Source organism: Rhodnius prolixus, unplaced genomic scaffold, assembly GCF_049639745.1.
Source record: "Rhodnius prolixus isolate KJV_2025 unplaced genomic scaffold, Rpr scaffold_4, whole genome shotgun sequence".
Taxonomy (NCBI): Eukaryota; Metazoa; Arthropoda; class Insecta; order Hemiptera; family Reduviidae; genus Rhodnius; species Rhodnius prolixus.
In genome coordinates, this window is record NW_027411614.1 from 962,651 (window position 1) to 2,116,083 (window position 1,153,433).

General features: G+C 34.3%; 22 protein-coding genes and 5 long non-coding RNA genes across 79 annotated transcripts; 13 read left to right on the plus strand and 14 right to left on the minus strand.

Annotated features, from left to right (window-relative positions):
- Positions 1–125,154: 125,154 nt before the first annotated feature.
- On the plus strand, positions 125,155–130,449 carry LOC141455730 (mitochondrial import inner membrane translocase subunit Tim21). The gene is made up of 3 exons (XM_074131052.1): positions 125,155–125,822; positions 126,121–126,220; positions 129,102–130,449. The coding sequence occupies exons 1-3, from the start codon at positions 125,335–125,337 to the stop codon at positions 129,267–129,269; spliced, it is 756 nt and encodes a 251-aa protein (XP_073987153.1). The 5' UTR covers positions 125,155–125,334; the 3' UTR covers positions 129,270–130,449.
- A 662-nt stretch (positions 130,450–131,111) lies between these two features.
- On the plus strand, positions 131,112–156,156 carry LOC141455726 (uncharacterized). 13 transcript variants are annotated; one of them, XM_074131027.1, is made up of 23 exons: positions 131,959–132,171; positions 132,294–132,458; positions 133,195–133,279; positions 133,364–133,584; positions 134,329–134,497; positions 134,674–134,890; positions 135,147–135,295; positions 135,404–135,592; positions 137,623–138,174; positions 138,605–138,694; positions 140,282–140,419; positions 143,626–143,692; positions 144,664–144,733; positions 145,650–145,718; positions 147,257–147,330; positions 148,514–148,661; positions 149,219–149,386; positions 149,819–150,065; positions 151,147–151,241; positions 151,572–151,663; positions 152,437–152,557; positions 153,018–154,728; positions 155,130–156,156. In XM_074131027.1, the coding sequence occupies exons 4-16, from the start codon at positions 133,514–133,516 to the stop codon at positions 148,570–148,572; spliced, it is 1,914 nt and encodes a 637-aa protein (XP_073987128.1). In that variant the 5' UTR covers positions 131,959–132,171; positions 132,294–132,458; positions 133,195–133,279; positions 133,364–133,513; the 3' UTR covers positions 148,573–148,661; positions 149,219–149,386; positions 149,819–150,065; positions 151,147–151,241; positions 151,572–151,663; positions 152,437–152,557; positions 153,018–154,728; positions 155,130–156,156. The 13 variants fall into 13 exon arrangements, with proteins under 13 accessions (XP_073987131.1, XP_073987133.1, XP_073987123.1 ...); XM_074131020.1 differs by lacking the exons at positions 131,959–132,171; positions 132,294–132,458; positions 133,195–133,279 and adding an exon at positions 131,118–131,344 and having other exon boundaries at positions 153,018–154,112; positions 154,591–154,728; positions 155,130–155,266; XM_074131029.1 differs by lacking the exons at positions 131,959–132,171; positions 132,294–132,458 and adding an exon at positions 131,727–131,860.
- On the minus strand, positions 133,338–134,435 carry LOC141455732 (uncharacterized). Its single transcript, XR_012459416.1, has 2 exons — positions 134,301–134,435; positions 133,338–134,166 (listed from the first exon to the last, which is right to left on the minus strand). It is a non-coding gene; the product is annotated as an uncharacterized lncRNA (long non-coding RNA).
- On the minus strand, positions 154,995–196,456 carry chinmo (Chronologically inappropriate morphogenesis). Of its 16 annotated transcripts, none has more exons than XM_074131047.1 (18): positions 195,326–195,559; positions 194,434–194,579; positions 194,055–194,272; positions 193,119–193,749; positions 192,123–192,317; positions 187,629–187,831; positions 162,646–162,804; positions 162,005–162,129; positions 161,166–161,254; positions 160,492–160,623; positions 159,794–159,993; positions 158,615–158,796; positions 158,466–158,520; positions 158,241–158,337; positions 157,599–157,793; positions 157,060–157,186; positions 156,352–156,446; positions 154,995–155,248 (listed from the first exon to the last, which is right to left on the minus strand). In XM_074131047.1, the coding sequence occupies exons 2-7, from the start codon at positions 194,549–194,551 to the stop codon at positions 162,799–162,801; spliced, it is 1,371 nt and encodes a 456-aa protein (XP_073987148.1). In that variant the 5' UTR covers positions 194,552–194,579; positions 195,326–195,559; the 3' UTR covers positions 154,995–155,248; positions 156,352–156,446; positions 157,060–157,186; positions 157,599–157,793; positions 158,241–158,337; positions 158,466–158,520; positions 158,615–158,796; positions 159,794–159,993; positions 160,492–160,623; positions 161,166–161,254; positions 162,005–162,129; positions 162,646–162,798. The 16 variants fall into 16 exon arrangements, with proteins under 16 accessions (XP_073987148.1, XP_073987146.1, XP_073987138.1 ...); XM_074131045.1 differs by having other exon boundaries at positions 161,325–162,129; XM_074131037.1 differs by lacking the exon at positions 161,166–161,254.
- On the plus strand, positions 195,627–198,411 carry RFeSP (Rieske iron-sulfur protein). The gene is made up of 5 exons (XM_074131050.1): positions 195,627–195,920; positions 196,075–196,218; positions 196,368–196,545; positions 197,613–197,761; positions 197,872–198,411. The coding sequence occupies exons 1-5, from the start codon at positions 195,710–195,712 to the stop codon at positions 198,009–198,011; spliced, it is 822 nt and encodes a 273-aa protein (XP_073987151.1). The 5' UTR covers positions 195,627–195,709; the 3' UTR covers positions 198,012–198,411.
- A 2,059-nt stretch (positions 198,412–200,470) lies between these two features.
- LOC141455731 (coiled-coil domain-containing protein 43) lies at positions 200,471–205,275 on the plus strand. Its single transcript, XM_074131053.1, has 4 exons — positions 200,471–200,858; positions 200,951–201,172; positions 201,477–201,646; positions 202,768–205,275. The coding sequence occupies exons 1-4, from the start codon at positions 200,691–200,693 to the stop codon at positions 202,838–202,840; spliced, it is 633 nt and encodes a 210-aa protein (XP_073987154.1). The 5' UTR covers positions 200,471–200,690; the 3' UTR covers positions 202,841–205,275.
- A 12,479-nt stretch (positions 205,276–217,754) lies between these two features.
- On the plus strand, positions 217,755–219,357 carry LOC141455527 (uncharacterized). Its single transcript, XR_012459327.1, has 2 exons — positions 217,755–218,867; positions 219,133–219,357. It is a non-coding gene; the product is annotated as an uncharacterized lncRNA (long non-coding RNA).
- On the minus strand, positions 219,249–610,882 carry Dyrk2 (Dual-specificity tyrosine phosphorylation-regulated kinase 2). Of its 9 annotated transcripts, XM_074130626.1 has the most exons (12): positions 538,328–538,719; positions 393,526–394,188; positions 231,295–231,417; positions 230,085–230,268; positions 229,185–229,348; positions 227,805–227,929; positions 227,562–227,714; positions 227,022–227,160; positions 225,633–225,804; positions 225,357–225,500; positions 224,820–224,949; positions 219,249–224,270 (listed from the first exon to the last, which is right to left on the minus strand). In XM_074130626.1, exons 1-12 carry the CDS (start codon positions 538,328–538,330, stop codon positions 223,979–223,981), a joined length of 2,292 nt encoding a protein of 763 aa, XP_073986727.1. In that variant the 5' UTR covers positions 538,331–538,719; the 3' UTR covers positions 219,249–223,978. The 9 variants fall into 9 exon arrangements, with proteins under 9 accessions (XP_073986727.1, XP_073986728.1, XP_073986729.1 ...); XM_074130627.1 differs by lacking the exons at positions 393,526–394,188; positions 538,328–538,719 and adding an exon at positions 610,703–610,882; XM_074130628.1 differs by lacking the exons at positions 393,526–394,188; positions 538,328–538,719 and adding an exon at positions 584,394–584,501.
- LOC141455526 (uncharacterized) lies at positions 230,382–231,463 on the plus strand. Its single transcript, XR_012459326.1, has 3 exons — positions 230,382–230,702; positions 230,774–230,979; positions 231,318–231,463. It is a non-coding gene; the product is annotated as an uncharacterized lncRNA (long non-coding RNA).
- LOC141455530 (uncharacterized) lies at positions 599,513–600,985 on the minus strand. The gene is made up of 3 exons (XR_012459329.1): positions 600,846–600,985; positions 600,287–600,401; positions 599,513–600,184 (listed from the first exon to the last, which is right to left on the minus strand). It is a non-coding gene; the product is annotated as an uncharacterized lncRNA (long non-coding RNA).
- On the plus strand, positions 601,141–608,462 carry LOC141455528 (uncharacterized). The gene is made up of 3 exons (XR_012459328.1): positions 601,141–602,614; positions 603,623–603,825; positions 603,990–608,462. It is a non-coding gene; the product is annotated as an uncharacterized lncRNA (long non-coding RNA).
- A 2,810-nt stretch (positions 610,883–613,692) lies between the features above and the next one.
- On the minus strand, positions 613,693–620,784 carry LOC141455523 (sorting nexin-20-like). The gene is made up of 5 exons (XM_074130644.1): positions 620,487–620,784; positions 620,269–620,408; positions 619,866–620,195; positions 618,474–618,661; positions 613,693–618,121 (listed from the first exon to the last, which is right to left on the minus strand). The coding sequence occupies exons 1-5, from the start codon at positions 620,614–620,616 to the stop codon at positions 617,944–617,946; spliced, it is 966 nt and encodes a 321-aa protein (XP_073986745.1). The 5' UTR covers positions 620,617–620,784; the 3' UTR covers positions 613,693–617,943.
- An 18-nt stretch (positions 620,785–620,802) lies between these two features.
- LOC141455516 (uncharacterized) lies at positions 620,803–624,172 on the plus strand. Its single transcript, XM_074130625.1, has one exon. It carries the CDS (start codon positions 620,989–620,991, stop codon positions 623,911–623,913), a length of 2,925 nt encoding a protein of 974 aa, XP_073986726.1. The 5' UTR covers positions 620,803–620,988; the 3' UTR covers positions 623,914–624,172.
- Positions 624,173–625,193: 1,021 nt separating this feature from the next.
- On the minus strand, positions 625,194–627,732 carry LOC141455524 (tetraspanin-6-like). Of its 3 annotated transcripts, none has more exons than XM_074130646.1 (5): positions 627,570–627,732; positions 627,285–627,481; positions 626,238–626,405; positions 626,013–626,135; positions 625,194–625,564 (listed from the first exon to the last, which is right to left on the minus strand). In XM_074130646.1, the coding sequence occupies exons 2-5, from the start codon at positions 627,459–627,461 to the stop codon at positions 625,409–625,411; spliced, it is 624 nt and encodes a 207-aa protein (XP_073986747.1). In that variant the 5' UTR covers positions 627,462–627,481; positions 627,570–627,732; the 3' UTR covers positions 625,194–625,408. The 3 variants fall into 3 exon arrangements, with proteins under 3 accessions (XP_073986747.1, XP_073986748.1, XP_073986746.1); XM_074130647.1 differs by having other exon boundaries at positions 625,197–625,564; positions 627,318–627,481; XM_074130645.1 differs by having other exon boundaries at positions 625,212–625,564; positions 627,299–627,481.
- Positions 627,733–633,246: 5,514 nt separating this feature from the next.
- On the minus strand, positions 633,247–638,866 carry LOC141455522 (mesoderm induction early response protein 1). Its single transcript, XM_074130643.1, has 2 exons — positions 638,501–638,866; positions 633,247–637,396 (listed from the first exon to the last, which is right to left on the minus strand). The coding sequence occupies exon 2, from the start codon at positions 637,392–637,394 to the stop codon at positions 636,165–636,167; it is 1,230 nt and encodes a 409-aa protein (XP_073986744.1). The 5' UTR covers positions 637,395–637,396; positions 638,501–638,866; the 3' UTR covers positions 633,247–636,164.
- Positions 638,867–639,083: 217 nt separating this feature from the next.
- On the plus strand, positions 639,084–654,363 carry ath (ATP-dependent RNA helicase DHX33). Of its 3 annotated transcripts, none has more exons than XM_074130637.1 (14): positions 639,084–639,226; positions 648,612–648,811; positions 648,902–649,034; positions 649,123–649,288; positions 649,359–649,492; positions 649,758–649,942; positions 650,020–650,095; positions 650,181–650,374; positions 650,453–650,582; positions 651,682–651,813; positions 651,896–652,053; positions 652,671–652,842; positions 652,925–653,125; positions 653,833–654,363. In XM_074130637.1, the coding sequence occupies exons 2-14, from the start codon at positions 648,675–648,677 to the stop codon at positions 654,022–654,024; spliced, it is 2,010 nt and encodes a 669-aa protein (XP_073986738.1). In that variant the 5' UTR covers positions 639,084–639,226; positions 648,612–648,674; the 3' UTR covers positions 654,025–654,363. The 3 variants fall into 3 exon arrangements, with proteins under 3 accessions (XP_073986738.1, XP_073986737.1, XP_073986736.1); XM_074130636.1 differs by lacking the exon at positions 639,084–639,226 and adding an exon at positions 648,412–648,438; XM_074130635.1 differs by lacking the exon at positions 639,084–639,226 and having other exon boundaries at positions 648,447–648,811.
- Positions 639,596–640,152, minus strand: Tim8 (translocase of inner membrane 8). The gene is made up of 2 exons (XM_074130648.1): positions 639,940–640,152; positions 639,596–639,856 (listed from the first exon to the last, which is right to left on the minus strand). Exons 1-2 carry the CDS (start codon positions 640,060–640,062, stop codon positions 639,686–639,688), a joined length of 294 nt encoding a protein of 97 aa, XP_073986749.1. The 5' UTR covers positions 640,063–640,152; the 3' UTR covers positions 639,596–639,685.
- Positions 641,742–648,395, minus strand: LOC141455520 (lysosomal dipeptide transporter MFSD1-like). Of its 3 annotated transcripts, none has more exons than XM_074130639.1 (12): positions 648,258–648,395; positions 647,953–648,182; positions 647,726–647,876; positions 647,530–647,655; positions 647,230–647,435; positions 646,340–646,553; positions 646,009–646,222; positions 645,834–645,931; positions 645,361–645,473; positions 645,113–645,215; positions 643,831–643,966; positions 641,742–643,003 (listed from the first exon to the last, which is right to left on the minus strand). In XM_074130639.1, the coding sequence occupies exons 2-12, from the start codon at positions 648,092–648,094 to the stop codon at positions 642,971–642,973; spliced, it is 1,536 nt and encodes a 511-aa protein (XP_073986740.1). In that variant the 5' UTR covers positions 648,095–648,182; positions 648,258–648,395; the 3' UTR covers positions 641,742–642,970. The 3 variants fall into 3 exon arrangements, with proteins under 3 accessions (XP_073986740.1, XP_073986741.1, XP_073986739.1); XM_074130640.1 differs by having other exon boundaries at positions 647,953–648,176; positions 648,258–648,364; XM_074130638.1 differs by having other exon boundaries at positions 647,953–648,325.
- Positions 654,364–654,746: 383 nt separating the features above from the next.
- Positions 654,747–658,982, minus strand: Cdc6 (Cell division cycle 6). 2 transcript variants are annotated; one of them, XM_074130642.1, is made up of 9 exons: positions 658,626–658,982; positions 657,837–657,896; positions 657,557–657,756; positions 657,307–657,473; positions 656,975–657,221; positions 656,117–656,252; positions 655,813–656,000; positions 655,132–655,272; positions 654,747–655,038 (listed from the first exon to the last, which is right to left on the minus strand). In XM_074130642.1, exons 1-9 carry the CDS (start codon positions 658,825–658,827, stop codon positions 654,946–654,948), a joined length of 1,434 nt encoding a protein of 477 aa, XP_073986743.1. In that variant the 5' UTR covers positions 658,828–658,982; the 3' UTR covers positions 654,747–654,945. The 2 variants fall into 2 exon arrangements, with proteins under 2 accessions (XP_073986743.1, XP_073986742.1); XM_074130641.1 differs by having other exon boundaries at positions 657,837–657,899; positions 658,626–658,980.
- A 12,655-nt stretch (positions 658,983–671,637) lies between these two features.
- Positions 671,638–678,797, minus strand: Kap-alpha3 (karyopherin alpha3). The gene is made up of 11 exons (XM_074132712.1): positions 678,519–678,797; positions 678,196–678,298; positions 677,917–678,118; positions 677,387–677,547; positions 675,710–675,936; positions 675,467–675,592; positions 675,255–675,389; positions 674,611–674,715; positions 673,566–673,800; positions 671,949–672,037; positions 671,638–671,824 (listed from the first exon to the last, which is right to left on the minus strand). The coding sequence occupies exons 1-11, from the start codon at positions 678,582–678,584 to the stop codon at positions 671,729–671,731; spliced, it is 1,545 nt and encodes a 514-aa protein (XP_073988813.1). The 5' UTR covers positions 678,585–678,797; the 3' UTR covers positions 671,638–671,728.
- Positions 678,798–680,676: 1,879 nt separating this feature from the next.
- Positions 680,677–687,614, minus strand: CycY (cyclin Y). Its single transcript, XM_074130875.1, has 7 exons — positions 687,301–687,614; positions 686,870–687,108; positions 686,768–686,799; positions 684,657–684,851; positions 684,170–684,303; positions 683,942–684,094; positions 680,677–683,635 (listed from the first exon to the last, which is right to left on the minus strand). Exons 2-7 carry the CDS (start codon positions 687,084–687,086, stop codon positions 683,338–683,340), a joined length of 1,029 nt encoding a protein of 342 aa, XP_073986976.1. The 5' UTR covers positions 687,087–687,108; positions 687,301–687,614; the 3' UTR covers positions 680,677–683,337.
- Positions 687,615–687,761: 147 nt separating this feature from the next.
- Positions 687,762–699,420, plus strand: Tpr2 (Tetratricopeptide repeat protein 2). 3 transcript variants are annotated; one of them, XM_074130863.1, is made up of 10 exons: positions 687,762–688,124; positions 689,790–689,878; positions 691,362–691,486; positions 691,655–691,843; positions 692,862–693,134; positions 693,217–693,381; positions 693,583–693,748; positions 694,609–694,755; positions 695,904–696,056; positions 697,684–699,420. In XM_074130863.1, exons 1-10 carry the CDS (start codon positions 688,048–688,050, stop codon positions 697,782–697,784), a joined length of 1,485 nt encoding a protein of 494 aa, XP_073986964.1. In that variant the 5' UTR covers positions 687,762–688,047; the 3' UTR covers positions 697,785–699,420. The 3 variants fall into 3 exon arrangements, with proteins under 3 accessions (XP_073986964.1, XP_073986965.1, XP_073986966.1); XM_074130864.1 differs by lacking the exon at positions 687,762–688,124 and adding an exon at positions 688,224–688,524; XM_074130865.1 differs by lacking the exon at positions 687,762–688,124 and adding an exon at positions 688,226–688,538.
- Positions 699,421–701,622: 2,202 nt separating this feature from the next.
- RsfS312 (ribosomal silencing factor RsfS-like protein, 312) lies at positions 701,623–705,131 on the minus strand. Of its 2 annotated transcripts, XR_012459370.1 has the most exons (4): positions 704,471–705,131; positions 703,825–704,082; positions 703,580–703,706; positions 702,497–702,713 (listed from the first exon to the last, which is right to left on the minus strand). XR_012459370.1 is itself a non-coding variant. In XM_074130877.1 (3 exons), the coding sequence occupies exons 1-3, from the start codon at positions 704,730–704,732 to the stop codon at positions 702,523–702,525; spliced, it is 711 nt and encodes a 236-aa protein (XP_073986978.1). In that variant the 5' UTR covers positions 704,733–705,129; the 3' UTR covers positions 701,623–702,522. The 2 variants fall into 2 exon arrangements, 1 of the variants encoding a protein (XP_073986978.1); XM_074130877.1 differs by lacking the exon at positions 703,580–703,706 and having other exon boundaries at positions 701,623–702,713; positions 704,471–705,129.
- A 2,785-nt stretch (positions 705,132–707,916) lies between these two features.
- On the plus strand, positions 707,917–739,157 carry LOC141455647 (integral membrane protein 2B). Its single transcript, XM_074130876.1, has 8 exons — positions 707,917–708,052; positions 709,319–709,580; positions 712,177–712,362; positions 715,507–715,632; positions 715,721–715,867; positions 715,950–716,064; positions 734,921–735,067; positions 735,962–739,157. Exons 2-8 carry the CDS (start codon positions 709,494–709,496, stop codon positions 736,093–736,095), a joined length of 942 nt encoding a protein of 313 aa, XP_073986977.1. The 5' UTR covers positions 707,917–708,052; positions 709,319–709,493; the 3' UTR covers positions 736,096–739,157.
- Positions 739,158–741,822: 2,665 nt separating this feature from the next.
- LOC141455645 (facilitated trehalose transporter Tret1-like) lies at positions 741,823–752,698 on the plus strand. 7 transcript variants are annotated; one of them, XM_074130873.1, is made up of 4 exons: positions 741,823–741,990; positions 745,049–745,244; positions 749,073–749,241; positions 750,186–752,698. In XM_074130873.1, the coding sequence occupies exons 3-4, from the start codon at positions 749,087–749,089 to the stop codon at positions 751,345–751,347; spliced, it is 1,317 nt and encodes a 438-aa protein (XP_073986974.1). In that variant the 5' UTR covers positions 741,823–741,990; positions 745,049–745,244; positions 749,073–749,086; the 3' UTR covers positions 751,348–752,698. The 7 variants fall into 7 exon arrangements, with proteins under 7 accessions (XP_073986974.1, XP_073986968.1, XP_073986971.1 ...); XM_074130870.1 differs by lacking the exons at positions 741,823–741,990; positions 745,049–745,244 and adding exons at positions 746,686–746,842; positions 748,649–748,880; XM_074130871.1 differs by lacking the exons at positions 741,823–741,990; positions 745,049–745,244 and adding exons at positions 746,887–748,435; positions 748,649–748,880.
- Positions 752,699–755,352: 2,654 nt separating this feature from the next.
- Positions 755,353–799,946, plus strand: LOC141455644 (neuronal growth regulator 1-like). Its single transcript, XM_074130866.1, has 11 exons — positions 755,353–755,514; positions 786,834–786,944; positions 788,918–789,124; positions 790,476–790,597; positions 792,819–792,957; positions 795,278–795,375; positions 795,569–795,743; positions 797,512–797,636; positions 798,036–798,234; positions 798,321–798,401; positions 799,613–799,946. Exons 1-11 carry the CDS (start codon positions 755,466–755,468, stop codon positions 799,738–799,740), a joined length of 1,434 nt encoding a protein of 477 aa, XP_073986967.1. The 5' UTR covers positions 755,353–755,465; the 3' UTR covers positions 799,741–799,946.
- Positions 799,947–804,144: 4,198 nt separating this feature from the next.
- LOC141455642 (nephrin-like) lies at positions 804,145–1,063,142 on the minus strand. Of its 2 annotated transcripts, XM_074130861.1 has the most exons (19): positions 1,063,062–1,063,142; positions 895,728–895,862; positions 871,601–871,780; positions 838,955–839,107; positions 832,824–833,012; positions 827,923–828,213; positions 827,507–827,806; positions 825,770–825,915; positions 825,534–825,687; positions 825,147–825,452; positions 822,892–823,167; positions 822,512–822,796; positions 822,260–822,432; positions 820,708–821,003; positions 820,472–820,611; positions 813,664–813,846; positions 810,838–810,977; positions 808,902–809,049; positions 804,145–808,820 (listed from the first exon to the last, which is right to left on the minus strand). In XM_074130861.1, exons 2-19 carry the CDS (start codon positions 895,759–895,761, stop codon positions 808,531–808,533), a joined length of 3,684 nt encoding a protein of 1,227 aa, XP_073986962.1. In that variant the 5' UTR covers positions 895,762–895,862; positions 1,063,062–1,063,142; the 3' UTR covers positions 804,145–808,530. The 2 variants fall into 2 exon arrangements, with proteins under 2 accessions (XP_073986962.1, XP_073986963.1); XM_074130862.1 differs by lacking the exon at positions 1,063,062–1,063,142 and having other exon boundaries at positions 825,779–825,915.
- Positions 1,063,143–1,153,433: the final 90,291 nt, after the last annotated feature.

The window sequence follows — 1,153,433 nt, forward strand, 5'->3', positions numbered from 1 at the left end:
TAGCATCACTTAATCATGTCATGCGAACAGAGAGCGAATGAACCAAGAGTGAGACAGTTAGACAGTCAGTAGCACACTGAGTAGGTACTCAGTACTGCACGGTCGCCAATGGAGCGGCTCCCCCCCCCGCTGGGGGAATAGGTAAACCGCGTTAATTAAACCCGAGATGGGACAATTACTGTAATTATGGTTGGACACATATCCCTCTCCCTAGGGATATGTATGGGTTTGCTTGAACTCAGTACGTTCGTTCGCGCTTCATTCGTCCGCACCGAATACCTCACCTAAACATATGCAGATCGTTGTTGCCGTTTGCGCGTACATTATTTACCACCTCACATCACTTCCGGTATACTCTATCCCCCCCCCTAAAACCCCTCTAAACCCTTTCAGATGATCGTAATACTTGTTCATACCAATTAATGTAAGTAAACCAAACTATAGGTACTGAGTAACGAACGCCCTTTGAGTACCAATGGATTATCCACTCACCTAGTGGTTTCTAACCCTTTTGGATTTCCTCTATTTGAGTTTGCCGCGAGAGATCATCGTTTACCTGATGGTTGCTCCTTTTTCGCTCTACCCTTGCTTTGCTTCTTGTTTCCATGCTTTACATAAACTTCCACACAGCAACATGGTACTTCTATGTTGTACTAGACAACACCGCTAGAAGGGCACCACCAACTGTTGAGAATACGTAAAACAAACCTTAGTATGAACACTCACAGGACTTCTTCTAACCGCAGTTTACCGTCACTAAATTATCTTAAAACCTAGAATTTTTACTGAAAACAATTTAAAGGTACCATTAAAAAAATATATATTTCAAATTTCCAATTTTTTTTTCACATATTTATCCTTTTTTGCCCCCTCCCCCAACATCTGTGGTCATTGCCGCTGGGAGCTTTTTCAGCGCACACTGCCGGCATCCAGAAAATGTCCTCTCGTTACAGACAACACCATCCATCACTCAGGACGGTGAGCTGTAAGAAGCTATTAAGAAGTGATAATCTAAGCAGCCAGCAGCTGGATTCGAAGCCGGGATCGCCGCTTAGAAATCCCGAATATTCGCTAGGGTAATTTCAGAGTAATGGGGGAGCCACTTCTTCTATGTTGGATGCCCTTCTTCCGTCAATTTCTAATATAATGATAGATTCCGCTAAAACTCTTGGTAACTGCCTGCTCGCTCTTAATTTTAATTAATTCTTATTAATATATAATTGTTTGCATATTTGTACATTACACAAAAATGATACTTTAAAAATAAGCCTCCAAGAAATACCCTTCATCGAATTTCCCACACTCAAATGACCTAATACAGATTTTTCTAGGGTGTAAACTCAATTACTGCATTAAGTAAGTAAGGGAAAGTAATACATTATTTCACTGCCCCCGATTTTTCCAGTTTTATTGATTATTAATTATACGATATAAAATCAACCAGGCAGATCTGTTTTTCGCAACAAAAAAACCTATCGTTTCTTTGCACAAAATGTTGATGACAAATGTTTAAAATATTCTGCTTGAATTGGCAAAGCGATTGTTGGGTTTAATAACGCTCCAGTAGGTCAGTATTTGGAAAGCTATATGAATATGCTCATTTTCCGACCCACAAAATATAAATTTTCCAACCATTATTAAATCATTGTGACGCACCAATTCGAATGGACAAATCGCTTGTATTGTTTTTTGTCACCCCCAAGAATTAAAGGGAAATTTGTCTCCCTCTTGTTTCTGTTTTTGGGACTCAGAAACTCGGACGCATGAGTAGTTTTTGTTTAGGTAGGACGGCGAATTAGGGGACCTTCTTTTTAACCGCAATATTATATATGTTCACTCGAATCCAGGTAAAAATGTTGTAGGAAAAGAAAGAGACAGAATGAAAGGACAGAATACTCTTATGTAATAATTTTCTTTGTAATATTTTTAGCGATTAAATATTCAAGAGTCATGGCGCCACAGTAGCCGAGCGAGCGGTTATAGGCTAGACCAAGATATATTGTTGGTTAGTGGATTCGATTCCCCCGGTCAAGGCCTTGGATTTTATTTAATGGTTTACATGAGAACTTTATAGTAAAGTATGTTAGGCGGTTATAGGCTAGACCCGCAATGCTAAGATGTATTGTTGGTTAGTGGGTTCGATTCCCCTGGTCTAGGCCTTGGATTTTATTTAATGTTTAATATGAGAAATTTATAGTAAAGTATGTTTGCTAGTCGGCTCCGTCCACGACACCTAATTTGGTAGTTGGATGTAAAGCCTGCCTGAAAAATAGGCAATTACTTTACTTTACTTTTGTTATTCAAGTGTCACTTCCAATACAGCTGTTTCGCAACTAGTCTTATCCTGTGTAGCTGTTTCCCTCATGATACAGTCCCCCTTGTAAAAGTCTAGTAATGCCCACTAAACCAACAATACATCTTAGCGTTGCGGGTCTAGCCTATAACCACCTAACATACTTTACTGTAAATTTCTGATATTAAACCATTAAATAAAAATCCAAGGCCTAGACCCCGAGGAATCGAACCCACTAAACCAACAATACATCTTAGCATTGTGGGTCTAGCCTAAAACCGCTCGGCTACCGTGGCGCCTCTGTCACCCCCCCCCCTTGTAAATAGAACAGTATCCTTCCTCAGCTCCATTTTAGCTCTGCCAAAGAGATAAGAAGTCTTGTAAGGTCTTTCCAGAAAGTTCTTGGAGTGCCTAATTTCCGTCACACCTCCCGAGTAGAGAGAATTCTTTCGTGGTAACGATTTTTTTCAACGGCCCCCCCCCCCACATGCGCAGAGAAAAAAAAAAGTTCCAGGCCTGACTCTTTCCAGATTCTTACAAGAAAAAGTAAAAATAACAAATAAGAATCAAAATTATTAAAAGTAAAAAATTTAGTCATAAAATAATCAATGATATATCTTTTTTGTTTTTTTTACCAAAAACAAAAAATAAAAAATATAAAACCAACAAAAAATCTAAAAATTGAATGTAAACTTTCTAGTCAATGTTATTTCATTCGATTAATGTATCATTCTCACGTTCTCTTTGTAAATATTTGGTCTCACCTGGAGTTGCAAACAACAAAAATAATACTAACGAACAGATAGGCTGACAGAAAGGCGAAAACAAATGTGAGAGAGGTTTCAATACAGGTTACAATTAGTCAAATGATTGGGGGGGTTCACAATTAAAAGTGTATTCTAATAGGTTAACTTGCTAATTGAAGGGGGGGCCCGCTCTTCCAAATATTGTTTGTGTGTGTGTGTGGGAGGAATTGATCCTGAGTTGGGGGGAGGCCAGGGAACAGGAGTGGAGGAGAAAGGTAGTAATTTCCCATTTCATCCTGTGGCAGATGATAAATCCTGTATGGATGTATGTTCTATCACTTTCTATATCCCATCAGAATCCAAATAATCGTCATATCACATACCCAAAATGTTCCCCCAAAAATAGCCAATCTTCTCCATAAATGTGGCACTTCCACCGTTTTCCCGGCGCCATAATTGGGAAATTATAATAATTAAGTATTCTTTTTGGGAATCATAGAGAGTTGATTTTATGTACGCTTATGTGTGGGAATTTGTTCATTTCTTTTTTTTTTTTTGACAGATGGGATCCCAGTAAAATAAAGCTTAATTTAGGTAATGGATCGTACATTATAACATTAAATGTTGAAGAGGAGCAAGGGGCTAGATGGGAGGCAGAGTGGAATTCCCAGAGAAAGGTATGGGAGATCCCCCAAACCTGCGCGTCAATTCATATCTCCCTCTCGTGTGTGTGTGCGTAGGTGGGTGATATCGGAATTGATCGATTTTAAACTCGATATAAATTATTCAAGCACTAATGAGCATTAGTCATTACTCGCCGGTTTTATGTACGCATGTTAAAACTGGAGGTAAATACCCGTAGCACTACCTTGGTGCAGCGCCCCATATCGCGTTTATAAAACGAACTTCTCTGCTACACTGGCTAATGGTGATATCAGCGATTGGATGATAGAGAAGCTTTTTGCTTTTTTTTTTATTGGTTAAGAGAATTTTGAAGAGGGGGGTGGGGGAATCCCCAATATCAATTAACCCATCTATTTAATTCGTGCTGTTGATGTTTCAAGTGATTAGGAAAATGGAAAAATTAAAACAAAAGAAGTGTTAGTGGAAAATAATAATTATTTTAAATAGTTAAAGCAATCAATAACATCATGATGGTAATATAGATCTGTATAATAAATTATTAATTGGGAATCGATTGACTTTTTTTAAAAAAAAACACGTTCAATTCCAAAGTGGAAGTACTGCAATCATGTAAATTTTTGGTTTTCAGATTTCCTGGAAATATCCAAGTGATTTTTCAAGTTGATCTCTGTATTCTTTACTTCCAAATACCAAATTAGGGGTGTCCAGGACGTTGGCGACTAGCAAACAATACTTGACTATAAATTTCTTTTGTTAACCAATAAATAAAATCCAAGGTCTAGACCAGAGAATCGAATATACTAAACTAACAATACATCTTTAGCATTGCTGGTCTAGACCAGGGAATCGAATCTACTAAACCAACAATACATCTTAGCATTGCTGATCTAGACCAGGGAATCGAATCTGCTAAACCAACAATACATCTTAGTATTGCTGGTCTAGACCAGGGAATCGAATCTACTAAACCAACAATACATCTTAGCATTGCTGGTCTAGACCAGGGAATCGAATCTACTAAACCAACAATACATCTTAGCTTTGCGGGTCTAGCCTACAACCGCCTGACGTACTTTACAATTAAATTCTCATATTAACCATTAAATAAAATCCAAGGCCTAGACAGGGAATTGAACCCAGTAAACCAGCAATACATCTTAGCGTAACAGGCTTAAAACTCATTAATGAAAAATTTGTAATCTGTTATTCGGTTTGGGTACTTAGTAAGGAAAGCACAGGAAATCCAGCTACCGGAACATCCACTTTACTGTATCATTTTCTTTTTAAAGAATTTTCTCAAAAAAACCTGTTCTACTCATTAGCTCTACCACTTTTATTGGGGGGGGGGAGGGAAATACGTATAATACTCAAATAATGGGACTTCGGGGAAAGAGTATGATTTAGGGATTCGAGGACCATTTTTTATATATTTTTCTGTCTTTCCTCAGTATTAAACTCGAAACTACATTCCCAAATTTTAAGGAAATCGGCTGAACGAAGTTGCTACTTAATTTCGCGAAAAACAACTTCTATAATTTAAGCCTTTTATCACTAATAGTACAATCTAAATAAATTTTATCGCCAGAAAATTCATTTAAGAGTACTTCCAGGTTGATAGATTCTGTCGAAAAGTACCATCTCTCCTGACTTATGCTGACTGGTTTCAACTTCTCGCTCCCTCATAAGAGGTTGACTTTGCTCCAGTTATAGAGGAAGCTTTCTAGTCCATACTGCGCCTAAGGGATAGTCAACCTTTCAATTTCTACTGAAGATGGATTAAAATCAGAAAAAAAAAAAAAATCGGTCAGAAATGAAGAAAATATGGCGCGATAAAATGGTTTTGAAACTTTTCTCCATAAAAATGTATATTTTAAGAAGATTTCGAGACAGCAGTTCACGATTATTTCGCTCGAAAATTCTATTTACAAATAAGATTCCTAATGTTCGCGTAATGGTCGTTCAAAGTCGGGTTTTGGGATTTAGCATTAATCTAAAGTCAATCAGAAATCTAATATTAAACACAAACACATACTAGTTACATTGGTATTGTAATAATAATATTACATGTATTATTGTTTACATTAAATTACAATTATTATTATGGTTAGGTATATTAATTAGTAATTACATAAGTTAGATTGTCTGTAATCTGCCAGCCCAGAGATTATTGTATTTGCCAAATCGATTGAATCTCCACCAATTTTCTAATTGAATTAAGTCCTAGATTTCTGAACTTTAACTTTGGGATATTCCAGGTATTGGATTCGAGTTCGATTCTTCCCCTCCCAAAATAATGATGGATGGATTAACAGCATCCGGGAGTCAACGTTCACCTATCACCTGTTACCGCTACTCCTGCAGTTGTTACCTGGGAATTCTGATACAAAGCTCTTACAATATACTATTTTGAAGGAAAAAAGATTATGGTCAATTTCGGTTATTATTTTTTTGCATTATTTTGCCTATTTTTCGACCTAGGGAAGGTCATCTTCAGGGATGTGGAACATATTTTGCTGTAGAGTTCTATATAGAATTAGAATTAGAATTAGAAACGGGAGGGGACCAACGCCCCACGCAGCCACAAGAGGCCTTCCCCCTTTGGATCAAGTAGACGAAACCTCCCCTGCTAAAGAGGTTGTGGACTTTCTCTACTAGTTCTTTTTGCGCTACTACCTCCTTTGGTCTCAAGGTTGCATAGGTTTCATAGTGCAACCACTCGATCGCAACGCAATTGAAAACCAAGTAAGAGGCCTTGTCCTCCTCTCCCTGACACAATCTGCTCAACAGTTCCGAGCTAATAAGCCCCATACCTTGTAAAGATGCTTCCTGAACCTACCATGCACTGGTGAATAGGCCTACTCAAGCACAGAATCACTTTGGCTCTTTGCTTACACAGCCAAGGGATCATACTCTTATTGTGTTTGACCCCAGCACACATCACCCAGTTCGTCTCGTGCTCTTCTCAGAGATCGAATCTCTGAGAGACACACGAACTGAGCCCCTGGTGATCCCCTAGGACAGGCTTCGGGTCGATGAAAGGATTACTAGCTCCATTCCTGGCCAGTTGATGGACTGTCTCATTCCCTTTAATCCCCACATGACCCGGCACCCAATCCAGCCGAACTTTATTGTGCCCAGCTAGTAGTTCTAGGGCCTTTCTGCATTCCCAGACTAGGGAAGAGCCAATTCTAAAGGAAATAAGAGCATTGCAGCCTGGCTGTCCGAAAAGATGCAGATCTCCCTATTTCTATGATGCATCCGCAGATTTTTTTATTATTTTAATAAATATATTTTAATTTCAAAGAGTTATATACATGAATTTAATCTACAAAAATTTGTGAAAACACTAACGCTTCAATCGTCTAAATGGAGCATAGGATAAGATTGGACTTAAAAAAAGCTGTTGAACAAGTGTAGGGAGAGTTTTGAATTATTCTGGTAGTAGAATTTTATTAGTTCGGGAATACGAAGGGAATGGAGCCATAATAAGGAGATGCTGTTGATGGCAGCAAAGTTTTGTGTAGAATGGTTGTTTCGAAACGTAAGGTTCAGTAGTCTTGATAGAACTCAAAATCTTTTGTTAGGCTCAATTCTTTACAGTTTTGGTGTGCATTTATACATATCCGCTTTTTTAAACGTCCGTTTTTTTTTAAGGGAAATGTAGACACAACTTCCTTTTGGGAAATTTTATTAAAAAAATTCAAATATTTGACAAATGTTTAGTTTCTGCCGACAGTTTTTCATTTTTTTCCCTCAATTTTCCATGGTTCTTAATCCCATAAGATGATCACCTTTAACCTCTCTCATTGTTGCAAGCAAATCATTAAGCCGCGTATTAAACTAGGGTTTAACATATTGCTGCATTAATATATGCATCGACTTAATTTAACTAATTGGCTGCCATATTAATCCTGAATGACCCCCCTTTCATTCAATTTAATATCCTTCAATAGCGAAATTTAATTTCTTTATCATCTCTAATCCAGAAATTTACAGAGAGGAAAACCTGGAATATCTTTGATCACGGTGGACAGTCTTTCTTGAAATCAGTTCTGTATTCCACTCGGTTTAAATAAAATATCACCAGATTGCTCTGCTTTATATTAAAAAGAATTTGAAAGAAATCTGGTGCTCTTTTATACTACTTTCTATACTCAGTCCAATTTTCGACCCTAAACTGTTTAATATACCTCTCAAGATGGATGAAAGTACGAAATCGTTTAGGGTCGATGCAATAAACATGCATTTTTTTTTTTTTACGACGCATAATCTTTGATTTTTTTTCTTAATTTAAGGCATCTGAGATTATTGGCGCCCGGAACTTTTTTATAGTGGACTGTCGGCCTCCGGATAGTGTTCTCTCGATACAGACAACGTTGTCCATCACCGGACAGTGTGCTGTTGAAGAAGCTCCTAGGAAGAGAAAAATCTAAGAGTCAGCAGGCTGGATTCGTAGCCGGGGATCTCCGCGTCGGTATCCAATAGCTAATCCCCCCCCCCTCTTTGATATTATACAACATTTCAGCTCTGATCACATTATCTAAGATTTCTCTTGAAGGAAATGATTGAAATCAATTCTCTTTTAACCCAGATGGTAATCATTGTAATATTCAACAGTGAATTGGCACTTTAGAGGTAGGCCTAACCATACATTTTCTTCAGACCTTTAATCCGATATGCTCGCTCAGTCCAAAAACCATGATAGTCCACCCCAAATCCAGAATACCATTATTCTAACCAACACTAGCTAGTATTGTATCCTCAGCAATCATCCTAAATCTTAATACTTAACTTTTTTCCAGTCTAGCGTCTTCAACTTCTTTGCGTGAAGAAATTACCAATAACTACGTAAATTTCGTTAAAAGGATGTCATAATTTTAACGAACTCATCAAGCTGATTGCTATTCTTGACAAGTCTTAAGCTTCCTCTTGTTAAGCTGTACTTAAAGTTTGAATTAGGCGAAGTTTTTTTTTTCGTTATTACTTAATTTTTCCAGTTTGAACTAAGAGCTTATAAATAAGCTAATTAAGATATTTGTATACTAATCACTTATTTTGTTTTTGTTTTTTGTAAGAACACACACACACAAAAGATTACTTACTTAAATTTAAATGCAAATTAGATTCCTCCTCTTCTCCCTCTTCAAATAAAAGAGCGTATGAAAATTACGATCCTGTGGGGTTCAATAACCCTGTTTATGTATAAATTGAACTCGAAAATAAAGCGCAATGGGGTTTAAATTTGCGTAGTTATAGGTGAAAGTCCTTAAGAACTTGGTTAGTATGCATGAACGGCAAGACGGTGTGTTCATTAAGCAGCAGATAGCTTGTCCTGTACCCAGAGAGAGAGGCTGCGCACTGTCTGCAGCCAAGCTTTGTGTTCACGCATTCACTAAATGAGATGACAATGAACTAACTGTATAATACTGTAAATGAACTACAAACTAAATAATCCAATCAGATTTATTCCATCTAATTTGAACGGAAATGCTTACAATGAATATTTACTTGAATTAGGATGGTTTCCTTGTGGATCTAAAAGTAAGAGGAACTGCGATCGTGACCAGGATTCGAAATTGTGATTTCACCGTTAATACTTTATAGAAGAGAATAGAATAAATCTTTATTACAATAAATATGTACAAATAAATAAATAAATAAATATACGAAATATCAATGTAGAAAACATTGCAACCGTCATATCAAGTCCTAAATTAAGAAGATCCAGGCACGCCAGGGAAGTTTCAGGTAGCCATTATTAAGGGTTTCGCCGAGGCTGACTGCAGAATTAATCCGTCAAATCCGCGTGGGGCTATAAGGATAATTGTAGGCCTATTAACCCGGCCACTGTAGGCTCAGAAAACACATGCATCGCATGGGCCTGGCAGATGATAGCCTCTGTAGGTTCTGTCAGGGAAGAGGTGGAGGAAACGGCACTGCGCGTGTTGTGTCAGTGTGAGGGGCTTGTCTGGTGGCTAAGGATCTTACTTCTCGGGAGAGGAAAAAAACCAAGGCCTGAGAGCTTTACCCAGGAGCCACTCTCCAGAATTAAGAGTCTGATTAAGCGGACGGGTCTGGAGGGTGAGCTCTAAAGCCGGGGAGCCACTTTAGATCCACAGGGGTCGCAGTGGCGTAGGCCTTGAGGCCACCCAAATTTAATATAATCTAATCTAAGGGATAAATACTATCTGCTGAAACTCACGTCTCCCACGTCTCTAGTTTTCGAGAAAACTATAGTAACCATTTAAGAAAAAAAAAAATGAAACAAAATACTGAAAAAAATCGATTCACTAATTCCAGTAGATCGATTTTGGCCAAAACTTTTTCTTGTCGCCTTTTACTCGATTAAAAAGTAAAGTTAAGTAATCGCCTATTTTTTCAGGCAGGGCTTTACGTTCAACTACCAATTAGGTGTAGTGAACGGAGGCGATTAGCAAACATACTCTACTGTAAAATTCTTTTATTCACCATTAAATGGAATCCAAGGCCTAGAGGAGAATCAAACCCACTAACCAACAATACATCTTAGCATTGCGGGTCTAGCCTATAACCACTCGGCTACCGTGGCACCTTTTACTCGATTATAAAACCCCCTATTTTTCACCCCGTTCAGAAGACCTTAAAACGTGTTTTTTCCAATCTGTCAAAGAAATTAACAATGAAGAGAAATTAATAATTGGTAAATTAATTGAAAAATAACCTTAATAGTGTTATAGCACTTGGATACAAGTATGTTATGGATACAGAGTATGTTAAACACCCAGTTTAAGATAGCCAAACTGGAGCTGGGCTGATATTTGTTCAATAAATACTAATCCTTTGAAGTAGCCCTTAGCATACGAACTGACACACTCATACAAACACACACACGCCAATATATGTATATATATATATATATAAAAGAGCCCTTTACATTTGGGGGTCCAGTTCCAGTGATAAAACACAAAATTGTTGACATTTAACCCACCGTTGGCTAAACTCCATCAAAAGTGCCCCCTCCTTAAACCTTTTGCTCGTCGTACTCACACAGGAAGTTAGATTGTTCCGGAAGGTTTAAATTATTAAGTTTAAGCTTTTTCTTTTTCTAAAGGATAAAAAGAGGTGGAATGGTTTATGTAAAATAATCTTTAGAATATATAAACATTTTTTTACCTTTAAAATTATTAATTAATTAATAGAGAATTTCAATTTTTTTGTAGATGCGTGTTTCATTGCAAAATCCTGGATAAAGAGTGAGTAATTTTTTAGATTAACTTGTTTCATTTATTTATTATTTTTTTTTTTTTAGATATATATATGAATAATTATAAATGCTTTAATTCACAGTAAAAATTCACTTATCTACCATTCAATCTGTTTGCAAATAATTGAAAATTTTCTCATTTAATTTAGTTGTTTACTGAAATAACAGAAAATATAAATACAATTGTAATTAATAAGGGGTTGATATTATTTAGATTTTCTTTCATTTCACTTTTTTATGGAGGGTGCAAAAATTCATTACGAATATTTAAAAAAAAAACCGGAAGTGTTGAGTTCATTAATAATCAAAGTAAATTATTCCAATCAATAAAATAATTAATATTTAATTTCATCGTGATAATTGTATTGAAAGAAAAGTCGTTAGAGTGAATCAAAAGGCTACAAATTTTTGATTGTGGAAAATGTGTTTAGCTCCGCATTGTTGGATTTTTATTGTATCCTTGACCTGCTTCGGATTTTCTTCCATCGTCAGAGCTAGAGAAATGAATTTGGGGTAGAGATTTTGCATTCTTAATTTTTTTTTGTTTCCGTCTCGCAATGTCAGTAAGTGTGTAATTTAGGAGTTCATAGCTTTCATTTTAAAATCGAAAATTTGATTGTTTTCCCAATGGAATCTCCCTTCCCCCCCTTCACTCTTTAAATGATTGATTTATTTGATAATTACGATGGAAAAAATTTTTGGCATAAGTTATACAGCAGTTTTAGGCAATAAAATGTGGTCGAGAAACTATCCAGTGGTGGCGCTCTCTAGAGGATATTGATGATAATGTTCTTCAGACCTAGAGGAAGTCTGGAGACTGTTAGGTCGGAGGAGGCGAGAGACTGTACGAGAGGATTAGAGCAAGTAGAGAGAGCCGTATGGAACTAGCGATATTTCGTCTTGGCGAGTTGGTCTATGAAGGGAATGTTGAGGTAGTTACGAAGAGTGAGATTAGTGACGTAGAAAGGAGCGTCAACTGTCTGTCGTAAGTAGTTTTGATTGGAATTGCGAGAGGATTAGAGCAAGTATAGAGAGCAGTATGGAACTAGCGATATTTCGTCTTGGCGAGTTGGTCTATGAAGGGAATGTTGAGGTAGTTACGAAGAGTGAGATTAGTGACGTAGAAAGGAGCGTCAACTGTCTGTCGTAAGTAGTTTTGATTGGAATTCCGAGAGTTTTAGAGAAGTAGAGAGAACAGTATGGTACTTGTGATATTTCGTCTTGGCGAGTTGGTCTATGAAGGGGAGGTTGAGGTCCTTGTGAAGAGTGAGGTTAGACAAGTAGAAAGGAGCGTCAACTATCTGTCGGAGTAGTTTTGATTGGAATTGCGAAAAGATTAGAGAAAGTAAAGAGAACAATGACATTTCGCTTTGGCGAGTTGGTCTATGAAGGGAAGGTTGAGGTCCTTGTGAAGAGTAAGGTTAGTGACGTAGAAAGGAGCGTCAACTATCTGTCGGAGTAGTTTTGATTGGAATTGCGATAGGATTATAGAACAAGTAGAGAGAACAGTATCGTACTAGAGATATTTCGTCTTGGCGAGTTGGTGTACGAATGGGATGTTGAGGTCGTTATGAAGAGTGAGGTTAGTGACGTAGAAAGGAGCGTCATCTATCTGTCGTAAGTAGTTTTGATTGGAATTGCGAGAGGATTAGAGCAAGTATAGAGAGCAGTATGGAACTAGCGATATTTCGTCTTGGCGAGTTGGTCTATGAAGGGAATGTTGAGGTAGTTACGAAGAGTGAGATTAGTGACGTAGAAAGGAGCGTCAACTGTCTGTCGTAAGTAGTTTTGATTGGAATTCCGAGAGTTTTAGAGAAGTAGAGAGAACAGTATGGTACTTGTGATATTTCGTCTTGGCGAGTTGGTCTATGAAGGGGAGGTTGAGGTCCTTGTGAAGAGTGAGGTTAGACAAGTAGAAAGGAGCGTCAACTATCTGTCGGAGTAGTTTTGATTGGAATTGCGAAAAGATTAGAGAAAGTAAAGAGAACAATGACATTTCGCTTTGGCGAGTTGGTCTATGAAGGGAAGGTTGAGGTCCTTGTGAAGAGTAAGGTTAGTGACGTAGAAAGGAGCGTCAAATATCTGTCGGAGTAGTTTTGATTGGAATTCCGAGAGTTTTAGAGAAGTAGAGAGAACAGTATGGTACTTGTGATATTTCGTCTTGGCGAGTTGGTCTATGAAGGGGAGGTTGAGGTCCTTGTGAAGAGTGAGGTTAGACAAGTAGAAAGGAGCGTCAACTATCTGTCGGAGTAGTTTTGATTGGAATTGCGAAAAGATTAGAGAAAGTAAAGAGAACAATGACATTTCGCTTTGGCGAGTTGGTCTATGAAGGGAAGGTTGAGGTCCTTGTGAAGAGTAAGGTTAGTGACGTAGAAAGGAGCGTCAACTATCTGTCGGAGTAGTTTTGATTGGAATTGCGATAGGATTATAGAACAAGTAGAGAGAACAGTATCGTACTAGAGATATTTCGTCTTGGCGAGTTGGTGTACGAATGGGATGTTGAGGTCGTTATGAAGAGTGAGGTTAATGACGTAGAGAGGAGCGTCAACTATCTGTCGGAGTAGTTTTGATTGGAATTGCAAGAAGACTAGAACAAGTAGAGAGAGCAGTATGGAACTAGCGATATTTCGTCTTGGCTAGTTGTTGTTGAATGGGATGTTGAGATCGTTGAGATTAGTGACGTAGAAAGGAGCATCAACTATCTGCCGGAAGTAGTTTTGATTGTAATGTCCAGTTCTGTCCGTATGTTTATAGGTTTGGCTAAACCCCACAGTTCTACTCCGTAGGTCCACATAGGGTTTGAGGATATCATCAATAGTTTCGAGTTCTATAGACAATTTTGGAGCGTCGTCCAACTACGTATTCTGTATAAAGCACAATAGTTTCGCACATTTTGTCATTGTGTATGGGTGACAAGTGCTTCGTTTACCTTCCACTTTTTCTTTTTTTTTATGGAAAAACTATTAAAATATTATTTCAATTTCTCCGCTAAAATAAAATTTGGCCGGAAGTTCCGCTCCTACAGATGTGTTGAAGCTAACAGTATATTCTCCAAGACAGTATTTGATGATCATGTTACCCGTGAAGTGAAAGTCCTACTGATATCACACGCGTCACTCCATGGCCAGCTGAAATAACCACCCTGCGCTACTGCATGTAGATAATACCGGAAGTCGGTGCTTATGTTTGTTTTCATATAATATCTAATCACAATTGATTAAAAAAAAAAAAAAAATATTTGAAGGGCGTAATAAATAAATAAACAAAGGGTTAGAAAGGGACAGAAATCGGGGAGAACATATAAAAGTTTATATCGTATAAAATATCCTATAAAATTTTATCCAAATGGATGGCCAGGGTGATTGGGCTTATTTGGACAAGTACCATGTACCATTGTTTTTTAGCCTTTATAATGCCCTCATACCAGATATATATATATATATTTTCGTACGTTTTTGTTTTGTTTTTTTTCCCTGGTTAGCAAACAACATTTTGAAATATTATGTACAGCAACAACAACATCTGAATACATACATGAGTTTAGAGATGTGCATCTGGTCTGGGAATGTATTCAACGAACTCAGTCCTATTGAAGGGCCAATTTGAACATCCGCTTCCGTAATTCTCCTCCCCACCCTTTTTTTTTATGAATAGTAAATACAGGAAATTGATGGAAACGTGTTTGCGATATAAACAGCATAACGGAAAAACCATTTAAATTGACAAAAGTTTAATTTTTTTTAATTACCTGGTTTGTAACTGATAAACTTTTTCAAAACAGAACGATGGTGTGAGAAATTGAAAATAAATCAATTTCACTACGTATCAACCAACTTAAACTGATAATTAAAAAAAATATACTGATAATTCCAAATTAACGATTCTAAAACGTTACCTTCGCACTAAACGTGCGGAACACTTAGCCTTAGAAGGGCTAAAAAATAACAGCCAATTTCAGTCATGATTTATTTATTATTTGGCGGAGCTATCGACCTAGGGACTTAGGCCATCTTCAGGGCTGTGGGACTTATTTTAACAGTAGAATTATAATAATAGCGTTATAATTAATTCAAGGATGTTCCACTGCCCTGAAGACGGCCTAAGTCCCTAGGTCGAAAGCTCCGCAAAATAATAAATAAATAATGATTTAAATTGACATTATTATTCCTTTCTTTCTTCTGGATTAATGATTATTGATTCCTTCCGAATTGGAGTCACCAATAAACAATGAACAATACAGAGCTTAGGTGTAATAAATTTTAACAAAAAAACTCATTTTACTTTAACATATTAACATTTTAAACAGCACATATCTCATCTCATCTCTCGCAATCAGGAAATGTAGTGAGCTGATGGTAACATAAGTTAAGTCGAATTCTGGACGTACTTAGTGTCACAAAATTAGGTTAATCGAAAAATGCGGGAAGAAAAGTTGATAGGTTTAAAGGGTTTAAAAGCTCAGGTAGGCTCAGTGCAAAATAGAAGCTGTTCGCAGCATCAGATTGTATAAGGACTTGGGGACATTCAGTAGCATTCAGGACATTGCATTCACTCGCTGAGGATTCATTTTTACACTCTCTTCACGACCTTACTTCTACTCGTCATTCTGTTTAGCTTCTTTTAGAAGGGTTAAAGCTTTAGGTAGGCTCAAAGCAATAGAAGCTGTACAAGCTTCGGAGTATATAAGGACTCCAAATGGCTGAGAAAGGTTTAAAGGGTTTAAAGCCCGGGTAGGCTTAGTGCAAAATAGAAGCTGTCCGCAGCATCAGATTGTATAAGGACTTGGGGACACTCAATCGCATTCAGGGCATTGCATTCACTCGCTGAGGATTCATTTTTACACTCTCTTCACGACCTTACTTCTACTCGTCATTCTGTTTAGCTTCTTTTAGAAGGGTTAAAGCTTTAGGTAGGCTCAGTGCAAAATAGAAGCTGTCCACAGCATCAGATTGTATAAGGACTTGGGGGACACTCAATCGCATTCAGGGCATTGCATTCACTCGCTGAGGATTCATTCTTACACTCTCTTCGCTGCCTTACTCTACTCGTCGTTCAGTTCGGCCAATTGTTTTAGAAATAGTCCTATAGTTTACCCCAGTTAGTTATTGTAATTTACACTCGTTCCTAAGTTATTGTTAATGCTAGCCCTTAAACAATTAGTCAGTAATATTACCCTTTATCAATAGGATGAAAAAATAACTGCCAGTTCAGCCCTGATATATTTTTATTCTGCCGAGCTTTCGACCTAGCGACTAGGTCATCTGCAGGACTAATTTACAATGTAATTTTTTTACATCATTAAAGGGTTGGTGTGTCTTCTGGTCATGTCTGTTCATGGACTGAGTGTGATCGATAGAAATGATGTACATATCTAATGTATGTATATTATCAATACGTATATTATTTCTACTGATCACACTCAGTCGATTAGTAAATATGACAGAAGACACACCAACCCTTTAATGTTAGTACATTGTAAATTAGCTCTGAAGATGGACCTAGTCCCTAGGTCGAAAGCTCGGCATAATAAAAATATATCAATGACTGAAACTAGCAGTTTATTTTTTTCATCCTATTGAAACTATGAATTAGTCACCAAAAATAATGAACAGTGATTATCGTTTATTCTATTCAGGCCTTCAGCCTTCCTAATCAAATCACTAATCTTGGAATTCTAGGTTGGCGAGAAATCGGTAAAATAAAAAACAACTCGTCTCTTAGTTACAGAAACTAAGAGCTAGAACTGGAGAACAGGTCTATATATATACGAGTATATATATATATACATACAGATATAGCGGGACTTACACGGGAATTTTGGTAATGAACAATGAGACAGTTACAATGTTCAATTTTGACAATAAAATAGATATTGGGAAATTTCTTTTAATACAAAAAGCCAGAAATACCAAAAACCCTTATGAACTAAATAACATAAGAACCAAATGATTAGCAAATTTAAAAGAACTTCTGTACACATAATTATTGCTGTATTTGTAATATCCAGGCCTTGAAGAGGACAATATATTTGTCGAAATGTTGGCAAAGAGACGAGTTGTTTTTTATTTGGACCGATTCCTCGCTAACCTAGAATTCCAAGTTTAACAATTTACGGTCACGAAACCTGTATATATATTCAAATCACTAATATTCCGCTCCTGTCTATAAATTTATAGCTACCCAAATCTGCTTTTTATGGCTGCACTCATCTCATTAACTCATCTACAGCTAACTACCCACGAGCTAGATGGATAATCTCAGAGATATTATCCATTACGGCCGATATTACCACGTTTTCAATACCTAGAATTATTTGTGTAACAGGCGGAAGTTGAAAATAATAATAATAATAAAAAGAAACAAAGAAATAATATAAGCAATACGATCAGGAGGGTGGAGGATAAGTTGAGTAAAGGCAGAGAATTGAGAGGAATGAACGGGCCGCGTTCAGAAAGACGGAGGAGCAGGATGAAGTGGGATGAGGAAGTGGGCGCTAGGGGTGTTAATTAACTGGAATGAAACGGTTATTTTGTCCGTTTGAACATTTGTAGTTGGCCAATTGGTGGGTAAAGGGGGAAGGGGGAGTCGTTTTGTTATCGAATCCCTCCGAAAAAGGCTTTCGCGTAATGAGCTGTATTATTCTGTGTTCCCTCAACTCCTCTGGGCTCACCACGCTGTCCTCCTCTTCTCCCTCTTTATTCTCTCTCTCTCTCTCTCTGGTAGTGTTGTTTTTATTTTCTGTTTTTTCTTTATTTTTTTACTTCCAAGCTGAGAATCTCATTTTACTTCTCTTTTTCAACATTTCTCTTTTAAGTACTTTGTTTTTTTTTAATAGTAAATGCTTGACTTTATCATTCTCTCTCACGGTGCTTTCTCTTTCTCCTGAGGAACTAGTCCGAGAGAATTCTCTCCTAAAAACAACACTCTTTCTCTAACTGTCTCATTCTAACTAAAACTGAAGCTCAGGCAAAACACTTCGTTTCCCCCTTCTCCTCCCCACTCTCTCACCCTTGAGCTCTCAAACATACGCACGCATACAGATACAAAACTCTCTCTTTAATTAACAGAAAGTGGTTCATTAGAGCTTATTCATTAAAGGAAGGAGTAATTAGCGAACTCTAATGAATGCTCGTAATAATCTAACGTAGGACTGCCAGCCTCTTCTCCAGTCTCTTCCAGGCCGTCCCCCCCTCACCGACTGAAGCACGAACCTCCAGATTCTCTCTCCTCTCTCTCTTCCCCAACTTGCCACTCTTATTTACTCTAAACAAACACATCTCTCACTTTCTCTCTCTGAATTCTCTTATTCACTTTCCTATCTCTCTTCGTCTTCTTCGTCTTCTTTAGCAGGATGGACACCCCCACCTTCTCTTCGTCATACAATCTCTGTTCTTCTAGTATACTACGAATTCTATCACTGTTGCTTCTTCTTCTTCTTCTCTTTCTGGTTCTTCGTCAAGGCTAGTGATATGTCTGGTCGTTTTGTATTTGCGCTTGTCTAGTCCATGGTGTATGAACGTAAAACTTACTTTTCACCCTTAACCATAAACACTTTACCTGACTTGCTTAATAAGTACTTTGTGTACCTCATTAACTTCACTTGTGATATACAAAAGGGATGTACGCACAGACATACTGACCCAACTTATAGGAAACGTCTTTTTCCACCGTTGCTCCGCCCCCATCAAAAAAAGACCATAACGAAGAGTGATTGTTCATCATGCAATTGTAAATTGGAAAATTGTTGCAGAAAACCTCTTTCTGAAAGGTTGACGATGATAACACAGAATATCTTATCAGAATAGTTTGGTCCTAGGAAAAAATATAATTTGTCCATTCAGTACGTCCATTCAGACATTTCCCATGGTAAAGGAAGTAAAAAAAAAAAAAAAAAAAAGAGCCTAATAATTTGTTCAGGCAATCCCCTGAAGTGCAAAATATAATAGCCTATTCAGGCTATAGTACAAATTTAAATCAACCATTTCATCAAATTTTAAATCAAAGCATCTATTTAGTCCGAAAGGAGCTACAAAAAATGTTGTATAGGAAATGGCCAGGGTTGGCTAAGAGGTCGAAACTCTTTTTTCTATCTATTTGAAGAATGCATTAATTATGATCGCAAAATAATGGTTTAGCGCCTTGTAATCCGGAGCTTAAAAGGTTTGGCTCGCCTCAGCTCTGGCTTTTTTTATAATGATTCAGAGCAGGTGTGAACTGTTTTTTTAAAGCAAATTCATCCCTTATAATTACAAAGAATTGCAGTTAGAGAAAAAAAAAAGAAGTAAAGTAATTCCTCTTTTTTTAGGCGGCCCTTACTCGTCCAACTACCAAATTAGGTGTCGTGGATGGAGACAACTTTACTTTACAATTCTCATATTAACCATTAAACAAAATCGAACCCACTAACCTGCAATACATCTCAGCATTGCGGGTCTAGCCTATAACCGCCAAACATACTTTACTATAAAGTTCTCATATTAACCATTAAATAAAATCCAAGGCTTAGACCGGGGTAATCAAACTCACTAACCAACAATACATCTTAGCATTGCGGGTCTAGCCTATAACCTCTCGGCTAATGTGGCGCTTAAGAAGCAGTAATTTTAGTATTTACTAAGGGGATTTTTAGTACAAAAAAATGGAACTGATATTAAAGTAGTGGCCTAGCACCAATCAGATAACTCTTTGCCAGATATATCAACATTAATTAACAATAGTTTCTTGTCATAAACTTATATAATAAACAAAATTGGGTTATTACAATTAATTTTGAAGTTGAAAACGTCAGACAAGGCTCCCAGTTTTAAAAGTTTATTCATTTCATTTTCTTGTGATGTACGCAATAAACGGTTTGGCGTGAAGAGATTTCTAGTAAATGTAAAGTTAAAATGGAGAAGTTGCTCCTTTTTTGGCCAGATAGGGAGGTTTTGGGTGGTTTGTTGGTTGGGTGGTTGTTACCCACCAGGAACTAGACTGTGGGCTTGCTGTTGTACCCTTTCTGTTCGCCAAATACATAGGAGAGCTCGCTTACCCTGCTCCACTAGAGTGCACTGCCTCTGCTTCTTCTTCTCCTTCCAGGGCCCTTTATAGCTAAAGTTAAAATTACATTTTATATTAACCTTACAAGAAATCACCTGTCGGTTGGAAAATTTAATGAAAACCTTTCGGGAATGTTTTCCTGGCTTATTGACTCTCTCTCTCTCTCTCTCTCTTTCCGTTCCCCCTCTAACCCTTCTCCTGCTGCAGTGACTCTTGTCTCGTAAAGTTCTTGATTTCACTTTATTTAATACGTAAGCATAATTCACCATTTATGCAAACCTAAAATTTTATTTTCTTAACAATTGCAATTAACGTTTTTTAAGAAGGGCATTTCTAGTAAATATGCCAACCCTTGGTAAAGAAACTGTTTAACCTTCCGGAGACGAGCCCTGCATTTTCTAAACCCCGATATGGTCTCAGTTCAATTTAAAATTGAATTCTGAATATTCTGTTCCTATACGTATTGCTAATAGAATTAAAATACATGTCACAAGTTGTTAATTGTAAACCAATTTTAGCATTGCCTCTGTGATCTATAGGACTAATGTACAGGATATATATATATATATATATATATATATATATGGGACAAGTATAAATGTTATAAGACCACAAAAGAGAGAAGCTGGCAGTAATAGCCGTTCCGCCAACCACATGACCTCTAGTATAAAAGCACGCGGCCAGTGATCCAGGGGCCAATCACGGGGACCAATACTACATGGTTAAAGAGACCAACTGATTGGCTAATGGTGTTCCCATGTATAGCCCTGTACCTCTAACGTCGGACAGCCAGCATCCCCTTTCTATCCAGATTTCCACTTATAATTTGTAAACTCCACTGAACGAGAGTTAACTATAGATTCTCCAGTGGAAACATCGATCTAAATTCTCTTTATCTATATATAATGGGCGTGTTGTGTAAGTGAAATTTTGGAAGTGTTTGTTGTAAATGTAACCTATATATATATATATATATATATACGTGTTTTCTGAAAGTGTGTGCATGAATGCCTGAAATAACATTATACCAAAAACCTACATATTCCATTTGTTATTGTTATCTTCTTATTACATTGTAATTTAAATTTGGCCATTTTGATTTTCACTTTTTTGATTTTATTTTTATTTTGAGGGCATCAAAAAAAAAAGAAAAGAAAAAATATAAAAAATAGGGCAATCCCTACCTACTTTACAATCGACTACCGACTTTACAATCGACTACCTACTTTACAAGAATTTATTTATTATATTGAAATTACTCATTTAAAAATAAAACTGCTTTTTGACTCAATTCCACAACTGGTTAGATTTTGATTTCTTTCCGGCTGCCCCCCCCCCACTCGAAAAAAGAGGATTTCCTGGAGACCTGAAAGCTCCGGGATACCGCAGGTCATTACGCGTTGCAGAAGGGGACAACCCATTATTTCTGTAATTTTCCTGAGTGGCAGTTCAGAGATGGATCAGTGGGTTTTAAAAGGGTCCCGGAAGTAATGGAGGCTCTGTCGACAGGCCAGAGAAGTCTTTGGTCTGACTAGGAGGGCTTTGTTTTTTTCATTTTAGCTGGCCACGGATCCGCCAAGATCCAAGTGTTGAACAAACACGATTACCGTAGCGTACCATTTTTACGAACAACAAATAAATTGAGCCCCACAGACGTTACCAACAAATGAAAAGACTACTCGACCACAGGATCCAGACCTCTCAACGAACAACACCATTTTAAAACCCACCAGGACGTACGGAACAGTACTTTGTGGTTCCATCAAACTTTCCAACCTCCAGAGAATAAAATCCCTGTACAATCCAAAATTTTAATAAAAGTAAAGTAATCGCCTATTTTTTCAGGCGGGGCTTAACGTCCAACTACCAATTAGGTGTCGTGGACGGAGGCGACTAGCAAACATACTTTACTGTAAATTTCTTTTTATTAACCATTAAATAAAATCCAAGGCCTAAAGACCGGGAAGCGAACCCAGTACCACAATACATATTAGCTTCGCAGGTCTCGCCTCTAACCGCTCGGCTACCGTGGCGCCTCCAAAATTCTAATACACAATATAGTTAATGTTCCCTTCTATGATTCAAAATCAATCATCCAGCGGTTAAAAATACCAGCAGCTTCGCGATTTCCTCATCTGAGCTAGCTTTTCCATCAGCGTGAGCATGTTGAAGTATGCATAACCAGTGCCTTCAGTGTTAATTATAGCGATAAATTGCTGGTGTAACAATACACGCACAAAAAATAAAATAAAATCAGATATCCCGTACGATAAGCCGAGACGTCAGAATGGTGCATTCAAACGGTCTAATCTCGGACAAAACGGGACGGTTAGCCCAATAAAATAAAACTACGAGAGAGAGGGTCCAAGTTTGAAAAGCTTGATAGAGATGAAATCATATCCAATAAATAGTATTACTCTGATAGAATGTACCATGTTTTGGAAATTTTGAGAGCTCAATAAATCATCTACTTATAATATCCAAGAGCTTAATCGTTCGGATAGAGCTTAATTAAATTAATAGTACTAGATCGTTTATCATGGGACTCCGGATCAATTACCTGGTTAATTGAGAGGGCAGTGAAGGGACTAATCAATATTCCCTTCTCCCGGCTCTTCCCTACCACTTTCCGAACTTCCAAGTGAAAGGAGCTATCGTCTGTCCAGTAATAAACTTGCTACCCTACAAATACAGAGGATTGCTTTATATAGTTCCAATCATACTGATCACTTGAAAAAAATATGGTGTAAACACATCATTCTCTTCCTACTACTAGCACGCTAAATTTTCTTCATTTTCCGAACTTAAGAGTCTTATTAAACTGATATGTCGCAACCATTAATGGCATCTAAGCGAAAATGTTGATTTTAAATTTTCGTATTTTTTTTTTAATAGTTACGGTGTGTGTGTGTGGGTGGGTGCTGACAAAACATCAAAATTGTATTCTATTTCCGGTGACAGTTCAGTTTCAAAATTGCTACTCGAATGCAATTCTTTCCCTCACTAAGTATAATAAAAATTAATTGTAAGGCACCACGTTAGCCTAGCGGTTATAGGCTAGACCCGCAATGCTAAGATGTATTGTTGGTTTAGTGGGTTCGACTCCCTGGTCTAGGCCTTGGATTTTATTTAATGGTTAATATGAGAAATGTAGGGTGAAGGGACCAGTAATTGACTGGGCACCAGTAATTGACATACCAGATATAAACTGGTATTATAAGGGATATGAGCCGTTTTTAGTGGTGATTCTTTCAATTTCGTTATTGAGAAGCCTTTAGGCAGCAGTTCCAGAAAAATATTAATTATTGGAATGTTCCTTGGTATCAGTGGAAGGTTATTTGTGTAAAAAGTTCAAAATCAAGGAAAAAACAAGCCGTTGCTAAGGAGGATTGATAAGAAAATAATTTTCCTTTTTTCTTATTTTTCGTTTATTTGTTCATATATTCGTGTGGTTATCAATGTTCTGTTATAATTAGTATCACTTGTAGATTTCATTTATGTAGTTTTTTTTTTAATTATAAGAAGCATTGAGCATGGGGCTGTCAATCACTGGTCCTTGAAACGGCATGTATGTCAATTACTAGTCCTACAGCTTTTTTGTTTGAGACCAGTGATTGACTTCCTGGGAAAATGATAAGATGGGTTGGTAAATTTTATTATAATTAAAAATTCAATACATTGTAAAATAAAATCATTGATAAAAATCGGCAACATAAAATAAATAGTAAAACTTCCAACAAAATATGTTTAAATTAATGAATTAGCAAATGTACGCCTTATTTCAAGAGGGCATGCAGAATGATTATTCTGTACAGAACAACAATGTATGAACAACAAACTGGAATAGTCGAGATCGCCGAACAGTTTCACGAGGCCAACGTGAATGATAAAAACGACGCCCACTTATTGGAGTTTGAAAATCTCTCATTCTCCCTCAGTTTTGGGTCCTTGCCAAATTCCAAAGAAGAAAGGGAGGAAATGGCTGTACCATAGAATTCCATCAAATAAAACGGCCAGGGGAAAAATGAAGCTCCCTCAAGAGAAGTACCAGGTGCGAAATTAAACATAAGTGGAGAAGTTGGTGACTTAGTGATGTTACACATTACTTACTTTTTAATCTAGTTTTTTTTTCATTGATGTTTCATTTATTTATTACTGTTGTAAGTGCGAATGCTTACAACCTGAGGCGGGACGCGATTAACGTGCACACAGTGTATATATAAATGAGCCCAAGAGGTAACTCAGTAATAATAAACAATCAAATACTGTTTAGATGCAGAAAATAAGAATGAATTACATTCAGATAGTTTGGTTTCGAAGCAAATGACACTGGCAGCACAGATTGTGGAAAATATTAGCGAAGCGCTCCAAAAGAAGGGAAGCGTAGGAGAAATTTTGTTCACTAGAAAGCGAACCCAAGGACGCGTAGATGCCATCAGTAGCAACGTTATAGGCGGAATGGATAAAACAAGGATGTGACCACATAGTCTAATCGGAAGTAGAGAGTTTGGTAAAGTGAGAACCAAAAAAAAATTCCCAAAAAGAGGTTTAAGTAACAAAATATTTAGCGGAAACTAAAGGATAAGAGAGCGGAAGAGTTGAGAGAAAGAGATAAAAGCGAGCCGACAGACATTGTGTACGATCTAACATGTATGTTAGCTAATATCTCCTTGGCACTATTGAAAGTAAGGGCTGTTATTCAAATTACCTGTCTTGGCTTGGGGAACTTAATTAAAACTGTCCAGTAGGACAGTTGTGTAAGGGTTGGTCGTCAAAAACTGCATAAAATAGCGTAATGTTGAAAAATATTAGATTATTTAGGTTTGCCTATTTAAAAACTGATTAATTATGAATTAAGACCGATTTTTGTTATAAATCCAATTGAAAAAGTGATTTAGGTGATTTAAGTGATTTATTTAGATTTAAAAGTGATTTTGAATGCATATCTTATGTCGTTTCATGAATATATTTGTATGTCAATTACTGGTCCCACCCCATGTCAAACACTGGTTCCACCGAAAATTCGGTATGTCAATTACTGGGTCATTGACATATTTTCAAAAAAAATCATTTTTGGTTGACATAAAGATCGAATTTACTGCTTTTAAAATATTAATAAAATAAAATACATCCTACTGGAGCGGTACAATTTTACAACCTACACCTGGAGCCAAAATAACGGAAGTTATTCTACCTTAAACTCGAATTTTTTCTTAAGCAGTCAATTACTGGTCCCTTCACCCTACAGTAAAGTATGTTTGCTAGTCGCCTCCGTCCACGACACCTAATTGGTAGTTGGACATAAAGCCCGCCTGAATTTAAAATTAATTATAAACAAGAGGGATAAAAATTCAAGTTAAAATGAAATTATACAATAAGACAATGCGATGATTCAAATTAGAAGGTAATAAATAAAATAGCATGTATTGAACACAGTAAAAATAAATAATAAACAATAGAATAGCAAGTTCCTAAGTTCTGAGTTAACGAAGGGGCTTGCACTATGTACATTTCGCTCGCACAGAAAGCCAAGAGCGGTCAATTAAATTCATTCCAAGCCTGGGTAAGAGGCAGGCTTACCACTACGGTGGGGCTTTATGTTGAGGCTATGGAGGGTGGGGAATATAAGCAGGATGTTTGATAGAAGGTAGGGGAGTACCTGGGTGTGTTGCCCTAGTTAAGAGGGTTTGACTTACCTCTGGGACGGCTCAACACGAGCCACATGGAGGACGAGGAAGCGGTCTATTACACTGGATGCTCTTGGTGATTGGCCCAAGTTTAACCGGCGACGGCGGCGGCGGGTGGGGTAACAACCATGCCCAAGTTCAAGTGAACTCGTTCAATCCACGGCTGTCCAGTGGGTTTTTGCTTCATGCAAAACCAATGTTATTAGTACAATCATTAATTAACGTTGTTCCTCCGGTTGAAAGGGTATATCCCTCACTTTACCTCACACAGTATAGGCTGCCGTTTCCTCACTTCACCATTCCTAACCGGGTTATACCTCTTGTACTGGGCTTTCTAGTGAAAAGAAAATAATAATGAAGCTGGTTATATATATATATATACATGGTGGTGGCGGGAGGGGGATTCTACAGAATACAGAGGAGATACAAATACTAAGCCTCCTCTTGGAATAAGAGTACAGGCTGAGGTAAACCCACTTCTTGTACAGAAACCCAGGTAGTACTCCAGTTAGATCGGCAGTGCCTCGCAAATTAACCTCAGGTCGATACAGAGAAGGTATTTTTTTTTGTTTGGGTCACTTCCTCTGATTCTCTTACAGCCTCTTCGTAAGAATGAGAGAGAGACAGAGAATCAAAGAGGGGGGTTTACTCTATATGCTAAAATTTGGGGACCACTTTTTTCTATGGTCCTCCGAGTCTCTGGTTTCATCTACAACTAACACATGTTAAATCTAATTTTAACTAAATGTCTTACAAAACTTTCTTTCTTTTGCTTTCATCCACCTACTTCCTGTTCATCTTGTTTGCCTCCCTTTGCTCTTCTTCTTCTCCTTCTCCTTCTCCTCCAATCTCATTATGGTAATCCGATAGAATAAAAGAGGGTCGAGTTCACAATCCTGATTCAATTACCAGATACTTCTAGAGTGACCTGTTAATTCGTATCCTTTTACTAAAAAGCTGGACTAAGGCAAATTACTTGAATATATTTTTCTTTCCTTTTTTCCTTCCACCCCCCCTCTCCACAAGCCTAAAAGAAAATAAAAGGAAAAAGAAAAACTTGTACTGTTACCTTTCTCCAGGCTAATTTAAATATTTATTACTCTTACATACATTTGCATTCATATAAATGAATTAATCACGGGAATACTAACAATTCTCTCTCTTATCTCTCAGCAATTCTCATTCTATTCTTTGTACACTGTATTAATTACATTACATATTTAACTATTTGATTTAAATATTTTATTAATTAAGTAATCAAGATATTAAAATTATGTGGGGTGATCAATTTGTATGATATTAGTGAAGATTTTTTTATAAATATTTGTGGCTAGGTTGGGAAATAACAGTAATATTGGCAAATCCAAGATAATGATTTGCACAAATAAGGGCAGCAGTTTTCTTGCTAACTCCAATAGACCGTACCTAGTACCTAGTCGGGAATGAAAATGGAATTATTTATAATTATTAGAAATCTTGAAATGTAATAGTGTCTTATTTATTCTCTGATAGAGCATTTGGGTACGGAAGTTGTCGACATGTTTGCTACTTAGTTGGATTAATAAGTATTTTCACAATTAATAGTAAAGTAATTGCCTATTTTTTTCAGGCGGGGCTTAACGTCAAACTACCGAATTAGGTGTCGTAGACGGAGGCGACTAGCAAACATACTTTACTGTAAAGTCCTCATATTAAACATTAAATAAAATCCAAGCCCTAGACCAGGGGGAATCGAACCCACTAAACCAACAATACATCTTAGCATTGCGGGTCTAGCCTATAACCGCCTAACATACTTTACTACAAATTTCTCATATTAAACATTAAATAAAATCCAAGCCCTAGACCAGGGGGAATCGAACCCACTAAACCAACAATACATCTTAGCTTTGCGGGTCTAGCCTATAATCGTCTAACATACTTTACTACAAATTTCTCATATTAAACATTAAATAAAATCCAAGCCCTAGACCAGGGGGAATCGAACCCACTAAACCAACAATACATCTTAGCATTGCGGGTCTAGCCTATAACCGCCTAACATACTTTACTACAAATTTCTCATATTAAACATTAAATAAAATCCAAGCCCTAGACCAGGGGGAATCGAACCCACTAAACCAACAATACTTCTTAGCATTGCGGGTCTAGCCTATAACCGCTCGGCTACCAAGGCGCCAATTTCTCATATAGTTTAGTATAAGATAGTTTGCAATTGTTTCAAATTTTCGATATCAAGTTTTCACTGGAAACATACCCATTTTTAGATCCACTGAGTCAAAAAAGAAAAGAAAAAGAAAAGTGGTTTTCACAAAATAGTTTGTGAGTGTGTATGTTATAAATTATATAAAAAAATTTATATATATCAAAATTTGAAAATTTAGACTCGCGTATTCGAATTAATCGAATCTTCCTGCAAAAATGATTTCAATACAAGTTTTAGATCGACACATATAAAAATATTAAGCCAGGTTTATAGAAAATCGTTTGCAATATTATCTATATTTGCTAAGTGGACTCCCTCGAGGGAGATTTTGGGTTCCAATTTTAGCTGCTTGCCCTTAGATTTAGCTACTCCTTCTAGGAGCTTCTTATAGATCCAATCTTCTGTGGTGGACAGTGTTGTCTGTAACGAGAGAGCACCATCTGCAGGCCGGCGTGCAGTGAAAATGAAAAAAAAAAACCTCCTGGCAAAAATGAACTCGTAGATGTTGACGCGCCTTTAAAAAAGCCAAAGTGGCGCTTTGGCTGAAAGGCTTACGTCTGAAACCTTATTGTGGCTTCCTCTGTAGGCGCCTGAACAATTTTAAACAATCTGCCATATAAACAGACCCAATTTCTGTCTACCACTTTTGCGTATCACAGGAAACACCAGAAAAGAATAACTCTCCTGTGATAATTTGATACAAAAAAAAAAAATTATTTTCTCACCTAGCTAGAGAGAAAGTAATTAGAAATTACATCCGGTAGAAGTTCGTTTGTTCGCAAAAATGGATTTTTCTTTTGAAATAGTAGAAGCTTGAGAAAAGATGGTGGATGGAGGATACATCAATTAGGGAGTAAAAAGATACATGCATGCATAATTAAAGTAAATTACAATATACTGGGAGGTGAATTTAAGAGAGGCACGAGTGAGAAGGAGAATGATTTGGAGATGGAGGGGGTGATGATTGTCTAGAATTGATTTTAATTAAATTTCTAGGTATTTGGGTCTGTTATATTTGGTTGTGTGGGTGGCTGTAGAAAGAGGAGAAGTAAGAGGCTGCTGCGAGGAAGGTGGAGCAGCGCTCGTACACAGATCTAAGTTACCTAATTAGTTGCCATGGTGTAATTGGGGCTAGTAATAGGAGTTGTACAGATAGGGCTTCATTCATCTCTGAAGGTAGCCTTCCTAGGCTTTAGCCTAGCACTAGTCTGTGTGTAGGAACATTAGCAAGGTAGGACGCTAGAACGCGAGGATACTGAGATACAGAGAGAGAAAGTGAGAGAGAGAGAGATTGAGAGAGACCTTTCCCTAGTCACTACAACAACAACAACGAGAGAGAGAGAGACCTTGGCATGAAGTGGATACAGTTTTCTCTACTCTCCCAAGTAATTAATTTGTACAAGAGCCATGAGCAAGAACAAGATGAAGATAGGAGGTGGAGGACGCACAGGATGGACTTGATGGTTTGTTGCTGGTACTGCTGCAGCCTGTTGGGTTATATGCTCTTGGTATATTGAATGTAGGAAATCATCTGGGAAGTTCTGGGCCAGCTTCCCACCCCCCCCCCCCAAAAAAGATTTTCCGCATCCTCATTTTCCGGCGCGCGGCCACCCGCGGGGAAAGGGGCCTCTCTTCTCTTCATCCTATTCAATCAACTACAATATGAAGCCTTAGTCAGTTATCTTCAGCTTTCAGTTCCAAAGCTCCACCACTACATACTCCTCTCACTTTCCACCAACAACGGTCTCTACAACAGCCTCCTACAACTTTCTGGGCAACCATGCAAACTCCTCTCTTCTTGGCTAATTAAGTCACTAACCGCACTACAAAGGAGACTGGAGGCTGGAGGCTGTTTCATCTTTCCACCTTTCCATCTCTTTCTCTTTCTGTTCTCTCTCATTCTTTTATTATGATGGTGAATAGAGAGATATCATGTAGGTTATTTACTACAGTGATTACAATGTATTCTGAGCATCCTTCGATCTTTCTGCAACAATTTTAGGGAAAATCTAATAATACATAACATGCTTCTTAAGAATGGTTTCATTTCCCTTCCTTTCTCTTACTCGCGCATTAGGGAAAGTGCTGCAATCGTCCCAAATGTTGTTAAATTGAGTTTCCAGTGGAATTATTGAGCAGAAGTTTTCAGGCCCTGTCTGTGTATATGCAAGTTTGTGTAGGTGAACGGAAAATCTTTAAAATTAAAAAAAATAATTGCTGCAGAGAAATTTAACAGGAAGTCGCAATGTACCTACGTATTGTAATTATCTTTAAAAATCGCCTAAAACTACTAAAAATTTACTTTTCATGAAATAGCACTTCCGCTCAATTAATTATCTCCAAATTTGGATATTTTTTCAAAAATTTATGGTTTACCTTAAGACATCTAAGGTCCCAGAGCTTTGTTCAGTAAAACTGCCGGCCTCCGGACAGTATTCACTCATTACAGAGAACACCGGCCATCACCGGACAGTGAGCTAAAAGAAGCTCCTTAGAAGATAGAAATCTTAGAGCCAGCAGCTGGGATAGAAAAACCTCTGGGATCGCTGCGTTGGAATCTAGTACACTAACCACTCAGCTAGTCCCTTTGCTTGAATTAGTACGAGGAGCACTACTTATATTTTGAGCCTTGGCAACACTGAGTGCTGTCAGGTGCTAGCTGACGTTTCCACTTGAAAGTTTCGACATTTTTGACCATAACCTTCTTCAGAACTTTTTTGTTATTTGAGCGCGATTTGTGTTGTTTACTTGTCACTTGAAAATTGTGTCTCAGAGAAAAAATGGAATTAACTCGTAAAAATTTTCGTACAATGATTTATTACGACTTTCAACCTGGATTATCAAGACAGGAGTGCATCGATCAACTTACTTCCACTTTTGGCTATAAAGCCCCATCCTTTTTACCACTGTGAAAATATTGTATAACGAATTCAATCGTGGTCATCGTTCGCTCACCGACGAAAGTCGTGAAGGTTGTCCAAAATAAGTTGTTGTGTCAGAAAACATTTGATGCTGTGAAAAACCTAATAATGCAAGATCATATTACAAAGTTTGAAAAGGCCACAAATGTACACTTTCGGGACTCTTTAACGGGAAGTCTAACCTCATCTGTTCCTTAAAATTTTAGAATGATTTTCTTTTAACCAGTTAACTGTTTCGACCTTGTCGGGAAAATGTGTCCCCCTTCGTACGTCGTACAAATTAAGCGATTAAAATATTCCAAACTTCTTGCAGTTTACGAATAATGTTTAGTTTTAACTAAAATTGCGAAAATTAACTGCCGATGGTCACTACTGTAAAACGCATGACGAATATACTCGTCATAACACAAAATTTTAAAACAAAAACGTAATTATTAAGGCCATTTAAGGAGCGTCCTAGATTTGACGGAGGGTGTCCCCCCCCCCCAAAAAATGTACAATTCGTACAGGTAAAACGACAACATTTTCCCGGCGGAAAAGTCGATTCCAGGGCATCAACTTCTTGGAAATAGATAAGATACTTTGGAAATCTGAGTTCAAGGAAAATTCCCCTTGTCCGAAAAGCTTCGAAACTCACGAAAAATCTGCTCAAATTTTCCATTTTTTCGGCCACAGTTTTTTTTATAAGATCAGATGATGTTTTGTAAGTGCTAATAGATCGCGTACTTTGGCAACATCCCTCTGTTGTTGGTTTTACTACTCTACAAATCCCTTCTACAAAGTCATCTACAAAATCAACAGAGTTTCTGATTTTTGCTAATGAAATGACTGCTAATTAACATGATTCATTATTTAAATTAACCACATTATTATAGAAGTTTAATTTCTCTTTAAAAATGAATTAGTTTGTTGTACATTAGAATAAAGCAAACAAAGCTATTAACATGTGATATTTTATTATTACTCCGTAGTGGTGAATAGACAGTTTAATACAAGTTTCACATAAATAGAAACTTTATGTTTCAAACTGTTATAAAATAAATTTCAATTATTAATTTAATTAAAATCATCCAAGTAATTAATTAGAAAGAGAGAGCCCGTGAAAGAGACAGCAACTCTGTAAACATATCTACCAGTATTTTATTACATTTTACTAATTGCTCTCTTTTATGACGTGACATTTAATTATTTATAATTAATTATTTATTAATCATAAATATAATTAAAAAAATATACATATTAATTCTTATTATTAGTACCCTATTTAGATTCCAAATAGATACCTTTCATACAAAAATTTTGTAAAATATTATCTACAATTAAAAATCTCCCAAAAACTCATTAAAAGCCCTACCAGCTTTCTTCTTAGCTTAACTCGTAAAAGAGAGCTTTTTTTATTTCTCGTTTAATCAATTGATTACGTATTAACTTTTAGTGACCGTAAACTATTAATATATATAGGATTGAAGTAGCGAGGATTCGGTCTAAAAAACATTAACTTAGTAACAGTAACGTGTTAACTTTTAGTGACCGTAAACTATGTAATTTATATATATAGGATTGAAATAGCGAGGATTCAGTCTAAAAAAACAGTAACGTATTAACTTTTAGTGACCGTAAACTATTAATTAATATATAGGATTGAAATAGCGAGGATTCGGTCTAAAAAACATTAACTTAGTAACAGTAACGTGTTAACTTTTAGTGACCGTAAACTATGTAATTTATATATATAGGATTGAAATAGCGAGGATTCAGTCTAAAAAAAAAAGTAACTCCATCTTATCGCCAACGTTTTGACTAATTTATAGTCTTCTTGAGGGTATCTGCCATTAAAAATTAATACAAATTCATATTTGTAACACTAGGGGCCTGGCAGAAGACAATAAATTTGTTGAAACGTTAGCGATAAGACGGAGATTAGACCGAATCATCGCTACATCAGTCCTAAATATTAATTGACAACTTTTTTTTAGTGAACACACCAATTAATAACAAGCTTGAAAATAAACTTACTGACAAACTTAGCGCTTGATGAAGTACACACCCCTAGTGATATTCCTTGCTAAGTTCCAGCAAGTACAGTAAATGATCTGGATACGTCCTGGAAAACAAGGGAGGCTAAATTGTGATATCAAGGTTGGGATGGGGAGCTTTGAATGAGCGGAAAAGCTGGAATGGGAATTCCTAGATACCAAGAGATAATCAGACCGGAAACAAAAAGGAATATTGAGGCCATTATGGGAGCGTCAGAGATTTGACTGTGGGATTTCTGCTTTTAACCAGTTAAGCGGTGGAATTTAGTTTAAAGAAAAAAAACCGCACAGTGTGCGGAATTAATATCAGACAATGACGTATGTATACACGTCGAACGCAGGGGCAAAACAACCAAAAGTTTACAACGTCATAATAGTCACTGCAAGCACACTTTTTCTGCAATCTCTCTGGAGCTTGAGATTGCCAGAGCATTCTGTGCTCATTCAAAAATCTAGCACCGCTTCACGTATGCATTGCTCCCAGTTAACTAGGGACGCAAGAGCTTTTACAAGGAAGAAAAGAGCTTTAAATTCTGTGCAAAATGAAATCATGCTCGTACTGAGGGCTGAGAATCTCTATCTAAGAGGTAAAAACGGCATTGCACAAGGGTTGAGAGCTTCTATTTGTGTGCGTAATTCCCCAATCTCTAATGCGGAGACCAAACATGTACCAACCACTTATCATTTGGCTGGCTCCCAACGCAGTTCTATTGGTAAGATAAAGGAAACATCCCACAAAATAATATTCTTATTGTATTTTATTAAAATTTCGAGTTTTTATAGTTAATGGCAATTTTAAATTTTTCACAACGAATATACACATCGAACGTAACAGAGATTTGTCGTGTATACACGTCAAACGCGCTTAACTGGTTAAGGGGATAATGATCTCTCCAGAACTTCTCCTAAATGCTAATCTTAATTTTTTTTTTCAAATCTCAAACAAATTTGATAGATCCTTATTTGAGTACAAAGAATGCAATTGCTTAAAAGAGCCGGTCAAAAAATTTCCTTAAAACACGCAATTTTAGCAAAGTATTTATTTCTCACTAACTTTACGTAGTAGTAATCCTGTACAATGTAGTAAAAATGGTACTTTAGAGAGTGCAATGCGTAAGATTCAAGAAAATCGATTGAATAAAAGAAAATTCGATTGTAGTAATTGAATAGTTGAATTCCGCGTGGTGGGAATCAATCAAAATCTTCAAAACAGTGGCCTCAAAACTATTACTTCCGGTGACTACTTAATTTTGTACACTTCTTGACATGAACGCCATTAGCTTCCTTAAGTGAAAGAGGGAGACTGAATAACGGATTCATTACTCTGTGAAATATGTCTCAGACTCATTAGACAGTGTAGGGGGACGGACGGGGCCTTGGGAACTCCAGATAAGGGATTGTAGAAATAATGAAGGATACCCAGATGCGGTTTTGATAGGGGGGCGGAGCATCTCCAAAATGAATATCTACCTTTGATTATTTGAATAGAAAGATTTGAGTGAAAAGCCGTGCCTGGCAAACTCTTAGAGGACAAAATCCTCTATTGGTTTAACCAAGTTGGTTGGGAATATTTCCATGTATAACCAGGTAATTAGAGGTGCGATCATTGTGTGGAGAGGACATTAAAGGAGGGGTGGGGGAAAGTTAGAGAGGAGAGATGGATGGAGTGGGGTTTTTTGTTGGGTTTAGGCAGGACAGATGTGGGAATGCTAAAGGCAAGACTTAATGAGTGAGATTTTAATGAATAGTTAGCATCATTACTATCTATGTAACTGTGGTTGTATAATGGCGGATTCAATGCAAAGCGTTCGGAGTGGGTGGAGGTGGAGGAAGGGCTGAATGTTTTGTGCTAAATAGAGGCTCGGCCGCAACAAGCACTAATGGCTTCTAAAAGGATTTCCGAACAAGATCTCTTATTATTAGCCACTACCCATATACACTTAGCCGCTACAATCCATGCATGAGTGTAGCCTGAGGAATTAATAGGCACTGGGAATATGAATCGTTGTATACCTTTGTCGGGGACTGCCCTTAGGCACTTCATTCTCCTTGGGCAGGCTAACAAATGCGGACATCCTATACATGTTATAAATCTCGTAATTTTGTATACAGACATTGGTATTATTCCAAATAAACGTTTTCAATTCAACGTATTAGATAATCATTATTCACAAATACATCAGCTAAAGTATTCTAATTACGTTTATTCGTAGTTGCAGTCATTCATTCATTTCCTGTGCATGTTCTAATTTCCTTAATCTTTGAATCTACTAGACACATCCACTGCACAAATCAATTAACTCCACATTTTGAAATAACCTAAATTTAAGTGGTCAAAGCACTTGGTTCAATCATAGCCATTTTATATTTATTAATAAATTTCCCAAATAATAAAGATTAACACCATTCAACGATCAAACCATTTTTTTTCGCCATTAAATAATTTATTTCAGAACCCATTTTGATTAACTCCAACGCTGTAATGTAAATCGTTGCAATAATACAACTAAAATTCTGTAGCAGGCGCCTGAATAATAACGGTAAATTTATTTGAATTCATATTCCCCCACACTAGACTTAAAAGAACAGAACTGAACAGACGCTATCGACTACTTAAAAGACTCTTAGACGATAGATCAAAACCCTCTATCTGGACAACAAAAGACTGATTTATACTTTCTATTTTGAAACCCATCTGGGCTTGTTTGGAATAGAGCTGTGGAGTTCAACCAAAAGCACAAATCTCCAAAGGATTCAGATCTCTTCAATCTAAAATACTTCGAACTATTTCTAAACGCTCCATTTTATGTCTCCAATTTGACCTTAACATTCCTTTTATCCACACAAGTCGCTGAAAACACGATACAGAAAACTCCACTTCAGCCTGCAATCTCATATAAATCCTCTAGCTCAAAATCTCTGCTTCTAGAACTCTTCGTGAAAAGACAGTGCGGCCTCGTGATCTCCTCTCCAGTGAAGAGAGTGACTAACCATCTAATATTTTGGAGTGTTACCACTGGGTAACTTCTCCACTCGTTGCCTTATCATTTGTTACTCGGTTATCACTGTTACTTATAGCGCTGACGCGCTGATTGTGGCAAAAATAAACGCCCCCCCAAAAAATTATGTTTTTATGTATATTAATTATTTACAATTAAAACAATAATATAGCTACTTTTATTTCTTACTTCTTCTTCTACTTCTTGGTTGACGCCTTGGAGAGTCTTGAGCTTCCGCAACCACTTTCTTCCACTGTTCTCCGGTCCTGGACCACCTGTTTACATCTTCTCTCACCCAATACCATCAGTTACTCTTCCACGTCACTCAGCCATCAGTAAACCGGGCTCTTCCTCTTTTCCTTCGGCCCTAACCCTCAAGAAAAAGGAGGACTTATTTCTTATGAATTTGAATCTGAAAGTTTAAGACTCGGTTGATTACCTGAGTGTTGATTACCAAGGGATGTGTATCTACTATTAGGGGCATCAAGGTACACATACTTTTTTGGGCAACAGGAAATGTGTCATCCCCAGGTGTTGAAGTGGGGATGTAAAAGTAAAAAAGTAAAGTAATCGCCTATTTTTTCAGGCGGGGCTCAACGTCCATCTACCAAATTAGGTGTCGTGGTCGGAGGCGACTAGCAAACGTACTTTACTGTAAATTTCTCATATTAACCATTAAATAAAATCCAAGGCTTAAGCCCGGGAATCGAACCCAGTACCACAATGCATATTAGCTTCGCAGGTCTCGCCTCTAACCGCTCGGCTATCTTGGCGCCTGAGAGGGGATGATATCAACTATTAGGGACATCAAGGAACACATAGATTTTTGAACAACAGGAAATATGTCATCAGGTAATTGTCGAGCCTCTTCCTATGTTTTACTAGAGAGGGTTAGGTAGTTGTCTTGCTGAGGGAGAGAGGTTCTAAAGGTGCAGATACCTTCTTAGAACCTGCTCAAATTTTTAATACGTCTTTTGAGGGGGGCATACTGGAATTACGTAAGCTTTGGGTATCTTTCTTCTTCTAAGGAGTTTTCCCACAATTGAGGTTTTCCTCGCCAAATATTCTGTCATATCTTCATCGACTACAGACCTCTAAGCAAGTCTCGGGCCGCCTCTCCTCTTTTTCTACCATCCAGTTCCCAAATCCAAAACCTGTTGGGGCAATCTTTCTTGGCAGCCACATTCTTTTAACATGGCCAAACCTCTAGAGTTGTCCCACTCTCACAGATAACTTCTTAGTACCGACTTCTGGACATTCATAATCTTCTGGATCTTATCATTCGTTAATTTTTTCTCTTCAGGATTTTTCTCGCAGATCTGCGGCTTTTTCTGATCTTGGGTATCTAAATTAAAAATAAACTTACGTAAGGGTACATCACAATTAATATTTACGGTGACAACTCTCAGAATTGAGAAGTATTTGAACTGCAAAACTTTGTAAACATTTATTAAGAGAAATTTAGTTGGGTTAAGGGAGGGGAGAGCATATATATATATGAAGGGAGAACATTGTTTGCGGGAAGGCTGAAATAATTGAGAGTCGCTAATAATAACGAAATCATGGTTGATAGATACAGGAATGTTTTGGTCGTAGCATAATGGTGCACACACACACACTCACCCAGGATGGAGGGATAGTGGGTGGGGGGACTTTGTGGCATGGGTAGAGGGGATAGAGAGGACATATAATTGGAATAACGAGAGGTTTAACAAGACTTATGCACACGTCTTAATAATTAACGGGAGTAGTAGCTCACTAATTGGAATGATCGTTAGCGCAGACGCGAAACCACACCAGCCACTAGCGTTCTCTGTAAAAGCGCTATAGCTTGGGCTTAGCCCACCTTGCTAGAGCTATGTATAGTGAGAGGGAGAGAGATACTGTATTCTACCCCCTCTCTCCTCCTTCACATTTATCCTTCTTCCTAAACTACAAAACTCCTTATCATCTTGTTTGTTAGCCATTTTAATACACAGCTGGCTGGCGCAACATAACTTAACTGAAATATATATAATATTAAAGCACATGATTTTAGGAATTTGTTTGACATTCATTAGCATTTGTTAACATACATAATTGCAACGACAGCAGAGAAACTTATATTTAACCAAGGCTAAAATTATTTTACATCTCAAGAGGGACTTAACGAGTAGGATAATCATTAGTTTAAAAAAAATAAGCATAAAAAGGCGTAGAATGAAATAAAACTATGAATTTACAGCATCACTAATTTCGCAAGTTTCAAAACGGTAAAATACATTCACCCTAATAAGTGACATTCATTCATAATAACAAGAGGAGGCGCCACGATAGCCGAGCGGTTAAGAGGCGAGACCCGCAATGCTAAGATGTATTGTTGGTTTAGTGGGTTTGAAACCCGGTGCCTAGACCTTGAATTTTATTTAATGGTTAATATGAGAAAGTAGTAAAATATGTTAGGCGGTTACAGGCTAGACCCGCAAAGCTAAGATGTATTGCGGTACTAGCTCTTGGATTTTATTTAATGGTTAATATGAGAAATTTCGTAGTAAAGTATTGTTTGCTAGTCGCCTCCGTCCACGATACCTAATTAGGTAGTTGGACGTTAAGCCCCGCCTGAAAAAAATAGGCAATTTACTTTACTACTTTTTTACTTCATAATAACAAGATACCTCTTACAAGGTGTAGTGAGCGTGTAAAAAAAATTGCGATTTCGAGCAATCACTGGCAATATCTGTTTTGAAAGGCTCCCTGGAATTCGAAAGAGTGCTTTCTGTGCGTGTATGCGAGCAAAGTATCTGAATAACTTTATACTTTGATTAAATTCTACCAGGATGCGACTTAGTAGAACTTAGCGGAAGTACTACTTGTGAGTTTACGTCGTTAATGGTATGTATTTTTTTAAAAATTAATTAATAATAAGTATAATTGAAAAAATTAAAGAAATTGTGAAGCTTAATGGCAAATACGGAGCATCGTAAGACTGGGGCACAGAAATCTGTTGCGGGTCACGTTAGGAATGTGCGTTTCTAGAGAGGAGCAAGAAGTTGGAGTCGGTTTCCGTTTCCCTAGCTAAAGGCGCCTGTGTGATTAAGAGCTAGTTTTAATAAGCATTGGCTGAACCTCCGGTCTAATTGGTATAACTCATGCCAGTTGACGTGATTTAGACTCCCCGCGAACAGTTAAAGGCTCTAACACTCGTGAATTAGACTCCCCGCCTACAGTTAAAGGCACTAACACTCGTGATTTAGACTGCCAGCGAACAGTTAAAGGCACTGGCACTCGTGATTTAGACTCCTCGCAAACAGTTAAAGGTACTAACACCATGATTAGACTCCCGTGAACAGTTAAAGGCACTGAAAACTCGTGATTTAGACTCCCGTGAACAGTTAAAGGCACTGAAAACTCGTGATTTATACTCCCCTGCGAACAGTTAAAGGAACTAAAACTCGTGATTTAATATCGCACACTTTAAAAATGAATTTTTTTTTACTTTTTTTTTTGATCATTTCTGGAAATAGCACCAATAATTTTCTTTAACCACTCCAATGCGGATAATACTCGCAATGGATTGAAAAATTTATTCGTAACATTTTTTCTGATCCATTTCAATTAATTAAATCTCCGGAAATACCCTTAAATCGATTTCCTTGTAAACCTTGTTGAAGGGCACGCAAGCTGTACGTGCAGTGCTTAAATTGAACTTATAGCCTTTTATTATTAGAAGATTTTGAAATAAAAAATGAAAAAATTATTCTGACAAGTGCTTACTTCCAGCACAGAGATTTTGAAAAACCTAAATCCTAATTTTCTTTAAAAGATTATTATGGAGAATTTAACACAATAGCAAATGATTTTCCTCTCTTACAAAGGACTAAAAGATAAAGACTAAAAGAAGGGAAAAATTGGTCTGCGGAGATTTTATTTTTTGGATAAAATTATTCGACCTTTGATCTGGAATAAAATTGGCGCCCTAAACCTTGTTTCATCAATAGAACTGGCTGACAAACGATGTTTGGTTCCTGTCAGGTCAATTTCCTTTTTCAATATGTGAATACATCAAAAATAAAAAAGGGAACAAATTTTCCACTGTAGGGTTTTTTTTTTACTCCCTCCCTCCCTCCTCTGGAGAAAATTCTTCAGAATAAACTGAATAAAAAATATAATACAAGAAAAATCATATTCAATAAATAGAACTATTTGATTTCTTTAGGCAATTTCTCGCTTTCGTTCTTTAAAACATTTATTGTGCATTTCAATTTAATAAAATCATTACATCGTGATAAAAACGCTGTTTCTATCGTGCATCATGTGTAACAATTTTTTGTTTTATAATTAGTACTTAGAACGTTTTCATTTTGGATTATGTCGTTTTGATTTGTAGTCGATCAATCAATGATTTATTGTAATCAAGAAAAAATATCTTACAGTGAGGGTTGGGTTAAAAAATGCATGAAAAAACATTCTTCTTGCACTGAATTGTAAATAAATTCAATCGATAATTGTAAAAATTGTAAATTTAAACACAAAATAAAACAAATTAAAATCCAGTGGTACCGTTTACACAAATTTTCTGATTAGCATACATTTCATCGTCGAGATACGAAATAATTTTAGCTACAGGAAGTGGTATTTTCACTATAGATATCTCTTTCCTGTTTCAGCTTGCTGGAATAAACAAATCGCTCTATCATTTCCTCCTGTATAATCACTAAGAAAGAGCCTATTCTTCTTACTTCCTCATATTGTGAATGTTTCCCATAAAAATTTATAGATCTCCAAATTTGTTGTGACTAATCTACCGTAAAGTGGTATCTCTGTTTGGCAGATTTAGATGAAAATCCGGAAGTGGAAGAAGAATGTTTCCCTCTCCTCCAGCAGTTATGTGTGACACGTAAGAGTGGAAGCTAGTCCAGCATCCTGGGCCTAATAGCCTTGTAATAGTTAGTTAGCGGATTGAGACCTCGGGGACCTACAAGAGAAAGAATGGTGTGGAAAAACATCCGGACCATTTTTGAAAAAAAAAAAGAGATTTCCTTCTGCCGGAAGGAGTCGGCAGAATATGGCTCTCTTTTTTTTTTTTTTTGTAGCTGTAGTGCTTGTAGGATAGGTCTTCCTTCATGGATTACTATGTCCTAATCTAATCCTTGAATTAAAAGGGAACATTTTTAATAATTTCTTTTTTTTTTTTTTTTTTATTTAATTTATTTTACATCTATACAATACACACTGGTACATGATAGATGGAGAGTGGTTTGACATACAAACTATTGTAGTAATTAACATGTAGTAATTAGCAGAAAAACAAATGGAAGAAAAAAAATGAATGAACAAAATAAACAGTAAAATAAAAATTAATAAAATAAACAACCCTAATTTGACAATATCCATAAAGATAAAAGCCAAATAAAACAAATATAAATTAAAAGGTATCCATTAAAAGTCTAAAAGAAACTTTCTCATTTTTAAACTGTTAATTGTAAATTTATAAACATCAAATAAATGATTCTTATTCTTTATAGAGAAAATACTTGTTGCAGTTAATGGGTAATATTTACATAAATATCTCTCTCTATACAAAGAAAATGCAGGACAGTCAATAAACATGTGAGCCAAGGTTTCCTGACTATAGTTACAGAGAGCACAAGTTGACTCCAAATTTACCTCATACTTAACACCCTTACTGTACACAATTAACCTTTTTTCGGATGACATTCGTACTTGACTCACAACCCTAATTACATCTAGTGGTACACTATATGATAAATAGCCCTGACTTCCATGCTTGTTAACGAGCATAGAGTACATAGTACTATAGGAAGACTTGGCAATCCTCTCCAAGTCCAGACGGATCAACCTATCCCTTAAACAATTCAGAATGGCGGCTTTTTCTTTTTCAATCAATCTAGCATCCTGCTCTATCCACAGCCAGCTAAATCCGAGGTCAGCAAAGTACTCCTTCATTTGCGAAACCCAGTTGAATTTAGTATTATTACCAACTAAACCGTCCATTGTTAACATCCTGTTGTAACAAACTTTAGGAATGCGATTATTGGGCATATTCAAAATCTTTATTAGGAAGTTTAAAGATCTACTAAAGACAAGATATCTCAACTGGATGCTGCCCGTCTCCATTCTCACCATATAGCTAGCTGTGCAATTCGGCCAGTAGTACAAGGATTTAAGAAATTTGGTCTGTAAGGCCTCTAACTGATCTATGTACCTTAATGCCCAAATCTCACTGCCATACAGCAGTACCGAGCAGACACTGCTTTCAAAAAGTTTCAACCTACTGGCCAAGGAAGAGACCCTTGCCCTAGAGAAGATTGCCTTCACAGCACAAGAAGCCACCGTAGCCCTATTAAGCATATCCTTAGCTGCCAAATTGAAACACCCCGAACTAGAAAACAAAATGCCCAAGAATTTAAAGGAACTCTCAACCTCAATAGGTTCTTTCAAGTAGAAAAAAGATTCTTTTTTGGATCTTCCATGGCTTTTCTTAAATATCACAATTTTAGATTTGTTTACATTGACTTCCAGTTTATTAATTCTACAATATTTTTCTAATGCTTGCAGTTTTCTTTTCAAATCTACAGGTGTATTTGATAAGAGTACAACATCGTCTGCATATAAAAGGGAAGAGATGCCGTAAGTGTGATCAATCTGAACCTCAGCACAATTATGGTCTCGTAAAAACTGAACAAGATCATTAATAAAAATCGCGAAGAGCAGAGGGGAAATAGTATCACCCTGAAGAACACCTCTTGTAACCTGCACTTCATCAGTACATGAACTGCCAACTTTAATTTTTGTGCTGATATTCTTGTATAGGTTCATCAAGATATTTATCCACTTACGACTCATCCCAAACTCAAATAATTTGCACCAAAGCAGACGATGATCCACAGAATCAAACGCCTTTCTAAAATCGATAAAACATGCGTACACTTTCCTTTTTGGTTTAACTATCTGCAAATGAATCAAAGACGACAGGGTAAACAAACTATCAATACAACTTCTATACTTCCGGAAGCCGTTTTGGTTCTCAACCAGAGGATTACCAAATTCAAGCCATTCCGAGAGTCTATTATTCAAAACCTGAGTAAACAATTTTGTTAAGGAATTCATTAAAGAGATTCCTCTATAATTTTCGGGTTGTAAGGGGTCCCCTTTCTTAAACAATACAAACATTTCCGATCTGCCCCATCCTTTAGGTATGGATTCAGACTCAAAGACTGCGCTAAATAAGTTATAAATACAGTCAATACCTTCAGCAGGTAAATTCTTATAAAATTCGTTGGGTATTCCATCAGGGCCCGGAGCTTTATTATTTTTACTCATAGAAATGGCTCGTAGAATCTCATTGTAAGTAAGCGGGGCATCAAAAAAAGGATGCCTTACGTCCTCAAATTGTAATGAGAGGGGAGATGAAGGTAAAGGATAAAATTGTTTTAGGTAGACATCCCAAGTGAAAGAGCCAATGGCAGCAGGCTTCCTTTTTAACGGAGTTTTGTACAAATTCACAGTTTTCCAGAATTCCTGGGAATTTTTTATATTATTAAACTTCTGATGTAATTCCTTATAATAAAAAGTTTTAGATTTTCTCAAAATGTATTTATAGTTTTTCAATTTATTTTTAAATTCCTTGAGAATATCTAAATCAAAATTCATCTTTTTATAACTTTTATACGCATATTTCATCGACAGACTGGCATTTTTACATTCATCAGTATACCAGGGTTGGTCAGACTTGAAATTTCCAGGTATTGGCACTTTTACATAGTTAACCATTCCTAAACTGTGAGCACTATTTTTTAAAATACATTGAAGGTTATCATGTGATTCTTGGACTGATGAAGAATGATAAATATTACACTTTTTAATTAATTTAGTAAATTCTTCTTTCTTACTCATGTCCCAAACTAACTTTTTTACCGGAGAAAAAGGGGCTCTTGTATAGTTATTATTATTTCTGTTTTGGGTGTTACCAATACAAAACTCAAAAATTACAAAACAAGGCAAATGATCAGATAACAAAATTGAGTCATCAATAATCATATCTTTGACAAAATGCAAGCAATTGAAATTTGCCCATACCATGTCAATTACGCTTTGACCGTTATTCCCCATAAATGAAAAATTGCCTTGCATATCGCTAATAGATCGCCCGTTCAAAACATATAAACCATGACTTTCCATGAAGTCAACTAATTTTATACCTCTGGTATTAAGAACCTTATCCCTCGAACATCTATTTTCTTTAAGAAATGTATCATCAAAAATATCCTCATCACTTTGATTGAGTAAGCCTATGCGGCAGTTATAATCTCCACCTATCATTATTTTAATTCCTTCGTATTTCTGATTAATTTCCATTAGCAAGGGATCTAAATTTTTTAAAATAACATCCAAAGGCTCACTAGGGCGAAAGTAAGTGCAACCAATTATAATCTTTTCTTCCTTCACAAACACCATCAAAATAATCCAAGAATCACAAATGTCAATAATTTCAAATTTGTATTGTTTTTTGACCAACGCTAGTATACCCCCACTAGGGCGTCCTACAGGCTTCTCTTTCATAGCTACATTGTTTATTAATGTGAAATTAGAACATAAAGTGGGATGAAGCAAAGGATTTGATAGAAGCCATGTTTCACTTAGAAATATGAAATCAATGGATAAAAAGTAGTTATATTGTTCTACATTTAACATAGTAAAATTTGAAAAGCCATTAACATTCCAAAAAACTGTTTTCAAATTATCAGAATAGGATTCCCTAACACTGAGAGCAGGATGAGTTACTGCGGGCACGAAAATTTCTAGTTACAGGGCTGAGCGGCGACGGCTTCTTTTTTCTTTTTGAAGTTCTTGAAGTTCTTCCTACTTGAGAGGACCTGCTATTAAGTGTACCAGCCCCTTCTTCTGTTTGAGACAAAATAACCTCTTCGCTGTTAGAAGCGTCGACTGCTTGGAATACCTTCAAATCATCTGGGCAAAGTATTACGTTAACAGGGGCAGTGGCATGCTGCCTTGCTAAAACTTTTCCATTACGAAACCAAACATACTCTATGTTTCCCTTCATTTTTAATTGTTTCGCTTCAAAATATAATTTTAAATTCCAAGGGGACATATATTCACCTATATAGATTGGTGATTTTTTAAAAGATTCACAAATATCTGTAGCAAATATAATTCCTTTATTTTTTCCTAGTTCTAGAAAACGAGTTTTATCCATATTTCTTAAAAACCCAACAATTATCAACGGTTCTGATTGAGGGTATCTTTTTCTTGATCTGTATATACAATCAACAAAAGACGTATTAAATTCGAAACCTATAAAATTACTCAGTTTCGTTATAATTTCCACCAAATTCTCTTTGTCTATCATAGGAATATTAGCAATTTTAATTGTATTACGGTAAATCAACTGATTGTTACCAAAACTTTGTTTTCGTAGAATTTCAATTTGTTGTTTCAATTTATTATTCTCTTGATTTAAATTATAAATTTCCTTATTAATTTTATTAAAGTTATCTTTCATATTATTCTGTATTAATTTCAGTTCAGATCCATTATTGTTAATGATAATGGAGAGCTCTTTATTTTCCGCACGTATATTAGAAAGTTCAGTTCGAATACCTGCAATCTCCTTGCTAAGAACGTCGAATCTGGATAGTAGTAAGCTAGTGAGATCAACTTTATCCCCACCAGCACCGTCCTCCAATCTATGTGTGTGTGAGTTATTGTCCTCCCCACTAGACTGTAGAGGCTGCCTGGGCATGTCCCCACTATGACTCATTTTGTTTACCTTTATGGATTATGAATACTTTTATAGATAAACTAAACTCACAACCAACACTGAACAAAATTATTAAATTAAATTTTTTGCTCTTAATAATTAATAAAATGGCGTAAAACTTCACTTGTAAATCACGAACAACATAATCTACAGATGAGACAAAAATTAAGCAACTAATAAACACCTTATATTAACAAAATTAGCCAAAAATTATAGAGCGATTTAAACACAACCTTATCAGGCAAAGTCACAATCCCCACTGTATTTATTGTGCATTTCAATTTAATAAAATCATTACATCGTGATAAAAACGCTGTTTCTATCGTGCATCATGTGTAACAATTTTTTGTTTTATAATTAGTACTTAGAACGTTTTCATTTTGGATTATGTCGTTTTGATTTGTAGTCGATCAATCAATGATTTATTGTAATCAAGAAAAAATATCTTACAGTGAGGGTTGGGTTAAAAAATGCATGAAAAAACATTCTTCTTGCACTGAATTGTAAATAAATTCAATCGATAATTGTAAAAATTGTAAATTTAAACACAAAATAAAACAAATTAAAATCCAGTGGTACCGTTTACACAAATTTTCTGATTAGCATACATTTCATCGTCGAGATACGAAATAATTTTAGCTACAGGAAGTGGTATTTTCACTATAGATATCTCTTTCCTGTTTCAGCTTGCTGGAATAAACAAATCGCTCTATCATTTCCTCCTGTATAATCACTAAGAAAGAGCCTATTCTTCTTACTTCCTCATATTGTGAATGTTTCCCATAAAAATTTATAGATCTCCAAATTTGTTGTGACTAATCTACCGTAAAGTGGTATCTCTGTTTGGCAGATTTAGATGAAAATCCGGAAGTGGAAGAAGAATGTTTCCCTCTCCTCCAGCAGTTATGTGTGACACGTAAGAGTGGAAGCTAGTCCAGCATCCTGGGCCTAATAGCCTTGTAATAGTTAGTTAGCGGATTGAGACCTCGGGGACCTACAAGAGAAAGAATGGTGTGGAAAAACATCCGGACCATTTTTGAAAAAAAAAAAGAGATTTCCTTCTGCCGGAAGGAGTCGGCAGAATATGGCTCTCTTTTTTTTTTTTTTTGTAGCTGTAGTGCTTGTAGGATAGGTCTTCCTTCATGGATTACTATGTCCTAATCTAATCCTTGAATTAAAAGGGAACATTTTTAATAATTTCTTTGAAACAAAGAGAGAGAGATAAACTAAAGAATTTTAAATAGTAGCATTAGTTTAAGATGCTGGATGCTGTTTTGTAAAGCAACCCTCTTATCACTAAACGAAATAAAGTATAAGTGGACTTTGCCCAAGTAAGCGTTAAGGACACCCCGCGTGTGCTGTGAGGGACACTATTTCCGTTTCATGGAATGGACAGACACTCTAATCGACATATCGATGTCACCAATGAATAATTGAAAGACGCTCTCTCTTTTTTCTTTTATTTGAAGTACCATCTGTAAAAACCCAAGGTACTTGTACAAGAAATATATAATGCATGATTCTATTCCAATTTATTATATATTAAAAGCTCTCCCCCCAAACTTTGACGGAAGTCCCTCCGTGCTTTTTCCTTTTTTTTTTTTATGTACCGTTTAAACACTTCCTCTTTAGACGCCGAGCGATTTTATGGCGAGGCCCGCAATCAGCTAACTTGCTGATTAGCTGTACATTTGATCGTCGAGATTCGAAATAATTTTAGCTACAGGAAGTGGTATTTTCACTATAGATATCTCTTTCCTGTTTCTGCTTGCTGGAATGAATAAATCGCTCTATCATTTCCTTCTGTATAATCACCAAGAAAGAGCCTATTCTCTTACTTCCTCATTAATTCGAGTTCTCGATAATTAATCCGAGAAGAGAAGTACCCTTTGTAAAGAGAAATCGCCGTCAATTATATGTTCGTATAAAAGAATTTTTTTGGTTAACCAAAGAGTGACATACAGAAAGGTGGTGACAGATAATGGGGATAAAACAAAAAAAGGAAGAAGAAGGACTTTTAAACATAATAAGTGAGGATGAATGATTAAAAGAGATAGAGGTGATCCTGTTAGAAGAGACAGAAGAATGAGTGTTGGATGGACTAATGGTTTAGAAATCGGAAGGAGGGTGTTTTTTTTTTTTATCTGGAATGGGGATATGCTGGGAGAAAGTGTTGATGAAAAGTGGGATGCGCATGAACAGATCGAGAGGTCCTTGCGTTACTCTTCCAATTATTTGTCACTCAACTGGGACTGAGTGTGACGACCAAACTCTCTTCATATCCGAATGTGTTCAAGATAGGGATGATGGACCTTTTTTTTCTACCAGCAGCTTCACTTCTTCACCATCTCCAGGTTCCCCTCTAACACTTGTTCACAATTATTGTGGCGACCATTCCTCCTCTTCACTCACCAGTTCTTCCTTTCCCAAAAAAGGTCCTTACGAAATTCACACAGTATACAGCAGCACATTGTAATGATTCCTTTAATGAGGACCAACCCAGCCAGGGATAGTACCTTGGTTGAACTGAGTGGTAGAAGTTTAGAGAACGGGGAAACTAGATGTGGGTAGCTCTGGAGGAGTTCACCATTAACTACTAGAAGAAGTAGAAGATGAAGAAGAAGTCGTTGTAGTAGAACGAGGCCGATTGGTAAAACTGAAGTGATCAGACTACTTAGTGTGGGGGCTTTCTCCGACCGCCTCTCTGGAGTATAGTGGTGTCGCACAGGTAGAGAGTGCCAACCATGGGGGTGGTGGGTACCAGTGGAAGAGCTCTGCTTTTGCAAATGAATGGTAAAACGGAAGTGTTAGGGAGAGTGTAGTCCCTCCGCCAACAGGGGGGGTTGTACTGTATTCAAATTAGTTCAATAAGATGTAGTCCACGCACTCTACATTCAGTCTCTCCCTTGCATCCGGTCCTTACCAGAGCCCAGAGCGGAAGACACCTACCTATACACACATAATCATTATGAGAACCACTACCACAATCTGACGCTAAAATCTTCTCCTAACATTTTCTCTTCTTATTATCCTTGCAAATCTAAAATAAACTCATCATTTACATATTTTTGATATATTTCTAACTACTAGGTTCTAAATTCAACATTCTTTGGTTTTAAACACATCTAAACGCTCACTAACTTTGTTACATCGAAATGAACACTTAAAACAAAGCTAACCCTTATCCCTCTTTAGTACGCTCTTCCCCCCCCCCCAAAAAAATTAACTTATTCCCTCCAAAAAAAAAGTCAAGAATCAACATGTATATTCCAAATTTTGAGGGGGAGACAATCATAAGAATCATTTCCGTAAAACAGCTTAGAAAAAGAAAAAAATTTGTTCAGTAATGGGCTATTTCCGGTTGTATAAGTCTTCAAATGCGAAAAGTTTTGGCAATACATGACTCAGACAATACATTATACGGACATGTTACTTTAGACCAGGAGTCGCCAAACTTTTTTGGATCATGGACCCCCCCTATATAATTTTTGCGAAATCTCCATCGACCCTTCATCATAAAAGTAATTTTCAGTTAATTAAAATAAAACTATCTGTGTTTTTTATTCATTTATTTTATGATTTTTCAAACATTTATTAAAGTAATTTTACCTTGTGTAACAAATAGTTTTATGAAAAATATCTTAATGTTGAAATTTAAATACCTTAATATTTATTAAATAATAAGTAATTATAAATAATTAAAGTAACTACAGTATTGCTTCATAATTAATGGAGTTGGGTGCGCCTGGTGGTTCTTTGCAAGTTTCGCTATATTGGGTTCGAAATTGTTTTTCCTTCGACCCCCCTGGCTCAGATAGACCCCCTACTTTTGTTAAATAGAATAAAATCGACCCCTGGGGGTCTATATAGACCACTTCGGCGACCTCTGCTTTAGGGTAATATCGCGCAACTGGTTTCTGGCGTGCCATTTCTCACTAGGTCATCTTTTAAAATACTAATAATAGATTAGCGTACTGGATTCCCACGCAGAGGTCCCGGGTTCGACCGTTATATTTTCTCTTCCTAGGAGCTTCTTACAGTTCACTGTCCGGTGATGGACAGTGTTGTCTGTAACGAGAGAACACTGTCCGGAGGTCGGTAGTGCACTGAAAGAAGCTCCGGGCGCCAACAACCTTAGATGTTGACCCGCCTTAAATCATAAAATAATAATAATAATAATAGTAAAAATATCATTACCAAGATACGACTCTTCTTTTGAGTTGACTTCCTGTGATATTCTTTATTACCGTTCATGGAGGAGAATATCTCCTTCCTAGAGGAGTTGGTGCAAGTGGAGGTGACATCAAGGAGTGATCTTTAGTTATCAACTATCCTATATCTATAAGAGAAACATGTATGTTTGTTATCCGCCTCCGTCCACGACACCTAATTTGGCCCGCCTGAAAAAATAGGCTATTTACTTTACTACTTTTTTTTTACTTTTTATTTAAATTATTAAAATATACTAATTATTTTTTATTGTTTCTGTTGCAGGAAGTGCGGGAGTGTTAAACTTCCGGAAGTGATAAATTCGGTTGTGCTAATTTTCTTTTAATAAAAAAATATTTTTCTTTAATCAGTTCGTAAAAAATAAAATAAACTCGGGTATTCCAAATTTCGTCATTTTAATTTGCATAAAATGCGTAACAGTATTTTAAGTACGTTATTATAAAATTTATAAACTGTGTCCAAGTGTCCAGTGTTGATGTGGCGAAGAAGACATCGATGGATATTGTACTCAGCAAGTGATTTTGGTACATATCCCGACCGACAGCAAAAACAGGTAGGATGAGGAATTAATTTGGTAGTCCATATTTATGACGGAACTCATGAGTGCCACTCTTCGGAAGGGCACTCCTCTACTCTTGCCACTCTTTGGAATGGTTACCTGCTGCCACTCTTTGGTATGGCACTCCTCTACTCTTGCCACTCTTTGGAATGGTTACCTGCTGCCACTCTTCGGTATGGCACTCCTCTACTCTTGTTACTCTTCTGAATGGTTACCTGCTGCCACTCTTCGGAATGGCACTCCTCTACTCTTGCCACTCTTCGGAATGGCACTCCTCTACTCTTGCCAATCTTCGCAATGGCTCGCTACTATCTACCGTTTAAATAATAAATTTATTAATAATAATTATGTTTCCAATTATTTTGTTTGCATGAGAAAAATGACACTAGTCATTTTATAAAAATAAACGGAATTATAATTATTTAAAACATTTATATGGCCACTATTAACATCCTTCTTCGGAACTTCCAGTCCAATTAGAGCAGCCCAGGTCAGTCAGTTGTAGCATAGTATGACTTAGCATGCTCTACTTTTCCACAAAAGATGTGGAAGCTTATTAATAATTATTTTTTATCCACAATCTGTTTATAATTTAACACCACAATTTGCGGTGTAGCCACTTACTATCTGTTGGTGGAAAAAAAAATGGTTAATAGTAAAATGTTAGCCCCTGACATCATGTTCTGCCTGGAAAAAATGGTTAATAGTAAAATGTTAGCCCCTGACGTCATGTTCTGCCTGGAAAAAATGGTTAATAGTAAAATGTTAGCCCCTGACGTCATGTTCTGCCTGGAAAAAATGGTTAATAGTAAAATGTTAGCCCCTGACATCATGTTCTGCCTGGAAAAAATGGTTAATAGTAAAATGTTAGCCCCTGACATCATGTTCTGCCTGGAAAAAATGGTTAATAGTAAAATGTTAGCCCCTGACATCATGTTCTGCCTGGAAAAAATGGACGATTGTCTAATTTTCAATTTAGTTAAGAAAAAAAATATGGCTAAATTAGAGGATAATTAGCAAACCGGAAGTGAATTTTACTGAACAAAATTTTTGTGGCGATCTTTTCGAAAATGGTGCCGCTAAAAAAAAAATGAACTTGTATATCATTGATGTTCCTGAACAAGTGATACAGAACAAAATCTTTATTTGATATTCTTGTCAGTACAATTAAGCACAAAAAGGCACTTTGTAATTATAATTATTTCTTTGGATCAGCTGTAGGCGATTATCCTGACAGAAAATTAAATAAATTAAAAAAAAATAAAAGGGACAAAAAAGAAGAAGTAGCCAGAGATATCTAGTGGTATGTGGTCAGAAGTAAAATTAATTCATGATCTCCACCTCCTCTTCCCACCATAGATACCCACAGACAAGCGCCCAACACTATATAGACAGAGATAGTGGTTTTTAGTAAACCAATTGTGGATGCCCGCACGATTGTCTCTGGGTTTTAGGGAAGTAGGGCCTCCGTGGCGGACTCTGTTGGCCAGAGGCAAAAAGCACTAAACCCAAATCCTGTTAAGCTGGGTGTACTGCTTCGTCCACTGGGTAGGGATAGTGGGTGGGGGGGGCTTTGTCCCATGTACATATCCTGGACAAGAGGAGAAACTGAGGTGTAAGAGTGTGGTACAATATCCAAGCCCCTCTATTGTTCGCCCTAACTTGGGTTTCTCTCTTCTAGCGGTCCAACATACTGTTTTCTGTTAGCTGTAATAAAAATTGAATTAACCTTATGAACAGAAAAGGGTTTAGATGCTGGGGAGATATATATACTGTTCGTGTTTTACAGTCCTAGGAAGCTGGGGAGAAAAAGCTCTGCCATATTTGTGAACATGTACGTAAGCATGCCTGCTGGTAACTTACTATAAAGGGGTTATACAGCTTTTTATGGTACAACAACAACAACAACAACAAAAATGATTAAATAAATAATAATAAAAAAAAAAAAACCAGGGCCCTTAACAGTAAAGGACACTCCACTATATACAGAAAACCCTTTTGTGTAAAAACTGAAAACACGCCTTAATTAGCAGCCACAAGCTCTGGACGAGACAAAAATTTCAGAACTTGCCTTTTGTACTTTTGTAGGGTGCACAAAGAAATATCAGACGTGCGTGCAACTGACCACTGAGCCCTACCAAAGGCATCTCAACATTCTGTTCAAAACTTCAGTTACACTCTTTTCCGTGTGGAAATAATTAAATTACTCTTATAAACATTTTAGAGTGTAGACTCACACGACTTCCTCTTACTAATTTTCTTACTGACAGACCCACAGATTTTTGGTTCTAGGCAAATCAAAACGTTTTGTTTTTCCAGTAAAAACCATCTGCTAGTGCTGCACGAGAATCGAGACGAATCTCGGTCTCGGTCTCGGTCTCGGTATTTCAAATATTAATGTTTAGCTACAAAATTATAAAATTGTGTTCTTCATTAATAAATAATCATTACGGGTATTGAAGTAATTATTAAAAGATACGATTTTATTATATATGTTCAATATTACTACCGAGGCGCCACGGTAGCCGAGCGGGTTAAGAGGCGAGACCTGCTAGGCTAATATGCATTGTGGTACTGGGTTCGATTTCCGCTCTTGGCCTTGGATTTTATTTAATGGTTAAATGAGAAATAGTAAAGTACGTTTGCTGGTCGCCTCCGTTCACGACACCTAGTAAATGGTAGTTGGACGTAAAGCCCCGCCTGAAAAAATAGGCGATTACTTTACTTTACTTAACTTTACTTTATTACTACATCTATTTGACTTCGAATTACATAAGTAAAGTAAAGTAATCGCCTATTTTTTCAGGCGGGACTTTACGTCCAACTACCAATTAGGTGTCGTGGATGGAGGCGACTAGCAAACAATACTTTATAATAAATTTCTTCTATTAACCATTAAATAAAATCCAAGGCCTAAGACCGGAGAAATCGAACCCAGCACCACAATACATATTAGCTTCGCAGGTCTCGCCTCTAACCGATCTTCTATTGGTCATTATCAACGCAGCTTGCGAAAATAATCTTTAAGATGGCACTGAAGTTGCTATCTGTGCATAAAAATATCTTTCGCCATTCTAGACAAATTTTTGAAGGAATTCTGGAAAGTGTTTTCCACCATTCTAAAATGTCAACATCTCTGGTGCTTGGTCTAATTTGGTATAGTATTAATTATTTCTGTCTTCCATGCTTCGGTGATAGTTGCTGATTTTTTTGAGCAAATGGTGCAAAATATTGATGCAGTCGACGTCGTCGTCAAAAGGTGAATCATCAGATTCTTTATCTTCACCAACAGCTATAACTAACTAATGGAGTGGGAAGTTTGTTGGGAGGTGTATTTTTTATTTCACGAATCGACTTGTTATAGCAGGCAGATATGTTATTTGGGTCTTTCATTTGGAGCGTTTTTAATATCTTTTTGAAATTATATAAAGATATATAACAGTAATAGTAACATATGATGCATTGAAGTGTAAGTAGTTGTCTTCTTTTACACACATTTTCATTACCAATATATAAATTAAAATAATTATTAGAAAATAATAACATTTTTTGAAAAGATTATTAATAGCAAACCGCTTTTAATACTTAAACAAAAATTCAAAAAACCGAGACCGAGACGAGACATTAGCAACTGAGACCGAGACCAAGATCGAGACTGCATACTGTGCAGCACTACAATCTGCGCCGATTGCAATATTTTGTCTTCTTACGAAGAGTGAATAAAAGAAATCTTTTTTCTTCTTCAGAAGAAGAAGTTATTTTTAGAAATACCTGATTTGGTTGTGAAAATTGTTTAATATTTTTTTTTGGGGGGGGGGCCTGTTTATGCAGACGTTGGGGAATAGGAGAGGAATCAATGCTGGAGAATTGGGACGGAAGGAAATAGAGTGGGACTTCAATGTCCATTCACACATTTCACTCAAGTACATCCGCCTTAAACAATCCTTACATACAATCTCACTGATTTGTTTGCTTTCCCATCATCTCCATCACTCTCTCTCTCTCTCTCACGCCCCTATTCATATACATATACCGAGGACCAATACACGAGTATACATAGATATATATTTAATAAAAGACGTGGCCACAATTTAATCAAAAACAAACCCTGAAGATATGAACAAAGTAATCGTGCTGAACACTTTCCGGAGAAGGTATATTTGTAGTCAAATATTGCAGGACGAGCTAGGAGATAGTGGAACTGAGATTTTCCCCTTCAAGCTTTCCCCCTCTACAATTTCCTCCTTTGTTTTCTTTCTTATTGATGTATTTATTGCTTCAGGTGGGTTTTCCAAAAAAAAAAAGAAAAGAAAAGAAAAATGAAAAATTTCAGGTGTTTTTAGATAACATTTTTTGAGGAATCATGAGTTTTTGGTTAGTTTAAGAGGTGCCACGGTAGCTGGAGCGGTTATAGGCTAGACCCGCAATGCTAAGATGTATTGTTGGTTTAGTGGGTTCTTTGGTCTAGGCCTTAGATTTTATTTAAAGGTTAATATGAGAACTTTGTAGTAAAGTATATTAGGCGGTTATAGGCTAGACCCGCAATGCTAAGATGTATTGTTGGCTTAGTGGGTTCGATTCTTCTGTTCTATGCCTTGGATTTTATTTAATGGTTAATATGAGAAATTTACAGTAAAGTTTCTTTTGGTTAGTTTAGGAAATAGAACATAATCTGCGCGCCAACGTTTCGAAATGTAGTTAGAGTTCTACTATAGTTTGTTTTACAACAGCTAAGTATCGATACTGACGTAACAATCTCATTGCGTCTAAGGGAGACGTCTGTCTTTACAATCTTCAGTCGACTTGAATGAGAAATCGAACCAAATTTCATCGATTATAATTTAATATCAATAAATAGAAAATATTTTAAAATTTTGTTTAATTCTCTTCTAAATTAATGAGAAGTAAAAGCTAGAGTTTTCAGGCTAAAAACAAAATTGTTTAACTAAAAAAAGAAGATAATTAATTAAAATAAATTGTTTTTCTTGGTTGTTAATAGATTTAATTCAATTTTGAGCCACCGGAAACGGGAATTTAAAAAAATGACGTCACACTAATAATTTCCATCTCCTGTACAGCTAAGATTCCTAATTGTAAATTTGGATAATTAGGGAAAAGGTCCGTACTAATTAGTATCACTAATTAGTAATCAAATGATTGCAAATGGAGGGGGCAATTAGTAAAATTAGCTCATTAACAGTCCCATGTTCAAGGAAAACTGTTCAAATAATTTTGTAAATGTTTATTTTTTTAAATTTTCTTTTACTTCTTTCGTAAGTGATGCATTCTTAGAGATTTTTTGTTTCAAATGTTTTCTTAATATTTATTTAATAATCTTTTTTTTTGAGATTTACTTAAAAACAGTTCCTGTGATTTAATTTAAACTATGTGTTGTTAACTGTAGATGAGGTTGATATCGATGTGAACCGCCTCAAAAGGAGATTTAAGTAGCCATTATTTATAGGCACGAGCGGAATATTAGTGATTTGATTAGGGAGGCTGAAGGGCTGAATAGAATAAAGGTTAATATTACTGACTAAGAGTTTAGTGGCTAGCATTTACACTAACTTAGGAACGAGCGTAAATTACAATACTAACTAGGGTACTAAATAATAACTATTTCTAAAAGAATTGGCTAAACTGAATGACGAGTAGAGTATCGTGAAGAGAGTGTAAGAATGAATCCTCAGTGAGTGAATGCAATGCCCTGAATGCGATTGAGTGTCCAGAGCAGTGATCTGGAGTCCTTATATACTCTGATGCTCTTGGGCAGCTTCTACTGTTCTGAACCTACCTGGGCTTTAATCTTTTAAACCTTTCACAGCCATCTGGTGTCCTTATATGCTCTGATGCTTGGTCTCAGGAGTGATGGCTTGCAACCACAGGGCAGACACAGGCGAAGGAGTTCATAACGGGCTATTCGCTAAGGCTGACTGCAGAATTAATCCGTCAAGGCCGTGGGGCTGTAAGGATAATTGTAGGGCTACTAACCGGCCACTGCAGGCTCAGAAAACACATGCATCGCATGGGCCTGGCAGATGAGATAGCCTTTGCAGGTTCTGTCAGGAAGAGGAGGAAACGGGCACTGCACGTTTGTGTCAGTGTGAGGGGCTTGTCTGGGGCTAAGGATGTTACTTCTCGGGGAGGAAAAACCAAGGCCTGGGAGAGCTTTACCCAAGAGTCGAGACTCCAGAATTAAGAGTCTGATTAAACGGAAGGGTCTGGAGGGCGAGCTCTAGAGTGGGGGGGGAGCCACAATAGATCCAAAGGGGTCGCAGTGGTGTAGGCCTTAAGGGCCGCCCTATTAGAATCTTACTCTGAAGCACTTGGGCAGCTTCTACTGTTCTGAGCCCTACCTGGACTGTAACCCTTTAAACCTTTCACAGCCACCGGTAGTCCTTATATACTCTGAAGCTCTTGGGCAGCTTCTGCTGATCTGAGACCTACCTGGGCTTTAACCCCTTAAACCTTTCACAGCCTTTTTTGTTTCCCCATTTTTCGAATATCCTAATTCTGCCACTCAAACTTATAAATCTATCAATTTGAAAATGTTTTCCGGAAAGTTCGATTAAGTATACTTCCGTCTGAGAAGATAAATTAAATTTTCACAAAAGTTCAATAAAATGCCTGATTAATATTAAATTTAATATTCTAGCACGAAAATGAATTTGCGCTGATGATATGATAATATAAATATATTCAAATGAAAAAATGCATTGTCAGTAATTTTGAGAATATTTTAGTTATGAAATACAGCAGCAGCTCATTGCCAACATCCAACTGATATTTCATGAATATATTTCAATACAGTTTACAGCTATGAATAGTATGCATACATATATGTATCTATAGTTCCTGCCCCTCTTCTAGCTAGAACTATAAAAATAAATTCTATGATAGCTGGCCAACTATAGCCAATATCGATTTTATTGAAGATTCATGCCGAACAATAATCATAACTCCAGTCCAAATTGGATACATTAACATAATTTATGTGTATCGTGTAATCTTACTTTATATCTAATTTATTGTCTATCGTTTTCTCTTTTTCTCACTACTGTTGAGATAGTGTCGTATAGTGTTCAAAGGAAATATCCCGTTTTGAGGTATCTGGAATGGATGCTGTGTGTATACGTGAACCCCTCTGCGACTCAAACACAAAAATATGATGTTTAGCTGTCAACATAGGCTGACCACAATAAAGTAAAATAAATGAAAACAATATGCAACTTTGTGATCGTTTGTTATCATTGCACTGGGATAAAGAGACGGACAGGGTGAATTGCAATTGAAGTAGTCTGTCCAATCCAGTCCGATGTTAGAATGAACTTCGTCCTTCTCCGTTCGTTTCGGTTTACTTTTACAAATGGCCTGCTTTACTTTTCATACCCTCTTTACTATCGACCAGGAGGGGGGTTGGGTTGCTGTTGAGGAAACAGGGGGCCGCCTTTGAATAATTTCTTGTAGCCCATGTCCACAGCATCACCGCCAATCGAATTAACATTGAATGCTTCTCCCCCTCCTTAGGAGTCATATTTCAAGTGAAGTGCCCTGGAATGGACTTTTGTGTGAAAATGAGACGAAAGGGACAAACTGGAGGACATAGAGAGCGACGGAAGTACCCAATGGTGATGGCAGTGTGTTATCCCGTCTGCAAGAGATACAACCTCTCCTTCTCATCCCCTGCAAACTTCAAAAACTATTTCAACTTCCTCCCCCCCGCACCAATCGCCCATCCTGGTGGGGCCTTCCTTTCTCCATCGAATCACTTAAGATCATGACTTGTTAAATACTTAATGTCTGCCCTGACCCCGCCCGTCTAACCCACTCAACGCAATACGACCCACTCAGACCAGAGATCCCATTACACAACTTTTAATGCAATGCCAGTCTCTCTATTTATTTCTGAGTGCATTAGCAACTTGAGTAGAAAATGTACACATAAATTGAGTTTCTTGTCGTTGTGTACTATCAACTTGAGCTTGCAATTTATTTGAGTTTTCTTTTTGAAAGATCAAATTGGTAACTGATTATTTTTGAAAATTTGTCAGTAAAAATTACTTTCTTTATTTTGAAATTTACACCAGTATTAATGAATATAATTAGTAAATACGATAGGTGCCACGATGGCCGAGCGGTTATAGGCTAGACCCGCAGTGCTAAGATGTCGATTGTGCCTCTTAAACAAAAAAAAAAGTAAAGTAATGCCTATTTTTTCAGGCGGGGCTTAACGTCCAACTACCAATTAGGTGTCGTGGACGGAGGCGACAAGCAAACATACTTTATTGCAAATTTCTCCTATTAAACATTAAATAAAATCCAAGGCCTAGACCGGGGGAATCGAATCCACTAACCAACAATACATCTTAGCATTGCGGGTCTAGCCTACAACCGCCTAACATAGTTTACTATAAAGTTCCCATATTAACCATTAAATAAAAATCTAGACCCCGGGAATCGAACCCACTAAACCAACAATACATCTTAGCTTTGCGGGTCTAGCCTCTTAACCGCTCGGCTACCCTGGCGCCTTAATAATTTATTACTTTACAAATACATGATTTTCTCTTCCTTCAATTTTTTGAGGTATACATTTTTTTCAAGCTTAAAAACTTGAACAACTTCGTGTAAAATCGAAATGATTGTTCAAATCCACTTCCAATCACTCCTCAGAATGACAAGTTTAGAGAAAATCACAGGAAAATGTTTGGGAAAAAAAATCGAGAAAAATGAAAAAAAATCTTGAAGAAAAATGGATTTTTTCGGTTTTGTAATTTTCTAATTAGTAAGTCAGATCATTTCCTGAATAGCTTTGACCCTAAATACGAATACTTCCGGTTTAAACTCGATATAAAAGAAAATGTGGCATTTCCGCTTATTGTAATTTAGAAAAAATGCACAAAATTGGTGGACTTTTCTTTTTTGTTTGGAAAAAGTTAATTTTGAAAAACAAAAATAAATAAACAACTCGAACGCAATAATTCCCTTTTCGAATAGCAAGTAGGGGGAAATGAAAAATTTTCCTTATCGCTAAACTAACTCAATTAAAGGATAAATTTAGGATTTTTTTTTTCATGAATGTAGTTTTTTTTTTTGTAAGAATAATTTTGCTGGAAATAAGAATGGCGAACATGTAAATTGAGGGCGACGAGGGAGTGCAGGCATGTTATATATAATAATAGGCCGTGGGCAGCCTATTAGGAGCTAATTCAAGTCAAATAGGGAGCAGGTGAGCTCTGAAGGACCATTATCCCAAAGGGACCCAAGCAAGATCTGTAAACAAGGGCCCCTAACTGGACCTAGTACATAAGAAAATGGATGGGATATAAATAATTGGACAGTGGTAGGAGTATCGGAGGGAAAGGTTTTTAAAGGAAAAGGGACATAACGAGCTGTTGCTTTCTCGGCCGCCCTTTCGTAGGCGGTTGGAAGGTAGAGAGGGCAGCCGTCCGTTGCTTCCTGGACTTCGGCCCATATCCAGGACACTCTCCAACTGTTATCATCTACCCTTCCCGAATATTAATTTTTTTTAAAGGTTGTTGTCTTTCTACATATTACAATTCAGCCCTAATCAATAAAAAAAGGTTTATTAGGTAATTTCATTATTACAAATACATGTTCAATTTTGCATTTTTGTTCTTAAGAAGAACAAAGTAAGGGTAAATGAAATAATGGCAGAACAAAGATGTTGTTTGTAACGCACTACACTCCAGTTGCGTTCACGTTCAGGTTCTCTGAACAAAATTTCGTACAAATATGTAAAACATTTTTACAGTGAAAGATAAAATGGGAACAACTATAGATCAATTCATGACCCAAAAAAATTTCAACTCTCAATATCTTCCCAATTTAAGGATCGACTCACATAGAAACTATAGCTTGTAACTGAGTAAAGGGTAGTGTATAAGTGAACCCAATTTCATACTAATAACATGTATACAGAGGGAGATAGAGTGGGCGTGATATCCCAGTAATCCTTATATTTTCTCTTCTTTGGAGCCATATTCCCTCTCTCCCCTAAGAGAAGAGTGTATGGTAGAATGGGAGAAGCTAAACTCCGCGATTGGTTAGTTCTAATTTGCTAGACGATGTTGAGGAAATTCTCCGCTGTGTATGGCTGCTTTAAGCTACCAATATAGGGTGGAGTGGCAGACACCTGAATGACTGCAACAACAAATCAAGTCCACCCTGTCTGGTAGCCGTGTAGCCGTAGCTATCATACAGCATTGTCGGGTAGAATGCCTTACCGAGAGCAGCTCCGGAGAGGGCTGAAAGTCAACAATGGACTTAGCAGGTTCTGAGCACCAATTACTGAAGATGACTTCTTCTCCTGTGGTTCCCGGAACTTCGATCACTGGAGCCTGATCTCCTCAATGGTCCTCCAGGATCTTCTATCTTGGGCTATTCACCAGTGTAACTCCCTAGAATGGTCCTATCATTGTTTTGAGCTAGCCCACTTGCTGCACTCTATACTGGTAAGTATGCGAAACCTTTTTTTTTGGGCGTAGCACTCTCGCTCATTCAGGGAACACCATCTAAGTTGTCCCAACTTATGTATAGTGCAATGTTGGGAGTGTGGTTATCTCTATTTGTTCTTCTTCTCTGTTCTGCTTTTGAGCAAACTGGACCACTGATGAAGGACTTTTCTCTCTAAGATTAACAGTTTATTTTCATCTTCTTTGGTGAAGCTCCATGTTTTGTCCCAAAACTGGGAGAATTAATGTTTTCTACAGCTTAAAACTTTCTTTTCTTTTAAAATAAAGAGATTTGCCCAGTGGTGCTATTGTATAATCCAAAATAACATCTGTTCCCGATGTATCTTGTTACCATGGTACTGCTGCATTCGTGGAAATCTTACAATAATGAGGACTCCGTTTTAACACTGATAAGATAAATTTTCTTGTTTCTGGTTGGCTGATGTTATTGGCGCTTATTTCATTTAAACTAATATGGCCGTTACCCTTCAGTTCAAAATTTAGTTAATATGAAAGAAGCTGTTACTCTGTGGAGCTGCTTAAGAGGATTGTGAGTTCATGGGATATCGTACGACATTCTAGGCAGCCCGGAAGTTGGTTTCTTCAGTTTAGTGCCATTGGTTTTCTTTTGGGGGGGACAGAAAAACCTTTAGCGTTAGATATACACTACTAATAATTATCGCCATATTGTTTTCTAAATAGGAAAAGTTGGAAAATTAAATAAATTCTTTTGCGCATAAATTTAGTCGCTACAAAAAATAAAATAAAATAAATTATGGTCATTGTTTGGGAAATTTAACGAATGAAAAAAAAAAAAACTTAGCTCTCCAGAGATTGTTAAGAGGGTGAACCTTATTTTCCTGTCCATGGGAAAACAGGAGAAGGAAAAAAAAACAAAATAAGAGTAGCCGTTAAGGAGACGGTGAAGAAGGATATCATTAGGGGCAATAAACAAATCGTCCAGGTTGTTACCTCCGCTCCCGCCAGGATATAGTATAGTTATGGCAGTTGTTGGGCACTGAACCGACAGATGGCCACTTGGTTGTCATGACAATGGACATCATTTTATCTGCTTCTCTTCAATAGCCAGCCGACATTGTTATTCGCATTGCTTGATCCAGAGGGTAGGTATTAGGCACACTCAGACACTCTGGTTATACGTACTACCTACTTATTGCCATACTAAACAATACTTACTTATTCAAAATATCCTATTTTTTGTAATCATGTTTTTTCCTGTCGAATACCTCAAATTCTGTAAAAATTTGCGCATATTTTAGATTTTGGCCTAGGAAAATGCATACAGTTCTGTGATTTCTTTATGGACTTTGATGGCCACTTAGTTTGGTCAAAGCGGAAAGAAAAATGAACGAAGACGCTTCTTTTTACGTCTCTAACCGGACATACAGATCTCAACATTCCTTTTATCGCCCAAGTCGCCAAAACTCGATACAGGAAACTCCACTTCAACACCTGCAGTCACACGCAAATCCTCTAGTTCAAAATTTTCTACTAGATCACTTCCTGACAGTCCAACAGCTATGGTGTTCAACCAATCACATCAATGTCCAAAGAAATTCAATCTCTACAATCTAAAATACTTCTGTTCCGTAGTAAGACGCTCCTTTTTACGTCTCTAACCAGACATACAGATCTTAACATTCCTTTTATCGCCCAAGTCGCCAAAACTCGATACTGGAAACTCCACTTCAACACCTGCAGTCATACGCAAATCCTCTAGCTCAAAATCTTTCTCCTTGAACACTTACTGGCAACCCAACAGCTGTGGTGTTCAACTAAACGCACAGAACTCCAATGAATTCGATCTCTACAATCTAAAATACTTCAATCCATATTAAACGCTCCTTTTTCTAAACGCCTCTAGCCAGACTATACATACAGATCTTGACATTCCTTTTATCACACAAGACGCTAAAACACGATAAAGGTATGCTCTTTAGTCTGCATTCACACGCAAATTCTCTAGCTCATAATCTTTCTTCTATGTAAGATCACTTCCTGGCAACCCAACAGCTGTGGTGTTCAACTAAACGCACAGAACTTCAAAGGATTCGATCTCTACAATCTAAAATACATCTGTTCCGTAGTAAGATGCTTCTTTTTACGACTCTAAACGGACATACACACACACACGGATACCAATTTGTAAAAACTACTTTTTTTGAACTTCGAAAGCGGATACTTCCGGTGAAGATTTAGAATCAAGATGGCAGATGTCTTATCTTCTATTTTGCAAGTCTTATTTCAATTTCTGAATTTGAATTTCTGAGTATCAGTTTTCGTCCGTTTCTGCGCCTGTAGAAGTAGTAGAAAATGGTAAAAGTTGAAGAATGTAACTAGAACATTAATTAGAATAATTGGATAATTTGTGTGAATATTTATATCAGATTTTTATTATTATCGTTGGTTGATTACGAAAAACCAAGCATTGGTTGATTATCCCAAAGCTGGAGTCTGGAGAACGATTACAGGAAAGGTGGAAATGAAAACTCCGGCAGTGGAAATGTTATAGAGAAAATATTTCGGTTTATGAAGGCAAAACTCTCTGGTGAGTTATAGAAGGGGGATGGCGTAGGGAAGCGAATAGGGAAAAAGTGCCCAGGAATGGGAGAAAGGGAATAGGGCTGCTTAGTAGGGGTATATGAGAGTGGAATTGTAAAAATATTCAATTGGAGGTTGTCTGTTATATTATGGGTGGGATAAGCAGAGGTGAGTGTGCTCAGGGGCGGCCGGCTAAGGGAGTATGAAGTTTTGTATGAAGTCGGGTCACGTCGTTCGCTAATCCTCTACTAACGAGCCCCACCTCCAAACTGGAGGCGGCAGCCGGTCATTTGTACTCTGTCCTCTAGCCCTGGCTGTTCTCGCTGGCCGCTTATAGGGGTTAATAACGCTGCTCATCCCTCTCTCTTCTCCAACTACCACCTTGAACACGCTGGCTCACCCACACACTTGTACTGCATTCCATCACTAAGCCAGAGGCTGCGCTAAATCTCTTTGTACCGTATCCTCAATTACTTATTTTCTACAATTAATCAAATACCTACTTTTTTATACCACTTCCTCTCACCAATAGTAACAGGAAGTATTGTGAACGTTGTTTTTTTTTTTACCGGAAAGAAGTTTTCAAATCTTTTTGTGCGTCCGTCTAAGGTCAGCATATCCCAAAAAGGAAAAAAAGGAGTTAGCCCAAATTTGGTGCATTTTTCAATTAGTTAGACCGTGTAAAATTTAGGGACAAAATTAGACAAACCGGAAGTATACCTATTTTATATTTATTCGGACACTATAGCTAAGAACTTTAGTGAACTGTTCCCCCCCCCCCCAAGGACTTGTAGTCAATAAAGGCTTATCATACCAATCGAGGCGCCACATTAGCCGAGCGAGCGGTTATAGACTAGACCCGCAATGCTAGGATGTATTGTTGGTTTAGTGGGTTCGATTCCCTGGTCTAGAGGCCTTGGATTTTATTTAATGGTAATATGAGAACTTTATAGTAAAGTATGTTAGGAGGTTATAGACTAGACCCGCAATGCTAGGATGTATTGTTGGTTTAGTGGGTTCGATTCCCTGGTCTAGAGGCCTTGGATTTTATTTAATGGTTAATATGAGAACTTTATAGTAAAGTATGTTGAGGTTATAGGCTAGACCCGCAATGCTAAGATGTATTGTTGGTTTAGTGGGTTCGATTCTCTGGTCTAGAGGCCTTGGATTTTATTTAATGGTTAATATGAAAAATTTATAGTAAAGTATGTTTGCTAGTCGCCACCGTCCACGACACCTAATTTGGTAGTTGGACGTATAAAGCCCGCCTGAAAAAATAGGCAATTACTTTACTCCTATTTACTTTTACTTCATACCAATCGTCTTAATCTCTAGAAGGCATAGCCTCCGTTCTCTAATAGATCCAAGCTTTTACCCAATAACCACCTCCTAGCGATTGCAATGCCAGCAAATAGAGAGGCTATTTTCTCCTCTTCCGGGTACAGAATCCAAAAGGGCTGAACTTGACCTTGTAGGAGATGTTTTCCGACCTATTGGGCACTCTTTAAGGAGACACTTTTCTGGCTTTAAAAAAAAAAAACGTACTTGGAACAAAATTGAGGACTCTATTTTAACTTTTATTTGGAAAATTATTGTAAGTAAAATTTGGTTTTAAGATTCATTCGGGATTGGATTTTCCTAAAGAGCCGTTTTCGTGTAATTTGAAGTTCTATAATCTGGATAAGATAGATAATTTATAGGTTAGAATTTTGCAATAAGAGAGATTGTTGTGAGATCCGTACCTGATTATATATTTTGTAGGTATAAATCTCTGTTCCATTCAATTTTAAACTGATTAAAGTTTTTATGTAGGTTTACAAGCGTACATGTCCAAACATGAGTGACATTCATGGTAAATTGTGGCATCATATTTATGGTGCAGTAAGGAGGCACTTCTTTTTGGATCGAGGAGGGGTTAATTTAAAGAGATATTGAACTTGAGTAATGTATTGATCGGCGATCAATGTTGCTACTACTTAATGATCTTCCTTGTCGAAGAACCTACTACACCGGAAATACTAAAACTACAGCCAACATATTGTGTTGCTTAAGTTTGTTTGTGAGCATGTATTTATGGATGTATAAACTTGTAGTAAAGTTTTTAGAGGTGAAGATTGTGTATGTATGTATGTCTATGTACGTAGAGTACGTTACATGTATGCGCAGGAAACATAGCAATGGATGAAATTAGTTCCGGTTTTCACTGACATCCAAATTGATGGTTTTCCGTCTGTTTTACAAGTTTAGAAAGGTTCCCCTCCTCTTTACCTTCCTTTTTGGGAAAACAGAAAACCGTCTTCAACAAGAAGACAAAACAATATACCTTCAACTATTTACTACAAATAGGTAGTTGCTGCCACACACACACACACACAGCTTTACAATTGTGTTTACAAAACACTTTTACAAATGAGCTTGAATCTCATTGCTAAACTTTATTTCCACCCGTTTCTCTGCTTGAAGCCATGGTTTTTGTAAGCATTTATAAAGCTCGTTTGTCTCGCCACTTGGCATATGTCGTATTTTGAAGTTATCTACGCTTTCCTTACTTAATTACACTTCAGGACTTTAAAGCTTTTCCTTAATTACTAATTCTCTATATTGTAAAAAAACTCTAGTAAGATATTCTTGCTCCATTGTTTAGCTAAAAAGTTTTTCATTTAGTTTTTCATTCTGCAAGAAAGCTCTTTCTCATTATTAATATTTATTTATTAATTGTAATGGTGGGGTACACTTGGCTAAAAAGAACAGAACTAAACAGACGCCATCGACTACTAAACAGACGCCATCGACTACTTAGACGATAGATCAAAACTCTCTCGCTTGACAACAAAAGACTGATTTATGCTTCTATTTTGAAACCCATCTGGGCGTATGGAATAGAGCTGTGGGGTTCAAGCAAACGCACAAATCTCCAAAGGATTCAGATCTCTTCAATCTAAAATACTTCGAACTATTGTAAACGCTCCATTTTATGTCTCCCAACCTGCACTATACACACTGACCTTAACATTCCTTCATTTTAACCAGCAATCTCATATAAATCCCTCTAGCTCAAAATCTTTCTTCAAGAACTCTTCTTGATAACCCGGACAAGACGCCTTAAAAGACAGTGTGGCCTCGTGATCTCTTCTCTAGTGAAGTGAGTGACCATAGTACAATCTTTTGGAGTGTTACCACTGGGGTAACTTCTCCACTCGTTTGTATCTACTACTCAGTCTTATCATTGTTACTTATAGCGCCAACGCGCTGATTGTAGCAAAAATAAACGCCCCCTCCAAAAAATTATGTTTTTATGTGTATTAATTATTTACAATTAAAACAATAATATCACTATTTTTATTTCTTACTTCTTCTCCTTCTTCTTCTACATCTTGGTTGACGCTATATGGCCTTGGAGAGTCTTGAGCTTCCGCAACCACTTTCTTCCACTGTTCTCCGGTCCTTGACCACCTGTCTCCATCTTCAAACCCCCAAAATCCCTCAGTTACTCTTCCACATCACCCAACCATCAGTAATCCTCTTTTCCTTCGGCCCTAACCCTTGGGATGGCCGATGAAAAAGCTTCCTCTTGGATATTCAGTCATATTCTTTGCAAGTGACCCCAGTCATCTCTCAGATCTCCTGCGTTTTATCCTGCTTTCCATAAAGCCTCCTTCAGTTCTTTGGTTTTTTCCTCATCCGTCCATAAGTTTACTTCTATTGATGGGCTAAAAAACTTCTCTGGGGGATGTTTCTTTTTCCCAAATGTTCAACTGCTTTTCAACATCATAATGTTAAGTTCCACTTCACACTTCCGTATGCAACTGAATTTACTCTGAAATTTTGTAAATACACAATCTACTTGTAGATAAAAATTTCTGAATAGTTTTTCAAAGAAAATTTCACTTTAAGGTAAATTTTTACAATCTTTATAATTTTAGTAAAAATTAAATATGTCCCCTTGAAATGCGTGGATTTGGAAAGAAAATTTATAAATAAGAAAATTAGAAAATTACATTAAATGAAACTCACGGTAATGAGTATTGATTTAAGTGAGGTTCTGGGTCAATGACGTAAGCAGCCGATTTTTTTTTTTTTAAATAACTACTTATAGTAGAGTTTATTAAGTAATCACAATAAATATTTTCTAAATATGTTATGACACAATACAGATCCAAACAAATACCCACACAAATACAGACACACACACACTCATCAGACTCACATATACACATCTGTTGTTTTAATATTATGCAATTAAAAGACCATCAATGGAAGCGCATATTAATCCGCGTTCTGTGACTAATTGATATCGAATAGGGACGGTCCCATCTGTTGGTGTGTTGCGAAGCCCTTGCTTGACAGTATTATCCACTTGGGCTATACAGGGCGCTGCTATACAGGGCACGGCTTCCCAGTAATAGCTTTTAAATGCCTGTTTCATTTCCCATATATACCTCACTCCCTCTCTCTCACTCTAACTCTCGCCCCACTCTCACTCACTCTCTCTCTAAAACACACACACACTCTACAAACTAAATCTCTATGTTTTGTCTCACTTGCATCAACCCTTTCTATACACCATTCCATTATTCTGCATTATATATTATAAAGTTTTATGTTTTAAAAGAGGTTTTAAAAATTTTATAATTAATTTTTTTTTCTTTCTCTCTCTTACCAAAGTAAGAGGAGGAACTGTTGAGATCGTGTTTCTATTGGTTCATATTCACCGGAACTGCCCGCTTTTAGGTCTGCTGAGTCGAAAAAGAAAGTGAAAGAAAAAAGAAAATTACTTCACAAAATTCCACAAGTGGCTGGAAATGCTAATCGACTAAGTCTTAGATCGATTAAAATAAAAACAATAAGCGGGTTATCATTTAGGCTTAATGCGTCATGTTTAGAAGAATGGTCTATGTATAGATAAAACATTTTGGCACGCTGAGATCGATTTTTATTATAATCAGAAAATTTGGTTTGAATAGCAGACAAATAAATTGAAAGAGTAAATATATTCTTCGTTAGTTTAAATGTTATAGAACTAGGATAATCATGTACAGTGGGTGGGTTTAAGGATAATTCGTCCAACTACCAAATTAGGTGTCGTGGACGGAGGCGAATAGCAAACATACTTTACTATAAATTTCTTTTATTAACTATTGAATAAAATCCAAGACCTAGACCAGGGGAATCGAACCCACTAAACCAACAATACATCTTAGCATTGCGGGTCTAGCCTATAACCGCCTAACATACTTTACTGCAAATTTCTCATATTAACCATTAAATAAAATTTAACGCCTATACCGGGGAGAATCGAACCCACTAAACCAACAATACATCTTAGCATTGCGGGTCTAGCCAATAACCGCCTAACATACTTTACTATAAAGTTCTCATATTAACCGAATTAAATAAAATCCAAGGCCTAGACCTTCGAGAATCGAACCCACTAAACCAACAATACATCTTAGCATTGCGGGTCTAGCCTATAACCGCTCGGCTACCGTGGCGTCTAACAGTGTACACATTCATAGACAGGCAAGAACTTGAAGAATTGTAGTTACAGAAAGTGACGTGTTTAACCAGATTTCTCTAATAGGCTCCTGTTTTTTTTTTTTTTAATCCTATTTAACAGAATTACGATATTATACTCGACAGGAAACATTTAATTCTCTTTGGCACAATTCTTTCTCCGAGTCTCTCTCTCTGTTCATTTACTTTTTAATTCTGGTGGAAATTTTTTTCCGAATGGGGTGGCGTTTTAGGGAGAAAAAAAAAATTCCCCATTTTTTAACTGATACGTTCCAAACTTGGTGGCCAGGAATTTTTAATCTAACCGTCATTTAATCAACATTTAGTGGGGAACGGTTGGTTTCCAGAGTTCGATACGGGTTTACTCCACTAGATTAGCGCCGGGAGTACTCTCCAGTGTACGGTGGAGGAGACTACTGGAGGCCTCATACCCGTCCACAAAGTTAGTAGGCCTTCCTTCCCATAATGTCCTCATACTCTGCCGCCTCCCACAGGCTCAAGTAAGTTACCATGGCAATTACGAAAAAAATATCCTACCCCGCATCCTGGAAATTATATTTTCTCGCTCTTTTTAGTCGTCCTGTACACTTGATCCTCTATTATTCCTATCCTCCATGTACCATTCAGCTCTAAATGTACCACAAAAACTCCGAGTGGATATTCCCATAATAAGTACACAGAGCTTTAACCCCTGCTACCCATTTATAATAAATTTTTACATAATTGTTTTCTTTCTTTTTTTACCGTTTACTTATTCTCTGTAAGCAGAGCTTGCATATGAGAGTACTTGTAATATGTTACGAGTGGCTTTACCATTTGCGGTAATTTGAGGGAGGAAGGGGAAAAGCGGAAATAAAAGCTAATTTCCGGACCACTTCTCTTATTCAGATGCTCATTAAATACAATTATTATTACTTTCACAAAATTTTAGAAAGCTTCATTCTGTGAAACTTGGATGTTTCTAAGCGTGCTTTCATTTTCTCTCATTTCTTTTTTTAAGAGAAAATACTGCATGCGTGGGGATTTTCAAATTTCAAGGTTTTGTCATTGCCCATTTCTGGACAATGCATCCTAATTCCAACCCAGCATCCCCCAAGTGGGAATCCCGTTAGTTTTCCAATTAGCTAATCTCTTCCCTCCTGTGAATTATTAACTTCTTTTTATTGTTATTAGGATCGTGATTGCGTCTATTATCTTTCTAAGTCCCAGTTACTTCCCTCACTATAACTTACTTTTTCCAAGATATGTTAGTGCTCAGGCGATTTAAGTTCTATTGAACCCCCGTTTACCAACTGGAGTCTAGTCAATCTCAGATGATGAAGTAATCCCAGGTTTCATGCAGGGACATGCTCCAGCATGTGCTAGTCTGAATCTTCCTTGAATAGTGACTTCGTATCCATTCAGAAGATTTATTGGAATTACCTTCATCTCCCCCCCCTCCCAAAAGAATCTGCTAGTGCCGTTTCCTTTTAGACCTAGCTTCTTCAAATGAACGCCGAGCCGGCAATGGCCCCAATGTGGAAGTCTGTCCATTTATAGATCTCAGGTATGTTCCGAACATACTCTTTTAAGGTCCTCCCCGCCGATGTAAAGAAACCTCGCAGCCCGCCTACAATAACATAATATATCTCTGAACCCCAAATCCCAGTATTATAAATTCACTAATCCTGGTGTAGATTTAAATGGGCTTAGTTCTCCTACATAGTTATTCTCGAGAAGTTTATCACTAGTCCATCCCTCAGGACTGATCCTTCTTGCGCATCTTGGGTGTATGACTGTCCATTTAAGCGGGTGCCTTGGTCCACCTATATTACTCAAATATAGCACCCTTTCAAACGGGGTAGGAACAACTTCCGCAAATCTTCTTATACAAAGACTTGAAAGACAAGCAATAACAACTAATCATGCCAAACTTTTTCACCAACTGCTCATAAAGTCGTTCTAAATTACTGACGAAACTGAAGTGACTATAATATTCAAAGTAAAAATAATAAGACTTATATGGGCTGAGGACTGAAGCTGTTTCAGCCAAACTGATCAAAACTTTACGCGACAATTCAGTCATTCCAGTCGTAAGTTACTCAGTTGACGTTTCCTTTCTAAGTCATGAGCCTCACTTCTTAAGTGCAATATCACGCCAAGTTGATTATATCATGAATATCATTCACTTTTTTCTAACTGTTCTAATCCTTCCGCACAGCTTCTCGCCACTCCCACCTCGTCTGGACCTCCAGAAGACTCGAGATTTCCTCCGAGACTGACCAATGTCACGTAGAAAGGTGCTACTATTAAATTGCTTTCCTCCTATTCTTCTACAGAAAAATTGTCCTTTTTTTCTAAATTTACAAAAAGAAAATTGCCAATATAGAGAACCGAAAAGAAATTATTAATTGAATCTTACTCAGTGATTTCCACATCTTTTCTACTTTTTCCTCCAATGAAAGGAGATTCGGAAACAATTTATTGCATCTCTATTAAACAGTAAAATATTTAGTTTGGTATTAAGTGATCGTCTATTTTTTCAGGCGGGGCTTAACGTCCAACTACCAATTAGGTGTCATGGACGGAGGCGACTAGCAAACATACTTTACTGTAAATTTTGTTTTATTAACCATTAAATAAAATCCAAGACCTAAGACCGGTAATCGAACCTAGTACCACAATGCATATTAGCATTGATTTAATTTAATTTAATGATATTTAGCAGATCATAAATAGACATATATAAATTGTAGATATTGCATGTATTATGTGTGTGAGGTGTATATGAGGAAAATATGTATATGTATATAAACACTGTATTGACAAACACATATGAGGAAAAGTGGAGATATTGACAAAACTATACGAGAGACAGTCTGTTGTTAATTTAAATTATAATTGCTTTCTCCTTTAGTTTATATTGCCTGAGGGAGTATAGAGCCCTCAAACTATTCCCGCGGAATTATGGCCTAATCTCAGGACAGGAGGTCCGCGTCCAATCTTATTTGTATGATTGGCTTATAAACCGGAAGGGACGAAAGGGAGGTTCCTCATGAAATTAAATTGCCTAATTTCAGTTAGAGTAAGAGGGCAGAGAGACTCTCATAGTAGGAGAGAGAGAGAATGATGTAGAGATATTTTGCTTTGTCATGGTGTATAAGACCGACCCCCTTCCACCAACGCTGGTCTATCCTTTATTGTCATCGTATTCAAAGCCATTTCTGGATGAAAAGCAAACTTAACATGTGCTTTGGTGCTTTATATAGGTTATATAGGCTGACTTTGTTCCCACTAATATCTCGCCTAAGTACCTTGCCACTAATACTTTTATTATTCAAAATTATCATAGTTTTGACACTCACAAGACTTACTGTTGCTACTGTTCTCAAGGTTATTACTCTCACATTTCTTCAAAAAAAAAAAATTAATTTTGTATTTAAACTTTTTAAAGGGAACCTAGGTAATTAGGTAATTTTTCTCTCAAAAATAAAAAAAAAGTAAGTAAAGTAATGCCTATTTTTTCAGGCTGGCTTTACATCCAATTACCAAATTAGGTGTAGTGGACGGAGGCGACTAGCAAACATACTTTACTACAAAGTTCTTATATTAACCATTAAATAAAATCCAAGGCCTAGACCCCGGGAATCGAACCCACTAAACCAACAATACATCTTAGCATTGCGGGTCTAGCCTCTAACCGCCTAACATATTTTACTGTAAATTCCTCATATTGCCCATTAAATAAAATCCAAGGCCCAGACCAGGGAATCGAACCCACTAAACCAACAATACATCTTAGCATTGCGGGTCTAGCCTCTAACCGCTCCGGCTATCGTGGCGTCTTTCTCTCAAAAATATTTAGAAATAAAAGTATGTCGGTATAATGTCATTACTAAGCGAAATTAAAAAAAATAAATTAAGTAAATAAATGTAGCCCTAAAAACATATTCGTCCCTACAAGCACGACGCCATCTTTGAACAGGCGCCCCTTCAAAATAAAAAAATTATTTGTTAGAGAAAACAAAAAAAATAAAAATAAATAAAAAGGTTAACCGAACTTGTAATAAATAAACCGTACAGGTTGGGACATGAAACTACCAAAATAAATAAAAAAATAAATTCAACAAAACGGCCATATTCCAAGTGTGGCTGTGACACGTAGTTAGTTATAAATCTTGTTTTACTTCCGGCTCGGATGGTTGGACTAAACAGTATATCAGAATTTCCGTTCTAAATCTATATACACAGGTAGACATAATTGTCCCCAATGTTTGCCCCCCCTCTCGTATTTCCCAATAATACCTGGCAGTCTATGTGCATGACATTTACTAATGGACATAAAAGATATCTACGTTCCCGAATGGTAATTTTAATGGTCAAATTTTCTTTTATTAAAATAATTTACTTCCTTAAGAGAAATTATTAACTGGTTTTGAGGTCCTTGGAGTTCGAAATGGTGGTTTTTCCTTTTTTCCCTTTTTTCCTATAAAAGATAAAATTCCCAAGTTTTCTTTAAAAGATATAAGACAAATGAGGGGCGAGTGTTCTAGTGGTCAAAGTGCTTGGCTTTGTAAGTGGGAGTTACCTAGTTCCAAATTCCTCGTACATGACCACGACACCTAATTGGTAGTTGGACTTTAAGTCTTGCCTATAAAAAAAATAGGCCCTTACTTTTTATACGGCAAAATCCTTGTTTAAACCTGTAATTTTTTTTGCGATAACGTAGACCAAATGGATATATATACTCGTACATTAAAACTAGGCGCCACGGTAGCCAAGCGGTTATAGGCTAGACTCGCAATGCTAAGATGTATTGTTGGTTTAGTGGGTTCGGTTCCCGGTGTTTAGGCTTTGGATTTTATTTAATGGTTAATATGAGAAAATAGTAAAGTATGTTTGCTAGTCGCCTCCTTCCACGACACCTAATTTGGTAGTTGGACGTAAAGCCCCGCCTGAAAAAATAGGCAATACTTATTACTTAATCTGGTAAGATGAAGGGTTGCTCGCCAAAACTGCACGATAAAGCAACCCCAAATTTGGTACTTTTTTTTTTCTCTTTTTCTATAATAGATAAAATGCCCAAATTTTCTTTAAAAATAAAGGGCATATCCTCCTTTATATTTGTAATTTTTTACCAACAGATCGCAGATCAAATAAATTTCGAAAAAATGGGAATAAAATTGAAATATTTTTGAGCTCAAAAAGTTCATATCGGATATTCCGCTTTGATAACATTAAGGTCGCCACGTCACTTTAAGATTTAGGGAATTTAAGTGTTAGCGGACCTTACCTTGATTTCCCAGAACTAGGATTTCCTATAAATAAAGGGAAAACCAAGGGGAAGGACTTTATTTTCCGTAAATTTATTTAATTTTCTTTTTGCTTAGTTTTTCTTTTTCTTTTTTTTTTTTAAATTTTAACGTCACTTCGACAAATACATTAGGTGTTATTTATAATTCAATAACGGTTAAAAGGTTTCCGACAGGGCTTTTTGTTTCGGCCGGACGTTACCTAAATTATTTTCTACCAGTAATTAAACTTGACTATTTTCTTCTTTTTTTATTTTTTGATTGTTTATATTTTTAATACTCTCTAGTGTAGAGAATTAATATTGGAGGTCTGACTTGGCATGTGTGAATGATATGGCATTAAGTGAGGCAGAGGGATATGGTAGCGCGGAGAGGGAGAGCCCAAAATTGGTGGTGATGGTGGCAGGAAATTGGCAGGGAGAGTTTGGCAGTACCTGGGTCCGTATTTCCCCCCCCCCCCCAAAAAGGGGATGTAATAATTTGATGGGAAAAAAATTAAAATAGAAAAGGTAATTTTAATTGATGCTATCATTTATTGGCGGGCCAACAAATCCGCACAATAACCGCCCACCATATTGTGAGTAACAAACTATGTACTGTATATACAGACAGTTTGTGTGTCTGTGATGAAGCCATTACTACTTAATTGGTTTTCCTTGTTTAATATCTAATCTAATATGTATTAAAGGGCTAAAATATCAGGCTGTAGTTCACTTTTCTACATTTCATCCATTACCTTTTTTCTTTTTTTGTATTTTTTGTACCTTTTTTTTAAGTTCATTTTAAATTGCACACAGATATACACGATCCCACTCTCTAGAGCTGTAAACGTGAATTTCGCTTCAGTGTGTTTACATACAACATTTAATCAAGCTTTTTTTTTTTTTTCTGTTTTGTTTCGTGTCAAATATCCGAAATTGAGTTCTTACCGGAAATATCCATTTGAGGTCGCTTAAGTCACAACGTGTTTGTCTGTCTGTCTGAACAAAAAAAAAAAACAGGAAGTTGAATCGTTAAATTTCGATCCAGACTTCCCCCCACTATGTTACTTTTAATTGTGATCGTCAATATTTTTTTTATTATTATTATTACAAATTAGTTTCAGCCTTCAAATTAATATTATTTGCGGTAAACTTTGGGGGGGGGGGGGAAATGATAAAGCAGAATTTTTAATGAATTACGTACTACAAGTGAGAGTAACCTATTCATGATTAGTTAACCTCTTAACTCGCATTAAGTAATCACTCATATCGCCTAAATTGAATTGTCAATCATACTTCAAGAAACATGAGGAGGCGTTATGTCATTCAAGTATCTAAATTGTTACGTCATCTAATCATTTGTAATCAAATATCTCTAGCTTTCAATTTGTGTTTATCATTAATATTGTTTAATGTACTTTAAAGGTTGGTATGTGTTTTCCTTCCGATCTGACTGCTTAGGTACTGAGTGTGGTCGGTTTTAATTGTTGATACTCGTATATTTTGATACGTTTAGCCCGTTGTCTTGGGGCTATACTCGTATTTGGACAAAAGATTGACTTGGAACCTTCACGCACGACCTGAATGAACTGAAGTTAATTGTCGCTAACGTCTACTCAAAATAGTAAATGCCTATTTTTTTCAGGCGGGGCTTTACATCCAACTACCAAATTAGGTTGTCTCGAACGAAAGCAAATAGCAAACATACTTTACTGTAAATTTATTTTATTAACCATTAAATAAAATCCAAGACCTAGACCCCGGGAATTGAACCCACTAAACCAACAATACATCTTAGCATTGCTGGTCTTGCCTATAACCGCACTCGGCTATCGTGGCGCCTACGTCTACTCAAAATATGTACCACTAATATTCCACTTAATGTTAAACGATTGATTTATACTTCTATACTAAAAACCCACCTGGACGTACAGATATTGAACTACAGGGTTCAACGGAACGCTCCAATCTTCAACAAATTCAATCTCTTCTACTGAAAATTACAAACTACAGTTAGCGCTCCATTTTTAGGTTTCGAATCTAGTCCATCCTGACAGGCTCAGAAATTCTGTTTCTTAATCAATAGGCTTGAATCCTCTTGTCCGCCATTCATCATCTTGTTATATTCCACCAGATCAGCCTCCTAGGCGATTAAAACCCCAGTTGCCTTGCGATTTTCACTATTTTCAAGAGAGTAGTTGATCCTAGAGATGACTTAGGTAGTCTTGCCGCCCGGTAACTTCTCCCCTCAGTTAGAGAGTGTGTAGTAGTGTCAATTATTTTTTTTTCGGTGCATCGACTGCAATGGTCAGTAGCGCCTAGTGGTCATTGTTACTAATAGTGCAGCTATTTCCGGGTCAAGTACTTTCGTCAAAACTCCCTCTAGGATCTTTTCCGGGGCCTGCCTTATTCCTATACATAGATAAATAATTCGATGAAGCTAAAAACTAAATCCAACATCGCAAAGTTTGTTGATGATACAACTTTTTGAACAGAGAGGCTTTTTAGTTAAAAACACATTGAAATTGTTCTCAATTAATTTCCAGTTATAAATAGAAAATCTGAGTAAATAGTAATTGTAACAAGTGATATTTTTCACGTAGGAGATTAATTTATAATTCAGGCGCCACGATAGTCGAGCGGTTATAGGCTAGACCCGCAATGCTAAGATGTATTGTTGGTTTAGTGGCTTCGATTCCCTGGGGACTAGGCTTTGGATTTTTATTTAATGGTTAATATGAGAAATTTACAGTAAAGTAAGTTTGCTAGTCGCCTCCGTTCACGACACCTAATTGGTAGTTGGGCGTTAAGCCCGCCTGAAAAAGTAGGCCAAAAAAAATATATATATAATTCTCACATAAAGATATTTCTAGAAGGCATTGACCGAGCGGATATTCTGTCCTGCACAAGGATATCTTCTTTAATTCACGTACTAGTTCCGGTTAAGTGATTTTGGCTTAAGACTTAATGTCGCGTCTCCAGTTAAGTGCCGCCTAAATCAAATGGGGATTTGGAACTTCCAGCAATTTTTCCAATTTTTAAAATCTCTTTTATTTTTTACTCGGGGTAGCTCAAAATGAAAAATGAAAATCTGCAGGAGCGTAATATTTTTTCTAAATTGATCTTGAAAAATATTCAGTATAAAAAAAAGGATGGAAAATATTGATTTTCTATTCTGAAAAGTTACAAAATATAAAATTTATTTGCTGCCAACGGTTCAACTTTATTTGTGACACTTTTATAAATAAAGCTAGGAAAGTGTCAGAATCTATATAGCCGGAAGTACAAAAAAAAAGGGGGCTGGGATAACCTGTGACCAGTATTTTGTGACGGCATAAATGTTACAACTTAAATTGTTGTGATGACAGTTTGGTCCTGTTGGAGGAGGAGGGAGGTAATTTCAGCCAGCAAGAAGAAGAGGAGGAAATGGATGGCCACCAACCACCACCAGGATGGCTCTTATCAATGATAAATGAAAGTGACACGATAATTGTCCACTGTGCCTGTATCTAAGCAAGAGTATCGCCGGTTAGAGAGAAACAGTTTTGGGACAGACGACGACCCCGAATGAACCGAACAGCATGGCGTGATAGAGGACGAAGTAGGGTTTATCTCCCTTTCAATTATTCACTTTGCGGCCTTCTCACAGCAGTATCCTCCATCAATAATGTAATATCAACCTCCCTTAATCGCCCTTCGCCCATCCAAAAACCATAATCCTGGGGTTACCCCCGATGATCCTCCATCAACCTCACCTTCTACTTAAGAGGTCATGACGAATTCATTAGATTGTCCAACATTCTAAAACTCTTGAGATGATTCCCCTTTTTCATTGCTACACTGAACGAACTGTACGCGTCGTACATATCTACAACCCCCCCCCCCCCCATATTAGGAATCCTAATTCATTTATGATTCACGAAGTATAGCCAAACACAAATTTAATCTACAATTTCCCAAACTTTTAATCCAGTAGAAAATTATGAGATCATGTAGATTTTCTATTCGGAGTTTTCACGAGGAAAATAAGTTTTGAGGCCTCACTGGGTGGGGAAAAGTGGTTTCCTGGAATGAGTGATCGTCTACTCTAATCTGTTAACTAATTAATGGCTTCTACAAACCCCTAGTCCCTTCTTTTATAGCCACTCTTGACGATCTTTTGGTCTTTGCCACCATCTTCTAAAATTCTCTCATCTTTTTGGGGGATCGTCTTCGACATTTTGTAACCACACTCTAGACCAGAGGTCTGTATAAACCCCCTAGAGGTCTATTTAACAAAAGTAGGGGGTCTATCTGAGCCAGGGTGTCGAAGGAAAAACAATTTCGAACCCAATATATAGCAAACCTTGCAAAGAAACACCCATCTCATTAATTGAGAAGCAATACCTGTAGTTACTTTACTTATTTATAATTACTTATTATTTAATAAATATTAAGTTATTTAAATTTCAACATTAAGATATTTTTCTATTCCTCTCGTTTCTGAAATAGCCCAATCTCGTTACACAAAACTCCACTCAAATCTACACAGTCACTACAACCCTCTGATCCACAACATGTCTAGCACAACACTTCCTTCAAATCCACTTCGCAGATTAAAGCGGCGGTGGCCACGCGATCATCTCAACACAAAACGCCGACCTCCTAGGATGGTTGCTGCGTAAGCTTGCCAATCTGGCGAACTAACGGCTTCCATCACTGGGATGGTCGTCGTTCACTCCATTCACGCCTCTTGGCGCACATGCATATGCGCGTGTGTGTATGGATATACAGGGTGACCAGAGTTATATGCTCCACCCACATTTTTTTTTAACGGCGGGAAATTTGGAAAAAATAAAAAACACGTATTTAATCATTTTTAGTCTAGTTTATTTTTAGTGATTGACCCATTTTTTTAAACCCCTGTATCTCGAGATACAGCATCCAACTTTGTTTTTTTAAATGGAACGTTATATTTATTTTTGCATATTTTTATAGTATTTGAGCTTCTAAAAAAAACAAAAAAAAATTTTTTGAAATCGGTTAGGTTTTTCAAAAGTTATGGCAATTTAAAATATGAAAAACAAATTTCAGTCTATTGTCAAAATTACGTTATTTTTTTTAAAGAATCTGTTCAAACTGGGCACCATCAACGGATAGGCAAGCCAAAACTCTGGACGCCCACGCTTTGCTTGTAGCAGCACTTATGGTGGCGAAGTCAAGATCTAGGCAGGCTAGAGTTATTCGACGTTTCAGATCAACTACTGAAGCTACGGGATTAAAGTTACAGTACACTTTATTTTTTAGATATCTCCTCAAAAAATAGTCCATTGGGATTAAGTCCAGAAATCGAGGTGGCTATTGACAATGAGGGACAATGATTCCCTAAGCACTTTTCATGGAAATTTCTGTCCAGGTAACCTCGAACAACTCTCGCATTTTGTGCCGAGCAACCATCTTGTTGAAAATACATATCTAGCCGACATTGTACGATAGATGAACATCTTCAAGCAGAACTGGCAAAATGTCTCTTAAAAAAAGGTAGATACCTTACACCAGTTAAGTTCTCTCTGTAGAAGTATAGGCCGATTAGTTGATTTCCTAAAACTCCTCACCAAACGTTTTGTAGAAAAAACAACCTAAACGTCGAATACTTCTAGCCTGCCTAGATCTTGACTTCGCCACCATAAGTGCTGCTACACACAGAGTGTGGGAGTCCAGAGTTTTGGCTTGCCTATCCGTTGATTGTGCCCAGTTTGAAACAGATTCTTTAAAAAAAAAAAAAAACGTAATTTTGACAGTAAACTGAAATTTGTTTTTCCTATTTTAAATTGCCATAACTTTTGAAAAACCTAACCGATTTCAAAAAAAAAATTTTTCGTTGTTTTTAGGAGCTCAAATACTATAAAAATGTGCAACAAAAAATATAACGTTCCATTTGAAAAGCAAAAGTTGGATGCTGTATCTCGAGATACAAGGGTTTAAAAAAATGGATCAATCACTGAAAATAAACTAGACTAAAAATGATTAAATACGTGTTTTTTATTTTTTCGAAATTTCCCGCCGTTAAAAAAAAAAGTGGGTGGAGCATATAACTCTGGTCACCCGGTATATTATATGCGTGCATATGTATTTGTGCTGTCCTTATCACTCATCTCTGTTGCTTGTTGTACTGCATACAGTTGCAAAATAAAGATCAAAAAAAGGTTTGGCGACCCCTGCTCTAGATCTTCTTTTCAGTCTCTATCCATCCAGTCTTGCCTTACAACAAATGTTCTCTGTTATATCTTTTTTTTTACGTGGCCAAACCATTTCAGTCTTACTTCTCTTGTACGTAATTCTGGTCAATCTTCTGTTTATTTAGAAATCGTACTTATCGTTTTTAAGAAGTAAATATCACTGATTTTTTTTTTTATCCGTTAAGGTTTTTTTTTTGTATCCCCTGACCGGTTTTGCATTTTCATCCATCATCAGATTAATCAGTTTGGTGAAGTGTATTTTGTTGAATCGCAAGACAAATTGTAGGCCAAAAAAAAAAAAAAGGAGTGCGCTACAGCTGATAAAATCTGCGAATCTAATCACATTTTAGATATCGTAAATTTAAACCAATCACCGGATATTGAAAGCAAAAAATAAAAACTACGTCGAATTTCTCAAGAGAAAGTCTCCATTTTGTTTTCTCTTTAATTAATTTTCTCTCTCTCTCTCTCTTTTTTTTCTAATTAAGCCAATAGAAACTAAAAACAGAATATAATAGCCTTAAATCCATATATAGAGATTTTACAACTTGCAGTTTATTTCACGCACATTTGGAATGTCTACTGCGTCGGCATCGTATATGGAAGCACAACTTTGTTATTTAAGAGTTTTGATCGAAAAAAAGAAATTAATTAAAAAAAAGAAAAAAGATTTTAATAGTTATTAAAAGAAAAAAAAAAGAAAATAGAAAAGCGCTATCAATGTTAGTCAATACAATCTAAAAAAATCTATCATGATTTTCCTTCTTTTTCTTTCTTTTCTTCCTTTTCAGTTTCCTTTTCTTTCAATTAAACTTCCCATTTCCTCGACATTCCTGTAACGATTGCCAATTATTTTTATTTTCCCCACGGGCTACATAAAGCTTTTTAGCTGTCCCAGTACACCGTTTTGTTCAACATGTTTGCTTCTTCGCTTTTTCCTTGTCTGAGTCTTTTAAGTTTGATTTCGTTTCTATTGTGTCCTACTCAATTTGTGTTCTTAAACTGTATAATTGAATAACAACAAAAAGAAAAAGAAATGTGTATATAAATAAGTAAATAAAAAATTATATACTGCAATAGTATCACTATCCAGTAATCATTTTGTTTTAGGGTTCGATTTTTTAATATCTCTTACTCTACACAGAGAAGTAAAGTAAAGTAAATTGCCTATGTTTTCAGGCTGACTTTACTGGTCCAACTACCAAATTAGGTGTCGTGGACGGAGGCGACTAGCAAACAATACTTTACTACAAAGTTCTCATATTAACCATTAAATAAAATCCAAGGCCTAGACCGGTGGAATCGAACCTACTAAACCAACAATACATCTTAGCATAGCGGGTCTAGCCTATAACCGCCTAACATACTTTACTGTGAAATTCTCATATTAAACATTAAATAAAATCCAAGGCTACTTAAATAAAATCGAACCTACTAAACCAACAATACATCTTAGCATTGCGGGTCTAGCCTATAACCGCCTAACTTACTTTACTATAAATTTCTCATATTAACCATTAAATAAAGTCCAAGGTACTAGACCAGGGGAATCGGACCCTCTAAACCAACAATACATCTTAGCATTGTGGGTCTAGCCCTCTAACCGCTCGGCTACCTACCCAGAGAAGTTGTTGATATCGATGTTGAGTATTCACTGGAAATATCGATTTTTTTTTTTTCTCTCTTGAGTTCCCTCAACAGGTTTTATACAATTTGGTTCCAAATCCATTCAAAAAATTTATTTCCAATTCTGGGGCTTTCAAACAGTAAATTTAAACCTCCTTTATTTTAAGCACCCAATGTGTGTATATTATACTGAATTTAGTACTTACAAGAAAAGCCATCCCATATCTCTTTTGCACAGAATCGAATTTTCTTAGAAATAAGTTTTTTTTAAAATAAGTTGAGTTCAATTTGAGTGTAAGGCGCCACGGTAGCCGAGCGGTTATAGGCTAGACCCGCAATGCTTAGATGTATTGTTTGTTAGTGGATTCGATTCTTCTGTTCTATGCCTTGGATTTTATTTAATGGTTAATATGAAAAATTTGTAGTAAAGTACAGTTTGCTATTCGCCTCCTTCCACGACACCTAATTGGTACTTGGACGTTAAGCCCGCCTAGAAAAATATATATAGGTTACCTAGTAAGAGAAAAAATAACTTTCTCTTACGTATTTTAAGAGGAAGTAAAAAAAAAGAAAAAAGGGAATCTAGAACGAAATTAAAGGAACATATTAATTAATAAAAAATAATAATTAAATATTTATTTAAGGCACAAAATGAAAATAGAATGAATGTTTTGAAAAATCAACTAACTTGATAAAATGAAAATTAAATACAAATGTAAACTAAATTAATTGGCAGAATACGTGGTCGTAATATATTGTTAAGAGATCGTGCGGGGTAGGACCTAGGGAGGCGTAACAAGAACAGGTTATGCTTTTCATTAGAGAAGGAGCAAAGGAGTAGGAGAGAAAATATAGGGGTATTATTAGGGAAGGGGATGAGAGTGAGAGAGGGTATCCGTTGTTGTTTTAACCATGCCTTTATCTAATCAGACAAAGGTAGAGATGTTAAGGGATAGAGTGGGACAGGAAGGGGGCGACTCGTTAGCGGGTCTAGAGAGGCGGCCAGGAGATAGTAGAGTTGGTGAAGGGGGCGGCACGCCTGCAATCGTTATAACTCAGCCTGGGGGCCTTCATTCACTCTATTCTCCCCCTCCAACCGCCTCCAACAGCACACACACACAGTCTTCTACTCCTTCTTCCTATGAGCAAGGTTTGCTTAATTATCGTGAGTCAATTAATTGGAGACGAGTGGTGTCCGCCTTGCGCTAAACTCCAGGGCCACAACCACCATATTCTGCTAACACTCGCCCCCCCCACCCGAAATAAATCCTTAACATTAAGAAATATAAAATAAGAAAAAATTGAAATTTCTAGAATTTCCTTACCCGCAAACTTGGCCAATTAAATTATCATTAAGTACTCGTATATAATTGTAATTCAGGTGAGAAAAACTGGCCACCTTGAAAATATTATACAAGTTAAATATTTCCTAACCATTAATACAACAGCAACGTTGCACGGGAACCATGACGTAAGTGTTCCCACAGAATCACGGCAAAGTGTTTAAAAACATACCCATAGCGTCTGCAGCAGCAAAAAAACCTCAAGCAATTTTTTACTACTTTCGGTGCAATAATCTAATTAAAATCAGAAATTGCATACTCATCAATACTGAAAAGGTTTCAGAACCGTGCTATAGCCGAAATAGAAGCTAAGTTGCATTGTGGTATTTTGTTCGATTCACGTTCAAGGCTTTAGATTTTATTTAATTTCTAAAATCAAAACAGTTTCGGAATACTCACCAGTCCACAGAATTCTGAAATTCTATAAGCTTTAAGTTAAAATTCCCTAACTTGCTGTTACGACTATACTATTGCATCCAGAGGGCTGAAACTTAGCTCGAATGTAGCAATAAACGTTCTCTATAATTGTGCGAAATCTCGATTAAATATGATCATTGTGAAGGGAGAAATTCGAGGTCAAAATTTTAGTAAGATACAAAACACCAAAATTTCAATTGCTGATACGCCTATACTATTGCATCCAGAGGGCTGAAACTTAGCTCGAATGTAGCCATAAACGTTCTCTACACGAGTGCAAAATCTAGATTAAATCGGATCATTGGGAAGGAAGAAATTCGAGGTCAAAATTTTAGTAAGATACAAAACATCAAAATTTCAACTTGCTGATAAGCCTATACTATTGCATCCAGAGGGCTGAAACTTAGCTCGAATGTAGCCATAAACGTTCTCTATAATTGTGCGAAATCTCGATTAAATCGGATCATTGTGAAGGGAGATATTCGAGGTCAAAATTTTAGTAAGATACAAAACACCAAAATTTCTACTTGCTGTTACGCCTATACTATTGCATCCAGAGGGCTGAAACTTAACTCGAATGTAGTCATAAAAGTTCTCTATACGTGTGCAAAATCTCGATTGAATCCGTATTGTGAAGGGAGATATTCGAGGTCAAATTTTTAGTAAGATACAAAACACCAAAATTTCTACTTGCAGTTACGCCTATACTATTGCATCCAGAGGGCTGAAACTTAGCTCGAATGTAGCCATAAACGTTCTCTATACGTGTGCAAAATCTCGATTAAATCGCATCATTGTGAAGGGAGATATTCGAGGTCAAAATGTTAGTAAGATACAAAACACCAAAATTTCTACTTGCTGTTACGCCTGTACTATTGCATCCAGAGGGCTGAAACTTAGCTCGAATGTAGACATAAACGTTCTCTATATTTATGCAAAATCTCGATTGTATCTGTACATTGTGAAGGGAGAAATTCGAGGTCAAAATTTTAGTAAGATACAAAACACCAAAATTTCAACTTCCCGTGACGCCAATTGAGAAAACCTAAACGATTGCAGTACTTCCTCTTTGCAAAAAGATTGTCAAAAAAATGAGAATCTGACCGGATAAGCCGTAGCAACAATATTTAATAATAACAACTAGCTGGAAGTTAAGGGTAGTGTGCTAGGGGATGCCGAAGCACCTCTGATTAGCGTAAACGAGCACTTTTTCAACCTATTACTTACTTTTAAACTTTTAATGAATGTGCCTTCTCCGTACGGGCAGTGTAGGGGCTACAGGAAATTCAAGCTCAGGCTCTAAACGAGTCCCCTGCAATCGATTGTATTTCCTTCGAGTTTAAACTGTATATTGAACTGCACTTTTATAGCATTTATGGCGGTTATAATCATTAGCTTACGATGCAATAATAGTTAAGAAATCTTTTAAGAAACAACAGTTCAAAAGAAAATGGAATCCTGTATTTTCCACTCCCGAGATTTTCTCTTACGCAGTTTACGGTTTTTTTTTTGTTTTTTTTCTAATGGCGCGTCAACATCTAAGGTTATTGGCCCCCGGAGCTATTTCACTGCACAGCCGGCCTCCGGACAGTGTTCTCTTGTTACAGACAACACTGTCGCATCAGCGGACAGTGAGCTGTAAGAAGCTTCTAGGAAGAGAAAATCTAAGGGTCAGCAACTGGATTCGAACCCAGGACCTCCACGTGGGAATCTAATACGCTAACCGCATAGCTAATCCCTTCCCTCGTTATTATTATTCTTTTTTTTCGGCGCATCGACTGCTGTGGTCATTAGCGCCCATAATTATTTTAAGCTTCTCTCTTCTTTTAGCCACTCGAGCTGGGTCGGCACGCGGTTCCTTCAGGCTTTCACATACTGCACCTTGCTCAGCATGTTGGAGTATATATCCCACTCATCCCCTCTTATCTCATCGATCGTCGACGTGGGGGAGAGTAGAATATATTCGTGCCTTCCCCTATCTACATCAATTAAAGATATTACAGACAAACCCAAAAGTGTTTTATTACCGAATATAACTTAGTACTAGACCTAATCTACCATAAGGAAGAAATTTCCTTAGAACTGTGATAATGTGCAGTACTTTAAACAAATTTTCATGCACATTCTAAAATAAACTTAGTCTAATATTATTCTTATTATTATTATTATTATTGTTATTAATATTATTGTTATTATTAGAGTTTGGCTCTCGTTAAAACGTTGCCGAAACCCTTCTAAAGTCAAGTGATCTGGCTCCACTTTTTTTCTGGTAGGGTCAAATTGGACCATTTTCTTGGTAATCATGTTTTTGGAGAATTTAAAATTCCAGAATGAAGTTTTTTTCCCCCTATTTTATAATAACACTGTCCATTTTTAATACATTTTCGTGATATTTACAAGGAAAAACAGAAAGATCGTCAAAAATTTTAAAGATTGATCGCTTTGGTACCTTAATATTATTATTTTATTATGATATTAAACTGGACTTTTGGACTTTATATTATATAATTATATGTCTACAGAATGTATAATAATAATATTTATCTTATATAATAAATATACAAGAAAAAAAAGAAAATTGTCCATGAGTATTGTTTCTAGTCAGCGTTTACATTGTTTTACATCAAGTGCCCCATATTTGTAAGCTGTAAAGCTTGTACATTGTTTTATTATAATAAATTTCGCACACATCCCGTCCATATTTATACGAAAAGCAAACAACAGGTCGAAAAGGGAGAGGGTAGATGTGTGTGAGAGAAAGAGAGATGGATGGATTCCAATTGTTTACACAAATGTGGAAGTGTTTCGAGGTTGTGTAAGTAAGTTGAGCTTCATTGAGTTATTATAACTTGTGCTTGGCTGGCTTCAAAACTCTGTAAGCTGTACTCCACTCGCTCTGCAAACAGACACACACAGTGAACTAAAGAAGTTTTAAATATTCAAATATTTTAAATATTTATTTAATTTTGAAAAAACATTTTCGATTAAAACTACGTTTTCTAAGCTACGAGAATATCTACATGGTAAAAAAAAATTGAAATAAGGGGAGCGGTTAAGTAGACTTATTAAAGTGGTTGTTGGTATAACTTGGGCAAATTACCATGTAAAACTTAATGGAAAACTTAACTTACTGAGCTTAAATCTTAAATTACATCATATATTATTAATTATTTATAAAGTTGAGTGGGGGTTAGAAGGTGGCGAGCAGAGGAGAGGAGGTTAACAAAGTATACACATACTCTTCGACCCAGCTCTCTTCGGCCGGCTGATTACGTCACACACTCTGCTGAATAATATAGCTACTTAATGCAACTTTGCCCAGGATTGCGGGTGATAGCGGGGGGTGGGGGACCCAACTTTTCAATTATTATATACTCAAGGCCCCTCCTCACCCCCTGCACACAGTCAGCACATCATCGTTCATTCAATGGGTGTGCATATTAATGACGTCTGAAATAAGTTCAGGTGCACTAATGCTTACCTATGATCACCATTTAAACATGAAGCTGCAATGAAGCAGTGTAGGTTTTCTATTTGTGCTTCTTTTTTTTCACTCAATTAAAGTAATCGCCTAGTTTTTTTAGGTGGGGCTTAACGTCAAAACTACCAATTAGGTGTCGTGGACGGACGGCGGAAGCTCATACTTTATTATACACAATTTTTCTTACAAAAAAGAAGCCACATGCGGGGTACTAACTGGGGATATCCCACTTACAAAGCCTCGCTCTTGACCACTAGACCAACACCCGCCCCTTTTTCACTCAATTAAGTACCTAAGAATATGACCGTAAATTATTCAATTAAGGATTCAAAATTGGCGAGGAATTGGTCCAAATAAAAACAACTCGTCTTTTTTTGTAACTCAACCAACCCGCATAGCCACGCCCTGAAGAAGACAATATATTTGTCGAAACGTTGGCAGAAAAGGCGAGTTGTTGTTTTTTAATTGGACCGATTCCAGGGCCAATTTTGAATCCTTAAGTACCTAAGTTTAAATAAAATTGCTTAAATAAAGTTTTTCATATTTTTTTTGGCAGTCATGCTTTGAGGTCTCCTTGGTAAAAACCGAATTTCCGGTTATTACTTGTTAGGCAATTACTTTACTACTTTAAAAAGACACCGGAAGAGATGAAGGCTCCACGCCGACTGTTGACAGGCCAGAGAAGTCTTTGGTCTGACTAGGACAGCTTTGATTCATTTTAGCTGGCCACGGATCCACCAAGATTCAGGTGTTGAACAAACACGATACCGTAGCGTACCATTGACACAATCCTAGGCGGGCCTTACCCAATCATCAACCTATTTTAATCATAGAAAGTCTTGTTTCACTTTGTAGCGCTTATGCTAGAACCAGATTTCTTTTCTTCGGGAGAGAGTAAGATTTCCCTTCCTGAGGTAGACCTGAGGGCTTCTAGGGTTTAACCTAGAAGCCTCCAGCTTCCCTTGGTTTGGATGGACTCCAAAAACTAGCGCTCAGTTATTTATCCCTTTAGGAACTAGGGCTGAAGGTACATTTCTCTACCATCCAAACTTTACACAGTAAAAATTCCAAGTCTGAAGGAAAAATGCTATGAAAATTCCCTTATAAAAGAAAGTCATCTACTCCGGGCTGGCTGATCACGTCACACCCTACCAGTCTGCTTAATAATATAGGTACTTTAAAGCAACTTAATAATGGAGCCCAACTTTGCAATTATTATAATGCTGAAGTCTTCTCCACAGGAGTCCCCCCCCTCCCTGCCTTGTCTCTTCCATCACACATCAGCACATCATACTTAATTCAGTATATATGTGTGTGTGTGTGTGCATATTAATGAAGTCCGTATTTAGCTGGGAAAGCCTTTTTTATTCATGATTTTCCAACATTACCACCACCCAATAAGAAAACAGGGAAAAAAAAACAAAAAATTTTCTTCCTTAATAATAAATAAGTATTTATCTGTTACCGCAAAATTTTTCCTCCTTAGAAAATCCCAGTTTTTTTTTTTATTTTTTTTACCTTTAAAATTTTCATTTAGAGAAAATTTCCCATTTTCTATTGCCTTGGTAAATGTACTTAGTTTTTGGGGAAATTTTAATCAAACTAAATGAATACATAATGCCCTGGGGGGGGGAGGACTTTTTAATTTAAATAAATTATTAAGGAAATTCACAGCTTGCTGAATCATTAAATATTTTTACAAAGTGAATATTTTACATGTGGTTTAATTTTAATTATATACTTTAGCTCTTTAATTTTTGCTCTTTACTTGTCAACAAAAATTTAAAAAAAGATTTAAACTTTATACCATGTTGTTACGGGGGCCCAAACTTTAAAGTTCTTTGAAAAGTTAATTCCTTGAATAAATAAACTCATGGTACTTAATTTATTTATTTGCAAAAAGAAAAACTTAATATATAAAATAAGTCTGGGGTTCAAAATGTTATACAGAGACATATTTTGCTAGCTTTGATTTTATCCCTATACTGTTTTGTTTTGTTTTCATCCTCTATTTATCTAGTTTGGTTCGTAGATTTCGACATTGATTTCATTTTTTTGAAATTTTATTAAATAAATAAGTAAGTAACTTTATTGCTTATAAGTTTACAACTTTCTGCAATGAGTTGGCTAAACATAAATAAACTTCAATGTTCTACATGAAATGGATATAATGTAAAAAAAGCTCTACTGTGGCTGTGTCATGGACACGGCCGTGTGTTGTACGTGAATACGTTTACGGTAACGGGTTATATTTTTTATATAAAATATTTTTATTTATGTATTTAGGATGAAATCAAGGAAACAAATAATTACTGTGTTACAATATAACTTTATTAATTATAGGTCTGTGATACGAAAAGTACGACACAAATGGCATACAAGATACATCGAGATTTCTGGTAAACGTTAAATCAATATAGGTATTACCTAACGTAGTTGGAGAAGTTTCAATATAAGACAAATTGAACTCGCTGAGCATGAAGTCGGACAATGAGCGGTTTTGTGAGACATCAACATTAAAGTCTCCAACTATCATAATTGGTGTTGTAAGATCAGGCTCGCAATCGGGTTTAATTTTAGCGATGTTTTTTGAAAATTTTAACAAAGATCGTAACATAAAGAGTTTAATTTCTGCTAACGCTGTGTCCGGCTGGATATACACACACACCCGAGTACGAATTTGAAAATGCCATTGGCCTTTTTCGTTTACTAGACAGACATCACCAGCTTTTGCGTCTTTCATTTCCAAATAAATTTCCGAAATGTCAATGTTAACTCTATTACAATCAGTGAAGCTATTGATGTTGCGATATATGGCGACTCCAACGGCTTTGCGACTTTTTGCCATTCTATTGGTCTTGAGAAGCCCTTTCCAACTGTATACGATCTCTGCATTTGGCTTTGGCTTTTCGACGCGTATAGGCCGACATTATATATTTTTGATAATATTTTTTTATTCTAACACCTTATTTTATTCACTGTCACTATTTTACACTAATGTTTTATATACAATCGATAGATTGTGACGACAGCTGACGATTAAAACTTAAACGAACTTCGAGTCAAAAGTTATACTCATTGCAAATCTCGAATCGCAGCAAAATTATCTCAAAATGGCGGCGCTTCCCCCTCGACCGCGCGCGATGCGTCACAGTCCTCGCTTATCGTAATGGATTCTTTGATCCTTTAGCTATCCAGTGGTTTTATTTAATTTTGGATGTAGACGATAGATTCGAAACTATAATGCCAAACTGTATCCCCCGATTTTGTTATCATTAGATTTTTTTGGATTGCCTCCATATGATTCAAATTTAAAGACGTATTCACGTCAAAATAAAATAATATAAACATAAATAAAAATAAAATGATACCTTTCCCTAAAAATTAATATTATTTCAATTTATTTTTTAATTAATAAATTCAACTGAGAACTTTACTTGAGCCCTAAAATTACACCTGCTTTTTGCCAAAGCTTGAGTAACAAAATGGTACAAATTGTGTGCAAAAGAAAAACTATTTCCAATGTATATTCATTTAAATGTTGATACCTTAAGGGACTGTAGTAAGGGCACTCTATTAAGAAATTTTCTAACGTGTCCAGATTTAAACAAGGAGCAGGTAAAAACAGAGTGTTTTTTTGGCTTAAATTTAAATTTCCTCTCCATTATGGGGGGAAAAAAACTAGGAGATTTATTGCTAACAAGCCTTAACTGTACACAAAGTAATCTTAAAACGGCAAAGTTCATGTTCGACATTAAGAAAATGCTCCTCGATGCCTAAAGCACTTACTATCCTGTATAGTGGAAGTTAAACCTAGAATTCAGAACATTATCTACATCTTTACATACAAAAGGTTATCCTGAAATGCAATTTTTAAATTAATTAGAATTGTTCTTTAGTAAGGCTGGATCTTGAACTGTTCCAAATATCTATGGCACCGATGCTATACAACATATTTTTTTTTAAACCTGAACACCAATTGTAATATCTATTGTGGTACTGGGTTCGATTCCCGGTCTGTAGGCCTTGGATATAATTTAATATTTAATCCTATTTAAATATTTGTATTATTAATTTCCTGAACTAATTTTAGATAACAGATTTTCTGAACTTCCGCTTCGGCGGTACATATACTAAAATTGGAAATTTTATTACGTACACCATTTTGTTTTTCCAAAACCACAGTTATTAACTCTGGATATCCTATAACCGATATTTCTGGTAAAAACATGGAAATCCTAAATGGGGGCAAGATCGAGATTCTTTCCCAGAAAGAGGCAGTAAGAAAATGTAACTGAAAACTGGGCATCTGATCTAGTGAAAATTTACTTAATCAAAAGTTGATTGCAATCAAAAGAATTTTAAGCGTGAGGCTTTTTTCTTTTTTTTTCTTTTTTGATTAGTTAGCTACAAAATTGATAAAAAGAAAAAAATGATGAAGAAAAAAAAAAGATTGATTGTAAGCTTTCAATTAAAACATTTGGATTGATTGATAAGCAATATTGAGATATTCTACAGTCTTTGCCAATTTTTTCTGTTTTCCTTCTTTTTCTGCCTCCTAAATTGACGATTATCAGTAGACTGGGGCTACCTGATGAGTAAGAAGACTTTATTGATGAAGGCAATAGAGAAGGTGGAGAAGTCTTTACTTAGCTAATCCTGGGGATAGCAATTAGCAATTAATTAGGAATAACAGGGCCAATTAGATGGGGTAGTCCTGGAGTAGTGGGCCTTGCTTTTTGGGATGGGCTATTTTACCTGTTTTAATCTAGCATTGCCCGAAGCCCTTTCTCCTCGGCTTGTACCTTGTAGGGTAAGGGCCACCTTGTCTCTCTGTCTCAAGGTACTCCCTTTGCCCAGTAATGAACCCTTACACGGCAGAATTGCTTCTCTTTATCTCCTCACACCACCTTCTTCTTCTCCTTCTTCTGCTTCTTTTTTCTTTCTTCTAAAGCCTCCACATCCTCATTCCAACAAATCCGTTTTAACTTCATCCACCCCCCCCCCCACCTGTCGGTGAATCGTCTCTTATCTACCCAAACCCTTTCTACCAAATTTTAAGAAGCGGCGTGCCATTTTTACCGCCTATTCTAACTTTCTTTATTCTCATCTCTCTCCTTCAAAGAAATTAGTTAATAAGTTAAATTAATTCTGACTATAACTTCTCTCCTTAGCTTTGGTTCCTTCTTTGTTTGATGAAAGAACTCGAGAAAGAGAAAATCTACACCCTATAATTTACAACATTTTCCTCATTAAACTTTATATACTCTCTTTTTTCCTGTACTTCACTAGCAGAAGGTGTAGATTTTCAATTTTGATTTTTCACAAAATTTAAGTACACCTGATTAACCTCTCTGTCTTTCCGCATCCACCCTAAAGTCAAAATAAGATTAAAAAACCCGCAAAAAAAATTCAAATTAAATAATTTGTTACTTACTGTTCATTATTTTTGGTGACTGATTCATAGTCACAACAGGATGAAAAAAATAACTGCCAGTTTCAGTCATGATATATTTTTATTATGCCGAACTTTCGATCTAAGGACTAGGTCCATCTTCAGGGCTAATTGACAATGTACTGTTTTTTACATCATTAAAGGGTTGGGTGTGTCTTCTATCTTGTCTGTTCATGGACCAGACAAGAGAAAGAGTTTCGCTGGGAATAGTCTGTTTAGTGTACTCCAAAAGTACATTCCAAGGGCGGTACATTTTCAACATTATCTAAGCCTACTCAGACAGATAAGTTAAGATTCTAATAGGGCGGCCCTTAAGGCCTACGCCACTGCGGCCCCTTTGGATACCCACTCTCAAGACCTGTCCGTTTAAACAAGACTCTTAATTCTGGAGAGCGATTCTTGGGTAAAGCTCACAGGCCTTAACAGACTAGTGGACAGACAATGAACAGAAAGTTACACAATTTTATACAGACAATACTACGAGGAAACTCTCTTGAATTTAATTAAACTTCTACACATTAAAGCTTTATTTTTAGTACTACGGGAATATGGTGCTGTGATGGATACCTCATTCTTGTTAGTAAGAAGTATAAAGGTGAAGTGGTACGTGAAGAGCAGTAGCAGAGGAACTACCTAGGGGGAAGCTCTCTCTCTCTCTCTACAGGATATCGATGATGACGAACTGCAGACCTAGAACTCGACTGGGTAGATTAGTCTCAGGAATGGCGGAAGAGGCCAGAGACTTTTTCGATTAGGATTAGGCTAATTAGAGAGAGAGGACAGTATGGGGACACTTATGGGTATCTTGGCGAGTAGTTTGTACGAATGGGTTGCTGAGGTCGCATGTTAAGAGTAAAGGTTAGCAAGAGGAAAGAAGCATCAACTATCTGTCTGAGTATAGGTCTGGCAGAGGAGGAGGAAACGGGCACTGCACGTGTTGTGTGTCAGTGTGAGGGGCTTGTCTGGGGCTAAGGATGTTACTTCTCGGGGTGGAAAAACCAAGACCTGGAGCCGCTTTACCCAGGAGTCGCTCTCTAGAGTTAAGAGTCTGATTAAACGGACGGGTCTTGAGAATTGGGGAGAGCCACAATAGATCTAAAGGGGTCGCAGTGGCGTAGTCCTTGGGCCGCCCTGTTAGAATCTTAACTTATCTGTCTGAGTAGTTTTGATAATAGTAGTAAGCAAAGGCTTAGATAATGTTGCAAATGTACCGCCCTTGGAATGTACTTTTGGAGTACACTAAACAGACTATTCCCAGCGAATCTCCTCTCTCTTGTCTGATCATGGACAGACAAGTCAGAAGATACACCAACCCTCTAATGATGTAAAATAGTACATTCTCAATTAACTCTGAAGATGACCTAGTCCCTAGGTCGAAAGCTCGGCATAATAAAAATATATCATGACTGAAACTGGCAGTTATTTTTTCATCATCTCTATTTAATAATTTGCTTTGCTACCAACAGAGTATGCCACCATCAGGTATCAGCTAAAATCGGTCAACCGAAAGTCGGAAAACTTTATAGTATAGAATTTCTCGTATTTTCATATTACCTGGCTAATGGCGCCTACTATTTTGTACAGTGATTACAAACGCTAAATCTTCTACCTTTTATTGCGCATGTCTCCTTTTACTGAGATAGTTTCTTAAAACCAATACTGTGCATGCACGTACTGACAAAATAAATGGCACCTCTTCCCCTCATTTTACAAATATTACAATCATTCTTAAAGTGATGGTAGGCCAATTTCATCGCTGTGTTTATTTAAACAGTTAGAATGTGCATAGACTTTTTCTTCTACAGTATTACGAGTACAAATTGACCAAAGTCTGCCTGAATACTTCTGAATCTGAGGACTCTGAATCAAATATGTTCATGAATTAATTGTAAATAAGAAGTTTAAGATAATGAGTAAAGTCCATAGTAAGTGTTAGAGACTTCGAGGAAAGGATGAGCCCAGCCGATAGGAAGATGATAGCTGACCGAAGAGAGAGGAGTTTCGCTGGAGAAGTTAGCCGGGCACATGGGGGCGGTGGAAAAGATGGGGGGGAAGTGCTCTAAAACTAATGCCCGAACTGCTGCCTTGGTCAATCTAACTAATTAGCGAACAGATGTTAGACCGTGCCGGGCAATTAGCCGGCACTGCTCTCAAACACAAGATGAATTAAATTATTCACTCTCCTACACCCAATTAGAGAGAGCACGGCCTTACAAAGCGAGTCTGCTGGCTTTAATCTAAAACCCACCCTTCTCACTGAGGAGAGGTCTTGCTCACTTTCTCTGGCTCTCATTGGGGGCCCCTACCTGGGTCAACTAATGAATCTCTTCTCTCTCTCTACAGCCTCCTTCACGCCACGTCTTCATCCCACTCACTCTCTCTACCTCTCTCTCTCCCCAATCACCCCCATTAGAAGACCATCCTCTCCAACTGAGAACCATTACCGTCAACAACACAACTACAACAACAACCATCCAAGGCTTCCCTTACTCCAACTAGTTGTTTACATGATCTTTACAACCTCGGTAGAACAAAATACTGGCATTACATTATTTATTTATTTTTCTTTTTCACAATCCTTTACTATTTTGTCAAATTTTTAAAATTTACTTGTAGTATCACAGAATGCAGGAAATTCTAAAGATCGGAAAAAGATAGCTATGAAAGGTTTGAAGGGTTAAAGCCCAGGTAGGGCTCAGAACAATAGAAGCTGTCCAAGCATCAGAGTATATAAGGACGCCAGACCACTGCTCTGGACATTCAATTGCATTCAGGGCATTGCATTCACTCACTGAGGATTCATTCTTACACTCTCTTCACGATGTCACTCTACTACGTCATTCAGTTTAGGCCAATTCTTTTAGAAATAGTTTATATTTAGTTTACCCCAGTTATTATTGTAATTTACTCACGTTCCTAAGTTAGTGTTAATGCTAGCCCTTAAACTCTTTGCCAGTAATATTATCCTTTATTCTATTTAGCCCTTCAGCCACCCTAATCAAATCCCTAATAATCTGCTCGTTCCTAAGATAGTGTTAATGCTAGCCCTTAAACTCTTAGCCAGTAATACGTATTATCTTTTATTCTATTTCAGCCCTTCAGCCTCCCTAATCAAATCACTAATATTCCGCTCGTTCCTAAGTTAGTGATAATGCTAGCCCTTAAACTCTTAGCCAGTAATAAGTATTATCTTTTATTCTATTTCAGCCCTTCAGCCTCCCTAATCAAATCACTAATATTCCGCTCGTTCCTAAGTTAGTGTTAATGCTAGCCCTTAAACTCTTAGCCAGTAATATTATCTTTTATTCTATTTCAGCCCTTCAGCCTCCCTAATCAAATCACTAATATTCCGCTCGTTCCTAAGATAGTGTTAATGCTAGCCCTTAAACTCTTGGTCAGTAATATTATCTTTTATTCTATTCAGCCCTACGGCCTTTCTAATCAAATCACTGATATTCCGCTCGTCCCTATAAATTAATAGCTTCTTAAATCTCCTTTTCGTGGCAGTACTCATCGACAACAATCTCATCTACAGCTTACCACACCCAGTTTCCACGGGAAGTACATCTTTTGTGGACCTTTGAATACGAAACAAAGAATTGTTCTGTGCACTAATTTGTGATTTTAATTCTCATAACTGTGAGATCTATGTAGTTGTCTGAATCGCGTATACAAAATCATGTCTAACTTCACCCACTAATATAACTTATGTAATACGCAACAAATACTTGATACAAGTTTTTAAATTGTGAATTATCAACTAAGTATTCTTTGAGAAATCTTCTGTGAGACGGAAACGGTCCCAACAACTGGCGTGAACAGTGCCACTGTTATCTCGTTCTATTCTTCAGGTTCTAACTTCCGCATTTTCTTCTTCTCTGAATTTTAAAATGTAGTTAATTCTCTTATAGAAATTATCTAGTTTTTGTAAAACCATGAATTACAACGAAATGACTCTGTAGAAGAATGTCCAACTCCCATACCCTATCAGAAGTGTTCTAGTTTTTATTGTATATTCTGATAAAATTCATCAAACACCTGTGAGATGTAATTTAATTTCAATTAAAAATTAACCTATCATAATGGAAGATTCCAAGGTATGAAATGAAGGCGACTTTTTGTGCAACCAATAGAAAAGTCACGCTAGTTTTAGCACACACTTAGGCCACACCCTCAATCAAACTGGCCACGCCTTTACCAATGAAATCTTCAATGTAGACTGTTTGCGCTAAGAAGTATGGCGAAAATGGTAAAAAACGTGATAAATTATTGTTTTATCTTTTTACCACAAAAGAAAAACTAGAATTTTCCCTGTGTTATATATCTTTACAGATTTTTTTCCCCTCCGATTGTATTGATTCTGGAATTTTCCAACAGAGATTCTACTCTTTTTATCTTTTCATTGTGTATTGCGTATATTTTCTTTCTTTTGTTAACGTTAACATTAAAAAAAATAAATAAACAAGAAAAATGAATCAGTGAAAAACGTGTAACTTAAATGAAAAAACATTGTTTTGAATTAGAAATAAGCAATGTTTGTATAGATATATATATATGAGTATACATAAATATATGTACATCATACTGTTCCCATCTTAATTGAATTAGCTTGTTGTCATGAACAAACCAAAGAGAAACTGGGTAACTGGGAACTAGAGGAAGAGAGTGTACATGCTCTCCCGAGGGTTGAAGGGGCTGGAGTGTTAGGAGAACTAGCGGGAGAATCAAATGGTTAATTACTGCCTTGGGATTATTGAATAAAGGCATTAAGGCTAGCGCCCCATAATGGGGATTGTCCCCATTGTTTTGTAGAGATGGGTTAAGTGTGTACGTATATAGATAGTTAGATTGTAGGCACACCAATAGCAAAAACAATAGGCACCAACATAGCACATTGGCCTATAGCTTTAGAGTGCCTATTGTACAAGAATAGTGAGATATAGAAGCAAGTGAACTCTAGCGAGAATATACTGCAACTAACCTGAGCACAGCTGTGTGTACTTTGCTTCTATAACTTGGGCCTTTATAATAAACTTTAGATTTCTCCTTCTGGCTCTCTCTCTCTCACGGTATCTCACTCTCTCTCTCTTTCAATTTTAAACCTGCCCCCCCCCAAAATCGAATTAATTAGTGAAAAATCGAATGAAAAAGAAACGTTTTAGGAGCAGCTCCTAATTAAATAGCGTTTCAGCAGAATTGTTTTTAAACTCCTTATATTAACCACATATTTGGGTGGCGCTTATCGCTTTTACCCCCCCCCCCCAAACCAGTTCGAACACTCTCATGACTTCCTTTTACCGCAATTAACGCGTCAATAAAATTCTCTTCCTTGAAAATTTTAATTGTACTAAAATGTAGTTTGCTTTCATAGTATATTTATTTGTTCACTATAAAGGCACAATTTTTGGTAAAAACTAAATCTAAACTGTGAATTTCACTTTCGGCCAGTAAATTTTCTGTAATTATAGAATTTAGGGCACATATTTTATTATTTAATAAAATTTTAGAAGACCTACTCGTAGCACATAATCCTGAGCAACAATGTAACTTATGTAAATTTGGAAGCGATAATCTAGGACACTTCCTTTTATCATGCCCTATGTTGAATTGTTTTAGGCAAGTGTTTCTCTCAAATTATATTTTATACCCTATAGGTAATGAATGATATACTGTCAAATTTATTAGCAATAGACACTTATTATAAATTGAATAACATCTTTCTATACGTTCAGAAATCTTTAAAGTTAAAACAAAAATCATCGAGAACGAATATTTTAGACATTAAAGAAAAAAATCCATTGTTATAAGAAACTGTTTGAGGCTCTGTATTGAGCACATTTATAGGAAATTTAATGCTCTTTCCTTTGGAATAAGCAGAATTGTTGTAGGATAAAGGACAAAAAAGTTACGGCCATTTTTATGGTGAAAAAACGCGAATATCGACGGAAAAGTAAAAAATGCAAATATCTTGGGACACTATTGAGAATCGGGCCAAAGTGAAGAGAATATTTTTTTGTTACATTTGAGCTGCTGACTCACCTCCTGAAGTTTCGACCACTTCTCCGCATACACCCTGTATATTGGTTTCGTGACCGTAAATGATTAAATTAAGGATTCAAAAATTGTGGCGAGGAATCGGTCCAAATAAAAAACAACAACTCGTCTTTTTTGGCCAACGTTTCGACAAACATATTATTGTCTTCTTCAGGGCCTGGAGCCACCCATCTCTTCATTGTTCATTACCAAAATTCCTGTGTTAGGTCCCGCTATATTAAAACTGTCCGGTAGGACAGTTGTATAAGGGTTGATCTGTAGGTATACTCGTACTTATACACATACAGGGTGTTCATTTTAAGACGGCTCAAATGCATTTCATGCTTAAACGGTTGTTCTGAGCAAAAAATGGTAGAGGAAAAATTTGTTGCCTGTCACCTCTAGTTTCAGAATATGGGGCTAGATTTTAGATTCCTGCCCGCATACGCGGCTGACACGCGACCAAAAGTAAGGGTTGGCAGCTGACCCCCATTTTCATGTACACAGTTTTAAAGAGTATAAAAAGTAATGAAAGAAACCGGAAACCGCAATTCGATATCTTCAAAATTAAAGGTGCTAGGCCATTCCAAAATCTGGTATTTATTAATCATATTTCAATTTTTTTAACTTGTTATCAAAGAGAAAGAAGAGCACGCGATAGGTCATTTTTATGTATTTTTTCATCCCCTTTCTACTAAAAATATTGCCAAGGCCGTAAAGCTAGTATTTTTCTTAATATCGGGAAATAAGTCGTTTTCTGAGAGATTTTTCTAAGAAAAATCAAATGTTAAGAGCTTTAGATGATCTCAAGCATACACAAAATGGCTAAAAATTAATTTTACATCTGTTACAAACAAGAAGGTTTAATAATTATTTGGTAATTTTGGGAGAGTTGCGTTTAATTACCAAAAACATTGGAAACCTCCTGCCACATATTTAAGTGATCAATATCTTTCATGAAAAGGATCAAATTTATTCCTTAATTTACCAAATAGCCAGGAGGTTATCAACTGCTCTCTGTATCTGAAGAGGCACCTTTGAAGGCACAGTACATGCTTCACAAGTTGAGTAAAGTGCATTATTTAACTTATCAAAGAGAAAGAAGAGCACGCGATAGGTCATTTTTATGTATTTTTTCATCCCCCTTTCTACTAAAAATATTGCCAAGGCCGTAAAGCTAGTATTTTTCTTAATATCGGGAAATAAGTCGTTTTCTGAGATTTATTTTCATTTTTAGATTACTGATTTTTTTCAATTCTCTAATTTGTAATTGTAATATCCAGCCCCTGAAGAAGGCAATATATTTGTCGAAACGTTGGCAAAAAAGACGAGTTCTTGTTTTTATTTGGACCGATTCCTCGCTAATTTTGAATCCTTAAGCATTAATAATAGTTGCTCAATCCCAGGTATTTTTTTCCTTGGATTTTCTGGAGGTTATATCCTTACTAAATCCACAAAGTTGAGCTAACCGAAAGAAGCTTCAAACTTTCTTGCTTATTTTACAAGATACAAAAAGCTTGAGAGTTGGTTTTTACAACGAACCCTTTCATTATTTAAATAGGAACATAGCGAGCCCTACAAAGGTCACATCAGAATATTTTTTTTTTTATTATTAAATATTTTATTCGGTAAAGCTTTCAAATAAATGGCAAAATTTTGGGGGGGAGGGAAAGCGGGAACACGATAAGCAAAACTGGGAAATGTAGCTTTGGCGCTCACATCCACAGCGGGTACAGGCACCCTAACGGGGCCAGCTATATTATATAAATATATAATACTCACTCGAGCAATGGGTGACTACATAGACAGTTCTTTCTGGACTTAGGCTGCCCCTCCACTCTTTCCGAAATGCATCATGAACTTCAGCTGTTTTATATATATACAAAATTTAATTTATTTTTGCTCTTTTCCGACAAAAGGTTTACGCCGTCCATGATAATCGCATTATCTTATTTAGCCATATCGACTGAGTCTGACCTGTACAAATCAAGCGGTCAAATTTCTCTCACACTTTATCGTAGCGAGAGAAAGTATCGATCAGAGTTTCGATTTTTTGTTTTAACCAGATACAACCGTTTTTAAAGTATTCAGAATGGCAGAAAGTGGTTAATACAAATTGTTTAACTTCCTTCACATAATTTACTCGTACAACAAGCTAACGTGATTGCGTGTAATATATAAAACCAAAAATCACTTGAATGAATTGAATGATGGCCATCGAACCAAGAGGATATCGATTAAATGAATTCGAAGGATGCGATCAGTCCAACGACGCTTCAGGCTTCAAGGGAGTGGCTTCGGAGGGAAGGATTGTCTGAGACATTACGATTGATAGAGCCATATCTCCATTCAGTTCGTAGTGAGTGAAGTTCCAATCACAATTTGTTCTTTGGCCAATCTTTTATACTTCTTACATAGCTGTTACTCCAACTTATCCTGACATAGTCCTACTATCCTCCATTGCTAATGATTCGTAAGACGGATTCTAAAGTAGCTAGAAGATCACCAAAAAATCTGCACAACGGATCTTGAAGTGTCGTTTTCCTTCCCCTAGCATTTTTACATGCATTATCGGGAATAGTCTGTTTAGTGTACTCCAAAAGTAGATTCCAAGGGCGGTACATTTTCAACATTATCTAAGCCTTTGCTTACAAACATACGGACTGTTCAGTTATTCCAATCAAAACTACTCAGACAGATAAGAAAAGATTCTAATAGGGCGGCCCTTAAGGCCTACGCCACTGCGACCCCTTTGGATCTATTGTGGCTCCTCCCACTCTAAAGCTCACCCTCCAGACCCGTCCATTTGATCAGACTCTTAATTCTGGAGAGCGGCTCTTGGGTAAAGCTCACAGGCCTTTGTTTTTTCCTCCCTGAGAAGTACGTAACATCCTTAACCCTAGACAAGCCTCTCTCAACTAGGGCGGCCCTTAAGGCCTACGTCACTGCGACCCCTTTGGATCTATTATGGTTCCCCCCACTCTAAAGCTCGCCCTCCAGACTCGTCCGTTTAACCAGACTCTTAACTCTGGACAGCGGCTCTTGGGTAAAGCTCACAGGGCTTGGTTTTTTCCTCCCCGAGAAGAACGTAACATCCTTAACCCTAGACAAGCCTCTCTCAACTAGGGCGGCTCTTAAGGCCTACGCCACTGCGACCCCTTTGGATCTACTGTGGCTCTCCTCACTCTAAAGCTCACCCTCCAGACCCGTCCGTTTAATCTGACTCTTAATTCTGGAGAGCGACTCCCTGGGTAAAGCTCTTCAGGCCTTGGTTTTTTTTCCTCCCCGAGAAGTAACATTCTTAGCCCTAGACAAGCCTCTCTCAACTAGGGCGGCTCTTAAGGCCTACGCCACTGCGACCCCTTTGGATCTACTGTGGCTCCCCTCACTCTAAAGCTCACCCTCCTGACCCGTCCGTTTAATCTGACTCTTAATTCTGGAGAGCGACTCCCTGGGTAAAGCTCCTCAGGCCTTGGTTTTTTTTCCTCCCCGAGAAGTAACATTCTTAGCCCTAGACAAGCCCCTCACAATGACACGACACGTGCCGTTTCTCCTCCTCTTCCTGACAGTACCTATGCAGACTATTATCTGCCAGGCCCATACTCAGATAGATAGCTGATGCTTCTAACCTTTACTCTTAACATGCGACCTCAACATCCCATTCCTGCAAACTACTCGCCAAGATACCCATAAGTTGCCCTATACTGTCCTCTCTCTCTAATTGGCGTAATCCTTAGGTAAAAGTCTCTCGCCTCTTCCGCCATTCCTGAGACTAATCTACCCAGTCGAGTTCCAGGTCTGCAGTTCGTCATCATTCGATATCCTGTAGAGAGAGAGAGCTTCCCCCTGGGTAGTTCCTCTGCTTCTGCTCTTCACGTACCACTTACTACTTCACTACACATATTTACTTAGGGCATATATTTACTTAAATTACTAAATACAATTTAAAAAACCAAAAAACTAATTAAAGAATTCATTTACAAAAAAAAAAAGAAAATCTCGCTCGCACAGTTTCCGGGAAGTATCCACTGCCACCTTTATACTTCTTATTAACAAGAATGAGGTATCCATCACAGCACCATATTCCCGGAGTACTAAAAATAAAGCTTTAATGTGTAGAAGTTTAATTAAATTCAAGAGTGCTTCCCCCGTAGTTTAAACTTGTCTGTATAAAATTGTGTAACTTGATCTAAATTTTAATTAAATTTTGTAATTACAGATTAGCTTAAAGTCAAAAGAAAGTGTATGGAATCTTAATTAAGCATCAGAGTTAATTTAATTATTATTTTTGCCAGTTGAGTTGACTGCATCTTTTCACATGATTAGTTTTTGTTTTTTAGTCTTGAGGGGGGTAAAAACGCTTTAGATAATTACCAACTGATTTCTTTGCTTTAAAAAAAAAAATCCCTTTTTCACAAAGATTTTTGAAAAAAGGGCAAATTAGCTTCAAGATCCCTTTCAACATTGGTTTCATTTTTTCCCTTTTATTTTTTTGTTAATTGGTTCAAACAGTGTTTAAGGTAAATAGGATGGTTCTCATTCAATCGGAAGAATGAGTTCAGAAGGTTTTGTGGGGGGTTGGGGACAAAGAGGAAGTTCAACTCAAAAACAAAACAAAAAAGGGAGAAGTGGATAGAAAATTGGGAAAAAGCAGAATTTGAATAAATTAAATCGTAGAGCGCCCCACATAACCATTTAATTAGTTGAAGAAGGACAAAAAACAGAAATATATACAACAAAGTGAAATAGTAGCTTCAAACCCATTTCCATGCTCCTACTTGAGATTTTCCAGTAAGTGGTTGGTAAAGAGGAGCGAGGAAAAAACGTTCAGCTTAATCGGCCGGGTGTGAAGGTTAAAGTGCAATAAAAGCGGTTGAAAATTGGAAATTGAAAAGAAATTCTAAATTAAGGGTTTTTCCCAATTAATGTGGAAAAGTCTTCTCTCTTTTTTTTTTTTGTTAAGAAAATTTTATTTTTAACGATTCAATAACCTCTAATTAAACTTTTAAAGTAAGTAAAGCAATTTTGCCTATTTTTTCAGGCGGGCTTTACATCCACCTACCAAATTAGGTGTCGTGGATGGAGGCGACTAGTAAACATACTTTACTACAAAGTTCTCATATTAACCATTCAATTAAATCCAAGGCCTAAACCCCGGGAATCGAACCCACTAAACCAACAATACATCTTAGCATTGCGGGTCTAGCCTATAATCGCCTAACATACCTTACTACAAAATTTCTCATATTAATCATTAAATAATATCCAAGGTACTAGACCAGGGAATCGAACCCACTAAACCAGCAATACATCTTAGCATTGCGGGTCTAGTCTATAACCGCCTAACATACTTTACTATAAATTCCTCATATTAACCATTAAATAAAATCCAAGGTACTAGACCAGGGAATCGAACCCACTAAACCAGCAATACATCTTAGCATTGCGGGTTTAGCTTATAACCGCCTGACATACTTTACTGTATTTTTTTTTTTTTTTTTTTTTTTTTTTTGAACTCAGAGAACCTCTCAAAACGGGTATATCCATTGATAAATCTAAATCGAAAATATTTCTCGATTACAATAATCAGATTATCGATTGTTTGTTTTATGCTTTGTTTATTTCTTTAATGGCAGAGTAAAAGTAAGTAAAAAATTGAGGATTTGTTGTTTATTAACAAGCAATATTAAAATTATTAATTTCATTATTGTCGTTTTTACTTTAAAATAAGGATTCCATAAATTATAATCGAATTTTGTCGATAAAAAAAAAAAACGAAGGACAACAGCAAGGAATTCCACTATACATATTAAAAAATAATAAATATTTCAAAGATAATCCAAGAGAATTTTAAAATTTCCTTTTAAACATGGCCCCCTCCCCGTCACCGTTCAAATACATCCCATAAGGAATCTGTTAATTTACCTGTAGAAGATAAAAAGGACATTGTGAAATATCTCCAATATTATGCCAATCAATGTTAGCGAAATCCGGCTTCTACAGCTTTTTCAAATTCCTTTCTTTAACCTTTTCTATTTTATAAGCTTTGTAAAGTAAAGGAATTTCTAATTACCATTTACCCTTTACCATGTTAATTAATCTAGAGACACAGAGGTAAAATATTTCTTGAAGGAAAAAATTTATAACAGATTTGTCGTGTTAAGAATTTATATATACATCTATAAAAAAGTAAAGTAATGTGGCGGGCTTCTTTACATCCAACTAACCCAAATTTGGTGCAGTGGGCGGAGGCGACTGGCAAACCTACTTTACTGTAAATTTCTTTTATTAACCATTAAATAAAATACAAGGCCTAGACCAGGGAATCGAATCCACTAAACAAACAATACATCTTAGCATTGCGGGTCTAGCCTATAACCGTCTAACATGCTTTATTACAAAGTTCTCATATTAACCATTAAATAAAATCCGAGGCCTAGACCCTAGTGGGAATCGAACCCACTAAACCAACAATACATCTTAGCATTGCGGGTCTAGCCTATAACCGTCTAACATGCTTTATTAAAAAGTTCTCATATTAACCATTAAATAAAATCCGAGGCCTAGACTCTAGTGGGAATCGAACCCACTAAACAAACAATACATCTTAGCATTGCGGGTCTAGCCTATAACCGTCTAACATGCTTTATTAAAAAGTTCTCATATTAACCATTAAATAAAATCCGAGGCCTAGACCCTAGTGGGAATCGAACCCACTAAATTAACAATACATCTTATCATTGCGGGTTTAGTCTCTTTCATAATTTGTCTGGTGTAACTAGAATAAATATATAGATATTTTTTTTATTTATTTATTAAAGTCATTTTTCCAGATTTTAGATGCATAGCAGAATCCTTCTTATCGGGAACGATGAAAGCCCAAACAGAATACTAAGACTGAACTTACTGCAACTTTTCGTGTTTAAGATATTCTGTTCAAGAAGTACGCCCCCCTGGAAAACTATTGATTTATATTCTCGGGATGTGCTGGTAGTAAGCTTTTCTTTTAACATAACATGAAAAGACAATTCTAAGGAAAGCACATTGCAAAGTTCTTCCTTCAATTTCTAATAATATAAGGAAATAAAACCACCATGGAAATAGTCTGGGATAACAAATGGAAAAGCTGCAACATTCAAACTGGTCTAATACAGAAGGAATAGCTCTAATATAACCAGTATATCTGGGAGCTTACCAATCTGATTGTAAGATATTTGTCTTAGTGTAGAGTATTGGACACGAAGAAGGCGGTACCCAAAGGGGGCGTACCATCATCATCTTATCTACCAAGAAGATCACCTGAGCCAAATCCTCTAGTAAAACGTTGGAGAAATCTAGTCGATGACAGTATACTATTTGTAGGAAACGTTAAGTCAGCGTTTTAGTGGCATAGATATATCCTTTCTTGGAACTTCCGCTCCTTGTAAACCTCTTGCAACTATTGAGAAGAGTATAACTTCCTGTTGGGCCCCGGCGCTGTAGTTTCCCTCCTTATGACCCTACTTCCTATCGTTATCAAGATCATCCTGCGCGCACACAAACACACACAATGACGCAAGGTTTCCGCCCACTTTTTCTTTATCTAGCTGAAAGAAAGAGTCTTTAAAAAAAGAGAGAGTGGGGAACTGACCCTCTGCCCTTGCAGACCCTTACTTAAACTGTCCTACTGATCTAGCACATTTGATAAAATAGAACTAGGATTGGAAAAAAAGGCGCTACACTGCGTCAGCATAGGATTGAAGTAGATTAGCTTTTTTGTCCCACGAAGTGCTATTTTACTGCTGCAATCGCAATTAAGTATCTGATAAGAGAATGAAGTATCAGTAAAGTACGACTGACTTAGGATGTAGTAAAAGATTGCGTTCTTTATTTTCTTCCATTTAGTTGAAAGAACTGTTTTATGTTGTAAACATAATCGGACAAGGTACACCTTGTCGCTTAATACTGAGTAATTAACATTCAGTTTTAGGTTGGATACTTAGTAAGGTGCATCAAAGTACATTTTTTATTCATATCGGTCTTATTTAGTGCCTTGTAAATGAATAGTTTGCGATTCATGTCAAGATTTGATCTGCGGTCAACTAGTTTGGAAAGTAATTCGAGGCGTTTGTTCACAACTTGTCGTTTCAGTGTCTTCCCTAGGCCTAGGCTTTCTGAGAAAATCAAATACCCTCCCAAGTCTACTAACCGGAAAAATGCCTGCATACACCGGTGGAATTACCGAGTGGCTCGATGTACGTATCTGTATTAGACTCAGTCACTTCTCAGCTATTCGTCCTTCAAAACGGACCTAGAGAATTGATCGTGCAAGAGATCGGACAGCCGGAGATATCTTAGGATCAAGGAATTTATGAAAAAAAAACAAGGATGACGCAGTTATTAATATTTTTCTCCCGTAAGTTATTACTGAACTTAGTGGATCCAAAGATCGTAAGCACCTTATTTCCTGTCCGAAAGCAGCTAAGTAATCTTATTGACCAGACTTCCAGAAGAGAGCCGTATAGGTAACAATAAATAATGGTTTTATAGGTTGATAGTACAATCAGCGCGTTGGCGCTATAAGTAACAGTGATAACAGAGTAACAAATGAAGCAAACGATTGGAGAAGTTACCCAGTGGTAACACTCCAAAACATTAATACTATTAGTCCAGTCTCTTGACTTGAGAGGAGTTCAGAAGCCACACTGTCTTTTAAGGCGTCTTGCCCGGGTTATCAGAAAGAGTTCTAGAAGAAAGATTTTGGAGCTAGAGGATTTATATGAGATTGCAGGTTGAAGTGGAGTTTTCTGTATCGTGTTTTCAGCGACTTGTGTGGACAAAAGGAATGTTAAGGTCAGTTGTACAGTCAGGTTGGAGACATAAAATGGAGCGTTTACTTAAAGTTCGAAGTATTTTTGATTGTAGAGATTGAATCCTTTCGGAGATTGGAGCGTTTGGTTGAACCCCACAGCTCTATTCCATACGCCCAGATGGGTTTCAAAATAGAAGTATAAATCAGTCTTTTGTTGTCCAGAGAGAGTTTTGATCTATCGTCTAAAAGTCTTTTAAGTAGTCGATAGCATCTGTTCAGTTCTGTTCTTTTAAGTCTAGTGTGGGAGGTTCCAAGAAAGTTACTTATAATTAACTATTCTCGCTACCGCAAATTTCGCAGCCTCCTAGCTCGAAATAGTAATAATTAAATATAATTAATAAATTTAGATTAAGAACAGCAGAGAAATGCAGGATTTCTGATAATTAAACCACAATAAGTGTAGTGTAAGTAGGTGCCCTTTCGTAGTTTTGGGGACAGATGCTATAATCTATGCAAAGGGCGCAATGCTGGAACTTATGATATTACCATGCTTGCCCTGTGCATCTCGCTGGACCATTGCCTTTATCAGATGCTGTAACTCTAAAAAATCCATGTAGACGCCAAACACGAAATGGATTTCAATTTGTATAAACTAGGTTTTGGCTGTGGTATTTAAACCAATGAAATATCTAGTTCTACTTAGTTTAGAGGTAGATACAATGGGAACAATTACCAATGTCAGAATGGGTTATTAGTTTTGGTGCTGAGGGTGACCTAAACCCGCCTCTAGGCCGAACTAGGTATGGTTTGGTTTAGGTACACGCATGGCACCAGTTAGGTCATGACGACAAGATGGGTTATTAAGTTTAAACTCTCTACCAGCTGATTAATAATGTTTGGATAATTCCCCCCTCTCTGTCTCCCAAGCTAGTGACTTCCACTATATAATAGATCGATTTGCGATAAATCGACATTTTGTCATGGGCCAATGTTTGTCAAGTATTACTAATTGATTAGCTAGGACCAAATTCCAAAATGTTTCCTCGGTCAAAGTTTACCCAAAAAGGGTGGGTAGAGGGGAAGTTACTACTCGTACTAGGTTGGCATGTTTCGTATTCAATGATGTTACCGATCAAATTAAAGTCATCCAGCATCTGGCAGATGGGGGTTGCAAGGCGAGTACCAACAACAAATTTATCCCAGTTTATTGTCATATCCTGCTGTTAGATTTACAATTTATTTATGTGCATTGTGATGACGTCACCCTGTAGGGTAGAGTTTCCTGTGTAGGGTTTTGGAAAAATTTAGTATAACGATTATTTCACCGTACTTCACACTTTCTAAATTTAAAAAATTCAGTCTCACATTTATACAATACAAGTAGATAAGCCAGTTAAAAATAAACAGTAATGGCACGTTAGAGTAGTGCCACTCCCTGAAGTGCGCTAAATCACATTTTTCTGGAAGAATGTATCCAATAAAAGTTATATGTCTATGTATGCACAATTATCACATTAGGTTTTAAAAAGTTGGGCTTTACTTAGACCGACCACTTCCTTGCCACTCCCCGCACTAGACTATCACTAGACGCTATCGACGACTTAGACGATAGATCTAGACTGTCTCTAGACAATAAAAGACAATAAGCATAGAACTCCAAAGAATTCAGCCTCTAAAATCTAAAATACTTCGATCCTCAAGTAAACGCTCCTTTTTACGTCTTTAACCGGACTATACATACATTCTTGACATTCCTTTTATCGCCCAAGGCGCCAAAACCCGATACAGGAAACTCCACTTCAACCTGTAACCACACACAAATCCTCTAGCTCAAAATCTTTCTTCTAGATCACTTTCTGGCAACCCAACAGCTGTGGTGTTCAACTAAACGCTCAGAACTCCAAAGAATTCAATCTCTACAATCTAAAATACTTCAATCCCATAGTGAACGCTACTTTCTTTAGACAACAAAAGACTAATCTATAATTATCTATTTTAAAACCCATCTATAGAGCTGTGGAGTTCAACGAAACGCACAACTCTCCAAAGAATTCAATCCCAACAATAAAATACTTTGATCCTCAAATAAACCCTTCATTTTACGTCTCTAACTGGACTTGCAGATCTTAAATATTCCTTAAATATCACCCAAGTCGCCAAAACCCGATACAGGAAACTCCACTTCAACACCTGCAGTCATACGCAAATCCTCTAGTTCCAAATCTGTCTTCTAGATCACTTCCTGGCAACTCATTCAAGACGTCTTAAAAGACCTCTCTAGTGAAGAGACTGGACTAATAGTTCACCGTTTTGGAGTGCTACCCCTGAGTAACTTACGTATTCGAACTCTACAATCTAAAATACGTATTTCGATTCTCAAGTAGACGCTCTTTTTTACCTCTCTAACCGGACATGCAGATTTTAACATTCCTTTTATTACCCAAGTCGCCTAAAACCCGACACAGGAAACTCCTCTTTAACCTGTATTCACACACAATCTTCTAGATCAAAATCTGTCTTCTAGTTCATTTCCTAGCATCCCAACAGCTGTGGTGTTCAACTAAACACACCAATCACCAAAGAATTCAATCCTAGCAATCTAAAATACTTCGATCCATGGGGAACGTTCTATTTTACGTCTTTACCCAACCCAGACTATACACAGAGATCTTAATATTCTCTTTTATCACCCAAGTCGCCAAAACCTGTTACAGGAAATTCCACTTCAACACCTGCAGTCACACGCAAATCCTCTAGCTCAAAATCTTTCTTCTAAAACTCTTTTTAATAACCCAACAAAACGTAGTAGAAGACAGTACTCTCGAGATCTTCTCTCTAGTGAAGAGACTGGATTAATAGTCTCTAACTCTGAGTAACTTCTCTTCTCGTTTGTATCTTCTACAGTTCAGTATTATCATTGTTACTTTAAAGCCCAAACGAAAGAGAGTAAAATAGGAAATCGTAGGAACTGTTTTTCAGAAAATTCTTTAAAAAACTGAAAAATCAGTAATACTTCCGGTTTACCGATTTTGACTTAAAAAAAATACCTTTTTGATGGCATCCTCTGCTAATATCTATCTGAAAGTAAAAATAGAACATCCTGTATTTTTTTGTTTTTGAGTTACCATGGATACACAGTGACCAATTTGTAAAAACCACTTTTCCGGACACAGCGGACATCAAGACGGTTACTTCCGGTGAAAAATTCTAAATCTTTAATCTTCCGGATTACAAGAACTTCTCTTCCTCCACCGTCCTGTGAAACTGACCGATTCATATGAACAGCTCGGGATCGCCAATTATATTGATCCGATGTAGTTATTTCATGGCTATACCATATTTTCGTAAGCTCGAAATTCAGAGACAGATTTTTAGTCGTAAACACAGTAGGGAATTATCAAGTTAGCAGTGCTTTCCATTGCTGCTTTCATGTCCAAGTAATCTTCAAAGCGACATAATTTCATTGGGATATATCTTTTTCTTTTTTTTTTTGTTTGCAACTTCTTTTACTTGAATAATACTGTTCCCATCTTTATTCTTAGCAACCCCCCGCTACGAGGACCAGGAGTGGGGGGTGAAAGAGGAGGTGGATGAAAATGCAAATAAAGGGGGCTGAGGATTAATATGTATGCGAGACATTGACCGTATTGATTTCAGAACTGATGCCAATTCCACTTGTTTTCCCCGGTTACCAATTTGGCATTTGCCAACTTCCTCTCTCGCTGTACCAAATCTCAGCTTCACCATTCTTCTCTCCCTCACTCAGGCCATCCACTTCACATTTACTTGTTTAACTTTTTTTTTTTCTAAAAAAGTTACACTCAGAGGGACTTGTTTGTTTAAAAGCAATAAAAGCACCAAAACTGGTTTCTTTGAAAAGCATATTTTTCTTTTAATTGTTCGGAAAATCTTAATTTCAGATTACTTTAATCTGTAAAATATGAAAAAAAAATAAAATAATGCCTGATGTTCTGGCACTCAATTCTTACAAACTACAAACTTTGTAAACATCTTTTTATTCTCACTTACATTATCCAGAGATTATAAAAACTGCATACTACCTTGAAATGATGATTTAATGGTGACCTACTTCAGAAGTGACGCAGAAAGAATTTTTTTTAGAAAACATTTTTCAAGCAGAATTTAAATCTGTGTAGGCAATGCCTATTTGTTGCCTATTTTTTCAGGCACCTTTATGTGCAGCCGTACAAAATAGGAGTCGTAGACGGAGGCGACTAGCAAACATACTTTACTATAAAGTTCTCATATTAACCATTAAATAAAATCCAAGGCCTAGACCCCGGGAATCGAACCCACTAAACCAACAATACATCTTAGCATTGCGGGTCTAGCCTCTAACCACCTAACATACTTTACTACAAATTTCTCATATTAACCATTAAATAAAATCCAAGGCCTAGACTAGAGGGAATCGAACCCACTAAACCAACAATACATCTTAGCATTGCGGGTCTAGCCTCTAACCACCTAACATACTTTACTACAAATTTCTCATATTAACCATTAAATAAAATCCAAGGCCTAGACTAGAGGGAATCGAACCCACTAAACCAACAATACATCTTAGCATTGCGGGTCTAGCCTCTAACCACCTAACATACTTTACTACAAATTTCTCATATTAACCATTAAATAAAATCCAAGGCCTAGACTAGAGGGAATCGAACCCACTAAACCAACAATACATCTTAGCATTGCGGGTGTAGCCTATAACCGCCTAACATACTTTACTACAAATTTCTCATATTAACCATTAAATAAAATCCAAGGCCTAGACTAGAGGGAATCGAACCCACTAAACCAACAATACATCTTAGCATTGCGGGTCTAGCCTCTAACCACCTAACATACTTTACTACAAATTTCTCATATTAACCATTAAATAAAATCCAAGGCCTAGACTAGAGGGAATCGAACCCACTAAACCAACAATACATCTTAGCATTGCGGGTCTAGCCTCTAACCACCTAACATACTTTACTACAAATTTCTCATATTAACCATTAAATAAAATCCAAGGCCTAGACTAGAGGGAATCGAACCCACTAAACCAACAATACATCTTAGCATTGCGGGTCTAGCCTCTAACCACCTAACATACTTTACTACAAATTTCTCATATTAACCATTAAATAAAATCCAAGGCCTAGACAGGGGGAATTGAACCCACTAAACCAACAATACATCTTAGCATTGCGGGTCTAGCCTCTAACCACCTAACATACTTTACTACAAATTTCTCATATTAACCATTAAATAAAATCCAAGGCCTAGACTAGAGGGAATCGAACCCACTAAACCAACAATACATCTTAGCATTGCGGGACTGAATATAAACTAAGTCCAAAGAAAATTGCAAGAGCCATCGCCAAAAAGAACATCTTAGAAAAGTGCTTAAAGCAAACAATTAATTGTGTGATAAGGCCAGTTGAGAAAGCTACCAAAAGATTTCTGAATATTAATGAGAAATTTAACCATTAAAATCATAAATTTAAATTATTATACTTTGATTCATTATACTTTGATGGTTTAGTATAATGCCCAATCAACTGTCTTCTTCTAAAAGATGTTTATATATTTGTGTCTTACTGGTTGAAAATTATTAAAAATATGTTTATTTTCGAATGGGTTTACTGCGTGTGTGTGTGTGTGTGTGTGTGTCTGTATGAGTGTGAATATCTTAAAGACTTGATTTTCTCAATTTACTATGGAGGTATGCCTTCATCAGTGGCTCTGACATGATAAGGTGTGGTGGATGCATGATTTTACATGATTATACGTGTGGAATTTAGTATTCTTTTGTAAAACTAATGGTGAATTCATGATTACTTTTCATCGGATCGCCATGTTTGATAGTTGTGACCGTAAGACAAGAACAATAGAACAACAAGTCATTATAAAATACGATTTCTTAAAATTTGCGTTGATGAAACAATATCAGTTATAACGGAAGGTATGATTTGAACGACAAAATAACTAAATCTAGTCTTTTCAATCAAAAATTACTTTGTCAGATTACAAATGCTCCATTTTGTATCTGTAGCGCTGTCCTTCACAATTATCTTAAAATCTCATTTCCTCTGGTGCAAAAAGTTCTACCTCGCTTCCTGTTTGCCGATTGAAACGCCGATAGCCTCATGACCAAACTATAGAGGGACAACTTCAGCAGCGAGAGTGTTGGCAGTGCAGTTTGTCCACTCCAGTCGTTCCAGCCAAGAAAACTACCTACATCAGATTCACTGATTATATTTTCTGTAGATTGTGCATTGCAAATAAATGGTGAGGGGGCATACTACACTATAGAATTTCATAAGAACCATTTAACAGCTCGCGTTATTACCCATTTGTACATAACAGCAATTAGACACAATACTTCAAAATGGACACCATGTTAATAAAAAGTATGAAGATTTACAAAATAAATCCTAACAGAATTAGCTGGTCACAAGGTCTCAAAACCTTATTCACAAACAAATAATCTATGACCTATGACATTATGACCTATGACATTATGACCTATGACCTTATTACCTATGACAACTAAACACCTAATTTTTAGGTTTTGAAAAAGATACTCAATACAACGAAACTTTGGCATCTTTGTAACTTTTCCATTGTTGCCAAAACTCACAAATAAATTAAGGTAATCATGACTAGTCAGTACCAAGGGTCGTGAACCTTGAGATTAAATTAATTTTTAAACAAATTATGACTGAAATTGGCCATAATCTTTTGTTCTTCTTCTTTTTCTTCTTCTTCTTAAGATTCAGTCACCAAAAAACAGCATCTTTCTGACTTTGCTGGGATAGCTACTTAACTAGCACGAAGTTGGTGGTGTTATGTCCACTATAATTGATAGAAGTAGTGTCTATTGATAGAAGTAGATCTAAGGTATTGAGGAAGAAGTTCCTCTAGGATCTGTTCCAGGGCAAGCCTTATTCCTACACATAGATAAATGATTTGATGAAGCTAAAAACTAAAGCAGACATCGCAATGTTTGCCGATGATACAGTGTTCTATCTCTGATCGGACTGAGGGGTTTCTTTTTAGTTAAGGACTTTGAATTTGTTCTAATTACTGTAATAAATTGAAAATTGGAATAAATAATACAAGGATAAACCTCTCCTAGACACTAAAATGCATCTTTAATTACCTAGGGAAGATCTATCCCGTTCTATTTCTGAAAACTGGCTCTTAGGGGAAGAGAAAAGAGCCTGCTTGATTGGGATGAGCACTCTCTAAATCTTAACATTCTGCCTCCATAGAGGTATCCACAGCCCTATAATAGGCGGGATACAAACTTTTTCTCAGAAAGCCAAACATCTTCTCAAGCTCACGCTAACTAGAAAAGGCTGATACAACCACCAGCAATTCCATCCATCCTCTCACGTGACTCCAAAATGACTATGACTAACAAACTCCTCCTCTAAAAAGTAGTCATTAGGCCGATGTTGCTCTACGCCTGCTCCGCATGGAGCCTAGACTTGTAGTAGCAACATCAAGTAACTTCAGTACAACCCAGAACAAATTTCTCAGACTCGCAACAGACTCTCCACGACGTACTAGAATTGACTCACTCCACGGAGACTGCGTCCATTACACCCGTACGTTCCTTTATCCAGAATCGTCTGCTCAAACTCCTTTCCATCCTAGACTGCCATCCCAATCCACTCTGCCGCGACATAGCCTCCTACGATTCTTCTACAGCATACAGACACAGAAGACTAAAACATATCCTACACTAACTTTCTACACTAGCTGCAGGTTTTTCCTTCTTTTTCCCTGCATCCCAATCCTCCTCACCTAACTTTTCTCTTACTCCACTCAGCTAAGAAGGTTGAATTTTTTTTTTTTTTTTACACTTATACTTCTTTATTTATTTTTTGTTTTTGTATATATTTATTAAAATAAATATTTATTCTATTCTATTCCATCCATCCTTCGGCACGGATCGCCTGACGCCTTGGAATGGTGCTAAGAAAGAGAGTAGAGCAACAGTCTTTGGATAACTTGCTGCCAAACGCCGTATGCTCTGCTCATTCTATGAAAAAAAACACCTTTCCAGGATTTGGGATATGGAGTACCCAACTCTCAGGAAGATCGAGAGCATAGGGAGTAAAGAGTACCTCTCGGACCTGGCCAAGGGACAGGACCTCTACGACAGATATTTGGAGGAGATCGGACTTTTGCCCCTTACTTAAAAAAGAACCAACGTTAAAGAACGAATCATATTGTTCACGAATGATTCACAAAAAAGGAATACATTTATTGTACATATGTATGATACACGATGTTTTATATCAGTTTCAGATCAAAAGTTTTTTCTTTTTTTTAAGTTAAGATCTAGTTTAGGGAGAAACAAATGAAAAAGGAAGTGAAATAATCTCCATTTTTAATCTGGGAGAAAGAAATAATATGTGAACAAAATTCAACTTGGACTTTTGCTGATTATAAAAAAAGAAAAAGCTGAACAAACAGATTCAACCCTCCTTGTACCACCCTTCAGCTGATAACTTATCTTTTATTGATGAGTGTTGGAAGAATTGGATAAGGGTGTAACAATTGTGGTTTGTAAGCCAGAAGCTGGGTTTTTTTTTTATTTTTTTTTTATTTTTGGTTTGGCCTCTGTAAAAAAGTAAAAAATACAAAAAAAAAAGAGAGAGAAGTGACTATCTATAGTTGAGGGCGTGGCAAATGAAGGGCGTGGCCACAGGGCGCTCCAGCCCTTTAGCTGCTACTATTCCACACACACACACACACACACACACACACACACACATACATACACCATAACCTTCTCGATCTCGGTGGCTCAAACCAGGATAAACCCCATAAGAACGTCATCATTCACAGTCACATAAGGCTTAATAAAAAAAAATAAAAAAAAAAATTTACAGCATCACAATAAAGTGATGTAATATCACATACGTGAAGATCAAGTAGTCACTAGTGGGGGGGTGGAGGTAAACATTTCATCACTTGGACGCAGCATCATCTATAATTTCCCCTTCGCACACCCATGGCCAGCAAAAAAGATACATCTATAAGATATTCATTTTGGCTTTACTGCTGAGATAGTGGGAAAATTATCTAAAAAAAATTGCTTAAGGGTGACGTGTCTAGTTTAGTTTCTCTCAAAAACAAACTGGAAGTGATACAAATCACCAAAACAAGGAACTAATCGAAAAGTTTAATCAAACTAGAATATTTTAGTAGCAAAATTATATGCATCTTTTTTGGTAAAATGAAAAGAAAATTAAAGAAAAATATCTACACTTGAAGAATATGTTTGATGGATAATTGTAATATATTTAAGGTACTTGCTGAGATTTACTTTATACTCGTACATATATGTTGGGTTCAGGGTTGGATTTGCTTACAAATATCGTATACCCTAGAACCTAAAACAGAACTGAACTCAAACTAAACAAACCTACTGCGTTAGCTTTCTTTCACAAGATTCAAATCACAAAGGTTCCCTTGTTGGATTAGTTGTTTCCTGCAGTCCTGTGCATGGAACCCTACAAAGAGATGGACAACCTCCATGATACTCCTCCTTTGTAATTCGCTACTTAAACGTTATTAGAATCACACAGTCGATTCGGCCAGTGGTATCTCCATCAACTTGGCAGCGTAACATTTTCTGGACAGACGGTTCGACGTTTTTTTAGGGATTCCCAGAATATACAAAGATGATTACTTCGTCGAATTGAATTCACAGCCCTCATTGTTGCGCGGTTATTTTTCCTTGATTCTGTCACAAGCGTCGAATATCCATTGCTTGGAATGCATAAAAAAAGGCTCAGAATACATCGAAACATTGGCATAACTACCACCTTTTATTCATTGACAAACATCACAAATATTAAGTTGCTTCAAACTAAACTTCAACAAAGTGAAATATATATCGTATAAAAATGTGTAGAAAGTGTAGCCAAGGCGTTCCCTTAGTGATCACTGATCACCAATAATCGATTAATTTAAATGGATTTTTTGGAGCCTCCAAAAAGAGGCTACTGGCGCTAATGACATTAGGTACTGAAGCGCCTTAAATTAAACTTTTAAAACAACGTTTACCCATAAAAATAACACTATAGTAGAAGTACTTGAGTCCTTATCCAACAATTAAATGCAAAACTATGGCGAATGGCGTGGTTATTATCTGGATGGGTGACCGTCTAAGATATGCTTCTTTTTTTTTTTTTAACTATCGAATGGTTTCATTTATGAAAATTTCCCAGTTTTCAGATTTTTTTTTTTGGTTTTACCAAAGTAAAACCTGGTATAAACCAGGTTTTTGCGTTTCGGTATGTATCTACTTACTAAGTTACAGCTAAAGTTTTTTACGATTTTCTGTATAATCGTACACTACTTATCACTTTTACTTAAAGAATTTGCCAAGGAAAATTTATGTCGAGGGTTCTCAGGTCTTGTTGGCTAACAACCGTACAGTAAGTCCCTTTTTTCGTCGAATCTTACTTAGCACAGATGGGCTACACCGTGAATATCTCAAACTAGAAACTTATCTCTAAATTCTAGCCAATGATACCTCTTCGAGAACTCCAACACAATTCTGGTAATGAAGAAAGAAAATTTTAGGGCAGAAGTTTTCTTAATTTTTTTCTTCTTTTTTTTAATGAAAGAAAAATATTAGTTAGATTGACCCCGTTGATATAGACAGTGCCACTGTTTCATATTGATTATGTAAATTCAACGAGACAGAATATGGTTGACCTTTTCAACAATCCAGTGTTACAATATTAACGAAGATACTGGAGAATAACTTGCTTTTTTCTCCCTTCCAGTTCTGTAGAGGTTATCTGGGGTGTTCTTGCAATGAAATGATGGAGTTCGCTGAAAGAAATGTACGTCCCCGATAAGTTCTTGGATTCGCACAAGTTTTACAGTGGACGGGTGATTCCAATTTTAAAGGGGGGGGGGAACTTGAGATAGAGTTGTTTACTGAGAATTTTTGAAATTTATACTTTATCGAATGAATAAGTCAAAAAAATCGAAAGTATAATCGATAAAGCTGTCGTTAATGTTATTTTATACTCGCTATCAACCTTTCTATTATAGTTTCGATTTTTTTTTTAAATCAATTCCTTTAATTATTATAATTTTGTTGAAATTTTTCTGTGATTTCTGCCTAGTACTTCAACTGACTTAGAACTCGTATATTTCTGATTGGCCGTAGCAAGATTTCGAAGGAGCCTAGTAGAAAAGTAATGCAGCAGGTTATTAGCCGCATCTTCCAGGTCTTTGGGGCTAACAATACGAAATCAATTTTTTACACGGCAGTGGAGGAAAGAAGCTGGAACCTCTTCAAGCCCAAAATTTTTCTCTCTAAATATCTGTGATTGGAATGGTGGCTCGAAAAGGTGGCAGTTTGATTTCTAGTCTGGGATATCGACAGAGGCATATCCATTTGTGCTAGCTGAAGTTTGGATCGAAGTGGGAGTTTAATGGGCAATTGATGGACAAGAAACCAATCAAACAAAGCAGTTTGTTTCTTGAGAAATCTCTCCTCCTCTCTGGGGATAATTATCCCAAGGGAATGCTTTAAATAAATGTGATTTGTGTTTTCGTACATGAATAGTGAACGAAATTTAGGGAAATAACAAAAAAAAAATACCATGGCAGTAAGCAGAATGGGAGCAAAATAAATACAATTTGAACGTTCTAAGATTTTGTAGTGGTTTGGGTTTTGGATAACGTTAGCCCAAAGTAACATTCGTAGACTTTACACAATGCTAAACGCGCTGTTCTCAGGCGGTCACCCATCTAGTTTCTAACCACGCCTAATGTTGCTTAACTTCGGTGATCGGACTAGAACCGTTGTTTCCAACGTGGTATGGTAGTTGGCGTCTACTCTGGCAATTTCTTGCAACATAATTAATCAAAGACTCAGATTAATGAATATGATTTTAAACTCTGAACAGTGTCCTTTCGTCCATCACCTGACAGGAAACCTTACTGGAGCATTCCAGTAAGAGAAAATCAAGCAGCTGGATTCGAAGCTGTGATCTCTGCTTGCTAAGTGGTGCTCTTCGGAGCTAATCTCTCCCTTAGTAGCTTATTTTCATTTTCTTGCGATCGATTCGATTTTTTCTTCAACTATCTTCAGTATTTGGTTTAACAGATGTTTGTAGAGAATTTAACTTTCTCACGCCTCTGGATCACACAGCCTAAGTGGTTAATACTAAACATTTTTAAAACCGAACAAATCCTTTGTTTAAATCCCTCATCGTAGAACAATTTATTGAAGTTTATATTTTAAGAATCTTTAACAAAATTAGTACTTCTTGAAGCATCCAAAAAGCAAGAAAAATTAAACAGCTGGAAGCAGTTTCTAAAACTAGGTATTCCACTCACTTCCACTCCTCTTAATAACGATGTTAAAGAGATAGCAAGATGTACTCCATACCTGAAAGAAATCTGGAGATAAGCTTTGTTTGGATGCGTAGGTACTCCAATTGTTGATAGTATGATTATATTCCCAAACCATTTTTGGGGTAGTCAATACATGATCTTAGCGCTTCAGTGGCAACGTCACTATTTGACTCCTTAACAAAAACTTACAGTTTAAAATGTTAAGTATAAGGGTTGATTAAACGCCAAATGGTACACAACGTTTGCAGTACTTCCTCTTAGTAGAAGTAAGAGCCATGGCACTTCGCAGTCACGTAGAAGAGCTTTAACCGTTTCTTCGTGCTAAATTTTATCAAAATCGGAGTAAGGGTTATAGAAATATTGGTTATAATAGTTTTAGAAAGGGCCTTACTTAGGTGGGGCAAACTCCCCTCCTTATGAGGCATAGCGTCGAGACTTTTAAAGTGCAAATCTGTACAAAATTTCCATTCCAATGACACTTCATTCATAAAAATCGGTTCACATGTCGACATTTTGAAACGATTGCTATACTTCCCCTTAACAAGTGTAAGAGCAGATCGCCGCTTTAATGTTCCATAGGGGAGCCCTAACCCCATCATCCTACCAAATTATATCAAAATCGGGCTAGGATTTACAGAGTAATTAGTAATAATAATTTTAAAAGAGGCCTTACATAAAGGGGGCTAACTCCTCTCCCATTCGATGTACAGGGTCGAGACCCCCAAAAGGCACATATACATAAAATTCCGAATCGAATGATACCTCATTCATGAAAATCGGTTCACGCGTTTAGGCGCTACGTTGTTTACAAAAAAGGTAACAACAAGAAGAACAACAAGAACAAGTAGAACAAGAACATTTTCTGAAAATGCCGTTTTTGCTCATTTTTGGCAACTTTTTTCTCGAAACCTATTAGATCTGGGTTGTTGCAAAAAAATTACAGTCATAAAGGAGGGTTTGCCCTTTATTTTAAAGGAAAATTTGGGAATTTTATCTTTTATAGAAAAAGAGAAAAAAAATTCAAAGTTGGGTGTTTTTCAACGTTACACTTTTTCGTGCAGTTTTTGACGGTCAACCCTTTGTACAACTGTCCTACCGATCAGTTTTAATAGGATTACTATCTCCTGATTCCAGTATTTCCAGTCAACAAGCTGAACTTACCTTCTATTGGGTGAATTTCCGTAGTGAAGGTGCCGAAAAGTTTACCTGAAGCTCCCGAGGGTTTGATTCTTGTCCTAAACACTCCAGGCCTAATGAAAATCCAAATATTAAACCATCACCATAAAGAAAGACTTACTACTCTATTATTTCCAGGTGTCAAGCCGCGAAGAGAAATGCTTATCTAAGTGGTACTTCTTAGTCGCCCTATCTCTGGGAGTGTCAGAGCCGAGAAGCTGCTACCCAGGGATGGTTATTACAACTCTGCCAGGTACCAGTAACGTCTCTGTAATCGGAGGTACTTTCTTTTTCATTAAGAATTACCTCGTAAATTATTTTGTACATTTAGCCAAAATATTGTTAATTTTTGTTTGTTTTTTACTTAAAAATATTCACTTATTCATGAACCAAACAAAAGTACAAATACAGATTAATAAATAAATAAATAAAACAGAAAATCACAGACAGCTGATTGTAATGAATTTTTAATAAGATCCGAATAATTTAAAACAATAGTACACAACATTAACCTCTTTGCAACAAGAAAAATTAACAATCAGAATGAAAATTTAAAAGCAAACATTTATTTTTGTTCATCTATACAGTCATTGGAATGGCAATCACTCAATTTGTAGATTCAAACACTCTACATGGAGCCAGAAATAACAAAAATAACTTCGTTTAATCAAATCTCTTTTTATTTAACAAAATACACTTTCACATGAACGAAAATTATTTTTACTACACAAATAATGTTAACAAATAATATTCTTTTGATTATTGTATTCAAATTGGTAAATTCTATTTGGATGATATTGTAGTGTTTGTGTTCCCAAATAAGCGCTGTTAATTTTTTGTTTTCAACAATGTGAAAGATTTATTATTTAATGAATTTAATTCTTTTATTATTTATTCCAGCATTAAAATTGTATGCTCTTACTTTATTTATTAATAAATGATTTTAATAAAATCGTTCATTTATCTCCTTGCTATTTGAATCAAAGATAAATTGTGGTAGTGACTAGTGTGTTTGTATTGACAGTTATCGTTTCGTTTGGACTAACTTTAAAATATTTATTTTCATGTATTTTAGGAATCTATTCCATAAGTTGTTTTACTGAGGTATCTTTATAATTCTTTTGGAATATAAAATATTAGATAAATTTGTTGTGAAGTCTTGCCGGTAGATAGCATGCCGAAAGTTCTGCAATCAGAGAATAGAAATTGCGCCGCGAGATATCGCTCTGATCACAAAAAGAAGACAATAATTGGGTTAGAGAAAGTGAACTGCCTTCCATTAAATTTTAATTTTTTTTTTTTCATAGTAATTCCAAGTTTCATCTTAATCGCCAAAGCAACCCTTCTGACCTTCTTCCCTCAACCACCTGCCCTCTACATATCTTCGCTCCGTATCTACGCCATTCCCGGGCGAGCAAAAAAAGCTACTAATTTCCCCCAGCATTTTCCTAGAAAGAAAATGGATTACAAAATGTTGAATAATTAAATTTAATACAAAGTTCCAGGCTTTACCAACAAGTAATATAAAATTAATCACACGAACAGACTTACCAACCACACACACACACACACACATACTTGTACATTTTAAAATAAACACTCATCATAATTTATGTATAAATTTATGTCATATTTATTTTAGGAGTAAAATGTTTTCAAAATATAAACTAATGTATGGGGTTACATCATGTTAAAACAGGCAAGGGAAGCCTTGTATTACATATGTAACTGTAACTGCCATTGCTCAGTAATATAATTAGTATAACATTTAGCAAAGGCACATAACGAACAGTAGGTCCACCGTTATGTATGTCTAATTATTCATTATGTATGAATATATTAACTAAATAGTAATTGTATATGTGTGCATGTTTGTATATTTGTGAACATATGTTATGTATATTCGTATGCATAACTGTATTATGGTATAGGAGAACACAGTAATATATAAGAGGACTTTGTATAATATACATATTTACATATATAAGTAATTATAGTACTTATGCATAACAAATATGTCATCTAGAAAGCAATTAAATTTATAATATCTGTTAACCACTGTTGTCAATCTCAATTGGAAAAAAAAGATGGTAAATGGTTATCCCTGATTAAGAACACTTATCATCCCAAAATCTCATACAAAAATAATAAGATTTTAAAAAAAGATCTTATATCAATATTTGTTCGACTTTCCTGTAGCACGCTTCACGACAATTTAAGCTTGTTTATTTATTTTTCTTGTTTAAAGAAAACATTTTAAAACAGACTTAATTTTTCACTAACATTTTCCAGTTTGTTGAAAATATGGTTAGTGTTAGATAATGTCGTTGATTTCATTTTAGAATAAGCTCACTGGCGTCATTTGTTAGAAAATCTTGAATAACTGAAGAATATGTTCAGTTAGGTGGACTTTTAGTTGTGGAATTGTGTTCACAGATGGCTCTACTGGTTGGACCAAACTTTACAGCTTCATCTTTGGAAGGGGGGGATGTTTTACTTTCATACGCACACACAGACATTATTTTCCAAAAATCCTCTTTCACAGATCCATGGGTCCTTAAAACGCATTTTTGCTGTGAAAAACTGAAAATAGACAATTTATCTTGATCGTAATCTTTTCCTTACCTTAAAAAGGCAAGTAAAAAAAACCTATGTTGAAGCGAGAGATTTCTCTTTGCAAAGTATTGGAGGAGAAGTGTCTGGCAGCAGGAATGCTTATCCTAGTTTGCCGATTCCCCGATTCGTTGGATTTCCCTGAGTGGGTAACCAAGGTTGAAGTATTCTAGCTAAAATTTTCCCAACTTCTTAATTTGGGGATGCCATCTTTGGAATATCTGATGAGGGAGTTGCAGGACGAATCGCAGCAGGACTCCAGCGAAAGAGATCGCTAGTTCTCTGGCAAGCCTGGAAAGCTTCTTTTACATCCAGATAAGTGGAGAGGAATGTTCCTTTGCTAGAAACCTCTCTCTTCAATTTGGAATATATCTATTTATTAGAGAAAAGAAATTAATGGGCACCCAGGTGGGTTGATTCCTAACTACCAGTTCTATTCCACTTCCTAGAACGTACTTGGAGAACCGGGGTAAATCAATTTACGAGCTAGCTAGTAAAGACACGTGGTAACGAGGTGATAGACTGCAGCTGAAAATGGGGTGACTGCCTTATTGGTCACATCACCCCGAATAGTATAAGAGGTATGTCGGCTTGCCTACAATGCTGAAACAGTTCAAGTGACCCTGTAAGTGTCCATATTTAATCAGTATGCCGCATCTCTAATGTTTGTTGAAAGAAAAAACTGGTTATATCTTCTTTTTTCTGTCTTTTTATCCGCTGTTTCAGTAGACTCTAGTAACGTTTTTTTCCCCTAGTAATTCCACATCCAACTGGAATCTATAGGTGTGATATAAACGCATTCTGGACAATTTGTATCACGTGCCCATATAGTACGTATTATCTATCTTATAATCTAAACGATCGCCTTCAACAGTAGCCAAAAATAAAACAGTTTTACGAATTATTAGGTCAGGGTAGCCCAGCTCCATTCAATAGTTCGTCCACAGCATAATTTTGGAAAACAAAAATGAAAAAGAAATATGAGGTTGAATTAATTACAACTTCCACAAAAAATATTTTTTTAAATATTAGAATTTTAATTAACATATCAAATTAAATCATTGATACAAAACATAATTGTAATGCGTAATTGTAATTTAGTTGTAAATTACTTGCCCTACATCTATCAATGTAACTCAACTTAGTGAAAATCGAGCATTACCTGCTATCTAGTATCAATTTTATGAACTAAAATTCCTTTAAGGGACCAAGCGTCTGCATTTGTAATGGAATAATATATAAAATACTTTTACATGACATTACATTCTTCATCTAAATCAATACAAATTGTTTCATCTTAATAATCAGTGATTAATTTTTTTTATGGTCGAATAAATTATAAATGTTGAAGGAAATTCATGAAAAAATATACTAGATTGTGTTTTTTTACTTATAGTAGGTTACGATTAGGTTACATGAAGTTAGATCCCAGTGTACTGAACAAGTAAGAAAATGTTGAATAGTTAATATATATACGAATATTATTTAATCTTGTTCAACTAATTTAGACGAAAGGAAAGAAAAAAACAAAAATCTGGTAAGTGAATCGAATTATAGACATGAACGTTTTAGTAACTTCTTTTGGCAAAACACCAATTAATAACGTTTGGAGAAGAAATTCTTTTATAATAAGAAATCTTTTTCAACAACCTCTTTGCCAGAAATATTCAATAATCAGCCAGGAAAACTGTTTTGGAAACCGTGTACAATGTTTAAAAGTTCAACAACGTCATTTTGCTGAAGAGAAAAGCTCTGTAGTACCGAAGGCAGCTAGAGATAGTTCAGAAGTGTCAACATCAATTAGTGAAACAGTAAAAGAAACTACGAAAACAACATTTTATTCTTTAGTGATTTTAGGTGGCATTGGTGTAACAGCATTACTCTTTTATGCGGTATTTCGTGAACTGTTCTCGAGTAAAAGCCCTAATAGTGTTTATACTAAAGCTTTTGAAAAATGTGTAGTTGATACAAGGGTCCAAGATGCACTGGGAGAACCGATAAAAGGACATGGTGAAACTACGAGAAGAGGTAGACGGCGGCATGTTAAGTAAGTATTCATTATAAACTTGAAATAAACTTTTTTAAATGAGTTCCATTTTACGAAGATCTTACCACTTGACTCCAATTAATGAAAGAGATACCTAATTTAAGGCATTTCAATGTTCTAAGTTGGTTTAAGCATTTCAGAATATTAGTGCATGATATTTTGAAAAGGTTTTATTTTTAAAGTTTAGTTAGAAGAATTTAAAAAATGTTTCATTGAAAAGATAGTCATTAGTTTTAATTATTTTTATTGACATTGGTTTTTGGTGTTTTTTTACCAATTTTGGTTGTTTTTTTTGCAGTCATATCACTTATATGAAAGATAATGTAGAGCACATGAGAATGCAATTCTATCTGAAAGGTGCAAGGAAAAGTGGTACAGTTCATTTAGAAGTTATCGAGGTAATATTTTCCATCTGAATATGATTGAAGTTGTCATTAATACGAGTTTTTCAAGTCTCTAGAACTGTAAAACTTAACTTATAACATTTTAAGATATTTTTATTATTAATAATTTGACTTGCTCGTATGTTGGCTAAACGATTGAATATAAACAACTTTCTAATTTTAGTTGAAATAAATTTATTTGAACTTTTTCTTTAAATATTAGTTATTATTATTCGTCTATTGAAAAGACAACACCCAACTATCAGACGGTGTTTCTAGATTTCCATTTGTGTTAAAAAAAGCATAATTAGGTCATTGAATTACCCAATTACTCTCTCAGCTCCCAGGAAAATTGCATTCACAGCTTCTGCAATGTTTGCGAGAAACTCTCTTCCCAAATGTTTTGGGTCCTAGACCGTTTGAGGAAATAATAATCGGCACTTTTATTGTTACACACTGTCAAAGCTGTACAGCAGTTTCAGCTTCTCTGCCAGTTAATGGTATATCAGTTTCCTAAAGTTTTTCGCTATTGAGAACCCATTTTTCCTTTTCGGGGTACTTGAACATCAATTATTAGTTTTGCCTTCTTTCTTTCTTTTTGTATCCTAGTGTTTTATGACTCACGCTACAAATTTTTACGAGTTAATTCAAAAAAGTAGTGAGCTTTGTTTTATTTAATTATTTTAAGAACTTTAAAGTAGTTCAATTGCTGGGTGGAACAGTAACGCTATTTTATTCTTTTTGTTTTTAATAATGTCTGTTAAATGTTGCAATTTTACTTAATGTCCACCAGTCTTCTTAAGATCTAAATATGAAACTGAAGGGCAAAATTGAATCTCAGCTATTATTGCTTACATTTATTTATTTTAAATAAAATAATGATCAATGATCTAATACATACATTTTTAAACAAAGAGGTAAATTATTTTTTGCAAAAATATTCAACTAAAATAACTTTTCACAATATATAAATATTAATTTAAAAAACAAACAAACAATCAGATAGATTTTTACTGTTCAGCTTTTATTATTAACTTAAAGATTAGTAAGAGGATCGTTTGATGGTCCAAAGAAGTGATGATTTGTTTTTGGTTCTGTACAGAGTAACTACTAATGGAGCAATTATTAGAATTTTTGCCTTTTATTAGAACTCTGATCGTATCCTGGATGTAGTACGGTCTTCGAAAAGGTTTAGGGGCTCCTCATTCCGCGCCTTATTTAGAGCAGATCTCAAACTGGATCTGAAATCTGCGTATCCAACAATGAGTTATTAAATTAAATTTAAACTGAAGTGGGATTAACCATTAAAACATGTTTATTTATTTATTAATAATTTATTAAATGTTCGTAATTTCAATGGTAATTATTTTATTATTTTTTTTTTTTTTTTTTTTGCGCATCAACATCTCGAGGTTATTAGCGCCCGGAGCTTTTTCCAGTGCACTGCCGGCCTCCGGACAGTGTTCTCTCGTTACAGACAACACTGTCCATCACCGGACAGTGAGCTGTAAGAAGCTCCTAGGAAGAGAAAATCTAAGGGTCAGCTGCTGGATTCGAACCCGGGACCTCCGCGTGGGAGTCCAGTATGCTAACCTCACAGCTAATCCCTTCCCTATATTTTATTATTATACACATATTTTGCTTTATAAATAATACAAACCGCCGATAAAATTCCTAAAAATTTCAATTATTTCAATCCTATTATTTCAAAAAGCGCATGTACCAATATTCTGAAATAAACCAATTTAAAACATTGAAATGTCCAAAATTAGGTATCTCTTACATTAATCGTAAGATCTTCGTAAAATGGAACTCATTTAAAAAAGTTTTATCTCAAGTTTATAATGAATACTTAACATGACGTCGTCTACCTCTTCTCGTCGTTTCACCATGCCCTCTGGGTCCCCCAGTGCATCTTGGACATTTGTATCAAGTACACATTTTTCAAAAGTTTTAGTATAAACACTACATATTAGGGCTTTTACTCGAGAACAGTTCACGAAATACCGCATAAAAGAGTAATGCTGTTACACCAATTCCAACCTAAAATCACTAAAGAATAAATTGTTGTTTTCGTAGTTACTTTTACTGTTTCACTAGTTGATGTTGACACTTCTGAACTATCTCTAGCTGCCTTCGGCACTATAGAGCTTTTCTCATCAGAATAATGACGTTGTTGAACTGTTACAACATTGTACACGATTTCCAAAACAGTTTTCCTGGCTGATTATTGAATATTTCCTGCAAAAAGGTTTCTAATTATAAAATGGATTTCATCTCCAATTCAGGTTTTCCTAAAAGATGTTACCATTATAAAGCGTCCATGCTAAATAGCTGAAAATGTTTAGTAAGATAGAATAAAATGTTTAGTCTCTCTTCCAATATTTGAAACTTGGTAGAAATTACGTGAATTTCGTATTTTTTTAAAATAACATTGCTTTCGTTTTTTTTTTTTTGACTTCTCAATTTCTAGGGGTTTGCTATTGTACTGATTGATTGTTGTGTGGCGCATATTAAAGTAAAAACGAAAACAAAAAATTGCTGCCTTAAGTAATATAGGTTGATTTTTGAAAATTTGACTGGCACTTGAATGTTTCTGTTTAATAACTTGTTGTGTTAGTAATTGAAGGTGTTAGAAAATCCAAAAAGTTGTGAATTTACAAATAAAGCCGTTCCAAACTGTACAAAATTAACGATAAAAAGAAAAGTGTTTTTAAAAATATTTATTAGAAATTCAAGTTTCATATTTTGTTAATAGATTTGATGTTTTCATCTGAACTTTTATTAAGTTGATTTTTAAATTTGGGTTCTTTTTGGATTGTTTTTTTTTTATTTACATCCTTAAGCATACAGTATAAAATAATTTTCAATTAATTATAGAAATTTCATGTTACAGGGTGCAAGTGGCTCATACGAATATAGATATCTCTTTGTTCAAATGGATGAATGGCCTCATAAAGTAATCGTTCTTGAAGACAATCGTCACGATCGAACAGCGATAACATCCGGAATACAAACTCCACTCGACGTAGAACCATCATCACCAGCTTTAAATCTCTCATAATTAAAATTTTTATCATTAAAAGAAATTTTTGAAATCGTAATTAATACATGTATGTTGGTTCTGTAAGACTTTTTTTCTTTTTTTGTTATTGTTATGTGAAAAATCTATCAGAGATTTATTTTTAATGATATGTTTATACTTTTTGGACGACAGTATGAACCTTTTTTTGGTTAATCTTTACAATAGCCCACGGAGGTGTGGCCTATTTATTTTAAGCGCATGCGCAGTACAGCACAGTTACCGTTGACTTTTTAAACTACTTCCCGCCAATGTTCAATATATTCTTTTTAAATTTCTCAACTTCCCGCACATGTGCTGTATATAATTTTTTTGAATTTCTTGCCTATTTATTTTTAGTGAGCATGCGCAGTACTCTTACTGCATAGTAACTGCTTCCTTTTCAACGTATTACCAGTTCCCGCCAGTGTCCAGTGTGTAACTTTAGGTGCGTTTTTTTTTTAAAGTTCATAAAACATGAACGTTTAAAATCTACAGTTTTTCTTTTATTTAAAGCATGAATGTAGTCTGAGTGAATTTGGAGGGATGAAAGTTTCAAAATCTTGAATGGGTGTTGGTTCCATTAGTAATAGATGTGTAGGTCCGAAGTGTGTTAAGTACGAAAAGAAGTCATTCTTCCATGGGCGATCAAATGAGAGCATTATTTAAGGGAGTAAATAAAGTCTAGAAACAGAAGGATAGGGATTGCATTGAATAAGGTAGGCTTCTTTTCTTTTGTTTTTCATGTGTCTAAATTACAAATTAGAGTTGTGTGTGGATTAGTTGGGTAGTGAGGGGGTGTGGGGGCGAAGCCCCCCATAAAAATAAAAAATAGATCAGGGGGCGTGGGGGCAAAGATAACATTTTCAATCTTGAATTAATAATTCGAAGTGCTTCTGATTCGACGTTACCATATAACCCGCCAGATTTAAATGTAAATATAAAATAAAGAAATATTTTTATATTTACATTTGAATTTGGCGGGTTATATGGTAAGAGCGAATCAGAATCACTTCGATATTAGGCCACACCTCCGTGGGCTATTGTAAAGATTTACCCCTTTTTTTTTATCTAAATAGGAAAAATTAATGCAGATTGTGATTTTAGGTACATTATAGGAAATTAGAGAAAACTACTATTTGGATTTGTGATGTATTTTAGTCTATAAACTGTTTTTACGCGACATTGTTATCTATTCCGTCCAGCGGTATATGCCTATATGATTATCAATTCAGCTTAATAGCTAGTGTGAGCTTGTATTTAGCCAACCGAGGTCGGTTGCTTCAGAATATTCATTCATTCTTTACAAGCCAGGGTACAAATAGCGGACGGGCAATGAGAAGATCCGGTGGCTTTACTCTAGACATAAACTGCGGAAGAGACTCTAGCAAAATAAAAGAAAACTTTAAGATGCTTGAAGTGTCATTTCAGGTTTGCTGACCTTAGTACTAGATTCTAGAAGTACAGTATTGGAATCAGTGCAGTACTCGGATGGCCTCAGTACAGAGGATATTCGGCGTTAATCCGAGGTATGATAACTCAGTAGGCCATGGAAATATATCTTTTCAGGCAGAAATTGCTGCAAACCATTTATGCTGCTGACATTATAAAAGAAGAAAAGTCAATTTTAGAGTCGTAATTTTATCATTCAGCATTCAGGCTTTTCTAATGGGTTTCTCCGATAGAAACTCAAAATAGAAAATTTACACCCGAGTACTTTCCTTATGTAATAAGGGAAATCAAAAATTCATTTCAAGTTTTTTATCTCTAATTCACATGTTTTTCGGTTAAAGAAAAGAAAAATGCTGAATTTTACAGATGTTAAAAAATTCAACTTAATATTTATTACTCCTTAGAACAATTGAATAAATAATCTTTTACGTGTTCTATAAAATATACTTAAAGTTCTAAAAAACCAAATGTCTCAGCGTTCCAAAATGTTTAAGAAGTCACAAATGATGACTACAGAAAAGCCATCTGCTTCGGAAATTGAAATCATAGAAAGTTATGGTGAAGATAAAGGAATAGATGAATATGAAACGTTATTTTTAGAGCAAGATGTGCCCGAACCGGGTGCGGTAAGTAGCACTGTTAGAATATACTTATTTACGAATTAGAAATGGTTTTGAAAACAAAAAAATCATCTGCCGTGAACGTACACGACCTTTTATTACTAATATTATCTTGGGCCTAACTCATTATTATTCTTCAAACTCATGATATTTGACCCATATTCGTTTTAAGAACCGTACACTACGCCGAAACGTAACCTTCACCGAAAAGCAACCCCCCCCCAACCAATACGAAGTTTATAGTTTAGCTTCGTTCTTGTGAAGGAATTTTAAATTAAAACTCTCTTTTAACAGTACATGCAATCCCCCTTAACAAATCTCAAGAAGTAGGCCCGACCTTTAGTAAAAATAGCACTTTACACAGTACCTACCCTCAGAAGTTCTCTTCATTACTTGAAAACGTTTTTTGTATTCTCATCGATGCCTTAATACTTCAAAAAATAATTTCAATTATAAAAAATGCTGTGCTAATTTTGCCTTCAATCTTGTTTACCGAAGTCAACAAAGTAATTCTAAAAACAGGTAGGGAATTTAATTAATAAAAGATGAAATTCTGGTATACTTTTCTTTACTCAATAAAGACAGATAGAAAATTGGGACTTTTTAATTAATAAGTACTGTGGGTATAACAAAAATCTTCGCGTTTACGGTTGCTTCACATTAATCAATATTAAATACACAGTTTATTCTTCAAAGTAAACCGATACTTATGCAATTCATTTCATTCTTCTTTGGTACCCCAGTGATTCTTGGGAGATAAAGAATTCAACCTACTTGCACCTCGTCTTTCAAAACAAAATTTTTACTTCGCTTAAAAACCTACCACGTGGAAGGTTCGTATAGTTTATTGCGCCTTTGTATGTTGTTTATTAAGAAAAGTCAATAGTTAACGATAAAACAAGAACATTTTCTAGTTGTGAATGAATGTTTTAGCTAAAAAATAAATATTTTTTAGATACAACTTCAGTCTAGCTTAAAAAAGTGGTTTCTTTCCAATAAAAATTCTGTTAGATTGTGGAAACTGTTTTCACTAAAAGAAAAAAAAAATTATATGTGACTTGGTTACAGCCGAAATTTAATAGTACATTTTATCAGGCAGTAAAGACTACTAATCTATGTGGTAAGCAAATATTTTCCTTGCCTTGAAAGTTTTTGTACTGGTGCCTCTAATTGCCCCTTGCTTTTCATTCACAAGATGAAGTGAATCTCTCTAAAGTGTCGTAAGAATCATAATCTTAAGAGAAGAATACAAAGACACGTAGATCTCCTTTACTGAGGTAATGTGAGCGTAATGCTCCCCACAGTGTTACTCTTACGTTTTCTTGGAGAGAAATAGAATGAACACATCTCTCGTTGCGGAACCATTTCGTTTAATTCTCTCTGATACCCTGCCTGCGACAACTCTTCTATCAATTTTGTGATATACTTTTGGCACATAGGTCTATTCTCAAGCAATAGCTTCAAAATGTTTTGTCGCTTATCAAGTTCTTTTGTTTGTAAGTTGAATTCTTAATTGCAGGTCTTCTCTTCCTTTAGTATTCTTCTTTTTTGGTGTTCTTTCTCCCTCCTCTTTGCTAGTTTCGTCTCTTTCTGTGGCTACAAAGGTAGTGTCATCGTCAAATAGAATTGCTTTGCCTGAAATTGAAGTATTAGGAACAGAATAGATACTAATGTAGATTTTAGCACAGCACGGTGCTTCCTTTAAATCCTTTAGATGTTCCTTGAGAATCACATTATGTACGAAGAAGAGCCTTGGGTTGTGTTATAAGTAGGATACGGAAAATATTTTATCTCCAGCTCATTAAATTTTTAGGCAATCAGAAGCGAAGTAAATTCTAGCATTTCTTTTCTTTCAGAACGCATGGATCTGGTCCATTTTCACTGAATATAGTTTAAATAACTTGTCCATCGAGAACCAACTCGAATTGGGTATAAATAAAAGTAATGTAGAAATAAGCAGGGACTTATGTTGAACTTAATATTCAATAATTAAACTCTCTTTCGTTATTAATATTTATTAATTAGTTAATAGATAGCAGACTGTACAAATATGTGAAATGGACAGAGACGGAAAACTCCTGGAGATTGTTACAAATAGAGGCCATTGAAGTTGTTGAAAAAAAGAAAATTAGCGATGTAATTGTTTCTAAATTTCGAGATTCCTTTGCTGGAGAGATGCTCTACGAATTGAATAAACAACAGCCAATATCAGCGGAACTCCAGGAGAAAAAATTGGACATTATCAAGTAAATATATTATTAGAATAATAAATTGGTATTAACCACTTCATCTTAATCGAATTTTTCCTATATAACAGTTTTAGAACCTTTTTTATGCCCAAAAAGTGATGCTAAGTTTAAGGAAAATCAAAAAGTGACGCATTTAGGATATCTCAAAACATTGAACAAATTGACTCTTAATATTGGGCGATCAATGGTAAACTGATCTCATTAAAACAGCTTATTTTGCAAAAATGTCGACTTTAAAATATTTTCTAGATTCATATGATTAGAAGCTTTCACTTGTACGCCGGCTTTCAGTGCCTTATTAAACTCATATGACATATAATAGTCAGATGAACGAAAGTTAATGGTGTGGTAATGTAATAAGCTTTGTATACACACTAACTGCAAACTGCTTGGAGGACAACAATTTTCCCAAGTGTCGCTATAATTGTTCTGAAGGGAACTTTGATGATTTCATCCAAAACCTTATTGACGGGACCTATAGCGACACCATCAAATTCATCTTCGGCAATTTTTCGATTTTGAGTTCTGTAGACCATGAATTCCAGAAATAGACAGACTGATCGGCAGATAATCACAAACCTGCACAAGCAATTATAGAATTTGTAAAAAAAATCACAATGTGGACTTCAAAATGAATAACTTGAATTGAAAATTTAGTCCTATCATAATTAATCCCCTCATACTTTATAAATAACTAGCAAAGTAATAACTACCATTAATAGCATAAATTATGTTTTACAGAAAAAACTTGATGTTAAATGAATTTCCTAACTCGTATGAAAGACTAAATTACTACGTTGATGACATAGTAAAATTGATTGATGACTGTAGAAAATCCAACCCTGACGGAATTATAACCTTACCTTTACTTGTGTTTAAATCACCTTTACTAAGGTTTACACATTGTCAGGTAATTGTATTTTTTTTTTCATTTTTAGGAAATTCAACTGGTAGTTTAAGTTCGGAACTTCTCCCGGATGTCTAAAATTTTGTGAAATATTAATATGTTCGTGAGAAATTTCAAAAATGTTACGTTTTCTAATGTTTTTTATTTAAGTAATAATAAAAAATTGATTTTTCTTTTAGATATCATTAATGAATAATTGTCTATTAAATTGTGAAAATCTACAAGCACTAATTCTTGCCTCAAATTATATAACTGATTTTCCTGGATCATATCTTCCCAGAAATCTTAAGATGTTGGAACTATATGCAAATCTCTTGTATAAGATTGATTTGCTTTGCACAGAGCCTCCACAAAGGATGGTCTATCTCGGTCTCGGAAGAAACTTCCTAAGTCTAGGTAATTTGTAATCCCATTTATTTTGTTTAAAATGTTGCTGTAAGGTGACAACAACTCGAATATTGTAATGAGAGAAATTGAGAGATCTGGTGAGTGTTTCACACCAGATCAATTTATAAGTCCTGAAGATAGAAATATTTCTGAAGTAAATTAGAGTCTTCAGAATTTATAAGAATCAAAACCAGCCTCTAAGAAATAGTAGTTTAAACTTTGATCAAAATTGTTTTAATAAATTCAGATTTAATCTTGTTTATAGAGAGTGAAACAATAAACTTATTACTATTTCAACATCTATGTCATTTGGATTTAAGTGATAACGATTTTGAAAATATGGATGAATTGCTGGAAACGTTGCCCAAATTGCTTAAACTGCAATCACTGCAATTAATTGGCAATCCTTGTTCAGTACGGTATATAACTGATATTCTCTATTTAATATGGTTTATTATTATTATTTTTTTCTAATTTTAAGACCTTTTTTACGTTTGTTTAAATATTTATTTTTAATGACAGTTAGCTATGAATTATGTGCGAAAAATTCAAACCGCATTACCTACACTTTCCTTTTTGGATGGTGAACCATTAAATTCTACGCTTGTATTCGAGAAGGACAAGAACGAAGCTTATCTAGGAGGTGATGCTTGCTTACAAGTGCACGTATTTAGAATTATGGGCTTCAGAACGGATCGAAGATCGAAAAAAGTAACTTTTAATTTAATACTTTAATAATTTGCACTTTCTCTCATTTCTCAAGTAAATAGAAACATTTTAATGGTGTCGAAAACTTTCGAAGTAGAATTTTTTAACGGAATTACATTCGTTACTTGGGTAGGGATAGTAAGGCGAGTAATGATATACTATTTTTTTTTTTTTTTTTTTTTTTTTTTTTTTGGCGCATCAACAGCTGAGGTCATTAGCGCCCGGAGCTTTTTCCAGTGCACTGCCGGCCTCTGGACAGTGTTCTCTCGTTACAGACAACACTGTCCATCACCGGACAGTGAGCTGTAAGAAGCTCCTAGGAAGAGAAAATCTAAGGGTCAGCTGCTGGATTCGAACCCGGGACCTCCGCGTGGGAGTCCAGTATGCTAACCCCATAGCTAATCCCTTCCCTAATGATATACTATTGTCGCTGATTTTATTCGTCTTAGCGCGCATGTTTTTTTTTTATATATTACTGACTGGTTTTGGAATTTCATCCATCATTAAGTTAACTAATCAGTTTGTGGTAGAGGGTTTGACGTATCTGTGTTAAGGTCTCGATTCTAAAACATTACCTATGCAAAAAAATGTACAATCTCCTTAATTTCATAAGTTTATTTCATTATTTTTTAGGTGTTTCACTGTTCATTAACATTTTAAATAACACCATACAAACCGTAACTAAAAATAAAAAGAACAACATTGCTACAATTCGAAAAGAAAGACGAGTGACGTCACTTAATTTTTTGTTTTCTAAAAACATTACTTTTTTTTGCAATAAAAATGTTATTACTCAGAAAGTTTTAGTCCGAATTCGATTCTAATGACACGATTAGATAGACAGATAGATTTTTTTTAAAAAATTTACACCATTTCGAAGCATAAGTCATTCTCCAAACAGCCTCAATCTTCCTCCTGGATACTGGAAAAATAAAATTAATCGAAATTTTTAAGAAAACTCAGTAGGCCCTTATGTGATCATTATCAGACCCAAGGAGCTGACCCTTTTTATAAAAGTTTTCTTGTCTAATTGGCTTTCTATGAGAAAATGTGGGCTTTCTAACGGTTATCATTTTCCAGGATTCCTTTTATCTTCGTATGAGAAATTACGTTTGTTTTACAAGAAAACGTGTTCACGAGCACTCAACAGTGTTGGTTAATCAAGTTGTTTAATTCATTGAAAACTCTTTTAGATGGGACTAGTAGTCAAATTTTTAAAGTAGATTGTCTTAAAATAAGGAAGTCAAAGGTTATAAATTGCCTTTTAAACATTTACTTCTGATTTCACTGAAATATTTGAGAAAATGTTAGGAAATATTTTAGGAAAAACTTACCACTCAAATGAATCTGGGCAAATATATTAATATATTTTATTGGAAATATTTAGTTGAAAATAGGGTAAACAGTTAAAATTGACGTAGCTTTAGGGTATGAGGAGGCTAAGTTTTAAGCCTTTAGTAGGAATTAGTTGATGGTAGAGTTTCAAATCAAGGTTGCTTGATTTGATCGGACAGCTGTGAATCTTATATCGCTCAGGCAGAAGACTGAATTTTCAATCTAAGTCGATTATTGTTTGTTTTGGGTGTAATTTTGGAAGGGGTAGCTATGTGGGCTTATCGGCTTGGATAGCTTAGGGTTTACCTCCCCCATGGCGAATAGTAATATCCTTATTTTCTTTATTAAGAGAAATCCAGTCTTTCAAACGACTGTCAATAAAAATCTTCTTTATAACTCTTTAGCAAGATTTATGATAAAATAAATAATAAATTATATAGGGAAGGGATTAGCTATGGCGGTTAGCTTATTGGATTCCCACGCGGAAGTCCCTGGATCGAATCCAGCTGCTGACCCTTAGATTTTCTCTTCCTAGGAGCTTCTTATAGCTCACTGTCCGGTGATGGGCAGTGTTGTCTGTAACGTCTGTCCGGAGGCCGGCAGTGCACTGAAGAAAGCTCCGGGTGCCAATAACCTTAGATGTTGACGCGCCTTATATAATAAACAAAATAATAATAAATTATAATTTCTTTTAACAGAAAGTTCCCAATCAGAAATTTCGAATGGAAATAGAATTACCTTTGTTGGATATGGACCTTAAATATTATGAAACTCAACTGTCACTTGCAGGAGAGTCTGCTGATCATATTCAACTAGAAGAAAGTATCCCATTTGATGAGTGGTACGCTCCCAGACCAGTAACCCCGGAGTTATCCTCTGGAGAACTAAAACTCCAAGGAGGAACTAAGAAAACAGGGAAAACTAAAACGAGAAAACCATCTAAAACCGGTAAAACTGTTAAAACTAGAACCAGTACAGAAAGTGCAAAAGCTGCTAAGCAAATGCCAAGGAAATTACTAAAATCCAAAGAGGAAGACATCAGAATGATTGAACAAAGATACAATAATTATTTATCCAGAGACAGAAGAAAATTACCGGTTAAAACGAAATTTATTTCGGACAGTGTTAAGTTCGCAAATTTGATTGAATTTAAGAATCCATGTATAGAAGTGCCTGTACCTTGGTATATGTTAAGAAAACTAAGAGATACTTTGAGAAGTACTGTCATCCTGAGGCTTATCGAAGTTGAGGTTATTGTTATTTTTATGAGAACCTACATATAATATATTTAAAAGCTCTGGCCCCTACTTTTGTTCCCTTAAATGCGACTTCACTAATGTACAAACAGTGTTCCTGTAAATTCCATTTCCTGAAACAAGTTATCAGGTGTCAATTTTCTTCTTACCACCTTTTCTCAAGTTACTGATTCGCTAATTTTCCTCTTAAATTCTTTCCTTGAATATTGTTTCTGGAAAGTTTTCCAAAATGTCAAGTTTATCACCAAAGTCCATTTATTATACAGAAAAAATTATATTAAAGTCAATTAATATTTTTTCTCTAACTCAGAATTCTGAAAAAAAAATCCTGGAAAATTTAAAGATTTATCACCAGAGTTTGTTTTTAGTTCCTGGAATTAAGAACTAAAAGAAGATATTCTCACCTTAATCTGTTTATTTCCAGAATGGAAACGTGAAGAAAGCTAAAAAGAAAAACGTGAAAAAGAACAAAAAGGACAAGAAGGACAGTGAAAAAGAGAAACTTACTAATTCTGTAAGCAAAATTAAAAATATCATTTCTAATTTCTCTTTTACTAGATATTAGATAAAAGAAAGTATTGCGATTGAGTTAAATTTTCGATTTCGATTATTTAGCAGCTTTATTCTATTATTTGCTTGGTATAGGTTTTCTAGCTAATCTTTTCACGGAGTGTATGCACTTCTTGCAAAAGTCCGTCTTGACTGCAGCCTCACTTCATTACAGTGATTCAAGTGAACACAGTGCATGTGCTTCAATTTTGATACAAAACTACGCAATTGATCATCTGACATTAGGCAGTTTTGTTTTTTTCTTTTTTTTGCTAAAACATCAAAGCAATTATACTTGACAAGTTTTTTGTAGTTGGGACAAATTTCTATTTATTTTCATTTAATTCTCTTTTTACATTAATATTTAAATTTTATAAGCGCTGTTTTTCTCGTTTTAGTGCATTACTTGAGAATACTTCATTATTATTATTATTTATTAATTTTTTTTTTTTGTTACTATCCCAGATTTTCTGGTATGTAAAAGCAAAGTACGGACTTTCATGACTATTTTTGGTCAACTATAAATTTGCAGTCGATATGCCAATATGATCTCACTCGCCCTTCCTTTTTTTTTTGCAGTTGAATGTAAATATTTCGCTCAAATCTCAGAGCTGGAGTGGCTGGTGTGCAGTTCTAATGGAACTATGCCAGTTGCCGAAAGTACCCCTCTGACGTCTCTGCTTCTCGCAGCCTTTTTATTTCATTCTCTAGATTAGTATTTTCTTTTTTCTCTCTCTCTTTTTTGAAACTTGAAGAAGAATTGTTAGTGCTCAATATTTACTTTATTGAGCTGACTGAAATAAGTAAACACGGGTTATCACAGTAGATCTCTTTGAGGAGAAATCTACGTCATACAAAGAGTACTTGTTTTAAATATAAAATTTGAGATGTTCAATAAAGCAACAGTTTTTTGAGTAATGTGAGGCAGTTCTTGTGAAAAAACTGCAGACATTGGTTTCTCTAATTACTTTATTTTAATTTAAAAAAAAAAACCACTCCTACAATTAATTACAAAATTTATAATTGCTAGTTTAAAAAAATGGTACATTTCATAACAAACAATATTTTTTGGGGTTTATCGATATTAAGAGGCAAACTCAACTCATCACACAAACTCATATGTACATATATGAGTACATACATACACATTAAACTCTCTATAGTTCCTTCTATTATACGCCATGAACTGTAGGGTATTATTACCAATGTGTGAAATCAGTGAGAATCACAAATGATTTTGTAATTTAAAATTCCATGTTTGAAGTAAATTGACCACAATTTTGTTGATTCTCCTGATTGATTTCTTTTACCGTCTTTTTGCGTTTTGTCTAAAATTGTTTTTTTTTTTTTAAATTGATTTTATTAAGGGTATTTCTAGTAGGTTAAATTTCCTACAAAGGTCCTTGTTTATTGTAGGAAACCTGTAAAATAAAGCCTATAATAAATAATTAATAAAACCTATTGTACAGGTATTTATTTTCTGTACATAATAAAAAAAAAAATACAGATTTTAATTTTTTAATAATAATTAATTAGATGATTAATTTCGCAGGAAGAAACAGAATCCGAACTTAGGACAGTTGCCAAAATTGCAGTACCTTTGGAAGTTATAAAATGGAATGTAAATCATTTAGGATATATGTGGGATATTAAAAGATTTTGCGTAGCAAGGCCTTATCCGCACATTGAGGTTAGTAAAAAAAAAATTAAGATTTTATTGACTCTTTAACAAAAACTAAAAGCAAATGAAGTACTTGTAAGTAGTTGTTGTACAAGATTATGGGGTCCGTGGTTTTAATATTGTTAATTTTATCCTTTAAAGATAGCATCCTTGTTTTTTTTTGGGGGGGGGGGGGGGTTCCATCCATCTTTAGGGATTGGATGGACAATCAGGACGGTCTCCTGGGTACCAATGTAGGGGAGGCGTTGAGAACAGTGTGTTACATTTTCTTACTCTATTTAATTAGAGAAGGTATTGTATTCGTGCTGTTTTTTGAAATTTTAACAGAAATATTCCTGTTAAGGTACTTTTCGTCACAAACAGTGTGAGTGCGTGAAGGTATGTATTCATCGTAACTCGGATACTAAAAATCTTATGTTTAAATTTAATATTTAGCTTAGATGTTAGCATACAATAACACAAAAAGGTTTTAGTCAAAATTGTTGGAAAGTATCACATTACTGAATCATTTTTTAAGAATTTTCAAAATCTGCTCCGTTTCTTCTTTAAACAATGAGGATCTATATAACTTTTATTAGCAGTATTTTTCCCAGAAAATTCTTATTAAGATTACAACTAGAAATGGAAGTGGCTAGCCATTTTTCTGTAATTTACGTTACCATCTCCCTCTTGTACCGTTAAGGGCGAAGGAGTTCAATTTATAGCTAAAATGAGTTTTAGCCTTAACCGAAAGTAATTTTTATACAATGGATGGTTCACTTTCTCGAAATTGGCTTTTAATTGTACATTCTTTTTGGTGACTGATTCATAGTTTCAATAGGATGAAAAAATAATTGCCATTTCAGTCTTAATAGAATTATTCTGCCGAGCTTTCTGACCTAGGGACTAGGTCATCTTCAGGGCTAGTTTACAAAGTAATATTTTTACATTACAGGGTTGGTGTGTCTTCTGTCTTGTCTGTTCACTCAGAACAGAAGATAGAAGACACACCAACCCTGTAATGTAAAAATATTACTTTTTAAACTAGCCCTGAAGATGACCTAGTCCCTAGATCGAAAGCTCGCCAGAATAAATGGATCACGACTGAAATGGCAATTATTTTTTCATCCTATTGGCTTTTAAGCTTTTCTGTTAACTTGGTGTATGCGTTAGATACATATAGATTTGTCACATGTACTTACTTCCTTGTAAGATTATTATTTCAGAATAATGCATGGTTTCAAACTGTATAAAGTTTGTAGAAATTAAATATGTCTCAAAAAGTTAGTTCGAAGAAACTTTTTAAGTTAGAACATTGTGCATACTAGAGCAAATCGTATTATTTCATTTTTTTTTTTTTTTTGTGATTATATTTATAGATTTTCAATTTAATATTATTTTTCCAGTACAAATGAACACGGTAATTCGTTTTTGTTTAAATTTACGCTCCCTCCCATAAAATTAAATTCCAACTTTACAGTTGTAAAACATTTACTAGAAGTTTTGAATATGTATGTATATTAATTATATTAATTTATATTACTACAAAATTGAATTTTTACAAAAATCATTCGCTGTTCATTAACTTTTTGAAACACATGTTTACCATCCTTCCATTGTAACACAAGTAACCTCCCTCACTCAGTTCAGAAAGTGTTGTGGCCGAAGGAACAAGGTCGGAAGACATACACCAAACTTACTAATCAACTTTAAAGATGGATGAAATCGGTCAGAATTAGAAAAGAAACATGCTTGCTACGACTGATAAAATCAGCGATATTTAATTAAATCTGTTGGGCTCCGTAGTAGTATCAGGTGAAACCCTTCATCAAACCTAGTGTTGAAACAACTCACCCTAAGTCCTTTAGGCATCTTACCTAATCAAATACGGTAAGTCCAGAAAACATCTCAGTATAGTGCAATTTATGTTTATTGTTATATGTATTTCAAGTGACTTCTCGTATCATATACTAGTTAACCTGAATAAAACAAAATCTTATTTGTTTTCCTTTAAATATTAAAGTGTCCATGTTGAATTTAAGTGGTTTTTTTTTATTATCGTTGTAACCATGATACTCAGATGGGATTTATCAACTCAGATCCACTTTGCACTTCACGACAGAAGAGTTAAAAGTCTCTCTATTTGATTGTAGTGCTATCTCTAGTTTGCGAAATAAGATCTTTGGTATTTTGAGACGAAAGATAACGCACTTACTGAAATAACAGAAGGTTTCCCACTTCTCCCCTGGGTTTGCTAAATAAAAGTAAAGTAAAGTAATCGCCTATTTTTTCAGGCGGGGCTTAACGTCCAACTACCAATTAGGTGTCGTGGACGGAGGCGAATGCAAACGTACTTTACTGTAAATTTCTTTTATTAACCATTAAATAAAATCCAAGGCCTAAAGACCGGGAATCGAACCCAGTACCACAATACATATTAGCTTTGCAGGTCTCGCCTCTAACCGCTCGGCTACCGTGGCGCCTGGGTTTGCTAAATATGCATCGTATATTTGTGATAATCGCGCATTCCAATAAAAATTCCATCGCTGCTCTGTCACCAGTGAGTGCATTGCTAGTATAGAGGGATCTTTACTTTTATACCATCATTGCTTAGAAGACGGATAATCCAAGATAGGGACTCCGATTCGGCACTTAAGAACAGTGGTAGTTTTGTCACTTAATGGGCAGAAAACATCTACCCTGTCTGATGTTTGCAGATTGCTGGCAATGGAATAAATCGTATTATCTTCTGCCATTACTTTTTCTTAGTCACTGTCCCATAATGAACTTTTGGAATTACAGTAGACGGAGTATTGAATCAAACGTTTTGTTAAACTCGAAGATGTCCACTAATAGTGGACTGTATAAGTTCTATTGTAGAAAGGACAAAAGTATGTTCAAAAGCCTGTTAGTTCTTCTGTGCACGTGCAAATGAAGGGAAAATCGATTACTACAGGTAATCTCTATGAATAATTGGAATTTCTCCATTCAAGTTGGAGAATGAAGCGCTCAAGGCTTGAAAGTCTTAAGACCAAAGACAACTTAGAAAGCCATCTCCTGCTGTCATGAAGTAGTCGTTTTCTGGGTATCGTTCAATTCACCTTTGCTTCAATACTAACCAAATCCTATCTCCATGTCTTGGGGCGAGTTCTTCATTCCACCGTTTCAAAATATTATCATTTTCTATAATTTGATAAACTCTGATAATTTCTATTGTAATAATTTTTATATTGCAGAAAGTAAAGTACAAAATTGGGAAAGATAAGACTAAATTGTCAAAGAAGAGCAAAATTATTAAAGAAGGTAATTTATAAAATAATATAATTGATGATTTTTTGTTTTTCTATTAATTATAATTGTGTTTTTTCGATTTTTTTTCACTTTCTCGTAATCTGCTAATGAGAGTAGGTATTGTAATCGTCCAGTTTTCAGTGGAAATATCCGTTTTGAGGTCCCTGGAATCAGAAAAAGGGGATTTTCTTAATCACTGTGAGGTTGTGTTGTCACATATATCATTCATTTCTCAAAGAAGAAACATCGCAAATAGTTCAAATTTGATATTTCGGTTAGGTGTTAACACAGGACACTAAAATAAGGTTTTAGTCAAAGTCAGTAACCAAAAGTACCATTTTACTAGACAAATTTGTATTTTTTTTTTTCTAAAAACCGGTTTTCCCGATTTTCGTTAATCTTGTATAATGTAGATCTTTAACTTTTATCTGTAACATTTTTCCAGGGAAATTCAACTACTTTCAGTATTTTGGGAGAGGTTTTAGACTTTTTTTAACGTGCCATTACTGTTATTGTACTGTCTTGATTCCTGTATAGTGATAGTAAGAATCAAATGTGGGATTTTTTTTTCCATCATGAACGAAATCTCCCGTGTACTCATTAAGTGGGATTAAATGAGGTGCTAAACTCGAGTATGTAAAAAATTAAAATTACTTAATCTGAAGAACCTCAATGGGTTATTCATTTTTTTTTGAGATTTTCTCCAAAACACTCCTAGGATCATCTGTAAATTTCGTTTACATATATACATTTATTTATTGTTTTCCAAAAAAAAGGTTTCTAGGGTAGTTATTTGCTAAGGTGAGGTTGTCATAGGCTTGTCTGTTGTTGATATTTCAGTGGTGCTCTGTTTTTCTAACTGTTAGTAATTGGTAAGTTAGGATCTTGAGAATAGTAAGAAAAACTCCCGGGACTTCACTAGAATTGTTTGTTTTATATTTAAGAAATAAAGAGATTTTTTTTTTCATATTTTTTATGGACAGAGGATGAAAAAGAAATTGTGCGAGAAATCCCACCATACTTGACGTGTCATTTTGGAGTTGGACTAAAAAGGTTAGATCAACATATTTTTTGTCTATCTAAAACGAAATTGAAAAAATGAACATTTTTTCTCTTTTTGACTCGTCAAAAGCTTTTGAATCTCTGCAAAGCATTGCTCATCACACATGATTTCGTGTGTATCTGAGAAGCATTTCTAATTTATTTCTACTGCTTCATAATAGGAATCTTAGGTAACATATGCATGAAGTAATAAGGTGTGTAATTAATAATTAACTGTAACTAGGTAGGCTAGGTGAAAGACTGTAATTTAAGAGGATATTTTTTACAGAGATACATAGGTGGTTATCTAATAAAAGTAACCTAAATTTTTTGAACCTAATCTAAAGAAAGATTATTTAAATTAATTTCCTAGTGTATAAAAAAATAAGAATACAAACAAGATCACCAGATAGTGAGCTAAAAGAAGCTACTAGCGAGAGAATCTAAGGGCTTTTAGCTAGATTAAACTCGGACTTAGCTAACCTTTCCCTTTTTGTACTATTGTTAGAGTTTTAGTAGGTTCTAATCAGGTAATCATTTAACATTGTTTCAACTGTATTTTTTTTTATTAAATTTTTTAAACATTGTGTCAACCTAAAGCTATTTACAAGAAATAATAATTTATTTCTGATTCCATTGTTTGACACATGGACTTAATACCAAAAATCTTGACTAACATTTGTTCTTCCACACAGTACGTAGCCATTAACAAGTTACACAATGAGTTCAATAACATTCCTTACTCAGTCCGAGATCTACATTGGCATATTCCTTGGCACAATACTAAATGTTTTTAAAAAAATTATCAAGATATATCTTTATTTCGCTTTTATACAGTAGCATGAAAGTAATTGTGCTTATTGTGTGTAAGCGTTATTTTGCATGGTAGAATATTTATAAGTAACTAACTTATTTCATTAAATTCCAGGGAACAGAAGGAGATTAGACTTTCAAAAACTTCCAAGAAAGCCAAAACAAAGAAAATCAATTATAAGAGGTAAGAACTTTTGAATGCTATGCACATCCGACAATCTGTTACTTATAATTGAACTTGTTAAACTTAGTGTGTTCTGCATATTCATTTAAAACTTGATCAGTTTTTATTTGAACTTTTAAATGAAAATCGACTTAAGAAAAGTTCTGTTTTAGAGTAAGTAACCCTTCGACCACTAAGTTTATTTATTAATACTATCTTCTATTACTAGTTTGGAATTGTTAATTCTCATTCAGACGCATTTTTCTCCGACACTACTCGTTTATAGATAACATGCTTATTGTTTTACCAATTGTAAAACACAAAAAAATTTGAATTAATATCTATTACCATGTAAATTATAATGGTAATTTCAATATAGCAATGTAAATTTGTTTCATGTAACAAAACAGCATTTCTTCGGGCGTACCCTTTCACTCTTTCCGGAGAGTAACTCTCTTATTATTTTCATCTGGTAGTCTTTCTACAAGCCCAAGTAGCTTATTCTTTCTGATTTAATGAAACGTATGTATATATCTTCATGACATATCAGGTTGTTCAATTCTTGATTTGGACGTAATCCGTCAAGTTTCTTGCTATACTCCTCCAAATATACATTTTGCTCTCGAAACGTTTGGTTTACTACTTTGTGAGTCCTCGACTCTGCACCGTTGGAAACGACGATCAGGGCTTCATTCTGATGGGTTATGATAAAAGAGTCGATTTGAACAATTTTCAGAGGCCGTAACTGCCTTGTTACCCAGTCATTATTCACATTTATAACATTTAAATTTTATTTAAAAAGAAAAATGCAGTAAGTAAACAGAAAAGTCCCAGGGCTCTTCAAGTTTTTGTCACTTCGTGAAGAAGCATTGCTTCTACGTCTCCGATCAAACGGGTTGTTATAAGAACAACTCCACATGAATTTTTGGATCTTATTTAAAAATCGTTTTTTTTTCTCCCCCAAATTCCTTATTATTTTACTTCATGTCTTTGGAACCACTTAACTAAAAACAATGAGAATTATGGAAATTCAAATATTTTATCTTACTCCTCAAAATTTCCAATAATTATCTAATTATCTCTGTAAAATTTTTCAAATAAAAACTTTTGAATTATATCAGTACCCCGGAGGTACACAACACTATGTCCAATTTTAAATTTTTTACAGGAGAGCAAATGAAAGAGTTTTTTCGCGGTTTTTTCTAACTTATAAGCCCTCGGGAGTTATTTTGCTTAAATCTTTGGTCGATAATAAGTAACATAGATGCACCATGAGTGATGGTTAGGTAATAAAAATATTCAGCAAGAGAACTAGTCCCTCCAATGAAGGTCTCCTGTATTGCTAGATGAAATAATACCCTCCTTTATACTATTTAAAGCACAAAGAACCGTAAATCTGTCTGAAAAGTAGTACTTTATTTAAAAGATATAACATCCCTTCAACCCAAGAGTTCCCTTTTATTGTCCTGGAAAAAATTGAGACTCCCATCTCTATAATGCATCCTTAGAAAAATGTTTTCGCATGATTTATTCATTAATTTATGTATTCATTATTCTAGATCAACTCATGGAAACAGGATGAACAAAATGGAAACGGCAATGCTTGGATTTTTAGAAAACCTATCTAAAGAAGGTGAAAAACAGTTTTATCAAACAACGCGCAAATCTTCTAATAGTAAAAAGTGAATTATTTTGTTTTCTTTCTCTTTCTGAAATTATCTTGTATTCATGTTTACATAATAAAATAAATTTAATATTTTCTGTTTGTATCTTTCATACATTTATTTAAGATTCATTTTTTTACAAAAGCGCAAAAGCAATGCAAAAAGTTGTCAAGTGTTGGAGCATCATTAAATTAGAAAAATAAATCATTAATTAGTTCTCACCTGCATGCACCATCAAATTATACATTGTTATTTAAATTAGACCAGTTATACTGTTGCATAAAATAAGTTTATTTAGTTTAAATAAGTTTATTTAATAGACAACATAAAATATTTAAAAAATATGGAGTGCAAATGATTTTTCCTTACTTTAATTAACTAGGTGCTTATATTTAGGAACATTAAAATGAAAATTCCCCGAATTGTTATTTAAATAAAAACATTTTATCTAAATTCAGAAAGAGAGATAAAAAGAAAACATCTTGGATTTTATTCCTTGTAGCGAGCATGTTTGTTATATTCCAGATCGGTTTCGGACTTGTATACATAGATACATGTGAGATTGATAAATCATTTTGGTGTAGAGATTTCTACATGTGTTTATGTTTCCGTCTCGCACTACACTTGCTGACTAAGTGAGAGGGAGTACATGAACAAAGCACATTAAAAAAGCATCAATATACTTGTATTTTAGATTTTCTTTACTGTTTTAAAGAATTCTCTCTTAAAGATTTTATTTACGCATTTGTTTAATAATTAGAATCTAATATCAATTTAAAAAAAAAAAACTAAGTGTAATCTTGTGTTTCCTGCAAAAATTCATATGCGCCCCCTCATACAAAAATACAACTCCAACTTTACAATTCTAAAACATTTTAGCATGTCCTAAACGTACAGTTCACTTATACATGTACTAAGTTTCATTATTTTTACAAAATGTTTTACAATTAATAACATTTTTAATAACACTCATTTGCACAATGTAACCTTCCTCACACAGTCAGCAGTGTAGTGTGAAACGGTAACGTAGCAGAAGTAGTGTCTCTTAACCAAACCGATTATTCTAGTATTGACAAAGAATAAAAGTCCGCAACCAGTAAAGAGTTGTAAGTGGTGTACTTTGTATGTTAAATGATTAATTATACGTTTCAGGTATACCACTGAGGGGTGAAGTTGATCGCCTGCTCGTGGAGCCTCCTGCGTTAAAGTAAACAACAACAGCTCACCAATCTGATTGGGTCATCAGACTATCTCAGGAAATAGAAATCCAATTACCTATAAAACTGTGAAGGTCTTCAAGGCAAGTGTGAAATAACAAAAATACACAAGAATTAAATACATACAATCAAACCTGTTTTTGTGAAGTCTTTTTTATGCTGTATCGAGATTCTACATATTGCATCAGCCAATTTCATAGTAATTGCTGAAATAAAACAACACACTTTAATTAAAATCGTGCTGGAAAGCCTGAATGTGTTATCAATAGGAATGTAACCGAAAACTCGACCACGTTATCATCAGAAATCGTTGCTCTACCTCTTAACATCTACGGAGAAGGTTTTGATACTTCCAGCGAAAATAATCTCACCCGAATGATCAAAGACGAAATCGTAAATGTTAGTGATATTATCAATAACTTAACAGATCAAGAAGACGGACAAGAAGAACCGGTTTCTATGACAACGGATAAAATATATACAAGGATCCAGTTTATGCGTTCCCTATTTACCACAAAAAACAACAACAGTACTTGGCTAAATTTTACTTCACAGTTTAAAAAAAAAAAATGAGCATTTTAAATGTAGTATATTGTGATATCTTGTAACCAGTATGTAACCTCCCTCACTTTGTCAGCAGATGAAACGTGAGTCGGGAATGTAGTTGAAGTACACTTCGCCAACCAATGTCTATTAAAGCTGATTGTTAATCGTCGACTGATAATGGATGAAAAACCCAGCCTTTAAGGAATATAATTAACAGTGTACTACGACGGACAAAATCAACGAGACTACATTTTACTTACAGGTAATAAAAAATAAATATTAATGCTAGTGGTATTTCAGAATAAGTTTGTTTTGAGATATTATTAAAATAATTATTCTTTCTTTAATTACAAACATACTCCTCAAAATGAAAGAGGGGTTTTAGTGAAGATAATTTTTGTTTTGTTTTAATTTGAAATTTGTATTGGTTAAATATTCTTACGTGATGTACGCCTTATTTTTGATTTCCATAACTTTGGTCACAAAGATAGCTTATTGTTAGTATTATTTTTATACATTGTGAAAACTATCTTGTAAAATATCGTGAAAAGCGTCAAACTTCGTTAATGCTCTATGTAAAAATGCAATCTATTAGACAGCATAATTTTTATTTTTTAGTATTTACGTTTATTAGCTAAAAGTATATTATGTAAAGTAAGAAATTCAAGTTTAAATGTATTTTGTTGATTAATAGCCTGTTGAAATGAGCACAGTGACAGACCCTGCAGTCCAGGAGCTTCTATCTTGATCTCGTGCGTTTCAACAATTTCCCAGGTAGCAGCCTAGTATTGCTCAGCTTTCATCAGGAAATGATTACCTCCCTTCTTTACATCCAGCTGCATGCCCATATTATTGGTACTGCTTATCAAGTCTGTTATGGAGTATTGGAAGTAAAGGATATGTACTTACTACTCTGGGGGCTATGTTGGACTGTTCTTCAGGTATGTTATCTATTTTTTGTTTATACGTTCTGAGTATTACAACATAAACTAAAACCTTTTTCTCTGATAATGTTATCCTTTAATCAAAATCTGAATACTGGCGAATGCTATAGCATTTTAAATAAAATGAAATCATTCTTCAGCCAGATTAAGTCTTTTTCAAAAATAATCACGCTGCATCCGATCAAATTATTTTTTAATAATTATAAATTTTCAAAAAAGATGACAATTAGCCATTTTTATTGAAAACTGAATATAGAGTGGTTTATTTTGGTTGCTAGTACTTGAGCTGTTTGTTAAGAGATTAAGATTAACAGAAAAATCCTTCGATCATACTTTTTAGGTGTAAATTAAATTATAATTATTAATGTAATATTCCATTCCATTATCTTGTGTTTTCATGTATGGGCCATTCCAGCGCTTGTAACACTAATTTCTTAATTTAATTTCATGACAAAAAAAATTGAAAAATGATATAAATGCGGGTTGTATTTTTCAATCAAATTAATCTTGTTATCATAAATGTATTTTTTGGAAATGCATACATATGTTTCACTCTTATTGAAATTTAGGTTCTTTAAAAAATTATTTTAATCTACATATCACTGCTTTAGTTGAATTTTTATGAATAACGTTTTCCCATAGTAGTAGATGTTGTATGTATTTCTATTGCATTTATGATTCAAATTAAATATTTTGAACGTCTATCATGGAAATTAAATGAAAATGGTTTATTTCTGTTGTAACAAACTAAGTAAACCAATGGTTTAAATTTATGGCAATAAGTGAAACTTGACTAGAACAAGTTTAATATCAAAGTAAAATTGAATCATAGGAGTAATTTAAGTTCAAATAATTTGCTGTCTCAATATTTTAAAATGCAACGAGTTCATTCTAAAAGGCTGGTCCGTTTTAAGATTTAAACATTTATCTTTTTTTTCAATTTATTAGTTTATTCCAGTAAGATAAAACTGTATCTTTAAAAAAACAGTTGGATTATTTGTAGAATCATTGACAAGAATGCTTTTTTTATTCAAGATTAACTCTTATAAACATTATTTCATTGAATAATGATTTTCAGATTGGAAACAGCTAATACTATAAATACTATCTGCAAAACCGTCCATTAACTGAAGTGGAAATGAAAAAGACTTTGAGAAAACATCAATCAAATGAGTAAGTACAAACAACTTTTGTTATGAATCAATTACTGTACCATTTAGGTGTACGTAATTTGCAAGTTTCTATCACAGTATTAGTTATTATATGATGTTTTTACTTTCGTTTTTAAAAAAGAAAATGTATTAGGAGAATAAATAAAAATCTTTAATTAAAAAAAAAAATATTTATTTGCATACCTATTTTGTTTTTACATAGACTTAGTATTTTACAATCGATTATACCATAAATAAATAAAGTACAATAAGAATAGCTAAAAAACGTTTAAACTTAACACAGAAACTTTAAATAATACAGAAATTAAGGTAAAAAAAAATAAAAAATAAGTTTCAGAAACATCCGTCAGAGGGTGCCACTTATCAGGCAGGTGAGAAAATAGTTCTGAAAAAATCCGTCCAAGAGCGCCACTTATTAAGCAGGTGAGAAAATAGTTCCAGAAATAGCCACTAGATAGCAGCGCTATAACCTTCCCCCTATATATACGGCAACAGAACAAATTCTCGTACACTTATCACTTTAAAATTAACCTTATTTAATTAAGTAAAGGATTTGTTGTAGAATTTTATTTAAAATACTCTATTATATATTTACACATGTTTTACGATTCATTACATATAACATATGGTATAACCTCCACCATGTAACCTTCCTCATTCAGTCGGTAGTCGACAAGTACAGTGTGCAGTCGAATTATCTACTTTAAGCTATCAAATCTACTTTTTGATGGTGATTGTAATTATGAAACCGAATAGATACAATAAACACGTGGGCTATGTTGGATAAAATCAAAGTTATTATCCAGGATTGCGGGCCTAACAACATTTGGACTTTATACATTTCAATAAGGTATTAATTTTGTAGGTATTTAATTTATAGTTCAATACCCCGGAGGTACACAACACTAAGTCCAGTTTTTCAAAATTTATTTTTTTAATGTTTCTAATACAATATTTCTTTTTTTATTAGCCAACCATCACTTATGGTGCAAATGAAAAACCTCTTTCATTTGCTCTCCTGTAAAAAATTTGAAATGTGAGTGTTGTGTACCTCCGGGGTACTGATTTATAAAATATTGTTATATTCTTTTAAAATGATGTGTATAGTTCAGATGTCTTTGAAGTAGATCTGAATGCAGCAGTTTAAACTGCCAACTAATGCTCACCACTGTCATTTTGAATATTAATGATTGCAGAGGTATGTAGTCAATTCCAACTTGAAAAAGCTACCAAAACTGCTGTTAAGAGTGCTCTACTGGCAAGGTCGAGAACTACTCAGCAATTATTAGTTCTCAGTTCTTCTGCTAGATCGCATGGGTATGTAGAATTTGTTTTTAATTTCAAAGAAACCTTATTATTTCAGCATTAATGTTTCGTACTTTAGGTAACCTAAATATATGCATAAATTATATATTGAATAAAAGATAAGTTGAAAGTAATTGTAACAATGAAATAGTAATTATTTTTTTAAAAGTAAGGTTTTATTGTAATTCGTACCAATTGCATTCCAAACTGTTTGTTAGACATTTCACTGATTTAGAATTATTATAAATAAGGGCTTCGTATTGTTGACTTTTTCATAGTTTCACTCAAAATATACAAATAATATTTGTTAATACGAATATATTTGGTGCTTGTTGGTGTGTTCAAAGAACACTTATTGGGCAAATGCCTGTTACATTAGCACATAATAAATAGAAAAATGTCTAGTAGACAGATTGACACAAAAGAAATAGACAAATAATTAGTATTAATAAATTACGCTGTATTTTTTCAGTTCATGCTGTGCTAACATCAATGGGCCTTTTGTCAACTTGCAGCCACGTTAAGCTCAGCTTTTACCTGAGATGAATTTTTAAGGGTCCTTCTATAATTTCAGCAGCACTGCAGTAATGCAACAAAAACTAAAACTTTTTTTATATTATACTTTTTTTATTACTGAAAAAATAGTTTTAATTTTTATTGATTGTGGATAAAGTTTTAATTGAAAAATACAACACCAAGTTGGGCTAATAATTTTTTAATTCATTTTCATAAAAATAATTTCATAATAATAATGTTAGTAGATTGTGTGTTATATTTTTCCATTTAAATTAATTTTATTCATAAGGAACAAGTGTGTATTTTGGAAATATATTTATTTCATTACCATTGGATGAAAAGATTTAAGTTAAAAAAAAAAAATCAATTCTTTAGTTCAATTACAGTCTTCTTTGTTTAATCTATATAATATACTTACATATGTATATTGTTATAGATGTTTTTCTTAATGCTAGGTAAAACTTTATAAAATATTTTTACAAATTTTGAATTATTGAATGTTGCGGTTGACATGGTAACAGCTAAACATAATCACACCAATTTTACGCCACGCCTGCAGATATCTATTATTCACAGTTACCATTTTAAAATTTACCTTATTTAATTAAGTAGAAGGATTTGTTGTTGAATTTTATTTAAAATACTATATATTTACACATGTTTTACGATTCATTACATATAACATATGGTATAATCTCCACCATGTAACCTTCCTCACTCAGTCAGTAGTCATGTGTAGTGTGTAGCCGAGATCTCAACTGTAACTATTAAATCTACTTTTTGACGGTGATTGTAATTATGAAACTGAATAGATACAATAAACACGCGTGCTATGTTGGATAAAATCAATGTTATTATCCAGAATTGAGGGCGTAATAACATTTGGACTCCATACTTTTCGGTAAGGTATTAAAATGATGGCAGGGATGTGAATATGTAGTCAATTCCAACATGAAAAAGGGACAAAAACTGCTGTTAAGAGCGCTCTACTGGGGAGGTGGAGAACTACTCAGCAATTATTAGTTCTCAGTTCTTCTGCTAGATCGCATAGGTATGTAGAATTTGTTTTTAATTTCAAAGAAACCATGTAATTATTTCAACATTAATGTTACCTACTATAGGTAACTTAAATATATGGACAAATTATGTATTGAATAAATGACGAGTTGAAAGTAATTGTAACAATGAAATGGTAATTATTTTTTTAAAAGTAAATTTATTGTAAATCGTACCAATTGCATTCCAAAATTTTGCTTAAAACACATTTCACTGATTTAGAATTATTAAAAATAAGGGCTTTGGATCGTTGAATGATCTAAAATTTGATATTTTTCATAATTTCACTCAAAATATATAAATATAAATTAATACGAATTTATTTGGTGCTTGTTAGTGTGTTTAAAGTACACTTAATGGGCAAATGCCTGTTACATTAGCACATAATAAATAGAAAAATGTCTAGTAGACAGATTGACACAAAAGAAATAGACAAATAATTAGTATTAATAAATTACGCTGTATTTTTTCAGTTCATGCTGTGCTAACATCAATGAACCTTTTGACAACTTGCAGCCCCGTTAAGCTCAGCTTTTACCTGAAATGAATTTTTAAGGGTCCTTCTATAATTTCAGCAGCACTGTCATAAATATGAAGTGATTCGCATCCAGGTAAGTCTTATCTTATTATTTATTATGTTCAGAGTAATGCAACAAAAACTAAAACTTTTTTTCATATTATACTTTTTTTTATTACTGAAAAAATAGTTTTAATTTTTATTGATTGTGGATAAAGTTTTAATTGAAAAATACAACTTATTTTAGTTGAGCTAATAATTTTTTAATTCATTTTCATAAAAATAATTTCATAATAATAATGTTAGTGGATTATGTGTTATATTTTTCCAAAAAGGTTTAGGTTAAAAAAAAAATATCAATTTTTTAGTTCAATTCCAGCCTTTATTTAATCTTTATAATATACATAAAGTGTTATAGATAAATTTCTTAATGCTAGGTAAAACTTACTAAACATTTTAATTTAATTTAAATTTCCATAAAATAATAATTTTCAGAATCAATACTGGTGATACCCAGAGTACTGCTTGCAAAACCGTCATCCATGGGAGCCAAAGTGATAAAGATGTAAAAGATCAATCCAATATGAATGTACCAACAAACATTGGATAGGAAGCTATAAAAAAAAAGTAAGTAATTATTGTACGTAATACGCATGATTTTATCAAAATTAAGAGTTGCATGTTAAAAAAATTAAAGTCTTTAAAAAAAAAAAATTATTTTATTTTCCATTTAATCTGTTAATGAATATGAAAAAGTAAAATAAAATACGAAAAAAATTGAAAATATTTGATTAATATTTCAAAATTATGTAGAAAATGCGAAAAAATAAAAAGGATAACCTAAAAGGAAGGTTACAGAGTCTAGAGAGTGGTAGAAGTAAAAAAGATAACCAAAGAGGAAGGTTAAAGATGGCTGGCAGTAGTCGTGTGAGTGTGCAAGAGCAATAGACAGCTGGAGCGATCTAGTGGCCACTGGATCAGGTGAGTGAACTAGTCCGCCATCTTGCTCTGGGTGGGTATATAACTAAGTTCGTTGGAAGGGCGGGGCAGGGTGGGGAGAACCGTCGAAGCGACAACATCTCCCTACCATCATGATTCTATGAGAGAGAGGTGATGGATGTTAGACTAGATAAGGTAGATATGTTTGGAGCGACGAGCGATCTACTCCCCTGCATCACTCAAGTCGTACTGACGAAAATTTGTTCTGTTGTCGTATATATAGGGAAGGTTACAGCACTCTACCTGGTGGCCATTTCTAGAACTATTTTTACACCTGTCTGATAAGTGGCGCCCTCTGACGGATTTTTTTGGAACTAATTTTTTACATGACTGATAAGTGGCGCCCTCTGACGGATTTTTTTGGAACTAACCTTTAATTTCTGTTTTTTACCTTAATTTCTTTATTATTTTAAGTTTTTATGTTAAGTTTTAACATTTTTTAGCACTTTTTTTGGTATTTGATTAATTTATATGTATTTTTTGATATCATAGAATATGAAATACTGAGACTATGTAAATGTAACAAAAAAAGAGGATGCAATAAATAGATTTTTTAAAAAAAAACTGAACGTTTTTCTTTGTTTTCCTACTTAATACCTTTTTTACAGATAAATAAATCATATAATAAATAAGATAGTGACATAAACATGCATTTTACATATATCTTTAAAAAAAAAATTTAAGTAATTGATTCATGACAAAAGTTGTTACTACTTACTCATTTGATCGATATTTTCTCAACGTCTTTTTCATTTCCACTTCACTTGATGGATTGTTTTTGCAGGTAGTACTCACAGTATTGGCTATTTCAATCTGAAAATCATTATTCAATGAAATAAATACTTTATAGAGTTATTCTTGAATTAGAAGCATTTTATTAAATGACACTACAAATAAATACGCAACCATTAGTTTGAGAAACATTTATATTTTTCAGGAATTGAAAAAACAAATTAAAATCGCAAGTTAAAATTACAGTTAAAAACTCTTAAACGGATCAATCTTTTAGAACGAATTGATTGCATTGTGAAACATTAAATTATTTTAATTGAATTTGCTCCTACGTTGCAATTATACTTTAGTAATAAATTATTATTCATTTAATTCCTATGATAAAAGTTAAATTTTGTTCAAAATTATTTAATTTTAATGATAAAATCTATACCTCTGTAGCTATCGGTCAAGTATTATTCATAAAAATTAAACTGAAGCATTGATCTATACATTAAAATTACTTATTAAAGAATCTAAACACGGTTACTCAATGAAAATGCAATGTATATACTGAACAAAAAACATGTATTATTTATTACTTTAGATTAAGGTATTTATAAATTAAGAATAATACTAGGTCCCGTGATAGGTAGATAGGTAAAGCTAAAATAATAACATGGTTTCTTTGAAATTAATAACAATTTCTACATACCCATGCGATCTAGCGGAAGAACTGAGAACTAATAATTGCTGAGTAGTTATCAACCCTGCCAGTAGAGCGCTCTTAACAGCAGTTTTTGTAGCTTTTTCAAGTTGGAATTGACTACACATTCATATCACTGGAAACATTAATATTCAAAATGACTGTGGTGAGCATTAGTTGGCAGTTTAAACTGCTGCATTCAGATCTACTTCAAAGACAATCTATAACTATAAAAATCATTTTAAAAGAATATTACAATAGTTTATAAATCAGTACCCCGGAGGTACACAACACTCACATTTCAAATTTTTTACAGGAGAGCAAATGAAAGAGGTTTTTCTTACTTATAAGCCCACGGGAGTTATTTTGCTTCAGTCTTTGGTCGATAATAAGTAACAAAGATGCACCATAAGTGATGGTTGGGTAATAACAAATGAAATATTGTATTAGAAACATTAAAAAAATAAATTTTGAAAAAATGGACTTAGTGTTGTGTACCTCCAGGGTACTGAAATAAATTAAATATTAAATACCTACAAAATTAATACCTTATTGAAATGTATGAAGTCCAAATGTTGTTAGGCCCGCAATTCTGGATAATAACTTTGATTTTATCCAACATAGCCCACGTGTTTATTGTAACTGTTCGGTTTCATAATTACAATCACCATCAAAAAGTAGATTTGATAGCTTAAAGTAGATAATTCGACTGCACTTTGTTCTTGTTGACTACTGAGTACTGACTGAGGAAGGTTACATGGTGGAGGTTATACCATGTTATATGTAATGAATCGTAAAACATATTTAAAATAAATTTCTACAACAAATCCTACTACTTAATTAAATAAGGTTAATTTTAAAATGATAAATGTGAACAATAGACATCTGGAGGCATGACGGCGTGAATATTGGTGTGATTATGTTTATCTGTTACCATGTCAACCGCCACATTGAATTATACAAATTTAAAATATTTTTTACAAGCAATGTTTAACATTTAATTTTACATTTTCAACATGGCGAGTTACACATTACCATAGCTATTCAAAATCACTTCCAATATTGACAATTTCATTTTGATTGAGAGGAAAGCCGCCCACCATATTTTTCCTCACTCTATGCAATTTACCTATACCTAAATAATACATTTTTTAAGTAATTGATTCATAATAAAAATCGTTTGTACTTACTCATTTGATCGATTTTTTTTCTCAAAGTCTTTTTCATTTCCATTTCAGTTGATGGACGGTTTTGCAGATAGTATTCACAGTACTGGCTGTTTTCAATCTGAAAATCATAATTTTTTTATGATTAAATTCAATACAATGGGTATGATTAATCATCAAAGATTAATAAAAAAGGTTTTTAGCTCATGACAGAACACTTGAAACGTACTAAATAATGGATAAGATTACCTAAATAACATTTTCACAGGCCAAATGATTGGTAGCTTTCCTTGACTTCTTCATTCTTCAGAACAGAATGGATTAAAAAAAATCTATGAAGATAAAAGCATGTAAATTTATAAAGAATGCTGCATTAATAATTTTAACTAAATCCTCACCTTCTGTAAGACTGTAGTGATCAGGGCATTTTTTGGTTTAAGTTATTTTTTTATCAAGCAGCTTAAGTATGTAGCTAGCAAAATTAAACCATTCTGTATCAATTTTCTTGAAAAAGTTGAATTTTGTTCAAAATAATTACGTATTTCTCCACCGTAATTGAACCACTCCCGCACTATCCTTGCTGAGTGAGGAAGGTTATACATGTGTGTCATACCATATGTTAAATGAATCGAAAAATATTGTAAAAATATTTAAATAAAATTCATTCATTAATCCAAGAACTTATTTAAAGGTACTGTACGTGTAATTACTGCATATTTTAATTTTCTGTATGAGGGGGCATAAGTTACATATATGAAAAAATCAATTAAAAAATACATAAATAAGTAAAATCTTGACAATTTTAAAACAGTAAAGAACATGTGACATGCTAGAATATTTATATTGGTATGAATTTAAAGAAAGCATCCGGGTCAATTAGATCGTTCATCATATTTTTGAATCGTTTTCGGTTTGCACATTCAGCTAGTTTCTATTTATTTTCTAAGATGTTGTTTACGTCTTCCTTTCATTTCTGTGGGTAACAGCGTCATCGTATACTGTCCAGTTGGAGATGTTGTTTTATAAGGTTTTTATGTACGATGAGTCTGTTTTGTTGTTTTTTAATGTGTGTTCTTTGTAACTTCTTGTATTCTTTTACCGCTCTAACCAATATAGTTGTTATCACAGTTTGGACAAACTAGTCTGTAAATACAGGTGTAGTAATAATGGTTGTTAGTTTTTGTGAGTTGCACATATTCTGTTTTTCAGTTTGTTTGTTGGTCCTAAACGCGGTTTTTTGAGGCCTTGTTTCTTGAAAAAGTTACATAGTTTGTATGTCTCGTTCCCACGTAAGTAAGAGGATATATTATGTCATACTTTTGGTCATGGTTGGGCAATGTTCTTTGTGAAACTTATTAATAATATTGATAGTATTACCGTTATTTTTGTATTCACGATTATGGTCGTTCAGTGTGAGCGGTACAGTTTTTAATCTGTTTGCTACTTGTCTAGAGCGGCTGGTTTATGTTCTTGTATAGCATGGTGAGTATAATAGTGTCTGTCAGTGGAAAAAGTTGAAAAAAAGTTTTAGTATTTGATGTAATACTTTAAACGTATTAAATAATGGATAAGATTACCTTAATACATTTCGACAAGCCAAGTGGTAGGTACTTCTTCATTCTCCAGATTAGAATGGATGAGAACCATCCAAAATTTAGTAACTACTGTGGATGTAAAGAAGGGACCGTAGATGTGGTCAATCATTTCACATTAAAGCTGAACATCACTGGACTGGTGCAAGCCGGCAAAAGGTTAGAAAAGCCCATGGATAAAAGCTCTGAAAATTTACAAAGATTGCTACGATAATAATTTTAAATAAAATCACATCTTGTGTAAGTCTACAAATCGGAACATTTTTCAGTTTCTATTTTATCAAACAGCTCTTTACGTAGCAACCAAAATTAAACGTTCAATACACAATTTTCTTTGAAAAAGTTTAATTTGGAACTAAATAATTATTTCTACTTCAACAATGTTGTTATCATCTTGGACTACACTTGGTGACTCGCATTTTTCTAAAAAAAATGGACTTAAAATATTAAAGAATGCTTAGCTAGACTAAAAAATAGTTCTATTTGATTGAAAAACGGCACAGCATTTGCATGAACGTTTGATGTCTTTTTCAGTCTAATAAAAACCTACTTTCAACAAAATTAAATTTTGTTTTACTTTGATTCAAAGGGAAAGATTAAATTTAAATGAATTGTTTTATCTTCTTCGACAATACTTTTTATATAATAAATACTGGATAAAACTATCTGAAAAACCGCTTTACTTGATAGCGCTATGGATGTTTTTATTTTCCTTCTGTTCTGCAGTGGAATGTCGTGTTGGATATGAATCATCTCAACTTATGTACGGATGTACTTACTGCTTGTAAGTAAGAAACTGCATGCAGGCGAAAAAGCTGCAACAGACGAAGGCACTGGTTAAAATTAAAACCATTACATGTTCACTAATGAAATAAAGTTCTTTACTGTGGTTTTAGACATTTTTATAAATCTTAGCTTTATATATCAAAGATATCATAAAGTTGAGACTCGCCTTCTAAAACGATAAAAATCCAATAAACGCATGGTATATAACATTTTAAAATATTATTAAGAGACAAAATGGACTCACGTATGAAAACACTGGAAAAGGGAAAGAAAGCACTGCAGAAAATCTCAGTAGGTTAAAAAAGACAAGTAATGTGTGAAGAAATATAACTTGTTACAGTATATTTTTTCATACGTTACATACATCAACGTATATTCGCTGTACACCACATCTAATTGCCTTAAAAAAAATTATAAAATATCTCGAAACTTTAGCATTCATACATTTCTTTCATTACATACATTATAAAATTACAAATAATAATAAATAACTTATGGTAGTGGTTATGTAAGTTGCAACTTTTAAGTATCTATTAGAAAGTACAAATTTTAATTTATACCAGACCGTTACCTCACAAGCGATCATCCAACATAAAAGACATCACATAAAAATAGACTAATTAGGCAGAATACAATACCAATGGTACATCTGAGTATCTTCTGTTGAAAAAGCCATAAATGTAATTAAAATAAAACGAATAAAAAATAAATGTGAAATTTTAGGACTTACTTATTTTAAGGGTTAAAAGAAATTTTATAAAAGTATTTCAATTTCATAGCATTAGTTTTAGTACAGAACAATTGATTTAGTGTTTGCAAGTACATTTGTTAAAAATACTGCACAACTTCAATTTAATTCGTTATTAGTAAATTGCTTCCTTATTATAACGTTTATTGAAAACAATCGAAAGTAAATAATAGAAAATAAATAAAGCAACCACAAGTGATTATGAATCTTAATATAAACGGCATTAACTTTATTCTATTATTATTCTAATACATATGAAAAATCAGCAATTTAAAAATCAATTATTTATTACAAAAAAAAAAAGCAAATCTTAGCTAAATAAATACCGAGTTATGTCATGTATCCAACAGCCACGTAAAGTAAATTACTTACAGATTTGATTAAACTTAATGTTTTCAAGTATTTCTAATCTGAATTGTCTGATACTTAAAAAAACACTTTCCAAAAATGATTCTGGTAAGCACTGTGTACGTAAAAGATTTTCTAAATTTTATAACCAATAAAAATAGTTAATTTTTTTTTTTTAGATTAACACCTCCACTGATATTTTTATCTGATTAGTACTCTCTACTAGGCATAAGAATAACTTCTCTAATAGCTAATCTCTTTTTTAAGAAAATTAGACAATCAATAGTCTTTTTATAGATAATTCTGACACTTACCCTGTTCAACTTACATCCTACCAGTGACAGTCAGGAATTAACAGAATTCTTCTAAATTTCAGTCTTTTCAAGGCGCATGTTGGTTCGTGGTTAAAACTTCTGCACAAAGATCTTCTAAATTTATGCTGAAACAGGACCACCCATAAAGTTTAACTTAATAAAGATAGCTTGTAGAGATTTACATAAATAGGGTTAAGTTAGGTCAATTGCAATTTCTAACCAGGGATCAAGTCGTCTGCAGATATTTAATAACTATAGGTATTTGAGAATACTAAATGAGCATAATAATAAACTACCTTGATTTATTACATAAAACTTAACGTGAAGTACTGCACGAACCTTATATAACTGTAGAAAATGTATTTAAGCTCAAACTTTATGAACTAATAATGAATCTAAAACTTGGTGAGCGAAAATTCCACTGTATGAAGAAAACCAAAATTCAAAATTAGGTGTGAATGAGGTAGATGATAACAGCCACCTAAAAATACCTTAGAGGTAGCTAAACATTTAATCCGAGTATTAGATTAATGAATAGAGTGTTAATGAACACGAACTTAAAAACGAGAGGTAATTTCAATTATTAATAAGAGTGCCCTATCACTAAAACAATTTATAAGTCAAATGGCACATTAACTTACCAGCATTGAATAGAAGCAATACTCAGGCGAGTAGGATGTAAAACGAGTACGGTTATCTGGATCCATTACAACTGGCCAACCAGCTGGTATTGTTCACAGCCTACATGATTTTTTAATCACCTTATATAATTTCTCAGCCTTTATCTTTTTATCTTAATTCTGTAAAGTTTTCATCAGTTACTAAATATCAGTTATCAATGGAAAAATGTTGCTATCAGTCCAAAACCTTAACTGAAGGAAATAGGAAGGATGTGCGGCAATGAAACGAGAAAATCTTCGTTAAAAGTTTAATTTGTTCTCAACGTTTTGGGTGCCCATTTGTGCCCATCATCAGAAGCTTCTGGGAACTGTGACATACTTCATAAATTTAGGAAATAGGTGAAACAGTTAACAAACACAAAATTCGAATGTCTACATCTTTTGTGGGGCCTTGGTCAGCATTAGTAGATTCTCCCAACCATCTCAGTCCATGGCTTTTCTACTTCACTAACAGACGCCCATCTTCATCGACAATACCTTGTCCGCCCTCTAGATGATCCAAGATGCCCTAATAGATTTAACAAGAGCCTCTTTCTTCGCTCATTCTTTGCAGGTGACACAGGCAGCTATCAGTTTCATGGCAACTACATGTGTCTCTTCTTTATTAAAGTTGCAATTAGCTTTTTCAGATCAGCAATTTTTCTTGTGACAATGAACGCCGTCGTTCTCGACTGTATCTAGATCATAAAATGGGGTTTCAAAACTTTTCTTACCCAACAATTCAACCTTAACTCATTCACTGCAGTTGGCACCCAAGTTTCTGAGCCATACAGTAGTCAAACTGGTAGGAGAACTGTTTTGGATACATCAGGTTTTTGCCAGTCCCGGGAGGCATGCTAATGACGGAGCATATCTCATCACCTAATTCTCCCAGACATCTTGTTATCTGCAGAGATCCAGCTTCTAATCTATTTAATAATTTTATTAATGGAATTGAGAGCCGTTTGAAAAATAGTTAAAATATCGTTTTTACTTCACAACATTGTTGCCTGAATAGAAAACGGTCTCGCACTTCTGAAACAGAAGTATGTCAGCAAAAATACTAAGCAAGGCATTCTGCTAAGAGCCGATCTCTCTTTAAAATCGGGGTATTGGTGGAATAACTCTTACTTCCACTTAACAGTTGAATGAAAACTTATTTAAAAAAAACAATCATACAAGGAAAAAAAATAAGTGATTGGGAAAATTAAAAAAAAAAAAAAAAAAGATTTAAGATGTTTCAAATATTACTTTGATTAAAAAATGCTTTGGAAAGATTAAAGAAACAAAAATAAATAAATAAATAAAATAATATAATTTAAAAAAAATAAATAAAAGCAACATTTTTTTTTTAAATTATTTATTAGTACTTTTTTTTTAAAAAGTATATCATCCATGTAATTGTAATGCAAGAACAAACCATTGAATTTTTCAATAATTTTTTAAAAATTATTTATTTAAATTATGCTATTTTGTCTTGTGATGTAATTTATAATAAAAAATATTTTTTTTTTATATTTTTTTTGAGTGTTGTCAATTGAATTTTATTTACTTTTTCAAGTTTTATACTTCAGCAAAAATGTAAGGCATTTATGCAAACTGTTGGAGAGAGTCCATTTATTTTTTTTATTTATTTAATAATTTTGTTTGTCCTGCTTGTGACAATTCCTAGATAATCAAATAGACAAATTTTACATTTAGAAAAACATGGACCAATCATTTTTTTTTTTTTTTTTAAATAATTTTTTCCTACTACATACATATAAATTGTGAATGTACTTTTTTAATTTTGTTTGTTTGTTTTAATTTAGATTACAATTTTGTTAATTTAGTTTATTAATTTTTTTTTTAACAATCTGGCAACAATTTCTACACATCCTAAACATATACAATTTTCGTTTTAAACCATTTAACCAAGCAAAATTTGATTTGCTTAAATTCCTTAAAAATCTATTTTATATAAATATTTTATATTATATATATTTTTATTTTTTGCTTTTTTTTTTACTTTTTTTTTTTTTATAATAACACCTAAATATGTTTCTACACAACATGGAGACACCCAATCAATTATTATATAATTAAATGTGAGAGTTACAATCAAAACTTTTCCCTGATACATTAGAAAATACACATAAAACATTAATTTTTTTTTTTTAAATAATTTTATTTTAAATTTATTTTGTCTAAAACATTTTATTTTAATTTTTTTTGTAATAAAACATTTATAGTTCCATGATTTATCCCAAATTTTTTTTTTTTTTTTTATTTTAACAGCTACGAAATTGTGCAGGACATCAAACAATAAAAATTAAAAATTAAAAAATAAGACATCTATACATATAATTTTTATTTTATTTATTTTGTAATGAGTATACTTGTTTTGAGGTATATGAAATTTGTACATCAAAAACTTTATTTCTCTCTCTCTCTTACTGCTGATGAAGAGAAATGATTGCCGCATCGATCACGTTGAGTTTCAAGAAAAAATATGCACTTTTCTTTTTTTTTTTTATGTCCTTCAAAAACTTCCAAAATTTCTCTTTAATAGAGGTTTATATAATTAGTTAATAAAAGCTAAAAAATTATTATTGAAAGAAATTAAGGGGGAAAATCATGAAACCCAGAAATTTTTCACTTTCTGAGCAGGATCAATTTAGTAGTAGAAGTGATGACGGGGTACGATTGGGTTGGCCAAGCCACTTACTTAAAATAGGAAGAACAATTATTCCAATTGCCAGCAGAGATTGGAGATGAGGATTACACCAGGCTGTGGGGGTGCTTGATCCTCCCCGGGATATATCTCTTTATCTTTCAAGATAATGCAAGTAAACTTAGTTTAGATTTGAGTCCATAGGGATTAGATAGAAAGCCTACTTACTACTACAACAACACCGTGGACCCCAAAGGTAGTTCCATGAAACTTTTGGTTCATGAAGATCACAAGCTCCAGTACAAGACTACAGATAAATAAATCTATGTACGGCCGCGCAGTTTTGATTGAATAACCGAACAAAACTTGAACGCGTGCACGCGTAACAATGAATGAACTATTAAACCAAACTATTGGTCTAAAGTTTCATCAATGACACTACTGTGACCCACTGAAACCTCAATTCTTTGATGGCTGCACCTGAGATAAAAAAAGGATTTGAATCCCTATTGGAAAGCTCCAGAAGACTCTTACTCCCGGACCAAGCGCAACTTGCCGCGCTTCATCATTCTTCCTATTTATCCAATGACCGGTCACCTGAGTAAAAAAAAAACACCAGATTTTGCATTATACATATATATATTTGTGTAAACTGATTTTAAACGGATTTTCTTAAGAGAGAAGAAGAGAAAAAGTAATAGTACACCCTCCAGGGCATCTTAATTTCGTATTTTTACACTTTTTAGATTCCCTCATCTGCACAATTTAAACTGATATATTTTTTTTTTTTTTTTTTTTTAAAAAATCCAGAATGAGGAAAACTATCGGAAAATGAAACGCAGTAAGAGAAAATCACTAGGAAAAAATCACACTACATTGTTTTTTCTTAAAAGAATGATTATTTATGGTCTACCATGTTATGCATTACATTGAATCAATCTGGAAATTTAGACAAAAAAGAAAAACAGATCCTAAAATAATTTCATCTAAACAAAAAAAATGAAGCTAAAGAAAATATCCACAATTTTATTTTTTTAATTTGTGTGAATTAGTGTGTTATTTATTTTATAAAAAAAATCTATATTTTTTTGTCAATTTTATACCCTTAAAATCTAAATTCCTATTCATTTATTTATTTTTTGTAATTTATGTTTTTACTGTTTCTGACACAGTGCTTTTCTTTTTATATCATTTTTTAATTTACCAATTTTTACTAAAAATTTATTTAATTCCATTTATTTTTTTTTTGTACATAATTCATTTTTTTTTTGTACATTGTGAAAAAGTAAATAAAATAAAAAACTCAAACCCGACATTTAGGAATCGGGATGTGTTTTTTAAGTAATTTATTTATTTATTTTTTTTCTGACAGTATCACAATCCAAAAATTTACACTATATAAACAATGAAGTAATTTTGTTCAATTGATTTAAACTAGAGTGTTTGTTTGAAAAGTTGAAGTAGAGGAAGGTGTCTCCCCATCACAATATAAAATGTACTTTTGTATATATTTTCTTGTTAATTTATTTATTTATTTTTTTGGTTAAAACTTTTATAATAAATAATCACATATTATAAAGGTCATTAAAATTTTTTTTTGTTTTGTTTTTAATACAATTTTATTTACTAATTTTGTATTTATTTATATTTTACAGTCATATTTCATTTTTCCTTTTGCTATTTTTCAATTAATTTATTAATTTATTTTCACTACAATTTTTCCTAAAAAACAAATTTATTTTTTGTTTTTTTAACAATTTGCGATAAAATTTTGGATTATAATGAGAATTTATCTAGAAAAAAAAAAGAAAGAAAAGAAGTAAATTTATTTACTTATTCATTCTTTATGTTCACAACATAAGAATGAATATATAGCAGGTACATTAAACATTTATTATACACTATTTTTTTTTTAAATAAATTTTTCAATTTATTTGTTTTTGTTTTCAATGACCTAGCTTTACATGACTAAATATATCACCACAAAGAAAGCAAAACTTATTTATTTATTGTAATTAAAAAAAAAAGAAAAAGAGAGTTGAATTTTTAAGGGTTGCATTAATTAATTTATTTTTTTTAATTATTGAGCAATAATTTACTTTTTATATTTATTTATTAATATATTTATATAAATTCCTAATTTTTAAAATTAAGAATATTGCTGTAGTAAATAATTTATAATTTATTTAAATTTTTTGTACAATTGTTACAAATTTTTTGTTTTAAATTTTTCCATTTTTTTTTAAATTTTACACACGCAATTCGCAAATCTTAAATTTTTAATATCAGACTCACGCAGCGGGACATATACATCGATAGTTTTTTTTTTTATAAGAAATTTCTTTAGCAAAAAGAAAGTCTTTTTTTTTCAATTTTATTTATTTTTTTTTTTTTCAATTTTGTTTGTAAATTAACTATATTTTAAGCTCTATAATTTTATTAATTTAACGTGGACACATGCAATTAATACATTCTAAAACATGTAAAAAAAGTGCTTAGTTAAAATAATTTTGTTTTTCCAATCTTTCTTCTAATTTGTGTTATAATTTTGTATTTTCAAATTCATTCCCAACTTAATAGCTATATTTATTTATTTTTTTAACAAGTTGATAGATTTTTTGTTTTTTTTTTGTTTTTGTCAAAGTCATGATTTAGTAGAGGCCAGAAAGTGTTTTTCTTTACTTTAAATGTATAAATTTGTGTATAAACGATTATTATTATTTTTTTTTTCTAGTTATACATAATATGTGTACGAAAAATAACAAATAATAATAATGTTAATTAATAGCACACTTACCAGTTTTTGTAAATTTTTAGTATCTTGGGCAAAATTCTGAAAAAAAAAACTTTCTTATCTGATCTACAAAGAAAGATAAGGGTAGTTTCTTGGAAGATACATTTTGTTTGCTATATTGTGATAGCCAAAGTTTTCAGCATGGAAAAAGTGTGGTTTATTCCAGAGTTTATTCCATTCTTTAATAGAACCATTCAAGAAGTCGAAATTCTTTTGCTCAAATGATTGGCGACATGATATAAAAACAGAAGCAGATCTTTTTTTTCAAGAACTACAAACAACAATTAATACATCAATTGGATCGTAAAAAATCTTCCAAGATTTCATACCCAAACAGCATGTTTGCTTTTATTTTTAATTTTCTTGATAGGTTTCAGAATTTATCCTCCATCTACAGTATTTTTATTTCACTTGCTTTATTCATATCAAGTTCATTTCAGAAACGGTGATTCCATTTCCCCAATTTCGATGATTGTAGAATCTTTACAATTTCTTGCCCTTGTAGATAGAATGTCAGAAATTTGAAAAAAAAAAAAAAACAAGGAACTTAACATCTGCTTAAACCCACCCTCTCATTACCGATAAATATCAGCATACTCTTTCTGAGCTTAATCGCGGAACAACATTTTTAGAAGTACGACCTGCTCTCAGTTAGTCAGGCTGCATTGAAGTTACTTAACTTTGAATATTTACCTCCAGATTGGTGGTAGGATGTTCCAACGAACTGGAAGCATTATCCTCTATTTAAGATATCTTAGTATGGTACTTGATCAAATGGTGGTAATTATTTCTGGTAACGAAAAGGTGGATAGATTGGCCAAATCAACACGGGCTCGTTGACAGCATCGCAGCCATCTCGCTCGCATCAGCATGAGCTTGGTGGATGGTTGCGTCGGTAGACTAAACTAATTATTGTCCTCAATGGGAATTACTTTCTCTGGGGATGATAAGATGTTGCTCCTCTTTCATGGACCTGTCTCAGGTCAGCGTTTCAAGCCGACCAAGTTATAAGGAAATTTTCGGTAATGAGGAGGTGGAAAGAGAAATAAGGCCCACGACCGCTCATATTGGTCACGAATCAGGTGCGATGTACATACAAAGTATGTAGTAAGTAAGTATGCAGCTTTGCAGCATACAATGACAGATAATTTGTTTTTTTTTTTTTTAACGCACATCTCTTCTCAGGAGCGTGGTTGAGAGGTTGGGATTTCTTACTAGACATTGTAGGACATCACAGACAAGTTTCTTGATGTTACAGAGATTTCGTCTACCAGACAGAAGTAACAATACTGAACATCTAATGACGTATTGGATGGGCAGTGAAAGGTATTTACAAGAGCCTTAAGACTGTTTTCAATTTAGGTTATCGTTAGATTTGCCGAACTTCTGCAAGCCTAAAGTAATTAGATCTAGGATAAAATTCTTAATCTGGTCTATTTTGTAGTATTCTTGGAGAAGTTGAATAACTGTTAAGAGCTAAATTTTGGATCACGTAGGACTGGTAAGAGAAACTTTGTTTTTCTTTGTAACAAATTAAATCAGTGATTTTAGATTAGGCTAAGTTATCTTAGGCCGTTAATGATTATTGCAAGGTAATTGGTTTTCCGTAAATACAATAGATTCCAAAATCACAAAGCCAAGTGTTAGGGGAAGTTTACTTAAGCCTTCAGGCTTACTTTTAAACTTTAAATTTTGGATTTTCTGCGGTAAGTTATCTTATAAAGATGTTTCTATTCTTTCAGAAAGGTATTAACTTTAAACTGTGAGACGGGATGATTATATAATTATCCAGTAAATTACCCTTATTTATACAAAATTTTAGGCTTAAACCGGCAATCCTAAAAAAAATACAGTCTTATTGTACTCACGTGAACTTGCATAGGAGGGCAAACAAGTCTTCGCAACCTTTAGAAGGAGAACGCGAATTTAAACATTCTCGAAGTGATGCGAATGAATTCTAGTTATCAATAAATTGGAAAGTCCATTGAAGCAGATTATCATATCACTGAACCACCCTAGGGACTACAGATTTCTTCCAGCCTGCACCAGTCTACCATCGGTTCGAAAAAAAGAATCCTTGAAAATGTTCACAATGAAGAGAAATCAAATAAGTATGCTATGACGAGAAAAAAAAAAAAATATTGGTATTATGTACAACATTTGTGACTTTCAATCATAAGTTTTTCAAAAATGTTATTCTGAATTAATTAATTTTTTGTAATGGATTTTCACTAATTGTACTGCCCTAATTTAGTTTTTATTTACTCATATATTTCTTTTTAATTAGGAAAATACCGTAAAAATCTGATAAATAAATACTCCATTATTAAAAAAAAATAGTAATTAAAAAAAAAATTACACGTGGAATGTATAAAAGTATATTTAAAAAAGAAAAGTTTACTTTTCAAAAATTCACAACTTAATGTATTTTATTACTATTATTATTTTTTTTAATTATTTAATTTCAATTAATTTTTTTGTCCACTTTTTTTACCTTTTTTTTTTTAAATATTTTATATATTTTCAATTTTTTTTAAATATATATATATCTCAGGTACAATGATTTAATTTATTTATTTTTGTATTGAATCAACTTTCTAACCTCTTTTCTATCTAAAGTGTCGTTATCTTTTTTGTTTTTATTATTAATTATTGTTTATTTTTATATTTGTGTTCACGTAGAATAACTAGACATGTACAAATTGTTGCCACCACAAAATCAAAGGAGGATAAATAAGCTCACAATCATCAAATGATTACCGAATAGTTTTTTTAAAATCCAAAATATCTTAAATTCTATATAATACATGTAATGTATGAAAAAAAAAAAAAGAAAAATAAAAAGCCATATAATACAACAAATATTTTATTTTTCGTGAGGTAAACCTTTTTCTTTTCTTTTCTCTCAAAGATAAAAGAAAATGCCCATTTTCGCATATAATATATTATTTATTTTATCATTACAAATATTAAATATTTGTAATTTTTTTTAAAAAATAAAAACTATGAACTTAAAGTTCCAAAAAAAAAAAAAAAAAATTAATAAGTACAAATTATATAAATATATAAAGGGCACACTGTTCTTTAAATGTAAAATACACATGCAGAATTTAGAATAATTTGTAAATATTTAAATATTTAAAAAAAAAAAAAATAATTGTGAAGTCTGCATATTAAAGAAACAATTTACATGATTTACGCAAAATTATAGGTGATAAGATTACCACTTTTAAGATTTTGCTAAACGTTACTAGTTTCCAAGCCCAACAACATTAAGTGAAGGAATCTGTTTGAAAAGGAGGGTCCTAAAACTTTCGCCAACTACCACCCACCCACCTGAGAGAGGGGGGGATCTAGTGTAAAATTTCATTGCTACAAATTCCCCAGTAGGGCCTGCCCTGATATATATATATGTCTTCAGAAAACAGCGCATCACAGTGTGAATTTCAATGACATATTCGAGCAAGAACCTCTTATCGGTTTTTTTGGTATTTCTATCTTCTTTTGCTTTATAATTACAGTGCCCAAATGATTTAGTAGACCAACTGAAATTCTTGAGCACTATTTCTTCGAATTCTGTTTAATGAATTTCTACACAACTCAGTCACCTATCTGTTTTTTTCTTTTCGATTTGTATTACGCCACCGGAGCCAAAAAAAAAAAATAATCACAGACTAAAAAGATCTAACTGTACTGAGAGACCAACCTCCATCGAATCTCTGATGAGGTCGGTGTAAAAAAGATAAAAATCCTTGGCTTGGGTTTTTCTGTAAACTGTAAACACAGTGAGGCCGAAATACTCGCTAAATATAGAAACCACAGGCATACTTTGTGCTGCTAAACTTCATCACTATTACTGATAATTATTATTCTTATAGTCGAGGATACGAATTATATAAATATAAATTACAAATATGCTCCACCAAAATGATAAATCATCAGATCAAGCCAATATTATTAACAGTATAAAATTACAAAAAAAAAAAAAAAAAAAATACATTTTCTAGATCATATCACAACTTTGTAGAGATATTTTTTTTTTTTTTTTTTTTGTAATTTTATACTGTTAATAATATTGGCCGGAAATGATCATTATTAGGGAAGAGAGACTCGGACACTGAAGAAAATGTATGGGAAACTTAAGAAAAAAAAAAAAAAAAAAAAAAAAGCCCTGCTAATAGTCTCCAAAACTTTTTTCATCGCTATGAGTAATTATTAGAAATTTTAGAGCACCAGACATATTAGAAAAGTATAATGCTTACTTAGGATCATAAAAATGGATGAAGCTTACTTTAACATAGCAAGTTGTAGACTTCAAGTATCCCAAAAAGAGAGAGCAGCGCGACAACAAAGAGAGCACGAAAAAGTGAGAGAAAAAGAGTAAGAGAGAGAGAGAGAGAGAGAGACCTTTTAGTTCTGAATTTCTTTTAACAATAATTTCCTGACAACAAAAATTATAGAGGGGAAACAGTTTTTCTTGAACTATGAAAAACTTAATATGCAATTGATATTATTATTTACATCAAATGCATATTATATCTACATCGTCCCTTAGCATTGTTTTATGTATCAAATAAAATAATAATCACCACCTTAAAAAAAAAAAAAACAAAGTTACTAAATTCAAGTAAGTGTAAATTTCACATCTAAAGAACAGAATTTATACAATTAAAGTGTGCCTAAATAAAATTGTAAAAACAAAATATTTTTTTCACAAAAAAAAATATTAATAATGAGAAATTAAATTCTATCTCGCAAAACAAATTATACAAAACAACAAACTAAAAAGAAAAAGAAAAATATATATATATATATATACAGGGTGTTCATTTTAAGACGGCTCAAATGCATTTCATGCTTAAATCTGGTTAATCTGAGCAAAAAATGGTAGAGGAAAAATTTGTTGCCTGTCACCTCTAGTTTCAGAATATGTGACTTGATTTTTAGATTCCTGCCCGCATACGCGGCTGACGCGCGAGCAAAATTAAGGGTTTGCAGTTGACCCCCATTTTCATATACACAGTTTTAAAGAATATAAAAAGTAATGAAAGAAACCGGAAACCGCAATTCGATATCTTCAAAATTAAAGGTGTTAGGCCATTTCAAAATCTGGTATTTATTAATCATATTTCAATTTTTTTAACTTGTTATCAAAGAGAAAGAAGAGCACGCGATAGGTCATTTTTATGTATTTTTTCATCCCCTTTCTACTGCCAAGGCCGTAAAGCTAGTAGTTTTCTTAATATCGGGAAATAAGTAGTTTTCCGAGTGATTTTTCTGAGCAATAATCAAATGTTAAGAGTTTTAGATGTACTCAAACATACACAAAATGGCTAAAAAATAATTTTACATCTGTTACAAACAAGGTTTAATAATTATTTGGTAATTTTGGGAGAGTTGCGTTTAATTACCAAAAAAATTGGAAACCTCCTGCCACATATTTAAGTGATCAATATCTTTCATGTAAAGAATCAAACTTATTCCTTAATTTATCAAATAATGCACTTTTGTAGCATGAACTGTGTCTTGAAAGGTGCCTCCTCAGACTCGCAAGCCAGGTTAGCCAGGAGGTTATCATCTGCTCTCTGTATCTGAGGAGGCACCTTTGAAGCCACCGTACATGCTTCACAAGTTGAATAAAGTGCATTATTTGATAAATTAAGGCATAAGTTTGGTCCTTTACATGAAAGAATATTGATCACTTAAATATGTGGCAGGAGGTTTCCAATATTTTTGGTAATTAAACGCAACTCTTCCAAAATTACCAAATAATTATTAAACCTTCTTGTTTGTAACAGATGTAAAATTAATATTTAGCCATCTTGTGTATGTTTGAGAACATCTAAAGCTCTTAACCTTTGATTTTTCTTAGAAAAATCACTCGGAAATCCCGATATTAAGAAAAATACTAGCTTCACTGCCTTGGCAATATTTTTAGTAGAAAGGGGGTTGAAAAAATACATAAAAATGACCAATCGCGTGCTCTTCTTTCTCTTTGATAACAAGTTAAAAAAATTGAAATATGATTAATAAATACCAGATTTTGAAATGGCCTAGCACCATTAATTTTGAAGATATCGAATTGGGGTTTCCGGTTTCTTTCATTACTTTTTATACTCTTTAAAACTGTGTATATGAAAATGGGGGTCAACTGCAAACCCTTAATTTTGGTCGCGCGTCAGCCGCGTATGCGGGCAGGAATCTAAAAATCAAGTCACATATTCTGAAACTAGAGGTGACAGGCAACAAATTTTTCCTCTACCATTTTTTGCTCAGATTAACCGTTTAAGCATGAAATGCATTTGAGCCGTCTTAAAATGAACACCCTGTAATAAAGCTGTAATCAAAAAATTCTATGGTCTACTGGCATACACAACTACACGAATTTTTTATTTTGATTAAAAAATATTAAAAAATAATACAGAAAAAAAAATTAAATAAATAAAAGTAACATACAGAATTTATAAAATAATTTTTTTCAATTTTTTTTTTTTTTTTTGTTGTTTTCTTTAATTTAACATAACAAAAATATTTGTTTCTTGTTTTAGCTACGGCTTGGGCAAGTCCGCGCTAAAAGAGGTAGAAAGTAAGAACAGATTATTCTATTATTCTATTTATATTTTAATTTTTTTTTTTTTACATTTTTTTTCCTTTCAAATTGGACGGGAGACTTCAACTTGGCAATGCTGACCGCCCTTTTCTCACCTAGTATTTATAGTACAATATTTCTCTTTATATATATCTAATTTTTTTTTTTACAAAAAAAAAGAAGAAGTCTAATATATAAAAAAAAAAAAAATAAATAAAGGTTGGTCAGCATATATTTAAAAAATAAAAAAAAAATAAAAAAAAATTATTTTTCTTTCTTTTGCCAAGATCAAGTTTTGATCGTGTTTGAGCAAGCCCTTCTGTTCCGGGAGATAAGGGCTATAAAAATTAAAAAATTCAAAATAAAGAGAATAATTAATAGAATAAAAATGAAAAAAAAAATTTTTTTTTACACAATATTCCCCCCTAGCCGAACTATTTGGACGCACTACTCCGATTTAACTATGTTATGTCGAAACAGCCGGCCGGGTATTTATTTTATATATATATATATATAAATATATATAAAATTTTATATATATATTCATTTATTTATATTTATATATATTATAAATTGTGTCAAAAAAAAAAAAAAAGATTTGTGATGATGCGTATAATTCGAATTCTCGGCTCGACATTCACTTCGTGTTTTGAAATTAATGTAGATACAAAAAAAAAAATAAATAAATAACCACATCGGCTTGTAATATAGACAGAGAAGCCTCTATCTGTTAGCTAATTGCCACTAGGGTCGTTCGAATTAATAATAACTGTTCTCTCTACAGGCTCTAGTAGCGGAGCGGAGTAATCAAGTGACCCCCCCCCCCCCCACCAAGTAACAGAATCTCCTGGTCCAAAGGGAGGTCTTTCAGGTTCTTTTCACCGAACTTATTAAACCACGTAGAAAATGCAGAATGTACAAGAGACTTTTATCAGTTGCGCGCTTTCGGTTAACGTACAGTAGCGAACTGCGAACGATAGTTAATACTTCGTGCTACCATACCGGAGGGCGGGGGGCAGAGATAGAAAAAAAGAAGAAGGATGACCCCTTTTTATACTGTTTACTGAATAGAGTTTGCAAGAGACTCTTCCCTATAAACAAAAAAGTTATTAACTCTGATACCTACTTAGATGCACCCATTTTCAATCAATAAATTGAAGAAATTGAAAATAACTAGAACTAAGATGGTTAAAAGTTGATGAAGCTGTTCTTCGGGGTACATGAAGAAGGTTAAGAGACTCCAATACTTCAACTTCTTCATGAATTCGAAGAGAAAATTTCAGAGAACTGGTTGACCTACAGGTTGTTTGAAAATAAAAGATTATTGCTAACGCAGCATTTTACCATCAGCTACACTTTAGGTTGAACCCCCCCCCCCCTGAATCCTATACATTTTGTGATGGAAACTAAATGATGAAGAGAGAGAGAGTGAACAAAAAATTGAATCACTCAATGTATCTATGGAAACCATTAATAGTACCAGCAATAGTCCAACTACCTGGAACTCTGCCCGCTATTTAGCTACGCACAGAAGGAAAACACAACTCTTTAGCGTGAACTTAAAATATGAGCTGGTGTGTTCGGGAGAGAATCTGTTGTATGAACAAATTAGAACGATCCGAGCGGCCTCTACTTTCCTCAACTTAGCCAAGTTCATCCTCCACTACAAGCGCATTATAACAGATAGAATAAACTTATTACAGAAAAAAAAAAAAATCTCCTATTTTGCAAATAATGGGGACCTTATAACAACGATATACAGCATCATCACTGCCCTTATATAACTACTACAATTTTTTTTTTATTTATAATACTATACATACACATCCAATTATATCAACATTCACACCTTATAATTATAATATTTCATTTTATTACCACTTAATTTACATTATTTTTTGTTTTTTCAATTTTTTCCTTTCCTTTCTTGTACTGGTTTTACATTTATTATGAAAATGGAATTTTAATGATTTTCTTTTTTCTTCTAAATTTTTATTATTATTTTAATATTTATATTAATAACGTTTAATTTATTTAAAATCCATTTTTTAACAAATAAAAAAAAAAAAAAACGTTAACACACATAAGACAACTCTCCAATTTACCTGCTGTGGATAAGAAAAAATAGACAGCTTATAAGCAATAATAATTATTAATTATAATAGAAATAAAATAATAAAAGACCAAAAAATCGACATAGAAGTGAAGAAATTTAGCGACCAAAGTGACGACAAGTATATATGTAAACAACGGTGCCTCCTTTATTTTATTTTTTTTTTTTAAAAAATAAATAAATAAAATAAATAAAAACAAAAATTACCCTAGCAAAAGTGTGAAATATATAAATTCAAATTTTTGAAAACATTTTTTTTTTTTTTTTTTTCTTTTTGTTCACTTTTAAACCCTAAAAAACACCTAAATTTCAAAATTTTCATTTTTAAATTAAATTAAAAAAAAAAAAAAATTCATCTCTAAACACCTAAAAAAGTTACAAACATTAAAAAATGGGGAGCGCAAAAAACCTACAATAAATGACCCTGCAAATTTTGACAATAATTTTTTTTTAATTTTGTTCAATTATTTTTTTTTTTTCTCAAACCAAACCCAAAAAAAAAAAAAAAAAAAAAAAAAATAATTTTTAATATATTTAGAAATACTTACAAAATACTTTCATATAAAAACTAAAAGGAGAGTGAAAGAAAATTAATGTTAAAACAGAAAAAGAGGATATAAAAAAAAAAAAAAAATAAAAAATAATAATTTTTACCCTCCTATAAATAAAAAAACTTGGTCACTGTGGAAGAGGAACTCTGAATAAGCCCAAAATTATTTTTATAGCTTTGATCCTGATTTTTTTTTTTTTTTTTTTTTCAAATCACAAGTAGAGGAGGGGTGAGAGTACAAAAACTACAAAAAGAAAAAAAATGCAGTAGTGGTGAAAGATTGTTCTAAAAATTAATTTTAATACTTAAAAATATATAATAATTAATAAATGGCAAAATATTGAAAAAACAAAAAAAAAAAATGTTCAGTAATAGTTTGAGGTAGCAACGTTTATATTATATATTTTTTTTTAAAAAAGTATAATCTTTAATTTTGTTAAAAGTATACTCTTTTTTAATTACATTCAAAATATAAATACATAATAAAAAAAAAACTGTAGTTACGAAAAAAAAAAATTAAAAAATAAAAATAGGGATAAATAGGCTGCAAAAAGTTTTATTTTAGTTTTTACCTGAGCACGTTGATAATACACGCAAAAAAAACAAAAATGCTTAGAAACTTATTTTTATGTTTGCAATATCGATTGTAATTAAATCGCGTTTTTGTATTTATATAAAAGGAAAAATTTAGGCTATTTATATATATTTTTTTTTAAAAGAAAAGATACTTTTTTGTTTTTTGTTTTTTCTCACTAGTGCAAAAATTTTGTAATCTAACAATATTTTATAACTATATATATATATATTATAAATTATATTAATAATTAAAAAATAAAAATTAAAAAAAAAAAATTTCACGATTAAAAAACCAACTTCTCCCTGTAAATTATGAGGTAGGTAGCTTTGTACTAATTGTATATAAGAAGTGTGTATATGTGTATTTGTGTGTGCACAAATCTTTAACACTCCTTGGCTTTATTTTTATTTAATTTTTTTTTTTTTTTTCCATTTAAGAGCTAAGGCATTTTTAAAATAGCATTTGGCCACATTTAAAAAAAATAATAATAATGATTTTATTATTAAGATTTTTAATAATATTAAAATTAAGATATTAGTCAAATATTTTCAAGTTTTAAATAACAACAATTAACAAAAAAACTAGATAAAATAAGATTATCATGTTAAAAAGATGAGATTTATTTTCTCTTCCATTCCCCACGCAAACAAAAGAAAAACCCCCTTAGAATTAAACCACACATTTATTTGCAAAAATAACCCGAATACCAAAAAAAAAAATGATTAAAAAATAAGATCACACACACTAATAAAAAAAACTTTCACTACAGAGTGGTGACGAAAAGAAAAATGGAGAGAGAAAAGAAATAACAAAAGAGAAAAAGAAGTAACTGAAAAGAAAAACCAAAAAAAAAAATAGGCAAAATTAGATATCCCGAAATAATATCGTAATTTTATCTACTTCTTCAATTTCATCAGAGGATTTTGAAAGCAAAAAAAAAAAGAAGGATACTTTGATGATTCGAGAGAAAGTATGGCACCACTGAACAACCATTCATTATCTTTGCAATAGACGTTAATGATCGGTAAATGTGATGAAGCGTTTGGAGGAGTGGTAATGAAGAATCAAAGATAAAGAGGCGATTGCAGCAGAGTGAATAAAATAAAACCCCTCCAAAAAAAACTTAGTTTCTTGTTAAATTTTAAGACTAGATACTGCAAGTAGTGTACACCAACTGTCAAGAACTATCTTGGGAAAGCAGTGCAATTCAGGTGAACAAAAAAAGAAAAAAAAATCAACGAAGAGATGTCCAACGCACCTCAACAGGCACATCAAAGGGAAAAAAAAACGAAGATGTTCGACATCTTCCAGCAATAAGATATAAAAATTCAATCAAATCGTGCGAGGAAATTTCTTTACACAGGATTCACATGAAATTTCCACGATTCTCAGAAAAAGGGTTGTGTATAGCTTGGATTGACTGCACGATCAAAGAAGAAGAAGAAGAAGAAGAAAAACAATTAGAGAAAAAACCCAAAATTGGTTTGAGATGTTGAAAACTTCCAAGATAGAAGGAACCCTTCTAAGATGGATCTATTGTACAATCAAAGCTGTACCCATTTCTCGAATTGGAAGCTCCATCTTATTTAGCAGAGAAAAAAGTCTATAGCCATAAAAAAAATAGCTGGTCTAACTAAACTCTACTTGACATAGCACTCCAGCAAGATCACATACCGCCAGAAGATCAAATTTGAAGATCTCGGAGACATCTTAGGAAAATAGAATTTATGGAGGAAGGAAGTGCCTACATCAAGCAAACACTCTCAACACAAGAAGGAATAGAAATCTAAATTTGCCACAGGACTAGAGACAAGAAGTGTGGATAAGGGATGTTCTACCATCAATGATTTTTACAGAATTTTTTATGTAAACAAAAATGCGATAAAGCACAACTGATGAAACAGAACAGATGCAGATGTTCGGATAAAATATAAAAATAATAATAAAGTATCCAAAGTAAGTCAATAACCTAACGGGAATAGGAGATACAATCAACGATATTATTCCAGCAATATGGATACCAAAACAAACTATTTCCGATATAATTTGTTTTAATACTTTGTCCTTCCATTTTTTTTTTGCAGTTTTTAAACAAGTCAATTATTTCTCTTTATTTTTTAATTTTTACGGAAAAAGACTTGGCAGTGAAATACCCACACAAACATCCTGAATCGTTTACAAGTAATCCCTGAATTGTTAACAAGAAAAAGTAAGCATATTACCACTTTCCAATAATAATCAATAATAATATGTGATATTAACCAACTTTAAAATTAGGTTTAAATAAATTAAAAAAAAGAAACAAAAATACTTGCTTAAACAAATTAAAATAATAAAGGAAAGTTAATAGTAATTCTGTGATGGAATGTGTTAAAAAAAAGAAGAAAAGAAAAATGAAGTTACCCCTTCCCTTAAAAGTGTAATGTCTATTATTTATACTCCACTCTAATACTAATTACTAATAATAATAAAATATATTGTATTAATGAAAATAAATACACACAAATATTGGAGCCAATGGTATGTACCGGAATTTCCATTTAAGAAGGAAAAAAAAGAAAATTATAGCACTTTAGGAATTTTCATTAACAGGACATTGAGAGAGTTCCTCTTCCAATAAAACATTTTGTGAATATCGAAAAAACACCTATCAAGTAAAACATCCTAATAGTAGTTCCAAATATTGAGAAAAAATGTGTTTTGTTTTTCCTTCTTTGTGAATTAAAAGTTTATTTTATATATATATATATATATATATAATTTCATCAATTAATTAAAAAATACCCGTCGATGAAAATAATTTTTATTTAAAAAAAAAAAAATTATTAAGAGCTTAAAGATGAGTAGGAGAGGGGAACACATAAGGAGGAGTAGCCTATATATCCTAAGGAACTAAGCAGTATTTGGGTTTTGTTTTGTTTTTTTCAAGAGATAGTTCAGTTTTTGTTTTTGAATTTTGATGTGAGTAAAAAAAAAAATAATAATAATAAGAAAAGTAAATTAGATAGTTTTATATATGTATAAAAAAGGATCTTTCCACATCTTTAAATTAATGGAAAGTGACTTATGTAGATTTAATAAAATCAAAAAATTTGGGAACATATTAACGTTGATTAAAAAACAAACTGAAATATTTTATATTCCAAGATCTAAAACTGATCTTTTTTGTTTTCTTTAAAATAAATCATACCATCTTGTATAATGTTTCAAAAAAAAAAAAAAAAAAAGAAAAGAAAAGTATAACCAAGACACTTGAGAGTTAATTGCACTGCAAAAAAAGATCCAAGCAAAGTGTGGATCAAAAAACAGCCTGTTATAATCTATTTATATGTAATAATGTTGGGGGAGTTTTTGTTCAAAATAAATATCATGCCCATAAGTTCCAACCTGAGATTACCCGTTTTTTTTTGTCTTCTACTTTCAATTTACTTCATTTTTTTTTTTTAATTTATTTTGTACAATTGTCTTTTGAACTATGGGCTTGGATTTAATATGGATTTTGAACAAAACAAAAAGAAAGTGTAGAAATAAAAGCAGAAATTTATTTCTGTTTCTATTTGGACAGACAGAAAGAGTAAGAGGAGGAACGGTAAGCCATGAATCTACTAGTTGCAAACATATGGGACCACAACGTACCACCGCTGCGTATCATTTACTAATTGAATTCAACTCTTTTACATTACCAGAAGACAATATTATGCAAACTTCAGCAAAGTTAAATGAACCGAGGAACTTTCTTTTTTTTTTCACGAGCAAGCACTGAATAATAACAGCTGATACAAGCAAGCAGATTTTTTTAACAATCAATATGACACGTACAAAAAAAAAAAAAATAATTTTGCACGACGATGCGGCCGTTCTCAGCGATTTTAAAATGATTTGAAAAACGAAAATTAAATGTAGGAAGTTACGACAGATAAAAAGGGATACGTATGAAAGGCACACGGATAATCATCTCCTCTATTGCCATCAATTAAACACATCTCATTGATGTGATCTAGCGGGCAAAAACAAAAATCTCTAAGGGCAAATCGGTCTCGAAGCAATGCTCGTAAGTTTTTTTTTTTACTACAGAACGAAGGCTACATTTAACGTATCCTAACTAATGGATGTGATGATACGTAACGATGATACGTTGACACCCATTTACAACTACTAGATAAATGGGCTCAATTAAGAAATTAATTGCAAGTTAGCCAGCCTAATAAAAACAGCAGTGCTACCGATCAAAAACAATAAAAAAAGGATTAACATAAAAACGTAGATATGTTTACATTCCCATTCTTTTAAAAAATTAACAAAAAAATATAAGAATTTAAAAAAAAAAATGAATTTAAAAGAAAAATTTAAATGTGGCTGTACCCATAATAACACGAACCTTCTTGGACTATAAAATTAACAAACCTATTTATTATTTGAAATATTTAATAACTATTTACAAATATCCTAATATGCCATTTATTTATTTATTTACTAAAAAACATGAACAACTGTCATCACAAATAACATGTACTGTTTTGTTTTAATACATGTGTTTAATTTAACTATTTATTTATCTGAGGTAATGAAGAAAGCCCTTTTATAAAAAACAAGAGGTATATAACGTAAAACAAAAAAACGTTTATAGTATTAATTAAAGAATCCGGAATTAATGCACTTGTCTTAAAGTTGATTCGAGAAAGAAATAAAAAAAAATGGTTTTAAATTAGTACCAAATTGTTTCCCTTCTTCTTCTTCTACTTCGTCTACTTCGTGTTAACTTTTAGTAACAGCAGGCATAAAGGTCAAGATTTTGAGATTCTCATCTTCGTGCCTTGAGAGGTCACTAAGCGGAGGGTATAACCGCCGACATTGCACGGTCAGAAAAAGGTCGAGAAGATTCATAGCAGTCAGAAAACAATAAACCAAGTAAACGCATTCAGCTGAAAAGGAGATCCCACTCCTTTGCGAATAATATGACCAATTGAGGGAAAGATAGCTGAATTATAAGTTTGTAAGGATTGAAGATAAGACTACGATAAAGCTGAGTACATGATGATATCAGAAAATGTAACTGGAAAGAAAATGGAAATGGGTGAAGAATGCAGATACTTGGGAAGACAAAGAACGAAATGCTGATTACGAAGTGAAGCTGACTTTGCAACGCTTTTTTACAGTTATGTGCTATTTCCCGACTACAACTTAGAATTGTCTCTTCAAAGATAAGAACAGAACAAGCGGACTATGACTGTAGCAAGTGGACAGAAGGAAGAAACAGGAATGTCTGGTAGGAAATAGAAATTAAGGAAACAAATAATATTACAATGAGGATGTTCTACTAATAGAGAGTAGAACATTCTACAAAAATAAAAGGAGAGAGGAAGGCCAACTAAGAAGTTGAGAGATTATAGTAGAGGTGCATGAAGGATCGGAAGCTTAGCGGAGAGGTTTTGACCTGAAAAGTAACCAAGAGCAGAGAAATAGGTTACTTAAGTGAAGCCTGAAGGCAGACATGCTGACGATGAATGGCCTTCCCTCAGCCAAGCCAAACCAAAATATATTTATTACAAGATGGAATGCCAGAATCTCCAGGTGAACTTGGAATGTTCTGCTCCAGTATTTTAGGTATTTACCTCTCTTCTGTACAGGAACGAACTTAAGAACAACAAGGTAATTTCCAAAAACAAGTCTTTCTCCTGCCACTGCGGAATTCAAGCCAATGAGGTGGAATGAGAACGAGAACAGGTTAGTGAAAGAAACAGCTAAACAAAGAACCGTTCGAGCCGTGGCGAACAGTGTAAAAAAAACAAAAATAAATAAATATAGCCTACTTTCCTACTACCAAATCAGGTGTAGATGGAGGCAAATAGCAAAAATACTTTACTATAAATTTATTTTATTAACCATTAAATAAAATCCAAGGCCTAAGACCGGGAATTGAACCTATTAGCAAAATACATATTAGCTTTGCGGGCTTCCATGCCACCCGGCTACTATGTAACGCAAAGAGTAATAAAGGCGATACTAATCAACAAAGTTAAAGGAAAAAAATCAACAGAGGAAAAATGGGTAAAGGCGAAATATTTTAAGCCTTTTTTATTCACTATGTGAGGGGCTACATGCAGTGGAAGCTTCAGACTGAATTCCCGTGACCGTATTACCCGCAATACCAAAATCATGAGGAAAAGATGAGACTCTCATTATTAACTCATGCCTGTTTAAGCAAACTAGTTACGCTGGACTGGGGCTAAAAGCAGATTTGTTTCATTAAAAAAATTAAAAATTGATATTGTTACATCACAGTTGGCTTTTACTTGAAAGTACAATATATTATTGTACAAATGCTATTCAATAAATCGTTCTGCATTCACTTTTCAATAATAAAAGAGTTTATTTATCTATTTATTTTTTACTTTATATATATATTTCTTTTTTATTATATAGTCAGTGTTTTCGGTTAAATATATATTTTAAAAAAAAAAAGAAAAAAAAATATTAAGAAACTGACTTGTAATTATTTGAGTCAGTGTAGCACGGTGGTTTATTTAATTTAATTAATTATATTGTCTATATATTTTATTTCTGTATTATATAAAACTATAAAAACATAAAACAGATATTAAAGTTATGTAAAGATATTAAAAATATATTTATATATACGCTGTATATGTGTTAATTATATTTAATATTATTTATATATATTTATATATAGCAGGGAACATCATTTACAATATTATTATTAATGGTACAGCCACATAGCTATTGGTTTTATTATTTATCTTTTAATGTTTTTTTACTATTTTATTATGAAATAACATAAAGTATCTATATAATAATAATAATAATAATAATAATAATAATAATAATAAATCTATATTTAGTTTATTCCGATTTTTTATTATTATTATTTTGTTTGTACACTGTATGAACTACCTGAGACGCACAGCAGAGAAAACAATTTTCTGCTCAAACTGTTGTATTTCTTTATTAAAAAAAATAATAATAAAAAAAATTAAAATCTTAAAAGTAGCGAAGGTACCCTTGGAAAATACCCTTAAAAAATATATTATATTAAAAGAAAAAACTAACAATCTTGTCGGGGTTTATCTTTTAGTTTTGTTGTTTGTTTTGTTTTTTTAAAATAATTCTGTATTAAGGTGAGACAAGGATCCTGAGGTTTATAAAATATTTTTGGTAGTAAATATTAAGAAATAAAAGGAAAACCAATTGGGAACAAAGGGAATTAAAAATTACTAAAAATAATAATAAGAAATTTAACAAGGCAAGGGAGATATAGAGAGAGAGGATAATATTATCTTTAAGGTGATGTATCAGATCTGTTTTTGTATGTATGATAAAGAACAAACGAAAAAGAAAATTAAAAAAAAAAAAAATACAGGGAAAATAACTGCACTGCCCAGGATTTTCATGAAAAAAGAACCATATTTATATACATTACAAACAAAAATTAAAAAAAAAAAAAAAGAACTAGGCTGATATATCTGACTAGGAACAAATAGTAAATGCCTAGTTTAAAAAATATATATTCTTGCCGCCTCCCCCCGGGGGCTGTTTTTGAAAAGACATTTACTATTGGTCGTATAATAATAATGATTTAAAGAAAAATGCCTGAATTGGTTTTTATTTCAAGTGTGTAACATAAATTTTTACACCTTTATTTTTTTTTTTTTTTTGGCACGAGAGCATTATTTATCGGGCTGCGTTCTCTTGAGGGGGGCCATCTCATATCGTAAAAATTCCTGAGTAGTAAATAATAATACAAATTTAAAAAAAAAGAAAAAAAAGTACAAATATGGTGAAAGGATACCACAACGCACAAAATATTACAACCAAAAGAAATAATCGAATAATTTTGTTGAGTTAAACTCGAAAAAAAAAATGACTAGTTTATCTAAATGAAAAAAAGAAGAACCAAATCAAATAAAATTAAAAGTTACGTGTCTGAAAAAAAAAAAATCAAAAAACGCACCAGTCAGATGAAATAAGTAAAGTTAAAGACTAAAAACTTTTCACAATTTACTCATTTTAAAATCTAATTTACTGAGCGGTACATTATTTCAATTAAAAATGGGGCTATAAGACCAATTAGAGATGTTTCTAATTGCAAATGTCTTATTAGTAAGTTATTATTTATAATAAATATATTGTCTTTCTCTGAAAATCTATGTAAAAACAAAAATTGCGAGAATGCAAAGATATCGCCTTCTTATAAGTTGCTATCTTTTGGGCAAAAACCATTTCATCTTGTGCCTCAATTTGGAGGGAGAGAATCTTGTCTTTGAGGAAGGCTTCCTGCACCGTGTTCTAGAAATTTGGGAGTTCTTAGGATTCGTTCTTCAGCTATTAATTGGTGGATTGGAATTGACAACTGGAACGGAGTCCATGGGACATTTAAGGGTGTTGGTGCGAATAGTTTACCCATCGTAAGATCGCCATTAGGATTTCATACCTTTCAACCATGTTGAATGCTATCGTTGATTATAAGACTAAGTCACCCAAATGATGCCCCGAGAAAGATATCAGTTTGAATTAATTAACCAATGAGATGAGGTAGTGGTGTCCTGTTTTAGGATTGCTAGGGGCTAAATGATCGAAAATAAAAAAGAAAGTTCCTAGATGACTGGAGGCACACAATTTTGAGTTTGCTAATGGAGATCACAACGGGTTTTACACCCAGGAGTTATGGTGTGGCGAGCGCTCTGTAGCATTGCGGTGTAATTCAACCTATACTGTTTATTCCAATGCACATCATAACATTGGAGAGAACAGTCTAGGACATGATATGGTTGTCAACATTCATACAGACTCCATCCAACAAGACGAACACTCGATCTCAAAAGAAGAAATGTTGCCTTTCCTTCTCCAGATTTAAATTCAAGACAACGCGGGTTGGCCACTTAGGCCGTTCCCTTTAATCAGCGAAGAACTTAGAGGAGCTAGTTGAGGTTACCTTCACCAACTCTGCTAGGTGAGGGCGGGATTAATGAGAATAAAGTGTGAAAGTTTAAAAAAATCTGCAACTTTACTCCTTCTGAGAATTACTAATTTTAAGGGACGCAGTTTAATAAGATAATAATAATAATAATCCTGTTTTCCTCTGTATGTATGTGTGGGTGTGTGTGTGTTTGTTTGTATGTAACAAATGGAAGGGATCTTAACGACAAGGCACGCTTAATCAGACCTATCATCTTATTTACTTTTTTTTTTAAAATAGTTTTTAATTCTTTTCTTATATAAAAAAAAAATTAACACAAACCACTTTTAAGTGCCTTGTCCCATTTTTTTTTTAACCTACAAAAATTCCTCAAGTACTTTGGGAACAAATATTAATTATTTAAATTTGTATTTTGTTCCCAACAGTACCCCGACTATTAACGATAAAAACCCTTTGTATATTTTTATTACTTTTTTTAAATAACAACTGCTTTTTTTTAATTAAATAACTGTATAATAATGTTCTTTATATCTGTGTTTTTTCATATAATATTCTTTGTTTTTTGTTTTAATATATAATTAACTATTTTGTATTTTTTTTAATCTATTTTAATATATTTAATTGCATTAATTTAAAAAAATAAAAATAAAAATGAAAATGAAAAAAATATATAGATCAAATGAGGTATATGTGTTGAGGTTTGTGGTCCGCTAAAAAAATAAAATAAAACGGACTACTGGTTGTGGTTTTGTACCTGAGCTGGCTGGAAAGCCTTCAGACTTAGTTCCGTCTTGTGTTCGCGAGCGATGTGTCTCCTCACAGTATTGTTTCTTGTAAACGTGCGCGAACAGAATGGACAAGGAACTCGAATCCCCTGATGGCGTTGACGTATATGTGCCCGTAAATTAGTTTCATACCCGTAAAGTCGTTCACAAAATGGACATTGTAATTTCTTTCCTGCGAAAAAAAAAAAAATAAGAAAAAGAAATTAATTAAAATACACAAATAAATAGATAACACAGAAATATTTTCTATTCAAGCTACTTATTGGTTGTGAAATGCTGAATCTAGTCGTCCATTATCTAACTCTGCACCAGTAAAAATCCCGAAAAAAACAACAGCAACACAAATCTAGCATAAGGAAAAAAAACTGACACCCGAACTTTAACCTTGAAGGAAACAAATGTTCAACCTGTGAAAGGCAATTACAGAAAGATGGAAGAGATAAATATTCCAACATTTCTTGTAACCAACATATGAAGCCTACGCTTGTGATCTAAACTTTTGCTTGAAAATATCTCCCTCAAATGTTTTCAAAATTAAATTTATACTGAAATTGTACAAACTTAAATAAAAGAAAACTTGCTAAAAAGTTAAGCTAGGTAACTGAATTTAGAAAATTGGTTAACAAAAATTATTTAAGTAATTGTTCATGTACTTACAACTGATTTCGTCACAATTGTGGCAGTGATACGTACCTTGCCGGTCGGCTATCATTATATTTAATAAATCTGAAATAAACTATCTACTAGTTTTCTGCAATTGATTTAATTTTATGAGAAGTATTTTCAGTGAAGTATTCATCACAACCACGAGAAATTAGTATAATAGGTTACTAAGAAGGTTTCTCTTAGGTTACACAATAGGGATGCCTAATATTCCACATGACTTTTTAAAAGAATTTTGATCATTCAAAATTTTCATTTCTAATTAACACATTAAATTTTACAATAATTAAATTTATAAATATTACATTATTTTGTGTGTAACATTAATTTAAAAATAAAAACTTACTTATTAAGCACAAGTAGCAATTTAACAGTTAATAGTTTTTTTAAATTAATTCACTAAATTTAGGTGTAATAATTTCCAATATTTAGTAAGTGCAGATTTTTTTTCTAATATAAAAATTCCGATTCTGACAATTCAGTTCTATCTTATTTGTTCAATAAGATAAACTGTGACTGATGATTAAGTCCTTTTTAGTAATCTACAATATTATTAGAAAAACAGATATTGTGCATTCATTGCAAAACTACAAGGATAGTTGTTAAATGTAAGATCTCTCAACGTCGGTTTACAAAATCCAAGGATGGGGTGGAGGAGATACCTTTTTAAGTCACTACTTCAGTACTTCAGTAGCAGATGAGGACACTCTAAACGAAGCGTTAAACGAAAGTAGTAGCGATCTATCGGAACCTATCCCTGCGTAACAGCTAAATGCGTGTATGTACGATGTACGGAACGCAACAATATCCGATTACATTAAACACTTGCGATTTTCTCTTCGTCAAGAAATGGCACGAATTTCAAGCGTTTTTCCTTTTCTGAGGGCAAATATGCACTTATAGAAGAAATTAGCGCACCAATTTTTGTTTAGTTAAAATTAAATAAATTATCCTTCGCTTTTGTTTTGGTGAATTAGTGATTAATGTAAACATAAACCATGAATAATACTTTCTTTACTTTAGTAGTTGCGCGGGGAAGGTCTTTAACGTCTCAAAGGTACTTAGAAGACATAATCGAAGAACTTGTAGTGTAATTTGCTGCTTACATCGTCGAGGGATTCTTGTTAATGGATGATAATGCCAGCCTCTACAGAACATGAATTGTTGCTGACTACCTGCTTGAGGTTGTGGGATTGAGCACATGGTATGGCCACTAAGGAGTCCAGACTTGAATACTATTGAACACGTCTGGGACCAACTTAAGCGAAGAGTACGACCAAATCCAAATCAAGTCGGAATCCAAATCCCAGCAAACTTGGATGAATGGGAAACAGCTGTTGTTGAAGAGTGGTACAACATTCCTCCAGGACTTCATTCAAAACCTCTTCCAATCAATGCAAAGGCGTTCAAGAGAGGCAATTCGTGGCAGATGAGGAAATACCCATTGTTGAGGACGTTTTCTTTAACATTTTTCTTTTCTTTTTTTTTTTGCAATTTTGTTAAACTCATCATGTACCTTGTACTTGTGTAAAATACAATTACGTTTTCAAATGATTTATTTTTTCAACCATCATTTTTGTAGTCCAAAATTTGCACAAATTGGAAATTTGGAAAAAATAAGGGTGGTCCGTTAATTCTGTCCATCAGTGTAATTAAGTTAAATTAAATTGTGAGTATGACCCCATTAGTTACTATGTTGCTGAATATTCCGAAGGATAATTATCACATACAACTATGAGAACCGAAGTAAGAAATGTACCATTTCACATTTTAATTGATATTTTATGTGGGGGCGTGGAGAGGAACTGATATGAGAAATTAGTAACATAAAACTGACGTTACAAAAAAAAAATGGTAGTGTCACCCCACTTCATATTTCTATTTATTTTGAAATCTGTGATGTTCAGTTTATTTATTTTTTTTATAAATTCATATATCAAGAATTTGTTTCAAGTTTTCATCCCAGAATAACCCTAATAGTTGCAAGTTATCCGAGGATTTTCAGCAACACTTTTAATTTACCATAACAAAAATATAATGCTAAAAGCGTAAAACTCCCACCAATTTCACTTTGTAGGGATGCCCTTTAAAGAGTGGTTCTCGTGAAAATGTATTTCTCGTGAAAAAAACGTTTTGAAAAAAACTGAAACCAACATTTAGTTTATCTATTTTTATGAATTTAATTAAAATTGTTTTTGAAAACACCTGGTAAAACAAAAAATTTTCTTCTACTCGGAATTTCAGCAACTCAATTTTATCCTTCCTTATAACAATTAAGAGAATCGGATCGAATAAAACAGCATTTCAGCAAGAAACAACCCTCCTCTAACAAAACTAACCATAATTAAATATTCCTATAAATTTTAAACAAAAATTGTAGATTTGCACAATAATAAGAATGCCAAGTTTCAAGAAAACAACACCAGAAAAGTGGTGTTTCCATTGGAAGAATTTTCATCACTAAGTTAATTGTTGAACAAAAAAAAAGTTTCGAGCTATTAAAAAAGATTTTTTGAGTAATTTGTACAAACACTAACGTAATTTCTTTTGCTAAAAAAACCAAATGTTTTGTGAACCTGAAAACGGATATTTTGATGGGAAATTTGAAACTTTACGATCGTAAACTTTTTCATATTTAAGAAGTAATTTATCAATGAAATCTGTATTTATAACAGAAGCGACATCTTATCAAAAATTTAGATGAAATGGAAAACAACAATTTTTATAGAAAGCAAAAGTCACTTTTATTTCAAAGCGAACACTAGCAATCAATAAACGATAAAAATTAAAAAGCAGAAGTATAAATAAAACAAAAAAAGAAAAGAAAAAAAAAAGAGAAGACCTTCTATTGATTTTTTGAAGGAATAATTTAATGGCTTTTTTTTTTTTTCATATGTTAACAACGGGGTGTGGAATGGTAGGTACGGGTTGAGTTGAGTAGCTTTATAAAAGGGGTTGGGTGATATGTTTCCCAATCAATACTGTGGGGTAGTGTTGATTACATGAGTGAGATCAAAGAAGGTTCGGGGACTGTCAATGACACCCCATCAATAGCTAGACTGTGTGGTGGTGGTGGTCATCACAACATCTTCCCTCCTCTAAAAGGGCGACCGGGAGGCGGTAGCGGCGAGAGGGGTGATTCTCGTCTCGCTGTTGCTGGCCAACCAATCCATAACCAAACAAAACAGTTTTCACAAATGTGTACATCCCACTCATGTACACTGTATCTCCCAATACGAGAAAAAAAAAAAAAAAATTAAACTAATAATAATATACCAATAATGATTACAAAAAAAATTGAAACCTACAATAATTTATTACCTATAATAATTTTTAAAACAAAAACAAAGATTTTTGTAAATAGAATTAGGAAATAATATTAAGATAACTCGAGCATAAAAATGATCAAAAAATTACAATCAGTCAAATAACTTAAAACAAGGGTTTTACGTGAATTTTAATAAATGTGACCTATCGAGCCGTACCTCTAATGAAATATTCAAAAAGGGAGAATTTCCTAGTAAAAAAACCGAATGGCGTTGTAAAAAAGAACTAGACTCATAAAAAGTGCATTCATTATGGATTTTTCTAGAGAAAAAACAATAACCATCAAAGCAACGTTTCTAATAATCAATTACAACTAGTATTTACTTAATTTTTTAGAAGAACTGAAAAATTAATAACTATACATAATCAATAACTTGTGAATTACAAAAATAAATAGAAATATAAATTCTTGTATTGTTTTTTCAAAAATTATTATTTTAATGAATATATAATAAATATTATTTTTTACTAACCGTCAGGAGTTGAAGCAGTAGGGGCACCTTTATGAGCCGTCGATAATTTAGTGCTGGATGAACAATTCCAGACGTTCGAGGACATGATATCAGGAGGCTGGGTACTTTCTGGCGGAGCGGTGTTACTATCTCCATAACCCCATTCGCTTTTCACCCCTCGTTCACTTCCCGGTGGCTCTACTTTTACACTCAAATCTGAAAATTTAATAGATAAATACAAAAAGCACCTAGTTATTCTCAGCAGATTTTCAACAAACAATTTTTAGCACCATATTTAATCCATCCAAACAATATAGACGGTCACACATCATTCAAAACCTAGAAAAAATGATGCTGGAGAAGGAGATCTAAATTACTTCCTTTCGAAAACCACCATAAAATCGATTTTCACAAGAGAAAAAAAAAATTAAACAAGCTATATTTATTATATGCGTAGGGTTCTATTCGATTTGATTTTGAGAAAAACGAAATTTCGTCCTCGTTTACCCTCCTAACCAAAATGACACTTTAGCAAAGAGATTTATGAAATTCAACGTTTTTGAGCTAGTGGTTTACACACATACTCAAAAACACATGGACGATTTCCTAACATCCTTCAACATTTCTTAAAATCCTTAAAACGAATATTAAAACGTTGATCGAAGATTAAAGACAAGAAAAAAAGGGATTTGCATCAACGACAGGACTTTGTTCGTGCGGTAAGGCTGGACTAAAGGAATAGCTGTAATAGCTGGGGGCAGCTACTAAGAACGAAACCGATGGAGGTAACTATCCCCTAGAGAAAGAGTGGCTCCAAAAGTGGCAGAAGACGAGAAGGGCGGTAATCCTTGTTGGTAACCAGGTCTATTAGGTGTTTATATCTAAAGAGTGAAGGGCTTTAAACAAATTTAATTTTCGAAACTTTGCCAGTACCACGTAAACAAAGAAAGCAACTAAAGGCTAATTAATTTTTAAGAAAAAAGGAATATTATTTACTCTTTAAAAAGAAAAAAATACCTTCTGGACAACTAGAAGATCTCCAGAGATCAGGAGGGGTGTCTGATTCCACAGCAGCAGATCTGTCGAAAGGCACCGAGCTGACAGTTGTTTGTGATGGAGGAGCAGAGGATGGAGTGTCAGAAGAGGTCTCATAACGAGGTGATTGATAAGGGGGCGGAGGCTGTGGCGGCGATTGGGACGATTGTTGATGATAGGTAGCCAATGAGAGAGGTGATTCTCTTTCAGGTTTACTACCATCTCTCAAAACTGAAGCTCTCATTGAGGAGTTCCTCATTGGATCTGATGGTGATCTATGATGTCTTTTGCGCGGCCCACTGCCAGACGGATCATATCCACCAGTTGGAGGTACTCGTTGTTCATAAGCTGTTACCATATAGTGGTGCATGTACGGTGACAGGACTGGAGGTGTATATGGTGAAGACGTTGAAGGCGGTAGCATTTCACCACTTGAAGATCCTCCTTCCCTCTCCGACACTCCATCCTTTACTGAACCATTACTCGTTGGTGCTGACCCACATTTAGACGATTTTCCGCCTTTTGGTGATTCACTTCCTGGGAGTTCAATATTAGATGCGGCTTGGCTTTGAGCAGCGGCGAGTTTTTCATGTTCAATTGATAACCCTTTAACCTGTTTTAAAGAAAATAACAATGTGATCAAATCAAAACCTTCATTCTTTAAAGAACTTGTCCAGCAACTGTTTTTTTAAGCAAAAAATTGTTGCTTATGAATACTGATGGCATCTATCAATCCTAGATAATAGTTAAGAATCCTTTGAGTCTGTAAACAAATAACTTTCAGATTAGAGCTTCGTTCAGTTAATATCGGCATGTGTACTTAAGAATGCAAATGAAATTACTAAGTTTTAAAAATTTAACTAAATATAACAAGAAAACTGTTGCAAATAATAAAATAAAAAAGAGGCCGGCACATACCTGTAAACACTCTGCAGCTTTTAAAAAGCTTGAAAGACTTTCATGTGAAACATGTACTTCTCCTTTGTACATAAATTCAAGCAACGCTGACATATTGCTCGAGGACGTGCCATCTAGGATGACAAGCACACTTGGACAATGTGGTGCTGCCTCGAATAAGTCTTGAAAGTGTTTGCTGCATGCCGCGAGTATGAGTTTATGTGCTTTGAATGTGACTCCTTAAAAAAATTATAATATACATACATACAAAATGCTTGTATATGAAACTGTGACAATGAAATTTATATTTTATAGTAAAAATAATGATTAACAAATACCTATAAACGGTAAAACATATTTTGCTAAAAGAACGGAGGAGAAAATAAAAAGAAAAACTAACCTTCACAAAAAAGGGTGACGTCAGTAAGACTTTCTGATTTAAATAAACTATCAAACGTTGTAACTAAATTACTCCCAAAACTATTCCACTTGAGACAAAACTGCTGCTGTGGGTCCATTCCAGGGTTCTAAGATGTATTACCCTAGCTAAAAAAAACATTGAAAAATGTAATAGCTTTGTAGTTTAAGGGAAATAATGAATAATTAAGTAACTAATCATAAGCAAGTGAGAAAATAAATTCTGATTAGATAATACATTTCTAATTATTTAACTATATACAAATATTAAAATATACTAAAAGAAAAACTGTGGGCACTACATTATTTAAAATTAACAAAAAATAAAAATAAACACTTCATAAGTTTCACCTTGAAATAATCATGCATTTCTAGTATGACCTTAAGCACGAAATGTGGTCTAATTTTTTTTTATTAGAGGTTGAACCGAAATTTTTCGATAAACTAAATTTACTAGTTGAAAAAACGACTAAAAGAGAACTGAAACATGTAACTCCAATTATAAGAATAAACAGTAAATATCTTCCTAATATTCATAATACATGTTGAAAAACAAGGTAAAGGACTTGTGTATACGTTTCAAAATAATAAGTACAAGGCATGTCGACATTTATTAACTGAGAAATCATAAACGTTTGTATTAGAATAAATTCAAATTGATATGTTTATATTCACGTAAGTCCAAGGTTGTCCATTAGGCCTATGCGAAAAATATTCGCGTGCAACCATCTTGACACGATTCATGCACATCGATGTTATACACTTTCTGCATTGAAATAGCATTAACACCTTTACAACCCTCTAAATATTAACAATTTCAAAATAGACACCAATAACACTCAAAATTGGTATAATAAAAACACACTTAAATTTACCTTATGGCCTTCCCGTCACTGTATATAAATATCTTAATTTCTGTAACCCGTACATAAAAAGAAATTTAGTTGTACTGACGGAAACAGTGCTGATAACTCTGCAAGTCAATACGCAAATTGGCAAATTTTTAAATATCGACATTTAAAGCATTTCTTTTGTTTACTAAACGATTTCAATTATTTTCCTTGCCTCAAATTTCAATTGTGGAGAGAAAAATATAATGAAAAAATCCATTTGTAAATAAATATACCTATGAATATTGACGGAATGAATCTGCACCTCTAGTGGCGAAAAATTGAAGTTTACAAAACTGTCCAGTCCATTTTGCCAAGATCAGCTGTGCTTTTGCTGGAGTAGGCTAAATCAAGAATTAGTTATTGAAGATGATTACGTCTGTTGCAAAATCTGGCAATTTAGCTCCGTTTTTAAAAGGAGTTAGCCAAACACTTGGGAATAATCTTAAACCATCAGCACCAGCAGTTGTACATGGAACTGATTATTTTGTAACACCCAATACACCTAAGGTTCACGTAAGCCATACCCTTCGGAAAATATTACCGACTAACGACATTAAAGTCAGAGGAGGACCTGGAGGTAAGTTTGAAAATACATCTAATTAACGAATCTTATTTTTTCTCTTTTTTTTTATTGCAAATTTTTTGCAATAAATATTTCGTAGAGGTTATCACAGGTTATTTAAGGCCCATTTATTTAGAATGTATATTTTAAAACAAAATTTAATGTTTAGTAACAACTCAAGTGCGATATGCTCATACTGATCTGACTGTACCTGATTTTTCGAACTACAGAAGAAATTCTGTAAAAGATCCTAGTGCTCAAACCAGGGACTCTGAGGAAGCTAGAAAATCTTTTACTTATCTTGTGGTTGCAGGTAAATATATTGATAAATAATCTTTAATGAGTTTATGAGTGTTGTAAAATTTACGGTTACCAAATTTTGATATAATCAGTAATGTGATTTGTTTATAAAACAACAGTGTACATACCTGGTTTAAAGAATTATTTATTGCTTTATTATAGGTGGAGCAGTTGCAAGTGCCTATGCTGCCAAAACGGTTGTTACCCAGTTCGTAACTTCTATGAGCGCTTCCGCTGATGTCTTAGCTTTGGCAAAAATAGAAGTCAAATTAGGTGATATACCAGAAGGGAAGAGTTTTACATTTAAATGGAGAGGAAAACCACTCTTTATCCGACACAGGTTTATATATTTATGTAGTAATGTTTTAGGCGAACCACCTCTTCAATTAAGTTTCAATTCTTTACCGTAACTGACATTAAAATATTTTAAAGTAACCACAAATTACAATTAATTAAAAAACATTATTATCTCAATAATTCCAAATCTGGATAATGAATAATAACAATAAATGTAAAAAAAAATGATGTGAATACGTCTTTTTACAATTTACGAAATTAAATTTTCTTTAAACTAACAAATTATACTAAAAAGTAGGTAACTTTAATGTTGTCATGGAGGCATATTGTGCCATCCACCCAAATGTATAGTAGGTATATACTGTTTACGGGGCTCAGTAGTTTTTGTGCATTATCACCTTTTTGACTACATCTATCAAGGCTTTTATACTACAAATAGCTGTTGTAAATCGCTTCTGATATGAGACCTTTGCTCTACTCTAATCACAATCTCTACAAGAATCGGACCCATTTACAGTGGAGCAATCTATGGAGATTCTTCTGACCATCATGGGCATAACACTAGCTTAAGGCACTGTACCTAGCTTGCATTAAGGCCCGGAGCTAGATACTGGCAGGACTGTATTGACCAGTAGAAGTTGGTGGGGATATCTCTGTGACGCATGATAGCCTTAAACAAATTTCTTAGTCCAAAACTGCAAGGGTTAATCGTTACAGTCATTAAGTCTTCACTACTGAGACTACTAATGTTGGATGCTCCCCAAATTAGCTCAAATTTTGGTAGAAGTCCATTGCAGTCATGGAATTGAAGGGAAAGAGGAAAAACAAGCCTGGAGAGGGTAGCTGTCCTCTGGAGCAGATCCAGGTCAAGCACGTCTTTCTCCTAAAAAATTTTCCTATTGCTTCGGCTGAAGGCTGAAAGAAAACTTCTTTTTTTTAAAAAGAATTTTTAAAATGTATTCCAAAGTCATATTGAACGAAAAAACTAAGCAATTAAACAATTTTTTTAACTCACACCCCCTATCTTCGAAATTAATCATTTATACGCTTTATAAAAAGAGGATTTTATCAATGTTTTACAAATATTTTTAACATACTTTCTTCTTCCAGAACTATTGAAGAGATTGAAAAAGAAAGAAAAGTGAACATTTCCGAACTACGGGATCCTGAAAAAGACGAAGATAGAACACAAAAATCAGAATGGCTTGTGTTAGTTGGCGTTTGTACTCACTTAGGCTGCGTGCCTATAGCTAATGCAGGTACATAAATATTTTTTATATTTTATAATCAAAAGATGTTCTTTTTTATTATGTTTGATAAGAAAGGAAACAAATTCAGAATTGATAATTTTGATGTTTAATTATTTCAGGAGACTACGGTGGTTACTATTGTCCTTGTCATGGTTCTCATTACGATGGTTCCGGTAGAATTCGTAAAGGACCAGCTCCTTTAAATCTAGAGGTTCCACCATATGAGTTTTTGGATGAAACTACTTTAGTTGTTGGATAATTATTGCTGTTCATTTGTTAGACGGATTTTTAGAAATTTTTTTTGCAATTAAAACGTTTTATTGTCATTCGAACAAATGAACTCATAAACGATATTTTACTTTCATCATTTTCAAGTTATATAAATCCAAGTAATATTTATTTCATAAAATGATTAATAGACTCATTTAAATAACATCAGTACATGTTTTAGAAGGATTTATTTTAACTTGATTCATTGCTATCTGTTTGTATGGTGGAAGCTCTATCATTTAAAACAGACTTAAAAGATCGTATAAACAACAGCAATAGTTAACTCCTATTGTAATTAATTTATTGATTAAACCAGTCATTAATTTATTGACGAAACCAGTCATTATGTGAACATTTGTACAGAGTTAATTATACTTTGTTTGGAAACAGCTTGCTTCAGTTAAAATCCTTTTTTCGAGTTTTCGGCGAGAAAAGTCCATTTTGAGGTTCCCAGAATTCAAAAAAAGTAGTTTCTACTAAATTTATCTGTTATTATGAGTAGCATATCATTGCATTTTTAATTAGATACCAACCCTTGAGACCAGAACTATGCTAAATCGCAAAAAAGCAAATTTTCGAGAAGAGAGAGATATTTTTTATTTTAAATTTCTAATAGTAGTATTTCCAAATGGAATAAACATGTAACTTCTATTTTACGGTCTACTATAGAATAATCTATTTAGAAGTTACTATTCTAAGAAATTCTATATAAGAACGATGCGCACGACTTGTACTGTAGAATGGATCTGCTCTGAAGTAACACTGCCCCCTATAAACAAAGACTTGAGAGCATGCTTTTTTCTAGGGTTCCCAGGCGACTAAGATGAAGAATATTTCTGCCTAAATAAATCGACCATTGATATTTATTTACATAGCATAAAAAAAAAAGAAATTTGAATTTTTTGGACATGGAATAGTTCTGCTCTCAAGGGACAATACATTTTAAATGTATATTGCTGAAGTTGACTACAATAGGTCGAAACATTCAATTTGAAATAAATAAGTGTTAAAGAAATTTGTTAACAAATTTCATGTTAAATTTTATTCTTAGTTTATGTTGACCCACCAACCCACCCAACAATTGGAATCCAACAATGGGTTCTGAGAGAAAACATCAAAATGGAAGTTCCTCTTTTCTTTCATACTTTTTCAGTTTTTTTTTTTTAATTTTCTCGACCACGGCGCCAACAATTTTCTTTAAACTTGAATGCTCATTGTATACATGTGTGTAAATCTATGTCTACCGGTAAATGTTAATGTTAAGGGAGAGGCGAGTGAAGCTTCCCTTTAATGCTGTTTTTATAAGTGTAGAAAGCGGCCTCATCACCGTCTTAATTTAATGGGAATTAATATGTTTATAGGATTCTGAATCTAAAGAAAATCGGTTGAGAGAACTACTAATTTACTATTGGGTTAGCAATTTTATGCACCATATTATTTATTTAAAAAACAAATATTTTGTAAGTAATGGTAAGAGAAAGTCAAGTGCGCACTTCGCACTAGACATCCAATTTTTAAGGATGGAATTGACAGAAGAGAAAATTTGAAGCATTTGTGGAAGTCTTCAATGGTTCGAATTTCTCAGGCAGGACTCAATCAAATTCGAGCCATTACTTTAATACAACATTTTCTTGAGTCGAAAATTGAATGATGATTTTGCAAAAAGAAAGGCATCGAGTTAAGAAGGCTAAGGCACCAGGCATATTTGATTAAAACTAGTTTTGTTAGATTCAATTTTGTAGGAGTCTGCGGATAGGCAATTTTATGCATTCAGATAATAAAAAAAAAAAAGACCGCAGAACAGGTAGAAATTGGTATTTCGCATGCTAATCTATGCAATAACTAGCCTGATGATGAAATCCGCCCCCCATGCCCTCAAAAGGGCTTTGCTCTCAGTCCCCCTCCATTTACCAAACTTAGAAACACTCGGATTGCTATAACTGTGCAGATCCGTATTTTTCCCGCATTAAATTCCATATTAAAATAATAAAAAACATTGCATTTGAGTCCTAAAAAACGTATTAAAAATGAATGACAAGGCTGCTCAATCAGATTCATAAAACAGGTAGCATGAGGTTTGAAGGACTAGTATCTAGAAATTTTGTTTAAACACAGGTACACTACAAAAGCAGAAGTTTCTCCTGATATTTTCACTAAAATCAAAGGATATTATAGAAGGTTACCTTTAATGCTAATGTAAATAAAAGTGAATTACGCGCGTAACGTAAGGACAAAAAAGTCGTTCATCACCATAACTAGTTTGAATTGTATTCAAATGACGATGAGAAGAAAAATGATTGAGCTCATTTCTTAAATAAAGTTGGTTTTCAATTTACATACAATATTTAAACAAGAACTTCAGTCTCTGTTTTCATTAGTTTGTTTTTTATAAATTCTTTAAAAAAAGAGAATTTAAAATTATTTTAATCAATCACCTGGTTAATTAAAACAAAAAATCCACGTTCCAAAGTTATTGTTGGCAAAAATCACAAATATACTTATGGGGCCCTAAACCATGGCCATAGTTTTAATTTAGAAATTGTAAATTAATTATGAAACTAATTGCCCATTATCCTGGATGAGATAATTTTTATAACTCTTTTTAGTTTGCAAGTTTTAAGTCGACAAAATCCTTTAATGCACCACTGGTGCTGCTGCATGATCCAAGATGGCAGCCAGCTTGGAAGTTGATTTCGATTTATGGTTATCTTTAAAGCTAAAGTCATTAAATACAGATGAAGGTGTATTTGGAAGTTACATAACGGGAATTTTGACAGGAGATGAAACTTTAGAAGAAAAGACCGAAGCTTTAGAAGGTATACTAGCAGAAATTACGGTAAGGTTTTAACCTATTTAAACGTACTAAAAATTTAAAAAACATTTTAAACCCAAGGGAATACTTTTAAGAAAAAAAAAATTGTTTTGTAGGAAAATGACATATCAGATCACTGCAGTGAAATTTTGGATAGGTGGAAATCGTGTCATAAATCATCCGAAAATGAATCCTTAATCCACACTAACCCTTTCGAAGATGTGGAAGAAAAGCTTGTTCGTCTATTGGAGACGAACACTCTTTCGACTACTGTTCAGCGTGAATATACAGAAGAAGAACGTAGAATAAGAGAATCTATTTTGGCACAATATTCCCAGGTAATGGAAATATCATTTACTTAAAGAAAATATATAATTAAACAAAGGCGACACGGTAGTCGAACGGTTAATGGCGAGGCCCAGAAAGCTAAGAAGTCTTTTGGTACTGGGTTCAAGTCCCATCTAGACCATGGATTTCATCTGTTTAACAAAAAGAATGTTTATTAAAGTACGTTTGCAACTCACCTCTTTCCTCACCTAATTTCGTAGTTGCACGTAAAGCCCTCCTGAAAAAACAGGCAGTTCTTTACTTAACTTTTTTTTGTATAGTTGAACAGTTATTACTAATATTTTGCACTTTCAGACATCCGACCAAGAATCTGGTGATGAGGAAGAAAAATGCTCCGGAGAAGGAAAAGAAAATGGTTTGGTTCGAAATACAAATGCTGCTGCTGTAGCCCAGGCTGTAAAAGAAAAACGCGAGAAAGCCAAGATTGATAGTCAAAAAAAGAAAGAAAAAGATCGTGAAGATAGGTAACACAATTTAGATCATATGCTATTTACATTCGGCTACATACTTCTTAGGGTAATGAGTACTTTTATAACAAGTAGAGTTCTCCAAAAGATTATTTGGTAACCTTGTTTGACCTTGGCTGTAGGCAAAATATTCCTTTGACTTAAGCTTGTTATAGTCGAAACGGTACTTCATCTACCAGTTAGTGAGAATGAGGAGAGAGTCAGGAAACTAAAGTAGTGTCGCTGGAGACTACATGGTTTTGTATTTAATCCTTCTATTAGAGTGGCTGCATGACTATTCTGAAAGTTCGGTCGACGGTTAAGTCAAAAGACGGTAAGCCGGTCTGTGCTTCAGGAATTTTGAAGAAGTATTATTAACTTATTTAATAATTTTTTGCGTGGTCGAAATATTATCAAAATAATATCTTTTCAACTTCATTTTTAGGTTTTGGGTATAAAGAAAAGTCGCAGGGTGCTAAATCAAGACAGAGACGTTATATGTATCTATGTATTCAAATTCTAGACACCAAACGCTTCAAAACGTTTAGATAATATTCACCTAAAATGGTTTGTCCAATTGGAACAAATTCTTTGTGGATAAACATTCTTACTATCGAAGAAAGGTAGTCTTAAAAATGTTCGTGTTTGAATTTGTGACGTACCTATAAAATCCGTTCTCTCTAACATTTCTATTCATTGCGCTTTCGCCGCTAGCCATAGTTCAAAAATACTTTAGAAGATAATTTTAAATCTTTTTTCTTAGATAAAGTTTAAAAAACAAAAAGTCGTTTGTGATACAAATTTGTTGAAATATTGAAATGAACAGTCTATTGTGTTTTTCTTTTTCCTTATGTAAACTCTTTCGAGTGTTCTTTACGAATTTGAACGTCGAGTTTGATGTTTTATACGACTCACCTTAGCCATGGAATATCTTGACTTTGCTGGTAAGATCCTATTTCCCATAAATCAGTTTCTTTCTGTCTTGAACCATCTAAATAGCAGCCATATCCACAATACTCTCTTTTCACTTGTCCTCAGTGACAGTATTTTTTTTTACTTTATCCAACAGATATTTCGTAATTAATTGAATAATTCTATTTTATTTATTCCATTTTGTGTTTGTTTGTTTTTAACAACAGAGAAAGGCAGAAACAGCAACAACAAGAGAAAAAAGAAAAACGTAAAACCCAAAAAGGCGAACGTCGGAGGTAGCAGTTATATGTTCATCTTATTAATTTTTCCATACACAGATATAAATATCAGTCAATTGTCTCCCATTTTTTTTATAGTATTTGTTTTTTTTTATTTGTTTCTATTTGTTTGAGAGGTAAACATTTCTACTTGTAATCATTTATATTTACGAATGTATATAACTACAAAATGTTGGATAAATTGGCAGGATGTGATATTCTGTTTTGTAAATTTTTTAGTCACTAAATATTTGTTTATAAATTTATTTTAAAAAACAAAAAAAACTATGGCGAATGAAGATAACTTACCGGCATAAAAAAAAACCTAATTTGATTATTTTTTTTTTGGATATTAATTCTAGTTGTTACTTGTAAATTTTTTCTGTTGTGGCATTTAAATTGTAATTAGTTCCTTCCGTAATATTTTGGTTTATTTTTTATTGAATTATAGTTTATACTTTTAATCAATACATTCTGTGTACTAACTTTTTTGTTTTTGAAAATTTTAAAACTAATTAAAAGTAATTATTGGAATTGTATTTTCAGTTTGAACTAATGATTATATTTTTAAAAAAAATGGGGACCTGCTTCAACTATTGTTGTCCTCCTTTATAATCGCTCAGAAATTTCAAAGATTATATCGCATCTTAGCAGGAATGGTAAAATTCTAAAAGATAAACAATTCTCAGAAAGGATAGCATCATTTTGAGGTGTACTATTTTGTCTTATTCAAACTTTGACTAAGTTTAGTCTCTAATCAAACGAATCAAATTTTTCTTAACAAATGCCAGAATACAAACCTCTTAATTCCAAATTCCTTAAACGTTCTTTAAATATTATGAACTTTGTATTCCCATCCATCTTCAGAGATTGATTCGTTAGCTTGCTAAGGAACAATTTGTCTTTCAACTAGCAGGTTCCTGACAGCTTTATTTGCAGACTTGAAACGTTTCCCTAATTGCGAAGAATCTGTAGTTTGTACGGCAACTTAAAAGCGAAAAAAAAACCCTGATACTTAAAAGTAAAATTGACGATGTTCCCCCCCCCCAACTGGAAAACTTAACGTTTTTCTTGTCATTGGAAACTGAAAGTTTTTTTTTTCCAAGTTTTACGATGCAAAGTATAAGGTACTTTTTCAGGCTGACTTTTGCCTATCCAGATACATATCATATTAAGTTATCGTTAAATAAGATTTCTCTCGCAAAAACAAAATATTGTCTAGGCTAGGAGAAAGAAAATTTTTGTATACAAAATCAAAAACTGGATGGACGGATATATCCATATTTGCAGATAGATGGAAATTCAAAATTGACCAGGTAAAAGTACACCAGACTTGCTATGGTAGGAGTAAAATCTTTGATATTATGCAGTTTCCACCACAAATTCGATAAAAAAAAATAATAAAAGATCATTTTTCTGTTTTGAACGATGTAAGTAAACGAATAAAGCAGTAACAAAAAGAAAAATAGATATCTTTTATTTTTTAAATTTGCATCAAATGAAAGCACATCCATTGAAATCTTTGTTTCTGTAATAGCCTTAAATAGTTCTAACAGTAGAATAAAAAAATATAAACTTAAAACTTCCTATAGATGCCATTCAGTTAAAATACCTATCTAGTCTGAAAATAAATTGATCCTAAATTTTTATAAATTGATTAAATTAAGTATAAAAGTGACAGCACCAGTTTAGCCTGTCAAAATGCATAAGATTTGTTAATAAGCGTTTGTATGTAGTTTTTTTTTTTTTTAATTATTCTTAGGTTTCTTGTTCAGTAGAAGCGATTACTTCGTTTCTATGCAACTAAAACGAAACTTTTTTTAAAAAAACAATAACATCTTAAAGCATAATATTTAATTTTTCCGATAAACTTAAGTGAAGATTGGAAAACCAGATGTTTTAAAACAGATAATGTGGTTAGGTCTGCAGTGCTGGATAATATTATTGGTTTCATCTGTCGTAGCATCCATGTTTATTGTGCCTCTGACCGGTTTCAGACTTTCATCTTTCTATCATTAGAGATAGATTATTCAATTTGTTGTAGAGAATTCGACTTCACTTTTGTATTCATCTTACTGACTGATATAGAGCTAGATGAAATCCTGAGTCTACTTGAATTCTCTACACCAAGCAAATTAATGGAGATAAAATTAGCATGCGTGCTATAACAGATGCAAATAGAAAAGGTAGACTATTAAATATTCAATGAATTCAGACGCCTTTTTTTACAAATCTTCTACAAAATCTTTCACAATATTGTATTTTATTTCTTTATTTTATTTTTTGATTAGCTTCTTTTCTAGCGAAAAGTATTGTATCTACCAACATGTTTTTATTTCTTAAATATTGAATCTATAACAAAAATTAATTATTATCGACTATCTGATCAAATCTTGTTAATTGATTTGAATAATGAGCTTTTATGTGTAATAAAATAAAACAATCGTTTGAAAAATATTTCAGTTTTTCTTTTTTCTTATCATTTTTTTTTTTAAACTTATACATCCATTTGAGAATAGCTACTACTTTTAAAAGTGTGTTGATTTCCGCTGCTCATTTTTATGTTCTACTTCATTATTGTAATCTTGAAATTTTTCATTTAATCATTTATTTACTGCGACCATTTACAGGATCCTACCAATATTTCTTTAAATACCAATATATCTCCTTTATTACAATGAAAAGTTAATTATTATTTATAATTAAGAAAGAAAAAAGTTTTAATATTTAATATTCACTAATGTAAACTCCGAAAAGCTAACAAATGGAACACACTCTATAAATTTAAAGATTAATAAACTTAAATTGTTTTCTTTTGTACGTTTAGAAGTATTGTTTTTACTATAAGAAACTATTGATTGACGCATGGTCCCCCATGATACAAAAAGAATAAATTTGTGCGTGGAACCTTATTGCCTTTGCCACTTACTGCATTACTTGAAATCTCATTAATTAAAATCAATTTAATTGGCGGATTTAATCTCTCTCCTTGTAAAACTCCCAGGGTAACATAAATTACCACTCCCGGAAAATGATAACACTGCTGAACGACCTTTTAGGATCAAGAAAGAAATATCTCCACTACCATTCGATCTACAGCGTCGATAAGCTAAAAAACAAGGTAACAAAAAGAAGAAGAAACACAAAAAGAAGAAGAAGAAGATTTTTCTGGAAATGATGTTTTATCCAATACTGAGCAACTTTTTTTTCGCAATCTAATAGATGTGAGTTGCTGCAAAAAATTACAGTTATAAAGGAGGACATACCCTATATCTTTAAAAATAAAAATTAGGAATTTCAACTTTTATAGAAAAAAAAATCTCAAAGATTGGAGTATTACAACGTTACGCTTTTTCGTACACTTTTTGATGATCAACCAATAAACAACTGACCTGACGGGCAGTTTTAATGAAGGCTACCCCTTATCGATGTCTTAGCATGTACCTTAAAAATAGACGACAAGGAAAACAAGAAGAAATCTAGACTAACTAGATTATCTATTCGGTATATTTCCGTTATCATTTACCTACTTATTACACAAAAAAAATGCTTCCATTTATGTATATTTTAGCTTTAGCACAGAAGTAGATAACAAAAACAAAACAGAAAAGACTAACCAAATCCAGTCCAGATACGAACTGGAACCAAATTCGATATTTTTCCGTAGCATTATACTTTTACTTGCCAAAATAAGGCCACCCTTCATATATGTTTTACCATTGACTTCAAAACTAGGTAAGAGTGTCAAAACACGTAGAAATCTAGGCGAACTGGAACCAAATTCGGTATTTATCCGTAACATTATAATTTTAGTTACCAAAAGAAGGCCACCCTTTATGTATGTTTTACCTTTGCCTTCAAAACTAGATAACAGAGACAAAACAAGTGGAAATCTAGACAAACTGAAACCCAATTCGGTATTTTTCCCTAGCATTATACTTTTTACTTACCAAAACAACGCCACCCTTTATGTATGTTTTACCTTTGCCTTCAAAACTAGACAACAAAGACAAAACAAGTGGAAATCTAGACAAACTGGAACCCAATTCGGTATTTTCCGGTAGCATTATACTTTATCTTGCCAAAAGAAGTCCACTCTTCATATATGTTTTACCATTGATTTCATAAATAGGTAACAGTGTTAAAACAAGTGGAAATGTAGAAGAACTGGAACCAAATTCCGTATTTATCCGTAACATTATACTTTTTACTTACCAAAAGAAGGCCACCCTTTATGTATGTTTTACCATTGCCATCAAAACTAGATAACAAAGACAAAACAAGTGGAAATCTAGACAAACTGTAACCAAATTCGGTGTTTTTCCGTAGCATTATACTTTTTACTTACCAAAAGAAGGCCACCCTTTATGTATGTTTTACCATTGCCATCAAAACTAGATAACAAAAACAAAACAAGTGGAAATCTAGACAAACTGAAACCCAATTCGGTGTTTTTCCGTAGCATTATACTTTTTACTTACCAAAAGAAGGCCACCCTTTATGTATGTTTTACCATTGCCATCAAAACTAGATAACAAAGACAAAACAAGGGGAAATCTAGACAAACTGAAACCCAATTCGGTATTTTTCCGTAACATTATACTTTTTAGTTACCAAAAGAAGGCCACCCTTTATGTATGTTTTACCATTGCCTTCAAAACTAGACAACAGAGACAAAACCAGTAGAAATCTATGTGAACTGGAACCCAATTCGGTGTTTTTCCGTAGCATTATACTTTTTACTTACCAAAAGAAGGCCACCCTTTATGTATGTTTTACCATTGCCATCAAAACTAGACAACAGAAACAAAACAAGTGGAAATCTAGACAAACTGAAACCCAATTCGGTATTTTTCCCTAGCATTATACTTTTTACTTAACAAAAGAAGGCCACCATTTATGTATGTTTTACCATTGCCATCAAAACTAGATAACAAAGACAAAACAAGGGGAAATCTAGACAAACTGAAACCCAATTCGGTATTTTTCCGTAACATTATACTTTTTACTTACCAAAAGAAGGCCACCCTTTATGTATGTTTTACCATTGCCTTCAAAACTAGACAACAGAGACAAAACCAGTAGAAATCTATGTGAACTGGAACCCAATTCGGTGTTTTTCCGTAGCATTATACTTTTTACTTACCAAAAGAAGGCCACCCTTTATGTATGTTTTACCTTTGCCTTCAAAACTAGAAAACAGATTCAAAACAAGTGGAAATCTAGACAAACTGGAACCCAATTCGGTATTTTTCCCTTGCATTATACTTTTTACTTACCAAAAGAAGGCCACCCTTTATGTATGTTTTACCTTTGCCTTCAAAACTAGACAACAGAAACAAAACCAGTGGAAATCTAGACAAACTGGAACCCAATTCGGTATTTTTCCGTAGCATTATACTTTTTACTTACCAAAAGAAGGCCACCCTTTATGTATGTTTTACCATTGCCATCAAAACTAGACAACAGAAACAAAACAAGTGGAAATCTAGACAAACTGAAACCCAATTCGGTATTTTTCCCTAGCATTATACTTTTTACTTAACAAAAGAAGGCCACCATTTATGTATGTTTTACCATTGCCTTCAAAACTAGACAACAGAGACAAAACCAGTAGAAATATATGTGAACTGGAACCCAATTCGGTGTTTTTCCGTAGCATTATACTTTTTACTTACCAAAAGAAGGCCACCCTTTATGTATGTTTTACCTTTGACTTCAAAACTAGACAACAGAGACAAAACAAGTGGAAATCTAGACAAACTGGAACCCAATTCGGTATTTTTCCTTAGCATTACACTTTTTACTTACCGAAAGAAGGCCACCCTTTATGTATGTTTTACCTTTGCCTTCAAAACTAGACAACAGAAACAAAACAAGTGGAAATCTAGACAAACTGGAACCCAATTCGGTATTTTTCCGTAGCATTATACTTTTTACTTACCAAAAGAAGGCCACCCTTTATGTATGTTTTACCATTGCCATCAAAACTACATAACAAAGACAAAACAAGTGGAAATCTAGACAAACTGGAACCCAATTCGGTATTTTTCCGTAGCATTATACTTTTTACTTACCAAAAGAAGGCCACCCTTTATGTATGTTTTACCATTGCCATCAAAACTAGACAACAGAAACAAAACCAGTGGAAATCTAGACAAACTGGAACCCAATTCGGTATTTTCCAGTATACTTTCTAGTTACCAAAAGGAGGCCACCCTTTATGTATGTTTTACCTTTGTCATCAAAACTAGTTAACAGAGACAAAACCAGTGGAAATCTAAGTGAACTGGAACCCAATTTGGCGTTTTTCCGTAGCATTATACTTTTACTTGCCAAAAAAAAGGCCACCCTTTATGTATGTTTTACCTTTGCCTTCAAAACTAGGTAACCGGGAAAAAACAATTAGAAATTTAGATGTACTTGATAAAAATTCGGTATTTTCTTGTACCAATATACTTTTTACTTACCAAAAGAAGGCCACCCTTTATGTATGTTTTACCATTGCCTTCAAAACTAGACAACAGAAACAAAACAAGTGGAAATCTAGACAAACTGGAACCCAATTCGGTATTTTTCCGTAGCATTATACTTTTTACTTACCAAAAGAAGGCCACCCTTTATGTATGTTTTACCTGTGCCTTCAAAACTAGACAACAGAGACAAAACAAGTGGAAATCTAGACAAACTGGAACCCAATTGGGTATTTTTCCCTAGCATTATACTTTTTACTTACCAAAAGAAGGCCACCCTTTTTGTATGTTTTACCTTTGCCTTCAAAACTAGACAACAGAAACAAAACAAGTGGAAATCTAGACAAACTGGAACCCAATTCGGTATTTTTCCGTAGCATTATACTTTTTACTTATCAAAAGAAGGCCACCCTTTATGTATGTTTTACCATTGCCATCAAAACGAGACAACAGAAACAAAACAAGTGGAAATCTAGACAAACTGGAACCCAATTCGGTATTTTTCCGTAGCATTATACTTTTTACTTACCAAAAGAAGGCAACCCTTTATGTATGTTTTACCTTTGCCTTGAAAACTAGACAACAGAAACAAAACAAGTGGAAATCTAGACAAACTGGAACCCAATTTGGTATTTTTCCTAGCATTATACTTTTTACTTACCAAAAGAAGGCCACCCATTATGTATGTTTTACCATTGCCTTGAAAACTAGACAACAGAAACAAAACAAGTGGAAATCTAGACAAACTGGAACCAAATTCGGTGTTTTTCCGTAGCATTATACTTTTTACTTACCAAAAGAAGGCCACCCTTTATGTATGTTTTACCTTTGCCTTCAAAACTAGACAACAGATTCAAAACAAGTGGGAATCTAGACAAACTGGAACCCAATTCGGTATTTTTCCGTAGCATTATACTTTTTACTTACCAAAAGAAGGCAACCCTTTATGTATGTTTTACCTTTGCTTTCAAAACTTGACAACAGAGACAAAACCAGTAGAAATCTAAGTGAACTGGAACCCAATTCGGTGTTTTTCCGTAGCATTATACTTTTTACTCACCAAAAGAAGGTCACCCTTTATGTATGTTTTACCTTTGCCTTCAAAACCAGACTACAGAAACAAAACAAGTGAAAATCTAGACAAACTGGAACCCAATTCGGTATTTTTCCCTAGCATTATACTTTTTACTTACCAAAAGAAGGCCACCCTTTATGTATGTTTTACCTTTGCCTTCAAAACTAGACTACAGAAACAAAACAAGTGAAAATCTAGACAAACTGAAACCCAATTCGGTATTTTTCCGTAGCATTATACTTTTTACTTACCAAAAGAAGGCCACCCTTTATGTATGTTTTACCATTCCCATCAAAACTAGACAACAGAAACAAAACCAGTGGAAATCTAGACAAACTGAAACCCAATTCGGTATTTTTCCGTAGCATTATACTTTTTACTTACCAAAAGAAGGCCACCCTTTATGTATGTTTTACCTTTGCCTTCAAAACTAGACAACAGAAACAAAACAAGTGGAAATCTAGACAAACTGGAACCCAATTCGGTATTTTTCCGTAGCATTATACTTTTTACTTACCAAAAGAAGGCCACCCTTTATGTATGTTTTACCTTTGCCTTCAAAACTAGACAACAGAAACAAAACAAGTGGAAATCTAGACAAACTGGAACCCAATTCGGTATTTTTCCGTAGCATTATACTTTTTACTTACCAAAAGAAGGCCACCCTTTATGTATGTTTTACCTTTGCCTTCAAAACTAGACAACAGAAACAAAACAAGTGGAAATCTAGACAAACTGGAACCCAATTCGGTATTTTTCCGTAGCATTATACTTTTTACTTACCAAAAGAAGGCCACCCTTTATGTATGTTTTACCTTTGCCTTCAAAACTAGACAACAGAAACAAAACAAGTGGAAATCTAGACAAACTGGAACCCAATTCGGTATTTTTCCGTAGCATTATACTTTTTACTTACCAAAAGAAGGCCACCCTTTATGTATGTTTTACCATTCCCATCAAAACTAGACAACAGAAACAAAACAAGTGGAAATCTAGACAAACTGGAACCCAATTCGGTATTTTTCCGTAGCATTATACTTTTTACTTACCAAAAGAAGGCCACCCTTTATGTATGTTTTACCTTTGCCTTCAAAACTAGACTACAGAAACAAAACAAGTGAAAATCTAGACAAACTGGAACCCAATTCGGTATTTTTCCGTAGCATTATACTTTTTACTTACCAAAAGAAGGCCACCCTTTATGTATGTTTTACCTTTGCCTTCAAAACTAGACAACAGAAACAAAACAAGTGGAAATCTAGACAAACTGGAACCCAATTCGGTATTTTTCCGTAGCATTATACTTTTTACTTACCAAAAGAAGGCCACCCTTTATGTAAGTTTTACCTTTGCCTTCAAAACTAGACAACAGAGACAAAACAAGTGGAAATCTAGACAAACTGGAACCCAATTCGGTATTTTTCCCTAGCATTATACTTTATCTTGCCAAAAGAAGTCCACTCTTCATATATGTTTTACCATTGATTTCAAAACTAGACAACAGAGACAAAACCAGTAGAAATCTATGTGAACTGGAACCCAATTCGGTGTTTTTCCGTAGCATTATACTTTTTACTTACCAAAAGAAGGCCACCCTTTATGTATGTTTTACCATTGCCATCAAAACTAGATAACAAAGACAAAACAAGTGGAAATCTAGATAAACTGAAACCCAATTCGGTATTTTTCCGTAGCATTATAATTTTTACTTACCAAAAGAAGGCCACCCTTTATGCATGTTTTACCTTTGCCTTCAAAACTAGACAACAGAGACAAAACCAGTGGAAATCTAAGTGAACTGGAACCCAATTCGGTATTTTCCAGTATACTTTCTAGTTACCAAAAGAAGGCCACCATTTGTGTAAGTTTTACCTTTGTCATAAAAACTAGTTAACAGAGACAAAACCAGTGGAAATCTAAGTGAACTGGAACCCAATTTGGCGTTTTTCCGTAGCATTATACTTTTACTTGACAAAAAAAGGCCACCCTTTATGTATGTTTTACCTTTGGCTTCAGACCTAGGTAACAGAGACAAAACCAGTGGAAATCTAAGTGAACTGGAACCCAATTCGGTATTTTCCAGTATACTTTCTAGTTACCAAAAGAAGGCCACCCTTTATGTATGTTTTACCTTTGTCATCAAAACTAGTTAGCAGAGACAAAACCAGTGGAAATCTAAGTGAACTGGAACCCAATTTGGCGTTTTTCCGTAGCATTATACTTTTACTTGCCAAAAAAAAGGCCACCCTTTATGTATGTTTTACCTTTGCCTTCAAAACTAGGTAACCGGGAAAAAACAATTAGAAATTTAGATGTACTTGATACAAATTCGGTATTTTCCCGTACCAATATACTTTTTACTTACCATAAGAAGGCGACCCTTTATCTATGTTTTACCTTTGACTTCAAAACTAGGTAACAGAGACAAACAAGTGGAAATCTAAGTGAACTGGAACCCAATTCGGTATTTTTCCGTAGCATTATACTTTTTACTTACCAAAAGAAGGCCACCCTTTATGTATGTTTTACCTTTGCCTTCAAAACTAGACAACAGAAACAAAACAAGTGGAAATCTAGACAAACTGGAACCCAATTCGGTATTTTTCCGTAGCATTATACTTTTTACTTACCAAAAGAAGGCCACCCTTTATGTATGTTTTACCTTTGCCTTCAAAACTAGACAACAGAAACAAAACAAGTGGAAATCTAGACAAACTGGAACCCAATTCGGTATTTTTCCGTAGCATTATACTTTTTACTTACCAAAAGAAGGCCACCCTTTATGTATGTTTTACCATTCCCATCAAAACTAGACAACAGAAACAAAACAAGTGGAAATCTAGACAAACTGGAACCCAATTCGGTATTTTTCCGTAGCATTATACTTTTTACTTACCAAAAGAAGGCCACCCTTTATGTATGTTTTACCTTTGCCTTCAAAACTAGACTACAGAAACAAAACAAGTGAAAATCTAGACAAACTGGAACCCAATTCGGTATTTTTCCGTAGCATTATACTTTTTACTTACCAAAAGAAGGCCACCCTTTATGTATGTTTTACCATTCCCATCAAAACTAGACAACAGAAACAAAACAAGTGGAAATCTAGACAAACTGGAACCCAATTCGGTATTTTTCCGTAGCATTATACTTTTTACTTACCAAAAGAAGGCCACCCTTTATGTATGTTTTACCTTTGCCTTCAAAACTAGACAACAGAAACAAAACAAGTGGAAATCTAGACAAACTGGAACCCAATTCGGTATTTTTCCCTAGCATTATACTTTTTACTTACCAAAAGAAGGCCACCCTTTATGTAAGTTTTACCTTTGCCTTCAAAACTAGACAACAGAGACAAAACAAGTGGAAATCTAGACAAACTGGAACCCAATTCGGTATTTTTCCCTAGCATTATACTTTATCTTGCCAAAAGAAGTCCACTCTTCATATATGTTTTACCATTGCCTTCAAAACTAGACAACAGAGACAAAACCAGTAGAAATCTATGTGAACTGGAACCCAATTCGGTGTTTTTCCGTAGCATTATACTTTTTACTTACCAAAAGAAGGCCACCCTTTATGTATGTTTTACCATTGCCATCAAAACTAGATAACAAAGACAAAACAAGTGGAAATCTAGATAAACTGAAACCCAATTCGGTATTTTTCCGTAGCATTATAATTTTTACTTACCAAAAGAAGGCCACCCTTTATGCATGTTTTACCTTTGCCTTCAAAACTAGACAACAGAGACAAAACCAGTGGAAATCTAAGTGAACTGGAACCCAATTCGGTATTTTCCAGTATACTTTCTAGTTACCAAAAGAAGGCCACCATTTGTGTAAGTTTTACCTTTGTCATAAAAACTAGTTAACAGAGACAAAACCAGTGGAAATCTAAGTGAACTGGAACCCAATTTGGCGTTTTTCCGTAGCATTATACTTTTACTTGACAAAAAAAGGCCACCCTTTATGTATGTTTTACCTTTGGCTTCAGACCTAGGTAACAGAGACAAAACCAGTGGAAATCTAAGTGAACTGGAACCCAATTCGGTATTTTCCAGTATACTTTCTAGTTACCAAAAGAAGGCCACCCTTTATGTATGTTTTACCTTTGTTATCAAAACTAGTTAGCAGAGACAAAACCAGTGGAAATCTAAGTGAACTGGAACCCAATTTGGCGTTTTTCCGTAGCATTATACTTTTACTTGCCAAAAAAAAGGCCACCCTTTATGTATGTTTTACCTTTGCCTTCAAAACTAGGTAACCGGGAAAAAACAATTAGAAATTTAGATGTACTTGATACAAATTCGGTATTTTCCCGTACCAATATACTTTTTACTTACCATAAGAAGGCGACCCTTTATCTATGTTTTACCTTTGACTTCAAAACTAGGTAACAGAGACAAACAAGTGGAAATCTAAGTGAACTGGAACCCAATTCGGTATTTTCCAGTATACTTTCTACTTACCAAAAGAAGGCCACCCTTTATGTATGTTTTACCTTTGTCATCAAAAGTAGTTAACAGAGACAAAACCAGTGGAAATCTAGACAAACTGGAACCCAATTCGGTATTTTTCCGTAGCATTATAATTTTTACTTACCAAAAGAAGGCCACCCTTTATGCATGTTTTACCTTTGCCTTCAAAACTAGACAACAGATTCAAAACAAGTGGAAATCAAGACAAACTGGAACCCAATTCGGTATTTTCCAGTAGCATTATACTTTTTACTTACCAAAAGAAGGCCACCCTTTATGTATGTTTTACCTTTGCCTTCAAAACTAGACAACAGAGACAAAACCAGTGGAAATCTAAGTGAACTGGAACCCAATTCGGTATTTTCCAGTATACTTTCTAGTTACCAAAAGAAGGCCACCATTTATGTAAGTTTTACCTTTGTCATAAAAACTAGTTAACAGAGACAAAACCAGTGGAAATCTAAGTGAACTGGAACCCAATTTGGCGTTTTTCCGTAGCATTATACTTTTACTTGACAAAAAAAGGCCACCCTTTATGTATGTTTTACCTTTGGCTTCAGACCTAGGTAACAGAGACAAAACCAGTGGAAATCTAAGTGAACTGGAACCCAATTCGGTATTTTCCAGTATACTTTCTAGTTACCAAAAGAAGGCCACCCTTTATGTATGTTTTACGTTTGTCATCAAAACTAGTTAGCAGAGACAAAACCAGTGGAAATCTAAGTGAACTGGAACCCAATTTGGCGTTTTTCCGTAGCATTATACTTTTACTTGACAAAAAAAGGCCACCCTTTATGTATGTTTTACCTTTGGCTTCAGACCTAGGTAACAGAGACAAAACCAGTGGAAATCTAAGTGAACTGGAACCCAATTCGGTATTTTCCAGTATACTTTCTAGTTACCAAAAGAAGGCCACCCTTTATGTATGTTTTACCTTTGTCATCAAAACTAGTTAGCAGAGACAAAACCAGTGGAAATCTAAGTGAACTGGAACCCAATTTGGCGTTTTTCCGTAGCATTATACTTTTACTTGACAAAAAAAAGGCCACCCTTTATGTATGTTTTACCTTTGCCTTCAAAACTAGACAACAGAGACAAAACAAGTGGAAATCTAGACAAACTGGAACCCAATTCGGTATTTTTCCCTAGCATTATACTTTATCTTGCCAAAAGAAGTCCACTCTTCATATATGTTTTACCATTGATTTCAAAACTAGACAACAGAGACAAAACCAGTAGAAATCTATGTGAACTGGAACCCAATTCGGTGTTTTTCCGTAGCATTATACTTTTTACTTACCAAAAGAAGGCCACCCTTTATGTATGTTTTACCATTGCCATCAAAACTAGATAACAAAGACAAAACAAGTGGAAATCTAGATAAACTGAAACCCAATTCGGTATTTTTCCGTAGCATTATAATTTTTACTTACCAAAAGAAGGCCACCCTTTATGCATGTTTTACCTTTGCCTTCAAAACTAGACAACAGATTCAAAACAAGTGGAAATCAAGACAAACTGGAACCCAATTCGGTATTTTCCAGTAGCATTATACTTTTTACTTACCAAAAGAAGGCCACCCTTTATGTATGTTTTACCTTTGCCTTCAAAACTAGACAACAGAGACAAAACCAGTGGAAATCTAAGTGAACTGGAACCCAATTCGGTATTTTCCAGTATACTTTCTAGTTACCAAAAGAAGGCCACCATTTATGTAAGTTTTACCTTTGTCATAAAAACTAGTTAACAGAGACAAAACCAGTGGAAATCTAAGTGAACTGGAACCCAATTTGGCGTTTTTCCGTAGCATTATACTTTTACTTGACAAAAAAAGGCCACCCTTTATGTATGTTTTACCTTTGGCTTCAGACCTAGGTAACAGAGACAAAACCAGTGGAAATCTAAGTGAACTGGAACCCAATTCGGTATTTTCCAGTATACTTTCTAGTTACCAAAAGAAGGCCACCCTTTATGTATGTTTTACCTTTGTCATCAAAACTAGTTAGCAGAGACAAAACCAGTGGAAATCTAAGTGAACTGGAACCCAATTTGGCGTTTTTCCGTAGCATTATACTTTTACTTGCCAAAAAAAAGGCCACCCTTTATGTATGTTTTACCTTTGCCTTCAAAACTAGGTAACCGGGAAAAAACAATTAGAAATTTAGATGTACTTGATACAAATTCGGTATTTTCCCGTACCAATATACTTTTTACTTACCATAAGAAGGCGACCCTTTATCTATGTTTTACCTTTGACTTCAAAACTAGGTAACAGAGACAAACAAGTGGAAATCTAAGTGAACTGGAACCCAATTCGGTATTTTCCAGTATACTTTCTACTTACCAAAAGAAGGCCACCCTTTATGTATGTTTTACCTTTGTCATCAAAAGTAGTTAACAGAGACAAAACCAGTGGAAATCTAAGTGAACTGGAACCAGATTCGGTATTTTTCCGTAGCATTATACTTTTTACTTTCCAAAAGAAGGCCACCCTTTTGTCTATGTTCTACCTTTGCCTTCAAAACTAGATAACAGAGACAAATCAAGTGGAAATGTAGACAAACTTAAACCCAATTTGGTATTTTTACGTTTTATCTTAATTTACATTATCCAAAAGAAGTCTGCCCTTTATGTATGTTATAACTTTGGTATCAAAACTAGATTACAGATACAGAACTAGTAGAAATCTAGTCAAACCTGAATCCAGTTCGGTAGTTTTCTGTTTATCTTATATTTTCTAAAAGAAGACTACCATTTGTTTAGATTCGTCCTTTTAACTAGACAAGAGACTTGAAAGAGGTAGAAATCTAGAGGAACTGTAGCCTGATTCAGTATATTTCAGTTGAATTTCACTTTTCATTTTCCACAATAAGTCTATGCTTTTTGTACGGTTTAGCTTTGTCCTTATATTGATTGTCATAATCTTTGATGACTCGTGAGATGGTGGATTTATTGTTACGTTTTGTTCTTTTCTGTGCTCACTCTTTAATGATATTTTGTAGCAAAGCTGCAGTATTATGTACTTTTCTTTTGTGTTTCTAATCCATTACAAACTTCATTTCAGATAAAGTTCCAGAGAGAGAGAGAGAAAGAAAGAAAGAAAGATAAATTTATTATGCTCTGGGACTTATGTCCCTTAAGAGCAACCAATAAAATTTACAATTTAAAAAAAATATTTTCTCTGATCTGAGAGATTAAACTAAAATAAATTCTTGACAACTATTTACATCCATAATTTTATATAAAATATGTACATATATAAAAATTACTAATTATAATGAATTAATAAAATAATAATAATAATAGTAATAATAATTATTAATATAATAATGTAAAACAAAAACAAACAAAAAAAAAAAAGAGAAAAATATCTTCTATATACAAACTTAAAAATCTCTTTTGTACAATTCAAACAAATGATTGTAATAGAAAAACTTAAAACTAGGCAGTAATTTCTTGTTGGTCAAGTCAGTAGGTAAGTCGTTCCAAAGTCTACTGGCAGCAACAGTAAAAGAGTTTTGATACGTTACAGTCCTATGGGGTTGTATGTAAAGTCTGGAATCGACAGTCCTTGTAGTTCTTAAGTCTAGTGCAGCTTTTTGTGTAAACATGTCATATAAGTATTTTGGAGTCTGTGTTCTAAACAATTGGTATATGAAATTACCCATAAAGTATTTTCTACGGTAGTCAACAGTAAGCCAGTTTAAAGTAAAGTAATGTGGTGTAATATGTTCGTCTTTCCTAATATTTAGTATAAAACGGATACAAGAGTTAAGTGATCTCTGGAGTTTGGTGTTAAGTTCCGAGGTAAGATCAGCATATACCAGGCAACAGTAATCAAAATGAGGAAACATGAGAGTACTAACTAGCTGTTGACGGAGAGGTATAGGCAACATATTTTTATGGAGTTTTAGCTGGTATAGAGATTTATGAATACTATTACAAATATTACTAACATGACTATTCCAAGATAACGTGTTAGAAATCGTCACACCTAAACATTTTGCAGTCGTAACATAAGGTATATTTATGTTATTAACAGTAATTTTAGAAATTAGGTCCAAATTGATTGTATTTATATATTTTCTACTGCCAATTATCATTGCTTTTGATTTTGTTATGTTAAATGCAATAAAATTTGACTGTGTCCAGCTAAGGATGGAATTCACATCAAGCTTAACTTTCTCAGAGAGAGAGAGCGAGAGTGAGAGAGTGATAGGGAAAAATCTGAAAAAACCAATATCATTTAACCTCTTCCTTGTAGTTATATCTTGTCCTTGTTCTAGAAACAAGAAAACCTAAGACGTTTCCCTGGATCGGATAAAAAACAATTTGAGAGGATTTGCGTCGTCATTACCAACCAATAGATAAACTCTTTATGGATGAAATAATTAAAAAGAAATTAAGGTTTTCAAATGAGTTGTATTAATGAAATATAAAACAAAATATTACATTGAAAATATTGAGAATATTGTACATTCTATAATACAATATATATTTTTTTTAATCATGGAACTTTACATTTTCTTATTTTCCTTCTTTTTCACACAATCATTCTATCCACTTTTGCCCAAACGTTTAAGTACTACGAAATAATTCAGCTGATTCAAAATATCAGGAGTAATTGTGAATTTTAATAATTATTTTCTAACAGAAAAAAACCATATTTAAAAATATATGTATCATAAATGAATAACATAGGCTATATATATTTTTTTTGTTTTAAAGTTAGGAAACTTTTCTTCTAATTCTAAAATATAATAATAATTAAACTCTGAGGAACACAATTTCGGAAGTAAATAGAATTATTTACAATTTAGTAAGTAGGCCAATAGGGTAAATAAAAAATTGGATTTTCCTGACAATTAGTATAAGGTACTTCTTTAATTACGAGAGAAACTAGACCAAACACCATGGGTTATCACAATTGGGTAGTTATTTTGTTTTTTTTTGAGATTAGCTTTTGACAATTTTTTTTTTTTTTTTCCTTAACTTACAATACTTTTTACAATATTTTAAATTTTCTTTTTTTTTTTTTTCTTTAATCAATCTGATGAGCCAACACAGGACGGGTGGTAAAATTAAATATAGCTTAAATTAAATGTGATCAAATAGGCCATATCTTTTTTTTTTTTTTGTTTACTGTACGAAAAGATTTTGTGAAGTTTCACAAGTTTTTATCAGAAGAACTAATCTGGAGGTCTCCTAGAATGCGACAGGGTGATTTTAAATAAATTTGTCTGCATAAGAGAGGAATCATACGGTAAAAAAAAAAGAGTAGTAGGTAAGCAAACTTGTTATTTCGTCAAGATTGAACTGACCAAATTTTGTTAAAAAGGAAAATTGTTCAACCACACAGTGGTACACCACATTTACTAATACGATATTTTTTTTGTTCCCTCTCTTGAAAGAGTTCCAAATAACTAACAACTTTATAGTTACTAAAAAATACATGATGCTAACCACTTTTATTTAGAACTTATTTCCAATTATTGTATAAGTAGGAATATATTAAGAAACAAAAATCATAAGGAGGAGACTTCATGGATTCCCTCAGGCTCAGCAGTATCTCGTGAAAACTGCTTGAAGGCCCTAGAAAAATAGCTCACGTAGAAACAAGATTTGCGTCAAGCAAGATTGGAGAGAGAGCAAATTCTCAAGTATTTTTTTTTTTTTTTGTATAAGGTGCATCTACATAAGATGTAAACCGCAATGAAGATAGAAACAAGCTCCCATTTCTCCAGACATTAGCCGGCGGAAAGTTATGTGAAAACCTGGAATTTTCCAAGTCTCCTCTCCGAAAACAAAAGCTTCGTCAAGTTCTAATTTTTTTTTTTTGAGAGAGAGTTTTCAGCGTTAGGTTCTCCATTAAAAACTTTTACCTATCCTACACTTTTTTTGGGGGGGTTTGTCCACTTTACGACTGAGAATTTTGCAGTAAGAAAAACGTTTGATTTCCTCTTTTGTGTGTGTGTGTATGTGTGTTTGTTGTGTATGCTAAAAACGATGAAAAACCCTGTCCTTGGTCTCGGGGATCTGACTTAGGGAGAGTATAAAGGGAAGTTTTATTAATTTATTAATTACAGCAATTACTTTTATTACTTAACTAAAAAGTCTCTATAAAATTCTATCACTTTTATAGTACTATTTCTAAAAAAAAAAAAAAAAAGTTAAGAACTAGTTACTTGGCCAAAAATATTCGTAGGTATAAATAAGACTTTTTTTTTAAATCATTTTTCAAGACGTGAATTCTTTTTAAAAAGAATTCTTTATATTTTTTTAAATTTAAATATTTTATATTATAATATTTATTGCCTATGATAAAAATTCTACAGGCAAATTAAAAGGCTACCATTCTATGTGCCCTATATGCCCTGAGAAATGGTTAACCTTACTTTTAAAAATATTCAGTCCATATTTAAAAAGACTGTTTTCAATTTTTTTTTAAATTTAAAATCTATTATGTATATTCTATTTTTTTGTTTAAGACAATTTTTTTAAAGAAATCTAAAATGTTGAGAAACAATTACTTTTTTCTAATGACTCCAAAAAAAAACAGTGGGTGAAATGAAGTAAAATGAGTTAATATTCGTAAATTATTAAATATGCCTTTAACCCCCCCCCCACAAATTACTTATTTACATTAAGTCTTAATAAATTTAAACTCTTAATTTTACCAGTAACATTTCATTTAAATATTAAGCTTACTTTGGTTTGAGTTGTGCTTTTATAAGTTGAATTAAACGCAATATTAATTTGTGTGAAGATGCTAGGATGAAATAATTCGTCAGAAAATTGTGTAAAATAATTAAAATTCTTTAGTTAATTGAAGAAAAAGTTTTACTACCTCAGACATATGTTAAAACACTCCTTTGACACTTTGCATTAAACTGTTTACGTAAGACACGATTTCCACCTTTATAAGTCTTAGTCACACCCCTAAATATTAACGAATGAGTTTCAACTTACACGAAATGATTGATTCAGGCCACAATCATGCGAACATGCCAATCTGGTTTAAAGAAAGGGAGTACCTGTGGGCTCTTGGTGTGGCTGTGGGAGCCTAGATGTGTCTATTATCAAGATAGTCATGCTTAGTTGGAACCATGCAGTGTGGTATGGATTGATAATAGTAGAAGATCCAAAATCCTGCTCACAGAAGCAATTTGAAGCTTTTCAGGGCACCTTTTCCCATGCCAGAGTAGAAGGGAAAGAAAAAAATGTTCAGACTAGGGTGAGATCCTCTTACTGAAGACCTAAGCCTGCGGGTTGTCGGCATGAAGCAATTCATATGAAAGGAAGATTAAGGACTGGAGGACGTGGGAATTGGAGGAATAGCATTGGTGATATTCAGAGAGCTTTCTCTAGGATTTTTTTTTTAAAAAGGGCTTTGACAAAGGAAGCACGAAGTTACTTGTCTTTCCGAGTTGGATACTTTTGTGAAGTTTAACCCCTGGTAGGTGGGCTATCTGGGCGCAGCAAACTTGAGTGGCTGGTATCGTTATAGACACGGCGCCTAACCCTCTATGATATGAGAATAACGATAAACCACTTCTAACTCAGTAATGAGAGAGCCCAAGAAGAGGGCGCCTTACAATCTGCTGAATATATCCATTCCAAACCTGAAGCTACGTTCACGAATATAGACTGGGCTAATCAATCGTATTAGAAAAGGCTGAAATCATAAACTCACCCTGTCAGGTGGGTTCAAAGTAATTCTTACATTCACATTTTAATCATTCAAATTATTATTCACGAATATCTACTCATTTTTATTCATCTCACCCGATTCCACTTCCATCACACATTAAAAATAAAGTTAAAGTGAAAATAAATTTTGGAAGCTGGCATATTTGTTTTATTAATATTCAATTATTACTTATACTCTCCTCAAGATGTTGAATTTTACTTAGTTTATATCTATTTATTTTTTTTATAAAAAAGTGAGTTTTTCGTACACAAACATAAATAACTATAAATTTACACTATATAACTTATTTTTATCTATTTACAATTTGAAAAAAAGTATATTTTCATTCATAACAAATATGAAAAAAAAGAAGGTAATAATCATAAAAAATAATTATAAAAGAAAGTGGACGCGTGCAAATTTACAAAAATTAAAAAAAAAAAAACTAAGGATGAGATTTTGAAAGATATTTTCAAAACTGAATCAAATTTAAACTAAGATTTAAATTGCAACTGAATTTAAAAGAAAAATATAATTTAAAAAAATTGTACAAAGAATTCATTTTTGGAAAGTAAGGAGATGTGATTGTCACAAAAAAAAATATATATATTAAGACTACGAATATAAACTTTTTAAAAAAAGAGTATACGAACGGAATTATTATTTTTCTTATAAGCTACATAAAATTCTTTGTTATAAAAAAAAAAATTATAACCTATAAATCTCTTAATTCTAAAAAAAAAGGTCAAATGAATAAGTAAATAAATTATAATTAAAGATGACTAAATAATAATAATTAAAAAATAATAATAATTAAGCAAAGATGTTTGTTTTAAAGAGTATATGAGTAGATCACGAGATGTTTTCTGTGTTCAACTATCTACAAAAAAAGGGTTACAATTTCTTCTTTTTTTTTACTCTAAAAAACCCGAAAGTGTTCAATTTTTTATTTTTTATTTTTACAAACTAACTCACTCCCTGGGTTCTTTTTTGTTTATATATAATTTTACATCAAAATACTAAGTTCTAAGATTAAATTGTATCACACTTGCACTTAGAATAAAAAAAAACAAGATCCTCTTTTGTCTCTCGTGAGGATGTATGAAAGTAAAAAAAAAAATAATAATAATAAGAATTATATAAGTATTTATATCCTCAGAGTATTTTCTATATAAATATTAATATTAATAAATAATATTAATATATTAATAATATTAACATCATATCACACACTGCACGACTTCCGGAGTGAGGACCGAGAATATGAGATCATGAACGCATCTTTTTTTTGTTTTTTCATATCCATAAGATGCCTACTGACGACGAACAACGAGGAAGCTCTGCCATACGAGAGAGAGATAGATAGATAGATAGAGATAGAGAGATTAACCAGATATGAGAGAAAATCTTTCTTTCTTTCTTTACTGGACGACTCCTCCATCTCAGAGTATAGGCGGTAGGAAGGTGCCTGAATCATCAAGATTCAATTCTGAAGATTTTGTAGAAGTTAGATGCGTAGTTGTTTGTATAGCACCGCTTCCTCCACCACCAACGATACCGCTAGTTCTATAAACTCGATGTAATAGTTTCTGTTGATGTTGTTGTTGACTGGCCGCAGATGCTGACCTACGTACTTCTGAATTACTGGAACTTGTACTCGAACTACCGCTGGATGATTTTAACCATTCATGCCTTAAAGCTTTTTCAGGCGTCAGTCTCTTTGTGGCATCCCAGCTGAAAAATAATTATTATTGATTATTTCAATCATTTATAACAGCAGTGTTGATTGGGGATCTTTTCTCTTTAAAAACATTATATTCGAACCTACCAGTGCATCTGTCTCAAGTAACATCTCAAGAAAAATTGAGCATTTTATTATTTATATTAAACGAGGGCAAGTTAAGTTCACGCCATTTCAGTTAAGACAAATTTACTCAAAAAAAAATGCATTCATTTTTCTATGAGTCCTATTACAGTTCAAATAAACTTTGTCCAACGTTTCTCCAATTAACTAATTACATCCCCTGAGTTTGACACTACTAAATACCACAATTAAGGATACTACAAAAGCATTTTCAACCTAGAATTTTCTTTTCCAAGTGAAACTGCTTTGCTTTTTTCTTCGCAGTGACATCGGGTTCTACAAAATAATTTCCAAAAAAAAGCAACAAAATGAGATGCAAACTATTTTTTTTTAAAGAATACTGAAGCTTAACATCTAAAATGTTAAGTTAATAAATGAAAATTCATTAAAACATTCAATTTTTATAAACTAGAACTCACCATAGACATTGTGAAATGAAATCTACAAAAAGTTTATCGTTACAATGAATGGCCATTGCTATGTCTTTAGATCCTGGCTTCCTCTTCCTGCCTTTACTGTTAGTTGTGCTTCTTGGGTTTCCTTTTGAATCTATTTATTAAAATAAACACAAAAATCTCATTAGAAAAGAAGAAAAGGTTATAAGGAAATTACGTTTCTAGTTTGGGATATCTGTAATTTTAGACAGTTTCCACCCTTAGGCTTAATGGCGTGATCAGGTGGATATGCCGTGGGGCACTCTTTTGCCTATGTAGCTATTTAAGATGATAATGCACTTAAGTTCATTGCGCTAACTTTGATGCTAAAGACAATCTTCATGATGGGTTGCTCGTAATTGGTCCTAAGAGTACTCTACCAAGCTCACGGTAGGCTCAAAAAAACATCTCCATTCGGGCACCGAATTTCTCCCAATAGATTTTATATCCTCGGAAAGCCCTTCCTTACAGAAACAGGATCAACCATGATCTACATCTAAACACAATAATTTGATTGCTTACCGAAGAAAAGTCTCTTCCTTGAAGCTTTCATTAAAACATCTTCTGGTGGAATTCCTAATACTTCCATGATGCAGGCAAGCTGTTCTGCTTCATTTTCACCAGGAAACAGAGGATATCCTGTGTAAAGTTCCGCTAATATGCAACCTGTACCGAGATGGATATTATTAATAATATTCTTAGAGATTCATAAAGTTACATGGTTTAGAAGTTGATGACTTCATATTTTTACTCTAACCTACTCAACAATGATCCCAATACATTAAATAAAACCCTTACCTAAACTCCACATATCAATTGGTGTACCATACGGAAGACCTAAAAGTACTTCTGGACTACGATAAAATCTCGACTGTATGTAGGTGTACACCCTTTGATCTGCGTAACAAGAACTACCGAAGTCTATTACTTTTATAGAACTGCTTCCCCTCTGTTTTAATAAAACATTTTCCTGCAAAAACAGAAGATGTTATTAAATCCAAGTTCAATATTGATTCAATAATCACTCATTAAACGACTACATATATATAATATGGCTTCGGTGAAATGGAGAAAGAGATGAAGTAATACTTGATTAGAGCAAAATAAGAAGTTACAAAAATAAAAAAAACTTACTAAGATAAACAGAACGTTTAATTGAAAGTTGTAAAACTTTAGAGTACAACGATTTATGAAATTTCTAAACTAATCGAAACCATCTGTGAAGAAATAACATAGATTGGTTACTCCTTTCATTTTTAGAAGATAAAGAACCATTCGTACGAAGAAGAAGGGAAGATCTAAACTAAGAGGTGAGATGTTGTAGATGACGTTGCAAGTACATTGCTAAACGTAAAAATATGGAAAGCTTTGGAATTGGAAAAAAACGGCCAATGGCCAAAGTTATGGGCTGAAGTGCCTATATGAAGAAGAATAAGGAGTCCCAAGGAAGCTCAATAAGAGTACGCTATACTTAGAGCTGCCACGATTGCAAAAGCTCTCCTCAAACCTTTAGCGAGAATTAGCGAGCTAATAAGGAGAATTCATGATTTAGGGCTTAATCTTGACTCCAGTTAATGTAGAATGTTAAACCAGCGAACTTCACTCTCAACAGGTTGAAAACGTGGTCCCTAATTTCCTAAATAACCCTACTAATTCCCTTACCCACTAGGTGCAAGTATACATTAATACAAGTGTACAAGTATATAGATTAATAGCATACATTCCATGCACAATCATCGCGTAATCAGACGCGCCTCATTTAATAATACACTGAAATACGCGCAAGGACTATGTTCCGCGCTCATAGCTTACAACTGTCCTACATGCTGCAATGCATGTAGAATAGAATATAATGTAACTACTAAGATGACTGTTTACCACAAACCTGCTAGGGTTTGCCTTCACGGACTTAGTAGACAAGTGAGATCTTAACTTGTATCTCAACCTGCTCTTTCAAGGGCGAAAGAAACAGGAGTAACACCTTAGGGCACTTCTGCACCTGGCTGGTTTTGTTCAATAGTCCACACGATGAGGTGACATTACCACTTTTCAAACTAAACCCCCACGCTGATATATTCGCGGTACAGTCTGAAAACAACTCAAGTTGTTTTCGGATTTATCTTTACAAATTTTTGAACACTTTGATAAATAATGAGAATTTAACTTTGTGGATTTTGCTAGACTTACAGGTTTGAGATCACAGTGTATAATATTCTCCTTATATAGCAATTTCAGGCACTGCACAAGAGACTGAGCAAATCTCCTTATCAGCCCGAGACTAAATCCTTGATAATTATTTTTCTTAATAAGTTCGTATAAATTCAAGCTAGAAAAAACAGAAAAAATCAATTTTATTTTTCAATTAAACACAATTATTATTATTTTTTTTTAATAAAAGAAGACTATTTTATATAATAATACTTCCGAGAAAGATTGAATTTTCACTTGGAGAGGCACTTAATGCGGAATGCACTTAATGTGAGTTCAACAACACATTTGAGTTGTACAAAATAATTTAAGTTGTTATATAAAATAATTCTTTCTTGCCCAGAAATTTGAATTTCTAACCGAAATACAAATGGCATGTGATCACGTTACTTCCAAATATAATAGACGGAAAATATACAGAAATAAATTCTTTTACTACGTCTTCAGTCAAAAAATTTGAACTAAAAATAATTATATTCAACAAAAATTAAAAAAAAAAAAATACTAAAATATACTCACTTCATTAGTTCGAAAGCAATACACAAATGATTTCGAAAATAGAAATAATCGAGCATATGAACTACATTATGAGTGGAATCGTGATCTTTTTTTCTAAGATGATCTAGGATCCGAACTTCTATCAAAGCTTGTTGATGGAATCGTTTCTTATTCCTAAAAAAATAAAATTAAATAAGTTTCTATTAAATTGGAAGTAATAAAAAAATTAAATAAAGAATAAAGAATTTAATTGTATTTAAATACCTAATTATTTTTATGGCGATATACTGATTGGTCTTATGATCAAGGGCTCTAATTACCTGACCAAAGCTACCCTTTCCTATCACCTCCATAATTTCATAACGGTAACATATGTGATCGTGCAGTACCTAGAAAATAAATAAAGAAATAAGAAAAGAAACATTAATTCAATAAATTAAAGTTTAAATATACCCCCTCTGATACAGTTAAAGGTCGATTAAGTTTACTGAACGCTTAGGTAAAAGTTGGTAACTGTAAAAAAGTTAACAATTTGTTGGTTCATGGGGATGATACTGTTATTGAATTTTCAAATTTATAAAGAATGAAGTGCTTAGGATGGAAATGGTTTACGCTAAACATAAGTAACACTTACTGTGCACGTTTGTAAAATTGGGTTTTCATCTTGGTTTTAGACATTCACTATTCCCAGCTAGTAAAAAAAAACTGTTCCCCTAATCGGGCATTACTAAATTTTTTCTACAGCCGTTTCACAATCATTTAGAACGTTAACTCTAAACTTTGACTAAACGGCTAGCCGCTGATGGTTAGGTGGGCTATTGAATTTAGTTAGAATATTCACTAATGATTATATTTTAAGTTTTGAGTAAGTTATCTGCAATTGATTTAACTTTAAAAGGAGTATTTTCTGCAAATTATTCAAGTAACGTCCCATATTATTCACTGGTCACACTATCATGGTTGATCAGTAAATAAAGTAGGTTTCATTTAGGTTACAGAACAGGTGTGTCTAAAATTTAATATTTAAAATTATATTCATTATTAATGATTTTTACAATATAATATTGTATTAATTATAATTTTTTTGTATGATTAATGTAAAAATGGAAACTTACTAAATTAACACCCACAGCAGTAGTTCTCGAAACAGTAATAGAAATTTGAAATTCCTAAATTAAATTGTGAATAATAATGGACCCAATATTTGCTATAAATAAGCTTATTTCTTATTTTAGAATAAAATTATAAAGCCGCAAGTCATTACGGCCTGGCAAGTTAACAGAATATAACTTCAGTTAAGATACTGATAAGTTGTTCGCAGCCACGGAGTGCTGGTATTTTGCCCTATGCTGCAGCCAGACTCTTCATAACAGTTCACAATTTATCCATTTTAAAAATTTTGTCCAAAATTATACCTTCTACTTCTTTAATTTAAACCATCAGTAGCAGAAGCTTTTTTTTTTTATAGATAATTATGATGGTAAGCCAATGTAATTAATAGTTTAAATTAAAAGGGATTTTCTAAATTAAGCTAACTTTGATAAACTTAGTATTTGCCACACTAAACACATCTTTCGTAGTAAAATACTACAGTTAAAAATTACAGTGCAACCACCAATCACAAAAAAATAAAAACAAAATTACCTTATTGTAACTGCCATTATCATCATCATAACCACCGTTTTGAGTAAGACCTTCGACTCCGTTAATTTTGCAAACACCCAGACCAAGGTACCAAACTTCTGCATATTCTTGTATTTCTTGGCGTTCAAATTCTGTTAATCGCCTTCCATAGTATTTAAGTGCTTCTGAAATTATAGACAAGAAGTAGAATTAAATATACAAAGTAAATTATTTCTCTCGTTTTACAGAGCTGACTGATAAACAAAATTTATCAGTAGATACTAGATCATCAGTTGATTTCTTTGAATAAACTTTATAAGAGAATAGTGGCTCACTTGAGTATGTTGATCCTAACATGGTGAAAAGGGCATCTGCTACTTTTTCATAGCACTAAATAAACTTGGCAAGGATTTCTATTCGATTAATTCTTTGTTCCATTATTTTATTTTTAAGAATTATTTTCATAGTTTTGTTTCTGATCATTGGATCCATTTCTACTCATCAGCAACTAGCAGCGCGATAGTGTTTATAACAAGTTAATATTTATGAGGGTACAAAATAAAATGAATTGTTCTTTCAGAATGTTTAAAAGCCCATTAAATCTATCCAGTAAAGATTGGTTTAATTCTTCATTAATTGATGTAACCTTTTTTTTAAAAAAAGCTATTTCTTGGGTAACAATATAAGTTTGAATATTTACAAATTTTGAAGTTCAACTTGTACGCATGAAATAATTTCATTTTCAAATCAAGTTTTGTTAAGTTTTAATACTCTCGAGGTTGGCTACATCTCTTAGGTTTGAGATGACACTTGATGTGTTCTCTAAATTGGAGATCACCATAAAATAGATAAAAGAGAATCAAGAAAGCTACCAAATTGTAGATAAATCCAGTAAGATAGTAAGACATTAAAACAACATACCTTGTGGAGTTAATGGGAATCTTCTCAATAGATGATTGAAATCGTTGTTATTGTTATTGTGCGATACAGTATTATCATTTATATGGGCCAACACTGGGGTAGAATTCGACGAAGAATCTGACTTGGAAGTTGCCTTACTAGTTGGGGGCAACTGTGCCTTAATCACATTCTTCAATGCAGGCAACTGTAACAAATTGACAACCGTTTTACATAAGTAAAGGTTATAATAGTGAAGGTAATGATTGCAGTAATATTGCGTTAGACGTATCGAATGTATTAAAATTGTTAGTTTGGGAAGGTAATTGTAACCTGACAGGGGCAGCGCAACTGCTTTTACTCATTTATTATATTTTTATTTACTGTGTTTTTTATTACTCTTAACTCTGCACTCCAATTGAATTTATTTTAGTATTTGTAACTCGAAAATTGTAGGGCGTTAAAACGAGTTAAGTAAAAAATAAATGTCACAAAATTTATGTATTAAAAAGAAAAGTTCTTACTGAATATTGAAGGTCAGCAGAAACTACTAAATGATTGCTTGAAACAAACGTTGATTGATTGCTTTATAGCTAATTAATGCTTGCTTACTTTTTAATCAGTTTCCCCAGCATACTTTATGTATGTATTTATAAATTTATTAGATACATTGATCATTTTAACAGTAATTGTTTGCATATTTCAATTAATAGGGCTAAAAATACTTAGTAATACTCAAAGACAGTACAGGTCAATTTCGAATACCACTGCCCGGAATTTTTGAAGAAAATCAAGAGGATTAGTTGCCCATGATGAGATTTCAAAAACCAAGTGCCAGACTCTTTGGTGGGTGAAAATCAAAAGATGAAAGATTTGCGCTTTCAGTGACTACGTTCAAGATTATATTTCAATCAAACACGTACGTACGAAACATTTCTAATTCTACATTTCTAACTTGAGATTTGAACACTTTTTAATTATTGTGATATTTACCTCCATTTAAGGAATGAAAATAGTTTTTCACATTAATTTTTTCTCATATTCAAAGAAAAAACAATGAGAATGATAATTTAACTTAGAAAGATTTCATTTTTAATACGTTTAATCTATTTATAACTAATTTTTATAATACAACCATTGTTTACATGCACTAATCTCTTTTAGGTAAACACTTTTGAATTTATAATCTTTTTTTAAAAATAATAAAATAATATTTTATTTAAAAAATATTTACCTCCTGTTGTGTGCTTTTGGTAGGCATTGCATTTCTGAGTTTATGCCCAGTGGTTTGCTGCGACTTATTCACCCCGTTATATTTGGCCAGAACGTCCTTGGTCAAGTGAACCGTCCCTGGACTCTAGAAGAAATAAAAATAAATTAAGTAAAAAAGAAGTATTTTAAATATTAATTCACCATTCAAAAGAAAGAAAGTAATTAACAAATTAACACAAAAAGTACAATCAAAGCGTACACATTGATCATCAAACGATGACTAAATCCATTTTTAATTATTTGTCAAACAAAAACAATTTCACAAATATGATTTAACAAAATGAAATAAAAGAACTGCAATAACAAACAAAAAAAAAAAAAATGTGCCTTTGTTATAATAGCGTAGTCTTTTATAATATTATGACGTAGGCTTAATTTTTAAAAAGAATGTGTTTTCGCAAAACCTGCGATTGTTACACTAACAACAATAAAGCAAAATGCGTGACACATCATAGAGAACATATTACTTTTAACAAAAGCCCATAAAAGAAATCGTAAATAGGGAAATCTATGACTCAATACTTCTTGATTTTTCTTTTCTTTTTTTTTATTTAGCTCGCTGTTATCGACCAAGGAAAAGCAAAGCTATTGACTGTTATAAACATCAAATGCGGCCTGCTGTCATTAGCTGTTCTTGTTTTCTACAATCTATCGGCAGCTAGCTGATACAATACTTCCATTGTACTGAGTGGATAACACATTTTTAAGTGTGATACGTTGTTTTCTAATGTCTCATTCGGTTTTTGAGTTCTGCGAGTGTCTCGTTTTCGAAATTGACATCCTACAACCGGAAGGAAGTACATTTTTGAAGAACCCAGAATAAAAGGACTCTTTAAATATTATTAACTTTAATATTTTTTTGTTTTTAAGCTAATTGACATCAGGTTTGTAACTCAAAGATGAAAAATTAGTAAGCTAGAAACGGATCTCATAACAGATTTTTTTTTTTGGAGAAAAATCCAAACAAAAATTGATATCAAACTATTTCCCTGTAAAAAAGAAATTCATACTATAAAACAATATCAAATTTAACAGGAAAAACTAAAGTTTTATGCAAGAGAAAGAGTTCTGCGAACATTTCGCAAGCAGTTAAAAAAAAGAAAAAAAAAACTTACATAACGTTTAGCTGTGAAGGCTATAACACAGAATTCACTATCAAAAAACATGACTTTTTTCTACTAATCGTAATCTTACAATTTAAATTCAATAATTTTACACTAAATACACTTTACGCAGGTAATGTCTCGTAGTATAATGGTGAGCAGGTTAATCTATTTTCTAAAGATGAGTTTACAAATGCCATATTTTATTGACCCGCTGTGTATGTGTGTCTGTTATATATATATAGATATATTGTCTTAGTAGACTAGCCGATTAGATAAAACTGGTAAGACGCATTGTTTAAAAAATAAAATAAAATAAACAAAAGAATAGCAGATCAGACATTATTATGGCTAATCATGAGTAAGATACTTTTAGAATACATATTTTTGTTAACAATATAACCATGATTTTGAAAAATAACGCTAGTTTCTTTAAATGAAATGTCATTTCATGGTTACATATGAACAAAATAACTGATAAAACAGTGGCTTCACGGTAGCCGAGCGGTTAGAGGCGCGGCCCCAAAGCTTAAAGGTTAGTGATAGTGAGTTCGATTCCCGGGGTCTCTGGTCTTAGATTTTATTTAACACAGCTCACTGTCCGGTGATTCAACTTGTTAACCATTAAAAGAGAATAGAGACGGAGAGTGCATTTGGGGGGGGGGGGGAATCAGTTTCTTGAGATTTTCTCGAAAACTGTTCCGAACTTTAAACTTGGCATCTTTATGGCATACAGGTTTTATTTGAAACTTCTCAAGGAGAAAATTCGATTTTGGAATAAGCAATTGGACCTTTTTTTTTTAAAGGTCCCATTTAAGTGTAATAACTTACTTTTTTTTAGCTCCTTACGCAGCTTAACAGTTTTATTTATGGGATAATAAATTTTCATTCGGGAGAGAAAAACTGATAAAAAGAGGTTTCTGGAAAATGTTTCCACAGATCAAGAGAAAGGACTATCAATTTTGAAAGTATAATTTTCTTATAATTGAAAACATTATGAATAAAGGAACCTTATAAATAAATTTAAAACTAAAATAAAATACTTGCAATTATTGTTCAAGATAATCAAATAGGTTAGCATTTTATCTGATTTAGACCTAGTGCAACGTAAACTTAACTCCTGAGACAAATATACCTAACGTTAACAAGTTATTACAATAGAATTGCTGATCGTATACCTTTATTTTTATGCAACTATAAATATAACCAACTTTTTTCTCTTTTTTTTAAATGTTTAGAAGTTCGAATGAATTTAAATTTTTGTTTGATTAAAAACTAAACATCGCAGTAAGTGAAAACTTTAGGTATTAGATTGGGATCCATCAGGTGGCCTGACTGTGTGTCACAGAGCCCTCAAAATTCGTCACGAAGTCGAGAATAGTAGTAATTTGAAAAGAGAGTTTTCCACACTAGACTTATTATAATTTTATTTCGGGTCATTCATGCTCTCAAGGAGGCTGTGTTGTCTACTCAACCATAATCACATTCTGTTCCTTTTTACTTATTTTTTTCCCAACTCACAGTAGCATTTTTTTGTTTTTGTTTTTTTTGAGATTTCCATTTTGAAACATTCAAAACAGAGTCTCTCTGGTTTTTGTTGGTTTTTTTTATCTCCAGAGAATTGTTGCCAAAGAGTGAAAGAGAGAGATACACCAGGATGACGGTTTTTATAGCTGCGATGTGACCAACATACCCGGAAGTGAGAGGACTAGTATAAATATTCATGCAACCAGTGGCTAGCGTTCAACTGAATGTCTGCTAGAATGTGTCATTGGGGCGGGAGGGGGGGTGTGCAACTTTAAAACTTGTTACGAATGTTTTTTTTTTTTTTATTATTGAATAATTATTCAATGACATAATATTAATAGCAGAATAAATGCATTTAAACTCGTAAAATGAATTTTTACAAAAATTCCAATTCTAGGAGTGGTATAAAAATATTCAAACGACCTTCTTTATCTGCATGTTACTAATATTATGTAATTGTTATCGTATAATTTTTTATACATGGTATTTTTACTAAGAGTAATAAAAGTGGAGAGAGTGGGGACTTTGTCCTGCCGTTTTAAGATGATCTGTACGGCTTCTTTTCACTCAATAGATTAAAAAAAAGATGAATAGGAACAGCCTTGATGTACCATCTACTGATTAGACATTTCGGAAATGGCTTCCACGATTTTCTATCAACCGCTAGGGAGGTCTTTAAATTTAATTTCAAAGAAAAATAAACTTTTAGGTCATTTTGAGGAAAGTATGTGCTTTAAAGTCCGGAGTTTCGAAAGATTATATGATTTAAACCTTTAAGTATTAAGTAAGAGTAAAGACTATTTTTTCAAGCGGGCTTTACACGTCCAACTACCCAAATTAGGTGTCCTGCACGGATGCAACTAGCAATTAAATAAAATAAAAATCCAAGGCCTAGGACCCCGGGAATCGAACCCACTAACCAGCAATACATCTTACCATTGCGGGTCTTCGCCTCTAACCGCTCGGCTATCGTGGCACCTTCCTTTTTTTTTGTAAGAAAGACATCATTGAGAATAATAATGTGACCTGTTCCAAGCCAGCTTTTTATTGAATACGATAAAACTTGTTGTCATTTTATGAATTGAAAAATTATGTCTGTATTTAAAAACGTAGGAAAAATTTGTAATTAGATATGAATCTATGATGACGCAAGACAATATAATTACAGCGTAATAATAATGTACACGTAATAAAATAAAAAAAATAAAATAAAACTAAAAGATAAGCCCGTAACTGATAGATTGAATACTCTCTTTGTAGGGATATCGCCTCCATCTCTCTTCATTCAACTGGGTAACTCGATTACTCCTATTTTTGGGACTTTACATGCTTATCACTTCACAGCATGACCTTTAATAAAATTCCCCCACCAAATATTGATCTATCAATTAACTTCATTAGGTCTTGTCGGTTAATAAATAACAGCAAAATTGTCACCAATAATTTAATTAAAGCCCTTTATAAATTACCATACTATTTTTTGCCCATTTAATGCTTTTTAATGTAGAACATGGACGACAACCCCTTGTGACCTTTTAAATTCAGTTTAAACCCTGAAAATAGACAACGTAAGGTTTCGTAACCCACTATTAATAGGGAATTTTTATTTTTTACGTGGTTGATTTTCTTTTTTCTACTTCGGAAAATGGTTTTGAAAAGGATTTCTTTTTTTTGTATGAAATGAGAAGGATCTATTTTGTACTTCTTCTGACGTGATCATAATTTTCTTCTATAAAAGAAGGTTTACACCGGAAATAACCATTTTCAAGCCCTGTGAGAACGAAAAAATGTGGTTTTTGACGGATAGAATCAAAGGATATCTACGCACTTCGGACCCAAACATTTTACGGAAATCACTTCACACAATAGCAATGCAACATTATTTCCTCTTTTTTAAAGTAATTGCGATGTCAAATTATCGATATCAAATTTACACCGGAAATCACTCCTTTTTAAGTGCTCTTGAGACTCCTTGAAAGTGCTTTTTTTTAAAAAAATTGGTCTGTTTAGTGAGCACAACTCAAAAACCAAACTTTCTGGCTTTCGTGGCCACCCATCAGGTCCTGACAGGTTTTTAAACAAAACCATGCGAACGGAAATGTCACCTTTAATGAGTCAACATTTTTTGTAATGAAAGCAAAGTTAACAAAAGTAATACATTTTCTATTTTTGAAATTAAAAATAGGTCATCTACACTCTTAGTGGTAAAAGAAAAGGGTACAAATAAGCACGACACACAATTTACCTGTCACTTACTATAGACACGAAATCAATGATTTGGGAAATGTACACCACTTAATGTCCTGCTGCTAATGAGAAAACTCCGATCAAGGACAGACAGGTGCCATTTATCAATTCGACCGAAAAAAAAGAAGTGTTATTCAAATTCTCTGTTATTAGTCAGAGAGACATGAGTTGAATTCTAAATTACTTTCAAAGAAAAAATTTTTGAAATTATTTGTAAGGCATATACTTATAATTACGCAAAATTTAATGGTAGGCTTCGTAGGAAATAGCGCAGACTTGGAATACCTGATGAAATAGTCATCTTCACCGCGCATGAGCAATAAGATCTTACATCATTTTTTTGTGAGACAAAGGTATCAAAGAACAATTAAGTGAAATGCGAGGCATTCATTGTAAATGCAGCAAGTCATTCAACAGTATAACGACAATTAGCTGTACGTCAGCCTTCTTCTTATCTGCTCGCCGGAGAATTCAGTAACCTTGATCTCGAAGCCAGTTTTCTGCTCTTTTCTTTAGCTCCTCGTTGCCGTTTGAACTTGACGCCACGTTAAGCTTCTTTATCGCACCAGTTACACCAAAAATCCGAAGGGTTAAGGTCAGGGCTGTAAGTAGGATAAGGTAGAGGAGCACCCGACCTACTTTGCCAATAGTTTCCTGCATGAGGTCGAGCGTTGTCTTGAAGAAGAAGAAGAAGAAGAAGCACGCCTTTCCTCTGTCATCCTGGACAGTTCTTCATCAGCGTGAGCTTGACTTTGTTTCTATCATGTCCGTGAGTAGATCACAGGCTGTTGATGGTGCGTTGCTCCTCCAAAAAGACTAAAGAAAATCGGACCTTAAGCCACTTCCGGAGCGGTGCACGTCGCTTATACTTTTAGAGCCACTTTTAAACGTTTCCACCCACGTGTAAAAACTCGCCCCAGTTATACAACAGCTGTCCCGTATTGTTCCTTCATCCGAGAGAATATTGCAGACGGTTCTACACTTTCTGAAAGTAAAAAAAAATCGGCTCACAGAACACTGTACTCCAAGAGAACTTTCTTCGAGCGGACACGCCCCATCGTAACTAAGCCCTTAAAGATCGAACAGCTGACGGACTATCTTCGCAAGTGTTACCAACTAACGCTTACAAAAGTTTCAATTTCCTGCATCAAACGCCTCCTTCAATAAATGTGTCTGTTTATTTACTGAATGTCCCTTGTATATACGAACAGTACTTTATCAATCAAGAAATCTGGGTGCCTTTATACCTTCAAACATGGACCAAGGTATTTTCTCTGACTATTCGGGAAAAGAGGAAATTTTTTGGGTCCGTGTCAATTAAATAATTTCAGAGCCACTACTTGATCCAGCTCACCGAGTATCGCTGTTTCAGTCCAGCTTTGCTGCTCTTAGATTTTCATTTCCTACTGGAATTTCCCAGCTAACACAAGACAAGAAACTAGGTCCCATTCAGTTCTGTCGTCAAATACGAAGCTAAATTCTCTTACTTTCCCCAGTAACAGGAAAGGTAGCAGTGCTATTGTGTAACCGGCAATCAGTACTTTAAAGAGCTCCTAGGAAGAAAAAAAAAATTTATGGGCCATCAGCTGGATTCGAACCTGTGAACTACGCATCGAATTTCAGTATTAGCTAACCACTCGGCTAATCCCTTCCTCCTTTTAATTATTATTTTAGAAATAAATACATTAAAATAATAAAACTATAAATGGACAGCAGGAAAACTCAAACGTTGACAAATAAAGCAGAATCTATATTTAGCTCATTACCCTAAATAGATGTAAATTATTTACAGTTAATCGTTTACCTTACAATACATATATATTTTTCAACACAAATTACTCAGTTAATTTTAAGGTAATGTTTTTTTTAAAAAAAAACAAGAAATAACCAGATTTCCTAGATATTTTACATCAAAAAAATTTCGAGACTAACTTAACTAATAATTAGAGCAAATTTTGTCTCGAAAATAAATGATTAATAAAGAAAAATGCCGTTATATAATTACAGGTGTTATTTAAACAGTTTTTTGTATGCAGCATTTAAAAAGAAATAAATATATAATACATTATCGATTTCACGCACACCACCTGTTTTTATTTTATTCATACATGTTTTTTAAGACTTCCTCTTGATTAAATATTTATTAAAAAACAAAAAACACGTCCTTATAAAAATATCTATATTTGGAAATTTGGAATCATGGTAGTAGAACAATATCAATGTAAATTCAACAGGTTTTTTTTTGTGTGCTTACGTCAGATATTTCATTACATATGTTGGGTGGTCAAGTTATCTGATAAATGATAAGACCATAAGAAGAAGAAAAATTAAGAATTAACAAAATTATCTTTTTTTTTGTTTTTATTTTTTAAATAAATGGCACCTGTTATTAAAATCTGGTATGAACCAACTCACAAGACTTCCTCTTACCGCGTGAGTAAATTTTTCTTACAATCTGCTATTTGAAAACAAAAATTTAACTTCAATAAATAAAACATTTTCACTTTAAATGCGTGCTACTTCAGAAAAGGAAATTGCTTAAAAAAAATTAGGGAAAAAAACTCTTTTTCTGTAAAATTCACTTCCGGTTAACCACGCGGTGTTTCCGGTAACGTCACACGTTTTCATCCTAACCCCAAACTGGCGTTAAAACTTTCTCATAACGGCCAGTAGGATAAGAAAACATTTCCACCCTGGATGTCCCATGGAAAGATGGTTTTTCAGCCCTAGTGTGTACTCCTTAAAGACAGGAAAAGTGGTATCCGTCTCTTATAACCTGAGATATCACATTGAATCACTACTTTGCAATCTAAGAGCTCTGGAACTAAGAAAAACCATGATGATAATTCATCTAATTGATAAAAAAAAAAAAAGAAAAGAAAGAGAAAACCCTTGCAAAGGCTGAGGCTTCTAGGAAAAGGAAGAAAAGACGACTCATTTCCTGTTTGATTGCGTTACAAATCGCTAAGTTTCGGTATGAGATCTTTGGTACGATCTCCAAAGGGAGATCATATCGTGATACAAGATCTCCTTAACAAAAACTTACAGTTTAAAATGTTAAGTATAAGGGTTGATTAAACGCCAAAATGCACACAAATCAGCAGGGAACCAACATTTCATTCATACTTCATTGATATTATTTAAGTAATTTTACTGCATTAACTTTTTAGCTTTAAATTTTTTAGAATTTATTAGATGTCACAGATTATGAATGAACTGGCCAGCATAAGGGTCTGTGACATCTAATAAATTCTAAAAAATTTAATAAAAAGTTAATGCAGTAAAATTACTTAAATAATATCAATGAAGTATGAATGAAATGTTGGTTACCTGCTGATTTGTGTGCATTTTGGCGTTTAATCAACCCTTATACTTAACATTTTAAACTGTAAGTTTTTGTTAAGGAGATTTTTGTACCTTTTGGATAGATTTTTCTTTTTGTCTATTATTTGGGTGGGGCAAACTCCCCTCCTTATGAGGCATAGCGTCGAGACTTTTAAAGTACAAGTCTGAACAAGATTTCGATTCGAATGACACTTCATTCATGAAAATCGGTTCACGTCTCGATAATTTGAAACGATTGCTATACTTCCTCTTAACAAGTGTAAGAGCAGAATGTCGTTTTAAAGTTACGTAGGGGAGCCCTAACCCTATCATCCTACCAAATTTTATCAAAATCAGGCCAAGATTTACAGAGAAATTAGAAATAATAATTTTGGAGGTGGCCTTACATAAAGGGGGCTAACTCCTCTCCCATTCGATGTACAGCGTCGAGACCCCCAAAAGGCACATCTACATGAAATTCCGAATCGAATGACACCTCATTCATGAAAAATCGGTTCACGCGTTTAGGCGCTACGCAGTTTACAAAAAAGGTAACAACAACAACAACAAGAACAAGAACAAGAAGAAGAAGAACAACAACCATTTTTGAAAATGCCGTTTTTGCTCATTTTCAGCAACTTTTTTCTCGAAATCTATTATATCTATGTTGTTGCAAAAAAATTACAGTTGTAAAGGAGGATTTGCCAAATTAAAGAAAATTTGGGAATTTTATCTTTTATAGAAAAAGAGAAAAAAATTGTCAAAGTTGGGAGTTTTTCAACGTTACGCTTTTTCGTGCAGTTTTTGACGATCAACCCTTATACAACTTTCCTACCGGACAGTTTTAATTAAGTCCCAGAAACCTTGTAAAGAGAGAGATAAGGACTTTGTCTCTACCAAACCCATTCAAAAAACTTCTTGGGCTGTAATGCCTTCCGGAACAGACCGGTAGAGGAAGAAGCAGGAGAGGAGACATAATTGCTGTGTGTCTAAATAGGATTGCGAATACTCTAATTCTTGTAAGGAACCAATAGTTTTTAATGAAAATTAAAACAATAGATTGTACAGCCTCTTAAATAAATATGAATCAGTCTACTGATTAGAATACTTCGGGAAAAAAATGAATGAGGTAAAAAAAAATTGGATATCAGAAATTATTGAGGGGATTCCCCCCCATTGACAACTACTGTAAAACAAATATGTACTCAACTATATTCATACTGAATGTGCGACACGTCTAAATTACGACATATTACGTAAAAATAGTTCTGGTAAAACTCGCAAAGAGGGAATACCATTCCCAATGAGCTGGTCCACCATTAACTAAATCTCTGGAAATAAGGAAATTTCCAATAATTAACAGGAAAACAACAACAACTGTATCAACTGAGAGAAAACGGTAACTGAAATCAGAAACTGAAAGAACCCCCCGCCATACAGCTGTTAAAGTAGAACTTGATCTTGTAAACTAAGAAAACATTTTGATTGTGGCGAAAATGTTGGATGTCTTTGAAGTTCCAACCGGAAATACTTGTTCGCGTACCAAAATAGTGGTTTTTTTTTTTAAAGAAAAAGATGGCGATAAAAATCCAACAACCTGAAGTGAAAGCAGTTTTCATTAAATTTTATTTTTAGATATTCTTGAAAAGCTCTAACAACGATTTCCTTTACACTTGGCACCCTCATTGCACATCTGCGGATTCGAAACATTTCTAAAATTCTCATAACATTGAGTGATCTTTGGATTTTCAGAAAAATTTGTATTTGTGTGTGTATGTTGTGGATGGGAGGGGGTAAATGACCTTTTAAAGATGTTTAGTATGTGTCTCGTACAACTACCGGTGCCAGCCAGATTAGTCAGCTATAGCACTCCCTTCCAAATCAAGATCTCAGGTAACTTGTGATGGTTCAGAGGAAGGGTACATCCCTTCACCTTCAATATCCAGCAATCCCTGTAGCTAGGAGCTCCTAAATCTTCTTGCAGCTACTATCCATCAGGAGTTGTGAATTGGAGTCTTCATCAATCTCCACTTACAAATCTGCAGGTATGAATCTGTTAAGTTGACAATGCTCCGTGTGGGAAATCCATTGGTGTGGCCTAGTTTTACTATTACTGAGGTAAGATTCAGTATCTCTTCTGGTTGTAATTTTGCTCAAACAGATGCCTGCCCGGTCGCTACTCTGTACTGAGCTCCTTCTCCTTCTTGAGCTCCTTCTCCTTCTAGAGCTCCTCCTTCTTCTTGAGCTCCTCCTTCTTCTTGAGCTCCTTCTCCTTCTTAAGCTCCTCCTTTAAGATTATGCCACCGATCCCATTGAAGGTTTTACACCCCCACAAGAACATAGAAAGAAGAGGTAAGAGAAAATTAAAATTAGAAGAGATAATTGAGTAACACGCACTTATTAATGTATTAATTAGTCCAGCAATAATTAAGTATTCTTACAGTAGATTGGACATCAAAAAAAGAGGAAAAAAAGTGCTTTAATATGAATGGACCATGTAATCTAGGTTTGGAGGGTAATCAAGTCTGGGGGCGGCACATGTTGTGCATTTAGTATTCATGGTAGAGGATCCTGGACACCAGAAGATGAAGTCAAGGGAACATTAATGTATTCCGTCCTCACTTGTCTCTCTCTATACCCACCACTTGACGACATATCCCACAGCCGCCCCACCTTGTACCCTGCGCGATAGTGGCTTTATCTATTAACGCCTCCACATTAGATCCTAGTACACTTTGTCCCAGGTAGTAAGTGCCAGCCCCATTTTCTGTCGTCTCTCAATGGCCTCTTAACTCTCTTATGAACAATGTTAGCTGTTAGAATATTCTCTTATAACACTAGTGTTGCAAAATCGTGTAGATTTCATATTTTAGAGTTTACACATAAAATATCGGATTTGAGGTCCCCTGAAGGAGTGTTAAAAAGTAGTTCTTACTAATTCCAAGTACAATATGCACTGGAACTTAATAAAAAATAAAAAAAATCGCTAAGGATGTTCAAGTTTGACATTTTGTAAAGGTTCTAGAGGTTGCTACAAAATAAGGTAACTGTAAAAGTAAAAGTAAAGTAATGCCTATTTTTTCAGGCGGGCTTTACACATCAAAGTACCAAATTAGGTGTCCTGGTCGGAGGCGACTAGCAAACATACTTTACTACAAAGTTCTCATACGAGTATTAACTATTAAATAAAATCCAAGGCCTAAACCAGGGGAATCGAACCCACTAAACCAACAATACATCTTAGCATTGCGGGTCTAGCCTATAATCGCCTAACATTCCTTACTACAAAATTTCTCATATTAATCATTAAATAAAATCCAAGGCCTAAACCAGGGGAATCGAACCCACTAAACCAACAATACATCTTAGCATTGCGGGTCTAGCCTATAATCGCCTAACATACCTTACTACAAAATTTCTCATATTAATCATTAAATAAAATCCAAGGCCTAAACCAGGGGAATCGAACCCACTAAACCAACAATACATCTTAGCATTGCGGGTCTAGCCTATAATCGCCTAACATACCTTACTACAAAATTTCTCATATTAATCATTAAATAAAATCCAAAGCCTAAACCAGGGGAATCGAACCCACTAAACCAACAATACATCTTAGCATTGCGGGTCTAGCCTATAACCGCTCGGCTACCTTTTCAATAAACTGTTTCTACGGATTTATTTTAAACTTAGTCTTCTAATTGTATGTATGCAGACAATGAAGCAGTGAACGTATCATTTATTGTACCAACTAATAACACCCAAATATAATATTATATGATGACCAAATATATATTTTGTAATTATTCGTTTAAAAAAAAAAAAAAAAAAAAAATTAGTCGTACAGGAAATGAGTTTAAAGTTAAAAGACATGCGTGTGAATTATCTTACACCATACTTGTTACTTTTTAAACGAATTACATGCAATTACATGAAAGAAAACAAAAAATAAATCGAATAGACATACGACAAGAGATTTCACTACGAACTGTAATATGTAACAAAGTAAATATCAGACACACATATCATGTACACATAGTAATGTAACAAAGTTAAGTTCATATTGTTACATGTTCACCTGACTATGTATATCACTGTGTATACATAATTTATACGTTTAAACTCAATAAATAACTCTTAATAGAGTCAGCCAGTTCAAGCGATTACATTAGATTGTTTACTTTCTAGTCACAATTATTATACAAATGTAATAATTGAAATTTGATTGTATTAGATGAAAGTGTTCTCCATTCACGTTACTTTTACTCGGAAATTGGAGAACCCTTTCGAAAATCTGAAGGGCTACTCAGTGAAGGTGTTTTTAAAGTATCTCTTTTCTTTTTTTTTTGTGTAGCCCTTTTTTAAATATACGAAATATTATTTTTAAAATTATGTGAAGGTTAAAAGTATGTTATAAAGATAAGTCCACCACGTAATTTTTTTATTTTAGCCCCAAAAGTGAAATAATATTAGAATTTGAAATTATTTTTAAGGACTAACTAAAAAAAAGAAGGGATTTTAGTAGCTCATTGGTTAGCGTACTGGATTCTTACGTTGAAAATCCGGGTTCGAATCCGAGCTACTTGGCTATTACATGTCTCTTATCAGAGGCTTCCTATGGACAGTGTTGCCTGTAACGCCAGAGAATGCATTAAAAAAAAGCTCCGGTTGTCAAAGAATTTAGATTCTGATGTGCCTTACATTAGTAATAGTTAGCGTACTGGACTCCCACGCGGAGGTCCCGGGTTTGAATCCAGTTGCAGGCACCGTAGATTTTCTCTTTCTAGGAGCTTCTTACAGCTCACTGTCCGGTGATGGACAGTGTTGTCTGTAACGAGAGAACACTATCCGGAGGCCGGCAGTGCGCTGAATAAAGCTCCGTGCGCCAATAACTTTAGATGTTGACTCGCCTTAAATCATTAAAAAATAATAATAATAATAGTAGTAATAAAACTAATTCAACGCTGGTTCAAAACTAAAATATGAAAAATGGAATAAGATCTATTTTTATATAAATATTTTTAGCAAAACTGTGGAATAGTAAATTTTTGTCAGTAAAATAAATATGGTTAGAGCAATAATTAAGCCACTGTCAGAAATAAAAATAAACACCTGCACAGGTGAAGAATCTCAATTAGTGTGACCGGAAATGACGACTCATCGGATAGGTATTTTGTCTAGCTGAATCTACCTATTACGATAAGTTACTTGAAAAGCGGTTGGGTCATCTAGTTGCTCCCTTTTTGGTGTCGTTAGGGCGTTACCTACTTAGTAATGGATACTTTCATAAAATCTCATTGTTAAAAAATTTAATTGAAAATAATGTGTCGATTTGGTAATATACCTATATCAAGTGACCACGTGTTTCAACACAATATCTTGGTGGATACCTTCAGATGACCTCGTGGTTTTCTACAATATCTTGGAAGATACCTTCAGATGACCATGCATTTCTACAATATCTTGGAGGATACCGTCAGATAAACTCGTTTTTCTACAATATCTTGGAGGATACCTAATTCCATTCGTACTGTACCAAAACCTAAGCTTGACTGGAACAATAGTTTGTTTATTTCCTTTGTCGGAGGGCCGAAAAAAAAGAAAAAGAAAACACTGACGAAAATATAAATTAGATTACAGGGTAATCAACAAGTGTTGTTGAGAAAGCAGTGAAAGAGAATTGGGACAGATAATCGTAAGAGTAACAAAAGTAGGTGTACAAGACATAACCTGAGATGAGGACAAGGTTAAGAACCACTAGCGATTGTAAAAGAATATTGATTGAAAAGTGAGAAAATAAACAATAAATGTCTTTGAATAAAATGGCCTTTCATTAATTAAAAGAATATAAAAAGAAATGATTAAAAGTTTTGTTTTCCATAACTATGTTTAATCGAGAGTTTTTAACCTAAATCTAAATATAAGAAGCATTGTCTAAAATAATATTTATTCTTTTTCGGGCCAATATTTGGCCTAAATAAAGATCTCTGATAGTAATGACAATTATTATTTGGAGGGGATTCGGCTAAGTGTGAAGAGTACTGAATTCCCGTTTCGAATCCAGTACCGGCCTCCAGTTTCCGGTGATGGTCTATGACGAGGGAACACTGTACGATGACAGGAAGTGGACTGAAATGAAACTCTAGACGAGCGAGCACGCGCCAATGAACTCCAGAGTGTTGTTGATGCGCCTTAAATGAAACAAAAATAAAATAAAATTTAAGATAGCAGGTGTACAAGAACAGGATCTATCCTGCAGGTGTAAACTACTTTAAGCCCGCATTAAATGGATTCAAACAAGCTTTTAAGAACTTAAAACTTCTTCTCTTAAGTACATCTTTAAATCCTGTTTACAGGCTGACATCGTGTTCACCTGTATTTTTTTTTGGATTGGTGGGTTAATTGGTCGTAAAAATGGGTTTTCGAAGGTAATAATAATAAAAATCAGATCACCTGTTTCTATATCAAGTTATATGACTTATTCACAAAAAGAGGACAAATGTGGTGCAACTCGTTTAATTGTTTTATTGGTGCAGCAGAACAGCTTTCCTTCCGTTTACTATCATAAACTTTGGAATTTAAATAACATTTAATTTGCCTTTAACCTTTATAGATAGGTAAACTGACAAATCTCCCAGAAAAAACCTAGGTTATTTGAAAGTATCCTCCAAGATGTTGTAGAAAACATGATGTTATCTGAAGATATCCTCCAAGATATTGTAGAAATGCATGGTCATCTGAAAGTATCCTCCCAAGATATTGTAGAAACGCAGAGTCATCTGAAGGTATCCTCCCAAGATATTGTATTGTAGAAATGCATGGTCATCTGAAAGTATCCTCCCAAGATATTGTAGAAACGCAGAGTCATCTGAAGGTATCCTCCCAAGATATTGTAGAAATGCATGGTCATCTGAAAGTATCCTCCCAAGATATTGTAGAAACGCAGAGTCATCTGAAGGTATCCTCCCAAGATATTGTATTTTGTAGAAAACCCCAACATAATTTAATTTCAAGAATAGCATTCTAGTTCCCTAAATTCTTTGGGGATACTAACTTACAACAAAGAATAACTGCCAGTTTCTAGGTCATCATCAGGGCTAATTTACAAAATAATATTTTACATCATTAAAGGGTTAGTGTGTCTTCTGTCTTGCCTGTTCATGGACTGAGTGTAATCGGTCTGGTCCATGCACAGCCAAGACAGAAGACTCAACAAACCTTTAATGATGTAAAATATTACATTGTAAATTAGCCCTGAAAATGACCTAGTCCCTAAGTCGAAAGCTCGTCATAATAAAGAATATATCATGACTGAAACTGGCAGTTATTTTTTCACAATCTATTGAAACTATGAATCAGTCACCAAAAATATTGAACAGTAAACAAAGAATATTTCATGTCCTTTACTAACATAGCTCCATACAAAAATGACACAAATGACACTATCACAATGCGCAGTTAAACGAACCGTCAGCTGATCAATAAAACCAGCTGATTCACGCTCAAATAAAAAAATAAAATAAAAAATAAATCTAAAAAGTAAATAAAATAAATAAAAGATGAATAATTGTTTATTTTCTCTTGGAGTTATTAACTGAAATGTTTTGCCCAGTTGTATGCATCAACAACACTGCACTATTACGGTTGTACACCAACCCACGGGATATGTAACGGGCGGGCTAAAGTGTGTGGTACACACGGCCGGGACTGTCTGATACAAGGACAACCAGCATTCCCCCACTTCTAGGCCAGTCTGTCCAGGATAAGAGCCCACGTATTCAAAAAAAAAAACTGAAGCAGAAATTCAGTAAATAATAAAGATCATTTCTTTATACATATATACAAATATAACACACGATTGTTATTTGTATTTTATAAACATTTGTATGTATATAAATGATAATTGATGTGCAAATTTTGAATCGACTTAGTAGAGATCGATGTTTTAAAGAATGTTAACCAAGTATATGAAAAGCTTGGGGAACCACGGCGTCAAAAAATCGTAAAAAAAGTGAAGGGTAAAAAAAAAAATACAAAAAGTTTCATCGATTCAAAAAATCGATTGCCATTGTTTCGGTTTCCGTGAAAACATTAGTGCCCAGAAATGACTATCTATTACCAAGTTAGAGCTAGATCTACGTATCATCTAAAAGATCTAGAATTATGTTTTTTGTATAGAACTCTTGGAAAAATGTATTTCCGGTATAGTCACAAATTATAAAATTTCCATACGATTACAATACTTCCTATTGTCAGAACTAAGAGAACATTAAAATAATTCTCTACATGTCCTTGTGATTCCGAGTCAATAGCTGATGCCAATCATATAATCTTAGCCTGCGACAAATATACCAACGGCAGGGATCAGCTGTGGAAGGCAGTACTGAAGACAGACTGCCCTCTACCCGCCGATTTACATACTATACTGACGCACCAGACAGACAACATCTACCGAGAACTATACAACTACATCCGAACAAACAAAATAACAATATAAAAGAAATAAATTATATCCCCTCGTAACATCTGTCAAGGTGTACGTTTCAACACATACTAAATCCGACTGTTCAACTTTAAATTAATCGCAAGTGCACGTTACCAATGGCTAATTTGCGGTGTACAATAAGGCCAAAAAAAAAAAAAAAAAAAAAAAGCTATATCCCGAGTAGTTTATATTCCTCAGGGATCTATTGCCGAGCTTAACAAAGTTAAGTCTCCCCAGGGGGTTAAGAAAAGCAAGAAAATTTTCTGCTTAGAAGAGTCAAAACTTTTCGGCCATACGAAATCTTTTTCATACATATCGAAAGATGTACGTATTCCAAAGAGACCTAGACATTGTTAAGAGTAAGGCCTACCCCTCCCGGCCCGCAGTCTTGAATTAACTTGAGAGAAGTGACTTTTAAAAAGATGTTTAAGTTCCATGTAAATAAACAACTCTACAAATTAATTACTGTTCATTATTTTTGGTTACTGAATCATAGTTTCAATGGGATGGAAAATGTCCATGAACAGACAAGACAGAAGACTCACCAACCCTTTAATGATGTAAAGCAGTATATTGTAAATTAGCCCTGAAGATGGAGCTAGTCCCTAGATCGAAAGCTCCGCAGAATAAAGTTTATAATGACTGAAACTGGGCATTAATTTTTTCATTCTACAAATTAAATCATCTCACTTCAAATAATCATTAGCAGAAAACAAATATGTTAGCCACCATGTTCTGCGCGATATCTTGGAATTGAAGGCATTCAGTTCTGAGATCTTCCGTGATTAGAAGCGCCTTAACATTGGAAATCCAGAATTCCAGGTCTCTCTGCCCCCACCTTTGAACTACAAGTTCATCATTAAAAAAAAAAAAAAAAAAAAATATAGGTTTAGGCAATTTAAAGTCCATCAATTTTTATAGGCGACAATCATCGTATAAAAAGAAGTCCAAGATAGTAGAAAATAAATAAGTTTATTTTGGGGTTACTTAAGAAAACGTGAGTCAAGAAAATTCTAAATATTTAATAAAAATAGAATAATGAATCAATAAAAATTATAGTAAAATAAATTATTCAATACAAACAATAAGAATGAGGAAGAAAGAAAAATAATGATAAAAAATAAGGCCCACGTAAAGATTCTCTAAAGTTTATTACATTTCTTAAGTTCTTTAATTCCATTTTATTATGTTCACCTTGGTTGGCTATATTTACATTAAAATGGACAAATTTTAATTATTACACTATAAAAGAACTGCCAACTATTTGATATAAAATCTTTTAATAGAAATTTTATTTAGTTAACCGCCCACAGATGGACAGATGTTCAACACTTCGATATTTATAGAAAGGTAACCTAAACACAAAGATGAGGCAAAAATTGGTTTTAATTTGCTAACAAGATTAATTTTACAAAATTATTTTATTTATTCTGACTTGCAAGAAATTTTTTTGGAAAATCGTTCCAGAAAACTTTTCTTCTAATGAGGAAAACTGGGATAGATTTTCACGAGAGTAAAACAACATACAGAAGCTGCAAGAGAGTCAAATTTCCCGTGAAGAGGTTTCCATCAAACATGGCAACAAATTTAATTCTCCCATTTATTTAAATAGGTAGTACAACACCAAAAAACCCCTCACTAGTAATAGTGCCCTATTGAAAATGGATTTTCTTTGGTGGAAAAAGGGATTCAAAACTAGGGAACAAAATTCTCAAACTTGTGACTGATTGCATCCATTAAAACTCTGGTCATCCCCAAGATCCCTTCCATAAGATTATCGCAGACCCGAGTCCTCCCTCACTTAAAATCTAACCAATACCTAATACCTTATCTCTGGCGTTCAGTAAGCGAGAAAACCGTACATAATAATTATAAACGGTCACTCGCACCCTATTCGTACATCACGTATAGGATGATGTTGGTCTCCTTTAGGTACTCAAGGGACAAATCACAATTAGCATGGGCCAATCACTTCTATAAATACGAGGGTCGTTTGAAAAGTCCGTGCAAAAATAAAAACTACTTAATTTTTTGGGGTAAACCTTTTTTATTTTTCAACATAGTCTCCTTTTAGGCTTATACACTTCGTCCAACGCTGCTCTAGTTTGTTGATCCCTTCCGAATAATAGGATTTGTCCAAGTCTGAAAAATAGCCATTCGTTTCTGCAATCACCTCCTCGTTTGAATAAAATCTTTTTCCCGCCAGCCATTTCTTCATATTGAGGAACAAATAGTAGTCCGAGGGAGCCAAGTCTGGAGAATAGGGGGGATGTGAAACGAGTTGGAACCCTATTTCCATTAATTTTGCGACCACAACTGCTGAGGTGTGAGCTGGTGTGTTGTCGTGATGGAAAAGGACTTTTTTGTGGGCCAATCGTGGGCGTTTTTCTTGCAGCTCGGTTTTTTAAACGGACCAATAACGATGAATAATATGCACCTGTAATAGTTTTACCCTTTTCCAGATAGTCGATGAGGATTATTCCTTGCGAATCCCAAAAGACAGTCGCCATAATCTTTCCGGCCGAAGGAACGGTCTTCGCTTTTTTTTGGCGCAGATTCCCCCTTGGTAACCCATTGTTTAGATTGTTCTTTGGTCTCAGGAGTGTAGTGATGTATCCATGTTTCATCCACAGTGACGAAACGACGCTTAAAGTCCTGCGGATTCTTCTGGAACAGCTGCAAACCGTCCTTGCAACACTTCACACGATTTGAAAATCACTCGACTTCCTCGATTCAAACGAATGCCAAACACAAAGAAATAGACCGATCTGGCTGAAACTTGGTGTGTGTTCTTCCAAGAGATGCTACTAACTAAACATAACCTCGATACGCGCCAGTAGTGCTATCTCTCTGACTTTGCACGGACTTTTCAAACGACCCTCGTAAATACTTCTTTTCCAGACCTATAAAATTTACAGCGTCTGGGATTAAATTCTTTCACAGAAAACTCAGTTCATTTCCAGGTTCGAATCCGTACAAAATTGATGTCCTATTCCACTAATAAGACACGTAAAGTAATGCCTATTTTTTCAGGCAAGCTGTACTTCCAACTATCAAATTAGGTGACGTGGACGGAGGCGACTAGCAAACATACTTTACTATAAAGTTCTCATATTAAACATTAAATAAAATACAAGGCCTAAGACTAGGGGAATCGAACCCACTAAACCAACAATACATCTTAGCATTGCGGGTCTAGCCTATAATTGCTCGGCTACCTTGGCGCCGAGGCCTAATAAGACACGTTAATGGTAAGCTTAACCGCTCCTCCAAATACTCTAATCGAATTTCCCCTTTCCCACCGCCCAAAAGAGTCACGATCGCAGCAGTCCTTCCCCTTTCTACAATGACGACACAGAGAAAAGAAAAAAAAACAATAATTTAAGCAGCCAGTTTGAATTATATGAATTTTTTCTTTTGTTTCGTCATAACATTTTCGCGCCAACTTTTCAAGGCTGCAAAGCAAGAATTTCTGAAGAAAATATCGATTACCATAACTTCACTTAAAGCAGTCTGTGAAACTTGAAATCAAAATAAAACAAAACAATATGGCCGAACAATAACTAATAAAAAAATCATTCACATTTGCAGATCTCACAAAGCTGGATTTCTTTGGAAATTCAGACCTCAAGGAAAAACAAAAGCAAAGGAAAAGTCCTTCCTTTATTTTTTAAAAGAAAACTTCTTGCCATTTTAGAATACATGCATAATCTTTACATGATTTATTTACAAACGCGTACATTCGTATGTTTTATTACATTGAATATATGTAGGATAGAATGTTCGAGTAAACAGGAAACGATCACCCCACATGTTCGGACATATGTACGGACAAACAAATGGAACACGTTATGCTAGAAAAGAGCAAATTCACTTCAAGAAGGAACATAAATATATACAAAATAAAATCAAATAATTTTAACATGAAACATCCTTATTTAACCTTCTATTTTAAAAATAGTGTAAGTCGGTTTTAAAATAACCCAATTTACTATTTCTTACGTGGTAAAAAAAGTATTGCAACTTTATACTGACGGTGTCTTGATTAAAAGACGTTCAAGCGCATGCTAAGAATAAGTTTGAAAAAAAAGATCTAAAGCTAAGCATTCCCACTTTGTTACAAAATGGGTGAATCGTATAACATCGTATTGGGTACAACAATATGACATTGCTTTATCCCGAATTAAAACATATGACTAAGAAATCACTAACAGGACTACCTCCGTTAGGGGGAATTTCTGCGTCAGATCAAAGAAATGTCATGGTGAGTAAGAACTGTACATGGAACTTCCCCCAAGGCATTACGATGCTTTATTTTCCTGTATTAAATGGATTATAAGCATTAAATGGATCTCTTATCGTATACATATGTATAAGGCGCCAAGGTAGTTGAGCGGTTATAGGCTTGACCCGCAATGCTAAGATGTATTGTTGGTTAGTGGGTTCAATTCCTGGTCTCGTATTACTTTTAATGGTTAAAATGAGAAATGTATATTGAAGTATATTTTGCTAGCCGCTTCCGTCCACGATACCAAATTTGGTAGTTGGAAGTAAAGCCGGCCTGAAAAAACAGGCATTACTTATGTATCATTTATTGTATAATGAGTCAAGTCAGACCAATTAGGTTAAGCCGTTGCAACTTATCGTACTAGTGAATGATAACCAACGGTGATGTGATGCACTCATTTATTTTAAATACGCGTAAATTCTGCATAAAAAATTGTAAGTAAGCTTCAACTTGGTATTTTGTTGCTTCCAAAATAGAGTAAAGTAAAGTAATCGCCCATTTTTTTTTTTTTTTTCAGGCGGGGCTTAACGTCCAACTACCCAATATTAGGTGTCGTGGATGGAGGCGATTAGCAAACATACTTTACTATAAAGTTCTCATATTAACCATTAAATAAAATCCAAGACCTAGACTAGGGAGAATCGAACCCACTAAACCAGCAATACATCTTAGCATTGCGGGTCTAGCCTCTTAACCGCTCGGCTAACGTGGCGCCTTGCTTCCAAAATAGTTTCGGTTAATATCCTTTACCCGGATAAGCGATTTATATTTTTTCACTAATTTCTCATCACTCCGTTTTCTAATTATCGTCTCATTTTCTTACTTGACTTTTCGATAACAGTAATTCACAAGGAAGTAATCTGTAAATGTAAAAAAATAAAGAAGCAGAATATTTATCAAAAATGTCAAAATGTACGTCAATAAAAAGTTATTGAGCTTTTACTAAAGCGCCATAAACAACAAAATCATAGACGGACCAAAAAAAAAAATGACGTCAAAAAAGACAAACTAAATAAACAAAAGAAAATATACATCTTCATTATAAACCATTTCTAGGCAAATTTATGTCAAAAATAAAGAATTTTAAAATTCCAAAAAGCGGACTCACATGGAAAATAACATAGAATGTATTTGTTTTATTTTGATATTTATTTATTTATTTTTTAATCCCACAATCCCACGCTATTTTTTGTTTTTTGAAATAAAAGACTAATTTATTTTTCTTCATCAGACCTTGTACAATATTGAATGTCAATAACCTTTTTGCTTATATAAACATAAACATAATGGTTGTAATGTAAACACAACATAAAAATGGAGAAAAAAAAATTTAGTTTATATATTTTATTTATTCAGGGGGAAAAAAGTTAAGCATTTACGAAGTTAAAAGATTGACGTCAACAATTTGTTTATTCATTAAAATAAATAAATAAAATTAGGTATTTTATTTATTAGATCCAAATATGACTCGTATTGTTGTTCTACTAAATAATAAAAACGAATTTCCCAGTTCGGTAATGTTATCTAGGGAAAACCCGGAGATTTTGATTAAAAAAATAAGTTGTAAAAATGTCCAGAACACATTCTCGAAACAGTGCGCATCACCGGACAGTGAGCTGAGAAAGAAACTACTAAGAGCCAGCAGCTGGATTCGAGACCCAGGATCCCCGCGTTGGAATCCAGTATAAGTATAAGATTATTTATATTAATTCCGGCCCCTAAGAAAATTTATATTAATATAAATATATATTAATATAAATATATATTAATATAAATATATCTTAATATATATAAATATTAATATAAATATATATTAATATAAATATATATTAATATAAATATATATTAATATAAATATATATTAATATAAATATATATTAATATAAATATATATTAATATAAATATATATTAATATAAATATATATTAATATTAATATATAGGGTGATCCATTTAAAACGCACCAATCGCTAATAACATTTTAGGAAAGCGGAATTTCGAAAAAAACTCACGAAGTAAACTATATGATTTTTTTTTTGGTCTAGTTTTCACATTTTTTCACCCCCCCCCCCCCCCGATGCTGTATCTTCATTTTAGCCGTTATAAGGCCTCGCCTCCCAAAACGTGTATTTTTGGGTGGGAAATTAATATTTGAAAACCTTTCACAAAATAAGATAAAATTGTAACCTTGATCTTAAATAAGTATCTCGCGACTAATATTACGAGATATCGAAACCGGGGGGTTAACGTCATTTTTCACAATTTTTTTTTTTTTATGTAGTTTTCACTAATCATAGTCAAAAAACCAGTGGTCTTTATGAAACCCCGGATCAGCTTTTTGGCTGTTAACTTCCCCCAAAAATGAAGATACAGCATCCGGGGGTGGTAAATTTGCAAAAGTAGGCTAAAAAAACATATAGTTTATTCAATCGGTTTTTCCGGATCTCCGCTTTCCTAAAAAGTTGATTAGCGATTGGTGCGTCTTAAATGGATCACCCCCGTATATTAATATATAAATTTTAGTAAGAAAAAAGTAGCGTATTCCAGGGGTTCCCCCCTCCTTTTGATTAAAGTAAATACGCGAGCGATAAAAATAGAAAAAAGAAAATTAAAAAAAAAAACTGAATCTATAGTGAGTCAATCATACGGTGATTTATCTTATGAAATAACCTTAACATTTTAATAAACCCACGCGTGTGTAGAAAGATAGAGAGAGTAAAAAATAATAATCTATTTTGAGTAAACAAGATAAAGAGAGAGATAGAGCGAGAGAGAGGGGGGAGAAAACACAAAGATCGACACCGCTAACCTTGTCTTTTATGAAGTTCAAAAGAATTTAAAATTTTATAATGGCGCAGTTGATATTTGTTTAAAATAAAACCTCAAAAATAATATTTAAACAAAAATTATTCAAGATGTTATTCAAAATTTTTGTTAACCACGTATCTAAAACCATATTAAGTCTCAAGGAAATCGTTAAGGCATTTTTTTTTTTGAAAATCTTAAAAGTTGGTAAAACTGATACAGTAACCCACGAGACCAAAAAAAACCAAAAAAAAAATACCTTACTTTTTTGACATCCTCTAGTGCAGAGGTCGCCAAAGTGGTCTATATAGACCCCAGGGGGTCTATTTAACAAAAGTAGGGGGTCGATCTGAGCCAGGGGGGGTCGAAGGAAAAACAGTTTCGAACCCAATATAGCGAACCTTGCAAAGAAACACCAAGAGCACACCCATCTCCATTAATTAAGAAGCAATACCTAGTTACTTTACTTATTTTTATAATTATTTATTACTTTAATAAATACAGTAGACTCTGAGAAATCCGGATCGGCCTAGTCCAGACTCTGGGTAGTCCGGATCGATGATCTTTTATTTAAAGAAATAAAATTTCTTGCAAATAAATACGAAAAAAATGTTGATTTCATATAAGGTAACATACTCGTATATGCTTGGCATATAGAAAAAAGAACTAACCTAGAATCAGGCAAATCTTATCCCACATTCAGAAAGGTTTAAAATGCTAGACGGAGCGCTAGAGTACATTACTACTCAACAAGGAAAGAATATCCGCAGCCGACATTATGTGTTTGAGGAAGTTGAGGGACATTGCGGCCCAGACAACGACCTAAAACTGTGAAACAGTCCAGCATTAAAGGACTTCTTCAAAAGATAATGTTATTTAAACTGCAAGTTAATGTATTTTTTCAGTTTGTAAATACAAAAAAAGTGTTTTATTAATTATTACAGTACAGTACTACTGTACAATATAATACAGAACAGCAGCTTACCGTTAATTATTTCGGAGTGTTTATACTGTAACTTATTTCGGAAACTCACTCTTGTGTGTGTTGTATTTGCACATAAACGTTAACACACATTATTATCATAATTGTTCGCCATAAAGACGGAAATCATCAGTCATACCAACCTCCGAGAAATCCGGATTAAATCCGGACCGGCCGTCAGTCACAGAAGTCCGAATTTCTGTGAGTCTACTGTATTAAGGTATTTAAATTTAAAATATTAAGAACATTTTTCATAAAAATATTGTTAAACAATGTAAAATTACTTTAAATAAATGTTTAAAAAATCATAAAATAATTTGTACAAATCACAGTACCTATAGTTTTATTTTAATTAATTGAAAATTACTTTTATGATGAGGTCGATGGAGGATTTCGAAAAATTATATAGGGGGGGTCCATGATCAAAAAAAGTTTGGCGACCCCTGCGTCTATAAGTGGCAGCTAAGTACGAAATATTGAAAATATCAACTTATTGCATTTTTTGTTTTTTGAGTTCCAGATACTTCCGGTGGAGAATTACAATTGAAAATCTGGGACGACTACACTACATCCTCTTACTCTGGTAAATTTTACCTAGCGTTATCGCTAATCTAGGAAAAACCTTGACATTTCGATTAAAAAATAAGTTGTAAAAATTTTCCAGAACACAATCTCGTTACAGAAAACACGCCGCATCACCAGACCGTGAGCTGAGATCTACTAGAGTTTCTAACTCTAAGAACCAGCAGCTGGTTTCGAGGCCCAGAATCCCCGCGTTGGAATCCAGTATCCGGTAACCACTCAGCCAATCCCTTACTCTAGTAAGAGAAAGTAAATATCAAAATAAAATAAAAAAAAATCAAGTACAGAGGCTGGCACTAAATTAGAATTAAAGGAGATTAGCAAATCACAAAAAGTTTGGCAAACGTCTTACTCACTAACTACTTTCACTTTTAAACCAGAGCAGCTAAAGTATGTGTTGATACACTTTACAAGTAGTATGTAGGCACTATTTATTGGTAGAACAATAACAAAATAACGTACCATCTTTTCTGTTAGTACTCGAGTTAGCTAAAAGTTGATGCAAATTTGCATGTGGGTCGATTGTTCAGAAGTAAAATTAAGAGCAAGGCCGATAATCGACTTTGTTACAAATACAGCTGGCTGCTGTTTGATTCAATTTACATTTGCAAAAAACAATTATGAAGTAACTTGGTTTATTGAAATTCAAATAATTTTATTTATATTCACTTTAAAATATTTATTTAATAAAAAAAGGAAACAGCTGTGAGTGACTCATACGCATCGCTTTCTGCGCAATTTTTACTTTTCTTGTTACTACGTAAACAATATTATCTCCATCCCCAGTGGATTACTGTGTACATGAAGTGTGGTGATGGAGAGATAAGCGACGTAAGTAAGGAGATTACACGAAGGTAAGAGCAAATAAAATGAAATGAGAACCTGCAGCTGACAATGACGACAATAGGCCGCCCTCGACCCATTCAAACCGCCCCCGCAGGCGGCTGGAATATAGCTTACTCTTGTCCAATCCGGCTGAATTATTAGAAGAATATCCAACCCCGTCCGAGTGATAGAGCTAGTCAGTTCACTGTCCCAGTCTATTATAAGGGAGCTCTGTTATCAATTGCCTTGCAGAACGTAGCCGCTAGTCCCAGGAAAATATGCGTCATTTCGGCTCATTGAAAAAGGGTTAGGCTATCCTAATATTTCGCACAGAACGGGAATAGGGGGAATCCTGAATCTAGTATCCATTTCAGGCTGTACTTGAATGTGAAGCAATTGTGGATAAAAACCTCCATTTCTCAACTCTGGGCAGAATTATTCCTCCCGCACTTTATACATCCTCTTACGTAAGATAGGAAGTATTGTGATCGTGCAGATTTCCGCCGGAAATATGCGTTTTGTGGCCCCCCCCTAGACTAGACTGAGAAACAAAAAAATGGTTTTGACAATTTAGACAGTACAACCCACCTGGTATGTACAACGGATATTGGATGAAACTGTAGAGAACTTAATTTCCATATTTCAAGAAAATCGACTGGGTAAGGAAGTGCCATTTATCGGAAAAATTTTCAGCAGGACTTTGTGATTTCCACAAAAACAACTACGATTTTTTAAGAAGTTTTTAGTACTTTGAGCAAAATTAAAACAAAACAAAAATACAGTTCAAAAATTTTGGAAAAATCGTGAAAATTATTTACAGCGTGCAAGCGATAAGATTAGCCAATCACAGAGCACTGTCTTCAGAGCTAGTATGTGACAGCCAAACTAGAAAGGGGTTGGATTTTGTTAGGATGTAACGTTCAGCGGTTAGAGAATCACAGAGCCTACTAAGTCTTCTAAGGAGAGAGGTGGACGGGAGTGTCCTGGGAATGGATTAGCAGATTCAAGTAGGCAGATAATTTGTCATGGAAGCGTAACAGAGATAGGATTGGATACGAACGGAAAATTTAGCTCGTAGTAGATTATATGATTGGAGACGTTACAAAGGAGTAATCACTATTCCGGTTTTCGGATAGCGTTCTCTTGTTACTGACAACACTGTACTGACAGTGAGCGGTAAGAAGCTCCTAAGGAAAGAAAAAAAATTTAAGGACCAGCAGCTGGTTTCGAACCTGTGATCTCCACGTTGGAATCCAGAATACCGCTAAGCATTCATCATTGAAATTAATTTAATAAATTTTTTATTTTTAATTAAACAATACCGGTAAGACAGGAGCAATTAATTAAATTTTAAAAAAATAAATAAATTGTATTACCTTATCAATATTTTCTAATATACACAATACAAACAAACATACAAAACTCTTATCAAATCCGAAAGGCATATTTCACAATAATAAATCGATGATAAGAGGGGAATGGGGAAAGGGAGCCAGAAATGAGTGACGTATGAATCATCAATCTACAAAAAAATGATTCACAAAGCAATGAACTACGCAAATAATGTGCGATACCATTCCACAGAGATAAGGAATAATAATCTAAAAGTACGAATTTAACTGTTTAATGGTACATAAAAATTTTTATTTCGCTCAGTTTATAGGTTTTGTGTATTCAGTAGAGGAGGAGGGGGTTACAGAATAGAATATTTAGATGAAGGGCTAAGGGGCATGCTGCGAAAATCATTCCGGCGAACCGAGGAACCGATTAGAATTCATTTGGTTGTTTACAATTCAACTTTTTAATTATGATTTTCTCATATAGTTGGCACAAGCTTAAATACAAGCTAATAAAGCTCGACTACAATCTATAAGATAGAATTTCTTTACATAGTTACAGCAGACGTTTATCGCCCAGAAAAGAATTTGAGAAATCTAATAAAAAGATGAAAGGAGAAAATGTCAACTTTAGAAAAATGATCGCTAACGCCCACAATGGAAATTTCTATTTTTAAATATCAATGAAAAATGGAGACACCCTCCTCCATCCACCTAACTAACTAACGCCCACCTCTATTCCCAGTAACGCCTCAGTAACACAAACTTTCTAGGAAAAATGGCGGGGGGTGACAGAAAAGTAACTAAAAAGAACTAATTACCGTGAAAATAAATATAGAATTTAATTGGGTCTAGTAGAGTGGAAAATTAGATGACAAGCTTTTTTTTTTTGGCGAACTTTTAAATTACTGCGCTTAGGAGAGGTTTAGTTAAGGCGCCACGATAGCCGAACGGTCAAAGGCGAGGCCCCGCATAACTTAGATGTATTGTTGGTTTAGTGGGTTCGATTCCCAGGGTCTAGGCCTTTGTATTTTATTTAATGTTTAATATGAGAAATTTATAGTAAAGTAGTTAGGCGGTTATAGGCTAGACCCGCAATGCTTAGATGTATTGTTGGTTTAGTGGGTTCAATTCCTGGGGTCTAGGTCTTTGTGTTTTATTTAATGGTTTAATAACAGAATTTCAATACTTGCTCGTTGCCTCCGAACAAGACAACGCCCTTGCCAAGTTTTTCAGTATCCTCTAACTTGGCTTGTTCAGAGAGAGGTACCTGAACAGAAATTCACGTCGCTCTCCTGAGCAATGGTTACTGAACCTATGAGGAGTTCACACATTCTCTCATCAAATTTAGAGCTCAACCAGATCTGACAACTCAAAGCCCTGAGCGCAAGCCAGATTATCAATAAATACTCCCCATCCACAATTCTTAAACTAGTGAAATAATTTGTTAAGTTACGCATTCTCTAACTACAAAATATCACAGAATAATACATCATAAATTGAGATTATATACCATAGGAATGGATATCTTCAATGTAGCTCCCAGATGATGCTGTTGATGGACCAGCATATCTATGATTTACGTTTAAATATAGAAAGTTGTTTTGGGGGCAAGCAAAATTAAAAAAAAAAAAACAAAAAAAAACGAAGAAAGAAAGAAGGTTATATGGACCAGCTGGTAAGATGGGGGCGTAACCTTCTGGACTCGCAAGTTGTCGGACTACTAGAACAAGTCGTCCAGCACAGCTGGTAATACGAAGAGAGTGAGAGCGAGCGATTGGGAGAGATCAGAATAGAAAACCAGTTGATCCTGTTGTAGAGTCCGCCGCGGTAGTGGATAATTACTTCGACTTCTATTCCACTTGGATATCTTGCTTCTTCTACACTCAGACAACTCTGGAGAGCTTGTTATATTTACTTGGTCTCTGTTCATATGTATGTGTGGCAACCAGTAGCCCCAGCTAGTCGGTCTAGACCTGCTTCCTTCAAGAACTACAGACAGGGTCAAGAACCCACCTTCTTATATATATATATAAAAAAGAAGAAATAACCATCCATAGTGCAACAGAGAGAACAATTTGCTTCTGTTCCACAACTTGGGAAGAACTATTTACCTTTAAAATATTGAAAACTAGTCCATCATAGTTTTCTATCAGGTAATAGAAAGTGATGAAAAATTGTATGTGAAAACTATTGAGCGTCAGAGAATAGTTTCTTAAGATAGTTCTACAGAAGACGTGACCGCTTAAACTAAACTATAAAAATCAAAACTAATTCGGATACAAACACTTTCTCTTATTACTAATTGACAATAAATTATAAATTGACAAATTTTCTAATAAAACTGCCTTTAAGACTATGCCCATAAATTACGTGGGTTTAATTTCATGTAACAGTTACAATAATCTTAAAATTTCAAAAAATAAATAAATAAATAAATTATAATAATTTGCGCTGACATTTCCGGTTAAAATGACTTTCCGTCTTTATTATTACACAGGCGGCAAAATGGTAAATTACATTAAAGTAGTTTTCTACTTTTTTTTCATATTAGGTACGCCTCAAAAATCTTGTATTTCCGGTGTATCTTCAATTCAGAATACAATCTGATATGATCGTAATAACTTCCTGTTACAAATGTTAAGCGTAGGTCGAAAGTTCAGCATTAATACTTATATATATAATATTAAACAAAAATTAATCGCCGGACTATTTAATGAAGCAAACCATAATTCGCGATAGATATAAAATAAAAATGTTACAACAAATATAGGGGGCAGTGGACTTATGAATTTATAAAAAAGCCGGAAGTAAACTCTTGTATCATTTTCTGAAGTACGTCATCTACCCTCTCCCCTTTCATTTTTCTTAATTTAAAGTTGAAATTTAATTACGTGCTTTATCAATTTGAAAACTGCATTTAAATTAAAACATGAAAGATGTCATTTAAATGGTGACTAATAATGCCTTTATCTATAATTAATCTTTATTTAATATTTTATTTAAAGCTACAGATTGTCTAATTTCGTTAGTTTCCTTTTTCCTTCTTTGTTTTCTAACTGCACTTCCGTTAATTATTCACGACGTTAAGCGTAATCTTATAAGCAATAAATAACTGAAATAATGAACCTTTCTAATTAATGTTAAATGCATTTTATTAATAACGATAACTCGCCGAAAGAATGAAATTTATATATTTAAAGATTCCTTATACTTAAAAAAAGGCCTGCCTGCCACGCTAAGATGTATTTTTGATTAAGTGGGTTCGATTACTCGGACTAAAAATCATACCTTCTCAAAAAACCTTGCCAGATATTTTAGGAGAAGGTGGTCTCTTACTTTTCATTGGACCCAAAATAGCGTCCAAGGGAGAAGAATAATTTGACTCTTTCCCATACAGAGAGACCATTGAACTGTATTAATAATTAGTAAAAGCCTAAAATTGGGTTCAAAACTTACAATTTTTTTTGCATTTAATACTGCAATAATCTTTCAAAAAAAAAAAAAGAAAAAAATAGTAAAATAAAGTAATGCCTATTTTTTCAGGCGGGGCTTAACGTCCAACTACGAAATTAGGTGTCGTGGACGGAGGCGGCCTACTAAGTCTTCTAAGGAGAGAGGTGGACGGGAGTGTCCTGGGAATGGATTAGCAGATTCAAGTAGGCAGATAATTTGTCATGGAAGCGTAACAGAGATAGGATTGGATACGAACGGAAAATTTAGCTCGTAGTAGATTATATGATTGGAGACGTTACAAAGGAGTAATCACTATTCCGGTTTTCGGATAGCGTTCTCTTGTTACTGACAACACTGTACTGACAGTGAGCGGTAAGAAGCTCCTAAGGAAAGAAAAAAAATTTAAGGACCAGCAGCTGGTTTCGAACCTGTGATCTCCACGTTGGAATCCAGAATACCGCTAAGCATTCATCATTGAAATTAATTTAATAAATTTTTTATTTTTAATTAAACAATACCGGTAAGACAGGAGCAATTAATTAAATTTTAAAAAAATAAATAAATTGTATTACCTTATCAATATTTTCTAATATACACAATACAAACAAACATACAAAACTCTTATCAAATCCGAAAGGCATATTTCACAATAATAAATCGATGATAAGAGGGGAATGGGGAAAGGGAGCCAGAAATGAGTGACGTATGAATCATCAATCTACAAAAAAATGATTCACAAAGCAATGAACTACGCAAATAATGTGCGATACCATTCCACAGAGATAAGGAATAATAATCTAAAAGTACGAATTTAACTGTTTAATGGTACATAAAAATTTTTATTTCGCTCAGTTTATAGGTTTTGTGTATTCAGTAGAGGAGGAGGGGGTTACAGAATAGAATATTTAGATGAAGGGCTAAGGGGCATGCTGCGAAAATCATTCCGGCGAACCGAGGAACCGATTAGAATTCATTTGGTTGTTTACAATTCAACTTTTTAATTATGATTTTCTCATATAGTTGGCACAAGCTTAAATACAAGCTAATAAAGCTCGACTACAATCTATAAGATAGAATTTCTTTACATAGTTACAGCAGACGTTTATCGCCCAGAAAAGAATTTGAGAAATCTAATAAAAAGATGAAAGGAGAAAATGTCAACTTTAGAAAAATGATCGCTAACGCCCACAATGGAAATTTCTATTTTTAAATATCAATGAAAAATGGAGACACCCTCCTCCATCCACCTAACTAACTAACGCCCACCTCTATTCCCAGTAACGCCTCAGTAACACAAACTTTCTAGGAAAAATGGCGGGGGGTGACAGAAAAGTAACTAAAAAGAACTAATTACCGTGAAAATAAATATAGAATTTAATTGGGTCTAGTAGAGTGGAAAATTAGATGACAAGCTTTTTTTTTTTGGCGAACTTTTAAATTACTGCGCTTAGGAGAGGTTTAGTTAAGGCGCCACGATAGCCGAACGGTCAAAGGCGAGGCCCCGCATAACTTAGATGTATTGTTGGTTTAGTGGGTTCGATTCCCAGGGTCTAGGCCTTTGTATTTTATTTAATGTTTAATATGAGAAATTTATAGTAAAGTAGTTAGGCGGTTATAGGCTAGACCCGCAATGCTTAGATGTATTGTTGGTTTAGTGGGTTCAATTCCTGGGGTCTAGGTCTTTGTGTTTTATTTAATGGTTTAATAACAGAATTTCAATACTTGCTCGTTGCCTCCGAACAAGACAACGCCCTTGCCAAGTTTTTCAGTATCCTCTAACTTGGCTTGTTCAGAGAGAGGTACCTGAACAGAAATTCACGTCGCTCTCCTGAGCAATGGTTACTGAACCTATGAGGAGTTCACACATTCTCTCATCAAATTTAGAGCTCAACCAGATCTGACAACTCAAAGCCCTGAGCGCAAGCCAGATTATCAATAAATACTCCCCATCCACAATTCTTAAACTAGTGAAATAATTTGTTAAGTTACGCATTCTCTAACTACAAAATATCACAGAATAATACATCATAAATTGAGATTATATACCATAGGAATGGATATCTTCAATGTAGCTCCCAGATGATGCTGTTGATGGACCAGCATATCTATGATTTACGTTTAAATATAGAAAGTTGTTTTGGGGGCAAGCAAAATTAAAAAAAAAAAAACAAAAAAAAACGAAGAAAGAAAGAAGGTTATATGGACCAGCTGGTAAGATGGGGGCGTAACCTTCTGGACTCGCAAGTTGTCGGACTACTAGAACAAGTCGTCCAGCACAGCTGGTAATACGAAGAGAGTGAGAGCGAGCGATTGGGAGAGATCAGAATAGAAAACCAGTTGATCCTGTTGTAGAGTCCGCCGCGGTAGTGGATAATTACTTCGACTTCTATTCCACTTGGATATCTTGCTTCTTCTACACTCAGACAACTCTGGAGAGCTTGTTATATTTACTTGGTCTCTGTTCATATGTATGTGTGGCAACCAGTAGCCCCAGCTAGTCGGTCTAGACCTGCTTCCTTCAAGAACTACAGACAGGGTCAAGAACCCACCTTCTTATATATATATATAAAAAAGAAGAAATAACCATCCATAGTGCAACAGAGAGAACAATTTGCTTCTGTTCCACAACTTGGGAAGAACTATTTACCTTTAAAATATTGAAAACTAGTCCATCATAGTTTTCTATCAGGTAATAGAAAGTGATGAAAAATTGTATGTGAAAACTATTGAGCGTCAGAGAATAGTTTCTTAAGATAGTTCTACAGAAGACGTGACCGCTTAAACTAAACTATAAAAATCAAAACTAATTCGGATACAAACACTTTCTCTTATTACTAATTGACAATAAATTATAAATTGACAAATTTTCTAATAAAACTGCCTTTAAGACTATGCCCATAAATTACGTGGGTTTAATTTCATGTAACAGTTACAATAATCTTAAAATTTCAAAAAATAAATAAATAAATAAATTATAATAATTTGCGCTGACATTTCCGGTTAAAATGACTTTCCGTCTTTATTATTACACAGGCGGCAAAATGGTAAATTACATTAAAGTAGTTTTCTACTTTTTTTTCATATTAGGTACGCCTCAAAAATCTTGTATTTCCGGTGTATCTTCAATTCAGAATACAATCTGATATGATCGTAATAACTTCCTGTTACAAATGTTAAGCGTAGGTCGAAAGTTCAGCATTAATACTTATATATATAATATTAAACAAAAATTAATCGCCGGACTATTTAATGAAGCAAACCATAATTCGCGATAGATATAAAATAAAAATGTTACAACAAATATAGGGGGCAGTGGACTTATGAATTTATAAAAAAGCCGGAAGTAAACTCTTGTATCATTTTCTGAAGTACGTCATCTACCCTCTCCCCTTTCATTTTTCTTAATTTAAAGTTGAAATTTAATTACGTGCTTTATCAATTTGAAAACTGCATTTAAATTAAAACATGAAAGATGTCATTTAAATGGTGACTAATAATGCCTTTATCTATAATTAATCTTTATTTAATATTTTATTTAAAGCTACAGATTGTCTAATTTCGTTAGTTTCCTTTTTCCTTCTTTGTTTTCTAACTGCACTTCCGTTAATTATTCACGACGTTAAGCGTAATCTTATAAGCAATAAATAACTGAAATAATGAACCTTTCTAATTAATGTTAAATGCATTTTATTAATAACGATAACTCGCCGAAAGAATGAAATTTATATATTTAAAGATTCCTTATACTTAAAAAAAGGCCTGCCTGCCACGCTAAGATGTATTTTTGATTAAGTGGGTTCGATTACTCGGACTAAAAATCATACCTTCTCAAAAAACCTTGCCAGATATTTTAGGAGAAGGTGGTCTCTTACTTTTCATTGGACCCAAAATAGCGTCCAAGGGAGAAGAATAATTTGACTCTTTCCCATACAGAGAGACCATTGAACTGTATTAATAATTAGTAAAAGCCTAAAATTGGGTTCAAAACTTACAATTTTTTTTGCATTTAATACTGCAATAATCTTTCAAAAAAAAAAAAGAAAAAAATAGTAAAATAAAGTAATGCCTATTTTTTCAGGCGGGGCTTAACGTCCAACTACGAAATTAGGTGTCGTGGACGGAGGCGACTAGCAAACATACTTTACTATAAATTTCTAGGGAAGGGATTAGCTATGAGGTTAGCATACTGGACTCCCACGCGGAGGTCCCGGGTTCGAATCCAGCAGCTGACCCTTAGATTTTTCTCTTCCTAGGAGCTTCTTACAGCTCACTGTCCGGTGATGGACAGTGTTGTCTGTAACGAGAGAACACTGTCCGGAGGCCGGCAGTGCACTGGAAAAAGCTCCGGGCGCTAATGACCTCAGCTGTTGATGCGCCAAAAAAAAAAAAAATATATAAATTTCTTATATTAACCATTAAATAAAATACAAGGCCTACACTACGGGAATCGAACCCACTAAACCAACAATACATCTTAGCATTGCGGGTCTAGCCTATAACCGCCTAACATAATTTACTGTAAATTTCTCATATTAACCATTAAATAAAATGCAAGACCTAGACCAGGGAATCAAACCCACTAACCAACAATACATCTTAGCATTGCGGGTCTAGCCTATAACCGCTCGGCTATTCGTGGCGCCCCAAATTTCACAATTATACAATCAGAACTGTGAGGTAATGAATATTAAATACATATATAAAATTTCAAGGACATTTTTAAGAGAAAACTGTACCAGAAATTGTAATTTCTCAACGGAGAATATATTAATAATAAAAATTTATTACAGCTAATAACTAATAATAATGATAATTATGCATACATTATAAAACAAAACAAAAAAAGGTGATGTAACCTAAAATAATACAATATCCGCTTACGTAAATTTTTGAAGTTATTCATTCATGACCGGAAAACTTACTATAAAAAAACAATATAATATGTGTTTATGTATGAATGAATAATGAAACTTCACACACAAGATATGGTATTGACATTCATGGGGATGTAGTGGTAGAAATTTAAATAATAATAATTATTTTTTATTATTATTAAACTCGCTTGAGAACAATACAAATGTGGCGGTTAATATTTAAAAAAAAAAAAAAAAAATTCACATGCCTGTTTCTTACTAAGTGAATGGAGTGGGGTTCTTTTTTTGGGTAATGGTTTTTTGGTCTTCAACAACTTCCCCTAACGTAATTGCGGTCGTAATCTTCAGTATCAAGTTTTTACTGGGGGACATCCGGATGTCTACTACGCTAGAAAAATGTTCTGTTTATAAAATAGTATGTTTGTATGTAAGTTGTCGTTTTTACTCTAAAAAAAAACGTAAAAAACGTTCTCTGATGACTAACGTTTGGCATGCAATTAAAAAAAAAAATCACGTTAAAAAAATTACTACCAGAATTTTGGGCATACTTCCAAGAATGTTTCCTCCATCTACTTTTAATATTAGAACAAAAATTTTACTGGCAGTCTTCAAAAGGACATTGAAATGGCTGATGTCAACTCATAACTGCAGAGTAACTCATAAATGTTTTACCCCTTACAATGGTCACTATGGAGATATGGTAAATGTTCTGAGTCTAACATTTAATGTTGAATTTAGTGTTTTATTGCTAATAGTTCGTTAAGTTAGTGATCGAAATTTCTCAACTGAAACTACCACTTGACTGGCTGGATTTGTTAGTTTCTCAGTTTGGTTTTGTTCTCGACAAAATGGCTCCTACTCGTACATTTGGTTTTTAAATCTGTTTTATTTATCCCTACAATTTTCCAAGTGGAGAGTAGGGCACTTCTGAAAGAGTTTTCTCTTGGAACGTTTACCAAGTCCCTTAAGTCACTGCGTCCTGAAAAGGGAAATGAAGCGATAGAAAGTGCCGGTTTCCCTGTAGAGCAATTATTAACTTCTGCTACTTTTCCTCAGTAAAGCTTACACTTACTCTAAAGTGCTATTTTAGTGTTCTGAGTCTCCGCGAAGTAGGTAAGTGGATTAGCCACACTTCTTCAGGGTACTTGGCGTCCCTGCGGGTTATCCCACAGCCTTAACAACATGAGAACCATGAGCAACATATACTGTTTTACATACTCCAATACATTTACACAATAGTACACACAGGGCATAGTCATCTGTACATGGTGGGGAGGGGGGGCTGATTAGCTCGAAACCGTTGTGCAGGTCAGGTGGTCAGGATGAGGAGGAAATGGTCTCTCGCTGGCTGCGCTATGAAACTTTTGGATCTTTGAACCCTAAGGAGATAGTAGTGCAAAAAGAACTCTTTAGTAGGGGAGGTTTCATCTACTAGATCCAAAGGGAATGGTACAATAAACCTCTTTTGGCTGCACTGCCGTGGGGCATAGGTCCCACCACGATAATCTAATCTAATCTAGTGTTCTGAGTGGTCGTAACACATAACATATACTATTTTAATAAAGTGAAAATTATAACTTATTTTATTAAACATTCCAAGTTAAAATAAAATGTACTATATATCAATCTAGGTTAAAAAAAATTAAAATAAAAATAAATGAAAACTACTCATTAAAATCCAATTAAAAACTTCAAAAAAAAAAAAATACGAAGTAGTTAAAAGTAATTAAAGAAAAAAAAAGTCTTCAAAGACTTACAGCGTCGATGCACTAAAAACCTCTACAATCATCTATGGACCATAAAAATCATGACGTAGAATCATCACTTGGGACATCACATATAAATGAGATCACATACTTAGAAAGTTTACACCGTTAGTAACTCAACTCAGTAATACGTAAAGTCGCACCACATTTATTGTTAATTTTTTACCACTGATTAGGATAAAGTAAATGGAGTAAAACAGTTTCGAAACATATGTTAAATTAAATTGAATTTAGAAAATAAATAAATAATCTGGTGTAAACACTAAATAAGACTTCTTTCTTTTACGATAATTTTGATTTGTTGACTTCAGGAAATGGGAAGAAAAATTTATTGATTTCGGAAATGATCTTGTAAAAGGGGGGAAAAAATCTATTCGATTAATGTGGTACTTCTGATACTTCCGGTGTATTTTTTAATAAACTACGTAATTTTTTGCAAGACATTTGAACCGCCCTTTGTAATAAAATCGATTAAGTCGCAGAGTTGTAATAATTTTATTGTGAATTTATATTAGAGTGAAGAAAATCCCACAGCCCTTCTCACAATGAATCCCTTTAATCTAATTTTCCCGAGGAGAAAATTATTTTTTTTTCACAAAAAAGTTGTAGACCAACACTAGAACCAATGAGAATAGTAAGGTTAAAGAGAATTGGTGCGGCTATCTTAAGAGAAAATTCCTGAAATGAGTTCACTTCCGGCGGGGAGGTTTTACTCGCCAGGTTACAGTCAGGTGCCCTGGTAAGGTCCAACCTGAATATCAAGTTTCAGCTTCCTGTGATTCCTTTCGAACTAAGGAGGGGACCTCCAAACCAGATGGATAATTTCGATGAAAACTTGAACTTTAAACTTAATACTTCCGTTATTAAGTGCAATAAAACAAAATAAAAATGCTGGAAAAATTTTAGTTTCCAGTCATTTTCAGTCTTCCCCCATAAGTCCTTTACAGTCTTATATCTAGATAAGTGACAGAAAAAAAAAGAAGAAGAAAATTCTATTGAATAAAATTCTTAAAGGGAAAGCCTAGAAGAGTTTATCTTCAGCTACTAAGAGTGGGAGGGGTGGTCATCGGCCCTCAGGTTTTCCCAGGGCATTGTCCTTTTATGGCACTCTGGGGGTAAGGACATGTGGACAGCTAGACAAGAACAGACGGCTGGCGGGGCTTCTCACAGGGTACGCGGAAGGTCAGACAATATCCTGGAGGGGCCTGTAGCCTGTAACCCGCAAAAGAATACCCATTTGGATGACATGCTATCGATAATATCGATAATAACCGAATATTGGCCAGAAGATTCATTTCAATGGACAATTACGAATTAAATCTTAGCACTTATGTAAAACAATGAAAATGGATTCATTTTCCGTAAAGGAAAACTTGGATAATGATTATTGCTCATTAGCAATACTTCCGAACTCAGGGGACCTCCACCAAACCGAGAGGTTGACGGGAGTCATTACTTTTATTGAATTTTTAAAAAAATACATTATTTACTTTCACAACTGCAGTATATTTCTGCAAAAAGTGAAGCTGATACATACATGATAATAGATAAATGATTTTTGGGTAATATCGAGGTGCGGTTATCAATAAATACAACTTTTTTGCTTTATACCAACGTTTCGGTTAATTTTTACTACCTTCTTCAAGGTATTATAAAGAAAAGTTTGTGAATTTTAATGTAGAGCTATATTATCATAACTGTTGTATCCTGAAGAAGGTAGTAAAAATTACCGAAACGTTGGTATAAAGCAAAAAAGTTGTATAGTTATTGATGACCGCACCTCGATATTACCCAAAAATCATCCATCAACAACGGTCGAAATAAACCAAAAACCATAATAGATAAAAAGTACATGAGGGGAGAATTCACCCATTTTGTGAAACTCCCAAAGAGGTACACAGTTCATTGTATTTTCGACTGGGCACTTACTTCATTTAGTTAGAAGATCGCGCGTGGCCATCAGAGCTTCAAACGCGTCTTGGGAGTATTTCCAGGCAATGCAGTAAAAAGTTGGGATACTAGTGGATTAGGGATGTGAGGTGGATTGAAGTGTGGAATTTAATGTAACGGGGGATCTTATAGCTTCTGGAAACATATAGGAACAAGGAAATCTCCGGTGCAAGGTAGAGTTAGGGACTTAGTAAGGAGCATAAAGCGATTCCACGGAGTGTTTTTTGACTGGAAGGATTGGATTCTTGTAGATATTGGAAGCTTTAGCTGTTGGCCCCAAAGTTCCATTCCAGGCAGTCCAGCCAGGCAGGTTTCAGTATCATAGTGTAGATAAGTCGGTGCAAGGTAGAGTAAAAGGAGCATTTGCGATTCGACGGAGAGTTTTTTGACTGGAAGGATTGGATTCTTGTAGATATTGGAAGCTTTGGCTGAGCCCCAAAGTTCCATTCCCTTAAGTCCATATCATGTTCCATTCCATTCCTTAAGTTTCAATATCATGGTACAGGATAAGTTGTTTATTCTGAAGTGAGAGATTAGATCGTTTGTCCAAGAAGTCTAGAGAGAGAAGTTTGAATCGTCTATTCAGTTCTTTCCGTTTGAGTCTATAGTATGTGGATTCCCAGGTCAAAATTGAAGAATTAAACCTTTTTCTTTACAACAGGTAGAGCCACTTAATGCCTTTACAAATTTACTTCTCCCTTCCTAATAAAAGCCTTTGTAAACAAAAAGTTCGTTTTAGTTCTTGAGTTTAATATCTATCGGTCTTAAAGCAATTATGACGCAGAATTAAGAACTAATTTCAAGGACTACAGTTCTTCACAATAGTAGAATAAATAGTTCTTGTAACTATAATGAAGGGAGGAAAAAATAACCCTAGATTTAGTAAACTAAATAGGTAGGTCATGTTTTTTACAGATAACCTTAACCCTGAAAAACCATTTTCTCATTCCAGTGAACAACTAATGTATTATAATAAAATTCCCTTGACGTCAATAAGTCAACTGAATAGGATCCCCGCTACTGTAGATAATAACTACTGAAAAGTTGTCGACTGTTAAAGCGGTTATGGAAGGGAACAGTGGGGTAAATCAAGTCTTTATTTGGACTAAACAACTGTTTTTAAGGAACAACCCAGAGTATTATCTCCATAACTTATTTTACAATAACTAAAGATTGTTGTAAAAATGGTGGTGGAGGGGTGTAGTGGTTTTTTTTTACTGTAGGGAGGGGAAAATATTGGAGAGAGAGAGAGAGTGGGGGGAGGCTAATAAACATTCACTACCCATTTAATCTTGCGTGTTTTAACTTCATTATTGTTAAGATTAGATACATTTTACTACGCTTGTTTGAGATTTACTCGATAAACCTTTAGAAATATCGTCAAATCATGATTTTTAAAATGGGGCTTCCTCTTCCCTTAATTTCATGAACTATCACGACTCATACGACTTCCTTTATAGAACGTTTTAACCTTCAGAATTTTCTCGAAACATCAAAAACGTCTAAAGCATCTTCACTCTAAACTGAATCTGAAATCAATCTTCCGTAAACAGAAAAATGCCCTTAATAGTGTTCCATACAATATCGTATGCTCAGCTCATTGCTTCACATAAGGTTTTTCATAAATTTGGTTTAAAAACAATTTTTCCCTCTTAAGTTTCTCTTAAAAACTCTTCTCATTTAAGTCTAACTTACAGTAAGAGAAAGCCTTTTTCGCAGAGTATACCACCGATTTTATTTTTTACTCTTTAAATAATTTTTTAAGTGGGGGTGAAAAACAAATTCTATACCGGATGTTTAAAAAAAAAAAAAACGTGATGATTAAAAGCACCTTTAATAAAAATGATCAGATAATTCGCAGCCTCCCATATCCTTCATCAAAACTTCTATTAGTCATCAAAGAACGCTTGACGTAATACTAAACCTTGCTATTATAATTCTAACAAGTTTTAGAACCTATAAATAATGCATCTTAAACATCAGTTAAAAATAGAAAATTATTAGCGTACATTTTGTTTAATTACTCATAAAAATGATGATGGCCATTACTCTTGGCTTTGAGTGTACGGACTACTTCATTCAATTTGTGCTCTTTGTGTATTACTCAAGTTACAAAATTTTACTCAATATTAATTGGATTTGAAGCTCATAAACCATAAAAAAAAATGAAGTTTTTGCCAAATTCTCCCTGAATTTCAGCTGTAAAACAATTAAAAGTTTTCTTAAGTGATAATGAATAGAATAAAAAAAATAAGATGTAAAAGTAATGCCTATTTTTTTCAGGCAGACTGTATTGTCGTCCAATTAGGTGTCGCGCACGGAGGCTACTAGAAAACATACTTTACTGTAAATTTCTTATATTAACCATTAAATAAAATACAAGGCCTAGACCAGGGGAATCGAACCCACTAAACCAACAATACATCTTAGCATTGCGGGTCTAGCCTATTACCGACCGCCTAACATACTTTACTATAAATTTCTCATATTAACTAGACCCAGGGAATCGAACCTTCTAAACCAACAATACACCTTAGCATTGCGGGTCTAGCCTATAACCACCTAACATACTTTACTATAAATTTCTCATATTAACTAGACCCAGGGAATCGAACCTTCTAAACCAACAATACACCTTAGCATTGCGGGTCTAGCCTATAACCACCTAACATACTTTACTGTAAATTTCTCATATTAACCATTAAATAGAATACAAGACCTAGACCAGGGGAATCGAACCCACTAAACCAACAATACACCTTAGCATTGCGGGTCTAGCCTCTAAACCGCTCGGCTACATCCTGGCGCCTCATATAACTTCTATACAATTAACGCAAACAAAAAATCTATTCTAATATTGCAATCTAACATCTTAAATGCAAAGAAAATTAAATAATATAATTGAACCTAATTATGACTGGCTGTTTATCTAGGAAGTTTTTAGTTGTTTAATTATTTAATTAAAAAAAATTAATAATTAAAATAAACACGAAAGAAATGCATTTTTTGTTTTTAAGTAATAGAAGCTAGCGGTTTAGAAAGGCAGAGAACTCTGACGGGCATTGACACAGTTGTGACTCTGCCAATCTCTTTTTATAAACCTCGCATTACCAAGTATATAGTTTTTATTTTATGTTTTTTAACTTCCTGTTTAATAATTAATTTCAATATAATTTAGAAAGTCTTTCATTAGTAAATATTCACAAATATTTGCTTTTTAACCTAGTTCTTTTTTTTAATGAAAGAAAATTTAAGTTTTGGGCTAAAATTTCGAAAGAGTTCATCCTAGAAGATTTTTACAAAACTGGGGAACTTTAAAACGGCTCTACACTTCATATTAGACCTAATTAGGCCATTAATTACTTTCTTCTCCTAAAGTAATTCGTAATATTTTTAAAAAGAAGTTTTCTTCGGTAATATTCGTTTTCCTTCGGATTATTTCGGAAATATAATTTTTTTTTTTAGAGATCTGTTTGTGGGCACACAAAATAATCTTAGTTCGATATTAAAACCCATTCGCTGCCAACCTCGTGGTTGACAGGGTGTTCAGCACAAATATACGAGTACTCGTGATACTTTCAATATATTCTTTATATTATATTATACTTTATATTATAAAGATTTGTTTAGTATTATTATTTGGAATAATGGTATTATTTGGTATAATAGCATTACAATTTGTGTGATTCATTTGTTTCTTTGCTTAAACGTGCGCAAATAAGAAAAAGGATATCGAGTCCTGTTGCATTCCCATTGCCAACCACGAGTATACTCCGTGTTTGATTTTTATACATGTAAATGATTATTTATGATTTATGACAAAATATGTGTATTTATTTTGAAATAATAAAACTTAGATAAACCATAACACTCAAAATAGAAATGGCAAAGCGAATAATTTCATACAATTTAGGCTTGGCAACGAATGGGTTAACAAAGGCGATTAAAATTTACTAAAACGGAAGTATCATTTTTATCAAATCTAGAAGGCAGTCTAAAACATATAAGTTCACACGATTTTCATGTCTAAATAGTTCTGTAATCTATAATTCGGTGTTTTGTTGGAAAATGTTTTAATCCAGGTAGAAAGAATCCCTAAAATGAAAAAAAAAATTAGGAGTAAATACTTCCCCATTAAACAAAAATTTAAATGATTCAATTTCTTTGATTTTGAACTACGTAAATTCTATATGATTTAATCATCAAAGTATTCCAAGAAATATTTTGTAGTCATTTCTGCTAATTATTTTTTTATTAAGCGAACAAAATAACTACTGGATCTCTGGTAATTTTCAAAAACACTAGTTTTCTGGTTTTTTAAAAACCAGTTTACAAAGTTCTTGGCGTCATCAATAGAAACACGGTTACCTCAAAAGGTTCAATTAAAATAATTTCATATGCAAATCAGGTAGTTTATTTTAATTGAGACTGTTGCTAAAATATAGTTGCTTGTCACTTCTTTTTCTTTATTTATATATATTATTATTCCCGAATCCGAGGCTAAAATACTGGGTTCAATTATTAATATCCCATTTACGTTTTTTTTTGGAAACGACTTGAAAGAGAAATATCTTTATTATAATTCGCAACTAATGTTCTAAATTGAGTTGTTTAGGAACAAAAGTTTTTGTTCTCTCTCTCCCTCTCTCTCTGACTATAGTCGTCCTAGATGCCCGGGTCAACATAACCTAAAAAGGGAGGTTATAACAAGGAGATGCGGCAATCTGGTTTTGATTAACCTGATTTACTAAGGAGGCTCAGACATAATTTTTTATTTTTACGATCACATTTCCTGTAGATTAATATCCATAAAATGCGACATAATTAAATTCTTACTAACCATTAGTTGGTACGTAAAATTGGCCATTACAATTAAATGACACTTTAGAGGTTCGACGCCTAAGCCCCCCCCCCAATCCACTAAGAACTACTTTAAATTGATATTTTGTTTGGCTGGGAAAATTTATTCAAATTAAATTTTCTAGATTTTTGGGTGTGTTCAGAGGGGAAATATTCATTCGATGAAATTGCGTTATCGATAGAATTTTTCTAGCAACTTATCGATTTTTTTTTTTTAAACCAAGTCGATCAATCTTAAATACTAGATATGAGACACAAAATCCAATATTATACTGAAATAGTACTTTAGGAGAAGAGTTGTCTACACAATTACGTATAATCCGGAAGTGCCATTAACAGAATTCTCTTGAAAACCGTTACTAGAACAAAATCTTTCAGTAAAATGAGGAGGGGGTACTTCCGATTATGGGAGAACTCGAAAATATTATTTCCCTGATTAAAATTCAAAAATCGCAATACTAAACATACGAGGTCTGTAAATTAAGTAATGAGACTGATTTTTTTAAAAATTTTTTATTCAAAAATAATTACAATTCTATATTGTCACCTTCAAAATAACTTCCTTCTGAAGCCACACAGCTCTGGAGACGTTTCTTCCACTCCTCATAGCAGTACTCGAACTCCGATACTGGAATAGCCTTCAGCTTGGTGATTTTTCAACTTCGGGAAGAGAAAAAAGTCACAAGGACTCAAGTCAGGCGAATAAGGAGGCTGAGGAGCCACAGGAATGTTTTTACTGGCCAAAAACTCTGGTTTATTGAAATTCATCAAGAACAAGTGGGTGTTGCATCATGATAATGCTCCTTGTCACACAGCAATTTTGAAAAAAAATCACCTCAATGGAACTCATTTTGGGACAGTTGAAAACATTCAAACGGCTGTAACCGAGACCAGCTGAAGGCTATTCCAGTATCGGAGTTCGAGCACTAGTCTATGAGGAGTGGAAGAAACGTCTCCAGCGCTGTGTGGCTTCAGAAGGAAGTTATTTTGAAGGTGACAATATAGAATTGTAATTCTTTTTTAATAAAAAAATCAGTCTCATTACTTAATTTACAGACCTCGTAAGCAAATCATTTTTTTATTTCAAATGATTTTGAACGAATAAATCGATTTAAAAAAAAAATTAATATTGCGGAAGTCATGATTTACAAAACTACGAGTTTTGGTGTACGAATTGGAATGCGGAAGTACCAAACAATACGAGAACTACTGACCATGACCAGTTCAATGTTATGACCTGAACGTTTTTCTCGAATTGGAAAACTTCTAAAAATTTTGGAAACTCTAATTTAGTTTTGGCTTTCACATATATTTTTATTTATTTTAGGATAGATAATCATTTATTTATCAAATCATTGATTACTTTTCTTTATAAACAAACAAATCCGGAAGTAAATTTTACTTTTACTAAAAATGGAAAAGAAGTATACACAGTATTAGAATTAAAATAGAAAAGGTTTGGCAGTGAAATAGCCATTCCATAATTTTTTTGTACTACGCGAGACCTTGTTGATTTAATAAACTTTTCTAAGACCACATGTTCCTTATAACTTAACAAGGCTAACTTATTATTAAACATTTTTTTTTTTTTAAGTATACAACATATAAAACAAAGTAGTGATAATATAATAGAATTATTGGAAGCAAATGAATAACGTAAATATCTGTCAATAATTAAATCAGATTATCTACGTGAATCGCGAGGCGATATTTTGAATTCAAATTAATTATAGCAGTTTGTTTGTGTGATAAATATTTTCAAGAGATTATTTTTATTATTAATTATCCAATACACGAAATAAAACAGAAAAAGAAAATAAACAAGAGCAAGAAAAAACAAAGAAAAACAGTTCACAAAATAGGAAAAGAAGGAATGCTATTTACAACAAATGGACAATGACTTTGTCTCAAGGTCATTGCATTGCGAGTATAATAATGATTATAGTGTGTGTGTGTTTGTATTCATATGCATGTGTTTGTTGCGAGAAGGTTAAGACACAATAAATGCAATAATTATTTCTATTGTTAACAGTTAGTTTGTCAATAAAAAATTGTTTTAAATGATAAAGGTTTTAAATGAATGAATTTAGACAATAAATTTACGAGTAAAAAAACATACTGCGCTTAAATGTACAGTTCCGTTTCGGTAAATAGTGAGCTTAAGGGTATTTTAGTAGCGAAAATCAAGCTCAAAAAAACTGTACATTAAATAGGATGAAAAAAATAATTGCCATTTCAGTCGTGATACATTTATTCTGCCGAGCTTTCGACCTAGGGACTAGGTCATCATCTTCAGGGCTAGTTTACAAAGTAATACTATTACATTTCAGGGTTGGTGTGTCTTCCATCTTGTCTGTTCATGGACTCTAGACAAGACAGAAGATACACCAACCCTCTAATGATGTAAAACAGTATATTGTTAACTAGCCCTGAAGATGACCTAGTCCCTAGGTCGAAAGCTCGGCAGAATAAATGTATCACGACTGAAATGGTAATTATTTTTTCATCCTATTGAAACTATGAATCAGTCACCAAAAAGAATGAGCAACTGTACATTAAAGAAAAATGGAACTTATTAATAATTAATACTTAGTCGAGTACCCCACGAATCTAGACAGGAAGTTACGGGGGAAAAGAAGGGCACGTCCACAACATCTGACGTGGTCAATAATGGTGCTCAGAGCTTTTTGTACGGGGTTTCCGTTAAAGACAACCGCAAGGCTTGGTGAGCTTTACTCCAAGAGTCGCTCTCCAGAACTATGAGTCTGTTTAAACGGACAGGTCTGGGCGGCAAGCTCCTAGTGTAGTGGGGAGCCACAATAGAACCAAAGAGGTCGCAGTGGCGGCGTAGGCCTTGAGGCCGCCCTACTAGAATCTTTATCTTAATCTTAAAGACAGCCCCGGTCTATTGCTGGACAGGCGGAGTAGTTTAGTAGTCAGAGGTTTCTAAGAAAGAGTAAAGGTTAAGGGGCCGGCTGTTGGATTCACAACACAGAATCTCCGCGTGGAAATCCAAAAGCGCTTTAACCAAAACCAATGAGGTTTATTCATCATTTTTGGATTAGTTTTTTTCCTTAAATATAACATTTGTTTGCTGAAGGAAAACTGAGTGAGTAGTTTTCTAAAGGAGGGCTTTCCATTTTCAATTGATGCCAGCGAGGATAAGCACGCTACAGCATTAACCCCTTTAACCCAAAACATTCTGAGACAGCTTACAATCTCTCGAGATGGCTCTATCATTCTTCTACTTCCAACTACCTACTCAAGAGATCTAAATCTACTCTGAAGAACGGCTTCGCAGGCTGACAAGAGCTTCTTACATCATTTCAAACAGAATTTTACAGGTACATTCGCCTTCCTCGTACTCTTTTCCAGATATCCATTGCATCAACAACTCCCCCGCGTAAGGAAACCAGTCACAACAAACGCATGCAGCCTATAATTGCACATCTCTAAAGTGTCACTTCATTGAACTTGTAGGCGCAGTGAGTATTAAAAAAGATACTGAAATTTGGAGCTTGCAGGACATTAACTGGTACCAGAAGGTGTAGATCTCTTGAACGATAAAAAGGGACTATCGCTTTTCTTTGAAACACTCTTCTTAAAAACTAGATAGTAAAGAGGATGTGTTTGGACGTCAAGAATTTTCAGGGGAAAAAAATTCTAAGATTAAAAGGGCGCCACGGTAGCCGAGCGGTTAAGAGACTAGACCCGCAATGCTAAGATGTATTGTTGGTTTAGTGGGTTCGATTCCCCTAGTCTAGGCCTTGTATTTTATTTAATGTTTTATATGAGAACTTTATAATAGTACAGTACGTTTGCTAGTCGCCTCCGTCCACGACCCCTAATTTCGTAGTTGGACGTTAAGCCCCGCCTGAAAAAATAGGCGATTACTTTACTTTACTTTTTTTCTAAGATTAAAAAAACGGAGAAAATAGTGAGAGAGAGAAAGTAGACGTTCACGTGTTCACACTTTATTTTTGGAAGATGACGTTTTTAAAATGCAGCATCCAATAATTAGAATTAAAAAAAAAAAAATCACAAATTAATTTCTTAATTATCTATCACTTGAAGTCCATTAATCTTTTACTTCATATTTTGACGGGAGACCTCAGGTGGGCGGACGTTGAATATGAATTCTTGTCGAGAGCTTAATTACAAAACAATTATAAAAAATCAGTCGTATAAAAAAAGAAAAGAAAAAGTATACTAGAAAAATAATATTAATGATTTTGAACAGTACCTACAAAGTGATTATACACGTATCTTGTTTTTTTTTTTTTTATATATCTTCACATAAAAATAATATAATACACTGTATAATGTATTATAAGTGTATGGAAATGATTAATAATATTGGTGAATTTCATTTTAATGTAACAGGAAATGATGGTGATTTGTTAAAAAAGATAATAGTTGACCATCAATCAATCATCAGTGTTACCTTTACTTCTATCTTGTACAGGAGGGGGTGTGAGGTACGGGGAGGGGGACAATGAACTCGCGAACATAAGACGAGATAAATCTTTAACTGTTTCGTAAAAATATATAAATTGAAAAAAAAAAATATATATATAAATATAATGTGGGTTGGAATGTACTTAGCGCTTTAAGGTACCATATACGTAACCACGCACACCACATGGGCTTAAGTAGACGTGAATTACATTTTAATGACGTGATGTAGGCGGTGAATGACACCTAACTTTGAAGCTTATTTATATTTTTAAGCTATTTTATTTATTTTGAATTTATTTTTAGGTGTTTCTTATTTTTCAATGATTTTTTTTTTGTAAAATAATTCTTACGAAGAATTTGGGGGAATTTCAAACTTTAAATTTAGAGTGTCTACCGGAAGTAATAGTTTTGAGAGTCCTCCCTCTCCCCACCCCCAAAGGAAGTGTGATTTCGCAGGAAGCTGAAACTGAAAGCCTCGCGACTTCCGCCCTAAAGAAGTGATTGCACACACAATAGGACAGGGATGGCGAACCTTTTTAAGACGTGGGTCAAATTTTGTTCATTTATTTTTTTTAGTACTACGTAGCTCTTGGGTCACTAATGCCCATTTGGCACAAGAATTAAGTTTAAAAATTTGTAAACTGAATATTTTCAAAACTAAACATCGTCATTAAAATTCAGTTGGCTTAACCGGGGGTAAAACGGGACGAAACAAGTGCTATGGAAGTCTCTCTTTTTACAAACATAACTGAACAAAACCTGAACAAAAGTGTGTTTTATCTGAAGAAAAATCTAAATATGGTTATTTGTGCTTTGGGTTGTCGATTTTTTTACACAAACAAAATATGAGTAAAATTATACATTTTATTTGATGTTTTGTAAAGCACTTTTGCTTTATTTCAAATACTACTAAAGCATTTGTCGCCATTTGCGTTTTAGAACTGTAATGATCAAACTAAAAGCTTAGATATAGCATTTAAATTGCTTTTGTGTCAATGCGTGATTGAAAAAATACAGATAGAATATAAATTATCCACACAATTAGAAAATCTAAATCAACTCGCGTAAACAAACAAATGGTTGCCTAGCAATTGTGGGTCAGTGAAAAAGCTTGCGCGGGTCAGTGTCTGACCCGTGGGTCATAGGATCGCCATGAACCTGCAAATAGAACTGAGCATTTTTTTTTCGAAGCAAAATCATTAAAAAATTGACAAAACCATTTCCTTAATTGAAAAAATAATTCAAATATCTTTTCACGTTTTTTTTGAGTAAAAATGAACCGGAAACAAACCGATTAATTAAAAAAAAATACTTTCATTCGCACACAAAATGGATTTTGAATTTTGCGAAAACTTTTAGGAAAGGCTATACTTATACTGTACTTGTGAACTGAAATTCTCGGCAACTAAGAACCATAATTAGGACTTTTTTTTTTGTATTTAATATTATTTCCCGTGCGATAATAATAATAACAATAAACCGTACAATATACTAATTTCATCCTCTCAAAATACAGGAAAATGATTACAGAACTTCCTCTTTTAAAGGGTACAAGGAAGTGTGGGGAAAAAAAATTACTCAAAAAAGGCAATCTAGTTCTTTATTTGACCAATATAAAGCGCTATCTGTTATCGCTGACGTACGTATGAGTCACAAAGTGCCTTATACAAGAAGTTAAACAAAAACGAGTAAAAGACGTTAAAATCATTCAGCAATTAAAAAATAAAATACTTAATAAATGATGATTCCTAATTTAATTAAGAGCGTACAATTACCAATATAGATACAAATCAATAACTAAGATAGTATTTGTGAATGCGAGTTAATTGGGACCGAATACACGGATTGGCTAGCATTACTCGATCAACTAGAACTACGAAATAGATCGATTTAATTTACGCGTATTTTATTCATTTAATTTTTATTAATAAAATAAAATCACCTTATTTAATTATATAATAAATTAACCACTCACACGACTTGGTATTTTTTTAAAAATTCTGCATTTTTACTAAATTTCGAATTTTTTTAACTTTACAAATTGGTCGTTATAGTCTAAACTGATTATTGAAATAATTTCCGCCAAATAACAAATACAAGAATGTAATAGAGTGGAGATTAGCTTTAGCTCATTGCTTAGCTTCTTCTAAATTGGGCCTGGCAGAAGATAGCCCTTTGTAGGTTCTGTCAGGAGGAGGAAGGGGAAAGGTACTGCACGTGATGTGTTAGTGTGAGAGGCTGGTGTGGCTAAGGATGTTATTTCTCGGGGAGGAAAAACCAAGGCCTGAGGAGCTTTACCCAGGAGTCGCTCTCCAGCGACTCAAGAGTCTGATTAAACGGACGGGTCTGGAGGGCGAGCTTTAGAGTAGGGGAGCCACAATAGATCCAAAGGGGTCGGTAGTGGCGTAGGCCTTGAGGCCGCCCTATTAGAATCTTACTTCTTCTAAATTCCAACGCAGAGATCGAAGAACCACACAGGGGTTCGATCCAGAACTGCTTGGCCACTTAAGATTTTCTCTTCCTAGAAGCTTCTCTTACAGTTCACTGCCCGGTGATGCGACAATATTGTCTGCAACGAGAGAACACTGTCCGAAAAAAGCCCCAGACGCCTCACCAATGACGGCCCTTAAAATTTGGTTATCTTTAGAGAAGAATTCCTATTCCCTCCCTTATCATCTAGAAAAATTAATAAAATTCAGAAAAATCTAGGAGCGTGCATTTTTAAAATATGAAATTCAGGGAAACTTCTTTTTTGGAAACTGTTTTCCCGGAAAAATCGGAATTTTAGCAATACACATGATATTATTGATTTTATCGATTGTAGTGCGCATGTTTCTTGTGATCTTGATCGATTTCTGGCTCATCTAACATCAGAGTTAGATTATTCAGTTTGTTGTAGAGATTTCGACTTTAATTCCGTTTCCATCTCGCAGCCTACACCTGCTTAGAATATTACCCAACACCATAGACCCCAAAAATCACATTTTCATCGACTCATCTAACCCTTATTAGTAGAGTAACACTAAATAGTTTTAGGACTGTACATTATAGTAAACAACACAGCCTGATCTGCCTATATCCCTCCAATCACAAGAAAAAGAAAAAGTAACAAAAGTCCAAGTTATAGAGACCTGGGGACTTGCACGTGTTCAATAAGTCCCTTAAGTGGGGGGACTTCCGGTTGGGCGATTATCGTCATTACGTAACAGGAACTTTGGTGAAAGATCGCGTTTAACAGAGAGAGAAAACGGAAGTGCTATTTTTTTTTTCTTAAATTAAAATAAAAAAAATAATGCAGCTAATCAGAATATTATGGTCGACTGATTGAAATTTAAATTGATTTCCATTAAATTTCTTAAATTTTGCCTTAAAAAAAAAAGAAGTATTTTATTATTAAACAGTTTTACTTTATAGTTTTTCAAATTTAATCACGCCATTGTGAAAGTTTTTAATACTTTTGATTAACCTTGCCGAAAATATATGTAATTCTAAATTAACATGTAACGTGTATTAATTATTTTAATTTTTTAAATTTCACTTCGTTAACTTGAAAAAAATAAAACAACTAATTATTATTTAATTGAATTTAATGGTAACTTAAATTAATTAGTTTCTTATAACCAGGTTATGCAGAATTTTCTATTTTACGTGAACACCGGAAATATGCCGATTTAGAGGTCCCCTGAGTCCGGAAAAGTGAGGTTTTTCACAAAATTGGCTGTGTCTGTGTGAGAAGTGATTTTTCCCAAATACTAAACGCACTAACTTTAAATTTGATAACATTTTCATTTAGGTGCCAAGCCTATCTGACTACCAGGATAATAGGCAGGTTTATTTTGTGTGAAAACTGCCAATCATTTGGGCCTTCTTACCTGAATCGACTGTTTTCAGGTATTTGTTTTTGGGAATATCGATTCCTACGTTTTTTTTCCCTTTATACATGGAGTATATCTGTAAGTGGTTCAAGAAGTTTTATTTGAAAGGTTTTCTCGAGGAAAAAGTCGATTAACGGCCGAGAGTGTTGGCTGAACCTATCTCTTAAGTGCCATTTTGTTGTAATGAACACGCTTATCACCTACTACTAAATATTAACCATTAAATAAATAGCCTTCCTACACTTAAGACTTAAAAGAACAGAAATAGAGGATGCATTCGACAACTCAAACTCAAATAACTTGTTGGGCGATAGATATCTATAAACGTCTCTTGACAACATAAGATCAACAGGGCCTTCCACCATGCGCAGAAATCTCCAAAAGAATTCTGAGAGAACATCATAGCTTATTAAACTCATAACAGTCTTGCGAGTCAGTAATCAAGCTCTTGTCGATCCTCTTTATAGGCCTCGAGTTCAAAGTTGTACTTAGATGTCTTCTACAATTGTTGAATGAAATTTGGATGGCTATTTATCTATGCTAGTTGGGCTTATGGAATAGAGCTGGTTCAAACTAAACGCATTAATCTCCAATGAATCCAATCTCCACGATCTAAAATATTTCAGATCCATAGTGATTGCTCCATTCTATGTCTATAACCAAACTTATACATTCCTATTATCACCCAAGTCGCCAAAACTCGATACAGGAAACTCTACATAAACCTGCAATCACATGCAAATCCTCTAGCTGTAAATCTTTCTCCTAGATCACTTTCTGGCAACCCAGCAGCTATGGTGTTCAACCAAACGCACAAATCTCCAAAGAATTCGAACTCTACAATCTAAAATACTTCGATTCTCAAGTAAACGCTCCTTTTTACGTCTCTAACCGGACTATACTCACAGATCTTAACATTCCTTTCATCACCCAAGTCCCCAAAACCCGATACAGGAAACTCCACTTCAACACCTGCAAATCCTCTAGCTCTAAATCTTTCTTCTAGAACTCTTCCTGACATCACAACCAGACGCCTTAATAGACGAGTGACCTCGTGTTCTTTTCTCCAGCGAAGTATAATGGACATTTATAGTTTATCGAAGTCAGCTACTTATTGTAAAGTTTCATGACAATTTACGTAAGTGATGCTGTAAGAGAGAGTCGTGTGAGTATTCGCAACAGTTTTTATTTAAAACGCTGTTCAGCATCAATAAAATAATGTTTTCTAAAAAAATAAAGGTGTTCAACATTTTACGAAAGAACTTTTCATAAGAACACCATAATAATATTGAAGATGCACTTCAGTGGAACAGAACAGATGGATGCTACACATGTGTGTGTGTGTGAGTATTCATACGCTATACAGAGACAGACAGACAAGGCTAATGCAGGAGGGAGAGAACACAATGTGTTGAAGAACTGGTTCTCTAGAGGTCTTTGCCTTCTTCAGAGGGTTCTTATACCTGTAGCTGCTGGTCCTGTACCTCAACGCAGGGAATCAGCTGTAGCTGTAGATTAGCTTTCTCACCTACAAGGTTGTTTAGTTATAATAACTAGTAACTTCAACCAATGATAGAAACACAATGTGCACTTCAGAGAATCGCTGAGTTATAACTTTTTTGATAAAAAGGCTTCATTATATGATTATTATTTAAAAGTAAAACTTGAAAATGGATATTAAAATGTTGTGAAAAATATACTATTAAATATTTTAAGCTAACTCAGAATTTATGTAATTCGCATCACAATGATACAAGTGACCGGGGACCGTGTGTAATACTAGACACATTTTACTAATTTGTGAACTTAAATCACTAAGTTAAACAAGTATGCAATACTTTTTCAACAATCTTGAAGGGAAATTGTTCTAGTAATTTTCCAAAATCACTAGCAAATTAATGATTTAAAAGAAAAATAAATCCGTAATTAATATGATCTTCACGGATCGCAGCTGAAAGCCCCCCGCAGGAGAAAACTATGAAGTTTAAAGATTTCTGTGATTTTCAAACTTAAATTTCTGGTTAAAAATTATTTTAAAAATGGTTTCACTATCATGAAACTTTTCTTGAGACAGGTAATAAGAAAGAAAAGAATTTTAGACCATTAGTTTTGGCTGAATTCACTTTGGGGAGGAGCCGAAATTGGGAGCCCTATTGTGAGAAATTTGAAAACAAAATAAAAATTATGAACTTAATTTCTCATAGAGTAAGCCACAAGTAACACAAAACCAAATTTCAACTAAGCAAAGTGGACTTCCAGGTTGGATCAACTTGGACGCAAAAACTTTCTGGTGAGATGTAAGTGAAATAACAAGATTAAAAAATCCGAATTTGAAATCCACAACAAAGAAAGGGTAATCTACTCTCCCCTAGTAACCATCCTTTGATGAAATGAATGTACGCATAAAGGGCGAGCAAAAAAAAGAGATTTTCTTGCAGGAAAAATCAGAAAACTTGTACTTTAAGCCAATCAATATATCGAACTTAAACTTGCAGCTTGAAACAGTTTAACTTAACCATAACTTACTGGGTGTATATCTTAAGCCGTAAAAGCACAACACTGAAAATTTAGCTTAAACGTAATTCTAAATCACTTACTGAAACGTGCATGATTTTACAGAATAAAATTATCACTCGTAAGATGATTTTTTTTTTAAGTAATAAATAAGCTCCAAGGAAAATCTTTAAATTAGGTAATTTCTGAAGAAAGAATCAATGGCAAAAAACAGAAGTAAACCTGGACAGTTAACGGGAAAACTTGTCCTTTACAAGGAGAGAGTTTCACTAGTTCAAGAAAAAAAAAAGAAAAACAGGAAAATTTAACATAGAGGGGGGCCGCACATATTTCTTCGAGCTTTGTTTAAAGATTGAATAAAAAAATTTTTTTGTAAAACTTTTACTCACTGGTTGAACTGTACTTGGCCAAGATAATAGTCCACAAGTAGCCATGCTCTCAACCACTCCGGGCTCAGTAACTAACTAAATCCAACATTCGAACTAACAACGAGATCAACTTCTCTAGTTAGTGGGGTAAGTGGAGAAGTGAACGGCATGAACTCTGTTCAGCATTGGAGTGGGGAGAGCCAGTTTGATGACGTCAGTGGCCCTCTCTCTCGCACACTACTGGTGCAATATCTTGGAAACTCCAACGGCTAAATGCAAGCCAACTAACCCGCAGTTTGTTGCTTTGTTTGTTTGTTTTTTTGGAACATAAAAACAGATGTTTAAGTCCACATAAAACCGAGCACAAACACGTATAAACATGATCAGAGATAAAATACTAATTATTATTATAATTATTTTGTCAATCATCTTATAAGAGGAAGCTATAACGATCGCCGTTTACTTTTCATCATTTATATCACCTGAAATCATCACCTAATTTAAGCGGGGAGGGTCCTAAAAGGCGAGATGAAATTAAGCTCGTCTTAAAGATACAGTTTCCAAGAGCTAATATATATATTGTGGTACTGGGTTCGATTCCCGGTGTCTAGACCTTGGATTTTATTTAATGGTTTAATATGAGAACTTTATAGTAAAGTGTGTTAGGCGGTTATAGGCTAGACCCGCAATGCTAAGATGTATTGTTGGTTTGGTGGGTTCGATTCCCCTGGGTCTAGACCTTGGATTTTATTTAATGGTTTTAATATGAGAAATTAATAGTAAAGTATGTTAGGCGGTTAGAGGCTAGACCCGCAATGCTAAGATGTATTGTTGGTTTACTGGTATCGATTCCCCGGTCTTAGGCCTTGGATTTTATTTACTGGTTTTACTATAAGAACTTTACATTTCATAGCTGTCTGTCCCAGTTTAAAAGAAATCAGATTAAAATGTTTTAATCAAGAGATATTGCCGAAAGATATTTTAATAAAATATTCAAATAAAGACTACGGCTGGAATTCAGTTGTCAATTTCTGTAAGATTGCCACAAGATTACGTCAAAATTTATAAAACTGTAGTAGATAAAATCTGAGAGGTTGATTATTTATTTTATATTATTATTATTTATTTTAGTTAATTTGTTTATTATTTATCTTTTATTAATTAATTTTTTGTTTTTTTGCATAAGCATTCAAATTTTCAATTTATTTTTCTTTTGCTTATTTGGAAAATCTTTCTTTTATTTAACCGTTTTTCACTAATTTTTTGATTTCCATCTCATTGAATTTTTGTATTTAGTTTTTGTATTTTCTCAGTATTGTACCAAATCTATTTAATGATTGAGATGACCGACTACCCCGATGGTCGATGACCAGGAGGCAGTCTTTATTCCTAATAAAGACTATTATTATTATAAGAACTTTATAGTAAAGTATTGTTTGCTAGTCGTCTTCGTCCACGACACCACAATTTGGTGGTTGGACGACGTAAAGCCCGCCTGAAATATAGCTTTCAATTTCATTTTAATCGATTATACTGTTGCTTAAAGATTTCATTTGAATTTAGGCTATTAATAAGGCTTATCACTTTGGTTAGTTTTAATTTTTTTTTTTAAGATGAAATTCGATTTTGGCGCTCTGCGAGAATTCCACTTCCTTCCACGTAACAGTGCTCCTTGTATTATAAACAAAAAAAAAAACTTCAAGATTATTTAATATGATGTAATCTGTTAATAGAGGAGGTCTTGCGAGTATTTTCACATCAGAGTTTTGTTTTATTTATTAAATAAATAAAAGATAAAATTTTAAACAAATATAGCCCCCTCAAAACAAAATTTACTTTTTCTCAAACTAGTTATGGCTGAATAGAGACCATAAATCAAACAAGGATTTTAAGGCGACAATATGAAATAGATAAAGACATAAACAGTGAAAGAAAGAAGACTTGAGACTGGTGCCAATTATGATAAAGACAGAATTTAGATTAGGGGGACCCTTTCGAGGGAAATCTATTGCATTCCGATTTCCGGGTAGTATCCCTGATGGAAATTCTAGGGAAACAAATTTCCAATTAGTTTTCCAAAGTTTACAGAAAATTATTTTTGAGTAAAATCTTAAAAAAAAAAGATACGTCACAGCAGAGAGACATTTCCGGTTCATTGAATTACGACCCAAAAAAAAACTCTGTTGTGGTTTCTTTCTAACACTTAAGCGAAATATCTTAGTTCCTGCAATTTTTTATTTTTTTTGAGTTCTGGTTTATATCCTTGAAACGGTGCTAAATCTGCTCGATTAAAAAATTAATTAAAACAAAAAATGTTTTTCCACTAAAATCAGTCCAAACATAAAGTTAAGCAAAATGTTTTCAGAGTAAGGCTGAAAACTCAGAAAGAGAATCAATAGTTAGTGAGTGAGTCATGCGACTCACTCAAATAAATAAATTTTGATTCCGAGTCCAAAAAGTGTTTTTTTTTTGGTTTTTTTAAACTCTTCTCCCACCCAACAATTTTCCCCTCTCGAAATCTAATCTCATATTTTGTACAGCTGATAAAACATGAACAGCTGTAATGAATTCTACTTAAACTTTATTACAGCTGTTATGATAATAATAGCAACCAGGGTAATCAACGAATCAACCTTAGTAATTAAATAAAACAATTAAATTTCGGGTCAAGAGTAAAGTTACAATATGTTATAATATATTATAAATAAAGAATTCAATTTTATTTAATATTAATATATTAATTAATAGTTTTATTAATATTGACAATTATTTTTTATTTTAAACCTCTCGACAAATCTGTCCACCCATCTGTTTCTATCTCTCTCTCTTAAATGCCCCTAATGAAACTTTTATAAACTTCCGTATCAAACTAACCAATCAGGTCATTTAGAAAATTTAACGTTAACAAAGCCAAGCTTAGTTAAGCGTAAAGATAAACTGAAAATATCATTTGTTTATATAAACATATAAGACAAAAGAATAATTAAAAAAATATATATATATATAAATAGGTGGTACGTACTTTTTTTTAGAATTTATAAAAGCTGATGTAATAATCCATGCTAGCACGATTTTGTATATACGTACATTTTTTTTTTTATATATTATATACTAACACAATGTGAACAGCTCTAGGTGATAAATCAAAATGGCAGTGGAGAAAAATAGGAGAGAATTTAAAAGTGGGGAAAAAACCTATAAATTAATAAAAAATACAGCCTAATAAATAGAACTCACGTGTAAGAATCACACAAACCCACCTGGCCAATGGGAATCCATACTAAGGCGCTTTAATGGCATCACACTAAGAACACGTGATGTACAGTAAACAATAATGTAATAACAATAATAATAATTAAAAAAAAAGAAGAAGATCGCTCTCTCTATCTCTGTCTCTCTCATAATAATGTAATAAATATTGATTACACGATAAAATAATTTATAATAAATGTAGATATATTTATGTATGAGAGAAATAAATAAATAAAAAAGAAGTAATTATACTTAAGATACCGCCAATGCAACCTAAAGATGGCACTGTAGAATTTATTTCATCTCACTTCCGGGTAAATCACACAATGAGTTGAGAAAAATCAAAGAAAAATTCCCCCTCCCCAAAAATAAAACTTTTGTTGCAGTGATTAATATATTGGAACTTCTTTTATGAGTGGAATGACCGTTGTTCACAAACTGGTGCATGTCACTGCATGTTTGAACCTGCAAGGAACACTTACAATTCCCACTTATAAATGTCTTTTGGAGAGAGAATGAGAGAGAGAACTGGTATGAACACTCATTGGAATTTCTCTCACTATATTTTTTTTCGAGCTACTAACGTGAAAATTATTTTTAGAACTTTATCTAGAGAAAAATATTTAAATAAAATCTGTTTTCCTAAATTTTCTGAGAAGAAAGAATTTATAAAAGAAAAAAGTAAAACAGAAATGAACAAAGTAAAGTTGAGAGATTTCGACCTAACTTTACTGTTGGATCCCCAAAGAGGTATCTAAACGTGACCTTTAAGTTTGAACTTTGAGCGATAGTATAGTCTATAGTGTACAGAGAGAAATTTTAATAAAATTCAAATTTTGAAATAAAAGACAATGATGATACCTGATCGCAAATATCAGTGAACTAAAACAGAACAAACTAATTAAGATCTCCACAAACCATTTGTGAACCGAGAGAAGATTAATACATCTTTGGGGTATACAAAACCATTCATCAACTTGCAAGATTTCTACTACTTTGAAGGTAGTACAGCAGGACTACAGGGCGGCTATTATGAGATGAGGAGAAGGCTACAAGGAGTACTCCTACAGCAGCTGCAGACCCTATAAGGGGTCCAGAATGTTTTCCACTATTTTGGCCGCAGTTCGGACAGGGCAGTAAAGAATTTATTAGAGTGTCTTGTTTTGACAGTCACTGTCGTCAGTTTCAGCATTCTAACTCGAGTAATATGGGAATTTAAGTCGCCAAATTACTTCTTATTATTTATTTAATTATTTATTTATTTAGAGAACTTGCATGATCAAATTTAATAAATTTTAGTTTTTAACGGATATAATAGTTTTCAGAACCTTTGAATTGGGACGGAAATGCTTTTCGCGTATTCTCTCCGTGTGTAAATGCGTGTCTATTTGATGGATCGTGTCTAATAATAATAATAATAATATACTGGACTCCCACGCGTAGGTCCCGGGTTCTAATCCAGCTGCTGACCCTTAGATTTTCTCTTCCAAGGAGCTTCTTACAGCTCACTGATGACAGATGGTGATGGACAGTGTTGTCTGTAAAGAGAGAACACTGTCCAGAGGCCGGCAGTGCACTGAAAAAAGCTCAAGGAGCCAATAACCTTAGATGTTGACGCGCCTTAAATCATTAAAAATAATAATAATAATAGCAATGCCCTTTATGGTATCAGCCGAATTATGAACAAGCGGAAAAACAAGTGCGACTTTACTAAGAAGGTACATCATCATCATCATAACTATTGATGACATTACATTAAACCCCACGAATTTTACAATACCCTTGAAGAAGGAAGTTAAATTTACCGAAACGTTGGTATGAAGAAAGCAAATTTGATTGTGAATTTTATTGGCCGCACCTCAATATTTTCCAAAATCATCAATTAACAACGGTCGAAAACCAAAACTATGATTGATGAATAGTTTTTAAATAATAGGAAAATATAATAATAGGAGTCAACTACTTAAGCAACTATTTGACAGCTGACTATTTTAATAATATTTTTTGAAAAAAACCCTACAAGTCTCGAGTAGGCAGACGTTAAATAAAGTGGCTGAAACTCGCTAGTTAAATAAAGTGGCTGAAACTCGCTAGTTAAATAAAGTGGCTGAAACTCGCTAGTTAAATAAAGTGGCTGAAACTCGCTAGTTAAATAAAGTGGCTGAAACTCACTAGTTAAATAAAGTGGCTGAAACTCACTAGTTAAATAAAGTGGCTGAAACTCACTAGTTAAATAAAATACCTCTTTTATTTTGTCGCAACATATTAAAAGGGTAATCTGAATCAATCTATTGATTGAATAATGATGCACATTCCATGATTGAACAAAAAGAAACTTTATAGAAATTTTAGAGACTCTAAGAGGTTTTGAAACTATATTTAGACCTTAATAAATAGTTTGGGAGGTATAGATTCAAGATCCTTTTTTCTTTTTTGCTAAGTGTGGGAGAATCTAACCCAAGTATTTCAAAAGAATGGGAAAAAAAAAAAAAAAAAAAATTGGGCGACGAACAAATATACAAATATACCTACGTCAGAGCCCTACTGGAAGCCCTTTTCAATGAACAAGCCCTAAATGCCAAGACCTACCCTATTGGTTAGAGGGTATAAAACACTTCCTTCAAAACTAGAATCTACCTTCTTCCTGCCAACAGAGTACGTCACTAAACAAATATAATGTGAATCCCTCCTCTCTCTCTCTCTCTCTAAGCAGTTGAATACTATTATTGCGATTAATACAATATAATATCTTCGGTTTTATTCATCGTTAATTGGATCCCTGACTGATTTTCGCACTTTCAACCATCATCAGAGATAGATTAATTTGGCGCAGTGATTCCAACCTCACTTCCGTTACCTTCTCGCACACTACACTCACTGAGTATCCCCCATAATTCAAAAACAAATAAACAAAAATAAAAGAAAGTTGTCCGCAATCACCACCTGTATAAAAAGGCCTGTTTAACGTACAAAAGACGAAATCAAATGTGTGACTGAATAACTAAATTTGAAGCAATCAGCTGGACCGGAAGTGCCATTTTTTTAAGCGATTAGAAAGTTTATCGTATTTTAAGAATTTTCTCACAAAAATGGCTCTTATGATTTCATTCAAAAATTTTATTGGTGATTGCAACAATAAATTGTATTATCTGTATTTAAATTTAGTAAAGTAAATGCCTATTTTTTCAGAGAGGGTTTAAGTCCAACTACCAAATTAGGTGTCATGGACGGAGGCGACTAGCAAACATACTAAATTTCTTTTATTAACACATTAAATAAAATGCAAGGCCTAGACCATTGGAATCGAACCCACTAAACCAACAATACATCTTAGCATTGCGGGTCTAGCCCGTAACCGCTCAGCTATCGTGGCGCCTGTGTAATTAAGTTTATATAAACTGTTACTGAGGAGTTCACAGAATATATAATTAAACTTCAAAATAAAAATACATTTCTTAAAATATAGTAAATGAAAGGAAATAACAAAAATTTATATAGTATAAAGAAATTAAACTTAAACAATGAAAATAAAAAAGAAAATTCCTACTTGAGGCTTTATAGTTAGAAAGAGGAAGAAAACGGAAAAAAATTTTAAAAAAATTGGGAAAATAGAAAACTGAAGTGTTATCAATCTTTGAGAGAGAGATAGAAAACAAAGTTAGACATTTGCAGTAATAATGAAGAAAAAGATCTAGATATTCAAAAGATAAGCTACAAGGCAGAACTATAATAAACATTGAAGTGAGACGGGCCTTTTGGCTAAGATCTAAGTATAATAGTGATTATATAAACACCTAAATTTACAACTTCTGAGACGGGAGGAATGGGTAGCTTTTCTTTTTAAAATGATAAGTTTAAACTCGAACGTTCCGAGTTTGAAGAAACATTTTGTGAGTTAGTATTTGTGAGAGCAAAGTCGTGTGAGTGCGCTCAGCCAGATTAAAATAAATTTGAGGGGATGTACGTGCAAAAGTTAAAACCGGAAATAATGCAAAGGCGTGTGGGAAGTAAGAAAAAGCTTACTACAGTAAGAGAAAACAAAGCCAGCCAGCTTTCTCATCCCCCATTGGCTCTTTTTCACTAGGAAGAGAGAGAGAGAGAGAGAGAAACCTCCGACTCCAGGAAGTGAATTTCATGTTTCCTATAAATTATAAATACGCATGCTCTAACAGATTTCTTAGATAACGATTTGGTTCATTGCCCAATCCCAACTATCTGTTTCTGCGATCTATATGAGTCAGTCTGGGCAACTTCACTCTTAGTATTTCCTAATAGGAAATGATTCTTAGCTACAAGAATTTTTCATTTCTAGGTTTTTGAATTTTATTGCCGAGTAATTCTCACTACTTGACGACTCACATGACTGACGCTTGACGCGCCAATATTTCTTGTAATCAATTAATGAAAACCCCATTCGATCATTAAAAAGATCAACTAAAGAGTGGTTAGATATATTGAACGCTAGTCTAAAATTTATTATGGTACCGGGTTCGATTCATCGGGTCTAAGCTTTGTGGATTAACACGGGTTAATTATAAGAAATTTAATAGAAATATAGGCGCTAATAACCTAGCAGTTGATGCGCCGGAAAAAATAAAAAATAGAAATATATATATATTTTTTTCAATTCTTTTAGTCACTGTTATGCCATGGTTTCGTGGGCTTTACCAAAGTTTTCGTTAAAGGATGAACTAAAAGAAACTGAAGGCCTACAGGATTAGACAGGAAACGAGGCAGCTGGGACCCATCTTTTTTTTTGGTCGACGTTTCCCGATCAGACCATTAATCATTGGCAGTAAACTATTATATTGGAACACGTCCAGTCTTTTAAGATATTTCGGCAAGCCCCCTCTCACTCCCCCCAAAAAAGAAGGCGATTCAACCTTGAACTCAAGATTTCAATAATGGTTTTTTTTAAAAAAATAGCCATTTTACTAGTTAAAACAGTTTTAAGCAATAAGCACAAGACTTCCATTTTGTCCTAATTTCTATCGCAGTTAATTGGTGATTAGATTACAATTTCCGCAAGAGCTCAGCACAACTGAGAGTAGAATAGAATAAGGAGTAAAGTAATGCCTATTTTTTCAGGCAGGCTTTACGTCCAAATTAGGTGCCATGAACGGAGGCGACTAGCAAACACACATTACTGTAAATTTCTCATATTAAACATTAAATAAAATCCAAGGCCTAGACCAGGGAATTGAATCCACTAACCAACAATACATCTTAGCATTGCGGGTCTAGCCTATAACTGCCTAACATACTTTACTGTAAATTTCTCATATTAAACATTTAAATAAAATCCAAGGCCTAGACCAGGGAATTGAATCCACTAACCAACAATACATCTTAGCATTGCGGGTCTAGCTTCTGCCTTAAACGATTCTAATAACTATTTCTAAAGTTGTTCCATACAAACTGTAATGAAGGAACATTATCCTATTGATCAATCAACAAGGAAATCTGCAATACCCACTATCGGGCCAAATCAAACACAAATACACACCCATTCATTGCACGTAGATCTCTGTAACTGTCTTTTATAAAATAAAATTAAAAAAAAAAAAAAAATCCCAGGCAAATTCTGTTAAGGAATGAACAATTGTATTGATGACGTAGTGAATGACGTCTTTTTCGCAAATAACAATACAATGATTGGAAATTTTATGAATATTCTATACACTGGACAAACCTGGCATTCATAAATAGAATTGGAGTAAACGTTTCTCGAAATGTTTGGACATGCAAAGTAACAAGTTCAGTGCATGCAGATACCTAGAGACGAGAGTTTATTGAAGAATTTGAGGTTTATATTCTTTATAAAGGAAGAAAAGACGCTTGAAAAGAAAAAAAAAAAAACTTGATTAGGGAATCAATTATAGAGTCCCAGTTCAGGTCACACTTTAGAAATATCTTTAGAGCCGGGAAAATCTAGCAGGATACCCAAGGTTTTGGAAAGATCGCTTAAGGTTAGTGTTACAGCCCTTGGAATTAGTAACTTCCGTACAGCACAATTTCCGCCATCATTCATGACTTGTTAATAATAATAATAATGGTTAAAGGTCTTGGAAAACAATAGGCCAACCTACCAAGGTTGCCCCTCCAGGGAAGACTGGAGGGGTTTTGTGCTGCGGGCGTAAACAAGATGACCTGTTCGAGAATGCACTAGTCTGCCCGCAGTAGCCTAATTTGCCCACCCCTCTAAGGGCATAGCAAAAAAGTAAAATACTGAGATCTATCCCCTCCACGAAATGCGGATAAACTCTTCTTTGAATTGAGGACAAAAATCGAAAATATTACGTATACAGTCAGAGGCCTTAATGCAACTTTGAAATTCAATAAATCAGAATTAACACTAATTAATATTTAATATTCATAATTATAATTAAAAAATATGAATCGAATGAATTAAATTGAATGAGTTACCTTAATTACCTTAATTAAAGAACAGTTCGCATAATTAATAGTACATACTCCATTATACTCACCTGAAACAAATAAATATTAAAAAATTTAGACAATATTTATAGGATTTGGTAAAAAAAAAACACTTTAGGGAAGTCTAATGGAAAATGGATCCTAAACAACTTAAATAACAGGAAAAACAATGGTTGTGTTCTGACTTTTTAGGCACCCATTTAGGTACAACAACCTGGGATACTGACAATGTACAAAATATTTTAGTTGTTAATAAGAATAGGTACGCAATTTTTAAAGATTGGCAAAATTATTTCCAAATTCGCGCGTTTAGGCGCTACGTAGTTTACAAAAAAGGTAACAAGAAGAAGAAGAAGAACAACAACGAGAACAAGACCAATTTTTGAAAATGCTGTTTTTGCCCATTTTTGGAGTAGTTTTCCTCGAAATCTATGCTGTGACGAAAAAATTGACTTATAAATGAGGATATGCCCGATATTTTAAAGAAAATTTGGGAATTTTATCTTTTATAGAAAAAGAGAAAAAAAAATTGTCAAAGTTGGGTGTTTTTCAACGTTACGCTTTTTCGTGCACTTTTTGACGATCAATCCTTATACAACTGTCCTACCGGACAGTTTTAGTTATGACTGAAATTGGCAATAATCTTTCTTGTTACAGGCTAATTCACTTTTGGAACTTTTCAAGGAACTTCCGGCGATGTTTTCGTTTTGAAGATATTTCGGTACGAATACTTTTCATTTTTGAACTTAAACTAAAAATTAAAAGTAGAAAATTTGGCATGAGCACGCTTTTGCTGTACAGTTAATATACTTTTTTTTGAACTTAAAAATACCATAACGCCGAAACGTAGTCAACGAAAAGACATGAATTTTGGAGGAAAAACAGGGTTTTTAATTTATATAAATTACATTGGAATCGATCTACTATAAAATTAAGAATATAGGTAAATGTTGTTTCTTTATGTCATTAAAAAGTAATTGTTCTAAATCAAAATATCGATTAAACATTATTCATATAATTTATTGTAACTAAATAATGCAGAATTACAGAAATATTATAAGCAAAAATTTATATTTTAATATGAGCAATCACATTGTAAGATATAAACTTACAATACAAATTATTAGTTGGTAAGATAGGTAAAAGTTTCCTTTTAAATGAACAATCTATGCGAATAGAGCTTACAGACAAGAAGAGATTGTAAATGGTTGTTATATGCACATGAAGAGTATTGGGTAAAGGCTGTAAGATCACCTTGTAAGGTTTTCTTACCTAAGTAAGAGAAGAGAACATGAAAATGGAGGAAAAAATCAGCCTGATGAAAAAGATAAAATGAATACTTACAGATACTTAAAGAAGAAAATAGACACCATGTTCATAAGCAAGAGAATCCTCCGAAAGTAAACTAGAAGAGAGACATTGGGGACCTTGCTGAGAAGTTTCAGGACAGCAATGACGTCAGCGGAAGGAACCTTCAATATTTTGATTCCCCCCCCCACTAGATAATGATACAGACAGACACACTACCGGTCTGCACGCGATCTAACAATTTATGAAAATAAGATACCACACTAGTAAATAAGTTACAACTTAACAAAACACAATATTGTACATAAATAAATTCTCCCCCTAACTAGCAGCCTCTCCTCCCCCCTCCCATACATAACTTTTCATCCAAAGAAAACTTGGGAACACGTTGCTCAATATGTAACAAGAAAATCAATATATAATAAAGAAATCAAAACAATGTACTAAGCACATAAATTTTAATCTAATTTTTGGAAATTTCAAAATATAATTAACATTTAACAGTAAACAGTTGGTAAAACTGTAACTGTCCGGTGTGACAATTAGATCGTCAAAAACTGCGCGAACAAGTAAAATGTTGAAAAAGGTTTCACTTTACAATTTTTTTTTTTATTTTTTTTTTATTTTTAGGAAACTGAAAAAGGAGGCTTTTTAAGAGTTCAAGTCCTGAAGAAGAATCCTTGAAGATCTCTCCTGGACGATGGCAGTCTGCCTCCTCATTGCAAGGAAATTCTGAGAGAATTCGGTCATGCTCCAGATGTTAAAAAAATCTTATTTATTAACACTCGAATTTATTGACGGGAACAGTCCCCCACTTGAAAAAGGACTTCTTGTGAGATTGGGCCTGTTTGGTCCTTCGTAGGACAAAGCCGTCTGTCAGTCTGTCTGGAGTACATGATGGATTTTTGAATTAATGATCCTCCATTACACGATCTCCTTGGCCCTTTCATCTACGAAAAGGAACCACTTTGTAAGGCTTGGCTAAAACTGTAATTAGGAGCTGATCAGCTGGAGGGTGGACCCTTAAGAAAAAAAGCTTATACTCGTACACGTGTAAGCATTTACGTGCTTTAGTACACTCACAAAGTTCAAAAAATTGATCAGCACAATTTTTTGAGAAAATAAATTAGAGAAAAAGAAAAAAAAATCATTCAGTAACACTTCCGGTTGAAAGGATTTTATGGATTTTCATTCTTTACTACTTCAAAATAATCTACATCCGGTGAACTCTGTAATTTGAAGCAATGGCATACTTCCTCTTACGTCATAGCAGAAAGTATACAAAAAAAAAAAACCTAAATAATACAATTTCCGCCATAATATATTTCTTATTAAAGGGCTACATAATCGATAGTTAATTATGCACTGTTGACTCCATCTTGTAATCTTAACGCCATTAATTAAGTTCCCCCGCCCACCCTTCTTAAGTTGGCCACTCAAGCCTGCAGTAGATCTTTGATGATTATTGGTGGGCAAATCAATTACTGTTGCCTCAATTAGTGGCTTTTCATTGGTGTCAAAATAATACCCCCTACAAGCCCATATACAAGTATTGTACACAGTTCGAAGAAAACATTAACAGCGGCCATCATCTTAAAGGACAGTAGATGGGTGTTCTGACTAGACGGAAGATGAAAAGCTGACTACATCGTAAATATTTGTTTAATAGCTTGCTATCGCCTGTTCTGGTGATGAAAACATTAGAACGCAAACAAGTGGATCGATCAAATCATACTGAAGGATTTCCTGATAAGCTCCATGCTGTATCTATAACAGAGGAGTAGAGAACTTCTCGGCTTAACGAGATTGTAAGTTGTGAATATTCCATGGCTGTACCAAATTCCATAGCTCAATAATTATCATCCCACCTTAATCCACTCGATTGCTTCCAGAACACACCAGTCCAATCCTTTTTCGAAAATTTAGGCCCTACGATCTTGTAACTGCTTGACCGGTAACCCCTCAAGGTTGGCGGCCATATAACCCTGTGGGCTAACTAAAGGCTACTAACACCGGACGGTTGCTGTGCTCGCTTGTACGATGTTACATGCATCAGTACGTGTATCTGTATATTAACATTATTTTAATTCCATTGACAATGTTTAGGTAACTATAAGCTAAAACATATTTGTATAATACGAGTATATCATATACATATATATAAAAAGAAGTAATGCCTATTTTGTTATGTAGGCTTTACATCCAACTACCAATTAGGTGTCATGGACGGAGGCGACTAGCCAACATACTTTACTGCAAATTTCTCATATTAACTATTAAATAAAATCCAAGCCCTATACAAGGAATCGAATCCACTAACCAACAATACATCTTAGCATTGCGGGTCTAGCCTATAACCGCTCGGCTACCTTGGCGCCTTGTAACATAGAATATATTTATCATATACATGTACTACCCAGATCATCATCTGTGCTTATATTATTTAATTGTTCAACTGTTGCTAAAATAAATAATAATAAAAATAATATTTTTACTGTTGGCCACTACCATTAAAGCTGAAATGAAACAAAAACAACTTAAAATAGTTTTCTGTGTCATTCAAACAAAACAAAAGAATGGAAATTCTTTTTTTAGAAATTAAGTCAGTGACCTTTTCGCTAATGTAAACCTCAGACTAATTACCAACTAAACACAAAGCAGTTGTTTCACTAAAATTTTTAAACAAAAGCGTAGAAACGTTGAAAGTGAATACATAACAAAGAAGAGAGGGGAAATCCAGAAAGGAGAATTTACACACAGAAGAATGAAAGGGAAAAAGGAAAATGGTTTCACAAAAACTTAAGTTAGTGTGGGAAAAAGGGACGTGTAACGACTTTTCCTTAAAGTTTTGTTCGTAATGTATTTTTTTTTTCCTTTCAACATGGAATTTTTACTGAATATTTTCCAATTCTCTTTAAAAGTTTCTTCGTGTAGATTTTCTCTTAGTACAGTACAGAGAAATAATTGAAATAATGTTGGAGAAATTGAAAGGTACACAGGGAGTTTCTTTGAGAGTTAATATTGTAGGATGAGAAGGCCCTAAAGAGATGCCGAAGGAATTGAAGATTAAGGTAACATACGTCTCGCATGACTGGTTAACAATTGGAAAATAATGTATGTAAGGAGCATACAAAATTACAAAGAGTAGGAGAGGAATTTTACGAGGAAATATAAAATAATAATAATAATAATAATCGTAATAATAAGAATAATAGTAATAATAATAGGGAAGGGATTAGCTATGAGGTTAGCATACTGGACTCCCACGCGGAGGTCCCGGGTTCGAATCCAGCAGCTGACCCTTAGATTTTCTCTTCCTAGGAGCTTCTTACAGCTCACTGTCCGGTGATGGACAGTGTTGTCTGTAACGAGAGAACACTGTCCGGAGGCCGGCAGTGCACTGGAAAAAGCTCCGGGCGCTAATAACCTCAGCTGTTGATGCGCCAAAATAATAATAATAATAATAATGGTTTTGGTTGTTTTCGACCGTTGTTGATAGATGATTTTTGGTGAATATCGAGGTGCGGTCTTAAATAAAAACAACTTTTTTGCTTTATACCAACGTTTCGGTAAATTTTACTACCTTCTTCAGGGTATTATAAAAAATGTTTGTGAAGTTTAATGTAGAGCTACGAGTACATCATCATAACTGTTGTTATGTTGTTAACATCAACAGTTACGATGATATACTCGTAGCCCTACATTAAACTCCACAAACTTTTTTTATAATACCCTGAAGAAGGTAGTAAAAATTACCGAAACGTTGGTATAAAGCAAAAAGTAGTTTTTATTGATGACCGCACTCGATATTCCCAATAAATAATAATAATAATAATAATAATAATAAGGGAAGAAGGGGAAGGGATTAGCTATGAGGTTAGCATACTGGACTCCCACGCGTAGGTCCCGGGTTCGAATCCAGCAGCTGACCCTTAGATTTTCTCTTCCTAGGAGCTTTTTACAGCTCACTGTCCGGTGATGGACAGTGTTGTCTGTAACGAGAGAACACTGTCCGGAGGCCGGCAGTGCACTGGAAAAAGCTCCGGGCGCTAATAACCTCAGCTGTTGATGCGCAAAAAAAAAAAAAATAATAATAATAAGGGAAGGGATTAGCTATGCGGTTCGGTGATGGACAGTGTTGTCTGTAACGAGAGAACACTGTCCGGAGGCCGGCAGTGCACTGAAAAAAACTCCGGGCGCCAATAACCTTAGATGTTGACGCGCCTTAAATCATAAAAAAAAAAAAATAAAATAAAATAATAGTATTAATAATAAACCTAATTCAGTTAGGTAGCGCTTCTAGTCGGACAATTCGCTCTAAAGCTGGCATTAGGCGCCTGGAACTTTATTCAATGAACTCAGGATTCTGGACTAAGTACTTTCGTAACGAAAACAAACGTCCATCGTTGGACAATGTGCTGTTAGAAGCTCTTAGGAAGAGAAACTCTCAGGGCCAGTAAGCTGGTTTCGAACCCAGGATCCTTGGCTTTGGGTATCTAGTAAGAATTTTTGTACAAATTATGTGATCTTTTTTCTTTTTTATTCTAAAATAATTTTTTTAAAAAAAAAAACTCCAAAAACCGGGAAAAAAAGTGTTTAAAGTACCATTTACGATTGGTTGATTTTCTCAAAAGGCGCTTATGTGCGGGGGCCACCCCCCATTGTGGTACTTAAACCAAAAAATAACATTTGTAGCTTCAATGGTTTTTGAGTTATGATTGGACACACACACACACACACACAATTTGTTGTAAAAAAAAACAATCGACACAGACACATGCATCCCCCCTTTGAGCACTCAGAAATTCACAAATTTAATGAACATTTTTAACCTAATTTGTGGTAAAAATTCCACAATTGAAAAAAAAATTAATATTATAATATATATAAGACAAAAGCTTTACAAAAAAGTTTTAATAATACACTTTTGAAAAATTGTAGACACAAGATTGATTCCCTTCAGCTTCATTGATCGATTTTACCCGCTACACCCACAAGATTTCATCTTGCATCCTTCGGGCACCATGATAATACTATTTTCAGACACGTAGGCGAGATACTGTAATTCATTTTTATTTCTTTCATAAATATCAGATGGAGAGAAGGAAAATGAATAAAAATTAAATCAATTCATTGATTCACTGAACATCTATTTTTTTTTATGAATGAGAGTGCTATTTACAATAATTTCGAGTTGAGTATGCGATTTATTTATGAATGAAATTAATAATCATGCGATCAGCTGAGTAAATAAACCCCCTTTTTTTTATTAATTTACAACAGGCGCCACGGTAGCCGAGCGGTTTAGAGGCTAGACCCGCAATGCTAAGATGTATTGCGGTACTAGGCTATATTCCCCGGTCTAGGCTTTGGATTTTATTTAATGCGGTTTAATATGAGAACTTTATAGTAAAGTATGTTAGGAAGATATAGGCTAGACCCGCAATGCTAAGATGTATTGTTGGTTTAGTGGGTTCGAGTCCCCTGGTCTAGGCCTTGGATTTTATTTAATGGTTAATATGAGAACTTTATAGTAAAGTATGTTAGGCGGTTATAGGCTAGACCCGCAATGCTAAGATGTATTGTGGGTTTAGTGGATTCGATTCTCGGGTCTAGTTAATATGAGAAATTTATAGTAAAGTATGTTAGGCGGTAATAGGCTAGACCCGCAATGCTAAGATGTATTGTTGGTTTAGTGGGTTCGATTCCTCTGGTCTAAGCCTTGGATTTTATTTAATGGTTAATAAAAGAAATTTATAGTAAAGTAATGTTAGCTAGTTGCCTCCGTCCACGACACCTAATTAGGTAGTTGGACGAGTAAAGCCTGCCTGAAAAAATAGGCAATTACTTAATTTTTTTTTTTTTACTTTTATTAATTTACAATATTTACTTGAGTAAATAAAATTTTCTGAATGTGTTTGGTAAGAAAGCTTCGTTTGGTCACAATGGCTCTTCAAATATGGATATCCCTTTAACTTATCGGCTTTATTGATTAAAATGGTGGATCATTTTTTGTATTTTACTTTATTAATTTTCTAAACACTAATAAAACCCCCCTTTTTTCTAAATTCAGGGGACCTAAATTTCCCGGAGAAAAACACTATTTAGAAAATTGCAAAACTTCATTTTCATTTTCTTCTTGTTTTAAAAATTTGAAGATAATAAAAAAAAAAGAGAACACTTCTTTTTTTAAAAAAAAGTAGTGAGTAAGAAAAAGAAAAGCGGAAAAATAATTAAATGAACTAGTGGAGAGAAAATTTCATTACAATAAAGAGAAAAAATTGCATTTTCCTTGTCAGAAATTGTAAACAAGATGGAGACATTATTTTCCATTATTATTATTTTTTTTTTGCTCTTTTACAGAAAATATGAAGCGAGAAGAGTAATTGTTATATTGTTTTGAGTAGAAATTTGAGTATATTATTAATTTTCCCTTGCAAAACAGGTGAAGAAGTAGCAGCAGAAGATGAAGAAGAAGAGCTGGAGCAAGAAGCTGATGAAGATCCACAAAATGGAATGCTGCAGGAGAGGAAGAAAGTTTACCTCAACCACACTCTCTTCGTGCACACAATCGAGCCTTAATCTCGATTATTTCTTCAATATCTTCTCTGGTGGAATTTCATACACTGAAGTGCAGGTAAACTGGATTACAGGAGATTCGATGCAGTGGAAGAGATCCGTGCAATTGTTTGCTGCTACCACCACCTTCTCTTTGCACTTCGTATTTCCTATTTCCGCCATGTGCGTCTTCCTTTACCACTCCCCTCCTAGAGCTCAGCAGCATTCTTCTTACTGCTGTCCATTCTGTTATTGTTTTATTAAAATTCCACACGTACAATACAAGAAAATATTTGAGCTGCCTTTTAATCTATTGATTTTATGGAAGCTGTAGACTAATACTTGATCATAAAATAAACTATTTTGTAGCTTAAGACTAACGTAAAACGAACTTCCTGCCAAAATATGCGGGTTAACTCCCAACCTTAAAAACGATTAAATAAATAAAACAGAAAATCAGTAATTCCGGTTGATCGTTTTTTTTAAAAGTTTATTTTCCGGTGTTTTTTGGCACTTCCGGGCACATCTTCACACTCACTATTTTTTATAAATTACAATCAAGTAAACAGGAAGTATTACGATCGAGCCAAATTTTCAATTTCAACAGTTTTTACCGGAAATAAATAAAAGAGTGGTTTTTATAAATTATTTTGTGTGGGTGTGTCAGAGAAAAATGGCAAACCGGAAATGAATTTCATTGATTTCTTTTTTTAGTCTTTAGAAATATTTTAGCAAATTTAGGAAAATTTCATTTTGAACTTAGGACTTTTAAGTGCATGTCGAAAAATTTGAAACGTTTAATCCAAAGATCCCCAAACTTTTTACATAGGGGGCCACCAGTTCGCTGTCCCTCAGATCGTTGGGGGGCCGGACTATAAAAAAAAAACTATGAACAAATCCCTATGCGCCCTGCACATATCTTATTTTAAAGTAAAAAAAACAAAAAAAAAAACGGGAACAAATAGAATATTTCAAATAAAGAACAAGTAAATTTAAATCACCAAACTGCCCAGTATTTCTGTGGGAATTATGGACCTGCTTTTGGCTAATGAGATGGTCAATGTCCGCTTTAGTTATAGTGCTTTGCCTTTCTTCCTACTTCTGCTGTTATTTCACACTGTTTCTGGAGCCATGACCTCCTGCGTCACCGGAAGTAGTACTGTACGTGAGTGACGCCTGCTGCGCTTTGAGGATGCATCCTGTGCTTTTCCAATGAAAAAGGCACCCATCTGGAAGTGTGGCGGTGGCCGGATAAATGGCCTCAGGGGGTCGTAAGTAGTCCGCGGGCCGTAGTTTGGGGGCCCCTGGTCTAATCAGTAGAACTACAATACTTCTACTTACGAGTTGTAAGAGGAAGTGAAAAATAAATCTATTTCATGAAATTCCATCGATAGGAACATAAAACAAATCGTGTATAGTGAGAAACTAGAGAAATAAGATAGCCAGAAAAAACGTTTACAGTATTTATCAATTGATCGAGACCGAAACCTTATAAACCTGGTGTTACCGGTTTCAAGCACGTTTCGCATGGGTTTTATGAATTACGCTTTGTTGGCTTCAGTTTGAAACACTATGACAATAAACTCAAATGGTATGAGGAAACTCTAATTGAGAGAGTGTCTAGACTTTAGTGGAAGACATACGTTAATCTCACGTTTTTCTTTGGCATCATTTAAATTTGAGTTTAGAGTACAGAAAAAAAAATAACCAATCTTAAAACAGAAAAGTTTTTGCAGTCCGGAAATACTCCGGAAAATTCTTAATACGCCGATTTTCTTGTAAGTAAATTTAATCAGCCATTTTGTCTATGATCTTGGGAAAACACGTTTTTAGCTCAACTTTTAATTCCTCTACAGCAGCTCATCCTAATCCTTTATCTTCTTGCGCAATACTAGGTAATTCTCCAAGAAGATTGAAGTGAAGATAACCTCACGATCTACTCTTATCGTGAGAGAAGTGCAATAAGTGTTCACGATAATGGAGTGACACTACTGGGCCTCAGGTACAGAGAGCAGTTGATAACGTCCTGGCTAACCTGCCTTGCGAGCCAGAGGAGGCACCTTTGAAGGCACAGTACATGCTTCACAAGTTGAGTAAAGTGCATTATTTGATAAATTAAGGAATAAGTTTGGTCCTTTACATGAAAGATATTGATCACTTAAATATGTGGCAGGAGGTTTCCAATTTTTTTGGTAATTAAACGCAACTCTCCCAAAATTACCAAATAATTATTAAACCTTGTTTGTAACAGATGTAAAATTAATTTTTAGCCATTTTGTGTATGCTTGAGAACATCTAAAGCTCTTAACTTAGAAAAATTTCTTAGAAAAATCACTCAGAAAACGACTTACTTGCCGATATTAAGAAAAATACTTGCTTTACGGCCTTGGCAATACTTTTTAGTAGAAAGGGGATGAAAAAATACATAAAAATGACCAATCGCGTGCTCTTCTTTCTCTTTGATAACAGGTTAAAAAATTGAAATAAGATTAATAAATACCAGATTTTGAAATGGCCTAGCATCTTTAATTTTGAAGATATCGAATTGAGGTTTCCGGTTTCTTTCATAACTTTTTATACTCTTTAAAACTGTGTGTCACCCGCAAACCCTCACTTTTGGTCGCGCGTCAGCCGCGTATGCGGGCAAGAATCTAAAAATCAAGTCTCATATTCTGAAACTACAGGTGACGGGCAACAAATTCTTCCTCCACCATTTTTTTTGCTCAGATTAACCGTTTAAGCATCAGATGCATTTGAGACGTCTTAAAATGAACACCCTGTATGTATAAAAGTAATGTTTATTTTTTCAGGCAGGCTTTACGACAAACTAACTCCAATTTCGTAATAGCAAACGCTACTAGAGCGCAGCATTTCTGATACGTTTTCAATGTAAACCATCTTTCATTATAGGCATTTAGGCACACAATTTGTTTGAAATAGGTCAGGAGGAGAGAGGGGAGTGCCATTTATGACTCCAACTCCTAAGTTTGGATAATGGAACCAGCTTTAAAGCTGGAATAATTAAATTTTCAAGTTTCAATGAGTACGCCATCTTAGTGCGATACATTGGAGGAGGAATGGTGGCTAAGTAGATACTTCAGCGCTTGTAAAGGTAAAGACACCAACTTTAAACCAAAAGTTTTGCATTTCTTAATCTATTTATTTTTCGATTCTAGTAAGAGAGGTGGTGGGCTATGATCGTATCTAATCTTCCGAAGTGGAGGGGTGTCGCCATATTTTTGAGGCCCCCCATGGCAGAAAAACTGGTTTATTACAAAGTCTCTATATATAAGAACAACTGATCTTTACAAAGTGATTTGTGCGCATGTACGTGTATATGATCAAGATATCTTAAATTTTTTTTTTTTTAACATTTACTTAGTTAAAAATCAACGAATTGCGACATGGGTTACAAAAAGCAACATATCACACACATATCAGAGTGGAGAAGATACCCAGCGGTAACACTCTAATAACATTCTAAATTCTACTGACTCTCTTCATCAGAGAGGAGATCGCGAGGCCACACTGTCTTTTAAGACTGTCCTAGAAATGTTGTCTGGAAATGTTCTTGAAGATAGATGTTGTACAAGTGGATTATGATGTGTTTGAATGTTAGATGGAATTTTCTGTATCGTGTTTTCAGCAACTTGTGTTGCACGAAAGGAATGTTCCAAGTCTGTGCGAATGGTTTGATTGGTGACGTAGAAAGGAGCGTCCAACTATAGAGCGAAGAATTTTAGATTGCAAGGACTGGAGGATCCTTTGCAGATTTGAGCGTTTGGTTGAACCTCCACAATTCGATGCCATAAGCCCCAGACTGGCTTTAATATACTTACATATAAAAGTCTTCTGTTGTCCAGAGTGAGTTCTTAAAAATTAAAAACCAAAAATGGCAGGACGTTTAACCAAGCTTAAAATTTTGTTTGTGAATCAATATTAAAATCCAACCGTAACTTAACGATCAAATATTTTCTACCCGGAAGTAGTATTTTGCTTGTAGTGCTGCTTTGATTGTTACAACAAAAGTTCCTCATCACGGTTTTCTGTCTGTACACAATAATAATTTTTTAAAAAAAGTAACGTTTATTTTTCATGGCAGACTACGTAGTATCAAATTAGGGGTTCGCGGGCGAAGGCGAGTAGCAAACATACTTTACTACTTAAGTTATTATATTAACCTTTAAATAAAATCCAAGGCCTAGACCAGGGGGAATCGAATGCACTAACCAACAATACATCTTAGCATTGCGGGTCTAGCCTATAACCGCCTAACATACTTTACTGTAAATTTCTCATATTAATCATTAAATAAAATCCAATGCCTAGACCAGGGGGAATCGAACCCACTAAACCAACAATACATCTTAGCATTGCGGGTCTAGCCTATAACCGCTGGCTACCGTGGCGCCTTGTCGTTACCCAATAAAAGCAAATCTAACTAACTACGTACAGTCTCTAATTAGCGTTTATTATCAATTATTTGCTCTCTGAACTTAATATCTGGTGTGCGTGTATTTGTGAAGTTCAAGTGCGAATAGAGTATATAAAAAACGAAAAGTAGGGTAAAGCAGATCAAAAACATGATATTCCATTTTGGTACTTTAGAAACTTCTTAATCCATCAAGCCGGAAGTTTGGTTAGGCTTTGATTACTGGAATAGGGTCGTTCAGAAGGTGAAATCTGCTTTGTGTTATCACCGTTTCTATTGGTACCTAATCAAAGAAGATCTGATAGCAACTATGTTGCCTCTCTAATCAGAATGTATGGATGAGTTATTTTCTGTTTTTGAACTTATTTTTTGCGTGCATGTGTATGTGGGTACGTAGTTTTGAGTGTGCGCACAGAATATCTCAAAAACGGAAATAGGGAAAAGCAGAACAAAAGATATATTCTATGTTGCTATTTTTTATTTATTTAAGGCGCGTCTGTATCTAAGGTCATTGGTGCCCGGAGCTTTTCTTTTTGCTTATAACACTGCTTCCGGCCTCCAGGCAGTGTTCTCTCGTTACAGGCAATTCTGTCCATCACCGGGAAGGGAGCTACAAGAAGCTGCAAGAAAGGAAGAGTAAAATCTAAGGCCGGACAGCTTAATTCGAACCTGGAATCTCAGTGTGTGGAAGCCCAGTACTCTAATCACGTAGCTAATTCTTGTCCTTTGACGCTTCGTAATCAGTTAAGCCGGAAATGCGACTTTATTTTCAGTTCTTCACGGTTTTATCAAAAAAGGTTTTCTATAAAAATTGTTTGTTCGCACACACAGAACTTTTTTTAAAAAAACTCTAATTTACGGACGTCAAAATGTCCATTTCCGGTGATAATTTAATACAGCATCACACTTACTACGAGAAAATAAAATATTATCTACACACAGAATTCGGGAAGGAGATTGTATCAAATGACCTCATGTAGGATATAAAAAAAGTTGTCATTCATTGATTGGGGAAGTAAACGGATAATTTGAATAATTAATGTATGCGGGATAAAAATTCATTAATTTATCTACTTGCAGGATACATAATTTATCTACTTTACAGACAACCGTACGGGTGTAACGTGATTTCAAATATGGATACTTAAAAATCTATGCTGATTATGATGTGCGGGAGACATCAATCATGTGAACTGATAATGCGATATTTTTACTCGTCATTAAAGGAAGTAAACACAATTGTGACGGATTTTTTTTTCAATGTTTAGCGGAAGTTTTGGTTTTCTCGGCTCTTAGGTGAGCTGGTTTGGGTCGATCCTGAACCACAGTTTCTGTGGTGTTGTTGTTTAGAGCACGTCAATATCTGGGGTTACAAAGTAAAGTAATCGCCTATTTTTTCAGGCAGGCTTTACGTCCAACTACCAGTTAGGTGTCATGGACGGAGGCGACTAGCAAACATACTTTACTATAAATTTCTCATATTAACCATTAAATAAAATCCAAGGCCTAGACTAGGGGAATCGAACCCACTAAACCAACAATACATCTTAGCATTGCGGGTCTAGCCTATAACCGCTCGGCTATCGTAGCGCCTCTGAGGTCACAATATATGAGGCACTGCCGACCTTCGGAGCGTATTCTCTCGTTACAATCCATCAGAAGACAGTTCTTCGCGTGGGTATCCGGTACGCTAAGTATTTAGGTAATCTCTATCCACATAATTCTAGACTTTCTTCTCGCAAATACTAGTAAGGACTGAATTAGTAAAACATTTTTGGAAATTTAAGAATATCGGTTAATAGGAAGGGCCACATTTTTGGATTTTCTTTAAAAAAAAAAAAAAAAAAAAAAAAAAAAATAAGAAATATTAATATATGTATTTCCGGTTAGAAATAACGAAAATATTAGAATTTCCACTCCTTACCAGCGATTATCGTCATTAGACTCGTACAAAATCCCCAATCGTCGGAATTAAACCAGATTGAACTCATAATAACCAGCCTTGAACTCGTCACAGGAGCTCTCACTAAATTTTTATCAAATACACGACGTATTCAGCTGATTCAGGAGAAGGGGGGAGACAAGAGATAAAAAAAAATGAAAATAGAGAATGGGAAATAGTCTAGACCAAAATACTACACTACACTCGCGTAATTTGTTATCTATGCGAGTTTTTCTTTTTTTGGTATCTCTCTCTCTTTGTTAGAGATAGTACTGGTATTTTTAGCTTAACTGGCCACATGCCGCGAACCAAACCTCGTGTTAAAATGTTATATCACGACGTACGAGGGTCGTTTGAAAAATCCGTGCAAAAATAAAAACTACTTAATTTTTTGGGGTAAACCTTTTTTATTTTTCAACATAGTCTCCTTTTAGGCTTATACACTTCGTCCAACGCTGCTCTAGTTTGTTGATCCCTTCCGAATAATAGGATTTGTCCAAGTCTGAAAAATAGCCATTCGTTTCTGCAATCACCTCCTCGTTTGAATAAAATCTTTTTCCCGCCAGCCATTTCTTCATATTGGGGAACAAATAGTAGTCCGAGGGAGCCAAGTCTGGAGAATAGGGGGGATGTGAAACGAGTTGGAACCCTATTTCCATTAATTTTGCGACCACAACTGCTGAGGTGTGAGCTGGTGCGTTGTCGTGATGGAAAAGGACTTTTTTGTGGGCCAATCGTGGGGGCGTTTTTCTTGCAGCTCGGTTTTCAAACGGTCCAATAACGATGAATAATATGCACCTGTAATAGTTTTACCCTTTTCCAGATAGTCGATGAGGATTATTCCTTGCGAATCCCAAAAGACAGTCGCCATAATCTTTCCGGCCGATGGAACGGTCTTCGCCTTTTTTGGAGCAGATTCCCCCTTGGTAACCCATTGTTTAGATTGTTCTTTGGTCTCAGGAGTGTAGTGTTCTCTATTTTTTTTTTTTTTTTTTTTTCTGTTACAGCTGCACAGATTCCACAGCGAGGAAGTAAGTACCCAGAACTTTAAGGCACTTTAAATTGCAATTGCGGCACCCATCTTGCGGATAGCTTTGTCATGTCCAAATTTTGATGCAAAATATTATGTACCCGTTCATTCGAGATGCCCACAGCACTAGCAATCTCACGCACCTTCACTCTACTGTCATCCATCACCATATCATGGATTTTATCAATGATTTCTGAAGTAGTAACCTCAACAGGGCGTCCAGAACGTTCAGCGTCACTTGTGCCCATACGGCCACTCCGAAAATTTTGAAACCACTTATAAACTGTTCTAATCGAAGGTGCAGAGTCACCATAATGTTTATCAAGCTTCTCTTTAGTCTCCTGAGGCGTTTTGCCTTTCATAAAGTAGTGTTTAATCAACACACGAAATTCTTTTTCTTTCATTTTTTGAAAATCACTCGACTTCCTCGATTCAAACGAATGCCAAACACAAAGAAATAGACCGATCTGGCTGAAATTTGGTGTGTGTTCTTCCAAGAGATGCTACTAACTAAATATAACCTTGATACGCGCCAGTAGTGGTATCTCTCTGACTTTGCACGGACTTTTCAAACGACCCTTGTACATATAGTATTATTCTTTTGTGTGTGTGTTTTTATAACTACACTCGCTTGGGGAAGGGATTAGCTACTGAGTGGTTGGCAAATACTGGATTCCAACGCTGAGATCATGGGTTCCAATCCCAGCTGCTGGCCTTTAAATTTTTCTCTTCCTAAGAGGTACCATACAGCTCACTGTTCGGTGCTGGACAAAGAGCACTGCTCGGAGGATGGCAGTGCTATGAAAAAAAAAAAAAAATTCTCCGAGCGCCAATAAACAGGATGTTGACGCACATTAAATAAATAAATAATCTACATTCGCTATCTATCGTCTACTGCCTTATCACATTAACAGTTACATTAACTTTATTGTTTACGCAGGTTTCTGACCGTTATCTTCTCGCTACAGAGTGTTGGATTTCTGAACATAGAGATTTGTGACTACACAGTGTCTTTTCTTTTTTTTTAAATCATCTGGAAAATTCCATGATCTGCGTTGTTTTTTTCCCCCCCAAACTGAGGGGTGAATTAGTTTTCCTGAATTATAAGTCCTTGAATTATAGAGAGACCCAGATCTCGAGTGGTGCTCGCTCTCTATGTAATTCAAGTTAAGTTTTTCCTTCTAAATTAAACGATACTTAACCCATATAGTACTAGGGGGCATGGCTGCGGCTAAAGCAAGTTTTCCCGGAAACGGAAGACATTACAATTCAAGTCGAAATCATGGCTACAAGCTACTAGGTAGCATCACATGAATTAGGTCACACAGTGCGTGGCAAAGTGACGTCACAAATAAACTAAAAATTTTTTTTTCTATAAAGAGAAAGATATTCCCATAAAAGCATTCAAGTAATCAAGAAATACTAAAAAATAAAGTAACTAGATAAGAAAGGAACTACTCATAGCCGAACAAACATACATTTATACGCACATGTATTCTTTAAAAAAAAAGCTGATAACGAGCGTTTAAAAGTGAAAAACAATTATTTGTTGTTATTTTCATTTATTTCAATAGCAACGACCACACGATAAGCGCGGATATTTAGAAAAATAAGGTCAAACGACTGTACTGCTCAGCTATCGTAAAGGAAAGTGTTTATTTATAGACTTTTTTTAAAAAACAGGAAGTTAATTGTTGTCAATAAAGTCAGCAGTCTACTTCCTTTCACACTGATCCTAAAACACGTATTTCCTTCTTAACTCCCGAATTTTTCGTAGAATAAATGCAGTAGTTAGGCGCAGTAGTCGTTCTACCGGAAGTGACACGTAACTGAATCAGTGCCCTCCCGTTAAAACTCAAAAATTGAAAAAAAAAAAAAAAATCTCCATGATTTACGGGAAGATCTCATAATTTTTTTTAATTTTTTAATTTATTAGTTAAGTTACACCAACGCAAGATACGCTATAAGTAACAATGACAATAACTGTAACCACTATAAACTCACTAATTGAACGGGAGAAGGATAACAGTACCAGTGATAACACTCCCTAAGTCGTCTCCAGGATTAGCTACTCTCCTCAGAAGAGAGAAAATCGCGAGACCACTGGCTGATTTTAATCGTCTGGGAGGATGATCTGCATGGTGATGAGATGATAAATGGCGGACAAGAGGATTGGAATGAGAGTGCAAGTTCTGATGAAGGCTTTTATAGCGAGTTCGTTCAACTAGGACTACCAACGGAATTTCCAGGTCTGTATGGACTGGAAACTTAAAATGGAGCCGTTTAACGATAGTGTGGAGAATTTTTCGATTGAAGCGATTGTATTCTGTGAAGATTGGAACGTTTCGTTGGATCCCACAATTCAATACCTGTATGTCCAGGTGGGTTTTTAGTATAGAATTGTAAACCAGTCGTTTGTTATTAAGTGAAAGTTTTGAACGTTGGTCTAGTAGTCTTTTAAGTAGTCGATAACGTCTGTTAACTTCAGTTCGATTAAGTCGTGTGTCCGGGTTCCAAGTCAGTCTCATAATTTAAAAATTAATTCTTAAATTTTTTTTAAAAATAATAATTATTATTTAAAATAATTAATTTAAATTTAATTTAAATAATTATAATAATAAAACACGCAGCAATTCATAATCATTTAGACGTAAGCTTTAAAGATAAACAATATTTTTTTTTAAAGTTTTAATTGTTCATTTAATACCAATAAACTTTGTCAAGACAGGCATTAATATTAACACCAATTTTACCGGCAATAATTAAAAAACTTTTCCCAAGTTCACAAACAAACTTTAAAGCTCTGTTAGGGGGGAACAAAAATCTTGTTCTACAAACAATAGGAAATTGGTTCAAAGACAAAAGATTTTTAAGGATATAAAAATGGGCAGGAAGTAAAAAAAAAAAAAATTAATTTAAATAATTTAAAAAACAGGATTAAACCTGCTCTCCAACTACGTCATTTTTTGTTTTTAAATTGCAAATTTAATTAAAATTAGTTAACTTCAATACTAACATCTGTTCATTATAAAAGTAATCATTTTCAAAAAAAATTACTGAAAACGCACTACCGGTCAGATAACTTGTCTTTAAATGTAGGAACTTGGCTGCTAATTTAATTCTTAAAATATTTAATAGGTGGTAAGTCCATAGATTTTACTGAAATGGCACTTTATTAGAGGAAAAACCCAACCACCAACCATCTTCAACATTCATTTAGAAAGAGCTATCTTAATCGAATTTTCTGTGGAAAATATTTTTAAAGAAAATCTTGGAAGTAGTTTAAAAAAAGAAAAGAAAAAGTTATCAATTCAGTATAAAATCGATAAAACAATTTAGTGACATTCTCGATTTTTGTCCATGAATTTATTGTCAGAACCGATAGTAGCATACAAAGCTAGATATTAAATTTGAACTCAATCGAGTTTTTGAGTTACGCTGACATCACAATTGCTGACCAATTAGTATTAATTAAAAACGTGTTTTATCTGATTCTGGTAACCTTAAACGATATTTTTGGTGAGAACTCATACGAGGGTCGTTTGAAAAGTCCGTGCAAAGTCACGAGAGATAGCACCACTGGCGCGTATCGAGGTTATGTTTAGTTAGTAGCATCTCTTGGAAGAACACACACCAAGTTTCGGCCAGATCGGTCTATTTCTTTGTGTTTGGCATTCGTTTGAATCGAGGAAGTCGAGTGATTTTCAAAAAATGGACGAAAAAGAATTTCGTGTGTTGATTAAACACTACTTTATGAAAGGCAAAATGCCTCAGGAGACTAAAGAGAAGCTTGATAAACATTATGGTGACTCTGCACATTCGATTAGAACAGTTTATAAGTGGTTTCAAAATTTTCGGAGTGGCCGTATGGGCACAAGTGACGCTGAACGTTCTGGACGCCCTGTTACTCCAGAAATCATTGATAAAATCCATGATATGGTGATGGATGACAGCAGAGTGAAGGTGCGTGAGATTGCTAGTGCTGTGGGCATCTCGAATGAACGGGTACATAATATTTTGCATCAACATTTGGACATGACAAAGCTATCCGCAAGATGGGTGCCGCGATTGCTCACGCTTGACCAAAAAACGAAATCGTGTGAAGTGTTGCAAGGACGGTTTGCAGCTGTTCCAGAAGAATCCGCAGGACTTTAAGCGTCGTTTCGTCACTGTGGATGACACATGGATACATCACTACACTCCTGAGACCAAAGAACAATCTAAACAATGGGTTACCAAGGGGGAATCTGCGCCAAAAAAGGCGAAGACCGTTCCTTCGGCCGGAAAGATTATGGCGACTGTCTTTTGGGATTCGCAAGGAATAATCCTCATCGACTATCTGGAAAAGGGTAAAACTATTACAGGTGCATATTATTCATCGTTATTGGACCGTTTGAAAACCGAGCTGCAAGAAAAACGCCCACGATTGGCCCACAAAAAAGTCCTTTTCTATCACGACAACGCACCAGCTCACACCTCAGCAGTTGTGGTCGCAAAATTAATGGAAATAGGGTTCCAACTCGTTTCACATCCCCCCTATTCTCCAGACTTGGCTCCCTCGGACTACTATTTGTTCCCCAATATGAAGAAATGGCTGGCGGGAAAAAGATTTTATTCAAACGAGGAGGTGATTGCAGAAACGAATGGCTATTTTTCAGACTTGGACAAATCCTATTATTCGGAAGGGATCAACAAACTAGAACAGCGTTGGACGAAGTGTATAAGCCTAAAAGGAGACTATGTTGAAAAATAAAAAAGGTTTACCCCCAAAAATTAAGTAGTTTTTATTTTTGCACGGACTTTTCAAACGACCCTCGTATTGTATATATTAATTTAGCAGCAACTCAGAGGAGAAATATTTGTTTAATTAAATTTATGTATATAATTTTTGTTTTCCTTAAGTGACTAATGTCCCAGGACATTAATAAACGTATTTCTATTTCTATACTCAGATATAAACCCTGCTATATTCACTTAAACACTACTATACTCAGCTAAAGCCTGCTGTACTCAGCTAAAGCCTGCTGTATTCAGCTAAAGCCAGCTATTCTCAGATATAAACCCTGCTATACTCAGCTAAAGCCTGCTATATTCACCTAAACCCTGTTGTACTCAGCTAAAGCCAGCTATATTCACCTAAAACCTGCTATATTCAGCTAAACCCTGCTATATTCAGCTAAACCCTGTAGTACTCAGCTAAATTCTGCTATACTCAGATATCAACCCTTCTACACTCAGCTAAACTCTGCTATTAAACCACAAACGAGGAAGACAGATAAAGGGCAGACAGTAAACTAGTATTTCTTGTAAAAACTTATTTTTCCACAGCCTTAGTCTGACCGTAAACATTTCTTTCACCTACAGAAAACTAAACTGAAATATAAAATAAAATGTGAGTAAATATACGAGACATAATGTTGGACCAAATGACTGGCAGGTCACAAAAGAAAGTGAAGAAGGGACTGCTGATGCTGGCTACAGGGTACGGACAGGTAGTCACAAAACGACAGGTAGTGAGACAGAGAGAGGACAAGAATGCCTGTGGGTCCCTCCACGTGTGTTTGGGACGAAAACTTTGGAGCTCGGTAACAATATCTTTCTGGAGTAATGTCATCTTCAGTACATCTTTATCTACTAATAAAAAACAAAAACAAAAAATGTTTTTATCTGACACTTTCTCTGATTTATTAAGAAGAAAGTGTTGCAATCGTGTCAAATGATTTTTAACGGAAACAATTCACCGGAAATTCATGTACTGAGAGTCTCTGAAGTCGTTAGCGCATTTCTGACAAAAAAAAAAATCTCCGGGCGCCAATGACGTCAGATGTTGACGCGCCTTAAATCCCATATATTTATGTATACGAGTATACATATACATAAATGAATATACTCGTATATAAAGAGGAAGTCATGTGAGAATACATTGCAGTAGTACAATGCTGGTAATCGGATAAATGATTAGATGCAGCATCAATTTTTGTTTTAATTTTAAATTAGAACAAAAGTATCTTTAAAATTCTTCAGATAATAAAAATATAGACAAATTCATTCACTTTATATTCCTTTAAGATGGTGGAATTATTTTGCAAAGAAAATTAAATTCAACTATTCAAACGATTCAATAATTACAAATTAACTAATAATGGAAAAAAAATCTATTGATATCTAACATGAATTAAGTAATTAAATAAAAAACTATTGTAATTGTTTGGCAAGCGTAAATGTTTATTGTAAATAATATTTTTAATTAACCAAAATAATGGATGTTCATTCAACCGATTCATGTTTTAAGGTCTCCCCATTCATGAAGAAAAAAATTAAAAGGAAAAAAGCTTGTAGCACATTAGTTTGGTTTAGTGAGTCCACGGTAGCCGAGCGGTTAAGAGACTAGACCCGCAATGCTAAGATGTATTGTTGGTTTAGTGGGTTCAATTCCCTCGGTCTAGGCCTTGGATTTTATTTAATATTTAATATGAGAAATTTACAGTAAAGTATGTTTGCTAGTCGCCTCCGTCCACGCCACCTAATTTGGTAGTTGGACGTAAAGCCAGCCTAAAAAAAATAGGCATTACTTTAACTTTACTCTATATTGAACATAAATCGAATAAAAAAATCCTAGTTTGATAAAACCTCGCTATGTTATGAAAATCTGTGCAATGAAAGGCAGAAAAATGGAAGCAGCAGAAAGAAAGCTACATTGACGTCACTATATAATGATGCTTATGACGTAAAAAGAGAAAAGAAAAAAAAAACAAAGTAGAAGATTATAAGAAGTACGGAGCAAGTTGAAAGTGTAAGAATATGACGAAGGGAAAAGACAATTACTGAAATAAATCATGCCCTCTAATGGCCGGAAAACGAGACTTCAATGGCGGCGATATGTAAAATACATAATTTATTGAATTTCTATGTGTTACATTTATTATCATTTATTTAAATTAGACAGTCTTAAAGGTAACTAGATGTCCAGCCTTGGATGCTGCGTCATTTAATATTTACGTCCATATTTCTTCAAGTTTTTTCTTCTTATTTTCTTCAAATGTAAGTAGTAATTGCCTATTTTTCAGGCGAGCTTTACGTCCAACTACCAAATTAGGTGCCGTGGACGGAGGCGACTAGCAAACATACTTTACCGTAAATTTCTCATATTAACCATTAAATAAAATCCAAGGCCTAGACAGGGAATCGAACCCACTAAACCAACAATAGTACATTTTAGCATTGCGGGTCTAGCCTCTAACCGGCTAACATATTTTACTGCAAAAGTTCTAATATTAACCATTAAATAAAAGCCAAGGCCTAGACCAGGGGAATCGAACCCACTAAACCAACAATACATCTTAGCATTGCGGGTCTGGCCTCTAACCGGCTAACATACTTTACTGCAAAAGTTCTCATATTAACCATTAAATAAAATCCAAGGCCTAGACCAGGGGAATCGAACCCACTAAACCAACAATACATCTTAGCATTGCGGGTCTAGCCTCTAACCGGCTAACATACTTTACTGCAAAAGTTCTCATATTTAACATTAAATAAAATTCAAGGCCAAGACCAGGGGCATCGAACCCAGTATCTGTTTATAATTAATCACCAATTTTTACAGTAAATTGTGCTTAAACATACATAGAGAACGAATTTTTGTTTAAAAATCACTTTTCCAATCTTGGGAGACTTTAAAAAAAATGTATTTCTGGTAAAATAAAAAATTGAAAATCCGTCCTATTTGAAGATTTTCTCTAACAGATGCGAAAGAAAATCAAAGTGAAATCTTCAATAATTGAATTTATTCTAAACCGTGTAGTAAAGTAAGTTATGCATGATCTCACGAGTAGCTGAAGGCCAAAACCGGATGTACTTCATAGCTACCAACCTTATATATATAGAGAAGAGTTTCAGAGGTTACTAGCTGTTCAGTCTTCAGAATGTGCAAAAAAATTCTAGAAAAAGGAAAATATAACCTTCTGTTACCATTCTTCACCATCTAGGACGACTTCTTTCTCTTACTCTTTCTCTCTCTCTCTCTCTCAATAGGTAAAAAGGGTTGCCGCCGACTTGGAAGGTAGAGGAAGGACCCTTAGGGAAATCACTTTGTGGCAGTACCTTTAGCAGAATAGCTGCTGAGATGAGAGAGGTACTCAGTACGATACAGTGGCTGCACGCGGTCTCTCTCCCTCTTACACACAGTACTAGAAGAAGTAGAAGATGTAAGACTGAACTTTTGGGCAGGTAAAAGGTAAATAAACTTGAATCTCTAAAGGGCAAAAGAGAGTAAAAAGGTACTCACTGGAGAAAAGGTATAGTAAATCTCTTTAAAATATAATATTGAATTAAAGGTTAACTTCTGAAGGTAAACAATCCAAATTGTTTTTCTTTCAAAAAGGTTAAGTTTGTCTTAAAGGAAATTCTGATTAAACAAAAACTTCATCCATCATCAGAGATGGAAGAATCTTTCTTTTTTTTTTGTGAAGAGATTTCTCGACTTTACTTATGTTTTAATCTCTAACTACACTTCCTGTGTCTGAGGGAGGTTACAAAGTGGTGAATGTAGGTTATTCAAAATTGTATAGCCGAGCAGGTTAAGAGGCGAGACCTGTAAAAGCTAATATGTATATTGTGGTACTGGATTCGATTCCCTCTGGTCTTAGGCCTTGGATTTTATTTAATGTTTAATATGAGAACTTTGTAGTAAAGTATGTTAGGCGGTTTGAGGCTACGCCCGCAATGCTAAGATGTATTGTTGGTTTAGTGGGTTCGATTCCTCTGGTCTTAGGCCTTAGATTTTATTTAACGTTTAATACAAGAATTTTGTAGTAAAGTATTGTTAGGCGGTTATAGGCTAGACCCGCAAAGCTAAGATGTATTGTTGGTTTAGTGGGTTCCATTCCCCTGTTCTAGGTCTTGGATTTTATTTAATGGTTAATATGAGAAATAGTAAAGTACAGTTTGCTAGTCGCCTCCGTCCACGACACCCTAGTAAATGGTAGTTGGACGTTAAAGCCCCGCCTGAAAAAACAGGCGATTACTTTATTCAAAATTTTAATGAACAGTCTAAACATTTTTTTTTAAATAAAAATAAAATTCGAAATTCTCTCTGTATGGAAACACTAATCAATTTACCTCTGATGATGGGTGTAAGTACGAAAGCTGGTCAGCTATACAATAAACACGCATGCTAGGACAGGATAAAATCAATGATATTATCCCAGCACTGCCAACCTAACCAAATTTTCAAATACTAAGTGTTGCGTAATGAAATCCTAGGATTAATGCAGGTTAGTCGAGGATTCAGTACTCGGATTGGCTCTTCTGTGCCTTGCTAAGTAAGGGGGAGGGTCTAGTGTCTAATTGGACAGTGGACACAACAAACACAGAAAGAAGACCAATTTATAAAAAAATATTATTTCGCACTACGGTACCTCATAATGTATATTTCCGGTGTTAAGTAAATCTTAAAGAATAGTAGGTATTCAATACGTAATAGCTTCCGCTTATTTACCAGACTAAGAGTAAGTAAAAATAAATAAAAGAACAAGAAATACATTTTTAAATAAATAGTAAATAGCTAATAATAAATAAATCGATACATACGATATATATTTTGATGCGAAGAGCGAACAAATTTTTCTGTCTATACTGTGTGATGATCGAACGGGAAGTGGTGTTGGTTGGTTTGTATGTACGAGCATGCACGCTGACGCGGTTCAAAAAAGAGAAGAAAGAAATACGCGACGTTAAAAATAGCGAATGCTTTCAACGGCCTATCTATCACTAAATAACAGAGCACCACAGCAAGCCGAGCCAATATTTAGAAGGCCTATTTATTTTATTTTTGTTTTATATATGTGTGTGTGTGTGTGTGTGTCTGTGTGTAAGTATAAAGCATTTATTACACATATATATATAAAAATCGATTAACACAATTATTTGAACAAGGAACTGAGTTGTAAATAAACAAACTCGAGTTGCTTGCCAATTTGGGATTTTGATTTGATGAGTAAATTTAAATCTCTAATTAATTATAAAAAATTGCATATATTTCCAACAGCTTCCCCGTAGGGCCCTTCGAATCTCCCTTGGGAAAAATATTTAATATTTAAAATAAATAAATATTACAAAATTTGTTACCAAATCATCGAGTTTAAAATACTTAATAATCGATTGAATCATTGGGGAACTTCCGTTTATGAGATTTGCTCCAAATGCTTTGCCGTTGGGCCTAATGTATTTCGTTTCCCTTTCTGTTCTTCCCTTTTTAATTTTTTTTAAAAAAAATTAAATCGCGATAACATCTGGGGTTATTGATTCCTGGAGCTTTTTTTTTTTTTGGAGGGAGGTGCACTTCCGGTCTCTTAATACAGACAACACTGACCCATCAGACAGGACCGTGAGCTCAGTAAGAAGCTAACTAATAAGACGATATCTATGAACCAGCAGTTGGATTCAAATCCTGAGGTCTCCGCGCTTGGGGTATCCAGAATACGCTCGCTTTTCCAACTCGAAACCTCAGAGTGCGTATTTTTGGTAACTCAAAACCGGAAATACTGCAAGAGGAAGAGGAACTAGAAAAAGACCAAAAACAGGAAAATTGTTTAAAATAAATAAAAACCCATTCCAATATATGAAGCCATTATGTTTTTCAGTGAATATTATTTTTTTAAAAACTTGAAAAATAAATCTAGTTTAATTACTTAATAAATATTTGTTATAATTTTATTTAATGTTGAAACAGTTTTAACGGGCTCAAGTAAAAATAAAAATGATAATTTAGATGGTGGGCGTGTATAAATTTGATGTTGTTTGCATGAATAAATATTACCGGGCTGCAACAATTATTGTTGCAAACATGTCCACTCACGCAAAAATACCTTTGCGATGTTTATATCGAGGAACATATGATCTACAAGGCCGATTTTTTTTTTATTTATATTTATATCGGATTATGTAATATGTTTATATTTGCTTTTATAATTTCTAAAAAAAAAAAAAGCCCCGGGCGTCTATAATCTCTCTTAAATTTATAAAAAGAGAAGGCAAAAGCAGAAGAGGGAAACGAAATACACAGGACCCAACGGCAAAGCATTTGGAACAAATCTCATAAACGGAAGTTTCCCTTCACTCAATCGATTATTAAGTGCTTTAAACTCGATAATTCGGTAACAACTTTTATATGAAACAAATTTTTCCAAGGAAAATTCGATTAGTGAAGTGTGTGCGTCTTAGGCTTCCCTCTAATGTGACATTTCTGTTTACTGTACAGTTCTATTCTTATGTATTATAAACAAGAGTAAATATATATATATATATATATACCTTAGTTCTAGGCGCCACGATAGCCGAGCGGTTATATACTAGACCCGCAAAGCTAAGATGTATTGCAGGTTAGTGGATTTGATTCTTGGTCTAGGCCAGGGATTTTATTTAATGTTTAAATACGAGAAGTTTATAGTAAAGCATTGTTAGGCGGTTATACGAGGCTAGACCCGCAATGCTAAGATGTATTGTTGGTTAGTGGATTCGATTCCCCTGGTCTAGGCCTTGGATTTTATTTAATTTTTAATATAAGAACTTTGCAGTAAAGTATGTTTGCTAGTCGCCTCCTTCCACGACACCTAATTTGGTAGTTGGACGTAAAGCCTGCCTTAACAAATAGGCAATTACTATACTTTTTTACCTAGTTCTATAACTTTTATTGGAATAATTTTTTCATTAAACGTGAAATTCGTTTTACAACAGGTTTGGGATGGTGGTTAAGGATGGCTGATGAAAGGCCCACCTCTAACGTGCCATTTAGGTACAATGCTCAGTTTTACAACATGGTTAATAGTAGTAAAAAATTAAAATTTGAAATTTGAAAATAAATTGGTGAGTTAGAGCCTTGAGAATTGAAGTAAGAGAAATTTGGTTACTTTTTTTTTTTGATTAACCAGATTTTTTCTGGTTAAATTGGTTAATAATACAAAAACCCACTGGAACACCTTCAGACAAACAGACTCACAAAATGGACATACAAACACACAGAAATTCATCAACTATAGTTCCAACTCCACAGACCAAACTAAGTACGTATATACACTGACCTAGAAAACTTTTACACGGGAAGATACTTTATAAAGTTACTTTTCTTTCCCCCTCCATTCTTCTTTTGAAGTTAACCATAGTTCTCCTTCCAGATGGAACTTACTAGGTTTCGGTACTTACACTGTTCGTGTTATAATTGGAATTCTTTTCAATGGAATAAAAGTAAAGAGAAAAAAAGGAATGATGAAAATCTAAAAATATAATAAATTAGGTTAAGTGGGAATTTTAAGATAATTAAGTTTTTGTATTTCTGTAGATTTAGTGTTAAAAAATTTTCATATTTCATAATTTTTTATTTAAGGTGCGCCAACACCTTAAATTCACCGTAAATGCGGATAGTTTCTATCGGTCCATCACCAGACCAGTGAGCTGTAAGAAGACTCCAAGGAAGTAAAGAATGTAAGAGCCCAGTAGCCCTGGATTCGAATCCGGCATGATCCATTAACCCACGTTTCCTGTTTTCGGTAAAATTTTCCAATTAAAGATATAGATCTAGAATTTTGTTAGCACGTCTGATTTGGCTGATTTTAAAACACTGAATACCCGCCAGAGGAACACGCATTTCCGGACTCAGTAAGGTGAAATATTTTTCCGGTAAATTTCAAGCTTACAGAGACGAAACAAGATTTTCTGGACAAAATTGGAAATTTATGAGATTTCCCCGCCACCACATTTATGGATAATACTGTTCCACACTTACCCAAAACTGAAAAGATGAAGTTTTTAATAATCACTAGCAACAAAAGCAACAACGTAAAGTAATTGCCTATTTTTTCAGGCGGGGCTTAACTAATTAAGTGTCGTGGACGGAGGCGACTAGCAAACATACTTTACTGTAAAGCTCTCATATTAAAGATTAAATAAAATCTAAGGCGTAAGACCGGGAATCGAACCCAGTACAATACATATTAGCTTTGTAGGTCTCGCCTCTTAACCGCTCGACTACCGTGGCGCCTAACAAAAGCAACAATTTTCGATAAAAAAGGATAAAAATCACAATCGAAAATCAAAATGAAAGCAATACTTCCGCTTACGAAGAGTAAGAAACAAGACGAAGTTTCCCGAACAATGAGGCTAACTGGAACAAGTAACATTACAGAGTGGGGAAGTGACGATGGAACTTCGTTAATATTGAACACAAAAGTAAAAATACCAAGTTCAACTTTAATAAAGTACAAGTTTTAAAAAACTTGTACTTTTTGGTTAAAACTTCTTAATTTTTAAAAATAGAAAATAAATAAAGAGTTCAGTAAAAGTTTATTATAAAGTCAAACAATAGAAGGGTTATTATTAGAGTTCAGATTAATAAAGTTAATTTTTTTTTTTTAATTAATTAAGAATGGATTAATAATGGTTGCTTCACAGCCTTCTTCACTCTTGGATTAAACAATTTGTAAATTAATTTTATTTAAATTTAAACTTTTATTTTTTTTAATGAATTAAGGCGCGTCAACATCTGAGGTTATTGGCGCCCGTCGCTTATTTTTTTTTTCAGTGCACTGCTAGCCTTCGGACAGTTCTCTCGTTACAAGACAACACTGTAACATCACCGGACAGTGAGCTGTAAGAAGCTATTCTACAAAGAGAACATCTAAGGGTCACACAGCAGCTAGATTCGAATCCAGGTCCTCTGCGTGTGAATCCAATACAGCAAATCGCATGGCTAAAAATCCCTTCCCCTACCGTTTTTTTTTTTCGAAATGTTAATAATAAATTTGAAGGAGCTAAGACATTACAGAGGCTTGTGTCAAGAATTTTTTGTTCGCCTGTGTCTTCAGGAAGTGGCCTGAATCTTTGAATGATCGACTGTGAAAGATTCACTCGACTATCTTTTACCACGAACTTTTCAATGAAACTATGAATATAAATTGAAAATTTTACCACATTTCGTACAGTGCTATTTAATACCAAGTAACAGCGTTTTTTTATTTGTAATTAACCATGTACAGAATTTAAATTAATTGAAACCAACTAATTATAATCACTTCATGGTTGACGAAGTGTACATACACACTTTGTTGTGATAATGAAGGTAAGCCTCGCTTAACTGGACGGTTAATTAATATGATATTTATTAATAGGGTTAAATAGATCATGTCAATAAAAAAAACCTCCACATGTTTATTAGCCCATAAAATAGGTTAACACTATTTTTTTTTTGTATCAATTTTATTTATATTCGCACATATAAATATTGTTTAATCTGTGAGTCACTGAGTTCATTAAAACTGTTCCGGTAGAACCAGTTGTATAAGGGTTGATCGTCAAAAAAGTGTACAAAAAGCGTAACGTTGAAAAACACCCAACTTTGACAATTTTTTTCTCTTTTTCTATAAAAGATAAAATTCCCAAATATTCTTTAAAATAGAGGGGAAAACCTCCTTTATAACTGTAATTTTTTTGCAACAACCCAGATCTATTAATCATTGTAAACAACGCATAATTGCTTTATCTTTTTATAAAATTGAGTTTTTAAAAGATATATCCATTTTAAAGGGGGAAATAGTCTGTGTGAGGGCGAATTACAAAAAAAGGAAAGCATGAAACAGGAAAGAACGCAGGAAGGAACTTTTAACTTGATACTTCCGATTTCATCTCAGCAGAGAATCCAATAGTAACATGGCGATTAAAATTTCTCAACCGAAAGTAAAACTTTACTAAATCGATTTTTCAGTATTATCGAGAATGGGGACTAAACGATTTTCAAAATATGTCTTCCATTCAGGGCGGTTTAAAACCCTTATTTGTACCATTTTCCCTTAAAAAAAAAAAAGGCATGTCCGGGAGAACAGGATGATTAGGCAAATCCCTTAAGGGCCTGTTTCTCACAATCTTAAGAACAGCGGCAGCTCCTAGAAAAAAGGGAGGTTTAAGAAGAGAGTAAGATCTGTGAATGAACTCAGATCTACCTGGGAAATAATAATAAGATTAAAAGATCACGAGGAATTTTCAAAATTCCAGAAAGATCAATTTTATGACGAAAGATGGTGGCGCTGCTAGAGGCAGGCAATCAAAATCTAGGTTAATCACTACTATATCAGATTAGAATATTTGCGTGCTGTATCCATATTTGGGTCAAGGACTCAACAAAATATATTATACTATTATTAATTTAATAAAAAGAATAGTATTTAAAAAAAATGGGTTTAAAGTTACCTAAATGGGTTTTGAGAGCAAGTTTTAAGTTATTAAGTAAAAGGTTAAGTTATATATTATACAGTAGTATACTATATAGTTATATAGTAACAGGATGTGTGATTTTGGTGTGAATAAGGTGGGAATATCAATCCCGGAGCAGGGGGTGGCAACCTTCCGGTCTTCGGGGAGAGACTTCCTCCGCTTATTTCAGGAGCCACTGTACTCTGGAAGGTAAGGTCTGTGTCGGGATTGGCTCCCCGACATAAGTGTGAATGGTCGTATGAATGTTGGGGTAAATAATTATGTAAGTATGTAAATAAGTTTTCATCTTAGATTAGGTTATTTATGTGATGCGAGGAATATCAAGTACTCCATCACAAATTGCGATTAGAAAAACGAGAAAATGTATTTTGCTGGATTTAATGAGTGTGATTGTATCTATTTGGATGAATGTATTTATATGCATGAGTGTTTTTTTATTAGAATGATCCTGTTAGTTTAGAGTGAACTAGTATAGTGTCAGTATTCAGCAACATTGAACTTTAGATGTTGAGCACCTTTAAAAAGAATACAAAAAAATACAGTAATCTCATTCTTGAAACTTAAAGAAAAGAGGTTTTCTTGTAAACTTTAGGGTTCAAAAAATTAATCAAAATTTGCCCTTATTAATAGATAATAAATTCTGTAATTGTAAAGTAAAGTGCAGACTTTACAATTCTCGTATTAACCATTAAATAAAATACAAGGCCTAGACACCAAAAATCGAACCCACAAAACCAACAATACATCTTAGCATTGCGGGTCTAGCCTATAACCGCTCGGCTATCGAAAAACTACAGAAAAAATGTTCAATAAATTCCATTTAAAAAACTTTAGTGGGGGGGGGGGAGAGGGAAAAGCGGCAGCCCCGGAAGGACGGCAGAGGAACTGCCAATGAACTATGTCTATGCATAATTTACCAGATAAATGAGAACATATGTCAAGAGTCAAGGTTAATTGCACAGATTTCACATTACACATCATTTTCTGTGTCTAGTCCGGCGGCTCTATTTTTAGCATTATTACTTTAATTAATTACAAACTCATCACATGTGTAATGTTTGAAGAGTTTCCGGTTAAATATGGCGTTTTATTCTAGGATAGCCATTAATGTAGATAAATAATCCATCTTTAATTATTGGAGCTCGGTGTTTACCAAACCAGGAGTTTTCTCTTACTAATAAGTAAAAAGTAGTAAAGTAATTGCCTATTTTTTCAGGTGGGCTTTACGTCCAACTACCAATTAGGTGTCGTGGACGGATGCGACTAGCAAACATACTTTACTGCAAAATTTATCATATTAAACATTAAAATTAAATCCAAAAGCCTAGACCGGGGAATCGAACCCACTAAACCAATAATACATCTTACCATTGCGGTTCTAGCCTATAACCGCTCGGATATCGTGGCGCCTGCCACAGAAGGAGTATTTCCAGTAAAAACACAATTCCAAAAATTTGTACCAGAATTAACTGCCATTAACTGTAATAAATATTTTGAATAAATTAATAATGAGAGTAATCATAAATTTATATAACAATTTCCCTACAATAGTGATTGATTTCATGGCTAGTCGCTAAATTACAGCGCTCTTGAAGGAAGAAACAAGACCATGAGGCGCCATCTATGGTCAGCAATTAAGTTTCTTATAATTGTTACTTCGAATCCGAAATAATTAAATTCTATTTTACTATTGCAAATAATGGTGAACTGTTTCAGATAAAATTGTATCAATTTCACCATGGAATTAAACAAAGCGGCATACAATATTTGCATACAATACAGCATAAATATCCAAAGAGGATAGATCTAACAAAGAACCAAACATGCGCAGTCTAATCAAAAATTGAATTTTTCTCTCTCTAAGCGTTGAAAATTTTCGCCAAGAACTATATAAGTTTTGATTGGATTCCTTGAAGTGGAAGACAAAAAAGTTGTGAACACTCGCACGACTTCTTTTTTAAGGGATAATAAGCTGCTATTTCCTAGTTCGAATTTCTATCTTGATTGCCTTGATTCTTGGCAGTACCACGAAAAAGTAATGAGGATAAAATTTTCTAGCAGGTTTTTAGTCTGGGACGCCTGCTAATGACTCTTAAGATACGTACACCTCAACTTCAGGCCCTACAAAATGTTCTTCCGGCAAAAAAAAACAAATACATCGCTAATACTTCCGCTGGGTACAGGAATAAGAGAACATAAAATAATTATTTTTCACAATTTATTTAATTTTATAACTTAACTGTTAAAAAAAAGCGAATCAAATCAAATGTCGACAATGATAGAAGTATCATTTGATGTGCCTGCGGCGTTAAGTATAATCAATAACCCGTGGAAGGACGGGTAATGTCGGAAATGATACTGGCAATGTCACGAGGTAATTATTTCTAAGATCAAATTACTAATAATCTCTCTCTGAAAATTAAAAGGAACTGTCTTTTTATTTCCATGTTTTGGACTTGATCAATTAATCGTAACATTTTGCTTGTTTTTCTTTTTTTAAAGCAAAGATAGAACTAGCTAGAACGCCTTTAATCGCTTAACTTCACGATTATCTTGCTCTTGGAATCTAAAAGACGAACTTCCTCCGGATGCTGAAAATTTTACTGAACTTGCAGGATCTTGTGAAGAATTCTTAACTTCCCAGAAGTATCCAGAAGTTATTTGGGAGCGCAATTAGATTCTACGTTGAAATAATATTATTTGAAGGAGTTGAGGGAAATCCGGCTAAGTTTATGAGACAGTATCATAGTTCAAAAGTAGCGAGCTTATTAATCCAATCCAATTGGATAACTTAAATAAGATTTTTATAAGTAATTTTAGACTTTATTAGCATTTACTTGAACAATAATCTTTTAAAAATTATTAATTATTCTAAATAGAAAACGCAGCTGCATTTAAGACGCAATATACGTATTAATACTTCCGGTTGATTGTTATTTTTTCGAGAACTATGTTTGTACTCGTTCAAGGGCAAATAACTCATAAATTTTAATTTTTATTTTTTAAGCCAATGTTCATTAGAACAATTCCAACAAACCTTGATGTTGATAAATAAGTCGAAAAGGTTTTGTAACCTTCACGTTCATTTGTTTGATGACAAAACTATGACGTAATGATTTCTTTTTTGTTTTAAATAAATGAATAAAATAAAATTGAAAGAAAATGTACGATGAATTTCTACATCCAATATTATTAGAAGAGTGGATAGAGACAATTACACAGAATTTGTAACTGTTATTGTGAATAAAAAGTAGTTAGTTTTTCAATTTAAGATTATCAAAGGATGTTTTTTTCATTAAAAAGTAAAGTAATCGCCTATTTTGTTCAGGCGGGGCTTAACGTCCAACTACCAATTAGGTGTCGTGGACGGAGGCGACTAGCAAACATACTTTACTGTAAAATTCTCATATTAACCATTAAATAAAACACAAGGCCTAGACCGGGGCAATCGAACCCACTAAACCAACAATACATCTTAGCATTGCGGGTCTAGCCTATAACCGCTCCGTCTACCGTGGCGCCCTATTTTATTCATTAAGTTTTCTTACTAACTGCGAAATTGTATGGTTTTAAAAGAAGAGGGCTTTTTTTGGAAAGCGTGAAGTCATGGATTTTCTCCTTAACCCTCAAACCACAAGATGCGGGTCGGATCCGACCCGAGGCGAAAACAAATTTCCATTTTTCCCCCCCGCAATTAACTCTTAGCGATTAGACTCGGTATACCCTTTCTGTGAGTCCTTAGGAATAGGGCCACACAGTTTCCGCCGATTCGGTAAGGGTCTTCCCCCTCTCTAGGTTTGTATTTCTTTCAGTAAGTCAGATTCTGGGTCAGATCCGACCCGACTTTGGTATTAACGTTATACGTTTTGTCCTGCACAAGTGGAATAAAAATGAAGAAAGTTACTCTGGAGATGCACGTTCGACGTTTCTCAAGAATCTTGCGTTTGCCTTGACGCTTCATCTAGAAGAAAAAGGACTGAAAAGCGTTTTCCAAAGGAATTACTCCTTACAATTGGAAAATATGTCCTACTTGTTCCCACTGATAATGGCGAACAATCAAATGATTTTTTTCCTTAACAATGTGATAATTTTGTTACCACACCACTATTTTACTGTAATTTTCATTCAAGCTCTTTGTAAACTGTTTTGTTTTTATTGAGACAAAGTTCCTTTTTCAAGTTCATTTCTTCACTTATTAGTCCATTCTAAATAGACTAATGCCATAAAATTATACAATTTATTAAAAAATTTATACATTTTATATAGAAATAAATGTGTTATTTTGAGTTATATTTGAGTTTTTCACTGTAAGCAAGAAAATATAGTATCGGGTCGGATCCGACCCTACCTTGGTGTTCGTGTCGGGAAAATTCATCTTGTGGTTTGAGGGTTAAAAACCATTTTTCATGAGAAAATTTTCAAACCAAATCGACTAGTATTAGCAAGTAACATATGTATAAGATAATATGGATGCTAAAAAAGATGTAGTTCAAGACTTTCACACATTCAGTTAAGCGTTTTTCTCCCCCACCCCCCACCCAACAAAAAAAACAGATTAAATAGAGGGAATTCCACTCTCTGATTATGAGCTTTGGCATAATGTGAGAGTTATCTAGGGAAATACTCTGGGATATTGCTTTGGATTACTCCTAAGAGGTACAATTTCTTTTCCAAAGATACTTGGTTCTTGGCTCTTTAGTTGGCTAAAGAAGAACATAACGCAAGAGAAACTGGAAAAGATCCTGAATCTTGTAAGGGAGGAGAGGATTTATCTATTAAAAAAAAAAAAAAAAATCCAGGAACAATAACCTTCTTTGGATGAAACAGGACCCGCTCTGTGTCTCAATGAATAATGATATCTAAATTGAATATTGCAATTCTTAGAGTCTGTGTCTTAAATCTCTTGAAGGGTGCCAAGAGAAAAAATGTCTGTATATTAATAATTGTGAAACCATTTTTTGAAAAAAACGTAAAAAAAAAAAAAAATGTTTGGTCAGCAAATGTAAAGAAAAAGAGTTAATATAACAAGAGCTCCAGTTCGTGGTTATGAGTTCCCCCAAGGAAGTGAAATTTCCTGCAAACCAAACAAATATTAACCCAAGCCTGAGTGGTGAGTGGTGTGTGTGTGTGTGTACTGCTGGGTGCAGAGAGGGACTCCTCTCCAAGGAAGGGTCAAAAAAGGAAAAAAAGGAACGAAAGAAGAAGAGGAAGAAGGCGATAATGTCGCCGCCCAGTGAGAGAGGAGAAGGAGAACCACTACTCCTGCGGGAGAGACGATTCCATCCTTTTAAAACAGTTTCTCCCACAAACTAACGGCAATAATAAAAAAAAACTTTTTCAATGTTTAAACTTAACCAAAGCAATCTCTCTCACTCTTTAGGTTTTAGGTTTTTGCTTGCTTCTTAAATGGAAAGATTATAAGTAACAATAAAGTAACAAACATTGTAGAAGTAGTTACACTATGTACATAAAAAAAAGAAGAAGTCGAAGATTAACTACGTAGACTTTTGTAAAAGAAGATACCGAAAGACGTAATAAATTGCCTCTGCCAAGAAGGACATTGCAAATAACTCGTTTCCGTAAAATATCTTCTAAATATTACCTGTCAAAAGACTTCTCCAATACTCCACAGATACAAAGCATTGTATTCAGCTACTTACCTGAAAAGAAAGAAAAGGTTATTAATGTTGTTATAATTACAAGTAACGGGATCAGTTAAGTTGTCAGGTTATAACCAGATTCTGACGCGAAGATCCCGAGGAGTTTGAATCCAGCCTGCTAGCTCGATGATGGACAGTAAAGTAAAAAAGTAAAGTAAAGTAATCGCCCATTTTTCTCAGGCCCAGGCTTAACGTCCAACTACCAAATTAGGTGTCGTGGACGGAGGCGATTAGCCAACATACTTTACTGTAAATTTCTCATATTAACCATTAAATATAATCCAAGGCTTAGACCGGAGGAATCGAACCCACTAAACCAACAATACATCTTAGCATTGCGGGTCTAGCCTCTAACCGCTCGGCTACCGTGGCGCCTGGATGGACAGTATTGTCGGTTCCAAGAGAACTCTTGCAAAAAAAAAGTCCATCCTAAAGAAATCCATCAGCATTTCCGGTTGTAGAATTCTTCATTAAACATGGAATTTTCACAAAAAAAAAAAATTGATTTTCCTTTATAATATGTGGGACCCAATACTGTACATTGAATACCAATGATCCTTTTATAGGAAATCCTTCATTTGTGATGTAGTTTTTCACGAAGGGGAAAAAAGAAAACAAAAGAATGGTACAATAAATTAAAAACATTTTACGAAAAGATAAAAAAAAAACAACCTCTTATACTTCCGCTGGTCCCACCAATGGAAAACCTTACAGCGTTTTTAAACATAAATGGTTAAACAGGAAACTCTGTAGTAATATTAAATGTATAAAAACATAAAAGAGGAAAATATCTATGTAAACATCTAAAAAAATCATTTGAAGCTATAAAACATATATGCAAATAAGGGGTTGACAAGTATAAATAGATGTTGTATTATGATTAGTAATGAGCTGTTTAGTGGTGGAGCGGAGGGGGATTAGGAACAAATATGTACATTGGAAATGGTCAATGTGACACTGGGGGGATAACAGGGTTAGAGGATCCAATATCCTTACTGCAATCCTTCCAAAAGATCTTATCTGTTGAATAGATTAACACTGCACACATTTAGTGAATGCGTATTATTGGTGGAGAAATTTTGGAACTAAACCTAATTGAGGCAACCTCTCTGGTGGTATCTAAGCGAACCATCAAATTTTAATATGAAGCCCTATATTCCGTCCAAAATGTTCCCCTTAAAAGGATACCTCTTCACTTTTCTGGATCAGAAAGGTTTAAAGGGTTACAGCCCAGGTAGGGCTCAGAGCAGTAGACCTAGCTTCAGAGTATATAAGGATTCCAGATCACCGCTCGGGACACTCAATCGCATCCAGACACTGCATTCACTCACTGAGGATTCATTCTTACACTCTCTTCACGACCTTACTCTACTCGTCATTCAGTTTAGCTTCTTTTAGAAGGGCTATAGCTTTAGAACAATAGAAACTGTCCAAGCTTCAGAGTATATAAGGACTCTAGATGGCTGAGAAAAGTTTAAAGGGTTAGAGCCCAGGTAGGGCTCAGAACAGTAGCTGCCCAAGCATCAGAGTATATAAGGACTCCTGATGGCTGTGAAAGGCTTAAAGGGTGAAAGCCCAGATAGGGCTCAGTGCAATAGAAGCTGACCAAGCATCAGAGTAGATAATGACTCCAGATCACCGCTCAATCGCATTCAGGGCATTACATTCACTCACTGAGGATTCATTCTTACACTCTCTTCACGACCTTACTCGACTCGTCATTCAGTTTAGCCATTTCTCCTAGAAATAGTTTATATTTAGTTTACCCCAGTTAGTTATAGTAATTTACGCTCGTTCCTAAGTTAGTGTTAATGCTAGACCTTAAACTCTTGGTCAGTAATATTATCCTTTATTCTATTCAGCCCTTCAGCCTCCCTAATCAAATCACTAATATCCCGCTCGTGCCTATAAATTATTAGCTACTTAAATCACTATTCATTATTTTCAGTGACTGATTCATAGTTTCAATAGGATGAGAAAATAACTGCCAGTTTCAGTCATGATATATTTTTACAGTGCCGAACTTTCGACCTAGGGACTAGGACATCTTCAGGGCTAACTTACAATGTACTGTTTTTACATCATTAGAAGGTTGGTGTGTCTTCTGTCTTTTCTGTTCATGGACTGAATTAATTCTTAAATCACCTTTTCTTCTCTGAGATATCAACCTCATCTACAGCTAGCAAGAAAACCACTTTAGCAAACAGGCTATAGTTTTTAGATACTTTGAATTAAAGTTAAACAATCTTTTAAATAAAAATAATTGAAAGATAAAATAAAATGTTAATTCTGTAAACTGGTGGTGGTTAGCAAACCTAACTGAAGACCTTTTTTACATACATCCACTCAAAATCTCTTACAAATACATTTTTGTAAAATACATTATCAAGGGAATAAAAGAGGGGGAGAGAGAACATATTATAGTTGAGGGTTCAAGACAATTCGAGCCGATGTCTAGAGGTCATGGGCGCGAAAAGGTCAAATGGTGCAGGCTATAGAATATTCACCAGGACTGACTACATATTGAATTTACTCTATCTGTATTCATCCTGCTAATTCAGAAAAGCTCTTCCGTTTACGAGATTAGAGTTCTTCCTCCACTTAATCTTCAGAAAAAGTATTGTTTTAAAAATGGCTGTTTTAATTCCATTGCTTATTGTATTTTTATAAAAAACAATATTTATTTTTTTATATATGTATGTATATCTCACTTTTAAAGATTCAAGGCTTTATTTTATACCAGTTCTCTTATTTCGTGTTATAATCTGATCACCATAATTGGTATTACCATAAACATAAATAGAAAATTACGCTGTCAACAAGGTACCAGTTAGTTTGCATATTGCTTCATGACAAATTTCCAAAATCAGCTGTACATGTATTAGTGTGGAAGTAATTTTAATATGTATTTATAAGAGAAGGTTATTTACTTTTATATCCGGTATAATTTTTACCAATTTTAAAAACCAATAAGTGTAATTTTTCCAAATTATTATTTTATTTCATTTCCCTTAACACATTTAAAAAGGAAGTATTCGATAGTTTCCAATTTTTGAATTATTAATACATAATGATCAACTACTTAAACCTCCATGTTTCGGTAAAAATGAGTTTTTAAGTGACTAATCATGTCTTATCTTAATGATTAAACTGAAAGGCAGCCAATCTATTCAATTATAGAGAAAAACGAGCACTAAAATTGTACACAGTTTCGCAGAGATAACACCAATAGCACAGGAGTTACAGCAATTAGAATTATTAAGCATATGTAAAACTACCAAAAATTTTCAGCTTATATCTCCTATAAATAACCGATAGAAAGCTGCAATATTGCACAATTGTGGAGCTAAACGAGTACTATAATTGTACACAGTTTCGCAGAGATAACACCAATAGCGCAGGAGTTACAGCAATTAGAATTATTAAGCATATGTAAAACTACCAAAAATTTTCAGCTTATATCTCCTATAAATAACCGATAGAAAGCTGCAATATTGCACAATTGTAGAGGTGAACGAGTGCTATAATTGTACACAGTTTCGCAGAGATAACACCAATAGCGCAGGAGTTACAGCAATTAGAATTATTAAGCATATGTAAAACTACCAAAAATTTTCAGCTTATATCTCCTATAAATAACCGATAGAAAGCTGCAATATTGCACAATTGTAGAGGTGAACGAGTGCTATAATTGTACACAGTTTCGCAGAGATAACACCAATAGCGCAGGAGTTACAGCAATTAGAATTATTAAGCACATGTAAAACCATCCAAACTTCATCAGCTTACATCTCCTATAATAATGGCGATAGAAAGCTCCAACTTTGCACAATTTTAGAGGTGAACGAGTACTATAATTGTACACAGTTTCGCAGAGATAACACCAATAGAACAGGAGTTACAGCAATTAGAAATATGAAGCATATGTAAAACTACCAAAAATTTATCAGTTTACATCTCCTATAAAAATACCGATAGAAAACTGCAACTTTGCACAATTGTAGAGCTAAACGATTACTATAATTGTACACAGTCTCGCAGAGATAACACCAATAGCACAGGAGTTACAGCAATTAGAAATATGAAGCATATATAAAACCATCCAAACTTCATCACCTTATATCTCCTATAAATAACCGATAGAAAGCTGCAACTTTGCACAATTGTAGAGCTAAACGAGTACTATAACTGTACCCAGTCTCGTAGAGATAACACCAATAGAACAGGAGTTACAGCATTTAGAAATATGAAGCATATGTAAAACCCTCCAAACTTCATTAAATTATATCTCCTATAAAAATACCGATAGAAAGCCGTAACCTCGCACAATTGTAGAGGAAAACGAGTACTATAATTGTACATAGTTTAGCAAAGATAACAACAATAGAACAGGAGTTACAGAAATTAGAAATATGAAGTGTATGTAAAACTTCCAAAAAATGAAGTACCTACACATCCTTAGAATACGGCTATTATTTATTAGGAGATTAATAATATTAATACGTGGTATTTAGATAGCGTATGGATATAAAACCATTTGTAGGGCTTTGTCGGTTTCCTAAATATCCAAAGGGCCATTTGTATATCGGCGACAAATACATGGGATATGTAAAGTTTACTGGCTATACTGGGAATTGAAAACCACACTACCGCCGCTAGGGTTCCGGGTATCCCCACTAACATATATCACCTTCCATCATTCGACCTTTTCACTGTAGCTTCCCATCCCAATTTAGTTAGTTTATACACAATCGTTGATATCGATCGAGAACCTAGACAGACATTTTGCTGCCAAAAATACTATGTCTACAAAAAAAAAAATGGAAAATCGTCTTATTGTAGAGTCTAATGGCGTACATCTAAGGTGATAAAAATTTCAACTTCTGGGATATTTTTGGATTTTGAAAATGCTGATCACACCACTACACTGGTGAGACTCACAGAAAGACGTATATATTTGTAGAAGGAACCACTGGGTTTGGGATATTAACGGATCTCAGTAAATATACTCAAAATGGAAAATTGTAAACTGCAGTTGGATACTTTGATATTGATCAAAAGTAAGGAAAATAAAAAAAAAAAGTAATGTAATGCCTATTTTTTCAGGAGGGCTTTACGTCCAACTACCAATTAGGTGTCGTGGACGGAGGCGACTAGCAAACATTCTTTACTTTAAATTTCTCATATTAACCATTAAATAAAATCCAAGGCTTAGACCCAGGGGAATCGAACCCACTAAACCAACAATACATCTTAGCATTGCAGGTCTAGCCTATAACCGCTCAGCTACCGTGGCGCCCAATATTGATCAATTTATATTAAAAATATCAATTTGATATTTTCCCTTCATAAGTACGAAAAAAGGACTATGTTGTAATCGTAGGCAAGTGACTATTTTATGACTAATGACTATAAATGGCAGTATCCGGATAAACGAATGACTGTAACGATTCCGTTTCGCTACAAACATTCACCTAGGCAACCAGCATCATGGGGCTTTGTAGCCAAGCCAGTTATTTGAGATTTCGTGCTTTACAAAGTTTATTACCTGAGAATATAAAGCTTAGCTAAGTATATTTACTTTTTATGGTTATTAGTTATACTGCTACTTCACGCTGTTGTCAACTATTAATAATTTAACATTAACTATGGACTATATCAATTACTAGATTGTTTCTTATAAGGTACCGCTTAACGTTTGTTTTATGATCATCGTGAAATTTATATTTTTTATGTCGTGTTCAGTTTCACGATTTTTATTCTATTATTAATAATGATAACTGGCCGGAAGTAACTAAGATCACGTGACATCATGGTTATAGACGATATCATGTTACGATTTTATGGGGCACTCTTTTGTTTTTAGTTTATAGAGCTTCCGGCTTCCGGACAGTGTTATCTCGTTGCGGACAACACTATCCATCATGAGGATAGTGAGCTGTTAAGATGCTCCTGGCAAGAGAAAAGCTAAGTCAGCTGGATTGAAGTCGGGGATCTTACATTCTATACCTTTGATTTTATTCGTCGAAGCACACATTATTATTGGATCAAATCCCTGACAGGGTTTTGAACTTACATCCATGATCAGAGGTAGATTATTCAGTTTGGTGTTTGGAGATTTCAATTTCACGCACTACACTTGTTGGCACCAGCTGAATGACAACATAGAGTGAAGAGTGAGGAATTTCAGGGAACAGTTTTAGATAGAGAGGATTACTGGGGATTATGGCTGATATCTCATGAATCAGGGAGTCGATTCTAGTTAAGTTGAGCGGATTAAGTCGCAAATCTGAGCAATTCGTTCCGAGTAGCCTGATGTTTCTACTACAGGTCACAGGCTCTAGACGGGCGTAAGAGTAAACATCGGGTCTGATGTACCTCCTCACCCACAGTAGAGGAGAAGTTGTCCTGTAGAATCCCTTTTTGGGTACTTTCATTACTTTAATCCCTCTCACTCTCCCCGGAAAAAAGTACCAGAAATTCCATTTTCCCATATATTTGATATTTTTTGTGACCCAAAAATGGGCGTGACCCAATTTACATTATTAGCAGCTGCAAAAGGTGCTAGTTTAAAAAAAAAATTGAACTAAAAATAGGCTTCATTTAATCTAAATGAAAATAAAATTTAAAAAAACAATAAAATAATCCTCTTTTATTTGAATTAAATACAGTATTTTATCCGCAATTTCCTGTCGAGCGATTACGCAGAATGACTTCTCCCCCCCTCTAGTTGCAGACATTAAATAAAAGTAATATTTTAAAATATAATTCCGGACAGATTGTTGGCAGACTTCCTGTGGGATAACTTTATTTATGTAAAGTTCTCTATAAAAATAAATTTATTTTTGTTGATATTTTAAAAAATGTGACGTCATATTGAAAACAATTATAATGTATTTAAAGAAAAATATCACGGGAAATTCCCATTGAACTGAATGGTGTATCTCGTAGTTCTGAAATAAATGAGATATATATACCTAACTGTAAGTGTCTAGTTATAATAACTGCCCACTGCATGCAGCGCTACAAAACTTGAAAAAGCAAAAAAAAAAAGCTTCAATAAATCCGCATTTCCGGTTGAGAATTTTTGGCTAAAATCGACGAAAGCGACTACCGTTTCAAAAAAAAAGAAAGAAAACCAAATTTCGAGCTTTCTCAATAATTAGTCGAAAAAATTTCTCACGATTATTATACTTCAGGTTAATCGGTAGTAAGAGATAAAAGAGAAAGTATAAAAATAACAAAAAAAAATTGAAATGACTCGAAACCAGTTCCCGTTCACGGACACCTAATTGGTAACTGGAGGTTAAGCCCTGCCTGAGAAAAAAAATAGGCGATTACTTTTACTAAACTAGTTGGATGGAAAAATAAAATTCTTCCCCTGGAATGTGGACAAGCTAGTGTATGGTCTAATAAAATATTCAATTATTATCTAGTAATATACATATACATTATGTAGTATAAATAAAGCTCTCTGTCGTTGTAATGAAGAAATTCCAGAACAATTCCATGTATTCGAAATATTATTAGATTATTTATCAAGGAGAAAATGCTACATTTTCAAGAATTTACAAGAAAGCCAGAAGAAAAGGATTTATTTAGAGGTGCATTTGAAAAGATTCCCCTAGCTTGTTCCCCAAAAATTTTGTTCATCATTATTTTTTTTGTCCTGATGAAAAGAATTCATACAAAAAAAAAAAAAAAAAGAAGGAACAATAATTTCTTGCTACACCATAATGGTGACCAGAACAGGAGAAAGTTCTGGTCAGGTGCAGAAGTTTCCCTTCTTCCACCATCAAAAAAAAAAAAGGGAGAGGAGATCAGGAAATAATTTGAGGCTAACAAGCTAAGCTATGGAGGGAGCTCTGAGGACATGCATAGAACTATTGGGGCAACTATAATCGGAAGAGATCTGCGAGACATGTCCATACATGAAAGGGAAAATGAATTTGGCTTTCTCATGTAGCCATGGAAATGAAGGAGAGAAATATGTACAAAGTGTAATGATCAAGGAAAGCTCAAATACTTAAAATAATTACTGCTTAAATTATATAATTAAATACTTATAATTATAAATTTAGAATTAATAGAAATGAAAGATAAACAATAAAAATGAGTCCCTTCAAATGAAGAAGACATATAAGCAACAGGAGAAAGGGCCCCTAGGAGAAGGGTATTATTTACATTCAAGACTATCTGCAAAAACTATGGCGAACATTCCTTCTCAACAGGTCGTCCAGCGCACGCGAGTTCTATTTATAGAGTGCAGACTATAGTTAAAATGGCACTTAAAGGTTCTCACATCACATTTCGTGTCTAGTTCTATGAAAACTATTTCTATGTCAACATATCACTTTTGGGTAAAAAAAAAAAATCCCATGTTATCACTTTTCAAGATTTTGTAGCAAAAAAAATCACAAATATTTCTTCAATTTCACGATCTCCCATTGCTAGTTTCTTTTCTTTTTTTTTTTAGAAAACACTTTTTCAGGACTCAGGGGACCCCATGTACTTCCTTCCAGTGATTACTCTAAAGTCATCACTTAATAGCAAAGAAATTAATAAACTAAATTATACTTAGTGAAGATTTAACTGTACTCCTGTCACACATAAAATATTCTATCGAGTGAGCTCCTAAAGAAAAAAAAAAAAAAAAACTAGTACCCTGATACCTACTGCACTTTTTATAATTGATATCAAGTGAGGAATTTCTTACAATAGTTAGCAAGAATATGATGTCTTGGGTGTGTGTAACCAAAGAACCAAAGTGACTCCTATGCTTGGGCAGAAATCAGATTACTCTGATCACATGCCTCGGGGAGTAGGTTCAAGAAGCATCTGTTCAAGGTGGGGGGCTTATTAGCTAGGAACCGTTGTGCAGATTGTGGCCAGGAAGAGAAGGGAACAGCTTTCTTACTTGTTCTTCGATTGCCATTCCGAAAACTGTTGTTAAGGAACTCTTCTGTTCCAAAAGAAAATCGTCTGAATGATTTTTAAAAAGAAGGAAAAGAAAAATAGAAAGATTTATACAGAACAGTGTACGCCATACTTCCGATTGTACTGCCACGACTGAGCTGGGCTAACCATCTTGTCAGTGAGGGTGTAACAGTAAGAAGTGCCAAGAAATATCCAGGATGAAGTATGCAGACTCCCACACTCAGACAGCTCTCTGGTGAGAGCAGCGGTGTAAGGAACTTTTTTTTAGGAATGCATAATTAGGAGATCAACAACAACAACTAGGGAGACTTGTGGATTAGACTCAATGAGGACGCCAAGAGTTGTTGAGCCATTTTTAGAGAAAGGGTACTCACCTATTTAACTATTAAATCTTAATTGCTCAAAGAGATAGATCTCATAGCAAAGGTTGCCCTGTCTAACCCATAAATATAAAAACACTCTCCTATAAAATACTGAAAGATTCTTAACTTGAAGTTTAGTAAGGTTAAAATTTCTAAAAGGTACATGGTGTTAGGTACAGGGAAACCTACCTCTAAGAGTTCAACCGTCTGATGTTCAACACTAATCATACAGAACAAGATTAAGCCAGCAAGAAAAGGGAAACGAAGCGGCAAGATTTATTGGCCCGGGAAGGCTCTGCGGGACATTTCGTTGGCCCGGAGCCCTGTTTAGGGGTTCCGAAGTGTGTGAAGACTGCAGAGTAGGTCTCAAGAGTGGTGGCTTGCTACCACGGGACAGAGACAGGCGAAGGAGTTCATTAAAGGCTGTTCGCCGAGGCTGACTGCAGAATTAATCCGTCAAGGCCGTGTGGGGCTATAAGGATGATTGTAGGCCTATTAACCCGGCCACTGCAGGCTCAGGAAACACATGCATCGCATGGGCCTGGTAGGTTCTGTCAGGAAGAGGAGGAAACGGCACTGCACGTGTTGTGTCAGTGTGAGGGCTCGTGTGGCTAAGGATGTTACTTTTCTGGGGGGAGGAAAAACCCAAGACCTGGTGAGCTTTACCCAAGAGCCGCTCTCCAGCATCAAGAGTCTGATTAAAAGGACAGGTCTGGAGGTGAGCTTTAGAGTGAGGGGAGCCACAATAGATCCAAAGGGGTCGCAGTGACGTAGGCCTTGAGGCCGCTCTCGTTTAATCTAATCTAAGCCAGCAAGAAATAGAATAATACTGTTTGTGGAGCTTATTTACCCAAAATTAAGCAGAGAAGCTGCACAAATTAGAGACATAGAGAAGTTGACCATCCATAATCTTCACCCAACTATCAATGTTGACAACTATCACTTCCAAAAAAGGAGGATAGAATCTCTTAATCAGCTTCACAAGTACTCACTTGTTTCTTTATCAAAGTAGTTAAATTTAAATCCTCTATATTATATATTATATTCTATAATTTTTTATAAGAATACAAGTTATTTTATAAGATGAACTGGAGCCTTGATGAAATTGAATGTAAAAATATGAGTGTATAATAAAAACGCTGTCTGAAAGGTAAACGAACGTCGCCGAGCGAAAAAATAATCAACTAAATAATAATAAAATAATGGATTATAAAATATTTTATAAATAAAAATGAAAATTTCTTTTTAAACTACTGCAGCACATAATACAGACAAGCAGGTTTTTCTTTTTTCTTTTATGGAATTTTCCACAGCTTTAAATAATTTTCTAATAATAGTTCAGAAAGTTATTTAAAAATCATCAAAACAGGTTTATCATCAATTTAAAAAAGTCTTCTCAAATGAAAGCATCAATTTTTTCTTTATTAAGATTTGAAGATGTTGAACTCTATGTAATAGAATTCTCTACTTCAACTTCTTTCATAATAATGAAGCTGGTTCAGAAATTCAGTTGCCATGGATATTATAACAATAATCTAAGAGATTATAAGCACATAATTCGTTCATCACTATTATGATTATCTTCTGTGAAGAACAAGTAAGAAAGAAGTGTAAGAAGGATGGTGTTATCCCAATCAGCTGATCCCGATCCTTGGAGAGCCTAGATGCTTACCAGAATTAGCGGGGTGTATAACTTTCTTAGAACATCCCAAAGTTACTTATTTAGGGTGTTGGGGGAATGCGTGGAGCAAAAGGAATGATTATATCTGTCTTCCATTCCTACAACTTTTCTGGAAAACCATATGTCTTCGAATAAGAGGAGCCATCCTCCAGTAAACCTGCAGAGTTACAAGGTGGTACCACCAGGGAAGTGGTTAGATAGATAGATAGAGGGAGCAAGATCACTAATGTGCAGAAGGTACATCCCCTTATGCCCTAACATGTCGTGACATGAATGACGATGATTAGGTACTCAATGCACAATTAAAGAGCCAAATGGTACGTTTCAAATAATGATTATATGCAGCACAACGAGCCTATACTCAAAGCGGTGAATCTGGAAGAGCATATTCTCTCAAGAACAAGCAGAAATGCTCATAAGTTTAAGCTCACTACTCACAAAATGACTAATTTCACTCTTCATTAAACTCAAGTTAAGTAGTTTAAATCGTTAAAAAATTAGTTTGCATTTTAAACTTCATAACTTCTTTAGACTTATTAAACTAGGGCGCCCTCAAGACCTACGCCACTGCCACCCCTTTGGATCTATTGTGGCTCCCCTCACTCTAAAGCTCACCCTCCAGACCTGTCCTTTTGATCAGACTCCTAATACTGGAGAGCGGCTCTTGGGTAAAGCTCACAGGGAAGTGGTTAACTCAACATCTTGTGTTTTTTTTTTTTTCTGGAAAGCCGAAAATAGGGAGGAGAATATAATCCTATCTAGAACCCTCAGTGGGGGAAACTTTGTTCACAATATTCAAGAACAATAATGGCTTCTATGGGTGAGTTGGCTCCCAGGAGATGATTATCCCAAATTACAGCTCCCATTTCTCCTCCTGGAACTTCCCTAAAGCTTCTTAAAGAGTTAGTTCTTCAACCGAAGATGTTCCAAGTGTTAGTGGCATCATCCAGCACTAATGGGGCACAATACAGAATACACCAACAAGAAAAAGAAGAGGGAGCAAGATCACTAATGTGCAGAAGGTACATCCCCTTATGCCCTAACATGTCGTGACATGAATGACGATGATTAGGTACTCAATGCTCAATTAAAGAGCCAAATGGTACGTTTCAAATAATGATTATATGCAACACAACGAGCCTATACTCAAAGCGGTGAATCTGGAAGAGCATATTCTCTCAAGAACAAGCATAAATGCTCATAAGTTTAAGCTCACTACTCACAAAATGACTAATTTCACTCTTCATTAAACTCAAGTTAAGTAGTTTAAAAAATAACTGATTAAGCTCAGTTGAATTAAAAAATTAGTTTGCATTTTAAACTTCATAACTTCTTTAGATTTATAAAAGTAATCAGATGCTCTAATTGAACATTAACTGGACAATAAGCTTGATAAAAGGCATAAATCTATGTATGAAGTTAGAAAGAAATAGAAAAGAATTGATCGATGATTATATTCTTAATAGTTAAGATTGACAACGAAATATTCTATATTCTGAGCTGAAATCCAACAAGCTTCAGTAATTGTGATCTTCAAAAAAAGAAAGAAAAATCTAAAATCTATAATTCCAATCGTTAACCTAACTTAATCAATCAGATAAGCAGACTTCTCTATTTGACAGACTTCAATATCAAAAAAACAGGTTGTTGATACAAAAAAATCAAAGTAACAATATTTCAAGTCCAAGATGGCCACACATATAGTTCAACAATTTTCATTGGAACTCATTAATGGAAGCTAAGATCCAGCCCTAATTATAACTTCTGATTTGATATTTAGAATCATAACTTATATTGGAAGATATTAAATTAGAAATAAAAAATGTTTTTACATTCAACAAATAATAAGTATCTTGCTTAGCATAAAATAATTTAAAAAAAATGAAAATGGCACATACCCATTTGTTCCAATGATTATTCTTTGATCACGAATTGGAAAAATCATTTTCACATATTGATTATGTACACTAACTGATAAGGAAAAATAAAATTTAATACTAACTACACAAAACACATTTATCCACATTTTCCCATTTTTAAATTGTAATAATCATTATTAAAATCACGGATTTCACAAATTAGGCCAAGGCAAAGGGCAAATGACGTCATAGCCCATAATGTCATGACTGTAACAAAAGGATAGAATTAAAAAAAAATAAATTTTAAACTAGAAAAAATTACTTTTATAAAATAAAATAATTAATTTTGTAATTAATACTTGCATTATTATTATTTTCTAAACTTATAATTTAAAAGACAGTAATTAATTATATGTACTAAGATGGAAGTTAACTTGATATTTCTATTCTGAGCTGCTATTGGCTAGTCTTGATCACGCCATATACGTCACCAGCTTAAGCCCAAATGTAAGTACCTATTAATTGGCAAATTAATGTTATTAAATTAAGAAAACTACAAATAAAAGTTTAAAAAGACAAAATTGAAAGTATAAGAATTATAATTTTAATAAGATTTACTGTGATTAACGATAGATTAATTCCTAAAAAAACGTTTTAAAATTTGAACATCTACTTTGCTGACGTCACAATGGCTAAAGTTGAATTTCAAGTTCAATTTAATGGTTTGTAATACACTTTTTTATTAATTACTATTAATTTTCCTATTCTATAACTATTAAAGCAACATTCTTTAATAATATCAAGAATTTTAATTGATAAAATGATGGTCATGATTCAAATCAAAGTAAGTATGTCTTCCCTGATGGCTAGCAGTACTTAAAAATCATTTAAATTCATTTTTGGATTACTTTAATAAAGTTAAGATAACACTTTTCTAAGCAATTAAAAAATTAAATGAACTTACAGAAAGGTTTATTTAAGTTTTGAGAAAATTAAATTAAAAATGTTAACATATGATCTTCAAGAAAAGTTTTCCTGTAAATGGCAATGACTTACATAACTTGGGAAATGTCTTTTATTTAATTGTTTCATTCAATTTTCTTCTCTTTTTAATAAAAAAAGTTAAAGAACTATAGAATAAAACAGTATTTAGAGTTAACAACTTTAGATTTCACAAATAAAAGGGTCATGCTTTAGCCCATCTACATTAATGAAAGAGAAGAAAGATTGTTGTCAGTTTCAATTAAAATTATGAGTGAAATTGACAAAAATCTTTCTTCTTTTTGGATTTTCTACAAAAACGATGAACAATATTAATAAAATTAGTGTTCAATCGGAAAAAAAAAACTTCAATTTTGTACTTTTAAAGAGAACATAATCTACTTACATAAATTTTTCGTGATCTCAAATTGTTCTTCTTACATAAGAAAAGCCTTCTTTTTTTTAATTCAAAAGCCCATTTTCGATTTTGAAATTGAAATTCTAATCCTAAAATTTAAAAAACTGGGGAAATTAATGATTAAAAAGATATTTTGTACTTACATTTTCTCTTCAATTGTTCACTATCTTCTGAAATATAACCCTTCTTTCAATATTATCATTCGAAATATCAAATTTGTTTGTAAATTTCAGGTTTCCAGATTGTTGAAACCAGTTTTGTGCCAAAATTATTTACCAATAACTGCTGAAATGTGTAATTCATTATGAATGTAAGTGAACAATTAAATTATTAACTTTTGTTTCAACTACTGTAGAAGCCAAAACTACATTTTTTTGCTGTTGTTGTACGAGTAATTATGTTATAGCGAACCTTTCCAGGGCGAAGAACTCTAAAAAAAAGTCTTTAGACCCTCTAAAAAAGGGTCCAGATATGTACATGGACATTAGCAGAAAACTGTTCTAAATGTACAGAATCTGAAGAATTAAGTTTAGTTTGTGCTTCTGTTGAAGCAAAGACTACAGGACGTTTTCTTCTTTTTTTATAAACAAAATCTATCCTTACTTATACTTATTATGCAGTTAAGTATGTTTGCTAGTCGCCTCCGTCCACGACACCTAATTTGGTAGTTGGACGAGTAAAGCCTGCCTGAAAAAATAGGCAATTACTTTACTTACTACTACTTGACAACTTATTAAATTCAAATTATTGCACAAATAGAATGTCTAGAATGAAGTTTTAGAATGAAAACTTGATAAGAATAGAAACATAATGAACTTGAAATAAAAGTACTTAACTGAATTGCTACTTATCTCGTTTAACTGATCTTCGGGTCCAAAAAATAAAGCAAATTATTATCTAAATCCCACTACATTCAGCAGCTAAACTGAAAAGGTTTAATTTCAGTAACAGTAATCCATAACCAATCAAGCCTCTTATAACTTCAACAGTATTTACATTAATTTGTAACCATTATAAAAAGGTAAAATTACTGAAATGAAAAACTGCCCTACCTAGTAGTGTCAAAAGCTACTAACTACCAACGAACTCTTAGCAGGCTTCTGTTTAATTCTCAAGCTAAAATATTTTCCTTGTATGCTAGTATTTTTAAGAAGATTTAATGTCATCATTCTAAACGTAGATTATATAAGATTAAAACCATTTTATTTTAGAATTAACTTAATAGGTTCCCTAGACTTTAGGTCACAATTTTATGCTGCTATTATTATAATTATTTTTTTTAAATATTTACAGTGAAATCCTTTTCTTTTTCTAAGCTTTAAAAGATCAATAATATCAATAAACATAACTAAATAAATGTGTTTCAAAATGGTTTGTTTGATTTTTGTTTTGAATTTTATATTTTTGTGTTAATGGGACAAAAGCCAGTGCATGACTTTTACAATAAGACGGACTACATTAACTCCGATTTATATGAATTAGAGTTAAGGTACTTACCACCAACGCTACTTAGAAATTGTACATAGTAAAACGACTCACAAGGATCTCCCATAATCGACTGAAATGACAAGAACTCAATTGAAAAACGATCAAAACTATCGCTACATAACAAACGACTGATTAACTTATCTAAACTGAAAGCTATGTGGGTTTATTGAACGAATGGGTTCAACAAAAACTATTCGATGAATTGAACCCTTCTAAACAGAATCACTGAGAACAATCGTTAGTGCATTAAGAACTTAATTCTTGGTCTTTTGGAAGTAGTTAAAACTAAACATAGAATATTTCATTCGTCACTCAGGGTTCATATCAACCCGTCTATTGCAAATAACCCGTCCAAAAGACTGGAAAGTCGCTGGCCTTGTCACTCTCTTGAAGGTACATGATGTAAAATGTGATATTCGGCTGAATCTCGCCAATCAATGGACGGATCATGTGATTATTTTTGAACAATTATTTCTCGTGTTTACTGTTGTAATTATTTACATACAAAATCTTATTGACGTTTCGATCGTATACAGATCAAAATCTGCTGCAGAAAAAGGAAACATTGTCATCTCTTATTCAAATACACATTGCGACAGTCTATTTTATTTATTTTTTTGGAAGTTTACGTGACGTTCCACTCAAACAAGCTGTTGTCTCTATATTTGTTTTATCTTCTCTGCCCTCTTCAGAAAGACCCGTGATCCTGTAGTAATCTCTACAAACTCATCCTACCATCTTGTCTTGGGTATTCCTTTTCCTTCATTCTCACTGGCGTTTTAGATTTTTTGTGGATATTCCCTTTGAGATTCTATCCACACCAATAATTTTAGATGCTTTATTTCTTTGGTATTAAAGGGTGTTCTTGTTTGGCTTCTAAGCCTTCTCTAATTTATCTGCCGAGTAGTCCACACCAGTTAGATGGAGTTATTTCTTGTCTTTGTTTTTTAGAGTGTAGTTTTTAGCACTGTACAGTACAGGACTATCAAAAAATGGTGATGTATAACAGATGAATGGTGCTTTTTAAAATATTTTTGCTCTAGAGCACAGAAATGTAGCAAATCTATGTCTCTTCTCTCTTCTTATTCTTCTATCAACTTCTTTCCTTGAACTACTCGTACTTCACTCTCGACAATCGACCTTAGACTATCTGGAAATTCTTTTCAGCTCTCCTACTATATTTTATCAGAACTTCAGAGTCAGATATTCCATTTTATTGAGGCATCACTCTTTTACTCTAATCATCTAATTTACTCATAATGTAGTTTGCATGTTTTACCTACTAAGCTACCACCACCTGCATGGTCGTCTGCGAACAGGGAGTTTCTCTGGAAAAACATTTGTCCTTCACAATTAAACCCATTTTAAGGCATTTAAAAAAAAAATTTAACGCCATGTCCAGGTATATTTTTTTAAATAAAGTGGACGACTCGCAGCAGCCTTCTAGCACAACCTTTGTAGTACTTCGCGAACCTATCCTAACTAAACCTTTATTTCCTTCTCACGGAACGATGTCATATGCTTTCATAACTGTCTATTACTGAGTTAGGGAAGAATATTCATTCATAGGGAATAAGAATGGAAAAGAAATTTAGTAATAATGTGAATAAATGTGTTTATGCTTAATCTTACAAAATAATAAAAGGGTATTTCTCCCTTTATTCTAGCTGTCCCCATACATACAAGTTACCTGTGACTACTTACCCTTATCTTAGAACAATTTGAGACAATACATAACTCAACAGACCCTTTTATGAGTACCTATACATTAAAATAACCCTTTTTAGTATTTATAGACCTTCCCAAAAAATGTTTCTTCTTACACCTTCATAACTAGAAGCTTGCGCAGTCAGGACTCGACTATCTTATCATGTTGACACATCCCGGATTACCTCTTTGTTCGCTTTAAAATAAATACAGACCGCCATTCCGCAAGACCAGAACGCAGGCTACAGATTGTTGCGGCCACTATACAGCCTCTTTAAAGCGCAGTTTCTTTTTAAAAAGTATCTATTGGCTACAATCGCTTGGTAAAGATGACTCCTTACAACTGAGAGGACATTCTGTTTTGCCTTTTTTCCCTAAAATTTCCTGTAACACACTGTACTTCTGACAAATAGGAAATCGGGATCCTAATGGTCCACATACTCTCTCCATTAGGGCCGCCTCCTTGTCCAGGTCTTTCATCGCCTCATTAAACTATAAGCCTCCACGTTTCCTTGACCCATAAAAATAAAAATCTTTATTTCTGCATTCTTTTCCATCCTTGTCCAGCTAATAAGGTAATGACGACCAAGGTATTGCTTTCCTTAAATAACGCTGAAGTTTGAGATCACTTTTAGTGTACTTTCACAATCTCTTATTGGTGTGTGTGTGAGGCAAGTAATGTTAATGGAAGTAAACTGGAGCTAAATGATGGTGACTAACTTCCGGTGGTATATAATATGGCTAACTTATTCGTTGATAATGCAATAGTGTGGTGGCCTGCGGATCGAAGATGGCACTTCTAACTTCGTCGTGCAGCTTAGTACCGTCGTAGTGAGGGGAGGGAAACTCCCAGATAGTCGTAGAATATCGCATCCTTAAGTAGGGTGAAGAAACTTACTTAAGTTTCGTTCAGCACATTTGTGGCAGTTGACTACCTCTAGTACAGGCAGCTGAAATTCACGCTGAAGTTGGGGAAATGTGTTTGAACAGGTTTTTAGTTAATATTAGTTCAATAACTCATTTAAGGTTTTGAATTCTTTCATCGCGATTTGACTATTTCAGTTTTAGGTGAATGAAAACAAAATGTCAAAACCGTCATTCTCAGACATGCCACATGTTCCTCTCTCCAGTTAAACTACAACCAAACTGTACTTCCTTGCATTGACACCGTACAATACCACAGGACAAACGTTTGACATGGAACCCACAGTAAATTCTGCACCATATTACAAATGCTCCATACTATGTCTCTTATCAGAAAACATTCACTTCGATCCATTTATTGATCCTTTTATTCAAGATTTTAAATCTTTAGCACATTACAAGAAATTTGACTCACACATTTCAGCATGAGCATAACCAAGTCATTTCATCTTTCCTCAGTTTTCATCTCTGATTTTTATAGACAATCCAATCCAATTGAGATGGTGCTGAGCTTCTTGATTTTGACTTGACGATAAAGGTTAATAATTGATTCATTGGGGGAGCTACCAATGGAGTGGTAACTCCTCACATGTTATTGTATTAGTAGATTTACCTGCAGCTGATTTGTGAAAACAAAAATTACTCAACGAAGCAATAGAATTCTCGTATTGGCTAGTTAATACTAGTTTTCGCGAAACAGATGGATGGTTGAAAACCATTTTTGTCTAGGTGATTCTGGTTTTCATTGATTTCATTGATTGTTACAATAATTTTATAAACCTATATTTTATTTTCAGGAAGCAGTGCGGGAGTGTTTAAATATCGGGTGTGTTTGTAACGAGAGTGCATTCTTGATAAAAAAATTAATGGTACAATTTATAAACAGTGCGCAAATAAAAGAAAAACAAAAACAAATTCGGATTTTCCAAGATTCCGTTCAAAGAAATAATGCGATCGTCTTTATTTTCCCGTAAAAAAATTTCTTTTAACTTGTGTCCAGTGTCCAGTGCAATGATCAGAAGCTGTAGAAGACATCAACTGCAATATGATGTTACATAACCCTAGCCTACAGCCAAAAAAGAAGATGAAGGTAAGTCTGAGAAAAATAGTGGATTATATTTATGTTATACGAGGGTCGTTTGAAAAGTCCGTGCAAAGTCAGAGAGATAGCACTACTGGCGCGTATCGAGGTTACGTTTAGTTAGTAGCATCTCTTGGAAGAACACACACCAAGTTTCAGCCAGATCGGTCTATTTCTTTGTGTTAGGCATTCGTTTGAATCGAGGAAGTCGAGTGATTTTCAAGAAATAGACGAAAAAGAATTTCGTGTGTTGATTAAACACTACTTTATGAAAGGCAAAACGCCTCAGGAGACTAAAGAGAAGCTTGATAAACATTATGGTGACTCTGCACATTCGATTAGAACAGTTTATAAGTGGTTTCAAAATTTTCGGAGTGGCCATATGGGCACAAGTGACGCTGAACATTCTGGACGCCCTGTTGAGGTTACTACTCCAGAAATCATTGATAAAATCCATGATATGGTGATGGATGACAGAAGAGTGAAGGTGCGTGAGATTGCTAGTGCTGTGGGCATCTCGAATGAACGGCTACATAATATTTTGCATCAACATTTGGACCATGACAAAGCTATCCGCAAGATGGGTGCCGCGATTGCTCACGCTTGACCAAAAACGAAATCGTGTGAAGTGTTGCAAGGACGGTTTGCAGCTGTTCCAGAAGAATCCGCAGGACTTTAAGCGTCGTTTCGTCACTGTGGATGAAACATGGATACATCACTACACTCCTGAGACCAAAGAACAATCTAAACAATGGGTTACCAAGGGGGAATCTGCGCCAAAAAAGGCGAAGACCGTTCCTTCGGCCGGAAAGATTATGGCGACTGTCTTTTGGGATTCGCAAGGAATAATCCTCATCGACTATCTGGAAAAGGGTAAAACTATTACAGGTGCATATTATTCATCGTTATTGGACCGTTTGAAAAACCGAGCTGCAAGAAAAACGCCCACGATTGGCCCACAAAAAAAGTCCTATTCCATCACGACAACGCACCAGCTCACACCTCAGCAGTTGTGGTCGCAAAATCAATGGAAATAGGGTTCCAACTCGTTTCACATCCCCCCTATTCTCCAGACTTGGCTCCCTCGGACTACTATTTGTTCCCCAATTTGAAGAAATAGCTGGCGGGAAAAAGATTTTATTCAAACGAGGAGGTGATTGCAGAAACTAATGGCTATTTTTCAGACTTGGACAAATCCTATTATTCGGAAGGGATCAACAAACTAGAGCAGCGTTGGACGAAGTGTATAAGCCTAAAAGGAGACTATGTTGAAAAATAAAAAAGGTTTACCCCAAAAAATTAAGTAGTTTTTATTTTTGCACGGACTTTTCAAACGATCCTCGTAGCTCATCATAATAATGGTTAAAAATCATGGCGTAATGAGAATTCTTAACCAATAAAAACTGTAATTCCATTTAATTTACAACATTTTTGTGTTTACATGTATTTTTTGGTGAATTTAAATTCTAAAAATCTTGCTTTAAGCTTGACTTTTAGGATTTGATTTGTTGAAGATTTTTTTCGTTGCTAGGTGATGTAAAATAAATCCATACAAATTATGAGAAATAACCAAAAATAAACAAACGATTGTCGCATTTTGACTTAACAACACTTTAATGCAATATTTAAGCATGCACTGAACTGAGTTAATGGTACAACTTAAAACAATGCGATTTATTAAACTGAAATTTTTATTTTTTATTTTTTTTGAAATACTTTTCTTGTTTGTTTGATTGAATTGGCATGACAAATGAAAATTATACCACTCCTCAGGGATAGAAGAGACTAGTAGTTCCGATTTTACTAATAGATCGCACTACATGTACGATTCCTTAACAATGATACTGCAATTCTTTTTTTTTTTTTTTCTTTTTTTTTCTTTTTTTTTATCCTTTTGCAAACACTCTCACGACAAATCGTGTAAGTGATTCTCACTGCCTGTAAAGGCGATTGATTGATTTCTCTTCAACTGTGATTACGTGTGCAGCGCTGGATAATTATCTATTGATTTTATCGATTTCATTGCACGCATGTTTATTGTATCAATGACCGGTTTTACAATTTCATGCATCATCAGAGGTACATATGTCAGTTTGGTGTAGAGATTTCGACTACTCTTAACGTTACCGTCTCGCACTACACCAGCTGAAACTACAAAACTCTGTCTGTATTTTTGTTATTCATTTAACTCTCAGAAATAGTGCCCAATTGCAATAATACCGTAGGATTCTCTTTTAAAATTGCCCTTTAGAAGCAGTGAATTACAGGAAGTCACTTTTTTTGACCAAATTGTCTATGAAAATAGTTACAGTCTGAGTGGCACTTTGTTTTAGTGTTTTTTTTGAGAAAACTGTGGAAAACAAAAAGGAAAACTTATTAGGAAATTTGCTCTTTCTGTAAAAAGTGGTCGATTTGCACACGTTACCGTGTTATGATGACAAGTAGGACTTCCGACAAAGAAATTACGATCTACACCATATTAGGTCTTCACCTAGGTCCTCATGTAGAGTACGACCATTTTGAATTTAAGGCAATTTTTTGTGGATTTTGTATTTCCGGTATTTTCAAAACAAGATCATAATACTTCCTCTCAGGAAGGGGACAGGATGTATTACTAATTAATTTTCCAATTTAAGTAATTCTAAGAGCTGTGGGGTTCAACCAAACGCTCCAATCTCCAAAGGATTCCAATCTCTACAATGTAAAATACTTCGAACTATTTGTAAACGCTCCATTTTATGTCTCCCAACCTGGACTATACACACTGGACCTTAACATTCCTTTTGTCACGCTCCGTCGCTGAAAACACGATACAGAAAACTCCACTTGCACCTGCAATCTCTTATAAATCCTCTAGCTCCAAAATCTTTCTTCAAGAACTCTTCCTGATAACCCGGGCAAGACGCCTTAAAGAGACAGTGTGGCCTCGAGATCTCCTCCCAAGTGAAAAAAGCGACTAATAGCCTAATATTTGGGAGTGTTACCACTGGGTAACTTCTCCACTCGTATACATCTGTAATTCATAGTTCTGTTATCACTGTTATCGCCAACGCGCTGATTGTAGCAAAAATAAACGACAAAAAAAAGAAAAGTAATTCTATGAATTGAATACTACTATTTCCGCTTTCAGTGTTAGGAAAGGGAAATCTTAGAATGAGATATAGAATGATAAAAAAATTGAGTGTACTTTGAGGAATCGCTTGACAACCTCAAGGAATTCAACGACGCTGTTATTCTTTTAGTTCTTCCTGACCGAAAGAAACTGGTCTGCTAGGGAGTTGTAGCTTGAATACAAGGTGTATGAACATGCTGTGGTTCTCCTTGGGATGACCGTAGCCTTCCAGGTTATGATTTTTTTCTTGTGGTTAGATCCGCAATGCTGGCGAAAATCTTTTTAGGTTTTATCCATCATAGCCTGCATGTTTATTGGACTATGCATGAGTTTTTGAACAATCAAATGCATTTTAGTTACCATATTACATGTTAATCCAGTAAAGAACGTTCATAATCTTGAATTCTCTATAATTTCATACAACCGGATGTGAATCATATGTAACGCCAATCATGCCAATTGTATGCAATAGCTTAGCAAATAATTAAAAACTAACCGGAAATGCATTCCATTTTTTACTTTTTCTTTCATGAACAAATGCTTAGGAAATTTGCATTAGCATTTTTAAGTTAAAGTTTAAAATACTTGCGAGTAATAAATTACGTAAGATATAAAATAAAATATCGCCATTATTAATTATGAGAAGGGGAAGAAAAATATTAAAAATAAAAAAATAAAAAGCAAAGAAATGACTGCAAAAACGTTGAAAGAAGTTGTGCAAAATAACGATATATTACGATGAGGTTAGCGTGCTGGATGCTTGGGTGATAACTATCTTTGCTGTCGCTGGGAGAGCCACGCGATACTATGGTGTTGCTTTCCCCCTGCCCCTCCAAACACTTGTTGAAATATTTTTTGCAAAGTTTTGGATTTTATATTATTTAAAAATGTTTTCTTCGTTTTTTTAATAATTTATTTAGTTACAATCAACGCATTTTGCGTTATAAGCAACAATGATAACAATAAGCAACAATGATAACAATAAGCAACAATGATAACAATAAGCAACAATGATAACAATAAGCAACAATGATAATAATAAGCAACAATGATAACAATAAGCAACAATGATAACAATAAGCAACAATTAGGGAAGGGATTAGCTATGAGGTTAGCATACTGGACTCCCACGCGGAGGTCCCGGGTTCGAATCCAGCAGCTGACCCTTAGATTTTCTCTTCCTAGGAGCTTCTTACAGCTCACTGTCCGGTGATGGACAGTGTTGTCTGTAACGAGAGAACACTGTCCGGAGGCCGGCAGTGCACTGGAAAAAGCTCCGGGCGCTAATAACCTCAGCTGTTGATGCGCCAAAAAAAAAAAAAAAAAAAAAAAAAAAAAAAATAAGCAACAATTAAAAAACAATAAGCAACAATGATAACAATAAGCAACAATGATAACAATAAGCAACAATGATAACAATAAGCAACAATGATAATAATAAGCAACAATTAAAAAACAATAAGCAACAATGATAACAATAAGCAACAATGATAACAATAAGCAACAATTAAAAAACAATAAGCAACAATGATAACAATAAGCAACAATGATAACAATAAGCAACAATGATAACAACAAGCAACAATGATAACAATAAGCAACAATGATAACAATAAGCAACAATGATAACAATAAGCAACAATGATAACAATAAGCAACAATGATAATAATAAATAACATACACACATATCAGAGTGGAGAAGTTACCCAGCGGTAACACTCCCAAAAACATTCTAAATTCTACTGACTCTCCTTCATCAGAGAGGAGATCGCGAGGCCCACTGCCTTTTAAGACTGTCCTAGAAGTGTTATCTGGAAATGTTCTTGAAGATAGATGTTGTACAAGTGGGATTGTGATGTGTTAGAATGTTAAGATGGAATTTTCTGTATCGTGTTTTCAGCAACTTGTGTTGCACGAAAGAAATGTTCCAAGTCTGTGTGAATGGTTTGATTGGTGACCTAGAAAGGAGCGTTTACTATAGAGCGAAGAATTTTAGATTGCAAGGACTGGAGGATTCTTTGCAGATTTGAGCGTTTGGTTGAACCCCACAATTCGATGCCATAAGCTTAGACTGGCTTTAGTATATTTACATATATAAGTCTGTTGTTGTCTAGAGTGAGTTTTGATCTGTTGTCGAGTAGTCTTTTCAGTTGTTGGAAGCGTTCTGTTGAGTTCTGTTCTCTTATGTCGAGTATGAGGGTTCCATGTAAGTCTTCTGTCAAGGTAAAGTCCAAGATAGCGGACTACGCGTTTGACTACTGGTAAAGGAATTAAATTGTAAATGAGAGGAGCAAGAATGATGCGTCCGAAGAGTGAAAGTAATGTTTTGAGATTTTGTTTCGTTCAGTTTGATAGCCCCATTTTTTTGAACCATTTTTCTAAGGAGGTGAGGTGAGACTGTAGGTTTCTATGAGGTATTATTGGATCTTTGACAGTAGATAAGATGGCAGTACCGTCAGCATAGGTGAGAAGAGTAGTTTGAGGATGTGTAGGTTTGTCTGAGGTGTAGATTGTGTACAGAATTTAAAATGTTTAAATTTAAATAATTACAATACTATGTTGTTTTTTTTAAATTGGTTAACGGGGACTTTGTTTAAGGGGTTTAAGGCATGAAGTAAATTTTTTTTTTCTTATGATTATTACTTTTCTTTTTTTTAAGGAGTTCCTCAGTAATGAGGTTTTCCTCAATCAAATATTTCAATTATTTTATCTAGTTAATATTAAATTCCAAATAATAAATTCGAACTCCTAATTAATTATTTTTTTTGCTATTACTCAATTTGTTATTAAGAAAAAGAGAACAAGTTATTGAACAAGATTTAATGGAGAAAAGTTTCAATGTTTAAAAAAGAAGATGAAACTTGGAACAAAAAAGAATACTAATGAACTTTTCTAATAACATTCAAGTCTTTATACAATAAATGTTAAAAAGAAAGAAAAAAAAACTCTTTAAGCTTACATAGTGGTAGAATGTTCATAAGGACAAAGAAGATACCGAACTAAAACTTGGCAGCTAAAGTTAATTAGCTATATAGCTGCAAGTCAGCAAGAGAAGGAGAGTCGGAGAGAGCCAGAGTGAGAGAGAGCAGCTGCTTCACATTGTTCTCTCTCCTCCCCTATTTTCACTTTAAAATAGTAAGAGAAAAATCTGGTATCACGGCTTCACTTTAAAGCAGTCTACATAATTTTCTTTAAACTCAACAATAATCACGAAAAAACTACGATAAAGTGGTCAATGTTCCTAAAATTGGGAATTTTGGTTTACTTGTGTAGATAAATTCATACTTTATGTGAAAATAAGGTTAGAAGACTGTTCAAACCTAAGGCGCTATGGTAGCCGAGCGGTGCAAGGCGTTGACCCGCAAAGCAAAGGTGTATTGTTGGAATAGTGGGTTCAATTCCCGGGGTCTTAGGTCTTGGATTTTATTTAATGCTGGTTAATATGGGAAATTTACAGTAAAGTGTGTTTGCTAGTCGGCCTCGGTCCAGACTACACCTAATTTGGCAGTTAGACGTTAAAGTCTGCCTGATAAACGTAGAGATGATAACTTGCAGATTAGCTAATACACATTATTTAGGAAGTGAACCACTTCAACAGTGTCGAGTTGGGACCTAATTTTGGTACAGACAAAGATGAGTAATCCGGCGTAATGTGTTCGGTTGTATATATTCACATTAATTTAGAATTTTCATTAATTACAAAAAACATGAAGATTATTTCTGTGAAATAAGATAATAAGTAGAACGGAGTTCTTTGAATAAAGTTGCAACGAAAACCAATGAAACTTTTGCAAATTTCCAGTTTCAAAATAGCAAAGACGTAATCACTAAAAAACACAATAAAAACAAATAGACGAACGTATCTCCAGACTACAAAAGAAGATACGTAAAACTGATATGTAAATTCAGTGAATACGCAATGATACATAAAATTTCTGTGTAATTTTATCAAATTTTAGATAAGATACAGATAATCTAAATTCTAAAAAGTTACTGTTCAAAATCAAGGTCAAATGATAGTTAAAAATTTTGTTTAACGATTCTGGGCTAATTTACTAGGGTATTGGAGAGGCGTCCCTACGGTTATCCCAGCCTAACAAATTATATAATACTCGAAGGAACTTACACAGGTAGTTTGACGGAGGACAACTGTTTGGGGTTTAGCGAATTCCATCTCATCACACAGACACTCACTTACTCGTACATTATTAATTTTGCTGACGTCATAAGGAAAATCAGCTGAACTTCTACATTTAGCTACAGAAATACAAACTGACAAAAACTTGTAATTTTTACACGAAAACATTTTAGTGCTACTGCCATTTCCTTTTACAGAAAATTGAAAATAATGAAAACGGTTTCATTAATTTTCTTTCATAGTTTTATAACTACTGTCCCCACCTAAATGCGTGCCATTTTTTTTCTAATCATTTTCACAGATTTTTTTTTTTTACAAGGGTTCCCCCCAAAGACTTTTCTGTAACATTTTTCAGATTTTTCCAAATTTGTTACTAGTTTAATTCGTTTTTTTTCTTTTATTATTATTATTTTTTAATTTTTAATTTAAGGCGCGTCAACATTTAAGGTCATTGGCATCTGGAGCTTTTTTTCTCATTGCACTGCCGGTCTCCGAACAATTTTCTCTCGTTACAGACATCACTATTACCGGATAGTGAGCTGTAAGTAGCTTCTAGGTCCTTCTTCAAGTGCCAGCAGCTGGATTCAAACCCAAGGGTTATCGCGTTGGAGAATCCAGTATACACTAACCACAGAGCCTTTCCTTGCCTCGTTATTCTTCCTTCTTTGCTTATTTCAGGGTAAAATTCAGTAGAATAACAAAGAACTTCATATTAAATTTTACAACTAACTTTAGGTCTAATTTCTAACAACTATCTCAGCCTGGGGTTTTATAGTTTACATAATTAAATTATCTTTGCAACTAAAAGCAAAATAGAACAATGTAAATAATATTAATGCAACTAAATATAATAAAATAAATAAAATAACACAAAAGCAAGAAACTAAACAGCCTCCAGAGAAGATAAAATGAAAATTAAACACATCTTAAGTTCACTAAAAGCAAATAACGTAACTGTTGTTAACTGCATACTGATTAAACATGACTTAGTAATTGAAAATCTCTATAAATTATTGCTATTTCGCCATATATGTTAACATCTTTTAATTACTAATTTTTTTTTAAAAATTATTAATTATTATTTATCTGCAAATGTATAGTCTATATAAATTCTGAGCTAGCTCCAAGCCACAGTCGGAAGAATGTGGTGAGAGGAACAATACAGTGTTGGCATTGTCGAGATAGTAGGGAAACGGTTGGCAAGCGTGGAGATCGTGGGACCAGCGTCCTTTTAAATGACGAGAAAGATTAACAGGATATTGTGTGTGTGTGTGTGTGTGTGTGTGTGTGTGTGTGTGTGTGTGTGTGTGTGTGTGTGTGTGTGTGTGTGTGTGTGTGGTGGAATAGTAATTTTAGAAGGTTCCGGTGATTGGTATTGGAAATTTTTAAAATCGGGTCTGGATTAACGTAGGGATAGACAACATGTTGGTGATGGTATTGTGTGAGGATTCTGCATAGGATTTTTGTACTGGAAGGATTGTTTAGCTTGATTATTGGATATTCTACTTCATAAAGACGATATAGGGGGTAGTAGTGACTTGTTAAAGATACGTGTGACAACAGAGTGGATTTCAAGTTTCAAGAAGTCCATAACGTCTTTTCAAGGCTCTTTAAAGTCCTGAATTTTACGAAAAAATTTACTACAATTTTATTTTAAAGTTCGTGTAATTCATTACAAACATTTATTTGAAACATTTCTTTCAAAAAGTGTAATTTTTGAACAAGAGTATTTATGGATAGATTTCTTTTAAAGTCCCATTTATGGTTTCTTACTAACGTTATAAAATTAATAAATTAAATATGAACCAGAAATTAGTAGTTTAACTGAAAAGTTTTGTCAGTAACTTGAGAATTCTGGTAAAAAAGGAGTCGTCTTGAGTGTTCACACTAGATGTGTTCTGGTTCTTTTTATCTAAAAAGCTCCGGGATGAAAGTTGGATGGGGTAAGAGAGAAAGAGACAGAGAGAGAGAGAATTCACGGAAAGGCTTTATTCAAGCAGTAGCGCACTCTAGTAGATAAAGTTATGAATAATGTAGCCATGACCTTCTCAATTATATGCTAACTTACTTCTTTCTAAGTCTCTAACCTAACCGAATAACATTGAAAATTTTCTATTTTTATCAAATGTGATCTCGGATTCTAGTAGTTTCCGGTTATTTCACAACTATTTTCAAACTATTATTAAAATTTAAAAAAATGTAATTGATATTTGGATAAAATTGATCAGTAATATATTCTACAAATTCTGCCTCAAAATAGGGAACTGGTTAAGGTACTCCCAGAAACTGTACGTAAATACACTTAGCATTCCCTTGGTGTTCTTATTTCTCTCTCCAAAACTTATTAAACTTAAGATAATACTGAACTGTAAACGAGGCACCATTAATAGCCGAGCGGTTATAGGCTAGACCCGCAATGCTAAGATGTATTGCTGGTTTAGTGGATTCGATTCCCCCGGTCTAGGCCTTGGATTTTATTAAATGGTTAATATGAGAAATTTGCAGTAAAGTATGTTAGCCGGTTATAGGCTAGACCCGCAATGCTAAGATGTATTGTTGGTTTAGTGGGTTCGATCCCCGGTCTAGGTCTTGGATTTTATTTAATGGTTAATATGATATATTCCAGCCACCTATTTCGTTATTTTGAAATCTTACTTGACTGACAGACATTTTAGAGTGAAGGTAGGAACTATTCTTTCTCCATTCAGCCATGCTGACGCTGGAGTTCCGCAAGGCAGCATACTAGGCCCCATTCTGTACACAATCTACTCCTCAGACATACCTACTCATCCTCAAACTACTCTTCTCACCTATGCTGACGATACTGCCATCTTATCTACTGACAAAGACCCAATAATAGCTCATAGAAACCTTCAGACTCACCTCACCATCTTAGAAAATTGGTTCAAAAAATGGGCTATCAAACTGAACGAAACTAAATCTTAAAATATTACCTTCACTCTTCGACGCATCACTCTTCCTCCTGTCTTTTACAATCTTATTCCTTTACCTGCTGTCAACGTAGTCCGCTACCTTGAGCTTTACCTTGACAGAAGACTCACATGGAACCCTCATACTCGACTTAAGAGAACAGAACTTAACAGACGCTTCCGACATCTGAAAAGACAACTTGACAACAGATCAAAACTCACTCTGGACAACAAAAGACTAATTTATGTAAGTATACTAAAGCCAGTCTGGGCTTACGGCATCGAACTGTGGGGTTCAACCAAACGCTCAAATCTGCAAAGGATCCAGTCCTTGCAATCTAAAATTCTTCACTCTATAGTAAACGCTCCTTTCTACGTCACCAATCAAACCATTCACACAGACTTGAACATTCCTTTCGTCACACAAGTTGCAAAAACACGTTACAGAAAATTTCCATCTCAACATTCAAGAACATTTCTAGACAACAGTTCAAGACGTCTTAAAAGACAGTGGCCTCGCGATCTCCTCTCTGATGAAGAGAGTCAGTAGAAAGTAAAATGTTTTTGGAGTGTTACCGCTGGGTAACTTCTCCACTCTTTTATTCTGTTATTTATTGTTATCATTGTTGCTTATAACGCAAAATGCGTTGATTGTAACTAAATAAATGATTAAAAAAAAAATATGATAAATTTGTAGTAAAGTATGTTAGGCGGTCATAGGCTAGACCCGCAATGCTAAGATGTATTGTTGGTTTAGTGGGTTCGATTCCCGGTGTCTAGGCCTTGTATTTTATTTACTGGTTAATATGATAAATTTGTAGTAAAGTATGTTAGGCGGTCATAGGCTAGACCCGCAATGCTAAGATGTATTGTTGGTTTAGTGGGTTCGATTCCCAGACTAGGCCTGGGATTCTATTTAATGGTTAATATGAGCAATTTTGCAGTAAAGTATGTTTGCTAGTCGCCTCCGTCCAATTTTTCTTAACCTCCTTTTTCTTATTATAGGTCGCTCTGTCCGTCCCAATTAGTGAAAATGACTGACCACCCAAGTGTGCCCACTTAATATAAACTAACATATCTGGGGAGAATACTGTTCAGGACGATGTTCCCTTTCTACAATTTTCCTAACCTTAATTCAATTTTCTTTCAAAGAAAAATTGTCGGAGATAGTCTTTGACCGTAATAATATAATTAATTTTCAACACCCTGTTAATATTTTTGGTTTACCATAACTTTTTATTACTCCGATCAACCAAACTATGTTAAAAGCCTCACGTTAAGAATTAGCTAGAAGAAGAAATTTAATTAAAAAGCAGGAAATACTTTTAATAAATAATTAATAAATCCATAAAAGGAAGTAAAGTTAAGTTTATAAATACTTCACTGTCAGCAAAGTCTTTCTTCTTTGCCTGGTCCACCCAGTCAAGTGACTTACAAAGAATGATGTCATCTTCTTTTTTTTATATATAATATAGATAAATGCTCTTGACTAGCATTGATTTGTGACTGTGATGAACTATCTGGGGAACTATTTCCCATCATCATTTATATCGTGATTGTTATTTGATTGGTTTTAAATAAATCAAGTGTCCCTCCGTCTGTTTTGTTGACATTATGTTGACTCTTTTTTTTCATGAAAAACTTGGAATGCGTTGCAAGTGGGGGAGGGGGAAATCTGGTGTGAATGGTCACAGCCATTTTTCTTAACCACAACTTACGTAATTAACTTTGTCTTGAAACTAAGAATTTTTACTTAAAAAAAAAAATAAGGAACTTGTGGGCGGAACACTTTTCTATGTCACTACTAAAATCGATTCAGGAAGAATCACTTTACTGAATCCAATTTTCCAGTTTGTTTAGGATTTTCCCGGAAATGGCTCCTACGATTTCCATTTAACTCGGTGCACTAATTGCGCGTACATACATCTATCCACTTTTATTTGGAACATTTTTCCAGGGAATTAGAGCAATTTTGGGATAGGAAAGTGATTTACTCTAATGTGCCAATACAATTTTTGTTCTGTATTACCATCTGAAATAGTATTAATGGGAATCAAATGTAGGGCCGAATTTCTAAATTTAATTTAAGATCGGCTTTCCGGAAGTGCCACCCATGTCTATTTAGCTTTTACCGGAAACATTTCTCCCCGGAAAGGGCACTTCTAGGAGGGAATGGGGGGTAGATAGATTCTAAAATGATAAGAATTAAATTAATCTACTCAATCGACAACTATAATCACTATAATTACGAATTATGTATAATTCCCAAGAAGTACAAATGAATACCAGAGTTTCAAGTTTCCGTCCCTTAAGGACATCAATATAAAGGTGTGTGTACGTGAACATATCGGACCCTCCACGGTAGCCGAGCGGTTATAGGCTAGACCCGCAATGCTAAGATGTATTGTTGGTTTAGAGGGTTCCATTCCCGTAGTCTAGGCCTTAGATTTTATTTAATGGTTAATATGAGAAATTTACAGTAAAGTATGTTTGCTAGTTGCCTCTGTTCTCGACACCTAATCGGTAGTTGGACGTAATGCCTGAAAAAGTAGGCAATTACTCAATCGTCAACAAATTTTAAAATTTCCATGAATTCAACTAAGACGGTAAAGAGAAATTAATATCCAAATTCAACCATTGTGAATTAATTGTAGATTAATTATTTAAATTATTAAAATTAAAATGCTTTTTAAATAAATTATTACTAGAAAATATGGTGTGGCAAATAACTCATTATGCAAATGGGAGTTCATTAATGATAAAACTTACAAGCAAAAACTCTAGGTAAAACATTGTAAGAACTATGAATAAATTTATACAAGGAAGGAATTAGGTGAGTGTTTAGCGAATACTGGCATTACAACGCCGGAGATCATGGGTTCGAATCCCAGCTGCTGGGCCCTTAGATTTTTTTTCTTTCCGGCGATGGACAGTGTTGTCTGTAACGAGTGAATGGAAAAAAGCTCCTGTCTCCAGTAACAGTTTAAAAAAAATATAAAAAAAGTACAATAAACTAACAAAAATTAAAATAGTTTCCTTTATCAAAAAGAAGTAGACTGCTTAAAAGATTTTCTCGTACAAAATTTTCTCAGTTCAAACTCTTAAATTAAATTTCCTTCAAATTTCGATTATTATTATTTTTTTTTCGAAATAAATATAATCCTAACCGGAACATTAAACAGTTTTGTAAATCCGTATATCACACTTAAAACATCACTTTAAAGGAATTCCTTTATTGTCACTTCCGTTTAGAAATTCGTCTTTAAATTCGTAATTTGTGGTAATTTATATAATTATCCTTCCTGTTCATCTAATAGTGATTACATCTTTCATTACACAGATATTTCACTTAAAGCGGAAGTACAACAAACTCCCTCTACCCCCCTCTAATTATATTGGAAAAATGATTTTCGTCAAAAGCAGGAAGTTGCTCCTAAATACAGGGGTCTCTACAATGATTTTATTTATTTTAATTACTATATTAAATATTTATTAAAAAATTTCCCCTGTTTAGTTAATAAAAATGTGAAATCTAGATAGGACACGTAAAAATAAATAAATAAAATCAACTAAGATATTGCGGGAAACTCCCCCATTCCCCCAAACTATAATTCAAGAAAACCTGTTGACTCTATTTAGGCAATAAAATGGATTTTTTCCTTTTAAGAGATTTGGTTAAAGAGAAAAAAATTCTTTGTATTTATTTTAGGGAATTTAAAAGCAAAATATTGAATTTAAAATTAAGCAATAATCGTAATTAAAGGCACAGAAACAGGAAGTGACTATCGAAAAAAAAAGAAGAAAATATTGTATTAGATTTTACCAGACAATTGAGCAATTCTTATTGATAGATTGATTGTGTATTTGATTGAAATGAGGGTAAAGATTGTTGCTTACAAAAAAAAAAAAAAGAGTGTGGAATAAGATCACGATGTGGAGGTTATGAAGTACTGGGTATGATAAGAGGACAAGCAACTTAGTTAGGGATTTCCAACTTGGGGGAGTTCATGTTCCCCACTGAGATTCATCTACTTCCTTAACGTTTATTTTTTTTTTATCCCAAAATTTTTCTGGATTATTTGGTCTAAATAATAAGAGACAGAGAGACAGACAGACAGACAGACAGACAAAAAAAAATCCAAAAATCTACTACTCACTAAAAAGGGACGGCGCCTTGAATCGGACCTGGCTATTGGATAGGTGTTATAGGCCATGTGTCGGTCCCATGTCGACGGCAGGACTGTGGAGGCCGCGGCACTCCCGCCAGCGGGCGGCAATGTTGGTCGATACGCGCCGTCCCTTTTCCAGGCATTCTCGCTGAGCAGCACCAGAGAGACCGCCTGATATCCATCCTATCATACAGTTTACCACCACTAACAGCGCGCACGTCCCTCTACTATACAGCATCTTCCGAGATCTAACGAAAACTGGTAAAACACAACTGGGTCACCGTGTCATTAAACCTTGTTACCCAAACCTCTACGTGTGCGTGCCTAAGTGTAACCAATAGAACTAGAAACTTCTCCGGGAAGATAGTGTAAAGAGTACTAAATCTACTCCAAAAAAATTAACTAATAATAATTACGTAAATTACAACGTAAAATTGAATTTGCATAGTTTATCTAGAAAAAGGGGAAACGAAATTGTAATACGAGGCTATTTGATTTATTAACCGGAATAGATTCAACAATCTGATCTTAAAGTTGTAACTTAGATCGCGACATAATCATTCTAACAATCAAAAATGGGTCCAGACACCAAATTTTCAATTTTATTTCTAAAAAAAAAAAAAAATCAAAATATTACCTGCTGAACCACCAACTGTTCAAAAATCCAAGTAAAAGTTCGGTCACTTACCTGAAATCGCAAAAAAAGAAGAAAATCATTATTTTTAATTAAAGAAAATTGTAAAAGAAAAGTCTAGAATAAACAACTAACACTTTATATCGCAGTTGTAATGAATTTAAAAGGCGGTTGAGGACCACGGTAGCCGAACGGATGAGGCTTGACCCGCAATGCTAAGATGTATTGTTGGTTTAGTGGGTTCGATTCCCTTGGTCTAGGTCTTGGATTTTATTTAATGTGCTTAATATAAGAAATTTGTAGTAAAGTACATATGTTAGGCGGTTATAGGCTAGACCCGCAATGCTAAGATGTATTGTTGGTTTAGTGGGTTCGACTCCCCTGGTCTAGGTCTTGGATTTTATTTAATGTGCTTAATATAAGAAATTTGTAGTAAAGTACATATGTTAGGCGGTTATTGGCTAGACCCGCAATGCTAAGATGAATTGTTGGTTTAGTGGATTCGATTCCCCTGTCCCCTGGTCTAGGTCTTGGATTTTATTTAATGGTTAATAAAAAGAAATTTACAGTAAAGTATTGTTTGCTAGTCGCCTCTGTTCACGACACCTAATTCGGGTAGTTGGACGTAAATCCAGCCTGAAAAAACAGGCAGTTACTTTACTACTATACTACAATAAAATAGAGAAAACTACTTTTTTAGCCCAGTGTGTAGACTAAGATTAATGACGATGTTTTATTTTCAAAAAAATTGAGAAAAAAAAAAGTCGATTCCATAAAAAAGGTTGACATCCGGTTGAAAAGCTCTAACCGAAAAAAATCTTGCGATCGTATTTCCTCACAGCGTCTTTGAACATTACGCGAATTCATTAATTTATTTTTTTTTAATTTATGGTGACTTTTTCAAATTTACGATATTTATACAGTAATATTTACATATTCACTGTAGTGAAAAAAACAATTTGTTCTGGCAAATGCGAGCTTAAAGCGTGGGTTATAAAATAACATAAAACAAAACAATTATTTAAAATACAAACATAACCTAAAACAAAACAAACAACGGTTGCCATGGTAACACGGTTAAAAAATTATAACCAACCAACATTTTCATATGGGAATACGTGGTCTACATAAAATGAAATAATATTCCAATTAAATGAAATAAGTTAGGGAATAATTCTTTTCTTAATATAAATTGCTCAAATTTTAATATTATTATTAATAAATAATTGCGTAACATTATTAAAGTTTAGGTTAGTTTCTTTGTATCCATTCAAACCCAAATTTTGTGTGTAATTCTGTAGAAAAGAACTAAGCTAAATTGTTAGGTTAAGCTAATTGTGTGACTAGGACACGTCATCAGTACGCATGCGTAAAGTGAGTCCTTATGGTTTCTCATAATCATTTAGTTAAAGACTGATTTTTGGCACAACATTGGAAAAGTAATAATATAATGTTAGAGAATTATAAGAATAGATTTATCAATAACAATTGTCGCTTGGTTTTTGCGATAGGAGAAAGTAAAAAAATATATTATCTATATACAATTAATAACCTTCCCATTTTCCACTCCCCTGGAACAGAATTTCCACAAAACAGGATAGGAAAAACAGGGGCGAAAAATAGGTGGACAAAAAAATGAAGAATGGAAACGATATAGTTAAACATTATGGGACTAAAAACGAGTTTGAAACGGTTGGAGGGAAAAAAATAAAAACTGCAATATTTCCCTGCCTGCTGCAACACTGCTACCACAGTTACCAATTCCCATGATAGATAGCGCACATTGTTGCCCTTCTAAAACTATCGCATTCTAACTGGTCTTATCGATTCAAACTAATCATATTTTATTATAGTATTATTTTATGTATTTGTTTTTTTGTCTACGTTTTACTTATACTTTTATTTGAAACTAAGTATTAAAAATATATCAATGATCGTATAATAAAATCTTACGAGCACAATCAAAAGATTTACTACTTATTCATGAAAGATTCTGATTTACACATTGTTTAAACTCGAATTTTCTGGAATATACTCAACGTTAAATAATGTTAAAAATTTTGTAAATTCGTACAGATTACGGAAATGACACTTTACAAGAAAAAAAATCTACCCTCTTCCGTCACTTTGAACTGCTTAAAAAACGAATTATTATTCAATTTAAAGCCCCGTCAACATCTGATGAGGTTATTTGACGCTCGAAGCTTTTTTTCCAGTGTACTGCCAGTCTCTGGACAGTGTTCTCTAGTTACAGACACCGAAAAGAGAGCTGTAAGAAGCTTCTAAGAGGAAACATCAGGCTGGATTTGAATCCAGGCTCTCTCCGTGACGCTAACCACTAAGCTAGTCCCTTCCAAATCTATTTTATTATTTTTTTTAATGATTTAAGACGCGTCAATATCTAAGGTTATTGGCGCCCGGAGCATTTTTCAGTGCACTGCCGTGTTCTCTCGTTACAGACAACACTATCCATCACCGGACAGTGAGCTGTAAAATAGCTTCTAGCAAGAGAAAATCTAAGGGTCAGCAGCTGGATTCGAATCCGGGACCTCCGCGTGGGAGACCAGTACGCTAACCGCATAGCTAATCCCTTCCCTGATTTTATTATTTATTAAAAAAAAAAAAAAAGGCCTCCTCAATTAGCACGCTTTCACAAAGTGATAAGGTTATAAATTTAGTGTGTATAACAGTGGCGGAGCTTTAGGCTTCAAAGCTAGCCTACCCAAAATTTACAGTTTAGAATAATAAAAATAGGAAAACAAGATTTTTTATTGAGGCACCCCCTCAGAGAATTAAGTCGCAAGAGTATTCGTACAATTTTTTAAAAATCAGAAACGAAACAAATCTTACAACCTGCTTGTCTACTTAAAAACGATACACATAAGTACTTACGTACAGCAATAAAGTTGTTAACCTTCTACACAGTAATTAATATCGAAGCTAATAAAAAGAGATATAGTATGAGTTATACCTCTTAACTGTTACCTACGTCATTGCTAAATATCGGACAAGAGAATTGCATCAAGTTTGCGTATTATCTTGCTAAAAAAAAAAGGTTTCTGTTATTAATAATCGAAAGTACTTTAGTTTACGAGGGTCGTTTGAAAAGTGCGTGCAAAGTCAGAGAGATAGCACCACTGGCGCGTATCGAGGTTATGTTTAGTTAGTAGCATCTCTTGGAAGAACACACACCAAGTTTCAGCCAGATCGGTCTATTTCTTTGTGTTTGGCATTCGTTTGAATCGAGGAAGTCGAGTGATTTTCAAAAAATGGACGAAAAAGAATTTCGTGTGTTGATTAAACACTACTTTATGAAAGGCAAAACGCCTCAGGAGACTAAAGTGAAGCTTGATAAACATTATGGTGACTCTACACCTTCGATTAGAACAGTTTATAAGTGGTTTCAAAATTTTCGGAGTGGCCATATGGGCAAAAAGTGACGCTGAACGTTCTGGACGCCCTGTTGAGGTTACTACTCCCAGAAATCATTGATAAAATCCATGATATGGTGATGGATGACAGAAGAGTGGAAGGTGCGTGAGATTGCTAGTGCTGTGGGCATCTCGAATGAACAGGTACATAATATTTTGCATCAACATTTGGGACATGACAAAGCTATCCGCAAGATGGGTGCCGCGATTGCTCACGCTTGACCAAAAACGAAATCGTGTGATGTGTTGCAAGGACGGTTTGCAGCTGTTCCAGAAGAATCCGCAGGACTTTAAGCGTCGTTTCGTCACTGTGGATGAAACATGGATACATCACTACACTCCTGAGACCAAAGAACAATCTACGAGTAAACCTCGGGGGGTTACCAAGGGGGAATCTGCGCCAAAGAAGGCGAAGACCGTTCCTTCGGCCGGAAAGATTATGGCGACCGTCTTTTGGGATTCGCAAGGAATAATCCTCATCGACTATCTGGAAAAGGGTAAAACTATTACAGGTGCATATTATTCATCGTTATTGGACCGTTTGAAAACCGAGCTGCAAGAAAAAACGCCCACGATTGGCCCACAAAAAAGTCCTATTCCATCACGACAACGCACCAGCTCACACCTCAGAAGTTGTGGTCGCAAAATTAATGGAAATAGGGTTCCAACTCTTTTCACATCCCCCCTATTCTCCAGACTTGGCTCCCTCGGACTACTATTTGTTCCCCAATATGAAGAAATGGCTGGCGGGAAAAAGATTTTATTCAAACGAGGAGGTGATTGCAGAAACGAATGGCTATTTTTCAGACTTGGACAAATCCTATTATTCGGAAGGGATCAACAAAGTAGAGCAGCGTTGGACGAAGTGTATAAGCCTAAAAGGAGACTATGTTGAAAAATAAAAAAGGTTTACCCCCAAAAAATTAAGTAGTTTTTATTTTTGCACGGACTTTTCAAACGACCCTCGTATTAATACGTTAAAACGCACATAATTCAGAAATGATAAGAAATATCGATACAAAGAATGTATTGCGTTCCGTCAAATTGCGTTTTTATTTTTTATTTTAGCAGTTGACATGCTGCTTTAGTTCCGGTCTCTTTACCGTGAATTTTTTCCTAGAAAAATGAAGCAAATAAAAAGTTTCAGGGCTGTAAGAGTATCTTAGGCAATGATAACAATAAAAATTTTAAAAAAAATTGACAAAAACCTAGTAAAACCTTGAAAGCCAAGTGGTACTTTAGTTAATTTTGACTAAAACATCAACTTTACCGGAAACAGTAACAATATCCAAAACAGTTACTGCTGCCTCTTAGATTTTTCTCTTCCTAGGAGCTTTTTGCAGCTCCCCGGTAGTGGATAGTGTTGTCTGTAAGGAGAGAACACTGTCCAAAAACCGGCATTGCACTGAAAAAAAAACCTCCAAGGGCCAAAAACCTCAACTTCCGGCAATTTTTCATTTTTTTGGGTACGAACAAACTTAAAAGATTGTCAGACAGACCCACATTTCGTAAAAAATAATTATTATTTAAAAATAAATATATAATTAAAATTAATCTATTCTTATAACTTTATTAATCATTACAAAAAAAGAAAAGGGGAAATAATGAAAATAAATAAAATAAAATAATAAGAAACTAAAAGCCAGAATTTCCCCGCAGAAGAAATGAAAGGTTATCATCGCGGAAGTTACTGAACGTGCAAGATTTTCCTTTACGTATAAAAGGGGGGAAGAAGTACGGCGTCCTCTATGGCATTTAGTCAATCAGATAGCGTGTGACGGCAGTGCTGCCAAAGATACACACACGTGCCAGCTATATCTCTTGAAAGCATTAAAAAGGAAAGGAAAAGAAAGACGAGGTGAAAGATAAAAGAATTGAAAAAAAAACCTTCTTCCTTCTAGATAGGTTAGGTTTCTAGTAATCGATTGGTAAAGGGTTCATTGAATGGATTAGATAGAGATGAACAGAAAATATAGGGCGAACGGTCAACGAACATTCTATTACTGTAGTTCTTATTATTTGAACTTTTCTTTAAAGTTACGAGTTTTTACTAAAAAAAAAAAAAAAAAAAAAAAAAAAAAAAAAAAAATAAGTTGGATTCAATATTAAACATTTTTCTCTTTTAATAAAAGTTGATAATTTTTAACAAAACGTGGTCATCATTAAAATTAACTAATTTTCTTATTTGTAAATTTAGTTTCGTCATTGACAAGCAATGACGAAACGTGCGAAACTGCTTTACAGACTACTTGGACGAGGCTCTAAATTGCCCGTAGAACTCAAACGCTTAATATACAACAATATTGTCAAACCTATGTGGACTTACGGACTAGAGCTGTGGGATTCAGCCAAACCAACAAACATACGGACTGTACTGACATTTCAGTGAAAATTCCTGCGACAGATAGTTGAAGCTCCTTTCTATGGTGACTAACCTTACTCTTCACAACGACCTCAACATCCCATTCGTACAACAACTCGCCAAGAATAAATATCAAAAATTCCATTCTGCTCTCTCTCCACTTGCTCCAATCCTCTCGCAATTCCAATCAAAACTACTCCGACTGATAGTTGACGCTCCTTTCTACGGTGACTAACCTTACTCTTCACAACGACCTCAACATTCCCCTTTATAGACCAACTCGCCAAGACGAAATATCAAAAATTCCATACTGCTCTCTCCACTTGCTCCAATCCTCTCGCAATTCCAATCAAAACTACTGCCGACAGATAGTTGATGCTCCTTTCTACGGTGACTAACTTCACTCTTCACACCGACCTCAACATTTCCCTTTATAGACCAACTCGCCAAGACGAAATATCAAAAATTCCATACTGCTCTCTCCACTTGCTCCAATCCTCTAGTCGCTTGCCTCCTCTGATATCACTAACAATCCTCCTCGCCGACTGAATCGCCAGAAGCACCGTGACCACCTCGCAGTCTGAACACCTAAAAATCATATCCTGTAGAGACTGCTACCGCTGGGCAGTTTCTTTCCTCCTGCCTTTCACGCCTTTATACTTAAATCTTTCTATTTACTTATTGTATAGTGTATTATAAAGATTGTAAATAACTAAATAAATTTAAAAAAAAAGTTTCTCATTTAATTATTATTATTACGTATTATAATAATAATAATAGGTAGGTAACACAGTACAATTAACAGCTATGCAACTTCAGAGCAAAGGCTAAAACACTTAATTTGATTAAAGGCACTTTTGAGTGAGCAGGGCACCAGGTTTTCCTGGAAAGTGCCTTCACTGTTAATTGCATTTTCTTTCCACCTGCAATTATATTATTTAAAAAAAAATTAAATCACACGTCTGACTAAATTTCCAAATTTAAAGAAAATGAACAGACGGGTATTGCCCACTTTACTGAATGCCCGGAAAATGGCTGCTAAGATTTTATTTAAACTTCATATGGTGATTAAAAAGGACTATAAATCTTCAAATTAAATTTGAAATATATATTTTTTTCGCGGAGAATTAGATTACTGTGAGATGAGTAGATAGATTTCCTTTTTAGTGTAATGTACGATCTTTATCTCCTGTTTAACGTGAAAGGAGGGTTAAATGAATGGTTAAAAAATCGATTATTAGAGAGAATTCCTCACCCAGAAATACCGCAAGTATACAGGGTGTTCCATGTTAAGACGACTCAAATGCATTTCATGCTTAAATGGTTGATCTGAGCAAAAAATGGTAGAATGAAAATTTGTAGCCCGTCGCCTCTAGTTTCAGAATATGTGACTTGATTTTTAGATTCCTGCCCGCATACGCGGCTGACGCGCGACCAAAACTAAGGATTTACAGTTGACCCCCATTTTCATATACACAGTTTTAAGGAGTATAAAAAGTTATGAAAGAAACCGGAAACCGCAATTCGATATCTTCAAAATTAAAGGTGCTAGGCCATTTCCAAAATCTGGTATTTATTAATCATATTTCAATTTTTTAACTTGTTATCAAAGAGAAAGAAGAGCACGCGATAGGTCATTTTTATGTATTTTTTCATCCCCTTTCTCCTGAAAATATTGTCAAGGCAGTAAAGCAAGTATTTTTCTTAATATCGGGAAATAAGTCGTTTTCCGAGAGATTTTTCTAAGAAAAATCAAATGTTAAGAGCTTTAGACGTTCTCAAGCATACACAAAATGGCTAAAAATTAATTTTACAACTGTCACAAACAAGAAGGTTTAATAATTATTTGGTAATTTTGGGAGAGTTGCGTTTAATTCCCCCCCCCCCCAAAAAAAAATTGGAAACCTCCTGCCACATATTTAAGTGATCAATATTCTTTCATGTAAAGGATCAAACTTATTCCTTAATTTATCAAATAATACACTTTACTCAACTTGTGAAGCATATACCTGTGCCTTCAAAGGTGCCTCCTCAGATGCAGGAGAACAGTTGATAACCTCCAGGCTAACCTGGCTTGCGAGCTTAAAATGAACACCCTGTATATTCAATGGATCGTTCACATCCTCGAAAATTGGCACCACAAGTTATTCCGTAAACTATTTCAGTTTATAGTACGGTTATACTATAATATGGGTTAAATATTCCAAGTTTTTAAGAGTCATGCGGGTGTTCACTAATATTAAGAACAACTCTAAACAAATAATTTGCTTTAAAAATTCAAATTAAAAAAATTGACTTGATCACAATACTTTCCGTTATTAGGAGTAAGAGAAAATAATTATAAAATTAAAAAAACTAAAAAAAAAACGACTTTTTTAAACCCAAAATAAAACAATGTAAACACAATTCTATTAGTCCATGACTTTGAACTTAAAAACACATTTTAGTACAAATAAACGCCACTAGATCGCAGGAGCGCCTATATAACCACTCTTGCACACTCTATACGTGGATTGAATAACTAAAAATTAATACAAAATATTAACACTACTTGTTAACTAATTTTTTTAAAATTATTAAATTTACCATAAACAAGACTCTCACGACTGAAATTAAAGTAATTAATTTATTTATTTAAATTTATTTTTACTAAAAAAATGTAGTTTTAAAATATTATATATTGCATTATAAAATTACTAAATAATTATTAAACCTTCTTGTTTGTCATAGAAGTAAAATTAATTTTTAGCCATTTTGCGTATGATTGAGAACATCTAAAGCTCTTAACATTTGATTATTGCTTAGAAAATCACTCGGAAAACGACTTATTTCCCGATATTAAGAAAAATACTAGCTTTACGGCCTTGGCAATATTTTTAGTAGAGAGGGGATGAAAAAAATACATAAAAATGACCTATCGCGTGCTCTTCTTTCTCTTTGATAACAAGTTAAAAAAATTGAAATATGATTAATAAATATCCAGATTTTGAAATGGCCTAGCACATTTAATTTTAAAGATATCGAATTGCGGTTTCCGGTTTCTTTCATAACTTTTTACACTCTTTAAAACTGGGTATATGAAAATGGGGGTCAACTGCAAAACCTTTACTTTTGGTCGCGCGTCAGCCGCGTATGCGGGAAGGAATCTAAAATCTAGTGACATATATTGAAACTAGTGGTGACTGGCAACAAATTTTTTCTCTACCATTTTTTTGCTCAGATTAACTGTTTAAGCATGAAATGCATTTTTGAGCCGTCTTAAAATGAACACCCTGTATATGTGTGTGTTTGTGCAGTTAAGGATTGGATTTAGTATGCAACCTTGCAGTGCTCTGGCCACGGCTTGCATTGAGAGAGAAGGTTTGGATGATCCAATTTGTGCTTAGAACAATCTATTTGAATTAGAAGTGAAAGGTTGGATGTTCCCCTAAGATCTCAGAATTAAGACTTCTCCCAGCTTCCATTATGGGTTTCTGGTTTACTGGAGCTTCTCTAGGACTCTCGACAGTAAACAAAAGCGTTTGATAAACTGTTTTGAACCCAGGGAACCCACACATCATCCAGTCATATATTTTTTTTTTTTTTGTTTTAATTGGCTCTTCCCAAAACATTACACCCCTGGGGGGTGTCTATATAGACCACTTTGGCGACCTCTGCTCCTACACCAATCTGATGTTAAAAGGAAGTCCAGAACCCGTCAGAGATACTATAAACATCGTACTTGGCTAAGATTGTTAAAATCAAAGTATCTTCAAAAGTTATACACATTTTTTTTATCTCGACACTGTATAGAAACCACAACGGTCGAACGAAAATCAAAATGTTTTTCTAGTATTTTAAAAAAATCTCAGACAATAATTTCTACAAAAAAAATTGAAGTTAGTCTACTTCTGCGTAAGAAAAAATTGGGGCCACTTGGATTAAGAAAGTAACGCCACTTAAAAAATGAAATGAAAAGAATGGAAGAAGTCTTTTGTAAAACGTAAACTATTATTAATGGCCGAATATAAAGAAAGGAGATGCACTCATGTCTCAAACCACAAACAAAAACAATGTTAACCTTCTCTTCAATTAGTCGATTGTCGTCAATTCTACCAACATAACAATACAAAGCAAAATGGAAAAAATCGAATGCTAATGTTCGAAAAAATGAATACATATTATATTGGCCAATTGTTTCCAAAAAAACTGGTCATTTTTGTTTTGTTTTGTTATGGTAGACGAAATTATTAAATAATATGTTAGACAAAAAAAATGGAATATCAAATCAGCTGTTTCTCGAAATGAACTTTAGCATCTAGTGTGTTATTTGAATAATTTGGTAGAAGTTTTGTTATTTTCAATTATTCTTGTTCTATATTATTGTTCAGCTGAAGTCCGAACATTATTCAAAACAGTATTGAAACTTTTCTTGCTCAAAATGATTATTTTGGGCACCTATAATTCAGAATTGCTCCTCCTCTTTGTTCGCCTGTGAAGGAATTGTGGTCCCCTGAGTACGAACAAGAGGTTTTTTTTTTTTTTTTTTAGAAATTGGTCCCCTGTGCTGTGTGTTTGTGTCTATGTGGTAACAGTATAATAAAAAGAAAAAAATTCAAATTTTGTATTATTTAAATTTAGACGCCATCAGTGGACCTTATAGATTTTTCCCTTAAAGCTCAAATTAATCTCCTTATAACTGTCGAATACTTGTTTTTTTTTTTTTTAAAGGCATTTTCGCAAGTTAGTTTTAAATGAAAAGCTACTTCAGTGAGAGAATTTTATGCCAGCCTTTTCTCTGAAGATAGTATCTTGAATATGGACATAAACTGTACGGAACAGTATAGCGCTTAAACTTAAACAGGATCCAAAATTGCTAGTCAAAAATCCTTTCAAGCAATTGACAGGGAAACGATTATCTCAGTGTTTAGCGTTAAGATATACTGAATTCCAACGCGGAGATCCTAGGTTCGAATCCAACTCCTGGCCCTTAGATTTTCTCTTCCTAGGAGCTTCTTAAAGCTCACTTTCCGGAGTGCACTTTTAAAAAAGAAAAAAGCTCTAGGCGCCCAATGACGTCCACGTGTTATGCATCAACCATATCTGTGAACCCCATTTTTGTTCTTGTTCTTGCCCAGTCCTCCGTAATATCAAATTTCATTCCAAATTTTTACTTACATCATAACCCCTTAATCAGAGCAACTTTTCCCACAGTTACCTTCCGTCAAATCCTCCTCGTTGACTAATGGCCTCACCATCATCTGGTCGAATGCAATAAACAGGACACAAGATAAGATAAGATTCAAGTAGTGTGGCCTAAGGCCTACGCCACTGCGACCCATTTGAATCTATTGTGGCTCCCCCCATTTTAGAGCTCACCCTCCCAGACCCGTCCTTTTGTGCAGACTCTTAATTCTGGAGAGCGACTCCTTGGGTAAAGCTCACAGGCCTTAGTTTTTTCCTCCACGAGAAGTAACATCCTTAGCCCCAGACAAGCCCCTCTCAACTAGGGCGGCCCTTAAGGCCTACATCACAGCGACCCCTTTAGTTCTATTGTGGCTCCCCTCACTCTAAAGCTCGCCCTCCAGACCAGTCCGTTTAATCAGACTCTCAATTCTGGAGAGCGACTCTTGGGTAAAAGCTAACAGGCCTTGGTTTTTTCCTCCCCCGAGAAGTAACATCCTTAGCCCCAGACAAGCCCCTCTCAACTAGGGCGGCCCTTAAGGCCTACGTCACTGCGACCCCTTTAGTTCTATTGTGGCTCCCCTCACTCTAAAGCTCGCCCTCCAGACCAGTCCGTTTAATCAGACTCTCAATTCTGGAGAGCGACTCTTGGGTAAAAGCTAACAGGCCTTGGTTTTTTCCTCCCCCGAGAAGTAACATCCTTAGCCCCAGACAAACCTCCCACACTGACACAACACGTGCAGTGCCGTTTCCTCCTCCTCCTTTTCTTGACAGAACCTACAAAGGCTATCATCTGTCAGGCCCATGCGATACATTTATTTTCTGAGCCGGTTAATTAGGCCTACAATTATCCTTATAGCCCCACGCGGCCTTGACGGATGAATTCTGTAGTCAGCCTATAAACAGGGCATCCTTTGAATTCAGTTTTCATTCGGTAGTTTGTTTGCAGTAACCTATTTATGATGGTCATCGTTGGATGACCTTCATTCTAGTCCCTACCAGTGATTTTGTTTTATTATGATTTCCGCTTTGATATTTTGTTTTGTTTTTACCTAGTTATTCGTTATGTAAGCTGTACTTGTACATTTATCATATTCGCTTGTTCCGTCATGTAATAATATATAACATTAAAACTCGCAATTTCAACTACACGTTTCATTTTTCTGAATAGTAAATATCGAGTGGTAGATCCGTAATTTGTCGGTTAGAACTGAAGTAAAGGAAAATCTGAGAAGTGTTTTCACGACGTTTCCTCCCTCCCTCACTTCCAACAATTTTCATGAAAAAAAAGAATTGTGAACTAAACCCACTACCTAAGTACAAATTGGTAGAACCTAACAAATACTTCAGGAAATATAGAAGATAGGAGATATGTCTTATGTTCTTTGCATATTGATGGGTGATTCATTTATTCGTAAATAGATTTAGTTGAAGGACATTGGTTATACTTCTCTCTCTCTTTTTTTTCGTCTTAAGACTTTTTCAAGGATTTTATTCTTTCTTTTATGTGCTGATGGTGGTTACGCAGCTTTACAAAACGAGCTATATGGGAATAAAAGAATGCTGGGTACAGTAAAGCCTAAAATAGAACCCTGAACGTCTTAGCTTTAGCTATCTTTGAAAAGATATGTACTAATAATTTTTCTTGCAAAAGAAAATTAATAAATAATAATAGGGAAGGGATTAGCGAAGTGAAATCTGGAGTCCCACGCGAAGATCCCGGGTTCGAATCCAGCTGCCGACTCTTAGATTTTCTTTTTATACTAGGAGCTTCGTTTACTGTTCGGAGTCAAAATAGGAAATCTACCCTTTCCATAGTACTTCCTCTTCTTGTGTTGGGTAGATTTAGATTTGAACAGCGGGACGGGACCCATGCCCCATGGCACCGCAGCCACCAAGAGGCTTATTGTGCCTTCCCCTTTAAGTCTAGTAGATGAAACCTCCCCTTCTAAGAAGGTTGAGGACTTTCCCTACCAGTTCCTTCGGCGCTATAATCTCCTCTGGTCTCAAGGTACTAAAGATAACATAGCGCAGTCTCTCTCGATTGCAAAGCAATCGAATAACAGGTGAGAGAGGCCGTTTCTTCCTCTTCCTGACCACAATCTGCTCCGAACGGTTCCGAGCTAATAAGCCCCCACCTTGTACAGATGCTTCCTGAACCTTCCGTGCCCTGTGAGCAGGCCTGCAATCAGAGTGATCTGATTCCTGCTCAAACCTAGAGTCACTTTGGATCACTTTGTATTGGGTAAGTACGATTAAAAATTGGGGAACTTTTGGATAGAATGCGCTTTTTTTTTCTTCTTTTTTTTAATAACTCATGAATAATGTCATTTTATTTGCTATGAATTCACCTTTCTGTTAATGGCGTTGATGTAGCGCATGCGCAGAAAGAGAGAGAGTGACTAGCTAGATTTTGTTTTTTGTTTTCCACCAAATAGTTGTTCATTTAATTCAGTGATTTATATGGGAGAGGCTTTATAACAACAACGTGTAGAGAGGAAACTAGCTTGGGGTTTGGTACGATGGTGGTGGTAAACCTGGAGCTGTCAAGTGGTAAGCTCTTGAACTAACCTCACCCCGTGTGTGTGTGTGTGTGTGTCAGTGTAAATGAAGTCATGTCTTGGTAATAACTATAAACATGCTTTATCATCCATTTCAACATGGTTATGGTCCCCATATTTACTAGGGACCATTAGTAGCACCACTATCAACTTCCACCTCGCTTCTTCTTCCTTGTTTTATACACACGGCCGACCTATTTTACAATGCAAATTAGCCTAAAGTACCTTCACTTACTTCAAATATAATACATTACCAAAGAAATTCTTATAATAAACCTATTTCAAATTTAATAAAATTTAATAATTACACTTCACTCTAAAAACAAAAAATCAGAGTAAAATACTACAGCTAAATATGAGGAATTGGTAGCCGATGAATATTGAACTCTATATTTTAGGACTAACATTCGGCCGTATGTGCAAATTTCCGTTGAACTACAAAAGAATGAAGAAAGAAGACAGGACAATCAGAAAAAAAAAAAAACACAGAAAATGAAGACCTTGCGAAGTTATGGAAAGTGAAGGCAAAGGATAAAGAAAGAAGACAGAAAAAAACGAAGAAAGAAGATGGAAAAGAAGAATAAAAGCACAGTTAAAGGAAGATAGAAGAAAGAAGGCTGTAAGAAGGAGAACAAGACGTGCAAAAGAAGGAACCAGAGGAAGAGAGTGATCGAAGAAGGATGAAGAGTCTAGAAGACCAGTGATTCTCAAACTTTTTCTTTTGTCGCGGCGGTAAACTTTTAACAATTTCAAAATTTAGCGGTATACTAACAATAAGATAAATTTAAAATATTGGAAAGAGGCGACGGGCAACAAATTTTTCCCCTACCATTTTTTTGCTCAGATTAACCGTTTAAGCATGAAATTCATTTGAGCCGTCTTAAAATGAACACCCTGTATAATTTTTATTGTATGCATTTCTAAAATTTGGCCGGCACACTTCAAAGAACTTTCGCGGCGGCACGCAAAAGTGGTGCAGTACAGTGGTTGGTGAATCACTGGTCTAGATGAAAGGAGAATGAAGAATGACGGCAGAAGAAGATGGACAGTGAAGATTGGTGAAAGAAAAAGAAATAGTACTAGAAAACACCTAAGTAAAATACACTACCCTTACGTTTGAGACTACCAATCAGTTGTTTGTCCTCAGAGATACTGCTAGCGATTTGAATCGTAGGCATGAAATTGGCGTCAACACTATAGAATGCTTTGACCATTTAGCGGGCTATCGTCCTGGGAATCCCTTCCAACATGTCCGTAATCTTTTAGAAGTTTTCTTTAACCTGTTTTTATCGTGTCTTTTGTGACCTTTTTTTTGGGTCCTTAAATTAGTTTCTGAATATAGTTGGAAAATAATTACTGTAAACCAAAGAAGAAGAATAACGGAAAGAATGGAAGTCAGCAAGAAAACGAAGAAAGGAATGGAAAAACCGAAGAATGTAGAAGAAAGAAGGTGGTAAGGGTGCAAAATGAAGAGAGGAAGCAGAAGCGGGTAAAAAGAAATCAGAAGAAAAATAATAATTTCTGGTCTCGTTCCTCCAAAAAAGGGAATGGTTTTCCCATTTTCTTTGACTTTACCTCTGGTTTATCCCTACAAAAATTTGTAACATCCTTCACCCCTTGGGGGGGGGGGAATAATGTCAGCAACCAATGAACATTCGAGTGGGATTTGAGAAAGGTTGAATGAACCCTTTTATACCAATCATTTATATTAGTTACCCAATGTTATAGAAGATCTCCTTGGATAGTTTGTCACCGTTATACATGTATCTATCTATATTATATGAATATAGATGTATGTATACAAGTTTTTTTTTATACCTACATATACTTGTTTCTAAATGACCTATCCATATTCGTAAATATCATTAAAAAAAAAGAAAGAGAAAACAAGGTTTATATTGGAACAGGTGGTTATATACGGCAGGATGTATCTTTAGGGAGGGAGGGGAGCTCTGATATTGTCAGCAAAGTGGATGCTGGTACTTTAGATTACAGATAGAAACGACGAGGTAGGAAAACTTCCGTGGTTTTCTCTTGCGCTAATAATCTTAATACTGGGCGCCACGATAGCCGAGCGGTTAGAGAGGCTAGACCCGCAATGCTAAGATGTATTGTTGGTTTAGTAGATTCGATTCTCCCGGTCGTAGGCGTTGGATTCTATTTAATGGTTAATATGAGAAATTTACGATAAAGTACGAGGGTCGTTTGAAAAGTCCGTGCAAAGTCAGAGAGATAGCACCACTGGCGCGTATCGAGGTTATGTTTAGTTAGTAGCATCTCTTGGAAGAACACACACCAAGTTTCAGCCAGATCGGTCTATTTCTTTGTGTTTGGCATTCGTTTGAAACGAGGAAGTTGAGTGATTTTCAAAAAATGGACGAAAAAGAATTTCGTGTGTTGATTAAACCCTACTTTATGAAAGGCAAAACGCCTCAGGAGACTAAAGAGAAGCTTGATAAACATTATGGTGACTCTGCACCTTCGATTAGAACAGTTTATAAGTGGTTCCAAAATTTTCGGAGTGGCCATATGGGCAAAAAGTGACGCTGAACGTTCTGGACGCCCTGTTGAGGTTACTACTCCCAGAAATCATTGATAAAATCCATGATATGGTGATGGATGACAGAAGAGTGGAAGGTGCGTGAGATTGCTAGTGCTGTGGGCATCTCGAATGAACGGGTACATAATATTTTGCATCAACATTTGGGACATGACAAAGCTATCCGCAAGATGGGTGCCGCGATTGCTCACGCTTGACCAAAAACGAAATCGTGTGAAGTGTTGCAAGGACGGTTTGCAGCTGTTACAAAAGAATCCGCAGGACTTTAAGCGTCGTTTCGTCACTGTGGATGAAACATGGATACATCACTACACTTCTGAGACCAAAGAACAATCTAAACAATGGGTTACCAAGGGGGAATCTGCGCCAAAAAAGGCGAAGACCGTTCCTTCGGCCGGAAAGATTATGGCGACCGTCTTTTGGGATTCGCAAGAAATAATCCTCATCGACTATCTGGGAAAGGGTAAAACTATTACAGGTGCATATTATTCATCGTTATTGGACCGTTTGAAAACCGAGCTGCAAGAAAAACGACCACGATTGGCCCACAAAAAAGTCCTTTTCCATCACGACAACGCACCAGCTCACACCACAGCAGTTGTGGTCGCAAAATTAATGGAAATAGGGTTCCAACTCGTTTCACATCCCCCCCCTATTCTCCAGACTTGGCTCCCTCGGACTACTATTTGTTCCCCAATATGAAGAAATGGCTGGCGGGAAAAAGATTTTATTCAAACGAGGAGGTGATTGCAGAAACGAATGGCTATTTTTCAGACTTGGACAAATCCTATTATTCGGAAGGGATCAACAAACTAGAGCAGCGTTGGACGAAGTGTATAAGCCTAAAAGGAGACTATGTTGAAAAATAAAAAAGGTTTACCCCAAAAAATTAAGTAGTTTTTATTTTTGCACGGACTTTTCAAACGACCCTCGTATGTTAGGCGGTTATAGGCTAGACCCGCAATGCTAAGATGTATTGTTGGTTTAGTGGGTTCGATTTCCTGGTCTAGGCCTTGGATTCTATTTAATGGTTAATATGAGAACTTTATAGTAAAGTACGTTTGCTAGTCGCCTCCGTCCACGACACTTAATTTGGTAGTTGGACGTTAAGCCCCGCCTGAAATAAATAGGCTTACTTTACTTTTAAATAGGATTACTTTACTTACTTTACTTTTAGTCTTAATTCTATCAAAAAAGTGCCATTAAATTCCACTTCACGTAATAATTGATGAGAATCGTAAGTACTATATACTGCCCGTCTCATAGCAACGCCTCTATTAACCTCCCCCTCCCCAACAAAATGGTGATTTTTAATATTTTAGAATTAAACTTATGCCGTTTAAAATTATCTGGAGAAATTTTTTCAAATAAAAATATATAATAGATGAATAAAATGAGCCAATCAGGAATGCACAGTTCAAATCTCTGGGAAATTTTTTTTTTTTCTAAAGAATCTTTTATCTCACAAAGATTTATTTATATAAAAGTAAAACAGTGGGTTAAGAGCATGATTGATAGACATCCTGTTAAATGAAGAAAAGTGAAATTTTTTCGGATTAAAAAAACAACAAAAAATCCTAAATATTTCTCTGTTGGAAGTATTCCCGAATCCGCAGGGGTTCCGGACTAGATAATCCTCCTACTACTGGAATCACGTCATGTTCCCCGGATTATGTCATCTTAAAACGATGAAATCAATGGTGGAATATTTTATTTATTTTTATTTTTCAAGTTTTTTATTTAAATAAAATCAATAAAATGAGTAAAAAAATACAAAAATTATACGATAATATTCCCAGCGGGGTAATTAACTATTCCATTTAATCTCTAGGGATTTAACAACAAAACCACATATTGAAAAAAGAGAGAAGTAAAATAAATACTGTATATGACAGGAATTTCTATTCCAAACAATATTAATCCCAGAATAAAAAAAGCTCACTCACAAATATTGGACAAAAAAGAAAGGCCCCATTTACACAGAAAGTTTTATTAGAATCTCTACCTTTAGAGATAAGGTATATTCTAATAATAAGTTAGATGATTACAACTTAAAATACGAACATTTATTGAGCGAATTAAGTGTTAACACTTCCTTCGACTTGATAAAGGTACCGGAAAAGATGAGAACCTTGGCCTTCGAAGATTACATTTCTTCCCATTATCCGGGCTCATATCATTTATTTACAGATGGGTCCAAAATCAATAATAAAGTCGGAAGTGCTGTGTATGATCCGGTTCGGAACTATTTTACGACAATTAAATTAGAAGATGAGGCGTCCATCTATACAGCGGAGCTAATTGCTATTTTAACGGCTTTAAAATATATTTATTCGTTGTCGGAGAAAAAATATACCATTATTAGTGACAGCCAGAGTGCGTTGTGTAAATTATCACATACACACAACCAGTCTACAGGAATGAATCACATTATCGCAGAGATTGTAGAAACTATTGCCATTTTTAAAGAGAAGGGAGTCTGCATTAATTTTTTGTGGGTGTAAGGGGTCATTGTGGTATAAAAGAGAATGAAATTGTTAATACACTTGCAAAGGAAGCCACCAATAGTGGGGAAATGACTAATTATAAATTATCAAGGGTATAATTGCAAAAGCAGCACTACAAAAATGGCAGGACAGATTACAGTAATGGTAATAAAGAGAGATTCTACAAAACTATGGCAGATCAGTTACCTAGACAACCATGGTTTAAGGGAACTGTCACTAATAAATGGGTTGTTACGACAATAAGCAGGCTGAGAGCGAACCACGCGGTGTGCGGGTCGTATCTACACAGGATCAACAAAAAGGTCCTCTCCACTATGCGTAGATTGCAATGAGGAGGAGGATTTCAAACATGTAATAATGATATGTCCACGTTATGTGGTAGAAAGGAAACGCATGTTTGACGATATATACAGGTATTTAGATGCACCATTTCGCTACGAAGACATTATATTCTCCACCAACATTTATGTGCTTAAGTCGATAGCAGAGCTAGCAATGAAATATGAATGTATTTAGAAGCTATAGCCGAATTAGAATGAATGGAAGAAAATGCTTAGAGAAGGATTACGTGATTTTAATTTTGGTTAAGCTCGTAGAAGGATGGCAGGAGCACAGAGTGCTGCTCCATCCATTAGCAGTAGTTTATGTAAATAGCAGTATATAGTAGAATGATGAATGTGTGAAGCGAATGTATTTGTAGGTAAGAATGGAGAGTGAGTGATATTCTAGTGATAAGCACCTAGACGATGCTGGCTGTATGGCGGAAGCCAATGCCAAAAAAAAAAAAAATAAAATAAAATAAAAATAAAAAAAGGGGGGAAAAAAATCCCTTTATATCAAAACTGTAATTTGAGGAAAATGAGAAGTAAACAGTACTAGGGAAAATTCGAATTATAAAGAAGGGAAGCGACCTCCTTCGAATTATAGAGCGTTCTCACCCCCCTGTTGTTAAGAAAAGGATTTCGAGTTATCGAGCGTATCAAAATACACTGCATTTTTTCGATTTACCGAAGTTAGCAGCTGTAGAGTTCGAATTATCGAGAGTCGACTGTATATCTGTAACATTCGGCCATCACTTCAAACTAAAACATTAAATCCTTTCTGTTTTCGTAGCCAATAGGAATGCACGCAAACTGATTGATTTTTGGAGCATGGCATAAATCACGAGCCCCTCTAAATTGGCAGATTGTATTAGAAGAGAACAGCTCTGTTAATATTAAACCATCCAGCTTATGCAATCCAATGATGATGTGGTGATGATGACTAGGAATCACTAATTAATTACATCATCATTGGATTATTGATTGTTTCATATTGATGAAAGAATTGTGGCTAAACTTAAAAATTATGAAAATTCAATTAAAAAAAAAAAAAAAAAAATTCATCAATTTACAATCATAAAAAGCAATTATAATCGTAGGAAAGTGAAATTGTTTTCTGAAATTGATTATCGATGGGAATTGGAATAGAAGTTAGGCCCCATTTACGTAAGGCCCCCCTCTCTTAAATATTTATTACTAATAACACTGTAAATCTTATCCTGATAATGATAAAATTGGGGCGGATGATTGGGTTAGGGGTTCCGCTACGTAACATCAAATTTTTCCATATTTGGTGCGTTTACATCAAACGAGTGAACATATGTTTCTAATACCACATGCCAGTGCCTCCTATAGCTCCTCGGTAACTCCGAGTATTGTGAAAATACGTTTGAATTCTCATTCGATTTTTTTCTTTTTCAGGCAAGCGTGCACAATCGATTTTAGTTTCCTTTTAATGAACTTATGAATATGAATATACAGGGTGTTCAGCATAAGACTACGGTAACTTCGGGAGGCGATTCTGGGCTTCATTTGTAACAAAAAATTCCATATAAACTATGGCTCGATTCGGCTCCGTTTTGTAGATATTTTTAATTTTATGTTTTTTCAAGGTGTTACTACTTTTTAGCAAAAAGTTGTCTATATTTATCAAACTATTAAAGCTACAGCTATTTTAATAAGCTCATTAGAAAGAAGGTTAAATTTACTTTTAAACAAGCTAATTTGTATTCCAAAATAATAATATTAAGTATTTTACTTTGTGGCCCAAACATAAGAAATAGCAAGTTTCTAATTTTTTCCAAAAACTTTGACTTCATTTTTCTCAAAAACATTTCATATGAAAAAACCGTGCACTATTCAGGAAAAATATCTACATACGATCATCTTTCAAACGGTATACAATAATTGGGGTTATGTTAAAAATTGTTGCAGAAATCTGCGATTAATTGCAAAAAAGTAGGCCTCAAAACAGCGTCGGCATTATGAAAGGAATTCACCTACCATAAGAATATAACTGATCAGAATCATCAAATCCAGAACGATTTTTTGCTAACGTGTAATTTAATAAGCGTTCGGAACACCCTATTAGGAAAACATCTAGAATATTCCCGCCTAGCTTCTCCACTAGCTACGAAATCGTAGATGTAGATGTATAACACATCGCGATATTCAATATTCGAATACGTTGGCATAATGATAGCAAAATGACAACTAAATATCTAATGAAAATGTAGACTTTAAACTATCTTTTCTGCTTGTTGTATTTATTTGTTTTTTATAAGCCGTATTAGGATAAAACATGTCAGTTTTTAACTTGGAGATTAGAGCGATAAGTAAGTTCTCGGTTTATTCATTAGCTCTTCACAACCTGTAAATTCCAAAAGTTTATTGAGTAGTTCAAGAAAATGTGTGATTTATTCACATTATTTGGCATATTTCTTTAATTAACTAAAGAATAACACACAGATCTAAACTCGTTAAACGAAAATCCTTTCTTTTGAAATTGGTACCTAACACTCATTTAACATCATATTCATTTTTCTTCTTTTTATTTTATTTTATTATTTATAATGTAAATTTTATATTTTTTTAAAATAGTACTTAAATTAATTAATTATTAAATTACACGTTTGCAAAAAATCGTACTGGATTTGATGATTCTGATCAGTTATATTCTTATGGTAGGTGAATTCCTTTCATAATGCCGACGCTGTTTTGAGGCCTACTTTTTTGCAATTAATCGCAGATTTCTGCATCAATGCTTAACATAACCCCAATTATTGTATACCGTTCGAAAGGTGATCGTATGTAGTTGTTTTTCCTGAATAGTGCACGGTTTTTTCATATAAAAAGTTTTTGAGAAAAATGAAGTCAAAGTTTTTGGAAAAAATTAAAAACTTGCTATTTCTTATGTTTGGGCCACAAAGTAAAATACTTAATATTATTATTTTCAAATATAAATTAGCTTATTTAAAAGGAAATTTAACCTTCTTTCTAATGAGCTTATTAAAATAGCTGTAGCTTTAATAGTTTGAGAAATATAGACAACCTTTTGCTAAAAAGTAGTAACACCTTGAAAAAACATAAAATTAAAAATATCTATAAAACGGAGCCGAATCGAGCCATAGTTTATATGGAATTTTTTGTTGCAAATGATGCCCAAAATCGCCTCCCGAAGTTACCGTAGTCTTATGCTGAACACCCTGTATAGGTTTCGTGACCGAAGGATTCAAAATTGGTTAGGAATCGGTCCAAATAAAAAACAACAACTCGTCTTTTTGCCAACGTTTCGACAAATATATTGTCTTCTTCAGGGCGTGGCTATGCGGATTGGTTGAGTTACAAAAAAAGACGAGTTGTTTTTATTTGATCGATTCCTCGCCAATTTTGAATCCTTAATTACACTTACGAACGATTATAGCCAAACCATGTTTTATAGACTCTTAAAACTCTTGGCAAACAATAAATATGCAAAACATGTTTGAAAGGAAATAAATTTAAAATACATAATTTGCTTATTAAATTTAATAAATTGAAAATAGTGGCTAAGAATAGTATATAGCCCTAACAAACTAGTGGTCTGTGGCCTAGACGACCGTAGATGAACTATAATTGGCTAACAGGTAGTTTGTTTGCAATTCTCAGACCCAGTGGTTGGTTGGCAACTACAACAATTTATATTAGATAAACTAATGTTAGAATGTGTGCGTAGCGTTAGTTTCTCATTATAATGAGTAGTGCGGTAATATTAAGAAGAGCCACTAGATACATCGGACGGGCCCAACAGCCATGAAACCTCATTAAGGGGTACAATAGCATTAAGATTGGTGGCGCATACGTATGTACCCACAGCCCACTGAATACTGGAGTCTGGGTCCCCACTATCTTACTCTATCCATTTCCTTCCTCTGTGCAAACTTAATATTGTATTAACAGAACCGCTAAAATTACTGTTCATGTACTCGTTGGTAAATTATGGCTCTGTCTCCCTTTACCACCGGTAACTACAGAATCTATTTTTAACCACATTATTACAGTAATGTAATAAAATTTTAGAATTCAAATAGGACTAAGGAATAGAAAATAGTTGGTATCTATGTTCACCTAAAGGCAGGCGCCACAGTAGCTGAGCGGTTAGTGGGCTAGACCCGCAATGCTAAGATGTATTGTTGGTTTAGTGGGTTCGATTCCCTTGGTCTAGAGCTTGGATTTTATTTAATGTTTAATATGAGAAGTTTGTAGAAAAGTATGTTTGGCGGTTATAGGCTAGACCCGCAATGCTAAGATGTATTGTTGGTTTAGTAGGTTCGATTCCCGGGGTTTAGAGCTTGGATTTTATTTAAAGGTTAATAAGAGAAATTTGTAGAAAAGTACAGTTTGCTAGTCACCTCGGTCCACGGCACCTAATTGGTAGTTGGACGTAAAGCCCGCCTGAAAAAGTAGGCAATTACTCTACTGTGTACACAAGGCGAAAAAGTACTCGGTATGGAGGTGGAAACTTTTAAGTTAAAGGCCGCTTTAAGTTCATTACTCAAATAATCCAGCGAATAGTTTTTTTTTTGGAAGTAGTGCTAAGTAACTATAACTAGGGCTGCCTACAACTCTTTAGTTAACGTAAAATGTTTTCTTTCTTACTTCCTCATACCACGTTTTCCGCTTATATCAATCTCCACTTTTCTCCGTTCTGCGGCAACTAATCTCCCTTTTCCGCTTGAAAGCTCATGTAAAAGCTTCCTTGATTTGTGTGAATATACTTAATATATGTACACCCACCTTAAATCAAAAAAACAAAAAAATTATAAGAAGTTAGTATTCGATATTACGGTTAGATGTCAAAAGAGTAAATGCCGCGATAAGATTTTGGCCAAAATCGATCAACCGGATGTTCCGCTTTCGTCATTTTTTAGATTTTCTTTGTACTCGATGTAATAGGTGCATAAGTGACTCTTATTTGAAACAATTTTCCAAGAAAATTCGATTAAGGGCCCTTCTAGGTGAGAAGATCTATTCAGGCATTCCTTTAATGTGCCATTACTGTTTATTGTACCGGCTTACCATTCGTATAATATTAATAAGAATCAAAGGTGAGACTGAATTTCCAAATTTCATGAATAGCGGCAGACCGGAATTACCACTTTGACCTTTTCTTGCAAACGGCTCCTGTGGTTTGATTTAAACTTTATACAAATAATAACAAAAATCCATAAATCTGTGTGAAAATTTGTGAATTAGAACTGTGAGAATATTAGTGAAAGAAAGTCATATATTTACGCCATTTTTATTTTTCACAATTTCCACTTTTTGTCTAAATCGTATCAAATTTAGCTATGTTAAGTTTTCAATGAAAATACAAAAGTAAAAGTTTTTCCTTGAATACAACTTCAAGGCATTTTCTTTAAAGTTATTAGAAATGGAAGTAGAAAATGGCAGACAGATTACAATAATGGTGATAAAGGTAGATTCTATAAAACTATGGCAGATCAGTTACCTAGACAACCATGGTTTAAGGGAACTGTCACTAGTAAATGGGTTGTTACGACAATAAGCAGGCTGAGAGCGAACCACGCGGTGTGCGGATCCTATCTACACAGGATCAACAAAAGGTCCTCTCCTCTTTGCGTAGATTGCAATGAGGAGGAAGATTTCAAACATGTAATAATGATATGTCCACGTTATGTGGTAGAAAGGAAACGAATGTTTGACGATATATACAGGTATTTAGATGCACCATTTTGCTACGAAGACATTATATTCTCCACCAACAGTTATGTGCTTAAGTCGATAGCAGAGCTAGCAATGAAATATGAATGTATTTAGAAGCTATAGCCGAATTAGAATGAATGGAACAAAATGCTTAGAGAAGGATTACGTGATTTTAATTTTGGTTAAGCGAGAAGGATGGCAGGAGCACAGAGTGCTGCTCCATCCATTAGCAATAGTTTATGTAAATAGCGGTATATAGTAGAGGGATGAAGGTGTGAAGCGAATGTATTTGTAGGTAAGAATGGAGAGTGAGTGATATTCTAGTGATAAGCACCTAGACGATGCTGGCTGTATGGCGGAAGCCAATGCCAAAAAAAAAACAAAAAAAAAAAAGAAAAAGTAGAAGAATTTTCTTTATCCGAGAAAAAAAATCATTTGATTTGATTAATCTTAGACTTGATTGTCTTTATTATTTTCCCCATCTTTCCCAGAACTATAAGAGGGCCCTTTAGCCTATTCGATCCCCAAAAAAAGACAGCAAAGGCTCTGTAATTGATGATTTAAATTTAGTTCCTTTGCTTATCCACACTTTCCACGCTTTCTTTTTGCTCCTTTTCCTTCTTTCAAAGAGAAAAATCTGGTATTTTAATGGCTGAATTTCTCATTTAGGTAGCTCATCATTAGGTAATAAAATACGAATCCAACCTCTCTGCAAAGGGATACAGAGAATTGGGAGCGTGAGAAAGACAAGAAAGAGCAAGCAAGAAGGGAGGCTTTGCCTTTTGATGTAAATAATAAAAACGGAAACGAGAGAAATTTACTTCATTACATTTTCCCAACAACCCATTTTCAAGAAAAAACCTTATTTCATAAAGATTCCAATGTAAATCAGTAAACTGGCTTTTCCCTTTTTGTTTAACTTCCTTAATATTGGAATTATTTTAATTAATTTTCCATTAGGGAAATTCTGCTCGTTTTAATTTCCCTTATACACAGTAAAAAGAATTTATTGGAATTGTTTTAGATTTTTCAAAATTAAAAATTCATCTGAGCATTTTTTTTCCTTTTAATTTGAATTTTCCGGAAGGAAATGTTTTAAATAAAAATTATAGAACTGCGTACACACCGGAAGCAAGAAGAAAATCGTTGAAACCGTTTTCGAGAAAACCCTAGAAACTGGAAAAACTAATCAGTAAAGAGATATTTCCGGTAGGCTGATGGTGACGAAAACCTGGCTGTGGCTTTCTAAATCTAAATAGCGGGAGTGGGGGGGTGTGTGTATTAATCCCAGAACTTCCCCGAGAGATCTTGGTTATAATAGATCTATTTGTTTGGATCCCCTAAAGCCGTCAAGTACCCTCAAGGTGTTTTACTTCCCTCTGCTATTGTTCTTTGTTGCGTTACATTTCTTATGTTATTTCCGGGCAGCTGAAAACATGTATTTCCGGTAAAAATTCGATTTAGAACTCATACTTTCTCTTAATGGCAGTTTATTAGCTAGAACTTAATAAGTTTTATATGGTACCAAATATCCAGATTAATTTTTCTTACAAATTATGGTTATACAGCATGCAGTTTATCTAAGGTGTTATTTTGTATAAATGTTAGTCGATAATTAGTCCACCACCAGTAAATTAGGCTGAATTTATATATACCGTTTCATTTGTGAGAACAGTAAGATCTCTATCCCTGCGGCAATGTCTGCACTGGCATGGTTTACGATATCCAAGTAAACGTAATGGCGGCGGAGGCGGTGGAACTGGCGGAGGTACAGGCGAGCATAATTCCAAAGAATCCGAACTGGAATTCGTATGCGGTTTCAGGAAATCATCCAACAGATAGAAGGACTGAGCTCTGGGCGAAGACGGTTGCTGGATTGGTTGGTGTCCAGATCGCAGTAGTGCGCCTAGACTTCTCCATCGTCGAGCGCTCTCTTCGGTTTCTCGTTTCGGCCGACGTGACCACCATCCACCCGGACCAGAGAGTAGGCTAGCCGATTTTTTCACTAACACCTCACGCAGGCTATCTTTGTTATTGGCGTGCACGCTGTTATGATGGTGGTTGCTATTGGATAACGTTGCAGAGGTTAATTTCGTGGAAGTTAATACTCTAGTGTGGTAATTCTCGCCGGGCATGTTCGTCGGTATTAGTTCGCTTTCTTCTTCGGGCACGGCACCGTAACGTTGTACGAATCCATAGTCCGTGTCTGGCAGGGTGGAGGTACGAGATCTGTGCGGCCTGTGATGCGGTAGACATGAGAACGATGCAGAATGCCTTAGCTGCACATTCATGGAGTTATCCTCTCCTAACCACATCACCTGAACGGAAACAATATTCACCTTTCTACTTTCTGTTTATTTCCTCCTCTAACTCTACCATAAACTAATACTATCACCAACACAATCTAATTAGTTATATGGAACACCTAAACATTAAGTACCCAATAAATTGCCTTAACTAAGACAAAAGACAACGAGAAAGTTTACTGCTGAATAAACCGTACACGAATTAAACCATACTCGAATCAAACCACACACGAATCAAACTATAAACGAATCAAACTATAATCGAATCAAACTGTAATCAAATCAAACCATACACGAATTAAACCGTTCACAAATCAAACCGTACACGAATTAAACCGTTCACGAATTAAACCGTTCACGAATCAAACCGTACACGTATGATACCTGACACGAATTAAACCATGGACGAATTAAACCATACACGAATCAAATGTACATGAATCAAACCATACACGAATCAAACTATAAACGAATCAAACTGTAATCAAATCAAACCGTACATGAATTAAACCGTTCACGAATCAAACCGTACACGTATGATACCTGACATGAATTAAATGTACATGAATGAAACTATACACGAATCAAATGTACATGAATCAAACCATACACGAATCAAACTATAAACGAATCAAACTATAATTGAATCAAACCATACACGAATTAAACCGTTCACGAATCAAACCGTACATGAATTAAACCGTTCACGAATCAAACCGTACACGTATGATACCTGACACGAATTAAATCATGGACGAATTAAACCATACACCAATCAATTGTCATGAATCAAACCATACACGAATCAAACTATACACGAATCAAACCATACACGAATTAAACCGTTCACGAATCAAACCATACACGAATCAAACTGTACGTACACGAATCAAACCAGACATAAATTAAACCATAGAAGAATCAAACTATAAACGAATCAAACCATACACGAATTAAACCGTTTACGAATCTATAAACATATCAAACAGTACACGAATCAAACCATACACGAATTAAACCGTTTACGAATCTATAAACATATCAAACAGTACACGAATCAAACTAGACGTGAATTAAACTGCACACGAATCAAACAGTACACGAATCAAACCAGACATAAATTAAACCGTAGAAGAATCAAACTATAAACGAATCAAATCATACACGAATCAAACTATACTCGAATTAAACCATAAACGAATCAAACCGTACACAAATCAAACCACACACGTATGATACCTTACACGAATCAAACCAAGCACAAATCAAATCATACATGAATCAAACTGTACACGAATCAAACCAGACATGAATTAAATCATACACGTATCAAACCATACACGAATCAAACAGTACACGAATCAAACTAGACATGAATTAAACTGTACACGAATCAAACAGTACACGAATCAAACCAGACATAAAATAAACCGTAGAAGAATCAAACTATAAACGAATCAAATCATACACGAATCAAACTATACTCGAATTAAACCATAAACGAATCAAACCGTACACGAATCAAACCACACACGTATGATACCTTACACGAATCAAACCAAGCACAAATCAAATCATACATGAATCAAACTGTACACGAATCAAACCATAACGAATCAAACTATAAACGTATCAAACAGTACACGAATCATACTAGACCTGAATTAAACTGTACACGAATCAAACCGTACACGAATCAAACCAGACATAAATTAAACCATAGAATAATCAAACTACACACGAATTAAATCATAAACGAATCAAACCGTACACGAATCAAACCGTACACGAATTTAAACCATACACAGCAGTCTGAAACGTCAAAGAATTTTGTTATCTGATGATCATATAACTAGAAAAGACTGTTATCAATTCTAAACTAATTTCTTATTATTGGATAAACTTGCCTTAGTGCTTTTCAAATACCCAAGCGAATCAATTAAAAATAAAAAAAGGGGTTCTCAGTGGGTCTTATAAATCGTAAATAGATTAATGTCCTCCGGCAGGCTGAGGAAATGCTTTATATGAACTGCAAAGATCATTGGAAATATTTTTGAATAAAATTAATTTAAAAAGTAAACTTTAAACAAAAGTAAAAAAAAATTAGTTGTGTTGGTGCAAAAAATAAAAATAAATTAATTATAAAAAATATAACTTAAAACATATAATTTTGCTTCATTTAATTTTTTTTTTAAATTCTGATTATCAAAAAACAAAAATTAAATGATATAACTAAAAAGATAAAAACAAATAAACTTTTAATAAAAAGAAGCGGTGCATATAAGTTTAATACATAATAATAGTTTAAAACTCTATTTATAACAAAACATAATAATAAATAAAAAAAAGAGTTCGAATGTAATATTAGACAGGTGTTAGACAGGTGAGGAGTCAATAGCTACGACGAGAATTGAATATTTCTTTTTTATTTATTTATTTACTGAAGGAGAGACGGGTCCAGGTGAGTCAACACCTGCCCATATATTGCACACGCTTAACCGGAGTTACTCTTCAGTTAACTCTCTCTCACTGATGATAGTTAATGTTCCGGTTGAAAATATCATAGTTAACATTAATAAAGTTTCGTAATTTATAGTAAAATGAGAAAATGTTAAAAATTTTCTCAACAAAAAGTCATTGCCGTTGATAAATTGAAAGTCCTTAATAATATTTGAAGAGGAAATGTCTTTTTTCTTTTCCAGCAACAGCTGAAAATTTCTACTCTTTGTTTCAAAGTACCTTCGGGTGTCCTTCTTCAGGAGCTCTTTTAGGTTTAGGATTGGGTTTGGCAAGTGTGTCTTAAAAAAAATTATTTAATTTATTTATTTAGTTTATTGTAGATTATGGTTCGTATTTTTTTGGTGTCTGATTCATTAATCCAAAGGGAGAAATAATTTTTTTTCCATTTTTTTGTTTTAATGCCAAAGTTTCGAGCTAGAGACTAGGTCATCTTCAGGGCTTAAGACTATTACTTGAACAGTCAGGACAGAAGACAGTGAACAAAGTACCCAAAATTCAGAACCAAAGAATCACCAATCTTCAAGATTAACACCCACAATTGCAAACAAATTACAATTGTTATTAAGTATTAGCCCTGAAGATTATTTAGTTCCTAAGTCCATAACTTGGCATTCAGTTTCGCAAAGTCGCTGGTTAATTAATTATGGTGAACCAATCATGAAAAGCTATTTAAATCTTAAGGAAAATTTTCATTCATAATTAAAAAAAAATATCTGAATATCTGAGAAAATTCCTAATTATTAATCTTAGACCAGAATCTAAGCCGATATAAATCTTAAAATTTTATGAAAACTTAGTGTAGGGCGCCACGGTAGCCGAGCGGTTATAGACTAGACCCGCAATGCTAATATGTATTGTTGGTTAGTGGGTTTGCAAAGTCGCAAAATTCGATTCCCAGTCTACATGCCTTGTATTTTATTTAATGGTTAATAAAAGAAATTTGCAGTAAAGTATGTTCACTAATTGCCTTTGTCAACTACACCTAATTGGTAGTTGGACGTAAAGCCTACCTGAAAAAATAGGCGATTACTTTTACTTTACTTTATGAAAACTTAGTGAGCTAATTTTAGCCAATTACTTTTTAAGTACGAGTACAAACTTACTAAGTACCCCTCTATCAGTAAACCCCTCTATTGATTCAAACTAAAAATTCGAGACTCAATTTTCGTGATAATCAAATTAGAATAAACGTAATATTAGTTACTTCCGATCAACAAATCGTGTTCAGAATTTAATATTTTCTTATTAATAAAGTGGATAAATCAGAAAATCACATTGAAATGGCACTTTTAATAAAAACTCTAACTGATTAAGTGGCACCACTTTCTCTTCAGCTATTTCCTTCAAATTTAGAAATTGAATAGCCCCACATTTTATTCTTATTGATTTTACAGAAGTGGCAAGAGAGTGCAGTAAACAGTATTGGCACTTTAGAGGGATGGCTAAACACTTTTCTCTCTCAGTAGTGCCCTACCTAAGTCATATTTCCCTTAGAGTTCAACATATACGCAATTATTACACGTTTAAAGAAAATCGATAAGTGCCGTTTTCGAGATAATTTCAAAAAAAAAAAAAAGTGTAAAATTGCTTCATTTAAATAGATACTTCCGGTAGACTTCCGGTTGACATCTAAGCACAATATTAAATTTTAATTTGCTGCGATTACTTTTTGGGTTGTATTATGGATATACATACAGACAGAAACTCACTTACTCACTCACTGATTTTGTGAAATCCACTTTTTCGTATTCAGTGGACCTTAAAACGGGATATTTCAGGTGAAAACGTAGTATCGGCACGATTGCATTACCTTCTTTTGCTGCAGTAAGAGAAAGAGAAAGTAAAAAGGAAAGAATCGTAAAGAGAAACTAAAGAAGTAGACTGGATAACCGAAGAAGAATTGGGAAAATAGATTGCAAGTCATTCTTGGAAGAGACTAGAACACCATTTGACGGCGATTAGATAAATGCTTCTAACCTAAAGAGTGTGAGCAGGTGTTTTTTTCATTCTTCTTCTTCCGTTTAATTCGTCTACATCCCCTTATTTGACGATGTTGAAGGAGAAGTAAGGAGGAATGCTAAAGACAGACTGGACCCGGGAATAAAAGTAGCATTTTCTAAACATAGTGAAGAATGAGTGAGACAGAGAGAGAGAGATGGAGAAGGGCGTGACGTGCGACTGATGTACAGGATAATTCATGAAGCAGCCTTGTTTAAAACGATTTCACTGTAATGACATTTCTTTCCGCATCAAATGGTTTCAATGCAATCAACTTTGGAAGCTTTCTGTTCACTTAACTGATGGTTATTATTCAGACATTTATTATAAAATGATTCTTTCACCCCAAATAACGCATAAAACAGTTTACGAGGAAAATTTTAAATATTTTCTAATTAATAAAACATTTTTTCTAACAAAGGCTACAGAGGCTCAAGTGATTTGAACCAAGGATCGTTTCCAAGCCAATCGGTGGCTACAAGCAATTTTCTAACCTCAAACAAGACAGACACATTCCTATATTTCTTTTGTTCATTTTTTCAGGCGGGGCTTAACGTCCAACTATCACATTAGGCGTCATAGACGGAGGCGACTAGCAAACATACTTTACTATAAATATCTTTTATTAACCATTAAATAAAATACAAGGCCTAGACTAGTACCGCAATACATCTTAGCATTGCGGGCCAAGCCTATAACCGCTCCGCTTCCGTGGCGCCTCACACTCCTATATATTTGTACAAGAGCCACTGATGAGGGCACACATACGACCCAAAAAAAAAGAAACGGTTAGGCCGCCTAACGAATCCAAGTTCAAAACAATAGAAGTTAAATGAGAAGAATGAGAAAAAAGCTCCGGGCGCCAATAACCTTAGATGTTGATGCGCCAAAAAAATAAATAAATAAATAATAATAATAATTCCAATGAATATTTCATTGGAGGGGTTCAATACTAGGGTTTATCTCTGAAAGGTTAATTGTCTGATCCCGGAAAGAATAGTGTCTCCGTTGTTCTCTTTTTGTGTGATTTCTTTTCATATTAAAGTGGCTAAATTCACTATAACTCTAACTCCCCAGGTAATTCAGGCAGTTAAGGTAATCCTTATTAACCATTAAGTTAAGTTTTGAAACGTTATAAAGTTATGCTTTATGGATAATTTTAGCCACATTATTGTGCCTGAGAAGGTACTCATTCGGCGCAAGCACTGAACATCCTGCAACTATGTGTTGTATGCTTTCCGAAGTGGAGTTGCACATTCTGCATTTATCGTGCACTAGACTTTCCCCTAGAACCCATCTTCGGTACCCTTCGTAGCTATCACCTGGTCCTGCATTGCCATTACGAACCCTTAGGTCTCAGGGAATAGATGGCCTTTTGTGAGCCATTGGTACGATGCTAAGCTATCAATGGTATTATTATTATTATTATTTATTTTTTTTATGATTTAAGGCGCGTCAACATCTGAGGTTATTAGCGCTCGGAGCTTTTTTCAGTGCACTGCCGGCCTCCGGACAGTGTTCTCTCGTTACAGACAACACTGTCCATCACCGGACAGTGAGTGTAAGAAGCTCCTAGGAAGAGAAAATCTAAGGGTCAGCTGCTGGATTCGAACCCGGGACCTCCGCGTGGGAGTCCAGTATGCTAACCTCATAGCTAATCCCTTCCCTTATTTTTTTTTTTTTTGCGCATCAACAGCTGAGGTTATTAGCGCCCGGAGCTTTTTCCAGTGCACTGCCGGCCTCCGGACAGTGTTCTCTCGTTACAGACAACACTGTCCATCACCGGACAGTGAGCTGTAAGAAGTTCCTAGGAAGAGAAAATCTAAAGGTCAGCTGCTGGATTCGAACCCGGGACCTCCGCGTGGGAGTCCAGTATGCTAACCGCATAGCTAATCCCTTCCCTCCCTTCCCTTATTATTATTATTATTATTATTGTTATTATTATTATTATTATTATTCAAGGCTCGATTCTAGGACCTGACCTCTGGAACATAACGTACGACGGGTTACTTCGGCTAATATTACCGGAGGAAACGCTGTTGATAGGATACGCGGATGATGTAGCAGCTCTAATTTCGGCGCGGGACCTCAATGTAGCCCAGCTGAAGTTAAACCAGGTTATGCGCAGGGTAAATTGGTGGATGGCGGCACACGGGTTGTCATTGGCACTGGCGAAGGCAGAGGTCGTAATGCTCACCAGGAGACGGATTGAGACGGGCCTCCCATTCAAGGTGGGTACAGAGACGATTGTCTCATAGGACGCAATCCAGTATTTAGGAGTAACCTTAGATGCCAAGTTAACTTTCGGCAAGCAATTACAGAAGGCCGCCGATAAGGCATCAAAATATGTCGGAAAGTTAAGTAGGTTACTGACTAACGTAGGGGGCCCGAGGGCTCATACCCGTATGGTGCTAATGGGAGTAGCGCACTCCTTACTGCTATACGGGGCTGAGATCTGGGCGGACGCGCTCCAGAAGGAGGTATACAGAAAGAGACTGGCGCGGGTACAGAGGGTTGGCGCGTTACGGATTGCCTCCGCTTACAGAACAGTTTCTGAACCGGCCATTTTGGTGATCGCGGGAGTTATTCCCGTGGCGCTACTGGCCGGTGAGAGGAAACGGCTCTTTGAAAGAAGGTGGGAGGCCGATAGAGCAGCAGCCTACAGAGAAGAGCGGGAACGCACAATGGCTGTGTGGCAAGATGCTTGGACTGGGGAAACTCGTGGCAGATGGACGGCAGTTCTGCTCCCAGATGTCAGAAGTTGGGTTGGTAGAGGTTTCGGTGAGGTAGATTACTACCTCACCCAGCTCCTCAGTGGCCATGGTTACTTCCGGGAGTTTCTCCGGAAGATAGGGAAGCGATCGGTGGGAAATTGCCCCCACTGTTCAGGAATAAAAGACGACGCCCATCACACATTCTTTGAGTGCGAAAGATGGGGTCGTATCAGAAGAGATTTGGAAGAAAGTGTGGGTCAATGGGTTCCTGAGCGCTTCCAAAGCATAATGCTCTCTGGCAGGGCGCCGTGGAATGCTGTGGCGATGTTTACAAGGGCAGTTCTAACCCTTAAAAGAAGAGACATGGATGGAGAGGAGGATAACCCCTAGTGGGTAAGGAACAGGAGCCTAGCCTGAAGTAGTGCTGCACAAGCGAATCCAGGCTAGGCCTGGTAGAAGGGGGGTGTTTTAGCCGGTAGGCCGCGAGGGAGTCCGGCACAATGTGCGTAAGATGCATTTCACCCCTCTTTAAAAAAAAAAAAAAAATTATTATTATTATTATTTAGAAGCGCAGACCACATACTGATACACGTACAAACATTAGGACTAACTTGAAAACCACTTGCCCATACACAAAATACCACAAACCATATTATTTCCGGTAAAAACAACAAAATATAAAGCTATACTTCCCGCTTAAGTGGGCTTAGAGGAAGTAAAAAAAATAAATAAAAAGTTAAGCTTTATTCACAGCTTTATAAATATTTTTGACCAAGATTACTTTTTCTTTTTTTTTAATTCAAAACATAGACGTCTGAGAGGGAGTAATCTAAAATGCCTAACCAAAAAGAGATAAAGTTATAAAAGTGGTTTACATATGAAGAACGAGGTAAACCATAATGAAGTTACCACAGTTAATCACTTAAAAGGTTTGCTTATTCTGTAAATGAAAGCAAGTGAGAGCAAGTTACAGAGAGAGAGAGAGAGAGAGAGAGAGGAAAAATGGAGTTTTGTTTCTGATGGCAGAAGCTGGCTGCAGTATAATTTTAAAAAAAGTAAACATTTTCCACAGTTTTTATTAACTTTTCCAACAAATGTTTGGTGGAAAAATAAATAAATAAATTCATGTTTAAATTTACGTCGTTTTATTCAACCGGAAATTCTTATCTCTTGTATTTTCAACATTTTATTCAAAATATTTGAAAATGTTTTTATTAAAAAATACATATATTCAAAAATCAGGAAATTGCAATTTAATAAATACATTTTTTTATTAATAATTTCCTACAAATTTTCCAACAATTTTCTTTGAAACTTTTATGAAAAAAATACGAAGTTTTCTAATTAATGCAAGCAGTTAATTTTCAATTTCTTTGCAATTAAAAATAAACGGCAACTTTGTCTTGTGCAAAAAAAAAAGAAAAGAAAATTGCTCGCTTTTCCGAACTTTTGTGTGTGTGTGTAAGTTAGCCTCTTTGAGAAAAATTAGTTTTCTTAGTATGAATTTCTTTTTCTTCTTTTTTTCTGTAAGAAAAATTTTTCATTCATTATAACAGTTAGGTATTCAGTTAACAATTATAGAAGTTTAAGTAAAGCGATAACCTTTTTTTTGTTGTAAAAAAATTTTCTTTTTGATGTAGTTTTTAAAAGTGTTACGAAATGTTCTAATTGGAACTCGTTTAATAATTTATTTTAAAATTTTTTTAAGTATATTTGATTGTTAACAATAGCAAAATTTAACAATAATAATTAACGAGGGGAAGAAACTACCCCAATGGTAGCTCTCCGCTTAAGTGATTTGATAGCTTTAGTCCCAATATATTAACTGGGAGCAAACCATGTGGCCAAAAGACATATTAAGACTTTTAGGAAGATCGTTAAGAATTGCTGGGAATGAGAGGCGAACAGACTAGAGCAGGGGTCGGCAACCTTTTTCTGTAAAGGGCCGCAAAAGGTTATTGGTTTATTACCGAGGGCCGCAATATATACATGTATATTTCTTTTTATATTTATTTCGGGTTCTTTTGTATTAATTGTTTTTATCTATTTATAATACAGATTATTAATTAAAATGAAATTTATTTACAAATCAACAAAAAAACGGCATTAGTTATTTTTATGAAATTGCTTCATATCTTCCTTCATCATTTTTTCTATTAAAAGCCGGACGAAATAAAAATAATGCGATTCCATTCACATTTATATATCACCATAAAATAAATAACTAGAGAAGAAGCGAAAATCCGCAGCTTCGACGGCGACAACACGCTTTGTTTTGTGTCGGTGTAAAAAGTGGCGTACTAAAAGTCGAGTGATCATACAAAGAAAGAGCGCGGATTACCAATATAAGATTTGAACGCTGAGACAATAATTGTACTAGCGAAAATTACCAAACTTTATGTGACATAAAATTTGAAATATTATTTAGATTTTTATTGTTTTCCGTTTTGTGCCGCGGGCCGCAGGAAGATGTTAAAAGGGCCGCAAGCGGCCCGCGGGCCTCACGTTGCCGACCCCTGGACTAGAGGATTCGGATGTACACAAAAAGGGTTTGTGGGATTGTTTATAGCGGATTGAGGTTTATATTTCGGTCAGGTTATTTACAAGAGCTTCGGGTGGATACAATAGTAGGGGGAGCCCTGTGCGGAGGATATTCGGTTATAAGGATTGGGATACTTGGGTTAGACCATCCTTGACTCCAATTTATATATTATTCCCTTTGTTCTTAAGGCCTAACAATGCTTCAGAGACGTCTACGTCATCTTCTCCGCTTTCGAGACTTAAAAAGTACTGTTCAGTAGTTTTTCTGTAAATTGCCCAGGCTTTTTGTTAAGCTTTGGGACTTAGGTCCTCTCTAGAAGCTTAAAAGCTTCCTAAAAAAGAGCTTATTTTTTGATTCTACGATCCTATTCAGCTGATGGACATTTTAAAGTGAGAAGGGTTTCCCGAATATTCTCCAGTTGAACCAATTTCCGCCTTGGAAATGTACCTTAACCTAAATTGATCTGTCAGTTTTTCTTTCTTTTTTTTTTTTATTTCCTTTAAAGCACCTCCTACAATTTTCATTCATCTTGGCGAATTAAGCGCATATAAAGTACATCCGTAACTTTTGATTAGTTTTAGCCAAGAAAATTTAATTTTTGCGGGGGAATAGTGGGAGCAGTTGTCTCTCTCTAACGTGCTATTTCAGTACAATGAAATTTTATTAACCGGATGTAGCACTTTACTGAATAAATTTTTGACTTTTTTAAAGATTTATTTTTATTTTTAGTGTTCCGTTAACTTTTGTTATCAATATTTCCGTGAATTGAAGTACATAGTTTCATTTTATTAGCTAAAACGGAGACTCAACCACAATCCATATTTAATGGTCTCGAGCAATCGTTATATTTATAGGTTTGTCCTTCAAAATATAACATAGGTAATTAACAAATGATAAAAATTTCGAGCGGAAAGAATCGCCTGTTTGACTGAGCTGGAAACGGAAATGTGACGTGATTTGAAGGCATGGCTTCCTGTGGCCAGCTGTATGATATACCATCCTTAAAGCTCTGATGACCCTAGTATGTAGTAACAAAAATTTTGAGTGTAAAATTCTATTTTATGGAATTATATACAATTCTTTTAAAGCATAATATTTCTAATTTCTCGCTAAAAATTAAAAATTGTAAAAAAGTAAAGTAAAGTCTATTTTTCCAGGCAAGCTTCATGTCCAACTACCAAATTAGGTGTCGTGGACGGAGCCGATTAGCAAACATACTTTACTGTAAATTTCTCATATTAAACCTTTAAATAAAATCCAAGGCCAAGACCGGGAATCGAACCCACTAACCAACAATACATTTTAGCATTGCGGGTCTAGCCTATAACCGCCTAACATACTTTACTGCAAAGTTCTCATATTAACCATTAAATAAAATCCAAGGCCAAGACCGGGAATCGAACCCACTAACCAACAATACATTTTAGCATTGCGGGTCTAGCCTATAACCGCCTAACATACTTTACTGCAAATTTCTCATATTAAACCTTTAAATAAAATCCAAGGCCAAGACCGGGAATCGAACCCACTAACCAACAATACATTTTAGCATTGCGGGTCTAGCCTATAACCGCCTAACATACTTTACTGCAAAGTTCTCATATTAACCATTAAATAAAATCCAAGGCCAAGACCGGGAATCGAACCCACTAACCAACAATACATTTTAGCATTGCGGGTCTAGCCTATAACCGCCTAACATACTTTACTGCAAAGTTCTCATATTAAACCTTTAAATAAAATCCAAGGCCAAGACCGGGAATCGAACCCACTAACCAACAATACATTTTAGCATTGCGGGTCTAGCCTATAACCGCCTAACATACTTTACTGCAAAGTTCTCATATTAACCATTAAATAAAATCCAAGGCCAAGACCGGGAATCGAACCCACTAACCAACAATACATCTTAGCATTGCGGGTCTAGTCTCTTAACCGCTCGGCTACCGTGGCGCCTAATTACTCGCTTCGGTGGTACATATACTAAAATTGGAACAAATTAAAAATTGTTAAAGTTTTAATGTGTAAATAGTGCACGATGTTAAAAGAAAATTATTATAATTTTCATGAAATGCAGAAATTTTTATCTGACGAAGTACACTCCCATAGGAGTACTTCCCTAACTAAAGATTTCCATCATTAAATGAGATGGTCTCTAGCTCACTTAGGCGACTTGGGTTTTCAGAAAGAGTGGTAGATGATAATAAGGATACTAGGGGATTGGGATGGATTGACTTGAAAAGGCAGGAGGGATTTTTTTTTTTTTTTTTTTGATCTCTCGATGTAACCAGTTGGGAAAGGAAAGGGATTATTGTGGAGAGGGGTAAGGTTGGATTGGGATGACTGGATTCATCGGGAATTTGGAAGGCTCTTGGTTGAACCCCAAAGTTCAGTTCCTTAAATACAGAAAGGTGGAATAATTGTGAAGTAAATCTGTCTTTTGTTTTGTAGTCTTAGTTTGGAGTGTTTTAAGTCTGATTTGGGGATTTCACAAGAGGTAATCTTCTAAATATAATCCCAGATATCCTACTTTGCTCGCCTGTGGGATTGGTTGAAGAGTAAGAAAATGTATTAAAATTAAACAATGAGAAAGAGAAATCAAATAGATATAATAAAATATTTAAATAACTCAACTTCATATTCTATTTTGGAACATTTATTTAGTCACACCCACGTGCACAAAATAAATGTTGAAGTAAAGTATATTTGTTTAAGTAAGAAAATTTAGTGAACATTCAACATTAACTGACAGTAGAGTACATAAAACGGAAATGCCAATTTCGAGATATATTTTCAAAGTAAACAACTTAAACCCTGGGCTATACTTTCTGTTTGCATTTCTTATACGGGATAATGCTGCCTGGAATTGCCCGCCGGGATAGGGTACTGCTTCTATCTCACACATCAGATCATTTTATAACGCACCATTCAGATGTACGTTTTTAAAATAAAACTCGACGGAAGTTACGTAGATGTTACACACTAAAAAAATTTGTAAAAAAAATATTATTTATAAATTAAAGGATAGTTGCAGGATGCATTGTGTCGTCTGATATACGAGTATACCTCATCTGGCTCGCAAGCCAGGTTAGCGAGGAGGTTACCGACTGCTCTCCTATATCTGAGGAGGCACCTTTGAAGGCACAGTACATGCTTCACAAGTTGAGTAAAGTGTATTATTTGATAAATTAAGGAATAAGTTTGATCCTTTACAAGAAAGATATTGATCACTTAAATATGTGGCAGGAGGTTTCCATTTTTTTTTGGTAATTAAAACGCAACTCTCCCAAAATTGCCAAATAATTATTAAACCTTCTTGTTTGTAACAGATGTAAAATTAATTTTTAGCCATTTTGTGTATGCTTGAGAACGTCTAAAGCTCTTAACATTTGATTTTTCTTAGAAAAATCACTAGGAAAACGACTTATTTCCCGATATTGAGAAAAATACTAGCTTTACTGGCTTGGCAATATTTTTAGTAGAAAGGGGATGAAAAAATACATAAAAATGACCTATCGCGTGCTCTTCTTTCTCTTTGATAACAAGTTAAAAAATTGAAATATGATTAATAAATACCAGATTTTGAAATAGCCTAGCACCTTCAATTGTGAAGATATCGAATTGCGGTTTCGGGTTTCTTTCATAACTTTTTACACTCTTTAAAACTGTGTATATGAAAATGGGAGTCAACTGCAAACACTCACTTTTGGTCGCGCGTCAGCCGCTTATACGGGCAGGAATCTAAAATCAAGTCACATACGATATACTGAAACTACAGGTGACGGGCAACAAATTTTCCCTCCACCATTTTTTGCTCAGTTTAACCGTTTAAGCATGAAATGCATTTTTGCGCCGTCTTAAAATGAACACCCTGTATATGTGTGTGTTTGTGCAGTTAAGGATTGAATTTAGTATACAACCTTGCAGTGCTCTGGCCTCGGCTTGCATTGAGAAAGAAGTTTTGGATAATCCAATTTGTGCTTAGAACAATCTATTTGAATTAGAAGTGAAAGGTTGGATGTTCCCCTAAGATCTCATAATTAAGACTTCTCCCAACTTCCATTATGGGTTTCTGGTTTACTGGAGCTTCTCTAGGACTCTCGACAGCAAACTAAAGCGTTTGATGAACTGTTTTAAACCCAGGGAACCCAAACATCATCCAGTCATATATTTTTTTTTTTTGGTTTTAATTGGCTCTTCCCAAAACATTACGCCACAAACTTTGGAGCCTTCCTATAATCTTTCAAAATTTCTTCATTTTAAATCCTCTTCACATTTCCACCATATCCTCGAGTTGCTGTCCTTATCATTCATTCCCACAGTTCTTGAATGTGGATTTCATGTGGGTAGTTTTTTTTTAGATAAATCGAAAATTTCACAGAAATACTCACAGATTATGAAAACAATGATTACGTTAACAATTTAATGCTGACAATTAGCTAAGATATAAAACGATTTTTTTTTTTTTTTAACTAACAAAGCAATTTTAAAACATAACATCTGCAACTGCATCAGATGTCACACGGAATGCAGTTTATTTAAGATAAAGACTTCTAAATCATTTCTCCCATAGAGAAGATAACATACAAATGCATACAATACACATGCACACACAACATATGCTGTTCAAAGCTGAACACGTGGGTTAAATTGTTGCATTGTGTTTTTGTGGGCATTTCCTCAAAGTTATTTGTCTAGCTTTTATAGTCTTTAACATGTACAGCTAAAACACGCACAACATATCACGTGACCTCCCAGGTTAACCGCACCTAACATTACGTTTACACCATACACACACACACACCAAAAAAAGACACGTGCGCAATAAATAAACATACGATTTTTCCCCAGTTTTCTTAGTGTTTTTCCCAACAGAAATCGTGTAAAACTACCACAAAATGTATTACTTTGAAAGGAAATGTCTTCTTAAATGGGGTTGTGATTTGTTTAAGAGATAAATTTTGTTTTAAACGCTGGGTAGGCCCAATAACTTGTTTGTTTACTTGGTTATTAGGATGTAGGGAGCTACTTGATGGGTCTATGTTGTAGGGAGAAACGATGGTACTTCTACAAATAGGGAACAATACAGATCGCCTAAAGGGAAAGTGGATTATTGATTTTTTGCCAAGTATTCGCGACCCAAGTTCCTGGATCATCTTTAGGGGTTCCGCTTATTAATAACTATAATTTGTTTACATTGTGTTAACATTAAAGGCTGGTTGTGCCTTCTGTGCTGACTATTTAGGCTCACCGGAAATTATCTTTTTTTCCCCGTTTTGTATTAAACTGACAAGGCAATACTTAACGTTGAAGACTATATCTATAATATACTCTCCCTGAAGAGTGCCCTGAATCGAATTTTTCATGGACAATTTTTCCAAACAAGTGTAGCCCTACATGGAGTGTAATGTGTAAATCAGAAATGAATATATAGGCTTCGTGACCGCAAATTGTTAAACTTAGGATTTAAGATTGGCGAGGAATCGGTCAAATAAAAACAACAACTCGTCTTTTCTCTAACAGTTTCTGTAACTCAACCAATCCGCATAGCCACGCCCTGAAGAGGACAATATATTTATCGAAACGTTGGCAAAAAAGACGAGTTTGTTTTTTATTTGACCGATTCCTCAACAATTTTGAATCCTAAGTATAAATCAAAGCTTAAAGAAATACTATGGAGATATTCTAAAGATGGCAGCATCCCAAATTAGAATGTTGTGGTAGTTTTATAAGGGGAAGGTACTAATACATTCCCTCCATGACTGGTAAACTAGCCACCCTATTTAGGAAAATCCCTAGGATCCCTGGAGGAGCCGACAGATTTGAATAAACAACCTTTTTTTTCCTTTGGCTGAACTCAGGGGACTTCAACAGAATGCTACGCCTGCTCCGCCTGGAGCCTGGACTTGTAGTAGCAACAGCAACAAAACTCCAGGACAACCCAGAACTAATTTCTGTGGACTCGCAACAGACTCTCTCCAAGACGACGCACTAGAATTGACTCACTCCACGGAGACTGCATCCATTATCCCCCGGTACACTCCTTCATCCAAAATCTTCTGCTCAAACTCCTTTCCATCCTAGACGGCCATCCCAATCCACTCTGCCACGACATAGCCTCCTACAGTTCCTTCTACAACGTACAGGACACAGAAGACTAAAACATATCCTACTCTAACTTTCTACACTAGCTGCAGCTTTTTCCTCTCCTTTTTTCCCTGCATTCCAATCCTTATCACCTAACTTTTCTCTTACTTCACTTAGTTAAGGAGGTTGAAATGTATTATACATTTATACTTCTATATTTATTTTTATGTATATATTTATTAAAATAAATATTTATTCTATTCTATTACAGTCTAGAATGAGAACCTAATAAAAAATAAAAACTAGAAGTTGCAAACGATCTGTTTATATAATAATTTATTATTCAGCTTGGCACATTTATTTTATTCTTTTATTAAATAAATAATAAATAATAATGCTTACTGAATAAAAATTATTTCTGATCTAATAATTACGTACAGAGGTAAATAATGGCATTTCTAAATTTTATTGCTACCCAAAACAGCTGTTTAGTTCAGTTCAACTTTTTTGAAACCACTTTTTATCCAAAAAAATAAAAAAAGAGACAGTAAATGCACTAAAAGCGTAAGAATGTGAGACAGAAGAACAGGAGTCAAATATATTATCCAACAACATCGCGTGTTCTTCGGCAATAATTATAGTCCGGGAATTGCTCTAATAGTTTCCTAGAGTTTATTTATTTTATTTTAGTTTATTTTTTTTTTAAAATATATATTTAATAAATAATAAAAATATTGTTTTCCGGTGTTTTGTATATTTTATAGAAAAAAAAATGTTTTACAAGAGGTAAGAGGAAGTATTAGGATTGTAATTTCGATTCCAAATTCCAACCGGAAATGCCCGTTTTGTGGTTCCTTTAGGATCAAAAAAAAAAAAAAAAAAAAATGGTTTTCCGATTCTGCTGTCGTCATGATATTCCGGTAACTCCAATTTAAATTTGAGCATTCAGAATCTTCAGAGTTGGTTTTGTCCTTTGTGAGTGATCTGCACTCCGTAGGGGGTGGGGAATAATAGATCTAGTTTAAATCGAAACTTTTTCTTCTAGAGCATTTTTCATGGATTTTTTTCTTTTAACGGGATTTTAAGGGATTCTAATCAGACTGAATAATCTAAAGCAGGGGTGGGCAACCTTTTTCTGTAAAGGGCCTCATAAGGGTATTGGTTTATTACCGATGGTTCGCAAAAGGTTATTGGTTTACTACCGAGAGCCGCAGTATATATATCTTTTTTATATTTATTTCGGGTTCTTATTAATTAATACAGATTATTAATTAAAATGAAATTTATTAACAAATCAACATAAAAACGGCATTAGTTATTTTTATGAAATTGCTTCATTATTTTTAAAAGGTCAGACGAAATAAAAATAATGCGATTGCATTCACATTTATATATCCCCATAAAATATATAACTAGAGAAGAAGCGAAAATCTGTAGCTTCGACGGCGACAACACGCTTGGTGTCGGTGTAAAAATGGCGTACTAAAAGACGAGTGATCATACAAAGAATGAGCGCGGATTACTAATATAAGATTTGAACGCTGAGACAATAATTGAACTAGCGAAAAATTACCAAACTTTATTAACATAAATTTTGAAATATTTTACGATTTACATTGTTATTATTATTTGCCGTTTTGTGCCGCTTTTTTAAAAAAACTAGTGACTAATTTATTATACCCATGCAGATGTTAGTTAATAATAGAACTTAATAGACCATTCTGGGAGATCCCGGATTTAATTTCCCAACTACAGCCCTCAAATTTTCTCTCCTCCAAGAGCTGCTTACAGTTCACTGTCCGATGATGGACCAGTGTTGTCTGCACCAAGAGAACACTGTCCAGAGGGCAGCAGTGCACTGAAAAAAGCTCTGGGCGCCAATAACCGACTGATGTTGATGAGCCTTAAATCTTAAAAACAAAAAAAATATTAATAATAATTCCAAATTTATGGTTAAAAAGAAAAACTTAACAATTTTGATTGGGTGGAAATTATAGTAAAAGAAAGTTATATATTATTATATGTTGTTCTAGTTATATTGCGAAATATATACAAAGATTGATGGGGTTGGTAATAGTGGTAAATTTCCGTTTCACACAAATGTGCGCTGAAGCGAATTTCCACCTAAAATCTAATAATCCATAAAAAAAACATTATCCAGGGGCGAACATTGTGAAGATAAAAATTGTTAGATATTGTCCTTAATGAGTGTAACAGAGATAGAAAATTGTTTGAAGAGAGTGTGTATGAGAGAGAGAGAGGAGGATGAGAGAGAATGCGAGCGAAGACAAGATGGAGGTAGTGAAGGGATCTTGATTCCCTCTCCATTCTATCACCATTTCCTCTATTTCCACATTGAGCCATAAAGGAGGCGACCGTAAGAGAGAAGAATTGGACCGTAAATGATTACTTAATCCATAAAATAGGTTAACTAATTAATGGAAGCAAGCAAAGACACGTGGAATAAAATCTGCACGAAAGAATTTGTGCGACTGTGCGTGAATATTGTTATACCAGCGAAGAAGGACTTCAGATAGCAGTGGATATGCAAACATTCCGAGAGCTAGCCAACGGTAACACTCTCCATTGATCTCTTCATTCGATGGAAAGCAATCATGAGGCCACTGACGATTTAAGCGGGTACAGGGGATGGTGCAGGATGAGAAGTAGCGGACCAAGGGAATAGAGTGGGATTGCGGGAATTGTTGAAATTTTTTTTTTAGATTGTCGAAGAAAAAACTTCAACATCTCTTTGTGGATGGTTAAATTTGAAACATAGATGGGTAGGTACGGAGGATTTTTCGGACTGAAGGGATTGTAATCTCTGGAACTTGGACTGTTTGGTGGAACCCCCCAAAGTTCAAATCCGTACATCCTGGTAGGTTCTAAAATGGTGTTGTTCGTTGAGAGGTTGGATTGTTCGAGGTGTGGCTATTACATAACGTGACTGATGCTGCTACAGAAAAACTATGCATGCGCCAAATCTTAACACCGACAACTGTGCAGTGTAAAGCTTTCGATTGCAGCGTCTCACGTGTTTGTAGAGAAATCTGTCTGACCGGAACCGTCGTCGTTTGTGTAAGAGAGGTGTTAGTTTCGTTTTGCCGAAAACATGATACTACACAATGTGTAGCAGAGCAACGAATTGTCGTGAAATTTCACATGAAAGTTAGTAAAACCGCTACTGAAACTTATCTTTTATTAAAAGAAGTTTATGGCGATGAATGTTGTATCACTTGAGCGAGTTTTTGAGTAGTTCAAGCGTTTCCAAGATGGCCGAGAAGATGTCGGAGATGATGACCGCCCAGGTCGCCCTTCCTCGTCCAAAACGGATGAAAAAATAGATTATAATTTATCAACATTACTACCGTGAGGTGCTTGCTCAACTCCGTGAAAGAGTTAGGAAAAAACGACCCGATTTGTGGAAGAACAAGTCATGGGTTCTCTCCATCAAGACAACGCGCCGGCTCACACTGCATTGTCTGTCACAAGACGTTTCTAGCCAAGTACAACATACCAGTTTTAGGCCATTCGCCTTATTCGCCTGAGACCTGGCCTAATGTGACTTTTATCTGTTTCCCAAAGTCAAATCTGCATTAAAAGAAACACGATTTTAGTCGATTGAAGCTGTGAAAGAAAAAGCGGCACGCGTCATGCAGGAGCTCACAGAATAAGTCTTTTTAATTGTTGGTAACGTCTATTGAGTTCAATTCTTTTGAGCAGCCATTCTGTGGGTTCCAATTTAGTCTTTTGTCAATAAACAATCCCAAGATAGCTGACGACATTAGTGGGAGAAATAGGGGATAAGTTGCTGAAAACTGGAGGGAGAGGGATGCTGAGCAGGTTGAAAGCAATATAGGACTATTGGGTGCAGCAAAACTTTCCACCCTATTAAAGACCACAATCCCTTCAAATACTCCATACAATTGTTAATACTCCCTTTCATATATATATAATTCCAATTTAACCGTCCACAAAGGTCTTAGAAGATCCTAGAAACGTTTAGGCCGTTAAAACAAATTCCCATAAATCCTTGCATTTCCATCCTAATCCTAAGGTACGACAACTTTTAACCCCTTAACATTTCCTGATAATCTTGTCAAGATGACTAAAATACCAGTAGATTCACGATTTCGTTTGCGCCAGTGACAATTATGGTTAGGGGTCGGCAACCCGCTGCTCGCGAGCCGCATGCGGCTCTTTTATCCAAATTGTGTGGCTCTTCAGCCTTCCCAAAATATATTTTCTATTTTAATTTTATTGAAACGAATGGAAATTCCATTTATTCAATGTTTTTTTATTTTCAAAAATAATTTTAAATATGATAGGTTAACATACGGACAGTACAAACCTTTCAATCAAACTTCCTCCGACAGATAGCTGACGCTCCTTTCTATGGTGACTAACCTCACTATTCACACCGACCTCAAACTTTCCCTTCATAGACCAATACGCCAAGACTAAATATCAAAAATTCCATACTACTTTCTCGACTAGCTCTAATCCTCATATACGAGGGTCGTTTAAATAGTCCGTGCAAAAATAAAAACTACTTAATTTTTGGGGTAAACCTTTTTTATTTTTCAACATAGTCTCCTTTTAGGCTTATACACTTCGTCCAACGCTGCTCTAGTTTGTTGATCCCTTCCGAATAATAGGATTTGTCCAAGTCTGAAAAATAGCTATTCGTTTCTGCAATCACCTCCTCGTTTGAATAAAATCTTTTTCCCGCCAGCCATTTCTTCATATTGGGGAACAAATAGTAGTCCGAGGGAGCCAAATCTGGAGAATAGGGGGGATGTGAAACGAGTTGGAACCCTATTTCCATTAATTTTGCGACCACAACTGCTGAGGTGTGAGCTGGTGCGTTGTCGTGATGGAATAGGACTTTTTTGTGGGCCAATCGTGGGCGTTTTTCTTGCAGCTCGGTTTTCAAACGGTCCAATAACGATGAATAATATGCACCTGTAATAGTTTTATCCTTTTCCAAATAGTCGATGAGGATTATTCCTTGCGAATCCCAAAAGACAGTCGCCATAATCTTTCCGGCCGAAGGAACGGTCTTCGCCATTTTTGGAGCAGATTACCCCTTGGTAACCTATTGTTTAGATTGTTCTTTGGTCTCAGGAGTGTAGTGATGTATCCATGTTTCATCCACAGTGACGAAACGACGCTTAAAGTCCTGCGGATTCTTCTGGAACAGCTGCAAACCGTCCTTGCAACACTTCACACGATTTCGTTTTTAGTCAAGCGTGAGCAATCGCGGCACCCATCTTGCGGATAGCTTTGTCATGGTCCAAATGTTGATGCAAAATATTATGTACCCGTTCATTCGAGATGCCCACAGCACTAGCAATCTCACGCACCTTCACTCTTCTGACATCCATCACCATTTCATGGATTTTATCAATGATTTCTGGAGTAGTAACCTCAACAGGGCATCCAGAACGTTCAGCGTCACTTGTGCCCATATGGCCACTCCGAAAATTTTGAAACCACTTATAAACTGTTCTAATCGAAGGTGCAGAGTCACCATAATGTTTATCAAGCTTCTCTTGAGTCTCCTGAGGCGTTTTGCCTTTCATAAAGTAGTGTTTAATCAACACACGAAATTCTTTTTCGTACATTTATTTGAAAATCACTCGACTTCCTCGATTCAATCGAATGCCAAACACAAAGAAATAGACCGATTTGACTGAAACTTGGTGTGTGTTCTTCCAAGAGATGCTACTAACTAAACATAACCTCGATACGCGCCAGTGGTGCTATCTCTCTGACTTTGCACGGACTTTTCAAACGACCCTCGTACTGTCTCTCGCCTCCTCTGACATCCCTAACAATACTCCTCGACGACTGGATCGCCAGTGGCCCCGCGACTTCCTTACTGTCTAAGAACTAAACCTAATTATTCTCCTATCTCTCCTCTCTCCAAGTCATATTCTCCTCTTCACATTCTCCTCTCTCCTGTAGAGAGTGCTATCGTTGGGTAGCTTCTCTCCTCCTGCTCTCCTCCCGCACCAGTTCATATTGTTTACCTATTTACTTATTGTACATATTTATACAGATAAATTTCAATTACAAAATAAATTTAAAAAAAAAGTGTGATAGGTTCGAAATGGAATAGAATTAAACAATATCAAAATAAAGTACTTGATTTATATTGTAAGACTGCCGCCTTTTCATTCCTTAAGTTATTATTTATTAGTTTATTTAATTTGCAATATGTGAAAATAAATATATAAAACATTTAAATGAATATCACAAGATAATAATTTGCGAATACAAATAATCTACTGAGTTTTTTACACTAACATCCTTGCGGCTCTTGGTAAGATTTACTAAGATTATTTAAGGAAATATGGCTCTCTACTTAAAATAGCTTGCCGACCCCTGGCCTAGCCTATTTGGGAGTTAATGCAATGCTTGTGTTCATGATTAAGTGATTGCAATAATATTAATGTTACTAAATAAACAACGCAGAAATAATAATATTTTCATGAGGATTAACATCGTACTATTGACCTTTCTAGGTCAATTTAGTCTTGTTACTTGGTGGATTGATGAAATCCTACAACATCTGTCGCTCCCAAAAATTTTTTAAGGAATTCTAGAAACTGGAAGGATTCTAAGAAGATTACGTCCTCCTTCAAAAATCTGTTAATTGCCCAAACCAAAAAGTTAAAATATACCATCTGTTGCATTTAGTGCAATGTGAAAATCCATAAAAGTGAGGGGGGAGCCTCTTCTGAAAGTGAGGAAATGACCTTGAAGTTACTAATTGTTTTATAACCACAATAATAGTAACCACTTTTCCACACTCAGTATGCATTTCCGGTGAAAACTAATCTACAGATCGTAATACCACTTCCTCTTACGTGAGGAAATATGTAATAAATAAAATAAAAATTATTAAAAAAATAATAAAATGAAATATACGATGTGTTTAGCATGTGGATAAAATATACAGAATGTAGTTATAGCTAATACTACTAATTATTACTTCGCCGGGTAGCTATTACATGGCCAGCTTTAGTAGTTGTTAGCCTGATGTAATTCTATACCAACACAACAACTATACACTCTCTCATACTTAAACACACGCACGCACAAACTCGATGCATCTTGCTAACTATAACTTCACGTCCTGATCTGCATACGTAATTGACTGAATATACTCTCTATCATTCGCACTTTTCCTTTCTCTTACTTCCCTTACATGACGTCATATTTTAAAAGAAATAAAAAAAAAATAATGGTGTGATATAAATACACACAAATTCTCTGATTCCTATTCTCAAAGTTCGACGTCATTAATGTTCTACAAACTCGAAATATTTGAGCCTACCTCAACCCGCTATCGAAGATGTCTTTAAAACGATTAAATACATATTGAAGTAAAATTTATATTTTGTATAAACCATGTTTTCAGAAAAGTTTTGGAACTTTTACAAGAAAGTGAACAATCCATTGAGTAAATAGGTAGTTCCGGTCGAATAACTCGATTTTATCGATACATTTAACCTCCTTTAAAAGTAGACAAGAGATAGAAGTGCACCTTCCAGGAAAATGGCACTTTGGTAGAGGGGCAATCGATACATTGCTTCTCACAAAAGTACACAATCGAATTTTCCAGAAAAAAAAAATTTTAAATATAAATTGTAGATTTATGGTTTTATATTTTAATTGCAATGTGAAGTTAAAATAAAATCGCAATAAAAAAATAGAATTAAAAAAAAGATATCGCCAAATTTTTTTGGCGGCGCTTAACACTTTTTCGTGTAACTAATGAGAAAATAGGATTTTGTTAGCAACCAAATTAGTAACTATAAGTAATTGCATATTTTTTCAGGCGGGCTTTACATCCAACTACCAATTAGATGTCGTGGACCGAGGTGACTAGCAAACAATACTTCACTATAAAGTTCTCATATTAACCATTAAATAAAATCCAAGACCTAGACCAGGGGAATCGAATCCACTAACCAACAATACATCTTAGCATTGCGGGTCTAGCCAGTAACCGCTCGGCTATCGTGGCGCCTTAATTAGTAACAATTATTTAGTTAACAATTTTAAATTAATTCTTTCTGGAATTGCCTTTTGATAATCAATTCAATTAATTCATTAGTATCGGGGAGAGACAAAATCGAACGCTACCTAAAAGCTTGGCAGAACCATATCGATTTTTTTTAGTACAACAATCAAGGTGAATGTATGTGAATATATTCGTAACTCGTAAACAACATTTTCCAATTGAGAACTCATTCTCGAAAATCTTTTACCAAATACATTGTACTTCCGCTTTTACGGAACTAACAGGTAAAGTAAAGAAAACTAAGGGTGGGCGGAGGAAAATGAACACAACTACTAACTACAACAACATAAACAACTACAACGCGTGTATTTGTGTTGGTGTGAGATTGGTGTTAAATTAATTGTTGTTTACAATGTTGGGTTGCCAACCACGTACGTTCCATCCACCCCCAAAATGGGAACACTTTTTCCCCTCATTCATGAGCTCATTGTTCCGTCAGACGTCACAAATCATCATCATTCATCAAACTGTCTTCTAATTAAATTATTCCGCATCAATTCATCATTTCATTTATTTAATTAATATTAATTAAATATTTAATAAACTTTAAAATTTTTAATTAAGATCAATAAATTTTAAAAAAAAAGGTTACATTACTATTACTAATACAAATATATTAATTGGTGTGTAATAAATTAAATTGAACGAAATAGTTATTTAAATAGATATTTCTATTGGTTGGAAGGAATGTTTTGCAGGTTTTGACATGTATACTTTTGTAAACGTTTTTTTTGAATGAAATATCAGCTTAATGCTAGTTGTTGATTGACAAAATCTTACATTTGCTACGATCGCTCTACTTCCTTTTATGTTTGGTAAGAGAATAAGGAAAATAAAAGAGATTTTAATGCAATTACCTTTGTCGCGCCCCCTCACTGTAACCAATTCAAGCAGAAAAAGAAAATTAAATTAAATAAAACGGTTTTTGATTCTTTTCAACATAATGGCACTTGTTTAAAAACTAACAGTTCGCCATTATTCAACACCACTGCTAGCTGTCCTTGAGAAAACTAACACCGTTATAATTTCTTTAATTTGCATACTCGTCTTTATCAAGTGCAGAATAACAATGATGAAGAATGATTTTTAGTTTGGACTGAGGGGGGAGAAGGAAGAAAAACAAACTGAATCTAACAAACACGCATTTACAAACTTATACAAGTACAATCTTCTCCAGTTATAGTGATTTCGTGGGCGCCACGGTAGTCGAGCGGTTAGAGGCGAGGCCCGCAATGCTAAGATGTATTGTTGGTTTAGTGGGTTCGATTCCCCTGGTCTAGAGGCCTTGGATTTTATTTAATGGTTAATAAAAGAAATTTACAGTAAAGTATGTTTGCTAGTCACCTCCGTCCACGACACCTTAGTTAGACGTTAAGCCCCGCCTGGAGCCACAATAGATCCAAAGGGGTTGCAGTGGCGTAGGCCTTGAGGCCGCCCTATTAGAAGCCCCGTCTGAAAAAATAGGCGATTACTTTACTTTACTTTTTACTTTACTGTCCATCATCGTGCTAGCAGGCTGGATTCAAACTCTGGATCTTCGCGTCAGAATCTGGTTATACCCTGACATCTTAACTGATCCCGTTACTTGTAATTATAACCACATTAATAACCTTTTTTTTCTTTTCAGGTAAGTAGCTGAATACGATGCTTTATATCTGTGGAGTATTGGTTAAGTCTTTTGTCAGGTAATATTTAGAAGATATTTTACGGAAACGAGTTATTTGCAATGCGACATCTAGGAGTCCTTCTTGGCAGAGAAATTTATCACGTCTTTCGGTATCTTCTTTTAAAAAAGTCTACGTAGTTAATCTTCGACTTTTTTTTTTTATGTACATAGTGTAACTACTTCTACATTGTTTGTTACTTTATTGTTACTTATAATCTTCCCGCCCCAATTCAAGCCCCGCCTGAAAAAAATAGGCAATTACTTTACTACTTTTTTTACTTGAGGCCCAGCAGAGCCTAGAACTCTGCTAGGGAAACCAGCAACATACCTTGCCTAGGCTCATCCAAATGTGGCTAAAGTTCATCCTGTAAACTTACGAAGGTGACAGTCATCAAGTTAAGTAATGTTCCACGGGCTAATTATAGATTATGACGCTGCATTAGGATACGGAAATTGTTTGTCCAATGTTTTGCATCTGGACTGTCTGTGGGCGAGCTTAAGATCGGGTTCGTTATATGTCCTTTTTAATAAAAGTAAAGTAATCGCCTATTTTTTTTGCAGGCGGGCCTTAACGTCCAATTACCAATTTAGTTATCGTGGACGGAGGCGGAAGCTCATACTTTACTATAAACAATTTTCTCCAACAAATAAAAAGTTGTTTTACACGGGATTCGAACTGGGGATCTCCTACTTACAAAGCCAACGCTCTTGACCACCTATACCAACGCCCGTTCCTATATGCTATAATAAAACCTTTTAGGCTTTCCAAAAAGCCCCAAGAAACAGCTCCTTAACTTCCTTTGATTGTGCTCTATTGTTTTTTTTCGGGAAATTTTTGAAAATGTAAACACTGTCACCATTTTTCCTCTTGCCAAGAAGTAAGTGGAATTATCAAATGGCCAATTTTCTTTTCTTAAAAAGCTCACAATACCAAACTAATGAATATAAATTGAAAGAGAATTTAGCAGACGAGAGGAGTAATACTTTGAATGAAATGAGAAAAACCTCTTGGGACATTAATGGAAACTTATGACACTTCAAAGAGTGTTACAGAAATAGCTCTGAGATAGCCTTGAGAAAGAGAGAGCATGACCGAGCGAAGTAAGATGAGTGAGAAGGAAAATAAAGCCTTGACTCGGGTTGAGCTGTTACATTAAAAAATGATGAATTCATCCTCAACAAATATATAAATCATTACACAGCGATCTGGTTGTTGTTTTCGCTTACTTCGTATTTCTTTCTTCATGGTTCTCTTCTTATGATTGTAGGAACATTTATATAATAATAATTCATTTATTAATATGGTTTATTTAAGGAACACTATAACCTAGGAGCTCTTTGGTCAGGTCGTATAACCAAGAAGTTCTTTGGTCGTTTTTCTAGGACTTCATTTCAACAAAGACTAACCTAATTCTTTTGTTTTCTTTGCGTCATAGCCCGTACGTTCTTATATAAACCGGAACAAAGAGATTTTTTAAAGTTTATTTTTTTTTTTTTATTTTCCCAAATTAGCGCGCTTTTCTCAAGGGGAGAGAAAAAATTTTGTTGAATCACTTCTACGACTTTCTTTTCTTTGCCGCAATTCTCAAGGTTATTATAATCCTTTACAATTTTCTTCAATAGTAATAAAGAAACAATAGAACCGATAGATATTACGTAATGATTAGCAAGGTGAGCTGCAGACATTCAGGTAGTGCAGTCGGATATCTAGGGCGTGAAACAAGGACATGAAACACACCTTAAATAGTATGTAATATCTAAAATATTAAATATATATATATATATATATAATACATTAATAATATTAATAAAAAGTCTAGGCTAGATAATATTAAAAAGTTCTAGGCTAGCTAGTCTTATCTAAACATGTATTCAGGGTGTTCATTTTTCAAATGCATTTCATGATTAAACGGTTGATCTCAGCGAAAAATGGTAGAGGAAAAATCTGTTGCCCGTCGCCTCTAGTTTCAGAATATGTGACTTGATTTTAGATTCCTGCCCGCATACGCGGCTGACGCGCGTCCAAAAGTAACGGATTTGCAGATGATTCCCATTTTCATGTACAGAGTTTTAAGGAGTATAAAAAGTTATGAAAGAAACCGGAAATCGCTATTCGATATCTTCAAAATTAAAGGTGCTAGGCCATTTCAAAATCTGATATTTATTAATCATATTTCTATTTTTTTAACTTGTTATCAAAGAGAAAGAAGAGCACGCGATAGGTCATTTTTATGTATTTTTTCATCCCCTTTCTACTAAAAATATTGCCAAGGCAGTAAAGCTAGTATTTTTCTTAATATCGGGAAATAAGTCGTTTTACGAGTGATTTTTCTAAGCAATAATCAAATTTTAAGAGCTTTAGATGTTCACAAGTATAGACAAAATGGCTAAAAAGTAATTTTACTTATGTTACGAACAAGGTTTAATATTTTTTTTTGAGGTTTTGGGAGAGTTGCGTTTAATTACCAAAAATATCTTAATATCTCAATACCTTACATTTAAAGGTTCGAACTCATTCCTTAATTTATCAAATAATGCATCAAATAGTGCATAGATTCCTTGGGCCGATACTAAAAAGCAACTTATTGCAATCACAATAAGAACTATAGTTATAACATAATATAGTTAGCAGTGGCTGATCCTGCCATTCTCTAAACTAATCCAATTAAACCGGAAGGAAGGTTCTTAGACATTTTTCTGTCTCTGTTAAACCAATAATTAAAATAGAGTTGTTCCAATTTTAAGAAAATATGCCACTAAATAAAAAAAGAAGAAGTTTTATAACCGAATTGAAATAGAAACATCTGTGGCAGCGTGTAGTGAGTGAATAATCGATAGTTTATCACATCAATATGTTGGGTCTATGACACATCGTAACACAAACCAACCAAACAATGCTTCGTCGCTTCCTGAGAGCAGGATATAAAACTTATTTTTATATTATGAGAACTCTCTTTATGATTATGTTTTATGTTCCAACATATACTTGAAGACTATTAGAAGCACATACTTCACCATTAAGTGGAGTATACCCTACTTAAATAGCTTTATCTATTTGTGACGTCATTAAATCATTATACTCCTTATTGTCACTGTGATAGTTCAATTTCTTCGTGGGAATTTAGGCATTGAGTGGGTGGTGAAAAAAAAAATACTTCTTATAGTTCTTAAAGTTAATTTCATTTCCGGCTGGTAAAGATAAAGTTAAAGTTAACAGTCTGCCTAAAGTGAATGACTAAACTATTAATGACAAAACTATCAACTTGTTTGCTTATTCAACCGCTTTCTTATCATCTGGACCAAAGAGTGTTCGTTGATACTAGTTTTATTTTGTTATTCGAAGCATGAAAATCAACCCAAATGCGGCAGCTTATGTTTTATAGGCAACTCTTAAAAAACATAAAATTCTTCACTCAAAATAATAATGTTTCTTAGGGCATTTCTTAGTCACAATAATCGTGAAGAGAACATATTTTACGTTTAATAACATTGAATCGTTTGGGTACACGATCTGAAAACTCATCTTTACAGCTTAATTAATAACATAGAACGATTATATCACAGCACAAATTGCACGAAACGACAAAATCAGCTCAGACTGAACGAGAATCAACAACATCCTACACAACAATCAGCTTAACTCAATAAAAAAGACGTAACTTTCAACGAATGCACAGCAACGTGTACTGCACACATTTCAAAACATTTTAAGAGAAGAAGGAACAATAACTATAAGAAAAATTTGCTTAGGATTATGGGCACTGAATGTAATGAAATCTAAGAGTTGTTACAAAAAAATGTAATTAGTTTCTACCGAGTACATGAAAAATAATTAACTACAAAATAAAGTCTATTTTTTCAGGCGGGCTTTACGTCCAACTACCAAATTAGGTGTAGTGGACGGAGGCGACTAGCAAACATACTTAACTGTAAATTTCTCTTATTAAATATTAAATAAAATCCAAGGCCTTGACTGGGGGAATCGAAACCACTAACCAGCAATACATCTTAGCATTGCGGGTCTAGCATTTAACCGCTTGGCAACTATGGGTCCGAATTGAACCTACGTGTTGCTTGATTTTTGGATACTTATTTTTATACATACTTTATTATTAACATTTTTTTTTTTTTTTTGACTATCAGATAAAAAGTAGCTGCACGTGGGGGATCTCTCACTTCAAAATCAACGACTGCTCTACATTTTTTTTTTGCTTTTTAAATATACAGTCACACAATCAAAACTCAATCAAGAAGAGTGCTGTAACAGCTGCATTTGCCATCAGCTGATTGTAACCTCGGCAGAGTATAACCTTCACAGGGATCATACTTCTCTCACGTTACACCCTTCCCCAAAATCATGAGGACACACGTCTCATTTACACTAACCCTTTTTTTTTTTTTAATTTATTGCTTTGGGTTTTCTGATTCTAGTTCCATGAAATCCTGATACTAATTTTTTAAAGGTATTTTGGCTATTTTTCGTGATAATCTGACCACACAACATCAAATAGAACCAATTTATGAACACCAAATTTTCTCGTTCAGCACTTCCGATGAAAGTTAAGAAAAGAAAATTTCCCCTAATTGCTGCAGCTCCCCCCCCCGCCACTAAAGATGAGAGAAAGTAAAAAAAAAGAAAAGAAAGAAAAGTTATTGAAGTATTTCCTTTTAAATGTATATTTTCACGCGTCCACAACTTCTTTAAGTGGATAGTACGTTCTGCGTTTTCACGATTTCAGCCAATAAAAATCATTACAGGGGACACTTTCATTAACTATAGTCCGAATAGTTTTCGCTTCACGCTAGCAATAGTCTCTCCTACGACATAAGTTAGCGTAAGTCAAGCGTAATGTTAGTTTTTTTCTATTTCTGCATTAAGAAAGTAAGTGTTTGTGCGTGTGTTTGACAGAGTGAAGTTTTCATAACTTACATCAATACTTTTTATTGAGCTCCTATTATATTGAGCTCCTATTGCATTGAGCTCCTCGAAAACGTGTAATTTTTTTTTTTAATTACTTTGGTATACGTTGAGGCACTATGTAGGGCTTAAGAGGCTTAAGTCGTCCAAAAAGGAAATGCGTCATTGCTGAAGGACTTTTTCCAGCTTTTGTCGCTTTCTTTCGCCTCTCTCTCTCTCTGCCAAAAAATAATTAAATTATAATTTTAACAAATATACACAAAGTATTATAGTTTTAATCGATTTTTTTTTTTTTAAATCGATTCACGTAAACAGAATTTAAAAAAAAATAATTGAACTACCAGTGAATATAAATTCCCATTAATTTACAAGGGCATAATAAAAAAAATATATATTCCCTGATAAAATGGGATCTTTCACGTAGGAACATTGTGCCAATTTTCTCCCTTTATCTGTATGCAAAACCACATCGATATTAGAATAAATCAGTGCTGAATAGAAATGAATTAAATTCAATATGGATTGGACAAGAATTGGTTCTGCATTTAGCTTTTTAATTTTTATTTTATTTTTTAAATAAATTATACGCATATAGATTTTTATAAAACACAATATAATTAATTTAAATTAAAAACTAGTAGAAAATAGAACAATATTAATTATTAATCTTATATTACGAAGGTGGGCAATAAACTAAACTGCAATCAGAACTTGCATTTTATTATATCTCCAAGCAAACTATAATATGTTATTCTTGACCTGATTTTATTTACTATTAATTATCATCCCTCCTTTTTTGATCGTTTGATCACTGGAGACGAAAAATGGATATCCAATATGATTATCCAAAACGCAAAAGGCAGTGGCTCTTTCCAAATGAATCACCACGAAGTACTGCGAAGCCGGGTTTATATCCCACAAAGGCGCTTCAGTATGTTTGGTGGAATATTCGCGGAATTGTACACTTTGAAGAGCTGAAACCTGGACAAAACTTGTTAATGCAGACCTTTATTGTGAACAATTGGATCGAGTGAACCAATCTTTAATAAAAAAGATATCCGGAATGATTGTCAACAGAAAGGGCAACGATTTCTGCAACACGACAATGCAAGACCGCACGCACTGTGCAAAGGCGAACCCTGGAAAAAATTAATGAATTGGAGTGGGAGGTACCGCCTCACCCATTATACTCGCCCAATGTCGCACCCTCGGATTTCCATTTAATCCGATCCCTACGACATTTTCTTAATGGTCAAAAATTTGAAAATTTGGATGATGTCCAAAATGCCATCTTGAGATATTTTACTCAAAAACCAATTGATTTTTTATCGGTCCGGGATTGAAAATTTGCACACTAGATGGTAAAAGGTTGTTGATAACGAGGGTGATTATATTATTGATTAAAAATAAAGACTTATTAAAGATGTATTCGTTTGAATTTAATGTAAGAAAGCTACATTGCTTTCCGGTCTTCCAATTAGGTAGACATATTAAGGAGAAGAAAATGGGCGACCATCTAATGATTGGTAAAATGAAATTTTCTGGAAATGAATTTCGCGAAAAAAAAATCTCTGAAAAGCACAAAATTTCGTTATTTTGGTTCATTTTTGGTATCCGCCAACACTTCTTATGCTTCCTGTTTAATCGAACACGAATTGTGCAAATAAAGAGGAGATAAAGGGAAAATTAAGCTTTAATTTTTTTCCTTCTAATTCGGAAAACAAGATTTAATATCTGTAAAGTGAGACAGAGGAGAGAGGGCAAAGAGATATCTGTAAAGCAAGCGAGATAGAGGAGTCTTACGGCAGTCCGTACTGGCCGATAATAATAACTAAAAGGAATTTTATTATTATGACGATGTACAGAATGTGATCGATTGGAATTATCGATCAATTTTCACTTGTTCAGTACTACGTGCCGCTCTGGCAAACAACCTGCTAAATCTATAATTAAATATAACCACAATTTGATCCATCAATTAGAAAATTAAATCTCAGCTTATCAAGATAATGTAATTAGATGAAAATATTAAAAACTTATAAAGAAAATTTGATGAGGAAAATTAACCCTCTTTTTCTTTTACTAAAAATATTGCTGATGATTGAACAACAATTATCGTTTAAATACAACAATTTCTAAATTATACGTACATGTACTAAACATACAGAACCCTTAAATAAGTACTAGCTTTCATTAACTTTTCATTACATTTCATTATTTTTTACAAAATGTTTTCCGATTCATTTAACATATCGATTTATAACACACATACACACTGTATAACCTCACTCACTCGGTCAGCACGTGTAGTGCAAGAAGGTAACGGAAGTGAAGTTGAAATCTCTACGCTATATTGATTAATTAATCTGATGATTACTGGATACAATAAACATGCGTGCGCTAGAATGGATAAAATCAAATTGAACAAAGATCCTATCAGATGGTGACTTATATTTGAATAAATATTCAATATTCTAATTATGGGAGTTACAAAAAATCGTTTTGAGTGTTCACCATAGATTTTTCTTTTAATATCACTAGATAAATGGCTGAATCAATTCGACGTTTTGTCACTAGAAATACACGCAATGCTGATTTCATTTTTTTGTTTGTCCATTTTCTTGAAACAGAAGTAAAAGTTTTTAAAAAAAAACGCTGGTGCCTTATTACACACGTAAATAGAAAAATAACTATTATTATCAAGATGATGACTGTAATAACCCACAACCCCCCCCGCCCTACACTCTTTGTTCTTTTAAACAAAAACAGAGAGAACAAAACAGAAATAATCTAAACGGCCAACAGAGCGGAAATATACCTACCTACATCTGTGGTGTGACATGCGCACAAACAATACACGGATGTATATAGTTTGTCTACAATCTCGGAACATGTCACCAACAAGTGGTTGAGTAGAGAGAAAGAGAAAACACCTGCCTGGGCACTTAATTGGAAAAAGCTGAGAGAGAGAGAGAGAGAAAATTCTGGTTGAAATCGTCATCAACAGAGTTTTCCCTCTGAGCTATATTTTCCAACAAGTGCTTTCCTCTGAAAATTATTGTATAATCGACAAATTTTGTATAAATAAATATTTTTGGGGGGAGGGGCTTTAAAGAAGGTTCATGATACCTTATCAGGAAAGCATGATGTTTGCTGCGTCGAGAGCTCCTATAAAAATCAACTTTCTAGAAAATAACTGAACTTTCGTCAACTTAGGGAGGCTAAAAACAAATCTTTCAAGAGGTTTCAAATTTTTTATTTCGTGATTATCTTAAAACTCGAAATTTGATCCACAAATTAGGGGTGGATGTGCAAAAATCTGAACTCTATATCATTGTGAGGCCATCTCGGATATCTGCTACGAGGAACAGGCCAGCTGAAATTATTTGAGAGCTTCTAGGATGAGGGATGGGTAAACGTAACCCTTTTGCATATCTGAGAATGTTTGGGAGAGGATAGAACACAAGATATCCAAAACTGCTGCTCCCCTTTCTTCTCATTAGGGTGACGACAACAGAGAGCTACCCAGGCGTACCATCAAAGTAAAATACCTTTCCCAAATTAAAGCTTAAAAAAGGGAATTAGAAACTTCCAAGAAAATCTGCCCAATATCAGGGTAACAGAAAGAACAGATTAAGGTTTTCTAATTTTCCATGGGACTTACCCAGAGAATTTTAACTAGAAATTGGATATATTTGAAGGGTTCATCGCCCTTAGGAAGTGGTAATTCCTAACAGCCAGTCCCCAGTTCTGGTGGAGATGCTGCACAGATCATCTAATACTTTACTCGTAGTTGCACAAGAAAACTAATTAAGTTCACTGTGCAGATTTCCCTGGAGGGGAGCAAAAAAACTTATTAATCATTGGCGTTACACAGGACACACAGGATATTAGTACTGAACAATTAAGGGAAATGCAGTTCAAAGGAAAGCTGATCATCCCTTCCTGAGTATTGTTTTTAAAATAAATCTTCCAGGAATAGAAGTATTCAACAAAAATTGTAACCCTATATATGATTAGTTAATAAATACTCAGTACGAAGAAGTCGACGTAAATGATTTGCCAGAAAATTGTGGAAAACTTAGGGAAAAAAAAATTTGGAAAAATTTATTTTCTGGTCATGCTATTTTCATATATCATGGGATTCTATGTATTCTTAATCCTCTTTATATAATATAAGCTCCTGAATAAAATATTGTGCATTAAAGTTGAACTTTAAAAGGAAAGCATAATCTTTCTATGGAAAAGCCCTTTATAGGGGTTTCCCGGTACAAAAAAATAGATTTATAAAAAAAAAAGTTGTAGATTTATATGTTTAAAATGGATATACCAAGTTTAAACAATATCGTTTCAGCCATTTTTGGGAAAATCTTAAAAAATAGATAGCAGTCAAATTTTTCTTTTTTTTTTTACTATAATATGCATCTATCTACAAAAAATTTATAAAGCTTTATCTGATTATTATCGCGTAAAATTTAAAATTGTTTGTTCATGCACGTAGTTTAATAAGGGTAGGCACAATTTATCACTGCTGTTCTATCTCACTAGTTATACTACGCATTGCTTACATAGGTGTATTCCATGTACTGCAAAATACAGCCCTACAACGCCGTTCGTTTTGTGTGAGCTGTAATAGTCTAGAAATAAATCAAATCTTAGTTTTTCTCATTTTTCCACGCATATAGTTTTCCAAATTTTCCTTATTTATTTATGTACAATTTTAGTTTCTATTTTATTATAGGCTAATATATTAAAACTTATATGTCAGCTGTTTAAGGTTTTTTTTGGCTTTTTTTTGGCATTGACTTTCGTCTAGGTGCTTATCACTAGAATATCACTCACTCTCCATTCTTACTTATAAATACATTCGCTTCACTCATTCATCCCTCTACTATATACAACTATTTACATAAACTACAGCTAATGGCTGGATCAGTACTCTATATTCCTGCCATCCTTATAGCCTAACCGAAATTAAAATCACCGTAATCCTTCTCTAATCATATTCTTGCATTCATTTTAATCGGCTATAACTTTTAAATACATTCATATTTCATTGCTAGCTCTACTACAGATTTAAGCACAAAGATGTTGCTGGAGAATATTATATCTTCTTAGCGAAATGGTGCATCTAAATACCTGTATATATCGTCAAACATTCGTTTCCTTTCTACCACATAACGTGGACATATCACTATTATATGTTTGAAATCCTCCTCCTCATTGCAATCTACGCAAAGAGGAGAGAGGACCTTTTGTTGATTCTGTGTAGATACGATCCACACACACACACACACACACACCGCGTAGTTCGCTCTCAGCCTGCTTATTGTCGTAACAACCCATTTATTAGTGACAGTTCCTTTAAACCAGTGGTTCCCAAAGTGGTCCCTACGGACCCCCAGGGGTCCCCGGTATCATTCTGGGGGTCCGTGGAAAATTAAAATTGATTTGGGGGTCCCTGAACAACGTCAGGGGGTCCGAGCAAGATTCAATATAACATAATAAAACTGTGATCCATTTTTATTATTATGGAAATTAGAAACTAACAAGGTGACCAATTAAATTTAATCAAAACTAAAAGGGTAATATCTCCGTTTGTTGCGAAACTTTTCTGTAAAAACAAAACTTGGGAAGAGGAGAATGTTCTCAGTTTCCAAATCTTTCGAAATTGTAAAATAGAGATGAAGATCTGCTTGCTCACTGTCGAACACTTAACGGCTCTTCATGCAGACCTGAACCAAAGATTACTCGTGGGGATTTGCGGTTGCTACTCACAAACATTGAGCCGGATATAAATACACTCATAACATCTCATCACGTTCATCCAAATTATTAATTTTTTTAAATTTTATTTTAAATAAAATTTATAATTTCAATAAATACTTCTTCAACAAAATGCTTTTTGAATCTGTAATTTTTAGACTATGCATTTATGTAGCTTTTTCACTTGGGGGTCCGTGGTCAAGTTTTGACTAAAAAAAGGGGTCCATGGGCAAGTTTTAACTATAAAAAGGGGTCCATGGGTCAAAAAAGTTTGGGAACCACTGCTTTAAACCATGGTTGTCTAGGTAACTAATCGGCCATAGTTTTATAGAATCTCCCTTTATTACAATTGGCTGTAATCTGTCTGCCATTTTTGTATTGCTGCTTTTGCAATGTACGAGTATATGGGTTGGTCGTCAAAAAGTGCACGAAAAAGCGTAACGTTGAAAAACACCCCAACTTTGAAATTTTTTCCCTCATTTCCAATAAAAGATAAAATTCCTAAATTTGCCTTAAAATATAGGGCATATCCTCCTTTATAAGTGTAATTTTTTTCAACAACACAGATTTGTTATTTGTTGTTAAGACAAAGTTTTTTAATGAAATTTTGCAGCCATAAAGTTCAATTTTCATATAAACTATTTCAAATAGAATTGTAGCATTTTTTGTTTTTAAACAGAACAATTCGATAAAATCGCAATCGATTTATTTATATAAAAAATGATTAATATATCGCACCTTTTACTATCTATAAGTTTCCCCACCCCTCTTTCCAACAAGTTTAAACCGGGTACAGTACAAGAAAAAGTCGCAAGTGTCGTAGGCGAATTAGTAGTAGTGGTAGGCTCTGTTGTTATTAAAACATACACTTACTAACATTTATGTTTGTTTGTAACACACATAATTGCACAATGCAACAGATAAATTAGATAATTTTTTAGTAAAGATACTTATAAACTAATAGCTGCACCTCTTATATCATTAAAATATATCGCACACACTATAAGACATTGTATATAGGAGTGGTATTATATAAATTCTAGGTCATACATAGGCAAAAATAAATGTTTAGTAAATAATTCTAGACTATATTATCGGACTGGTTATACAACTGTAAATACAATAATATCTAATGATATTTATTTTCTAAAAATAAATAAATAATCAGCCAATTTGTTAGTTATAATGATAATGGAGAGTTACTTTTAAAAAAATAATAAATTATTGAAGAATTTATAAATAATAACAGATGAATACTCAAAAATCTGCGTAATACTGTGATATTACTACTATTTAAACATCTGTCATCTGCACTAAAGATTTTAGTCAACCAGAAACTTTGTTATAAACCTGAAATGGCGCCAAAGTTTTGTTTAAACTACCCAGTATTTCCGTCCTCCGTCGGAGAATTATATTTCTAGAGTTGAAAGGGTTGCTTTCCAGTTTCTTTGGCACCAAGAACCCCCCCCCCCCCCCATATTCATTTTGCCTCATGATTACAGATAAAACATTGATGTTGCTGAACATTGAGCTGTATAAAAAAAAAAAAGTAAAGTAATCGCCTTATTTTTTCAGGGGGGGGGGGCTTAACGTCCAACTACCATTTACTAGGTGTCGTGGACGGAGGCGACAAGCAAACGTACTTTACTATTTCTCATTTAACCATTAAATAAAAAAATACAAGGACAAGACCGGGAATCGAACCCAGTACCACAATGCATATTAGCTTTGCAGGTCTCGAGCTGTAGAATGTCTAGGGGTTTTGTTCTCGAACCATAGGTTCTCAGCAAACTGTGGGCGTTCATTAATCCTACTGGAGTTAATCTCTTCTCTCTTACTTGCTTACTATTTGGTTCAACATTCTTTAAAGTATGACCTAGACCTCCTTAACAAGTTTTCCTCGTTCATCACGGCCTTGAGGCGCCATCTTCTTATTCCAACCCAACGAAGATCTTCTTCTACACCGTCCAGCCATCTCGTAAGTCGAGGGCGCTCTCGAATTCTTCTGCCTCCAATCTCCAATGGGTGATTCGGCAATTCATGACGTTCATTCTGTCTTGACGATTAGGAAGAACGATCTTTAAGTAATCTGAGATCAGCATTATTACCTTTAAGGGTTTCCTTCCTTTTTTTTTTTTTTTTGTAGAGAAACTTATTAAATCCTTCTTTATGTCCACCTTCCGCGTCCTAAAGTTTAGGCCCTTTGTTTTTGTTTTAGACCAGGGGTGGGCAACGTGCGGACCTTTCAACATTTTCCTGCGGCCCGCGGCACAAAACGGCAAATAATAAAAATTTAAATCATAAAATATTTCAAAATTTGATTTTAATAAATTAAATAATTATTGTCTCAGCGTTCAAATCTTATATTTGCAAATCCGCGCTCTTTATTGGTATAGATCATTTGTCTTTTAGTACGCCATTTTTACACCGACACAAAGCGTGTTGTCGCCGACGAAGCTGCGGATTATCGCTTTTTCTCTAGTTATTTATTTCATGGGGATATATAAATGTGAATGCAATCGCATTATTTTTATTTCTTCTGACCTTTTAAAAATAATGAAGCAATTTCATAAAAATAACTAATGCCGTTTTTTTGTAGATTTGTTAATAAATTTCATTTTAATTAATAATCTGTATTATAAATAGATAAAAACAATTAATACATAAGAACCCGAAATAAATATAAAAAAGATATATATACCGCGGCCCTCGGTAATAAACCAATAACCTTTTGCAGCCCTCGGTAATAAACCAATACCCTTATGAGGCCCTTTACAGAAAAATGTTGCCCATCCCTGTTTTAGACCATAATTGGTTCACAGTCCTTTAAAAACAAAAATTAATTCTAAATAAGTTGTCAAAACTTTTGGCCTCTGTTTGGGTAACTTCTGCTAGGTTTATAGCTATCCCAGAATGTAAGGTCAGGTTTTTATCCCTAGAATTTTACATAATAGGAAAAAAAAAACACTTGAAACGCCCGAAGAATTTTTTTTTTTATTCCAGGATCTTTTAGTGATTTTCATTTTCTAGGATTTTACCCTCTAAGTTCTCCATCATGAACGCGCTACTTCATTCACTTCAGCGTAACAGACGACCTCATTGCTTAACCTTCTATCACCTTCATAACATCTGGCCCGTAAACTTCTCAAATTGCTCCTCAGTGTATCTTACAGTTCGCTCCATTGTTCTTCTTTTAAAGAAAACTGGGTTACCAGGACAAACCGCATCATGCTCTATCTTTACAAAAATAATTTTAATTCATTAGTCAGATTTTATGCGTATGTAATTATTGTCCAGATAAATAAGCTTGTCCCATTGTTTTCAAGGTAATGAATACATCAGGGTATGTTTATAAGGGACCCATTAATATTGTGGATACAGAGGATTGTTATCACCCCTGGGGTGATTAATCCTGTGGATAACAGTGTAATCAACATTTTAACCTCACTATAAAACCACAAAACAGTTTTGTCCTGTTTTTCGTAATTACATCTCTCTAGAGTTGTATTACTCTTTTCTTTTTTTTTAGCGTTATTTCCACTTTGGCATCACTTAATGGCCATTAATATGTTAATTTCTTATTATTTAATAATCATATTAAATGTTATTAATATTGGGGCGCCACGATAGCCGAGCGGTTAGAGGCTAGACCCGCAATGCTGAGATGTATTGTTGGTTTAGTGAGTTCGATTCCCCTCGGTCTAGGTCTTGGATTTTATTTAATGGTTAATATGAGAAATTTTACAGTAAAGTATTGTTTGCTAATCGCCTCCATCCACGACACCTAATTGGTAGTTGGAAGTTAAGCCCCGCCTGAAAAAATAGGCGATTACTTTACTTTTTTTACTTATGTTATTAATATTTTCAGCAAGAGAAAGACTGAATTTTCCTTTTTTCTTACCACTATTAATTCCAAAAAGTCACTAACTTGACATACCCAGTTGTTATTATTTTGTTTTTCATCTACGGCCATTGCCGGAAGTATTATATTTACAATGAACGGAAATGTTTACATCTAAAACTACATTGTTCATTTTTGAATATAGGTAATATACATATAATTCATTGAAGCATATACTACCATACCGGAAATGGTTGGCTAGCCGGAAGTTATTATTGTCTACGATAAATGTTGGTCAATAATAGCGCCTAGCTATTACTTATTGGGTGCTTATATTTGAATTAATTTCTTTTAAATTAATATTGCTCAGTTTTTGCCCTGGAGTTTTTTTTAATTATGAGCAGGATTTTTACGTAATAAGGCAGACATTAAGGTCTGCCATAAAAATAAATAAAAAGTAAGATTTACATAGGGACTTAACTGTTTTGTTACAAATCTTGATTGAAAGAAAAGGGGCGGCGCTTATATTTAAAAACTTTATAAAGTTTGCACCATTTTCTTGGATGAAGTTAGACTGGAATTAAAAACAGCAAGCGACTGAATATTTCAGTCCCTTTTTAACAAACCTATCTGAAGGCGTTTCCGTTAGAACTTATCTGTGTAACTTGTTGAGTTTTTAATTAAGAAACAGCGTTCACTTATCAAAAAGTGAATTAACTTTGTTATTGTAACGTTTTTAACGAAGTGACTATAACCAGTTAAGTAGGATTCGATTTTTAGTAAAGCACGCAGACTTCTTATTAATCGATTTTTTTTATTGATCATTGATCAAAGAAATTTGAATGGCAGCAAGTGTAGAGCAAGTGACGGAAACATAAATTGAAATCGAATTCTCTATATTGAACTTTATTAAACTACCTCTGATGATGAATGAATGTCCGAAACCCGGTCAGGGTTTATAATGCTTGTTAAGATGGATAAAATAGGCGATATTTAGATTTGAATTTTTTCAGTTGTGTTGTTTGTGTGTATATCATACTTCGAATCGGTGATGTCACGGTGAATAAGATTCCGGAAAGAAATAAGCCAGTCAGAAGTGCCCAAACTGAATTTTAAATTTCTTTGAACCCGATTCTAAAAGATTTTTTTAAAAACTTACTAAATTTTATTTGACATATAGTAATTTTTTAAGGTAATTGCTAATTAAGACAGTTCTGAGGGAAAAGTGGGAGTAAAAGGGAACCTTTAAAGGGTTATTTACTTGTAAGATACATTACCTAGAGATATACGAGGGTCGTTTGAAAAGTCCGTGCAAAGTCAGAGAGATAGCACCACTGCCCGTATCGAGGTTATGTTTAGTTAGTAGCATCTCTTGGAAGAACACAAACCAAGTTTCAGCCAGATCGGTCTATTTCTTTGTGTTTGGCATTCGTTTGAATCGAGGAAGTCGAGCGATTTTCAAAAAATGGACGAAAAAGAATTTCGAGTGTTGATTAAACACTACTTTATGAAAGGCAAAACGCCTCAGGAGACTAAAGAGAAGCTTGATAAACATTATGGTGACTCTGCACCTTCGATTAGAACAGTTTATAAGTGGTTTCAAAATTTTCGGAGTGGCCATATGGGTAAAAAGTGACGCTGAACGTTCTGGACGCCCTGTTGAGGTTACTACTCCAGAAATCATTGATAAAATCCATGATATGGTGATGGATGACAGAAGAGTGAAGGTGCGTGAGATTGCTAGTGCTGTGGGCATCTCGAATGAACGGGTACATAATATTTTGCATCAAAATTTGGACATGACACAGCTATCCGCAAGATGGGTGCCGCGATTGCTCACGCTTGACCAAAAACGAAATCGTGTGAAGTGTTGCAAGGACGGTTTGCAGCTGTTCCAGAAGAATCCGCAGGACTTTAAGCGTCGTTTCGTCACTGTGGATGAAACATGGATACATCACTACACTCCTGAGACCAAAGAACAATCTAAACAATGGGTTACCACGGGGGGAATCTGCGCCAAAAAAGGCGAAGACCGTTCTTTCGGCCGGAAAGATTATGGCGACTGTCTTTTGGGATTCGCAAGAAATAATCCTCATCGACTATCTGGAAAAGGGTAAAACTATTACAGGTGCATATTATTCATCGTTATTGGAACGTTTGAAAAACCGAGCTGCAAGAAAAACGCCCACGATTGGCCCACAAAAAAGTCCTTTTCCATCACGACAACGCACCAGCTCACACCTCAGCAGTTATGGTCGCAAAATTAATGGAAATAGGGTTCCAACTCGTTTCACATCCCCCCCTATTCTCCAGACTTGGCTCCCTCGGACTACTATTTGTTTCCCCAATATGAAGAAATGGCTGGCGGGAAAAAGATTTTATTCAAACGAGGAGGTGATTGCAGAAACGAATAGCTATTTTTCAGACTTGGACAAATCCTATTATTCGGAAGGGATCAACAAACTAGAGCAGCGTACAGTGAAAAATAAAAAAGGTTTACCCCAAAAAATTAAGTAGTTTTTATTTTTGCACGGACTTTTCAAACGACCCTCGTAACGCTATAGATACATCACTATAGATATAACACTATAGAAAACAAGTTATTAAAAGTTTCAGTAAGTAGCAAAAAAAAAAGACATACTTAAAATTCAATCTTAAAACTGTACAAAATTAAATTTTTCAATTATGACACAGATCAAATGACCCCAATACAGTTGGGAGTCACAAATATTTGGAAGGAGGCCCAACTAAAATTCTATTTTTGTTTTTAAAGACTTGCTAAATTTATGAATGATTCGGTAACATTGAATCTAGTTAATGAATTGAAAATATTAATAAAAACCCACAGCATCTTACTTCAGTAAGATTTTGTACTAAAAATTAAAAATGGGTTTTGCACACTCGCATCACTTTTTCTTACAAACTAATTTCTCAATCTTCTAACCCAGAAGTTGCCAAAGTGGTCTATATAGACCCCCCCCCAGGGGTCTATTTAACAAAATTAGGGGTCGATTTGAGCCAGGAATTCGGGAAAAACAATTTCGAACCCAATATAGCGAACTTTGCAAAGAAACACCAGGCATAACCATCTCTTTAATTAAGAAGCAATACCTGTAGTTACTTTACTTATTTATAATTACTTATTATTTAATAAATATTAAGGTATTTAAATTTCAACATTAAGATATTTTTCATAAAACTATTGTAACACAAGGTAAAATTACTTTAATAAATGTTTAAAATCGTAAAATAAATTGTACAAACACACAGTGCCTAATAGATAGTTTTATTTTAATTAACTGAAAATTACTTTTATGGGGGGGTCGATGGAGATTTCGCAAAAATTATATAGGGGGGTCCATGATCAAAAAAAGCTTGGCGACCCCCTGCGTCTAACCCAATAATTCTTTCTCAAATTATAGGTATACTAATCTCTGTACGGAAACTGAACCAGTACTCGGTTTAGTGAAAATTCAAGTAGCCCATGTTTCCGGGAAGAAAATCGTAAAAAAAATAGGAAAATTTAAAGAGTAAAAGGGCCACTTCCGGTCAAGATATTTCCTTTTAACTCGGAATTTAATGCACCTTAACTGAACTCGAAGGATATGACCGTACCATTTCACTAAATAGCACCTTAGAGTGAATATACTTATAGTGAATATGGTGTGACGCCACTGTTGAGACTGCCACTTTTGGTTTCAGGTTGTGTAGTGTGCAACCCAAGTTTCATCTCCAGTAACAATGGAGCGGAGAAATTCAACTCCATGGAGTTTGTAGCATCTCAAAAACTCTTGCATTTCGCACTTGGCGGGAGATTGGATTGACATTTTACACGAAACCTATTGTCGACAGTTCTCAACGTACTGACCTCGAACCGGTCTCGTTGCGAAGGGGGAGGAATCCAGGCTACACGGCAGTGTAGCCAACATGTCAAAAAAAAAAAATCCCTACGGCCGTGAGAGCCTCATTACACTTACTTTCTGGACATGCCTCGTATTTGTATCCTCGCCCAGAAGCGCTCACCTCAAAGAAAGAACTTCTTTTTTTCTTTTTTTTTTTTTTTTTTTTTTTGCATTTAAGGGACCCTCAAGACGGGCATTTCCGGTTAAAAATAAACACGATTGCCACCCTTCTCTTTTTTTAAAGAGGGCAGAAAGTGGTAGAAAAAAAAAGATATCTTATGAGGACTGTATCAAATAAAGTGCAGGCAGGCGCTTCTTCCGTTTTGGAGTTAGTTAAGTTGGCATTTCCGTTTGCAACGCATTGCAGACGTACAAAATTCTTTTTCGCCAAGATCCTCTTTTCTCTTTTTTTTGCCTATGCAGAGGAATGCAATAAAAAGTGCAATAGATAATTTTGTAAAGATAGATTGCCCATAATTTTCCCCAATAATTTATATTGAAAATGATTGAAAGTGCTATTATATTAAGTAGGCAGTGTGCGTGTGAAACAAGAACCGAGAGAGAGAGAGCGAGTAGGAAGATGATCGAAGGGGGAAGTGATATCGGAGAGCAAGAGAATTTAAATGCAACAGTGGTGGAGATTTTGAAGCGATCATTTCTCTCTCTCTCTCTCTCTCTCTAAGTGCAATAGATTGGATGTGATTGCACTATAAAGCATCATCCTGTATGTTGATTGCCTACAATCGACCGCCCGCCGCCGCCGTCACCCTCTCCCCCCAATGCCACCCATCTAAGAAATAAGTCTGTCTGTCAATCGGCCCACAGTCTGGCGTGACCAGAACCGTGTCATCATCATCATATCTCCCCTCTCCTTGAACCACCACCCCTCCTCAACTAAAATGGAACCCTAATTTCAACAGTTCCGGTTCTTATCACCCTATAATTTTCTCCTATTATTTTATTTATTGAGATTTTCCGTCTGTCAAAACATAAAATTTAGTAACCCTTTAAGAAGGTTATCCCACTGTTGCCTTATATTATTGGATAAAACTTTTTACGTATTCATTGTTTCTCAGAAATTATTAGTGAGTGTTCACTTTCAACAATTCTAATTTAAATTTTGAAAACTAGGGAGTGTTATCACTGGGTAACTACTCCCCTCAATTAGTGGAGTTTGTAGTGGTATCAGCTATTGACATTGTTACTAATAGTGCATCTAGCGCTGGTGTAACTTAACAAATAAATTAAAAAAAAAAAAAAAAGGAAAATATTTTAATACTAAATAAGATTATAAAGTTTGCTGGGCGCCACGGTAGCCGAGCGGTTATAGGCTAGACCCGCAATGCTAAGATGTATTGTTGGTTTAGTGGGTTCGATTCCCGGGGTCTAGGCGTTGGATTTTATTTAATGGTTAATATGAGAAATTTATATATGTTAGGCGGTTATACGTAGGCTAGACCCGCAATGCTAAGATGTATTGTTGGTTTAGTGGATTCGATTCTCTCGGTCTAGGCCTTGAATTTTATTTAATGGTTAATATGAGAAATTTACAGTAGAGTATGTTTGCTAGTTGCCTCCGTCCACGACACCCTAATTGGTAGTTGGACGTTAAGCCCCGCCTGAGAAAAAAATAGGCGATTACTTTACTTTTTTTTTTTTTATAAAGTTTGCTGGATGTTCAAACTTAGTTTTCGCATTTTCATGGCAGGAAGATTTTCGTTTTTAAACTTCTGAACCGGAAATGTACTTGTATTTTATGATTTTTTATGTCCTAAACTACAAAACATATCTACAGGAAGGAAAGACGATTGGTAAATGTTTGTGAAAGAGAGAGAGATGAGCAAAAAGAACCTTAATACTTCCTCGAATCTAACCATTAAAAAAAAAAGTATAATTGAAAAACAGAGAAACGCTATTAGATTTGCTTCTACTTCTTTTAATGGAAACGTGCAGCATCAATAAAACATCAAAAAACAAAAAATTTTTGGCTATAACTTAATGAATTAAAAAAAAACAAAAGAACAATAAAAAATTGCATTTCTTCATTCATAGATTCTCCGTTAGATATTTCAATTAATGCAACAACAATTTTTTCTGCGGTTACGTTATTATCATTTGTGGTCTAAGAGAAACATTATGAAAGAGCGGAAGGAATAAAGATTGTGTTTTTTGTCTTTTTTTTCTTAACCAAAGCCAGATGGTTGAATTGAAAATAAGTTTGGTACGAACACACACGAATCTTTCTTACTACAATTTTTTGGACGTTCTAATTTATACGTTTGTTCAAAATTTAAGAGTATTGCAACATATTTAATAGTTAATCCAATTCCATCATCAAAATGCGGCTCCCTCAAAATAAAATATGAATAACAAAATTCTAGAAAGATTATTCATTGAAGTTACTTGTATAAAAATTTATTCAAAAATTTCGAGAGAAAAAAAATCGATATAGGAATTATAGAAAAACGATAGCTCAGCGGTTATAGTCTAGACCCGCAATGCTGCGATGTATTGTTGGTTTAATGGATTCAATTCCCTCGGTCTAGGCCTTGGATTTTATTTAATGGTTAATATAAGAACTTTATAGTAAAGTATGTTAGGCGGTTATAGGCTAGACCCGCAATGCTGCGATGTATTGTTGGTTTAGTGGGTTCGATTCCCTGGTCTAGGCCTTGTATTTTATTTAATGGTTATTATGAGAACTTTGTAGTAAAGTATGTTAGGCGGTTATAGGCTAGACCCGCAATGCTGCGATGTATTGTTGGTTTAGTGGGTTCGATTCCCTGGTCTAGGCCTTGTATTTTATTTAATGGTTATTATGAGAACTTTGTAGTAAAGTATGTTAGGCGGTTATAGGTTAGACCCGCAATGCTAAGATGTATTGTTGGTTTAGTGCATTCGATTCCCGGGGTTCAGGCCTTGTATTTTATTTAATGGTTATTATGAGAACTTTGTAGTAAAGTATGTTAGGCGGTTATAGGCTAGACCCGCAATGCTAAGATGTATTGTTGGTTTAATGGATTCGATTCCCTCGGTCTAGGCCTTGTATTTGATTTAATGGTTAATATAAGAACTTTATAGTAAAGTATATTAGGCGGTTATAGGCTAGACCCGCAATGCTGCGATGTATTGTTGGTTTAGTGGGTTCGATTCCCTGGTCTAGGCCTTGTATTTTATTTAGTGTTTAAAACGAGAACTTTGTAGTAAAGTATGTTAGGCGGTTATAGGTTAGACCCGCAATGCTGCGATGTATTGTTGGTTTAGTGCATTCGATTCCCATGGTCTAGGCCTTGTATTTTATTTAATGGTTAATATGAGAAATTTGTAGTAAAGTATGTTTGCTAATCGCCTTCGACCACGTCATCATTTTGCCTACAGACCCACACAGTGAGTGTGAGACAGAGTGTGGAGAGAATCAGAGGATCTTGAAACGGATATTTAAAGATTCGAAATGTCACAGAAATCTAAACTTGAACAAATTGTGTTACTTTTTTAAAAACATTTTATTTTACAACTTTTTTTTTTTAAACAATAAAAATAAAATAACGAAATAAACTCATAATAATTACACCAATAAATTCATGACAAAAATTAATTCAAGCGTTTAATAAATTGTTTACATCCTAATTGTTTATTGAAGTTGTTATTTTATTATAAAAATAGAAACAACTTTCATAGTCAAGGTGAATGACTCATAAAATGTACGCGTGCGCTGTTACCACTAACACATCCAGTCCACTACAATTACACAAATACACAGTCTCAAAACTGTACACAGACACTGGAATATACGAGTATCTCTCTACACCATTCTTTTGTGTATTGCGAAATGTATTACCCTGTCTCCCCTCTCCACACACAACTGTAGGTAGTATAAAAATAACCCGCTCTCCTTGTTATGTATCACGCAATCCGTAATCTTACCTATTAATGCCCACGACAAGACGCGCACTGTCGGTGTATATTGGGTAAATCGTAATTTACAGTTTAGTGTTTAGTTAATTATTCTGTAAATTGTTAATTGAATTTTATTACTTTCAGTTACTTTTATGGGGTGAGAGGAAGTAGTTTTGAGATCAAATTTTTGATACCGGAAATATCCACTTTGAGAGGTTCCCGAAGTCCCAAAAAATGTATCGTTCATTTCTACGTTGTAGCACGTGTGTTTATTGTATCCCTGACGTGATAAATCCAAAAAAAAATATATGTATATATACAGGGTGACCAGAGTTATATGCTCCACCCACTTTTTTTTTTAACGGCGGGAAATTTCGAAAAGATAAAAAACACATATTTAATCATTTTTAGTCTAGTTTATATTCAGTGATTGACCCATTTTTTTAAATCCCTGTATCTCGAGATACAGCATCCAACTTTTGTTTTTCAAATGGAACGTTATATTTTTTGTTGCATATTTTTGTAGTATTTGAGCTCCTAAAAACAACAACAAAAAAAAAATATTTTGCAATCGGTTAGGTTTTTCAAAAGTTATGGTAATTGAAAATAGGAAAAACAAATTTCAGTTTACTGTCAAAATTACGTAATTTTTTTTTAAAGAATCTGTTCAAACTGGGCACAACCAACGGATAGGCAAGCCAAAACTCTGGACTCCCACGCTTTGCTTGTAGCAGTACTTATGGTGGCGAAGTCAAGATCTAGGCAGGCTAGAGTTATTCGACGTTACCTGGACAGAAATTTCCATGAATAATGCTTGGGAACTCATTGTCCCATCCAATGGCCACCTCGATCTCTGGACTTAACCCCAATGGACTATTTTTTGCGGGGATAACTAAAAAATAAAGTGTACAGTAACCTTAATCCCGTGGCTTCAGTCGATGATGTGAAACGTCGAATAACTCTAGCCTGCCTAGATTTTGACTTCGCCACCGTAAGTGCTGCTACAAGCAAAGCGTGGGAGTCCAGAGTTTTGGTTTGCCTATCCGTTGATAGTGCCCAGTTTGAACAGATTCTTAAAAAAAAAAATAACGTAATTTTGACAGTAAACTGAAATTTGTTTTTCATATTTTAAATTGCCATAACTTTTGAAAAACCTAACCGATTTCAAAAAAAAAAAAATTCGTTTTTTTTAGGAGCTCAAATACTATAAAAATATGCAACAAAAAATATAACGTTCCATTTGAAAAACAAAAGTTGGATGCTGTATCTCGAGATACAAGGATTTAAAAAAATGGATCAATCACTGAAATTGAACTAGACTAAAATGATTAAATACGTGTTTTTTATTTTTTCGAAATTTCCCGCCGTTAAAAAAAAAGTGGGTGGAGCATATAACTTTGGTCACCCTGTATATATATAACTACGTATATAAAATATAACTCGGTTAAAGCCGAATCTATTTCTTTGGCAGTAAGGGACAATTGGCCGGAAAGAGCATGTCTATGCATTTCTAATGGTGAAGGCCATTTCGAGCATGATCTGTAATATTAATGAGGGGTAAAATTTATAATAAAATAGTGCTTTTCTTCTCACTCAATCAAAAAAACGTTATAATATTATCATTTTGAAATTTCTTATAAGAATAATGTTTTCATTCATAACTTCTAAAATATCGCTCCAAGAAAAAAACCGTTCAAGTAAATTTTTCTTTAAAAAAAATAGAGGAATCTATTTCTTAAATAAAACCCCCACCTCCCCATTTGAAAAAATGAAGTTGGTGCCTGTATCTCGCTTCTGGAAGCACCGAAAAAAATTTACAAATTAAATTTGGATTTCTAACAAAAAACTAAGGGAACACGTATTTTTTAGTTTTTTTCTAGCTATCTTAGTTTCCGAGAAAAAGTCGTTATCCATATAGCTTGGGACACCCTGTATATAAGTAAATAAAACCCTCAGGGTTGTTGCAGTTATGCAATTCCTAAAAGCAGGAAATGCAAAACTTATTCGCTCTAACATCGTTTACAACTTAGATGATTTAAAAATCCTATTTATCTGTCAAACTGAAGTCATTGTTTCAGATTTATTGCAGTTATTTAATGCTTAAAAAATAAATAAATAAATCACACTTTATCATTGTTATTGAAATCGTAGTGAACTTTCACGACTATGAAGTAGAGAGAGAAAAAAAAAAAAAACTTCAAATGCATAAAGGTTACAATGTACGTTTAAAAAAAAATAATCATTTACCAGCGGAAGTTGATTCGAATTTTAAAAATCTGAAGAGATTTCTTCTAGACTGTGTAAGTCAAACTTCAATACTGTACAACTTCCGCAAATTAACAAACACGAAATGCTGCTAATTACAATGCAAATGTGATGAGGTTCCAAGATACAGGGTGAATCAGTAAGTAATGACCAAATAGGCCTACTGTGTGCAGTACGTCTAAAGTGGAGTTCAATGTGACGTATTGGCCAACTTCATCTTTTCCACTGTTCTTGAGTGACGTCACTTTAAATTTGTTTTCTAAAAACATTACTTTTTCCCCAATAAAAATGTTATTACTCAGAAAGTTTTAGTCCGAATTCGATTCTGATGACACGGTTAGAAAGATAGATAGATTTTCTAAAAAATTGACACCATTTCGAAGCATAAGTTATTCTCCAAACAGCCTCAATCTTCATCCTGGATACTGGAAAAAAATAAAAATAATCGAAATTTTTAAGAAAACTCATTAGGCCCTTATGTGTGATCATTATCAGATCTAGACGTCTTTGAAGTCCATTTCAGATGTGCAGTCACGCTTTACGTCCAACTACCCAAATTAGGTGTCATGGACGGAGAGGTGACTAGCAAACATACTTTACTACAAAGTTCTCATATTAACCATTAAATAAAATCCAAGGCCTAGACCCCGGGAATCGAATCCACAAAACCAACAATACTTCTTAGCATTGCGGGTCTAGCCTATAACCGCCTAACATACTTTACTGTAAATTTCTCATATTAACCATTAAATAAAATCCAAGGCCTAGACCAGGGAATCAAATCCACAAAACCAACAATACTTCTTAGCATTGCGGGTCTAGCCTATAACCGCCTAACATACTTTACTACAAATTTCTCATATTAACCATTAAATAAAATCCAAGGTCTAGACACTGGGAATCGAACCTACTAAACCAACAATACATCTTAGCATTGCGGGTCTAGCCTATAACCGCCTAACATACTTTACTGTAAAATTTCTCATATCAACCATTAAATAAAATCCAAGGCCTTAAAGACCGGGAATCGAACCCAGTACCGCAATACATATTAGCTTTGCAGTTCTCTTTAGATATACTACACAGTGTAGGCCTATAGACATTAGTTACTAGTTCACCGTGTATATGATCCAAGATGCGGATTGAAGACGAGAATTAAGAGTTATGATGAAATTTCTCACTGATTAATTTATATTACAGCAAATTTACTGTTTTTTTTTTAATGACATACGCCATTTTATTTTACCGAAATTATATTAAAAAAAAAAATTGCAATTTTACCAGCACGATTTTGACTAAAACCTCACTGTGGCATCCTCTATTGGCGTTTTTTTTTTCAGAGTAATGTGGTTACAGACCGACAGACACAGCCATTTCGCAAAAAAAAAAAACAACAAAAAAAAACACTTTTTCGGATTCAAGGAGCTCAGTTTATTTCCGGTGTTATCTGATAATCGAAAATCTGTTAACTTACAATACCACTTCTCTTACTAAATGCTGTATTATTCCCCCTCTCTCCCAATATATATATACGAGGGTCGTTTGAAAAGTCCGTGCAAGGTCAGAGAGATAGCACCACTGGCGCGTATCGAGGTTATGTTTAGTTAGTAGCATCTCTTGGAAGAACACACACCAAGTTTCAGCCAGATCGGTCTATTTCTTTGTGTTTGGCATTCGTTTGAATCGAGGAAGTCGAGTGATTTTCTCACGCTTGACCAAAAACGAAATCGTGTGAAGTGTTGCAAGGACGGTTTGCAGCTGTTCCAGAAGAATCCGCATGACTTTAAGCGTCGTTTCGTCACTGTGGATGAAACATGGATACATCACTACACTCCTGAGACCAAAGAACAATCTAAACAATGGGTTACCAAGGGGGAATCTGCGCCAAAAAAGGCGAAGACCGTTCCTTCGGCCGGAAAGATTATGGCGACTGTCTTTTGGGATTCGCAAGGAATAATCCTCATCGACTATCTGGAAAAGGGTAAAACTATTACAGGTGCATATTATTCATCGTTATTGGACCGTTTGAAAAACCGAGCTGCAAGAAAAACGCCCACGATTGGCCCACAAAAAAAAGTCCTTTTCCATCACGACAACGCACCAGCTCACACCTCAGCAGTTGTGGTCGCAAAATTAATGGAAATAGGGTTTCAACTCGTTTCACATCCCCCCTATTCTCCAGACTTGGCTCCCTCGGACTACTATTTGTTCCCCAATATGAAGAAATGGCTGGCGGGAAAAAGATTTTATTCAAACGAGGAGGTGATTGCAGAAACGAATGGCTATTTTTCAGATTTGCGACAAATCCTATTATTCGGAAGGGATCAACAAACTAGAGCAGCGTTGGACGAAGTGTATAAGCCTAAAAGGAGACTATGTTGAAAAATAAAAAAGGTTTACCCCAAAAAATTAAGTAGTTTTTATTTTTGCACGGACTTTTCAAACGACCCTCGTATATAAACTAAAAATAAATGTGCCCCCCCTCGCGAAGAAATAATAAAAATGAAAAGTTTAACAAAAAACATAAACCATTTTATTGTTATAAAATAAACAATGGCCGCCAAAGTGAAAGTAGTTTTCCTTCATTAAATTTTTGTGATAATTAATCTAAAATGTAGGTCATCTAATTGTTATACAATCATAAATCACTTTAGACAAACATTGTCGGAGAAAAAGAAATAATTAAGAAAAGATAATTGAAAAACAAAAAAGAACTTAGCGTGGGGTACCGTGAGTGTATTAAAAGGAATATATTTTTTTTTTGTATATTCTCATAACAAGCTGTGCGTGCACTTAGAGCTCAAGATGAAGACTGGAAGATTTTAAAAAGAATTCATGAGAGAAACTTGGCTAAATTATGACACTATTCTGGGCACAACAATTTACCAAGAAACTAAAAAGAAGAGAGACAAAATATTTAAAATAAAGACAAAGAATATAATTACGCGTGGTGTGTGCAGAATCAGCGAAAGAAGTGAAATCTAAACGAAACATGACTCGCATTTAAAAAAAATCAAATCAAATATAAAAATAAAATTTAAAAAAGAGAAAGGGAAAAGGACAAAAAAAGAAACAAAGAAACAAAAAAGAGGCAAATCTCCTGAAGGATATCTGATTAAGATAATTACAAAGAAAGCCAGTTAGAAGTATGGTGCACATAAAGAGGTGTGTATGTTTGCCTGGTCTAAGTACATGTGCAGAGAGGGATAATATGAGATTAAGATCTAAGAGTGAAGCTGCGAAGCTCAACTCAGCGCAATGGAAAGTTAGTTGTTAACGCTACGTGCTATAAGCATAGCTACAGCTACAGCTAGTTAACATTTGTTATAAATTACACTTTCTATACCAGTAATTACATATCATGCTTATGTACAAAGCACATGTTCTTATTACATTGAATTAAATTTAAAAAAAAAACAAGTCACAACATTTTTGATTGGCTATCCCGAACGTGAAGGATTAATTGACGGCAACAACTTGTGATTGTTAGCGAACTAATTTTTACTTCCTCCATTGACTTTCACAGGCTTGAAGTTACAAATTTAATTGTACAAGAAAGACAAAAATTTCCGGTTTAGAATGAAAATTGTTTCGTGAATTGGTTCCAGCTGGCTCTTTATAAGGAAGTGGCCTAATTGACTTCATCAATGGTAGTAGCCTCTTTGCGGCTTATCCCAGATCTTGACGGTACCTAGTGGTGTAGCAGGTGACTTTTTTTTTGCTTTTTTTGTGGCATTGGCTTTCGCCATACAGCATCGTCTAGGTGCTTATCACTAGAATATCACTCACTCTCCATTCTTACCTACAAATACATTCGCTTCACACATTCATCATTCTACTATATACTGCTATTTACATAAACTACTGCTAATGGATGGAGCAGCACTCTGTGCTCCTGCCATCCTTATAGCTTAACCAAAATTAAAATCACGTAATCCTTCTCTAATCATTTTCTTCCATTCATTCTAATTCGGCTATAGCTTTTAAATACATTCATATTTCATTGCTAGCTCTGCTATCGACTTAAGCACATAAATGTTGGTGGAGAATATTATGTCTTCGTAGCGAAATGGTGCATCTAAATACCTCTATAAGTCGTCAAACATTCGTTTCCTTTCTACCACATAACGTGGACATATCATTATTATATCTTTGAAATCCTACTCCTCATTGCAATCTACGCAAAGAGGAGAGAGGACCTTTTGTTGATCCTGAGAAGATACGATCCGCATACCGCGTGTAGCAGGTGTCTTCATGCAAACCTAAACCCTTTTTTGTTTTTAGCAATGCAGGAATAATAGGTGTACCCTTTTTATCGCCCAAAAAAATTCCAGAAGTGGTTAGCGGAAGGCCCAGGACAGAGGTAGACAAAAACGATCAATTTGTTGCTACTACAGATCGAGTGAAAGACATGTGGGTGCTGTTGTAGCCAGGATAACCGATGTAAGTTTGGTCAAGAAGAGCAAAGGGCATTTGATCATTGAGAAGGGCTTGAACAGCTGACTGAGATTAAGGCTCTTCGGAGAAGAAGAAGAAAAATAAACAGCCTCCACGCTTTCGTCATTTTTTCCTGCATCTGCCACAAAGTCCAATCAAACTGGAGGAAGTGCTGGAACTAGTTGGGTGCTCTTGGGAAATAATTAGTTCTGAACTTCAGCGTTTCTCATCTTAGCGATAAGTTCTCATCTAAGGCGGGCCATAAAATGTTATGAAAGGGCACAGCATAATTGTCGGCAATTTTTCTTAAGTTTCTGGAAACATCAGTGCCACAAAAAAACAAAAAAAAACGCCTCTTAGCTAATAATGTGATCAGATAAGATCTCTACATCTCAGGCGTTCATTCTTCGCTCAACATAACCTCGCAGTTTCAAAGATGGCAATACTAGAGTCAAGAAAGACAGCATTTCAAATGACTAACAAGAACCAGCAAGAAATGTACCCTATTCAATCCAAAAGAGTCCAATCATGTTGATGTAAACTCTTCGGTCAATCCCCCCCACAAAATAAAGTAAAGTAATCGCCTATTTTTTCAGGCAGGCTTTACCTCCTTCTATCAAATTAGGTGTCGTGAACGGAGGCTAAACATACTTTACTATAAATTTCTTTTATTAACTATTAAATAAAATCTAAGGCCTAAGACCGGGAATCGAACCCCAGTACCACAACACATATTAGTCCCACAAAATATAATCTACACTTCAATTAGTTGACGTATGCAACTAATTCCAAGACCCACAATATCAAAACTATTATTATCTCTGCAAAACCAATAAAGGTGCCAATCACATTCTATTAACCAATTAACTGCAGTTATGATAGGGCACAGTTTTTTTGCTGCAATATTCTCTGAAAATCACTTTAATGCATATTCTCTTTAAAATTGTCGAGTATGCAACTAAATGCAACCTAAAAGCACGTAACTTTTAATTGAAACCATTTCCCCACCGGAAATTAGATTACATAGATGGTTTCTCATGGTAACGCTATCCACTAAACGACAATTTAAAGTGCAACTTTATTATAACGAGCATTAAACTTTAATAATTTTTAACAATTATTGATATTATAAGTATCAATAATAGGGAGAACCTTAAATTTTTAGAATTTTTAAAAAAATAACTGATTGAATTGTTTTATCCTTAAAAAAAAACGTAAATTAACTTGAAGCTAACGAATTTTTCGAAATGCATTCTCATTATACTATAAATTACAATAATATATTAGGAGGGCGCCACGATAGCCGAGCGGTTATAGGCTAGACCCGCAAAGCTAAGATGTATTGTTGGTTTAGTGGGTTCGATTCCCCCGGTCTGGGCCTTGGATATTATTTAATGGTTAATATGAGAACTTTGAAGTAAAGTATACGAGGGTCGTTTGAAAAGTTCGTCCAAAAATAAAAACTACTTAATTTTTTGGGGTAAACCTTTTTTATTTTTCAACATAGTCTCCTTTTAGGCTTATACACTTCGTCCAACGCTGCTCTAGTTTGTTGATCCCTTCCGAATAATAGGATTTGTCCAAGTCTGAAAAGTAGCCATTCTTTTCTGCAATCACCTCCTCGTTTGAATAAAATCTTTTTCCCGCCAGCCATTTCTTCATATTGGGGAACAAATAGTAGTCCGAGGGAGCCAAGTCTGGAGAATAGGGGGGGATGTGAAACGAGTTGGAACCCTATTTCCATTAATTTTGCGACCACAACTGCTGAGGTGTGAGCTGGTGCGTTGTCGTGATGGAAAAGGACTTTTTTTTGTGGGCCAATCGTGGGCGTTTTTCTTGCAGCTCGGTTTTTAAACGGTCCAATAACGATGAATAATATGCACCTGTAATAGTTTTACCCTTTTCCAGATAGTCGATGAGGATTATTCCTTGCGAATCCCAAAAGACAGTCGCCATAATTTTTCCGGCCGAAGGAACGGTCTTCGCCTTTTTTTGGCGCAGATTCCCCCTTGGTAACCCATTGTTTAGATTGTTCTTTGGTCTCAGGAGTGTAGTGATGTATCCATGTTTCATCCATAGTGACGAAACGACGCTTAAAGTCCTGCGGATTCTTCTGGAACAGCTGCAAACCGTCCTTGCAACACTTCACACGATTTCGTTTTTGGTCAAGCGTGAGCAATCGCGGCACCCATCTTGCGGATAGCTTTGTCATGTCCAAATGTTGATGCAAAATATTATATGTACCCGTTCATTCGAGATGCCCACAGCACTAGCAATCTCACGCACCTTCACTCTTCTGTCATCCATCACCATATCATGGATTTTATCAATGATTTCTGGAGTAGTAACCTCAACAGGGCGTCCAGAACGTTCAGCGTCACTTGTGCCCATATGGCCACTCCGAAAATTTTGAAACCACTTATAAACTGTTCTAATCGAAGGTGCAGAGTCACCATAATGTTTATCAAGTTTCTCTTTAGTCTCCTGAGGCGTTTTGCCTTTCATAAAGTAGTGTTTAATCAACACACGAAATTCTTTTTCGTCCATTTTTTTGAAAATCACTCAACTTCCTCGATTCAAACGAATGCCAAACACAAAGAAATAGACCGATCTGGCTGAAACTTGGTGTGTGTTCTTCCAAGAGATGCTACTAACTAAACATAACCTCGATACGCGCCAGAGGTGCTATCTCTCTGACTTTGTACGGACTTTTCAAACGACCCTCGTAGTATGTTTGCTAGTCGCCTCCGTCCATGACACCTAATTGGTAGTTGGACGTAAAGCCTGCCTGAAAAAATAGGCTATTACTTTACTTTAATATATTAGGAAAGTATAATACTAATATTACGATCTACATAATACTAAAATGATTTCACGTCATTTTCTTTTTTATTGAATATAAGCGTACGCAGTGGATGGAAATTAGAATAAAAAAAAACGGAAATACAGCAGAAAATTATATTTCAAAATAAATTGGATGGCATGTGCTTGACATATTAGTTAATGGAGTCAGCTAACATACGACATATATGTACATAATACAGTTTGGTTGTATATTTTGAATAAATAAGTATGGTATTTTTCTATACATTATGAAATAAATGTTTTCATATTAGGCTATTTTTTTTTTGTCCTTTCATATTTTCAACTTACATCGTATAGCTTCTGATTGGTACTCTATCAAAGTAGAATCGATATATTGAGTATTAGCGGAAATATAGTTTTACGTGTACTCTAAACATAGATTTCCGGTAAAAAGCAATTTCATTTAACCCGATCACAATGCTTACTTCCTTTTACTAGTAACAACAAGAAATACTCTCCAGAATTTAAAATTGAAAATATTGCAGCAAGATTTCTTTTTCAATTTTATAACTTTTACAGTAGATTATAGAAGTTCGCAAAATGATAGAATTTAAAATGCACATTAAGCAACACAGTGTTATGCATGTTATGTAAAAAAACCATTATGCAAATGCAGTGTTATTTATAGTAATCATACGTTATTTTTTAATCTGATGTCAGGGTTGCCAACTTAGATTAGTAAATGCTAATAAAGGATAATGAATGACCTTCGTATTTTTTTTTTATTTTTATTTTTTAATGGATCGTTCAATTATGCAAGAAAATTGTAATTTTTTTAATTAAATAACAAAAATTTACTAAAATTAATCAAATTTAATTAAGTTAGAATACCAAAATTATTTGATATTCGTGTTTATCGATTATCACAATTGCTACGTGCTATTATTCAAGTTTTGTTTTTAGTTCGCTAAAAAGCAAAGAGAAAAAGAAAAACTGTTAATTTTCATTTTCACACAAATTGAATAAAAATCACACCTAAAAAGAGAAAAAAAAAATAAAGTCGAATATCTGTCGAGGACATGTTGTTTGACATGCGGTTCTCATGTTATTCCATGCTAAAAAGTCTAGTATTAAATAAAAATTGCTTTTTAATCTATTAGCCTAACACTGCGTGTGTTTCCCACGATTCAAGAAGAGACACATCGCAAACATGGCGGTAAAGATTTTTTTATTTTTGAATTTATTTTTCTCCACTAGTTTAATAAAGAAGTACTCGTAGCATACATTATTGCAGCTGGGGGTTAGATTACAAAACCACTAGTTGTTTCAGTTTCACATCAGTGAAATTATTGAACTGGAAATAATGTGATGTAAAAATAATTAACGGAAAGAGATGTTATTGTAGATCCGGATATTTCTTTGAAACAGAAAACCTACTTACAGCTTTTTTTTTTTTAAATCATCGCTCTAGAACAGGGGTGGGCAACCCTTGTAACATTTTCCTGCGGCCCGCGCCACAAAACGGCAAATAATAAAAATTTAAATCATAAAATATCTCAAAATTTGATTTTAATAAATTAAATAATTATTGTCTCAGCGTTCAAATCTTATATTTGCAAATCCGCGCTCTTTCTTAATGTATGATCACTCGACTTTTAGTACGCCATTTTTACATGAAGCATGTACTGTGCCTTAAAAAGGGGCCTCCTCAGATACAGAGAGCAGTTGATAACCTCCAGGCTAACCTGGCTTGCGAGCCAGAGAAGGCTCCTTTGAAGGCACATTACATGTTCGCAAGTTGAGTAAAGTGCATTATTTGATAAATTAAGGAATAAGTTTGATCCTTTCAAATGAAAGATATTGATCACTTAAATATGTGGCAGATTTCCAATTTTTTTGGGTAATTAAAAGCAAATCTCCCAAAATTACCAAATAATTATTAAATCTTCTTGTTTGTAACAGATGTAATATTAATTTTTAGCCATTTTGTGTATGTTTGAGAACATCTAAAGCTCTTAACATTTGATTTTTCTTAGAAAAATCACTGGGAAAACGACTTATTTCCCGATATTAAGAAAAATTTTAGCTTTACTGGCTTGGCAATATTTTCAGTAGAAAGAGGATGAAAAAATACAAAAAAAATGACCTATCGCGTGCTCTTCTTTCTCTTTGATAACAAGTTAAAAAAATTGAAATATGATTAATAAATACCAGATTTTGGAAATGGCCTAGCACCTTTAATTTTGAAGATATCAAATTGCGGTTTCCGGTTTCGTTCATAACTTTTTATACTCTTTAAAAGTGTGTATATGAAAATGGGGGTCAACTGCAAACCCTTACTTTTGGTAGCGCGTCAGCCGCGTATGCGGGTAGGAATCTAAAATCAAGTGATATATTCTGAAACTAGAGGTGACGGGTGACAAATTTTACCTTTACCATATTTTGCTCAGATCAACCGTTTAAGCAGGAAATGCATTTGAACCGTCTTAAAATGAACACCCTGTACTGCGGCCATCGGTAATTACCAATAACCTTACGTGGTGGCCATTTACAGATATACCTGCTCTAAAAGAAGGAATTCATGCAATCGTATTTATTTTTTCATTTTTTTCTAAAAATATGAGAAAATATATATATATATATATTTGTGTAGGGAGGGGAGAGAAATGTACGTGATAAGTGAGGTCATGGCCAAAAATTTCATCAAACGGAAATACGATAAAATCAATTCTTCATTTATTTATCTGAACCCTCACGATCGTTTAAATTTTGTATTTATTTATATTTCTTACCCCCAATCTTATGTATTCTTATGTGTAATACGAGGGTCGTTTGAAAAGTCCGTGCAAAAATAAAAACTACTTAATTTTTTGGGGTAAACCTTTTTTATTTTTCAACATAGTCTCCTTTTAGGCTTATACACTTCGTCCAACGCTGCTCTAGTTTGTTGATCCCTTCCTAATAATAGGATTTGTCCAAGTCTGAAAAATAGCCATTCGTTTCTGCAATCACCTCCTCGTTTGAATAAAATCTTTTTCCCGCCAGCCATTTCTTCATATTGGGGAACAAATAATAGTCCGAGGGAGCCAAGTCTGGAGAATAGGGGGAATGTGAAACGAGTTGGAACCCTATTTCCATTAATTTTGCGACCACAACTGCTGAGGTGTGAGCTGGTGCGTTGTCGTGATGGAAAAGGACTTTTTTGTGGGCCAATCGTGGGCGTTTTTCTTGCAGCTCGGTTTTCAAACGGTCCAATAACGATGAATAATATGCACCTGTAATAGTTTTACCCTTTTCCAGATAGTCGATGAGGATTATTCCTTGCGAATCCCAAAAGACAGTCGCCATAATCTTTCCGGCCGAAGGAACGGTCTTCGCCTTTTTTGGCGCAGATTCCCCCTTGGTAACCCATTGTTTAGATTGTTCTTTGGTCTCAGGAGTGTAGTGATGTATCCATGTTTCATCCACAGTGACGAAACGACGCTTAAAGTCCTGCGGATTCTTCTGGAACAGCTGCAAACCGTCCTTGCAACACTTCACACGATTTCGTTTTTGGTCAAGCGTGAGCAATCGCGGCAACCATCTTGCGGATAGCTTTGTCATGGTCCAAATGTTGATGCAAAATATTATGTACCCGTTCATTCGAGATGCCCACAGCACTAGCAATCTCACGCACCTTCCACTCTTCTGTCATCCATCACCATATCATGGATTTTATCAATGATTTCTGGAGTAGTAACCTCAACAGGGCGTCCAGAACGTTTAGCGTCACTTGTGCCCATATGGCCACTCCGAAAATTTTGAAACCACTTATAAACTGTTCTAATCGAAGGTGCAGAGTCACCATAATGTTTATCAAGCTTCTCTTTAGTCTCCTGAGGCGTTTTGCCTTTCATAAAGTAGTGTTTAATCAACACACGAAATTCTTTTTCGTCCATTTTTTGAAAATCACTCGACTTCCTCGATTCAAACGAATGCCAAACACAAAGAAATAGACCGATCTGGCTGAAACTTGGTGTGTGTTCTTCCAAGAGATGCTACTAACTAAACATAACCTCGATACGCGCCAGTGGTGCTATCTCTCTGACTTTGCACGGACTTTTCAAACGACCCTCGTACATGTAAGAGATTCTTCTACAATTAAAAGAACTTTGTTCTACGGAACAATCTACAAAATGTAATAGAATATAAAAACAACTCAAGTGTTAAATAATAGAGAAGTTTCTAATATTAACAAGTAATATAATCACCCAATCTCAGGGTAGTAAAAAAAAGTTTATTGGTAATTTGTCTGTCCCGTGAGAGGGGGCAGAGGGGTGCCTTTATAACACGCGAATGGCAGCAGCTAAATTTACCGTCGAAAAATTATTATTGTTAGAAAAAATGAAACATGATACATTTAATGAACTTTTATTACATGGTTCTACAATTACGGTAATAAACTTTTCCAGGCTTATTTTCTTAAAGCTTACTTTAATTTTACTTTCAAGATTAGAGAGAGAAAAAATTAATTAAAAAATAAACGGGAATGAAAGAAAAAACAGGGCCAAGAATTACTACAGAGCACGTGCCATTATTGTGTGATCAACTAAATAACATGTACCCATTATGTTTCTATTTTCATTATAAAAGTGTAAATGTGCGTAATGGATCTATGAATCAATTTTTTTTTTTTTTTTTTTATGGTTAACAAAAGAAAATTATTGTTAACCTGTTAAGTGAGTTGTGAAAAATATAAAATTGCCATTAACTATAAAAACTCGAAATTTTAATAAAATACGTACAGTAAGAATATTATTTGTTGGGATGTTTCCTTTATTTTACCAATAGAACTGTCAAGTATTTTATACGGAGGGAGGTGGTTGGAGTCAGCCAAATGATAAGTGGTTGGTACATGTTTGGTCTCCGCATTAGAGAATGGGGAATTACGCACACAAATGGAAGCTCTCAACCCCTTGTGCAATGCCCGTTTTTGCCTTAGATAGATGTTCACAGACCTCACTCAGTACGAGCATGATTTCATTTTGCACAGTATTCAAAAAGCTCTTTTCTTCCTTGTAAAAAAGCTCTTGCGTCCCTACGAGGGTCGTTTGAAAAGTCCGTGCAAAGTCAGAGAGATAGCACCACTGGCGCGTACCGAGGTTATGTTTAGTTAGTAGCATCTCTTGGAAGAACACACACCAAGTTTCAGCCAGATCGGTCTATTTCTTTGTGTTTGGCATTCGTTTGAATCGAGGAAGTCGAGTGATTTTCAAAAAATGGACGAAAAAGAATTTCGTGTGTTGATTAAACACTACTTTTTGACAGGCAAAACGCCTCAGGAGACTAAAGAGAAGCTTGATAAACATTATGGTGACCCTGCACCTTCGATTAGAACAGTTTATAAGTGGTTTCAAAATTTTCGGAGTGGCCACATGGGCACAAGTGACGCTGAACGTTCTGGACGCCCTGTTGAGGTTACTACTCCAGAAATCATTGATAAAATCCATGATATGGTGATGGATGACAGAAGAGTGAAGGTGCGTGAGATTGCTAGTGCTGTGGGCATCTCGAATGAACGGGTACATAATATTTTGCATCAACATTTGGACATGACAAAGCTATCCGCAAGATGGGTGCCGCGATTGCTCACGCTTGACCAAAAACGAAATCGTGTGAAGTGTTGCAAGGACGGTTTGCAGCTGTTCCAGAAGAATCCGCAGGACTTTAAGCATCGTTTCGTCACTGTGGATGAAACATGGATACATCACTACACTCCTGAGACCAAAGAACAATCTAAACAATGGGTTACCAAGGGGGAATCTGCGCCAAAAAAGGCGAAGACCGTTCCTTCGGCCGGAAAGATTATGGCGACTGTCTTTTGGGATTCGCAAGGAATAATCCTCGTCGACTATCTGGAAAAGGGTAAAACTATTACAGGTGCATATTATTCATCGTTATTGGACCGTTTGAAAACCGAGCTGCAAGAAAAACGCCCACGATTGGCCCACAAAAAAGTCCTTTTCCATCACGACAACGCACCAGCTCACACCTCAGCAGTTGTGGTCGCAAAATTAATGGAAATAGGGTTCCAACTCGTTTCACATCCCCCCTATTCTCCAGACTTGGCTCCCTCGGACTACTATTTGTTCCCCAATATGAAGAAATGGCTGGCGGGAAAAAGATTTTATTCAAACGAGGAGGTGATTGCAGAAACGAATGGCTATTTTCAGACTTGGACAAATCCTATTATGCGGAAGGGATCAACAAACTAGAGCAGCGTTGGACGAAGTGTATAAGCCTAAAAGGAGACTATGTTGAAAAATAAAAAAGGTTTACCCCAAAAAATTAAGTAGTTTTTATTTTTGCACGGACTTTTCAAACGACCCTCGTAGTTAACTAAGCGGCAATGCATACGTGAAGACGGTGCAAGATTTTTGAAAGAGCACAGAATGCTCTATAATCTCAAGCCCTACAGAGATTGCAGAAAAAGTGTGCTTGCAGTGACTATTATGACGTTGTAAACTTTTGGTTGTTTTGCCCTGCGTTTCGACATGAATACTTTGTCATTGTCTGATTTTAATTCCGCACACTGTGGGGAGGTTTTTTAAAGTTTAATTCCACGCTTAACTGGTTAATAAGTAAACGTTTTTCTCTATTAACAATTGTCGAGGTTTTAAACTATGAAAAAAACATAGTTCTAGACAAATTATTTAAAGAAAAATTATGTAGATCTAAGTGTATGTACGTAGCTTTTACAAGTAGTTTATAGAAAATCAAAGATTTTGTTTCTGACAAACTATTAATTGATAGAACTTCTATTGATTAAAAAAAAAGGGAATATTATTCTATTACAGGAATTTATTCATAAATAAAGTTTTACTAATTTATTTTCTTCTTGGATTGTTACAGGAAGGTGCGGCAGTGTTGAAATCCTCGCGAGTGTTTGTGTCCAGAAGTGATTGTGTCCGGGAGTGTTAAAATCCCCGGGAGTGATTGTGCCCACGAGTGCTTTATTACCCTTTCATTAAGATGGAAGTGATTGCTTTTAACCTGTGCGCATAAATAGAAAAAAAGAATTGCTTCGGTTATTTTCCAAATTCCGTCACAAGACAGTAATACGATACAGTTCTCTTTTTCCGTTATTATCTTTTAAACTGTGTCCAGTGTCCAGTGTTGATGAGGCGAAGAAGACATCGATGGATATGTACTCAGCAAGTGATTTTGGTACATATCTCAACCGACAGCAAAAACAGGTAGGTTGAGGAGTTAATTGTGTGGTCCATATTTATGGCGGAACTCTTGAGTGCCACTCTTCGGAATGGCATTCCTCTACTCTTGCCACTCTTCGGAATGGCTCGCTACTATATACCGTTTAAATAATAAATTTATTAATAATAATTATATTTCCAATTATTTTGTTTGCATGAGAAAAATGACACTAGTCATTTTATAAAAATAAACGGAATTATAATTATTTAAAACATTTATATGGCCACCATTAACATCCTTCTTCGGAACTTCCAGTCCAAGTAGAGCAGGTCAGTCAGTTTATGTATCTTTACTTTGCATGATTTACTCTTTTAACGTTTATGTTATTTCAAAATGTATTCGTGTATATCGTAGCTGGGAGTTTTTGTTTAACAATTTTGGGGGGACGTTTTAGTGTATAAGTTGCTGGAAGTGTAAACGAACACTTCAGATTTCGTGATCAACGTTGTTTCGATGTTCTATGGATGGTGCTGTTATTCGATTTTGCTGCTGCTTCTTCATGTTTGGTTCAAGTTGTTGTTCTGTCATTTTCCGCTTTATTCACTGGATTCGTGTAGGTATAGGATTCACTTTATCTGGATTGTTTTCCTGGCGATCGCTTGATGTTGTGCCCATTGGCTTGATGAGGATCTTTTCTGCCCATATCCCTTCACCCAAACATGGCCGGCTAATAAAAGCGACCAGCTTTCCGCCATTCCTGCCATACCCCACTTCTAGAATCGAATGATCGTATTCCTTAACGGGACCCTTGCTGGTTTTCTCTCCCTCCTCTTTAGATCGCAGGTAATGCATCTCCATTGTTACTGAGATTTGCTGCTACGCCTGCTTAATAGAGGATGAAAACCAGCGGGAATACGATATTAAAGGCAGGAAGGCATTTTTTTGGGGGAGCAGAAATCTGAGCTCTACCTCCACGAGGTGCCCCCCGGACAACTACTCTTATGAGTAGGCTAACAGAGCCAGTACCATCTCCTCAAAGTAGATTTCTGAGAGGGACATTTTCTGAGCGGTATGACTCCGGACAGTAGCAAAATTCAATAGAGTGTGAAGCTTAGGTAGATGATCCTGATAATTTTAAGGAGATCACCGTCTCCATTGGACTCCATTAGCTGCTCAATCCTGGTTGTGTGCTTCCTGATTTGTGCATTCTTTATTATATCGTAAGAAATCTCCGCATTAAAGTAGTTAGATACATTTCCTAGCTGCTATTCCCATCTTCTTCAGAATGATCTTCAACATCATCTTACACTCTTAGCATCGGCCTTTCTCATAACCTGCTCTTTCTAGGCTCTCTGTCTCGTATCAGAAATTCTATTCAAATGACCAAGTTACCAGACTTGGTGGCCATTTTCCGCAAATTTAGTTCCCATTTTGTTCCTCTCCCTATTTATCTTCCCATCTGTTTGAATTTAAACCCAGTCATCAGCTTTTGAATCATGAAATCCTTTAAATTACTTTTGGAATGGATCAGATGTGTTGTTAAAGTTTGTATTTTTTTTTTTTTTGGTTACCGGAAGTGCAGGTTTTGTAAATTCTGAACGCGAAAATAATATTTTTAGAAATTAGTGCTCTTTCTTCGTGTGTAAGCATGTTTGTGAGAGTTAAAATTTAGAATTTTAAACTAAATCCATAAGTTAGAATCTCAAAAAATTGTAGTAAGTGAAAGGCGTATAAGAATAAAAAAATACAATAAATAAATAAATAATCATACAATTTGTACATATGTACGTACTTAAGTGAATTCTAATTACTGCTGGAAAAATATGACAGGATACAGACAAACACCTCACTAGAAGGCCCTAGTTTTGAAGTAATTAAACTGAAGTGAAGTTAATTTACTAAATATAAAACAAGCAAAACAATAGGCACATTATTGTCTGAGAAAATAAAGACGAAGTACAAAAAAACTAGAGCTCAACGGAACTACATTAACGGAAATTCTAAGAGATACCAATCTTATTATTTAGGTAAATGACTTTTGGTCAGTCCATCTAATGCATTTATTAAACTAAAGTCTAATAAATCATTTCACATTCAGTATTTACGACTGACCCAATCTGGTGGCCTGATTTGAAAATAGTCGTTTCCATACTAACATAGAATTTACAATCACGTTGATTAAGTCACGTGAAACTGGTGACTAGAATATTTACGAGTTGCAGCACGTGATCACAAGTGCCAATCATTTAAAAAATTTAAATTTATGCTGTAGATGCTTTTTTTTTAATTAATTAATGTCTAAAGAAAATTGAAATTGAATCAACTTGCGCTTCATTCTTTATCAATACTTTTTTTTTTTAAGTTCATTAATAAAGTTAATTTTCATTAACTTAATTATAAAAAGAAATGACTTTTAACTTAGCGCAATTCGAGGAATACAATTTTTTTTTAACGAAAACTTGCTTTTTTCACTTACGTAGTACTTCCGCTTAAGCTTTTTCTTTTCTTTCTTTTTGGCGCAACAACATCTAAGGTTATTGACGCCAGGAGCTTTGTTCAGTGCATTACCGGCCTCCAGACAATGCTCTCATCACAGGCAACACTGTCCAGAGTGAGCTGCAAGAAGCTATTCAAATAAAAGTGATTGGTAAATTTTTGGAAACGACTTCTCGACAAATGGTCGAAACGTAAAAAAACAACCAAACCCTATCTGGAAAATATGGAATAGAACTTTGGGGGTTAAGTCAGAGCTTTCAATATCTACAGAATCCAATGCTTCTGATCAAAGAACACTCGCCGAAATGCTTTTTACGTTGTTTCTAACACTATCTTGCATCGAGATCTCTTTGTCATCTATGGTTCTGAAGCAGCAAGATCCTGCTATGCCTAGTTTCACGGCTTAGTTTCCTAACACATCCTAACCCTCCTAGCCCTCCCAACTTCCTGCATTACCAGGTGATCCTCGAAGCCGGTTGAAGGCGCCAATGGCCACCAGTAAATGAAGTAACTGCCTAGTAGTGTAAATGCTCTTCTTTGGGGTATTTCACTATTGAGTTCATTCTACCGTCATGCTACACATATATCGTGTATCATGTTGCATCAGCTTGTTGCCGATAAGTACAGCAGTTGTGAAAATAAATAAAATTAAAAAAAAGATCTACTGATAAGTTCGGTTTTCAAGATATTTTTGACCATCTAAAAAAAAAAAATAAACAAGACACGTGAACTTCCGTGTGGGAATCAAGTACGCAAACCACTGAACTAATCCCTTCCCAGTGCAACTGATTTTCTTCATATTTAGTACCCTACTTACATAATATGTAAACCCTTACTAATATAACCAATGAAGGCCACCCACTTTAAGTATAGGGGAAAACTTAATCCGCTTTTCCGTCAGAATTGCCTTAAGTATCATTTTTGTCTGAGAAAATATTTCTAGTAAAAATTAAAGAACTACTACTTCACTTATGCAACTGATCATGCAAATTTTAAGGGATATCGTTGATCTTGTTTTTTCAAGAGAATTCCAAAATTCTGTAAAATAAAGGTACTTCCGGTGGGATGTTTTTTATCTTAAAACTAATTAACGATTCCCCTAGAGGCACTGATTCCAAATATCTAACACGAAATCCCAATTTTTGCAAGTGGAAGAACGAAGGAGGCATCCTGTGGACTAGTTCCCCTACTTATAAAGGCGCAGTTCGATGTATCGAGCGTTTTATAATCGAAATATTAATTAATTAATCTTTAAAAGCGGACTGTTTGATTTAATACTCGCACGACATTAAGTTAGTAAGTTGTTCTTATGAATATTACGTTACTTTGAAGAAGTACTTTTTTTTTCACTTTAGTGGCCACTGTTGCGGTTTTTGCGGTTATAGTTGTTCCCTACTTTTAAGTCGTCTTCGATTTAGAACAACCGCTTCTTTCTCACTCTCCTTTTCTCTTTCTATCTTTCTCTTTTCTCTCTCTTTTTTGTAATGAAATCAATATTACCAACCCACAATGTAATTTTATAAATTAGAAGTCATTTTTTTTTTTTTTTTATTTCTTTGTAAATAATATTTTTACATCTTGATATTACACGATCGATAATCGGTTTTAAAAATGTGAAAATCGAGGAAAAACAAAATCCAGTAACGAACACTTAAATAAACAATCTCTTGTTTGTATAAAGAAAGTCTTTTAATTTCTTTTTTATTAAACTTTTCTTTAAAATTACTCACTTTTCCTAAACAAAAAAAAAACTTAATTTTCCGCCCCCAGGAGATTTCCAAACACATGTGCTTCCTCTTTTTACGTAAGTAATGGGAAGTAAATAAGTCATGTACCGTTGTTATGAAGCCCAACTTAGCGGTATCATTGTCAACTATCTCAGTTAGAAAATTACTTTTGCATTTCAACAGAACAAATCAGACGCTTCAAGCCTTGATATCATTTTAGTCACACTATTTGCACACGTACAAAAATAGAAATAAATAAAACTTCCTTTCCTATTATTGTGAGAGCTAACGGTTTTATAATTTCCATCATTGCTACATCAACAAAATCATTGTGGGTGACGATCTTTTCAAAAAAAATATATATATATATATATATTTCCAACAAGAAGAAAAACTGTACATCCTTTGGTTACACCTGTACGGGCAGTTTAGGACAGTTTCCTTAAAACAGTTTAAAACAACTCTGTTGTGAGTTTATGTTTAATGAGATCTTGTAAAGTTACAAAGATTTTTTCGCTAAAGAATTCTACTAGACACGATTGACGTAATTCCTTTTTTTTTTTAAACAGAAAGAGGCGCCACGATAGCCGAGCGGTTATAGGCTAGACCCGCAATGCTAAGATGTATTGTTGGTTTAGTGGGTTCGATTCCCCTGGTCTATGTCTAGGATTTTATTTAATGGTTAATATGAGAAATTTATAGTAAAGAATGTTAGGCGGTTAGAGACTAGACCCGCAAAGCTATGATGTATTGTTGGTTTAGTGGGTTCGCTTCTCCTGGTCTAGGCCTTGGATTTTATTGAATGGTTAATATGAGAAATTATAGTAAAGTATGTTAGGCGGTTATAGGCTAGACCCGCAATGCTAAGATGTATTGTTGGTTTAGTAGGTTCGATTCCCCCGGTCTAGGCCTTGGATTTTATTTAATGGTTAATATGAGAACTTTATAGTAAAGTATGTTACGCGGTTAGGGACTAGACCAGCAAAGCTATGATGTATTGTTGGTTTAGTAGGTTCGATTCCCCCGGTCTAGGCCTTGGATTTTATTTAATGGTTAATATGAGAAATTATAGTAAAGAATGTTACGCGGTTAGGGACTAGACCAGCAAAGCTATGATGTATTGTTGGTTTAGTGGGTTCGATTCCCCTGGTCTAGGCCTTGGATTTTATTTAATGGTTAATATGAGAAATTTATAGTAAAGAATGTTACGCGGTTAGGGACTAGACCAGCAAAGCTATGATGTATTGTTGGTTTAGTGGGTTCGATTCCCCTGGTCTAGGCCTTGGATTTTATTTAATGGTTAATATGAGAAATTTATAGTAAAGAATGTTAGGCGGTTAGAGACTAGACCCGCAAAGCTAAGATGTATTGTTGGTTTAGTAGTTCGATTCCCCTGGTTTAGGCCTGGGATTTTATTGAATGGTTAATATGAGAAATTACAGTAAAGTATATTAGGCTGTTATAGGCTAGACCCGCAATGCTAAGATGTATTGTTGGTTTAGTAGGTTCGATTCCCCTGGTCTAGGCCTTGGATTTTATTGAATGGTTAATATGAGAAATTATAGTAAAGTATGTTAGGCGGTTATAGGCTAGACCCGCAATGCTAAGATGTATTGTTGGTTTAGTGGGTTCGATTCCCCCGGTCTAGGCCTTGGATTTTATTTAATGGTTAATATGAGAACTTTATAGTAAAGTATGTTAGGCGGTTATAGGCTAGACCCGCAATGCTATGATGTATTGTTGGTTTAGTGGGTTCGATTCCCCCGGTCTAGGCCTTGGATTTTATTTAATGGTTAATATGAGAACTTTATAGTAAAGTATGTTAGGCGGTTATAGGCTAGACCCGCAATGCTAAGATGTATTGTTGGTTTAGTAGGTTCGATTCCCCTGGTTTAGGCCTTGGATTTTATTGAATGGTTAATATGAGAAATTATAGTAAAGTATGTTAGGCGGTTATAGGCTAGACCCGCAATGCTAAGATGTATTGTTGGTTTAGTAGGTTCGATTCCCCTGGTTTAGGCCTTGGATTTTATTGAATGGTTAATATGAGAAATTACAGTAAAGTATATTAGGCTGTTATAGGCTAGACCCGCAATGCTAAGATGTATTGTTGGTTTAGTGGGTTCGATTCCCCCGGGTCTAGGCCTTGGATTTTATTTAATGGTTAATATGAGAAATTATACTAAAGTATTGTTTACTAGTCGCCTCCGTCCACGACACCTAATTTGGTAGTTAGATGTAATGCCTGCCTGAAAAAATAGGTATTACTTTGCTTTATAAAACGAAAAAGAAAAAGGAAATATTTAATTTTCTGTTAAGAGGGGAGGGCGGAAATAATTTAAAAGAAAAAAATGTAAACTACTTTGAAATGCAGCTACTTTTTTCTTTTTTTTTAAAAAAAAAAAAAAAACGAACATTTTAAAACGGAAATATTTTCCGTTCTTCCATAGTTCGGTATTTCCTGTTGAGTTCATGAGAAATAAGAACCATGATTACAGAACGGAGAGAGAGGAGAGGTAGTTTTAGCGAAGGTTGGTTGATACTTAGTGGTTATAAAAGAAAAAACAAGTTACACGTGGCTTAGTAAAGCTGACTTAATTCTCTGCGAATTAAATGCACTTTACCGCTCAGAAGTTTTGATATATTCTGAATACTGTGCTATAAATAACTAAATGATAAATAGCTTTTTTATATTCTCCTAATTCTCGCGTAAGGAAGTACTGCATTAGAGGTGACGGGGGGGTTCTGTAAATACTTCCTGTTTGTGTGTGTTTGTATTTGTGTTTTCTTTTTTTTTGATGGTCAAAAATATCTTGAAAACCGAATATTTCAGAAGATCATTTTTTAAACTTTATTATTTTCACAACTGCTGTACTTATTTGCAACAAGTTACGCTGATGCAACATGATATACAAATGAATACATGAGTAGCATGAGGGTAGAATTGAGCCCAAAGAAGAGCATTCACACTACTATGCAGTTACTTCATTAAGAAGATCACTGGTGGCCACTGGCGCCTTCAATCATCTAGAAGGATCACCTGGTATTGCAGTTAAGTTGGGAAACTTAAGAGGATTAGAATGAGTTAGGAAACTGAGGCGTGGAACTCAGCCTAGCAGGATCTTGCTGCTTCAGAACCTTAGAGGACAGAGAGATCTCGGTGCGAGATAGTGTTAGAAACAAACTAAGAAGCGTTAGTGATAAGATGGAGTGCTTTTTCTTGATCAGAAGAATTGGATTCTGTAGATATTGAAAGCTCTGACTTAACCCCAAAGTTCTATTCCATATTTTCCAGATAGGGTTTGGTTGTTTTGTACGTTTTGACTATTTGTCGAGAAGTTGATTTCAAAAATTGACCATTTTTTTTCTTCTTTTTTTTTAAATATCTACCAATCACTTTTATTTGAAACATTTTTCCTAAAAATAAATTCAAGTAACTTCCAAGTAAGAGGAAGTCATGTGGGTCGGTGATTCAAGTCAGGGATTTGAAAAAAAAAAGAAAAAAGGAAGTCAAATATCTTTGCACAACAATCTTGCTCAATATCTGCGCATTTTTTTTGTTTTTTTGCCAATAAACAACAACCATTATATCGTTGAACATGCAGAAGGGCATCTTTCTTGCATCTTGTAACATTATACTCGTACATGGTCACATACATACATATATATATAAAGCACGTGAATATAGCGTGTGAATGTCAGAAGAATATAAATACTTGTTGAAACTGCACTCTGAAGAGAGATAGCAGTAGGATGGCGGATGCTGATGAAGACAGAGAGACTGAGAGAGAGAGAGTGGAAGTTGAGGCTCTCGTCTTGCATTGATTTATAGAGAAGATTACTTATATACACACACCCAGCATCCAGCGAGAAAGACTTGCGAGATGATGATGAGGTGGATGCTGGTCTGATGTAGATATAACATATAAACTTTTTATACCTTTCACCGACCATCTTAAGAACCATAGATTCCTTCTTTCTACTCTCATATCATTCTTCTTTGAAGATATAAATAAATCTATTTTTATTCATTATTATCTCCAGTTACATTAGTTACATCTTTCGTACAATGTAATGTATTTTGATTTTCAGTAAGATATAAAATGTATTAACGAGCGACAAAATTTAGTAGTAGATCTGAACTTTTTCTTTTATTTACGAATATATTTGTTATTCTTAATCTACAATACATATAAATATATATATATATATAAAAGCAGAGAATCTGATCGAAGAAGAGTCTTTTCGGTTGGATCAGCTGGAGATGAAAAGATGACCAACACTTGCAACACTCTTGCGGAAATTTCTCCTACTTTACTGTCGAAAATGATCACTAGATACAAAGCGGTTCAATCGACTTTGGAGGACAAGTTTTTGAACAAGAGGAGGATTGGTGCAGAAGAAAGGAAAAAAAAGAGTCGAAAGAATTAGATTTTTTGATACTTCAGTAACTTATAAGAGCTTTGAGATCGTTTTAGTCCAGAATTCGGTTTGAATTTGCTAATCAAATCATTTATCCCGGAAGTGAACTTATTTATTTTCAAAAAAAAAAAAATCTTGAAATGAAAAAAATAATTTGAAACACAAATATTTGGATATGAAAATAATGTAAAATGAAAATTTGAATGAGGAATATTAACAAATAATATTTTTTTATTAACTTTGTAATTGATCAATTTGACAAGTAGTTATCACATTGAAATGAATAAAAGTATGTATTTTTCAGTTTATCAGTTCGTCACATATTTAACGGAAAAATTAATTAAAAAATTGCAATTTTGGCATTGATTACGAGGGAGGCACAATAGATCTTTAAGGTCAAGATAGATTTGATATTATTAAGCTAAATTCTTAAATAAGCTTCTGGAGTTAAGGTTGAAAAGCTTAAAGTTTATTCTGTTTAAAGTATGCATATAAGCTCCATAAATGTATTACTATTATTGGGACAATGGGCGGGTCCTGTTTCCCAAGATACAAGAAGCTTATTGTACTATCCCCTAAGTATCCTAGTAGGTAAATCCTCCCCTTCTTACTAGATCTAGGATCTTATTCACCAATAAAACAAAAGGGCAGGTCCTGTTTCCTAAGATACTGCAGCCAAAAGTATTGTTGTGACATCCCCTAAGTAATCTAGTTGGTAAATCCTCCCCTTCTTACTAGAACTAGGATCTTATTCACCAATAAAACAAAAGGGCAGATCTTGTTCCTCAAGATACTGCAGCCAAGAGTATTGTTGTGACATCCCGCAGGTAATCAAGTTGGTAAATCCTTTCCTTCTTACTAGGTCCTGTTCCCCAAGGCTCTGGAGCCAAAGAGGCTTATTGTACCATCACCTAACTAATCTAGTAGGTAAATCCTCTCCTTCTTAACTACACTAACATATAATCACCACTAGCAGCAGAGAACCAAATATCCCAAATCGCAACCTCGCAATGGTTGCACCTAAATATGAGAAACCGTCACCAGAGAATCCTTTCCAGAGGTTCCGTGTTAAAGAACTTCACCTGAGTGTAGATGTTCCCTGATACTACCGTTTCCCCCGTAAGGTGACAAAACTCCAAGATTTTTCTGATTCCTAACTAGTTTTCAGGGCCTCCTCGATACTGATTTACAGAAATATCGGCCATAAAACTCTTACTGAGTCCTAATACTTGGAAAAGCTCTTCCCAGGACTTTTTGTGTCCTCTCCAAAGCCATTGCTTAAGAGCTTTTGGTAATATTAAGTTTTTTTTCTTTAAAAAAACAAAAAATAAATAACCTATTTTTCCCCTTCAACCAATAAATAACTATTACAGGGTTTCACCTTGTAACTTTTCGTTCTGTTTATAAAAGTAGATGAAAGAAAAAAAAATTCCAGTTTAGCGTGACAGAAAATTGTTAACAATAAAAAGGAAAATTCTTGTATCATGGTGGCACCAGTTAGCAAAACTTTTTAATCATAGTTTTCCTATTTAGGACCTATTTACCCCAGTTTTTCTTTTTATAAAATAGATGAAAAAAATACAAAAAGGGATAATTATATGGTCTAGTTTTTAAAACTATGAAATACAAAGTTCAATGATGAAATAAAGCTTAACTACTACCAAGCAATAGCTCTTTATACCACTGCTTACTAGAGTACATTTACACTAGTAGTACTGCTATAATATAGTAGCTCTATCTGGTAACGACCCTGAAAAACTTTAAATTGCTTCTTTTCCTCAACGTTCTAATCTTGCCATGCTCCAGATGGCGCAATAAATCGCCTTGGTGTTAGTCGCTTGAAGGGACCACAAAATCGAAAACATTTTTCTGTTCCCTTAACTCCAGTATTTCAAACTTTAGTAAAAGAAACTATACTATGAGCTTGTTTGCAGAGAGCCACTGCGCAGAATAACTTTTGATACTTTATTATGCATTATTTCCTGTATTATAAATATTTTGAAACCCTCAGTAAACTTTATGAAAATGTGTCAATCGATTTTCTTTTTCTAATAATTCGGTTAGTGTTGAATAGAGACAATTTTTTTATAAAGATCGATTGCTTCAATTTTAGTGAATTTGAGAGAGCATACTGTCGGTGATAGTTTATACGGAAGTCTGAAGCTACATTTCACTATTTCCGCTAATAGTTTATTTTTTTCACAGAAATTTTACTAACTTAATATTTTAGTTTTACTGGAAAATGGTTCTCAATGATTTTCTTTAACGATTCTGTTCGTCTGTTTAACGTTTTGGTATTGTAAAGTAGTAAAGTAAAGTAATTGCCTATTTTTCCAGCCGGGCTTTACTCGTCCAACTACCAAATTAGAAGTCATGGACGGAGACAACTTTACTTTATAATTCTCATATTACCCATTAAATAAAATACAAGGCCTATACCCAGGGGAATCGAACCCAGTACCACAATACATCTTAGCATTGCTGGTCTAGCCTACAACCGCTCGACTACCGTGGAGGGTCCGATATGTTTACGTACACCTTTATATTGATGTCCTTAATGGACGGAAACTTCCTGAATAAATAATGCTAATTTTCTTTTCATGAGGAAATATTAAGCATTCATGGTTTCTGCATTAATACACTATTTAATGATACGATGGTGGTATTTTAATCTAAAAAATAGCACGCCACTATAATAATCATGCCGCTATAATCGAACAATGGTTCTTTAAATAATGTTAACATGTTATTTTCTATATGATATATTGAAAATTGCCCTGCCATTCTTCTTAAAGAGGCCCCAGAAAGGGTGGCCGCCATTAATCACTCAGTAGGAGAGATAATTCTGCAGATAAGAAACGGAACTGGACCATTTCATGGCTAGGAATGGGAGGATGGCAATTTAAGATTATAGTTCACTGCCTACACACGGCTATGTGTTATAGAATCTTATGGCCTTCCAGCATCACTAGATAAACTTTACCGGGCAGGCTAGTATTAAAAAAGGAAAATGGTGTCAACCCTTTCCTTTCGCAAAATTATTAAGATTCTAAACGGTCTATAATTTTTTTTAAGTTATCTTAAATAAGTATTTATTGGATTTAATTTTGGACCGAAGCATGAATTTACAAGTGGGAGATTGCAAGTTCGAATCCCGAGTGTTGCTTCTTTTTTTTGGGGGGGGGGAAATGTTAATAGTAATGTATGTGCTTCCGCCCCTACGACACCTTATTGGTAGTTACGACATTTAAGCCCCGCCTTCAGCTGCCAGCTTTTAGCTGTTAACTTAAATAGGAGCTTATTGTCCGGGAAGCTGGCAGTGCTCTGAAATAAAAGCCTCAGGAACCATTGGTATTGACATGCCTTAAATTAAATAATAATGGCTGATCAAGTGGCCAGGAACGGAGCTAATACTCATTTCACTGGCCCGGAATCCAGTCTTGGGGATCACTAAGGAGTGTAGTTCGTAAGGCTCTCAGAGATTGGATCTGGAGAGAGAGCATGAAAAGAACTGGGTGATGCTTCGTGGCAAGAGGGTTATGTACTTGGCTGTGTAAACAAAGAACCAAAGAGACTCTGGGCTTGGACAGAAATCAGATTACTCCTGATTACAGGCCCTATTCACAGGGGCATGGCAGGTTCAGGAAGCACCTTTAATAAGATAGGGCTACGATATATTTGGAACTTTGAGGGCCAAAGGAGATGGTAGCGCAAAAGGAACTGATAGGGAAAGTCCTCAACCTGGGCCTGGCAGATGATAGCCTTTATAGGTTCTGTCAGGAAGAAGAAGAAACGGCACTGCACGTGTTGTGTCAGTGTGAAGGGCTTGTCTGTGGCTAAGGATGTTACTTCTCGGGGAGTGAAAAACCAAGGCCTGAGAGCTTTACCCAGGGAGCCACTCTCCAGCATTAAGAGTCTGATTAAACGGACGGGTCTGGAGGGGGGAGCTCTAAAGTCGGGGAGCCACAATAGATCCATAGGGGTCGCGGTGGCGTAGGCCTTGAGGCCGCCCTAATTTAATCTAATCTAATCTAAGTCCTTAACCTTTTGTGAAAGGGAGGTTTCATCTATTAGACTCAAAAAGGGGAAGGTACAATAAGCCTCTTGAGGCTGCAGTGCCGTGGGGCATAGGTCCACGATTAAGCTTTCTAATCTAATATTATCTATTAATTAATAGTAACTCTTTCATTGACGATAAACTCTCAACGATGCAGATTTTATTTATGGAACAACAAGCAATTTATAAAACGATTCACGAAATTACAAGAGCCTTGCATCAGAATAGCATTTGACAGCGTTTTTACCAACAATATAAGCAGATTACTTTGATAATATTGCATGCATTTTCAAACGAAAAAATTTCTTGAATTTTCTTCGTACATATCGTGCATTTTCTCAAGCAATAGGTAATTAACATTACTTACATTATTATAATATGTGGTTAGTATAATTGGACGCATTGTTTGTTTGTTTTTAATATTGAATTACGATTGGTTTGAAAATGAACATAATGTGGAGGAGGTTTTAGACGCGCTAATGAAAGTGGTAAAATGGGATAATAGGTACTGTACCCGGCCAACGTATAGTGTTGTCCAAGGTTAAGCTTTTGCACGTGAGTTCCGACGAGTAGCGTGTGTCTTCGAGTGTAGTTGTCTAAGTCTTGCAACGCGACCTTCCAGACTGTGACCAGACACTGAGTGTTAGAGGGGGTAACGAACTGACTTCCAAGAACTTTTTATTTGTAGTAAAAGTGCGACGGAAAAAAAAAAAATTTTTTTCTTCTTCTTCTTCTTCTGAAGAGGAAGATCTGCCCTCTGAAGAAGAGTCGGTGCACCACTGTAGTGATAGGCTGAGGGAACACTGAGAATTATCACAATATGGTGGGGGGGCGTCGATGCAGTGACTAGTTCCACTGTCTGACAATAGCAGCAGGCCTGTGTGAGAGGTCTCTCTCTCTTTCTCTCTTTTTGATCAACGCCACCACTAAGTGACTGGTGCAACTACAAAAAAAAAAACACTAAATAGACTCTTAACACACGCACACCATAATAACCAATCACGTAGTTCTTCCTACACCAGTTAAGAAGGGCTTTGAACTCACGGGATGCCTTTCACGGGCAAGACATAGGGCATTTGTATTGTTTGGTTTATTTACCTCCCACCAAACTTACCGGCCAGCGTCTGTCTACTACCATTTAAAGGGGCACCAGTCTTTCCTAGTGGCTAGAAGCAAGGCAATACTGAAGAACTGAAGAAGTACTTGGAAATGATTTTAAAAAAACCTAGGGGGAGAATCTTAACTCACAGTTTTCTTTCACAACTAACTATTGAAATCATCGTTTGAGAATAAGCTACTTATTAATCTTAGGATGGAAGATTTGCGAGGAATCGGTCAATTAAAACAACTCGTCTTTTTGCCAACGTTTCGACAAATATATTGCCCTCTTCATGGCGTGGCTATGCGGGTTGGTTGAGTTACAGAAACTAACCTACTTATTAATTACAGCACGTTTAATCACGAACATAGATTACGTCAAGACATAGATTACTTTAAGAGGCAGCGAAACTAGACCAATATTCTATCATTAATTTACAATTACCAAGCTAACTAAATTAAGGGCTGTTTAATAATAAATTATTGCATGAATAATGAATGAAGTAGATTGGAGTGATATTATTGGCAGCAAAGTACGTAATCAAGAAGCTTCTGTCTCCCAAGTCTCTCCCTTAAAAGGGGTGTGGGAAGACCGTAAATGGTATCTCTTCTCCCATATTCTGGACTATGGACAGCTAGTTCTCCCACTGTTGTCCCACACAATCATTAGCAAATGAAATGAGTAGAACCAAAAGATGGATTTAAGGATACAAACTGCGAATCAAGAATTATTCTAAATCTTGATATCTCGTTTCTATCTCTCTCGCACTCTCTCAGCCAAATATTTCCACATGGATGTTCACCCTCAACAGTGGCTGATACAAAGCGGAGGTGTACTACGCAAAATGGAGTCACGCAAAATACAGCTGAACAAAATGGAATTAACCGATCAACTTTTTTTACACTATACTCGTCGGACATACTTCACAGCATTTGGAGAAAAGAATCTAAACATTAGAGAGATTTAGGATAACATAAGGGGGGAAAAATATGGCCATAGCTTTTCCACGCTACAAACATTCAACTATACCCTAGAGCTAAAAAGAAGAAAAATAACAAAATATGTCACCAAAAGGGAAAAAAAACGCCAAAAATAACACCATATAATCAATTTTTCCATCAAGAAGGCAGCGTTAATGGCCCCCATTACAGTCACCGTTTTGTAACCATAACAGATATAAGATAAACATGGAATCTTATAACCTCCCTTAACTTCCATATAAAATGAAGGCAAACATTCGTGCTGAAATTTTTTTTGGCAAATAGATTAGAATCTAAATTCAGATGAACCAACAATGTTCAAAACCTAAAAGAATAGCCCCGGATCTGTGGGGTAAGGTAAACAACCTATTTTTTCAGGCGGGGCTTAACGTCCAACTACCAAATTAGGTGTCGTGGACAGAGGCGACTAGCAAACATACTTTACTGTAAATCTCTTTTATTAACCATTAAATAAAATACAAGGCCTAGACCAGGGGAATCGAACCCACTAAACCAACAATACATCTTAGCATTGCGGGTCTAGCCTATAACCGCCTAACATACTTTACTATAAATTTCTCATATTAACCATTAAATAAAATCCAAGGCCTAGACCGGGGAATCGAACCCACTAACTAACAATACATCTTAGCACTGCAGGTCTCGCTTCATAACCGCTCGGCTAGCGTGGCGCCTAAGGTACACAACCTTAGGGATGATTTACTGCAATCGATTAAACCAATCTTTGGGGGGGGGGGGGGGGGTGGATACAAATACAAATGACAGCGTATCGTTTTTCCACAAATTTTCCTTAGTAAATGTACCTTTACAAATATATATTTTCTAGAAACGTATATCGCTACGATGTTGCGGATCCTATGAACCCAATAAAAATGATAATCTTTCAAAACAATTATACTTCTGATTGGCGTATTGCAGACGAATCTTTCCTACAGGAAGTGACGATCCTGGTGAAATTTGATATTAATTTGGTTTTAATTTTTTGGGTGATATTCTGCTATACATCAACATAAGACGATTTCCTCTATAAAAAGAGAAGTTCCCCTCAAAATACGTGGACTTCCTGTCAAAAATCTATTCTCGAAAATATTGGGACTTTACGCAGAATCTTCCTCTTACTAAACCTGAAAAAAGAGTAAAAAAAATAAAAACTAAATTAACTCTACAAAAAATACTTGCTAAGTCCCCTTACTCCCACTTTGCACTTCTTAACTGCACAGTTATAACTGCACTAGGTCGAATATTGCCTCATGACTTTCACGACTCTGAACTTTAAGCAGGAGACAAAGAGAGAGAGTGTGCTCTCCAAGAGTGAAACAGTTAGACTGGAGGAGTAGAGAGAAAGATTAGAGTCATGAAGGAAAGAGAGGCTCATGATGCCTTGATCTTTCTCGCAGGTAAACTAAATACTTGGTAACTTTTCCCTTATAATCAAACTACTAAAGTAAAGTAAAGTAATCGCCTATTTTTTCAGGCGGGGCTTAACGTCCAACTACCAATTAGGTGTCGTGGACGGAGGCGACTAGCAAAAACATACTTTACTGTAAATTTCTTTTATTAACCATTAAATAAAATCCAAGACCTCTAGACCAGGGGAATCGAACCCACTAACCAACAATACATCTTAGCATTGCGGGTCTAGCCTATAACCGCCTAACATACTTTACTGTAAATTTCTCATATTAACCATTTAATAAAATCCAAGGCGAAGACCAGGGAATCGAACCCACTAAACCAACAATACATCTTAGCATTGCGGGTCTAGCCTATAACCGCTCGGCTATCGTGGCGCCCCAATCAAACTACTAAAGAAAACTAATTGCCACTTTCTCGAAGATCATAAGAAAATTCAGGGGAAAATCTTTCGTCTTCCTCAATCAGTGAGCAAAGTTGAGTGCAAGAGGAAAATTTAAGTTGAAATCTCATCACCAAACTGATCAATCTACCTCAATTGATCATTGAATTAAAATCCAAAACTAATCAAAAATTGATTAGTCCCTAGTCTCTAGGTCGATAGCTCGGAAGAATAAATGTATCACGACTGAAATGGCAATTATTTTTTTCATCCTAATCTAATCTAATCAAGAATATTATAAACAATCGTGTTACCGGACGTATAAAAATAAAAGGAAACCATTATGATTGTTGATCGCTAAAACATGTCCTATAATATTAACCAAAATGTAAAGCCCCACCCCCACCACCAAAAAAATGCATTTTGGAATGAGAGAGAGGGAGATATATATATATAGAGAGAGAGAAAGATAGAGAGAGAACTAGAAGTGATTGCTGCACCTATTTAGGTACACACAAAAGAACTTGCTACGCGAGATGTTCCCACGAACCCAACCTGTAATGCATTCAGGAACGAGATTCATTATTCCCTTAAGATACCCTATTACAAACTTTTTGTTCCCCTTCGTCTTCCTTTTTTTTTTTTTTTTTATCTTTCTAACCAAACAGTAAAGTGATGTAAACAATCGAAACTGGTTTGTACCATACATATCAGAAATCAAGTAATTTATCTCGTGGTAGAAAGAAAATTTTTTTATACCCAGCTAAGAACTCTCCCCCTCTGCCCTCAACTAAATATATTATTTTTATCCGAATAGATGCACGAATATAAAAATAAAACTTAGGCGAGAATTCTCTCACAAATATTTATCCCGACTACAATTTTCCACCTCACTTTTACTCATCTTTTTTTTTCCAAAATTCATAATTTGAAAAGAAAACCTATTTAATTTTTATATAAAAACATTAAATAGTTTATATATAACCGTACATAATAACGATACAACTGTTTAGAGGGCAGCCTAAAACCTCATCTCTCGCTAAAAATGCCACAAAAACGACCTGACCGGTTACAAGTTCTCTTACATAAAAATTGTATTAAAAAAAGTTATAGTTCTACTTGGAATGATCTACTGAAATAGCACTTTAGAGTAAAGCCTACCGTCTACATGGTCAATCAACTTCAAATTAACATTACAGGGCACCTACACGAGTTACAAATATGTATATGCTTACGGTATACATAAATGAATGTAGTACAGTACATGTTATATTTTAAAGAGTTAAGCGTGGAATTTAATTTAAAAAAAAAAAAACCCACAGTGTGCGAAATTAAAATCAGACAATGACGTTGTATACACGTCGAACGCAGGGGGGCAAAATAACCTAAAGTTTACAGCGTCATAATAGGTCACTGTAAGCACACTTTTTCTGAAATCTCTGTAGGGCTTGAGATTACAGAGCATTCTGTGCTCATTCCAAAATCTTGCACCGCTTCACGTATGCATTGCTCCCAGTTAACTAGAGACCCAGGAGCTTTTACAAGGAAGAAAAGAGCTTTTTTTAAATTCTGTGCAAAATGAAATCATGCTCGTACTGAGATCTGACTCTCTATCTAAGAGGTAAAAAAAAGCTAGCTACAGTTTTTCAGGCTGAGCTGGCTGCAATTAGGTTCTGTGCTACCGAGATTGAAGGGCGAGGAATTATTAATTCTAAAGTCGTAATTTTCTCGGATAGTCAGGCTGCTCTACGGGCAATTAGTTCCTATCAGGTTAACTCAAAACTGGTTTGGGACTGTCTGGGTGCCCTGAAGGAAATTAGTGACCAAAATAAGGTCTTTCTGGTCTGGGTACCTGGTCATTCAGGACATAAGGGTAACGAAGCGGCAGATTTATTGGCCCGGGAAGGCTCTGCGAGATACTTCGTTGGCCCGGAGCCCTGTTTTGGGGCTCCGAAGTGTATTAAGACTGCGACCATTAACTTATGGGTGCAGAGTAGGTCTCAGGAGTGGTGGTCTGCCACCACTGGACAGAGACAGGCGAAGGAGTTTATTAAAGGCTATTCGCCGAGGCTGACTGCAGAATTAATCCGCCAAGGCCGTGTGGGGCTATCAGGATGATTGTAGGTCTATTAACTGGGCCACTGCAGACTCAGAAAACACATGCATCGCATGGGCCTGGCAGATGATAGCCTCTGTAGGTTCTGTCAGGAAGAGGAGGAAACAGCACTGCACGTGTTGTGCTAGTGTGAGGGGCTTGTTTGGCTAAGGATGTTACTTCTCGGGGAGGAAAAACCAAGGCCTGTGTGCTTTACCCAAGAGTCGCTCTCCAGCATTAAGAGTCTAATTAAAAGGACAGGTCTGGAGGGTGAGCTTTAAAGTTAGGGGAGCCACAATAGAGCCAAAGGGGTCGCAGTGGCGTAGGCCCTGAGGCCGCCCTAGTCCAATCTAATCTAATCTAAGAGGTAAAAACGGGCATTACACAAGGGTTGAGAGCTTCTATTTGTTTGCGTAATTCCCCAATCTCTAATGCGGAGACCAAACAATGACTTCTTCCTCAAAAAAGTATTTGCAAAAAAGTAAACTATAATATCAAATAAGGAACTGTAAACAAAACTTATCTGACAAATAGCATAACAAAAAATTTATCATTTATTTCAAAACAATTTCCCGCAGTTTTCTGTAATATATACATTTTTCACTTTTTGATTACAAAATTAGTTCAAGGTATGGATATAGATATTTCATAACAATGTTACGACTACCACTAAAGTAAGAGGAAAGTAATTAATGCATTTGTTACAAAAAAAGAATACATAGTTTGGCTCCGTGGAATGTATGCATAAATTATCTTTTGTTCTTTTAAATGGTCCTTCTCACGGTGAGGGGTGGGAGAACAAGAAATTTCTGTTCATTCTCTTCCTATGGCTTTTTTAATTTCGTTTAACACATTTTGGTCCGCTTAGAGTTTTGATAACAATGTTTAGGTACATTAAAATCACATTGTATTGCTAGCTTAAATAATCCTAGTCAAACAATAAATTGCTTATCTATTTTCTAATAAAACTATTAATGCTAAAAATTTCACTAGGTCATTATTTAAAATACTCGTATATACCGGAAACAATTTCCTAGTTCAAGTCTTTTGACTTTCACACATTGTAAAATATCTCACACGGTCTTAAATAATCGATTTTCTTGTAACTAGTAATTTTTACTTAATATTTCTTTAACTAACTTCAGAATCAGTCTGCATCTGTGTGTTGTAATTAACAATAAATTCGAGCCTAATTGATTTAATAAAAGTGCCAGAAATGTTGCAAATTTTTGCAACTGATATTTTCATAAAGTATTTTCCGTTTTGTTGCAGCAAAACTTTATCTCTTTTATTGTTTTTTATAATTTAAAAAAAAAAATGTTAAACAAAAAATGTCTAAAACTAAAACGATAAAATCTGCAAGACATTCTCACATTTCTCAAAATATATAAAAGTTAATGTTTTAGATGAACTGTTAATCTAGATATAGTCAAAAAACAATTTATAGAAATAGAAATACAATTTATAGAAATATATGAAAATATTTTATTAAAACAAAAGTTTTTAGATAATAAATAAATTGTTAGCGTTATAAACAATAAAGAAGGACAAAAAATGCAAGATTAAATCTCTCACTTTATTACAAGAAGCAAAGCTTGCGGGAGACTTGGTTTTCAAGTAATCTAATACATTTTAACAAGTTAAGTACCTTGGAATGCGGGAAGTAATGTAACTATCTTAATCTTAAGCAAATAAAGCCGTACTTTATTGCGGATATAAATTAAAGTTAGGACTTTTATTAATGTATCCAAGTATAAAGTCTTATGAAAGATATATACGCAAGTTTGATAATAATAAAGTAAAACTCAACATTCTCCACGTTTTGGAGGATGCTAACTTAAACGGAAAAGCATTGGAGCGGTTTTCCGGGAAAAAACTTGAGGAATTCTCGAAGGCCGGAAAAAAAAAAAATCGCTAAAGGCACAATTCTCGGCTGTTCCTTAGCTGTTGGGGGTTGCCATGGAAATCAAGGGAATCTCTCTTTATCTTCTGCGACTCCGCAAATCTCTGTCAGACCTTGATCTACAGTTCTTCACTACTGGAGGAGACCTGTTTTCTTTTGCCTGTCCTGGGAGCTGCGATACCACTTCGTGATCTCATGCTTTTTAAATAAAGCCCAAATAGACCAATTTCTCTGTTGTCAGCCGCAACATCCTCGACTACCCCTCGATTTCTTTCGCACCGAACTCCTTGTTTCTTTTGTTAGCCCTATTCCTGATATCCATTTCTACAGTGGTGACGAATGCCAATTTTTTTTGTTTTAATTTAAGACGCGTCAACGTATCAGGTTATTGGTGTTCGGAGCTTTTTCCATTACTCGGCCGGACTTCAGACAGTGTTCTTTCGTTACACCGGATAGACAATTGTTACGTGTTTAGAATGTCACTGCGTCGTCTTCTCATTTCATCAGGACCGACATATGTTTTAGTTTATCCGAACTTTTATTCTGATAAATGTCGGCCACCTTCCGGCGTTGTTCTTTCTTCTTTCCGCTTCTTCTTCTGTATTTTCGTAGAGCTAAGTTAAAACCTCCGCACTGGGAAATATTACTGGTGCTTCAAATTTGGCCAAGCCGATACAAAGAGGAAGTGACTCATACAATCATTAACATCATTGGTAGCTAATTAATTGTCCCAATGAGTTTCACTCACACTCAGGCGTGTTAACTATTATTTGTGAGATGTTTACGTGAAAACAGTTGAGACCAAAGGAAAACACTTGGCCTTCCAATAAAATTGGTTCAGTAAAGTGACACTTCCGGGGCTGATTTTTTTTCTAAAAACCAATCCCATGATAGGAAATATCAAATCTGAACTTCCTGCAGTATTCTGTTTTTGAGTTATTCTGACAGTTACACACGCCGACCAATTAAAATAAATAAATCAACATTTTTTTCCGACTATGGGGACCTCAGAATGGCAATTTATGCTGAAAACTAAACATTTAAAAACATGCACCCCCATCAAGTAACCCCAGATGGGAGCTAAGAGAATGTACCACCAAAAAAAATGACGTAATAACTGAAATTGATAACGTTGAGCGGTGAAGTAATAACTTAAATGAAGGCTACTAAGCAGCGGTGGGAAATAGCTTGCAATAAAAGCAATAAAAACCAGGTGCAATAAAGTGCAAGGTGAGGGGCCCCCGTAAGAAAGCGTCTGGAGGTGAGCTATTGTCTTCGCTGAACTCAATATTTTACATAATACACCTGCCCTTCAATAATACTAGGTGTGGTCCCTTATACATATGGTTAGTCTAACCCTTTTTCCTTTATACCCAACTCATACAATCTAACTTTTTATTATTATTATCATAATTATTATTATTAGACATAATATGATTATTTCCGAAGTTAATTATTAGTTTAGATGTTGGACCATTCAAACTAAACTAGGATATGCACAAAAAGCTCGGCTTTAGTAATATTCACTAATATTAAACCCTATTATAGTTGAGAAACATACGCGTCAAGACCCCAAAAAATACCTTCTGTTTTATTGGAACATTTTCACAGTGACGTCATTTACGAAAAATAAAATTGCCGTCTCGCACGATTTCTCCTGTTACTAAAAAGTTCTAACTTAAACGATTCCGATTTTTTTTTTGGTGACAGATTCAATGTACCAAAGTTGAGAAAGATTGTTGCTAATATCGGTCATAATTGTTTACTAGTCCCTTAAATAAATATTTCTTGAGTGAAAACTTATAAGGCCCGCAAAGCTAGGATGTATTGCGGTACTAGTCTAGATCTTGGATTTTATTTAATGGTTAATATGAGAACTTTTGCAGTAAAGTATGTTAGCCGGTTAGAGGCTAGACCCGCAATGCTAAAATGTATTGTTGGTTTAGTGGGTTCGATTCCCCTGGTCTAGGCCTTGGATTTTATTTAATGGTTATTATGAGAACTTTTGCAGTAAAGTATGATAGGCGGTTAGAGGCTAGACCCGCAATGCTAAAATGTATTGTTGGTTTAGTGGGTTCGATTCCCCTGGTCTAGGCCTTGGATTCTATTTAATGGTTAATATGAGAACTTTTGCAGTAAAGTATGTTAGCCGGTTAGAGGCTAGTGCGTTAGGCGGTTAAAGGCTAGACCCGCAATGCTAAGATGTATTGTTGGTTTAGTGGGTTCGATTCCCCTGGTCTAGGCCTTGGATTTTGTTTAATGGTTAATATGAGAAATTTATAGTAAAGTATGTTTGCTAGTCGCTTTCGTTCATGTAAAGCCCTACGCATAAAAAATAGGCATTATTTTACTTAATCAAATGGCACTTAACATTGTCTTGGTTGCACTCAATCACACGTAAACGTAAGGCATACCGAGGTAATTCATCACAATCATTTATTTTGGGTGTGCGAGACAGAGACGTCTATGTTCAGAAACATTTCGAAACGGGACAATTTAAAAATTCGAATTCTTGCAATTGCATGTTGTTTTCGAGTATGTGCTCTCTCTCTCTCCCCACTCCTACTCCACTAAACACTATGATTAAATATTGTTTGAAATACTAAATAGTTTAGGGTGTAGAGAGAGAGACAATTCACGTGACGATTCAAAGTACTAAACACAACTAAATCCTAGGATCAATAGCAATGCGTCACGCACTATAAAATGGGGAAGTGAATTTATATAATCGGCCTTAAACGGAAATAATACCTAATATCGTTTTCCAAAAGGAGCGTGAGGTATACCAACTATCGATTTTCCAATTACAACACTTAAAAAGAAAAATCGTTAGAAAGAGTTCAAACTTCAAATGCCAAGTCTGGTTATTGATTGATCGATGTTTCAGTTATTGTCGGGCCAGAAAACTGATACCAACAATCTCATGGATTTTTCTCACAGCAATTCTTGAGGTTACATTTCATAAATTTTAATGGTGACTATGGTACTAAGTTTAAAAACAAAATCGTAGGTGACGTCAGTGAGAAAAACAAAAAAAAAAGTATTCAAAATAAACTGATACTTCCGGTGGACCAATTTTGACTAAAACCCAAATTTTGGATTCTCTTTAGGCATCTAAGCGGAAGTATTAAATTTGAAGTCAGTACGATTTTGAGTTATCGCGGATAAAACACCCTTAAAATGGAGATTTCCGGTGACTGTCCGATTAGAATCTTAAGAAATGACGTAAGTTGAGCTTCCTACTAATTTTCAGACATACTGGATCTAGAAGCTTTCATTTAAAATCTGTGTGACACGTAGTTGAAAACTTAAGAATGAATATTTGATGTAAATTACGTGGCTTTCACAGCTGACGGTGAAAGTAATAAAGCTATTTGAGGTTTTTTTAATATAAATGTAATAAAGATCGTAGTAATGTAATAGTAATGTAGTAAACTTTCATTAAATGTAAATTTAATGTCTCCAGGAGACAATTTTTTTTTTCAATTACCAACACCCACTGTAATAACCTAGCATATAATGGAAGTACCCGGTGTGTGCCAGAATTTACATCGTTATTTACATAAGCATTGTGAATTGTGAACAACCCAACAGCACCATCCTGTGGTGCTTCTCACAGTACCGACAGTACCAGAATATACAGTTCGTGGGAAATCTCCTCCTCCTCCTCTGTAACACAAACACCCTCACTTCTGCACACTAAATGATAAATCCACGTTGATAACCCACTAGGTACAACTGTTTTTGGCCTGCGGCCATAACAGAAAGAGAGGCACTCATCCCTTCTCCCTTAATCCATTGGATCCATAACGACACCCCGCCAAAAAAAAAAATACCCTAAAGAACTTTAAGTACCCCTCTTTGTTGAACTGTTTACCCCTTTCTATTTCCTTCCCCCCCTCAACCAAAGAAAATGAACTTTTCTGGATTAAGAAATATCCATGGAAAACCCGAGCGCAAGAAAAATGCCAATAAAACCACAAAAAACCTCTTTGTGGTTAAGAGAATTCAGGATTACCAAACTTCCTGTCTACTTTGTTCACAAATGTAATTTAAAGTTTTCAAACAATCCTCTCATTTCCTGTTTATTACGCAAACAGGTGGGTGGTCAAATATTTATTTTTAAACAATACTAACTCTTTTTACTACAACAACATCTTTAATAAAAACTAAGTAATTACTTATTATTAAAACTTTAAAGCTACAAAAAAAATTAACTAATTAAAATGAGCACAATTAATATAAGTATAAACTTCGTGTGTTTATACTTCTCACAATAACACATACTCTCCGTTAGAACGTAATGAATTACAGTTAGTTTACAGTACAAAGTTTTTTTCTTTGTTAGAAGAGCTTTAAATAAGCAACCGGTTTATACAATCAGTATTTCAATTTTGTAACTGTAAGTAACAAATAACCACATCTGTGTTTACAATATTTGTAAAATTAAAACGTATTAAGCTTTACATTGTTTTAAAATTTCGTACTTAAAGCTTCTTTTTTTTAAGTTATCTTTTAAATTAAATAGAAGCTTTTTAGAAGTATAAGGAAGGACTTTCAGAGCTTTGGAAGAAAGCTGCGAGAACTTTACACTTTATAAATTTCAAAATGGGAGACAATCGTTCAAATATTTGGGAGTAAATATTTACAAAGAGTCGTGCAGTTAAAATCTAAATTCAGGTGGGATGGAGAGCAAGATTTGCTGAAGCTAGTGGATGCTGGAAGAGGGAAAGGATTAGCTCAATCTTGGGGATTCGAATCCAGCTGCTGAACCTAAGGTATTCTTTACCCAGGAGTGCTTCTTAACTGATGTTGATGTGCCTTAAGAAAATATTGTTTAAAGTATGAGACAGAAAAGATTTTAAGGAAAATATTTGGCCATCAACTGGTGGAAAAGTAAGGGAAAACACGGAAGCTTCACTTTAGCTCCATGAAGCACCAACAGCGGGCTGACTTCATGAAGCACCAACAGCGGGCCGACTTCATGAAGCACCAACAGCGAGCCGACTTCATGAAGCACTAACAGCAGCTGACTTTACAAGAAGACATCTGCCTACTTTATTTGAAGTTTTCAAATCTCCTATACCAAGGCAAGAATTGGTTAAAAACTTAACGTCAGAAGGCTTAAACTTAGACTAATTTAAAAAGTTGTGGCCATCATTGTGGGATAACAGTAAATAACTGTTTTTCAGGCGGACTTAACGTCTAACTACCAAATTAGGCGTCGTGGACGGAGGCGACTAGCAAACATACTTTACTATAAATTTCTCATATTAACCATTAAATAAAATACAAGGCCTAGACAGAGGGAATCGAACCCACTAAACCAACAATACATCTTAGCATTGTGGGTCTAGCCTTTAACCTCTCGGCTACCGTGGCGCCCTAACAGTATTTAAATTTTACTTAGCAAAGTGTTAAATTTTTGTCAAACACTTCTTATATGTTTTAATTACAATAATTAATAAGAACTAGACGTCGTAGCGGAAATTTAAGTGGGGAATAAAGTTAAAGACCTAGATGATGTTCAATCGAAGAGTTTAAAGAAAATATTTTTTAGAAATTAAGTTACGATCAAGGGGGTCCCCAAATTTTTAAACTTCCTGCGTTTGCACGTGTTAAAACATCATATTTCTTCTCTGCTTTCTAAGAAAGAGTTGCAGTATTATTAACTCCAGGAGTTACTGGAACTAAGGAGTAATGAAAGTATTATACATATATTTAGGTTATAAACTATTGTAGAAAAAGTTTTATGAGTGTATTGAAGCGAACTGAAATATGAATGTGAACCATGTGGGCTGTGTCCTTACAGTAGAACGGTCAGGGTGGCATGTGGGCCCCTTCTGACAATGTCACTTCCTGTGGATACCAGTATTTCTTTCTGGCAGGGTAACCCTCTGCCTCCTCATGCAGTGCTAAACATCGATAACAGTTAACCACTGTACAGTTAGTCATTGATTAACATAATGAATGCTTCCATAAAACTCATTGGTATGATCAAAAGATCCTACTTTTGATTAGTATGACTCATTAAGTATAATTAATTGATATAATCTTGTCAGACGCCACGGTAGCCGAGCGGTTATGGGCTAGACCCGCAATGCTAAGATATATTGTTGGTTTAGTAGGTTCGATTCCCGGGGTCTAGACCTTTGGATTTTATTTAATGGTTAATAAAAGAAATTTGTAGTAAAGTACAGTTTGCTAGTCGCCTCCGTCCTCGGCACCTAATTGGTAGTTGAACGTAAAGCCCCGCCTGAAAAAATAGGCAATTACTTTACTTTACTTTTTAATCATGTCAGAAACAGCATGAGTCTTTTCCTTCATAAAGCTTTTAAGCCAATGGCAAAGCAGAAAGAAAGAGTCTAAGGTCATCAGGTTCCCTAAACTCTTAAGGATCGATTCTCTTTCATGATTCTCCGCGCTGAAATCCGTTCCCAGAGTTTTATGGACTTATGGACTCCTTTCTTTCACGCTAGAGCAGTGGTTAACAACCTTTTTTTGTCGCCCCGAACCTCTAAAGAAATTTCACTCGTAGCTCACACCCCCTGAAACTTATATATTGCTGATAAATATAACAAAAAAAAATATAAAAAATGGCGTATATAACAAAGAAAGTGTACTTTTCAAACAAATAATCATTCTCTTGAAATATGTGCATAACAATGATAAATAATAAAATAACTAATAATAAAAATAATAATAATCATGAAAAATATTTGAATAATAATAATAATAACCTATTATTTACCTGGACTTTTCTTGCACCCCCTGGAATATCATGCGAGCATCCCAGGTTGGGAACCCCTGCGATAGAGGAAGGAGACGTGTGATAATGTTTAAAAAGTCGTGTTTTTACACTGGCACCTATACTTCCCAGATTTTGATGAAACAATGGGGCTACTGGAACTGTTTCAGTAAACCGGAAGCTGGGGGAAGTAATTTGAATCAAGAAACTATTTCAAGGAGTGATTCCAATAAAAATTCCAGAAAGTTGCATCAGCGGAAGCTGACTGAAGACGGTAACACTCATTAGAGCGTCCATTCGGATGATCATGTCTTTTAGTAAGTGAGTTGATTATGAGGTAATAGATGTCAAAGGATGACTAGTGCAGGATTTAAGTGGAAAACAGCACTTTGTAGAAGAAAACTCCGACAAGCCCACGCTTTCATGATCTGCCCAAAAGCTCCCCCATTCTAAACTTCCAAGCAAATAAATGGATGCCACAATAATAAACCCTTTTAAGTCAGCGAGGGTAAGGGTATGCTTTCTGACTAATCTTCCAAGGAATGCTTCACTACTTTCTGCTTCTAAGCTGTTGTCTTAAAGGCAGCTAGACATCGCAGCCTCCGCCCAGATAATGCCTTAAAATTGAAGACAAAAAAACTTTCTTATCTTGTCACTTTTCTGTCTCGAATCTGGTATCTGACTTGGTTGAGAGAAAGGAAGTCAGACAAAGACAGAGCGAAGAGTTAAAAATAAATACTAATATTTAATAAAAACAAAATCTAGTTTTTTAAAAAGTAGGGGGCTAAAACTAAAAGTGCTCTAGTTGTTGAGCTTTGTGTGAGTAAATAAACACATAATATATATTTATAGACTGTGAGAGTGCAGCAGAGATACATTTCGAAAGGACATGGAGTGTCGCGCTGCAACTATTAAGTATAGTGATGCGGTCAAAGTACGCAAGAGAGACAGGTTTATCCACTTTCACTGGACGCCGCCGTCTCAACAGAACCCACCATCCACTCCACTGGAGAAGGCTCCCATCTTCAAATAAACTAAATAACTTTTCTTAACTACCAAACACCAATTAGAATTATTACTATTGTTAATTATCATTTTCCCAACTTCTTAATGGTTTTTCTCCAGACCAACCAGACTAGTGGATCAACTACTAAGATGTATTGTAATCGTGCCGATTTCCGGTTTTCAGTTCCCACCGGAAATAACCATTTCTTTAAGGTTTCCAGAGTGTCTGAAAGTGTTGTTTTTACAAATTTTAATATGTACAGGATGTAACTTAGGTATCAACCGTAACTTAATTACAAAAAAAAAGTTCAAATTTTGATACTTAGCTAGTGCCACCAGAGGATACCACAATCGGTCAATAGAAAGTACGTCTTCACTTAATTAATTATTTAGTAAAAGTAAAGAAAGTAAAGTAATGCCTATTTTTTCAGGCAGACTTTACGACCAACTACCAAATTAAGTGTTGCGGACGGAGGCGACTAACAAACATACTTTACTATAAAGTTCTCATATTAACTATTGAATAAAATCCAAGGCCTAGACCCTGGGAATTGAACCCACTACACCAACAATACATCTTAGGTTTGCGGGTGAAGCCCAAAACCGCCTAACATACTTTACTATAAACTCATAATAACCATTAAATAAAATCCAAGGCCTAAACCCGGGGAATCGAACCCACTAAACCAACAATACATCTTAGCATTGCGGATGTAGCCTACAACCTCTTAACATACTTTACTATAAAATTCTCATATTAAATATTAAATAAAATCCAAGGCCTAGACCCTGGGAAATGAACCCACTAAACCAACAATACATCTTAGCATTGCAGGTGTAATTTTTTTAGTATTTTAGATTCATTCATAAAAAATAGTTCCAACAATTTTCCTTAGTCTAGACCAGTGGTTCTTAACCTTTTCATAGACGCGGAACACAATTATATGTATATATTTTTCTCGCGGAACACTAACATTAAATAATTTGAAATTCGGTATTTAGCAAGAACTTAAAATTAAATTCAAATTAAGAAAAAAGGAACAATTTTTTGTTTTCGTATCTTTCCTAAGTTTCTAAATTTCAATACATTTAAAATTGAAATTTCGCGGAACACTTGGACCATATGACCCAAAAAATTTTCAACCCTTTATATCTTCTACCTTCTTAGATCTATGCACAAAATAACTATAGTTTATAATTGATAAAAACAAAGTGTACAAGAAAACTAAATTCCATACCATTACGTGGTTTTCAGTGGGAGTTATAGAACGGCCATAATTTTACGGAATTTCATGACCCAAAAAATTTTAAACCCTTTATATCTTCTACATTTATAGATCTGTGCACAAAATAACTATAGTTTATAATTGAGAAAAACAAAGTGTATAAGAGAACAAACTTCCATATCAATACGTGTTTCACAGTGGGAGATATAAAACGGCCATAATTTTACAGAAATTCATGACCCAAAAAATTTTCAACCCTTTATATCTTCTACATTTATAGATTTGTACACAAAATAACTATAGTTTATAATTGAGAAAAACAAAGTGTATAAGAGGACAAAATTCCGTATCAATACGTGGTTCACAGTGGGAGATATAAAACGGCCACAATTTTACAGAATTTCATGACCCAAAAAATTTTCAACCCTTTATATCTTCTACCGTTTTAGATCTGTGCACAAAATAACTACAGTTTATAATTGAGAAAAACAAAGTGTATAAGAGAACAAAATTCCATATCAATACGTGGTTCACAGTGACAGATATAGAACGGATACAATTTTACAGAATTTCATGACCCAAAAAATTTTCAACCCTTTATATCTTCTACCTTCATAGATCTGTGCACAAAATAACTATAGTTTATAATTGAGAAAAACGAGGTGTATAAGGGAACAAAATTCCATATCAATACGTGGTTCATAGTGAGAGATATAGAATGGCCACAATTTTACAGAATTTCATGACCCAAAAAATTTTCAACCCTTTATATCTTCTACCTTTTTAGATCTGTGCACAAAATAACTATAGTTTATAATTGAGAAAAACAAAGTGTACAAGAGAACAAAATTCCATACCAATACGTGCTTCATAGTAGGAGATATAGAACGGCCACAATTTTACAGAATTTCATGACCCAAAAAATTTTCAACCCTTTATATCTTCTACATTTATAGATCTGTACACAAAATAACTACTTTTTATAATTGAGAAAAACGAGGTGTATAAGAGAATAAGATTCCATACCAGTACGTGGTTCACAGTGGGAGATATAGAACGGCCATAATTTTACAGAATTTCATGACCCAAAAAATTTTCAACCCTTTATATCTTCTACATTTATAGATCTGTTCACAAAATAACTACTGTTTATAATTGAGAAAAACGAGGTGTATAAGGGAACAAAATTCCATATCAATACGTGGTTCATAGTGAGAGATATAGAATCGCCACAATTTCATGACCCAAAAAATTTTCAACCCTTTATATCTTCTACCGTGTTAGATCTGTGCACAAAATAACTATAGTTTATAATTGAGAAAAACAAAGTGTAAAAGAGAACAAAATTCCATACCAATACGTGCTTCACAGTGGGAGATATAGAACGGCCACAATTTTACAGAATTTCATGACCCAAAAAATTTTCAACCCTTTATATCTTTTACCTTTTTAGATCTGTGCACAAAATAACTATAGTTTATAATTGAGAAAAACAAATTGTATAAGAGAACAAAATTCCATACCAATACGTGGTTCACAGTGGAAGATAAAGAACGGCCATAATTTTACAGAATTTCATGACCCAAAAAATTTTCAACCCTTTATATCTTCTACCTTTTTAGATCTGTGCACAAAATAACTATAGTTTATAATTGAGAAAAACAAAGTGTACAAGAGAACAAAATTCCATACCAATACGTGCTTCATAGTGGGAGATATAGAACGGCCATAATGTTACAGAATTTCATGACCCAAAAAATTTTCAACCCTTTATATCTTCTACATTTATAGATCTGTGCACAAAATAACTATAGTTTATAATTGAGAAAAACAAAGTGTATAAGAGAACAAAATTCCATATCAATACGTGGTTCACAGTGGGAGATATAGAATGGCCACAATTTTACAGAATTTCATGACCCAAAAAATTTTCAACCCTTTATATCTTCTACATTTATAGATCTGTACACAAAATAACTACTTTTTATAATTGAGAAAAACGAGGTGTATAAGAGAATAAGATTCCATACCAGTACGTGGTTCACAGTGGGAGATATAGAACGGCCATAATTTTACAGAATTTCATGACCCAAAAAATTTTCAACCCTTTATATCTTCTACATTTATAGATCTGTTCACAAAATAACTACTGTTTATAATTGAGAAAAACGAAGTATATAAAAGAATAAGATTCCATATCAATACGTGGTTCACAGTGGGAGATATAGAACGGCCATAATTTTACAGAATTTCATGACCCAAAAAATTTTCAAACCTTTATATCTTCTACATTTATAGATCTGTGCACAAAATAACTATAGTTTTCAATTGAGAAAAACAAAGTGCACAAGAGTACAAAATTCCATACCAATACGTGGTTCACAGTGGGAGATGTAGAGCGGCCACAATTTTACAGAATTTCATGACCCAAAAAATTTTCAACCCTTTATATCTTCTACATTTATAGATCTGTACACAAAATAACTACTTTTTATAATTGAGAAAAACGAGGTGTATAAGAGAATAAGATTCCATACCAGTACGTGGTTCACAGTGGGAGATATAGAACGGCCATAATTTTACAGAATTTCATGACCCAAAAAATTTTCAACCCTTTATATCTTCTACATTTATAGATCTGTTCACAAAATAACTACTGTTTATAATTGAGAAAAACGAAGTATATAAAAGAATAAGATTCCATATCAATACGTGGTTCACAGTGGGAGATATAGAACGGCCATAATTTTACAGAATTTCATGACCCAAAAAATTTTCAAACCTTTATATCTTCTACATTTATAGATCTGTGCACAAAATAACTATAGTTTTCAATTGAGAAAAACAAAGTGCACAAGAGTACAAAATTCCATACCAATACGTGGTTCACAGTGGGAGATGTAGAACGGCCACAATTTTACAGAATTTCATGACCCAAAAAATTTTCAACCCTTTATATCTTCTACATTTATAGATCTGTATACAAAATAACTACTGTTTATAATTGAGAAAAACAAAGTGTATAAGGGAACAAAATTCCATATCAATACGTGTTTCACAGTGAGAGATATAGAATGGCCACTATTTTACACAATTTCATGACCCAAAAAATTTTCAACCCTTTATATCTTCTACCTTTTTAGATCTGTGTACAAAATAACTATAGTTTATAATTGAGAAAAACAAAATGTACAAGAGAACAAAATTCCATACCAATACGTGGTTCACAGTGGGAGATATAGAACGGCCATAATTTTACAGAATTTCATGACCCAAAAAATTTTCAACTCTTTATATCAGTGGTTCTTAACCTTTTCATAGACGCGGAACACAATTATATGTATATATTTTTCTCGCGGAACACTAACATTAAATAATTTGAAATTCGGTATTCAGTAAGAACTTAAAACTAAATTCAAATTAAAAAAAAAGGAACAATTTTTTGTTTTTGTATCTTTCCGCGGAACACCGGTTAAGAACCACTGGTCTAGACTGTACTAATTGCATTTTATATAGATCCTTTGGGAGTAGTTAGATATTCCTTTAAAGTGCCAATAATGTTTATTGTACTGTCTTGCCACCAGTGCGCTCATAATAACAATATATAGAAGTAAACAAAAATGAGATCGAATTTCCAAAATTTGAATAAAATCAGCTGACCACAGAAGAGCCGGATGTTTTAAGACGGTAAAAAACTGCAAGAATGTAGAAGATTGCGGGGAAATTCCTTGAAGGATGATGATGATGATATAAACCGTCGTTATGAGTTCAAAGATTGGGTCTATTTGCAGAGAGATATTGGAAGCTAGATAAGGGTCCCCAGAAAGAAAAACGGAAGGACACCGTTGAAAGGAAAGCCGCTCAGGAATTCCACCTCCATGGAATTGTGAAGGACTAACGGAGAAAGATGTGTGTGAATATAAAACTAGTTTTTTTTTTTTTTTAGCACTTTTGTTAAACTTGTTTAAGATTTAAGATTAAACTTAAACTTAAGCTCACTAATAGATAATACATTAGTATTATTATTGCATTTTTTGAGGTTATTTCGTAGAGTGTTGTAATAACATTCAATCCTAGAGGCCATTTACGCCAACCAAATATAGAATAGTAAGTAGCACTTTAGAGGTTACTTATTTCCATACTTTGTAAAGTATTGTGCACTTCATAATAACGGCTTAGATAAAAAATAAAGTCCCGTTGGTATTCTTCTAAATAATGGACTTACTGAATACAGTAATATATCTGTTGCATACATTTTCTTTTTATTTTATTTTTTTATTTATGTATTTAAAAATATTATTACGCTTTTTTTGTTTTTTTAAAGTAAAGAGAAAAAAGATAATAAATAAGGATGCTTTCCAAACAAATCAACCTTGCAAAATTTAACTTTCACCTCAAAAAATAAAATTTATATATTTTAACGTTCCAGTTAACCTTCAAAAACAAGTCATTTTGTCCAGGGTTTTAAAATTTCAAAGATGTCTTTTAAAAGTTTTTAATTTACCATTTTTTTTAATTTTTGAGTAATCTGTATTGATGTGAAATTATCCAATAATTATTTACTGTGAAGTTTTTTTTTTTTTTTTTTTTTTATGAGCTATCGGTTCATAACAGGTCAATTCAAGGCTGGTTCAGGGACAGTCTGGGTGTCTTGAAGGAAATTTGTGACCAAAATAAGATCTGGTTTGGGTACCTGGTGATTCAGGACATAAGGGAAAATGATAGACCCCCCCTACTTTTGTTAAATAGAAATAGAAATAGAAAAGAGATTTATTATTCTGGGACAATTGTCCCCTAAGAATAAATACCTACAGGTACAAATAGAGGCCTTAATAGTTTGGCCTGTGATTAAAAGAAAATAAATAAATAAATAAGTATTTACAAAAAGTGAAAATAAAAATAACAGCAGAAATTAAGGAAATAAGTTGAAACAATTAGAATTTTGGAGGAAGCTGAATAGAAAGGAGATAACTGAATAGAAGGGATTTAAAGATGGAAAGGGTAGGAGCATGGCGGACAGATGATGGTAAGGAGTTCCAGAGAGAAGGATTTGTCAAAGGATGAGGTACGGTGAGAAGAAATATAGAGATCGGATAAGCGAGATCTGGTATTACGAGAATGTATCGAGGATTTAAACTTAAGGAGTTGAACAATATAGGAAGGCCTTTGAGACTGGATAACTTGAAAAAGGAAAGAAGCCAAAAAATATTGGCGGCGGTAGACAGGGGAAAAGCCACTTCAACTCATCGTAATGAACTGTTTAAAGTTTGGAGATATCTGAGTTGTACGTGTTGTTAGACTGGGGATACCCGCCAAGACCCCCTGAAGAAGTGGCTAGCCCAGTTCCCCACTTCGGGGAAAAGAATGCAGCTGAGTGTCCCCACTTTCCAGCTAGCAGACGGAAAAACGGAACTAAGAGAAATAACGTCTAAATAGTTGTTAGGCTGTGAATGTATACGTAGTTGATTCCTATTTTTCGGTCTCGGGATTGATGGCCATTGGAACATGACTTTGACGGAGATAAAAACACTTATCATAGAAAACTATGACCTCAAATTGACTCATTTTGGGCTCCAATGCAATTATCCATGTCTTCCTAGGAAGGATTTGTAAAAGGATGAGGTACGGTGAGAGGGAATATAAAGATCAGCTGAGCGAGATCTAGTGTTACGGGAATGGATGGAGGATTTAAACCTAAGGAGAATTGAAAAATATAGACCCTGGGGGTCTATATAGACCATTTTGGTGACCTCTGCTCTAGGATTAAATATTTAACCAAAATAAACATGAAGTATGTAGAAAATTTGCTGGCCGGAAGTGATATTTCACTTAGTAATTTTTTTTTTTGAAAAATTAGCTTTAATAAAAGAGAACTTGTTTTGGAAATGAACTACTTTTTAGTGTGAATTTGAAAGTTTCAAGAAAGTATTTTTGTAGTAGTAACAGGAAGGAAGTCAAGTGTGAGGAAGTGTTCAAAACCAAAGGTTTTTTAAAAATATGAGTCAGTCCTTCTTTTTTTAAGGATATTTAAAAGTTTGGCGAAGACTTAGAATTCTTCAAAAGAGTAAAACTTGATAAAATTCCATTTTGTCTTTGGGTGGAAATTCAGAATAAGTTCACCCCAGTAACTGCATTATATAACATCACAATTAAAATATTCTCTGGTAAAAACAAAAGGTACACAAATCAGCAGTTTCCAACATTTCATTAATACTTCATTGATATCTTTAACAAAAACTTACAGTTTAAAATGTTAAGTATAAGGGTTGATTAAACGCCAAAAGGTACACAAATCAGCAAGCACCCAACATTTCATTAATTCTTCATTAATATTTAAGTAATTTTACTGCATTAATATTCATTAATATTTTTTAGAATTTATTAGATGTCACAGACCCTTATGCTGGCCACTTCATTTATAATATTTTTTTGTTATAATTATGATCAATCACATATACGTACATGCATGTTAAAGTAGAAAAAGACAAAGTTAGAGTCGGCTACTGTCTTGAATTCATCTTACCGAAATATTCGTGAGCACAAATAATACACAGATAATAACAAGTAGATTATTCAACAATTATTGATTTCTCAATTGTAATTTAATTTAGTCCCCCTAATTTTACTTATAGTAAAATACTGGTATAATTAGCTGCCCTAAAAATATGCATATCTTATTCATTTTATATTACATATATACAACATTGTGGGATGAATACCTAGATTGAGAATGTAATTGAAGAAAACTATATTATTTGCGATAAAGCCAGATAATTATTACCTATTATTATAAACGTTTGACTACAACATAAAATAACAATTACTTTAATCGAAGAATGAACTTAAACCAACAATTTTTATTTAAAAATAAAAATAAATAAAATAAACAAAATCATTGATGTATGTTGGTGTAAGCATTTTTTAAAAAAGGTTTTGAATTCTTTAGCCTCATAATTTTTTTTATTTTTTATAACGTTTTTCTTTCTAACCTGTAATCAACAGTTTGATTATTATAAATAACTAGATATTACGTCAATCTACAGTTCTACTTGAACATATATTTTGTAGACGAAAATGGCCAGCATAAGGGTCTGTGACATCTAATAAATTCTAAAAAATATTAATGAATATTAATGCAGTAAAATTACTTAAATATTAATGAAGAATTAATGAAATGTTGGGTGCTTGCTGATTTGTGTACCTTTTGGCGTTTAATCAACCCTTATACTTAACTTTTAAAACTGTAAGTTTTTGTTAAGGAGATTTTTGTACCTTTTGGATAGATTTTCCATTTTGTCTATTTGCAAAGTTACGTCTGCTTTACAGATTTTTTAAAATTTGGAATAAGCTATTCTATCATTATAACCTGATAAGGTGTTAAATCGGAACCGTAACTACCACTGGAGAGATCTTTTTAAAGAATGATTATAGTTGCGGTCCCCAAACCATCCTCAATAACCATTTTTTTGAGAAAGCGTTTTGAATAAAATAGGAAGGTATTTGTACGTAAATAGCAAAATTAAACTGCGATTTCAGTACTTCCTTTTAAGAGGAGCAAGAAAAATAAACTGCGATTACAGTACTTCTCCTTAAAAGGCAAAGATTTTGAATCGAACGACAATTCATTGATGTAAATCGGTTCACTCATTGATAATTTTAACGATTGCAGTACTTCCTCTTAGTAGGTGTAAGAGCATGATGGCACTTCACAGCCACGTAGAGGAGCTTTAACCACTTATTTGAGCTAAATTTTATCAAAATCGGACTAAGCTTTGTAGAAATATTGGTAATAATAGTTTTAGAAAGGGCCTTATTTGGGTGGGGCGAACTCCCCTCCTTATGAGGCATAGCGTCGAGACTTTTAAAGTACAAATCTGTACAAAATTTCGATTCGAATGACACTTCATTCATGAAAATCGGTTCACGTGTCGATAATTTGAAACGACTGCTATACTTCCCCTTAACAAGTGTAAGAGCAGATCGTCGCTTTATTGTTACGTAGGGGAGCCCTAACCCTATCATCCTACCAAATTTTATCAAAATCGGGCCAAGATTTACAGAGTAATTAGTAATAATAATTTTGGAGGGGGCCTTACATAAAGGGGGCTAACTCCTCTCCCATTAGATGTACAGCGTGGAGACCCCCAAAAGGCACATCTACATAAAATTCCGAATCGAATGACACCTCATTCATGAAAATCGGTTCACGCGTTTAGGCGCTACGTTGTTTACAAAAAAGGTAACAAGAAGAACAAGAAGAACAACAACAACAAGAAGAACAAGAACAAGAACATTTTTTGAAAAAGCCGTTTTTGCTCATTTTCGGCAACTTTTTTCTCGAAACCTATTAGATCTGGGTGGTTGCAAAAAAATTACAGTTATAAAGGAGGATTTGCCCTATATTATAAAGAAAATTTGGGAATTTTATCTTTTATAGAAAAATAGAAAAAAATTGTCAAAGTTGGGTGTTTTTCAACGTTACACTTTTTCGTGCAGTTTTTGATGGTCAACCCTTATACAACTGTCCTACCGGACAGTTTTAATATGTTCTCTTCTCTTTTCCATTCTGGAATTAGAAATCTTTATTAATATATATATATATATATATTGCAGTCATTTCCTAAACAGCTGATCCTGCTGAAGTTTATTTTTTTTCTATTCGTACAGGTCACGTGTATTATAAGTTGATTATCGCCGTGGGAAAACTTCTGTAACGCTCGCCCCTGTTGGCTTGTGGCGGCAGCAAGCCACGATGATGGAATGCATTGTGCAAGTTGTGGGAGCAAGAGATAGAGAGAGAGATAGATGACACGTGTACACTCTTTTTATGTAAATAAACGACAGAAAGAATAATTGGTATAAAAAAAAAAAATGGGAGGTCAAGACATCGCTCTGGCGGCTGTTCACTTAACACACACGAGTACCATTGAGTATATGTCACTTCCTGTTTGTGCGTCACACACTCGCACGATTGAATTTTTGACGCTAATCGCATAAAATTTCATTTCCGCCGTTAATCGTTTAGGATGTACAAAGTAACGGAAATCTAGTTTGTTCACACTCGGCAGAAGGAAGAGAAAATCACAGCATCATTTGGAGAAAAATCAATTTTGGAAAATTTTAAATAATCAATTTCCTTCTTTTTATCATCCACAAGAGAAAGTATGGATTTTTATTCAAGATTTTAAGCCCATAAATTCTAAATTTAAAATTGGTTGACATGGGATCCTTCAGACTAGACTCGAAAAGACAAGAAACTAACCAACGCTACAAAAACTTCTCGCCAGACTACTTGACAAACATTCGAAACTTAACCTACCTAACAAAAAAAAACTCTTACACCGTTTTGGGGATCGACTAAACGTTCCAATTCTTTACACATTCACACTTTACATCCAAAAATACTATGAAAAACTACTAAACGCTCCATTCTATATTTCTAACCTCACCAACCCAGAATGAACTCAAAATCCCTTTCATTAACGGACCTTACTATTAACTCATTTCTTAAAATTATCATTCCTTTACAGCAGCTCATCCTAATCCTTTAATTGAACACTTATCTTCTTCCACATTACCAGGTAATCCTTCTAAGGAGATTGAAGAGAAGATGGTCCCGCGATCTGCTCTCCTCGTAGTGCATCTATTCACGTTAATGGTGTGTCGCCAATGGGTGCCTTCTCCAATCTTCATTCACGACATTACGTGCATATTATAATCACATATGCTCTCTTTATACCTTTTGAGGATCGACTAAACGTTCCAACTCACTACGCCTCCAGACATTACAGTCTCAAAAATACTTTGAAAACTTCTTAACGCTCCCGTTCTATGTATCTAACCTCACACTATCCATAATGACCATAAAATCCCTTTTTCATTACAGATCTTGCTAACACTCGCTTTTCTCAAATTTCATTCCTCTACAGCTGAGCTCATCCCTAACCCTATCATAGAACACTTATCTTCCTCCACATTACCAGAGTAATCCTTCTAAGGAGATTGAAGAGAAGATGGCCTCTCGTGATCTACTCTTACCGTGAGAACAGTATAGCCCGTTACTAGAGTGACACCACTGGTGTCGCCTTCTCCACTCGTAATTTTCACGTATTTTTTTTATTAGGTACCATATTTGCTTGTTGCAACAATCGTTGCAGTGGTAAATTACAATAAAAGATATTTTTTAAAAAATTCTTAAGTTTATGCTTACTGAGAAGACAAAATATTTCTAGTAGTTTAAATGAAAATAGTAAAAAAATACAATAAATTTTTAAAAAACTTTTATGTGAAGCATGTACCATAAAAAATAGCGATAAATTCTTTTTATGACAAGATTATCTATAAAACTCAATTTCATGTTATAAAAAAATGTAATAAACACTTTAATATAAAATACAAAAATGAAGCAGTTAAATCTATATTATCTACAGAGGTTATAAAATGAGTAACACGTAAATATTGGAAAAAAGAAAAACTCTATAAAGGAAAAACAAATGAAAATTTCAACTTTATTACATAGACTGAATTGTTCTACAAGTTACAGTAGAGCTAATGAAAAGGCTAAGCAGGTTTAGAGGACTATGCTTGACTGATGAAGGACTCAGTCCAAGTCCTCTACATCTGGGGGCGGAGCGAAGCTCCTCAATCTGGACTTTGGATACGGAGATGACGTTCATGCAGCTTTACAGGAAGACATGGATAAGTGCATTGGAGCCCAAAATGAGTCAATTTGAGGTCATCGTTTTCTATGATAAGTGTTTCTATCTCCGTCAAAGTCATGTTCCAATGGCCATCAATCCTGACCGAAAAATAGGAATCAACTACATTCACAGCCTAACAACTATTTAGACGTTATTTCTCTTAGTTCCGTTTTTCCGTCTGCTAGCTGGAAAGTGGGAACTGGGCTAGCCACTTCTTCAGGGGGTCTTGGCGGGTATCCCCAGTCTAACAACACGTACAACTCAGATATCTCCAAACTTTAAACAGTTCATTACGATGAGTTGAAGTGGCTTTTCCCCTGTCTACCGCCGCCAATATTTTTTGTCTTCTTTCCTTTTTCAAGTTATCCAGTCTCAAAGGCCTTCCTATATTTTTCAACTCCTTAAGTTTAAATCCTCGATACATTCCCTGTAATACCAGATCTCGCTTATCCGATCTCTATATTTCTTCTCACCGTACCTCATCCTTTGACAAATCCTTCTCTCTGGAACTCCTTACCATCATCTGTCCGCCATGCTCCTATCCTATCCATCTTTAAATCCCTTCTATTCAGTTATCTCCTTTCTATTCAGCTTCCTCCGAAATTCTAATTGTTTTAATTTATTTCCTTAATTTCTGGTTATTTTTATTTTCACTTTTTGTAAATACTTATTTATTTATTTATTTTCTGTTTAATCACAGGCCAAACTATTAAGGCCTCTATTTGTACCTGTTTTTGTTCTTAGGGGACAATTGTCCCAGAATAATAAATTTCTTATCTATTTCTATTTCATTACACAACATAGAGCCTTGCCGAGTGTTAGTTGATACATATATGCAACGATCTGGATTTACAGAACCCACAGCCGAACTCTAGCTCATCATCAGCCACACTGTTTTTTTGTTTTACGCGATCAACTCTGTACACAAAACGCCACAGTTAGGGTAACCACAAAAGAAACTATATTTGGCCTACTGCCAATCACTTTACGATCTACAATTTAGCGATACGCGGCGTAAAGTGTCGTAACAAAGTTATACTTACACCAACATACGCGCATTTGCTTCGTAAATACGAAATTCGGAAGTATGAAAGAACAGGAGAGAAATTTATCCCTGATATTTATGGCAAATCTGGGCATAACACGTTTTTAACACATTATATTTAGACTTTCAATATTCGGTCATTCATTTTTAGAGAATTATGAATGATATATGAATCTTCAGAATCAAATTAGTTACGACCATTTTGTAAGTGAAGCGTTAAAAAGAGTGCGATTCAGCCCGCCTATTATTACAGACTTACAGACCGAACAACTGCTGAGATCATGCAGTACCTCGTAGTGAGCACACCAACAGCCAGTATGGTATCTTCTCCCATAAAGTGACGACCACTCTGAGACACCATTAAACACTTGGGACATTACGTGACCGACACAAAAGTTTGGATGTAGTTGGCGATGTGGCAATGAGGTTCGTTGTTCCCGTTGCCATGACCATGCAACTATTTTTAAAACGGTCATCAACACATTACCTTTTTTCTTTAAAAAAAAAACAGTTGTTTTGTTGTGATTTCTCTCTCTTTTTCGTTCTTTTTAAGAAGAACTATTTAAAGAGAGGTCAACAAATCGATTCTCTTTCTTCCTTTCAAGATGTCAGTAAATACTTCTTTTATTCTCCCTCCAAGCTCAGTGCGAGCTTCTTCATACACGGTTACGTCTTCTTTGTTGCCCTAGATTTTCATTATTCTCTTTGTTCTCTGAACGCCCCCAAAAAAAACTTAACGTTGTTACTATAATAATTATTTTAAGTTTTTTTTTTAAGTATTATATTTCAGTTTAATCTAGTTAAGTATCTTAAACAAGGCACGGTACCTTACTGAATTTCTTTATCTCTATATTTATAATAGATTATGTAGATAAATAAACTCTATTATAAGGCGCCACGTTAGCCGGAGCGGTTATAGGCTAGACCCGCAATGCTAAGATGTATTGTTGGTTTAGTGGGTTCTTTGGTCTAGGCCTTGGATTTTATTTAATGGTTTAATATGAAAAATTTATAGTAAAGTATGTTAGGCGGTTATAGGCTAGACCCGCAATGCTAAGATGTATTGTTGGTTTAGTGGGTTCTATTCTTTGGTCTAGGCCTTGGATTTTATTTAATGGCTTAATATGAAAAATTTATAGTAAAGTATGTTAGGCGGTTATAGGCTAGACCCGCAATGCTAAGATGTATTGTTGGTTTAGTGGGATCTATTCTTTGGTCTAGGCCTTGGATTTTATTTAATGGTTTAATATGAAAAATTTATAGTAAAGTATGTTAGGCGGTTATAGGCTAGACCCGCAATGCTAAGATGTATTGTTGGTTTAGTGGGTTCTATTCTTTGGTCCTAGGCCTTGGATTTTATTTAATGGTTAATATGAGAAATTTACAGTAAAGTTTGTTAGGCGGTTATAGGCTAGACCCGCAATGCTAAGATGTATTGTTGGTTTAGTGGGTTCTATTCTTTGGTCTAGGCCTTGGATTTTATTTAATGGTTAATATGAGAAATTTACAGTAAAGTTTGTTAGGCGGTTATAGGCTAGACCCGCAATGCTAAGATGTATTGTTGGTTTAGTGGGTTCTATTCTTTGGTCTAGGCCTTGGATTTTAATTAATAGTTTAATATGAAAAATTTATAGTAAAGTATGTTAGGCGGTTATAGGCTAGACCCGCAATGCTAAGATGTATTGTTGGTTTAGTTGGTTCGATTCCCTGGTCTAGGTCTTGGATTTTATTTAGTGGTTAATTTGAGAACTTTGTAGTAAAGTATGTTAACCTACCCTTAAACGAATTTAACTTCTTCGTTCGAATCCCGAGTGTAGCTATTTCATAACCACAACTATTTCACTTTTTATTCGTTAGGGAAAAATGACAACAATAAATTATGTGCTTCAGCCCCCGTACACGCCCCCCTAATGTAGTAGTTTGGACGTTAAGTGAGATCATCGGCGCCCAGAGCTATTTTCAGAGCATGGCCAACCTTTGGACAGTTTTTTTTTTTTTTTTTCTCCTTACAGACAACACTGTCCACGTCGCCGTACAGTGAACTGTAAGAAGCTCCTAAGAAGAGAAAACCTAAGAGTCAGCGCTGGATTTGAACCCCTGATTCTTGCGCTGGAATCAAGTATATACTCTAACCACTTAGCTAATCCCTTAAGTATTACTTTACACTTTATTGCCTATTAATATTACAGATATATGAGGTCACTTATTATCCTTGACAAGGTTCTGGAAGGAAACTGAGCCTAGCTTTCCCTTACTTATTTAAGTAACAAAGACCACTATGAAAAAACTTTTCTCAATACGGATATTTCTTGTAATAACTCAAAATAGAAAAGCGGCACGATTGCGATACCTATTCTTAGTAAGAGTAAGAAAAAATAAATTATTTGTTTTCATTTAGAATTATTATTTAATAGTAGTTGTAAATATGTAATTTAGTTACAGCTAATTCGTATCATCTAAATTTATTACTTGTACATCTGAAAACCCTATATACTCGTAGATGCAATCCAATATGACGATACATTTATTGTCATCTACTAAACCATAACTATTTCACAATAAACTATAATATTGAAATTACTATGGAAAACTATAATTTCATTGGTGGTGAAGGGTAGAGGGAGGGAGGAAGGGAATCCAATACAGTTTACATCCTCATGTGGCAACACAATCCATTACACTAATAGCCGAGTGATGCATCCACTCAGTGCCAAGCCATTCAAAATGGAATAATGTTATTCCAGAATTCCAAATGCAGTAGTAACTCGTTCATTAGTTAAAACAATTCTCGTGTTAAATTAACCAATAATTTTTCTCTTATTGTTAATATTAATATTTCAATTAGTTGTAAGTGAGTAATATCTGAGAAATTTTGATCGTTTTTCACTTAAGAGTGGAAAGAATTTAGCATAAATGGTATCAAAAGTTTGGATGTCTTGTAGTATACGAAAAATCCTGAACAATTTCAAACAATGCATAAGTTTTTTTTCTTTTGGTAAGTAAAATAAAAAAAATCAATCAACATGAAAAATATCGATTACGCAAAAGAATAGAAGAAAAGAGAAGATAAAACAAATACAAAACGACGAAGCGAAAACAAAAACTACCGATGACATAGTCGCTTTGTTGTGAAAGAAGTGACGTCACTTTATCACTTTTCTTCTTTTGGAATTGTGTACAATTCTGTCTAGTTGTACATTTACATGTATATAATATAGTGAATGGAAATTTTCTAACAAGAATACATACATATACGTATATACACACTGAGCAAAAGTTGCAAGATAGTGGAAACGTGTTGAAAAGATTTGACAGAAAATGTGATGGCTACAAAGCAATGGTGACTATTGTAGAGGAAAAGAAAATGGCATCTGCCGTAACTGTTCGTGATATTCAGCAAAAAAGAAAAAGAGATACATCTTTCTGGTAGCATCAATTTATCCAACTGGAATTACAACCCTTCAACATGTATATAGACAAATCTGCTGTGAACAACCACACTAAATAAATTATTAATCAAATATGTATTACAAAAAAACTTTTATTACTCCATTATATATCTATATAAACTTTATTATAAGGCGCCACGGTAGCCGGGCGGTTATAGGCTAGACCCGCAATGCTAAGATGTATTGTTGGTTTAGTGGGTTCGATTCCCCTGGTCTAGGTCTTGGATTTTATTTAATGGTTAAATGAGAAATTTATAGTGAAGTATGTTTGCTAGTCGCCTCTGCCCGAAACACCTAATTTGGTAGTTGGACGTAAAGTCTAACCTGAAAAAACAGGCATGACTTTACAGTACTTTTAATCTTTATTATAAATACGTAAAATAATTACAAACATGAAGTGCCAACGCTTAATTACATTATAACCAATCAGAACGTAGTATAAAAGGAAAGTTTAGAATGGCAATGCCAGAAAATGCAGGAAAAAAGGAAGGAAAAACCTGTAGCTAGTTGTAGAATGTTAGTAGAGGATATGATTGATTATTTTGTGTCTGTAAGAAATAGAATTATGGTAGGGTTAGGATGACAATCCAGATTGGAGAGAGGAGTTTCAGTTGACGATTTTGGATATAGGAGTGTATCGAGATAATGGATGCAATAATTAATTAATAACCATGCTTCTCTATGATTTATGTGCATAAATATGTTCAGTTTAAGAGCAACATGATCATTTGCGATGTGTGTAAGTTTATAAGCTTTTTCCAATTTATAACAAAAGAGTTCTTATTTTTGTTTTATTTTTAGATCTTTGTTTATTTTTGCTTTGTTTTTTTTGTACAGACTAAACTATTTACTATTTTTAAACAATGTTTTGTCAAACTGTTTCTACAAGTTTCTGCTTGCAAACAACAAGACCAAGCCTTTATGAGCGATAAATTTCAAAGTATGTACCTACCAAGTTTGCGAAAAAATCCTAGAGGCCATTTACGGAAGTGAACAATCCATTGGATTGAAGGAATTTTCTTTTAACTCGGAATTTTATAAATAAATGAAAAGAAACTTTTTTGAAAAGCTACCAAGAACAAAAGAAAATCAAGGTGTTTTAGAAAATAACGAAGTATTAAGGAACTATCTAGAAGCAGAACCTGGAAAAACACTTGTTGAACTAATTTTCTGGAAAATTGGTTCAAATAAAAGTGAAAAATCTATTTCCGCTTTAGTGCAACAGTAAGGGAAATTCGTTAATGGGAAAAAAAAAGTAGGTAATTTTTTAAAACAAAGCTCTGACTCATTTTTCTAGGTCGAATTGGCTAATGCTTTGAAAGGCAACTTGGCTAATAATTACTCGTAGGCCTCTTGGGTGGGGAGGGGATGCTGTATTCATACTGGAGTGTAGCCTATCTCTTTCTCGCTCATTGACAACCTCTTCTTTGGCAAGATATGGCTTACCTTACGTGACCTTTCGGTTAGACCACCAGCCAGGCAAGTCAGTGCAGACTGCCTAACTGCTTTCGCTTGAAAGAACCCTCTCTAGACGGTCCTAGAAGAATGGAAGACTAGTAATTAACACGATTACCTAACCTGGAGAACGTCTCTTCGTTCAGCGGGTCGTTGATGATCTTTTTTTTTTTTTTGGTATATCTTTGATGATGACATGATGGGTTCAAAACTTTGAGGAGAAACTTGCCAGAGGTAAAAATAGGAAACACAGCCTTATAGTGTTGATGTTTTAATGTTTCAAGATTTTCAGATATGTCCATATTCAGTTAGAAGTAAAATAAAACCAGGCGCGTTTTTACTATGGAACAGAAAACGTAAACAAAAGAAAAGAAAATACGTTTAAGACAAACAAGAGAATGTCTGTGGAAGAGATATATGCAGAACTATTTGCTGTTTCAATGACAAACATATAAAACTGAAGCATTTCCGTTTGGTCTACAAAGGAACAAACATACACATACACACAGACTAGATATTTGGCACAAATCCCAAAACCCAAATTCCCATTCTTATTGGTTCATTCTTTCTATAGTAAAGTAGAACAGTGCGTTCTAATAGAAATAGTTTTGTTTCTTCAATTTTTTTTCCTTTTTCTTTTTTCTATCTTTTTAGATCTTTGGAAAATTCTTTTTTTAAGAAAACACAGAGCGGTTGAAGTGAGGGTGTACCTTTGGTAATGAGTGTATATCTGTGCGTGGCCTAATATAACTTGGAAATAGAAGTAAAATTTTAGTAAAAGAATTCATTGCTTTACCACATTCATGAAAAACAGTTCGAACCAACAATGGTTATGCATAATAGTTACCAATAATGGGATGTGTATAATAAATACAACTCACTTCGTGTTTGATGACTCTAAGGTCCATGAATGTGTCTGTCTTAATGTTTTTGTATTTAAAGGTATACAATAAGGGGAATTTTTTTTAATAAAGACATTCTTATTCTTATTCTTACTCTTATTATTATTATTATTATTATTCAGAAAGTATCTGTACAACATGAGAAAAGTAGAGAGTCCTTGCTGTGTGTATTGTAAGGAAGTTCAGGACGATGCACGGCACACATTTTTTCGAGTGTAAGAGATGGGACCAAGAAAGAATGGAACTAGAGTTGGAGATATGGAGCATTACCCCAGAGAATATCGTGGGCAAAATGTTAGCCGAGAAGTCCAACTGGACTAAGGTGGACAAGACCGTCAGCGATATTTTAAAAAAGAAGAAAGCTGAAGAGGAACACTTCAGCTGAAATGAGGGAAAAATGCCGGAGGGTATAGTGATCCTGGTCCAGCCCGAAGTAATGAACGGTCCCGGGCTGGGTCCATCAAGGAAAACGAGGAAGTGAGGTTTTTTAATGGGTAGGAATCCCACATAACCTTTCGCATTGGTACCTTTAGGAAGGTTTTCCTCACTTATAAAAAAAAAATTATTATTATTATTACTCTTATTATTATTATTATTATTTCTCTATTCTAGGCGTATTCAAACTTCAGTAACACTGAAAGTGGGGCAGTATGAAGTGGAAACTAAACCCGCTGCGAAGTATCTAGGAGTGACATTGGATACCAAGCTCAAATTTTTTGAGCAAATTAAGAGAAGCGTGGAGAAGGCCGCTAAAATGTCAGCAGCATTAAGCCGGCTAATGGCTAACTGCAATGGGCCGCAACCTTGCAAAAGGAAGCTGCTAATGTCAGTGGTGCACTCCATTATGCTATATGGGGCAGAAGTGTGGGCAGACAGGTTAAGCACTGCATATTACCGGAAGAGACTGACTGCAATGCAACGAAGAGGAGTCCTTCGGATAGCTTCCGCTTACCGAACAGTTTCGGAAGAAGCAATTATGGTAGTGGCCGGGGTTATCCCGATCTACCTCCTCGCTCAGGAGCGAAAGGCCATATATGAAAGAATAGGAGAAAACCGATGGCTAATTAAAATGGAGGCAAGACAAGACACTCTGAAGAAGTGGCAAGAAGAATGGGAATTCTGTAACAAAGCAGCATGGACAAGACTGTTGATTCCCAGGATTGCGGGATGGTATGTTAGGAGACACGGTCAAGTAAATTTCTACTTGACTCAGTTTCTAACAGGTCATGGCTGCTTCAGGAAGTATCTGAACACCATGAGAAAAGTGGAAAGCCCTTGCTGCGTTTATTGTAAGGATGTTCAGGACGATGCACGGCACACTTTTTTCGAGTGTAAGAGATGGGACCAAGAAAGAATGGAACTGGAGTTGGAGATAGGGAGCATTACCCCAGAGAATATCGTGGGCAAAATGTTAGCCGCGAAGTCCAACTGGACTAAGGTGGACAAGACCGTCAGCGATATTTTAAAAAAGAAGAAAGCTGAAGAGGAACACTTCAGCTGAAATGAGGGAAAAATGCCGGAGGGTATAGTGATCCTGGTCCAGCCTGAAGTAATGAACGGTCCCGGGCTGGGTCCATCAAGGAAATCGAGGAAGTGAGGTTTTTTAGTGGGTAGGAATCCCACATAACCTTTCGCATTGGTACCTTTAGGAAGGTTTTCCTCACTTATAAAAAAAAAAAAATATTATTATTACTCTTATTATTATTATTTTTTATTTATTTATTTTTTTTTTAGCGCATCAACAGCTGAGGTTATTAGCGCTCGGAGCTTTTTCCAGTGCACTGCCGGCCTCCGGACAGTGTTCTCTCGTTACAGACAACACTGTCCATCACCGGACAGTGAGCTGTAAGAAGCTCCTAGGAAGAGAAAATCTAAGGGTCAACAGCTGGATTCGAACCCGGGACCTCCGCGTGGGAGTCCAGTATGCTAACCTCATAGCTAATCCCTTCCCTGTATTATTATTATTTTTTTTTTTTTTTTTTTTTTTTTTTTTTTTTTTTTTTTTTTTTTTTGGCGCATCAACAGCTGAGGTCATTAGCGCCCGGAGCTTTTTCCAGAGCACTGCCGGCCTCCGGACAGTGTTCTCTCGTTACAGACAACACTGGGTATCTTTTTCAGGATACTTGGCGTCCCTGCGGGTATCCCAGCCTACAACATGAACATGAGCAACATAGACTGTTTTACACCCCAATAAATTTACAGAGTACCCATAGGACATAGTCATCTGTAGAAGGATGGGGGACGGGGGCTTATTAGCTCGGAACTGTTGTGCAGGATTGTGGTCAGGTTGAGGAGGAAACGGCCTCTTCACTGGCTGTTCGATTGCGCTATGAAACCTTTGGAACTTTGGAGACCAAAGGAGGATAGTAGCGCAAAAAGAACTACTAGTAGGGAAAGTCCTCAACCTTTTTAGTGGGAGAGGTTTCAACTGCTAGATCCAAAAAGGAGTAAGGCACAATAAGCCTCTGAAGACGGCCTCCCCAGAAAAAAAGAGTCTGTCGTGCTCTTCCGAGGAATTACAGGGCACGACTATATACAAGCACACCTCCACAAGATAGGTATTAGGGACTCGCCGATTTGCCCATTGTGCAATGACGGCGTAATGATTTTTAACCATTTGAACGAGTGCCCGACACTACAGGGCATGAATACGCCATATGAAAGATATTGGGCTGCCAGACAGAAAATGGCTTGACGCCTTTGTCGCGGGATAGGAAAAAAAACAAAAAACAATAAGCCTCTTTTGGCTGTGGTGCCGAGGAGCATAGGTCCCACCCAGATAATCTTATCTAATCTATTATTATTATTATTATTATTATTATTATTATTATTATTATTATTATTATTATTTACACACTGTGAACTAACATTTTCCAAAACAATGTTTTGTAATTCACTAAAGTAATTATCTTCTTTTTTATCCCTCCTCACTAAATTAAAATGCCCACCCCTATAATTCACAGCAATTGTAGAATAACCTTTGTAACACTATGCAGAGATAAAAAAAAATGAACTACATTATCCACCTTTATGGACACTTAAACCATAAAATTATTAGGATATTTCGCCGCCGAAATATCCACAAATTTGTCTGAACACACATTTGGACGAATTAGCTACATCACTTCTATGAAGATAATGCTGGATAAAGACGTGATCTTAAGATGAGCCACTAAAATGCTACTGCCACGGGATCTTGGCAGATTCAATGTCGCATTCTTTGCGCCAAATTCAAAGCGATCTTTTCAATGATTCACTTTATATAAAGTATTCTATCCATCTTTATGAACACTTTCGATACTAAAAGCGTATTATTTAGCAAAAAAAAAAAAAATGCTGAAAAAAGGTTTCCAGAGTAAGCTGCAGTAAGGGAAAGTCGAATGAAAATAATTCAATTGGACGGTTTATTTTAAAACAAGAAAAGAAAAAATATCCGACATTGAACGTCACACAAAATCTATTCTCTATGAGCCAAATTAAACTTGGCAAGAGATCTGCTAAAGGTGCGACGTGATGTACCAGTGCCCTGTTACATCACAGAGATCATTAATGAAAGAGATGAATTGATATGTGAGAGACAACGCCAACACTCAAATATAGGCGAGGCTGTTAAATTGCACTCAAATAAATTTAAATGCAGAATTTTTGCTTTACTAAATAATTATCATGAATATGGTCTCGCCTGAGTGTTCATGTCAGTATTCATCAGTAATCAAAACACACTACGAACCATGGTTTTCCACAAAACCCGAAATTGAAGAGTCCCTGATGTTCATCAGTAATCAAAGCACACTCGGAACCATGGTTTTCCACAAAAACCAGAAATTGAAGCACCCCCCCCCCTGAAAACCGCTCCCTAAAATTATCACCTTTGAGGAGGGGAGAAAGAATTACAAATAAAGTCACAGTAGTCCCGATTTAAGAAAGATGAGCTTTAAAGTTGAAGTTTGATGTACTGGAAATGTTCAGCATTATTAAGCATTACTTCTTGCCTCCTCAAACTAATCTTAAGGGGTATGTCTTGAAGTATCAAACATAAGTTTAGTTGATATACTTTTCATAATTTTTCAAAAAAATCAATAAATTTTTAGGAAGTATCCCGAATAATGGAAGAGATAGTGCGATTGTCGGAGATTTGTCCGTAAATGCAGCGGTCCCTTGATTGTCATTTCGTCAGCCCTACCAGTTATTCCAGTTCACCCAAAAAAGTTTAAACATTTTAAAATATATATTTTTTTAAATCTTTTATTGGAATTTACCACTGCAACGGTTGTTGCAACAAGAAAATGTGACAAAAACATGATAAAAAAAAAGTACGTGAAAATCACGAGTGGAGAAGGCGACCCCAGTGATGTCACTCCAGTAACGTGCTTTTGCTATACTGCTCTCACTATAAGAATAGATCGCGGGGCCAACTTCTCCTTAGAGGATTACCTGGTAATGTGGATGGAAGATAGGCGTTCTATGAGAGGGTTAGGGATGAGCTGCTGTAGAGTGGAATGAAATTTGAGAGAAAACGAGTGTTAGCAAGATCTGTAATGAAAGGGATTTTGAGATCGTTGTGAATGGTGAGCGTTAAGAAGTTTTCGTAGTATTTTTGACTATAATGACTGGAGTCGTAGTGAGTTGGAACGCTTAGTCGATCCCCAAAAAGTGTAAGAGAGCATATGTGATATAATATACTCGTAATGTCTTGAATGAAGTTTGGAGAAGGCACCCAGTGGCGACACTCCATTAATGTGAATAGATGCACTATACTGTTATGAGGAGAGTAGGTCGCGGGGGCCATCTTCTCTTCAATCTCCTTGGAGGATTACCTGTGTAATGTGGAAGAATATAAGTGTTCAATTAAAGGATTAGGATGAGCTGCTGTAAAGGAATGAAATTTTAAGAAACGAGTTTTAGTAAGGTCCGTTAATGAAAGGGATATTGAGGTCATTATGGGTTGGTGAGGTTAGAAATATTGAATGGAGCATTAAGAAGTTTTCGTAGTATTTTTGGACTGTACAGTGTGAATGTGCAGAGAATTGGAACGTTTTTAGTCGATCCCCATACTTCGATGCCGTATGACCAAATAGGTCGCAGTAACAGCAGATAACTTATAAGAGGGATTAGCTATGTGGTTAGCATACTGGACTCCCACGCGGAGGTCCCGGGTTCGAATCCAGCTGCTGACCCTTAGATTTTTTCTTCCTAGGAGCTTCTTACAGCTCACTGTCCGGTGATGGACAGTGTTGTCTGTAAAGAGAGAACACTGTCCGGAGGCCGGCAGTGCACTGGAAAAAGCTCCGGGCGCCAATAACCATAGATGTTGACGCGCCTTAAATCATAAAAAAAAAAAAAAAAAAAAAAAAAAGAGTCTTTTGTTTTGTAGGTTAAGTTTCAAACGTTTATCAAGTAGTCTGGCGAGAAGTTTTAAAATATTTAAATTTTAAAACTGATTAAATTTTTCAATCAATTTTAAGGTTATAAGAACGATGAGAGTATTAAGTTGGCAAATGTTGGCTAGATTTATTTTTATAAATTTGAACTCATACAAGAATTTTGAGAATCATGAATGACCTAAATAAAACTCAATGGACTGCGATCTGATTTACGTTAATAAATGAACAACAACAACAACAAGGTTATTTCATTCAATTTTTCACTCTCTCTCTCTCTGCGCTACAAAGAAGAGAGAATAAGTAATACTGGTGAAATGAAGAAGGGTGTATATTCTAGCATTAGGAGGCGCTCTCAGAACAAGGGAGAGATCTCAATAAGTCAAAGAGAAGAATGTAGGTCGTGGTATAGGCTAAACGATCACCAGATTGATTTCATCAATCAGGAATTGAAGGTCGTCACGGACTGATTCTGTAATAAAGAAGAGAAGAAAAATTTTTGATTCAACTACTCAGGTGTATTCAATTTTTCTTTTATCGATGATTATATTTCTTATTTCGTAGAAATGGAGAGATCGGGATAATTGGTTGATATTTATCCATAAACAGTTCCCATCTTTAATTGATTTGAAGAGGGGGGGGGAACATGGGACCGACGAAACTTCGAAACAAGATTTGCGGTCCATCTTCTGAAGGAAACAACAACAACAAAATTTGGCCATCATCCAAAGCGCAATTTGTTGTGGGAACTGCTCAGAAATTCGTAGCCAAAATAAGATCTTTCTTGTCTAGATACCCGGGCTTGTCCCCCCCCCCCACACAAAAAAAATGATCCTGTGCAACTCCCACAAAACCTGAACCCTTTTTTACGGCGTGGCAAAATTTCTTGTCATTAAAGAGGTAGCAAAAATAAGTTGCAGGTGTGGTAAGGAAAAGTTTAATAGCAGCTATTGGCATTAACTTAATCTTTCAGGAAGTTGATCATTTCACCGCGCATCATTGCAGATGTGGTTTAAACAAATTAATGTATAGCATAAGCCAGACACAGAAGACAACTTGTACAGAGGCTCCTATGTCAGCTAGAAGATCTAACAATAGCATTGCACGGTTTAGCGTAAGAGATTTAAACTTCACTTGTGCTGTGACGGAAGTATTGTGCAAGACGGAAATATAAGTGAAGCGGAAATTACAACCAACTGATTCATCTAGCTCTGATGATGGATGAAAGTCTTAAACCGGATGTTCTTTGGTCTCAGGAGTGTAGTGATGTATCCATGTTTCATCCACAGTGACGAAACGACGCTTAAAGTCCTGCGGATTCTTCTGGAACAGCTGCAAACCGTCCTTGCAACACTTCACACGATTTCGTTTTTGGTCAAGCGTGAGCAATCGCGGCACCCATCTTGCGGATAGCTTTGTCATGTCCAAATGTTGATGCAAAATATTATGTACCCGTTCATTCGAGATGCCCACAGCACTAGCAATTTCACGCACCTTCCACTCTTCTGTCATCCATCACCATATCATGGATTTTATCAATGATTTCTGGAGTAGTAAACTCAACAGGGCGTCCAGAACGTTCAGCGTCACTTGTGCCCATATGGCCACTCCGAAAATTTTCAAACCACTTATAAATTGTTCTAATCGAAGGTGCAGAGTCACCATAATGTTTATCAAGCTTCTCTTTAGTCTCCTGGGATGCCAAAAAAAAAAAAAAAAAAAAACATGCCGGGCAATGACGGATAAAATCGAAATGAGGTATTTGAGTTATCTTTAGGTTTCGACATTAATAATGGTTTTAAGGCTTATTCGATTGTAGGAATTGAATGCACTTATGAAAATTAGAACGCTTCTTGAACCCCCACATGTTTCCCAGCGGAACTCGCGATCGATTACTCTTTCAGTAAATCGATATCGTTTGTACATCTCTTTGTCTTTAATATCATGAACATTCAGTACTATAAAACAAAAACCATGAATACTCATATTTTTAGATGGAACATTTTGTCTCTACCTTAGCAATAATCTTGATGCAACAAAAGTTTTTTATCAATCAATCAAGTAATCAACCAATGAATATATTATAAAAATACTTACGGTATGATTACGTTTTTCTTTACGGCGCAGCTCACATCCACGAAGCATTTTCTCCATATTGATGAAAATCATCTTGACGATTAAATAACTTTGATGTTAATAAATTTAAATTCACAATATCAGCAAAAATAAATTGTAAAAATAAATCAATGATTTCAAGAATATATATTTAAACATTAACAAGTTAATCTTTAAAAAAAAAAAAAGGGAGCTGAAAACTGAACAGAACTTTTTAACTGAAACAGTTTGAGGGTGCGTAGCGTACTAAAAAGCTCAACCGCTCAGCACCTGGACGCCATGGTGAAGTGGGTGGAGGGAGAGTATAGTCAAAGGCTAAATATATCACTTTATGAGCGCCAAGCAAAAAATAATTATCGGAACGTCGTGCAATTTTCCTCAGAATGTGAGGCGAGAGATAAACAGGAAAAGTTTTAAAAAGAGAAAAACAAACTCATTTTTTACTCATCGCTAAAGTATGTCCACCAATGAGCAAAAAAAAAAAAAGATCTGTTGAAAATAAAAATTCCTCACTACTTTTTATTAATGACGTCGATGTGAGCAAAGCAATAATAATTATTTGGAGCGAACACCTACTCCAGTTTCTCTTACTCTCAAGGTTTTAACTCACAAAAAAAAAGAGGTTTTTCGGAAAAACCGCTCTAAAAAAAAACTGGCCCTTAAAAGAAAGTCCCCCCAAAGAAATGTGTGGATTATGGGCGTAAACTTTTCGGCTCTCAGGTTAGTCTACGTGCACATTAAAAGCTACTAGCAACTAACACCTGGGGAGAAAAAAACGCTTCAAAAAACCAAGACGCGATATACGAGGGTCGTTTGAAAAGTGCGTGCAAAGTCAGAGAGATAGCACCACTGGCGCGTATCGAGGTTATGTTTAGTTAGTAGCTTCTCTTGGAAGAACACACACACCAAGTTTCAGCCAGATCGGTCTATTTCTTTGTGTTTGGCATTCGTTTGAATCGAGGAAGTCGAGTGATTTTCAAAAAATGGACGAAAAAGAATTTCGTGTGTTGAATTCAACACTACTTTATGAAAGGCAAAACTCCTCAGGAGACTAAAGAGAAGCTTGATAAACATTATGGTTACTCTGCACCTTCGATTAGTACAGTTTATAAGTGGTTTCAAAATTTTCGGAGTGGCCATATGGGCAAAAAGTGACGCTGAACGTTCTGTACGCCCTGTTGAGGTTACTACTCCAGAAATCATTGATAAAATCCATGAAATGGTGATGGATGACAGAAGAGTGGAAGGTGCGTGAGATTGCTAGTGCTGTGGGCATCTCGAATGAACGGGTACATAATATTTTGCATCAACATTTGGACCATGACAAAGCTATCCGCAAGATGGGTGCCGCGATTGCTCACGCTTGACCAAAAACGAAATCGTGTGAAGTGTTGCAAGGACGGTTTGCAGCTGTTCCAGAAGAATCCGCAGGACTTTAAGCGTCGTTTTGTCACTGTGGATGAAACATGGATACATCACTACACTCCTGAGACCAAAGAACAATCTAAACAATGGGTTACCAAGGGGGAATCTGCGCCAAAAAAGGCGAAGACCGTTCCTTCAGCCGGAAAGATTATGGCGACACTGTCTTTTGGAATTCGCAAGGGATAATCCTCATCGACTATCTGGAAAAGGGTAAAACTATTACAGGTGCATATTATTCATCGTTATTGGACCGTTTGAAAACCGAGCTGCAAGAAAAAAGCCCACAATTGGCCCACAAAAAAGCCCTTTTCCATCACGACAACGCACCAGCTCACACCTCAGCAGTTGTGGTCGCAAAATTAATGGAAATAGGGTTCCAACTCGTTTCACATCCCCTCCTATTCTCCAGACTTGGCTCCCTCGGACTACTATTTGTTCCCCAATATGAAGAAATGGCTGGCGGGAAAAAGATTTTATTCAAACGAGGAGGTGATTGCAGAAACGAATGGCTATTTTTCAGACTTGGACAAATCCTATTATTCGGAAGGGATCAACAAACTAGAGCAGCGTTGGACGAAGTGTATAAGCCTAAAAGGAGACTATGTTGAAAAATAAAAAAGGTTTACCCCAAAAAATTAAGTAGTTTTTATTTTTGCACGGACTTTTCAAACGACCCTCGTACAATCAATTTAAGGTTTCTCGTTCTTCAAAATGGCTCTATCAACGATCAAAATTGCCCAACATTGTGCCAAGCGCTAGCCAAATTTTGTATATCCTACCCCCAAAAATACATCACACTTTCCTGCCTAGAAAAAAAAAAGAAATCATTTCCGGTGAATATTCCACTTCGAAAATGTGTTGCCGATTCCAATAACTCTTCCTTCTTCCGGAAAGAGGTTCAATCATATTTCTGCTACTTTCTTCTATTAATATCTAGCCTAGATAATAATCAAAGAGAGAAACGATTATCCCAAAATTTCACATTCCATTTCCCAAGTACTTGGTTGGAAAAGTGAAATGCTAGCCATTGTGATGAAATCATAATAAAAGGAAAACTACAAGAAATTTCTAACGATTCTTCTAAAATGTTCATGAAGAAATTATATTAGGAAAATTTATAAAATCAGTAAAAACTGTAAAACTAGTTGCATTTTCAAGGAAAATAAAATTTAGAGTAAATGTGAAAATTGAAAATAGAATAGAACAGAAAACAAAAGAGCACTTTTATTCCTGTACCATCTTTTTAGAATATCGAAACTTCTTACAAACTTCTTCTTAAGTCCATCTTTATATCGCTAGCCGTCGGTGCTAAATCCTGGTGGTAATGGAGGGTTAGAAAAGTGACAGAAGCGAAAACTATCTAATGCTTACAGGCTCTTCTCACAGATACATCCTCTAGATTGTCATTTCCATTTCTTCTTTCTCAAAACCTGAACAAACTAACCAATCACAAATCAGTGAGTAAATCACATAAGTTTCTTCAGCCTTCAGAGCCAATGATCAAAGGAGGCGGCTGGCCTTGTTCAACTAATTCGTAGTGATCTTGTGACTATCACAAGATAGAGATTAAACTTTTGCCCCTCGTCTAGCCTCGTCAAGTCCCTTGATAGTAAGTACCATGTGCGCAGTCACCATCATGGTTAAATTTGACTGTAAGGTAAACCTATTTAAGTCTTGTGAGTCACAGCATGGATAAATGTGAGTGTAAGATAGTCCTATATAAGTTTCGTGAGTCGTCAAGACGGTTAAATGTGAGTGTAAGATAGTCCTATTTAAGTTTCGTGAGTCGTCAAGACGGTTAAATGTGACTGTAAGATAGTCCTATTTAAGTCTAGTGAGACACCATCATGGTTAAATTTGACTGTAAGGTAAACCTATTTAAGTCTTGTGAGTCACAGCATGGTTAAATGTGAGTGTAAGATAGTACTATATAAGTCTAGTGAGTCACCAGAATGGTTAAATGTGAGTGTAAGATAGTCCTATTTAAGTTTCGTGAGTCGTCAAGACGGTTAAATGTGAGTGTAAGATAGTCTTACTTAAGTCTCGTGAGTCGTCAACATGGTTAAATGTGAGTATAAGACAGTTCTATATAAGACTAGTGAGTAGTCAAAAAGGTTAAATGTGAGTGTTGAAACTGCATTTATGTTTACAGAAATTGCCACTAGAGTTCTCCACCGGATGGAGTATAAAGTTAGCTTGCAGCCTATTTAATGGCGGCTAACTAGCCTATTTCTCTTTTATCTATTTCATGATTAAACAATACAAATTCTCAACTTTTTTGATTGTGTTAACGATAATTGGGTAAAACATGAGGTATTATACCAAAAGAAATTTTATTTAACTTGTTTTTAAAGGGAAATTTTTTTCTTGTTTAAATCAAAAGTTTATCAAATACCTATGGGAGAAATGTTGGAAAAAAAATTTTAAATTAATTATTTCATTGAAATTATTGAGTGCAAAGTATTGGCCAATCACAATGCAGTAAGGTTATAGACTGTGGGCGGGCCATGCCCACCTGTAGTTTAGCCACGCCCCGTCCAATGATAACCAGTTGTGGGCTGGTCAAAGCGTATTTAACAATGGTGCATCAATTTTTCTAAATCATTTATTATTTTCTCATATTTTATTAACTTTTTATCGTATTTTTAGAATATATTATTAATCTTACGTAAATATTGAGGAAAAATGCTAACAAATTATTCAAGACTGAATTTTCAAGCAATCTTTTTTAGAGTTAAGATCGTTTTCGAATAGTTTTCGCAAATATTCGACAGTTTCACTTCACTTTCTCATGAAAAGAATCTCGTATGAACACTCACATGACTTTTTCTTACCATAATTTACCAATATAATTGAATTTTCTTGTAACTTAGAATTGCATTAAAAACAGATCAATTTAATAATAAAGTTGATAGAGTGCGACACATTCCCTCTGAACCAAACTATTAACTAAGACAAAATTACAAGCCAAACTGACATTTAAGCTTAAGCACGCCATTAGATCAGCTTCAAATGAATCAGTTTGGCTAATTCACAGTAAATTATAGAAAAAGCCTTTCTTTGAAATTGCTTTTCCGGTGTATTGATTGTCTTTCTTCTTGGAAGTTTGGTTAGAATTTAATAATCAAATACTTAGAGGTAGTAAATCCCTAAAATTCCTAAAATTGAAGTTTAGAAAACCTTATTTAACCCCCTCCTAAATAAATAAAGTTGCTTGGAAAAAAACGATTGTTGTAGTGTTCGTAATGTAATGTTCCTACATGTATGTTGTGTGTAAATGAAGTTTAGAAAAATATATTGATTCTCGAAATAATTGCTTGCTTACTGTAAACATATTGCATAATGTGATCGGCTGATTCTCTTCAAATTTTGAACATCAGTTTTACTTTTAAATCGTTTTAATATTTTATATATGTTATACTGGTACATTTTACTGGAATGGCACTTAGACGAAAGTCCCTCTTTCTCTACTCTAAAGAGATCTTTATATGGATTTCTCTTGGAAAATGTTTCAAATAAATGTTGTAGATCATTTTGAGATTCGCTCAAGATTCTCCGAATTTAACGTAAATCATCACAGCTAATTCCAACTCACCGTTTTAAACAATTCAATAACAATTATTGCCACTTCGCTCTGGGTAGATCTATTTACATTATAAGAAAAGTAGGCACGGCCAATGTTATCATACTTAAATGAAAGTAATAAATGTTTACATAGAAAAACTATTTACATTTTACTATGTAAAATAATAATGTAAAATGAAACTTGCAATTTTATTACTTAACAATAGAAATTCTTGCTTTCACATAGATTTTATGATAACTACAAACCTAGAAATAGTAAAATGTATTACAATACTATTTCTAGTAAGGCTAAGTAGTGAAAGTTCACAGCATAGATGTTGGGTTAAATTTATTATTACTATTTAGAAGCATTTTCACTAAAATTGTCTTTATCATCATCACTAAAATGATCATTTCTACAAACATCAACAAAATATCTTGCCCCCACCACCACCACCACCATCAGCATCCAGTGAAAAGAACCACATCTACTATAACTAATGAAATCACCTTATCTCCCTAACCTAGATAGCCTCTGTTTCTCTGTGTTCTTTGATTCTTCACAGTTGCACGATTTTATCTGGTTTGAAAGCAACCACCAGAGAGGTAAAGTTAAGGTGATAGTTTTTGCCTAGTTTTACATTATCTGTACCGTTAGTTTTCCTTTTCTTTAAAGAAGAATTGCTTGAGAAAACAAGAAGTAGAAGAAGAACTCTTTAAACTAATTAAATAGGTTAGGTATTTGTTTAGTTTTTAACTCCCAATTGTAGTAAAATTTCTGCGACATATGGGATAAATCTGATTACATCGAGAGTCCCTTTAATCGAAATAATCCTGGAAAGAAATTCTTGTTGAGGAAGTTGCAGAGAAGATAGCCTGAAAATACGATATGTGGGGATAGAAGTCTCAGGCAAAGAGATAAGATAAGATAAAAATTTATTTAATACACAAAATATATACATATATACATTGGAGAGCCAGTTATGTACTATAACCTCCAGACATAGTTCCAGAAATTGTACAAACAAATGAAATTAAATTATATATTAAGGGGAGAAACAATGAAAAACCTCCAGCTTATACAGGCAAGGACAGCAAGTGGCAGATCCGAGGGTTATGGAATGGATTAATTTTATTGGCTTGTGGAGGAGTGCTATCATCTGGCAGATAGAAGATACTGGAGGAGTAATTTTCAAGGAACCAACCCAGTGAGTGGGTTTGCAGAAAATAACTTATTGGACCTTATCTTTTTTAAACATTATTTATTTTAATAAATGCAATACATTTTTTTTGCAAATGCAGTGGTAGGTTGATAACAATATGAAACAACATGAGAGTAGCCACTGATGATGAAACACCCAAAGAAATGCTATGCACTGACACTTTACCACATTAAGAAGGTAAACGGTGGCCACCGGTGCTTCAACTGTCTTGGAGGATCTTTTGCTGAAAGTTAGGGAATGAATCTAGAGGGAACTGAGTGGCGTGAAACTTGGCATGGCAGGGCTCTTGCAGCTTCAAGAACAAAGGAGATCTCGGTGCAAGGTAGAGTTCTTAGAAATAAAATAAAGGAGTATTAGTGATTTGATGGAGTGGATTTTTGATTGAAAAGATTGGTTTCCTTGATACTGGAAGCTTTTATTCCAGATGTCCAGACAGGTTTGAGTATCACATAGTATAGATTAAGTCGTCTGTTGTTCAGTGTAAGTTTCGATCGATTGTCCAAGAAGTCTAGAGAGAAGTTCGAATCGTCTAGTTAAAAGTCTAGTATGTGGATTCACAGGTTGGGCGTTTGTCCATGCAAAGTAAGTAAAGTAAAGTAGTGCCTATTTTTTCAGGCGGGCTTTACGTCCAAATACCAAATTAGGTGTCGTGGTCGGAGGCGACTGGAAACATACTTTACTGTAAATTTCTTTTATTAAATAAAATCCAAGGCCTAGAAGACCGGGAATCGAACCCACTAAACCAACAATACATCTTAGCATTGCGGGTCTAGCCTATAACCGCTCTGGCTATTGAGGCGCCCACGCGTTTGTCCTGGAAGTGTCTCATGTACTTTTTATGCAATCTATTGTGATTATCTTGGTAAGCAGGCGGAAGGATAGTTCGCCTTAGGAAGAAAGTAAATGTAGTCACACTTCTTCTCATTTATTTCAATTCCCCCATTTCATTAGCGAAAGGGCTCAAGGGATTCTTTAGGGATTCAAGGGAGCGACAGGCAAGGACAGTAAAGGGAGTACACCCCTCTTAATCGAATTTCCCTGGAAAACTGTTCCAATGTCTACGTTCTTCACCACGATCAGTACAATTCATAAACAAAGTGTAAAGAAAATCGTTACAGCTATTTTTAAAAAAATTTAAAAAAAAAAGGAAGTGAAAAATCGATTTGATGAAGTGGTACTTCCGGTTCACAGGAAAGACCCAATGCAATTATAAAATTTTCAGCTTCCTGTTTTGTTTTTTTTTATTTTTTTAAAATAACACTTTTTAGCAGACTCCGGAAACTTACAAATGGATACTTCCGCTGTACAATCTAAGACGAAAGTTTGGCATGATTGCTAGACTTACCTAGTAAGAGAGAGTAAAATAAATAAAAAAAAATATTTACACCCAGGGGGGAGCCACTTTTTAGATCTTTTAACAGCACGCAATGGAGTCGATTTAACAAGAGGCTCACTTCAGATTCCCAGCTACTCCCTCCAAATAAAAGCTAATCTATAGATTCTTCCCAAATGGACAGCTAAATTAGTGGAGAAAATCAAATCGGTATCAAGATGAAATAAACAACAGATTACCTTCCACTTTCCCCTGGGGTAATTTATGGGGAAAAGTTGTTCTTTTAGTCCAATATTTATTTATTTTTATTTTTTAAATCAATTCCGATCTCAAGTTAAGGTTGGTGCAAATAACATCTCTTTTTTTTTTTGCTTTTTTTCAACTTATTAAGTTACTACACTACTATCTGTATTACATATATACAATAAGTAAATCTGTAAGTACTAAGATTAATTGGTACGTGAAGAGCAGGAGGAGAGAAACTACCCAGTGGCAGCACTCTCTACGGGATGTGATGATCTTTAGGTCTTCAGACCTCAAGAAAGTCGCGGAGCCACTGGCGATTCTGTCTGCGAGGTTGATTATTTGGAGGATTGTCAGAGGAGGCGAGAGACAGTACAAGAGGATTGGAGCTAGTCGAGAGAGCAGTATGGAATTTTTGATATTTAATCTTGGCGAGTTGGTCTATGAAGGGAATGTTGAGGTCGTTGTGAAGAGTGTGGTTAGTCATCGTAGAAAGGAGCGTCCAACTATCTGTCGGCAGTAGTTTTGATTGAAATGTTTTGTACAGTCCGTATGTTTGTAGGTTTGGCTGAACCCGCACAGCTCTAGTCCGTAAGTCCACATAGGTTTGAGGATAGTGTTGTATATTAATCGTTAGAGTTCAATGGGCAATTTAGAGCATCGTCCAAGTAGTCTGTAAAGCAGTTTCGCACGTTTTGTCATTGCTTGCCTTTTAAGTTTAGTGTGTGGGTTCCAATAGTACCCAAGATGATAAAACCCTACTAGCAAGTACCACCATTGGAAGTGAAGCGATTGCCAAACAATTTAAACTTGTTATCTCAAACGTCATTAAAATTCCAAAAATATCTAAAAATCTATTTTCCTAATTAATTAATTAATAATGGCGTCATTTTATTCTATTTTCTGAACAAATGAAAAATAATAATGATGTAAGGAGATAGAAACAAATGTTATCTCTTTGCAGGGTCACTGAGTTTTGTTGTTCATTAACAAAAAAAACAACAATTGGATCAAGAACATTTTAAAATAGAATATCAATGGAAGAAATAGACATAGAAGTCCAACAGCAGCAGCACGTTCGAAGAACATAATTTTGGCCATCCTAAGAGCTCATACTCGAATAGAGAGAGAATGGTGACTCACAAGAACGCTGAAAGTGACGCATAACAGGAAGCAATATTATCTGAGGCATTGACTATCGATAACAAGTTCGATTAACACAATATTTCCTTTACAATTTCAAACTAAAGTGCATGGTATATTGTTACAGTCAGACAAACTATAGCTGTATTATAGTATGTAAGTATACACATGTGCAGTTATGCCTTAACACATTCATAAGTTGAATAATGCATATTTGTTTTTATTTGTTTAAGGCAAGAAATAGTTAACGGGTCTGTCTTCTGGTTGGTAAACCAGTCCCCGCCAATCGGCCAGGAAAATGTAAACCAGTCGCCTTGTAGTTTTGATGGGAGGAAAATTTCTGATTTTTCTTTCTTTTTCTAATGTGCAGAGTTTTCTCTACCAGTTAATTTTTCCCTTGATCTCCTCTGGGTCAACAGAGTGCATTTTCTAAGCCTGAAAAAAAAAAAAAACTATATTAACTACTAAATAAAATCCAATGCTTAGTCCGGGAATCGAACCCAGTATTACATCTTACAGGGCCTCGTCCTGGATTTTCATTTCAGGCTATCGTAATGTCTTCCTCAGTCATTAACTTCCTATTTGTATAGCACGAATATAGCATCAATCCATACTTGAAAAAATTATGGATTCAAGAATTATATATATTATTATGATTAGAATTATAAATTCATTTCAAGTATGGATTTATGCTATATTCGTGCTATACAAATAGGAAGTTAATGACTGAGGAAGACATTACGATAGCCTGAAATGAAAATCCAGGACGAGGCCCTGTAAGATGTAATACTCGGTTCGATTCCCGGTCTAAGCATTGGATTTTATTTAATAGTTAATATAGTTTTTTTAGTCTCAGAAAATGCACTCTGTTGACCCAGAGGAGATAAAGGGAAAAATTAACTGGTGGAAAAAAAAAACTCTGCACATTAGAAAAAGAAAGAAAAATCAGGAATTTTCCTCTTATCAAAACTACAAGGGGGCAGTACAATCAGTCCCGTTTGGGCTCGCCCAAAATTTCTAATACAGCTCTCTATTAGGTTTCTTATCAATCTTATTCTCCCAGAAATGGTATTAAACCATTTTTTTTCTTTGTTAAAGTTGTGGATTTTGATGGTTATTCTTGAGTTAGAATCCTGGATGAACTCCAGGTTTGAGCGTCCAACGATTTTTTCCTCCCTTTTTCATATACAGTACAACCTCGATTAACCGGGCTGATCTCCGGCTATACCCACCCCGGAAAACTGAAATCCCGGTTAAACCGAATACACAGTATTACACAATAATACATTACTGTTTCGTCCCAGAGATCAACTCCTATCTTAGACGGTAATTCTTTTTTTCAATTTTTTAATTTTTTTTGTTTTTTTTACCGTGGTAAATCCCAAGAAATTCAGTACTAATTGCACCATAATTTGGGTTTTTTACATACATACAAACATATTATACATAATTTTATGGCCATTCAAGAAAATCAGGTATAAAAGAGTTGCTGCCACGCCTACAATTATGTTACATCGGAAGACAAAAAATTTTCACTGTCGCCACTGAAAATTAACTTTTGTTTCGGCGCCGATCCAGATGTTCTTATGATGACTCAACATGATCCCGGTTAATCCGAATCCCAGTTACCCGAGCACCGATTAATCGAGGTTCTACTGTAGTTTGTTCAAACTCACGACCAACTATAAAAGCGGTTTTCATCTATGAAATCTGCACGTCTGTGATATTTCCTCTCTTAGGTAGAGTAAAAGAAGTAAAAAAAAAAACAAAGCACCTGTGGACTTAGTATAACTTCGCTCACTGTGGTTAAAAATAAAATGTCAAGCATTGTACGAAGCAAGTTGTACAAGTGAGGAGGAATAGTACACTTTATTTAGTGAATGTAAGGAAAGATAAGCAGGTCTAGAGTTAAACGGAAGTAGTACTGAGTGGAGTTTGATAAAGTAGAGAGAAGAGCGAGAGAGACAGATGTATAGAGATTCTAACGGAGCAGACAGAGAGAGAAATTCAGCCGAGTAGTTTAGATTGTCCACGGCGGCTCGACGCGACAGACAGACAGACAAACACTTTGGCTAGATATACTACTCACACATTAGACTGGTCTATTGTATTTATAATGTTGAAGTGTGTGTGTGTGTGTGTGCGTGTACTCGGCTGGAGGCAATTCTCGTGACTCATTCACTTAATTGTCATGGAGCTGGCAACGCAACGCTGGCCATCTGACGCTTCACTTCTGACGCTTTACAAACTGTTCTCTCTTCTTTGCATCCTTTCACCGAACATGCGCACCAGAAGATTCATTAAAAATAATTTTCACATGATATTGTCTGTGCAGTTGCCATGGGAACAGCAACATTTAGTTTCTATCTCATAATATAGTTCTATATACTCGTATACTTTAATAAACTGATTGAATTTTCATTCAACATCAAACGAAATGGGTTGCTATCGGGCGGAAATCTATGTAACTTAGATTTTATCGGAAATAAACCTTTTTCGGTCATCCGAATAAAAAGCCCATCCGGTGTAAACACTCTCACGACTAACACCCTGTTGACAAATTAGTAATTAAGTTAAATGGCCCTAAAGCCCTCCTTGATAGAAGCCGAAAGTTATTTAGAATCTACCCTACTTCTTACCACTTCATCCCCTTAATCACTGCTTAATCCTAATATGCTTAACGACTTACCAGGCCACGATAGGTCAGAACGGTGTACCACAGTGTGTGTACTCCAGCCCCTTCGGTAGGCTACTTCGACAAAAGTAAAGGGAAGGCAGTAATGGTAATGAAGGAAGATTCTATAAGATCAGTTACCTAGACTACCATGGTTTAAGGGGAACTGTCACTAATAAATGGGTTGTTTACGACAATAAGCAGGCTGAGAGCGAACCACGCGGTGTGCGTGGGTCGTATCTTCACAGGATCAACAAAAAGGTCCTCTCTCCTCTTTGCGTAGATTGCAATGAGAAGGAGCATGATTTCAAACATATAATAATGATATGTCCACGTTATGTAGTAGAAAGGAAACAAATGTTTGACGGCTTATACAGGTATTTAGATGCACCATTTCGCTACGAAGACCAACATCTATGTGCTTAAATCTGTAGCAGAGCTAGCAAAGAAATATGAATGTATTTAAAAGTTATAGCCAATTAGAATGAATGGAAGAAAATGATTAGAAAAGGATTAAGTGATTTTAATTTCGGTTAAGCTATAAGGATGGCAGGAATATAGAGTACTGATCCAGCCATTAGCTGTAGTTTATGTAAATAGTTGTATATAGTAGAGGGATGAATGAGTGAAGCATTCATATTTATAAGTAATAAGTATACATAAATACAATAAGTATACATTCGTATTTACGACATAAGTAAGAATGGAGAGTGAGTGATATTCTAGTGATAAGCACCTAGACGAAGCTGGCTGTATGGCGAAAGCCAATGCCAAAAAAAAGGCAAAAAAAAATATAAAGATCTCATTATTCTGTGTTATATGTTAAAAAAATCTATGATATAAGCAGGTCTTGCCTGAAGATCTTCTACGAACAATGGGGCGGCTGCAATCGTGTCTGTTGACGCCAGCGTCTCCAAATAAAAAGATCCAAAACTTTGAGAAACTGGCACCTGGAACTGACACCGCCACTTTTTTTTAAAATAAGTGCCTCTTAGGAGAGGGTTAGACGGAGGTACGGTAGCCCTTGCACAGTAAAGATAGTCTGAAATGAAATCCTTTGATCCTTTAAACTGCGCATTCAACGGCAGGACCAGCTTTCTGTTTTACAGAGGGAAAAAAATAATGAAGGGAAATAGTATGCCTTATGCGTTATGTTGACCACTGACAGACAAAAAGACTTTTGAGTAAAGACTAATTTTTGCCATATCAGTGGACCTTAAAATGTAATCCAACGGTGAAGACGCGAAATCAAAAATCTGCACGATTAAATTTACTTCCTCTTAAGACAGGAAATTTAAATTGAAAATGATCTTATTGGATTGGGCTAGGAGATGAGTATGTATGTAAGTGTGACGAGTATAATAAACGTTTAATTCTCTTTTAAACCGAAAAAGAGATATTTAAAAATCAGTGTTGAGTAAGGAGAGCAAAAATTCATCGTTTCTCTCGATAAGAACTTCATAAAGACTCTTTTTACTGATGTTACTTTTATTGTAGAACTTTTTTCCATAAAATGAATTTTTTGGGAGGGAGCAGCTGGCATTTAAATGACAAGTGTCATTTGCTAGTGATAAATTTGAGCGATATTTATGGCTAATAAAAGCTGAGTGGAAATTCTCACTAAGAGAAAATCGTTTATGCGTCAGTCCCAGATTTTTCTTTAAAAAAAGATTTTTCTATTTAAAGGAGGGGGGCGCAATAAATCTGATACAATGAATTTTCAAAAGAGATAGGGACGTAAATCTCACGGAGGGGAAAAGAATTACCCGAACATATGGGCAATATTTTCTCTCTTGGAACTCCGTAAAACTGTCACCCGGGGGTTGTAGTAGGGTATAACTCTTGTCGGCTCACAAGAAGAAGTTAAATAATTGCTGGAGAGATAAAGTACAAAACATTTTTTTTTGTCTAATTTCATTTTAAAATAAATCTAGGCACCACTGTGAACTAATGTAGTAAATACAACCACTTAGAATATATTTTTAGAATTACTATTAAAATATATAATTTTTTTTTTTAAATTATGCAGCAAGGGCAGTGTTCTCTCGTTACAGTCGAAAAACTATTAGCTGTATCCGAATCCAGAATCTTCACATTGAAATCCACTACGCTAACCAGTTTCCTTTTCCTAATCCCTTTCCTGATAAGTGATGTATTGATTATGACTTAGATGCATTGCCCATTTTTTGGACACTTACAATGACGCAAATACAATTTGTACACTTGACATAATGACGTAAAACATGATAAAATCTCTTTGTGTAAAAGATAAATTCATCTCTCGCACACAATGCTCGCTCGACGTTTCTTCCCCTCCCCCCCCATAGAATGCGCATTTTTCGGCATGAACGGATTGACTAACTTTCAAGATGGACATCTTAGTCAAAGTAAGGCTTTATTGGCACGCAGTTGGGCGCTACGGTAGCCTAGTGGTTATAGGCTAGACCCGCAATGCTAAGATGTATTGTTGGTTTAGTGGGTTCGATTCCCTGGTCTGAGCCTTGGATTTTATTTTATGTGGTTAATAAAAGAAATTTACAGTAAAGTATGTTTGCTAGTCGCATCCGTCCACGACACCTAATTGGTAGTTGGACGTTAAGCCCCGCCTGAAAAAAATAGGCGTTTACTTTACTTTATTGGCACGCAGTTAATGGTGTCTGAGTTGAAAGAAAAATGATCTTAATCACTTTCGAGGCGTAAAAGTTCTGTTCTGAAAAAAACGCACTTCCGGTTACGCGTATTGGTTAATCTAATTATGCTTTAACAGGTAGCTACTTAAGTATTCATAGTATGTAAAACATTTTTACGTAAAGTTAATAACTTCCGCCTAAAAAAATTTATTTCCACATTCTGCACTGGTACGTACACCAAAACCAAAGATGTTGTTTGCAAATTAGTGATATGGGATAATCCACTGGGGAGCGGAAAGAATATAATTTTGTTCATTTTAGGGGCAATACTGTTTAGGAACAGACAGATTGAGTGAGGCTGTGAGACGATCACGAGTTGTCCAAGACGATTTCCCCGACCACCACCCCCCCCGCAGTATCCTGTTCTCGGTCGCTCTACCTGTCTAATGTAACGGGCTATGGTGATACACTCCGTTACAAGTGCCCACAGCCCGTCCATACAACACCACAACGCTATGACCTCGACAATAGCGCTGCCGCGACAGTAAACAACCTAACTATCGTATCCTCTCAGCTTAATAAATATTCCAACTTCTCTTCAGTAAGCTCAACTCATTTGGAGGGGGGGAAACCCCGGAGTGAACCTCACATGACTTCCTGTTCCCAAAGTTCTGATCCAAAAAATTGAACTCCGAATATTTAAGTCACATTTGATTCTTACTAAGACTAAACTGTTAAGTTCTAACTGTACTTAACGAAGTTTCAAAAATAAATTAGTAGAAAATGTAAACACGAAGTTTTCAGAAAAGCTAAGGAGTCATTTTCAAGAAAGTAAACCCATCCATTGAGTCATAAGATACTTAGAGTTAAGGAATTTTCCTCAAACTCGATTTTAGGAACCAATTAACTCTCCTTAATTAGTGCACATAAAATAGGAACGCTATGTTACTGTAAATCTCTCTTTAGAGAGAATATATTCATTCTCAATTAATGGAATTAACATGAAATTATACCCAATGTTTATTTGAATTATTTAAACAAATGAAATTCGTAATTTACATTTTTTAATTAATAAGATTTAAATTTCAATGACGTCCATTTTGTTCAATTATGCTCCAGAATATTTGCTGACGACCATCCATCAATTGAAAAAACATTTACCCAAGAAAGTGCTTCTTTAAGCAGTACTCGAGGAAAATATATATTAGGCTATCCTCAAAATATCATTTAAATGAAATGTATGGTCTCAGTAAACAAAAATTATTAATGCCTACTTTTTCAGGTGAAATTAGGTGTCGTGAACGGAGGCGACTAGCAAACATACTTTACTACAAAGTTCTCATATTAACCGTAAAATAAAATCCAAGGCCTATAGACCAGGGAATCGAACCCACTAAACCAACAATACATCTTAGCATTGCGGGTCTAGCCTCAAACCGCTCAGCTAACTCTTGGCGTCTATCTCTTATAATAAATATTCAATTGATTAATAAAAGAGCCATCGTTTGACCGAAATTACCAATTTTACGTGCTCTTTAACGCATTATTACCACAATAATGTTTCCAAAAATTTTTGTATTACATTGCGGAAATAGCCAGTCGTGTGTACGCATCAATTTATTTTCTTTTTTTGAACGAGAGAATAAGTTACAAAAAATTTTAAATCGCATGCACTAAAATTTATTAATTCTTTAAATAATTTATTAATAATTTCAATATTTATATTTGTATGATGCAACATTATCATATAGTATTTACATACAATAGATACATCGTATTTACATTTTTATAACTTTTACTTACTGTACAGTTATTTTTTCCATTATGAAAATGAAATATTGCTAATGATAGTGCCGGGAAATAAATAATGTTCTTTCACATGACTTTTAATCTCTTTCTAAAAGTTATATTTCCTATCATAGTTACTGATCCATAAATTGAAGGAATAGTTCAGGGTCGTACACATTGTATTTATTAATATGGAATAAAATTACTAATAAAAAGTATTAATAAGTCATAACTGTTCGGTTACAAGGTGGGCATTAATTAATAAAGGGTAATTTTATTAATTGAAATTGAAAGATCAGGTGTTTCTTTTATTTATCTAGAGCTGTTTTGCCAAGGAGACTTGCTTGTTAGGTTTTAAGATGGGCTAATTATTTAAATTTCTCAGCTGTAGGCTAACAACGCGTGGGCGTGTTCACACCACATTATTTACCAAGTAAAGATGATTCTGGTTTCCAGCATTTCAGATAGATATATAAACTTTATGTACTATAATTATGTACAATTAGTTGAGGGAAAAAAATGAAGCACCAATGACTTTAACCTTTATTAAATTTAACCTTCATAGGGAACGCTTTGGGACTAGGATAAAATAAGCTTGAGGAGGAAGTTACAGAAGGACGTGTTTAATTATTTTGTGTCTGCAGGGAATGGAAGGATGGTTAGGTGGCTATTTCGCGGCCTAGATTAGGGTTAGCATGACAATCTAGAATGAAAAGGAGTTACAGCTGACGGGGATAAAGGAGTGTATACATGGACCATGGAGAAAATGGGGGGTAGATCCTAGAACGTCGAGAAGAGGCGGTCGCAAGTCTGAGAAATTGGTTCTGATGTTTCTTGATGTTCCTACTTTATAGTTCAGGCTCCAGGCCTGAAGAGTAACACCGGTCTGTTCAGTTTAATTATATCCAAATTCTGTAAGTTTAAGTTTTAAATAGTTCACATGTTAGAAAGAGAATACAATACGAGAACTTCCCTGAAGAGCCTACCAACAAAGTTGCCATCTACGTCCTAGAGGGGTACAAATATCGTTCAAATAGTCGAAACGATTAAAATTGTACAAAAGATCGTTTTGATAATAAACTATAAGTGCTCCTTACATTAAAACGATTAGATTAGTGATACTAAGAATGCAATACACGAATGTCTTGCTGGTTAACAAACGTCTAATAACAGTTAGAAAGATTTCCAACTAATTTTGGCCCACACACATTCTTTGGGAACGGAAGGCTCTCAAAATACTCTCAAAATGGTTACAGGGTTACGGCTGAAGGGTAAGGGATGGAAAATTGTTCAAAGGGCTTTCTTTCACAATATCACTAGCTTTATTTGCGATTAATTAATTTATTACCGTAATTTCTTTAATTCTTAGCTGCCCTTGATAGGTTGTGATTCTTCCGTGTTTATTACGATACTTGACATGGTAAGACTCAATTCCTAGACTCCCAGGTTAAGTTCAAAGTTATATACCTTTACTTTAAATTAAAATATTACTTTTTCTAATACAGTATTAGAAAAAAACGGAAAAACAAATAATAGTTCTTCTTAATATGTGAAATACATGATCGATATACAATATTATCGATAAAAATTAAGGTTTAATGCCCTTTTTCTAATAAACATGCATTAAGTAGAAGATTGCCTGACCAAAAACCTCCTGGCTGACAAAATCGATACACATTTGCTTGCTTAGCTGAAATTGTTAGTGAGACAACAGCTCCCCTTAAGGGATGGGGGGGGGCTAGAATACATAAATCATACCCCCCTTCTCCCGCCAGCCTGGTTTATTAACTATCCTACAAGCTACCTGGTGAATCACTGCTCAATAAATAACGGTTCAAAATTTAATATCGCTGATTTGATCCCGTAGTATCACAAGTTACTGATCCATAAATGGCTGGAATATTCAAGATTTTTTTTTCTGTATCTCTGACCGTTTACAAAAGTTCATGCATTATCAGAGGTTGATAAATCAGTTTGGTGTAGTGATATCGATTTTGAAAATTGAGCTTCCGTCACAAATAAAATAACACTATTAAAATATGGTTAATGATTCCTAAGATGTACGGAAACGAAAGTAAGCTGGTAACAAACAACAGATCTTTTTTTTCACAGCCTCTGTAACTATATTAATTCTACATTTATTTACATTATGGATTGCTCTTTACTTCTTTGTAATCAGGAAATAGTATGGTGCCACTTATGGAGGAGGGAAGGGTGACTGGGAACGAACGGTTATGGGGGACGTGAATGTTGATGTTGTTGAGCGATTTGTGTCATCACTTCCTTCATGTTCTACTGGTGGAGCTCAATCAGGTTATAATATGTGAATGAGAGAACATACATAAATCTTCATGTACCTCCTCTTAAAACTGTGTTGCAGTTGATTAGCTATATGAAACTACAACATTAAATCTGAGTAGTACGTCTACATTCGTAATCAAACGAAACGGGGCATGACAGAACATTTTTGACCTGTATACACGTCAAACCAAATCTCTATTACGGTGCGTTCGACGTGTATACTCGTTGTGAAAAATATAGAATTGCCATTAACTATAAAAACTCGAAATTTTAATTAAAATACAATAAGAATATTATTTGGTGGGGATGTTTCCTTTATCTTACCAATATCACTGCCTAGTATTTTATACGGAGGGGGTGGGGGATTCAGCCAAATGATAAGTGGTTGGTATCGTACATGTTTGGTCTCCGCATTAGAGATTGGGAATTACGGACACAAATAGAAGCTCTCAACCCTTGTGCAATGCCGTTTTTACCTCTTAGATAGAGATTCTCAGACCTCAGTACGAGCATGATTTCATTTTGCACAGAATTCAAAAAGCTCTTTTCTTCATTGTAAAAGCTCTTGCGTCCCTAGTTAACTGGGAGCAATGCATACGTGAAGCGGTGCCAAGATTTTGAAAGAGCCCCAGAATGCTCAGCCCCAGAAATTGCAGAAAAAGTCACTTGTAGTGACTATTACGACTATTGTAAACTTTTGGTTATTTTGCCCTGCGTTCGTTCGACGTGTGTACACGTCAATGTCTGATTTTAATTCCGCACACTGTGGGTTTTTTTTTTTTAAATTAAATTCAGCGCTTTATTTGGTTTTAAAAAACTTGGTAGAGTAATTTTAGGTATTAGCTGAGACACTCCATAATCCATATCCAGAGTTGCAAAGACCCGGATTTATTATGAAACTGTTTTAGATATATTATTATTTAAATCTGGAAGTAACCATGAAACATGAGTGCTCATCAAACCAGATGAGTTAGGAGATAAAGAAAGATCCTTTAAAGAATTTTGAGGTGTCCAGGATGCAAGATAGATTTGACTTTTTAGCCCAACCAAGAGAACTAGTCGAAAGTGAATGCTTCATAATGCCTGACAGATTCAGGCCGGGAATCTTGAGCACAGAATGGATATTCTCTAAGTTAGCATAATATGGGTATCCTGGGATTTAAAAAAAAAAAATCCCCAAGGAAAGCCTAGAATAAGATGAAAAGGAGATGTCGAAGAAGAGTTTGTCACCAGAGGAAGACGGAAAGATAAAGCGAAAGCGGAAATGAGCATGTAGGTCGTACATGGGAGTAAGTAGTCTAGAACATTCTTCAACATGATGAAAGGCATTTCTTCCAATAGTTGGATGTCCTTTCGCTGGCCAACTGACCATTTTAGGGAATTCAGACGGCAAAAAGATCAATACTTGAATACTGGAGCAAGTTCTACAGAGACTCGTTCTGAATTTTACTGAACGCCTGCACCGCTAATAACACTTAATAAAAAACATCTGCAAGAATATTCAAAATTTATGACTGATCAATGTTAAAATGACAATGTTTTTATCTCATTTTCAAAATAAATAAATAAAATAAAGTGTGCAGGTCATGAGAAGAAGTTTGAACACCTGTGCCCACACAAGACCCACACAATTCCGTTATCTAAACGCTGGATAAACAAAACCAAAAAAAAAACTTCAGCGCCTTAAAAAACTGTCTGAAACACACTCAAGACCAATATCTAATTGCAGCTAATATATAGTGTTAAAAGGAAATAATTAAGTTTAAATTTAAAATCCCTAAACATGCTATAGTTAAAAAGGGACAGAAGATCCTGACGCTACAAAATAACTGTACTCCTTCTCTATAAAGGGCTGGCCGAGACAAAACTTAGATCAAGAAATCCAGATGAACACACGTTACTTACACCTTATTACACTTCTTAAGATAAGAAATCGCACATTAAGGCGCCACGATAGTCGAGCGGTTAAGAGACTAGACCCGCAATGCTAAGATGTATTGTTGGTTTAGTGGGTTCGAATTCCCCTGGTCTAGGACTTGGATTTTATTTAATGGTTAATATGAGAAATTAGTAGTAAAGTATGTTAGGCGGTTATAGGCTAGACCCGCAATGCTAAAATGTATTGTTGGTTTAGTGGGTTCGATTCCCCTGGTCTAGGCCTTGGATTGTATTTAATGGTTAATAAATTTATAGTAAAGTATGTTAGGAGGTTATAGGCTAGACCCGCAATGCTAAGATGTATTGTTGGTTTAGTGGGTTCGATTCCCCTGGTCTAGGCCTTGGATTGTATTTAATGGTTAATAAATTTACAGCAAATTATGTTAGGCGGTTATAGGCTAGACCCGCAATGCTAAGATGTATTGTTGGTTTAGTGGGTTCGAATCCCCCTGGTCTAGGCCTTGGATTTTATTTAATGGTTAATATGAGAAATTAGTAGTAATGTATGTTAGGCGGTTATAGGCTAGACCCGCAATGCTAAGATGTATTGTTGGTTTAGTGGGTTCGATTCCCCTGGTCTAGGCCTTGGATTGTATTTAATGGTTAATAAATTTACAGCAAATTATGTTAGGCGGTTATAGGCTAGACCCGCAATGCTAAGATGTATTGTTGGTTTAGTGGGTTCGAATCCCCCTGGTCTAGGCCTTGGATTTTATTTAATGGTTAATATGAGAAATTAATTAGTAATGTATGTTAGGCAGTCATAGGCTAGACCCGCAAAGCTAAGATGTATTGTTGGTTTAGTGGGTTCGATTCCCCTGGTCTAGGCCTTGGATTGTATTTAATGGTTAATAAATTTACAGCAAATTATGTTAGGCGGTTATAGGCTAGACCCGCAATGCTAAGATGTATTGTTGGTTTAGTGGGTTCGAATCCCCCTGGTCTAGGCCTTGGATTTTATTTAATGGTTAATATGAGAAATTAGTAGTAAAGTATGTTAGGCGGTTATAGGCTAGACCCGCAATGCTAAGATGTATTGTTGGTTTAGTGGGTTCGATTCCCCTGGTCTAGGCCTTGGATTGTATTTAATGGTTAATACAAGAAATTTACAGTAAAGTATGTTTGCTAGTCACCTCCGTCCACGGCCTCTAATCGGGAATTGGGTGTAAAGCCCACCTGGAACAATCTGATCTAAACACACACGATTTCCTTTTATTTCATTTCTCAAAAGTTCTAACTCTTAAATTTTCTTTAAAACACTTTGAGTTATAACTTTTTGAGTTATAATTAATTATTATCACTATACAAGGAATCTCCCCTTTTTTTAAAAAAAAAAAAAAAAAAAAAAAAAAAAAAATACCTTAGATCCGCCGTTTGCTGAGGAAATGTTTCAAATAATAGTTCTACAAACGTGCCATTTTTTGGGTGAAAATCCTAAATAAATGGAAAATTGACGTAGCAAAATGGTACTTCCGGAAAATAGATTTTGGACCAAAACCTTATTATAGCACCATTCTAAGAGGCACCTATTCAAAAAAAGTGAACTTTAACTTACCGAAAGTTTCATTTTTTTTAAGTTACATGCATACATACACACACACAAAGTTTTTTTTTTTTTTTATTCAGGGACGGAATTTGCTATTAAAAATAGAAAATCTGCACAATTATAATATCTTCTTTAATTAGAATAATTAGACAGAAAAATAGGCAATACTTAATTTTTTACTTTAAGTCGTACATTTTTTTAAACTCTGCACTTTAGGGGAAAAACTAACACTGTTCTATCCCAATTTTCTTTCAAAATAAAAGTTTTTTTTTAAACATTATTGTTGATTGCAATATTATTTACAGTATTACAGTTAATTACAGTATTAATATTAATTAAAAAAGTGAAAAAGCAAAAAAGTTATAGAACCGAAGAAAAATGAAACACAAACAGAATAAATAAATAATTAACAATAATATCGCTAAATCAGCAAAAGTTAACTATAACGAACTTTTAGAGCTAATTGAGAACGATAACACTATTAAAGGAAGAAATGAAAAGAAACTTGTATATATATATATAATTTGATTTTCTCTTTTTAAATAGTTATCACATACTTGAAGCTAATTATGGCTAAAAGAAACTGTAAAAGAAAAGAAAAAATTAAAGAAGGTCTTTATCATTTCTAAATAAGAAAGTGGAATTGTTAACATAATGAGAAAAGTTACCCGAACTGGTTTTACTATAGAGAAACACCTAATTAGATATAATCTATATCCCATATCTGGGATCCATAGATAATAAATAACTCGTTATTAGTGTTCATTATTTATTTTTACTTCGTGAACAACTTGTAGTATAATGGAGTACATAGATTAATTGTATTAAAAATCTTATCTTCTAAAATTAATGATATATATGTGTATGTTCTTACAATTTCTTATATCTTTAATTTGGGGGGGGGGGGGCAATCGTAATCTAATAAGTTGTTGACATTTTGTTTTAATTAGAAAGGACGATTAGATAAAATATTGGTAACTATGTCTATTTTTATTCAGGCAGGCTTTATCTCTAACTACCAAATTAGGTTGTCGTGGACGGAGGTGATTACCAAACTGTACATTACTACAAAATTCTCATAATAACCGCATTAAATAAAAATCCAAGGCCTAGACCCCGGGAATCGAACCCACTAAACCAATAATACATCTTAGCATTGCGGGTCTAGCCTATAACCGCCTAGCAAACTGTACATTACTACAAAATTCTCATAATAACCGCATTAAATAAAATCCAAGGTCTAGACAGGGGGAATTGAACCCACTAAACCAACAATACATCTTAGCATTGCGGGTCTAGCCTATAACCGCTCGGCTATCGTGGCGCCTTACAATGGGATTGAATTAAAAAAAAGCTCCATAAATAATATTTAGCGCTAGAAATTCAATAGGCTTATATTTTCTTTCGAAAAACAGCCCAGATTGGTGTACAGTTCCGGAAGGAAACTATTATTATGACGTACCAAAAAAAACTACACATACACAGATGACTAAACTTCACACACATGTATGCAATTGTGTGAATACAGACACACACACATACTTCTCTCCATATGGTACACTTTGGATTTCTTCATGCCTCTAACTTCTCTTTTTTTGTGTGTGCGTTCCCACGCCTTTGTGTTGCTTTATAAAGGGCAAACATTGCTACTCTCCTCCATTGTGGTCAACGTTTCTACAATTTTTACTCTTTCTTTAGTGTGGAAGATGTTCAATTTTTTAAAAAAATTATTATTATTTTTTTTTTTTAATTTAAGTCAACATCTAAGGTTATTGGTAGCCGGGAGCTTTTTTTAATGCATCATCGGTCCCCAGACAGTGAACTATAAGAAGCTCAAAAAATATCACTGTATTTTAAATAGTTTTTATAAAAATTGTTTCCGTTTGTATCTACGTCTACAGCTGTGGACTAGCCTTTCTAATACTGAAGATAAGGATTTAAATATACTTAGACTCCCTTATCAATTGCATTAAACATAATTGTTTGATAACATGAAAATAAAGATTTATAATAGTTCATTTACTTAGGATATTATTCAAAAGAAGATGATGATGATGAGTCTCAATTATTGATTCCTTTCATGCGTGTGTGCGCTACAGACAACGGAAAGAGAGAGCGAGAGAGATAAACTGTCAGAGAGGGAGAGAGGGCGAAAAAAGAGAATAAAGTACAAAGTGAATCCTCACGCTACGATATATTCCCCCCCCCCTATGAGTCCCTAATTTCAGAAGGGTGCATCTATTCCCACGTAGTATCTAGCCCTATTGTAGAACAGTATCCTTGAAAGTTTGGTTAACAAAAGTAAAATAGAAAAATTTAAAGAAAAAAAAAAAATGGGATGTAAAATATTCAAACTTAAACATATTTCTCATAATTCCGAATAATAGATTTTTTTTTTGTTAACTTGAGGTTTTTACCAAAAAAAAACTAGGACACGCGAAAACGCGCACAAAAAGCTCGGGTATAAAACAAGTTTAAAATCTATATAATTACTTCACTTTTACTGTTTGGAATGAACTAGGGAACACCTTTCGCTCAAGAATCCTTTTAAAATAAAAAATGATAGGCCTAAATGCGGGGAGGGGAGGTGAAATAAGCAGAAAAAAGAGGAACTATCCCTTTTGAATAAAAAAAAAAAAAATTAGGGACTGTTTTGACCAATAACAGGTTAACCAAAAATTCAGGTACTGCCGAGACTGAATATTTAATACGCATTGGCTTCCTGCGATTTAAATATTCACTAAGCAATCAAAAAAAAAATTGAATTTTTGAAAAAAAAGAATATGACTTGGCACATAATGCTTTCCCAAATCAGCCAGAAAATAATAATAAATAATAAATTATATAAGAAAATAAGAAGATAAATTTGTTTTTTTAAAATGCGCATGTCTGTTTTAAGTAGGAGAATGAAAAGGTAAAGTGTAGAGTAAAAGGTAACCCTAGAGAGTAGGTGAATGGATGCTGCATCTTCGTGCATTAAAGTCACCTACATTATCCTTGGGCAGAGAGTAATATTAAATTCAAAATAATAATGCACCGCTTCTTTTATTAAATTATTAATAAAACTCATAGACTCACCATAAAAATAAGTATACTCCTCTTGCTTTAAAGAAAAATTGTAAATTTTTTTTTTTTTTGTTTTTAAATTAAAACAAAACCAAAAACTATAGCACAAATTATTGTGCTTTAACACACCAGAAAATGTTTTATTTTATTGTTTCAATTAAACATGACCACTTGCACTAACACCGTAAAAAAAAAAAAAAATGTCTTGATAGGCATTTAAAAAAAAATGAAAAACAATTTAAAATATTCAGCATCTACTGGAAGAAGATGAAATTCATGATATTAAAGAAATGAATGTACAAGAAAAATATAACCACTAATAATCAAAGGAAAAAAAAAAAGAAAAAAACAAAACGAATAACCCAACACAACACCCTGCTGCATTCAAAGACACCAACCAACTCAGACTGAACTGCAAGTCAAAGGCCTCGTGGATTTCTTGCCCAGAGTGCCGCTACGCCAGCTGGTCACTAACGAATATTAACGGACTTTCTCGAAGAAGGACGATTACTCTTCGGTTCGTTTTTTTTTTTTTTTTTTTTTTTGTGTCCCACGAGTTGTATCTATTTTATCGCTTTTCATTTCTCTTTACTTTTAGTTGTTGTTTTTTTAAATAAATAAATTTAAAAAAAAAATAATAATAATCGCTAATTTATCGCTAAAAATTATCGCTAATATCTAAGAATAGTAAGAAAAAATTCGCTAAAAAACTTTTAATATCAATTCAGTGAAATGGCATTTCCGGTTGGCCAGTTTTTCTCGATTTAATCTGATTAGCCCGTAAAGCACACTTAGATGGTACTTTAGAGGTATATCCAACCACTCCCGCTCCGCTGCTCAATAGTGCCCTAAAGGGAATTTTCAAATACAAGCTGTAGTTAAACGTTAAGGACCCGCCTGATAGGCGATTTTACTGTACTAATACTAAGTTCTATTTCTAGTGGGCTGACTTTGAGTCACGTAGTTTTCCTCTATGGTAGTAATTATGTGCTCTTAGTCACGTGGTTTAATGATCCTAACATTTTCTTAAATATTTCAGAGATCAGAATTTTTTTTTTTTTTTTTTCTAGTGCAATTTGTAACCTTTGACTTCCTTATTTTAAGACAATGTACTTTAAAAATTGACTACTGGTCCCATCTAAAAGAGTTTTCAATGAATTAAAACAACTTGATAAACTAACACTGTTGTGTTCACGTTGTGAACACGTTTTTCTTGCAAAAACAAACGTAATTTCTCATAAGAAGATAAAAGGAATCCTGGAAAATGGATATACCGTTAGAAAGCCCACATTAGACAAGGAAACTTTTATAAAAATGTGCCAGCACCTAAGTCGGATAATGATCACATAAGGGCCTATAATGAGTTTTTTCTTAAAAATTTCGATTACTTTTATTTTTCCAGCATTCGGAGGAAGATTGAGGCTGTTTGGAGAATAACTTATGCTTTGAAATGGTGTCAATTTTTAGAAAATCTATCTATCTTTCTAACCGTATCGTCAGAATCGAATTCGGACTAAAACTTTCTGAGTAATAACATTTTTATTGGGAAAAAGTAAGGATAAAAAAAAAAAAATTAAAGTGACGTCACTCAAGAACAGTGGAAAATATGAAGTTGGCCAATACGTCATTGAACTCCACTTTAGATGTACTACACACAGTAGGCCTATGGACAATACTTACTGGTTCACCCTGTATATCTTATTTTTCTCACCTATGCAGAGCTCCTGTTTTTCAGAGTGGCGTGTAACTAGGGGGAGATGAAAGTTGCGTAGGTAACTGCCCCCCAAAAAGCTCTTCTGGCTAGGATCCCTGATTGTCGGCCATACCACTGAGACAGTGGTTCTAAACACCTTTTTGGTTACTTCCTTCTGATCGCTCTAAGATGTTTACCATCTATTTGTCTCTTACGGAAACCATATTCCGTTTTAAGTACGTTCTTGTCTACTCTGCAAAGTTTTTCAATGTGAGCAATTCTCCACGATCAAATCTCGTTTTTCACGTCCAACTTGTTTTAAGAGCTCACCTGGGGTAGAATGGTTGAGAAATTAGTTGCAAACTAAGTGTGGGTCATCTGACTAAGCTGTTTTTTTTGCAGATGATCAAGTTGTTGAAAGTCCATCTAAAGGAAGTTGGAAATAGATAATGATAATGGGGGATGATTTCAGAGAAATAAACAGACACTAAGAGACGATACCGATGATAATTTCTCTGCTTTACTTTAAAGAAAGTAAAAGGCGCGTTATTCCAGTAAGAAATGAACATGCATGTAGGTTACACTAGTTACTAAGAGTGGCTGAGATCAAACAGGTTATAATAGCAAGGAATGCATTAAGGCGTAGAAAGTCAAGAAGGAAGAAAAAGAAAGAAAAAAGACTGTGCACTGTAGTATTGTTACCGTAGAGGATGAAGAAGAAGAAGAAGAAGAAGAAGATATAATATAGAGGAACAGAGAAGAAGTAAATTTAGTGGCCACAGTTAGTGTGTATAGTTTAGATAGAGGAGGGTGAACACCAGCGGGGACCAAGAAGTGGCCATTGTCTGTGCGCCGAGGTACATTGTACCATGAACAATTGGAGCTTAAGACGTGCAGCCCAGGCTCTCCTCTCTCTCTCAGTTCATTATGCAGTTCCCCGGTGCTTTACCCTCTGTGACCAATCCTAACAGTACCACACCATCTCTGCACAGTATATAATATTTCTAACAATGTAAACCATTTATCTAAAACACAAAACACAAACTTAGTAAGGATTCCGTTTTGGATATTATAATCGCTTCCGTTTTTAAAGATCTAAGTCTGAAATTCGTTAACCGGAAACTTGAAGTTTTCCATATATTTTTGTATTATTTCCTTTTTTTAAATGGCCCACATTATTTTCTTTCAACTTTTTAAGTGTTCTCATCAAGCTTACAGCTTCAAATGATCTTTACTCTGCCGATTTGTCGCTTTGGAAATTTTAATTGTAAATAGGATGAAAAATTAATGCCAATTTCAGTCAAGATATTATTATTATGCCCAGCTTTCGACCTAGGAACTAGGTCCATCTTCAGGGCTAATTGGCAATATACTATTTTACATTATCAGAGGGTTGGTGTGCCTTCTGTCTTGTCTGCTCATGGACTCTTTAATTGTAAATATATTCATCATTTTACGGCAATTGCCAAGTACCCATTCAAAGATCTAATTCCCCTTATTAGGCGATTAATTCCCAGGTCTGTGATTTTGAGAAGTTCTTGGGGGAACAGAGAACTTAAAAGCACTGCTGCTCCCAAAGTACAACCCACTTTCCTCGATATTGCCGACAGCCTCACACATTCTGCTTCTTCCCAAGATATTTTCCAGTCCTTATAGCCTACAAGAAAAGACTTCTAGGAATCTTTTACTCCAAAAGATAGACTCCCTCTATCCTTCTCTTTCTCAATGGCACTAAGTAAGTAAAGTAATCGCCTATTTTTTCAGGCAGGGCTTAACGTCCAACTACCAATTAAGTGTCTTGGACGGAGGCGACTAGCAAACATACTTTACTATAAATTTCTTTTTATTAACCATTAAATAAAATCCAAGGCCTAGGACCGGGAATCGAACCCAGTACCACAATAAATATTAGCTTCGCAGGTCTCGCCTCTAACCGCTCGGCTACCGTGGCGCCCCAATGGCACTACAACCCAGTTAGTTGGGTCCTGGCCTCCGCGATCTTACTCCGCCAGTCGCTCCCTCTCTTTTCCCTGCTCTCTATCCTTCGACGTCCTGTTTCCATTGAGTTTAAATCAAAGATATCCTTGACTTTGTTACTGTTATTGGCACTCAACCTTCTATATAACGACCTGTTTCATCATGTTTATAACTTTGATTTCATTCTGCCTGTGATCTTCCAGTGTTCCTCGCAGGATTTATTCCACGTTATGTTGCTGACAATCAGTTAATCTTAACGATTCATGTTTTTTCTTTAAATTATAAGACGAAAAACTGTAAATAAAAGCCTAATATCCTGGCACTGTTTATGGTCTTGAAAGTTGATTGCACGCGACCAATGGTAACCTTAGGGCTGGTAACCTTAGGGAGTGAGAGAGAGAGAGAGAGAGATAGATAGGGAATGAGGTTTGTGTCATGACAGAATTAAAGATTGTATTAAATGTTAAATGTACTGACGACAACACGCAATCCAAACGCATTTAGTCACGACGAGGAGGAAATTCGTCGTTAGAATTTGTTTAAGCTTTTCTCCTTTTTTTTCCTTTTACTTTCAACTAATTTTCTTTGTCCCCTCCTTTTTTAAAATCCCGTTTATCAGGAAAGTTTGACAAGTGTAATCAGGCTCAGCTTGGTGACTGCCGGCTCTCTAGAGTCACCTGTTTTTATTAAAAGAGTTTCCGCGTCGTTTCTCTCTTATCGATCTACTATCTTTGTTTTCTGGTGTCGTTTTAATTAGCTTTGAATTGAACTTAGTTTAACTTTATTACTTCTTCTTCTTCTTCTTCTTCCATTGGTCCTACAACCTTAAGTGGGTCTCCACCTCTTTAGTAATCCATTAATATGCCTGTTAAGCCCATCTAAGAACCTGTACCAAACTTTGATGGTACCCACATGCTTAAAAAGGAGTCTTTTAAGGTCGGAATATCGGAACCATTGGGGCGGCTGTTGGTTTAGAGCAGGAGTCCCCAAACTTTTTGCACAGGGGTCTACTGCCTTTCGGTTGGATGTCCTGAGATGGCTAGGTCGGGTAACTCACGATGAGTTTGAATGGGATAACGTAGCTCAATCAGCGCTGGATACAGCTGGATATATCTAGTTGAAGGTGTTACCTTCGGCAATGAAATCCTCTTCCTGTTTTTTTTTGACAAAATCTCCTGCAAAATCACGCAAAAACGTGACCTTGCTGCGTTTTCACTGGTCAACACTGTTCTCACCTGTTGATGGCCTGTTTAATTAGTTGATTTTGAGTAAAATTGTTATTAGTTTGTTTGTAAAACAAAAATTTATGGAACATCCAATTTAGACTATTATTTTGATTGTTTTAGACAAAAGCTTTTTGATAAAAAAGTGATTAGCAGATTTTTATCAGTTAATTTACAAACATTAATCAACAACAACAAATGGCTAACAGTCTTTGTAACAAATGGTATTTTATTGGTGCAAAGTTAGTGGAGAAAATCTCCTATAACTCCAGTATGTCGCGCCCAGATTATAAATGAGAATAAATGATCCTACAGGACTTTTATTAATTCATTGCCTCCATTTTTAAAACAGTTCAGACTGGCGGCAGCACCACCGCCTCCAGCAGCACCTGGCGGCCTTATTGTTTTTCATTTACAGCATTTTATCCAATAATTCATCAAGTGGCTCCAGTTTTGTCCACCGTTTACAGAGAGACCCAGAAAAACTTCTGGCAGAATGTCAATTCTGAAACTCCGATCATATTTACAGTTATCAATAAATGTGAATACAATAATACTAGTTATGAAAGAAATCCAAAAAAATAAAAAAAAGAACTACAATTATAAAGTGTACCAAATTTATTTCACAATTTACTAATGCAGAACCGATAGGACATTGCTCTCTAAATGTAATAAAAAAAATTAATAAATTCACAGCTATTTAATATTCCGTGTTTATTTCCTTGTTATCTACCTTATAAGGAAGTATTGTAACGGGATATTGTATTGTAATATAATTATTTTTATGGTGTAATTAATTTATGGTTAATTTCAATTTACATCATAAATTCTTATAAAATAAAAAATAAATTCTGGTGGCTAAAATGTTATTTAAGACCGGGAATCGAATCCACTAACCAACAATACATCTTAGCATTGCGGGTCTAGCCTATAACCCCCCTAACTTACTTTACTATAAATTTCTCATATTAAACATTAAGTAAAATCCAAGACTTAGACCAGGGGAATCGAATCCACTAACCAACAATACATCTTAGCATTGCGGGTCTAGCCTATAACCGCCTAACATACTTTACTATAAAGTTCTCATATTAACCATTAAGTAAAATCCAAGACTTAGACCAGGGGAATCGAATCCACTAACCAACAATACATCTTAGCATTGCGGGTCTAGCCTATAACCGCCTAACATACTTTACTATAAAGTTCTCATATTAACCATTAAGTAAAATCCAAGACTTAGACCAGGGGAATCGAATCCACTAACCAACAATACATCTTAGCATTGCGGGTCTAGCCTATAACCGCCTAACATACTTTACTATAAAGTTCTCATATTAACCATTAAGTAAAATCCAAGACTTAGACCAGGGGAATCGAATCCACTAACCAACAATACATCTTAGCATTGCGGGTCTAGCCTATAACCGCCTAACATACTTTACTATAAAGTTCTCATATTAACCATTAAGTAAAATCCAATACTTAGACCAGGAAATCGAATCCACTAACCAACAATACATCTTAGCATTGCGGGTCTAGCCTATAACCGCCTAACTTACTTTACTATAAAGTTCTCATATTAGCCATTAAGTAAAATCCAATACTTAGACCAGGGAATCGAATCCACTAACCAACAATACATCTTAGCATTGCGGGTCTAGCCTATAACCGCCTAACTTACTTTACTATAAAGTTCTCATATTAACCATTAAATAAAATACAAGACATAGACCAGGGGAATCGAACCCACTAAACCAACAATACATCTTAGCATTGCGGGTCTAGTCTATAACCGCTCGGCTATCTCTTGGCGCCTACATTTTTTTTTTTTTGAAACACCCTAATGCTTATCGTATCCTGGGACCGGTAGCCTCATTTACAACTAGTGGTATAATAGATTAATCAGTCTGATGTAGAGATTTTGATTTCACTTGTATACCATATCGCACAACACATGCACTAAACTTTCAGTACCTAGTGACACTGGGTTTTTTTTGGTCTTAAGTTTGAGTTATCGAATTTTTTGAGGGTGGTGGGGGGGTTCAGAGGATCTTTGGATATGTAGCTATCAGGCTCCTACACCTATTGATAGATAATATTTTTTACGAATCGATGCCTATGTTATCGATATAAGAACAAAACTTCATCTTAACTTCAAATTAAGTGTAGTCGAAGCATCCCCACATCGTCAGCCAGTGAAACTAACCAAAGGAAGTAGACTATGAACCTGTACAACTTTTTATATAATTAAATTCACTCAAAGGAAATGCTTTAAATAATTTCCTGCTGGAATCCAGGTATAATTTACTCCAGTTTAATTTAAAAAAAAAAAATTTAAATCTTGCATATAATTTAATAATGTTACTATCATAAAACTCGTAGGAAATAATAAATAAAATGATCACGTTTATTAAGAATATTTGCAACTATTATTATTTAAGTTGAAGTGTGTTTTAAAAATAGACGCGAGAACAAAGAGCCGAGCGAGAAAACGATTGCTGCATATGCAGTTTGTTGACCTGCAGATGGTTTACGTGCACACTAGCACTATCTATCTGTGGACTAGTTACACTATTAAATGCTCCCCCTATATTACAATGTCGGACCATTAATGCAGATTCCCACGACCTGCATCAGAGAGTCATTGCCACTTTCACTCTGTTATACTATAGCATCTATTTACTAATAAATACTTTTTATAATATAACTAATAAAAAAAAAGAACTCGTTATTCTTGAAATCTTAATATTCTGAATTGAAAAGCAGTTTTAATCTTTCTTTTAGTTGTTTCTAGTAAATTACTACGCTTCTTATTTCCTTTATACTTTTCTAAATTAGAAATGTGCAACAGCAAAACAATAACTTCCTGCAACAAGCAATTATCGTGATAAAAGAAGCGTAAGACGATTCAACACCCACTCAGAGGTCGCTGGAGTCTCTCCAAAACGGAATATTTAATGAACACCATACGCCAATGAAATCCCTTAGTCAGCCAAATTAATAAGGCTTAAAACAGTTTTTTTAAGATCGAAAATGATGCTGGGTAAAAACTGTGATTAATATCCCCTGAAAGATTCATATTTTCAAAACAAGATTAAATGGAAAAAATTTATGGAGCTTGTAAAGCTTGAAAATGTGGTTTGAAGAAAAAAAAATCTACATCCGGAAACTGTACGAAAGATTCAATGGATTCTGTGTTGATCGCTAAGATTAGATTAGATTGTATTAGAAGGGCGGTTCCACCAAAAAGGGGAAGGAACGCAGCCAATCCAAAATGCCCATTGTTTCCCGCCCACCCCTCATCTACTAAGAGATACTGGGGTTTAAAAACAAATCCGGCTAAAAGTTGCCAGATGCTAATATAATAACCTGATAAAATAGTAACAGTACACTAGGGAGCATGGCGACTCGATCGCCACAGTGTACTGGAATAAACCTAGAAAGTTCTGGAGTAAAGATTACCAGATGCCACCATCTCCGGTAGGGAGACATTTAACCTCCCGAAGACGAGAAATCAAATTTTAGATTTAGGACACACCTCTACAAAGTGCCGCACAGTCTCATTGGACTCACCACAGCCAGAAAATTTGGCGACTGGTGTGTTGATCGCTTAATACAGATTTCTAGGCTATGAAGGGTCCGGACAAGTGCTTATAAAGAAAGATTTTAGGATTCCCAAAAGGTTTTATGAATTTTAAGTCAATAAGAACAAAGGGGGAGGAAAAGAAGGCAGTCCTTGAGATGGCTGTGGATCGTGTGAGAAAACTATCGATGAAGCTGGGAGTCACGAGATTGGTGGACAATGACAGAGGATAGAGATGGGAGATGAAAGCAGCGATGGAGTTGTTTGATGGAACTAATAAGAGTACAACTATTCTGTTTGTTTTTTTAATTTGAAGGCGCGTCAACATCCGAGTGCGCTGCCAGCCTCCGCAGAGTGTTCTCTCGTTAAACACAACATTGTCAATCCTTAGGTGGAAGAGAAAAATCTATGAGCCAGCCGCTGGATTCACTCTCCGCATTGGAATCCAATATTTGCTAACCAGAGGCGCCACGGTGGCCGAGCGGTTATAGGCTAGACCCGCAATGCTAAGTTGTATTGTTGGTTTAGTGGGTTCGTTTCTCCCGGTCTATGTCTTGCATTTTATTTAATGGTTAATATGAGAACTTTACAGTAAAGTATGTTTACTAGTCGCCTTCGTCCACGACACCTAATTTGGTAGTTAGACGTAAAGCTCGCCTGATAAAATAGGCATTACTTTACTTTACTTTTATTTCCAACCTCTAAACCATAACTATTCCGTAAAACATAATCAACAGCTCACTCAGTGAGCTTAATCTTATCTTAAAATAATGATTTGTATTTCTTCCTTTTTAATACACCTCCTAAGACAAGACTTCATCCGTAGTACAGCTGTGGTATCTCACTATCTGAAAGAAGACACTAAGACACTCTCACCTTCTTCTAAGTCCGGGAGGGGGAAAAAAATAAACAAAGAATAAACTAAAAAAGTGATAAATTATACCCTGATTCAGGATGTTCTGAATGGAAAAAAAAAGGTTATTGTATTCAAAAAGTGGGCTAATATTAAATAATCGATACCCTGACAAAACTAGGTAATTCTTATCCCATTGTATACGTCCATAGAAAGGTCTGGGAATAGATTTCGATAGCTACCGCCACAAATTGTTATCATATACTTCGTTCGATTCGATATTATTTATGTTTCTTTTTCTTCTCCCTGTGTAACTACTTCTACTTTTCCTTTTCAGATAATTGCTGAACGAAGGCTGTCTAGAAGTAAACAAGAAAAAATTCTCGGGCTGATTCAATAGTGAGAGAACCTTCTGTCCATTATTGTTCGAATAATCTCGATTCAACCAATCTGGAGCAAATATTCACATGAGTCTCATAAGTTTTAAGTCTAAAATTATCTTTTTAACTCAATCAGAGAGTGTAGTGCGGGACGTGAACATGAGTGAAGTCGAATTCTCTACTACAAAACTGGTACATAAAAAATGCAGACTATTGAATCACATTTTTAACAGCTCAATACGAACGTTTCCGGTGATAATTTGTTATCGAAAATTGGAATTTGGGGGGGGGGAATCGATCAACTTTACACTAAATGTAATTGTATAAATCGATTACTTTGTATAATTTTTCAAAGCGGAAATCAGCATTAACTATAAAAAATAATCTATCGCAATAACATTAGGAGACCTCAATTGTAAGTTCGCAGACTTTGCTCTGATAGGTAACCAACGATCTACTTACAAACTACAACCAATTATGAGAACAATCTTTTTATCATCAAGGTTCTTTTTTATAGAAGATATAATATTTAAAAAAAAATAATACTAAATATAAGAAAATAACAAAACATACGTAACTTCTGCACATGCGCAGAAGATTAGCGAAAAACATAAGAAAAATTGTAATTAGTTATAGCTTATTAAGAGAACTATAAAAGCGTAACATGTATTATATAAAATGGAACTTGCTGTGTATATAGTTAAAGTGAAAGAAAGAAATACATTCGCAAGCTGAACTTTTAGAAAGTTAATAAATTGAATTTTTTTTAATCGATATTTTATTGCTATCGTGCAGATTTTCGATTTTTAAATCGGAAGTATTTTGTTTCAAAGTTCTGTAAAAATGGACTTTCGCGAATTGATCTATTTGGTCTAAATGCCTAAATTTGATAATTCGATAATCTGTGTCATAAATGGAAACTTGTAATAAACTTAAGGAAATGAAAAATCATCAAAACAGGAAGTGGCACATTACGGAATCAATTTTTCTGGATTTTGGAGATTTTCTTGAAAATAGCTCTCGACTATTTACGTCATTGTTCAAATGTAAATCTATAACTTTTCTTTAAAACATTTACGAATCAAAATGCTTCCGTGAGACAGTTTTGAAGGAAGATTTGGGTTCGGTTTTCGTCTAAAATGTTACTAAATATGTATAATAAAAATAGCAATTCGATTTTAAGAAAATCGACTGAACGGAAGTAAGCACTTTTGGATAAATTAGCGATTTTTTTTTTTCTCACAGATTAGAGCTAAAGAGTGTTTTAAGCCAGATGTCTAGTTTTTTTGCTCTTATAATTAAATATTTTTAGAACAAAAAATAAAAAAGCTATGGTCGCAAAACAAAACATGTTCAGACATGTGTAGAACTGATCAGATACTTAACCTTGAGAATGCAACACGACTTAGTTCTATACCTATCATCCAATACTACATCAACCAGAGTTTAGAAGTAGTTTCTACTTTCTTTCTTTTTTTCATTTTGGAATTTATAAAATGGTTTATTTTAGCTTTCTATGAAGCTTATTTCGTGAAAAGTAGGCTTTCTTTTTTCTAAAAACATGATGGCTTCATTCATTTCTTAATGGCTTCTGAAGGTGTCTTTAGTTCCTAAAAATACCACATACGGTTTTAGTCTGAAATGAAATGTTTTCCAACAATATTTGAAGATTACTAAAATAAATGATTCAAATATACCTAGGCGCCACGATAGTCGAGCGGTTAGAGCTAGACCCGCAATACTAAGATGTATTGTTGGTTTAGTGGGTTCGATTCCCGGGGTCCTAGGCCTTGGATTTTTATTTAATGGTTAATATGAGAAGTTTGTAGTATAGTATGTTTGCTAGTCACCTCCGTCCACTACACCTAATTTGGTAATTGGACGTTAAGCCCCGCCTGAAAAAATAGGCAATTACTTTACTCTAAATATATCCACATTGTAATTTCTAAATAAAATAAAACATTAGTTATTTATGTTCACCATGATTGTGCAGTAAAATGTCCCTTGATGTGGGCCAAAATATGTTTAACCAGAACCATGTCTTAGAATGATACCGGAAACAATCCAGAACTCCAGAAAATGTCGCCATTTTTGTTTTTACTTCTGATACCAATCTTGATAAATTCTGGTTGGGTATTGATGCACAAAAAGAGCCGCACAGTAGAGAATTCCTTTAATTCTCTTAATATTGCTGCCAGTTTTGTCCTCAACCAATCACAAATCGAAATTTGAAAAAAATTAAGCATATATATTTATTGTTAACTGAGGTCCTTGTTTACCAATACAATACTTACGGATTACTTAGCCCTGATCAGGCGAGGAATAGCTTTTAGTAATAACCAAAAAAAGCTCATGTCTAAATCCCACAGCTATCTGTCGGAATAACGGAGAATGAATCGAGTGCAGTTAACGATAACGGCGATATCTAAATGATAACCTTTATACCATGGTGGAGGGAAGGAAGGGGAAGGGTATTAAGACACGCAATGTTTTTACAATCAACAAACAGACCCTAGGGTTTTGTAGGGTTTGGGTAACTGTTGTTTCAGTAATGGGGTAAATATTGATCAAGAAGGGTGTATGCCCTTGGCATTGAAATTATCTAGTTGTTCTGAAGATGAACTTTGTGAAGATATAGAAAACTAATGAATAAAATGTTCCATTTGTTTTTTGTTTTTTTAATTTAAATTACTTCTTTTGGGTCTATCTCAGGATTACTGCTTCTAGAGAGAATTGCCGTTAATTAATCCTGCAAAAGGTATATACAGCTGTAAGGGAATCTAGTCTTAGATGGACGTCGAATCCACTGTGCCCAGGCGATGGTTTCAGAATGACTTCACTTTCTTTGCCAGGGATCAGTTTAACTTTGGCGTTCCCAAATCATCTACAAGTTGATGTTAGTAAAGGTTAGAGCTTTAAAAGTAGCCTGACCAGCAGATAAGGGGGAACATTCTTCTGATTCGATATTTCATGTTAGAGGTTAGACGAGAGGTCGCCAAAGTGATCTATACAGACCCCCAGGGGGTCTATTTAACAAAAGTATGGGTCAATCTGAGCTAAGGGGGTCGAAGGTAAAACAATTTCGAACCCAATATATCGAACCTTGCAAAGAAATACCAGGCACACCCATCTCATTAATTAAGAAGCAATACTGTAGTTACTTTACTTATTTATAATTACTTATTATTTAATAAATATTAAGATATTTAAATTTAAAACATTTTAGATATTTTTCATAGAACTATTGTTACAAAATGTGAAATTACTTCAATAGATGATTAAAATAATAAACTAAATGTACAAACACAGTAGCTAATAGATAGTTTTATTTTAATTAACTGAAAATTACTTTCATGATGGAGGTCCGATGGAGATTTCGAAAAATTATATAGGGGGGTCCATGATCAAAAAAAGTTTGGCGCCCTCTGGGTTAGACATTCCTAAAGAGTGAATTTCCACCAGAAAGATGTTTGGGAAGTGATCTCCAAAGAGAGCCAGATATTCAAACCATACATTCTCGCAAAATGCCCTTTCAGTAAATATTATTCTAATAGACTTGATCGCTATACTTCCTCCTTACAAAAGTAAGAATAATTTGTGGAAATATTTTAAAGCTTTTCAATATTAATGAAAACAAACAAAGAAAAACAAAACTTCCACAAGCTTTCCATTACGCTATGAAATGGAAAACAATTATTTTCTTAGTCTAAATGGGGAAAAAAGTAATAATGCGGACATCGCGTGTCTCTTTCACAGTTAATGTTGATCCTTACCAAATTTTCCAGGCTTCCTAATTTTTAAAGTTAAATCATTGCATGACTAAAACCGAGGCAACAAAAGCCGCATAACGCTACAATGCTTACCTAAGCAAGAACATTCTAATAAAAACCCGTTTTGTCTTTAATTAACAATGAAATTATGTAGCCTATATTAATAAATTAAGAATGAATAATTTTTGTTTGTTTTTTGTTTAATTATTAATAAAACAAAAAAAAATAAGCAACAAAAATTTCACAGCCATCACAATAAACAAATAAATATGATCATTTGAATTATATGAATAAATTTTTGAAGTATATTCCACGCCTATGTAGCCTCCTTCGTGCTTCTATGCCCACGTTCATTATTCATTCAAATCACCGGAAATGAAATTCCATGATTGAACGTAATCTGGTCGAAACACCACGGCCATATCCGATTGACCTCCTCTGAAATTTATGTAAATTAAAGGACAAATGCTGTTAGATTTTCTGTTAATATTTTGCAAAACTTCAGATATGATGAAAAGAAGTGCTGGAAGTATAGAATATATGAAAGGAAGCGACAGGATTTTCGACGCTCCAGGAATGGATTTTTTTATTTTTTATTCAGGAAGGTTCGTTGCCTATAAATTGACGTTCATCGCGACTCTTGCGTTAAATAAAAATTAGGCAAAGGTTCCAGGCGTTGGAATGAGGTTCCTGAAAATGAAAGAAGCTATAAAGAACAAGGAGAATTAAGGACATCTCCCGGGTTTACGTTTGGGGAGTGGAATTTTGAATAGAGGGCATGGTATTCTTCTCTAAAGTACTTTTACAGTGTAAAGTACAACTCTCTGTGTTTTATATTACGTAACGAGGGGGTTAAATCTCTTGATAAATTCCACCTAAATCGAGGAAAGTTTCTAAATTATCACCAAAAGCACCGCATTACTGGATAGTAACTAAAGTAACGCCTATTTATTCTGGCGTTATCTAATTAACTATTAATTAACTATCTAATTAGGAGTCATACACAAAGGGGACTAGCTTCCAATACTTTACTATAAATTTCTCATAATAACCACATTAAATAAAATCCAAGGCCTAGACTAGGGGAATCGAACCCACTAAACCAACAATACATCTTAGCATTGCGGGTCTCGCCTTTAACCGCTCGGCTATCGTGGCGCCCACATTAATGAATAGATTTTTCATTAAAGTGAGACTTCTTTTAGAAAAATACCTTCTAAATTTTCTCTAAACCATGTATTTAGATTAGATGTTTTTATTTGGATAATTTTTTGCTGGGAAAATTCAGGCCAGTTTGAGATGTATCAAAAAATTTTCCTAAAAATAACTCGAGAATTTCGAGTTAGAGAAAGTCATATTCAAACTTGATTTTTCACAAAACAAAATTGAGCAAAAAAATCATCTTATATGGTTTTCCAAGACTGTGAATCACGTAGGAGGCAGGTGAATAGTGTAGGTGTATGTGCAATCATATGCAAAATAAACTCATTAAAAAATAACGTGTCATTTTTCCCACTTTTACCCAACATATGATCTAGTCAAACATATGATTTCTGTTTTTTGTCGTTGACCTTTGATCTTTCATTGATTTCTTTTTTTTCTTCTTCTTTTTTTTTAAATGAAAGATAGAAAGTATACTTATCTCTGCAACTTTCTTAAAAATTACCCTGTCTTTCTAGTGTGTAATATTAAGGCTAAATCAGACTTGTGTTTACTTACTGAGATTGTGAACAAATAATGTACTTCCAATTCTGGGGAAAGTGAACAACTTGATTGCGCCTCAAGCGACGTCAAGAAGGGTTTACAGGGAAGTTAATGAGGGTGCTAGGGGGATGAGAAGGAAGGAGTAGAGATTTTTAAAACTAGATTTAACCACTATCTGGATTTTTTGTTGTTTTTTTTTGAGTGTTGGAGTCATTGTAGGGATCTTTAACAATATGGCTTATGACTTTACAAAACATAATACTATATGACGTTACAGATAAAAACAAATAACTTACTTGGATGACGTATAAAACGAGTGTCGTCACAATATTACTCTAGTAATACGGCTTCAATTTTTACTAAATAAAACCCACAGATTGAGAAACTACACTATTACATAAAAGTTTACAAACTATAGAAACTAGAAAATGAAAAGGTCATACATAAAACGCATGCTTTACTATCCACTATGTCATTAAAAAATACATTTAATAAATTTAAAATTAAAATTACAGCCAAATTATGATAATTACGTTTTTTTTATAGTGTCATAATTTTTATTTTATTTTTAACTATAAAAACCTAATTTACTATAAAACCTATCTGTTAGATCACATTTAATAGGAAACTTAATGTAAAATTTTGAAGTGTAGGTTGTTTCGTCTCTTTCTGTTTCCTCTATTCGCTCCCAGATTGCACTGTACTATGGCATTTATATTCAGCTAGAGGTATCATTTACGTACACAGTTCTAAGTTCTAATGATATTAAATATATTGTTTTTATTCTTTTTTTTGACGTGAATACGTCTTTAAATTTGCTATCATATGGAGGCAATCCAAAAAACCTAATGATAACAAAATCGGGGGATACAGTTTGGCATTATAGTTGCGAATCTATCGTCTACATCCAAAATTAAATTAGACCACTGGATAGCTAAAGGATCAAAGAATTCATGACGATAAGCGAGGACTGTGACGCATCGCGCGCGGTCGAGGGGGAAGCGCCGAAATTTTGAGATCATTTTGCTGCATATCGAGATTTGCAATTAGTATAACTTTTGACTCGGAAAAGCTGCGATGTTTGTTTATGTTTTAATCGTCAGCTGTCGTCACAATCTATCGATTGATTGCATATAAAACATTAGTGTAAAATAGTAACAATGAATATAATAAGGTATAATATATTATCAAAAATATATAATGTCTTCCTATACGCGTCGAACAGCCAAAACCAAATACAGAGATCGTATACGGTTGGAAAGGGCTTCTCAAGAACAATCGAATGGTAATAATAAAACACCATATGACCGAGTCAAGCTGTGCCGGGAACGTAAAATTCGTATCACAGACCTATAATTTTTTTTTTAAATTTCTCGTATACTTAGTGTAATCGACAAATTTACGACTAAGAATAGAAAGGGAAACCGTTCGAGTTTTATTTATTTTTAATGGTAAGATTTAGGATAAACCTCGAGAGTGTTCTCGAATTGACATCGAATCTCCTCCATGAAGATAATTTATGGGTCTGACATCTTTTCATACAATCAGGTCTACTTTAAACGGTGGGAGGGGGCGCGGAGCAGCTTAATTTCCTCAAAGACAAGACAATATCCTCCCAGACAGTATCATTATCTAATTCATTCGATTGTTTAACTGAAACAAAAAGTGAAACAGACTCTATATATTCCATTTAGGTTCAGTCGTCTGGTCCGGTTATTATGTAATATTCAAAGACTATTATTAAATTGATTGAATGGCTTTTAAAAATATTGTTAGCATTGTTTTGGTCGTTAAATTCATGGATGTGTCAGCTGGTTGCTGAAGGAAAAGGCTAATATTTCATACAAAATAGTCCTGACAATACAAGGAACAAACTATAGCACGGGCCCAGGGATCCTGCTGTCGCCCTAGTATTTAGTTCAACAGTAGCGATTAATCAAACTATAGACCACATCTGGAAAGCCTCTACCAGAGTACAGTCAAGTTTTGGTTGCTCTCCAGTTGCCCTATATCTCGTTTTGGTCCTGCTCTATTTACTAAAAACTATTCTATCCTAAAAATAGTCCGAGTAACCCTTCCCGTTTCTCTGTTTAAACCCGCATTTATTTATAACCAGCAACGAACTTTAAAAAAAAAAAAAAAAACCGGTGTCAACTAAAATATGGTGAACTTAATGGTGTTGGCTTGTTCACTGGAGCCATATTTAACGGGTAGAATGAAAACAAAAATTCCACGCTACTGGAAACGTTGGTTTTATATTTTAGAGAACATGAAACCATTAAAATTGTTTGGAACATATTGTCATGGATATTTTAAGTGAAGTTACTAATTTTAAATTCTCTTCATCACCCGGATGTGGAAGTAAAGCGATCGTGGCCATTCATAAGAAATTTAATTGCCCAAATTGTGGCGAACTTTGTTAATGGGGAAAGAAATTCCTACAAAAGGATTCTAGTTGAGGCGAAATATTGTACAAATGTATTGGATCAATTAGAGAGAGCAGTATCGTCTTGGCGAGTTGTTGTACGAATGGGATGTTGAGGACTTTATAAAGACTGAAGTTACTGACGTAGTAAGGAGCTTCAACTATCTGTCTCAACTATCTGTCGTAAGTAGTTTTGATTGGAATTGCGAGAGGATTAGAGTAAGTAGAGAGAGCAGTATGGAACTAGCGATATTTCGTCTTGGCGAGTTGTTGTACGAATAGGATGTTGAGGACGTTATAAAGACTGAAGTTACTGACGCAGTAAGGAGCTTCAACTATCTGTCGTAAGTAGTTTTGATTGGAATTGCGAGAGGATTAGAGTAAGTAGAGAGAGCAGTATGGAACTAGCGATATTTCGTCTTGACGAGTCAGTCTATGAAGGGAATGTTGAGGTCGTGGTGAAGAGTAAGGTTAGTCACCGTAGAAAGGAGCGTCAAATATCTGTCGTAAGTAGTTTTGATTGGAATTGCAAGAGGACTAGAACAAGAGAGAGCAGCGATATTTCGTCTTGGCGAGTTGTTTTACGAATGGGATGCTGTGGTCGTTGCGAAGAGTGAGATTAGTGACGTAGAAAGGAGCGTCAACTATCTATCGGAAGTAGTTTTGATTGGAATGTCCAGTTCAGTCCGTATGTTTGTAGTTTTGGCTGAACTCTACAGCTCTAGTCCGTAAGTCTACATGGGTTTGAGGCTAGTATTATATATTAAACGTTTCAGTTCTAAGGACAATTTGGGAGCGTCATCCAAGTACTCTGTAAAGCAGTTTCTAAGCTCCATTTGTCATTGCTAGTTCTTTTAAGTCCAATGTGTGGGTTTTCATGTTGGTAGTTGGTCTATAAAGAGACCCAGATCTGTGCAAAGAAGTGGAGTTTGCTATTGAAGAAGACAGGAGAACAGGAGCCCCGCCGGGAGAACAAAGTGTCATTTAATGTGTAATTTTCAGCCTTATAACATTTGTAACAATAATATTAATTAAATATCAAAATGAAATTCCAAATTTACTGACAATTTGATGAGCGGAAGTGCCACATTTTTTGAATTACATAAAAGGAAGTAATGCGTACATGTTCGTAAACAGATTTTTTTTTTTATAAAACCGGATCTAGTGCAGCGTAAACCTGGTGTTAATGAAGCCAAGAGGTTATTAACTAAATATAATGCAGCGTAGAATCTACATATCATTAATTTACAAATGAAAGGACTTAGTCAAACAAACTTAGTCTGGCCAGAGTTCTTAGCTGGTCAAGTACGCCCCCTATTCACTAGGGTTAGTGCCCTATGAAGGGTGTATTCTCTCTGGTAAAGAAACTAGAGCCAGCTTTGGTCATTACCTGAAACTGGTTAGCGACTAAAAACCATGATTTTTTACTCTACTCATTACTGATTTCTAGGAACATTAATTTAGAATAACGTGAAAACGTGTTAACATGATTGGTTTTATTTTTTATCATTCTAAACAATCACCGGAAAAACGCCAGTAAAGTAAGTGTCATGATCTCACTATGATGTAGACATGGCGATCAGTGTCCTTCAAGTGAAGATAGGTGATCCTCCGCCTCCGGTTGGTCATCTGTAAATTAGTATAAGGCGGCAAATTTTTCTCAACGGAAGAATCTGCTTATCTGAAGCTGGAAGATCTCTACAACGTAAACGTTTTCAGTATAAAATTCACGTTTACTTAATTCACATTATATTCATTGATTTTTTTTTGTTTTAATGGTGCCATCCATTAATTACGTTTTACCTTCTCAGCTTTAGCCCTTAGATTAGATTAGGGCAGCCCTTAAGGCCTACGCCACTGCGACCCTTTTGGATCTATTGTGGCTCCTTCCACTCTAAAGCTCGCCCTCCAGACCCGTCCTTTTAAACAGACTCTTAATACTGGAGAGTGACTCTTGGGTAAAGCTCTCTGGCCTTGGTTTCAGGCCTCCCCGAAAAGTAACATCCTTAGCCCAGACAAGCTCCTCACACTGACACAACACATGCAGTGCCCGTTTCTTCCTCCTCCTCCTCCTGACAGAACCTACAGAGGCTATCATCTGCCAGGCCCATGCGATGTTTTCTAAGCCTGCAGTGGCCCAGTTAATAGGCCTACAATTATCCTTATAACCCCACGGCCTTGACGTATTAATTCTGCAGTCAGCTTTTATCCCTTAGAAGGGACTGCCCCTTCTATCTAGCTTTCATGCTGGGATCTCCAACATCTCTCCTTTTACATGCTACTTCGTATACCTGCTTCGTACACGAACTCATTCTTGCTTATATGCTTTTCCCTCTATTTCATATCCTCCAAAATCCTAACTCCTATTGAGAGCAGTATCTTAAAGCTTCGTGATCTTCTATCAAATCCAACTTATATGCCGCCATCTTTCTTTATACTTTTTCAAATTAATTTTATCTTCCATAATTTTTCCAAATTATTTGTAAACTACGTATTTTTATTTGTAGAAAATTGAAGAAAAACGTTCTATTTACTGGGGACGAGTTAAATGGTTTGCAAGTGCTGGACCTAAACTGTCAACTTAAGAGATCGTTGGAAAAGCAGCAAAAGTATGGAAAAAGGAATAAATAAATAAAAAAAAATTAAAAAAATATTTCCATTCCTTTGTGAATATCCTTCTTTAGCATCGGTTCCACAATAAGTGTGTAAAATTGGCTATTGTTGAATTATCTTTCGGTTGAAAATCTGGATCTGTCTTTCTTGTCCCAGGATGGCCCTACCTAACCTCCCGACCGCCAAGCCAGAGCGTTCAATGATCCCAACGTTTCAATGAAAACCATCTTCTGGTACATAACAAGCTCTCATTTTTTTCTCTTTCTCTTATTGCATTATTTTACTTACATCATTTGCGATTTAAGAATTCGTTTATTTTTAATTAAATCTACATCCTCTCCAATGTTATTCACTAAAATTAATTTCTCTAGGTCAAGTCTTATATTATCTTAATTTGTGCAGAAACCAGTGATAAAAACAAACTGATAAGTATTATACTGATCAGCAAATTATACTGAAAAGTATAATCAACATTAAACTTTTCCACAAAGAAGAGAATAGAGATTTGAATTTAGAACTAACTACCTATCATATCTTATCGCAATAATCGATTAGGATACATTTTTTTATAAGAACTACCAGGCTAAAAATAATTTGCTAGTAACTCTAATAATAATTTTAATAATCAGCTGATCTGCTGGTCAGCCATCTTGCAATACTTACCTATTATTTCTGAAAGATAATACCAATTATTCTTGAATACTTCATAAATAACTGATATTCTTGTAATAAAAATAAAAAAGAAATAGGTAATTTTCTTTTTATATTTATGTGGAAAAATAACTACGAAAATAAAGTGAAAACTGATGATCATTACTAACTTTATTACTTAGTTAAATACTTTTAAAATCCTTAAAGCGCATGATTTTATTTTTAAAAAATTTTATGGCTTATTACGTATTTTATAACATTATCTTTATTTTATTGCAATTATTTGTATTTATTTATTTTTTTTTTTTTTGTAAGCTGTGGTACTTTTGTACTGTGTACATAAAATGAACAGTTTAACAGCATTACGCTGCAAAAATTAATTTTACTGTTAAATTTAATTTCTAGTCCCTGTTAAACATGGCTTCAGATTGACTGTTTGTTGTTATTGTTTCGACAGATGCAACAGAAATGTGGCTTGTCACTCGCACAAAGTTCCCCCCACCCCCTATTATTGTAATTGAACTGGCAACAATAAATTTATCTGTAATGTGCACTTTGAGTGAGGCAATTTTACTAAAAGTTTGGAATCATAGTATTTCTGTTTTTAAATTGCCGTACTCTTTTTTTTTAAAGCATGACGTCCTTCCACCTTGTCGTGAATCCACAATATGCAAGTAACGGATAAATGCACTAACTAATGCTGTTAACTTATATGCATTCTAGTGAGTTCGAGCCCAATCAACGGCCAAGCTAGATAATCCAGTTTAAGTAATTTTAATGGTGGTATTAAAGGGTCAGCACGAATCAAGAACATGTCCAAGTCCAGAACCCCTTAACTAAATGTCCAAAGCAATTCCCAAATTTTGTCCAACATTGATTGAGAGAAATTCCATGGTTAAAAGGGATTTGGAATCTTCAAACTTGTACAGACAATAAACGAGTATTATTATTTGAAACGTTTCCACTCGTTGTAGCATACAAGTATATTGGACTTCATGGAATTTGGCGACAAAAAAAGCACCTTTTTAAAAGTTAATTTTCGGATGATAGGCAGCCTAACACTTAGAGAAAAGATTATCTTTTTGTCCAAATTATTTTGAAAGAAAATCTTCGACAAGTACTTACCAACGACTGGCCGTGGTAAAAGTACAAACGTCCTTGTAAAGTACCTCGAACTTACCTGGTGTGCACAATAGTAATTGCCTATTAGATTTATAAAGAAAACAAAAAAAAAGTACTAATCAACATTCATCAGATCATATAGTTAGTACTCATATAGAATTTATAATACAGTATAAAAGCAACGTTCAAAACGTTAGGAAAGTTATCATTGATTTCAAGAAATACGAAGAAATGTTTCTTTTCTATTAGTATAAATACTAAAGTATTCCCTCTTTTTTGTTTTATGACGGGAAATAACAATGCAGGTGGCTACCACAAAGTTCCTTGTAAAACATAAGCAATGCATTGTCTGTGTCATCAATTGCAGGGACTTAACCTTTTGGAACTTGAATTATCAAAAGGGGAAAAAAAACATATTTCTAAGTATTCTGAGAATTGGTTTGAACCCTGGGAAGTAGTTTCATTTCTTTATAGGGATTTTGGGCGTCCCTGCGGGCGGGTATCCCTAGACTAATAACACCCAATACAGAGACCGACCAACGTGCTGAGAAAATACAGGGTGTTCATTTTAAGACGACTCAAATGCATTTCATGCTTAAACGGTTAATCTGAGCAAAAAAATGGTAGAGGGAAAATTTGTTGCCCGTCACCTCTAGTTACAGAATATATGACTTGATTTTAGATTCCTGCCCGCATACTCGGCAGACGCGCGACCAAAAGTGAGGGTTTGCAGTTGACCCCCGTTTTCAAATACACAGTTTTAAAGAGTATAAAAAGTTATGAAAGAAACCGGAAATCGCTATTCGATATCTTCAAAATTTAAGGTGCTAGGCCATTTCAAAATCTGATATTTATTAATCATATTTCAATTTTTTTAACTGGTTATCAAAGAGAAAGAAGAGCACGCGATTGGTCATTTTTATGTATTTTTTTATCCCCTTTCTACTAAAAATATTGCCAAGGCAGTAAAACTAGTATTTTTCTTAATATCGGGAAATAAGTCGTTTTCCGAGTGATTTTTCTAAGAAAAATCAAATGTTAAGAGCTTTAGATGTTCTCAAGCATACAGAAAATGGCTAAAAATTAATTTTACATCTGTTACAAACAAGAAGGTTTAATAATTATGTGGTAATTTTGGGAGAGTTGCGTTTAATTACCAAACAAATTGGAAACCTGCTGCCATATATTTAAGTGATCAGTATCTTTCATGTAAAGGATCAAACTTATTCCTTAATTTATCAAATAATGTACTTTACCCAACTTGTGAAGCATGTACTGTGCCTTCAAAGGTGCCTCCTCTGGCTCGCAAGCCAGGTTAGCCAGGAGGTTATCAACTGCTCTCTGTATCTGAGGATATAGTCGTATTTAGTCGCATTGTTGAATAGCCCCTTTACATACCAAAAACTGAATGTCCAAAGCCATTCCCAAATTTTGTCCAACGATGATTGATTGAGAGAAATTCCATGGTTAAAGGGATTTGGAGTCTTCAAACATGTACGAGGGTCGTTTGAAAAGTCCGTGCAAAAATAAAAACTACTTAATTTTTTGGGGTAAACCTTTTTTATTTTTCAACATATTCTCCTTTTAGGCTTATACACTTCGTCCAACGCTGCTCTAGTTTGTTGATCCCTTCCGAATAATAGGATTTGTCCAAGTCTGAAAAATAGCCATTCGTTTCTGCAATCACCTCCTCGTTTGAATAAAATCTTTTTCCCGCCAACCATTTCTTCATATTGGGGAACAAATAGTAGTCCGACGGAGCCAAGTCTGGAGAATAGGAGGGATGTGAAACGAGTTGGAACCCTATTACCATTAATTTTGCGACCACAACTGCTGAGGTGTGAGCTGGTGTGTTATCGTGATGGAAAAGGACTTTTTTGTGGGCCAATCGTGGGCGTTTTTCTTGCAGCTCGGTTTTCAAACGGTCCAATAACGATGAATAATATGCACCTGTAATAGTTTTACCCTTTTCCAGATAGTCGATGAGGATTATTCCTTGCGAATCCCAAAAGACAGTCGCCATAATCTTTCCGGCCGAAGGAACGGTCTTCGCCTTTTTTGGCGCAGATTCCCCCTTGGTAACCCATTGTTTAGATTGTTCTTTGGTCTCAGGAGTGTAGTGATGTATCCATGTTTCATCCACAGTGACGAAACGACGCTTAAAGTCCTGCGGATTCTTCTGGAACAGCTGCAAACCGTCCTTGCAACACTTCACACGATTTCGTTTTTGGTCAAGCGTGAGCAATCGCGGCACCCATCTTGCGGATAGCTTTGTCATGTCCAAATGTTGATGCAAAATATTATGTACTCGTTCATTCGAGATGCCCACAGCACTAGCAATCTCACGCACCTTCACTCTTCTGTCATCCATCGCCATATCATGGATTTTATCAATGATTTCTGGAGTAGTAACCTCAACAGGGCGTCCAGAACGTTCAGCGTCACTTGTGCCCATATGGCCACTCCGAAAATTTTGAAACCACTTTATAAACTGTTCTAATCGAAGGTGCAGAGTCACCATAATGTTTATCAAGCTTCTCTTTAGTCTCCTGAGGCGTTTTGCCTTTCATAAAGTAGTGTTTAATCAACACACGAAATTCTTTTTCGTCCATTTTTTGAAAATCACTCGACTTCCTCGATTCAAACGAATGCCAAACACAAAGAAATAGACCGATCTGGCTGAAACTTGGTGTGTGTTCTTCCAAGAGATGCTACTAACTAAACATAACCTCGATACGCGCCAGTAGTGCTATCTCTCTGACTTTGCACGGACTTTTCAAACGACCCTCGTATAGACAATAAACGAGTATTATTTGAAACATTTCCACATCGTTGTCGCGTATACTACTAACTTCGCAGCTATACTGTTTTATTTGAAAAAAAAATGTATCCATTATTTATTGTCGGCCATGTTTTTTTTAAAATAAATTTCTCTCCCTAGTTTACATAAGGATAAATAAAAGTCCAGTCACGAAGAAAACATAGATTGCACTATCTCACCTCAGCCAGGACATCTTTCTTCTTTCAAGCTCACTATAGCTTTAAAGCAACCAAACTAAAAGCTTCCCCATAACATATATAATTTTAGGTCAAAGTTTATTAAAATAAATTTTAAAATAAACCTTTCATTTTTGGGGAAAAGTTATCGCCAAGGGTTATCACCTTAGAATAGCTCGGAGCCATACTTTATCTAAATTTATAACGATTTACTTAGTGTATATATACATATATTTAAAGTACACTCACTACTGAGTATAGTTCAACCCTGTTTACCCAGCATTCTTTGCCGTTTCCTGTGGCCGCTACTATCTTATTATCTTGGAAAGGTTGCAGTAGTTGTTTAAAGATCGTAAGATATTTTATAAATATTAATTTTTTTTTGGAAGGTTTACATTCAGTGGAAAATAATAATGGCTGCCCATTTCCTATGCTGAACTTTTAAAACGGAAAAGAAATTCTTTGTTCCTGTTTATTTAGAGATCATCGAATTGAGGTCCTTGTCTCTTGCCGTGCAAACAATGTGAGTAGTTATGAAAAAGGATGTCGCCTCCTCCGTCCACGGACGCCTAATTTGCTAGTTAAAGAAAAGCGTGCCCGAAAAAATAGGAATTTAGTTTTCCTTTTTTCTTAAATCAGGGGCCGCCAAACTTTTTTTTGATCATGGACCCCTCCCTTATATAATTTTTCGAAATCTCCATCAACCCCCATCATAAAAGTAATTTTCATTTAATTAAAAATAAAACTATCTATTAGGTGTACTGTGTTTTTGTACATTTATTTTATGATTTTAAACATTTATTAAAGTAATTTTTACATTTTGTAACAATAGTTTTATGAAAAATATCTTAATATTTATTAAATAATAAGTAATTATAAATAAGTAAAGTAACTACAGTATTGCTTCTTAACTAATGAGATGGGTGTGCCTGGTGTTTCTTTGCAAGGTTCGCTACAATATTGGGTTCAAAATTGTTTTTCCTTCGACCCTTTGGCTCAGATCGACCCCTACTTTTGTTAAATAGACCCCTGGGGGTCTATGTAGTCCACTTTGGCGACCTCTGATCTAAAGTAAATAAACCTAATATATTAATGGTCTATACATTTACAAAATCTAAATATCTAAAATCTAAATAATCTAAATATCTAATATCTAAATAATCTAAATTTACAAATCCTGATATTGTGGAACTCCTGAGACAGATCTTTCAGCATGCACTGTAAAAAGTAAAAGTAAAGTAATGCCTATTTTTTCAGGCAGGCTTTACGTCCAACTACTAAATTAGGTGTCGTGGACGGAGGCGACTAGCAAACATACTTTGCAATTAAATTCTCATATTAAACATAAAATAAAATCAAGGCCTAGACCGGGGAATCGAATCCACTAACCAGCAATACATCTTAGCATTGCGGGTCTAGCCTATAACCGCCTACTACTAAGTTCTCATATTAAACATTAAATAAAATCCAAGACCTAGACCGGGGAATCGAATCCACTAACCAGCAATACATCTTAGCATTGCGGGTCTAGCCTATAACCGCCTACTACTAAGTTCTCATATTAAACATTAAATAAAATCCAAGACCTAGACCCCTGGGAATCGAACCCACTAAACCAGCAATACATCTTAGCATTGCGGGTCTAGTCTCTTAACCGCTCGGCTATCGTGGCGCCTACAGCACACACTGGATTCAAGAGGCACCTGTCTATCCGCATTAAACGGAAACTGAACTTCCACTTTCAATTACAGGGTCATACTTAGAAATATAAGGTTAAGTACTAAGTAAATCATGAAACCCAATTTGGAAGACCTTGGACCTTGGTTTCTTTTTCTTTTTTACAATAAATCCCACCGGTTGATTGTTTCAAAAAGGAGTCTAGACCAATAGAAATTCTACCACCTTAATACAACTTTTTTCTTTTTCTGTTGCTGTTGTTGTTATTATTGTTGCAAATAAGTGTGGGCTTTGTCTCATGGCCTCACACAAAGTGGGCTGGACATAACAGCCCACATTTCTAACCAAATAATAACTTCAAATATAGATCCTATGTAGACTGGTATTGTGCGATGATAGAATTTAAATTATTTTTTTTTAAAAAAACTGTTTGGTAATGTACTCACATTATGTAGTAAATATATATTTTTAAATAAAGTTTTGTCTGTGGGCTGAAAATTTTAAAAAATAAATAAATCAAAATCAAATTCTTGTGAGAAAATACGACTTTCTCCCATTATTTCTCATCAATTTAATTTCCACTTACTCTTATTCTTTTACTCTTATATTCGCTACACAATGTTCAAAGAAAATTATTCTGTTTTCATGAAAATCTCAAAAAATATACATATATAAACCCCTTCAGAAAAGTTGTTTTACTGAAAGTGGAATTTTTGTTGGTTAAAAATTTTAGTAGAGTTTCTTTCGAAAGACAAAGATTGAGGTTAAAATTTAAATCTTTGAGATAAATATTTCTAAAGGAAAGCTCAGGTACAATTAACATGAAGTGAAAGTGCCAAAAATGGTCTCATCTCAAACCATAGATAGCCTACACTTTTTTTATCTATTAATTTAGATGGTTTCCAATTAATGCTAACAATGCAGGTGATAGTGTGCAATTGTATCATTACGTAAACTAGGAAGAAATGGATGAGAAAAATGTTAATGAGCGATGGTTCTTCTTCTTTTCTTTTTATGACCTTCTGTGTATATAAATAATGTGCATAATAATTTGTGAACGTTTATATACTAAATGACCTTTTTTTTTTTTATAACTAGTATTGCCCTGTCATATAACAACATCTTCTTGCAAGTTGAAACATGTAAAAGTATAAACTAGTTATGTAAGTGCACTTAGTGAACGATTGCATATGAAACTATTACACTATTACATTCAATAAATAGTAATTTTATTCCATGATGCTGCGAAATCTAATAATAATATGTTAGAATATTCCGCTAGATTTGTTGCAGCAGTATTCAAGGTTGTCTAAATCAAATCACAAATTGGCCTTTTAAAAATTTAATGGAATAAAAAAACTAGTAAATTATTGAACTTGAAACGAGTAAAAACCGCTAGATGCTCTGTAGATAATTTTCTTTTGGTAACTGCAATTCATTGGGGTTACAATTTGTATATTTTTCTTTTCTAATTTTCGCAATGAATTTCCTTTCTTCAAGGAAAAAGAAAACCAAAATCTTTTAGTTTTGAAAAACACTCTTTAAATCGATCTGCACCACATCGAACAGAAACAGCTGACCGTACCTCACCAAAATGCTATAAAGCAGCGTTTCCCAACCTTTTTTTTGTCTCGCGTACCACTTGGTAGTACATACATCCATGCTAAATTGTAACACTTCGTAAAAATGATTGTATTTCGAGGAAATTTCTTATTCCGAGAGTTTTATTTTATTATTATCATCTTTATTTGTATAGAGTTATAATGTATCTGTTACAGAGGAGTTCATGTTCTCTTTATAAACTTTGTAAAGTGTAAGATCTTAGTTTTAAAACGTTTTTTAAACAATTAAAAATTGCGTACATATTTTTCTCTTCAAAACTACTAATTAATTTACAAAGTTCTTCTTTAGGATTATTATATTTGTGCCCAAATCTTCTAAATTAATATCTTTTAAGCATTCAACTATCTGTAAGTACCAATTAAATTTAATGTTGCTTGGATAGAGCATTACAATCCAGTCTCTTTAAGAAGATCTTAGATTGTTCTTTGGTCTCAGGAGTGTAGTGATGTATCCATGTTTCATCTACAGTGACGAAACGACGCTTAAAGTACTGCGGATTCTTCTGGAACAGCTGCAAACCGTCCTTGCAACACTTCACACGATTTCGTTTTTGGTCAAGCGTGAGCAATCGCGGCACCCATCTTGCGGATAGCTTTGTCATGGTCCAAATGTTGATGCAAAATATTACGTACCCGTTCATTCGAGATGCCCACAGCACTAGCAATCTCACGCACCTTCACTCTTCTGTCATCCATCACCATATCATGGATTTTATCAATGATTTCTGGAGTAGTAACCTCAACAGGGCGCGTCCAGAACGTTCAGCGTCACTTTTTGCCCATATGGCCACTCCGAAAATTTTGAAACCACTTATAAACTGTTCTAATCGAAGGTGCAGGAGTCACCATAATGTTTATCAAGCTTCTCTTTAGTCTCCTGAGGCGTTTTGCCTTTCATAAAGTAGTGTTTAATCAACACACGAAATTCTTTTTCGTCCATTTTTTGAAAATCACTCGACTTCCTCGATTCAAACGAATGCCAAACACAAAGAAATAGACCGATCTGGCTGATACTTGGTGTGTGTTCTTCTAAGAGATGCTACTAACTAAACATAACCTCGATACGCGCCAGTAGTGCTATCTCTCTGACTTTGCACGGACTTTTCAAACGACCCTCGTACATAGTTATCATTTAAGTTCTGTCACAAGATAATTCTATTAAATTTTCTTTATCTTTTATCGATTATGATGTAGCTTCTCCTAAATTTTCTTTATAAAAGGGGGTTTTGAAATCCAATTATCATTTGTGTTTTCGGGTTTTGGGAAAATACACTATGAAAGACAATTTGTAATCCTGTATAATGTGCTATTATATTATCTTGTATATCTTATATTACTTGTTCATATTAATAACTTTACTGTATAATATTATTAATTAAAATTATTTTCATGTATGGAAAAAACGTTTGTATGATATTTATATGCTTAAATTTTTATTTTTCATTTGTTTATGTCCGCCATTATTGATTATTTTTCGCGTACCACAGGTTGGGAAACGCTGCTCTAAAGCCTTAATTCACTAGCATTGTGCATGTTTTTTTTACCGTTTTAAAGTTGATTATAATGATTAAAATCATGTATTCATCAATATTTTATTCAGCAATAATTTATTTCCCAGTATAATGCCTTGTTTTCTGCTTAAATTCACGCGGCCCCCCTCCCGTATAAAATACAATATCAATTTTACAATCCTAAAACATTATACATACCGTAAACATTTGAAATCCCTTTAAACAAGTTTAAATTAGGATTCATTAATTTTTAATTATTTTTAGGAAAATGTTTTACAATTTATTACGTCACATGGTCCAAGTGTAACCTTCCTCAGTCAGTCAGCAAGTTTAGTTCGAGAAGGTTACATGAGTGAAGACGAAGGCTCTACCACAAAGTGATTGTTCTACCTCGGTTGATAGATGAAGTCCGAAACAGATCATGGGTACAACAAATACACGTGCTACGGATGAATCATATCAAAGAATATTATACAGCATTGCAGACCTAACCAAATATTCAAAACTAAATTGGTACCCGTATTCAGAGGATTCTAAAATACAATATAATGTGTTGTTAATCATTTTTTATGGTGACTGATTCATTAAAGGTAAGAAAGTTTATTGCTAATTTTTAGGCATTTTCAATTTTCCGTTCTGACTGTGTACCTAAAACAGGATAGAAAAGCATGCAAATCTTTATAGTAAACTATATGTAAAACATATACAGTGGTAGCTCGGTTCTCGACCACAATTCATTTCGGAAATGCGGCCGAGAACCGAAACAATTTATCCCATAAGAAATAATGTAAACTATGTCAGTTTATTTCGTTTCTAAGATCCAGAAATATGCCAGTTTTACTGGCCTAATTTTCATATTTTATGTAAAAATATGATCTAAACAAGAAATAAGATATAAAAGTGTAAATACGTAAAAACAACACGGTTCATCTCGGGTGTTCGAGTTGCAAATGTTTTGTACGGATTTCAGGACCAATATTTTCTCGAATTTCTTGGTCGAATACCGATTTGTTCGAAAGTCAAGTCGTTCGAAAACCGAGGTACCACAGTAATTGGTAAAATGTAACCTGTACAGATGACCCCTAGGTCAAAAGATTGGTAAAAAATAGAAAAAATATTTATTGAAATTGGCAATAATCTTTTGGATCAAAATTATGTACGAGGGTCGTTTGAAAAGTCCGTGCAAAAATAAAAACTACTCAATTTTTTGGGGTAAACCTTTTTTATTTTTCAACATAGTCTCTTTTTAGGCTTATACACTTCGTCCAACGCTGCTCTAGTTTGTTGTTCCCTTCCGAATAATAGGATTTGTCCAAGTCTGAAAAATAGCCATTCATTTCTGCAATCACCTCCTCGTTTGAATAAAATATTTTTCCCGCCAGCCATTTCTTCATATTGGGGAACAAATAGTAGTCCGAGGGAACCAAGTCTGGAGAATAGGGGGGATGTGAAACGAGTTGGAACCCTATTTCCATTAATTTTGCGACCACAACTGCTGAGGTGTGAGCTGGTGCGTTGTCGTGATGGACAAGGACTTTTCTGTGGGCCAATCGTGGGCGTTTTTCTTGCAGCTCGGTTTTCAAACGGTCCAATAACGATGAATAATATGCACGTGTAATAGTTTTACCCTTTTCCAGATAGTCGATGAGGATTATTCCTTGTGAATCCCAAAAGACAGTCGCCATAATCTTTCCGGCCGAAGGAACGGTCTTCGCCTTTTTTGGCGCAGATTCCCCCTTGGTAACCCATTGTTTAGATTGTTCTTTGGTCTCAGGAGTGTAGTGATGTATCCATGTTTCATCCACAGTGACGAAACGACGCTTAAAGTCCTGCGGATTCTTCTGGAACAGCTGCAAACCGTCCTTGCAACACTTCACACGATTTCGTTTTTGGTCAAGCGTGAGCAATCGCGGCACCCATCTTGCGGATAGCTTTTTCATGTCCAAATGTTGATGCAAAATATTATGTACCCGTTCATTCGAGATGCCCACAGCACTAGCAATCTCATGCACCTTCACTCTTCTGTCATCCATCGCCATATCATGGATTTTATCAATGATTTCTGGAGTAGTAACCTCAACAGGGCGTCCAGAACGTTCAGCGTCACTTCTGCCCATATGGCCACTCCAAAAATTTTGAAACCACTTATAAACTGTTCTAATCGAAGGTGCAGAGTCACCATAATGTTTATCAAGCTTCTCTTGAGTCTCCTGAGGCGTTTTGCCTTTCATAAAGTAGTGTTTAATCAACACACGAAATTCTTTTTCGTCCATTTTTTGAAAATCACTCGACTTCCTCGATTCAAACGAATGCCAAACACAAAGAAATAGACCGATCTGGCTGATACTTGGTGTGTGTTCTTCTAAGAGATGCTACTAACTAAACATAACCTCGATACGCGCCAGTGGTGCTATCTCTCTGACTTTGCACTGACTTTTCAAACGACCCTCGTATTTTCCAATAAACTCTCAAAACTCTGAAACATTTATAAAGTGATCTTTATGAAAATATTTAAATTAACAAATCAATTAAGACAAATCTAATTAATTGTACCAAAAAGCAATGGTTTCCAATAATGGTCTATAACCGGGTAATATAATACCATAGTGGTGCCCTTAATGACCTGTCGTAATATTTACCCTTAACAGAAAGGGACTTCCTGTGCATTTATCATCCCCGTAAACACATTTCACATTTGGGGGGGGGGGTTGATGTCGTAATGACAGGAAATTGGGATGTGAACGGATATCATATTTCTACTAATACGATTACGATGTTGGTTTTTGGATTCCCAATTATCTAAAAATAAATTTAATTATGAATAATTGGTGTCATATTTTCAAACAACCTTTAACCTGTTTTGTCAATTAGTAATTAAATGAAATGTACAGTTTTACTAACTGCATAATGTTTTAAAATATTGGTAGTTAAGAAGTTTGACATTTCTAAGTCAATAAATCGTGTGAGTGTGCCCATACCAGCTTATTTTTAAGAGTGTGTGGGAACCGTAATCAAGAATAAAAAATTATTTAGGAACACTTGTCAGCAAGGGACAGTTGTTCTGAAGCGCATCTAATTTCTAATCTAAATCTAAACTAGAAAAGACGCTTCATCAAAATTAAAGCCCGAGAGAAGTGTCGAGTTAAAACGAAATTAGCCGGACCGTAACGACTACATATATCGACAATAAATATCGATATATCTTTGTCAATCTTTGAATATGTCCAGCCCCTTTACTTATCTATAATTTCTTTCTAATGAAAGGCTGACAGAATTTTTTTTTTTTTTTCTTATTTTCTCTTACGGCTGTTAAGAAGAAGTACTGCAATCTTCTCTGAGAAACCCTGATTTGAAATACTTGAAATCAACGCTGCACTTAATTTTGGAATAGCCGCAAAGTGATTTTGTGAAATAGTGGGGTTTCTCTTCCGCTACTTGCTTCTAGCCGATTGGGGGCTGAACCCAGTAGAAGTTACTGCACTAGGATATAAGCACCTGAATGCGTATGTTGTTCTGTTAATAAAATCAAGCTTACTGTGTACATACTTCAGAAATGTGTACGTATGGTAAATTCCTTACCTTATAGACATTTATCCCCTTAGTGGGGAAGTGGATTTAGCCCACTTCTTCAAAGATCTTGGCGACCCTGCGGGTATCCCCAGTTTAACTCACAACACTCACACTGACACCCAAAGAAGAAGAAAAAAAAAATGCCCAAAATCAATACACATAGGGCCTTGCTGTGATAGTTTGATGTGGGTTTAGTGAATCCCCAGGCGAACTCTAGCTCATCACCACTCACTCACATTGACCTTTAACCCATGCCAACATTGCTTATGCTTTACGGAGTCTAAAATTGATCAAATAAGGGTTATAAATAAACAACGTACAAAGAACTCATTTAAGTGTTTATAAATGTGTACTTTATGGACATATTTTCGGAGGAAGTGATGCGTAATTGTGGGGTAGTGACGTTGTAATTAGACTACAGCACTTAAATACTAAATTTTCTCGAAAACTATTAGATCTGGGTTGTTGCAAAAAATTTCAGTGATAAAGGAGGGTTTGCCCTATATTTTAAAGAAAATTTGGGAATTTTATCTTTTATAGAAAAAGAGAAAAAAATTGTCAAAGTTGGGTGTTTTTCAACGTTACGCTTTTTCGTGCAGTTTTTGACGATCAACCCTTATACAACTGTCCTACCGGACAGTTTTAATACTTCACCTGATACTTTCTTTGAAAATTCAACTTTATTTTGTTTTTTATTATATTTCTTTCTTTTGATGCGAGAGATTGTTAGTTTAACAAAAAAATAAATAAATATAAATATACAAAGATTAAGTAAAAAGTCCAATGTTTCAAAAAAAATTGTGGGTCAAATTAAAGCGCCAACATGTTGTCCAATTATAACTGGTATAGGGCTAGGTGACTGGAGACACACTATTAAGTGTAGAGACATGTGGCCAGCTGGACCCACAATCACCAGCTGTACAGCGCTTATAATATATCAACTAGTTTAAACTGAATTCCGATTTAACGGGAGGCGCCATGGTAATTTGAATTTTTTTTCTTAAATTTTCCAGTAAGATTACTGTTGGGAAATTTTATGGAAGGAGAGAATATTATTTTATATGACATACAGTTGATTAGGAAATTTTGCAAAAGAAAATAGTTCGATAAGAAATTTCCTTCGTAGTAATTACGCAAGTAAATGAGATTATTTATTTAATTTTTTTTTCTTTTTCGTAAATAACTAGCAACAGTCACATTCCTAGCTGATGACTAATCATACGACTGCACTATCTGAAGATAAATCAATCAGAAAATGAAAAACTGAAAAATTATTAATTACTGTAAATTAAACGTTTATTATTTTGAGCAAACACTTTTTTATTTTCTCTTACAATGACAAAATAAGAGAAAACTATTGAGTTAGTGTCAAATTATTCCGTTTAGAAAAAATCTATAAAATGGTTTTTTACAAATTCGATCAGTGTATAAAAAAAGAGTACATGTATTAACACAATACAGTTCAAAAGATGAAACATTACATCCACTTAATATCTGATATTTACTTTAGTTGCTGACATAATACTCAATAAAGGAAAATAAACAAAAAAATAAAAAATTATCAAAATCAGTTTATTTCGATTTCACAATCAATGAGAGAATAGAGGTAGGATGGAAACTGGATAGCAAAACACTATCCATGAAATTATTGTATCAGCCGATTCTCTACATGTCCGTTGGAAATTTCAACTTGCTCATACGCCTATACTATTGCATCTAGAAAACTGGAACTTTGCTCGAATGTAGACATAAACGTTCCCTATATTTGTGCAAAATCCCGATTAAATATGATCATTGTGAAGGGAGATATTCGAGGTCAAAATTTTAGTCAGATACAAAACACCAATATTTCAACTTGCTGTTACGCCTATACTATTGCATCTAGAAAACTGGAACTTTGCTCGAATGTAGACATAAACGTTCCCTATATTTGTGCAAAATCCCGATTAAATATGATCATTGTGAAGGGAGATATTCGAGGTCAAAATTTTAGTCAGATACAAAACACCAATATTTCAACTTGCTCATACGCCTATACTATTGCATCTAGAAAACTGGAACTTTGCTCGAATGTAGACATAAACGTTCCCTATATTTGTGCAAAATCCCGATTAAATATGATCATTGTGAAGGGAGATATTCGAGGTCAAAATTTTAGTCAGATACAAAACACCAATATTTCAACTTGCTGTTACGCCTATACTATTGCATCTAGAAAACTGGAACTTTGCTCGAATGTAGACATAAACGTTCCCTATATTTGTGCAAAATCCCGATTAAATATGATCATTGTGAAGGGAGATATTCGAGGTCAAAATTTTAGTCAGATACAAAACACCAATATTTCAACTTGCTGTTACGCCTATACTATTGCATCTAGAAAACTGGAACTTTGCTCGAATGTAGACATAAACGTTCCCTATATTTGTGCAAAATCCCGATTAAATATGATCATTGTGAAGGGAGATATTCGAGGTCAAAATTTTAGTCAGATACAAAACACCAATATTTCAACTTGCTCATACGCCTATACTATTGCATCTAGAAAACTGGAACTTTGCTCGAATGTAGACATAAACGTTCCCTATATTTGTGCAAAATCCCGATTAAATATGATCATTGTGAAGGGAGATATTCGAGGTCAAAATTTTAGTCAGATACAAAACACCAATATTTCAACTTGCTGTTACGCCTATACTATTGCATCTAGAAAACTGGAACTTTGCTCGAATGTAGACATAAACGTTCCCTATATTTGTGCAAAATCCCGATTAAATATGATCATTGTGAAGGGAGATATTCGAGGTCAAAATTTTAGTCAGATACAAAACACCAATATTTCAACTTACTGTTACGCCTATACTATTCCATCCAGAAAGCTGAAACTTTGATCGAATGTTGACATAAACGTTCCCTACATTGGTGCGAAATCTCGATTAAATCTGATCATTGTGAAGGGAGATATTCAAGGTCAAAATATTAGTAAGAGGCAAAACACCAATATTTCAACTTGCTGTTACGCTTATAATATTATATCCAAAAAGCTGAAACTTTGCTCGAATGTAGACATAAACGTTCCCTATATTTGTGCAAAATCCCGATTAAATATGATCATTGTGAAGGGAGATATTCGAGGTCAAAATTTTAGTCAGATACAAAACACCAATATTTCAACTTACTGTTACGCCTATACTATTGCATCTAGAAAACTGGAACTTTGCTCGAATGTAGACATAAACGTTCCCTATATTTGTGCAAAATCCCGATTAAATATGATCATTGTGAAGGGAGATATTCGAGGTCAAAATTTTAGTCAGATACAAAACACCAATATTTCAACTTGCTGTTACGCCTATACTATTGCATCTAGAAAACTGGAACTTTGCTCGAATGTAGACATAAACGTTCCCTATATTTGTGCAAAATCCCGATTAAATATGATCATTGTGAAGGGAGATATTCGAGGTCAAAATTTTAGTCAGATACAAAACACCAATATTTCAACTTGCTGTTACGCCTATACTATTGCATCTAGAAAACTGGAACTTTGCTCGAAAGTAGACATAAACGTTCCCTATATTTGTGCAAAATCCCGATTAAATATGATCATTGTGAAGGGAGATATTCGAGGTCAAAATTTTAGTCAGATACAAAACACCAATATTTCAACTTGCTGTTACGCCTATACTATTGCATCTAGAAAACTGGAACTTTGCTCGAATGTAGACATAAACGTTCCCTATATTTGTGCAAAATCCCGATTAAATATGATCATTGTAAAGGGAGATATTCGAGGTCAAAATTTTAGTCAGATACAAAACACCAATATTTCAACTTGCTGTTACGCCTATACTATTGCATCTAGAAAACTGGAACTTTGCTCGAATGTAGACATAAACGTTCCCTATATTTGTGCAAAATCCCGATTAAATATGATCATTGTGAAGGGAGATATTCGAGGTCAAAATTTTAGTCAGATACAAAACACCAATATTTCAACTTGCTCATACGCCTATACTATTGCATCTAGAAAACTGGAACTTTGCTCGAATGTAGACATAAACGTTCCCTATATTTGTGCAAAATCCCGATTAAATATGATCATTGTGAAGGGAGATATTCGAGGTCAAAATTTTAGTCAGATACAAAACACCAATATTTCAACTTGCTGTTACGCCTATACTATTGCATCTAGAAAACTGGAACTTTGCTCGAATGTAGACATAAACGTTCCCTATATTTGTGCAAAATCCCGATTAAATATGATCATTGTGAAGGGAGATATTCGAGGTCAAAATTTTAGTCAGATACAAAACACCAATATTTCAACTTGCTGTTACGCCTATACTATTGCATCTAGAAAACTGGAACTTTGCTCGAATGTAGACATAAACGTTCCCTATATTTGTGCAAAATCCCGATTAAATATGATCATTGTGAAGGGAGATATTCGAGGTCAAAATTTTAGTCAGATACAAAACACCAATATTTCAACTTGCTCATACGCCTATACTATTGCATCTAGAAAACTGGAACTTTGCTCGAATGTAGACATAAACGTTCCCTATATTTGTGCAAAATCCCGATTAAATATGATCATTGTGAAGGGAGATATTCGAGGTCAAAATTTTAGTCAGATACAAAACACCAATATTTCAACTTGCTGTTACGCCTATACTATTGCATCTAGAAAACTGGAACTTTGCTCGAATGTAGACATAAACGTTCCCTATATTTGTGCAAAATCCCGATTAAATATGATCATTGTGAAGGGAGATATTCGAGGTCAAAATTTTAGTCAGATACAAAACACCAATATTTCAACTTGCTGTTACGCCTATACTATTGCATCTAGAAAACTGGAACTTTGCTCGAATGTAGACATAAACGTTCCCTATATTTGTGCAAAATCCCGATTAAATATGATCATTGTGAAGGGAGATATTCGAGGTCAAAATTTTAGTCAGATACAAAACACCAATATTTCAACTTGCTCATACGCCTATACTATTGCATCTAGAAAACTGGAACTTTGCTCGAATGTAGACATAAACGTTCCCTATATTTGTGCAAAATCCCGATTAAATATGATCATTGTGAAGGGAGATATTCGAGGTCAAAATTTTAGTCAGATACAAAACACCAATATTTCAACTTGCTGTTACGCCTATACTATTCTATCCAGAAAGCTGGAACTTTGCTCGAATGTAGACATAAACGTTCCCTATATTTGTGCAAAATTTCGACTAAATCTGATCATTGTGAAGGGAGATATTCGAGGTCAAAATTTTAGTCAGATACAAAACACCAATATTTCAACTTACTGTTACGCCTATACTATTCCATCCAGAAAGCTGAAACTTTGATCGAATGTTGACATAAACGTTCCCTACATTGGTGCGAAATCTCGATTAAATCTGATCATTGTGAAGGGAGATATTCAAGGTCAAAATATTAGTAAGAGGCAAAACACCAATATTTCAACTTGCTGTTACGCTTATAATATTATATCCAAAAAGCTGAAACTTTGCTCGAATGTAGACATAAACGTTCCCTATATTTGTGCAAAATCCCGATTAAATATGATCATTGTGAAGGGAGATATTCGAGGTCAAAATTTTAGTCAGATACAAAACACCAATATTTCAACTTACTGTTACGCCTATACTATTCCATCCAGAAAGCTGAAACTTTGATCGAATGTTGACATAAACGTTCCCTACATTGGTGCGAAATCTCGATTAAATCTGATCATTGTGAAGGGAGATATTCAAGGTCAAAATATTAGTAAGAGGCAAAACACCAATATTTCAACTTGCTGTTACGCTTATAATATTATATCCAAAAAGCTGAAACTTTGCTCGAATGTAGACATAAACGTTCCCTATATTTGTGCAAAATCCCGATTAAATATGATCATTGTGAAGGGAGATATTCGAGGTCAAAATTTTAGTCAGATACAAAACACCAATATTTCAACTTGCTGTTACGCCTAAACTATTGCGTCTAGAAAGCTGAGAATCAGCTTGAATGTAGACATAAACGAGCCCTATATTTGTGCAAAATCCCGATTAAATATGATCATTGTGAAGGGAGAAATTCAAGGTCAAAATTTTAGTAAGACGCAAAACACCAATATTTTAACTTGCTGTTACGCCCATACTATTCTATCCAGAAAGCTGAAACATTGCTCGAATTAGACATAAACGTTCCCTATATTTGTGCAAAATCTGGATTAAATCTGATTATTGTGAAGGCAGATATTCGAGGTCAAAATTTTAGTAAGAGGCAAAACACCAATATTTCAACTTGCTGTTACGTTTATAATATTATATCCAAAAAGCTGAAACTTTGCTCGAATGTAGACATAAACGTTCCCTATATTTGTGCAAAATCTTGACTTAATCTGATCATTGTGAAGGGAGAAATACGAGGTCAAAACTTTAGTAAGACGCAAAACACCAATATTTCAACTTGCTGTTACGCCTAAACTATTGCATCAAGAAAGCTGAGAATCAGCTCGAATGTAGACATAAACGTTCCCTATATTTGTGCAAAATCTCGATTAAATCTGAACATTGTGAAGGGAGATATTCGAGATCAAAATTTTAGTTAGATGCAAAACCCCAAAATTTCAACTTGCTGTTACGCCTATACTATTCCATCTAGAAAGCTGGAACTTTGCTCGAATGTAGACATAAACGTTCCCTATATTTGTGCAAAATCTCGATTAAATCTGATCATTGTGAAGGGAGATATTCAAGATCAAAATTTTAGTCAGATACAAAATATTTCTACTTGCTGTTACGCCTATACTATTCTATCCAGAAAGCTGAAACTTTGCTCGAATGTAGACATAAACGTTCCCTATATTTGTGCAAAATCTCGATTAAATCTTATTCTATTAGTTACACTTATACTATTGCCTAAAACGGATGATTTTACCTCCTCTATCCTGTAGTAAATTAGCGCAAAAATTACAAATTAACAAGAAGAAGATTGTGCTAAAAGTTTACCTAATTAAAACACGAATATTTTATGAAATGATTAGCCGACTAGTGAATTGGAATGAGTGGGAATCTGGTAAGTTAAGAGGAAAGTTAAATTCTTTATTCAAAAGGTAATTTAAATGACGATGTAAATGAATGACGTAGTAAATGAGAAGAAAATTCAATTAAATGAATTTCAACGGAAGTTCAGAAGTTTTCCTGTCTTTTTTTTGAGTGTATCACTGCCGTAGAACGAGGGCATAAATTTCCATCTTAAATTTAGTTACAATCAACTTTTTGAAGTTATTAGCATTAAAATGAGACAAAGATAGTGAGTATTTATCCCTTTTTTCCCTAAAATTGTTACTGATATTCCTAAACATAGATCCTTACTTTTTACACTTTATTTTATTTTTATACTTAGAATAATTTAGTTCAAAGTTTTGGGTCAAAATAATTATACGTTGAAAAAATGTCCTGAGGGGACAGGATCTTCTTTTTCCTCGTGGTGCCCCGCGGATATCTTCTCCTGGGAGCAAGCTCTTAAAGAAGGTATGAGGCAAGCATCTTGTTCTATAGCCCCAGGATTAGGATAATACTCAATTTCACACTTCGCCTGTGTGGTGGTGTGAGGGAGTTATCAGTAGAAGCCTTCTGGAGAAGATGGAAGAGTGTAAAGGGAGTTAAGAAGCAAGATATTCCAGACGGCTGTTCTCCTCTCTTCTCAGCATTTCTCTAAACCAATTCAAGGCGTCGTGTGACCCGTGCGAACGATGTATTGAAAATGGTGCCTCCGAAGTACTGGGCGCTCACTAAGCGTAAGTAAGACTGAGTATAAACATTGAGAACTGCCATAAATGGAAGTCATGCGAGTGGTTATCACCAGATTTCTAAATCTTACATAACATACACACAGCATTCTTGCTAGTAAATTAACATCAGTTAACACAAAGAAAAGGCTGACTGGTTGCCATATGTTCCATATCCTTCAGGTAACTGTGGCTTCCCACCTGTTCCATAGGATGTTGTGGAACTGGTGGATCGCCAAGGAATGGGATATTAAGTTACGTCTTTTTTTAAAATTTCTATATCATTTTCATAATTAATAAATCATTATTCAAGAAGGTATTTAACTCTGATTCTACTAGTCATAATTCAAGTAAATTCATCAACAAAACAACTAACTACAAATTAAAAGATGAACACATGAATAATTTAGAAAAAAAAATGGTAACTAAATGAAGTCTTAAAGTTTGAAAAGTCTTAATAATTTCTGTTTGTTCTTTGTATTTCTTTCTATCAGTTTATAAAGAGCGGAAGTTGGTACTTGAAAGAAGTTTAAAACAGAGAAAGATCAAGCTTAGCGAAATATTCACAATGCGAGCTTTCCAGAGCTTTTCAAATTAAGTTCAATATATTGAGTAAATAATTTATCAGTATAAATACATAAATTAATTATTTTTACTTCTAACTGAATAGACTTTTTTCTGCGTTTATTTTTGCTACAATCTGTTGGTGCTATAAGCAACAATGATAAGACTGAGTAGTAGATACAATCAAGTAAAGAAGTTACCCCTGTGGTAACACTCCAAAAGATCGTACTATGGTCACTCTCTTCACTAGATAGGAGATCACTAGGCCTCCATCTCTTAAGGCGTCTTGTCCGGGTTATCAGGAAGAGTTCTTGAAGAAAGATTTTTGAGCTAGAGGATTTATATGAGATTGCAGGTTAACATGAAGTTTTCTGAATCATGTTTTCAGCGACTTGTGTGGATAAAAGGAATGTTAAGGTCACAGTGTGTATAGTCCCAGGTTGGGAGTCATAAAATGGAGCGTTTACAATAATAGTTCGAAGTATTGAAGAGATCTGAATCCTTTGGAGATTTGTACGTTTGGTTGAACAAACACACACTTCAAGTCTCTTGTTGACCTGATTTTATCTTTGATTCTTTTTTTTACTGTCCTGACCATCTTTTGAAACAGCGTTGGCCCCAGATAAGTTCAATAATAATTGTCTCATTGAAGTACCCACTAATGGGCTAGTAACTCCTCTACTAACATCTTACGATTCACTTGTTGCAGGAATCTTTGCAACTGCAGATGTAAAATTATATGAAATCCCCCCCCAAAAAATTACACTTTGTAGATTTAAACAAATTTATTTGTTAATAACCCAAAAAATATGAGGGAAAAATCTAAATAAAAACTTTAAAGTAGATCTAAGTAGCCAAACTATCGTGAAAATTTGAAACAAACTGTGGAAAAATCCCTTCAGCAAAGCACTGGATTTCCCGTAGAGGAAAGTATTTCCGCTAAACTTTCTGTCAGGCCTCGTGGGGCCAAGGAAGACAGGAGAGACTTCTGTGAAGTAAACTGTTTTCCCAGGTAATTTTCAGTTACCATTAGTCTAGTCCTGAATAATCTTTTTGGAGATTTAAATATAAATTTTTCACTAAAATAAACACTAGCAACTAATCAAATAAATTCTTTATCTATTTACTATGTACGTAATTAGTTTCTGCTAGACAAATATTTAAAGAGAGAAACTAAAACACAGAGGAGATAAAATAAAATAACTAATTCATATAATCGTAATAGGTAGGTAGGTATTATTTGGATCTAAAATTGTTTAAATAATTAGCAAACTATTTTTGCTAAAATTAATTTATTAGTGACGTAGTATATTTATAAATACAGTAAAAGCTCTTTATTCGCGGGGTATATGTTTCATAAATATGCCGCGAATACAGAAACCGTGAATACGGAATGGTAATTTATATGGGATTATAGGGGATACGTTCCTAGGTGACAAAATAAAAAAAAAACAAATATATAAAAAAATCAATTTAATTGAAGTTTTTGAACATTTTGATTAATTATCTTAAGGCTTAGGCAATGGTTTGAAGAATTTTGTAATTTTCTCTTGCTTGGCAGTTTTTAAAAGCTTTTGTTTGCAGTCAAAGTTTGAACTTGCCACTACAACTACCATCAGGTTCTTTAAAATGAGCGTAAAGATACTTTGCCTTCTCCCGGACCATTGGACCACTCAGGGGCACCCTTTTTTGGATGCGGTCTTCGATCCATAATGACAACGCCACTTCCATTTTTTCTATTGCTGGATCACGAACAATTGCTTTCATTCTGTGCGTTTACATTCTCAAAAACACCGATCGCGGCGAAGGACAGCTTATGTCAAAGTCCTCGGCGATATCATTTAACAACATACTTTAGGCAAAGTTGTAATAACATCTATTTTACTTTTTTTATTAGTCCATTTGACGGCATTTACAAAGGATATTGGGTTGGATACCTATTGGAATCCTTTTATTATCATAGTGTACTTCCGCGAATATCCGCGAATTAGGAATTGGGTCGCATTTTTTTAATCCGCGAATAGTGAAAACGCGAATGAAGGAAGCGCGAATAAGGAGCTTTTACTGTATATCGTTTATCTTCTAACTTACAATTGAATTTTTTGGTTCTTGCAAAATCGCTGATTTTTAACGTCGTAGCGCGCATATTTATTGAATCCCTGACCGGCTTCGGATCTTTATCCATCATCAAAGTTAGATCAATTAATTTGTTGTAGAGAATTAGACTTCATCTATGTTTTTGCATCTCACTCCCACTCTTGCTGACCCAGTGTGGAAAGTGATACGTTGAGTGTATCTTTGTTATTCCAAATCAGAGGTTGCCAAAGTGGTCTATAAGTAGTAAAAAAAAAGTAAAGTAATCGCCTATTTCTTCAAGCGCGGCTTTACGTCCAACTACCAAATTAGGTGTCGTGGACGGAGGCGACTAGCAAACATACTTTACTGTAAAGTTCTTTTATTAACCATTAAATAAAATCCAAGGCTTAGACCAGGGGAATCGAATCCACTAACCAGCAATACCTCTTAGCATTGCGGGTCTAGCCTCTAACCGCTCGGCTACAGTGGCGCCTCAAAGTGGTTTATATAGACCCCCCAGGGGTCTATTTAACAAAAGTAGGGGGTCGATCTGAGCCAGGGGGGGTCGAAGGAAAAACAATTTCGAACCCAATATATAGCGAACCTTGCAAAGAAACACCAGGAGCACACCCAGCTCATTAATTAAGAAGCAATACTGTAGTTACTTTAATTATTTATAATTACTTATTATTTAATAAATATTAAGGTATTTAAATTTCAACATTAAGATATTTTTCATAAAACTATTTGTTACACAATGTAAAATTACTTAAATAAATGTTTAAAAAAATCATAAAATAAATGTACAAATACACAGTACACTAGTAGATAGTTTTATTTTTAATTAAATGAAAATTACTTTTATGATGAGGGGTCGATGGAGATTTCGAAAAATTACATAAGGGGGGGTCCATGATCAAAAAAAAGTTTGGCGACCCCCTGCGTCTAAGTTAATGGAATCGTAAAAGATTTTTCTTTAGAACAAATGAATGTCCGAGATTGGTCCAGGGATACCAAATAAACATGCGCGCTTGGGACGGATGTAATCAACGAGATTATCCAGCATTGAGAGGAAGTTACCTACATTTTCAATATTTTCAAAACATTGAGATAAACATTTTGTGTGTTGACATTCTCGAATTGACTCGAACTCATCGTATGTTTCGTATTTAATTAATTGCATTTGTATAGACTCAAAATGCTCTAAGAATCTAATTCCTGTTCGAATTCCGTTTAATTTTATAGTTGAATATTGTGGTTATTTTAAAAAAAACTTAATTCTTTTCTACCTGATGCTTCGGAATAATGAAGAAAATACGAACATTCCCAGATTTTAGAAATCTATATTTTCAGGTCGCGCATGATTCTACGAAATGGGTTTCAGAAAATTTGTGAATGTTTGTGAGTAAAAAAATAAATAAATAAATATTTCAACAAAAAAAAAACCGGAAGTTGAAGCTTCACAATCGCACGAAAGATCGCGACACTTACTTAGTCCACCGGAAGTCCCCTTTACCGAGTGCACTTTTTTTCATTTCTTTCAAATATTTTCTTTTTTTTTGAAAATGACACGAAAAGTGCCTTTTTAAATTTGTATTCATGTTAAGTGAACATTTTTTCCGCCGTACAATCTTAATTAAGAGAGTTTTGAATACGCGTCCCTCTAAAGTACATTTCAATGGACCGCATACTTAATGTGTCTTATGTACTTTAAAGAGGAAATGAATAAAGTAGCTGAGTTTAAAGGAAATGCCACAATCGGAAATAGCACTTTATTGCATGAAATTTTCACTTTTCTGGTATTTTTATTATACACATAGAAAATGCATGAATGCTCCCAACTAATTTGAATAATTTTCCAGGGAAATTCGATTAAGGGACTTCTAGGTGGGGGAGGAGTGATTACACTTTGCTCTAAAGTACTTTCTCAGTGTTATTTACAATTCGATTTATATCGAGATAGTGGTACTTAATGAGTTTTCGATTTCGATATATTTTCACGCACATACAAACACAGACAAGTCTAAAAACCACTTTTCCGAATGCAATTCTTGTCTTACACTAAATAAGCGATAAAAATAGAATAAAAAGTCTGCTACTCTTTCGGGAATCTGGAGCCAAATTCTGCGATTTTAAGTTGATATCAGTTATCAGTTATGCCGCCAAAATAATATTCTCCCTTCCATACACTAACACAAACACACCTATAAGGTGACAATTTTAATTTTTTATCATATTTTTTATTTTTTAAATTCATCAATTTTACCTTTCTTTGAAAATGATCAGTCCATCCACAACGGACCCTGGGTTTATCCTGATCCTCGGCGACGATAGGGTTGGTCACGAGGATGATTGCCATGGCTAGACTGCTGCCGCCCGCACAACTTTCTACCCGCCTTGCCGCCTCCTTAGCGCAAGCGCGCCAAATCTCTTGAACTCCTTCTTTCCTCTCTGTTTTTTTTTTTTTTTGTCTGTCATTGGACAGACCTTCACACTACATTATTTACCACTATTAATCATTTTGTACACAATAAGGGCATTGCTTTAAGGAGTTTAATGGAATAAGAGCGCATAGTGTAGGGTTTGATGTCTGTGAAAGGTAAACTATAGGGTGTAAAGTTTACAATTTACAGGGTTGTCAGGTCAGTTGTTGTGTTTTGACACTATTAAATTTTGTTTTTTTTTTCTAGTTCAGGAGTAAAAGGTTAATTTAATGAAGTATACCTTGCAAAGTTTATACAATCTGCTGGGCCCCAAAGCGCCATACACTCTCGGCAATCTGTACATTATACAGACAAAACACGGTACGGTTACCTGCGGGCTGATAATTTGGTATCTCTTAAACATGCAACAACATATCACGTAACGTTCAATTAAAGAAGCTTTATTGATTTTTACGAGCAACGATTTGGCCATAATCTTTAAATCTCTGGATTCTTGGAATTAGAAAGAAGTAATGGTCTACGGCGGGGGATCCCCAAACTACGGCCCACGGGTCACATGCGGCGGCACCCTGAGGCCATTTATCCGGCCCCAGCCGCACTTCCGGAAGGGGCACCTCTTTCATTGGCGGTCAGTGAGAGGAGCACATCCGCATCCTGTGCTCCTGGAGTACTGGAGAACAGTACTATTTCCGGTGACGCGGGACGCACACGTCACGGCTCCGGTAGCATTATGAAATAACAGCAGAAGTAGGAAGAAAGGCAAAGCACTATAACTAAATCGGACATTGACCATCTCATTAGCCAAAAGCAGGTCCATAATTCCCACAGAAATACTGGGCAGTTCGGTGATTTAAATTTACTTGTTCTTCATTTTAACAAATTGTATTTGTTCCCGTTTCGTCTCTTACTTCAAAATAAGATATGTGCAGTGTGCATAGGGATTAGTACATAGTTTGTTTTATAGTCCGGCCCTCCAACGGTCTGAGGAACAGTGAACTGGTGGCCCCCTGTGTAAAAAAGTTTAGAGACCCCTGGTCTACGGTATCGCGCAAGAAGAAGTCTTTAAAATGTGCCTTAGTGTTGACTCAAAAATTTTAGTATGCCCAAAAAGTATGTTACCCCGATTGTTGCAAATTATTATGCACTTTTAAGTATGTAAATATCTAAGTCACATTCGTCTGTTGGTCTAACTTTGGGTTTAAGTCACATAAGAGAGCAAAATACTTGTTGCTTTGTCCAAGATATGGTCTCACTTTTCTCGGGATCATTTTCCAATACTTCATCCGGATCTAGTTGCTGGGTTCTAGTGGTTATGAAGCGTGGCCTTGTAAGTGGACAGATCCCCGAGTTCGAAATCCTGCACTTTTTATTTGTTGGCAAAAACTTTTAGTAGTAAAATATGTACCGCTGACCACGACTCCTGCACGTTAAGCCACGCCTTGAAAAATTCAAAAATAGTAGGCGATTACTCTTTCTTTTATTCGGATCTACTGCGGTTATATACCATGTGGCCTATCCGTCTAATATTTGAAGAGAAAAAAGAGATAATGTAGTGTGTAAAAGAACCGTTTAGTGCCATAGCCTTAACACTGCCTTATTTTGCAACGTAAACAGCCTTTGAATGTACGTGATACTTGTAATTGCCACAAAAATTGATGTGTCCTAAAATGGGGCCTTAGAAATAAGTAATACTTAGCACTAATGAAGTCATATATATCTAGGTACAATTAGAGTCGCCCTAATATGGAAATTAAAAATTTAAAAGAATAGAAAGTTGTGGGATCGCCATATTGTTTGAAAAGAAAAAGTGTAATTTCGATTGCTGCAAACTAAAATCTAAGACAGTGATCGATAGTACAGTCAGGGTTGCCTTAATATGAAAATAATGTAAATACAAAACAAAAAAAAGTGAAAATTACAGGTACTATCACATAGTTTGACCAAAAATAGGGTAACTCGTAGTCGCTTCATAAGGTCTAGAAATGGATCGCTGGGGGGGAAATGATCAACAGGCAAAGCTTAAATCTTGAAAAAGGGCCAAAAACCACCTAGATATTCATGTTACAACCTGTTTGTTGGCTGAAATATCCTGTTCTATCTTGCACAATGCTGTTCGGTAATAATGCAGCTTAAACTTCTCAAATGTAATTAATTTTTGAAAAAATCATCTAGCGAGCGAAAAAAAAATTGCTAAATCTCAAAATTCAGTTTCTCCATGAAAATTGAAACATTCAATTTCCCGAGATCGCAACCTCCGCAAGAATTTAAAAAAAGAGAGAAAGTGTTAATAAAATAAACTAATGCTCCAGTGATGTCTAGGTCAGTAAGGTAACCGAGCGTGTACCTAATGGCACTGCAACAAACACTAGGGCTGCTGTTTATTCTTCTAGAAAAACTCCAGCAAGCTAAGTTTCAAGGGCGTTAAATTCAGCGGAAAAATCTCTATTTTTTTTTTATTCAAAAATTTAGGAAAATATTATTAAATAAATTTGTGTATCTGTCTGTCAACCATCGGAAAATTTAGGTAACAGTAAATATGCATATTACCTTCCCACTTTTTGCATCTTCTATAATTTGAGCTCTAGTTTAGTTAGGCGTATCCCCTGAAAAATCGTCTTTATAGTACTGAGTTCGATTCCCGGTCTTAGGCCTTGGATCTTATTTAATGATTAATAAAAGAAATTTACAGTAAAGTATGTCATTACGACAGGAGGAAGAGGATTAGCTACTTCTTCAGGGTACTTGGCATCCCTATGAGTAACCCAGCCTAACAACATGAACATGAGCAACACCCCAATACATATAGGTCATATTCATCTGTACAATGAGGGGCTTTTTAGCTCGGAACAGTTGTGCAGATTGTGTCAGGAAGTGGAAGAAACGGCCTCTAACAGGCTGTTCGATTGTGCTACGAAATCTTTGGAACTTTGAGACCAAAGGTAACAGTAGCGCAAAAAGAACTATTAAGGAAAGTCCTCCACCTCCTTAGTGGGGGAGTTTCATCTACTAGATCCAAAAAGGGAATGGCACAATAAGCCTCTTTTGGCTGGGGTTGCCTTAAGGCAAAGGACCCATCCTGATAATCTAATTACATCATACATCCATAGAGTTTTTATAGGTTTCAGCATCACGTAGAACCCCGTAGGAGGGGGGGGGGGAAGTGGACTAGCCACTTCTTCAGGGATCTTGGCTTCCTTATGGGATAACCCCAGTCTAACAACACGAACAACACTCTTAAACTGACATACTCGTAACAGCCACACCATTACACATAGGACCTACAGAGATAGTTGACTACATGGGTTTAGCGAAACTCGTAGGCGAACTCTAGCTCATCATTTTCATCTTAAGAGGCTGCAAGAGATTTTTTTTTTTTTTATAGAAGAAAAACAAATTATATGCCAAAATCAAAAGTCAGTCTATTTTAAGACAAAGTCTTGTATGTGTTTGTAACAGATTTTTACCCTAACTAAATACAGCACAGCGACCATTACAAGCGAGGCACCCCATTTAACAGAGAATACCCTTTTGCTATAATTTCTATTTACTCCATTGCCACATGAATTCAAGATAAGCGGCCTCTGGTGGCAAAATCCGTAATCCGTCTTAGTGGTGTAGGGAAGGTTATTTATCTTGAACCCTTTTTAGATGTACACAGCCTCCTTTATTGTACTAACAAAAAAAAAAAAATTATAGTTAGAATTAGGATGTAAAGAAATAAACGAGAACTAAATGCAATTAGGAATAAGAGAGTTCTTTAGAATTCTTTAAAAGGTAAAACTTCTTTGTGGAGAAGAGCGTGCTTGTAGTCCTTATAAGGGAGAGTTCGATTGATGATAACTCTAAGGGCATTGCTTGCCCAGTTTTCTAAGAGACTGCTAGCCAATATCCCTTTATGTGGCCCAAATATTACCCATTACTTAAAAATTAATAAACAACTTGTCATCTTTAAAAATTAAAATAATGAAGACTTAAAAGAAGATTTCTCTTGCTGTCAAGAAACTAAACTTAAATAACGAAACAAATAAGATGAAGAAATACTGCCAGTTTCAGTCATGATATATTTTTATTAAGCCGAGCTTTCGACCTAGGGACTAGGTCCATCTTCAGGGCTAATTTACAATGTACTATTTTACATCATTAAAGGGTTGGTGTATCTTCTGTCTTGCCTGCTCATGGACTCAAGGAGAAGACACACCAACCCTCTAATGATGTAAAATAGTACAATGTAAATTAGCCCTGAAGATGACCCAGTCCCTAGGTCGAAAGCTCCGGCACAATAAACACATATCATGACTGAAACTGGCAGTTTATTTTTTCATCCTATTGAAACTATGAATCAGTCACCACAAATAATGAACAGTAATAACGTAACAAACTTTACTGCAACTTATGTGTGCCTACAAACTGGTTAAAGTGGGCTTCCCGTTAAGCATCCCAAAATGCTGCACCAAAAATCACCAATGCTGTACAAATCAATGGCGTTCTGATTGTGTCCAATCTTCATAAAATTCCGCTATAAAAAGATTCCACAAATCGTATCATCACAATCCTCTTGTTCAGATAGCTTTCAAGCGTAACCTTACCCAATATGCCTTTCGCACGGCTGAAGCGCCAGTTGCCTCGGATTCATCTTCACTAATTCCAACGCCATACCACTGGCGACTATCTTTTCTCTTTGGAAATATACATTTTTGTTTTAGTCAATAATAGATGAGTGGTAAGTATAATTAACTGATCTGCTATACTATCTAATTATCCCCAGCATCAAGATCACTGAGTTTAATACTTTGTATTCTTACAGTTTCCACCGACTGACCACGGTAAAACCTCCTGACTGTAAAACAACTTTCTTCCGTGGTTCCTTCTTATTATACAACTTCATGGGAAGATATCATTTGTACCGCTATGGTCCGTTGTATTCTTTACAAGCGGAGATGTCTCCCACTTGTAAAATACATGGGGACCTCTATTGTACCATACTATTATTTCTTCCACCATAACTATTGTACCATAACTGCGTCCGTCTGTCTGTACTGCAATCAAACACACACACACACACAAGGACAATAAATAAAACCTTTGGTTCGGGAGAAGAACGTATTCCCATACAATTGTTTCCACTTATAGCGAATATTAATCTAATAAAATGAGTTTAACTTATTCAGAGAGGTCTCTTTTCTTGTTTTATCACGGCAGAAGTTAACTTCTACTTAAGTAATTACTGCTTATTTTTTCAGGCAGGCATTACGTCCAACTACCAATTAGGTGACAGTGGACGGAAGCGACTAGCAAACTTACTTTACTGTAAATATCTTTTATTAACCACTAAATAAAAAACCAAGGCCCTAGACCGGGAATCGAACCCACTAAACCAACAATACATCATAGCATTGCGGGTCTAGTCTCTTAACCGCTCGGCTATCGTGGCGCCTCAGAAGTTAAGTAATTACTGCTTACTTTTTCAGGCTGGCTTTACGTTTAACTTCCCGAATTAGGTGTCGTGGTTGGAGGCGAATCTTAGAAAGTGAAGGTTATCTATCTTAACACATTGCCGATCACTCGGGGAAATCTTTCCGTTTTGTAAAATGTCAGTGCAAGACCGATCGGGGAAATCTCCTTGTTTGACAATGCAATGCAATGGAGTACTGAATACATGGTTTTAAGTATATTAAGTACTTATATATTTTGATGCCCGCTTCTCTTCGTTGATCGCTATATATTATCACTATATTTTTTAAATAATAGAGAGTAAAAGAATTAGGAGATGAGAAAGAAAGAGATATTGCTAAAAATAATGCCGATAAACGGTCCATGAAATTTTCAAAATAATATACTCCATATTGAATTACAGTTGATCGCATAGTCATCTACAATTCCAGTCTTACAAAATTTGTATTAAGCATAAAAACTCCATATCTATTTTGTAATTTATCTTTGTAATCGGTGGAGCCATTTTTTTGAGAAAATCTAGCAAAAAGGAAGTGGCATTTTCCATTGGCTGATTTTGGGAGGGGGCGTTCCAAAAGCTCTGATTTTCGTGTCCCAATGATGGCGTCTAAATCAGCCTAGTTTCCACCAATCAGCTAGTTTTTATCTTAAAGACTTTAATAAAATGTCCCAGGAAATTGAAGATGCTTTTAATGAATTACATCTTGATACTGCATCAGATCTACTCGTAGAATAATTTCAAGCGAGTCAGAGAGTAATTTGGAAGATTCAGACAGTGATTCAACTATATTCAGTTGCAATTCGTGCGGTCGGCATTGTGTTAAATATAATGGTACGACAGATAGTGCATTTAAAGTTACCAAAAGAAATTTTGGTACGAACATAACACACGAAAACATTACTTACTGCAAATTAGGTACCTCAATTTATCGATACTTAATAGGTGATAAGTGATGAAATTCACTGCAATTGCACTTTCCAAGAAAACTCAACCACTCGCTCACCTAGAAGTGCCCTAAATTGAAACCTTTTTCCGTGAAAAGTGTTTCAAATAGAAGTTATATGAAACAAATATGTGCCATGTTTAAAAAGAAAAATCGGTGGAGCCATTTTTTTGAGAAAATCTAGCAAAAAGGAAGTGGCACTTTCCATTGGCTGATTTGGGGGGGGGGCGTTCCAAAAGCTCTGATTTTCGTGTCCCAATGATGGCGTCTAAATCAGCCAAGTTTCCACCAATCAGCTAGTTTTTATCTTAAAAAAAGAGCTTTTGAGAAGTTCCATATGCTGGATTCCCTTCAAATAATATCACCAACTCTAAGGAATAAGGAATTTTTGTCTATCCTCCTCCCTAACTGTGGACCACAAAACCCGAATAAGATACACCAGCATTCTCTTGGCTCTCCACAAAGCTCAAAGGAATGTAGTGGACATTGTAAGGCATAAATACCGTCCGTCCAGCATACCATCAACCTTCCCGACCGTCCATATTCTTGGCCCTTGCAGGAAAACTTTGTTGACAATATATCACATTACCAGCAAGTCTAGAAGACATCGTTATTATGCTTCAAGTATTTTATTAACTTACGGAACTCACTTGATAATGAATATTTTTTTATTAACATTTTAAAAACTAGGTGCTTCTGATATTTTTTTTTATAAAACCATAGGTTTTTCCATTTTCCTACCTTTATTTCCGGATAGTCCCAAGTAAGAAACTTAAAAGCATGCTTCTTTTTTTTTTCATTAAGAAAATATGAGGTTTCCGGAATCCATCTCCTGGTTCAGTAAAAACGAATAAATACTTCAAAAGAAAAATAAGTTTTTGATGTTTCACATTCACGAAACGACAGGTTATGGAATTCTGTATCTCCCGGAAAACAATGGCAACCAAATCGCAACGTTGAAACGTATAAAAGGCATAAGTGAAGTTGAAATCTCCTGAACCAACTCCCTTAAACCGGTCACAGATACAATAAACATGTTATGACAGGAAAAAAAAACAAAAAATCAAAGATATTATCCTGCACTGCCAACCTAATCATATTTTCAACGCGTATACATTAAAAATTCCAAGTTCAAAGAAAATTGAACCAACAGCTTTCTTTACAAACATTTATATTTCACGTAAGATTTTCACATGTAAATGCTATAAAATAAATAAATTCAAAGAAGAAAAACACCATAGAATGTCGGAATACTCAGTAAATTTAATGGTTGCTACATTTTGAGACCGGCTGTAAGTGTAGACGCTTACAGGAAGTCCAGTTCGTTGTACTTCCTTTTAAAGGCGACATCCCACCATCTTGGCTGTGTATCTCATTGCTGTCTTGATAAATTCCAACCACTCAGTATATCCGATCGTTTTTTTTTTTGTTTTTTCATCTTCCGCTTTTTAAAACATTACATTAAACAACACTCAACCATTAGCGGAAACGGAGGGGTACTTGAATGGCGTCTAAGGTAGCGTGATTTTATTTGTGTATAATTGAGCTCGCATTTTTTTTGTCCCTTCATTAATAACTTGCCATGTAAATTTTATAATATTAAACTCAATATTATATAATCTAACTTAGTACAATACTTTTACTCTTTATTAAGTTCAGCAGCAAAGCTTTCTATTGGCTTAAGTGCATAACAGTACGCAATTCCGTCTGGATGGAATTTTCAAACAAACTCAACATTTGTTTAGAAAATCAAAGGGATACCTGTGAAAACTGAAAGAAAAATTTTCTTCTGGTAACTTTTACCTTAATCCGGGGAAACCTGAAGAAAAACTGATTTAGATAGATTTTCTTAATTTGGGAGGTGGGATTCCAAAAGCTCTGATTTTCTTATCCCAATGATGGCGTCTAAATCAGCTTAGTTTCCACAAATCAGCTAGTTTTTATCTTTAAAAAGTATTTGAGAAGTTCCATGTGCTGCAATCGCTTCAAACTCTCAGGAATAAGGAATTTTTGTCTATCCTCCTCCTCTCTAACTCTCCGTCTGGACCACAAAACCCGAATAGGATACAGCCAGGGATACCAGCATTCTGTCGGAGATAAAGCTCAAAGGAATGTAGTGGACATTGTAAGGCAATTGATTTCTTGTATCATTAACACGGAGGATCAGGGATGATATTTTAGAATGCCCATTTTTTGCCCCGATTCAGTCTTATTCCAACCATGAATCCAATTTCCCTCGAAATGAAGCGCTGAAGATTATATGTATAAGATACATTGAAATTGTGGTTAGATTCGTAGTGCAGGATAATATCTTTGATGTCGCCAGTTGCAGCACCCATGTTTACTGTATCCCTGACCGGGTTTTGGAATTTCAACCACCATCAGAGGTAGATAAATCAGCTGGGTGTAGAGATTTTGATTTCATTTTTTGTTTTGTATAAAAACACAACTCCAATTTTACAATTCCAAAACATTACCCATGCACTAAGCATACAGAAGCCTTAAACAAGCACTAAAATCTCCTCCTTACCCTTACTAACAATAAGATAGGTTATATTAATAGGTCAGACTCGCAGTCGAAGAGTAACGTCTTCCTGATAATCATTATGTGGAGCAGGAGTTTGGTTCTGTGATCTTCAACCCTCGTTGTTAAAAGTAATGGAAGACTTCCAGTCAATTTACTGAAGGCAGTTTTTCTCAGAAGATCCAAACTTTTAGCCCCACAAGCGTTGATAAAACTAACTTAATCTACCTGCAGTAAGACCCACGCAGCGCATGTGTTCCCTCAGTCTACAAGAGCCCTTAAAAAAAAGGTCTGCTAAGATCTTAAACTAGGGCGAAACACCAACCATGAAATAGTTTGCCTACCACTGACCTAGGATTCATATTCAGAACTCCTACGACTTATTTCTAACCATTATTCCCGAGGTAGCACAATATTGGTAATATATTATGGAAGGACCCTTTTTTGGGCAAGGCGGTCGCCGCCTCTTTGGCCCCATTTCTGCCCGGCCAGCAAGATGAATAAGACATAGTTTCAGCAATCAAATCTTTTAAGAATCTCCGAACAATCTGCTTGTAAGCCCTATTTATCTGAGAAGATGACTAGAAGATGGATATTCAGTCGAAATTGCCCCCTATTTGCAACCCTGTTCGCCTTTTTAGTTACTTTATTCTTGAAACGGAAGGGGGCGCAGGACTCACCTGTTCGATGTTAAGTAAACACTTATATTCTCGGTGTAAACTTCTTCATCTTCTTCTAAGATTACAGTAAAAGTAAATACCACTACAATCAAGTAAAACTTTAGAAATATTTTTAAGTGTAAAAAAAAATTAGTTTTTAGTTAATTAACGTCTAACAATATATGCTTTGATAATTTTTATCACTAGTGATAAGTTTAATTTAAAAAAATAATAATGATCATAAAACTAAAAAAGATAAAGAACATTGATGTATGTCGCTTGAAGTTAATTTTTGAGGTCATTACCATGGGGCCACATCATAAATACTTCCTTCCCCCCCCTTAGTATAAAAACAAAGTTATCAAGTGTGGTAATCGCGGTTCTTTACCTCCAAAAGTAATTACCACTATCTGCTAGTAAACGTATTGTATTCTTTATTTTTTATTACATCTAGGTTGGTAATAATGTTGCTTCACTTTTAATGGATTTAAAATTCTACTGAAATTATAACCTTAACAAAGAAGCCTTCTCAAGGTAATACCTTAAAACGATTTTTTTTCTAAAAAAATTTTGAATTGGTGTGTACATACAGAAATTTATAGAAGAGAATAGGAGTTAATTACGAAAAATAGTGCTATGCATTGAATCAAAGGGATTTCCAGTGAAGGGAATAGAATTTAATCTTCAATAACAGTACGCAAGAGATAGGAAAGTAGCACTTTAGAGAACATTTACCCAAAAATACCCTAATCAATTATTCCAAGTAAGTTGTTTCAAATATCAGTTGTAGGCTTTGATCAAATTTGAACAATTTGATTTTACAATCACTATTCAAAGTTTGAAAGAAACTCGTAGGAACTGTTTTCTTAAATAAATAATTTAAAAAAAGTCCATTTAGTGGAACATGGTACTTACGGTTGATCGATTTTGATTAAAATCTTATTTTGAGGCGTCTTCTTTTCGTTGCAAACGAAACAATAAATTTAAACTTTCTTCGATTTTTTTTCGTTTTCATGCTTTCTCAAAAGGTTTCTTTCTGACGTAAAATCAATTCCAAATTTTGAAACTAAAACACTGCTGAGCGGAAATAAAATGCAATTTATTCTAGAATTAATTACGTACAACTCAAAACAAATCGATAGATCCGTTGACGAACTTGACAATAAAATACAAATTTATACTTCTACTTTGAAATCCATAGCACCAATTTCCAAAGAATTATATCTCTACAGTCTAAAATAACTTCGATCCATTGTAAACAGTCCATTTTACGTCTTTAACCGGTTTGTAATTAGTGATCTTAACCTTCCTTTTATCACCCAAGTCGCCAAAACCTTATATACAGGAAACTCCATTTCAATCTGCAGTCAGACGCAAATCCACTGGCTCAACTTCTTTCTTCTAGAACTTTTGACACTCTATAGAGATATTAATAAATTGCTTGTTTCTGAGTGTTACTACTAAGTAACTTCTCCACTCGTTTGTACCATCTACAGTTCAGTGTTGTCATTGCACCACAAATAAGCGGGAGAAAAAAAATACCTTCATTATTTTCTCCATTGTAAAGATAAAAGTAAATATTTTAGGTGCTTACAAAGTAGAACTTTTCAGGATACAATAAAATTTATTTTAAAAAATAGCTTCAATATGAAATTAACGAAAAAAAGTGATAAATGTAGAAACTAATAAAATATCTAGAAAGTGAATCCCAATGGTCTAAAATTGATAACCCCATCTTTCAGTGCGCGGGTAACCTGTAAAGGTTTAATCAATTTCCAGTGGAAAAGTTGGGATTATCAAGGGATTTCCCCCAGAAATTATTTTATATATATTTATCAGTTTGTTGTAGAGGAGGGAGAACTTTTCTTGATGTTCAACTTACTCTGGGAAACTCGTTAGTGCAGCTGAACCTTTACCAAAACCACAGTACAATAACCTTTCTGTAACCTCCCTCCCTTGCTATCTACTCTTGGAATACTAAAACTTATCATTCTATCTTCCTTATTTGCTACAAACCTATTAATACTGTTGCGAAGCCCTTATTGCAAGGATTGTAGCAAAAGAATAACAGCTCAAAAAAATATTCAAAATACTATATCCTGAGACTGCTATACTAAGGTTAGTTTAGGCTGGACAAAATGTGAGAATGAAGGACATCTGAGATGTAGGTAGAGATAGATGGACCAGGGGAAAAGGGTGCAGAAGTTGCGAGAGTGCCAGACTGAAAAAAAAAAAAAGTCTTTTTGGTTGGTGGAGGCCAAAGTTCAAGGTGGACTTTACTGCCGCAGGAAGCACCAAAGAATGGTAAAGGATATTTATTTTCAAATTGGGGAAAATTGCTACAGGAAATTTGTCAAAGAAAAACAAATGATCAAAATTAATTAAAAATAATACTGATCAAATAAAAAATAGAATAAATATTTATTATAATAAATATATACAATGCATAAAATAAATATAGAAGTATAAATGTATAAAACATTTCAACCTTCTTAACTAAGTGAAGTAAGAGAAAAGTTAGTTGAGGAGGATTGGAATGCAAGGAAAAAAGGAGAGGAAAAACCTTCAGCTAGTGTAGAGAGTTAGAGTAGGATATGTTTTAGTGTTCTGTGTCTGTATGTTGTAGAAGGATCTGTAGGAGGCTATGGCAGTCTAGGATGAAAAGGAGTTTGAACAGACGATTTTGGGATATAGGAGTGTACCAGGGATAATGGACGCAGTCTCCGTGGAGTGAGTCAATTCTAGTGCGTCGTCGTGGAGAGAGTCTGTTGCGAGCCTAAGAAATTTGTTCTGCGTTATCTGAAGTTGCTTGATGTTGCTACTACAAGTCAGGCTCCAAGGCGCAGGAGCAGGCGTAGAGCAACATCGGCCTAATCACTACTTTGTAAAGGAGTAGTTTGTTAGTCACAATCATTTTGGAGACAGGTGAGAGAAGAGGAAATAATAATCTTGTAGTCCAGTTTGCCTGCGTTTACTTTGTCCTGTGCTTGCTTAGTGAAAGTCAGTTTGTTGTCTAAAATTAGCCCTGAGTACTTAACGTGGGTAGACCACGGTATGAGTGTGTTATTACATCTGATTTGTCGGTTAAGAGTGGATCTGCGTTTGGTGAAGAGTGTAGCGTTTGTCTTGTCGTGATTAATTTTAATTTTCCATTTGCTGCAGAATTTTGTAAGTCTGTCTATTGCAAGAGTAAGTCTGTTGGTGATGGTGTCCATTCTCCAAGATGACGTGTATAAGGCTACGTCATCAGCGTACAAGGCAAAGTTGACATGAGGTAGAGGATTTATGTAGGTGATAAACAGGTATAAGACCTAGGATGGAACCTTGGGGAACGCAACTGTTCAAAAAGCATTCACTATAAGTAATAGCATCCATTCACGGAGAATGTACCACTGAAAATCTAGAGTTTGAACTCAAATCAATTGGAACAACTAGCATGATGGCTGAATTAAAAAAAAAAAATCTATGTCTTCATCAAAAACGCTCATATCAGTATGTAAATCAATAAATTGATTTATACTAGCACAACAACTAGGTAAATAACCTAAATTTAATAATTTATTCCATCAAAGGGAAAAGATGTCGTGCAAAAAACATCGTAAATTTTAAAATATTTATTTTAACCTCCTAAAATATTAATAATAATCATACCCATTCAATTAAATAATAAAAATTTAAATTTAACAAATAATGACATAATTATGTAGTAATCATGATTAAATAAGAACTTTATGCATATAAATGACAAGAAATAATTTTAAGTATAATCGGGTATAAATTTATTAGGTTTGAATATTTTACTGCCTGTTTAGAACCCATAAATTTAGATAATTATTCAATGATTTATTAATTACTATTATTTTACTTTAGCTCAAATTTGAGTATGTTAATGCAAATAGGACAGGTGTCTATGTGTAAGAAGTTCATCTCTTAAATTTTTGTATTTTCTGAAATAATATCAATTTGAGGTTTCCTTTTGGATTCACGTCTGATTTGGGGGGATAGACTTTTTCTAAACGCAATTCTTTAAGTTTTAATGAGGAAGTTTTGAGAGATTCGATTCCTCGATCAACTAAATTGAAAAATCAATTTTCACGAAAAAACAAAATCATTTATCTGAGTAGACAACGTGAGTTATAAAGAAATCTATTCGAAGAGTATTCTATCTGAACTAAATTTAAATAATCTTTTTGTTAATTTTAAATTGCATATAAATAAATAGAAAAATAAAAAAAATTAGTTCAACAGTGGCGAGCAATCTGGTTTGCATTAGTATGTTAGTCTCTTTAGGCGACTAGCCCTATCAGGGCTTGACCCCACCTTGTGCTTTACCGTGACGTGGTGGTGGGGCTCCCTGAGATCGCTCAGGGCAAAAAGAGCACGAAGATTATCCGTTAAAATTCCTTCGCGCTCCCCAATCCCTTTTTGAAAATTCTAGTTAGCAGCTTAGTTCTCTTCATTTCCGCTAGATAGCACGCCTTATGTGTGTATGTATGTTCAACATGGGGATAAGCTTTAGAAACACATAGGTAGCGCTACCCTGCAGAAAAGCTTCTAACAGTCAGCTTCGAAACATGCTATGAAGCAGATAATTGCCCATATTCATATTATAAATAAATAGTGAAAAATATAAGTTTTATCCAGTCAAAAATTGAATAACTTTTCAACTGAAACGAGATAATCTTTAAAAAAAACTTTTATCTGAACAGCCTCCCGCCAGTACCTCCTTCGCGTGATTAGTAGCCGTCTAAATACTTAATTAATTCTGTCAGATTAGTAAATCTTCTAGGTTATAAGCTCCTCAGAGGGAGAGAACAAAAAATATATTTATACAATGCTGTAAGAGCGCTCATTGTGTGTTTTCTTGTAACTTAGGATTTCAATTATTTTTCTTGGTTCTATTTTAATTGAACCCTTCTTTGAGCCAAGTAGTTGTTCTTTTTTTATTTTCTAAAGTTTATATTTTTATGATTATTTTATAATGCAGTTATTATCTTGTCATTCCAGGATGTAGTGGTTTCAATTTTGTTGTTCATGTACTAGGCAGTCTCCTTGCTAAAAGATGTATTTTTATTCAGACAAATAAATCTATGATATAAATTATATTTACGTAAAATGAGACAGTACATCATATCGACATAGCACTTCAAAAGGAAACCGGACTCCAACTCTCTCCTTAAAACATTTTCAAGGAAAACTTTATACGCAATAAATCTTGGGTGCTGTTTTTAAGCAAATCCTAAAAACTGAAAAATCAATTCGGTATGAAGATATTTCCGTTTGGGTGTTTTTTTTGCCAAAACTCATTTTCACCTAAACGAAATGCTTATTTGGCACCAAAACCGAACATCAACTTCGTTCGTTTTGCTAGTTTCTTATCTAAGTTACATCAAAAGTTGATACAGAACGTCTTTTTACGAATTCTAGTTTGAAAATACACCTGTTCGCACTTCTAATTGTTATATTTTCTCTTATAGAGGAAGATGACATTGTAGTAAGTGAAAGTAAAGTGAGAAAGAGTTGTTTTCTCGTTCATTTGAACTGTTTACCTGTCCGTGGAAAATAGAGGAAAGAACATCAATGGAAAAAATTAATAAATCGGAATCATTCTCTGATAAAGCACTATGAATATTGATTGACCTTGAACTAAAATATTAACTATGTCACTTAATAGGCTTTCAATATTTACAAGGCAGCTGTTTTTTATGTTTACCTCGTTGGTATTTCCTATTTTATTTTTAGAAATAATTATTTATTTGGCACTCAATATTCGCAGGTGGCACTTGACCAAAAAATGATAAAGTGTAGCCTCTATGGATTGACCAAGTTAGTTTCCATCATGGACTGCAATTTTGTTTTGTTCAAAATAGACTTCAAGATGTTTCCATTTCTTGCTACGATTTTCTGAGCCTTATGTTTGAGAACTGTTTGAGATTTGGTCTCATTGTTTTTTTGTAGGTTTTCAATTCCATCAATATGATGACGCTTGCCTACAATATGTTCAAGGTGCTTTGAAAATACGCCTGTACACTTTCCTGAAATCAGATGCTCTTGTAATATGGATATAGTATCCGGAAGCCTTAGGCTAACTTTATAGAGCTTGCGCATAAAATTAAATATCAATTAATCGTTATTACATGCTGGCAACGTTTTTTTTCTCTTCAGCCACTTGAAACGCTAATCTTAAATCCCTTTCGTTACTCTGAAATAACTCCAATTTTTGCCCTTAAGCGACCAGTTCCTGTTCTAATGCTGAAAAACGATCAACAAAAATATTTTCAATATTTTTACCCCGTTTGCAGCGTAGTTATTCTTGCTATCATAACGTGGCTTCAGGGCCGGATTTTCCTATAGGCTAACTAGGCTTCAGCATAGGGCCTCAAGATCAAGAGGGGCCTACATTCAAATTGTTAGCGAAATTGAAATTACACTATTCTAAAAACAGTACCAATAACAACATGCTTCATTTAACATATTGATATATTATATCACAGTAGTGATGTATTTTATTATCTCTCATGTAATTTACAAACTTAAAAATGGGAGGTGAAAGGGCCTCATAAGTGGAATAGCCTAGGGCCTCTTTTCATCTAAATCCGGCCCTGTCTGGCTTGATTTAGATATCATATTGCCAGCAATCAATAGAAACACATAGAGGGAGAAAAATTATTTTTAATAGGAATACCGTCAACAAACCAGGAGTCAATTGATGGAACCTTATTGAAAGGTCCTTTGCCCAGTTGCTTTTCAATAACTCTCATCCAATATCAAATTAAAATTCCACAGAAATTTGTCACATATAATTACGTTGCAGTATTAAAATATTAATAACTAAGATTAACTAACCGAAAACCTAAAAAAAACACAAAATTAGTAAAAGAAATCTCAGCTGATTTTAGAGTTTTTCAGTAGATGTACTCTGACTTCGCCAGCTCAGTGGGCATAACTAGTCATGCAAAAAAGCAAACTTGTTTCTAAGTTCATGCATGAAAGTCGAGGGAGGGATGGAAACAGATGAGATCCATCCATGACAAACCCGTAAGTTCATTTTACAGTTTTGAGCTTTGCCCAAAGCATCTTAAGATGTCCATAGCTGTACCCAAAACGATGAGGAAAATATTTAGAGAAACAATAAAGAGAAAAAATTAATGACAAACTCTATCACAAGTTTGTGAATTTTACGGTAAAGAAAACACAGAACAATTTCCCGTTAATGTCCGCAAAAGAATAATTTTATCATAAAAATAAATATAAATGAAGGCAGTTTATTGTGGTCGCTTTTGGGCTATTGGTCCCTCCATCTATCCTTGTGGTTTTTAATCCTGTTAACTATAAACTTTATAATACTCTTTTGAACGGAACAACCACAAAGTTTATCGTCTGACGTCTTGTTGGCTCCGTCTTAAATTATATTTCTAAGCGAGAGCTACTCTATTACCTAAAAGCTTTACCTAGCGCTGTGACACGGTTCCATACCCCAATGATTCATCTTTTGTCCTAACCTCTTCAAGTTCATAACCTGCCGTATTTATCCAACCGTGAAGCTTTAGATATTGATTAAATATAGTGGAGGTAAACTGAATAGTAGCCTAACAATAGTAATCATGTCTGTAGACCCCTATAAGATGCCGGAGTTTAGTAGCGTAGTAGAAGGAGACAAGGGATGTACTGATGCCCTGGCTGCAACCCTTAAGGGGTCCCGTAAAAGCAAAAATAAAAAATAAGAAATACTTTTCAAGTTTTTTGTAATATTACAGTATCATTTTACTTGCAACTAAGGCGCCACGGTAGTAGAACGGTTAGTAGCTAAAGTTGGCAGGATGATTAATTAAAAAGAAAAGATTAATTTTTTTAACGTGGGTGAACAGACTGGTTGTAGTCTATGACGTCAGAAGGAGAAGTGAGGAAGTAAAAGGGTACATAAAGTAGTTAATTACGTTAACAGTGACGGCGTAGAAATGTTTACACAAGAATTCCGCAATCATTAGACTTATTGCGAGTTCTCGGGGGATTAATCAGTAAAATTGCACATACAATCCATCACATAACCCTAAAATTATAATAAAACATTTATTGAATATACAAATTTTAAAAAAATAATTGAAAGAAACTTAAGAGGAATATACGATTTTGGTTTTTAGTTGGAGTTCTAGAGAACTATTTCAATTTAAAAATCCCCTCCTTTTCATTTAAGTGCTGTATATTTATATTTGCAAGATTAATTTTAATAATTTGTAATTTTTAAGTTCATTTTTAATTTAACAATGAACACTAATTTGACCACAATCACGCCGGCACTACGTCCACCAGAACGTCGCACAGACGTAACGCTGCAGGTGTAAGTTTATCGATTAGGAGGACCGATGTTTTGCCAACACTACCAAGTCTGGACGCTCTCTCTTCTATGCAGCCACCGGCGTGTTTCCTATCTAACCGGCTGTGGATAAACTAATTATTTATATTAAGTAAACAAAATTTACTAAATTATGATGTTATTGTTTTAGAAGTAGAGTGGCGTAAAGAATATAATATCGTAAGGTAGTTTTCTGATTTTAAAACTCGAGATCCTTTAGATTTTCTGTTCTGTTATCGTGGAATTGTTCGGCAACTTAACCTGATAAATCTGTTGATTATCCTAATGAATTAATATCATCCGATTTAGTTGGTATTCAAAAAGAAAAAAACGTGCAAATTATTAACTGGCCAACTGTGTACGTAGAGTGACTTCCAGGCAGTCGCTGACTATCTCTCTCTCTCTACACAGATTGGATTAAATCTGTGATTCAGCTAGCCAATTACTAGCCATGTTTGCCAATCAATCTAGCCTCTCTCATCTGGGACCAGGGTCGTGCTAATGAAATCATTTGATTTCTCTGATGAAGATTTTGCTTTTTTTATGACCGTACGAACAAAGTTACTTTAAAACTGTATATGAAACACTAACATGACTTTCTCCTTATTGCTAGAATATAAAACAAATTGAAAAATTGTCTTCTAAGGTTGACTGAAATTTCCAGGTGACTTAATTCGGCTTGTTGAGACTGTCTTACAGGCATTCTAATCGAATCTTAAAATTTTGGTGCAATTTTAGAACTAAATCTGATATCTCTATGTCCTGCAACTTTAAAAACAAAAACAAAAAAATACGTTAACGTTGCCAGCAACATGCCACACTCTTTTTTGGGAGGGAGGGGGCTTACAAGTTTGATCAAAACATAAGAAACTAAAGGTGCCACAAAAAACCCTAACTCGTGGTATCGTAGTCTGATTGAACAATCCTATGGAATCTAAACTTTTCTAAAGGAGGTCCAATTGAAGAATTATGTTTAAAATGCAGACACCTGGGTTCATGTTTCTATTCAATATTTTATAAAACGTTTGAAGTTTTCTAAGCAAAATATAATAGCATTACATTTAAATTTGTTGTGCATATAATTGATAAAATTTTATTTTTTCATATACTTTCATGGCAGACTTCAACTACCATCGTGGGTGCAACACTGAACAATTATACAACAGGGTTATATATTACTTCGAATCAGTCTTCTCTTCACTTAAAGCCCTTGATTTAGATACCAACATCCTGAAGTCTCAACCAGCACTAAACCAAGACAATTAAAAAACAACTCAATAAGGAAAATCTCACTTACAGGAATACTAAAAAAGAGATTGTCGTGTGAGTATGTTACACTAGATTGTTTCAAAGCTCAGCTTTCTTTATAATTTAGTAAAAAAAAAAATCAATTCAAATAGCTCTTTATTTGATGATCCAGCCTTAAACTCGATATTTGATTTTTTTTTAACTCAAGATGTTGTTATAACCACTTTATTCCATTACAGTGTAAAGCACTCATGTTTTCTTGAAAACAAGTTAAAGGAAGAAATAAGTCTAATTTGATAGATCATTACAAGGAAAATTCTGTCAAATAACGCCAGAATACCCTTTTTAATTGAGGAAAGAGTGTTCTTTAACGGAATGATCTGTGTAATATAAAAAACAAATGTGAACATACAAGAAAAACTGGAAATATCCACATTCATTTGACTGCATTTCGAACTTAACATTTTTTTTGGCAATAAGGTTAAAAGGATGCATAATGCATAAATATGCAAGTATTTTTATGAAGTAAGTGCGAAGTGTCGTAAGAATGGACGGTTTTAGTGAAGATGCAAGAGTTACGTACAATGCACAGAACTGGTAAGCAGTAAAGGTGCCCAAGGAAATTACCATTCCCTCAGATCAGTTTGGAAGACGTGGTTTTACTCGCAATCGTAAAGAAATATGAATCATAGAACTTAATAAGTAAATAAATTATAAAATATAAGAATATACAAATCAGAGTCACATGATAAAGAAAGAAGTTGTACACAATTTCGATCAATTGTTGAAGAGAATTAACATTTAAAAATGAATTTGATACCAGACCTTAAAATTATACAATACAAATGATGTTTGAGCATTGGGTAATATTTCATTTATACTTTTGCTAGCTTGGGACATTTAATCTGATATTCATTTTAGAATTGACATCTGTCAAATAATTTCCAATGGAAAATGAGAAATATTAAAAAATAAAGGATACTGCCTGAATTTGAGAATCGAAAAATAAAGTTATAAATAAAATGGCAGATTGTCAATAATTGGTAGAGACAGTGTGATGTACAATTGTGATCTTTTAAGGATTCAGTTTCTATTACAGTTAGGGGATTTACTAAGGTAACTGGATAATGGGGCTGGATTAAATTAATATGCTCGCTGGTTGTAAAGGGGAATCCAAATATATTTGTTTACAGTTTTACTGAGTGAACTTCACTCGTTTCTCAGGTAACTCATAGTTTGATACTTCGTTTTACTTTTTCATGAAAAAAGAGAAAGCAATGGTATTGTCAGATATTTTAAAAGTGTTTATGCAATGCCAAGTCTTTTAAACTTTATTTTCCATCAAGAGGGACCTAGAAGGATCGACCAATCCTTAGCCGAATTTGTGTGTTTCAGAAAGGTTCCAAGTCAGAGGAAGGGGTAAGAGCCAGCGTGTAAGGGACCAAGATTCAACTCCTACGTGTACTTTTACAAATACAAAGCGAATGTAAACTATAAAATAAAAATTCAAATTTTTCTTTCCTTAAAAAAAATAATAGGACAGTCAACAGGATAGAGCCTTAGTGGCAGACGAAGGAATACCACATATCCGTCCGGAATGGAAGCATCAGAAACTCACAAATCGTCAGAAGTAACACTGATGTCTGCCTGCGTGCATGGTGACAGTCTCAACCGTCAGCAATAGTTGCTTCCCTAATTAAACGTCAATCTCGTAGCTTCGTCAACTAACCCATCAAAATTAAGTTAAATACTAGTCCAGATTTAGTTTCAGAGATGTATTCACTAGTAACTGACAAAAACTTGGATTACAATGAAAGATAAATAACAAAAGGAAGTTAATTTTAAGTTTTAATTATTTTGGATTGGGCCATAAAACTGAAATGAGACTCAACACAAATTCTTGACTCTTTCTCCTATCTTCTACAATCAAATTCCTTAAAGGCAATGCTTCTTTGGGCTTTAGCAACAGACTAGCTTGTAATTCTTTTGCACGACTTGAAAGAGAAAAGAGTTCAACAGGCGCCAGTTCGGGCGTATGTCAACGAACTGTTAGGCTTAAACTCCCAAGCCTCCTAAGAATCCATCCCTTTAAAAATCTTCGTTGTTTACACTTTTTACTTTGTCTTCAATCAAAGCATTCACACAAACCTAAACATCCCTTTCGACTGACAAGTTGCTTAAAAGTTATTCAACAAAATTCTATCTTAACATACAATCTCATCACAATCCACTGGCACCAACACCTTGCTTCCAGATAACACTCCAAAGGGTCTTGAAAAAACCGTGGCCTTGTGACGAGATTCTATTGGGGGAATCTTAGTGTCTTTTAAACATCCCATATTCCTTGTTGTTTCTTACAATGCAAAGATTCCCTAATTGTAATTAATGAAAAACATAGAAAAATACTTATATATAGGGTGATATATTCAAACAATGTTTCCCGTATATTCTAATCATTTTGGAATAAATTAGTTGATTACAAGAAAGGCTTGACTAGCGTACCGAAACCGAAAGATACTTTTAACACGCTAATTAACTTGTTTATTTATAGAAGAATAATTAAAATGTAAATAATACAATTTTTTTGTGCAATACCTTCACAAATAGTGTCAGTTGCCAGAAGAAAACAGTTTAAAGTAAACTCTTTGTCTTAAAAACGTGGCCTAATTATTTATTCTGGCCTTCCAGAGACTAATTTTAAAAACACGCTGAATACTCTAAATTTTTTTCAGGCAGAAACTCCTCTAAAAATTTCATTAAATCGGGTTTGGGGTCGAAGGAGCAGTAGCAATTGCGTTAAGTTTGTGTTTAGTCATTTTTTTTTACCTAAAAATATTTTTTTCAAGTCCTCAGACCATGCACTTCGACTTTCTATCTAGAAAGATCAGGAAAAATGTGAACAATGATTGGGGCTTAATTGGAACTTAAATTCCTCTCCCCTTATTGATGAGAAAAAGGTAATCCAGAAAAAAAAAAGAAGAGAAATCAATTAGAAGCTGAGAGAATTGAGAAGTTAGCGTGCCTGTTGAGCAGTTGAGCGATTATTTAAGGTTAACTAAGCGCTGGTATGTAAACAAAGTTTTAGAACTAGGTCAACAGCAGAGATGACAAGTGGAGGAAATGTAAACTAGAGGCTTGTCGAGGAGAGGAAAGTGAGTCTTCACAAGTTGGTCTAGTTGAAAGTTGATATACCAAAGTGACAATCAACCACCATTGTTCTCAAAGCCCTCATACCATACGCTGTTCAACAACATGTCTAAAAATAGATCTTGAGATAAAAAATATTGTTTGCATTTATTTATTTCATTCAGGAAACATCACATTTCGTGTTAAATGTAATAATCTCTTCTTTGTTTTACGGGCTATTCTGTACTGCGGTTAGGGATAACCACTCGCTAATTCCAACTCATTCTATCATTGATATTGTGAATTAAGCTCTCCAAATTAAAGACCAAGCATTCCAGAAAGGTGTAATTCTCTCTAATACCTGGGAACTTCCTAAATCTCTAATGAAGTCCCATATAGAAGGATCTCCTTGGTGCAACTCACGCCTTCACCTCATCGCTCCCCATATGTTTCTGAGGAGGAAAAACGGAGAAGTTTTAGGTAGCCAAGAGTTGTTCAGGGATACCTTGTACTAACTCTCTAGTCCCACGTTGAGAGGGTGTCCGTCAGATCTTGGGAATACCACTACCAGGTACCTGAGCATCTCTCCCTTTATATCAGTGAGTACATTCTCTTCCACCACCTGATAATTTCGCGGGTTTTCTAGGTAGTCACAATACCCTCCTAAACTCGCTTTAGTCAGGAAAGGTTTCTTAATCTACGGCTGAAATCTTGGAAGTTCCGTTCTCTGTGCCACCCAACCTTTGGCTTGAACGCTTTGGATTAGATTGCACTAGGGTTTGCCTGCACGTTGACTAAATCCAAATAGTTGTACATGTTAACTAGATGCCCTATATATGTCTGTGTGATTGTTAGGAGTGTGAGTACTGTGTAAAGTGTTTTGCTGAGGCTCGAGATTACTGAAGTTACTAATTCCCTCCACAAACAGAAATTGCTCTCACTGAACAATTTCATGAAAATTTGCGAGAAGTTATCAAATATTCCAAACAGTTTTACCTGAGAAATACATGTTGGAGGGCCACAAAAATTCGAAAAAATGTATTTTAGTGAATGCTTTTAATATTCCATTTAAGTTAATGAGATTTGGCAATCTAGTAAATCAGGCGTGCTGACAACCGTATTGATCTAGAAGACAACTTTTTGAGATTCTTATGTTCGAGTGGCAGGTATTGGAATTAACATAAAAATTTGATGTTCAACCAAATCAAACAAAGACCTGTTGTGAACACATACATCTGTCTCTTGTTACATCCACTTGAAAAGCTCCCGTCTGTTCACAACACGCTGTCTGAGTGATGTGGTGCTATGTAGTAGTATAGTAATAAACAGACAGAAGCTTTTATCGATGGAAGTCATATCACTCAAAACAAACTTGATGTATTAATCTCTGAAGATGAAATAATCTCAACTAAAAATAAGATTGATATGATAGACGATAATTAACTGATCTAAATTAATGAAAACTAACCCTTATCACAGCACAATGCTGTTCCTTTTTTATTAAAATGTTTTTTTAGCTATTTTTTCGAATTAATCTGGAGTTTTTAACTTGTAAACTTTTATTAAAATGGTAATTTAAATGTATATTAACTAATCAGATTAAAACAATCATAATTTATGTGAAATAAAAACTATTAACTATAGAGTGCTCTTCAGTTCACTTATCTCTCATTTAAATTATTAAATTCTAGAGAGAAAGATAAATGTTTTTTGAATTTATTAAGTGTGGGCGAGAGAAAAAAAAAAATCTATTACTTCATTAAATAGGGTGTGTTTTAAATGCAATTACAATGATGGAATAAATTGTGCAACTTAGTTATTCCTCTTAATGAATTCGTTTTACAACTTGCATGAACTCTAACAGAATAAATTAAAGAAACAGTAATTATCTCTATTGAAGAGCAATTCTCATTCTCCTGTGCAACATTTATTTTCTTGCAAATCTAATTTTTTTTATTAATTTTAATGTCTACTTTATTCTTTCTAGGCTAAGGTCTAATCTGAAACCAACACTGTAGACTAAAACCTAAACTTCTCTCTTCTGAATTCCTGATGAACGGTGGAAACTTTCTTTTAAATGTTATTGTACTGTAGGTATTAGTAATTCAGGTGTAACATTTTGCTAAAACGCAAATATTTTCAAATTAAGTTTTTGTATTTTTAAGAAATAAACAAATAATAATCTCAACGATTATTGTTGTCAGAAAAAATCACTAGATTTTTTTTATTTTGTACTCACATACTGTACACTAAAAAACTGTCTAAAAATAATTCCTCTTATGACGGGTTTTAATGTAAAAGATAAAAATAATAGTAAAGGAAAATGATGTCTGTGAAATGTGAATGATGCTATTGAATTTTAATGAACCTCACTAAGAGAACGTTTACTGACGCAAAAAGAAATCAAAGTGTGACCGCGCACACAAACGACTTTCTCTTTAATAATAATAATAATAATGATAATAATAATTCGTTTAGTTGACTTAGAAGAACATTTTAATTTATATCATAAAATGCCCCTGAATCTGCAGTGCTCATGATGTCGCTTTCCTCGTGAAAAACACGGAGAAGAAAGAAGTGTCAGAAGCTGCAGAGCAACTATTGAAATGCTGAACGATGGAAAAGATACTCCACTATAATGGCAATGAGAGGCATTAGAAGCCATCAGTAGCTATGAATGTCAATAAGATGGTTTTTTTTCCATCAGCAATAAATAAAATAGAGGAAAAATAATTCAATACATGAGTTTGATAAATGAAGAATAAATAAACTGAATCCAAAGTATTTGAAACAATCATTTACAAGCAGTTTAAACAAAAATAGATACTAAATTACTAAACTATAGGCTAATGATCTTGGTTGTCAAATAGATGTAGCTAACCAGATGGCTGGAGGTGCGTGTGCATTCTGAGTTGTAAAGAGTAAGTAGGAAATACTGAATGGATGAAGTGTTCATGAGTAAGGTAAGCACGAAAGATCTGACTTGGCGTGATGTAAACAAACAACCGAACTAAAGTTTATGAATTACATTGTCACTTAAGTAAAGTAAATGTATGGCTAAAAATAGTGAGTGTAAATTCTACTACTATATGATCACTGAGGAAATTCATAAATTTGTAATAAAAATGTTCAAAATTAAATAATGAAATTGATGAATTTTTAGGAGCTCTTTTCATTTTGGTCCACAAAAGATTTGGATTTATTTTGGCTCTGGCGAGAAATTTAATCAGATTCTATAGCAGTAATGAAATTTTACTAAGATGTTAGCAAGAACAGTTTGTGGCTAATCGAAGGGATTTGTTTGGTATAATTTGGAATTTAAAGAGAAATAGAATTTTATAAATGTTCAAGCTTGCTCTAATAAGGATTGAAGAGATGTTATTTGATTTTGCGGTAAAATTTCACCTCTCTTAATGCTGCTGGACCAATTACAAAAGTTCTTTAACTGCGTCTAACGTGTAATATGCGTCTGATGTAATTGGAAGATGGCCTTAGTTTATCATAGTTAATCTAAAGTTTCCGCTTGTATTTTGAAATTGTAATCTTGAATACTACGAATATTGTCTTGACGATTGTGTCAATTCTGTATGATGATACAATGTAATGGCCCGCGAACAAAGAATTATAATCTACAATTAATTGTGAAGTTGGACAATATAATAATAATAACTAGAGTAAAGATGTTTTTCAATAATGAACAGCTATTTTCTATTTGCTATGTTTTTCAAATAAATTTACAATCTAAATAGTTTTATAAATCTAGATAAAACGTTTAGAAGAAATAAGTCAACAGTTTAATGGATTATTTAAGAAAATAAATAAATACCGCAACATGATGCATTGACGATTTACTAAAAGAACGATGCACCCTGGACAGCCTTGGCATGGTGGAAATTTCCAGTATAGAGCAGAGTGAAGCCAGATCGGTTTCGGTGAGGGCCCTTGGCCTAGCCTCCAGGCCGGCTCCGATGGCGCCGCACCTGCTAGTCATACCGGCACAGGCACTGGGGGCGCACTACTGCCACCCCTGATACACACTGCGGGGGTGGCTGCTCATTCAAGAAGGGGGAGTTTTGTTGACGGCCGTATCCTAGGAGATCTTCTCGCGCGCATCTCTGGACCCCAAGACATACATTTCACTTTTATCTCTTACTCCTTCAACGGTAGTGTGCCTTTCAAGAATGACAAACACTTTATCTTGTACGTCCTTTTTATATAAACAAAAAAAATGTTAACGTTGCATAAACGTTATAACATTTTTTAACAAAATTATCTCAACAAATCCAAATAATAAGCAATAATGAATTCTGGGAAAAAAATATTCTCACTATTTTGTCTGACGCAATGATTGGCAGCTAGTCCAATATTGACAAATTTTCTTTCTGACCATGTAATTTGGCCTAATGTTAAGTTGCCATTTACTGATTAGAGGGGCTGAAACTTCTGCGTTGCCCAAGAGATTTCCTTAAACGGAAGTTCTTTTATTTAAAAATACGTATAAAATAGTTTGATTGGAGGTAAAATTCACTTCGGCACTTTCAGTCTCCTGATTCATCTTCATTTTTGGAATTTTTCTAGTATAAGAAATTCGTAACAGTATTTTACAAGTAATAAAGTCGTACATTGCACCAAAATGGCACATTAGTGGGGAATTTAAACCCAAGAAATGCCTTCTTTTTTAATTTGGCACCGTCGAACCATATCTTGCTATCTGCCCAGTCATCACTCTGCCAGCCACTTCTATATCCTGCAACCACTCTCTTCGAGGTTAGCCTTTCTTTCTCCTATCAACCAAAGTGTACACAAAAATTCTATTATTCCATTCTTCCGACATACGTTTAACGTGCTCAAATCATAAGAGGCCCTTCATCGCAATGTAATGAAAGTTACTAATCTCCTGTTAGATTTTTCATCCAATTTAGACATTCGAAATTTGTTTTTTGCCCTAGGGGGCCCGGGAATAGAATTGGCCCTCAGTGTCTGCTTATCGTAAAAAGCGTCTAAAATGGCAACTGTCCGTTGACCTAGTTACCTATTCCTGTTTTGTTTTTTTTCTACTCTTTCTCTAACTCCTTCATCCTTTTCGTTTCATCGGACAGACGATGCTCAAACTCTTAGCTAAGACGTATCATCTAAGTGATTCAAACTCTGTTCCTTCCTAGCCAGAAGATTTGGTTTAGGGCCAGTACTCACTCCTTAACCTTTCTGCCACCAAACGAGGGTAATAAAAGTTGTTGTAGATCTAGAGTTGTTTACAGAGTTCATCCTCTCTGAAGAAAATCACGGGAGCCCCACACACTCAGAGATCCCTACCAAAACGTACCTTCTCCTATATGTTTCTAGCCCGTTTAACTTCTCTGATGTGTACCCAGCTTTCACTTGCATACGTGACAGTTGATCAAAATACAATATTGTTGATAGCTAGTTTAAACACTCTAAGCAGTCTGTTAAACTTAGGATCTATTTCTCCATAGATATGTTTTTACGATGCTATTTCTTATTTCATACACTAACCCTCATTCCTTGCTGGTACTGACGCGGCTTAGGTACTTGAAGGTTCCACAGGATCAATCTGGATATTTTTTTTTTTTTTTAGGGCTAGCCGGGGTTCAGGTTTTCTTCATTTATTTAGTTTTATTTTCATTAATTACCATTCCCAAAGTCACTATTGTACTCTTACACTCCTCCAATGCTCGAAAGAGTCACTTTATTCTGCGCAGATCTGTTAATTTTTTGAAAAAGATCCACCCAGTTGGAAAAGGCATGTAATAATTAAATGGGTTACTCTAAATCAATGAGCTAACACCTATGTTAAACGGTTTTTCATTTCCATTACAGGTACTAAAGTAACTGAATTTTTATTGCGTTAATTATTGTACTATTCAAGCAGGAAAATCTATCACACAATTTCTTCAAGAGTAAGCTTGAAATTTATCTTATATTCTATTAAATTCATCATTATTCAATTATTCTTTCTAATTTAATTAAAGATACTTTTTTATATTATTTAAAGGTGCATGCCAATAATGTAGAAAGATCTTTTGTTCTGTTCTGTAAGAGCATTATGAAATTACTTATGTTTTTTGGGTCATATGTTTGTTTCCTTCTTACTCGCCAAAATTACAAGATTTACATAAGAAAGTCGATTTAACAGAAGTCATATCTAATGCTACCAATTTTTTGGCACTCTGCGTGGGTATTTCATAATAAGTCTGAAAAATGAAGAATGAAGAATGAGTGATATTGTGAGAGGTCTCAGGGTAGTTCGTATAGTTGGGCTGAAATACTAGTAAGGAAGCCACAATTTAAGTTGTTTTTGCTGGGATACCCGCACAGGCGTCAAGATCCTAGAAGTTATTTTTCCAATAGGAATCCATACTTACATATGTATTTAAGCACGTTTCACCAAAGATATGTGCCTTATATAAATCATTCTTTTGAAATGTGAGATTCTGTGCTAGATGAAGTAAGCATGTGTTTTATTAATTTTCCACTTTTTTTCAGAATAATATCATACAAGTGCCATGGAAAGTGGAAAGATAGGGAAATGAAAAAATGTCCACTGAGTTATCTTAAGACACTTTATTTTATTTATTCTTTACCTTAAAAAAATAAATAATAACATGGTGATGCATAAATCAGAAACGATTTTAACAATGTAGAGATGGACCTACATTAAATTTTTTTAAAATTGTAATATGTAAATGATACGAGATATTATTTATCAATTCACAAATTACTTTTCTAATCATTTTTTTTGTTTAATCTTAATTCATGACTAGAATTGAATTTTTATTGTTCTTTCTTACTTATAAATTTAAAAAAAATACTACTTGTGGTCAAATTATTCATGAAGCAAAAAAATTATATAAAATTTCTTTTAACATTTACTTGAACAAATCACAAAATAATGTCAGGGAACTTTAAACGAATTACGAGTATAATGCATAAACGTTTTTTCATCACATATTCTTTCATCATTGCCAATTCCATTTTGAACAAAAATTACAGCAAATAACAAAGACAAATTTAAACAAACTAGACAAATCTACCTAAGTATTATTGAAGATAAAATACCGTCTGTATCGAGAGAACATTTCGGAGGTAATGCACCGAACAAAGGTTCTGGGTGCCAAAAGACCTCAGTTGATTACTGGCATTAATTTTTTAAAAAAACTTATATACACATCCAATCATTTAAACTTAATAATGTTAATTAATTTGGAGGCAGTCAAAAATGGTTAAAAAAAATATTATTGACCTAAATCAAACAATTCAAGTCTTACATCATGCCGAAAAATGTAATTCGACAAAACATACATCTTTTAAATTAACCGTCCTGGTAATCTCATACACTTAAGAATTGGTGAGCAAATAAAATCAAAAAGTACCCAGGTAATGAAATATTATCTCTTTAAAACAAGCGTAGTTAAGAAGTAAACAATATCAGAAAAATCTGGCAAGATTAGTTGCTGTCTAAATTGATTGTGTTGTGTCAAGATGGAATTTTATTATCGAAGAGAATTTTAAGGTCTACTTGAATTCATTTGATTAGAAGATTTTTCGATTGATATGATGTTTCAGAAAAGATTAAAGGTTTCTTGGAAGAAAAATTCAATCCAATTGATACGATAGATTTATAAATCGATATTGTAAATCTATAGTCGTTCTAAAGGTTTATAAAGAAGCATTTTGTTGACAAATACATTGTTCTAAGTATTTTAAAAAGTAATTAAGCAAATCTTTTGTCCATTTGGTACTGATCATGACATTTTATAAGAGGCGCAATTATCAGGGAATGCAGAACGGACAAAGAAGCAAACGAAGATGGTAGGGATTAAGACCATCTTAATGAACTATTTAACAGCATTTCGTTTAGAACTTGCTTTTAGGACCAGCAGGAAGTGTATATTGTAGAAAACTACCCTGAAATGGGTAGACGGAAAAAGGACACAAAGATAAGTATTTTAAAAAGTAATTAAGCAAATCTTTTGTCCATTTGGATATGATGACATTGGACTGATCATGACATTTTATAAGAGGCGCAATTATCAGGGAATGCAGAACGGAATGCTGACAAAGAAGCAAACGAAGATGGTAGGGATTAAGACCATCTTAATGAACTCTTTAACAGCATTTCGTTTAGAACTTGCTTTTAGGACCAGCAGGAAGTGTATATTGTAGAAAACTACCCTGAAATGGGTAGACGGAAAAAGGACACAAAGATGTTTCCAGATATTCCATTACACTTCCAATGAAAGTCTCAAGAAGTAAAAGCAGAGATCTCTAGATTCAAAGTCCAGCTAAAATGCTCTCAGATTATTCTCTTCCTAGGGGTCTCTTACTGTTCCGAGTCCAGAGACGGTGATTGCTGTCTGTATCGAGAGAACATTTCGGAGGTAATGCACCGAACAAAGGTTCTGGGTGCCAAAAGACCTCAGTTGATTACTGGCATTAATTTTTTAAAAAAACTTATATACACATCTAAAAAATTTTTAAAAAACTAGATTAAAAAAGCAGCTTAAATTGTGACATTGATGAAACATAAAATGGTCCCAATTAATAAGAATTACAAAATTAACTAATAATCGCCATAACTCAACTAGGCACAATTTCAAATACAAAAACACGAATCATAAAGAGATAATTTTAAACATTACAATTAAAATTAAATACTAAAACAATTATTTAAAAAAATAAAATAAAAATTCAATTTTCAAAATCTTAAAATAGTTTGAATTACAATTATTAACAATTAATACGTATCAACCAAAATAAATTCAACTTATGAACTATTGTAACGCTAACAAAGAATATTACTAAATAACTTCCCTGCTAAAACAAAACTAAAAATTAATCATATAATTTAATTGTAATAAAAAAATGACTTTTTCATGTTATATTCTTATTCAAATACGAATATTTTAAAACTGTCACAGAGTTTCTTGTAATCACCAATTTCTTTAAATTACGAGTTTATCCACGCAAAAGACTTATAACATTGCTATTCATTACCTCAGCCATTTTAATACTTATTAATTTTGACGATTGAAATAAGAGTTTGGTCGAAGCGCAATGATCTCGGAAGCCCCAGGTTCGCTTATTGGTAGAACTACTATTTCTAGGAACGTCTTCAGTATAACTGTGTTCTGATGTTCGAAAAACATAACCCAGAGACATGGCAGCGCACTGTGAGAAGGCTCCTCTCATATAAAATAAAATTACATAAATATACTGTTTTTGCAATAACTTTATAGTCTTAAGTTAATAATTCAACACAGTTACTGGGAAAAAAACTAAAGATACTCTAAAGATAGAGAAGCATTTAACAATTAAAGAAATAGTAGCAATGTAAGTTGTTAACACATAACAAAATAAAAAATAATTGTGCATAACTTTTGGTGTAGCCTTCATATTTCATTTGAAATCATATTATGCTAATGTTTGTTAAATAAGTAGTACTAAATCAGGCGTCTGAAAAAACAATTTTCCAGAAGCTGTTATTTTTTTTATTAAGCAGTTATTAACTTCTGATATTATAATCGACTAGCATGGCCTTTACACTTTAATCCTAGCCGAATTAGGCTTCTAATACATCTCTAGAATTCAGTTGACTTTAAAGGAGTCATTGATTGCCATTTTCAAGTTATTCTTACCAGTTCACTGTCAGACAATTACTTTAATGGTGTAACGTTATTGAATTGCGTAATCTATGTTCTGACAAAGTAAAAGGACCACCAAGCAAAGCGTTGTCTTTTGAAAATTTGGGTATAACTAATATCCCATAGACACTTCTTTAGGGATGTTTTGATTCCAGCCAACAAACACAAATAACACTCATTACTGATAACTCCGATACACTGGGAGCCTGCAGAGGTAGTTGATATGTGCAACTATTTGACTTTAGTGTACTCTAGCCCAGCCTAATCCAAAGTGACACACGTAACATGTGAAAATGATTATCACGAGGGTGATTTCGTTGAAGAAGGAGCTCCAAGAATATATCCTCATTGGGGGAAGGGATTTTTTGGGTAATCCTAATCTGCTGGTTTCCTTTTAGAGCCTGATTAGTTGCCAGTTATTAAAACGGAATATATCCTACCTTATGGACATTTTATTGCACTAAAGATTGTTTATCCAAAATTACCGGCTAACCGCTTCTCTGGGATTTCCCTAGGGAGCTCGGTAACCAGAGTGCATGGATGCACACTCTCCTCAAAACCCTTTAATACGGAGTGCCAGTCTTGAAATATCTGGAGAACACCTGACTAACGGCTCCTTTTTCTTCCCTTAAGTTCACTTAATTTAGGAAAGCCATCAGCCAAAAATCTGGAAAACCTCAGAGGAATGATATGATTTGCATTAGAATTATCCTTAACGGCTCCCCACTCATCTTGGTATCCTCTGTTTCAGCATTTAATGCGCTAAAAGATTACAAAGAGTAGGCTTCCTATCAAAATACAAATTTTTCCCCCCAAAAAAATGTAGTGGATACAAAAACTTAGAAAATGGAAATCAAATTCATCATTTAGAGTACGATTCTGAGATGATCGCGTTCTAATTGAATCATTAAGCTATTAAATCATTATATGCATAAAATATGTTGTTGCTAATAAAATAAAAAAAAAAAACTTGTTTAAATAAAGTTAAATGTCTAAACATTTACCTAACAAAAAAATTGTATACTCTCCTTGTTTAGTAAACATAATCAATCTCTTAAATATCACTCAAGCTTTACTGCCTTACAACAAAATTTCAAAAATTTTGTGGAAGGTCGGGCTAAGCATTTTTTTAATTGAAAACATGAGCTTTTTTTTCAACAAAATAAAGATTGTGTGTCAGTAAAAAATAAAAATAAAAAGTACTGTCTTTTTCTAAAAATAACATCAATTGATGCATAATTCTTTCTAATGCAATAAATACTACTATACATTAATTATCGGTAGGAAGACTCGATTTTGGAATCACAAAGTCTTAAACGGATGTATACTTTTCTTTTTTTTAACTTAATACAAAAATTAGCATTAAATTCATTAATATGTTAAATTTACAAGTAAGAAAATTCAATTATGAAGTGGTTTCATGATTACTAAAGTCATCTAGTAGCATTTGTAATAATGGCTGAGCAGCTGGCCTTGCAATTCCTCGTCGAATCATAGACTCAAGATGTTCAACTAGTGGTGCAGCATCTTTTTCATGTCGCCGACATAATTCAATAGTTGTACTTAACAGAGGTACGTAATATCTAAAGAAATACCATACTGAGTTATTTTCAATTTATAAACTGAACTGAAGCAATAAGAAATAATAATTGTAAAAATGTATGCGCTTGTAGAAATAACAAGGTATTAAAATTACTAGTATTTAAATATTACCTATAACATACTTAAATACATAATATTTTTGGTTTAAAATATCTTCAAGCTAAACATATGCTTCATATACAGAAACTACATCAACATAGTCATTTTTTAATAACTCATCATCAATTTAACTATCAATACTAATCTTAAAACCTCTTCTAAACAAAGTTAAGCTTTCTTGTAAATCAATTTTATAATTATAATTCAATAAATATTAATGAAACGCTTACGCACCTGAGAAGTTCTGAATCGCTAACACCTTGGAATCTACGTACAGCTAATCCTGCTAAACCGACGGCGCATGGATCTCCACTTTCACCGATCACGCACATCCATAAACACAAATTACGAAGAACAGCCGGTGCTCGATCAGTCTGTAATTTATTCATCACCCAGAAACAGTTTTCTACAAGTGGTATCGCCTGGAAGTAGTTAAGTGATTAACAGACTTTGCAGATGAGACCAGTAGTTTCTAACTTAAGAAAAAAATCCAAGAAATTCTATAAATTTTCCTAAACTTGAACATCGGTTCAAGAAAGTTTTGAACTAATATTGTTTATAAAATAGAAAAAAAGCTAGTAAATATTCTAGCTATAATTTTCTGCTAAGAATTCTGATAGAATGTGTAATATAATATTATAATAGTATTTTTTAGACAAATCTATACTGTTTCAAACATAATAATTTTCGCAAGAAATTTAATGCGTAATTTAAGTTTGTGTTTAAAAATTTAAAAATAAATCGTTTTTAAAGTAGACACAACACGAAAATGTAATTCGTAAGAAACTTAAGTCAAATTACGCTTGATTTATCTTTGATTTGCACACACGATGGCCGCAAGATCGTCTTGGATCAAACTGCAAGAATGGCAACACTGTTCCGAGGGTGTGTCGTATTTCAGCCTAATAGGAAGAGGAATAGCCTAATGGCTAATAGAAAGAGTCAGGTTACAACCAGTAGATTTAAGACGCTTAGCAGCAATAGTATTTCCAGTCAGGCCAAGATTTTCATTTATTAGACTATTCCATTGTCCCCCCATGATTCGGATACTTGGACAGTTACCAAAGGGGAATGGAATTTGAACGGCAAAGAAAAAAAAGTTCTAGGAAAAATTATAGGCCCAAAATTACAAAGTACCGCCTGCCGCAACAGAAGAAACGCTGATCTATGCAAAAAAAAAAAAAAAGAAAGAAAGTGTGTTTAGTTATTCAAATAAAGCGAGGAAGGTGGCGGTAGTTTGGATAACTGAAGAACAGAGAGCTCTCCAGAAAACACACAGGACATTCTGGAAACAGAAGACAGGCTAAGATGCCTTAATGCTTCTTATTGTAGACTATGTGGTACATAGATAGATAGATTTCTAGGAAGAGAACAACTAGATAGGGTACGCAACAGATTCGAACCCAAGACCATTGCGAGGCAGTCCAGTACTGATAATCCTTCCCGCATTACAATTATTGTAGAATTTACACCAAAGTTGTTTAACTAATCATTTCCTTCTTATCTTTACTATCATAAGTTTTCTTAAATTCTAGAAGATATGAAACATCCAGTTTGCTTAGAGAGATTACCAATATAGATAAGATGTACTATATTTAAAAGTAAATATGATACACTCAAACGAACCTGATAATACTGTTTATCTCGAATCAATTTCAAGGCGTCTATCAGCTCTCGTTCTTGGAAAAAAGAAGTGACAGCCTCGCAACATCTTATCTGTGTAGTACTGCCAATTAAATCGAGAAAAGCTTCAAAACCTGTGCATCTTGAAGATATAACTTCAGGAGAAAAGTTTCCAACAATGGTTTTTTTTGGAAAAGGTATTGTAGACAACTGAATAGCAAAATCCTTCCTCAAAGCGTTATAAAGGCTTAGAAAGTCGTTATAGCGCCTTTCTAATACTGCAGGATGCGAGTCTTCCATTTCATCCATTACCCGGACCATCACGGTATAAGCCTTCGAAAAAATAAATAGGACTTCAGACAAATAACAATCAAATCGGTAAATATAAGCCATTTACTTTACATACCACATATTTTTTGTGTTTTCTAGATTCTACTGTTCTGGCTGAAACTATTTCAAATTTAAGGTTTTTTAAAGATGTCATGTCATCTGAACAACCCTTCATTTGACCAGCAGCTCCACCTCGAGATACATTTGCCCATGATTCTAAGAGAACATTTGGACAGTAATTAATGATTAGATTTAATTTCAAACAAGTAAAATACAAATAAAGACAATACTCACTAATATAATCACTTGATTCTCTTTCTTTGGTATTATTTTTAACAACTAATTCTAAAGATACTCCTCCAAGATTAATATTTTCTATGTCAAGACCTATTTCATCACTCACAGAAGGATGGCCACTATTCATGCCAAAATTCGACAGCCAATTCTACAAACGAATCCTGAACCTATTTATCATATTTGAGAAAAGTAATGATACTTATTAAGCTCATCTTTCTCGGTTGAGATCTCTGTGATTCACATATTATGGACAGTGACAATAATAATTTCACCACTGGGTTATAACCTACCGTCCTTTCAGGTACCTTCCTACCCCCCTAACGTTCACATTCAGCCTTCAAATCATAGAGTAGGAAAGTGATATAAAAAAAAATGATGTGCGGTCTAATATGAAATTACGAACATTAATAATTGTCATGATAATAGTGTATTTCTTGCCTTTAATAATCATTAGTGATATCTAGTTTTTATCCTTACTAGTAGTGTAATAATTTCCGAAATGGACGAAATATGTCAAAGTTTTCAGAATGACATTGAAGATACTGTCCCAAAAGCAATAGCCCAGGAGATATTAAATAATTTATTCACTCAAAAATCTTCGGGACAGTTTTGTGACGTACAATTTCTACATGGTTCCGCTATACTATGGGCTCATTCTTGTGTCCTTGCTTCGTACAGCCCATTTATGATGAGATTATTTAACAAGTACGCTGAAGAAAATATTTCATGGTCCTTTAGTAAGCCTATGCAAGTGAATATATCTTCAGTTTCTAAATGCAACGGATCTAGTAGAAACAATTGTGTAACATGCACCTGTAAAATAATTGACTTTATTTATACTGGAAAGATTAAATTAGATCCCGAACACTTAGATCATGTCGTGAATTTATCAAATAATTTAGAAATAGATGTGTTACTACTTATCTGCCAGAGATATAAAAGAGACCATTTATCTTTGTTAGATAGTTTATCCGACTCTAACCAGATAAGTTCAGGGAGTACCTATGAGGGTATACTCGATATTGAAGCTTATGTTGACCATTTACATCATAGTATAAGTAATGGTCGCCTTTTAAAAATTGAAAATGAACACGTTCAAACTGACATTGTATCTGATGACACTCAAAATTTTACTGAGTTTGTAAAATACTCCAAGACAAGAAGTCGTGATAATGCAGTTGTCGCGAAGCCTGCCAATAAAAAAGCTTTTAATCAAGTTGAAGGAAATTTGGTACACAGCGAAGATAGTTTAAAATTTAAAAAAGAATATGTTTGTACAGCTTGTAATTTTAAGTCTAATAACAGTTTCAAATTTAAACAACATAAAAAAGTATTTCATAAAAGAAATTATATATGTCTGGAGTGCAATTATACTTCTTTTAAAATGGGAGATGTATTACAGCATTTATCGAAAAGTTTTCACGGAGGAAATACTTGTTCTGTTTGCTTATTCGAAGCAGATAGTAACTCAGGTCTGCAAAGCCATTTTAATGATCACAGCAGAACTTACCCATTTAGATGCTCACTGTGCAAGCAACGGTTCAAATATAGGAATGATTGGGTAAGACACAAGTATTCTCCTTTTCACGAGAAAGAGTTATTTAATTCCATAGAAAAGCTTAACATTACTTCGGTTGATGAAGGAAAGCAAAATTATGCCTGCAGAATTTGCAAGTATGAATTCAGTAGTAGTGAATTATTGCAGAAACATAGCCACATATTTCATAAGAGAAAATATATTTGCTTAAGTTGTGAATATAATACATTTAAAATTGAATCTATACTAGAACACCTAATGGAAAATGAACATGAAGAAAATGTTTGCTCAATTTGCTTATTTGTTGCTAAAGATCGGAATAATTTGAAAGATCATTTACTCGATCATAAAAATACTCAGCCATTTGCGTGTTCTGTTTGTCGTTCTAGATTTCAAACTAGAAATGAATGGTGGCGACATGAATTAGCCCATGGTTCGGATAAACCATTTAAGTGTCAGTATTGTGATTTATCATTTCAGACATCTCCTTACTTAAAAACCCATATTTTATATAGACATAAGCAGAAAAAGCATACTTGTAATATTTGTGGATATGGTGCACCATTTGCTAGTAAATTGGAAAAACATTCATTAATACATAGTAACAAGTTTAAATGTAAAGTTAATAATTGCACTTTTAATTGTTCCTCAGAAGTTATGCTTAAAAAACATAAGAAGTTACATGTTTCAAAACCTGTATCTTGTCCAATATGCAATTTAAAATTTAAATTTGCTAAAAATGTGAAGAGGCATATCAAAGGAGTTCATAACTCGAAGAATGTAATGTTAACATGCCCTAGTTGCAGTTATAGTAATAATCGAATTGACAAAATGAAAGAGCATTGCAAAAATGTTCATGCCGCCAATGCTAGCATTCTTGAGGAAGTTAATAAACGTTATGACGGAATAAAATCGTTTCAGGTCCCAGAAGCTATTAAAAAACAGCGTCGTTCGCCAACCGGCAAAGAAAAAAATACTTCCAGTCTTAGAATGATGAAAACTGAGAATAGTGAAGGACAAAATGAAAATCAGACAGAAGATGTAATGGAGGCTTCCAAGAATTGTGATAATCACTTTGTAAGTAAAACTCTGACTGATCCCTTAAAGCAGACCGTTCTATTAAGCGAAGCCACTAGCGAGCTTAACATATTATGTGCAAGTGAAGGAAAGCCAATACCTGTGGCCAGTGTTACATCTACAAACATGGTGACGATAGGGAATTTTAGAGAAGGAACTGGTAGTGTCACTTTAAACGAAACTACAGGCGTGTTGACTCTTAATAACATTAATGTGGACTCTAAAGGCGCTGTTTTTCTTAATGAATCCACAGGTGTGCTGTCCTACATTAACTTGAATATTGAAAATCCGCCAGAAACAGCAACTGTAAATGAACAGCAGGATGTACCTTCGGAACAAATTCAGTTAAATGAAGTCACTGGAGAAATAGTTACTGTAACTGAAGAGAGTACACAATCTTACAAAAATTTAAATAATAATATCAATAATAGTACACCCATTGATGAAGAATTCCCATTTGATTCATTTGGAATTGATTTTAATGAAGATTCATGTGATGGATTTGACGAATTTGATAGCTTATTCTTCGACACATTTTCACCAATTGATTCTTCAGCATCTAATATGGAAGATATTTTGAAAAATAATACAAATGAGTTGTTCAGACATTCTGAACATAATACACCACGACTAGATGAAATGACCGGAGAACTTACTTTTGACAAAGATTCTTTGGGTGGCCAATGTAACATCACTTCTGAAAATATATGGTCTTCTGTAAACTCTTTTTCAGAAAATTCCGTAATGGAAAGTGTACATACAGAAGTATATCAGTCCTTACTAAATGAATTTACTGGGGAATTTTCGTAATTTTTCATTTAATTCTAATTCTTGCGCATAACGAATAACTTTACTTTCAATGAAATAATAAAAATTAAAAAAACGGAATTTTATTAATTGTTTTTGGGTTTCAATAAAAATTATATTCCTGCAAGTTCTGTCTGAAAAGAAGTTTGCAGAAAGAACGTTTTACTTTCATTTTATTTCTTTCTGTGATATGTTATTTGTAAGTTTAAATTAAATTCATAATATTTTATTATTTAATGAATAAATATTGTTTTAGAAAGTTTTCCTTTCTTTTCATTTCCTCAACAAATCTGTGAACATTTCTTTATTGAGAAATGAATAGATTACGTTAACGTATTATAACAGAATGTAATCATTTGCAGATGTATTCAGTTCTTATGATCAACTGAGATTACTAAGCTGTGTATAGTCTGAGAACAATGAAGTGGAAATGTTGCATTATTGAAAAAATGCGGTGGGAACATTGAAATATGATATCTGAAAAATTTAAAAAATGAAATATGTAAAACTTACGCCTGCTAATATTACTTAAACTAGATCGAGTTCCAGAAAAAAAAAAAAAAAACATCTAACCAAATTCATTAATTGGTTCGTGACAACATAAGGCGAATGTTTAAAACGAAGGAAGCATTTATTATAAGACCTTTTAAATCTCACCATAAAAGACTTTTGGTCTATGTTACACGAAACTGCTTTTGAACAGGACGCCTTAATTACTCGTGAGATAGCTATTAACGACGCTCTTGAAAATATCCTTTTCTTGGTTTCCCAACCCACATATGCTCTTACCACGCAAAATTGCAAGACCAAGAAAAGAACTCATTATTGCTTTGTCCAAAAGTAGAAAATCAAGCCTTGATGTTCACTACTAAATGAGAAGTTCAACTTCATGGGCAGGTCAGATAATTGAGTTATTTTTTGCGACCCCCCATTGCTCACCTCTTCGAAACACATTAAAGAGTTGGGATGATCGGGTGAAAAACAATCTCGAACCGTCCCCGGACTACCTTGAAAAGTATATTGAATCTCGATCCACAGTCTTTCCCTCACTAAACGGAGTTTTTCAGACATAATAATTCCTAGTTTGATTCACGGTTTTGGCATCGGATCTAATGCTTTAGAATTGTTAGATATTTTCTCTTCGACTCCGTCCACCTCAGGTGGTCGGTAACCAAAGTAAGTCTGTCTGAAGAAAGTGTGCAAATTTGTATAGTTGGCCTTGTGGAATCATAATTTTCATAGTGATCTACACAAGCATTCGCATAAACAATTTATTGACCAACGTCAACGTTTCACAAAAGTCACAACAATCGTTTACGCCAAATCAAACCAACATTAGAAAATTTAAGTCATTTAAATACCAACCATATTTTCAAGTAAAAATTCATAAGTATATCAAAATTAGTATTATTTATTTTAGTTCTTTCAGCTTAGTATATGAAGATCTCAAATGGCAAACATCTGGGTAGATGGCATTATGGGAGTAATACTTCAGTAATTATTTAACTTCCTGATATTTGCTGTTAACGGAATGATAGGCATTTGCAAATGATAACATACTTCCAATTAATAGAAGTAGACAACCAAACAATATATTAACAGTGAGAGTATTTCTATATGATTGAATTTGAGTCATTAATTTTGGTAAGCAACCCTGAAACAAATGCAAAACGAAAACAATTAAAATCGTATTAAACAAAGAAAAAAACCAAGTATGAACGCTCACTTGACTATCTTGAACTTCAAAGTGTTCTTCAAATTTATTTCTAAATGTAGCTTAAATATAAGTTTGCTAAAAGAGAAGGCTTATAAGGGAGAACTTAACGTTCTAGAACGTTCATCTTCAGGGCTTAGCCTTATTAACAATTATAACTTGTTTTAAATCGTTCACATTACAGGTTGGTGTGTTATCTGTCCTGGCAGTTTAAGTACTGTAAACAGTAAATAAAAGATATTATCATTTCAATCATGTTGCCAAGTGAAAGCAAGTAACAATTAGAAATCACCTATTTATTGTCTTGCTCTCCAGCAAAGCGATTCACGCAGAAGACTTAAATTAAATAAATAATTACTATATTACATTAATGAATTAATTTACTTACAGAATTATAAATTTCTTCCATCTTTGTAGTATCACACAGTTTAAACTTACAACAGGATGGTGGGATCTCGCCAGTTGAGGTTCTCAGCCAATCATTTGGTTCCATATTACCGCAACATTCCAACTAATGAGATAATTAATTTTATTTTATTTTTTTTTTTGTTAAAAGAAAAATAAATAAATTAATGATGGAAAAAAGTGTAATTGAAATTAAGAATTAACTTACTTCTGCTTGTAAACGATCCATAATCATATCTTTAGGATTGTTAAGATAGTTTTCCATTTGACTTGTTATTCCTTTTTCTAAGGTCTCTTTCATCCGAGAATAATAATAAGTTATAAGGGCTGCCATCAATATTCCAAAAATAAATAAAACAAATAAACAGGAGGCGTACTGAAAAATAAAAGAATCCATTATTTTATTTTATAACAAAAATTGCCAAACTGTGATTTGCAAAAGATCCATAAAATTTGAAGCAAATCTTTGATGTATTTCTTTTAGGATCTTTATGGCCATCCACATTATTACATGACTTTTTTTGAGGTAAAAATATTCCAGATCCAGATTCTAATTTTCCCATATAACAAGTATATTCCATTCTGCCTACCAGCCAGATTAGCAATAACATGTGTCATGGAGACATACGCTTTCTTAAGACAAATGTCCTAAAAAGAACCAAGGCCTCCATAGTTATTCTAGGCATTACAAACTATTCTTCTACCATCCTTCTTGCTGCGGTTCTTCTCTTAGTCCAGTCATTTGTTGACTGGGCGACTTCTTGGTCAATCCAGACTTCTCTTGTCATCAATTTTCTTCATTCACATTAGATCTGCCCATTTCAATCCAACCAACTTCATTCCGACCACTAGATCCGTAATGCAAACAAGTAATCGTTTGTGTATTCACGCCATTGGCGTACCCTGGTCCTTAAATCTTGCAAAGATCTTTTCCTTTCTACACACCCAGAAATAATATCTGGAAGTTATTTTGTAAGCGATCCAAGCCTCTCTAAGGCGTACTTTTTTATCTGGAGTGAATATGACTTAAGAGCTACCTCTTAAGTACCCCTGGAGATTTCGTGGAGTTTTAAGAATTTTTGATGCGAACATCCTGTCTCTTTTACACATTTAGTTTTCTGTATTTTATTTTTCGAGGTTGTGACCCTTTCGTTGCTTCTCTTAGTGTGTAAAATCTGAATTAAATTCTAAAATTATTCTAACAAAAAAAAAAAAAAATTAAAATAAAGATTGTTTATATAAAACTCAATTTCACCATGTCTGGCCTACCAAGAACAAAAACAGAGACCTCTTTAGAAATAAATAAGATGCAAATCCGGAGGCAAGAATGATAAAACCAAAAGCCATTGTAATCCATGGAAGATTGCATACACATTCCATATATAATATGCCAAATTTGTTCAAACTTAACATAATCCATAATCCCAGGCATACCATCAAAAAACCTGAGGCCTAAAACATGAAACATAAGAAAATATATTCATGTACAAACACAAACTAAGCTTTGATGTTTAAGCAGAAATTTCTTTCAATTACTTACACAAAACATTAGGTTAAATATAAATAAATAAACTTTACAGCAAGCTTCATCTAAAGACCATTTGGAGCGTATACTTCCCATTTTTTTTTTTTTTTTATTTAGCCAAAATATTGAAAGTTTAAAAAAAAAATATATGAAATCAAGAACCTTGGAAACGACAATATGAATAAAAAATTACAAGTGTCAAAAGAACATTTATATTGAATTGTAAATTTATTCTTTTTTTACAGTGATATTGATGTTTAAGTTAGTTTTTCCTATTAATGTTGTTTTTTGGAAAATAATAAAAATAAAATTGAGTGCTTTTCTTTCATGGATATTTACATGTTAGTCCCAGATTTGATTCCTTGGTCTGCGTAAGTTATATTAGTCTTATCTTTTATTTCTGTTCTGCGGGTGAGTGTGAATTGCATTTTTTCTGTGCTCCAAACGATTGTCTCAGGCTGGATATTGCAGACCAAATATGTAGCAGAAAATTTGGCAGAAAAAGGCCTCAAACATTTCAGTTACATAAGAAAAAAAAAGAAGCTTTAACATTTCTTATTAACTGCATTTTAGAAGTTTTAAATTAGTTTCAATCTCTATGATGGCCAAAAAAAGAAAACTAATAGGTGTAAGTTTCTAGTAAAGGCTTTTGGCCAATCATTCTAAAATTGGTAGCATTAAGTAAAATCAACTTATCTCATTTGATGTTTCACCGAATTATGAACGTAAAACGTTACTGTAAAGAAGCTGATTGAAATTTTCCAGTAAAAGTCCTAGTTGTTTTTTTTTTTTCTATTCTTACAATGGAAATGTAATATTTTTGAGAGGATAGTTAGTTTTGACCATTCACTTAATCGTCATTGCAGGAATGATCGTAGAGAAGGTAGAGTTTTTTAGTTTACAAAATCACGTTCAATCAGATTCAGAATTGTAGAAATATCACTAACAGTTAAAGCAACATATCTTGCGGTTAAATATAAACAAAACTGTCTGTGGGATACACAAGTTGTGAGCTATAATCTGGTGGAAGAGAGCTACTTACTGAAAGAGGGTACAATTTATATCTCCTTAACAAAAACTTACAGTTTAAAAAGTTAAGTATAAGGGTTGATTAAACGCCAAAAGGTACACAAATCAGCAAGTACCCAACATTTCATTCAAGCTTAGTTGATATAATTTAAGTAATTTTGCTGCATTAACTTTTCCTTCACATTTTTTAGAATTTATTAGATGTCACAGACCCTTATGCTGGCCAGTTCGTTCATAATATTATTTGGTTATACTTATGATAAAATGTATATTATATCTTCGTTTTTAAATAGGTACTTTATTTTAACTCTATTCCAAATAATTATTATTCTTCTGATTTATCTTTAATATGCCCTTTATTCTGAAGTTGTCACATCTTATACATGCATGTTAAAGTAGAAAAAGACAAAGTTAGAGTCGGCTACTGTTTAAATTTGAATCACGGAGGATTTAAAACAATATTTCAGACTTGAATTCGTCTTACCGAAATATTCGTGAGCACAAATAACACACAGTTAATAACAAGTAGATTATTCAACAATTATTCATTTCTCAATTGTAATTTAATTTTACTTACAGTAAAATACTGGAATAATTATCTGTCCTAAAAGTATGCAATACTTATTTATTTTATATTACATAACATATATATAACATTGTGAGAAGAACAGCTACATTGAGAGTGTGATTGAAGAAAACTATATTATTTTCTATAAAGGCAGATAATTATTACCTATTATTATAAACGTTTGACTACTACATAAAGTAACAATTACTTTAATCGAAGAATGAACTTAAACAGACGATTTTTATTAAAAATAAAATAATCGAAATCATTGATGTATGTTGGTGTAAGCATTTTTTTAAAAAAGTTTTTAAATTTTGTAGCCTCGTAATTTTTTTTATTTTTTATAACGTTTTCTTTTTAACCTGTAATTAATAGTTTGATTATTATAGATTAATAGATATTACAGTCAATCTACAGTGCTACTTGAACAAATTTTTTGTAGATGAAAATGGCCAGCATAAGGTTCTGTGACATCTAATAAATTCTAAAAAATGTGAAGGAAAAGTTAATGCAGCAAAATTACTTAAATTATATCAACTAAGCTTGAATGAAATGTTGGGTACTTGCTGATTTGTGTACCTTTTGGCGTTTAATCAACCCTTATACTTAACTTTTTAAACTGTAAGTTTTTGTTAAGGAGATTTTTGTACCTTTTGGATAGATTTTCATTTTTGTCTATTTTGCTAAGTTACATATCTGCTTTACTGTTTTTTTTAAATTTGGAATAAGCAATTCTAACATTATAACCTGATAAGGTGTTAAGTAGGAACCGTAACTACCACTGGAGAGATCTTTTTAAAGAATGATTATAGTTGCGGTCCCCAAACCATCCTCAATAACAATTTTTTTGAGAAAGCCTTTTTATATAAAATAGGAAGGTATTTGTACGTAAAAAGCAAATTTAAACTGCGATTTCAGACCTTCCTTTTAAGAGGAGTAAGAAAAATAAACGGGCGATTACAGTACTTCTCCCTAAAAGGCAAAGAGGCAAAGATTTTGAATCGAACGACAATTCATTAATGTAAATAGGTTCACCCATTGATAATTTTAACGATTTCAGTACTTCCTCTTAGTAGGTGTAAGAGCATGATGGCACTTCACAGCCATGTAGAGGAGCTTTAATCACTTCTTCGTGCTAAATTTTATCAAAATCGGACAAAGCGTTATAGAAATATTGGTAATAATAGTTTTAGAAACGGCCTTACTTGGGTGGGGCAAACTCCCCTCCATATGAGGCGTAGCGACGAGACTTTTAAAGTGCAAATCTGTACAAAATTTCGATTCGAATGACACTTCATTCATGAAAATCAGTTCACTTGTCGATAATTTGAAACGATTGCTATACTTCCCCTTAACTAGTGTAAGAGCAGATCGCCGCTTTAATGTTACGTAGGGGAGCCCTAACTCTATCATCCTACCAAATTTTATTAAAATCGGGCTAAGATTTACAGAGTAATTAGTAATAATAATTTTGAAGGGGGCCTTACATAAAGGGGGCTAACTCCTCTCTAATTCGGTGTACAGCGTCGAGACCCCCAAAAGGCACATCTACATAAAATTCCGAATCGAATGTCACCTCATTCATGAAAATCGGTTCTCGCGTTTAGGCGCTACGTAGTTTACAAAAAAGGTAACAACAACAACAAGAAGAAGAAGAAGAAGAACAACAACAATTTCTGAAAATACCGTTTTTGCTCATTTTCGGCAACTTTTTTCTCGAAATCTATTAGGTCTGGGGGTTGCAAAAAAATTACAGTTATAAAGGAGGGTTTGCCCTATATTTTAAAGAAAATTTGGGAATTTTATCTTTTATAGAAAAAGAGAAAAAAATTGTCAAAGTTGGGTGTTTTTTAACGTTACGCTTTTTCGTGCACTTTTTGACGATCAATCCTTATACAACTGTCCTACCGGACAGTTTTAATAAGATGACCAAATATGCTATTATTATAGTAGTCTCTCCCTACTAAAGCTGACGCTAGCTTGAGAAGGAATCGTGAATCTACCCTGAAAGTGATGGAGAGGATTTAGAGACCCAGGGGAATGGGCATCACAATCGGCTGGGTCCCCTTTCTTCCAGCGGCTTCCGCAGAAAAAGAGTCTTCTAGGTAGTTAGTTACCAGGCATAGAAGTAGGTACTTCCTCCCTGATGAGTATGTATGTACAGAAAGTTAAGGCAGCAGAAACATTCAAAATGTTTCTTAACATAGTGTGCTTCAATGTGAGCGAGCTCAGTCTACAAAAGCAAAGAAAAACATGTCATGAAACCCATTGAGTAGTTTACTTATGAATTCAATACTTTCTTTGAGAAGTAAATCGATCGATTCATCCTCGTTGATTTCGCGGTCAAGGAAATTAGAAAGAAGGGCAATTACCTCCGATAAATCCTCCAATTCAGAGAAATATTTGGCAAGTTACAATAAAGCATTCGATTTTTATGTTGTGATATTATATTAGAAAGTTTCATACCTAAAAAATTTATTTACACCGTCTTTAGAGTACTTAAAACACTCGTCGCTGGTAACTTGGAATTTTATTTTAATCACAGTATTCTGGGCTAAAGGTATCCCATTAATAATAAGTATTCGGTTTCAGTACATCATTAGCACGGTTTAAGAAACAATTTTCGAAGCTAAATACGATTCACTTAAAAAATATAAGGAAGAAAAAGTTTAAATAAGTTCACTTGTTTTGTTAATTATTAAAATACTTCCAAAATTTGTATTTTTCCAAGTATAAAACAGTATAATTATTTAACATTAGAATATAATAAAATAAAATTAACATTTTATATTTCTATAATTAAAATCTAAAAAAATAAGAACTGTTACTATCATAATATATAATTTCTTGATTCGTTCTTCTTTAGCCAATTCAAATCAATGTTAAAGGGTTTTTTTTATTTTGTTTTTCCTCTTTTATATATATATATTCGTGAACAATTTTTTTTGTTCCATAAGTTTTTTTTTGTGCTTATATTAACATGTTAAGCACAAGCTGATTGCAAGAAAAAAAAAAAAAAAAAAGCCCTAGACTGATATGTGATTGTCCAGAGCATGTGCAATAAGTTTGGAAATTAATTTCAAATTAATAGTCAGTGTTTTTTTTTTTTTTTTTTTTAAAAAACTCTAATTCTAAAAATGTTCTACGATCGCTCAGAAAAAAAAATATATTGGAAAAATATATTTCAATAAAATCTGGAAACAATCAAGAACCGCGTAATAGATCAGTCATTTAATTTGTAACTTAAATGACTATTATTTTCACTGATATTGTGAAACAACTAAATATTCTAGGCAATATTGCTTTTCCATATTCTATACTAGGAAAATTTCCAGTTCATCAAATATCCTAATGCTGTAATGGTGCTAACTATAACATGTTTTTTTCTCTTATTTAATTTATAGAGATGGAATACTTATGAAAAAAAGAAACATAAATAAATTAGATAAATAAGTAAATATATCAACAATATTAATACTAATAATAATAAAATAAATTAAAATTAAATATTCCAATGAAGTTTTGGAATCGAAATGGAATTTTTTCTAATAAATCGATTTAATTTGTTTTCTCTTTATTTTTCACTCTCGACCACCGGGTATTGAACAGCTGATTTTGAAGGGTTGATTGGTCAGGAAAAATAAAAACTATTATTATTATTATAATTTAGCCCATTCAGCCGTAGTTTCGATTGTGTATTTAATAATCTTTCAGGCTACGAAAGAATACATGACTGAACGGAGATAAAATGTGAATATATTTAACTATAATACAGTTTCCAAAGTAAGAAGTATTAAAAAAGCCAAAAGAAATTGATTTCCTTGGTAGGTAAATGCCATAAGTGATGTATTATCATCAAATCATCACACACTTACGCTTATTACGAAGGAATGAATTTCTATAATAAATTTCTTGATTACTTATCTACTTATTCCACCCCAAACTTTGCTACAGTTAAATATTAAAAAGCCCCTAACTTTTTTAATTATGTATTCTTCTGCAGCGCTGAGATTACTAAATACACCATCGAAATATAGTTTAAATGATAAAAAAAAAAAGAAGAAGTTTTTATTCATCGCTGTTCAATCTCATTCAGTACCAAAAATCTACTATTTGATTCAATAAAGCTTTCGGACGGGTCAATGATAAAAAAAAAAAATATTTCAATAATCTTAAAACCAATTCCCACCTAAAAAAATATAAGTCCCAAAAGAACTATTTCTTGATTCTTAATCAGTAGTCTATGATTCTTAATAGTTGTTATTTGAACAAATATTTTGATTCTGTCCTCAAGCGTTGATTTTTTTAACTGTTCAATTAGAAAAGTTACTGTTTACTAGACAAAAAAAATAAATAAAAAAATAATGTTTAAGTTTAGAAATCATTTGATTGCTAAAGACTGTCCGCTTTACAGACACATAAAATTGGTTGAAGTAACCAATTTCTTTTACCCTATAAATGGCAGTACTAACAATTCAACAGTTAAATAAAATAAAACCTTGAGAATAGAATCAATAAATAAATTATTATAATAATTTAAAATGCTAACCAGCTAGTTTTTTAAACTGGCTTGTTATTTGGTGAAAAAATTAGGGCACTAACATCTTAGAAATTTTATACGAATAGTACATCGCGTTTAGTTGTTGTTTACAATTTTAATTTTAACAATATATTTTTGCAAACAAAAACTTAGATTCAAATTAAACACAAATCATTCATGGGCTATACATATGAACTATTGTAAATCACAAAACAGATGAAAGCTAAATGGAAACATTGACAAATCTAATTATTTTTTTTTTTTTTTGTGTGTTTGAACGATTTATTATTGTCAATATAAGAAAAAAATTATTGTATTTTGCTGAAAACCGTAATTTATATATTCACTTATTTATTGATGCCTGCCATTCAAAGTTGAACTACACACATATTTATGGGAAAACAGACGGAATACAATGTCGCCCGTTATAAATAAATTCTTATAAAGATATTTTAATCTCTTACACATCATTATTATTTCGACAGTTAAAATTGTTTACTGGAAACTATCATACAGTTATTGAGAAAAACGGGTATATATATCTATTGGTTACAAATTGTAACAATATCATATTGTTGAATACAGTATAAGGCCTCACTTCTTTTTTCTTTTAAAACTTTTATTTAAGCTTAAGAGGAATCATTATTTTTATGAATTACATATTTTAGTGTATCACTGTATTCAATAGCAATAATTGTTACATGTCTTAGCAGTATTTGAAATAATTACATTTTTTGTTCCTAGTTATTTTTACGTCTTTCTTTGCACAAACATTATTTAGAAAAGAATACATAAATCACTGAGATTTCAAAACGACATTCACGAACAATATAAATATTAATATTTCTGAAATGTGAGATTTTCATTTGAAAACGTTTCACATTTAAAATACAAATTTAATTTTAAAATAAAACCTGTTTTATCAAGCAACTTTAAATCCATTTTTAATCAAATTCAACATATTTTATTTGTAATGACTTTTTATTAAAAATATACGAAAAAAAAAGTCAACAATGTAACAATAAGGAATAGTGAGTCATTCTTTGAGTTTATAAGATATGTACATAATAGACATGAATAACTGGACTAAAAATTAAGTGCAGACCGCACTATTCTAACAAGAAGGTGCGGAACATAGAAAGTATAGCTTAAGAAGCGGCAAGGGTGTGTAAAGCTTTCCAAATATCCAGGACACAAAACTTTTATCCAGATGGAATGCTGTATCGACACTATAACGACCACAGAAAAGGCAAAGTCATTGGTACCAAAAATATCAAAGAAGAGAATTTTTAGAAAGATACTAAATTCTCCACAAATCATTGAGGAATAGAACGTACATTCCACCATTCCAGTACATACTGTTCAGAGTGTAGGGCCAGATGTGAGAAGACAAATCGAAACATTTCGTATTGGTGAAATACGCCAAAGGTTCAAGTCCGCCAATTATCCCTCTTTGATGCGACACTCCTTCAGACAATTGCAATGGACTTTGTTTGGACTATTAATGAAATCATCAAGCGCAAAATGCCATATTTCTTAGGCTGCTCAAAGCAAAGTGTGTTCCTTAAGGCAACACCCTACACTAACCAACCATAAGAAATATCGAGGGCCTAGGAAACTGAAGGTGGTCCATCGGCGGCATACATACCAAGTCCCGTATGATGAAACATAACTGTTAATAATATACAATTTTATAAAGGTTAGAGTTAAAGATTAAATTTGAATTTACCTTAATATTTAGTTAGTTATAAATCCACTCTCTTTTTCCACCGATATGGTGTTTTAAGAAGTAATTGCTGAATTTGATTAAAAAATTGCTAAGAAATAATGTTGATTAGGGTTTTGTGCTAATCAGTTTTGTCTTTAAATAAAATCGAAAGTAGTTAAGCAATTTAATTTGTTCCATTTTCTCCATAAATTCGGGTTTAAATCAGCAAAAAGAAATATTGGTCACTTTTAAAGATGTTTTTTCTTTTTTCTTGAATTAAAAAATCCTTTGTGGATTTGATAAAAGTTAAACCAACCAGTGAATTTAATTTGTTAAATTTTCACCTATTTATATTGGTATAGTTGTATGTTCTGGTATATGTACAATAAATATTTTTAAAAATGTTTGTTTAAGTAGCAGAACAAAGTTATTTTATTCAATAAAACAAAAAAACACTATCATATCTGCACATTAAGTGTTTTCAGTGACTAAATCGCAATGTAACATTGTAAACTCACAACACGAGTATTACATATTTCTCAAATAAATTAATTGTAAATAGTAGAATGTACTTTTTCACAAGTAGATTTAAATTAGTAATGTCACTTCAAATTATATTTTAATTTTGTACATATTCAGAGCGCTTCCAAAGTCCCATCTTTTTTTTCTTTTTTTTAAAGGAAAGTAGCAAAATGTGGTAGAAAAATAAATATAAAAGCAACAAAAAAAAAAAATATATGTAATTTTATCTTTTCTACTTCAATTTTAATCGACTTCCTTAAAGTCTACATTGTCCGCGGTTTTACTTTCGTCATTGTTCAAAACAATCTGAACAGTACCTTCACTTTTAATTTTAACTTCATTATTATCCGAAGAATCTCCTTGGCTTTCATGAGTTCTGTGCCATTTCGGATCTCCATACAATAGACAATGTATATTTGGGGAGGTACTTCGATCACGACCACCAGTGCCTTCCTGTTCTTCCAGAAATCTATCCATATAATCTGTAATTCCAGGATGCAGGGCATATTTTTTCTTTTCCAATCTAGCTTTATTTGCGAATATATCGTGTCGCTCAGTTTTTTTCCAAAGATAATAAAACTGTACTAATTCACCAACAGATCTTGTTTTTACCTTATTCTGTTGGATTTGTCTGAAATCTTTTCCAAAATTTCTTAAACCATTTTCAAAATGTCTACATTCTTCTTCCGACCAAAGACTCATTGCATCATTTGATGGAACAGCATTTATTCTCCGTCTTCTTAAAGCTTCCTCCACATTATAACCACACTGTAGCAGTAAATATAAAGCTTCTTCATCGTCACGGGTATGCTTACCCATTGGTATTGCGCTAACACCTTGATTACTGCCAGCAATAGATTCTTGTGCTTTAATCAGGTAATCTTCGATTTCCTTTGGTACCATTTTGTTCGGGTCCCAAACTAATTTGTCCTCATTCTCATAAGGCAGGGCGTCATCGTATTTACACATTACTTCTGGAATCCAAGCTTGATAATCACTGCCAACCATTATAGTTTTTTTCCTATCTTCCTCTCCCGGGCTGAATTCATAATCTTCTTCATCTTCACTTTGGTGTCTTGAACCATACCTAGTAGGTCTTATATTGATTTCATTTTCGGCCTCGGCTTCATTATCATTGTACAACTGCTCGAGTTCTGAAGGTTCGGATTTTTTATCTGTGGATTCTGTTTCTGTTGATTTATCACCATTCATTTCATCAGAAGAATGATTCATGTTATCAGGATCTTTATAACCATACATAGCCATTAAATCTTCCAAGGGCATATTTCCTTCCTTTTCTAAGCTTGAAAGTTCAACTTGAGGATCTTCAAGGGGACCAAGAGCTTCTTCTTCTTCTAATGTTTGTTCATCATCATAATCATGAACCATCATATCCACCGGAGGCGTAAATTCATCATCGATCTTTCTGCGTTTTAACTGTACCTCTTCATAAACATTTTCCTGCACATCCATATCTAAACAAACAAACAAAATTGCAATACATATTTTACAAGTTTTTATATATATATATATATATAAACACTAATCTAAATATTAATTTTTTAATTAAAGTATTGTATTAAAACAAATTTTTTTCCTTGTTGAAAGCAGCGTAAGTTGGGCTTCAGGTTGTTAGTTGTTGCTTTATTAATCCTTCACAAGCGGGCGGATCTGCCCTTTTATGCCAACTAAACCCCTCTAAATCTACTACTTCTTTCCCTTGTTCCTCTGCTTCCTATTTGATTACCTGTACGCCACGGTGGCGACAGATTCTTGAGCTTTAATCAGTTAACAATAAGAAAATCTTGATCACTTAGGGTGCAGGGACAATGCAGGGATTAGGTATCAATAGATTAGGCTCAAAATCGCTGCCTTTAAATCAACTAGAAGGAACAACCCTTTTTCAGCACTTATAGCCACTAGTCTTACAGAAAATATGGCTCTTATTTCACCATTATAATTGATAGCTACCTTTCAAATAGCTTCTAAAGTATTAGCAGAGAAAATAACTACCTCCAGCATCCTTACTGGGGGATATAGCAAAACACCAGTATAAATTTGAATCCTGGGTAATGGGTTATTAACAGTAATAAAAATTGTACAGAAACCTAGTTTTCGTCTGCGTTGATTAAAAATAAAAGCCTCTCTCCTGCTTTTATGTTCACTGACGGGTAATTACTTAAGTTTTTTTTCTTCTTCTTTCTTGACCTTACGTTGATGTCACATTAGCCATCCTGCAATTACTCAAGTTCTTGAAGTTCATCGCCCTTTAAGTAGCTGACTGATATAATTGACAGAATTTAAGGGACAAGATTTTACAATTGTTACCAGAACTTTTTTAATCAAGCACCTCTTACAAAATGTAGTTTTTGTTTCATAATTGTTGTTATATTACTTACTGTACTACTTATTGGATTAGAGCGAAACTTGTTATGAAAATTAATTAACGTAACTTAATTATGAAAATTCAAAAAGCAATAACGATGTGTCACGTAAGTAATCATTATTCACATTATACCCTTTAATGAATCGCAAACAAATTTATGGAAACCAGGATAAGTATTCCAAAATATACTTACTCAAACATTCCGAAGCTTGTTAAAGTAGAGCTTTGTGATAGACTTTTATTACTGGTTTTTCCTGAGAATTCTGTAAAAACTTTATTAAAAAGTTCACAAAGATTTCACTTATGAATACACAAGAAATTAGTGAACACTTATTATCTCTAAAAACAAATTAAACGGCCAATAACCACAAACATAACCAAGTATAAATAAACAAACACAGATGTAGATGATACATTGCAATTCATTCATTCGACCATATTAACAATAATCGATACAAACGTCGATGATCGAAGCACACAAATTTACCATCCTAGCCATTAAGTCTTTTTAAGATTGCAAATATTTTTCAATTTATTCCGAAAATACGGGTACTTCAAAAAGACGGTTTCTAAGTATAGACATATATTAGACTGAGGCTTGGAAGCATGCATTATTAAAAGTCAGACTTTTCTGTTTGGTATTAGGACAACTCTTGCTAGGCTGATTTGATAGATATTGGTTCCTATTATGTTGCATAAAACTGTTAGTCTATTACATGTCAAGTGTTCTATTTTTGTGTATCTATTTTAGTGAATTACCTTTAACTCCGCGGCATAGTAGTCGAACTGGTCAACTAGGAGATGTACATTTTAAAGTTGTCACAGCATATTTCAAAATAGTGTGGTCAGAAAAAATAATTGAAGTAATAATAAACAATTCATTTCTCTTCCAAGCCTTCGGGGATTGAAGAATTAACAGGTTCGAACCTTATTATAAATTTGTTGAACATGTTTAGGATTTTGAAGTTTTTTAGGGGGTATTCCTTGTCTTCTTAAACTACCTTCTACTACTGATCTACTAAGATCAGAAACTATGTACTAAACCTATCCAACTAACATCGTAGACTTTAATTAGTTAAAGCAAACACATTTTTTCTGACCGGTTTTTGGATTTTCATCCGTAAATGAACGATATAGTCAAGCTGTGTGAACCAAACCATATTATCAACTATTCAAAAATGGTTATATTGGTTAAATATTTATAAATATATCTTTTACAATTTGTTTCAATTCTTTCACATAAAAAAAGGTCAAGGATTACTGAAATCATTAATGAATAAACTAATAATACAAAACGACTAAATTTATTCAACTATTAAGTATTTTTTAGAAAAAAAAGAAGTAAGAAACAATGATACAACGATTATCCCACATTAGCTTAATATCCCGCATTTTTTTGAAGCATCTGTGAGAATCTGTTTGTTATCAATAACGACACATCTATAAACCTGTCCACACAATTTACAAGGCAAGTTTCAGTCCTGCTGTCCAATTTGCTTCCTGGTTTATCCATACACTTATCCCAACATATATCACTGAATTCATGAATCTAAAACATGGAAGTAAAATGAAGTTATAATGCTTTATAAAAAAAAAGATAAACTAAAATCACAGCTGAATGTAAAATATAACCTGAGCTTGAAGTTTTGCTTTTTCTCTTTCAACAAGTAGAAACTGTTGTAATTCAGCATCTGTTTCTTTTCCGGGCAGACTAGAGGGACTAGTAAGATCGCTGCCTGAATATAAGTCGCTCATATTATTCTAGAAAGTAAACTTTTGTCTTCAATAGTTGTATCACTGTTTCTTAACTGATACGCATGCCTTTATAACCATATTGAAACCTAATAAACTCGATATTATTTTTGAAATCGATAATACTTAATTGCTAGTATCGTTATAATTTAGAATAAGGATAAAACCTTTTGGTTGCTAGCTTACCAAATAGAAAGTCCGAATGAATAAGGAATATATATATATCGTTTAGCAGATAGAAAAATATTGTATGCCCAATCATTTTCCCCTAAATTGTCCCAATTCCACGCCCTTGCTTAGATAACGAAGTAAAAATTTATTTTCAATCGAAATGCAAACTGTGCCTCGCAGAAAGAGAAAAATGTTTTATATAAGTCTATATATTCACTTAATTCTAGATTTACCGGAGTTCTGTTAAGGATACGCTTAAGATACATCTCTATCAGCTATTTTCAGATTCGTAAAAGAGCATAGGAAATGTCACCATCCTTTTCAACATCGTATTAGCACATTGAACAACTTCTGCTTTCGAGTACAGTATTTACTAGATCTGTAAGAATATACTTTTAGCCTTCTTTCTCCTCTAGTCAACACAACCATCCAGATCAAAAAAATGACTTCAGTTGTTCTAGTCAAAGTAACCATACTATCTTCATTTTAAAAATTCGAATATTCATGCCTTTGAGACGTATTGTTCCTATCACTATTAAGTTGCTCATAAGTATTCCCTAATAGATCAATATTGTCCGAATAAATCACAGCTCGAAAATGGTCATCAGTCTGTTCCTTACTAAGGCTCTATGAAAAAAAGGTTTGTTTTTTTTAAGTAAATCAAGGTCCCCTTCTACCTCCTAGTGAGATGTGGGTTGTTGGCTACGTTCTGATTTCTAACCTTCGGTTAACCCACCGAAGGGTTTTTTTGGGTCCCTTAAGGAGAGATGCAGCAGGGCGCTAGGGGACAGCCTCTTCAAATCCTGCTACTTTATAGACCCTAGCACCCAAATTACGGTGACCATTAATTATAAAGCGAATAATTTCGCTGAATATTTCAAGCCATTACCAAACCATTTTTGAGTTGAAAATATGTGCATCAGCGCTTTAATGATAGGCTCAGATGGTATCACTACCTCTTAATACAAACACTTCTTGATGAGGTTGAATTGGATGCAACTATTATTTTCATGAATTTTTGCCTTGAAGAATTTACGAAATTTAGCATAGGCAAGGTTAATCTAAGAGCATAGGCTCCGATTAATCGATTCTTGCTCCAATTTGATCCTTTTGTTAAAGAATTATAATATTAATAAAACCATGTGTATATACATAAAAAAAATATATATTTCGGATTTTTATGGTAACAGCTTAGAAATCTAAATTTATAAAAGAGAAATGCTCTCATTTTCTAAATAAAAAAACTTACATCATAGTTTTTAACTTAAATTAACATTATTTATAAATAAACATTCAATTTTATATTTTATACAAATTTCTTATAATAAACAAATGCTGTGATACTATGAATATTTTTTGAATTTATCAATTTAAATATATGAAATGAATGTCATTAACAACTTGGTTAAAACTGCATCAAAATTACATTTTATTAATACCTAATAAATGCAGTCAAAAAATGAATTATCAATATTGAAAAAAAGTAAAATATTACATCTACATACAATTAATTATTGGTCATCACACACTTTCCAAAATAAAACATGCATTCAATTTAAATAGTAAAGATACTTTTTACAATATATATAATAAAAATAATTTGCTCAGCGATAGCGTGAAAAGTTTAATGTAATAAAATAATTCCTAATAATAATGATAATAATGGAAAATGAATTTAGAGCACGATTATATTTGAACAGAAGAGGTAATCTGATGTAAATATTACGGCTATCAATACGAACGTCATCCTTTATCTGACTTGCCGTTTTGGATTTCTTAAATAGTCAAATACCAAACTCCAGAAATTAAAATGGCACACAAAAGAATAAGCACACCCTTTAAGCCAAAACAATGAGATTATATCCTCGAATACAAGAACAAAGATCACTAGGATTGCAGAGCCATACAAAAAGGCGGAGGACTCGTTCAAGCAATTTTTTTTTTAACTAAACACTTCTATGTCAAAAAAATTCCCTAGGTGTACACTGCATTAATAAAATAGAAGAAAGATCTTTAAAACGAATGTAAGTAGAAGCAAATTCATGGTCGATACTAATGACCAGCAGATAAGTTACTACAGAAGCAACAAGTTGGCACGAAATACGACCCATTTGTTGGGGAAAAGAGGTATACAGATCTGGACTTGCAAAAGAAAGGAATAGAATATTTTTCTCACAATAAGTCAATCATTGTAGTTAAGTACAAGTATAACAACACAGTTCTAACAATCGAGTAAATGTACTAAACGAGAGGACACTAAAAACTAAACGTAAAAAGACCAGGAAAAATCAAAAGCTGAGCAAAAAAAAAAAATGTTCAAGCTGAACACAGATAACATTCATCCTGTTATACCATAATAGCCACAATGTCTTTTTTCGAAAGACCATCTTGCAATGCATTTGTAAGCAATCAGCGCTCCCTAAGACATCATGTAAACTGTATAGAAGATGGTCGGTTTGGTTGGACACAACAAGAATTGAGTATCCTATAACAGAAACTTGCGCGTCTCTTGTACATTTTAATTTTGTCTTTCTTCCACTCTGTGGCCAAGTCGATTACCTTCATAACACTACTGAAATACCCAGGAACATAATAATAATAATAATTCCTTATAAACAAAAATAAATAAAGAATGGAAAATAATACTTATCACATCTATCTATCAATACTATCACATAGGAGATGACCTAATCGTTAAATGTACAAGACAGATATTACTTGGTATGTTATACAATAAAAATTATCTAAGCGCCCTAACAAGATGCCCAGGCACCTGAAATCAAATCAAGAATAAAATATAAATAACAATTTATGGTCATTAAAAAAATAATTTCGTATTTACTTGTATTAAAAAAGAAAGTAATTTATATTATATTGTTTTGATCGCATATCTATATCGTACAGATAAATAATTAATTGTTTGTATACTATAATTAGTTTAATGTTCTCTTAAATATGGTGCTTAAATATGGTAAGAAATTCAATTTATTAATAACAAAAACGTATCGGAGCTTAAAAGTAAACGATTTGTTATTAAAGGACACAAACGCTTTCATGATTGAGAAAGTGGTATTTTCACTTGTATCAAATAGGTCCAAGTGTATTACGATTAAAATTAAGCCTAAAAAAAAAAACTGCTTCCCATTTTAAATGACAAAGCACTTCTGAAATAGAATGTGAGAAAAAGTAAGAGAACGCCTAGCGATCGTGAAGATTTCCAACTTTCCGAGTGAGTCTACACAGAAAATGTCATATTTAAGAGTCATTAAAACAAATTTCATTGACAAATTTTGTGTGTGCATATGTGTGGTATATTTTGTGTGGTCAGTATTAACTAAAAACGGAAAATATATTCGCGAAAAAAATTCAAAGTTACAATTCTATATATAAACAAATTGCTAATATATGTATATCTGTCCCAGGTTAAATAAACCCAGATTATCAACAGTTTAGCTTGTTTACGTTGCTAGGTTAAACTTTGTTAAGCCAACCATTACAACGTAAATAGTAACAACGAACAAACTTTCAATTTATTCATCAAATAGTTTAATATTATTTACAAAAGATTAACTAACAATCTACAATGTTGGCGATACTTACATTCATTTGACCTACTCTTGATAAATATCTATTTCTAATTTGATCTACTGTCTGTGGCTGGGTAACTTCTTCACACTCCTCAGTCTCATTCACAGATTGTCTTCTGAGAAGACTTTCAGTATCCTCATTCGAAGTTCTGAAAGAAACAAATAATAATCTGTTATGAAAAACATTCATGCTATTTTTTCTTACTAGAATTGATACGATTTGTATTAAACATTTTTTAAAAATTAAACGTATAAATTTCAATAAATGTAAATATAGAAGGGCACTACATTTACAAGATTCTTTGGATTTAAGCAACAACAGTTAGCTCCAAGTCTTTTTTTTTCTCCTTTGATCTCATATGGCAATCGACCTTAAATCATATTCTCAGCTAAAAATTGAAGACACTGGGTTTTCCAGAGCTCTTAAGATATCTGTCAGGGCTTTACGTAATTAGCTTAATGTTTAATTACTGGTAGAAGGGGATACATCGTTCTAACTTTGATAAACGATAGGAACTAATAGCTAGAGCTATTAATGCGTGATTTTCAAATTTAGGAATCAAAGACAAAACTGAAATGGAAAATTACTTTTCACTGAATTTTATAAGGTTTGAGTATGAAAAAAGATTGTAGTTTTAATTGCAAACGAAAACTGAATCGATACTTCATTAGTATTGCTGTTCTAAAATCTCTGACAGAGTCAGTCTAGTATGTGACAGAAACGTAGTTTAAATCAAATTCTCTGCACCAAACCCCCATATAAATGGAACCTCCTAGGTGGAAGTGGACTAAGCATTCCTTCAGGCATCTTAGCGTATCTACGGGTATCCCAGCCTAACAACACGAACAAAACTTAACAGATAGCCCAAAAGGGTTAAGTGTTGCTGAAATAATATTGACTATTTGATTTAGCAATTTGGGAAACTCTCTTAGGCTGGAAACATAGTGGAGCGGCGAGCAAAGCGGCGCTGATAGCGAAGAGCGAAGCAACGAAATCAAACACAAGTTAACATATGGGACCGCGCATAGTGGCGAGCAAAGCGAAGATAGAGCAACTCAATCTATTTCTAGTTTTTGTTTTTGCCGCTTTGCTCTTCGCTATCATCGCCGCTTTGCTCGCCGCTCCACTATGTTTCCAGCCTCAGTCTCTGAATAGAGTAATGATCCTCAATATTCATGAATGTTAATTAAGGAGTCATTAAAAAATTAAACAGAATTTAAAAATAAAACATATGGAAACTTCATTAAAATTTTAAATATAGTTTTGATTAAAATGATTATTCTAAAACACATACGCCTTAGAGTTTTCATAAGCGGTTCTTTGGGCAACAGTCATATTCAGTACACCGGTTGTTCTGATGTCGTAGATCCACATTATTAGGGAAGCCATTAAGGAAACTGTAAAGCATAAAAAAATATTACTTTCTTGAGTACAAAAATGTACGAAAAATATGACATTAAAAGTATAAAGTTAGAGTACACTTAATAGAACAATCGCATTAAGATTATTTTTTTTTTTTAGAGAGATTTCTTTTAAACTTACCGAATAGCCACGCCAAAAAGAACATTTCTAAGAGAAGATAACCACCGGAGTCCACAACCATTCCTGCAAGCATGGTAGCCACTGCTAAACCTAAATTCTGCAATGCCTGTGCTCTGTAAATATAAGATATATTTTCAGTTACAAAAGAAATATTTTGTGCTCTTTCAATCGTTTAAGCGAGTATGTTGAAAATAAACTACTACGAATTTTTCATTTAAACATACATATGACAGAAGAAATCGTAATAGATAAAAAAAAGAAAGAACATATGAAAAGATACGAATAAATAAAATAACCTAATAGCATCAATGATTAGCATAAAATTCCTTTTTTTTTTTTTTGGAATAAAATAACAAATTAATTAAATTTACTTGTATTTGGTAAACATTAAACGAGATTCGAGATTAAAATGGAGAAAGACTTATTATGGACATTTTGTGACCTTTTACTAAAGGAATACTATCTGAACTTACATCCCATAAGCGGTGCCCAGCTGATAATCTGGAATGACAAGAGAAATCATCGGCCATAGAGAACTCGCACACATAGAATACGCTAAACCCAAGATCGCCTAAAACGAAAATATTAAATTAATCTTTATAAAAAAGTATTGTATATAATAAACTCGCGTAAAATGATATTTCTTACCATAGCAATAAAAGGATTAAGAAATGTAAATGTCAATAGTAAATGAGCACCAATTGTACATAACGTGGACACAAATACCCAGAATATGTTCCATCCAGTTTTGTCCACCAGAAGTCCTAAAATTGGGGATGCAACCGCCGAAATCAAATATAAGAAACTATTTGCAAAATTTGCTTCAGAACTGCTAAAACCAAATTTTCTAATAAAAAAGACCCTGGAAAACAAACAATTTACTTAAATTTCAGTCATTTAAGTAGAAATGAGTCTTTTATTTTTTTAATATATTTCTTAATACTTCGTTATATTAATAAATTCCAAAGAATTAACTTACTTTCCCAAAGCGATAAACGGAAATATGGCTATATAATAGGCTACACAAATAACAGTAATAAGCCAGAACGCGGGTGAGAAATCTTTCATATCTGTAATACTGACAACTTCTTTGTTGGATTTTTTCGCCTCACCATTATCTCCACTTCTTGCTTTAAAGTCCAAACATGCCAAAAATAAGGCACATAGAAATGATATCACACAAGTGATCGATGCTGAAAAATAAACGGAATTGAAATGTTTTTAAATTGACAAGTATAAACAATTATTCGCAAAAATCACGGCTAGTTAAAAAGAATAACTGTTGTGAGAAGAAGTTACAACTTTTCTTTTAAAGCACTTGTTCCAATTCTATTTCAAGCAAAAAAAAACAAAAATACACCACATAATGTATTTGTCTTAAGTTTCACTGCATAAAAATGAATGTTAGTGGGTTATAGTTAGAACGCTCTAAGATTTTTAGTTAGGTCTGTATTTTGCCCATTTAGTTTCTTTCCACTCTTCTTTCTCGGTCTTATGGACATTGCAAATTAGCCATTTTTCATTGGTCTGTTTTTAAATAGTGGTACCAATCAAAACAATACAGAGAATACTTTATAATCGCACCTGAGAACCCCGAAATAATAATTTTTGTTTTTAGTTTTCATATTGCTATCTTTATTTTTCATACCGATTCTTTTTAGGGGAATGCTGGATTACCTCAAATTTACAGTTACACTACACAATGAACCCATATGGAAACCAACTCTCATCTATAAAGAGCTTTTAACAAATTGAATTAAAAGAAAGTTATGTATATATCTACAACAATTTAAATAAAAAAAAAACTTGAAGCAGTATTTATTTTATTTGTAAAAATATTAAATTTACAAAACCGTACAATTAACTGACCTACTAGCAAAGTTACTCCAAGTGCTTCTCGTCCTTTAAAATACTGATTTATTAGATCATATAAATGTCCCATTGTAATAAAATTAACAGCAGATCCCACTCTAGCAAAACTGAGTTGAAGACCAAATATCATATTCAATTCTCTGCCCTTAAACCAAAGTACTGCATAATAATTTTGAGCTACTGCCAATGATTCACCACCTATTCTGTTGATACAATGACATTACAAATAATAATAGACACTTGAATAATCCGTAAACAAATTAAATCATCCTTAAACAAAAAACAAAACAAACTTACCCAAAGACAAGTCTTCCAAGTAACATCACATTAAAAGAATCTAAAAGAGATCCAAGTGCAAATATTAGCTGTCCAATAAATACTATTAGAGCGTACAGTACAGTTCCAATTCTGATGCCAAATATCCTAAAAAAATAAAAATTCAATACACAAATAAAAAATAAAAAATCCAAATTTTTTCTAAATTAAAATAAACCTGTCAATTAAGAACCCTCCAACAAAACAGAGAATTGTGTTTGGCCAGGAATAGAAGGAATATAAATATGAAAATTGTGTAGTAGATAACATCATATCTTTGGTAATTAGATCTTGTAATGCTCCAGGATTGTCAAAACAAAAATAAGACCCTAAACAAAAATAATAACAATATGCTTCTATTAAAAATAATTATGTATACAAAAAAGTATTACAACGAAAACATACCAAATCCTAGGAAGCACATGAAAAATAAAGCTAAATATCTTATGCATCTTCCTCTTGGAGAACATATTCCTTCATCTCCACCACCTCTGAACTCAGTTTCGGCTGAAAAATCTGAATCTCCATCTTCAATAACTGGGTCCATCGTTTTTTTTTGTTTTTGTGGGGGGTTAACCAAAATTATATAAATTAACGAGAGATCTGCTGCTTAATCCGCAAAATTCAATCTATAACTAGTTTTTCGAATAAGGGCATATTCATTTATGTTGCTAGATTAATTAGAACACTTATTGCAAAGCAATACATACATAAAAACACAAAATAAGTAATTCTGCCACCCACACTAGTCCTAGGAATTAACAAAGCAACAAACACTACTCACTCATCACTATTCCTCCGCGTCTATCCCCACCAGAAGATAGCTCCTTGTTGACACACAAATCAGCTGATAAGATATGTTTCAGCTGATAGGTAATTATGAAGTATGAGGTATGTTATGTATATGTATATGATGCATGTACATGTACACTCTACACTCACACTGCACTATATCGATATACACTACAGCACATATATCGAGCACGTTAGGTTATGATCGAATCTCAACATCTAGCGTGCAACAGAGTAGAAGGTTACTTATTGACAGCTTTCTTGCCTTCCAGTGTCCACATTACTGGAAGACTACGGGAGTGATCTATTCATTTGCTGAATTCTCCGTTGAATCAATGAAAAGGCCACCTCAAATTCCTTTTACAATCAACAGTAGGCCTAAAAGAGCCTATCATCCACATCCAGTTCGTCCAAATTTTACTTCTCTTGAATGCCAAAGAAAGTCATTGCCCATATTTAGAGTAAGAAAGAAGTAAGTACATTTTTGCCATTTCATTATTGTAAAAAAAATTGTTTTTATTATTGGTCTTATGAGATGTTGAGCTGAACATTTTTTTATTAGGTTATTAATGGAAATTGAGAAACATAAGACAATAATTCTAATAGGAGAAACGGGTAGTGGTAAGACTACGCAAATACCACAGTATATCCATGAATTGAAAATGGAAAGTGATGGTATTGTCGGAATTACACAGGTATTATATTGAATGATGTTTTATTGATTGGTTTTTGCTCTTAAGTAATTGATCTAAGGTCCTTTTTTGCTTTCTATGTAATAATTAGCCCCGAAGAGTTGCTGCAATTACTGTGGCACAAAGAGTTGCACAGGAAATGGGATGTGGTTTGGGTGACGAAGTTGGTTACAGTGTGAGATTCGAAGATGTAACATCTCCACAAACGAAAGTGAAATATGTTACCGATGGGATGCTTTTGAGGGAAGCAATGAAGGGTATTTATTTCAAATTTAAAAGTTAAGTACTTCGTTTTTGCTTCTTAAATTATTTTTAAAATATTTCCAGATGAAACGTTAAAATCTTATAGTTTTATTATTCTTGATGAAGCCCATGAAAGGACGATTCATACGGATGTTTTATTTGGCATTGTTAAAGAAGCTCAAAAGAAAAGAATCGCCAGCAATTTAAAACCGTTGAAGGTATATTTTAATTTTTACAATTGATTCTTAATAATGAAAAAATCTACGTTAATTTTAATTGCAGAATGTAATAACAAGTAAGGGTAGAAGGGGCCAGAGCAAAGGCGCCGAGCAGGAGTCACACAAATCAATCATTAATGACTATCGAAAAAACAATCCGTGAAAAATTACTTTTGAGATATCAAAATCAGGGCTTAAAAAGTCGCCTGCCCTTTTCTTCCTGAAGCATACACAACTTCTTGATTTGATTAAAATTATTTTTCAGATTATTATAATGTCTGCGACGATGGACGTAGATCACTTTAGTAAATATTTTGATGACGCTCCCATTGTGTATATCGAAGGTCGCCAATATCCAGTTGAAGTACGTCACACAGCAGATCCTCAGGATGATTACAATTATACATGTCTTGTTACAATTTTCCAAATCCACAAAGAAGCGCCAGCAAAGTAAAATATATTTTGGTTTTAATAACTCATTGAAATTAATAACTCAGATAGTCATAAAACTATTATTATTTTTGCAGACATGATATTTTGGTTTTTTTGACGGGGCAAGAAGAAATTGAAGCTATGACTGCCAGAGTTCGATCAATAGCTAAGGTAACAGTTATTAAAGCTAAATTATTTTTTATTTATTAAATGAAATAACAATTTCAAAGGAACTATTTGACAAATTTATAAATAGGATCCACTTTGCCCTGGGCCGGCTTTAAAAGTATATCCACTTTATGCAGCGCTGGCTGCTTCGAAGCAGCTGGAAGTTTTCCAACCCTCTACACAAAGCACACGGAAAGTCATAATAAGCACTAATATTGCGGAAACGTCTGTTACGATTAGTGGAATAAAATTCGTCATCGATAGTGGAATGGTTAAGCAAAAGTAATGATAAATTATTCAATTCTATTCTGCTATTGATTACCAAAAATTCTGCATAATATGTAAGAAGTTTAATTTCAGGATTCATCATCCCACTACTGGCCTTGATGTACTTAAAGTGCATAAAATTTCTCAGGCCCAGGCTTGGCAGAGAACAGGGCGAGCTGGACGGGAGACTGCCGGTATCTGTTACAGAGCTTATACGAAATTAGTAAGTTTCAACTTGTTTCATCAGTATTTTTCTTATTTTTATATAATTGAAGGGTCGCCCATCAATATCTTTAATCGTTTGTTAATACAATTTGTTTTTCAAATGTGAAGTGCTGCCTCTTTACGTATTATATTAAGCTATTATATTATATTGCTGCCTCCATTAAATTTTCCACTTAGCCGTCAGAACTGCGACTTTATTAGGCTTTGGAATCTAGAGGGATGCTTTTCAGCAAAACTTGAGTACATTTTTTTCTCCCTGAAGAGCTCTTTTAACTGAAAACGTGCTGTTTCCTTTTCTGTTTGATAAAATTTACCTGGCTATTCACTGCCTGGCCATAAAATGCATATTCTTCTTCAGTGACCAGTAAGAGGGCCTTTAGGTCAATCGTTTACCCAAGTTACCATTTAAGATTAGTTATGAAATAAGTGTAGATTTCTGTCTTATACTTTCCACCTACTTACTAGTTACTGAGCCTGTACTTTGGCAGCTACACGTTTGAAAAATTGAAAGAAGCCAAAGTGGAGGGACCAATCCAAGAATAATAGTTTGGTAAATCATGGTCGCAGCTTTTCAGTCAGAGTTAGCTGTAATAATTATCAGTGCTATTTTGGTCGATCATACATTTATACGTAGGGTACAATTAATCCCAGTGTCGTTTCTTTGAAAGTTAAACGACATGAGTCACTGGTTACTTTTTACTTAATTCTACTTTTATGTGTCCTATAAATCCTAACAAGAGTAGATTTTAATTATACGATACTTTGAACTAAAAAAGGTACAAAACATTGAATGGCAGCAGTTGATCTGTCACCTCGATTCTTTTATACTTTTGAGTGTTATCCAAGCACCAATCCGCCATGATATCCGCACAAATCCAATACAAGAATTGAATTCAAAAGCCACATCATTGACTGAGAAATAACATTACTTCTCATCAGATTTACAATATTATGGTCTAAGTAATCATTGCTATAAACACTGCCTAAAATTCTGTAGTCAATGTGGGGTTTCTGAAATGTCACATAAACATAACTGACAAAAGTTTCTTAAAAAATAAAAGTAAAAAAAAAAATTTCATCATAATTATATCTTTCAGGATTTTGATTCAATGGTAAAGAATAGTGTGCCTGAAATTTTAAGAAGCAATCTGTCGAGTGTCATTCTTCAATTATTAGTCCTCAAAATTAACTGTTTGAATTTTGATTTTCTGGATAAACCTCCAAAAGAGGTAAGATTTCAAATTAAACTAATTTCGAGATATATATTTTTTTTAAATTAATAAATGTTAATTAAATTTAAATTTTTAAAAGTTAATTCTAGAAGGGTTAGAACAACTTAAGGCTCTTGGTGCAGTGGTGATTGGTGACGATGGACCGCAATTAACTTCTTTAGGCAAACAGATGGCACTATTCCCTCTTGAACCAAGATTCAGTAAAGTTATCTTGTCAGCCAATGAATTTGGTTGTTTGTAAGTAGAAAAACAGAATTTTCTTAGTAGCATCTTAATTGGTGGTGAATGAAGACAAATGCTAAGTTCAAAACATAGAATTCGTTTACACATTCAGGAAATCACTTCTTAAAAATACGTTACATTAGAATAAAATCAAAAGTTTGAACTAAAAGAATTACCGAAACTTAACTAAAATTATAGTAATTACTATATACAATTTATAAATGAAAGTGAACTCTTTCATGACTTCCTTTAACTACAAATTTCGACGATTTTCCAGCTACGATTTTTTAAAACAGTAAGTCTTCTTTCATCAAAATACCCTAAAAGGAATTTTCATAGAAAATTATTCTAATAACATTTTTAGATCTAATGTGTCTAATCGTAGAGTATACGAAGCTAAGAGAAAATCTTAGGGGCCACTTTAAAAAAAAAAAAAAATTCCAGAAAAGTGAAAAAAATCTAGAAAAAGTAAACCGTTTAATAAAATACTTTCTGATGTGGAATTGTGACAAATACGGTATCTTTCCAAGTCATTTATCTACTCTACATCATTTAAATACATAAAGATTGTAATGTTTATTAACAAAGGGAAGTTTTTAGTGAAATATTCATTTTTATTTGTTTCTTTTCAGGGAAGAAGTGTTAAGCGTAATTTCTGTATTATCAGGTGAAAGTATTTTTGTAAACAACTTAGCGAAACGTGATGAAGCTGCAGCAGCAAAGTCCAAATTCGCATCGTCTTATGGTGATCATGTCACTTTACTGAATATATTTCGAGGATACAAAAATACCCCTACAAAACAAGTGAGTATTTCTGAAAGAAAAATATTAAAAACCATTTACATTTAGAAGTATATCTAAAGAAAAAAAAAAACATATATTTTAGGCATGGTGTTACGAAAATTTTTTAAGTAGTCGAAATTTAGAATATGCTACTAAAGTGAGAAAACAACTGGGAGATATATGCCGTAAATGTAATATCTCCGTGTCATCTTGTGGTCAAGATTTTGATGCTCTTAGACAGTGCCTTCTCACTGGATTCTTTATGAATATAGCTGAACTTCAAAGAGATAAAAAATATATAACGGTAAGTAACGAAGATTCATGTTATTGATTTTTATTTCATAATAAAATTGTAAATCAATGAAGCCCAACTGTTAGGGTAATCAACGAAAAACATACATGATGTATTCAAGATCACGTTAATAAATTTAAAAGTCTCAAGTCAACTGTCTTAAGGGATTGTAAGTCATCTAAAAAAGAGGCAAGTTCAGTGTAGTGTAATGAGGATTGTAATTTTTTGATATCTGTGAGTAATCTTGTATTTATTAGGACTATGATTTAATTTATTAGTCCAACTTTAGGCTGCGCCCCTTAGAGAAATGTAAGTAACAGAGATTTGGATACTAGTAACAAAACTTCTGGCCGCCAAAAGGAATGTTTAGAGAAAGGCAAAGTTAAAAAAAAGAAAAGAAAAAGCAATTAGTATATTTAATGTATAATGTGCTTCAAAAGATAAAGAGTGAGAGAGCTTGACTGAAGTGGGCTTAAAGAAAGCGCTTTAAAAGCTAAAGCAGTTAGGAAAGGAACATTAGAAGAGGGATTGAGGAAAAATTTAAGAATTTAGGCTATTAAAAAAAAAGTGCTTGTGCTTCTCTCCGAGAGTCACTTAGTTTGAAAAATTAACCTTTTTAAAGTAACATATTTCGATAAAAGTTTAAGTTTTATTCAAATAATGTAATTCATTCGTTCAATTTATAGTTAATATAATATTGTTTTTAAATTTAATTACAGATTGGCACTAGACAAACAGTGGGCATACACCCATCATCGGTGTTACATGGATCTTTACCGCAATTAGTAATGTATAGTGAATTGGTGCAAACTGGTAAATGTTACATGCGATATGTGACTCCCATCGATCCAGAATGGCTACATCGTATCTCGCCAATGAATCTGAAATTAATCAGCTTAACTGTAGACTGAAAAGAATCTGTAAATATTTCTGGCTTATTGTACATTTCAAAATCAAGATATGCGATTATTTTGATGTTAAGATTTCTGTATAATTTTTTTAAAATTAAATTTGTTAATGTTAGCAGTTGGACCGGTTGTAAGCCTGTGGTTTCAGGTCGAAAGCCAGGTTTACTGCCACTTTAATATTTTTTTTGCCGTCTTGTGATCGACAGTATTATCTTTAGTGGAAAAAAAAGAATTAAAATGTCCGGGCGCCAATAATCACAGGTGTTGACGCACCTTAAATTAAAATATATATATATTTAATGTAAATACCTTTTACAAGAAAAAAAAAATGTATTAATTGGGCGTTTTTGTTTGTTTTGTTAATTTTTGTTTGAATACCTATGTTATTTATTTATTTCATATAGTTCAAAACATGGTCAAAATCAGTCCCTGTATCCTGCTTAGAAGAGATGTTACAGAGATTCTTCTAACCCATCCAAATAATCTTGCTTCTTTTCTAATTCAGACCTATTTTGCTAAATGCTCATTTCACTCCGTTCTTTTCAGGAGACATTAATGAAGGAGTTAATCAGCTGTCTTATCCTTAAAAAGGATGCATAAAAACATAATCCTTGTATGTTATGCAGATTTCTTTCTGGAGAAAGTGTTGAGCAGGTTTGGATAGCTAATTTCTTTTTTTTTTTAATTATCCTATGATTACTCACTTTTTTAATAAAAACAAAATATAAATAATATGATTACGCTTTATTGTCAAGAAAACATTCCAAAAACTTAATTTATTAAAATAACGTCCCTTTTTTAGTTACAATTAAACACAATAAATAAGTTATTTATAACATTAAAAACCGTTTCTAGATGGTGTTGCCAAAATTGTAAAAAAAGTGCAAAGTGCCATGATTTTTAATAAAAAAAAAAAAGCCAATATCAAAGGCAAGAAGTGTCCAGAAGTATTGATGCAAGTAATTCTTTATCTTTTAGAGCATTTGCAACCTCTTTTTCATCCCATTGCATTGAAACCTGAAAAATGTTTAATTATTGTTTAGTTTCCAATAGGATTTACGATCATAAATGATGAGTTTGGTAATAAATTACTAAACTTGTTTTACTCACCTTAGATAATCTATTCTGTGTTTTTCCATTTATTTTGATTACTCCACGTGATTCAGCTAACTGTGCTAATGATAGAAATTCGGACAGACCTAATGCGCTAAAATTTCGTTTTTCGCAAACTTTCTTGTAGGTTTCATGTAGCTGTAAATTTAAAATTAGAAAGTTAAAAAAACTTGGGACGATATTTTAGTAGTACAGAAAATATAGTGAAGTTATATAGTATAATCTTTAGCGCTGGACATATTAGGTTTAATTCACTTTTTAGCATGCCTTCTCTCTAATTCTAATGGATATTCAAATTTATAAACGGGGTGCGCCCCACATTACGTCAACCACTACACCATAGAACTGACTGGCTCCTAGCGCACATTGACATAAATGATTTTTACGATAAAATCTTCAACTCATATTTTTGTACATGAACTTCTTAATAAATTAATTTTTGTACACGAAACTACATTCACTTGTATTAATGATGATGAGGATGTAGTAGGATACTATACAAGACGACTTTTGATACAATTGGATACAACGCTTTATGTGACAAAACATTATTTTTATAATGAGAAAACCAAAAGTAAAAATCTGTTAAAGGACTCAACTTACAGTTTATGAGGAAACAAAAAGAAGATGACTGTCAAAGAGATAAGGAAGAAAAGAAGCAAAAACTATCAAACATACCTTTCCTACAGTTAATTCTTTGGATTTAGATTGCTGTCTAATAAGTAAGGCAGTGCAAATTAACAATTTTTGTTGAATTGGAAACGGCTCACTAGTTGTGTTCTTTGAATCGGATATTAAAGTTGCCGAAGTGCTATACACGTTGTTTACAACAGTTAAAACTTCTTCTAACGTCACTGATTTTCCATCTGAAATGATAGAAATTTCAATAATATAATACGAATAAGTAATGCCAGAATTACTCCGTCACCCAAAAATGCTTGTTATAAGCTTTCATCAAAATGCTTAAAATTTTATCAAATACCTTTTTCATTATTACGAGCTAACTCTATAACTCTTCTAGCAAGGTCCAGGGCTCTTCTAATATCGCCAGATATTGCAGCTAGTTTACTCGCTAATAACTGTAGTGCTCCACCAGTTAAAACACTTTCTACTCCTACCTATAACAATTTTTTTTCAAATAAACAGTCGTGACTTCTTATTTATTTGAAAGTTGCAACTGTTAAAGCAGTATTGTGATCAAGAGTGATGTTAGAAGAGTCATCACCCAACGATACTCAATCGCATTATTTATTTGCTTGGCCTCCATTGCCAAGAAATCGCGTGAGAAGCACTGCTTCAGACGATAAATAGGATTTTTTGGAAGATGCAAGAAAGAAATGTGATGAATCATAGGATTTAAGAGTCCACAGACATAAGAATGAAATTTTGTAGAAGATAACTGAGGTACTAGATAAATAGTACAGTAGATCATAAAGAATGGCTTTAATTTTTTTATTATGAAGCATTGGCTATCCGCCAAAGAATTATAGACTGTAAAGATTGAAGGCGTATATATTAAAATGCTTGATAAGCACTAATGTGAACAAAGGCCTTGCATCTCCTTTGTCTGAGTCCCGAGAGAGTTGGAAATTTCACCTACTCTCCGTCTAATGCCACTTCTTCAAAACAGACTCGCCCAGGCAGAAGAACCGACTTCTGCGTATGAGCTACGCAGTTTTAACTGCAATGTACGTGCGCGCCTGCACTGGTATTTTAGCCTTACACTCAAGGAGCCAAGAGCCGCATTAGGCTGGCGAGATGCAGTTTGCCGACCAACGACCTAAGTCGACGAGAAAATCCACATTTAATAAAACAAAAATGAAAAAAATTATTTTCTTACCTCTGTTAATCTTTCCTTTAAAATATCTATAATTTGTTGCTTTGAATAAGGTGCAAATGGTACTAAAACTGGTTGAAAATTAATTTTAGCTTTTAATCTTGGTAAAACTCTATCAGTAAGATCCAAAGCGTTAGCAATCCCAACAAGTACAATATTTGAATCAGGTATCAATGGCCATTCAAAAATTGAATATAGTGTAGATTGCCTCTTACTTTCCAACTGGTCAATTTCATCAAGAATTAGCAAACTGTAACAAGCAAACTTTTTTTGTAATTATAAATGCAATATAACTGCAACTGAAATTATCAATTTCTATCGTCAAATATACTCACATCATTTTGTGATTCGATGAAAGATAACTGTATATTCCACTCTGAAATGTTTTTTCCGTTCTTCCTTTCAATTTCAAACCTAATTCGTCAGCAACTCTCTGATACACTGCATTAGATGATTTCACTCCAGCACAATTTATGTATACAGTTTTAAATCCTTTAGAAATCTAAGAAGAAGAGTGCATAAATTTTCATTAGATACAGTTTTCTTTAAATGACTAATTTTGACAAATACTAAAAACAAAAATACCTTGGGAAGTTGTAAAATGTAATTTAGACAAGCAGTCTTGCCGGTGCCTGGAGGGCCAGATATATACAATGTGGAAGATTTTTTGCTATCTAAACTCTCATAAAATATGGATGAAATTTTTTCAATCTGATCTTCACGACCAGGCAACTTCGAAGGAACCGTGGAGTGAAGTGCTTTTATGGCCGAAGAAAGCAATAATTCTAAAAGAAAAAAAGTTCAATGTTTGATTTTCTAAATGTTAATATTTGGCCATCTCTTCACTAATAAATTAATTATTTACCATTACTTGAGGTTTTTAGCCCAGGCTCTTGTTTAGGTGGACTGCATTCGGCATTTTCATCTGCTAAAAATTACCAAATTTTTAAATTAAATTCTTTTTGAATATTTTACATTAACGGAATTCTATGGTTATTAAAGATTTAACTGATTATGTACAAAATAAACCACTGAGATAACAAAGAGGGTCGGGCTCTAGGGTTTCAAAGAGTTATATCCTGTATATATAATCCTACAGAGGCAAGTAAAACAACTTATGAGACTGGAGGACTAGCTTGGCTACAACATCCAGAATCTCAACAAGCACAATGCAGTAATCCAAACACATCTCCACTAGGCAATGTTGGCCAGGGATACAGTATTTAAGGAAACCAAAATCAAACTATTGGAGAACTTTTTATTATCACGTACCAGTGAGTTAATGTGGCACAGAAGGTAAATTAACTTACAGCACACAATTGGCAGAAAAAAGGATGCAAATTGGAACAGCTTTGGGATATGAATACCAGGCTTATATCTCCCTAAAACTGCACCAGATAAATTGCCAACATAAGTCGTAATAAGAGGAAAAAATTTTGACTAACACAACAAACATCAATTATCAAAATTAAATTTTTAACAATTTGATTATTTTGAAAAAGTGAATTAAAATTGTAGTTCTGGCGGATAGCTTTCAGAAAAACAAATAATATCCACAAAAATAAAGAACGAAGTATGTTCTCAATTATAATTCAACTTAATATCTCTTCGTATAGTATAAATAAATATAATTCACAAATGAATATCAAATTACCTTGAAGCGAGGTCCGTTTCAGAAGTCTTTGTCCATTTCTCTCTTTAATAGGTGATCCGTCATACTTTATTTTAATTGGGGATTTAGTATGTTTTGCACAGGTAATTTCTTCATGAGAATTTTCTTTTTCTTCTTGTTTTTTAGTAATGAGTGAACTAGATTTTCGGTGTTGAAAAGGAATTGTTGTCTGAAGTTTTGACATTTTTGCCACTTGTCGAATATGTTAATAAATTATCGTAAATTTGAAATACTTATAAGATACTTATAGAAACGGTTCCAAAGAATTATGAAGGACAATGACAAGTTCTGTAACCTAATTCTATTGTTCTTTAAAATAAAAAAAGCGGGATAGCTTGCCGGGCCCGCCATATCAATATACTATTGACTATCGATTGTATAAATCGAAACAATCATCACAAGATTATGAAGTAAATTGCTTTTGTGATTGAATTTACAATTTTCATGTTTTCAAGCATAGTTATACCATTAACTATTGAATTAGCTATGCGGTTAGCGTATTGGATTCTCACGCGGAGATCCCGGGTTCGAATCCAGCCGTTGGCCCTTAGATTTTCTTTTTCTGGAAGCTTCTTACAGCTCTGTCCAGTTTTGGACAGTGTTGTCTGTAACAAGAGGACACTGTCCGGAGGCCGGCAGTGCACTGGAAAAAGCTCCTGGCGCCAATAATCTCAAATGTTGACGTATCATTTTATAATCATTAATAATAAAAAGAAAAAATTATGAATGTTGAGATTACCGAATAATCTTAAATTTATTTTGGGTAGAAATAGTAACTTTGCTTACTCTTATTCCAGACCAGTATTTTATCCTGTTTATGTTGAGGAATACATACTACGAGAAAAAAAATATGATCATTGAATTAAACTATCAGAAATTTAGAATATCGAATAACGAAGAGGTCGCAGGGATTTCGCTTTTGAGCGTCAGGGTTCTCTAGTCGCGGACGCCTGCTACTAATACCTAAAATTGGGCCAATGTGAGGGGGAGCCACTTACGCGATACCTGCCAAAAATGGTTAAGGCTCTTACAACCGAAGTAGAAGTGTAGGAAGTGGGCCGTTCAAGGGGATCCATTACAATGTTTGGAGCTTTTGGGCTTTAGAGGAAGTTAGAAGTATTATACGTAACAGAAATCAATCACAAATCGAGGCAAAAGGCATTATAGCTGGAGATTGATCCTTTATCAACTTAGAAAAACCCTTTGCCAAGGTGTATGTCCATTTTTTTTTTCAGAGCAGTTCTTCCTTTATTTCCTCCTCCTCATTTTCTGTGCCCTTTTTTGGTTATCAACACGTTCTAGTCCTAGCTCTTGATAAACTTTCTTTGTAGCTAGGGCATAGGTCAACTCATAATAACTTATTTTAAATATAAAATAACAAATACCTACACCCTAAATTAGGTTAACTAAAAAAACATGTGTATATACCAGAGTTGGGCAAAAACTTAATCAATTAAAAAACAATTGAATTAAACCGAAATTTAATTTTAATCATGATTAAAATTAAAAATTTAATCGGCCAAAATTAGTTGATTAAAATTAAATTCACTTTTAATTTAGTCGGAATTTAATCAATTAAAATTTTTAATCATAACTAAAAATTAAGATTAAAATTAAAATTAATCATAATTTTTAATTGATTGAATTAAATTCCAAATTTAGTTTTAATCACTTTGGACGATTAAATTTTTTAATTTAATCAAAATTTGAGAGATTAAATTTTTAAAACCAAACATTGCCAATGGTTAAACCAGAATCGGACCAATGCATCTTTATTCCGCCTAGCTGGTGTCTCTTCTCTATCAATATTATCACCTTTTCCAAACTTGACACCTTCATTCTACCATTCTGGTGTCTCACCTGTACTATGTTGGTGACTCTCAAGACATATATAGGACCACCTTACACTCACATTTAACCATGTTTAACACTCACTAGACTCAGATAGGACCACCTTACACTCACATTTAACCATGTTTACCACTCACTATACTTAGATAGGACCACCTTACTCTCACATTTAACCATGTTTACCACTCACTAGACTTAGATAGGACCACCTTACTCTCACATTTAACCAAGTTTACCACTCACTATACATAGATAGGACTACCTTACACTCACATTTAACCATGTTTACCACTCACTATACTTAGATAGGACTACCTTACACTCACATTTAACTAGTTGGCGACTCAATAGACTTATGAACAGGGTGACCAGAGTTATGTGTTCCACCCACTTTTTTTTTAAACGGCGGGAAAATTCAAAAAAATAGAAAACACGTATTTAATCAAATCTAGTTTCTTTCAGTAATTGGCCCAATTTCACTCTGAATAAGAGAATTTGTGTATATATTGGGACATTCGAGGACCTACACATTATGAGCTTTTAAAACCGAACGAAAAGCTAAATTCGGAGAAGTATTGTTAGCAAATGCATAATTTAAAAACAGCAGTCCAAGAAAAAAGGCCGGCGATGTTCAATAGGAAGAACATCATACTGCATCATGATAATGCCAGGCCAAATGCTGCTTTAAAGACTCGTCTAAAAATTGCAGAACAAGGCTGGAAACTATAGTTATTTTGTGCACAGATCTATAATTTTAGAAGATATAAAGCAGTGGTTCTTAACCGGTGTTCCGCGAATATGGTCCAAGTGTTCCGCGAAATTTCAATTTTAAATGTATTGAAATTTAGAAACTTAGAAAAGATACGAAAACAAAAAATTGTTCCTTTTTTTTTTAATTTGAATTTAATTTTAAGTTCTTGCTAAATACCAAATTTCAAATTATTTAATCTTAGTGTTCCGCGAAAAAAATATATACATATAATTGTGTTCCGCGTCTATGAAAAGGTTCTGAACCACTGATATAAAAAGTTGAAAATTTTTTGGGTCATGAAATTCTGTAAAATTATGGCCTTTCTATATCTTCCTCTGTGAACCACGTATTGATATGGAATTTTGTTCTCTTGTACAATTTGTTTTTCTCAATTATAAACTATAGTTATTTTGTGCACAGATCTAAAAATGTAGAAGATATAAAGGGCTGAAAATTTTTTGGGTCATGAAATTCTGTAAAATTATGGCCGTTCTTTATCTCCCACTGTGAACCACGTATTGGTATGGAATTTTGTTCTCTTGTACACTTTGTTTTTCTCAATTATAAACTACAGTTATTTTGTGCACACATCTAAATAGGTAGAAGATAAAAAGGGTTGAAAATTTTATGGGTCATGAAATTCTGTAAAATATGGCCGTTCTATATCTCCCACTGTGAACCACGTATTCGTATGAAATTTTGTTCTCTTGCACACTTTGTTTTTCTCAATTATAAACTATAGTTATTTTGTGCACAGATCTAAAAATGTAGAAGATATAAAAAACTGAAAATTTTATGGGTCATGAAATTCTGTAAAATTATGGCCGTTCTATATCTCCCACTGAACCACGTATTGGTATGGAATTTTGTTCTCTTGTACACTTTGTTTTTCTCAATTATAAACTATAGTTATTTTGTGCACAGATCTAAAAATGTAGAAGATATAAAGGGCTGAAAATTTTTTGGGTCATGAAATTCTGTAAAATTATGGCCGTTCTTTATCTTCCACTGTGAACCACGTATTGGTATGGAATTTTGTTCTCTTGTACACTTTGTTTTTCTCAATTATAAACTATAGTTGTTTTGTGCACAGATCTAAAAATGTAGAAGATATAAATGGTTGAAAATTTTTTGGGTCATTAAATTCTGTAAAATTATGGCTGTTCTTTATCTTCCACTGTGAACCACGTATTGGTATGGAATTTTGTTCTCTTGTACACTTTGTTTTTCTCAATTATAAACTATAGTTGTTTTGTGCACAGATCTAAAAATGTAGAAGATATAAATGGTTGAAAATTTTTTGGGTCATGAAATTCTGTAAAATTATGGCCGTTCTATATCTTCCTCTGTGAACCACGCATTCGTATGAAATTTTGTTCTCTTGTACACTTTGTTTTTCTCAATTATAAACTATAGTTATTTTGTGCAGAGATCTAATAAGGTAGAAGATATAAAGGGTTGAAAATGGTTTGGGTCATGAAATTCTGTAAAATTATGGCCGTTCTTTATCTCCCACTGTGAACCATGTATTGGTATGGAATTTTGTTCTCTTGTACACTTTGTTTTTCTCAATTATAAACTATAGTTATTTTATGCACAGATCTAAAAAGGTAGAAGATATAAAGGGTTGAAAATTTTTTGGGTCATGAAATTCTGTAAAATTATGGCCGTTCTTTATCTCTCACTGTGAACCACATATTGGTATGGAATTTTGTTCTCTTGTACACTTTGTTTTTCTCAATTATAAACTACAGTTATTTTGTGCACACATCTAAATAGGTAGAAGATAAAAAGGGTTGAAAATTTTATGGGTCATGAAATTCTGTAAAATATGGCCGTTCTATATCTCCCACTGTGAACCACGTATTCGTATGAAATTTTGTTCTCTTGCACACTTTGTTTTTCTCAATTATAAACTATAGTTATTTTGTGCACAGATCTAAAAATGTAGAAGATATAAAAAACTGAAAATTTTATGGGTCATGAAATTCTGTAAAATTATGGCCGTTCTATATCTCCCACTGAACCACGTATTGGTATGGAATTTTGTTCTCTTGTACACTTTGTTTTTCTCAATTATAAACTATAGTTATTTTGTGCACAGATCTAAAAATGTAGAAGATATAAAGGGCTGAAAATTTTTTGGGTCATGAAATTCTGTAAAATTATGGCCGTTCTTTATCTCCCACTATGAACCACGTATTGGTATGGAATTTTGTTCTCTTGTACACTTTGTTTTTCTCAATTATAAACTATAGTTATTTTGTGCACAGATCTAATTAGGTAGAAGATAAAAAGGGTTGAAAATTTTTTGGGTCATGAAATTCTGTAAAATATGGCTGTTCTATATCTCCCACTGTGAACCACGTATTCGTATGAAATTTTGTTCTCTTGTACACTTTGTTTTTTTTCAATTATAAACTATAGTTATTTTGTGCACAGATCTAAAAATGTAGAAGATATAAAGGGCTGAAAATTTTATGGGTCATGAAATTCTGTAAAATTATGGCCGTTCTATATCTCCCACTGAACCACGTATTGGTATGGAATTTTGTTCTCTTGTACACTTTGTTCTTCCCAATTATAAACTATAGTTATTTTATGCACAGATCTAAAAATGTAGAAGATATAAAGGGTTGAAAATTTTTTGGGTCATGAAATTCTATAAAATTAAAGCCGTTCTATATCTCCCACTGTGAACCACGTGTTGGTATGGAATTTTGTTCTCTTGTACACTTTGTTTTTCTCAATTATAAACTATGGTTATTTTGTGCACAGATCTATAAATGTAGAAGATATAAAGGGCTGAAAATTTTTTGGGTCATGAAATTCTGTAAAATTATGGCCGTTCTTTATCTCTCACTGTGAACCACGTATTGGTATGGAATTTTGTTCTCTTGTACACTTTGTTTTTCCCAATTATAAACTATAGTTATTTTGTGCACAGATCTAAAAATGTAGAAGATATAAAGGGTTGAAAATTGTTTGGGTCATGAAATTCTGTAAGATTATGGCCGTTCTATATCTTCCTCTGTGAACCACGTATTGATATGGAATTTTGTTCTCTTATACAATTTGTTTTTCTCAATTATAAACTATAGTTATTTTGTGCACAGATCTAAAAATGTAGAAGATATAAAGGGCTGAAAATTTTTTGGGTCATGAAATTCTGTAAAATTATGGCCGTTCTTTATCTTCCACTGTGAACCACGTATTGGTATGGAATTTTGTTCTCTTGTACACTTTGTTTTTCTCAATTATAAACTATAGTTGTTTTGTGCACAGATCTAAAAATGTAGAAGATATAAATGGTTGAAAATTTTTTGGGTCATGAAATTCTGTAAAATTATGGCTGTTCTTTATCTCCCACTGTGAACCATGTATTGGTATGGAATTTTGTTCTCTTGTACACTTTGTTTTTCTCAATTATAAACTATAGTTATTTTATGCACAGATCTAAAAAGGTAGAAGATATAAAGGGTTGAAAATTTTTTGGGTCATGAAATTCTGTAAAATTATGGCCGTTCTTTATCTCTCACTGTGAACCACGTATTGGTATGGAATTTTGTTCTCTTGTACACTTTGTTTTTCTCAATCATAAACTATAGTTATTTTGTGCACAGATCTAAATAGGTAGAAGATAAAAAGGGTTGAAAATTTTTTGGGTCATGAAATTCTGTAAAATATGGCCGTTCTATATCTCCCACTGTGAACCACGTATTCGTATGAAATTTTGTTCTCTTGTACACTTTGTTTTTCTCAATTATAAACAATAGTTATTTTATGCACAGATCTAAAAAGGTAGGATATATAAAGGGTTGAAAATTGTTTGGGTCATGAAATTCTGTAAAATTATGGCCATTCTTTATCTCCCACTGTGAACCATGTATTGGTATGGAATTTTGTTCTCTTATACACTTTGTTTTTCTCAATTATAAAATACAGTTATTTTGTGCACAGATCTAAAAATGTAGAAGATATAAAGGGCTGAAAATTTTTTGGGTCATGAAATTCTGTAAAATTATGGCCGTTCTTTATCTCCCACTGTGAACCATGTATTGGTATGGAATTTTGTTCTCTTATACACTTTGTTTTTTCAATTGTAAACTATAGTTATTTTATGCACAGATCTAAAAATGTAGTAGATATAAAGGGCTGAAAATTTTTTGGGTCATGAAATTCTGTAAAATTATGGCCGTTCTTTATCTCCCACTGTGAACCACGTATTGGTATGGAATTTTGTTTTCTTATACACTTTGTTTTTCTCAATTATAAATTATAGTTATTTTGTGCACAGATCTAAAAATGTAGAAGATATAAAGGGCTGAAAATTTTATGGGTCATGAAATTCTGTAAAATTATGGCCGTTCTATATCTCCCACTGTGAACCACGTATTGGTTTGGAATTTTGTTCTCTTATACACTTTGTTTTTCTCAATTATAAACTATAGTTATTTTGTGCACAGATCTAAAAATGTAGAAGATATAAAGGGTTGAAAATTGTTTGGGTCATGAAATTCTGTAAAATTATGGCCGTTCTATATCTTCTTCTGTGAACCACGTATTGATATGGAATTTTGTTCTCTTTTACAATTTGTTTTTCTCAATTATAAACTATAGTTATTTTCTGCACAGATCTATAAATGTAGAAGATATAAAGGGCTGAAAATTTTTTGGGTCATGAAATTCTGTAAAATCATGGCCGTTCTTTATCTCTCACTGTGAACCACGTATTGGTATGGAATTTTGTTCTCTTGTACACTTTGTTTTTCCCAATTATAAACTATAGTTATTTTGTGCACAGATCTAAAAATGTAGAAGATATAAAGGGTTGAAAATTGTTTGGGTCATGAAATTCTGTAAGATTATGGCCGTTCTATATCTTCCTCTGTGAACCACGTATTGATATGGAATTTTGTTCTCTTATACAATTTGTTTTTCTCAATTATAAACTATAGTTATTTTGTGCACAGATCTAAAAATGTAGAAGATATAAAGGGCTGAAAATTTTTTGGGTCATGAAATTCTGTAAAATTATGGCCGTTCTTTATCTTCCACTGTGAACCACGTATTGGTATGGAATTTTGTTCTCTTGTACACATTGTTTTTCTCAATTATAAACTATAGTTGTTTTGTGCACCGATCTAAAAATGTAGAAGATATAAATGGTTGAAAATTTTTTGCGTCATGAAATTCTGTAAAATTATGGCCGTTCTATATCTTCCTCTGTGAACCACGCATTCGTATGAAATTTTGTTCTCTTGTACACTTTGTTTTTCTCAATTATAAACTATAGTTATTTTGTGCAGAGATCTAATAAGGTAGAAGATATAAAGGGTTGAAAATGGTTTGGGTCATGAAATTCTGTAAAATTATGGCCGTTCTTTATCTCCCACTGTGAACCATGTATTGGTATGGAATTTTGTTCTCTTGTACACTTTGTTTTTCTCAATTATAAACTATAGTTATTTTATGCACAGATCTAAAAAGGTAGAAGATATAAATGGTTGAAAATTTTTTGGGTCATGAAATTCTGTTAAATTGTGGCCGTTCTATATCTCCCACTGTGAACCACGTATTCGTATGAAATTTTGTTCTCTTGTACACTTTGTTTTTCTCAATTATAAACAATAGTTATTTTATGCACAGATCTAAAAAGGTAGGAGATATAAAGGGTTGAAAATTTTTTGGATCATGAAATTCTGTAAAATTATGGCCGCTCTTTATCTCCCACTGTGAACCATGTATTGGTATGGAATTTTGTTCTCTTGTACACTTTGTTTTTCTCAATTATAAACTATAGTTATTTTATGCACAGATCTAAAAAGGTAGAAGATATAAATGGTTGAAAATTTTTTGGGTCATGAAATTCTGTAAAATTGTGGCCGTTCTATATCTCCCACTGTGAACCACGTATTCGTATGAAATTTTGTTCTCTTGTACACTTTGTTTTTCTCAATTATAAACAATAGTTATTTTATGCACAGACCTAAAAAGGTAGGAGATATAAAGGGTTGAAAATTGTTTGGGTCATGAAATTCTGTAAAATTATGGCCATTCTTTATCTCCCACTGTGAACCACGTATTGGTATGGAATTTTGTTCTCTTATACACTTTGTTTTTCTCAATTATAAAATACAGTTATTTTGTGCACAGATCTAAAAATGTAGAAGATATAAAGGGCTGAAAATTTTTTGGGTCATGAAATTCTGTAAAATTATGGCCGTTCTTTATCTCCCACTGTGAACCATGTATTGGTATGGAATTTTGTTCTCTTATACACTTTGTTTTTCTCAATTGTAAACTATAGTTATTTTGTGCACAGATCTAAAAATGTAGTAGATATAAAGGGCTGAAAATTTTTTGGGTCATGAAATTCTGTAAAATTATGGCCGTTCTTTATCTCCCACTGTGAACCACGTATTGGTATGGAATTTTGTTTTCTTATACACTTTGTTTTTCTCAATTATAAATTATAGTTATTTTGTGCACAGATCTAAAAATGTAGAAGATATAAAGGGCTGAAAATTTTATGGGTCATGAAATTCTGTAAAATTATGGCCGTTCTATATCTCCCACTGTGAACCACGTATTGGTATGGAATTTTGTTCTCTTATACACTTTGTTTTTCTCAATTATAAACTATAGTTAATTTGTGCACAGATCTAAATATGTAGAAGATATAAAGGGTTGAAAATTGTTTGGGTCATGAAATTCTGTAAAATTATGGCCGTTCTATATCTTCCTCTGTGAACCACGTATTGATATGGAATTTTGTTCTCTTGTACAATTTGTTTTTCTCAATTATAAACTATAGTTATTTTCTGCACAGATCTAAAAATGTAGAAGATATAAAGTGCTGAATATTTTTTGGGTCATGAAATTCTGTAAAATTATGGCCGTTCTTTATCTCCCACTGTGAACCACGCATTCGTATGAAATTTTGTTCTCTTGTACACTTTGTTTTTCTCAATTATAAACTATAGTTATTTTGTGCACAGATCTAATAAGGTAGAAGATATAAAGGGTTGAAAATTTTTTGGATCATGAAATTCTGTAAAATTATGGCCGCTCTATATCTCCCACTGTGAACCACGTATTGGTATGGAATTTTGTTCTCTTGTACACTTTGTTTTTCTCAATTATAAACTATAGTTAATTTGTGCACAGATCTATAAGTTTAGAAGATATAAAGCAGTGGTTTTTAACCGGTGTTTCGCGAATATGGTCCAAGTGTTCCGCGAAATTTCAATTTTAAATGTATACAAATTTAGGAACGATACGAGAACAAAAAATTGTTCTTTTTTTTTAATTTGAATTTAACTTTAAGTTCTTGCTAAATACCGAATTTCAAATTATTTAATGTTAGTGTTCCGCGAGAAAAATATATACATATAATTGTGTTCCGCGTCTATGAAAAGGTTAAGAACCACTGGTCTAGAGACTCGTGAAGAAGTCCAAGTCTACAAAAATTAACCGATAATTATTTATTGAAGACGCGTAGAAAAAGGGCCTCGCCAAAACGTGGTTCGTACCATTGGTTGAAAAGCCACAAATGTGGATTATTAAATTAGTTTGATTAACGATTGAAATTGAACTAATTCGGTGATTAAAATTAAAGTTCAATTTAATTCTCAGATTTAATCATAATTTTATTAGTTTGATTAACGAATTAATATGAAAGTGGGTAGCGGAATAAGAGGGGTCTGGTGGCCCCCACCGGTTTTGATACAATCGACCCAAAAACCTTGGAGGAGACCGAAAAAAAATTTTGTGAAATTTTTTCTGACCCTCTCCAACCCCATAAAATTTCGTAAACGAGAAAAATGTGTTTTTTTGATATTTTAATTTTTTTCGAGCGTTCTAATCATTTTAAAGCGGTTCCAACGCAACTAAAAATTTATTTTGGATGTGTAGATGTTCCCTGAATTTTTCCGGTTTTTACTGTACTGTTAAATGAAGTGAAACATAGCTTTGAATAAAAAAAAATCGTTAAAAATCTGGATTTTTTAAAAACAAGTCTTCGGCATTTTGGGCTGACTCGATGGAAAATGATGGAAACTATGGTTGAAAGATACACTCTTACTCTACAAAATGGCGCAATTGAAACTCAATTTGGTTGCTTGTTGTCTGCGTTAACTCAATTTGAGTAAAACGCGAATTTAAAAGGTATGCGATTTTGGCCTATAAAATAAGTCACAATTTAATTAAACAAAAAAAAGCACCAAAAATAATGTTTGTATAAAGGTATTCTAAATCGCTGATCAAGAATTTGATGTCAAAAACATGTTTTGACAATTGACAGCTGTTAAAAATGCTGTCAACAAAAAACGAAGAATTCATTTTTTTTCAGGGAAGGGATTAGCTATGAGGTTAGCATACTGGAATCCAGCAGCTGACCCTTAGATTTTCTCTTCCTAGGAGCTTCTTACAGCTCACTGTCCGGTGATGGACAGTGTTGTCTGTAACGAGAGAACACTGTCCGGAGGCCGGCAGTGCACTGGAAAAAGCTCCGGGTGCTAATGACCTCAGCTGTTGATGCGCCAAAAAAAAAAAAAAAAAAAAAAAAAAAAAAAAAAAAAAAAAAAAAAAAAAAAAAAATTCAATTTTTTAAAAAAATTAAAATATCAAAAAAACACATTTTTCTCGTTTACGGGTTTTTATGGGGTTGGAGAGGGTCGGAAAAAATTTCAAAAAAAATTTTTTCGGTCTCCTCCAAGGTTTTTGGGTCGATTGTATCAAAACCGGTGGGGGCCGCCAGACCCCTCTTATTCCGCTACCCCCCTTTAATTCATTAAATAATTGTCATGCGATTAAAATTACGATTAAATTCGCCGATTAAACTAACCAACGCTACAAACTTCTCGCCAGACTACTTGACAAACGTTCGAAACTTAACCTACATAACAAAAGACTCATATATCTAATGTTACTGCGACCCATTTGGTCATACGGCATCGAAGTATGGGGATCGACTAAGCGTTCCCAACTCACTACGCCTCCAGGCATTACAGTCTCAAAAATACTTCGAAAACTTCTTAACGCTCCGTTCTATGTAGATACATAGAACCTCACTATCCATAATGACCTCAAAATTCCTTTCATTACAGATCTTGCTAATACTCGTTTCTTCAAATTTCATTCCTCTACAGCAGCTCATCCTAACCCTCTCATAGATCACCTATCTTCCTCCACATTACCAGGTAATCCTCTAAGGAGATTGAAGAGAAGATGGCCTCGTGATCTCTTATCTTAAGCACGTTACTGGAGTGGCACCACTGGGTGCCTTCTCCAATCATGATTTCCCGTTATTTCTTTTCCCTTTCACCGTATTTGCTTGTTGCAACAACTGTTGCAGTGGTAAATTGCAATAAAAGATTTAAAAAAAATAATTATAATCAATTAAAAATTTAATCAATTAAATTTAGAATTTAATTTTTTTTTAATCAGTGCCCAACTCTGGTATATACCTCTATTCAACGATAGTTGAAACTTATAACTAATTTTTCAATCGAAAATAGCTTTAAAAATAGGTGGGAGGAAATTAAAAAGAATTTTAAAATAAAAATATCCCAGGGAAGCGATGTAAAAGTGTAGATATATTTAATATAATTCACATAATCATGAAAAATAAAAGTAAAATTAAAGTTTTTTTTTGTCATTACTTTATACAAAATTCAATTATTCTGAAATTCCAGACAGATATTTGTCTGAAATAGACTGGCATTTAAAAATATTTATATATACATATAAATATGTAATATTAATTAATCACATAATTTTTCTTTTAATTAATGAATTGAGCTAATATCATAAAAACATTTCCACTATGGAAATATGGAGAAAGATAGAGGAAAAAAAAAAAGAAAAGCCAGTTCAGAATAATGGCGTAAAGTTTGATAAATTTAAAAAGTGTTTACTTCCCTTTCGTTTCTTTTTTGTAAGAAAATACCTATAGACATGCAACGTTTAATTTGTTTCTTTAAGTTGCATAATAGAAAATGTTACAAAAAAAAAAGAAAAAAATTAAATAAAAATTTTATATATATATTTTGTTTGGAAATGAAAAGAAAGTAATCAAATACTTTACAGTCCTAACAATATTATTATTTTTTTTTGGACATGAACATCTCTAGAAACTAAAATCTACTTCTTTATTTTGCTTTTTCCTTCATGCACGGATATTTTTTTATTTATTTATTTTTTTTTTTTAAGACTTTGTAATAACAAAGAAAGGCAATCAGAAAATTTAATTCATTTGGAAGGTCGATAAATAATTTACATACAAATATATAATGTGTTTTGTATATACATATTATATGTATTATACTCGAAATATGAAACAGATCCACAGCTTCAAAAATATACATATGCTTCAGCGATTATAAACTCTTTTTTTTTTTTTTTTTTTTTTTTTAATTTATATATGATTTTTTTTTTTAACACCAGATGTACGGTCGTAGCTTCTAAATATTTAAACCATTTAAAATTTATAACCTTCGCTGGGGATGCTTGTATTTGGATCGAATTGAAAGCCGCCTTCTGTTGTTGCTGGTAAAACGTTAGCATCTTCTTCTTCCTGATTTAAAAGAAGAAGAAGAAGAAGAAGAAGAAGAAGAAGAAAAAGAAGCATTATTTTAGTGCAAAAAAGTTAGCAAGAGGCTTTTTTTTATTTATTTTAAACACAAATGCATATTCCTTACCTCAGAGAAATACTGTTCAATTATGTCATAAGCCAATTTATAAATTTCAACATTTTCATGGTTTTGTAAACTTTCAATTTTATCAAGACCTTAAATAAAAGATAAAATATTAATAATCAGTAAATAATAATGTCTAGTGGAAGGCCTTGGCTAATGATACGAGGGTCGTTTGAGAAGTCCGTGCAAAGTCAGAGAGATAGCACTACAGGCGCGTGTCGAGGTTATGTTTAGTTAGTTGCATCTCTTGGAAGAACACACACCAAATTTCAGCCAGATCGGTCTATTTCTTTGTGTTTGGCATTCGTTTGAATCGAGGAAGTCGAGTGATTTTCAAATCGTGTGAAGTGTTGCAAGGACGGTTTGCAGCTGTTCCAGAAGAATCCGCAGGACTTTAGGCGTCGTTTCGTCACTGTGGATGAAACATGGATACATCACTACACTCCTGAGACCAAAGAACAATCTAAACAATGGGTTACCAAGGGGGAATCTGCGCCAAAAAAAGGCGAAGACCGTTCCTTCGGCCGGAAAGATTATGGCGACTGTCTTTTGGGATTCGCAAGGAATAATCCTCATCGACTATCTGGAAAAGGGTAAAACTATTACAGGTGCATATTATTCATCGTTATTGGACCGTTTGAAAACCGAGCTGCAAGAAAACCGCCCACGATTGGCCCACAAAAAAGTCCTTTTCCATCACGACAACGCACCAGCTCACACCTCAGCAGTTGTGGTCGCAAAATTAATGGAAATAGGGTTACAACTCGTTTCACATCCCCCCCTATTCTCCAGACTTGGCTCCCTCGAACTACTATTTGTTCCCCAATGTGAAGAAATGGCTGGCGGGAAAAAGATTTTATTCAAACGAGGAGGTGATTGCAGAAACGAATGGATATTTTTCAGACTTGGACAAATCCTATTATTCGGAAGGGATCAACAAACTAGAGCAGCGTTGGACGAAGTGTATAAGCCTAAAAGGAGACTATGTTGAAAAATAAAAAAGGTTTACCCCAAAAAATTAAGTAGTTTTTATTTTTGCCAGGACTTTTCAAACGACCCTCGTAGCTGACCTACTAAAATTACAAATATTACGTCAGGTATTAAATTAGGCCACCATAAATGAGCAATTGCGAGATATCCGGAAGTAGTAAGTATACTCTCGAGATTCCCAAGCCTGAATTAACTAGTACTACATTATAATAAATAAAGACTATTTTCACCATTTTATTTTATTTTTAAATTATTTAATTTTTACCTTTCTTACTTAGAAAAAGAAAAGTATTGTGATCACACTCATAGATATTGAGTTTTTATCGGCAATATTCGATTTGAAGTAAATACAAATACTCTACCACCAAAAACTAAGAAAATGGTCTGTGTGTGAGTATTGAGTCTGTTTACAAACTGTAAATCCCTTATAATAGAAAATATGACTTGATTGAAAAAGGATTTTTCACTCTTTGAGTTAGGATGAAGTAAGTCTTGACAAAAAGCGTGTAGACTAGAAAATGTGGTTAGATCAGCAAGCAGTGTTGGATATCATCGTAGCACGCATACTGTATTGAGAGGGGAAAAAAACTTAAATACTCTTTAAAATACATAAATAAATCATTAATTTACCTCCGCATTCTTCAATTGCATTAGCAAGAGCGTCAACTTGTGGACCAGCCATTTTAAGCATATTGTTTAATCCATCCAGAACAACTTGAATAACTTGATTATCCTTGCAGTCCAATAGCGCACAGAAAGGAGAAATGACCCCTTCCTGAATTAACCTTAAAACCTGATCTCGGTTACCACTGATGGTAAGATTACTTATAGCCCAAGCGGCCTCTCTTTTTGTTTGAAATTCTCCCTAGAAAAAATTCTTTCTCAAGAAAAATTCTCTTCTTGTTTGAAGAAATTAAGGTTGTCGTTGTATGATGTGAAAGTAGGCATAATATTTTGAAATAAAGAACAACACATTTGACGAAACGTACTTTTGTTTTAAAAAGGTCGAAATTGATACGAGGTGGTACCAAAACGTTACTGGAGAAGAAAGGAAATAAAAGGTGCCGAACTGATTTTTAGATTAAATATAGTTTCCTTCGAGTAGTCGCTAACAAACGGCATCGTTTCAGAAAAACCTTTATTTTTGACACAAAAACAAAAACTCTTGCGAGCCAAAAACCGCTAAGTTTGGAAATAATAATGATTCACCTTGTCATTAACTCAAGAATTAGTGACCGCTCGGTGATCAGAGCAGATGTTTAAAGTGGAGAAACCAGTTTTCTATAAATTTTACGAGAACATTACGAAGCAGTCACATTGGTGTTGACTGTTTTTAAAGAATATTTGCGCACAAGGTATTTCTCCCACACTTCCAGGATGATAATCCTAAAAAGTATTTCAGATTGAATTTCGTCTTTCAGGATATGGATTTGCCCCTATCAGCCGAAAGCTAACTCCTGGAGCTAATAGAGTCGCGGATTTTAGTTTTATGCAAAATTTTTCTTCCTTCCCCACCCAAGGCATGTTCACGGACTAGAACACATTTAATTACAAAAACTTTAATTTTTAAATCCCAATAGATGGAAGTGGGTGATCATCCCGGATATATTTTTTCTCAATTATTTTTTAAACAAATTATTTTTACTGAATGTACAAAAAAAAATAATAAAAATACCTTAGAAAGATTATTAATAATTTTAGGTAAAAGTCCTGCATCTATAACTGCTTGTACTTGAGGTTGATTACCAGCTGTAATATTTGATAAGAACCAAACGGCTTCCTATAAGAAAAAAATATAGTATTTTATTGAAAATTAGATATTTTAATTTCATTTTTTCAGGTATAAAAGTAGATTATACAATAATTGAGGACAAATGTACTCTTAATAGTTGGATTATCGAAGATTTTCTATCGATTATCTTACTAAGCTCACTCAGCCCAGCACCTATGTCCTACAACGTGAAAATTAAACTTGTTAATGAAAAACTCCGACTTTAAACCATTCTCAAAGATTTTGATAAAATCTCGCTTCCTTTATAAGTCGTTTTATACTTATTAAAAGTTAAATATCTTCCATTAAAATTTCCAAATTTGGAGTCGCATCCGTGTAAAAGCCGGTTACTACACCTTTTTGACAATTTTTAGTTCATCTTGATTGATTTGAATGATTTTGGTAATTTTATCTAAAATTTTACAGTCCAGATAATGTTAAATAAGTGTTATGCAACCATCTAAGCAAGAAATCCATTTCCCTGACTGAGATTCCAAAAATGTAGAATGTAATAAACTCTTTGTTTTTTAAAAACTAGTTGTACAAACCTTGCATATTTTTTCTTTCGGATGAGATAGTAAGGCAGGAAAGTGAGAGAGAGCATCGCAGTCCAAAACAATTTGCGTTTGTTCATCTGTACCTGTTACGATATTGCCTACAGCTCGCAGTGCAGCTGTTTGAACCTAAAACCAGAAATAAATAGGATTAGTTTTTATTTATCACGAATATTTCAAGGTAAATAAATAACTTTCAATCAAACCTTCACTTCTTTGTACGACAGCAAAGGTATCAGACTAGGAACTACTCCACTTTCGATAACCATTTGTATTTGATCATTTCCACCATCTGTCAAATAACTAATTGCCCATACCGTGTCAACCAGAATCTAAAATAAAATGAATAATCAACTCAAAAGTGAGGAATAAGGAGTTGAGTTAAAAATAAATGATAAATTTTTAGTTAATGTAATTATTAAATAAAAAAATAAAATAATAATACTAACATTTATGTCCGTATGATGAATTAAAACATTAAGAGCAGGTAATAAGTCAGATATAGTTTTGATTGGTGGTGGTGGATCTTTATTTCGACACAGATTTACTATAACCCATGTTACGTTGCGAAGAAATGGCATTGGAGTTTCCGGTTTAATAAAAGCAAGCAGTGGTGGAACTACTCCTAACCCTATGACGTAATCACGAAGACCGGGACCATCTCCAATTATGTTACCTGAAAAAATAAATTTGTTCAGCAAATTTCAACTTAAAGTACAATTGCTCATTACTAGATAGGCTAAACAAAGAAAGCAGCTAAAAAAAAAATGGTATAAACGACACACAAGAAAGAGCGTAACAGTGGGAAACTTTGAAAGAAGTTGCAGAAAAAGAACAATTTATTAAAGCTCAAGAATACTGTTGGTTATCTGCAACAGCACCTAAACAGACAAAAAAAAAATCATTCAGCCTGCACTAGATGCCAGGAGAAGAGCTGTCACTATCAGTGCAGTTCTTAATGAAAGCAAAATTTACGTACATATAAATCGTACAACCCTAATACAGCTGTCCTACCGGACAGTTTTAATATGTAATTCACCCTGTTCATTAAATAATAATAATGTAACAGTTACCAATTCAAAGTCAACCCCGCTCTCTTAAAAAATAATTTAACATCTCATCAATCTAAATATTTATACATAAACAAATAAATACAGAACTTATTGTCACTCCTTACTTACAATAATTTCCTGAATTTTATTAAGCAATAAAACCTTCGATACAAAGTTTTCTTTTTGCAAAACTGAATAGACAATATAACCTCTCAACCGTAGTCGAGCAAGTGAAGTAGCGTACGCTGTGTGTAACTGTTGATTCAAACTTCACAAAAGAACTCAAATTCTCAATATCGAATTGATGAACTTTCTAAATTTCTCTCTAATGATTGATGAAAATTAAAAACAGGTGAGAATTAAATCTAAGGTCAATAAGATCAACAACTTAATCTCTCTTAATTAGCTATTTTCTGAATTTTTTAATTCAACTAATTTTCTTATTGCTCACACATAAATTTTGTTTGCGTTTAAAACAGTACTAGCGTGACAACTTATATCCTATATTGGTGAACCGCAGAAAGCTCTACCTCTTTTCTAGATTCTGTTTTGGGTTAGAATGGTTTTAGATTCCTTTTTGTTGAACTTTCTGCACTGGTACTTTGGTTGCAGACAAGAGTAATATTCCGAAGTTCATACCAATTAGAAAATAGTGTATAACTTTTGAAAATTCCTGAGTTTAAATTTTAAGGAATTTTTTTCATGCCTACCATTCCTACCAATGGAAACATGAAAGAGGAGGTACCTTCATCCGAATAGTCTAAAAAACACGAGATGTAGCTGTTTCTAATACTACTGTTTGAAACTAAAAAGCAATGAATGACCCGTCCAAGTAATTAAGGCAATAGATCAATTAAGTTTAGACAAAATTATAAGTGTACAATCATTGATTAATACGATACTCCGTGCATATATTTCTGAAAATGAAAAATCAAGAACTTACTGGACAAGAGACTACTTATCAGATTCTGTACATGTAAAAATAAAAAAATATCATTTGTAGGCTCTTGCAGCAAGCAATCTTGTTTAAATTCCTGTCTGTAAAAATATATTATCTGATTTGAGATTATTTACCTAGTGCCCAAACCGCTTGTTCGCATACTGTCTGGTGTTCCGAATACAGAAGTTGTAAGAACAATGGAACGGCACCGGCTCCAACAACCGCCTGGGTTTGCGCTGAGGTACCAGAAGCGATGTTCGTAAGCGCCCAGGCAGCTTCAAATTGAAGATTTGGGCTGTGATTGAAAAAATTTCAATTATAATAAATACTTCGAGTAAATAAATTAAAAAGTTAATTCAACCACTTAGCTTTCACTGGTTGAAGTAACAAAAAATACCTAATCATATTAAGTATTACACTGAGAGAGGCCACATACTAATACCAATATAAAAGATCCAGTGGTGCCTATTCCATTAGATAGATGAATTACGTAATAGAAGGTTAAAAATGGAAAACTGTTTCTTCAACTTAAGATTCTATAAATTCACATGTGTGGGTTGATCATCAATCTGGAACCCTGTTAAGGCTTTCCCAGCTGGGATTGCAAGTCCACTTCGTACTTTCCAAACAATATTTTGAAGATAAATAACTAAAACTAACTTACGTATCACTTCTTTCCAAACATTTTACGAGTATCGGCAGTATGCCACTAGAAATTAAGTCGTTAATAGGTGGATTTTTATCCGATGATAATAGTTTCCTAGCAGTTTGTACTGCTTGTAACTGTATTTCCGGATTAGGACTTTTTGCCTCTTCCACCAATTCTTCTAAGTTAATAGAGTCCAATTTTTTCTCTTCATCATCATCTAAGAAACCCATACGTTAAATAATCTGTTATCTTAATAATCTTACAGAAAATATTTTTAAATAACTTTTTTCTAACCTGTAGAATCTGCTATTGGAACATTACGTCTTTTTAATAATGTTTCCTCTCTTTTGTTTTTTCTCAATTCTACAGTGACTTCATTTCGTCTTCTTCTCATTTCCTAAGGGGGAAAAACTCATATTAATAATTAATTCAAAACTTTGATCTTCATTACTTGATGTACTTTAATTATGAAATACCAATTTAAAATAAAAGTAACGAGAGAAGAAAAAAACTCGCTGACACTAATCACTACATGGCAAATGCTAATGTATCTAAATATTCTATTATACTTCTTTTATACCCAACTGATTATTTACATCATTAAATAATGTACTTACATCTTGATCTTTCCCCTTATTTTTAAAAACTTGCATTCGGTTTTTTATATGCTGATCAGACGCCATTTCTTGTAGTAGGTTTGAAGATTTTTAATAATACAGTCTCTAAATGCGAATTATTCGTCACACACAATGTTGTTTAGACAACTTATACTGTGGACTCGAAACTAAGCTTCTTAAGCTAAAATTTATCATAACAAGCACTTTATCTTCTATAAAGAGGAAAAAGCTTTTCTAAACACGTTTCATGGAAATTGCATGGATAATAGAAACAAGGCAATGACGTCATGATAGACAAGTTTGCATTAAAAAAAAAAAAAAATCTACCTCATAAATTTTATCTGTGTATCTATTTAAACTTATTCATAGAAATAAGATTGGTTTGAACATATTAGAAGGGACAAAATTAACATTATGACACCATTTATTGGTTATAAATAAATTATGTTTAAAAGTGATGTTTTGGTATCTTATTAATTACGCGTGAGGTGTAAGAGTGAAGACTAATTATTTTTGCTAATAAGCTGATTTTTCTTATTTTGAGATTCAAAACATGTTCACGGCAATAAATTTTAAAATTATCAACAAAAATTGAGGGGGGAAAACGAATTCATTACGGTGTTCTGAATCTAACCTAAAGATTATAGCCACCAATCGTTCTAAAGTACATAGATGAACGCCTTGGTTTGACCGGGATAAAACCGGTGTCTGCCCGGTTTGGCATTTTTCCCATCTTATAGAGAAAGAAAGTATAATATATTTTTGGTGCCCATAAATATCTTTATAAATAAAACTTGATTTAACTGTTTATTTATTTTTTCACAAGTTTCACTTATTTTTCTGCTGATTAATCTATTACCATAAGCATTTTTTTTAATTTAGAAATAAGAACTTGGTGAACACCAATTAGTTAATAAGTTTAAATTCAGCTGGTGACCCCGCAAAAGCTGTTCCATTGCAACTGTAAAAAGGAGTTAACGCGGAAGCTTTGCTAAAAATCTTTTATAAAACGAATATGTTTCCAAGCATCTTAGTCTTACAGTAAATTTTATACAGGTAACGAGCAAATATCAAAATATTCTTAGACAATAGCGCCTTACATTCTTTCTCACCACTTCCTGCTGGCGGAAATTATTAGTTAATATTTTACGAAATCGTAAAATCTTAAACTCTCGTCTAAAAGTTGCATACAATTACGTTAACTTCTCCTGGTTTTTGCATTCTTCCTTTTTTGGAGGCTGTTACAAGGTACCATTCCAATTAAATTCAGCAATTCAAGGAAAAAGTACTTTTTTCAAGTTCCTGCTCGTAACAGGCATGCATATCGAGCCCAGGTTTGTATGTGATCGGAGGAAGAGCATGCAGCCTCTGATAATTATCTGATTGATATCGATAGTTGAGTTAAGACCTTTGGCATATTGCGACTAGGGGCGATAATCCTCAAAAACGATTGATGATAAAAGAACATTTCGTAGTAAGTTAAAGTAATGTTAAACGGATAGGTTGTTCAATAAGTGATTTGAACTTCAACAGAAAATGTGGCCAAACAGAGGCTGGGGACCGTTACTTTTACGAGTAACTTTCAGGAGCGAATCCAAGGGGGTAAAGCCCCCCAAAAATAAAACATTTTTTAGTTTGGCAACATTTAATGTGAAAAGTAACTTTATTTTATGCGTTACATAATTTTAATACGCTTAGTATTTTTAAAAGACATGCTTCAATGATGAAACCAACAGTATTAGTTAGTGTTATATATTTGTATTGAACATTCAGATGTGTTGTATCCACATAAATTTGGCCAAAAGTTGAAGAAAAATGAAAATTTTACCTTTAATGTAAAAATGAAAAAAAGGAAAACAGTTTCAAGAGACAAACGTTTCATGATATTTTCCAGAAAACTGCTCCGAACATTTTTTTATTTTTTTTTTGGTCAGAGCAAATCTTGTGAATGTTCACCCTTTGTTTTTATAAGCGGAAGTCGTTCAATCAGAAACATCTCGCATATTCGTTTGATTAAGAAGAAGAATAATAAAACTTTAATCACACCGTTAATTGCTTCTGCAGGGTTCCGCTACTTCAGTTGGTCCACAAAAGCGGACGTTCTAGTTTATGCCCTTAGTCACTCACTATATAAACTCTTTTAAATATGAAATCAATGGAAATGTATAATTATGTTTATTTACAAGGTTTGTTTTCTTTTCTTTTTCTTCTTACAACAAAAGTTTCTACAGCATTTCTTTTACGAACACCAGAACAAAAAAAAAAAAAAAACTTTACATATAAAACCTATATACTAAGCTTTTTTTTAATGTATGTAATTTATAATAAAACCTTTGGTTACTAATGATTATAAATAAGAAATGTAAATATGTATTATAATTGCGGTACATAAATTTTTCAAAATTACTACTGTATGATCTAAGTCCAGTTGGCACATATATGACAAATAATGCCCAATTCCATTTTAAAAAAAATCTTTTTCAATAAAAATTTACCAAAACTGTTAGGAAAAAAAGAAATGTTAATATTTATAAAATAACAAATTTAAATGCTTTATAAACAAAAAAAAAAAAGATGAAATAGGCCTGCAAAAAAGGCAGTCTTAAAACTAAGCTAGATTTTTTTTTTTTTTTTTAAAGAAAGAAAATAGGCCTTTCCAAGAAATCTAGTTTTTTTATGGCCTTCATTTATATCACTGTTCCAATCCTTTTTGTGCATCTTGCTTTCTACAGTTTATCAATTTTATTTTCGAATTTTATTTTAAAATAGATATCTTCTAAAAAAATTGATTTTTTTTTTAAAGAAGATAGTCTATTACAAACTTCCCAATTAGTAGCGAAATTTATATAATAGATGAATTCTAAATGAACTAACAATTTTGATTTTTTGAAAAATAGAAGAAATAAGGCATAATTATGGCTTGAGATTAGCTGTAATGTACAATATTTATAATTTCTAAAAATTCTATAGCCTAAAGTTTGTACACCTGTACAAATCTACGACGAGAAGTGTGCGTACCTTATTGTAAAGAAAGAGTAATCATTATTCCCCTTTATTAGAGGGAGGGGAAAAATAGATGTTTATATGAAGAATTCATAAAGGTTTAAACTCAATGAGTCGTGAACTGGCTGGAAACACTTTCCAAGAGGTAGACGTCTTGTTCATCACACCTTGTCAACCAGGGTCTTTGTTCTGAGAAAGTACACGAAAGGAAGGTCGTTATATCACTTTTTCTGTATTCTAGGTGGTTGGATTGAACATGATCGCGAAAGTATAATTTTACAGCTTCAGGCATCAACTCAATTGGATACAGTTTAACAGAGTTGTTAGTATCATTAGCGTAGGTCTTCTCTCGCTAAAACGGAAACGCAAATAGGAGATGTACAGATTGTTTTAAGAAGAAAAAAAGTTGGCTCCAGTTTTGTGATGAATTTGTAGGATTATCGCTGAAGCTTTGCACTCAACCTCCCTGGTCCAGTGATAAATAAAAATAGTTCTTTAATATAGCAGAGGAAATTAAAAGGTTCCGCCGCAGACAAAGGACCTACAAGCATAGAATTCTGTAACTGTCGTCACATAACCCTTCCCTCCTGAATTCGAATATACATGGATGGTTCTGCCTCATCGACCAATATAAATAGCATTACGTCCTATTGTTGATAGATCCTAACATTACAAGAAATTACATTTTTTAGAGAAACTCAACTCTTGACTAAGTTTTAAAAATACACTCAGCGCTAGAAAAGTAGTATTCCAGAAATAGTTGGAAGGGTAATAAGAGCCATACATCTTCCTCCGGGATTGACGATTCGTAATGCTAAAAAAAAAGTTCGGCCAGGTTGACATCAAAGCAGTAACATAAAACCCACCTCAAAAAAAAACACAGGATTTTGAAAGGTAACGCTAGAATTTAATAAGAACCTAGGCCTTAACACTAGGAGCCCTAACCTCTCAAGTCACATTGGGTTAGGTAAGTTCAACATATCCTCTTTGCAATTACGGGGAAGTGGTAGCAGATCATCATGGTGTTTTTCCTATGCTGGAAGATACTCGCCCCGCACGATGTAGAATCACATTTTAGGACTGCGCTTAATTAGGTAGTTGAAGTCGACTAGCCGAACGCTTCAATGAATAAATGATAATAACTGAGTGGTAGCTTAAAGCAACCTGAAATTTTGTTACATCAGAAACTGATGTATTGCCATATCAGTGTCATCTGTGTGAATCGTTGATAAGTTATTAAAAAAAAAAAACAAATACAATTTTTGGAATTTGGATTCACCACAAAAAAAAGTTTTAATACTTTTGTTTACCTTCTTCAGGGTTTCACTATTCATTCTCAGTTTCCAGTTCTGCCCCAACAAAAACAACCTGCGAGAATCTAGCAAGGCACTTCTTCCGTGAGAACGAACTACAAGATGGACTTGCTCTTTTGCCTAGATCACGACTCAGTGTGAACCCCCCGCCCCTTTTAATATTTCTGCACAAGGATAACTGGATCGTTTATTTTTCAAATATATTGTATTTTTTGAAATTATTATTAATGAATAAAATAAAATAATTATTAATCACAGAAGCAAATTAATGGATATGATTACGTACACTTCACCATATAATGTGAATGTACGACCTCTTATTGTCAACAAATAACAACAAGTTCATTTTCATATCACAATTATAAGTGTTGTATATTTACAGAAATTAGTAAGTTTGAAATTTGTTAAGATTATTTTACATGAGAATATATAAGTCTAAATTAAAATGGAGAAAAAGAAGAAGAAGAAAAAAATAAAGGAAATAAAGAAAAGAAAATGAAATCTCAAGAAAGTATTGCCACACTTCTCCTAGGAGCTATATTACCCATTGCATTGACATTATCAAGGCTTGACCATTTTTTGAGTCCATTTTTTAGAGCTTCGGCGGTTATTCTATCTTCACAGATACGTGACATTGCCTCTAATTTCTGTGCTCTTTCTTTACTCAATGGCTCACCGGGAAAGGCTAGATCGTTTGCTTCGGCTAAACTTCTCAGATCGAAATAGTACTTAGCGTATACACTTGATGGTACATTTATATTAAACTGCAACATCTCTAGAAACTGTCTTTCCAGTTCATTCCTGTAAAAGAAAAAAAAAGTAGAAAGTTAACGATAGCTATTATCGTTCCAGTGAAAGTAAATCCCTGCTAGTTAAATATAAGCTTAAGGCCAATTTGAAACCTAAACAGTTACACAAAAATATTTCTGATGGCTCTACTGTTAAAAGGAGGTATTGCTTTATCCAATGTATTTATAAAACAAATTAAGTGAAATTTATAGTTCTGCAATCCGGGTATCCATTGTTATTCAGATAATATTTTTAGGCTCTTTCAATTATTTATTTTCCTGCAAACAAAAACTAACTCTAAAATTAGTTATTACTTACATATCTTCTACAGTAATGTCTTTTAGTATCTGACAATAATCAACGTTCCAAACTGCTTGATCGTCCCATACTTTAGATGAAAGTAGTATTGCACCAAGAACTATACGTTTCCAATTTCCAGGTGTTATATCTATGTCCGCATAAGTCAATAACCTTAAATTTAAAAATATAAATAAATAAATACATTTTCGGTAATTTTGTTTTATTTATTTTAAAGTAAAATTTTACCTTTCAAGGTAGACTAGAGTTATTATGGCACATTCAGCTGTTAATTGAGCTGAATTAAATAATGTTCTAATAAATTTATAAATTTGCCTATGTTCTGGATTATGCTGATCATAATCTTGGGGTACACCATCTCTCTGGAAATAATAATACAGAAAAGTTATTATCGTTAACATAGGAAGATATAATGCCATGTAGAGCACTCTACATAACATTAAATACTATTTTAAATCTAATCAATGGAATTAATATTCTTCATACATCTTTAAACTTGTGTCCGCTAAAACAAAGTGAACTATGTTCGAAAATGCTTATAATGAATAGTAACACAGATTCACTTTATAAATTTAGAGATCCAGGAATTCAGGCGCACGTTGCTTCTGAATGTAGATTAAATATATTCAACATATCTTGAAATTTTTAAAACTTATTAAAAATTAACATTGATAACATTTCTTTAGCTAATATTTTCACTTACTGCCATACTTACCGTGAGAGGGTGTTTTTTCTCATCAAAAATTTCCATATAACGTTCTGAAGTTCGATTTTTGATGTGATAATATATTGCCAAAGAGACGCATTTTACAGTATTTTTCAAATTTGGTTGAGAAACTGTACTGTCATCTAAGTAGATTGTAGAACATGAGCTACTTTTTTTAAGACCTGATCCACGTAGTTCTGAGATCTGCAATAAAATAAAAAAAATTATACTGTATTTGATTTTACATTAACTATTGTGATATAACATAACTTATTAGCTCTAAAATCGAAATGACGAATTAGATTTTCACATTTTTAAGTTTAAAATTATTCATAAAGTAAATATCTAAAATTTCAACTAAGGAAGCCTTAACAAAGAGAACAAAAAAATATTTATGATTATAAGGTACGGTTATCCTGGACAAATCTACCTAATCTGCTAATTTAATATACAAAGACTTCATTTGAGTGTTTAAGGATAAGACAATGCTACACAGGTAAATATATTGCTATATGGAATTACTTTGTCCTTAGACATTCAAGCTTTAATCACTGTTAGTGAACAACGCTTATGATGAGTATATATGACGAACAGTCATGGTCAAATTTTACAGGGAAATAAGCTAAAAACTAGTCCGTACGATTGGATTGGCCACTTCTTCAGAGACAAGGCGTCCCAGCGGACGCCATTCACCCTAACTAAAAACACACAATACCAACACTTTTCAACACTCGCACAATATACATAATGATAATGACAAATGATAATTGATAAATACAATTGTTTGGGTTTGAGAAAAACTTCAACATCCTAATCCAAGGTATCACGCAATCCGTGCAAAGTATCTGGCAACTTACCTAATGACTGTGCCACAGTTACCATGCACAAATTCCGAAATGGGACTCATACAGGTTGGATCATGCAGTGCAGGAGAAAACATCTCGTAAATATCCGCTCTGCTAAGCTAAACTTTCTTGGTCTTTAACCATTCGTTGACGTTAGCACATCTTCAGAATGCTTTCATTATTAATGCGATGTCACAAATCTGCACACATAACCTAATAAAAACTGGTTATGTTTCCATTAGCAAGCAGTTATTACGTGTCTTCCGGCTACTCAAACATCCTGGAGTTTCTCTGGAGAGTCTTGTTGGTTATCAGGTTTTCCGGAAAAGGATATACCTCCCTAGAATCTTCGAGACACTTATAATTTGGGAAGACTTTAGGAAAGGGTGTGTTAGCACTAATGTGGATGTAGGCTCTCCCCACTCCAACCATAACTTCTCTTTTCCTCGAAATGTTGATACAGATCAGCGAAACCACCTTTAGACCTATTTCGGTCGCAGTGCAGTTTAACTGACATGCCGGCTAGTTCATAAAAGAACTCACCTTGGGAAATCTTTCAGCATCCTTATTATTGCGTTACCAGACACTCTAATTTCTCGCTGTTCGTTAAACACCAACGTGTGACCCTCACTTTTCGATGGTGTTAAAGTTCTTTAAATACTCTCTTATTGCTTCATTCGTCTGAAATCTAATCTTACAGATATGGATAAAATCATTGCTTATGATTGGCTGAATATCTGTTTTCAGTGGTCTCTAAATTGTTATCAACAACAGCATAACACCTGCTACCCATTAGTAGTAAGTCTATATTAACTATCACGAGACAACAAATTTTTCATCATTCAACAAAGAAATAAGTAAACACGTAAGTCATGAAACCTATTTATTTATTGTCCAATTCTAAAATCTTCACTACGCTCTAATGACTATTGTAAGCATTATTACGAAGACATTTTAAAATTATATGACTCTATAGTATTTCTTACATTTGGGTATTGGGTATATCTTACATCAAGACAAAATTTCCTTAAGAGAAACTTTGCTAAATAAAAAAATAAGAAAGTAAAGTTTAAACTAAACTTCTAATATCGACTTTTACAAATGGAACAAGGATGATCCCGATGATTTAAAATTTATGAAAAAACAAATTATGAAACACAATTTTGGTTGGAATAAATCTTTGAAAGTACAAGTCACCTCGAATTAAAATTTTTATGAAGCAACAAATAAATATGTATAGATGTAGGTATATAATAAATAATTAATAACACTTACATGGTTCTGACTTTTCTTCCTGGAAAGCCCATCTATAAACAATATTCAGATTTTAAAAAAATTTATGAGCACTAATAACATCAAACAATAATTTGGACTTACTTTCCAATGATATCTTAGAACGTTCAAGAAATAATGTCCCAGCCTTTGGGTGTAACGATGGGTCAGTATCCCAGTCTTCTATTTCTCTCTCGCTGATATGTTGAAGATTTCCAATACTTTCTTCTCCTTCTGGCAAATATTCTTCGAAATTCTGCGGTGCGTCTTTTCTTCTTGAAGGAGGAGTTGAATAGGCACAACAGCTATTTTTATTTCCCATTACTGCCTAAAGGCCAAAGAATCTGAAATAAGAAGTTAAATTATGAACGCAACATTAACAGAAATTTAATTAAAGCTCCGGTATCTATTGATGATAGCAAAAATAAGATATAGGCAGATAATGTAAATATAGCTAATGCAATGTTAAGGGCAACGAAAACCTCTCTAACTCGTGATTTTTATAGTTTCAAACTATTTTAAACACTGAAGCTTACTTCTAAAATAGAAACTTTTTCTTCGTGCAAATAAAGCCACGCATTTCTTTGCATTATTAAACTCATTTAGGACATTATTCTCGTAAGTTATGTTTTCACTGATAAGGTTTAGGTTACTTTTGTTATATGATCATGAGTGCCCGTATTGATGTGATAATGAAATACATATTTTTCAAATTCAGCCGACTGTCGAAAATACAGCTTATTTTTTTTTTTGAAAAAAAAAAATATTAATAACTAGTTAGATGCGACACCAACACAATATAAGGCCTAGGGGTATGGGCTAAGTTCGGAACAGTCAGACAACAGAACATTCTGAATCACAGATTTAAAATAAATAACATTATTCAATTTTAATAATTCTTTGAAGTTAATATGATGTATTTTATTATTCCATTGCACTAATGTGTAGCAATATAAAATATTTAATATTATATTACTGATTCTGTTCTTAACTCACAATTTTTCAAGTGTTTTTGGATAATTATGAAGAAAATTATTTTTTGAGGAGTTTTGTTAAAGTAATATAGCATCACACAATCAGTGGAAATAAAAAAAATATACATTTTTTGGCCACACTTGTTTAATAAGGTTTGCAAGCGCAAGACATATTATAGATAAAGGGTAATCATTGTATGACAGAATTGGAACGCGTGCGTTCGTCATCTTGGTTTCTCATCCCTGAGTACTGACTGTAGTCATTGGTTAAAAAGTCCTGGTAATTTTGTTAAATTTATAATTGAAAATATGGCAGTAACAATTGAAGCTATTGATTTAGAAGTTGATGAAGATCAAGACGAAGTTATTCCACCCAATAATGCCAAGTGAGTTAACATGAATTTTTATTTTGTTCATGGGAATCGCTTAGTTACAGGCTTTTCCTATTATTAAACCATTTGAAATTTAACTTGAATAGAATTGTGTAACTTATGTAATCAATTTTTCATTCATTTATTTATATGCCTTTATTTTTTGTCTGCTTGTTTGATTTTTTACATCCCTCATTGTTTCGGATCACCTAAAGAATGTGTTCTCAATAAGTTTTAATTATTATTATTTACCAAAGAAAACAGTTAACTTGTAAATTAACAGGGTTATTATAGACAATTGTTAAAAAAAAAGACAGTAAAATAGTTTTAACAAAATTTAGCTAACTAAAATTAGTATGCGAGGCTTGAAGAAATTAAGGGCATTCAAGATACAACACACTTTAGAAAATGATTTGTAAGTGCTTAAAGGTAGTTGAGGCTAAATCTTTTACTTAATTATTTAAAGTGAGTATAAGTTTTTGATACAGTATTAACTACAACACGCTACCGTTTCCGTATTATCTGAAGATAATGCCATGCTGTCTTTTAAGTAATGTTTTTAAATGACGTAACATTTTTTTTTTTAAATCTATCTAATGGAAAAGAAGATTTTTAAAAAGGCTATTCTCAGAGTAAAATAACTGATGAGGATGAATGGATGTATGTCATTATAATTGATCTGAGGTGATTGAAGTAATTGCAATAATTATTGAATTTTTTTGTTGACGATCTGATTTATCTTCTTTATTATTTCTATAAATACATCAAAGGAAGTTGTCTTTAAAAACTGTTACAGTTTGCAAAATATGTGTTAGCTATTTGGTGCAAACCAATGCCAACACAACTATTTAAAAAAAAAAGTCTTTTGTTTGCTAGTAATCCTCCTGATGATCTTAAATCAACTCTTAACTATGCAGTCCTTTCTAAGAGGAAGAGGTGTTCTCACTTTTAAAGGCATTTTGGTGTAATGATAGTCCATCCTATCTAAACACTCTTACACAATTTACTGGTTGTTCACCGATAGTTGATTTGTGTAGTTTTGGATTATATTGCTCACTGGCATCAGAAGTTTATATGCAGGCTCATTTTAAATAACTCTCTCTCTCTCTCACACACACATTTTCACAATATCATCTATATATTAGTGATTACGTTTAGAATATCAATTAAAGTGACAAAGTCAAGATCCTACATCTCAGAACTACTGGCTAATCTACTTTTTTTTTGGGGGGGGGGGGGATTTATAACTGAAGTTTTTACAGTTGTATTAATTAAGAAAATCAATTAGAATATCCGCACGAATATTGTCGCTCTTATTTTTTTTTATTAACTAGCTGAAAACATTTTAAATATTGATGATGATACGTATCAGTCTTCAAACTACCCAGTTGTATACATTTAATAATGTTAACATTTAGTACAGTTCATTAACTACAGATTCCAAATTATTTATTTGAATAAATACATACACAGCGTTTTATAAAATGCTGAAAAATATAATGTTGCTTATTGTTACTGTGTACACCTTATATACAAGCTGAACATTTCAGTTTATTGAGTGTTAGTATTTTTCTTTTTTCTTAGGATTTGCTTTTTAAATTTATTTTCCGTTTATTTGGCACATATATTATTTTTTAATTGTACATTTATTAAATATCGTTTGTTCGTTTATTTCATCAGATTGGCTGAAACAAAGAAAGAAATGGGTAACCAGCAATACAAAATTAAGCAATACGGAAAAGCATTGGGATATTATACGGAAGCAATTGGTGAGTTCGTTCAATGTTATGATTATTTATACACTTATGAATGTTTGATTGTTAATAAGAGGAAGGTGCTGCAAAAGGCTAGTTTAAGCTAGCTAAGAAAGGGCTTTAACCAGGTATTGGATTCTAAGCAAAATAGATAGCGATCGTTAAATTTACGTTTCTTGAAATATAAGACAAGTTCTTAGGATTAGGATGGCAAATTCAGGTCAGAAGCAAGCGAAAACATTTATTACTAACTGTTCTTCTAACTTTGGATAATTTTAGACCTCCTGACGGGCCACTGATAGTCATAAGGTTTTTTTTAAAAAAAGTTGAAACTAAAACGAGAAGTGACTAAGTGGAAAAGTCGACTGTTAGGGTTAGGTCTTAATTTAAGTCCAACAGTCGGTATACTGGAAGGGAACCGGTTAAGGTTTATATTGAGAGTGGACACAAAGACCGCCATTTGGGCTTAATAATGGCTTGAGTTGCTATTTTAAAATAAAAAAAGCAAGACGGATATGGAAGAATGGTGATAAGGGTGATCTACGAAGGGGACTGAAGCCTTGACGACATCCAAACCCTTTTATGGCATTGTGTAGTATTTCATAAGTGCTGCCAACAAAGCATTGGTTTTTAGTACAATATGCACTTCAAAAACAAATTCTTAGGGTGAAAACTTAAGTTCAAACCCAAGCAAGAAAACGTTCATTACTAGCTGCTCTCCTAAATTTAGTATGGTATTATTCCAATAAGAAGCAATCACTCGGATAAGGCCTCCTGACGGGTCACTGAAGAAAGTAAGAAAACCCGTCGTTTGAACCTGATAATGGATAAACTGTGAACGTTTTTTACTTGAAAGAACGGCAAACGCCACCCATGAATTGTAAAGAGCTGGTAAAGATCAGGTGCCTTGAAACTCATGCGTTCTTACGTCGTCCAGGGGCTCCTCCCTGACTCCCAAGTCTAATTAAATGGTGCTCTAACCGTGCACCAATAGTCTCGTTGGTTTGTAGTACCTTTATGATTTATCCACTTCGAAGCTAATTTTTAAAGAGGCCTCTCATCGAAGAAGGTTTAGAGAAAAGAAATATCCAGAAAAGGGAATAATAGAGAATTCACATGCAAGTTCCCCTCACCGCATTATCGGTTTGCAAGGAATTTGCTATATTGGGATAATTATCTACTTGTTAGAGCACCTATTAACGACACCTAACAGCTAGTTGGAGATCAAGTGTATTTGAATCCTATTTCTCAATGGTAGAACATTATAAAAAATATTTTCAAAACTAAAGAAAACAAGAATCAATTAAAATAATTGCAATTTAGTTATTATTGTACAATAGATATTGCGCTGATAATTTCATGATTTGTAGTATAGAATATTTTACGTTGTATTAATCTTAATTTCTGTGCCTTCTGATGAGTGAAATGTTGAAATATTCCTTCTATTGTGAAGTTTGCATGCAAATTAGAAATATTAATGATATCTTTTGTGTTTTAGACTTGAGTCCAGAAAATTCTGCATATTATGGAAATAGATCGGCTTGTCACATGATGCTTGGGCATTACAAAGAAGCTTTAGAGGATGCCCTCAAGTCTGTATCTTTGGATTCAAAATTTGTTAAGGTTAGTTGTTTAGAACTGATTTAATGGTGTTTTAAAAAATATCTTCATATTATAAAATTATTAAAATGATGTGAATTTAGCTATTGAATAAAATCTAAATAAATATATTGAAACTATTGAGTTAGTTATGTTACATAATAACTGTAATAATAAATTCCAAATTTTAAGGGTTGGATACGAATGGCTAAATGCTATTTAGCCGTTGGTGATACATCAGGAGCGGAAACTGCAATATCCCGGGTAAAAGAACTAGATCCTGTGAATAGCAGCCTTCCAGCGGAAATAAAGAATTTAGAAACCTTGAAACATTACAATGATGTCGCCAATAAAGCTTACGCTGCTAAGGAATATAGAACGGTAAGTAGAACGTATTGAACAAAATAATTACAAAATGAAATAAAGAAAGAACAATTTTAGAAAAATTTCAAAGAAGCACTGTACTAGGAATATAATTAAAGAATTTCAAAAAAAAAGTTTGCTAAAACGAACTTATGTGATTTCTTCAAATTCCAACCGGGGAATGAAAAGTCTTAGTAAATTTTATAACAATTAATTAATATAGTAAATATTATTATTCTTTTATTTATTGAATATAATTTAGAGATGTAGGTGTGTATTCTTGAAGAAGTAGAAAGTTGATAAATTCAATTTTTTGCTCAACGCCCGACTTTTTTGTTAGAATTTGTCTACAAGGATCTACAGATATTATAAACTTTTTAAGTGATCGTCATTAAATTGGTGGATTATTAAATGTGGTTGCCGATAATTTACCGAAGTTCATAACAGTGTAGCTCATGAAAATTGATGTGCTTTTCAATCTATACTCGAGTTTTTAGATGGGATATTCTTGAATGTTGAATGTGATTTGATTACTTCAGTCTTTTAGGATTCTAGGTACAAGTAATGTTACTTTTCTCTTTATTGTAAAATGTTACCTACTAATTTAAATTTGTTTTGCAATTATCAATTATTTTGATCAAATCTCGCAACCTAGAAGCACGTATCTATTAAAGTCTTCCCTTAAAAAAAGGTTTTTAGTTTTTTGTTTTGCAGCTAATGTCCTTTGCTTTTGACATTCAACTGTTGAGAAAGAGTTGATTACTTATAAATTATAAATAGAAGTCACTTTATACTTGCCAATAATTCTACTTGCAAAAGCGGTGTCTGATTATATTATGATCGTTAAAAAAACAATTTTCCCTTCAAGGGACTAAAATTGGAAATGAAGATAACGGCTAAAAAAAAAAAACAACTAGTATTTCAGTAAATACAGGCGGTTCTTTATTTATTTTAAATGAATACTCTAAATTTTATTTAAATTTTTAATTTAATAAATGTAATTTTTTTGTTGTTGATATTTTAAAATATTTTTCAGGTAGTTTTCTGCTTAGATAGAGCGCTTGACATATCAAGTGCTTGTGCAAAATATAAAGTATTAAAAGCAGAATGTTTAGCACTGTTAGGTCGTTACCAAGAAGCGCAAGAATTGGCCAACGATGTGCTTGCCTCTGATAAACAGAATGCTGATGCTATATTAGTACGAGGAATGTGTCTTTACTTTCAAGATAACGTGGAAAGAGCTTTTACTCACTTTCAACATGTCCTGAAACTTGCACCAGATCATACCAAAGCTATGGATATTTATAAGGTATTATTTATTTAAAGCAATTACGTGAAATTAAGAAAAAATTTCTACTTAAAAAAAAATAATCAAATTAATAACATTTCAGAAAGCAAAAGCTTTGAAACAGAAGAAAGAAGAAGGAAATGAAGCTTTTAAAGCTAATAAAAATACTGAAGCATACAACTTATATAGTGAAGCTTTGAGCATAGATCCAAATAATACTTCCACTAATGCTAAATTATTTTTCAATAGAGCAACTGTTTCGTCTAAGGTGCGTACAGTGTTTTGATTTTTTAGATTTAGTAATTTTTACTTATTTTACTCTTAGCTTCTTTAATAGTTATTGGCAGAAAAGACGAAATTCAGAGGAATTCCCCTCTTAGTAAACAACTTAGAAAAACAAATTGACTTAAAAATTTAGTAATTTATTTATTTTCTTTATATCGCAACAGTTTTTTTTACAATTTTATAGCTCGGGAGATTAAACGAAGCGATATCAGATTGTACATCTGCGTTGAAGTTGGACCCAAATTACCTGAAAGCACTTTTGAGAAGAGCGAAATGTTACATGGATTTACAACAGTATGAAGAAGCTATAAAAGATTATGAAAAAGCTGTTTCAATGGACTCAACCAGAGGTAAATTTATTTAAAAAGTTTTACCTTTAATTTTGTTTTAAAATTATTAAATGAACGTGACGAATGATAACCCGTTTCATGTTTTTGATTGAATCAAAGTTTTTGTAGATAAAATTAACTTTTTATTTATAAAGTGCCAATTAATAAAAATTTCTATTGAACAAGTTTACAGCAGCACAAAATTAAATCATATATTTCAATAATAAATAAACAAAAACATCTTGAAAAACGTCCGCCGAGAAATGGTTTAATAATGATTGATATTATTAATAATACCTAACGATAGTTAGGTTATAAATAGCGGTATTTATAAGCTCAAAGTGATTTATGCTTACATATTTAAAAAAAAAAATAAATAATCGCAAAGAAGCACAAACTTGGATTCTTCCTTTCTGGTTTCTTTCCAAAGATTTTCTCCAAAATTTCTTTATCATTGGATATTTATCAAACAAACGAAAATATTATTGCTGGACTGAAAGTTTTCCCGCAGGAAAAATATTCTTGGGCGATACTGGTAAACTGCAAAGTTCAACACACTCTTCTATACAATGGATAAATTTATCGTCTAACTAAATGGAATTAAAAGTGTCGCTATACATTTTCCATTTGTTAACAAAATCGGTTTACCGTAATAGTTACACGAGATATTTTTCGAGTTTGTTTTGTTTTGAAATTGTCTGTAAACAAATTACGCATGGTTTCCATGTGAGAAAATTGACGAAAGTAGATACAATAAAATTACTGAAAGCAATTTAAGTAATTACTTTGTTATATTTTCTTTAATGTAGGCCACTAGTTGTTCAGTAAAATTTAGTAAATAATTAAATTATATATGAATTGAAAACTTTCTTTGTTCACAGAAATGAAAAAATTGCTGGCTGATGCTAAACTAGAACTTAAGAAATCAAAAAGAAAAGATTATTATAAAATACTTGGTATAGATAAAAATGCTTCGGTTGAAGATATCAAAAAAGCATATAGAAAAAGAGCTTTAGTCCATCATCCAGGTTGGTTTTGTTATTGGTGTATAAGTATTTACACACAGTGATATCATAGATTTCTAGTCATAGATTACAATCGTAGATATATCCATTCAAACATTTAGAGTTTTGTAATATCACTGAAATTAATCTATAACTACTCTTCTCCTGCAACAGAAACATTGATATCGAACTCATTTGTAGAGTACCATGTTCTCTTTACTTAGGAGTTCTGGTAGTTATAATGGTATTTGTTGCAATTGCGTATATTGTTAAGGTAGGCACCTTCATATAATAACGTCCTGATTGACAACAAAATTAAACTTATTTTTAAAAGATTTGGTACTCAGAACTTTCAAATTCGGTCTTACATGTTTATGGATTTTATTAGTGTGGTAGTATTGTGTTGTAAATATTTTAGCTTCTCGGCCTTTTGGCTAATATTGAAGTGGATTCTATTAAAAATTCTTATTTGAGCAACATTCAGAAGCAATTCTTGAGAAATCCTACTTTGCATCTCTTGTAGTATTGGTGCTGATTTCTCTAGCGATTAGTCCTTATGTCCTTTATTCAATGAAGGCAGAATCATGATATGCAACTGATGAAAAAGCTGTTTTTCACTTGGCTTTTTTTCAGTTTGAAAACTATTTTGTCAGATATAGATTCCATGGATAACTTGCTTTATTTCGTAATTCTTGAATGAATTAAGCTGTTCTCTGTAATTAATTGCCTCTCTTAGTTATTTGAATATATTACCAGAGATAGGCCAAAGAGGCAATGTGGATTTTTTGAGTGAGCTGACTGTTCAGCATCACTCCTAGAAAGATTCCTGAGTCACCTTGCTCTTCTTTATAATTGCTAAGTATCTTTTTTTTCAGTTTATTTTTTCCCAACTAATCTTTCAATTGTAAATTTTATTATTTGTGGCCGATAAACGTACGACAACTACTACAAATAAGATTTTCAATTGTGTATCAATTAAAATCAATACTTTTAAATAGAATGACTCTTTGTTAGTTTGAAGGTGTCCGGTGCAAAGCTGTCTAAATACATCTAAGATTTAAAAATTTTAATATTTTGCTTTTCGGTTGTCAAATACCGGTTCCAAATACCAGGAGATTTAGTATACCTTGAATAGTTTTAAGATCGTAAATGTATAATGGTTTAAATTGCAGATCGCCACGCAAATGCATCAGAAGGTGAGAGAAAAGAGCAAGAAAAGAAGTTCAAAGAGGTTGGCGAAGCCTATGGTATTCTCTCTGATCCTCAAAAGCGAGCACGTTATGATAATGGCCAAGATTTCGAAGACCTGACTTCATCGCATCCATGTTAGTATTAACAGATTATTTTTTCATTAGGATGGTCATATTTCAAGGTTATTTATTTGAATGTATTGTGAGAAAAGTAATGCCCGGAGCTTTTTCCAGTGCACTGCCGGCCTCCGGACAGTGTTCTCTCGTTACAGACAACACTGTCCATCACCGGACAGTGAGCTGTAAGAAGCTCCTAGGAAGAGAAAATCTAAGGGTCAGCTGCTGGATTCGAACTATTATACCCAAAATTTTCCCCGAATAATTCAATTAACCCCTTAATGCACAGTTTTTTTGAAAAAACCGCTATATTTTATATTTGAATAAGTAAGTGTTATAGCTTACAATCCCATGTAAATGATAAATATCTATAAAACGATTGCTTTTCTTTGCTTTCACATTATTTTCAATTCTCGATTATATTCGAGAGTGAAAAATTATAGTAGCATAAAGTGCAACGCCGCTCGAATTATCTCGAGTGTGAACAGTTTGGCCAGTTTAGCGCGCTCGAGTTAACTCGAGGGTACTTCTATGTAAGGAGATAGATTCTCTCATAAGTGCCGTTTTATATATACATTGGCTTCACACATTCATTTCTCTACTATATACCACTATTTACATAAACTACAACTAATGGATGGATCAGTACTCGGTATTCCTGTCATCCTTATAGCTTAACCGAAATTAAAATCATTTAATCCTTCTCTAATCATTTTCTTCCATTCATTCTAACCGGCTATAACTTTTAAATACATTCATATTTCTGTGCTAGCTCTGCTATAGATTTAAGCATATAGATGTTGGAGAATATTATGTCTTCGTAGCGAAATGTTGCATTTTACGGTTAATGGAAGTTTAAATGTAGAAAGTTGAGTTTAAGAAAATTTCTCAACAAGTAACATCTTGTTCGCTATCTCAAAAAATTGGCTTTTCTGTGAACTTCGTTCATACACATAGATTTATTACTTTTTCTTCTGTTATTTTTCAAGAATAATATTCGTAGGGCAATTCTATGGGAATGGTCGAGTTTGGCTTCCTATTAAAGTTAAATTTCAATGAAATGTATGGTCGGTCACAAACCGTGTAATATTAATAATAATTAAATACGATACAAATATTTAGAGAATAATGTTACAACCTTTAGAATAGAAAGAAGAGTAAGTCATGTGAGTAATTAATACCAGCTTTTTTTTACTAGAATGTCACGCGCGTAGTACGCATATCATTAAAATGGCAATTATAACAAGGATATAAATAAAAGCTAAAAAATATATTGTGGAAGGTTTTCAGATTTAATTGATATCTTGATTTAAGACATCAATTTCACTTCTCCATTGTAACAATACGTATTTACTGTCAGAGTAATTATGAATTAAAACGCAAAAATATAAATTAATATAGCTATTTAGCAATAAAGTTTTTAACTATTCAATTTAATTAGCTCCGCGGTTAGTACATAAACATATGTTCTGGTTCGCATCGCTTTTATTTCCCTTAAATTTTCTCTTCGTAACAACTTCCGCAATTCATGTAATTTTGATATCCAGTGTTGGCTAGCACCAAACCGTATCGTGGCGTCATTGATCTCTGATATTTTGAAATTAAATAAAAAGAATTTAACTACATAATTTTCTTAAATTTTCAGGTTTCAATGCTGATACAGTTTTCCAAGCTTTTTTCAGTGAAGGAGGAGGCCACTTTTTCTCTCAAAGTTTTCCTGGATCCTTTACATTCCAGTATCAGTAAATTGTTTTTGTTAATAAAATGTTTTGTATATTTAAATTTTTAAGACGACGAGTGTTTTTTTTTTGTTTTGTTTTGTTTTAAATTTTGCTGATGCCGGATAATTTATTGTTTTTATAAATTTATTAGTTTATAAAACATAATAATATTAATAATCTTATTTATTGTAACTGAAATGAGTTAAAGCAAATTAATTAAAAAACAAATAAGAATAAGCTCTTAAAACTGTGATATTCTCAACAATGATTTATTTTTAATTATTGTATTTTTTTATTAAGATATTTTAAACATTTTTTCGAATCGGTCATTTCTGAATTATGGAAAAATAGCTTCAATTGTTGTTTAAATCTTTTTTACTTTTATAGAATAGGTTTCAAATCAGATTATTTTTTTATATTAATTTGAAACTAAACCTTTGACTTTAATTTTGATCGTTTCAGATGTTAATTCGTCAAGATAGGTTCATTAGGTTCTTGTAGACATTTTGATTATTACTTATCAAACGTGTGTATTTCTTAAAATTCTTTCTTGTAAATCAATTCTCTGATGATTGTAGACAGTCTGAAATGTAAGAGAATTAAGACGAAAAAAGCTTATATAAGTAAAAAAAAAAAAAAAAAATCCGCTTTTCTTATTTCACCGTTCACTTGAATATTATATGTATATATATTATATAAATATTATACATTTATATTCATTGAAATTTTACATTTATTGTATTTGCGTTGACTTTTCTTAGAGTGAAATTAACATTCAGCGCCATATCATTGTTGTATTGCTTGCTTGAAGATTGAGGGATTGGCTCATATGGAAACATACTCGTTACTGTGGATAGTGTTGCGGATTATGAGTCACGCCAAGATGTTGCTGGAACTTCCAACAGAAAGGATATCCTAAGTAAGAGAAGGGTTTCTGCCAGGTCCCTAGAAAATTTAGGCTAAATTATGTGAGATAGGATCCCACTTTGTATGAAGATGTGTGGACTGGTAGTATGTAACTCCTTTGTATATATATCGCTTTTAACCGTTTCCCTAAAATTGCGAGCGGGCACTCCAAAATTCAAGCCAGGGTTCAAAACTATATCTCTTTCTCGATCCTGACGTTTATCAATGGTCGTTGTAATTTTCAAGTGGTTGGTGGACTTTTGCTTCGATCTAATTATGAATAAGATCAAATCTTCACTAAATTAGAAAAAAATTTAAGTGAAAATTATTTCTGATAAAAAGCACATAAATTATGACCAATTTTATATCACTAGACGAGAAGTTAAAAAAACAAAGTAATATACTTTTAACACTTTTGGACTGTTTGTATAATAATAGTGATAATAATAATAATGATATATTTCCCGCATCAGCAAATCTTATCTATTGACCATTCAATAAGTTAATATTTATTAAGTTCCTCCTTTTATAAAAAATAGTAACAATTTATTTTTTACACATTAATTCTTGTTAAGAGTGTATTTTGTACTGTTAACTTAAAAAAATGATAATTTGTAAAGTAGAGAAGTAACTTAGCTAGTAAAAGAAATTTTTGAATGAAATTCTTATTAAGAAAATACAAATAATAATTGTGCATCGTTTATATAAGTAAATCTTCAAAGAAAATTTTTTTCCGATATTCGCTTTAATCAAAATTAATTTCTTATAATTTTTTCCCTGCATGTTTGCCTGTCCAAAGTAGTTGCTAGAAAACTTAGTAGAATTTAGTGAAATAAATATAGAACTTGTTTTTTGTAAATAGATTACTTGCTTGTAAACATTCTTATAATGTTTGTAACTTTTAGCACATAAAGGAGGAGCTCATTCCCCTCATTCATAACATCACGAACTGTTTACACTTTCTCATTCAAGGCAATTGCTAAATATTTATTTATTTTTTATAATTCAATTTATTTTATTAATTTGAACAGGTTCATGGTAAATAATAAGTTTTAAAACTTTTAGAATATTATATGTTCCACTCCTTGGCCAAAAGTGATTTCATTCCAGAGTTTCAGGTTCATCTAATCCTCAATTACCTAGTTCTTACTCGATGCCACTCTCCAATCATATCTTCTAATAATTCTAATTGGTAGTTGGACGTAAAGCATGCCTAAAAAAATAGGTAATTACTTTATTGCTTTACTTTACTTACTTTAAATAATTCGTTTCCATCATTAAACAGGGGTTCCTCTTTTAGTATTTTAGGCCATCTCTGATCCTGCGTCCTGTTGAAATCGCCGTACCATCAGTGTCTTTTAGACTATTGAGTTTAATACAGTCTAGTGGACACTGAAGATTACTCTTGCCTCATTTCTAGATCTCCCTAAAGATACTGAATTTGTTTTTTTTTAATTTCAAGCCTCTGATCTAATTAAAGGTTCTGATCCAAAATAGCTTCTGACAAAAACCTAAGTAGAAAAATGTGGGGAATTTTCCTTTTGGTTTCAAAGCTTACTTACTTAATCCAGAAAATAGATTTCAAGGGACTTCTCGATTTTTTTCTTTAAGAAATCCATGTCTATTTGGAAAAATCCGTCTATAAAAAATAATAACCTGATCCTAATCTTACGTCCATCACATCGCATTTTCATTTACATTTTAAAGTTGTTAATCAACGTTATAAGAGCTTAGAGCTATTTCTAATGCTTATCAACGGAACTTTATCCAAAGCAAAAAATAAATTTGAAAAGTAATGTTTTCTAAGAGTTATATGCTTAAGCTCTATCAATTTTAAACAATCACAAAAATATTTACATATAAATATTAGTAATATTTATATAGATTTCTTGTGAAAGTTAGCGAAATGTAAGGGTTTTATTTTATAATTTTTCCTCAAAAGTTTCCTTAAAAAATTTAGTGGCAAGAGTGCCAAATTAGTTAATTGTGTCCTGATTAAAAGTTATTATTTTTTTAATGTTACTAGATTTATTGTTCGTTCATTTAAGAAATAAGTAGAAAAATGTCAGTGTGAATCCAACAATTCCTGGCATTATAATATTAAGTATTATAATATAATATGAAGTTGGAAATTAAGTATTAGTCGTGGCTCCCATATATTAATTAGGCGCCACGATAGCCGAGCGGATGAGTTTCCGAACCTAACAGCCACGGTAAGAAATATAAAAATTAATTGATTAAATTTAGGCATTTTGTCCACTTCTTTTTTCCAAGGAAACGCTTAAAATAAAATATTCTTCAATAACTAAAGACTAAACTGTTTAGAATTGAATTCTCTAAATTTCCCCAATAATTTTCCTTAGTTAACAAATATTCGTATTAGCGGTCAGTGTAATTAGACAAGATTGTATGTTTTTCCATGAACAATGAATCTGTTGAAAGTGTTGTGAGTAGATTATTCTACCGTTTGACGTCAAAAAATTATGCTAGTAGAGGCAAATAATCAAGGTTCTTTTTTCTTTTAGTAAAAATCAATTTCCAAAATTTTGATGAAAATTTTGTAATATGTAAATAACAGTCAATTGATTATTTAAAAAAATGAAATAAAAACTTAAATGATAATAGGAATAGATTTGATAAATTTACTCCTACATAATAAGTAACCTCTAACTTCCATGAAATTAAACTATTTGTCAAAACAGAGGCAACATTTTTTTACAAGTATTAACTTGTATATAAAACTAATAATGATAAAAAAACAACCTGAGGCATGCCTATTACGGTTTACTTCTAAATAGAGCCTATTTTAATGCAAATGCTTAACGAGACTTATAACGACTTAAATCAAGGAAAACATAAGTTACAGCTATAACTTTTACTTTGTTATTCATCGAGGACTATTCTAAAAATTCTTGTATATGGTTGTTTCTTGGGCGACAAAAAATTAAAAGAAAAAAAAAACAATTATTGTTTATATATTTCGAGATTCAAAATACAGTGTTATGTTACTTTTTACTGTTGGCTCTCGTTATTATTTAAATTACAGGTTTAAAAGTAACACAATAAAAGTTAACTTGTAGCTTTAACTTTTTTTCTTTTGTAATTTTATTTTATAATTCATCAGTTTTTATAGCCTACATCATGTTGTGGTATTGACTGTATTTACGGTGGCCACTATCAATGCCTTGGGTTTTTACTGCTTTATTTTTTGTGCCGTGTTCAGAAGGTCTTTCTATCTGAATGAGACGAAATGTAAGAAAAATAAGCTTTACTTGTCTCCGCCTCCAGTCGAAAAAAAATCTGGACTGTTATCTTATCTTCAGTGAATACAGTACGCTATTAGAGAACAGTCTCGAGTCAGACCTGAGGTTAGTATATTTTGTTGCCTCATCATCCCGTGTGGCTTTAATTTCATAAAACATTTTACATCATAAACATCACGATAACAAGGAATTTGTCTCGATTATCACATATGAAACCGCCTCCAAATGGAGTAAAGAAATGCTGAACTTGTCATATAATTTTCGATTGTTTCTAATAGCGCATCTACTAATTTTTTGTTTATTATCCAATTCAATAGCTTTTGCTAGATCAAATATCCCCAAAACGCACTCCTCACGCAAGTATTAAGTTATTTACGCAAAAGTTACTCTTCCTTTCAAAAAGGTTAGGCAGGGGATACCAATTCATGTTTTTCGTTCTGAGCGCTTAGCGGAGTTCTCATTGTAGGTGCAATGCAATACAATCAGCAAATCAACTTTCGCCAAGTTTGGGAGTAATATCTCATAAAATAACATATTTGAAGAAATATTTATTATTCTGCCAAATTAATTAACTATAAACAAGATGCAAAAGTCTTATTTCATCACAGGTTTACTTCTCGCTGGGTTTAGATCATCCAGGCTAATAGAATGACTTTTTAAAAGTTCAATAACTTCATTATCCTTAGTATTTAATTTAAGATCATATTTTGGGCCAATTCCCCAAAGTGATTCCAGGTCGTAAACCTTTCTGACAGGGTCCATCATCAAGTGAACTATAACATTACCTGCAATAAACTATGATTAGTCTTTTATTTTCTTTATCCAATAACTAATATGGCCATTAGGCAAACTTTTAATATTTTATTTACGCTAGTTTTTAAAGATGCCTTTTTTTAACCACAGAAAATTTAATTTTCTTCTATTTTATCAAATAGAAGGTAATTTTTTTCCTTTCACCTAAGGTGATGGATCTCGTCCTACTTTAATTAAATCTGCAATAAGCAAATGTAGCTATGCCATGGGCCAATGTATGTGAACTAGTTTGCTGGGGACTCGCTAGAACAATGTTAACTAGGTCTGCGGGTTCTGTGTGTATACTTCTCAACAAAAGCGCATCAACCGAGACATGGTGTGGTCATCGGTCTTGAACTCTGCGGGTTTCCGGACAGCGCTCTCTCGTTAGACTGTACAGAATCAAATTTAAACAACTCCATCCTATCCGAACTTCATTTGTTCCAATAGTTGACTCAAGGGCAAAAAGTACTTATCTAAGTACCAAAATTCCAAAAAATAATGTTTTCAATAAAACTACACTAAATGTTAGCCAGATTTTCAAAATAGGTTATCACATAATAGCACAAGATGCCTTTAGAAAATTTTAGGACGGAATGAAAGGCAAGATTAGATTAATGGTAAGTGCATTAGGCAGTTTCAAGGAGATCCCGAGTTCGAGTCCAGCCTATCCTAAATTTGTTTCCCTCAGAACAGCATCATACAGCTTACTATGTGGTGATTAACTTCTGTTCATCTGCCTATTCTTGGCAGTAATAAGAAAATAATTTTTGAAGGTAATGCAGGAAAAGGCTCATGGCGCCAATGTCAGATGCTAAATCCTTTTATTAAAAAAATAACAAAGCTCAACTTCACTTACTGGCTTGAAGGTGGAACTTCGCCCATGTGTTAATCTTAATAGTTTTCTATCTGGATTGCACGTTATGCTCAGATTACCCGTAGGGACGCTATGGTTGCTGAAGAGGAATCTATTCTCCTTTCCTCTTCTTACAAGTTTAGAATTAATAATTTAATAATTAAAACCGATGCTATAAGATATCATTATTTACACTCCCTTAGATATAATGAAAAAAATACAAATATATTAAGTATATTTTGTCATACCTAAATCCAATGCAACCCATTCAGAATTTACACCTTCCAGTAAGGGTGCTCTTGCAGTTGCACCCAGTTTATGTTTAAAATGCTTCCTAATTAATTCCGCTACACCATTTATATGGCGACGTGATGAACCACTACATATGATCATTAAATCGGCATACTTAAGATCGGGCGGAATTTTTATTACAACTACTTTCTGCCCTTTATTAGATTTTATATATTCTACAAGTTCCTGTACATCAATTTTCTCCGTTGAATGTTCTGAAAGAATAGAAATAGCTTGTTGCATTAACAATACTTACTGTAACGAACAAATATGCAATATCTGAGTAATTGCTAATCAAAGACATTTTGGCAGCTATCGAAGCTTATTGCAACTGTCAAGGTTTCAGAAAAGATAATTCCTAGTTTTACGCCAGAGTTTACTTTAATAAACATTATTATTTGAATAATCTTCAAATAATTATTGGAATAAGAACCGAATTCTATGAAGAAGACCTTCAACAAACAATAATTTCTTCAATGCTCTCAAATTATTCTGTTGAAAATAGCGGCAGTATGTCTGAGGATAATTTAAATTTCATAGAAGTAATAATTCTAATTGGTTAGAGGATTACAGCAAAAATCAATTTCTGCTAAATGAACTTACCGCAGATATTCTGATCAAGAGAAGTCCTTTCGTTTTCATTTAACACTTCAACACCTTTCTGTTTCTTCAATCTTTCTTCTTCTACATCAAAAATTATATCAGCATCTTCATCCTTGAACACTTTGTATTTTTTCGCAAAATCTTGTGGAGGGTCTTGTTGATTGTTTTCATGACTAAAGCACCGAATATTTTTAGAAAGCCTAAATTTGCTACTTGAAGAGTATAATTTTTTAAAACAGATACCTAAAGTACTAATAAACATTTTTAAGGCTCATGAAAGAAAAATACTTCTACGCAACTAAGTATTAAGGTAGGTTCCTTTCTAAGTGGTTTAATGTAGTCAAGCATTTTTGTAACATCACGCCTGTTAAACGTGAAGACCTTGCTAAATATAACTTTAATTATCCCTGCTTCGAATACCGCGTATGACAACTTTTTATAAGTTAGAAAAATATGTTTTTAGTAAAGTATGAGTTCCTGCCACCGATCACGATACCTAATTGGTGGTTGGACGTTAAGCCCCGCCTGAAAAATAGGCGATTTCTTTACTTTATAACTTTAATTTATTTTTCTAATGTGTACAATGAAAATTTCTTTAAGTTTTTTTAGTTTAATTTTGTTCCTAAGGCTACGGATAATTTGGTTAAATCCATTTGGAGTTTGATTCGAAGCTTACGCTTGTGCATTTGCAAGGGAAACAGCTGATGATAAAATAATTGATCAATCAAATTATAAATAAAAACTTATTTATAATAATTTATATTAATTTTGAGGTAGATAGTACTTTACAAATATTTGTTAATAAGCTAAAAATATTATTTATAAAAACTTTGATTGTCATTTTTGTTTTATCGATTAAGATCTCGAGCCTTATCCCTACTCCCTCGGCCACGTTGAGGGGCTTTGGGGTGCTTCTTTTTTGCCATGAGGTACGGTGAATAGTTTCCAATTACATCGAAGGAATCCTTAAGTTTACAAGAACAAACTCGTCAGAAATATGAGAGCAAAGGTAAATATTCTTACATTTAATGTTATTAAATTCTTATTTTTCTCTATTCATTTGCTGATGCGTGATTATAGTGGAGGAAGAAGAGAATGCGAAGGTTGAAAAGGAAAAGGAGGAAGATGAGGGCAAGGTCTAAATAAATGGAGTAAGTCAGATTTGTATAATTTTTAATTATTGTAGGCTTGCGAGTAAATTTTTGATAAATAATTTCGGCGGGCCATTTTTTCCTTTAAAGTTTGTGTGGCTTACCAAATTGTGGAAGAAAAATATTTCTCATCATAATAATTAAAACCACATTTGGAAGCATTTTTACAATACAGCTGTTATGGTAGTTACTAATTGGAAGCTAATTTGAGTTGACCTATTATAAGTTTATGAACGGAATCATGTTTACGGGCAAATGTAATTTTGTTTGTGTCAAGCCATTTTTGTTTAAAAAAAAACTACTATAATTCATTTTCTTCGTTGCTAAATTAAGACAAATTTTTCGAAGACTACTAATTCACTTGTATTTTCTTAATTAGTTCCTTAATTGTTATGAAATTAGAAGATGTAAGTCAGTATTTTGAAGCGTTTAAAGCGTAACAGCCAGTTCCTGTTCATTTTTTTTGGGAGTCTTAGGTTAACCATTCAGTGATTTTTGCCATCTTATAGACTTCTAGTCCATTAACCCTTCACTTATTCCATCATGTATACGTGTACTGAAAAATAGACGAATAAAAAAGGGTTGAGGTAACATCCTGCAATTCGCAAGTTGTCCCAGCTTGAAAGCATGCCCCTAGATTTTGGTGTTTTTTTTACTTGTAAGCAAACAGTGCACAGTACAATATAAACCAATTAAAATATGTACTAGTTTTAAGATTTAAATGTTCTTTGCCGTACGGTATGTGTTATGGTAACGTCAGACATTAATTTTACTGACGTTTCCTTAATAACTCGAATCAGTAATCTTTTGCAATAAAGAGTTAAAAAATAAGAACCCTAAGTAGAGCAGTTTGAATTGAAATGCAACATTCCTATAGTACAAAAATAAAATGGTTCATTTTTTTTAGTTATAATGTGTTAGTAGAGAATTCCTAAACGTATTACGAGCGGTATGTTTGAAATCTGAAACTTTTAACACATGCCGAATATTCTAGGAGTGAAAATCGGTTCAGGGATTTTAGTTGGAATTGGGAGATGTTAAAGGGCTTAGGCTGATCACCTTAAGGTGTTTATCCGATTCGTTGGATTGCAATGAAATTGGCAAAAGTTGAGTATGTATTTTTATTATTTGACGTAACTTGTTTTATGTTGCTGAAGTTTTTTTTTAGGGTAGCTCCATAGCATTAAAACGCTACAATAAAACACTTTTGTAAAATAATATAACTAAATACATGAACCGAACTTTCAACTCTATCTAGAACTACCACACCACGATTTCCTTTAAAGGTCGCACTATTATACCATTCTAACTTCTGAACTTCAACCATTGTACCCAAGTTCACATTCTGTTCGCCTTTTTTTTTGTCATTTACTCTTGTCCTGATCCAATAAAGTGTTAACTTTTTACCTAAGACTCTTAGTTACATGAATTGGGAAACATGGCCCATTTCTTGTCCCCAAAATAATCCGTTTCTAGGAAAGGGATTAACTTCATGGTTAGCGAATTGGATTCTGGCTGCTTTGGTCCTTAAATTTTCTCTTCCAAGTAGGAGCTTCTTGAAGCTCACAGTGTTGTCTGTATTGAGAGAAAATTGTCTAGAGTATTCAGTGTGCTGAAAAAAAAGCTCCGGGTTCTAATGACCTTTGTTATTATGTGAACTCACCTTAAATTATTAAAACAAATTCCGTTTGGAATCATAAAAATCAGGAACAAAAATATTTTTGTATGAATATTAATGAACATGAGATTATTTCAGCTTTTTATATATATTTTTGAATTATTTTGTTTCAGGTCCTGATTATACATTTCAGGAGTCAAGTTTTGGGTTCTTTTTTTTTTTTTTACTACTGAACAGAACTTCACTACACATCTTTATTTGACAGAAATTGCTCACATAATCCATTATTCATGTGCAAAAAGAAATTAAAATTGCTCATTCGTGAGAAGAGAAATAAAGGGTCACTTTTTTGAGATTTTTTATTTATTTATTGGTATCTAAACTTCCATCGTTAATTATAAACACACAATTCAATGAGGTTTATAATTTTTTTATAAAATTTAATCATATGATTACTAGTGTGTATTATCCTCTTATATGCAGTTTATCCTGAAAGTTGAAAGCCAAATCTGCTAATGAACAAAATTGTGATAGTTTTTTTTAGATATAATAAGAATTCTCCATCATATAAAAACCTGTTTTTTAAAATTTCCATTTAACAGATCTCATCAAATTTGAAAGAAAAAGTGAATTGCTAAGAAACAGTGCCAGGGGTTGCTAGAAATACTCTTCAAAAATCAATTTTGCTGGGAAGAAGTTTCAAATAAAAATGATACGAGGCTACACTGCAACATACGAAGAAAAAAAAAAAAAAATGAAAATATGAATAATTAGAAGTCTTTCGCATTACCTGCCAGAGAGCTGTATGAAATAGTTAGTCCTTTTAATGATATATTCTGTGAATATGCTTAAAACATTTTTCTCGTGTAGAGTACTTGGAGTGAAAATTCAATATGGAGAAAGTAAACAGATTTAGGTCCGCGTGGATGATGTAAATATTTGAACTAAATTCTTGAAACGCCATGTTGGAGCTATTGTTTGGTTTAGATTATTATAATCCTTGTGCTAGAAAGATACAACTTAAAAATTCTATTGGTTAACTTAACTACCAACTGCTGTTCATTATTTTTGATGACTGGTTCGTAGTTTGAATAGGATGAAAAAATAATTGCCATTTCAGTCGTGAGACATTTATTCTGCCGAGCTTTCGACCTAGGGTTATCTTCAGGGTTAGTTTTCAAAGTAATATTTTACATTACAGGGTTGGTGTGTCTCCTGTCTTGTCTGTTCATGGACAGACATGAGTCCATGTAAACCCGGAATTGTTAGTCTACGCAAAAGAAAGAAAAAGGTAGAACTACGAATAGTGAACTAGAATATCAATGTTAGTTGTGAATAATGTACGTAGATACCACCTCCCATACATAAGGTAATTAATCTTATTTTAGAGATGATTTTTGGGAAATATCGAGGTGCGGTCTTAAATAATTTTATTTTAGAGCGCATCAGAAGCAAAAAAGCAATTTTAAGCAAATAAGAGATTAGCAAAAAAGTAAGGTAAGTGTTATCAAATTAACCACGAAAGCATTTTTGAGTGCTTTTAAAAGTAAATCCATCAATCGGGTTGTGCACTTACTACATACATCACAACCATGCCGAAAATGTTGCTGATATTTACAAGAATAGATCCTAAATTATAACTGGTGGTATTGCCGAAAATCCAATTAGACATTAAATGTCTATTGCGGCTCCCTAAAGTGTCAGTGTTTTCTTGAATGTGAGCTACATGTTATAATGAGGTAAGTATAATGAGGCTGCGGGTTCATCCAAAATAGTTGCCACATCAACTTTCTCCGCGGACTCTAAATACATGGTACGAGTGTTTGGGGTCAGAATATGCGTTGTTCTTGTTAGTCTGTAATTCCTGTTCTTTAAGCTTCTGAAAAAAAAAAAAAAAATAGTTTATTTCCACTTGAAGGTTTTTAAAACAGATTTCTAGCATTTAAATAACCCGCCAATTCTATTTCGTTCCATATGCTCAAAATATCTGTTTTTTTTAAAAAAACATTTATTTCAGGAAACCAAAATCGTAATTCATGCAACAAAAATATTAAATTATTTTTTAAACATTTATTTCAGGTTTCGAAATTTTCGTTGAAATTGATTATTATACTTTGGCCTACTTCAATCAGCTGATCACCTGATTAGTTTGTACATTGCAATTGACTGCGTACCTGCGTAGTAATACGTCTTAGTTAAAAGCTTGATTACAACTTATAATTGTCTGGTTCGTGGCAGAAAAAAATTACAGAAGATGACTATTGTTACAAAACCTTTGAGTGAGAAAATAAATGATAAGCATCAAGTACCACTGGTGAATGATGTGAAAATTGAAGTTTTGGTAGGTACCAAACTATTAAGTAAATCAATCATTATAGACATATACATAGGAGAAGGGCCATATTATGTTAGTGTTATTTCGTGTGTCAAAACAATATAGCCCTTTCTGGTTTATCTTTATTTTTTAAAAAGTATTAAGATTGAGCCACCATGTTTCTTTAAAATTAATTTTGTAATTACGAATTCTTAACTTCATTTACATTTAATTATCTTGAAACGTCATTCATACAGGTTCAGAATATTTTCGTTATAATTCATTTATTGTTGTAAAATTTTTGTTGGTGAAAGATTTAATTTATTAAAGGATAAATGGCCATTGAATTGAGGCTTTTAGAATACAGGAGATCCTCGGGTAATAATGTGCATTCAATATAAATAAACTTTTCTTTATTAATTACTATAAACTATAATTAACTTTAAATTAATTACAATATTAAACTAATTATTTCATAAGTACAGCAAAAAATATATGTTTGACTATTAAACTAGTTGGGAATTGAAATGTTATGCAAGTAGTTATGTGTGTACGCTTGATATCTCCTACTTTCTACGCCATGTAAATAAAAGAAGTGAATTTCAAGGTATTTATTTCAACTAATTCATAAATCTTAAATAATATTACTTGTTTATAATTCGTAATACTCCAATTGGTAGTAAACGCCATGTAAAGCAATTAAGGAGAGGTTCGGAGCTTGGTAGTCGAAAAATAAAAAATGTGCATTTTAAATCTAAAATCATTAGATGTGATTTTGAAATGGCTTCTACGAATCGATAAAAGACGAGGCATTCATGAAGCGTCCTGTATGTAGTAGAGAAGATAGCTTAAATGTGGAAGAAACCTCAGATACACTCGAATCTAGTCACAATACTATCATCACTAATAAGTAAACTCTCATGTTACCGAATCCTCAAGATCTGGCGGTTGTCCGAGGAATATTCCTCTAACACTGCCCCTAGGGTGTTAGGAGAGTTTGTTAATAATGAGTAGCGTGCGATGTAGTGTGGACTATTTCCAATTCCTGATTTGAAAAGTGCCTTGAGTGTTAGTATTTTTCAATTTGAAACTGAGAAAAAGGAATAAAAAAATTTATTGACTAGAATAAATTGATTTATTTTTTCTTTAAAGATTCAGAAATGAAATGTATAAGCTACTTGAGCCACTTAATCAACCAGCAAGTCTAATTTTAGGTTGCATATTTATTCCCCATTGTGATACAAGAAAGATAAGGGGTCTCGAGATTAATACATTAATAATCTTTGTTGGTTTTTGTGTATGTTTCTAATCAATTAACCAGGTACTTTTGTTTCTTTAGTTCGGAGAATAATTGTATGGTCAGTATTGTTGGGTAAATTTATCAGAAGTTGATAAAATAACTTTCATTTTATCTTATAACTTCGATTCGCAGTCTTTTATTATTAAACAAATGTAATAAATCATTGATAATGATAAAAAACTTCTACTACAATCATATATTATTTGATAAAATTAATTATAAAAGGAAAATAGAAAAAATAACCCTTCTAAAATAAATCAAAATTTTTTTACGAGTTGTGATATTTTGGCTGGGACAGACATTAAGTTCGATGTTCTTGGACATCTTTTGGGACCTTCTTTAAGTCTGGAGGAAATATTCTGGGCAAAGCTTGAATTCATTAGGTTTTCATTAGCCCAACTGTTGCTAATCTGAGTAGATAAACTTTCAAAAAATTCTTTCAAGTACTGGATGCACACAGCAAATCTTATACCTTGTAGCATAAAAACTCAAAGGCAAGAGGAAGAGTTTTTCTGAGATAGTAGTTCTGATTTTGTTCTGTCAATAGCTACATATATATATTTCAAAGCTGTATCCAGAAAGTTACCCTTTTTTTTTAAATTACAATGAAAAAGAATGAAATAAAAGCAATTAAAAAAAAAAATTGTGCGCGTGTGCATGTTTTTTAAACGGGGTCAAATTTGCAATAATGAATTCTTTTAACTACTTAGTTTTATCTAAGAAGGGTTACTTAAAATTAATGCAAAATAATTTTTTTTATTTTATTTAAGCAAGTAATTGCTAATTTATTATGAACTCCTCTACATTTTGATGTGTTTGATTTTGAATAAAAGTTACCATGATAAGATAATCTGTTTCTTGTTTTTTATAATTTAGGTTTGCAAGATTGTGAAACTGTCTTTTTAACAATTGTTTTAAAAAGTTGAAATCAAACTTTTTAGATTGTTAATAATAAACATTTTCCAAAATTTGAAAATTAACCCTTTTCTTTAATGGAAATTGAACCCTTCGAAGATTATGAGAATATTTTTTTCAACGAATTATTTGAATTATTATTCCATGTTATTTTAGATCTAGTTAATGGTGCCAGCTTCTCATTACACTATTATACTTTGTTGGCTAAAAAATGAAGTGCGTTCCGGAATCACTTTCATTTGCCGAAACGTGATTTACTGCAGTTTCTTTATAAAATCGTTTCTGAACGGTCGCGTTGTTCAAGTGCCCCACTTGAATATTATAAATGATTAGTTAGGTAACTCGTATCTGTGTCATATTTTTTTTGTTAATTTTATTTTAATAACTTTTTTTTTTCTTCTTTTACAGCCAGAGCGATGTTCCGAACCAGGCCGCCCTGTACCTCCAGACCGTTCAGTGGCATACAGAGAATTTATCAGAGAACGTCGTGCGAACTCTGCTTCAACAGCTTGTCTCTTCTTGACCGCATTACTGGTCATGAGCTGTGGTGTGATTACAGGACTATATCTGTACAAACAATTATTTCGTGCTCAGGTATGATCTGAAAATTGTACTTATCTATTTTTATAGAAAAAAAAAGTCGAAAATCATTAAATTAATTATCACAACGTCTTCAAAATCGCACGGCAGGTAAACTTGAAAACATGTTTAATTCGGGATTCTTACCGCAAAAGTTGCGGCATAACACGTAAACCTAAATTAATGTTTTTCCACCGAAAGATAATTCATATTCAGTTTTATGGAACATTTTAGGATCTGATGTTATTGCCTTGAAAATGGTTGATAATTCATTGCTTATTCATAGAAATCGAAGCGCCACGGTAGCCGAGTTGTTAGAGCTCTAGACCTGCAAAGCTAAGATGTATGGTGTAATATTGGTCTCGGTATAGACCTTCGATTTTATTTGATGGTTAAGATAAGAAATTTAAAGTAAAGTATGTTTGCTAGTCGCCTCCTTCCACTGCACCTAATTTGGTTCTTAGACGTAAGGCCCGCCTGAAAAAATTGGCATTTCATTAATTTTATCCACGAAGAGTGGATTAAACATTGCTTCTGCTACCCAGATGTCTCTTAACAACTTGGCAAATTCTGCATAAGGGGGGATTCACTGAGGAATAATTTTAAATTTGTACTTAAGTGTACTGAAATTTTTAACCCCAAAACCATGAAAACCAATAAAGCACTTTTGTTTTAATTAACCTCTCGAAAAGTTTCATATTAATCAGTATTTTTTCATCCATCCTTTAACCATATCTTTGTGATTGATTGCTTGGTTTTCCATTAGAGCAGAGTTTTTGGGCAACGCTCTAGTTTTTTTTTTAACTAAGAAAAGTTGGGAATACATTTTATAAATTTAAACTCTGCTTATTTTCAACAATTTCCCATTTCAACAATATGTATGGTATTAATAATAGTAGACGCAATAAAGGTAAATTTTACTTAATGATTTTTTTGTCTTTAATTTTCGTTTAGTTTTTAAGTTAGGTCACAATTTTCCCTTTGTGGTATCTATTCTACATTCGTAGTTCTATCACTATCGTGAATAACTTGATTTTATTAGAAAAATTTCTTTCAGGAAGGGTTCAATAGGCTTTTTAAAGCTTAACTGTGATCTTTGTTGGAATCAAGATGATCCCTTTACTTGCAGTAACCCTACAAGTCTATTTCAGGGTGTGGGATGGAGTTTGCGAGGATATCACCTCCTCAGTACCCTCATTTATCGCGGCTTCTGGGTAATAGCTTCCGAGTTACTTTAGGAGGCGTGTATGTTTGAAATCTCTTTCATCTCTTCGCAGATTTTATAAGGCATTCACGCACTAGGTCCAACAACTTCTTTTATTCAGGCTTTCAAGTTTTTGAATATCCCTTGAAGGTTCAAATTTATTTTTAAAGTTATGATGCACTGTTTCCCCTCCCAGTCGCCGTATCTTGAAGGAATTCTCTAGCTCTCTGCTACTTTTAGATTTTCTACTTTTCTAAGCAGTACTTTGTAAGACTTCCAAAAAAAAAAAAGAAAAAAAGTTAACCCTAGACTGCTTTAAAAGTAAATTATTATTTTATTTTTCTTAAGTGGAAAATTTTGAAGGGCTAAGAATCTAAGGTGAAGATGAAGTAAGTTCTTAAAAGACGAAAATTACTTTTACAAAAGTAAATTTTGCATCAAAACAGGAAACCTAATTATTCTAAAATTGGTTTGTATTGTAATTAAATTGGTACTGAGTTTATGAACGTGCACATTTACTGTTGAGATAGCGCGAATATGAACGATAAGGCATGTTGTGGTTGGCATTATTTACTTTTAAAACATGTTGATAACGAGAACAAAGGCTCTTGGATGATTTAATGGTGATTAAAACCATCATATTAATAATAAAATCATCTCAACAATTAGTGTGCCATGAAACTTTCGCTGCAAAGTAATCCGCCCTTGTAACAGAAATTTCATCGTATTTATTATATTTCCAAGGTCAAGTGAAAACGATTAGTTTTTATCATTGACGCATGCCCTAGAGGTGTTAGTAAAAGATGAATGCGCCTTGTTTCTCCTACAATTTGCGTCAGTCTTAACACAATATTGTGTAATCCAAAACAATTATCGAATGGGGTTTTCTAGCAAGCAGCTATTCTACAAAAGGCATTTACAACGTAGCGAAAAGTCTGTTGGGAACATTCATACAACCTTCTCTTACCGTAGTTATATTATTAAATTTTAAGGAAACTTTGAAAATTTGTAATAAAAAATTGTTGTCACCAAAATATTACAAGTTCATTTCAAAGATATTTATGTATTTCTAACTCAGGAGACCTCCAAACATATATTCCCGTAAAAACTGAGTCTTACTAAGTACCCTTTTAGTGAATGTAAAATTTATCACCAAGGTTTCTTTGAACATAAAATAGAACTCATTCCATATTCATGTAACAAATCTGGGCCGAGGAAACTAAGATGTCTCAGATTTTCCAAAATAAGAAGAAAATTATTTTTACGAATTGCGCGAAAATGAATGTATAGAGAAAGTAGAAAATTCTAAGACTCAATAATCTTCCATAACTCTCAATTATAGGGCGCTGGTGACAAGATAGGGATGTCTTGCTTGCGTTAGCCCTTCCAGTTTTCCGCTCTAGGCTAGGAGATAAAAGACTCTAGACTGAATTGGGACTATCGTGCGGATTCGGTTAAATGAAACAAATACGCTAGAGGAATGTGATGCGATAGCTGCTCCCCAATGGAGATCTAAGAATTTGCGCTTGAAACACCCGTCTGCATTGGTTGTGAAATCGTCGGATTTCAGATCAAAGAAGGATATCATTCGTCTTTTTTCTTTTTTTTTTGCACAAGTGCTCTCAATTTTCAGTCAGAAGTATTGAAACTTCAGATCTTCTTCAACTGAGTGTATCTGAATGGACATGTCAGTTTTGGTAGAGCTTCAATATCCAGAAGTTCCAATATCTAGTGATAAAACTATAGGAAATTTAACATCCTGGCACTAACCAGACAATTATTTGATAACCTACCCATTTTATCTATAAAGGCCTCGTGTTTATAAAGTAGCAATTAAGTTGCGCATCAACCGTAAAGTTGTTGCGAATTAGAAAAATGATTTTTAAAAAACGTACAGTATTTATTTGATTATAGATGCATCCTTTATTTTTTCCAAAAATATTTTTAAATTTTAGATGCAGAAGTTTCATGGTTGGTGTAGTATTCCTTATGAAGAGAATAGTTACACTAGCGGTTTGCTTCACCAGCCTTCATTTGAAGTTGAAAATTGGAGAAATAATGAAGATTTGACTAAATTGAAGGTATTAATTTGTACTTTAATTTGTATTATTTATTTTCCATTCTTAAATATTTTATCATTCTAAATTATTATAAAACAAAACAAAATAGAAAGCGTTAGAACGTCTAATGGCAAACAAAGGTGAACCAATTGGTGTGTTCCACGAAGAATTCGAAATTGCTGATACGTATGCAAAAATTAGCGTGCCAGAATTTTCTGGAGATAAAAATAACAAATTCGTTCACGACTTCAGTGTTGTAAGTATGTCTTCTTCATTTTTTGTTTAAGTTGTTTTCATTTTATTTTTTAGTATTAATATATATATATACATTTTTTAAGAACAAAACGGCTATTGTCGATACGAATGGTGAACGTTGCTTCATTATGCCATTGAACCATAGCATTATATTACCTCCAGCAACTTTAATGGATTTGGTTAAGAAAATGCGAGAAGGTGAGTTAACTTATTTTTAGTGTAGTTAAAAAAAATAATAAGTTAATAGCAGCAGTAATCATTGGTGGCGTAAAAATATCTTAATTTGTTTGGTTCCTTCTGTTTTGTTCAGTGTTCAGTTGATTGAATATTTTAGGCTAAAAAGAGGTCACAGTTTTCTAACAGTATCAGTGAACAGTACAAATAAATGGTCACAATTCTCTCTTCTTGTATATGAATATATCATTACTTTTAAGGAAGAACGATTATCACCAATTTTAGTCATAATTATTTATTAATTTATTATTGCCAAGCTTTCGATCTAGGGACTAAGTTCATCATTAGGGTGGGGGGCTCATGCTTGATTTTTTTTGCACGTCTATCCTGAGTGGTTTAGGTACCGAGATCCTTAATACTCAGTACGTAGTCAGGACAGAAGATTCACCAACCTTTGTTGTTAAAAGTGTAAAAAATATTATAATTGTCAGCAAGCTTAAGATGACCTAGACCCTAGGTGAACGTGCAGCAAAAAATTAATAAGAAATTATGACTAAAATTGGCAATAATCTTTCCTCTTTTTGGATTAATTAATCAGCTGGATCAATTAATCACGATGAACAATATTTTCTACAATCGTCCCTCATTCCAGAGTTGGTCACTGATTAAAAAAAAAAAATTAAATTCTAAATTCAATTGATTAAATTTTTTAATTGAATAAATATTTTAAATTGATTAAATTTATTTTTAATTTTAATCAGAATTTAATCAGCGAATTTAATCGTAATTTTAATCATATGACAATTATTTAATCAATTAAATTTCAGATTTAGTCGTTAATCAAACTAATTTAATCAAACTAAAAAATTATGATTAAATCTGAGAATTAAATTGAACTTTAATTTTAATCACCGAATTAGTTCAATTTCAATAGTTAATCAAACTAATTTAATCATCCACTTTTATGGCTTTTCAACCAATGATTCAAACCACGTTTTAGCGAGGCCCTTTTTCTAAGCGTCTTCAACAAATACTTATCGGTTAATTTTTGTAGACTTGGACTTCTACACGAGTCTCTAGACCAGTGGTTCTTAACCTTTTCATAGAAGCGGAACACAATTATATGTATATATTTTTCTCGCGGAACCAATACGTGGTTTACAGTGAGAGATTTAGAACGGCCATAATTTTACACAATTTCATGACCCAAAAAATTTTCAACCCTTTTTATCTTCTACCTTTTTAGATCTGTGCACAAAATAACTATAGTTTATAATTGAGAAAAACAAATTGTATAAGAAAACAAAATTCCATACCAATACGTGGTTCACAGTGAGAGATATAAAACGGCCATAATTTCACAAAATTTCATGACCCAAAAAATTTTCAACCATTTATATCTTCTACATTTTTAGATCTGAGCACAAAATAACTATAGTTTATAATTAAGAAAAACAAAGTGTATAAGAGAACAAAATTCCATATCAATACGTGTTACACAGTGGGAGATATAAAACGGCCATAATTTCACAGAATTTCATGACCCAAAAAATTTCAACCCTTTATATCTTCTACCTTTTTAGATCTGTGCACAAAATAGCTATAGTTTATAATTGAGAAAACAAAGTGTACAAGAGAACAAATTTCCATACCAATACGTGGTTCACAGTGGGAGATATAAAACGGCCATAATTTCACAGAATTTCATGACCCAAAAAATTTTCAACCCTTTATATCTTTTACTTTTTTAGATCTGTGCACAAAATAACTATAGTTTATAATTGAGAAAAACAAAGTTTATAAGAGAACAAAATTCCATATCAATACGTGGTTCACAGTGGGAGATATAAAAAGGCCATAATTTCACAGAATTTCATGACGCAAAAAATTTTCAACCCTTCATATCTTCTACCTTTTTAGATCTGTGCACAAAATAACAATAGTTTATAATTGAGAAAAACAAAGTGTACAAGAGAACAAAATTCCATACCAATACGTGGTTCACAGTGGGAGATATAAAACGGCCATAATTTCACAGAATTTCATGACCCAAAAAATTTTCAACCCTTTATATCTTTTACTTTTTTAGATCTGTGCACAAAATAACTATAGTTTATAATTGAGAAAAACAAATTGTATAAGAGAACAAAATTCCATACCAATACGTGGTTCACAGTGAGAGATATAAAACGGCCATAATTTCACAAAATTTCATGACCCAAAAAATTTTCAACCATTTATATCTTCTACATTTTTAGATCTGAGCACAAAATAACTATAGTTTATAATTGAGAAAAACAAAGTGTACAAGAGAACAAAATTCCATACCAATACGTGGTTCACAGTGGGAGATATAAAACGGCCATAATTTCACAGAATTTCATGACCCAAAAAATTTTCAACCCTTTATATCTTTTACTTTTTTAGATCTGTGCACAAAATAACTATAGTTAATAATTGAGAAAAACAAAGTTTATAAGAGAACAAAATTCCATATCAATACGTGGTTCACAGTGGGAGATATAAAAAGGCCATAATTTCACAGAATTTCATGACGCAAAAAATTTTCAACCCTTCATATCTTCTACCTTTTTAGATCTGTGCACAAAATAACTATAGTTAATAATTGAGAAAAACAAAGTTTATAAGAGAACAAAATTCCATATCAATACGTGGTTCACAGTGGGAGATATAAAAAGGCCATAATTTCACAGAATTTCATGACGCAAAAAATTTTCAACCCTTCATATCTTCTACCTTTTTAGATCTGTGCACAAAATAACAATAGTTTATAATTGAGAAAAACAAAGTGTACAAGAGAACAAAATTCCATACCAATACGTGGTTCACAGTGGGAGATATAAAACGGCCATAATTTCACAGAATTTCATGACCCAAAAAATTTTCAACCCTTCATATCTTTTACTTTTTTAGATCTGTGCACAAAATAACTATAGTTTATAATTGAGAAAAACAAAGTTTATAAGAGAACAAAATTCCATATCAATACGTGGTTCACAGTGGGAGATATAAAAAGGCCATAATTTCACAGAATTTCATGACGCAAAAAATTTTCAACCCTTCATATCTTCTACCTTTTTAGATCTGTGCACAAAATAACAATAGTTTATAATTGAGAAAAACAAATTGTATAAGAGAACTAAATTCCATACCAATACGTGGTTCACAGTGGGAGATATAAAACGGCCATAATTTCACAGAATTTCATGACCCAAAAAATTTTCAACCCTTTATATTTTCTACCTTTTTAGATCTGTGCACAATATAACTATAGTTTATAATAGAGAAAAACAAAGTGTACAAGAGAACAAAATTCCATACCAATACGTGGTTTACAGTGAGGGATTTAGAACGGCCATAATTTTACACAATTTCATGACCCAAAAAATTTTCAACCCTTTATATTTTCTACCTTTTTAGATCTGTGCACAATATAACTATAGTTTATAATTGAGAAAAACGAAAGTGTATAAGAGAACAAAATTCCATACCAATACGTGGTTCACAGTGGGAGATATAAAACGGCCATAAATTCACAGAATTTCATGACCCAAAAAATTTTCAACCCTTTATATCTTCTACCTTTTTAGATCTGTGCACAAAATAGCTATAGTTTATAATTGAGAAAAACAAAGTGTACAAGAGAACAAATTTCCATACCAATACGTGGTTCACAGTGGGAGATATAAAACGGCCATAATTTCACAGAATTTCATGACCCAAAAAATTTTCAACCCTTTATATCTTTTACTTTTTTAGATCTGTGCACAAAATAACTATAGTTTATATTTGAGAAAAACAAAGTTTATAAGAGAACAAAATTCCATATCAATACGTGGTTCACAGTGGGAGATATAAAAAGGCCATAATTTCACAGAATTTTATGACCCAAAAAATTTTCAACCCTTCATATCTTCTACCATTTTAGATCTGTGCACAAAATAACAATAGTTTATAATTGAGAAAAACAAATTGTATAAGAGAACTAAATTCCATACCAATACGTGGTTCACAGTGGGAGATATAAAACGGCCATAATTTTACACAATTTCATGACCCAAAAAATTTTCAACCCTTTTTATCTTCTACCTTTTTAGATCTGTGCACAAAATAACTATAGTTTATAATAGAGAAAAACAAAGTGTACAAGAGAACAAAATTCCATACCAATACGTGGTTTACAGTGAGGGATTTAGAACGGCCATAATTTTACAGAATTTCATGACCCAAAAAATTTTCAACCCTTTATATTTTCTACCTTTTTAGATCTGTGCACAATATAACTATAGTTTATAATTGAGAAAAACGAAAGTGTATAAGAAAACAAAATTCCATACCAATACGTGGTTCACAGTGGGAGATATAGAACGGCCATAATTTTACAGAATTTCATGACCCAAAAAATTTTCAACCCTTTATATTTTCTACCATTTTAGATCTGTGCACAAAATAACTATAGTTTATAATTGTGAAAAACAAATTGTATAAGAGAACAAAATTCCATACCAATACGTGGTTCACAGTGAGAGATATAAAACGGCCATAATTTCACAGAATTTCATGACCCAAAAAATTTTCAACCCTTTATATCTTCTACCTTTTTAGATCTGTGCACAAAATAACTATAGTTTATAATAGAGAAAAACAAAGTGTACAAGAGAACAAAATTCCATACCAATACGTGGTTCACAGTGGGAGATATAAAACGGCCATAATTTCACAGAATTTCATGACCCAAAAAATGTTCAGCCCTTTATATCTTCTACTTTTTTAGATCTGTGCACAAAATAACTATAGTTTATAATTGAGAAAAACAAAGTGTATAAGAGAACAAAATTCCATATCAATACGTGGTTCACAGTGGGACATATAAAACGGCCATAATTTCACAGAATTTCATGACCTAAAAAATATTCAACCCTTCATATCTTCTACTTTTTTTTTAGATCTGTGCACAAAATAACTATAGTTTATAATTGAGAAAAACAAATTGTTTATGAGAACAAAATTCCATACCAATACGTGGTTCACAGTGGGAGATATAAAACGGCCATAATTTCACAGAATTTCATGACCCAAAAAATTTTCAGCCCTTTATATCTTCTACTTTTTTAGATCTGTGCACAAAATAACTATAGTTTATAATTGAGAAAAACCAAGTGTATAAGAGAACAAAATTCCATATCAATACGTGGTTCACAGTGGGAGATATAAAACGGCCATAATTTCACAGAATTTCATGACCCAAAAAATATTCAACCCTTCATATATTCTACTTTTTTTTAGATCTGTGCACAAAATAACTATAGTTTATAATTGAGAAAAACAAATTGTTTATGAGAACAAAATTCCATACCAATACGTGGTTCACAGTGGGAGATATAAAACGGCCATAATTTCACAGAATTTCATGACCCAAAAAATTTTCAACCCTTTATATCTTCTACCTTTTTAGATCTGTGCACAAAATAACTATAGTTTATAATTGAGAAAAACAAATTGTATAAGAGAACAAAATTCCATACCAATACGTGGTTCACAGTGAGAGATATAAAACGGCCATAATTTCACAGAATTTCATGACCCAAAATATTTTCAACCCTTTATATCTTCTACTTTTTTAGATCTGTGCACAAAATAACTATAGTTTATAATTGAGAAAAACAAATTGTATAAGAGAACAAAATTCCATATCAATACGTGGTTCACAGTGGGAGATATAAAACGGCCATAATTTCACAGAATTTCATGACCCAAAAAATTTTCAACCCTTTATATCTTCTACTTTTTTAGATCTGTGCACAAAATAACTATAGTTTATAATTGAGAAAAACAAATTGTATAAGAGAACAAAATTCCATACCAATACGTGGTTCACAGTGAGAGATATAAAACGGCCATAATTTCACAGAATTTCATGACCCAAAATATTTTCAACCCTCTATATCTTCTACTTTTTTAGATCTGTGCACAAAATAACTATAGTTTATAATTGAGAAAAACAAAGTGTATAAGAGAACAAAATTCCATATTAATACGAGGTTCACAGTGGGAGATATAAAACGGCCATAATTTCACAGAATTTCATGACGCAAAAAATTTTCAACCCTTCATATCTTCTACCTTTTTAGATCTGTGCACAAAATAACAATAGTTTATAATTGAGAAAAACAAATTGTACAAGAGAACAAAATTCCATACCAATACGTGGTTTACAGTGAGTGATTTAGAACGGCCATAATTTTACACAATTTCATGACCCAAAAAATTTTAAACCCTTTTTATCTTCTACCTTTTTAGATCTGTGCACAAAATAACTATAGTTTATAATTGAGAAAAACAAATTGTATAAGAGAACAAAATTCCATACCAATACGTGGTTCACAGTGAGAGATATAAAACGGCCATAATTTCACAGAATTTCATGACCCAAAAAATTTTCAACCCTTCATATCTTCTACATTTATAGATCTTTGCACAAAATAACTATAGTTTATAATAGAGAAAAACAAAGTGTACAAGAGAACTAAATTCCATACCAATACGTGGTTCAGAGTGGGAGATATAAAACGGCCATAATTTCACAGAATTTCATGACCCAAAAAATTTTCAACCCTTTATATCTTCTACCTTTTTAGATCTGTGCACAAAATAGCTATAGTTTATAATTAAGAAAAACAAAGTGTACAAGAGAACAAATTTCCATACCAATACGTGGTTCACAGTGGGAGATATAAAACGGCCATAATTTCACAGAATTTCATGACCCAAAATATTTTCAACCTTTTATATCTTCTACTTTTTTAGATCTGTGCACAAAATAACTATAGTTTATAATTGAGAAAAACAAATTGTATAAGAGAACAAAATTCCATATCAATACGTGGTTCACAGTGGGAGATATAAAACGGCCATAATTTCACAGAATTTCATGACCCAAAAAATTTTCAACCCTTTATATCTTCTACTTTTTTAGATCTGTGCACAAAATCACTATAGTTTGTAATTGAGAAAAACAAAGTGTATAAGAGAACAAAATTCCATATTAATACGAGGTTCACAGTGGGAGATATAAAACGGCCATAATTTCACAGAATTTCATGACCCAAAAAATTTTCAACCCTTTATATCTTCTACCTTTTTAGATCTGTGCACAAAATAACTATAGTTTATATTTGAGAAAAACAAAGTTTATAAGAGAACAAAATTCCATATCAATACGTGGTTCACAGTGGGAGATATAAAAAGGCCATAATTTCACAGAATTTCATGACCCAAAAAATTTTCAACCCTTCATATCTTTTACCTTTTTAGATCTGTGCACAAAATAACTATAGTTTATAATTGAGAAAAACAAATTGTATAAGAGAACAAAATTCCATATCAATACGTGGTTCACAGTGGGAGATATAAAACGGCCATAATTTCACGGAATTTCATGACCCAAAAAATTTTCATCCCTTCATATCTTCTACCTTTTTAGATCTGTGCACAAAATAACAATAGTTTATAATTGAGAAAAACAAATTGTATAAGAGAACTAAATTCCATACCAATACGTGGTTCACAGTGGGAGATATAAAACGGCCATAATTTCACAGAATTTCATGACCCAAAAAATTTTCAACCCTTTATATTTTCTACCTTTTTAGATTTGTGCACAATATAACTATAGTTTATAATAGAGAAAAACAAAGTGTACAAGAGAACAAAATTCCATACCAATACGTGGTTTACAGTGAGGGATTTAGAACGGCCATAATTTTACACAATTTTATGACCCAAAAAATTTTCAACCCTTTATATTTTCTACCTTTTTAGATTTGTGCACAATATAACTATAGTTTATAATTGAGAAAAACGAATGTGTATAAGAAAACAAAATTCCATACCAATACGTGGTTCACAGTGGGAGATATAAAACGGCCATAATTTCACAGAATTTCATGACCCAAAAAATTTTCAACCCTTCATATCTTCTACCTTTTTAGATCTGTGCACAAAATAACAATAGTTTATAATTGAGAAAAACAAATTGTATAAGAGAACTAAATTCCATACCAATACGTGGTTCACAGTGGGAGATATAAAACGGCCATAATTTCACAGAATTTCATGACCCAAAAAATTTTCAACCCTTCATATCTTTTACCTTTTTAGATCTGTGCACAATATAACTATAGTTTATAAACAATATAACTATAGTTTATAATAGAGTAAAACAAAGTGTACAAGAGAACAAAATTCCATACCAATACGTGGTTTACAGTGAGGGATTTAGAACGGCCATAATTTTACACAATTTCATGACCCAAAAAATTTTCAACCTTTTATATTTTCTACCTTTTTAGATCTGTGCACAATATAACTATAGTTTATAATTGAGAAAAACGAAAGTGTATAAGAGAACAAAATTCCATACCAATACGTGGTTCACAGTGGGAGATATAGAACGGCCATAATTTTACAGAATTTCATGACCCAAAAAATTTTCAACCCTTTATATTTTCTACCATTTTAGATCTGTGCACAATATAACTATAGTTTATAATTGAGAAAAACAAAGTGTATAAGAGAATAAGATTCCATTCCAATACGTGGTTCACAGTGGGAGATATAGAACGGCCATAATTTTACAGAATTTCATGACCCAAAAAATTTTTAACCCTTTATATTTTCTACTATTTTAGATCTGTGCACAATATAACTATAGTTTATAATTGAGAAAAACAAAGTGTATAAGAGAATAAGATTCCATTCCAATACGTGGTTCACAGTGGGAGATATAGAACGGCCATAATTTTACAGAATTTCATGACCCAAAAAATTTTCAACCCTTTATATTTTCTACCTTTTTAGATCTGTGCACAATATAACTATAGTTTATAATAGAGTAAAACAAAGTGTACAAGAGAACAAAATTCCATACCAATACGTGGTTTACAGTGAGGGATTTAGAACGGCCCTAATTTTACACAATTTCATGACCCAAAAAATTTTCAACCTTTTATATTTTCTACCTTTTTAGATCTGTGCACAATATAACTATAGTTTATAATTGAGAAAAACGAAAGTGTATAAGAGAACAAAATTCCATACCAATACGTGGTTCACAGTGGGAGATATAGAACGGCCATAATTTTACAGAATTTCATGACCCAAAAAATTTTCAACCCTTTATATTTTCTACCATTTTAGATCTGTGCACAATATAACTATAGTTTATAATTGAGAAAAACAAAGTGTATAAGAGAATAAGATTCCATTCCAATACGTGGTTCACAGTGGGAGATATAGAACGGCCATAATTTTACAGAATTTCATGACCCAAAAAATTTTCAACCCTTTATATTTTCTACCATTTTAGATCTGTGCACAAAATAACTATAGTTTATAATTGTGAAAAACAAATTGTATAAGAGAACTAAATTCCATACCAATACGTGGTTCACAGTGGGAGATATAGAACGGCCATAATTTTACAGAATTTCATGACCCAAAAAATTTTCAACCCTTTATATTTTCTACCTTTTTAGATCTGTGCACAATATAACTATAGTTTATAATTGAGAAAAACGAAAGTGTATAAGAAAACAAAATTCCATACCAATACGTGGTTCACAGTGGGAGATATAGAACGGCCATAATTTTACAGAATTTCATGACCCAAAAAATTTTCAACCCTTTATATTTTCTACCATTTTAGATCTGTGCACAAAATAACTATAGTTTATAATTGTGAAAAACAAATTGTATAAGAGAACTAAATTCCATACCAATACGTGGTTCACAGTGGGAGATATAAAACGGCCATAATTTCACAGAATTTCATGACCCAAAAAATTTTCAACCCTTTATATTTTCTACCATTTTAGATCTGTGCACAAAATAACTATAGTTTATAATTGTGAAAAACAAATTGTATAAGAGAACTAAATTCCATACCAATACGTGGTTCACAGTGGGAGATATAAAACGGCCATAATTTCACAGAATTTCATGACCCAAAAAATTTTCAACCCTTTATATTTTCTACCTTTTTAGATCTGTGCACAATATAACTATAGTTTATAATTGAGAAAAACGAAAGTGTATAAGAAAACAAAATTCCATACCAATACGTGGTTCACAGTGGGAGATATAGAACGGCCATAATTTTACAGAATTTCATGACCCAAAAAATTTTCAACCCTTTATATTTTCTACCATTTTAGATCTGTGCACAAAATAACTATAGTTTATAATTGTGAAAAACAAATTGTATAAGAGAACTAAATTGCATACCAATACGTGGTTCACAGTGGGAGATATAAAACGGCCATAATTTCACAGAATTTCATGACCCAAAAAATTTTCAACCCTTTATATTTTCTACCTTTTTAGATCTGTGCACAATATAACTATAGTTTATAAACAATATAACTATAGTTTATAATAGAGTAAAACAAAGTGTACAAGAGAACAAAATTCCATACCAATACGTGGTTTACAGTGAGGGATTTAGAACGGCCCTAATTTTACACAATTTCATGACCCAAAAAATTTTCAACCTTTTATATTTTCTACCTTTTTAGATCTGTGCACAATATAACTATAGTTTATAATTGAGAAAAACGAAAGTGTATAAGAGAACAAAATTCCATACCAATACGTGGTTCACAGTGGGAGATATAGAACGGCCATAATTTTACAGAATTTCATGACCCAAAAAATTTTCAACCCTTTATATTTTCTACCATTTTAGATCTGTGCACAATATAACTATAGTTTATAATTGAGAAAAACAAAGTGTATAAGAGAATAAGATTCCATTCCAATACGTGGTTCACAGTGGAAGATATAGAACGGCCATAATTTTACAGAATTTCATGACCCAAAAAATTTTCAACCCTTTATATTTTCTACCATTTTAGATCTGTGCACAAAATAACTATAGTTTATAATTGTGAAAAACAAATTGTATAAGAGAACTAAATTCCATACCAATACGTGGTTCACAGTGGGAGATATAAAACGGCCATAATTTCACAGAATTTCATGACCCAAAAAATTTTCAACCCTTTATATTTTCTACCTTTTTAGATCTGTGCACAATATAACTATAGTTTATAAACAATATAACTATAGTTTATAATAGAGTAAAACAAAGTGTACAAGAGAACAAAATTCCATACCAATACGTGGTTTACAGTGAGGGATTTAGAACGGCCCTAATTTTACACAATTTCATGACCCAAAAAATTTTCAACCTTTTATATTTTCTACCTTTTTAGATCTGTGCACAATATAACTATAGTTTATAATTGAGAAAAACGAAAGTGTATAAGAGAACAAAATTCCATACCAATACGTGGTTCACAGTGGGAGATATAGAACGGCCATAATTTTACAGAATTTCATGACCCAAAAAATTTTCAACCCTTTATATTTTCTACCATTTTAGATCTGTGCACAATATAACTATAGTTTATAATTGAGAAAAACAAAGTGTATAAGAGAATAAGATTCCATTCCAATACGTGGTTCACAGTGGGAGATATAGAACGGCCATAATTTCACGGAATTTCATGACCCAAAAAATTTTCATCCCTTCATATCTTCTACTATTTTAGATCTGTGCACAAAATAACAATAGTTTATAATTGAGAAAAACAAATTGTATAAGAGAACTAAATTCCATACCAATACGTGGTTCACAGTGGGAGATATAAAACGGCCATAATTTCACAGAATTTCATGACCCAAAAAATTTTCAACCCTTTATATTTTCTACCTTTTTAGATTTGTGCACAATATAACTATAGTTTATAATAGAGAAAAACAAAGTGTACAAGAGAACAAAATTCCATACCAATACGTGGTTTACAGTGAGGGATTTAGAACGGCCATAATTTTACACAATTTTATGACCCAAAAAATTTTCAACCCTTTATATTTTCTACCTTTTTAGATTTGTGCCCAATATAACTATAGTTTATAATTGAGAAAAACGAATGTGTATAAGAAAACAAAATTCCATACCAATACGTGGTTCACAGTGGGAGATATAAAACGGCCATAATTTCACAGAATTTCATGACCCAAAAAATTTTCAACCCTTCATATCTTCTACCTTTTTAGATCTGTGCACAAAATAACAATAGTTTATAATTGAGAAAAACAAATTGTATAAGAGAACTAAATTCCATACCAATACGTGGTTCACAGTGGGAGATATAAAACGGCCATAATTTCACAGAATTTCATGACCCAAAAAATTTTCAACCCTTCATATCTTTTACCTTTTTAGATCTGTGCACAATATAACTATAGTTTATAAACAATATAACTATAGTTTATAATAGAGTAAAACAAAGTGTACAAGAGAACAAAATTCCATACCAATACGTGGTTTACAGTGAGGGATTTAGAACGGCCATAATTTTACAGAATTTCATGACCCAAAAAATTTTTAACCCTTTATATTTTCTACTATTTTAGATCTGTGCACAATATAACTATAGTTTATAATTGAGAAAAACAAAGTGTATAAGAGAATAAGATTCCATTCCAATACGTGGTTCACAGTGGGAGATATAGAACGGCCATAATTTTACAGAATTTCATGACCCAAAAAATTTTCAACCCTTTATATTTTCTACCTTTTTAGATCTGTGCACAATATAACTATAGTTTATAATAGAGTAAAACAAAGTGTACAAGAGAACAAAATTCCATACCAATACGTGGTTTACAGTGAGGGATTTAGAACGGCCCTAATTTTACACAATTTCATGACCCAAAAAATTTTCAACCTTTTATATTTTCTACCTTTTTAGATCTGTGCACAATATAACTATAGTTTATAATTGAGAAAAACGAAAGTGTATAAGAGAACAAAATTCCATACCAATACGTGGTTCACAGTGGGAGATATAGAACGGCCATAATTTTACAGAATTTCATGACCCAAAAAATTTTCAACCCTTTATATTTTCTACCATTTTAGATCTGTGCACAATATAACTATAGTTTATAATTGAGAAAAACAAAGTGTATAAGAGAATAAGATTCCATTCCAATACGTGGTTCACAGTGGGAGATATAGAACGGCCATAATTTTACAGAATTTCATGACCCAAAAAATTTTCAACCCTTTATATTTTCTACCATTTTAGATCTGTGCACAAAATAACTATAGTTTATAATTGTGAAAAACAAATTGTATAAGAGAACTAAATTCCATACCAATACGTGGTTCACAGTGGGAGATATAGAACGGCCATAATTTTACAGAATTTCATGACCCAAAAAATTTTCAACCCTTTATATTTTCTACCTTTTTAGATCTGTGCACAATATAACTATAGTTTATAATTGAGAAAAACGAAAGTGTATAAGAAAACAAAATTCCATACCAATACGTGGTTCACAGTGGGAGATATAGAACGGCCATAATTTTACAGAATTTCATGACCCAAAAAATTTTCAACCCTTTATATTTTCTACCATTTTAGATCTGTGCACAAAATAACTATAGTTTATAATTGTGAAAAACAAATTGTATAAGAGAACTAAATTCCATACCAATACGTGGTTCACAGTGGGAGATATAAAACGGCCATAATTTCACAGAATTTCATGACCCAAAAAATTTTCAACCCTTTATATTTTCTACCATTTTAGATCTGTGCACAAAATAACTATAGTTTATAATTGTGAAAAACAAATTGTATAAGAGAACTAAATTCCATACCAATACGTGGTTCACAGTGGGAGATATAAAACGGCCATAATTTCACAGAATTTCATGACCCAAAAAATTTTCAACCCTTTATATTTTCTACCTTTTTAGATCTGTGCACAATATAACTATAGTTTATAATTGAGAAAAACGAAAGTGTATAAGAAAACAAAATTCCATACCAATACGTGGTTCACAGTGGGAGATATAGAACGGCCATAATTTTACAGAATTTCATGACCCAAAAAATTTTCAACCCTTTATATTTTCTACCATTTTAGATCTGTGCACAAAATAACTATAGTTTATAATTGTGAAAAACAAATTGTATAAGAGAACTGAATTCCATACCAATACGTGGTTCACAGTGGGAGATATAAAACGGCCATAATTTCACAGAATTTCATGACCCAAAAAATTTTCAACCCTTTATATTTTCTACCTTTTTAGATCTGTGCACAATATAACTATAGTTTATAAACAATATAACTATAGTTTATAATAGAGTAAAACAAAGTGTACAAGAGAACAAAATTCCATACCAATACGTGGTTTACAGTGAGGGATTTAGAACGGCCCTAATTTTACACAATTTCATGACCCAAAAAATTTTCAACCTTTTATATTTTCTACCTTTTTAGATCTGTGCACAATATAACTATAGTTTATAATTGAGAAAAACGAAAGTGTATAAGAGAACAAAATTCCATACCAATACGTGGTTCACAGTGGGAGATATAGAACGGCCATAATTTTACAGAATTTCATGACCCAAAAAATTTTCAACCCTTTATATTTTCTACCATTTTAGATCTGTGCACAATATAACTATAGTTTATAATTGAGAAAAACAAAGTGTATAAGAGAATAAGATTCCATTCCAATACGTGGTTCACAGTGGAAGATATAGAACGGCCATAATTTTACAGAATTTCATGACCCAAAAAATTTTCAACCCTTTATATTTTCTACCATTTTAGATCTGTGCACAAAATAACTATAGTTTATAATTGTGAAAAACAAATTGTATAAGAGAACTAAATTCCATACCAATACGTGGTTCACAGTGGGAGATATAAAACGGCCATAATTTCACAGAATTTCATGACCCAAAAAATTTTCAACCCTTTATATTTTCTACCTTTTTAGATCTGTGCACAATATAACTATAGTTTATAAACAATATAACTATAGTTTATAATAGAGTAAAACAAAGTGTACAAGAGAACAAAATTCCATACCAATACGTGGTTTACAGTGAGGGATTTAGAACGGCCCTAATTTTACACAATTTCATGACCCAAAAAATTTTCAACCTTTTATATTTTCTACCTTTTTAGATCTGTGCACAATATAACTATAGTTTATAATTGAGAAAAACGAAAGTGTATAAGAGAACAAAATTCCATACCAATACGTGGTTCACAGTGGGAGATATAGAACGGCCATAATTTTACAGAATTTCATGACCCAAAAAATTTTCAACCCTTTATATTTTCTACCATTTTAGATCTGTGCACAATATAACTATAGTTTATAATTGAGAAAAACAAAGTGTATAAGAGAATAAGATTCCATTCCAATACGTGGTTCACAGTGGGAGATATAGAACGGCCATAATTTTACAGAATTTCATGACCCAAAAAATTTTCAACCCTTTATATTTTCTACCATTTTAGATCTGTGCACAAAATAACTATAGTTTATAATTGTGAAAAACAAATTGTATAAGAGAACTAAATTCCATACCAATACGTGGTTCACAGTGGGAGATATAGAACGGCCATAATTTTACAGAATTTCATGACCCAAAAAATTTTCAACCCTTTATATTTTCTACCTTTTTAGATCTGTGCACAATATAACTATAGTTTATAATTGAGAAAAACGAAAGTGTATAAGAAAACAAAATTCCATACCAATACGTGGTTCACAGTGGGAGATATAGAACGGCCATAATTTTACAGAATTTCATGACCCAAAAAATTTTCAACCCTTTATATTTTCTACCATTTTAGATCTGTGCACAAAATAACTATAGTTTATAATTGTGAAAAACAAATTGTATAAGAGAACTAAATTCCATACCAATACGTGGTTCACAGTGGGAGATATAAAACGGCCATAATTTCACAGAATTTCATGACCCAAAAAATTTTCAACCCTTTATATTTTCTACCATTTTAGATCTGTGCACAAAATAACTATAGTTTATAATTGTGAAAAACAAATTGTATAAGAGAACTAAATTCCATACCAATACGTGGTTCACAGTGGGAGATATAAAACGGCCATAATTTCACAGAATTTCATGACCCAAAAAATTTTCAACCCTTTATATTTTCTACCTTTTTAGATCTGTGCACAATATAACTATAGTTTATAATTGAGAAAAACGAAAGTGTATAAGAAAACAAAATTCCATACCAATACGTGGTTCACAGTGGGAGATATAGAACGGCCATAATTTTACAGAATTTCATGACCCAAAAAATTTTCAACCCTTTATATTTTCTACCATTTTAGATCTGTGCACAAAATAACTATAGTTTATAATTGTGAAAAACAAATTGTATAAGAGAACTAAATTCCATACCAATACGTGGTTCACAGTGGGAGATATAAAACGGCCATAATTTCACAGAATTTCATGACCCAAAAAATTTTCAACCCTTTATATTTTCTACCTTTTTAGATCTGTGCACAATATAACTATAGTTTATAAACAATATAACTATAGTTTATAATAGAGTAAAACAAAGTGTACAAGAGAACAAAATTCCATACCAATACGTGGTTTACAGTGAGGGATTTAGAACGGCCCTAATTTTACACAATTTCATGACCCAAAAAATTTTCAACCTTTTATATTTTCTACCTTTTTAGATCTGTGCACAATATAACTATAGTTTATAATTGAGAAAAACGAAAGTGTATAAGAGAACAAAATTCCATACCAATACGTGGTTCACAGTGGGAGATATAGAACGGCCATAATTTTACAGAATTTCATGACCCAAAAAATTTTCAACCCTTTATATTTTCTACCATTTTAGATCTGTGCACAATATAACTATAGTTTATAATTGAGAAAAACAAAGTGTATAAGAGAATAAGATTCCATTCCAATACGTGGTTCACAGTGGAAGATATAGAACGGCCATAATTTTACAGAATTTCATGACCCAAAAAATTTTCAACCCTTTATATTTTCTACCATTTTAGATCTGTGCACAAAATAACTATAGTTTATAATTGTGAAAAACAAATTGTATAAGAGAACTAAATTCCATACCAATACGTGGTTCACAGTGGGAGATATAAAACGGCCATAATTTCACAGAATTTCATGACCCAAAAAATTTTCAACCCTTTATATTTTCTACCTTTTTAGATCTGTGCACAATATAACTATAGTTTATAAACAATATAACTATAGTTTATAATAGAGTAAAACAAAGTGTACAAGAGAACAAAATTCCATACCAATACGTGGTTTACAGTGAGGGATTTAGAACGGCCCTAATTTTACACAATTTCATGACCCAAAAAATTTTCAACCTTTTATATTTTCTACCTTTTTAGATCTGTGCACAATATAACTATAGTTTATAATTGAGAAAAACGAAAGTGTATAAGAGAACAAAATTCCATACCAATACGTGGTTCACAGTGGGAGATATAGAACGGCCATAATTTTACAGAATTTCATGACCCAAAAAATTTGCAACCCTTTATATTTTCTACCATTTTAGATCTGTGCACAATATAACTATAGTTTATAATTGAGAAAAACAAAGTGTATAAGAGAATAAGATTCCATTCCAATACGTGGTTCACAGTGGGAGATATAGAACGGCCATAATTTTACAGAATTTCATGACCCAAAAAATTTTTAACCCTTTATATTTTCTACTATTTTAGATCTGTGCACAATATAACTATAGTTTATAATTGAGAAAAACAAAGTGTATAAGAGAATAAGATTCCATTCCAATACGTGGTTCACAGTGGGAGATATAAAACGGCCATAATTTTACAGAATTTCATGACCCAAAAAATTTTCAACCCTTTATATCAGTGGTTCTTAACCTTTTCATAGACCGCGGAACACAATTATATGTATATATTTTTCTCGCGGAACACTAACATTAAATAATTTGAAATTCGGTATTTAGCAAGAACTTAAAATTAAATTGAAATTAAAAAAAAATGGGACAAATTTTTTGTTTTCGTATCTTTCCTTAGTTTCTAAATTTCAATACATTTAAAATTGAAATTTCGCGGAACACTTGGACCATATTCGCGGTTATGAACCACTGCTCTAGACGTATATAGGATCACCTTACACTCACATTTAACCATGTTTACCACTCACTAGACTTAGATGGGACCACCTTGCACTAACATTTAACCATGTTGGCGACTCACTAGACTTATTCAGGGCTACCTTACAAGCACATTTAACCATGTTTACCACTCACTAGACTTATTATACGGTCTACCGGAAAGTTGTGTCCGTTTTTGGAATAAAACAAAATACAAATTTTTCTTACCAATAAACTTTATTAAATACTATAATTGCCATTATTATTAATGATATCTCGCCAGCGTGAGCGCAATTTATGTATTTCATTTTTGAAAAATGTATTATTTTTTGATCATGATTAAAATTAAATTTCGGTTTAATTCAATTGTTTTTAATTGATTAAATTTTTGCCCTACTCTGCCTCATTCTTTGTCCATTTATAAGAATACCTTGGCATTGGACATCTTCTCGTCCATTAGAAACTTAAGCATCCTCTCTTAAAAAAAAAGTATTTCAAGAATACCAAATCTCAAGGATGGAAATAAAGAGATTAAGGTAATGCTAATAGAATTTAGTGGGTAACTAATTTTAAAATGTGGTTAGATCAACAATGTTAAAATTAGTAAAATTGCTGATTTTATTCGTCGAGGCGCAAGATCTTAATATAATGTAGTTTAAATTTATGGGTATTTCTACGATTTTAAATTGTAAGATTTGTTTTGCTTCAGCGCATTTTTTATTTGGTTTTTTAGTATGTTGCAAAAGTTAAATTCAAAGTTACGTTTTTAAAATTAAAATTATTGATCTGGAAAAAACATTTTTTTTAGGGGTTTATGATGTGAATACAGACTTAGTGCGTGAAACAATGAGAGTTATAACTCCAGCAATCAAGGACAGAGATGGTTTGGGCCTGATAATACCCCGTGAATGCAATAATTATCCAATTTATAAACTTGAAAAATATGTTAATGGTGGTAAGTAAAGAATTTCATTATCAAAGTGTATTAGTAATAAAGATGGCAAATTTGCCTTGGCCTCCTAATAGAGTTAGCTGATATTCTAGCCTCACTACTATATCCCATCCATACTATTTCTCCAACTACGACCTTCTTAGTTTCGGTCGTCTTCTTAATTATATTCCTCCAGGCCTAACAACATTCATCATATCTACATTCTGTGTACCAGGCAAAAGCCATATTGAAATAGCTTAGGATTCCAGATCTCCGCGTGAGAGTACTTAAGCATTTTTGTGTATTCCATTTGGTTTTACGTTCATTATCTGACTGACCTTTTCAGCATGCATACTAAAAGAGGTTGTTCAGGACACTAAATTCCCCAAACTGTTAAGATTTCCAGAGCCCTATTCGGCTATTTGTCATAGTCACAACCTTTCTCTGTAACCCTAGTTCCACATAACCAGTTTTGTGAGACTTGTACGACCTAGTCAGAATAAAAAAAGTTTTTTCTCAACTTCAGGTATTAGTAACCAGATAAGAAGGCTTAGTAGAATTCCTCTTATAGCCTAATTTAAAGTAATTTTACTAGAATCACGCTTCTTAGCTAGAGTTAACAATTTGTTACAATCGATCACGTATCGATAAAAAAAAAGAAGAAGAAGGAATTCCATACCTAGCTTTTTTACTTTTCCCTTTCTTTCTGTGTTAATATTCGCTGGTAAGCGGTAAAAAACAAATTATTTCTTGAATTTAAATAATTTTGTATTTTTTAAAGTGTTTGTTTTCTTTCATTCTGTAAAAACAAACACTGCTCGTATTGATGAAGAAAATCATTGATATTATTAATCAATTGCGAATCTAATCCACGTCTTCCATTAAATTAATTCTAAATTTTTCTCTCCTTTCTTTCAGTATATAAAAGAAGCGCAGAACCAGAAATACAATTTATTGAATTTGCTGGACAAAATACTCAATTATTTCATATCGTGAATTATGCCGATTTAGAAGAACAGGCACAAGAAATGCCAATTGCTATGGCAAAATAATTTAATCTTATTTTGTGTGTAAATGTTAATCATCTATTCAATATTGATAATGAATTGAGATACACATAATATAAAGAATAAAATAAATATATATATATAAATGAAAATAAATTAGTCTTATTTCTTGGTTAGTTGCATACATTTCTAGGTGTTACAAGTTCATGCAACGAACGAGTAGAAAAAAGCATTTTCCTAAATCTTTTCACCCACTGTCTCTTATCAAAGTTCATTTTTAGTTATATTAATTAAAAATTAAAAAAACAAAACAAAAATTAGCACATTAATAATAGAGAGAATATTAAACAAGTTTTACATTGTATTTTAATATCTATGTATTTAAAAAAAGCAAAATTAATAATTGTAATACAGTATAAACAAAATTTTATGTGTATTTTGAAATATAATCTAAAAAAAAAATTTTTCAGTCAACTTTTAAATGTTGTTTAGGTCATTCCCTTTAAATAAGGACTTTTTAAACATCTGTTCTTATTTTTATACGTCAAATTCTTTTTTGTGATATTCTTTGAGTTATTACTTATCTAAATGGTTCAGAGTTACTTTTTTTTTTTAAATTATTTAGTTTTTTAATCTATTTCTAATAAAGATTTTTTTTTTTTTGTAAATAATGCATTAGTTTTTGTAATTCACCACACTTAAAAATGTTTGTAATTTTTTTCTTTTTATGATACTAATATTCTTTTTTCTTAGATCAGTCGGAAATTGTGATTTTGTTTTAGATAAATTATAATTTACTTAAAACTAAACTAATCAAAGCAAAAATATAGCTCCTTTTTTTCTCTTGCTATTTTTTAAATTGTTAAAATAGTTCGTCATCTTGAAAAGTTTGATTTGATAATGTTGTTTTTGAAAAAAAAAATAAAACAAAATAAAGAGATGTACCATTGGTTCACTGACTAATACTAGTAACGAGCTGATGTATGACTTCTTGAGTTCGAAACCATTGATAATTACTATTGTAAGACCTGTGAGATTGTGTTTTTGGTACTGAAGTGTGAACATCGAAGGTAGTTGGAGGATTGAGCTTTTTTCAGATGTCTGGACCATTCATTTTGTTTTCTCTTTTAAGTTCATTCAATGCATATACTTAAAAAGGTAATCGGAGCACACAGTCTGGCTTTAAAAGAAGCAGGGCTTTATAAAAAACTTTTTTAAAATTTCTTTTCTTTTAAAACTTACAGCCAAAAATAAAAAGTCAAAATGTAATTCAGTTAGTAATTCAGTCAAAATTCATTCTATACAACACTACTTTACTTTTGCACTTATCTTCTTCAAATAAATACACTTATGAAGCCACAAAACCTTGCAAAGATGTTGTTCCCATTCTTAAACTGATGCTGGAATTTCCTTTAACGGTTACAGCATTTTTACAATAATCTGTTGTTACAAAATGGCGACCTATAAGATATTCTTTTAATCTTGTATTTAAGTAAATAATTATAGGACTTCCAAGTGAATAAGGAGCCAGATGGAACTTTTTTTTCTCGGCGAAAATTCATTAACTGCTGAGGATACTGTGTTAAGAACTAGGTGCGCAATGGTTCTTGATAAAAGTATCCAGGAATATTCACGTTGGTTGGCCTCACTCAAGTAACTAGAAGTCCGCGCAACCCTTCAAGAACTTCACCCTTGCTCAAGAACTTGCTCAACAGCTTTGAACTTTGCTCATCTTTTTTTCTTTTGCCACAGAGTGCGTTTGTGTGTGGGAGAGAAAGAGGGGGTGTGTGAGAGAGAAAGAGATACTAATGTTTGAAAAGGAACACAAAAAGACTTCCTATAGTCTCTGGAGCCTTTTTATGCACATAAGAACTAAGTCCCCTTAAGTTCTCCCTTTTCCCGAGATAAACATTTTTTTCTTTTCAGTGATCGCCAATTTAAAACGATAGAAAACATAATCAAAATCAACTAAAGGAGATTCCAGATTTTACATTACGAGTACTAGAATGTTATGAAGAGTGAGAACAACATGTTAGACTGGCATCCCAAGGGAACTATTTTGCAAAGTATAAGTGCATACTGTAATTTTTATTTCCAAAATAGTCTCAGTACAATATTTATTCCTTATCTTTTTTAAATTCGTCACCAATGTTGAATGAAAATATTGAATGAAGAGTTAAATAACATTTATAATTGAATGGTAAGTTGTTCTACTTTGAACTTAAAATTATGGTGGTTGATCGGGTGCTTTCATTTATTAAAATCTTTATAGAGATACTTTACAAAGTTGTCGCAAGTTTTAAAAAAAAAATTTAATAAAATTAATTCTTGTAGTCCTCGATTATGTACCATCAAATTTTTTAAATCAATTCACCATTTAAAAATTTTTGTAGATCTTAAAAGAAGAATTGCCAAAAAATTATCGAAATTTCGTAAATGAAGAACTGATTTTTTTTCTGGTGCTAATATCTTCAAACTTAATTACATTTATTTATTTTACATTAATTACATTTAAATTACATTAACTTATTTACAAAATTACATTTAAAAAAATGCAAAAAATAATGCTCCGTGTCGGGGTGTTTCAAGTCTAAAAATAATTTAAGAAAAAACATATCAAATTTAAAAGAAGATCATTCCATTTACAAATTTACTTGATTCTTTTTTATTTCAAATTATTTGCAGAATATTTCTTTTAATTATTCTTAAATAATTAATTAACCCCTAAATTTGTTACAAGAATTTTGTAAAATTAATTTCTTGTTTATCTTTTAATAATTAACATCACAAGTATCTCGATCTCTTATAAATTTAAGAATCTATAAACGAAAAATTAATAAATTAATGATGGCGTATAAGTCTTTATTATAAATTCTGTAACTGCATGTTTTAAATTGTGTAGATTTATAAATTATTATTATAATTATTTTTTGTTAGGATTATAAGCATTTGTTTATTATCTTTATGGTCCGATTTATATTGTTTTAAAGTAAAAAACATTTTATAATTGTAAGTAGAAAGGGAAGGGAAGTGTTGTAAATTTCAAATACTTATTTTTCTTTTTCTGTTGTTGATGAATTTTTAAATAAAAGGTTTTCTGACTTAAATTATCATTAGTATTTGTAACTTTCTCTTACTCCCAGTATTACGAGCAAGTCAAATTTTTTGAAATACGAGGGTCGTTTGAAAAGTCCGTGCAAAAATAAAAACTACCTAATTTTTTGGGGTAAACCTTTTTTATTTTTCAACATAGTCTCCTTTTAGGCTTATACACTTCGTCCAACGCTGCTCTAGTTTGTTGATCCCTTCCGAATAATAGGATTTGTCCAAGTCTGAAAAATAGCCATTCGTTTCTGCAATCACCTCCTCGTTTGAATAAAATCTTTTTTCCCGCCAGCCATTTCTTCATATTGGGGAATAGTAGTCCGAGGGAGCCAAGTCTGGAGAATAGGGGGGGATGTGAAACGAGTTGGAACCCTATTTCCATTAATTTTGCGACCACAACTACTGAGGTGTGAGCTGGTGCGTTGTCGTGATGGAAAAGGACTTTTTTTGTGGGCCAATCGTGGGCGTTTTTCTTGCAGCTCGGTTTTTCAAACGGTCCAATAACGATGAATAATATGCACCTGTAATAGTTTTACCCTTTTCCAGATAGTCGATGAGGATTATTCCTTGCGAATCCCAAAAGACAGTCGCCATAATCTTTCCGGCCGAAGGAACGGTTTTCGCCTTTTTTGGCGCAGATTCCCCCCTTGGTAACCCATTGTTTAGATTGTTCTTTGGTCTCAGGAGTGGTAGTGATGTATCCATGTTTCATCCACAGTGACGAAACGACGCTTAAAGTCCTGCGGATTCTTCTGGAACAGCTGCAAACCGTCCTTGCACAACACTTCACACGATTTCGTTTTTGGTCAAGCGTGAGCAATCGCGGCACCCATCTTGCGGATAGCTTTGTCATGGTCCAAATGTTGATGCAAAATATTATGTACCCGTTCATTAGAGATGCGAACAGCACTAGCAATCTCACGCACCTTCACTCTTCTGTCATCCATCACCATATCATGGATTTTATCAATGATTTCTGGAGTAGTAACCTCAACAGTTCGTCCAGAACGTTCAGCGTCACTTGTGCGCCCATATGGCCACTCCGAAAATTTTGAAACCACTAATAAACTGTTGTAATCGAATGTGCAGAGTCACCATAATGTTTATCAAGCTTCTCTTTAGTCTCCTGAGGCGTTTTGCCTTTCATAAAGTAGTGTTTAATCAACACACGAAATTCTTTTTCGTCCATTTTTTTGAAAATCACTCGACTTCCTCGATTCAAACGAATGCCAAACACAAAGAAATAGACCGATCTGGCTGAAATTTGGTGTGTGTTCTTCCAAGAGATGCTACTAACTAAACATAACCTCGATACGCGCCAGTGGTGCTATCTCTCTGACTTTGCACGGACTTTTCAAACGACCCTCGTAGGGCACAGCATCGCTGAAAAAAGAAAGAAATTTAAACTAAAAAATTGAAACAAAAAAGTATCTGATCTTTTGGTGGGCTAAATAAACCAACCGAAATTGTTGATTTACTGTGTCTAGTGCTTTTTTTTTTTCTGAGCTGGCGGGGTTTCTTTCGAAAACAGTACTCGAGAGAACATTGGATCTTCATCTAGAATTAGGGAAGAAAGTAAATACCTTACCCATTTGTGAAGATGCTACCCATTTGTGAAGGTGCTGAAAGTTTTGATTGCAAAGTACAAGACATCATTTAGGTACAAAGGTATAAAAGATATTCAACTGATATTTTAATAAATAAATGAATGAAAATAATCTCAAAAATTACTACGACTTGGAGTTTTTAAACTAAGAAGTATTAACTTAGTTTTTTTTTTTTTTAATATTTAAGGGACGTAGAAAAATTAACGACTAACGAAAATGAACTTCATTTATTTATCAATTAATTGTTTTGGGAATTTAATGAAATTAATTTATTAATTCCTGTTAATTGATAAGAGTAATTATTGCAATAACATTATATAATCAGTATGTATTGAGTTCGATCCAAATCACTTACTGTTAAGTTGGTTTAATGTCAAGTTTGTGTTGTGTTATATCAGTATGTGTTGGTATAATTTCACGTTTGAAGAAAAATTCCTTACACAAATCTTCGAATAATTTTTTCAGTTTTGTGGATTACTAACAATTTGGTTCAACGAATTTCTCTTGTCTTGAAAAAAAAACATTAGAAAAATTAACATTTGTTTTTGTATTTGAGTTCAAGGAATGGGTAAGTTGTAAGCTTTCTACTACTATTATTCCTGAAAGTATAGATTTACGAACTATAATTTTAGGAAGATATAAATTTATTGCAACAATTCCATGTGTGGAGAAGTACTTTTGAGTTAAAACCTTGGAGATTTGAATAAAGAAAATAGGGTACAGAAAAATTACGTTTCGCTAAACACTTTTTAATTTTTTTTTTTAGCCACAAAATAATTTTTGTTGTATTGATGTTTTTATTTGAGATGGCGGAGTTTCTCTTAAAAACAGTATCTTACGGTTCTCGGAGAACAATGGTTCTTCATGTAGATAATTCTTTCATTCAGTGTCTTTCATTTCTACTACCCTAATGGGTAGTAAGTGTATACCTTACCCATTTGTGGAAGGTGTTCAAAACTTTTAACTGCAAAGTGTAAGACATAATTTAGGTAATTTATTAGTCTTTGTTTGATTTTTATTTATTATTGTTCCTGTAGTTCAAGGCTGATGGAAACAAGGAAGAGTAAAACCGTTCAAAGAAGAATGGACGGTTCTATTATGGTCATCTAAGAAATAAAAAGTCTATGGGGTAGATAGCTTCCTGGAAGCCCCAAGTCTGTGATGGGACCTCTAGGGACTACGTTAAAGCACCAGGACATAACTGGAGAAAGGAGGAAGGAGGATGAAAGTAAGTAATATGCTTAAAATCTTTTAAAGATAAGTGACCTTACTATTTCAGAAAGTGTCTAAATATTTTTGAAAATAATGACCCCAAGTTCACAAATTCGTTGTAAAATTAATTTCATAGTAACTTATTGTGGTACTAAATTTTCTTGAGGAGAGATTTAAGAACGTGTAAACCGCGAACAATGCACCCAGTTCAAGCAACAAAAATATTTCTTTTCTTACTCAGAAAACATCAGAACATAAATTTTTCAAGTTCATAATAATTTATCTGTATAATTATTCACAATCATTTGTCAGAATAAGAAAAAATAATAATTTTATTGATATTTAATATCAATTTATAAATAAATGGCAATGTACATATAGTGGAATTAATTTTAATGCAGTTTTAATACTTAACATTGCATAATACAGTTATCATTTAATCTCAAAAAGCAAATTAAAATTTTTTATTAATGAAAATAATAAATTTTTATCTCTTTTTTATTATTCTTAGTTTTTACTTATTCTCAAGGTGTCTTTCTATTCTTTTTTGTGATATTCGCTTAAGAAAAACAATTTAAATTATTTTGGAATTACGTAGTTTCTATAATAAATTCTATATTATGAGAAATCTATTTTTTAATGAAGTTAACGTTTATTCTAATTAAAACTTTTTTTAAAATCTAATTAAAATTAAATGACCACTTTTATTTCATCGATTTACAATTTAAAGTTTTGCCCGAAATAAAACACGTTTTCAGTTTTCTTAAAGACAAAAAAGTGGTTTTTTAAAATGTTAATACGTAAATTTATGGTTAGCTAACGTAAAAACTGATAATCGCGGAGTTTAAAATTGATTCAATCTGGGCTCACGAGATTAGTCAAAAATCGCTGAAACCATTTTTCAATTTTCAGCGAGATTTTTTTTTTTTTTTGTTCTGATGATTTTCTTTAAAACATGCATAGAAAGGGAATTTAGATCTAGAGGATTGGCCGGAAAGACAACGTCCCCGAGTTGGTTCTAAATAATTGGTCCGCCAATTAGAGCACATACTCAAGTTCTTCTGTTTGTTTCTCTGGTTTTAGAATTCTTTTGACTGTATGGCAAAGTATGGAGGTGTGGATTTTTTTTTCTGATTCGAAGAGCTTGAACTACGAGCTAAACTATCGCTTTACACTGACTCTGTATTTGCAGTGCTAATTGTTCTTCTTCCTGACAGAACTTACACAGCTGTTTAACTGCCAGGTCCAAGCAATGTATATTATAATTTATTCAATCTAAAATGTCCAGAAAAAAGACCGTATTTACTTACTTACTTCCCTCGTGCTACAGCCCGGGTCGGGGCATTGACCTCCTAATTGTCCCTATCCAAAGCCTTAGACCGCCAATTCCACGCGCCCAGCCTGGTTGCATCCCTTCCAACTTAGTCCATCCATCGAGAGCCTTCGGGCGTCCAACCTTTCTGGTACCGATGACACGATGATTCAAAACTTTCTCCGGCATTCTGCCGTCTTCCATCCTCAGAACATGTCCCACCTATCAGAGCCTATTAATGCGGATTACTTGCACTGCGCTGTAGTATCTTCAAATTTATCATGGAGCTCTTGATTATATCTCCTTCTCCATTCACCATTAACTTGAACTGGTCCGTAAATCCGCCTTAAATTTTTTTTTGAAAAATGACAATTTTTTGCTCGTCCTCTTTTTTGAGTGTCCAGCATTCTGAACCATAAGTTATTATTGGCTGAACTAAAGTTTTTTATAGAGTAGCCTTGGTTTTTTTGTGAAATTAGTCTGGAACTAAAATGTTTGGTAAGTCCGTAATAACATCTATTAGCTGACGCTATTCTCTTTTCAATTTCTTGGAGAAAAGACCGTACTATTATCCTAATTGCTGGAGTAGGTCCAGGCGTGTAGCTAATAAACTTATTCTCCTGCCTCTAGGTTTCCATGCACTAATTGCGAACCCATACTTTGATAACCACACTTACAAGGCACAAAGGGATTAAGGTACCGTGAGAACTACGCCGGATCTTTTCTAGGCCTTGCTAAACACTGCACACCAATAGGTCCATTACTTTTATTTCTAACTTGTTCTTCAGAGAAAATATATTCAAGCGGCATTCTTAGGGGATGCGAATTAATCACTCTTTTAAAATATCATTTTGGTATATTGTAAGATTCTAATAATTGTGCCTGAGACTAAGATCTATCCAAAATTAAGAATAGAAAGTCCATTAGAAGTACAACTGTTCAGAACGGCTTTTTAGGGTTTTCTGTTAACTTTGAAAAAGAAGCTAAACGGTTTTATTTTCATACTTTTTTTCTATCAATTTTTGAAACATTTGCTCAGAATATTGATTTTCGTGCGGTCCTGGGCAAGTTATCGCGCCCTCTTTAACATTGCTTTATAAAGTAACATCTGCGATATAGAAGTCAACAGTTTTTTCGTTCAAATTCTAATTTCCAAGAAATTTAAATGTGTAAACTGAGGAAATGAATATCGTATAGTGTTTAGATTTTTCTATATTACAAAAACCACGCAAGTAACACTAATCGTGAATACATTTTCTAGTTGATAGTGGTTGATAGTGACTAGTGACTGTCTTAAAAACTAAATCTACCATAAAAGGTAATTCATTTGATTTCGGCTTCTTTATCTCTCAAGGACTTAAGTAAATATTTGTTGTTGATAATATTTTTTGGTCTTTTGTATAACAACCTGTACTTTATAAGAACGCCAAATTTTCAAAATTGAGTTTTCGCGTAAAATATAGTTTTGAGGTCAACAAAACATGGAAAGAAAAAAAAGAATAAAATGTTTTTATCGTAAGGTCTTTAAGAGACCTTTAGAATTTTTCAGTCTAAATTGTTTAACACTAATTGATACATCCTTCATTGGTTCAAACCTTGGACAATAAATTGACCTTCACAAAATACAAATACAACAAATTTCAAAGCGTTCTAAGAAAATCTAGTAAAACACAGCTCTCTTATAGCAAATCTAAACAAATGCTCACGAAACGATCAAATACACAGAAATCTCTGCCTAACAACTTGTTATGTTCTTGTCCAGGGAAGGATGGTTTGACTCTTCTGGATCGCTCGGTGTACAAAGATTGACTGCAAAGAAAAAGCTGATAAACTTGCAAGGAACAACGTTTAATACATTATTCAGTAGAATTGAACCTGTCTTGGCCATCTTGAAACTTTTTAGTGACGATGATATCTGGAAGTGGAGGATGAGGGAATTGGAGTGGCTCTGGACGGAGGTAAAAAGAATGTCGTGAGGTAAAGAATTTTAATATTTATATTATTCCGGACACAGGTACTTGTTGGACCTGGGCGAGAAACATTTAAGAGTTCTATTGGTGGTCATGATTGGGCATCATGGTACTGTGGCAGGACATCTTAGGGGAGACCAGTACCATCTGCAGGAGTTGTGAAAACGGGTTGCGGAAAACTGCGTAACATTATTTTAAAATAGTATCTTCGCTTCCTTAAGCCTGGGTCTAATATATATTGATAATGGCCAGATATTAAGGAAGAATCTCGGTCAGTAAATAGTCAGTGATATTCTTAGACATTGCCCTGAGATCAGCAGATTGATTAGGACATTGTGAGAGCTTTCTTTTGAATTCTGGTGGGGGGATAAGTGCCTTTGAAAGTACAGGCCTCTGACATTTTTTAGGCCCTAGCATCTATAATAATGATAGCGAAAAATTCAATGATTTAAGAATATAGGATCATATTGTATTAAAACTGGCTAGTAATATTAAAAAATGCAAGAAAAAGCGAAACGTAAAACACCCAACTTTTTGCAATTTTCCCCAAATTTTCTTTAATATATAGGGCATATCTTCGTTTATAAGTGAAATTTTTTGCAAAAATTTTTGTAATTTTGTTAGGCAGAAAAAATGTGGGACAATTCAAGATGTTCTTCAGTACACCATGAAAAGAAAAAACGAAGAGGCCAAGAGGTATCCTCGATGAACTCCTCAACCTAGAGTGTCATCGATGTATGGCTCCTCCACTCAAGCCATTCTTGCTATCAGCAAGTTGCTAATAGCCTCACGCGAATGCAAAGGAAATCATTGCGTTACAACAATATTATAACAATTTTTATCTGAGAATAATTTGAATAAATTTAGAATAAAGTCCGTGTTGTATCAAAAATGAAAAGACGTAGACGTCCCATTTTTTTATTTTCCGCTTTCGTTCTATTGTCTCTTCTAATATTAATGTTTTAAACAATAACAATATTTTCCGGTTTTGGAGTTTTTCACGTTTTATCTGAAAATTATTCCAACAATTTATTTCAAAATTTTTCCAATTTACGCATTAATTACGTTTATTAGTAAACGGTTTATGGTCCTGATCAAAGTGTGTATGTTTGTTTAAACAAAGTAGCTTATATTTATGCCAATATTCACGTGTAGATCAAGTTTCTAAAACAAAATCTTAATATACATTTCATAAAATATAAATCTATAAAGAATAAACCATTTTTGAAAACGTTTGTTACAGAGAAATGAAAGATAAGCATTTTTGTTAAAACTCTGCTTATTTCTCTTTAACTCACGTACGCACAGCTTATATACATATATATATATATATATATATATATATATATATATATATATATGCAGATAAGAACGCCATATAAATTGACCAAGCGAGAAATTTTTTTTTTCAGTCTGCACGCGTGTTTCACATGATAAGGAACATTGCAGTTTTCTTTTTGTTAGTTTACATTTACGTCAAATAGTTCATCTATGAAAAAAAATGTGCAAATTAAATTATTTTTGTTGTTTAGATATTAATATTTATAATAAAGCATTCATCCGTCAACTTTTAGCAACAATATCTTGTGAGTGTACTGGTTTTTTTTTTGTAAACATTTTAATCTGTCAAAAAATTGAAAGTAAAACACGATTTACTGTCAACATTTAAAAATGTAAAGACTTTGTTTTGCACCACCCGTCTTAAATGCATGATAAGTTTTTTTAAATTTATTTATTTTCTCTTAATTTTTAAGAAAAGTACATATTGCGATCGTGACGAATTTTCGAGTTGGCGTTTCCGCCGGAAGTATTCGTTTTGAGGTCTCCTGAGTTCGAAAAAGTGCTTTTTAGAAAATGGTCTGCGGGGATGTGAACAAAATATCTCAAAGAAATAAAAACACTATAGAAAGCTGGGGGACTTTATATTTGGATTTGGACCCTATCAAGGATGACCTGACTGCCATCTAGCGATTAATATCCTTCAACTGGAATTATCACTGTTTTAGGCAATTAATTTTTGTTTTTTTAAAAAAAACGTTCTCTCAAATGGCTCCTTGGGTTTTCTTTAAACAAAAATTCTACTCATGGTGGTTTCCCAGGAGAATTCCATTATGGACACTTCTGGGTGAGAGGATTGAATAAGACTATTTTCTCTAATGGACCATTTGGATATAAAGTTTGGTTTTGAGCCCTACATATTATAAAGAAAGATGGTTAATTTTGTTGCAAAATGTTCCACAACCATTTTACCATTTTAAGTCAGTAGCATTTTACTGATTTGAGATTTTCTCTATTCTCTTAGCTTTAGAGTTTGGTCCATAACTTTTTCTTTTCGATAAATTTTTGAAGATTAATTCGATTAGGCGGACTATCGTTAGGGAAGTGGCTTATTATTCCCTCCAAAATACTACTTCACCAATTTCAATAAAATGTACGGCTCCGATTATCTTATATTATTAGGAGCGGTTAAATTGTATTAATTAAATTCAAAATACAAGTTCGAAGAAAATACCAAAACTCCTGGAAGTACCAAATTGCTGAGTGGATTTTCACGTTTCTGAGATTTTTCTTTTGGAAATGTTTTTTAAATTTCCCCTAAACTTCGTATTTTGTATCAGAAGTTTTTTTCTTTTTCTGAAAAATTATTAGACATTTTGAGGTGTATTAATAAAATGTTAGTTTCTATCAACGATTCCAAAATTGTACTTAGAGAATTTAGTATGAGTGATCACACCATTTTTTTTTAAATTTAAGACCATCTATTGGGGGGGGCTGATTGATAATAATTTTTTGATCAACTTTCCTACGGTCCCCTAAAATTAAAAAAAAAAAAAATCTGTAAACATTTACTTTATTCAAGTGAAAGGATTTAAGTTCCTTCAAATTTAGACTAAGCTATAAGCGAAATCAAGCCTGTCTAAAGAGAAACTCAAACCCCTCAAAACTCAAGTCAATTGATTGAAATTTGTTCAATAATAGAAACCACACATTTAATTTAAATATTAAGATTAAATTCATAAAATAAAATAAAATTTAAATATTAAATTTAAATAAGAACAGTTTTTCTTGGACTTTTTTTCGGGCAAATTTATTTTGTCCCAATTACTTGCTACTTCCCTCCAAAAATGATGTACACTTCTGAAGGATTGCTAAAGTTTATATTTATACTCTTGATAACGGTAAATTACAGAATAAATAACGGTCCCATTATAACATATTTCTCCTCTTAATTCATAATCCAGTTATTAATAGAGTTTTATAGTGCTGTGTTGTAACATGTAACTTATCAATCAGTATGTGAATATTTTGAACGTTCAAACGTGTTTTCAAAATGTAATTATTTATTTCGCGACACCAAAACACAAGTCTCATTTTGTAATTTTTGATTGCAGTAATTCTTGGCAGTCTAATAATTTGGCATGTTCATTATACTGATGATGTAGTTTACCACGTACTATTGTGGCTGAAGACTTATAGCATGAACCCTTGAATGGCCGTAATAAGTAAATTTCCCTCCTTCTTACAAAGCTCAAGGATCTTCCACTCGAGTTATTGTTGGTGTATGATCTTCTGTGGCCGCAGAGAGCTAAATATCTTATAACGCCATCTCACATGATGACAATGGTAATGCAATCATACAGGATATTATGAGAAGCCGTTTCCTGGCTAATTCTGGCCATACGTTTCTTTGGGTTAAGAAGATGATTTCCGCGCCCTGTAAAGAAACCTAGTAAACAGAAAAATCTAGTTCTTATCCAACCAAATGTCTTAGAAGTAGAGATATTTTTTTTTTTAATTTTTAATTTTCTTTTATAGGTAACTTATGCGTGATGTGTGCTGCTTCCAGTTTTGCTTGGATGGAACCGCTCACTCAATGGTTGAAGACCGAAGTAAATGCTACAACATCTGATATTTCGTGGTTAGCATCATCAGTTGAATTTAGTGACGTGGTATTTGTTGTACCATGTAGTTTACTAGCTGATAGGTAAAGAACTTCTTTTTTTTTTTTATTCAGGGTTATCTATTTAAAACGCACCAATCGCTAATAAGTTTTTAGAAAAGCCTTGAAAAACCCATGAAGAAAAATATGTATTTTTTTTTTTGGTCTAGTTTTCAAATTTTCTTCATTTCTGGCGGAGTTACGGCCAAAAAACTGGTCGGGGCTTCTTAAGGACTACTGGTTTTGCAATGATTATGAAAACTACATAAAACATTGTTTCGATATCCCTAATATTTTTGTTGAGATATCTCAGATAAAAATTACAATTTTATCTTATTCGTTAGAGGTTTTGGGTGGTCCTGTAGCTGCAAACAAAAATGTTATTTGTGACGGGAAGAACAAAAATAATAATAATTGAAGATTTAAAAAAATGTAGTGTAATGTAATGGTTGTGGGAGAATCAGGATAAATTTGTTTCATCATCAAATAAAAGCAACCATCACATCATGTTAATGTACCCCGTATGCGAGACTTCTTGACCTATGGTGACGGTAAAAGTATCTTGCCGGGAAGAAGAAAATACCACCTAGTGCGGTTCCTGCTCCTCATCTTCCCTTGCAAGCAGGAACCATGCGGTATACTGCTCGTTCAATAACTTCTGAAGTTATCCACCTGCAGGTTCCTATCCTTAAGGCCTTCTCTAGATCTTGGTAGAGTGGTGTACACCTCATCCTTTAAAACAACTCCAAAGAAAAAAATCTAAGGGGGTCAGATCGGGTGAATGTGGTGGCCAGGCTACGGGTGCTCCTCTGCCAATCCACCTGTTGGGGGAAAAAATCATCCAACACACTTGTATTATACTATGAAACTTTTGAGAAGGCTGAGATTTAATGAATTGTAAGCTTTTTTTCTGCCTAAACTTATTCATATTTAAATATCAATTTTTTTGAAAGATTAAATGATTTTTCTTTTTCTTTTTGGCGTTTTAGATGGGGTAGAAGAACCGTACTTTTGTTAATTGGACCTTTATGCCTCATATCTTGGGCATTGGCAGTGTTTACAAGAGGATTGATCTATCTGTATATTGTACGAAGTATTCAAGGCGTTATACTTGGAGTTGTGTTCTCTGTAGCTCCTATGTACACTGCGGAGATATCCAGCTCTAAAATTAGAGGATGTCTTGGAGCAAATTTTTCCGTTATGTGGTTTCTGGGTACACTGTACACTTATGCTACAGGACATTATAGTTCCTATCAGTACTATATAATGTATTTGGCAATAATACCGCTAGTATTTTTCATTACTTTTATTTTCATGCCTGAATCACCGCATTATTATTTCATGGTAAACGATAATACTAGAGCCGCTTCAGCAATGAAATGGTTAAGATCTGGCGAGGATATAAGTAAAGAATTTACGGTAACTCAAAAAGCAGTATTAAATGATATGAAACAGAAAGGTAGTTGGGTAGATTTATTTGCTACTCGTAGCGATAGGCGAGCATTTTATATTGTGCAAATTGTTGCATTTGTAAGATATATGTCTGGTTTAACTGCAATTATAGCGTTTGCCAGTGATACTTTTGCATCTGATGGTGATCAACAAATTAAACCTGAACAATTTACACTTATCATGGGTTCAGTACTTTGTATTAGTGCGTTTTTCTCTTCATTTCTTGCGGACACTGTTGGCCGCAGACGTTTGTTAATCTATTCAACAATTGGGGCTGCAATATCTAATCTATGTATTGCTATATATTTTTTTCTACAAGAGAAAACATCGTTTAATGTACAAACCATTGTTTGGATAAAATACTTAGGTGTACTTAGTTTTTGTATACTATCGAACATTGGTTTTGGCCAATTAATACAAACTGTACAGGCTGAATTCTTTCCAACTCATACACGTTGTATAGGAGGTGCTGTGACCGGCATAACTTCCGCAATATTTGCCTTTATCCATCTTAAACTTTATCACATTTTTATCGAAGTTTTTGGTGTTTATATGAATTTTTTAACATTTTCTCTAGTATCTTTAATTGGTGCTATCATGACAATTAAATATATACCAGAATCTGCTAATAAAAGTTTAGCCGAGGTTAATGATAATATTAAGAAAATAATTGATGTACCGTTAATAGAAGCTGTATAAAATTAACTTTAATTTTAGAAGACTTTGAAAAAAAGTAATTCATCAATTTTTTATGTCAAGGTACTTACCTTATTACCGATATTTATTTAAGTAAAAAAAAAGGTTTATATCAAAATAACAAAAAATTAACCTTCATTGATAATGGTAGCTTTTTACCCAAGTACTGTGATTAATAAGATATTTTTAACTACTTTTTGTTTATGTAAACAATGAATAGTGATTCTTTTAATAGAAGAAAAATCTAAAAATGAAACTGTTAAAATTTAAGACAAATTTTTTATTCCGTTTGAATTTGGATCTTAGTAGTATTGTACTATGAAAAATAGCAAATTAGTTGTTAATGAGACGGAATAACTTATCGTAAGAAACATCTCAAAATAAATGTTCACGTGTTTTTCTTCACGAAAAAATCGATTAGACTTTTTGTTACTTAAATCGCCGAGGGCATCTGAATTTCGTGTCAAGCAATTTTTTTTTGTTTCTTTCTTTCCAACTTCTATATTTTAGGAAACAGGTGGTAAAAACCTTTTTTGGCGTGAAAAAACGGAATTACTCAGATTGGCCAAATAGCCTTTGCTATCAGAAACACGGAAAGCCTAGAGGTACAAGGAAAATTGGGGTGCCTGGAGCCTGGGGTGCCCAAACTTAGGTAGTAGGCATTCCTAAGGTGAGGGATATACGTATTTTAAACTTAGAAGAGTCTCTAGAGTACCAGAGTGTGTGGTTTCCTCATTATTCTGAGGTTTCTGCAGAATGAATGGCCTCATGAGTGAAGGGGTCTCAATAGATATATTTTAGTTCTATTTCTAGATCTATACTAATCTATTTCTAGCATACATTCTTCCTTGAAAAGAAAATTATAGGAGTAATTTTCAAGGAAACTTTTCTTCTTGAGAAATTTAATTGGTAACTACTTGTTAGTTCCTTGGGAGAACTTCAAAACTTTTATTTATGGGTGAAAATTTTAAATTTTAAAACCCCCACACTAGACTTAAAAGAACAGAACTGAACAGACGCTATCGACTACTTAAAAGACTCTTAGACAACAGATCAAAACTCTCTCTGGACAACAAAAGACTAATTTATACAGCTATTTTAAAACCCATTTGGGCGTATGGAATAGTAGCTGTGGGGTTCAACCAAACGCTCCAATCTTCAAAGGATTCAATCTCTACAATCTAAAATTCTTCGAACTATTGTAAACGCTCCATTTTATGTCTCCAACTTGACTATACACACTGACCTTAACATCCCTTTTGTCACACAAGTCGCTGAAAACAAGATACAGAAAACTCCACTTCAACCTGCAATCTCATATAAATCCTCTAGCTAAAAATCTTTCTTCTAGAACTCTTCCTGACAACCCGGACAAGACGCCTTAAGAGACAGTGGCCTCGTGATCTCCTCTCCAGCGAAGAGAGTGGCTAACTATCTAATTATTTGGGAGTGTTACCACTGGGTAACTTCTCCACTCTTATACTTCTGTTATTTGTCGTTACCCTGTTATCACTGTTACTTATAGCGCTAACGCGCTGATTGTAGCAAAAATAAACGCAAAAAAAAAAAAATTTAAAAACATTTTTTCACAACAGTAAGAGAAATTTAATAATCATTTGACTCAAAAAATATGATTATTGTTCATCCAATCAATCAAATACCAAAGTTTGGGTTTTTTTTAGCTTTATACGAACAGAGATTAGGGATAATTTATCTCCTTATAATTATATTGATTGTTTTTATGATGTTTTCTTAATCGTGTTATTCACTTTTTTTTAAATAAATTTTTGCTATATTTTAATCTTGGAGTTTTCTATATCAAGCGACCCCACTTGACATTTGACCATTCCGGAATCCCATTTAAATGCACGTACGAGGTTCTCTTTAAGTGATTGCTTTACTTTTAAACTTACAAAACTACAATCTATTAAGAGCTAATGATGTTTTATAAAACAAACAGAATTTGTGTTGGATTTTTTTGTATTTTTATATTTAAACATGAACAAGAACAATAGAAATGTACAAGAATGTAACGTTGGTGTTCATTATAACTTTTAAGTTTTATTACTGTGAAATATTTTATTGTTTTATTCAATTATTACTACTGTGCAATAATAGTTTATCACTTTTATAATTCAGGTACAAACATGACTGAAAAATATTTTTTTTATTAATAAAAGAAGATTTTTATAGATATATAGTTTTTTTTTGTATAACAATTTAATTTGAATGTTAAGACTCCTTATAAAACCATAAACTTCATAAAAAAAATGTGTGGTGAGCTGCTTCATACGATTTTCTTATTCTTTTTTTCCAAATATTAGGTAATCCATTTGAAAATTCTTCCTGATGGAAATACGCTAATTTGGTTTAACGACTACTGTTTTTTGTCAAATAAAGCTTTCTGACATTATGCTTACTCTAAGTATAAACTCAATTTAAAGTTGTACTTTAGATTTAGATTTGTACTGGTACGGGAAGAATTAGATTCAGAAGCTTAGTAATATCATCCATTGTCAAATAGCTGGTAAAGCGCCTTCATATAATATCATTAGGTCAAAAATTTTCGAATAAATTTAACTTACCTTCAAGACCGTAAGCGCAGTAGGAAATGAAGATATTGAAAGCTTATTAAAACAGGGTGCAACATCCCTCTTAAATGGCACAATCCAACCGGTGCTTAAGCCTTCTGCAAAAGTCTCAAAAAAAGCTGGAGGAGGCTAGCAAAGCTAAGCTAATAAAGTGCCTTCTAGGCAAGCTTAATTAAAATTATAATTTAATAATTGAAATTGTATATAAATATGCTTATTATTTAATAAATTAAAAAGTTAAGCATAATAATTGAGGGAAAATAAATAATTGTAAAAAGCAGTCTAAAAAACAACTAAAATGTTGAAAGTAATGTTGTAACCAGGGTAGCATAAAAATACCCAAGAATATAGCATTATCACCGGATAGATTGGTAAATTTAACCTGACAGGGTAAAGTCCATCCAAATAACGCTACCCGCGGAGAGCGAGGTGAAGCACTCCGCTACCAGTGCTCCCTGTGTATGTATCTCCTCTCTTAGTATAGCAAATTATTGTCCCTATTATTATTATCTCTTAAAGCCACTATTGTACATAATGTATTATATATCTAATGCCTTCAATATATAGAGCTTATGGGAAAATTAGAGTGATTTTTGGTGCACAGATACGGATCCCTCCCTTTCTCATCTGGTCTGGCCGAGGAGGAAAAATTTATTATTTTATGACTGGAAAAGCCAGGTAAGAGAAAAATCTTAGTACTTTCTAGGCTGGAATTTTCCGGTTCATAATGTAAAAAACAAGTTTAGTTTCGGAAATAATTCTTTTAAAAATGTTTATGTTAACATTATTATAAGTCTATAAATGTGCATCCTTTAAGAGAATTTGAAAATAATATTTAAAAATATGCTTTTTTTGATTACAGTATTTTCATATTGAAGCCTAATATATGATAGATGTAATTTCCAGAGCTAATCATTGATTTAGTTCACAAAAGTAAGGCTATAAAATTAATAATGAATGAGAAATGGTTATTAACATTTGCTTAAAAGTTGATTTTATTTATTTTTAGATCTTACTTAATTGTAATTGCACTAGTAAAATGAAACAATATGGGAAATTATAGGGACTTAAGGGGTAATCTACGGGAGAAGCTCTCTTTGACAGGAATACAAAGTTCCTCAGTAAACGAAGGAAGGTCCAAGGGATTGGTTGGGCATTCATACCTTCTGAAGCAGATATAGGTTACCTGGTTTTGTAATTTTATTGCTGGTAAAAAAAAAATTTCTGCAAAGAGAATTAAAATTGGGATTGAATTACTAAAATTGCTAATTGGAAGAATATCTTTAGAATAGTATGTTTGTATTCTTTATATCATTATTATTATTATTATTTTTTCAGCCATTACCGCAGTACTTTAGAGTGTAAATCACACTCATACAATTACAAACTGACCAAATTGCACTATATCAGCTGCCCCACTTATTCCATTCACATGTGGTCCGTCAGCGTGTACACTATTTATCCTATACTCTCAGTTAGTGTCCTTCGTAGTCATTCTCCCGTGTCCTGTCCGTAGTTCGTGAACTACACATGATGAAGTATTCCACACAGTTATCATATTTCATCGTAATTATATCAGGTAAAGAAAATGTTATTACTATAATTTTTTTTTTTTTTTTTTTTTCTCATTGCTGTTACACGATCTGGTCGTATTTTGAAAGAGGGTTTTTGACAGGAAGGTACATGTTGCAGTTTTCCTCAACCACTAAAGTAAAAAAAAAACGCCAAAAATTGAATTGAATACTTCGATTAGGTACTACCAAAGAATATCACAATAAGGTTTGGGACTAAATCAGCCAATTAAAAGCACCATTTCATTTTTTAAGATTTTTTTTTTTTAAACCTGATGAACCAGTTAGACTTCACTCTTAACCAGTTAAGCGGTGGAATTTAGTTTTTTTTTTTTTTTAAAAAAAAACCCTATCACAGTGTGCGGAATTAAAATCAGATAATCACGTGTAAACACGTCGAACGCAGAGCAAAACAACTAAAAAGTTTACAACGTCTTAATAGTCACTGACTGCAAGCACTTTTTCTGCAAATCTCTGGGGCTTTGGAGATTACAGAGCATTCTTGTGCTCATTCAAACCGTCTTGCACCGCTTCACGTATGCATTGCTCTAGTTAACTTAAAGACACAAGAGCTTTAAATTCTGTGCAAAATGAAATCATGCTCGTACTGAGGTCTGGACCTCGTATCTAAGGTAAAAAACGGCATTGTACAAGGGTTGAGAGCTTCTATTTGTTTGAGGTAATTCCCCAATCTCTAATGCGGAGACCAAACATCTACCAACCACTTATCATTTGGCTGGCTCCCTCCACCCCCCTCCGTATAAAATACTTGGCAGTTCTATTGGTAAGATAAAGGAAACATCCCACCAAATAATATTCTTATGGTATTTTATTAAAATTTCTAGTTTTTGGCAATTTTATATTTTTCACAACGAGTATACACATCGAACGCACCGTTATAGAGATTTGATTTGAAGTGTATACAAGTCAAACACGCTTAACCTGGTTAAATACATTTCTGTACATAGTTTTGTCTATACCCCTTTACAATAATATTACAAATCTAATTTTCCAAAAAATCGGCCTGACTGGAATTTCCATGTAATTTAAAAAAAAAGCAGATTTGTCTGTATTTTGAGCTTTTCCCCAAAAAAGGCGATTTTACTTGCACTATAACTTTTATTTGAAACAATTTTCCCGTAAAATGTACGGGATAAATTTCATTAAGGATAGATTCCCGTTTAAACTGCCTTTTTTTTTTTTTGGCTTAAGGGACCTTAAAAGCATTTTCTCGCTATACTCCGTCTTACCTAGTATAGTATAGAGAATATAGTATAATATATAGTTCAGTAGCAAGTATTAAGAAATCAAAGTTGCTTTTTGGGAAAAATCACAAGGGTGAACACTTCTACAAATTTGGTTTCTATTAACGCCCAAACTTAAAAGTTTCCCAACTTCTTATTGGGTTTCCCATTAATGTAACATTCCTATATTTTCTATTTATCTTACCACCACTTTTAGTTATAAAAATAATTTAAAAATTTGGCTAAAATTTGGAAAAATTAAAAAATATAAAGAAAATTATTCCTATGTGAATTTATAATGAGAGAAAGCCTCGTCTGAGTTGTCACATTATCTTGGAAGAGATAAAAAAAGCAATGGAAACTGGATAGAGATTAGTTGGAAGCTGCGGGTCTCTGTTCAGACAGGGGTGCTGATATCCTTTTATAACCTTTATCAGTTTACTCTGGTTCTATACTCAGCGCATACAATAGAGCAATTGTACGTACCATCATCTAAAGTCACCAAATAAAGTTGTCTATTATACATTTGATAATGTGCTCCTCCCCACCATTTATCTTTTCTAGATTTAACTAATATCAGCAATAAAAACGTTTATAAGTTTATAAAAGAGCATGTTATTGAATTAAATCGATAGTTATTTTTTTAAAAAATCATTATAGTTTTCAAATTAAATTGAAAATTTAGAACAGAAAAGGAAATACCTTTTTCATTTTACCTCAATCGATTTTCTTCTGACTCTAGTTTTGTACGATGGTGTCAAATTTTCAAACATGTGTATCAAAGGAGAAATATTTCAAATAAAGGTTGCACAGTAGCCGAGCGGTTTAAGAGGCGAGACCTGCGAAGCTAATATGTATTGTGGTACTGGGTTCGATTCCCGGTCTTAGGCGTTGGATTTAATTTAATGTTAAATAAAAGAAATTTACAGTAAAGTATGTTTGCTAGTCGCCTCCGTCCACGACACCTAATTGGTAGTTGGACGTTAAGCCCCAGCCTGAAAAAATAGGCGATTACTTTACTTTACTACTTTTACTTAGTAATAAGGATGCCCTTAACTTATTTGACATAGGTAATAAAAGTGCCAAGTTAGGACAGTTGTATAAAGGATGGAAATTCAACAAAAACAAAAAAAAAAAAAAAGCGTAACGTACACTTACACATACTAAAAGGAAGTACTGCATTCGTGCTTATTAGAAGCTTAATTTCTCTTTACCCTGTAGATTCTGTAATCACAGTTTAATTTTTCTTACTTCTCTTAAGAGGAATTGCAGTAATTGCAGTTTCATTTTGCTATTTACTTATCTAAAAATACCATTCAATTTCAATCTAAACATTTTCTAAAGAAAATTATTTTGAGGATTCATTGGACCGCCACCTATTAGCAATAATTAAAAAACTCTCACAAATTAAGGATATAAAGAAAAGAGTTAATGAGTTAGGTTCAGTTTTGAATTCCTTGAAATTTCATACCTTAGTATCTCTCTTCGTATTGTACAAATTTTGATGAATTCGTTACTGAATTGTAGAAAAAAACTTAGCACTCGTAATTGCCACGCATTAGTTATTATACTGAAAAAGATATTGAAGAGGTTTTGAACTCCTACTAATTTCTATTGTTAAGAATTTAATGAATACGTTACTGAAAATTAAAGAAAACATAGCTCTATAAATGGTATAAATTGTAATGTTTCAGTGTCAATAGTTCATGAGATACAGAAGATTAAATTTTGAAAAGGTTAAAAATTCGTCCAAAATGCAAACCTAAATATCTCCCTTTCTATTCTTCAGAATTCAATGAATTCTTTACTGAATTAAAGAGAACTTCTTTTCCAAAAAAGATCGTCCCAAGATGAACAATCTAGCATTGGACTTATTACTAAACTTTAAAGACAGAAAAGAAGAATTCTTTTCAAAATAGGTGACTATTTCAGCATTTCCCAGTGCTTTTTTACTTCTTCTTTTCCAAAAAAGATCGACCCAAGATGCACAATCTAGCATTGACCTTATTGCTATCGTTCAAAGACAGAAAAGAAAAATTCTTTTCAAAATAGGTGACTATTTCAGCATTTCCCAGTGCTTTTTTACTTCTTCTTTTCCAAAAAAGATCGACCCAAGATGCACAATCTATCATTGACCTTATTGCTAACGTTCAAAGACAGAAAAGAAGAATTCTTTTCAAAACAGGTGACTATTTCAGCATATCCCAGTGCTTTTTTACTTCTTCTTTTCCAAAAAAGATCGACCCAAGACGCACAATCTAGCATTGATATTATTATTAACGTTCAAAGACAGAAAAGAAGAATTCTTATCAAAATAGGTGACTATTTCAGCATTTCCCAGTGCTTTTTTACTTCTTCTTTTCCAAAAAAGATCGACCCAAGATGCACAATCTAGCATTCACCTTATTGCTAACGTTCAAAGACAGAAAAGAAGAATTCTTTTCAAAACAGGTGACTATTTCAGCATATCCCAGTGCTTTTTTACTTCTTCTTTTCCAAAAAAGATCGACCCAAGATGCACAATCTAGCATTCACCTTATTGCTAACGTTCAAAGACAGAAAAGAAGAATTCTTTTCAAAACAGGTGACTATTTCAGCATATCCCAGTGCTTTTTTACTTCTTCTTTTCCAAAAAAGATCGACCCAAGATGCACAATCTAGCATTGACCTTATTGCTATCGTTCAAAGACAGAAAAGAAAAATTCTTTTCAAAATAGGTGACTATTTCAGCATTTCCCAGTGCTTTTTTACTTCTTCTTTTCCAAAAAAGATCGACCCAAGACGCACAATCTAGCATTGATATTATTATTAACGTTCAAAGACAGAAAAGAAGAATTCTTATCAAAATAGGTGACTATTTCAGCATTTCCCAGTGCTTTTTTACTTCTTCTTTTCCAAAAAAGATCGACCCAAGATGCACAATCTAGCATTGACCTTATTATTAACGTTCAAAGACAGAAAAGAAAAATTCTTTTCAAAATAGGTGACTATTTCAGCATTTCCCAGTGCTTTTTTACTTCTTCTTTTCCAAAAAAGATCGACCCAAGATGCACAATCTAGCATTGACCTTATTGCTATCGTTCAAAGACAGAAAAGAAAAATTCTTTTCAAAATAGGTGACTATTTCAGCATTTCCCAGTGCTTTTTTACTTCTTCTTTTCCAAAAAAGATCGACCCAAGATGCACAATCTAGCATTCACCTTATTGCTAACGTTCAAAGACAGAAAAGAAGAATTCTTTTCAAAACAGGTGACTATTTCAGCATATCCCAGTGCTTTTTTACTTCTTCTTTTCCAAAAAAGATCGACGCAAGATGCACAATCTAGCATTGACCTTATTGCTAACGTTCAAAGACAGAAAAGAAGAATTCTTTTCAAAATAGGTGACTATTTCAGCATTTCCCAGTGCTTTTTTACTTCTTCTTTTCCAAAAAAGATCGACCCAAGACGCACAATCTAGCATTGATATTATTATTAACGTTCAAAGACAGAAAAGAAGAATTCTTATCAAAATAGGTGACTATTTCAGCATTTCCCAGTGCTTTTTTACTTCTTCTTTTCCAAAAAAGATCGACCCAAGACGCACAATCTAGCATTGATATTATTATTAACGTTCAAAGACAGAAAAGAAGAATTCTTATCAAAATAGGTGACTATTTCAGCATTTCCCAGTGCTTTTTTACTTCTTCTTTTCCAAAAAAGATCGACCCAAGACGCACAATCTAGCATTGATATTATTATTAACGTTCAAAGACAGAAAAGAAGAATTCTTATCAAAATAGGTGACTATTTCAGCATTTCCCAGTGCTTTTTTACTTCTTCTTTTCCAAAAAAGATCGACCCAAGACGCACAATCTAGCATTGATATTATTATTAACGTTCAAAGACAGAAAAGAAGAATTCTTATCAAAATAGGTGACTATTTCAGCATTTCCCAGTGCTTTTTTACTTCTTCTTTTCCAAAAAAGATCGACCCAAGACGCACAATCTAGCATTGATATTATTATTAAAGTTCAAAGACAGAAAAGAAGAATTCTTATCAAAATAGGTGACTATTTCAGCATTTCCCAGTGCTTTTTTACTTCTTCTTTTCCAAAAAAGATCGACCCAAGACGCACAATCTAGCATTGATATTATTATTAACGTTCAAAGACAGAAAAGAAGAATTCTTATCAAAATAGGTGACTATTTCAGCATTTCCCAGTGCTTTTTTACTTCTTCTTTTCCAAAAAAGATCGACCCAAGATGCACAATCTAGCATTGACCTTATTGCTATCGTTCAAAGACAGAAAAGAAAAATTCTTTTCAAAATAGGTGACTATTTCAGCATTTCCCAGTGCTTTTTTACTTCTTCTTTTCCAAAAAAGATCGACCCAAGATGCACAATCTAGCATTGACCTTATTGCTAACGTTCAAAGACAGAAAAGAAGAATTCTTTTCAACATAGGTGGTTATTTCCGCATTTCCCAGTGCTTTTTTACTTCTTCTTTTCCAAAAAAGATCGACCCAAGATGCACAATCTAGCATTGACCTTATTGCTATCGTTCAAAGACAGAAAAGAAAAATTCTTTTCAAAATAGGTGACTATTTCAGCATTTCCCAGTGCTTTTTTACTTCTTCTTTTCCAAAAAAGATCGACCCAAGATGCACAATCTAGCATTGGACTTATTACTAAACTTTAAAGACAGAAAAGAAGAATTCTTTTCAACATAGGTGGTTATTTCCGCATTTCCCAGTGCTTTTTTACTTCTTCTTTTCCAAAAAAGATCGACCTAAGATGCACAATCTAGCATTGACCTTATTGCTATCGTTCAAAGACAGAAAAGAAAAATTCTTTTCAAAATAGGTGACTATTTCAGCATTTCCCAGTGCTTTTTACTTCTTCTTTTCCAAAAAAGATCGACCCAAGATGCACAATCTAGCATTGACCTTATTGCTAACGTTCAAATACAGAAAAGAAGAATTCTATTCAAAATAGGTGACTATTTCAGCATTTCCCAGTGCTTTTTTACTTCTTCTTTTCCAAAAAAGATCGACCCAAGATGCACAATCTAGCATTGACCTTATTACTAACGTTCAAAGACAGAAAAAAAGAATTCGTTTCAAAATAGGTGACTATTTCCGCATTTCCCAGTGCTTTTTTACTTCTTCTTTTTCAAAAAAGATCGACCGAAAATGAACATTCTAGCATTGAACTTATTATTAACGTTCAAAGGCAGAAAAGCAGAATTCTTTTTTTTTTCCTTTTCAAAAGTTCATCGTTTCCTACTTAAGAAATTTTTACGAAATTTTATACAATTATAGACAACTGTTGTCTTCATATATAAGTAAAATATAAACAATATCTATTAAGTAGTTTTCGAGATATTTGAAATTAATAATTTCACCCTTTTAAACAAAACCGAAATTAAAGATTTCACTGTTTCAAACGGTAAGAAATTTTAACTGTAAATATCTCGTTTCCTACTAGACAGATTTTTATGAAGTTTTACACAATTATAGACAATAGTTGTCTTCATATGTAGGTGGAATATAAATGAAATCGATCAAGTAGTTTTCGAGATTTTTGAAGTTGAATATTTCACTGTTTCAAACAAAACCAAAATTTAGGTTTAAATATCTCGTTTCCTATTCGTCAGATTTTTACGAAATTTTGTACAATTGTAGACAAATGTTGTCTTCATATATAAGTAAAATATAAACAATATCTCTTAAGTAGTTTTCGAGATATTTGAAATTAATGATTTCACTGTTTTAAAATAAACCGAAATTAAAGATTTCACTGTTTCAAACGATAAGAAATTTTAACTGTAAATATCTCGTCTCCTACCTGACAGATTTTTACGAAGTTTTACACAATTATAGACAATAGTTGTCTTCATATGTAGGTGGAATATAAATGAAATCGATCAAGTAGTTTTCGAGATTTTTGAAGTTGAATATTTCACTGTTTCAAAAAAAAACAAAATTTAGGTTTAAATATCTCGTTTCCTATTCGTCAGATTTTTACGAAATTTTGTACAATTGTAGACAAATGTTGTCTTCATATATAAGTAAAATATAAACAATATCTATTAAGTAGTTTTCGAGATATTTGAAATTAATGATTTCACTGTTTTAAAATAAACCGAAATTAAAGATTTCACTGTTTCAAACGATAAGAAATTTTAACTGTAAATATCTCGTTTCCTACTAGACAGATTTTTACGAAACTTTACACAATTATAGACAATAGTTGTCTTCATATGTAGGTGGAATATAAATGAAATCGATCAAGTAGTTTTCGAGATTTTTGAAGTTGAATATTTCACTGTTTCAAACAAAACCAAAATTTAGGTTTAAATATCTCGTTTCCTATTCGTCAGATTTTTACGAAATTTTGTACAATTGTAGACAAATGTTGTCTTCATATATAAGTAAAATATAAACAATATCTATTAAGTAGTTTTCGAGATATTTGAAATTAATGATTTCACTGTTTTAAAATAAACCGAAATTAAAGATTTCACTGTTTCAAACGATAAGAAATTTTAACTGTAAATATCTCGTTTCCTACTAGACAGATTTTTACGAAGTTTTACACAATTATAGACAATAGTTGTCTTCATATGTAGGTGGAATATAAATGAAATCGATCAAGTAGTTTTTGAAATTTTTGAAGTTGAATATTTCACTGTTTCAAACAAAAGCAAAATTTAGGTTTAAATATCTTGTTTCCTATTCGTCAGATTTTTAGGAAATTTTGTACAATTGTAGACAAATGTTGTCTTCATATATAAGTAAAATATAAACAATATCTATTAAGTAGTTTTCGAGATATTTGAAATTAATGATTTCACTGTTTTAAAATAAACCGAAATTAAAGATTTCACTGTTTCAAACGATAAGAAATTTTAACTGTAAATATCTCGTTTCCTACTAGACAGATTTTTACGAAGTTTTACACAATTATAGACAATAGTTGTCTTCATATGTAGGCGGAATATAAATGAAATCGATCAAGTAGTTTTCGAGATTTTTGAAGTTGAATATTTCACTGTTTCAAACAAAACCAAAATTTAGGTTTAAATATCTCGTTTCCTATTCGACAGATTTTTACGAAATTTTGTACAATTGTAGACAAATGTTGTCTTCATATATAAGTAAAATATAAACAATATCTATTAAGTAGTTTTCCAGATATTTGAAATTAATGATTTCACTGTTTTAAAATAAACCGAAATTAAAGATTTCACTGTTTCAAACGATAAGAAATTTTAACTGTAAATATCTCGTTTCCTACTAGACAGATTTTTACGAAGTTTTACACAATTATAGACAATAGTTGTCTTCATATGTAGGTGGAATATAAATGAAATCGATCAAGTAGTTTTCGAAATTTTTGAAGTTGAATATTTCACTGTTTCAAACAAAACCAAAATTTAGGTTTAAATATCTTGTTTCCTATTCGTCAGATTTTTACGAAATTTTGTACAATTGTAGACAAATGTTGTCTTCATATATAAGTAAAATATAAACAATATCTATTAAGTAGTTTTCGAGATATTTGAAATTAATGATTTCATTGTTTTAAAATAAACCGAAATTAAAGATTTCACTGTTTCAAACGATAAGAAATTTTAACTGTAAATATCTCGTTTCCTACTAGACAGATTTTTACGAAGTTCTACACAATTATAGACAATAGTTGTCTTCATATGTAGGCGGAATATAAATGAAATCGATCAAGTAGTTTTCGAGATTTTTGAAGTTGAATATTTCACTGTTTCAAACAAAACCAAAATTTAGGTTTAAATATCTTGTTTCCTATTCGTCAGATTTTTACGAAATTTTGTACAATTGTAGACAAATGTTGTCTTCATATATAAGTAAAATATAAACAATATCTATTAAGTAGTTTTCGAGATATTTGAAATTAATGATTTCACTGTTTTAAAATAAACCGAAATTAAAGATTTCACTGTTTCAAACGATAAGAAATTTTAACTGTAAATATCTCGTTTCCTACTAGACAGATTTTTACGAAGTTTTACACAATTATAGACAATAGTTGTCTTCATGTGTAGGTGGAATATAAATGATATCGATCAAGTAGTTTTCGAAATTTTTGAAGTTGAATATTTCACTGTTTCAAACAAAACCAAAATTTAGGTTTAAATATCTCGTTTCCTATTCGTCAGATTTTTACGAAATTTTGTACAATTGTAGACAAATGTTGTCTTCATATATAAGTAAAATATAAACAATATCTATTAAGTAGTTTTCGAGATATTTGAAATTAATGATTTCACTGTTTTAAAATAAACCGAAATTAAAGATTTCACTGTTTCAAACGATAAGAAATTTTAACTGTAAATATGTCGTTTCCTACTAGACAGATTTTTACGAAGTTTTACACAATTATAGACAATAGTTGTCTTCATATGTAGGTGAAATATAAATGAAATCGATCAAGTAGTTTTCGAGATTTTTGAAGTTGAATATTTCACTGTTTCAAACAAAACCAAAATTTAGGTTTAAATATCTCGTTTCCTATTCGTCAGATTTTTACGAAATTTTGTACAATTGTAGACAAATGTTGTCTTCATATATAAGTAAAATATAAACAATATCTATTAAGTAGTTTTCGAGATATTTGAAATTAATGATTTCACTGTTTTAAACAAAACCGAAATTAAAGATTTCACTGTTTCAAATGATAAGAAATTTTAACTGTAAATATCTCGTTTCCTACTAGACAGATTTTTACGAAGTATTACACAATTATAGACACTAGTTGTCTTCATATGTAGGTGGAATATAAATGAAATCGATCAAGTAGTTTTCGAAATTTTTGAAGTTGAATATTTCACTGTTTCAAACAAAACCAAAATTTAGGTTTAAATATCTCGTTTCCTATTCGTCAGATTTTTACGAAGTTTTACACAATTGTAGACAAATGTTGTCTTCATTTATAAGTAAAATATAAACAATATCTATTAAGTAGTTTTCGAGATATTTGAAATTAATGATTTCACTGTTTTAAAATAAACCGAAATTAAAGATTTCACTGTTTCAAACGATAAGAAATTTTAACTGTAAATATCTCGTTTCCTACTAGACAGATTTTTACGAAGTTTTACACAATTATAGACAATAGTTGTCTTCATATGTAGGTGGAATATAAATAAAATCGATCAAGTAGTTTTCGAGATTTTTAAAGTTGAATATTTCACTGTTTCAAACAAAACCAAAATTTAGGTTTAAATATCTCGTTTCCTATTCGTCAGATTTTTACGAAATTTTGTACAATTGTAGACAAATGTTGTCTTCATATATAAGTAAAATATAAACAATATCTATTAAGTAGTTTTCGAGATATTTGAAATTAATGATTTCACTGTTTTAAACAAAACCGAAATTAAAGATTTCACTGTTTCAAATGATAAGAAATTTTAACTGTAAATATCTCGTTTCCTACTAGACAGATTTTTACGAAGTATTACACAATTATAGACACTAGTTGTCTTCATATGTAGGTGGAATATAAATGAAATCGATCAAGTAGTTTTCGAAATTTTTGAAGTTGAATATTTCACTGTTTCAAACAAAACCAAAATTTAGGTTTAAATATCTTGTTTCCTATTCGTCAGATTTTTACGAAATTTTGTACAATTGTAGACAAATGTTGTCTTCATATATAAGTAAAATATAAACAATATCTATTAAGTAGTTTTCGAGATATTTGAAATTAATGATTTCACTGTTTTAAAATAAACCGAAATTAAAGATTTCACTGTTTCAAACGATAAGAAATTTTAACTGTAAATATCTCGTTTCCTACTAGACAGATTTTTACGAAGTTTTACACAATTATAGACAATAGTTGTCTTCATATGTAGGTGGAATATAAATGAAATCGATCAAGTAGTTTTCGAGATTTTTGAAGTTGAATATTTCACTGTTTCAAACAAAACCAAAATTTAGGTTTAAATATCTCGTTTCCTATTCGTCAGATTTTTACGAAATTTTGTACAATTGTAGACAAATGTTGTCTTCATATATAAGTAAAATATAAACAATATCTATTAAGTAGTTTTCGAGATATTTGAAATTAATGATTTCACTGTTTTAAACAAAACCGAAATTAAAGATTTCACTGTTTCAAATGATAAGAAATTTTAACTGTAAATATCTCGTTTCCTACTAGACAGATTTTTACGAAGTTTTACACAATTATAGACAATAGTTGTCTTCATATGTAGGTGGAATATAAATGAAATCGATCAAGTAGTTTTCGAAATTTTTGAAGTTGAATATTTCACTGTTTCAAACAAAACCAAAATTTAGGTTTAAATATCTCGTTTCCTATTCGTCAGATTTTTACGAAGTTTTACACAATTATAGACAATAGTTGTCTTCATATGTAGGTGGAATATAAATGAAATCGATCAAGTAGTTTTCGAAATTTTTGAAGTTGAATATTTCACTGTTTCAAACAAAACCAAAATTTAGGTTTAAATATCTCGTTTCCTATTCGTCAGATTTTTACGAAGTTTTACACAATTGTAGACAAATGTTGTCTTCATATATAAGTAAAATATAAACAATATCTATTAAGTAGTTTTCGAGATATTTGAAATTAATGATTTCACTGTTTTAAAATAAACCGAAATTAAAGATTTCACTGTTTCAAACGATAAGAAATTTTAACTGTAAATATCTCGTTTCCTACTAGACAGATTTTTACGAAGTTTTACACAATTATAGACAATAGTTGTCTTCATATGTAGGCGGAATATAAATGAAATCGATCAAGTAGTTTTCGAGATTTTTGAAGTTGAATATTTCACTGTTTCAAACAAAACCAAAATTTAGGTTTAAATATCTCGTTTCCTATTCGACAGATTTTTACGAAATTTTGTACAATTGTAGACAAATGTTGTCTTCATATATAAGTAAAATATAAACAATATCTATTAAGTAGTTTTCCAGATATTTGAAATTAATGATTTCACTGTTTTAAAATAAACCGAAATTAAAGATTTCACTCTTTCAAACGATAAGAAATTTTAACTGTAAATATCTCGTTTCTTACTAGACAGATTTTTACGAAGTTTTACACAATTATAGACAATAGTTGTCTTCATATGTAGGTGGAATATAAATGAAATCGATCAAGTAGTTTTCGAAATTTTTGAAGTTGAACATTTCACTGTTTCAAACAAAACCAAAATTTAGGTTTAAATATCTTGTTTCCTATTCGTCAGATTTTTACGAAATTTTGTACAATTGTAGACAAATGTTGTCTTCATATATAAGTAAAATATAAACAATATCTATTAAGTAGTTTTCGAGATATTTGAAATTAATGATTTCACTGTTTTAAAATAAACCGAAATTAAAGATTTCACTGTTTCAAACGATAGGAAATTTTAACTGTAAATATCTCGTTACCTACTAGACAGATTTTTACGAAGTTCTACACAATTATAGACAATAGTTGTCTTCATATGTAGGCGGAATATAAATGAAATCGATCAAGTAGTTTTCGAAATTTTTGAAGTTGAATATTTCACTGTTTCAAACAAAACCAAAATTTAGGTTTAAATATCTCGTTTCCTATTCGTCAGATTTTTACGAAATTTTGTACAATTGTAGACAAATGTTGTCTTCATATATAAGTAAAATATAAACAATATCTATTAAGTAGTTTTCGAGATATTTGAAATTAATGATTTCACTGTTTTAAAATAAACCGAAATTAAAGATTTCACTGTTTCAAACGATAAGAAATTTTAACTGTAAATATGTCGTTTCCTACTAGACAGATTTTTACGAAGTTTTACACAATTATAGACAATAGTTGTCTTCATATGTAGGTGGAATATAAATGAAATCGATCAAGTAGTTTTCGAGATTTTTGAAGTTGAATATTTCACTGTTTCAAACAAAACCAAAATTTAGGTTTAAATATCTCGTTTCCTATTCGTCAGATTTTTACGAAATTTTGTACAATTGTAGACAAATGTTGTCTTCATATATAAGTAAAATATAAACAATATCTATTAAGTAGTTTTCGAGATATTTGAAATTAATGATTTCACTGTTTTAAACAAAACCGAAATTAAAGATTTCACTGTTTCAAATGATAAGAAATTTTAACTGTAAATATCTCGTTTCCTACTAGACAGATTTTTACGAAGTATTACACAATTATAGACACTAGTTGTCTTCATATGTAGGTGGAATATAAATGAAATCGATCAAGTAGTTTTCGAAATTTTTGAAGTTGAATATTTCACTGTTTCAAACAAAACCAAAATTTAGGTTTAAATATCTCGTTTCCTATTCGTCAGATTTTTACGAAGTTTTACACAATTGTAGACAAATGTTGTCTTCATATATAAGTAAAATATAAACAATATCTATTAAGTAGTTTTCGAGATATTTGAAATTAATGATTTCACTGTTTTAAAATAAACCGAAATTAAAGATTTCACTGTTTCAAACGATAAGAAATTTTAACTGTAAATATCTCGTTTCCTACTAGACAGATTTTTACGAAGTTTTACACAATTATAGACAATAGTTGTCTTCATATGTAGGTGGAATATAAATGAAATCGATCAAGTAGTTTTCGAAATTTTTGAAGTTGAATATTTCACTGTTTCAAACAAAACCAAAATTTAGGTTTAAATATCTCGTTTCCTATTCGTCAGATTTTTACGAAGTTTTCACAATTGTAGACAAATGTTGTCTTCATATATAAGTAAAATATAAACAATATCTATTAAGTAGTTTTCGAGATATTTGAAATTAATGATTTCACTGTTTTAAAATAAACCGGAATTAAAGATTTCACTGTTTCAAACGATAAGAAATTTTAACTGTAAATATCTCGTTTCCTACTAGTCAGATTTTTACGAAGTTTTACACAATTATAGACAATAGTTGTCTTCATATGTAGGCGGAATATAAATGAAATCGATCAAGTAGTTTTCGAGATTTTTGAAGTTGAATATTTCACTGTTTCAAACAAAACCAAAATTTAGGTTTAAATATCTCGTTTCCTATTCGACAGATTTTTACGAAATTTTGTACAATTATAGACAAATGTTGTCTTCATATATAAGTAAAATATAAACAATATCTATTAAGTAGTTTTCCAGATATTTGAAATTAATGATTTACTGTTTTAAAATAAACCGAAATTAAAGATTTCACTGTTTCAAACGATAAGAAATTTTAACTGTAAATATCTCGTTTCCTACTAGACAGATTTTTACGAAGTTTTACACAATTATAGACAATAGTTGTCTTCATATGTAGGTGGAATATAAATGAAATCGATCAAGTAGTTTTCGAAATTTTTGAAGTTGAATATTTCACTGTTTCAAACAAAACCAAAATTTAGGTTTAAATATCTTGTTTCCTATTCGTCAGATTTTTAAGAAATTTTGTACAATTGTAGACAAATGTTGTCTTCATATATAAGTAAAATATAAACAATATCTATTAAGTAGTTTTCGAGATATTTGAAATTAATGATTCACTGTTTTAAAATAAACCGAAATTAAAGATTTCACTGTTTCAAACGATAAGAAATTTTAACTGTAAATATCTCGTTACCTACTAGACAGATTTTTACGAAGTTCTACACAATTATAGACAATAGTTGTCTTCATATGTAGGCGGAATATAAATGAAATCGATCAAGTAGTTTTCGAAATTTTTGAAGTTGAATATTTCACTGTTTCAAACAAAACCAAAATTTAGGTTTAAATATCTCGTTTCCTATTCGTCAGATTTTTACGAAGTTTTACACAATTGTAGACAAATGTTGTCTTCATATATAAGTAAAATATAAACAATATCTATTAAGTAGTTTTCGAGATATTTGAAATTAATGATTTCACTGTTTTAAAATAAACCGAAATTAAAGATTTCACTGTTTCAAACGATAAGAAATTTTAACTGTAAATATCTCGTTTCCTACTAGACAGATTTTTACGAAGTTTTACACAATTATAGACAATAGTTGTCTTCATATGTAGGTGGAATATAAATGAAATCGATCAAGTAGTTTTCGAGATTTTTGAAGTTGAATATTTCACTGTTTCAAACAAAACCAAAATTTAGGTTTAAATATCTCGTTTCCTATTCGTCAGATTTTTACGAAATTTTGTACAATTGTAGACAAATGTTGTCTTCATATATAAGTAAAATATAAACAATATCTATTAAGTAGTTTTCGAGATATTTGAAATTAATGATTTCACTGTTTTAAACAAAACCGAAATTAAAGATTTCACTGTTTCAAACGATAAGAAACTTTAACTGTAAATATCTCGTTTCCTACTAGACAGATTTTTATGAAGTTTTACACAATTATAGACAATAGTTGTCTTCATATGTAGGTGGAATATAAATGAAATCGATCAAGTAGTTTTCGAAATTTTTGAAGTTGAATATTTCTCTGTTTCAAACAAAAACAAAATTTAGGTTTAAATATCTCGTTTCCTATTCGTCAGATTTTTACGAAATTTTGTACAATTGTAGACAAATGTTGTCGTCATATATAAGTAAAATATAAACAATATCTATTAAGTAGTTTTCGAGATATTTGAAATTAATGATTTCACTGTTTTAAACAAAACCGAAATTAAAGATTTCACTGTTTCAAACGATAAGAAATTTTAACTGTAAATATCTCGTTTCCTACTAGACAGATTTTTACGAAGTTTTACAGAATTATAGACAATAGTTGTCTTCATATGTAGGTGGAATATAAATGAAATCGATCAAGTAGTTTTCGAGATTTTTGAAGTTGAATATTTCACTGTTTCAAACAAAACCAAAATTTAGGTTTAAATATCTCGTTTCCTATTCGTCAGATTTTTACGAAATTTTGTACAATTGTAGACAAATGTTGTCTTCATATATAAGTAAAATATAAACAATATCTATTAAGTAGTTTTCGAGATATTTGAAATTAATGATTTCACTGTTTTAAACAAAACCGAAATTAAAGATTTCACTGTTTCAAACGATAAGAAACTTTAACTGTAAATATCTCGTTTCCTACTAGACAGATTTTTATGAAGTTTTACACAATTATAGACAATAGTTGTCTTCATATGTAGGTGGAATATAAATGAAATCGATCAAGTAGTTTTCGAAATTTTTGAAGTTGAATATTTCACTGTTTCAAACAAAACCAAAATTTAGGTTTAAATATCTCGTTTCCTATTCGTCAGATTTTTACGAAATTTTGTACAATTGTAGACAAATGTTGTCTTCATATATAAGTAAAATATAAACAATATCTATTAAGTAGTTTTCGAGATATTTGAAATTAATGATTTCACTGTTTTAAACAAAACCGAAATTAAAGATTTCACTGTTTCAAACGATAAGAAACTTTAACTGTAAATATCTCGTTTCCTACTAGACAGATTTTTATGAAGTTTTACACAATTATAGACAATAGTTGTCTTCATATGTAGGTGGAATATAAATGAAATCGATCAAGTAGTTTTCGAAATTTTTGAAGTTGAATATTTCACTGTTTCAAACAAAACCAAAATTTAGGTTTAAATATCTCGTTTCCTATTCGTCAGATTTTTACGAAATTTTGTACAATTGTAGACAAATGTTGTCTTCATATATAAGTAAAATATAAACAATATCTATTAAGTAGTTTTCGAGATATTTGAAATTAATGATTTCACTGTTTTAAACAAAACCGAAATTAAAGATTTCACTGTTTCAAACGATAAGAAACTTTAACTGTAAATATCTCGTTTCCTACTAGACAGATTTTTATGAAGTTTTACACAATTATAGACAATAGTTGTCTTCATATGTAGGTGGAATATAAATGAAATCGATCAAGTAGTTTTCGAAATTTTTGAAGTTGAATATTTCACTGTTTCAAACAAAAACAAAATTTAGGTTTAAATATCTCGTTTCCTATTCGTCAGATTTTTACGAAATTTTGTACAATTGTAGACAAATGTTGTCGTCATATATAAGTAAAATATAAACAATATCTATTAAGTAGTTTTCGAGATATTTGAAATTAATGATTTCACTGTTTTAAACAAAACCGAAATTAAAGATTTCACTGTTTCAAACGATAAGAAATTTTAACTGTAAATATCTCGTTTCCTACTAGACAGATTTTTACGAAGTTTTACACAATTATAGACAATAGTTGTCTTCATATGTAGGTGGAATATAAATGAAATCGATCAAGTAGTTTTCGAGATTTTTGAAGTTGAATATTTCACTGTTTCAAACAAAACCAAAATTTAGGTTTAAATATCTCGTTTCCTATTCGTCAGATTTTTACGAAATTTTGTACAATTGTAGACAAATGTTGTCTTCATATATAAGTAAAATATAAACAATATCTATTAAGTAGTTTTCGAGATATTTGAAATTAATGATTTCACTGTTTTAAACAAAACCGAAATTAAAGATTTCACTGTTTCAAACGATAAGAAACTTTAACTGTAAATATCTCGTTTCCTACTAGACAGATTTTTATGAAGTTTTACACAATTATAGACAATAGTTGTCTTCATATGTAGGTGGAATATAAATGAAATCGATCAAGTAGTTTTCGAAATTTTTGAAGTTGAATATTTCACTGTTTCAAACAAAACCAAAATTTAGGTTTAAATATCTCGTTTCCTATTCGTCAGATTTTTACGAAATTTTGTACAATTGTAGACAAATGTTGTCTTCATATATAAGTAAAATATAAACAATATCTATTAAGTAGTTTTCGAGATATTTGAAATTAATGATTTCACTGTTTTAAACAAAACCGAAATTAAAGATTTCACTGTTTCAAACGATAAGAAACTTTAACTGTAAATATCTCGTTTCCTACTAGACAGATTTTTATGAAGTTTTACACAATTATAGACAATAGTTGTCTTCATATGTAGGTGGAATATAAATGAAATCGATCAAGTAGTTTTCGAAATTTTTGAAGTTGAATATTTCACTGTTTCAAACAAAACCAAAATTTAGGTTTAAATATCTCGTTTCCTATTCGTCAGATTTTTACGAAATTTTGTACAATTGTAGACAAATGTTGTCTTCATATATAAGTAAAATATAAACAATATCTATTAAGTAGTTTTCGAGATATTTGAAATTAATGATTTCACTGTTTTAAACAAAACCGAAATTAAAGATTTCACTGTTTCAAACGATAAGAAACTTTAACTGTAAATATCTCGTTTCCTACTAGACAGATTTTTATGAAGTTTTACACAATTATAGACAATAGTTGTCTTCATATGTAGGTGGAATATAAATGAAATCGATCAAGTAGTTTTCGAAATTTTTGAAGTTGAATATTTCACTGTTTCAAACAAAACCAAAATTTAGGTTTAAATATCTCGTTTCCTATTCGTCAGATTTTTACGAAATTTTGTACAATTGTAGACAAATGTTGTCTTCATATATAAGTAAAATATAAACAATATCTATTAAGTAGTTTTCGAGATATTTGAAATTAATGATTTCACTGTTTTAAACAAAACCGAAATTAAAGATTTCACTGTTTCAAACGATAAGAAACTTTAACTGTAAATATCTCGTTTCCTACTAGACAGATTTTTATGAAGTTTTACACAATTATAGACAATAGTTGTCTTCATATGTAGGTGGAATATAAATGAAATCGATCAAGTAGTTTTCGAAATTTTTGAAGTTGAATATTTCACTGTTTCAAACAAAAACAAAATTTAGGTTTAAATATCTCGTTTCCTATTCGTCAGATTTTTACGAAATTTTGTACAATTGTAGACAAATGTTGTCTTCATATATAAGTAAAATATAAACAATATCTATTAAGTAGTTTTCGAGATATTTGAAATTAATGATTTCACTGTTTTAAACAAAACCGAAATTAAAGATTTCACTGTTTCAAACGATAAGAAATTTTAACTGTAAATATCTCGTTTCCTACTAGACAGATTTTTACGAAGTTTTACACAATTATAGACAATAGTTGTCTTCATATGTAGGTGGAATATAAATGAAATCGATCAAGTAGTTTTCGAGATTTTTGAAGTTGAATATTTCACTGTTTCAAACAAAACCAAAATTTAGGTTTAAATATCTCGTTTCCTATTCGTCAGATTTTTACGAAATTTTGTACAATTGTAGACAAATGTTGTCTTCATATATAAGTAAAATATAAACAATATCTATTAAGTAGTTTTCGAGATATTTGAAATTAATGATTTCACTGTTTTAAACAAAACCGAAATTAAAGATTTCACTGTTTCAAACGATAAGAAACTTTAACTGTAAATATCTCGTTTCCTACTAGACAGATTTTTATGAAGTTTTACACAATTATAGACAATAGTTGTCTTCATATGTAGGTGGAATATAAATGAAATCGATCAAGTAGTTTTCGAAATTTTTGAAGTTGAATATTTCACTGTTTCAAACAAAACCAAAATTTAGGTTTAAATATCTCGTTTCCTATTCGTCAGATTTTTACGAAATTTTGTACAATTGTAGACAAATGTTGTCTTCATATATAAGTAAAATATAAACAATATCTATTAAGTAGTTTTCGAGATATTTGAAATTAATGATTTCACTGTTTTAAACAAAACCGAAATTAAAGATTTCACTGTTTCAAACGATAAGAAACTTTAACTGTAAATATCTCGTTTCCTACTAGACAGATTTTTATGAAGTTTTACACAATTATAGACAATAGTTGTCTTCATATGTAGGTGGAATATAAATGAAATCGATCAAGTAGTTTTCGAAATTTTTGAAGTTGAATATTTCACTGTTTCAAACAAAACCAAAATTTAGGTTTAAATATCTCGTTTCCTATTCGTCAGATTTTTACGAAATTTTGTACAATTGTAGACAAATGTTGTCTTCATATATAAGTAAAATATAAACAATATCTATTAAGTAGTTTTCGAGATATTTGAAATTAATGATTTCACTGTTTTAAACAAAACCGAAATTAAAGATTTCACTGTTTCAAACGATAAGAAACTTTAACTGTAAATATCTCGTTTCCTACTAGACAGATTTTTACGAAGTTTTACAGAATTATAGACAATAGTTGTCTTCATATGTAGGTGGAATATAAATGAAATCGATCAAGTAGTTTTCGAAATTTTTGAAGTTGAATATTTCACTGTTTCAAACAAAACCAAAATTAAAGATTTCACTGTTTCAAACGATAAGAAACTTTAACTGTAAATATCTCGTTTCCTACTAGACAGATTTTTACGAAGTTTTACACAATTATAGACAATAGTTGTCTTCATATGCAGGTGGAATATAAATGAAATCGATCAAAAAAATAATAAGGCAAAAAAAAAACAATAAAATGTAACCTGAGACTTTTTGGATTGCTGACCTAATGTCGAAATAATCATTTAATTCGTGTGATTGTATTCACGTCACATTGTTGACTTACGGCTATTTTTTTTTTTTCAATTTTAAACTCAAATTATACATTTCAACAGTAATAAACCTTAACATATCCTGAACAATGTGCTTGATTGTAATCACATGTAGAATGAGTATTTCCTGCAGGCAATCAACGGCCCGTGATGTTGAATCATGGTCACAAACCTTTTCCTCAATACTGTGGTAAAATATAACTAAAAAGTGATGATATCAAGAAGTTAAAAGTCTAAGCACTTCTGTAAGTGTGAATAGAACACCCCCAGAAGGGAAGGAAAAAAAACTCCACAAATACAAACTTGAAATTTAGCTTCGAAACTATTTCAAAGAAGTTATTTTTAAAACTAAATTATAATTTACAAAAATTTATATTCAAACTTGAAGTCCAAAAATATCTGTTAGTTCCGTTGATAACATTTAATAATTTAATAACACAGTTAAGACAAATACTTCAAATTTGAAGAAATAACAAGATTCTTAATGGTCAAATTATGAATGTTCTCTCTTTTGTACGAGGGTCGTTTGAAAAGTCCGTGCAAAGTCAGAGAGATAGCACCACTGGCGCGTATCGAGGTTATGTTTAGTTAGTAGCATGAGCGATTGGCCCACAAAAAAGTCCTTTTCCATCACGACAACGCACCAGCTCACACCTCAGCAGTTGTGGTCGCAAAATTAATGGAAATAGGGTTCCAACTCGTTTCACATCCCCCCTATTCTCCAGACCTGGCTCCCTCGGACTACTATTTGTTCCCCAATATGAAGAAATGGCTGGCGGGAAAAAGATTTTATTCAAACGAGGAGGTGATTGCAGAAACGAATGGCTATTTTTCAGACTTGGACAAATCCTATTATTCGGAAGGGATCAACAAACTAGAGCAACGTTGGACGAATTGTATAAGCCTAAAAGGAGACTATGTTGAAAAATAAAAAAGGTTTACCCCCAAAAATTAAGTAGTTTTTATTTTTGCACGGACTTTTCAAACGACCCTCGTAATCTATTTCATGCCACAGGTAGTTAGTAAATTGTGGTTGGCCAGTTTTGGAAGTAATAGTGAAGGAGAGAGGGAAGGGATTAGCTATGCGGTTAGCGTACTGGACTCCCACGCAGAAGTCCCGGGTTCGAATCCAGCTGCTGACCCTTAGATTTTCTCTTCCTAGGAGCTTCTTACAGCTCACTGTCCGGTGATGGACAGTGTTGTCTGTAACGAGAGAACACTGTCCGGAGGCCGGCAGTGCACTGGAAAAAGCTCCGGGCGCCAATAACCTTAGATGTTGACGCGCCTTAATTAAAAAAAAAAAATAGTGAAGAAGATAGTACAAAGTAGAAAACTAAAGGACGTTTCCTACTTTGTACCCTATTTTCTTCACTATTACTTCCAAAACTGGTCAGCCACAATTGTACTAACTACCCGTACCCTGAAATAGAATGCAGAAGAGAGTAAATTCTCTAAACGTATTCAAATTATAGGCAATTCCCTATTTTAAATATTCTTTTCAGAGTTTGTACTTCTAGTACATGTCATCCTTACTGTTGAAAGTGATTTGAATCTCAAATAATCATTAATTAGATCAATTATTTACTGATTGTTTTGTCAATCCATCACAGTGTGTGTTCAAAAATCGTTAGAAATCGTCGGGATTCTGCTCTAAGCTAACCGCAAAATTAATTATTTAACCCTAATATAAATTTTTTATAGTTGAGGTTATTGTTTCAGACTTTTTTGTCTTTTCTTGCTAGTTTAAGTTCTAGAATCAATGAAACAATTCTTAATTTTGGGATAGGTTCTTCGATAAAAGTAATTCTTAATAACAAATAACTATAATGATCTATATTAACAATACAATCGGCAGAAATGAGAACAGTTGGGAAGAAATAGTTGTGAAGATTGAGGATGTTAAGATTTACTGAATTTTAGTATACCCTGAACATTGTTTTCTTTCTTTTGATCAGAGGTACGGCTCAGTAGCGATGGGATCTTCATTTTTGTCCAGTTACCAGCCTTAGATTTAGACAGATTATAAAGAAAAAAAACTGTGGCTGTGTCATGGACCCGGCCGTGTGTTGAATGTGAATATATTTACGTAACGGGTTATATTTTATTTATAATATAACAATAATAATAATAATATATTATTATTAAGCAGCGGTAAGTGTTTTTCTTTTGTTGGCTTCAATGAGCGCAGAAACCATACGATCGTATGGTAGACGATCACACACATCACACTTATGTCCGTAATGGATTGTTGACAAACATCGTACAGAAACGTGCACTAGCTGCTGCCCAATGTGTCTTCATAAACGACGATCGAACACAATCTATGCCTGTACAGTCCGTTGTCGATGTAGAAGCGATTTCATCATCCACTTGCATAATTTCAACCGCCCCAGCTGCAGATATACTGGACACCGTCGTCGATTCCCTCGGCCGCATTCATTCTTTTACGTTCCCGGCACAGCTTGACTCGGTCATATGGTGTTTTATTATTACCATTCGATTGTTCTTGAGAAGCCCTTTCCAACCGTATACGATCTCTTTATTTGGTTTTGACTTTTCGACGTGTATAGGCCGACATTATATATTTTTAATATTTTTTTGTTCTAACATCTTATTACATTCACTGTCACTATTTTACACTAATGTTTTATATCTGTACCTCGGAAGGAAAAGGCACCATGTCCATTTTTTTCGATTTTCAGATTTTGGCATCATTTTACAAATTTTTTGTTGCTCTTTCTACAGGTGTAAAGCACTATGTCCTATGTTTACTATTAAGCGATTTATGTATATTTAAAAAGCGCTATGATACTTCATTACTTAAGGGTAAAAGGCACTACATGGGCATAAATTTTTTTCACAATGGAGATCAAAATAAAATATTTTAAAATATGGGAGGTTAAGTGGCCATACCAACTGTAATAATTATGGTGAGAAGTACAGGAAAGAGTACAACCGGAAAAGTGGAACAAAAAATGAATTTGGAAAAATATCTTCATTTGGCTCCCCTGTAAAATTTACTTTCTGTGACATGGTGCCTTTTCCCTCCGAGGTACAGATATACAATCGATAGATTGTGACGACAACTGACGATTAAAACGAACATCGTAGCTTCTCCGGGTCAAAAGTTATACCATTTGCAAATCTCGATACGCAGCAAAATGATCTCAAAATGGCGGCGCTTCCCCCTCCACCGCGCGCGATGCGTCACGGTCCTCGCTTATCGTCATGAATTCTTTGATCCTTTAGCTATCCAGTGGTCTAATTTAATTTTGTATGTAGACGTTAGATTCAACACTATAACGCCAAACTGTATCCTCCGATTTTGTTATCATTAGGTTTTTGGGATTGTCTCCATATGATAGCAAATTTAAAGACGTATTCACGTCAAAAAGAAATATTTTTTTCTTGTAAAGGCAAAGAACATTTGTTAATGGAATTTGGGCAAATGGAACGAGATACAGTTGTTTGTGGAAGTACTATGTTCGTAGGAGGTAATGATGTCAGGAATACTATTTTAATTGATGAAAATAGATACAAAGTCATGAATGTTACATTGTTAGTTAATTGAACAATTAAGCTCAAAAGCTAGTTGTGGAAAGATGCTGGTTTTAGCATTGCATTGTTATTATTGCCGATTTATATAAAGCTGTACAAATCTGTTAAGCTTTTTCCATCTCTTAGGCCACTGATTTAATAAACGCCTACATACAATCATCTGAGTATAAATGTGAAAATTGCTTGCAAAATGTTTGTGACTAATAGAACTCTTTTATTGCCAGAGTTATAAATAAATTATGCATTTTAATTTTACGTTTAGAGAGGTATTTTTATTTGTGAACTATTTTTTTTATGTTTTTTAAATAGATTTTGAATCAAACTAAAATTGTGGTAAAATCAAATTTCTTGATTGAACACATTAAAAGAGTTTTCTTCTCATTTATTTTCTTATTAATTTAAGGATCGTTAATATTTGAGGTCATTGTATCTTTAGAGACAAGAGAGAGCAGTAAAGATGCTTCTAGTAAAAGAAAATCTAACGGCTATTCGATGGATTCGAATCCAGCTTGCTGGCCACTAAGCTAATCCATTCCCTATTTTTTCTTCTTATTTTCTGCGCAAACTCGGAATTTAATCCATACAGTTCTTATAGGACTGGTGGTGAAAATATTAATAAGAAATGAGTCTTTAAAGGAAGAACCAAATTCAACTTTAAAAAATCTTCAGCTGGATTGAGAATTTCATCCAAATTTAATGGATTATATGACTTTATAAGTCACGCCATTTTACTCATAAGAAAATATTCTACTATTATTGGAATCTACATGATAGATGATTACTTTACTTTTACTACAGATGGCTCTCAGAGCATTGATGACACTTGAGAAGAATAACCTAAGCTATCCTGCTAGTATTATGCTATGCTCACACTTGAATACAAAGTCGAGCGAACGATTGTCCATAGACATGTATGGAAACTGTCTATAGACATGTATCCAGATTATGTATATAGACAGTATAGAGACTTTGTCGCGTGTACACACTTGAATGCCTTGTTCTTCATCAGTTGCTAAATATGACTTACCTTGTTGGGATCGCTACTTGCGCAGTTAGAATTTTGGATAATGAAGAATGAGCGGAAGAGGAGACATTGGTGGAGGCGTGAAATTTTTGCGGAGGGACCTCGTTTCGGTTGCAATTTACTTTCAACCCTAAAAATAGAAGACAGCATGGGTTTCCGAAACTTTACTCGTTTGACCCCAAGTGATTTCGAAGAATTACTCCAGCTTTTAGGCAGAACGATTGAGAAAAAAAAAGAAGCAGATGCAGAGAACGATTGAGAATGTCTGGAAAAGTGGGGACGGTGTCTCGCAAAACGTCCACATTACTAAATATTGCGCAACATTGTCTGACAATTGTCTCGTGTCTCCCATTTCAAATGGGAGACAAATGTTCTGCGATTTCGTTCCAAAAACATTTCTTTAGACATGAATTTGTCCTCTAGATTGTCTATAGACAATCGCTCGATTGTATCTAGACATTGCCTATATACAGAAATCGCTCGACTTTGTATCCATGTGTGGACAAGGCATTAGAATATTATTGGAAAAAGTGGTTCTAGTAAAGTGGTATCTATATTAAATCGGTTAACAAGTTTTTGCAAAACGTTTTTTCTTTGTGACATACACCAATTTTACGTAAGCAAAATATCAAATTAAATTTTAATTTCCAGAGATTTTGTTTTTGGTTTTGTTTCTGAGTTATTGTGGGACAGATACAAAAAAGACAGACTGTACTCAAAATGATGATATGTTCGGTAAAAACGCAAAAATCTGCACGATTGCAAACAGTTTCCCTGGCTGAGATAAAAGTTAAGAATGTGTATTCAGCTGCAGTGAAATGCTATTACTTTGTCTTCGATTGAATCTTACACAGGAAGACTTTTATTAACTGTAATTGGCAGTAAAAGATTGATCACTACTTAAAACAATGTAATTGCCTTAAAAATTACTGGAACTAATTTCCCAATTAATGTGAATTAGCCTTAAACTCTTCAGTGTGTCCCACATACTAAAAGAAAGAATCAACAACCTGTGCATGAGAGAGAGAGCGAGAGAAAATATATCTCTCTCTAGTGTGATAGATTCTCATTATTATTATTATTATTATTATTATTTTATTGAGAAATCATATATATACATAGGCAAAGTAGATTTAAAAAATAAATAAAGCAATGGCAAAGCCGTCTGCTTGAGTGCACTGCTTACATATAAATTAAAAAATACGAAATATTCTATAACATAAATAAAGTAAATTAATATAAAATTTAAATAAAATAAAGTAAATTAATATAAAATTTAAATAAAATAAAGTAAATTAATATAAAATTTAAATAAAATAAAGTAAATTAATATAAAATTTAAATAAAATAAAGTAAATTAATATAAAATTTAAATAAAATAAAGTAAATTAATATAAAATTTAAATAAAATAAAGTAAATTAATATAAAATTTAAATAAAATGAACTAAATTAATAATTTCTTTGCATTCCACTGAGATATAAAGAACAATTTTATATTAAATCAAATTCAATCAAACGCAAAATAAAGAGTGGGAAAAAACAAAATGAACAGAATTACATATCGGAAATCCAGGAGTACCTTGCCTTCCAAGCATGGCGAGCGTAACGGATAACTGGACGAGGATCTGATTGGCCAGTTAAAGAAGAAATAATATCCTCTCTGGAGAGTGTACTCTTACGGAAATAAACAAGGCGAAATTCTCTTAACAAAGGACACTCCCCAAGAAAGTGATACACCTCCTCTCGCGCACCACAGTTACACAGAGAACACTTTTCCAAATCAGGGTCTCTGTCTATCCAAGGCCTATAATTTAAGTAGAGAAGTTCTCCCCTCAGCTTAAGAAACCAGCGCAATTCCAGGAATGTTAAACTTTCAGAAAACTCTGCCGTGGTGCTATGTCTGTATTCTGCGATTAAGTATCTGTACAGAACAAAACGCTCCGATTGAACCGCACGGTTCATACATTCCTCCAGATGAGACTCCTTAATACTTCTGGACAACAAATCCAGCTGGGCACGCCAACCATGCAAGGAATCCAAAGAGCCTTCAAAACTGAGGTTATTTGATTGGAAGAGAGTAAGCCAATGCTTGTACCAATAGGTTTTCTTTTCAATTATTTTAAGAGCAACTATTCTAGGAAGTCTGTGTGCAGGAAGAGATAATACCTTAAGGCAATACTTTACATGGAGATTGAATGTATAAACTTCCAGCGGTTCCAAACAAAACTCTATGGACAGAAGGTAGTTTGGGGTAGCGGACGGTAAAGCAAATAATTTCTTTATAAAATATCTTTGAAACTTTTCCAGTACCTCAAACGCACGAAACCCCCAGACCTGAGCGCCATAACACACAATAGCTCGAGAGACAGCTCTGAAAGCCTGGAACTTAGCCTGCAATGGTACATTTCCACTTATAATAAAGTTGTTCCAAACTCTATTTAAACCCTGTTTTGCCAAAGAGACTTTTCCCTCAAGGTGAGACCCAAAGGCTAGGCGGGGCGTAAGAATAACACCGAGGTATTTATATCTGTTTACAATATCAATTTTCTGACCTTTAAAATACCATTTTTCCGCAGAGGCAAATCTCCCGCCTTTCCGGAAAACCATAACTTTTGACTTCGATAGATTAACCGTCAAATTCCATTGATCACAATATGCTTCTAGAATTCTTATATTTCTTTGAAGGGTATGTGGATTGTCAGTTAACAAAACAAGATCATCCGCGTAAAGCAAGATGTTTATCTTCTTATTTCCGACCAACACACCTCCCTCCAAAAGCGACGGAAGATCATCAACAAACAGGGAAAATAAAATTGGGCTCAGCAAACAACCCTGTCTCACCCCAGAACCCACCCCAAAGAATTCCGAAATCGAAGATGCGTCGCGGACGGAACAGGCAGCAAAGGAGTATAACTTCTTCAAAATGCCCACGAACCTTGAAGAAACGCCCAAATTAAATAATTTAAGAAATAAAGAAGTATGTTCTACCGTATCAAATGCCGCCTTTAGATCAACAAAGAAGCAGTAGACCTTAGACCGTTTTTCTAAAAGCTTAAGGTTAATTAAGTTTGTTAAGACAAAAATATTATCAATTGCGGAATATCCCCTTCTAAAACCCGCTTGGAATTCAGTTAAAAGATCATTTTGTACCACAAATTGTTCCAAACGGCGGAGCAAGAGAGAGGTGAATATTTCATTTTACAAAAATTCTGAAGGTTTTTCTTAAGACTTCTGAGTCTACGGTAAATTTACTATGGACTAATGTAAAGAATAGCGCCCGGAGGTGTGGCCTGTTTATTGTTGGTGCATGCGCAGTACAGCTTCAGTTACCGTTGACTTTTTAAACTACTTCCCGCCAATGTTCAATATATTCTTTTTAAATTTCTCAACTTCCCGCTAATGTACTGTGTATCCTTTTTTTGAATTTTTTACTGCGCATGCGCAGTACACTAACTGCTCAGTAACTGCTTCCTTTTCAATGTATTATCAGTTCCCGCCAGTGTCCCGTATGTCTCTTTAGGTGCTTTTTTTTTTTTTTTTTGCAAAATTCATAAAACATGAGCATTTTAAATTTACAGTTTTTCTTTTAAAACATGAATTATTAGCTTAATTTAAAACATGATTATAGTCTGATAAAGGATGGAGAGATGAAAGTTTTAAAATTTTAAAGTGTGGAAGTGAGAAGATGAAGTATGAAAAGGAGTCATTCTTCCATGGGCGATCACATGAGATTATTTGAGGGAGTGAATAAAGTGTAGAAACAGAAGAATAGGGATTGCACTGAATAAGGTAGGCTACTTTTCTTTTGTTTTTCTTAATGAGTCATGAGAGTTGTGTGTGTGGATCAGTTGGGGTAGGGAGGGCAAAGCCCCCACAAAAAGGGAGGTGTGGGGGCACAGCCCCCCCATGAAAAAAATTTAAATAATTCTTGAATTAATAGTTCGAAGTAATTCTGATTCGCTGTTACCACATAACCCTCCAGATTTAAATGTAAATATAAAATAAAGAAATATTTTTATATTTACATTTGAATCTGGCGGGTTAAATCAGAATCACTTCGAATTAGGCCACATCTCTGGGCGCTATTCTTGACAGTTACCCATTTTTATGTTATGCTATTTACTCTTTAAAAAAACAAAAGAACTAATATAATTCTTCGCACTCCTATCTCCGTCCGAAAAGTATAGTTTAAAGTAAAAATCAGTCCAAAAACAAGACTGACATTCAGTGATTTCCCTTAACTTTTGGTTGACTGTAATAAAAACTACCCTCGCTTACTTTAAACCTTCCCCATTTTTCTTATAATTCATTTTGCCTGAAAGAAATACTGAGGATTTTCTATATTTTTTACACGTTCTCTTCCTAACTATCAATTCTTATTTCTACTATATGTGTCCGAGTTACGAACTTTGGGTGCTTCAAGTTTAATAATAATAGTAATAATAATAATTATTTTTTCCTTATGGAGGGGGAAAATGCATTATGCATCGTCGTGGAGCAATGCCCACGGTATGTGGGACCCTCACCCACTAAAAAAAACCCACCTCCCCAACAGGCCTCCCTGGAACCACTTACGCATTACTTCAGGGTGGTGCCTCACAATAGCTCATACGAGCTCCTACCGGCCTTTGTACGAAAAATCTGATCTCTATTACGACAGGAGCAGAAGGAAGTTTTTCTTTCTTTTTAATATCCTTTAATGCAAAGGTAGCCACCCGGTCCCAGCAGTCTCTGTGAGAGAGCATAACCCCTACTATGTTCTCGGGCGTGATTCTCCCGATCTCTTGTTCCAAGCTCTCCTTCTCCGGCACCCATCTATCACACAGGAAGAATGTGTGATGGGCGTCATCGAGGTCAGAGTCTCCGAAGACACATGAAGGGTCTCCAACTTTCCCCATCCTATACAGGTACGAGGTGAAGCACCCGTGCCCCGTAAGAAACTGGGTGAGGTAGTAGTCGACCTCGCCATGCTTATAATAATAATAAAAATAAAATAATAATAGTAATAATAATAATAATAATAATATGAGGGAAGGGATTAGCTATGAGGTTAGCATACTGGACTCCCACGCGGAGGTCCCGGGTTCGAATCCAGCAGCTGACCCTTAGATTTTCTCTTCCTAGGAGCTTCTTACAGCTCACTGTCCGGTGATGGACAGTGTTGTCTGTAACGAGAGAACACTGTCCGGAGGCCGGCAGTGCACTGGAAAAAGCTCCGGGCGCTAATGACCTCAGCTGTTGATGCGCCAAAAAAAAAAAAAAAAAAAAAAAAAAAAAAAAAAAAAAAAAAAAAATAATGTAGTAAATTGGAATGTTTGATATTTGGCAACCCCTTTTGAGGGTGTAAGAGAAGGATTGACCGTTAGGGGTAGCTAGAGGGTTGCAGGTAGTAAGAGACATTCCTTAGTTTTAGTTTTAGTTTAGTTTTGTCACTCTTTATGGAAGTTATGCTTTATGTGTGATATGCCTTATGAATTAAGAGAATAAACTATACTTAGGTTAATTTGTGTTTATTCAAACCCTTAAGAGTATTAAGTATATTATTATTGTTGTTTATGTGTTTTAGTTTGTGTTTTCCCCATTTATTATTTTCATTTTTTTTAATTTACAATAATAATATTTGTAATAGTACTGGACTCCCACGCGGAGGGTACCCGGGTTCGAATCCAGTTGCTGACCCTTAGATTTTCTCTTCCTAGAAGCTTCTTACAGCAGCTCACTATCCGGTGATGGACAGTGTTGTCTGTAACGAGAGAACACTGTCTGGAGGCCGGGGCAGTGCACTGAAAAAAGCTCCGGGCGCCAATAACCTTAGATGCTGACGCGCCTTAAATCATAAAAAATAAATAAATAATAATAATAATAATAGAGGGTTACATTTAACTTAACAGCGTTAACTATTCCAGGTTTCTGTCGTCTTGTTGTAAAACATTTTGTTGTAGACTAACACAATCACCTAAGGATTGCCCTTAAGCAAATCAAATCCTGAAAGGCTGTTAAAAATTTATATCCTTCATGTATCATTTCCTAACGTGTTTTTTTTTGTCCCCCAGTACTTGCTGCTAACAAAAGTGGGACAGGAGCTTCTACATCCACCGTCTTCACCACCATTAAAGCTAGAGAGCATGATACTGTATTTCTACCATGTTATGCTGGAAATCTTGGTTAGCATATAATAAATGTAGTTAATTTATTGTAATGTAGTAGATAAGTTGTTTGAAAAATGTAATATGTAATTTGGTGCTTTAGGCCACTGCATAGATTGGTTATAATGATAGAGTCGCTGCCTATATTTATATATATGTATATATTTTTTGCGTGCCTTGGAAGCTGAACGATCTGTCTAGTATGGTACTTACCTGTGTTACCTAAATTTGGTATATTTAAGTTGACTATCAAATGATTTCGCTTTAAAATGCACCTGTAGCTCATTTATGAGCTAAATCATTAAGATATATTTCCCGCCAGAAGTTCCGCACTTTTAACCATTATTTGTGTAAATTTCCTGTTTAAAAGTTGTCTGAATCGCCTTGAAAGATCAGATTCTTGAATTGAGCTGCCCTCTAGAAAGACATTCAAGGCAGCTTGTCCTCTTAAATTGCTCTAAATGGCCAGAGACTAGCCCAAGCTAGCTTTAAAACGGGAAATACTTCTTTTTCTTTTTTTTTACTTTCAGGACATTCTTAGGAGCTCTTGTCTAAATAATAAGTCTCACCTATTCGATTGAAAGTGATTCTTGTACAAGATTATCTTAGCAAAACAACGAAAAACTACAAAACTTTTCGTTTGCTACAACAATCCATTTTCGTTATGCATAAAGTTAACCGCTTCCACTGCTGGAAAGAAATTTCGTCTTAAACGTCTCCAATCTTCAGCTAAGTTTCTCCTCATGTTCCAATTAATACAGGTTTTTATCTTTTAAACTCTCTCAGTCAGGGCCGGATTTAGATGAAAAGAGGCCCCTAGGCTATTCCATTTATGAGGCCCTATCACCTTCCATTTTTAAGTTTGTAAATTACATGAGAGATAATAAAATACATCACTACTGTGTTGTATATCAATATGTTAAATGAAACATGTGTGTTATTGGTACTGTTTTTAGAATAGTGTAATTTTAATTTTGCTAACAATTTGAATGTAGACCCCTCTTGATCTTGAGGCCCTAGGCTGAAGCCTAGTTAGCCTACAGGAACATCTGGCCCTGGTCTCAGTTCATTCAATCTAACGCTCCATATAGATTTTTTGGTCCAAATAATCTTAAGACTGGATTAAATTTAACTTTTTTTCCGAGCATTCCAAACATAATAGCAACAGAGACTTCTCTGGGGTCATTTTAGAACTAAAATATAAAGAGAAATGGAAATACAAATAAATAATAAGAGAGCACTAAATAAATCAAATCTTACCTAAAAACTAAGTATTTTTATTTGACTGAACCACATTGTGCTCTTGTTACAGACAGTGGACAGTCCATCACCGAACCGTGTGAACCTCACCTAGATATATTGAAACAATAATTTATTATTTTAATAAAATATTAGAAAATTTATATTAAGAACATTTCTTTGGATTTACATTCTAGAATAAATATGATTGAATCCAGGCGCCACGGTAGCGGAGCGGTTAGAGGCGAGACCTGCAAAGCTAGTATGCATTGTGGTACTGGGTTCGATTCCCGGTCTTAAGGCCTTGGATTTTATTTAATGGTTAATATGAGAAATTTATAGTAAAGTACGTTTGCTAGTCGCCTCCGTCCACGACACCTGAATTGGTAGTTGGACGTTAAGATCCGCCTGAAAAAATAGGCGATTACTTTTAGAATAGAAACCATTCTCTTTTAACAATGCTTAAATTCTAAAACTTTTTCAAGATTAAGTAAATTTTTCGATGCTGGAAGTCTAGAAAAAAAGGAAAGTCTAGAATTTTCTGTAAGTCCATTAGCTAAGATCATTGATGATTAGGTCATCGCATTATATGAGAATGATAAAGTTTAATTCTTTAAATAAATGTTCTTAATCTATTTACAAATTTTGGAAATGATCTAATGAACTTTTTAATTTCAGAAAATTGTTTTCCTCGATAATCTATAAGAACTTAGAGTAGTTAATAATTTAATATTTTTTTTCTTGGCCTTCAGGTTCCAACAGTGTACAATGGTGGCATCAAGATAAATTAATAACTGATGCTGGACAAATTTTGGCAAATGAATATTATAGAATTCACTTGAATAACACACTAGAAGTTACAGACATAACGGATAGATTATCTGGAGTGTACTTTTGTCAAGTAAAAAGGCCAGAACCTATGGCACCAATCAAATATAATTATATTATTCAGGTTCTCTGTAAGTAGAAAATTAATAGATAAGATACAATGTGTTAAAAATATGAAAAATGATATAAATATAAATCATGGGTTGGGGAAAAAGTAATCCATTATTTTTGCGTGAAATTCAAAACTTTATTTAAGATGTTTGGGATTGTCCGATTTGGGTCAAATATGCACCGTTTTGTTGTATAATTTGTTGCCATTATAAAGGTAGCTTCATAATGCCTCTCTCATAGAAGTCTTGGTCCTTATTGGCGAAAAACTCTAGTAATCGATTTTCACAATCTTCTCTTGATCCCAATTTCTTATCACTCAGGAAGTTTTGCAATGCGAGAAAAAGGTGGTAATCGCTTGGTGCCAGGTCCCGGACTATATTGTCGATGCATTTTAAACTCCCGACCAACCAAGCTCCCGGTGTTTCTGGCGAGTCACTACAGACGTGTGTGGCCTTGCGTAGTCCTGATGGAACACAACACCTCTTCTGTTGGCCAATTCTGGCCGTTTCTGGTCAATCGCTAGCTTCAAACGGTCCAGTTGTTGACAGTAGAGATCTGAATTTAGTGTTTGGCCATACGGAAGCAACTCATGATTCCTTTCAAGTCCCACCAAATACCCAGTAGAAGCTTCCTGGCCGTTAGTGCTGGTTTGGCCACCGTTTGAGCTGCTTCACCACGCTTTGATCACGATCGTTTTCGCACAATATTTCATCCCCAGTCACCATCCGTTTAAGAAATGGGTCGATTTCATTCCGTTTGGCCAAGGCTTCGCAGATGGAAATTCAATCCATCATGTTTTTTTGGGTGTTAATTGGTGTGGCACCCAAACATCGAGCTTCTTTTCCAATTCAGCTTTGCGCAAATGGTTTAAAACTGTTTTATGGTCGATCTTTAGCTCCTGGGCGATGCTACGACTACTAACATGCCGGTCAACTTCGATTATTTCTATGATTTTATCGACATTTTCGACGACGGGCCTGCCTGTGCGAGGTGCATCTTTAACATCAAAAATGCCTGAACGGAATCGACGAAACCAAAATTGCAGTAATTAGTAGCTGTTACAGTATCGGCACCATAAACACCATTCACAATTTCATGCGGCCTGGCTTGCATTTTCGCCTTTATCAAAACTGTAAAATTTACCGAATTTTCTCATTGTTGACTTCCATTGTTAACACCCTGTAACTCACAACTGATTGGAACAAACGAAAAACAGCCAAAGAATTTTTTTAGTGTGAAATGTCACCTTGACAACGAGCATAAACTTGAAATTGTTTATTGTTGAAATTTTACAGCCATCTACCGAGAAAATAATGGATTTCTTTTTCCCCAACCAATTATATAGTAGTCATTAATTCAATTTTATAACAGATCCACCTAAAGTTTGGATAGCTGCATTTCATCGTGGATTTGATGAGGGAGTACGCCCAGCTATCTTATTTCATTGCAATGCAACTGGCTTTCCACAACCTTTCATTTCATGGACTATTAAGGTAGCTATTTTCCTTCATTTTCAAATTTAAAAACAAAGAAAAAAAAAAAATGTGTGCAGGTGATTTGATTATCCATTAGCATCCGCGACTGTAGGAAGATCTGGCTCCTCCGAGCCTGTAGTCTTACGTACTTCTCTTGTAAGGCATTCCTAAGGATGAATAACCCTGAGTTGTTTACTGTACATACAGTAATAAGACAAATGCCTTAACTTGTTTTTTTGTGTTAACAGTGTTTGCTCTATGTTTCATGTGAAGGTTTATACACATTTAATAACTCTTACCACAGGAGAGTATACTGCGAATGTATTTTAGGGTTTAAATTTGGTTGTACATTGGTTACAAAAAGAAAAGAAAAAGTTTAATTTAGAGTGCAGAGAATTAATTTAAAAAAAAAAAAAAAATTATCCACATAAATTGAATGTATCTGAAAAATTATCTTCAAATAGAAATGATTTCACGGAGCTCTGTCTTCCGATGATCATAGGTTTTCGATTCGGATTTCTTTTTGTGCGCAACAACAAGGGTCCTTTGCACCTTCACTATACTGGAGAATAGACACTTTACTACACTGCCTAATCTATGTTACACCTAATCATTCTAATCGAAACTAACCTAGTGGTTGACTCGTATTTCCTTCTAACCTAGCTAACTAATGTTGGGGTGGAGTACTCGATATTCCTCGCACCCCATAGAAATCTAACCTAAATTTTAAAAAACCTATTTACACAAAATTTATATATACACTCATACACTCATCCTAATAAGTACATTTACCCCAATAAATACGTCCATCCCTAATATTTACATTCATGCTAATAATTACATTCACCCTAATAAATACAATCATCCTAATAAATACATTCATCCTAATAGATATAATCCTATATATACATTGAGTGGAGTACTCTATATTCCTCTCACTCATTTACAATCCTAAACCTATTTACATTCACGCAGCCCATTCATATGCGTGCCAGGGTGCCAATCCCGACACAGACCCAACCGTCCTAGTAAGCAGTGGCTCCCGAGAAAGTGCAGGAAGACGTCCTGCGAGACAAGAAGACAAAAGTTTGCCACCCCTGCCCCGGCATTGGCCCCCCCTACACCTCTTTCACACACACATTCACACTGCCTAACCTACTCCTTCCTAAATTGTTACTATTATCAAATACTACTGTTATTTTTACTGCTACCAAACTTTTGTAAGATACCGATTTCTATAAGTTTGTATGTTAAAAGTGACCTCGCGTAATAAAGTGTCTATTGTTACATTGAATTAAAAACATGAATATCTTTCAGAAATCGCAGAGTGTTTTGTACGCTGTTTTCATCGTCCTTCAATACTTCTTCCAGTTGTGAGGGAATGTTACACTTTTGCCTAGCTCTGGAATACTTGGGACATTCAACCAGGATATGGCGTACAGTTAAAGGGACGTTATTACACTCAGAGCAAATAGGTGGTTCTTCTTTTCTGAAGATGTAACCATGGGTTAATAACGTGTGGCCAATCCTCAACCTGGCTAACACCACCTCCTCACGGCGAGTGTTTCGACATGATGTTACCCACTTCATTGGTGTTGACTTTATATTCCTCAATTTGTTAATTAGAGGAACTAATTCCCAGTTTCTTATCCACTGGGACACAAACTTTGATCTAAGAAAACTTTTCCAGTCTGAGGGCAGAATAATTTCATACTTATCGTCCAGTAACGTGGCATCTTTAGCAGCCCTGCCAGCGGTTTCATAGTTACTTATCCCAGTGTGACCCAGGATCCACAGAAAAATGATTGATTTGTGACTGCGTCCAGAGGGGTATAGAGCTTCTTGAGTCAGAACAGATAATCACTTTCTTTTCTTTACTATTCAATAAGTACTCCATTGCTTTTTTAATTGCAAATAATCGGATTTTTAAAGGAGTCATAAATGGATGTAGCCATGTTCAGATATTTTAACTCATCCTTATAATTATTTTATGACATATTTTTACCAAAAAAAAATCCTTTCTCAGGATACCAACATGAAAGGTATTAAAAGTAGATTTGAACCAAAGAGCTCATCTCTTAGCTCTTATGTGTTTTTTTTTTAACCAACCCTCCTGGTATCCAAAGAGGACAGTTTGTCAGTATAACAATTCTGCCAAAAAAGGAAATCATTAAAATGATTTATGAGAGAATTTTTTTTTTTTTCTTAAATTAAATGAAACTGTATTTACTGTTTTTAGGGAGTTGAAATACCTGAGTTGAACAATAACAGTACGTTTCTAATCTATAACTCTAAGGATGCTGCTGGTGAATATGCTTGTACTGCTAGTAATGGAGTTGGGAAAAGCGACACGAAATCTATAATTACCCACATCCTATGTAAGCTATTCTTAGTTAGAGATAACAATGATCTGATGAAACTTCTAGAGAGCTTTATTTGATTTTCCAGTATTTTAAGACTTAAATCATCTTCCATTAGCCAGAGAGAAAATATTGCTGTAATTAAGATACTTTTTATACAAGAAAATGGTAATAATAAACAATAAAAAGATTAAGGTGGTACCGAAAGAGCCGTTGCTGCATAAAATTGAATGCACAGCCATGTAAAATAAATAATAAACTCGTGACTTTGTTTGTGACAAGAGTGATCTTTGTAAGTGTAAAGAGTGATCAGTAATGTGCACTGAATGTACGGCACTGATTTAGTGTTATCTAAGTTGGCCCCTTGATTTTGCTGTGGGAGGAGATGCGAGCTAACAGAAGTTTATTTTAAAAAGCAAAGCCCTATATTTGTGATCATTGCGCTTTCTACGCCAGACAGACCAGATATCTGTTGGTCTTTAGGGCCCAAATGACCTTCTCTTTCACCATTTCTTCTTTCCATTGAAGCAACAAGGGGAAGGTGCCCAAATGTGCGGCGTTGATCCTGCAGGTAATTATACCCTATGACGATTTTGGAATTAGCCACGACCGTTTTCCTTGAGCAGGGGCTTTCCAATTTTATTTTTTTATTATTTTGATGTTGAATGCTTTCAATGGGTCGAATGGTACTGACCCTAGTCTAGCGGCGGATCCTTAAAGAATATTAGGAGAAGATTGATCCAACGAGGCCCATTTTTTTTTGTTTACTAAATAATCAGCCTTGACATTTCCGAGTAGATCTACGAGCTTTGAAATGTTATAGACTAACATCTTTTATTGATCAACTCTATCAGAAGAATATATAGTTTTCTTGACCGCAAATTGTTAAACTTAGGATGGAAGATTTGCGAGGAGATTTATAACGTCGAAACGTTGGCAAAAAGACGAGTTGTTTTATTTGACCGATTACTCTCAAATCTTCCAGCCTAAGTCTATCAGAAGAGTTGGGCACTTCTGATACGGCTGGTTCTGATGTCGGCTAGCCATGCGTTAATGTTGGCTGTTTGTCGATGAATTTAGGAACTCAGAGCTCTTTTTTGTTTTTGTCTGGTTGGCAGTTCCGAAAAGTTTGCACCCTCCCTTCGTTGGTGTATACACTCTTACACCGACAATTGCAGATCCAGTCGATAAATGTGAAGAAATTCATTTTCTGGATACCTTGCCATCTATTGTTGCCAAGCTTTCATTGATGCCCTATAGTTTGCCAGCTGGTTTTTAGGAATTTATACTAAGCTTTTTTGGGAGTTGGTCTGTTGACTTTAAAGAGGTAACGTCTTTTACGTGTGCTCTGTATTTTTTTTAATAGTTTTTGGGTGTTTTTTTTAAGAAATCTGGATTGTGTTTTACACCTTCTTGTGCAGCTTCGTGTTGTCTGTCTAATGGTGTCAAAATTTTTATGAAATTGTAATTGTACCGTGGAGTAACTTTAAAAAAGAAACCTTTCAAATTTTAATTGTAAATTTATAAAATCTTTTATCATAAAGCTTTTACTGTCTATAGTGGAGGCAATAATAGTGAATCTTATTTATTTACAACTATAGTTGTTCAATACGAGTATGTGGGGATTACAGTGTATCTCTTTCAGCCTCGCCCACTTTTTCACTTTGTGAACTGTTCCTGAACTAGACACACTCTATGAAGAATAAAGTTAATTTATTTTATTAAAATTTACTAATAGAATATACTGAATTTCTCAGTTTGCAGCAAAGATAATTTTTTCAAACGTATGAAAAATAAAGAAGATAAAAATTAAATAAGCAAAAAAAAAATCTCAAACGGAAGACTCTTTTCATTTCATTGCTGTCTGCCCTAGATTAAAAGTAATCAGATCAAAATGTTTTGATCAAGAAATATTGTCAAAAGATGATTTAATGAAATATTTAAATGGAGACTATGGCTGGATTACTGTCTTCAGTTACTGTACAATTGCCACAATACTGGGACAAAACATGTTAAAAATTTAGAAGCTATAATTTGTGTGGATCATTATTTGATTTAACTGTTATTATTTATTTATTTTATTATCACTTTTTTGTTTTATTTTTTATTTTATTTTATTTTAGTTTTTACTTATTAGGAGTATCTTTCCTTTATTTACAAAGTTTATATTAACTGTAATGTAATCAATCACGTAATCTATGTAATGTATGAGATGACCAACTCCCCTGATGGTCTATGTCCAGGAGGCAGTTTTTAATGAAATAAAGACTATTACTAAGCCTTTTTTTTTAAAAAAATATTATCAAATAATTTAATGTTTTTATTTAAAAAACGTTAGATCCTCCGAGTGTGAGTGCTGACAAAATTTGGATTCATACTTCTCCAGGATTGAGAACAGTTATCGAATGCAATGTCGATGGAGATCCATCGCCTGAGGTAATATCTACAGAAAATTTTAAATTATATGTTATTAGATTGTCGTTATGCATTTAACGACATTGAAAAAAATTAAAGTTTGCATTTCTTTAATTATTTTTTCTAAAAATTCTGCTTTGAAGATAGTTTTATTTTTAAAATTTAACCAGTACTGGAGAATCTGTTGTCTTTAGCCCTTTTTTTGTCTATTCAGGTTGAATGGTTAATGAATAACAAATCTCTGGTCAAAGATTCTAGAATAAGCTATTTTAAAAATGGAAATACACATGGTATTGTAATTAAAGCTTCAAGAACTAGTGACATTGGTACTTACACGTGTAAAGCCTCAAACCATCTAGGTGAAGTAGAGCTTCATATAGAATTATCAGGTACCTCTTTTGTCACTAAGAATAAATTTTCAATTTTCTACCATCTTAAATTCATGGTTAGCAAGGTAAATAGAAACCCATCTTTTTTAAATATTTCGAGATTGTCATGTGTTGAGTGTAATCCTGAAGATATAATATCCTTTTATCTTCTACCAAAATGTTATCTCGCTCGCATGTGTCTGACTCTTCTACCTCTTATTTAAACTACAAAGACCCCGATGATTAATTTTGAGGATAAATGTCGATCTGTAAATCTACACACAGATTTTTTGTGTAAAATAAAAATACAGTTAAATAAATTAGGTAAATATCTTTACAATACAACAGGCCGTGAAGTATTCTCGCTTCAGATGGACGGTCATTAATAATGTTGCACAGATTATTTTGCCCAGTTTTTTAAAACACTTATTACCTGGCTGGTTTTTTAAAACACTTATTACCTGGCTGGTTTTTTAAAACACTTATTACCTGGCTGGTTTTTTAAAACACTTATTACCTGGCTGGTTTTTTAAAACACTTATTACCTGGCTGGTTTTTTAAAATACTTATTACCTGGCTGGTTTTTTAAAACACTTATTACCTGGCTGGTTTTTTAAAACACTTATTACCTGGCTGGTTTTTTAAAACACTTATTACCTGGCTGGTTTTTTAAAACACTTATTACCTGGCTGGTTTTTAAAAACACCTTGACCAAAAGTGAATAACCAAAGCACAATTAAAGAGCTTGGTGCAAAAAGGAGTAATCTACAGTTTTTTAAAATTTTTAGTAGGGACAAAAAGCTAAATATGCTTTAAGATGTATTCCTTATGTTGTGTCTGCTGTAAGGATTAGTTAATATATTGTGATGAGGTCATTTGGGACTCAATTTGAACTTTCTAGGGCATTTTTTAAGCTTGCTATAAGCAAAAGTTATTTTGAGCTAACTCTTTTTTGCAACAAAATCATAATTTTCAGTAAAACTTCCGAGTACATATTAAGTACTTTAGTCAACAAGATTTCTTGTTTTTGAGCTTTTAAGTGGCATTTTGTGTCTTGTCGAAGCGAATGTTAGATATATTATTATGCCTGTCAAAAAGAAAAATAATAATATCTACCCGGGTTCGAATCCAGCAGCTGACCCTTAGATTTTCTCTTCCTAGGAGCTTCTTACAGCTCACTGTCCGGTGATGGACAGTGTTGTCTGTAACGAGAGAACACTGTCCGGAGGTCGGTAGTGCACTGGAAAAAGCTCCGGGCGCTAATAACCTCAGCTGTTGATGCGCCAAAAAAAAAAAAAAATAATAATATCTACCTAATATAAACATTAAAGAAACCTAATAAAAAATTTTTTGTTTAATTGATGGCGTCATCTTTTCTGTTTGGAGCAAAAGAAAGTTATCTGCAGTAGAAAACTCATTTTTGCTCCAAATCTAACCTAGGTTAGAGAATAAGTAATATAAGTAATAATAAACAAGTCTGCATAAAGACTCGTTTATGCACCAAAAAATGTGGAGTTGAACATACAGTAGGGGGCGCCACTAAACACACTATCTGAAAAAAATGTAGATAACTCCTTTTTGCACCAAGCTATTCAATTATTTCTCTGAGATAATGTTTTGGGATGCTAAAAGCTAGGATGATGAAACCAACTGGATTCGAATCACGTTTCTAATCTGTGTGAGGCAAAGTATAATTCTATTATTATCTGTGAATCATAAAATCTGTTTTGTTTTTCTAAAATATTTTTTTAAACTAATAAATTGTCTGTTTTAATTGTCTATTTTCTAGCCTTACCAAACATAGCTCAGTTTAAATCTATCCAAAATAAATCTGAAGATAGAGTAACTTTAGTCTGGGAAGTAGAAAGTTACTCGCCGATTGTACAGTATCATTTATTATTCAGGCAGCAACAGGTAAGTTATTATAAGTTTTATTAAATTGAATTTTAGTAAAAAACTTTTATTCTCACAAATATCTTGGATAATTGTAAATCATTCAGCGTATTTAATTTTATTGCTGGACAATATCTGTGTTTCGGTCTGTCAATGAATGCTTCTTTCTCGTTTTACTGAATCTTTAAGGTAATCAATAAGTGAGAGAGAAAGAGAAAAATAAGAAATAGTTGTTAACAAACATTGCAGAAACTTGATGGAATAGATATTGTTAATGATGAAAATCTGGAATTGAAAAACCATCTCAAAATGCAGACAATTCTCAAATGATTCGATATTTAAAAAGAAACTCTTATAAGTTCAATCCTCTAAGGAACATAAGTCACTATTATTATTATTATTTCTCACTCCTGATTCCAGTTCAATAGTAATCCCAGTAACTGGACCAAGCTAACTATACCTTCGGAAGATTCAAATGGTGCGCCAATACATACACAATCCTATACATTGATTGCACTAGAAAAAGCATCTTTTTACGAAGCTTGCATTATTTCGAAGAACATTTTCGGTTGGAGTAAACCATCTAATATTTATAGGTTTTGTACGCCTGGTGTGAATGGTAAGTAAAATTAATAAACACCTAGTTTTACAGATTTAATTTGTTTTCTTTGATTTTTGATTTTTTTTTAATTTTCATTTAAACAGAAAAAGTTTTAGAAAGAGAAGATGAAGTAGTAACAACTGAAGAGGGAACGGAAAGTAATACAATTACAGATTTTCTATCAGGTAATAATAATCATTCATTTAATTAGTTTCTCACCGGAACTTTCTCGTCTAATCTTTATCTAAACACACACTTACACTTATCACCTGATAATCCTCTCTTCCCACCTGATAATCCTCTCTTCCTACCTGATAATCCTCGCTTCCTACCTGATAATCCTCTCTTCCTACTTGATAATCCTCTCTTCCTACTTGATAATCCTCTCTTCCCACCTGATAATCCTCTCTTCCCACCTGATAATCCACTCTTCCCACCTGATAATCCTCTCTTTCCACCTGATAATCCTCGCTTCCCAACTTCTTCCTAGAGAGTGTGACAGCGCTGGCTGTTTATTCTCATAATGTCCTCGTATCTGGTTGTAGCGTTGAGCTAGCACGATGACATGACTCGTATTATATGTTCTAATATTCACATTTACTAATGTATATACTCGTAGTCTACAGTTGCAAATAAACAATTGACAGTAATAAAAAATAATAATTATTTTACAATTGGAAGCAATTTTTTCCAGTTGTTATTGCGCTGAATTTTCACGCAGGGATCCTATAGGTTTTCTGTTCCTCGGAGATGACTGCCCGGTGACAGTGTTGTATATAACAACAGCACACTCTCAAAAACCGATATATAATGATATGAAATAAATAAAAAAAAGTAAATTAATGCCTTTTTTTTTTTAAGGGGGCTTTATGTACAACCTACCAAATTAGGTGTCGTGGAAGGAGGCGACTAGCAAACATACTTTACTACAAAGTTCTCATATTAAACATTAAATACAATCTAAGGCTTAGGGAATCGAACCCACTAAACCAACAATACATCTTAGCATTGCGGGTCTAGCCTAAAACCGCCAAACATACTTTACTACAAATTTATCATATTAACCATTAAATAAAATACAAAGCTTAGACCAGGGGAATCGAACCCACTAAACCAACAATACACCATAGCTCTGCGGGTCTAGCCTATAACCGTTCGGCTATCGTGGCGCTTTATTTAATTAATTATGTACATATCCATTTATTTACTTAATAAAAATCCCAAACCAGCCGATCTAATAGAATCTTCTAAAGAAACATTTAGCTCTATCTAGCAGTTTTAGAAAGATGGTTTAGAAATTGAAGAATAAACTTCAAATCAAATAATCTTAATAACAATTAGTTAATATTGAAATTTCTTAAAATAAAAGTTATTTTTAAAATAATTTAAATTTCAGATTATGTGACGGATTACGAAAATGAAATATATGAAATTCGTATATCTCAAGGAGAGCGATTAATCATGTTTCCTTCACATTTCTTATTAATATTAATGTCAGTCGTTATTAGACTAAAATTGGAGTAGGAGATTAGAGAAATGTACATTGAAGCAACTGATTCTTCATCTCTTAGCAACACGTAAGAGCAAGATCAATCCATGATCGAGGATTTAAAGAGAGGGCAAATCATAAAAATGTGTAGCTGTATTTTTTCTTTTTCTTTTTGTAAATAAAGTTCTAACTTGTAAATATCTTTTAATAAATAAAATGTAAATTATTTTGTAAGAAAGAATTAATGTGCTGTTTATTTGATTTTAGTAAGAAATAATGAAATATCCTTTTTATTCATTCACTATTCCTTGAAGTCAATTGAAGTCTAGAATAGTTACGATAACTGTCTGAACTGTGGCATACCTGTATACTTTCATTTTTTCAAGAAATCAGTAAACTAATTTTGTTACAGTAAAAGTTCTCGGTTATAAAAATTTCTCGACTCAAATAAAATACATGTATTTGGCAAGTATACCTTGCTGTCCAGATTAGTTAAGTTTGAAAAATAGATTCTTGACTGATGACCTCTTTTCAGTATAGTGTCTTTAAACACTATTAGCTAGAATGGCCAGCATATTACAGTATTTTGGCACTCAGCATCGATATCAATACCAGAGCTAGAATATACGTATTGGGTCGCTCTGAATTACAACAGGAACTTGAAAAATGAAGGAAAAAGTGGAAAATATTAGCTAGAATGGCCAGCATATTACAGTATTTTGGCACTCAGCATCGATATCAATACCAGAGCTAGAATATACGTATTGGGTCGCTCTGAATTACAACAGGAACTTGAAAAATGAAGAAAATGTGGAAATTTTTCGTTCGAATGACTATTAGTTCAGGTACTAGTACTAGTTCTGGCCTAAGTAGGTTTGGTCTTTACCTTGAAGCTGCCTTTTCCTGGACAAACTAGCTGATCCAGTTGTGTAAGTTACAACTATTTAGGTCATTATGTATTGTTAAAAGTGTACTAAAATATCCCAGTATGAATTCTCCTGGGTTTTGCTCAAGAAAACTAGGAGGAATGTTGTTGATTGGTAGGGAATTCTAGAGATAAAAGAAGGGAAAAAGTTCACTACAGATTAAAGAATGTATTAAACAGTAAGGATGAAATTGGCAATAATCTTTCCTCGTTTTACCTTTGAAATTAATAAGTTAGAAAGAGAAAAATATTGTCAAATCTTTTCAACGTTACGCTTTTTCAGGCACTTTTTGATGATCAACCCTCATATAACTATCCTACCGGACAGATTAAATACAGATTTTTGTAGGCAAAGATAGTCGTTGTCTTTATCAAAATACCCATTTCCAACCTAAACTAGCTGATGGATCAACATTTTTTCTTAGTTCATCGTGATGAGTGGAAAAAAATATTTTAGTACACTTTTAACAATACATAATGACCTAAATAGTTGTAACTTACACAACTGGATCAGCTAGTTTGTCCAGGAAAAGGCAGCTTCAAGGTAAAGACCAAACCTACTTAGGCCAGAACTAGTACTAGTACCTGAACTAATAGTCATTCGAACGAAAAATTTCCACATTTTCTTCATTTTTCAAGTTCCTGTTGTAATTCAGAGCGACCCAATACGTATATTCTAGCTCTGGTATTGATATCGATGCTGAGTGCCAAAATACTGTAATATGCTGGCCATTCTAGCTAATATTTTCCACTTTTTCCTTCATTTTTCAAGTTCCTGTTGTAATTCAGAGCGACCCAATACATATATTCTAGCTCTGGTATTGATATCGATGCTGAGTGCCAAAATACTGTAATATGCTAGCCATTCTAGCTAATATTTTCCACTTTTTCCTTCGTTTTTGAAGTTCTTGTTGAAAATCAGGGCGACCCAGTAAGTATATTCTAGCTCTGGTATTGATATCGATGCTGAGTGCCCAAATACCGTAATTTACTGGCCATTCTAGCTAATATTTTCCACTTTTTCCTTCGTTTTTGAAGTTCTAGTTCAAAATCAGGGCGACCCAGTAAGTATATTCTAGCTCCGGTAATGATATCGATGCTGAGTGCCAAAATACTGCAATTCACTGGCCATTCTAGCTAATATTTTCCACTTTTTCCTTCGTTTTTGAAGTTCTAGTTCAAAATCAGGGCGACCCAGTAAGTATATTCTAGCTCTGGTATTGATATCGATGCTGAGTGCCAAAATACTGTATTTTGCTGGCCATTCTAGCTAATATTTCCCACTTTTTCCTTCGTTTTTGAAGTTCTAGTTCAAAATCAGGGCGACCCAGTAAGTATATTCTAGCTCTGGTATTGATATCGTTGCTGAGTGCCCAAAACCGTAATTTACTGGCCATTCTAGCTAATATTTTCCACTTTTTCCTTTGTTTTTGAAGTTCTTGTTGAAAATCAGGGCGACCCAGTAAGTATATTCTAGCTCGTATTGATATCGATGCTGAGTGCCAAAATACTGTATTTTGCTGGCCATTCTAGCTAATATTTCCCACTTTTTACTTCGAATTTGAAGTTCTTGTTGAAAATCAGGGCGTCCCAGTAAGTATATTCAAGCTCCGGTATTGATATCGATGCTGAGTGCCAAAATACTACAATTCACTGGCCATTCTAGCTAATATTTTCACTTTTCCTTCGTTTTTGAAGTTCTTGTTGAAAATCAGGGCGTCCCAGTAAGTATATTCTAGCTCTGGTATTGATATCGATGCTGAGTGCCCAAATACCGTAATTTGCTGGCCTTTCTAACTAATATTTTTCACTTTTCCTTCGTTTTTGAAGTTCTTGTTGAAAATCAGGGCGTCCCAGTAAGTATATTCTAGCTTTGGTATTGATATCGATGCTGAGTGCCAAAATACTGTAATATGCTGGTCATTCTAGCTAATATTTTCCACTTTTTCCTTCGTTTTTGAAGTTCCTGTTCAAAATCAGGGCGACCCAGTAAGTATATTCTAGCTCTGGTATTGATATCGATGCTGAGTGCCAAAATACTGTAATTTACTGGTCATTCTAGCTAATATTTTTTACTTTTTCCTTCGTTTTTTTTTTTTTTAAACTAGGACAATCTAATATGTATTTTCTAACTCTGCTATTTTTATCGGTGGGAAAAGCCAAAATTTACGAATTAGCTGGTATTTGTAGCTAATATTTAATTATTTAATATTACTTTTTTCCAAATTTGGGTGACTTGATATAAACTTTCTAGTTTTGCTATTGATATAGCTGATAAAAGCCAAAATATACTATTATTTTGCTGGCCATTCTAGCTAACGTTTCTTCAGTTAGATGTTTCGACTTCAAGCAGGAGTACCAGGGATGGAGGAAAAAAAAAAAAAAACACCAGAAAAATTAAATGGAAACACTTTTTTTATTCGAAAAGCATTCGATGAAAATTAAAAATTACTACAAAAATTTGAACATCACCAAATTTTTGTTGTTTTTTTTTTTTAATTTTCTGTCCAAAAAGACTTTTTTAAAAATTTATCTCATTTATTTTGAAATAAATTTAAAGGGGGGAAAAAAATATTTAAAACCCCCTGAAATGAAAAGGATATAAAATACAGTAATACAAAATATTTTTTAAACAAAAAAAAATCTTAATTGTCGTTTTTGAAAAATGAAAAATATTTTATATTATTAAAAAAAAAAGTATAAATAGGAGGGAAAATAATAAATAAAATATTTGACTATAATTAATTTTATAATTATTTATTAATTATCTTTTGAAAGATAAAACAACAGTTTATGGCTGCATGCCAGAATAAAGAATTAAAAAAAAAAAAAGAAAGAAGAAAGAAACCTAATCTGTACAATAATTTAATAATAAATATTATTATTATTTATTAATTATTTTTTAATTTATAGAAATGCTTGGTTTTTTTTTTTTTTAATTCAAAAATTCTGACCTACCATTCAAGGGAGGAATTGAATAATTGGGTTTCTTTTGTTCCATAAAGGACATTTATTTTTAAATCACCCTGCACATTTCAGCATACAACCTTAAATAGTGTTTTGTTCTGAGTAATTTCTGTCTTTCTTTTATTTTGTTTTCTTTACTTAAAGTCATTAAGTATTTTTTTATAAAGAATTATTTTGTTTTCTTTGTTTTCTGTTCTTAATTTATACAGCCACATTTATTAAATATTAATTATTTTTACCATTTAAAAAAAAAAAAAATCAATTATTTACTTATGCTTTTTTTTTAGTATACAGGAAAATAAGCTCCTGTGGTAATTTCTTAATTATTCTTTATCCCTCTTTTCGAAAAAAAAAAAAAAAAATTAAAAAAGGAAAAAATACATTATGAAAAATGTATTAAAAAGTCACATTTTGGCTTAAAATATATTTTATATATATATTTACGTAATTTTATATATATATTTTTTTTTTTGCTTTTTTTAAATTATTATTATTTTTTTTTTGATTATATTACAATATTCTACAGGGTTTACAGCTATGATACACCATGCATTTTTTTTGTCTCTTTTCATTTTTTAATTAATTAATAAATTTTTTCCCCGAATTTTATTTTGAAATTATACAGTTTTTTTTTTTTATAATAGACACCTTAAACACAAATTATATTAACACTGTATACATGGATCTTTTGCCTCTTTTATTTTTAGTAAATAATTTTTTTTTTTTTTTTTCTTCGCGCGAAGTTTCTTATGACCACATATCTATTCTAATAATTGAATAGGCAAATAAGATCTCACGTTGCGTACCTGTGTAATAAGGATAAGTGTACCATCATAACAAGTACTAGCAGAAGATTTACGGGTCTTGTTAACAGACTTTCATTTTTTTTTTTTTTTTTAAATTAAATAACAGCTCCTGTTTTTTTATGTTTTATTATTCTTTGAAAAAATATTCTAAAAAAAAATTATTGTTATTATTGATTAAGGATCAAATTTTTGGGTGAGTAATTTATAATAATAATAATTTATTAAGTAAAAATCATCCTAGATCATCATCGTTTTTAATATGCAACGCCATATAATGTGATACGCAACGGTGGATACTGAATGTCCTATTTGCAACAAGAGGATATGTGGTTTTTATGTGAAGGAAAAAAAAGAAAGTATAAACAATAGAAAGCATAAATGTGAATAAAAGTAATTGAAAAGGATAATGTAAGATAAATTATGAGAAAACAATATTTACCAAAGTATGAATATGATCTTAAAAAAAGAAAAAGCTGCAATAAACAAAAAAAAATTCGTCTTATGAATATTTACATTAATTTTCTTTTTTGTTTTCTTTAATTAACCATTTAGTAATTGTTTTAGAAAAATATACTATAATGTTTTCTTTTTTTTCAATTTGATTACATTTTTCTCTTTTATCATATTTTCACAAAGCACAATTTTTAAAAAACAATAAAAGAAATGGTTTTTTTTCGTTTTCTTTCAGGTTTTTCCGCGCACACTTTCTCAATTTATTTATTTCTCATTTTTTTGTAACTCTTGTAACTATTTACATTATGATAAATGAAAAGAAAAAGGAAGAAGAAATTAAAAAATTAAGGGTGATTTGAATAAAAAATGAGTCAATCAATGCTCTAAGTAGTTGCTCAATCTTGCTCAATCTTGTAAATCAAAGAATTACTTACCTCTTTTTTTTTTTTTTTATAAGAAAAATATATACTCTATTAACTTTAGTAAGGTTATTAAATATTGAATTAAAATATCTATTGGTGGTGATGGAAAAATGAATTTAAAAATAGATGATACAGATTGATAAGGTACCTCCAAGGCTTTTGGGTTCTTTTAGGCCTTATAGCTGGTGGTTAGAATGTGTTAAGCAGTTCTCAGCAAAAAAAAGGGGCGATATCCCTTTTTTTTTTTTCAGGGTAACTGGTATTTTGCCTTTACGCGATTGGATGGCAAAGAGATGCTGGACAAAGTTTGAAAGTTGTAATAAAAATGAGGAAAATGATACGGGTTTGGCAAATGAATGGATGGACAAATATTTTGGAAAGGAAACTAAAGTGATGCGGAATGAAGACCTTGCCAGAAGTGAGTGGAACAGTCGAGTGGATCATCCTAGGAGACTGAAGAGAGGTTCTGACTGAAGAAATGGTAAAACTCACTGTGGTTTTGACTGCTATAAAATGAAAGCCGTTGTTAGGAGATTCAAGAAAATTTGGGGAAATCGGTTCTAGGGCAGTAACTTCTGTGAAAAACTATGGATAGGGGGAGCCACCCAGTATTCACTTGATTTTGAACTTGTCCAAGGTGTAACCAAGAGCATCTTGCAAAACATTAGTTTAGCAATGGTTTTGAAGAGAGTTTCAAATGAACACTGGTATAATAATTCCAGAACTGTACGATATTAAAAGTGTGCACAAATACCAGAACAGAGGGAGACTCGTTGTACTATGCTAAAAGTCTCTTTGCGTCTGGAGGAGAAGTACCATGAACTCAAAACCCGCTGGATTAGCTGGAATATTGTAACCAAAAAAGAGGTCATACCTAAAGAAAAAAAAGGGCAACTGGAAAAAAGATTGGACTTAGCAAAAAAAGCTTTTCACCTAGGAGTTATTAGCTTTTAAAAGCTCCTTTTTAGATTCAATTTCTGGGGAAATATTACCCTTCCAGTTGCTCCAAAATCTGTTCTCCTGATTGGTATCAGGAGTAAAATAAACCTTATTAACATTCGCCAAAATGGCACTCGTAGATTGTACGCTAAGACCAATAGTAAAGTAATTGCTCAGTCGGTTTTTAACAAGTCAAATACCAATCAGCCTGAGTAGAAACCAATTTTCCTAAAATTAGAACTAGAAGCTTGCAACACACGTAAATCTAAACAGGTTACATCATGCTTTCATGTTAGGTTAACTCAAATGATGGATTTTTTTTTTTTTAAATAATTAACTATTTACGCTTTAGCAAAAAAAGTAGATACTCATTTTTCATTCATAAAACACCCAATCTGTTTCTTGTAATAAAATAATAAAATAATAATAATAAAATGAATATTTTAAAAAAAATTTAGGTGACTGTATATTCATTGAAAAATGCAAAAGTTTATTTTTATTTATTTTTTTTATTAATTTGCAAATTGTTATAAAATTTTCAATTAATGCAATAAAACACTTTAATGCTTCACTTGATCTATTAATATATTAATTTTTTGTATTATTGTTTTTTGTTGAAGTTTTTACTTTTTTTTTTTTTTTTTACAATTTAACTAAATTTTAGGCTGTTTTTTTTTTGGAAAATTTTACCAACACATTTTCTTTTTTCCCTTTAGCTCCATTTCTTTTTTTTCTTCTCGTTTGTTTTGTGTTTCTACTTTTTTTTTTTTTAATTACACAAAAAGAAGCAGAACAATGTTGTCTAGGCCGTCCCACAAAATTAACTAAAAAATACCTCCCAAAATAGTTTTTTAAATTTTTTTTTTATGTTCATATTAATTAATATTTACAATAATTACACATTTTTTTTTTAATTTAAAAAAAGAGGACTTTTCTTTAAAAATTAATTAATTATTTATTGACATTGAAAAAAGTTATTTTTTTTTTTTGGAATTATTTTTAATTAACTCCTCTTTTTCTCTCTCTTAATTGCTACACAAATTCGTCATTTATATATAATATATTTATATATATATTTATTTTGTTTTATAATCCATCAAAATGATTAAATACATCAAATTGTTTAATAACATTTAGACCGTTTTTTTTTATAAAGAAAGTAATTAATACTTTATTCTTGTTTTTTATCGGCCTTTTTCTTAAGTAATATTTGCACGGACGAATTCCTTTTTTCTTTTTTCTTTTTTTTAATTATTTATTATTTTCTTTTATCTACATTTAAAAAAAAACAAAAAAAATCAAAAATAATGAGATCAAAAAACATTTACACTGAACATGAATCACATAATTATTGAAATAGTTTTCCTTTTTTTTTGTTTAATTTTTATTTATTTTTTTAAAAAGGGATTTTTTTTTTTTAGAAAACAATATTTATTAAATTATTATTATCATTAATTATTTATTAATTTTATTTTACAAATTTTTTTTTAATTTTTTTTTTTTTGTATATATAACATACATAAAAATCATTTACATTTTTTTTTTTTTTTTGGAAGGGAAGGGATAAAAATAAAGGTGGTCCAAGCACACCTTTGTGGCACTGTGACAAGTAATTATTTTTTTTTAGATTTAGCACTTAAAATACGACAGCAAATAAAAATCTTTGGCACAATTTTTGGGGCAGGATTATTCTACAGTTTAATTAGGGTTTAAAATAGTTTGTAAATGATTTTCATGTAGATTATAAGAAGTAGTAGTGGGGTGAGGTGGGGACATTTTTAATTAATAAAATGTCTTAAAAATTAATTTTTTAAAGTTGAGCAAACACACGAAAGTGTTTTAAATAAGTCCATTTTTTAATTTTTTTTTTTTTTTTTTTTAATTATATACCCTTAAAATATGTACACACCTTTGGTACACTCGCGACTAGGCCACTTTTTCTATATCAGTTTCTCATTCTTTTCTCTCATTTTACGTCGAGTATATTTGCGTTTATCATTTTCTTTATCATTTCTCATGAGACTTCTTCTTCTTCTTTTGCACCGTCGGTCCTAAGTTCCCTTGTGATTAGGGTTTTGGATGGAGAATCATTTGGTAGGGTAAAACTATTTTTAAAAAAAAAACACCCAAAAAAAAATTGAGAGTATGAACTAAATAAAAAGGTAAAGTTTCAGGATTTTTTTCTTATGGTTTTCTTCTTCGAGGAAGGGGGGGGGAAAGGGTTAACTAAGGAAGAAAAACATTTTTTTTTTTCTTCTTTTAGACGGCGGTTGAGCGATACAAGGGACTCTGTTCGGACCCTGGCAGTTAGAGTCAGACAAGATGTGAATCTGTATCTAATTGTGAGCCTGCGTTATAGTTGAACGTGGACAATAATGGCGGTGCTGAGAGTACTGTAACGTCTGGTGGTGGGACTGTGCGGCTCGTCGGTGCCGGCAGTGGTGGAACTGTCGGCGGCACGGACAATGGCGGTCCGGCGAACTGTACCGGCGGTGGATACGCCACGTATCTTGGATCTCCGCCCACTGTATAGTAGCCTTCTAGGCCGGTGGATCCACACGAGGGTACACCAACGCCTACGCCTAAGACAAATTCACAAAATTCTTTTTTTGATATCTTAATGGTATAACAGGACAAGAATGTAATAAAGTGGAATAAATGTGCCATTTAATAATGATACAAACCTCCATTTTGATTGTAAGTATTATTACGATGAAGTCCTATTGGTTCCAGTTCTTTCATCTGGTGTTGTATATCATAGCCGGGATATTGGAACGGATATTCAACCTGATCGATCAGGTAAGTACTTGCAGCAGGTTTCCTTGCATCATCCTGATAACAGAACATTATCACGAATTATCACCAACGAATATTTTATATTCTGTTTAACATTTAAGCATTTAAAAGAAGAGTAACTTTGAACAACAAAAAATATACATTGAAAAACGAAAGTAATTTAGATCGATCGCATGCTACATCTTAATATCTTAATATTATGTATTTATTTATTTGAGGACTCACGTCCTGTCTCAAATACAGTTGGGAACAGCATAAATTAATATAAATATACAGGGTGAACCAGTAAGTATTGTCAATAGGCCTACTGCGTGTAGTACATCTAAAGTGGAGTTTAATGACGTATTGGCCAACTTCATATTTTCCTCTGTTCTTGAGTGACGTCACTTTAAAGTTTTTTTCTAAAATCATTACTTTTTTTTCCAATAAAAATGTTATTACTCAGAAAGTTTTAGTCCGAATTTGATTCTGATGACACGGTTAGAAAGGCAGATAAATTTTCTAAAAATTGATACCATTTTGAAGCATAAATTATTCTCCAAACTGCCTTAATCTTTCACCGGAACCTAGGAAAATAAAAGTAATCGAAATTTTTAAGAAAACTCATTAGGCTCTTATGTGATCATTTTTAGACCTAGTTTCTGGCACTTTTTTTACAAAAGTTTCCTTGTCTAATGGGCTTTCAAACGGTATATCATTTTACAGGATTCCTTTTATCTTCTTATGAGAAATTACGTTTGTTTGGCAAGAAAACGTGTTCACGAGCATACAGCAGTGATATTGTATTGTGTTGTTTAATTCATTAAACTCTTGTGGATGGAGCTGTAGTCAATTTTTAAAGTAGATTGTCTTAAAATAAGGTAGTCTAAGGTTACTTATTGCACATTAACAAAAAAAAAAAAAAAAAAAATTCTAAACTGAAATATTTGACAAAATGTTAGAAAATATTTTAAACAAGTGCTATTTTTATAATCGAAGGCTAATTTGCTTAGTTTCAAAATCTAACATTTTGTCAAATATTTCAGTTTAGATTTGTTTCCTAGGTTCCGGTGGAAGATTAAGGCAGTTTTGGAGAATAATTTATGCTTCAAAATGGTGTCAATGTTTAGGAAATTTATCTGTCTTTCTAACCATGTCATCAGAATCAAATTCGGACTAAAACTTTCTGAGTAATAACATTTTTATTGGGAAAAAGTAATGATTTTAGAAAAAAACTTTAAAGTGACGTCACTCAAGAACAGAGGAAAATATGAAGTTGGCCAGTACCGTCATTGAACTCCACTTTAGATGTACTATACGCAGTAGGCCTATTGACAATACTTACTGGTTCACCCTGTATACAAACATAAGCACAATAAAAAACTGAAAGAAACACTTTGAATTAAGTCATTGAAATACCACAAAGGAATAGCTCCTTTGTGGTATTTCATGGTATTTTTTAAGTCCTTGGAAATAATTAAAAAAGAAATAAAATAAAAAACATAAATTAATTTCTTAACTTATTAACTCCTCTCTTGAAGAGAAACATTCACACACAGATAACAGAGTACAGTTTTCATTGCAGCTCTACTGCACTGAGTTAAAGCAAAAGGTAAACTGAAAGAAGCCCTCTTCTTATACTTTTCACGGATACTAAAAAATGCTGGACAAACCATGAATATATGGTACAAATCCTCTTTTAGAACATTGCCATATAAAAGGCAATTACTGTTTGAATCTATTCTGTAAGTGCTATTTTTTAATTTTAATGAAAATTTGTATGATCGCATGCTACATTAACATATGTCTTCCTGGTACCAATCTACTGGGATTTTAGATACTCACATTATAATCTTGTTGATCCGAATAGCTCTCACTCTTTTCGGACACAGAACTAAGAGTTTCTCCTGTTACTGTTTCATTGTAGCTACTGGGTGCATACATTTCTATAGTTGCACTCTTGTTACTACCTTGTTCGCTGGCTCCTATTTAAAGAAAAAAAAAAAAAAAAAAAAAAAAGGCGTCATTTAATTGACATTCAAATAAAAAGAGAAAAAAGTTTATACAATTTTTTAGGTGGAAAATGAAAATTGTTCCACTTCCTGCGCGATCGTGTGCAGATTTTTCTATTTTCCACCGGAAATACTACACGTTTTTGAGGTTGTTCTAAGAACTAAAAACGTGTATTAAACTCAAAACTGGGCGATAACAATATTTCCATTAACAATTGATAAGAGAAAAATCTGCCAATGAAATAGATTTCATTGATACGTTCTATGACTTTTTACAAAACACTTTCCCGATGGTTTTTTTCTTCGTCATAGAATGCTTGATTTCTTTTAATTGACAGATTTATGATTTACAATCTGTCAGTCAAGCTTAAATCAAAATAAAATGAAAATGGGCAGTTAGAATATTTCAAGCAGGTAAGGAAAATATTGCGGATCTAAGCGAATGATTTTCTTTTTCAGGATACAATGAATGGTGTACAATTTTTCAGGAAAACAAGTTAAGTTAAATAAATTAAAGTAGTTTTAGTACTGAATTAAGTATTAATGCCTTGAATCTCCAAATTTTTTCTTTTCTTTGAAATACTTCGAATACAAGCCTTAGCTGGGTCTTTATGGAGAAGTTTAATGTTATCCCCGGAATGGTGTCTATCATTGGCTAGTTTCGGTGAGCTTTTTTTGTTACAGCATTTTCTGTCAAAATCTTTCTTCCACTTTGATCTCAATCCAGGCACACTATCCCTAGATGTAAATTTTCTGTAGGAAGCTAGCAATGTTTGTACAATAGCAAGAGAATTTTTCATTTTATATGTTCAACTCAATTTTTGTTTTGTTTACAAAATATTGAAATATTATTTTCGCGTTAAATAACCCACAGACTCCACCAATATCTATGTGCTTAAATCTATAGCAGAGCTAGCTAAGAAATATGAATGTATTTAAAAGTTATAGCCGATTAGAATGAATGGAAGAAAATGATTAGAGAAGGATTACGGTGATTTTAATTTAGGTTAAGCTATAAGGATGGCAGGAATATAGAGCTGATCCATCCATTAGCTGTAGTTTATGTAAATAGTTGTATATAGTAGAGGGATGAATGTGTGAAGCGAATGTATTTGTAAGTAAGAATGGATAGTGAGTGATATTCTAGTGATAAGCACCTAGACGATGCTGGCTGTATGGCGGAAGACAATGCCAAAAAAAAGGCAACAAAAAACCAAGACTACAAGTTTTATTTCATAATAATTATTCTATTGTTATTCTTAAAACTATTTTACCCAAAATTGGAGATCATAGTATAAAAATTTTTTTTTTCTTGAAAGGGAAATCTGCAAAATTAAGATGATACTAAATTCGTTGTGGTACCGGAGCTGGAGTGTATGGGGTACTAAACCTAAGGTACTCATTGAGAGTGCTCTTGTGAGATACGCCACTGTCTTTCAGGCCGAGGTTTTTGCCATTAAAGCTTGCGCTGGGGAAAATCTGCGAATGAATCTTAGGGATAGGGAGATTCGTATCTTTTCGGACAGCCAGGCCGCGCTGAAGGCCATTGTCTCCTTCAGAATTACCTCTTCCCTGGTCTGGAATTGCAGAAAGGCCCTGGAACTACTGGCTCGGCACAATAAAGTTCGGTTAGAATGGGTGCCGGGTCTTGTGGGGATTAAGGGGAATGAAATAGCTGATCAGTTGGCCAGGAATGGAGCTAGTACTCCTTTCACATGGTCCGGGACCAGTCCTGGGGATCACTAGGGGTGCAGTTCGTGAGGCTCTCAGAGATTGGATCTGGAGAGAACATGAAAAGTACTGGGTGACGCAAGAGGGTTATGCCCTTGCTGTGTAAACAAAGAACCAAAAAGACTCCTGGGCTTGGGCAGAAATCAGATCACTCTGATTACAGGCCTATTCAACAGGACACGGCAGGTTCAGTAAGCATGTGCACAAGATAGGGCTTATTAGCTCGGAACCGATGTGCAGATTGTGGTCAGGAAGAGGAAGAAACGGCCTCTCACCTGTTATTCGATTGCGTTGCAATCTAGAGAGACTGCGCTACGTTATCTTTGGTACCTTGAGACCAGAGGAGATTGTAGCGCAGAAGGAACTGGTAGGGAAAGTCCTCAACCTTCTTAGAAGGGGAGGTTTCACCTACTAGACTTAGAGGGAAGGCACAATAAGCCTGTTGCGGTGCCGTGGGGTATAGGTCCCGTCCCGCCCGTTAAAATCTAAATCTAAATTCGTTGTGGTTTTAAACCACACCATAAAATTTTAAATCTTATATTCGAAGTACTCGGTAAACTGTTAATGAAGCTTTGTTGATCTGTTTTTACTTACAAGAAAATTATTAACATCGCTTTAAATGTTAAATAGGATTTAAAAAAAATAAAAATAAAATGTAACTCTTTTTTTTTTTTTTTTGTAAATAAAAGTTCATTTCTGCTACCTGGATGCTCTTTAGAGGAACTTTGTCGTCTCCTCTTTTTGTAGAAGAAGAACGCTATGACCAAAGCATTAATTATAAGTAAGATGGCCGCAGTAGTGGCTACCGCCATAACTATGATTAGTGGTACATCCGTTGGATCGTACTGTGGAGGCATATCTATAGAAAAACAAAACCACATCTTTGTTTGACAAAAATTGAAGAAATAAAAAAAAAGAAAACACATACCTGGCATACGTTTGGCAGACGCTAGGCGGGAGCTTCTTCTACGCAGGCAGCATGCCACGAGTACCAGATTCATTAAGAGAAGTATGAAGCCGAAGCCGGTACCAAGAACAATGAGCAGACCAGAAGAGCCCTTACTGCTGGCACCACCGGAGCCTCGAGAGGGCAACGAAGGCGGAGCCACACCTGGCAGACACACAAGCCACCATACCGATACATTCATACCCCAGAGGTTAGTTTAAGCTGGACAATTTATCTCATCTCCTCTAAATTTGTAAGCAGCAAAAGTTTTTGGTACTTAGTAAAGTTAATTGGTCGAAAAAAGAAGGTTTTCCCACATTGATTGCTTAAGCATTGCTGAAAAGGATTCAGAAAGTAACAATAACTTTGATTAGCGTCAGTAAAACTGCATTAAGAAACGTCAAAGTTCCGAACATGGCGGAAATTGACTATTGGAGTACTCCAAGGTAGACAAAATGAGCACGTAAGACAGGAAATTAACGTAAATGAAACTGTGAAAGGAAAAACTGGCGAATAGTTAGCTTAAGAGATTACGGGCACTTACAAGAAGAACAGGACTGGGAAGATGGTCGCAGGAAATGAAGAAATGGTACCCTGCGGAAGGAAATTAAGAGAAAAGAAAAAGAAGAACTTGGTGGAAATAGTATTGGAGACAGGAAATAACTAATTCAAAGGCGCCACGATAGCCGAGCGGCTAGAGGCTAGACCCGCAATGCTATGACGTATTGTTGGTTTAGTGGGTTCGATTCCCGGGGTCTAGAACTTGGATTTTATTTAATGGTTAATATGAGAAATTTATAGTAAGGTATGTTAGACGAATATAGGCTAGACCCTCAATGCTAAGATGTATTGTTGGTTTAGTGGGTTCGATTCCCTGGTCTAGTACCTTGGATATTATTTAATGGTTAATATAAGAACTTTGTAAAAGGCGAAAGATTTATTCGTTTTGAAGAGAAACCAGAGTCTGTCCAACACCACTGTCTGAAGGTGTTGAACCTGCCTCAATCTAGGCTCCCCAGAATTTTGGCGGTGGAAGTAATTAAACAGAAAGCATATTGGTTTGGTAGTTGGATAAGGTTGGCGGAGAAATATGACTGCGTGTTTAGCCCCTCTATTGAGGACTGGGAGTGTTGGAGAGATCAGCTGGCAGCTCTGATAGTCAGGATTGGAACGGTTCATCGGGACGAAGTTATTGCGTTGGCTAGAGCATCCGTTAGGTTTTCACATTATGGACAGCTGGATTTGAACAAAAAGCTATTTTCTTTTGAACGGCACGATGATAATATGACATACACGCTTCAGCATTTGCGATGGCTTTTTAAGCTAAGAGGTGAACTTTTATATCTGAATCACACTCCTTGGCTGGAGAGGGATGTCCAGACGTGTTCTTTATGCAATTTAAATGCAAGAGAAGATATTGTTCACTTTCTTGCAGTCTGTCCTATACTGACGGAATTTCGATTACGTTACTTGGGTGTTCGTACCCTCGATGTGAGTTCAATGAGAGATTATTTAAATGCTCTGGACTGTCATGGTCTCATAAATTTCGCCAGGTCTGCTTGGCGCTACCGTTTTCAGTTGGTGCAGGAATTTAATTTTTGATTGTTGTTAATTTTCATTATGTAACCTAATTTGGAAATATTATAATTTATTTATGTATCATAAGTTTTTGTTGCTTTTATACTATTCTTTGGATTATGTAAGGTTGATAAAAGTTTATTTTTCTTTTTGATTAACGGCATTAATTTCTTAAGTGAAATTTGTAATTTATTTACTTTTGGCATTTATTTCATTTTGATTGATGTTACTTATTGTTTTTGTAATATGAAGTTCTTGGTTCATTTGTATTAAAATTTAAATTGGTTTTGTTTTACATCAACCTCCGGCTGACGGGTTTCCCTAGCCGTATATACTTGTAATTTCAGTTTTGTTGTAGAAATGTTTATTTTGCGTTTTTTAATAAAGTATATTATTATTATTATTATTATTATTATTATAAGAACTTTGTAGTAAAGTATGTTTGCTAGTCGCCTACGTCCACGACACCTAATTCGGTAGCTGGACGTTAAGCCCCTCCAGAAAAATAGGCCTTTACTTTACTAATTCAAGAAATTATAGTTTTTGTTTCTCTTTACTGTCAGAAATCCGTCAAAGGAGTGACTACTGCTTTTTCAGTCAATTTCAGCCCCCAGTCAATTTCAGTCATTTCTTCAGTCATTTAATTGTATTTTTTTGTTGAGGAGAAGAGATGTTTTAAACATATTATTATTGTTAAACACAAAAAGTTCTCTTTGATAACACAAATTGGTTACTAATTGCTACACTGACATCAGCTGTTTAATTCGAAAGATATGTTATTTAATTCCAAACATAGTAAAGTAAGAAATACTTCCATTAAATTTAAAATTTTGCTAAAATAGCTGATATTGTTAAAAAATACATTTAAGGTTAAAAATTGTTAATTGTAAATGAATTATTTAAAAACAATGAATATCATGCAAACAAAAAAATATCATGCGTTAATATTTATTCAAATTGTTAGTAGAATAAAGCGTGCAAAGTGCAAAGGTGCCTGCGCATCTGTCATTTGTAGTTGATCCAGGATAAATAAATACAATAAAATAAAAGGTGAACAAAACTTGCGCAGTTATTCATCCAATCAAGGTGCGATTTTCACCCCCCCACCCCCCACCCCAAAATGTTGTTCTCTTTATGGAATAAAGGTCATTCAATGAAAGAACAAAACAGAGAGAACAAAAATTCTTCCAAGATCTTTAGAGAGAGAGGGGGGGAGATTTATGTCACCTTGTTGGATGATTAACCATGCAAAGCACAACAAACAAAGTATATTATTATATTCTAGTTTAGAGACCATCTTATCTTGTTGCTTGTTACAAGCTTGTAGATTTTTGCCAATCATAACTTGTTAGCTTGTGAAGTGCCTAACATTTTTGAAGTGGCAAACTTGGAATTTTGAACTCTCTGAACTTGTTCAGAAAGTTCAAAATTCAAAATTTTTGAATACACATAGTGCTCCTCTCACTGACCACCTAGTGAAAGAGATGCCCCTTCCGAAAGTGCGGCGGGGGCCGGATAAATGCCCTCAGGGGGCCGCATGTGGCCCGCGGGCCATAGTTTGGGGACACCTGGTCTATAGAATCAAAATTGTTCACTTTACATCCGAAACTTTGGGAATGAGACAAAGAAATGTCAAGGATTAGTCGATTTCCGCTTCGGGAACAAACCCTTAGTGGTTGTCCTGAAGAATTTGGTTGGTGGCTGTTACAGGAGATACTCCTAACCATCACGGATTGTACAATTCCATCCCATTGTCTCTTCTTGTTAAGGCATATAGCGTAATGTAAAAGACTTATTGGTTGTTATAAGAACCAGTTTGCAGATTATAGCACACGAGATGGATTTCAATTAAGAGACAAGATTAGAATAGATTTCCGATGTAGATCTTTGGCATCCTTTATGAACATCCTTCCTGGCGTCCCCGGTTGGATTCCTCACTGGAATCTAAAGTTTTAGAAGATATCCCTAGATCTCACCAGTGACCTCCCTTAGGGGCAGAATATTGTAAGACAAATTAGAGAAGGACATGTTCTTCTTATGTTATGAGGAGATTAAGATTTTCAGTCGAACCATGGATGACGGTGGAAGAGCTGTTTTAGCTCGGTTATTTTCCCATTTCTTTAGACTGCAAGTGAATCTTTTTCTCTTGCAGCTAAATAAGAGCAAAGGAGCTTTGGAAAACCCACGAAAAACTTTGGACTTTTCAAAAGAAAAATTAAGGAAAACTCTACTTTACGTAATTATTCGTTATAAACCATGTAAACGTATGTTCAAGTGGAGAACCACCAATGGCAACTTTCATTCTTCAAATTCGTTTTTTAATGACTATAATATTTAGAAAACCATAAATCTAAAAAAGAACAATAAATTCAATCTATCATCCAAAGCCTTATAATACTCACCGATTACGTTCATCTAATACAACTACAATACTAATTATAAAATCAAACAAACTCTTGTACAAAAACAAAACAAAATCTGCGGTTATATTATAATTCACTCTTAAAGTGGTGTTTCATTCAAATTTAATTCCTAAATTCATAAATTTAATTCATTCAAAAGTGTTCAATTCCTCACAAAGAGGCTTTTAAAAATTTATCTAGTAGGGCTTAAAATTTCAGCTGCAAACAATGCATTGTTTGTGTTCAAACAAAACAAAAAACTGAATATGCAATGAAAAATGAATGATGAATGAGGTATACAATTTCAATCGAAATTAAAACTAAAATTAACTGTAATAGATAATCTATAGAATCAATGTTTCTGGTTGCATTGTTAAATTGTGATTGTTCTTAGATTTCAATGTGCAACAAATAGTCGTAACTGCTTTCTTCCTTTTATGACAAAATGGCGCGTTTACGAAAACACAGCTGCAGTCGGAAGTGCCTACGTATTACGCATGGAACGCGAGTAGAAAAATCATTGGAACGACGTAAACGAAGAGATCGAATCCTCAGGATGAATCTCAATCAAGATGAATGCTTCTTTCTTAAATAAGCCCGGTCCAACGTCTTCCAGCAATTAAGAAATTTGGACAAGCGTGTATTATAATAAAATAATACAATGTTAGAGACAGGCACGACGACAATGTATACACAATAGGACGGCTAGTCTCGCAAGTAGAGATTTAGAGAAAAAGTAAAATACAAAAATCATCACTAATTTTGATGAAATTTCCTCAATTTCAGTTACGACATCGTACTTAAATGCCAATCGTATATTACACACATTAGGTCGGCTATTTTTGGATCCAGTGGTTCAGAAAATAGGGAAAAATGAAAAATCTTCATTAGTTTTGCTGGAATTTCCATAATTTCTGTTTCTAACATTGTAGTTTAATGCCAAGCGTGTATTATACACATTACGACGACTATTTACGGGCGCAGTAGTTCAGAAAATAAGGAAAAATACAAAATCTTCGTTAGTTTTGCTAGAATTTTCTTAATTTCTGTTTCTAACATTGTAGTTTAATGCCAACCGTATATTGTACCCATTAGGTCGACTATTTATGGACGCAGTAGTTCAGAAAATAAGGAAAAATACAAAATCTTCGTTAGTTTTGCTAGAATTTTCTTAATTTCTGTTTCTAACATTGTAGTTTAATGCCAACCGTATATTGTACCCATTAGGTCGGCTATTTATGGACGCAGTAGTTCAGAAAATAAGGAAAAATACAAAATCTTCCATTAGTTTTGCTAGAATTTTCTTAATTTCTGTTTCTAACATTGTAGTTTAATGCCAACCGTATATTGTACCCATTAGGTCGACTATTTATGGACGCAGTAGTTCAGAAAATAAGGAAAAATACAAAATCTTCGTTAGTTTTGCTAGAATTTTCTTAATTTCTGTTTCTAACATTGTAGTTTAATGCCAACCGTATATTGTACCCATTAGGTCGGCTATTTATGGACGCAGTAGTTCAGAAAATAAGGAAAAATACAAAATCTTCCATTAGTTTTGCTAGAATTTTCTTAATTTCTGTTTCTAACATTGTAGTTTAATGCCAACCGTATATTGTACCCATTAGGTCGACTATTTATGGACGCAGTAGTTCAGAAAATAAGGAAAAATACAAAATCTTCGTTAGTTTTGCTAGAATTTTCTTAATTTCTGTTTCTAACATTGTAGTTTAATGCCAACCGTATATTGTACCCATTAGGTCGACTATTTACGGGCGCAGTAGTTCAGAAAATAAGGAAAAATACAAAATCTTCGTTAGTTTTGCTAGAATTTTCTTAATTTCTGTTTCTAACATTGTAGTTTAATGCCAACCGTATATTGTACCCATTAGGTCGACTATTTACGGGCGCAGTAGTTCAGAAAATAAGGAAAAATACAAAATCTTCATTAGTGTTGCTGGAATTTCCATAATTTCTGTTTCTAACATTGTAGTTTAATGCCAAGCGTGTATTATACACATTACGACGACTATTTACGGGCGCAGTAGTTCAGAAAATAAGGAAAAATACAAAATCTTCGTTAGTTTTGCTAGAATTTTCTTAATTTCTGTTTCTAACATTGTAGTTTAATGCCAACCGTATATTGTACCCATTAGGTCGACTATTTATGGACGCAGTAGTTCAGAAAATAAGGAAAAATACAAAATCTTCATTAGTGTTGCTGGAATTTCCATAATTTCTGTTTCTAACATTGTAGTTTAATGCCAAGCGTGTATTATTCACATTAGGTCGGCTATTTTTGGATCCAGTGGTTCAGAAAATAAGGAAAAATACAAAATCTTCCATTAGTTTTGCTGGAATTTCCATAATTTCTGTTTCTAACATTGTAGTTTAATGCCAAGCGTGTATTATACACATAAGGTCGGCTATTTTTGGACGCAGTAGTTCAGAAAATAGGGAAAAATGCAAAATCTTAATAAGTTTTGCTGAAATTTCTGTTTTTAACATTGTATTTTTATGACGAGCATATATTATATAGCAGATTTCTTAATTCTTCTTATCCTACATTTGAAAAGATATTTTTTTGTGAATACTTCGTTGGAAGAAACGAATCAAGCTGCAACCGGCGAGGAATGATCATTTTTAAGTGCCAAAACTGTTTTAATGAGACATTTCTTAATTTAATCCAGATTAATGAGGTTAAAAGATAAAAAAATCAAACATTCATATCGTACGACCAAAGTAAAAATAAAAATGGTGCGAATGTGTGCTGATATTTAGTTAAAAAACACTAAGAATATGTGAAGCCTCACTTGATGTAGTTGCTTTCAAAGTGTCCGGCAAGTATCTGCTGGCTCCTAAACGATTCTGTGCCATTACGCTAAACACATACTGCGTGGCCAACTCTAATCCGGTTACCACGTATCTTGTAGCGTTTCCTGTGTCCTCGTATCTGAAATATTGAATCACTTCCTGTACTAGGGAACACAAGAAATAAAAAAAAAACAAAAAAAAAAACATCCTCATCATTAGTAAAATTCAAACAAACCTATAATTAGGAGGCGGTCCACCAGAATTCCCAGAAGAAGTAGCTGGCCTATAGCGTAACCTGTACGTGGCTGGTAAGCCTCCATCGAAACCTGGTTTCCAGCCTAAAGTTAACGAATCATGGCTGACATTGTAGACGGCTAGATCGGTTGGTGGATCTGGCACTGTGGTCACAGACAGTCTGACAGTTTGCGTGGCAAATCCAAGCATATTTCTGGCCATGCACTCGTATCTTCCATAATCGGACAGTTCAATATTTCTAATTAGAACTACCGACTCGTAATGGACATCATCAATCTAAAAAAAAAAATCAATAAAAATGACATTACGTCACCGGAAGATTATGAATATAATGACAACAGTACTATTAGTAATAACACGAAACAGTGTTATTAATAACACTGATGGCTTTTAAAAGTAAATGTTCTTTCTTTTACAAATACCTTCTTACTTTAAAAAGAAGAAAAATGAGAAATTTTAAATTCAACATTGGGAAAATTTTATGGTTTCAAGTGGATGGCAAGAAAATGGAAATAGTGCTAGGAAAAGCCTTCAACCTCAAATAAAGAAAACTTTCATCTTTAAATTATGTTAGTTAATTAGCACTAAACAAACAATTTGGTTATTCAACAGTTACAGTAAGTTTCCACTAATTGTTTGATAAAGGTCCATAAATGTATACATTTACATTTACATGTATACATTACTGTGAAAAAGAAAAGTTTCTGACATTTTCGACAGGTCGAAAAACAGATTTTCTCTCTTTATTTCGATAAAAAAGGAACAGAAAATTAATTAGAAATGGGCTCTAAAGAAACCACCATTAGAGAAGGAAATCTATTGACCTAGACGTGGGTACTTAACAGGAAAATCTAGTAACGCTACCAGGTTAATTGACTAGGTCTAATCCAAGGAGACAATAGACAAACACCCACATTACAAGGTAATCATTTAAGGATAGAACCCTTTGAAGAAATTCTAGGAAAAGCTAGAAGCCCATGAAAGCCCCTAGAAGAATAAATTGAGGGCCAGAGGAAGAGAAGACAGCAGCATAATTCCTAATTAAAAGAGGCTGAGGAAGGAAACTATAAGGTACAGAAACGTGGTATTAGTCTTAAACTAAAAAGGAAGCCCTCTGGGTCTAAGATTTGAATGCTCAAAGATGTAGAAAACATTTTCTTCAATAATCATTACCACGTGGATTATGAAAGTTAGCTTTTTACAACAGTGAAATAATGAAATTTAAGCTCCGTATTATTAATTTTTTTAAGGAAGAGTTTAAGTTCAGTTTTTTTTACTAAAAGAGAAGTAAGTTTACTTAATATATTTTAAGTTTTAAAATCAAGCTTTTTTTAAAAACTATTTTCAACAGTAATCTTTGTAATAATTAAAATAAGTTTGCAACAATTGTGCTGAAGAAGAATCAAAAGAGTCTAGAAAGAGTTTTTCTTATAATTTCAATCTTTGAAGACAATTAATGGCAGAGAATTAAAAATTAAAAATTTCATTAACATAACACAATGAGTAAAAAGACAATCTTATTGTTAAGATACCTTCTTATATTCTATGAGGTACTTGTGATGATCAGTTGTAATGACTGATCCATCTCTGGACCAGGTGAAATTCACTGCTGGAGCCGCGGATACTCGACACGTTAATCTTCCAGTTTCGCCGCTATTACTCGCCGATTTACTCAGCGCCGGTGAGAGATCCATTTCCGGTTTATCTGTAAATAAACATGATTTTTCAGGATCACAATAAAATGAGTAGAGAAAAAATTAAAAATAAAGAAAAAAGTTACACACGTTCCACAATTAAGAAGATATTCTTTGTGGACTCATTGCCGAGTCCATTGTGTACGGCACACTGAAAGAAGCCAATGTCCTCCCTAGAAGCACTGTGCACTGTAAGGTAGGAGGTACCATTACGCCAGGTAACCGTAGTACGATGTAGCATGTCCGGATAGTCGGATCTACGCCATGTAACGTGTTCAGGCGACAATGGCGAACCGTCCAGTCGACACCACAGTTCTGCATCCTTTTCCGGCGCCACAGACACTCCTTCGCTGATTTCAACTATGCTGGCTGGATCTGGGAAAGTAAATTAAGGATTACATTATCCTGGCAATGAGTTAGGCCTATTTCCCCCATCCCCTAAACGAAATCTCGCGAGTAATTTTACTCACATTGAACGGTTATATTAAAAGTGACCGTGGACGATCCTTCAGAGTTGACTGCTTCACATGTATAAGCCCCAGAATGTGTTCTATCCAGTCTAGTGAAATTAAGAAGTGGTCCTTCAACATGTAAACCGTGGCCACTTGACGAGAGTGGTGCTTTGTCTTTAGTCCAGGTATAGGATATGGTAGAAGGATGACCGGTAGCCTGTGGTGCTATCACCATGCTTTGTCCTTCCACGCCGGTCAGTTCCGTTTCATCAGGATCGGAAAACATAGGTTTATCTAGAAATTAAAAAAGAAGAAGTTTTGAAACGAATCTTTTCCATAAATAGAACCTCTGCAAATATTTATTAACATTTTTTTTAGCATGATTTTGTTTGTAAATTGTTGCAGAATTATTATTCATTTACAGAAACAGGTAAACACCAAGTACAATTACAAAATATTTGAATTCATAAAACACTGAATGTCAATTTAAAAAATAAAATTAAAAACTTATTTTCGCCAAGAAATAATCTAATGGTAATGGAATAACTAATTACCAAATTCTTATATTTTGTATAAGAAATATTTAGGGACCAAATTGGTCAAAATTTTTATTCTTTTAAATACGATTCTTTAAATCCAAGTCTTTTGTCTGTTCGTAATCAGTTTTAGCTAGAAGTAGTTTGAGTACTATTCATCTGAATTTGATTTTTTAATCCAAGGGGAAAATAGATTATTGCCAGTTTCAGGCTTAATTTTTTTTAATACCAAGGTTTCGAGCTGGGGACTAGGTCATCTTTATATTTTACACAAAAAAAGATTAAACTTTTATATATTAATTTACTAGGCGCCACGGTAGCCGAGCGGTTATAGGCTAGACCCGCAAAGCTAAGATGTATTGTTGGTTTAGTGGGTTCGATTCCCAGATCTCTAGGCCTTGGATTTTATTTAATGGTTAATATGAGAAATTTATAGTAAAGTATGTTAGGCGGTTATAGGCTAGACCCGCAATGCTAAGATGTATTGTTGGTTTAGAGGGTTCGATTCCCAGATCTCTAGGCCTTGGATTTTATTTAATGGTTAATATGAGAAATTTATAGTAAAGTATGTTAGGCGGTTATAGGCTAGACCCGCAAAGCTAACATGTATTGTTGGTTTAGTGGGTTCGATTCCCAGATCTCTAGGCCTTGGATTTTATTTAATGGTTAATATGAGAAATTTATAGTAAAGTATGTTAGGCGGTTATAGGCTAGACCCGCAATGCTAAGATGTATTGTTGGTTTAGTGGGTTCGATTCCCCCGGTCTAGGCCTTGGATTGTTAATAAGAGGAATTTTACAGTAAAGTATGTTTGCTAGTCGCCTCCGTCCACGACACCTAATTGGTAGGTGGACGTTAAGCCTGCCTTAAAAAATAGGCGATCACTTTTTGTTGTTGTTGTTTTTTTAAATAATAATTAGACACTGTTAACACCTTCTGTATAATATATTACATAGCCTTGAAGATAACCTAGTCTCTAAGACGAAAGATTGGTAATAAGACAAATTAATAAATTAATTTGCTGTTTCTTAGACTATCTAGTAAAGCAGATGCAGTCAATTTTGTAAGGCTTCGTAGGGTATATTAAGTACTGTCTGGTGTTGCATTGAGCTAAGGGAAAGTGGAACAGAAATTCAAGAGTTTAAGATCAGAGGTTCACCGAGGTTTTGTATCAGATATCCCAGTCAGTCTTCAATCGTTTAGTCTCAGTCTAGTTTTCGGTCCTGGCAGTTTCTAATGCCTCTTCGTACATTCTGCAGCCTCGGAATGAAACAGTACGTAGGATCTCCTGTACACTGCTGAATCAGTATGTGCATTTAATTTAAGGCTCCATACTCAAGCACTGGACGAACCATGACTTTGCATAGAATCATTTAGCGAAGTCTATTACCAAAAAACATAAATTTATGAATCCTAACACTGGCTGACTTTTTGAAATATTGATTTAATTAAGTTCATGATTAGGACTAATTTATTGTTTTCTTCCTTCTAATAAATGCAATCAGGTAATTGTATTAGTTTTATAAATGAATACTGATTGTTAAATGACATTTTGTAAATCAACGTTTCTGAGAAAACAATAAAGGCATTTTCCAAGAGCTCTAATTTAGGGAGCAGCTAAATTAGTTGAGCTACGGAGAGAATTTTGTTAAAGGAAATACTTGAGTTCTATAAAATCAATTGATTGAACGAATCAATAAAAAAAAAAAAAGAAAAAGAATCCAAAATGAATCTTACATAGAACACTCATAGTAATAGCATCGTGGACACTCCTCTGCAGAGCCGTATTCGAAGCCTGACACGTATACATGTCACCATCGATTTCCGGTGTAACATTCAGTCTCAACTGAATCGAACTAACCACACCACCATGTAGGCCAGGTTTCGAAGTGTTGGTTATACCGTCGGTTACTGAAATACCTTCACGCCACCAAGACATCTCAGCGGGTGGATTACTAGACGAACCGTCACACGTCAAAGTGGCTATGGTACCAGCACGTAGTTCTTCTGGTTCTTTGCGTATACGAACATGTTCCGGCGGAACTGGAATATATTTTAAAAAAAATAAGTATCATTTTCTTTTGTTTTTGAGATACTTGAAGACTACAAGAGAAAAGTACTTACAATGAACGCTAAGCTGTACCGTTTCAAACAATGGTATTTCTGTGGCTGGATTTGACGCTTCACACTTATAGATAGCCTCGTTATCAGTTACATTGGCTAAGATTGTAATCTCAGAGGATACAGATTTTTCGGTCACTTTAGTGGCTGAATTTATCTAAAATAACAAAAATACAAATTAATTTATCTTTATTTAAAGATAAAAAGACTAGTAATAAATGGCTGCGAACTAATGATACCTCATATACCTTTTTGTCATTTTTGTACCAAGTGAGGGTTGCCAGAGGATTACCACCGGATGATATACAAGAGATCTTCTGAACTGTACCAGCAGCGATATGGGCACCTTTTGTGTATCCACTAATTATTGGATGTCCAGGTGGATCTGAAATAAAATTATAACTAATCGTGAGTTATAAATATAAGGAGTATGATATTGTATTAGATTTTAGTGACAGTAAAATATTTAAGGATTCAAATAGCGAGGACTATAGGAGGAAATAAGGCGACACGGTAGCCGAGCGGTTATAGACTAGACCCACAATGCTAAGATGTATTGTTGGTTTATGGGTTCGATTCCCTGCTTCTAGGCCTTGGATTTAATGGTTAATACGAGAACTTTATAGTAAAGTGTGTTAGGCGGTTATAGGCTAGACCCGCAATGCTAAGATGTATTGTTGGTTTAGTGGGTTCGATTCCCTGGTCTAGGTCTTGGATTTTATTTAATGGTTTAATATGAGAAATTTGTAGTAAAGTATGTTAGGTGGTTATAGGCTAGACCCGCAATGCTAAGATGTATTGTTGGTTTATGGGTTCGATTCCCTGCTTCTAGGCCTTGGATTTAATGGTTAATACGAGAACTTTATAGTAAAGTGTGTTAGGCGGTTATAGACTAGACCCACAATGCTAAGATGTATTGTTGGTTTATGGGTTCGATTCCCTGCTTCTAGGCCTTGGATTTAATGGTTAATACGAGAACTTTATAGTAAAGTGTGTTAGGCGGTTATAGGCTAGACCCGCAATGCTAAGATGTATTGTTGGTTTAGTGGGTTCGATTTCGCGGGGTCTAGCCCTTGTATTTTATTTAATGGTTTAATATGAGAAATTTGTAGTAAAGTATGTTAGGTGGTTATAGGCTAGACCCGCAATGCTAAGATGTATTGTTGGTTTAGCGGGTTGATTCCACGGGTCTAGGTCTTGGATTTTATCTAATAGTTAATATAAGAAATTTTGTAGTAAAGTATGTTTGTTAGTTGTAATTTTGTTTGTTTGTTTATTTTTATTATTATTTTTTTTAATCTGTTTCACAGCTACTGGAGAAGAAGTTCAATGATTGAGGACCCCCAGATTGGCGAACAAAGGGTACATGTAAGGGAACAATGTGATATAAATATTCTATTCAGAATTCTAACGAATGCATCAAAACCAAATGAAATCACATTAACCGCAAATATTGATTAACTTCTAAAGTTCTGTGGATCCAAACCTTGAATTACGGTTCTCTGCTAGCGCCCGTAAATCGAGTCCATATCCTGAAATTCGGCATATAGGTGTCAGCTTCCTGCTTCCTCCTTTTTTTTTTTTGCCGGGAGATTTGCTGTCTTGATGGACTAGAGTGAGGATTTTACTGGATTTTCTTATCCTCAGCCTTCATATTTTTAAAAATCATATTGAAACAAATTGTTCCTCTCCGTTTCTAATGAATGCATGCGTGAGGAATAGCTAAGATGTTCGTGGGTAAACGATGGTCAATATTGGTCCCAGAGTAGACTTACAAAACAACGTGTTGTAGCCAATGGACTTGACTACCTGAAACTGCACAGGTTCTGGGGTCCTGGATTCCCTCAATTCTACCCTGGGAATGACCAAATGGACCGCGTACCCGACCATTAATGAATTACTTGACGCTGCAAGAAGTGAAACGTCGAAGGCCGACCCATAAAATACTTTAGTAAATTCTACCCAGAACTACTTACATAGAACGTTTATAGTGTGCGTGCTGACGATATTTTCAGTCAGCTGTTTGTTGAGACCGTGACAGATGACGACTAGAGATCGTTGTTCAGGCGCCATAACTGCAGTCGTATTCGATGTAGTCACCCAGCCGCCTTCAGGTGCAGTCACTGTTCGTTGGGTTGCATTTCTCACTTGTCGACCGCCTATCGTCCACTTTATATCTGCGGGTGGATTACTGCTGGCTGTGGTACACGTTAAAGGAACTGCATCGCCTACTCTCGCCTCTGTTGGACCGGAAATGGTCACTTGGGCTGGTGCAACTGTACAAAATATGATTCAGTTATGATTTTAATTTAAACGAATCAGTTTAACTAATATTTTTCATTTTTCTTAAAAAGAAACAAGAGAACACAGAAAGAATGACCGCTTTCCTTACATAGAACTGTTAAATCAACTTCCGCCTTGAGCGGTGCAGGGCTCATAATGTTGGAAGCTTCACATCGATATTTAGCCTTGTTATCGCTGGCGTCAGCAGTGAATGTGTAGATATTTTCTGATAATCGTCCGGCTGTTCTGTACGCCATTCTGATTTGTTCACCATTTTTATACCAGATTAACTGCGCTGGAGGGTTTCCACCTCTTGAACGACATACCAGTTCAACAGTCTGCCCTCGTCGTATGGTTTCACCATCAGTATAACCTTCAATATATGGCAGTCCAGGTGGATCTGGAAAAAAGAAGAGAACATTTAATTGGTTTAACTTGTGAGTCAGGTTGTAACTATGACTACGTATGGAATCAAAGCTTCCTTGGGTCTCTTTAAATGTCAAAGAAAAATAACAACCGCACATAAAGACCGCGGTATAGGGCAAAAATTCAGTACTGGATTCGCAGCAGTTTAAACACAAATCGGTCAGTAGCCTCAAGATAAAAAACTAGATTAGAAATAAATCTTTCACAGAAGCATTTCTACAAACAGACAAAGACACAAGTATTTAGATCACCCTGCGCAGCCTGACTGTCCAGCAGTTAGAAAAAGGAGTTTCTACTCTTTCATGGGATATTAAAGAAGACCTCTGACAGGAAGAACTGGAAGAACATTCACCAAGATACACGCTAAATGCTCTCCAATCTCAAAAAAAAATTGATCTCCGCCCAATTTGGTCCTGATTTTACAGCTGAAAGACAATCCTCAGGAAAGCACAAGACGGATTATAAAAGTTTTTGCCACAACTTTGACTTAACCAAAATCCCCTGCAAAAGGAGAGACAAGGAGTTTAAAACATATGTATTTACAAATAGAGTGTGTTGATTTTATCAGCTTTTATAAATTTTGAAAACAAATACAGTTTTTCCCTGATTTTCCGTCTTTTACTAATCACCCAGAATTATAGACTACAGGGTGACGGAGGAAATCACGGATATTGTGAAAACTGTTTCACATTCATTGTAATCGGCGAATTTCAATGCGTTTACTTCTTATTATCAGCAAGAAAACTTTAAATAATTTTTGAATAAAATAATACTGTTGATTCATTTTTTGTTTTAAATTTCCTTATTTTGCAAAGATAATTTCTTAAAATAAGAGTTATATTTTTGATTTATTAGGAAAACTGATAACTAAGAATCTAGAACAGTGTTTCCCAACCTTTTTTTTTGGCTCGCTACTACCACTTGGTAGTACATCATGCTAAATTGTACGAGGGTCGTTTGAAAAGTCCGTGCAAAAATAAAAACTACTTAATTTTTGGGGGTAAACCTTTTTTGTTTTTCAACATAGTCTCCTTTTAGGCTTATACACTTCGTCCAACGCTGCTCTAGTTTGTTGATCCCTTCCGAATAATAGGATTTGTCCAAGTCTGAAAAATAGCCATTCGTTTCTGCAATCACCTCCTCGTTTGAATAAAATCTTTTTCCCGCCAGCCATTTCTTCTTATTGGGGAACAAATAGTAGTCCGAGGGAGCCAAGTCTGGAGAATAGGGGGGATGTGAAACGAGTTGGAACCCTATTTCCATTAATTTTGCGACCACAACTGCTGAGGTGTGAGCTAGTGCGTTGTCGTGATGGAAAAGGACTTTTTTTTGGGCCAATCGTGGGCGTTTTTCTTGCAGCTCGGTTTTCAAACGGTCCAATAACGATGAATAATATGCACCTGTAATAGTTTTACCCTTTTCCAGATAGTCGATGAGGATTATTCCTTGCGAATCCCAAAAGACAGTCGCCATAATCTTTCCGGCCGAAGGAACGGTCTTCGCCTTTTTTTGGCGCAGATTACCCCTTGGTGACCCATTGTTTAGATTGTTCTTTGGTCTCAGGAGTGTAGTGATGTATCCATGTTTCATCCACAGTGACGAAACGACGCTTAAAGTCCTGCGGATTCTTCTGGAACAGCTGCAAACCGTCCTTGCAACACTTCACACGATTTCGTTTTTGGTCAAGCGTGAGCAATCGCGGCACCTATCTTGCGGATAGCTTTGTCATGTCCAAATGTTGATGCAAAATATTATGTACCCGTTCATTCGAGATGCCCACAGCACTAGCAATCTCACGCACCTTCACTCTTCTGTCATCCATCACCATATCATGGATTTTATCAATGATTTCTGGAGTAGTAACCTCAACAGGGCGTCCAGAACATTCAGCGTCACTTGTGCCCATATGGCCACTCCGAAAATTTTGAAACCACTTATAAACTGTTCTAATCGAAGGTGCAGAGTCACCATAATGTTTATCAAGCTTCTCTTTTAGTCTCCTGAGGCGTTTTGCCTTTCATAAAGAAGTGTTTAATCAACACACGAAATTCTTTTTCGTCCATTTTTTGAAAATCACTCGACTTCCTCGATTCAAACGAATGCCAAACACAAAGAAATAGACCGATCTGGCTGAAACTTGGTGTGTGTTCTTCCAAGAGATGCTACTAACTAAACATAACCCCGATACGCGCCAGTAGTGCTATCTCTCTGACTTTGCACGGACTTTTCAAACGACCCTCGTAGTACTTCGTAAAAATGTTTGTATTTCGTGAAATTTGTTATTCCGAGTGTGTTATTTTATTATTATCATCTTTATTTGTATAGAGATACAATGTATCTGTTACAAAAGGAGTTCGAGTTCATGTTCACTTTATAAACTTTGTAAAGTGTAAGATCTTAGTTTTAAAACTTTTTTACAAATTAAATTTAATGTTGCTTGGATAGAGCTTACAATCCAGTCTCTTTAAGCAGATCTTTACACAGTAATCATTAAAGTTCGGTCACATGATAATTCTATTAAATTTTTTTTATCTTTTATTGATAATGACGTAGCTTTTCCTAAATTTTCTTTTGTAGAAGTGGGTTTGAAATTCAATTATCCTTTGTGTTTTTTTTCGGGTTTTGGGAAAATACTCCATGAATCCTGTTAAATGTGCTATTATATTTCCTCGTATATCTTGAGACAGACTTACTTTATTACTGTAAATATTAACAAATTTACTGTATAATATTATTAATGTAAAAGTACCATCAGAGGGGGCTGACGCGACACAACCTGAATGTGAGGTTACAGCCTAGGAAGGTTCAGCGTCATTTGAGTGTTTACTTTAGATTGAGTGTTTACGTAGTTTTCATAGAGTGTTTAAAGACGGTTACTTATAAACTTAGTAATTTAATTATTCTTTTCAGGTATTTTATTTGTTTTAATTATTTATTTATGTACGATTAATGTTTTGTATTAATTTTTATTTATAAAATATAATTCTTTTCAGAATAATAAAATCTGTTTTAAAAAACCGTCTTACAAATTAAATTACTAAGTTTATAAGTAACCGTCTTTAAACACTCTATGTAAACTACGTAAACACTCAATCTAAAGTAAACACTCAAATGACGCTGAACCTTCCTAGGATGTAACCTCACATTCAGGTTGTGTCGCGTCAGCCCCCTCTGATGGCACTTTTAGCGTCATTTGAGTGTTTACGTTAGATTGAGTGTTTACGTAGTTTACATAGAGTGTTTAAAGACGGTTACTTATAAACTTAGTAATTTAATTATTCTTTTCAGGTATTTTATTTGTTTTAATTATTTATTTATGTACGATTAATGTTTTGTATTAATGTTTATTTATAAAATATAATTCTTTTCAGAATAATAAAATCTGTTTTAAAAAACCGTCTTACATTAATTATAATAATTTTTATGAATTATAGGAAAAAAACGTATCTATGATATTTTTATGATTTAATTTTTCATGTCCGCCATTATTGATTATTTTTCTCGTACCACCACAGGTTGGGAAACGCTGATCTAGAAAATTATTGAGTTTTCTTTCTTATTGATAATTAGTTCTTATTCTTTACAACTATTGCTATATTTTGCTTATTTTCCTTTTGTATGCCTTTTTAACGTCTCTGTAATGTCTTTTTTGCTTTCTTATTCGATTACTTTGGTTTAGCTTTTTTTAATTTGTTTTGTGGGTGTCTTTTTCAATGCAATGCTGTAATCTATATTTATATTTCAAAGTTTTTAATGGTGCGCTCTGTAAAGGGAAAACACAGTTGCTGTAAAGGGAAAATAGAATTCATATATTACCCAAAAGGTAGTATTCTCTGTTTTTATATATGGGTAATTTTTGAAAGGATTTATAAACCAACATTTTGGGCAAAATATAAGAAAAAAAAAAAATTAATTTGATCTAGAGATAGCTGAAAGAAAGGTACAAAAAGAAATCCTTGAGAAAAAGAGCACAAAGAAGAGACAAAAACTTTTGCAACATAATTCAAGCTTTAGTTACGAGAGAGGAGAAGAAAGCTCTTAAAGGAGCAAATGAGCATAAATAATTAGGAGGAGAGAACATGCACACAGCTATGCACAAATAAGCCCCTGTACTAATTTACCAAGAGCACTTAACAGATGAGTAGAGAATAGCTAACCCGTAGTACCGCAAGGTAGCTTCTCTCCTATAACACAAAACGGCGTCGGAATGCTTTTGTAATGCTGTAGCTTCCATTCTAGCGATTATGTGACTCGTTAGATCTCATTCTCTCTCTCACTCTGGTAGTGGTCACTTGATACTGCCGCTGTTGGACAACCAACTTTACAAGCTGCTTATTCCCTGGCCATGCTTTAGTTTTACCTTAATTTCAAGTATGATCAATATTTCTACCATAAAATATAAATTTTATGTAAGAAGAACACAGGTAAAACTTTTTCTTATCTATCTTAGCTCTAGCTTGATGAATTTTTGTTCTTATTTTTTTGAGAACTTAAAATTATTCAATTGAAATAAAGTTTTATTGAGATGTATACAGAAAAAAAAAAAAAAAAAGAAGAAGCTATACAATTGAACAATTTACTTACAAAGCACGCTAAGTTGTACGGTAACCCTGAGAGGCATGTCAGGTGGAAGTGCTTCATGTCTTGCTTCGCAAGTATAATCTGCATAATCATCTTCGAATGTTGGTTGAAGGCGTATCTTACTGGAGACGTTGTAACGTTTTGCCTTTTTAGATGGCAACTCTATTTCTGTCACTTTGTCTTCTCGTTTATCTGAAAAATAAGAACGTGGAAACAAAAAAAAAAAAATGTAGTAATAAATAAGAAAAATATGGTGTATTAATTAAAAGAAAAAAAAATGGTAATAAAGGGAGATTCTACAAAACTATGGCAGATCAGTTACCTAGACAACCATGGTTTAAGGGGAACTATCACTAATAAATGGATTGTTACGACAATAAGCAGGCTGAGAGCGAACCACGCGGTGTGTGGATCGTATCTTCACAGGAACAACAAAAAGGTCCTCTCTCCTCTTTGCGTAGATTGCAATGAGGAGGAAGATTTCAAGACAATATAATAATGGATATGTCCACGTTATGTGGTAGAAAGGAAACGAATATTTGACGAAATATACAGGTATTTAGATGCACCATTTCGCTACGAAGACATAATATTCTCCACCAACATCTATGTACTTAAATCTATAGCAAAGCTAGCAATGAAATATGAATGTATTTAGAAGGTATAGCCGATTAGAATGAATGCAAGAAAATGATTAGAGAAGGATTACGGTGATTTTAATTTCGGTTAAGCTATAAGGATGGCAGGAATATAGAGTACTGATCCATCCATTAGCTGTAGTTTATTTAAATAGTTGTATATAGTAGAGGGATGAATGTGTGAAGCGAATGTATTTATAAGTAAGAATGGAGAGTGAGTGATATTCTAGTGATAAGCACCTAGAGGATGCTGGCTGTATGGCGGAAGCCAATGCCAAAAAAAAAGCAAAAAAAAAATTACTTTTCACTATTTTTGGTGACTGATTCACTGTTACAATAGGATGAAAAATATAACTGCCAGTTTCAGTCATGATACATTTCTATTATGCCGAGCTTTCGACCTAGGGACTAGGTCCATCTTCAGGGCTAATTTACAATGTACTATTTTACATCAAAAGGGTTGGTGTGTCTTCTGTCTTGTCTGCTCAAGGACAAAAACTCAGAAAAAGTTTAGTTGTCTTCAATACTATGCTGTAAAATTGCTCCTGATAATTCTGAGGATCAGTTCATGTTTCTTGAAATTGAGATCACATACAAAGGAGCCATGTGTAGTAAAATTATTAACCTTAAAGGATTCTTTTAACCTTACAAAATGGTTACTGGAGACTTAACCAACATACAGGATGTACAGGATAAAGTATAAAGGATAATAAGGAAGAAAAAGTAGTCTCGCCTTAAAAAAATTAAAAACTTTGGTCCGTGTGGAACCAAATCCCCAAAGACTTCACATCTCATTTCCCAAGTTACCTTTGGGAAATATAATATTACTTTTAAGGACCACCTCTATAAAATAGGAATATATTCTTCATCGGTTATGTAATCGTAATGCGGATATGGATGCACCCCAAATAGGTGTACTTGGACACTGTTTTAGTTACGTACAAGCTGGGGAGCTAGGTAACAAAACATTGGTCTGCTTGAAAGACAGTGGTATCGTTCCCCACGCAGTTCCAGTAGAAAAGCAAGAAACTAATTACGTCATGGTTACATCGCGATAAGTCATGAAGTGGAGGATTCAATTCGAAACCAACGAAGAACTGATTCATAGCAAGAGCGAAAGACATCAATTAACAATTCTAATCTAGCTTTAACCTTATATAAAATTAAGAAGAATACTATATTCTGTTTTTTAATGGACGCTACCGTTTATGACGTCATTGACGCTAGCAGAACACTATTTTTTAATTTTGTCTGTCTATTTCTTCTTTAACCCTCAGATGACGACAGAGAGAGGGCACAAAAACAGAAGGATCAGGGTTTGACGTAATTTCAATTTCTTCAAGTAAACAAGGAGGGTGTCGCTGTGTGGGTCTGTGTGTGGGTGTGGAGCTGACGAGGGGAGGAAAAAGGCACAACAACTAAAATATCTCTAATTTTTTACAAAGGGCTCCTATGAAAAAGGCCAAAAATATATGTTCTGATTTTTCTTGTCTTTTTAAATTAAAAAAAAATATATATATTACTTTTTAATGTAATGTCTTTGCAGGTGAGAGAATATTTAATAAACAAAGAGAAGGAGAGGTCCTTATTCCTGTTTAAAAACCTCTGGGACTCAAACTTAAGGGGGAAAAACAGCCATCTTTTACTTAAACGAAGTCCCTAAAAATGAACTTCCTGTCAGACCAAAACCAATAGGTTTTGGGTATGTACTTTTTCGTTCTCAAAAACTACACGAAAGCGGATACAGTTTTGTGCATCTCAAGTATTTAGAGATGACTTCTTAAAGTCCACAGAAAGGTATCCAAGGAGAAGATTGCAAAAATTGAAGAACATTTTTTTTTTGATTACAATTTGTTTTGTTCTATTTTACTGGGATAACTCTGCTGCCAAGACAAAGACAGTCTTGCAATCGAACATGAAGAGTTTGTATTTAATTTAGTTCCTTATAAATTGTACCTTTGGCCATCATTTGATGGAATGTTAAGGATAAGGTGGCAATACCTTCTTGAAACATTTTTGAAGTATATTTTGAGATAAACAACTGAAAAACTAAAGGCTGTAAAACACAATAATAGGCCAGAGTTACAGGAAATGTTTTTTATTTTCTTATTTTTATAAGAAGGCATTGGATATCCTGTCAAAAAAAAGAGAAGGGAAATAACTGAACGATCTGCAAATATTTATCTTCAATTTAAGATCAAAGTAAAGTCAAGGCGGTGGGGGGGCCTCACTCTTCCTCACTTCCTGTTCAAGGAGGAGTTTTCTCTTGGAACATGAAAGCGCTTAGTCGGATGTAAAAAGGAACGGAAATGGCTGCGAACTTTTCCAACATTCATTTCTACAAATGTTACTACTTTAAAGGTAATAAGAAAAAGAAAATTTTTTTTTTGTAAAAATAACTAGTTGGAAATTTGTTTTTCACAGCACCTAGTTATTTGGAAATTGATGAACAGGATAGCTGAATGATTGTACACCTTTTACTACTATTAGGAAAAATTTAAAGCGATACACCTAAACGAAGTCCTGTAGCAATTATCACGACTCGCAAATTGACTTAAAACTTATTATAGCAGGTTGAGTGAAGTTGTGAAGTTAACTAGTTTTCCTTGAAAAAAAATATCGCCTTTTTCTAGATAATCGTGGAAAAATGCCTAAACTCATGACTTGCAGACGGCTATTGACGACCAAAAACTTACCATCCTTATACTCCTAGACTTCTCCAAAGCCTTTGATATCGTTGACCATCATATCCTGCTATCTAAACTACAATCCCTCTACACCCTCCGTTGGTTCCAATCTTTCCTGTCTAATCGTTCCCAATTCGTTGTCACTCTCGATAGTAATCCTTCTTTACTCCTTCCTTTGTCACGCGGTGTACCTCAAGGTTCTTCCCTATCTCCCACCCTCTTCTCCATTTACATCAATGACCTTCCTCTTTCCATCTCTCATTCCCAGTATCACCTCTATGCTGATGATTTTCAGATTTACCTATGCTTTTCCCCGTCGGATTTGTTTGAAGCTGTATTTAAACTTCAAGAAGACCTCAATAATGCCTCAGCGTGGGCCACGAACAATAAGCTTACCCTGAATTTAGAAAAGACCAAAGCTATAGTTATTGGCTCCAACCCACTCCTTAAATCATTGGCTCCTCTTCCTAATCTTTTCCTTTACAATACCCCAATAAAATATTGTTCCTCTGTGAAAAACCTTGGTATCACTTTTGATCAAAACCTATCTTGGAAAAACCATGTTTCCCATATCCCTCGTCGTTCCATCCATATCCTAAAGCAGTTTAATAGTTCCCGTCACCTTTTTCCAATTAAGACCCGGCAACTCCTAGTTTCCTCTCTTATATTCCCCCATTTCGGACTATGGTTGCACAGTGTATGACCGGTCTTTCTGGTGATATTGAAGCTAAGCTCAAGCGCTTCATGAACTGCTTCATAAGATTTATTTTCAGCATTTCCAGAGACTCTCGCATTTCGCACTGCTACGATGAGTTGAAGTGGCTTTTTCCTGTCTATCGCCGCCAATATTTTTTGGCTTCTTTCCTTTTTCAAGTCATCCAGTCTCAAAGGCCTTCCTATAGTTTTCAACTCCTTAAGTTTAAATCCTCGATACATTCCCGTAATACCAGATCTCGCACATCTGATCTCTATATTCCCTCTCACCGTACCTCATCCTTTGACAAGTCCTTCCTAATACGTGCTACTTCTCTCTGGAACTCCTTGCCATCATCTGTCCGCCATACTCCCTACCCTATCCATCTTTAAATCCCGTCTATTCAGTTATCTCCTTTCTATCCAGCTTCCTCCGAAATTCTAATTGTTTTAATTTATTTCCTTAATTTCTGCTGTTATTTTTATTTTCACTTTTTGTAAATACTTATTTATTTATTTATTTTCTGTTTAATCACAGGCCAAACTATTAAGGCCTCTATTTGTTCCTGTATTTATTCTTAGGGGACAATTGTCCCAGAATAATAAATTTCTTTTCTATTCTATTCTAAACCGATTTTCCTCAAACTTGGGAGAACCTTTTCATTTTTTTACAGAAAAGAAGAAAAATCACTATAGAAGGGGCACTTTACTGGAAATTTTTGAATCCATTGTGATGATATCTAATATTTTTGAATAAAATTTAGAGTTATCAATTGTATTATTGATTACCAATAAACTAGTAGAATATAATATAGTGCATGAAATAATACTATGGTATTTGTGGTAGTGAATTATTATTATTGGTTGGGGGGTGGCTTTTGGTCGCCAATAAATGTGTGCCAGGTCCACCATGGGAGAGAAGCATAAATCATGCCCTTTCTATGGTGACTCCACCATTGGTCAATAGAGAGACTTGATATATTAGAACTGACTGGCTGGGGTACTTCTAATACCACATCATTCGCCACAGAATCTCCATCATATTTAACCAACTGTTCTCTTGATTATCTTTAATTATTACTTCTTTCTTTCTTTTTTGTATTGGAGGGGGTATGTTCTTTTGTTTTTCTTAAAAATCTCTTCGCGATTGAGTCAAAATTGAGTTCATGGTCTGGCAATGAAGTACAGTTTTTTAAAACTCAAAAAAATACATTTATTTTTCCCCACTAAGTCCTGCCTTTAAGTTAAGCTTTGTCTTAACTTTGTCCAGTGAATAGATTCAAAAAAAAACTTGAAGGGTGATTCTGGAAGGTGTGCCCAATACTACGACTGCAATTAATTACCTCTCAGTAGGTTTTCCACCCACAAATTTATTTAGATTTGGGAACAATAGGTAGAAGTTAGAGGGTATCGAATCGGATGAATGCAGTGGGTGTCCAAATAAGTAGTGCTTGCAACTTCTAATGCCGTATAAAGAATCTATTCGACTGAGCAAGTCGATTGACTAACTTGCACCAACAATACAAAAACCAAATTCGATAGAACGCCCTTTCTGTGCAAAATCGAAAACTATTCAACTTATGCTAGTATAAACTTCAGTTTCAATTCGAGACTAAGTTTGTTTTTTTATTTGCGTATCGATGAAACTATAAGGTTATCATTCGTTTAAAGAAGGCAGCGACATTACTCTTCATCAAATCTACCACATTCAATTCTAGATTCCGTCTCCACGGTAGCCGGAGCGGTTATAAGCTAGACCCGCAATGCTAAGATGTATTGTTGGTTTAGTGGGTTCGATTCCCAGTGTCTAGGCCTTGAATTTTATTTAATGGTTAATATGAGAAATTTGTAGTAAAATATGTTAGGCAGTTATAGGCTAGACCCGCAATGCTAAGTTGTATTGTTGGTTTAGTGGGTTCGATTCCCCCGGTCTAGGTCTTGGATTTTATTTAATGGTTAATATAAGAATTTATTAGAAAAGTATGTTTGCTAGTCGCCTCCGTCCACGACACCTAATTTAGTAGCTGGACGTGAAGCCTGCCTGCAAAAATAGGCAATTACTTTACTACTAATTCTAAAAAAAAAAAAAAAAAAAATATAAGAAAGTACAATTTACCTAATTTTATTTCCACATCTCCTCTGTACCAGACAATCTTAGCGGCTGGTTTCGAATTCTTCACTAAACATTCCAAAGTAAATTCTTCATTTTCTTTGATCTCTATTTTGGAATTTGCAGCATGGCCGACCATTTCTATTGATGATGGAGGAGCTGGAAGAGAAAAAAACAAACCTTTTTTAGTTATTTCAAAGAAAAAAGAAAAGGAAAAATATGTTGGTTTGTAAATAATGTATTGTTGAATAAATTATGTATTGTTTCAGTTAGAAATGTAATACAAAGCACTGTGGTGATTCGGCGGAGAATTCTGAACGGTAAGGTTTGGAGAGAACAAAGATTAGAATGCTTCTTGGATGAACCCTTTATTCCAAGTATGACTTTAAATTGATTTCAGAAGTACTAAATGTGATTTGCTCCACTGAGTTGGGATAATGACTTTGATGGACAGAGGTAGATAAATCAGTTTTTGGGTAGAGATTTTGTCTTTACTGTTTACCATAGCGCACTAAAATATATGTGTGAAGCCGAAATCTTCAAAACCAAACTGATTGTTCTATCTTCTAATCATGGAAGAAAGTTCGAAACTGCTCAGAGTATAGAATAACATCCGGTTATTGAATAAAGCAGTTTATTAAAGTGAATTTAAGCCCAATTTCCCCAACCAAAAATGGAGAAAATTCACCCATAAACCATTAGGCGGCAATTTTCCCTTTTTATCAAAATATTTGCAGATAGATTAGAAGAGATGGTTAAAATTATTAATAACAAATCAAGTTGACAGTGTTTACACAGTTAAGTTTTCGCACAATATTAATAAATGGGTTAATCTTGATGTACTGTCTCTGCCTGCTTGAGGCATTAATACAAATTAATTAACTACTCTTAGCTTAACTAAATATATGAGATTTACTGATTTGTAATTATCTTAATATTTGACCCTAAATTATAACTTGAAACTCACTAGTTATTACTCATCTTCCTTCAGAATATTCTAGCCTATATATAAACCTTCCATAATTTCAACAGGAGAGGATGAGAGAGATAAGAGAGGGACAGATTAGTTATGGAGTTAGTATTTAGTTATAATGTAAAGTAATATATATATTTCCTTGGTTTCCAGGAGGGGGTAGATATACCAGAAAGTGAGGAGAAGATGTCGTTCAAGTATAAAGCAGGAAGATACAGGATATAATATACTCTTGATTAAAGTGTGAGCACGAAATATATGCCCACTATAAACCACGAAGTCCCATAGTTTCGCTTTTAGTAAAGCTAGGATACTTGGGAAATTAATTCCGAGTCGTGTACATATTTAACGTTGCTAAATGACAAGCTGCCAACCAAGAGGGAGAGGGAGAGAGAGAGGTCGGGATAGTGGGGGAAGTTAGAGAGAAGTGTTGGGGGGCTATCTTCTAACTTCGGGGTGATTTGCGTATGATGTAACGTAACAGTGCAGGGCGTCATTTATTTTAAACATCATCTTCCAGGTAAACGTGCGATTATATGTAATATGTAACCAAACTATTGTATACTCTATTCACGGTCCACACCAACCTGTTATTTGGTTTTATTTGGTTCATCTTGAAACACCCATACAGTCGACTGCTGTTTAGTTTCCGGCTCATACGCATATATCCATGATTCGTCACCTTACACAAGTCTTTTGAAACACCGCCATTGTATTTCTTAAGCATTTGTTTGCACCAATCGACCAAACGAGCATCTTTTTGAGATTTTGTCAGATTATGTAAGGATCCAACGAGAACAAACCTTTCTCACGGCTAAATGATCATGTAATTTTTTTTTTGTATATGCTGTTGGAACTAATGCCTAAGGTTGCCTCAATCTCACAGTAGGTCACATGACGACGATCTTGCATTATTAGTTTTTTGCACAGCATCAAATGTTTTCTGACACAATAACTGATTTTGGACGACCTTCACGACTTTCGTCGGTGAGCAAACGACGACCACGATTAAAATTCGTTATACCAGCGTTTCACAGGATGGCAAAGGATGGGGCTTTATCGCCAAAAGTGGAAGTAAGTTGATCGATGCACTCCTGTCTTGATAATCCACGTCATTGCCTGAAAATCCACGATTTTCACGAATTAATTCCACTTTATTCGCTGAGACACAATTTTCAAGTGACAAGTAAACAACACAAATCGCGCTCAAATAACAAAACGTTCTGAAGAAGGTTATGGTCAAAAATGTCGAAACTTTCAAAGTGGCCAAACACTCAGTCAGTTGCCAAGGCTCAAAATATAAGTAGTGCCCCTCGTAAAATAAAACTTTCAAGTGATGTTACTTCTTTACAAGACCCGAGGCTAAAAAAAAAAAAAAACAACATAAATCACAAATCAATCGTCTCCAGCCCTGACTAAATTTTATCCTTTCGATCTCTACTTCAGGTGACCCGGTAACTTCGCAGATTCTTCTAAACAGGAAGTCGAAAACATAGCTAATGAAAATGCCTTTTCTGGGCAACTTTAACATTTTTTTTTTTTAAATTTAAAAAATACTTTCGAAATTCTGGGATAAACTTTTGCTTGCTTTTATTCTAAAATATTTTTAGCTTTTTAATAAATAGCCTGCCCAAAATATTATACGATAGCTGTGCTTAGGAAAAAAGCATTACCCTTTATTTTAAAAAAAAATTGCATAAACAAAGAACTTTTACTAAAAGCTGTTGTTCCGCACTATCACGCTTCTATTACCTTATTAAAGTAAACAGTAATAAAAAGTTTAAACAATAAAAATTATTGTGCATGAGGAGAAAAAAAAGAAAAAGCAACTAAATTCTGTTTTATCTAAAACCCAGACACTGTATATTTATTTCAGTTACAATGGTACACAGAGGTTGGGGCAGCACATACCGACCAACATATAGTGCACATATATACGTACGAACATCACTCGGTACATATAAACATAAATTACGGCAGTTTCCCCAGCTTTTTTTTTTTTTAAAAAAAATATTTATTTATTTAAATAGTACCGTTATTAAATTTAAGATGGATACATATCAGCTATTTTTCATACTAAGATAGAAAATCCAACTATACGAGGTTTGGCTATTAAATAACGAGACTGATGCTCCTATAGAAGAACTATGCATGCGCCAAATCCTAACGACCGACAGCTGTGCAGCGTAAAGCCTTCTTCTCTTTCGATTGCAGCGTCTCTCACGTGTTTGTAGAGAAATCTGTCTGACCAGAACCAATAGTTTGTGTAAAGGGTGTTTGTTTCGTTTTGTCGAATTGTCGTGAAATTTCACATCAAAACTTGGTAAAAACCGCTACTGAAATTAAAATTTAAAAATTTATTAAAAGAAGTTTATGGCGATGAATATTTTAATCACGTGCGCGAGTTTTTTTGTGTGATTCAAGCGTTTCCAAGATGGCCGAGAAGACCATCGGAGATGATGACCTCCTGGGTCGCCCTTCCACGTCCAAAACGGATGAAAATATCGATTATAATTCATCAACATTACTATACGTGAGGTGCTTGCTCAACTCCGTGAAAGAGTGAGGGAAAAAACGACCCGATTTGTGAAAGAACAAGTCATGGGGTTCTCCATCAAGACAAACGTCGTCGGCTCACACTGCATTGTCTGTCCAAGACGTTTCTAGCCAAAAGTACAACATCCCAGTTTTTAGGCCATCCGCCTTATTCGCCTGACCTGGCCGCCCCATGTGACTTTTATCTGTTCCCCAAAATCAAATCTGCATTAAAAGGGACACGATTTCAGTCCGCTGTGAAGCTGTGAAAGAAAAAGCGGTACGCGTCATACAGGAGCTCACAGAAAAAGACTTCCAGCACGGTTTCAAACAATGGTAAATTCGCATGGAGGGGTGTATATTGAAGGTGATAATAACTAAATATGTATAAATTTAAAATAAAATGTTTTACAGCAATTTTGTAAATGTTTTATTTTATCAGTTCTTAGTTATTCCAAATCCTTGTGTACCTGAATAGTTTTTCTACAAAACTATTGAATACGCAGGGCAATTCTGCCTACTGTTTTATGAGAGAGGAGGACTCTAGTATTCTCAGGATTTTTTTTTTAGAATTCTGATGCTTCTTTACTGCTTTGTCTTTGGTCTTCGAGGTTCTTGAACAATGTCTGTAAGCGGTACTTATAATAAATTTAAGTTTAAATAAAAAAAAAAAAAAAACACAAAAGATTTTAAAGAAGTATAATAGGAAAAAAAAATTATAAAAAGGCACTTCAATTTTTCTTGGTAGGCCTAGCTCAGAGGAAAATCTGTTCGAGCCCTTTCCTTTTTTCAACCAAAGGACCTTAATGTTTCATGACCCCCCTCCACCAAAAGACGGAAGTTAGGAACCCAGTTTTTTTTTTGTCACGTCCAAGTGACTCTTGGATAAGTCTAACATCACCTTAAAATGATGAAGGTGATGGAAGACCTTGCTCCTTCCTACAAAGACAAAACTACAGGGGGAATGAGAGAGAGAACAACCAACACCAGAGCCACCTGGTGGGTAATTAAGGTACGGTTATTTAATCACCTGTCCCAGGAGTCTTGTTGAATAGCGCATAGATGGCGGTGTTGGTAAACGGCTGACGCTTTTTCACTTGTTAAAAAACGCTCATTTTTAATTTCAATTCAATTACATCCTCCTTCTTTTGTTCCTTCTCTGTGTCTCTCTCTTTCTCTCCAACCAAGACTTTATAAATGGAATTTAGAGAGCAAAAAGGAAGAGAAGATAATCACGCAGTTTTCCCATCAGTCTTGATAGCAAAGGGAAAAATATATATGTAGAAAGAATTCAAAGTAATAATATCAGTCTTCGTGGATATTGTTACGAAGTAGAAGTTTTAATTGGCTAAGCTAGACAGGAGAACAAAATTAATTAGCAAATAAATTCTTCCACAGAAATTTAATGTTAATTTTGAAAAAAAAAACAGAACAATAAAATAAATACAATCTCGTGAAACGATGCAGCATCTTCTTGTACCGCAATTGAAGTCTTTTTTCATTTCATCTTTATTTTCACTGCATCAGTACATTTCTGCTATAGGTGAAGCTGATACTGCTTGATCCATTGCAAAAATATATGAGTAACATGAGGAGAGAATTCACCCAATGGTGGAAACACTCAAAGAAAAACAGCAGTTCACCAATTATGCACTGGCACTTTTACTTCTTTAAGAAGGAAGAACACGTGGCGCTTCAAACCTTCTTGGTAGATTTTCTTGGTCAATGCAAAGGTTTTTGAATGAGTGAGGAAACTGAGGCGAACCAAAAAAAGGGATCTTGCAGTTTTTAGAAACATCACATGAACAAGGAATTCTTGGTGAAAGAGATCTTCCAAGAGGAAGGATCGCCCCATAGTAACTACTAAGACCTTACAAGGTTATGTTCTACGTGAATATTAATCGAACAGCTGACTTGATACTCTTCGCAATGTTAGAATAGAATAGATTAAATTAGGGTGGCCTCAAGGCCTACGCCACTTGCGACCCCTTTGGATCTATTGTGGCTCCCCGATTTTTAGAGCATGCCCTCCAGACCCGTCCGTTTAATCAGACTCTTAATTCTGGAGAGTGACTCCTGGGTAAAGCTCTTCAGGCCTTGGTTTTTCCTCCCCCGAGAAGTAACATCCTTAGCCACAGACAAGCTCCTCACACTGACACAACACATGCAGTGCCGTTTCCTCTTCTTCCTGGCAGAACCTACAGAGGCTATTATCTGCCAGCCCCATGCGATGCATGTGTTTTCTGAGCCTGCAGTGGCCAGTTAATAAGCCTACAATTATCCTTATAGCCCCACGGCCTTGACGGATTAATTCTGCAGCTAGCCTTGGCGAATGAACTCCTTTGCCTGTCTCTGTCCAGTGGTGGCCTTTGCAATGTTGCCAACTAGATTAGATTGTACAAGACGGGCGGTTCCACCAAAAAAGGGGAAGGAACGCAGGCAATCCTGATGCCCATTGTTCCCCGCCCACCCCTCATCTCATGAGAGATACCGGGGTTTAAAAACAAATCCGGCTAAAAATTACCAGATGCTAATATAATAACCTAACAAAGTAGCAACAGGACACTAGGGAGCTTGACGACTCAATCGCCCAGTGCACTGAATAAACCTAGAAAGTTCATTAAGATTACCAGATGCTACAATCTCCGGTAGGGAGACATTTGACCTTCCGAAGACGAGGAATCTAGTTTTAGAATAAACTGGGCACACCTCAACAAAGTGCCTCACAGTTTCATCGGACTCACCACAGCCAGCACAATTTGGCGACTGGATTAGGCCACATTTAAAAAGATGATATGCTAAATTCGCATGTCCACTCAACACCTGAACCAACTGGCGGATCCGGGACCTGCTAAAACCAACCATATCCGTTCTTGACAGGCCAAGGATTTCCTTAGCCTGGCGGCAGTCAGTTCGGGATCTCCACCGTTTCCGATGTTCTTTCAAAATCCACTGTTCCACCTCTGTTCTACAACGTCGATAGGATACAGGGATAATGGGCTGAGGAGTCATTGTTATCAACGCAGCTCCTTCCTTTGCTGTTTCATCAGCAAGTTCGTTACCCGGAATCCCAGAATGACCAGGAGACCAAGCAACCGAAACAGTATTCAAAGCTCCTAACAAATTGAGAGCAGCATGACAAGAATTGACCGAAATTTGGTTCCTATTAGGAGAGGCCAGAGCTTTAATTGCAGCCTGGCTATCCGTGAAGAACCTAACATCAGTGTCGGCAAATCCCTCCCAGCGGAGTAAAGTAGCCGCCATCTCAATGGCAGCCAACTCCGCCTGAAAAACAGATGCCAGTGGTGGCCTTTGCAATGTTGCCAACTAACACTAGCAAGAGTTTAAATTCCCTGAATTGTGGGTGGTGCCTCAAAGAGTTTTTTAAAACGCATATCTTTCAATGAACCAATTTTGATTCTAAAAAATTTATTACAAATTTGAAGAGAACTTATAAGTTAAACAACTGCAGTCATTTATAAATAAAATTATTACAGAATATTTAATGAATAATCATTATTCACCTTTCTTAATAAAGAAAGGTTGCTTACTTGAGGCAGTCATTACTCAAGCGATGAAATAACACCAGGTTTATTAATGAAAGTATAAAATCGCCAGCTCTGATAACCATTCTAATGAATGAGCAGTATACAAAATAAAAGAACAATAAAATGTCAAATTCATTAAATTTATTTTCCAAGCTGTTAGAAAAAGAAAAACGACAAAAAATAACGGTGACCCAATTTTATTTAAACAAGATAACAGAAAAGCTCACGAAAAACCAAAAACGAATTAAAGAGAATTCCATTTTCCAATCCATTAATAACTTTTCTTCTTTCTACAAAAGGACGTAAAAAAACACGAAGGGGGATGTAAAAAATATGAAACAAGATTAAATTTTGTATCATTTATCAAAGTAATCGAGGTTAGATTCATATTTCTAGTTAATTAATAAAAATTGTGGCGTATAATGTAAACAGTTCATAATTATTTGGGAAATCAAAACCTGCGGATGTTTTGATTAAGAATTCGAAGTGAAGATTTTCACTGAAAATACAAGTTTTGACTGAGCGGATTGTGAAATTAATCTTAAAAAAAAATTGGTGCTGGAATGCTGCTGGAGACTAGAGAAAGTTTATTCTTCTAGTCTGGGTTCTTGGTCGTATGGAGATATCGAGAGTAGAAGAAGTGAATAATTAATGGACAAATTACGAGCCCTTCTCAGCCCTTTATTGGGTTCTGGAATCTGTTGTTGGGACAGAATCTGGACTATTTGCCAGAAACGCGAATGGATTCACAACAACCATCTGTATGGATGAGATCGGTGTGTCGTTCCAGCCAGTTTAAATGCTCACTGGGATGTTAGGAAAGTGCTTAACAGTAAGATGATTCTGAGGGTCTGGCCAGGGGTGATATCTTTCAAACACTTGGTTGTATTCCGTTTAGTGGGTATCGTGGTTTTTGAGGAGACATCACAATGGGACCCACACTATTCTTCTATCCCCTAAGAACTTCTAGGATCTGGGGAGTTTTGAGAAGGATATTTCATCTACTAGGGTAAAGTAGGGTGAGTTGGCCACCATTTTATTTGGAGGGTGCCTGCAAATTTTTGGTAAGGGCTAGGCTTACTTTATTATTATTTTTGGAAACCTCATACGCTCACAAACATAAGATAAGGAAAAAATTTCAGAAAAAATGCTAAGGGAAACATTTTTACACATTTATAATATCTGGTAAGGAGCTAGTTCTTCTAAACCTCTTTAGTGTTTTTATAAATAAATAAAGACATAAATGAACTGTTAAATGTATAAGTTTGATTGAGTGTGTGTGTGTGGTTATGAGCTGGAGTTTGACTTGTGGGTTCGCTAAGCCCCAATAGTTGCAAAAATCAACTACCTCTGCAGGGCTCTATGAGTATTGTGTGAGTCGTTGGAGTATGAGGGCAGTTTTAAGACTAAGCAACCCGCAAGGATACTAAAATCTTTGAAGAAGTCATCTTCCCATAATTTTTATTCCTCCCAAAAAAGGGTCTCCAATGATATTCTTTAAATATCGCTTTCACTAGCACACATTTATGAGTACGTTTTACTGGTAAATTAAGTTTTTAACGATTCTTATGAACTTCAATCATAAGTTTTTTTTTCTCATCAAGTGAATTTTATGAACAATTTAAGAGAAGAGAGTTCGAAAAAAGAAGTAGACTAAGGGCTCGCTACCTTAAAGATTACACAATCAAAGATAGTAAAATAGCATTTCTTTGGTTCTTATCGTTTGAATCTTAAGAGCGAATTCATCGTCAGACGTTTGTTAATATCAAGTTCTAAGTATTCGGCAATGTTTCTTAAGCTTAGCTAGAATAATTGAGAAATGGACAAGTATTATGTGTGAAAGTAATACATGTGATAAAGTAATAAAGTACTTAAAGTAATGACATTTCCCTAAATTCACTTTGATTTTTCAAATTTCCCAAACTATATTTTCAACCCATCTGAGCGTATGGAATAGAGCTGTGGGGTTCAACCAAACGCTCCAATCTCCAAAGGATTCAATCTCTACAATCTACGAATACTTCGAACTATTTGTACATGCTCCTTTTTATGTCTCCCAACCTGGACTATACCTTAACATTCCTTTTGTCACACAAGTTGCTAAAACAAGATAAAGAAAACTCCACTTCAACCTGCAAATCTCATATAAATCCTCTAGCTAAAAATCTTTCTTCTAGAACCCTTCCTGACAACCCGACGACAAGACGCCTTAAAAGACAGTGGCCTCGTGATCTCCTCTCCAGTGAAGAGAGTGGCTAACCATATAATATTTGGGAGTGTTACCACTGGGTAACTTCTCCACTCGTATTCATTGTTACTGTTATCACTGTTACTTATAGCGCCCACGCGCTGATTGTACCATAAATAAACGCAAAAAAAAAAATATTTTTCAACGAAAAAGATGTAGGGGCATTTACGTGCAATTTCTTGATGAAATCTGATTTTGAGGACATTTGGACATTGTTGGCCAAACTTCTAGTCGAATTAGCAAGATTGAACTAGTTTTTAAAACATCCGATGACCTTCAGGTGGTGCACAGCTATTTTTTAGTTAGTGAACTTAATCGTGAATTAAATTAAGCTAAAGTTCAACACACATGACTATCAGTAAGACGATATCTAGTAGAAATAACAACAATAATGGACCCAGACTTGGCACCTACCTCTCACTCTAAGTAAAAGAAAGCAAGTCCTGGGGATTCTGCAGAAGGTATCACCCCACCCAGTTGAATCTTTGAAAGGTTGGCCCAAATCAACTCTGGGTAAATTGACTCTTTAAATGGCTGTCCATTTAACTTTTCCTCCTGAACTTATAAATCAATTTATATCAATCTAAATTTAATCAATTGACTGTCTTCTACAGGTGATAAATCAAAGATTTAATTTTATCAAAACGGGGTGAAGATATATTTTACTGTCAAGTTATAAAAGAGGAATACCATTATTTTTAGACGCCACGATAGCCGAGCGGTTTAGAGGCTAGACCCGCAATGCTAAGATGTATTGTTGGTTTAGTGGTTCGATTCCCGGTGTCTAGACCTTTGGATTTTATACAATGGTTAATATGAGAACTTTGTAGTAGAGTATGTTTGCTAATCGCCTCTGTTCAAGTCACTTAATTTGGTAGTTGGACGTAAAGCCCGCCTGAAAAAATAGGCATTACTTTACTTTACTTTTACTATTATTTTAAACTCGTTGAAGGTTTTTTTTTTGTGGGGATGAGGAATCCATCTTCCAGAATTCCTTGATGTGATCCTAACTCAACTTTTTCCTGTAGAATAGTTAAGGATTCTTTTTTCAAATTCTAATTTTTTACTAAATGTTAGTTCGCTTGTCCAGGTATATGGTAAAAAAAGAAGTTTTTTTGAGGATAGCATGACGTCATTGACGCTGGACCTCTTCTTAATTTAAAAAAATTCATGAAAAGCAATAAGGTTTTTTGAGTGGATATTTTAAGGACATTTAAGGAAGCTTTCCGTTCAGTTAATCAGTCAGACAGTTCCCTTAGTCCTTATAGTCAACCTGGCAGTCATTTCCCAGTGGTCTGCCCCGTCAATTAGACAGTCACTACCCTAAGTCAATAATTCAGTTTGTTCCTCAGGGCCATTCCCTTAGTCAGTCAGTCCTTTAGACAATTAGTAAGCCAATGTCCTCCAGCAAAAAATGTTTCCGTATCAAGCGAGCACCGTTCAACCCTCGTACAAGTCAACTGCGCTTCAAGGAGGAGCGCTTCAATACTACTGACATCGACTCTGCTGGCCTTTTTTTCTGAATGTCAAGACTGCATTTCAAGACGTCATGACAATTGCCCAGGAGTCTATCAGGAGAGAATCAAGAAGTCGCGATGTATTGGAAAGAAAGTGGCAGAAGTCTTAAAACTACATCAAAGAAAAAGGAATCACAAATAAGCTCAGCCAATGAAACTAGTTTCTTACAAGCTCAGCAGTTAAACAAACTCACAATTGATTCTCAGTACATCTTGGACACTATCTTTGGTCTTTGCTATTCCATACATTTCGACACTGTGTCTACTTCAGGGGGGGGGCAGTGGAAGTACATGCTTTCAAGCCTCACTGATCGCAATGAGAACTTTAAAAGACTTGCCATGATTTTTGTTTTGAGTTAAAACTTAAAACTTAATACTGAATCTGAGAGATATAATTAAGTCGGCTGACTTGCATAGTAACATCACGTATTGTTTATATGTTCACAATAGGCCGAGATGAAGATGTAGAAGAATAAGTAGAAGATTGAGCTACTGGAATGAATTACGAGTTATCTCAGCGGTAGGTTAAAGAGGGCAAGAGGCACACCGTTGTTATGGATACGCTAGTATTAGGTAGTTTAACAAGAGGTTGATGACGCCACTGTTAATCTAATTAGTTACTATTAGAAACAAGTTCTGCTGCTGTTAGTGGAGGAGATGCTGTTTGTTTGACTTAGTTCGGCGAGCACAACAAGACCGAAATTGTGAGGCTGTTCATGTGTGGGTGTTGCTCTCTCCCTCACACCCCCCCTCCACACATTTCCTCTGATTACATCAAACATAGAACTCCAAGGGCACTAGATCATTCTTCTGTGAGACTGTTTAGCACCTCTTGCAACAAGATGGTGGAAAATCAAGAGTGCGTGAACAATCGAGCGTAACTTCATTGGTTTCTATTATAGTAAACGATTAAGTGAATTTAATATGTAAGCATTTTGAATGTAACCTTTCTGTAGAACCAAGGAGTATCAAAGCCTTTCTCCGACTTCAAGTTACCTTAAACGGGACGGTTTTTCTGGTGTTGGAGGAGAGCAAGCATAATTATTATGAGAGGAGGGCATGATTGCGCCCAAATAAACATCCCTGCAGGTCCTCATTGTAACGGCTGTTTGACTGGGGTATTTGTTGGGAAGAATCTGATCCCCCTAAAGAAAAGGGGTGAATCAAAGCTACTCTGAGCCATGTTTTAAAATAAATAATGCCCAATCAAGAGACAGGAAAATCGCCAGTCTTGCTTATGGTCCAGTTATAACAAGAGGGAAAATTAATGATTTATATGAATCCCGGAAAAGCCAAAGTTTTCGCAAAAAGATTTTCTTAACAAAACAAACGCCAGGATCAGTTGGGAAAGTTTTTCTCCCCCACTTTTCATTGTTCTTTATTTTTCAATATGATTTAGACTATTATTCCCAATATATACACACACATATATATATATATATATAAAGATGTAAATCCAAAGAAGAAATGAAGCAATGAGAAAGAAAGTCTTGACTGCTGCTGTGTATTAATGGGCAAGAGCCGATCTGAAGATTAAGAACAGGAAACTTGGCTGAAGCTCAATATTATTATAGAAAGCCGTGGAGAGTTGCTTTGCGTCTTCATATTCCATCCGGTTGCCACTGCTCACCCTTCCCGCCAGGTTTTAACTATATAGCCCGCGCACCCTACCGCAGCAGCGTAATAATATATTATTTATTGGATGTGACAAAAACCAAAGAAGAAAGGATCAGTAATGCTGAAGTATGGGAGAGGGAGAGTGGGTGAGGGAGAGAGAGAGAGAATCAAGCAATAGAGGGCGGGAAGTTTTTGGAGACAGCCCAAACTGGGCGCGCTCACTAGGGACAGGAATTTACCGCAATCTATGGGGCATTTTTTTTTGTAAAACTAATTATACAACCTTTTATTACAATAATTTATTGGTCACATAAATAAATGACAATAATAGCAGCGGTGATGTCCAGATTAATGGCAGAAAAAAACTGTGGCTATGTCATGGACACGGCCGTGTGTTGTTATGTGAATACGTTTACGTAACGGGTTATATTTTTTATATAAAATATTTTTATTCATGTATTTAGGATGAAATCAAGGAAACAAATCGACGATCGAACACAATCTATGCCTATACAGTCCGTTGTCGATGTAGAAGCGATTTCGTCATCCACTTGCATAATTTCAACCGCCCCAGCTACAGATGTACTGGACACCGTCGTTGATCCGCTCGGCCGCATTCATTCTTTTCCGTTCCCGGCACAACTTGACTCGGTCATATGGTGTTTTATTATTACCATTCAATTGTTCTTGAGAAGCCCTTTCCAACCGTATACGATCTCTGTATTTGGTTTTGGCTGTTCGACGCGTATAAGCCGACATTATATATTTTTGATAATAATTTTTTATTCTAACACCTTATTATATTCACTGTCACTATTTTACACTAATGTTTTATATACAATCGATATATTGTGACGACAGCTGAAAATTAAAACTTAAAGAAACATCGTAGCTTCCCCGAGTCAAAAGTTATACTAACTAATTGCAAATCTCGATACGCAGCAAAATGATCTCAAAATGGCGGCGCTTCCCCCTCCACCGCGCGCGATGCGTCACAGTCCTCGCTTATCGTCATGAATTCTTTGATCCTTTAGCTATCCAGTGGTCTAATTTAATTTTGGATGTAGACGATAGATTCGAAACTATAATGTCAAACTTTATCCCCCCCCCAATTTTGTTATCATTAGGTTTTTTGGATTGCCTCCATATGATAGCAAATTTAAAGACGTATTCACGTCAAAAATTATCTACTGCGGAATAACCGGACGACTTCCTCTTATTGTTCGTAAGAAAGGATTGTAACTAAAAAGATTTTGTTTTTAAATTTTGAATTATCACCGGAATTAACCGTTTTGAGGTTCATTGATTCCATCAAAATGATGGCTGAAAAAAAACACTTCCGGTGGACGGATATCTCATATGAAAATCTTATTCAAAAATTTAACACGCAAATAGCTGGACATCAAAAATGTTAAATTACATCAATACGATTTGTTGTTTATTTTTCCACTTATCCCCTTCTTCTTGCGAGTCTTCTTATCCATTCAGCGAAGAATTCTTTGCCTTGATCTTGAAGCCAGTATTCGTACTTTTTTCTTTAACCTCCTGGATACCGTTTGAACTTGATGCCATGTAAAGGCTTCTTTCACTGCACCAAAAATCCGAAGAGGTAAGGTCAGGGCTATAAGTAGGATAAGGTAGGAGCTCCCGATCCACTTTGCCAATAGTTTCCAGTGTCAGTTATATGCTGCATGAGGTCGTACGTTTTCTTGAAGAAGAAGCACTCCTTTGCTCTGCCATCCTGGACCATTTCCTCATCGGCGCGAGCTTGTCTTTGTTCTCAATCAAGTCTCTTGTAGTACAGGCTGTTGATACTACTATCGTACACACTCTAGCGGCCAATTTTAAACTTTTCCAATCCACGCGTGAAAACTCGTCCCAGTTCATGCAACTACTGTCTCCTGTACTGTTTGTTCAACCGAAAGAATATTGCTGACGGTTGTACACTTTCTGTAAAAGTAAAAAAATCGGATCACATAACGCTGTACTCCAAGAGAACTTTCTTCCAGCGGGCCACACCCATCGTAACTAAGAGCTTAAAGGTTATGTTTAGGTAAATATTAGTCGAACAGCTGACTTGATACTCTTCGCAATGTTGCCAACTAACACTTGCAACAGTTTAAATTCCCTTCGTCGCCTTCACTAAATATGTTTGTCTATTTCTTTATGGAATAACGCCCTCCATACTTTTTTCTGAAATGATGACAGAAAGCGTTTGAAAATGGCAAGTTAATTAAAAATAAAAGAAGATTTCTTTTTTCTTTTTTAAAAAAAACTGTTTTTCACATCATCTTGAAAGGGTGTTACTACGTTATAAACCATTTATTTGAAAGACCTAGCCCATCTTAGAACGAGACGAGTCTTGAAGGAGATAATCTCATATCTTCATAAAACTTCCGCTAGAAGGGTAAGGGGGAGCCTTCTTTCTCACTCTCTCAAACTCTGTGGGTGCGGAAGTAAGATCTTCCACATAACTCAAGTGACTGCACAGGACAAGAGGCCGGTGATTCTTTGAGCTTGCCGCTGGCACATATAAATTATGATGTGGCACATAAATTACAGCATCCACTTATATGTGCAGATGGAAAAAGTAAGTCAAGGTGTTTTCTACTGTGACTACAATGTGACTGACCATTTAGGTGAGAAGAAAAATGAAAATTTAAAACATCTGGGGAAAATGGAAAAGGTAATGAATTTCTTTTTTCCCCACTTAAAGTTGAAAGTTTTTTTTCGTAGCTGGTGTTGGTGTAGTGGTCACAAACGTGGATTTGGAGATCCCCAGTTCGAAACCTGAGAGTAGAAACTTTTTTTACAAAAAAACTAAAAAAAGAAATTAGAAGTAAATTATGTGCTTCCGCCTTCGTCCAAGAAACCTAATTAAATTTAGAGTAGATGTATTAATACGCTGTTCAGTTCAAAACTCTGTCCATCTTAAGAGGCAGAAAAATGGATCTAACACTCCTTTCAACAGGTCCGGAGCCTGTCCTGGGGATCACCAGGCGTTCGGTTCGTGCGGCTCTCAGAGATTGGATCTGGGGCGGGGAGCATGAAAAGAACTAAGTGTACGATGCCTTGACTGTATAAGCAAAGATCCAAAGAGACTCCTGGGCTTGGACAGAAATCAGATTACTCTGATTACAGGCCTATTCACCGGGGCACGGTAGGTTCAGGAGAAGCATCTGCACAAGGTGGGGGGGGGCTTATAAGAGGAGGAAACGGCCTCTCACCTGTTGTTCGATTGTGTTGCAATCGAGCGTTTTGCGCTATGAAACCTTTGGAACGCTGAGGCCGAAGGAGATCAGTAGCGCAAAAAGAACTGGTAGGGAAAGTCCTCAACCTCTTTAGGAGGGTTCGCCTACTAGAACTAAGAAGGGGCTGGCACAATAAGTCTTTTGTGGGGCGTAGGTCCCGTCCCATCTACTAATCTAATCTAATATAAGAGGCAGCCACAAAGAGGACTTGAAAACTAAATTAAAAAAAAAAAGAACTTGACCATTTTATTTTTCCATCTTAACATCAATAAGAGAAAGTGTAATGTTATAAAAAAAAAAATAAATTAATAAATCCGTTCTCTCTAATAAAACGCCATCATAAAATTCATTTATGATGCAAAGTTTAAGCTCCTAGCAACAAAGTATGACGATCCGAAAAACTAAGTCCCTCGTCTATTATTAATATGACGGCTAAGAACTTTTACATCAAGTAAAATTTTTGACAGCTTCCTGTCTTAATTTGTTTTATGCCAAACATCACATCCTCTGACGTCATCATCCCTTCGAAAAACAACCATTTCCATTCATTTTAAAAACTACTGACAGTTTTCTGCTTTTTTTTTTTATTAACTTTTTCTTTCAAAATTACAAAAGATTATATAACACTAGCTTTTCTTTTTTTTTCACTGTCAGCTTTTATATTCTCTTTAGAAAGTAGGAAAATCTGATGCACTAAAAAAGGAGAGTTTTCTCTTACAATACTATTCATGTCAATTTTCCTCATATCTCATATAATTTTAAATGAATAAAAAGTTTTACCAAAAGAAAAGTAGAAAATTGATTAAATTATCGTCTTGGAAAACAGATAAAACATGAAAAACATCTGCAAAATGAAACCATTCATTTAATTTAATGAATGGTTATGACTTCAAAGAAGGAAAAACGCCAATCGGAGGGGGTAGGGCCATTTCCTGTTGTAAAAGTTGTAATAAATTAGGTTAACCAGACACAGTAATTAATTTTCTTTTGTGAGTTTCCCTTTTTCATTAATTTTGGAAAATTATGTTTTTAAATATATTAATTACAATGATGGTGATTTATGACCGATAATATATTACAATGATGGTGATTTATGACCGATAATATAATACAATGATGGTGATTTATGACCGATAATATAATACAATGATGTTGATTTATGAAAATAATATATTACAATGATGGTGATTTATGACCGATAATATAATACAATGATGGCGATTTATGACCGTAATATAATACAATGATGGTGATTTAAGACGATAATATAATACAATGATGGCGATTTATGACCGATAATATAGTACAATGATGGCGACTTCTGACCTATAATATAATACAATGATGGTGATTTATGACCGATAATATAATACAATGATGGCGATTTATGACCGATAATATAATACAATGATGGTGATTTAAGACGATAATATAATACAATGATGGTGATTTATGACCGATAATATAGTACAATGATGGCGACTTCCGACCAATAATATAATACAATGATGGTGATTTATGACCGATAATATAATACAATGATGGTGATTTATGACCGATAATATAATACAATGATGGTGATTTATGACCGATAATATAATACAATGATGGTGATTTATGACCGATAATATAGTACAATGATGGCGACTTCCGACCAATAATATAATACAATGATGGTGATTTATGACCGATAATATAATACAATGATGATAGGATGAAAAAATAAATGCCAGTTTTCAGTCGTGATACATTCATTCTGCCGAGCTTTCGACCTAGGGGCTAGTTCATCTTCAGGGCTAGTTTACAAAGTAATATTTTTACATTACAGGGTTGGTGTCTGTCTTCTGACTTGTCTGTTCATGGACATGAAAACTGTGCATTTACTTTTTTCATCCTATTGAAACTATGAATCAGTCACCAAAAATAATGAACAGCTACAATGATGATGATTTATAACGATAATATAATACAATGATGGTGATTTATGACGATAATATTGCAGATATACACATCGTACTGGATTTGGTTTTGTCTCTAAAATTCAGAGAAAATACGCAAAAAACGTCATGATGGACAACCTTATAGTAATAAAGGCGAGGATTATCCTACTAGAATTACAAATGGTCGTTTTCCAAGGAACATGTTTTTCTAATGAAACGTAAATTTCGAGAATTTGTCACAATGGTAATATTTTATTTTATAGAACTAAGGAGAAGAGTAAGAAAAAAGGAAAAGGCAGGAATTCCTGGATACAGTAGCGAGTTGATAGAAGTCTGACGGGGAAGAATTTGTTGCAATAATAGACAACAGTGGAGGATGCTAATTAAATACCTTCTTCAGAAGAGGGAGCTAGTTATGGGTATTAGTAGGAAGGATAGGAAGGTTTGCCTGGCGACCTGGAGGTTCCGCCTCTTTCCTTCCAGTGTACACTGGAGCCAGCAACCACGTAACACATACCCAGTTTCTTGCCAGTATTTCTTGCCGGAATAGTGCCTAAATTATCTGTTTTGCCTCCTGTTCTTCTCTCTCGGGAGGGTTCCTTCTTGGAATGATGTCGAATGCTTACTCTCACTGTTTACCCACCCTATTCCTGGGTGGCCTCATTTATCCTGTTCTCCCCTCTTTTGTCAACATTTCTCTTCTGTTAGTTCAAACTACTGAGACAATGAGAACAGCATGGGCATCTGATCCATCTTTTTCTATAGGATACATAGGTGGTATACACCCCTAGTTCTTCCAAAATAATCTTCAACCAACTTAAGATCGTCTCAAGCTTTATCTCTTTTCATCCTAGAACAGAGAAAGATCTTACCTCAACCATCCCCTACTGTTCTCAATTTTATGATACACTGCCCTTGTGTATGTCTACGATTAAATAGCCCATTAGATTTTTATATGGTATTAATAAATGGATATCAGTATTAGTTATATAAAGCCTAGTTATAACTGTGACCAATCTCACAAGTTTGTGAATCAATGGGAATGCATAAGCACGAATGGAGGTCTTGAATTTAAGATGTTCTGCAAGTTTTAGTAAAAACGAAAACCAGTGACAACGAAGAAAACTGAAATATTTAAAGCAGTTTCACCAACTGTCGAATTAAAGCAATATTCAACGTCTTGATTTTTTAGACAGCATGCTTAAGCTTAGCAAGTTTTTAGAATGTCTTACTTTATAGTATATATTATAAATACATTTGAATTATATATGATGTATATTTTGTGTAGTTACACCAGCATTTGTAATGATGATATGAGTAATACAGTTAGTAAATTAGTTAACCATATTTTTAATAATTTTTTTTTTAATTTATTTTGTAATTTACAATCTGTATACATCGTATACAATAAGTAAATATGGAGAGAGTGATGACCTGGTGCGGGAGGAGAGCAGGAGGAGAGAAACTACCCAGCGGTAGCATTCTCTATAGGAGAGAAGAGGATGTGGGGAGGAGAGTGTGAGGAGGAGAGAGGTGAGATAGAAGAATATGGCGTTTAGCCCTTCAGACCTCAAGGAAGTCGCGGGACCATTGGCGATTCAGTCGGCGAGGAGTATTAGGGATGTCAGAGAAAGCGAGAGACAGTACAAGAGGATTAGAGCTAGTCGAGAGAGTAGTGTCACTCGATGGAAGGAAATCGCAAGACCATTGGTGCTTTAACCACCAAAAAAAAAAAGAAAAGGATTATCTGGGATGATGTTGAGGATGAGACAAGGCGGACCAAAGGTTTAGAATGGGTTAGCAGGGGATTGGTGGGAATATTTGTTTTACAACGGGAAAGGAATTTCAAGGTTTCTGTGGATGGATTAAATTGAAAGAAAACGTAGAAGGAAGTTTTGACGTATTAAAGAGGATTTTAGAATGAATGGGAATGGTATTCTCTGGAGTTTTGGAACGTTGAACCCCAAAATTCTGTTCCGGTACGTCCAGGTAAGCTTTTTTTTTAAAATGGTATTATACATCGTAAGTGGTTTGTTATTTGATGAGAGACTGGAAGACTAGACCAAGTAGCCTTTTCAATTGTTGGTAACGTCTAAGAAGTTAAAACTCTTTTGAGCCATTGTGTGAGGGAAATCCAATTTAGTCTTTTGTCAATGAACAGCCCAAAGTAGCGGACAACATTTGAAGAAGAGCAATAAGACGAAGAAGGAAAAATAATACTTTAGATCTATTTATAGATAAATATTAAAAACGCACAATTAATTATATACTTTTTATAACCCAATAAGAGAACGTTTTGAGAGAAGCAATGTTAATTTGTTTAACTAAAAACTAAGAACACCATTGGAAGGACGTTTTCTTACTGAATTATTATATATATATATATATATATATATATATATATATATATATATATACAGCTTTCTAATAAACAGACCTTAATGAAGGAAATAAAGAAAGAACCTGCAAGAAAAGAGAAGAGAATAAATATATAAATAGAGGAAGAAAGCTGTGAAAGAGGACAATTAAGAGAAAATTAAAAAAACGCTTCCCTACTTCGAGCTCTGAGAAGCGCAGAATTTCTCAGATATAATTAATAATTAAGAAGAATAAATAAAGGAAAGAATCAGAGAAAAAAAAAGAAAAAGAAAAGCACGTTGTATTTATTAGAAAATCTAATATTTTATTAAAATATAAAGTTTCCTTTCTGAACAGAAAAAGAGTAGGGTGAAGGGACCAGTAATTGACTGGGCACCAGTAATTGACATACCAGATATAAACTGGTATTATAAGGGATATGAGCCGTTTTTAGTGGTGATTCTTTCAATTTCGTTATTGAGAAGCCTTTAGGCAGCAGTTCCAGAAAAATATTAATTATTGGAATGTTCCTTGGTATCAGTGGAAGGTTATTTGTGTAAAAAGTTCAAAATCAAGGAAAAAACAAGCCGTTGCTAAGGAGGATTGATAAGAAAATAATTTTCCTTTTTTCTTATTTTTCGTTTATTTGTTCATATATTCGTGTGGTTATCAATGTTCTGTTATAATTAGTATCACTTGTAGATTTCATTTATGTAGTTTTTTTTTTAATTATAAGAAGCATTGAGCATTAAAATGGGGCTGTCAATCACTGGTCCTTGAAACGGCAATCTGCCCAGTAATTGACATGTATGTCAATTACTAGTCCTACAGCTTTTTTGTTTGAGACCAGTGATTGACTTCCTGGGAAAATGATAAGATGGGTTGGTAAATTTTATTATAATTAAAAATTCAATACATTGTAAAATAAAATCATTGATAAAAATCGGCAACATAAAATAAATAGTAAAACTTCCAACAAAATATGTTTAAATTAATGAATTAGCAAATGTACGCCTTATTTCAAGAGGGCATGCAGAATGATTATTCTGTACAGAACAACAATGTATGAACAACAAACTGGAATAGTCGAGATCGCCGAACAGTTTCACGAGGCCAACGTGAATGATAAAAACGACGCCCACTTATTGGAGTTTGAAAATCTCTCATTCTCCCTCAGTTTTGGGTCCTTGCCACATTCCAAAGAAGAAAGGGAGGAAATGGCTGTACCATAGAATTCCATCAAATAAAACGGCCAGGGGAAAAATGAAGCTCCCTCAAGAGAAGTACCAGGTGCGAAATTAAACAAGTGGAGAAGTTGGTGACTTAGTGATGTTACACATTACTTACTTTTTAATCTAGTTTTTTTTTCATTGATGTTTCATTTATTTATTACTGTTGTAAATGCGAATGCTTACAACCTGAGGCGGGACGCGATTAACGTGCACACAGTGTATATATAAATGAGCCCAAGAGGTAACTCAGTAATAATAAACAATCAAATACTGTTTAGATGCAGAAAATAAGAATGAATTACATTCAGATAGTTTGGTTTCGAAGCAAATGACACTGGCAGCACAGATTGTGGAAAATATTAGCGAAGCGCTCCAAAAGAAGGGAAGCGTAGGAGAAATTTTGTTCACTAGAAAGCGAACCCAAGGACGCGTAGATGCCATCAGTAGCAACGTTATAGGCGGAATGGATAAAACAAGGATGTGACCACATAGTCTAATCGGAAGTAGAGAGTTTGGTAAAGTGAGAACCAAAAAAAAATTCCCAAAAAGAGGTTTAAGTAACAAAATATTTAGCGGAAACTAAAGGATAAGAGAGCGGAAGAGTTGAGAGAAAGAGATAAAAGCGAGCCGACAGACATTGTGTACGATCTAACATGTATGTTAGCTAATATCTCCTTGGCACTATTGAAAGTAAGGGCTGTTATTCAAATTACCTGTCTTGGCTTGGGGAACTTAATTAAAACTGTCCAGTAGGACAGTTGTGTAAGGGTTGGTCGTCAAAAACTGCATAAAATAGCGTAATGTTGAAAAATATTAGATTATTTAGGTTTGCCTATTTAAAAACTGATTAATTATGAATTAAGACCGATTTTTGTTATAAATCCAATTGAAAAAGTGATTTAGGTGATTTAAGTGATTTATTTAGATTTAAAAGTGATTTTGAATGCATATCTTATGTCGTTTCATGAATATATTTGTATGTCAATTACTGGTCCCACCCCATGTCAAACACTGGTTCCACCGAAAATTCGGTATGTCAATTACTGGGTCATTGACATATTTTCAAAAAAAATCATTTTTGGTTGACATAAAGATCGAATTTACTGCTTTTAAAATATTAATAAAATAAAATACATCCTACTGGAGCGGTACAATTTTACAACCTACACCTGGAGCCAAAATAACGGAAGTTATTCTACCTTAAACTCGAATTTTTTCTTAAGCAGTCAATTACTGGTCCCTTCACCCTAGGGTTATTCTATAATTAATTATTTATTTATTAATAAACTGTATATTAATTTGAGAATAATAAAATTAATTTAATGAGCAGTAACGGAAGTTATTGTTTAATTTATTATTTTTTAAAGACAATTTAAAGCACGACAAGAGAGGTTCTCCAGAAATGAAGAGCTTTAGGGGACTTGTCTTCCAAGCGCCGGAAAATAAGCATTACCTTAGAAAGCTGGTAAGCTGCACTTTTACTTGACACTTTCACATCCTGAGTCCTGTGCACTTAATCTTTTTCCTTGAGAGAGAGAGAGAGAGAGAGAAAAGGTTAATCCTTTAAGTCGGGGGGTTTAAACCAGACTTTACTTTGCCACAGGAAATATGTTACACTATCACCATCCGGGCTAAAAATATAAACTATTTCCACTTATCTGAAAACTATAATTCTTGAAAGCTACAGCAAAATGTGGCATTAAGCTTTGAAGTTCTGTTCGCAAAAAAATTTATTAAATACTAAAAAAGATTAAATATGTAACCAAAAGTCCATATTAGATGAGAGAATTCGCGCAAGACTACTCAAAACGCTCAAAACTTAAATCACAAAAAGACTCTTATATCTAATATTTTCCGACAAATTTGGTCATCGAAGTATTGAAACGTTCCAACTCTCAACGCATCCAGATCATTGTCGTGGAAAAGCTTTCGGGAAATTCTTAATGCTTCGTTTACCATTCAATCCGTATTAACCTTAAATTCCCTTTCGCCAATGATCTTGGGGAGAACTAGTTTAGCTCAGATAGAATCCCTCTACAGCAGCTCATCCTAAATCGTAGTATAGTAATTGCCTATTTTTTCAGGAAGGTTTTTCATCCAACTACCAAATTAGGTGTTTTACTTTACTGTAAATTCCTTATATTAACCATTAAATAAAATCCAAGGCATAAGACCGGGAATAGAACCCACTAAACCAACAATACATCTTAGCATTGCGGGTCTAGCCTATAACCGCCTAACATACATTACTACAAAGTTCTCATATTAACCATTAAATAAAATCCAAGGCCTTGACCAGGGGAATCGAACCCACTAAACCAACAATACATCTTAGCATTGCGGGTCTAGCCTATAACCGCCTAACATACATTACTACAAAGTTTTCATATTAACCATTAAATAAAATCCAAGACCTTGACCAGGGGAATCGAACCCACTAAACCAACAATACATCTTAGCATTGCGGGTCTAGCCTATAACCGCCTAACATACTTTAGTGTAAATTTCTTTTATTAACCATTAAATAAAATCCAAGGCCTAAGACCGGGAATAGAACCCACTAAACCAACAATACATCTTAGCTTTACAGGTCTCTCAGCCTCTAACCGCTCGGCAACCGTGGCGCCTAAACGAACAACTATCTTCTTCCGCAATACCAGGTAATCCTCCAAGAAGATTGAAGTAAAGATAACCTCGCAATCTACACTTATCGTGAGTGCAGTACAATAAGTGTTCACGATAATCGGGTTGCACCACTGGTTGTCTTCTCCGCTCAAATAATCCTGATATTGTCTTATCATGCACCAAATTTACTTTGTTGCAACAATTGTGGCCGTTGTTAATTTTAAATAAAAGATTAAAAAATCAGAATTTTATCAATAAAACTCTTGTTTTCTTGAAGTAGAACAAAAGAGAGAAGCAAAATCTACCTATCTTAGAAGAAAACAACAAAATTTGAAATATACTGTCCCTATGACTATCCTGCACCAAAATACCCAAATAAGCTCCCGCCCTACGAACTTGAAGAAGCAGTATAAGAAAAAAAGATGTATAATAAAGATGAAGGAAGCTGGGAAATCAATTTTAAAAAAAGAATTTACTTTCATTCAACTATTTGATCCTCTTCGTTCAACTAGTAAATCTCAAGTCTCCCTATACGTTCAGAAAAGTTATACGTTTTTATAGGATATGGAAATGCAGTTTACCAGAAGAAGAACAAGAAGAAGAAGAAGAAGAAGAAGAAGAAGCTGAAACCACTTCATTTTATGGACCTCTTTTTACAACAACCCCAACACGTACTATAAAAATGCACAATGAATCAAAAGATCACCCAATCACCGTAAAAGTATCCCCACTTCATACCAAAATAGAGATTGAATTTGTCTTCTTCTTCTTCTTCTTCTTCTTCTTCACTGCATAACCGGATACCCAATAGTTATATGGGTTCACTTCTGTGTTATCATGATTTCAATCAGAGTAAAGATTATTAACTCTCCGATTGAAAGAAGCCCTGTTAAATTTTATTACTACATATTTTAATTTTATTAGAATTCATATTGATAATAAGAATAAAAAAATATGAGGGGTTGTGTTTGGTGGAGGGGATAAGAAGTGGTAGATCCCTAGGTCGAATTTAAAAAAAAAAAATGACTGGAAGTCACGTAAATTAAATACGTGACTTTTATTTATACAATACGTCAATTATTATTACATGTACACAATTATAACCTTGTATTGACATACTCCAGCAACATAATGTAATAATGATCAATTAACTGCCCCACCCTTTAATAATCATGTTATATACTATGACATAACTTGCATAAGTTATTACTGTCATTAGTAAATCCTTTATACTGAATTAAGTGCATATATATGCAACTGACAGACTCTCAACTATCCTATTAGCATTGCTACAGGGGCCCAGTCGACTGGAGGGGACCATCAATACATTATGTGAACAGGAAGTTTGGATATTTGATCCCAATTTCTTTAAAGCTTTTTCTAAATTTTCTCGAGCTGGTTACAAAAAAAAAACGGTTTCCATTTTTCCAAATTGCCTATCTTTCAGGCGAGCTTTACGTCCAATTGCCTAATTAGGTGTCGTGGACGGAGGCGACTAGCAAACATACTTTACTACAAATTTCTCATATTAAACATTAAATAATATCCAAGGCCCAGACCGGGGGAATCGAACCCACTAAACCAACAATACATCTTAGCATTGCGGGTCTAGCCTTTAACCGCCTAACATACTTTACTACAAATTTTTCATATTAACCATTAAATAATATCCAAGGCCCAGACCGGGGGAATCGAACCCACTAAACCAACAATACATCTTAGCATTGCGGGTCTAGCCTTTAACCGCCTAACATACTTTACTACAAATTTCTCATATTAAACATTAAATAATATCCAAGGCCCAGACCGGGGGAATCGAACCCACTAAACCAACAATACATCTTAGCATTGCGGGTCTAGCCTTTAACCGCCTAACATACTTTACTACAAATTTCTCATATTAACCATTAAATAAAATCCAAGGCCCAGACCGGGGGAATCGAACCCACTAAACCATCAATACATCTTAGCATTGCGGGTCTAGCCTTTAACCGCCTAACATACTTTACTACAAATTTCTCATATTAACCATTAAATAATATCCAAGGCCCAGACCGGGGGAATCGAACCCACTAAACCAACAATACATCTTAGCATTGCGGGTCTAGCCTATAACCGCCTAACATACTTTACTACAAATTTCTCATTTTAAACATTAAATAATATCCAAGGCCCAGACCGGGGGAATCGAACCCACTAAACCAACAATACATCTTAGCATTGCGGGTCTAGCCTATAACCGCCTAACATACTTTACTACAAATTTCTCATATTAACCATTAAATAATATCCAAGGCCCAGACCGGGGGAATCGAACCCACTAAACCAACAATACATCTTAGCATTGCGGGTCTAGCCTATAACCGCCTAACATACTTTACTACAAATTTCTCATTTTAAACATTAAATAATATCCAAGGCCCAGACCGGGGGAATCGAACCCACTAAACCATCAATACATCTTAGCATTGCGGGTCTAGCCTATAACCGCCTAACATACTTTACTACAAATTTCTCATTTTAAACATTAAATAATATCCAAGGCCCAGACCGGGGGAATCGAACCCACTAAACCATCAATACATCTTAGCATTGCGGGTCTAGCCTATAACCGCCTAACATACTTTACTACAAATTTCTCATATTAACCATTAAATAATATCCAAGGCCCAGACCGGGGGAATCGAACCCACTAAACCAACAATACATCTTAGCATTGCGGGTCTAGCCTATAACCGCCTAACATACTTTACTACAAATTTCTCATTTTAAACATTAAATAATATCCAAGGCCCAGACCGGGGGAATCGAACCCACTAAACCATCAATACATCTTAGCATTGCGGGTCTAGCCTTTAACCGCCTAACATACTTTACTACAAATTTCTCATATTAACCATTAAATAATATCCAAGGCCCAGACCGGGGGAATCGAACCCACTAAACCAACAATACATCTTAGCATTGCGGGTCTAGCCTATAACCGCCTAACATACTTTACTACAAATTTCTCATTTTAAATATTAAATAATATCCAAGGCCCAGACCGGGGGAATCGAACCCACTAAACCATCAATACATCTTAGCATTGCGGGTCTAGCCTTTAACCGCCTAACATACTTTACTACAAATTTCTCATATTAACCATTAAATAAAATCTAAGGCCCAGACCGGGGGAATCGAACCCACTAAACCATCAATACATCTTAGCATTGCGGGTCTAGCCTTTAACCGCCTAACATACTTTACTACAAATTTCTCATATTAACCATTAAATAATATCCAAGGCCCAGACCGGGGGAATCGAACCCACTAAACCAACAATACATCTTAGCATTGCGGGTCTAGCCTATAACCGCCTAACATACTTTACTACAAATTTCTCATTTTAAACATTAAATAATATCCAAGGCCCAGTCCGGGGGAATCGAACCCACTAAACCATCAATACATCTTAGCATTGCGGTTCTAGCCTTTAACCGCCTAACATACTTTACTACAAATTTTTCATATTAACCATTAAATAAAATCCAAGGCCCAGACCGGGGGAATCGAACCCACTAAACCATCAATACATCTTAGCATTGCGGGTCTAGCCTTTAACCGCCTAACATACTTTACTACAAATTTCTCATATTAAACATTAAATAATATCCAAGGCCCAGACCGGGGGAATCGAACCCACTAAACCATCAATACATCTTAGCATTGCGGGTCTAGCCTTTAACCGCCTAACATACTTTACTACAAATTTCTCATATTAAACATTAAATAATATCCAAGGCCCAGACCGGGGGAATCGAACCCACTAAACCAACAATACATCTTAGCATTGCGGGTCTAGCCTATAACCGCTCGGCTACCGTGGCGCCTTGTCTATTTACTAATTAATTTAAAAAACAAAGTTTTGCTGTCAGAAATGTTTTTTAAAAAAAGAAAATTGGATTAATGGAAATCCATCTTTGAGGAAAAAACATTAATTAGAATTATCAGATAATTTTAATGTTTTCCTTAGCGTAGTGATTAGTCATCCTGCTGACATGGTATAAAAAAACAGAAGTTAGTTCACAAAATGGCTAACTTCAGTTTTATAATAAAATTGTATTCCATTCTAAAAACAAAATATCCACTACTAAAACCGGAAGTATAAATAGTTTGATATCCTCCAAATATACACAACAGCAGCAACTAGTCGATACTTTCAATTCTGGCTTTGTCGAAAAGTACTTCAGTATTTTCGATATATTTTAATGATATTACCCGTTTGGCCATACCGTTCGGATAGTAGAATTGCTTTTAGTTTCCTGCACATATATATATATATCGATATACTGTGTTAGTGCAGGTGGTACTAGGTAACAGTTTTCCGGTAACATTTATTGTCCTGCCGTATTTTCTACTGTGATATTGTTTTCCACGATTTTATAGTCGTGTTTATGGCATTCTCCATTTATGTCGCTCATTTTTAGGAAATTAAAGTTTATTATATTTTCAATATTTATAAATTAATTGTGTCAGTTCAAGATAATGATGGTACTATCGATTTATTTTACGATTGGTTGAGGGCTGTGTTACTTGTAGACAATAGCTTCCGTTTGCTGTAAATATGGAAACTATGCTACAGAATTTTTTTTTTTTTTTAGATCTTTCCCATTTTGAGTTCATTTAGGTAATCGGCACCATATTTGTGCAGCATTTCCATTAGAACAGATCTCAAGTGATCTTGATTCAAAATCCGTTCATCACTGATATTCCGCTAGAGTCTGTAAATTAATAGCCTTCTTTTCTGTGGCTGTAGTCAATGGACATCAATCTCATCTACAGCTAACCACACAGAGACGTACATTTCACTGAAATGACATTTACAGGGAGGCTCTAAAATGGCCTTAGACTTGTCCTAAAATGATTTATCCTAGAAATATATGTATAAACATCCTAGATCTACGTGAAAATCTTTTCGTGCAAAACCTTTTGAAAAAGTGAACTTTCCATCAGAAAAGTGCTGTATCCGGTGAAGTATTTCCGGTTGCTGATTTCTGAATGAAAAAAAAAAAATTCTATTTAGAAAATTTAGCACTACGGCTAAATACTTTCTCTCAGTTGTAGAGGGAGAAAGTGAAAAACAGATTACATTACTGGATATTATAGGAAAACAAGGAATTCCAGATTGTGGTTAAGGAACACTCTCTCTGTCTCTCTCTCTCTCTCTCTGTCCCAGTTTATTATACCCAGTTTATAGCTCCCTGTACGCGCACACGGGAGAACTTGACGGGAACGAAGGTAGACGACAACCAAACCGTGGTTATTCCCTTTATACCATGCCGCAGTCCTGTCATCCAACAGTTGTCATTTAGTTTTAAACCCGCTACAAACTAGTTTAAATCCCGCATTATTTCTACTTCCCCGTATTAAATGTTTAATACCTGTTATAGTTCTCTAGCAGCGATTTAACTTTATCCCACACATATGTTAATAATACTTGCTTATTATATATCCCTTTGTTTTTCTTACGTCACTTTCGTCTTAAACATAATTTTTTTAAACACATTTAATTTTCTCAACATCTGGAAAAGATTTTAATATAATTTCTTATATTTCTATTGTTAATCGTTTTAGAGGAGGGCCTTAAAAAGGTATTGCCGTGGTGCCATATTTTCTGAATAGATTTGTTTCACCCAAAATTCAGCAACCGGAATTCCTCTACCGGAAGAAGTGGCATTATAAAGAAGGATTTCTTTTTTTTTTTTTTCCAAGAATTTCATGAAAATGCCTGCAAAGATTTTCACGTAGATCTTAGGATGTTTATATATATTTCTAGGATAAATCATTTTATGACTAGTAGGACCATTTTAGAGGCTCCCTGTAAAGGTCATTATAATAAAATGTACGTCTCTGTGGGGTTAGCTGTAGATGAGGTTGATGTCCGTGGAGTACAGCCACGAAATAGAGATTTAAGTAGCTATTAATTTATAGACACGAGCGGAATATCAGAGAGTTATGATTAGGGAGGCTGAAGGGCTGAATAGAATAAAAGATAATATTACTGACTGAGATTAAAGAGCTAGAATTAACACTAACTTAGGAACGAGCGGAATATTAGTGATCTGATTAGGAAGGCTGAAGGGCTGAATAGAATAAAGGATAATATTACTGACCAAGGGTTTAAGGGCTAGCATTAACACTAACTTAGGAACGAGCGGAATATCAGTGATTTGCTTAGGGAGGCTGAAGGACTGAATAGAATAAAGGATATTATTACTGACCAAGAGTTTAAGGGCTAGCATTAAGGGCTAACTCAGGAACGAGAGTAAATTACAATAACCAACTTAACTGGCTCTGAAGTCCAAGCTGGACTTTGGCCCCTCCCTGTCACTTCCTATCCAAGTATCTCTGTCTCTGTCTTGAGCTTTTCCGCCACCATTCGGTGACTCCAATTTTAGGCAGATCATCGTCTAAGCATTCCCACAGGCGTCTTCTTTTTTCTCTTTCCAGGGACTAACCTGTCCAAGAGCAATTGTCCTCTGGGAGTCTTTCTGCATGTCCAGTTCAATATTTTTACTTAACGTTTTATTTTTTTTAACGAACTATGTATCTTCATGAATTAAATGTAATGAGAAGTACGCATACATAAGAGGGGATTTTTTTTTTCCTGTTTTCCACGATATCCACGGAAACTACATTCTCTGATTTCTTTTGGATTTCCCTCTAAAGTGACATTCCTTCAGTTTTCAGTTTTCTCTACTTTATAATGTAATTGTGAATTATTTAATTGGGAAAAATAAATAATACTGTAGGGAAAATTTTGCCAAGTTTGCTGTCAATTTTCTTCTTCTTTTTTTTTTTTTAATCAACTCTTTGAATAGACAAATTTAGGAAAAACTAAATTGCTTCGACTGTTAATAAAAAACAAAAAATGCCAATACGTAAAGGGCAAACAGTGTTCGTCAATATAACAGAAATCAATAATGCAATACCTTATTTCATTGGTGGTTGTGTTTGTATTTCGGTATTTTTGAGAAACAAGAATTAATCAATTTTAACATTGGCATTTCCAAAGAATATTGGATTATACTTGTTGATTTAAATTAGGGTCATCTCTTGAACTTCTGTTTTCTTTTTCCTTTATTTCCACTTTCCATTCATTGAACGTAAAGGTGGAAGATAATTTGATGAAAAACACTTTCACAATTTTCTCTTACTCAATAATTTTTCTTATAATTGGAAAAAAAAACAACTATCTGCTAATAAATTTTACTGATTGTACGATGAAAAAGAAATTGTACGAAGAAAGAGAAAGAGAAATAGTTCGCGAGGCCATCTTCTTGCGGAAGAAGATAGATTTTTTAACTACAGGGTGTTTAAGATGAGCTGCTGTAGAGGAAAGAAATCTGAGGAAAAAATACAACAAGAGTTTAAGCTTTGTTAAAAGTACGTACTGCAAATTATCATAGTTCTAAGGAAAATAGCCTCCTTATGGTAGATTAGGTCTAGTACTAAGTTATATTCGATAATAAAACACTATTGGTTTTGTCTCTAATATCTTTAGTTGATTTAAATAGGGGAAGGCACGAATATATCCCACTCTCCCCCTCGTCGACTGGATCGATGGGATATATAGAGGGGATGAGTGGGATATATATTCCAACATACCTGGGCTCCACCCTACTTTGCTCAGCAAAGTGCAGTATGTCGGAACCGCGTGCCGTCCCAACTCGAGTGGCTAAAAGAGGAGAGAAGCTCAAAATGATTAAGGGGCGCTAATGACCTCAGCAGTCGATGCGCCAAAAAAAAAAAGTTTAAGCAAGATCTTTCAGGAAGGAGATTTTGAGAGGTTATTATGGCTTGTGAGGTTATTTACAAGGAAACGAGAAGCTTTAAGAATTTCCAGAAATATTTGTGACTGTTATGACTAGATGCGTTGAGAGTGAATCCCTAGATTTCGATGCTGTATGAACTAAATAGGTCGAAGTAACAGTAGATTTAGTAGGATCTTTTGTTTTGTAGGTTGAGTTTAGATCGTTTCACTTAGTTGTCTCAGGCGAGAAGTTTTGTAGCGTTGGTCAGTTTCTTGTCTTTTCAGTCTAGTATGGGAATTCCAAGTCAAACGTTTGATTCTAGGTACAATCCTAGGTAGCGTATTGGTGCAGGACTTTGGTTCATGAAGGTGGGAGGTAGGATTTATAGTCTAAGAGTAAATACTATATATTTTGATTTGGGTAACGTTAGTTTTTGATTCGCCATTTGTTAAGCCAGTCCTGCAAGAGGTTGATGTATGTTTAAAGAGCGCTTATAACGATCAGAGGATCAACTGTATGAATGCTGTAGGCATCATCAGAGGTAGAAAGCATGGTTTGGTGAAAATTTAATTTTAAGAAAATTTAACAGAAACTTGATGATTTGTTGAGCGCACAAATATTAAAACGTATTTATGTTTTAAAAGGCCTAATCAACTTAACAAGGTTTGTTGATTGCGTAATGCCCATTTGTGTGTGTGCTTTGTTAAAAAGCCTAAGTTGGTTGTAGAATATGTGTTTTACACCTTCTTGTGCAGCTTCGTGTTGTCTGTCTAATGGTGTTAAAATTTTTATGAAATTGTAATTGTACCGTGGAGTAACTTTAAAAAAGAAACCTTTCAAATTTTAATTGTAAATTTATAAAATCTTTTATCATAAAGCTTTTACTGTCTATAGTGGAGGCAATAATAGTGAATCTTATTTATTTACAACTATAGTTGTTCAATACTCGTATGTAACCAATAGTTTTGAACCAATACAAAACACTGCATAACTAAATAAATGAAGTACTTACAAATAACTGAGAGTCTTGCATTAGCTCTAATAGCTTTGTGGAAGTTCTTTGGTCCAACTTGGCACTGGAAGTCTGCATCATCCTCCAGACTGGCGTTTACCACCCGCAGATTAAATACACCATTTCTTGAGTCTCCAACCATACTGTATCTTGCATAGCCGGGGATGATTGACGCAAATCCTATTTAAACATACGACAATAATTTATTAGAATTGATTTATTAATTCAGCATTGAAGAATGATGTCTAAATTTTTGGCGGCACAAAGTTTGACTGGGCATAAGAGCTAAGGCTCATGGTTCTTCCAAGATAGGGTTGGTTTTACCTAATTATTTGCCTACTAAAGATTGGGCAATGTAAAGATGTCAGTTTTAGGCAGGGATGCCCTGGATAGGCCAAAAATCCCTAAAAAATTCTCACTTCTACCATAACAATAATAAACTTACTTTTTACAATTGCTATAAATCTGAGATTGAAGCAAAACGGACTTAATTGGTAGAGCTACTAAAGAATAGAATAGTTCAAGGATGCTGCCAAATAATAGCACTAATTTAAAAGATTAGCAGGGCAATAGCCAAATATTTTGAGCAATATTAATGGCTCGTGACTTTAAGTAGTGTTATACTGTATTAAATGTCGATTTTGAGAGAGAAGCATTTAACTGTACAAAGGAAAGTACAGTGATCTACACGGTGTATACGGAGGAGTGGTCGAAACTTCAGGAGATGATTCAGCAGCAATCATTGAAAAAAATGCAGTTGAACATTTTAACAAAATCATTGAGAACGAATTTTTTTAGACATTAGAGTAAAAATTTCATTGTTTATAAGAAACGTTTAGAGGGTATGTGTTAAGCATATTTATAGGAAATTTAATGCTCTTTCGTTTGGAATAAGCAGATTTGTTATTGGATAAAGGATAGAAAAGTTACGGCCGTTTTTATGGTGGGAAACGCGAATATCGACGGAAAAGTTAAAAAATGCAAGTATCTTGTACACTATTGAGAATCGGGCCATAGTGAATAGAATATTTTTTGTTGCATTTGAGCTGCTGAATCACCTCCCGAAGGTTCGACCTCTCCTCCCTTGTACACCCTGTCTCAAATCTTGAGACCTGAGTAAGAATAACTTTTTATTGCTTGGAAGTGATCAGCGAGAAAATCTAGGAGGGAAATATTTTGGAACAAGAACTTGAGGGAGATATTGGAAGTAGAAAAGAATATTCTGCAAGAAGACGAAGTAAACCGTCGCCTTCAATGGTTTAGACATCCAAAAAGAATGGGAGTAAAGGGCTTAAAGCAATGGGTATCAAAGGGCATACTTCTGTTTATTCGATTTAAAAAAAGAAAAAGGGACAGAACATTCTCTAGTTCATAAATATAGCAGGAGAAAGTAAAAATTCATTCCCCAAATACAGATGGGATATCGCATCCTTGACGCAACCAACAGCACTGCCCAGTAAGCCACCTTCATGGATTACATCGGCGCACACTACGTCCTGAACTCTCTATCCCAGTCTATTACCATACAAACGAGCACTTCGATAACGTTCTGTTGTGGTCGGCTAACAAATTAATTGGTGTTACCCTATGTATCTATCCCAGTCTAAGCTTGATTACAACAGGGTTACTAACCAGCAGCAGCAGCAGCAGCAGCAGTAGAATGGTCCTGGGCGCGAGCCCCATAGCACGGGGGTTCCCAGTTGCGGTGGGTGGGAATCCAGGACCTTCACATAATTAAGGGCTGTTTTGCATTAAATCACCAAGCCCTTTTGCCACCACTGACCAACCTCATCTCTCTCGTTACTGTGCTGGTTCATACTATTTTGTTACCACTGGCGCAATTTTCCCCTTTACCACCCTTCTTCTCATTCCTGTGGGTTTTTGCATTAAAATTTGGGGAGAAAAATATATATTAAAATAAAAAGAGAGCCCGCATTAGTGGTGCTGCTTTCGCTGGACCCTGAGGGACAAGAGATCGGCCGGCCCAGAACAGGACCGGGTTCTGTAATGACGAGGTAAATGAGCAGGACGATGGGCGTGCCCTGGGCCCTTGCGGCCAATTTACATTTCATCATCCCTAGTCGCGGATTCTGTCTATATGGGGGAAGCAACTCCTCCTAAAATACACCCTTTTACCACTACACCACAATAGGGGTACACCCCTCTATAAAAAATTCATTCAGTTAAACTTTTTGTGTCAATTTTCAAATATAATTTATACAACAGCAATAATAATAATAATACGTTATTGGTTCATTAATATTTGTAATAAATTTCTCTAGTAGAATACGCTTGGTCCCATCCTGAACACAGCATACAGATCAGACATACACTATACCAACATTACCACCCACATATGAAGATGACCCAGCTGTACTGCGACAAGTAGAAAGCTTTCATCATATTCCCACTTATTCCCGTAGACACCTTCGCATCATACAGCCCAGAGGAAAATTCTGGAGGATTAAACTGAACTCTCAAAAATACCAACATGCCATCTTCATTCTTCGTCAGGACTCCTATTCAGTCTTGTTTAATAATAATCCTCTTTCTTGTACAGACCTGAAGCACAGACCTTGGGGCTCTTCAATAGAACAAAATATATTTCAAAGATCTAAAAAAAAACAACCAACGGAACTAAAAAACACTAATTCAGCTCTGTAATCAATCCTACGTGGAGCAACAGACTAAAATGTTGAGGCTCGGCCAAACAGACAAACATATGGACAATGCAGACATTTTAGTCTAAAATACTGTGACAAATACTTGGTTCCCTACGTCACAAAACTGACACTACACACCTATCCCGGAAATTCCTTTTTAAAAAGCAGCTAGCCAAAAGTAAAAGTCAGAAATACCATCTCTCATTTCACTAATCCCTTCTCGCAGCCTCTCCTACCAGCCCTGACAATCCTTCACGGCGACTGAAACGCCAGTGGACCTGTAAATTTCCTTCGGGAGTAACCAGCAAGCAAAATGGATATCGTACAAGGGTCGTTTGAAAATTCCGTGCAGTCAGAGAGATAGCACTACTGGCGCGTATCGAGGTTATGTTTAGTTAGTAGCATCTCTTGGAAGAACACACACCAAGTTTCAGCCAGATCGGTCTATTTCTTTGTGTTTGGCATTCGTTTGAATCGAGGAAGTCGAGTGATTTTCAAAAAATGGACGAAAAAGAATTTCGTGTGTTGATTAAACACTACTTTATGAAAGGTAAAACGCTTCAGGAGACTAAAGAGAAGCTTGATAAACATTATGGTGACTCTGCACCTTCGATTAGAACAGTTTATAAGTGGTTTCAAAATTTTCGGAGTGGCCATATGGGCACAAGTGACGCTAAACGTTCTGGACGCCCTGTTGAGGTTACTACTCCAGAAATCATTGATAAAATCCATGATATGGTGATGGATGACAGAAGAGTGAAGGTGCGTGAGATTGCTAGTGCTGTGGGCATCTCGAATGAACAGGTACATAATATTTTGCATCAACATTTGGACATGACAAAGCTATCCGCAAGATGGGTGCCGCGATTGCTCACGCTTGACCAAAAACGAAATCGTGTGAAGTGTTGCAAGGACGGTTTGCAGCTGTTCCAGAAGAATCCGCAAGGACTTTAAGCGTCGTTTCGTCACTGTGGATGAAAAATGGATACATCACTACACTCCTGAGACCAAAGAACAATCTATAACAATGGGTTACCAAGGGGGAATCAGCGCCAAAAAAGGCGAAGACCGTTCCTTCGGCCGGAAAGATTATGGCGACTGTCTTTTGGGATTCGCTAGGAATAATCCTCATCGACTATCTGGAAAAGGGTAAAACTATTACAGGTGCATATTATTCATCGTTATTGGACCGTTTGAAAACCGAGCTGCAAGAAAAACGCCCACGATTGGCCCGCAAAAAAGTCCTTTTCCATCACGATAACGCACCAGCTCACACCTCAGCAGTTGTGGTCGCAAAATTAATGGAAATAGGGTTCCAACTCGTTTCACACCCCCCCTATTCTCCAGACTTGGCTCCCTCGGACTACTATTTGTTCCCCAATATGAAGAAATGGCTGGCGGCAAAAAGATTTTATTCAAACGAGGAGGTGATTGCAGAAACGAATGGCTATTTTTCAGACTTGGACAAATCCTATTATTCGGAAAGGATCAACAAACTAGAGCAGCGTTGGACGAAGTGTATAAGCCTAAAAGGAGACTATGTTGAAAAATAAAAAAGGTTTATCCCAAAAAATTAAGTAGTTTTTATTTTTGCACGGACTTTTCAAACGACCCTCAAGCATCAACGGGTAGTTTCTCTACTCACGTCTAACAGATTCCGCTGTTCATCTCATTCATTTCCTGTGCCCTCAACTACCCAGATTGTTAAGTTCTAAAATCTTGTAAGTTGTGCCTGATTTGAACACTACAAGTAATTTTCTAAACATTTTCACATTTTCTTGAATCTTAGAAATTGTAGAAAAAAAGATATATTGGGCTTTAAACATCACAGCTGCTCTAGATCGCGTCAAAAAAAAAAAAATAAATAAAAATAGGTTTTTCATATCCCCCACGGAAAACCATGGACCCATCTTCTATAGCCTTCCGTGAAAAGCTTGAATCATCAGCTAGTGTTGAGGGTTAGGATGACACCCTCTAGAATGAAAACTGAAGTCTAGACAAGTGAAGAAAACTATAAAAAAAAAGTAATCTACGGTTTTAACATCCGGTTAACTAATTTTCCCTGAAACACACAATCACGACCATACATGATACTCATAAATGCAGAATAGAGGTGTTTAAGAGTCGTAGATTATGCTGAAACAGCACTTCAGAGCCGAATTTAACTTATTGTCAGGTTTACGGAGACAGGAACTCCAACTAAATAGGTAAAAAAAACGACTAAAGAACTTGCTCTAAATTTCAACTAACCGGAACTCTTTCCCTCTCTTTCTAATTGCGAAACTGTGGTTAAACCAACAGTTCTTTTAAAAGCAACAGTGGCAGAGATTTCACACAACTTAGGATAACATTTTGATATAGAGTTAAAAAGCATGATGTAATTGAAATTTGTTAGGTTCTCGCAAAATTTTCTTCGACCTAAAGGCAACTAATAAATGGGTTGTTACGACAATAAGCAGGCTGAGAGCGAACCACGCGGTGTGCGGATCGTATCTACACAGGATCAACAAAAGGTCCTCTCCTCTTTGCGTAGATTGCAATGAGGAGGAGGATTTCAAGACAATATAATAATGATAGATAGATAGATAGACAGATAGATAGATAGATAAAGTCTTTATTTTCCTTTTATAATAACAAAAAAGTAAACAATCACAAAAATTATAAATTACCTTTAAAATAAATAATAAATAAGAAATCCTTCTTTAAATAATAAGACTAAACAAAATAAAGACATACACTAGGTCTGAGACCATCAGCGGGGTTGTTGTTTGTACCTTATGATACCATTACAATGTATTATTCATTTCTCATACTTAACTATTTTTTAACTAATTATTATTATTTTATAAGCTATTTATTAAGAATTTTTATAGAAAACTATTATCCATATAACAATATTTGCTACTTTTATTTATTTCACTTGATTTTAGAAATTAAATTCTGCTATTAATTCTTTTCTATACCTCCATGCACCTTTACAGTAATTAATAATCGGTCTCCATTGGAGATCGCCATTTAGATATTTTAGCGTTTCTTCCATCGTCAATTCACTATTTTTAAGAAACGCTTGCCGAAACTCTTTCAAAATAGGGCAGACTGACAGAAAATGATACAGGTCTTCCGGTAGAGATTTATTACATAGAGAACACAGCCGACGTGGGAGTTCTCTTGAGGGTGCACTATTGAGATAAAGCAAGCCTCCTCTGGCTTTCAAGATCCATTTTACAATATAATAATGATATGTCCACGTTATGTGATAGAAAGGAAACGAATGTTTGACGATATATACAGGTATTTAGATGCACCATTTCGCTACGAAGACATTATATTCTCCACCAACCTTTATGTGCTCAAGTCGATAGCAGAGCTAGCAATGAAATATGAATGTATTTAAAAGCTATAGCCGAATTAGAATGAATGGAAGAAAATTATTAGAGAAGGATTACGTGATTTTAATTTCGGTTAAGCTATAAGGATGGCAGGAATATAGAGTACTGATCCATCCATTAGCTGTAGTTTATGTAAATAGTTGTATATAGTAGAGGGATGAATGTGTGAAGCGAATGTATTTACAAGTAAGAATGGAGAGTGAGTGATATCCTAGTGATAAGTACCTAGACGATGCTGGCTGTATGGCGGAAGCCAATGCAGAAAGAAAAAAAAAAAAAAAAAAAAAAAAAAAAAAAAAAAAAAAAAAAAAAAAAAAGGCAACATTTCTTGAACTTACAAATTTCCAATTAATTAGCTTCAATAAGTTTTCTTTAAATTTATAATAATATTTACCTTTCTAAATATCAATCACTTCTAGTTCAAAACTTTTCTTTTTCTAAGAGAATTTCTGAGAAAACATAAATGAAGTTTAAAGTGAATCGTTGGAGCCACCGGAAAAACCTCCTTTTAACTAATTATAAATACAGTTTTCAATATAAAATTAAAATATTTAAAACGTCTGAAAAATCAGGAAAGTTAATTTTTGTAAGTATAACAGAGAAAAAAGAAGAAAATAAGAATGAAAACAAAACAAGGAGCGCAGGATAAATGAAATTCCCAAAGGAAATTAGCTGTAATATAAAAGTAAATAAAAAAAAAAAAAGTTAACAAAGTAAAGGAGAAGAAAAACCTTACAGAAAAGATAAAAGAAAAGTAGCTTTGAAATTTCAAGGCTTAAACAGAACTTTGGTATGCATGACAAAAAAAGCTAGGTACGGGCCCGCCGCCCTTAAAAAGATGTTAACAGTAAGTTGAAGAATTTTCCTTAAATTATTTACATTATCTTCCCTCTAAACATGTTGGAAATTCTTTCAAAAGTAAAGTCAGCAATATTGGCAAAGTTAAATTCAATTTAAATATTTATATAGACACTAAAAGAGGTGACGCCAAGAATAGAGGTAAATTTAGAATTACCTTTAAAATATGTGAATAAATAGTAACTTTAATTACGTAATGTGACGTAAGTTGATGGAGGTAAAGATTTCTTAAAGGTTGCTCAAGATAAAATGAAAGATTCAGAAAATTCCTGATGACATCAAAGCAAAACAAAAACAAAAATCCGTAACTTTCAAGAAATAGTCAAGAGATGTTTTTTTGTTAGAGGCGGGATCACCTAGGGCAGGGGTCGGCAACCCACGGCTCGCGAGCCGCATGCGGCTCTTTTAACCAAATTTTGTGGCTCTTCAGCCTGTCCAAAATAAATTGTATATTTCAATTTTATCGAAACAAATGAAAATTTCATTTATTAAAGTGAAGATATTTTTTCAAAAAGAATTTTAAATGTGATAGGTTTGAAATTGAATAGAATTATATTAAAATACAGTACGTAATATATAGGACTGCCGCCATTTTCATTCAAACATAGGTTTAGCTATTATTTATTTGTTTATTTACATTGCAATATGTGAAAATAAATATATAAAACTTTTAAACGTTATTGAATATCATAAAATAATAATTTGTGAATACAAATGATCTACTACAACTTTTTACACTATCATCCTTGCGGCTCTTGGTAAGATTTATTAAAATTATTTAAGGAGAAATGGCTCTCTACTTAAAATAGGTTGCCGACCCCTGACCTAGGGTGTAGTTCTCAGAAACTGGATCTGGAGAAAGCATGAAAAGAACTGGGTGTCAAACGAACGGTTGATGCCTTGGCTATGCAAACGAAAGAGCCAAAGTGACTCTCTGTGCTTGGCCAGAGAAATCAGATTACTCTGATTACAGGCCTATTTACGCGGGGCATGGTAGGTTCAGGAAGCATCTGAACTGCTGTTCACTTGTATTGCAGTCGAGCGGTTGGGCTATGAAATCTTTGTGAACTATGAGACCAAAGGAGATAAGTAACGTAAAAAGAACTACGTAGGGAAAGACCTCAACCTTTTTAGTAGGGAAGGTTTTGTCTACTAGATCCATAATGGGAAGGCACAATAAGCCTCTTGTGGCTGCGGGGCCGTGGGGGTTAGCTCCCACTTCGATAATCTAAACTAATCTAAAGGCTAGACCTGCAATACTAAGATGTATTGTTGGTTTAGTGGGTTCGATCCCCGGGGTCTAGGCCTTGGATTTTATTTAATGGTTAATATGAGAAATTTGTAGTAAAGTATGTTAGGCGGTTATAGACTAGACCCGCAATGCTAAGATGTATTGTTGGTTAGTGGGTACGATTCCCCCTGGTCTAGAGGCCTTGGATTTTATTTAATGGTTAATGTGAGAACTTTATAGTAAAGTATGTTTGCTAGTCGCCTCCGTCCACCTAATTTGGTAGTTGGACGTGAAGCTTGCCTGAAAAAAAATAGGCATTACTCTAGTTTTTATCTGGAAACGTAACGAAGTGAAAAAAAAAAATTTGCACCAATTCAACTGATAAACGCTTGAAAAACAAAGTACTTTACTACAATTGCCCTTTACACCAATTTGGATTTTACGGACTCGAAATTATGGGATTCATTCAAGCGTTCTGACATCCAACGCCTACGATTCCCTTTCAATTAAAAATACTCCGCTTTATTACTAATTCCCACTTATCTATTTATCCAACTTGACAAGATCCTTTGCAATCTCCCACTCAGTTCCATTTATCAATGACTTAATCAGAAATCTATTAACCCAAATCCCACATTCTCCTTGCACATCATCAAAATCCTTTAATCCCCCATCACATTCCACATAATTCCCTTCATTAAGTAAGAAGACAGTGGCCATTTTGTCTCTTACAAAGCAGTGAAGCTGTAGTTTTGGTTTAGGATTTGGCTAGAATCACTACCATAGGGATGGTTTTCAACTCCATCGCCATAGGTCATTGCTGTTGCTGATTGCGCTAGCGGAGGAGCAATTGTTTGCATATCCTAATCTGAGAAACAATAAAGACTGAAATGGACCAAATAAAAACGTTTTTGCAGTACAGATCAAGCAGCATTATCGCACTAAATTGCACGACAGTCCTTCCGAACTGTAATTGTAACATAACGTAATTGAATTGCAATTTAAATCAATCAGAACAAACGACGACTCTATACAGCTCTTCTCACACCAATATGGACCTACGGACTCGAACTTTACGGAACAACCAAACAAATCCAACATCAATAGACTGCAAACACTCAAATCCAAAATGCTCCGCCGCATAGTAGACGCTCTATTCCAAGTTAGCAACCACACAATACGATATATATCTCCAAATTCCACTCATCTCCGACGAACTTGCCAAAATCCGATATAAAAATTTTCATCAAAAACTCTCACTTCATCTCAACCCTTTAGCTGCAAACTTGTCTTCAACTAGACTACCCTCCAATCCTCGAAGACGGCTGAGGCACCGTTGGCCCCGTGAACAACTGGGTGACTAATGGCGGCCATCGCTGGATCACCGTCATTCACGTCTGCCACGTTAGTATATACATTTATCCCATTTACTTATTATACCCTGTAGGTACAGGTGTAAATTTCAATAAAAGGATAAATATATATAAAAAAAATCAATTTAAACTAGTTTTTGACGTGAGTTTCTACTTAAAGCAACCATTTTTTTCCCCTCTAGAATGTGTTAACGATAGAATTATATTTGTGCTTGGCACAAATAACGTTGAGAAGTACTGGCTTTTATACACCCGCGCATGAGCAAAAAGAAATTCAAGATGTTGGTGTTATTTTATTTATAATACATAATATAGGCTTCCAAGTGGACATCGTCGTATGTAGTTGTGGCAATGCAATTTTAAACAGAATGATGTTTAGTTGGCGAAATGGAAGCAGCAATTCAATGGACACGGAAAGGGTGAATTGTGCAAACGTCTTGTCTGAGAATGGTCTGCGAATGTCCTGTCTGAGAATGGTCTGAATGGTGTGGTTAAGCTCGGACCTTTACCAACCGAGAAAACCATGTGGTTAAGTCCTCTCTCTCTCTCACTCTCTCTCTGTCTCTTTCCTTCCCCCCACCCTTAATGTTAGTATAAATCCAAACGTACGACCTTCTGGCGTATCGGCATCTGGGCCCGTCCAACGATTTGTATGTAAAGCCTCCGGCGGCTCAGATTTACCTAGGACATTACCAGGACACGCCATCCCTTCAGATTTCCCCTTCCCCCGCCTCCAAAAAAAAGACGTTGGCCACTTCCAACAAGCTGTTACAGCTATTTCTGGCTACTGCTAACGTTATTTCTATATCTATCCCCCAGATCTAACCCTAGGATTTTATACTATTCTCCCAGTTCTATATCCTTACTAATGCTATAAAGACACATACTGGTACCCTATACCAGTCAAGAAGCCATTCTTATGTAAACATTTTTTTTATTTTTTTTTGGATTCTGTACCCAAAAGATTTACTCTTCTAAAAATTTCTCTTGCTTCTAAATTGTTCTTCTAACTCAAGAAATTTTAAAACATATTACTCAGCTCCTTTTTGGAGGTAGTTAGATCTTTCCTAAACTACGAGTATCTTATTTTCGAGATATTTTTAACACGAACTGAATCGATGTCTCCTACTGAAAGTAAAGATAAAGTAAAAATAAAAAACAGAACAAAAAAACAAAGAACAACGGGTAAATGACGTCATTATTTTGTAACATCTGAGACGTATCCATGGCAGACGTTGAAAAGTAATATCAGAAGAAAGCACTACTGGTACAGACTCAGTGAGATGTACAATGGATGCTGCTGGCAACTTCCATTTCTTTGATAAAACTCCCTACTACTCTTACCCGGAGAGCTCTAGGAAATTGTTAAAGCCGTTAGTGTGTGTGTGTGTGTGTGTGTGTAGATAGGTGTTTGCCTGGGGGCGGCAGAGGGTATTCTGGAAGCTTGCAAAGGTGCATAGAGGGAAGTGAAGAGGAAATGTAAAAACCCAGACAGTCTCAAGTCAGACAACCTTTTTCAGTGCAGAGCAAAACGTAGAGAACTACCTCAAGATGTGTATGTATATAACCACACTTTTTCTTCGGACTACTCGGCCCGTGCATACTTGTAAATAGAGTTAACCTACACTCCCTTGGGATAGTCCTCTGTGGCACTTTTCTAAACCACTCGACTATATTTTCAGTTTAAATTTATCCCACAACTTTTATACTGCACTGTGGTAGAGGTGGAAAACGGTTAATGTAGTTTTGAAGAGGTAGTAATATAAAATGGTTAAAATGGTACATTAGAGGCCATGCAACAAAAAATTGATTTTAATGCACGGACATCAAGGAATAAACTATAATCAAAATTTAGTTGCTATTAACATAAGGTTAATCCTAATATTTTGCTTCTTCTATTATTTATTGGTGGAGAATTTTTAAAGGATATTTGAAGCGATGGACGAACTGCATCTGGATGAACTGCATCATTATACAGAGTTCTTGAAACTCAAATTACAGCTGTACAGTCAACAGAAAACAGACTGTTTTGTCAGCAGTTCTTCTGCAGTACGATAAAACAAGACGATACATTTTGCGTCTGATTCCCTTGAAAATTAATATTAGATCTTCTTTTCTCAGGTTTATCATAAGAGATGAATTCATCCAATTTGATGTAGAGAATTTGACTCGATGTCTCTTTGCTGACTAAGCGAGAAAGATAAGTTTAGAATGTGTTGTAAGTTTGAGTTGTAGATTTACAAATGATATCTGGAAAAATTATCCATTGAGCTTGACAAGGCGAGAGAGATTTGGATTAAGAATGAACCTCCTTTTCACTAATTCAAATTTTCAAGAATTTGGAAATGGAAGGCAAGCTTTTTCATGCAACAGCATTTGACTATTTTTTGTTGACTCAACACTGGTTGCGATTGCAGTAATTACGTGTATAAAAGTAATTGCTTATTTCTTTTCAGGAGGGCTTTACGTCCAAACTACCAAATTAGATGTTGTGGACAGAGGCGACTAGCAAACATACTTTACTATGAATTTCACAAACTAACAATTAAATAAAATCCAAAGCCTAGACCAGGGACTCGAACCCACTAAACCAACAATACATCTTAGCATTGCGGGCCTAGCCTATATTCGTCTAACATACTTTACTACAAAGTTCTCATATTAACCTTTAAATAAAATCAAAGGGGATCGAACCCACTAAACCAACAGTACATCTTAGCATTGTGGGTCTAGCCTATATTCGTCTAACATACTTTACTACAAAGTTCTCATATTAACGTTTAAATAAAATCCAAGGGGATCGAACCCACTAAACCAATAGTACATCTTAGCATTGCGGGTCTAGCCTATATTCGTCTAACATACTTTACTACAAAGTTCTCATATTAACCTTTAAATAAAATCCAAGGGGATCGAACCCACTAAACCAACAGTACATCTTAGCATTGCGGGTCTAGCCTATATTCGTCTAACATACTTTACTACAAAGTTCTCATATTAACCTTTAAATAAAATCCAAGGGGATCGAACCCACTAAACCAACAGTACATCTTAGCATTGCGGGTCTAGCCTATATTCGTCTAACATACTTTACTACAAAGTTCTCATATTAACCTTTAAATAAAATCCAAGGGGATCGAACCCACTAAACCAACAATACATCTTAGCATTGCGGGTCTAGCCTATAACCGCTCGGCTATCGTGGCACCTTAAATTCCTCTATATTTCGTCCGATTTTTGACAATTTTTTTTTTTGCATAGACGGGGCTTCACCGGTTTCCAAGAAAATATATACTAAATAACTGTACTAAAAATTAGTTTTAGTTTATAAGAAGTGGTTTCAAACACTCAGGCTTAACCAATCATTGTCAAATGAACTTTTCCTACTCTCTTATTGGCTACATCTTTCATCATCACAAGTTACGATTTTTTTTTTAATTGGCTAAAGTTTAATTACACCAAAAATTTCCTGGACATTTGAGACGGATAAGCCTTTCACAATGGTCCATTTTATCTTTCGATTAGCGAAAGGTCACAGGTCGCGTAGGGTTTGAGGTCAAAAAAAATCTTCAGACTGAAATTTGTTGCTTTTCACTAACATTATTGGTGCCCAAAACAGCAATGAGGAAAAACATTTTTTGGAAAATGCACACATCAAACCCACAAAACTTTTCTTCTAATCTAATATTTATACATATTCTAGGGATTCTACTAAAGCCGGGATTTTTTACTTCATCCTCTACTGACTTATAAGTTCATACTTATCTCCCTTGAATTCCGAACGGAGGATTTTTATTTTGTTTCTGAGAAACGATGTACCTTCTCCTTCTAGGATTACCAGAAAATAGACCTTTTATATATATTTTCCTGCAATGCGTGGGATCATCCCCCTTTTTTTTTTTTTTTTTTTTTTGAAGGGCGACTTGTTGAAAGTAAATTCAATGAATTCGGATTTAGATTGAGACACTTGGTGTAAGAAAAGTGGATAAGATAAGCAAAAACGCAAAACTGTTATTAAATATGCAGACATGAATCCCGAACAAGCTTACAGCAAAGAGATCAACTATGTGGGTAACGTAATGGAGGGGTAGGTCTCGCTAGAGTTACAACGACCTTTAAAATAAGTCACCCCAAACACACACACACATTGTTGCTACAAAACCAGGGCAACGAAGTCTGTCTAGGGGTAGAGGCTGTGTGAGCCATCCCATAGTTGGTCCACAATTTGCCCCTACACTTCCCCCCCCCAATACACTATCTTTCCGGGACAAACACCGTCCATTCCACTAAGCATACACAAGCTTTACACACTTTGTTTACTAAAAACCCTTATTACCAGCAGGAGAATCTTATCCACTCTATTCTTCATTCTAGTAAGCATGTTAAATACTCTGTGGAATGTAAAATCCAGAAATATATAGCCGAGAAGGATTTTTTTTTTTTATTTAAGATGGATATCAAGTACTTGGATTTGTTTTCGTTGACTACGCCACTATCGAAGTCTAGGATGTGGAGATGAGCGAGGATTTGTAATTAGATCACCAGTTCCAAGTGGAGCTATATTTGATATATTATAGAGAAAATATGTGCTTCCGTTTCCGTCTACGACTCTTAATTGCTAGTATAACGTTAAGCCCTGCCTGAAACAAAAAATAGGCGAATATCTTTACTTTCTAAATGAAATACACAAATTTGTAATTCATGCGATTTTCACGTTATTTCATTTTAGGAACAGTGACGTATACATCCCCCCTCACATATCAAACCTTTTGCCAAACCATTTTTGCAGACTCAGAGATCCTCCTCAGAAAGGATATCCGGCTGAAAATTTGTGTGACATAATTGCAATACTTTACCTTCTAGTATAGTTAGTAGATAAAATGGTAACACAAATAATATTGACGTGTTATGGAGGGGTGGTGGAGGAAAGCAAGCAACTTGACTTAAATTAAAGGAGTATTTTTGATTGGGGGCTGGAATTGTAAGGGAGAAGTTAGTGAGGAGAGGCGGCGGAGGCGGCGGTTGAAAACTAATTGCTGTTTGCCCGAATTTCTAGACCCTTCAAACAGTCCTACTTGCCGTCACGCTAAATTGCTTTCGATATTAAAGCCTGTGTTACTTCTGCCATCATCAGGAGTTAACATTAACTATCACTCCAAACTGATCGTTTTCCTGTTCATTAAATTCTTATCTCTAACTGTTATTTTATATAGATTTCCCCTACAGTAGCTCAAGTAATAGTTCAAAAATTTCTGTTTCTTTCAAAAGATACAAGACTTTCTCAAGACACACAATTTAAGTGATCAAAGAATTTGCGATTTATTTGGAGGATAAGAGGCTGAATTAGGAAGAACCTCCTTTTCACTAATTCAAATTTTCACGAATTAGGAAATGGTAGACAAGCTTTTTCATGCAACAGAATTTGACTCTTTTTTTGTTGACTCAACAACGGCTGCAATTGGAGTAATTTTCTGTATAAAAGTAATTGCTTATTTTTTTCAGGCGAGCTTTACGTCCAACTACCAATTAGGTGGACAAAGGCGACTAGCAAACATACTTTACTGTAAATTCCTCATATAAACCATTAAATAAAATCCAAAGCCTAGAACGGGGGCAATCGAACCCACTAAACCAACAATACATCTTAGCATTGCGGGTCTAGCCTATACCCGCCTAACATACTTTACTACAAAATTTCTCATATTAACCATTAAATAAAATCCAAGGCCTAGACACCTGGAATCGAACCCATTAAACCATCAATACATCTTAGCGTTGCGGGTCTAGCCTATAACCGCCTAACATACTTTACTACAAAATTTCTCATATTAACCATTAAATAAAATCCAAGGCCTAGACCAGGGAATCGAACCCACTAAACCAACAATACATCTTAGCTTTGCGGGTCTAGCCTATAACCGCCTAACATACTTTACTACAAAATTTCTCATATTAACCATTAAATAAAATCCAAGGCCTAGACCAGGTAATCGAACCCATTAAACCAACAATACATCTTAGCATTGCGGGTCTAGCCTATAACCGCCTAACATACTTTACTACAAAATTTCTCATATTAACCATTAAATAAAATCCAAGGCCTAGACCTCGGTAATCGAACCCATTAAACCATCAATACATCTTAGCATTGCGGGTCTAGCCTATAACCGCCTAACATACTTTACTACAAAATTTCTCATATTAACCATTAAATAAAATACAAGGCCTAGACCCCGGGAATCGAACCCACTAAACCAACAATACATCTTAGCATTGCGGGTCTAGCCTATAACCGCTCGGCTATCGTGGCAACTTAATTTCCTATACATATATTTGGTCCGATTTTTGACAATTTCACTTTACATGGATAGGGCTTCACCGGTTTCCAAGAAAAGAACACTAAGTAACTGCTGTTATTTATTAATTTATTTTTAAATAAGTTTTAGTTTATACGATGTGTTTTAGCCTTATCCAAATACTGTTGTATGAACTTTTCCTACCCTCTTATTGGCTACATCTTTCATCATCACAAGTTACGATTTTTGATGGCTGAATTAGGATTGGCCATCTTTTTTTTTTTTTTTTTTAACTTTGCTTCTATTGATTACAGCAAGCATGTTTTCAACCTGATCACAATTTCGTGATTGTATCCAATGGAAATAATCAAAATATAAAGTGTTTCGAGATATTTTGTTTTTCCACTCACTCAATGATCATTTTATAAAAAACCTGTTTTAAAGAGGCTCCTGTGTGTAAGGAAAACAGAAGTAAACAATTTTTCGTGTTTTTTTTTTAAACAGTTTTCAGCGGCTTCAAATATGCAAAAACAATAGTTTTGCACAATGCTCAATACTGCAGGATGCTGTGAGCTGTTGCACAGTGTGATGATGCTCACATTCCTCTTATAAAAGCGAGAAATTCCATTCCATTTGCCACACAGGAAGTAATTGCTTATTGCTTTGTATCATTTTTAATATTTAATTTATTTTTAATGATTGTGCTTGATTGGTAGAAATTATTGCTTAATAACCATTCCGAGAAGGGCACAAAAAAATTTGGAAAATTAATGAAAAATTATAATAATCTATGCTGATAAAATGGAAGGTCGAAAAATCCAAAAATTTTGTAGTGATCATAAAACTAGTTTATTAAGAAAAAAAGAAAAATAAACAGAAATTTGATTTATTATTTATAAGGTGTAAACTACCCACTACTTCGATCCTGATTTTCCAGAACAGAACTGGAAATGGAATGAAAAAAAAAAGAAGAAAACTTCTCCGGAAAAACTATTAACATTAAAAATAAATACAGCCAACTTCAGCTACTTCTTCTACAGCAGCCTTCAATATCCTTCCTGCACTCTGCCATTCTGAAATTCACTATTTGGCCTGAATCACTTTTCTTTTTGTATCAAGGAAAAAGAGGTAATTCTCTCTCTCTCTCTCACTCACTTTATCACAATCTCTCTCTCTCTCTCTCTCTCTGTCTTTCGAAACTTCTCTCTTACCTAGATTGAAAACGTAGTGCTCCATAAATAAAATATTTATTTAAATTACACTTCGATTTTTTGCTTATTTATTTATTTCTTTACTTTATTGTTCTTTTACTTCTACAGAAGAGAAATTATTACATTCTACTATCTATTTCTACTCCATTTTCAAAGTAAGTTATAAGTTTTGAGATATGCTCAATAACTTGGAAGGAAATGAATTTTAGAAAACTAATGAGAATAGGTTAAAATTGTACACGTCACAATTAAAAGAAAGAAAAATCTAGTGAAAACGTTAACAAACAGTTTTTCTTTCACAAAAAAAAAAAAATACAAAAATCGATTCGTTAAAGAGTAACTTCCGGTTATAAATTATGCCCGAAACTTATTTATTAAAAAGTGCCTTTAAACGGAAACTGAACTAAACTTTGAACTCTATACGTTTTTGTACGCGTTTTTTTTTTTCGTGGGTTTTAAAAGGCAAAAATATCTGTAAAAATTAAAAATTCAACCTCTGGTGATGGATGAAAGTCCAAAAAAAAACAAAAAAACCTGAGAACTAGGACGGATCAAATCGCCGATAATATCCAGAAATGCGGACACCTAAGCACACTTTAATCGAAATACAAAATATCCCCAATTGTGATACTTCTTACGTCCGGTTAGAGAGAAATAGAAAACGGAAACATTTCTAAAATAACTTTCTCGTTTATGTACTATCAAGGAAGTCAGTTAATGGAGGAAAGTGCTAAATCTTAAGTGAATCAATTTTACAGATTTTTGGGGAATCATGGATCGATAATGGCTCCCCTAATATGTTCTTTAAAAGTTCATAGTATGAATATTCGTATACGCTGCTCTGTAAGTTCGATATTTCAATATATTACACGATTCTAACACGCGTCCATGTTGTTTCAGCAGGAAAGACGCCTCTTATTAAGACTATGCACAAAAAAAGAAGTTTTTCAATAGTTATCAAGAACCTCAGACTGCCTCGAAAATTAGTAAGCCTAAAATTGGGACTTCATCCACGCTCCACTTATACAGCCCAGATTATGGACTATGACACTAGCAGGTCGTCATTTTGGGTTCTCTGCCACAGAATTAACTTTCATTAGTAGCAAAGAAAAATGGGATTTCAGGAGCAAAAATGGGCTGAAAGGAAGATACTTATTTATTTAACACTCATTACGGTAAACACCGGAAGAGAAAGAGACCATGATTTGGTTCAGAGTCCTCTGCTTACTGGAGGCCAGGATCAAAAACTTGGTACAATCAAGGGAGAGGCTTTCAGTCAGTTAAAGTTCAGTGACATACTGTAAAGGGAAATTTAAGGAATTTCAGTTAGATTTCTTTTTTTTGGGGGGGGGGGTTGTCGGAGGGTTTTGAAATAAGTAAGAGCTCCAGGAAGCGCTAGGTCCTTCTTATCCTTTTACTAGCCCTAGCAACAATAATACAATAAAATAACTCGATAAAAGCAAAGTTTTTTTTTTGTGGTTAGGACCCACACGTTTTCAGAGTGTGCATGTTGTAGTTCCAAAAAATAAAACAATAAACAAAAAATCAGAAGATTTGTAGCTTCAAGTTGTTAAAAACTATGTTATATAGAACTGGGTCAATTTGCGTTTGAGTACTATGTACATGATTTCGAGGTAAATATGTGTACGTGAGGTGTCTGTATATACATATCTGAGTCCGTGTATGTATGGCCCATGTTCAATTATAATACACGCCTGCAATAGAGTGAGATCGAGTGAAAATGATTAAATGTTATCAGCGAGTCTGTGGTATAATTAGTAATGATGGGGGATATTGTATTTGTGATTAACCTGTACATTGTCAAGAGGTTGGTGAGGAGTCACAACCTACCCGAGTCCCGACCACTATGGCTGCTCCTATATCACCTTAACTATATATATATATATATAGCTATATATATCTAATATACAGGAGAACCACTTACATTATCGAACATCGGCCACTTGTCCATCCAATCAACTTCACCTATGACCAACATTTCACACATGACGTCCTTTTCCTCTCCCTCTTCCTCACCCACTCACTCTCTCTCTGTTTATCATCAAAATTGTTATTTCCACTTCTCCATACTAACACACACACACACACACACACACCCCTCTACTTTTCCTTAATTATAGATATTTTGATCGTGTATTAGAAGAAAATTTCTCTTATTAAGTTCAATGAACAATATTAAATGCCTTATCTATGTGGTGACAGTAAAAGCAATTAATAGAAAAAAAATTAAATTCAATAGTCTAGCCAGAGAATAGCTAGCCAGTGACCGGAAGTGAAAATAATTTTAACCGTGTTACAGTTTCAATAGTTTGGTCTCCAGAATCGGCAGCGATAGGATATCTTTAGAAATTTTGAGGCCAAAAGGAGATTGTAGCGCAGAAGGAACTGGTAGGGAAGAATTTAGATTTAAAATGACGGGGCTGGACCCTATCCCCACGGTACTGCAGGCACAAGAGGCTTATTGTGCCTTCTCCTTAAATCTAATAGATGAAACCTCCCCTTCTAAAAAGGTCGAGAGCTTTTCCTATTAGTTCCTTCTGCGCTACGATCTCCTCTGGCCTCAAAGTTCCAAAGATATCTGCAGCGCAGTCTCTCAATTGCAACGCAATCGAATAACAGGTGAGAGGCCGTTTCCTCCTCCTCCTCCTGGCACAATCTGCACAATGGTTCCGAGCTAATAAGCCCTATCTTCTGCAGGTGCTTTCTGAAACTTTCGTGCCCTGTGTGAATAGGCCTGTAATCAGAGTGATCTGATTCCTAGGCCCAAACCTAGAGACACTTTAGTTCTTTGTTTGCACAACAAGGGCCATAACCCTTTTGCTGTGTTTAACCCCAAGAAAGCATCACCCAGTACTTTTCATGTTCTCTCCAGATCCAATCTCTGAGAGCCTCACAAACTGCACCCCTAGTGAACCCCAGGACTGGTTCCGGACCAGTGAAAAGAGTACTAGCTCCATTCCTGGCCAACTGATCAGCTATTTCATTCCCCTTGATCCCCACATGGCCCGCGGCACCCACTCAAGTCGGACTTTGTTGTGCCGAGCCAGTTGATCTAGGGCCTTTTTACATTCCCAGACCAAACTGGTAGGGAAAATCCTCAACCCTTTTTAGAAGGGGAGGTTTCAACTGTTAGACTCAAAAAGGGGAAGGCACAATAAGCCTCTTGTGGTTGCGTTGCCGTGGGGCAACGTAGGTCCCGTTCCGTTTTCTAATCTAATCTTGGTCTTCAAAAGGTCAATAGAAAAGAAGGAGGAGAAGGAGGAGGAGGAGAAAAAGAAAGATAGGGGAATGGCCGATCAGTAACTCACATGAATCTTTAGGGACATCACGATATGTGGAGTAATTCTACCCAATGATAGGATCAAGTATGACAGCTCTATTTTGAGCTCTCTAATAAAAAAATTAAAGTAATCGCCTATTTTTTCAGGCGGGGCTTAACGTCCGACTACCTAATAATAAAATTAAAATAAGACAGAATCATAAGTTAGAATGAGGGATTGAAGAATATAAAATAGAAATAAAATAAATAAAAATCAAGTAAAGTTAAAAAAAAAAAAGCAAAGAAGATTAAGTTTCGCACCATCAGAGTTTTTACTATTAAGTTTTGAATGTATTTGAAGGAGGAGGGTGGGGGAAAAAGAAAGACTTCTCAATAGTACTTTCTTCTTTTTAGCTTTGGAGGAAGGGATGGAATCATTAAAAAGAAATTAGAAAGACGAAGAAGACGAAGAAGAAGATGACATGAGAAAGGTGGGCGACCATCTCATCCATCAGACAAAAGATGGGAAAGTCTGTCTTCTTTTCTAAAGTGGTACCACACCCTCTCTCATGGAGCGCGCCCACGCTCCATTCAGATTCATCATCAGAAAATGGTAACTGTTGTCAATTAAATTACTTTAGCAGGGTTCCCAACTTTCAATTGATCAATTCAACATTTAGAATTTAGTAGAAAGAGTGCAAGATTTCTGTTTATTATTTATTATGAATGAAAAATTTGGTTATAAAAGGAGGATTTTCCCTATATTTTAAAGAAAATTTGGGAATTTTATCTTGTATAGAAAAAGAGAAAACAATTGTCAAAGTTGTGTGTTTTTCAACGTTACGCTTTTTCGTACACTTTTTTGACGATCAACCCTTCGTACAACTGGTCCGGACAGTTTTTGAATTATCTTACCTGACTATTGTCGACCGGAATGCTCTGTTCAGTCAGCATCCGATAACAACAGTCTTTGGCCTAGCTGTAGCCTATTATCAGTTATTACTTAGCAGGATAAGCACTAGTCTACGGGATGAGTATACTGTTCTGGACATAGCTGTACAGGTATCATTATTGATAAAGGTGATTAGATGCTGATGTAGTACGCATGCCTACAGAATCCCTGACTGGTTTCATACTTTAATCCACCATCAGTGGAAAATTCATTAGTTTGAGTACCTTTTGGCGTTTAATCAACCCTTATACTTAACTTTTTAAACTGTAAGTTTTTGTTAAGGAGATTTGTAGAGGATTCAACTTCACTTATATTACGATATAATCCAGAGCTATACGCCCAAGATACGTCATAATTTGGGAAATTCAATAATTGGAAATATTTTGTTTAATTAATTTTGTTGGTTTAATAGAAATGTCCAATTACGCTCCGAGGGTTTTCTACAAAATCCGCACAAACACACTGATAAATATGTACATGTACAGACAAAAACTTTAGTTTGGTGTAGAGATTTCTGCTTTACTTAGGCTTCCGTTTCGTAGGTGTGCTTTACTCCGTGATAGACAAAAACGTAAGTGAACTCGAATTTTCAACTACCTAACTGGATTAATCTACCACCAATTTGTGGGATTTGGAAGTTTGAAACCGGTTAGAGATACATCAAACAGGTGTGCTGCGACGTATGAAAATCAACGATATTCTACGTATCAGTCTGGAGGCAAGAAGGGCTGTGAACATGGCACAGCTTCTCTTAGGGCACGGATAGGAGACGCTTAAAACAAACTAGGGATATGAAAGGCAACAGAAAGTAGCTGATGAAAGAAGAACTACCATAGCTCAGAAGAAGCACTCCAGATCGGAGAACTGCTTACGGTTATTTGGCTTTCGAAAAGGACAGCGGTAAGTAAGCATGGCCTTAACCCAGCATCAGCAGGGTTTAAGTAAAGAAAAAAAAAGCTATATTGAACAATAGAATTGCTACGAACTTGAGTCATAATACAGTACAACCTCGATTAACCGGGCTAACCTCCGGCTATACCCTCCCCGGAAAACTGAAATCCCGGTTAAACCGAATACACAGTATTACACAGTAATACATTACTGTTTCGTCCCAGAGATCAACTCCTATCTTAGACGGCAATCCTTTTTTTTTATTTTTTACTTACATAATGACCCTTCAAGAAAATCAGGTATAAAAGAGTTGCTGTCACGTCTACAATTATGTTACATCGGAAGACAAAAAAAATTTCCTGTCGCCACTGAAAATTAACTTTTGTTTCGGCGCCGATCCAGGTGTTCTTTATGATGACGCAACATGATCCCGGTTAATCCGGATCCCGGTTAACCGAGGGCCCGGTTAATCGAGGTTCTACTGTAATACCAAAAATTATTAACTGTCTTTAAAAATTCAGTACAGTAATATAGTTTGGAATTAGAATTATATTAGAAGCACATAAAATTAGTTTAAAAAAAGAAAAAGAAGTGACTGGAATTTTAATTACAAGCAGTTTAATTAGTATGCGGTAGGGAAATAAACGGGATAGAAATTTAGGGAGACAAAGCCGGAAGTTAATATGGTGTAAGGTTGTGGGCGACCATTGTACATTACCCCGGCTAGTGGTTACATAAAATTTCTACCAACTTCCTGAGCATATTATTAACTTAACCAACCCCTACCTACCTCTATCCGTGTGTAGTTTACTATAGTTTAGAATTTTCCTTTTAATAGACAAAAGAAAATGGCTGGAAACTTAGAAATTCTTGTTTAAACAAACAATTTAATAATTAAAATTCAATTTAATGGAATTTATATTCGTTAAAACTAAATTAACAAATATAGATCATAGAAAATAATTACAATTTACTAATTGAACTATGAATTTCCAGCTAAACAATGGGAAGCTAACAATTAATTAATTTAATTCCTATGAAGTGAAAAGAAAATCTAAGGGTCAACAGCTGGATCCATAAATTTTAACTTTACACAGGATAGGGAACGATATCCCAAACTTCTGTTGAAGCCCAAAGGAAAACGCAGTTAAAAAAAAACCTCAAAAAACAATCAAAGACTTGAATTAGCAATGTCTTTATTAAAAAAAAAAAAACCGGAAGCAATCTCAAGTGGGAAAAATAGTTAAAGTTTTTCTACAGATTTCCGGTTCCGCCTAAAAACTCTTCATCTGTTCTACAAATACCTAAAGAAGGAATCCAGGTTTACATCATGGCTGAGCTTTTTGCTAGACCAAGAAGACTACAAGTGAATGATCCGAACAGCTGAAAGATACCACATCTTCTTATGCTCAGACTCGATGATTTTAAGATTCAGGATTCCCCGATGGACTTCTTATTTATGAAATCGAAAAGTTCTTAAGGCGAAACATTTAACTGGAGTTCCCCCTTACCCCGAGAAATGCTCCCCCAAAATAAATGTAGTGTAAAAGAGACTTTCACAAACTTTCTTTTCAAGGCTCTCAAGATTCTATCATACTTTCTTCAAGGTTCAAAACATTTTGAATCAATACTTAAACCTCATTTACATTATACAGTTAGTAAAACCATCGCAATAAACGGAAATGTAACCTTCCAGTGAAACCTTCTCCAACTCTCCTTCCTCTCAACGAGAACTAGCCTAAAATTAAATTTTACTAGAAAATTGATGCATCTAGATTTCCAGAAAAAGAAATTCTTGAGCTTATCTCAAGAAAAGCATCCGAACTTTTTACATTAATCAGCTCATACTACAGGATGAAAGCTGTGAAGCTATCAATGCCCAGCGGCTTGAAGTATCTAAATCTTCTCATAAAAGTATTGAAAGTTATTTTACTCACAAGTTGAAAAAAAAAGTAAGTGAGTAAAAAAAATAGTAAAACTCACCAAGAGCAAAACCATCCTTGGTCCATTGCACCATGCCACCTAGGTGAGCTACTTCACATTGCAGTATTACCTCGCCACCTTCGTGTACCTTCACATCTTTTGGCTGGATCCTGAAGTACTGTTGTTGGCAGAATCCTGTAATGATTATTTTTGCATTAATATATTTGTTATTCAGAACAGAAAAATCAGTTACAATAGAATTGATCACAAAAAAATTGAAGAAATTAATTTTATTTTTGTGTTATCGATTTGCTTAATTTTGATCGATTATGAGAAATCGATATAACTTTTACTTAAAGAATTTAAGGTTTATCTTTTTCTCACGGTTGTAGGATGCCATGCCAACACGCATTCTTCAAAATTTTATTATATTGAATTATTATGGAAGATTTTTAGTAAAGATTTCAAGTTAAACTCCATTTCAACACCTAGTAACTACTCAGGCAAGTTAGAAAATAGTTCTTAATTAGTTAAGAACAATGGAATTGCGCAAGACTTCTGAAAAAAGCGAAAAAAAAGGCGGTCAAAAGAAGTCATAAATAATTTCCATCATCTCCATCATCGCCTACACAATAATGAATGATGCTATTCTTAAGACAATAAGCAATGATGAACTGCTATAGAAGCAACTAGTGCTTCTAAGAGTGTGGTGCCACTGTTATAAATGGTAGGCAGAAGTGGTACTTGTAGAGGAGAGGTTTTTAGAAGTACTTTTAATATAGTTTGATGGATATAATAATGGTAAAAGCATAGTTGTAACGAATGGTAGAAGGTGGAAGGAGGTGGAGGAGGAGAAGAAGAAGAAGAATACAACTGTAGCTCTGGATCAATATAGAGATGATGAAAAGTGGATGTTGCAACAAAGGAGGTGGTAAAACCAGCGACTAAGAATGATGTACGAATGAAGGAGTACGGTACAAAGAGTGTGAGGCGTGTATGTACGTTCTAAAGGAAGGAAGCTGTTCCTGTAAGGGGCGGTAGGAATGCTAAAGAAAAGGTGTTATTACTAAAAAGAGGACGAACACTCCCTCCAGCATCTTCCAACAACTGGAACAATAAGGAGCATCTTCTTGTTGTGGGGTAACTTCCCAACTGTATCTACCAAGGTATCCCCAGAAGAGGAAGACCGAGAGACAGAGACAGAAACAAAACCATTTTCCAAAACTAGAACAAACCTGTCCTCGACAACAAGTTGGGTAGAGTTAATAATTGCAAAGTGCTTAACAGTTTCTGAACATTCTGTGACAAGCCATTAACATCATTATGGCAAGGTGACTGTTAATTGAACGTGGACGACCTCCCCCTCCTCATCCTCCACACCAAAACGGGGACGACCTGCCGAGGCAGTCAACCTTCCTCCCTTCCGCCTTCTCTCACCCCCCTTGGGAGATGTTACTAAGTTCCATCGTTTAGTAAAGTTTACTAAATTCTAGCCACTTGTACACCGCGACCTCTACAACTTCTCTCATTTCTGTTGCTTGACTTCCGTTCACCTCATCAGATAGATTGATGTGCATATCCAATTTCAGAGTGACATCAACACTATTAAAAAAAAAAAAAAAAATAAATAAAACTGATGTAAAACACAAAACTTAATTCTATCGTTACTTTAGCTGTGCCTTTCCTTCCTCAAGAGTTACCAAAAGAAACTAGAAGCTAGCTCCTACTTTTGCCTATACCTCAATATCGTCTTCCCATAAGACTACAAGGTCCCTCTTGACATTACTCTAAGCCAGACAGATGAAATTAAAGGTAAAGAGCTTTGTAAGGAAACAAGATTGTTGCAGCAGAGTCACCTGTGTGCACTCGTACACTGTTAAAAAGTGAAGTACAGGCTACTGAATATATCCCAAAGGAACTCCTACCTCTATTGAACGAGAACAATTTAAAGCTCTTGGATGAATATATTTATAATAATGACTTATAAAAAAACCAAAAAAAAAAACGTTATTTCATCTGTGACCGAGACAGAGTAATTTGAAACTATTGCTTGATAGAGGACTTGGTTTAGGTTTTTGAAATCTTATTGGGTTTTTTAGACATAATTTTGGAACTTTGTAAAAGTAAAGTAATTGCCTATTTTTTTTTTTTTTTTAGGCGGGCTTTAGGTCCAACTATCAATCAAGTGTCGTAGACGGAGGCGACAAGCAAACGTATTTTACTGTAAAATTTCTTTTATTAACCTTTAAATAAAATCCAAGGCCTAAAGTCTGGGAATTGAACCCAGTACCACACAATGCATATTAGCTTTGCAGGCCTCGCCTCTAACCGCTCGACTACCGGTGGCGCCTTTATTTAAACATTGTTTTCTTTTAAAATATTATTCTCAAATATGATTCTTAGATTATTCACTGCGCTATAAATTTGTACTTGTATTTGTATTGTATTAGATCTAAACAATCTATTTGTAGCAGACTCACAATCGTAGAAGAATAATAAACAATATAGGATGTATACTCTAATATAATTTACTCGACCAATCAATCAATTTCAAATTATAATAATAAATGCAAAATATTCCCTAATTTAGACGTTTCAGTAACCAAAATTATTGGGTTTTTAAATTCTGTACGAAACACATAACAAAAATGAAGTGATTTTAACGTTAATTAATCGAAATTTTTCAAAAATGTACATTTTTCTAATATTTTTTTTTTTCTAAATATAACTTCTTTAATTATTCATAACTTTGAAAGTAAAATGGCCATTAAAATGATTCCAACTGCATTGTCTTTATACCCAAATTATATTTAAATAAACTTTGTACAATTACATGTTTTGCTAATAATTTTAAAAAATACAAAACATTTAATAAGGATTTTTTATTAAAAATAAGCAAAACAAAAATTTTTGATCAACGGTAGCGACCTCTAAATATTAATCGATTTCGCTCTAATACGGATGGAGCTTTTTGTCTTTAAATGAACTTTGATTTTCCGCGTGGCGCTCTTTAAAATTTAAAAGTCAACATTTTTTTTGAAACACCCTAATGTATACCTTGATTTTATACATCGTAGAACGGCATTTTGTATACCCACCTTTCATCGCTCATTACAGGTAGATTACTCATGTTTGGTGGCATACATAGAGAATTCAATTTTAAATACATAAATGTAGTCTAAATCGCTACAATAATTTTCACTGATGCTACGTCAGATAAAAATCAACGATATTATCCAGGATTGTCGAGCTCATTTTCAATGAAAGTTATTCACGCGTTATTAGGAAAGGCGATAAACTTTTTTTTGTTTTTAATTACACTTTCAAAATCCCTTTAATAAAAAAATGTAATAAATTTTAGAAATGATTAATCATCATACTACATGAGACATCCAGATGCTCTCCTACCATAATTCATCATGATTACAAAATTAATAGTAGGATAATACCGCTAGGCGTTACATCCAGAATTCGTACACACATACAAAAGAGGAGGTTACTAGTCAGGTTAGGATATGCTTTCACTAAACTGTGTGTGTGTGTTTTTTTCCCCTAATGAATCTCCGAGCGTTTTGTTTTTAAAGTTATACTAAATATTGTTTGGAAACAACTACGAGGGTCGTTTGGAAAGTCCGTGCAAAGTCACGAGAGATAGCACTACTGGCGCGTATCGAGGTTATGTTTAGTTAGTAGCATCTCTTGGAAGAACACACACCAAGTTTCAGCCAGATCGGTCTATTTCTTTGTGTTTGGCATTCGTTTGAATCGAGGAAGTCGAGTGATTTTCAAAAAAATGGACGAAAAAGAATTTCGTGTGTTGATTAAACACTACTTTATGAAAGGCAAAACGCCTCAGGAGACTAAAGAGAAGCTTGATAAACATTATGGTGACTCTGCACCTTCGATTAGAACAGTTTATAAGTGGTTTCAAAATTTTCGGAGTGGCCATATGGGCAAAAAGTGACGCTGAACGTTCTGGACGCCCTGTTGAGGTTACTACTCCAGAAATCATTGATAAAATCCATGATATGGTGATGGATGACAGCAGAGTGAAGGTGCGCGAGATTGCTAGTGCTGTGGGCATCTCGAATGAACGGGTACATAATATTTTGCATCGACATTTGGACATGACAAAGCAAGATGGGTGCCGCGATTGCTCACGCTTGACCAAAAACGAAATCGTGTGAAGTGTTGCAAGGACGGTTTGCAGCTGTTCCAGAAGAATCCGCAGGACTTTAAGCGTCGTTTCGTCACTGTGGATGAAACATGGATACATCACTACACTCCTGAGACCAAAGAACAATCTAAACAATGGGTTACCAAGGGGGAATCTGCGCCAAAAAAGGCGAAGACCGTTCCTTCGGCCGGAAAGATTATGGCGACTGTCTTTTGGGATTCGCAAGGAATAATCCTCATCGACTGTCTGGAAAAGGGTAAATCTATTACAGGTGCATATTATTCATCGTTATTGGACCGTTTGAAAACCGAGCTTCAGGAAAAACGCCCACGATTGGCCCACAAAAAAGTCCTTTTCCATCACGACAACGCACCAGCTCACACCTCAGCAGTTGTGGTCGCAAAATTAATGGAAATAGGGTTCCAACTCGTTTCACATCCCCCCTATTCTCCAGACTTGGCTCCCTCGGACTACTATTTGTTCCCCAATATGAAGAAATGGCTGGCGGGAAAAAGATTTTATTCAAACGAGGAGGTGATTGCAGAAACGAATGGCTATTTTTCAGACTTGGACAAATCCTATTATTCGGAAGGGATCAACAAACTAGAGCAGCGTTGGACGAAGTGTATAAGCCTAAAAGGAGTACATTAGTTTTTCGAAATGGGGGAAGGCCCTCGAAAAATGAGAAATGGAAATTAGGTAGCGAACTAATACAGGTTACTAATAGGTACAAATACTTGGGAATAATACTAACACCTACACTCTCGTTTAAACCCCACCTTCATGATAAACTTATTTTATGAAAAACCGAGATATACCATTTTCTGCTAAGAGAAATGTATTTAATACAGTTTCTAGGACAGTAATGTGCTATGGTGCACAGGTGTGGGGAGGAAATATGTTTGAAGAGGCGGAGAAGTTGCAAAGATTCTTTTTAAAAAAATGTTTTAATCTTCCGCGGTTCACCCCGACATATCTGCTGTATCTGGAAACAAACTCGACACATCTCTTCATCTACACGCTCAGATTGCACTTAAATTACATAATTAAAATTACACAACTTCCTGCTAATAGATACCCTCTCTTAATGACAAAAGAATTAATAGCAAAAAAACTATTTTGGTATTCTGATTTAGAAAAACTCATAAATAAATTTAATATAACTGCGGATATTTCTTTTGAGAATATGAGTAATTGGAAATCTGAATTTGATAAAATACGTAACCGTTTAGAAACAATATTTCATGCAGAATTCATTGAAAGGGCACAGAGATCAATTTCAAACATGATGTACAGAGAGCTGAACTTTGAGCATAAGTGTATTAGCTATGTGTACGACAATAACATGAGCGATAGTGTTTGGATTATGAAGGCCAGAAGTGGCCTGTTGAATTTAAACTTTAAAATCTATCAACATAGCGAACACAGCTCACTCTGTAACTTATGTAACTTGTCTCAAACGGAAGACTCTTTCCACTTCATAGCTGTCTGTCCCAGATTAAAAGAAATAAAAGAAATAAAAGGAGACTATGTTGAAAAATAAAAAAGGTTTACCCCAAAAAATTAAGTAGTTTTTATTTTTGCACGGACTTTTCAAACGACCCTTGTAATTTCATAGACATGATATTCAATTCTTGTTACAAATTGGTACAATTTGTGAATTCGTTCATTACGCTGAAATGACAATGTAAAGCCGTAGTACTAGATAAGATCTTCCAATTGTTCAGACATTGTCACCTGTACAATATTAATAACAATCAAACATGAGACTCTGAATTATCAAATTTAATGAAAATGGGCAGGTAAACTGACTGCCAGACTACTTTTTTTACCTTTATTCTAAAGTAATTCCCCCCACTACGAAGTGCGCCACTCAACGACAGCCTGGAGCTTGAGTGGTAACATCAAGATACTCCAGGACAATACAGAACAGCTTTCCTAGATTTGTGACAGACTCTGTTTGACCTACTAGAATCGACTCCCACCATAAACCCAGTCCTACTCCAAAAATTAAGACACAACAAATATTCCAATCCGGGTGGGGGAACGCTCGCATAGTATCTAGGCTTAACTTAATGGATAAAATAAATTGAAATTCTCTACTCTCATTCAGGACAAAATGAACTCTGGTAACTACTTTCCCCTTTTCTTTCACGAGACCCGAAGTTGTCCGTGATGACAGAACAAACTGCACCTCTACAAAGTAAATTACATCAAGCCCATGTTACTCTAGGTCCGGCTATTAACATCAAGAAAACTCTCCGATAACACAGAACAGTTTTTCCGATCTACTAGAATGGACTCACCACTCCTCAACAAGATATCTCCCATAATCCTTGTACACTTCTTTTTCACTCTAAGATTGTTCATCCTAACTCATACTGTGCAAAGTAAACCATTCTTTTATTCCCTAAAGAGAGAGGGGCGCCATGATAGCCGAGCGGTTATAGGCTAGACCCGCAATGCTAAGATGTATTGTTGGTTTAATGGGTTCGATTCCCTCTTGGATTTTATTTAATGGTTAATATGAGAATTTCGCTGTAAAGTATGTTAGACGGTTAGAGGATAGACCCGCAATGCTAAGATGTATTGTTGGTTAGTGGATTTGATTCCCTGGTCTAGGCCTTGGATTTTATTTAATGTTTAATATGAGAACTTAGTAGTAGGCGGTTATAGGATAGACCCGCAATGCTAAGATGTATTGTTGGTTTAGTGGGTTCGCTTCCCTAGTCTAGAGGCCTTGTATTTTGTTTAATGGTTAATGTGAGAAATTTATAGTAAAGTATGTTAGGGAGTTATACGCTAGACCCGCAATGCAAAGATGTATTGTTGGTTAGTGGATTTGATTCCCTGGTCTAGGCCTTGGATTTTATTTAATGTTTAATATGAGAACTTAGTAGTAGGCGGTTATAGGCTAGACCCGCAATGCAAAGATGTATTGTTGGTTTAGTGGATTCGATTCCCCTGGTCTAGGCTTTGCATTTTATTTAATGTTTAATATGAGAATTTCGCTGTAAAGTATGTTAGGCAGTTAGTTATACACTAGACCCGCAATGCCAAGATGTATTGTTGGTTTAGTGGGTTCGATTCCCGGGGTGTAGGGCTTGCATTTTATTTAATGGTTAATATGAGAAAAGTATGTTAGGCGGTTAAAGGCTGAAAAGTATGTTAGGCAGTTATAGGCTAGACACGCAATGCTAAGATGTATGGTTGGTTTAGTGGGTTCGATTCCCCTGGTCTGGCTTTGCATTTTATTTAATGGTTAATATGAGAACTTTATAGTAAAGTATGTTAGACGGTTATAGGCTAGACACGCAATGCTAAGATGTATGGTTGGTTTAGTGGGTTCGATTCCCCTGGTCTGGCTTTGCATTTTATTTAATGGTTAATATGAGAACTTTCTTTGCTGTAAAGTATGTTAGACGGTTATAGGCTAGACACGCAATGCTAAGATGTATGGTTGGTTTACTGGGTTCGCTTCCCCTGGTCTGGCTTTGCATTTTATTTAATGGTTAATATGAGAACTTTGCTGTAAAGTATGTTAGACGGTTATAGGCTAGACCCGCAATGCTAAGATGTATTGTTGGTTTATTGGGTTCGCTTCCCCTGGTCTGGCTTTGCATTTTATTTAATGGTTAATATGAGAACTTTGCTGTAAAGTATGTTAGACGGTTATAGGCTAGACCCGCAATGCTAAGATGTATTGTTGGTTTACTGGGTTCGCTTCCCCTGGTCTGGCTTTGCATTTTATTTAATGGTTAATATGAGAACTTTGCTGTAAAGTATGTTAGACGGTTATAGGCTAGACCCGCAATGCTAAGATGTATGGTTGGTTTAGAGGGTTCGATTCCCTAGTCTAGAGGCCTTGTATTTTATTTAATGTTTAATATGTGAATTTCGCTGTAAAGTATGTTTGCTAGTCGCTTCCGTCCGCAAATAGTAGACGTATTTCCTGCCTAAAAATTAGGCGCTAATGGCCCTAGCAGTTGATTCGTTGGGAAAAATAAAAAATTTGTTCTCAAAAAAATTATCAGAAGATTTTTTTTTCATACTTTTTACTTGAACCTTTTTTTGAATAAATAACGAGATGAAGATAAACGTAGATAAGCACTTTATTTATTTGTTGAAAATATATATCTAAAATTTAAATTTAAGAAAAATCCAAATCAAATTACCTGGTAGACTTTCTTTTTTCTGAGTAAAAATGTAATATAGAGAAATGGTAAATGGATAGGCAGAACATTAAAGGAAGCAAGCAGCCCTCTCCCGTTAACTTAATTGTACGTTATACTTCTCCATAAATATATAAGTATGTAGACTAAGTAAAAGATATGTACTTTTTTTTTTTTTTTTGTAGTATAAGTTGATGGTCAAAAAAAGAGTAAAAGAGTATTTTTTTTTACCAGCGATGCTTTTATGTACATCCAAAAGAAGTAGCAGGTTTGGAATACGAAGACAGGAAGTGGACGGCAAAAGAGGAAGGTCGCTTCTAAAGGAACTGAAGTGGCACGTCGTTGCTTTTGGCTGTAGTGGAATAACGGGTGGAAACGGGTTACTTAAGCTAGAGCAAAGTACTCAAGCAAAGGTTTAAGGACTTATATATCTGTATATATACATACACACCAAAACAGATAACACACACACATACACACACACACACAGTGATGCAATGAGAGGTTTCAACTTGGTATACCACATAGCAAAGTTCAGCACGTTTTGCTAGGATTCTGCTTGGAACTACAAACCCTTTTACATATACACAAAAAGAAAAAAAAAAAATACAAACACAAACGAATCTCTACTAACACTTATACATTCATAATGTATATATGTACAAAATAAATTTTTTATTTTCTCTTATTTAGAAATTAGGTAAACAGGAAGTATTGAGATCGCAACAAAATTACTATTACACAGGAAACAGCTGTTTTGATGAGCTTCCCACCCTGCAAAAAAAAAAAAGCTTTTGGATAAAATCAGTACAAAAAAGCCTAAAAGCCACTTCGTTTAAACAGATTTTTCAGTTTTAAAAATCAGTTTCTACGTCTTCCAATAAAATCTACAGTACTTCCGATTATGAACACTACTAGGTGGAGATAATGATTTTAGGCATCCCACTAAAGAGCTCTTACAGTATTATGTACAGACTTACCACCAATTTAATAATAATAAGGATTATATATGTAATCATAACTTCAAAATTTGCCGATAATAGAGTTATCAGAAATGTGGTTACGTCAGCAGTGCGGATAATACCACTTTGATTTTAACTGTTGTAGCAAGCATGCTATATGGCATTCCTGACCGGTTTCAGGACTTTAAATCTATTAACCTAGAGGTTATATAATCTGTTCGGTGTAGGAGATTTCGAGTCCGTTAGTGCACTAAACTTGCTGCATGAATGAGGTTAGTTACAATTTTGGGTGATTGTGTATTACACAAAATGTTAATGAATCGTCAAATATTATGGAATGAACATAATGGAGGCGCCACGGTAGCCAAGCGGTTATAGGCTAGACCTGCAATGCTAAGATGTATTGTTGGTTTAGTAGGTTCGATTCCCCCCGGTTTACCCCTTGGATTTTATTTAATGGTTAATATGAGGAATTAATAGTAAAGTATACAGGCGGTAATAGACTAGACCCTTTACTTCAATTTAATAAATGAAATTTTCATTTGTTTCAATAAAATTGAAATATACAATACGTATATTTTGGACAGACTGAAGAGCCACAAAATTTGGATAAAAGAGCCGCGGGTTGCCGACCCATACTTTAATACAATAATATAACAAATAAACAGCAGTTTATTCCTAGTATATCAAAACTTATCCTGGCTGACACCTATTCATAGTATTGGTTGCTGACTGGTGGAGAAATGTAGGTTTTAGAGCCAACCGTAATGAAACACTCCCAATTGTAAAATACTGCGTTCTGATTGGCTGTCATATTCTCCAATTAGGTGCGGGCCAGAAGAACAGGATTGCAGGCCGAGCTCCTACCGCATTATGTTACCCGGATAGAAATAGTCAATTTTACCCACTTTTTGTTCACTTTTAAACATCGAATTCCGAGTTTTTCCCTTTATTTCATTTATTTTCTAGTTAATTAGGCTTTAATTAACTAGAAAATAAATGAAATAAATAAAATAAAACCACAAAATACTTATTCATAAAAAATATATAGTTTGTAATTAAAATAAAAATGCTTTAAAGGGAAAGGTATGCAAATAAACGATTATTTAAACTTGTATTGTACAAGATTATTGCTTAAAATACATTTTACACACTATTCTTATGTTCAATTCATGTGACTATTACATTGTTCTTTGATAATAAGTTATTACAGCTAAAGTAAATAAGTACTAATGACGTATCAACTAGCAGGCAACTCTTAGTTGCTTAGTGTGCCCTTTTCCATACATATATGACAAGAATAGGAAGTTAAAATTGTTGTATTGGATTTTTAGAATAGAATTACAATATAAAATAACAATAGAAAGTTATATTGTATGCAGATAATCAAATGGACTTGGTAGACTACGTGAAAACATTTAAACTATTCTTAAATTAATCAAATAGCTTATTTGTAACACTTAATACCCATTAAGATTAAGGAAATAGCCTAAAACTATTGTTTTAGTGCAATAATATAACAAATAAACAGCAATATATTCCTAGTATATCAAAACTTATCCTGGCTGACACCTATTCATCGTATTGGTTGCTGACTGGTGGAAAAATGAAGGTTTTAGAGCCAACCAATGGAATGGAACACTCCCAATTGTAAAATACTGCGTCCTGATTGGTTGTCATATTCTTCAATTCGGTGAGGGCCAGCAGAACAGGATTGCAAGCCGAGCTCCTACCGTATTATGTTACCCGGATAGAAATAGTCAATTTTACCCACTTTTTGTTCACTTTTAAACACCGAATTCCGAGTTTTTCCCTTTATTTCATTTATTTTATAGTTAATTAAAGCCTAATTAACTATAAATTACCACAAAATACTTATTTATAAAAAATATATAGTTTGTAATTAAAAAAAAAATGCTGAAAAGGGAAAGGTATGCAAATAAACGGTCTTTTAAACTTGTATTGTACAAGATTATTGCTTAAAATACATTTTAGACACTATTTTTATGTTTAATTCATGTAATTATTACATTGTTCTTTGATAGTAAGTTATTACAGCTAGAATAAGTAAGTGCTAATGACATATCAACAACACATAGGCTTATTCTTAGTTGCTAAGTTGGTTCATTTCCCTACATGTACACTATAATCTGTTTTTCAAGCTAGTATTGTACAAGATTATTGCTTAAAATACACTTTTCACACTATTCTTTTGTTCAATTCATGTATTTATTACATTGTTCTTTGATAATAACTTATTACAGCGAATGTAAATAAGTATTAATGACCTATCAACTAGCAGGCGACTCTTAGTTGCTAAGTTGGCCCATTTCTATACATATATGACCAGAAAAGAAAATTAAAATTGTTGTTTCGACTTTTAGAATATCCATACAATATATAATAATAATAATAGAAAGTTATATTGCATGCAGATAATCAAATGGACTTGGTAGACTATGTGAAAACATTTATACAATTCTTAAATTAATCAAATAGCTGATTTGTAACACTTAATACCCATTAAGATGAAGGAAATAGCCTAAAACTATTGTTTGTTATAACTAGTGTATTGGGGTCAGCAACCTATTTCAAGTACAGAGCCATTTCTTCTTAAATTATTTTAATAAATCTTACCAAGAGCCGCAAGGATGATAGTGTAAAAAGCTGTAGATCATTTGTATTCACAAATTGTTATTTTATAATATTCAATAAAATTTAAATGTTTTATATATTTATTTTCACATATTGCAAAGTAAATAAACAAATAAATAATAACTAAACCTGTGTTTGAATGAAAATGGCGGCAGTCTTTTATGATTACGTACTGTATTTTAATATAATTCTATTCAATTTCAAACCAAATCTCAATTTAAAATTCTTTTTGAAAAAATATCTTCACTTTAATAAATGAAATTTTCATTTGTTTTAATAAAATTGAAATATACAATACGCATATTTTGGACAGACTGAAGAGCCACAAAATTTGAATAAAAGAGACGTATGTGGCTCGCGAGTTTAGTGGATTCGATTCTCTGGTCTAGAGGCCTTGGATTTTATTTAATGATTAATATGAGGAATTTGTAGTAAAGTATGTTAGGCAGTTATAGGCTAGACCCGCAATGCTAAGATGTATTGTTGGTTTAGTGGATTCGATTCCCCTGGTCTAGACCTTGGATTTTATTTAATGATTAATATGAGGAATTTGTAGTAAATTATGTTTGCTAGTCACCTCTGTCTATGACACCTAATTTGGTAGGTGGACGTATAGCCCGCCTAAAAAAATAGGCAATTACTTTACTTTAGCTTAAACGTAATGGAACTGAGTACTTGTTTACTGAACGCAATTATTGCCCATTAAAAACCCCAAAACAATTCATTAATATTTTGAATGACACACCATGTAATCTGAATCAGTAAGCAAAATGTAGGGCGTGAAGAAATCATAAATGATGTCAAAATCTCTGCATCTCTGCATTAAACTGATTTATCTACCTCTGATGATGGACCAAAATCTGAAAACGGTTAAGGAATATAAACAAACATGCGCGCTCACTTATACCCTGTTTAATTACGATGCAATACCCTAGTTAAGTAGCTTGATATTCTCAGCTGATTTTTTTGTTGTCTTTCTTTAATTTATTATTGACATCGTAACAGTTGAAGCTGAGCTAATCTAATAGCTCTTATTATTGAGACAAAGAAATGTAAATGGAGAGAGAACAGTAACCAATAAACCTGAACCTACCAATCTTCAAAATAGAAAGAGACCTCTCTGGCAGATGTGAAAACAATTACATTCTTTAGCCTGTTGTAACAAGTTAACAGGGTGGGTACTGGTTTCCGTTTACCAACATCGCACACTGAGAGAAAAGAAGAAAAGGAAAGTGTTTGTTTGTGGATGTAAAACGTCCAAGAATGAGATCTTCCTGTTTCTAGAAGACGTTTAACAAAAAAAAAAAAAAAAAAAAGGGTCTAGAAGAAGGTGTTAGTTAGTAAGGGGCTAGCAGCCATCTTAAGATTCTTACCAGGGTAGCCACGTACTATCCGTCAATCAGATCCAACCTACTAAGGTCCGGGGGCCCTTTATTGCTGTTTACAGGGAAACTGTTAACTGTCTACTGTTTTATAAACTTCCTTTTGCTGCCCTTAATCTGAGACAGAAAACCTATAAAAACGACTATCTTTTCATTTGATAGGAATTTGTTTTGTTTTTTTCAACATTAACTTTTTAAGTTAAGTTTAAGTCTTTACACTAACTGAAATTTATGAGATAACTATTTTCACTTCTGTGCTTGTAATAGATTTGTAAATTTTTCTCCATAACCATATTTAAATACCTTTATTGTAGTCCTAAACTTATTTTTTATTTGTCAGGATTTAAATTTTTTAGCCGGCCATCTTAGCCATTCAGTTCCACTTCTGAAAGTAGACTGATTCCTGCTTCAGTTGTAACATTACTAACGTTTATTGAATTATTATAAAATATTATATTCATATTAATTTACTAAAACTTCATGCTCTTGAATGGTATGCAGCAGTAAAACTAAAAACTGTGCATGGTATCCAATTTTAGTTACCATGTTAAAGCAAGAGTGATCATTATCATAATTGGGAAACATTTAATGGGTTTTCTGTTTTAGTATGGGCTTTCCATGCATGAATGCAGTTTATAAGCATTAATGATGGTAATATCATTAACGTGTAGCTCGGTTATATTAGTGGTAGAGTGAGTTTGTTTGAAATGGAGGGTGTCATGGTTTCGGATAGAGGGAATTATGTATATATAGAACCTAGACTTAATAGTATTGCAATCGAATCAAGTTTTCAAGATTCGATTTTTCCGGAAATCATTTTTAACTCGCTGTCCTGGAGCCTCACAGGATTCGCGGCCGTTACGATAAAATCCAGTAAATCTGGGAACGGCACTGCCACTCATTTAAACAAGATAGAAGTTGGCACTTGTGCAAGAGATAGTTGCTCATGATTTTGGGGAATATTGAGTTGTTTATGGATGTTCAACAGTTTTGATGATGTAGCTTAACATTAAACTCCAAAAATGTTTTACAATACCCAGAAAAAGGTAAATAGTATGGGCCGAAACGTTGGTATGAAGAAACCAAATTCGTGTTTAAATTTAATGACCGCACCTCAATATTTCCCAAAATTCATCAATCAACAACGGGTTGAAAACCAAAATCATCATTATAATTGCTTATCTAAAATTTAGTTCAGAAAAAAAACGCCAAAAACCGCTTGACTTGAGGCGCTTTTCAAGGCACTAGAATGAAAGAAAGTTATGCTAGAAAATTATCCCCCAAAATTCTGGGATAATTACTTAACGATTCTTAAACTGTTAGAACAACTAAATACGATAAATTCTCCACTCAGATGAAACAGATTGTTTGATTAGGTGAAAATATGAAATGGAGACTACGAAATGTTTCCGAAACTATAACTGTGTCTAACAGAAACGACATACTGATTAGGGATTCAGACATAGGTGGTGGTAACGGTCATCTGGTCTTCTGGTTGGATCTCCTTACTATGGGCACTATGGGTTTCAGGGAACTCCTCTCTACATAATGATAGAAGGGTAGTACCAAACTACTTTTACCCAAATTTCTGAGACGGTGAAAGAAACAGGCCATCTGCAATCAGTCTTAAGATCTGCGGAGTGAGAATATTTAGCAGCAACTCTTAGAGGCCCAAGATCCGATCTAAATATCTGTATCCTAACTCGGATTATATTGGTGTTGTAAAAATAAAGTAAAGTAAAGTAATCGCCTATTTTTTCAGGCGGAGCTTAACGTCCAACTACCAATTAGGTGTCGTGGACGGAGGCGACTTGCAAACATACTTTACTGTAAATTTCTTTTATTAACCTTTAAATAAAATCCAAGGCCTAGACCGGGGGGAATCGAACCCACTAAACCAACAATACATCTTAGCAATGCGGGTCTAGCCTCTAACCGCTCGGCTACCGTGGCGCCCTATTGGTGTTATACCTCTCTGATGGCTATAAGGGCCCAAAAAAGGGGTTTCCCTCAAAAAAAAAAAAAAAAAAAAAACTAATAACATTAAAAGTAGCGATCAAACCATTAACCCAAAACTCTAGGTACTAGAATCATTAGGTGCGTATTGATCTTGGGCCCTTTACTAACTAAAGAGACGGAGTAATATTTTAGCAGCTCTGGCTGTGTGTAGGAGAGAGAGACAAAGAGAGGAAGAGGGCGATAGAGTGTAAGCTACAAAAGGGCCTAATAGTGTGGCTCTGAGATATTAGGGCAATTAATAGTGACTGCCAGCTCCCAAGCTCTTCGTCGCTCTAACACTATCAGAAGAACGAAGAAGTAGGAGGAGGAGGAGCAGTTGGGTGAAGAGGACGAGCAACTATAACTCCACTGTAGGACGATGCTGCTGCTGCACTCTTCAGTCAACAACATTCACTAACGAAATTACTAAAACAATATTAAACTTCTTACAAAACTTTAATAATGTGTTTACGCTCTAACTTTACACATTACATTATGTAAAATATCTTATCATAAATTTTCATATAGGCTATTTTTAGTTCTAACTCTATTGCCTAAAAAGAGGAAGTACAGCGAACGTAAATAATTTTTTTGAGCTTTTATCGGAAATGGGATACTTATAAGTTCCAAAAGTTACTAAAAATTGTTAAAAAGTTTTGAATATGTGAAGAAATAGTTGATACAAACAGGGCGCTACGGTAGCCGAGCGGTTATGCTAAGATGTATTGTTGGTTTAGTGGGTTCGATTCCCTCAGTCTAGGCCTTGGATTTTATTTAATGGTTAATATGAGAAATTTACAGTAAAGTATGTTTGCTTGTTTGCTAGTCGCCTCCGTCAACTTTACTATTTGATATAATTATGTACGTTTTTAAATCTATTAATAGTGAAACAAGTTTTAAATAGATGTTGAATAGACATTATGAAACTTGCCTACCTCCTTCTAACGACCACCTCCAAACAGCGGCCACTTTGCTTTCCCGTGTCCGTTATTGAGAGGTTCGACTGTATATGTATTGTGTATGAATTAAATTGAGTTAAGAAAATTTCTGTTTAGAAAGAGAAAATTTAATATAGGAGAAAACATTTTTTTGTGACCCCAGTCTGGGGTTTTCCCATTTACAAGATTTTAAAGATGATCAAAGAACTACTTGTTTGGACAATTTCCAATTCTCAGATTGAACAATTTCTTCAAAACCTTGAACGAAGTATAAACCAATCTTGAACACTTTATCATATAATAGACAGTAGAAAAGAAAACAAGTAGTGATTTAGGTTGGAAGAGTGAATTGGGTTAAAGTTTGAAATGTCGATTATTGAGATGTGAAAGTTGAAAATGGAATTGGTCGGGTTGAGATGAGTGAGGGGAGATGATTGTTGGGGAGACGACTTGAGAAAGAAAGCTAGAAAGGGACAAGGGTTGGATAGTAAATTGGTAAAGTTAAATTAAGAGGGGATGGATGATAACTCATCTCAATTCGGAGGAGAAGATGGTTGTGGATTGGAGAGAATCAGAGTGTGGAAGGTTTGTTCAAGAGATAAGACAAGAATGGAATGGCTCGGTCGGTTTGGATGATGGTAGACAACTTGAGTGGGGGGAAGAAGGTTAGCTTCTGTGTGCACCATACAGCATCAGGACCAAGTTCTATCCAGCTATCTATTCTACCTTCAGTATTATTGTACTATCCGCTAATAGTAGATATCAGAATCTTAAACTAACAAAACCAAAACCATCTTCCAGGTCCCTGCTCTGAATTTTGCTCCCGACCCCCATGACTCCTCAGTTTAGGAGATCTTCGTCTTCTACATCGCTTCCTACAAACAATACAGTTCACTTTAAAACATCCAACTTTTGCTCTAATCATTTCTACAGTAGAGCTGGGGGGTGAAAACGCACCAATAACCTTGACAATATCAATTCAGCCAAAATGGATTATTTACAACATTATTTTTCCATTTGGGGATATTTAGCACTGCAACTAGGTAATTCTATTATTCCGATCCCCCCTTAAACGTGTGAACCACATGAAAAAACCTATCCTGTAGCACCATCAGGTGATCAAACCAACTCATTACCCACAGGTGCTCCAGGAATGGGCGCCTGTAGTTATGGATAAAACTCTCCATGGTGATAAACTCATCCCTTCTCTCCATAAGGGCGCTATATATATATATATATATATATATATATCATTTTCTGAAGATTTCTTCTTCCCTAACAGGCATCACCACGATAACCAAGCAAAAGGTTAGTGGCAAAGATCTGCAAAGCAAGATCTTATTACTGGTCTCTAGGCCTTGGATTTTAATTAATGTTTATTAATGAGGACTATTTTAGTAAAGGATGTTTATAAGTCTTCTCCGTCGAAGACACCTAATTAGGCAGTTCGGCGTAAAATCCGAAAATCTGCTAGGTTTTGGATTTTGAGTATCGAAAACAAAAGAGCTTTTGCGATTAGGTGTTCCTCAAAATTAAGTACTTTGGCCCAAATCTTGGAGGACTCTAGAGGAGGATAATAAGTAGGATATATATTACACTTGATACACCTAGCATCTACTAGCTGCATGTTTTTCCTCCTTTTTCCCTGCATTCCAATCTTCCTCACCTAACTTTTCTCTTACTTCACTTTGTTAAGATAAATATTTATTCTTCTTCTCCTTCCTAGCATCTACTTAGCCTTGCCAAGAAAACCCCTAGGAAGAGCAGGAAATCGTCATTTTGGGGAATAACCACTCCGTGAAGTGTTGCTGCAACGACCATTCCAGCTATTCTATAGATGGGCACTCCAAATTAAAAAAAAATTAGGAAACTGCACTCCAGGGTGGCTAAATACGTATTTCCCTAATCCTGGCTGCAACTTCTGGAGTGTGAAATTAGGGATAATTTACATCCTAATTTGACACACACGCCCTCTAGATGCAACTACATATATCCCGGCGCTGTAACATCCGGTACCTAAGCAGGCTTTGTGGGGAAGGATGTTCTTACCACCAAAATCTGCAGAATATATGCAAAAATCGCAATATTCTTCCCCTGGGCAGAATAAGGCAAAGTAAAAAGACGAAATAAACTTAATATTTTTATTAATTAATGATTCCAATCTTTAGCAGTTTTTTTTATTAAAATATGAAAAAAACATTAAAAACATATATCCCAAAATATATAGTATGTTTAGTTAGTCAAATTTATTATTTATATTTCATTGTAACGTTTTTTTCCCCATGATTGCAACAATTTCTATTATAAATTGTGTGTAAGAGCGAAAATAAAATAAAAGAGAGGAATATAGGGTAGAAGTTGATGTGGTAAAAGAGGAAACGAATGGACCATATATTCTGTACATTACGGGCATATCCTCTATGCGAGCTAGATAAACAAAGCAATCACCTCTTCCTCTTTGCCCAGCATCCAACCACGTACAAAACACACATACACACACACACACACATTTACAGAACTAACTGGGGGCGGTAATATAAAACACTTCCACCCCCCACCAACCTTTATTACAAAAAAAAAAGAAAAAAAAAAGTACAACCCGAAGGTTATACTACATTTGAAATTCCATGCGTCCGTTTAAAATTAACTTGATTTACGTTGTATACTACTAGCATAGTCTGTACATACATTCGTACATAGACACACGAGTTTTTGCGCAGTGAATGAAGAGAGAATGCAGCAGTATATATGTATATATAATAAAATGTACACGCTACTCTGATGTCGAATGTGTGTACACCAGTAAGAGAGAGAGAGAGAGAGCCAACTTATAGAGCAGCAAAGAGATACATACATAGAGGTGTACTATCTGTTCGAACACTCGTTGTACATTATATATACATAAAAGACTGTTGGAAAACCATAGCAATCAATAAATACTGATTGCTTGTAGCAATCAATAAATACTTGATTTATATGTGTTTCCACTAGACAAATAAAATAAAATAACAATTCAATTCATCACTTCCTGTTAATCAACGTAAGAAAAAGGAAGTACAGATATTCGAACAGATTTTTCGATTCTGAGTATACTGAAAACAAAAATTCTCTTTCTCTTGCGATTAAGTGTTCCACAAAAATTAAGTACTTTGGCCTATATCTTGGCAAGGATTGGCAAAACTCTAATCAATCGTTTCATTCTAGCAATTTTCGTTCAATCAATCAATAAATATTTATTGCGTTCTGCTAGTTTATATGAGTAATGAGATATTTTCATGTGAACATTAAATTTGCAAACAGCAATTAATGAGCGGGGCTAAAGTAAAAATTGATTATTTTTTTGGAGAACCGAACAATTAAAATTAATTTAAAAACTAATTAAAAAAGTAAATGATGAAAATAAAAATGAATAAAAAGCAAAAAGAATTTATATGATGGAACATAACTTGGAATTAATGATGGTAGCCACCAACCAATCCACTTTAAGATAAGTGGGCCACACAATTTCGAGTAAGATGTAATAATTAATATCCAAACTAATAATTATAAATAAATATTAAAATTTTGATAAGGCTTAAAATATTAATTTTTGTTTGTTTAATAATATAGCCAATACTTGATCAAACAATACAATCAAACAATCAAACAACAAACCCCGATAGCCGAGCGGTTTAGAGACTTGACCCGCAATGCTCAGATGTATTGTTGGTTTAATGGGTTCAAACAAGGCGCCACGATGGCCGAGCGGTTAAGAGTCTCGACCCGCAATGCTAAGATGTATTGTTGGTTTAGTGGGTTCAAACAAGGCGCCACGGTAGCCGAGCGGTTAAGAGTCTCGACCCGCAATGCTAAAATGTATTGTTGGTTTAATGGGTTCAAACAAGGCGCCACGATAGCCGAGCGGTTATAGGCTAGACCCGCAATGCTAAGATGTATTGTTGGTTTAGTGTGACCAGGGGAATATCTAATTTTTGGATTTTATTTAAGATTTTTTAGGCATGTACCAGATGATCGAAATTGATGCTAACTTCATGAGGATAAAAATAAGTTTGAGATTGTAAAGAGGTACAGTAAAAACTGTCTGGGAAATTAAAAAAAAAAAAAAGCAGTTTAAAAAAAAAGTGCAGTTATAAGTGGAAAAACTAGAAGTGGAAATGATAAAAAAATTTCCTCACACCTGGTTCCACCAAACATACTACCAAATAGTGCCCTAAACTTATGTACTTATCATCCATTCGCCCTTTCAGTTCAGCATTCATTCGCCCTTTCAGTTAAGCACTCATTCGCCCTTTCAGTTCAGCATTCATTCGCCCTTTCAGTGGAGCATTCATTCGTCCTTTTAGTGGAGCATTTATTCGCCCTTTCTGTGGAGCATTTATTCGCCCATTCAGTCGAAAAACATTCATACCCTCTCGCTCATAAATAAAGAATTTGTATACATCTCTTTTTTTATTCAAAATAATTTTCATCTGTCCAAAAAGCTTGATTCGGGAAAATGGCTCAATACGCATTTCCTAGCACATTAAATTTACAGCAATGCAGTGTACATCAGGTGCACAATCAGTTTTCTCTTTTAATTATTTTCTTTTTAGGGCAGTCGTTTTGTTAATTTTTACTTTTAACCCCCCCTTTTTTTTTCGAAGCCCAAAGTTCAAAGGAAAATCAATGTAAGGGGGTGAAGGTCAATTTTTAGAATGGAATCTATGTGCTGGATTTTTCCAGCTAGATGGACTACCCCCTAAACATGATTTATTTTATTAAAAGGACCTTTACTTTAAAATCCAATAACCAATAGGATGGATAGATATAAATGAGTATAAAAAATAAATTTTCTCTTATTAGTAATAAAAAGAAAAGGTCAATATATTCATTTCCCTATGTCCAGTAGCCGCTGTCTAAAACACGACTCTATTAATTTTTCAATTTTATGATCCAAATCTCATACTAACGCACACGTGCGGGTACGGGCGCCAATTTACTATACAGGGGCCCGTTAATGATTTAGTACGTACGTAAGCTATTAAAAAAGAAGAGAATTATTAGTAGTCACTGTAATATGAAATCTCTCTCTCTCTCTCTTAGAATCTTTTTTTTTCTCTTTCTACTAGTCTGGAGAAGAATTGTAATCGTATATACAATTATTTGGTATTGGTTTTACCACCGGAAATGAGCGTCAAAAGTCTCATAAGTAAATAGGGATAGGCTAATAAAAGTAGTACAAACAAACATGATAACCTTGAAGGCGTGAAGCGGAAGATGGTGAATACGTCACTTCTTTTCCGGTATAAGAAATCCGAGCTTGAGATGCGTTCATGGAGGATATCTAATCGGAACTGGCTGGTAAAACGAGTTTTGTCCGGCAAAACTTGTTTTTTCGTGAACAACGTAGCGACTACGTTATTCGATTTGAAATTTTTACGTAGATGTGTTTTTTTTGGGGGGAGTCTCGACGTTGTTCATGCTATAGGTGAGAAGTTAGCCCCACATTGTATAAAGGCCCCTTCTAAAACTAGACCTAAATCCAGAAATACTAAATGGATTTTCCTACTTTCTCTTTTTCCCCCTCACCCAAAAATACGATTTTACTTAGTATATACGATACGGACAACTACGAAGACTGCTAGGGCGGAGATCAGCCATGAACGTACAGAACAAGCTGACTCTATACAAGACACTACTAAGGACCCATCTGGACCTACGCAGCTGAACTGTGGGGGCTCTGCGAAACCTTCCAACATCCAAAGAATCCAATCCTTTCAATCTAAAGTCCTTCGGCAGATCGTCAAACGCTCCTTATTATGTATCCAATTTAACCCTCCACACAGACCTCAATATCCCTTTTTGTCAATGACCTAATCCATTCTCCTGCTTCCTTAATTTCCATAATAGCCTAAACCATACATCCTAATCCCCACAGCACAAGCCTTATCCACACAACAACCCAACCTGACAGTCTTCCGCAGACGCCTGAAACGACGTTGGCCCCGTGACCTCTTACTAATTTCCTAAACTTCTTTCCAACCTCTAGAGAGTTCCAGCATTGGCTGGTCCCTCTCAGCATGCGATTGTGGCGCTGGATCCACCAGGATTCAGCCTACAATCTGTGCATAACTAAATGATGATCACATTTACTTGATGTATATGTATACGTACAGGTTGTAAATATATATATATATATATATATATATATATATATATATAAAACTTAGTATATAAATTGCCATCATGTAAATCTAAAACTTTTATTTGAAATATTGCTGCTGAAAAATTGGTTTTAATGCCGTTCCGGAAGAAGGACGATGTAAGACTTACTTCTTTATTAAGTTAATTTAGTGTTCTAGAAACGGTATAAGTTTTAAGAGTGTAGGTTAGTATTTGATGGGTTCCAAATTATCAGATTCTTTTTTATTTTTAATATAAGATAAGATTATAATGGGGCGGCCCAAGACCTACGCCACTGCGACCCCTTTGGATCTATTGTGGCTCCCCTCACTCAAGAGCTTTTTGTAATATAATAAATATTAAATAAATAAGAGTGAAAACAAAATGCGAAAGCAATAAGATTAAAAAAAAAACATTGAATAAGTAAGAGGTATGAAAACAAGATAAAGGCGCCCTAAGGAACAAGAACACCAAAAAAGGATATAAGATTAGGAAAAGAAAAAAAAAAGAAGAAAAACAAGCCCTTCTGGTGAAGATGGATAATCTGGTGTAGTGAAAGGCAAGGCCTAGTTCTGGGTGTAACGTGCTTTACAAAGTTCACCTGTTTTTCATGGCCTTCACCTTATTTTCCATTACGTACGGCCATCTTTCGCTTGCTTTTCTCTTTGCAAGGTATAGTTCAAAATTTCCACCTCATTATTGAAATAGCTTTTAATATTATTAAAAAGGAATGGGGGAGGAAATAAAAGGATAATATCTGTTTCGAAACGATCAAATAACTTCCGTTTGGAGAAAGTTAGCTGTGTGAATAAACGCTGAACGTTTAGTGGCTTGAAAACTTGACGCATACGACTACTTTTCTCAACCGCCTTATTTTCTCAAACTAAACGATATCCAACGATAAAAAAATGTACCATTTCGTAAAAACGTTACAATTAGGCACTTTAACTTAAACTTGAAAATGATCAATAACTTTTCAAATTGTTGCGTAATTTTATTATAGATATTTATTTTATATATATATATATATATATAAATAAAGCGCCACAGATGTAACTGAAAGACCTCCCCCACCATAATAAAGAGGAGACAATAAGGGCGGGACAGAAAGAGAAAGTATGGCCGTTAGAGGCATGTCATGTTCGGGGCTACAGATGTCTGGACGTGCTTGATGGCTTTTATTTTGGAGCTTGAACAGTACTGGTGGCCATTATTTCAATTTCAACAGGAATCCACCAACAGTACAATCTCTCACAGACCGACACACAAACATTCTGGCAACACTTTTTCCCGTTTTTTTCCTTTATCTCTAGTTCAGTACAGTACATCTATAAATATAAATCATACGATTTGCATCTCCAATTAGCGAATTGATTAATGCATGGATAAAAAAAAGAGAAACACACAGACACACAATCACTTCAAGCGCGCTCGCGCGGTCAGAGGGTTTTGCGCGTCAGCTGCTAACTAGCGAGGGGAGTTTGTCGGCATGCCAATGTGGTTGGATTGTGGTTTTGGCTTGAATGGTGAAGGAGGAGGTGGTAGGCACAATAACTGATGGTTTTCATCCAACTAGACCACAAAAATGTTTTTTTTTTTTTTTTAAGAAAAAAAAATGTCTCTAATTATCACAAAAATTGTTAAAAATCTTTTACGTAATTCATTTTGCAATTAAATTAATTGTTACTGTTGATAAGTAATGGGTAATGAATTATGTATCTCTCGAAGACGCCACGATAGCTGAGCGGTTGTAGACTAGACCTGCAATGCTAAGATGTATTGTTGGTTAGTATATTCAATTCCTAGGGCTTGGATTTTATTTAATGGTTAATACCTAGACGCCACGATAGGCGAACGGTTATAGGCTAGACCCGCAATGCTAAGATGTATTGTTGGTTAGTGGATTCGATTCCTAGGGCTTGAATTTTATTTAAGGGTTAATACTTAGACGCCACGATAGCCGAGCGGTTATAGGCTAAACACACAATGCTAAGATGTATTGTTGGTTAGTATATTCAATTCCTAGGCCTTGGATTTTATTTAATGTTTAATATGAGAACTTTATATGTTAGCTAGTTGCCACTAACATCTAATTGGTAGTTGCACGTAAAACCTGTCTGAACAAGTAGGTATTAGTGTACTTTACTTAGAGAGATGGATATCTCTTCAGGAGGAGAGAAAACTGGTGTGCATACTCACTTTCTCTTACACCCCCATCATCAGCTGGATGATTGCTGTTCCCAGATGTATCATTTTTGCTTTTAGTATATTATTTATTGTAAGCTGCGAAACCAAGAAAAGACAACTAAAACGAATTCCTAGACAACAGATCTAAGACTGTCATCAACAAAACGAATGCTTTTAAATATGTAAATCACTAATAAAACCTATCTGGGACTTACGGCTTCGAACTGTTAAGTTTCAACTAAAAGTCCGTTGTGTAAATAATGAAGAAAACAAACATAAAAAAGAATTGAATATAAAGAATATGAAAGTCACCTTCTTTTTAGTAGAATTAGTAACTTTTAAGAAAGGTTATTTCCATAAACTTTCGTAAGAAAAAATCTGCGAGTGCTGAAACTAGACTTTTTCCCCCGGAGGCCAGAATTGCAATACTTCTTATTTAATTTTTTTTTTTTTTTTTTGCGGTCTGAGAGAAAACAAAAATGATAATTGAAAGAAACGTGAAAAAAGTATCGTCCACTGAATAATACAGATAAAGGAAACTGTACAAGAAGAAGGTAGCAAAAGAAATTAAGTTCACTAAGTTGAGGAAGCAGTTTTAAAGAAAGAGAAACCGCTGAGACGGATGTTACGAGATGGAAGAGAGTTAAAAATCAACAAGAAACCTTTACCAACCTGAAGTCTGTCAGTACACGCTATCATCCCCTCAAACAGATGTTTACTGTGGCTGGTGAAAAAGTAAAATTGGATCACGTCTTTCTTGTTGGAAGAGAGGAGAGAGTTAGTGGTGGACCCGATATTACGGGCTCTTGTATAACCCCACTCAATTCTTTTTCTACCACCTACTTACAGGAATAATCTCTCACACAATGCCCGCAGGTTTAAACTATGGTGAAATTTATTGCCAGTGTGAACCGATTGAAATAGTATTTCAAGCTTTTCAAGTGAAAAGATCAACAGTTACGAGTACTATAATTACACTAGTTTTCGCAGAGATAACACCAATAGAACAGGTGTTACAGCAAATAGAAATATGAAGAATATGTAAAACTACCAAACTTTATCACCTTAAATCTCCTTTAATAGTAACGATACAAAGCTGCAATTACGCACAATTGTAGAGGTAAACGCGTACTACAATTCCACTAGTTTACGCAGAGATAACACCAACAGAACAGGAGTTACAACAATTCGAAGTATGAAGCATTTGTAAAACTAACAAACTTTATCACCTCGGTGACAATTGAAGAAAAAGACAAGCAGTTATTTCGTAAAACGGCGTTCATTAGACTGACCGGCAATGCAGACCTGTAGTGCTGGTTTAGTAAACATCAACGCCGTACTAAGTAAAATGTATATTAGGTCAATAGCTTCTATAAGTTCTATACATATTGCCAGCTTCGAAAATTTCTGCTAGCACTATATTGTTCTGTCAGTCATCAAAATTGATGAGGCTTAGACGAGATATTGACGGAACAATAAATCAATCAACATATTTGCACTTTCATTTCAATGGAAAAGAAGAGGTTTTAGTAAAAACAAGGCAACCATTATATTATAAGCCTTTGCGCTAAATAAATCTATCCATGAGTTTTATTGCCTTTGTACTAGCGTAATATTATTATTTTTTATTAGTACGGAAGAGTTTATTTTTCTACCAATTTTTAAGGTATAACAGCCTTGTTATTCCCTTGGCGAAAAATTCTTTAGCTTGATCTGGAAGTCCGAGCGGTCGCTTCTTACGCTTTTGCGGGCACTTTTAAAACTTTTCCACCCACTTGTTGAAAAAAAAGCACGCACGTTTCATGCAACTACTGCCCCGTATTGTTGCTTCATCTGAGAGAATATTGCAGACGGTTGTACACTTTCTGAAAGTAAAAGAAATCGGAACAACGAATGATGTACTTGAGAAACAGTTTCTTTTAGCGGACAATCCATCATAACTAAGACCTTGGAGGTTATGACTAAATATTAGTCAAAACAGCTGACTCAAATTCTACGCAAGGTTGCCATGTTTTAATTCCTTGCACCCACTTAACTCAGTCTACAGTCTAAGGTGAGGCTTCGGCCTCCCTGGCCATTCTTATCCAAGTATCTCTGTCTTAATCTTTTCGTCTTCTTTCGGGCGTCCGCTGTTTTTCTTTTCGGGGAATACCTCTCTTGTTATTCTGTTGATCATCCCCACATCTTGGAGTCTTCTACACGTTCCAGCATAGATTTTCTTTTATTTAATGACACGCACTATATCTCTATTCCCAAAAACTGCTACCCTACTACTTTGTAAGTATATCTCTCTGCACCGTAGGAAACTGCTGGAACGAGGATTTTATGTTTAAAGGTCTTGATGAAAGGGTCGATTTGAATAACTTTAAGGGGTATACGTAATATGTCTTGTTACCTAGACTTTATTTCATCACTAACCTTGTTTTTTGCTTTTTAAGTTATACTTCATCATCTTCAGTAAATGTTTGTCTTATTATTGATCATCCCCTCATCTTCAAGCACCATCATAAGAAAATGCAAGTGGAATAGACAATGTAAATGCATTTTTATTAAAAATAAAGTAAGTAAAGTAAAATAATCGCCTATTTTTTCAGGCGGGGCTAATTAGGTGACGTGGACGGAGGCGACTAGCAAACATACTTTTCTGTAAATTTCTCATATTAACCATTAAATAAAATCCAAGGTCTAGACACCGGGAATCGAACCCACTAAACCAACAATACATCTTAGCATTGCGGGTCTAGCCTATAACCGCTCGGCTCTCGTGGCGCCCTCATTTTTATTATACCTTGTGAATTAACTTTCTTTACTTTTTTTGGGTTAAACTAAGTTACTTTGCAAGTTTATGTAAGGCGAGCAGGTTATGTGAGTGGGTGTTATGTAGTTAGTTAAATTGAACTAAAAATAGACCTATATTAAAATGGTATTTCCACAAAATAGAGGAGAAGAGCTTTTTATGTTCGTGTGTATGAGGAGTTTTACAGCCAACTACCCTTAGCATCCAGAGCGTAATATATTAATGGTTGTAACTATTCTCGCTCTCTCTCTCTCTGGGCTCCCAGAGTTCCAACGACGAACGGGAGCAAGAAGTACCGGTTAGTAGTAGTACAGCCTCCGAGGTTATTTATAGCTGGCTGCTATTCCCATATAGTATGTGCTTAGTTTTCCTGCTTCTTGAAGACGGAAAAAAGAACTTAAAATAGCAGCGAGAGAGCTTGAGGATACCCCGGCTTGCTCACGCACTTACTTCCAAATATGGCTCACCTAAACTAAGGACTACCTGTTCCGTTTTACTCTCCCCTCCACCCGCCACAAAATAACCCATCCTGTATGCATGCGCTCCTGTAGAACAGTGGCTGTATCTTTTCCCATTAACGCTTGTTTATATATGTATAGATAAATATGTTTACAAACATGCACAAAAAAAGTACATATATTATAAAAACACAACACATATGTTATGTCTAATAAATAAATTCAAATTCTTAAGAAAAAAAAATTAAAGATTATCCGCAGCATAACTGCGGATTTTTTATCTTTACAATTATTAAGTTTGAAATTTATTTTTATTTTATTTGATTTCTAACAGAACTTTAGAAACATATAAATGGTCATTAACTTTTTATCCAGTTGGTTAAAATGTTCACTAAACTTTTGGAAACTTTACGAGAGAAATATAAAGCTGTCTGGAATAAAGTTTAAACAAAATATTGAAAGCATTTTCAAAATAAATAAATAAATAATAAATAACAACCTATACTGAATTTGGTGGCACTTCCTGCAAATCGAGTTCCTAAAAGATCGTTAATTTTATCCGCAGTAGCAGCATCTATGTTTCCTGCCTAGATTCGGATCTACGTACATTCATCATACATTAATTAAACAGTTAGGTGTAGAGAATTTGACCGAGTGAGTCAGCAACTGTGGAGCAAAATGTAAACAATATAAGTAAAATCGAAATCTCTCTACACCAAACTATTTAATCTACCTCTGACGATGCATGAAAGTCCGAAACCGGTTAAGGATTACAATTAACATGATATTGACGGATAAAATCAAAGATATTGTCCAGCATTGCCGGGTCTAATCAAAATTTCCTTTTGAATAACAATTTGTTCTTATAAACTATTTATTACTTATCCAGTACCAATGGAATTGAACTGAATAGTGGACTGGAAATTAGAGAGGCAGTCAGTTAGCTAGCTAAATTAAAGGTGAACAGCCACGCCCAGTATTGATAATGATGTTGGCCAATCAACATTAACATTGCTCCGTACATATTTCCTAAACATTTTGAAATAATAATGGAACTTTTTTTTTTAAATTGTGGAAATTTAAAAGCATGTTGATTAAGTTTTCCGAAAAAAAAATCTCAAAATAACAATTTTCTCAACGCTTGCATAAATTATCAACCACCCACCCCGTCGGCAGAAAAATCTTTCTAAAAAAAAATCAATCCCATCAGATGAAATTTTTTAAACTACGTATTCGATAGCAGTTATTTATTAGTTGTTTGTAAAATTTTAAGAAATTCGTTATGACTTTTTCATGAAGAAAACTTTGTCAAATAGTTTAATGAAAATCCTCATTTTTCTGACAACTGATTTGACAAAAACTTGTAAATTTGGAAAATTACCTCCTCTACGTCCAACTACTACCAATATTAGGTGGCGACTAGCAAACATACTTTACTGTAAAATTCTTTTTATTAACCATTAAATAAAATCCAAGGCCTACAACCCGGGAATCGAACCCACTAAACCAACAACATATCTTAGCATTGCGGGTCTAGCCTATAACCGCCTAACAAACTTTACTGTAAATTTCTCATACTATATTAAACCATTAAATAAAATCCAAGGACTAGACTAGGGGAATTGAACCCACTAAACCAACAATACATCTTAGCATTGCGGGTCTAGTCTCTTAACCGCTCGGCTACCGTGGCGCCTTAATTAATGGTATTTACATTTTTTACTATATATTTAGTTTTTTTGTTAGATACTTGGATCACATCACACTTTAAACCACTTTTTCGGACTCCATAATAACTTAAAACATGTACTTTCTGGGAAAATTCGATATAAAAAGTATACTCGCATATATACTTGAATTTCCACAGACTTTTAAATTGAAAAACTTCCTTCTCCCCAAGCGAGCCAGGAAAAATAAAAATCTCATCAAATAAATTAACGGAAAAGTTTGGTATTTAAAAATGGTATGGTAAAAGTTTCTTAGTTATTTCGAAAACATTGTAAATAAATGGTAATTACGAAAGGGCTAACTTTTTTTCTCCCGTTGATAGCTACAACTTTAACAGAAAAAAAAAAGGAAGAAAAACGATGACCAGACAGGAAATGAATAATTAAATGAATCAAAAGAACAGAATACTATTAAAACATTGTCTGGAATATAAACAGTAGAAGAAAGTTTCAAAGTTGTAGAAGTAAGAATGTAAATAAGGACGGGGAGTTAGAAGCCGGGTAAAACTTGAGCGAAACTTCTGAAGTCGAGAACAGAGGCCAGCGAACTGGTGGGAAGTGATCTTACAAAATCCGCTCAGCGCTACGATCTTAACTTATGTAGATGAAATACAAACAAGCAAGTGATGTCATCAAGTGAAAGCGAGGTTGTTTTAACTGCCTTCGGCTCAAAATTCCAACTAAAATAGTTTTACGAAGTTATTCTAACGTCTGCTACGCCTAAAGCTAAGAACTGTAAGTAGTAACATCAAGAAACTCCAGGACGATACAGAATAATATTTCACAGATTTACCGATGTATTCCTTCGACTTACTAGAATCAACTTCCCCTCTATGGAGATATCTTCCATAATCCCTGTGTCCACATCCCTTTATCCTTACCCTAGAATGGCATTTTATGGACCCTCCACCGCGGGAATAACCACCTATGATCCTTCCATCCCCTATAAACACGAAAGAATTAAACATGTCCTCTAAGTTACTCCTTTATAAGTGGGGTTTTCTATCCTTTTTCCCTGCATATGATATTCTAGACCCTTAAACTAGCTAATGAAGGTTGTCAGGTAAATATATTGGTACTTCATTATTTTATTATAATTTTTTTTTTAATCTAAGTTAAAGAATATTGTGGTACTGGGTTCGATTCCTGGTCTTAGGCCTTGGATTTTATTTAATGGTTAATAAAAGAAATTTACAGTAAAGTATGTTAGGCGGTTATAGGCTAGACCCGCAATGCTAAGATGTATTGTTGGTTTAGTGGCCTTGGATTTTATTTAATAGTTAATATGAGAAATTTACAGTAAAGTATGTTTGCTAGTCGCCTCTGTCCACGACACCTAATTGGTAGTTAGACGTTAAGCCCCGCCTGAAAAAATAGGCGATTACTTTACTTTACTACAAAAGATTTCTGCGACTTTTAAGTTTTCAGTTACTCAGTTAACCAACATTTATACAGTCCGAGTACTGAAACCGTTATTTTCAGGTTGGACAACAAAACTTATATTTCCTTTAAAAAGCATAATATAAAAAACTGACCAAGATCGAAATATTTTCCTTTTACAAAAGAAAATGTGATAATTTTCCTAAAAATAACTACATATATTAAAAAAAGTTTTTTATAAATTACGCAAACTGGCGTGTTGTGCTACGATGTGGCGGAATCCCTAATGGGTTGGTTAGGGCGAAAGTAGTGACGCTTTATAGGAAACTCCAATGATTGCAAACTACAATGAGAGTTTGTGACGTATCGGCTGCGCCACAGTCTTTACTCTCTATGGATGGAGAACGGGATCAGGTATTACCTCTTTGCACCTTTGCCTGTTGGCCCTGAGAGATGTGCGCCAGTATCATCAATCTCGCCGGCGATGTAAATCCCAGCCGGCTGCCATTTACTTTCCCTCGGGAGAAAGTTTATCCCGTTTTTATTCCAAAACTCTTTCCACTCTCACTTCTTTCTTAGCTTATACATATATTTTTTTTTGTTCTATTTCTGTTAGAGAGATTGAGAAAGTAGAAGAATTTATATCAATCAATCAATAAAGATCAATAAAAGGTATAAAAAATTACAAGATCTAAAAATGAGCCTCTTGAGTTCATAAATCGCTTCACTTAACTAAATAAGCTCTGAGAACTCACATTAGAACTAACACATTGTAGCCTTTTAATTAAACAAAAGGCGCCACGATAGCCGAGCGGTTATGGGCTATACCCGCAATGCTAAGATGTATTGTCGGTTTAGTGGGTTCGATTCCCAGCTCTAAGCCTTGTATTTTATTTGACGGTTAATATGAGAACTTTGTAGTAAAGTATGTTAGGCGGTTATAGGCTAGACCCGCAATGCTAAGATGTATTATTGGTTTGGTGGATGCGATTCCCTGGTCTTCAGGCCTTATATTTTATTTAATGGTTAATATGAGAAATTTGCAGTAAAGTATGTTTGTTAGCGGCCTCCGTCCACCTAATTTCGTATTTTGTCTGTTTGTATAATAAAATAACTTTGATTTTATCCATTGTAGTTTTGTAATTCAGAGCAGTATCGGACTTTCACGTCATCAATTCAGATTGGTGTAAAGATTTCGACTTCACTTACAATGAAAGTAAAATCAAAGATATTATCCTAAACTGCAGGCCTTAATCACATTTACTACAAGATATAATACCTATTTAAGTCATAAAGTCTTCTTTCTTTCTTTTTGAAGAAGTAAAAAGATTAAAAAATTTTGTGGAAAAACTAAGTAAAAAAAAAGAAAAATAAATAAATAAAAAGGAAAAGCAAGTACACCCTCCCATCATTAATATCTGTTTAGAGGGGAAGACCGACTCTGCAACAGGTCTTTTTGTCGCAAGATTATTAGACAAGATGACGACCGGCTATCGTTTTAGACGTTGATGTAATTTGACTTGGTTATACTAAAACTAACAAAAGGGGAAGATTGTCAGTAAGGAGGGGTCGCTAAAAGGGAAGCAAGACGAGGAGTGGGGAGAGAAATGTCTTTTGTAACGTTTACACTTTGTTACAGTAACTTATCTGCACTTCTTCTTTTTTACATTCGAGAATAAATTATGTAATAAATATGTCTCAAGCCTTTTCTATTACCTCTATTCACAAAATTCTAACTTACAATTTAGTTTTGTCCAAATTTAAATTTGAGACATATATTTAAATGATGACCCAAATTGCGTAATAGTTTATAAAAGCTTACAATAAACTGGAAATTGGAAATGTAACCTTAAAACAGAAAGAGTCAACCCTCCAAAGTGTTGTCTCTGAAACGTAATATGTTTTGTTTTCAATGATAAATAAATTTTTTGTTTGCAGGATATCCTAGGAGTCATTTGCTTTAAAAAAAATAAGGGAAGAATATTAGTAAGAGGGAGTTGTATCAGGGTTCACCGCAGATTGTTTTAAATAAAATTAAAAAAAGTAAAGTAATGGCCACTTTTTCAGGCGAGTTTTACGTCCAAATACCAAATTAGATGTCGCTGACAAAGGCAATTAGTAAATATACTTTACTGAAAATTTCTTTTATTAACCATTAAATAAAATCCAAGGCCCAGAAATCGAACCCACTAAACCAACAATACATCTTAGCATTGCGGGTCTAGCCTATAACCGCTCAGCTTTCGTGGCGCGAATTATTTTAAATAATGTACACAGAATATTTACAAATTCTGATGTCTGTTCTTTGTTCTATATTCTATGTTCTTTGTATATGTTAAAACAAAAACTATACAAAAAACTGTTCACCTTTGTGTACTGCTTTCCTTTTTAAAAAGTAGCCTTGCAATCGTTATATTTTGAAATTCGATTTTTGTACCACCAGAAATACTATAATTCTCGTTTCTCTTTCGCATTAAAGTGCCTTCTTCAGAAGTGTAAGAACTCAACTTTAATGACTATTGCAATTAACTAACTAGAATTAAAGGCCAATTTTAGACGAATTGATGAACAACATTACTTAGGTTTTGTTGCTAAGATAATTAACAAATAATACGCGTTAACTCTAAACCACCGGAGAGAGAGAGAAAACTCTTTAGATTAATCCATGTTTGTTTAGAGTAGGTTCATTGTAAAGTAAAACAACAGTAACGGCAATCAACAATAGAGAGGCCGGCAGTGCACTGGAAAAAGCTTCGGGCGCTAATAACCTCAGCTGTTGATGCGCAAAAAAAAAAAAAAAAAAAAAAAAAAAAAAAAAAAAAAAAACAATAGAGAGTCGCTCCTTCTCTGTAATGCACAGTAACGCTAATTCTCTCTGTCTCTCTCTCTCTGCCAGTAACAGAGAAAGACCACATTTGCTCTAGTATGTGGCATTTGTGTGAATGGCAAGTTTAGGAGTTCTAAGTTCCATCTCTTATTCACAACTACAACTAACTAATTCACCCCACTGAGTTAGAGACTAACTAATCATCTAACTCAAAACCGATGAGAAGGAGAAATTGGTACATCACGCAAGTATGTTCGTAAAATGACTGAGAGTGTGCGTGTCCAGCCAGTCACTGCGACCACTCTAGTAAATGTGTGTGTGTGTGTGTGTCAGTGAGGTACTCAACAGTGGTAACTGGAAATGGGGATGAGAGTAAATTTGGGTAGCCAGTTTGAGGTAGATGGTAAAGGAGATGAGATAGATCTCTCACGAGGTCAACCTAAACCCCCTACGGCGTCCCAGGATATTGTTATTAAATGCTGAAGGCAAATACCCAGATGATGGACAGACAGCGGACCTCCTATGTGTATATTATATAAACATAAACGTACCATATGCCAATAGATGAGAATACAACAGGATCTTGGTGGGCTCACCCCCACTTCTACGAGATGACCCACGCTTACTGGACCAATTAACCTATCCAAGCTTAATACATAATACGACTAAATACATATATAGCTGAACATATGTCCTTTTGACAACTAAACAGTGACAGTTCCAAATATATATTCCAATAACAGCTGTAGCTAGTATTACAGTTATTGTTTTAGCCTAAACAGTAATAATGCTCTTAGCTAGGATGTGAGGGTTCCATGGCCCCATAATGAGAAATGAGAAAACAATCGATTAGAACTATTCAAACCACTTTCTCATAATGTGATTATTGCCAGGTAGTAGTGTAAGGGGGGATTTAAGATATGATTGGGGATATATTAAGAAGATTGATTACGGTATGAAAAAGGTAAAGTGATGGTTAATTAGACATAGAAATGAAAACATAGTAGAAATCGCCTATTTTTTCAGATTGGGCTTAACGTTCAACTAACAATTAGGTGTCGTTGACAAAGGCAATTAGTAAACATACTCGTACTTTACTATAAATTTCTCATATTAACCATTAAATAAAATCCAAGGCCTAGACCAGGGGATCAAACCCACTAAACCAGCAATACATCTTAGCTTTGCGGGTCTAGCCTGTAAACGCTCAGCTATCAAGGCGCCTATTATTTTAAATAATGTACTACACAGAATATTTACAATTCTGATGTCTGTTCTTTGTTCTATATTTTATCTTCTTTGTTTATTTAACGTTCAACTACCAATTAGGTGTCGTGGACGGGGGGGCCTGAAGCTCATACTTTACTGTAAACATTTTTTTCTAATATATAGTCTCACGAGGGATTCAAACTGGAGGGCTTCCACCTACAAAGCCACGCTCTTGGTCTCTAGAACAACATCCGCCCCCAAATGAAGATATATAGTATTTACTGGCGCTAGCTGTAGATCAGGTTGATGTTGATGAGAACAGCTACGAAAAGGTGATTTAAGTAGACACGAGCGGAATATCAGTGATCAGATTAGGGAGGCTGAAGGGCTGAATAGAATATGTTAAAAGATAATATTACTGGCTAAGAATTGAAGCTGCATGTCTAATCCACAAAACTTAAGTAAAAAATCCATGTTTAAAAAAGTATTTTTTAAAATTTAAATTGTCATAATCATTGTCAGTAAGATTAAGAATGCTTTGTAAGTGTATTTATTAGATTTTGCTTTTATTTATTAGCTTTTCCGATTTTAGCCCCAGCTAAAAACACACAATTTTTTGAAAAAAACATTTCCTTATTAGAAATAATGGCAAGAATTTATGAAAATCTACACAATAATACACAAGTGCAAAATTCTAGATTGTGGGAACATCTGCTACAAGGAAGTTAAGTCGCTCAAAGTACGTTAGAGAATAATAAAGTAAACTTGGGTATAAATTTTAGAGACGATACAAGCAGTCGACACACAGAATCCTCTACCACCATCCGCCATTTCGTTTACAAGGTGGAGAAACCCATTGGTATCCTCTCTCTCTCTCTCTAATACTGAAAGGAGTAAACTGTAGTTGAAGGGATTGAAGGGGAAGAGAGGGAGAGAGATCGAAGGAGCCAGTTGCTACAGCTTCCGTTCATAATAGGGACTCAATTTGCATAATAATGGCGGTTTTTAAAGCAGTGCTTTAAGTAAGTAAGGGAGTAGGAGGTGAAATACAGTAGCTAATTGAAAAGGGTTGTTAAGGAAGGCTTATGTGAGGCTGGGGTGGGAATCCATGGAAAAAGTAGGGATTGGTAAGAGGGAAACGGGGAGGGAGGAAAAGGATGTCAAGGAGCCCCGAGGGAGGAGTAGGTGAATTTAGTGGGAACTTAGGGACACCAAGGAAGGGGGAGCCATACAAATGTATGTACACGCAAGAACACTAAACAAACCATGAAATCTCTTTATGGACCCCGCCAAGGGAAGCTGTAAAACTAAATAAAGATTTAGTTAAATTTGTAGGAGTATTTATATTTTCCATGAAGTATAATCAAACAGGATGGGATGTATCCTTAAAAAAACACAATTTGGGTTCAATCCCATTTCATAGATTTATTACATTCTGGAGCAATATTCACACTCGTACGACTTTTCCTTACAAGAATCCTCAAATTTCGAACTTGCTGGCTTACAGGTTAAAATCTAAGGTCTTCATCTAAGGCAGGTGGTATTTGGAGATTGAAAATTCTGTAGTAAACCCACAATAATTACCCTTATTTCAATTCACAAGGTTTTCATTAGACATTTTCGTTATTCTGTTTTTCAATAGGCCGACATTTCGAGCATTTTTTTTTCACTACTTCAGAACTATAAAGAAATAAGCCCTGAAAACGGGTGTCTCTGTAAAGTCGTTATGCTAAAAGTGGTTTCTAAGCTGTGTGTGGTAATGGGTTTTTGAGTATAGTGTTGTCAATTACACGTTTTTTTTTTTTTGTAAATCGCCATTATGTCTTGAGGGATGAGCGCAGAAGGACCTAGACGAGAGCCGATTTGGAGCCGTCGCTGTTGCAGATCTTGATGGCAACAGCAGATTCTGCTAGGGCTTAGGAGATCGAATGACTTTTGCGCAACAGCAGTTCACAAGAAACCGTTCGCTGCAACAGTGGCCTACGACCACTAATTAAATTGGCTATTACAATTCTAGATCTGCATCAGCAATGGCTGCAGGCAGGCTCTAGCTAACATCCATTTGTGTTCATCTCTCTTATTCCATCATCAGCTAATGGTAATAATAATGATAAGCCTTTATTTACATATTTTACAGAAAAAGAATAACACAAATAAATATCCATCGCTCAGTTTAAATAAGACAAAAATATAAAATAAATATATAAAACTACACTGATTAATTGCAGCTAATTAAAATAAGCTAATGGTAATATCCAATAAACCACATGTGAATTAACTTCATTGAGTCAAGAATACAACATTAACACACACCTAAGAAAACCAACTCCGTCATTGATGGTAAAGTAAATATTACCACAACGCTTCAGGGGGCTACAGAGGGCTTCAATTCCATTCATTTTCAGTGTAAAATGTTGAAGAAGCAGACTGTACTTCCTTACACAAACATTGTACGATACCTTTTGGGACTGTACATAGACAACGGCTTAACATGGAACCCACAAAGCGATCAGAAACGATGAGAACTTGTTACTATCCTACTAGCAAGACTTCTTGACAGACGATCAAAAATGACAGTACAACAAAATCCAGATATTTATATACCTATATTTAGCTACGAACACTACGATCAAGAATTCTATTCCATACAGCCAATCGCTCCATATTAAGTCTTCTACAACAAGTACCATTCACGCTGATCTAAAAGTATCTTTTTGTCCAAGATTTTCATCGTGGCCCAATTCAATAGAATTTTTGTAAACATTCAACAAGTTTTAAAGATGCTGTAGATGACCATGAAAGAACTTACGTAAACCTGTGCCATTACAATGGGTAAAGGTTACAGAAACATTTTTATGTAAATTAAATTCGTAAATTAAATCTAAAAATAATATGGCCTAATTAAAAGGAAAACTTGGTGACGATTAAAGTTCAAAATGTAGAATGACCATGTTAATAAAGGTGACAAACAAGATCAGTTACCCAGTGAGAAAGTAAAGGCAAGGGATGGTTAGGTTTATTGCACAAGAAGGGGTTAGGGTGACGATGGGTAATAAGATAGTTTTAAGTTGATTAAATATATTGATAATAGAGAGATAAGGGATGTCCTAAGGTAACAGAAGGAAAGGGAGACACAAACCCACAGTGAGGGAGAGAGAGGATATGGAGCAGGGAGAGATTGCACACAGCACCCAGTAGTTAGGTTTGGGGCATGGCCGGGAATGTCCTACAGGAGACTTGGCAAACCTCTAAAAGCGCATGCCTAACGTCACATCGATCCCTACTAACACACCCTGGAGCTGCTTTCACTGGCCCGTTCGCCGGATTCTGTCACTTATACTCTGGAACTCAAACAGTACGTTTGCCTGCAAAACTTTTACATTGAAATAAACACCTGGCCAGTCACTAGAAACTAACTGCATTAAATAAAATAATACGAATAATAATAATTTAATTATTACTAAAATTTATTTCACTAACCTAAAGGTAATTTAAAAGAAAATTAATTCTCCCTTAAGACTACCTACGCTAGACTAACTAATAAGGGCAATTAAAAGCCCTTACAAATAACTAATTAACGTAGCATCAATATGAAAGCAGATAAATCAGCAAGACCCTTCGAATATTTACACCAATATTGATGTAACCAATAAATTATCAATAATCCCTTCTCATTTTACCTAAAATACCATAAATATATATTCAATCAAAATGTAAAACCATCTGGGAAATAAATTCTCTAATAACTCAAAGAGGAAAAGCAAGGAAAATGTAAACTGCCAGTTTTTCATGCTGCCTCTATTTATTAAAAGGAATTCTCTTAAATTTGGATTAATTCAAATATAACTTATTTCTTCTTTAAATTTAAGGGCAGACTAACAGTAAAACCCTACAGGCAACCCATTAAATAATTTTACCAGCTAATTGTTGCGAATAAAGGCTAGATAAATAAAACATTTTTGGCGATCAACCCTTATATAACTGTCCTACAGGACAGTTTTAATTTATTATACTTGTGCGCCGATTCGCTGGTGGTTTACAGCTTTTTGTATCGTAAAGTTCAGTTTCGGACAATCATTTTTGTTTTCTTTATTTTAGGCTAAAAAATGGATTAGACTCAATATGGACTAAATTGTTGAAATAGCCCTATTCTTGTCAGGTCCAATATTTTACTCACTAATCATACTTGCAAAATGATCCACGTCTGACTGCAGATTATCAAAGTGCAATCAAACAGAACTGGTTAAAAGCTAACTTCCACATATTCCTAGCAGTGAAGTTCCGGGTTAAATCATCCCATATAAGAAAGTCAGTCACCAGAATAGATTCCTGCTTAACTGCAATATCTCTTCACTCCTGATCCTGAATCCATTCAGATCGAGCATCATTTTTTTGGGGGTGTTTCCTTGAATGGCCCTTCAGGATTAAATATTTAGTCAAATAAAATATTTTAACAATAATTTCGCTTTTTAAACTTATGATAGTTGAGAGTTTTATTTTATAAAGTTAAGTAATGCCTATTTTTTCAGGCGGGCTTTACTTGCAACTACCAAATTAGGTGTCTTGAACGGAGGCGACCAGCAAACATACTTTACTACTAAGTTCTCATATTAACCATTAAAGAAAATACAAGGCCTAGACCCCGGGAATCGAACCCACTAAACCAACAATACATCTTAGCATTGCGGGTCTAGCCTATAACCGCCTAACATAGTTTACTACAAAGTTCTCATATTAACCATTAAATACAATACAAGGGTTAGACTAGAGAATCGAATCCACTAAACCAACAATACATCTTAGCATTGCGGGCTGCGCCTCTAACCGCTCGGCTATCGTGGCGCCTGTGAGTATTAAAAATGTGTGTATAAGTTAGAAATCCTAGAATTTTAATAAGAGAGAAATTCTGTGAGTGACGACATCAGATTTCTTTTTCATTTTTTTTATATTTTTTAAAGTTATTGAATAAAGGCAAGTGAATGGTTATTAAAAAATTATCTTTCCAAGCCACAAAGTGGATATCCAAAAAAAAAGAAAAGTTATCATTTTCTGTAGGTGAAAAATTTGGTTCACCCATCATTTTTTATTTTTTGCCCTTTTGACAGTAACTAATAGGGCAAGTTGAAAGGCCAGCAAAAAGAGGCTCTACCTAATGATGAGTGGCTTGAGTTAGAGCCGTCACAATATAAGCGATCTATCACCTATCGTTTTGATTGAGACGATAGAAGCGGCAGACCAAGCAATCATCTTTAATATCTCAATAAATCAAAATCTAAAAGATAAGATACAAGTTTTAAATCGTGAAAGAAAAATTTGTATTGATTTTTAAAACGCTGCTCTAGAAAGAGGCATTCAATCATTTTTTCTTTTCTTTTATTGCAGTTTTAAGTAGATTTGATTGAATTGTTTCTTTGAACTGAATATTAACCTAGCTTTAAATGTATTTATATTGTAAATATAAATTTCAACAATTAGGAGCAATATATCGAAACATCAAGACCTGGTATCGAAACCAGTACCATAACGCACATTAGCGGATCTCGCCTTAAATAGGTGAAAAAAATTAAAACTGAGGCTGCGTCATGGACCCGGCCGTGTGTTGAACGTGAATACGTTTACGTAACGGGTTATATTTTTTATATAAAATATCTTTATTTATGTATTTAGGATGAAATCAAGGAAACAAATCGACGATCGAACACAATCTATGCCTATTCAGTCCGTTGTCGATGTAGAAGCGATTTCATCATCCACTTGCATAATTTCAACCGCCCCAGCTGCAGATGTACTGACACCGTCGTTGATCCGCTCGGCCGCATTCATTCTTTTACGTTCCCGACGGCACAGCTTGACTCGGTCATATGGTGTTTTATTATTACCATTCGATTGTTCTTGAAAAGCCCTTTCCAACCGTATATGATCTCTGGCTTTTCGACGCGTGTAGGCCGACATTATATATTTTTGATAATATTTTTTTATTCTAACACCTTATTATATTCACTGTCACTATTTTACACTAATGTTTTATATACAATCGATAGATTGTGACGACAGCTGACGATTAAAACTTAAACGAACATCATAGCTACTCCAAGTCAAAAGTTATAATAATTGCAAATCTCGATACGCAGCAAAATGATCTCAAAATGGCAGCGCTACCCCCTCCACCGTGCGTGATACATCATAGTCCTCGCTTATCGTAATGAATTCTTTGATCCTTTAGCTATCCAGTGGTCTAATTTAATTTTGGATGTAGACGATAGATTCGAAACTATAATGCCAAACTGTATCCCCCGATTTTGTTATCATTAGGTTTTTTGGATTGCCTCCATATGATAGCAAATTTAAAGAGGTATTCACGTCAAAAATTATATATTTTTCCTAATGAACAAAATAGTAAATGGTTGTTTTACAAAACTATTATAGAATGAGATTATATAATATGTCCTGAAATGAAAATAACAAGATTAGCTATTGTTAAACTGTAGAATAACAAGCATTAACACAATCAGTAAGTAAAAGCTAGCCTGATCTTTCAACTATTTAGCTTTATCTTTTAAATTGATATCACTTTACAATACTGAATACATATGTTACCATATTGTAATATAAAGTTTCCATATGTTTGCCACAAATACAAGATACACTACAACGACACTGTCTAGCTAGCTATACCACAAACACTAACTTTTCATTAAATACAAAGTCCCTTCGTATAACTGAACTTGCAATCTCATACTACATATATACATGTATCTACTTAATACGCTTTAATCTAAAGGTTAACTCAGAGCTAAGCTTGAAAGAGCTTTAGCTACTGAGTTTCGAGTTTATTAATTAATCTAAGGGATTAACTTTAATATAAAGTTATATTATCTAGATATGTTAATAATATAATGTACGTATAACAACACTAGAAAAAATGAAAAATCTGAATAATTAGAAAATTTTCTTTAATTATTATAACTTTACCCTTTTCTTTTTTTGACTTATTTATTTTTTAATTTAAGACGTATCATGAGGTCATTGGTGACCGGAACTTGTTTTCAGCACACATCCGGTCTTAGAAGGACCTCCTAGGAAGAGAACCAATTTTATTTTATTTATTTATTTTTTTGATCACCTGTCCCATATACGAACATATCTTTATTCCACTTTATTAACGTATGTATACATACTTTATTATGTATGAATTTGTTGACCTTAACCATTACCATTATGAAAAGATATTACAAGATTCGCACTTAAAAGAGGAAATAAGGCGGAAGTGAAATGACTCTACATAATGCCTAACAATGCCTAATACATGTATTTGTGTTAAATAAAATATTCTCCATATATTTATATGTAAAGATCCTTATATTACTTTCTTTTTTTTACGTTTCTTTAATATAAGTGAATATATGTTATACGTACGTATCTCCTACATATATCATATATCATGTTCATGTAATATCATATTTGTATGTAGTCAAATATTGAAAGAATCGGGTTTATTGCTTTTTTCTCCCACTGCCAAATAAAATCATACCAAGAATTGTGTAACAACGATGGAAATTCGAGCCTAGTTGGTTATACGAGGGTGGTTTGAAAAGTCCGTGCAAAGTCAGAGAGATAGCACTACTGGCGCGTATAGAGGTTATGTTTAGTTAGTAGCATCTCTTGGAAGAACACACACCAAGTTTCAGCCAGATCGGTCTATTTCTTTGTGTTTGGCATTCGTTTGAATCGAGGAAGTCGAGTGATTTTCAAAAAATGGACGAAAAAGAATTTCGTGTGTTGATTAAACACTACTTTATGAAAGGCAAAACTCCTCAGGAGACTAAAGAGAAGCTTGATAAACATTATGGTGACTCTGCACCTTCGATTAGAACAGTTTATAAGTGGTTTCAAAATTTTCAGAGTGGCCATATGGGCACAAGTGACGCTGAACGTTCTGGACGCCCTGTTGAGGTTACTACTCCAGAAATCATTGATAAAATCCATGATATAGTGATGGATGACAGAAGAGTGAAGGTGCGTGAGATTGCTAGTGCTGTGGGCATCTCGAATGAACGGGTACATAATATTTTGCATCAACATTTGGACCATGACAAAGCTATCCGCAAGATGGGTGCCGCGATTGCTCACGCTTGACCAAAAACGAAATCGTGTGAAGTGTTGCAAGGACGGTTTGCAGCAGCTGTTCCAGAAGAATCCGCAGGACTTTAGGCGTCGTTTCGTCACTGTGGATGAAACATGGATACATCACTACACTCCTGAGAACAATCTAAACAATGGGTTACCAAGGGGGGAATCTGCGCCAAAAAAAGGCGAAGACCGTTCCTTCGGCCGGAAAGATTATGGCGACTGTCTTTTGGGGATTCGCAAGGAATAATCCTCATCGACTATCTGGGAAAGGGTAAAACTATTACAGGTGCATATTATTCATCGTTATTGGACCGTTTGAAAACCGAGCTGCAAGAAAAACGCCCACGATTGGCCCACAAAAATGTCCTTTTCCATCACGACAACGCACCAGCTCACACCTCAGCAGTTGTGGTCGCAAAATTAATGGAAATAGGGTTCCAACTCGTTTCACATCCCCCCTATTCTCCAGACTTGGCTCCCTCGGACTACTATTTCTTCCCCAATATGAAGAAATGGCTGGCGGGAAAAAGATTTTATTCAAACGAGGAGGTGATTGCAGAAACGAATGGCTATTTTTCAGACTTGGACAAATCCTATTATTCGGAAGGGATCAACAAACTAGAGCAGCGTTGGACGAAGTGTATAAGCCTAAAAGGAGACTATGTTGAAAAATAAAAAGGTTTACCCCAAAAAATTGAGTAGTTTTTATTTTTGCACGGACTTTTCAAACGACCCTCGTACTTCCATTAAAGTATTCTGAGATCGAAAAGTCAATAGATTACGCATGTATTTCTGTATGTTGTCATTATAATGAATCTAAAATTTTTTGGGAAAGATCTTGAAAATTCTATTAAGGAAAAGCTAGTGTGGTTATTCATAAGACTATCACTTCCTTGTTATGCACGAAGTTCTAGCTCACCAATTTTCTTTTAAACTCTGTTTAAATTTTGAAAACTGTCCTTTCCTTTAAGGACTGATGCAAATATTATCTTATTAGAAGAAGTCTTCCCACTTCCTCCCTGAGAACTACCCCTTAATTCTTATTTTCGGGTAAAAGTTCGAATAAAATAAAGCCATTTGCTATTAAAGCCCAAAATTGGGAAAATTCTCATTAGTAAAGTAGCACTACCGCTCAGCCAATTAATTTTCAACAAATTTAGAAAAAAAATTGAATCCTAAATATGTTTCTCATTAATACTGTACAGGTGATAATACAGAACAATTAACGGTAATGGCACTTTACAGCAAAGGCTAATTACGTATAACTTCCTTCGGAAGTGCCTTAAATGGGATTTTCCTGGAAAAAAGTCGTTCAAATAGAAGTTATGGGATAAGCTAAAAATACGCTACACTAAGTTTAATGAGAATCATTAGAGCCGTTTATAAGAAAATTCAAACAAAAACAAACAAACAAAATGAAAAATTGGTTCAGAATAGCTGAACTTCCGGTTGATTTGGATTTTTTTTTGAATTTATATTTACACAGATACTGACCAATCAAAAAGAAAAAGTGGAGAAAATCAAATTCAATCAATATTGAAAAGTTTTGTCAAAATCAACAATCAATCAGTTGCACGATTGCAATCCTTCTCTTACTTGGCACAACAAAAGAGAAAATAACTATAAAGATACTAAGTAATAATTTATAAATGAAAAATGGTTTCAAAGCTTAGATAACGATGACTGAAATGAAAATCTACTAGGTGAAATAAGGGCTAGTAGTACCTATTTTTATTAGCCAATAGCAGAGGCACAGTAATCCAGGCTAAAAGTTTTTATAGAGAGCAAGAGAGAAATAGAAGGAAGAAGGAAGAGAACCACAACGGAAATAAGAAAGAGCCTTCAGGAAGGATTTGAAATTGCTAAGCTTGCGAAATAAAAAGACGAATTGCACTAAAAGGTTTTCTTTAAAGCAAGAAAGGAAAAATCTAACAGTTACAAGGGAAAAGAATTATAGGTAAAGAATTAGGGTTAAGTGGGGGCGGGGGAAGGAAGGTCAGGAGGACAGGGCCACTCTCACATCGTTTAGGAGTAAGGGGAAAATTCAGGATTTAGAAAACAGGAATGGCAAAGGAAAAAAAGGAATGGGTTTGAATACAACTATTATACATAAACGGACTGAATTGCTCAGAATTTGTATAAGTGCGGGAGCCCAATCAGGGGACTCAGGAATAACCCTATCCTCCCTCCCACTTCCTATTGGTTCTTTTAACTAACCAATGACTATGGTAGGAATTCTTGGCTCCAGTTAACCCACACACACACACACTGCTTATAAAAGCTATGAGGGTCCCCCAATAATCACCATTACTGTGGAGGAACTAGTGTTAGTATGCACGAACAAATACACAAATGTGGGATGCCTTCCTTATACGATTACATTCCGGGCAATCAAAGTGGGTCTTTTTACTTTGAATTGATACTCATACCCATATTATCAGTTTTCTGTTTCCTAGTTACTAGGAACAACTTGTCGAGCAAGTATAAAATTAAAAATATTTAAGTAATTAAAAAATTCTGAACGCTGAAATACTTAAGTATTAAGTGAAGTTCCTTTTGTCAGTTGTCAATTTTTTTGTCAGGGGAAAATAATTATAAGCCTACTATACAATAAATCATTGGTAGGCAACGTTTTTTACGAGTGGGTGTCATTTTTCAATTTTTTTTTTACTAAACTTTTTGCAGGATCACATCACTACTACTTTAGATTTCATATTACCTCAGAATACAGACAAAAATAATAAATAAAAACATTACAGATGGGATAGTCCAATATAAATATATCTTAAATAGATAATTACAAATTTATTATCATCTTGAAAGAAATCATAAAATGTTAACAGAAAAGTACATGTTGAAACGTGTACCCGCTGAGTAATGAAAGAATTTCATCACATTTTGCGGCATATCTCAATACAAGCACACTTTAATTCGTTGGCAAGAATACCTACTGATCATCGTAATTGGATCACTAATATTTTCCCAGTGGGTCACTAACTAAGTGATAGGTTGCCGACCACTGCTATAAATTTCTCATATTAACAATTGAATAAAATCCAAAGCCTGCAGACCAGGGAATCGAACCCACTAAACCAACAATACATCTTAGCATTGCGGGTCTAGCCTCTTAACCGCTCGGCTATCGTGGCGTTAGCATTAAGAAAATAAAAATAATAAAAATTATATAAGCAAGTAATTCTTAATAAGAGTTCTTAACTAAAGTCTAATGTTATATAAAAGCAATTAAAATGATAAGAAGTTTAACGAGATGATAAAAATGGAATCGAAACTTGTTTGGCTTTAGTTGCTTAATGAGAAAAGAAGTTAGTTTTGAAACTCTCTCTGTCCAATCTGGCGATATTCTCTTCGGCCAGAGAATCTTGCTGTAAGACTTTTCGTGGTTTTCCGTAATAATCTAATCAATTTTATTGAAGGGAAAGCCGCACCAGAAAAATTGTCTTTTAAGGTTTATCATAACCAGAATATCGAAGTGGTAGATGCGATCGCTTTGAAAGTACTGTACAGTCTTCTTATCTTTAGCGAGTACTGGAACACTGGAGGGTGTAAACTTAGGCCTAATTTTGTAGGCACTATTCCATGCTGTAGGCATGTTTTTGAAATCAATGAATTCCAGTACTGCCAAACTAACATTGGGTACATACTCTCTTGTAGCAGCTTCAAAAATAATGGCAGACAAGTCTAATTATTATTATTGGAATTAAACTGTAACCTGAAGGATATCAGATGCACTACCTGGGCAAATAAAACGCGCTTCCTTTTAAATCTTAGTACAAAACGTATCTATTCAGACTCTCTGTGAAGAGCTTAGTCTTCAAACTAGGCTTAACAGAAACAACTGCAGGCAGCTGCAGACTAGTCTTAACAGACCCTTACTAAGCCAAAAAAACTTCACAGTCACATTCCGTACGATCTTTACATACTCTTCGTGCCGCGAAGTGCACCGAGAGTACTCTAAATATATCATTATTGCTCAATTTCTCTGGGATCAGTGAGGTGGCTCTCAGATCTCAGCGATTTACCACCTCAGCTGAACAAGAGAGACACACACACACTATTTTGCACAATTAGAAACACAGTTTCAGTTGCAATACATAAAAGAAGTTTTTAAATGATTTAAGTATTTCGAGTTTTTCATTTAGTGTACTTACAGGCTAAAACATGATTAGGTACATTGCTATTTGATTTATTTTATTTTTAGTTAAAGGAGCATCGACTTTACTTGAAATTAATTCTGTAAAGTAAATTATTATTATTTTTTAAAAATACAGTTCAGTTAACATAAAAAATAAAAAATGATGAATTCTTATAAACGTGAGTTTCTTTCTTTTTTCTTATTTACCCCCTCCCCCTACCAAAAGAAGATATATTTATATCCTGAGTAAAAGAAGCATTGAGCAAGTTTTAAAAACCCGTTCAGTAAAACTTACAAGTTTTTACTCATTACTAGTTCAACGTAACAAATTTCAACCTTTCCAGCACTCTTACCTAAAAAGAAAGTAACTTAAAAAGAAAAATGGTTAAATTACTTTGAAGAAAACTTGGAAGAACATAATAAAAGGAGAAAGAAAATTGCACTACCTTTTTTTTGGTGTAATTCTTTTTTTTTAGGCTTTCCTTAAAACTAGAAAGTTTTATTATATACAGTCTTATCGTATTCAACTCGGGAAATTTTGGGGGAAAATAAAAGAAAAACTGATTAAATTTAATGGTACTATGATTTCTTTATTATTTTCCCCTCACTAACAGAAAGTATTGCAAACGAATCAAATCTTAAAATGTCCTTTTTTGCATCAGAAATAATTAAAAATGGTCAATGCGTGTAAGTTCATGTTTAAAACTAAAAACTTGCAGGGAGTTCAAATTTAAAATGTAAAGTAAACCCTAATTTTTCAGGAGTTTTTTTTACGTCCAACTACCAAATTAGATGTTGCGATTAGCAAACAAACTTTACTGTATAATTTCTTATATTAACCATTAAATAAAATCCAAGGCCTAGACCCCAGGAATCGAATCCACTAACCAACAATACACTTCAGCATTGCGGGTCTAGCCTATAACTACCTAAAATGCTTTACTGCAAAATTTCTCATATTAACAATTAAATAAAATCCAAGACCTAGACCAGGGAATCGAATCCACTAAACCAACAATACATCTTAGCATTGCGGGTCTAGCCTATAAAAACCTAACATATTTCACTATAAAGTTCTCATATTAACCATTAAATAAAATCCAAAAGGCCTAGACCATGGGAATCGAATCCACTAAACCAACAATACACTTCAGCATTGCGGGTCTAGCCTATAACTACCTAAAATGCTTTACTGCAAAATTTCTCATATTAACAATTAAATAAAATACAAGGCCTAAGACCGGGAATCGAACCCACTAAACCAACAATACATCTTAGCATTGCGGGTCTAGCCTATAACCGCCTAACATACTTTACTATAAATTTCTCATATTAACCATTAAATAAAATCCAAAAGGCCTAGACCATGGGAATCGAATCCACTAAACCAACAATACATCTTAGCATTGCAGGTCTAGCCTATAACCGCTCCGGCTATCGTGGCGCCTTCCCATTTTAATATCTCGAGTTAATTCTACTTTTCCAGAAAAATAAATATCTCGTTAAAAAGAAAATAGTTAGTAAGATATTAGTCAGAGAAAGGGAAGAGAAAGACAGTGGTTAGCAGTCCAGCGTATACTGGATACCAACGCAGTGATCCAGCTGCTGGCCCTAAAATTTTCTCTTCGCTTAGAAACTGAATGTTCGACGACGGGCAGTCGTAACACTGTCCGGAGGCCGAAAATACACTGAAAAAAGCTCAGATGTTGTCGCGCCTTTAATTAAAAAAAATAAAATAAATAAAAAACATTCTGTGAAGAAGAAAAGACGTTTGAAGGGCAAAAGAAGAAGAAACCCTTTTGAATTTCTTTCATATATATAATGGGTAATATGAATAAGAAATATATATATGTATATATATATATATTTTACAGAATATAACAATTTGAGTCGAAGGGCCAAAACTTTTTGGACTTCCTGTAATAAAAAGGATCTATACGTCTGTGCGTATGTTTGTATTAGAAAGGAACAAGAGAGAGATTGAGAGAGAGAGAGAGTGATAAGAGGGAATGAGGAGGAAGGGCTGTATTTTTAAAGGGCCTCCTGTATTATGCTGTAGAGTGCAGCATATGTCTTTTATTCATGACAATCTTGTAGGTAGAAGTAAGCGTATTTTGTTATTGTAATATTAGCCTTCAAACCCTTCAATACTTCGAAGGGAAAATACATCTGGCCATTCAAGCAAAAAAAAAAAAGAAAGGAAAATAAGTATATATAAATTTTCGTAACATATTTTTCCTTATTTTTAGTATTTAAAATTTATTATTTAGTATTTGTTTATAAAAAAAAAAAATAACCAAAACTGAACTGATAAGAGTGATAGATAACAAGATGGGTTAACTTACTAGGTATTTTTTACAAGTTTTTCTAATAGATAGACTCAAATATTCTAGGAGATAGATAAAAGGTTACTGTACTTTCATTTGGTAAGAACAAACTTCGCCGCTCAGGTTGTATCTTAAGATGGGCGACACAGTAAGGACGCTTATTTTGCAAAAAAATAATGGAAGGTGAGAGGGGACAGAAGCCCTTTACCCTTTGCGATTACCTCCACCGCTTTTACACCGTTCGCTAACGCTTCAACAAACCTTGCTTTCTGTTCTGGTCTAGTTCTCTCTCTATTTTTTTTTTTTTTTTTTTTTCAACTAGACAACAAGAAACCACTAATGCCTCTCTAGCATTAGCTACGTACATGGCTTTCTTGTTGAGGCCAGCTTTTGCTTTCGTTGCTTATTTGAAAAGTTTTCAAGAGAGAACAAACAGTGAGTAGGGAAGAAAATACAAAGATATAAGGATTGGACCATTCCTAGAGAGTTTAGAACTAACTTTGTTCTCAGTAATTTTTATACATATGCCTTTTATGTGACTGTTTGCAATGTAAGTTACAATAAGAAAAAGGCCTAAACTTATATACTTCCACTGTCTGTTATAACTGATAATAACTAATAACTGGTCAAGTTATTAGTAGCAATAAAAAGTTAGTAACATAATTTAGTAACTAATTACCTTTTTTTTACACTTAGGATGGAAGATTTGCGAGGAATCGGTCAAACACCGATTCCTCGCAAATCATCCATTCTAAGTTTAACAATTTGCGGTCACGAAAACTATATATTAATATTTGTAACAATGAGGTATGTCTACATCAATTATTAGTGCTAATATGGGATTTTACAAATACATTACTGTGCAATTTGGTGTTGAATCTTGCATCTTATTAAAATCTTGGGCCAGTGATGTAGAGAAATTAGCCGCTGTCTTAAACCAAAGGATTTTTTTTTGTTAAAAAATCGTCAGAACAATACGTTTCCGGAACACATTCAAAAATTTACTAACAGATATCAATTTGCAGAATCCGTTTACGCAATCTATCATTAGGTCCACACAGAAGTTTCAAAAAAGCTTGTTAAATATTGAAATAAAAATGTGCTATTGGAACGTTAAAGAAATCAACAAACGTATTCAGTTACACAAATCTCGTGCACTAGATTTGACCGATACCTCGCAAATCTTCCATCTAAAGTTTAACAATTTGCGGTCACGAAAACTATATATTTATTCTTTTTTTTTTTTACTTTACAGACACAATAATAAAGTTACTTGCAAATTAATAAGGTTGCCTACTGAATTGGATCATAAGTATTAGCTGAATAATTAAGGTTATAGCCTATTTTTTTAGGCGACGCTTAACGTTCAGCTACCAATTAGGTGTCGTGGACATTTACGCGGAATTCGATCTGGGGATCTCCCACTTACAAAGCCAAGCTTTTAACACCAATTAGGTGTCGTGGACATTTAAGCGGAATTCGATCTGGGGATCTCCCACTTACAAAGCCACGCTTTTGACCTCCAGACTAACACCCATCCGCCCCCTACTGAATAAACGTTGTAGAAGATTAGATCAGTGGGAAGTGGTATACTGGATTCCAACGCAGAGATCGCCGGGCTCTTAGATTTTCTTCATTCAACGAGCCTCTTTATCTTTTGGGTACGAACAAATCCAAGTAAGACACTTGGAAGGAAGTTGAAGATATTTTATGGGGCCGGAAAATACAGGGGCATGTTATGAGGATAAGTGGATAACGGAGATCGTATTAGAGGATATTGGAGCGAGGAGGAAATCTATTTCGCCCAGAAATTTATCCTGGAAGAACTTGTTCCGCCCACAAGAAAACCGGAAGTGAAACGTAACTGAACCGCCTCCCCAATAATATTGCACAATATTACGTGAAACTTATGGCTTTTTCACAATTTACTACGGCTAATAATTTCACTGATTTTCCTTAAAATTGTATTCATTAACTTTAGTCAGTCTAATCTTTTATTGGTAACTTTTCACATGAAAATTTACTTTTGAAATAAAATCCCTAAAACCAAAACATACTATTTTCTTAAGAGGCGCCACGGTAGCCGAGCGGTTAGAGGCGAGACCCGCAATACTAAGATGTATTGTTGGTTTAGTGGGTTCGATTCCCGGGGTCTAAGCCTTAGATTCTATTTAATGTGGTTAATATGAGAAATTTATAGTAAAGTATTGTTTGCTAGTCGCCTCCGTCCACAAAACCTAATTTGGTAGTTGGTCGTAAAGCTCGCCTGAAAAAATAGGCTTTACTTTACAAAGCCAAGTACGCCAAGTCTTGGTTTTCGTGTGAACACTGTTCAGGAGCCGTTTATGCAAGCCAATGATAGAATGTAACAAAGTTGTTGTACAAAGTCATTGCATTTATTGCACAGTAGTAATGCATGTTTATTGCTATCCCTGATCGATTTTATGCATTTCCGTTCATCATCAGAGATAGATTTCACCTTATGTTTTCCATCTCGCCCTACACTTAATGATGACAAATAAAATCAAAGATATTAGCAATGCGAAATTGAAAGCATTTCCGAGCTAAACACATTTTCCAAAGTTTAGTCTTTCTAAATGCTTTCTGAGTTTAAAACAAAAATTTAAGGAAAATATATTTTCCTTTTAAAGGAAATTGCTTAAAGAAAAAATTAATTAAAACTTTTATTATTAATCAAATTTCTACGCAATGAGAAATTTACGCTAATGATCTTCCCTAAAAAAAGTTTTTTAAAGATGATTACGTAATTAACCGGGGGGATTTCCGGTCTAGTCATTAGCGACCGTATTACAGATCAATTATAATGAGATCTGCCTAATGGAGGACTAATGCATGATACAGCATCCAGGTTGCAAGTAGGGGGGTTAAGCGGAACAGTATATTAACTGGCAATGATGATGAACTTGTTATCAGAAAGTAAACAATAAAATTTAAATTTTTTACTGGATATTTAAATTTTAATAACAGAAAATTAATAATAATTTCAGTTAGGGGTAGAAAAAAAAAAGATTAAAATATGTTTAATGATAATTCCATGATGAATGGTGATGGTTTTCATTTACGACTCTGAGAAATCGACTCAATTTTTAATATTGTAAATAAATCGAACAATGAGACAAGTTTAAACATGTCCAAAAACCATCAATCAAAACTGTTCTCACCAAATTTAATTGAATTATGATTGAACGACGATACTACAAAAAAAAAAAAACCACACATAATTAAACACAATCAATAATGGTCGCCATTGTAGTAACCTGAACGATTAAAAGGCTGAGTGTAAACACAGCACAACTTTAAAACATACTAGTGTTAGTTACTGATGAAGGCTTTAAATTCTTGCAGAAACGTTGGGCAAGTAAGAAAAAAAAACCGAACTGTACAAAGCATACAACTTTTTTCACTATTCCTGATATTGTTTCTGATACTTATAGAAATTAACATTATTATCTTTTAGGCGCCACGGCGGCTGAGCGGTTATAGGCTAGACCCGCAATGCTAAGATGTATTGTTGGTTTAGTGGGTTCGATTCCCCGGGGTCTAGGCCTTGCATTTTATTTAATGATTAATATGAGAAATTTACAGTAAAGTATGTTAGGCGGTTATAGGCTAGACCCGCAATGCTAAGATGTATTGTTGGTTTAGTGGGTTCGATTCCCCGGGGTCTAGGCCTTGCATTTTATTTAATGATTAATATGAGAAATTTACAGTAAAGTATGTTAGGCGGTTATAGGCTAGACCCGCAATGCTAAGATGTATTGTTGGTTTAGTGGATTCGATTCCCCGGGGTCTAGGCCTTGGATTTTATTTAATGATTAATATGAGAAATTTACAGTAAAGTATGTAAGGCGGTTAGAAGCTAGACCCGCAATACTAAGATGTATTGTTGGTCGATTCCCTGGTCTGCAGGCTTTGGATTTTATTTAATGGTTAGTAAAAGAAATTTACAGTAAAGTATGTTTGCTAGTCTAGCCTTAATACGAGAAAAGAAGAAATCAAATACGTTTAAGAGGTAATAAAAATTAAATAATTTGGCATTCAATCGAGATCAATATTAAATAATACTTATGCACGTCATGATATGCTTTTTTTGGGGCATTAATTATGTTTGCATCTAAAATTGGGATAAAAAGAGATTATTGTTGGATATTATGGGTAAACATGGGAACATTCTATGAAACTTGGTAACATAAACAAGCTTATGATGGACTGGAAGAGGTTAACCCGGAGAAATGATGGAAGATTCACGTAACGACCAGTAGACAGCGTGCGCTACTACTACATTGTTATCTATAAAGGAAATATGTTAGCTGTTTCCGATGCATTACCTCCAAAAACACACCAGAATCTAAAATCCCACCCTCCCTCCCTCCAACTAGATAGACATACGCGCACGTCCACACGCCCGCATGGACACCCCCGCATGTAACGACGACACAGGCGAATGGTTACAGCTATGGAGCGGGTGATGTGACTTTTACGGTACAACAATATTATTTATGCTGTATTTCCCCTCCTCACCACCACCCAACACTCCAAAAACCTAACTTAGCCTAGGGGGCGAGCGGAGCCTCTCTGGTTTACAACATACATATCCAAATCCAAACAATATATATACAACTCTCCCAAAATGAAAACTAAACCTCCAGACTGCTCTCCCAGGTCTGTATGTATGTAAAAACCTTTCTACCACATTAATCATAAACCACCGGGAGACCAGCTTTAGGAGTCCCATTTTCCATCAACTATCCATGGGTTTTTCAGTCTCTATAAAAGACAAAAGACTATTAATATTTTTAATAGGTTAGTATTTCGTAATCTATTTGCTTTCCCAACGCTGATATTTCACTGAATGCTAGAGATAGAATAAAAGGGTCTTCTTCAATAGTGCAGAATTTCTAAGAGCTCCTGTACAATACAAGAAGAGATAATGGGATAATAGGATTTAAACTTCGGTTAATTTTTGAGAAGGCTAAATTTCCTATCCAATATCTCCGGGGACTCTATTGTATTTCCAATACTAACATTTCCGTTAATTCTGATAGATTAATCAGAGTCGCAATTAAGAAAACATGTGCGAATTAGTTCGGTAATATCGCCACGGTAGCCGAGCGGTTATAGGCTAGACCCGCAATGCTAAGATGTATTTTTGGTTAGTGGGTTCGATTCCCGAGGTCTAGGGCCTTGGATTTTATTTAATGGTTAATAAAAAAAATTTATAGTAAAGTATTGTTAGGCGGTTATAGGCTAGACCCGCAATGCTAAGATGTATTGTTGGTTTAGTGGGTTCGATTCCCGGGGTCTAGGGCTTGGATTTTATTTAATGGTTAATATGAGAAATTTATAGTAAAGTATGTTTGCTAATCGCCTCCATCCACGACACCTAATTTGGTAGTTGGATGTTAAGCCCCGCCTAAACAAAGTAGGCAATTACTTTACTTTTACTTTACTTAGTTCGGTAATAGTTGTGATCTTCATTGAAAGAAACATTCAAAATATAGACAGAAGAATGGACGATTTACAGAACTCTTTTCTATTAAGAATTCCCATAGTTCCGTTCTGTATATTACGGATCTTTAATGTGTTTTGTGTAAATAGTTTTGTATGTTTGTTCACTGTTCAATCGAGTCATTCTAGAAGACTGTTTCTCTTGTTTAGTTCTGGGGATTTTGGTATTTATTTATATAATAATAATATGGGTACAGTGCAGAATGTTACAAAATGATACAAAACACAATACGAGTCAAACTTTTCAATAAACAAAATAACAAAATAATTAAACATTTTAACAAACAAATAACACACTTCTTAAAGAAATAAATAAACTTAAACACATGAAGTTGATACAAAAAATAATTTTATATTATTTTGGTAGTGTATGTGGGTTCGACGTTAGTCTACTATTCAAGTAAGTAAAATTGTGTGCGCATTTATTCGTCTTCTATTTCGATTCCCCATTCAGTCGAGAGCACCATTCAGTTATAAGATCCAAAGTAGTGCTGCACGTAAAGGGGAAACCTTTAAGATGATCAAAGAATTAGAAAGGATAGTTGGTTGTCCTGCTGCAGTATAAGCAGAATGACCAGGTTAGGTTGCTGCAATAACAAGATGAGGAAGCATATTCTGCAGATTGCAGTCCCGTCCCAGAAGCAACAACTTTTACAGTAAACACATTGTTTTTACAGATATCATTTGAACTAAAAATACCTGGACAAGGAAAAATACGAGCAAGTTCTGTGAATTTATAATACCCGGATTTCATAACCAAAGAGGAAGTTAAAATTACCTAATATGTAACAAATATTTCAAGATACAAAAACCTATTACGAACTGCGAGAAGAGAAATATATATATATATATATATATAAAGGAGAATATATTAGGCCGTTAGCATAAGTTAGAGCTACAATTTTATTACTAAATCCAAGTTAAAGCACACATGCAGTTTATTGAGCTAAAAACTGCACGATTTATTATTCATGCACACTTTTTTAATATCAGTTTTTCGTTTACAAACATTTTCTCTTTTCCGGCTTTCAAATGTTCAGCAACAAATGATGTAAATAAAAAAAAAAAATCAGAATAATAAATTATTTATTGTTACGCTTAACGTGACAATAACAATTTATGATGAAATTAAATAAGTTTATGTTTTGTAATTGAGTTTGTTTAATTATTAATTACTATACCATTTTCTCGTTTAATTAAGCCAATATCTGAGAACATTAACGCTAACAGCTTTTCTCAGTGTTCGACGAGTCTCTGGTATTCTTCGTGTCCATCACAGGACAATCAACAACAAAGTACTCCACAGGAAATGATAATCTAAGCAATAATGCGGAAGTTTGATTAGAATACGGAATGATATCTCCGCGTGGGAATGTAGAGCGTGACGCCTCAGGCGATCTGACTGGCACAAATGAGTTCTTGCCTTAAAAATCCACATAGTACGCTACCTGGGTTTCTATTTGGACAGTAGACCCAACATGGAACTCAAACACTAGTCTTAGAAGACAATAAAGAAAAGCCTCTTCACAGATTTTAGTTAAACCCATCCTCGACATACGGATCAACGCTGCAGGGCTTAACTAAACCCTCCAATAAGCCTCCAAGCCTTCCAATCCTTTCAAAGGAAAAAAAAAGTCCTCCGCCGTACCTGTTTAAGGCTCCCAATTAGGTCTCTAAACCACTCGCTCCACAAAGATCTGAATATCCTCAGCTTTCGTCATCGAATCTAACCAATCACAATTCCTCAAATTTCCACAGAAGCTTAATAACCCGCTAACCCAAATTCAACACCTCAAACTCTTTCCACCATTCGTAATCTATCCTGATAATCCCCCCCCGTTGGCATCGTGATCTCCTTTCCTTAGATAAAATTCCCGAATTCCCGAGATTGGCAACACTGGCTGATTTCTCTCTCTTTCTGTGTTCCTATTGTTACCATCTGCGACGGCTATTGGCCGGCCAGCTTTTACATCTTGTAACTGTTACCCCTCTATCTACACTTCGATGTAATTTAAGAAAAAGATTGTCTACAAACTTTATGCGTACATTACGTTCATGTACGTAGATCAACAACTTGCCTTTAGATCAAATTTTTTAGATAATGAACTTTTTCAAATTAAAACCCAGAGAATTGTCCCAAGGAAAATGTATATTTTCTGCAACCATGTAGGAATGTTCTTATTACTCAATTAAAATCAGCTGTGTAAAGTCCAACTTTACCTAACTTGTGGGGAAAAATTCCCATTAGTGTCACTTTCATCACTAGTGACCTTATAGAAATTTAAAATGGATTCTAGTGATTCCTGTTTAGTTTTTATTTTTAGTTAATAACCCTAATGGTTGTAGAAAAAATATAATATTTAACTCGAGTGTAAATATTTTCCTCACACTCGGCAATTTGCACTTGCACTCGCCTCGCTTCGCTCGCTCATGCGTGCAAACCCTGCCTCGTGTGAGGAAAATTACTACATTCCACACTTGTTAAATAAATAACTATTTTTAAGAGGAGAAAAAGATAATTAAATTAAAATTGAGAATGGATGATTTAAATTAAATTTTGAATATAACTCTTTAATTATAAATTTAAATAGAATTTAATAATAAAGCTTTATATTTATACAAAATTTATATAATTTATATCAAATTATCTTTTCATATATAAATTAAGAGAGGCCATGAAATTTACTTACTAAATAAAGAATTTATTATAATAGGAAATATGTAAAGCAGAATAGTATGTATAATACATGCATATAAATTAAATTTAGATGCAAAGGACCCTTAATACATATATAAACAAAAGTTAGTGAAATTATCGGTTTGAAATATATAGTGAATGAATGAGTTTTGTATGTAAGATATTGCACAGAGATTGGATTGGTTAAAGTGAATATGAAAGTGAAGTGTACAGAGCGTCTAAGAAATATAGGGTGATGTGCGGCTCTGGGTTTTGTTAGCTACCTGGGGATATGGAGGAATGTATGCCAAGTGTACAAAAGGGGATGAAAAGGTGTATATACATACGAAGATTATTAAAGGATGGATTTAGACGGCCGTGGGGTGAAGGGTGAGTGCGTGAGCGGAAGTAAAAGATCGAGAAGGGATGTGAGGGGACCGGGGCAGGAAGTTGGTGCTCCAAAATACAGAGCACACCACACACTATTATGGAGAGAGCGTGGGGGTTGCTAGCTAGATTGGATCAGCAAGTGGATGATGGTAAAGAAAAGACGCGAGGCTGACTGCCAGTGACACATCATCAGCACCTTCAAGCCAATCTACACTCAGCACCATTCTTCCGGCTGGAAACCTCTCCTCTCTCTTTTTTTTACAGCGGAGAGACAAATTCGCAGGTAGTTTTGTGGAATTCTTTTCGCCTAACGTTTTACAACCACCTTACACTCTTACAGTTGCCCCTATTTTTCATTTCGTCACAAACAGCGCCGAAGTTGGTAATACTGTTTTAAAAACTATGAAAAAGTGTTTATTTTTTATGAGAGGACTGCAGACCGGAAATGATTATTTATAGGACAGCAGAAGAGAATAGTGAAAATTTTAGGATAAAAAAGAAATCCTTATTTGTAACAATCACACGACTTGATTATACAGGGGGTTATACTGTGTGAAGGCACAGTACATGCTTCATAAGTTGAGTAAAGTGCATTAATTGATAAATTAAGGAATAAGTTTAATTTTTTATATGAAAGATACTGATCACTTAAATATGTGGCAGGAGGTTTCCAATTTTTTTGGTAATTAAACGCAACTCTCCCAAAATTACCAAATAGTTATTAAACCTTCTTGTTAGTAACAGATGTAAACTTAATTTTTGGCCATTTTGTGCATGCTTGAGAACATCTAAAACTCTTAACAATTGATTTTTCTTAGAAAAATCACCCAGAAAACGACTTATTTCCCGATATTAAGAAAAATACTAGCTTTACTGCCTTGGCAATATTTTTAGTAGAAAGGGGGATGAAAAAATACATAAATATGACCTATTGCGTGCTCTTCTTTCTCTTTGATAACAAGTTAAAAAATTGAAGTATGGTTAATAAGTACCAGATTTTGAAATAGCCTAGCACCTTTAATTTTAAAGATATCGAATTGCGGTATCCGGTTTCTTTGATAACTTTTTATACTCTTTAAAACTGTTTATATGAAAATGGGGGTCAACCGCAAACCATCACTTTTGGTCGCGCGTCAGCCGCGTATGCGGTCAGGAATCTAAAATCAAGTCACATATTCTGAAACTAGAGATGACGGGTAACAAATTTTTCCTCTATCATTTTTCGCTCAGATTAACCATTTAAGCATGAAATGCATTTGAGCCGTCTTAAAATGAACACCCTGTATAAAAAACGATATTTAACAAAGCAGAATGGAGATAAATGTAAATTCATTTTATAATAATAAAGTAAAAACTAAGCGTATACTGGATTTCCCAGGCGCCACAGTGGCCGAGCGGTTATAGGCTAGACCCGCAATGCTAAGATGTATTGTTGGTTTAGTGGATTCGATTCCCGGGGTCTAGGCCTTGGATTTTATTTAATGTTTAAATGTGAGAAATTTACAGTAAAGTATGTTAGCTAGTCGCCTCAAAAGGCACCTAATTTGGTAGCTGGACGAAAAGCCCGCCTGAAAAAATAGCCAATTACTTTACTTTACTTTTTTACTGGATTTCCCACGCGGAGAACCCAGGTTCGAATCCAGCTGTTGGCTGTTAGATTTTTCTCTTCGAAGGAGCTTCTTTCAGCTAAATGTGCGGTGAAGGAGCGAGTTGTCTGTATAGAGAGAACACTGTCCAGAGATCGGTAGTGCGCTTGAAAAAAAAACAAAAACTCGGCCTTACTGAGCTCTGACGTTAACGCGTCTTAAATTAAAAAAAAAAAAATAATAATAATGAAGTAGCGGATATATGTTTTGTGTATGGATATATATGTATAGAGTGAGCGGGGGAGGGGATAAATAAAAGTGAAAAGAGGGAGAAGTGAGGAGATTGTGAGGAACGGAAGATGTCAGCTGAATACAAAGGGATCAGTCAATGCCCATTATTAAAAGGCATGAAGCTGATGTTAGGAAAAGCAAGCTTTCCAGCCGCTAACACAAACATGAAGCAAGGTTATCTGTGCTTGGAAAAGCGAAGGGGAAAACTAAGCACCATGAGGATGGTAAAGTATGTGCCAGCGTATCTCTAAAAACAGGCCCTTGCGACTTAAGTCATGGAGTAACAGGCTTCTCTCTCTTCCTCCTCGCCATGTTCATCGCCGTACCAGCTATCCATCATGCCAAGCCTCTTTCAAGAGTACTAAAATACCCAACATCATACCGCATGGTGTCAAGAACACAGAGAGAAGAGAAAGGAAAAATGAAAAAGAAACCCACGTTTAGCAATACTTTAAATATGTAAACAACAATCTCGAACCGTATAAACAATGTTTGGACAATAAAACAACAATAATAACTTTAAAAATCTACCTCTAATGATGGATGAAAGTTCGAAACCGGTAAGCATGCATGCTACGACAGGTAAAATCCTGCATAGGGCGGTCCCTAACCATATTTTCAATATACAAATACATAGAAGCTTTCTTGGTACCACTTAAATGCTTAACATAGAATTCAGTTAATTTAGAATGGCAAATATGAAAGCAACATAAAGAAACATGACTAAATAAATATACTAAAGAGAGAAGGAAGGCAGTTTTCCAAAACAAAGTGGAGAAAAGTGCAGACATTTTCTTTTGATAGAAAGTTATAATTCTGCGTTACTTTTAATTAAAAGAAAACATCTGAAAAGTAGACGTTAAAAGAAAATCTAAAATGTTGTTTTTTTTTTGGTAGAGTTAACACAATGAAAACTGTTTTCCAACTAATTGCAATAAACTTTTGTAAATTTTGGAGTTGAATACATTTTAACTTGATACCCCCAATTATGTTGTAAATTCAAAATTGATTTGCAAATTTTGTAATTTCCTTCGTATATTCAAATTTCAGTAAATTTTCTTCTTCCAACAGGTTCTCTGATATTTTTTTCTTTTTTTATGATTTAAGGCGCGTCAACATCTAAGGTTATTGGCGCCCGGAGCTTTTTTCAGTGCACTGCTGGCCTCCGTTACAGACAACACTGTCCATCACCGGACAGTGAGCTGTAAGAAGCTCCTAGGCAGAGAAAAATCTAAGGGTTAGCAGCTGGATTCGAACCCGGGACCTCCGCGTGGGAGTCCAATACGCTAACCGCATAGCTAATCCCTTCCCTTCTCTGATGATATTACTATTATTTGTCTGAGTGGGCGGAGGGGGTGTCAAAGCTTTGGGGTATCTAAGAGACTGAAGAACAACAACAGCATCCTAAGGCATAGTCTTAGGTAAAAGTCAAAGTTTAACCTGCTGACCGCAAAAGATAAAAAGGGAAACTATCAACCGCTGATCTTGAACCTAATCATCTAAAACTCCAAGATTAATGAGTGTTTTCACCCTCTATCTAAGAAATACTGGGTAAGGAGCGCCTGGTATAAATATCATGGTAGAGATGTCCAATTCAAGAACAATGCCCCCAGTAAAACGGGACCTTAACAGGAGACTGTGTGATGAATAGAAACGGCTTAGAATCTAAAATATGTGTTCAGAGACCGGTCTCCAGGGGTGTTTAATAATTTTTTTTTCTTATTTATCCTTTTATTGAAATTTACACCTGCTCCTACAAGGTACAATAAGTAAATGAGATAAGTATATATGAATAGCGTGGCAGGCGTGAATGACGTTCATCCAGTGATGGCCGCCATTAGTCACCCAGTTGGTCACGGGGCCAACGGCACCTTCGAAGATTGGAGGGTAGCGTAATTGAAGATAAGTTTGCAGCTAAAGGGTTGGGATGAAATGAGAGTTTTTGATGAAAATTTTTATATCGAATTTTGGCCAGTTCGGAGATAAGTGGAATTTGGAGATCTGCATGGATTGTGTGTGGTTGCTAACATAGAATGGAGCGTCTACAATGCGGCGGAGTATTTTGGATTGGAGTGTCTGCAGTCTATTGATGTTGGATTTTTTTAGCTGTTCCGTAAAGTTCGAGTCCGTAAGTCCATATTGGCGTGAGAAGAGCTGTATAGAGTCGTCGTTTGTTCTGTAGTGAGAGTTTTGAGCGTTTGTCAAGTAGTCTGGCTAGAAGTTTGTTTAGTTCGGTACGTTTAAGTCTCACTTACCTGGGGGTTCCAGGTAAGTCTCATGTCCAGGTACATTCCAAGGTATTTAATAATTAATATGAATTTTTGCAAGTATTTAGTAAAAATTTTCCCAATTTTAAGAAAAATCTATTCACTATAATTATTTTCAAGATTTTGTTCGCACCAAAAATAATAACTGTCAAGAAAATTCGATTACGTAAATTGTGGTAAAAAAGAAAATTCATGTAAGCGTGGTACCCAGAAAAAAATATGAAATAAATATGAAAATTAGGTTTTCCGACTACTTTTGACGTAATTAAGGTTAGTGAATATATTTTAATTTAAACACAAACAGCAATTAAATGGGCTTCAACTAACTAGCACTAGATTGTTCTGAAGAAAAAATGATTTTTACTTTTACTTACTCAGCAAAATATCGGGAAGAAGAAGAAGAAAAATTAAGGAGGAGAAGAGGGAGGTAATGAAAAGCCAAGGGCATGAGTTTTGTCATTTGGAAAAAAGCGTGAGGCGCCAAGGTATATTTTTAATTAAGATTTTTCCTCCTATGATCTTGTGGCGATGAAAAGTTAGCAAGGTAATGCGCCGACTGTGAACTAACACGACAGCTGGGAGTAGGTTGGTAGTTACACACCCCCGTGGCACTTCCTTCAACAAAATTAATTGCTTTTTAAAAAGGCGGAGGCGAAGCTCAACATGTACACGAAGAGCAAGAAGAGCAAGATTGTGGAGGAGCGGAAAGTAGAAAGAAACGGGAACACAAAGTCTCTCCACCCCCCCCCCCCCACCACAAAACATGTTCCCAACAATACTCACAGACAAACGGAATAGACGGTCGTCTCTTGTTTCCAAGTCTCGAAGCCGTGCAAACGTCTTCATTTAACATTTCCTGTTTTCTCATCTTCCAGGACGAAACGCTTCCACAATTTTCATAATGGACTTTACAAAGCTAATGAAGCTCTCCACACGGTTGTCAACAGACTGCTAGCTGTGCTTTACAATTTCCACATCTACAATTATGTTCCCCCTATTTTAAGTAAATCGGGAAAACTGTAACAATTAACCTCTATATACCCATGCATACTGAAGCTGCAAAACAGTGGTTGGAACATCACTGTTTGATGTGTGAATTTGAAAGAGCTTTCCATTAAAATAAGATACGAGCAAACCTCTCACAGAATCTTGTTTACAAATTGTCTGTATCTTTGATTAACATTCATCCTTAAAGCACCAAAAAAAAAAAAATGATTTGAACACAGACACAAAGGCAATCTCTCGTTACACATCTCAAGAATAGGATTTCAGGAAACTTTTTACCTACTAAATATTTAATAAAATAAAATCAATATTCGTTTAAAGAATTACGAAAAAACAGAAGTAACATATCTGTATCTCAGTAGATGAAAAACTAAGAAAAACTAACTTTTAGTAAGGAAATCACTTCAATGGGAGCTTACTTTGTCCGGGGGTCTCACATCATGTGAGTCATTTCTTATCAGGGTGCTCTTTGTTTTACTTGTTTTACACTATACAGTAGTTATAAATAAATAAAAATGGAGAAAGCAACAAAATTCTTGGTTTAAGCACCAATAATACTTGAAAGGTTCCAGACAGGAAACCTGAGAGATTTCCGTGAAAAACTGCAAAGAGATTTCTACTTCTTGTCTCAGAGAGAGTGAGAGAAACTGCACGGTATAGGACCTCCTATAAGCATTTTAGTTAGTCAACAAATCAAGGGAGTTAATGATTGCTTTAATAATAATAATAATTGCTAATAATTGTTTCTTAATGATTGCTTTTAATGATTCATTAATCCTTAATGATTGCTACGAAGTAATCCCAAAGTTTTTTGATACGCACCAATCAAACGAAGTAGTGAAAAATTTGAAATAATTTTTAGTTAATAATTGCTTTTAATGATTGATTAATCCTTAATGATTGCTACGACGAAGTCATCTCAAGTTTTTTGATACTCACCAATCAAACGAAGCAGAGAAAAATTTGAAATAATTGTTAGTTAATAATTACTTTTAATGATTCATTAATCCTTAATGATTGCTACGAAGTAATCCCAAAGTTTTTTGATACGCACCAATCAAACGAAGTAGTGAAAAATTTGAAATAATTTTTAGTTAATAATTGCTTTTAATGATTGATTAATCCTTAATGATTGCTACGACGAAGTCATCTCAAGTTTTTTGATACTCACCAATCAAACGAAGCAGAGAAAAATTTGAAATAATTGTTAGTTAATAATTACTTTTAATGATTGATTAATTCTTAATGATTGCTACGAAGTAATCCCAAGTTTTTTGATACGCACCAATCAAACGAAGCAGTGAAAAATTTGAAATAATTGTTTTCATAACTCAAATTAATAGCTCAACTGGAATTAATTAAAAACAAGATTTTCTTTAAAAAAAAAGAATTGTTAAGTTTTTTAAATTCAATTATTTTTCGTGAACAATATGGTTGAATATTAAAGTTGAAAATATAATTAAATAAAATAATATTATATAACTTTAAAATAATATTTATTTTAACTAAATGTGTGTGTGTGTCTGTGTGTGTGTGTGTGTGTGTGTGTCTGTGAGCGAGTGAGAGAGAGAGAGAGAGCAAATAAACAAGCGGGAAAGTAAACTTATCACTGGAAAAATAAAAAATTAATTTAAAAGTTTCCTCCCATGCGGAATAACAAGCATCATTTCTGCCAGGAAAAACGTTTTACTGAACGAATGTTGAACACTGCTTGCGTGAGTGTGGAAAATAAAATATAATTTTTCTTTTTTCCTCGACACTTTTTCCCAATTTAACAATTTATATGATTATACGATATGTAACGTGTTTCATTTTTAAATTGAACAAAAGAAGACTTATTATTTACATATTTCGTTTTAATGATTCCTGTATATTTTTTTTGTTTTTTAATAATCAAAAACGATGCATTTTTAAATTTAACTGATTCGGTTATCGATTAATTAAATATTAATAGTTAATATTTGATAAGTAAGCTTTCAAGGTGTGCCCCAGATATAAGATAAGTGGGGAGTCCACTTACACCTATAAGTAACTCTAAAGGCTCCTCAGATATTCTCAAAGAAATATTAAAAAAAAAAACAACCTGAAAAATCTGTTCAGATAAGATGTAGAAGAATTTTGAGAAAATTTACTCACGGATTCCTAGAGTATAATACCAAAAATAGATCGATAAATAAATCGAACAAATCGATAAATAAATCGAACAAATCGATAAATAAATCGAACAAATCGATAAATAAATCGAACAAATCGATAAATAAATCGTACGAATCGATAAATAAATCGTACAAATCGATAAATAAATCGAACAAATCGATAAATAAATCGAACAAATCGATAAATAAATCGAACAAATCGAACAACAAAAAGGAAGGGATTAGCTCAGCTATAGCTGTCCCCCCCACAAAAAAAATACCAAGGCTCTCCAAAGAAGCTACAAGAAGAGCGGAGAGTCCAGTAGTCAGCGATTATCTACTCCTTGAGTACGAACTTACGAATCCCTTTCCGCAAAGTTCTATTTAGATATTCTATAGAAGGCAACTCAAAAATTTAGAATTTGATAGGATACTTAAGACATGGATTTTAAAATATCGATGGAACTAGAAAAGAAATTTATTATTCTGGGACAATTGTCCGCTAAGAATAAACACAGGTACAAATAGAGGCCTTAATAGTTTGGCCTGTGATTAAACAGAAAATAAATAAATAAATAAGTATTTACAAAAAGTGAAAATAAAAATAACAGCAGAAATTAAGGAAATAAATTAAAACAATTAGAATTTCGGAGGAAGCTGGATAGAAAGGAGATAACTGAATAGACGGGATTTAAAGATAGAAAGGGGAGGAGCTTGGCGGACAGATGATGGTAAGGAGTTCCAGAGAGAGGTAGGCACGTATTAGGAAGGACTTGTCAAAGGATGAGGTACGGTGTGAGGGAATATAGAGATCGGATGAGCGAGATCTAGTGTTACGGGAATGTATCGAGGATTTAAACTTAAGGAGTTGAAAAATATAGGAAGGCCTTTGAGACTGGATGTCTTGAAAAAGTAGAATTCTGTAATCAAATCTATATGGATCTACAGACGCTGAGGCTCCGCTAAATTGAGAAACGTATATAAGAACAATTCAGACATTTCAATCTACAATACTACGACGAGAAATGGTCACAAATCTGACACTACCCACTGATCTCGGACATTCTTTTCGTAAAGCAGCTACTCGAGAGAAAGAACTCAGGCAAACAGACGAATATACGGACAATCCAGACATTTCAATCTAAGACACTACGACAAAAGGTGGCCCGTACTAGGTCACAAATCTGACACTACCCACTGATTTCGGACATTCTTTTCGTAAAGCAGCTAGCCGAGGAAAAATACCGGAAATACCATTCTACACCATATCATTCAACCAGTCTCTGCTACCACACCTTGAAGCGCCAATGGCCGCTGAGATCACATTCGGGGACTGACCAACAAAATGGATATAACGCCGAGGATGCTACTGGATAGTTTCTCTCCTCCTCCTGTTACTCACGTTCCACTGTACATCTAATTCACTTCCTGCATTCTCAACTACCCAAGATTGTTAAGTTCTAAATAACTTTAAAAACAATTTTTCTATTAACAAAGTTTTCTGTGTATGTTCTCCTTGATAAAGTTTGTTAATTAAATAGTAAAGATATACGAACGTTCATTACAGGATGTTGAAAGCATGGCAACCAATCAAAGATTCTCTCTTCAGGGTTTCACCACAATTAAACAATGATGTTTTAGTGTGTACTTGTGTTTATAAATACAGTTTCCGGTGGTATATCGTATTCTCCTCACTTATGAACCCATTTGTTCGCGTACGTAAATATAGTAATATCAACTGTGTGTTCCTTTACCTATGGGCCCTGCCCCAGACGCCATCTAGTATATCTGGCAACGGAAGCGTCAATTAAATTCCCACGACAAGACCTAAACTTGATAGGAATTAGAAAGCCGGGGAGGGCGCTGAGACTGGTTGAAAGCATTGCTACTGGAGGTCTCGTGAGCGGGTAAGAGTCTGGGTTTTAGTTATAACCAAGGTAAGAACACGCCGATGTTGAAGATGAAGAGGAAACTGAAAATGGTTTGAGAAGGTTTGAATAGGGATAGACCGGAAGTGGAGGAATCCCTCCAGTGACGAAGGGAGAGTGGAAGCATGATTTACTCTTATGGTAGCTCTCAGAGCCCCAAACTACAACGCGATTAAACCTAACTTCCTGTTCTTACTAGTAGATGAGTATCTCCTCTACATTTACAACCCCCTCTACATCTCTACATTCAAACACAACCTTGCATACTCTAAACAACAGGTTAAATTGAATTAATGCCAACGGATAAATCACTTAGCCATGAACACACACTGACACGACTATTGTTTGTGTGTATGTATGTTTGTACACATATTATAAGCCAACATTATTAATAGTCAAGTGAGAACAATAATTTCAAGAATTTCCCTTTTCCCAAATTACATAATCGTATTTTTTCCCCCTCTTCACTTGGAATTTTTTTACTTAAAAGAGATAGTTCAGACAATTATTATATTAAATAAATTAATCTTCGATTATAAAATTAGTACTTGTTTAAAAATATTTCCATAACATTTTCTCAAATATTTCAGAGAGATCAGAAGTAAATGTTTAAAGTGCAATTGAAGAGCTTGGTGTAAAAAGGAGTTATCTACAGTTTTTTTTAAATTTTCAGTAGAGACAAAAAACTAAATATGCTTTAAGATGTATTCCTTATGTTGTTTCTGCTGTAAGGATTAATTAATATATTGTGATGGGGTCCATTTGGGGCTCAATTTGAACTTTCTAGGGCATTTTTTAAGCTTGCTATAAGCAAAAGTTATTTTGCAGCTAAAACTCTTTTTTGCACCCAAATCATAATTTTCAGTAAAACATATTAAGTACTTTAGTCAACAGATTTCTTGTTTTAGAGCTTTTAAGTGGCATTTTGTGTCTTGTCGAAGCGAATGTTAGATATATTATTATGCCTGTCAAAAAGAAAAATAATAATATCTACCCGGGTTCGAATCCAGCAGCTGACCCTTAGATTTTCTCTTCCTAGGAGCTTCTTACAGCTCACTGTCCGGTGATGGACAGTGTTGTCTGTAACGAGAGAACACTGTCCGGAGGCCGGCAGTGCACTGGAAAAAGCTCCGGGCGCTACTGACCCCAGCTGTTGATGCGCCAAAAAATAAAAAAAATAAATAAAATAATATCTACCTAATATAAACATTAAATAAACCTAATAAAAAATTTTTTGTTTAATTGATGGCGTCATCTTTTCTGTTTGTAGCAAAAGAAAGTTATCTGCAGTAGAAAACTCATTTTTGCTCCAAATCTTAACCTAGGTTAGAGAATAAGTAATAATAAATGAGTCTGCATAAAGACTGGTTTATGCACCAAAAGATGTAGAATTGAACGTACAAAAGGGGGCCGCCACTAAACACATTTTCTGCAAAAAAAAAAATGTAGATACGTAACTCCTTTTCGCACCAAGCTCTTCAATTAGTAACCTTTTGACTTCCTTATTTTAAGACAGCCTACTTTAAACATTGACTACTGGTCCCATCTAAAAGAGTTTTCAATGAATTAAAACAACTTGATAAACTAGCACTGTGGTGTTCACGTTGTGAACACGTTTTTCTTGCCAAAAACAAACGTAATTTCTCATACGAAGATAAAAGGAATGCTGGAAAATGGATATACCGTTTGAAAGCCCATTAAACAAGGAAACTTTTATTAAAAAAGTGCCCAGCACCTAGCTCTGATAATGATCACACATAAGGGCCTAATGAGTTTTTTCTTAAAAATTTCCGATTACTTTTATTTTTCCCAGTTTCCAGGAGGAAGATTGAGGCTGTTTGGAGAATAACTTATGCTTTGAAATGGTATCAATTTTTAGCAAATTTATCTGTCTTTCTAACCGTGTCATCAGAATCGAATTCGGACTAAAACTTTCTGAGTAATGATTTTTGGTGAATATGGAGGTGCGGTCTCAAATAAAAACAACTTTTTTGCTTTATACCAACGTTTCGGTAATTTTTACTACCTTCTTCAGGGTATTATAAAAAAAGTTTGTAAAGTTTAATGTAGAGCTACGAGTATATCACTTCAGTGAATACTTAACAGTTATGATGATATACTCGTAGCTCTACATTAAACTTCACAAAACTTTTTTTATAATACCCTGAAGAAGGTAGTAAAAATTACCGAAACGTTGGTATAAAGCAAAAAAGTTGTTTTTATTTTAAGACCGCACCTCGATATTCACCAAAAATCATCTATCAACAACGGTCGAAAAAACCATAACCATCATTTCTGAGTAATAACATTTTTATTGCAAAAAAGTAATGATTTTAGAGAAAAAAATTAAAGTGGCGTCACTCAAGAACAGTGGAAAATATGAAGTTGGCCAATACGTCATTGAACTCCACTTTAGATGTACTACACACAGTAGGCCTATTGGACAATACTTACTGGTTCACCCTGTATATTTCTCTGCACTATAATTGACCTTCTGATTATTGTGTTGTGTAAACTAGCTGCCGCTATAAAATACTTTTTAAAGCAATAAATTGATAGATAGAAGAAGGCTTTTAAGTGCCATCCTAATACTTATTTCACGTATAGTTTAAATCATTTAATTAATTATTATTATCATTTTTTATTTTTAAACCAGATTAATTAATTATTATTATCATTTTTTATTTTTAAACCAGATGATCCAGCCTCCATCCAAGGAGGTCTACTCCTGTACGTGACAAATTAATTGAAGACGTTAAAGTAATGAATGAAGTTTTAAGTTGATGCATATTATTGGAAGAGAAAAACCAGAATGTTTGAAAAAGAAAGAACGATGATTCTCAAACTGATGCTGTGCTGAAAGAGTGCAGGAGAGAGAGAGAGAGAGAGGACTGTACTAGGACAGAAACTTGATAGCATCACCAACCCCAAGTCTCCTCCTCAAACCCCCCTGCGTTTTGGTTGTAAAGCCCCGAGAAGAACCAACTAGGAACTGTGCCAAAGAGATAAATCCGACCAGGACAAGGGCAGCCAAGAACAGTTCCTCTAGGACTTGGCTATGTAGTCTCACACAGCCACCATTTACAGCCACAACAAAGTGTTCTCCATTGCCTTTGCCTACCACCGCATCGATTCTCCACCAGGACACGCATTGCATAATTGTTGTAACTTCAGGTCCAACAACCTTTCCATAGTGTAGAAGCTCAGCTTACTTTACTATCCACTTTCAACTATTTTAAACAACAACAACAACAACACACACACACACATAAAGAGGACTTAAACGAGAAAGTTGCATCTCACATATAAAGCAACAATCCTTTACTTTGCCCTAAATAAGACTTCTCTTTCTTTTTCTAATATATATATATCTGAGGACAGAAGAAAAAGCTTTCAGTTTGTAGCCCAACAATAACCCTTCTACTCTCTTACCTTGTGGTCGTGTGTTAAAAGTTAAGAAAGTTAACTTTGTGAAGTCTGCGGAGTTGAAGAGCAGAAGCCAAAGAAGAAGGTGTGATACAGCTTCCAAACATTAAGCACCGCAAACTTACCTGAAACAAATTATCATAACATAAACCTCAATAACTCCAAAATAATCAACTTCTTAAAAAAAAAATAATCAAAAACGAGATTGCAATGAGGAGGAGGATTTCAAGACAATATAATAATGATATGTCCACGTTATGTATAGTAGAAAGGAAACGAATGTTTGACGACTTATACAGGTATTTAGATGCACACCATTTCGCTACGAAGACATAATATTCTCCACCAACATCTAGGTGCTTAAATCTGTAGCAGAGCTAGCTAAGAAATATGAATGTATATAAAAGTTATGGCCGAATTAGAATGAATGGAAGAAAATGATTAGAGAAGGATTACGGTGATTTTAATTTCGGTTAAGCTATAAGGATGGCAGGAATATAGAGTACTGGTCCATCCATTAGTTGTAAGTTTGTATGTAAATAATTGTGTATAGTAGAGGGATGAATGTATGTGAAGCGAATGTATTTATAAGTAAGAATGGAGAGTGAGTGATATTCTAGTGATAAGCACCTAGACGATGCTGGCTGTGTGGCGGAAGCCAATGCCACAAAAAAGCCAACAAAGAAAAGAAATTACTAGAAAACCTTAATTTTTAGAAACGGTGTTCACATAATTGATTTTAAATATATTAATTTTTCTTGAGCTTTGAAATACAAAACTGGTATTATAAAAACGTCCTTTTTAAGTAAAACCCAGATAAAGTTGGGTATAATCAGGGATAGAATATTAACTGATTCTCTGGGATTTTAGGTAAAAGCTACAAAAGTGGGCAGGATTGAAGTAGCTTGTCTTTTGAAGTACTAACAGAGGATCTTTGTTGTTAAGTCTTATTTCCCATTGAAGGATCAAGTTACTTGCAAAGAGGCAAAGTACCTACTTTAAAAGATTTTGTTTAATTTACTCTAACTTCTAATTAATTAAAAAAAAAGGGGGGAATTTGGATGGCTTTAAAGCATCAAATTTGTGTTTTTATTTAAAGGATTTTGTTTGGAGGGGAAGCTGCTCTTCAGGGAAGTGCTCCCTGAAATGTTTAGCTCCTGCAAGAGTAGTTACTCCTCCGTGGCTTACAACAATTATGCCAAATTATTGGCAGAAAAATGTTGATAACAGCTCAACAATTATATTTTCTTTATTTGAACGATATAGAGCTCCATTCCTCTAGTTTTTACTTGTTTGACAACCAATTTTCAAATATGTAGTTCTAAACACTGCTTTTATCGCATATCTTACCCGTAGTTGCTTGCATGTTTACGTATTGTATTTCTGTCCGGATTTTGGCGGTAGATTAATCTAGTTTGTTGTAAAGATTGCGACTTCGCCTAGCGAGAATATTTTGACAATTAGCGAGTGTCAAGCTTATAATATGAAATTAATCGATAAAATTTAAGTTTTATTGATTTGAACTTTAGTAAAGTTTAAACTGAAAGATGGCCAAATATCTTGTGTACTGTTATTTGAATACTTCATTTGCCAAATCGATCAACACCATAAAACAAAAAGTTGAAAAAAATGAGAAACTAGTATATACTGTTTTTTTAAAAATTCCTGTTAAACAATCGATGTAGACGGTATTTCTGCAGATGTATCTTTTATCTAACGACCATATTAAAAGTATAAGATGGTGTAGATCGTTATTATGCATCTGTGGAAATTAGAATGCAACTGATTGAACTCTTTCTTTGTGATGGGACAATGACAATAACCAGTTTACTGGTAATTGTTTCGTATTACATCGTTGTATTAAGAAGCAAAGTATATATGTAAATGTCGTCAATTGCAAATAAAGTGATTTAACTAAATTTTTATTACAGTTTACATAGACCAACCTATGGCAAACGAGTTGCTGGTTGGTGGTGCGCGAAAAAATAACCTATAATGGCGGACATTAAAAGTTAAATCATAACAACAATATCATAGAAACGTTTTTTTCCTATAATTCATAAAAATTATTTTAATTAATAAAATTAAAACAGTAAAGTTGTTAATATGTACAGTAATAAGGTTGGTCTGCCTCTAGATATAGGAGAAAATATAATGGCACATTTAACAGGATTAAAATTGCCTTTCACGGAGTATTTTCTAAAAGTCGAAAATACATATGATAACTGGATTTCCAACCCCTTCTATTGAGAAATTTGGGAAGAGCTACATCATTATCAATAAAAGATAAAGAAAATTTAATAGAATTATCATGTGACAGAACTCAAATGATAACTATGTAAAGATCTGCTTAAAGAGATCTGCTCTATCCAAGCAACATTAAATTTAATTGGTACTTACAGGCAGTTGAATGCTTAAAAAAAAATTAATTTAGAAGATTTGGGCACAAATATAATAATCCTAAAGAAGAACTTTGTAAATTAATTAATAATTTTAAAGAGAAAAATATGGAGGCAATTTTTAATTATTTAAAAAAAGTTATAAAACTAAGATATTACACTTTACAGAGTTTATAAAGTGAACATGAACTTGAACTCGATTCTATAACAGACACATAGTATCTCTATACAAATAAAGATGATAATAATAACAAAATAACACACTCGAAAATAACAAATTTCACGAAATATAAACATTTTTACGAAGTGGTGTAATTTAGCATAATGTACTACCAAATGGTACACAAAATAACTATAGTTTATAGTTGAGAAAAACAAAGTGTACAAGTGAACAAAATTTCATACGAATACGTGGTTCACAGTGGGAGATATAGAACGGCCATAATTTTACAGAATTTCATGACCCAAAAAATTTTCAACCCTTTCTATCTTCTACATTTATAGATCTATGCACAAAATAACTATAGTTTATAATTGAGAAAAACAAAGTGTACAAGAGAACAAAATTTCATACGAATACGTGGTTCACAGTAGGAGATGCAGAACGGCCATAATTTTACTGAATTTCATGACCCAAAAAATTTTCAACCCTTTCTATCTTCTACATTTATAGATCTATGCACAAAATAACTATAGTTTATAATTGAGAAAAACAAAGTGTACAAGAGAACAAAATTTCATACGAATACGTGGTTCACAGTAGGAGATGTAGAACGGCCATAATTTTACTGAATTTCATGACCCAAAAAATTTTCAACCCTTTCAATCTTCTACATTTATAGATCTATGCACAAAATAACTATAGTTTATAATTGAGAAAAACAAAGTGTACAAGAGAACAAAATTTCATACGAATACGTGGTTCACAGTAGGAGATGTAGAACGGCCATAATTTTACTGAATTTCATGACCCAAAAAATTTTCAACCCTTTCTATCTTCTACATTTATAGATCTATGCACAAAATAACTATAGTTTATAATTGAGAAAAACAAAGTGTACAAGAGAACAAAATTTCATACGAATACGTGGTTCACAGTAGGAGATGTAGAACGGCCATAATTTTACTGAATTTCATGACCCAAAAAATTTTCAACCCTTTCTATCTTCTACATTTATAGATCTATGCACAAAATAACTATAGTTTATAATTGAGAAAAACAAAGTGTACAAGAGAACAAAATTTCATACGAATACGTGGTTCACAGTAGGAGATGTAGAACGGCCATAATTTTACTGAATTTCATGACCCAAAAAATTTTCAACCCTTTCTATCTTCTACATTTATAGATCGATGCACAAAATAACTATTGTTTATAATTGAGAAAAACAAAGTGTACAAGAGAACAAAATTTCATACGAATACGTGGTTCACAGTAGGAGATGTAGAACGGCCATAATTTTACTGAATTTCATGACCCAAAAAATTTTCAACCCTTTCTATCTTCTACATTTATAGATCTATGCACAAAATAATTATAGTTTATAATTGAAAAAAAAAAAGTGTACAAGAGAACAAAATTTCATACGAATACGTGGTTCACAGTAGGAGATGTAGAACGGCCATAATTTTACTGAATTTCATGACCCAAAAAATTTTCAACCCTTTCTATCTTCTACATTTATAGATCTATGCACAAAATAATTATAGTTTATAATTGAGAAAAACAAAGTGCACAAGAGAACAAAATTACATACGAATACGTGGTTCACAGTAGGAGATGTAGAACGGCCATAATTTTACTGAATTTCATGACCCAAAAAATTTTCAACCCTTTCTATCTTCTACATTTATAGATCTATGCACAAAATAACTATAGTTTGTAATTGAGAAAAACAAAGTGTACAAGAGAACAAAATTTCATACGAATACGTGGTTCACAGTAGGAGATGCAGAACGGCCATAATTTTACTGAATTTCATGACCCAAAAAATTTTCAACCCTTTCTATCTTCTACATTTATAGATCTATGCACAAAATAACTATAGTTTATAATTGAGAAAAACAAAGTGTACAAGAGAACAAAATTTCATACGAATACGTGGTTCACAGTAGGAGATGTAGAACGGCCATAATTTTACTGAATTTCATGACCCAAAAAATTTTCAACCCTTTCAATCTTCTACATTTATAGATCTATGCACAAAATAACTATAGTTTATAATTGAGAAAAACAAAGTGTACAAGAGAACAAAATTTCATACGAATACGTGGTTCACAGTAGGAGATGTAGAACGGCCATAATTTTACTGAATTTCATGACCCAAAAAATTTTCAACCCTTTCTATCTTCTACATTTATAGATCTATGCACAAAATAACTATAGTTTATAATTGAGAAAAACAAAGTGTACAAGAGGACAAAATTTCATACGAATACGTGGTTCACAGTGGGAGATATAGAACGGCCATAATTTTACAGAATTTCATGACCCAAAAAATTTTCAACCCTTTCTATCTTCTACATTTATAGATCTATGCACAAAATAACTATAGTTTATAATTGAGAAAAACAAAGTGTACAAGAGAACAAAATTTCATACGAATACGTGGTTCACAGTAGGAGATGCAGAACGGCCATAATTTTACTGAATTTTATGACCCAAAAAATTTTCAACCCTTTCTATCTTCTACATTTATAGATCTATGCACAAAATAACTATAGTTTATAATTGAGAAAAACAAAGTGTACAAGAGAACAAAATTTCATACGAATACGTGGTTCACAGTAGGAGATGTAGAACGGCCATAATTTTACTGAATTTCATGACCCAAAAAATTTTCAACCCTTTCAATCTTCTACATTTATAGATCTATGCACAAAATAACTATAGTTTATAATTGAGAAAAACAAAGTGTACAAGAGAACAAAATTTCATACGAATACGTGGTTCACAGTAGGAGATGTAGAACGGCCATAATTTTACTGAATTTCATGACCCAAAAAATTTTCAACCCTTTCTATCTTCTACATTTATAGATCTATGCACAAAATAACTATAGTTTATAATTGAGAAAAACAAAGTGTACAAGAGAAAAAAATTTCATACGAATACGTGGTTCACAGTAGGAGATGTAGAACGGCCATAATTTTACTGAATTTCATGACCCAAAAAATTTTCAACCCTTTCTATCTTCTACATTTATAGATCTATGCACAAAATAACTATAGTTTATAATTGAGAAAAACAAAGTGTACAAGAGAACAAAATTTCATACGAATACGTGGTTCACAGTAGGAGATGTAGAACGGCCATAATTTTACTGAATTTCATGACCCAAAAAATTTTCAACCCTTTCTATCTTCTACATTTATAGATCTATGCACAAAATAACTATAGTTTATAATTGAGAAAAACAAAGTGTACAAGAGAACAAAATTTCATACGAATACGTGGTTCACAGTAGGAGATGTAGAACGGCCATAATTTTACTGAATTTCATGACCCAAAAAATTTTCAACCCTTTCTATCTTCTACATTTATAGATCTATGCACAAAATAACTATTGTTTATAATTGAGAAAAACAAAGTGTACAAGAGAACAAAATTTCATACGAATACGTGGTTCACAGTAGGAGATGTAGAACGGCCATAATTTTACTGAATTTCATGACCCAAAAATTTTTCAACCCTTTCTATCTTCTACATTTATAGATCTATGCACAAAATAATTATAGTTTATAATTGAGAAAAACAAAGTGTACAAGAGAACAAAATTTCATACGAATACGTGGTTCACAGTAGGAGATGTAGAACGGCCATAATTTTACTGAACTTCATGACCCAAAAAATTTTCTACCCTTTCTATCTTCTACATTTATAGATCTATGCACAAAATAACTATAGTTTATAATTGAGAAAAACAAAGTGTACAAGAGAACAAAATTTCATACGAATACGTGGTTCACAGTAGGAGATGTAGAACGGCCATAATTTTACTGAATTTCATGACCCAAAAAATTTTCAACCCTTTCTATCTTCTACATTTATAGATCTTTGCACAAAATAACTATAGTTTATAATTGAGAAAAACAAAGTGTACAAGAGAACAAAATTTCATACGAATACGTGGTTCACAGTAGGAGATGTAGAACGGCCATAATTTTACTGAATTTCATGACCCAAAAAATTTTCAACCCTTTCTATCTTCTACATTTATAGATCTATGCACAAAATAACTATAGTTTATAATTGAGAAAAACAAAGTGTACAAGAGAACAAAATTTCATACGAATACGTGGTTCACAGTAGGAGATGTAGAACGGCCATAATTTTACTGAATTTCATGACCCAAAAAATTTTCAACCCTTTCTATCTTCTACATTTATAGATCTATGCACAAAATAACTATAGTTTATAATTGAGAAAAACAAAGTGTGCAAGAGAACAAAATTTCATACGAATACGTGGTTCACAGTAAGAGATGTAGAACGGCCATAATTTTACTGAATTTCATGACCCAAAAAATTTTCAACCCTTTCTATCTTCTACATTTATAGATCTATGCACAAAATAACTGTAGTTTATAATTGAGAAAAACAAAGTGTACAAGAGAACAAAATTTCATACGAATACGTGGTTCACAGTAGGAGATGTAGAACGGCCATAATTTTACTGAATTTCATGACCCAAAAAATTTTCAACCCTTTCTATCTTCTACATTTATAGATCTATGCACAAAATAACTATAGTTTATAATTGAGAAAAACAAAGTGTACAAGAGAACAAAATTACATACGAATACGTGGTTCACAGTAGGAGATGTAGAACTGCCATAATTTTACTGAATTTCATGACCCAAAAAATTTTCAACCCTTTCTATCTTCTACATTTATAGATCTATGCACAAAATAACTATAGTTTATAATTGAGAAAAACAAAGTGTACAAGAGAACAAAATTTCATACGAATACGTGGTTCACAGTAGGAGATGTAGAACGGCCATAATTTTACTGAATTTCATGACCCAAAAAATTTTCAACCCTTTCTATCTTCTACATTTATAGATCTTTGCACAAAATAACTATAGTTTATAATTGAGAAAAACAAAGTGTACAAGAGAACAAAATTTCATACGAATACGTGGTTCACAGTAGGAGATGTAGAACGGCCATAATTTTACTGAATTTCATGACCCAAAAAATTTTCAACCCTTTCTATCTTCTACATTTATAGATCTATGCACAAAATAACTATAGTTTATAATTGAGAAAAACGAAGTGTACAAGAGAACAAAATTTCATACGAATACGTGGTTCACAGTAGGAGATGTAGAACGGCCATAATTTTACTGAATTTCATGACCCAAAAAATTTTCAACCCTTTCTATCTTCTACATTTATAGATCTATGCACAAAATAACTATAGTTTATAATTGAGAAAAACAAAGTGTACAAGAGAACAAAATTTCATACGAATACGTGGTTCACAGTAGGAGATGTAGAACGGCCATAATTTTACTGAATTTCATGACCCAAAAAATTTTCAACCCTTTCTATCTTCTACATTTATAGATCTATGCACAAAATAACTATAGTTTATAATTGAGAAAAACAAAGTGTACAAGAGAACAAAATTTCATACGAATACGTGGTTCACAGTAGGAGATGTAGAACGGCCATAATTTTACTGAATTTCATGACCCAAAAAATTTTCAACCCTTTCTATCTTCTACATTTATAGATCTATGCACAAAATAACTATAGTTTATAATTGAGAAAAACAAAGTGTGCAAGAGAACAAAATTTCATACGAATACGTGGTTCACAGTAGGAGATGTAGAACGGCCATAATTTTACTGAATTTCATGACCCAAACAATTTTCAACCCTTTCTATCTTCTACATTTATTGATCTATGCACAAAATAACTGTAGTTTATAATTGAGAAAAACAAAGTGTATAAGAGAACAAAATTCCATACCAATACGTGGTTCACAGTGGGAGATATAGAACGGCCATAATTTTACAGAATTTCATGTCCCAAAAAATTTTCAACCCTTTATATCTTCTGCCTTTTTAGGTCTGTGCACAAAATAACTATTGTTTATAATTGAGAAAAACAAAGTGTATAAGAGAACAAAATTCCATACCATTACGTGGTTCACAGTGGGAGATATAGAACGGCCATAATTTTACAGGATTTCATGACCCAAACAATTTTCAATCCTTTATATCAGTGGTTTTTAACCTTTTCATAGACGCGGAACACAATTATATGTATATATTTTTCTCGCGGAACACTAACATTATATAATTTGAAATTCGGTATTTAGCAAGAACTTAAAATTAAATTCAAATTAAAAAAAAAAGGAACAATTTTTTGTTTTTGTATCTTTCCTAAGTTTCTAAATTTCAATACATTTAAAATTGAAATTTCGCGGAACACTTGTTCCATATTCGCGGAACACCGGTTAAGCACCACTGCATTAGAGTATGGAACTTAATCAGATTGGCTTCTGAAATAAATTATTTATTATTCAATGGTTAAAAAAATGGTTTTTCTTTAATAGTGTTAATACTTATTCTCAAAAAATGCTGAGGAAGATGTATGGACCCGTATATGAGGGAGGTGAATGGAGGATAAGAAAAAATGTTGAGCTATATGAGCTGTGTGGAGAGTGCGATATTGTTAAGTTTATTAAAGCTAGAAGAATAGAATGGTTAGGCCATATAGAAAGAATGCCGGACTATAGAATGGCGAATAAAATCTTTTTATCCGCCATGCAAGGCAAAAGAGGACGTCCAAGAAGGGCTCAGGATGTGGAAAACGACCTGAATATATTGGGCGTCACAAAGTGGAAAAAGAAAGCCGAGTGCAGGGAGCACTGGCTTAATGTTGTCAAGAAAGCCAAGGCCCACCCCGGGATGTAGTGCTGTGTAGTAAGTAAGTAAGTAATACTTATTATCCAGCCAAAATTTGTTTTGATTATTATACAGTTAGGAAGTCCAATAAAGTGTTCAGACAGTAAAATTTAATAAAATTTAGAAGGTGTCAGGCGGGCTTTACGTCAAACTACCAAGTTAGGTGTCGTGGACGGTGGCGACTAGCAAACATACTTTACTACAAAGTTCTCATATTAAACATTAAATAAAATTCAAGGCCTAGACCGGGGGAATCGAACCCACTAAACCAACAATACATCTTAGCATTGCGAATCTAGCTTACAACCGCCTAACTTACTTTACTATAAACTCATATTAAACACATTAAATAAAATCCAAGGCCTAGACCAAGGGACTCGAACCCACTAAACCAACAATACATCTTAGCATTGCGAATCTAGCCTACAACCGCCTAACTTACTTTACTATAAACTCATATTAAACACATTAAATAAAATCCAAGGCCTAGACCGAGGGAATCGAACCCACTAAACCAACAATACATGTTAGCATTGTGGGTCTAGCCTATAACCGCTCGGCTACCGTGGCGCCTACGACGTGATGTGTTAGTGTTTATGATATAAAGAAACATCTCAAAAAAAATCGAAGAGTAGTCAAAAAAGCAGTAATCAAAAAGAACTTTGTTTTTTAGCACAGCTTGCTTTACAATGAACTTTGATTTAATTTTTTTTAAAAAAAAGATCTAACTAATGGAATGTTTTTAGTTAATTACAGTCTTTCATCAATACTACAATTGCTTTAAACATAAACTGAAACTGGAAGGCTTTTAATGAAAAGTAACCAATGTGTTTTGTGTCCTATGAATGGAAGTGAGTGCTTAGAGTGAGTGAGAGTGAGCGAAGGAAGTAAGCACGTACAGCCAAGAACCCTGAAGTACGATATACACTCCATGATATATATACATGTACACAATGTGCTCTGGAGTAGGGCTGCAATTTCTGTTTCAAGTCGGCAAGTTCTGTTAGATCTGTATATATACAGGCGCGTCTAACAGGGACTCGCCCTGTTTTCATTTCAACACTCCCTATTATCTCCCTGGAGTAATTACTATTAATTAATCACACTAATAAATAAAGAGAGCTGAGGCCCCGTAGAGCTGCGGCCCGTACGGGCTAGGAGCCCCTCACCACACCGCACCAATTTCAGTTCTAGTTCAGCTTAAGGTTTAATAAATAACACGCCCTTGGTTTCTAATATAAAGTGAAAAGCTTCCCCCACCCTGCTACAATTTCCCAATTCAACTAACCTGGGAAACTTATAAGAGCGTTTTCCTGAAAAAAAAAAAAAACACTCCTGCTGATGCTATCCTTCTTCTCTTTCTAAATTGGTGAAATAAGGAAAATTTCTTTCTTTTCAAAAAGTTCACCTGTTTTTTTCTCTTTTCATGTCTTACCTTGACTATAATTATCTTCTAATTTAAAAAGAAAATTCTTCTCCTGTTTTCTTTTCTATCCCCACTTCTTTTTTTAAAATTCCCTTTCATTGCATCAAGCTTTAGTAAAAGGAGTTTACAAGAGCTTACAATGTAGAAATAGGTAAAGCTCAAAATAAAAAACCTTTCGACTGAATTAGCTTTTCTATTTGGCATTTCGCTTTTCCTACAGCTTAAAGAGCTCCCATTATAATGTATAACATATAAGGTCTTAAACTACGCCAAAAACCATGTGCTCTGACCTTTACCACAAAGCAGAAGAGTTACACAGGAAGTGACCTCTTGGTTAGGTACGATAATATTGAACCACACAATATTGGGTTATACAATACAGGAAGTTGTTGGTATTTGATTATTAAAATCTAATTATTTTAATTAGAATTTTTATTAAATACTTAAACTTTGGAAAACTTAATTAAGATACGAGGTAGGACTTTGTCTATTCATAAATTATTGTAGTCCTAAACGAAACAATCGCCTGCTTTTGTAGAATCAATTCATATCCGATCTATAACCCATTCTCAAGTCAGTGAAATAAGAGCCATTTATTTAAATCTCCACTCCCCATTATTTAAAACATTTTTCCCAGGAAAATTTAAGGGCACTATTTGGGAAAAGAGTTGGGTAGATTCTGTCCCAAGGTATTTTATCCCATGTCATTCTGAATCTTGTATAGAGTTTTATAAGAAAACTCGCCAATCAGAAGTAACTATCTAAGAATTGTTTGCTATCTTGTAAAAGGCTACTTGGGCGTTTCTGTTAACTTTGCATGCACGTTTCTTGACAAAATAATAATAATAATAGTAATAATAGTAATAATAATAATTAGGTTATTTTTGAATGAACTGTAGGGGAAAGGGGGGCCCCTTTGAACAGTTTTAAATTCTCGCCAAATATTTAAAACATTTATGATTGGTAAGTTTCTCCATATGTTGTGGTAGACCTGTTGTATAACTGGCAGAGTTTCCCTTCGTTTTCATGGTTTGTAAAGTCCAGAATTGAGGAATGTTATATTTTGTAAGGTGGAAGTAAAATTTTATTGTTGCAGCTTTGGAAAGTGTATTGTGAAGATTGTAATGGACAAGGTGTAAGTATTGTTAGTCACCATATTTAACATTTGGAATATTCCGTATTTTTAAATCTAGTATTTACAAAAAGCCTATTCGCTTGCAAATACAAAAGTGTTGGATATTATATTTTCTTTTATGGAATTAGAGGGGGGCCACATTTCAGCATCACAGTTAAAATGTGCCGCCCTACCGAGCACTGCAAGTTTGTGACTTTTTATTTTGTTTAATCGCAGAGAAGGGGAAAGTGGGTCCGAACCTACTACATTAAGAAGCGCAACAAACCGAATATTTTGTACAAACTTCCCTAAACCCATCACCACTTCGGGTACAAACATCCTGAACTGAGGCCATTCTTTAATTTTTGAACTAGATTTCATTGGTTTAAAAGAGAAAGTAATGTAGTAGTGAGAGAAATAACTGATTGAAGGTAGATTCAGAGTAAAGTAATATCATTTCTTTCTATTTTATATTGTGTTCAAAGGTACCCCACCAGTGGGGGCAGATATTAACATATGACACATTTTTAAATTTAAAATAAATATAGATATGTATGTAAAGTATCACAACTGTTTATTGATATAGATCTGTTAAGAAGACTTGAAAGTTGTAGAAAGCAAAATAAAAAGGTTCAATAATACGATTCTGTGCACTCTGTATCAGAAAATGAATTATATATAACTTCGAGTATTTTGAGTTTGAAGATTATTTATGAGTTTGAACCTTGTGAATAATCATAAGAGGAAGTCGTGTGAGTCTCCACCACAGATTTCTTAAATTAGGTACACAAATACATAATTTGAAGAGACAGGATTGAACCAGACCGCTGTGTTACACATCCCTGACTCTACTTATCTCATTGGTTCACCCATTTTTTTTTAAACAGCCGAGCATGCTGCACCCCCAACCCATATATTCCGACCACTCTCATAGCATGCATAAAAGTTCTACTCAGACCACCTAAACTTGGCAATCATCACGTATCAACGTTTTCCATCTGCTTTTTGTTAGTTTTTCTTTTTTCCCGGTTCTAAAAAGTTCTAGATACGTTCGTTCTTATCATCGCCAGAACATGACAGAGGTGCAAATTTTTATGGAGTGGGTAGAACAATTTCCCCCTCCAGGAGGTGACTTGTACTGAGACTGAAAAGAGGTCTCTAACACAGACCATAATATTACCACGATAAAACCAATCAGAATCCGACCAGCAGGTGACTTGTACTGAGACTAAAAAGAGGTTTAAACACAGACCCTAATATTACCACGATAAAACCAATCACAATCCGACCAGCAGGTGACTTGTACTGAGACTAAAAAGAGGTTTAAACACAGACCCTAATAGTACCAGGATAAAACCAATCACAATCCGACCGGCAGGTGACTTGTACTGAGACTAAAAAGAGGTTTAAACATAGACCCTAATATTACCAGGATAAAACCAATCACAATCCGACCGGCAGGTGACGTACTGAGACTAAAAAGAGGTTTAAACACAGACCCTAATATTACCAGGATAAAACCAATCACAATCCGACCAGCAGGTGACTTGTACTGAGACTGAAAAGAGGTTTAAACACAGACCCTAATATTACCAGGATAAAACCAATCACAATCCGACCGGCAGGTGACTTGTACTGAGACTAAAAAGAGGTTTAAACACAGACCCTAATATTACCAGGATAAAACCAATCACAATCCGACCGGCAGGTGACTTGTACTGAGACTAAAAAGAGGTTTAAACATAGGCCCTAATATTTATCAGGATAAAACCAATCACAATCCGAAAATTCAAAGATCTAGGAAGTAATTTCCCCCCTATATTTCTTGATTTAGCTGATGTATTTTACAATGGTGACACCCTGGACAGCTTAAAGTAAGGTAGATTTACGTCTTTAATTACCTTATTCAAATCATACGATCCTTTTTACAAGGCCTAACTTTCAGGGTAAGGTTCGATAACATTTAAAGTTTACGACGACGATTCTCGAGAGCATGCCTCAGGGAGCAATAAGTCCTATACTCTTCAATTTATACTCTATGAACAGACCTGAACCTAGTGTAACGATGTTAGTCACTACGATAAAAATGACAACGCGGGCATTAACAAAACTATCACACACTTAAAGACATCAACTAATCTTATAACAAACTGGTTAAAAAAAACAAAAAAAAAAAATGGAAATGAACTTAAACCTATCGAACACGTAAACAAAAATCTCCTTCTAAAATGGTTACAAATTGAAGACCAAAGATTCTAATAAATAATCAAGAAATATCTTAGAATCAGAAAGAACAAAACTGCAACAATCATAACCCAAATGGAGACAGTTATAACCACTAAATTAACATAAATAACACTAACAACAACGAACAAGGCACTGCTAAAACCTAATCTGACATACCTCTGTCAGATTTGGATAACAGATAATAAACGTCTGACCAAACAACTAAAGACATTACCAAAAAAGTAATTCACTGAACATCTTCTCTTCGTTCACCAGAAACACAAAAGTTCTTGTAAAAGCAAATTTTAAACTTATATTCCATTAAAAAACTAAAGATTAAAGAATATATTTAAAAGGTTTGAAAATCAATTTCAAAAACAATTTGGGAAACAATGAATGAACATTTAGAAGCTTAGAAAGAAAATATCAAAGAATGCATTGAAAAGGTTTAGAAATCAATTTCAAAAACAATTTGGGAAACAATGAATGAACATTTAGTAGCTTAGAAAGAAAATATCAAAGAATGCATTGAAAAGGTTTAGAAATCAATTTCAAAAACAATTTGGGAAACAATGAATGAACATTTAGAAGCTTAGAAAGAAAATATCAAAGAATGCATTGAAAAGGTTTAGAAATCAATTTCAAAAACAATTTGGGAAACAATGAATGAATGATTTAGTAGCTTAGGAAGAAAATATTAAAGAATGCATTGAAAAGGTTTAGAAATCAATTTCAAAAACAATTTGGGAAACAATGAATGAACATTTAGTAGCTTAGAAAGAAAATATCAAAGAATGCATTGAAAAGGTTTAGAAATCAATTTCAAAAACAATTTGGGAAACAATGAATGAACATTTAGAAGCTTAGAAAGAAAATATCAAAGAATACATTAAAAAGGTTTAGAAATCAATTTCAAAAACAATTTGGGAAACAATGAATGAACATTTAGAAGCTTAGAAAGAAAATATCAAAGAATGCATTGAAAAGGTTTAGAAATCAATTTCAAAAACAATTTGGGAAACAATGAATGAACATTTAGTAGCTTAGAAAGAAAATATCAAAGAATGCATTGAAAAGGTTTAGAAATCAATTTCAAAAACAATTTGGGAAACAATGAATGAACATTTAGAAGCTTAGAAAGAAAATATCAAAGAATGCATTGAAAATGTTTAGAAATCAATTTCAAAAACAATTTGGGAAACAATGAATGAACATTTAGAAGCTTAGAAAGAAAATATCAAAGAATACATTAAAAAGGTTTAGAAATCAATTTCAAAAACAATTTGGGAAAACAAAGAAAGGCAATTTTATACTTTTAGTCAATTAAAAAGAATAGATTAAAAAGATTTAGAAATTAATTCCAAAATCAATTTTGGGAATCAACGAATGCTAATTTTGAACTTATAGTCGATTAAAAAGAAAATAATAAAGAATACATTGAAAAGATGTAGTAATCAATTTAAATACTTTTTGTAGTATTCAAAATTAAACAACAGGAATTAACCAACACTGAACGAGTCAAGTCGTAGCATTAATATTAATTTGTAAGTAATAAATAAATGGTAACATGCTATTTTCATGCTAGAATAGTAAATATATAATTGAAATTTAAAATAAGTAATTGATAAAGACTTACCTTGTTTAAGGAATATCCATCAGCATCTCAGTAGATCACCAGTCCAATAGCACTTGACACTTGACACAATTTAAAATAAATTCACAACACTATTCGCACTAAAACTATAGTTCACGCACTAAGTATAACTTAAACACAATTTATAAAATAGAACTTTACTTTAACACGCACTAATATACACTTAATAAATCACGTTAATAAAGAGACAACACGGACGAGTTAAAGATGGCCGCCGGTAACTGGCCCAGCTGATCAGCTGGTAAATTAAGGTTATCTAAGCTGAATGATCAGCTGTTTTTTATTTTATTTATTTATTTTCATTCATAATTTAAAAAAAATAATATGTATGTTTAAAATTAGCATTCTTGGTTTCCCCCAATTTTTTTTTTTTAATTGATTTATAAACCTTTTTGGTGTATTGTATAACCTCTTTCTTTTTAATCGATTATATGTTTTAAAATAGCGTTTTTGTTTCTCTAAATTGTTTTCTAAGTCTTTGTTTTTGGCCATATCTACACAAAATTCTAAATCTGACGATCCCATTCATGAAAATCGGTTCACACGTTTAGACGCTTCGTTGTTTTCAAAAAAAAAAAAAAGTAACAAGAAGAAGAGGAAGAAGAGGAATTAGAAGAAGGAAAAGAAGAAGTAGAACTACAAAAACAATTATTTTTAAATTGTCGTTTTTGCTCATTTTTCTTGATATCTATTACAACAACTTAATTGCCCAAATATTAATCTTGTAAATGTGAATTTCCCTTACAATTTAAAGAAAATTTATGAATTTTATCTTTTATAGGAAAAGAGAACAAAACGTTAAAGTTGGGTGCTTTTCAACGTTATGGTTTTTCGAGCGTTTTTTGACGATCTATCGGACAGATTTGATAAAGATCAGTATTTTTCAGAATATTTTGTCTGATTTGCAACTTCACCATGGATTTTTTTTGGAATAAATATAATGAATTTTTTAACGAGTGTTTTAGTAATCCTAAGATCGTCTTTCAGAAGACAGGACAAAACTTACTGTTGCGATGGAAGGGACACAGTGGACCCTCAATCTGTTAGTAGCTCTTCGTTATTCAAGAAAAACCTTCACAATCTTCTATCGGCTAAAACTGTCGTGTCTTATTTCCTACAACTTCAGTGACCGGTATGCCGAGCAAACCGATACTCCTTTTGTAAAATAAGAAGAACAAGAAAAAAAAAAAATACTCTTGTTCATCGACTTACAATGAAGGACAGAGTACGAAAATTGTGGGGAAGGAAGGGAGGAAAAAAGGTTAACGTTTTATGGAGGTAAACCTCATTATATTGTAACCAAGCAACTACTACCTCAATCTTCTACTTACTCCAAGAATATTTGAGTACCCATTTTATTGAACTAATTATTACAAGAAGAAGGAAAAGAGGAAAGAATGGGGAAAGAAAATCAAAGAAAAGATTTTTTCCCTTGTATGTAGCTAAAAGAAAAACTGAAGGAAACTCCTGGCGAGATTTATGAAGCCATTAACATTTTAAAGAAATTACTGTCCCTTAAAAGTTATCTCTTAACTTTTTTGCCCCCAGAAACTTTTACTTTAAGTAAAATTTTTACCCAAAGAACTGTTGAAAGAGATTTATTCTAATTAATAAATTGATATAAATGAATTAATTTTTAATAAATTTATATTAAGGGGCGTGAACATCTGAAATTGGCACCCAAAGTCTTTTTTTTATTTGTACAGTGCACTGCCGGCCCACGGGACAACAGCCAACACTGTCCATTTCAGCAGAAAATCTAAGGGCCAGCAGCTGGATTCGAACCATGGGTTTCTGCGTTGGAATTCAGTAAGATAACCTATTTAGCATCCAATTTTGACTTTTAATTTATGTATAAATTATTCAAAAAGTTCATTTCTGTTACATTATTTTTAATTTTATTTTATTAAAATATAAAAGAATTCTTTTAAAAAGAAATATGGCCTATAACACAATATCAGGATATTGGATTGAAGGAGGCACCCCATTTTTTTAAGGCGGGCTTTACATCTAACTACCAAATTAGGTGTCGTGGACGGAGGCGATTAGCAAACAAACTTTACTGTATAATTTCTTATATTAACCATTAAATAAAATCCAAGGCCTAGACCAGGGGAATCGAATCCACTAAACCAACAATACATCTTAGCACTGCGGGTCTACCTAACACACTTTACTACAAAGTTCTCTTATTACCCATTAAATAAAATCCAAGGCCTAGACCGGGATTCGAACCCAATTCCACAATCTTTCTGAGAGAAGGCACCCCAATGGTATCTCATCACTATCGTGAAAACTTATTGCACTGCTCTCACGATAAGGGTAGATCGCGAGGCCATCTTCTCTTCAATCTCCTTGGAGGATTACCTGGCACTGCGGAAGAAGACAGTTATTCGATTTAGGATGAGCTGCTGTAGAGGAATGAAATTCGAGAAAAACTAGTTTTCGCATGATCATTGACGAAAGGATATTTTGAAGACATTCTGTTACAATTTATTTTCAAAATTTTGATAAAATTAAAATTAAAAACCACCAGATGTGGTAGCATAAAATCCCAAGATGTTAAAAATAATCAGTTCGTTGTTTACCGTTGAATAACAACAGAGACGAGCTTCAGGCAACAAGAAACATTAGGGATTAGTTACGGACTGGTGGGGGGGAGGGGCGCGAAGGAAGAGGTTTAATGAAAATAGCAGCACGTCCTGCCAACAGCAGGATGTAGCTTCTGGAAACGGGGTGCGTACTGCGTCCATCCGGAGCTGGTTAGAAAACTTGCTACGAATATTCTTGGCCATATTAAAAAACTTTTGCATCAGCAAAACGAGAACTCCACTCGGGCCGGGAAAAGTCGACTATGAGAGGACCTGGAAGTAGAAGTACAAGATAGAGGAAGTTGTGAGGTTATGGATACCGGAAATGTAATATTAAGGTGGGAAAGTAAAAATAATTCCAGCTTACATTTGGGCATCAAAATACTGTAGCTGAAAATGAATATATCAAAACAATAATCCATACTAGGATAGTCCAAATATAACTTCAACTAAACTGCCAAATCTAAACCCTGAATAATAGCAATTGAAATTAAATTATACCTCATATAATCAATATATTGTATAATCGATTACTTTAGAATCGATATAGATCGAATACTATAGAATTATCACATTTTGAGATTTCCAGGTAATTAAAAAAGAAACTTTTAGGGACACTCTCAAGACTTCCTGTCCAAAAATTTTGGTAATTAATTTGTTCTTTTTTACTTAGAATTTTTGTACTAATAGGATTGTTGAGGTTCACTTCCTTCATTATCAAATAAAATTATCCTGCTGAAAGGAAGCGTGACGTCACCACTTCCACTAGTTTATACCTAAAATCAACATTGTCTGAAAAAAATAAATAAATAAAGGGCAAACGTATATTGCATTTAATCCCTACAATACGAAAATCCTAACAGTATAGTCAACTCTCCCTTTGACTACGTATCTAACCAAATCATATTCAAACCAATGAGAATTCCCTCATATTCGGTAGTGGATATTGTCAAGAATATCCAGTTAATGAGACTGCAATGGCCAGACCACTTAGCAAGGATGGATGAAACCACCGCAGAAGGTGGGGAAAAAAGGTTGACAGGCTGAAAATAAGATGGACTCAATGTATTGACTCAGCTGTATTGAGTCAGGATGATACAAGGGCAGCTAAGTGTCAAGGATTGGTGGTGGATTGCAGCTAGGGATAGAAAGATATGGAATGTAATTCTTGAGCTGGCAAAGACACCTAGGAATAGATTCTAGCGCCAAAGGGTAGCTAGTTTCTGTTTAAAGGAATGAATCAAACCCAAAACTAACCCATTTCTAAAAGGTCCTTGGAGAAAAACAGTGGCACCGTTCCCTTAGTGTTTGTGTTCGTGTCTTTAGAGAGTCTGCAAACTGGACTAGTTGTTGTATTGGAGTTTGCCTTGTGGATAACTAAGTAAGCTCTTGGCCTTCTATTCAGCTACTAAGCCAAGGCTCCTAAGGCTCACTTACCATGGCAACTCGTGTGCATCACTATAGCTACGGGTCGTCCTCAAAAGAAACTTTATATTATTTTTATAACCCTATAGAGCATAAAGTAACCAACGTTCGTTGCTTTCAACATGTAACATTAACTTTTTAGCAAAGCTTTGGTGTACATAAATGTACAAAACACATATGCAAAATAATGTAATTTTTACAAATAATATCGTATTATGTATGTTTATTTAAAATAATATATTTTAATAAAAGCAACGGTTTGGAATCACTCCAAAAATCGGATGCAGAAAATTCTATCCATATTTCTCATGTTAAAATTCAGTCAAAAAATAAATGTTACATTAAATTAAGTAAAATGAGAATTTACCCTTTTATTTGTTTAAGAATTTATTTAAAAGTAAAAACCATGCTCTATTTTATTTTGTTGGCTGGGGTGCCTTGAAACTAGACCTGTTCTGTGATCCAATAAAAAATCTTGTTTTACTTTATAAAATGATTAGCAAACAATACTTTAATATAAAGGCTCTTATATTGACCATTAAATAAAACACAAGGCGTAGACCCCGGGAATTGAACCCACTAAACCAACAATACATCTTAGCTGTGCGGGTCTAGCCTATAACCGCTCGGCTACCGTGGCGTCTAGTAATTAAATTAAATACTATTAAAAAGAATGATATTATGTAATAAATAAATACTTGGATTGAGTGAAGAGAAAACTACGATCTGCACTACGGAAATAGAGTATTTGGTTGTGAGTGTGGAAGTTGAGAGGTGATGAACGAAGGAAAACAGTTCTTCAAGTGAGAAAGATGCCAACTAGCTAGATGACCATCGCCTACACTTCCAGGACTGGAGCAAAGCAGAGGTTAGTGCAAGGATGAGGAAGGATAGAGCTAGGAAAGAGTCCTTGCTGAAAGAGTCTAGGTAAAAAAGAGGACATTTTTTTTTCAAAAATCCAATCCGAACACCCACATTTACAGCAAACTAGATTACATCCTCTGTCTTTATTTATAGCTTTCTGTGGGTACGGTTTGGGTACGGTAAGTTTAGGCGTAAAGGCAGCCAGTGACAGATATAAGTTCTTCCTTTTTCAATTTATGGTATATTTCATAACCATAAGCATGGGTTTGCTGCAGCCCGCTTGCTGTGAACAAGGTTTGGTAGAGAGATAGCAGTAATAAGGGTCTTGGAATGTCCAAAAGAAGATGACATCGGCGAAGCAATCGGAGAAATACTGTGCCACCCCTGCTTTGTAACCTAGAAGCCAAATATATAAATATATAAGTATGAAAAGATTGGGTGCATGTTGATAAGTATAAAAATATTATACTATAAATATGTACGTGAATGTATATATATATATATATATATATAAGTATATGTATCAAAGAGGAAGTTGAAGATATTTTATGGGGCCGGAAAATACAGGGGCATGTTATGAGGATAAGTGGATAACGGAGATTGTATTAGAGGATATTGGAGCGAGGAGGAAATCTATTTCGCCCAGAAATTTATCCTGGAAGAACTTGTTCCGCCCACAAGAAAACCGGAAGTGAAACGTAACTGAACATATCTATATTTTAATTTAAGGCAAACCTATAACTAAGGTAACTGGCACCAGTAACGTTTTTCCTGTGCAGTGCCTGTCTTAGGATAGTGTTCCGCCGTTGGACAGAGAACTCTGTCCAACAACGGACAGAGTGAGCTGTAAGAGGGCTCACATAGAAAGACAAAAACCGGAAATCAAGTAGCTGAATTCTACTTGGGAAACCAGCACGCTAAACAATCAGCTAATCGCCTCCCCAATAATATTGCACAATATTACGTGAAACTTATGGCTTTTTCACAATTTACTACGGCTAATAATTTCACTGATTTTCCTTAAAATTGTATTCATTAACTTTAGTCAGCCTAATCTTTTATTGGTAACTTTTCACATGAAAATTTACTTTTGAAATAAAATCCCTAAAACCAAAACATACTATTTTCTTAAGAGGCGCCACGGTAGCCGAGCGGTTAGAGGCGAGACCCGCAATACTAAGATGTATTGTTGGTTTAGTGGGTTCGATTCCCCTGGTCTGGGCCTTGGATTTTATTTAATGGTTTATATGAGAACATTACAGTAAAGTATGTTTGCTAGTCGCCTCCGTCCACGACACCTAATTTTGGTAGTTGGACGTAAAACCTGCCTGAGAAAATAGGCGATTACTTTACTTACTTACTTTACTATTTTTTTTTTTTTTTTTTTTTTTTTTTTTTTTTTTTTTTTGAGGAATTGGTTTTATTGAGACCAAGGAGATAACTTTACGTTTCCTCAGAAGTGTTACATTATTTGTAGATAATTTAAGGCTATTGGAAAAATATAAGAAAATTAAATCCTTAAAATTAAAATATTTATCTTTAAATGTAAATATACTACGTGCTTCGTGAACCCCATATATACTAGAAAAAGCTAACTCATAACACACTCAAGATATATGTGTCTACAAAGATATATATATATATAATATCTTAGATCTATATAAAAAGCAGATGAAAGAAAAGTCAGTTGAAGACAAGTTGCAAACAATATTACGTCACACTAGGATGAATTTCTCCCTTGAGAGCAAAAACCTATGGAATGCCTTTGAACATGATGATTGCCAGACATTAAGGACAAATTTCTTTTAGCCCTTTAAAAAAAAAATAAATAAAAATAAAAAAAGAATCATCCCTAAGAATCATCCAGGAAACAGGAAATAGAAAAGCTACAGATAAAAATATTCACTTTAAATAATATGTAGCCCATCTTCTAAAAAAGCGTCGGTGTTTTTCCGACAGTAGCGGACAAGGTTTTTCCTGCAACAGACGAAAAATTTCTACCTGGATTGAAATTTACAGACAGTGGAGTAAGTTATGTCTTTTATGGAATCCTTTAGCTCCATTTTTTTTTTCTTTTTAGACATTTGATCTATCTTGATCAAAGAGAGATATTTAATAATCAAGTTAGGAGAACAAAGAAGAGAACCAAGGAGAACACGTTTTCTTTAACCTCGCTACTTTTTTGTTTGTTTTGTTCTCTTTATTTAAAATTACGGTTTCAGGCTTTTACAAAGGGTTTTTCCTCATTCCGACTCATGGAGGGGGAAATAACTTCCATTTTATAGTTCGCGGTTCTACAAGAGTAATCTGCAAAGTAAGAAAATGGGAAGGAGTTGATGCAACAGTTGGCAGAGAATGGTTACTTCTTTGGGAAGGGAAGACCTGGTGCCGCAACACCTTTACTTACAGATATTAATTTCATCTAAGATGATGTACAGTGTAGTTGTAGTAACGAGAGAACCACTGTCCAGCAGTGTGCTGGCAGTGCACTGGAAAGAAAAGTGGCTCCGGGGAGCCAATAACCTCACGAGATCTAGATGCTCCTTAAATACTATTAAAATTAAAATAAAGATAAAGTTTTTATATTAAAAAAAATTTAAGAAAATGATTAGAGAAGGATTACGTGATTTTAATTTCAGTTAAGCTATAAGGATGTCAGGAATATAGAGTACTGATCCATCCATTAGCTGTAGTTTATGTAAATAGCAGTTGTATATAGTAGAGGGATGAATGGGTGAAGTGAATGTATTTATAAGTAAGAATGGAGAGTGAGTGATATTCTAATGATAAGCACCTAGACGATGCTGCTGGCTGTATACAAGACGATGCTGGCTGTATACATAGACGATGCTGGCTGTATGGCGAAAGCCAATGCCCAAAAAAAAGACCAGTTTCCTACACAACGACTTGGACTCGTGGTGTATGGCGGCCATCTAGCGATGACAGCTATGATAGACAAAGCGTTATGGAGTACTATTATCTCACTGGACAACCATATTTGGTGGAGGGGGAAGCGCCGCCATTTTGAAATCATTTTGCTGCGTTTCGAGATTTGCAATGAGTATATAACTTTTGACTCAGAGAAGCTACGATGTTCGTTTAAGTTTTAATCGTCAGCTGTCGTCACAATCTATCGATTGCATATAAAACATCAGTGTAAAATAGTGACAGTGAATATAATAAGGTGTTAGAATGAAAAAAATATTATCAAAAATATATAATGTCGGCCTACACGCGTCGAAAAGCCAGAGATCATATACGGTTGGAAAGGGCTTCTCAAGAACAATCGAATAGTAATAATAAAACACCATATGACCGAGTCAAGCTGTGCCGTCGGGAACGTAAAAGAATGAATGCGGCCGAGCGGAACAACGACGGTGTCCAGTATATCTGCAGCTGGGGCGGTTGGAATTATGCAAGTGGATGATGAAATCGCTTCTACATCGACAACGGACTGTATTTGGCATAGGTTGTGTTCGATCGTCGATTTGTTTCCTTGATTTCATCCTAAATAAATAAATAAAAAGATTTTATATAAAAAATATTAGTGCTGCACGAGAAACGAGACAAATCTCGGTCTCGGAACCGAGACTAAGACCGAGACCGAGACGAGACTTGAGCAACCGAGACCGAGACCGAGATCGAGACATGATATATATCTCGTCGAGAAATCTCGGTCTCGTCTCGGTTTTTCAAATATTAATTTTTAGCTACAAAATTATAAAATTGTGTTCTTTATTAATAAATAATCATTACGGGTATTGAATTAATTATTAAAAGATACGATTTTATTATATATGTTCAATATTACTACATCTATTTGACTTCGAATTACATAAGTAAAGTATGCAAAGTAAAGTAATCGCCTATTTTTTCAGGCGAGGCTTTACGTCCAACTACCAATTAGGTGTCGCGGACGGAGGCGACTAGCAAACATACTTTACTGTAAATTTCTCATATTAACCATTAAATAAAATCCAAGGCCTAAGACCGGGAATCGAACCCAGTACCACAATACACATTAGCTTCGCAGGTCTCGCACCGCTCGGCTACCGTGGCGGCCCCCTTCGAATTACATAATTTTTACATAAATTCACTAAATTTCACTATTCATATCATCCATTCATTCAATTTCAATAAATTTCACTATTAATAATCTAATACTTTGAACTTTGATATTATTTGAATTATATTTTAGAATTTGGGAATTAGTGAATTTGAAAAAAAAGACTATCTCTGCACCTAAAAAATATTGCCACAAATTTTCGTTTTTAAGATACACTTTGCCCAAACATTGATACATAAAAGAGCTTTTACTGAGTCAGAAGTTAGAGAAGATCTTCTGTTGGTCATTATCATCGCAGCTTGCGAAAATAATCTTTCCGATGGCACTGAAGTTGCACAGATACTAAAAATATCTTTTGCCATTCTAAACAAATTTTTGAAGGAATTCTCAAGTGTTTTCCACCATTCTAAAATGTCAACGTCTACTGGTCTAATTTGGTGTAATTAATTATTTCTGCCTTCCATGCTTCGGTGATATTTGCTGATTTTTGAGCAAATGGTGCAAAAATATTGATGCAGTCGTCGTCGTCGTCGTCGTCAAAAGGTGAATCACCAGATTCTTTATCTTCACCAACAGCCATAAGCGGGAAGTTTGTTGGGAGGTGTATTTTTTATTTCACGAATCGACTTGTTATAGCAGGCAGATATGTTATTTGGGTCTTTCATTTGGCGCGTTTTTAACACCTTTTTGAAATTATATAAAGATATATAACAGTAATAGTAACATATGACGCATTGAAGTGTAAGTAGTTGTCTTCTTTTCACACACATTTTCATTACCAATATATAAATTAAAATAATTATTAGAAAATAATAACATTTTTTGAAAAGATTATTAATAGCAAACCGCTTTTAATACCTAAACAAAAATTCAAAAAAAACCGAGACCGAGACTGAGATATCTCGACGAGATCGAGACTGCATAAAGTGTCGCCTCGTCTCGGTCTCGTGCAGCACTAAAAAATATAACCCGTTACATAAACGTATTCACGTACAACACAAGGCCGTGTCCATGACACAGCCACACGTTAATTTTTTTTTTTGTTTAATGAGGTTTCTAATAGCTCTTTTCAGTTTTTGGTTTTTTTGGTTCGAAACCCTTTTAACACTTTTAAACTATAATCAACGTAGAATTAAGATGTTAAAAAGAAAAAAAGGTCTATATAAAATAATGGATCTCGTTTGTTAGAAGAGAAACTGTGAAGTTCATAGTGAACTTTGTGAAAAAGACTTTGTTGCGCTGAAACGAGAAAAAGTATCCTCTGCAATGTGTGAACTAAAAGTTTTTTTAATATATTTTTCAAACATAAAAATCTGAGTCTCTCTTTCGATCTCACTCACTCTCTCTGTGTCTATCATTCGCTCTCTCTCTCAGACACACACACACACACACACACGCGCGTACACAAAGTAAAGTGAAAAAAAGGGTGGGGGTAAAAAAAAAAAGTTTGGAAACTTTAAAACCTAAATAAAGCGTTTGGAAGCAATTTCACGAACAAACGATATTCTATTTACCACAGACGCCATATTGCTTGAACCGTGTGACTTTAAAACGTTTATTTTAAAGTATAAATCTTTACGTGACTCACACCTTTAGTTTTATTTTATTTATTTTTTTTAAAACGTTTTTTTGCGTCCATTATTGAAGTTCATCAAATAGATTTTTGGCCTTTCAAAAAAAACTGCTTTAAAAATTGGTTCAGCAAAATTTAGGAGAGGCATTTCTCCTAGTATGATGAATTAGAAACCGGGATCTCTGCAAGGAATCCGGTACGCTAGTTACTTAGCTAATTCCTTCCGTTAAATTTATTTATTACTTTTATAAATAAGGCGTGGTAACATCTGCGGTTATTGGCGAAAAAAAGAATAGAATAGAATAGAATAGAAAAGAAATTTATTATTCTGGGACAATTGTCCCCTAAGAATAAATACAGGTACAAATAGAGGCCTTCGTAGTTTGGCCTGTGATTATAGAGAAATTAAATAAATAAATAAATATTTACAAAAGTGAAAATATAATAAGTGAAAATGAAAGTAAAAATAAAATAATAAAACAGCAGAAATTAAGGAAATAAATTAAAACAATTAGAATTTCGGAGGAAGCTGAATAGAAAGGAGATAACTGAATAGACTGGATTTAAAGATGGATAGGGTAGGAGCATGGCGGACAGATGAAGGCAAGGAGTTCCATAGAGAGGTAGCACGTATGAGGAAGGACTTGTCAAAGGATGAGGTACGGTGAGAGGGAATATAAAGATCAGATGAGCGAGATCTAGTGTTACGGGAATGGATGGAGGATTTAAACTTAAGGAGCGCTTTTTCAGTGCACTGCTAGCCTTCGGGACAGTTTCGTCTGGTTGCAGATGTAGGGGTAGTGGGTAGTGAACCCCCCACAACTCATCCACTCTAGCGTAGGGGTAGTGAAACCCCACCACTCATCCACTCTAGCCAGAGAGAGAGAGGGACAGCCCCCTTGGACACAGAGAAGGGAGGCTCGGCGAAGGTATATAAGAACAAGAGGAAAGTCAATCATCATCATATTCAATTCAAATTCAATTCAATTATTATATTCAATTCAGTGAGATATATATTCAATTCGGAGATTCGGAGATTCTGTAATTCTGTTCAAAGTCTTACACTTGAGTTGTACACATCGTTTAGCCACGTCAGTCAGTCTGTTCTGTTCTTGTAGTGCAAAGTATAGAGTCCTTGGCAGTCAGTCATATAAATACATAAAGTCTTATACCGATACTAAAAGTGTTATTTATCCATCAACATCCACAAACAACATCTCTCTCTCTCTCTCTCTCTCTCATCCTCAACCATTACAACGGGGGGATGATGTAGGGGTAGTGAACCCCCCACAACTCATCCACTCTTGCGTAGGGGTAGTGAAACCCCACCACTCATCCACTCTAGCCAGAGAGAGAGAGGGACAGCCCCCTTGGACACAGAGAATGGAGGCTCGGCGAAGGTATATAAGAACAAGAGGAAAGTCAATCATCATCATATTCAATTCAAATTCAATTCAATTATTATATTCAATTCAGTGAGATATATATTCAATTCGGAGATTCGGAGATTCTGTAATTCTGTTCAAAGTCTTACACTTGAGTTGTACACATCGTTTAGCCACGTCAGTCAGTCTGTTCTGTTCTTGTAGTGCAAAGTATAGAGTCCTTGGCAGTCAGTCATATAAATACATAAAGTCTTATACCGATACTAAAAGTGTTATTTATCCATCAACATCCACAACCAACATCTCACTCTCTCTCTCACATCTGAACCCATTACACAGACAACCATCACCGGATAGTAAGAAGGTTTTAGGAGCAAGAGGAAATCTAATGGCCAGCAGCTGGATGGATCAGTACTCTACGAGTACTCTCGTATATTCCTGCCATCCTTACAGCTTAACAGAAATTAAAAATCACGTTATCCTTCTCTAATCATTTTCTTAAAATTTTTTTAATATAAAAACTTTATCTTTATTTTAATTTTAATAGTATTTAAGGAGCATCTATATCTCGTGAGGTTATTGGCTCCCCCAGAGCCACTTTTCTTTCCAGTGCACTGCCAGCACACTGCTGGACAGTGGTTCTCTCGTTACTACAACTACACTGTACATCATCTTAGATTAAACTAATAACTTTAAGTAAAGGTGTTGCGGCACCAGGTCTTCCCTTCCCAAAGAAGTAACCATTCTCTGCCAACTGTTGCATCAACTCCTTCCCATTTTCTTACTTTGCAGATTACTCTTGTAGAACCGCGAACTATAAAGTGGAAGTTATTTCCCCCTCCATGAGTCGGAATGAGGAAAAACCCTTTGTAAAAGCCTGAAACCGTAATTTTAAATAAAGAGAACAAAACAAACCTGAGATCTCCCTATTGGAATCCAGTAAAGGGTTAACCTCTCAGCGAATCCATTTCCTATAAGGGTCGTTTGAAAAGTCCGTGCAAAGTCAGAGAGATAGCACCACTGGCGCGTATCGAGGTTATGTTTAGTTAGTAGCATCTCTTGGAAGAACACACACCAAGTTTCAGCCAGATCGGTCTATTTCTTTGTGTTTGGCATTTCGAATGAACGGGTACATAATATTTTCCATCAACATTTGGACATGACAAAGCTATCGGCAAGATGGGTGCCGCGATTGCTCACGCTTGACCAAAAAACAATCTAAACAATGGGTTACCAAGGGGGAATCTGCGCCAAAAAAGGCGAAGACCGTTCCTTCGGCCGGGAAGATTATGGCGACTGTCTTTTGGGATTCGCAAGGAATAATCCTCATCGACTATCTTGAAAAGGGTAAAACTATTACAGGTGCATATTATTCATCGTTATTGGACCGTTTGAAAACCGAGCTGCAAGAAAAACGCCCACGATTGGCCCACAAAAAAGTCCTTTTCCATCAAGACAACGCACCAGCTCACACCTCAGCAGTTGTGGTCGCAAAATTAATGGAAATAGGGTTCCAACTCGTTTTACATCCCCCCTATTCTCCAGACTTGGCTCCCTCGGACTACTATTTGTTCCCCAATATGGAGAAATGGCTGGCGGGAAAAAGATTTTATTCAAACGAGGAGGTGATTGCAGAAACGAATGGCTAATTTTCAGACTTGGACAAATCCTATTATTCGGAAGGGATCAACAAACTAGAGCAGCGTAGGACGAAGTGTATAAGCCTAAAAGGAGACTATGTTGAAAAATAAAAAAGGTTTACCCCAAAAAATTAAGTAGTTTTTATTTTTGCACGGACTTTTCAAACGACCCTCGTATTATTATTATCAGATCAAATGAAATACTTTTTGGATTAAGGCATGATTTATGTATTATCCAAGTAGTACCCATATGCAAGACATTGCAGGGAGGTTGCTTCCTTCCGATTTATAAACACGACAGTTTTCATTCCAGAACAACTGCAATGTCTAAGATTTCTAAACAATGGCTCCTCTAAGATTTTCTCCCCCAAAAAGAAAAACTTTTTTACAGCTTCAATGTCCGGACGGTGATCCGGACAGTGTTGTCTCTAACGGTAGAACACTTTCTTCGGAGACCAGCAATGCAATGTAAAAAGCTACTAAAAAGCCAATAACTTCAGATTTTGACATGTCTTAAATTAAAAAAATTAAGAAAATGTATATAAATAATTAAATGTACAATATAAATTTCCCACTAAATATAGACATCACCCGACTACAATTACTTTCAGATTCGCCGACGACACTGCAATTCTTTCTTCTCAACTAGATCCTGTAATAGCAAGCCGTGCACTCCAATCACACCTAAATCTTCTCGAGTCTTGGCTGCAAAAGTGGAGAATCAAAGTGAATGAATTGAAATCTAAGTACATAGTATTCACTCATAGCATTCAGGAAAACTCTCCCTCCTCTCTCCTTCCACTTCTTTACCAATTACTACTCTCGATATCTCGGACTACATCTTGACAAACGACTAACATGGAACCCCCACACGAAACTCAAACGAATTGACCTCAATCTGGGGTATAAAATGTTGAAAAGACTACTCGATCAAAACTGACCGTGACGAACAAACGATCACTATATACCGCTCTACTTACCCCAATATGGACGTACGGAAGTGCCAAAAAAATCATCAACCGACTTCAAACCTTACAATCAAAAATTCCAAGAACAATAGTTAAACGCTCCCTTCTACGTCTCCAATCATACTATACACTCTGTTCTAAATATTCCTCTCGTCTCTGGAAATAGCCCCAATCTCGATACACAAAACTCCACTCAAATCTGGGCACAGTCATTACAATCCTCTTACCCTCAAACATGTCTACTACAAGCACTTCCTTCAAATCCACAGCGCAGACTAAAGCGGCGGTTGCCCACGCGATCATCTGAAACATTTAACGCCGACCTCCTAGGATGGTTGCTGTGTAAGCTTGCCTATCTGGCCAACTAACGGCTTCCATCACTGGATGGTCGTCGTTCACTCCACTCACGCCTCTTGGCGCACATGCATGTACACACATATAGATGCGTGCATGTGTATTTGCGCCATCCCTTATCTCTCATCTCTTTTGCCTATTGTATCAGAAACAGTTGCAAAATAAATAAACAAAAAAAACAAATATAGACATATTTAAAATTGTAATCAAGTTAACGAAAAAAAAGAAAATTAAAATAAACAAATAGAGCAGATAAGAAATAACAAAATGAATGGATATTTATAAAAAATTAATTGAATAAAATATTGAGTCTGTAGAAAGAATGTTACTTTATAGATAACTATTATAATCAATTGATAAGACACGACAAAGATACTTATTATTGTTGCAAGAAAACCACTGAATACAATGAATCTTATATAATGGAAAAACTGAAAGAAAATAAACAATAGTTTTAAAAAGTACAAGAAAAAAAAGCGTTCAAACTGAAATAATTGTTTTTCATAAAAATTGTGAAAATAAGAGATAGGCTGTGAATTAAAAAAATATTATTTTAAGTATTTTTTTTTTTTTCAAAAATTATGTATATATAGTTATTATTGTAAATGGAAAAATAGTTATCTTTTCTTGGAGAAAGGTAGGGTGGAAGAGAGCGAGGAAAATGAGAGAAAAAAGATAAAAACAAGAGAAATGGAAAAAGAAAATTTCTGGAGCGGAGTGGTTATGAGGTAGCAGCGACAGACGTAATGCACGAAGGGAAGACATTGGGAATACGAAGGAGGGACAAAGCAGCAAGAACGAGACGAAGGTCAGTCCTGATAAGAGAAGTTATTAAAGATATTGTCCACCGTTTTGTCTGCCAAGAGGATGATAAAGATAGGTGGGCGGAAGCCATCAGCTCCGTCCGTCCAGCAGCAGCCGCGTCTTTTCCGCGCTTCTACCGCCCCCCCACTCACTGTCGCTCCCTCTCTTTCTTTCTATTTCTAAAAACCAGATAACACAGCCACCTCTTCCTCCTTCATATTTAGGTCGTCCAAAAGGAATCAGAGAGTGTCTCTCTCTCTCCTACCACAAAGCCACCACAGCCTCCTGCTCCTCCTCCTTTGGCCAGACCGTATAGACACACACCAGTGTTTGGGAAATGGGTTTTCCCTTTTGTTATCTCCTGCTTCCCCCTTATTCCTTCTCTCAAAAACTAAATATTACCACAACTGGCGCACCATTTCCAGCTTTATTAACACACCAACTGCTACATTCCTCAATCACTTGATATTATCTGAGTAAAAGGGAATAATTTTAAGAAGTGGAAGGAGTAAAACAAGAATTAAATTTGGCTAAAAATCAAGAAATGAAGTTTAGGTAATCCAAGATTTTTTTTTTGTTTCCGCTATTTGCTCACGGAAGACCGGATGTTCAGTCCAGGACAGTGACAATTAGAACTTTACTTCCTTTCCTTAGAATTTTTGGAGTTCAGCGACATCCTGTTTGTAGCCAGTGTGTTTCCGGACTGTAATTCAACGCAACATGCAGTGGAAGTTCTTTCCTTTCAGGTATACCAACAATTAATACTTTTCTTAAAAAAGTAAAGTAAATACCTATTATTTCAGACTGGCTTTACGCCCTACAACCAAATTAGGTACATACCTTGGACTAAGGCGACTAACAAACGTACTTTAATATAGATTCTCATCTCAGACAGAGAACCAAACCTAGTACCACCAATACTTAGCTATGCGGCTAACCGCTGGACCCCACTGTGGCACCAGATGAAGTGTAAAGCTTGCCCTACACTAAACTTAACAGAACTAATCAGATGCTTTCGACCACTCAAAAAAAGTGTTAGACGATACATCTAAAGAGTCTCTTGGCAACGAAAAACTAATTTAAAACCTATCTAGGTGTATGGATAGAGCTGTATGGTTCAACCAAACGCACAATCTCCAAATAGTTCAATCTTCTACAATCTAAAATACTTTGATTCATAGTGAACACTCCTTTTTACTCCTCTAACCGGAGATAAAGATCTTAACATTCCTTTTATCACCCAAGTCGCCAAAACCTGATACAGGAAACTCCATTTCAACCTGCAATCACTTGCTAATCCTCTAGCTTAAAATCTTTCTTCTAGATCAATTCCTCGCAACAGCTGTGGTGTTCAACCAAACGCACCAATCTCCAAATAGTTCAATCTCTCCACAATCTAAAATACTTCGATCCATAGTGAATGCTCCTTTTTACGTCTTTAACCGGAAATACAGATTTTAACATTCCTTTTTTCACTCAAGTCGTCCAAAACCTGATACAGGAAACACCATTTCAACCTTCAATCTCTCGCTAATCCTCTAGCTCTAAAACTTTCTTTTAGAACTCTTCTTGATAACCCTGATAAGACGCCTTAAACAGACAGTGGCCTCGTGATCTCCTCTCAAGTGAAGAGAGCGACTAATAGCCTAATGTTTTAGAGTGTTACCACTGGGTAAGTAACTTCTCCACTCGTTTGCTACTGTTATCACCGTTACAAATAAACGGGTGGAAACAACGCGAAAAAGCTGAAATTACTAATTTCTTGTTTAACCCAAAGCTTAGTAATTCTTTTTCCTGATACTTGAAAAACTTGAAAAGCTAATTAGAACCTATGGCTTTTATTAGGGTTTTTTTTTTAATACTGTACTTTGAGGGTAGCTTCGGTGGGATTTGAAACCAGTTTTAACTCCTAAATGATTCTTTGGATTTTAGAGACACTTTTCCTGCCAAGTAATCGGAAATATGAAACTATAATTTCCCAAATTCTTCCACTAAAACTTCTTCAGACAAAAGTAATTTTGCAGAAATAAACATATTTTTTTTTTTTTTTTTTAAAAAAAAGGCAGCTGAACAGAAATAGTTAAATAAAAATGAGTAATGAAACTAAATGTGCTCAATTTAAAACGAAATGAGCAATCGACGGCGTTTCTCTGAACAGAGAGGAGAGACTTTTTCTCGGTCGAACTACATTTAAATAAACAACTTTGCGCTTGAGTTGGCACCTTATTCTCAGACTTTCCTTAATTAAACTAGCTCAAACTCATTCCAAATTAGCTCTAACTCGTATTATTCATTACTCAATATACTCGTACGCTATATGAACTTCACTTATTAGAAAATTCATTTCCACAGTGAAAATTAATTGAAAAATAATGTTAACTATAAAAATAGAATGTGAAAATAAAGATAAAGAAGGCAGACTACTCACTATTTAAAGAAAGACCAATGAATAATGGCTGATTTACATGAAACATAAGACCAAGAAATAAAAAATAAAAAGTTAAATAATAACAACACGTAAGAATATTTTAGTCCTCCCGAAGTTCTTTTAAACCAACTTGAAGATATTATCCTGAAGGAAATTATCTTATAATTAGGGGGGAACCATGTTCAAGAGAGCCTGGACAGCAGCGTTAAGAGAAGGTATACTCGTGATTATCATTTAATGTCGGCTCTTCGCTCTTCCAGGAGAACCTGCAAAGTGGTCAGGAATTTGAGAAGGCTATGGCGCTTCCCTGGGGGAACGTTAGAGGGAAGTTTATAATGGCTCCAAGTCAGTAGTGGTTGTCTCTCGACTCTTCTCAGGTGCCTCACTGGGAGGGGTGGGGTGAGCGAATGTAGACTTCACTTATGTTAGGCGTCTCACTAACTACGTTTTGTTTTTTTTTTTTGCATAATAATTTTGCAGCGTTTTCTCTAATATCCTGATTAAATGTTCTGTATCTGTGAGTCCGTGACTGAGGGTCCCGTGTGTATCTTATGCCAAAATAGAGTCCAGGATAACGACTTGAATATCTATTGGGAGGAAAATGTGATTTGGAATTAATAGCAGGGAGGGTTTTATGTTTTTAAGTTTGAAGATAGTGTCTTGAATTTCTGGGGTTTTGATCTTTTTAATCTCTACTTCCGGAGCAGGAGGATGGACCTGTTAGTATGCTAGGATGTAGTGGGAGATCAGCTATGTACTAAATAGAGCAGATAAACACTGGACAAGCCTTTGTACCTTGGAATCCTAGGATTCCAGAATCCTCGTATAAATAATCATTTAGGATATAACACCGAGTCAGCAATTGGAGTGCAAAACGGAAACAGAAGTGAAGTCAAAATCTTAAAGGACTTATAAAGGAAGTACCAAATTTGAATCACCTACGATATTTTAATTTTTGAAATATTTTACGCCCTTATAAACTATTTAATTACCTGAAAGGTTTAATTTCAGAAAAACTTTAATTAAGTAAAAATAGAAACAAAAATGGAGGAATTTTAAAACTGACTAAGTAAAGAGAGAATACTAAAAGTAATAAAAAAAGAAATTCTGCTAGAATTGACGACAATTGAAATTTATTTAGTGCAAAAATAAAGTAAATAGTAAAAGAGGATGGAAAGGAACGTGGTACGTCAAGCGAAATTGCTAAGGGCAGAAGGGCCACACCGTCTGAACATTAACTAGGTTTTATACAAAGAAGCCCAAGGATGCATGCAACAACATGAATGTTTTAACATCTGTTGCCTTTAATTTAATTATTAAAGATGAAGGAGCCGCCGCAGTATGCGCGCATGCGCAAACTTTCCCAGCCTAGACATCTCTCAACTAAATCCAAAGTTGTAAGAGAGAGGAAACAGCGTCAGAAGTGAGTTGGAGGGTAGTGTTGGAGGGTGGTGGTGGTGGTGGTGGTTGGTGGGTGTGTTGTGTGTGTACGTGTGTAAAAGTGTGAGTGTGTGTGTGTGAGAGAGAGAGACAGAGAATGTGGAGTATTACTCTAAAGGCGGGTACCAACATAACTACTCTAAAGGCGGTACCAACATAACTACTCGCAACTGTTCACAAATACACATACAAACATCACAACTCAGCACAAATAAACTGTACGCCTTGAACCAGAGAGCATATCAAGAGACTTGCTTAGAATAGTATGTACTCATTAGTTCGCCTTAGTGACAAAACCGCTAATCTAAGTACTTGTTCAATTGAACTTAAATACAGTTCTCCGTGATTGATGGAATCCAAAATAAAATTAAAGAAAACCATGGTTTCAACAGTAAAAATTCTTGGATCTATTTAAATCGATAGACACCCAGTCGAATCACCAAATGGAAGCATTACATCGTTTAAATGTATTCTTCAAATCACAGAATTAAGCGAAGTGTTAAATCAAGTCGATTGTAGTAAAGTACTTACGCCTTATTAACCAATCCTTAAATAATACTCACTGAACTCCCACTAAAAATTCGACTTCTTTGTGAGCTACTAAATTATCTCGTATTACGCTTCCACATATCCACGCTCAGGATGGCTAATGGTGATCACAGGATCTCTTAGAAGCACGTGGCTTCCACCAACTTCGTTTCTGGACCCTGGGATGTTCTTTCAAGACTTTTTAACCTTCACTATTTTTCCAACTGTTCACTCTTCTTCTGCGCTGATTTCACTATAGTCCCATCTTCTCATTTCACCTGTCTTAAAAATTCCATTATCTTAACTTTCTTATCTCTTCTAGGATAATGCCATACTAAATACTTAGATTCAAAGAGCAAATACTCTTATCGATCTTAAATGAGTGCCACTCAGAGGTGGAATCTTCTTATCTCTTATCGTCTATCTTCTCTTTTTCAACGGGTTTATCCGAATCCTTTGCTCCTCTAAATCCCTTTTTTTTGTGTATTCTCTTTCTTTTGCGGTTTCTCTTCCAATATTTTCATTAGGATGATCAAATCATCTTTTAGATTATTCCTGTACACTTTTCCCCCTAATTTATTAAGTTTAAGTCACTACCAATGGTTCCCATAATATGTCCCAATTTATCCTGTTAAGATAATTAATAGAATGATAAGGATTTCCATACCAATTATCTATCTCCTTAACAAAAACCTACACTCTAAAAAGTTAAGTATAAGGGTTGATTAAACGCCAAAAAAGTACACAAATCAGCTAGTACCCAACATTTCATTCACACTTCTAGAATCACATATTTTAGAATGTATTATATGTCACAAACCATTATGCTGTACTTTTATCACCCACGAATATTTTTCTGTTAGAATAATAAAAAATTTATCTCATCATCTATTCACTCTATTCCAAATTATTCTTGTGATTTATCTTTATTCTGAATAATCATCACATTCACTCGCATATTAAGGAAGAAATAGGGAAAGTTGGAGTTGGTCTTTTACTGCCGTGATTTGAATTAAGGAGTTAAAACGAAATTTCAGTCTTGAATTCGTCTTATAGCAGAATACGAGAGCAGTAATTACATAGTTAATAACAAATAATTAATACTTGTAATTATAATTCATTCATTTTCAAACTTTAATTTAATTTAGCCCTCTAATTGAGTACTTGTAAAGAAGTTTTATAACCAACTAAAAATATGCATATCTATTTTATATTACATTATATAACATTGTGGGGAGAACACCTAGTTTAACAATGTAATTGAAGAAAACTAAGTCCACATTTAATATTAATAAACTAGATTAATTATTAATTACATATTATTATTAATGCTTAATAGTTTCATGTCTAGTGATAAGCAAAGTGATAAGTATCTTTCTTTCAAGGAAGATCAAAAAAGACGAAAATAAAATCTGAAACAAGATTGAAAAAGCAACTAAAACAATTTCATTGAATCAAAAGAATGTGTCAATAAATACAAACTAAACTTTGTGGCAAAGATACAAAGAAGAATGAATAGGCTTTTAATGCAATAATAGTGATATAAAGTAAGGTGTAAAAGTAAAGATAGAATTGAATTGTTGCTGAAAGGATGGATGTGATGAAAGCTTTAAAGAAAACTTGGGAGTAAGATGATGGACCACTGAAGCTGTGTAGTCTCCATTTTTGGCTTGCTGAACAGAGAGAGACGGCGCACAGCCACCAACAGTTCTGGCACCGCCTGTCTCCACCACATGCCAAACTTGTGTCACCCCCCCCCTCCACACATTCACCTTCGAGAGAAGTCACCACATTTAGGTACTTTTCTACTTGCGAGGAAAATCCCTTTCCAGACAGAGAGAGAGAGAGAGAGCCCACGTCTGGAAAGACCTCTTCTTCCTTTCATACACTAGACTAGAGTGGTAACGTTCCTGTCTAAATAACTTTTCCCATTTCCCATAGGACACTACAACTAGGTAGGACTGGTCCTACAACTTTGACGAGCCAACAACCTTCTGTCCCTTGTGCGTAGCCCTTATCATGTTCTCCTGGAAATGTTACGTCATCTCACGCATTGCTCACGTCGACGCCTATACTACTGAAGAAAATTAACTTTTCTAAGTGGGAGAAACAACAATATTTCCTACTTTTGACCCGTTCCAGCCTTGTTTTTTTTACTGTAAGTACTATCTCACAGGTGAGAAAAATTCCGGTTAATTATAAAAGAAAATTGGCAGCCTGGACAACTTTCAGCACCTGGACAACTTTCAGCAGCTGGACTTTGCTGAAGGTGAGACTTTTGGTAAAAAAATAAAATAAAATGAATAATTTTGTTGTGAAGATTCACACGACTTACTCTATTTGCAATTCTCATAGTTGGAACTCATTAATTTTCTACGAACTCAGAAAAAAATTGATCCACATTAATAGTAAACAACACACCTATTCCAGGCCCCGGACATCGTTATCGGTGATAAAATTAAGAAGGTTGCGATGGGCAGTCCATATAATTAGAATGGCAGATAATGAAATGCCCAGAAAAATAATGGAGGAAAATGTGCAGCACACAAGAAGAGTTGGACACCTCTAGGTTACGATGGGTTGATGGTGTCAGCGAGGACGCCAAGAACAACATGCTGAACACCCGCAATTGGAAAGCTGCCGCATTGAATAGAGAGGACTGGCGGAAGCGTATCGAGGCGGCCATTGATGGACTGTAGAGCCGAGTAAGAAGAACTGTAAACAACATTATACTTTGTAAAACATGGAAGTATAACACTACAAGAGACGTCTACACCAATCAATACGAAGTTTAGACAATAGCCTAGGAGCTAATGATCCAGAAAGGGCATCATACCATTGTAAAAAAAGAGGAAAATTCTGATCGAGGAATTTATTTCAAACTTCATTAATGATTAACCAGCTTAACAGTAAGTACACTAGAGATAGGAAAAGCCCCCTTTCCGAAAAATAACATTTTAGAGGATAGCGTACTTTGGATGCTCCTTATTCAAAAAATTACACATTTTGAGGAAGGATAGCAGGGAGATTATGCCAAGGCATCCTTTCCAGTTTTTACTGTTTCTACTTCTTTTAAGGAATCCATCATAGATTCTATTAAAGGATCTGTTGGAAATAATGGTAGAAGAAGACCTGTTGCCCAGTCATTCTTGAAGAAGAAGTTGAAGCAACAGAACCATTAGTTTTGACCACAACCAATCCGCTTTTGGAAGTAATATATGTAGATTACAACAAAAGGTACAGAAAGGAAACATCACAAGTGAAGTAAGAGCAATTTATAAACAGCCAGTGGGATTTTTCCTTTTTGTGGGCATAGAAGAAGGAAGGAAGAGCGGATTGATGGGCATTCGAAGTATCCGCAAGACATCTAGTGAACGAGGTAACAGAGAGGGTTCCAATAAGCCTTTTTGTGTGGCTCCTCAAGAGTCGTTAACAAAAAAAACCTTCCACTTAAAGATAAACGGCTAACAGATTGCATTCTTATAGCCACCTCTACCAATCTTCTTCGCCACTGAAGTATCACTGAATCGCCACCTAGTGTACAGCCTTATCTCTATCTCCAACGTTAACAACGTCTTAACTTATCTTAGCCACTCTAAACATCTCTTGCACTATGTTACCCTTAATTGACCACAATTTAAATACGCCGACAATCTAACGCTAAACTTTTTTCTTTTTTTTTTTGCGTTTATTGTGCTACAATCAGCGCATTAGCGCTATAAGTAACAATGATACAATAGAGTAGTAAATGATAAGGTAACGAGTGGAGAAGTTACCCATTGGTAACACTCCAAAACATTATATGGTTAGTCACCCTCTTCACATGAGAGGAGATCACAAGGCCACTGTCTTTTAAGACGTCTTGTCCGGGTTATCAAGAAGAGTTCTAGAAGAAAGATTTTGAGCTAGAGGATTTATATGAGATTTGCAGGCGGAAGTGGAGTTTTCTGTATCTTGTTTTCAGCGACTTGTGCGATAAAAGGAATGTTAAGGTCAGTGTGTACGAGTATAGTCCAGGTTGACAGACATAAAATGGAGCGTTTACAATAGTTCGAAGTATTGTATTTTTTTTTTTTTTTTAGCGCATCAACAGCTGAGGTTATTAGCGCTCGGAGCTTTTTTCAGTGCACTGCCGGCCTCCGGACAGTGTTCTCTCGTTACAGACAACACTGTCCATCATCGGACAGTGAGCTGTAAGAAGCTCCTAGGAAGAGAAAAGTATTGTAGATTGAAGAGATTGAATCCTTTGGAGATTGGAGCGTTTGGTTGAACCCCAAAGCTCTATTCAAATGGGTTTCAAAATATAAGTATAAATTAGTCTTTTGTTGTCCAGAGTGAGTTTTGATCTATCGTCTAAGCCAACACTAGCCAAATTTATATTTTATCTTAACGCTGTAAAGTTTTCCTTTATTTCCTATCCTGTACGTAAGTTGATAAGTTAGTAATTAGAAAAATAAACTATTGGAAAACCACAAACAAACCATAGTTTGAAATAATGCAACTGTAAAAATAATAACGATTTTTTTTATAAAGATTTTATCCTCGTAGCAGTAGAGCAGGTTTACAACTTTTACTTGGGAAATTTATTCAGGAAAATACAACTTAAGGGACTCTCAATAGAGGAAGGGGAAAACTCACCTGTGAATAGAGCTGAAAACGAGTTGGTTTTTCCAGTGATTCCCGAATAATTAAGAATAACATCGGAGAAAACTTCTTTCAATTGTTCCTCTTTCGGCAGTAGATTCGGCACAATAAAGGATACCGCTTATTGGTTATCTTAACGAGTCTTAAAGCTATTGTAGCAATGTTAAGAAGAGGAAGAGAGAGAGAGAGAGAGAGAGAGAGAGAGAGTACGAGTTAAGTATGAGAAAGAAAACAAGAAGAATTCACTCATAAGAGGAGGCCCGGCTCAAAGACTGTTGGCGCCATCTGGCTGCAAGAGCTACCAACAGCTTGTTTGTATACTCCTGTCGCCCATCCACCAAATGCCAAAGAGGATGAGATCTGCGTTTTCTTCTTTAACCCTAAACACAACCAACCCCCCAGTTATGACCCATTCCTTTATCCATCTAGGAGCCACAAAATTGCTGAGAAATACTTATTGTATATTCGCCACCATTTCATGGTTAGTTTCCTTTTCTCTTTATTATTTCTATTCTTTTTTCTTAATTTCTCTCTTTGTTGCCTCTAATCGTATTCTTTTTCCTTTTCTTTCAACAACTTCATTTCCACACATTCCAAGAACTTGGCCACTTTCCCAAAGTTCAATTAATCAAACTATACTTCACAAGTAAAGAAGTGCTTAATCAACTTCAGAAACAACTGAAAAGCAAAATAAATTACTGAAGAAAACCTCTGACGACTTTTCCCTTTAACTATTCTCATGATTGTGAAAAACTAATTACAATTTTTTTTTTTACAACCGACACGTAACTTTAGCAACAAACTTAATTCAGTTTTCGGGAGAGAAAAAATTAAAAATGTATAGAACAAAGAGGCATATCGGATAAATGGATTTTTCAATTTTCCGTTTTTTTTTAATTACACCGTTTTCATAGATTCCGAAGATAACGGAAGTCAGAAGCTTAAGCGAAAAAAATTACCATCCTTAGAAAATTTTCTGCCCTTACAATAATCCTGCTTTAACCCACTAAGCCAAGACTTGAAGGAAGCCCACGCCTATTATAGGGCCTCCCGCGAGCTGTGGTGGGGTAATAGTCCCAAGGAGAAAGCAGAAGATAGAGGATTCTGAAGAAAGAAAGGATATCCCGGCAGATTTACTGCTGTTTCTAAACACCTCTGCCCAAATTCGCTACCATCATCCTCAAAATGACCATCATTCATTTCAGTCACTAATCATTCATCATTTATTTCGCTGAATATCGATATTTAACGTAAATATGTCTAGATGTGAGGCGCCACGATAGCCGAGCGGTTATAGGCTAGACCCGCAGTGCTAAGATGTATTGTTGGTTTAGTGGGTTCGATTCCCCCGGACTAGGCCTTGGATTTTATTTAATGGTTAATATGAGAAAATTACAGTAAAGAATGTTTGCTATTCGCCTCCATCCACAACACCTAATTGGTAGTTGGACGTTAAGGCCCGCCTGAAAAAATAGGCGATTACTTTACTACTTTATAAGTCTAGATATGGTATACATATTCGTGTATAGTCGTGAGAGTGTTCACAACAGATTTTATTTAGTTTTCTCTGAACTTAGCGCATTGTAAGTTGTATGAATTGACTTAAGGCGGTCAGTGCTTTATTTTGCAGTAAAAGTTAAAAGAAAAAAGTAAAGTAATCGCCTATTTTTCAGGCGGGCTTTACGTCCAACTAACTCTATTTTGTGTCGTGGACGGAGACGACTAGCAAACATACTTTAGGGTAAATCTCTCATATTAAACATTAAATGAAGGGTTAGACCAGGGAATCGAATCCACTAACCAACAATACATCTTAGCATTGCGGGTTTAGTATATAACCGCCAAACATACTTTACTATAAATTCCTCTTATTAAAACATTAAATAAAATCTATGGCCTACACCAGGGGGAATCGAACCAACTAAACCAACAATACATCTTAGCATTGCGGGTCTAGCCTTTAACCGCTCGGCTATTGTGGCGCCTTTCGCGATATTGATCATTTATAATTTATTTTAAAAAAATTTAAGAGATATAGAATCCAATAATAATTTGAGGAAACAATCCGAATTCGCAGGATAAGTGGGAAGATACCATATTCCATATTGGCTTAAATTAAATTCTCGCTATAGATGTATGCAGTTCAGTGCAGCGACCATAATTTATTTATGGATTTATTTTAAATTTTACTGTTTCTAGAAGAAAACATTTTCATTATAAAAAAAGAAAACAATATAAAATACGATTCTGGAGTGAGTTTTGGTTGCTAGATATGTTAATGTACATACATACATACATAGTAAGTAGGGCATCCAAAAAAGGCTGCATTTTGCAATAGTACATATGTGAGTGGAAAATAGAAAAAACAATACATCAATTCAGAGTGCTTCAGCGATTGTAGGTGAAAAAAAAAGAAGATGTCATCGAAGAGTGTGCAGATGAAACCAAACTTCGGGAACTCTTATGCAGGCGTATGTATGGTATGTATGTACATAAGGATAAGGGAGAAGGGTGTGTTTGTGTAAGAGAGCCAGAAGACTCCAGCAGGTAGTGATGAAGAGTGAACCTCCAGGTAGCGAGAGGGCGGAAGTGAGTGCCTAGAGTGCTGAGCAACCTGATGTACAAGGGTTCACTTCATTAATAACTCATCAGGTCGAGATTCCACTAAAGGCAGCCAGCCAGACTCTGCGCCAGAAATACGTTCCTCCCAGAAAACAGTGTGCACATACTACTATCTAGCACATACTTGAATAGATAGAAAGAGATGGTGAACCCTCCCCAAACTGAGAGAGAGACAGAGATATTCCAAAACAGGCCCTAGTTAATTATTAACAGATCATCCTTCCCAATAGTAACAGCAACATTACTAAACTATAACAACGCACACCTAAAACCACACCACTCTCCATACTTGCAACTGTTCACAAAACTACCACCAGCTCGCAAAACTCTTCTACAAAATTAATAATTCATTTAAAACTATACTAATATATATGTATGGTGGCTTACTGCCCTTTCCATCAACCCTTTCCCTTCGCCGCAACCTCTCAAGCTTCACCATTTTCTAAGACTTTATTTAGTAACTTCATTAATAGGTTTAATTTTGTATTTTTCTCTAACTAGATAAGGAAAGTTGATTGTATATTACGTAAAGTTTTTCACGTTTTGGTGGCCCTTGATTACAAGTACATGCTCATAAGTATTATTATTTATTATGGCTTCGAATTCATTTAATTATGGTTTCCATATTAGGAAATAGGAAGAATATTGACTGTATTAAATGTTGTTAATAAAGAGATATTTCAAATTCATCGCCCAAATTCGTTAAGGCGAATTTGAAAAAATATCCAATCTAAATGTATACAGCGTGTATGCGGAAGAGTGGTCCAAACTTCGGAAGGTGATTCAGCAGCTCAAATGCAACCAAAAATATTCTCTTCACTTTGGCCATTCACGCAAAATCCCAGTTTTCTGCATTTACACCCTTCTGTTTGGGGTAGGGTTTTATTAAAAACCAAAAAAAAAAATTCCATATGGTCTTGAGGCTCAATAAATGCGCAACGTTTTCTGAAATTATGTGACTCCTTGGTCCATTAATCATTGAAAAAAATGCAGTTGAAAATTTTAACAAAAATCATCGAGAACGAATTTTTTAGACATTTAAAGTAAAAATTACATTGTTACAAGAAACGTTTTGAGGTTCGGTATTTAGCAAATTTATAGGAAATTTAATGCTCTTTCGTTTGGAATAAGCAGATTTGTTGTAGGATAAAGGATAAAAAAGTTACGACCGTTTTTATGATGGAAAACGCGTATATCGACGGAAAAGTTAAAAATGCAAATATCTTGGGACACTATTGAGAATCAGGCCAAAGTGAACAGAATATTTTTTGTTGCATTTGAGCTGCTGTATCACTTCCCGAAGTTTCGACCACTCCTCCGCATACACCCTGTTGTATACAAGGGCGTAAATTTAAATTTGATGTAAAAAGGGATTGTATATTATATAACTGGATGGAATCAGATGACCTATTCCACTGCTCATTGCCCTAACTTTCTGCGGGAGAAATATTTACATAGCTTTATAACTGGTAGGGCGGAGCCTTTTTTTTGTTATTGTTAACTGTGGACAGACGCCTTGCTAAAAATAAATAATATATTTTATTTCACTGTGAAAGCTCTCCATTTAAGGGATACTCTTGTAGTTAGTTAAATATTCAACAATTTAACGTTTAGATAGCATTATGTATTAGTTATCAAAGAGTGTGCTATTTTTTTTATTTAAATTTTTAACTCATCCTCAAATCCTACCTATTAGATCGATATTTCAGAGTGAACTGTGGAGCAGCAGACTCTGATATCCGTCTAGCTCGAGCTGGTGTTCCTCAGGGCAGTGTCCTAAGTCCTCTTCTTATATACAGTAGACATACCTCAACATCCAAATACCATACTTTCTACCTTTGCTGACGATACTGCAATCTTATCTCCTCATTCCGATCCTCTTATTGCTACACGAACTCTACAAACACACATCAACCACTTACAGTACTGGCTTTTCAAATGGAGAATCAAAACCAACGTTACGAAGTCAAAGTTTATAGTATTTACTCTCAGGCGGAAAATCCTACCTTCTGTCATCTTGAACCAAACTCCTGCACCAACTGTGGACAAAGTACGCTACCTTGGACTGTACCTAGAAGCAAACGATTGACATGGAATCCCCATACTAGACTGGAAAAGACAAGAAACTAACCAACGCTATAAAAACTTCTCGCCAGACTCTATTTGACAAACGATCTAAACTCAACCTACAAAACATAAGACTCTTATACCTGTTTGTTACTGCGACCTATTTGGGGTCATATGGTATCGAAGTATGGGAATCGACTAAACCGTTCCAACTCACTATGCCTCCAGACATTACAATCAAAAAAATACTACGAAAACGCTCCATTCTAACATTTCTAACCTCACCATTCATAATGATCTCAAAATCCCTTTCATTAACGGACCTTACTAAAACTCCGTTTCTTAAAATTTTCATTCCTTTACAGCTGCTCTTCCTAATCCTTTAATTGAACACTTATCTTCTTCCACATTACCAGGCAATCCTCCAAGGAGATTGGAAGAGAAGATGGCCCCGCGATCTACTCTCCTTCATAACAGTATAGTGCATCTGTTCAGGTTAATGGAGTGTCGCCACTGGGTGCCTTCTCCAATCATCATTCAAGACACTATATTACATCGCATTTCTTGTTGCAACAATCGCTGCAACAAGCAAATTTCAATAAGAGATTAAAAAGAAAATTTGTGTTCAATTAATTTGTCAAACTTTAGTTTTTCCTTATTATAAAATCAATAATATATTTTTAGTTATTTCATTTAGTTCATCCCAGTACTGTATATATTCTTTTAATTTATAAAAAGTTACGTACTTTATTCTCTATGTTTATAACAATTCATACTTCTTAATATTTATGTTTACTGCGTCAAACTTCACTGTTATGTACATCTGTATTTAATACAGTTTAATAATAAATATATATATTTAACAGGAAATATCCGTGTGTGGTTCCTAAAAAATAACCTGTTTCCGGGTCAAACCAAACGAAAAAAGACATTTCCTATTTTAAAACCTTTTTTTTTCTTTACTTTTCGACTAAATTCTTTTTTCTTTACGATCTAAGCCTCGTATTTTATTAAAAGATTAATGAAAGGATTTTTATTGAATCTTAAAATTACTTCTCAATCAAATTATGTTGAAGTTCTAGTGGATAGATAGAAATTAAAATGAAGACTGTAATAAAAGAGAATTAATTCATTAATATTAATACCAAATTATAAAATGGTAATAAAAAAAATGAAAAAACTAATATCCATAAAACCTATAAAAAGTGTAACCTCTACGAAAATAATAGGATATGATAATGATTTTGAAAACCTCATTAAAATAATGACCTAATTTCTTTAATACTGACTTTATGAAGATAGCTTATATCCAAAGACTTGCTAGCCTCCCTAGACTGGGATGGGAGAGAATTCAAACAATAAAAATACATAAAAATAACGACTCTAGAAGAAGAGAAGGAAAGCGCGGGCAACTTTGGAGTTTTTTTATGACAGATTAGGTTACTTTTTATCCACAAATGGGGGAGGGGAGCAGCCATTCCAAGATCGGGGAGTAATAATGGCCACCGCTAAGAAGTCCATCATCTAACAAAACTTTATTACAATCTAAGAACCACCATTCCTCCGCATTCATTTAAATATTGTTTATTACCTCTTATTGTTTGATCTCTAACTACAAGAGAAATATCTGGAGAACAGCTATCTTTCTTTTTTCTAACAGTAACTGTAACAACAATGAAGAGAAAGTAAAGTAATTGCCTATTTTTTCAGGCGGGCTTTACGTCCAACTACTAAATTAGGTGTCGTGGGCGGAGGCGACTAGCTAACATAAGTTACTGCAAAGTTCTCATATTAACCATTAAATAAAATACAAGGCCTAGACCAGGGAATCGAACCCACTAAACCAACAATACATCTAAGCATTGCGGATCTAGCCTATAATCGTCTAACATACTTTACTACAAATTTCTCATATTAACCATTAAATAAAATACAAGGCCTAGGCTACAAAATCGAATCCACTAAACCAACAATACATATTAGCTTTGTGGGTCTAGCCTGTAACTGCACGGCTACCGTGTCGCCTGTAACAACAATGATAACACATCCTAAGCTTATCCAACCAAAAAAGCTAGGAAAGATTCTTAACTTTCACTAGCCATTCAGATAAATGAAGGGCTGCAGTATCCCCAGAATTCGGATTCAAAGATTGGAGAACTGGCGGTTCCAGGTGGGCTCAGAACAATGGAAGCCGAGTATATAAGGGGGCCACATCTTCGCTCGGGATCACTCAATCGCATTCAGGATATTGCATTCACTGACTGAGGATTCAATTTTTACTTACGTATATTTCCTACCGCACTGAAGAAATCTGGCTGTAGATGAGGTTGATGCCGATGAGTTCAGCCTCGAAGAGGAGATTTATAGGTACGAGCGAAATATTAGTGATTTGGTTGGAAAGGCTGAAGCAATATTTTAAGTAGAGATCAGGGGGCAAAAGAGACAAAATGAAGTTTTGTACGCAACATAAACTAAGCACTTAGATAACGGTAGTTGACAAAGAGTCAATGTTATTTCTTTTAGTTAACTTTTGGCTACAATTAGAGAAAGAACAATATGGTTGATTGGAGACAGGCGCCAGATGGGATGAGACTTGACTAGGACAGTGGAACGAGAGATGACTCATCTCGATAGAAGTCACTGCCGCCGGGGGTGGAGACAGTAAGAGGAAAGGATGTGCTGAAGTTATAGCGGCCACAGAAGGAGCACGACAAGATAGGAAGACGGCCCTTCGAAGGGCTTTGATAAGCTTATTATCTGTGCACTGGGCCGAGCTGCTATGAAGCACACACAGGGCGGCTAATTCCTTTTCTCTTTCACTTCCTTCGTCTTCCCTACAAGTTCCCCATGCCTAAGAATCCGTCTACCTCACTCATCCCACCATAACAACTAGTTCCTTCTATATACTACTAATCTTACGGAGATATTGGGTCGTTTAGTAAAAGGGGGCCAAAGGGAACGACTTTATTGGAAGGGGGAGAAGCAGCCAAACCAAAGTCCCCCCCTGATATGATGACGGTCGTTCCACCCAGAGAGATCGGCCGCTTACACTCCGATACTTCCCTATGACCCTGTACCTTCTTCCAATCTTCTCCGTCCTCCTGACATTTCCACCTCATTCCTCTCCAACACCAGGATATCTATACAGTAGAAACAGAACCTAGGCAAGGTCGCTAGGGTTTCCAAGGAAGAAGTAAAATCCAGGAAAGGGGCTTATTGTGAACGGCAAGGCTCCTTCCGCATGGAGTAATTTATATTGTGTACACTTCCGGAGCGTGAGAGAGCCGGAAAGATCTGTTTCGCTCATATCATACTCTCTTCCAATATTTTGTAGCGGAAAACCTTTTAATACCCTATAACAGAATCTTTCCTCCTCTTCTAAGACTTAATCAAAGATAGACAGAGATTGAAAGAGACAGAGGGAATGTAAGAAAGCGAACCTATGCCAAAGAAAGTAAATCATGTGCATATGAAATAACAAAAAAAATTGATAAAATGAAAAACTGATTTCAATTATCTCACACGACTTTTCCTAATTACTATTCTCAAGGTCTTTCAAGGATAAACAATTTTCTTCAAGCTCTGAATTGTTTGAAAACACATTGGGCTTTCAAACTAACTTTATGCGTCAGCAAAACCATTCCAAAACTTGCCTCTGGAGTGATGCCTTAAACGGAAGCGAAAACTTCCCCCAAAAAAGTGAAGACAAAAGAAAAGCTAAAGTAATTTTTATATTTAGGTCCAACTATCAAATTAGGTCTCGTGGACTGAGGCGACTAGCAAACATACTTTACTGTAAATTTCTTTTATTAACCATTACATAAAATTCAAGGCCTAGACCATGGAATCGAACCCACTAAACCAACAATACACCTTAGCATTGCGGGTCTAGCCTATAACCGCCTAACCTACTTTACTATAAATTTCTCATATTAACCATTAAATAAAATCCAAGGGCTAAACCCCGGGAATTGAATCCACTAACCAACAATACATCTTACCATTGCGGGACTAGCCTATAACCGCTCGGCGCCTTTCAAATCAAAGTAACAGATCCAAATTATGTGCAATACGTATAATAAGTATTGAGGCTTTCTTTAAACAAAAAATTGAAACTTGGAAAATTCATTTAGAAAAGTTGTATTTTCATTTCCCTCTTTAAAATCAATTTTCATACAAAGTATTTTATAGAAAACCGACCAAGACTGTTTTCTATTATTGGGAAAGCGGAAGATAAAATAAAAAACATCATTTAATAGATTCATACTTTGGGTTAAGTGATTTTTCCCGAATTTAGAAAATTATCAAAAAATTTAATTCCTACTAATATTACAGAAATGAAAATTTCTTTGCTTCTAAACTAAAGAAATGCTTCAACTTACATTGCGGTAGCCATCCTTGACATAATATTGAAAATTACATTGGAGTTTTTCCAGCAAACAATAAGATCCTTATTGCAATCAATAACCTATGAACGCCTTACCTGAAAAACAAATTAGAAAAAAAAAATTAGTGAATAATAATAATGACTATTAATTCTATTGAAGGGATAAGCTTAGGTGGTTATTGCATTGGATTCCTACGCAGTGATCCCAGGTTCGAATCCACCGCTTGTTACCTGAAACTTTCCTTGCAGCTGGTTAGAGGCAGAGTTGTCTTCAATGGGGGTGAACACTGACCGAGAGCCGGCAATGTACTAACTAGGAAAGGGCTACGGGAGTCAATACCTCAAAGGTTTACCTCAAAAGTTTGCTCAGTGTAATTAAATATCATTACAGAAGTAAATGTTAGCTACAAGTAATTATATAATAGCTACACATAATTATATAATATAATAAAGTAAATAAATATGAGTTAAAACTCAAAATAAATAAATAAGTAAAGTAATTGCCTTCTTTTTCAGGAGGGCTTTACCACCAACTTACCAATTAGGTGTCGTGGACGGAGGCGACTAGCAAACAATACTTTACTACAAAATTTCTCATATTAAACCACTAAATAAAATCCAAGGCACCAGGGAATCGAACCCACTAAACCAACAATACATCTTAGCATTGCGGGTCTAGCCTATAACCACTCGGCTATCGTGGCGCCTTAAATAAATAAATAACTCTTTTGTTAATTACAAAAAAAAAAAGCAGTTTTAATTTCAAATGAAAGCTATACGTAAGTTCTAGTTAACTGTGGTCTAGATTGAACTTTAGCTTTACAAAATTTGTTAACAAATTATAAAGTTTGAGGAACTAAAAATAACATGTTAATTTTTTAACTATGTCAAAGTTGTTTTATTTAAGTTCTAAATTCTTTAAAATTTTATCAAGTAAACATTCGATAAATGTGGTATCGATCTATAATTTTCAATTAGGAAAATATGCTCTTTGAAGCAACCAGCTCTTTAAGGCGTACAATGTGCCTTCATCAGTGTCTTTTATGGTATGAAAATGTGCTGGCGCTAGGTAAGAATAGCTCTTATGCAATTACAATTTTTTGCGGGGTTACAATCAGGTGATTGTAATGATGGCTACTGCCACAGTCTTCTTTAGGTAAAAATACCTTTTTGGATTAATTTATAGTTTTTTTCTCTCTGTTCTGTAATTATTATGATAGGATCTTGAAAACTGTGTGAAATAACTCTCAATACATTCTTGCTTTGTTTTGATTTTCATTCTCGATAATCCTAGAGTTGTAAACAAAGTTGAAAACATAAAAAAAATATAAAATAGAAGAGCAAAAAATAAGCAACAAACTGATCATTGAACTTTATATTAACCATTCACACTCCTGAAGTAGAGCTTACATAAGCTATACAAAACGCACTGAAGCACTTTAAAAGCATTTATGGGAGGGATAAATGGACTTCAGGAGTAATAATACTTCCTGTAAATACTCTGGTTACAAAAATCTGACACAATTATAATGCCTAATCTAATGAGAAACGGGAAAAGATAACAAAAAAAAAAAAAAGCGTAAATAAATGAGAACAATGCCCATTTAATGTACAGGATGTGAGGAAGAGCCAAAAATATGAGGAAAAGAGAACAGAGAAAATAAAATAGAATGATGATAAAGTTCCGGACCGAAAGAGAGAGAGAGAGAGGAAGGACTTTGCGAATGTTACAGGTTCAGGATAAAGCCCAACCTGGTTGTTACACAATTTCCTTTCGTTGAATCACCCTTAATTAACTCAGGGACTTTCTAACTGGGAGAATCTAGCTACAACCCAAAAGTTGGATTCACTCTCTCCCTGTATCTTCTCCTTTTGGTGGGGTGGCGGGGGGGAAGGTAGTCGACTATCCCCCAGGGAACATGAGCACCAGAGACTGAGAGAGACAGAGGTACCAGGTTACAGCCAAGGGTAAAAGGACTTACGCACACACTAATACTAACACATGCTACTAAGTAATGGGAGATTGTACGGAGAAGAAGCATAAGTTAACAGAGTTGTTACTGATTTAATTTCAGCACAATTTTGTGATTCATTGGGAATATAGTATTTTTTTTTTTATCTCTTTTTAATAGTTTTATAAAAAAAATCAACTTTTAGCCATGCTAGAGCTTAGAACTTAGCTTGAAGCTGCAATAGCCAAACCTACTCGCATTGACCTATAAGTTTTAGGCTTAAGAGGTAGAAATTTTACAAAGGGAGGGAGGCGACTAGCAAACATACTTTACTGTAAATTTCTTTAATTAACCTTTAAATAGACACCAAGGCTAGACCCCGGGAATCGAACCCACTAAACCAACAATACATCTTAGCATTGCGGGTCTAGCCTAAAACATACTTTACAATTAAATTCCTCATATTAAACATTAAATAAAACCCAAGGCTTAGGAAATCGAACCCACTAAACCAACAATACATTTTAGCATTGCGGGTCTAGCCTATAACCGCTCGGCTAGCCGCTTCCTATAAAATAACTCTCGAAACTTGAGTACAACAAGAACCTTTAATCAATTACTAGATTTCATTAATAATTATTTCAATAATTTTACGATTCATTAACATTTTGAATAAAACACACACACACACCAAGTAACCACTCTCATTCAATTCAGTGAGGAAGTGTATTTACTGCGAGAAGGTAATGGAAATGAATCTGAAATCTCCTCACGAAATTGATTAATGTAGCTCTTGTTAATAGATGAAAGTGCGAAAACCGATCAGAGATACAATAAACTTGAGTATCGTACTACGATGGATAAAATCAAAGATATTATCCAGTACTGCCAACCTTAACTAACATTTTTACCAAAAATACTTCACCACCACAGAATCATTTACGGAAGAAATGATAAAACTTTATAAGAAATCATACTTTTCCTGCAAAATACCAAACTCAGTTCTGTCAATAAAGTAGACACATATTAATAATACAGATATTAAGTTTATATAAACGGAAATGGGAGAAAAGAGGAAGTAACATTCTACTTTTTCTTTCCTTTATTTGCTCAGAAGGTTATAAAGTAGTAAGGAGGTTACCGAGAGAGACGGACGGACGGATGAAGGAAAATTTCTGAAGAAAGTATACAATCTCAATCTTTTTGGGTTAACGCTTCTGGTCGTGTGGAAAAGGTTGAAGATGGTATAGTTGTGTTGCTGGGTGCGAGGGCGTAGATAGCGCCACCTGCAGCGGACGTTTATTAAAGGTTTTATTTTTTTTTTCTTCTCCCTGCCACCCTGCCGCCTCCGACCCCCGAGGTGTTCTCATTCGCACAGACTGAGTATAGGAGAGAACCATCCAGCCTAACCACTGGTGGGGGGGGGCAGCTGTTTTATTTCCTCTACAGCGTAGATTCCCACCTCTCTCTCGAAAGATTTTTAGACATAACCCACGAAAATTTTTGTTAAATATCCTACGCGCCCTAGAGAAGACTAGAGTTGAGCGACTTAACGTACGTACAAAAAAACAGACAGACATACTTGCACAATTTTTCAACCTGCACAGCACACATATAAATAACATACACACACACACACACACATACATACACACGCACAACAATCCCATTTGTTTCCAGTTCCCATTCCATTTCAAAACGAGAAACAAAGTTTTCCCTCCAAAATACCAGAGGGAACCTCTATACAGGTTCTATTTTATTTTCCCTCTTTTTTCCCCAAACTTGTTTTTATTAATTTTGTTTCAGTGGTCTCTTCTCTTAATTATTATTCAATCCCCCCACTCCCAAAAGAAAACAGCATGAAAATTCAGTTTTCCACAAACTTCGAAATTTTTACTAAATATAGGTCCCATTCAACAAAAATTCAATCATAATAAAAGGTCATTTCAACTAACACTGATTGGTTGTTTTCTAACCTATGATATTATAATTAAACTTTAATAATAGTATAAAAATAATAAATAATAAAATATCTAATTATAAAACATTAAACATACACTAAACGCCCACAGAACTCTTTAAACAAGAACTAAGCTTCATTAATTTCACGATTCATTATCGTTTTGAATAACACATCATACAAACCACCTTTACTCAATAGTGCAGGTCATAACGCAAGCGAAGTCGAAATCTCCACACCAAACTGATTACCTCTGATGATGGATGAAAGTTCGAAAGCGGTTAAAGATACAATAAATATGCACGTTACGATGGATAAAATCAAAGATATTGTCCAGCACTGCCGATCTAAATCACATTTTCAATGAAAAAGTTAGTTACAATGAGTATGCAAACCACGCTGACGTCCACGTATTGCATTATTAATCTACCTTCATTGATTACACTCTGAAACCTGTCAAGGATACAATAAATACGAGTATGCCTGTTACGATGGATGAAATCAAAGATATTGTCCAGCATTGCTAACCTAAATCACATTTTCAATGAAAAAGTTAGGTACAGAGAATAGGCAAACCATGCTGACGTCCATGTATTGCTTGTTTAATCTGCCTCCGTTGATTAAAGTCTGAAGCCGGGTCAGGGATACAATAAATACGCATGCTACGACGGATAAAATCAAAGATATTATCCAGTACTGCCAACCTAATCACATTTTCAATAGAAAAAGTTAATTACAGTGAATAGGCAAACCATGCTGACGTCCATGTATTGCATTATTAATCTACCTCCGTTATTACACTCTGAAACCTGTCAGATATGACAATCATGCGTGTTACGACGAAATAAAATCAAAGATATTATCCAGCACTACCAACCTAACTACACTTTCAAAAGATAATAATAGTTGAAGATATTTTAAAACAAACTGTAAACTAATGATAAAAACTGAAACCTTATTTCTAAAGTTCAATCTACAATTATAAGTTTTATAGATATAATAATAAAGATTAAAAGTAAGTGCGAAGTTTTTTAGCAAAATGGAGGAGAATAGATTTAACGAGTAATCACAGTAACTTTGTAGGAATTTGTTTGGAGTTCACTAGAGCGTAGTTTCTATAAGGATATTTAGAGAATGGAATCTGCGCGAGAGATAAAGCTAACCAGGGCGACTGGCTGTTCACCTACTCAGTTACGAGTACAGACCACACATGGAATGTAAACTCCATCCCTCATAACTCGGGTCCCACTACAGGCCGCAGAGTCTTAAGAGGTAGCGTGGCAAAGAAGAGAGTAGGCTATCAATGAATACTATACCTTAAGGTGAATGGAAAGAGAGAGAAACAGTTTTATTGCCTTACCTAGGGCCTTTCCTTTTGCTTCAGATCTCTCGGACGTTCTACCCATCCAGTCTACTAAATGGACCAATTGACCATTTAATTTAAATTAAATATTATTGCAATTTAATATAATCAATAAAGGATTTGCTTATTACTAGGTAGAAATTAGCTATTCATCACAAGAAGATTATATTGATCCTGCAGGCGACTTTAATCCTGTAATAGATATAAGGATTAAGTCAGATATATATAGATGGGATAGGGAGATTGGCTATAAAGCTAAATCCATTGAGGTCTAAAATGTCTATAATGGTAATACTTAGAAGCTCTGTATATTGGCAAAGCATGCAAATTCATTGGCTTTTGCAAGGGTAAAAAAAAGGGTAGAAGTTATCCGCCTGGCAAAAATGAAATACCTTTTTTCTTCCATTTTAAATTACCTATTTTTAAATGGCCCTATTTTAGTTAAATTTGTTCTAAAACGCCTTTCAAATGGACACATTCCAGTTCTAAAGAGCGATTGATTCTTTTGGCATCCAATCTTGGATCCAAAATACCCATCTATAGTTGTTATCAACTCTTTCTTTAATTCTAAACGGTTTGTAGTCATCAATTTCTTTAGATTCGGGTATAAAAAAAAAAAGTGCCAGTCATTACCAAACTGCTTGGACGAAGATCTAAACTACCGCAGGGGCCCCATTCTGTCATACACTGATCTCGGACATTCCTGTCGTAAAGCCGAGGAAAAATACCAGAAACGCCATTCTATACTATCTCATTCCCTCAAATCCTACATTCAGTCTCTCCTACCATGCTGACAGAAGCGCCAGTGGCTCCAAATTTCCTTCGAAACTGACCAGCAAAATGGGTACCAAGTCGAGAGTGCTACCCATGGGTAGTTTCTCTCCTCCTCCTGCTACTCACGTCTAACAGATTTCACTGTTCATCACATTTACTTATTGCGTTCTACATTACACATACTGCAAATTTTTAAATAAATTGAAATAGATGAAAAGCATTAGGAAAACGAAGGAAAATCAAGAAAAATCAGAAAGTGAGGACCATAAAAACCGGATGAGGTATAAAAGTGCCTCTCCTGGGTTAATAATAAATAACGAAAGAGACGCCCTTCCCCCAAGTCCTGAAGCTTAAACTTAATAACGATATTATTTTAAGTGGTTAATGTAATAAAAACTTCCATTATTAGCTCATCTTGAGAAATTATAATATTCTTGGATGATCTACAAAATGAATCTATCTGAAAATAAAATTTCATTCAATTTCTACAGATATTTGAAGGAAAAGAAAGTTTAAAATAAATATCTTCCATCCATTTTGCGAAATAAGGTTAAAAAAGGGAAAAATCAAACTAATAGACAGGAGAGTTCCAGGAAAAGAAAAGGAGCGATCGAGAGAGAGAGAGCGAATTGATATAGAAAATCCTAGGTTTGATTTTATTGACGCAAGCACTTGGATAAACTGAAAACACTTACCATCCTCTGTTAGTAAGACGGGATTCAGGGGGAATAGAGGGGAATAAAGTCTGGAATAAAGGAGATCTCAGTGACTGACGTTACATAACTCTATTCTCTCCAAACAACTCCACCCCTCCAGCACACACAGACACAGTATAACTGACGTCTTGGTGGAGAGAGAGAGAGAGAGTAAGACGAGGGTTGGCCTGCATTTCTCTGAACTCCAAGGAGAGATCACCTCGGCTCGAACATCGCAGAGTACGGTAAGCTGCTCTGAACAGCCCAACTCTACAACATCCGCCAAACAAACTATCTTCCTCATACACACACACACACACAAACCAACACACAGAGAGAGAAAGGTCGTCCTTACTTCCTTCTCCTTCGTCCTTTCTACATTATCCTTATTCCCTCGATATATATATATATTCTCAACACTAAACAAAATCTTCTAAATTCCCTCATGTCTTTCACATAATATATCTTACATGAACACGATCATATAAGTTTTTGACTTTTACCTGCTAAAATGAATTGTTTAAAAAGTTTTCTGATGCATATTAGCATATAAACTTTTATGACGGATACTCTTAAATGATATGTGTGCCTAATTTGAGCTTATTTATCTTTTCCAACATCACAATCGCTTAATTCACAACTTATCTCGTGTACCCCTCCTAGTGGGCTGAACTGGTCGAACGATCCCAGTGTTACCCAGGAGAGGCTACATCTACTAACTGGTAACTACGCAGCTTTTCTTGAGGAACTCACAATATCATTCCAAAGAGATGTTGTGGTACATGGGCTCTGTTCTCAACACAAAACTGCCCCGTGCCAGCCTTACCTCTAGCTGAGCTAGGGTTTCTCTTTAGGCAATATTTTTGTGTGAATTTCTAGACGGATTTATATTGTGTTTTGAGGTATACTGATAGGCCCACAGGAGCGCCCAGATCCCTGAAGAAATGACTGGACATTATTATTAGAAAGACATTATTATTATCAGAAAAAAATGGTAACAGATTCCAGTCAGAAGCTGATAGTATACTCAACTGTCTCGCTTTGTCATCAACCCACTGTAGAAGACCTTCATCATTGACCTATGACCGTGTGTCCACTTCTTGCGTAGTTTAGACTGAGATCACTTGGCTCTTCTCAGCTTTGTACAAAAGCTGTGTCCTGCTACATGATTATAACTTGTAACCGAAATTTCCGCTAGATGGCAGAGGCTGTACTAGTTGGCTATATTATGTCTATTACATCTTTATCAAACTGGAGCAGTGTCTCTCTCTAACAGACAGTTGGATGGCAAAACTCCAATAAGAGTTTACACAAATATTGTTCATATACTGACTGAAGCTCTGCTTGGCCAGTGTAAATGCTTACCCGTAACAAACTTATCGCCTACTGTTTGTGAGTACTGAGAGCTTAACAAATATAGCCTGGGTGGGTTTAAGAATTCTTTTGAATATTGTTTTTCTTAAAGTTTGTGTTGTAATTATAAGTATTTTAGAGTAAAAGTTTATTCACATTTCCTTTTTCAATTGGTTTTTATTTCATTTTTCCTTTTCGTTGCGCTTCAACCGTCAAAGAAGATCTCGATGCAAGATTGTTATTAGAAAGGAGTATTAGAGATTCGAAGGAGTGTTTTTGACTGGAAGGATTGGATTCTGTAGATATTGGAAGCTTTGGCTGAGCCCCAAAGTTCAATTCCGTAAGTCCAGGCCAGGTTTCAGTATCATAGTGTAGATAAGTCGTTTATTGTTTAGTGAAAGTTTAGATCGTTTGTCTAAGAAGTCTAAAGAGAAGTTTGAATCGTCTGTTTAGTGCTTTCTCGTTAGGCGTTTGTCTACGAAGAGTCCTAGTGTACTTAACACAATCTGTTGTGGGAAGAGGAGTGAGGTTTAGGTAAACGGGTTGAAAGATAGTTCGCTTTAGAAGGTATGTAATTAAGGAATTACATTATTATAGTAAATAAATTTATATAAATGTATTTTGTTTGAGATATTTTTATATATGATTATGTTTGATGGAAAGTATGAGAGATAAAAGTTCTCGAAGTCAAACAGAAAAATCTGCAGATGAAAACAAACTGTAATAGAGATAAGGAGCCGAATATCGGCAAAGAAATGGATGTTTGTATCCATTGTAGGGTGTAGAACGAGAGGAGTAAGGTGAGAATCTAGAAGAGTGGAAATGGGTCAGAGTTCATGAATATGGAATGAGAATATTCCCTCCTCACCGCCCCCCAAAAGTTCCGTTTCCATTCTTAACAGGGTGCATCCAGACTTCAATTTTTTATATTAAGCGGGAAAAACGAACAGGGAATAAATAGAAGAAGCCCCTTACGACTGAGACTGAGAGATCATTTGATGAATGCAGAACCTCTGCGGTGAGATATGGAAGCGTCCTACTAGAATGGGCAGTAGAGATCCCATGTCCTCCGCTGTTTAAGGGAAGATCCACCTCCAAAGAAACGGTAGGCGACCATCTATCCCTAATGACATCAAGCGAGAGAGAGAGAGAAAAAAAGGAAAAGTCCTTTCTATTTTCCGTCCTTCAATGCATATAATCAAGGAACAGCAACAAAAAGAAAAATCTGATCTAATTAGAAGTGGAAAAGCTTGGAAAATGATTCTGTTCTTTTTCTTTACAAAAAAAAAAAAAAAAAAAAGAAGAGAACATGTAGATATATATACTCAGAGAGAATTTGGAGTTGTTTCGCAATGAAAAGATGGAAGCGGTGAATTTCATTAATCAAGAGAAGAAGAGAACAGAATAAGGGGAAGTGACCAAAGGGGAGAAGACAATGTACCCCAATTAGCTGAAGAGAAACTAAGGAGGTGGCAATGAAGTCACTCTCTGAAGAGTGGTCTTCAGTTGTATTCCCCTGGCTGGCTGGCTGCCGAGTCCACTGTGCAGACTCAGTTCTAACATTGCACAACTATCTCTTCTACTCGTTGCACAGCCGACTGCATCTCTTGTCCTGGCAACAACTCACATACACATGGCTAACTAACCAAAAACAAAAACAATGCGTTAAAACATACATAGTCTCACATACATACACACACAGAGAGAAGACGAAGTAAATACAATTAGGATGCTGTATAAATACACACTAACCAAGGCTTGGATCTCTTGTCTTGTTTTTTTTTTTTTTTTTTTTCAACATTCATTAAATATCCTTCTCTGACCAGACTGTAATGTCGCTCGGCTTTTCCAGAGATGGAAAAAAGAAAAACTTACAAGGACACAAATACTGCCATGGGCGCTTTCATGGTACTCTCTAACCGCAATTTACATCATTAAATTTTCTTGAAAATTTAAAATTTTTCCTGAAAAAAAAGAAAAGATGGTTGAAATCTGTAATAATGATATAATACGATATATAATATAATATAATATAATATAATAAAGCAAGCATGAGATCCACATCTCTCCACCAGAACTCTAATAGATCAATATTTGAATGAGATGAATGGTGATAGAGAAATGCTAGACTGATAGAGACAACACACTCAGAGATAGAGAGAATTTAGAAACTAATAAAACTCTCGAAACAATTGCTGAATTAATTGTAAAAGTAAAGTTGTCTTTTCCAATAATTATTCGGGAAAAGAATTGGTAACGTAACTGGTAAACGGAGCTAAGCGGAGATTCAGCTGATGCTGGCACCATTTCGTATTGTTGAAACTTACTTGAAACGGGATTGTTGTTGACAAATAGATTCCGTGGGAGCCAATAAAATATAGAGACTAGGATAAAACAAGCGGGAGCAAAAAAAAAAAAAAAATCGGCAATGACCAACAACAAAGGTAGGAGTTGATCAATAAATTTTACATCAGCGAAGGAGCCCTTCAATTTTTCGTTACAATTGATTTGATTGATCTTCTGATTGGGCCCAAGAAAGTACGAGCAGAAGTGGAGAAAAATTTGCTGCAAATCTGCAGAGGACCGTTATTATGTTATTTGGAATAATTAGAATGCCGCAAAGCGCTGACGAGGATCCTGGGCAATACAAGGAAGATATGTGTAACTTCTCCAATAGTCAAGCAGTTCTAATAGTACCAGATGGAATTCTAAGCTAGTAGGAGAAGGCAGAAGACGTCACAACATTTCATTCTGACAAGGATGGTTACACTTTTCCAAATCCTTGGACATTTGTGTATTGTAAAGTAATCAAAACGCGGATGATATGATTCAGGGGAAGATGGACTTGAACTTGCCTTGATAATAACGAAGTAATTTCAACAGGATTATTAAAGGGTGGTGGCTAAGGGAATTGAGGAGAAGATGAGAAGCTGTCGAGGAGGCTAATAGATTTATAGAAGGAGAAGGAAGAACTATGTACTCTTATTTTTTGGGGATCCAAGGAAGTTGAAGTGCTGCTAAAAATTCTGGAGGTAGTGATGATGACTCCAGGACACCTGGATACCATCCACCAGAGCCGCATACCAGTAGTTAGCGTGAAGATGGGGGATACTTAAAACTGTGTATCATTAGTTAGCCTAGTTTCAATGTCTTTGTTTCCAGAAGGCAAGGTTTAGGATATCTGGCCAGAAATAAGGAGAGGTTCCAAGGATATTTTTTGGGGGCAAATAAAGGACATGTCGAAGAAAATAAAAAGAATATTCAACAATGCATACATTGTACGTAATTTTAAACAATCTTAATTATTACACTTATACCTACACACTGTAAAAATTTAAATAGCATTAATTTTGATACTTTTTAAGTATAATTAATTTCTTTTAAAAGCGCCGGTTCACGCTATAAAAAGTCACAAAATCCCATACAGTTCCTTTTTAAAGTTGTATTTGACGGAAATACAAGCTTCTAATGTTCTTACCTTTAACTGGGCTTTTTCATTCGTCCACATATTATTCACCAATGAAAATATTCGAATTTTTTTTAACATTTCGTCGACATTACAAAATTTATAAAGGGCAAAAGGCCTATTTTAGAAAATAAATAAAGTTAAGAGGATACAGCTGTGAAATAAAGGTCTGTCCTCTTAAATAAAGGACATATGGTCAGCGTAATCCAAAAAAAACAAACATGGAGATCAGGAGTCTGAACAAAGATGGTTCTTAACTTAACGCTAGTTTTTTTTTGCGGCCCAATAGAGATTAAGCTGAAGGCTATATATAGCTTCAACCTTTCAGGAACACCAGTAACGGGATAGAACGCAATATACGGTAGAAATTGGATAAAATTGGGAATACTTCGAAATAGAATATAAAAAAAAAACAGGCGTAATGTACACTCGGAATAAAAATATGTAGCAGGAAATTTCAGTTAGAATTGTTGAAACAGGAAGCCAAATGTGATCTTCAGCTGTCCAGCCTTCTCTTGAGTACGTCATCGGGTGAAGCTGCGTCCATAGACTTTACACTTCATATTTGGTGGGAGGATGTTGCTGGGTTGGCAATACTGAGAAAGAGTTTTTATTTTTTTCTAACTTTTATAAGGAATTTTCATATTTCTCTCACAGTAATCTTGTTTTTTTTTCTTTTAAAAGCTTAGAAGAATGCAGAAATAAGGAAACTAAATTGTTTTATTTTCAACAAGTAGATAACTAGAAACTGGTATTTATTGTGGGGGGGAATAAAATGGTTATGCCCTTAGTTGGGAGGAATTAAAAGCATGCCACTAAGCTTGGTTTAGCAGAGAGCAGCCACTGTGTGGAGTGGCTGGTATCCCTCGGATGTGCGCTGGGCTATAAGGGAAGTAAATAAATATTCATTACGAAAGTTGGCGAGAGTACTACAAGCTTATACGCAGCTTGCACATACGAGCATACAAAAATGCAATACTCGCCCCAGCCTGGTTAAACGGTAATGAGGGTGATTTTACGGAAAATATGTAAAAGGTAAAAACTAGGGCTAGGGAGTATTGCGGCTGTTAGCTGTTAGGAGGGGAGGGCTATGGTGGGAGATATAAGGTAAATTAAATGTGCAAAGGTTTTAAAGTGGTGGAACTATGTGAGGAGGTGAGTGGCTGGCTCCTCTGTAGTGGTGGTGGCTAAATTAGATTCGGTGGGATTGTGGGTAATTCAGTACTAGTATGGGTAGTTCAACGGTGAAGGGGGGATAGGGATGAACCAAGTTTGAAGAAACAAAGTGTGGGTTTACTTGGTGAAAGAGTAGAAGACTAGGCGACCAACATACCCAGTATATACGTATCCGCGCTGAGAGTCTTGTTTTCCAAAGTTCATGCCCACATTTGCGTACTTTCTCCCGCACACAGGAGAAACAGTAGGAGAACAGGAAGAAATGAGAATCTCTAGCCAGAGAGTTACTAGCCGGGATCTGCAGACCAAACAAAACGTTAAAGGGTCAAAGATAACCTCCCCCTAAAACTACACACGGTAAACAGAATGAAAATGAAAACAAGGGCTCCTCTTTAAACAACAAGTTCTCATATAAGTGAAGGCCCTCCACCACCCACCACTACCCGTGAGATCACCACTTCCACCAGAGGAGATGCTGGGTTTACTTTTAGAAAATGAAACAATTTATTAAAAGTTAAATTAAACTTGGTAAGAATCAGTAAATGTGGGAATCAGAGGATGTTGAGAAGCAGAAGGGGAAAAACTTAGTTTTGCTAGTTCCACTTACACATCGCTCTTCCCTAGTAAGGGCCAGAGAAGGGACGGGTATTCCACAAAACAGTGCAAAGAGGGGGGAGTTTCCGAATGGAAATACTTGTCACATTAAATGCTGTGCCCTAAACATTCCAGTTAAATGAAGAAGGACAGTCCTAGGGCTGTGGCTGGGGTTGTGTTAGAACTCAAAAACCCTACACATATTTAGCCCTTCCTAGAGACAATGTAAGAGCAGGGTGGTGCCCCACTAGATAAATGGCATAAAGCATCTCCTCCCCTCTCCCTACTAACACAATGCAAAACTCATACACACCCACAACTAATACTGCGGAAAGCTTAGCCCCCGCCCATTTCTTGGTCTTCTAGTTGGAACAGTAAGTCTCAAACTATATCCCCAACAATGTAGGCGGGTGGTGGTGAGAGAGAACCCATCTCTTAATCCAAGAGGGTTTCAGTTGAAGAACCCAGTTTCCAGAGTAGTTCTTCGTAATCTCTTCATAAAACCCACATATACGTACACGTCCACTAACAAATGATATAATATTTCAAGATAAATTAACCCTTGTAATCCCGAACCTCTTTTTGGGAGTGATGACGACTCCAACCGCCTGTTTTTCCAGCAGACATTTCCCATTCCATGGACACACACACACACACACACACACACATCCAAAGCCATTGCTTAGGATCCTTTCCTAACTTACATACATTTTACACAAATATATCTCCAAATTATAGTCTTGTTTTTGACGGCCATCTTCACTTAACTAAGATTCTCAAAATTATTGTTATAATTTTTTCTTTCTCACTTTCTCTAACTACGTAATTAAGAAGAAATATTGTAATCTTGTAGATTTTCTTTCACCGGAAATATATTTTGAAATTCTCTGATCAAGAAGGTGTTTTCTTTATCCATACACGCACACTCCCATCCTAATAATCCTCCATATCGTTTAAACACGACGTTTAAACGATCTCCTCGCTTTTCCACTTCTTCCTACCAATCTAGAGAGTACCAACGTATCTTCTGTACACACACTTTTGCTGATGAAAGAGGTGTGTGTGTTCAAAAAAATATTGGGAATTTTTAAATTTTGTATTAGCCCGATTTGCGTGATTTTTTTATTCGTTGTGTTGGTAAACTTGTCTCAAAAGTTGCCATATTAGATTTTTTTTTTTGCCTTTTTTTGGCATTGGCTTTCGCCATACAGCCAGCATCGTCTAGGTGCTTATCACTAGAATATCACTCACTCTCCATTCTTACTTATAAATACATTCGCTTCACACATTCATCCCTCCACTAGATACAACTATTTACATAAACTACAGCTAATGGATGGATCAGTACTCTATATTCCTGCCATCCTTATAGCTTAACCGAAATTAAAATCACGTAATCCTTCTCTACTCATTTTCTTCCATTCATTCTAATCAGTTATACCTTTTAAATACATTTTATATTTCATAGCTAGCTCTGCTAAAGATTAAGCACATAGAATACTATGTCTTCGTAGCGAAATGATGCATCTAAATACCTGTATTTATGTCGTCAAACATTCGTTTCCTTTCTACTCACATAACGTGGACATATCCATTGTTATATGTTTGAAATCCTCCTCCTCATTGCAATCTACGCAAAGAGGAGAGAGGACCTTTTTGTTGATCCTGTGAAGATACGATCCGCACACCGCGTGGTTCGCTCTCAGCCTGCTTATTGTCGTAACAACCCATTTTTTATTAGTGACAGTTCCCTTAAACCATGGTTGTCTAGGTAACTGATCTGCCACAGGTTCAATATCACAATAAACTACTTTTAGATTTTTTTAAAATAAACTTCAATTAACATTGTGATTATGTTTTCAGTTATACGAGTATTAATTTGCTTTTTGAGCTTGCATTTTCTTAACAAGATGGGTAACACTGGGATTGATGAGATTCCTCAAAGCGACGCGCATATCATCATTTGCTTTTCTTTTAGTCTACTCTTGGACTTGTTTTTAGACGCTCTAAGCTCGCTCGACGTCCCACTCACCGCGCCGTCGCCGCACATGCGATCGCATGTCAAATAAATATATTATTTTAAAAATGTTAAGTGTTTCGCGGACCATATTTTAGTTCTTGCTGACCACAGTTTGGGAACCATTATCCTAGACGATGGCCTCACGAGTTTCTCTTTTCTGTTAGTTAATTTTAGAGATTACTTAAGCCGGACATCATTCTCTTTTCCAAAAGTGGCCTTAAACGAATTTTGCGGACAGTTTAGCTCCTAGGGAGAGAAAATCTAAGAGCTAGCAGCTGGATTTGAACTAGGGACCTCCGCGTTGAAATCCAGTATCATTGTGCTAATCGCCCTTCGCTCGTTTAACACGTTATTTCCGATAAAAATTTACTATCCAATTATATATATGCTCTATAGCTCAATTTGAAAGCGGAAGTACAAAAGTAAAATGGGATGATTCAATATTTTGGGGATGATTCAATTTGTGGTGTAGTTAGTGTGATGCATCCAGTTAGTGATGCATCCACACAATTGATAGCGGTCTGCCTGGGCACGGCTAGGTTTGCTGATTGGAGAGGAATGAAGGACAAACAGAAAGTTAGCCCCAGTAAGAAGACAAACACAACTATCGAACCAGAAATGTTTCCTATATCATGCTCTAAAATGGAATACCAGAAGAGGTTACTCGCGCTAAAGATATGCCATGTAGACCAGTGATAGGTCAGACTGCCCTAGTGTAGGGCCAATTAACCCTTTATTATTTGATGCATAATGTAGCAGAGATGTTGTTAGTAGTATGGTCTGTTGAATTTCAATGCGTGTTCTTGAAAGAAAGCTCTCTAGATTAGCTGGACGTAGAGTACGAATCTTCTACTATTCCAACAAATTAAGAAAGTAACAGAGTACCCGCTGTCAAGAGATATGCAAAAGGTTAACGAGATCTTGGAGGAAGAAAGTAATGAGTTTGTAGGGAGCAGTTTGACGTTGTGTTGAAAGTTTGGAGGGAGAAGGGGCTAAGAAAAGGAAGTACAACATCAGAGCAACATTACAGGATGTTAACAGAATGGTGACAAAAAGAAAAAAGAAAATCTTGACTCGCTCCATTTCTAAAAAGAAAAAAAAATAAGTCTGCCGACATTTCCCCGAAGAGAACTTCGCTAGTGAAGCCAGTTGGTTATCTTTACATGCAGGACTTTTTAGCGGCAGTTGGTAGTGTGTATTTAAAGAAAGAGAGGAGACTGACAGAGACTCGTCCTAACGGGTCCATTAAACCTGCCTGTGGAGGCTGTAAAAATGGGGAGATGAAGTTATCTTATGGTTTTATGTTATTACATGTAGGAAAAGCATCCACCTACAAGAAAATGAGTTCCGTAAGGAACCTCAACAGTTTTCATCTACATATACTTTGCTACATCATCATCTACTGCCGTCAAATCATCCGTTTTTGTTGTTGTTGTTCTTTGTTCATCTTTTTTGTTGTAAAAAACATTATCATTAAAAGTAATTAGTTTATTTAAAATTTCCTTATTTTCCGAACAAGTTTTTAGCAAACCTAAACTGGGTCTAAAACCAGAATTAAAATACAATAAAACCAATTTTCTCCAAGGGCACAGGTGGATAGCAAACATATTTTACTCATGAGTATCTTTTTATCTTTGAACCCATTAAATGAAACCCAAACTGAAAAGCTTTGTAGTTCAAACAGTTATTTGTGTTATAATCCAAATAACTTCTTCCCTGAGATCTGGACTGCAAAGCCGTGGAACTTCGAAGCATTTTTTTTTTTAAGTGCCTCTTCTTCGAAACAAAATTTCAATCATTCCACTTTGTGACTTCTTTCAACGGTAACTTATTTGAGATGTTTTCTTTTCCAGCATTTGGACTGAAAGAGGAGTTTCCCACTCTCTCTTTCTCACTTCAAAATTGATAAACCACGCCTCCTTCTAGGTCCAGGAAAATGGTAAAAAAGAAAAAAAAAAGTAAAGTAATTGCCTAGTTTTTTCAGGCCGGCTTTACGTCCAACTACCAAATTAGGTGTCGTGGACGGAGGTGACTAGCAAACATACTTTACTGTAGAGTTCTCATATTAACCATTCAATAAAATCCAAGGCCTAGACCAGGGGAATTGAACCCACTAAACCAACAATACATCTTAGCATTGTGGGTCTAGCCTATAACTGCCTAACATACTTTACTACAAAATTACTCATATTAATCATTAAATAAAATCCAAGACCTCTAGACCAGGGAATCGAACCCACTAAACCAACAATACATCTTAGCATTGCGGGTCTAGCCTATAACTGCCAAACATACTTTACTACAAAATTATTCATATTAACCATTAAATAAAATCCAAGGTCTAGACTAGGGAATCGAATCCACTAAACCAACAATACATCATACATAGCATTGCGGGCCTAGCCTCTAACCGTGGCGCCTACCAGGGAAATGGTTTTGATTGTGGAGTGGCTACAGACTGAACAGTTAACCCAAGATTTTCAGGGCTCTTATAAATCACATAAATTAACATTTATAACATTAAAAAAAAAAATATTCAAATGGCCTTGCCATGAAAATAAAATAGGAATCAATAAATTGATCATGCATTTATCAAAGTTCATGAACCATATTGATTATAACAGTAAGAATAATAAGGAATTTAGTTATTGCTATTATAAATGGAGTAAAAATCAGGGACACGTTTAAAAATAACATAATTGTATTGTTCTTTTTGCAACAACAATTTTAAACGAGATTATCCTGGATTTATAAATTAAACTTTAGACAAAGAGGATTGTAAAAGGAAACACGAAAAAGCAGATAAGCAGAAGAAGGAAATACTGTTTTCTTTTAGCGGGTGAAATGAAAAAGTAAAAATGCAAATCAAGAGGAAAGAATGTTTAAGTAAATTGAAAAAGTAGATCATGAAGGTTAGCAATGCAGCTCTGGGTAGATTAGTATTCCTGTATGTACACTTTAATCAACTGCATCCAATTGCACCATGTAAATTACCTATTTATCTTGTAAATAACTCTCTTGGTAACAATCCCCAGGGGTGTAATCACAAAAAAGGGGATGACCCCTATAATTGGGAAGTTCGATCCTTTCAAAAAAAAAAAAAAAAAAGAAGGAATAAATCTGTTAAAAAACAAAAAGGCACACATTTATCTCCAGACCAAAAGCAAGCATCCTGGAAAGCATTACACTGATCTGGCTATTCCCTATACCAAAAAGACACAAAATATTGATCACCCCCCCAAAAAAAAATCCTCTTCTCGTAGCAGCTAAACTCCCCTAATATCCTGGGAATTGAAGCGGCCAGTAAGACCTCGAAGTACGACTCCAGGAAACCATTGATATTTTTTCAAAATTAAGGGGAAGGTCATCCTCAGAATGGCTACTTACTTCATGTTGTATCTGAATTGGAACCATCCACAATGATCTGAATTTTTGCAAATTCTAACACCTAAATCCTTTACCATTTCCAGATGAGCGATGAATACGTTGTTTTTCTTTTCCTAGTAAAAAGAAAGGAAAAACCATCTAAAAAGGTCGTATTACTAAACAATTTTCTAGAGGTCAGTGTGACCTTCAAAGGTACATGAAGGTCACCGTGAGGGCACTTTTGCTGTTCAAGTTAAAGGTAAACCCACTTTAGAGCACAGGTTGAGCGCTGAACTTACTTCTATTTCTCCAGCTAACCTAGAGAGCTTTCTTGCAAGAAGACGCATTGAAATTCAACAGACCATACTACTAATAACATCTCTGCTACATTATGCATCGAATAATAAAGGGTTAATTGGCCCTACACTAGGGCAGTCTGACCTATCATCACTGGTCTACATGACATATCTTTAGGGCGAGTAACCTCTTCTGGTATTCCATTTTAGGGCATGATGTAGGAAACATTTCTGGTTCGATAATTGTGTTTATCTGCTTACTGGGACTACCTTTCTGTTTGTCCTTCATTCCTCTCCAATCAGCAAACCTAGCCGTGCCCAGGCAGACCGCTATCAATTGTGTGGATGCATCACTACCTGGATGCATCACACTAACTCCGCCACAAATTGAATCATCCCCAAAATATTGAATCATCCCATTTTACTTTTGTACTTTCGCTTTCAAATTGAAAAACAGGGCATCTAATCGAGCATATATATAATTGGATAGTAAATTTTTATCGGAAATAACATGGGCGATAAGCACAATGATACTGGATTTCAACGCGGAGATCCCAGGTTCAAATCCAGCTGCTAGCTCTTAGATTTTCTCTTCCTAGGAGCTAAACTGTCCGCAAAATTCGTTTAAGGCCACTTTTGGAAAAGAGAAGGATGTCCGGCTTAAGTAATCTCTAAAATTAACTATCAGAAAAGAGAAACTCGTGAGGCCATCGTCTAGGATAATGGTTCCCAACCTGTGGTCCGCAAGAACTAAAATATGGTCCGCGAAACACTTAACATTTTTAAAATAATATATTTATTTGACATGCGACCGCGTGTGCGGCGACGGCGCGGTGAGTGGGACGTCGAGCGAGCTTAGAGCGTCTAAAAACAAGTCCAAGAGCAGACTAAAAGAAAAGCAAATGATGATATGCGCGTCGCTTTGAGCAATCTCATCAATCCCAGGATTACCCCATCTTGTTAAGAAAATGCAAGCTCAAAAAGCACATTTATATAACTGAAAACATAATCACAATGTTAATTGAAGTTTTTTTAAAAAAAATCTAAAAGTAGTTTATTGTGATATTGAACCTGTGGCAGACCAGTTACCTAGAGAACCATGGTTTAAGGGAACTGTCACTAATAAATGGGTTGTTACGACAATAAGCAGGCTGAGAGCGAACTACGCGGTGTGTGTGTGTGGATCGTATCTTCACAGAATCAACAAAAAAGGTCCTCTCTCCTCTTTGCGTAGATTGCAATGAGGAGGAGGATTTCAAACATATAACAATGGATATGTCCACGTTATGTGAGTAGAAAGGAAACGAATGTTTGACGACATAAATACAGGTATTTAGATGCATCATTTCGCTACGAAGACATAGTATTCTATGTGCTTAATCTTTAGCAGAGCTAGCTATGAAATATGAATGTATTTAAAAGGTATAGCCAATTAGAATGAATGGAAGAAAATGCTTAGAGAAGGATTACGTGATTTTAATTTCGGTTAAGCTATAAGGTTGGCAGGAATATATAGAGCTGATCCATCCATTAGCTGTAGTTTATGTAAACAGTTGTATATAGTAGAAGGATGAATTAGTGAAGCGAATGTATTTATAAGTAAGAATGGAGAGTGTGTGATATTCTAGTGATAAGCACCTAGACCAGGGGTCGGCAACCCGCAGCTCGCGAGCCGCATGCGGCTCTTTTATCCAAGTTGTGTGGCTCTTCAGCCTGTCTAAAATAAATTGTATATTTCAATTTTATTGAAACAAACGAAAGTTTCATTTATTATAGTAAAGATATTTTTTCAAAAAGAATTTTAAATGTGACAGGTTTGAAATTGAATAGAACTATATTAAAATACAGTATGTTATATGTTATGTAGGACTGCCACCATTTTCATTCAAACACAGGTTTAGTTATTATTTATTAGTTTATTTACTTTGCAATATGTGAAAATAAATATATAAAACATTTAAATGTTATTGAATATCATAAAATAATAATTTGTGAATAGAAATGATCTACAGAGTTGTTTATACTATCATCCTTGCGGCTCTTGGTAAGATTTATTAAAATTATTTAAGAAGAAATGGCTCTCTACATAAAATAGGTTGCCGACCCCTGACCTAGACGATGCTGGCTGTATGGCGAAAGCCAATGCCAAAAAAAAGGGCAACAAAATAAAAAAGACCCTGTGGCCCCTGCTAACAAAAGAAAAAATATATTAAAATGGTCCCTAGTCTTAAAAAGGTTGGGGAACCGCTGGTCTCGGAGGATGGTCGAGGATGTAACAAGATGATAAATGGCGGATTGGAATGAGACTTAACTTTTCTTTTGTAACAAGTTCTCCAGCTGCATGACTTGAAAAAGAAATTTTTTTAAGTCAATGATAGAATCTGAAACCTAAAACGAGGGGCCGTTAACGATGATGCGGAGAATTATCGACTGAAAAGATCGAATTCTTTGAAGATTAGAGCGTATCGTTGAACCAAAATATCGATCCTTAACAAAAACTTACAGTTTAAAATGTTAAGTATAAGGGTTGATTAAACGCCAAAAGGTACACAAATCAGCGAGTACCCAACATTTCATCAATACTTCATTAATAGTTAAGTAATTCTACTGCATTAATTTTCATTAATAAGTTATTTTTTAGAATTTATTAGATGTCACAGACCCTTATGCTGGCCATTTTCGTCTACAAAATATATGTTCAAGTAGCACTGTAGATTGACTGTAATATCTAGTTATTTATAATAATCAAACTATTAATTACAGGTTAAAAAGAAAAACGTTATAAAAAATATAAAAAAATTATGAGGCTAAAAAATTCAAAACTTCTTTTTATAAAAAAACTTACATCAATGATTTTGTTTCTTTTATTTGTTTATTTTTATTTTTAAATAAAAATCGTCGGTTTAAGTTCATTCTTCGATTAAAGCAATTGTTATTTTATGAAGTAGTCAAACGTTTATAATAATAGGTAATAATTATCTGGCTTTATCGCAGATAATATAGTTTTCTTCAATTACCTTCTCAATCTAGGTATTCATCCCACAATGTTGTGTATATGTAATATAAAGTAAATAAGATATGCATATTTTTAGGACAGCTAATTATTCCAGTATTTTACTATAAGTAAAATTAGGGGGACTAAATTAAATTACAATTGAGAAATGAATAATTATTGTTTAATAATCTACTTGTTATTAACTGTGTTATTTGTGCTCACGAATATTTCGGTAAGAGGAATTCAAGACAGTAGCCTACTCTAACTTTGTCTTTTTCTACTTTAACATGCATGTACATATATATGTGACTTATCATAATTATAACAAAAAAATATTATAAATGAAGTGGCCAGCATAAGGGTCTGTGACATCTAATAAATTCTAAAAAATAACTTATTAATGAAAATTAATGCAGTAGAATTACTTAACTATTAATGAAGTATTGATGAAATGTTGGGTACTCGCTGATTTGTGTACCTTTTGGCGTTTAATCAACCCTTATACTTAACATTTTAAACTGTAAGTTTTTGTTAAGGAGATTTTTGTACCTTTTGGATAGATTTTCCTTTTTGTCTATTTCGCAATCTTTACAGACTTTTTTAAAATTTGGAATAAGCAATTCTATCATTATAATCTGATAAGGTGTTAAGTAGGAACCGTAACTACCACTGGAGGGATCTTTTTAAAGAATGATTATAGTTGCGTTCCCATCCATCCTCAATAACAATTTTTTTGAAAAAGCGTTTTGAATAACATAGGAAGATATTTGTACGTAAATAGCAAAATTAAACTGCGATTTCAGTACTTCCTTTTAAGAGGAGTAAGAAAAATAAACTACGATTGCAGTACTTCTCCCTAAAAGGCAAAGAGGCAAAGATTTTTTAATCGAACGTCAATTCATTGATTTAAATCGGTTCACTCATTGATAATTTAAACGATTGCAGTACTTCATCTTAGTAGGTGCAAGAGCATCAGCAACGTAGAGAAGCTTTAACCACTTATTCGAGCTGAATTTTATCAAAATCGGACTAAGCGTTATAGAATTATTGGTAATAATAGTTTTAGAAAGGGCCTTATTTGGGTGGGGCAAACTCCCCTCCTTATGAGGCACGGCATCGAGACTTTTAAAGTGCAAATCTGTACAAAATTTCGATTCGAATGACACTTCATTCATGAAAATCGGTTCACGTGTCGCTAATTTGAAACGATCGCTATACTTCCCCTTAACAAGTGTAAGAGCTGATCGCCGCTTTAATGTTACGTAGGGGAGCCCTACCCTATCATCCTACCAAATTTTATCAAAATCGGGCCAAGATTTACAGAGTAATTAGTAATAATAATTTTGGAGGGGGCCTTACATAAAGGGGGCTATCTCCTCTCCTATTCGATGTACAGGGTCGAGACCCCCAAAAGGCACATCTACATAAAATTCCGAATCGAACGATACCTCATTAATGAAAATCGGTTCGCGCGTTTAGGCGCTACGTTGTTTACAAAAAAGGTAATAAGAAGAAGAAGAAGAAGAAGAACAAGAAGAACAAGAACAAGAACATTTTTTAAAAAAGTCGTTTTTGCTCATTTTTAGCAACTTTTTTCTCGAAACCTATTAGATCTGGGTTGTTGCAAAAAAATTACAGTTATAAAGGAGGGTTTGCCCTTTATTTTAAAGAAAATTTGGGAATTTTATCTTCTATAGAAAAAGAGAAAAAAATTGTCAAATTTGGGTGTTTTTCAATGTTACGCTTTTTCGTGCAGTTTTTGACGATCAACCCTTATACAACTGTCCTACCGGAGAGTTTTAATCACATATGCTAATATTATTGTCAATATAAACATTTGAAATTCATTTAAATAACTTTTGTTTAAAGTTTTGCTTTAAGTTAAGAAGAGTAAACATGCAAGCCCCGTATAACATTTGGTTGAACTTAAAACTTCGGAAGCATCATCTAAGCAGTAGAACTCCCAAAAGTAAAACCACTTAAAAACCCAAGTATACTAAATTTTTGAAGTATTTACTGGCAGAAGTTTAGAACTCATCAACACTTAGAGGGAAAAAGCTTAGTTGAGTAGCAAAGAATTTAAGTTATGTAATCAAATTTTCAGCAATAATTGTTGCTTAACATTCCTACATCTTGGTAGTAGGAAAACTTCCTTCACTAGTTACATAGGCAACTTGAGAAAATATATCTTCATGAGTTTATACTGAACTAGAGGTGGCGGTGGGGATGGCCATGCGGGACTTTGTCGAAAGATCTCTCTGTTCAACAGTTAAGAGTACTACAAGGCTTGAAGCTTAAAAGTTCTTTCAGAAGTTTCTACTTACTGGAGCAATCCAACATCCCTTCCTCCTCCTCCTAACGCACACTAAGGCCACCTGCATTACCCACACACAGACAAAAACCTTTACCACATTTACTAACTGGGTGTGGTGTCCCAACGAAACTAATATACCTATATATATATATATATATCGTATACCTAGCCAACAGTACATTGTTATACATCAGGAGTTGTCTAAGTGGAGTATACTGATGACAAGAACAAGTGAAGAGGCAGGAAAAGGTTGGACAGAACTCAGTTGAAAGGAAGTCTTCTTCCTGTTTGTGTGTTTAAGCAGAACTTGTACATCAGGAACTCTTATGGACCTAGTGGTGGAATGGTTGTTAACTCCCTTACACTACGGCAACGTCGTCGTCGTCGTAGTCGTATCACTTCTGCAAGAAGCAGTAGTAGTAGTCTTGTCACCACATGTTTCAAAAGATACATATTTGTTCAGACATTACTATAGAGAAGTCTTGAGTTACTAATTTCACAGAATGTGGTGCAATTGTGACGTGCCCATATGATACCTATAAGTTTAAATCTCTTTGAATTAGACCCCCCCCCCCCACACATTTTGATTCGAACACTCATTAGACTTTTTTCAATGACTACAGAAATCATTTTTATTTTTAAAAAAAAACAGCTGATTGCAAAGTATTAAATACATTCAGCTGTATTTACACCAAGCGAGCGAACAAATACGAGGTGTGGCTATTAAATAACGAGACTATTGCTGTAAAACATTTTATTTTAAATTTATGCATATTTAGTCACCTTCAATATACATCCCTCCCCTATCCCTACAACGCTCTATGCGAATTTACCCAATGGTAAAGCAGAACGTATTTCCAAACAGTGCTGGAAGTCTTTTTCTGTGAGCTCCTGCATGACGTGTGCCGCTTTTTCTTTCACAGCTTCAACAGACTGAAATCGTGTTCCTTTTAATGCAAATTTGACTTTGGGGAACATGTAAAAGTCATATGGGGGCCAGGTCAGGCGAATAAGGCGGATGGCCTAAAACTGGAATGTTGTACTTGGCTAGAAACGTCTTGCGATAGACAATGCAGTGTAAGCTGGCGCGTTGTCTTGATGGAGAACCTCGTGACTTGTTCTTCCACCAATCGGGTCGTTTTTTTTCCTTACTCTTTCATGGAGTTGAGCAAGCACCTCATGGTAGTAGTGTTGATTAATTATAATCGATATTTTCATCCGTTTTGGACGTGGAAGGGCGACCCGGGGCGGTATCACCTCCGACGTCTTCACTGGCCATCTTGGAAACGCTTGAACCACTCAAAAACTCGCGCACGTGATTCAACATTCATTGCCATAAATTTCTTTTAATAAAAGATAAGTTTCAGTAGCGGTTTTAGTACCAAGTTTCATGTGAAATTTCTACTACATGTGTAGTATCATGTTTTCGGCAAAACGAAACTAACATGTCTTACACAAACGACGGTTCCGGTCAGACACAGATTTCTCTACAAACACATGAGATGCTGCAATCGAAAGAGAAAGCTTTACACTGCACAGCTGTCGGTCGTTAGAATTTGGCGCATGCATAGTTCTTCTGTAGCAGCATCAGTCTTGTTATTTTATAGCCACACCTCGTATTCTATCGCTATCACAAGCTCCAAGCCACTACTTTTTCCAGAACATTTATTGGAATGTTCGTTCAGCTGACAAGAGGATGTTAATTCAAATTTTTTTTTTTTAAATAATTTTCTCAACGATTCCAACGATTCTCTTTAATCAAAATGGTTGGAGAAAATAAAAAAGAAAATACGGAGAAATGTATGAGAGAAAACTGTTAATTATATTTCACTGTTATAGCGCACCCTGAATGAGTGTACTTCAAATGGAATTGTTAATTAAATCAAATGTACCGCTCCAGTAAAGTACCAAATTACAGCCTACCAAACAATCATGTTTCAAAAGCGCTCAAGAATTTTCACTTACAGTTGTTTCGAGCTTCATTTTCAACCGCTAATTCCAATAAAATCCATTCTTTTACAATCACTTGAAGAATAGTAAGAAAAAATTGTCATTTTAAAATTAAAAAATAAAGGTAATTTGAGGATTTGCAGACACTTTTTAAAAGTTATAACAAAAAAAAAAGAAAAAAAAAAGAAGAAGGAAATCAAAAGAACACCAATGTTTATTCAATCTCCTAATGTTCCTTACAAAGTTTGAAGTGTTGCATTCAATGAGATTTGAGCTTCACACGCTTTTTCGGAGACGAAGAGCAAAGTTTCAACTAAAATTTTACAAAATTTGATCAATACCAAAACTCCTTTCAATTAATAAAGCGTTTTCCTTACAGTTTGAAGGATATAATCCCCCGGTGCTAGTTACCTCCACACTGATGGTTCCAAAAAGATCAAATAGGATGTTCTATTTTTGGACCACAAACTAGATCCCAGAACTTGAACACAAATTAAACTAATCTACCGTAATTTAGAGCAGAACTAGTGGCAAAAACCAAGCGCCGAAATGTTGTTTCTTTATCAATCATCAACTCTTTAAATGTATGCGTTAGAGTAAATACTTTATTTGTATTGTATAAAGGCAGTTGGGACCGAAACACCTATAAATTAATACATAACGAATTTTAAATAAAGTGCCAAGGTAGCCGAGTGGTTATAGGCTAGACCCGCAATGCTAAGATGTATTGATGGTTTAGTGGGTTCGATTCCCTGGTCTAGTACCTTGGATATTATTTAATGGTTAATATGAGAAATTTATAGTAAAGTATGTTAGGCGGTTATAGACTAGATCCGCAAAGCTAAGATGTATTGTTGGTTTAGTGGGTTCGATTCCCTGGTCTAGTACCTTGGATATTATTTAATGGTTAATATGAGAAATTTATAGTAAAGTATGTTAGGAGGTTATAGACTAGATCCGCAATGCTAAGATGTATTGTTGGTTTAGTGGGTTCGATTCCCTGGTCTAGTACCTTGGATATTATTTAATGGTTAATATGAGAAATTTATAGTAAAGTATGTTAGGAGGTTATAGACTAGATCCGCAATGCTAAGATGTATTGTTGGTTTAGTGGGTTCGATTCCCTGGTCTAGTACCTTGGATATTATTTAATGGTTAATATGAGAAATTTATAGTAAAGTATGTTAGGAGGTTATAGACTAGATCCGCAATGCTAAGATGTATTGTTGGTTTAGTGGGTTCGATTCCCCTGAGCTAGACCTTGGGTTTTATTTAATAGTTAATAAAAGAAATTTACAATAAAGTATGTTAGCTAGTTGCCTCCGTCCACGACACCCTAATTGGTAGTTGGACGTTAAGCCCCGCCTGAGAAAATAGGCAATTACTTTACTTTATTTATTTACTTTATTAATAGACATTAGATGCCTAAGATAAATTCGTTATTCCCATCAATTGAGCGAAAGTACCAATCATGACTTTTTTTAGCCAAATTTTTGCGCAAAATTGTTTCAATAAAAATTTTATGACGAGAGCCAATCATGTGTGTTTCCCACCGGATGTATAAATATATAAATAAAAGAAATATTTGCACAACTTTTAGAAACTTAAATCCAAATTTACAACCATATTAGTGCTAATCATACATGTACAAGTACAGCGCGAACGTACGTGCTGAAGGAAGAAGTGTACGCACGTGAGAGGCATACTATTCTCTGCAGACAGCACATACCATCATCATCCTCTCTGGCTGGTGCAGAACCCAGGAAGGGGAGACAGAGAGAGAGAGAGAGAGAGAGAGAGAGAGAGAGAGAGAGAGAGATCTAAAACTGGGAGCGCCAGAAGGAGGCAGCACCACTTGTAATGAATCTACCAAGCATGAGAAGGGAACCTCCTACTGCAGCAGCAGTCTCGTCCTCCTGACTCATTTGTACAACCTCTGGAACTCCCTCAACCCATCCTTTTACTTTAACTTAACTTACTTTCCCCAAACTTAACAATGTTTCAATTTGAAGAGGCGAGCGGCCGCCAACAAGAAGAAAGAGAGCACCAACTTGTCCAATTAAAAGTGAAGTGAACCCAAATTTAACTTTGTAATATCCAGCAGTGTTGTTGCTAAAGGACCACCATCTTGTAGTATTTTTAGATATATGCATTTATATTATTTCTAGTTATTTAATCTCATTAGCAGAAAAAGATTTTTAATTTCTCTTATTTCTGTTAAGTGGAAGGCTGCGATCTTTTAACAAGTTTTTTAGAAACTGAACTTCCGCAGCAAATAGATGTTCTTATTTAACCCGGAACACTAAGAAATTCTGGAGTAAATACAATCCTAACTATTATTTTCACCAACGCTGATTTTATCCTGTCAAAACATGCATGTTTATTGCATACCTAACCTGTTTCGGAATCTCATCCATCACCAGATTGTTGTAGAGAATTCAACTACGTACCAGTTTGCACTCACACTAGCTGACTGAGTATCAGAGATATGTGCTCGTATGTGTGATATTCAAAATGCTAAATGAAGCGTAAAACATTTTGTACAATTAATGAAACCTAGTACACATTAAAACTGTTCCGGTAGGACCAATTGTATAAGGTTTGATCGCCAAAAAAACTGCATGTAAAAGCGTTACGTTGAAAAACACCCAACTTTGACAATTTTTTTCTCTTTTTCTATAGAAGATAAAATTCCCAAATTTTCTTTAAAATATAGGGAAAATCCTCCTTTATAACTGTATTTTTTTTTTGTGATTGTTGCTGTTGTTACCTTTTTTGTAAACAACGTACGCGCCTATTACGTTAGTAGCGTAGAACCGATTTATTTAAGGGTTCTGCATGATTTATGCATAGACCAATGTTTTAGAATTGTATGTGTATGTGAAGTCATACTTAATACAAGCGGGCGAGCGAATTTAAGCAGAAACGATGGACATATTCGCCAAAAATAAAAAAATAAAATAAAAAATTAAGTACGACCAAATACGACTTCATCTATTATTCCATATTTAAGAGTTTCAAGTTCGTTTTTGGGCACCTCTGAGGTAGATTCTAGACTAACCTCTAAAATAGAAATTTTAACACTTCGATTGAGCTGTCCATTAGTACAGTACACTGATCTATGAAACCTATAAAGGGATTAAAAAAAAAGGAAGTAATGTAAAGTCCATTTTTTCAGGCATGCTTTACTTCCAACTACCAAAATTAGGTCTTGAAGGCGGTGTAAGTAGATGGAGGTGACTTTACAAACATACTTTACAAACAATTCCTTTTATTAACCATTTAATAAAATGCAAGATCTGCACTGGGAATCGAACCCAGTAACGCCATATATATTAGCTTTGCGTGCTTCAACTCGCTCGGTTATCGTGGTCCCTTAAGGATTTAAGAGAACGATTCTAAATTCTACATTTGAATACAAACTTTTAAGGCTATAAATACTAAAAAGTATTAAGTATAAATTCTACTAAGAAAGTGAATAAGTGTAATTTATAGATAGCAAGGGATTTTAAAATTAAGTTAAAAACCTCCTGTTCTCGTTCTGACTGAAAAATAGAATAAGAACAGAATCTATATCGCTGAGGAAGTAGACTGCTGAGAAATTCTAAGAAGAGGACTGATATTCAAGTCTGGATAGATAAATCACTGGTGTTATTTAGTAAATTATAATAAGAAGAAGATGTATTCTCGGGTGCGAGAGTTAGCTGGATGAACGCTCCCGAATGGAACAGAGAAAACAAAAAAGGACAAAGAGGAAAAAAGCGAATAAGTAAATGAGCTTTAAGGACTGCTTTACTAACTAACTGGGGAACAATAAAATTTGTCCTGTTCTCCAGGATGGCTGGCTGCGTATGGACGTGGTGTGGAAGAATATAGCCTAGGCTATAAAAGTGATAAGGGTGCACTTTAAAATGAGTCTAATTGGTCCCGACTTCACCCTATGATTAAGTGGTATGAGTTATATTTTAGGCCCCGCAGAGAAAGTGGGAGGAAAAGGAACAGAAAACGTGCCTTCATGACCAGTGGCGGCGGCGGGCTATGCCGCTGAATAAATATAGCACATTAGTTTGGAGGAGGAAGAAGGAGGATAAAGTAGGCTAGAGTGTGAGCAAGGCAAAGGGACATGGGGGAAGAGCGCACAGGAAGCTAGTGGTATATAGCATGGCGATGTAGTCGTGGCACGTAGCAAGCGCCAGCTCCCAGCCATGGCGACCAGGGACGCCCGGTTGTGCCCCGGTCGCTTTCAGAGTTAGCAAAGCCAGCAGTCAAGGCCGGGGTGGAGTTTCCTGTATGTGACGTCTATTCAGCCGCATATTCATGAAGGATTGATGTGCTAGCGCCCATCCGAACTGACACCATACTAGAACTTGATGCACTTCTATTCACTACATCCTGTGGAGAAGCTCACCTGAGTTCCGTTATATGCTAGGAGAGATTATCGCATAACCATAAATAACAATGCATCTGACTCTACAGTGCAATGAATTTTTCGAGGAAAATGATGCAATTAAAAATTATAGATATAAAGTAAAGTAAAGTAATCGCCTATTTTTTCAGGCGGACTTTACGCCCAACCACCAAATCAGGTGTCTTGGACGGAGGCGACTAGCAAACCTACTTTACTGTAAATTTCTTTTTTTATCCATTAAATAAAATGCAAGGCCTAGACCAGGGGAATCGAACCCACTAAACCAACAATACATCTTAGCATTCCGGGTCTAGCCTCTAACCGCTCGGCTACCGTGGCGCCTAAATTATAGATCTATAATTATGCGAAATTATGTATACAAAATTGAATACTAAATTTCAGTTAAATTCTTAGAAGTTGGAAAACGTTAACTAATTTCAGATTGGCCAAATGTTACGAAAATTTTATTGTCAAGACCCGTTATAAAACCGATATTTAAATGTAAATAATCAGCCTTTTTACTAGATAATGTCAGTGCTTATATGCACGTAAAAAATAACTCAAATGATGTACTGTTTTAAGAGATAATAGCAGCTAAATTTTGTATTGTTCTAAACCAGCCTATAAAATTTGAGTCTCAATATATCGTTCCTCGTTCATCAGATCATTGTGTAATCTTAAACTCTTATAGAATAAAAATGGAACAAAATAATTGGAAACATAAATTGGATGTCAAGAAACCAAATTAGTGAAAGAAAAAAAATAAACACAAGCAGTTATGTAATAAAAAAAAATACAAAATAGGAATCGTAGGTGAAACTATGGACCCAAACTCAGGCGGCTGAGAAAAAAACACCTGAAAAAACAGGTGCTTGTTTATGAGCTCGTTAAATCGAAGTGTTCCTCCCACCTACTCGAAGGCAAATGATGTTATTGATGAAGCGAAGCAGACCGCAGAGCATGCGCACTACCGTAATAACTTTCAAATAACACATATATATACATACATACATACGCCTGCCAGTCGAGACACCCAGGTTTTTTGCTCACTTTCACTATTTTAAATTATATAAATATATATAATTTTCATTTCTCTAAAATACCGATATTTTAGGTGAAACTTTGATGTTCAAAATCTATTCCATTAGCAAGTGAAAAAAAAAGTAAAGTATTACTGCCTATTTTTTATGAAACTTTACATCCAACTACCTAATTAGGTGTCGTGGACGGAGGTGACTAGCAAACAAACTTTACTACAAAGTTCTCATATTAACCATTAAATAAAATCCAAGGCCTAGACCGGGGGGAATCGAACCCACTTAACCAACAATACATCTTAGCATTGCGGGTCTATCCTCTAACCGCCTAACAATACTTTAGTACAAATTTCTCATATTAACCATTAAATAAAATCCAAGGCCTAAACCAGGGGAATCGAACCCACTAAACCAACAATACATCTAAGCATTGCGGGTCTAGCCTCTAACCGCCTAACAATACTTTACTATAAATTTCTCATATTAACCATTAAATAAAATCCAAGGCCTAGACCATGGAATCGAACCCACTAAACCAACAATACATCTAAGCATTACGGGTCTAGCCTATAACCGCTCGGCTACCGTTTCGTCTTGCATAACATTAAAATTTCACAACTTTCTCGATTCTCTCTGACTATTGGACTGTCTTCAGGATTCTAACTAATAAATATGCATTAATTACTTTACTATAAATTTCTCATATTAACCTTTAAATAAAATTCACGACCTAGAGACAGGGAATCGAACCCACTAACCAACAATACATCTTAGCATTGCGGGTCTATCCTATAACCGCTCGGCTATAGTGGCGTCTTGCATAACATTAAAATTTCACAACTTTCTCGATTTTCTCTGACTATTAGACTGTCCTCAGGATTCTAACTAACAAATTTTCATTAAACTCTTTAACGTTTGAGTAATTTTTAATTTTCTTATTTACTTCCTAGAAGAAATGTACTCAATACTTAATCGGCTTTTCGAAAACAAAGGAATGCAGTAAATGTCATGGAGATAAAGTATAAAATGTTTAAATAAAAAAATTATGGGAAAATTCTATTCACTAATAGATGGTTTTTCCAGTTCGCCGATTTTTCTTCATGTTTGGAAATTTAGTCTCGCAAATGATTCTCATTAATATAAGTTTTTGCCAAATAATAGGATGTTAGAGGAAAGCCTTTATTCCAAAAAAAGGAATAACATAGAAGTGACAAAACTATGTTTGCAAAATGTTTTCCACGTTAGCCATATTTCCACTTTCTCTTTGCAAAAACAAATCACCAACACATACTACTTCATTAAAAAAGAACTAAGCAAAAAAAAAAAAAAAAAAAAATGAACAAGTAGTGGCTATAACAGAGTATGGGAAGCCCATATAACATTGGTGACGGGGTTATTTGGAAAAGTAAGCAGATTATTAGATTCATTAAATAAACAAATGTTAGAACAACAATCTAATGATCGTGTGCATGACCAATCTATTTCCCTTTTGTAGAAGTAACGAGGTAGCAGTATAGTAACAGCCTCTAAACTGAATGGCTTCATTTTTTAAACTAACTAAACCAATTTGTTATTATAACAATAAAAATGAAATAACCTTTATTCATAAAAAATTTGTATATGCGTCAACTAAAGTACTTTTTTTATTATTTATTCCTTTTTATTAATAATAAAAATAGAATAACAAGGCATAAAACCAATAAAACAAAAGACTAATAAAATTAATTTGCGAGTTTATTAAAAGAGAGTTTTATAATTAGTACTTCAATTTTTCTCCACCATGTTTTTGCGTCATACATATAACAGCAATGTTTATTACGTAAATTCAATAAGCCATTGTTATTGTCAGCTAATTAACTCATGTTTAAAACGTTAGTTATAATTATAAATTAAAAAATTATTCGGAACGTTGGTGTATTAGTTGGTAACATAACTGCACCTGTTAATAAATAAATTATGAACAAAAAACCAGTACGGAAATTCAAAATTTTACTTTGACTATACAATAATTATCACCTGTTATTTAAATATCTAGTAGTAGATAAGTTAAATGAATTAGGATAAAGAATTTCAGAGAACTTGACAGTAAAAAGAAAATAGAGTACCCAATTTTGGGATAGTTTAATTCTATTAAAAGGCGGAAGTAAGAAATGACGCCTACTTCCATTTTGAGGAGCAAGTTAGTTTATTTCGGACTGAATGTATTCATTACTTTACTTTTACTATTTTATATAAGTTTAAAAGGCGCCACGATAGCCGAGCGGTTAAGAGACTAGACCCGCAATGCTAAGATGTATTGTTGGTTTAGAGGATTCAATTCCCGGGGTCTTAGGCCTTGAATTTTATTTAATGGTTAATATGAGAAATTTTATAGTAAAGTATTGTTAGGCGGTTAAGAGACTAGACCCGCAATGCTAAGATGTATTGTTGGTTTAGAGGATTCAATTCCCGGGGTCTTAGGCCTTGAATTTTATTTAATGGTTAATATGAGAAATTTTATAGTAAAGTATTGTTAGGCGGTTAAGAGACTAGACCCGCAATGCTAAGATGTATTGTTGGTTTAGAGGATTCAATTCCCGGGGTCTTAGGCCTTGAATTTTATTTAATGGTTAATATGAGAAATTTTATAGTAAAGTATTGTTAGGCGGTTAAGAGACTAGACCCGCAATGCTAAGGTGTATTGTTGGTTTAGTGGGTTCAATTCCCGGGGACTTAGGCCTAGAATTTTATTTAATGGTTAATATGAGAAATTTTATAGCAAAGTATTGTTAGGCGGTTAAGAAACTAGACCCGCATTGCTAAGATGAATTGCTGGTTTAGAGGGTTCAATTCCCGGGGACTTAGGCCTTGAATTTTATTTAATGGTTAATATGAGAAATTTTATAGTAAAGTATTGTTAGGCGGTTAAGAGACTAGACCCGCAATGCTAAGGTGTATTGATGGTTTAGTGGGTTCAATTCCCGGGGACTTAGGCCTTGAATTTTATTTAATGTTTAATATGAGAAATTTTGTAGTAAAGTATGTTTTACTAGTAGCCTCCATTCACTACACCAAATTTGATAGTTGGACGTAAAAGCCTGTCTAAAAAAAAAAAAAAAAATAGGCATTACTATAACTTTCAACACGAACGCAATAATAATAAAATGGAAAATGAAAATTGTAGAGGGCAAAAATTGAATATTTGTATGGAATTTTTCGGTTGAAAGATACATTACAGAGTAAATTTTAGCATAATAATAAAGACTCCTATAAAACACCTGTTGTAGTCTCACAGTAAAAAAAAAAAAAAAAAATATTTGGAATGTACACAAATATTTTGTAACCATACTGATGTATAATATGACCAAAACAAACACACAACCAAAATATACACAATGAGTTTGTTTATAACCAATTTAAATTAAACCTGGTTTTGTGAGTAAACATGGCATTAGCTCAACAGTGAGTTATTTTTGAAAAGAATATTAGAGAGAAATAGCGAATATTTACTTTCTCTTATAGCTGTAAGTGATTGTTAATTTTTTTTTTTTTTTTTTAAACAAAAATTAAACCTACAATTTAACGAGGTCTGTCTCTCTCTCTCACCCACACACTCTCTCTCACTCACACACCCACACATACAACAAAATACACTGTAAAAATACGTTTTTAATGCGCAGGTCTTTCAAAATTAAATTTTCTAAAGTAACCTTTAATTTTCTGTAAAATTAAGTTACACAGCCCTAAATTTGTTCTAATCGCTAATCGTAAGCTTGGCTAAAAAATAAATACTCGCTAATCGTAAATAAATGAAATTGACAAGTAGTAGTAGTCGTAGAAGTAATTGCCTATTTTTTCGGGCGGGTTTTACGTCCAACTACGAATTAGGCGACTAGCAAACATACTTTACTACAAAGTTCTCATATTAACCATTAAATAAAATCCAAGGCCTAGACCGGGGAATCAAACCCACGAACCAACAATACTTCTTAGCATTGCGGGTCTAGTCTATAACCGCCAAACATACTTTACTACAAAGTTCTCATATTAACCATTAAATAAAATCCAAGGCACCAGAGGAATCGAACCCACTAAAACCAACAATACATCTTAGCACTGCGGGTCTAGCCTATAACCGCCTAACATACTTTACTACAAAGTTCTCATATTAACCATTAAATAAAATCCAAGGCACAAGGGAATCGAACCCACTAAACCAACAATACATCTTAGCATTGCGGGTCTAGTCTATAACCGCCTAACATACTTTACTACAAAGTTCTCATATTAACCATTAAATAAAATCCAAGGCACCAGAGGAATCGAACCCACTAATCCAACAATACATCTTGGCATTGCGGGTCTAGCCTATAACCGCTCGGCAACCGTGGCGCCTAGACTAGCGCTCTCGTATGTTCAATAGTACACTTCCATGAAATTGACAATAAACTGTGTTAACCTCAAATAAATAAATAGTTTTAAAATAGGGGAAAAAATAAAATAAATAAATAAATTGACCACTCCAATCAAACTCTCACCACTTGCCAAAAAATTAAATACACTTTATAGCAGAAAAACGAACTTTTATAAATTGCTTTAATGTGTTCTGGGTACCACAAAACATGTATTCCTGGTAAAAACGAAAAAATTCACCATTAAAATGCACCTTTTTTACGGGGGACAATAAGACAGGAAATAACAGGCAAAAAAAAATATCCTAAATACAATAAAAAAAAAAAAAAAAAAAAAAACAAGACAAAATGTTTTTTAATTAGTGACAGGTGATTAAACGTGCTCGTTACATAAACTAAGCAATGAATCGTTCAAACATAGAAAATTAAATGGTTCAATAAAATGAAATAACCATTTTAATTGCTACAAAATTAGTGAACTGTACCAGCCGACATTATAAATTCAAAGTTAAATTCAATTTTGTTGGGCTACAATAACAATAATATTGACCCAGTACATATTTATTATAATATTGATTTATTTAGACCATTAACCATATTTTCTAATTTATTGTTTAAATTAATAGAGAAAGAAAGAGAGGTTGAAACAGAGAGAGATGTTAATAATTATCAGTAAATAATTAATAACTAAACTTTCCGAAATGTTAACTTCAAATATTAAAGTTCGATACATTGTGTTGTAAATTCCCGTTGTCTTGTTTTCCAAATTAGATAATATTCTATCGTATAAAATCATCATATTTAAATTAATTAATCATCACTAGGAAATAATTAACAACTATGGCAAGTTTTACAGCCTATTTAATGTCATGTTTTAAATATAATATTATAAATACCCATAATTTTCCAATTTTTCTTTATCTACTCTTAAGCGAAATTATTAGGAAATCCAGAAGTCCCTGCCTGATTGGCTGGGCCATTCCCGCTTTTCAGCTCTTTGCCACACGTATTTATGCCAGCTTTAAATAAAATTTCCTAGATTGTTCTGTTTTCATTCTAGGTTAGGAAAGAATTCTTATCGAGTTAAATTTGCACAGAAAATTATAAGTTTTGAGATAATCTTGAGCCCCTTCCCCCACCCCCACCACAAAAAAGGGGGTTTTAAGAAAATGATTCAGAGTGCGTGTGCATGTATGTGACACCTATGAACGATCTTTCAAAACTTGTTGGAAGCTAAAGACTTAAATATTTCGATCAAGAACTGTCATGTGACCAGAAATAATAAGTTAACGAGGAAGTTCTTGGAAGTGAAGATGACGCTTTGCAGAATGGATTTTCTTTTGGAAACTGAAACAAGATTTTCTTGAAACTTGCAATGTTCTGTTCTGTATGACGTAACGTCAAGAAATTAAGTTGCAAATCATAGAGAGAGATCTAATTTATTTGGGGACTAGATGATGGACAAGCTTTGGGACAAATTTCAGCCAGTCGAAAATCTACTTTTTTTCAGTAGTTTTTCATGATTTTCTTTTTGTAGATCTATAACTTGTTTCTCGAACATTTTTTTCAGGAATATGCTCCTTTTTCCTGTCTATGAGACAGGGTTTGAGTTCGTGTTTTTGCGTAGAACAGGTCTTGAATCCAGCATCACAATACCAATACGCACCTTATGTTTACAACAAAAAAATATACTCAACAGAATCAGGGTTTAAGTAAATTGTAAATGCTAAAAGTTAGATTGAATATCACGCAAACCAAGTAATCAATAATCCTTCGCCCGCCCACAACTTAATCTAGACTTTAATTTGAACATTAAAAGTTATACGAAACACAGATAATATTGTGCAACTAATTGAATACGGTGGATATTCATCAAATAAGTGAACACAAACAACAACATCCTTATCGAATCCTTAACAAAATTCTATTGACTAAATTTAAAAAGAAAGAAGAGCGATCTAGAGGAAGAGGCTGTTACAAAGAGAGAGAGGATAACGAAGCAAGAAAATGATAAAGAAAAATATTAAGAACAGATTGGAAGAGGGGGGCCGGGCTGAGTCATCTTTGAAAGGAGATTAGGAATAAAGGCAGTTTTAAAAGAGAATAATCAGCTGGCTGCTGCCGCTATTAGGAAGGTGTTCGATAAAGGAAACGATAAATCATTTACAATAAAGAGAAAATTTTCATTACCAGTAATTTTACATTAATCAACGTTTCCGGTAAAGGAGAAAAATTTATTCAAAAAAATATTTTGTTTAGGAAGTTAAAGAAATTCTATTCTATTGTGCAGTTTCCGATTTCTCCGACTTTACTATGGTGAGAGAAGGTGGTTCTGTAATCGCGCTTTTTTTTCAATTTATATCCGTTTTTAGGTCCTCCGAGTTTAAAAAGTTGGATAGTATCGCAGGTCTGGATAAGATTCTTTAGTCTACTCGTTGCAGCGCTCAAGTTTATTGTATTCCCGGCCGGTCTTCGACTTCCTTTAATCAACGGAAGTAGATTAATCAGTTTGATGTAGAGATATGTAAATACACTTGCTGATTCAGCTGACCCAGAGTAGGTTAATGCTTGACTAACACCCAAACTACTACAAGCGTTACGGTAACACAAGTGAAATCGTAATCTCTACACCCAAACTTAAAACAAATAATTTCAAAAAAGTTCAAATTTGATATTTAGTTTTTAGAAGCCCCCCCCACCCTCTCACCCTGAAATGGTCCTTAATAGAATTTTCCAATTCAGGTTTCTTCGGGGGACGAATTAAAGTTTTGCAGGGTAGGATTGTCGACTCAATTCCCGAAACCTCTTTGAAGAGACTGAATATAAAAGTATTCTATCTATCCCATTTTTTTTTCCACCCATGTTGATCGAATTTTGGAAATGACAAAGCAATGTCTATAGGGATAAAAAAAAAAAAATAAATAAACAAACCAGGGAGACTGTGGAGATGAGCAGTGGAGTGGAAAGTCCATCTTCCCACTAGCATGATCTCATTCTCCCGGGGGTTTGTCGCTGTTACAGGACAGTGAAGGAAAAACTGTGCATATTCCTACCTGATCCGCCTACGCTCTTAATACCAAAACCTGGTTGGTTACTTTCTGTACACATTTCTGTGTATAGGTTTACCAGAGTACCAGGTCGAACTGTAGGGAAGTTAGGGGTATTATGTTCCACCAGGAACAAGCTAGAAGATTGGGGGAGGGCTTTCTGAATGAGTGGAATCTTCAGGTCGGTACCCATTTCGTTCTATCTTAACCGGGGCTTTATCCATCCTAAACCCACCCGGGTAGCAGTTGATGAAAAGTGAGCTCGACCGAGAGAGTAAATAAGAGAAAAGTTTGACTAGATATTTTCCACTGCTTTCTGTATAACTGTATATATAATATATATATAAAATAGGAGGCGAGTCAGTCCCACAATTTTATCCTTATGCAACTGGAAATCTCCCTTTTTTTGGTTCACAATTTTTGGTCAAATTACCTTTTAAATGATCCTGATCTCCCTCTCTATCTCTCCCTTTATCATTGCTATTTCTCTCCATTAAAATGTAAATATATACTTAGGCAGGAATAATATTTTGAAAGATAATAAGTTGTCCTCTTCCAAAATGGAGGATTAATTTCCAAGTTAAACATTATGAAAAGCAAGTTTTGTTTGCAAATCATTTTACTGGAAAATTGCTTAAGCTTAACATTTTAGAAATATGTAAAGTTGTTGGGAAATTTATCTTAGTGTGGTGAATTGGGAAAAACTGTACCAAACTGTAGTGATACAAAACAGAAATAAAAAAAATAAGCTGCAAGAGATCTGTAATGGACTCATTTTTACACTAAATCTAGTGAAGAAAGTTGAACTTCCAATTATTGTTGTAACATGTTTTACTTACTGTAACATATTTTGTGTACATAGATTATATTCATTTGCTTAAGACCAGTGTAAATTATCACACACCGATATCAAATGTATAATTGCAAAAGCAGCACTACAAAAATGGCAGACAGATTACAGAAATGGTAACAAAGGGAGATTCTATAAAACTATGGCAGATCAGTTACCTAGACAACTCTGGTTTAAGGGAACTGTCACTAATAAATGTCGTTATTACGACAATAAGCAGGCTGAGAGCGAACCACGCTGTGTGCGGATCAAATCTTCACAGGATCAACAAAAAGGTCCTCTCTCCTCTTTGCGTAGATTGCAATGAGGAGGAGGATTTCAAACATATAATAATGGATATGTCCACGTTATGTGGTAGAAAGGAAACGAATGTTTGACGACATATACAGGTATTTAGATGCACCATTTTGCTAGGAAGACATAATATTCTCCACCAACTATAGCAGAGCAAGCAATGAAATATGGAATGTATTTAAAAGTTATAGCCGATTAGAATGAATGGAAGAAAATGATTAGAGAAGGATTACGGTGATTTTAATTTCGGTTAAGCTATAAGGATGGCAGGAATATAGAGTACTAATCCATCCATTAGCTGTAGTTTATGTAAATAGTTGTATATAGAAGAGGGATGAATGTGTGAAGCGAATGTATTTATAAGTAAGAATGGAGAGTGAGTGATATTCTAGTGATAAGCACCTAAACGTTGCTGGCTGTATACAAGACGATGCTGGCTGTATACATAGACGATGATGGCTGTATGGCGAAAGCCAATGCCAAAAAAAAAGACCAGTTTCCTACACAACGATTTGGACTCATGGTGTATGGCGGCCATCTAGCGATGACAGCTATGATAGACAATTAAAGCGTTATGGAGTACTATTATCTCACTGGACAACCATATTTGGCTTTCAGATGGTCGTGCAGCCAACTGTCTCTTAAGAGGAGTTAAGAGGGCTTAGATGAGTGGATTAGAAATAAGGAGTTAAGTTTTAGAATGGAATTTCAGGTATATGGATTTGGCTAATTCTTGGGTCGATCTGAATGGATAAGTTACGATACGTAAAAAGAGAGTAATATGATTTTGGATTGTAGGGATTGATTACAATATATGATTATCTATTTGGAAGTCCCGTATAGTTCCAGTCTTTATGTCCATAAGAGGAGCTAATGAAATATACAGTTGTCTTTTGTAAGACAATGTAAGCTTAGAGCGTTTGTCTAACAAGATTTTTAAACATTCAGTAACGGTAATTTAGTTCAGTCTCGTTTAAGTGGTGTGTGGTGGGGATTCCATGTTAATGGCATGTCTAGATGGAGTTGGTAATTTTTTTGTTTTTTAATTCACTATTTAAGTGGTTACGTAAATAATATTTAAATAAAGTGCTGCAGTATGACAAGTTCCTCTTCCGGTAACACGATCGTAGTACTTCCTGTAAGCGCGTTTTTTAATGAGAAAAAAAATGGATGTTAGCTGTGATGAGAGAAATTGCAGTTACGAGTGCAGCAGAGTTGGTGTAAATAAAGCAAGGTAAACACTAACAAGATCAATAAATCTGAAGCTAATTAGGGATGCAGTTGAGCAGCACTAAATAGCTGCTGTCCTAAAGCAGATTAGTTTTAATGACTCCCAGACTCCACTTCCGCCCTACTGTTCCACTGTGCGTTAAGATTAGTAACATCATTTATAACAATACTTTGTTTCTTTTATGAGATTCTTTCCGGCTAGTTATTTTTCTTCCCCCTCTCACTCACGCTTTCTTAAAGCAATTTTTGGGGAAAAATCTTCCAATAAAGCGGCACTTCCGGTTTAGAGGGAAACCTTCCCATCTCTTCTTCTCCCAGAAGTACTCTTTATAAAATTTCCTGGTATATATATTTTTCTTTTTTAAATAAAGTTTTGTACCGACATTAAAAGTATTGAGTATATATTTAAGTTCAAAGACATCGTTCGTGTCAGTTTTCGGAAAATCTAAATAAATAGTTAAAATCTAAAAATAAATAGTTAAAATCTAAAAATAGTTTTTTTTTTTAAATTTATTTTGTAATTTACAATCTGCATAAATATATACAATAACTAAATAGGAGGTGAATGAGATTAACTGGTGCGGGAAGAGCAGGAGGAGAGAAGCTACCAAGCGGTAGCACACTTTATGTGAGATAGGGGAATGTGAAGAGGAGAATATGAGTGGGAGAGAGGAGAGATTTAGTTCTTCAGACTGTAAGGAAGTCGCGGGGCCACTGGCGATTCAGTCGTCGAGAAGTATTAGGGATGTCAGAGGAGGGGAGAGAGTGTACAAGAGGATTTGAGCAAGTGGAGAGAGCAGTATGGAATTTTTGATATTTAGTCTTAGCGAGTTGGTCTAAGAAGGGAATGTTGAGGTCTTGGTGAAGAGTGAGGTTAGTCACCGTAGAAAGGAGCGTCAATTATCTGTCGGAGTAGTTTTGACTGAAATGTCCAGTTTAGTCCGTATGTTTGTAGGTTTGGCTGAACCCCACAGCTCTAGTCCGTAGGTCCATATAGGTTTGAGGATAGTGTTGTATATTAAACGTTTGAGTTCAATGGGTAATTTGGAGCGTCGCCCAAGTAATCCTGTAAAGCAGTTTCGCACGTTTTGTCATTGCTTTGTCTTTGCAAGTCTAGTGTGTGGGTTCCACGTGAGTCGTGGTAGTTCAGCACCAGATTCTGCACAAGGAAGAGGACAGGTGGACAGGAGCCCCGCCGGAGAAAAATAAATAGTTAAAATCTAAAAATAAATCTAAAATAAATAGTTAAAATCTAAAAATAAATCTAAAATAAATAGTTAAAATCCAAAAATAAATCTAAAATAAATAGTTAAAATCTAAAAATAAATCTAAAATAAATAGTTAAAATCTAAAAATAAATAGTTAAAATAAATAGTTAAAATCTAAAAATAAATCTAAAATAAATAGTTAAAAACCTTGTGCAAATTGGCATAATTATACTGATTTTCCAAACCAACATGTAATCTAAGTGCTAATGTAAGTCAATTCTGATTGAATTAAGACAATTAAATATAATATTTTTTATTACATGGTTATTTGGTTCATTTTATAAAAATGAACAAAAAGCTCTATCCAAGCCAATCCCAATATCGATAACAAATTTTTGAAATTAATATTCAGCACGGTTGATATAAATGAATAAAATCTATTATTTAGAAAAATTTAGAGACATTTCATTGATAATAAATTCTTTATGATCCAATTTCAGTTCAATTTTAGGGCAGTAATTTTATTTGAAATTTACAATACCCTACTACTGCTGTAACAGAATGCCCTTGAACTATCAACGAGAGGTTTTTGAAGGGCGAGGAAATTTATCAAAGAAATAGATATAACTTCCCTCTCGCATTCCTTATCTCCCTTCCGTTACCCTGACAACCCCAGTCTTCCAGAGAAATAAAATTGACTTACCCTTTTATTAACTCAATTTTGTCGGGCCACTTCGTTCATACATTTCATTCCTCTATTTTTCATGTATTATACTTTCGTATTCTTTACAGTACTGATGCATACAATGAAATTATTCGCCTTCTAAACCTTTTAATCAAATTATTTTTATTTGTATTTCCTTTATTACGCTTGATTTAAGAAGGAAGTACTGCGATAAAACTGCGTCAAATTATAGAAATTGAGTTATAACCAGAAATCAATGGGATAAGATTTCCGGGGGTACTACTACATGTTTGTTACGACGTGATGTAAAGTAAAGCAAAGAAATTGCCTATTTTTTTCAGGCGCGCTTTACGTCCAACTGCCAAATTAGGTGTCGTGAACGGAGGCGACTATCAAACATACTTTACTGTAAATTTATCATATTAACCAATAAATAAAATCCAAGGCTTAGACCAGAGAATCGAACCTACTAAACCAATAATACATCTTAACATTGCGGGTCTAGCATCTAACTGTCTAACATACTTTACAATTAAATTCTAATATTAACCATTAAATAAAATCCAAGACCTAGACCAGGGGAATCGAACCCACTAAACCAACAATACATCTTAGTATTGCGGGTCTGGCCTCTAACTGTCTAACATACTTTACAATTAAATTCTCATATTAACCATTAAATAAAATCCAAAGCCTAGACAGAGAATCGAACCCACTAAACCAACAATACATCTTAGTATTGCGGGTCTAGCCTCTAACCGCTCGGGTATCGTGGCGCCTACGACGTGATGTGTTTGTGTTTATGAGATAAAGGAACATCGTGGAAGAACGAAACGAGCATAAAGAAAAGCAGTGAAAAAAGCAGAACATTGAATAAGTTGAAAAATGGGAAAAAAGCGAAACATTTGCAAAATAGAACAGGAGAAAATAAAAACAATAATCTCATTTCAAATAATAATAACACCAAAAGATATACTTGGTACTTTTATTAGGGCAAAAATTATACCCTTTTTAAAACCACTTATCGCAAACACTTCATTTCCATTACAAAGAATGGGTACCTACTCTAGAATTACAACTTCTGTGTAGAATTACAACTTCAGTTTAGAATTCCAAGATTGAGAGTAATCACCTACACGTACATTACAATTATTTTGTTCTAACTTCATAAGGCATTGTATAAGGGTACTTGCTGATTTGTGTACCTTTTCGTTTAATCAACCCTTATACTTAACTTTGTAAACTGGTAAGTTTTTGTTAAGAAGATTATTAAAAGTGTTCTATTTAAGGTTTTATTAATTTACGCATCATTTGTTATGCGATTAGAATCACTTATTCATCAATATTTAATTTTATAACAATTATTTCCCAGTACAAATGAACTAGGAATGTTTCAGTTTTTCCTGCTTACGTTCTCAAAACTTCCATTTTACAATTCTAAAACATTACCTAAGCATAAAATATGCTTATCCCATAAATACTTAATATTTCTTTAATTTTATTTCAGCATTTGTATATATAAAAAAAAAAAGAAAAAAAAAAAGACATACCGTCTTTAGAGGGATTTGAACCAATTACTTCCGACGTGTTCAAGGTTCGGCATATCAAAATACTTCTACGTAAAAACGGTGAGACAAAGTAAAAAACAAAACTTGAAATCGTTAGAGTAATTTAACTGACATAAAGTGCTCCTGACGACAATTACTCGTACTTGCAACTAAAGTATTGAATATTTTTGTACTAATTTAAATAATAATTACGGTTGGACAAATATATCTGCTAACAACAATTACTTAACATGACTGGCTTACTCAAAATACCATCTCACCAATTTGGGTTCAGGACAAAGCATTGTAATAATAACATCAAATTAAGGGAGAAACTGAAGATATTGTGAATAAATTAGAATACAGAAAGTACACAGCAGCTATACTTCTTGATTTAGCTGATGTATTTGTCAATTTTGATACGTTGGACTGATTTACAAAATTAGGTAGACTTACGTTCTTAATTATATCAATAAAATCATACGATCCTTTTTACAAGACCTAACTTTCTGGGTAAGATTCAATAACTTTTAAAGAACTCAATGACAATTTCGAGAGCGTTCCTCAGTGATAAGTAAGCCCTATACTCTTCAATTTATACTTTATGAATAGAAAGTGAACTGATACTAAACCTAGTATAATGTTATTAGCTACTAACGACACAATGTCATTAACAATAGATGACAACGCAGACACTAACAAAACCATCACCCACTTACAGACATCAACTAATCTTATAACAAACTGCTCCTAAAAAAAAATTTAAACCAATCAAAAATGTAAGCAAAAACCTTCCCTCTAAGAAGGTAACGAAATAAAGATCTAAGATCCCAATAAACAACCAAGAAATCTCTTAGAATCAGAAAGATCAATGAATGCGCTAACTCGACGTTACTCTAGATGTCGACAAATAAACACAAAACTGCAGCAATAATAACCAAAACTGACACTGCTATTGTCAGTTATTAACATAAATAACACTTATAATAACGTACAAGGCACTACTAAAACCTATTCTGAATACCTCTGTCAAATTTGGATAACAGCTAGTAAATAACTGACCAAACAATTAAATACATTAAAAAATAATAATTTAATGAACGACTCTACGTTCAGAAGAGACCCAAAAAATGATGCAACGCTACTTTAAAAATTATAGTCAAATAAAAAGAAAATATTAAAAAATAAATTAAGGTTCTAAGGTTCAGAAATCATTTCAAAAAACTATTTGGAGAAATAAAAAATGCTAATTTTGAACTTATAGTCGACTAAAAAGATTTAAAAATCAATTCCAAAAAACAGTTGAAACAGAGGGAAACCAGGTATGATAATTTTTAAACTTTTGGTCGAATAAAAAGAAAAGATTAAAGAATACCTTCAAAAAGTACAGAAATCAATTCCAAATACAACATAGAGGTACCAAGAATACTAATTTTGAACTTATAGTCTATTAAAAAGAGAAGATTAAAGAATATAATAAAGAGGTTTAGATATGAATTCTAAAAATAACATGGAGAACAAAAAATACATTAAAAAGAAAAGAATAAATAATACATTAAAAAGGTTTAGATATCAATTCTAAAAATAACATGGGCCACAAAAAAGCTATCAATTTTTAAAAAATAACATGGAGAACAAAGAATACATTAAAAAGAAAAGAATAAATAATACATTAAAAAGGTTTAGATATCAATTCCATGTATGATAATTTTGAACTACAAGTTGAATAAAAAGGGAATATTAAAGAATAAATCCAAAAAGGATAGAAATCCAGTCCAAAAAAAATTTGGGGAAACCAAAAGGCTATAGTTATAATCGATTATAATGAAAAGATTTCAAATCAATTTAAATATTTCCTGTAGTATTCAAAACTAAAGAATTAACCAACACTGAACATAGTTAAGATGTAGCATTAATACTAATTTGTAAGTAATAATTAAATGGTAACATGCTATTTTCATGCTAAAATATTAAAAATATAATTAAAATTTAATATTAGTAATTGATAACGAAGTCTTACCTTGTAAAGTTCATCAGCATCTCAGTAGATCACCAGTCCAATAGCACTTGACACTTGACACTATTTAAAATAATTCACAACACTATTCGCACAAAAACTGTATATCACGCACTAAGTATAACTTAAACACAATTTATAAAAAAAGAACTTCACTTTAACACGCACTAATATTCACTTAAAAAATCACGTTAATAAGGAGACACGAGTAACGAGTTAAAGATGGCCGCCGGTAACTGGCCCAGCTGATCAGCTGGTAAATTTAGGTTATCTAAGCTGAGTGATCAGCTGTTTTTTCTATTTATATACAATATATTTATGAATGAAATAAAATCCTTAATTCATTAGTGACACATTTACTAATTATTTTTTTATTTTTATAGATTTTGAATGAAAATAATTTTATTTAATTAAGTAAACTGAGGTAAGAGAAAAGTCGTGTGAGTGTGCACAGCCAATTTTAGTTTTTCTCAATGAAGTAAGAAAAAGCGGACATTAACGGAAGTCATTTCCAAAATAATGGGGATTTATGTATAGGAAAAATCTTTTGTAAAACCCACTGTAAAAAACTAAAAATTAAACGTGAAATAAAGTGTTGGCAATTTTTGAAATTATAATTTTATGGGGGGGGGAAAGGGCAGAAAAGCTGGGAAAGTGATACCCATATCTAAGGTTAGCCAACATAAACAAACAGATTTTCTTAATTTTCCGCCTGGGAAAACATAAATCGTAGGGGGGGGGGAAAAAGGAATAATGAAAACATACCTCTGTGTAGTCCAATAATTCAAAACACAAATAACACCAACCTGGGAACAAAAATAAAACAGAAAATTAGTTTAAAATCAAAAAATAGAATAACAAAGAATGGAATAACAAAGAATGGAATAAAAAATTTATACAGACATAGATCGACCTGCAGCGAATTAGAGCACATACATAATGAATATTTTATGTAATGATCGACCATTTAACTGCAGTGAATGTATCATCTTAGTTTCTACATCGAAAGCTTGGCAAAAAATATGTACAAAGATTTTTCAAGAAAATGTCCGGCACGGAAAATTGTATTCCTTTTTTTTTTTATGATTCATGGAACTATAAAGGAATAATAGTAATTTTAAAGGATTCATCCTCCCTCACTAGGGTCTAGTGGTCAGGAGCGTGGCTTTGTAAGTGGGAGATTCCTCAGTTCAAATCGCGCGTATGACCTACTTTTTATTTGGTAGAAAAAATTGTTTATAGTAAAGTATGAGATACCGCGACACCAAGCCTGCCTAATTGGTAGTTGGACGTTAAGCCCCGCCTCAAAAAATAGGCGGCTATTATTTTTTATTTTTACTCCTCCCCCAATTCGACGGCTTCCCTTACGAAACTCCCAAGACGCCCGCAATTGGGCCCGGTTTCAGTTAAAAACTGCTTTGTTTCCCCAAATCGACAGTGACGTCGTGTCGAACTGTCTAGTTTTTTTTTTACCAAATCGACCTCCAATAAAACATTTTCAATCTTTTTTTGTTGCGCTTATTGTGCTACAATAAGCGCGTTAGCGCTATAAGTAACAATGATACAATAGAGCAATAAATGATAAGGTAAAGAGTGGAGAAGTTACCCAGTGGTAACACTCCAAAACATTAGTCCACTCTCTTCACTTGAGAAGAGATCACGAGGCCACTGTCTTTTAAGACGTCTTATCTTCGGGTTATCAGGAAGAGTTCTAGAAGAAAGATTTTTAGCTAGAGGATTTATATGAGACTGCAGGCTGAAGTGGAGTTTTCTGTATCTTGTTTTCAGCAACTTGTGTGACAAAAGGAATGTTAAGGTCAGTGTGTATAGTCCAGGTTGGAGACATACGTACGATAAAATGGAGCGTTTACAAATAGTTCGAAGTATTTTAGATTGTAGCGATTGAATCCTTTGGAGATTGGAGCGTTTGGTTATTTTCAATCTTAGAAATAATAAATAATTATGACCGAAATAGGCCAATAATCTTTCTTCATTTTCAATAAATATTTTAATTACTGCTAAGTACTCGACTTCTTTGCCACTAGCTTTAATATAGCCTCCACTAAGTTGATGTATATTTTTTGAGAATTGAAAATGGTGGTTCTTATATCATATGTTTGCAGAAAGAATAAATTCATGTGCATCTTATTACAAAAGGAAAAAAGGCATCCAAAGAATTCGTCTTTTCATTTTGATAAGAAATTATGAAACTAGACTAAAAAGAAAATAATATTCTAAGAAAATTTGTAAAAAAGATAATAGAAAAGTGTGTGCGTAATGAAAGTGAATGTATTTTCCGGGGATTTAAGGAAGAAGGTAGCCAGCCCCCCAATAGGGGATGTAAAAGCTAAGGCCCCTTTTTGCTGCCCTATTTCTGGGGTAATCCAGAAAGGTTATACAATAAACTAACTATCTCTTTAACCCTGTACCAAGGGGCCCGCCTGTCTTCCTTCCTTTTAGAAGATCAGCAAACAGGCAAAGAGACCCTAGGTTAAGGTTGGGTAGAATTAAATTGAACACCTTGCCTCCCCAACTACCCCTTCAAGGCTCCTAACGCAAGGCGCCTCCCTACTTTTAGTTATTGTCCCATGGAGAGAAGCATAGCCTGTTTAAAAGGTAATCCCACACTGAGATAATGTACGGACACCTGAAGTGGGAAATGAACCTTATAATTATAAAATACATTATCATTTTTATTATTTTCTTTGATAACACCTTTACTTTTCTAGAATACAACTCTGAATCCTCTTTTAATCTATTTTACTTCTCAATTAACTAATTTGGTTTTATCGATGAAATCTAAACAAAGTTTAATTATTGAAGCTAATAATCACTAATCATTTTGATAATGTTTCAGAAAACTAAATATGACAAACACACAACAGAAATTAAAAGTAAAGTATAGCCTATTCTTTCAGGTGGGCTTTACATCCAACTACCAAATTAGGTACTGTGGGCGGAGGCAACTAGCAGACATAATTTAAAGTTCTCATATTAACCATTAAATAAAATACAAGACATAGGCCTGGAATAAAACCCACTAACCAACAATACATCTTAGCATTGCGGGTCTAGCCTCTAACCGCTCGGCTATCGTGGCGCCCGACCTTATACTACGTTAAATTAAAATTAATTATGAATAAAAGATTGTTTACTCAATTAATTCCTTTTACATATTTAAATTATAAAAGAAAATGGATGTAAGCTTGAATATACCTTAAAGATTTAATGTGACTTCTTACAAAGCTGGTAAACAAATATAGGCGAATGTTAAGGTTATATGTCTGGTTCAGTCTTTAGACACGAGCAAAATTAACGCTCGAAAATCACCGTTATTAATTCGCTCATATCGGTTTTTGTCAAAGCAAAAAAGTTCTAGTCCATACCTACTGAAACTTCGCCCCGCTTAAATTTATGAATTTACAAACGAAAAATCGATATTTAAAAACAATATCGATAATCACTCTCGTTTCATTCAAGGCCGCCACAACCTGTCCTGATATCACCCGGATATTAATCATAAATAAGTCTTGTATTAAAATAAAAAATAATAAAAAAGTAAGCCGAACCAATTTTTATCCAATAGAAAAAGGAGAATTCCAGAGTCCCTATGGTTTCACCATTACCACAGGAACGCGCATCCCAGCCAATATACAAAATGTAAACGCTGAGACGAGAAGACATGGCGGTTGTTAAATTATAACAGATAAAATAAGCAGGTGGAAGGAAGAAGAAGCTCCCGCCCTGGATGGAGAACTAGCAGGGGAACAGCTTGTCCGTCTCTACGCGCTCCGTCCAACAAGAGATGAGAGAGATAAATTTTACACCTTCCGTTTTTCCAAACTGGAGCCACGGTTCTTCTACAACCACCAATAATATCTCCCAGGACGTCTCCTCTCCATCGAGCTCTTGTAACTACCTACCACCTTCCAGTTCTCCGCACACACACAGCTTCCTTTCCAATATAAGCTTTAACAATTTTCACACAGCTTCTCTCTTTACTCTAATTCCCCATTCCATTTTGGCCTACCTCTGCCGCCTAACACCCCCACCCACCACCCCCCAACTCCTAATTTCCTTCAGTGAAATTTGTCAGCTGCCATAACCTCTAACAACAGCCAAGAATATCGGGGCGAATATATTGATCCTCATCATATTAATTTTCTAAAAGCTTTTCCATTCTATCCTTTCCATTAATTTCTTTCTCTCACGGATATCCACAGTATTTTTACACAAAAATTTCTTCTTGATAGATATATCTTAAAGTTTAATATTAGATTTTAAGAAAATGCTTGTATATTATATCTTTTAATAGGCGACACGATAGCCGAGCGGTTATAGGCTAGACCCGCAATGCTAAGATGGTTAGTGGATTCGATTCCCCCGGTCTAGGCCTTTGATTTTATTTAATGGTTAATATGAGAACTTTGTAGTAAAGTATGTTAGGCGGTTAGAGGCTAGACCCGCAATGCTGAGATGTATTGTTGGTTTAGTGGGTTCAATTCTCTGGTCTAAACCTTTGATTTTATTTAATGGTTAATATAAAACATTTCTATGTGGTAAAGTATGTTTGCTAGTCGGTTATAGGCTAGACCCGCAAAGCTAAGATGTATTGTTGGTTAGTGGATTCGATACCATAGTCCTTGGATTTTATTTAATGGTTAATATAAAACATTTGTATGTAGTAAAGTATGTTTGCTAGTCGCCTCCGTCCACGACACCTAATTAGGTAGTTGGACGTAAAGCATGCCTAAAAAAAAAAATAGGCAATTACTTTATTTACTTTTTTGTATAAGTTTTAATTAAAAATCATCTTTTAGTAGCTGATACAGTGCTATCTTCTAGTGCCTAAAAGATAAAAAAGAAGCTTAAACTTGAAATCAGCTTAAGATGCCACTATCAGACTCGAAAATAAGCTTTTGGATTAAACAAAGTGGCTAACCTGAATGTCATTTCCATTAATATAGATATTTGAAGTTTTTTTTTTGCAACTTTGAAAATGATACTTTTGATGTGAATAAAACATATTATTAGAGTTTGGAGTCATCTCCTTCTTAGTAGAAAATTGAATCTCTTAAAGATATATCTTGTAATTACTTGAAATTACTCGTACGATAGGAGAAAGTCTGTAAGAAGTAAAAATTATTATTACTAGATTTTTTGTGTAAAAAAAGTGTAATGTGTTATTTTGTAAACAATATTAATTACAAAATTACACATATTACATTATATTATGGCGAAATCGACCAGTAAATTGATAATTCTTCAGCTAATAGAAGAGATAAAGTAAAGAATGGATCTTTCCAAGACCTCTAACGCACAACTCAACGAGGCAATGGTATTAGCTTAGTAAATTCGGCCCTTTGGTCTACAATAGACTGGTAAAGTCTAGTTTTATATATATATATATATACACACAAACACATACACACACACACAGAGAGAGAGAGAATATATATATAATAAGGGCCTGTGGATGATAGGGAGCTTGCAGAAAGCTAAGCCACCGACAAAGCTGTGCTTTGGTAATTTCCAAGGCTAGGGTCGCGTCCCCTTTGTCCGTTCTCCAAATTTACATGATTCTCTTTCACCTATTTGTGAGCGCTTGAAGTTCCTCAACATCTAATCTGCGTACTCACCAATGGGGTTTGCTTTTGACTCTATATTTGTATATCATTGTGGGGCTTGGGGGGAGGAGCTCTTCTGGACAGGGAACTGAAAGGTGGAGAGAGAGAGAGAGAGAGAGAGAGAGAGAGAGAGAGAGAGAGACAGAGAGAGAGAGGAGGTGGATAGGATTTGTGGACGAGATGTTCTTCTATTCTCCCTTCATCCCGCTCAATGACTCTGATCTTTCACTCCAGTCCCGCCAAACTTCCTCCCCGCTCCCGCCGGAACTAAACTATACAGTGACTTTCCCAAACGTTGTGCTTACAGATACATATATTTCCTGCTCCCCCCCCCTTTTTGCCTATCAAAACACGCTCACAACTAACGCTCCTTCGTAGTTGGGAGTCCAGTTGAAATGGAAGGTCTTGTACAAATGAACGAAAGCTTCGCTTTCGGGAAAGACGAAGCGGTGAGGAGGGATTCATTATTAAATTGTTTAGGATATTCCACTCTGCCATGGTTTTCGAGAATCAGAAAGCACGACTTTTGAATAATAAAACCCGCATATACACTAACACCAAAACGTTACAAGATAATGTTTAAAACCAGAGACTGTATCTCTCAATGAGGGACTCTATAGTATACAACAAATTGAATGTATATACATTCATATGGTATATGCAAAACAACAAAGTAGTATGTATAAACTCTACAAACAAATAGGAAATTATGTATATATATTATTCCCACAGTGCAACGCCAAAGTTTTCTGAAATCATTATAAAAAAAAGCTTTTATTTATTTATTTATTTATTTTTTTATACTGTAATGACACTTTAGAGGGATGCCTAAAGCACCGCTATCTCCCAGAAGTGCTTTTTAATAAAATTTCCCTGCAAAAATGTTTCCAATAAAAATTATAATAGATCTTCAGGTGTGCAATTAACCAATCAAATTTAAAAGGCTGCTTTTTTTTTTTTTTTTTTGAGGAAGTCTGAAATATTGATACTTCAGTTTGGCTCTTTACAGAACTCTATAGACTTCCTCTGTTAGTAACTAAGCTAAATATTAAATTTTAATAATTTTATGTACGACTAAGGGGATTTCAAAATTCAGGAGTATTTCCGTTGATTTTTTTTAAAATCATTGCAGTTAAAATCAACGCAACAATATGTTATAAGCAATAAGGATATATGTATACGAGGGGGTACCCAAAAATAACCGGAATTGCGTTGCCGCGCATGGAGCTTATGTAGTACGCATTTCTGCCGCTAGACGTGTATAGCGCAATTCCTTGCCAGTACAGTCCTGCCTGTGTTGTCTGCCTGGCTTGTTCTGTTCATCTGCAGTGATTGTTTTTACCAGCGCTGTTTTGTTCTTTTTTCGTTTTTTATGATGGCAAGTTTAAGTGAACAACGTGCAGCTCTGAAATTTTGTTTTCTACTCGGCAAAAATGCTGCTGAAAGTGTTTTAATGTTGAAAACAGCTTAAAAAGATGACGCTATGGGAAAAACCTCGTTCTGGACGTCCATCAACTGCCCGAATCGACGAAAATGTTGAAAAAATTCGAGAGCTGGTGTTCACAGACCGTCGACAGACAATTGATCAACTGTCAGAGAGTAGTGGGTTATCTTGGAGCTCGGTTCAGCGAATTTTAACGGAAGATTTGGGGATGAAAAGGGTTGCTGCCAAGTTTGTTCCTCGAGTTCTGACTGACAATCAAAAAGAACATCGAGTTGAAACATGTCGTGCTTTGAAACAACAGCTTGAAACTGATCCAGACTTTCTGTCAAAGGTCATTACTGGTGATGAGTCATGGTGCTATGGTTATGACCCAGAAACAAAGCAACAGTCGAGCCAATGGAAGACGTCATCTTCACCCCGACCAAAAAAATGTCGTCAAGTCAAGTCAAACATCAAAACAATGCTGATTTGCTTTTTTGATGCCAAAGGCGTAGTCCATTCAGAGTTTGTCTCCTCCAGGTCAGACCGTCAATCAAACCTTGTATTTGGAAATTTTGAAAAGATTGCGCAATAGTGTTCGCCAAAAAAGACCCGATTTGTGGCAAACAGGAGACTGGTTCTTCCACCACGACAATGCACCTGCACACACAGCCATCTCTGTTACACAGTTTTTGGCTAAAAATGACACGCACCTTACTCGCCTGACCTGGCTCCGTGCGACTTTTTCTTATTTCCACGCATGAAAAAGGGCATGAAAGGTCACCGATTTGACAACATTGAAGAGGTCAAGAAAAAAACGAAGAAGGAGCTGTCAGCCATTTCTAAAGATGACTACAAAAAATGTTTCGAACAGTGGAAGCACCGTTGGGACAAATGTATTAGTTGTAATGGAGAGTATTTTGAAGGGGATAAGGTTGTTCTGTAAAAAATTTGTAAATAAATAGCTTTTAAAAAATAATTCCGGTTTTTTTTGGGTACCCCCTCGTATAATGCCCCTACAGCAAACTCTGATTAGCGAAGTTACCATTGGGTGGTAACTTCGCCAATAACAATTCACTTCCATTATCTCTCATTGTCATAGAGGAGATCACGAGGCTAGTTTTCTTTTCTTTTATTTTTCAATGACTTCCACTGGAAGTGATCCGGAAGGAAGGTATTGCATTAGTAGATTGTGATAAGACTGTAAATTAAAGATGGAATTTCCTGTAACGTGTTTAAGCATCTTGAACGACTGGCAAAGTAGAAAGAAGCGTCCAATTTTTAGTCTACTAGGACTGGATTCTTTGGAGCTTTGAAGGTTTGGATTTGGAATCTAACAGTTTGATGCTGTAGTCCTAAAAGGGCTTTAATACATTTATGTAGATAAGTCTTTGTTCAGAGAGAGTTTTGATGTAATGTCTGGCAGTCTTTTCAGTTGTCTAAAAAGAGTCTGTTGAGTTCTGTTCTCACAAGAATTTCAAGTAAGGCTTATGTTCAGATAAAGTCCAAGGTAGCGGACTACGTTGACTACAGGAACAAGAGTGATGCGTCGAAGAGTGAAGGACAATGTGTTTAGATTTTATCTCGTTCAGTATTGCAGCCCATTTTTTTTTAATCATCTCTTTATGGAGATGAAATGGGACTGAAGGTTTCTATGAAGTATTAATGAATCTTGGACAGCAGATAAGATGGCAGTATTATCAGCATAGGTAAAAGAGTAGTTACAGGATAAGGTGGTATGTCTGAAGGGTAGATGGTGTACAGGATGAGACCTAGAATGCTGCCTTGCGGAACTCCAGCGACATCGTGAGCAAATGGAGAAGCAATAGCGTTGAAACTTTAAAATCAATTATCTGCACTATTGTAATTCTTCTTGCTGAAGTGTACCAGAAGTAAAACATTAAATCAGTCAAAATAGCAATAACAATTTAAAAGGAAAATGAAGAATAACAAGGAAAATATTGGAAAAAGCATTAGCCAGTAAAAAAAAAAAAAAAGAAGTTGATAAAAATAGTTTATAATCATATTAAAGATGGAATCCAGCCAAATCAGAGTATAATTAGAACTTTGGAATTTAATTACTGAAGGAGAATATAAAACAGATAATGGGCAATGGAAAATAAGAGCTAGACTAAGAGGGGTATGCAATATCAGAAGAAAATAGGACACAAGTAAAAGCTAACAAATAAAAGGAAGGCTGGAGGGAAAAGCGAGGCGATTTCTTTATTAAATGGCTTCCTTCGTTGTAGTTTTAGTTGCGACAGTTCTAGAAGTTATCTCATCCATGGAGAATGATGATGTAGGATGTCCAATGACGATTGTTTATTTGTATGAACATGCGGAGGATGGGAGTATCATAGTGAGAAATGGGACAAGACGAAGAAGAAGAAGTAATGTTTTCCAAGTCCAAGAATAGGAGCTGATGATAAAAAGAGAGAAAAAAAAATATATCATCAGACCATGATGATGTGGAGATGGTGAAGAACCAAGTACAACAATGACTATAGTTATACAATACTTAGTCTTCTAGTTATACCTGTGAACTATATTACTACTAAACTATGTATGGATACAGAGACACTTTGATCTGCCCCTGGCGAATGCGTAACGAAACAGCATTACTATCTTGGTCACGGTGATGGTCTTTTATTTAGTAACGCAATGATGAGACTAATTCCATCATTCTCCAGCCACACGACCCATTGCATCTCTTCTCACTTTTTCTACCAAACCATTCGCGTCAAAAATAAAGTTTATTTCATCAACAAGAAATCTGTATTTATGAACTCGAGTAGCAGAAGATTGTTGAACTCGGTAAATCGATACTCTAATGGCCTTCCCGGCTTCGCAAAAAAATCAGATCAGATGGAAAATTTCTGTCCTAATTAGTTGCTATAATCTGGGCATTGTTGCTCAAATCGTTCAGCGGAAAATCGCCTTTCGGGCGAGAGAGGGTAGCCTAATGTTAGACTGACTTCATCATCCTAAAAGAAGAGGAAGAAGATTTATGACTAATTAAATCATCGAATAAGTTGTAGCCTTGGCTTTATTGTTAGTAGGTAAGGATACTCTTGGATAAACTCAAAGTTGAATAACTGGTAAATCGAAATAAGAGATCGAAAACAATTGAAAATGTTAATCAATTAAGAAAAGGTTTTTGGGACAATTCAGCTAAGTAGAGCAATCGCCCATTTTTTTTTTTTTCAGACGGGGCTTACGTCTTCTTCTTGGCATTACAGCGCTATGAAAGGCCCTAATCTTGGTCAATTTCTAATTGAGGTTTCGAGATTTATTAAGGTTTTGCAGGTTAGAATTGCAGTCCCTGCTCCCAACATTGGATTCAATGGAAAACCTTGTTTATAAAGGGTTTATTCCACATCTACCTCCAAGGGAAGGTAGCCCAAGGGGTATGTGGTGTATGTGCCTTAGTGCGCTTGTTTACATGTATGCAGGGTAAGCGTACTGGATCTCTACTGTATGCTGTACACTCTGCTAGGAACCCGTGGGATTGCAACACCCGAGAAGCTGCTTGCAACAGCAAAACCCTGCGGGAAGAGCTTAACTAACCCGTCCAATTACAAGGAAAGTGTCATGGACAGGACTAAAAGCACATGCTTTGACTATTACTATTAGATTCGAACCTGAGATCTTCCACTAACAAATCCACGCTTTGTTACAACTAAACCAATAATTCACTTAATCTCGAAACCTTTTCAACGCTATTCGACCACATCTTGAAGAAAAGAATCGAATCTGAAGGTGGAGTAGCGGTCACACGTTTTTTTTTTTTTTTTGTATATTCTCGAGATACCTGTGTACCCACATAATGTGGCACTGGCTGGTCCTAGAGTGTACTGTACGGATAATATTACATTCTGTTCTTTGTGCGGGTTTTTACAGCGTGGAAGATATATCTTCCATGAGCAAGATGAACTGACTGCTCTCAGCATTAAAGATACGACCTTCAGCATGAACCACTTATGTTTAACAAAGCTTTAGAAAAAAATTTCAACAATTTTAGATCTTTTTTGGTGACTAATTTATTAATATTAATGAAAGAGAAAGGTCATTGCCTATTTCAGTCATAATTTTTTAAATAAATTATTTTTTGCCAACCTTTTGACCTATGATCGAGGCCACTAGATGTTAACAACGTAAAACATATTACAATTGTTAATGAAATCATATTAAAACGTCATGAAATCAATGTACATTGTAAAACTGCTTCCGTTTAAGCATATATTCCACAGCCATGAAGATCACCTAATCTCTAAAACCGGAAGCTACGACATTAATACTAATAAAGGCAATTATCTTTCTTTATTTTAGAAATTATTTGGTTAACCAAAATTAGCCGAGTCAAATGTTGTTCAACAAAAAGAAGCTTCCGTTTTAAGAGGAACAACAACAAAAAAAAAAAAACAGTAAACTTTGGTTTCCTTGTTCCTTGTTCTTTGCAACATGGGATAAAATAAAAAAAGAAAAGTAGACACACAAAAAAACAACAACAAACAATCCCGCAATTTGTTGTGGGACAAGGAACAAATTATATTAGCATAGAAGCAGTAGGGTAACTCTCTCTGGTATCTCCAGTATCTGTTGTATACCACACACTACAGCAGGATGAAATCCAGTTTTATCCTTAATTCTTTCAAGTTTATAATACAATTATGTCTATACCAAGCCAGCCGCACGTCTCTGCCCTTTATGATCTGTTCCAGAGGGAAGCTGTTGGGGAGTGTATATATATGAAGTATACCGCAATAATGAAATTACTGGTCAGAAACTATTTATTCTTTTATCTTCTTCTTTTTCTGTTTTTAATTTTGTTGTTTTTTTTAGATATATTTATATCCATATATAAATAATGTATTGTAAGTGGATAGGTTGGGATGTGAATTACCAATGGCACGAAGTATTGTGGAGAAATGCTTCCCAGTGAAGGAAATCCTTGAGAGCTTCACATCATTGGTGGTGTTCCTTGAAGGAAGACAGTCAAAAGCCCAGCGGCGTTCCTTGGAGGAGTTTTTTTTTTTTTTGGAGGGACTTGATTGAGAAGAATTTAGGGATGAGCAGAGTGAGACTATTGAAGTTAAGACGTGGGTTTTTCTCTGTAAATCAGTTTACAAAACGTTGTTGTGCAAAATAAATTCTGAGATAGATCAGGACACTGATAATTCTTCAGGGGAACAATATAGACTGAAAGGATTGTACAGAACACAGGAGCTGCAATCTCCGGCTAACCACACATCCCTATATCCAAAGAGGTTTAAATAAGTCGGTGTTTGTAGATATCTTTTGTTTTCAAGAAATAGTTTTTTTAAGTCTGCCAAGAAGTACTGTGGAAAAAACTTTGGGTCTAGAAAAGTTCCCGACTTTTTAATCTTGTGTAAGAGGGATTCCAGGAGAGTTTTTCTCCTGTTTCTTTTTTTTTTTTTTTTTTAATTAAATTCTGTGTTCAATGGACGGATCTAGTTTGATAAATAACCAGACAAAGAATCAAGTTTTACTAGATCAAACTAAGAGCAATTAAAATCAATTTGTGAAACATTTCCGCTAGACTTTTTTAATCCTTCTCTTATCCTAGACAAGAAGAGAGAGTATTGCTAATTGTGATCATTTTCAAATTTTCAGTTTTCACAACAAGTTTTCATCGGTTTCAGGAACCTTAAATTGCGCAGAACAACTTAAAGAACAGAAGTTGAAATTTTATCAAAGTTTAAAGAGAATTTGTCAGTTAAAACTTTGAGAATAATAGGTGTCGTAGTCGGAGGAGATTAGCAAACTGTACTTTACTAAAAAATTTCTCATATTAACCATTAAATAAAATCCAAGGCCTAGACCAGGGAATCGAACCCACTAAACCAACAATACATCTTAGCATTGTGGGTCTAGTCTATAACCGCCTAACATACTTTACTACAAAATTTCTCATATTAACCATTAAATAAAATCCAAGGCCTAGACCAGGGAATCGAACCCACTAAACCAACAATACATCTTAGCATTGTGGGTCTAGTCTATAACCGCCTAACATACTTTACTACAAAATTATTCATATTAACCATTAAATAAAATCCAAGGCCTAGAGTCTGGGGAATCGAACCCACTAAACCAACAATACATCTTAGCATTGCGGGTCTAGCCTATAACCGCCTAACATACTTTACTACAAATTTCTCATATTACCCATTAAATAAAATCCAAGGCCTAGACCGGGGAATCGAACCCACTAAACCAACAGTACATCTTAGCATTGCGGGTCTAGTCTATAACCGCCTAACATAACTTACTACAAATTTCTCATATTAACCATTAAATAAAATCCAAGGCCTAGACCGGGGAATCGAACCCACTAAACCAACAGTACATCTTAGCATTGCGGGTCTAGTCTATAACCGCCTAACATAACTTACTACAAATTTCTCATATTACCCATTAAATAAAATCCAAGGCCTAGACCGGGGAATCGAACCCACTAAACCAACAGTACATCTTAGCATTGTGGGTCTAGTCTATAACCGCCTAACATACTTTACTACAAATTTCTCATATTAACCATTAAATAAAATCCAAGGCCTAGAGTCTGGGGAATCGAACCCACTAAACCAACAATACATCTTAGCATTGCGGGTCTAGCCTATAACCGCCTAACATACTTTACTATAAAGTTCTCATATTAACCATTAAATAAAATCCAAGACCTAGACCAGGGGAATCGAACCCACTAACCAACAATACACTTCAGCATTGCGGGTCTAGCCTATAACTACCTAAAATGCTTTACTGCAAAATTTCTCATATTAACCATTAAATAAAATCCAAGGCCTAGACCAGGGAGTCGAACCCACTAAACCAGCAATACATCTTAGCATTGCGGGTCTAGCCTATAACTACCTAAAATGCTTTACTGCAAAATTTCTCATATTAACCATTAAATAAAATCCAAGGCCTAGACCAGGGAGTCGAACCCACTAAACCAGCAATACATCTTAGCATTGCGGGTCTAGTCTCTGTCTCTAACCGCTCGGCTATCGTGGCCACGAGTGCATCTATGGTTATTGAATTCATTTTATGCAATTCAATTCAATCAATTTTTTAAATTATTATATAGTTCACGGATATTATTCAGACATCTTTATTATTCTATAACCAAATTTACAGTAAATGAAACTAAATTTTAGGTAAATCTAATTGAGCAGAATTTTGTTTCCCAGATTTAAAAAGAAAGAATTTATATTCTTTATAAGTTTGTTTATAGAACATTGTAAGTATATACTCAAAAAGTTTATCGAGTTATTTCTAACTTTACAGCAGAAATACTTAATTCATGAGTTAGACCTAGTAAGTTTTACTGGAATATAACAACTTCCTTCCGAGAGAATGGGTAAATAACAAAGTTAATTATTCAGTATTAATAATTTTACTTTTCCAACACTTTCCTCAAAATTTCCATATATTATTTAATTAAAGGGCTTGTTTTTCCATTCATTGTTTGTTAGTGCAATTTACCATATGTTTTCTTTTAATTAAAATAGCTTTTATTATATTAAAATTCTACATAGTCTATGAACGAGTGAGTCGTATGTTGTCTGAAGGAAGAAGAAAATTTACGATCGTGCAGATTTTTCCGAGCTGCCACCGGAAATGAACGGTCTGTGATATGCTGAGTTTGTTGAAATACAAATTTGAATTTACGAATCGTCGAAGCTCTTTTCCACCTGTCTTCTTCAACAGCAATCTTCTTCCTAGTACAGATCTGGGTGTGCTACCTTGGGCTCTTTATAGACAAACGACTCACGTGGAACCCACTAGGACTAGAGCTGTGGGCTTCAGTCAAAACAACAAACATACGAACTTTACAAAACATTCCCATCAACTACTGCCGACAGATAGCTGACGCTCCTTTCTACGGTGACTAATCTCACTCTTCACAACGACCTCAACGTTCCTTCATAGACCAACTCGCCAAGACTAAATATCAAAAATTCCTTACTGCTCTCTTGACTAGCTCTAATCCTCTTGTACTGACTCTCGCTTCCTCTGACCTTCCTAACAATCCTCCTCGCTGACTAAATCATCAATGGCCCCGCGACTTCCTCGCAGTCTGAAGGCCTAAACGTCATCCTTCTCCTATAGAGAGTGCTACCGCTGGGTAGTTTCTCTCCTCCTGCCTTTCACGCATTCATTCATCCTTCATTCCCCCGATTTACTTATTGTATATTATATTATACAGATTGTAAATAACGAAATAAATTTAAAAAACGAATCGGTGTAAACCATTGCGTCTAGATTATACAAGCTTTTCCATTTAAAATCAGCGAAACGGGAATTGCTCCTTTACTGAATCTAAAAAGTAAAATAGCCTATTTTTTTTCCTGGCAGGGCTTAACGTCAACCAATTTAGGGATCCTAGAATCTTGCCAGTTAACCTTAATATTATGTTTATATTCCTAATTAATTTTTCTTAATTGAATAATCACAAGACTACGACCGGTAATTGAAGCCAGTACACCAAGCATTAAACAAAAGCCATATTGTTTACCACAAGCTAAGCACACTAAAAAACGAGGCAAGAATTATTAATACCATTTGAATTTACGGGATCCCGAAATCAATTAAAATCAACTAAAAGGGCAGAACCAGAGAGCATTGATTCACTCTCTGGGTAAAGGGGACACCCAAGGTACAGCAGACTAATCAACCAATCCTGGCCTCTCCACCACCCCCACATCCACCAACTCGATTCAGCAACACTTGAGGGAAACAGCGATCAGATTAGACAATGGATTAAGTAGGTTATACAAGTGGGGGGGGGGATTTCTCCTATCCCCAATAATGGGTATAGTAATACAATCGATCGTGTACACTCTACACACAGGTCGGGACTCAGTCAAGTGAGCCTAAATACCAGGGCAGGAAATTATACTTATTGTCTTACGGGTAATAATCATTGCTCTAATGGAATTAGCAATAATAAGGCTTACATCAAACACGCTATTATCGATTATTATTCGATGTATTCTAATTGGTGATTAATTAATCATGATGATATGGCGGAAGAGCACATTAATTTGACCTTTATTAACAATATCGTTTGAAAGCGTTTTTTAATACGAGAAAAACTATCATTAGATTTAAAAAGATCTTGAACGCAATTAGCAATCAAGATCAGCTGATTCATCGCAGCTGAAAAAACACGCTTATTTATCATTTTTATAGTAATTTTTAGCCCGTGAGAAAGGACTAAGCTGTAATCAAGACATATTTCCTTTATTCACTTCTTTCTACCTTAAAAAGACCATCCTTCCAGTCACCTATTTCCTCATTTTGAAATCATACTTGATTGACAGACATTTTAGAGTGAAGGTAGGAACTGTTCTTTCTCCATTTAGCCATGCTGACGCTGGAGTTCCGCAAGGCAGCATACTAAGCCCCATTCTGTACACAATCTACTCCTCAGACATACCTACTCATCCTCAAACTACTCTTCTCACCTATGCTGACGATATTCGTATGTATATACTGATTGTAAATAACGAAATAAATTAAAAAATCGAATCGATCGTCTAAATTATATAAGCTTTTTTTTTTAAAATCAGCGAAACGTGATTGCTCCTTCACTGAAGGATTGCTGACGATACTGCCATCTTATCTAGTAACAAAGATCCATTAATAGCTCATAGAAACCTTCAGTCACAACTCACCTCCTTAGAAAAATGGTTCAAAAAATGGGCTATAAAACTGAGCGAGACAAAATCTCAAAACATTACTTTCACTCTTGGACGCATCACTCTTCCTCCTGTCTTTTACAATCTGATTCCTTTACCAGCAGTCAACGTAGTCCGCTACCTTGGGCTTTACCTTGACAAAAGACTAACATGGAACCCTCGACTTAAGAGAACAGAACTCAACAGACGCTTCCAACAACTGAAAAAACTACTTGACAACAGATCAAAACTCACTCTAGACTTATATATGTAAGTATATTAAAGCCAGTCTGGGGCTTATGTCATCGAACTGTGGGGGGTTCAACCAAACGCTCAAATCTGCAAAGGGTCCTCCAGTCCTTACAGTCTAAAATTCTTCGCTCTATAATTGGACGCTCCTTTCTACGTCACCAATCAAACCATTCACACAGACTTGAACATTCCTTTCGTTGCACACAAGTGACTGAAAACACCTTACAGAAAATTCCATCTTAACATACAATCTCATCACAATCCACTAGTACAACATCTAACTTCCAAAACATTTCCAGGTAACAAGTCTTAAATGCAGTGGCCTCTCTGATGAAGAGAGTCAGTAGAATTTAGAATGTTTTTGGAGTGTTACCGCTGGGTAACTTCTCCACTCTGACCTGTTTGATATGTTGCTTATAACGCAATGCCTTGATAGTAACTAAATTTAAAAAAAGAATTGAATGAAGGCCATCCAACGATAGCCATCCTCATAAGCCAAGATAACTCAGGATACCGGATGTAATGACTTCGAAGGATGGCCTTTATCTCTGTCATGCGATCTTGAAGGCTTCATCAGCCTTCGGGAAGGATTCGAAGGGAGGATAGTTTGAGACAGGTTGAAGTATTGGGACTGATAAACCTTACTGTATGTGCAGCATTTCGAAGTTAATAGGAAATCGAAGAAACTATTTGAAAAATAAAAAATAACCCTAACTGATTTGTGTTCAAAAAATTTTTACTAAACTATATTGAGTGGTGTAGAATACAAATTCCAGTGAATTACGATTTAGGGAAAACTAATATAAATAGCAAAAACCAAAACTATATCTATAATGGGCCACTATAACTATAGAATGCATTGTACTGTTCTTAAGGCAACTAAACTATAATATTAATTGATTGGAAAGGTGGGACAAAGAAAAATGGCAGATTTTCTGCGTTGGAATAAAACGCTGAAGTATTTCATATTCCGCGGAATAAGTTGGCGCAAATTAATTACTGTCTAGGCTAGCAGAGGGAAGCGGGAACTGTGGAGGATGAGATGAACTGGGGTACTGCATCTCCCATTTCAGAAGTAAGAGAGAGAGAGAGAGAGATGAGTTCTGAAAGTGTAACCGGTTTGCGGAGGCGGCCCCGCAGGAAAAGCATTGGGACTCCAGGCTAGCCAACAAACAAATGGGCGATTCCAATGGATTTATCGCCCTCAATAAAAGCAGGCTACGCCGATTGCCCGCTGAGAAGGTAAAGGGGGTAATTAAAACAGTGCGGAGGGGTGGGAGGGAGAGGTTGTGTGAGCTAAAGCCGCCGAGGAAGCCGAGCCAGCGGATGGGAATGACTATTTACTGGATCCATCTAAATTGAGATGTCTGAGGACCGCCACCTTGGAGAGAAGGTGGCTATACCAATAAATGGCTATTTTATTTATTGGTACAGCCAACTGTTTTTATATTCAACCTTCCCAAGTTTCCTGACTGGCAGCATTCTTATTTTCAATTCCTCTGAATCCTGAAATTCTCAAATATATTCACCAATAATTCTTTTTACTCTGGTTCTTCAAGAGGGAAATAATTGAATGCTTCACTTCACCGAATTGATTAACTCCATGAAACAAAAAGTTGAGAACAATAAGAAACTAGTATACAGGGTGAACCAGTAAGTATTGTCCATAGGCCTACTGTGTATAGTACATCTAAAGTGGAGTTCAATGACGTTCAATAACTAACTAAACATAACCTCGATACGCGCCAGTAGTGCTATCTCTCTGACTTTGCACAGATTTTTTAAACGACCCTCGTATGTCATTAGATAAAAGATACATCTGCAGCAATACAGTCTACATCGTTTACTTAAATCTATTGTTTAACAGGAATTTTTAAAAAACAGTATACAGGGTGAACCAGTAAGTATTGTCCATAGGCCTACTGTGTATAGTACATCTAAAGTGGAGTTCAATGACGTATTGGCCAACTTCATATTTTCCTCTGTTCTTGAGTGACGTCACTTTAAATTTTTTTTCTAAAATAATTACTTTTTTCCAATAAAAATGTTATTACTCAGAAAGTTTTAGTCTGAATTCGATTCTGATGACACGGTTAGAAAGACAGATAAATTTGCACACGTTTTCTTATAAAACAAACGTAATTTCTCATACGAAGCTAAAAGGAATCCTGGAAAATGATATACCGTTTGAAAGCCCACTAAACAAGGAAACTTTTATAAAAAGTGCCAGCACCTGGGTCTGATAATGATCACATAAGAGCCGAATGAGTTTTCTTAAAAATTTCGATAACTTTTATTTTTCCAGCATCCGGAGGGAGATTGAGGCTGATTAGAGAATAACTTATGCTTCAAAATGTTATCAATTTTCAGCAAATTTATCTGTCTTTCTATCCGTGTCATCAGAATCGAATTCGGACTAAAACTTTTTGAGTAACAACATTTTTTTGGAAAAAAAGTAATGATTTTATAAAAAAACTTTAAAGTGACGTCACTCATGAACAGAGGAAAATATGAAGTTGGCCAATACGTCATTGAACTCCACTTTAGATGTACTATACACAGTAGGCCTATGGACAATACTTACTGGTTCACCCTGTATACTGTTTTTTAAAAATTCCTGTTAAACAATAGATTTAAGTAAACGATGTAGACTGTATTGCTGCAGATGTATCTTTTATCTAATGACATATAAAAGTACGAGTATAAGATGGTGTAGATCGTTATTATGCATCTGTGGAAATTAGAATGCAACTGATTAATCCCGTTCTTCGTGATGGGACAACGACAATAACCGGTTAAATGTTATAGCCTCGTATTACATCGTTGCATTAAAGAGCAAAGTATATATAAATAAGAAGTCGTCAATTGCGTTACTTAAAGTGATTTAACTAAATTTTTATTACAAATTTACATTAGAGTATGGAATTTGAATCAGATTGGCTTCTGAAATAAATTATTTATTATTCAATGGCGAAAAAGATGTTTTGTTATTTGCAGTGTTTATAGTTATTATCGGCCGAAAATTGTTTTCATTATATTACACAGTTAGGAGTCAATAAAGTGTTCAGGGATTAAAATTTAATAAAATTCTGAAAGGGTCAGGCGTTCTTTACGTCTAACTACCAAATTAGGTATCGTGAACAAAGGTACTTTACTAGCAAACAATACTTTACTACAAATTTCTCAAATTAACCATTAAATAAATTCCAAGGCCTAGACTGGGGAAATCGAACCCACTAAACCAACAATACATCTTAGCATTGCGGGTCTAGCCTATAACCGCCTAACATACTTTACTGCAAAATTCTCATATTAACCATTAAATAAAATCCAAGGCCTTGACTGGGGGAATCGAACCCACTAAACCAACAATACATCTTAGCATTGCGGGTCTAGCCTATAACCGCCTAACATACTTTACTGCAAAATTCTCATATTAACCATTAAATAAAAATCGAAGCCCTAGACTGGGAATCGAACCTACTGAACCAACCAGAAAGGTTTTCTTTCGAGAAAATTCCCCCCCCAAAAAAAACAAACTGAAAAATCATTTTCCAGTAAGTGGCACTTTCTGTTCCTTGACTTTGTTCAAAAGCTTCTGATAAGTGACCAGATATCAATTTTGAAAGCTCTGTGATTTTTTTTTTTTCCCATTATCTGATTTTCCTGACTTTTGCAAATCATGGAGCCTATGTCTCCCAGTTTAACTACTCAGCGTAATCTCAATTCCAGATTAAAAAAAAAACCTTAGTCCAATGTTTGAAGTTATAATATTTCCTAATTTTTTCCATTAAAACGATATTTATTTATGTATTTCTAGCATAATCCCTCAATAATATCCATTCTATACAGAATCACTGATAATTCTGGAATATTATTCGACTGTATAGCAAAATCAAATTGACTTCGTTTAAGTACTAATAATCCAAAATAATCCCTAACCCTAATACTAAGTAATCCGACCAAAAAGGGGGAAACTGTATATAGCCTGCTGCCATCTATAAGTGGGTTACCACAGAGTCCTCTAGGGGAAGTACTAACAGCAAGGGGAGGAAGATCTCACAGTTTGAGCTCCCACGTAGCCTAGCCTTCCAGCCGTATTATTTCATCACGTATTTACGATTTTAAAAATAGAAATGATATGCCCAAGAGATTTAGAATTTTTGCAATGGAGTAGCACATAATTTCTGTTTTCGCTCATGAGGAATCGTTGCGAAATTACGTGAATAATATTTCATTTTATTCAAAAAAAATATATGAATTTATAAAAAGAGTTTTTAGGATCTACGTCATCGTTCTGCACAAAGAAGAAAGAGTTAAAGCTCTCAATGTATTTAGGCATCTGTGAACTGTTAAAGCAGTGTGTGTGTATGCGTGTGTGAGTGGTGATGAGCTCGAGTTTACCTGTGGGTTCGCTAAGCCCAAATAGTTGCACACACCAACTATCTCTGCAGGACTTATGAGTATTGTAAGGGTGTGTTTTTTTTGTCCAGGGTGTGTGTTGTCCGTGAATGTTAGACTGGGACATCTATAAATGTCCCTGGTTTAATTCCCTACTTCCCTTTACGGGATAACCAAGCCCTTTTATAGTTTTTATACTAGAAAGAAAAGGAAAGCAAAGGGCAGAGAGAGACGCCAAAATCCCTGAAGAAGTGGTTTAGTTCCCTACTTCCCTTTTCGGGATCACCAAGCCCTTTTACAGTTCTTACACTAGAAAGAAAGGGAAAACTCAGGAAAGAGACGCCAAAATCCCTGAAGAAGTGGTTTAGTTCCCTACTTCCCTGTACGCGATAACCAAACCCTTTTACAGTTTTAATATTAGAAAGAAAGAGAAAACACAGGATAGAGACGCCAAAATCCCTGAAAATGTAGTTCAATTTCCTACATCCCCTTACAGGGATTACCCAGCCCTTTTATAGTTCTTATACTACAGAAAGAGGCTTAAAAGAAGAGGGACACAAAAAAAATCCTGGAAGAATTGAAAGCTTGAACGCCTAACTTAAGGGAATTCTGTGAGAAACACGGATGTCACAGAGACAAAGGAATTTTCATGCATTGTACGAAGCTAATGCTGCGAGGTTTTTAATCTAGCCGTTTAAACGGTGCTAGGCACCTTTGTATTGCTGAGATTACCAAGAACATGCACAATCAATCCCCAGAATCTACTTCTTCTTCTTCTTCTCAGACTTCCAGGCGGTTGACAAAGGCTATTAAGTTCTATGGAAGACTGATAAAGACTAGTAGGGACTATTTAGAAATCCTAACGAGAATTGGTAGCCTGAATAAGCTCTTTCTTGCCTGACAGGTCCAGACATGCTGGAAATGGGAGGAATGAGGCAGCAGATCGCTTGATCAGAGAGGGGAGAGACTTATTAGAAAAATTTAAAAATTTAAAAATTCAAGCACAATAAGTCACATTGCGTTTGAACTTGGAATATAAGCTAAAGGCGAATGAAATGTGGTGAATTTATCTTCAGATACTCGCCTTAACTTCTCAAGATATAACCCTGAAACAAAGATATGTAAGCCACCACGCCACTTGGAGGAAGGGTAGTAGGAGGGCCTCTTTTTCAATTTTGTATTTTAATCAATTTTTAAATAAATAATTGCCAAGATCAATTAAAAATTGAAAAGCAATTTTCGCAGTCGGATAGCTTTTATTTATTTATTAAAATGACAATCTACAGTCACATTGCTGCCCTGTACAGGAATATATATCGATAAATATGAGAGATAAATTACTATCGATAAAAATCAGGCTTGTCTCCAGTGATGTGACCAATTTTGAAAATTAAAATTTATTAATTTAACAGGTAAAAAAAAAAATTATTGAATATTTTATTGGCCAACCTGTGCAATATCGTACATGAATCATAAATATGTAAACTGCTAGAAGTTATTTGCAACTACGTAATTTCCTTCTTAATCGAACAAAAAAAAAATAACTTTCACTTCTTCCTGAAATTTCTACGTCAACTTCCTTATAAACTGGGAAAATTCTTTTAAAGTTTATTTACGAGAAAGAACTTTATTTACTACTTGTTACATACATAGTTTACCTCTTAAAGGTAGTAAATCATAAAGAGCTTACATTTGCTCGCAGTTTATGGTAGATAAAGGAGAAAGAGGCAGACAGTGGAGGGGGTAACGCTTAACAGGAAGAAGAAAGAGGGTATGAGAGCGGAAGAAGAAGAAGATAGAAAACGGAAGGTGAACTTCTAAAACTTAAATTAAGTTTAGATAAGAGGGTTCAACCTCGAGAAGTCAACTAAGCCAATCCGTAAACTACTTTAAAAATTTGTGCGCATTCATTAAAGTTTTCTCCCACAGGATCTTGTAGTCAATATTTACATCCCAGAAGAGGACTCTAGAAGTGTTTGGCTGTTATTTTACCCAATCCCTCACCCTCTATCTATCTATCTCAATCGCCGAACAACCTTTATCTGAAAATATGTGGAAAATTATTAACATCAAATAAAATGGCTGAAAAATGTTAAAAGCTCAGGAAAAAAGGAAAGGCGGAAGCGGAAAAGTTAACTTCATTATAGATTTCCATTTTGTGTCTTTAAATGGAAATATAATCTTCGAAAAATTTGATACCATCCCAATAATGATTTCAAATCCTCACTAATACTAAGATATTCTAAATTCTTCAGAATCCTAGAGAAAACTCTATTTTCTCTTTAACTAAAAGTAAAAGAAAAAAGAGGAAAATTGTATAAGATTCAAATTTGACGATACAATTCAATTTGAGGTTAATTTCGACATCGTTGGATTAGTATGATCCTCTAGAACAGGGATGGCGAACCTTTTTGAGACGTGGGTCAAATTTTTTTTTTTTTTTTTTTTTTTAAGTACTAGCTCTTGGGTCACTAATGCCCATTTCCACAAGAGTTAAGTTTAAAAATTTTAAACTGAATATTTTTAAAACCTAAACATCTTTGTTGGTTTAGGTTTAAAGTACTATGGAAGTCTCTCTTTTTACAAACATAACCTGAACAAAACCTTACAAAAGTGTGTTTTATCTGAAGAAAAATCTAAATATGGTTATTTGCTTTGGGTTGTCGATTTTTTTAATAAACAAAATATGAATAAAATTATACATTTTATTTGATATTTTGTAAACACTTTTGCTTTATTTCAAGTACTAAAAAAGCATTTGTCGCCATTTGCGTTTTAGAACTGTAATGATCAAACTAAAGGTTATAGATAGCATTTAAATTGCTTTTGTGTCAATGCGTGATTGAAAAAAAAATACAGATAGAATATAAATTATCCACCACAATTAGAAAATCTAAATGAACCCGCGTAAACAAACAAATGGTTGTCTAGCAATTGTGGGTCAGTGTCTGACCCACAGGTCGTCTGACCCACAGGTCATAGGTTCGCCATCACTGCTGCAGGAATGGCAGCCTCTTCTTCTTCTTCTTCTTCTTCTTCTTCTTTAAGTCCCAGAAATGAACAAAGAAATGAACTTGACGTATTTTTCCCAGTGTTAACCAATTTAACGATCATTCTTTGGAAAAATCAAAAGAAGTGAACACAAATTTTTCCCAGTGTTAACCAATTTAACGATCATTCTTTGGAAAAATCAAAAGAAGTGAACACAAAGAGCGGTATTATTAACGATAACTGCTGGGCTTGTTATAGGCGAAATTGCATTTCTGTCCCAGCTGCACTCTTATATCCGGCTAGAAAAGGAAGTAAAAATGTTATAAAAGCAAAAACAAGAAAGAAAATAGTTAATTTTTCTTATAAATTAACTTTACGACCAATTAGCGCGTGGAAATTTCGAGAGCGGATGTGGGCATGTCGTCATTAAATGTCTCGCCTTAAAAAATAACAGCTGATTATTGATATGCTAACAAAATAATGGAAGTAAAAAAAAACTACAAGTAACGATAACTGTCCAGATGATCGTAAATTAGTTTATTTTGCATTAAAATTTTTCCATTCTAAATTCTAACTAGTACGCAATTTTGTTACAATAGATTTTTCAGTCCCTGAAATTTCAGGCAAAATTTTAGAGGCGACAATTTAAGGAGAGCTGAACTTTATAGGAATCCTTTACTAAAATAAAAGTAAACTAGTAAAAAGTTAAAGTAATGGGTCTTTTTCGGGATGAGCGTAGTTTAAGTAAAATCAAAGAAAACATTCTTTTAACAATCGCTAATAACTAAAAATTCTTATTTTCGAATTTTATTAACGAAATTTAATTCTTATTTATAACAATATACAGCTTATGAAAATAAGGGATGGTACAATCGGCCAAACCGCAATCAATGGTGTAAGAGGGGAGTAGCGCGGTCTGCTTCCGATAGCCTAGGCTCCACCCTGCCTTACTAAGCAAGATAGACATGGCAGCCCGATAGGACAATAGGGTACCATTCCAGCTCTAGTGGCCTTTGTATGAGAAAAGTGAAAATAGAAATGTATATGTGGTGGGCGCTAATGGCCACAGACGTCGATGCGCCGAAAAAAAAAATATATACAGATAAGGGAGGTATTACAATAGTTCTTTAGTTACTATACTGAATTCCAACGCAGGGATCACTGGTTCGAATCCAGTTGTTGTTCCTAAGATTTTTACCTTTCTAGATAGAAGCTTCTTACAGATCACTGTCCAGAGATAGTGTTACCTGTAACGCGAGAGAATACTGTCCAGAGATTGGCGGTGCACTGATAAAAAGCTCTAAGCGCTAATTTGACATCAAATGTTGAAGCGTCTTGAGTTTTAAAAAAAGTACTGGTGCTGAAGATGTAATTTATATCTCGTATTTTAATCCCAGGTCGGTGTGGATGGTCTGGCATGGTTTGGATTCTCTTAAAGTATAAACAGCTTTGCTGTACTGTACAGTTCAAAGTCCGTAAGTCCAGTTGGGGGGGGGGAGCTAAGCACAGCCTTTTTCTGATTAATTTCAGCTTTGTCAAGTAATCTCTTGAGCACTTGTTACCTCTGGTTGAGTTCAAGTCGTTTGAGTCAAGTGTATAAGATGCCACGTGTGGCGGTGAAGATTTAAAAGTAAAAATCCCGGTAAAATTTAAGGGATAAATAAGCGACATCAAACGAAATTAAGAAGTAATTAAGCGTTTTTAGACACACACACACAGAGAGATGAAATCTGAAACTCACAACAATAAACTATTAAATCACACATTAATTAAATCTGAGAAAATCAGATAGAAAAAGAGATAGATGCTGGGGAAGTAAAAGGGCTACAAAATGAAGAGACAGAAAATTAAATAAAACGTTAAAAGACAAAACAAGGAGAGAGACCCCCCCGCTGAAAATAGAGGTTTGCTTTCTAACAATGAAAGCTAACACAAACAAATACGTACCACACAATGAAAGTTGTACACGTGAAAACATGCGTTCTGTCGCGCCATTGGGCCTCGTGTTCAGCTCGCGCCAATTACGTGACTCTCTCTGTCTCTCTCTCTCTCTCCTCTTTTACCCCCCCCCCCCCCCACAAACGTTCGTTTGTTCACAAAATACTTTCATGCGTGACTAATTCCATCTTTTAACAATTTTACAACCGTGTAAAATTAATTGATTGCGTAATTAGGATTTATTAGTTGAGGTTTATTTTTTTGCCTTGGTAATTATTCTTAGTAAGTTAATGGAACAGAAAAGTAATTAGACAGTTGTAATTACAAACATGAATAAAGAATTATTAGGATAGTATAACCAGTGTTCGCAATAACCTATACTTAAAAAATAAATAAATAAAAATAAATAAATAAATAAAAATAAATAAATATAAAAATAAATAAATAAAAATAAAAAAATTAATAAAAATAAAAAAATAAATAAATAAAAATAAAACTTATTTTACAAATAAATTATATAAAAACTAGGCTCTTTTGTTTGTATAATTTTACAAGTAATATATTATATTACTATTAATTATAATAGCAGGCAAGTTTTTTTGTATCCCTAACCGGTTTCCGACTATAATCCATCTTTAGAAGTAAAAAAAAAAATCAGTTAGGGTAAAGAATTCGACTACAATTCTTAGTAATAAGAGTCAGAAACATAATTAAGGTCGACTTCTTTACTACAATTGATTTTTTTTTTACTTCTAATAAACAAGCGTACTACGCTGGATAAAATCAGCGATATCGTTCAAAGTACTACGATGGATAAAATCAGCGATATCGTTCAAAGTATTACGATGGATAAAATCAGCGATATCGTTCAAAGTACTACGATGGATAAAATCAGCGATATCGTTCAAAGTACTACGATGGATAAAATCAACGATATCGTTCAAAGTACTACGATGGATAAAATCAGCGATATCGTTCAAAGTACTACGATGGATAAAATCAGCGATATCGTTCAAAGTATTACGATGGATAAAATCAGCGATATCGTTCAAAGTACTACGATGGATAAAATCAGCGATATCGTTCAAAGTAGTACGATGGATAAAATCAACGATATCGTTCAAAGTACTACGATGGATAAAATCAGCGATATCGTTCAAAGTACTACGATGGATAAAATCAGTGATATCTCGTTCAAGACCACTTTAATCAATTATGATTATAATCATTGTCAGTAAAAAAGACGTACGAACTCGAACTCGAGATTGAGTCAAACGTACAAACATATGTTTATCGCATTCAATTCCCTACAATCCGAAAATCTTACGCCCAATTTGTAAAAAAAGCTCCCAAATCTAACCACTCTAATTCCGTTTAAGCACCCTCATTTTTTTTTTTTTTTTACTTCTAATAAACAAGCGTACTACGATGGATAATACCAGCGATATCGTTCAAAGTATTACGATAGAGAAAATCAGCGATATCTCGTTCAAGACCTCTTTAATCAATTATGATTATAATCATTGTCAGTAAAAAAGACGTACGAACTCGAACTCGAGATTGAGTCAAACGTACAAACATATGTATATCGCATTCAATTCCCTACAATCCAAAAATCTTACGCCCAATTTGTAAAAAAAGCTCCCAAATCTAACCACTCTAATTCCGTTTAAGCACCCTCATTTTTTTTTTTTTTTACTTCTAATAAACAAGCGTACTACGATGGATAATACCAGCGATATCGTTCAAAGTATTACGATAGAGAAAATCAGCGATATCTCGTTCAAGACCTCTTTAATCAATTATGATTATAATCATTGTCAGTAAAAAAGATATACGAACTCGAACTCGAGATTGATCCAAACGTACAAACATACGTATGTCGCATTCAATTCCCTACAACCCAAAAAATCTTACGCCCAATTTGTAAAAAAAAAGCTCCCTAATCTGGTTAGATTGGTTACTCTAATTCCGTTTAAGCACCCTCGCTTTAACTCGCTCATTTAAGCCGTTTCAATAACCATTAATCCTTAGAGGTCTGCGAGCGACGTCGTTGGCTTGACTACGGCTGTCCAGAAAGACTTCATTTCAGTTTCCTTACAGGGATACAGGGATGCGTGTGGTACGACTGATAGAATCCCAAGATATTTAAAGTGAATGTTTAGCAGAAAGCCAGGTGAGACGTTTTTTTCTTACCATCCGGCGGAAGGAAATCAAAACAGGGTATTTGTAGCACAATGAGAAAGAGAGAGAGTGAGAGGGAGAAGAAAAAGTAATTAAAAATGGATCCCAGAATGAAATTCCTTCTCAGCCAATTAAAGAGATTAATTCAAAATTAGGCCAAAAAAAAAATGCCTGGAAATAACTTAGAATTTTTTTGTTGTAATGAAAATTTAAATGAAAGCAAACGTTGTGGGAGGGTGGGGAGGCGGTAGATTGGAACCACTCATCTGGACTATAACGTTCATCAAGAGGCAAGTTTTGGGGGCCGTTGGAATTCCACTAGGTAACAGTGGAATGCGCGTACATGGTCCTTCAGGGTATCATGTCCATATAATACGCGCACAGGCACGTAGTGGGTAGTAGTAGTAGTAGTACCAGAGTGATCTGGCAGAGTGTGATAGTGGAGAGGCAGAGAAAAGCAGTTTGGAGGGATCACATCCAGGTGTGGGCGGCATATCCTGGCCTCCACAGAACAACGCCACTTTCATCCAGGGCGTGCGTATGGGGAGAGATGGTCTCCTACTCCAACATATTCGAAACAACGTATCCACTTCACCCTCCTCTTGTATTCTCTTGTCTCTTTATCTCTCCCACTGTACCGATGATAACCGGAGCTACTATCAGAAGTCAGGATGATCCCTGTTATTCACCTCTCACTTTCTCTATCTCTATATATATATCTCCCTACTCCCGCCATATCCTCGATCTCCTTTAACTGTTGAACCGTGATTAAACTTAAAAGCATAGTCAATTTCGCGCTAATACATTTTACCCGGTCCTTGGCAGGAAGTTTTCCAACAATCGCGGCCATTCAGCTGTGAATGTTTCATATGGCCTTTCACTAGTCAACTGTTTGAAGTTGTTCAACGTGAATTCACAAGGCGATAAGCGTTTTTTTTTTGTTTTTTTTTCTACAGAACTGTCACGTAGTTTTATTGGCAACATTTTTAGGGAATTTGTATTGGACGGTGCAGCAGCACTTTGTAATGCGAACAGTAGCACTAGTTGTTTTTTTTTTGGACCAATCATCTATTCAATCGATATCAACATCTCTCATTCAGTCAGGAAGTCTAGTGCATGGCGGAAACATACGAGGTCTGTAAATTAAGTAATGAGACTGATTTTTTTAAAAAAAATTTATTCAAAAAGAATTAAGGAGGCTGAGGAGCCACAGGAATGTTTTTACTGGCAAAAACTCTGGTTTATTGAAATTGCTGTGTGACAAGGAGCATTATCGTGACGCAACACCCACTTGTTCTTGATGTTTTTGTCTCACACGAATGACCTTTTTTCGAAGTTTTTCAAGAACCTCTCGGTAAAAGTGCTGATTGACCGTTTGACCTTGAGGTAGAAACTCTTTGTGGACGATTCCGTGGATATTGAAAAAAACAAATCAGCATGCATTTGATCTTCGACTTCGGCCATCCTTGCAATTTCAATAAACCAGAGTTTTTGGCCAGTAAAAACATTCCTGTGGCTCTCCTGAGCCTCCCTTATTCGCCTGACTTGAGGAGTCCTTGTGACTTTTTTCTCTTCCCGAAGTTGGAAAAATCACCTCAAGGGAACTCAATTCGGGTGCAGTCGAAAACAGTCAAACGGCTGTAACCTAGCAGCTGAAGGCTATTTCAGTATTGGAGTTCAAGCACTGCTATGAGGAGTGGAAGAAAGGTCTCCAGCGTTGTGTGGCTTCAGAAGGAAGTTATTTTGAAGGTGACAATATAGAATTGTAATTCTTTTTGAATAAAAAAATTTAAAAAAAATCAGTCTCATTACTTAATTTACAGACCTCGTAAGTGAAATCGAAATCTCTTCACCAAACTGATTAAAATTAATCAGTAAATACCACTGATTATGGATGAACGTCGAAACCATTTATGGACCAAATATTAGGGTCCATATTTCGAGGAAAATTGTCCGCCATATTTTCTTTAGTACTCGCGCATTCCGTGGCGGCGCTGCGCTGATTTAAGGATATTTTTTTTTTTTTTAAATGAATACTTGAAAGATTTATTTATTTAATGAGAGAGTGAATAATTTTTTTTTTTTTAAGGTTTCAACATAATTTTCACAAAGTAAGGAGAAGAAAAACTAAGAATAGTTAATTAATTAAAGAGAAACAAAATCAAGAACGAGGTGAAAATGGAAACAAGCCAAACGACGAACAAAAAGTTTAGGTTAGAAGAAGTAGGTAAGAGATGGTGTATAAAACCAGACAGCCTCGTTATTTTTTTCTTTTTTTTTCCGTTTCAAGAACAAATAATAATGAGGTGAAAACTACACACGATGGAACTGCAAGCGGACCCGGAGACAATAGATCCTGTGTACCCCAGAAGAAAAACGTAGCCCGGCTAGCTAATTAGGGATATTCCAAACAAAGGGTTTTACGACACCTGCTCTTCCCGCTCAGGCTCTCAGAATAACGTGACTGTACCAAGTTCAAAACAAAAATCGATATGATTTCTTCGTAAAAAAAAAAAAAAAAGAAACAGGAAACATATGCACCATTAAAGAATTCGCTTCAATTCCGTTTCCGTTTCTCTACTATAGAAAGAGAAAAAGAATTGTAATCGTGCTGAATTTGTATTTTTAGAGTATTCACTGGCAGTATCCGTTTCACCGGACAGTGTTCTCTCGTTACAGACAATACTGTCCACCACCGGCCATTCAGCTGAAAGAAACTCCTAAAGAGAAAAAAAAGCAGCTGGATTTGAACCTGCGATCTCGGCTTAGATTTGTATTATTCCTGAAAACACACACACAAAAATGCATCTTTTGAAATACTTGTTTTTTTTTTAATTGTTCGCTGTTTTATTCCTATAAACACAATCTGCATTATCCCCTGTACACTCCTACATCCAACAAAACGGCTGCTGAAACTCCTTTCCATCTTAGACTATCATCCTAATCCACTCTGCCACGACATAGCCTCCTACACATCCTTCTATTCCCTACAAAAGAATAAAACACACACTCCTCTAACTCTCTTACACTAGCTGCAGGTTTTTCCTATTTTTTCCCCAGCTTTCTGTATCCTTCAAATATTAAGCTTTCCACATACCATTGTTATGAAGGATATCGTTCAAAGTATTACGATAGATAAAACCAGCGATATCGTTCAAAGTATTACGATAGATAAAACCAGTGATATCGTTCAAAGTATTACGATGGTTATAATGTATTGTACATTGGCACTTCATGTCTGTATTTTTTATACACATTTATAATAAAGATTTATTATCTATCTATCTAAAAAAAAAATACAATCTGAATATTCAAACCAGTATACTGTATGACATTTTAGCCTCCTACACATGCGCAGATTTCCACCTCAGTGAGAGATTAACTCCTCAAAGGAAGGAAAAATATCCCAATTGAAGAGAAAAACCTCCAGAATTGTCAGATTTTTCCGAGTAAGAAAGTCAATTAGTTGGTTAGTTACACTTCAAAAGTGCTACAATGAGTTATTTTGTGGCCTCACTACTGTTAGAAAAATATTAATAGGGATAAATTATCTTTAAGTAAAATTACCAAGTTAAAGAAAATTGGTTGATTAGAAGTAGTTTCAAGTTCGTTATTAAAGGTGTTCAGGAAGTTGTGTGCGTCTTTTGCACCAAATTTTGAAGATATACGTTATACCGGAAGTAAATAGAATAAATAATACGTATTTTTTTTTTAAATCACAATTAATGTTTAAACATGTTAATCATACAAAGACATTTTAAAGTTTCCTTAAGGCACCGAGTGTAATGAAAGCATACAGCCAGACTGTACGTACGGTCGATTACATGCGCACTGCGGAAGTTTTGAACCGTTTCCTAAGGGGGATATGGCAGTGCAGGTCTACTTAGGAGCTAGCTTAGAGATAGAGCTCTAGGGCCTATCTTAGACCTTCTTATGTCCTGGAGTATACCTCCTTTTGCTACACTCCTTTTAATCCTGCTTAAATAGCATTAAGCAACCGGATTAAGCTGGGGTGGGGCAGGATGTTGAAAGTGGGAGTCTGTGGTGTTCTAGAGGAAGAAGGGGGAGGGGGAGGGAGAGAGAGAGAGAGAATGAGAGGGGCGGTCTAAACTAGCCGTTCAGCCGGAGATGTGCTATACACTGGCGCTGGATTGGATAGCGTTATCTCGCCCTAGCCAGGCAAACCTCATAAACTGCTTCTTTTATTATTATGACTATAGCTTTAATTATTTAGCGGTATTAAATATCAATAACCACAACTGAAGAAGAATTTAGTGGTTATGGTTTTAGCGGTTCAATCTATGGCAATTTTTTTCTAAATGAGTGCCTCTGTTTCTCTTGAGTTTTTTTTTTTTAAAGTATAAGAAAATAAACATTTCTGGTGTTAATACGCTTAACGATTTTTATCTCACTGCTATTCTCGAGATACTAAATCAAGATTTTATTCATTTATTTAGTTACAATCAACGCATTTTGCGTTATAAGCAAGAAGGGTAACAATAAATAACATTCACACATATCAGAGTGGAGAAGTTACCCAGCGGTAACATTCCCAAAAACATTCTAAATTCTACTGACTCTCTTCATCAGAGAGGAGATCGCGAGGCCACTGTCTTTTAAGACGTCTTGAACTGTTGTCTAGAAATGTTCTTGAAGATAGATGTTGTACAAGTAGATTGTGATCTGTTTGAATGTTAAGATGGAAATTTCTGTAACGTGTTTTTGCAACTTGTGTGACGAAAGGAATGTTCAAGTCTGTGTGAATGGTTTGATTGGTGACGTAGAAAGGAGCGTCCAACTATAGAGCGAACAATTTTCTAAATTTAAAAATATTTTAATTATTAAGCAAATTAAGTGAGAATTCAATCAGAAAAAAGTGCAGAGTTTGACAGAAATATGATGGAAATCAAATTCTTTACTTCTAACTGATGAATCAATCAACCTCTAATGATGGATTGAAACCCGAAACCGAAAATTTTAAAGGTTTAGTTGAACCCTATTGTTCATTTTGAGGCGAACCAATAATTTCGCAATAGTACAGAGAAAAAGTGGATCATCCACTTTTGAAATTGTCTGCATCGATCCAAATTACTGCATCCATCAACCCACAAGACCTGGGGATGCTGCACGTAAAGATGCTTCTCCTCAAAAAGCACCCAAAAATATGAACTAAATGATGAGAAAAAAAATGACATAAAAAACTAATGTTGGTAAACAAACTTCCAAGTCAAATCTGTCCAAAAGAATATTATTAATATTTGTAGAAAATGTTCATAAATAATATATATTTATATGACAACGTTATGAAGACTTCATTTTATGAATTATGGACTTGTCAAGCAAGTTTGTCCAATTCATTTGTCATAATATTTTTAACATAAGATAAGAATAATTTATCAAATAACCAAATTATGAATATAATTGCATTTCTTTATTTGAACTTAACGCAAGTCGAAAAATGTTCCAATACGATTTTATGTGTTCACCGGAAATACTAATTATCTGAGTTAAAAGTAGAGTAATTGCCTATTTTTCTAGGCGAGCTTAACGTCCAACTACCAAATTAGGTAGACGTGGACGGAGGTGACTAGCAAACATACTTTACTATAAAGTTCTCATATTAAATAAAATCCAAGGCCTAGACAGGGGGAATTGAACCCACTAAACCAACAATACATCTTAGCATTGCGGGTCTAGCCTATAACCGCCTAACATACTTTACTACAAAGTTCTCATATTAACCATTAAATAAAATCCAAGACCTAGACCAGGGGAATCGAACCCACTAAACCAACAATACATCTTAGCATTGCGGGTCTAGCCTATAACCGCCTAACATACTTAACTATAAATTTCTCATATTAACCATTAAATAAAATCCAAGACCTAGACCAGGGGAATCGAACCCACTAAACCAACAATACATCTTAGCATTGCGGGTCTAGCCTATAACCGCCTAACATACTTAACTATAAATTTCTCATATTAACCATTAAATAAAATCCAAGACCTAGACCAGGGGAATCGAACCCACTAAACCAACAATACATCTTAGCATTGCGGGACTAGTCTCTTAACCGCTCGGCTATCGTGGCACTGGATTACAAACAATTCAGCACACAATGAAAGAAAAATCGTAGAGAGAGATCTAATTTATTTGGGGACTTGATGACGACAAAATTTGGGACAAATTTCAGCCAGCCACTTTACTGTTTAATTTTTTTTTTTCAGTTATTTTTTCAGCATGCAGATCGATAACTATGAAATTATTTAAAATTTTTGATTGGCACGTCTACCACATAATAGTTAAAAAGTTGTTCATCCAAAAAAATTACGTTATTACTTTTAAATTAAATAGGGTAATATTATTTATTCATTAATAAACTATTAAATTACTTCACCTTTCTCCAGGGTAGTATAACCCAAACGTAACCTCTTTGCAAAAGTTAACAGCAATACAATAATTAATATATTAATTATTGAAAATTAATTGTAAGGAAATACACCCCCAAAAATATTACCTAACAGTAAATTACAGTAGGATGACAGTAAACAGCAAGCGGAAGAAACATTTGTAATTACTTAGTAGTAGAGAAATTTAACAGATAGAGAGATAAGATAGTCTAAGTTAAAGTCAGTATATATAGATTCCGTATGTAATAGAGTGTTTGGTAAAGGTAGCAAGAGGTTTGAAGAAGTTAAAGTGATTCTTAACAGCATTAGCATGCAAACAACGCTGGCAGGCCACGTCACAACTTCTCCAAAATGTCTTCATTAACAAATTCACCAACACACTCACACTCACACAAAAGTCATTGATAAGTAAGCGTTAACTAAGTGTAAAATCATGAATGGAAATTTCTAGTTTCTAATAGTTTTTTTACGAAAAAGAAAAAAAAACTTCAAATAATCAATCACAAGTATTTCTCTTACAGCAATGCCTAAATTTTAAGTTTTTTTTTTAAACTCTGAATTTTTACTGAATTTTAAATTTCAATCTAAAGCGATGTATCTCAAGTGTGGGGCTACACGAAATTTAAAAACCGAATCTTGAGTATGTTAACTACCGTAATTTATCATTAACTTCCTGAAAGACGCCAAATTCTTGCAGCCTGTTATTTTTATAGTAATTTTATATTATGTTATATATTATAATTATATTATAATATAATCGCGAGAACTGTGGAATACTATTTCTAAAAAAATGATAAAAAATATCTGAGTGTATGTTTAATGAAAATGTTTGAGGAAAAGAACGATCCATTTAGAAATGAGAGACTTCCGTTTGAAAACAATATTCTTTAATGATTTTAGCAACACTAAATTAACTTCCCATTTAACTATTAACAACCAATAGAACTGTGTGATATGCATGAAGAAAATGACTTATAAAGGCTATAGTTATACATGTATACTATTGTAATGTAGTAAGTAAAGTAATGCCTAATTTTTCAGGCGGGGCTTTACGTCCAACTACCAATTTGGTGACGTGGACGGAGGCGACTAGCAAACATACTTTACTGTAAATTTCTCATATTAACTATTAAAGAAAATCCAAGGCCTAGACCCCGGGAATCGAACCCACTAAACCAACAATACATCTTAGCATTGCGGGTCTAGCCTACAACCGCCTAACATACTTTACTACAAAATTTCTCATATTAACCATTAAATAAAATCCAAGGCCTAGACCACGGGGAATCGAATCCACTAAACCAACAATACATCATAGCATTGCGGGTCTAACCTATAACCGCTCGGCTATCGTGGCGCACATATTGGTTCGCTAAGTTAAAAGAAAATGGTAGAAGCCGTTTTTTTTGAGAGAGAGAGATAGAGAGTGAGAGAGAACAAAAGAAAAAAAAGATTCAATAAAACGGTTACTCTTGGCTGATCGATTTTGACTAAAAACTTATGGTGGCATTAAATGTCGGCTGACATTGAAACTGAAGTTCAAAGTGGAATTTTCTACGAATCGTTTTTTTTGAGTTATGGTCTATATATTTATACTCAAAAGAGAATGAGACCAGTTTGTAAATAACCAATTTTTTTTTTTGTACTCAGGGGGGCCACTCAAAAGGGGGAAAACTCACAAGTTGAAGAGAAAGTGAAAAATAGGTTAAAAAATTGGTAAACATAATTTTTTTTAAAAAAAAAGCTTTCAAACATTATTTAAGAACTTTTTTTGCCTTAAAACATTTTGGTTCAAAGATAAAGTAAAATCAGATTGGATGCAGATTAATCATTTTTACAGCTTTAAGCTTTAAGCTTTGGTAGAATAAGATGGATGAATGATCAGCGAAAGGGGGGCGGCGGCGGATAGATTTGAAAGAAAGAGCCATTGAGGGTGTGTTAGCCGGGGAGAAAGAAGAAGAAGAAGAGATACGCAGTCGAAGAGAACATTAACGTAATGATTTGTGTGAAAGAGAAAGGTTAGCGGTTAAAGGGAAGGTAGGGTGGGGAATACAGGATAGGGTTTGGAAGGAGAAGGAATAGCGTTAAGGATGAGGCACAAGATTAAGGATGCAGAGCCGTTTAGAAGAAGATCCGCCATTACCTCGCCATACATACACACAGACAGAGCAAGAAAACGCGAGGTATGGTGGAAGTGAGGAGCACAGTGGGTGTTCAACATCTACCCTCCACTGATCGATACCCCGCAGTTTGAACTGCAAACAATATGCTTCCTGGTGTGTGTGTGTGTGTGAAGCGGTAAAAATTCACGCTGCAAGAAGGAGGACAATAAGACACCTCGGATGTAACGCCCTGAAAACTCTTTATTCACCCCCCACAGAGAAGGAAGAAAATAGAAATTTCACAAGTAAAAGAGTAGCAGATAAATTATATATTTTGGGGGGGGGGTGCACTAAAATGGGAAAGTTATTATCCTCACCTGAGCACAAGGCTAAGGTAAAATCAATCCTCGTCCGTGCTCAGAGCAGCCAATAATCAGTCAGCAAGACTCCAATAAAAAAAAAAAAAAAAACTGATTCTGCAAAAGGAATCAACCAACCAAAACTGAGTTCTTAAAACAGTCTTAAGTCGCATTTCAAGAATAATATCTAAGTCAAAGGGAAGGGATTAGCTATGCGGTTAGTGTATTGGATTCCCACTTAGAGATCCTGGGTTCGAATCCAGCTGCTGACCCTTAGATTTTCTCTTTTTCTAGGAGCTTCTTACAGCTCACTGTCCGGTGATGTACAGTGTTGTCTGTAACGAGAGAACACTGTCTCAGAGGCTGAAAGTGCACTGAAAAAAAAAAACTCCGGGCGCCAATAACCTTAGATGTTGACGCGCCTTAAATGATGAAAAAAAAATATATATATATCTTAGGCTGGAAACATATTGGAGCGGCGAGTAAAGCGGCAATGATAGCGAAGAGCAAAGCGGCGAAAACAAACACAAGTTAACATATGGGACCGCGCATAGTGGGGAGCAAAGCGAAGATAGAGCGACGCTATCTATAGAGAGTGTTTTCGCCGCTTTGCTCGCCGCTCCACCATGTTTCCAGCCTAAGTCAAGTTTTCACAAGTGACCAAGAAGAAGCCCTACTATTAGTTCCAGTCTTTGTCTTAAGAAAAATTCATCGATCCAGACAGAGGATACTTTAGTGTGGGTGCCACAGTTTATTGCCACAGGAGCGGAATAAAATCAACCTTCCTGAGAGGGGAACAGGATTTTGTTCTTATTTTTTGTAATCTATTTATTTTCCTCGAAGCTCCTAGAAAGAGGAAATCTATGGACCAGCAGCTGAAGACCTGAGTAATTACTACCGGAATTGATCTAAGATCAAAGTACCAAATAAATGCAAATTGTAATTTGTTTTTGGAAATATTCTCCACAGGCTCCAAGATGGGAAAGGTTTTGAAAAATTTCATTGAAACAGAACAAAATGATTAACTAGATCAGATATTGTTATTTAACTATTGTTGTATTATTATAATACTAATGCATCCATCTGAGGTGAAATCCAATAGAACAGTGCATTCAAGTTATAATAGAGAACATTATCTTCACCTGTAACTAGTTAGAATAAGAGATAAGTCTGTATAATAGTTGAGATAGTTCTGCTGTTCAACTATATTATTATACTATGTCTAGCCGTCCCCCACTGTTCACGCCTCTGAGAGAGATTTCAGCTCATTCAATAAGTGATTTATCACGTTAATTAGCATTTCAAATCAACTAAACTGTATAAAATTTAGTAACATTTGAAATCAATAGAGAAGAGTCACGTGTAAGCTGGGCACGTTTGAAATTTTCTAGCTAAATCATTTAATGACTTTAACTGATGACTGTCACGTGAACCAGAGTAAAGAGAGTGTAATATTAAAAGGATTACGTGAAGAAAAGACCAAAGTTATGGTGGGTTCTTGTAGCATGACAAGACAACTTCCGTTAATTCCTCAGTTTTGTGCCAAAAATCAGATGACTGTCTTCCCTTAGCCTCCAATCTCACCGCCGACTCATGTGATTATTTCTTATTTCCGTAAATGAAATCAGGGATAAAAGGACGCCGATTCCAGACTATTGAAACCGTGTAACGCTCCTTAAAGGGACATCTTAAATAAAGATGAGAGAAATGGGAAATATTTTCAATGGAAACCACGACCAATTATCTGGGAAAATAAAACGAAATTTATTGCTATCGAAAAGAATACAGAAATCTCAGCACCCTTAGAACTCTCAGAAATCTTTGAAATTCTGAGAAAAGGCTTCATCAAACCAAGCTAATAGAAACGGGCTATAAAACAATCCTTCAAAACTGCCTAGAAAGATTCTAAAAAAGCTTTTTTTGCATAGTCGCAAATGCTGTGAATCGATATTTTTCCTTTCGATTAGAAATTTCTTAATCAAATAATTTCGCAATTGAGCCGTTTATTTTGAAAGTGGCATAAGTCACTTTTTCAAAAAAAAATCGAGTTAATGGCAACACTAAATACAATTGAACGGCATCTTTTCATTTTTAAAAAAATTTGCAATCAATAAGTTGAAAACTATTGAGATTTGTTCGAGAGAAGTGTTGGTAATTAACGGTATAACAAACATGTTTATTTTGAAAGTAGCGTAAGTCGCTCTACTCAGGAAATTAATTACGGGGCTTAGTGTGAAAGAAATAGAAACACGTGATAAGTGTGTGTGTGTGTGTGTGTGTGTGTGTGTGTGTCTGTGTGTGTGTGAAGCATTGTTTTGAATTATTTTCAGTATTTTTAAAAAAGTTGTGATCATGGGACTTATTTTTATAAGTGCGAGAGAGTAGTGCAGTTTTGTAAATTATATTATAACCAAAATCTGATTTTAATTCTCCTTTGGAGGAGCTCAGGTGAGAAGGGAGGGTCGAGCAGTTACAGAGCCCAAGTTAAACAAAGTAAATCACTGCCCTTTCAAAACATCACTTCAGTAAAATACCTCGGACAAAATTAATATATGTCAGTCATTTTTCTAAACTATTTATTTTGAAAGTGGCTTAAGTCACTTTACCGTAATGAAAAATGGTGATTTTTTTAATGTTTATACGAAGTTATTTATACTGAGAAAAATATCAGTATCAAGAGATAACAAATACAAGTAAATCTTCTCGAAATTTAGCATCCATATTTTTAAACGTGTTAAAACGCAAACAAACCCCTTAAATATTTCTACTTAAAAACAAAGTGACTTATGCCACTTTCAAAATAAACGGCTCAATCGTTAGAAACGTACGTCTAAAATGGCACCATAGAGGAATGCATCTTAACTGCAACTAAGACTAAGAATGTTTTTAAAAGAAATGTAGTAGATCCTTAAATGTTCTCTTAATTACTGTTAAATGTATTGCTGAAAATTGAAATTGAAGAAAATTAGAGTTAAATTAAAGAATATGTATTGTTAGTTTAGTGGTTTCGATTCCCGGTCTTAGGTCTGGATTTTAATGGTTAATATGAGAAATTTACAGAAAAGTATGTTTGCTAGTCGCCTCCGTTCACGGCACCTAATTGGTAGTAGGACGTTAAGCCCCGCCTGAAAAAATAGGCGATTACTTTAATTTACTTTTTGTTTTTAGTTAAATTAAATTTGAAGGTTATATTTTAGTGCATGTTTCCAATCTGGACTATAAACAATGACCTTCACATTCTTTTTGTCATCCAAGTCGCTAAAACACGATACAGGAAACTCCACTTCAACCTGAAATCTCATATAAATCCTCTAGCTCAAAATTTTTCTTCAAGAACTCTTCTTGATTACCCGGACAAGACGTCTTAAAAGACAGTGGCCTCGTGATCTCCTCTCTAGTGAAGAGAGTGACTAACAGTCTAATGTTTTGGAGTGTTACCACTGGAGGTAACTTCTCCACTCATTTACTTCTACTGTTCACTGTTATCATTGTTACTTATAGCGCTAACGCGCTGATTGTAGCGCAAATAAACCGCAAAATAAAAATATTTCAGTGTAATGTAAAGTTTTTACAACTATAATCTTGGTAAGAATTTAATTATAGCCGAACTATTGTTATGAGTTAGTTCCAAGACTGTTTTAAGAGGAACTCATATGATTTCAGAGGATGTTTTGTGTTTCCCATTACTGAACTTGAAGTTCCCCAGACAATCGACGAGGATTGCTCACTTATAAAAAAAAAAAAGGAAGTAAGAGGGTGTCAGCGGAAGTGGGAGACAGGAATAACTAAAGTGTTGGAAGGCTTTTAGAAATTACTCAGCCGTATTTACACTCTCGCACTACTGTACGTACGAAAGAGGATGGCGGAAGTGGAAGAAAAGAAATACGGAAGAAGGCGATAAGTAAAGGAGAAGAGAAACGGTTACGGGTCCTTGGTCCTAGAAAACTGGGCTCGATTTTAGTGATTAGGTGGGAGTAGCCTAAGGGTGGAGTACCGTTTATCCATTCTAGTCGCCAGTTTCCAAAGACTACAAAAGATGAAGTGGTTGAAAAGTTCTGTGCATCATCCGTTGCCACCACCAACCTCCCCCCCAACGAGCAGTTACGTCATTCTACTGCTGCTCATTGACCCTATTGTATCGAGAAGGCTGTGTGGGTGTGGCGTTCTGCTCCATGTTCCCCATTATTGGCTCCCCAATATATATATATATATATATATATATATATATACTATATTTTTAGCTACACCAATTCACTCATGCTTAATGGTGCGGTAAAAAAAATCAAACACTAACGCATTGTCTGCGCGCACGTTTCTCCCATCTTTATTAGGGGGAATATCCCGACTTTTATACGTATTTCTGTTAACTATATAGAACTCTTTTCAAAAGAGAACCGACCATCCTGCAGGATAATGGCCAATTCCTTGGCTTTATAAAAACTACGAGTTAAGTAGCTTCCCAGTCTATCTGTCAATTTCCGTAATTGTAAAACTTAAATACTAAGAGACAAACTGACAGGAATGTAAATTTTGCTACAGGAAGTAAATTCCAAAATTTCATCCAAAAATGTACAGAAAAACTACTTTTGGTTTACAGTATAGATTTATCAATGTGCAGTAATTATGGCTACGATAAACCACAGTATAATGCGGATGCAAATTTAATTTTATATAAACTTAGAAATCAAGATTGGCGAGGAATCGGTCAAATAAAAAACAAACTCATTTTTTGCCAACGTTTCGACAAATATATTGTCTTCTTCAGGGCCTGGATATTACAAATACTTACAAATATTTGTATTTGTAATATCCAGGCCCTGAAGAAGACAATATATTTGTCGAAACGTTGGCAAAAAAAGACGAGTTGTTTTATCAATCCTAAGATTAACAATTTACGGTCACGAAACCTATATATTCATTAATTTTATATAAAATATATTTTTATATTTTATATGTAAAGGCCCTAACAATTACATATATTGGGATCATTCAATACATAAACAAGACAAAGATATTTAGTGAAGGCCGACGCTTGATGCAGGGAATTTAAACTTTTACAAGTATTAGTTGGCAACCTTGCGAACAAAGTTTAAGTCAGCTGTTTTAATTAATATTCACGTGAACATGTAGCCTTTAAGGTCTTAGTTATGATGGCGTGTCCGCTGGAAGAAAGAAATTTTGAAGTGCAGTGTTCTGTGATCAGATTTTTTTTACTTTCAGAAAGTGTACAATCGTCTGCAATGTTCTCTGAGATGAATAAACAATACGGGGCAGTAGTTGCATGAACTGGGACGAGTTTTGACGCGTGGGAGGAGAAAGCGGAAGCAAAAAAAGGCGCTTGGGGCGCCTAGAATTCAAGCAAATCCAGCGTGTACACTCACATGACTTCCCCTTACTACAAATACCAAGAAACCAAGATTTAAAAACTACGAATTCTGGAAAAAAATAGATAATTTTTTGCTTAACATCATACCAGTCTATAAAATGGCAGTTTAAAGTCAGTTTGCTTACCACTTCATATCTCCCGGACTGCCCTACAATGAAGAATTTATATAAGAGTGTATAGGTGAATATAACGAATGAAGAACATCAGGGAATATAATAGGATAACAAAAATAACTGGAACTAGAAAATTAAAACTAATTCTCTAAAGCGGTTTTCTGCCAGTTGAATACTTCTCTTTGAACTCTTTTCTTTGAAATTTTAGAACATCATTTTAAGTGATGTTCAACAATACTTTACAATAATATGGTACATTAAAAGGGAAACTCTAACCTACCACTATCAGAAGAGCTCTTAAAAAAGAAAATCCCCCAGAGAAAATTGTTTTTAATAAAAGTTGTAGAATTTTAGTTGGAATAAATACCTAGACAAAGTTTATAGAAAATCATTTGCGTCATTTCCGGGAAAACTGAGAAAGTCAAGTGATACTTCCGGCAATTAAATTTCCTTCAAACATGGAATTTATGTTATAAATTAAATTCTCTTTTATAAAATAAAAAAAAATAAAAGACACAGAACTGTACATTCTATTGTACATCACTTAAACTCATCCATCTCTACCTAAGAAGTGCTCTTAACGTACTACACTTGCAGGATCACATAAATGAAATCAAAATAAACTGATTAATCTAGAAAGTCTAGAGGAGGAAAGTCCGAAACTGGTCAGAGATTCGTACAATAAACATGCATGTTTCAACAGGATAAAATCAAAGAAATGATCCTAATATATGGCCGATTCCCAACACTTGCTAGCCTGCGATTTGCCTCAAAAACTCTTCTTACTTTCTTAATAGGATCAATTTCAGTCCTCTTTATCTTTAATAAACCGATTCCATCTCGGGCTGTGTGGAGATTAGAGGTTCAAGATCAGGTAAGCTGGGACAGACAGATTTTGACGGTGGTATCTCTATAAGGTTGTTAAATCACCAGAGAATCTCCAAGGGTTTTTATACTAAACAATTACTTTGAGTTAAAAAGAAATGATTTACAGAGAATATAATAAAATTACAAAAAAAAAAATTATTGTAGATCCTAAAATGCAAATTATGTAAATTAACAATAACATTAATTTAGGGCCTAGAGGTTTATTTTTTAATAAAAAGGAATTCATTAAAATAATTATTAACATTATGATTATGAAATGATGTAAAAATTATTAAATAAAATTATAATTTTAAACACAAGAGCGAGAAATAGAATTTTAAAGTTTAACACCCTACAATAATGAAGAAAAACTTGGAGAAAAATCAAGGAAAATTCCTTATTAAAAGAAAATGGTAATATTGCAGTAAAAAGAAAAGAAGTAATTAAGTGATACGCAGCAGAATTTAGATTTTTCTTTTTCTTGAGTGGTTCTTAAATAAAGAAAAAACATTTATTTCTATGTATATTTAGGAGGCAGTGGATCTTCGAAGATTATGGTGCCTTTTTGAGGTGAACAAATCACTGAAACGAGAGTTCTAAGCTAAGAAAAAAAGAAGAAGAGGTATAAAAAAAAAATCTTACATTTCATGTCCATTCATGTCAATTTTAACCTTCTATTGCAATCTGACAGATCTTGTAGAGTTGTAGAGTATGAGTGTGTGTTTGTGTGTGTGTGTGTGTGTGTGTGTGTGTGTGTGTGTGTGTGTGTGTGTGTGTGTGTGTGTGTGTGTATGTGTGTGTGAGAGAGAGCAATATTTTATAGATTTTCAAAGGTCCACGTGAAAATCTCTGGTCTGTAAATTCTTTCTAGCAAAAACTATTAATTTTCCTCACTATTCAAGACAAATATTAGGATCTTTTCTAATTTGCACGAGAACATTAAAGTCTCCTCAGCCAGAAAAAAAGGCATTTACATATCATATGTCCTTAACAAAGGGAGGAAAGATAATTGACAATTTCAGTCATTATTATAATAATAATTTGTATTAATGTCAAATCTTAGGGAAAGGGTCATCTTCAGGGCTTACCCTAATGAATAATTGGTAATATGTTTTACAGTATGCGTTGCTAGCTTAAATGTTTTATATTGTGGGTGTTAAATGCTAAAGGTTAGTGTATCTTCTGTCACGACTGATTAAGCACCAAAACAGTCAAGATAGTAGATTCACCAACCTTTAAGGAAAAGAATGTTAAACTGAAGGACTGTCATCTTCAGATGAGCTTATTATGACTGAAATTGGCAATAATCTTTCCTTAGAATGACAATTTAGGGCACAGATTTACTGCAGCTGAACCATACAGATTTATTTTAATTAAATATTTCCAGAAACTTTTTCTGAGATCTAGAACTACGGTTTAGAAATGATCTGTCCATTGGTGGAGGGATTATTGTTGAATAGCAGTCTGATGTTGTTGGGTTCTGTCAGTAATGTTTGAATAGAGAAGCTGGGGAGGGGTCCATGAGCGTCTCTCTCTGAGACGCTGAAATGAGAAGAGAAGATTTCATCTCGGGGGTAGAATGGATTTAGCCGGGGAAGTTGTTATTGAAGATGATCTCTGGGAACAGTGTTGTGTCCCGGGACAATGCTCTGGTCAGACTGTTTGTGGAAGAAGTAGGAGTTAGTCTTTAGTTGTGTAGTACCACCAATCACGACAGACCAAGCATTCTGGGTCTAGGGTAGATTGGTCACTCCAGCCTTGTACCTAATCTATTGTCTGCAACTACCTTTCTAGATGCAATGCGTCCAGGTATATATCTGTCTCACGGCCACGACCATTCCCTCTCTCTCTCCCTCTTCTGCGCTGAGAAAGCATCAGAAGATAAAATTATTGATTTCACCCATCCCCTCCTACTTTAACCATTTCTATTACCCCTTAACAATCATTAGGAAGGACTGACCACTCCCTGGGATCGGCGCATCACCAACCCTTTTGGTCCCAGGACAATAATATCCAATTCCCAACTTCCACACAACTACCACAATATTATTATCATGCCATTTCTTACATTACTCCCAGTTAATCCTTTTTTTTTTTTTTTTTACCTGATGAACATTTCATGCTACACAATCTACACGAATTAAATATTTTGTAATATCAGAGCAGGTAGCAACAGATGAAGTTGTCTTATTGATTCGGATAAACTAAATAGCGTGTTCATTAAGTTCATTAACTATGAAGATTAGGTGAAGTGAAATTCACGAAGTATCAAGCCACGAATTCACTTAACGAGTGCTAATTAACTGATTTCCTCTAGACTTTTCCTAATTAGCCACTTTCCCTCCCAGAGTTCATCTCTGAGCAGAGATTGCAGCTTCTTCCACTCCACTGAAATGAAGAGGTGGTGTAGCTGTGCTAAAAACTTGATAAAAAGTAAAGTAATGCCTATTTTTTCAGACGGGCTTTACTGTTAAATTAGGGGCCGTGGACGGAGGCGACTGGTAAACATACTTCGCTATAAATTCCTTACATTAACCCTATTAAATAAAATCCAAGACCTAGACCCCGGGGAATCGAACCCACTAAACCAACAATACATCTTAGCTTTGCGAGTCTAGCCTATAACCGCTCCGACCATCGTGGGGCTGTCTAAGCATAACTTGGAAAGCCATTAAAGTTATTCTTGAAATAATTTCCATAACATTTAAACCACTTCGCCTTGTCACTTAACTTCCCAAAAAACATAACGTTACATTCTTCAACCTTTACACACAGTTCAAGCACCGTTTACACCTTTATTTTTGATACAAGAGTTGAAGAGCTTCCAAAGATAAATAGGGAATCTCTCGTTTTAAGATACATTTTAGATTACAGTAAAATTTAATTAAGCTCGCATCATCCCAGTTTAGTACTTTGTTATTCACAGAACCAAAAGGTATAGAAATTTTCACATCTATAGCTACACACCTAAGTACCGACATCAAAGTAGAATATATAATTATTGGAGTCGTTATTAAGTAGGCTTACTTTACAGTCAAAAGATGTTTGAACACCAGTTTAAGTAACTTGAGATATGTTTATATATATGTTCAAAATATTATAATAATAAAGTTAAATTAAACAAAAATAAATAAATAAAACCTAGTATGAACAACGTATAATATAATACAACTCTCGTAGTTCTAAATTATTCACTTTTTCAAACTCGAAACTTTTTAAGCATTTAATTCTTATAAACATTATCTAGATTTAAAAACTGCTCATTACACCGAAATGACAAATTGAAGGAACCGAAATCTGATAAATTACTAAAAAAAGAAAAAAAATAGGAAAAATTATTGCTGATAAGAATGAATGTGGTAAAATATGTAGGACTTTAAGAGAAAACCTGAGAAAAATACAGTTACGAGTATTTCCAATACTTATTTATAAAAAAAATAATGTTAATCATATTATACATCAACCTAATTTTCTCTCGTAATGCGTGCTGCATAAAGCTACTTGGCAAAAGAAAAAATGCAATTACTATTTGGCGATGCACATTAACTTGTAGGTTATTATTATGAATACGATATAATATTGGTTAATTAATGTGATTTCTGTAAAATGAGTGGTAGGGATGCAACTTTTAGCTTCCTAGCTTCTGTTGCAACTGCAACTGACAAATAAATACTTAAAGTGATGTTCAGAAAACTAATATTCTTCGAAATAATAGACAACTCATTAACAGAAACTTGTACGTGGTACAACCGGTTTTGAAAAATTAATTAATTAAATCTATTAACTTAAAACAAATTAATTAAATTAAATTAAATTAAGACAACTCACTTTGGGCTGCCACTAGACGTATTCTAAAATTTCCACCTACCTCCTCTCCTCTTCGTACTACTGACGGTTCCTGGGCTAAATGTGACTCGGAGAAAGCTGAACTATTTGCAACGCACCTTTCAACTGTTTTCATTCCGCATCCTGACGTTATCAACTCACAACATACTCAAGACGTTATTAGGGACTTAGACATACCTCTACCACTTTCTATGCCTCCAAAACCGTTCACAGCCACCCAAGTCAAGCAAGTCATTACTAATCTCAATAGAAAAAAAGAGCCCTGGTTACGATCTAATTACTGCCAACATCCTACTCCAACTACCCAAAAGAGCAATAGTCTTCCTCTATTCTCAGAACTACTTACTACCCTATACTCTGGAAATTTTCTACAGTTCGAATGATACCTAAGCCCAACAAACCAACCCGACTACCTTCTTCTTATCAACCGATAAGCCTACTGTTTCTCTTGGGCAAAATATTCGAGAGACTTCTGTTACCACGCCTCCACTAAATTATAGAATCTCTCGAAATTATACCGGACCATCAGTTTGGTTTCAGAAGCTGCCACTCGACGAGGTCCAGCAGGTCCATCGTGTTGTAGACACCATCGCTTCTTCACTCGAACGAAAGCAATACTGCGCTGGAGTATTACTCGATGTATTGCAAGCCTTTGGTACGAAGGTCTACCTGTGGAAACTCAAACGCATCCTTCCTAGCTTTGCAATTAAAATTAAAATTTGCAAAAAAAATTGACAGATAATACGTAGTAATAATTTTCTTCCCTTTAGATTAATGAATGAATCCCCCCCTCCAAAAAGAAGCTAAATTTTACAATTGTCATTCTAAGTTTTCATTAAATTTAAATAAAACAAAAGATAAACAGCCATTTATTTAAAAAGTAAATATGTGATAAAAGATGATCTAGTAAAAAAATGGAAAAACTGCAGAAAATTATATTCTCGCAGAATAATAAATGTAATCAACTGCGGAAGACTCAATTCCCCACTTTTCATAAAAGAATTTTTCACGCCCCGTCAGGAAAAGTTTATAAATAAAACGTTATCTACGAGGCTACTGGCTTCCCTTCGCTTTTCCTCATGCTTACGAGCTGGTTTTCCTACTTTTCTACTCGCTTTTTTTCCCCCCTTTTTTACTCTCAAATGAAATATGTCAGTTGGTGGTTGGACTTACTTTTACGTACCTCCTTCTTGAGAGCCATGGATAAGAATTGCTGCTCTTCTTCTAAATTAACAACTTGGCCCCCCCCCCATTCGGTCGAAGTAGTTTAAAATGTGAAGGGTGAACTGTTGGGAGATGGCGCAGGGAAACCCAGAATGTACAGCCGCTTTTATCCACAGGAGTTCTTGGCTTCTTGGAGAGGGAGTGGGAGAGAGAAGAGAAGAGGACGCGGTGTAAGTCGCTTTTTGTATTGCAGAGTTATGGCCAAGGAGATCTCTAAGAACATAATGGTTGGTGTGCCAGAGAGTTGGCGCTCAACTAGCTAACTTACCCGGAACGGATAAGCACAAGGGAGTGATAGAAGAGCAGGAGGAGGAGAAGGAGGGTATGTTCCCGGGGGGGGGGGAGGGGCAACAGATCCCCACTTCCTCCTTTATTCAGGAAGAAGGAAGTGGTTGGATATTTGAAGGAGGCGCCTCTACTTGCCAGCCAACTAATCGGTTCGGAATTATATTAATAATGAGCGGGTAAAGTAAGCAGTGGCGGCAGAGTAATAGGCGGAAGGGAGGGCTGGAATCTTTGGAGATGACACCTGTCTAGGCATTGGTGCCAGCCAGTTTGGTACTAAGAGGCTTGGGGGGGTACCCAAGAAGCGGTGGAGTCTTCCTATACAACAGCCGTTCGTTCTACTACTATCCAGAGTTTCTTGAAAGAGAACTTTCAAGCTCTATTATATCGGGATAACAGCCGGTCCTCTCCAGTGCCTCCTCCAGAGTACCCACAGAACGCCCTTAACTTACACTCTCCGTTCCCTGTTTTCGATTCACCCATCCCTGAATGGATTTAATTTTCAATCTTTTCTTCTTCAAAAGTCGAGAGATTCAGCAATCTTCTTCTATAAATATATAATAATATTAATCTATTATTATATAATTTTTAATGTATCCTAAATTTTAAACTTTTTTGCCACTCGTAATCCTCATCTTCAGAAATCTTGACAACCTTAAAGAGCATCCCAAAACCTAACAATACATCCTAATAGAGCCACAGTAACAAGGAACCACATTTGCTTTAGCCTAGACGCAGGGGTCGGCAACCTAAGTATTTCAAGTAGAGAGCCATTTCTCCTTAAATAATTTTAGAAAAATCTTTACCAAGAGCCGCAAGGATGATGGTGTAAACACCTCTGTAGGTTATGATTAATTATTATTTTATGATATTCAATAACATTTACATGTTTTATATATTTATTATAAATTAAGACAAATCACTGTTTAAGTTTAGATGTGGGGTCCGCTATTAATTCCTCATTTAATTATTTTTATAGAAATGTACATTAGGTCTAGGTGAGGAATACACCAGATTTAATCTTCATTTCAACAAGATCAAAGTTATAGCCCAAATAGTTCCATGTATTTCGTTTATTTGTATGTTTTCTTATCTTTTATGTGAAATTTCTTTTGTGTTAATTGAGTGCTCTAACTCTTTGAATGGTGTATTTCTAAAAGCAATAAATATACACATTTATATTTACATATTGCAAAATAAATAAATAAATAAATAATAACTAAACCTGTGTTTGAATGAAAGGGCGGCAGACTTATATAATTACGTACTTTGTTTTAAATATAATAACTCTATTCAATTTCTAGCATTTACAATTCTTTTTGAAAAATATCTTTACTTTAATAAATGAACTTTTCATTTGTTTCTATAAAATTAGAATATATTTTGGACAGGCTGAAGAGCCATACAATTTGGATAAAAGAGCCGCATGCGACCCCTGGTCTGCAGATGTGCAGCTTCTGTTAACACCACCCTTCAGCAGAACCCTATCTCTTCTCTTTGATGTGTCAGATAGTAATGGTGCCAATTTGCGCCTATAACCCTCATCTTATTACAAAAGTATTAAATGAGTTGCCTGAAATTCCATACCGGAAGTGCGAATTCTCCCCTCCAAAAAAAAAAAAGGTTTCTCTCAGTTTCCATCGATATGCTCGAAAGTCACTCGTCATTTCTTTTCTTTCTCCGAAGGAGGGTTACTTCCTTCTATCTTCAAACTAACTTCCGTTATAAACTACTTAATATTAATGGGAAACTAAATGAAAAATTTACCTATGGTGATGGATGAATGTCCCTAAAACCGGCCAGGGCGTGCCCCTACGGATAAAATTCTGATGCAAGTTAAAATATATAGAATATGGTAACCTTAAAATGAAAAATACAATACTCCTCTTTACATGCCCGTTTAGTACAAAAAAAAATTTCTATTGGACAAGTTAAAGAAAGTAGTTCGTAGAAGGCTAGGCTGCGCACTATCCTGTAGTAGAAGTAGCTGGGGAAACGGTGTAAGCAGGAAACAGTACGGATGCCCAGATATATTTCATTCCCCTTTTTTTTTTATTACCGCGGGCCGCCGCTAAACCCGCGACATCGTAACTCATCTCACATTACAGCATCATACATCCAGCTATCACACCTCATACTAGGGGAGGGCCTAGAGTATTACATTTTACAAAGAATTCCTCCATAGAGATTCTAACCCCTGGTCTCCCAAGTTCCCAGCACTAGACCTGGAACTAGACCTGCCTCCAGTGTAACTAAACTTCTTCTTTATATACCCACTAACTTGCTTCAAGATGGTAGTTTTGGGTGCCCCTCTCTCACTACTGGGGGCCTTGTCCAAGCCTCTTCAACTGGTGCAGCTGTACGCACGTTTAACTACCCTAAATATAAACATTCTCAGACCCTTTCCAAAAAAAGACAATAATTCTTTAGTCTGCATTGACGTTAACGGTCTCCAAGAGTTTTTATACAAAACGTGAAAGCTAAATAATACTGGCGATTATTAGTTTTTGCATAAAATGAGAACCGTGAATTATTCACACGATTTTCTCTGACTCACATGACACGTGTCACTTTTTTATGTGTATAGTGTACGGTGCTGTCTCTTGTAATTTTTTTGTTTTTAAAGGATGCACTTTAGTGAAAAAACTGAGCTCATCCCTGTCCATCTGACAATAAAAAAAAGAAAAAGTAAAGTAATCGCCTATTTTTTCTGGCGGGGCTTAACGTCCAACTACCAATTTAGGTGTCATGGACGGAGGCGACTAGCAAGCATACTTTACTATAAATTTCTTTTATTAACCATTAAATAAAATCCAAGGCCTAGACCAGGGGAATCGAACCCACTAAACCAACAATACACCTTAGCATTGCGGGTCTAGCCTATAACCGCCTAACATACTTTACTGTAAATTTCCCATATTAGCCATTAAATAAAATCCAAGGCCCTAGACCAGGGGGAATCGAACCCACTAAACCAACAATACACCTTAGCATTGCAGGTCTAGCCGCTAAACGCCTAACATACTTTACTATAAAGTTCTCATATTAACCATTAAATAAAATCCAAGACCTAGAGATAGGGAATCGAACCCACTAAACCAACAATACACCTTAGCATTGCGGGTCTAGCCTATAACCGCCTAACATACTTTACTGTAAATTTCCCATATTAGCCATTAAATAAAATCCAAGGCCCTAGGGGGAATCGAACCCACTAAACCAACAATACACCTTAGCACTGAAGGTCTAGCCTCTAACCGCTCGGCTACCGTGGCGCCCTTCCATCTGACAATAACTCCTAGCCATTCCCTCCAACAAGAAGCACCAATCAATTATTCCAAATTATTCAGCCAGGAAAGCATTGGTCACCCCTCCAAAAAAAAAGAGGAACTCCAAAATAATTAATTTTAGGACACTTCCGAGAGGTTATAACAAAGTAAGGTTTGCTTTACACTACCTTTTCAGGTTGGAGCGAAAGACCAAAAACAAATTCTGGTTAATGTACCTGAATGGCACAATAACATAAGCATGAGAGAGAGAGAGATAGAAACCTTATCTGAATTATTTACAATCTTCAACTTTTAAACTTGAGAGAAGAAACGTTCAGATAATGAAGACTCATGATGTAGTAGTAAGTACCAACAGTAACCAAACACCAAACTCTTGCAAAGTCCCTTCTTTTTGAGAACTTTGAAGGAATATTTGACTGTAGGCAGTTTTCCTTGAATAAGTTTTAAATCAAAAAGTCTTGTTGAGCTAACCAAAGTAAAAAGTTTAGATAAATATAAATCAAAGAAAAACAGATAAATTATTGAAGTTATCACAATTTCCTTTTTCTTTTTTTTTAATTCGAATACTTTATGTCATTATTCTTTAACGTTATCCTAGTTTTTGGCCGTTAATTATTGTTTTTAAATAATTTTTTGTGCAAATATTTTGACGCTATTCAATTAATTATTTATTTTGAATACAAAAACTTGAAGACTGTGAAACTGTTTGTTATTTTTGTTTGTTTAATTTTTTATAATTAATCTAATAGACGACATCTTACATTGCTGCTAATTGAGCACTAGTTTCGAATCATTGGTTTCAGAGTTAATTTGAGCATTTCTTTAGATGGTATAGGCTTGACTAGTGTAGAAGATATCTTGAACTGGGTTCTTTTCAAAAGTGCGGACTGTATTGTTTGGTAGTGGGGCTTAAACGAGTATTGTGTCCGTATAGATTGAGGGTCGCCGTTCTCAGTAAGTCGATTATGGAAGAGTCTATAATTGTCTGTCTGACAGACAGGTATTAGTAAAAACTGTATTTGTAGTCCGTTTGATAGTACAGATAGTGTCTTAGTATAATCGATTGCATTGCCTTAAGTCGAACTATCTTCGACTTTTTTTAACTGCTGCCGCCCTCAGTTCGATGTTATTGCAGTACTGCCTTTTAGACTACGTATTAGTTTGCTCAGTAAGGGAAGACACTAATCGTTGCTCTGTGTTTTCTGTCTCCCAGAATAGAATAAATATTTATTATAATAAATATATACATAAAATAAATATAGAAGTGTAAATGTATAATACATTTTAACCTTCTTAACTAAGTGAAGTAAGAGAAAAGTTAGATGAGGAGGATTGGAATGCAGGGGAAAAAGGAGAGGAAAAACCAGCAGATAGTGTAGAAAGTTAGAGTAGGATATCTTTTAGTCTTCTGTGTCTGTATGTTGTAGAAGGATCTGTAGGAGGCTATTTCGCGGCATAGTGGATTGGGATTGCAGTCTAGGATGGAAAGGAGTTTGAGCTTGATTTTGGATATAGGAGTGTACCGGGGGATAATGGATACAGTCTCCGTGGAGTGGAGTCAATTCTAGTGCATCGTGGAGAGTCTGTTGCGAGTCTCAGAAATTTGTTTTGCGTTTTACTGGAGTTGCAACTGATGTTGCTACTACAAGTCCAGGCTCCAGCAGGCGTAGAGCAACATCGGCCTAATGAGGAGTAGTTTGTTAGTCACAGTCTCATTTTGGAGTCACAGTCAGAGAAGAGGAAATAACAGTCGTTTTAGTCCAGTTTGCCTGCGTTTACTTTGTATTCTGTCTCACAAAAATCGAAGTTTTAGTTCCAGTCATTTTTGTATGTTTCCTTCCAAGTTGGACCAGCATCTCTACCATCATCTTTGCAAAAATCCTTGACCACCATGAAACCTATCATCAACGGAGACTAAACATCGTTGTGGCTGACCCACAATTCTGTGGTACCATTTTTGTAGAAAGGATTACATTCTTTACTAAAAAAAGAAGACTAAAATGGACAAGACCTACACATTATGCTGGCATCAGCTTGGACTATGACGTTCTAAGATGTGGTAGAGGTTCCAAAATATCTTTATTAGACGCCTCTTACGACAGGTAGAGGATACTTTGGGGGCTGTTCTAACCCGGACACCACATGGGTTTGTGGTTAGTTAGACTGGGCACGAAACCAATTGCCAATGTTGGCAGCACTCGACACAAACCGGCTATGAGCGCTAGTATTTAAGTATTTACTTCAACCCATCACCCGGGGCATCCTGGCAAAGTCTTACCCAATTTCCCAGACTCTAAATTGGAAACGAAATAATGAAAACTTACTTACAGAATATTATTCTATTTTACAGTTTTTTAAAAGAAAGCTTAAAAAGAAATAATAAAATAGAATAACGTTACGAACACAGTAGAAGTTTGCGAACCATAAATAACAGACGATGGAGAGAAGAAGGCTTTAGTAAGACAAATACTAAAAAAAAAAGTCTGCCAGTTCTGTCTGGCCAGAGAAAGAAAAGAAACGACATGCCAAAACATGCAAACCCCCCAAACAGGACACAAATAATTGTTAAAGTATGATGCTAGGACATTTATGGCCAAGGGATTTAGGTATGGTACGAGCGCGCCAACTGTGTGCTTGGGAAAAACCAGCAACAGTGGTCTGGCGTTACACTTGTGTACTCTTGTATACATAGTTCATTTCATTTTCATGGTGCGAGAAGGGAACGAAGGGGTTCCTGCTATTTGGACATGGTCTCCCCCCCCCCCGCAGTTTTATACAGGTCCCAACATGCTGCTCTATCTACTGCCAAACAACGGCTCTTCAACAACGCCAACTAGATTGGTTTAAAAAACGGAAGAAAAAAAAAGTAAAACGGAAATTGGGAAATTTTAACCACAAAACCCCCGGCCTGAGTCCATTGATTGGATGAAATTTTATTGTGTCCAAACAGTTGAAATTTCACATCCTCACAAGCAGTTTATCAGACAAAATCTTTTACTGGCCATAAATGAACACGCTCGCCTTTAAGGGCTGTTAAGGGCGAAATAAGGAAGGTTAAGGGCAGAAACCAGTATCTAAAGAATTGTAAAACTTAGAACCTTCTATCCTTGTTTTTTTTCCTCCCTTTTTTACAGTTTTTTGTTGAAACTTGATGAGCTTCAAATACAGATTAACCGGGCTGACTTCCGGCTATACCTACCCCGGGAAAACTGAAATCCCGGTTAAACCGAATACACAGTATTACATAGTACATTTGTACCTGTGAATGTACATATGTATACAGTGGAGTCTCGGTTATCCGTCATGACCGGGACCGGACACGTGACGGATAGTCGAATAGACGGATAATGGGAAAAAACAGGAAAATTTCCAGATTCTTTTGTTTAACGTGTATAAAACTTTGTATTAACTGGTATACATATTTTATACGTTTATACGCTTAAGCCTTAAAGGTCAGCTATCTTTCATTATTCAATTCATTCTATTGGGTATTAAAATTAATGAATACAAAATAATTTTTTAGGTTTTTTTTTTAATTTTGTAAATACTGAGGAGAGTGACGGCGGTTAATTGGAATAGACGGATAAAAGGGTGACGGATAACCGAGACTCCTCTGTATAAGTATGTATGTAATTAATACGGGTGCATAGGAAGACTCCATCAGTAAGATGCCTATGTGAAAATATGTTAAATTAAAAAAACCGTTTCGTCACGTAAATCCCATGGTCTTTTGTAAGAGCGTGGTAAATCCCAAGAAATTCAGTACTAATTGCACCATATTTTGGGTATTTACATACATAATGACCCTTCAAGAAAATCAGGTATAAAAGAGTTTCTGCCACGCCTACAATTATGTTACATCGGAAGACAAAAAATTTTCCTGTCGCCACCGAAAGACAAACTTTTGTTTCGGCGCCGATCCAGGTGTTCTAGATGTTGACTCAACATAATCCCGGATAATCCGAATCCCGGTTATCCGAGGGCCGGTTAATCGAGGTTGTACTGAACTATTTTATTTAAAAAACACTTTATTCCCCATCAAAGAAAAAAAAATGCATAAATTTTCTGTACGAGAAAAGTGTTACGATAGAAATATGCACAAATGGAAAAGGTGGGAAAATAAAGTTATTGATTGTTGAAGCTAAAACAAGGATAGTCGGATTGAAGTGCGACGGAGTGTGCGACACAGAGAGAGTAGAGAGAGCGACGGAATAGTAGCGAAGAGAGAAAAAGGATTCAAATGAGATGATTCCGAATGAGTGCAATTCATTTGATTGGTTTTGAAATTTAATTTAACCCTTTCTTTTGGATGATTGGATAATAGAGAACGAGATATATTTTTTTGGTCGACTGTACCCAGGAATAATTACAGATTGACAAGTATTCCAGTTTTATTACTACTTGAAAAGGACAGAAATAATTTTAGGAGAAGCAATTAATCATGCAAATGCTTAAAAAATCAAAAGAAATATAAATAAAATGAATTCGATAAAACTTTTATCATTAATTACCTAAAATAAATAATAATAAAAAAAGAGGGAAGGGATTAGCTATGCGGTTAGCGTATTGGATTCCCTCGCGGAGGTCCCGGGTTCAAATCCCAGCTGCTGGACCCTTAGATTTTCTCTCTTTTCTCTTTTCCTAGGAGCTTCTTACAGCTCACTGTCAAGATGATAGGATGAAAAATTAATGCCGGTTTCAGTCATTATAAACTTTATTATACCAAGCTTTCGACCTAGGGACTAGGGTCATCTTCAGGGCTAATTTACGATATACTGTTTTACAAGACAAGACAGAAGACACACCAACCCTCTAATGATGTAAAATAGTACATTGTCAATCAGCCCTGAAGATGTTCTAGTCTCCCTAGGACGAAAGCTCGGCATAATAAAGTTTATAATGACTGAAACTGGCATTAATTTTTCATCCTATTGAAACTATGATTCAGTCACCAAAAATAATGAACAGTAGAAACAAGAAGAGAGGGATGAAAATCAATAATACCATCCGGCGGAACTATCTCTCCATCAATTACTTTAAGAAAGCTTTGAAGGTTCCAAAGTTTAGTGTACCTTCTGAACTTCTTTTTTTTTAATTATCTGAGATGTCTCACTTATAATTGATGAAGATTCATTTACCACTCAAGAGAAATTAAAGTGCATTTATGAAAACACGAAACTTCAATATACTAAATACTGAAACAAGATCCTCTTTGGCTATGACTTTAACGAGTTTTATGGTGATAATTTTTCCGACCCCATAAAAAACTTAATGTTCAGATATCTATTAAAATTCATGGTGTTCATTTTAAGACATGCTTAAACGGCTGATCTGTGCAAAAAATGGTAGAGGAAAAATTTGTTGCCCATCACCTGTAGTTTCAGAATATGTGACTTGATTTTCGATTCCTGCCCGCATACGCGGCTGACACGCGACCAAAAGTGAGGGACCCCCATTTTCATATAGACAGTTTTAAAGTGTATAAAAAGTTATGAAAGAAACCGGAAACCGCAATTCGATATCTTTAAAATTAAAGGTGCTAGGCCATTTCAAAATCTGGTATTTATTAATCATATTTCAATTTGTTTAAATTGTTATCAAAGAGAAAGAAGAGCATGTGGTAGGTCATTTTTATGTATTTTTTCATCCCCTTACTACTGAAAATACTGCCAAGGCAGTAAAGCTAGTATTTTTCTTAATATCGGGAAATAAGTAGTTTTCCGAGTGATTTTCTAAGAAAAATCAAATGTTAAAGAGCTTTAGATGTTCTCAAGCATACAAAAAATGGCTAAAAATTAATTTTACATCTGTTACAAACAAGATGGTTTAATAATTATTAAGTAATTTTAGGAGAGTTGCGTTTAATTACCAAAACAATTGGAAACCTACTGCCACATATTTAAAGTGATCAATATCTTTCAAGTTTTTTAAAATCGATTTCCTCCAAAAGCGGAAATTCTAAACGTGATTTTTAAGAACATCGTTTATTTATTTATTTTTTTTTAGAACAAACGTGAAATCGTACACATTGTTCTTTGGATACTTAAAACGCTGAAGTACTGAATACCATTCAAACACTCAGCCTTCTAAATATTGTCTCAACAATTCTAAAAAAAACAGAAATATTAACAAATGTAATATTTGACAATTTAAACCGGAAATAGATTAAAAGTCAACAAACACCAGTAATTATACAAAAATAACAGTTCATTTTAAAACAATTTGTACTTTTGTTATATTTGTCTGCTTCTTCTTTTACGCTGAAAGAAAATAGAGCTCTGCGAAGATAGAAAATTACAAAAATATTGTATAAAATAAATAATAACAATAAATGTAATTTAAATACAAAACAAAAAAGAGATTATAAATAAATACTGGAAAGATAATGTTAAGAAAATGGGCATGAAGGTTAAACAGTAATTTGGGAGCGAGATTTATAGAAGAAAAACGGCCCAGCTGTTTGGACCTTACGATTTTCTCTTCCTGTAAACGCCAGTGTTGGCTACAAAGGAGAGGAACGCTTCCCGTAAGAAGACAGTGCACTTTAAAAAAAAAAATCTCAGGGGGCCAATGACCGCACACGTTGAGGCGCCTTAAATACAAAAATTGTTTCCTTAAAAAGAACCCTTATTGAGGTGGTTTTATGCATGTACTTTGAAATTGATGATTTAAAAAAAAAAGAAAAAGTAAAAGGGTTAAGTTCAACAGGTTAACGTGACTATCCCTATATACTAAATGGTAAAATGTTCGTATGACACCGCCATATATAAATATATCCTGAATATATTAACAACTTTCAACAACTTAATCGATATTTTCCAACGTTTATATCTCCAATACATGTATATTTGCATATAAAAAGTAATACGTACGTACAGGTCTTTTAAATTGAATCATCAGAAAAAATATGGCATCTGGAATTGATTTTCATCGCCACCAACTATAGCTTACCTGAAAATAAAAATAAAAAGCAAACATTATTAAAATAATTAATCAATCTATCTGGGATTTAGGGAGCTGAACTGTGGGGGGTGGGTGGAGGGGTTCAACCAAAAGCCTTTCGGTGCCAATCGTATCCGGTCATTCCTAATCACAGACGCTCCATTTTTATGTCTCCCATAACTACCACTCAAAATATCCCTTTGCTTGCCGATTTGGTTATATCTAAGTTCAATGAAATTCCAGACCAGCCTTCTCATTAAAGCCAAACCTCTAGCATCCTTATTATCATCTACCACTCTTCCTGAAAATCCTAGGTGTCGCTTGAAGCGCCTAGAGACCACATCTCATTCAATAAAGCTAATCTTTAGTCAGGTTGGGCAGCCCCAATGGTAGTATTTCGTCATTTTCTTTTCTGCGACCCATTTTACTTATTGTTCCCGGTTCTGTTGTAAAAAAAAAAGTTGTGGGGGTCGCCTTCCAATTAAAAAAAAAAAGGACCCCGAATAATCAATTAATAAAGATTCATGAATGAGCATCAATAATTAGGACAGATTTTGATGGATTTAAATAACAATAAATTGAATCAGGAACTGAACCGGAAACTAGATCTCTAATACCTATAAACCTTAAGGAAATATTTAGTCAATTAAATTGTATTAATAGACTATTAGGTGTAATTACGTGTAATTCCGGTCCCCTGATACCATTAGGCGGGTTGTTTGTTGCGATGGTAACGATTACGTATGCAAATAATCCCTATCCCATTATATAGAGGACTTCCCTTCAAGGTACGAATCATTTAAAAGGTTATATATTAAGTTACATGTTTAATAAATTATATCGGTATCCACCCTAATTTGTGCTCTTGTATTCTTCCGTAAATAGAATTCAAAAATTAGTTGTTAATTTGTGATTCAAATTATAACTTTTACAAAAACTTCACAGAGGTGTAATGTGAGACAGAAAGATAAGTGAAGTCAAATTCTCTGTATCAAATAGATAAATCTGTAGCTCTGATTATGGATGAAAGTCTGATACCGGATACGAGTACTAATACGGATAAATAAACGATAATATATTTTAGTTTCCGGTGTGAAAAAAAAAGGATTTGTGGATGAGATATCAATTGCGTACAAGTTCTGGATTGAGCGCAATGAGTAATTCCTCCCCTCTACTTATACTGTAAGCAGTTAGGAGCTAAACTGTAATTGACAAAAAAAAAATTCGCCGACCGAAACTCGTAATATATATTGTAAGGGGGGGGAATTCGAAGGAGTGTCCACAGGACATTTGTTGTTGTTTTTTTTTTTATTAAATATTCCCAAATTCTGTCTTCAGACCGATCCCATGATATTAATTATTATTAGATTAATTCCTAGCTTAAGATATCGCCAACAGGCTACTGCGCTGTTCATTTTCCTGCTAATGATATCCTTCTGGGTAATTTAATGTTCCCTGTTCTAAATCATAACTTTCCCCAGTTTAGTCCTGGAATCGTACCTGTAAAGGTAGATAATAAATTATATTAAATTACCTGTATTAACTACATAAATTATTAAATTATCCCTGAATATTTACCAAATTTGAAATACAATATATTTTAAATTCTGTGGTAAAAGAAAGGGAACTTTTTTTTTAACAATAACAGGGTTCGCGGTGGGTCTTGACCTACAAGGTTCTGCTGTATCCAAAGAGACGTTTATTGTAACCATCAGATGGCACAGTTAGAGACCTTCCTCTCTTCACAATACAGGGGTTCTACCCCTCTGCTCGTTTTTCCTGCTATGATGTCAACTGTCCTCAGCGTGCCAAAGACCCGATACCGACCAACTGCAAGGATTACCGCACGGTCAAACAGGATATGAAAGGCTGTTTCCTTCTCTTCCCTATACAGGAACCGCTTAGGGTTAATTAATCCCATCCAGTGAAAAAGAAGTGGCTGTCACCTCTCTTTTTTTGTGGATCTAAAATAAAGAAAGAAAACTTCACCCTTTTTTTTTTTTCTTTCAAACAACCAGAATTTTCTTTGGCGCTTTTTCTCCAAGTACTGAAGTGATTACAACACAATTAGGTAGGCTACAAGAGCGTTTCATCACTTTTTTGTCCTAAGGTCTGGTTGCTAAGTTACTGGACCTACATTAGGGCACCTATGGAGTTGTTTTCCGACATGTCGTGCTCTATAAGTCCAAATACAAGTCCAGCATGGACAGTTTGTCTTAATTCAGGAGGGACAAGACCCCAAGGAACATTATCGTTTTAGGATTTCCCTTGAATAGCCAAAAGGCTAGGAATGCTGGTCCAAATCTGTTCAATCTAAACAATGCCAAAGGCTTTGGTATTGGCTCAAAAACGGGGAAGAAACCCACTTTACGTGGGCCACCCATGTTACAACAGTAAACATTTTCGGCGGAAAACTGTTCTTAGTGATTCAACGACGAATACGAACTTTGCGAATCACTTTTTATGAATCACTTTTTGTGAATCGCTTTTTGTGAATCACTTTTCCCTCACTAACTTACAGGATAAATTATACACAATAAAGAATATTGAAATAAATTGAAGAAACATTCAAGGAATATGAGACAGGGTGTCAAAGCCAATTAACAAGAAGCCAAAGAAGTTGCCTAATACAATAAAAATTATTGTTTCTTAAAGTAATCCTATTACTGCTGTGCTTACAATTTATGGTAAATTCATTGATGATATTACGCATTAAAATAATTAATAAATTTGAACGTTAAAAAACAAAATTTATTGTGTTGTGGCTACCACATACCACATTGGTAAAAACGTTTTTGGGATTCTAGCCACCTCAAAACGTGTAACACTTATTTTTTTTTAACTGTTTCAACATGTACTGCCATCTCGAAGCAACAGGAAGAACTATTGATTACGTGGATTTACCCTTTATTTTAAAGAAAATTTGGGAATTTTATCTTTTATAGAAATGGAGAAAAAAATTGTCAAAGTTGGGTGTTTTTCAACGTTACGCTTTATCGTACAGATTTTGACGATCAACCCTTCGTACAACGGTCCTACCGGACGGTTTTAACTACGTAAAAGGGGAGGAAAGTGTTAAGCGAATACAGGATTCTAACGCGGAGATCACGGGTTCGAATCCAGCTGCTGGGCCCTTAGATTTTCTCTTCCTAAGAGCTTTCTTACAGCTCACTTCCCTTGGTACTTGATCGATTATGGATTTGGTTAATTCTTATTTTCCGATATGGGAAATGTGCTTCCTTCAGTGACTCAGTTAGGAGATGAAATTGTGCTATGTGGTGAAGGTTATACTCAGGTGCCTCTACTGGCAGCCATTTATTTTTAGCTGATAATTTGACGTATATTTTGGTTGAAGTCATCATCTCTTGGTCTGATTTATTTAAAGTTTTACTGGAGTAGAAAAGTACGATTGAATAAGATACGAAGTTTTTCAAGAACCTCTTGGTAAAAGTGTTGAACGACCGTTTGACCTTGAGGTAGAAACTTCGAAAAAGGGTCATTCATGTGGGACCAAACATCAAGAACAAGTGGGTGTTGCATCACGATAATGCTCCTTGTCACACACAGCAATTTCAATAAACCAGAGTTTTTGGCCAGTAAAAACATTCCTGTGGCTCTCCTGAGCCTCCCTTATTCGCCTGACTTGAGGAGTCCTTGTGACTTTTTTTCTCTTCCCGAAGTTGAAAAAAATCAACCTCAAGGGAACTCATTTTGGGATGCAGTCGAAAACATTCAAACGGCTGTAACCGACCCAGATGAAGGCTATTCCAGTATCGGGAGTTCGAGCACTGCTATGAGGAGTGGAAGAAACGTCTCCAGCGCTGTGTGGCTTCAGAAGGAAGTTATTTTGAAGGTGACAATATAGAATTGTAATTCTTTTTGAATAAAATTTTTTTAAAGAAATCAGTCTCATTACTTAATTTACAGACCTCGTAGACTAATACTACTACTATGTAGCTCTACAGCCCGGGGTGGGCCTTGGCTTCCTTAATAATGCGACTCCAGACATCTCTATTGGCTGTTTTTGTCCTCCATCCTGACACTCCAAGGACTCGCAAGTCCTCCTCAACATCATCAAGCCAACGTCTTCGCGTTCGGCCAACTCACTTCTTCATGCCTATGACGACACTACGCAGCAGCCTGCTCCGGCATCCTGTCTTCTGGCATTCTTGCAATATGGCCCCTAACCATTCCAATCGTCAGTGCCTTGATGAAACGGACCACATTCTCAGACCCTATATAGAGTATAAAGCTCACAGTTTTTTCTGGGTCTCCATGTGCAAGAAGCAGTGTCGAAAACTGGACCATAAATCCTCCTTAAGATCAAAAACATTGAGACTATCTATCACGGCAGATGTGAACGTCCATGTTTCAGCATCGTATGTAAGAACCGGCCTGATTAAGGTTCTATAAAGCCTTATCTTCGAGGTTTTGGACAGATAGGAGGTCCTAAACAATCTCATGTTAGCGAAGTAAGCTCGGTTCGTAGACTAATACTAAGTTATAATTATTGATAGTTAATATCCATTCTACATTTTCCAAATTTTTGTGCCAACGTGGCTCGTGATGACGTTTATTGCAGTTTTATAAATAAAATTCACCTTTGTTTTATGTGGGGACTCATTATGCAGAAACTTTAGAAAATTATTTATAAAAAAATTATTTTGCGTGACTCACCATACAAAAAAGGAAAAAAAAATTAAATATGTAAAGAGTGAAAATAGAAGTTAGTATATAATAAACATGGCATATAAAAAGTACAAAACAAATAAAAACAAAAAAGCAAAGACAGAGAAAGAAGCAATAAAACATTTAAATGAAGATAAACAAGACATTTTGTGATATAAGCAACAAATGTTTGGCAGTAACGCGGTAGCAGCGTGCGCGCTACGTGATACAGACGTGGAATAACCTTCAAGTAGAGCCATAGTCCAGATCCAGAATGAGGGGAGAAGGATGGGCAGAATGGAGTTAGCCTGAATGTGTCTGTGGCGGCGGCAAGCAAGAGGCAAAGTTGACTTGTATCTACTCCGGCTGGCTATATGGCACGAAGGCACCCACACCAACACGGTTATAGCGATACCCGGTGAGCCGCCTCCAAACATACATACATACATACATACACATACTACCAATTTGCTATTCCAAGCACATATCCAATAAAGCGCGCACCAGCCGACAGTATCGGTCAGATGTTCTGTCTAAGGCTAGCAAAGCTACCAACTGTATATATATATATATATAAACCAACCTTGCATTCCCCTTTTAGGCAAACGCTTTCCACAGATCGCTTCACTAGGCCATCGCCAATATTGGCCCATTATCCGCGAGTCCGGACATGATGATCAAGAAAAGAAAAAGAAGTAATCAGTAACGTCACAAGACTATTAACTGTCAGCATCTTGTTGTTTCTTCCTTGGTCATTCTATTATTCTCTTTGTTATACTGAGCTATCAAGCAGAGCTATCCTACGTTTTGCGGTACCTTTGGATACTGTGCTTTACAAAAAAGAAAACCCAATTAAAAAAATAAAATAAAAATTGAAAGGAATATAGAAATAAAAATAATATTTTAATAAATAATTAGATATTTTTAATTATAACAGTTTAAAAGGTTATAGTGTTACCTTATAGAAATTTAAAATAGATTCTAGTGATTCCTGTTTAGTTTTTTCTTTTTAGTTAATAACCCTAAAGGTTGCAGAAAAAATATAATATTTAACTCGAGTATAAAGTATTTTCCTCACACTCGGCAATTTGCACTTGTACTCGCCTCGTGCGTGCAAACCCTGCCTCGAGTGAGGAAAAGTTCTACTTTCCACACATGTTAAATAAATAACTATTTTATTGTATTTCACAACTACTAAGAGAAAGTTTATTATCGATTACGAAGTTATTACCATGGTTTTGAAGTTAGAGTTAAACTCAGTTGATAAGGCAGTAGTCTAGAAAAGCCGGAGATCAGGGGTTCAAATCAGAGCGCGCTATCCATAAATTTTCTCTTTCTTTTTCACCATGCGGTTTACTATCCGGCGGTCTAGCAACAAGAGAGAGAGAGAACGCTGCACTGAGGCTGTGGTGAATGGAGACGTCTCTGGGAGCCAATGATCTTAAATAAAACACTATTAATACCAAATAGAAAGAAAGGTAATCCTCCACATGCGGAGATTCCGGGTTCAAATCCAGCAGCTGGACCTCTTAGATTTTACTCTTTCTAGGAGTTTCTCACAGCTAACTGTCCGGTGATAGTCCAGAGTAGTCTGTAATCTAGAAGCCGGCAAGAAAAAAAACTCCAAGGGGCCATTATTATATGTTTGAAATCATCCTCCTCATTGCAATCTACGCAAAGAGGAGAGAGGACCTTTTGTTGATCCTGTGTAGATACGATACGCACACAGCGTGGTTCGCTCTCAGCCTGCTTATTGTCGTAACAACCCACTTATTAGCGACAGTTCCCTTAAACCATGGTTGTCTAGGTAACTGATCTGCCATAGTTTTATAGAATCTTCCTTTATTACCATTACTGTAATCTGCACTTATACCATTACTGCAATTATACACTTGATATCGGTGTGTGGTAATTTACACTGGTCTTAAGCAAATGAATATAATCTATGTACACATCTAATGGAGGGGTTAGGTGAATAAGGGGTTTTAAAATATGTTTAAATAAGTAAAACATGTTACAACAATAATTGGAAGTTCAACTTTCTTCACTAGATTTAGTGTAAAAATGAGTCCATTACAGAACTCTTGCAGCTTATTTTTTTTATTTCTATTTTGTATCACTACAGTTTGGTACAGTTTTTCCCAATTCACCGCACTAAGATAAATTTCCCAACAACTTTACATATTTCTAAAATGTTAGGCTTAAGCAATATTCCAGTAAAATGATTTGTAAACAAAACTTGCTTTTCATGATGTTTACGTAACTTGGAAAGTAATTCTCCATTTTGGAGGAGGACAACTTACTATCTTTCAAAATATTATTCCTTATTCAAACTTGAAATTTATTTCATTTTATTATCAAATTAAGGCACAACAACAGATGAGTTTTTTTTGGGGGGGGGGCGCCCGCAGCTCTCTGGAAAGTGTTCTCTCGTTACGGACAACAGCATCCGAGCTGTAAGTAGCTCCTACAAAAAGAAAATCTAAAGGCCAGCCACTAGATTCGAATTTATTGATGAAATAAAAAAAATAAATAGTTCCAATAAAATTTGATTGGATGATCCACAAAGTTTAATGGCCGACAGTTGACAATAAAATAAAAAAAAAATGTTACAGACAAGGAGACATAAATAAGAAGAAGAACTGTAATCTAATAAAATTTATTGTGTAAAGTTTTTTTGGAGCTACCAACCAACCACTGCTTTAACAAAGTTTGCTGCTACCCAAACGCTGAACAAAGTCCCTTTTTTTTTGTACCCCAAGGAATTGATCTTTTATTCACAGATGCGATAATATTGTCAGGATTTAGTGGTGTGTGTGTGTGTGTGTGAAAAAGACAGAGAAGAGGGAGAGAGAGAGAGAGAGACAACCAATCTCCAGGTGGATCGTCAAGGATGAAAGTCAAAGAAGAGTTTATATTTTTAGGAGAAGCGAGAAGAGGTTTCAAAGTGTTTGGGTAGTATCTAAGTGTTGTGGATAGGTTAAAGAGTTTGAGCGATAAAAATGGGTGATGGGTGGTAGGCAGAGGGTTAAAGAGAAAGTAACTAGAGTGGGAGAGAGAGCATTGGGTTGAAATGTAAATCGGAGTAGACAACGAAGAGAAATGTAACCCTGGCCAAAAGTTAGGAGACAGAAGGAGTTGTTTATAGAGGTTGTACTGTAAACGATTGGAGACAGTAAAAAAAAAAACTTCGTTTCTCTCAAGAGTAACAAAAGTAAAAGAAATAAAAGCTCGCTTTAAAGAAAAATGATAATACTACAGCAAGAGAGAGAAAGTGTGAGTGCTTGAGATTGGGCCGATGAGAAAAAAAAAAACTAAAGGCGGAGAAATAGTGCGCAAAAGAGGAAACTGGAGGCGATGAAATGAAGCTGTTTCTCATCCGGTGTGTGCTCTCCTTTTCTACCTTTTTGTGAGCCACTATCTTCTCTAATAACTGTTACCTACTTCCGTTTTCCACTGTTTGTTTTATTGCATTTACGATTAGAGAAAACGACTTAGCCGCCCCCAACCAACCAAACTACAGTCAAACACCAACCCACCTCGTTTTGCACAATCCAAACCTATGTTCCCAGTTATTTCAGGACCATTGTCAACGTGTAAGTCTTCCTTTAAACGATCAAGTATTTCACTATGTATACTGAGACTTTTTACTGGGCGAATGAGGCAAACAAAAAATGTCAAGAACTACAAGAAAAGTATGCCTTTAAAGCAGTAGATGAGACAGAAACAACATTGGGTCCTAAATCTAGCACTTTCACTGATAAGAAGCTAAATTATTCATAACTCTTTTCAAAAGGAAGAAATGAATAAGACCGTTTTTAAAGAAGTTTCAACTCTTATTGCCTAACAAGGATCAATACAAACAAAACAGTCATAATCCCAATGTGGGGCCCAGTATTTCAGTTAGTATGCAACAAAATGACGAACAACATTTTTAAATTATTTAAACTCATAGAACACTATTTACTAATGAATAGATCTGGTAATGTAAATTGGAATAGAACTGCATTACATCTGATAAAACATTAAAGAACATGTGTAGAGAAATGCAATTGCAATTTATCCGTTCCCTTTATTATTCTCGCCCATACCCCCACCTCCTATTTCTGGGTAAAAACAATCGAGATAGTAGGAATGCAACGTGCACTGAGGAGGAGCAAAAACATTTGCATAATGAAGATGCAATTTTCCTCATTTACATTCCAGCGTATCTAGTTAACAAAGCATTCTCATAATATTCATCTTTGTTCTCTTTGAACAATTGATATGTTTACAAAACTGCGCTCTTTGTTTTTTGCTTTCTCTCTCTCTCTCACACTTTCTCACTATGTGTACGTATATAATACATCATTCTTAACCAGCTGATAACATATACTAGACTCTTACAATAAGGGTAAGAATACAAATAAATATGTTAAGTAGATCTCCTACTAGAAACAAAAGGACTACAAATTCGATCTCAAGAACTAGTAAAAACGTTTAGTATATAAGGATAAGACGATAAGACTCTTGCTCATTAAGTGAGCAACGATAAATGAAAAAAGGAAAGGAAACGTAAAAAAAATTATTCTGCTAGAAACAAATAACTTTCGTAAATTTGGAGGTAAGTATGCAAAAAGAGATCATTTTTACTGACTGGGCAAGAAAGTGGAGATCTGCCGGCTGGATACCTAAGACCGTGAGAAACTGCTGGCTGGATACCAAAGATTGCATGGAAACTTCTGGCTGGATACCTAAGACTGTGGGAAACTGCTAACTGGATACCTAAGACTGTGGGAAACTGCTGACTGGATACCTAACACTGTGGGGGAACTGCTGATTGGATACCAAGACTGTGCAAGTTCTGTACTGACTGTGTCAGCTGGACGTGTAACTTCTTAAAGAAATCGGCCTACTACCTGGTTTATCGTTCATTGAGTCCCAGTTTTTACCAAAAAGCTCGTAATGATATCACAATTCTCAACAGTTAAAACTCCATTGAAGCTGACCTTCTTTTAATTACTACCAAAAGTACTTCTCGCTTAGCGCTGAATGTCAGGACGAGCACAGTGAATGATGTCATCACGAGATGTCAAAGCCTGATTGCCATCATAAATCCAGGGCAAAAAAAAAAATCTAGCACAAATCCAGAGAATTTGACTGGACAATAGTGTACAATGTTCTACCTAAATTGGCTGTTAGGAAGAGCTCCTAGGAAGAGAAAATCTAAGAGGCAGCTGCTGGATTCAAAGCCAGGATCTTCGCGTCGGATTCCAGTGAAACACTGAGCTAATTCCTTCCCTGGCGAAAAAGCTTCTTTTTTTTTTAACCCGCAGGGAAAAATTAATTAACTTCCTCAGGAAGTACATCCATTAATTTGGCGTAAAACTCCCCCTACTTCGCTTAATAAGAGTAAGGTGATACATCCAGAGCTCAAATCCACACTTATCGAAAGATTTTTCCAAGTCAGGCTGCTAAATTCACCACTACAATCTTCGTGAGCGCTGGAGTAAGGTACACAAGTACTTTCAAGGCCTCTGAATCATACCATTTCCTTTATATATCCATGGAATTCCAAAATTTTTTAACACAATCACCGCCTCTAATGACCTAATCTATACTTCCTTACTGATTCATTCAATCAATCAATTAATGAGATACAAGTATTTGGAAAAACTAGAATCAATGAAAGCAAGTTACACTAACAAAACAAAAGAGGATGAAACCAAGATTTTTGCAAACTCAGCGGTCTTCATAAACAATGTGCCACTTCTGTTGCCACTCTTCTTCTGTTGAAGAAGAAGAAGAAGAAGAAGAAGAAGAAATAAGCTTGAAGTACTTTAGAATAAAGCTTGTTGAGATTCACTTTATTGTTACCATAAACTGTGGCTTTTAATAATCTGTTCAAAGATTAGAAATTTGCTTATCTTTTAATTGTTTTAAAAAAAATCAAGCTGCGTTAGTAATAGGAATATTATCAGATGGCAATTGAATAAGTTATTAAAAATGGGAAGTTAAAATTACTACCAAGACGTATATATTTTTGTTAAAATGAACAGACGAAGAGGAAGGAAATGTACAGGAAGATTAAAGAAAAAGCGCTAAAGATAAGGTTCAGAATAGAAACAAAAAATTCCTATTAAGATAAAGCCCAAGCAGTAGGATGATGAAGTACCGTGAGAGCGCGTACAGAACAGTTAAGTACGAGACAGTACTTCGTGTCAAAGCATTCTTGTCCACTTTAAGTACTTTATAAAATTTACCAGCAGAGCTCATTTAAGATACAATGGACCATATTTTTATATATATATATATACGAGGGTTGATTAAACACTACTTTATGAAAGGACAAAACGCCTCAGGAGACTAAAGAGAAGCTTGATAAACATTATGGTGACTTTGCACCTTCGATTAGAACGGTTTATAAGTGGTTTTAAAATTTTCGGAGTGGCCATATGGGCCACAAGTGACGCTGAACGTTCTGGACGCCCTGTTGAGGTTACTACTCCAGAAATCATTGATAAAATCCATGATATGGTGATGGATGACAGAAGAGTGAAGGTGCGTGAGATTGCTAGTGCTGTGGGCATCTCGAATGAACGGGTACATAATATTTTGCATCAACATTTGGACCATGACAAAGCTATCCGCAAGATGGGTGCCGCGATTGCTCACGCTTGACCAAAAACGAAATCGTGTGAAGTGTTGCAAGGACGGTTTGCAGCTGTTCCAGAAGAATCCGCAGGACTTTAAGCGTCGTTTCGTCACTGTGGATGAAACATGGATACATCACTACACTCCTGAGACCAAAGAACAATCTAAACAATGGGTTACCAAGGGGGAATCTGCGCCAAAAAAGGCGAAGACCGTTCCTTCGGCCGGAAAGATTATGGCGACTGTCTTTTAGGATTCGCAAGGAATAATCCTCATCGACTATCTGGCATATTATTCATCGTTATTGGACCGTTTGAAAACCGAGCTGCAAGAAAAACGCCCACGATTGGCCCACAAAAAAGTCCTTTTCCATCACGACAACGCACCAGCTCACACCTCAGCAGTTGTGGTCGCTAAATTAATGGAAATAGGGTTCCAACTCCTTTCAAATCCCCCCTATTCTCCAGACTTGGCTCCCTCGGACTACTATTTGTTCCCCAATATAAAGAAATGGCTGGCGGGAAAAAGATTTTATTCAAACGAGGAGGTGATTGCAGAATCGAATGGCTATTTTTCAGACTTGGACAAATCCTATTATTCGGAAGGGATCAACAAACTAGAGCAGCGTTGGATGAAGTGTATAAGCCTAAAAGGAGACTATGTTGAAAAATAAAAAAGGTTTACCCCAAAAAATTAAGTAGTTTTTATTTTTGCACGGACTCGTATATGGCTCCACAAGCAATTTATTGACTATAATTTTGAATATCTTTCCATAATAATATGGAAATAATATAAATGTTCCCCTAAGATATAGGGTTCTATTTGTAGTTCAAATATCTGGTAAAAACTAAACTTCTACAAATAAAAATTATGGCATTCAGCTCCTCTGAATCACCAGAGTTACAAGATCAGAACTAACAATACGGCGCTGACAACTGTCAGGGCAGTTGTGACTCATAATTGTCAAGAGGAACGCATCAACAGCCACCACCACCAAACTCCCTCCCGGGAAATGGACTTGTCTTCTTCCCCCAATCAACTATATCGAGAGGGTGTCTTCAACTTGCCACCATATTCATTCTAACACATAGCTATCTAATAAAACTGTCCCCTGGGGGCGGAGAGCGAAGGAATTGGAGGATCAAGTAAGGGTTGAAAGTTGACTCCCCTCTTTTCTAAGCACGCAAGTGACATTCCTTCCCTCTCAGAGCTCCCTCGCACAGTAAAACGTATAAATATTTAACTTATAAAAGTACTGCTGGAGGGCAGTTACAAGAAAAGCCAGAAAGGAAGTTTGGGGTAGAATGTGCGTGTTTACGGAGTACGGCCCCTGGAAACAGAAAGTGACTACTTATTCACCAGGATGAGAAGAACTACCCAGGAAGAAAGAGCGGGAGAGGAATCACACTGGCTAGTGGGAGAAGCAAAAAAGGGCACTAAGGCAAACTGAAACGTCATGGGCATCACCAATAAGTCGTTCTACTACCTCTTCTTGGCGAATGTCTGCCCCTCGGCCAGTTTGACCAGTAAACTTTTAGTCTGAAAACCCAAGTACACCCAGAACTCAATACTGGAAACTCCTTCTTCTTCTTCTTCTGGAAGTTGATCTGGCATGCTCTTTGTCTCGGCCCCACACCCTTCTCCACAAAGAGAGAAATATACAGTTGCAATTAACCCAACTAAAATCTAATCCCGAAGTGAATTTATAATGAACATGGAAATCATGTTTCTCTGGCTGGGCTTTAGACTTAACTCATACAAAATATGTAAATTTTATTCTATATTTGGTTTGGATTAATGGATCATAATAAAAACTATAGTAACTACCATTAGGACATATTATTGTTAATACCACAAGATCTCTCTTTAAACTATTGAATGAGGTATTTTATTTCAGACTTTAGTGGCAATAGCGAAGCGTGGTTATTTCATATTGATAGGCTGAGATAACTTTCTTATTCTTGTACAGTAAAACTAGGGGCTACTCTGAATAGACACATAACATTAACCATTATTTCTAACCACAAGTAACAGAAAAATAACTATACAACTGACAAAATAACCGACTGCAAATTTTAAATTGCATTTAAGCGCCACCAGGAGAGGATGTAATCAAGGTTTTAATCGATTCAGAACTTCCGGAAGTGTCATCCTACTGAACCTAAAGGGAAGTGATATACCAAAAATACTGAATCAGCTCAGTGGATAGCGTATTGCAAAATCTTTGAAAATAAGCAGTAAGTGATATGAGAGTGATTATACAATGTTTAAATTTTTCATGACAATACAGGCCTAACTTATTTCAACCTTTTTCTTTTTTAGATCAACTTTAACAATTCTAGATATTAAAATATTGACTCAGAAACAAAAGAAAGGAACTCTGATAATAAATGTATACTAAGCCTAATTAGTATGTATTAATCAAAAGAAGAAAGAATAAATACTGTGAAATAAGCATGTGAAAAAAAAAGTTTGAAGAAAGATAATACGGGTGATGACAGAAATAAACAATGGTAGGAGGAACATATCTCAAAAACGCTAATTAATAAAGAAAAAGGAAAAACAGCGTAATGAGCAGATGCGGATGGAAACGCACAGGAAGGAAGGAAACACGCGAACGTTTAGCACGCAAATACATTTCTTGGAAAAAAGTTGCCACCATTTATAATTTGTAAAATTTTATCCACATCCGGGGTTAGGATTAATGAAGGGCTTTGCTATGAGATTATTGTTCTTATTTTTGATTATTTAGAAATTTAATAAGTAAATAAGATGAACAGCAGAATCTGGTGGGCGTAGCAGGAGGAGGAGAGAAACTACCCATTGGTTCCATGATATCCATTTTGCTGTCCTATAAGTACAAATTTATTTAGGCTCTACAAGATTCTCGCAAGTCAAAGAGAACTTTGAAGTAACAGCCATCAACTATTTCCACAAAAGAACTTAGCAACCTTCATTTACTGCACATCATTCTAGCATTCAAGTATTACTTGGAGATGAGAAACTTTAATACCGAGGAATATTAAAAACACTGAAGCAGTAGATATGGGAAAAGAAGCGAAGGAGATTAAAGAAGAAATCTAGAGGAGATTAAAGACAAGGAAAGTAAAAAAAAAAAGTAAAGTAAAGTAATCGCCTATTTTCTGAGGACTTTACGTCCAACTACCAAATTAGGTGTCGTGGACGGAGGCGACTAGCAAACATACTTTATTGTAAATTTCTTTTATTAACCATTAAATAAAATCCAAGGCCTAAGACCGGGGGAATCGAACCCACTAAACCAACAATACATCTTAGCATTGCGGGTCTAGCCTATAACCGCTCGGCCATCGTGGCGCCTAAAGACAAGGAAAACGAAAATGTCTAGCCACCACCTGAATTGGGTTGAAGTTACAGTTGGGTTATAGTTTCCAAAAAATGGAAGAAGTTTGCAGCCCACACTTACTGCATGATTTTGTCATACAAAAAAAAAAAAAAACAAAAACAGGATATTACTCGCAGACAGGAAACTTCTAAAAAAGAAAAAAAAGGGAGAGGTTATGCCGTCATAGTAATGGATTACTCAATATTAGAACAATAGATTTGGGGAAAGAAGCGAAGGAAAATGAGACAAATCTGGAGGAGATCAAATATAAGGAAAATGGAAATCTCCAGGCACCGTTTAAAGTGTAAGAAATTCTGAAAGAACTTAAAAGACCGTAAGTCTTCAGCCTGCAGTTGTAGAGTAGCGGTTGAACTACTGAAGTAATGTACGACTCTAAAAACCACAAAATGTAAACTAATAATTAAATATGATTTTAAATTTATAGGTTCAAATGGCCGAATCAAAACTAACGTTACGAAATCAAAGTTTACAGTATTTACTCTCAGTCGGAAAATCCTACCTCCTATCATCTTGAACCAAACTCCTTTACCAACTGAGGACAAAGTACGCTACCTTGGACTGTACCTAGACAAACGGTTGACATGGAATCCCCCAGACTAGACTGAAAAGACAAGAAACTAACCAACGCTACAAAACTTCTCGCCAGACTCTATTTGACAAACGTTCGAAACTTAACCTACATAACAAAAGACTCTACTGTTACTGCGACCTATTTGGTCATACGGCATCGAAGTATTGGGGATCGACTAAGCGTTCCAACTCACCGTACGCCTCCAGGCATTATAGTCCAAAAACGAAAACTTAACGCTATCTAACCTCACTATCCATAATGACCTCACAAAATCCCTTTCAATACTAGATCTTGCTAACACTCGTTTTCTTAAAATTTCATTCAGCTACAGCTGAGCTCATCCCTAACCCTCTCATAGAACACCTATCTTCCTCCACATTACCAGGTAATCCTCTAAGGAGATTGAAGAGAAGATGACCTCGTGATCTTCTCTTATCATGAGAGAGAGCAGTATAGCAAGAGCACGTTACTGGAGTGGCACCACTGGGTGCCTTCTCTACTCATGATCTTCTTTCTTTTACCATATTTGCTTGTTGTAACAACTGTGGCAGTGGTAAATTCCAATAAAAGATTACAAATAAAAAAAATAAATTAATTTATAGGTTAGAATTTTGGGAATAGTGATACAAAAAAAACTGATGTAAATGTTTTGGAAAGATTCAGATTCAGATCTAAAGAGTTTCTGTTTGTACGTTCATCGCCACCAAAAGAACATTCTGCTCATGAAATAACTAGTAAAACTTCTGTTTTGCTCAAAGGGTTTGAACATTCGCGGAGACAGACAAAAAAAAAGGGATGAGTTAAACAAAAGAGTCCTTTATCCTTTTTACAATTTAATTATTTACAGGATTATAAAGATTTAAAAAAAAAAAATCTTTTTTTTTGCTAAGAATGGTAAGGAACTGAAGCGAAGGAGTAGCAAGACACAGGAGCTGAAGAAAGACTGTGAAAGAAATAGAAAAGACAAAACTAAGGAAAAATGATGAGTGGGAAGAATAATAGAAAGGAGGTGATAATTTATGGATGGAGCCTAATTAAACCTCTTGAGTGTTTTTAAAAGGAATCTGGGAGAGGGAGAGAACTGAAGTGAAAGGAAGTGGCGGAGACCTCCGAAAGAAAGTAGAAGAGTTGAACAGTGAAAAAAAAGAGTCTGTAAGGTTCAAAACAGGATCTTTATATTAAGGAATTGAAGCGGCTAAAATTTTAGCCATAGTATATATATATATACAAACACACAACGACCTTGCTTGTTTCTAAACTGAATTTCTGAGTTAACACAAAAGAAAACGGATAAAGAAACTTTACCATCGGTTTAGCCCTCTCCAACCCCCAGCTAAAAAAAAAAATAAAATAAAACACGTTTCAACAAAAGGCTGAAATTACAAGTTTCTGTCTCAGTACAATTAATCAATTTAGGCAAGAAAGGTCCCCCCCCACTCATTCAATTGAAGGCGTTTTTTGCTCATCAATTTGAAGGAAAACTTGACTGCCCTCCAATATGAAAGAAAAGACACAGAAAGCGTTCAGCCGACTACAACTAGAACAGAACTGTTTTGACTGGCTTTTGTGTTTCCAAGCCAGTGGAGGACCAACTCTTATATTGAGTAAGGTAGGATGGGCAGGCCACGCCCCATCAGCCGAACTTAGGTTAATGAATAATCCAATTATTTGGTCGTATGTTTTCGGAGAAACTTCTGTACTTTAAAGAAACAAAAGCAATTTAAGTATAATTAATGGGACGCCACGATAGCCCAGCGGTTATAGGCTAGACTTGCAATGCTAAGATGTATTGTTGGTTTAGTGGGTTCGATTCCTGGGGTCTAGGCCTTGTATTTTATTTAATGGTTTAATATGAGAAATTTATAGTAAAGTATGTTAGGCGGTTATGGGCTAGACCCGCAATGCTAAGATGTATTGTTGGTTTAGTGGGTTCGATTCCCTCTGGTCTAGGCCTTGTATTTTATTTAATGGTTTAATATGGGAAATTTATAGTAAAGTATGTTAGGCGGTTATGGGCTAGACCTGCAATGCTAAGATGTATTGTTGGTTTAGTGGGTTCGATTCCCTCTGGTCTAGGCCTTGTATTTTATTTAATGGTTTAATATGAGAAATTTATAGTAAAGTATGTTAGGCGGTTAGAGACTAGACCCGCAATGCTAAGATGTATTGTTGGTTTAGTGGGTTCTATTCGCTGGTCTAGGCCTTGGATTTTATTTAATGGTTAATATGAGAACTTTGTAGTAAAGTATGTTTGCTAGTCGCCTCTGTCTACAGCACCTAATTTAGCAGTAAAGCCCGCTCTGAAAAAATAGACATCACTTCACTTTCTTTCAATTTCAGCTCAGCTACACCATCACTTCATTTCAGTGGAGTGGAAGAAGCTGCAATTTCTGCTCAGGGATGAACTCTGGGAAGAAAAGTAGCTAATTAGGAAAAGACTAGAGTAAATCTGTTAATAAACACTCGTTAAGTGAATTCATGGTAAGATATGTACTTCGTGAAGCATAAGCGCAATTTAAGGTGCACCAACACCTAGTACCGGAGCTTTTTTTCAGTGCAGTGTCTAAATTTTGGTAAATCTATTTACCTAAATATGAAAAGAAATTTTAGAGTACAGGTTCTAGCTTAGGTTCTTGCTTTAGAGAACTATGTTGTAGGTTAGCAGGGCACTAACAAAAGAGTCATGATGACCTGCGGAGCTGATGCATGGTTTTTGTATCAGCAATCAGCGAAGATAGTAGAAGTCAAATTCTCTAAGCCAAACTGGACAATCAACATCAGACAGGTCGTACCAAGTCATTATAAGTCATTCGTGACTTCTTTTTTTTTTTTAAGAAAAAAGTAGGTGACTAAAGAAAAATTAATATCTTGAAGAGAACCAAACAAAAAGAAAAGAAACTGAATTCTTTGTTTTATAACAAAAACTAAAAGATTCTAGTACTGAAGGGCGCAAAGATAATGAATTTTATTTAGAATTCTTTTTTAAAGAAAAACTTGCAATCACATTTCCTTTAAAAAGAAAAGGAACGAGAAAGAAAAAGAATCAAAAGAAAAACGAAAAAATGCAAGAGAAAATTGAAAGAAAACTACAAAAGAGTAGAAACTAATATTACTTTAGTGAATTCTAAAGGAAATTAAATAATCGCGACGACAAACTAACACGGCCGCGTCTCAAGATGTAATAATTAAAAAATTTAATTTGTCTGACTTCCTTTTGAACAACTTGATGGTATTTTAAGTTCATTTAGTCTTAATGAACATTAAATGACACGTCTCGGCGTTAAATTATAAGTAAGTCCTTTAATAAGTATTTTATTATATTGTATAATAAATCGACAACACAAGTATCGAATGCGATAAAAAAGCGTATCTTTTTAAAATAGAAAATTATCTGCCTCAATTTAGGCTAATGCCTGTAATTAAACTATGTAATATTTAATCTATCTTTATTTCTATTAGTCTTTTCTACTTGTTTAACCAATATTCATAGATAATCGATCGGTTTATAAAAAGTCATTTCGTAGTATCGATCAACGACAATATGTATCTAGTCTTCACCCATCACACTGATTTGGATAAAAAAAATGTTATGGTCAGGTCTTATAGAGGTTAAATCCGCTCCCTAAACCTCCTAATAACAATCTTGCTCTGTACCCTGATGACGTGGCTTTGTATACGTCATCGTGGAGAAGAATCGATACTATCGCTAATCGTCTTAAGCTACAGACAAACTGTAGCATGAATGGAAAATCTGAATAAACCACGAGAAGACTAACGCCATACTCTTTACTAAACGTTAGACCCTTTCTCAACAAACTGATTAGACACAACAATACTTAGGCTCCCGTGCTTTACCCACTTCAAGTTCTTTGGCCTAACTTTGGACACAACAAAGTGATCTTTTTCTACTCTCATTCAGGACCAAGTCAATTCTGGTTTGACTGACTGCCGGACTATTTCTTCACTTTACTCTTTCGAGACTCGAAGATTGCTATGATGGACTGAACAAACTCCTCCTCTACACACAGTATAGTGTCATCAGGCTTACTCTACGTCCGCCTGGGGGTTGTAGGAACATCAAGAAAACTCCAGGACTGCACAGAACAAATTGCTTAGTCTTTCCTCGACGTACTAGAATTGACTCCTTTTATAATCCCCGTACTTTCAATCATCCTAAACAGTCAGCTGAAACTACTCTTCACTTTAGATTGTGATCCTAACCTTACTCTAGGCCGGCGAAATAGTCACCTAACATCCTTCCACTCTGAACACAAAGAAAAGAAATAAAAATGTCGTATAACCTTCTTCTCTGGATAAAGGTTTTTCTATCCTTTTCTTTCCCTGCAAATGATTGATATCCTTGGCTCATCCTAAGTGTCCCCTAAACTATGTAATGTATTTACATATTTAATAATAAAGTTTATTTATCTACCCACAGGGTGCCTAAATCAAATATCTATTTAAATTTTCTAGAATTTTCCGTTTTTCTAGCTATGCTGTCCGCCAACAGACAAGTCTGCTGTCACTAACAGACGTACAAATCAATTTGTAAACATGAGGATTAACGATGAAAACTGCCATAACTGCAATGCTTCCTTCCACTTACTAAGAATAAGTGCAACAATTAAAAATTAAAGAAAGAGAAAATTGAAAAAAGAAGAATGAACTCTTATTATGTATGGACAGTTCAATTTATTTGAAGGCTACATAACTAGGCGTTACCCAGGGCTCCAACACTCCGATAAGAATTTCTAATATCGTTCCAAGTAAAATAGAAATGACGGAACGAGATGAAATATGGCTGGATCATATGGTGCAGGGTCGAACAAACTACATCCTCATTCTCTCTCTCTCACTCTTACACACGATCTTGACGCTGCTAGACCCTCCTATTATAATCGGCCTTCAACTTCTTCTAGGGCTATAGATCACCGATGGAAGGAAATGTGAGATGACATGTCCTCACGGTTCAATGACACAATATGCGCGCCAATAAAATCAAAGGAAAACAGGGGTCTTCATGTGAGTCATCAGTTTTGTAAAATTAATAAATCTATGCTTGTTTGAAATAAATTTTATTTTAGGCGCCACGGTAGCTGAGCGGTTTATAGGCTAGACCCGCAATGCTAAGATGTATTGTTGGTTTAGTGGGTTCGATTCCCGGGGCCTAGGCCTTGGATTTTATTTAATGGTTAATATGAGAACTTTGTAGTGAAGTATTGTTTACTAGTCGCCTCCATCCACGACACCTAATTCGGTAGTTGGACGTAAAGCTCGCCTGAAAAAATAGGCAATTAATTTACTTTTACTTACTTTACTATAACTCACCCGTTACTTATTACCACCATCGAAAATGTAACGCACAATAAATGCAATAAAAACTTCTAACACTCAAATATTCTTCTAACAAGAATCTATTATTGCGTCCCTTGATAGCACTTAAGGGGATATGCAAAATTAGAAGTTTATTTCACTGTTAGGTTTGATTTACAGTAGATAAAGAGTTCAAATACAGATACAAAATGATGTCTTTTATTTATTGGAAAATGGATTTTTCCGATGAGAATACAAAATAGAAAATCTCTTCATTCGCTAGTAAATATTACATGTTAACATAGCTAAACTCACAAAGTTATAAATAAATAGAAAATTCTTAATAGAATGAGAATTTATCCTTTACTATAACTAAACTATAACGATAAATAAGATACTAAAGTGTAAGAGTAAAGAAAAACAGGCACTACCTTGGGAACGTTAGTGAAAATAAAGGCAACTCTATCCCTGAAATAGTTGGGCATACGTTTGAAAAGTCCGTGCAAAGTCAGAGAGATAGCACCACTGGCGCGTATCGAGGTTATGTTTAGTTAGTAGCATCTCTTGGAAGATCACACACCAAGTTTCAGCCAGATCGGTCTATTTCTTTGTGTTTGGCATTCGTTTGAATCGAGGAAGTCGAGTGATTTTCAAAAAATGGACGAAAAAGAATTTCGTGTGTTGATTAAACACTACTTTATGAAAGGCAAAACGCCTCAGGAGACTAAAGAGAAGCTTGATAAACATTATGGTGACTCTGCACCTTCGATTAGAACAGTTTATAAGTGGTTTCAAAATTTTCGGAGTGGCCATATGGGCACAAGTGACGCTGAACGTTCTGGACGCCCTGTTGAGGTTACTACTCCAGAAATCATTGATAAAATCCATGATATGGTGATGGATGACAGAAGAGTGAAGGTGCGTGAGATTGCTAGTGCTGTGGGCATCTCAAATGAACGGGTACATAATATTTTGCATCAACATTTGGACATGACAAAGCTATCCGCAAGATGGGTGCCGCGATTGTTCACGCTTGACCAAAAACGAAATCGTGTGAAGTGTTGCAAGGACGGTTTGCAGCTGTTCCAGAAGAATCCGCAGGACTTTAAGCGTCGTTTCGTCACTGTGGATGAAACATGGATACATCACTACACCCCTGAGACCAAAGAACAATCTAAACAATGGGTTACCAAGGTGGAATCTGCGTCAAAAAAGGCGAAGACCGTTCCTTCGGCCGGAAAGATTATGGCGACTGTCTTTTGGGATTCGCAAGGAATAATCCTCATCGACTATCTGGAAAAGGATAAAACTATTACAGGTGCATATTATTCATCGTTATTGGACCGTTTGAAAACCGAGCTGCAAGAAAAACGCCCACGATTGGCCCACAAAAAAGTCCTTTTCCATCACGACAACGCACCAGCTCACACCTCAGCAGTTGTGGTCGCAAAATTAATGGAAATAGGGTTCCAACTCGTTTCACATCCCCCCTATTCTCCAGACTTGGCTCCCTCGGACTACTATTTGTTCCCCAATATGAAGAAATGGCTGGCGGGAAAAAGATTTTATTCAAACGAGGAGGTGATTGCAGAAACGAATGGCTATTTTTCAGACTTGGACAAATCCTATTATTCGGAAGGGATCAACAAACCAGAGCAACGTTGGACGAAGTGTATAAGCCTAAATGGAGACTATGTTGAAAAATAAAAAAAGTTTACCCCAAAAAATTAAGTAGTTTTTATTTTTGCACGGACTTTTCAAACGACCCTCGTATGTCAAAAGTAGCCCCGCCCTCTCCAATCGACAGGAAGTTCCGGCCTCACGTTTTTCTACCATTTCGTATCTCCAAACAAAGAAATACTAAACTTTACTCGTTTATCGTTTCTAATTGTTATTAATAATATTAATTGGTACATAGTGAATTTGCTAGAATTACTGTAGAAAGTTTCCTTTTTTTAAAGGAAATCGCACGGAGAATTCTTATTACTTTCTTGAGAAACTTGGTGGTGGTGTACCGTTTACGGTTAAGCACTGTTCATTATTTCTGGCGACTGTTTCAATTGGATGAAAAAATAAATGCCAGTTTCATTCTTGATAGATTTTTATTCTGCCGAGCATTCGACCTAGGGACTAGGTCATCTTCAGGGCTGTGGAACATATTTACAGTGTCGTAACAATAACTCAGGAATTATACGAGGGTCGTTTGAAAAGTCCGTTCAAAAATAAAAACTACTTAATTTTTTGGGGTAAACCTTTTTTATTTTTCAACATAGTCTCCTTTTAGGCTTATACACTTCGTCCAACGCTGCTCTAGTTTGTTGATCCCTTCCGAATAATAGGATTTGTCCAAGTCTGAAAAATAGCCATTCGTTTCTGCAATCACCTCCTCGTTTGAATAAAATCTTTTTCCCGCCAGCCATTTCTTCATATTGGGGAACAAATAGTAGTCCGAGGGAGCCAAGTCTGGAGAATAGGGGGGGATGTGAAACGAGTTGGAACCCTATTTCCATTAATTTTGCGACCACAACTGCTGAGGTGTGAGCTGGTGCGTTGTCGTGATGGAAAAGGACTTTTTTTGTGGGTCAATCGTGGGCGTTTTTCTTGCAGCTCGGTTTTCAAACGGTCCAATAACGATGAATAATATGCACCTGTAATAGTTTTACCCTTTTCCAGATAGTCGATGAGGATTATTCCTTGCGAATCCCAAAAGACAGTCGCCATAATCTTTCCGGCCGAAGGAACGGTCTTCGCCTTTTTTTGGCGCAGATTCCCCCCTTGGTAACCCATTGTTTAGAATTGTTCTTTGGTCTCAGTAGTGTTGTGATGTATCCATGTTTCATCCACAGTGACGAAACGACGCTTAAAGTCCTGCGGATTCTTTTGGAACAGCTGCAAACCGTCCTTGCAACACTTCACACGATTTCGTTTTTGGCCAAGCGTGAGCAATCGCGGCACCCATCTTGCGGATAGCTTTGTCATGGTCCAAATGTTGATGCAAAATATTATGTACCCGTTCATTCGAGATGCCCACAGCACTAGCAATCTCACGCACCTTCCACTCTTCTATCATCCATCACCATATCATGGATTTTATCAATGATTTCTGGAGTAGTAACCTCAACAGGGCGTCCAGAACGTTCAGCGTCACTTGTGCCCATATGGCCACGCCGAAAATTTTTGAAACCACTTATAAACTGTTCTAATCGAAGGTGCAGAGTCACCATAATGTTTATCAAGCTTCTCTTTAGTCTCCTGAGGCGTATTGCCTTTCGTAAAGTAATGTTTAATCAACACACGAAATTCTTTTTCGTCCCTTTTTTGAAAATCACTCGACTTCCTCGATTCAAACGAATGCCAAATACAAAGAAATAGACCGATCTGGCTGAAACTTGGTGTGTGTTCTTCCAAGAGATGCTACTAACTAAACATAACCTCGATGCGCGCCAGTGGTGCTATCTCTCTGACTTTGCACGGACTTTTCAAACGACCCTGGTATATACGGTCCTATCACAGATATAATTCTTCAATCGTACTTGATTTTTTGCTGAGTTGATTATATTTTATCGCCACTAACACTTCAATATTATTATCATTTTTTAAAATTATCTAATTTATTTTCTCTAAACTTCATATAGAGTCCCCCCCCCATACAACTGAGAACCAAAGAAGAGATGGAGGAGAGTAAGAATAAATGAAAGAAACCGAAAGTATTTTGAAAACTAAAATTGTGACAAAACTACGATGAAGCTGGTGGAGAAAATGTTTAAAATTGGGATGTGCCTTATAAGAGGACAAATATCAGATTATAGGGATCCCATTGAAGGGGATGCTGGAAACTGAGCGAAAGAGGGGCTTTGCGGTTTTTGATGGTAGTTACTCCTACAACAGGTAAAGAAGAGATTAGAGGCATGGCCTCTTTCTAATGAGTTTTAACCGTGGGCCCAGGTCTGCCTACATTATTAATTATCTACGTACAGGGAGACTTGCGAGTTTCAAGGAGACATCCTGTATACTCCTCGAACTACAGGTATTCTCTCGATCTTCCCCCAGACGCACAGCTTACTTCCTCGGCCTCTCTCTCTCTATCCACTAACATTGTTGGCCAAAAGTAAAAAAACCTTATTACGATAAAATGCAAAGAAACATTTTTAAGTTCAACTCAAGATTAAGATAAAAGAAAAATTATTAATATCTTAGTTTTCCATTATGTTACTTTTTCTTTTTGGACAACTGTGTCTGTATGGTTACCACAAAAAAGGGAAATCGCGAGGAGCTCAAATACGCTTTTCTTTTAAAAGTGCCGTAATTGTTACTAATATTTTAGTTAAACGGAAGTGTGATGTTACCGTACATGGATTTTCCCCCATTTTTTCGTGATTTTCCCAAAAATCTGAGAGTTTTGTTCAAGTTTGATTACCATAGTTATTATAAATAAAGAAGATTTTGAGCTCATTACTTCCTTAATTCCTTAATTAAACCTTAACCAGAAATAACTTCCAATTCCCATCATCTATTTTTTTTAAAAAAAATTAAGGCGTGTACCAATTAAGTTCATTGACGCCCAGGCAGTTTTCCTGGGCACTTTTGTTTTTCAGAAAAGGTCTAAATTAGACTTATAATGGCACAAAGGGCAAATAAAGGGTTCACACCACATTCTCCACCCCCCCTAACTAAGTGGGGATCTAAAGATTAAACAGTGGCTCATGTTGACCTTCACCAAGGATGTGACATAGAGGGCGGATGACCTCTGCCCTTTTGACATCTCATCCATTCTTTATGCTCATATCCACTTAATTAGGGCTTAATTAGCCAATTACAGAAACTTGATTAGGATTAGTTTTCTGCCCTTTTCACTTAGAATCATAGTAACACAAAGGTTACAAAAAAAAAAGAAAAAAAAAAGGTATTTGGGCTCACTTTCTAAGTGTTGAGCAAGCTCTTGATGACAGAATTACTTACCGCAGTTTCCCGGAAAAGACAAGTGGACCTAGCTAAGTGTGCAGAGAATGTAGCAGCGAATAGGATGTCCTACAAACAACCCTGTCTAAGGATTTTAATTAAGGACTTAATTAAGAGGGAAGAGATTAACTAAGTAGTAAGCATACTGGATTTCCACGCGGAGATTCCGCAGGTTCGAATCCAGCTGCTGGCTCTTACGATTTTTCTGCTTCTTAACAGCTAATTTACAGCTCACTGTCACTGATGATAGTCTGTAATTACAGGACACTCTCTATTGGCCAGCAGAGCACTGAAAAGAGAGCTCCGGGTGCCATTTTTCCTAAGATGTTGATGCGCCTTAAATTAATATAATATACAGGGTATAAATGCATTTCACGCTTAAACAGTGTATCTGAGCAAAAAATGGTAGAGGAAACATTTGTTGCCCGTCACCTCTAGTTTCAGAATATGTGACTTGATTTTAGATTCCTGCCCACATACGCGGCTGACGCGCGTCCAAAAGCAAAGGTTCGCCGTTGACCCCCACTTTCATATACACAGTTTTAAAGAGTGTAAAGAGTGTATAAAAGAAACCGAAGCAGAGATTTATGAATTAAATACGTACAGTTTTTTTTAATGAATATAAATAAAAATATCCAAAAAACAAATAAAAAAAAACATTTTAGAACCATCAGAGGAAACCATTGTTACCATGGAAATGGTCAACAATTAAAAGAAATATGGTGGACGAGTATGTCTGGTTTTGAAGGTAACAAGGTCAAAGTGCCATATTGATCATGTTTTCAATTTATTCTCTACCTAATGGACGCCATGTTTTTAATTTTTTTTAAAAAATCCTTTTATTCTATATTTTTATTAATTATTTTCGTGGTAAATTTCTGTTAATATAAACTTAGGTAAAAGGAAGTATTGAGTTTGGATCAATTTTTATAGTTCGTACAGGAAATGAAAAAAAAAGTTTTACGAAGTGAAGAGTTTGTGGCCAGTAAACTAAATAAAAAAAATCAATAATCGCTAAATATTTAGTTTCGATTTCATTATCAGACATGATAATCGATTGTTTGAAAAAAATAATTATCAACCGAGAAATTTAAAAGGTACTTTTAGAAAGTTTCTCTGTTTTTAAGATTTCATGTAAATATTTAACGTATAGTGTTTAGGGATTCAGAGTTAATGTTATTCGTGTTGTTAGACTGGGGATATCCGCAGGGACGCCTAGATCTCTGAAGAAGTGGCTAGTCCACTTTCCCTCTACGGGGTAAATATGGTGATTACAAATATAATTATAAAGTAAAAAAAGTAAAGTAAAGTAATTTCTTATTTTTTCAGGCGGGCTTCACGTCCAACTACCAAATTAGGTTGTCGTGGACCGAGGCGACTAGCAAACAATACTTCACTACAAAGTTCTCATATTAACCATTAAATAAAATCCAAGATCTAGACTAGGGGAATCGAACCCACTAAACCAACAATACATCTTAGCATTGCGGGTCTAGCCTATAATCGCCAGACATACTTTACTATAAATTTCTCATATTAACCATTAAATAAAATCCAAGGCCTAGGACCGGGGGAATCGAACCCACTAAACCAACAATACATCTTAGCATTGCGGGTCTAGCCTATAACCGCTCGGCTATCGTGGCGCCTTATAAAGCTATAAAAGTTTTTATTTGTAACAATGAGTCTTATAAAATTCCATTATGGATACTTCTTGGAAGAATTTGGTAGTCTTGCCTCTTTGACTATAAATTTTGGGCAGTGCGATATCTTACAAAAACTGCACGAAAAAGCGTAACGTTGAAAAACACCCAACTTTGACAATTTTTTTCTCTTTTTCTATAAAAGATAAAATTCTCAAATTTTCTTTATAATATACTCGTAAGACAAAAGCTCTTTTATAACTTTTTTTTTTTTTTTGCAACAACCCAGATCAAACAGATTTCGGGAAAAATTATTTACTGTTAAATTTGGCTGAAAATACCAAAAATTTGCGTATGATACTCAAACTGGAATTTTCTCTTTAATTGAAACGAAGAATTTTAGGAATCCATGATTAATTCCAGCTTATCCATTTCAACGAATTGGTCTTTTTTTTTTTTTTTAATGTTGTACAATGAAAACTATTGGTTCAGACCCACTTAATACTACACAAAGCAGTAACGCAATTTCATTGATAGCAACGCCATCTCTGCACAAAGTTGAGAACTTTTCACATTGCACAATAATTTTTCAAATAATTACTATAAGGGAAATTGAATAAGTTTCTTTTTGTTTTCCAAATAAAACCCTGATTGGTGTTTATATCCAATTGAGATCGCTGCTGGTGGAAAGGAAAAAGGGAAAAGAAGAAAATTGGGGTTAAAAACGGAAGAAGCTGCTGGCACATCATTTTCAGTTTAGAAGGTTACAGTGGATACAGTGCTAACAAGGCCGTTCTCTTTGCCATGTAGAAGGACAACTGAAAGATAAGACAAGACACTCGGCTCGGAGAGGAGGAAGAAGAGAAGCTGAATAAGAAAACAAACAAAAAACAGAGCTACAGGAAGAGGTGTTACTAACAAGCGTCACTTTGAAATAATAACTTGTTTGTGGCTACTGGAGGTCTTCTTGTTAGAAGACTTTTTCAGCACGCTTTTCTTTATTTTTCCTCAAACTACTTCCGCTTTTCCCAGTATGCGCTCCCCAAAAGAAAAACGCACCCACACCAACTAAACACCTGACCTACAAACACACAATACTAAATAAAGATGTACAAGAATTGTAAGTGGTGGATATGTATGGTGGTAAGCAGTGACCATGCTTTCAAAGACCACCACCACCTCCACCCACAACGTCAATAAACCACAAACTTGTGGCTCGTAACTTATTTGTTGTTTTGGTGTTTGAAGATTTGCAGCGCTGCGGGTGATTTGTAAATGCACCTACTTTAACCGCCTACTTTTAACCGCCCTAATCTATTTCCTGGTTTATTAGCCGCTGCTTTGTTTACCATTTATCCCAAAGTTATTTTTTTGCGTTAATGTGCGTGTAGTAATAGCGTAGCGTGGATATTTTAAGGTCGATTAGCTGCTACAGCCGGGGGTGATTCTTCCAATTAGAGTGACCAAAAAAAGATTATTCTTAAATGGCAGAATTTTTTGTCTTTAACATTATTTACACAATAACAGGAGGAGATTCGTGTCCAAAGACGTCGAAAGGCTAGAAGAGCAAGTTACAGAGTTCCCATCCCGAGGAACCTACCTCAACCAGCAAAGGAGGGATGTAGTTGGTGAGATCAGGAAGGGAATTGGTTCAGCTTTGACAAATCCTTTTCAAAAGGGGTTGTATCCGAGAGATACTTTCATCGTGTTAAAGGTTAAGCTAGAGAGTAAAAGGATTGGCTACACTACGATAGGTCTGGTCTACGGATATCAAGTGAGAGCAAGTGTTTGTAAAAGAACTAAGTCTTAAGTGGTACAGCCACCTAATATGAACGGAAAACCCTCTCAGTCAAAAAAATAGAGGCTGAAATGGACGTAAGGAGCCTAAGGGAAAGGCCTTTTGTAGGAAGAACTGAGATAGCAGTCACTCAGGATTACGATCTCCGTTCTAAACAGTTTTTCGCAAGACCCAACAATTCACCTTACTCAAAACGCCTTTTTTGGGTACTTTTTTGTTTTTTTTTTGGCATTGGCTTTCGCCATACAGCCAGCATCGTCTAGGTACTTATCACTAGAATATCACTCACTCTCCATTCTTACTTATAAATACATTCGCTTCACTCATTCATCCCTTTACTATATACAACTATTTACATTAACTACAGCTAATGGATGGAGCAGCACTCTGTGCTCCTGCCATCCTTATAGCTTAACCGAAATTAAAATCACCGTAATCCTTCTCTAATCATTTTCTTCCATTCATTCTAATCGGCTATACATTTTAAATACATTCATATTTCATTGCTAGCTCTGCTACAGATTTAAGCACATATAGATGTTGGTTTTTGGTACTTTAAACATCTAGGAAGACTTTTCTGATTTAACTACTAACTTCCAATTCTACACCCGTTTTCTATTGTCGAAAATTACTTCATTGACTGCCGGAAGACCAATGATAGACTACTACGTCACTAATTGCGTAGTTATTATCGTGTTTATTCGTCATAGCACTGGATGATGCGGCTAGGAGAGTAGGTATGATAGAGAATCTAGGACTATGTAGGATCCGAGTGTGTAAATGTAAGTTAGAATGAAGATAAACTAGGTAACAATGATTATATTAATTCTAGATTAAACTCTAAACTAGATTTTACAAACCGATCTACTAATTGAAATGATCAAATAAGAGAAAGTGTTAACGAGGTAACGATATGAACTAATTGTAATCCACTTATCGACTAGTATAAGACGTAAAATGTTAGCAGATGTATTGATGTTCTTTTCGCGTGATCTCGGTACATGTATTTTCCGGTAAAGAAACTAAATTTCCCGCTTGCACTTCAATTTTCCTTCTTCCCACGGTGTGTTGCCAAGTAGCAGAAAAACGGCTGTTGATTGGCAATACTGGCGTACCTCTCTCAGTATGCGAAAATACCCTACTTAGCTGCCGTTTCCTCTCACGTCCACACCTATTGAAATATTAGCAAACCTCTCTTCCAAAAGAAAACAGGGGTTTTCCACAAGTTGCTGTTACTACTACGACAGAGTAATGGCCGTACGTAACTCCCTAGGAACTCTTCTACTTACTGCACGCGTCTCCTCGAAGATCTCTTCACTATGAAGTATCTTGTAAAGAATCTCCGTACGTCCATTTAGATTTATATGATAAGGTGAAAGAAGAATGGGGGGATTTAACATACCTAGCTTTTATAGCGCGCATGAGGGAAATCATAATCAACCCTTATTTACTATTTACGGACGGATCAAAATCGGAGCAGGGAGTAGGTTGTGCTGTACTTGACCCGCAAACGGGAAGTTTTCGCCTATACAAGCTCCCTAATAATGCCTCAATATTTACCGCAGAAATCGTAGCGATTTGGAATGCGGTAATCCTGGCGGAACAAATACAAAGTAATGACATAATAGTCATTCTTAGTGATTCTAAAAGTGCACTCCAAAAAATAAAACGTCCGGGCGATGTTTTTGATCCCATAATTATAGAAATTATAAGTCATTTGATTAATGCAATGGGTAGGTTGCATCTGGTTTGGCTGAAAGGGCATGCTGGGATAGTTGATAACGAGAAAGTCGACGTGCTAGCAAAAAGAGCGATCTTGTTAGGGGAACACACTCCAGTGCTCAATTTAGCGGATTTCGAAGGTGCTTTAAGAAAGCGTTGTTATGACGCATGGCAAAAGCTCTACGATCTGGAAAAAGAAATTAAGGGTAAATATTACGCTGATTTACAGCCTAGGATTCCCAACAAGCCATGGTTTGTAGAAGTACTGGAGGGGGGAAGGCAATTTTACACAACAATAATGCGACTGAGGTTCAACCATAATCTCACAA

Coding starts and splice junctions, on each gene's coding strand:
- LOC141455523 (XM_074130644.1), bottom strand. CDS start 620,616: ATGAATAGTGGCCATCCTTCTGTGAGTGATGAAATAGGTCTTGACATA. Junction 620,409..620,486: donor AGAATCAAGTGATTATATTA/GTGAGTATTGTC, acceptor ATGTTCTCTTAG/AATCATGGGCAAATGTATCT. Junction 618,662..619,865: donor GAGATAAACAGTATTATCAG/GTTCGTTTGAGT, acceptor AACTACTTCCAG/GCGATACCACTTGTAGAAAA.
- LOC141455647 (XM_074130876.1), top strand. CDS start 709,494: ATGACTATTGTTACAAAACCTTTGAGTGAGAAAATAAATGATAAGCAT. Junction 712,363..715,506: donor AACAATTATTTCGTGCTCAG/GTATGATCTGAA, acceptor TTTAAATTTTAG/ATGCAGAAGTTTCATGGTTG. Junction 715,868..715,949: donor TCGTTCACGACTTCAGTGTT/GTAAGTATGTCT, acceptor ACATTTTTTAAG/AACAAAACGGCTATTGTCGA.
- LOC141455516 (XM_074130625.1), top strand. CDS start 620,989: ATGGACGAAATATGTCAAAGTTTTCAGAATGACATTGAAGATACTGTC.
- LOC141455645 (XM_074130867.1), top strand. CDS start 746,758: ATGTGCAAATTAAATTATTTTTGTTGTTTAGATATTAATATTTATAAT. Junction 746,843..749,072: donor ACTTTTAGCAACAATATCTT/GTGAGTGTACTG, acceptor TTTCTTTTATAG/GTAACTTATGCGTGATGTGT. Junction 749,242..750,185: donor TGTAGTTTACTAGCTGATAG/GTAAAGAACTTC, acceptor TTGGCGTTTTAG/ATGGGGTAGAAGAACCGTAC.
- LOC141455520 (XM_074130639.1), bottom strand. CDS start 648,094: ATGGACCCAGTTATTGAAGATGGAGATTCAGATTTTTCAGCCGAAACT. Junction 647,656..647,725: donor GGAGGGTTCTTAATTGACAG/GTTTATTTTAAT, acceptor TTATTTTTTTAG/GATATTTGGCATCAGAATTG. Junction 645,474..645,833: donor CTGGGCACCGCTTATGGGAT/GTAAGTTCAGAT, acceptor TTATATTTACAG/AGCACAGGCATTGCAGAATT.
- Kap-alpha3 (XM_074132712.1), bottom strand. CDS start 678,584: ATGGCGTCTGATCAGCATATAAAAAACCGAATGCAAGTTTTTAAAAAT. Junction 678,299..678,518: donor ATAAGGGGAAAGATCAAGAT/GTAAGTACATTA, acceptor TTTCCCCCTTAG/GAAATGAGAAGAAGACGAAA. Junction 673,801..674,610: donor TTATTAATAATCTTTCTAAG/GTATTTTTATTA, acceptor AATTTTTTCTAG/GGAGAATTTCAAACAAAAAG.
- Tim8 (XM_074130648.1), bottom strand. CDS start 640,062: ATGAGCGACTTATATTCAGGCAGCGATCTTACTAGTCCCTCTAGTCTG. Junction 639,857..639,939: donor AAGCAAAACTTCAAGCTCAG/GTTATATTTTAC, acceptor TCCATGTTTTAG/ATTCATGAATTCAGTGATAT.
- LOC141455726 (XM_074131019.1), top strand. CDS start 131,186: ATGTCTCAGCGTTCCAAAATGTTTAAGAAGTCACAAATGATGACTACA. Junction 133,585..134,328: donor AAAAAATTGGACATTATCAA/GTAAATATATTA, acceptor TATGTTTTACAG/AAAAAACTTGATGTTAAATG. Junction 134,891..135,146: donor AAGAAACTTCCTAAGTCTAG/GTAATTTGTAAT, acceptor TCTTGTTTATAG/AGAGTGAAACAATAAACTTA.
- CycY (XM_074130875.1), bottom strand. CDS start 687,086: ATGGGAAATAAAAATAGCTGTTGTGCCTATTCAACTCCTCCTTCAAGA. Junction 684,852..686,767: donor GGAAGAAAAGTCAGAACCAT/GTAAGTGTTATT, acceptor ATTTTATTGCAG/ATCTCAGAACTACGTGGATC. Junction 683,636..683,941: donor GACATTACTGTAGAAGATAT/GTAAGTAATAAC, acceptor TTTCTTTTACAG/GAATGAACTGGAAAGACAGT.
- Tpr2 (XM_074130863.1), top strand. CDS start 688,048: ATGGCAGTAACAATTGAAGCTATTGATTTAGAAGTTGATGAAGATCAA. Junction 689,879..691,361: donor ATATTATACGGAAGCAATTG/GTGAGTTCGTTC, acceptor TTTGTGTTTTAG/ACTTGAGTCCAGAAAATTCT. Junction 694,756..695,903: donor AGCTTTAGTCCATCATCCAG/GTTGGTTTTGTT, acceptor TTTAAATTGCAG/ATCGCCACGCAAATGCATCA.
- LOC141455644 (XM_074130866.1), top strand. CDS start 755,466: ATGATGAAGTATTCCACACAGTTATCATATTTCATCGTAATTATATCA. Junction 797,637..798,035: donor TATTATTCAGGCAGCAACAG/GTAAGTTATTAT, acceptor TCCTGATTCCAG/TTCAATAGTAATCCCAGTAA. Junction 798,235..798,320: donor TTGTACGCCTGGTGTGAATG/GTAAGTAAAATT, acceptor TCATTTAAACAG/AAAAAGTTTTAGAAAGAGAA.
- ath (XM_074130635.1), top strand. CDS start 648,465: ATGTACATGTACACTCTACACTCACACTGCACTATATCGATATACACT. Junction 649,289..649,358: donor TTTGAGGGAAGCAATGAAGG/GTATTTATTTCA, acceptor AAATATTTCCAG/ATGAAACGTTAAAATCTTAT. Junction 650,096..650,180: donor GAGTTCGATCAATAGCTAAG/GTAACAGTTATT, acceptor ATTTATAAATAG/GATCCACTTTGCCCTGGGCC.
- Dyrk2 (XM_074130626.1), bottom strand. Junction 231,418..393,525: donor CTGTTCTCACAAATGAAACG/GTATATATAAAT, acceptor TATTTCTTCTAG/AGTCCAGGGACGGTTCACTT. Junction 227,715..227,804: donor ATCGCCATAAAAATAATTAG/GTATTTAAATAC, acceptor TTATTTTTTTAG/GAATAAGAAACGATTCCATC.
- LOC141455642 (XM_074130861.1), bottom strand. CDS start 895,761: ATGGTGCAATGGACCAAGGATGGTTTTGCTCTTG. Junction 825,688..825,769: donor ATGACAAAAAGGTATATGAG/GTATCATTAGTT, acceptor TTGTTATTTTAG/ATAAATTCAGCCACTAAAGT. Junction 813,847..820,471: donor TTTGAAAGCAACTACATCAA/GTGAGGCTTCAC, acceptor TGTGTCTGCCAG/GTGTGGCTCCGCCTTCGTTG.
- chinmo (XM_074131035.1), bottom strand. CDS start 194,551: ATGGACCCACAGCAGCAGTTTTGTCTCAAGTGGAATAGTTTTGGGAGT. Junction 194,273..194,433: donor CGTCACCCTTTTTTGTGAAG/GTTAGTTTTTCT, acceptor AATTTTTTTAAG/GAGTCACATTCAAAGCACAT. Junction 187,832..192,122: donor TACTGCTTCAACTCCTGACG/GTTAGTAAAAAA, acceptor TTTTTTTCGCAG/GAAAGAAATTACAATGTCCA.
- LOC141455730 (XM_074131052.1), top strand. CDS start 125,335: ATGAACGTTTTAGTAACTTCTTTTGGCAAAACACCAATTAATAACGTT. Junction 125,823..126,120: donor GGTAGACGGCGGCATGTTAA/GTAAGTATTCAT, acceptor TTTTTTTTGCAG/TCATATCACTTATATGAAAG. Junction 126,221..129,101: donor TTCATTTAGAAGTTATCGAG/GTAATATTTTCC, acceptor TTCATGTTACAG/GGTGCAAGTGGCTCATACGA.
- Cdc6 (XM_074130641.1), bottom strand. CDS start 658,827: ATGTCAAAACTTCAGACAACAATTCCTTTTCAACACCGAAAATCTAGT. Junction 657,900..658,625: donor GAAACGGACCTCGCTTCAAG/GTAATTTGATAT, acceptor GGTAATTTTTAG/CAGATGAAAATGCCGAATGC. Junction 657,757..657,836: donor GCTAAAAACCTCAAGTAATG/GTAAATAATTAA, acceptor TTTTTCTTTTAG/AATTATTGCTTTCTTCGGCC.
- RsfS312 (XM_074130877.1), bottom strand. CDS start 704,732: ATGTTTATTAGTACTTTAGGTATCTGTTTTAAAAAATTATACTCTTCA. Junction 704,083..704,470: donor TCTTGATCAGAATATCTGCG/GTAAGTTCATTT, acceptor CTATTCTTTCAG/AACATTCAACGGAGAAAATT. Junction 702,714..703,824: donor ATGGGTTGCATTGGATTTAG/GTATGACAAAAT, acceptor AGTTTATTGCAG/GTAATGTTATAGTTCACTTG.
- LOC141455524 (XM_074130645.1), bottom strand. CDS start 627,650: ATGGGAAGTATACGCTCCAAATGGTCTTTAGATGAAGCTTGCTGTAAA. Junction 626,406..627,298: donor GGTCTCTGTTTTTGTTCTTG/GTAGGCCAGACA, acceptor TTTATTTTTCAG/TACGCCTCCTGTTTATTTGT. Junction 626,136..626,237: donor TGGATCGTTTACAAGCAGAA/GTAAGTTAATTC, acceptor TTATCTCATTAG/TTGGAATGTTGCGGTAATAT.
- LOC141455731 (XM_074131053.1), top strand. CDS start 200,691: ATGGCAGCCAGCTTGGAAGTTGATTTCGATTTATGGTTATCTTTAAAG. Junction 200,859..200,950: donor GTATACTAGCAGAAATTACG/GTAAGGTTTTAA, acceptor ATTGTTTTGTAG/GAAAATGACATATCAGATCA. Junction 201,173..201,476: donor TTTTGGCACAATATTCCCAG/GTAATGGAAATA, acceptor TTGCACTTTCAG/ACATCCGACCAAGAATCTGG.
- LOC141455522 (XM_074130643.1), bottom strand. CDS start 637,394: ATGGATGTGCAGGAAAATGTTTATGAAGAGGTACAGTTAAAACGCAGA.
- RFeSP (XM_074131050.1), top strand. CDS start 195,710: ATGATTACGTCTGTTGCAAAATCTGGCAATTTAGCTCCGTTTTTAAAA. Junction 196,546..197,612: donor CCACTCTTTATCCGACACAG/GTTTATATATTT, acceptor TTCTTCTTCCAG/AACTATTGAAGAGATTGAAA. Junction 197,762..197,871: donor CGTGCCTATAGCTAATGCAG/GTACATAAATAT, acceptor TAATTATTTCAG/GAGACTACGGTGGTTACTAT.